Raw genomic sequence first — 890,052 nt, 5'->3', positions numbered from 1 at the left:
TTATTCCTAAGAAAACTGTATAACACTAACATTAAGAACGGGTATTTTTGCTCTTAAGACAAAACTACGAGCATCCTAAAAACCAAAATGAAAAAAGATTTCATATTTGCTACAATATTAAGTTGCTCAGCTCCTGAATGGATTAATTTGCATGGATCTGCCCTTCCAGGGAAATGGCTATAAGACATATGACAAACTTTTACAATCTACCAGTGCATAACTGCTACCCTGATAAGCCTATAAACTTCAGTTATGGATCCAATATCTCTTACAGAGAATTTTAATAGCATTGTGGGGCATGAGTGGAGCAGTAACCCTTTTTATTGCCTTCTTTGTAAGTGAAGTTAGTGCTATATCTGAAGTTAGTGCTGTATGTGGTGCCAAGAGCTTTAGAAAGGGGTACTTCATCTACAAGGATGACAGTTATTCTAGGACTCCCCCTACTTCTGCAAACAACTGGTATTATGGCTAAGATAGGTAAGATACCTAAGCAATGCCCAAGCTCTACTGAAAATAACTAGAGCTTCTACTGGTGATAGCTGATATTCCTCCTTCCTAGAGGAAGAACTAGAACAAACTCATTTCATCATGGCAGCTGAACTGTCCTTGGTTTACTGAAACAATCTAAACTCACAACTTGAATTTACAAAGGTCTGATTAATAGGTCCAGTGTCCTATTAGTTATTCAAACAGTTCAGTTTCCATTGTGGTGGAGGCTTAAACCCTTTGTCCAACAAATTCAGAGAACTCCAGATGTGTATTTTTAGAAGTAGATTAAGACAAAGCTCAAGCTCACTCTAATGAGTTAAATGGGTACTGCTTGTATGAGATGTGAACAGAAATAAGGATCTCCACACGAGAGACTACATTGTGACTGTTAATATTCAAATTAAGGTTTCTATGACAACCAAGAAATGCACTTGACCATTTACAGCAACAGATCATGCACTTTATACAATAAAAATGTAGTTTATGGCCTTGCCTACCTGCAAATGAATTCCTTCAGCAGGTACATAATATATTGCTCAAAGTCATAAAAATATATATTATCTTTCCTTTAGCATTTAGATACATAAATATTTTACTGAAGAACATGCATCATTTAGATAAACAATTGCAAGAACATCCTCTAAACACAAGGTTCTTTGACATTTGGCAGTATAAAAGGATTACATAAAGGTAACTACTAAAGTCAAGACAAAACAATACAGCAGTGAACATTCCATTGTGTGCTAGTCCAAAGAAATTAAGCACCTCTTGCAACAAGTTACATAATATATACACACATATAGTAAATGAAAAAAGCATCGTTCCATCTGTGTATTCTTCAGTCTTGTTTGGACTCCAAAACTTATTGTTCACTTTTCTGCTCTTGCTTTCCATTCAACTCTTGGTCAACTCTGCTTAGTAAAGAAAGTGGTAAAATTAAAACTATCTTAAGAACAAATTGAGTCTGTAAGCTCATATTAAGCAAAACTATTAATCTTAACAAGAAAAGACTTAAAGCTCCTACATGGAAAAAGTTTTAGTAAATAAATATTGAAATGTTAAGCTTTTTATTGAATGCAGTCACAACAAGGCTTTAAAATGTTTACTTCCCCCTAGAAATGGATTAAAATTAAGAAACCACTTAAATAAGGATAGCATTTCAAAAGGTGCAAGTGAAATATGACTGCACAGCAAGGAAAATAAGCAAGTTTTGTGTTCTTATTAATGAACGCAAGCAGGAATACAAGTTTACAGGTAACACAATATCATCAAGCACTTCTACTTTAATGAATTCATACACAGCAGTATTAGCACAAAATTACTTTTAACGTTATAGCAATTAAGCCAAGAAGGTAAGAGCATAAGTTGAATCAAAAAAACAGGTAGCTCTTTAAACTGCAATACTTCTATTAAGTTCTAAGACTCTTATGGAAAAGTTCCAGGAAACTCCAGGAAAAATTCATACCACTAAAGTTTTTTGTTTTGTTTTTGTTTTTTTTGCTATCTGCCTTCGGACTGGCAAACAAAGTAGCTTTGCAGAAACAAAGGGATGGTTCATATTCCTCTGAGACGTACTTTTCATCTTTATTGTACAAACAAGCTACAATTTTAACCATATCTTCTGGAAAAGAAGTTGTGCATGGAGATAATTTTAGAATCAACAGCAGTTCAAAAACCAAGAGGCTCAGGATGAGTTTGTCTTCTAACCATCATGTCGTCTAATCTGTTTAGTCCCTTACACTATAATGAAACAGTTTCTCCAAAACAGGAAAAACAATGATAGTTCTAAGCCAAAGCCATAAAAAGGAGCAGCAAATATTCTATTTTCCACGGTTTTAAGAACTGTACCCAGTACATACAGATCCAACAAATCTGGAGCAGTGTTGTACTGTGTTTACCTCCACAGTATGAAGCTGCAACTCACCCCTGTCCTCATTGCAGTATCTTAAGGAAAACATTTTGACATAACTTGTAAGACTAATTATAGGAAGTGTATGAATCTATAAGCTAATGTGAACAGGCCATGCATAGACCTTATAGCTGACAAAATAAATCCACAGAAGGACATCATACTCCAGCTTCCAAAGAGTCTCAAATATATATTTAGCTGAAGAATTTCTACTGCCATCCTCAGCAAGTTTAGTAACCGTTCTTTGACACATTTCCCTTTCTGTACAGTTGCTTTTAACCAGATTAATGACTCACAATCAATTAGTGCCTGTGATCTTGCCTCTACAAGGAAGTTTTTACTTTGGAACTGGCAATATTGATAGGGTATTTAAAAAATTCCAGTATAACAAACACTTTTACACATTACTGTTTGAATGTTTCAGTGTTACAGCGTCAATACAATGGGCCTTAAAAGAAAATTGGGCCAAATTATGCACGCTGGGGAAAAAAGCAAAACTCTTCTTCAATATGTACTGAAAGGGTTTCTTATGTGTCAAAGTCTTAGAACTTAAGGTTACAACACTGCAAGATTATCACTTAATTGGAGTAATTCCTAGCTCAGAAGCTTTAGGTGCTAGCTTTCAGAGAATTTAAATTCCTTTTGTTTTTAATCAGTGTTCCTGTGCTTATTATCCAATTCTGACAATAAGCCTCCCTCAACAGTTATGCAGATATACAGCAAGAGTTGTCAAAGAAAAGGTAAAGTTAATAGCAAAACCTTTCAGTACATTTGTTAGTTAGACATTGAACAAAGTAACAGCAGTTCGAAAAAAATTATCATAGGTGCTAGGATAACTTGAATGGTTAGCTGGAGACTGAAAGTTACAATCAAAACCCAGTGTTTATTAGCAAGGAATGTAGGCACTGCAAATACAAACAGCACTAAAAATATTAAATTACATCTGTGCAAGTTAATAACTAAAGTGAATATCAAACAAAAATACAGCATTAGAACTTGCTCCAGTTGCATCTCCGCTGACTAGTTTAATTATAGCTTAGCACCTGAAAACAGCTCTTCAGACATCACTTGTTAGAAAAAGCAAAATGATTAAATTACTTTGTACAGAAGCATGCTTTTGCCTCTTGAAGATATGGTTGAAAATCCACATACTCGCTTAAACCGGGAATCGAATTTAATACTAGATTCTATCTACAAATATACTTAAAACAACCAGGGTGAGGTTTCAGATGTTACATTACTTCCATGCATAAAACTGAGGTCACTAGTGCATGTTTATATTTACAAATGCTTATTCCTTTATACAAGCCAATCAACTGGGAGTTAGTTGCAGTGCAAGTGATCTTATCTAGATGCAACCCTAATCAAAACACAAATATACCTTTTTTGTTTCTTTCTAAACTTTTCTTCTTCATACCTTGGTGAAGAAAAGTTTGATTTCAGTAAATAGAAGATAAGAAGACCAAATTCAACAGAAGCTGTAAACTAGCATTAGTATCAGAACTTGGTACGTTTCCAAAAACTATATTGAAGTAAGAAAACTTTTTGCACCTTAACATCTTTTAAGTTGAGATTTAATTACTATGACATATTAATCCAACATAACTTCTTGGACAGTATTTACCCATCACTAAAATTGAAAGCCTGTATTCCTCACAGTTTAAAGCCTGACATTCACCAGAGAAGTCTAAGAATTAACTCCTGTAAAGGCTAAACTTGGGCTGACTTAAGACTTAATAGTTCCTTAATACAGAAAGTAGTCTTGCGAAACTTGGAATGACAGCATGAATTCCCATAACTCATCCTTAAATATCCCATACAACATTCTAAAAGTAGCACAAGGCCTTGTTACGTCTTTCTTCCCCCCCAAAAAACCTGCATCTGCTCTATGGGATACAAAACTTTTACAACTGAAAACAAGCTGATGGTTTACTCCAGTAAGCAGCAGTATTTTTTTCCAAACATTTATGTGCCACTCTGTCTACAGTGATACTGCAACATCTTTCCTTATGGAGTTCCCAGTTTCCATCACATGTATGATCCCTTACTGTGATACATACTTTAATAAGTTGCATGTTACAGCTTCCAATAGTTTTATAGAATTACTAGTATTGCTACCTAGCTCTTTCAAGATCTAAGTTTGACGATTTCTCTTTATTGCTGCATCCGCAAATTCTGCTGATGTGTCATCATCATAACTGATACCAGAATTGTGCTGACATTAAAATGGATACTATATGGCAAAAATCTAGAAAGAAGGGACAGTAGTAGAAAAACAGAAGACCAAGGATATTGATGCTGCCTTCCCCTCCCTGCCAAAGTAGTTTTAGAAGTATCGTGGGTAGGGATTCAGCTTTTTTCCAGCACAGCTCTTCATTTGAATTAAATCCCAACCCAAGTGATATTTCACTCCTTAAGCTGTTCTGCACTTTATCATGAACACTGAAGATACATAAATAACATCATTAATATACAGAATTTCTCACTCGAGACCACTTAGCATACAATGGGTAGCACAATATAGTGAGATCTTGTCTCCAGAAGACTAACTCACACACCATAATTTGTTAATCACATAGGACGCTGTATTTGAAAATCCCTGTGCGTTAGCATTCTGACTAACTGCTATTACATATTAAAACTGTAGCTTATCAATTGTTCCTAGAGATAGCAATGGTTTAAGTTAACTTTTATTAAATACAAAGTATTACGTTCAAACCACCGAATATATTATATACCAGTTCCAAAACATGGTCAACATAAAGCATGTTTGAATAATAAAACGTACTGTTTTATGCATTCTGGGATGCCAACGTATTCCATGGGGATGAGTTCAGCTAGCTCTGCCAGGGTAAAGACATACCTAATTTTTTGGCTGAATTTTGAGCTGTGGAAGAACAAACGTAGGGTACAGTTACAACTTAGTGTTCACTAAACATTTAACAGTTTGACATTTAAACTTTTAAGAAATAGCTTCCATAATATTACCTAATAAAGGGTTTTGTGATAGCCAGAAGTGTTCTGATGAACCAAGAAGGATGAACTATGATTAATGACTTCAGGTTTTTCCTTAACCTGAAGGATTCAAACATTAAACATAATTACTAGAACAATAAAGGTAGCATGACAAAGTTCTTGTTTTTTAAACAAAGGGTGCTTTTGCAGTTAAAACTGTGTCCATAAATCTAGCATTGACTTTCCATTATTAGAAATCACTGTCCACCAGAAGAAAATACCAGAAAAATGCACAGCTGAAATCAGAAAGTTAATATCAGTTTGAAAACAAGTAACATCATAAAGAAGTTTCTTGGTATCTTTTTACAAGTCCGTAATGAAGTGGTTAAGAAGGAACCCACCTTATCTTACTACAGTAAGATATGAATGTTCAGTGAAAATCTAGATCATAACAGTATTCACCATTCTAACACTACTACTTTCACTAAAAAAGCACGCCTGCACACTGCTTTGGAAGAGCTTTTCGATACACTAAACAATTTGCTTAACAATTCATTTTAACCAGCAAGTACCAGAGACCACATTAAACAGCATTTTTTCCTAAACATATATCACGAAATATGAATATTGTGACAAAACATTCCACAACTTCTTACCTCCTGTCGATTTGCTGGTAACACTTCCTAAGCCAGCCTAAGCTTGGCATTTTTCTCCGTGTTGTTGCACCGTTCAGATAAACTATCATATAGTTCTCTGCTACTAGTAGCTCTAAAGTGCCAATTACATACCTGCAAATGCAAGGAAAGAAAATCCTCAAATGAAGATTTTTGAATTTTAAGGTAGTTTCTAGTACTGATCAAATATTAAAAAAAAAAAAAAAATAGTTGTCAGCGTTGAGCAACATTTTTTTCCTTCCTCAGGAAGCAGAAAGCTGCTTCACTATTTGTTACCTTCCCCTCATCTGAAACAGAAAGCTTCAAAGATAACAACTTAAAAGCACCCAGTTTTACAATGTGAAAGTAAGATCCTCTTCAGAGGCAGATGACTTACTTAAATAGATTGTCCATTAGGTATCTGTAGTTAGGCTGGCTGCTTTCAGGCATAAAGCAAACAGCAAACACAACAATGGCATTTAACCCATCACCATAATAACCTACAAAGAAAAAAGGAGCAGTAGTGACTAAGGTGACTATACCTTGACCACATTTACTCAAAGAAAAGTCAAAAACACACAGTAAACTTTTTCATTCTTTATCTTAATGAGCTTTACCAACACCCATTCTATACAGACACATTATATATATAAAGCACTTATCACCATAATGGTAAACATCCTTTGGACTGACTTCGATGGCATGGGTAAGAACAGGTTAATCCTTTTAGTACCTCAGCACTTTTGTTTCCAGCCAATTATTAAAAAGGGCACAGGAACTTGCTTATAATTATAGAAAACCTCAAGGTAATTTTTTTCAGGTTCATCTACTTTTACTCAGCATGTTTAATTACGGTTCAGATAGCCTACTTTTCTTCCTACCTAAACTGCATAGACTGTCTGAAGAATCAGTAAATTGATTTTTGCCTTAGTAAACCTAAAGATAATACTTTCAACACTCTTAAAAACAAAACACTATAACGAACAGCTAGCCTGTTATTATGTATACTTGTGTTAGTAGCCTCATCTGATCTTGGGTACCTTTTGGAACCTTAGTTTAATATGGAAAAAAAATACATCAAAACAACTGTATGACTTAATGCTACAAGTGAATAACCACGGGAGTCTTTACACTCAAAGTTCTTCCCATGCCACTGCAAATCAGCTGGAAGTAGTAGTTTCAACAGTTCTCCTCAGTACAACACTAATCCTTACCACCATGACTGATAACTTTTTTGTATGGTTCAATTGCCTTCATGTCCACCCTGTGGTCCTGTTCTCCAATCCTAAACATACGCCAACGTCGACCATCATCTTTCTCCTCTGTTGCTGTGTATTCAGTAAGTGATCCTTTTCTAATTACATCAGTAGTTTTTGGTTTTGGAAGATCATCTGCCAAAGTCAAAACACGTTCAAAATCCATGTACAGCGGCAGTCAACAACAACACAGGTTAACCACTTTGCTATCTCGTCTATTTTAAGTCAGCTGATGTGTTTGGCTGAAGAATAATAGCTCCTTCAGTCATTACAAAATAGGATCTCACTGATAACAAATTTAATCAAGATACTGTTAGTTCTGTTTTCCATAAATAGTTTTTTTTTTTATTATTTATTTAAATTTGAATGACAAGCTTCTAGTCACGTGGGAAGCCTGCTTAATTGTCAGCTTTCAGAAGACCAACCTTACTGAATCACACCACAATAGACAAAGCGGTTAACTCAGTGATAATTACACAGGATACTAGATCACAGATTTACGTAAAAGCGTAATTTAAGACATCGACACTATCTTGCAAGCAGACATGCAGGCAGATTTACTAGAAATTTAATTCATGTGTGCAATCAATATATGAAATTTATGCTGACAGTAATCTGTGAAAAGAATTTGCTCCGATTAACTTATGATTCTTGACTTTGTTGCATAGACCTTACCCAAAGCGAGAAAAACCTACTGCAAGTTAGTTGTCTGTTCCCAAGACAAAGCTGTTAACTGAAACTATCCTTCCAGGAAAATGAGGGCAGCAGCATTAAAGGAAGAAAAGACAGAAACCCTTTTCAGCCACTTTTAAAAACAAAGCACAATTATCTGGAACATTTCCTTAGCAGCACTGCAAAGTTAATCCTAAGTACCAACTCTTATAATGTACCAAATCTCGTAATGTACTAAAACGAAAATTCTTTTATACAGGTAAACCCACAGTCTGTTATGAGAACTTCTCCTGCAACATCTTAGTTCTTTAAAGTACACATTTATAATAATATTTTTCCTCTATTTATAAACTACCTTGGAATGAAGAACATTTTTCCATACTTAATACAGACCTTCCTGTTTACTCAGGAATTTATTGTATTCACACCATAAAGTAATTGATGTTACGTGCTTACATATCATTTTAGAAACACTAAGTCATAATGTTTATAGAAGTTAAACTCCAACTGTTTGACTAAAGTCGTAGTTCTTAGCTTACATAAAAGGTCCCAAAACAGTTAAACTGCAGGTTTGAAACTTGTGCTTCAACTCAGGTAACCTCGAGTAAAATTTGAGTCACCAGGTTTTGCCTGTAAAGACCAGATGAAGGGTCTACTCATTCCTTAAAATTAAGGTCATTCTCTTAACACCTCCAGCACGGCTACAGCTAAAGTACCTTCAGAGTCATTTCAAAATTCCCTGACACAAAATAATATTTTTTTCTACCACTTCCAGTCAATACAGAAAGCATTCAAACTCTAAAGACTTCTGACCTTCCCACATTTCTATTACAGTAAAATGAGATCAGAGGTGTTAGTCATTTTTAAAAACAGACCTCTTTAAATACAAAGGCTTGCAATTGACCAATTTCAGATTAGCTAATCTATAATCTGTATCCCTCTACGTCACTTATCTCCACTTAAAATAGATCTCTAATACACGTAAAACATGTATATGTTTTGCCACAGTTCTTAAAAACGTATTACAATAGAGCAGGATTCTCCATAACTGAGTTTAAAAAGTGTTCAATGATATTAATTTAAGTTTATTTGGAGTTACGGTTATTATGTTTGTCTGTTGTTTACTAGTCATGTTCTGATTTGCTCTTGAAAAATTCTTTGTCCCCATTTCCAATCTAATCACTCCCATTACTATTACAAGAGTAAAGACCAAAGGCAGTTATTTCCCATCTGAAGAACCGTAGACCTGCACATAAAAAAGAGAAATATTTTACGGCATTAGATAAAAGCAACAAAACACTTACCTTCCCATTCAAACTCATTGCTATTCTCTGAAGGAGTATCTAAGTCATCCAAATCAATATCTCCACTCTCATCCAAGTCAGACAAAACAGATTCCTCACTGCGATCTAAAGTTAAACTGATATCTGGTGCCATTAGTTTCTTCCTCACTTTGATTCCATTAACCTCTGCATTTGAAAAAAACAAATTAATTATTTTTAAACCCGAGCAAATTTAGACAAGCAAATTAACAAGACAGAACAGCAGAGTGCTTCCCCAGAGTGCACAATAAATTAATGCCCACCACATCAAAATATACATCTTTAGAATAGAATTAAAATAAACAAAGTGTGGCAAACAAAACTTCAGAGACTTAAGTTCAAGTTCTTAACACTGTAACCAACTTCATACACACTACAATCACAGAGGAAGACCGCCATACTACCAGCAGAAGAAAAATCTGAAGCGCTGACACCACTTAAGTGACTGTTACTTATGACAGCTGTATCAAAGCTGCACCAAAGCTGCTCTAGACATTATCTCAAATGCTGCAGACAGTGCAATAAATTCATGTTCTAGCTTTTATTTTTTAGGTATTGGTAACATTGTAACAGTCTTTGAAATAAGTAATATACACAGTGCAAAGAGCAAAAAAGTGAGGCCAATAGACAACACTAAGGGCAGAAGATTAATAGAAAATGTTAGGTAAATAACACACAGCATGCTTTTAGACAAGGCAAATACTTGCTTGATTTAGACAGCAGTTGAAAGCAGGAAACAAAATAAACAGCCTGATCCAGCACTGGAAATGCCAAAGCTAAAGCAGACAGAGAAGATCCAAAAAAATTAAGAACATAAGAGGAGCACTGGGATTATTACCCCTCTAACTTTTTGGACTGCCAATAATATTAGAAGATCACAAAGGCCTGAAATTTGGAGCAAGACTAAGGTAGGCCCTATCTGATGAAAAGTAGCTAAATAATGAACAAAGATTTTTAAGTCAGTCACAAACTGAGTGCAATAATTCATTTTTGTCCAGTATTACCTGGATAGCTCTATTCGCAGATAAACATGTCATTTAGAATGCTGTTCCCTTAAGTCTCACTCAAAAAAAAAAAATGGAGCTTCAAAACAGCCATTTATATAGGAAGACATAAGCTCTACTGCAGTGAAGTATTCTTACCAGCTTCACCTTCTGTTCCAGCTGCAGCCAACACATCTGAGTCAACAGGATCATCCTCTGGCAGGGGCCTAGTCCACAAAATAAAGTTTTTTTTTTTTAATGCTTTCTAGTTTTCTGCTTTTTTTTTTTTTTAATAATCAGCTAAACACCAAAAACCTAGGCCCATGCACTGCTAAAAACCCACTGTGGGATAGCACTGAGTTAAAACATACTTACTGGCAGTAAACTAAGCACCAAAGCAGCAGAAACCTGTTTTATATAATTCAAATTACCAACTGCTCACATGAGCAGTGTCAAAATACTGATTGCTATGGGTGTCATCTTTAGCTAACTTGCTGTATTCTTGCTTGCAAATCTCTGACATTAAATACATCACAGAAGTAGTACTCATAGGATGTCTTGGAAGTCAGATTTTTTGGTTTCTTTTTAGATCTAAGCATCACTAGTACTCTTAAAAGCTAGAAATTATTCTCAGAAGCATTGTTTAGTGAAATATTCAGGGTGACAATAAGCAAACTTTTGCAAAAGGCTACTACATGAAAATAAAAACAAAGTCAAACTTGCATTTTCACTTCAGTAACGCTGGAAAGTACAACAGTGGCATTCTTGTACTAAAAATTAACATAAAGCTATCCCTTGCCAGACAAAAAAAATGCCACAAAACAGTCACAAGACCACTACATTAGAGGAAAACACTGCAAGACTGAGTATTAATATATCAGGAAGATAGAGACAGCTTATTTTGGACATTTTGCATTTGATCTGAACTTAAATTAAAAAACCTTGGAAAATCTTCATCTTGCCATTCTTCCTTAAACTCAACACCTTCCATTCTCCAGCCAACTTGAATTAATAATAGGTAGTCCTGATCAGCCAGAACCTTTTGTCTTCAGGAGAGTGGGCTAAAGAGCACCTGCAGGAACATAACATCATTCAGCACTATTGCAACTCCAGTATTTACAACACATTTTCTTTTAATCGCCACATTGAGATACGTGAAAAAAAAAACACAAGGGAACAGTTTACAGTTTGCTTTTTTTAAGCAAAAAACTGCTTATGGACTAGTATCGTCATAATAATTTAGGTTGGAAGGGTTTTCTTAACGTCATCTAATCCATCAAGCAGAATCAACCTTTAAGTTACAACCAGCCCCCGAGCAACCTCATCTTTCATTTGGAATTACACCAGTTCACTTCGAACTGTGAGAAACCTGGCAACTCGAGGTTCTATGGGAGACATTGAATCAATATCTATTTTAAGTAAAAACAGACTGATCTAAAATACAAGTTGTTTTTTGTTTGTTTGTTTTTTTAAAAGACTTGAAATATAAACACATTCTGAAATAGTGTTTTGTTTATAAGAGAACTCACCCTGGGATGTGCAAGTCAAGCTGCGTTTTTTCAGGCTCACCCATCACCAGCAACAAGGAATCCCCAATAATGGAACAAAATAAATCATTCTGCTAATATGCAAGTCCAATACAGTTGAAAATCTTGGCTGTCTTGGCTCTAAAGATTGACAGGGACAGGTAAATTTATCAATGATAAGAAAATAAGAAAAATGGTAGGAAAAACACTAACAAAAACAAGAAACCAAATACTATTTGTAAATGCAAAGACACAATCAGCACAGGACACCAGTAAGTACAAAGCTGGAATACAATCACTCTGTGAATTAAGCTAGAGAAAGTTTATTTTTCACACAGGTAAAAAGAAGTAAGTTGAACCTACTGTTCTGTAGAAGTATTTATTATGCAAAATCTGAACTTCTTTTCTCCTGACATGATTACAACCATAGACTAAGTTTAAGACCTGCAACGCTTAACATAAACTGCTTAATAAAGTTTTAGAATAGTTTTTTTTTTAATTACATTACCAGAGACAAAACATTAATGCCAAAAATTCATCCTATTTTACTGAGGCTTCCTTCCTTCCCACACCCAGGAAACCAGAACACAACATCTGGAAGGTTGTAACCCAGTTCTCCTTACACAGAAGCCTTTCATTGCTTGAGTTGCTCAGCCCCTGCGCAGCCCAGCTGCTGGCAGGATGTGCCTTCACACACACTCTCCAAGAAGTTGTTCTCAGTAATTGTACTCCCAGCTCTTCCTCTTTTTATTTGTCTCTTTTGAATAATACGCTTTTGGGAAGACTTTCCTGCTGCTTGAATCGTGCCACTTTCCTCACAAAATATGTCCTCTTTCATTAAGATGTCAACGTTCTCTGAATAATTTCTCCTGAGTACTAACCTGCTGAGTGTTTGCAAAAATGAATTTTAAGTATTTGCTTGGAGATAAAATCATAGTTTCATCAGTAGGAACATGGAATTGGTAAGTAGCTCTTCATACATTTGTTTTGGGACACTGAGATGAAGCACAAGAAGTTTCACAAGATATCCCATGCAGTCAAGTTAAGAGAACACAGTGGTTACAATCAGCATGGAACAGACCATCTGAGGCTAACACGGTTCACTGAAAAGAACTCTAAACCTACAATAAAGTCTCAACTCATTACTTCACTCTTAAAGGGCAGATGGAAAAGAAAACTGACAGAAAAAAGAAACCAACCCTGTCACTGTGCTGGTGGCTGTAAGATGCTACTTTGGAGCGTGCCTGCACTACATTCAGACTATACAGCTCCCCCAGGAGTTTAAGAAGAGTTTTTCCCTAAGACCTGAAGTTTTATCACTACATCTTTGATTCATGCTGAACACCAAGTAATACCTACTCGTTTCAGATGTACCACGTTTCAGTGCGGAAACAATTCCTACCTGTGTCTGTTTCATTACACTGACATATGCTTGATACACTAAGACAGGCACACAGTTTAGAAGTTACTTAGACTACCATCAAATTTTAAGATACTTTTACAAAACGCTTCCCGCATGACAAGAAGCTACTAACGAGAATTCTTTAGAGGTAGATTTAAAGCAATCATCCACTGAATACTGCATAGCATAACTGCAAACAACTTCCCAGCCGAGTTCCAAGCCCTAGATCAGAAAAGAAGGAGTTTAGGCTAATTCAGTTCCGTGTCCCACTTAACAGGCAGACTAAGTAGCTGGTTTGGAAGTTTTGGCTTAAATACTCAAGCACAAAAGCCCTTGTCAACTAGAAGAATGAGAAATTAAGGAGGAAAGGTAGTCTTCTGCTTCAGGAAAGTTGGAGAAGCACTGACTTTCTAGTTGGCCATTGATTTTAACATAATATCAATGCTTACAAAACAGAAAAGGAGCTCTCTTTCTGCTTGTACAAAGTAAAGCAAAGTTTAGGACAGTATTCCTATAGCTCCTGCGGCAGCACTGACTTCTCTTTTTTAATCTAAAGGTTAGGTTTGAGAAGTGCCACACTAATAACGCAAGTCTACATTAGTCACGTAGAAGAAAATGAGCTAATTTCTGCCTGGTCCTAGAGCGCTTCACAGCTAATTCAATGCCACAGTTCCTCAACAGCAAACCTGTCATTTTACTCTGCACTTAGCTTAAAGAAGTATCCAAAGGTCGGAAACTTCACCAAAGGCCATCCGGATGCAGGACTGCCACGCAGCTCTGCTCCCTTCCTGCAGCCACCAGACTTTGGTGATCACCAACGCCTTTCATACTTGCAAGCATCTCACCAGGTAAGCTACAGCGTCACTCACAGAACCACAACATAACCACAAAGGAACACAACACTGAAGTCGTTTCTCCTCTGCTACAGCTAACAAAAAGGATTTCCGTTTCCAGGCCACCAGATTAACCCCGTGTTGGCTTTCCGTGGGGGCGTATTACTGCTGGCACCAGAAGCCAAGCTGCGTTCTCATCTTTTTTCCTGGAAGGGGATTTAGCTCCCAAAGCCGTCGCTAACACCGAGGGGGCTGAGCTAGGGTGGGGGCAAACACCAGCTGTAGTGGTGGTGAGAAGGCTCCTGACCTGCAAAGCAGATCTGACAGCGGCAGGCTAACAGGCGCCCTGAGCAGCCTCTGGTACTTAAGAATTAGAGAGACGACAGAATGCGCGGATTCATTTCTGATTAAGGCCTTCTGCAAGTGTTTGTTGGTTTTTTGTTTGTTTGTTTTTTTAGTTTTTCACCCTTGAATTCACGGGACAGTACTCATTGGGCGGTGAGCACTGACACAGCCCCATCTCCTCACCCAGCAGCGCCCCGTGCCCAGCCCTCGGCCGGCCCCGCGGCACTGGGGCAGGACTCGCGCAGCGCTCACCCGCGGGACAGGCGCGGCGGCCCGACCCCACGGAGCCCGCACGGAGCCCGCAGCCTCCCCGCGCACAGCCCCGCAACCGCCCCGTCCCCACCACGCAGCCGCCTGACAGCGCTCAGCCCCCCCGGGCACCCCCCGGGCACCCCCCGGGCACCCCCCGGCCCCGGGGAGCCGCGCCCGCAGCGCCCGCCTGCCCCCGGGCCCTACCGAGCGGGAAGGCCCCGGCCCCCCCCCGGCCCCCAGCCCCAGCCCCCGCCGCACCTGCCGGGAGGGGCCGTGCCGGGCCGGGCCGTGCCGGGGCCGCCGCGCCGAGGTCCCGCTGCGCTGCGCGCCGCCCCGCGCGGCCCCGGAAGCGCCCCCAGCGCCCAGCTCACGTGACCGCCGCCGCGCATGCGTGCGGGGCGAGCCCGCCCTCCGGCACTCGGCGCGTGCGCGCTCGGGGGGCGGGGCTCGGGGGCTTGAGGGGCGGGGCCGGGCGGGCGGCCGTTGGCGGCCGTTGGCGGCGCGCGAGGCTCCTGTGAGGGCTGTGAGGGCTGTGCGGGCGGCGGCCGTTGGCGGCCGTTCCCTTCCCTCGACACCAGTTGATTCCTGCAGCCGTACAGCTCACGGCACACGAATATACACATTTCTAGCGCTGGTGCAATCATCCAGCCACACGCACAACCGGCAGCTTGCCACTGACACGTCGCTGCAGTCAGGGCCGCTGGCTTAATGCTTGGCCCTCACAGCCAAAGCCTTGCCCGACGGTGAAAGAAGCAACAAGAGCAACAGTGTTTTATTGTAGGGTGCAGAAGGAACTTTTAATAAACGCGACATGTGGAGAAGAGTAAAAACATGATATAAGGGCACATGCAGAAAATGAAGAAAAAGATGAGAAAGGAAAATATTTATAAAAAAGAATGGAAAGCAGAGGACCCTCCCTTCCCCCCAGCAAAGATAAAATCTAAGGATAACAGGAAATAAAGCAATTAAGGTAAATTGGTTGGAATATTTTTAAGGACTTAGTATAATTCACAGCAAACAGCCAGAGGCATGCAGGCATTATTGTAACATAAAATTATCAGCTAATAGTTAGGAATACAAAGCTTAAATATAAAGGAGTATGTAACTACTGGTATGAGAAATACAGTAAAACTGTAATGGGAAACAGCAAAAGGTAAACAATATTTTATTCTTGTACCTCTTTTGTCCCCTTTTTGCATTTATGGAAGTAACTGCCACAGAAGATGACCAAGCAGCATTATTCAGTGCTTAAGGATGTTACATTTTTCTGTCAGTTCCTGGCTGCAAACTTATTACTAGTGTACCTACTTTGAGTATCCCATGGCCATAGCATCCTGGTTTTTACTAGCAGAGATCTGAGTACAGGAATTTCATGAACAGTTTGTACTTAAGACTGAATGGCTAGAGATCTCAGTCTGCTGAACTGGACTGTTCATGAACAGTTGGAATTACTCCAGCCTGAGCTGGGTTTAACTGAGCTCTGACAATCAAGGGTATCTGTGACAATCTTCCTAGTCCAGTAATATATGAAGGGCCACTATTAAAAGGTTTAAAGTCTTCCCACTAACGAAAGTGTTTTTTTTTTTTTTTTTTCGTACTAGATCTCTGTGTGCTTTTCTAAATGTTATGCAATTGCTGATAATCTCAAAACTGTCTTCAAAACGCACAGAGGGTGATCGTCTGCAGGACAACTCCAAACTTGTGTCATGATGGTCAGCAGAGTTGTGCAATTTCTCATTTCTTACACGGGGTGGCACAGTATAGCTGGAAATCTATCGGGTGTTCAGGCATAACTCGGAAAACAAGCAAACAAGGGGTCAGACAACTACTGGGGGATGTTGAATATTTCTATTTTTAAACATCATACAATTACAAATATAAGCAGATTCTTACATGAAAGCTTTACCAAAGAGAACAGGCTTGTGAGAATAATGCTCTGTCACATGAATTTTGTCCTGTACATGGGAAAAAACAGCTGTTACACAGCTTCGGATCTGGAATAATTCACAATTAATCTTTAAATAGAAAATAGCCATCAAAAGCTACAAAATACAAAAATCTTCACATTTTTCCTTTTTTTTTTAAGAAAAATATTTAGTAATATTAAACAAACAGGTTAAAAATGCCCCCTTTCAAGCAACAGCTCAGAAATGCTGGAATTCAAAAACATACATTTGAAAATCCTTCTCACGTGGATCTGGATATATAGACTGCATTTGTATAGCTTTCCTCCTGGCTGTTTTACCTGTAGAGAAAGCATGAAAAAAAAGTATTTTTCAACTTTTATTTTGACCTTTTTTTGATAATAAGGGCTTTGAGCTGCAGTTCACCTCTGCTTCTGTAGTCTATGCACATAATTTGGCTCCTGTCTTAGACACCTGTGGTACACTGTGACAAGAGAAACGTGTTACATGTATATAGTAATAATTTTCAGATATGTGGATGGGAACTAGGTAGTGTGTAATATTTTGAGATTCTTTTGATATTCCTGTAGGGTGCATCATTACCATCTTTTTTAAGCCATGTATAATACTGTAATCAGTTGTCACGCTGATGTAACTAGCTAAATGTGATAGCTGCATCTTCTTTGTATATCATGGAGTAAACTGTTGAGCAGAAAGTGATCCTCATCATGGTCCTCCTATGTCCAGTGCATTTTATCCCAAACCTCCCAGAGCTACTTCAGGCAGAAACCACGATGCTGTAGTGGACTCGTCCTTCATAATCAGGATAGCACTTCACATATCCTTCCTCTCATTTCGCCTTTTTCCATCTGAACAAGTATATTGTTGTTAATAAGCAGTTAAGATAGAAATCAGGTTGAAGTGAAGATCTTGTGTTTGGAATTCAGCTAGGGAAGTACAAAAACATAAAGAATGTGCACCTTTAATAAGTCGAACCAAACCTCTGACCTTTGCCATTTCAAGGATACAGCTATTACCTCCACTCAGAAGAGAGTCTGTTTATCTGTTTGTGTTTCCTTTTTTTTAACACATTTTTCTTATCGGAGAGCATCACAGTTTGTTGGATACAAATACAACACTGTGAGACAAAGCAAGGTTCAACTTACTGGCCATGAGAATTTTAATATCTACATCTGTGGGAGAGGATAATGGTTATGTTGTTCACAGAAGTTACTGATATTCTTCATTAGCATTTAAATAAGCTTTCTGCATCTGCAGGTGGACAGTACCAAATACATTGCTATTAATACCATATTTGCTAACTACTGTGTTCTCAAGAAAAATAGTTATTAATTCCAAGTTTCACTTCAGTTGAAAACTGAGGGACCTATAAACTATGGGAATAATGTGGAAGAATAAAAGCAGGAGATCTCTTGGATCTGCCTTTTCCATATAAATACCACTTGACAATTACAGTGCACCAGTATAAGTGCAGGAAAAGATGTGGCTGTTTACTTTTAACTTATGTTTCTTAATCTGTACTGGAACTTCTTTCTGTCTCAGAAAACAAAACAAAACAAAACAAAAACAAACTACAAAAGGATACAGGTAACTTCTGTTTTCTGAGTTTATTTTGTGCATAGTTATTTTTGCCATGGTATACATTATATTGTTGTGCCGTCTGAAAAATGTGTTCTTTGCCATTTTGCAGTATCAACCTGATGTCTGCCATAAAGCCATGTTAATAATGTAGCTTTATAATATTATGGTCAGAATCCAATATCAAATGTGAATGAACCACATGAGGAAAACATTTATGTATAATCAAAAATCTGCAACTTCCTTCATTTAAAACTGTTGAGTTTTTCATGCACTTTTCTGATGGTCAGGCTGTTATTCATACTTGCATGCAGTGTGAATTCAGCGATACTTGGTTAAGATCACTTCTCTGTTTCTGAAAAAAATATGAAGCACCCTGTTACATGGACAGAAGATATCTTCGCTGGTTGAGCTTGAGGGGAAAACTGGGTACAATTATATATTCTTTTAATTATTCATGACTTGGCTCTGAAGTGAATGTGTATACGTTTTTCACTTATTCACTTTATAAAATTCAAAACTAAGCCCAGAAGCAGTTTTATTCTTGGCAGCATGACAAGTTTCCTTTCCTCAACGAAACAGTCAAAGGAATTGTTCCTCAGAGAGTTTGTCATCCCCGTGTATCCCAGAGAGTTGAGAGGGTAGCTGGCATTCATTACACCCCCATCACACACATGTGCGCTCTCTCCCCACCCCCACTCCCCCACCTTCCTTCTCCCTCTCCTTCTGACTGTGACAACAAGCACATCTCAGAGGACTGGGTTTATATCTAGCATGTGGTTTCATTTGTGGGTCTGATTTGCAGTTCATTAATCTAGAAAGCATTGCCCACTTTGGGCAAGGACAAGGTATCCATGCACATTCTGCCTATTCCGCCTCCTGTGCCCTGTGCAACAGAGTTTGAAGAGAAGGAATTGGCTCTGTTTTGGGGAACAACTAGAACAAGAGCAGCTCAGGAGCCAAAACTGATGTAAACATACATTAGGAAATTGTTTTGATCTGGCCTATCAGGCTGCTGGCAATGCACTGTGCTTCCTTGGGAGACATGCAAATTTATGGGACACAACTTGACATGATTAAGGCAATGCATACAGAGGAGGTTATTGCCCTTCAGCAAAAGAATGATGTCAAGAAGCAATGATTCTTTACATTCTTGGCAGTGCAAGTAGGACTGTGAATTTAGGGTCCTCTTGCAGATTCATTATAAATAAGGTGTGGTTGTGTTTTTTTTTGTTGTTGTTGTTGTTTTTTAATTATGTTTTTTACAGCTTTTATGATTGTAGTAGTATTAGCTGTTTGTCTTTCAGTGGCACCATTCAATGTGTAACAATGTGTAATCTTCAGAATTTTAATATTTATCTGCTGATATCACGATAGCTTGTTGAGTCTCACGACAAAAAAGAAAAAGCTAAAATGATTCTCCAGGGAGGCATCAACTTTTCCTATTCACTCACAGCACTGAGGGTCTTCATTTTGAAATTTAATTGTCAGAGACAGTGACTCTCCTTGTTGACAGACGTGCTTAAAAGTCATCCACATGCCTGAGTGGAGTCAGATTCATTTTGTGCCAGGGTTAATGAGGAATTACTGATCACTGCCTGGGAATTTGGGGGTAAAAACTGCTGAACTTAAAGTGAAAGACTTCATCTCCTATTACCACTCCCCTGAGCCAGCCTAGCAAATAGCTAACTGTAATATCTTAATTAACCATGTGTTAGTATCAACCTTCTTTCTCCCTTGCAAGCTGTACATGTTGCTAATTACATTAGGTAGGCACATGAGCACAGACGTTAGTGCTGCGGTGGGGCAGTTAGGAGCCCCACTGTACTGCAGAGCAAAGCAAGTCTCTGGTGATACTGGGCTGACGTTGAAATGGCACCCTTAAATTTAATGCAAAAATAACAAGGGAAAACAGCAATGGACCATTTGTGTGATGGAGAAAATTGTCCTTCCAACTTCTCGGACCAAACATAGGCAATAGACTAACGAACCTGTCTTTGTATTTTCTTTTCGCCTGAAGAAACTAGTAGGAAGAGCACAAAGTGTGTGTCTCTGGAAGCTGTCATTTTTCTTATGCCTGCTGTGGACAACTATATAGATTCTCCGACACATTTCTGCTGCTTTGAGTGTTCGTAAGCCTGAGTTTCAGAATAGCCTTGCTGTGCTGGGCACACGGAGAGAGGAAAGAAGCAGTGTAGTTGGAGTGTTGTGTTCTGGCTGCAGCTGGCGTATGATTCATCAGGGACTTGTACCATCTGGTATAGATGAGAGTATCACATTACAGTGTCTTTATCAGAAATAGGGACCTGGAAGAATATCACAAAGCTATGATCAGTTTGACAGTGTAAATTTCACTTTTGCACTACAAACCTCACATGGAGAGGCTGGCAACTTCCAAAATCACATTCTCCAGATTGTCCAATGCACAGTCAACAAATACTTGATTTTCTGGGTCCCTCTAGTTGGATAAAACTTGGGGGAAATTTATTATTATTATTTTAAGATTTAACAAAATACAATCCTAAGGGCCTTTGTTTTTTTCCACTCATCTCTGTCAGTATGCAATTTCTTTCAAATGTCTTCCACTGGTACCTGCCATGTTTTCTTGAAATTCACTTCTAGTTCTCTGTCGCTTTCTGTATTAAATGTGATTTTTTGAGGTAATTCTCATCTAAGCTTTCTCTTTCAGCCCATGCCCCCCCCCCCCAAGCTTTTTTTTTCAGTCAGAATACTTAGATTTTATCCTAGCCATTAATTTTAATGTCCAGATAATTTTTGAAGATTAGCTAAATTATATCATTTTTGCAATTAGTGTCAAATTAATCCATAATGGAAGGTAGATAATGGCAGAGATCTTAGATTTTGACAGATATCCTCGTTGGGTTTAATGTTTTGTATAATATCTCCTCAAATGAGTAAAAAGCTCACCTTGCTGACTCCCCCCACCCCTGCCTCAGGCTTCTGGCCATGTAGAAATACTATATTTGATTATGGGAAAAACAAAGTCTCTTTTTACATTTCTGATTTCTGACAGTGTGTCATTAACCTTGACTATATTACACACACACACTTTTTTTTTTTCCCAATTTCAGGCCTTAGCTCTGGCACTTGCTAACTGATTGTTGATAAACCTCTGTGGGTTTATAATATACAAAAATCTACCACACACAAAAATATATATATTTATATATTAAAACTTTGATTTCACAGAGAGAGGTGAAAAAGTAGCCAAACATTTTGGTTAACCAATGTAAATCAGGGAATGGTAATCTCCAGCAGGCAGGCTGGAGAGATTGGGCTTGGGTAAAAAGAGTGACCTTAAGATCACGTCTGGATCAACAAGAACTGACCTGGACATACCTCAGTAACTTCGGACTTCATCATTTAGACTGGTTAAAGTAACAGGAGACAAACACAGTGTTACTTATATTGTGCTCATTTATATGTTTGCTTATAGACATACCTGTGTAAAAAATACTTTGAAAGTACCTGGCTCTGGATAGACCTCCAGCTCCAACCTGTGGTTGATCTCAGCTTGACGTTCTTGGGTGGTTGGTCTTGCTTATTCTTGTCTGCACTGGGTCTTAATACATTTTCACTTTCTAAAGCAACTTTTTGTTTATTTTTTTTGGAAGGACAGGACATGGCTAGGCTATAACTGGTCATTTGTTTTTCAAATAAGGATCAACATGGCTATAATTGTTCATTCATTCTGGCATCATATGGCATCTCTTAAAATTAAGTGATTGGTATAATCCAAAGCTTCTGTGCGTGCCTGATCTGCCCCCCCTAAATTCAGTGACAGTTTTACTTTAGGTAGTAGCATGTGAAGTATTCCTGTGATGCAGGGATACAGGAACAGCTTCTAAAAATTATCTCTGACGTTTAATAAGACAGGTAAGCAGTTCTATTGTGTTTTTGCTGGAATAAGGTTATTTAGTCATTGTTTACTGATTCTGGATGAACTTTCTTTATATACTCTCTGAATGTACCAAAGTGATGGACAGAAATTTTCAAAACCATGACATAACAAATGCTTTGGGCTTGGTCACATCCGACTAGTTTAAGAAAATTCTAACAGAATACTGGTAGAGATGGTGACAAAACAAACAAACAAACCAAAACAAGCCCCAGACTCCTAAAAATCACTACTGTCATCACAAGTAAATACAGACACTTTGAGAATCTAGGATTAAACACAGAATATACATGTATGCATGGGTAAAAGTAATGAACGGGAGGCCTTAAAGCAGGAGTAGTGAAACCATCAGCAAGCAAACAGGATTTACCTTTCTGCATGTACAAGGGCCCCAATTTATGATGCATCTCAGCTGTTGCTCCACTGGCTGTTGAAGTTAGCAGGCCTACCTACATCTTTCTGACAGAGGATGATACCATGCTCTGATGTAGGCAGCCAAAAACCAAGTTGCCTGCTTGTTTTCTCCTGCAATTTACAGTCTGGCTTACAGCACAATTTGAAAGCTGTAGCAATTTAAACTAAATGATTACCTTATTAGGTGAACGAGTAAAAGCTCTTTTTTGCTGTCTCTACCTTGGAAGGTGTAACAGAACAAGTGGGCCTGATGACCACTCCTGAATTACAGATTACAAAACCTTTGGGATGCTTTTGAAATTAAGATTGAAATATAGAAGATCTGTGTGTACCTTCTGGTTCTATTCTCTTAATGACCTTGGCCAAGGAAGATCGCAATAAAAGGTGTGGATCCCTATTACCCCTGTTCATTCAGTAAACCGTGTAGACAAGTTCTTCTGAGCAAGGAGGACGTTAAATTGCTAGTTTGGTACAGAGAGACCTTGGCTTTATCTGGAGCTTTTTCATGTTACTGTAATCAAAATCAGCAATACTAAATGATTGATTCAGGAAATCAGTTGAATTTATTGCTAATGTGTGATCAGCTATACTCCACACATGAACCTCAGAAATAAGAAGTACTTCCAAGTCACTGAAACTGCTAAGAGTATGCTAACTGAAACCAGGACATATATAATATTTAAGCCTTTCCATTTATTTAATGTTGAGCTGAATGTGCGAGCTCTGCAACGATCTCTGAGAATGTGCTTCCAGAAACTTAATTGTCATTTGTGAGTAACACTCTTGTTCTCTAACTGACATACTGTGAATCTCAAGTTTAATAGAAATAGGGAAGATAAGGAATGGAAATACAAGCACAGCATTTTGCAGCTTAGTGGTCACATATGAAATTAAATCAGTTCTATTTGTTGACTAGAACATTGGAAAAGAGATTTTCCTGATTACAAAACTGAGAATCACTTGCATTTCTGTTATTCTTTGTAGGTAAGCAAAATTCAGTATAGCTTTGGCTAGAGGTGGAGTTTGTTAGATACGTATTCAAATAAAATGTGAAATGCACTTCAGGCATGACAGTGTTGGGGCATCATAGGCACCATAAGAAAATTAAAGGCAATAAGAGATGTTTCTCTTGTGTCCCACAGTCTTTAATTTATGCCCCAAGCATGCAAGATAACTGATAAAATGAGAAAGAATCTTCTACAATGGTGCCCTCAATTTCCAGCACATTTACAAATTGTTGAATTAGCTATTACTAAAAATGACTCATCAAGATTAAAAAAGATAATTTAGTCAGAGCTGTTGTCAAGTCACTATTTAATGTTACTTTTTGTATTTGCTGTGATAAGCATTAAAATTTGCACATTCCCTGATAAATCATTGTTCAGCAATGTCTAGAGGGTCCAGTAAATGGTTTGAAATTGCCACAGTGTAATAAATGGTTATTTGATAATGAATGAAATTGTTTGAAAATACTGTTAAAATGTCAAGTTTTAACATACAGAACATTACTCAAAAGGAGTGCAAACACGGAAACCATAGTGACACTATAAATATACTGCAACAAATGCATTTATTTGTACAGGGCAAATAGTAGGTGCTGTATGCAAGCCAGTATAAATTGATATATGAAGTTAATTTCAATCTGTAAAAGTAATTGCATTGGTTTAACTTATTTAACTCTCCTTACAATGCTATTTATAGCAGAGTAAAAAAGTAAAGAAATAAATGATGATAAATAGATAAAATACATAGGAAATGGGAATTGTTTTCCAGTTTAATTATGCTGTCACATAAAATTATCGCAGAAATACACTATGCCGACAGGAAGAATACATTAAAACTCCATTATGCAGTACTAGAGTTGGCTAGCTTTTGTTGCTATTTATTCCATAAATAGCTTTTCATCTTTTCAACTATCATGAAAAGTTAGACTGTGTAAAAAAACATAGTGGTGTAAAAAGGACAATACGGGCTGTGCCAATTGATGGTTAGCCTCTAGCATGAAGCTGGGAAGCAAGAATGTGGCACCTTTCTCTTCAAGAACAAATCTGACTGCATCATAAAATTAGAAGGAAAAAAAATGCCCACTAAAAATAAGTAATTTTCATTATTAATGTTTCTTCCCAGACACAACTCTAACTTCAGAGTTTTTGCACGTCTGTAGTTGTTCACATGTTGTGGCAATGCGACGGTATTACAATTACGCAAAGAACAGGACCAACAAGCAGGCAAAACACACTAAAAGAGCACGTGTTTTTTTTCCAATAGTTTTGTTTGTTGTGTTGTTTCAAACTGAAGGTCGTCTAATTAATTATTTTTATGATAAACAGCACATTAATGTGAATGACAACATCATTAGAAGCAAAAAAGTGCATATATTTCTCTGAATGGGACTTCATTTTTTATTATATTTTTTCCTCAAGACAAACATTATTTTGCTTTAAAATGGGTATCTGCTCAGATCATAGGTAAAGAACACTATAAAGTTACTGTAAGTGCTCATAATATGGCTGCATTATTTTGGCCTCTCAGCTATCTCACAGATCTTGTTATCTTTTTTAATTTGCAACTTCCAAGGCTGTGTGGTTAAGTAGGAGTCGGTGCTTTAATTAATTTAAAAAACTTTAAATATTACTCTTGAGGGTTCCAATAAAATCTGGAAAATATGATTCTTCGGAGACTCCAAATTCAGAGGCATACAGACTTCATTAATTTTTAAATTATTATTTTTAAACTACTTTATAAATCTTTAGTACCTGATTGATGAGATTTGATCAATGAGAATAAGCAGTAGTCTGAGTTGAAAGGAAATACCTGCAAAGGGAGTCCTATTGGCAAACTGAAACCCCAAAAGATAAGGCAGCTTCCTAAAATGGGAATTAGGTTAAAGATATTCCTAGTAAGTGTCATACTTGTACTAAGCAGATGAATGGACTTGCTCCAAAACTTTATTCCAGATCTCTAAAATTATGTGTATGCTGTAGGAATATTTTTTGTAAACTGTCTATTGCTAGAAGAAGGGCTATAACTAAACTAAGTTATTATTAGGCTTTGTAAGGGATCATTTATTATACTCCAAAATGGCCTGTTATTTACAGTTCTTATCTAAAAAAAATGAACGTGGAAGGCATTCAAGTTTCACAGAAGTTTTAATACCATTAACGTGCCTTCTAACAGTGAAAACAAGTATTCTGGCTCACAAGCATGATTTATAACCTTTATATTATACCATGTGAATGTCAAAAAGACAGAAATTGAAAGCAGCATCTGAATGTCTGTGCAAATCAGAGACAAGCACCTTAATTCTTTTCTTCTTATTTTTATTTTCTGATCTTAAGCCACGGTACCTTATCAGTACCTTATGTGACACTTTTTTTTTTTTTTTTTTAAGGGGGCTACTAATTTTAGCAGTCCTAAACTTAGATGTGCTACTAAGACACAAAGCCTGAATTTTAGATATATAGAGTATCTAACTTATACTGAACAATAGCGCTCATCTTCACTAGCCCCAGAAATACATCACAAAGTACTGTCAGAACTGGAGATGCAAAACACAACAGTCATGACTATCTCATTAAAGGTACTGAGAATCAGCTGCTATAATTGTTGGAGTTCGGACACTGTTATTAAGAAGAAATAAAAAGATATGTAAAATACAGATACTACTAATGAACATTTGTTTTAGTTCTTACCCATTATAAATTTTGTCACTATAATTTTTGCTTAGAGAGTTGGGCTCTAACAAATTCAAAATTAACCTTTCACAGAATCAAATTTTAGCCAGAACCATGAACTTGTCTTCAATGGCTCAAAGTGGAATTTCTCTTTGACATTTGCATTGCTCATACTGTAAACAATTCACACAACAGTAAAGATAGTGTCAAAAAAAGTGATTTTGTGTCACAAAAGGACAATCCAGAATTGAGTGATGCCTTCACCTAGTAAGTTGAAGTCATTTAAAACCTTTGAAATTTTATTCTCCCATGAAAGAGGGAAGAAATTCTGAATCTTTGCATCAATGTTTTCCAGCTTCATACTGGATCCACACCTCTCCATTCCTTTCTGTAGTGAAGCGCTGATTACTAATAATTACTAATTATTGCTATTATTATTACTATCATTACTAATTACTAATAATTAACATCAGAAGTATCACAGTACCAAACAAGTAAAAACATTTGTTACAAATCCACATGCATACCAGGCAGAGAGATAACAAATTACATCCATGCGATTGTGTTATTACTATCAGTATTCTAACTTCATGCAGGACATGTTTTATCTTCAAAACTGTGCAGAAATACTCTACATTAGAATCCTAAATTTGGAGTCTTCTTCGTATGCTCATTCATACTTCTTTCCTACTTAATTACGACTTCTTGGGCTCCAGTCTGTTCTCTGTGAAGTCAATATAAATACAACAGGAACAGAATTCAGGCCGTTCGGTCACAGGTGACACTAAAATTCACTAACTTCCAAGAATAAACAGAGTTGAGGTTTCACTTGAAATTCCAGCAGTGGCGATTTTGTGCCTCTTCAGTTGAGAAAGTGTCTTGGCATAACAGAAATAACGCTTCTCTTCATAAACATTTTCTAACATCTTCATTTTTGCTTTGTATGGCATGCTTTTTTTCCATCATACTTTATACATTCATACTTCCAGCAAGAGCATGGAGACCCTCTTATCTCTGAACTTCCTCTTCATATACCATGAGGAGGACATACACTAGAAGTGTACTCAGATCTCCAGGGTTGTCAGTTCTGGACTTGAAGCCTTTACTAAACCTAGGAGAAAGAAAAAAAGGCAAGCGAGTCAGAACATCTGTAAGTTACCGTGTTGCAGAACTTATTTTATATATATAATATATATATGACTGTGTGTATATATATCTACAAATATATTGGGTATGTGCATTTTGCTGTGAAGTCTGTACAGTTTCCGTCAATAGTACTATAGCTGAGCATTGCCTGTGAAGTCTGTGGCTTCCCTTTGCCACTGGCTGCCAAGGCAGATCGTGCCTATGATACTGTCCTCTGTGTTGTCAGCTGTGCATTGATTAAGATACAAATGAGCCATATGGTAGTGAACTAAGCTGTTAAATGTTTTTTGGGGGAAAATTCAGCTGCAAAGAATTTTTACAAATGTCATCTCAGATTTTTCTTTGAACTGCATTAGCCATAAATATGGATTATTCCTGTAGGTCCTGTATATGGAGAATTCAATCTGCTTTAGAGGTTCAGCAGCAAAATATAAACATAATTATTTCCCAGCTAGATAAATGAGTCACTTTAGTAGAGACATCTTGATCACATGACTTAGTCAAAGTGCAAAAAAAAATTAAATATTTCCATCCCTGTCTGCATGCAACTTCTACCATTATATAAATATATACATAGACATACATTTACATAATATACACATACAAAAACTTGCAAATTTTGACTGCTTCACTAGATTATTTGTTTGAATACAAAAGCAACAAACAGGTTCTTAAATGAAAGGATAATCCAGTGCAAATTTACTGTTTCCTGCTATTTGTCAATACCTGCTATCTGAAAATATTAATTTATGAGTTTTATTGAGCAGGTTAACTCAATGCTTAATAGGAACTAGGAATTGGCACTAGCAATTAGTGTATGTAAATCAACTAAGACAGAAGTATCTCAATTGCTGTTCTGCATAGAGGAACAGTTAATTTGTAGGAATATATGTTTCCAGCCCATCTGATTTGAAAAAGTCACGTTTTCCACTGCTGAAAATCTCAATACCTATAACATTTGTTGTTCATTTTATGATTATTCTTAATGCCCTTGCAAACACATGTAATAAAATGCTAACAAACCATCAGCCATTACTTAATTATGTTTGTCTAGACAGACGAAGTTGGGGCAGGGGGAGCCTGTGGTAAAAAATATTGTTTCCCATTTGGCAAACAAAGATGAAATTTACAGCTTAATTATTCCTTGTAGTGCTGTAGACAGATTTTCCTGCTAATCATACCCAGGTCCAGAGCTGATTAAAAAAAAAAAAAAAAGAGTTGTGGATTTTTAAATTATTATTATTATTATTTTGGAGTGAGGTTTACAATTGTCTCGACTTCTAGTTAAATCCACTTCCCCTCTAGTAGGGGAGTTACTACACAGGGAGCTCTTCTGACAGTGATGAAACACCTGCTATAAGGCAAGACAAATATCTCAGAAAATAACGTTATAGTTGCTTTCAGAAACTGCCTATGAAAAATAACAGAATAATTCATCTTAATTAATAAAAATACCTCTATGTTTCAGCAACCAAGTGCAAGAAAAACACAGGTCAGTTCCAGACACCTTTATTCATGAGAGTATTCCACTAGATTCCAAAAGCTTGTACACTGATGCTCATGTGATTAAAGACTGTACTTTATCTCTAGATGTGTTTTTCAATACTACGTGATATCTTCTTAGTTTGAAAGTTTTAAATAGTGTTTTCTCAAAGCTGAATGTGCCAATCACCACTGGACCCTATAATATAAGTGCACTAGACATTAAAAGTATAGATTGCATTTTGAAACACGCTGTACTTGTAGTCTCTTGTATTGCAAAGATAGTGAGAAGAATCATCAATCAGTTACTGTACTGTATTCTTCAGTGGTAACTGGGCAAGAGTATTCATTGCAGTGAATGTTTGATATTAAAGCACTTGTAAAATATTAAAACACTTGTACAGTAAAATACCTCCTTCTAATGCTAAAGCTTACCATCTTCATAGTCCTAAGATAACTTTGTATGTCACTTGAAATGGAGAGGTGGTTAAAAAAAAAAAAAAGTTTAGCATATCTGTCCTGGCTCTATCAGGGACTAATTTGCTTAACTTCTATGTTAATTAGTTAATAAATTGCTTTCTGATAAGTATTCAGAAATATATGCTACAAAGAGTTAAAATGTTCTGTTACAAACCTGTGATCAAGCTTGCTTTTGTTGTGTGAACATAATAAAAAGATTGACATTTTAAAGGGTGTCTGAATTCTGGATATATATTAATGAACTTTTTTCCCCATTTTCTCCCTGATATTTTTATGTTTTTTCTTGAAATCGGACTAAGTTGTAGAGGGCAGGTTTTTAAGTGCCAGTAAGAAAAATAAGAAAAAGATACTTTGGCTTATAAGGGTAAAAAACCTGTTCAGTGAAGATAGGGTGCAAGTAGATAGAGCTTAATCCAAAAACCCCATACAAAGATATTGCTAAGATCTCATTTATAAGCCTCAGTAAAATGCTGAATTAAACATTTTTGCATAGACTTGAACTGTACTCTCAGATCATTTATGTAAACTTAGAAATTTACTACTTGATTACTTGCCTTGCATTTTCTGGACATCAACATACTTCTTGGGCAGCCTATTACAAAATACTGAACTTGTGTTAGTAGCTCTTGAAAACATTTTTGTGTTGGAATGGTGTCTACTTTAAGAAAAACGGCTGGAAAAGTTTTGCTTTCTTCTTTAAAATAATCTTAAAGACACGATGCAAATCATTATTTCAGTGATTTTCTGTAGATCATAAGTAGCAAAGAAGAATCTATACCAGCACAGGAGTAATAATCAATACTGAACAATCAATCACACCAATGTAATTACAGAAAAGGATATGACTTGTTTTTTCTGATGCTATCATGCTAGCAAAAATCTTGACATATATGAAGGTACATCACTTTAAAAGGTACTTTTGAAGTCTTAAAAAGACGTCTTTACAGGAATAAGCTTTATCAGTGTAAAAAAAATCATATGGAACCATAACCACATGAACAGATTTTTTAAGAAATTCTTTCCATTCATTCATTATAAAGTAGCAATTTTTTAAAAATTTATTTCTTTAACATAGAGACATGCCTTAAATAAGAACTTTTTACATATTAAAATTGTTATAATTATTTTTCATTAAAAAAAAAAAAAAACAGAAAAAATAGGTACACAATTTTTTTAAAAACCTGAAAGGTGAGTTTTGACACTAATAATACTGGATGATAACATACAGGTAATTATGAAAGGGTAAAAAAATAAAGATAATAAAGTATTGACATAATGAATGCCTTGCATGTATTTAAAGCTTTTAAGACTGAATACAATGTACACCAGTGTAAAACACAGAAGCAGTTTCATAGTGTTAAAAGCATTGCTGGGAGACAACCAACTTTCAGCAAGAAAAAAAAAAAACACAAACTCATTACTGATCATATGTTCCCTTCAGACGAAAGCCTTTCCACACACTGATCAAATATTAAACAGAAGAACAGTCAGAACTGGTTGGTAGTAAACCTTGTGCTTGAATAGAAAATTCAGAGACCTATAACTTAATACTTTTTAAGCCTGACCAGAGGGGAAAGAGGAGGAAAAAAACAAAAGTCCCTGACAAACTGTTCAAAAATAGTTTAAAATATTTCTCATTCTCAAACAGAAGGAATTTAATGTATTACATGAGGAAAATACAAACCCTTAAGGTGTTAACTTTGAAGCTGAATCTTTGCTTCCTGCATTGAGAAGGTGTGCAGATATAGCTGACCTTATTTAAGTCATAAGAATGATAATTAGGGTCGCTCTTCTGGAAGGCCCTTATTCACATGCTTACAGAAGTCAATAGCTTCAAATACCTGCTTAAGTGTTTTCCTGAAATGGGCCTTACTGTTTGTATATTAACTGCAGAAAGTTAACATATGATGATCATATGGATAGCATCTGAAAAATTTCATGCTATTTGTAGTTCAGACAGAAACAAATTCTCAGTTTTTGCTCAATTTTCACATATATAGAGTCCGTTTAACTATGGGTTTCCTGGTAGCAGGTGTTTTTTTTTCACATCATGATATTTGCATAAGAAAGCTAATGAAGCATCATTAATTACACATGAAGTCTTAGAAAACCTGTTTTTAAAGTGCTATCCAAGCCCAGAGTTTTAGACCGTCTTTGAATGGAAAGTTGTTATTGGAAAATAAAATTTAAAATTGTCTTGTAGTGAACAGACTAGTTAATACCATCTAACTTAAAAACCAACCAACCACCACCACCAAAAACTTCCCTAACATTTAAGAGTCCCATAAAAAATTATCCTGGTGGGTTTCAAAGGTAAAGCCTGTTATGTTTATGTTGATGATAGGATCATTTTCATTTAGGACCAGGATCAGCATTTAACAAAAATAATAGCTATAGAATGCTATAGAAAATATAAATGCATAAAATGGTATTTGATATACATTAAATAATCTGCAATGTATTTTGTCAAAAACAAATTGGCTGTAGTCCAGGTAAGTTGTATTTGTTTACACATTATCCATGCCCTGAAATATGAAGCAAATTCAGTCTTGGTTTTACAAATTTGTATTTGTAGTTTTCTACCTCTGAAAAGCCTATTAATAATGGGGAGCAGAGAGTGGGAACATCAGATAGATAAGCACAGAACATTTCTAAAATCCCTTTAAAACGTTTCAATTAACAATCTTGTGAATAAGGCTGTAAATAAATACTTCCTTGCGTAAATGCTACCTACCTAAAAGCAGGTAAATTATCTCAGGCTTGAGATAATTTTGTTTTAATATCTTGATATCTATGAGAAAAGATTTGTTTGCCACACTTATCTGATAACTGTACAGATTACAGTAATACCATAAGGAAAATCCATCAAGAAACTTCTCAAAGAAAAGGTGATTGTTTACAGACTCCAACCACTGTTCGATAAAATCACTGTAATCACTGGTAAATCAAAAACAAGCAAACAAAGGAATCTCATTTAATAAAAATAACAGAGACAATAGTTACAGAATTATTTGGGGTCTTTCCAAACTGCTCAGTATTAGCCTGACTTCTGTCCTAATAGCTGGCTCAAGGGCGAGAAAGGTGATAAGCTAGGTGCTACTACACAGTTTAGCGCTGTATGCCCAGGGTGTTCGGAAGCGGTATTATTCCATTAGTAAAGGCCAGCTTATTGGAACTGTACTGTTAGATGTGGGCCAGCTAGACCTACCAGAAAGCAACTACAAACCCAAATCCTCCAGCTGGCTATTTCAAATGCCAGTGGTCCAGCTGCTGATGCTGAGGTGCAGCTGGAACATGAGGATATCAACTGAGGGTTCATGACTAGTGACCCCACAAAATTTCAAGGTATGAAACACTGATATGCTCCAACAATTCAGTTACTTCTCAACAGAGATTTAATAACAGCCATGAGTTCTCTGGTATTATCTGCAGCCACCTGATAATTTCTCTTCTGACCCACAGGTCAAGACTGGTATCAAGTTTCTATTCAGATTGGCATGCTCACCAGAATCCACGCTACTCTACAAGGTAAATGTTTGATGTTCTGGGTCTGACAGTAGGGTAAATGTTTTTATTAGGGTTTAGGATAAGACTATCCACATAGGCCCACAGATTAATCAAGTCTTCTGTGTATCATTAGGTTTACCAGGTGCTCATAAGGTACTTTAACAGAGTAAGCCTCCTGTACCTCAGGATTGCATTCCTGTAAGAAGTGCTTGGAACAAAACAAACCACAACAGGAAACAAAGCACACACGCGCACACACAATCCCACAAGGGATGGAGACTTAACAGCAGCAGCAAAGGCTACCGGTTCTCCTCCTTTCTCCCACCAGCAGAAAAGTCAGATAACAGATTCACGATGTGTTTCAAACATGTTACAGCAGCAGAACAAATTGAATTCCAACTATCATAGGAAACAAAACCACAGTAACATTTCTTTTAAGTGTAATGGGATGTTCCTTATAGCAATTCACCTGATCTGTCACATAGCTAGATTTGTTAGTCCATTTAAAGCAAACCAAAGCAGAATAAAACACTTCTATTTAAACCTATATGACATAAAAGAAAGAGAACAAGGAAAAAGCCAGGTTATTACTCTTCATGAAATCCTGCAGCCTGCTTTCATTTTACATAACCATTTTAGTGGAATTATAGTTTTGCTTGAAGACACATTTAGCCACGTACATATAAACTGATGCATCATTTTAGTAGGTCAGGACCACTCAGTCACTGGGGGACTTCACAGTAACTGTCGTCATCATTTCATAGTAAGCTTTGAGGTATTTGTGGTAAGAAATGTGCATAGGCTACTAGCAGAGTTATTTGAAGCAATTACAAGGAATTCTGCCTTGTGCTTAGAAGGCAAAAAATCCAAGAGATTTTCATGCAAGCAAGATTTGAAGTTCTTAGGAATTTTAGGCCAAATTCAAATGGACCCCACTGGAAATGCTTGTTGAGGGCATGATGAAACTCAGAGCACAACACCATCTGCACTGTCTGCCTGGGGGCTTAGCAGGCAAGCAGGCAGCTTTTGGATATTAGAATGCATGAAACAGAGTTCTTAAGAAAAAACAATGCTATGATAACGTATACAAATATAAAGCTTTTCTCAATCACAGAAAGAATTGTTCTTTTGGAAGGTGACAATACTAAGCAAATTCATAGATTGCAGGCCAGGGCTCTCAGAGAAGCAACCCAGAATTTAAGTCACAGAAAAGCAAACATTTTAACACTTGTTTATTTAATTAAACATTTTGATTAGTATATGTATGTTTACAATCAGACATCTGGTATTACTAAATTCAAAGTCATATATATAACTGAAGTCGCATCCGCTTCCTAAAGTTCTGTCAGTCTTCAATGTACAAACAATGTTTGTGCCATACTTTCAATGGCAGTGAATTTGGACTTACCTGAATTTCTGGTGTGGTTTTGGTTTTTCATTGTCAAAGGATTGTTCATCAGGAGCACTCATCCAACTGTATGTGCAGCAGAGCTATTTCTTGAAGGGATTCTGGCCAGCCAAGGTGATGAACATAGCTGCTTTCAGGGCTTCTCCTCCAGGTGGCTACCTGTCCAACAGGGTCCTTGTTAACATTAAAAGTAACAAAATTAAATATTTGATGATGCTGACACTAGGCTTCATAAACAGCCTCAAGAAGTGTGTTATGGTAGACCAGCCTTCAACAGCTTAAGTAATGGTCACACTTGTGGGCTAAACAAGTTATCCCTTCAGTTTAAGTACATCTATTAAAGTTTATTAAAATACAAACAAATCTTGTTCTTCACTGTAGCTGCCATTTCTTTTCCTCAGAGGTGCGTACTAATTCCTTTGTTGAATAGGCAGCTCCTTCTTCCTTTCTCCCAAGCAAGGGATAAAGAAGATTCTCTTCCTTTATCAGTTCTGGGTTTATTAGTGGTTCATTAGTACAAACTGTATCAGCTCTGTATAGCTAGTATGAATACTGCCTATTGAGCAGGCTTGCATGTTTAAAGGCTAAGCGATATGCTTTCAGTAGAATTCAGCTGAGAATGGAGTTTGCAATCATTCTTTGTGCTATTTTCTATTGTTGATCAAATAAGTGCATATATAATTGGTAATAATCAGAATTCTTTATTTCACATTAGTATGTAGCCTAAAGACTTACAAAGAAGTTACTGTGCTAAAGACTACAAGAACTTAAAAGAGCAAAACACCAGCAAAGCTTAACATTTCAGTCATCATATTCATTCAACTTCTTGTGAACAATTTCTGTTGGCAATCCTGGATGTTACCTGTTTTTTTTTCAGTCTTGTACTTTATCCAGGAAAATTCTCCATGAATTCAATGGATATTTGACAATTAAAACAGAAAATAAAACTTCTGGACTAAGTCATAGCTCTGTATAAATACTAGTAAACTAAACCTATCTTGTTATTCTGTTCTGGATTAATGGCTGTTGCTATACTATACAGCAGCTTGGTGCTCTAGTTTAACCCTGCATTTACAGACATTTTTGCTAACCAAAAAGCGAACATTAATTACATACTAAGTCTAAAAGCAAGTTTTACTTATGGAATACCATAAATGGCTTTATCAAATTCTAGTCTCTTTGCATTGATGGTACATGAAATGCAAACAGGCATGTAATTGCATGCCTGTAGACTGTATTTCTATATTTTCTTAGTCTGTGGAATGGTAATACTGGATACTAGTAAGAGTAGAGGCTGGCATAATGGGACGTTCTGCTTTTTATAACATCTAATGGTATGGCATTAAAAAAACTTGAGTGGTGCAGCTGAACTCTCACAAGATAGACTTAGTGGATTTTAGTAACTAATGTCAATCTATAGTAATAGAAGGCATGGCCCCAGTACTTGCAAATAGATGCAAATTATTTAACAGTAATCTCAAGGAGAAATTTAAATAATCAGAAAAAAACATGGTATTGTTCTTCTAAATCTGTAGTAAGGTTTTTAAGTAATGTTTTCATTTATGTAAGTCTAGAATGTCTGTATTGGTGTTGTCTTGTCTTGTCTCAGTCCTTAACTCTTAAGACAGAGTTTACACAATCACTACACATAAAGGAGAAGACTTTTGTGTTTTCCAGTACTTGCAGGAATATGAAATTCTGAGGTCTCCTTACTGTTGTATTTGACTCATGTGTTCCTGTGAACAGGGCAGGTGAGAAGAATACAGCTCATCAGTGGTGTTACAAGCTGGAATTTTGAGCTTGCCAAGGCTCTACATTAAAGACTGGATGTAATTGGTTACTTCAGGTAGTGATAAATTTAGAATCAAGGCAGGGGAAAAAGATCATCTTAACTTAGATTAACTTGAAAGAGAAAAAATACCCCATCACTGTCGATGGAACGCATATTCTATCAAAACTGCAGTCACACTCTGTTCTATTGAGATTAACTTTACCTGCTGAATGTTGTTAAATTTATTCCAGTGGCCTATGACCACCATATATCAGCATCCGACCCCTATCTATATAAAACAATAAGCATAAGCTTAAGGCTGTCTTAAAGGCTGTCTGAGAGATGTATATTTACTGACATATAACCTGACTAAAGCCAAACATCATTACCCCCGTGACTGATTGGAGGGCAGCCGTAACTTAACAGTTTTATTTCCATTCTACAGCTGATCTCCTTGACCATGTGTTCTATTATTTAAAACAAAACAAAATCAAAAACTACAAAACAACAGGAGTGGGGGGAGAAGAAGAAAAGCCACCTCTTCATTTAACCTTTCCATCTTGATCACTACTCACGGGCTATCAATAATTTCAACTTGGTTAAGCAGCTGGCTGAAGGTTAAATAAATCCTGACTGGTTGTTTGCATGATCATAACTGAATACAATAGTTTTAATTGGAAGGAGATTTCTTTTTGGCTACTCCTTGGGAGTACTTATAGAGTCAAAATCAGGCTAGAAAATAAATTATTTTAGTGGAGAAGATGATTCAGGTAATTCCTTACAGGTTTTCAAGACAAATCTGGATGAAGCCCAGAGTAACCTGGTCTGATCTCACAAGTGATCCTATTTTAATCAAAGGACTATACTACAGACCTCCAGAGGGTCATTCCTGCCTGAGTTATCCTATGATCATCTGACTCAATGATTGTTCAGACAGAAATCATAAGCCTGTTAAGTTTTCCTATTCCAATCCACATTATTTGCACCTGTTAGGCTGATGGCAGAATCTGACTTCTTAGGCAACAAATTCCAGGACTAGAATTTATCCACTGGTAGGTTTCATTCCACTGAAGGACAGATTAAGGTGGATTTGTAACATCTTTGTTTATCCAAAAAAAAATTAAAAGATTTTGAAAGCATTTGAAAGTGGATTTAGGAGAAGCCCATTATAGGAACAGGAGCAGATCTCATCCAGAATGTCACATAAATATCATGCTATCAAACAAGAAATGTAAATTATCATACGTACTCTATAATTGAAAAGTGTATTACACATTAGTGAAGTCACCCATTTATCTCATCATAATCAGTTCCAATAAAATCTCATTTAGGAAAGTTGAGAGTAGTTCAGGGTGGATGGTTATGAGGATATCAGTCATGTGAGTGTGCACTGAAACAGTTCTGAAAGCCAGTTCTCATGCAGAAATCCAATTATTGCACACCACATATGAAAAGGTGAAAAATATCAACTAACACTGTGACTTTCAGAACTAGGGAAAAAGTGAAGCAAATACACTGAATAACAATTGGAAATGTTAGAAAATTTATGCTCAAACAAGATTTGGAAGAAGTCATTGCAAGAAAGGCTAGTGAGAGATGTTTGAAAGTGGAAAAATCCTCTCATAAATCATTTGAAGGTGCTGATGAAGTAGAACTTGGATCCAAACCTCTCATACTTGGTTTTATAAATTCAGACTTTCAGTAGAATAAATTCTGAAAGACATATGCAAGTCTGTGACAGAAAGGAAGTCAAGTACAACCGTTTTCTATCACTGCTGCCCTTCTAGTATAGCATTTTAGATAAAATAGCCTCCAGACATGAACCATAAGGGTTTTTGATTGAACCTGTTGACATAAAGACATGAAACAGCCTGTTTTTGCCATCCATACAGTACATTCTTCCACCTGAATTGCAGGAACATTTGCTATCCTGGTTTCAACAAAAATGCCACTAACTTAATCCAACAATGAGATAATATGGATGTGAAGTATATCATGACTATAGCTGAAGAAGCATTTCATCAGGAATACTTAGTATGGTACCCTTAGCCTCTTCTGAAATTAGCATTAATGATTTTTCTTTTCTGTTCCTCTACTTACTTGTGCACAGCTGCTCACCTAATCATTTGAATAAACTTATCTTAACTGAATATATTGTTTTATATATATATCACTCTTCAGACAATTGTAATGTAAGCTATACTGATGTTCTCTCTTCCCTTCACGTTCCAAAATTTAAACTTCCTATATGGGTACCATTGTGAATACTCATGTACATGTGTAATGATGCCAATATTTACATATGTTTAACTAAATTTTGAATCCAGCAATATCTTGGAGAATAACAACACAACCATCTGTTTGTATTTAGAATGGGGTACAAGAAATAAGGAAACAAACTTGCTTAAAAATATCCAAATATCTACACATCTTTTTATTTTTTTTTAAATTTGCTATAAACCTCCCTCAAATGCTGCATTTCAAGCTTATTTCTTATATTGTCTTTCTTCACAAAATCCAATGAATTCTGAATAAAGGGGTTTCTTACAAAACTCAAGGGAAAAAATTAACTGTTTTGACTATTTTGTTCCTGAAGTTGTAGATAGCCCTGATTTCTTCTGCTTTGCCTGGCTACAGGTACAGCCATACAATACACACAATTTACCCAATTTTAATAAGATATGAGTAGAAAAGGGGACTCTGAGACCTTAGGATTCAGCTTGACAAAGGGTATGAAAAACCTCACTTATATGTGTGAATATTGCTCACCATGAGAACTCACTAGAGAACATTTATTTGCAATCTCATCAGTGTATGAATTCTAAATTGTTTCAATTAAGAAGAAATAATTCTATAGTAGAAAAACTTGCTGTGAAGTTACATAGAAAGCTAAAACCTACTTAATATTCTCATAGTTCAACAGCATCTACCTTAAACCAGCAGTGAAAATTTTGAAATATGCTGGGCTTTTGCCAGCTTTTTAAACGAGTGTATGTGATTTAGTTCATATTTTCACACCTCCTTATTAAATACCTCCCAGTTCCATCTTCCCTAATATTTGATCCAGCAAGTTTAATGACCATTCCTTCATTAAACATTACAAGATTTTTAAGACCTTGGCAGTGCTGCATTTCATTCAATAACCTAGTGCTGCTACAAAGTCAACACTGAGTGCCAAGTTAATCCCTCGTGTCCACTAATTATGTCCAGTGCTGCGTCTTCTTGGGTGAGCCTGAATCACTGGGGAAGTGCAGGATTTCCAGGCCAATGGATTCAGCACTCCAACTATATCTCATGCCTTGACACTAGATGTCAGCGAAGGGTAATTGTTGTCTCAATTTAGAGGCCAGCCCAGGTAGCTACTAGCAACCTCTGTTAATGTTTTATAGCAAAGGTGAAGTATAGCTTAATACAAGCATCTGACATATATTACAATAAAAAAGAATATAGTTGTCTAGTGTTTTTAAAGTCAGTCGTAAAAGATGAATAATGATGCAGTTTAAAGCTAAAAGACAGCTGCCAAGCTGAATGGCCGTGATGGATGTCTAAACACCCAGTGTGGAGAAAACCTGTTCCCTGGAGACCACCATCCAAAAAATTAATTACTGCGATTCAGCATCTTTAAATGTGCCACTTAATATACTGCCACCATAATTAAATTTCCAGCCCTGTGACCTTGAGACCATTTCCTGAGATAATAAATGAGATCAAGGTTTAATCGATGCAGATGCAAGTAGAAGCTGTCCGAGGAAGCACAAAACCATCACGATATAGTCAAGGTCAGGAAAGAAAAACCAAGTGAAGCTGCGAATCAACACTAATTGCTTTCTTACGATAAAAGATGTTTATTTTAATTTGCTTTATTTGCAAACAATTGTGGTACCATCGTGGTACTCCCTGACAGCAGCTTTTAAAATTCTAGCCACAGATGAAGTCAGCAGAGGGTATATTTGTTTCCTTGTAGATAGCACTTTTTGTAGCTAATGAAGCCATATTCAGTAACACAATGAGATCTGATAGCCAAGCTCATCACGCATCAAACAATATAAAGAGAAGAAACAACCGTCTGCTTCAGGTACACTCCTTCCTTTCCAACACACACATACAAACAAAACAAAATGTAGGAGAGATTTTGGTAGAGAGGTGGAGATATGAAGGCTATTTTATGTCCTTTTTTGAAGTATGAGTAACACAAAGGATATAGTCCGAGTTCTACAGTTGGACTTGACTAACTGCTAAATCGAATATTAAATGTGAACACAAAGCTACAAAGCAAGCAAGTTCACAGCTAAAGAAAGGAGAGTTTTTAGAAATACCACATGCTGGCCAGTATTCTTCATGGCATCATTTAACCTCTTCCTAGAGGGTTTTTGAAGTTTTGATCATTTAAAGAACCAGCCTGAAATAAAGATGGGATGTCTAGAGAAGTAGCATTTTTGTTTTGTAGCAGTGTTATGCTGCAGTGACTACATGGTTAAGTTACATAAAAGTCAGAGCGTGAATTTTCTCTGTTTATGGTGCAGTGGCATTATTCAACCCAGCAAAGATGCCAGTTTGCTATCACACTATTCCAATGTTGCATTTTAGGCACTGCTTGTACTTAAAACCTCTGGCAATTCAGCAAGGTGCACCCACATACATTACCCACCACTTCTCCAATACTAAGCAGTGATAAACTTGGAGCAAGTTGAATCATATCACTGCTGCATTTAAATAGAGGATCCCTGAATAAAAATTCATTTGTGTGTTTCTTTAAAGAAAAAAAGCTGTATTTATAATATCAACCTTTTAATTGAACTGGTAATGTGACTGTTTTGATTGAAAAGGTAATGTGCCCTGGTAATTTTATTTTATTATTATTTTTTACAATTTTATAGACAACGACTCCTGTCTGACAACCTAAGCTGTATATATTTAATGCATGGAACTTGCTTTAATTGTTCCTTTCTCTCTCCCCTCCCCACACCCCCTTTTTTTTTTTTGAAATGGAATAGAGAAAGTTAAGATGCAGGAGTCAGCAAGCCAAACGGGGAAAACTGTGAATTTAAGGACCACAATATGAGTCTAACACAAAATACATGTTGGTAGGACTGTTTCTGCAGTTCTGTACCATGTCAGGGAAAGACCACAGTTCTTTCCAAGTCCAGTCGTAAATCTGCTCTATACTTGAACATCTCAACTTTCATTAAAAAAAAAAAAAAAAAAAAAAAAAACATTTCTGCAGTGAAAGCCTTCCTATTGTGCAGTGCCAGCATTTTGAATTTTCAGTCACATCAGTACTCTGACCTGAAAAAAGGAAACCACTTTAAGAGAGAAGGGATAAATTTCATTGTAAGATGCATCAGCTCTTACCTATATCCCTGCTGATTCTCCCAATAAGTACTTCAGCTTTTGTGCTCATGCCAAAAATGACTCATTTCCCAAATCACACCTGAACAGCCAAGTTCCACACTGTCCAGTGACAACTACCACAAGGTAGTATACATGGCCAACACTAAAACATCTCATAACTTGAAAATGCTGGAAGACGAGTGAAATAAACCTTATTTAATATTTAACATTAATAACTAATACAAGGAAAAACTCCTGATGACTTCATTTCCATGAATTTTCATCAGCGCGTCTCCAAATTTCAGACTATCACAGAATGACACCATTGATAGTCTTGCTTAGATACAGCAGTATCAGTCAGAAAACAATGGAATCAACATGCTCTGCTGTCTTGAAATGAGTGGTTCCATGACAAAGCATCCAGTCTTTTAACAGCAAAATAAATAAATTTAGCACCTAGAAGAGGACATGTTATTTTAAGAGAAGTAAGCATTGCTGGAGCTTTCATGCACTTAATGAGTTGAAATGAAAGCGTCTCTACAGCTAGGTCAAGTCTACCTAATTTTATGCTGTTAGAGAAATTAGAACTAGGTAATAGTAGGGGAAACACGTGTTTAAAAAAGTAAGATTTTCTAACTTTTAAGAATCATAGAATCATAGAATCATAGAATATCCTGAGTTGGAAGGGACCCTTAAGGATCATCAAGTCCAACTCTTGACACCGCACAGGTCTACCCAAAAGTTCAGACCATGTGACTAAGTGCACAGTCCAATCTCTTCTTAAACTCAGACAGGCTCAGTGCAGTGACCACTTCCCTGGGGAGCCTGTTCCAGTGTGCAACCACCCTCTCTGTGAAGAACCCCCTCCTGATGTCAAGCCTAAACTTCCCCTGCCTCAGCTTAACCCCGTTCCCGCGGGTCCTGTCGCTGGTGTTAATGGAGAAAAGGTCTCCTGCCTCTCGACACCCCCTTACGAGGAAGTTGTAGACTGCGATGAGGTCTCCCCTCAGCCTCCTCTTCTCCAGGCTGAACAGGCCCAGAGCCCCCAGCCGTTCCTCATACGTCTTCCCCTCCAGGCCTTTCACCATCTTCGTAGCCCTCCTCTGGACACTCTCCAACAGTTTCATGTCCTTTTTATACTGTGGTGCCCAGAACCGCACACAGTACTCGAGGTGAGGCCGCACCAGCGCAGAGTAGAGCGGGACAATCAAGACCAACCTTGTGTAGAGGTAGGCTTTCTCTCATTTCAAGCCATATTGCAAAAAACTGTGGAAGAAATTTGTGTTCTGATGCCTAAAACCTCAGAGCTGTAAAAAGCATAGAAGTAATCAGTAAGAGGACAGAGACATGAAACTATGAAAAATTGTAGACAATAGATCTTTAAATAACAGTACTTGGACATAATTTGTATTAAACAACAGTCTCTATCAATCCAGTCAACATCAAATACATTAAATTATGAAGCACTGTAAATTCCAAGGTTAAAATGTAACTGTCAGACTTCTAGAAGTAACAACCAAAGCAAATCAATGGGGTTAGGGCAATACACAAAACCCCGGTGGTGACCAAGACTGCAGAGCATTTAAAAGTCACTCCACACCAACAAGATTGAAGTTAAAAAGGAACAAAACAGAACATGCCACCAAGTGCCAGGGATTTAAGACTTCAAGGTACAAAAGAACTTAGAGAACACTAAAAAAAAAAAAAAAAAAAAAAAAATACAACACACACATTAAAACAAACAACACAGGCTGCTCTGATGCAATGGTAATTGCAGTGAAAGTTTCCGAAGATAACTGGATTATCAGGGCATGTTTTCAGAGCATATGAGTCACAGGACTGTGCCATATCGATACTTAACATTCATATTAATCCTGGGCATGTGAATACACAGTTTTGAAACCTGAAGAGACACTGCGTATGATTAAGACAATTATTTCCTGGTCCAAAACTATCAACTTTCCCTTGAGAAAAAGTATTAGTAAAACAGCCATCGTGTCTGCAAAATAATGCAACAAAGTCACCCTGAGGACTTAGTCCAGCTGTAGCTCTGAAACATCTGGGTGGAGGCAGAGAATATACTGTATCAGAACAAAATTTTCTGGGGACATGGAGATAAGCAGTAGAGTCTGACTTGATTTAGGCTGAATCAACAGCGTACTGAAAATTAAGAACAACAGTTGTTGAAACTTGTAGTTGATCTGCCTTCAGCCTAATGCAATTAAAGCTGGAATAAAATAATAAAATAAAACAAACACTGAAGTTGCAACTTCCTAAAAAATATTACATGGACTTTTGGCTATATGCTTCTGTTTGTAGGTAAGCTAGGAAATACACTCTACCTTACTTGAAATGTGTCCTCTTGTCATTCTGTACTTACCCATAAGACATTTAGAGAATGAAAGTAAGGGGAAACTAATATCTTTACTTTTATCTGACAGGCTAGTGTTTGTAAATAGCACCCTGTTCTAACACCATTCTCAATAAAAAGTCATTGCATGACAGATGTTATTGCATGACAAATGCCACAGAGGGCCACTACTGGCAGTTGCCAACTTTTCTTATTGAAAGATCCATTCAGATGCATCAGGGCAACCTGAAGGCTACTGCTGATAAGAACAATGGGCAGTTTCAAAGGAGAACAGGCAACACTTCAATTACAAATTTTTATTTTACATTTTTAGCCTAATTTGGTCTCTTTGTGATAAACAAGATGTTTTACATATGCCTAGTAGGAATAATTGATAGTTCATGCTTCTGTGTGTTATACTTGTTAAAATATTTGCATTTAAAAGCAAAGTTGGACTCCTAGCTTTAGGCTATGTATATGTTTTTCCTAAGGAGTCTCAACTAGGAGAAGCGTTTTGAATTATAATTGTCTTCCAAATCTTAAATTAAGAGAGACAGAACAGTGTTAACCCTTCACTTAAATCACTTATCCAAGTGAAAACAAATTGTGATTTAGGAAAGTTGAGTAGCAGGCTACAGTAGCAGATAGGCTCTAGTCACTGGACTCCTCCTATATTCAATCAAGAAGATTAGACAGATGAATAAAGATTACTTATGCCAAAGGTTGGAAGATCAGGCCTTAGGTAATTACGGTATTAGAACACAACATGTACTTTATGGGGAGATCAATTTTATAGTTAAAAGCTTTATAGCTTGATTCAGAAAAGCAAATTACTTGAAGCTTTGCAGAAAATAGTAGTAGATCATGAAAGAAGAGGTCCTGAATATGGAAATCTTGCTGAACTCGTCACACAATCCATTCTTACCTTAAAAAAGATGCAAAGATGCATTGTGTAGGATGCTTTCTATGTTGGGATTATGCAATTTTACGACACATGCACTACAGAGATACACAACTGTTTTTTTGTTAGGTTGGTTGGTTGTTTTTTGTTTTTTTTTTTTTAGCTATAAGACTAACATTTGAAAGCTAAGATTTTCAAAAGTTACTTGTTGGTCTTTTTTGTGATGTTCACGTTGAAACATCAAGAGGCTGAAGAGAGAGAAGCGGTTTTCCAAAACTTGCAGACTCTTCTAAAATACTTGGAGCTTAGCAGCACAAAACTGCACAGTAAAATTATTAGTTGCTTTTCAACATATAGCTGATCTTTTTTCATCTGAACACCTTGATAGCAATGAACAAATACACAAAATATCACAGTAAACGCATGGCTTAATCCATAATGTATATGGCTTTTAAAATCTGAGTATTATCATAGGTATGCTCATTTTATATATGGTTTTATATATAACCTTCACTTTCAACATGGGTGCATGTAGGCAGAAGATAATTCACTTTGTGTACAACTCAAAACTGTTGAGAAAGCTCTGTGTGCTGACCATGACTTACCATGCCCAGTTCTGTGGCAGCTGGCTCCACTCCTCACAGCTGCACTCCAGCACAGCAGTATTCACTAACCCCGACAGAAATCTGCAGCAGCAGAGCTCTCTGTTCCTTCCCACACTTGCATGTTCTTGCAGCAGATTTCACGCCAAATCCCTCTCTTGGTTATTGCCTCCTGCTATAGTAAGAAATAAAAAGGGAAAGGCAAGGATACTGGCTGAGCTTTTGCTTTCTTCCTGAGGAAACCACCTTCAGAGATAGAACAGAGGGAAGCAGTTGTCACATCTCTTACACGTCTGGAATAGTGGATGCCTCAGGTTGTGAACTGACTGTTGAGCTCCACTATCATCTATCTGCATATGAGTTTTTATGTCTATCTAGGCAGAGCCTACAGTCAGTCCCGGTATCAGAAGAAGTACAACTAAAGCCTAGAAAATACACAGACTTTGTGCTCACACATTGATGTCATTATGTCCTGTCATTTATTCTGCAAATGCAGAGGGATATATCTTCCTATTCATGCTTTGGTTTTCACCAGAACAATACTGTTATTAAACCTTGTCTGATGGCAAATGAAGCCTTTGGTATTAAAAATAACAGAAGTGAAGTGCAGAGCCCTGTACAGTTAAGTAAATACATCACCTAGAGAAAGAAACAAGAATGAAGTAAAGGCTTGACAGAAGCAAGGTGTCAATTCCCTACTTCTGCAGCCACAAAAAGATGTTATTATGTAAGATTATTTTGAGGCATACCAGGGAAAAAATGAAGTAGATGAAATCATTTGTAATGTTATTCTATAATCAAGCAAAAGCAGAGCAATTCGTGTATCTGAGGGATATATAGCTGAGGGGCTATGGGACTTGCCAGCAGCATCCCAATAATAAATAAACAAATAAATAAATAAATAAAAAGCTTTAGCTAGCTTTGAAATCCTTACCAGTCCTTGGCAAATATGGACACCAAAATGTTTTGCTGGAATTACAGACTTTTTATTAATAGTTTCCTACTCCACATACTGCACTGAAGATGAGAGAACTCAGTGCTTATTGTGAAACAGTAGGGAGGCTTATTAAATCAATACACATCTGTTAGATAATGGGCTCTAAGTCAAGAATGTTATTCTGAAAACCTCTCAGCAAATCATTGCTTGTTTGGCAGTGTTTTCCTTAAGCTATTCCCTCGTTGAAGGATCCCCTCCAGAGCTGACCATCTATTTCGTAGTGTTCAGTTCCTAACAGTGTATCCAAACATCTCTGCCAAATGGAAGAGATTTTCCCAAAAAATCTCAGACAATATTCTCGAGTATGCCAGCAAGTGACAGCAAGAAGCTGTAAAGTTTGAACCTCTTCATCCCTTAACAGGAGGTTAAGACATTAGGAACACTAAATAAACTAACAGGAGCCAATAAAAACCCTATACTAGTTGCAATGTGCTAGTAACAATTAGTCATCCTGAAATATCTGTAATTATACACATACATATAAAATTTATTTTAAACATATATTTTAATGTATTAAATATATTCTAAACATACTGTATGGCACATGTATAAAAGTGCTGGAATGTGCAGCTCTTCCTTGTTTGACATAGCATGATCTCAAGTCTCAGGCAGCAGATACGCCGCTACTCTATGTTCTACCCCTGTCTTAAAAAGCGACTTCTTACAAAGTCACGTCCCAGCCTGCATTCACTCTTACCTTTTTGCTGTCTTGCTTATTTTTTGCTGTAAACTGCATGGGGCAGAAGTTGCCCTTTGCAGTATCTGTGAAATGTTCAGCAGTTTCATTCACAGCCTCTGGGCACTTCTGTAATAAACATGAATAATATTTACCCAGTTAGATCTGCAGTATTTTACCTTTATCTCCTTAAAGTAAATACATAGCTTAATTCTTATCTATTGCATATGTGTGTACTCAGAATGTAACAACAAAAAGTTTAATAAGAACATAGATTTAATAGGTATAAGTGTAATGAGTAGGAACTCGTGCAATTTAAGTAAAATGCTATGATAAATGGCACAGAATGCAGAAAGATCAGCTTATGTTTATGACACTTCACTCACCCGTGTTATTTCTATGATATGCATAAGTTTGGCTACTTCTTTAATATTTGAACTGAGGTTTTATACACATGCAAATATTTCTTCAGCAGTAGAAAACATAAAAGAGAAATGTACGTATAATGCTTTCATTTACTGACTCATCACAGTATTTCCTCATACAGTGGTTTTAGGGATAGCACTGGGCATGTGCAGAAAAATAAAAAGATGGCTGATGTTTGCACACTAAACGGTGTGAATAACATGATATCAATATTAATCTATCCCTTATAAAATCTTAAGACCTTTTTATTTAATAAGGTGCTTCACAACAATATAATCTGTACTTTTCCAAATTAGCCACAAACCATCTGGTTTCTCTCCAATTATTTCATTTTTTTTTTCTAATCTCTAAATGTTACTGACCTAAAAAAGATTTGATCAAAGGCTGTTGGAATCCTAACCCCTCCAGCAACTATTAAATTGGTCCACTCTGTCCTGCGCTGACAAATCATTATACTCCAGAGCCTTACAATCCATGGTGGTATCTCAATTAGAGTTAAAGATGAAGCAACATTTTTCCAAATTCATCTATCCATCTAAATATGACTTTATTCTTGAATAAAATAGAAAATCCATTTACAGTGATTTCTAGTCCATCACTGCTAAGTTCACTGGGAACAGAATATTGTTACTGCAGTAAGTTAATGAAGTGGTTCCATATCAACAGTTTAGAGTTAAGTAAATTTTCCTAAGTTAAATGACATTGAACATAGGATACTCTTCCTTCTTTCTTACGTTTTCTTCCATTTTGCATTAAAGCTGGATTTGTGCATAGTTTTTAAATTGGTGTTTGTCTTGACAAGTCTTCTGCTTAGTCAATGAAGACCGCCTCACAGAGACAACATGTACTGAGATTCAGGGTTTCCAGAAAAGAAAAGTGAACTGACTAAATAATAGACCTGCTGAATTTTATTAATTTTTTCAGTTTTATGGACTTATAATTCTAGTACAGAGTCCTTCTTCAGTGCTGAGACATACCAGAGGGACTACACAATTCATTAACGTTGTCATCAAAATAAATGTATTGTGAACCTACATCAATTCAAGAGAAGGTTTCAAAAGTATGCTTAGAAGTAAAATAATATTTTTTTTTAATAGCCAATTATTAAATATGTGACTCAGCCAAACTTTTTTAAGTTGATCAAGAATGACCCAAACAATAGTAACTATTTTCCTCTTGGTGTAACTTATAAACTCTAAATCTCAATATGCTTAAAGTAGGCACAGTTGTCAGTATAAGTTGCACTGAAGGAACACAGCAATATTCATACTATTTCTGAAATGCCACTTTCCCAATTTCCCCAAATTTATAAATCCAGTCTGTTAGAGAGCAGTCACTAAATGGCTTCAATTAAGAAAAATAAGCAAGTCCTTATCTTCTCAGAACTTGAATTGAATGTTCAGGGTCTACAGTTGGGGGGAAGGCTATCTCTTGCAGTGGGACCCATGCTATGTAACCAAGTCATCTCTGCAGAGTTATAATGGTCACTTCTAACTGACTGCAGATTTTCTGTTATGTTTTGTCATTAGTACAACTTTTTTTCTTATGGCACAGTCTGCAGGATGTTAAATACAGCCATTTTTGAGTACTAAGTCATTTGGCATCTACTAGAAAAAAAAAATCAAGAAATCATTTGGTGGTCTTTTTGACCTTTTATTAGAGCATGAGAGTGCTCTAATAAAGTGTAAGAACTTATCCTTTAGGAAGCAAACAGATTCTAATTTGTCTCTCCACTTCGGATACTGTGAGCCAGCCAATGAAAGCTATCTTGTAATGACAGCTCTTTCACATCGTTTAGGAATTATCATTCCCCATTTCAGTAGTCTGAAATAATCACAATTTAAAACACAAAGAAGCTCACCAAAAAGATTCCATAAACATTTAGATTCCAGCTCTGTTCCTCTGTTTTACAGATTTGAAACTACCCATTCTCCCAGGGTACATAGAACATGTTGAGGTGCTTAGTATGTTTTAGCAGACTCTTAGATTCTATTTCAGTGAATCATGAAATAATGTTGAAGATATCTTAAGGTTTTACATCTTCTTCAGATCAATGCTTGATAATGTCTTCAATTCGCCTAGTTCTTATCTTACAGATACCTCCCTGAAAACATCTCTACTGCAAATTAAATTTGAAACAGTTCACAGTCTGTAATTCCACAATGACAACTTACTATATACATGTACATTGTACCAGCATCTTCAATTTGGTTATCAGTTTTTTGTTTCAAAGACCTTAGTGGATGCAACATACACTAACTTTACTAGCTGACAAATTCTTATCCTAATTATTAACTAATCTCATCTAATTATTAACTGACAAGCTGCCTATCCAGGAGGGTTATTTAACTGTAGTTTCAGTTATTTCCACTGTACTACTTTTGAAAAATAACACATGCTAACAGAAAACTTATTTTTTTTAATCTTCAGATCAGATTCTAATGTCAGCATTTAGCTGTTTGCCTAGATAAGCCATCTAATGGACCACATTATGCATCCCAGCTCATGATTACTCCTGTGTACCACATGTGGACCACTGTATCAGCTTGTCATACCTTAAAAAAAAACCAGTCTAATTTACTTGCTGGGGTTGGCAAAGAAGAAGAATTTTTAACTAAAACAAAGGAGTACTTTAGGTGCTCCTTTACAAACATTAATTAATTAATCTCACTGTTTCAAAGTAAAGTACAAACCATTTACATAGAGTAGTTTTCAACACTGTAACTTCAGTGGTACCTCCCTCTTTACATGCGCTAAGGTGAAGATGCTGTCCATGATCTTTACTTCTCTTTAGAAGTAAAACCCTATATTTAATACCAGGATTTTTATCTAGGTAAGCTTTTCTGAGATTCCTTCACGTCCTGTATTGGTATCTCAAATTTCACACCAAATTTTATGTTGTTTTCACAACAGACATTTACAATGAAATGTTACACTGAATTCCAGTGCTACATTACAGGAAGTGTTAGAAAACAGATGTTATTTGGGTATCTTTTTCTCATTGTAAGACCATTAAGCCATTATTCTGGGAGTTTAGAACTAGTTCTTCCAATAGTAATAAAATATTTTGCTGCCATTGATAGGGGAACAGCAAATATTTACATTGTAGACAAAGTTTTATCAAGAACATACTTCTCTGTCAAGACAACTCTCATCAGCTTCAAAGTCCTTTAGAACAAGCTTTGATTCTGACCACAAAACTCATTTGAATTACATCACTGTCTAAGAGGAACAGCACGATACCAACTATGAAATATATATTCCTACAGTATCAGTCTTTTTTATATTTAGTGTCTTAATACGATCCATGACTTAAGTCACCTTTTGTACTGCTTTCTGTTTGATTATAATTTTACCTATTAATCATGTTAATCCAATAGAATCTGCCTTAATCAAATGCAAGTCAATTACCCAGTTCATCAAATTATATTTTTAATGAAAGACATTTTTTTTTTAAGATTGAATGCCAATTAGGGATATATTCACAGCTTTAGAGCATGGGAACACTTGCCTCTCCACTCAGAAGGGAGTTTTCATATCCAACATTCAGGCTGAGTAGTTTGAAGAGCACTTCTGACCAGAGCTAAACACACAACAGACAGTTGTTGCCTATGCTCAGAGACACAGTTTCACCAATAAAATAAAATAAAATAAATCTGCATGCCTGTTATCTAACCACAGAGAGGAGTTAGGCGAGGTAGACTTTAAAGGACAGGTCATGACTTAGCACAAAGGAATTAAAATGAAGAGGAAGATTACACTGGCCAGTGGTTGTAAGCCTGGAATAAATCAAATGCACCAGCCCCAAAGATAACTGGATATTCAGAGCCCTGACCCCACAGGAGCTTACTTGGAGAGGTTTCCCTGACCCTCACAGCAAATTTTCTATTCAGTTCATTCCCCTGCAGCTAAAACTCAGAAGAGCAGCATCAGTATTTGCAAATCCATTTCTTAGACCTCATTTGACCAACTTCCATTAAATCCTTAAAGAAAATATAAGCTAAAGAAGACTATGCAAAAAATAGTCAAGTTTTGTTTTTTTTTTTTTTAATCATATGCTCAGAGCTAAAAATGAAGTGATCTGATAGGGGAATAATGCTGCCTAGCTGATGAATGTGATGAATGCAACAGGCAGCTACACCACATAGAAATATATAAGGATCTAGTTTCCACCCAGTTTGCTAGACAAGCACAAAAGCCCAGCTCTAAACTCTAACTTGTGGAGGTTATCTTGCTTTGGATACACCAACTTGTCTAAAAAGCTCTTTACAAACTGACTTTTGCAGTCCAACACGCAGAATACCAAAAGGCACCATGAAGTTTCACTGTGCACTTACTTACACAAGGTAAGAACTCCTTCAGTATTTGGACACATTTTTAAAGCTACCTCAGGTAGCTGTGCTCATATCTGTTGGAAATGACGGTAGCATGCAAGTATATAGGGATATTCTATCCCTAAATTGCTTAATTGGAGGCAGAGTATTTAGTTTCTATGTATTTAGTAATCCTTTAAAGAACTTCTGAATGCTCACCAGTTTTCCGCTTCTCAGCTTTTCTTTCTTTTTTTTTTTTCTTCATTTTTATTTTATTTTCCAGTTATAGGCACCTGAGCAACTTCACTAAACCTTGAATTAGCCAATGGCTAGGATCAAACCTCTTAGCCTGTGAGAAATATAACATGACTGATTAAATGAGAACCAGGGAAAGGAAAGACTTCAAATTTGTTCCACTCCTGTAAGCCTTGTTTTTAGTTCTTGCACAGATGTGTTGATCTGATCTTTGGTCTTGTCTTAAAATATTCTGTTTTTCAGTGCATACACTTGATATATTATGTAATTGTTCTTTTGTCTAAATGGAGGATGTCACTTAACTAAGGTCATTCAACATAGTGAACTTTTAAAGGACATTTTATAAGTCCTAAGACAGTACTGTCTTCTTTCTAGGTTGAACTTTAAATTTCTCATATTAAATATTTAAGTTACACAGCTGATCAGAAAGAATTATTATTGGAGCTTGGGGATGCTTCTTATAAATTTATATAAATTATATAAAATTATCCCTTTTATTATACAGATGTCTTAGAAAGCACAATTCTCTTTCCAAACACTGAATTCACATAGCAAAGAAAATACCAAAGGTTGTAAAAGACTTGGTCCAGTATTACAGAATGCTGAACAGAATAAAATAAAATAGTGTTTGCAGATAGACTGTAAACACAAAGAGGAATATTTCAAGCTTAAGATATCCTTTATAGATTAAATGTCATCTGTAGTGTTATTGTTGACAAATACCTTCAAGTAGTTATCTTAAATTATACTAACTGTCTCCAATCTGAGGTAAATTCAAAATCTATACACATTCATTGTATACAGCTTTCCTGAACTGACTTGTCTATATATTAATCTTTTTAATCAGTATCAATTTAATTACTATAATTAGAATTACAACAATGTGAATTTTAAAAGTGTTTCAGTATTCTACTGAATTCTTTTATGGAAAAAATTCTAATAGTTATATTTTGCTGTTAATTTTATCTAAAACATATTTAAAATATTAAGCAAGAGAGCCAACTGAGGCTTCTGAGAGAAATTACATAAATCATCTAGAGCTTAAATTTACTCACTAAACTGATTGATGGTATATAACATAATAAACAATCTATTTTCTAACTCCTCACAGCTACATAATGTCCTTGTTTCTTACAGTAACTGAATTCCCAATACAATATTGACAAAGCGTCACAAGGCTGGATCCAAGCTGACCTCGTACCACCATTCTTCTTTCTGGACAGTTACATTGCAGAGTACTACTCTGAGTAACTGCGTGCCCAGTTGTGCAGCGTTCACAAAGGCAAAGCTCTCAGAGTACCTTAGCTGATCAGATTTGCACTGACTGGATTAATAACAGAAAAGTTACTTAAAATGACACTGTTTTTAAGACTTACATTTTAAAATGTTTTAAGGAATATTTTTAAACTAAGCTTCTTCATGTTAGTTGAAGAATTTCTAGGTTGTTACGCAAATCAGGACCACACAAAATTGCAAGTGATTCTGGCTTGATGCCATTTGGTTTTGTAGAGATTATGATTTTGGCAGGAGCCAAGGTGTCTTAGCAGTAGCAGGAGATAAATGTGCTGAAAGCCTAAGTCATCCTCTTGCTAAAGCAGAAAGCTAGGAGACACCTTTACAGGACTGGCACCCATTGGACTGGTAAGAAAGCAGAAACTTATAGAGCTAAGGTTCCGTTTATGCTCTAACAATTTCTAACATGTCCCACTGGCTGCCAAGCATCAACACTGCCAGTTTTAACTGCTTTTGCATTAGCCACATGATTCAGGATTCAAAAGGCATTTGTTTCAGTACCTTCAGAAGCACTCCCCATGCCATTTGCACATAGCTTACAATTGCTACTCGAAAGCCAAACTTGCTAAGCTCCCACAGGCCCCCAGAGGTGGTCAAAACACTCAGCACACTATGCAAGAAGGGTTCAAGTGCAGATCTAGTTCAGGTGAGAATGCAATTTTCGAAAAATTTCCTTGGCTTGGCCGTATCCCGCCATTGTGGCTGGCCCAAAGTCCCCCCACCGCTGCAGCGTGGCTGCTGACGTTTACTGGCACCGGTCCCGCTCAGCAGCGTGGGTCTTTGTCCCTGAAAGGGAAGGAGAGGACACGGCCCCCGCAAGCTCTGCTGCCTGCTTGGACTCCTGGCTCATCTGCCCTTGCAGAGCAGCCTTTGCTGCTCCCTGATGGCCTACGCTCCAATCTGCAGCTGAGTCCTACTGATTTTCTGACTTGTGCTGTCTTGAAATGGCAACATCAGAGCACATACAGTACACTGCAGCACCTGGGAGCACAACTTCCATGTATTTCTTTGCAGTCTTGATTGCAAATCTACTGGACTTTTTCCAGAGGCCACCAAGCCTGTAACACTCTGGCAGCTGTGCTTTTTTCAGGTGCCAGAAAGGCTGTGCAAGTCATATTTTCCTGGTATCTTTTCGTACTTCTGTGGATTTGGACCAGAGCTGCACAAGATGTTGATTACCCAAGCACTCCCTTGCACTATTTGCCTTCTGTTGGGCATTGTAGAAGGAACTATGAAACTTTACAAGTTTTGCAAAATTTCTAAACAAAAATATTTGCTTTATCAAAGTTCAAAAGAATCAAAAAATTCTTTATTGCTCAGGACTGAATGCCATGTCATTGTTAATACACTGTCTAAAAATACTGTCATGTTAAATAACTACAATTATCTCCAGGATTTTGTAGAATTTAAGTATCCTGAATGTCCTGTGTTGAGGTCTAATGAACACATCGTTCTCTGAAAATAGAAAATATGATAAATGAAAAAAAGTGCCGTTTATACATCATCTGCTATATTTTGAAGAAGGATGGTCTGTACAGCAAAGCCTCACACAGCTTCTCTCCAAAGGAATCTTAATCTGTAAATAATATTCAGCTCAGCAACACAGCAGTTTTTGCTTATTTTTCAAGTGTACGTTAAATTGCAGTGGTTTTGTCCCTCATCAGAGCTGACTGTTTAAGCAGAATAACATGCTTTTTGAAGCCATAACTGCTGAGATCAGCAAGTAGTTATATTTTCACATCACAAAAGATATGGAATAAATCATATAAGAGATATAGAAAATAAAGGCTATTACAGTATATAATTAACACAAACATTCTCTAGGTTTACCTGTCAAATACAGCGACAATGCAATACATTTCTGTTTTAATTAGCCGTGTTAGTGCTGGCACAATGAGGCACACATTTTTGTAGGATTAGCACACACCAAGCCCACTCTGAATTCCAATTTTCTTAATCAGATTTTAATTTTCTGACCAACACTCCCCCACCCATCCAGGTCCCTAACAATTACATTTTTCTTTCTGAAAGTTGTTTTCTCAGTCAGTTAAAATGAGTGAAAATTGTTGGCACCTGTATGTGCTCCTGCAACTCATTAGCAGGTTTAGGTTAAAGCAACTTCGTTGCTCAGCGATGTCAAACTTCTAGCCATGCTGTTTTTAACCCTACTGCTCACCTATTATCTGCAGTTTTTCACAGGATCTAGTTCTAGTTTATACAGCTCTGAGATCCTTCCCATCTGCTGCCCTTTCCACCACCCCACTGTTTTGGGGATGTGCAGTTGGCTGCTGCTTCAGGAGCTGATTGGTACACGTGAAAAATGAGAAATCTGCTTAAATCTTAGCTAGTAGTACTGCTGTACTTGAAGTCTCCCCAAACAATTCTTATGTCTCATTTACATCACCTGATTAATTTTCTCTTCAGCTCTTTCCAACAGAAACATCTCTCTAAATTTGAATGAACAATCTCAGCCTTATCCTAGGCTGATTACCCTGGTCTTGCATTAACATCTTAAAGTAGTTCGGCTTCCCAAGTAACCATCATGTACCAAAATCTCACCTGCGCTTGCTCCCTTGAGCTGACTGTTTCTGCCATTGCAGATGACATCTGGATGAATTTCTCTGGCACAAATGGATATTTCCATCCCTCCTTAACCCTGGCTGAAAATAATTAAACTGCACGATTCTCTTGAGCCCATGGTGACTTAGCAGAAGAGTTTTGCATTTCCATGCAGCCCTCCTGGAGAAGCCAAGTGCCTGACTAATTTTGTGTATGTGAGTACACGAGTGTGTTAAGAGTTCCATTCACATCAGTCAGACTACTTATATGCTTTGGATTAATTATACATTTAAGGCAGATTTGCCAGTGATTACCATTAATTGCAACTGCAGTGATTTAGCAGTCCTTCCATCAGAGTTAGCATGAGTGCATATGGCTCATTCTTCATTATTTTTTTCACTTTTATTGAAGCCAAATGACCTCCCTGAATTCTTAGTTTCAATCAGAAGCTAACATAAAGTGTACTGTCTCAAGACACACCTGTGCTACTGCAGTCAAGTTTTATGGATTCCAGAGATGCACTGTTTGGACTGGCAATACAGGTGATACTTCCTAGGCTTTGACACCTTGTCATGAAATAAAGAGATCACAGAGATTTCCAAACTGCATTAGAGAATTACGCTGCTTAGATGCCTTTTATCTGAAGCAGCTAAAATAGTAGCATTAGCTGACTTCACAGGTATATCAACATTTCAGGCCATGCTAAGCAGATACAGTGTACAGCACCTGTTTTAGGGAAATAATTGCTTGGTTGGGGAATCTTGTTACTGTAGAGACAAATACAAATCAGAGATCTGCTGTAATATAGCAGACTCTTTACTAAAACATAATGGAAAATAAATTAAAACAATATCATGTTTTTATCACGTCTTCTATTCTAAATTCAGTTTAAAGGAATATGTCTTAATGCTAATAGTTCTAATTTTTGCGAAGTACTATATTCAGCAAATGCATGTGGCGGAGGTGGAGTGAGAGGAAGGAACAAGGAAAGAAATGCTTGGCTAATAGTGATATTAAGAGATATAGACTTTTGGGAGTCAAGTCAATTTCCTTCATGATTGATCATAACCAAATACGATAATTGCCAGTTAAAATACCCCTTCAAGAGGGCTCAGTGCTGTAAGCCAACATCAGTAATGCTCAGCTTGAGCTATCATCCCAACTGATGTTAACAGGGAGACTGCCACAGCCCAGGTTTTGCATGGAATGGTCCTAAATCATGAGCAAACAAATAAGGAAATGGGGAATTACCTCATTAGCACAATCCTATGCTTTACAGTCTGATACTTTTCTGTTGATCCCATCACTGAGGGCACCATGTATTCTGCGATGTAACCAGGAAAAATACTGAGGTTTATTTTTAGTAAGCTCTTATTAAAAAGGTGCTATTATTTCTTGCCTTGTCCTTGAAGCCTGATTTCCTGTCACAGGATAGCTACTTCTAATGTGCGAAAATTTTACTGGCTGAACATTGATTGCTATTCTGGCAGTTTTTATAATGGCATTCGAAAATGATCAAATAAGTAGCTCAAGGAAGGAAGGAGAGAGTTGCACCTGTTTCTCTTAGATTCTTTCCTCCTCTTTTCTTTGCTAGTAATAAAAAAAAAAAGTTTAGCTGAAAATTCAGAACATTTCAGATCTTCACTTCAAATGGACTGACACAGACTTTAGGCCTGTTTTTGTGTAACCATCAAGGAAATCATACTTACTGACTACTGATGTTAAAATTCAACTTTTGGCCATTAATGTACAACACCAAAGACATTTAAAATTGTTCCAGATAGGGAAGGTTCACCTGGAAAAAGAATCCCCCCCCCCTAAATATAATGCATTTATATTTTAGATGCAATATATACTGCCATAATTAGGATCTGATATTTAGCAATTATCTAAAACATCCCTAATCTTCAGAATCAAAATTTCTAAACTAAATTTATATTGATAATTATTGTTTTTATTTATCCAATTTACATTCAACTTGCCATATTATCAGAATACTTTAATTTTTGTTTTTACATTCTGACAATGAAAAAACATCTCTAACGATGACATGAAAACACAGGTGCTTACAGATAGTCATATATAGCCATGTAGCCCTCATTTTATATATATATTTATTTATCTCTAACTGTGTATATGTAGAAGACATAACAAATGAGAAATGTATAGTTTATACACATAATAAAGGAAAAATAAATATCAGAGTAGTCATTTTATATTATCCTTTTGATCTATAGACTATCAGTGGAAGACAATCTTTTATTTATATTATGTGAGGTAAATTTTTATAACAGGATTTTCTGTGTCTATCTTCCTGCTCACTTCATAATTAAGCCTGTAGGGCTGTATGGTTTATTTTTTAATGCTATACTTGTCGATTTCTGTTATCACTAATTTAAAGTTCACAGCTCCATGTATGATAAAATAGAGGACAAAACAATTTATACAAAAACAATAAACCATTTAGAGTTGAAGGGTTGGCTAAGTTTTCCTGTGTGTACTCCTGAAGATTTCATTTCAAGCAGTGCAGATTTACAAAGCCAGAAAAAGACTACAAAGCTCTAGTGACATGGACTTTTCTCCACACCTCTATATATTTTCCCCCTGCGTCTTTCTCCCTTTATATATATGTATACATTTTATCTCATTCATACATTTATCTCATTTATATATGCATATGAATAATAAAGATTTTCCTTTGTTATTACATTATCCTTTTTAATTTAACTCCAAACTAATAAACACAATCAGCCCTACCAAGATCAACTCTGACATGCACTATGAAGAAGAAGCATCTCTTATTTTACACAAAACATTACAAGGTCAGATCAGCGTCTTTCATCTCTTCCCACCTTCACCAGACTGAACAATAGGCAGCAATAATCCTGTGATATCCACAACTAATTTATCCAACAAGAAGACAGGTAGCACTCTGAACCGCACTGCTGCCTGAATAGGTGCAGTAAATAAGCAGCTTAATGGTAGCCTTTCAGGCAGGAGGGCAACATATCACAGCATGGCATTTTTATAATCTTCCTGGCATGCCTACAGCCAAGAGCACATAGCTGAGCGTATGTTCCCTCTTCTGTCGGGCTTCGGATGCATGTAATCGTTAGATTGTGACACATTGTGCCTTTAAGCAAGTTTAACTGTTTTATATCCCCTCTGATCTACAGCTTTGTACATCTGTTACGTTGCCTCTTAAACTTCAGTCAGCACATCTGTGGGTCTGATCTTTCTGAAGCTCATTGCGTGGCTTAGGTTTTGCACAGTATTTCTTTGTATCTGTGCAGTGTTTATTTGCAAGGAATGCCTTTTGTATTAGTGTTCTTGCTGAGCTAGAGCAAAAGAGCAGAGTTAAATCTGTACGGGACATCTTCAACTAGCAAAAAATTGAATGGACCATTAGAAACTTATTGAAATAACTTGTTTTATAATAAATTGGTGAATAGGTCCCCTTTTTTTATGTCTTTGAGCCCAGGGAATGTCTTCTCCCCACCCAAAAGATATTTTGCTCTAGAGGCATAAAGGAGCCAGTTACTGGATTTTTTTACAAAGTCCCTAGGAACACCGATGAAACAGCCCCAATTACACACAGACGCACTAATTTGCAGGTGCACTGACTAGCCCCTCCACCTCCCACTGATGTCAGCCAGATTTCAGATACGCAGCACACATCAACTTGTCTCTCAGCATTTTGTCCTCCAGCAAGAAGCAGCCCTGTAGCAGCCAGCATTTCCCCAAACTGTTGCACAGAGCATGATTCAAGTAGTGCTGGGTAGAGGACTGAGCCAGCACAGCAAATAGCCCTTTGACTCCTAGAAATGCTTGTGGAAGCCCTCCAAGGAGTATGTATCAGCCATAATTGGTGTCCTGAAGATCTCTGCAGAAAAGCCAATACTAAAATTTTTCAGTATCATTTGTTATGTCACACTAAGCATTAGAAGCATCCATGGCAGGGTTGCAAGAGAACATCTGTGTGCTCCCTAGCATAGCAGGGCTGGATAATGCAGAAACGTCCCTGTATGCAGAAACTCAGAAATGTCCACATGTAAACCTTAGGCTAAAGGAGTGAGTTAACTTCACACATGTCGCTTTGCTTTCTGCACCCCCCCCCCCCTCCCACTACCTCCTGGAGGAGATTGTCCAAGTGTTGGAGGTAATTTTGGAAATAATGTGGAAGGCTGTGAAGCCTTAGGTTTATTCCTGCCTTTTATCAAGAGCTATGAACTACTGTTTTGCCAGCCAGTGAAAAGTTACAAACTGCTCCTATAAACTGCTAATTACATAGAAGCCTGTCTTCAGCCAGCGGTACCAGTGAAAAGAGTTCTTTGACGGTGAAAGTAGCTCTTGTCCTTCCCCAGCAGTCAGCACTGCTGGGCCTTCCTGGGCAGTTAGTTGAAGGGGACACAGCAAAGCTATCACACCAGGGCAGCGGTGGCTTGCCAGCCATAACTACTGTCGACAAAATCTTGCCTACACTGATGTCAATGACAGAATTTCCTGTTAACTTTTTAGTAAGATAATTAAGAAGATTTCAGGCATTAAGGTGTTAGTGCAGGATGGTTTCTTTTGAGATGCTACCCTGATGTGAGTACAGGTTTTAGTTACTTATTCTGCCAAGGTATCAGGAGAGATCACATAGCTATTCACTCTAAAAAAATATAATTTTCTGGAGTTTGTTTTTTTTTCTTTTAAGTTACAGAAAATGCTTTTTGATCATTCTCACAGTTGGAATTTCATTTATTCCTATAAAAAAATATCTCCACTTCAAACCTAGAGGCCAAGGAAAAATGAAATAGAAGCCTCCAAATTAGGCAAGATCAAATGAGACCAAAACCAAGCCTATAAGGAAGTGCTTCTTAGAATTTGTCTGACACAACAGCTCATTTTCTACAGGTGCAGTGTGCTGCTGGACAGAGTGATAAAGGAAAAGAGACAGTGGCTGCCTAGGTTTCCTCCCTAGGATCCCTTCATGCATGCACCTTGGCATCATGACAAATGTGACCATTTGACTCATCAGTGTTGCAGGATTACCGAGAGCTGCCACGATTGCCTTTTCCCAACACAGACATTCAGCTGCCAAGTTTCTCTCTAAACTTACACAGTTGCAATACTTGGTTGCCTGAATGAGTTTCCTCCCTTTCTTCACCTGTGACACCTTTCAGAGTCTCCCCAGAATTATACCGTATGTTTATATACGATGAATTTTCCAGAACAGTGAAAACAGACTTCTTAGTGCAGCATCATTACCCCCTCGCTTGGCAGGGAAGTAGCAAAGAGCCTCCTGTCTGAGCTGGCAACCATCAAGCTTTACAGTCTAACAAGTTCCACTACTATAATGAAAATCCAAAGACCTGGAAACAATATACAGAGCTTCCCTGACTAATTTTATTATGCAGACACACTTAATAGCTCCTGTTACAATCACATTTATAGCAGGAAAACAGTATTGGATTGTGACTATCACACTAAATCGACATGGATTATCAGTCATTAAAAAGGAACAAAATTAGCAGCAAGCAGTAATATTTTACACTTATCAAATCTACAGCTGGTCAAGGTTCATTACAATACTATGCAATAAAGTCAGGAAGCATTGGCTCATTCTACAGAACATTTAAATCTCTATTGTATTTGTGTAGGATATAATTTCTGATAGCAATAAAGCCTAATAAAAGTTACACCCCGATGAATAAAGTGTTAATAAATTGACCCAAGACATTTAAATGGCTAATTATATTTGAGATAAAGGAGGATTCGCTTGTTTCTATAGATTGTTTGAAGCTGTACTCTAACCAGCTAACTAACCAACTACAAGATGATTTTATAAAAATATCTCCAGTATAAAATATTAATATTTCCAGCTCCTTTTTCAATAGATTAATAATTAATCAGAATTTCTTAACACATTTCCTATTCATCAAAAGAATCATACCTCTCTTTAAAATGTCCAAGCTTTGCACAACTTTTAACTAATCCCTAGATTTTATTTTATTTAAAAATATTTACACCAACTCCATTTAGCTTTTCCATAGGCCCTTTCAATGACAAAAACAGGTGCTTTATTACGAAATAATAGTATTACATTACAATACAAATAATAGTATTATAAAATGTATGTAAAAACAGAGACCAAACAAGCACACTGACCAGGTCAGGGTATTCATACAGGATAATTATCACAATGGGCCTCCCAAGATCCTGGGCCTAAGTCAAAGAAGCTGTCATCCTTTAACGCTGAATTCCTTGGTGGCACTGACTGCTTAAAGCATTTCGCAAACTAAACCATAGAGTTCTGGAAATCTTTGGTGGTTTGCTTCTCCAAAACACATCATAGTTGATGGTTAAAATTTTAACAGGCCCCTGACATTAATGGAGTTACCCAGCAACAGCACCATTTTTGGGGATGCTGAGCAATAGTTCTAGATGCTGGAGAAACAGTGATTTGTGTGGGAAGAATGAAAGCAGAGGTACAAGGGGGAGAGAAAAAATGATAAAGAATCAATGTCTTAAAAAAAAAAAAAAAAGGAATTATTAAAATGTACATGTTAATTATGTTAATTATTTTTATGTAAGTTGAGGGAATTTTACTTGGGAGAGTGAAATGAATTGTGGTTTTCCCCACTGCAAATTGAAAACTGCCAGCCTTTGCTCTGTCAACTACTAACGCTACTCCTAATATGTACCTAGCCTTTTCACTCCACTGAGGGGGATGGGTGTGCAAGAGCCAGAAGTCCCTATGAGACGGGAATTTTCATTTCTGAGCATCTCGGTTTTATTTTGTGTAGGGCTTAGGTCTGAAATCTACCACTGCTAATCAGATCACCTAACAAAGGAGAGAAGAGGACAAATCTCCCTCCAGCAGCTTTCTTCTCTAGGTTCACTAAGGGTGTCTGTTTAGCCAGTCGACCCATAGGTGACACAGCTCAGTTTGCATACAGACAGAATCCCTCCTCGGCTAGATCATCTTCAGATGACTATAAGATACTATAATTAGGACCATACTGGAGACATTAAAAGTTGCAAAATGCAGCTGCTTAGTTTGTCTCTTAATACCTATTTAAACTAAACAAATGCAACACGCTAAGGAAAATTATGTTCCTTGAGAAACTACACCAAATTTAGTCATCTATTCTGGAAAACTGGGATGAAACCCTTGCTAATGGCAACCTGTTCACCTGCATCTGCTTTGAGAGCTATATAATGACTGGGTGAGAGAAACAACTTTAGTTAACAACTTCACTACCTACTTCAAAATGTGATGTGTATTAGAAAGAACTTCAGAACAAAGACACTTTTCTTTACAATTAGTTCCCATATTTTAAGAGCTTGGTATAAAGTGTTTGAGGCTTTATAAAGAAAGAAAATGGGACCTTGAGTAAGGTAATTTTAATAGGAGATTTGTGCAATTTGAAAATATTAGTCACCTCTTCATATCTCTATTCTTATGTAGTCCAGTTCTTCTGCTACTTTCCTCAACTGCTGAAAAATTAGAACCATTTCTTCCATGAAATACTAAGCTTTGGGTGACTAGAATCCTACTGCCCCCTGAAAAAAAAACTTCAGAAACTTGTCTTTCTGGTCTCAGAATGCCAGTTAGCTCTCTCTCTTTTTTTTTTTTTTTTTTTTTTGCGTTGATAATGTGTTCTTCAATAGCATCAACAAGTAACAGCTTTCATGTTGGTAAAAAAAAAAAAAAAGAGTGGATTATACTTTTTTTTTTTTTTAATTTGCATAGCTCTAAATAAGCTACAATGGAAAAGCTAATACGTGTAACACAAAGTAGCAAGTCTTAAAATGATGCAAATCTAGATTCTGTTTCTATGAATCTAGTATACATGGAAATGGAAGATGTACAGGACTGTGATGACTCCTGATACTATTCAGCAGCCATCAAAATGAGTAAGAAGAAAGTCACAGGGCAGTTGTATCCTAATTTCTCCCAAAGTATCTTTGGTTTTATTTCCCATCATGCTTATCTTCCAGCAAAAGCTACACAATTATCAAGTGTTCTGTATCTAGAACATTATCAAGCTTGAAGATTTTTTCTAATTGGTCCCAGGTCAATGGAGAATTTACAAACAAATGTTCCACTGCCATCATGGGACCTCATGATACTGCTGAAATCTTCTTTTATTCACTTTTGGCAATCTTATTTTTATAGTAAGATGTCCAACACTGATGGAGGAAAAATTCCTGGTTTTAAAAAGATTACCCTTTCCTGCCTGTGCCTTCAGAGATTTTGTGTGTTTACAGACAGCCTGCATATATACATGCATGTACTTTTTACAGATGTGGTTTTAGCATACCATGAATACTGTGGCCATGACTATGCCCTATGCCATTTGATCTGTTTTGTCAAAGCAACTGTTCAAACCACAACCATTTCCTGAAGTACCTACCAAGCTTTCCTCCAGAGAGCTTAGTTTTCCTGAGCACTAACCCAGCTAACACTAAAAGCAGGGTGGACGGTTTTTCTTCTTCCTTTTCTTCCTGTTACTCAAGCTCAAACTAATAATGCTCAGCCCAGAGGGATGGAGAAGCAGCAATCTTGATGGGTTCCATCTTCTCCCCTTTCTCATTTTGATTCCTTAACCCCTAGGATTTAACCATCTTAAAGTTGAAAGGCAGTTCAAGGCACCTTGAAGAACATAAAAAATACACAAATCGCATATCCAGAAACCTTATAGTTAAGGCTTTATACTGCATGTGACATCAACTACTAGACATCAAATGAAATTACAATATCTGAGTCAAGTCTTAAAAAATAACAACATGGACTCCTTACAGAGCTGGTAAATTCTGTAGATGTATTGCAGTCGTCTTTGTGATTCTGTTATATTAATGTTCTACACACACTATTAGACAGAATACCATCTGTCTGTGTACTGCATTTTCTAATATGGTGAAAAAAATCAACCTATGTCCTTTAGTGGAAGCATTCATACATTGAAGGAAGTGACATGAAGTGACAAGAGATAAACTCACTAAGACTCAAATAGGGCGCTTACCTAAGGAAAATGCTTTCTTCATCGAAAACCTGTCAACAACCCTAAATTATTAACCTCGTCAGATTCTGTTAGTAGACACATACATCTCTTATTAGTGTTGAGAATGAAAAATAGCTGATCATGTTTACCATAAAAATCTGCATATTTTTAAAAGGTAAACACATAAATCACAGGTGGCTAAAGTTTCATTTGTTACATTGTACTTGTAAAGAAATGTAGAAGCAAGGAAAAAAAACTTCACAAAAAGCATAAAGCACTCACATCCTAAGTCAATTTACCAGCTACTTATTGCATTGTCTTGAGTTGCTTGCTCATATGTTTCACATATCAGGCACAGGAAAGGCAAACTATAGTTACTGCAACTGAAACAAGACCAACTTTCCTATATTTTCAGCAATTCAATGCAAGAAGTCTACACTGAAGAGTAAATGCATATCTTGCTAAGGAAATCACAGAGTGTGAAATATACAAATGATATTGCTGTTGTTAAATGAAATTTGAAATGTCAATAGCTGCAAAACCAGTATTTATTTTTTTTCCCTCCTTTGATGTTTTTTCAAAATTCTGTACTAAAATCCCGAAAGCCTACGGGTGTTTGTTCTTATTCAAAATAGCTTCACTCTCATCAATGCGCTACCTTAATTCTTTGCATGTTCAACTTCCTTCTTAAAAGATATCTGTATTGTGTGGTTTTGAAACAGATTACCAAGCATGTGTTAGACCTGAAATGCAGCACAGAGCCCATCAAGTTAGCTCCCAGGAACATCCTGTCTGCTGGGAATCGCCTTGGCAAGCAGAAGCGGAGTTCCATGCAAGAATCAGCAGGGATGTCTCAAGTTCTTCAGTGCTCAACAAAAATAGGTTTCACCATGATGCCATTACTCTACTTCCGTATATACATGTATACACCCTTGTGAGTCTGGCTCCAGACCTCAGTACAGCCATCTGTTTTATGGGTGTATTCTTTAAGTAAAGAATTTTGGGAAGGTCACCAAGAGAGTTTGAGATTTTCTGATTTCACAAATAACTACCTTCTACAATGAGAGCAGACAAATCTTTCCACTCTCCCTCAGGGCATGCAGACATGAAAACTGCACTGTGCAGAGTACCCTGAAGTACCCAGATCCTCTGGGGAGCTGGACATCTTTTGCACCTTTTAGGAATTCTCTCTAAATTCTCCAGCAATATTAAACCATTTGACTTACAAACTGCATTACAGTCATTCAATAATATCCAGGTTCACCCCACGTACATATTAACAATCCCCATTATCTCAGAGGAACCTCTGTAAGCAAGCAGAATAGGCATTACCATAGGTTGTTTTAAATATAGTGTGCTTTCCTTAAGCACTAGCATAGTTCCCACAGGTTACCCCCCTTTCCTAGCTATTCAGGAAAGGTATGCTATAAAGGTTTATTCTTTTCCTGTTGTGTTGACCTAGCTCAGGACAGCGTAATTCTCTGACTATGAACAGCAGTTAAAACTTATAATTAATTTTTACAAACTCCTGGACAAGCAGCTTATTCAAAGTCACTGGGACTGTTCAAACCATTTGGAAAAAATAATGGCAGAGCATGACCTTTCTTTCTTTAATATGACGTTAATGCCATCAGACTGCACACTCAGAGGAAAAACACTTGATGCTCTCAAAGCATGACCCAGGAAAACATAGGGAGAGTCCAATGAAAGCTGGTGGAATCATCGCTGGGAAGACAGATCGGTTTAGTCCCCTAAAGGCAAAATACAACAACATTTATTCAAACAAGACTTTGATCTTTTCAGCTGAAGTCTTGCAAGTCTTCGATTTTTTTTGCACGAGTATCAGAATGTTTTCATTAAAGCCTGGTTCCTTGAGCTTGGAAAATACTTAGTACTTTCCACCTTATGAAGAACAGTGAATACTGGAATTGCATCTGTTTGCACTTAAGTCGCATCCAGCCAAAATCCAGGAATTCTGCATAGTCAATTTATCTTTCACTTCTATTATTATTTCTTTAATTGTAGATAGCTTTTCTCAGTAAGTGTACTACATATCCATACTGAAAATATTAATTAATGATGAATATTTATGGCCTGAATTAATTAGCTAAGGGTTTTCTTAAGTAACCATAGGGAGAAAAAAAAAGTATCTTCTAAAGTATATGAGCAATACTACATTACTACATGAAATGCAAAGAGAAGCATAATTAGAACTGAGAAAACTGCTCTGCATGGAAAAGAGAAGCCAGCCTGAACTTTTTTCAAACACGATCTACTCACAAATGTCTGACTAGTATTCGCTTGCCGTGGTCCTCTGTGGCCACCTTGGCAAAAGGCAGAAATAACGTGCATCAAAGAAAATCACCTCACTTAAGTCCTTCATCCAACTTTACATCTGTAATCTGTGTTGCTTTTTCTCTTTGCTGCTATTCCACGCCTGTAGACAGGAACACATGACCATTCTTGAATACAAAGGGAGTCGCAGATGAATGTCAAAGGGAGGAAAGGGGCCAGCAACTAGCTTAAAAAGGTATAATCTAACATGTAAGGGTTTTCATCAAGTCTCAAAGAAAAAGCAGACAGCTCTCAGAACTGAAATACAACAAAAGGAAAGATATTTCTTTATGGGGTAACACTGGTAAAGAAAGTGTAAAGAAAGATCATTAATCAAATATGCACCAACTGGGCAAAAATCTCCTTCTAATTATAATGGAGTTTGAGGAGAAAACATGAAGAGGAAAAAAGTCAAGCTCAAATGCAGAAATGTTTATGAACACGAGCGTTTGTAATAGCCAATTTCCATCAATTCCATCCATCCCATTCTTCCTCACTATCCACCACATCATCTTGGGATTCAAGAGTAACTTGTACCATTCTGTCATGGGTAAAATGCAGGTGTGCCTTGTGGCCTGTAGTAAGAATATAGCAAACTCTACTACAGGGTTGAGATGCATTATTTCTGCAGGTCACTGCTGTGAAATGGAAAAGAGTTGGGAAATTATGATAATAATTCCAGAATATTTGGAATAGCAGAATATCCAGCTGAGGACAGGTCATAGTGCATTGGAAAGTTTACAGTTTCTGACATAGCCTTCCAATGAAGAAGTAAAAGGTGGTATTTCCTAGTGCACACACCTTATAGATGCTTGCCCTGATGCAGTCTGGCCTCTGAGCATAACCACCAAAACAAATCTTATCTAGATACATGCACAAGGAAATGGCAGAACAGAAAGAAATCCTATTAGCATTCCTCACCATGCTAGTTTGCAAGTATTGAAACGATGAGCTTGAAACATACACAATATTTCATCGGCAAGGCTCCAAGTAAATTAATTGATAAAATACTTTCTTTTCTAAGTAATCTAAATCTCAGTGTGCAGAAGTCTTCCTTTTATTATCCTTGCAGCATCCTTACTTGCAGTTTTCCTTGGGCCTCTGAGCAGGAATCAGCCTGTGCAGTGACAGAGATTACTGAATTCTCAAGGACAGACCATTCTCCCAGATTAAACAATATTCACTCTCTGTCAAAAGCTTAGCTTCAAAACTGCCAAAGCATGAGGAGAACGAGATGCTGCTTAGACCTTTCTGTGCATGACAGGATAAAATGCAAGACTTCTCTGCCTAAAGGAATCCAGATAATGAAATAATCTTTAATCTTTGTCCCTTCAAGGCACTCTCAACACCTGTTATCCTTGATACTGTCACGGGCAAAAAAGTGTGAGAATTCATCTCAAGGCTGGTAATTATTTCAGCTAATTATTCATTTGGATGTGGGGAGATTACCAATGCTCCGTCAGGTGCAACGCTGGCCACTTTTATTCTAGCTGATGTTTCACAAAGCAAGGAAGTTGCTGTTCTCCCATTCTCCAGCTTGGCAAAAAGATGAACTCCCATGCTATTTACAATTTGTATTACAATGTAACAGCCTGGCCACATGGTTAAAATCAAATCCTTGGCAATTCATTTTACAGCTGAACGTTACTGACTTCATTCAATCTGATTACATTCAGCAACACCTCAGTGTCCAGTATTTTTCTGGATCAGCATTTTCCCAATGTACCTATTCCCAACCTTCCAGAATCGCCTTTATGTCTACAAATATGAACCAGATGTCTAAGTAATGTGCTTTATTTTATCACTTCTCTTTCTACATCACTGGTGGGTGCAGATCACAAGTGCTTATTGGTGATGAACAGACAGTAAATAAATACTCCATGGATTCAGGCTTTTTGGTGCAACTCTGCTAAGGCATGAAAATGTGGGAAGTTCAATTTTATGAGCACAAAGATCCCAAGACAGTGCCTATCTTCAAAACTTTCTCAGACAAAAATTCCTTTCCAGGCCTTTCTTTAGACAGCATGCTAAAACCAGTCTGAGTTGTTTCTGTGGTCTGATGATGAGCTCAGACTGCTTCTCTACTACTAGCTGTGTCTTTATTAAGTGCTTTACCTCTTTCCACCCAGGCAAATACCAAGCAAATGTTTCTCAGCCTTCAGCCAGAGCAAAAGCATATAGCTATGTTTTAGCGTGGAGAGTGTTCGTCTCAGCTACTAATTTCTAATTTGCAACCGTCCAGATGAATTGGGAGTTGTTATACACACACCCAACTAAAGGTCAGTGTAGCCACAGAAGGATTTATGGAGAATGCTGCTCACATTTCTGAGAGGTGATGCTTGCTACCGATCTCTAGGGAAAGCTTTGCTTTTCCAAATATTGAAATTCTAGTGGATACAATACTGAAACCAGACTCTGAAGTGACTGCCTATATAAGAGAAAGACCACAAGTTTCCCCATTTGACAGATTCTGTTGGAAAACAGAGTCAGTAAACATTTAACAGGTGTTGTTGGAAAAAATCACAGATCCATTCAATACAATTGCAGTGGAAGAGGATCCTTTTCCCTCACATCATTGCCACAAAACAAGGAGTCTTCTTTTTCTCTCACGTCTGTGCCAGAGAGGGACGGTGAAATCTCCAGCTGTAGAGATATTCAACACCAGACTTGACAAGGCCATGAGCAAACCTGATCAAGCTCTGAAATCAACCCTGCTTCTAAAGATTCCTCTCAACACAAATTAATCTGCAGTCTTTTGCTTTTATTGGAGGTATTGGAATTAAGGGAGGTGCACCAGTCTTTTCTTGAGGCCTGGGTATAAATGAGCCTGTCAGCTGAAGGTCACTTGCAAGCCTCTTCCACCCCCCAGCTCTAATTGCCTGGGGTACAGGTGGACTGGAGCAGAAATCCCACAGTCCAGCAAGGTAACTACTCAACAACCAGCTACAATCCGATCAGCACACAGCTAGCATGCAATGGAAGAAGAGCAGGAACAACAGTGGTCCTGCTCAGCTTGAGTTTCTGTACAAACAGAAGCACAGTCCTTCAGCACTGCCTTTTCTCCATAGGAGGCCATGCTTTTTCAAATCCGTATAGCCCAAAGAGAAATAAAGGTATAGCATATTACCCACTTCTGAGAGAAATCTCCTTAAAGATTTTTTCAAAATAACCAAAATATTCTTGACTTTGAAAGAAAACCTTGGAAATAGCAGAAAACAGATTTTTTAAGTTTAATCGGTCTTTAGTTTTCTAAGTGTTAAATTACATAAAAACACAGTACCATAAAACAATCATTTTAATGCACAGTATAGCAAATTGCTTTGATTTTCCTTTTTAATAATCGTCACTCAAAGACTGCTTCAGGTTCTTAAATAATTGGGAAGACAACCCTAGCCCCTCAGAATCCAGTGGTCATTAGCAGATAAAGATCCTAAAGAGCTGCACTGCTCCAAGCAGCAGAGTGGTTTTATATTCTTAAAGAGGCAATTAATAATTCTGTATTGTTTTTTTCCCCTCAGTTTGTGAATTTTCTGTGCTGTGTAGAGGGCATTATTTATGGTCTAGTTTGCTATCAAGGAGGATTCTTCGCTGGCTGACAGATTTCTTCTGACATGTCTCATACAGAAGGTTGTACACTTTGGGAAAGAGAAAAGTAGCAAATAGTCTGTAGACTCTAATTCTCTTCCCCCTGAAAAAAGGGTCCTTTGAGAGTCACTGCTCAGAAGCACATTCCCTGGTCTCAAGCATCAGTACTACATTCTCTAGAGCACTTAGTTTTGCTTGGAAGATAAGTGTATGAGGGCTTTATGGTACATTTAGGCAATTAATCATACATATATCACCACATGTTTTTTCAGCACAGAATATATTAAAAAAATCTCTCTGCCCTTCCCACTCTTCCAGCCAAGGCTCTCAGACCACCATAAGAATTCCTATTCTTTCCTGCTTACTTTCTACTGTATAGATTCACTGCCATTTGATCCTCCAGTTATTTAATCCATTATACCAAACACATTCATCTCACTGCTTCTAATCTTGTTCATTTGTTCCTCACGTATTGAGAAAGCAAGCCGGAGTGAGTTGTAGCTACTGGCATCAATATCTGATCCTTTCCTCAGGCAATTCTCTCTGACCTCCTAGCACTAGGAGTATTCCTTGTGACCCTAGATCTCTTCCTTTATTCATTCTCCTTATTCTGGTCTTCTTTCTACTCATCTGTGCCCTGAAAAAGCATGATGGCATGTACAAAGGAAAGGCCTATTCATTCCTCGCCAGGAAGTCTTCTCTCTCCTTTTCTGATATCCCAACTATAAATACCATAAGCTTTCTGTTCCAGTGCCCTACTCTCTGTTCATTTCAATTCTTTCTAACCAGTTGGGAAGATTTTCTAGAATCCAGTCTCTCAGCAAGAAGTCTAGTCTGCCTTTTCTCTGTATCTCACCCCAGAAATTGTTTCTTTTGTCTTCTTCACCTATCAAAGGTTAGGTTGGCGTCCTGTGCTGAAGCACTTCAACACTGTAGTTCAGATGGAAATACCCCAGTTTTCAAATTAATGTTCTTCAGTTACCAATTACATATGGTGTCTGAGGTCATATTATATCAGTTCTGTGACTGCATGGTCATAGCTTCATATACACTACAAAGAAGGTGTCAAGCACAGTATCAACAGTTGATGAGCCAGATATGGAAAAAGCATACGGCACAACTGAAGGCATTCTTCTGTCTATTAAAATTTGGCATGTGTGTATACGTGAGCACTTTTTCCTTAATTTGCTGAATAAACATATGAAATTCTGCCTTATTTTTCTGTATAAGAAAAAAAGTAAAGGGACAAATCAAAATGCTCATTCTAGGTTACTACCTGATCTCAAATGAAGACTGTAATAGTCTACCTGCTAAAAAATGTTCCTTGTGCTATACGTTCAAAACCATGAGGCATCACAGAACTGCTTTACTGGCTTCTAAATGATTAATGTAGCAGAAAAGAATATCAGATCACTGTTGATCATATGAGATCATGTTTAAACATGAAAGATATTTACAAGCTCTGGTATTTACTTTTACCATTGAAGAAATTATATGGCATGTAAAAAAGTCCCAATCCTAGTCCCATGGTATTACCTATAATATGCAGGCACACAACCCCACTCCTTTACATTTATATTACACTCCTTTATATACATTTTCTATGTATCTAAATCAACTGATTGCATGTATTAGATGCCACCTGCAATCAGTTGATTTAGATACACAGAAAAAACTGCAGCAATATTGCCCGAATATTAACAATAACAACCAAACAAATATTAACAACAAAGTCAAACCAAAACAAAAAAGCAGCCATTCTCCATTTCTTAGCCTAGTGACTACATGTTCCTTTTCAAGCTACGGTGCTCCTTCTCGGAGGCACTCTGCATCCTTTAACATTGGTTGAATATACCCCTCAGGATGTTACCTGTAGATCTTATGGAAAAACTTCCTTTCTCTTTCCAGAACTCTCTTCTTGGTTCAGCTTTTCATTGCAGAGTCTTGGCAAATTTCAACTGCAGTTCAACAAAGTGGGCAAATGAGAAAAGTCTTGAGGTTTAAATACAAGAACAGTTTTCACCTTCCTGCTTAGGACTTAAAATTGATGATTCCATTCCCATTGGTTTAAGCCTATAACTCAAACTAAAATCCCAAGCGAGGCAACAGTCCAAGTAGCCTCATTCTGTCAGGTAAGGAGTCAAAAATCACTGGGTTGAAAGAAAGGTTTGAGGGGGAAAAGAAAAAAAAAGAAAAAAAAAAACTTAGAAAAGAACCGAAGAGCTCTCTGATATCCAGTAAGGAACTGGTGAGGAAGAGCAGCAGTTTAAAGTTCTCCTGGCAATGTAAGAGGCATCCTCAGAATTAGGTGAATTTTCAAACAGGTAAAAATGATGTTTTCAACCCATTTTTTTCACAGAATCACATTTTGACTCATAAAAAACTCTCAAAATCTTGCCCTTAATCAGAACATATTTTCTTATCACTTTATTACAGTTAAATTGGCAGATAAGCTGGCAGGTGATTTCCTATGTGTTATTAGCACTGCTAACAGCAATAAGAAGGTGACAGCCCTTATTTCTCTTTTTCTGCATGGTGTCAGCAATTCTTGTTGCCCTTGCTACTTTATAAAACAAAACAAAAAACAAAAACAGAAACAAAGCAAAACAAATCCACAGAAACAGTATGAAAGCACAAGACTCCAAAAAGTCAATGACACTTCCCCAAAAGGCCTCTCTTTTGGAAACTGATCCCAGCAACCCAAGTTACAGGCAACTGTAAACTACCAACAGCCACAGAGCACAAGAACACAAGGAGCACAACCACCACCATAATCTCACTGCTCAAAAAGCAAAGTTCCAGCCATAACTCCAAAGTTCCATTCATAACTCCACAGAAATGATTTAAGCAACAGATTTTGTACTTTCCTGCATATACAAGTTCTCACAGAGACACAGAAGATTCGTTGTGATGATTTCAAAATTGTTTCCCATAACAAGTATAGGAAGATTGACTTAAACAAGTATTTTCACAAATTTTATATAGCTTTTTCATTCAAACTGTCCAATTTCGTTAACCAAATTTTAGCTTGCTGGACTGTGATACCTTCTTTGTTTTCCTGCATCTATATGGTCTTTCTGTTCCTGGATAATATGTATTTGTTTTCATCACCATCTTCCCCTTAAATACCTTTCTATAAATGACCAAAATTAATGAGCTGTTGTTTAACAATGAGATCATCTGTATTCCTTTGCCACCTTTCACAGAATTACCTGAACATGTAGGCAGTTCTAAGACCATAATTATAAAATAGCAACAGTAAAAGAGGCAGTATCTTACTTGACTATATTAATTAGACTAATACTATTACCTAATTTACTAATATTTTGAAGCCAAAGTTTGCTGTTAGCAACTACCAAATTTACAATCTAAAAGCAAACTGGCCATTTACAAAAATCTTTAAGTTTTATACATTTATAATCCAGAATACTGAAAACCTCATGTACCCAGCTTGTTAACATAATACAGTGATATTATAGATTGAAAATACTTGGACAGCTTGAAAGTCTCCTCTTCCAGTGTAATGGCTTGGTGCATAAAAATGAATATTTTTCTAAAGCATGATCCCTCAGCTCCTCACTGAAGATTTCAGCTCATTTTACGACACATGATGAAGCATCTTTCCTGTTATAATGTGACAATGGCACTACTGAGCACAACAATTTGAGTCTGAATATGCCACTGCAAGACAGAAAAAACCTGAAGAGGCAATTCCACCCAGAACTATACAGCGAATGCATAAGAAAGAGGAAGACAAATGATTAAAGATGCATTAGCACAGTCTGAAAAACAATGCTCTCGACAAAAGAACCCTTGGTATGTCTGGTAAAAGGGGAACAGCACAGAGATTAGCTGAACGAGATGGACGAAGAATGTGAGAGATTCTGACAGAGTCACTTTTAAATACTTGAAATGTAAATGTCTCTGTTCAGACAAAAGTCAATTTTAAAACAATCTCTCTATAAAATAAATCACTTCTGAAGAGGTTTCGTACATCTCAGAAAAAAAAAAAAACTTTTCCTAATTAACCAGCTTAAGTATTAAATCAGCAAATGGAGTAACCAAAAGTGCATCAATTATAACCCTGATGTTTTTATTTCAGGTAAATTAACATACAACACACTGAACATCCCCACCACGCTGTTGTTCTCCCCCTCCCCCCTCCCCCCCCCCCCCCCCAACAAACTCTCCAAGTTTGGAGCAGTTTTGTAACCTGTGCTGAAGATATTCCTTGCCTCATGCCACCTCCCAGCACGCACTGCATCTGGGCCCCACTCCAGTTCAGGAAGTGCACAGAAATCAGCAGCTAGTGAGAGTGATTCAACCCAGGTCACCCCCTAGGAATCAATGCCTTCAGAGGGAAGCATCTGTTCAGACCAATACGGACCTATCTTGGCCTTACAAGGTGCCTTTGTACAGACTGCCCCAAAGAACACATGAGAGATAGATCTATATTTGATATATTAAACTCCGTAAATTTTTTTTTCCGTTCTCATGTCCACCATTTTCCAAAAATAAACACCACGTTGCATCCCCACTGCTAAACAAACTAAACCATTTGCTGTACAGCCAAACTGCAGGGAGAACCTGTTTGTGGCCTTGTAAGAGAACCAGTCCTCTAACCTCGATTTGTACACTTGACAGGAGGTAACCTGTATACTGGCTCCTAGCACACCTGGTAGCAGCGTTACTACTGTTTGACAGCCTTCAAGCACAAAAAAGACAGGGATCTCCTGGAAAGAGTCCAGCAGAGGGCCACAAAGATGATACAGGGCCTGGAGCATCTCCCCTGTGAGGAAAGGCTGAGAGACCTGGGGCTGTTCAGCCTTGAGAAAAGAAGACAGAGGGGATCTTACTAATGTTTATAAATGCCTTAAGTGCAGGAGACAAAGGGATATGGCCAACCTCTTTTCAATGGTCTGTGGGGACAGGACAAGGGGCCATGGCCACAAAAAGGAGCCCAGTAAGTTCCTCCCCAACACGCGAAAGAGCTTCTTCATGGTGAGGGTGATGGAGCACTGGGACAGGCTGCCCAGGGAGGTTGTGGAGTCTCCTTCTCTGGAGATTTTCAAGGCCTGTCTGGACGCCTACCTGGGCAATCTGCTCTAAGGAACCTGCTTTGGCAGAAGGGCTGGACCCGATGACCTCTGGAGGTCCCTTCCAACCCCTACAATTCTGTGATTCATTTAAGTCTCTGGAATACCTTATGGACTGCTAAACCAAGTTATCTATTTCCTTCAAAATCTCAAAATGAAATTAAGAATTTTTAGAGACTCAAACTGTAAAAGATAACTGCTTTAATAACATTCTACTGGGTTTCTATAAAGATCTAAGATACAAAGTTTTGATGAGAAGCAGACGTTTTAAATCTGGTTTGAGGTTTGCACATTGCCCACATTAACACATCATTTGCCTCTGCAAGGTATATGGACCCTTTAGAATGGTACAAAGCAGTCATATACATGAAAGAGGGTGATCATTTTATTTTAAACAGAATCCATTAGTATTCTTTCAGCTTCTGTAAACCTGAAAATCATTATTGCCACTCCACATTTGTACTGTGCATTGGACATGGCCACCAAGAGTACCTCCCTCAGTACAGGGACACAGAGCCGTGCAGATTCCCAGCCTGATTCATTAGTGAACTCTGCATCACTTACTTGTGTTTTCTACAGAATTAGCTTGCAAAAAGTGTGGGAGATTTCAGAAGTGATGAAACACCGTAACCATCCTGCTGCTGCTGCAGCGTATGAATGTCTGGCACCCTGGTGTTTCTCACAGGGATGCATAGCCCAGAGAAGGCAATCTGAACTGATCAAGATATTCCTGAGGGAACTCTTCATTAAATCCTAGCCATTTATAACTCTAACTCATTACAAGAAATAATTACCATAGCAACCACTGCACACCATGTTTTTGCTAGTAGGAACAACTGTGTGTCTTCTTGGGGGAGGAAGTAGGAGGGAAACAAGTCAAACCAAAAACTTCTATGGAGGTTCAGCATAGTCAGTCTTAATTAGATTATGTTTTCCTGCCTTTTATTTTAGTTTAATCAAAAGGACGTGTTTTCTATACTATGTATGCTGTTTCAAACAAGCAGCAAACATTTCAGAATTTAAGTACAACAAAGCATATCAACATTTCACAAGGCTTTATACCAAAGCCCTTTGGTGCTTTGACTTAAGACAGCACTTCACGTACCCCACTCTGAAGGCCTCACTTCTGATTTCACTTAGGACGTAAAGGCAAGCTAGGCTGCTGGCTTATGACTTGGGGAACCTGATTTTTGGTTCTTTATTATTTTTTCCTCTGTGTCAGAGCTCCTACATGACTCCCATTTTAACCTAAAAGCTCAAAAGACGTTTAGGTACCTGAGAGGACCCAATCAGAGAAAATGTAACACAACTTCTCATCCATAACAACAGAAATAGCACTGCCTTAACTGCTTTTCTGCAAACACACTACAGTCTGTGACGTGCTTAGATGCTCAGAGCAGAGGAATCAAACAACACCATGGTAGATAGTGATGCAGAACCATGGATAGTAAGTCAGAAGAGTTGTGCAAAATGAAGACCAGAGGGAGTTCAGATACAGGTCTGACATCTTCAGTCATGTGAGAAACAGAAGAAGAGAAACTGGTAATAGCTCTGTTGCCTTCAGCTCCCTTAGGCATCATCTCCCAAGACAGATGCCTTTTTGCTCCTATGGATCTCACTGGGAGTTTTGTCATTACCTCCAAATACGCTCAAATTGGTGTTTTCACTGGCCAGGGTTTCAAAGGCTGCAGGACAAAGTGTTGAAGGCCAAATTCTAATACTTTGCAAGATATCCCAAAAGTGTTCAAAGAAACTTAGACAATTCTAGAAAGCTAGTCAAGTATCTACCTGCTGCTTTCAGTGCCTGGTTATTTCAAAATTGGTTGCTGTTAAGAGACCAGCAACAAGACCCAGGACTTGTGAGGACAGTGCTGATCACCTGCACAGGGAGTGGAACCGCTCAGCTGAAGGTCGCCCAGGCAGTTGTAGCGCATTGTTGTATTGTACATTTATGGGGTTTGCCTAGGAGCAAATGTTAGCAAAATAACTTTGGAGGCTGTGGTCTCTGAAGGGCTGGAAGAGCTTACTTCATCATGAAGTTTTATAAATATCAATTACAGATTTCAAATAGCAATAAAACAAAGGTTTTACCCCCTTCTGAGCTCCTCCCACTTGTCAAGCTTTCCCTTCCTTTCTTCAGAGGAAAATCCCTATTCTTTTACTTCACAGGATTAAAGAAGGCAAGAAAGTAAAACCCTAGGGGCTGGGAGACTTAAAGGACTCTGTAATGAACAGCTTCATGGTAGTTAATCACTTTAATCGTTCTTCTCTTTTCTCAATAAAAGTTTCCCTTTCTGTATTCTCCAAGTGCTCTCTAGCCCTTCTCTAATGCAATGCCCAAGGGGTTAGAGTGTGTTCCCATGCTGGAACACTGGCCTGGGTAGGGAGCAAAAAATCCCTTACTCTTTTGGTGATTTTCTTCTGAAAGCATTCCAGGATTACCAAATTCTAACTGCAGCACCATGTGGAACACGCGTTTGCTAGCAATTACAAGATGTACATCTGTGGCATGTGTATATTAATATAAACTTTGGATGAAAAGCTAGTCTTTTTTCATGGCTGTAACTCTATTTAGGAAGAATAAGCTTGAGGTAAAAGACAGAAATATGGGTCTGACACCTACTCCAATGGTTTGGGCAAAGAGACAGGAAAAAGAAAGTAACATCTTAAAGAGTGTTGATTCTTCTATCTCAGAGAAAAAGTAGATGAGATTCCCAGCTAGATGCTACGTGTGCCTCCCTGCATTCGATCATCAGTGGTTTTCTGTCTGGAAAGAAGGGATTGCCGACTGCAGCAGAGGCTCTTTGGCCTGGTTTGACATCTTACTGACCTCTCTTTCTGAAGGGATGGGTTTGAACATAACTATAAAACACAAGTTACTTTCAAGCATTTATCAGTATTAACAGATGATGAATACTATGTCTATTTATAGATCAGCAGGAATTTGACGGACTGCTATTTTTAAAACGTGTTTGTTTTAAATCGTGCCTTTCTTCAGACCTATTTTGAAGTCTTTTTAGTTTATAAACTCATTGAAATAAGTGCCTTAGTTCGTAGAATGGAAAATAATTTCTTCACCTCCAAATGCTGTAAAATAACTGTACAGGGAAAAAAAACACTCAAAGTTACAGCAGTCTTCTGCCTCCTCTGCCCCCCCCCCCTTTTTGCTTCTCGCCAACTACTAACAATAAATGTAAAAGTAATCCTACTTTCTATCTGAAGCTATCTCAGCTTTAAAAGAACCTTCCAAAAATGATTGATGCTATGATTTAAACCCAAAGGTAACCCCTGAAATCTGCTTAGAATAGCAACAAATGCCTAACAATATCTCAAGCGCTTGTAGCAAAGAAATCTAATCTCTGAACTCCTAAAGGTCAAGATTTACTGCCTGGTAACATGGCTCAAGTGTAAATGCTCTGTAATGCTACACTAGGTGATTGCTTTTCTCTCTAGACAATGTCAATTTTGTCCAAGTAGCTGCAGATGTGTCTAGCATTAAGTCAGAATGGTGTCAAGGGCCCTTCTTGAGCAGTACCGGCTTCTCAGAGAAACTGGTCCTAAAGCCCTAGTCTATTAAGACCATACCCAAAAGACAGACATTTAAAACTTAAAGGAGGCTGGAGAATCAAGGTGTATTAGAGCTCTAATGTTTCAGAGTCAGGAAGCCCAGGAGAAGAAATTCTCTGGTGATACAAATGCACATCCTCAAATCGCACAGGTCTTCTCAGCTCCCCCACAGCCAGTGCAGCTAAAGTAACTTACACCAGAAGAGTATTTGGCTCTGAATATTCTTCTCTCTAAACTTTTTCCTCTTGTATTTCCTCAGTCAGGTGCTGCCATGTAGCCATGGTGTCGCAGTTCAGACTCCTCCCACACAGGTAGCCCTGCATGCCCTTCCTACTCTATCTAAGCTACTTATACCCAGTACCTATAGCAGCTATGAAATCTAACCTTACCCTTATTCCTAAACCATTCATCATTGCTATGACCTGTTCAAGCTACAGGGACACAGTAAACAAAGATTTCAATAAATTAAAGACTATATATGGTGTCATGTCCAAGAAAAATAAGATCATGGGGAAGGCACACCCCATTTGCCAATAAGCAGTTAGAATCAGTCTGCAGAAGCTTCAGTGCCCTTAGCTCTGTTTCTGTGAGAGACGCAACACAAAATGGCTCCGAAAAGCACAGTGCATGTTCCTCACACTCTTTCCTGTTTCATCATACCAACACTCGTAGCTGTGTAACAAGGCAGGTTGAACCCTGTTCCAGCAGGGCTTCTTATAGCCCTTCCCACGCCAGTGTTACAGAGCAGTGCAGCAACTAGCAAGATACCTACCAGGCCTCAGGAAACATGAAACAGGCCCATTGCATCTTTCACATCTGCAATGTCAGGAAAATATTCATGTGGAAGCTTGGGATGACTGAAAGGCTAGCACTGGATAGCTAAACCCAAGGACAGCATTGCCCAAGAGCCTGAGGTATCTTAGTTAGAACTGAGTCCCTAGCCTCAGTTATTTTCTACTTATTTTTCCCCAATGCTTATTAATGGCATCAGAAGCATCCAACCAAGAGCTCCCCTTTTGTAGAGCCACTGTTTATTATGATAGTAGGTATGAAGCAGAACGCTCATAGAAACATTCAAAAAATGCTTTCCAAAATCATTTCCTCTAAACATTTATCTGGTACCCAAACTCAAAATATTGTTTGTTAGAGATTAACTTGCCCTGGATAACTTGTTTTGCACGTTTCCTCCAAGGATATTTCAATAAGGTGTTTAGAAGATTCATATATTATTAACAAATATTTTGATAACTGTATGATTGCATGATGTAGTCCAACAAAACATTTAGCCCGTGTCTTATTTCACTCAGCTGAGAATTCTTTGAACTCTACCACAGCTTCCTGGACAGGGCTGCTTTGTGCCACGGTTCCTGTATGGAATGCTTTGTGCCAACTTAGCATACACACACCTCACATCTGTACCATATTTAAGATATCTAGTAGGCTTTTACACACCAGTTACACTGAAATTTCATGTATTAAAATGGCACAGAAACACTTATTTCCACAAGTCTGATGCTTGTATTTCAGCCTTCTTCAAGAGCAAAGAATGTTCTCTTTCAAATTAAACTTGTCACGGAAAGCAGTAAGGAGCCTTTTGAAAAAGTGTTGACAGGATCAGATTCTGTTTATGTGGGGTAACTAAAAAAAAAAAATCAATGTAAAATTCTAGTGCAAACAACAGAGTTTAAGATTAATTACACTTGCTGAGTCTCTGGCTTTAAATCATACAAGTAATTTCATCAGTGCTACTAGAACAGGCATTCCTGCCAGACCTCACTGTGAGCTTACTCACCTATATCATTTGAAGTAATTCTTTTGAAGTCTTATTTATGGGCGCGTGAGAAGCACGATGCCATACAGCCTCATGCTGGGCATGCCGTCATTAAGCTCTGAATGGCAGCAAATGTAATTTAACTTCTCTGAACAGCACCATTTGGAATAGGCCCAGGAAAACCTAGTATAAAACTAATTTCTAGCAGCATCAGATATGTAAGTATTTACAGAGCTCTTTGTAAACACACCGCAATTAAAAACATTTAATAGAGAGCAAACCCATTTTACCATATGGCAAATCATCTTCAGTTAAGGCAAGAGAGCCTTCGTGTCTGACAAAGAGGGCAAGGGAGACAGACTGTAAATTCCAAATACCTGACAGAGAAGGGGCCCCCAGAATAGCTTATAGAGCTTGGAATTACAATAATAACATAGAAAAAGTAGTGCCAGGCCTCAAATCTTTGTCATGGGATACAAAGACACCTGTAAAAATCGCTATATAGGACCAACATACCTTACATGAAAAATAATGGCTTCAAGCAGCAGGAAGTATGAGTTACAGCATTATCCCAGAACATCACAGCCTGTTAGAGCTGTCGGGAACTGCATCAGGAGATTAATCTCTGATTAATCAGGGAGGTATCACCAAGAGCGACACGTGATACAGTTAAACCCTCAAACTCCCTGCAGCAAGAATTCAGGTGGCGACCTCAACAAGATTCAAGTGTGGACTGACAATGCAGATGCAGTGTGACAAAGCACAATGCAGTGTGACACAACGGAGAGAACAACAAGAACCAGTCTCCCTTGCATCAGCAGGTCATAAGCCAATCAAGGAAGAAGGTGCCCGACTTCACGCGATTGCCAGCCCGCTATAATCAATTTTTCTTTTGCATCAGCACAGAAATGTGTCTGTACAAGCTGCGAGCAAGACGGCACAGCAAAGAAAATGCTTCCGGAAGCCCAGTTCTCTGGATCTGCAGTGATTCTGGTGAACAAAGGCATCTGCTCAAAGTTGTTTGTTTTTTTTTTTTTTAAATTTAGATTTTACAGGAAGTCAGATCCTGGAGTTGTCAAATGGCTCAGAAATACCTGAGTAGTCTTTGGTGGGTTAAATGCTTTCATAACAGGTCAAAGTTGAGTGAAATTTTTAATCTTACGTTTGTCCTAAGTGAACCAATATGCAGAACTAATGAGATCATAAACTTGTCCTCCAGTTAATGTGGTAGGTGGAGGATTGGGGAGGAAGGAAGATGAGAGGCTGCCCAAACTTGTCAACTTGATTAAACCAGTTTAATTCATGAATAAAAGAATTCGTAAATAAAAGAATACCCATAATAGCAGAGAAATTATTCACTGGGATATGAAACTTGCACCGAGGATGGCTTCAGCTGCTCTGCTTGCTCAGTATTCAGAGTAACCTAGCCTTTTTAAAGTCCTGAGAAGAAACTAAAACACAACTCCTACAAGAAAATTACTTTTTTCCTCAAGTTAAAGACAAATTGTCTTTTTAAAAAGTTCAGTACAGAACGTGCTCCTGTCACAAACTAACAACTGTGGTTTTCTTCGTGTATGATCTTTATAAAACCATAGCGATGATCTAGAAAGGGCTGTAACTGCATCTAGTCTGACAAGTTAACGCACGTGTGTTGACTGAATTGCTTCTCTTACTAGCTACTACACATGCACAATACAGAAAGCAACATCATGCAAAAAAGCAACAATCCCATACTTTGTCTCTAAGAGCAATGCCATGCATCAACAGACACTGAGGAAGACTGAACAAACAGCAGATATGGGAAAAGAAACCTATTCATAGAGCAATGCTTCATCTTATTGTATTAGTTACAGTCATCACATACACTGAAGCATGAGATCACCTCTTCAAAAATTCATAATCCTTACAACTTCCTGGTCAGAAAATGCCGGTCAGATTAATTACAAATGAAAGCATAGTATCTACCAAAATTAAGTCTATACACAAGAAATTATTTGTTATACAAACATTTCCAAACAATACTAAGTTATTGTAGTGAAAAAAGAGCTACTTCTAAAATAATTGTTTATTTCAATTTTTAATTTCATTATACTAGCAAATAGTTGCAAAAAATTAAAGTGATATATAATCAGATTTTTTCAAAAAAGCTACATACCTACTTCCTTCTGACCAAGTTTCAAAGTTGATACAGACATCAAAGGTACCTGGACTCAGAACTGGACAGCAGAAGTATCGTTGCATCTAAACTTACATGTATGACTGTTGCTACAGTAAGCCTAAATGTTGTGACATATGTGACAAGGTTACATCACCCAAGCATCCCCCAAATTCTGCCTTGTCTTCAGGCCAGAAGCACATTATGCTTGACAGCAGAGGGAATAGGCTGGCTTTCCATAAGCTATATTGCAGTTGCTATGCCACAGGCATACACAGGCTTTTAATGATCTGTCTGCCTCGTGTCTCAGCTTGGAAACTCAACAATCGCTAGAAACCTGAGGCATCCAGGCTGGGAATTACTTTATCTGTTAAGGGGTTTCTCCAATCTGACTAGTCACAGGATAGAATAAATACTAAGTGTGGTGTAATTCTGGCTTTACTCATATTGCACATGTGCAGAATGGTTATTTTGTGGGTGCATTGGGACTACAGACACATACAGGATAAATATATGATGAACAAACTCCACACTTCAGTTTGAAAGTTAATCCAATTTCTTTTAATACTCCAGTATGAGTCCTTAGCATGAGCTCATGCTATCCCTTAATGTGGAAGCAGGCATGTTTACTCACCAATCTTCCCTATGGGACAGCCAAGTACCATGTCACAACGTAGCTAGAATTCACAGCCTGAACTAGGTACATAGATCTGTAAGTCTGATCATGACAATTGCTTTTCAACAGTCCCCCCTCAGCAGATTTATAAAAACTCATGTTTTTTCTTTCTAATTTCCATACTAATTTCTTATTTACCTTTAACTGTTGCAGGAAAAGAACACAATACAGCACCACCTTCATTTGTTTCTTTTTTTCCCATTAATGTTGGTTTTAGCTTCATTCTACAACAAAGTTTGCCACAAATTCACAGTGAAAGGACAGCCCACTAGTTGGAATACAACTTCAGGGCATGGGAATCTCAGATCTATCCCAAACTCTTTCAAAACTTCTGATAAATTGGATACAGCAAGTTTCTCAAAATCTAAGCTGCAGTCTCTGTGCCACAGCTCCTTTTCTCCTTGGCTTCTGCAAGGTGCTCAGTCTTACTAGCAATAAAGCACTTACAAGACCAAGCTAAGGCAGTAAGACCTTCCAGGGGTAAAGCTAGAATACATATACTGCTAGCTGATAAATGATATTTGTCAGTCTTCATCCCACCACCAACACGTATGGTTTCCTATTCCGCACATGGACCCAAATCTTACCTTAAGTATAGTTTTCCTCTGATAATGGCCAAATTCTTACATTACACACCCACAAATCATTTATTTGCTTTGTGCTGTGTACCACTGGCTATTAAGGATGGAAAGGAGATCAACCTTTTTCTCTGCTATCCTTAGATTTGAATCACAAACTCCCAGCATGCTATCACAACTGAAATGAGCTAGTCCTTAATTAAACAGAGGTTGAAGCTCATTCTTTAATTAAACAGATGTAAGTGCCTAATCATTCAACTACTCTGAACATACACTGCATATCATTTAATCTCACCACCCACATGACGAAGGCACGGTTTTCCTAAGACTTCACTCTGAGCAAACTGTCAGATGAGCCAGCCTATGCTTCTAACAGAAGTTTTTCTCTTATGACTGGATATGCCAGTGAAATAAGAATGAATGTGAATTTATCGAGAGCTGTTTTCAGTGAAGTATGTATGAAATAGAAATCTTGGTAAGGAGCAGGAAAGAGCCTTGCAGCACACCCACACCTCTTGCTTTTTCTCACAGAGACCATTCAAGAGGCTACACTATTAAAGACTTTCTAACACCACATATGCTTTTCAAACTACACGCCTGTAATGTGTAGGATACCAAGCAATCCTCCCTTAGGCAAAGGGGGTAATTTTACCCAGAACATTTTAAGAACACCTTGGCTATACATGTTTATGTATAAACAGCTGCAAATAAACGTGTGAGGATGTGGCCCAGTTTGTTAACAAATTTAGATTATGGGATACAAATGTACGTGGGTAGAGAGGCCTGAATTTTTCTATCTAACTTCAGATATCCAACCAGGCTAACAGAAATAGGAACCCAGATTTCCCTAGAGACAGCAATTCAAAGATCTACAGGATGAGCCCACTTGCATGCTAGACAGACTGCTTGATGTTCGAAGTGAGCTGCCTGACATATGAGGAGGCAAATACTTCTGTACATGTACTTTTTGTGTGACAATCTTAAGACGGTTACTTTTTAGAGCAGAAGAGTTTACCGGAAAGGATTTTCTGCCTTAAGGGGAGATGGGGAAGAAAAAAAAAAAGATAGTTGAGGCAGTTGGCCTTCTACCCATACCTGACAGATCCAGTTGCTTACAAGAAGGGCAGGGGGAAAAAGACTGGCAGATTTCTGCAGATTCTTCAAACCATCTGGCAAAAATGGGATGGATCCCAGCTCAGATTAAGAACTGAACAAAGAGTCAGTTTCAATATTTAGCAACGAAAGGCACTGAAGATACAGACAGAGAAGCTGTAGGTGCACACTTCCATGTTCAATAGTATAGTCATGATGAAAGGAGCCTGTTGATTCTGTCTCCAACCTCCCCTTTCCATTCCTTGTGCCCATGGATGCTGTCCTCTTAGACTGCAGTATGGCACATGCTGAAGGTGGCAGTGTGCCAGAACAAGTAGCCCCTTGTCTCCCTTATCCAGTGGTTTCAATGTTAGATCTGCATTGCCAGCTATGATGCCACAGCATGAGTTTGCCAGGTAGATGGATGAGGAGAAGGTTTGGCTAAAAATAACTCCCCCAGTTCAGAAAAACCAGGTCCCTGATGTTTTCTACAGTAATGCTTATAGCAGTAAGAACTAGCAAAGCACAGGGAAGGTGTGAGAATGAGGAAGGTTTGGGAAATTGTTTTGGTTTGGCTTTTTGTTTTTATAAGACAAATCCATGACTTAAGAATACGCATCCAATTATGGACTCTTTGTCCATTCCACTGCTTATAAGCTGTGGCCACACAATTTAAGAAACATAATCATCAATAACAGCAGTTAATTTTAAGTGATTTAAAAGAAAAGTGAACAGTCTAGGTCATTCCTTCAGTGTGGTTCAGGGGACAGAGGAGATGGTAGCCTCACCAACATAGCAGAAACAAGAGGCAAGAGTTAAGAAAGCAAGAAGCTCTCCAATTAGCTTTGCCAGAGGACTGGTAATGCAAAAGGGCCTGTGCTACCACAGACTAAAACCTGAAGACTTCGGTACCTGGGATCAGAAAAACTTGTTAAAGTTTAAAATGAGACACAGAAGGTTTGCTGTTCTCATGCAGTAGAGGTTGGATCACACATGTTCAAGGTGATAAAAGTCCCTTAGCAAGCGTCAAGCTTGCATAGCCTAAGGTACAGCCTGATGGTGCTTAGACAATCCAGTAGTGAGTAAAACATATGATCCTACACAGGAGAGAATGAGGAAGGATTAACCACATCAGGAAGAACTGGGTCCTTTTTTGCTTTTATTGTCCACTAAGCAGTTCAGGCTTTTGCCCTTTTAAATGTCTACATATTGTCTAAACTTTTATGGATACCTAGCAATGAAGCTGATGACTGAATAAGCACAAGATGTGCAGTAATTAATCTTCTGAAGATGTACCTGAGGTGGTACAAAAAAACCAGGAACCGTTAAAAAGGGGAGAAGCAAAGACGTTTAGAAATTAATTGTTCCAGCTCAGGTTTTCTATTCCTCGTGACAGCAAGGACTCATGACTTGCTGGCACAAGTCTCTCCATAATGGTCCAAATTTTTTGGAATAAGTTTCAAAGTCAACACCACAATCCAATTGGATTGTTTTTCCCCCTATACATATAGCCTTCATAGGGAAGAACATACCAGTTAAGAATTCTTCCACCATGGTAAATCTACAGTCTTCTTGTTGTTTTGTTTGGAAACTGTAAAGTAAAAAGAAAAGCAGAACTTTAAACTCCACATCAGCCAGAGCTAGCAAATTGCCTTGTGCTTGCTGATAATGTTACAAAGAGACAGGATTCCTGTTGTTAAACTTGATGATCAGCAGCTTTGCAAAGGAACATGCAATAACCAGTGAACTTTCCACAAAGACAGTTTCCTTCCCATAGATCTCCATACATAACCTTTACTGGTCTCAGTAGGATCATTACATCCATTAGACTGTGGACTCAGCACTGCTTTCGCTCTTAAGTTAATACAACTGAGACTTTTTTTTTTTTTTTTTAAACTTTCCTATTGGGAAGTAGCATGTGCAATTTTAGTGATTTCTTAGATCATTCCATAAGTAAATCAAATATTCTTTCAAGCCTAGTTATCAAAATTGTGTCCTTTGATACTACATCCTCCATCAAACTGCGGTAATCCAGATCAACACATTTTAAACCTCCACTATTTCTCCTAATATCATTCTAGCAGATAGAGTAATTAAATTTGTACTTTTTTTTATAAGTCGTACTCAATAAATCTGAATAAATTAACAACGCATTACTAAGGCTGCTACATTAAATTTGCATAGTGCATTTAATGAATATGCAACTGCAAGTGAAAAGGTCTGCTACTGTGAACCTTCCACATTAGCATAACTACTTCCAGCATGTTTCTTAAATAATGCACTCATTTGCACATCACTGACTTGGCTAATTCTGACTTCAGTCAGGGTAGCCTTGTAATTAAGACTCTTGCTTTAATTTTTAATGAAGTTTATGTTACATCAATCCTGACAGTAATGAGGGGACATGGAAACAAAAAGGCTGCTAATAATTAAATTCACAAACCAGTTTGAGGGATAATAATTCCTGAGGAGAAATTACATGACTAATTATTAATTAAATATTCATACTATTGCAGGGCCATCTCCCTTAACTGCTCTTCTTGTTGGTAATAATGCTGAGATGTGGATGCCTTCTTGCAACCATTCTGATTTTAAGGTCTTTGGTTAATTTTAGTGCACCATTAATCAATATGACACAAAAAATAAAATTGTTTTAATTGGTATCATTTTATTGTTTCTAAATATTACTACAGTTGGTTTAGTTGTGTAAAATTAATCTAGTTAGCCGGTGCCCATTTTATGGGAACATAAATCCAGTTTATATCCATAAACTTCTAATGGCAGGACAACTTGACCTTTTTTTGTAACATTACTGTTTACAGATAATTACACCAACTCTTTAAAAGGTTGTTTAATAGCTTTGCATTCATCATGGTAAAATGAAAAACATGCAATATTATTTAACTGCAGACTATTCTAAGAAGGTCTCCAAGACCCTAATTTACCCCTGCTGAAAAGTAAGCAATATTAATTTGTGTGTTTTTAAGAAATCTATGAGAGCTTTTCCTCAAATGCGTACAAACAGATTGAAAGTGTTTGTGCACGGATCCCTATTCATCTTTTACACAATTTAGATTACATATATAGCAAAACTAATAGCATTGCAATGACAGCTTGTGCAAAAGATGTCCATTTGTGGCTTTGTATATGACACAGGTCTTCCAAACGACAGTTTTCCAGCCTCTTGTACATAAAGACCATAAATTCACTGAGGAATTAGCTTGATTAATCCTAATTTATGTCAACATTTTTATCAGCCAGAATTCTGCTTACTGAAAGTGTCATAATAAACCTTTAGGATTGCATGTTTATTAAAGGAAGCTCAGCATTTGTAGGAAAGTTTAGCAAGAGGAAAGAAATTATTTAAATGAAGCTTATTAGTCACTAAAGTCAGTTGCACCACAAATTTGTTTTAAAATTTATGTTAGTGCTTTAAAGAGAGAGCATTTTGCATAGCATAAAATTGATTCTCAAATTATTAAAAAAGACATAATACACGTCCTTTTTATCCTGAAGGGGCATTTGGAAATTCTGAACCAGGGCAAACAGTTCATTTTTCTAATAATTCAAACCAGTTGCTTCATCAAAGTGAAACAAGTCCATCACCATACATGGGGCAATGATTCCCTTTAGCTACCGCTTGTCACATTACTACGATCTGACAGGTTTGTAGGGCATTATTACTAGGTCTGATTTGTACCACTCTATCCCTTTTACTAAATCTTAAAAATCTTTTTAACTTTTCTTTTTTCTCTACTCTCTTAAACTAACACCTGAAGGCAATTTAAATATACCACTCCATAATGAAATACCACTTTCGTTCTCTCTAGAATTAAGATGTCGTTATCAGCCATCTGTTCCTGGGTCTGCTCTCCATTTCTTCCATCAAAGAAATAATTCCAGGCGTGAAACACCTCATTGGAGCAACAATCACCTGAAACTGGCGGAGTGCTCCAATGCAAGGGTGGGCCTGGCTCGCAGGGACCAGCAGAAGAAACATTTCAGATCACTTGGTGTCACTGCATACAGCAGGTGAGACCTGCTCTCTTTCTTCCCTCCTCCCTGCTTCCAGAAGCAGGATCTCTTCATTGCTCTACTTCTGCTGCCTAGAGTACAATACGTGGTATACAGGACAGAAGTGTTCTCAGTTTAAGGGCCAAAGCATGAATTTAAGGATCAAATAGGTCCCATAGTTACACATCTTGCTCAAGTTCAGTGGATGCTGAGCCAGGATTTGATGCTAGCTGTCAGACTAGCACAACTCCAGCTGTGCTACTCTGCACCTCACCAGCAGTTACATGCACACGCAGGGTAGCTGTAGCAACAGAACACAGGCTTTGATTCTTCACCACATTTCCACCAGCTACCCAGACCTTGTTCTAGTCAGGATTTCAAAAGGAGAGATTAAAAAACAAAAGAAAGAATGAAACATTGGAAATACAGGAGGTTGTTACAGGGCCCATGGATGACCCAAGTGGGAGACTACCCTCAAGTTACCACAGTGCAGTATATGCCTGGAGATATTAGGTCTCCAGCATTTTGCCCAGGAGATTTTCAGGCAGGTACATGAGTGCTTATCTCCTGTGCGTATACATGCAAAATCAGATAATTGGACACCCATGTCTTGCAAAACACATCAGACCTACTTGTCTGCTTAGACAACCAGTAAGATATGGTGTATCCTCCACTGTAGATGGTATACAGGCCATGTATAGAGCAACTCTTGTATGGTGGATCTGATGCAGTTGGCAAAACAGATGTATGTATACCTGCTGGATGTCCTGTCCAGGACATGTCTGAACCTAACCTATTGTCCTTGGTGATTAATAAGATGCCAAAAACCAGAATGGAATGTCCACATGCCTCACACTCATAGGATCACAGAGTCATTCAGGCTGGAAAAGACCTCTAAGATCATCTATTCCATTCTAATAGCGCAAATCTTTCAAGAAGGAAAATAGGGTTTGCCTGGGAAAACCTGGTCATATGCCAGCTGTATTAAATAATACCCATTGAATTAAACTAAAACCAAACTTATTGAAAGGTTAAATTACCTTATGTTTTCTCCCAGATTTATTGGCATTTTATGCATGTTTTCACTTTGCTTGCTCTGACAATTATATTGCCACAACATACCACTAGTTTCCATGTGCATGACTTATCTCTAACACTGCCCACATAATGTTTATTTTCAGTTTGGAAAATTTCCTGACAGACCTTTTGGCTATATGGCTATACCCATTTCATAACGCTAGGTTCCATTCTTCCATGAAAGCTAGCACAACCACTGAATTTTATTGGTATGCTCATCTTCAAATGCAATCATAAAAAAAAAAAAAAAAAGTTAACAGAACATTAAAAACTACCCTGAAGTTTGAAGTTATGTTAAAGTGGAAGGGGTGAGCACATACAGTCCATGTATTAAAAAGGAAGGGTCAGAGAATTACAAACCATTGAGCACAGGCTTACTGCTTAAGCAATACTTCAACATACAAGCAGCAGCAGATAACATATAGTAATGGCTAACAGCAATTTGCAATGATTTCCATTTCAGAAATCCAACATCCTTCTGCAACAGGATGTTCATATCTTGTGGATAGAGAAAAGACGGTGGATGTCTGAAGCCTTGACTTTGCTCTTCAGAGATGACGTAAAAAAGCTTTGCCAATCTCATCAGTGGAAAGGAAAAAAATATCCGTTAGAGAACGTAAACTCAAAAACGAGTAGAAAACCACTCTAGAGAGCAATTACTAGTATTCCACTGTCAAACTGGGAAGTTGTCACACTGAATTCCTATATGGTTCTGTCACACATTAGTATGGATCAGTACTTTCACTACTGACCTGAAGGGTAAAAGAGGGTAAGCCTATAAAACTGTCACAAGGTAGGAAGGCTTACAAATATTCTCAAAAACAAGAACAGAATCCGAAGTAATCTTGCAAGATAAAGAAAATACAGACTAAATGGAGATTAGTCCAGGGGAAGACAACCAGAGTGAACAGAACATCAGCAAGCAAGCTCCACAAGGGAAAACTGAAGAAACTGAGGCTTGCTGTTCTTTTGTAGAAGTTTCTAATAGGACAGAAATAAAGACTGCTATTAAGGAAATTAACTTTTCTCAACATCTGTGATGATGGCAAGAGGAAAAAGTAGTAACATACTTCAGTAGGAAAGACTATTATCAAGTGTTAGCATTAGTACTGGAATAGGTTGTAGCATCTTCATCATCAAGGTGTAGGCAAAAATCACTTTTGTAAAAATAAACCAACAAACAAACAACCACTTCTGTATAGCTCATCCTGATTTGGGAGAGAAGACGGACCAGACAACCAGCTGTTGGGTTTGCTGGGTTTCTTCCAGTCCTGATTCTGGAGCGAATTCAGCTTTATGCACGTGCATGTATATCACGTGTACCAAAGAACCGGTGTGACTAAATAACTTAGTTCAAACTCAAGGTCAGTTTTTGAGACTCAAAATAATTATAACATTTGGATGATGCTATTTAAGAGGAGCAAGTTACAGGTGCTGAGTAAGAGTGCAGGCCATCCTTCTTAGACCTAGAAGTGAAAAGCATGTGAACTGGAATTGAATGAAGTGGCTAAGTGAAATTTTCCTTGTGAACAGGAAGCAGAGAGAGACCAGAGAGCCTCCACTCCTCTTTTCTTACTGGAGAAAGAAAAAGTTTCCCTTCAGAAAGTTCATCTTTTACTGAGTTGAAGAGAACGGAGTAAAATTCCAGGAAGCGCTGATCTCACACTCCTGAATCTCAGGCCTAGGCCTCCATGGCTCGGTGCTCCCTCTGCTAGAGGGCAGAGATGCATCTTTAAACACAGTCTGCACTATGCGCTCAAGTTTCCAAGCCTTGAGTCCTCCCTCTTCACTGAGTTTGCCAACAGACTTGGTGAATGAGATGGCATTGCTGAGAGTTACCAGCTTCCCTCCTCCCTTCCCCAGGGAATAAGATAACATCTTTGAACCATTTGACTGGAAAAAAGCCCTGAGCCAATTAAAGAGGAACCACAGTTCCTGAAAAGTACTTCAGTTCTTACTTGATCTACTGTGGCAAAAGCAGTGAGAGGTGAACTAAACTCAATTGTTGGCACTGGTTTGCAAAACGCATCAACACATACAGCTGGGTCCACGTGACACTTTAAATCTACACTTGGAGTTTGGAATTGCAATTATGCAAACTAATATAGGGAAGAAAAGTGCCATTTCTAGTTTAGGACTACAGTACAAATTTTGAAGTATACACTCATTCCTGATAGGAACAAACATTTGTTTTCAAACATTCTTATGAAATTACTGTTTTTAGAAAACCGTTTTGCTCAAAATGATTTGCTTAAATCATCTAAAAAATGTTTCAACACGTCATTTTCCAGCTTATATTATGTTTGCATGAAAGGAAATATTCCAAGATGAGAAAATTTTAATAATCCATTTAGATTTTATTTTTTTTAATTAGAGCTCTTTTCCCCCCAAGCATACCTTCATTAAAAAGAACACAAGCTTAGAGAAAATATTTAAGTTTACACAAAAATATTTTTCAACAAATGGAGTATTTACCAGAAGGTTCCTATTCCCTTTTACTGAGATCAGTAATTCTTTATTTTGCACAAAAAGAATACTGTAACTGAAATCTTTCTTAATTGCATAATGAATTCATACTTAGATGTGTAGCCATGGCAAGTCCTCCCAGCTTGGGCAGACAATGGCCTGATCCTGTCTGAAAAACAAGAGCAAGAATCAAGCCAGTAGATACGGTCCTCAAACAACCTCTTTGGCAAGTGAATACTTATTTTGTTGTATTTCTTTTAAACAGTCTTTTAGTAAGAATGATAGGTTGAAAGTATTTTAGTAGCAGGCTGGGGTTTTTAATTTGGAAAATAACCTCTAACCAGCTGTTTTTATGCACAAATCTGCCTCGCTTTCATAGAAGTCATTAAATATAGATGCCTACTAGCACTGAGGTGCACAGCTGAGGTGTTAACGGTAGTCAGAAAAACAAATTGAGGAGTGACAGAATGGGATGATCACATTATTATAAATCTGACAGTGGCACACCACAGAAAATCAGCACCCAAATAATGTCACTCAGCTATAATAACTTCAGCAATCAATCCCTCCAAACACCATCTTTCCGTGCAATAATTCCATGTTAAAAAACTTTTTTATATCTTCATTTTTCAGGAACTGCCATGTCAGTTAAGCTATATTGGTGCTCCCTCCTGCAAGCTTTCAATAATTCCCAGTAACAGCAGCAGGCACTTTGCTAACAACTGGCAGTTAAAGCAGTCTGGCCAGCCTGGAATCCAGGGCTCCAAGTCAGTGAGCACAAGAGTGAACAAGAAATCAATTTTAATCTGAGTGACTCCTAATACACTTCCCTTCTAAAGCTTCTCAATTTTGACAGTGACATAAAAAGCATGAGAAGACACAGGGGAAGAACCACAACTCAAGACTTGTTCACAGCTTTATTTATTAATATATTTTTAGGAATATATAAACTCATTTAACACAGACAGGAAATAGTCTGAAAACCACTATTTATATTGCTTCATAGCTAAAAAATTACTGGGAAGGGGAAATAACTTCACAGCATTTTAGAGCCACCATTTCCTATTACTCCATCTCCAGTGATGCCAAACTCCTCACTGGTTGTTCAGATTGTCCTATAAAAAGAATTTCCCTGTATGGGGAAACCTTACTTATCCAAATTTAGGCATGGAATTACTACAAGCAACCTACTTAGAAAGTCGCTTACACCAGATCCCATTAGCTTTTCTAAAACTAGGAGATTTCATTGCCTTTCTCAAGAAAAAAAACTAAAGACCTATCTTCCCAAATGGTGGGAAGACAGAGCAGACACAGGCTAGCTCCAGTGGTTGTGTACCATATCTAATGCTCAATCTCATCTACAATGAGCCAATCAAAAGCAGGTTACAGAGATATTTGGGGTGAACTAAAAAGAACAAAAATAAATCAGAGTTACTGTAAAGTCATCCAAAATTTTCAGTGATATCAAAGCGTAACAAGGGCACTTTTGAGTCTCATTAGGCTTGAGCTCAAATATAAAAGTAGTTCAGCAAGTTAAGCAACATGCATCTCACTAAAACATAGAAGGCTTGTTGTCAGGCTTCAGTAGAACACTGGAAATTCAAGCCATTTTGACTGGATATTTTACTGACTATAAATTTAAGATCAGGTGGAGGTAAGCCTCCATCACCTGTTAAGGTGAAACACCTAATGACAACAAATGCAGATTTATTCACATAGTCCCCTGCCACTGTTTAAAATCTGTAATTTTGGTGAGTACTTCTGCTACTTATTTTCAAAAAAAAGGGGACACACACACACACAAAAGATCCCAGGGACAAGTGGAACGAGACCTCTAAATTCACACAAGGAACTCCTAGTTTCTAAGGGGTTCTGTATAAGTACAGAAACTTGGTTTTAGCTTGCAAGATGTAGATACTAATACATCATTTTCTGAATATTGTTTGACTTTTACATCTGTAAAGCAGGATTATCTTTTTTTTATAATTACACTAAGAGAGCAATAATGGGAATTTCTTTTACCCTTCAACATCATGAGCTATTCAGATGAGAACTTTGTATTGCATAATACATGATGCCCTGCTTTACATGTGATATGCTTTACAAAAAATCTTAGTCTAATTGTGAAAGACTACTGTTACAAAACATTCTCATCACTGGCATGTTTAATTGAGCTCCTGAGAGGCAGTATCAGTAAGACTTAGGGATAAATAACCAGAGTCCCATTGGTCTCACCAAGAATCCATTGATGTTTCATAAATCCTAGTCAGTACAAATCTAATTGAGTTACCATGCTGAATTAGCTTACATCTAAATGGCATTCATGTCTACAAATGGAATAATTAAAGTCTAGAAAATGGGATATATCAAGTGCTATCCCAAGTGACAACAGCAAGACATTTGTATTCATTCAATCGACTGCTTTAAAAAAGCAGATGTAATACTTGATTTGGGCTTGATGACGAGACAGTGTTATTGAGTCGAGCAACGACACCAGAGAGTGTTAAATATTGTTTCATATCTATCTATTTATATTTATTCTAAGAGACTCTTCACTTTGATTCTTTCAGATTTTGCTTTAGGATACAAAGTCTTACATGACTACATAATCCTCATTTTATATCTAGGGTAATGAAATCAGCTACCCTCATTAGTGCTCTTCCATTGCTAGAATTCTAAGATGAATAGCAAATAAATCAGCAAATAACCAGGTTTGCAATAGATCTTTCAAAGCTACTAATATTTTTAGCATTTTAGGCAGAATAGAGCAAATAGGACTGCTTGTTTTGTCACCTTGCTCAACCACCTTCCTCTACATGCTGAACTAAATATGGTACCATTACACACTTGCTGGAATTCAGTGTCACCCTGCCAGTGGCATCCCGTGCCACAGACTGACAGCTACCAGATGCCACTACTTGGCTGGTGGGGGTTTAGTTAAATACCAGCTGCTTTTTTGAGAACAAACATAATGCATGGCTATCTCAAACTGTATACAAAGCCAGTATTAAATTAGAATGAATCTTTGCAATGCTGGATAACAGATTCCTTTAATTCAGAATGTAGTCTAATTTGCATGCATATTTTATTTATTACACCAATTAAGTTTTGCAAATAGTTTGCAATGAGGTCCCTATGACCTAATAATTCACAATTACTCTTGGGATATCCTGCCCACTTTAGCACGTTTTGAATAATATTGCTATCTCCTTGAGAAAAATAATGCATTTTTACATGATGGATTTATTAAGAGTGTGCACACTTCTTTCTTAACCAATTTTACTCTAGGCAGGGTTACTGGAACTATTTTGTAGGCCTCTGTTGTATTGGTTAATGAGTGCTTTCCTTCAGCTTCCTGTCTTTCTGGATACGTGTCTTCTGAGCTCTTGTGGAAAACCCACATATACACCATCCAGATGAGCACTCTGGCTGGTAACACCATATAAATGAATAACCACCATTTGAAACTGCCAGGATGATATTATGTTTCTGCTGTAGCATTAAGCAATGGAGCATGTTTAAAAATGGACATTGTGGAACACACTAATTTCAGCTGAACCTACTCAAGTCTAGTGAACTTGCTTCAGATTTATTCTGCAGAGTTTAACTTTCACGAAAAATGCATCAGAAAAAAATGAAATTTCAAAGTCACTGCAATATATTCAGATATTGACATGTATTAATGTATTTTGTAAGAACAAGTTACCATGTAGTTTGTTCTATTTTAATCAGCTTTAAATAAGGAACTTTAAAGCATTCAGCTAATAATCTCCATTTTTAAGGGAAAAAACTGTAGCATGGAAGTACAAGGAAATGCCAGTTTTGTTTAAGCACTGTACTAAAAATAAAGTGTTTGTGACACTCTAAGATCATTTAAACTGTATCTTTCATTTCCACTACAAACAACCTAACACAACTCCCTCCTTATAAGACAGAAAATCCCTATCTTGCAAAGACAGTTAAGAATGTCTTGCAAAGACATTCACTAAAAATAATAATGAAAATAATGAAAAAAACAGACATCATACATTTTGCACTTGATTTTCACATACAAACTTAAAAATCTACCTATGTTTTTGGAGAAGGTGATAGAAATGTACTCAAGGAATAGAAATGTACTCAGGAAATGAATACGCTGCAGAAGAATTTAATTTTCTCTTTAAACTAAGCATACACACTGGGTCAAAGTATCTTGCTGTTCCCACACATCTGACTTGCATCTCCCTTGAGTGTTTTCTCACCGCATGCTGGTGTGGTATGAAAATGCCCAGCACCACGCTCTGTGTACAGCCAGATCCAGTCTTGATGTGGAGAAGCTGCCTTTGGCAGACAGAATCAGCCTCCTAATGCCCAAGAAGCAGCTGGAATCCTGCTACTGACTTCAGTCCGCTAGCTCAGCCGGGGAATACCAGGTCTCCTGTCCCATCACCTACCCACGGCTGCCCATCACTGTCTCTGTCTCCTCTGCCTTCTCTTCAGCAAATCTCTTATTTTGGATTGTTTTCCCCAGTGGTTATCATAGAATATCATAGAATATCCTGAGTTGGAAGGGACCCTTAAGGATCATCAAGTCCAACTCTTGACACCGCACAGGTCTACCCAAAAGTTCAGACCATGTGACTAAGTGCACAGTCCAATCTCTTCTTAAATTCAGTCAGTTATGATCTGATCTATTTCACCCAGCAAAATTCGTTCAGTGTTACTCTCCACGTATTTCAACACTTGACATTCATTTCATGTAGATCTGAAAATCTGCTGGATAAAATAGACATAGCAATGGAAAAACTAAAACAAGCAATTCTCAGATCAGCAAGTACAGAAGTAAACAGTATGCTTAAAAATAATTAAATACATGTATTTATGTAGCTATTTCCTTACCACCACCGAACTGTTTTAGAAAGTAATGTTGTAAGAGACCTATCTCGTGCCTTTGGTCAGTGTTAAATATGCTTTGTTGACAGCACAGTGAAATAACCAGGTTCTGAATTTCTGGTACACTGAAATTTATTTTTAAACAAATGTGAGCTATACTTATGTGTTTGAAAAAAATAAAACAGAGTGAAAACGTGCAGAGTAGAGGCCAGTTATGTAATATAAATCTCAAGTGGCTGCCTTCAGCAGAGCAACGAGGGCTGAAATGGAACTGCTTGTTGAGTGAGGTGTGTAACAAACGATCCTACAAAGCCAGCTTAAAGCGAAGCATGTTTACAATATTCATACACATAAAGAGAAATAGTGACAAACGGCATCGTATTCCAGCTCTCTGAGATTTTCCTGTTTTAATTCTGTGCAATTTCATTAACTTACTTACAAGCCAACATGCTTTAAGGAAGTCGATAGTATAGGTCGTTTTTAGTAGGCATTTATATTCCATTGTTAATTGGTGGTGTAAGGGGGAATGAGACAGCCTAGGACCCCCACTACACAGAATAGCTTGCATCAGCAAACAAATAAGCAAGTAATCTAGCAGATCAGCTTCCTTTTCTAAAATCTGTCGATAGAACCACATTTCCAAGCATGAGTATGAACCAATACATAAGAATTGGTACAAAACACATTGGGCTATGCTTACAGCTAAGCAGCATGCCAAGCAAATAACCAAACCTCCCTTTTTTGTGTGCACCATGCTAGCAGAGATAGCAAACACAGAGTAAGACGTCAATGAAGAAAGCGCTGTAGTAACTATATGAAATTCAGACACCTCTGTTATGATGGAGGGAAGTTTAGTTGGACTACATTTCCCATCATGCAATGTGCAAGAGCCTGATTGACAGTTGTAGTAACTACATTTTTCTGACAAGACAGAATTGTGACTCAGGATACAAGAGAAAAATACTGTGTGAAATTGCTTGCTGTTATTTAAAAGGACAGGACTAAATGATTGTTTATCAGTATACAAAATACTGAGTGAAACATTCCCACAGGAGTAGCAGCCTGAATAGTATTAACAGTGCTTTAAACTGTAATGAATTCCCAGTCTAATTCACTATGAGGTTTCAATTTATACCACATTTAGAGTACTCCAGGTTCAAGTAATCACTGCAGTAATTAGCTTACTTCCAGTCCTCCAAAATAAACCCACTAATTTTTGCAATCAGCCTTCATTTGGTTAATCACCAGTTTAATTGATTTAATTAGTTTGATCTGCAAAATTAGTCAAGTGTAAATACTGTTTTGTAAACAGAGTTTAGCTCCAAGCTGTAATATAGGGAATTCTAATTCAAAGCTAGAGTTGATAATAAAACCAACACACATGATTTTGTTGCAGTATCCAGCGGTTCTAAGTCTGCAAGACACAAATTTACACTTTTATAGATAATGCTTTATATATATATATATATATATATATATATATATATATATATATATATATGTGACAAAACTCTCAGTTTTATTCTTGACTAATGATTTTTTCTACTGTGAAAACAGACACTGCAACAGTGGTTTTCCTTTCTCTAGATTAAGAGCAAATATCTTTCTACATTATTTAGCTTTTGCTTCAAAGGAGGCTAACAGGTATTTATTAATGAGCTAGACCAAAGGAAATATTATGGAGAGCTTTGGTAGCTCCTATACTAACATTGCTTTACAAGGCACAGGAACAAATGCAAGTGAAGCTAGAAATCTTGGCACTAATGTACAAGACAAAGAAGATCTGTAAACAGAAATAATGCCTTGAAATTACAAGCTGAACAAAATTTGGAATGGCACTAGCATCAAAGGTGCACTATTCTAGCCCTTTTTTTTTTTTTCCTTGGCTCCACCAGTTATTGACAGAAGTACAACACAGAAGTACACGTGATACTCCAAAAAAGTATCTCATGACCAATACCCAAATTCAGTCCATACACATTAAGCTCTTTAAAGTTATGCCAGCAGATGCAGAGCATTGTTCAGAACAATGCAAATGCCTGCCTGGTAGGCAGGCTGGCAGATGCCTACGGTTCCAGAAAAACTGGCAAACTGAGACCAACCTTCCAATGAACAGCATGCAGCTAAAAGAAATGCCTGGGCTCTGCCACTATAACAAGATGGACAGTAAGAGCTTAGATAGTAAGTGTCCAATACTGTAGGGAAAATACTTTTCTGTAAATTTAGTGAAAGCGCAAGTCTAGGATGCAAATAAGGGATCTGTTCTCAGCTCTGCTGGGCTGCCTTTGAGTCGTGAACAAGTCATTTAGATTTTCTGAATCCTGGTTCTAACTGGGAATGTAAATAGGGTTTGTTTCTATCTCATAAATATTATAAATCAAACCATCACAAAGAAGGGGGAAAAACCCACCGCCTTCCTACTGAAAAATATGATTAAACTGACAAAACATCAGAAAATTCTCAGATTATTTTTCTCTGTACAAAAATATTTTCCATTACTCTCAATGTAACGTGTTCTATTTCAGTAGCTTTAAATAACGTTGCTTTTATTTTTTAAATGTTTTTGCCCTGTTTCAAGCCTGTCATTCTCTTGTCCCTGAATAAAGAAGTATGAATACAACTTGTCCTCTATTTTTCTCCTGTTTTGCCCCATCTTCTTTTTCCAGCTGCAATACTGCAAAGCCATTTCAAAGTGAAGTCATTTAACCACTATACTCAAACACTCTGAGACTTCCTTCATTGTCTGAAAAATTATTTCCTGATAGCAGGACTTTTGCCTCACTGCAGAGGTATTAACATTTCAGAGAAGAAAAAAAAAAAAAAAAAAAAGATAAATGCAACTACTATTTATTCAGTTGTATTCACTGTAAGAAATGGAGTAGAAGCAATAAAAGACTGTTTTTCAAATATTTCAACAAGTGAAATCAAACTTCAGTTTGCTCTGGTTTGAATTTGTCTTTCACAAAATTTAACTTCCTGTACGATATTTTGTTTGAAGTACTTCATGGGATTTTTTTTTTTTTTTTTTTTGGAAAACAAACTAACAAAATAAATCCGGAAAAAATAGCAACTCATCTGAGCTTTTCAAGCTTTAGAAGAACATGCCCTTCTCATTCGCACATACTGTGAACGAGGTCAGCCAGGAGAGCTGCAGGGCAGCAGCTTGCCTGCAGGCTCAGTCCCTGCCTCTGCTGCAGCCACCCCACCACTGCTGAACGACTATGAAAGCTTGCACCACCTAAACTGGGAAGGAAAAGGAATGGCAACATCTGTACCAGTTCTTCAGTATCATTTTAAAACCTGTGTTATTCATATCTTCTGATGTGTTAATTTGTGCATTTGCAGAAACAACTGAACCCTGTTTTGTACCTGCAGCGCAGTTACCACCAAGGAGGATTTGGGGTGTTCTCCTTAAACAGTCCCAGATGTTTCTGTCATTCTGATTTGCATTGACATGTTCTTTATCAGTCCTAATTATCAATCCAAATGGCTAAGCTAAGCCTGCCCCTATGCAGAAGATGTATTTATGCACATGAACAAAACCACAGCTACAGTAGGAAGGCAGAAGTGGTACTGCAGGTTAGTGCTGCAGCCCCGCTCCTTCCTCTCACAAGGTGGGCAGCCTCCCCCAGCCACAGCGCACCCTGCCCCAGTCCCTCCATCTCTCTGCAGGACACATACATGAATAAATAACATTTGCTGGATAAAAACGTTATTTATTCAACTCCAACCACCAAGCCCTTAAAGCATGGTGCCCTGTGGAATAGATTACAGCATTCTGACACATCGTTTGGCATTTCCACTAGTGCTCCTTTACCAATGCAACAAACTGCACGTTGGGTACTCATTACACTGCACTGGAGAGAGTTGGATATCTTGTGAATATGCATTAAATTGTGGCTAGATTTCCCTTCACACCAGGTCTGAGCTGAGGCACAAGCACACGTACTTGCGAGCAGTGGTCGGGGTATACTTCTGGCACATTGCCATTGTCACTGAAATATGTCCTTTTCACAGATGTTTCTTATACAATTGGGAACAAATTGCTCATTCATATACACAGAGACATACACAGCTAGACATAAGGTATCACAAAGTAATAAATAAATAAATAAATTAATTAAAAAATGTTTATATATCTAGGTGAAAACAAGCTTAAATAAAAGCAGTTTCAGAGTACCAAGCATGTGCACTCTAATGCAATGGAAGCCTCCGTTTTTTCTTAAACACAGGTCAGAGATTAGAAAAATATACGACATCTTGTACATGGGCTTAGAAATGCAGTTAGTAAGTTAAACCAATGCAGTTAGTAAGTTAAACCAAATGCAAATGATCAGCTTTGTCAGTATACGTAAGCAACATATTAACCAGTTTTACAAATAAATTACAATTTGTACAATTGTGTTGTATAGCTTTGAAACAAACCTGAAATAAAAATATGAACGCTAGGAAAATTCCAGTGATCCTGAAGCCATTTCATGTAAAAGTTACAGCATGTTTCTGAGGAGTGAAAAATGCCCCAGATGCACAAAGACGTATGTACTGAATAAGCTGGACAAAAACTCCAGCTTGCACAGGTGTCTTGATACCACAGATCCCTGCAGACAGTACAGCTGATTAGCAAGGACCATTAAGACCTTTAAAAGGGATTTTAGTTTACACTCACATAATAAAAACTTCTGAAAGCTGAGAGACTGGCAGCCTCCCTTTAATTCCAGAGATCCAGCTCCATGATCACCAGGGATGGATCTCCGCACTTGCATATCCTGAGGGGTTCCGTCACCACATTTCTGTGGAAGACAGCAGAGCCTATGAGAAAAGGTTTGTGCCAGGGTCATGCTCTTAACTTTAGGCTATTTATGCAAAGAGCCTGCAGAAACCTGGAATGCTGTGGATGCACGATATTTGATCCAGAAGAAGTGTTGCTAGTACAAAGTATATCACTGATATTTTTAATAAATTCAAACCAGTAGAGCAAGTTGGTATTGGATTAGCAATAGGTATTACGTAGAAGCAGTTTTTGTTTGCAATTAGAAGCCCTAAAAGAGCACTTACTGTATCATTGAACTGTGGCCCAAAAAACCGTATACAGCAGCCGTATTTTAGCTAACCTCTGATTCCTATATTTATTTAATAGGAAGACCCGTTAGCTTTCTTCTCATAAGAACAAGAAAACAAGGGACTGAAATATGTTCAGTATTCAGTATTTATGTAAATTACTCCAATTCATGTTTTGTTAGAGACTGATGGATAATTCATTTCCTTATTTGTAAGATCTCTTAGGCAATCAAGAATAACTCTGAAACAACAACAAATGGATAATGATCACACTTACTATATTTGATTTAATAGGTTTGGCTGTGGTTAACCTATTTGTATTTGTTTCTTTCAACCATATATCAGGAAAGTTTCATCAAAATGAAAATTTGTATGTACTCCTGCAAAGCATACTACAAATTCTCACACAGCTTTTAGACCAGATTATTTCCTGTTTTGAAGGAGCAAACATGACTCCAGAGAAGCTTCAAAGCTTACCTGACTTTTAACAGACAATCACAGCAGCTTACACAATGCATCTCTACTCATTAACGCTCTGAAAACTGCTTAAAATTAATCTATAACCATAATAGGATTTTAAAAGGGTGCATTTGCACAGGAAATCAGAGCAAAACTTAGTAACTATTGTTAAAGTCACAGCAAAGATTTTTTTCTTCTTAGACACGGGTTGCTCTTTTTCACTCCTCTCCATGTAGCGTGTGGCATATGACAAGAACAAATTACAGCAAACATACAACATTATAGGCCACGCATATGAAGGAATAAAAGCATAAAGACAGTTACCTCACATACATTCAGGCAGTGCCGCCAGCATTTAAGCCCCTACAGGCACAACCCGGCCACATACAGTTGCTTATGACCACTAAAACCACAGTAATGGTGCCACAGGCAGAGCTTTACTCTCAGCTGTGCACACTGCTCTCAATTGCATTAAATCCAAAAGGAAATTACTCACCTTCTGCTTCTGAGCAAGGGCTCACAAAGTTCTCGCATCAAGAAGACTCTCCATGGATATCATTTCCTTGTAAAGGCTAGCTTCCCTCATAAGCCTAGTTTATTTTACTCCTAAAAACCACACTTTCTGTTGCTCTCGTGGAGGCTTCTTCCGAAGCTCACAAACTCCTGTTCCTGCAGCGACTTCAGAGCACACTGACACAGCTGCCACACAAATCCAGAAAGTCTCCCCTCAGCTGTTGTAATTACAAAGCTGGTTACACATTAAAACCATGTCCCTTCCCCCCCCCCCCCATCACCATCACTAAACAGATAACAGCTCTAAGTCCCTACACTTGTTAAGTGGATGACTCCAGGCTCTAGAAAAAATAAGAAATTAAAAAAAAAAAAAAAAGTGTGAAGCAGAATAGTGAAGAGAAAGTAATATTTATAAGTCTGCTAAACCCCCAAATGTTTTGGAATGACAGCTAATTAAAAGCACCTTACTCTTCCGAGTGCCATAGAGGTCGCACCTGTATAGCACCTTTCAGAGACGCTGGCGTTATTTGCACCTGCAGGCAGCAGCCCTCTGCAGGGGTATCCCTGGGGTACCCGAGCACCAGGTGCCACTCCTTGTGTCTGACACACTGAGGACACAGCAGGGACCAACACAGAACTTTTCCTTGGCATTTAAAGATTTCTAACAAGTGTATATCACCTGACTTGTAAGGTCTATCGCATTCCTAGAGTCACACCTTATTGTCCTGATTTATTCCTTACATACTGTCTCATCTTTCACTGACGCATTTCTGTGGCTGTAAGACCGTTAATTCCATGTACAGCACGCGGCTACGTTGGGTAACACAACAGCCAAAATTAACAAAGAAACACTTGTGAGGACATCATACAAGGCTTTGTATTACAGATTGGAGCAAAAATACAAGTTTTAATGATACATTTATTCCCGTATCTCTCCCCTCAGGCTTTCTTTAATAACTAGGTAATATCATATGATTGTCATGATCTTCAACTGGAGCTCACTCTGCTGAGACCAATAAACCACAAGAAGCAAGAACTGGTATTTCGAGATTATTGATGGAATCTAGGCCTGCAAATTGCTGAAGTCTGACAGACACTTGTAGGAATAATGCAATCCCTGTTACCAGCAACAGCTTTATGTAACTGTATGTGAATATAGTACATGTCAGCTGTGAAGGAAAACTTTGAGAGAATAAATTTGTAAAAAGTAGTAAGAATAAATTAAGACATAAAAGCTACTTGGAGGTTAGTACTTTGCCTACCCCTCCATATGATTTTGCTAAGTTCCTCTAAAATTAAGCAACTATTACTATAATTAACAATAACCCCTCCCCAGACTCTATTTCCCCTTTGTGAGTCCCCTTTTCCCCCCTGCAAGAATACTGCAATCTGACCGTTTAGCGTGACTGCCTGAGCAGGAGGAAGCTAAAACGCATACAGCACTGCTCTGTTTCTATACCTGTTTAGAATCAAGGGATTAATCCATAATAAAAACCTGAACAAACAGCGTTATGGTTTGGGTACTGGGACCCGGCAGCATTTTTAAGGCATCACTGCAGATACTTTAGCAGTTGACACACGTTTGAAATTAGCAGCTTCACTCTGGGTTCGCTGCACTGAGGTGAGACCTGCACTGGGTGTCTCAGCTTTTCTTTAAACCACTCTATGCATCTTAGAAGCCTAAGTCCTCCTTTCAGAAGTGTCACAAGTACCTCAAATCCTGCAGGATGGAATGAGGCTGCAGGTTCTAACCTTGAAGCCATGCAGACAGAGTAATTCATCATTGCAAAGAAGCACCAAAGTGAAATTTAAGGAAAGCAATTGAGATGCTAACTCCTAGTGAAATCAAAGCACTGGGCTCCTAGGCGTACTAAAAAAACCCTTCTTGAAGCTTATGAATGCTTTAAAGCACAGTTATGGCTCTAAAAAACAGGACTGAAAACATAGGATAGAGACTTGGACATTAGCTTGTTTTGGAAGGGGCAACCTGGTGATCTCCCACATAAGACACACAAATATATATGCACACTATAGCGGTTACCCATGAAAGAAGCTGCAAGGCTGCTCACAGGCCGTGGCCCTCCCCATGGCTCCTCCATCACCTCGCAGCCGAGCCCCAGGTAACTCGGCAGACGCTGGCGTTCCCGGCCCCCAGCAGCCTGTGAGCCCTGCTGTGGAGTGTGTGGTCAGCCCAGGCAGGACAAACACCAGGAAACCATTTGCACACAGCAGCAAAACCTTTGTTATCCCTTGGCTTGGTGACTATTATGGTTTTGCTGCTGCTCAACCCGCAGGAGCCTTCCTGACCACGGAAGTCTTCACAGGCTCTGGAAATAGTTTACCTGCTCTAGGCTCTGGCTCCTTAATCTCCCTGGTGAAGCAACTATGTCAAATAAACATGTTTTACAAAAACTGGTGTTCATTTAACGCTGAGGTACCCCAACCACTCCAAATGCTAAGCTCCAGCCAACCTTTATAATGCCTTTTCTTTCTTTTTTCCTCTCTCTTTTTCTTTTTTTTTTTTTCCCTAGCAACATTACACATCCTCGTATAGTTACTGTGAATATTCAAATACTGTAATTGGAGATGATTTACTTTGTTTTGAATTAACTAAAATTCCATTGTTAAGCACAAATACTGCTTCACTAAATCATCAAGCTTTTAATAGGTCCACATGAGCAGGTTACCGAGCGTGTTAGGATTTATAATGCTCCTGGGGAGCTGACCACTGTATTATGCTTCCTGCTGCTAGGTAATATGCATGACACATTTCTGGACACTAATTCATTTATTTAATAGTAACAGTATGCAAAAACAGAGTTCAAAATGAGGCTGACAAAGAAGGTATAAAAGTTTTATTAATCCATAGCTAATCAAAGGCCAGTGGAAGGCATATAATGGTGGCATTTACAGACCATATCGAATGTGAATAAATTAAATTTTTGTTTCCTAAAATCTTACTAATAGGATGTATTCAGCTTGAAACATTTATACTTTTAATTACAGCACTAGCCAATTTAGAGCAGGTATATGGTTGCACTGTACTTAAAACTTCGCATCAAGGATCTCGACAAATCCTCTCATCAGCTATTTTTTGAATCTGATTTGTTACTGTGTGCACTGTGTCCATGCTCAGAAATAATAACATTATTTACTTTCTCATTTAATTATACAGTGACAGATTACTTCTAAGGGGAAAGGGCACTGAGGGAAAGATGTCTCCTTCTGTCAGAGAAATTCCCCTGAAAGGCTCAGCATCGTGTCCATACAATATAACTTTATGGCTCCATCTTTCAAGCACTTGTATATAGGAGTAAATCAATAGAACTACTCACATGAAAACAATCATTTCTCCAGGCAAAAGTTTTCACAGGATCACACTCTCAGTTCTAACAAGTTATCAACCAGTCAAATCACATGGCAAATTCTGTTTGAAAATCTAATGGTCAGCTACTAATCAACATAAATAATAGCTGGCTTGAATAAAAATATAAAGAAGACAATGAAAAAAGAAAGGAAATGGAATGGTAAAATACCAGCCATACTATATTGGCTTGTGTTTTGAAATGCGCTAAGATTTCGGGTTTGACTATCATCCCAACCATCCAGAAAATAAGACAGATGCAGTGTTCTGACTTAGAAAAGACTAAGATTTTTTTTTTCCTAAATCACAACACTTCCATAAAGTCTTTATATACCAGACTACTTTTCATTAATGTTGTCTGCAGTTTTCTTCGTGCTTCCCACCACTCCCATCTGGAGTTGGGCAAAGAAGACACTTTGCGGTAAATACAAAATTAGTATTCAGTGAAGGGCTTAAGTGAAGGCCAATGCTCAAGTGCTCTGCTGAGCTTGAAGCTTTTGCCCCATAGCAGCTCTGTTGCAGAACTCACAGTCTAGTGGGTACCAGCTCTATACTTGAACTCTGTCCCTCGTTTAAGTAAGACCTGAAGCTTTCCAGATAAATAAGTTTCTACAGAATTATAACGTTTATTCTCCACTAAGCACAGCAAATTCTGTTTGGCTACTGCAGCACAATAAACACAACATACAGAGCAGGATGGATAGACTAGAGCTTAGCACAGCATTAAAAGTTTTGTGTGTTTTGCATTGCTTGCAGCACAAGCAGGAGAGCAGAGGTGCAGAGCGTGGCCTAGATCGTGCTATAGACCAGCTGCAAAGGCCACACCTAAGGGATGGGTTATCAGGCTAACTAGTTAGGCCCAGAACCACACTGCCTTCTGCATGCCTGCATAACTGCTGTTCTTCTGAAATAGATTCGTTAGTCTGTGCTCTGATTTTTCTTGCTGGTCAATTGACCAACTCATTTCATACTATGCTTCCATCCACCTCGTTCTTCCTTTGTTCTGTTTTATAAGATCTGTTTGTTGTCTGGTTTTGACTCTTCATGAGGCCTCTCTCATTATGAGTTTGTAGGGCACTTTGTACAGCCAGCCATTACCACTTGGTAATTTCACCACATTTCAATAACACAAATAAAATGATATAATGCCTGTGAACAGCCACCTCCAGCCAGGTGCAATAAAGAGTTGAAACTGAGAAGACACCAAACTCAGATGGCTAAACTTCCAGTAAGCTTTGCTCAGCTCAGAATGAGTGAGAGAACAAATAGGGTCACAGAGAGAACCATGGTCCAACTCAGCTTCAAGTTACATAAAGTTGCCCCAAGACCATCATTTATTTATACTAGCTAGATGGGCTCTTCTTCAGAACCTGCATCAGCTGAAAAAGGACCAGCACATTAGACATCCACCTTCTTGCCTCCCTGAGGCAGAACACATTGATACATTGACAGACACATTGACACATTTTTCCCCACTTCTGTCCAGGTCTTCCCTCAGTAGGAACAGAGCTGCTGCACAGGAACACTCCACGCAGCCAGCTGAGAGGTGTCAAAATTAAAAAACTTGAGTCAAGTTTGAAGTGGACTCTAGGCTTGTCCATTTCTTTTTTAAAGCCTCTGGTTTATAAATAGAGGATGCTATACTCCAGATGTAATCATTTATTGGCTTTTTTTTTTTTTTCCTGTAGCATGTTTGTGTCAAAGCATGGAAGGAATAACTCCTCTGTCTGTGGTGATGGGTGACAGTGAAGTACCCTAACTTTAGAAGTAGGGACCTGGAAACTGACACAAAGATTCCAGACATATACATGCTTTTATACATGTGCATAAAGTTCTGTACTGAGAAAAACAGACAGCAACCTCACTCCTACTCCAGCTAAGTGGCTGCATTTCCTTCTGCCTCCGCTATTTGCGAACAAGACAGTTAAAGGCAGAGGGCGAGTTCCTATGAAGTTCTGAAGAAACTCAAAGGATTGCAAGAGGAGTACTCAGAAGTTACAGTTGTTAGGCAAAGGCTTCAGCACTACATGGATTTAGTACAGTTGAAAGACCTTGGGTAATTGCATGTTTGTGTTCTTAGCCTATGGTGACAGCGAGGTAAAATCTGTCATGGGAATATAAATTAATATTTAAGCAAGCAAGTTTTACCTTGCACTGGTAACAGAACAGAAGCGTGAAAAATTAGTTACCTCAGCCCAACAGCTGAAATGTTGCGTATGAAACTTTAGACCTGATCTAGTGCCTTCAGTCCCAAAGCGGAGAGCCCACATGTGGCACTGTGGAGGAAAGGAAAAGATGAATATGGAGGACATCCCCTACTTACTGTTGTGTCATAGGGAATGCAAGCTCTAAACGCTACCAGACTTCAACTCCTGTAATTTCAAGATGTAGGACAATTTTGTCCAACAAGTCTCCTCTTCTGAAGCAAAACTTGGAATAAGATCAACTTTGAAGAATTTCATTTTAGACTATTGTACTTCACATATTTACCTTCTGAAGACAAGTAGGAATTCACAGTAGAATGCCAGAAACAGGCAAAAAGTCAAGGCATAACCTAAATTTATTTCCATGGGTATTGCTGATGCACTGAGGTACCTCAATTTGTGACTGTTTCACAAGGACAAACATAATCTTTCTGGATAAAATCAGAGTAAACTTCTTCAGTCTGCCTCAAAGCAACAGTCATTCTTTGCAACAGGACACAAATTCCCCGACTGCATACCAAAGCCAAGTAAAGGTCTGATTTCAACTCTTGAGCAAGAAATAGTACAAGAAAAGCTACTTACAATGGCCAATGAAAAATTTAATTTAGACTTCAACACATATTGTGGATAGTTTCATAAAAATCTTTAGTCTCATGGCTGAGGGGGTTGTTAGTTCCTAAATGAAATCCTGTCTTCATTCCTGATTTTTTCTTTAAAACTTATTAATTATTATTTGAGCCATCAAAGACAGGAGAAATCCACTAACGAAGTAATTGGGTATACATTAAGGTAAATAAATCAGGCTGAAGGCCCAAACAGGTTATTTTGATTTTAATTTTCATTTTTAGAAAGATAAAGTAAAACTATAATTAACGAGATCTTACTGTTCACATCATACATGCAGTCGACTTGCATTCAGAGCATCCTGGCTGTACACGAGGAACAGCAGTCGCTGCAGGCTGTACTAGGAAAGCCTAGGCAGTATTCACAATGGATTTGTTCAAGGTTTACGTGCAACAGCAGTGCATGTTTGAGAGATCAAGTTATCACTGCCTCAAATCCCCAATCATGTTAACATACACTTCATAAACCAACTGGACAAGCAGACAACATGGAAAGCCTAAAGGTTAAGCACACATTATTGACCTCAAGGAAGCTGTGTTCTACAGATCATTAAATATGTTGTGCGCTTCTGTTTCAGCTGGTCACGCTGAAAAGTGCCCTGGGAACATTATTTAATGCTTAGATGTTCTACCTACATTCATGTGACATAAAATCAATACCTTTCCCCTAACCTTACTTGCTTAGATTATTCTCAGCTATCAGCTGCTTTTTTAAACCATAATGAGATTAATCATTTGCATGCATGTGTAGGTGTCCACTCATACATTTTTATGACACATCGACAGAGCCTGGGAAATCATCTTCATGTACGCTCCATCTATGTTGGGGTACAGACTACTTAACACATGAAACAGGAGACATGTGGGAACAAGGGACTTTTTTTTTTTTTAAACTTATTTTTGCAGTGGCAGCTAATGCTCTGTAGCCCCAGTGAGGACCTCCCTGCAGGTGCAGGGCACCTTCTGGTCTGGCTGTGCTTCCTGTCCTGCCCTGCCAAGGCACCATGTGCAGTGCTAACACACACACCATGCCTGCTCACCATGGGAGGTGAGCGAGTCTCGGAGTGAGACCGTGTGGGAGTTGTGCTGGGGACGGACCTCAAGGCCCCACTGCTTGAGGCACCCCTGCCTAGCTCCTAATGGCTGTGCTAAGCCCCCAGCTGTCTCACAGGGGAAGGCTAACAGTGGCCCTTCCTGTGCATTTCAGGTCTCTTATCCCACGAACCTCAACCCAAGGCTAGGATTTACACCATGACATGTGCTGAATCCAAGGGAAGAACAGCCCATCTCAATCAGTATCTCTGAAACACAGGCGTGTTAAACAGATACCAAATAGGAACAACGAAACACACGAGTGTGGTACACCCTCATGATACCTACTGTTTTCTTTTTTCAGTCTGGGGATACTCAAAGGAAAAAGAAAGGAAAGGAAAGCAGCAGTGAGCCTTAGTTGTGGTCCATAAAATGCAAAAACTGCTCTGCGAACGGTGCCTGGAAAGATTTTTGGATATTTCCGTCAGTAGCTTTATTTTTGTTTTGAAAATGACTTTCTGACAAAAAACTTTTGCTTAAGCGTCCGCTTAGAGAAGTCAAAAACCTGTGTCAGATATCATGTACATAACAAATTTACAGATAACCATCTAGAGGGAATGAATGCATACATACCTCAGAAGTATTGATATTTTATTAACATTAAATCCCAGGTATAAAAAAATACCCATGCTGGAAAGCTTGGCTTACCCACTAAAACCTGAAAGCTTCAGATACTGTATCTAATCCAATGATCACACCTGTATAGTATAGCACCAGTACTGAATACTAGCTAAATGAGGGAATAGCAGGGATACTGGCTTTATTGATTAGTTGACACCAAAAACCAGTAGCCTGGGAAGCCCAAGGATGTCAGGGTACACTCTACACAGGCACAGCATTTGCTACATTTAAATGTCCAATAACCAAACTCAAAGGATTCCAAATCTAATTCTGCTCTTGTGGGATTAATTGTACTTTTCTTAAGATGTGCCATTTTGATGTCTTCAGAGTCTCTAAATACTCCAGGAGATTTTCACTGATATTTAAAAAAATATGTTGAAGCTGCTTATTCCTCAAATCCCTTCAGTTTCTCACTGCAAGAGTATCAGATGGAAAAATCGAGAATACTGATTTGATGTCAGAAACAGGAATACATTGAGATTAGCACAGAAACTACCGTGAGTCAGTACATTGCTCTGGAGATTAACACATGAAATCAAAAGCTCCTGATGCAACTAACAGTGTGAACAGAATTGCCTGAATTCACACTCTTTCTGACACGTAGAGCTGCTTTTGGAAAACAGGTCTTTGGTCTCCTGGTGGATGCAGGGCAGAGGAGGATGAGAAATCACAGCCAAGTAAACTTGAACAATATCTGGTCTATAGGAAATGCACCCACATTTCTGACTGTTGAAAACTTCTGCACGGAGAATCATTTCTCAAGTGCAGGAAAGCCTTAATTACTAGTTCTACTTCTCTACTAAGAGAGTGACTTATTTAAGCATTTCTCTGAATGCCAGCAAAGTTGTGTCTTACTTTCAGCCCGTACTCCTCTTGTCAACTCTCACTTGTTCAGAGATATTCTTCTGTTCATAGTGCCATGCCACATCTCTGCATGGCAGGCAGACCCCAAACAGCAACACTGTCAAACACATGAAGATATTTCATGTGTCAAAGTACAGACCTTGTCTTAGATCTTGAGGGACAGTCCCGATGATTAATAAACATGTACTTTAAAGCATCTGTCAGTTCCAGTGACCCACGTTTGAGCTGGAGTGAACATACTCTCGTAACGCTTGACAAAAGATGTTAAAGGAGAGTTTTCTGTGTAAAAGTTGGCCTACAGAGTACATATTTGAGACCTCTTAAAGAGTCTGTATATATCATAGCAACTTGCAAGCCAATCCATGACAGCCCAACACCATTACTGCAGCATCAATCTTTCACAGACGTATAGGGGCATGGAATCTCTTCAGTCAGGTTCAGTAGGAAAAACTCCTCTAACTCATAAAGAAGAATTTATGCATATTCCTTCTGTCTCTTGCATGTTGTGTCAGACTTGATTTTCCCACACAACACATAGTCCAACAAAGCATGGCACGTGTAGTGGTCACAGTCACAGCACCACTGGGGTATTATCCTTACCACTCCCATATTATCCTACCATTTCATGGATTGTACCTAACCCAACATTGGGCAAAACTGAAATACCGTTCTCCTGAAGAAAAAAAAAAAAATTCCATGCAAAATTGCAAAGCTCATAAGAAAAAAATATATATCCTTTTCAACCAATTCAATAAGTAATCTGCAAGTCCAGAAACTATCAATGCATGACACGGGAAGTTGCTTGCCTCCAATAAAATTGCGCCCAGGAATCACAGAAGGTCCAGTAATTGTCTGTACGGACTGTTCGTATTTCTGCTGTTTTTAAACTTCACCCACAAAACTTAAAGCCCACAGAAGAGCGATCTAAGAATGATTATAAATGACACTCTATGGTCCATGGCCATTAAACACAAAGATATCCTATCAGTACCAACAGCACAATGATAAATCATATGTCAACTCAAAAAGATTGCACTCCAAATGAATTAAAAGTATATTACTTACTCATGTAGTAGAATTCCCTTGCACAGCTACAGAGGATCTATGCTAAGTATCCAGTATAATTTTAAGTTTCCCAAAGAAAATTGTTTCTTATGATGGATTCTTGATTTGAGTTAGTGTTAGATAACAGCACTGCCAGATACTGCTTTGTTGCAGAGAACTTGGTAATGATTTCCATTTTGCAGCAAATAAATCAGTACCTCTGTATCTGTTGCTGTCCAATGAATTCAGAATGTCTATAATTAATGTTTCAATATCAGACGCCAAGAACAGTCACTGGAAACATGATACGAATTCAGCAGTCTCCAGGTGATAACTATTATTGTAAATGGACTTAACTATATGAAATAGCTCAAAGAGGTTTGTAAAATATTGGCAAGGTCTAAGACTCCACTGAGGTGTGAAGTCTGTACACGTAAGATCATGACAAGGAATGGATGTGCAGCCCTGAAGATTCCCTTCATTTTGTTTCCATGACTGACTACTTGCAGAATCAGGGCCTTCCCACAGGCTCAGTGCGTTCATTTCCAAGGCCTGTGAGACTACATCCTGAGTCCTAGGACTTGCACTTCATGATGGGTATCACTGGTAATAGATCCTGTAACCACGAAGGTGCTGTTTCTCTGAATATTCATTTCACATAGCAGCCATTAACTTTCAAAGTGCGCCATGTCACACAGCCAAGAAAACGCAGCCCTCCCTCAGGATTTTGGCAGCCAAACAGAGACATGACAAAATGAGAAAAAAAAAAAAAAAAAACAGAAGGAGGAAGTGAAGTGCAAAATGCAGAATACAAATTAAATATTCTATTATCTTTATTATATATATTTTTATATAATACGTATAAATACATATTTATTATTTTTATTATTTTTATTATTATATAAAGTATTTTATAATACTATATAAAATATTATATTTGTACAGATACATGTACACACCTCTACACACACATATGCACGTACATGAATATTACCACAGGATCTGAAAAACGACTTTTCTATCTAGGTCACCCAATACTTTCAATTTTAAAGAATGCTTGCGACCTCTCCTTTTAGAGGTTCCCACACCTCTTCATGCAGAAGGTGTTTGATATGCAGCCCTCCAGGTGGCAGTGCCTTTTCTTTGTTTCCTGCAATTCCATTCAGATTTGGCAGAGCTATAAAAGTGCAATGAGGTACCACACTTTCGCCTTCTCACTTGCTTCTGCAAAAGGAGTCTGGCAGCTTGCCCAAGCCCCTGAAGCTCCCAACACAGGCTTCTTATCACCACCAAAGGAACTGCGGCGGTTGATACTGCTCTAAATATACCCCTGAGCCACAAAAAGGGGAAAGAAAGCAGCATGCCCTATTCCCTCAACACAGCACTGACTTGTAGCAACTATTGCTCCTCTACTCAAGGTAGCACACAGGGCAGTAGAATCCTCCTATTGTGGAAAGAGGGAAGAAGGCAACCAAAGAAACCGTGATTTCATCACCTTGCCTCCCTAAGCATCCTTCACTCCTCTTCCACTGTCATACACTGCTCCTTTCCATCTTTGAATTCTTCTTTCTCCTTTCATCCTTCCTCATCTCCAGGCCCAGCAGCATACAGGAGGAAGAGTTTGCTGCATCTCAGCTTGTTAGCAGAGGCACCAAAGGAAGTGAAGCTCTGTTAAGCCCCACACTCATCTCATGCACTCAGGGAAAAGGCCAAGATTTCCAGATTATTTCCAGATTTATTGTGCGATAATTTCAAGTAGGCTGTCAGCTCAAGAAAGCACAGACAAATCAAAAGGCCACCTTGGGGAAATGTGCAAGCAGAAAACACATCCAGGAAAATCCAGAGGCATACCAGCACAAGCACAAGGGCCTGTGGTGTTTGGAGGACACCTCTGCAGTGTCTGCAAGCAGTTCACATCATGAGTCCTCAGTCTTCATGTTGCTTTGCTGCAAACAATTGTGAAATCCAGGGACAGCAATAAAGTGTCTCTTCTTTCTATTCTACTGTCTGGCTCACGTGTAAGATAAGGACAACCATTGTTTTGCTAGTCTGAAAATTCAAGGTGTGCACATCTATACACTAAACGTAAGAGAATTATTACTACCCAAATGAGTATCAGCTTAGTCTCATGCGATTTCACTTTCTATTTTGGCTTATTTGTTCGGATTTTTAATTGGGAAATACTTGAAAAACCTTTAAAACAACTTAATTACAAAGTTAAGCACAGAAAACCTAGCCCCTCGTGGCTATGCACTGTGATGTAAAGGAACAAGAGAACCGCAGAAATCACAACAACTGCATTTCAATTCTGAAACTTTGATTTCAGTAGATGTGATCAGTGACAACAAAGCAAAACAAAAATCAAATAAGTTGCCTTTTCTCACTCTAACTCCAAGCATACTGTCTGCACCCACAAATATCTGATCTACTTTGTCAGGGCTTAAATTTGATCTACAATCTCAGGAGCATCCCTGCTGGCCTACCTGGGGCCAAGGCAGGGGTGAGGAACAGAACATCCTCAGAACTGTGCAGAGGGCCAGATTGCTCGCAGCCTGTAGTGAGAAGCCTTGATCTTCTTTCTGTCACGAGCAAGAAGATCACTCAAGCATGAGGTAACAGCACATGCTTTCATGGCCTGATTTCAGTAGTGTAGCAAGCTTCAGCTGCTGAGGATGAAAACAAAGTATATTCATTTCTTAACTTTTTTTCATGTCATAATGGCACCAAATCAAACCGAAAAGGCTGGTCCCATTTCAGCCACATCCAAAAGATACTTTAATTTGTCTTGTTACTTGACTCTGTGGACTTAACCCTAAGCACCTTCTTATGAGCTTTTTAGTGAAGGGATTTTACATGTTTTTTGAATGGAGACCATGGAGAATAATAATAATGTTGCATCTTGAATAAAGGCTACAATTTAATCACACGAAACATTCCTGGGGAAAAATCCATATCACAACCAGTGCATTATAAAACCACAAAAGAACAAGAGACAAATGCCAATCCATACCTCTTAGCTTCAAAAGGACTTGGGATCAGTCTGATACTCATGTAATTCTATTGACATTTTACCTAGTTTCCTTATAGCCACACAGAGGGGTGAGGAATGAAGCAGGGGGCTGAAACAATTACAAACCTACTGCAGAATCAATGTAGACAACTACATTGTGTGCCTTGCATATTCTTATAGAAATACAGTCAATTATGTTATTTTTACTTTTATACCTTAATAGCAAAAGGACACCTGCTGCACAACGATGTGTTTATATACAGGAGGAATCCAGCTTCCTTTTCGCCCTGTGTTTCCATCACTCTCTTCACTTTATTCATCATCAAAACCTGTCTCCAACCCTCACAAAGACCTACTTGACTCCACTTCCCCACCCATCCTCACATCTCAGACCACAACAATTTCTACTGGGGTCTCCCATGAGCACTTGCTAAAATTCCTTTTTGTTTCTTTTCTCAATTCTTTCTGTTCTATTAATGGCTCCTCACAGATATCCCTGACCTTTCAAAGAAGCTGCCTTTTTGTCTTTTTATGAATATACCCATCTCGCCCTAATCATCCTTCTGTCTCTGAGCAGGGCCTTGGGTACCTTTGGCTGCTGCCTCCAAAGCCTGTAGCATCCTGCCAAGGACCCCTCGTGGAGTTTGGAGGAAGCGGTCAGTAGGTCAGGTCTTTCACACAAATAGGCAAACACCCAACCTCAGCTCTGAAAATTCTGGCAGGAAACATCTGGGTGAAGAACACTCCCAAAAGCATTAGCACCAAGTGGGAAACATCCTAACCAGGCCTTCCTGAGGCATCCTTCCTCTTCTGACAGAATTCCATAAATACGCTCTGCAAGGTCACTGGGAACCTGGCTACACTGAGGGGGTCAGCGATGCAGTAATGGTCCCACAATGCTAGACTGAAATCTGCACCTGCAGCACTACACCTGCACAATTCAGGGACCCTCGATGCATGAATCCCTGCAAAGTCCATCTATAAGCATAACCTTTAAATTGCAATTTTAAACCAGCTTCTTCTCCACCTGTTTCCTGTTTGCATTGAAATTTCTCCCCATCAACTGTAGGCAGTGAATCTTCCTTTAGAACAGGGCAATATTTATTGACTGTATTCTTTGTTCACATCTGTCAGACATGGGAAGTCACCACTGCTTTACAAGACGATCAGTTTTAAGTAATGCCATTCATCACAAAATGGAATAGTGTGAACAACATTTCCTCAACTGCAATGAATTATACAAGGGTCAGCAAGCCGGAGTCGCGGTTGGCAACACAAACATTGGCCTCAGGTAGCAAACCCATCTTTCCAGCTGTTCTCATCCATATGGGTTCAATGAACTGCAGAGAGTACAGGCCTCTGCTTATTGTGAGTATCTGCTGGAACTATTTCATCTAACCAGCATCATAAAACAACTATCAGGTAAGGTGAATGCTATTCATCTAAAGCTCATCTGGTAGCCAACTGCTGACAGAGGGGAAAATAGAGATGGCAAGGCAGCCGACAGATGTGATCAGGAAATGCAGGTGTTCCTCAATTTCAAACCCCAAAATTAAAACCACAAGAAGTTGAAATAATACACCTGCGGTTCACAAGCATCTGGTCACCCCAACAGTGCTATGCTTCCTGACAAATCATTTTCAGGACTCCTCAGCGTGTTTCCCCATCACTAGCATAATGCCTTTTCAGTGTATGCCAAGCAGATTTGTTTGGCAGCAACATAACTGTCATGTGTCGTGTGTCCGTCTCCCCCCCCTCCCGCCTTTTTAGTGGGTCTTGAGCAGAAGACTTTGTTTACGTGGTTGGTCTTGTAAGTAAAACTATCCTGTGACCACACACGGAGACGTTACCAGAGCCCTTGCTAGTGTACAGGACACACACGAGGCACTAATTCTTACAGCTTCTGGTGCATCTCAGGATTCTCCAAGACTTCATTTCTAGCAGTGGGCTCTGTGATACGTTAGTTTATCTAGGTGGCATTGTTAGCACTGTCAGCCTCATTTTCCTCCCCCACTTCCACCACAGCAATCAGACTCGCAGCAGGTTTTTATTTCAAATAGCAATCGTGCAAACAATCAACGACTGCCAGAAGTCCTTACTGAATTGATAGCTGCTAATTACAAACGTGCTACAGATCTGGCTCAAACTAAGAAAGCAACAGATTTCAGAAACAAGGCCTTCAGCAGATACCAGTCCTATACATGAGAAGCACCAAGAAACCTCAGTTTTCTTATCTGAAAGGCATGCAGCCTAACACAATCAATTCCCAGTTAAGCAGTTCCCAGAAAAGAAGCTCACAACAGAAATGCCAAAGCCCTAAACACCACTCAGTAGCACACTGATCAGCTTTGAGTACTACCACTGACCCAGTCTGCTCAGCCCACCAACCATAACATTTTAAAGTATTCACTCCAAGATGGACCTGCCAAAGACCGTTTTTTTTTTTTTTTTCCTAACAGACGGACAAGTATCCTACCCAGCTGCCTCTCCCTTGGAAATGTTACTTGGCTTGTTATTACATAAAGAATGCAAATACGCCAATGCTGTACCAATGGATTGTAGCACAGAAACAATGAAATTAAAGGCTGGCTTCATGACTTTAGGTATATAATATTTGATTCTTTCAGATGTTTCATAGGATGAATTAAAATATGTAAATATATGTTAACAATAATTCATAATATTTTAATAAAATCTTTTTATTTCTCTTGGCTCCTTAGAAGTGCAGTCCCAGGTGTCCTTAGGGTGGTGGGTGTTTTGTTTTTACACTTTAAGGACACACAAGGTTATACACTTGACAAGCAAGGAAGCACAACTATTGATATATAATGCAGATAATGATGCCAGGCATCCTTTGTCTGGTATCATTCCCAGTTTTTGCTGGGAGCACTGTTCATCAACAAAGTGACTTGGTATCAAGAAGGGGATTCACATTTTTCAAGTTTTCTGCCAGCTAGCTATTCTGGGAAAGAAAAAAGTATTTTGATTTTTTTCTCTAGTGGAAGATTAAACAGTGAAGGAGTTTTTACTGTTGTCAAATTTTGCATTAGTAAATGGAATCAAATCACACTACCCAAGACTCATGCCTCAAGTGAACTTTCTCTCTGAAACTACATCCCCAGAGACATTTTTTTCCACATGGTCTTCCTGCTTGTTCAGGCTGTGAAAGTTCGCCAAGTTTAAGGTGACCCTCTTTTGAAAATAAAGCACCAGGATGTTTTTGTGATACAGTTCTGTAGCAGCGTTTCACAGCCGTTATATAAAAGATATTTTTCAGTGCTGCAGATTCATTAGGGGCAGGATTCTGGCAGAGGTGGGAGGCAATCCCACTTCCAGGACTGCAGAAAGATTTCCCAGAGCAAAGCAGTGCAAACGAGTCCATGTGTAACATGGCACTTCATCATTAGCTTTTAACCCAAGCAGATGAGTAGTCTTGCTGGAGCATCTGGGCTGTTGTCCCTTGGAGCTGAACATGTGTACCATGAGTTTACTTGCTTTCAGAAGTACAGACTAAGTCCCCACCCTAAAATCAGACTTAGGAAAAGTATGAAAATGAAAGGAAATCCTATACAGCAGCTCACCACCCTTCACTCCATCAGAAGTCCACAAGAAATATTCTGAAATAATATTTTTATTGGATCTCTCTCTGCTCCCCTTCGACCCTCCTTTTAAAAAAAAAAAAAAAAAAAAAGGAAACAGAACCACAAACAAAACTGTCTATCCCACAATCAAAAATACTTACACTTATAGATTTGTTTGCTGGCAAACCTAAGTGACAGCTTGAGAAAGATGCTGATATTACTGAACACGGACATTTCAAGCTTTCTTCTCTTTCTGTTAAGTGAAAGTTTCAGAACAGTAACATCTGTAGTAAGCATAACAGAACCCAGGAAAATTTTAATAGGCATTGTATGCTTCCTCCCCCCCTCCCTTTTTTTGCAGCCTGTAAAAAAAAGGCCTATCACAGTCACTGTCTACATTAAGTTTGCTTATAAAATTCCCATAGGTTCATGTTCACTGTGCCATATTCAACAACAAGCATGTATCTATTAAATATGTCCAGCAGCAACAGGGCCCCAAACACAGCTAAACCAGCAGCACAGCACGTTCATTCAAACACCACCCAACACACAAAACATTCCCATTTCCCCAAGCTACTCCCCATACAGAATCATACAGAATCATACAATATCTGGAGTTGGAAGGGACCCACAAGGATCATCGAGTCCAACTCCTGGCTCCACACAGGACCACCCAAAAATCCCCATGCCACAAACCTGAAGGGCTGTGCTACCTGTGCCTTCTGCGAGGAGCTCTCCTTGAAGTCCACAGGAGTGCTGCACGTAGTGCTGCTGTCAGACCTGTTCCTGGGCATAATAACGCCTTGAAACACACCCTGGCGTTGAACTCTAAGCTCCATACGACAGATAGGGAATGAATCCCAGAGCCAAGCCTCCCTACCCTGACTGCAGTCATCTTGTCCCCAGTTTCCTCTCAGTAAGGGGTTCGACAGTCAGCTGTGCTGCCTGCTGCTCTGCCATCTGAAAGCAGCAAAAGCCAAACTGTTTCCTGACCTGCGCAAACCTAGGCACAAAATCCAATCACAAACTACACAGGAAGAGTCACTGAATCCTACAGGGTAACAAACATCTACCAGGCCTGACTTGGATCAACCTGAGTGAGGAAGCAATACCGATTTTCTCCTGTTTTCAGACTCTTAGGAGCAGTGGACAGTTTGAGAGGAACCAACTCTTCCCCAGCATAAAGACTCTTTGAAGTTCCTGTAGCGTGAAAAATATTTTCAACATTAACACTTGGGCAAGAACACACTTTGTTAATGTACTGAGTAAAGAAATATCACATTAAAAGGACACACTGTGTACGGAGAAATTCTCGTGGGGGTAAACTTGTCAGATTTGCCCGTTGACACCAGGCAGTCCGATGAGGTTACTATCCCTGCTCACAGATAGTGTCTTGCCACAGCCCTCAGGCTTCTGTTTCTCATTTTACTATTTTACTTTTTTTTTTTCCCCCTCCTTAGCACAAAAGAAGGGAAACTCCTAAAAAAATTGAAAACGCATAGAGGCCATTTGAGACCAAAGCTCCGTTTAAGACAAGGCTTGCCAAATGTTTTCATCTCTGGGATTAAATTTAAGCACATTCTCGCAAGCCATTTAACAGATGAACAGATCAAGCAGAAGTCAAGTTGGGACTCAGGACTCCAATAGTCACTCCGTGAAAACCTATCTCCATACTTCCATCCCTCTCTTGCAATGTCCGGTTTGGATAATCGCTCCTGTGAAGAGGAGTGACCTGCACGTGGCAGCCTGACAAGTGCCAAGGTAAAGACCTTCACGCACAGAGTCTGCAAAACAACCAAACCTGTTCAAGCTGTAAGACGCCCTGGGGATTCTTCCCCGAAGGTGTCAGACTAGCTCTACCTTGTGTTCCCACAGCACAGTGCAGATTCTTTGATGAGCACTGATGCACGGGCTCCTTCGTAACCTAGATATTTTGTCTGTACTCTCAAATATTGCCATAACACCAGACTGAATAGCCTCTGTACTCCACTTCATGAACAGATGACCCTTTGGGCTCCAGAAAAGGCTTGCTGAAAATGGCTTAAAATGGCTTTTTTCTACTTCCAGCCCCTTGGCTTCTTAGGGCCATGTTACGTTCTGTCAGCACACACTGGTGGCCCCCTCTAGCCTCCTCGATGCCTAAGCCAGCCCTCACAGCTCTCTGTGCAACAGGAACTGAAGGCAGACAGCTGGGGAGAAAGCTGAAGAGGAGGACAGGCAGCTTTTAACGCGCTGCGAAACCCAGGCCACACATGCAGGGCTAGACAATGCCAGCGGGAAAACTGCGGCCCCTTCAGCCGGCTCAGTTAATCGGCTCCTGCCACTCAGGGCTCTTGGGACTGCTCTAGCCACGTAAAGGGAACTGAAGATTCAAGAGCTCTGCCTTCCTGAACAACCCCAGTGGCCTCAAAGCCCTGCCTAGTGCAGTCCTCAAAGGACTGCTTCCCCACCCACAAGTGAAAAATCGCAGTACTCAACACCTGACAGTGGAGAAAATGCACTCAACTAGCATAATTCATGAATATCAAACCAGACATGATTAACAAAATTCATTTTAGTGTTGCTAAATGTTAATACATCCCAAGGTCCCTTCTTTCCCTATTTACTTGCTCCTTTTCTCTTTTGCAAGAGGTTCTCATGGAAAAGCACTTTTCACTCTAACAAGGTCTCTCTTTGGAATAGCATCTTTAAATTATTTAAATACTCATCTGGTAAACAATGCAGTATTTTTAACGATAAGGTAAAAATTGTGTCGCTTTCTGAACCATTCCCAAGGGAAATGCTGAAACATACAGTCTGGTTGATTTGTTAATTGATAACAAGGAGTGCTTGAGGAACTCTATGCATCATGACATGATGATTAAAAACAAACTGTTAAATATCTAATTCTACAGGAAAAAAGATGCCTGCAAAAGCCTGCTGCAGTAACTGTTATATATACACAAAGGTGCTTTTCCCATAGACTGTGATGAAAAAATAAAAAAGCTCTTGTTAAAAATAAGACCGTGTGTACAGTTTAAGAGCATCTGCATAATATTCCTTTACATTCTTAAAACAAAAGCCAATCAACCAAACAAAACAAATCCACACACAAAGAATCCCACTAACCCCTCACAAAAGCCACCAAGAAGTATTTCTATTTTTACCACAGTCACCAAGGCAAAAGCTGGGAGCGTTCCGCTGGCACACATCCCATATCACTAGCAGAGTGCACCTCCTAGAGTTCCTGCAGTACGACATCCTATAAAGCAGGGGTGGTAAAGGAGCATCTGCCCCATAAATACAGCCAAACAGATGTAACGCTGTCACTGTAAGGGAAGGAGAAGAAACAACAACAACAAAAAAAATCTGCCTGTGTATACTTGCCAAAGGACAGTGCTTACAAATTGTTAATAGGCTACAGCGGTGGCCCCCATCAATCAGTCAGGTGATCCCAAAAGCAGGTGGGGTGGTTAATGTCAAGTGAGAGGGTGAGTCCCTGCCAAAGCAGAGAGAAACTGAGGCTTCCTGCCCTGTTCCTGCAGCATCCAGCACTGCCCGCCTCCTTCTGCACCCTGTCTGCGCACCAAGCTCCCGTTCTCCGCCCTTCTGGCCCACTGAAGCCTGCAGGACACTTTGGAGAGATGAGTAGTTTTACCCTCTCTCCCCAAAAGCACCTGGTAACTGGAAACACAGGATGTCACAGAAGTTACAGAAATTTGACGAGGGAGGGCAGCAACACCTGCAGAGAGAGAGCCAGAAGAGCCCTTTGCTGGCTTCATTACTACAGTCACAAAAACCACACAGACTGTTTCTGTAGGAAAGAAGTCGGTTGCTGCTCTCAGAGGCAGCAGCTTTGCTTCCTCCCTGTGCAGGCATATGTTCACTTCTGACATCGCTGATTTAAAGCCTTTTGCTGTGATGGCAGTGTTGGTAAAAGCCTTAACCATAGTTTTTATGACGCTATTAAGTTTTAGTCATTTGTGGGTTTTGCAGTATATGAATACTATAGATGCCACCTTAATTAAAAGGTCTTGTCATCTTGTGCAATTAAAAAGAGAAAATGTACTCTCCTATGAATAGCCAGGAACAAATTGAGCAAGCTGCATTATACACGCTAAGTACACAGCAATTTGGTGCCTCTTCCTGTATCACATATATTCTCAAACATTTAGTACTTTCTAATAATCCTGTTACAATGCTTTACGTATAATTGACTTGCAAAGTACTAGTGGCACGGCATCTCTGACCATTAATGACAACTAAGTTAAACAAAGTTCTACTTTGCAAATACCTACAAACTTGGCATACACAGAGTGCAGGAGGAAAACTGCTCTCTCTCAGGATTTGCAAGTACAGATGCCTCTTAAAAGATCTGGCTATTCATTTTTGTGGAATGAATTATCTAAAAGATAAGACACTCTCTTCCCACAAAGAATACACAGATACAAAGATAAATACCACTAAAACCAACTTTAATACCTGGACCCCTATTTAATTGGAGAGCATATGCATATAAAGTAGACGATGCATATAGCACTCGTAGTCTGTATATACAAAGGTACTTCACAGCTCCCTACAGGGAATCCCAGCAGATGGTTATCAGCAGGTGGCCCCAATTGTCAGCTGCAAACACATTCACCTTCATGAGCCCGACTCATTCTTTCAGTCCTGACTCCACTGCAAGGTCTCCCAAGACAACCAGGCAGCAAATGACCGGTTGTCTCGAGACTCGTGCCCAGAGGGGGACTGCCTTCCACTGGCACAGGGAAAGGATATCCTACACCCGTGTACCTTGTGTGCCCTCCATCCTCTGGGGCTTTACACCAACAGGGTAGCAAAAAAGCCAGGTACAGCTCAGCCTGAAGCAGATAGTTCAGGCCACCTGTTCCATCCAGCAGAGCTGCTGAGTCACAGGAGATGAAAATGCCTTAAGAAGTAGAGGGGCAAGGTATCACGTCATCTTCTCCAGTGAGGCTTTGCTTGGACCTTTTGGCATTACTGCAGTGTTTCACACAGATGTTCAGACTCCTTGGGACCTGCTATCGACTATAAAGATGAAGAAGTTTATACAACAATTTTTGACAGACATGCCTGTAGGTCAGAGGAGCACAACTGCTGTCCCTGGGTCACAGAGATCTGAACATACATTCACTCAGAGGTCCCACCCAACTCCTCTGGGAATGAGGGAGATCACTACCACTTGTAAGACCTACCAGTTCCACTGACATTGACAGCACTAGAACCTTCTGTCTTTCGGCCTTTTAAGTGGTAGATCTCATGGGTGTGGCAAAGGGATTTCAAAGGGGTTTTATCTCAGAACTCTTTTCCATCCGCAAAGGAGACATAAGCTTGCAAAACACTACTTCCCTAAGCATGGCTGTCTGCTGGGAGAGCTGACACCTACTGCCATCTATACAAGTAACCCAGTAGACCTGAGGGCAGTACAAGACAGCATAAACTAGGGGACTGGAAAATTTACCAGCAGCAGAGAGATGAGAGGCAATGCTCTCATCTCTCTGTCAGGGGATTGTTTTTTTTTTTTTCCTTCCTTGGTGCTTTGACTCACCCAGGAGTTCCCCACACAGCTGCTCTAGCTTCTGGGAAGATCTTCACAACCTGTATGGAGGCTCCTGGCTTGCTGCCTTGTCCCTGAAGTGCCCAGTGCTGCCCTACAGAAGGAAACTCCAAAGCTGCTCCTTGAAAGGAGCTTTTCCTCTTACATCCATGCCAGCAGCCACCTTCGGGGTCTAGAGGACCTCAAGCGCCTGTTTTCTGGCTGCTGTGAGCCTACAGCATCTGCTTTGAAGTGCTGCAGCCTTTGGGGAGCATCCTGGGGCACTTCTGAGCTGCACAGACAAGCAACAACTGCTGCAGTTTAGACAAGCACATGCTCCGGAGGAAGAGACATGTTCCAGATGAGGGATGGGCACAGCAAAGTCATGACTGCAGGTACAGTGAAGGGGAAGTGTTTTGGAAGGAACGCTAAGGACACGGAAGGCTTCAAAGTAAAAAGAAACAGTCTTGTTGGTTGTGATAGCATAAACTATCCAAGAACAAGTTAATTAGTAGTCCTACTGATAAGCTATTGGCCAATTAGAATAAATACCACAAGGCATGGCTCTGAGACGTGGGGTCCCACTTGGACAGGAGCCCAGCAGCCAGGGAGCAGCCAGAAACACCAGGCCTGTCGCACCCAGCTGATGGAGCCTCACTACGCCCAGGGTGTGCCTGCTCCCACTGCGCATGCTGTTTCTTATTCCCCCTCCCCACACCTACTCAAGTTGCTGCCTCAGTCACTGCTCGTGCTCTAACAGCAGCGCCCTCGATGCCAGTGGTGTCCTTGCATGGGAAGCAGGTGGCATGGCAGGCCCGCAGAGTGCAAAACAGCAACTGAACATTACTTGCATGTTGAAAAGACAGATAAATGCATATCACCGTGCAGCCTCCCACAAATTTCTGGCAGATTTTCCTTCTCTCAAAGCAGATATGGCAGTGGGAGATGAGCAGTACCCAGCCGCTCTTCAAGGATCCCTTGTAACAGCAACTGGGAACCATGTCTTCAAACCACAGGCCTGAGACTGAAAGATATTCTTACACAGGTTCCTCCTTGGAAGCTGGCACAAGAGGCCCTTTTCCATCAAAGCCAATGAAAGCAGATTAGAGTTGGTACAAAACCAACCAACCAAAAAAATACTACTACTAAACCTGCACACTGCACGATATCAACCCCCTAAGAAATACACAGGAGTCACCGATAAGGAAGCTCATCCAGTGGTGCCAGCACCAGCGTGGGTCTTATTAGAAGGATGTCAGCAGCTGCAGTCCCCTTGCAGTCATTTGAATGCCAACTAGAAGGGGGCATACTCACGGACACACTAGTCTTAAACTAAGAACCACCCAAGGACAGGGCAGAGGCAGAAAGTCTGAGGAGAGATTAACAGGCTGGTAGCTTGGCTGAGAAGTGTGCTATGCACGGGGGAAGCTAAGCAGGCTGCTACAGCTGTCTCTTAGCAGGGCTTCCATCGTTAAAGGAAGAATAATGTGCAGGAAGTGGCTTCAGAGTGGATCAAAGCACTCCACAGAGAGGGGAAATCATCACTTGAGAAAGATCCGCACAAACACCACACTTGGGCAATTCAGGATAGGTAAGCGCTGCTTCCCCCCACCCTCGGGTTGAGCTGCAGCATCTGTCTAGCCTGAGCAGCCTCAGACACTAACCAGGCCACCTTCTGCCCAACTCTGGCTAAACAGACCCTGCTACAGCAGGCACAAACAGAAACTTATCTGGGATGGAAAAAACCTTGCAGAGTATACCTGAGGTTAACTGACCATCAGCACTACCGTGTGCTGCTCACCGCTGTTACAAAGTATGACAGAGGCATTAACGAGGGTAAATTACGAGGGGAAGGAGGATTACTACGTCCCATTGTATTTTACTGTTGATGAAATAACAGATTGCTTTCCCCGCCGATTTTACCTGACCGCATGGTCTGTTTCCAGCATTCAGCTGTCCGACTTTTCCTTTCAAATTCGTTTGTGATCCCCTGCTCTTTGTGATCCATTCATGTGCGCCAAAACGAAAGGAAAAAGAAACCAGCAGAATGAGCAAGCAGGAAGCCATGGGGCCTGAAACCTTGTGGCAGGAGCCCCACACGGTGCCCTCGGTGCCGGGTCCTTGCCCCGAGGGGTCCGTGGATCCTTGCCCCCCTTCCCAGCCCGGGCTGCCTGCCTTTGAATGGGAGCTGCTGAGAGTTTCCGGACGGAGCTGGTTTATTTACTCGCAATTAATCACGCTCAACTGTAAACAAAGTGTCTGTTTTAGTTCTGCTGACAATTATCCACTTGTCAACATCTCCCTCAAGTACCTTCAGCATCTGGCAACGCCACAGCCCCGCTCCTTCAAAACGCACACTTTGTCACGGGAGAAGGACCGCCACCCGGCGCGTCTCCTCCCGTTCCGCAGCCGCCGAACGGCCGGGGAGGGCAGGTGCCGCCCGGGCAGAAGCCGCAGGGGGGGGGGGGGGGGGGCAGCCTCCAGGAAGCCCCCCGAGGAGCTCCCCAGCTCTGCCACGGACCCGCAGCACTCGCCTTGCCAGGGCTAAGGTGCGGGGCTCGGGCGGGGCTCCCGTCCCTTGCGAGGTGCGGCTGCGGTGCGAGCGGCAGGCACCTGCCGGCCCTTCCCCAACGCTGCCGGGCGAGCAGGAGCTCTCCTCCCGCTCCTCGCGCCGCAGCCCGGGCTTCCTCCAGCCCCCGGAGCTCCCTGGCTGTTTGAACCCTCCCACCCCGAGCTTTTAAGCCGCAGCTGCTCCTCTAAGCTCGGCAGCCCCGCTGTCCCCACGGCCGGCCGCGGCCAGCTGCCGGCGGCCCGACACCCGCTCGGAGGGGCCGGGCCGCCTCAGCTCCGTGGGGCCCCGCTGCTCGGCACCGCACGGGACCCGGTGAAGCCGCAGGGGGAAAGCTGCCATGTATCCCGTAATATGCCCTGTACCGCCGAGGGAGCCGGCCCTTGAAGCCTTGAACAGGCCCCGCAGGGAGCGGGTAGGGCTCACGGTTGGCAGGGCAGGGCCGGGCCCAGGTGGCAGCGGGCCTCGGCCAGAGCCGCCCCCGCTGCCTCCCCTTTAACCTTCCCCCCCGCGCCCACGTAATTGAGATATCTTTTGTACTCGATGTGTCGTGAAATTAACGCCTAATTTATGTAATTAGTCAATTAGCTATAATTCTAGCATATGGTTCCAAATGCCCAGAAGGTGTTCTTGTTTCCCAGGTACTTATTTTGATGTCACGAAATGCAGCTAATTAATTTTACATGCATATTAATTTCGTATCTATTTAGCGGCTCCCTTTGTGAAGGCAGATTTAATATTTGTCTTTCCAACCTTTGCGGGCGCGCGGCGCTGACCCGAGCACGCTCCCGCCGCTCGCCCCCGCGGGCAGAGGCGCGCTCCCGGCGCCGGGGGGCTGGGGCCGGCCGGACCTTCCCGAGCACCCGCAGCCGGCGCGGGATGCGGCTATTCAATTTAAATCCGATTAATATTTAATATTAAACATTTCCGAGGGAATTTTTGTTTGTTTTTCGCGAAGCACAATATCCCACGGACATTTTTTTATTTTTTTTTTAAGGAGCCGCTCCCGACACACCGCTCCCTGGGAAAATCACGGCGAGCCCCTACCCGCAGACCGGCGGTGCCGGCAGCCCCCGGCGCGTCCCACCGTAGGGAGACGGCGCTCGGCTTCGGCCGGAGAGGCTCCTCCTCGGGCACCGTGTGCGGGGCCTGGAGGCGACCGCACGGCCCCGGCCCCCCCCCGCTGCCGGGAGGAACCGGGCCGGGCCCGAGGCCGCACGGGCGGTGCCCGGCCCATGGCCGCCGGGGGGCCGCGGGGCTCCGGGCGGGCGCGGCGGCGTCGAGCGGCCCTTTCAGGGCGCTTACGCAAGCGCTGTGGCGTCATAAAACTTTTATCCCTCTCCTGGATAAATTAATGAGCGATTTAATTAATAAAATCAGAGAGTAGTGTAAGTGCTATGATAATGAAGTTAAATGAGCGCGCAGTAAAATATTCACTAATCCGGCACATTGGCAAATGCCCCCTTAATTCTGCTTAGCACTAAAAGGGTTTTGAGCACCATAATGAGATTCCTCTGTCTGCTAATTAATTGACACTCTCCTGAATATTCATATGTGCTAGCACCAATACGTTCCTAATTGCACCGTGGAATGGATCTCAGAGGAAAGTAAATCGCCATAGACTTAATTAAAATAATGTATGCCAGCTCCAGCCCGCTGAAGATGAGACATTTGCCATCAAGCGGGGTAAAGAAGTGGCACCTGGTTTGCAGCGAAAAACGAGGTGGAAAGCGTTATCCCTCCCGGCTGCAGCCGGCAGGGCTGCGAGGTGCCGGCGCCCCCCCGCGTCCCCCCGGCCCAGCAGCGCCCGGCTCAGGGCTGCGGGGGCCGCTGGGGGCCCGCAGGGCCCGGCCGGGCTGTGCGGGGAGTGGGCGGCACCGGGCGAGGGCGGACAGCGCTGTGCGGGGCCGTGCGGGGAGAGGAGGGGCGGAGGAGGAGGGCGGCGGGCAGGCGGGATGCAGGGGGAGCAGCCGCGTCTGGAAACTTTTCCTGCAGGGGAGTCCGGTGCCTTTGAAGGCGGCTCTCGGCACGGATCGTTCTCCGCACATCCACACTAATACCCAGAGCTAATATCGGACATCCAAATCGTTCCGCTGCTCACAGCGCGGCGACTCTGAGCCGCCACTGCCTGCCGCGGCCTGCGCCTGCCGCCTCCTGGGCCTGGGGGGGCCGGGGCCACCCCCGTGTCCCCCGACCGGGCCCGGGGCCACCCCCGTGTCCCCCCGCCGCGTCCCGCCCGGCCCCGCCGGCTGGGGGGCGAGGGGAGAGGCGGCTTCCCGGAGACGGCGGCTGGTGAAAAGCACCACAGGTTAGGAACTCCGAAGAGTTTATCCGAAGAGATACAAATGCATATTTATTATACACATGTAGGCATTAACAATGTAAATTCCACCGCCAGCACTTGCTGGTTGTTTATTCATTAGATCTTTAGAAAATCTACATTGCCCGCAGCCAGTGGGGAGACAGCGCGAAAGGCGCGAGTGCCTCGCCCCGCCACCAGCCCCGGGGGCTGGGAGGGACAACCGGGGGTCGGGGGGACAGCCGGGGGCCGGGGCATAGCCGGGGACCGGGGGGAACAAGCGGGCACGGCCCGAGCGGCGGCCGACGGCGCGGGACCCGGGGCGCTCCCCTCTGCGGCGGAGCCCCCGGCCCCGAGCCCCGCCAGACGCGTGTTTTTTTTTGGCCTTTCATTGCCACGGAGAGCCTTTGCTCGCCAAAAGAAAAAGTCAAATCCTTTCCTCTGTGTCTGATTAAATGCCGTGTCGCCCAGGAAGAAAGGCACAGCAAGAAATACGGGGGAAGAAACCGCTGCGGGGAAACCTTGCTGAGCCCGGCCGGGAAGGGAAGGGAAGGGAAGGGAAGGGAAGGGAAGGGAAGGGAAGGGAAGGGAAGGGAAGGGAAGGGAAGGGAAGGGAAGGGAAGGGAAGGGAAGGGAAGGGAAGGGCAGCTCCGCGGTTGCACGGCGGAGGCAGGCTGGAGGCTGCCCGCGGGCCTCGGGAAGTGCTCGGCGGGACGGCCGGGCTGGCCTTGCCGACGCCCCCTTCCTTCCCCTTCCTTCCCCTTCCTTCCCCTTCCCTTCCCCTCCCCGCCCGCACTCCCCGAGCTCTCCCCTGGCGGGCCCGTGCTGCGGCGGGCTGGGGGACCGAGCTCCGCCCGCAGGAGACCAAGGGCCGAGGAGCCCCGGCGGGCGGTGCTGCCCCGCGGCGGGGCCGGCGGGGGAGGAAGGAGGAGGAGGAGGAGGGGAGGAAGAAGAGGGAAGGAGGGAGGGGGCCCCTGGCGGCGGCCCCGCCTGCCCCCCCTGTAGCTCGGTGGGTGGCGGCCGGGGGCGGCGGCGTGGGCAGGGCGGGAGGGGCGGGGGCGCTCCGGCGGCGAGGGGCCGGGCGGGGGCCGCCCCGCACCCGCAGCCGCCCCGCACCCGCAGCCCACCCGCATCCAGCCGGGCCCCGCCGTGCTCTCGGCCGCGCCGTGCGGCTGCGCTTTGCAAACCCGTCCCCGGCGGCGGGGGGCAGGCGGACAGTGCAGGCTCGGACCCTGATGAGAGCTATGAGAGCTCGGCTCGTCGCAGACTTCACACGACGCCGGGAAATGCCGCTCTTAAAGCCCGCGTGGGTCTGAGCTCTGCAAACGGTTATTGCCCTCGGCGTTAAAGAGGGGAAATAACCGTAACGTGCGCGCCATTATTCTTGTGGCCGTGCGCTTTAAAGTCATCGTCAATTGTCATAAAAACCATTTCCCGATGTTTGGCCAAGTAATAACTCCGTAATTTAACGGGGACTCAGCCCGGCGGCGCGGGACCGCAGCCCGGGGCCGATCGTGCCCCGCAGCGAGCGCGGGAGCTGCGCCCCTGCTGCTGCTGGCGGCGGGGGCTGAGCGGCTGAGTGAGGGCATGGAGCGGGCTGCTCTGCAGAGAAGGGCGCGTACAAAAAAAAATAAAATAAAAATAGAAAAACTAAAAAGAAGGAAAGAGAAAGGAAAATCAAGTTTGCTCCACCCAGCTATTAACCAAAACACAATACCTTTTTCTGGGTGGTACTGCACAGAAGTTGATTCAGTTTTGACAATGTTGTTTAGCTATCATTTGCTATTTTGAATGAATGGGAGCAATCCCCCTTTTTACAACAGTTGTTTCCTATTATGGAGAGGTGCAGCAGTTGAGGGCAGACATGTGAAAGTGGCTGTTTGATTCCCTTTTTCATCCCCCTGACCCTGCCTTTGTCCCTCCTCACCCTGGGAATGTCACGCCTCACTACTTCACTTTGAGATGCTCTAGAAAGTGGCTTTGTTATTCCCTTTTAGACATACACGAAATTGTTCTCATTCCCCCTGCTGTAAAAGATACTTCAAATTGGGACTCGGTTCACAAGTGCAATGCAATTTGGCTTAGCTCAACCTTTGTTCTGCTTGTACAAATGACCAAACAGTGCACACATTATACAGTTGATCTACTGCTCCCTTTACACCAGAGTTAGGGGCTGGGAGAAAAGCAAGTTAATCCCTTCAATACTAAGGTGGCATTTTCAATATTTCCTACAATGCGAAAAAGAGAAGAGAGGGCAGCTTGAAATGCGACATTTATTTAAAAGAGAAGATTAAAAAGAAAAAGTTTGCGAAGCCTCCCCTGATACTTCTCCAAATAAATTAATAAACAAACCAACAAGTCTCAAACGTGTAGAGAAATACTCCAGTGCCTCCGGGAAGGGAAGGGAAGGGAAGGGAAGGGAAGGGAAGGGAAGGGAAGGGAAGGGAAGGGAAGGGAAGGGAAGGGAAGGGAAGGGAAGGGAAGGGAAGGGAAGGGAAGGGAAGGGAAGGGAAGGGAAGGGAAGGGAAGGGGCGCACCCCCGCAGGGGCGGACAGCCGCTCCGGGGGCCCTGCAGAGGCCAGGGCTCAAGTACTCGTGGTATCGCCCCCCCCCGTGAGCCCCGCATCCCTCGGAGCCGTCACAGAAAAGTCCCGGAGGGCTGGAGGGGGGACTGCGGCGCTGCGCTTCGCCGCCCGGGGATCTGCCCTGCGGCAGGCGGAGCGCAGAGGTAGAAGGGCGCCCCGGGCAAGCGGCTCTGGGCCAGGCCCGGCAGCGGGCCCGGCGGCCTGCTCTGGGGCTAGGGGCGGCCGAAGGACGGGGTGCGCCCGGGCAAAAGGAGCGCGACCGGAGCGCGGCCCCGCGGCAGCCACCGGGATTCTGAGTTTTGGCAGCCCCGGGTACACGCTTGCCCCAGGTTCACGCTTGCCCCGGGCCTGACTGCCTCCGGCCAGGCGGCCCGAGCACGGGCACCGAGCGAGCAGGGACGCCCGAGCCCGTCTGTCCTGGGGCACCGACCGCCCTCCGACCCACCGCCGGCGGCGGCACAACGGGGCCACAGTGCTCGGCCGCCGTCGGCGAGCCAACACGGCAACAGGAGCCGCAGGAAGGCCGGGAAGGGCCGTGCCGTGCCGTGCCGGCGGAGCCCAGCGGCCGGGCAGCAGCACCGGCACGGTGCCGGTCCCGAGCAGCTCGGCGGCGACCGGGACACGGGGTCGGGGAGCCGCTCTCCGCTCAGCGCTGACAGGCAGGGGGAGTTTGTTTAGCGCTCGAGGCGAACGGAACAAAATCCTTTTGAAAGGGCGCTAAGTAGTTTCACGCCAAAGTGGCGGATTTGGTAAAGAATGTGCGGTGGGACAAAGCCCCGCCGCGCTCCCTCCGTCGGCCGCAGCGCTCGGGACGCCTGGCCGGGCAAGGGAGCCCGCAGAAAGGCGGGGGACCCAAAGCCCTCCGCTTCCTTCTCCCTTCCGGCCCCCGAGCAGCGGTGAGAAGCAGAACTATCACAAAAAAAGGAAAGAAAAAAAAAAAAAAAGAAAGCGAGGCTTAGCCGAAATGCAGCCGCAGCCCGCAGCCCGCAGTTGACTTTCCAAAACGGGGAAAGCTTGCTCAGAGCCTGGCATTGTGTTCCGCAGCCTAGGAAACCCTAAGAAGCTGGTACTTCCCCCCTCCCTTCTCTTTTCTCCCAACCGGTTTGTAAATATTAACAAGGTTGTGTGAGCTATTCTCTCACACAGAGTGGATTTTTTTTTTTTATCCTCGGAAAACTTCTTGGCTTCCCCCCGCAGCCCCTCTCGCACTCCTCCCCTCTGCAAAGCAACACACCTGCCTGCAGCCACAAGGATTCAAAATCAATATTGTATTTGTCACTTTTCTGTCTCCTTTTCCTCTCTCAACAGCCCCGCTTGCCACTGAAGCGAATTGTGGATTTATGGAGGAAAATTAGCATAAATTATTACCAAATCTGTAAACGTGTGTGGTCTTGCTTGTGGGAAAGGGGGCTATTGCGAACCTTCCATGCAGAAAGGTGGTCCGTGATGGGCTCCATGCAAGGGCTGAATGGCTGCTGCACGAAATACATTTCCATTGGGTCCGCACATTGATATAATTGACTTATGTGTATTTTATACAGTTTTCCCAACACTTCCCCTGAGCTCCTTATTTGAATTAGGCTTCAGAAAAACGGCTATTTGTTTTGGTTTGCCGCACAATGGATTTGGCTTCATTTTGCTACACTCGCACTTGCCCCCTCCCCTCCTCCCTCCCGGCCGGGGGCTCTCTCGCCGAGCTCCGCCGCAGCCCCGCCGCTGGCTGTGCTGCACGGGGGCGAGGCGCGGGGCTCCCCGCACGCTGCTGCGCTCCGGGCAGGACCCGGGCCGCGCCCAGGCTGCTCTCGGAACACCGACACAAATCCACTTCTCTTTAACTTTACGGATTGCGGGGTCACCGTTGCGCCAGCGTAGTTCCCCCCCCCCCCTCCCCTTTTCTTCGAGAATAAAAGGTGCCGGCAAAAAGAAGGAGGAAAGAATTTGTCAGCCCGGGACTTTTATTGACTCCCGCGCTGCTCCTGAGCTCTCTGGTTGACAGGACGAACGTGGGCTGGGCGACACGCGCGGAGCGGGGATGCTCAGGAGCGCCGGGGCTGAAGCGGGGGGGGTCGGCGGGGCCCGTTAGACCCAGGTCTCGGGGGGCTCTATTTCAAAGCTAGCAGCCTTCGGCCCGGTGTCCTAGGGGACGCCGGGAGGAATCCGTCCCCTCCGCAGAGCGCTGACGTTGCTGCCCTCTGACAAGCGCCCTCCGGCTCAGCGCCCCCCGGGCCGCTCTGTGCGGGGGGGCCGTGCTGCGGGGCTCCTGCCGGAGGGCCGCGGGGCCGGGCCCGGCTCCTCGCCTTCCCAGAACCGCCCTTCTTTGCCCCGTTACTCTTTAAAGGACGTCGTGGCGCGAGAGAGGGGGATTAGACGGCACCGGGGGCGGCGCGGGGGGCCCGGCTCCAGCCGCTGAGGGCTCGGCGCCCCCCGGCAGGGGCTGCCCCCCCGAGGCTGCCCCCCCGCCGGCTCCGAGCCAACGCGGGCCCGGCCGGAGGAGCCGCTCGGGCAGGCAGGCGGCCGGGCGCTCCCTCCCCCGCCGCCCTTATTTTTGCTGAATTAAGAAGGTGACATTATTCTTTTCTTCAAGTGCTTCTGTTAATATTGAAAAACGTGCGCTTGCATTTCAAGCGGGCGCGCTCAGCCTCAGCGGCCGTTTCAATATTAATGAAATTGTTTAATCTCCTAAATTCGTCGTGTTTAAGTTACGTTTTGGTGAGTTACTGCCCGGCTCCGAAAATACCGTTGCTGGAGGGGACGTGCGCTCACCACAAAGGGTCCTTCCCTCCGAGGCTTGCTGCCCCCGAGCCGCTCCTTCGCTCCTGCCTCGGGGCGGCCGCGGGGCCGTGCCGGGTGCCGGGTGCCGGCCGCCCTCTCCTGCCTGCCCGGCGCGTTGGGGCCGGAGCCTGCGGGCCGCGCGGCCGGCAGCGGAGCGGCTCGTCTGGGATCGGGCGGCACAGCCCGGCGGGAGGGCGGCGCAGCGGAGGCAGCCGCAGCCCGGCCGTCGCCGCTCGCACACGCACACGGGCAGCCAGACGGACACACGCACCCAGACGGACACGCACACGCACACACGTGGCCGCACGCCCCGCCCGAGGCACGCCGAGCACCGCCGGGCCGAGGCCGCCCGCACGGCCCGCACCGGCCGCCCCCGAGCGGCCCCGCGGGACGCCCCCGGCCGCGGCCCCGCGCCTGCCCCGGGCTCCCCCGGTCCCGGCCCGAGGGGGTCGCGGAGCCGGAGCAAGGCGGTTCCGGGGGGGCAGGAAGGCGGCTTCCCGAGCCGGGCGTCGAGGAGCCCTCCCCCGGCTCTCTCCCCGCAAGAAGCCTTCGCGAGCGAGGCCGTGCTCGCCCGGATTTGGCACAGAGAAAGTCCCTCGTTACGGGCAAAAAGGCTCGCCTCGAGTTAGCCAACACCACAAATCAGATAACAATGCAGAACAAACAGAATACCACAGCCGAGCAATTTCCATGTCAAACATCCCACTGCTCAGTAGCTCCATTTGTAAGTGTGAATTGCAGACTAAGCTTCCTGCAAAGTCCACAGAAAGGTTAGTGCATACCTTCACCCCCACCCCAGTTACTGGGTACCATCACACTGCAATTCCGCTGGCGGAGCCTTTTCACCCCTCGCCTTGTCTTCAAATGGAAATGATTCCTATTGGCCCAAGGTGTCCATGTAAATAGGTGTAAATGAAACCAGATTATGCCTTTCTCTCAGCCCCCTCCTCCCGCTGCCCTCCCCCTCCTCCCAAGGCGATTGTCATATGATAGCAAAGAAGTGGCACATTAATGAAGCGCCTCTACAGGGGTCTTTTCTGCTCATGTCACCACATAAAACTATCAGATGGTTAGAGGAAGGACATGGAGGCAACTACTTAGCTCATCTCGGCTGCGGAGAAGCGAAGGAGCCTTCGCTCCAGCCCAGCTGCCGGTGGTGTAAAAGCAGCTGATTCAGCCCGCGGAGGAGCAGGGAGGGGTGCGCCGGAGGATTCCCCCAGCCGCGCCGAGCCAGCTCGCTGCCTCCCCGGGACTACCGCGGGGCCGAGCGACCGGGAAGGGGGCGAGAGAGGCGCCGGAGAACCGGGCTGGGAAGGAGCCCCGCGTCCCAGCCGCGTCCCGGATGCGGACTGTCAACTTCCAGCAACTTTAAGGTGGGCGTACGCGGGGCTGGCGCGGCGCGGTGCGGGACGGGGCGGGCGGGGAGGCGATGCGAGGGGGTCCCCTCGTCGCCGAGGCTGGGCGGCAGAGCGACCTCCGGGGCCAGCCGGCGGGCGGGGAGGCCGGGGCGCGGAGAGGGGCACGGCGCCGTTCCTCCGCCGGCGCTGCGCGGCCGCGGGCCGCTCCCCCCTGGCCCCGCTCCGCCCCGGAGGGCCGAGGCCCCTTCCCCGCGCCCCTGCCCCTGCCCCGCTTTCCCCACGGCCGGCCGGGAGCCGGTGCGAGCCCGTGGCGCTCACCCTCCGCCCCCCTCCCTGTCGCTGCCCTTCCGCAGATCCTCGCGGCTCCCCTAGCGAAGATGCCTCGCCCGGGCAGAAACACGTACAGCGACCAGAAGCCTCCCTACTCCTACATCTCCCTGACCGCCATGGCGATCCAGAGCTCCCCGGAGAAGATGCTGCCCCTGAGCGAGATCTACAAGTTCATCATGGACCGGTTCCCCTACTACCGGGAGAACACGCAGCGCTGGCAGAACTCCCTGCGCCACAACCTCTCCTTCAACGACTGCTTCATCAAGATCCCGCGCCGCCCCGACCAGCCGGGCAAGGGCAGCTTCTGGGCGCTGCACCCCAGCTGCGGGGACATGTTCGAGAACGGCAGCTTCCTGCGGCGCCGCAAGCGCTTCAAGGTGGTCAAGTCGGACCACCTGGCCCCCAGCAAGCCGGCCGACGCGGCGCAGTACCTGCAGCAGCAGGCGAAGCTGCGGCTCAGCGCCCTGGCCGCCACGGGCACCCACCTGCCCCAGATGTCCACCTACAACCTCGGCGTGTCGCAGCCGTCCAGCTTCAAGCACCCCTTCGCCATCGAGAACATCATCGCCCGAGAGTACAAGATGCCCGGGGGGCTCGCCTTTTCCACCATGCAGCCCATGCCGGCCGCCTACCCGCTCCCCAACCAGTTGACTACGGTGGGCAGCTCCATCGGCACGGGCTGGCCCCACATGTACGGCTCCGGCATGATCGACACCGCCACCCCCATCTCCATGGCCAGCGGCGAGTACGGCGCCTACGGCGTGCCCATCAAGCCGCTCTGCCACGGGGGGCAGACTTTGCCGGCCATCCCCGTCCCCATCAAGCCGACCCCCGCCGCGGTGCCGGCCCTGCCCGCCCTGCCCGCGCCCATCCCCACCATCCTCTCGAACTCGCCGCCCTCCCTCAGCCCCACGTCCTCGCAGACGGCCACCAGCCAGAGCAGCCCGGCCACCCCCAGCGAGACTCTGACCAGCCCGGCGCCCGCCCTGCACTCGGTGGCCGTGCACTGACCCGCGCCGCCCGCCTCTCCCCGCGCCCCTCCGCTCCGCTCCGCTCTCCTCCCTTCCTCGCAAGCCGGGAACCTCCCCGCGGCAGGCCGAGGGTGGCGGCCAGGCGGGCTGCCTCGGCGCCGCTGCCCTACCCTAACTTTGGCCTCGACTGCCCGGAGGCGAAGCGAAGCGAAGCCGCCCGCCGGCGGCCCGAAGGGGCTGCGGGCACCCTGGCCGGGCAGGACGCTGGGCGAGCCTGGCCCGGCGCTGCCTCCTGCCCTTCCTTTGTCTGGGGACGGGCAGGGGCTTAGACAGGACCGATCCTAAAATCCACGACCGGCGTGGCACGGCTGCGGCCCCCTGCCCGAGAGCAGCGACGCTTCTCCGGCCTCCCTCCGAGTAGGAAACCCGCGGACCCCGCGACCCCGGCAGGCGCCCGGGCCCCTTGTGCGGCTGCGGGACCGGCTGCGGGGCTGCCCCGCAGAGGACCAGGAGCGCAGCCGGGGTAGGGCAGGCGCCGTGCAAGGGGCACGCAGCCTCGGCGTTCAAAGCGCCCGCTCCCATGTAAATACTGGGCTTGCATCTGTACTGTAAGTCACACGAGGTCCCCTTCGCAGTACCTGTTGTAACGTGGGTGTCTGCCATAGTTTGCAGCTGGAAGAGAAGGCGAAGGCGATTTGTCTGTTAACTTCCGATTCATTTGAAGGTTGGGGGAGCTGGGGGGGTTCTTTCTTTGCTAATTCTGCAGCTGTTCATTCCATAGCTTCCAAACCAACAATACCAATAAAAATAAACCTGTCACAAGCACACCACCCCGCGTAGCTTAAGGAAAGCTGCTGCAGTCCCTGCAGCAGCACGGCGAGAGCAGACTGCGGAGGTAACCCTTGCTTCTGCTGGAGCCTTGCAGGTGGGAGAGAGGGGGCTAGGGAAACTGTACATGTTTGTCAATAGGAATGATTATAAAACGTGTAAAATGCACTTTTGTTTGAAATACTTTCTAGTTTTAGGTAGTTTGCTGGAAACTGAACTGTTCTGTCGTGAACTGCTTAAGTTAAGGAAAAGAAAAAAGCCACAAGCAGCGTTAGCGTCTATCGAAACTGTAAAGAAATTTCTTTTTAACCTTTTTCTTCCTGTACAGAATGAGCATGACATTTTAAGTATTGATGTTCTCGTTCCCAGCATGTGTGTTTTAAAACAAAGGTAAAAAAAAAAAAAAGTGTCTACGTTAAATTATGAACCTAGTCGTCCAAATAATATTTTCTCATTAAAATATGTAAACGCAGATACAGTTTCTTATTTGTCTTTTTGAAGAGTTTACACTAGAAAAGTAAAGCATTAGTTCACAAAAAAGGAATGACCTTATTCCAATATTGAGATAATCTAAAGAGCATTTGCACGGGAGGTTACTATAAATGCAGTTAGTAACACAGCGGAACATGTTCGATAAAATCGTCATTACCACCGCTTTCCCGCAGACATTGTACAAAGCATGTTCTGTGTATTTTATGTATCTGTCTATACGCACACCTATATGCTCATGCACACACATCGAGGCGTTCATCTCCTGTACTGAGCTACAAACACGTACTAATTTATGCTCATGTGTATCTGCATACTTCCAGTTAATTTTTCTCTAAAAAGTAGAAAAAAATAGTGAACTTCTACAACACAAAGTAAACATAAAAGAGAACAAAAAATCTTTAAAGTACTAATTAGTTTTTAAGGCGTAGAACACCGAATTTCAGCAGTTTCAGTGTTTCTTACGAAAGGCTTATATAAAATCTTACATCAAAATATATCAAAATCTTTTCCGAGTAAAAGAGGAATCTTGCAGCTTTCTTCTCGTTAACTTCTCAAAGCATTGCCCTTGCTTCAGCTGCTGCTAGTAATTCCCCCTTTCTACTAATCACACTTTTTCAGAAGAAAAACAAAAAGCGAGCAAACAAACAAAACCCACTAAGTCGCCAACCGTAACACTTCGGATTTATCCGTTTTTCCATCAGCCAATGCACGGTCCCGTCTAACCAGGGAGGCCAGCGAGGCACACTGAGAACTGGATGCCGAGCACCTTCCGGGGGGGTTCTGCAGTTCTTGTGGGGATTTTGCAAGGATTCTGCAATTGCTAAAAACGCCACATGCAGCCTAGAGAAATTAGCAAAGATGTGTCTCGGGACGAGCGGCCAGCAACGTGGTTACGGGACGACTGAATACTTAAACACTTATTAGAAAGCGACCGACATTGTATTCTAATGAGCCGACGGGATTCACTGATTCTACGTTTGCGATTTTACAGAGATCTGTCCCTGCCTGATCTCTGAATTTCTGGACCATGAACAGCACAAGGGACATCCCCGTTTCCTGAGTACCTACAGCGAGGTACTTGCGAAAGTTTTAAGATTAATGTAGAGGGTAATTAATCCAGTCGCGACCATTTTTGAAAAGAGAACGGATCCCACACACAGAAAAAAGGTGGAAAATACATGAATCATTGGGCTGATTAAAATGCATGAAGCTGCTAAAGCTTGTCAGATGGGGGACAACTGAACTCATTCATCAAGTCCAACCCACGATTATATCAACACGATCAGCTAAAGAAAGCATTCAAAACTTATCACGAGATCAATGGACACATAACTCGACAAACTTTTCCTAAACAAGCGATGACCTACATTTTTAAACGACGAGGACTCTCCTCTCTCTCTCTCTTTTTTTTTTTTTTTTTTTTTTCTTTTAGGGTCTAGCACTCAGAACAAATCCTGAAAGATGAAAGCCGACCCCAGCTAAGAAAAAGAAGGAGAAAAATAAAGAGAAGAAGGAGAAGAAGAAGCACTTTCAGGGTCTTTTTAGACTACCCAGTCAGCGGCGGAGAGCGCGACCTGCCGAGCTGCTGCCCCGTCTTTAGCAGGCGCAGCACCCGCCCCGCTCCGCGCCCCTCCGCGCCCGCCGGCCGCTGGCTTCCAACAAGTGCGCGGCTCGGCGCGTCGCCTGAATTTACTGCTCCGACTTGGTAAATCTCCCCAATGGCTCAAGTCCAATGTCAATAAACACAGATCTGAAGCAGAGCAGCGAGAGACGACGGCGGGGAGGGAAGGAAGGGGCGAAGGGGTGCGAGGGATCAGCCGTGGGCGCGCTCGGCACCAGGTTAGGGTAGGAGGGGGAGAGGCATTTATTTCTCTTTTGTGTTATTTGCCAATGAGACACGATAAGCTAAGCGCGGCCGATGCAAAGAGGCACTACCCAAAGACTCTTTTCCTTCCGAGGATGCGTTTGAGCCCGGCCGCGCAAGGTAAGCGCTCCCAGCGGGTCGCGCTTGGCGACTCGGGCTTCTGCTTCGTGCCAGAGCACGGGCTGCGCACCCATCCTCGCCGGGACAGTCCCTTTCCTCCCCCCTGCTTTTTTTTTTTTTAATGATCATTTTCCTGCCCTCCCCTCGACGTGCGACAGGCCACCGCCCGCAGGAGCGGCTCCCAGCTGGCAGGCGGCCAGCACCCGGCCCCGCCGCCGCTTCGGGAGCTCCGGGCCGGGGCTGCCCCGCGCCGGGACCCGGCCCCCGAGAGCCCGGAGCCGGCCGCGCTCCTCGGGAGGGGCAGCGCCAAGCGCCGCGGCAGCCTCCGTGCGGCTCAGCGCTGCGGCTTAATATAAATGTCACTCTGGGGGGCTTTTTTTGTTTTCGTTTTCTTTTTGGTAACAAAAAAAAAGGAAAAAAAAAAAAAGAAAAAAAAAAGGCTGTGAAGCCGCGGAGGGGCTGTATTTGTTTCTTTTAAACTAACAACAAATTATCTAATTAATATGTTTCAATTACAGCATGAAAAAGAGAGGCTTTGGACCGCCTGCAGTGGGTTTACAATAGCCCCAGAGCCCACTATAAGAATTTACAATAACTTCACATCTGTTTCTTTATTTCCCACTTTTCGAGTCTAAAACTCCTCTCGAAATCACTTCAAACCGTGGCCCAAGTTATGAAATATGGTCTCTCTGCCAGGAAAAAAAAAGGTGGAAAGAAAAAAAGGACAAAACTTTGCAGATCGAGGCTTCATTTGCAAGCTAGAAAGTGAAAGCCCCATTGAAGAGCATTAAACAAATATATTAGAATTCTGTCACTTTATGCAATTGAGTAGATCAAATAAAGGGTCCCAGGCCACTTCATTCACTCTCATTCACTTGAATAGAAAATGCAAAGAATAGCAAACCTAGACTGGGCCACCGATGTAGATTTAGCCCTTTTTTTCTAAGAGACAAAAAGGCTGAATTTTCACAAACACATTGCTGACTCGGGGACTAGGAAACCAGCACTGAAACCCCTTTGGAATTTAAATTCATTTTATCTTCCTCTCTCTTTCTGGGTCCGTTTGCGCTACAGCGCAGGCTGCACCAGCACCCTTGTTTGCAAAGAATACAATGCCACACAACAAAAACTGCAGGCTCCAGATTTACCACGCCGAGCCATGGTGCGGTTCGGGAGATAACGTTTTTATTTAGGAGCAAGAAAAGGGAGAGGCGAGAACACCGGCCAGCAGCCCACGCAGCCCCTCTGTGGGGAGCGCGGTGCAGGGCTCCGTGTGGCAGCCCCATGCCAGGCATGGCCATGCTCCCGGTGGAGAGGCCGCAGAGAGCAGCCCGTGGAGCACCGTACCCCTGCTGCCAGCTGTGCCCAGCCATGCACAGCCCGGCCCTGCTGCTGTGGGCCAGGCGGTGGCCGAGCCGCATGGCTGCTGCCGCAGGCACCGAGCTGCTCGCAAGGCCAAGGCGTGCCTCCTTGGTAGGTGCTGCCAAACAAGGGCTCTTGGTTTTGTGCTGCCAAGAAAGGCCTCGGCGTTTATTAAGTAGTAACTGGAGTATTTTGCATTAATTAGAGCAGCTCCGCAGAGAGACGGTACAGTCACGAATCGTCTTGCAGCACAGGAGAAGCCTCTGCTTTCCCACTCCCCCAGCTAGCACGGCACAGCCAGTGCAAACCACTCCACGTACCAGGCTTATTTGTCAATATTAACTTAGATGCATTCTTCCTGGTGATGAAATGACAGCACCTCGGGGGGTTGCGGCTTCATTGCTGGCTCCCCCCCGCTGGCTCTAAGGGCCTCAGGCTGACCACGGTGAAGCTGCCTTCCTGGCCTCTCCAAAGCATCACTGGCCTTAGTGCCTGCCGCAACATCCAGGACCTCCTGCTCCCAGAACTGCTCCCCCAAGCTGGCCCACCCGTTAGCTCCATGTTTTAACAGCCTAGGCTATTCATTACAGCGCGTTTTTTTCCTACCATCAGTGGTGCTGCCACATCTCCAACCGAACGTGAAACAAATACAAACTTGGCAGAAATACCCCAAAAGGCACCACCGCCTCCGTTTAGAAATTCCTGAACATCAGCGCACACCATGCCACCCAGCTCTGGCCAAAAGCACGTGCTGGAAATGTCAGGTCAATGCTAGGATGGATGGAAAAGCCTGCAGACCCTACACGCCTACAGCGTGCTGCAGGATATGAAGGTGGACGAAGCACCCATCTGGGAGCAGGGAAAGCAACGCTCCAGTGCCAGTTGCAGATGGCAACCATCTCTTCAGACAAACACAAGCCCAGTTCTTTCACAGCACTGATTTGCATTTTTCTAGCAAGCAGAGCAATGTCTGTAGCTGAGCCTCTCCCACCTCCTCCTGTATTTCTCTCCTGCTGTAGGCTTTGTGGACCTGGTAGAAACTCACTTGCAATCCCTCAGCTTCATGATGCAAGCTCCTGGCAGCAGAGTGCTGAGGGGCTGCATGGTGCAGGCAGCACCCCGGGGCCGTTAGGCGATGCTACTGCTTGTGTGCTGCAGAGCTCTTTTGCTGGGTGCTGCTGGGGTGCGCAGTGCCCTGCCCCCCCTGCAGGCTGGGCTGCAGGAACATGACTCGCATCACCCCCTGCTCTCAGCTCCTCTTCGTGTCTGGCAGGGGTTATCAGCCTGCTCACGCTGAGTGCAAGGATGGGATTTGGCTGTATGAACCTGCTGAAGGAGCCCACAAACACAAATAATTTGTGTTTCCTTTTGATTTGTGCTTGATGTACTTGAGCCATGGCTGAAGATAATTTCACAATTAACCCTTCTAATTTCTAGGTTAAGGAACTTCTCTGGAGGATAGGAAAGAGAATCAAGAGGAGATTGATCCCTATTACATGTAAATAAGCTCCAAATTTATGTTTCATTGGTGGCAATAAGAATGTTCTAACAGATACTAATAGAGAACATTCTAATGAGACACTCTGACAGATAACAGTCCTGTTTACTTATTTATTGAGATACCACTTCCCTCGCTCCTCACCTTTCATAGATGTAAAAGGGTAGCTGCATCTGGAGGCTCTGAGAAGCAGATATGTTCCTGAAAGTATGTGGGGACAAGCTGCACACCACTAAGGTGCTTCCCCTGCTAGCCAAAGACATAGTTTTCTAGCAAATCGTTGTCAACCATTCATTATTTGCAAGAGAGGTGCCAGGGCTTTCTCCTGCAAAGAGAACTATGGTGTATTTCAGGGGAAGACATGCATCTCTCGTAACAAACTGCTCTATAGGGAGGAAGAGCTCATGCCTTGCTGCTTGCCCTGCACTGCTGAGTTTTCTCACCTGATCACTCGTTCTGTCCTCTAGTCACAGCACAGCTGCCTGAGCCATGCTTGTGAACACTTCATACATTAACTATGGAATCCAGGGTAAAAATTTAATTCCATTATAGTCAACAGAAACTTTCAAGTGATTTAAATGGAGCAAGGATTTCATACTCAGCTGTTCTCAGAACATTCTGAAGGTTTTCTAAGTAAGCAAGCCCTCTTCCCTTCTCTTGGCCGGGGGTCGCAATCAGCCAGTGGATGGAGTAGGTCACAGAGCACAGATGCAGGACCTGAAATGCTGCGTGGTTATAGGAGACAGCAAACGACAAACTATGTATGTTATCTCACTTTTTTTTCCTACTGTGTTAGTCTAGTGCTTTCAGACCATAAACCAGAAATGCTTTTTTGTTCTTAGCCACATCTACAGCCTATACCAACAGTAGTGGCAAAGGAAGGACCAAACTCTGAATACTGGGTTCTATGTTTCTCTCTTCTTTTCACAAAGAGCATCTCTGCTTTTTGAGAGCTTGGAGGAAGGAAGGGCAGCTGAAAATCCCCTTTCCAGATTGTCAGGGTAGCTTTCAGGCTGTGGACTAAGCAATCTGAATGTTAAAATCACAGCCCTAAATATTTAGAGATAAAACCAGAAATTTTTCACAAATTCTATCTTTTCTGTACTTTGACTCTGTATTCTAAATTATGAGCAATTGATGAATTTATCAATTTGTTCTGCTTTACAACCATGTTAACTGTTTTTTTTTGTATGCAACAGTAAGACCGCAAATGTGCTTCCTCCCTCCTTTTCAAACAACAAAACAAACACCTGAGATTCTCCAGTATTCATTTCTCTAGGATTGTTAAGTTTAAGGCACAGTAAGACTTGTGATAAAACCACGAGAGCTACTTCTTCTTTGGACTTTCTTCTGCAATCAGCACTAAAAGACTTGGCGGCAGGTGTTGGTAGCAATGTTTGTTAGTTTTGATGTAAAGGGGTGAAGGATTTGTTCATTTTCTGTAAGGTTTCAATACTGGCAAACTCCCTAGTAAGCAGTTACACTGGTGTTAAAGCTGTTTGTGTTCTCATGGGGAACTTACACCGTAAGTCATATCAGGGGAAGCACATTTTCTCAGTACAATCTGTTTCAGTAGGGTGAGTCTTGCTGGCCTAGCTGCCATGGAGGACATGCACACAGCCACATTTTTCCAGCTGCTGCCCTGGTGCTGGTGTAGGTACTCATTCATGGGTGCCAGCAGCCCTGGATGATACAGTGAGGATTTGGCTAACTTGGAGCTGTATGACTGGTTATGTCCCCACAGGACAGACAGCACGTCCAGAAAAGAGTGGCAGAGCACAAGAGGAACAGAAGTCCTGCTCTGCCCATGCAGCCAGAGCTGTCAGCTGGCACAACACCAGCTGGGATCATGCAAGGGGCGACTACTCTGGAAATTACCTTATTCTCTACTTCACCCATTGCGTGAACTCAGTGAGGGACAACTAGCAGTAAACTCCATTGCCTACAATTAAAATAAACCCAGTTCTGCCCACAGCACTCGAAGTCTATCAATCTGGTCAGCTTTCTCTACCTGCAGTTGATAGTCTGAGCTGTGTATAAGAAACAATGCTTTTTTGCCCAGCCAGTCACAGGCATGAATTATAAAACACAATGGATTTCTAAAGCTTTGCCAGACCACGGAGTCTCTGACAGACATCAGATCACACAGCCACCCAGAACATTACAAAAGAAGCAAACACATGAGACATCTAGCACTCCTCATCATTCATTAGCCCTCCCTTTGCAGTAAGGGCAGCATACACATCTAAGTGTCACTTTCACTTATAATACTGGAAGTCCCTCAAAATTTTTCTCTTTTCCTGATCATTCTCCATTGTTAATTCCCAATAAATAAAGCAAACAAAAAACAACAACAACAACAAATTGCTTCTCCATAATCAAGCTCTGGGTGATTTTATTTCTAAGTAAAGAGATACTGCTTAAAAGGATAGTTTTGGGGTCAAATGCCATTGCAAAGAAACTCAATGGGATGAATCTGGGTCATTAACAATGCTTTCCTTATTTCTCAATGTGAGTCAGGGAGGTTATAGTTCTGTGAATGTGGCACAGTTGGGGAGGAGGTCAACAGCACGGAGTTAAGTACTATTTTCAGCATTGTCTTCTCCTTCAGCTAATGAGCGTACAATGCAGAAGCTGTCAGTATTCATCCACTTTAGCTCTAGAAACAACTCTTAGGAAGGCTGGGAACTGAAAACCATCAAGCATCTTTACATAAGCCTGGATCCTTGGCATACTCTGACATGAGGCAGAATTCCTCTTAACCCTCAGTCCAGCAATGGCAAAAGCCTTCCTCCCTGGAGTGGGGGAGGCAAATCATGCCTGTCCTCTTCTTCAGTCAACTGCAAGGAAAGCTTGAGCTGCCCCTGGCTCTGCAGACCTTGGAGCAAATGTTTTGGTCATTTGTATTGTGCTAGCTCAGATAATTCATGCACCACAGAAGCCCGCGCTGCAGCAGCAAAGGACTTCAGAGAGGTTCATTCACCTTGCAGAAGCTCCAGCCCCTGGGCTCGCTGTGAGCCTTACAGAACTCTCTACTCTTCCAAGCTTGCTATACTATACCCTGTGCCCTTCCTCTGTCTGCAATAATAGATTGTGATTGTAAAGTTTAAAAGAGAGAACTTCTTTCTTACAAACATTTATGCATTCTGCCTAAACTATCTTTCTACAAAAACCCTTGACTCCTAAGGCATTATGATTTTCATTGACTGTATGAAGGGAAAAAAAGCCTAAAATATTGTTTTAACAACAATAAATTGGCTGAACAAACACTAATCTCTTTAGCAAACTTCTGAAGTCTCCTTTGTGGGCTCTTTATCCCAACACAGTGGAACTATTCTCATTTTACTCACACAGAGCAAGACTGTCAAATACAAGTTTGTACAGAAAGTTCCTATGCTGCTAAATTATATATGCAAATATCTACTATGTGCACAGAAAGCATCATGAACTTTAGGCTCAAGCAAATGGGCATGAAAATGTGACTTTTTTTTTTTTTCCAAAAAATAAAATCACATTTCTGAGTCTCCATGGACAATTCAAAACTCTAGGCAGTAAGGTGCCATCTACTTCCCTGGAAGCCACCAAGCTATTGGCAATGCAAAGCAACATATTCATCTCTGTAGAACAAATGAGTCAGACTATTTTTGGATATTTCTATTTCATCATTTAATTGCTGAAACTGTGTAATTAACACACAAAAACACTGGAAAAAATCAACAGGCAGAGAAAGATCTGCCAAAATATTGCCATGGAGTGTTTTCTCAAATACTGCAGCATCCAGAACCTGACACAATGAAAACTTCAATCTGTTCTCATAAGCCCTCTCCATGACCTTGGTGGGAGCAGTACTAGGATTTCATTCTGTACGTTCTGTAAGGAGCCATTAGTGTCAGCATTCAGGGAGCTCTCCCTGGACACAGAGGCTTTTCAAGATTGTACATCACTGTCCTTAGGCTGTTATCTTTTCAGCCCACAATGCAGCTCCTGTTGATCTCAGTAGGGATGTCGAACACAGAACGTTATTGAAAAGCGTATTGTAGTGTAAGCACTGGAATAAATTTACCTGGTTCCCTACAGGTGATGTCCTTTGTTCCCTAAATCATACGTGCTTTAACAGCCCTCCCTTCCTATTTCCCCTATGACAGCCTACCAGACAAGAGCAGGTGAAGTAACGAGCTGCTTGCTGACTTGTCAGCAGATGCACCCACTGACCGACTGGTTCACTGCTGCCAAACAAAAAGAACAGTGGTTCAGTTCAGACCGTCTTTCCCTCAAGATTGGACTAGTTTGAGCCTCACTTTTCTATCCAGGCAACATTTTTAGAAACTATTTAAGGATACATTACAAGAAATAAGGAACTCAGTGAATAAAAAGAGGGCTTTTACTGCTCTCATTTTCACTGAAGCTGGCCAAAACGTTCAGCATAGCGTGGGGTGACTGAGAACACAGGCAGAAAACTTGATCTCATAGGCCCCACTTCATCAGCAAGCCAGTATTAAAACTTCCAGGCTTAGTAAATACAATGAAAAAACAGCTAGTTACTAGGACTTCCTAAACAATATTCTCTACCCCCAAAATTATCAAAAAACCTGAGTGAGTGTGTGTATCAGTCTCATCCCCGACGTGAAGCAGTTCTGTTCAGCCTCTATGTTCTTGCTCTGAATGGTGCAATTTTCAAATGCATTTTGTCTTCTTGTCCCACACTTTGTCCTAACTGCTTTAAACTCTGTGTTTAATAACAGCATATTAATAATGCATCTTACAAAGAGGAATTAGGATGGATTTCATTAATACTAACAACTTGGCTACGTTCTCACTATGTGAATATAGCATAAGTAAAACATTTTTGATGCCAAATCTTGAGCTTATGACACATTGAATTACTATGTTCAAAGCCCCTGTCAACTTTCCATTAGTTACTGATAAATCAAACATGCTAAAGTGATGCAGCAAATAATCTCCTCCTATTTGGAAGATGTGTCATCTCTTTGGGACTGGCCTATTTACAACAGCTATGATGTACCACACACTTGGAAAGAACGTGGGATTTCTTTCCTTTATACTCTGAAAGTATTCAGATTTTTTTTTTTTTGAAGGTATGATTTTTTTTTTTAATGTACTGTTTTCCTACATTTCCCATCACAGGCTTGGATCTATTTTTTTTCCTTTCATCAGAATATATACTGACCCTTTCAAGATTTATCTGGTGACAAAAGAACAGCTTCTACAGGAATTACTTTTCTAATGGTAACTTAGTTAACAGAAAGCTAACCTTCTGGGTATCATGTCACTGTCTCTGGCCTTATATTACCTCTGCATGTTCAGTTCTAGGGCAAATTCTGCAAAGTCAATGGATTGGCAAATGCAGACCGTAGCCTTGTCCTGTTCTTTGACTACAGCTCTCTTGAAGGCAAATTACTGTGGGACAGTCTTTTAGCCCCAGGGCTGCCTCCACTCTATCAAACTGAGTACTGAAGAACGTGTCTATCTAGAAAGAGCAACACACTGATTGCTGTCCAAAGCAGACTGGCTATGTGGGGGATGCGGGCTTTGTGGTTACTTTTGTTTACTGATCTGCTGCATCCCTCAATGACAGTCACCACTGGAGACTGCAATACTGTCACCGTATTTTACTGCTGCAATAGTCAGCAAGTTATTGCTGGGATTATTAAGAATAAAGACTCTAAGGCAAAGGTAGAACACAATGTCAGTTTTTTAGATTTTTTCTATAATCTTAGTATAAAACATTATTTACGTGTAAGAAAGAAATCTGCTAGAAGCAAACATGCACAAATACATGAATCAACTTGTAACTCTTGGAGGAATAATTGTTTTCTTCCCATTGGCACATTCCCTATCTATATTTAACCATCCATAGACAAAGAATCCCCCCTCCTCAGTATGTGGATGGGTATTTTAACTTGGATCTGAATCATTATAAAAAAAAAAACAAATTCAGATATTTAATTTCTGGGAGACCCCTCTGTCTGCATCAAGAGTCATGCACCTGATAACATTAATCAGTTGTTTACAGGTCCAAACATGTGTCTATACAGTCAAGAGAAGGTATGGAACTGTTCAGCTCAGAAAGAGGAATTTCCTGATTCTAAGGAACACCAAATACTAACGTACAGTTACTGAGGCCACTTATATTAGGAGGGAGCAGATACTGTTCAGTACCTGCACAGAACTGGCCAAGACATCGGATGGCAGGTAACAGGTTACACTGCATGCTGTGCCCACTGACATTGCCTGGCCTGTTCCAGTCACTTCTGCTCTACCAGGGAATCCCAGCGCTGGTCCTAAGGGACAGCCAAACTGGCGGCTGTCATATACGCATTTCTGTCATGTGATGCTAATTGATGATTTTGTTTGGGAGTACAGATTTAGCCACGTAAAATACACTGAACAACATCTTAATTCAAACAGTTTGAAAAAAGGGTTCACAAGATGATATCAGGCCTCCAGAACTTGATAGATGTTTTTCACAGACAAATAGGGGAAAATTCCTTTCACTACTTCAATATGAAAAAATAAATATAAGAGAATCAAAACGAAAATGTTTGGAATTGATTCTAAAGTATCTAAAGACATGTAAGTCATTAATATTTATGACATCAAATATTAGTTATATTTGATGTCTAACGAAGACTCTTCTGTTTCATTGGAAACAGCTTTCTTATTTTCTCATGAATATAGAGCCAGCCTTATTAATAAAACAAAATACCATAAAAGAAAACAAGTAGAGACGGAAGGTTCAGCTAGTTTGTTAAAGGTTTGTATACACATTTTGTACTTATTTTTGATGCTTTTCCCTATAAATTACAAGCTTGGGGAAAGAGAAGAAGATAACTTGAGTGTAAAGTTTAAACTGCTTACAAATAAGAGAGAGATGTTTGAAACTGAATTGCCCTTGTCTGGAAAAAAAAGAGCTCCTACCCAGCACACTTGAGAATCATAAATCAGTCCACACGCAAATGCCCCTGTCACCAGCTGGAGCTGTGCCCCAGCTGCAGATACAGCCCAACGTGCCCTGTGTGAGCACAGAGCCTGAGTGGGACCAGCAGCTCGGCAGCTCCTGACCTAGCCTTGCTGGTGGGATGGTTAAGGTTAAGTCTGCCCTGTGCTCCTGTACCTCTGACACCTGTGGTTACGAGATGGGATAGTCCAAGCATTGGTGCACTTGCCTACAGCTTAGGAAAATGAGGTCAATTTTCCAACTTATTCACTGACTCTCAGAGCATCCACAGGATCCACAGTGCCTGATCCGTAGAACCCTAGAAAGTTGCGCTCAAGAAGCTGGGAGTGAAGAGGAGATAAAAGCCCTGCACAGACAGTTTCAGCTCCTCAGTCCCATAGTTTTATAGTGTGACCTCAGAAAAAGGCAATATGAGAAAACTCAGCGGACTATTTACTTTGGCTCAGCACCTACTACCAGAGCTTACAGGAGACCACCCAGTGCCAGCCTCCAAGCACCAGTGCCCTCACCAGCCAGTATTGTTCCTTCTGTGCTCCGGCTGACATTTAGATTTATCTTTCTGTGTATTTTATGTCTTTTGTCCGGCTGAGCAGAGGTTTTTTGGGGGTTGGTACCCTATGTAAATTAGAATACACGAATGCATTGGAAAGCTTATTTAATTATCCACGGACAAAGGAAGCACGACAGTTGTTTTGGACAGAAAAATCATTTTGTGAATGAAACAAATTCCAGTAAGATGTCGCACCTGCACTACACTTGGCCTGATGACTTCCCAAGATCATGTTACTCATTATCTGTCTTCTCATCTTCAAACTGTAATTAATTGGTCAGTTACATAATTCCAGCATCACAGTACAAGCAAAACACATCTTGTTTCTGAAATAAAATGCAGTAAGCTATCATTTCACTAGGGCAGGGAATGCCAGCTGCTAGATGAAAAGTCTGCACTTTAAAGCTTGAATTTGACTCTATGCTTCATAAATGTGGCCTGGACCTGCATTACTGAGGAAGAGCAACATACAAAACGCCTGCTTATCTGCTGTGCCTTGAAGGATTATGAAGAACTGAACTGCAACACAGCCCAGATTCTGCTTCTCAGTGTGGGACCTTCCACCAGTAGGTAAATAACTAGGCCAAAATCTGGCCCCATTTATTTTTCTGGGGTTAAATGGCTTCTGAGTACAACACTGATGGTGGTGTATCATGAGAGCACTTCTTAGTTTGTTGGTTAAGATGGAAACGCTGATAGGTATTTTAAACTCATGGAAAATCCTGCAGTATTTCTCACTAATGTGAGTTTACTCTGTAAAAAGCAAAGCAGAGATAAATCAGCTCTCCCTCAGTTTAGGCAGCAGATGCTGTGTTTGGTTGTTTCTAGTTGAGTTTCTAGTGCTTAGGAGGTCTGCAACTGGGTTCTGTGTACGTGTTTGTTGTTGTTGTTGTTGTTTTTTTAATTTCATGTGCACAACTGGAACTCCTATTGCATTTACCAGGAGTCCAGGGAACACAACTCCCCCCTCTCACAAAACACAGAGGAAGCAACTGTCTGTGGGAAGACTTGGGACAGAGAGATGTAAGAACACAGCAAAGTAAGAAACGAGCAAGATGACATAACTGAAGGATTTAGAGGGCTTTGAATTAAAACAACAAAGGGAAGTGAATCCTTGTGTATCAGAAGAAACTGACCTTGAAGCTTAGACTTACAGACCTTTCTGTCCTTACTGTTCCTTTAACCTATGACCACAGTGAGAGCTCACCCACCCACCCATCCCATTCGTGCCTGAGCCTGGGAGCCTCCTTTGCCGTGTGGCCCTGTCCTCCTATGTGACAAGGCCTGGCTAGGAGGTGAAAGGCTCCCTTGCATGTATTTCTGTGAGCCTTCTGTGTAGCAAGGAAGGTGACACTGACTGACCCTAAATCTATCCTAACCAGCACAAAAAAAGAGCTTGCAGTTTGCAGATGATGTTTCTGCTATGCCTAAGTAATTGTGGAACCAGGTATTGGCCATGTATCGCGTGTGAGTGAATGCCCACGGGTGTATGTATGTAGGGATATTCCAGGATTTTGTTGTGTTTTTAAAATGTCCTGGAAATTTAACTGAACTCACACTGAATCAATTTAAACTAAAAGACTTGGCATAGCTTTACTTGTATATCTTTCTTATGCATTTGTCCAATCAAAATGATAATGTAGACAAACTGTGGACTGCAAAGTGTATTATCCAGCAATATCTCATTATTATGCAAAAAATCAGATATTCACAGCAACTGTCTCATCTATTTATTGTTTGGTTACTCATCTGGAAATTTTAATACTTTCTTCAGGGGCAGGGGCTGGCAATAAAAAAATAGATCTATATATCAAACCTTTAACTTCCAGCCATCATTGTGTGCCATAATACAGATGGAGTAGCTATCAGCTCTCTTTACTGTGTTGGTTTATTTACTTCAAGTAAGAATAAAGATTTAAAGAGAATAAAGTAACAAAGTGCACTGCAACCTAAGTTTTTATGTTCCCAAGTGGAGAAAACCTTGACACACAGAATAAAAAACCTGAATGTGGTAATTAATATGCAGCTGTAAGACTAATTAATTTATTAAAATTACACACCCAGTTCTAACCTTTGAACTTCTGTTTTTTCCAAGCACATCAGTGGGCCTATTGAAGCGCAACTCCCTTAGTCAGGCTCACATCTCTTTGGTGTAGGTCACATCACGGCGAACAGCAACAGCACTGCCCAGTGATTTTGCTCCTTAGCCTAGCAAAACACTTGAGTACACGGCGCACTTTGAGCATTGGTCCTACTGGTTCTCAATACGTTAACTCTCTCAGCGTATTAGCCACCCATTTTTGTCATACTGTTTTGCCTGTTCCTTAACTGCATGCCCCCCTCCCAAGTTTAGTGCCTCAATACTGCTTTCAGCTCCATGGGGCCTGAGTCCCATTATTCAAACTGAACTGATTCCAGCTGAAGTTCTGTGCCCTTGGAGCTCTTTTTAAGTCCGGGATTTTACAAAAAAAAAAAAAAAAAAAAAAAAAAAAAATCACACCACAGCTAGCATGCTTGGACAAAAGGGCTTCCCACAGCTGCATGCAGTTCCTGCTCTCAGCTAGTTTGCCACCACTGCAAGCAGAGAAGTCAGCACCCCACAGCCCCTGGCGCCTCCCCCTTCTTGGAGTGGTCCCCAGCAGGCACCGGATGCCAACCTCCAGCATGTGCACAGCTCTAGCAATCACCTCTGGGTTCTCACTTGGACAGCAAGTCAGATCAAGACCTGTATTTATCAAGTCACACACTCATTTTTCCTCACAGAAGGCTACTCCTAGGAAATGCATCAGCTCTCAATGTCCAAGCTACAATGATTAGTTATTAAAACTAGACAAGGATCCCTTAAGTGAGGCAGGAAAGGAGAATATATCTCCTGATTGGCATATGCCCCTATAGGATCTCCATATTTTGCTGCAAATTTTAATTACATTAATTATAACTTAATCATTAAAAATCATATGTTGAGAAAAAAAAGCATGGAAAGAAAACTTAATACAAGAAATGTATTATCCAGGAAGAACAGCCAAACTAAAACAAAGTTAGATGGGAAACTGCTGCCACACACACTGATTTTTAGCCACCTTGCCACAAACACTCTTTCACCTGCAGTGGGTCAGGCCTGAATGAAAGCAACAAAACTTTCAAGTTATTCCCCCTAGCTATACGTGCATGGTTAAAATGATTGTAATTTAGCATCCACATACCAGTCATTACACACCCTGCCTTTATCGTGATAGCTGACTTGGAATGGCCAAACACCTACAGAAGAGAGTAAGGATTTCAGGAAATGAATCTGTATGAATACTTATGTATTGCAATGCAATTCAGAGTTTTTCTGTTTATTTATATGCAGAGACAGAAAATTTAGCTTCTAGTGTTTTGTTTTGCTAATAAATTAATGTAGAATTTATAACCTGAATAAAATTATAGTGAGCATTAAGTAAGCATTAAGTCATTAATTCATGAAGTCATTAATAAAAGTAAGCACTTCTCTGCACTTTCAAGTAATACCAAAGGAAGTGACCCCTATGCCTTTGCAGATCCCCGGTGAAATCAACCTCCTTGCTGCTATGGGCATTTGAACACGTGCAATAACTTACAGGCTCCTCACTTTTTTAAAATCAGGCATGCTCCATATGTTCCTTTCTGTTCAGAAAGCAGCTAACAAATTCGGCAGGCTAGTACAACCTGAACAAAGCATACAACGTCACAGTACTACAGTCTTTGTTAAGACCACCGACTGCATACATGCTCCTCATTGTCAAGCACTTCATTTTTTAAAACATTAATTTTCTGTGGATTTCAATAAAACACCAATGGGTTTTTCTTTTCCGTAACCTATTTTTGGTTGGAGTGAGAAAACAATCATCACTGAAATTTAGCAATTAAATTCAGTTCTTCCAAGATATTTCACAGCTACTTTGTGTATTCTTGACACTCTTCTACAGAAGTAATCAGAAAAGAATGAACTAACTTGCCTTGGGGGGTTACCTAGCTTGGAGCTGGGGCTCGGGAAAAGTTGTTATATGTCTTCAAAAAGAATTTAATGGCATTGCTTGAGAAGCACCAAGTGATTGATGGGGTTATTATCATCTACTACTTCTGGTTATCCCAAATTAATCTCAAGTGGAGTTACTTGTAAATTATTTAGCTGTTGATATTCACTACCCTTTGTCTCTATAAACTTGGCTGAGGTCCTCCTTTAACCTACCTCCAGACGGGAAAAATGGACTGTTCTGATAATAGATTACTAACTTCTGCTCAGCTCATCATATCTGAATAACCAGATTTAGCCTATCCTATAAGTATTACTTTTTATGCAAGAAGAGGTACAATACATTCAAAAATATTACATTATCTCATTTGTGGTGTCCTTCAATAGCAATTCTTGACCTTTCAATAAAGAATCCAGATGAATTTGAGAATAATTTAGTCTCCATTCAAACATGTGTGTAAGCGTTTTGTTAAATCAGTCCTGTAATTAGGAAACCACTTCACTGCCACATTTTATTTTCAGCATCAATACGAGATGCAAAAGGAAAGGTGTAATTATTTGGGGGATTGTAGGTGCCTATCATGCATATATATATTTTTGCCAATTTCAGAAGGTTGGGGATAACTGTTTTTGAAGATCCAGACTTGTTACAAGGCAAGCTATAGATTTTAGGTTGTGTTTGGTACTGATGACAAGGCTCAGAGAAATAATTTACAAGCATAGAGAGTATACAATCTCTTTACTATTATGCATACAAGGTCATTTCTAGAGAATTCTTAAAATAACTCTTTTATCCTTTGAGACTAAAGTTTCCAAAAGAGGAACTCTTTGATTTACAGTCTGAACCCCAAGTGGTAAGATCATAGCAAACTGCCTAGCTTGAAGTGATGGTAGCCAAACTAATCTTGAATTTTGCTACTGATGAATTACTGTCAAAAAAGCAACCAAGAAAGAAACATTTTCTGTAGGAATCTGGGACTAAGCTTTCCACAGCAGATAATACATCACCTTGGGACTCTGACACCTGGACAAGCTGTGTTTTAAAGCTTCCAATGTGCCAATTTTTTTCAGGGAGCTCATTGTCTCAAACTAGAGACATAAAGCTGCTACCAATACATCCTGGTAGATTGAAGCTGTCAAATTTATATTAACTGAAAGAATACAATGAATTATTTTTATACAGACACCTATTATGCAATGCTTCAACCATAATTTCAAAGATAATTCTAAAGTTTTAGCCTCTGATTTCAATTCCTAGGTAATTCTCACCTCCAGTTCTCAGATTCTCTCCAAAAAGGTATCCTGCTACAGGCTTTGTCTATCTCCCAGTTTCCAGTGTAACTAGAGTACAGTTTTACAGCTGAGGTTTAAAACCAAATGAGTAGACAGCTCCTTTGATTCCCAATTAGATTTTTGAGGCTTATTTTAGAATTACTAAGTACAACTGTTCCCAGAGCTGGAAAGCCCATTAAGAAACTGCAAAGAGTTGCTCTACATCCTCACAGAAAGAAAAGATAATCAATCTAGAAGCCAAAGCATCAGTGTTGGCTATGGTATTCTCTGTGTTCCCAGAATGAAGCTGGAGCAACTACTGAGGCTAACACAGGCACTGCCTTTCTGCTGTGGATCTGGAAGAACAAGAAACCACTTGTTTGATATGGCAGAGTCTCAGATTCACATGTATTTTCTTACTGCATCACTGCAAGTCAACGACAAGGCTACTGATTTCTAATAGAGTTTTAGAAAATCTGAAGTTTTAAACAGAAAAAATGCACCCACACCTCTCTAACCCAGATGATATGCCCAAATGCAGTCATGTACATAGGATCCAAACTACAAAACAGTTTTGCAATATGCTAAAACAGGAAGCATGGTTGTTTCTACATGTTGTACTTCTATGCTAGCTTTCCACTAACTCACACGAGTACCAGGAGCAGGGAAGTTTCACTATGTTGTGGTAGAGAAAGCAGAGAGGAGAATTACCCTGGTACTATTCTCCCATCGAAACGAATGAAGATGTGCAAAAACCACTGAAATTAGATTTTTATTAGCAATAACAAACTTAGTATATAAAAATATTTTTTGTTTGTTTATTTCTGCTTAGACTCTGAACTTTGAATTTGGTTAGTACCCGTTTTGTCACCCAGCAGTACAACCCCTTAGCTGATTCTCCACAACGGCCTGAGGAACGGGAAACATTTTGGTTGCAATCTTCTTCATTCTGCTGACTATTTTTTCCTGGGGCTTAAAAAAGCTGCAGGAGTCATGACCAACTCCTCTGACTATTAGACGTGCAGGGAAGAAACAGAGTGTAAGTGTAAGAACCAGAGCTGTTGGGTTAGTCCCCTGGAGCACAGCTGTCTTCAAATACCCTTGACACACATGCTGAATGTGGGTTCTGGGTTAACTGTACCAAGAACCTTATGTTAGTGTGGCACTGTGCCCAGGCAGAAGGCACGCTGAGTCCGTTCCATTCACCTGTGTGTCAGACACGGGCACTCAGGAACTGTGCTGACTCCTTCAGTCTCAATCCCTTCCCTGCACCAACAATGTCCCACTGGTTCCGTAAGCTGCTTCATTCTTTACCACGTGTTAATACTCCATGCCAAAATAAGAATCTCTGACCAGACAGAGTGTTTGTGGGCACTGGTGGCTGCCAAAAAGACAGGTTGTAAGACAGCAGACACTTGGGAAACCTATTAAACCAGATGGTTTGTCAAAACATATGTTATATAAGAGCACAGCCTGCAGGCACCATGAAAAAGACAAGCCTATGGCAAATGGCATCAAGGAATGACTGAAATCACACAGGAATCATTGCAACTAAGAGCAAACCCTAAACTGCAGATTTTGGGTTTTTCCCAATAAAGTGCAGATGAGATTCAATCTGTTTGAAAGCACATACTAAAATTAATTCCACAAATAAGAGTCAGAGAAAGATGCAACATTTGCATGACTGCAAATATTTTTCAGCTTTCTAAAATCTGGCTCTGCCTACATGGAGTGATACTGATCATATATTATGAGCACAAGCATTTTAACTCCTTCCAGTGACTGGACAAACGTTGCTTTTGCTTACAAAATGTTAAATTCAGTTGTTGCTAGCAGAATTCCTCAGAGAAAAGTCCTAAGAACAGAGTCCAGCCTTAAATATTTAAACAAATTTTGGAAGTTAGATGACACCACATATTTGGCATATGGACTATTTCTCTTCATATCATATCTCAAATTAAATATAAGTACTTAAAAATAGTTTTGATGTGCTAAATGCACAGGGACATGTTTACTCCCTTCTTGTGCGGCCTCTCACCAGGTAGCTTGCCCTACGTGTCACTACAAGTGCGCTCTGCTAGGAGGTAACGACATGAATAGCTCTGTGTGGCACATATTCCTTCCACTGGAAGCTACAATGAAGATGCAATACTGAATAAAGAGTGCTTATGGGAGCAAAGGATAAGCGTAAGAGGGATGAAACTTTTTGCAAACAGTGAATCTAAAATTGAAAATGTCCATTCACTTCCGTGGATTTACACCTTGGCTGGTGTGTAAGCAACAAACTACCAAACTGTGAGACCCTGAAGGAAAGGACACAATCCCATATTAGACCTGTGGGGACAGAGGGCACAAATGCGTCTGCATGACTGACTAGGAACACACCTTACTATTATGTTTGAGGTGGACCCTAGAAGCAGGTGACCTGGATGGACAGAACAGATGTCAAGACAGGCAACCTTTGCTCCTCTCCTTCATAAATAGACTATCAACAGCCAATATGCTTCTTTTTAACTGAGCAAGCAGCTGATGGATATCCACTGACTATTTTTATTCCTGGGACCCTGGGAAGCCACAAAAGTTTCCAAATTGCCAACAACAGGTAAATAACAAGAACAAAATAATTAACTCCAGCAGAAGGCAAAGAAGAAAGGACACCTACGTTTCTGGATTTCCTATGTGGGCCCAAGAATAAAATAACAGAGTGGGCAATCATGATGCTTTACTTTTAAGAATCAGAATAAAATTAATCACTTAGGTTCTGCTGCTGTTCCTGCTAGCAAGTTATTGGTGTTGTCAACATGAACAAATTCCTTCCAGGTAATAGCATAACTCTCATGTTGAGTTGTTATGACCTGATCATTTTTAAGAAGGCAAAGAACATATTAGGGACCCAAATAATTTTGCTGGTTTACCACTAACATAAAACACTGATTAAGAGGGATGTCATGTGAAATGATGTACTTATGTTTGTTTTGAAAATTACCTATATTACGCCATTCTTTAGCTTGATTCCTTCATGACTCCCTTTCTTTTCCTGTACGTTGACTCTTGCCTTCCTGCCGGATTCCCAACTTTTCATTGAGGAAGCTGATTTCTTAGCAGTGCAACAGAATGCAAACATTTTTCAAATTTCCCAGTGATAGCGAGGGTAGGTTGCTCTTTGTATATGCTACTTAAATGAATTAAACCAACTCAAATGTGTGATCTCTCCAGACAAAGATGAAGGTTACATAGTTTAAGGATGAAATATAGACCATCCTCTACAAAACCACTGTGTTGCAGTTTAATTAAAAGAATTCATTAAAGTCGTGCCCCATCCAAGGTAATTAGTATACATAATTTATGCTTTGCCTAATACACAAGGGCAGTAGCCTGAATAATAAACTCAAGTTAACCTTAAGTGGAAGAGATTGAATGGTCAGATGTTTATTTAGCTCAGGTTTGCTCAAGAGCTAAGGTTAAAGAGGTGAAATTCTGTTATAGTTAATTAATTTCTTCAATTTTCTTCATAAAATGCTGCCTACCCAGTGAGATGAAAGGGTTTTTTTTCTTCTTTTCTTAAGGAAGGATGCAAGCAAATGTCTCTTGTCCTCATCAGTTACCAGAACATAAAGTCTATGATGATGTACATGCAGTTTGCAGCAAGGATTTGACTTGAAAGAAGGTTTCCCTGAAAATTTTCACCAAGTAACAAGCAAAACAACTCCAAAATAACAACTGTCAAAGGTACAGTTTTGTAATCCAAAGTCCCTGATTTCCATGGCACCCTGACCTATTGCCCTTCCTAACTTCTCCTCCAGCTCCTGCCTCTCTCTCTGGATCTCTTCAGTTGCCTCACTGCAAATCAAACCAGGAAACTGAAGTGGCCAAGAAAAACAAAACACAATACATTTTATTTTGTCACTAGGATTCAGTTCACAGTGTGCCTATGTATGCCACCATGCCAGTGTTACTGAGGGTGTCCATAAAAGAATCAATGGTGCCTTGAGCTGCAATTACTACAGAACGCTTTACTAACCTCGTCACAACCCTTCAAGCACTGAGCATCTGTTCCAAAGCAAAGGGAATGATCTCCTTTACATACAAATTGTTAAACCACAGCTACACTGCTATGCTCTTTCATAAGAAACACCTCCCTAAGCCTCCAAGCATCCTTGTGACAAAGTTCTGCTCTCATATGAGTATGTGAAAGCCAGGCCTATCACTTGTAGATCCTGTGAAAATGCAGAACACAGGCAGGTAGTTATTAACATGTGAAGTAGGGTGGGAGAGCTACTGCACAGGAGCCATGCTCACATCTGCATTGAGCTGCAGGACAAGTTCAGTTTTAAGATACAGAGGGGGTTGGTGAGAGGGGGAAAATCTTGTGGAGCAATAGGAAGCAAAAGTAAAGCTGTAGGGCTCTGAGAGATTCGAAGTCCAAAGCCTTCAAAAGAGTTCTGTTACTTTTTCTTCCCTGAAATATTTCTTCGATAGGCTGTAGCCTATTCTTCACAAAAAAAAAATCAGAGATGTACATCGTAGTCAAAGGCCGGCCGATCCAGCCAGCCTGAAGGACAAATCTCACTTTGGTGGAAGGGGGGTTCCCTTACTCTGTACCTCACTGCCTGCTACAGGGGTAAGCCATTTCCCTCAACCCTCTCTGCCCTGTTCACATTTCCCCCTAGTCCACACCCACACTAAGAGATCCTCATACTTCCAGTCTTTAAAAAAATATAGCTGTGATTGATTTGGTCATTTCTACCTTTGTCTGAGTGGGGCAACTCCTTGAAGTGCACAGGATTTAGATTAGACCTAATGCAGGATGCTGAATGGGTTTTTATCTTTCCTTTGAACTTATATGTGTTTTCTGATGCCTGTTAATACTTCATGTTCCAGCAACAGCATAAAAACTAAAGGCATTTGTCTGAGGTAACACAGGGAATCTGTAGCTGGAAGTGAAGCCAGGTCTTTGTGCACTGACCTATCCCCACAACAACTTCTTTCCTAAAGAGACCTGTGAGACTTCTTAGCTCTGGAGTAGAAGAGACCATGTAATCATCTCCGTATGCTTTTTTTTTTTTTTTTTTTTTAAAGTTGCAGAACAAAGTCATTCTGAAGTATTATCTGCAGTAATTTTAGGATTTTCACCCTGGAATACATGGATTATACTTCATATAAATCAAATGAGGTCTGCACCAAGATGCACCACCGAAGAGCCCTTGGCTGCTTTCTATTGTATTTATTTGTGGAATAACCAATAAGCGAACTTTTTCTAAGGGTTAACTATTATTTAGGGAACCTACTGCACAGCTTTAAATGACAATCCAGGTGTTGGCTTAAACATCCCCCACTACCACACCGACAGTAGGAAGGAGATGAATTAATAGGATTCATCCTGTAGAACTAATTGATGTAGTATGGAAGGCCAGGATTCAATCTTACTGAAAGAGCTGGCAAAAGACAGGCTGTATTTTGCTTTTAAGGAAATTGGATCTATGTTGATTGAAATGAATTCACTAGCGCCAACAAAAATCCACCTTTCTTTAGATAAGAAAGCTCCGTTCACATGGGAGTCCTCCAGCTTCAGCTGGTACCGCTCAGCTAAGGCTCGCTCCCAGAGCTGCCAGGCAGGCAGCCTGTAGAACTCTGCGGGCGTCAAGATTTGGCCGAGCCTTCTGGAATACACAGCAACAGAAGAATGCCAGCCATACAAGGACAGCAAATTTAAAAACAAATGTGTTATTTGTGCCACATATGTTTCTGAGCTTTTTTTCTCTTTTCTGTAAGCATTCAGATAACTCAGACTAAATCTGAATGAAGTAAAAATGATGGATGAACATAATTTTCAGTCACGTGCACGTGCTTGCTTAGATTCATCTGTATGAATTTTTGCCACTCAAGCAAGATACAGAAGCATCAGAAGTGTCCAACGTGTAAGAGCAACCACAAACATTTAACACAACTCACATTTCTGATACTACGCAACGAACAGCTGACACAAATATCTTAGAATAATTAAACTGCATTTCTTTTTCCAAAATATAAAGATTCTTAAATGGATTTGAACAAGCATATTTCTGAAAACTTTCTCAACAAAGAAAAGAGTCAGGGGGCAAACAAGCTTTATAAAGCAGAATCTAGTCTTCTGCTGTTAACCTGGAGCCCTGCTCAATACATCAAAACATACAAAAAGATCACTGCATTACAGAGAGAAATTCATTTCCCTTCAGCTAACGTACAAATCACAGCTGCTCCAATCTCCTACAATCTCATATAATGCTATTAAAACTACTGGTAAATTTAAATAAATCATCTTATTTCCATATAACAATAACAAATTAAAAACATTTGGATAATCTATTACACAGTAATACCTAAAATTCAGAGTTTACAGTGTGAGTGTGGCTCAAAGCCAAATGATCAGACAGTCCCAAACTCTGGAGAAGCAACTAAATTAGTCAACAAAATTATTCAACCGGAGAACAAAAACAGAGCACTAGGTTCTCTATAAATTAATCATGGATTTCATAGGTATACTGTTGAAGCTTGTTCAACCTTATTACAAACTCTAAGATGTAATACCATGACAGACCTTGTTAATTTTATTATTAAGGCTTTTTAAATTGTTTCTAGATAGGCAGCTAGATTTACTCCTGAAAAATCTGCATAATTCCATTAATCTAGCTCTTTCCCTATTCTTATGCTGTCTCTTGCCAGGACATTTTTCGGGAGGTGTCTATGCCCTTAAAGAGCACACAGCTTCCTTCAGCATCGGCCACCCCTCCTCCCCACAACACTGCCATCTAGTTCACTCCCATTACTTCTAATAACGTGGCGTGTGTCCAGAGCTTTATCAGCGTCACTTCACTGGGCGCCTCGGTGTGTCAAAGGCTTCTGGCTGTATTAAGCCAGATATTTCTCTTTCCTGAACTCCATTTTTAAGTTCAATTAAAAAAAGATGCGCAAACAGAAGCCACTATAAATACAGCACTTCTCCACCAGATTCCTTTGAGAGAGAGATGTAATAGCAGCTGCAGCTTCATTGCACTTAGAGCTTTACACTTCATCTGAAGATGAGAATCGCAGAACACCTAGCGGGGCACCCAGCACCAAAGCAGGGGGCAGGCCGAGAGAGCACAACGCTCAGAGCAAAACTCCTGTCTGCTCTTTTGAACCCACTGCAACGTTGTTTACGAATCCCGTCCAGGGTGAATATGCAAGATATTTACATCAATCTTTATCCATTCCAATTACAAACAAAAGGTAATACCATAGTCAAGCATACATTTAGCATTACATGGCACATGTCTGGGCAGACCTGAGAAGCTGCAGAATAAATATTGATATATTAAAACAGAGTCTATTACTCACCTTCTGAATAAACCACTGATTTTAATTTACTTACAATTTTGCAGTAGCATCTTTCCAAAGAGGAAATTAGATTTTTACATATCATAGCAAATCACAAAGCCAAAATGTCAACTTCATATATCAAGCAATTACTTGTACTGTTTATTTTTTGGGAAAATTTTTACATATATTTACTTAGAAAGCCACATGGGTCCCTCCAAAATAAATAGGGGCTATAATTCTTGCCAAAAAAATCCACAGTACCAGAGATCTACTCATCAATTTCCTGCAGCATTAATGAGGAAAGGCGCTGAGACAGTCATTCATACTGTCTTTATGATAAGACTAACCTACAGGGCAAATCAAGATTAAGGACAAAGGGAAGACAAATGGATAGAATACAGAACTAGTGTGGTTTTTTAACCCATTGCTTCAAATTTTTGTTCATCATCTAAAATTTAAAAGTACTACACTGAAAGCACACAAAAATTAAATATATTCTCCAGACAAGCAACTACATAAGAGAAAGGGTACAAAGGGATTTTTTTGCCTTAAGATTTTTTATCTTTAAACATACAGATTTATTTGGCGGGAGCTGGGAGGGGGAAGAGATGCCACACTACAGTTCTTAAAAGCTTTTGAGACTGCTACAAGTTATCCTTACAAGAATAATGAAGGTCAAGTTGAGAAAGACATGGTCAGAGGATCACAGTAACCTGGTTCTTTAAGGACACATATCGCCACTATCAAAGGTGTGCAAATTTGCTCAGACCTCTGGAAACAACTCCCAGCAACATTTGCATGCATACTCCAACTACACAAGCATTGCATTTGTCTGATTTTTCATTTTTTTGGTCTTCCACATCACTTGGAAAGGAACTGATGACTTCGCCTATCTTAATGCACAGGTAGGTCTTCAGCAGTCTTATGAGGGTGAGCGAGTTCACCCCCAGGTATCTGGGGCACACAACCCTTTTCATAAACCAGCAGATGCTCAAGGTGGGCATGCTTAAAAGAATGTGTGACCGTGCTGTCACACAGGACAGTGCCAGAGTATAACCCTGTCACACACCTGCTCCTTCTCTACTGTAACCAGCACACCCTTCATCCTGATACCAGACATTACTGTTTCAAACCTTCTGACATTTTCATGTTCATAACATCTCTGTCTGTATCTTTGTCAGGCTGCGTGTCCCTTTTTCTAAGAGATGTATCGGCATTAGAAAGTGGCCAGCTTGCTGGTCTTGGGCTACAGCCACTGGAGAGGATTCTGACAGCGCCGAGCCTGAGCCAGCGGTTCTGGGGGATCAGTGGAGACACATGCAGGCTGGCTGCATGACACAGCTGAAGTCCAGAAATGGTACAGCAGTGTTGATGCTGGCAAGCCAACAAGCCTGCCAAGGGCTTTTATCACTTTCCATCACTGTAAACTTGTCCTTAGCAGCTTACCGCTTCGTAAACATGCACAACATTCCTGCAAACAAGGTTTGGTTTGGTTAACAAACACAAGAGGCCCACAGTTGCATGGAGCCATCCTTAGGGGTAGCACCAATTTTTCAATTCAGTCATGGCACAGCCTTCCCAGACAGCAGCACTTCGACACCCAGCAATCCACTGAGGGAGGTGATTATATCCCTATCTGAATCCTAAGGAAATCCTAAAGAATCCTAAAGAAACTGAGGCAAAATGGTACCCTTTAGGCAGCTCCCAGTGACATAGGCTTTTGTGAAAGATGAACAAATAGCATAGACGTATCTTTTTATTCTCAGGTGTGTATTTTAACTATTTTCTCAATGCTCCTTTTCACTGCTTCCTGCTGCTTTTTTCCTCCTCTGTTTCACAGAGACCATTTCCGCCTCTCTCGTACTACCTACTGACACTGCAATGGAAATAACGAGACAGAATTTACCAGTGAGTCCCTCCAAATGTGTTATCAAGTCCTTCAAGTCCTAATTGATTCAGGAGGTTTTCCCACTGACAATATTCTCTAATCCAGACACCGTATATTTGACTAATGGAATAAAAAAAATAACCTTTGAAGGGATTTCTGATGCTTCCATCAGCTCTCAGGTTTCAGAGGCCCTAGCCCTGCTCCCAGGGCACGCACTCAGGCAGGAACATGAAGCGCCCCACGGCACTGCAACCCCTGCAGGCTTCTTCACCCCAGCAGTGCCTGGGGAGCTGCCTGCTTGTGCCCCTCCAGCAGCGCGACCATACAGCGTTGCATGTGAACCCTTCAGTCCCTGTTTGCCTGACTTAAACATGCAGAAATGGTTGCGGCTTGGTTTTCTGAAAGAATTTTCCTTTTTAAGTTCAATAGCTAAACCTCGTTCTTCATGATTCTGGCTGTAGTTTGGTAAGACACCAGCCTGCACCAGGAACTAGCCAGCACACACCAGCTGATAAGGCTTCTTCTCTGTCAGATGCTCGCACAGCAACTCTGCCAGGTTCTCATTATTCAAAAATATCCAGACCAAAACTTCCTCCCTTCCAGTCTTCTTAGTGCCTAACCATACAGCCAAAACCAACCAACCAACCAAAACAGTGAGAAAGAAAACCAAAATGAAACCAAAATAAATCCTGATTAGCTTTTATGTCATAAAATGTCAAAATCTCCTGCAACACTAAGGCCAGCTGAGCAAGGTCAGGCAGGATCGCAGCCTGCCAGCAGCAGACCTGAACTCCAGGAATCTTGCCTGCAGCTGTGCCCAGACACGGGGAAGAGGAGTGGGTCCCTTCCATAGGCTGTTACTTTATCTGGGACAAGAAAGCCCTGGGGGGAAGCCAGAGGGCTGATTCAGAGACCACAGGGAGTCCAAAAAAATACAAACCATTAATGCCTCTTGGGAGAAATATAAATGCTGACACACAGGTATCAATAAATATAAACCCTGCTTTTTCCATCCATGCTAAATGCACAACGATGGGGAGGTTCAAAGTTTTGTAGATTGCCACAAAAACATTCCGGTATGATCAGAGTCTGAAATACAATGACTGAGCTGTCAAATAAGCTCATAATTTATCAGCCTGACCCACTGCACCAGCCATATCCAGTTGGTTCCCTATTCCTGTCAAATGATGATTTTTCTCTAACTGCTGATATTAAATTTTGTCAGACTGTTGAAGCTCATTCAGAACAGGCTCTGCTCAGTGCTGTAAGTGCTACAGGAGCTGGATAATACCCCATATATTACTTCCTGACTTGTTAACTTCCAGGTGACACAAAACATGGAATTGAGCCCAGGTCAGGTAACCCCAGCTGTTCAGAAACTGCATCACTATCTAAACCTAAGAACAAACTCTTAGATGCCCTGCATGCTGATTATATTGTGGTAAAAGGGGATAGGTTGGCAAGCATGTTAAGAAAGAAATAACATTTCGTCTTGGATATTTAGTCTTTTTTTTAATATATATATATGTATATATACAAAGACTTTTTTGCCAACAAGCACAACTAAGATCATGCAGTTATCGATAAATCTCAGACTGAGCCCTGTGATCCATAGGAATGTGACTTGGGGAAGCTGCTCCTCCCCCCCCCCCGAAAAGTCTGTATTTGGTGCCTTGTACTGAATTTCCAGTGATGGAAGGGAAAAATCCCCAGCTGAGGCTGGACCAAAACAGGAGCTCTGGGCATGCAAACAACATTCATCATTCTAAGGAAAATACTCCTGTGAACAGCTACAAAAAATGGAGAAAGCAAAGCCAGGGCTTCTGGCAAGGCCGCTGGCTGAGTGGGAGCTGTGCTCAGAACAGCCCTGCACACTAAGCTTCGTTTGAAATCTGTGCACGTCCCTGACGCAGCACATCTGATACCAGTAGGCTTTACTCAGCTCTCCATCCTTCTGAGGGAGCAAAATTCACTTCTGCACAATTTACTGACTGTCATTATTTTTGGACTAAAAAACACGTTCCTTTTTACTCTGAATGAGCTTTAAAGATCTGGCACATCTCGGACACGAGGACTTGGCCAAGTGTCTTGATTAAAATCTGTTCCCTTTCCACTCCTGCAGCACTGCATATGCCAGCTAGATCCCGCCTTCCAGGCAAGTGTGGACAGCATTTCAGCGGGCCGTACATATACAGGCTGAAGAAAAACGTCTGGAAGCTTTCCAGAGGATAGGAGAACTGTAAACACATGTTGCTATCCTTACACAGCCCGGTTCATGGCACTCCTGTCCTGCCCACAGCTAAGCACCCTTCGCTGATCCAGGGCTGCTGAGGCTGAAGCACTGGACCCCAGCCACAGACTGTCGTGGACCACTCTGAACTGAAACCGAGGAGTGGCACGTGGCTCAGCCTACCTGTTATTCTCATCAGGACTCAGGAACAACCCACACCTTTCAGAGCTTCCAAACAGACACAGCAGTGGGAAAGCAGCAAGCAGGTGTTTTTGCTATTTGACAGTTTGCTCTGTCCAGTAATTAGGTGCCACCAAGCCCCACTGCAACTGCTTTGGCATCATTCTCGGTGACTCCACCACGAAGCTCTGGGAACGTCTCTGAGACGCAGCATTGTGGAGTGCCTCTAGATCTGTGAATAACTATTCAAAGCCATTCTTTTGGCTTTGCCATGACTTTTGGGTGCCTTTCAGGAAAAACAAAAGACATTCTCTAAAGCAAAATAAATCTCCTCTTTCACCACAAATAACTGTTCTTTTCATGGAAATGGAAGAAAACCACAAAACAGAGACAGAAAAATCCATGGTTTTGATGCTTGCAAGATTTTAACTATATTCGTAGTGAAAAGCTACATTTCTGAGGCTGACTTTGCCATGATTATCCCAAGAAAGGCTCAGAATTGTACCCGATACTTTCCAAAGTGGGAAGCAAGTCTCTCCAGAGTTAGCTGCAGGGAAAGCCAGCCATTCCTTGGCACAGCAGGCAGATAGGGAAGTCTCCAACTGAGGCAGCCCACTTCGGCGAGAGCCCTGGAGAGCCAGGCTTTCTGCTGCGACAGACCAAGAGGCCAGAGGAGGCAGCAGTCCCTGCCACATCCAGCAGCTGCCTCTGCCCCCTGCCCAGCTCACCTCGAGCTCTCAGTGCCAGCCGTACCTTTCTCCCTTCCCAGAGCAAAGGCAACCGAACCCCAGCCAGGTCACATCCTCCCTTCCTCTCCAGAACAAGCCTTGCACTGCTGCCAGGGACAGTGGTCATAAAAGCAGAAGAACAAAGGAGAAGAGCAGCTAAGCCTTATGGCCTCTGCTGGTTTCTGGCAGGTGGGTGTCAGATGTGGGCTGCAGTTTCTCTGCCCAGTGCTCAGGGATTAGGCGCACAGTGAAGCTGAATGCTATTTTAGCCCAGGTGGTGGCTGCCTGAAGTCAGAACTGAAGCATTTGAGTGAAACATCTTCAAAAACAATCATTAACATGTTTTGGTCTCCAGGAACAAAGCTGTAACAGTTTTTGCATTTAAGCCACTTGTATAGAAACAGTTAAAACAAACAAACAAAAAAATTAAACTGTTTTGAGAATGAAACCACCTATTCCATACAGGAATTATGAGAAGAAAATCTATCACAGACACTGACTGATTTTATTTTATGTTAAGCACAACTCTTCTGTAAACATCCCTGTCAAGCCTGCCAGTACCGTTACTCACAGAAGTTATCAGCTCCTGGGGAAAAAAAGGGCTGTACAGCTTTCAGCAGCCCCTGCACTTTGCGAGAAGGTAGCAACTTCCCCTTGGGCTGCTGTGAAAAGGCCTTGTCTCCCTGATTTACACAGGTATGGTGTGAATGGCTCAGAGGCTGAGGCCTGCTCAGCCAAACACCCATGTGTGCATGAAATTAGAATGTCAACATTTGATTCATGCTGCCAGGCTGTGACTGTGAAACAAATTATGTCAGTGGGTGGCAATTGCAATATTAGTCTAAGCAGATAACATTTAGCTAAAAGGAGGGGCTCAGTTCACACTCTTCTCCCTACCATTTTAATATGTCAACATCATTAGACCTAGAAGGCCAGGAATTTTGTCAGAATGGAAAAAATACAGAGGCAAACAAAGATATTAGAGGTTGAGAGAAGGTTTACAATAAAGCAGAAGGCAGCACAATCCAAACAAAGGTTCAGCAACTTCACTGCAGCTCCTTACTGCATACCTTCACTACACACAGTTCAGAGTCCTTAAATTTTGTCAACCTGCCCCCATCTCCTTTCATGTTTAATGATTTTTTTTTTTTAATGGCAACGGAATACAATGAAATGCAACAAACAACATCACCTATATAGTACATTGAAAGCTGCATCTTAAGGGAAGGAAAAGTGCCATTTACTAATTAATTTTTTACAAAGAAAGCCTTAGAAATATTTGGCTTGAGCTATCAAACTGTTAAATACATGAAAACAAGGAACTAAATCTGGCTTCTTTTCAATTAAAAAGAAATATAAATTAGTTTTTAAAAGACAAAGAAAAAAAAAAAAAAAGCTTTTCGAAGGTGCTCCTAGCATTTTCAAGTTCATTCCCATGAGATCAACAGTTTTTGAGATGCGAATTCAGTATTCTGTAGTAAATTAGATTTTAGAAGAAAACCTATTTGAAACCCATACAGGATACTTAAGAGTACCTGTTTCTATTACAGAATGAATAAAGCAATAAATACACAAAACTCCACATGCCGTAAAGATGGAAAAGGTATCCTAAGAAACTATAGTGGTTATTTTCTTCTGGCTTTCCCAATTAATTCTCAATATGCCCATATGTATCAGATGACAATTTTACCACAGAATCCATTATACTTCTAGCTCCATTTTATTTTCTCCCATTTTAACTAGCAAAATAGCAAAACATCAATTTAAAGTTTTATTCCACAGCAAACACCCATGTTGTTAAAGTTAATGCTGTGAAAAATCCAACTTGTAACAGTGAAATGTTTATAGAAGTGGCCATTCATCTAGTTGTAGAACTAGGCTACAGCTATCAGCTTCATAGTTAATGCTCAGAAAGACGGGGTTTTTAGATGATTCCGCTAAAAACTAATTTATCAACTTTACCTTCTCGCATATAAAAACTAGCTTTATCTGAGAGCCATTAAGAGGGAAGCAGCCTGTAGCCACCTCCTCTGCCCACCAACACAGGCTATACATATTCCAAGGTTGTCACACACCTGTAAATTTGGCTAAATCCTTGCTCGTTTTGTTTAGTCACTGTTAGTGACCACATCGTCAGGTTCAGCCTTACTCTCAGTGAAGGCAACAAGAATTTCATCATCAGGTCAAATTCTAACTGCCCTACTCACTTGAGAAATTTCATTGAAGTTAATGAGCCAAATTAATCACTGGCATAACTCCATTGACTTCACCAAGGATCAATTTGATTCAATAGGACTATTCTCTTCAGTAGACTAGGATTGGATGCACAGACTTCAATGGGAGCAAGATGGGGAACATAATGAGAAATCCAGATCATTTATTCTTGAGACTTTGCAAAGATTGATTTAAATTGACTTCAGAAAACACACATTGTAATAAGACACGTACATGCGTGTGGCCCAGCTCCCATTTCACAAGCTCAAAATACTTAAGCTGTGCTGCCAGTATAGCTACTCCATGGTATGTTGTTAACAGGACTCTGAAGTCCTGTTAAAGTTCTTATCAGGCTACTCCAGTAAGCAATCTTTTAAAATATTACGTGAAAGAAGTATGTAAAGATTCAGACTGCAATATTTTACTACTTAGAAAACAAAAGACAGAAAACGCAGATATAACTAGCTCCTGAATATAACTAAACTTATTTAACTTATTGAGACAGATGCTACAATATGACCTTTACAAATAATAGTATAAAACATGGAAAATTTCACAGTAACAGATTGTAATTTTCCTGCAATTCACCTCCTTCAGGGTATGTGCTTTTGGATTCTTTTCAAAGAGAAGGATTTTCCATCCAAATCTTTCAGAACTGTCCAAATAGGCAAAAAATATTCAAAATTGCTTCTCTTTTTCACTTTTTTCTTTTTTTTTTTTCTCAGCAATAAAAACTATTGAACTCTTTTACTGAGTTTCCAAAGCCCTCACAAAAATTGTTTGTGTAAAAAGTTACTTGTCAAAAAACAAAACCCAAAGAGAATATCTTCTCTCTCTCTCTTTTTTTTTTTTTTCCTAAGCAGTAATTACCAAAAATATAATAAGCAAAACAAAACTAAAAATGAGGAATTTAAAATAGTTTATCTGGACTACTTTATGGTCAGGAAGAATGGGCAGTAAAAGCTCAGCTATTCACTCTGTACACAAAAATAAGTGTAAAGCATCAAACTTCTCAGAAGGTAATTTGGTAACTCCGCTTACAAAGAGGAAAGCAGAAAAGAGCACTAAGACTGCAGGAAAGATTCTTTCTTTATGGTGTAGTGACAGCCTTGTAACTTCTCCATTATGATGAGAACCACAGCATAAAGATTGCATTATCATCTGTGGTTAACTGTCAAATGCATTTTAATGCTTTATTTGGGAGAGCTAAGTTAAAAACAAAACAATCCTCCTCTTCTTAATCTATCCATCTTTGAGAACGCAAATACAGCTCATACTTGTGTGTCAGTGTGGGGAGTTAACTGTATTCTTTCAGCTTCATGTAAATTCCTGAAGATCAGAGAGCTGAGTAAACAATATTTTGATGTAAACAGATTATCAACATGAGAGGAATGACCGTCTGGTCACCCGTGGGGGTTTATTCACTTAACACTTCCACCCCATAAAGACAATTGTGTGCAATCAATGCATATAGGGCCTTTCACTGGGTTGCTAAGCGATACGTAGTGTCAACAGAAAAATGCGTGATGTACAGAAGGGCTGCTGAACAGCCAAGAGAAAACAACACACATGGATGATATTTTAAACTTAATTCAGTGCGTTATGAAGATTGTGACAGGCACAGTGGCTGACCAGAAAGCACTTCAAAAATTTGACTTTATAAAGTTGGATCTCCCATGTGTGTAAAGAGTTTAATTTGGTAACAAGTGAATCACAGTGCAGAACAGTAGCTGGTTCAAATAGGAAAAGCCAACCCAGCAGGGAAGCACTGAATATTCATTCATTGGAAGGCACAGCAGTCATTTTACAATCCAGGCTTCAATATATGAGCAGATCGTTTGTCTAAGATTGTATATGCATTCTCTCATTTTCCTCATCTCTGGAAACTATTTTAGTAGAAGCCCAGAAGCTGTTTTCAACAGTTACTTCAGAATTTCTAAAGAAAGGGAAGAAAGTTGAATGGCATCACATTGCCCCATACAACCATGAAAACCTGTTTTGTGGGACATTCTTGAAACCAACCCAGAAAGAAACCCTTAAGAGGTTTTGTATTTATTTACCCATTCTCTCCCCACCACCCACTTGATAGGTTTTATATTCAAATGCAAAATATATCTGCCTTTGTTCTAAGGATTCAATATGATTTTGGTTTGATTTGCAGAACAATCCTGAGAAATCCAATATTTTGCCAAATTTTATTTCCTAATAGCTGCATGCAGTATGCAGAAAACTTAGAATCCTCAAAGCTTTTCTAAATTGTGGTCAGTTGTGGTCAGTGGTATTTTGTCTTACTGCCACATTCAAAAGGTCCAGGGAGACCTCAAAGCTTTCACCAAACACATCACTCATGGGATCATTAATGCTATTTTCTACAGAACATATTTCCCAAACTTGTAAAGTGATTTTCTTACAAGATGTTAGTGAATTCTGTAGTGTTTGGGTTGCTGCTGACAATATACGGTCAACATGAGTCTCTGGAGACAAGAATGGTTTTGAGTGGATTAACCACAGTTCAGTCACATGCAGCAAACAAGTCTAACCAAGTCTGTAAATCCCTGCAGTTTCAAAAAGCAATTTTTAAAATTAATTTCAATTTTTTTTTTCTTCAAATAGATTTGCAGTTAAAATATTTTGGGAGGATTTTACACGAGGATGAAAACATTGTACAAAGAACCTTCTGAAATGCTGCCAAGGTTAAGTTGAATGAGATTGTTACCAGAGCTTCTGAGCACCAGGTGATCGGGTGGTGACCTGCTCAGGGGACTATACTTCCCAGATGCCTTTGCAGACTTCAGCCCAGTACGCACAAATCAATACCAGCTCTAAATATGCACAAAGTTCCTCTGAATGCAACAGGGGAAGTTGAGCTCACATAGAAACATTTCAGATGTTGTTGCTAAAAGCTGCTAAAGATTAAATGCTTCTTAGTTGGATAACACCTAGCAGGTAGGTGCATAGCATATTTATTTCATGAAAAGGCATAAATCAGAGCTGGTCTCTGCCCTGAAGAGGTTGCAAGTTAATTAGTCAAGTCAAAAGAGAAAAGGGTGTAACAAGCGGAGAATTCAGTATTCAGATTCAGCATTCTTTAAAGAAAATATGGGTAAGTCCTTCCACTGGAAGGCAGTGCTCCATAATAATAGATAGGGGAGGAAAAAAAATAAATAGAAGGATAATAAGGTTTAGGATCATTTTGGTAAATCAACTCATAAACCAAGTAAGTTGCTAGATTTCTAAATCAAAGATATACTAGCCAGTAAAAAGTTTGGGAATCTATTTCTGGGAAGCATAGCTGGGTACATTACGATTCTGAAGACTGTAAAAATGAAGTTCCTTAAACAATCAGCTTGTAGCTGAACTTTAATTAATAGCTTAGATCTGACCTTTAATAAAATAAACTCATAGATCATTCTTTATTTTAATACAAATATCTAATTATCAACCTCAAAATGATACAATAACTTATCAATAATAATAAAATTCAATCCCTGAGTGAAGAACTGACTTTTATTTTCACCCATGAAGAATGATCACGTTGCCTGGAAAATCGGCTCAAAAAGATGTGGCTTCTACATAAAGAACCCCTCATTCTGGTCAGAGCAGCTCTGTACAAATGCTGAAATTAGAATATCCAGCTCATGTCTTCCAAAAAACTTCCTGACTGACCAACCAACCAACTCCTACCACCCACCATATGCTGTGTTATTTTTGTGACAATTAATTCTAAACAGCAAACAGGAAGGCACAAGTACAGCTAAGCTTCCATGGCATTCCCAGCAGTCACCTCAGCATAGCAAGTAGAGCACTGCTCCACAGAAAGAGTATGTATGATTGAACACAGAGTCAGCTGAGTTGCATCCAGTACATGCAAAAGTCTTACAGGCTGGCAACAAAGTAAATTCTTCCAAAGGACTGGAAAATTCTTGTATTACCTGGAGCTGTGTAAGCAGTGTGAAACACCAGGCTGGATTTTGCTGCTCCCAGTCTCCTTGGAGTATCTGACAGGGAGACAACACAGGATCCTACCTCTTTATGTCCACTCCTGTACAGTAATGAGTTGTAAATCATCGTTACCAGAGGAGATTGCTATGAGTTACATCAGGACAGCAATAATTTAGGAATAAATTGCCTATACCTTTAGCTCAAAATAAGTTAGGACAAAATAGTTTTCCTTGGTTAACTACATTATTCCGTGCAATTTTAGAAAAAAAAAAGTATCTGCTTACTTATTTATCACTGTCACATTTTCGACCAGAACATCCTTCTGCTGGGAAGTTTGCATCTAAGAGCTGTCTCACCAGACAATTCTTTTAGTCTTGGACCAGACTACGTAAAGATACGTGTGCAAATGTGTACACAATCCACTTGATAACAGTTTATAATGCATGAAGTGGCAGGCTCTGCTCCAGCCTCATTCCTGAATCCTGTTATTTTAAACATTGTGTTTATTCTAAATTTCACATTTCCATCTTTCTAGATGCTGTGTTAGAGAGCAACTTGAACAGTAGAAGGGAAGGACTCATTCTGCACTAAGCCGTGAAACATACCGCAGAGAAGGCAGGTGATTTATTTGCAGAGGAATGCTGGGAGGGGTAGGACTCTCATCACATGTTCCCTGAGCTGCAGGAACAGAGGGACTTCTCGACTGGCAGAGGAGGGGATTATACCATGGAGATTATATGTGAAGCCACAACTGTTGGATAAAAAATGTTTCTCACGTTTTAAATTAATCACCCTGATGTGGAATAAACATTATTCAGTTAAAAAATATACTTTTTCTAGGCAAAGTACTTCATTTCTTTAAACCTCATCTGAACATGCTCAACTATTATTTTCCTCCCCAGTAGTTTTTGCTGTTTTTTCATTGTAAGGGAAGAGGAAAGAAGTCTGAAATGGACACTTTTTCAAAACTTCTGAGAAAAAAGGACACCTGATAAATTTTATTCACTAAACATATTGATTGCTATTCAATCAGTTTTAACCACTGTCCAAATCCTATCTCTGATATTTTTTTACAAAAGCAGACTTGTTTCTAGTGGTAGACAAGATAATGTGTTTAATGCAAAAGTAGAGACTCAGCTGCTCTTAGACAAAATATGTTCAACTTTTATGTATTTTTGTTTGTTTGTTTGAAAAGATGCACATGGTCCTGACAACAGCCCTGATGCACATCAGCTCTTAGTGAGCTCCCAAAAGTATAATTCATTTCATGTTATACAGCAACCTAAGGACTTGATTCTGCTTTTATCAGCAGATGGTTTTCTTTTGGTTAAAACAAAACTAAAATGGCTCCAAATTGGTCCAGAGTTACAAATTTATTTGGTCTTTCCTTTCTTGAGGTCAGCAGGTTGCTACTCTGAACACCCAAGTGAACACCCAAGTAGTTGCATACTGAGATAGCAATTTGTGCAGGCTTTAAGTGGGAGATTGCACTGTATTATTCCAAGTTGATCTCAGCAATAACATATATAGTATCACCCCCCCCACTGCCACCGCAAACCAGAGCACGAAGAACGAATGAGAAATATTCGCATGTAAAAATCTCTAGAGATTCATTCCAAGCACTTGTTCCTTCTAACACAGACCAGCTGTGATACAGCCTTAGGATCCCAAAGAGCAAAAGCTAAGCTGCAGGTCTCATTGGAGTCGTTCACCTGGAAAGGCTGCCTGGTGCTCTGGCTGTGGCAGCAGCTCTGCCCCCACGCTGTAACACACGTAAGGCCTCACCAGCACCCACATCGCTGCGCTTTAAACAAGCTCAGTCAAGGCTGCAGACTGCTTGCAGAGCAGAGAACAGTTCTTGGCACCACTGCAGCCAGGCAGGTTGGTTTAGTAGGCAAGATTAGGCTCAACTCCTCCACACATTCCCCTCCATCCTCCTAACATAACCAAAAGGCTACTGCAGCTGCAGATTTCCCAAGCCCACACAGAGCAATAGGAACTTTGACACCCTAGCTGCTTGGAGGACATTTCCTAGGAAGAGAATGGGGGTTTTCAACTACTTCCACAGACCAGGAATTCAGCAATAAAATGATAATTTGACTTTAAAGCACTGATGGAATTAAGTTCGGACTAGCTAAAATACCAGGCCAAACTTACTAACATTGCTAGACAAGAGACAAGACTTAAGTTTGCCATATATGAACAGGTAGTTCGAAAAGCTAAAGTGAGTGAAAGCCTTGGATGCTGTAACTGCCATTAGACTCATGCTGGACACCGATCAGTGACTGCCTGAGTGGAGGTGTCTCAGAGGAACATTTGGGCAGCAACCAGTCCTGGTGAAATATATCCGCAAAACATTCTCAAACCCTCCGTCACTGGAAACAAAGGAAAGTGTTGCTACTAATTTCTGAGTCTATGGACAGAAGAAAGGACTGTACAACTATGTTTCAACAATACTGAAAAGCTTTTCCATATAAAGTAGCCAATTTACTGTTATGGTTACACTTAAGTCAATTAAAATGTTTTATTTGCAAGGATTTGAATCTCTTACCTTCATTAACATTTAGCAGTAAATGGGAGAAAAAAGGTAAATAAAATATTATCTGGCTTTTTAAAGGTCATTCCAGCTTGATCACTATAAAAAGCTAGCTAGGAACAGAGAATATGCTCCTTTGTATGGATTTAATACAACTAGCCAGAGCAGAACAGTATCAGGAAAGGACAGCAAACAAAAAGTCAGCGGTTGAGGAGTCTATAATGCTGATGCTTAATACATGCTTAATTACAGTCACCTTTTGTTCATCTGACTTACAATAATTTTCTTTTTCTCCTTAAACCTCCCATCATAAATCACCTTCATCACAAAGCGTTGAACTGATGCACCTATTCTTAGCACCTGCTCTTAAACAACCCTAGGCTAGCAATCCAAACTGACAAAATTACATACCTAATACTTCGCATGCCTTTCCCAAAGGAATAGTTGGCCAAGTTCTGGAATCTGGTCCTACGCGGGCTGGAGGGTGCTCAGAAGGGCAACCCCTCCATTGTAATTAGGGAGTTATTGCAGAGCCTTACTTCAGGAGCTTGCAGTTTGTTGCTTATTAAAAAGAATAACATGATATTTAAAATTCACTGTCACAAACTTTTTTTTTAAACAAAGATTTTTAACATTTGTAAATAGATGCAAATCTAATGATGCAAGAAGACAATGTGTTCTTAATATAAAAATTGGCTACACTAGAAAAGTAAGAAATATTTGTGCTCCTACGGGCAAACATTTATTCAAACACAGTTCACATTAAGTACACTTTTCTTTGATTTTCCATTTCACTACATCCCTGACTGCTGACACTAAAAGGAAGGTAGAAATTTCCTACCTACCATAGAATTACCATAGCAAAATGCCACTCAGTAGAACATACTGAGTTATCTTCCACCATATCAATGTCCTTGGTGAACAGATTATCTGCAATACAAAACTACAAATAAAAGCCTGCAACACAGCAGCTCTTGTCTAACACCGGAGTTCAAATGCAATGCAGTTAGTGAGCTCTAAAGCTGCAAATATCCATTCTGAAAGTACATTGAAAACTGATCTCCCCATTCCTATGGCCAGAGAAAAGTACTGCCTTATGAACTTTAAAACTACAGCATCTGAGAGACTTTCATGAAGAATCAACACCATCAGTAAAGAATCCTACAAGCAACTGAACGTCCCAAATCACATTGACCCAAGCTGAAATGAAATCCCCAGAGATCCAAGGAAGGTGCAGAATAACCGAAGTTACAAAAGAGAGTATACTGACGTTTTATACTGAGTATTTTGCTGTGGACAAATTGCTCTGTCCAAAATAAGTTTTCATAACCACAAGATTTCGAACAGGATTCCCTTCATTGCCAAGAAAACTTAAAACTCCAGCAAAGGTTAAATATTTTCAGTTTTTTTCAGTGGATACTTCAGACAGTTTTACTGGTTAGCCACTATACAGTACATACGTAATAATGTGTATGAAATTATATTTAAAAATGTATTAGAATATAATTTTAATATTCTTACTTTATTTCTTCTCCTTGATTATCTTTTCTTCATGCATGTTACAACCTCTGTGTATTTTATTAGGAAAGAAAAACAGTGCTGTGCAGGCAACATGTGCCATCTCATGTTCATCTGAATTCCTTGCTCTCATCCACCAGAATATGTATGGGGGTCATTAATGCCTTGACTTTTATATTTGGAGCATAACACAGGTGCTCTATCTATGAATACTTATTTATGCTGATAATAATGGCAGCATTTCAATGCCTTCTGTGTAAAATCCATAGTGTTATTTCACTCCCTAAAAGAACATTTTTACATAGTTTTTACAGAACTTTTTTTTCTTTTGAAAAATTAGAACAATTATTTCAGTAGCCCAATAACATTTCATAAGGTTATGTCAAGCTTGTAAAATTGATCTGTCCAGCACACATTAACAACGTAGATTTTAGAACATCTTAGCGAGGATGAGGATAATTAAACACTGCCACAACTACAACAACGCTGCAACAACTACTACGACACTGAAATGAAGCAAAATAAGACTCTTAGGGCAATCAGGCAAGAAAGCTCTCAGTTAGTTCCATTGAAAGCCTTTCTAAAACTGTATTTCTCTAGCAGCTGGTTAGAAAATGTTTGTCCAAGAGGATTTGTAAAGACTGCTTTGGACAAGGTTGGCCATTATCTCGAGCCTACTTTTTGACAGAGTAGGGAACACAAAATATTTTTTTCCTTTCTAGTTGTGGAACATAAAGCCTAAAGGAAATCTGGAGGTGAGGTTTTAGTTGCTGATTTAGGAATAGGAGCAGCAGCTGGTAAAGAACTTGCATTCTCTTCAGCATGTAGTTTTCTGTATGACCCTATGACCAAGTAACAGGAAGAGTAACAACGCACAAGTGTGGTAATAAAGACTTTCTGTGTTTTGATATGGAAACGATATTTTCAGGCTAACCATTATTTCCTTTTGATGTATAAATTCATTTCTGTCTAACACTGGAAAAGCCTGGACCAAAGTATGAAATACAGTTAACATTAAATAAATGAAATAGCGGGGAGCAGCATCACACCACATCCAAATGTGTTTAGCATTCACTCCCAAAATCTGACGCACGCAGGGGATGCAGGTAGGAGGATCGCTGGCCCTGACACTCCTGCTGTGTTTGCCAGCCTGCAGTGTCTTACACGCAGAGGTGAAAAACCTGGAGCTCCATTTTTCTCGCTCATGCAGATAACCATGACGGAGCACTGACAAGTTCTGAATTCAAATCACACACACACACTAATAGAGACTTAAGGGAGAAGTATGTACAACAATATTTTTCACTGCAGCTATTTGGACTCATGGCCTAGTTTAATAAGCCTGCATGCATCCTTCCCCTGTACGAGCATGCAGAGTATGCACAATCACCTTCTGCTTCAGTACACAGAGAGATCTGTTTAGGTTGGCTCAGAAAGCAACTCTTCCAAAGCCAAATCCAGAATTCTGAGCACCACTTAGAAAACAGCAAAGACAGACCCTTCTGGCACAGAAACATCTGCAAACACATTTCATACTGAACGTGGGATGGTTTGCACAGCCCTTAGGAAGCATTTTCTACTCTTTAATTTGAGGAACTCTTTCTCTAGAGTTTTGCTATTAAAGCAACCAATTCCCAGCTTTCATGTGCTATGTCTTTAACAAGATGGGCCTAATCAAGTCTTCAAACATAAGAAAGATCAAAGACTGTATCTGTAATAAACCAAACGATATGTATCTGGCATGTATTGACAAGGCTGCATGGCTTCAGTTGTTCAGTTTCATTATTACTAACATTTATCATACAAAGTCTGGATGGCATACTAGAAGTTCCCTAACTTTCTAGCAAAAATATTCTCAAGCAGTAATAACACTTGACCTCAGTTTTACCTTAATACCTGCAGTGATCTGCAAGCTCAAACAACACAGCAGCACTTAGGAAAAAAATTAAGCCTGTCATTAGCACACAGTAAATTTGAAGAACAATAATTTTAGGGTAAAAACCTTAACTACTCATTGACACTAACACAACATTGAAGCTCTCCTGACAAAGCCTTTCAAGTGCCTTCTGACCATCAGTTAAGCCTGCCTCCCTTCCCTTGAGGTATGTCACAGTTATTGGGGCCATTTTCTAGATATGTCTGTCTGGGGTTTGAACTTAATTGAGCCCAGTATTAGCTCAGAGATCTGGTTCTCCTCTGCTCTAACTCATCAGCAATGCTGTTTCCCAATTAAAGAAGCCTCACAATCTCTTGCTTTGGTTGGCATATACAGTCTCGATAATTTTATTCTTTCCTTTTCTTCTAGTAATTTCCCTGTCTGTGCTCATGAAACAGCACACGGAGTAGAGGCAACAGTCATCAATTTCGCTTGAATTGTAGCGAATGGTTGTAAAGTGGGTCAAATTTAAAAATCCTTAATCAGACTGATAATTACTAGAGGTCATGTGTATTTACTCAGGAAAAGCAAATAACAAAAAACAACACATTGTTCTTTCAGAGGGGGAGAGGGAAGAGGAGAGGGACAGGGAGAGGTCACACTTTACTATCATAATGATTTGCAAAATTTGAGTCTAGATTTGGCACAATTGCATTTTATATTTAAGGTCATCCTAGAAGACTGAGGTTATTTCTAGAAGTCTTTCACTGAAAATATGCCACCATTTCTCCTCCCATCATAATACATATCAGTGTCTACTATGTTCTTGTGACTGATGGTGTTAACAGGACAGTGTACTTCGTGAACCTAGGCCTTCCTTTGAAAACAGAAAGAACATGAGGAAAAATAAAACCACTTCCATCCCCAACAGTCTAATTCTCACATTACAGGAGGATAAAACGCTGAAAGCCCTGCAGAGCTGAAAAGTGACCCTGCAGATTCCTCTAGATGACAGTATCAGTTAGATTTTAACTACCTCTTGGTCAGCAACGGTTTTCATCTTCTTATCTAACACTAGAGAGTGATTCTAGAGACAGAAGCCTTGTTGATTCAAGAATTATAAACCAACTTACAGCATGCATCAAATACTTGGTTTGTGATCTGCATTTTGCATACCATTCATTAAAACCTCGGTATCAGACAATTAAATGCTAGAATTAAGAAAGTGCATCCAAGTTAAAAACTAATAGCAAATGATTCCAGAGTTCCAGCATTTAAGGATCTTTTGAGCTTTTACAGAAGGAAACAAAGATTTCAGTATGAGGCTTAGTAGTATCTTTGCATTTCATGTGTGTCCGCTATTCTGATAGCTCTAATAACAGTCTCCGGTGCTATTTCAGCATAGCAAGCCTTTTCTTAGATAAAATAACAAGGTTACTACTTCATCCCCCATACTGTACAACTGCACAACCATTTGTTAGGTCCTGCCTTAAAGCCAATTCAAACCTTTTCTATGATCTCTCTTCAGAAGTGTCAAAGTCCTAGCAACCTAACTTTCTGCAGATTCTTTTAACAGTGTATTCTGCCTCCCATGACAAACTAACTGTCCACAGGTTGTAAGAGCCTTTGCTCCTCAAATGTACCATACCTGACCTGCTAATTATCTGACAAAAGCATGGATTGCACAGAAATCAAACTGTCAAAGGGAATTGATCTAATCTCTTATTTTCTAATTTCTTACTGTGTGTGTCACATACATCAAGATGTATCTGGTTCTGGGATATCACACAATGCTGGCACATGGGAGCATTTCAATGTGAAGCCTCAGAAAGACTTTGAAAGCTTTTTATGCTGGACAGCCACCTATTATGCAGTGAATGAGAATAATTCAATGGAAATTTACTGGAACAGATATACACAGTGTTTTCACAGATGCCCTGGTATGTCTGTACCAGTGATTATTTCATTATTTGTCTGTTTGCTTTTCCTTTCACACTACAGTTCCTTTTCAACCCTCAGTAAGAACAGGCACAGACATTTCTTTTTATTTACTTATTAATAGCTCACAGAGACAAGAGCCAGAAACGGAGCCTAGCAGCCCTCAGCACAGTGCAGTCACCATTCCAGTGGGCTTAGTCTGTAAGGCAACAGAACTGAGAAGGAAAATGGAATAATAAAAATTAGCGTGTGCTTTATAACAGATAACTAAAAGTAATTTCCAGCCAATATTTTGCCGCTTCAGTAACAGATGACAAGAGAAACCTGCCAGCACTGAGGACTCGAGGGAGAGAGGGAACAGAGCAGGAATGGAGTGGAAACAGACCAACGCAGAGTTACAAGGCAGTCGAAAATCCTCATACAAAATCTTCTCTAGCATTTTCTAAGCAAAGGATTCCACCATGCCTACTCTTTAGCTCTTTGACAGAGTGAGACTGTACACTTCAGAAAACAAAGAAAGCTCCAAACCACTCCTGAGCTGCAAGATGGTCCCAGACTCTATTTTGGACTACAAAGGAAACATAAATGAATCCATTTTTTTAGACAAATAACTATAAATGTTTACAAGCAGATTTAGATACGTGAATGTAACCTAAAGAAATATAACCTGAAATAAAAGCACTATGATTATGACACAATGAAGTTTCATTTTCTCTTGAAGAATCACTTTGTGTTATGTTACAGGCAAGTACAGCAAAAGATATTTAACAATTTAATTTTGAACCACAACTGCCCTGGGCAGCTCAGATCATGAGGGACAGTGATAGAGCAAGTATGAAATACAGATATTCAAAAGGGCAGAGGTCTCTGTGTCTGGTTTGGAACCACAGAAGTCTTTAATAAAGAAGCCGTGAGTCAGATTTCTTTAAAGGTATTTAGGTGATAAAAAACATAGTTATACAACTAATGGACTTTCAAAAATGCCTACATACCCAGCAACTTTAAAAATCAACAGAGGATCTTCCTTACTGTATGGCCAATGCGACTTCCCCAGCGTCTCCCAGGAGTCCCCCTGTGGTAAATCACAGGGATGAGGCCTTTCTGAGGAACCTGCTAACAGTCCAGACTGCTCTGTAGCAGATAGGCTACAAATCCCATGCACATCATGACAATGCTTCTGTTTTCCTGTCACCCTCACTAAAACCAGAAAACCTAAACCAAAAAAAAAAAAAAAAAAACCAACACACACACACAAAAACCACACACCACAAAACACACAAAATCCACCATTTCAAAAGGAAAACAATGACTTTGTTGCTAGTGAAACTTCAGTATGAGAACCAAACATACACCATAAACTATTTTAAGCATGCCTCCTTCTTGCAAACAAACAAAAGAACAAAAAAATACCTGCTGTCCAGCCAAACACAAACTCACTTTCTGCTCAAGTCCAGGAAAACAACAGAGAATCAAAGATAGCCATGAATTTCCAATCTAGACCTCTTGGTTGTATAATACCACACAGCTTGGCTTAGAGCTTATCTGAGCAGCAGATCAGGCCACTTCTCTCTATAAAGCAGGTAATCATCAGGATCTAGCTAAGATGCACATTCTTTCATTCTCCTGCATTATTTTGCTCTTTACTCACCTCCTGAGAAGACCTGAAATGGATCTTATTTCAAAACGCTTTTCTTTTAAAAAGGAAACAATCGTAAATTAAACAAATGTTGTTTCAAGCAAATAAAGATCCTAATTGTCTTTGGCTTCAGAATATTAAGCGTAAACAATCACCTAGACTTATTTCAAGATTCATTTTAAGAGTGATGATGAGAACGTACTATAGCTACATAACACTCTCTTCCTGCTAGAAGAGTTTACGCAAACAATTTTAAAGCTTGATTGGAGAAGTGGCAGCGTATCATTGTGGTCAATTATTTGCCATGCTAGAAATGCATCAGGATAATGACACAGTGAGGGATTGTAAGGCAATATTGTTTCCCCAGAAGCCTTTGTCTAACAAGGTAATTTATGACCTGTTCTGGAATCCAGTCTTTACAAAACCATAAATTCACACTTGCACTCAACTTCAAAGGGACCATTATCAGTAAAGGTGGCAGAAGGCATCAGACTGCTGCAAGCTAGATAAACAGATAAGTGAGACTTTCATGGTTTTCTCCTCTGGGTCTGCTAACAGGACAAAGGCACCTAAAGGTGCAGCTGCTGCTCAGCATTTGGCCCTGCTATTTGCAAAGTTCACCACTGAATGTGCTACTTCCCTTTTACAATGTGAAGGAAGCCTTACTCACTCAAGTGCAAAAACTCACAGCACTAACAGAGCTTTGAAAGCTCTCGCAATCCCCTATCAATGCTCACCAAGGAGCTGATGCTTTGCTATGAACACAATGATATGTAAGCAAAAACCAAGAAGAAATAACAAAGCAACAAACAGCCTGTGCTTGGCTTCCTGAAGAAAAATAAAATGCAAGCCTCGCAGAGCAGCCGGCTTTAACTGACACACGCGTGTGGACAACTGGAAAGCTCCTTGGGGTTCTTACAGCAGTACCTGCTCTGCAGCACTGGATAAGCAGCACATGCATTTGCTGCGACGTTGCTAAGTCAGGCCAAACCCCTCAGCTGAAGGTAGGAGAGCAGGGGCTTTGCGCAAAAATAAGGCCAGATGTATACTGCCTGCCTTTCAGCCAAAAGCCTACCAATTTTGAGACAATCGTTCTAGGCACACTGGAAATTCACAGTCCCATATATTTGAAAATAGTAATCGAATAATTCCATTTTACTGAAGCAACAAAGAAGTGGTAGGGAAAGAAGGCAGCTGTCCCAGGCGATTAACTCTCCTGGATACCTGCACTCTGCCTGATTAGCCACCCAGACAGCATGGGCCGGGGCAGTAGCTGTTGGCAGAGAGCAGTGCCCAAGAAGTACTCCCTTGATGACAGTTAAAACTCCCACTTACCCTTCCGTCCCGTCTGGATTATTTAGTTAATGTTTGCACAGTGTAATGAAGATATAAAAGCTGTGCCTGATCACAGCTGTTGACCAGAATTACTTGTAATTACTGTATCAAAAGCAAACACGGCATTGCTCTGGCAAGGTGTGAGGGTGTAGCGCAAATGTCTTTTTCTGGCTCTGCTGTCCAGCAGCAATAAGGCTCTCTAGCAGAGGAGCAGAGACCCAGTGCGGAAATGGGGAGGTGCAGGCAGAGAACTGAAAATAGCCCCCTGTGGATGGCCAGTCACATAACCATGTTTTTCATTCCAGATTCATGCAGAACTGCCTTCTGACTGACCTTCAGTCCTCTCTGGGATAGACTGGAGAAGCTGTGCTTGCTTCGGTTCTTCACACCGAGAGAAATTCAGGGTCACTAGATTTGTAGCACTGGCAGACAAATATGCCTAGCAAAAGTATTATATGTGGTAAGATTACTGGATTCTCACTGAAATACTGGGTGGCAGGTTCAGCACAGGTAGCATTTGCTAAGCTCCTTGCTCTGGAAACCAGCCCTTAACACTATTATTGTCCATGCTATGGCTTCGTTATTTTATTTGAAGCTATTAAGACATCAGTGGCAAAATTAGCTGGTGTCCCTTGGATGTTTCTTTGGCCTGGGCAGTCGAGGCAGCTCATGCTGTCTTCATTTAGGGACAATCTTTCTTCTGGCACCAGAGGCACAGTAGAAACAATATCCAAGTAACTGTGAGGCCAGTGAAAATTTTGCTAGGAACTTGATATGCAGGCCAGGATTTAAGTTTTCTGCCAATTCTCTTAATTTCTGCAGCTGCTTTTGATGCACTGAAGAAAAAATACCATTTAGTTTGCTTGAAACTCTGGTAAGGATTGCCAGCATTTAACTTACAGTACTCTAGCCCACCAGAAAAACTGCTGGACTTCATGGAGAGGCACCTTGCCACTTCCTGGGGAACTCCTGCTTGCCACAGTGACAATCCCAAGATAACACACTGCCTTTAAGGGACCAAACTTTGCTACAACTGAATGATGACTCTGATGTTTGATATTGCTGTTGAACAAAAAGAATATCTGAAAAATATGCATGCTCTGCAAGTTGGTAGGACCTGGTATTTTAGGTCACAGCTCATCACCGGCCTGCTGTGTCTGCAGCCATTCTCTCTCAGAACTCAGTCACAAATTTCCCATTTCACAGTTTACTAAATAAAGAAAAAGCAATTGTACTTTAAGAGACCCAAGAAATCTCTGGCATTAGAGAAAATGCAAAGTGATGGACAGCCATGAACGAAGTTGAGTACAACCCTCTACGACTCCTACCTGTGCTTAAAATGCATACTGTGTGGGAAGAAACAGCTGCTGTTGTCAGCAGTATTCTAGAAATTTTAATACTTGTTGGATAGCCACAGTAAGCAAGACATAGTGACTTGGCCCCTTAGTCTTTGGGTAGCAAGCATCCCTGATTCATTAATGTAGAAACAGTTTATTTAACTCTGCAGGAATAGATGGGGGAAAAATAAAAAGACACCAAACACAAACCTAGTAAGGAACACAGCCACGTCCTCAGGATAAGGAATAATGAGGTGAGAAATCCCCCAGCTTCCCTCAGAAAACATTTTGAGTCCCTGTCTCACTGTATGCCCGAGACCACCCTTTCTTGAAAGCCTAACTCCATACCTGAGCCAAAACTGACAGAATAGGACAGACACCCCAATATGTGAGGCAAAGGCAGGCTCATAGATGACTGCAATAGCAGCCCCAGCTCTGCTTGGGCAACCCCATTTGAACCCTGCTCTTCCTTACGATTCCCCCCCACACTTCTCTATACCTGAACCCTAAGAAACAGAATCATCTTTGTAACTGGTAAGGCAGTGATAAACTTCCTTGACATGCAGTCTCAGCTTCTACTCCAGCAGTACAGAACACAGACTGTAATGCCACAGAAATCAGAGTTATCTGACAGTGTGTGTGTGTGTGTGTGTATATAGCATGTCTATAGTATATATACTATATAGTAGTGTATACACACACACACTAGTACTACAGTCTGGACTTCTTAAAACCTATTTTAGCCATTAAAGTAAATAATTTTTCTCAGTATAATACTAAACTGTTGAGCATATATTTCTGTATCTTAGCCTATCAACCCATTTATAAACACCATGTCCACTTCAGAGTGAATTTCATTACCAGGAATTAAATGCTAAAGACAATACTATTATTGTTAAAACAATAAAAAGTTCTACCTGTTTCAATGCGAATCAAATTGAAACAATTGTGCTGTAAATCTCCTGTCTCCCACAGTCTACTACCATTCCTTGCCAGAGATGACCAGATTGCATTTTAGAGTACAGAGACTGAATTTTTATGAGAACATTGGTCCCAATACCTTCCACGGTCCTCTTCCTTTTCTTCCCTGCTCAGCCCACTCCCCAGCTGATCTGTAAATCTCAAGTCTTGTTCCAGACCCTTATCTTTCAGACCTGCATTCTCAATAGTCTACTAACTACATAACATTTTTTAAAATTGTTTCTTCCTTTTGTATTGTTCTGAATCTGACCTATGAACTTAGGTCAGAGCCCCTATGTCTGTAGCCTTCTAACTGAAAGATCTTGAAACTATTTCTGAAAAAGGATAAAATATTGGGAAAATGCTGAAATGAAGGTAAGAAAAGAAGAAACATATATCTACAAAAATGAAAAAATGAAGAAAAGCTCACAAAGGATTTCATGAAATACTCTGAATTGAGCTGTTGTACTTACAGACACATCCCAAGACTCAGCCAGACCTCCCAGCAGCCCAGGGAGGTGTCCAAAATGTTTTTTTACTAGGCTGGTACTTCAAAATGCAACTCTTGGTGCACCATAACAATTTTAAGTGGTGTTGGTGAGGAGCAGGAGGAAGGCATAGTCATACCCACAGGACAGTCAGCTTGCTCCTACCGTAATGTTATCAAATGTGTTTTAGGAGTTTTACATATATACACTCCTTGTGCGTCCAGTGTCACAGCATGGGGCATGAATATGTGTCCCTTTTAATTCACGATGTGCTCTAGTGTACAACCTTGCTTGTATGTAGGTTCTACTTTAAATATATGAGAATTTTCTGTTTATACAAGCAAACTAAAGACATTTAATACAAGTAGATACTTCTCCTCATAAACATCCATCTATGAAATTCACTCTGGACTGACATACATACATAAACAAAGTGCTGATGTGCAAATCAGGGTCTTTAAATATATTTCCACAACATTTTTTGGAAAAAATACAAAATTTATATTAGTATCCATTAGTCCTTCCTGAGTGGCATTCAGATATAAACGACATCCCATTCCTATATTTCTCAGAGTCAGGAGAAACTTCTTGCACAGCACCCAAAATTTCGCTTGAATGAAGCTTAAATGGTTAAAACCCTGTGGAGAAACATTGCGCGTGGAGGCTCACAAGCGATGTATCAGTCACCAACTGACAGCTCCTAGGATCTCACAGCTGTCAGAGCAGGGTGGGCAGGCCAACCACAGCAGCCTTACAGCAAGGAGCAAGAAATCTCACAGTGGGGAGATACGGAATAATAATCTATCCTGCCACTGAGGTCCCACCCCGTCTCCTCTCAGATCCTGACCCGGCTGCCAGAAGGTGCTTTGGCTAACCACATCCTTATGGTCATGTCATATGAGGAGGCCCATGCGGGCAGACTGCTCAGCCCACATGAGCTGAGCTGCCGAGGGACAGACTGGAGGCGCACGCAGTTTGTGTCCTCACGCTGCAGCTCACTAATCCCTGCCTTTGAGAACTATCCATGAATGCTCAGCCCCACAAGCAGAAAGACTCCAAACAAGTCAGCACAGCCTCTCACCCTCATACCATGCTGCATTTAAGAAGAAACTCCACAAACTACAGCTTAGTTTACCCAGCGGTCCTTAAAGTACCACTGGCCTTGCAGCAAAAAATCAATTATTTCATTAACTAGTGAAGTGTTTTGCTTTCAGTAACACATGTGGTATGAACCCCCACACATACTTTTTTTTTTTTTTTTAAAGGGGATTAAGGCTTTAAGCAAGCCAGCAAATCCCAGGAAAGTTCAATGACAATCAAATCAGTGTATCGTTTCACAGTTTCATTTATTTATTTTACAAAGTTATGAGTTAATGTGGTGTTTTCTCTTGCAGTTTACTCCACAGATCTTTTTAAATTAAAGTGATACAGGTTCTCTACCTACACAAAACAAAATGCATCTAACAGGATGCAGCAGCTTGCACTGCTTTGCATCAAGACGATTAAAATTAAAATGAGCTTATGACAAAAATTAACAGAGAAGTAAAGGGGAAAAAACTGTCCAATACTCTCAAGCAGTGGACTTCTGAGCAAATAAAAGAAAAAATAAACCTTAAAAATTCACAAACTGCCAATTCTAAATGCAAACAATCAGTATTTAAATGGCATTAGAAAGGAAAAAATCAAACAAGAAAACAAATAAAAAATCCCCCGAAAATAGCAAACAAACCTAAAACCACCCACACCCAAAAAACCCCTGAGCAGCACTGCTGTCCTGAAAGGAGTAGGGAAGTTAAGTCTGTTTTGTATGGTTAAAGAGAAAAAAGTTAGGCCTTCCCCTGGGAGCAGCTGTGATCTGATCACCACCAACAGTTACAATACCAACATCCACAGAACTCCCATTAACAAGCCAATGCATCACTGCTTCCCACATCTTGTCTGTTAGCTTACTGAGCACAGGGGTTGCACTCTGAGCGCCTGAGTGCCACAAATCACCGGCTAAAATAGTCCTGCCTCTTCAAAGGAGAAGGAAGAAGATGGGGGGGGAGAGAAGGAGAGTGCACAAGAGGGAGGAGAGATGCTTAAAGTGATTTACGACCCCCCTTCGAGAACAAGCCAGACGTGGACAAAGTTTTTTTTTTGCACCTGGACCATTATGAAGCAAGAAGGATGATCCCTCAAGGAGCAGAAGACATTCAAATGTACAAGTCAAAGATTAGGATGATTCAATCTTCCCTAGGATCAGCCCAGCTTAAAGAAAAGAAAAATTCTGGGAAAAATATACATCTCCTCTCTCTTTCACACTAAAAGGGAAAGGAGATTAGAAAACAGGAGGTCTTGTGTATTCAAAGTGCTAATTCAGAACTTCTCTCTCTAAGGCACTCATGAAACATTTTAATTGTCTGACTTTGCATTCAAAAACCTTGTTTGCAACTCTTAATTGCAGGCAGCTTTGAACAAATAATTGAAATGCATGACTTGTGGGGCCTGCTTAAACAATTATAATGTGCTTTGCCAATAGGTGTTTTGTCCCGTTCTCCTCCCCCCCACCTTTTCCATAATGAAAATGAGCTAGCATGATATTTGGAGCAAAGTTAAAACCTTGCTAATTTGCAGCGCTGAGATCTGGGACTGTGACAGAGGCCATACCTGTACGGCTGCTTATATCAGCAAAAAATGCACTAATAGTTCAACTGAATGCAAAGAAGACCTTTTCATTTTCTGCTGAGAGCAACCCACTGGGAGATCCTTTTCTAAATACAAATCCTTCATATGTCTGTTAGTTTTGCATTTCCTAAGATTTATGGAGCTATTTTCCTGAAAATTCCCTTTGTATGACTTAGGCAGAGCCCCTCATAAATACATACAATCTTTCCAAGCAGATTTAGAAACATAACGAGTAAAATCATATTTTCAGAAGGCACAAATTATTTTGGCATGGTGTGGTCAAAACAGCTCTAGACAATTTACTGTGTTCCTAAAACTGTAATAATCTGTGAAACCAAGTGCATTAATGATGATTTCACATTTATCCTTATCCAGAAAATATACATGTGCTCATTCCTATCCCTGAAGTTTACAGTGTGCTTATGATAAAACTGAAGTTTGTGCCGGTGATGTTATTCAAACCCATAACCTAAAATGGTCTCCTCTTGTATTGCTCTGTTTTCACTCTTTTGGAAAGTATTTTACATACAATTGCCATTTTGATAGCTGAATACATGGACATTTAATCCAGATTTGTGAATGTTTTAAGCACATAAAAAAGATCTTACCTGAGACACTTTTTGAAGATGGGTTCAGCCAGGACATTGGCTCTAAAATGGTTCTTAAAGTATTATTTTCACTGAAGTCTGTTGAATTGTTAATACACAAACAAGCAGTGCCCAGTAACACACTCTGCAATTGTGATTCCTACATTTGCCCAAACCAGGAGTGTGTGTGCTTCAAGGAGGGAGGAGAGCAACTAATGAGGCAGTAGTCCTCCTTTGCTCCCTCTCAGCTCCCTTCCCCCTCTGTGTTAAGACTTTCAGTAGGCCCAGGCAGCTCAGGCACCTGATAAGTGGTCCCCCAGCCTCCTCCACCTCCAGCAGAGGCCTGTTCTTGAGCAAACAGATCTGGAAACTCGTGGCTTTAGGTTGAGAACATCAAATCTAAATTAGCCAAATTGTGTCTAAGAAAATCTAATGTGATCAAAACGAGCTGCTTAGAACTCTTCTAGTTGAACGCCAGAAGCTGCAAAAGCTGCAAGAATTTTACGCAATGTACAGATTGGTGGCATCCAACTATCTGCCACTGAAAGGTAAAGACCTCCTGTTGCTATTGCTCCTAGATATCATATGCTAAGAAAATCGGGAAGATTTCTGTAAGGCCCAGTTCTGTATTTTTTGATTTAGACTCCACTGTGCACGATGACAACTATCTTGTTTTCCCACTGGTATTAAAAAGCATTCAAAGCATTCAGATCCTCAGCGAATTAGACCACTACCATTTTCACAAGCAGACTTTATGAAGAATTCGGAAATATAACTAATCACGTTTAGGTTGTATACCCAGTGCCGAGATAACAGTCTAAATCAGTACGTTCTGAACACCTTGGCATAAGGATCCCACCCTGTTTATAGTAAGCAGAGGTGTAGCTTCCTTCCTACAAGTTAAAAACTCACACTTATGCATTAGCAAAATTTAAGCCTACATTTATAAATCACCATGCAAGTTTATGGGGCCACATAAAAGTTTTGCGATAATTATAATAGATGCAAGCTGTGGCAGGAGTTTAATAACCCATTCTGAAAATGCTTCCCATGTTCACTACCCATTTCATTGGCTACTCCCATCAATAACCCTACTAACATAAAAACAAGGTCAGTCAAGCAACCAAAAGAGTGAAAAAAGATGTTGAGAAGATCAAGTTCTTACAAGCACACCAGGGCCTGATAATTCAGACTTAGAGTGCAGTCGATAACAAAGCCAGAGAAGGGCACAACTGGAACCCAATCTCCTAATAAAGTTGGTAATGGCACACAGCTAACTCACTTCTGTGATTCTCACAGTGTGTCATACAATATGGGCTTGTTAATGCTGCACTTCATTTGTGGTTTAATCAGCCAACGTGGGGCACTCTGCGAACAAAGTAGCAATCACCCCCCTCCCCAGCAAGTACTGTAATTGCATCATTTCCATAACAAACTCATCCTTCACCAGCATGGGATCTTGATATTTGAGTTCTCTCTCAAATACACAGCCAGGCAGACAGCTGTATGAACATGGCACTGTAGCAAGTCACAAGAAACAGTTTCATAACATTTTGCTATTAGTTGCTAGACAAAGTACTATGACTACTAAATTGAGAACTTTATTGTAATGCAATTTGGATCAGTCAGTAAAAGCTGTCACTCACCAAAAGAAATGACTAAGATTTAACACACACTTTAGCAGAAAATCTGGATGTGTGTTCCCAGGCAGTGCAAGTCTATTAATAAATACAGTTAATGCTAGCAGAAGTCTTACCTCTTTGCAGTTGATAAAAGAGTCTTTCCTTCTCCTATCTGCATTTTAATACAGGGCATTCAGCTGGGGTTTTGGCACAGATGCACTAAAAGGGGAATTTCTCAGTGCCAAGACAGCAGGACAGCCACAGCTGAAGAGAAAACACATTTTCATGGTAGTAGAAAAACTGACCAAAGTAAACTGGGCAAATAAAGGATGATGCTGAACCGTGGCAGAAAACTACTGGATGAAAGTATTCTGTGAGAAGCAACATGGCAATAATCTGTACTCCAGACAATCCCTGATCCCTTGATTCAAGCCCTCATGGGGGGATTCCTGCTGACACCTGGAGCATTCGGAAAGCACACACTGCAAACTTGCATGACCAGATGAGCACTAGGAAGCTAGGAAGAGCACTGTTTAAATGTTAAACTGGCTAAATATATTAAGGTGAAAGCATAAAAAGATTTAACATATGAATTGCTTGGTAAAGATCTGAATTTTGAAAACTGTTCAGTGGACAACTTCCTATGAAATGACCACAGTTCGACACAGGTAATTTACTCTTACAGTTAAGTCTGTGCATGCCATTTTGAACATTTGGGCCTCCTGTTTTCCTGTTACTTCCTCCAACCATCACTGAAGTGCTTCATTGCAGAAGTTCAAGAGCATAAAATGTGAATGGGCAGGCCATACCTGGCTAGTCTTTGCTAGTTTCTTCTGTAGAGGATGAAAAGGTTCAAAGACAACTTGGGGGCAGAAGGGAGTGGGGAAGAAACAGATGGACAGAACGCTGCTCCTGCAGCTGTTCAGTGAGGCACAGCACATGGCCGAGGGCAGAAGATGCGAAGAGCAGAGTGAAGCAAACAGTGCTGTGAGCAGCAGAGCCAACAAGACTTGCCCAAGAATGAATCTCTCTCAAGAACTGAGCATCCCTCTGGATTCACTACTGTCTAATGCTGTTTGGAACACACTCCACTGCCGATTTCTTAGTGAAAGTGGTATTAGGGTTTCCTTACTTCATATAAACACCTGTTTTCAGAAAGCTTACAGGACCTCAATATCTTTGGGAACACTTCAGACCTGACAGTCACTGACACACAAAGTTTGTAAGGAAAGATGAATACACAAAGGAGAGAAAAACACATTATTAGACCAAATAATTCTTGCTTCCTTAGGAGTCCAGACTAAAAGAAGAAAGGATAGCAGATTGAGTTCAGCCTGAGACTTGCATAACTGAAAAGTGACGATCAGCAAAGCCAATAAAAGAAAAATCAATGCTTCATCTTCAAATCACATGAAAAATTCATTTCTTGGTTTGGATTTGGGCATGTAATGGGAAACAATATATTTATTCCAAAGCACATTTCTAAAACACATTTCATGTATGCAGCTGATTAAAAAAAAACACACTGTACCTTGCAGAAATAGTTTAATAGAGTAGTAAAAGGAAGCAAGAAGACAAGTGTAAGCAGAAGGCAAGCAATGGTCAGCTGACTGGCCTAATGGCCAGCTTTCTGTCCCATTCATGCATTCTTTGCCTGTTTTAAAATAAATTGTCAGTGCTTTTTAAAACATTAAAAAAAATATAGGTTTGGAATGAAAATGCCAACAGTTATTACAGCTCAAGTGCCTGAAGCAACAGAATTATTGCTGAGGTGTTTAAGTGGCATGTGATTTTCTGTTTTATTTTCATAGAGAAGTATAATTTTTGATGTAACTGCTGCAACTGATGTGCAAATTTTGACACATTTTGTATGACAAGTGACTAGCCCGGTGATACATCTGGAGATCAATAATAGCACATCTCAGTTACTTGACTAGTGGGTGTTTGGGAGGAGAAGAAAAAGGCTTGCAATCATGCCCAGCAGCAAAATGATTCCCAGAGGCTTTTGTTCTCTACATTGTTGAACACCTGAACTGTTTTTAAGGAACAAACTCAGACAGTATTGGCAATTCCCTGGTGGGAAAGGTTTGGGTGCATAAAAGCAAAAGTCAGAAAAATATGGCTCACTGATTTTCAAGCATTTGCAGATGACCTAATAGCTTGCACATTCCAATAGGACATGAATTTCAAACTAGTTTAATACACAACCCTAACTACATCAACTAAAGTGCAGCTTTAGTTCTATTGAAATTCTCTGGAGATGTGAAGGCACTCACTGCAAACTGATTTTTCAAAGAACTGGCTACTTCAAAACAAAGTCAGATATCTCATGTGCCCTTGGTCTCATTAGGAAACAGACAAAACAGTAAAATTATATTGTGAGCAGGAGCGGTACAATATACCAAAACCATCTTTTGACCTGCAGTGTAAATGGCAAGTAGTTCTTGTTTACAGAGGAACCTTCTGGCATACTGGATGTGCAAGGAATGCTTGACAGTTTCCACTGCAGAGCTTCCACACTCTTCCTCATGTGTATCTTCCCTTGAAAAGCTGGAGAAGACACAGAATCTTTCCAATATCTTCTTATCCCACAGATTTTGTTTTTCACTCTCACACTGTAAAGGGAAGGAAGCTAAAAATCTAGAGTCTGTAATGGGCCTCATTTTGTCTGCTAACATTTTTTATATGTTAGCACCCACCTCTGACTTGAGCAATCAAGTGTCCATTCACTTCTTAGAGGTAATGAACCTCTAAGCTGAATCACTCCTTTTTAATTTACTATAATACCTGAGAAAGAGCATGGGCATGGACAGACTTAAGGTGAAGGACAACAGGATGAACTTAAATGTTGGAGGTCACAATTTGTTTATCCCTAATTATGAATTCCATCCTATCTAGGAGAAGCACAGTAAATTATCTTACTTTCCACTTTCTTAAGTGATTTGTAGCAGGGTTTTATAACATCTTCTTCTGAGCCCGTTCATCTTTGCTGTGCCTCTCTCCAACCTTTCTAACACAGCAATTTATTAGGAAACAATTTATGGTATTACCATCCATAATTCTTTATGGATCATTGTAAATATGCACAAAGGTTTACCAAAATGATAAGGTGAGTTTCTGCCTCAAGAGCTTGTGTTAGTTATTGAAGTCTGTATACTTAGTATACTAATATACTTTAATGAAGATTTTTTAAATGAAGAGAGAGATCAAAACCTTACAAAGCAAAACAAATGAACAAGAAACACCTACTTACACATCCTAAATAAGACTAGGAGACTGGTTTGTTCTAACAATGGCACTCCAAAATCCTCAGTTTTCAAAGAATATCGAAAGTGTTATTACCTTTAGTTCAGTTATAACTTACTGACATCAAAGTTCACAGCACCTGGAGCAAAATCTACAGTGCAATACAACTAAAAGAGTTTCAAACCATCCACACAGAGAAGCATCATTCTGTCATCTTATTATTGAAAAGAAATAGGGCTTCTCAAACACACTGTTATGAATAAGCCCTGCTTGCCCCTCAGCCTGTAGCTCCTTGTATACAGGCAGGACTCAGGGTCAGCACATAAAAAACAACAGGCTGGCACATCTTTCATGCTAGCTCCTTGTTCTTCACAACTGACTATTTCATCTAGAAACAAAGTCATGACAGTTGCTGTGACAGCCTTGAAAACAAGAGCCAAGCACAAATATGGGGAGATCTGCCAGCATTTGGCAAAACCTAACAAACAGCTCTGCGAGGAGTGTAGAGCTCTGAGAGGCTCTACAGCCTGTTTCTAAGGGTGCTATCTCAATGCTCCATGATGATGCATTAATGCCAGCTTTGTTAAATACTTTGTTGACCATGAAAACAAGGAAGACAAAGAGGAAGAACGACATCAGAGAAAATTCCATAGGAGAACTAGAGTAAATGTAAGCATGCTGCCAGTGTGCAGCTAACTCACTTGACTGGTATGCACATGGGTGGACTTCGTCTTGTAGGAGAAAGCTGAGGAGGAAATGTTCGGTTAGGATAGACAAAGAGAAGGAAACTGGGATAAAAGAGCTAAGGAAGCAGTGATATGAGAGGAACAGATTGGAGAGGTCAGAAAGGAGTCAGAGATTCACAGGAGGCAGGCAAAAGAGATTTCTAGAATGCCCACCACTTTGTGGGCCTCCCATGGAACTGAAGATTCCTCACACATTACCACTCCTCTGCTTCAAGCTCATGTGGAAGAAATGTCTGCTGCTCACCTGCAGCAGGGAAAGAGCTTACTACTGCCATCAGTTACCGTGTTAACACACGCAGAAGAGGCCTGCGTGAGGGATATAAACGTGACAAGTACGTTGTAGATTGACCGTGGGTGAAATAGGCTTAAAGAACTTTGATTTTCTTAGGATGCCTTTAGAAAATAGAAGTAGAAAAAACAGAGATGACATGACAGATGACGTGACATGACATATCTATCAGGAGGACACAACACACAGAAAGAGGAGCTGATGAAATGTTTTTGGCTTACAAAACAAAGCTTTCTGAAGTTGTAAAGCACTAGGATGAAGACTGCCCATGCAGAACCCATTAATTCCTCTATGCATATCCATTTGATTTTTTATTTTTTTTTTTAACTACATAATCTATATTTCTTTTCCTTAAAAAGATATTTTTTTTTGGACAGAATTATTGTTCACTAGACTAGCTATAGAAGTTAAAACTTAATTTCTTGCTGAAGTGGAAAAAAATATTGAAAACAGGCTATTGGAAAACATTAAGTGGATGATGATTGATTCATGAATCTGAATTTGCTTTGGAAAACTGGATTCTATTCCCAACCACCAGGTTCCTTAACAAATCAAATCAGACTTTGCCAAGATACTTTCTCATCACACTTTCTTCATTTACAAATTCACCATCTGAAACATCAAAATCTTATTTGTTGAAATCTCCATTTATGCCCCAAATCAACAGGAGTTGTGTCTGAATACAAACGTGATATTTAATGCTAAACAGGATAAAAAATAAGGCCTTTGCATTTTGAATTGTTCATGCAAACTTAAAGATTACTTTTTAACATTCTGTACCTCAACTGATTATTTCTATAATGGGGATAATCCTATTCATTCACTTCATAAAGGTAAAAGCAATTTCATTAATGTTTGAAAAGCTGAATAGCCCCCAGGGTAAATTAGTCATTTGCTCTCCAAAGCAAAGTTTTAAAAGCACGTACTAAATAAATGTGTCATATCTGAATAAGGAAAATAAGCTACTAAAATGTAGGCACTATATATTTTGGGCCAGGATCTTGTGGAAAAATAAATACTATCATAACACTGTCACAAAAATAAGGCTACTTACTAGCTACCATAAAGGCAAGGAAAGTCAGCATTCGGGATTTGACTTAGCAAACTCGGTCATGGGTATTAATGTTGCTTTCTGTAAGCAGATCCAAACAAATCAAAAACCCACACCTTGCTAATCACACTGTTCTACCAATTCTCCTTCTGTATTCTCAGAAGTAGCTTAGAAAAAAAGTATAATGGTTTACAAAACAGGAAGAGATCATCTGGTGTGACAAAACTTTCTTCCTTGTCTATTTGGTTTAGTCAGCTCCACATCCTTTAAACCCTTCCTGTGTGCGTGTGTCCATAAAACGCTCTGGTATCTCAGTTTCATTAAACCAGTTCCTTATCTGATTTTGGTTCTTTACTCCTCACTAGCATTTATTACTCTTCGCATTATACAGTTCTTCCTGAATCCTCTGCATATATTTCATGTCTGCTTTTTTGGTACCCGTAACCTTGAGCATCTAGGCAGCAGGAGCACTACCTTCCTCATACTCTATGACTGACAACTCTAGCTAAAGTCCTACCACTTATCCAAAGGTTACTGAAAAAACTAATCTACAACAAAGGAAAAGAACAGATGACATGATACAGTCAGCAAAACCCTTAGCGGGTACAAAGTTTTGCTTAGAATTCTTTCTGATACAAAAGAGACATAAAATAAACCAGGAAAAATATAAAATTAGTGAGAGGCTAACTCTATTTACTAAGCTCATTAAGTGGGTGAGAGAAAGCTCCGTTGTTTTCTGTCTTCAGTTCCACCTGTCATATCAACAGGTACCCACAGTGGCAACAGTCAGGGCACACAGGCTGTCAATGCAGCTCATATTCCATCTCCAGTAGTTCCCTGTAAACAACCAACTCCGCTCCCAAGAACAGTTTCCCCTGCTATTGCCAGCAGGCTGAAATGGGTATCATAGATACAAAATGAGATAGGAACTGGCTAATGTGACACGTAAGAGGTAATGACGACTTCCAAGGTATTTATTTATATGGCTACCCCACGTGAACTCCCAAGCATGCTAAAAAATAGAGTTCTGCAATTCCACTTCATCTCCCTGCAATCTACAGGCAGGACAGAGCGACCCTGGTGCTAGTGGTAAGCAATGAGACTGGGAAGGGAATAGCACAACTGCAGCAGGGCTTGGTGCTCTCAGGCATCTCCCCATTTACACCTACGAAGATAGGAATAATGAACTGGACCTAGTGACTGAGTCAACGATGACCTAATAGGTATAAAAAAAATACTAAATTCAGCAACTAGTGTTGACATAAACATCAAAGGTCTCATTGAAATTGACCACAAATCCTTCTGCAGCTTTCAGCAAGCTTTGGCTAAGGCCTTATTAGAGCAACTCCCAAGCTCTGACCCTGGTGACCGGTTCCACGGCTCCTGCCTTCATCATTTTATCACTTGAGTTTTTCTCAGCCTCATGACCTTACCAGCAAAAGCCAAGGTCCCCACCTGAGAAGCTCTGCCTTTGCAGAAACACAAGATGCGACTAATTTAGTACAATACGCAAAATACAAGCCCTAAGTTATAACAGTCACACTTAATTCTGTGTAAGCCATTTGATTTAAAAATGAGCATAAAACTAAGTGCAGACAAGAATAACTTTTGTATCAGAAGACAAATATTACTGGTACAATAATGTAAAATTAAAATATTAGAATCAGCTAAACTTAGAAGATAGATAGCAAAATGAATAATATATGCAAGTACAATCCAGAGTTCTGTTTTATGCATACAAGGGGAATAATTAACTGATCTGGAAACATGTAAATGAGGGCTTAAAAGCATTTTCAAAACAGCACATCCAATTTCAGTTACACACACAGAAGTTGCTACATTATAATAATTACATTTTTTTTCACAAAAGATTTATTTATTTTGAATAGGAGTATTAAATATTATACTAATTACTAGTTATTTTACTTTGTACCCAGGGAAAAGGAATGAATATTCATTAATTCCTCAAGCTACCAAACCCCAGCAGACCAGACAGATTCCAGCATAGCTACTGCTAAGTATGGGAAAATGTTTGGTACAAAACCATGATTCTTGAACAAGTTATAGCTCTTTTTCACATGTTAAATGAATGACAAGAAGCAACAGAACAACAAATAAAGCCAGAATATATCAGCTTTCTTCCTTTCATATTTTGAAATGTGTTTTTGTATAATGCCTTCAAGAAAGGTTTCTATTAGTGTTATTTTGGTGATATTATATCCATTTTGCTGTAGCAGCAAAGGTAAAACTCAACATATTCTGGAGATAAATAATAATGAAAATATCTTTCACTTTTTCTCCAGTTCATTATCTTTTATGACAGAGAAAGCTCTGCTGTCTTCCTAACTTCATCACAGCAACTGCAGGAAAGACACTTGTCTTCTCAGCAGTGTTCAGGTTGACTGTTTACTCTAAAACATGAGAAACCCATTCAGATTGCATGCTCTTTTCTTTTTTTCTTCCAAAAGATTGGACACTTGGTGATTTCTGAAACAAGACCACCTCAGGGATTTCCAAGTGGCTGTCCAAGTCAAGCTCAGGAAGTTATTTGAAAAGTAGCGGGTTGCCAGCTTGTGAAATGGCTGAGTAAGACAAAGGAAATTTAGCATTCATCAGAACCAGACTAAACATCACCCAAGCTGCTGCAGAGCTTGCCATGTGCTGTCAGCCAGTGCTTGGACTCTCTCCACAAATCCATGGATCCAATTCCAGGCTCCTCTGAAGACCAGTCATGCCTGCCTAAAGATCTTTAGAATGGTCAAAGATGGAGACCCCATCTCCAAACCAAAGTTACACACCTTTGCACTTGGCAATTTCAAATTTTGATGCTCAAGACATATTAAAATCTCTTATTTGAACACACAAATTGACAAAAATTGCCATTAAAAAAAAACCCTCTCTTGTATATACACACAGGATCTACATTATTTGATCAAGTGATGTAGACGCAACATTTATGGTGTTTTGAAGAGTGTTTGATAATGTACCTTTTCTGAGCACACATATCTCCTATCAAACCTTGCATTTTGTAATCAGCCAAACTCTCTTAAACTCTCTTCTCTCTTAAAGATATCTCAGACTGTTTCCTCTGTTGTAATCACAGTGCAGAACAGCTTTTCACTATTGACTGCTACCACAGTGCATTCCTTGTACCTGCATAAAACATAATTCCTCCCAAGTTTAAAGAATTAACTCCATATGATCTGTTGAGGATTATTTTATAGGTTTCACTGAAAAAGTGCATCGAAAAAAATTAATGATCATATTAGAACAAGAATGTATGCATGTATTGCAGCTACAATTACATCTAGTTCCTTCAGAACCACTGGCTTTCTGGGATCTGAATATGCCTATTTTGAGGCCAGAACTGGAAAAACTCTTACCACCATTAGAAGAATGTGTGTTTTACTAGTGTCTAGAAGGAAACTACATTAAATCCCAGGCATTAATCTCACATTTTATGTGCAGTTACCAATATATTTGAACCAATCCTAGTTCAGAGCAAAGCATGAAAGACTAAAATATAGTGTCTAAAAATGTACCAGTACCCGCTACCACGTGCATTAAAAATAAACCGATGCCAAATTCTTCACAACTTGGCATTATGTCCTCAAACGCTAACGCTTTAATTCAGGCTGTAAGTCCTACTCCTAAACATTTAAATGCATGCTTGAGTTCTTTCCTGAATCAGAAAATACATGAAGAATTGTATCATAGAGTTAACCAACTATTTCAATTATGCTGTAATATTTTCTTCTTTTTGAACTTTCCTAGTTCTTTCATACTTATAAGGTCGATTTATGGCATGCCATTATGGGTAGGAAACAATACTGTGAAATAAAATGCATCATTAATATTTAAAAAACCTGTGCGATATATCTGTATGGATAAATAACATAAAAGAAACCAATTAAGCTAAAATCACTGAAGTATAAATAATATAAAAACTTATCATTTAGCAAGCTACTGAAATAAACTAATAATTGAGGTCTTTACTATCAGTCTAAAACAATGCAGTCAGGACTGGGTTAAGTGAGCCATGTGCATATGGTGCATGGGACAGAATTATCCTATACTAATTTGAGATAGTACTATAAAACATGCACCGACGTATTTCAAAGAAAATGTTATTATATTAAATGTTACCTTTTTCTGCTACTCAATTAATTATTTAAACTCTTATGAGAAAGAGTCTAGATTCACATAGTTGCAATGACTAGGAGGATATTTAAAATTCATTACAGTACATTAAACTTGCACTGAATAGTTAGCATCACTGCAAAATAAATAAATAGCCAATTTGCTTTGATCAGCAGAAATTCTGATAAAATCAGCAAAACACCAATTAAAATGTGAAAAATGTCACCTACTGTCATTATTCTAATGGAAACAAGACATATAGGAGAAACTAATTCAATGTTTATTTTCATATCAGCTGTGTCTTCAAACTGTAAATCATTACAGCTTTTACTTGTATACCTCTCTCACAACCCCAGAATTAATTCTGTGGATGGATTTACTATGGATTGCATAGTACTAGAATACAATCTCCTATCATAAACAGGATAATAAGGTCTTGCTGCACTTCTATGAACTCCCATGGGGAGGGGCAGCGGGGGGTAGTAATTCAGTCAGAAATATGTGAACAGAGATGAAACGTGACACATGGCATTTTTGCCTGAAACTTTGTTCTTTGGAAACAGGTGGGATAGAAGGAAATGATTACGTAAAGGTGCTGTATTTACAGTTATTTGCATTTCTTATTTATCAAGTTCCTCAGCTTTGTTGCCCTGATCCTGCAAGTAACCCCATGCTTACCTTTACATTGACAAGAATATGTCAAAGACATAGAAGGAAAAATCTTTGTAACTGGCCTGAAATTTTTAGCAACTCTTATTTTTTAACCCTTAATTGTCATACAAATTAAAAATTCTTATACCCACGTAAACTCCTGACAATGACAGTGCTTTTATTTTACATTTAGAATCATCAGCTGGAGTCATTGCTATGTATCCAGTTATGACAACCTGGGTAAATCATTTGGGATCCTGTTTCAACCAAACACAGGCTAAATATTTTGAGCATGGCTACGTGCCACTTTGAACTGTTGCTTACTTCCTATGAACTTGAAAGTCTTGATGTCTCTCAGAAAGGAGAGCCATACCAAGTATCCTTCTTAACAGTTGCCAGTAAATGGAGCATGGGCAACACAAAATGAGAAACTGAGGTCTACAAGAGATAAAAGGTGATTTGTGAGTACTCTCTCTGAGAGGTTACTTTGGTAAGACATTCTCTGGGTGAGCCAGTCCCTACTGTGAAGTGCTTCCTTATGTACGTGTGCCAGTTCCTTAGTGACTTATTTGCCTTTTAAAATTTTTAATTAGGAATTTTCACAATACCTGGAATGGAAACTGAGCAAAGATTTTAGTACTTGACCCACTGTCATCCCTCAGCCCCTTACTGACTATTGTCAGCAACAGATAGGACTTGCATAGAGATGAATCATAGAGTTGCAACCTGAGGATAACATATCTGTGAAATAAAATACCAGATAACTGGGAATTAGAAAGCTCCATCACAAACAGACACTCTTCTGAGAGTATCGTTCCTCTGAGAGATTAGCTCTGAGTATCCATGCAAAAGAGGATTCCTATACTGGAGAGCCTTCAGTGATTTGGTACACAGGATTAAAAAAAAAAAAATCACAGATATAAATAAGTCAGCACAAAGATGATACGAGTTGGTGTGACAGCTTAAGAGACATGAAGAGAGAGAAGTCAAAGTACGTTTACAAATACAAAAGAAGGCAGAGTGCACAGCACCTTGAAGAAAAAGATGAGAAAACGAACCTTGTAGTCAGTGAAGGAATTCAACAGTGAAGAGCTGTCAGTTATATGGTACAGGCTCTTGAAACAATCTCAGAATTTCTCTTTCCCCAACCCTTCCCAAGCTAACCAAATTCACTCAGATGGCACAGAAAGAAGTAAAAACACCACATGCCCTCCTCAAGTGAAAGCACAAAGACGTTGGCCAGGACTTGCTTACTTTCTCTCACTAACTGCAACTGTGGCAGGCAAAAAATGTGAGCTAACTAAATACAGATACGTACTGCTCTGCCCCAGTCAGTATCAGTTTGCTCTGAACCCTCCAAGTTCGTTTATTTTGTCCTCATGAAAGAGAGCAGATAGCCCATAATCATGTTGCAAACTCTGCTACTGACCAGAAACAGTAAGAATCACCTTGGGATTTTATGTGTGTATGTGTGTGTGTGTATATATATATATATATATATATATATATATATATATATATATTTTAAAGCAGCAAGGGAAGTTTTGGTTCCTTACACAAATGCTAATTATCCAAAACACTGTGATATTTGAACTAATTCTTCATGATGGACCAGGTCTATTTGGGCATAAATACATGCACATGAATACCAAAAAAAGGAAACGTGATATATTTGTCCTTTTTTTTTTCTTTCTTTCTAGTTGTCAATCTTCACACCCAGTTTCAGGTCATCAAAAGGCAGGGAAAGTGCTATCACAGGGTACAGATCCTGCACTCTAAAAAAGCACCACCAGAACAAAATACAGCTTTGGGACTTATGCAGCTATTTATTAATAGGTTATGGGTACTGCCAGGAAAAGGTGAGAAAGATTATGTTTTCTGATACATGCTTTTTCTGTGTCCAGCATCTGTAAAAGACTTGTGATTTAAACAGGCATTTGATGTCTGCCACCAGTCCACACTAATATAAAACTTTGTTAATGGCTACGTTGAAAACAAGGAAAGAACTCTGTGTTTAGCCTTAGCAATCTGAAAAGAAAAACCCCACAACATTCCATGAGAAGACAATTTCACTTCAGATCCACAAAGCAGGTAATGACAATTCACAAAACTTAAGTACCTGGCCTTATAGTTCTCGCTGTGCCTGCATATATGCCGCAAAAGGAAGACACAAAGGCAATGGTTGTGGGCGATGAAGAAATCCTCACAGCCCGTGGACCGTTGCCACTCACAGAAAGGGCCGTTTTAATACAGAAGAAGGATGCAAGACTCAGCACAGATACTCAGTTACAATACTTAATGTCTTGGGATTCAAGTCAGCTTTTCCACACAGGACTTGTAATTTAATAACGTGTGTTCTATGGTAACATGGTTTATGAAACCTGCATCTTCCAAAACATTTTTATTGACCATTTCAGTGTTTTCTAACACACAGGAAAACCAGATACTCAGAATTAAATATTACTCTGAAGTTCAGTAATTTGAATGTAAAGTTATAGATACGCTGGTAATCGTAAATGGTCTGAGATTTGAATGATTTTTCCACTCCAGTTAAATATATTGAGAAGTATATTCAAATAATTAAAAAGTGCTGGAAATAAGCAGTATTTAGAATTAATGAAAGCCATATATTCACCCTGTTGCATTCATTATTTTTAAATTATAGTTCTCACAGATTAAGAAATGCAGCGAAGTTAAAATGAAGCAATTTTGTTGCTAAATATTGTCATTTAGATTAAAATGTATATGTCTGTTGAATCCAAAAGCCAAACACTACTACTGCTTCTGCTTTTATTGTTTATAAAATCTAAAATAAACTGCCAGGAACCAATGAGCAACAACCAGGAAAACATTAAATATGAGAGACTAAAGCCGCAATTTCCCTGTCTCCCAGGGGAACTGTTTTCTTATACGATATAGGTTATCAGACATATGATGAACACATCAAGAAAGTCACATTATATCATTTCTAATTAGTTCAATAAGTTCAATAGTTCAATACAGATGCTGCGATAAATGGTCTCAAGTCCAACAGGCAAAAAGGTTTCTCATAACTCTCTTATTCATCAGTTATAGGCTAACATCCCTGATTTCAATTGCACAATCCTTTAACATATTGGTAACATGGTTAATAATTTAAAACCTTTTATAAGCTTCTTTTAAGGGAAAGAAAATGAATTTCACGGGAGCTGGATCATGCAAATGCACTGCTCTACAGCAACACTGTTCCTTTAGATCCCCAAATCAGTATTGATTTCTGATCATTGAGCATCTCAAATCGGCAAAAGTTTATTTGAAGTGAACTTCTGGGCAATTTTCCACACGACTTTTAAAGCATATTTGGCAACACACTGAATGCTAGCAACCTTTGCTCACTAAGAACTAAAAGGTCTTCAGTACCAGAGTGGAAAAATTCTTCATTTTTCAATACAGGATCAATACCAATCAACATACAAATGCATGCTCAAGGCTAAATTTTTAATTACACTTGAAGAAACACTGGTTTCCTTTGAGGCTTACATACAGTTTCCTCCCAACCACTCAAGACAGGTGGTAAAGTTTAATTGTGGCTGATGTTCCATTTCAAAAATTTCAGTGCATTTTAAAAGCAAACATTTAAAATTTTAAATTTGTTTTCCTTCACACATATATTATTTATACAAATGTCACCAACACACTACATTTCTATGTTTCCATATAGACTTTATCAATACTTTTTTTTTTTAAATATTATTTTATTGTTCCATTCAATGAGAGTTAAGATTGTATAACAAAATTTAATCATCCAAGGAAAACACTTGTATTTGTGAGGAGGGAGGTACCCTAAATAACGTCACCAAGTCACTATTATTAGCATTTTGCTATATTTTTTTCACATTGCCCTACACTGATTAATGATGATCAGCGGCAGAAGAAACATAACACTTTAGAATAAAACCTCTCCTCCAATGTTCTCGTGCTTGTTTTCTGCATCAAATTACACAGACTCCTTGAGAATGCCTTCCGCAAGGAGCTCACCAATGGCACAACATGAAATGACAGAGTTCAACTATGGAGAAATTGAAGCACTTACCTGGATCAAGACTTCTGAATTGTAACTGCAGCTTTTTCCTTTAATTGACATTTGCCATTCACCTCACAACAGCTCCAAAACAAATATGATGTTAGCTATGAAAAAAAAAAAAAAATTAAATTTAGAAGAAAGAGAGAAAAAAAGAAAATAAGAAGAATCACCTACATGTTTTACAAGTGTTAAGAATTTGCTAAAGCATTTATTGAGGTCATTTTCAGTAAGTACATACTCAGAACACTATGAAATCTTTAAATGGTATATAACTAACAAGTCAAGGAAACGAGTTTTCTTTTGATGATACTTGGTTATCCTGTTTATGTTCTAATAGTCCTACATCCATAAAAGGCCAAAGGACTCTGACCTTGGCAAGCTAACTAAGCAAGAAAAGGCAATCATGTGTACAAGGTTGTCACCTACACCACAAATTATGATAAAATATATCTCAGTATTGGAAAAAATAGCTGTATGTCTTCAGTGACATCCACTGTAGTACATTTAAGGATTTGAATAGGACAGCAATTTATTTTGCACTAAAATGTTTTATGGTTATCATAAAGCATTATGTCTTCCGAGACTGAAAGGTGATGTTTTTATGGACTGTTGCTTCTTGTTGCATTATCTTCACAGCTCAGAAATTATCCTGCCTTTTTTTTTTTTTTAAGTGCCCCCCTATTGCCCCACTAATAAAAGATGTCACACAATGGTTCAGTCTGATCAAAAGGAAGCTGTGTTAAGCAAAGTGTACAAGGAACATATTTCTAACACTGAAGAGTTTCACAATGAATGATTATCCAGCTAATTAGTGAAATAAATAATAATAATTGCCTGTCCCTCCTCATTAGAGTCGTAGAAAATGGAGCCCCAAAGCAGAGTTCTTGCCTTTGATTTAAAAAATTGGACATAGTTAATTTTATTATCACTTTGCCAAAAAGCCAGCTCACTTGCACAATGATAGGGTGATGGAAGGACAGGCAGACAGACCAAATGATGTCTAAGATGTCCCATTTTTAGCTTAAGAATAGTTTTGAAGTACTAAACTGAGTAATCTAATGTGGTTAGTTTGCTCTTGACATCCCTTTCAGGAGAGTCTGAACAACCAGTTAGGCTTAGGTGGAATAAATGGACAGCATGTTCCTTTGACATGTTAATCTGATGGCTTTCAGGCTTATCTATGACTATGTAAATTGCAGATAGTGTAAGAATTGATTATGATGGAATGTTATAAAGACATCAAAGCTCCTTTGCCTTCATCACATGTTCTTCAAGCCTTTGACCAATACCATGCTTCCACATGTCTGACATTGGTCCATGCTTATGTCACCTTTGGATTCCTTTCTTGTAGGTCACTGTTTGCCAGGCAAGCCTTAAAATGCTACATTTTGCACAGACTTAAGAGAGCCTGCCAAAGCCAGCACATCTAAACACATTACTTGATGCTGAAGAAATTTCACTGGCTTCTAATGAGGCAGTGAATTAGCCTTAAGGGGTCTAGTCTCAGTTTGACACGTGCATTACATGGAGTTATGCATGTCACACAACTAATCAGTTCATCTAGGCATTAATAGAGCTCTCACCACTGTGGTTTCCAAGCACTCCAAAGCAAGCCAGCAGAGGCCTTCAGAGGATCATCAGAGAGAACAGACCCATAAGAACCTTTTATTTGCTGATACTAGGTTATGTAGATACTAGGTTATAAAGCTCCCCTTCCATCCCCCAAGTACTAGCAATATCTTCTTCAAGGTTCTTGAACTTTGTTGTATTACCAGTAAGACAGAGAAATTTAGATACCCTACACAGCTCAAAAGAAATGATACTAAAACATGGATTGGTTTTTAAAAACAAAGAACTTGTTTGCTTCTTTTAACACACTCCTTGCCACAATCCCAGAGTGATCTATACAGAATTTACTATACCTGTCCAAAGTTGCATTCACAGAAGTAAAAACGGAATCTTCTCATTTTCCACTGAGCTGCACTTAAATGGAGTCTCAAGCCCCAGAGATTTCACCTATATACATGTAGTCCTCAGCCCGCCTCTACACCTCTGCCCTCCTGTCTGCTTCTCTTTTCTCCTCCTCTGGTGCTCATTACTGGCTCTTACTCCTCCCACCGCATTCTCTACCCTCAAAAGCCAGAGACAGAGCTTCTCTTTGCCTCCATAAGTATTGCATCAGCCTGGGCAAACTTGGAGGGGCTTAATTTGTCACAAGCTACCTTGAAAAGCCACTTTATAGCCTTGTATTAATTACAACTGTTCCCTTTCAACAAATTCTTTACAAAAGGATTTGTTAACTGTTTGACATAAATTTTAGAGCAATTTAATTTAAAGGGTGAGAACATCTGGGCGAATTCATAACAGTTGCTTAATCCAGCTCAGCACACACCCACTCTTCACCTGCAGCAGCACAGCTGAAATACACCCAGTAATGTGCTTTACAGAAAACTGCTCCCAGCCCTTTGCACTGGTTGAGTTACAGAACGTACTTTTAACACAGAGGAATGATCAGGCAATTTCTATACCGCATATGTGAAATTAAAACCATGATTTTGGCTTTCTCTTTACAAAAAAATAAATGTTGATATTATAATGACTTTGTAATTAATTCCAGATAGGGAAGGCTGTAACAGAACAATTACGGTTTCATTTTACTTTTACCTACTGCCATAAAATTTGGGGCAAGTGACAAATTAATACAACGGCCTGAATGTTAACACGCTTACTTACCAGAAATAAACTAAAGGTCAGTTTAGGGAAGAGGCTCTTTGCCATAAACACTGACACCAGTGTTTTATGGAGTCTGTCCCTTCAGGCAGCAGTACGGTGGTGGCACTGCAGCACTTCCCAAAAAATGCAATGTTATTTCTTTGTATGGCTTTATTATTTCAGTCTTGTTCAGATACTAAGCTTCAATCTCAAATGTAAAAAGCAAAAACCACCACAACAAAAACCCCTAGACTGTCTTCTAAGGTTTCCATTCTTCACTTATTTTTACTTGAAAATTCAACACAGTGCTACCAGCTTTTGGATGCACTGGATAAGGAAACTTATTCCCTGTCCCTTTAGGTGTTGCTAAGTCCTTTCTTTCCTAAGCAGAAAATCTTGATTCTCACCACGTAAACTCCCTAACTTCTGCCTCACATAGTCATGTTAATAAAGGCTTTTTCAAGTTCAGCTTTTGTTTCATTCAGGACTAACAAACACCACAGGTAACATGCTACTTGGAACTGAGCAACAACTTGGGTGAAGGTCCTGTAAACACACCTTCAACAAACACCAAGCTCTCTGGATTTTTTTCTTGAAGAGCGTAGAATAAATGGCAGAAAAGAGGCCTGCTCCAATCCGCTGACAGACCTTACTGCCTTACCCTCAGAGGAGGCAGGGTGCAAGCCGTTCAGGCACAGCACGCTGCCCACATCAAAGAGACTTTCTCCAGGGCCCCTGCTCAGGCTGATGCTCCCCAGCTAAAGGCAGGGCAAGCCCTGAGTGAGGGGCTGCTGCTGGAACATGGCCCTGCCAGGACAGAGAAGAGACACCCACACAGCCCCAGCTGGTCCTGCTATAGCTGATGAGTTTGGACAAACATGTAGGATCAAAGGAAAGAAACAACTGTCGCTGAGAAGTTTATTTGCCTTGAAGTCGATGATGTTCTGAGATCAGTTTTTCACTCACTAGTAAGTTCATAGAATCTTTAGATCCTTAAGTGCTTTGGGGCCAAACATCACTGGAAACATACAGTTGCTAATGTGTCCACATGACAAGTATGTCCTACATTTATTTTATCCTGTGTACTTCAAACTGTATCTGAATAAAACATAAAATGGTTGGAGTGAGAAGGGACCTTTAAAGACTATCTAGTTCAACCCCTTGAAACATCAATACCCCTCCTTCTAATCAACACTCCTCCTTTTCATACAAGGGAGAGTAGATTGAATTTGTGCAAATAACTTCCTTTATATACCTAAAAGCTCAGATCAAAACACTGAAAGAAATTCTAAGGTGTTCAGAAAAACACCCGTGTTCTTCCTCCCCAGATGCTGAACCTGGGCTCATTTCTTATCCAAGCTTGTGAGATCAAACTGAACTAATACATCCCTGTTTGCTATTTTAGTAGTCATATTACTTTCATCTTCCTGTTCCAAGATAATTTAGTGCCAGCAGGATCAACCATATCACCACACCATCGTACCACAGAAAGTTAATATATGCTAATCCAATTTTTAGAAATTATGATTTCTTTTCATACAGAGCACAAAATACGGTCTACCATAGGTTATTTATCTGAAGTGAACTGCTTTCTCAAATTATGATGTCTGAGAGCTATTCAGTTTTTGCAGTCCTTCTTTTCCTTGATGCCATGTCATATTCTTTCTAAAGCTGATCCTTTGAAATATTCTTATATCCTGACCAAAAGCATATCTAGAGGGTCTTGGTGAATGCATAAGTATTTAATATGCTTTTATGTTTAATGAAGTTCTACATATTTCAAAGATCCCATTCCACTTCACCTAGTATATGCTTAAAGTCAGGAAAGTTTTCTCCAATTTATTAACAGTTTCTCACTGATCTAGACGATTTAGAAACACTTAGGGGGAAAAAAAGGCCCCTCCCCCCCCATACGTCCAAAAAAAAAAAAAAAGAAAAAGAAAACAACCCAACCACCAAGAAAAAACAATATAAGTGACACACTGCTGTTTTACATCCTACCATGGAGACATTTCAAGCTGAAATCCTCAGTGAATTTAGATGATCGCAAAAAGACAAGAGCAACTGCCAAGCTGCATGTGAGCCACCCCACATAGCCTTCACTTGCAGGAAGAGTAGGAGGAAGTACCAGTATGTTACTTTATTCCTACTATGCTGCAAAGCCCACCTAAATCCTCATTAATGTCACCGGCTATTATCCATGGCCTTGTGATGAATGAAAAGAAGAGTAAGCTCACAAACAGAGTGCAAAGGAAATGCTGGAACAAGCTGGAAATATAAAACAAAAATAAACAACTCAGTGCTTCTTAGTGCTTCTAACTTGGCCCAAACCAAGACACATGTCCATAGTTTAAACAGTTCAGAAATAAGAGCATGTAGCAGCTTCCTTTTAGCAAGAAGCACTTGGTTACCAAGGCAAGCCAGCTCAGTTGCTGAAGTCCTCAGCTCACACTCAGAGTTATGAATGTGAAGAACTGTCCCACACTTCTCAGCTGCCTGACAATCACTACATTCAGACCAGGCAGAGATGGATCTCCACTGCACTGTTAGACCACACTAACTCTTTCTCAGTCGTCGTTCAAATACTGTTATTACACTACATAACATGAGACTGTCAGCACTCATCTCTACAAAGACAAGATTGCAAAAAAGGAAAAGGTTTTGCAATGCTATTTTATTACAGGGCAAGTCAAATCTCATTTAAATCTGATGCCCTTCTTTCTCACTGCAACTAGGAAGAGACAATTCCTTTCTAGATAATCTATGAAAAACATACCATGAAAAAGACATCAATCACAAGTAGAAAACACTGCATCAATGCAACCAACCTATACAAAACCAGACAAGCTAGGTTCATTTTAAAGCATAGTTTTGAATGAAAATCCTATTGTACACAAGCATTTATTTGTTGTATCAGCTGTAGTCACATATCTAAAATAAACAAAACAGTTTTTCAGCCTGTTAAGTTTGGGAGAAAGGTGCAGCTCTTTTGTCTGCATTTGAAATGGAAGTGAAGCAGACCCCCCCACCCAGCAGCATTAACCATTTCAAAAGATCTCATTAAAAGGTTTCTCTGTTTTCACTGATTATTATGTAGCATCTACAAGAACACCTATAAATCTGTTCGAATTAGGTTTTCAGGCCTTTATTCCAGATAATTTCTTTTCCCTATGTGGACTTTCTCAGGAAATGAGATTTAATGAGTCATAGTCCTTACTGATAATCACAAGAGAGCTCATTAGCTTTCTGTCAGATTTGTACCCACTATCTGCCCTCAATGTGCTTATGACTTACTTGAGCTAAATATGACACTACAGAGGAAGCAGACATACTCAGATGGAGCAATACAGTGGATTTCAAATACTGTAGCAATAAATATTTCTCCATAATTTACTTTGAGAACTTAAAGGAGAAGAATCAACACACCTTCTTTCTTAACCTTCTTTCCCTGTTATTCTTGTATAGCAACATTAAGAGCAAGATACCCAGTGTCTGAGAAGATTAATCATGACATTTCTTGAAGAGTCCTTACAGACACAGTAGCAGAAAACCAGTCTGAACAGTCCACAATGAAAGGCTCTGTGGAACACATCTCTGTTCTAGAATACAAAATTGTGGTTTATCACAATCCTGTAAAACCTTCAGGCTACTCATAACTGATTACTGCATGAAGCAGCACAAGTGAACCTGCTTGTACACCTGCCCCTTCCACAATCAAGGCTCAACATCTCCATTTCAAGTATTTCTAACTGGGTTTTTACCTCCAAGCTCATCACCTCCATAGCCACATGCCCCCTGGCCCTGCCCTTCTCTGATCTGTTGTGCAGAGGAACTGTGGAGCCCTATGGCTGTAGCACTAGAAAAGATGTTTCAGCTCTCTACACAACACAACGTGGAACAGAAGTGTTCATCTGATAGACTGCAATATCAACGGCCTTAGCTTTTTTCCTCCTGAAGCTCATGTCTCCCTAAAGGAAAAGGAAAAAAGAATTGCAACTCTTATCTCTTGTGTTTTATTCACCTGTACACAATACTGTTTCTTACTGAGGGCCTACTGCAAGGTGCTGGCCCAAACTTACTCCTCACAACTCATCACTTTCTTCTGTAGCATTTGCATTCTCTCTCCCTGCAGCCTTCTTGTAGCACACTATTTAAAAAAGAAAACCACTTCTACTTCCTAAAAACTGAGGATCACCCCCCATTCTCACATTTTGCTTTCACAAAACATCCCCTTTCCAAAAACATGTTAAGGAAGATCCAATAAGCAGACACCAAGCCCAGGAAGGTATTTTACCAGACCATACTATGATAACTATTCACTTTTTCCAGGAAGTCATCCATACCAGAAAAAAAAAAAAAAAAAAAAAAAAAAAAAAAGACTTTCTCAAGCAATTCATGGTAGTGCCAGTCCCCAAGGTGATAAGAGCTTTGCTCTGCTTAATGGGCAATCATACTTGATTTTAACCATTTCCCCATCCTTAACACAGCTGCTCTTCAGTCTGTTGTCTCTCTTATCTTGCTCCTTATATTTTTTGTAGTTACATGAGTGGCTGCTAGGGGTATGAGCAGGTTGGCAGGAAGAGAAGGTTATGTTGGGGTGACATACAAGAGCCGTCAGAACAAAGGGAGTTTTGTATTTCTTGTTTCTGTGGCTCAGCAGAACTGCCCCAAGTGCCACTCTAGAATTGTGCCAATCTCTGCATATTACAGCGTTAACGTTTATACAAATCATGGGAAGATTCTAAAGATGTTTTGTTTTAAAGGTATTGGTAAGTCTGTTGAAGTAAATAACTGATGTCAGCAAAGTAACATCAGTAACAAATATGACTACCACTAAGAGCATTTATTTTAGCACCTTCATTAAAGCTTCACATAGAGCCAAATTATATTCCATCAGACTGGATGAAAACGAACCACAGTGGGTCACAGTATTTTTGGACACTTATTTCCCAATCTATTTTAATGACCTGTTTATAAAGAGGGCTAAAAAGCAGAAACAAACCATTTCAGTGAATAACTGCTTAAAGAAATATCAGTGACCACTGTGACCCACTGTGGTTAGAAGATGAAGAAATATGATCAAGTATTTGGTCTCACTCTTTTGCTTATTGTATTTATTTATTTACAACTAGCTGTCCAGATCCATCCTTTCATTTCTCATTTGCACACTTCAACACACATTTGCTTTGAACCCACAGCACTCTCAGGAACACGTTACCTTCATTTTCCATTTGGAAAATACGTGTGTAAGTGATATTCTTGCTGCACCAGAAAGCAAAGTGAAATATATAGTATTGATTGCTGGGCCTTATATACATTAGGCTTCCATGTGGCCTCCATCCCAATAATATCTGAGCACTTCATTACCATAGTACTTGGTAGCTGACCTCACAACCTTCCCAAAAGGTAGGGAAAATGTTTATTTTCTTTCTTGCAGATGAAGAAGCAAGACAGAGCAATCGTCCTATGTTCACCAAGGCAGTGAGTAAATGAGACGAAAAAGAGACCCGAGTCCTGTGCCCCACGCTGGGTTGCTTTATCATGGACCAACCCTTCAAAGCAATCAGGTCATCATATGGAGCCACAGGTTCCATAGACATCAGATTTTCAGGAAGACCCTCAACTATTTGTCTGATCAGACCACTTGCAGATTTTTTATAGTTTTTTAATCCATGTTTTCACAGCAACAGATATGAGAGCTTTTTGTGCCAATGTATAATTTTTTTATTTTTTTTTTCCCCAGGAAGATAGTAGTTTCAGTTTGAGACAACGCAAATATGGATTATAGGTGAAATTCCAGCTCAGTATGACTTCAGGGTTCCAATATCAGTCATTAATCACTTGAGTTGCACTTTCTGGGTTTATGATTTTGACAAAATCCCTTCATTTGAATTATGGCCTTGTATTCAGCACTAGGCCATGTATTATTCTACATATAATTTTTAAATACAAAGAGAAACAGCATGGAAAAATTAGAATCTATGACTTAAGAGTGTAGTTCTCTTATGGCATAGGCAAACAGAATGCTCTTGACTTTAACCTATGGGTTCCACTTCATATGTAGTGTATTTTTCATACATCATGGATTTTTATAAATTTGCTGTATAAAGCACCAGAGCTACTTTGCCAGCAAAATATAAGGAAAACAAATATGTCAGGGTAATGATGCCAGGACAATTCCTTATTGAAAAAAGCAGTTTATTAATACCTTATTGCTACAAGCTAGATCTTATTATCATCTTGGGTCATTTAGAATCTTATTAGGTATTCTGATGGTGGATGAATAATCCTGTGATAAATTCTTTGCCATGTCCTTCACAGTTGTCATAGCAGGATCATAAACAGCATTTATAACAATCTAGCCTGGAGGAAAAGGCTTACAATGGTCTGTTTAACATGCAGGAAATATTCAGATCGGCCGCATCTGGTTAGATTTGAGACCCACAGGAGAGATACCCAAGTTAAATGTAGCATGGGTTTCTCTCAAGATTAGCTTTAAAAACGGCTTTGGGTCAGGGACATGGGGGCTAATGCCAACGATACGTCCACAAGCAGTCTTCTTTCAAAAAAGTCAGTTTGGACAGAAATGGTAGCTACGTGTAACTGTCTTACCAAAATAATATGTAAGGTCACTTGAGCTGCTACTTAAGAAGCATGGCTGAAATTATTTGCGGCTGAATGGCTTGAAGCTCAGACACCTACTTCAGCGATCACTATATGAAAAAAAAGTGCATACACTCACATAGTGAAATATATGCAGGTCTTTGCAGAGCCATAACTTGCCTCTACTATGCAACTTTGTGAACTTTTGCAGGCTCGGAACCTAATTCTTTAGAACTACTACAGAAGTTATATGGGTAAATTGCAGAAAAAAATACATTGCCTTGAGTGGGTATTAAAGAAAATATAGTCTATATATACAAACAGAAATGGCTCCCTATCACTGAACATGATGAACTACTTGCACCTGTTGCCATTCAGTGTCACGTTCCAGGGCAGAGTAACAGATTCCCAAGTCTAAGCACAGTAAGTACATCTCAAATCACCAGAACCTTTCAGAACAGAAGCTACAGTTAAATGCTAACAGTAGTATAAAGTAAAGCTTGGACAAGACATTGTGCAGGACTGTCAGACTCCTTTTCAGGATGGTGATAATAGAAGTGGGTGGCTTACTGGAAGGGATTGTGGTGACATGTGAGAACAGCCACGTATACACAACAAACACTTTCTCTACAGTATATGTTGTTACTTTCTTAACACAAGCAACTGAGATTATGAAAGATGCACAGCAAAATTTGCTTTTATTTGAAAAAGATAAATCGTGTCTTCTACTTGAATTTTAAATACACACACACAAAAAAAAAAAAAAAAAAAAAAAAAGAGTTCTGCAGCTCTAGTCCCTAAAACAGAGCTTGACTGTTGGAAAGCTAGCATAAACGTTCACAGCTGAAAAATGTAAAAATTCCTTTCCAGGACATTCTCTGCTGCAGTCATTTGGACACCTCCAATTAGGAAAACACTATCATATCCCAGGACTTGCTTGGCAACTGTAACCACCACCTCTGAGAACTGATTTTTCAAACATCTAAGCCCAGGTCTGGCTACCAACATAAGCCATGCTGCTTCCAAGGACAGCATGTATGGCAGTGCAGTGGAAACACAGTCACCCTGCAGAGAGCAAACATGCTGTCACAGATGCTCAGAATTTGTCCCTGCAACTTTAAACACAAATTGTCAATAATTCTAAGGGTGAAACACATCTCAAAAAAGAAATCTTAACAAAATCAAGTGTACAATGAAAGAAGAGTGCTAAACTCACCAAAGAACTGGTTACCTAGAGTAAACAGTTCTTGGTTACATTCTCTTATCCACTTGTATTCTCTCTTCTCTAAATTTTTGCTTGCTGACTGCAGAGTCTTTGTGAGATTATGTATCTTTAGTAGTTTTTAGCACTTTGGGGATTTACCAGCAGAATTAATACTTAGCATTGTAATTATTGAGATGAAACAAAAGAAAAAAGAGCTTTGAATTAAGCAGTTAAATGAAAAGATAGAAGTCTGCAAGAAAATGTTATATAAAAAAGCTGTAGGACTTGAGTTACTATATAATTTTAGCCAAAGATGAGGCACAATTTTTCGCTGTATTTGTTTTTCTGGTTTGTTCTTAGCACAAATCTAGGTGGGTTAATGGAAAGCTCACTTGTAGCACTTCAGTTGCCACAATACTGAACATGTATGTTTACAGTCTAATATAACAAATGTAACATAGATTGAAGCAAACCTTCAGCATTACACAGTCATTTTTCTCCGCCCTGTTCACGTGCCATCTCTTTTCCTGCTGAAATCAATGGGATTTCTGTCACTGATCTGGCCTCATGTAAATCATACCAACTGATTGATTTCCTACCAGTTCAACAGTGCTAGCACTGCTAGTATGAGAGCAAACATGGCCCAACAAAGCTATTTCTGGTTTATCTCATAGAATTTTTACACTGCTATACAACTTATGTTCGATGTGCAGTTAAATAGTCTAGTTACAAGAGATTCCATCTGAATTAGCATTACCTGACAAACTTTGTATTGTTAGCTCTTAAATTGACATCTTAAATTGACTAGCTGTATCAGGCTGCTTCAGCACTGTGTGTGAACTAGTTTTTTAAAAAAATCACCATAACTCTACATTCCAATTTTTACCCATTGTTCAGGATTCTCATTCAGCTTGCAAAGCCCACTACCTGAAGCACACAAGGAGCTTTTCAATGGGTACTTGCAACAAAGCACATAAGAGCAACACTGCTGAAATAAATTAACAATCAACTCAGCACAGAGGATCCTTTTGACCCTTTTTAAAATATATATATATATATATATACAGAAGTAGTAAGCATTCATAATTACAATAAAGGAACCAAAATACACTTTCCAAGCATGCTGGCTAGGTTGGAAGAGACCTCCAAGATCATCCAATCCAACCTCTGACCTAACACTAACAGTCCTCCCCTAAACCATATCCCTAAGCTCTACATCTAAACATCTTTTAAAGACCTCCAGGGATGGTGACTCCACCACTTCCCTGGGCAGCCTGTTCCAATGCCTAACAACCCTTTCGGTAAAGAAGTTCTTCCTAATATCCAACCTAAAACTCCCCTGGTGCAACTTTAGCCCATTCCCCCTCGTCCTGTCACCAGGCACGTGGGAGAACAGACCAACCCCCACCTCGCTACAGCCTCCTTTAAAGTACCTGTAGAGAGCGATAAGGTCGCCCCTGAGCCTCCTTTTCTCCAGGCTGAACAAGCCCAGCTCCCTCAGCCACTCCTCGTAGGACTTGTTCTCCAGACCCCTCACCAGCTTTGTTGCCCTTCTCTTGACTCGCTCGAGCACCTCGATGTCCTTCTTGTAGCGAGGGGCCCAAAACTGAACACAGTACTCGAGGTGCGGCCTCACCAGAGTCGAGTACAGGGGGACGATCACTTCCCTAGCCCTGCTGGCCACACTGCTTCTTATACAAGCCAGGATGCCTTTGGCCTTCTTGGCCACCTGAGCACACTGCTGGCTCATATTCAGCCGACTATCAACTATCACTCCCAGGTCCTTCTCTGCCAGGCAGCTTTCCAACCACTCATCTCCCAGCCTGTAGCTCTGCTTGGGGTTGTTGCGCCCCAGGTGTAGGACCCGGCACTTGGCCTTGTTGAACCTCATGCAGTTGACCTCAGCCCATCCGTGCAGCCTATCCAGATCCTCCTGCAGAGCCTTCCTACCCTCGAGCAGATCGACACACGCACCTAGCTTGGTGTCATCTACAAACTTACTGAGGGTGCACTCAATGCCCTCATCCAGATCATCGATGAAGATATTAAAGAGGACCGGCCCCAGCACTGAGCCCTGGGGGACTCCACCAGTGACTGGCCTCCAACTGGATTTGACTCCATTCACCGTGACTCTTCAGGCCCGGCTACCCAGCCAGTTTCTAACTCAACGAAGCGTACGCCAGTCCAAGCCACGAGCAGCCAGTTTCTCGAGGAGAATGCTTTGGGAAACGGTGTCAAAAGCCTTACTGAAGTCAAGGTAGACCACATCCACAGCCTTTCCCTCAACCCACATCCCTGAAGAGACTGGAGAATCCACAGAGCAGCTAAGAGTTTCATTTCCTCCCCAGTTGCTCATGAGGAGGCTGGGTCAGTGGCTCAGGGGAGAGAAGCAGAGCCAGGTTGGTCTACATTCAGGTGCAGCCAATAGCATTCCCAAGGGACTAGGCTCCCTGCTGTAGCTGCAGACCAGGTGCTGTCTGTGGTTTATAGAGTGAAGCTCACTCAGCTGCACATGCCTCACTGCAGTGATATCATCAGGTTCATTGAGTAGACTCCTCTTTAGGTATACCAGCCCGTAGCAACTAGAAATCAAATTATACCTTCAGTGAGCAAAATGCCTTAGAATTATCACTCAGATGAGAAAAATCTGTAGCTTAACAACAGGGAAAGTGATGACATTCAAATCAGCTCAACCATTCCACAACACAAGCACCAACCAGGAAGAATATATGCAACATACCTTCCTACACTTGTGTCTCACTGCCAAGATGCCATTGCACTTCTATTTGACAATGCTATTGACACAGAATGTATATGTAGGAGAAGTCAATAGTTTGCACAATATTCCACAGACATTGTACTAGCTCTCAGGTAATTCACACTGACGGATAGATGGTGTGCAAGCCTAGTTTCCAAACCCCTTAGAGCAAAAGACAGAAATATGGTAAGGACTACTGAAGAAAGAACAGATTCACAGTAATTCTAAAGAGAAAAGATTTGCAGAATTTCCCTCTTGCTATCTTATTTTTCCCCAAAATAACCTACTCTAAGTTCTGCCCCCTCTTTTTACCTCTCTATGAAACATTCCCACTCACTCCACTGCAAACAGAGGTATTAGCTAACAGGTTTCCTAGGACTTGGCTTGGCACTCTCAGTGAAATACCTCTTTAATTTTCCTCATGCACTGAGATTAATTTACAAGGCTATTTCCATTGAGAATGCCTGATATACACTATAAATCACATATGCCCATATACATATTTCCCACTGTAGACCAGCAAGATGCTCAAATAGAAGCCATGCTCTTTTGCACCTTCCCAGCTAACTGTGAATACCTAAACCAGTTGTCCTTTGGTATCAGAGCCACTCAGCTGTAAATAGGTAAATTGCTCCTGGTGTACAAACCATTGATTAGATAGATCAATGGCCTTTGCAATTCCCCATGAGTGAATGCTATATATGCTCACTAACTGATTGTCTTAACTGCTGCCATTTAGAGCTTAAATGTCTAATTAACAAGAAATAGACAGAGTTCTCCACTGTTGACTTTGGAGGACTATGACCATTAACTCTACCTGTACAACACAATTAGATGATGAGAGGGAGAAAGTGAAAATTAGATGAGTGAAGAAATTGTCTGGATACCAATAAAACATATGTGTAAATACTGCATGGGTTTAGATACTCCTGGATTATTTCTCAATCCATAGCTTCTCCTAGAACGTGATGTCTCTGGTTTCTACTGATTTCTGTTTATTTCCATTGATTTCTCCTAGAAAATAAAGTTATTTCTAGAATCCAAAGTACCTGTAAAGTAAGAACCTCTAACACTTCTATCCAGTCATTTTTGTTATGAAAATAATCCAACAAAGTCATGACTCTGCTATGCAAGTGCATGGAAACATCCATGTAAGAAAACCATGTGTGGAGATGACTTCATTTTTTCTTTAATGACAATCATGTATTAAACATTATTGATATTCCTCCAACAATAATCAAGCTGAAGAAAAAGCAGAATAATAAAATGTACAATGAAAACTCAGTTGGATTCACTGCAACTCTGAACAGTTCATCCGTACAGATTATGAACTACTAAGATCAGCCTGAGAGCCTGTAGCTAAATACCTTAATCATGAACAGCAACTGCATTATTCTTCACTGTTCAAAGCAATTTTTATTTCTTGAGCAGGATTAGACTACACAACTGCCCAGAGCTACACAAATAAATGCAATTTGGTGCTACCTGAAAAAGAAATCTGCTGAGAAAGATGTTTGAAACTGGCAATAGATGCAGGCACTGCAAATAATTTTTCTGAATAGAAGGGTGATGCACCAGAGACCAGCTCTTATCGTGAAAACTACAATAACAGATGCCAGTGAAATAATACTTAGCAATGACATGGACATTCTACAAAAGTCAGTGATGAGAAAAAAAAAAAAAGAAAAACCTTTTCAGGTACATGCGTATGTTGTTAATCATAATTAAGGCAAGTATGACAGCTTCTTGGCAACAGACACTGAGTTCCCTTCCCTGACAAACAAATCCTGCAGGAATACTCTCTCTTTCATTATATCAAGCCTGCAGCACTTTACACCAATATCTTCTACTTAGAGCACTCCAAGTCATAGGAAAACTTGTTTTATCAGTTGCTTTTTGGTAGATAATCACATGGTGACCTCCACAAAAGAATGGAGCAAGTTTCCCATTAATAAAGTAAAAAGAGCTTTAAAAGCTAGTACTATAAACAAACACATATACTATTACAGAGAGGGGCAGGAGAGCAAAGACAAAAGAGAGATGCACAGCATCCAAGTTAGGGACCTAACACTATCCATATCTTCAAAGAAGATTCAGACTGCCAACCCTAACAGCAGCAAGTGAATTGTAGTCCTTCTAAATTTGCATTTTTACTTGCATAATACAGTATCTCTAACACCTAACAATGAGCACCTGTAAATATTTAAAAAAAAAAAAAAAAAAAAGCAATACTAGGTATATGGGTATACTTATTGCCCTTTCAGTAATTTGGGCATTTCCAATTCTACAAGAACAGCCAAAAACTGATCATCTGGGGGGAAGCAAGCCACTTTCATAGCACTTTAAAAACAACGACAACAACAAAACAAAACAAAAACTTTTCGGTGGCAAGATTTTGGCCAGCTGTAAGCTTTTCATTCAAATCAACTCACTTTTATTACCATGATTCATTAATTGATGAATAGTACTGAGCCATTTAAAGAATACACTATCAGGTAATAGCTGAAAAGGGTTGGAAAGAAACATGGTTAGGCATCTAAAAGACGGTGTAAATACCACAAAGAGAAAAGAAATTCCTTACAGTATTTATAATTACATTACTGATGATTACATCTAAGTAATGAGGAAATAGAGGGAGAGCATTAGCAAAGCCTCTCACAATAAATTGCACAAGTTTACGGAACAATCTCTTTAGGGAAGTGCATGGAAGCTCCCTACCCCATCTGAAACGAATAAAACATGGGAGACAAAACACATTCACAATGTGCTGTGGGGACAATACTGAGTTGGAAGAGAGATGGACTAGTCTTTTCTAAGTGCTACACCATGAACCTAGGAGCGGGTTTTAAAATTACCACCTCTGCTGACTTCTGATTTTGTTGTCTGTTCCTGGCTGTATCTCATGTTAGTGAGATCCCATAGGGTTTAGCAATTAGCATGAGGAAAGCAGTATGATAATCAGAAGAAATTAATGGTTTAAAAACATAATCTTACACTTCCCTTGAGACTTGTTCCATGTAACTGGATTCTCAAAGAAAGAAAAAAAGAAACAGGTAATTGATTCTTATTAAGAGAATTATCTGCCACAAAATGCTATTCATAGGAAAAAGATATGAATTTTAAACTAAAATGCTCTCAGAGCCTGTGTGAACCTAGTTTCTGCCTAGCTTCCTATGAAAGAGAAGATAAAACTCTCTCTGTGCCATTCTTCTCTTTAGCACCTACACAGAAGGGCCAAGCACAATATAGGTCTTCATGTGCTAACGACATGCATGTGGAAAAGGGAGCAGGATGTGACGGTGAAATAGCAATCCCCAGGCTTCTGCCAGCAATTTCAATGAGAAAGCTGGAGAAATGAGCATGCACTGCATGCTCTTCTCAGTCACTTGTGCAGAGAAGCTAGGTCAGCTCCCGAGTCATGGATATTATCAACCTTGATTCAACAGAAGCTATATATTGTAGTTAACTATGTCTAATGCTGACTTTTTCTACACTCCTTAGGAAAGACTGAGTTACAGACTTTATGGTTAACTACCCTATTAAATAGGTGCGTGTTATTTATTTTGGCTTAATTTACTCTCTCTTCCAATAAAATGATGAAAAATTAAAGAAACCAGCCACATAAAGCAGGGAAGAAAAAAACATTCTCAATAAATGTCTGTTCTTACTCTTATGAGTGCAGAAACTAAATGAATCTCTTAGGAACTTTTCCAAAAAAATTAAATACACAGAAACACTTCACTCATTTCAGTTCAAAACAGTGTGACATGTGCTAAGTCATCTATCTCTTAGTAAAAACAGAGGAAAATTTTAAGAACCCCATTCTGGGAACAACAACAAGAACAAAATCACACGTTGCATTTTGACAAGCTAGGAGAGGAGCTGCAACACCCCATATTTTCTTTATATGGTTTAATCTATACAATACAGGTGGGTGCATGGATAGTTTTTTTCTGTGTGTGTGTGTTCATTGGTAGTGCCTGTTCACACTGAGCAGCCCTGCTAAAAGATTAGCTCAACCCCAAGAATAAGGCTTCGTGCAGACTTCTGTTGCTCGGTTTCACAGATTTCATAGCAAAAATTTAAAAACGTGAAACATCTTCCTGTAACTGAACATCAGCTCGCACAGTAGAAAAACAATTTGGAAGCCTACGTGTAACAGCACCACCTGGTGATCTTTGACATAATGACAGAATGTCTTCCATCAGGTACTCAAAAAGTTACATTTTGCCCTTTTCTTCCAAAATCATGAATTAAGAAGATTTTTTTTTAAAGTAGACAAAATATCTCCAATTCAAAAGTTGTAATGGAAAGTTTAAAATGTATATCAAATATAAAACAATCTAAAATGAATCTAAATCTCAAGTCCCCAGAATACTGGGGACAATCTTAAAGAGGTAAACAATCAAGTATAAAAGGAAAGATAAATGAAATTCGGTACAAAACAGAGTTAACACAACTGGAATTTTTATGTTTTCCTCTGACTAGAGCTTTGAAACAGTGAAGTTAGCCATTTGCATCCACTAATTTTACAAAAGATAGGATTAATTCTATTCAGGTGTTCAAAAATCCCGTTTATTGCCCTGTTATGAGCACTGCTGCACCCCTAGGAACCTTGGGAATCAGAGTTTCCATCTCCTTGTAATGTTCTGTACTTTGAACAGTCTTTTCTTGACCACCAAGAGTCTTTCTTCAGACGAGATCTCCTTCTAATTTTACATATATTCCTCCATCAAAATACAACCTTCTACTCTTTCTCTCATCAGCCCAGTCTTCCCTTCTACATCAAGTCATTGCTTCATGACCGTTTCTCTCTTTCTTGAACCATAATAGATTACGTCCAGAGAAAACATGGTATCAAGGTATACGCTCTTTGTTTTTTGGTTTGTTTGGGGAAAAGAAAAAAAAGACGTTAGCATGTCACTTTTTCTTTTTTAAGTCACTTTGGGAAGGCAGATCAGGAAGACACAAAACAGACCTCTCCAAGAGACAGATCAAACAACACTGAAATCCCCATGGAGACACCAGTTCATTCGTGGCCAAAACCCCACCCTTTTCATAGCAGAGGGGCAACAGTCAACCATCCCTGCTGAAAAGGTGACTGTCTGGATCTTCCTCAGCAGGCTTACACCACTTCCTTCTGCCAGCTGGGACATGAGGGCATGAGCACAGCACTCACATCTGAGCACGTACCCACCTTACTTGGGAAAGCTGAGCTGCAAAACATAATCCATTCAGATTAGGGCTTCTTTGGTTATCTCAGACATCAGGAATCTCTACACTTCTAAATAAATAAATAATAATAAATAATAATAAAATCTTATTTTTAGAACACACAGCTTATGTTCTTCATGGATCTGGAGCCCCCCCCAGTCACCAGCTTAAAGCTTGATGCCCTTAATAGCTCCAAACAAAGCATCTTTACTATCAGACGGTGGATAAACAGGGGAAATGCTGTATTCAGACAGATGTCAAAAGTGTTTTTTTTTTTTTTTTTTTTTCCCCCCTCCAGGGACAGTGTGCCTGACTGCCCTGCTGTTTTTGTCATTCTGAAAGCTTGACACAACTCTATTAGGATAAATTTTGTCATAAGATAAATTGCACACTCAAAATGCCTCCTGAAGTTTCAAAATCCACAATTAACAATTTCATATTCATAATGGTAAACATCAATATATCTTCCTCAGGAAAAAAACTACCATCTGCATAAATTTAATGAGTACTTTATTAATACAGTGGTATTGTGGTCGCACGTTCATGCCACTTTCTCTTTTGAAGTCTGACAGTATTTTCTGGAAAAACTACTAACAGGGTTGTATTTTTTATTATTTTTATTATTTCAGGGGCTCTGTAAGCACAACTGAATACGCTCAGGATTACAGGAGAAACATACTTAACTCTCAGAAAGCAGTAACGAAGACACTGCTCTTTTACAAAAAATATATAAGGCTGGACATTCAAGACCAACAGAAACTCACATTCATCTTCCCTCCAGAACCACAAACTGTGTTGATTTTTTTAATTTATACTCTGCAACAGAATATTAACCTATAGAAAAGCTACTAAAGAAGCCAATGTTTTTTTCCCATAAAAAAGCAACACCATCTAAAACTCAATATATTTAAAAGGAAAGCTATATCTGGGGATGCAAACTGTCAAATACCTTTCCCTGATGTCTACTGCCATCTTTTGCATTCTGGCAAAAATACAAAACAAAAAAAATATTCTCAGGTTTTATTAAATTTCATTAAGTTCTCAGTACTATATCCTTGTCATATTTACTTGAACCAAGTTAAGTTCTCAGAAAGTTATCTATAAGCTACATTTCCTTTCCAAGCAGTTGATGTCAATTATCACAGTCAGCACTTCGGCATTAGAACTAGATTCTGTAACACACACATTCTAGCATGTGACTATTTATGTGCTTGGATGGAGCTGAAGGAGAAGGCCATAGAACAAAGTATGACTGATACCCTCTTTTTCCAGAAAACATAGTGACTCTCACGAATGATTACAGAAAGCATTCTGAAAGCAGAAATTAGTAGAAAAATCCCACAGAACTTTTTTTGGAGATGGAGATAACCAGCTTGACCACAGATGGAACAGCCCCATTGGCGGTGTGATCCATTTTGAACCATACCCTTAGGATTGTCTAATTATGCTCATCACATACATTAAGTACTTCTTATCTGTAGCAGCTTATACACCAACATCAAAGAAGGAATGGTGAGGAGCTGTTAATATCTTTGATCCTCTGCCACATGACTCACCACAACACACTTCTCTGATACTATTAAGCAATTCCATTACTGGCAGACTGAAAAGATATTCAGTACTTTCTGAAATACTAGTCATCAAGAGAAGACAGCTGGCCACGAAAAAAAGAAAAATTTGGTGAGAAGAGACAATTTCAAAGCTCCTGGTTCACTGGTGGAGCAAGGATTTCTTAACACTAGAAAAACAGGTGTAAAAGGAATTTTTCCATAACTATAAATGAAGAGCATCCATCCTCAAAAAGGCAATGTATTTTTAGTTTCTGGCACATTGGTATTTGTACCATTTTCAAGGATTTTTCTAAGTTGTGGCAAAGTAAGCAGGAATTCTCAGACCTAAAAATTAGAGACAGACTTTTAAACACCCACTGTTATCCAGCATTCTTCTATTTACCATCTAGTTTGTATTTTTATTAGGAATACAGTGTTCAACTTGTAATTTTCTAATCAACTGAAACCACAAAATGCTGATTAATCTAAATGATAACATAATTATAGTGAAATCAGTTGCACCACTAATTGAAGGCAGACGCAATCTGAAGAGAGTGATTGGTGCCTTAAAAATTGAATTCTTGGAGTAACAACAGGGGATCTAAAAGGATTTTTAATGCTAATGTTACAGCTAGATCCTATGATATACAATTATTTAGAAAGACACATACAGGCAAGGTTTGGGTGGAGTATGCTGGCACAGAATCTCCCAATTCTTTGTCTAACAAATCTCGTGGATGAAAGAAAAATAAGACAGTAAAATGTTTTGCCTACCTTTCTTTTTGAATCACTGCAACCATGTGTTTTATCAGTATCAGCTGAAATTCCTGGTAAAGGAAGTTACTCTCAGAGTAGCTTTTGGTTCTCTAGAAACAGAAACACATATATCTCAGGTAGCTTCTGATTGATAAGATGAAGATAAAAATGGTGGGGGAGGCTTTTTTTTTTTAAATCAGTCCTGATTAAGTCGGGCTTTTGCAATGCCCGACATTTCTCCTCATCTCCTCATTCCAGGTAATTACTTTATTATTATTATTATTATTATTATTATTATTATTTTAAAATGGGTAGTGATGTACTCAGATGATCTTTCAGAAAGCTGTAGTTTTCTTTAAAAACAAAAACAAAGAAGCAAACAAAAAAACTAGCCAAGAATTACGTGTTGGTAAGTTCACTAAAACTAGCAACATTGTAGTGCAAACTTTCAAGGAAATCACTTATTCTTTTATTATTATTATTTAGTTTGGACCCTTTGTAGCTCTAGATTCCATGTTTAAGCAGATATCAGCAACCAAACTTTAAAACAACTGTAACTAAGAGACTCTGCTTGCTCCAAACACAAGTCCTCTGTAAACTAACAGCGAAGTAAAACCTTACCCATCTAGGTGTTATTTTGAAAAAGTGGGAGAGAACACCAGTTTTGAAAAACAATCCTAAGATCACATGCATGTTCTGTTGTGCCAATTCCATCCCATGTCATGTTTCTAAGGGACACTGAACATCATTCTCCTTCCTTACGTCCTAAGCTGGTTTTGATTCAGACCATGGACATGGGGAATGACAGAAGCACACATTTTAATTGTTCTACAAAGATGTTTGTAATGCATCATAATGTTGCAGGGAACTTCATGTCTCCTTTATGCATTTATTCTTTTCTATACTGTTCCCAAAATAAGTAATTTAATTCCCAGTTGCCTAAATTCCCAACTTCCTAAATTCCCTTCCTGGTAGCTGAATACAGTGTTAGTCTCCAAAACCTTAATTCAAAATGCATTGCAATTGCACTGTCACAGAAACAAGCAAAGAACCTCTTTTACAGCAAAAGGCTTTTGAGCCACCCTTTTATGTCATTAATTACTCACATTCCTTTAGGACTTATTCTGTTTCCCCCCCTCACTTCCACCTCCACAAATTTTTTTGATTGATGGACATTGCTGAGTTTACATAACATGAGTTGAGCTCTGATTCAAGGTGTCTTGACTCCATCAAAAGACTGAAGCCATTTTTATTTTTTTTTTATGTCTTACTACAGAGGAGTCTGTAAGAAATGCAGATTTGTCATTTTTCTAATATGATTGTTTCAAGTTAGCAAACTAAGAATGATGATGATACACTTTGAATTTGCTGCTGAGACACATATTATGGACTCTTTCTGATGCTCAAAGACCAGAAGAATTTTGACCAGTGAAGTTGACCAAAACAACAATTTTCAATCTGCCTTGGTCATTTGCCTCAGTAGCAAATATTTTTTCAAGGTAAAGATGGTTTGGAAGCCACTGAATATGAGAACAGATTTTATTTCAAGAAGGGAATATCTTGGGATTTCTTTTTTCTTCAGGATAATCACTATCTGTAACATTTGTCATTTGTAGTTGGAGTTTCACACCACCCTTCTAGACCACTTTTTTTTTTTTTAAGATCCCGTTACCACTATTAGAGCAACCTGTAATCAAATATAGGATAAACACTGATACAAACACATCATACTAAAAACTACCTTATGTGAAGCCTGATTTTTCCAAACTTACCCTGTGTCTTCCCTAACACGAAACAACTAAAGACGTGCTGCATTAATTTTACTAATCTTTAATAGATTATAATTGGAATTAGGTCTCCAAAGGGATGGCTTGAGTGTGTGTTTACCAACAGAAGAATGACAATGATTGATCAGAAATGAAAACAGAATGTTTAGTCTAAGTACTTTATTAGTTATTTGAATGTAACTCACATTTTATTTAAAATTGTTTATCTAGGAAAACAAGATTGCCACTGGAAACAAGAAATCCCTTAGCTTTCTTCTTTCCACTGGCAATCTGCTAACAGCAGCAAATTACATTCAAATTACACATCAACTAGTATTAGTATTAATTGTAAACTAACCTCAGTTCACTTAATTGTGGGCATAATGAAGTATTACAATTAGCCATAATATATTATTTAAATAAGAAATATCAATATTATTTAGAGCAGGTGCCAATTACGGCAGGCAGTGAAATATGCCACCAAAAAAGGATCTCAATTAGAAATTCAATTTCAGCAAAGACAAAGGTCCCTGTCACTCTAGTAAAATGGCAAGCAGCACTACTGCACATCACCTTCATGGGGGAAGGGAGGCTAATTTGGAGCTCACCTGCATTTTGAAATATGGGTCTTAGAGATGTTCAGGAGAGACATTTCAAAGACTAAACTGTAGAATTTTGCAGAATAGGTTTGTATAGTTCTGTAAAGGAAAAGGAAATCCCTACACAAAGCCACTAGTTTCAAGATGCCAGTATACTGTTATTTCGATTCAAAATTATTTGGGTAAAGACCTGCATTTCCTATCTGCTCAGTCAATACTGTTTGAAATTCTCTTAAGAATATGGTAAATTTGTAACATAGCAGTGGATGTGAAAACTATGGCTGAATATCCACACACCTTTTTTCAGTATTTTCAAACTTTCAAGATTCATTTCTGGCTTCTAAGCACAGTTCTCCACAGTCTTGAGCAAAGTGGTAAAGGCTGATGCTTACATCACCACTGACATAAATGTGGATTGAAGATGCTTAGCTCTCCTAAAAAGTTTATCTGCTTCAGTGTTTCCACCCACCGTTCTCTACCAGGATAAGGCCATTCACTCTAAATATCCGTGTCAAACCAACTGTCAGACAGAATAAGCAACGCTTTTGCTAGAGTACACTTGTCTTTCCAGTAAACAAACAAACTGGCAGATACTGTTCTGCTGGATGCAAAGTGGAAACAAGTTACATGTGTAAAGCAACCTAGACTAATTTATACTAGTTAAACTTCATACTAAAGACAACTTATGCTATAGCTGCCAAAATTTAAATTTCTAAGTTTTCACACATCCTCACTGCTTCACATCTCAGTTTGTAAAATTATAAAGTAAATGTAGCAACCCATGGCTTGCAAAACATGGGAAATCTCAGGGGAAAAAATTAAAATACCAAATGCATTCTGTCTTTATCATTTGCTAGAAACGCTCAGTCCTCAGTTATGCTGCATCCTAAAATTGGGGTTGTCAAATGGATGCTGCCAACAACAAAACTTAGCATCAATGACTCTTAATTTTCCAAGTATTTAAAGGCATTGATCAGTTCCTGTCACCAAGCTGCAATAACACCATGTAAGGAAAAGATTTTGAGTAGAGCTAGGAAAAGTTGAAGAGAAAAATTGCAAGCTGGAATATGGTGCAAGTATGCTCAAGTTTCAGCCACAAGCCCACAGTGACAGAACTTTCCTTGCTGTACATTAAGATAATTTCAGCACACTACAATTATGTGCCTAATTAAAATTAAGAAATTAGAACACAGTTAAAAGGAATGATATTTTGCTCACAGCTAATTTCATTAAAGTATTAATGAACAGGACTCATTTTATGGCTAGAGGGCAACTACTTTCTCCAAAGTACTTCCATGCTAGCTAATTTATTCATGCATGAAAAACAATCCAATGAGAAATGAGCGAGCCGGGAACTGCTGGTCCTAATTAAAATATTTAAAACACCATGTCTATTCTGTTCCATCTAGTCAAAGACCTAAGCTAGAAGCCAGCACGATACCAATTAACATGGAACAAGCAAACACACAACACCCACAGACTCTGATTAAAGTGCATATTATTGCACCATACAATATATTGTTCTACACATGTATGTAAATGTTTAATTAACCCATGCCTAAATCTCTGTAATGTTCAGGAACTGATACTTTAAATCCTGAGCAAGTGACAATCAGGCTGCATGCCACGTTCACTCTTATTTATGACAATGCTTTATTAGCTAACTCGTTGGAGTCATCCTGCAATTCACACATTAAAGTATTTCTTGTGAAGGGAGGGGAGACAGAAGGAGAGGAGAAAAAAAGAACAGGAAAAACATTTTCTCTGCATTTCAGACAGCAATGAGATTGCTGGTTGCCAAAGGCTTGGAAATGGAATGCAACGTTGGGTTAGCCTCAGGTAATACAATATTTTTCATTAATAATTGAAGGAAGAGCCTGGGACTAAACCCATTTGTCAGTCTTGGATGGTGGCAACAAAAACAAAATAAAACCGCTTCCTTTATCAACCAAAGAGCTGTTTGTGGGGGAGGAACTCAAGGGATAGTTCCCACTAGAGAAGAACACTGCAAAGGCTCAGAGAGAAGTTGGAGACTTGCAAACTTAGTAGAAAGCAGGATCAGAAAAAAAGAAAATGCTCTAAACTTCAGTTCACACACAGATGAGAAAAAACTGAGTTCAAGGAGACTTGAAAAGCAGAAATCTGCCTCAGTTTGCACCAATGTAGGTCTTCCTTTTTGCGAAGTTTCTAGAGTCCTCTTCCGCCCCCCTCCCAGCTGCCCTCCCCAGTTAATCTTCAAGGATTTCATGAGAAATCTAGCTCCCCACAGAGGTTTTTCACCCCCCCCTTTTCTATTTCATTCCCTGACAACACACATACACCAGTTTCTTCATTAAATGCAGCAAGTGAAAGAAGTTAAATAGCCTTCTCTTGCTTTTTCTGGCTGATTGGATAGACTTATTTCCTTCTTTCCTTAACTCTAAAGGCTTGCAACCTGCTGATGGAAGTGCCAAATACAAAGAACTCAGATTTGCCAGAAATCCCCCTAAGAGCAGTTCTTATACTTTCCCATTAAAAAACAAACAAAACAAAACAAAACAAAACAAAACAAAAACAAAAAAAAGGAATCTGTTAGTGGAGCCAATTCTCATTCAAATCCTTGTGTGCATGGTCTTCATATGCTGGTAGTGAAGTGACCAATTAGTAAGACAACAGTGAGTTCATATACACTTGCTCCTATTTTCTGCTCTGGGCTTGGTCCTCACCGTGCCCTTACGAAGGGAAGGCACAGAGAGCTCTAATCCTCCAGAGAGCCAGGTAAGCTGAAGTCTTACAGTCAGAAGAAAGTCTTACAGTCAGAAGAAAGAGACAAAGAGCAAGGGAGCTCAGGGAGAAAAAGAGGGGTTGGTAGTCAGACAAAGCTGAATACAGAGGTCAGTGAAAGGTTGCAAATCACAGAATCACAGAATTTCTAGGTTGGAAGAGACCTCAAGAGTCCAACCTCTGACCTAACACTAACAGTCCTCCACTAAACCATATCGCTAAGCTCTACATCTAAATGTCTTTTAAAGACCTCCAGGGATGGTGACTCCACCACTTCCCTGGGCAGCCCGTTCCAATCACCCAGAAGGAACTACTGAAAGGAACTGTCCTCATGTTACAGCAGTGAGATACACATCAGATACCTCAACTTCAGCTTTGCCATACAATGGCAAACTGTACAAATTGCTCTATAAACCACCACCTGAGCTTTGCTAACACTAGTCTGCAGTAAGGGAGGTATAACTTCACATGAAATGGAGTTGCACCAGGAGGAGTAACAGCAGCTGCTGCTGTTGCCGTTTACTGGAAGTGAACCAGAGATGGTGGTCTCTTCAAGTAGAGGCTTTCTCATACAGTATTTGTCAAGTGTCTAGTTCAGTTACTCTTCATCAATCAAATCAAGTCATCTAGGCTCTGCCATAATACAAATAATTGCAAGTGCGGGGGTCGTAATTGAACATCATTAATAAAGTGCACTATAATCTCTTGGAAAAATTTCACCGTAGCTCAAAATCAGGCTTCTTCAGGGCTGGCAGAAAGCTCCTATTCCTACAGAGAGGAACCTCATGAACAAACTTAAGTGAATGAGACACACAGAGGATTTTTCTTTTCCTCCCAAGCAGGTTTGCTCATGTTTAAATCAGAATGGATTTTCAGTTCAAATGCTAATATTCACTGGTGTTGAATTCTACCTGTTCCTTAAATACTAAAGGGAAGAATTTTTGAGGAAGGGAGAAAGAAGAAAACAAAGAAGAAAAAAAATATGTTAACTCAAAATGGACAAGAAAGTGCCAAGTACTATTCACACTGAAAAAATAGGGATTCCTAGGGATCTTTCTTTAAAATCTTTAAAATAAAAAAGGGAAGATGCACGCCTTGCTTTCTACCCGTTTATTTATGATTTTGACAAAGTAGTGTTAGAGAAATAGCAACTTAAATGTTGTATTATAAAACCTTACAGGCACATCAACTTCACCTATAACATTCTCGTATACGCTGCATAAACAAGGGTTGGAATCAAACAGAACACGGAAGGCCAGAGAGAGATCTGAAAAGGAACAAAGAAAAGGTGTTCATACAGGAGGAGTAAGGGGACACAGGTAAAAGAAAAAAAGTAGTCAAGTTTTGAAAGATAAGAAGAACAGTCAATACAAATGAGGAGAGTGTTTAAATAGCCAGAAGAGTAGGTACTGAAGCCAATAAAATTACCCTTGCTTAACTGGAACCTCTAATTTGATCAATAGAACTGTAGGTAGTACTGATCCCAACTGAGAGCTGAACAGAAATTGGCCTTTTAATCGAGAGGTTAGGGATGTTAGAGGAAATTTATTTTAAAGTGGTCCTGCTGTCCTGTGTCATATCATTGAAAAACCACTATCTTGGGTCTTCATAATGCCATTTTTGAACACCATTACAAAGCAGACGAAATAATAGTGTGTGCTGCTTTCTAGTGATTCAAGAACAAAGGTGCTCTGGATGATGATATTCACTGTTTTGCAAACCGTTCTTCAACCTGTAGTGTCATCTGTGACAAAATACTCCTATAGTCTCCTAAAATGTCTTATTATCCACATACATATATTCTGGTCTGGTCTTCCAGTTTAAATTGGTGAGTCACTGTGCAACCCACTTCAGGCTCTACACACTGCCCTATTTATCTGCTGCAATGGTAACACAAACAAAAATATAGACAGACTCAGGATCTTGCTTAGCATACCAGAAAAAAGATAACTTAAGGCTACCTCAGTCCATCCTCACCTCCTGTTCTTGCACAATACCTGGCCCAGTATCTCGCTATGGACCAATGCAGAATAATTCGCAGGCATTGGTTGCTGTTAGAAGTTTATTGCCAGCTAATATTCTTTTTCTTTGTTGGTATTTTTAGAGCTGAACTGGGAAAAACATACAAATAGGTCTGCTAGTTCCACATACTAAAGCCTGGCAAAACACCTTTACATTCTGCAGGAGACTAAGAGGTTTTTGGTTGTTGTTTTTGTTTTGTTTTCTTACCCTGGACTCTTTAAAAAAAATTAACAGCATATCACTGAGTAGTAATACATTTGGGATCCTTGGAACTTTATACATTCAAGATAAAATCATGCCTAATGCTAAATAATTCTGCTGCCTGTCCTTTTATACTTCACAAGGGATCCACTTAAAAAGATCTTCTGCTCCACGGTAATCACTGAGGGATTTCTGCTGCAAACTGCTCCACATGGAAACAAGATTCTGCTCACTCAGCACAGTTGGCAAGATCAGGCCCAAAGAGGGGTTGCTGGGTTTTCTTTTCTTTTTTTTTTTTTCTCTCTCTTTTTTCTCCTAACTCCTCTGATCGTCCCATATGAGCAAGAGTGGGTACAAAAACTCACAGTATGTACTTGGCTTCATCAGTGATGGAGAGCCTCTCAGTAATTTAAACAGCCAATATACCAAGAATTATATCACTTCACTTTTAACTCTGGTTGAAGTGAAGAAAGTTTTTCCAAGAAGTTTGTTGACTTTTTGTCAGCAAGGTACAGCCCGTTTTATAAGACAATCTTTTTCCTTGAGCTTTGCAGTGAAATTCGAATTATATCTGTAGGTTGTATACAGGGATAAATATCTCCTCTCCAAGTTAGTGGCAATAGATAAACCTCTAAAAATTATGTGCCTATGGATTTTTTATTTGATTTTTTTTTTTTTTTTACCTTATTGGGATTTTTAAAAACATGACAAATAGTGTTTACCTGATATGCCCAATTTTCTACCTTCTCTAGGAGACAGTGCTTTCATTTGTGTTCTAAATTAAGTAGTATATGTACGTTTCAACATTCTCTAGTACCAAAAGGAAAGAAAAAACTTCAAAGACGACAACACATTTTAATGCATCTTTAGCCAGATAAACATTAGTCCTTTCCCCTAACTGAAACAGCTAGTCTAAATAATTTTAACTTACTGTTTCCTAAATATGCAGATGTTCTGTTGTCATAGTTCCACAAAGTAATGAAGAGCTTCTTAATATTTAATAAACCTTGCATGCTGTCCCCAGGCAGGGAGCTCAGACTGTTGATCGCCAGCTACTAAATGGCCATTACAACACAGAATATCTCTTTAAAATCTGCTTAACAAACAAGTTATATCACCTGCAATGAGATGTGAATTATTTCAGTCATAAAATTGCAATACTCCATCCTACAAAAGCCCTAAGTAGGTAGAATGGAAAGCCAGTACCTCCTGCACTCTGTTCTTACTCAGAAAAATCTTCAGTCTGTGACAAATGCTTGTTCCTAGTGTCATTCAACTTGGTTTGCTGTATGGCAAAACGCAGAGCAAAGGACTTCCTGTAGTCCGAGAATGCTACAGAGAAACTATAAAACTGTTTCTTGGGAATCTTGTTTATTGCCTCTTGTGTGCAATGCAAGTTATAACATATTGCAATAATGATCTTCACTAATTGGATATAGGATTCATTAATACAGAACAATAGTATTTGTGCACTTTTATATTCACTTTTATATCCTAAAAACAAAAAATGAATGCTAATGAGATCACACAGAAATAAGGAAAAACATTCATGCAGCTAGGATTAGACAGTGTCCTTCATGGTGCTGCCACACTAGGGGCCCATGTATGCATCGTATTCTGTGCCAGACTTTGCCAGATGGTTTTGCAAAGTTGAAGACGTGTTAAAGTGCTGTGTAAGAAAGTGCTACGCAAAATACTGGAAACTCCTAACTACCCCTGCCCAATCAATGCCAGTGTGCAAAGGCCACATCAACAGAGCTGGTGTGCAGCTGCAGTTTTGGTAAAATTAGCTTTGTCACCTGACTGCTCACAAATATCCTTACACTGCCAACACACCTGAGTTGTCAACAGATTGCAACAAAAGAGAAAATATATGTTAATATCAAGAGACAAATATGAAGTTATCAGAAATAAATATGGAAGATAACTGTTCCGCCAAAGCCTAGTGTGGCTAGTAGAGAGTGTGGCTTTGACTTTGTAAAAATACAGTAATAGGAACATGTGATGCTTTTCATTAAAAATTTTTAAGAATCTTTAAAACTGATCTCAGCTATCTCTGTAAGAATTTCATGGACTGAACTCAGGCTTTTTAGATTGTACTTCTCAGTGTCTAATTGGTTTGATACCTGCAGAGAAGGAACAAACATGATTAGAGAAGAGCAAGCCATCCTTTGAAATCAAGAACCTCTTTTAATCTTGAATATCCCATAAAAGTGAGCTGGATCCAGCTAGCTAGTCCAGTACTTTTGAGCTACAGGAGCCTAACTGGGCTACATTTATTAATTTAAAAGGTTGCAATAATTACAGGATCAGTCTTGCTTAGATAAACTCACATGGAATGCAAAAAACCCACATGCATTACCTGCAAGAATGCAGACACAGAAAAGGGGGGAAGTCTGTACAGGACATTACTGATTGGTTCTTCTATCAGTATACACTGATGCTTTTCCTGCAGTGGCATGTGATCATATGAACCTGGGGTCATATCAATATGCAAGCCTTAACTGACGAGAAAGCAAATTGGAACTAAAAATGTTCCGAAAGCTTTTTACTCTGATATATCCATGAAACAAGCAAGTGTCATGCAATGCAAAGAAAGAGCACCTGCTAGAAAACAAAACAAAACAAAACAAAATAAAACAAAACAAAAAAGACAACCATTAATAGAAGTATATATTTTGTATTTCCAGGAATTACCTTCCCATATTTCTCATGGAGATTTTTACATGTCTATTTATATTACCAAAAATCTAACTGTAGCTGTGTATTTTGGAAACATTCTTACTTTAATAAGCACTATCCAACCTGGGGAGCTTTTAAAGCTTGAAAAGGCATGCAACAGTAGCTTTCCTGAGATAATCTCAGAGATGGCATTTTTGAAATCAGGATGCTATCTTTTCTCCTAGTCTTTTTTCTGATGAAGTGAATTGGAAATACAACAATCTGAATTATTCACAGGTTATTCTCATTGCATGACAATAGATGAGTAGTGTTTGCATACTTCTGGGGAAGGGGGGAAAAGAAGAAAAGGAAAGGTCTTTTTCCCCCTCCCATCCCCCCATAAGCAAGAATGGTGTTTCTGTATCTTTCAGGTAAGGGATCTAGTTTCCCATTTAAAAGAGTAGTTTGAGTTGGATGAGCCAAGAGCCAGTAAACTTCAGATGCTGCCAGGAATTCATGGAATCAGATATACTAATATTGAAAGCACAAAACTGCATTGCTGTTGATAATCTGTTTTTCAAAATATTTCAAAACCATTAAAAAGATGAAGAACTATTTTAGGAACTCCATTTTTATCACTCAGACACACTATGTCTGCTGTGGCACTAAGGCCCTGAACATCAGCAAGAAACTTCAGCACAGGAACATACCCAGAACACAACCTGGTGGCAAAAACATCTACGTAAATACAGTTTCTTTCAAAGCTTACTAAGGGAAACTTGGAAACTAACAGGAACAACCATCTCTCAAATCAGCCCTTTGTCCTTTCCTAGTAGGAGATGCAATGACAACAATGAATAACTATCATGCTTTGCTGAGTTTAGGCCTCAGATCTGCCCACCTCTGACCTTCTAGCTATCAGCTACATTTGGTAGGCTAAGGTATGGGTGTCCATGTGATGAACTGCTACAATCAGTAGCTCTGCTCTGTTGCTGTCCTTGCATAAATCTGCTTATAAGTTAGTAGGCACGAATAGTCCTGCCTCATGACTAAAGCTGAGGTCTAAAACCAGAAGACATGTCCACAACTAGAAAAAAGAATTAAACCTCAAGCCAAAGTTTAGGAAAGAAGTGTCATGTCCTGTGGATCAGTGTTCAGCCAAACAGCAATGATAGATTCTGCTGTTATTGGCAACCCACTGCGAAATGACTGCTCCAGTGCTTATTACAGTTTAATCAGGGAGAATGTAGATACAAACAGCTACCCATTATGATTAAATGAACTGGAGCCATACTGCAGCATTGCTATAAAGTAATAAGGTTTTGTTTCTCAGACAATTCACTGGGGTCCTCAAAAATTACATCTAGATCTTGACAAGATCACTTCCTACAAGACTGCTCACAGACCCCTGACCAACAGCAGCACTCAGTTTCCGAAGGGAGATTCTACTGTCCAGATGACTAGACACACTTTTCTTATACACTAAGGTTAACTGTGGCATATTATGGAGTAGATCAAACCTTTCAGTTTTAGAAGACAAACTCTGACCAGACATCAAAACATTTTCTTTGTAAATTAGAGACCTAGACGCCTCCTGTCTTGAGCTCGAAAGATTTCCACTCTGAGCAGATAACGCAGTTAATACAAATAATCGAAGATTGTATATGGAGCTGAATGTTGTATCAGCACTGACTTTCTGAATTTCTTTAGCTTAACAGTGCTCTGAAGCAAATTCATCTAAAAGTTCCTGGCACTATTTGCCTCTCTGTTTTGTGTTTGATATTTTTCTAGCAACATACATCTCAAAAAAAAAAAAAAAAAAGCAACCAAACAACCAAAAAAACCCACCAACTCCTGTCTACACAAAAAAGTCTGGTACAGCTAGCTGTGAAACCATCTATCTTAACGGTGGATTTCCATGAGACTGTACTTGCAGCTATCTCAATATGTATGGATACAATTAGGCAGCATCTGTGAAGAACGGTCTTCAAGGCAAAGAAAATAAACTCTAAACAGCCTGAACTGAATAATGAATGAGAAGTTTTGAAGCTTCCAAGCAAACAGACTGGCTGACTGCCTGTGGAAAGCAGAATCTTGAATTAAAATGCCATTGGTACAGCAGTTGGAATCTATCATTTAAAGACCTTACACAGCATTCATTATACACAAAAAAGGTCTTCTGAAATTATATTGCTCAAGCCATAGAAGTTTTCTGGGCGTAAGGACTGCAGCAGAGGGCCCTAGCAAGACAGTGAGCTGTTATTACGAAACAGTGATACTAATGCTCCTTCATCTACCTCTAGTGGAAAACCAACCAATCAAAAAAAAGCAGGAAAAGCTTCTACTCTTGCCCTTGCGATATGACTGAGTTTAATTTTAAGTCTACAAGTAGTTTTTACTGATACCCATAAATTTATTCTTTTAGCTAACAGTCAAAGACACTAGCTCATTAGACTTTAAGAACCATCACCCAGACATCTTTGGAATATTCATTATAAGTGCCTATGTTGACACCCAACTAACTTTCAATGTGGCTGCAATCAGATTTTGAAAGATCAATATTTGTATCCCACATGACTATATGCACCAACGGATGAAATAAGACCACATATCTCAAATAAAGGATTTAAATTTCTAAAAGCATTTTATCATGTCTGATTGTGATTTGGTAGCTTTCAGTTTTTTTTTTTTAAATATAAAATCTACTTTGATTTATCTTTGAACTTCAAGTTTCCTAAAGATTAGTATCTGACCCTGGCAATACCCCTAAATGAAGATCATATTTCGTGTTCCTAGGAGAGTCCATACAGAGGTAGTTCTGTTTTCCTACCACACTGCTACAGCTAATAAGCTCTTTCTCCTGAGGAACGTTCTGGGGAATATCATCTTCCAAAGTGGATGATGTCTCAGAAATGAAAGAATTGCAATGTTGATTTGCTGTTGATAAAGTGGTCAATAATTAATCTAATTTAAGATATGTTGTTTTATTTAAAAAATAACTAATTATTCCTATAAACAATCATTAAAAATATACACATGCTACATAAACTGGAGATGCCCTGAGCAATGATCCAAAGAGTAAGCCTATCAGAGGAACATGTCAACAAGCCTGTCATCAAAATAGCCCCCACTCCTTCACCAGCCACAGATGCTGTGCTCTTATTATAACTAGGATTAACTTTTAAAAAATATATATAACCACTTCTAGAATTTTAAGTAGAAAACAGATTTCTTTTTTTTTTTTTTTTGATATCACAAAAACCATTACATACAACCTTCTCCCTCTGAACAAAAGGACTTTATGTATGTACTGTAACTCTTCTCTCTGTGGGTTTGAAATTACACACAGTAGTGCCAAAGGTAAGTCATTTCTAGAGGTTTAATACATTTCTGATTTTTTTTTCCTTTTTCTCCCTCTTGTGAAATATATTTGTGGCCCACAGCAATCACTTTAGACTTTTTAGACACGTCCGGATAGAGATAGATGACACAAGTAATCTACTTATCTTCCTTTTCCATCACCAATAAAAGTGACAGCCTGCCTAATTAGGCCTAATAAAGCAGCAGCCAAGAGAGGGGCTCAGCAGCGATCTAAAGAGAAATGGCATTGACCCACAGATACAGGTGCCGCCTTGAGGCAGTACTGGTATTGCTTTATCTTCAACACATTACATCTAGCTCATACCATATTCAAATGCAAGTAGCATGTTTTTCTCCTCAATTCTTAGATCAAGAACAAAAAAAAAAAATCTCATCTAATCAAAAAAGGCACTGACAATTTTTCAGCCTTACATTAAAAGCAAAGAGTCATTCAGAACAGTGCACTCCATATTCTATTTTATAATATCACTTTAAGCTATTTCTTTGAATCACAGACATTTCTTTGTTAAGAAGGAAAATCAAAAATTCATCAGAAGAAGTTCTCAGGTTTTTTCCCTTTTTTTTTCCCCACCCTTTCCCCCCTCCCCCCTTTTTTTTTTCTTCCCTCAAACAGGACTACAGCATGGGGTTTTTAGCTGGAACCAACATTTATGGAAGTTAAGGAACCTTAAGCAATTATTAGTGGTGAGAGTTTGACACGCCTGAGAGTTGTCAACAACTGACTTTATTAAAGTAGAAGGAAGGGAAATAAACGGTGCTCTCAGCAAAATTAATACATGGCCTTGCAAATTAAAGATGTGTTTTTTAAACAAGGAAAAAAGTGAACTTTGCATGAAACAACATTTTAAGCACATCTTTGTAAAAATTATCAGAGTGTGAAATGGCATGAAAGTAAATCAAGTCTGCAGCTACACATATTTCTACATCTGTTCAATACTTTTTTATTATTTTATTTTTTGGTCTGGAAGTATTCTTCATTCTTATTAGATCAGATTGCTGAAGGCTGTTTTTGTTGAGCGATGACTGGAATACCACTTCAAGTGCATTCCTTGTTAGTGGAGGGTTTATACCAGGAGAGATGAACATACAAGGGGCTTTATTTCAAGTTCCTGTCTTTTCTGAATGAGGTGCAAAAGCTACCTACAGTTCTGTCCAGAAAGCGGACAGTGCTTATATAAAAATACCTTGAGTGCACTACTTCAAATGCCAGCTTTTGTGTTAATAGTAACTAACACCAGTGATGCCCATCCTGACAATATTTGCGTTTGCTGTTCAAAACAGATACATAGCACTGTGAGTGAAGCAATCTTCTTCCGTTAGAGAATTACTGCTTTGAAAATACACACTACTAGTCTGGAAGTGTCACAAGCTATCACTAGGACTGCAGCCACTGGAGGGGGAAGAAAAAAAAAAAAAAAGGAAAAAACAAAATATCTAGTTCAAGGCATTAACTTGTCTATGAACAACAAAAATTAGTGAAAAACATCCTGGCTTTCTTTTTCTTTCCTTAATAATTGACCAGCTGATACACATTTTCTTACTCAGAGCTTTCTGGTTCAAATTCAAAAGCCTTTACATTTAATCAAAAGATTTCAGTTTACTTAAATGGCCTTGATTTGGATCCTTCAAGATCACATGATGAAAATGCTTTAGAAGATTTGAGCACAGAGAAATCTCACTGGTTGAGGATTAGAACAGAAATAAATACAGTGACATTTTCTATCTTTTTTTCCACCAGATGAAAATGACTCTAGAGCATACCGGGTACTGGATATGACCAACTAGTGGGTGCCAAAGAGGAATTTTACTTTTAACTAATTAAGCTGAACTTGCTATAACAACAGAATCCTTTCTAAAGAAAGGTTTAGCTAATCACATAAGTATTCCTTACATTTATATTCATGAAAATTACAGAAGTTACAGAAAAGCCCAGGCTGGAAGGAACCTTAGAGGTCATCTAGACCAACCTATTGCATATGACAAAGGCAGGGCCTAGACAAGAATGAAGTATATTATCCCAATATTCCAATATTTGATTCCAATATTCTTGGGACAAAACTAAATCAAACAATACATATTTTTCTGTAAAGAGAATGAAGGAAACAGAAAATGGAATATATTAATAAAATATGTATGAAAAGCTGCTTGGGAACATACCTAAATATGCTGTTTGGGGACTGAAATACCAACAGGCACTAATTGCAAAAGGGCATACAGTAGAATTGGGATTCACAATTCTGATTTGACAGATGATGATGCAACCCAATGTTCAGCCTGAAATTGTAAATATTCAGCCTATCAGTCATTAGTATGATACCTTCACAACAGCTAATAACTTGTCATTGCTTGAGACTTATTTTTAAAAGGAAAAAGTCTTTCAACTTTTGCTATATCACTAAGATAAAGCCAAATAATAATGAGAATTTCATAATTCAGACCTCACCAGAACATTAACTACCATAGGAGGTGCAGAAAATGCAGAAGAAACACTACTGTTTTTATTTTTTCCCCAGTTCTATTAAATATATATGTATACATATATGTATATATATATATATACATATGTATACATATATATATATATATATATATACATATAAATTAGCCAGCTCTAATAAGCACAATGATGTGCAAGTTATGCCAAGCCATAGTATCAAGATTTGTATTTGGAAACTTTGTGGACACATTCTTCTACAAGCTAAGAACTGACAGCAAGTTGAATAAGAGCCTGCAGTGTGCCCTGGCAGCCAGGAGGGCCAACCGTGTCCTGGGGTGCATCAAGCACGGCATCGCTAGTAGGTCGAGGGAGGTGATTGTCCCGCTCTACTCTGCGCTGGTGCGGCCTCACCTCGAGTACTGTGTGCGGTTCTGGGCACCACAGTATAAAAAGGACATGAAACTGTTGGAGAGTGTCCAGAGGAGGGCTACGAAGATGGTGAAAGGCCTGGAGGGGAAGACGTACGAGGAACGGCTGAGGGCACTGGGCCTGTTCAGCCTGGAGAAGAGGAGGCTGAGGGGAGACCTCATCGCAGTCTACAACTTCCTCGTAAGGGGGTGTCGAGAGGCAGGAGACCTTTTCTCCATTAACACCAGCGACAGGACCCGCGGGAACGGGGTTAAGCTGAGGCAGGGGAAATTTAGGCTTGACATCAGGAGGGGGTTCTTCACAGAGAGGGTGGTTGCACACTGGAACAGGCTCCCCAGGGAAGTGGTCACTGCACCGAGCCTGACTGAGTTTAAGAAGAGATTGGACTGTGCACTTAGTCACATGGTCTGAACTTTTGGGTAGACCTGTGCGGTGTCAAGAGTTGGACTTGATGATCCTTAAGGGTCCCTTCCAACTCAGGATATTCTATGATTCTATGAACTGTAGGCGTATTAACAGAACTACCTATATGTGTTGGGAAAACATTTCTATTACCAAAACCTTAACACCATCAGTATGATAAACACAGGAAACACATAAAACTATGAATGACAGTGTATTCCCCGCCGTTTAACATTGGGAAACTGCTCCAAGTTACTCAGTATGTTCAGCTTCGAAAATACTCTATTTATTTTGTGGGGAGAATTCCTTTTCTGTTAGTGTCAGCCACCAGAACCACTCAAGCTATTGTTAACATTACCACTATCAGCTCTACTGCAGTAAATACTTGCAAGCCTCAGATGCCAACCTCAAAATGACTAGTTAAATTACCAAAAATGAGTATCCAGGCTGAGGAAAAAAAAAAAAAAAAAGGATTTGCTTAAAGAAAGCTCCCTGCAAGAACAAGAGCATCTTTTGTCAGGTTCATCTTTTGGTTTTAGTAGCCACTGGTATCTCTATTTCCTATTTTAGAGCGCTCATTTTGCATAGAAGCTCTGGGAGGTTATTTAAAGGGATCAAATGGAGGAGTTACATAGCTCAGCAGCATAAATTCAGATGAACTTAGAAGAGAGAAAATAATCCCTCATCTTTAAATTCAAACAATCTCATAAGCCAACTACAACCTGTCATTCTGTAGTTAATCCCACTGATTTAGGATTCTAGACAAAAGAGGACGATCCAGGTAAAAGGAGAATTAGCCTACTTACTGGCATACAGGCAATGGCTATGCATAACCACAGAGAATACAAATTAATTATTATAATAATTATTATATCAGCTTATTATAGTTACTGTTTTTGTCTTCTCCACATTATGTAAGGAGATTGCATTTGGTACTAAAGGGAGTGAGAACTTAAAGATGCAGGAATGGCCCAGAGCAGGCAAGTGCACAGTTTACATGCGCATTTCTACAGGGTCTGGAGAGCAGACAAAGGTGAATGATCTCGTACTCATAGGCAGGGTTTCTTTGGATGAGGAGGGCACCACTTAGGTCCCTTCCTCTGAGAACCAGAAACTTGGGTAACAGAATCAGAAACATTTCATTCTGCCTGCATGCCAACTGAGCTTACTGATGACAGCAATTTACAATATAAACTAAGCCCTTGTTTGAACAGACCCCGCAGTACTGTGGACAATTGAACTGCGAGCCTACAAGAGATCCACCTCTGTACCAGCCCTTGATACTGTGGCATCTGCTGGCTCAGCAGTGCTAACTCAGTCTGAACTGGTAATAGACTACCATAAAACCCTTAACCCTTAATGAAGTGAAATAATGTGATTTGCTGAAAATGCTTGGCCTTCTTTTTCTTATTATTTAAAAAGAAGTAACAGATGTAGGTTAGTCTATGAATATAACAGATGAACAGCCTCGCATGGATCAAAGCTAAAATGCTGTTGGGAATCCTCTACCTGCAAGTTTGCAACGTGCAACATCTTATTCATTTAAGAACATGGTTTACACTTCAGTGCATTTATGATAGAAGGTTTGTCATTATATACATTTATGGACCAACATGGCATAAAAAACATGTATGCTGTCTTAGGTGTTTTAAGACAGGAAAAATGTAGTTATCACCAACAAGCACAATGTAAATGAATTATATCTTATTAGTGATTTTTTAATACAGTGATATCCTCTCATGAATGAAGTCACAGTTCCAGAAGTACAGTGAAGGTCACTTCCAGATCATGCATTAAGAAACTTGGAATTTTCCTGGACTAGTTTTCAAAGGCACTACAAAATCTCCTGATTTGAACAAAACCTGATGAAGGTCTGCTCTCTTGAAGACTTGGCCCAAAACATGTCACAAATTTTAACACAGCAAATTTTAAGACAGTTACCACATAAAGAGTAAAGTTAATAGCAATTTTTTCTCTGATACTTCCCAAGGCCACATCACTAATGTTAGTTGGAAAAAAGAATCCTCAGCCTCTCCAAGAAGTTGTTGCTTTCTCATTTTTCAGTCCAAGGTAGTATTCACATAAGAAGGAAAATCTTGAAATAGAATCTATGAACTTCTATAACAAGGGAAAAAAAAAAAAAAAAAAAAAAGCTCTTAATTGACTCAAAACATAGAATGATTTTTTTTTGGGGGGGAGGAGAGTATCAGATTTGTATTCCTTGATATCTAAGCTGCAAATGAGTTTGGCTTTGATTTCAGTAAATTCTGGCAAGAATCAAAGGTCCGTCTCCTACCAAATCCTAAAAGTACATGTTTATGGTTGAACAGATGAATCATCCCATTGATGGCAAAGACTTGACCACCTAAAGCTAATCAAATGTGCTGTTAAATTGGATTTCTGGTGCATATATCATTATGTTGCACAACTAATGAAGTACAAGGTCTAGATGTAACTGATGAGTAATGCCAAGTAGTTTTTTTTATGTTCCTGTCTCAGTTACATATTTTCCAGGTCTGTATTGGCATCACCTCACCTCATGTTGAAAAAATAAAGAAATTGCCAAAGATTAATTTGTAAGATAAGTTACTATAAAAAGTATTCTGTAAGAATACAGTAAGAACTGTCCTGTGTCAGAATACCAAAATCTCACTTCATGCCCACAGAAATGTACAATCTTCAAACTTCCTGTACATTTACATGTACTTACATTTCTGTGACTTTGCTCCTTAGAGTTCAAGAGCACGAGTAGAAGATGCAAGACTATATATTTATGAATCTGTCTTGTGTCATGTGTCATGTGGTTTTTTTTTCTTTTTTGTTTTTTTTTGTGGGACTGGGATTGATTACCTTCTAGAGAGGCAGGTATTTGTAAGAATGCCCTAAGGGTTAAATAATGATGCCGAGGGGCAAAAATTTAGGTCAACCTGCATAGTTTCATATGGCCTTTGTAACCAGTATGTAGCTCATCACCACTGCTGATGATTACACAGAGAAAAAAATTCCCCCAGTGCTCCATAAGTAAATAGAAAATGCTAACCTTAGCATATTCAAAGGAGCATTTTAGCATGCAGTCATTAAGTTATCTCTTGGTTATTTATTTCTTCTGCTTGTTATTAGCTGTGTGAAGAATATTATTCTAATTATGTCAGCCCAATCAGCAGTATTGCATGTCCAGGCTCATTTCCATTAGTTTGAGCTTTGTCTTTCACACTGTGATACTAATTCAATGAGACATCAAACATTTAAATCGACCCAGGATGCCGAGGTCAGGCAGTTTTGCCCTTCCACTCTATTAGCACTCGAGTGTAATTGTGTTTGTCACTCCCCGCATGACTAATAGTATCAGGGTGACTATCAGAGCACAAATGAGCAATGCACTAATATATTATTTTGTTCTATAATATCAATATGTGTTTATTCAGTGGTTGTGTTAGCCAAGTTGAAATGTTCACTTTAATATAGTAACCATAAACTGTTCACTTAAACAGGGGCACTCACTCATACAATTACTTTACAGCAATAGAATTCTGCTTAAGTGAGAAAAATGAAAAAAAAGTCACTTTAAAAATAAGCTTCAAGAGACTCAGCTTTACAACCTAAATTTGGTCTAAAAGCATTAGTTTATATGCATAATTCATATACACAGCATATATAACAGTTTTCAGTATATAAATATAAATGCATTATGAACTATATGTAATTAGAGAGTGCATAAACCATTGAAGCAATTTAAAAGCAGTTTGCATCTTTTGGAACAATTGCTAGAAATTTTAAAGTACCAGGCCTTGAACTAGAATATTTACATACCTGAAGAAAAGGCAGACAAGGAATTTCCTCTACGTTGGTGCAATGGTACAATCCTCTATGGAATTTCAGCAAGTGGCTGACTTGAAAGATGCAGGTAATCACCAGCTGATACTTTTCATGTATATAAAACTACACATTTGCCCTAATACATTCCTGAAAAGGAGACACGATTAAATAGCTCAAAACTCATATAAAAATGGAAAAAGAAAGGCCAAAAAAAAAAAATCAAATCAGCACACATGAGAATTATCAAATCTAATAATTTAAGAAAAATTGAAATTCTCTCTCTGCAGAACAATAAAGTTTTTGAGTACTTCACATGCCATATAATTTCTTTAACAGGTGGTTTTAGAATAACTAACACCGTCAAGTGTGTATGCATTTCCTCTTTAAGTTTATGTTTCAAACCAAGCTAATTTTTTTCTTTGTTTTCTAGGGGAGAACATGCACCAACTTTCATCTACAACATTAGTATTTTTGTACTTTTATTCGCTAGCACTGAATAAAGAACATGTAATGCATTTTTGTGCCTCTTTCTGAAATGTCAACTGTTAAGAGTATTATTTCACATCAGCATTACGTAAGTAGTTGATTCCAGGTTTGGGAAATAGGGGGATGACTATTTATTTATTTATCTTTTAAACTGAATTAATACTACTTCTCAATAGCATACAATAATTGCTTGCAATAGCTGCATACAATAACGCTTTCAATGAGCTACATAAACGTCACAGAAAATTATTCAAACTTTTGTCATCTCGTATCACATCTACTATAAACAAACAGACCAAAAATAATTAGTCAAATCTGGGAACGATTTGACAAAATTTTGGGATGCTTTAGTGACTGTTATTGTGTATGCGCACCCCTGTCTTTAGGCAGGGTTTCAAGAGAAGACTTGAATATATGCTAAATTTAGACTGATGTTTTGAGTTTCACTGACTCCAAACAAGCATGCGAGGCTTTTGGTGACTCACAATCAAAAATTTGTTCTTTCAATTGACTGGAGATAACATGCTGAAAAGCACCCAGAGTTGAAGTCATATTCTGAATATTAAGAGAGATGTGATATGCCTCACTATCAATATGTTTGCTTCCTCCAGAAAAAGTACACTGTGTTAGCATGTACAATTTCATGCTTCACACATAAAGCTTTAAGTGCAAATAGTGTTCCTTAAGTGAAAAAATATTACAGATCTTGTCAGGAATTGTTTTAGAAGCAAATATTTGTCCTTTCATGTTAAGCAGACTAACTTCTGAAGTTTTACACTGAGTAAAATCCACTCAGCAAAATTCACATCGGAATGACAAATTAGGGCAAACAAAAGCAATAAACAAACCCACCTGACCCAATCCTTTTTCTTACCAATTGTTTTCTTCATTTATGATCTTTAGCAGGAAAAAAAAAAAAAACAAACACAACAATTAAAAGCTCCAGACAACAACAAAACCTAACCTAACCTAAACAAACAAAAAAATACCACACCACAAGATCACCTGACTAGAGAGTCAGAGATTTAAAAATGGTTTCAAGCTACAGGAACCCACACCTGAGATGAACTTCTCGGTGTCTGCACATCACTGAGCATTAGCAATCTGTATCTTCTTTACATTCTCAGCTTGTGATGAATCTGCAGCAGACCAAGTTTGGCATCACGCCCAGTCTAACTTACATATCTTCTCCAAATCATAAACTTCTAAACTAATGCTTCCCTGTGCAAAGATATTGGGAAGAGGATAAATCTGCCTTAGCAGGCTGCTTTAATCCAATGAACCTGTGTGTGTTAACTGAAAAAAATGGTTCTTATAAATACAGATCAAAGAGACACAAGTATATTTTAAAAGTTTTTTATTGACCTTTTGCTATCTGAACATCCTCTCAAGAGAATGAATGCATCTAACATCCACATCACATTTTTGTTCCCATTTCTAAGGGAATTGCAAAGTAGATTTGTTAACTTCCTTGAACGTGTAGCATCATTCCTGTTCATTTACATCTCAGACAAAAATTATGTTTTTATTTAATCTTCATGAGTTGCTCATATAAAAAAAAAAAAAGAGCACCATTTATGGGATACATTACGGATGGAAATACCATTTTCTAGCTTCTGTAAGAGAAGCCTAAAATTATTGTTCACTGTGTCATTGATTCATCCAATCAGTGAAAATTATCTTTGTATCACACTGATCCCTGTGTGTGTTGAAGATGTGCTATAAACCACTGAGCAGAACTCAAGAGATATATTTGTCTAAAGTACATTTATTTCTCTACCATACGGATGAGGCAAATGTTTGCATTCCTTTCTTTGCTCTTCCCAATTAGGGTAGCATGTATTTCTAATGAGTAAAATTAGGCTTCTTTGCTCAGAGTTCAAAGATTTTTTTTTACCCTCGTCTGTGACAAGCAATACCTATATATGGTAGAGTTTGTGCATGCTTTTCTATCAAAATATTTATTTTGATAAAAAAAGACAAAGTGTGGGTGGCAGGAAAAGCTGTATTTTGTGCACAGCTCTAATTATATATGGATACAGACACATATGTGAAGAGTAAATGTGCTGTTTTGCATACTTTGTTTTTGCCTATCCATTCATGGTAATTAAGCCCGTGTGTATTATATTTATTCCCATGAGTTCAACCCCCCCTTTTGACAAATCCAACGATTAAACACATACTTTACTTCCAACAAGACTATGCAACACAGAACTGCTGCCATTTAGTTGCGAGAACTTTGTTTCTATTATATTATAAACACACAGCTTTTTTTCTAAAACAAATGAATGTCCATTTCCCTTTTCCCCTTTCACTTATGCTCTGATAAGCAGCTCTAAACGGACAACATTTGTCTTCCTAAGGGGAGAGCATTACCTTTCATTCAGCAATGTAACTTCTGCATGGCAGCAGATAGACAGTTTGTAAGGAAGTTATACCGGTGCATTAGAAGTTATGAAGGCATCCCTAACTACGCACAGAGAAAGCAGAGAAATACTCATTTTTGTATTAAAACCGTAACACAAAAGAAAGCATTGCCTTTGAAAGGCCTTACCTTACCTAGCCATCTCTGCAGATTCCATGCCACAGATAGCAGGTAGTAAAGGCAGCCTCAGAGGTTCATGCCTAAGAAATACAATGAAAGGTTCAGGGCAGAACTTCTTACTCACTTCCCTGTATGCTTTTATTGATTTCAGTTCAAGTTTCCATAAGATTAGTTACTAATTCTTCAACTTCCTACAGCAAAGATGATCAAGCAGATCAGTTCAAGCAGCCATTTGACTGGTAGGTCGGCGGCATCTGGATAAATAACTATATTGTGCAAATGAGCAGTGCATACATTCCATTTTTGGAAATAATGGCTTTTCAAGAAATCCCAGCATCATTTTAGCCATAATCAAAAGAATCTTGATAGCAAATTAAATTCTGTTTCAAAGTAAAACAGTATGGCCCACTGTGATCAAGCTCATGGGCTGGTACTTGAACTAACAATGCAGATACCATGAGCAATAAATATTAAGTGCTATGATAAAACTCTTTTGACCCCAAAATTAAATAAGGGAATGTCTGTTCCCATCACATATAATCAAAGATAACACTGTAACACAGGTTTCAGTTTCTTTGAAAATCATGGCCATTATAAGACTACATGGCTACAACTTAAAGTAACAACAAAAAAGCAACAACAACAGCAACAACAACAACAACAAACACCACCACCATGTATTCTTCCTATTGATTTGTACTACAGACTGTGGGGAAGTGCCACATTGTAAACACTGCAAATTGGTGGGCTATTTTGCTAGCAAAAGAATGAAAATATAGGTTTGGCATTCATCCTATAAGGCCTTTCCTTTCAGGGTGAACACAGACAATTCAGGCATTCAAATCCAATGTATCAGCTACTTTTACTGGGAAGGAAAGGCTTCACATTCTCCTTTTTATACTTTGTGTTCCACACAGGGTCCAGGCCAGCAAAACTTTCATAACGTATCTATGAAAAGTAAAACACTTGCAATTCAGTTGACCAAATAGTTCACAAAAGTAAAGCAGCACTGCTACATTTGCATCCTGTGAAGATAATATCAGTAGCATACATGATCAACTTCCAGTCCCACATGGTTTAGAAGAGGGCATCTTTTAGATTTGGGAGAGATTATAATTCATTTGAAAGATAAACATAGGTAAGTGTCAGAGAAAAAACAATGTAATATTGACAAATTATGGGTGCGCTTTATTTTAAATAGTTAGCACATAGAAACACAGGAATTTAAATCCAGTATTCTCAAATCATTTCCTTTTTATAAGATGCTGAGAAAATCCATGTTTCAAATCCTAAACTAACATTTTTCTGCTTAATTTCTAATGCAGATTAGAATGCCTTCATATACAACGTGATCTACAACAGCATTGCATCTCAATATCCATACATTTACATATATGTGTGTGTGTGTGCATGCATATACACCTCTGAGATGGGATAGATTTACACCCTTGAAGTCAAACACACAGGTGTGACTTCAAAAGGATTTGCCAGACAAAATTACAGACACATCACATTTGCAGTAGTGGCCCTGATTCCACTTTATGTGAGATATGTTGTCCCTTTGTTTGCTGCTGACAAGCGTAAAGAGCCACTTTCACTGCAGATAATAATGGTTAATTTATCACACAGAGCAGTGGCTGACCTCTGTGCGTCCCTGGCCCTCCATCACCTTCACACCTGCTCAAGCTAATTGTTAGAGCCAAGTGTAAATGAAAATCAACTGGGCTAATAATGAATGGAGGCCATTACTCTCAACAGCACGTTGCTTTACAAAGGTTTATCAAGCTACGATATAACTAGTCCTTTAGTCACAGCTCCCTGTTTTATAAAGGAGGATAAGACAAACACTTCAAGTCAGGAAAGAAAACCTGACAGTAAGGCAAAATGCCTATATTTGGAAGTGTTTTTATAGAATCTTAGCACAGTGAATAATATATTGATGTTAGAAAATGCAAGCTGGAAATCACAGCTCATAAAGCAAGAATAATGTTTTTAAAAGTCTTGAAGGAAGGGGTTTCCCTCTTATCCATTTAACAATATACTAGCCTAAGAAACACAGGGGCAAATATACTAATTAACAAACACAAACAAACATCTGTGAAAATCCAACCCATAAGTCCCTCGTAAATCATACCAGAGACTTTCTCTGTAAAGAGCTCAAGACAACCTAGCACTTCAAATGCTACAATTTCAAGGAACCTTATCTTGCAGGTACCCTTGCTCCTGATAAAACAGAACCTAAAACTCCAAAATGATTTGTTACAGTTTAGCAAATCCAACCTCCTACATCTACATTCTTTTATCTTCATCTAATAGGAAAAGAAAATTATGAAATTATTCAACCTCTTAGTCTCATAATGAAAAATAACTGTAAAATTCAGTGGGGTGTTTGTCTGTAACTTTAAAATTGAGAATACAGAGGACAGAAATATTTATGCAAGAGGTACTACAGTCTCTAAGATCCCTCTTCAAAAACTGTTTGCTCATACAAAATGAGTTACCAGGCTGGCAGTGGGCTTATGTCTCTCCGGCTGCACCAAGAGAAAAAAGACGATAGTCACATTCAGGACCACTCATCAGATAACCAGATAAAATGCTACTTCAAGCTCGTGATCCAAGTTTGAACTGTTTTCAAGCAAAAACTCAGGAACTAAAGAAAGGTAAAACCGTGTAGCAAGCTTTAAACACATCTAAACTGTGTCCTGGGGCCTTCAGTGATTTACCTGAAGAAAAGCAAATATGTAGCTTTTTGCAAATATCCCATTATTCCTCTGCACACATCACCACAATTTTGGTTTTTACCCACTTAAAATAAAAAGTATTAAAATTATCCATAATCCGGTAAAATTATTGTATTTACCTGATTCATTTATATTAGAAGCAAATGTATACTAGCTCTTCCCTGAAAGTATTATTAAAGCAGAGCTACTGATCAATTCAAAAGCACTATTCTATTATTAAAAAAAAAAAAAAGAGAGAGAGAGAGAATGAAAACATCTAATACTATCCACCAGCTATATTTCTTTTAGAATATACTAGATGCCTCAAATTCGTTTTTTAAAAAAATCTTTCTTGCAGGAATCTGCAGGACAGAATCCAACATCAATAAAAATAAATAAAAGAGCAGGGAAGTTACTGAAGATCAGATTGCTTGTGGCAGGGCAAAGGCTAAAGAAAAATGAAAATGAAGAACTTGGAAGTGTGGTGTTTGAATTTTGGACAGTATTTCAAAAACCAGCAGTAATTACCAGTCAGTAATACTGCTGAAATTGCACGCACACTATTCTGGGAGAAAATCTATGTATGTATACATATTTTACAGGTTTACACAGATATCCAGATTCCCCAGATTTTTTTTTAGTAAATTTGATAGACTTACAGTTTTGCTTCCTATTATATTTTCTCTTATTTTCACATTTTCATCAATAAAAAGCCAGCGATTAATTTTGTAAAACAAAATTTTGCAAAACAAAAGCCCAAACTGATGTTCTTTTTTCTTTAATGGAAAAACACTTTCCAGTATGTGCCAAGAATCTTTTGAAAGAAAACTAAGTGATTTTGCACTTACTGCAGTCAAACTTGTTTAATGACACTTAGAACACAGAAACATATGGCAATTAGTGACAGTTACAGTGCTTAGGGTTCCAAGCTACATTTCACAAGAATCAACGTGGTGCAATACTTCACTGGAGCTGTACCCAGTTACACCAAAATATGAATGCTGGTTTACAAATGAGTGGCAACCTCTCAGCCATATGCAAATGTACAGATGAAGATTAAAGAAATGTACACACATTTACTGCTGATTTGCGATGAAGGTGCTCTGCCATTTCACCTTACTTTCGGATGGGAGAGATTTGCAGAGACACCTTATCTGTTCCTTGGGTCACAGAAAGAGGTAATCACCTATTACAGTAATCTAATGATAACAAATTCCTATCTGACTCCAAATATTTTCCAGCCTACTTACACACCCCATTCTTTTGCCACACATTAGCAGTGTTACGTAAGCTCTTGCTGTAATATCTAACATACACTTTCTGTAATATGCCTTAAGCTCGATAGTGTGTCCAGTTTTATCTGTCAGTTGAGCAAAACTATTATAGAAAGGTTGAAAAAAAAAAAAAAAAAAAGAATAAAAAAAGAATTCTGCAGGAAGATACCAGCAAAAATTATCCCAAGCAGTGCACAGCACCCCATCACTACCACGACAAGGCCCAAGGTTTCTCCCTTAGGTAGAAATCACTGAATCAGGAAGTAAAGCAAAGTCACTTGAATTAAAATAGAAGGCACACACAAGTCCATGTCTCATTCTTTTCTAATATATAGATCCCCAAACATTTTTTCATAGTAAGAAATTATAAATATGGAAATATAAACAGAATTCATGTTTTTTCATGATAGACTTGATTCTCTGGGTTACCTTCAGAGCCTACTTAGAGGCAAATCCATGAACTCAAAGAAGTGCAAAAACCACACGTTGCAAACTATGAACAGTTCATCACCGTTTTCTCTGTAATTGTCAAACTGAAAACATATTTGGGAAGGAGGCAGCGTACTTACTTTCCCTCTCCAACCCGACCCCCAAGACACTCATATTCCAATCCGGAAGAGTGTTCTGATAAAGAAAAAAAAAAAAAGCAAGCTTGAGGCTATCTCAGCATCCCTTCTCACCTCTTCCTCAGTTCTGTTGAAAAACAGTGTCTTCTCGGCATTCTCTCATCATCTCCTCTGCTTATGCTCTGGTAGCAATGCTAAGCATTGAATAAAATTCTCAGTTCATGTACAGAAATAATTTTTTAGACATTTTACCAGGAAGACACCAGGCCAGAGAAGGATCTGAGTAGAATAGAAAAAAACCTCCTCTGCACAAGTGCCCAGGGCACTGCAGATACCACAGCAAGCATTCCAACTGTCAATGATTTAAGAAGGGAAAACATAGGTGCCAGAACTAAGGAACCTGTAAAAGCAATTATGCTCATACTAGCAAACATTTTGTATTCTATTCCAAAAGCAAGGTCATTCTGAATATATAATTTGATTTTATTTAAAACTTTTATATCTTTTAAAACTTCAAAGTATTTTATGAATAGAAAATTTACACTACATGTCCCATGAAACAGTGCTAACCCTTTAGAGAACTAATCATCCTACTAAATAGAATCCTTTCCCTCTAAGTAATATTTAATGAAGGAGAGAGCTTGATTGTGACAGCAAAAATACATTTTAGTTTTCTAAAAGAGGAATCAAAGAAGTCCAGGCTTGAGCAACTATTTTCCTATACAATTAAATTAGGAAGATAGAGGAAAAAGCTTAGAGCAAGGCTCTATTTAAATAAACAGTGTTGTATACTTCTGTATTAGTCAAAAATGTAAACCTGCAGGAAGGGAGCAAAACAATCATTTAGATTACAGGGGGAGAGAGAGAGAGAGAGAGAGAAATTCATTAATGTTTGGGACATTCAGTAAATTCAGTTAAGGAAGGCAGCAAAAAACAGTTGATGCAATCAGAAAACTCTACCCATCTATTAGGCATACAGCATTTAAGAAAATTTACAAGCACTGATATAAACTGGTGTTTTCAGCTTTTACAGTGCGTACAATGAGCTCAGACTTCAACAGACAGAATAATTATGCTAATAGAAGAAAAAACTTTCTGAAAAAAGGCAGCCAAATCTAAGAGACCTGTCAATGCCAGTGTCATCAATGGAGTGATAACTAGTAGAGAGCAGATATCAAAGGCTGTCTTTTTCTTCCACTCCATGCTCTGTTCTGTTTGAGCCCATGGTGGTCACAGCTCCTTTAACAATATTTATAATGAAGGAACAACGTTGGAGATGTCAACCCTGATTATTCATAAAGGCTCCTCCTGCCCAGCTCTCCCCTTAGGCTAACTGTAAAAGTACCTGATTCCCAATTCTCAAACACAAAAACGCACAGAGCTTGAAAGCTGAGCTGACTAATAAAGTTTGCATATCCCTAAGAACAAGAGCACACAATGAAGAAGAAAAGGAATGGCAAGATTAAACAAAAACAGTAAGCTTGGATGGGAAATAATAAAAATTTAAAGAGGCAAGAACTTAGATCCCCCACACACATTCCTGTTCATTTACATTTCAGCATGGCCTAGGAAGCATCTGTTTTATCTCTTGACTGCTGCATCAAGGTGTAAGATACACCACAAAACTTAAATAACATTTTGGAGCTGGAATGATAAGCAGTCATGAGCAATATAACTACTAATTCATTGAACTTCAACTCAGGAGAAATCTAGAACAAGGAATAAGATTGACCCAGCAAACGATGCTGGCTTACAATTTCACTTTGGGGTCTTTATTGGTATTCAAAATGTACATAAATATGGGAAATGCCTTCAAACAAACAGGAAACCGGGCTTACAATAGGATCACAAGTGGGATTTGCCTGCTGGAGAGCTTCTATGCATCTCTGAGTACTCAACAAATAGGGGCTGGTGGCTAGACTGTCACATATTTTTCTTAATCACACAGGGGAGTAGAAGAGAACAAGGTCTTTGTCCCTTTGCTCTGCCCTGCTTATATTATGACTCATTGCTGAAAAGGACAGGGGTTCACCTGTCCCATACAAGCACACGGGTAGGAAAGAAAACAAGAGGGTGGAGTCCACACTAGTACTTTCTAGACTTTCTAGATTGGAGGAATTGCTATGGAATCCTGTCTGTGAAGTTCACTGACATTTATTTCCATGATAGAATCCTTTCAGGGCTCAGAGGTCACAAGCTGCCAACATGCACACATCAGAGCTGCTTACAGACATACCTCGGCACCAGGGCCACAAGTCATCAACATCTGAGACAATGCATCCCTTGAAAGTGAAGCCAGTGGACTATACTTCTCCCATCTCTCTGACTACAGCTGCTAAGAAAAACAGACCTGTAAATAATGGGAGGGAATAATATATATTTCATTCCATCTTTAAGAAAAATGGACTTGTTTTTGCCTCACTTGCATAAGCTAGAGTAGCCATGGACGTTGAGAACAAACTATTTTTTAACATCAGCAGGATAATATTTTCTAGAGGCTTTCAAACTCTATTTGTAATGTGAGCAAAATGGAAACAAGGAAGTAGAAAAAAAATACTGATAAAATTTTAAAACAACTGTTAACAGTAGCAAATCCACTATCTTTACAAGCATTTATTTTTAAATCACACATGCACAAGACAACTGTTTAAAAAAGCAGTGACATAAAATTAGCATAGCTAGTTAAGCATATAAGGCAACCAACATCTTACACAAAAAGGACCCACCTTCTTAGTGGGGCTGCAGTCACTTTTCCCCTATGCTATTAAAGGATAGGCCAGGCCTATTGCAACTGATTTTTACCACTAAGCACATACACCCTTATGTGTCTTTTGTTGGAAGGAGAAAATATAGGTAAAATTTCACATTACCTTAGCCTAGACTAAGTATTCTGTTACTCTTATAGCTCAGGTTATCCCACCTCAGATGACAGGAAGTCATAGTACTGTCTCTGAGACTCATCAATTTTCTCTTAACACCTGTGTTGTGCTGCTTTGGTTTATTGTAAATCGTAAAGAAGGATGCTGCTGTGGTTGTTTTAGCCACAGAGGGCATATACTCTTATCTAGATCTGTGTCAGCCTTGCAGTAAAGTCAAACAGTTACTTCCTTTTACATTTGGCACATTCAATTCATTGTTTGAAAGCATGTCAGAAACAAATTGGTTTCATCTCTAACATATGTGAAAATTTTGTGCCTCTGAAATGTTATAGCTGTCTAATTTCAGCCTTTCAAATCCTCCCTGCTGACTCCACCTGCACACAGTGGAAGACGAAAACTAGCAATTAATTTTCAGTGAGATACTTGTTCTATCACATCTGTACTAACCTGATCTGAACGACAGGTGGCTGCAGAAGTAACTTAAACATTGAGAAGTTGACAGAGCTTTAAAACTGGTTAAATGTCTCAACTGTACGTATTCTGAATGAAAATATTTCTGTTTAAGGACCAAAATGTCCCCATTTCAAAAATTCCCAGTTGTTCTATCTTTACAACATCTTTCTTGAATTACAAGGGTATGCCACATCAAGTTCCTGCTGGAGGTATGCACCTTCATCTAGCTAGCCAAACAGCTGTGTCATTACTCCACAATGTGCATGTATTTACACTATTACCGCCCTCCAGAAGAGTTACCTCTCCTCAGTTTTATCCATACATCTTGGTCATTTGGCAACATAAAGGAACATATTCATCTCTACTGCTGTTTTAGCAATTGTGATGTGCTTCTTCCAGGGATGCCTTTAGTTCAGAATTCATGATACTTTTCTCCTAGTTTAGGCAAGAGAGCAGTGCATGGAGTGGCAAAGGAGATGGAGAACAATACCTGATTCAGATCACTAACCATGGGGGCATGGCCTTTTTACTAATTAGTATGATTTCAAAAATAATTGGCCTTCTTCACTAAGCCTCAGTGCATCAAATGAAGTTGAGGGCAAAGAAAGAAGCATGGTAAACTCATTACTGTTTATTAATTCACTGACAAATTATTAAAAGAGGTTATTTAAAAGGTCAAGAATGATCCTACACTACATGAGAACTTTAATCTGAACATATAAGAATAGGTGATGACCTAACTATGAAACCAGAATTCATAGGTAGATGGTACAGAACAAGAAGATAAACACAATACAGAAAGAAGTAATTAACCAAAGAAGTCATATATCTCAGGACAGGTCAACCTTACCTTTCTAGCCATTGTACTATACTGCACACTGATTAAACAGCTATTTCTGCAAATTTTATAGTGCATCCCACTAGTCACTTTTTCTGGCTGCTCTCTGAGTCTATTCACTATCTTCTGTCTCTGCAGCCCAGATTGAGAAAAAGGCACTAAAGCTCTTTTCAGGTTCTGGGCCCCACTGCTGTAGTGCAGATCTCCTGTCTTCTGCAGCATTGTATGATCTAGCAGCCCAGATCCCATGACTTGAGTCTTCGGGCTCTTCCCATAGTTCACAAAATCTCAACCATGAGTTTTTGGTTTACAAATGAGCTTTTTAGGAGACTCATAGTTGATGTAGGCACAACAGCCTTGCCCTAGATTTTAGCTGTAAGAAATAAACATTTACAAAAACTGATTTCCTGGAAGTGACCCTTCACTCTAGGTTGCTTCTCCCTAAAAGGATTCACAACCCCAACTTCTGTTTACTAAATGAACTTAGAGGTCTCTTGCCTTTTTACAATTTTCCAGTGTCTTTATTCAGACATTCCTTAATAACACACTACCCAATGAAAGCAGGAACTACCTGAAAAGCAGCTGACCTTTCCTGAATACTGGTCAGTTGCTTTCCGAGGTGGTTTGTATTTGAATAGTCATTCCTATTCAAAAACAGCTTTTCTGTAGTAGCTTTGTAGCTATCCCCAGCTGTTTGGATTCAACCCTATCTAAAGCTTGAATACAGAAAGGATAGTATCTATACACCAGTCTATACATACATACTCACTTTAGTGAGTTTGCTGCTCACTGAAGACACACAGAGGAAGTTCACCTGTGCTATGAAATCCTCATGGGATCTTCAGTCTAGCTTTTCAGGGTAGTTCTAGAGCTTGTGAAACAAACTCATTTGTGGCTTATGGCCTTATTCGCTATGTTCAGTGATGCATCTCATAGGACAAGAGACGTAAAATAAGTAACACTATTGTAATAACTTGACACTGAATTATTTCCATAAACAAATCCTGTTCAATCTCTCTCTCTTTAGTACGTAGTCTCCCTTGTAAAAACACTATGCCCTAAAGAAACAGGGAAGAGAGGAAAGGAAGGGAGGAAGAATATTACAATCAAATTCCCCCCCGCCCCCTCAAAAAAAAAAAAAAAAAAAAAGTATATAACTTTTCTGCTTGTAAGCAGTTTGTCCCAGCTGTCAGGAGCAACTACCTACCTTCAACTTTCCAGCAAAGCAGATGCTTTCGCAAGAGCACTCATTATCACAAGCTTGAATTTCATACTCTCAAAGAAGTGCTCAAAAGCACTTCTTTGCAGCTGACTATGTAGAAAACTCAATCAAACCCTCACTAGTAGCTACGGACAGAGCAATAAACTCACAACAAGCTTCAGCAGGGAAATAAGGCAGCTTTTTTAAAATCATGAATTACATGTCAAGTCACTGTTGATAAAATCAGGTTTATAGTATCTGCAGCAAAGCAGGCAGACATATGTGACTACTGGAGCCATGGAGCCACAGCTCTCCGTTTTCTAAACCACACATTCAATTTAGATTTAATAAGACAGTAATTGCACATTAAGTTCTCATTGATTATCTAAAATATATTTACTAAGAAATAACAGCAATGTAACACATCTCTGCTAGATATTCACATCTATTACAAAGTTGTTAAACAGCAATAAATGTTTATCTAAAAATTAGCATTCAGCTAACATTAAATACACATCTTATTAAATCTAAGTGAAATACATGTTGAAGACAATTACAGCTCCTACTTGCCTCAATTTTTCTGACCAATGCTGTTTTGCCTATTCCTGAAGTCACAGCACCAAACCTTTGAATAGCAAATGTTTCTTGAAAAGATTCAAGAATTTTTCAAGAAATCCTTCCTAAAGCCTTGTTTATTGATAACAGCACAAAACCCTTCACAGATGTGTTGCTCCTGACTCTGGAGCACAGAGGAGGGCTCACTCTACCATATTCCATCCACCAGAGCAGGCAGACTTCTGGGCAACTGCTTTCCATGTGTAGCAGGGCTGTGCTCCTGTTGCTGTTCCTGGTCTTGTCTGATTCTATTTAATATAAAGATTGACTTAAAAAAAAAAAAAGGGGGAAGGGGGGGGAGGGGGAGAGGAGGGTAGGGCATTATACTCCCTCTCCCGAAGAACTGCCCTAATACAGTCCTATCCTATGGACAGCCTGAAACTATGAAGGAAGCAGCAAGGAGAAACTGGCTGTGCAGTTGATAGCAGCTGAACTGAGGCTTTCAGAAAAAGTAACTCTGGATGGAAACAGGAATTTGCGTATACATCCTTATTTACACATCAACAAGGAACTTTCAAGCCTTGACTGAAAAGGTACACACCAATGAGTTAAGGAGAAAGGGAAACAACATTCAGTGAAGTAAAGAAAATTGCAGTCTCTAGGGATACATTTTACCAAGATAAAAATAACACTCAAGCCACATCTGACCGGGATCAAAGACTTTTGATAAATTGTTGACAGGAGTCTAGCAAAGAACACCAAAACAAGTACAAAAAGAAAGAGTCTGAAAATGAAGTAGAAGGACCCAGGTGAAGACACCTCTACACAAATAAGAAATAACAAATAACGCACAAACAAAACAAAAACTTTGCTCTGAACATTTTCTTTAAGCTCAGAGAACTGATTTTTAGATACAAAAGAGCAACTGGAATGAAATGAGGTACATTTTGTCCAGTGGACACTCCTTGGAATCACATCTGAAGCACCTATGTAGGGCAGCATAATGAAACTTCTATTTCTGCTGCTCACAAATCATCAATTTTCTGGGTAAGTATAAAACTCCTACAGACTCACTGGCCTCCTGCTGCAGCAATTAATTCATTTTTCATACTAAGCTATTAATTAATTTTAAAAAGCCCTTGTTGTTGAGCAATGCATATACATCATTAACATCAGAGAACCCTTTTATTGCATTATTGTTTATTAACACACAAACTCAGAAAAAGGAAATTGGAAAGAGTGAAGGTTATAAAGCAAAAAACAGAGATGGCTCTGGAACATAGGCATACTCAGTCATGGAAATTCTGTTTGAAGCCTCACTGTCTGTTTTATTATGGATTCCATAGGCAGCTTCTAATTTAGTGCAGCTGTTAACACTCCTGCTACATCAAAAATTCTCTCTGCTGAACTTTTGTAGAGGTTTTTGCGTTACACAAGCAACAGTCCTTTCCAGTTTCAGTTTCCTAATTATGGTATTGCAGTTCTCATTTATACTATAAAATGGATCAGTTAAAAAAATAGTAGTAATTTACAACTGTTGATAGTACTGTTTTTACCAGCTACTGCATTTACCCAGGGATACATAAAAGGTGTGGAATAGCTGGTCAGTAACTAGCTTAGACATTTTTACTAGGTGCATTGCTGTGAAACATGTATTATAGCACCTTTTCTGGCAATTCACTATGAAAAGCTTTGATCTTTGATTACTATTCAAAGCATTAATACCCATTTCTTTTAACCACATACTCTAAGAAAATCAAGATAAACAAATATGTCAATTGCCAGCTAATGAAGGGTAAAAACCTACAAGAAGGATTAACCCACTAATTGAACATTTAAAGCTTTAAATAGCAAACTAATTGACTAAGAAAAGGCTGCCATTGATTAAACATATCTGCTAATCAAGATAGGTTTGTTTTTCTTCTATATGTCTACAATAGCCTCCTTTTCTTCCAGATACATCCACTATAGTGTTTCCCTTTTCTCTAGCGTATTAGCATATTGGAGATAACACACTTCATACCCTTTTCAGTAAAAATGATTCAGGACCCTTCTAAAACATTTGTTCTGCGGTGACATATTGTGACAAATCCAATGACAATGGGGAAATGTGGAGAATCTGACAAATACTTTACTCCTCACTTTTACTAATGAGAGTAAAACAGTAAGAGAAACACCTATCAAAAAATTGCAGTAAGCAATTTATATGGTCGAGACACAAGCAGTGCTTTTTCTTTCCCCACTCTCCTTTCTCTTGCTTTTGCTTAGAGCAGGCTTTTTGTTTTTCTCTTCGTTTTGCTTTATATTGTCAACCAAGAACAGAGTTCCTGAGGAGACAAACAGGGGGTAAAGAAGACAAATCTGTCTCCTTTGTGTGAGAGCTGTAGGCCAGAGTTATCAACTCCTCTGCTATTCAAGACAGATTTGCATATCCAAGGCCACCCGAGGCAGAGAAGGCATTTGGAGTCTGATTTTTCCACAAGAACACATCAGGGAGCAAAGCAAAATAAGGAAACTCCGAAAAAGATCCAAGTAACTACTAAAAAATATCACAAAAGTTTGTGGAGGGGTAAGAACTCCCATTCAAGAATTTCTTCCTTGAAAAAAGACATTTTATACATAGTGGAATTTCCAAATATCCTATTTAAAGAAACTTCATGGACAGCAACTTGGCACAAGAACTTCAGATTGGCATCCATGCTGTCTCTGTCTATATCTTAATACAACAGTACTACTCTGAACACAGGAATCAAGAATGCTTGAATAGTCAGTCTGCAAAACAGGGTGGGTTACTTTCCTGATAGTCGTGTACCTTAACTATAGTTTAGTTATTGATAAATAAATAAATTAAATCCAAATGCACAGATGTAAAGCCACTATGAGAGGTACAAAATACATCAACTCTATCATTAATATCTACTATTTGGAAATACTGGAGAAACATCAGTGGTGGGAGATGAGATTCCAGTGCAGTCAATTCCTAACCACAATACTTGTCTTCCTACAAATATCATACTGGAATTAACTGAACATATAATGTCAACATAGTGATTAGAGAAATTACTTGCAGACGTGCTTTGAGGTAAATCACAATTAATACAACTATATTTACGTTAAAGTTAACCTTTTACTGGGAGTATGTATATGACCTGCACTGTTATGGAGGAGAAGCTGTATACATCCAGTACTTTCACTTACTACTAAGGATTAGCAGCTAATTAACTGTTAATCTTTTCTCCTACAGTACAACCTACTCTCCCACCATCATCCCCTCTTAATCTAATAGAGAGCTACTTTTGGACTTGTTCTGAAGTAGTTTGGAGTTCTGAAGGAGGGCATTAAAAATAATTACAAAAAATAAAAGACAAAATAAAACAAAACGCCATGAGCCTCACAAAATTTCCCATCTATGTGGGAAAGAAGTTGGAGAAAAGCAAATACTTGGAGATCCATGCAAACGAAAGTTCTAAGCATTCACAGTCTGGCACACTATTTTTGATGGTTTCCTATATTCAGAGGTAAAGTACTGTAACAAATATTCATGTCAACATAAGATGAGAGTTTTGCCATGTGAGACACTGGCTAAGTGAAGGCCACAGAGTTACTACCATCTCTGACTTTTCCATTGCCTGTTGCCACAAAGAGTTAAAGGCTGACAGATGAATGTATGTGAGACGAGGAACAGCAGAAGAACAGCACAGAAACTTAGACCAGCTCAAGCTTTTCCTCACCTGTCTATATAATAACACATTTCTTCCCATAACAACATTTCCCATGTGGCACACCAACAATTAATACAATACCAAAATCAGCCTGTTCTGTCTTAGAAACTCCACACAGCTGGTGTGACTGAAGTGAGTTTTCTCCCTGGGTACCCAGACTGGATTCCCCTAATCTATTTCTTGTCTTCAGGACAGTGGTTACTAGAAATGCAGTACATAGCTGGCAGCTCCTACAGCTAGTAGGAAGCAAATCTAAGACTCATATCATTGTCGTAACTGGTTTTTAAAACCTATGAAATAGCTCCAAACTGTCTTCTAGGTCAAGAGGGAACTGTCTAAGCTCTATTCTCACTGCATCCATTTCATAAGTATGATGACTTTTTAGCTTTTAAACAGCAAAGAAAATAACAGTCTTTGATAAGACCTCTCAAGACTCAAATCAAGCTATTCTACAAACAAAGAAAAAAAAAAGAAAAAAAAAGAAGCAAAGAGCATATATTTTTTGTTTATAACATTTGCTCCACAAATATTTAGCATTTGTTTAGGACGAAGAATAGATCACAGTGCCAGATGGTAAAATTATGCACCACAGGCCACACTCACGGAAGTACACTGTCACAAAACAGTATTCAGAGGCAATTTGGCTGTCACTGTTTTTGTCTTCATTCACCATGGTTAACTTTCCAAGCAGGTGATTATACAGCCCAGACTTTTATCAGTGGAATGCTTCCTTTCCAGGACATGTTCTGTGCTGGACCTGGAGGAAAAGCTGTAGGAGAACACAGATTCTGAAAGACTACATACAGGCAATACTAGACACAGTTTGCTATGGTGTCATTCTTGCAGCTTTTCCTGACAGTCCTTCAAGGAAGTTATTCATCTTCCAGGACAGGGCCAATCTGCAGCAATTAAGGGAAGCAGTGGCTTAGCAGCTACAAGTAAACAATGCACTGTGAAGTTTAACTCTTCTTTGAAAACTGCAGCCAGCTACATCACAGGGCATACCTTCATAAATACTATTTCTTCTTCTTCACAGCCATTGTAAAAATGGAATTACAGCTGCTAAACCGTTAAAGAACCTTTTGAAAAAGTTGCTAGAGAGCTACGCTCACATATGCATTAGACAAGGTAAAGTCTTATGACAACTCTCAGGCCAGCATCACTTAATTATTTTCCCTGTGATTTCATTATGGAATAGATTTATTTCTGTACAGCTTGTAATTGCTAGGACTGTTCAATTCTGTGATATCTTTTAAAACTACTGAGTTTCCAAATTAAATACTACATGTACCATTCTGAATGAAAGGAGGTGAAATAAGTGGTCCATGTTGTTATACCATAAGGATGTTTGTTCAGCTAATGTATGTGGCCTGTAGTCACACAGATTTACACACATCCTGGATTTAGTATAATCATTTGTTTGCTAGAATATTTCCTTTCTTGTCAAGTACTCTTAAAAACATAGTCTCACGTAGACCAGCAAGCAAAAAGTTGGATAGAAATGGCTTGAAGTTATGTTGGGGAAAATTCAGACTGGATATCAGGAAAGGGTTCTTCACTGAGAGGGTGGTCAGGCACTGGAACAGGCTCCCCAGGGAAGTGGTCATGGCCCCAAGCCTGCCAGTGTTCAAGAAGCACTTGGACAACACTCTTAGAAATACAGTTTAACTTTTAGGTTGTCTTGTGTGGAGGCAGAAATTGGACTTGATCCTCAGAGGTCCCTTCCAACTCAGGACATTCTGTGATTCTAGGGAAACTGACATGACAGCTGGAGGTTCTAAAGTTCAGTCAAAAACATTTTGTTTGAGAATCGGTGAAATGGTACAATTTTCACTTCCATATGCCCTTTTAGTATACAGAAAAGGAGGAACTTCATCACTGCTCAATGTAATTTGGAAATATATCCTAGAGTATTATTTTAAAGCCAATGCAAATATGAAGTCTCCCTATTCACTCCCTGATATATTTTTACAATTTTTTTAAAATGAACTTTTTGCTCAACAGCAACTGAATGTAGCACAATGAGAGCTTGACATGAGTTTGAAGATATATGTACAGTCAAAGTCATTCAGTTGTTTTAAGTCACTCAGTTGAATATTTCAATATTCAAATATAATAACATAGCAGCAGAAAATTAACTTTTTAAAATTCATGTCCTTTCTAAGCTCAAATGGATTAGCAGCAGATTCAAGGTAATTAATTATAATTACAAGTTTCCAAGGGAAATAAGGCATAATAGACTCATTAACTGAAACACTGCATTTGTTCTGTGTTTAATTCTTATATTATTTTAACACAGTACAACATTTGTTAAAATTTTTTGGGGGGGCAGACACCTTTACTTACACTGAATGGTTGCTCTCTCCATGAGTAGCCCCAACTGACTTCAAAGAACACCCACGTGGGCTCTTAATTAGACATTTTCAGCGTATGAAGGTAAAATTCCTTCCTTCATGGACAAATTCTGTGGTGTCTATTGAACATGTGTCAGTGTGAGCTTTTCTCTGGACAGGACCATTGAATTTGGCCTCACAGTTACTTCCCGATACTCTCTTGACTCCTGAACAAAAGATAAACCATCTAACCAAATATCTAACTAAAGAGGACATGCTAATTAAGAAAGCGAAGTTTTGAAATAGTCTTAATAAAGACTTCAGTTATATTTTTACTTTTCAACTATTTTCTGTCTGATGCTACTGCTAAGCAAAGGAATAGTTTACACCCTCATTTCATTATGAAGATACAAATGTCACTGAACTCCTTATGAACTGAACACATGGAGAACTCAGTGCAGCCATTAATATACCCAACATATAAAGAACTCCGCATTGCTATTAATAACTTTTCACACAAACCACAGCACTCACAGTCTAGACAATGCCAGGAACACTAAAGCAGCCTCTTCATGAACGCAAAAGATTCTCACTTTGATAGAGTTGTATCGTTGTCCTCAGTTGGAAAATCAAGGGAAATTGATGATGCACTTGTCAAAGAAAGTAGCTGCAAAAATGAGGTACAGGTTAATTAAAAAAGGAATTACTATTTATTTTATGGTCCTATGCACACTCAGTAAGTTCTGAAGCACAGAAGAGAAATTAAATAACTTTTCATTTTGTCTCTATGCTTTTAGAACTGTGCCCAGTAAGATTACAGATAGGAGAGCGATAGGTACAGCAGGGATTTCTACCAATTAAGCTTCTACACTCTGGGTGGGTAGAGGTGTTTTTGAACCATGAGTTATTTTTGCACAGATCATGGGCTGCAGTGGCTAGCCACAAAAGGGCTGCGTTACGAGCAGTATTGCTCATATTGCTTTGCTTAGAGCTTATCATGCTTTCCTGCAAGTCCAAACTTATAACAAGATTTCAGTGGGAGAACTGGGAGTGCTCAGTTCTAAAATACTCTCCTGTCAACAGATATAGCCAAATGGTGCCACATTTAATTTCACTGCATACTTGCTATTTTCTCCTCCAAGTCACCTAGCATCCTAAGAAGCTACAACACTGTTTTACTATCTACAACTAAAACACAGATTTCAGGTTACTATTTTTTTCTTTTTGTAAATCAAAGGCACTGTTTGACTCTACTACGCGCAAATAACTGTAATGTTTGGGATTATCTCTATCACACAGTTTGCTTCAGGAAATACCTACTCCCTGACTACTTTTATTCTGTAAACTAATTTTGATTCTGTATTTCATAGTATTATGAATAACCCATTTTGTAGATTGATAATTCAGTCACACTAACATGCCCACAGGTTCCAATAAAGGTTATTTTCATTTGCTAGTTCTGCAAGTCCATCAAAATACACCAGAAGTATCAATTTACATATCAACACACAGTGCGTGTTGTATATTCCAGCTCATCTGCAGATGACTAGAATGATGAAACAATCCATATGTTACATTACTTTCTTTCCTCGTATTGAGCAAAGGCCTGTATTTGGCACAGCAATCTTCTGGCTGACGTTTTAAGCATATTCTGAAGCTCAACCTCTTCAGCAAAAAACATAACTTCATGATAATATAAAAACTTGGTATTATAAGCATATCTTTAAATAATTTTTAGAATCCGGTCTTACATACAATACTAAAGCACATTGTCAGTTTTTCAGCTTACCAAAACAGGAAAGACTAATGGGAGTAAACAAAGCTACTTTGATGTAAAGCTGTATAAAATGAGAATATTTTCTGTTGCGAGACTAACTGAAGACAGATTTCCTAAAGATCATGAGACAGATTGAGACAGTTGCCTTTATCACAAATTTCTGTTAGGAAAGCAGGTACAAAATCAGACATTTGGGAAAAAAAAAAAAAAAAAAAAAAAAAAACTGATTAGGTAAAGGCAAACTGCCTGAAATTGTCACATTCTTATCACAAAATATCATTTCAAAACACTCCAAAGAATTAAGAAATAAAAGCATGATTTTTACCATTCATATACATTAGCCAGTTATAATTTCTACTTCTCAGAAACAGTTTAGAACAACTGGAAAAAAATAAGAGAATTACACAGAATATGTTCAAATGTTCCATTTTTCACAAAACTGTTTAGCTGTATTTTAATGTTCACTGAAATCTTAAAAGGTAATTCATTTTGTTGCTCTGTCTAAGAATCATTTGGTGTTAAAAATAAACCAAAACCCTTCTGCCATTCATTCTTGTGTTTGTTTGTTTGTTTGTTTTTTTCTCTATTCATTTATTTCATACAGATTATTCAATTGTAAGCACACTTCCCTTTGCTTTCCTAAAGCCAGTAAGAGGAACCTGCAAATCTCGTGGAATTCATGTTTGGCCTGCTGCCTGAAAAACAAAAATTACTTCAGTCGGTATCAGCACAGAGCTGTTTTACTAGGTTGATACATAAAACTAGGCTTTCCTCCAGTTAAACAACAATAATTTGTTTTAGTTTGATAGGTTCTTCTAAATAATGGTGCCATCAGTAAACATCTGGCTTCTTCCTGGCAGATTAGGCCTCCAATGAGGAAAGTGTGTTTATAATTCTAATTTGAAACACAGCACATTAATATGCTGATTCTCATAATGTTTGCCTTAACCTGTTTGGAGAAATTATGACTACAAATATCTGGTACACAACACCTCTAAACTACCAGCTTGTATAAACAACACAAGAGCCGATACAGTCTCATACAGATGATTAGAACCACTTCAGAGGCAATCATGATTAGCGATTTGGCTCGAAGCCATATTTTACACATAAACAAAGCATCTGTTTCTGAGTTCCTGTCCCAAGCTAATAGACCCACCTCCCCTATTACTAATAAACCCATTCAAGAGAGCCAGATGGCCTATCTGAAACAGCCCGGGTGTTTTCCTGAGCTAGGCAAACCAGAGCCATGGAACCAGAGTTGGCTCCAAATCATATTTCCTTGGGCTCTAGGAGCCCATAAAATGACACACAAACTGGCTCCACAAAAAAAGAATACAAAAGCTGGTACCATCCATTATTTAGAATTGGTGTGAGGCCAACAGCTGCCCCTCCAGATGATCCTTTCATGTAAGGTACAACGAAGGAAGATGAAAAGTACGGTGCACTCTTGCAGGAGTTGGTGTACTGCAATGCAGACTGTCGCCATTCCTTGAGGGATTTTTTTTTCCTTCAGATTTTGCAAATCCCTGCCTGCAGCCAAGTAGTACTGCTCATCTGTCTTGTCTGTGTGTTGTATGTACTTCACAATTGGGCGGTTTTACATATTTAATAAAAGCGTCATATTTCATTAGTGGAACTGGGTTTTAAAAAGGATCTTGGGCTCCTCGGCAGGCACTGGAACTGTTGAGAGCCAAATAGAGCAGCACTGGTGTGGTTCAGTTGTAAGATCTCTTTCCTCTCCTGTGACCCAAGTTCTCATTTAAACAGTTCAGTCTGTAAGTAGATTAGTGAAGATGCTCCAGAAGCCAACGAGGTAGTGCTGCATGAGAACCCGTAACTGACCTAACCTAAGAAGACTATTAGAGATAAATTTTGTTTTATTTTCCTTAGAAGCAAATGGACAGGTGGTAAGTAGTGACAGGCAGAGATGGCCATTTAAGTTGCCTGCCCCATCAAACCACCTGCATAAAAAGAACTTCATTTTACCCCTTTCACTATGATGCATAGGGTGCTTTGTTCCACTAAGCTGATGACTGAATTTCAGCAGTGTATGTCCGCATGCACAATTCACTACAACAGGAGCAAATAAACCTCATTCTAAGAGCAGCAGCAGGTCATATCACTCCTGTAGAAGCAAGGAATTTTTTTGCAGAGAAAGTCCTTTCAGAACAGCACAGCCAAAGTGAGAATGTTTCTTGTGTGCTACTATCCCTAAGCTACAGACCAAAACTTCTTTATTTCTGTCTCCTGGGATACCAGCAGATTTGCAAAGACATAAACCTCCTCAAATATAGCTATCTTCCCCCCACCCAGCCATTAGAGACAGAAAAATGGATCATTGTAAGGGGAAAAAAATCAAGGAAATGTGCTGAAACAATTGAGGTCTGTCACTCCTCTTCATTAAAAGCAGGTTCCACTGTAGTTATTGAAGCTCTCTCGGATCTCTTGGGATAACTGCTGGAATAGAAATGTAAAGTACTGTTTTTCATGTATTTTCCCCATACTGTCAGTGTTGTGAGCAGGACATTCCTTTATTTTTAAAGGAAAGCCCTGAAAAACAGGCATATTTCACAGCCCAGATCAAGCGTAATTCTGAATCTGTGTCACTGTACACATCAGTGGCTGAGAACTCAGACTTTCCTTCAGAGGATAAAGGATTTAGTGAAATGTGCATAGCCAGTGTTGTCCTGTTAGTCTGTTTCTGCTGATTTTCCTTGAAGAGATTATTTCAGTGCAGGTAAACCAGAGTATAAAACTTGAATCAAAAATCTCTTTCTGCATTCCTAGAAATGTAAGAAAAGATCACCATATACACATATTGTAAGAATGACATGCATGTTCCAGGTTTTCTTACTTCATGTTTTGAATTTCTGATTGAGATTTATTGTACAACAGGGTTTTGCAGTGGGGGGAAAATAATTAAAAAAAATTTTTGGTTTTACCCACTGAGGGTAAAGTAGAGATAAGTAGAGAAAGGATGCAGGGGAAAAGAGGAAAGTGACCAGAAGCGAAACTGAACCTCCTGTTTCAAGAGGAAAAGCAGGTTGATGGTTTATGAGAAGTTCATTTAATTAATAAAACAAGATTTATAGCACTCAAACCAAACACTGTCTACACTAGGCATTTTATTGCAGGATTTACCAAATTAAGCTACTTGGAATAAGTCTTTGGGATGAATTCTACCCTCTGAGAAAGTTCCTTTAGCAGTACAATTGGGAACGAAGTCTTAATGCAACAAAAGCTGTCCTGAGCAGCCCCTTCCAAAAGTCACCGATGGAGTTACCAGAGTTCTTACAATAACTCATGGCTCCGAGTCCACCTCAGCCTGTTACTTATGAAAACAAACAAACCAAAACCACCCCTGTCATTTCTGGAGTACATAAAATTCTCTGTACCTCTACTGGGCAATCACACCATGACAGATGCTGCCCTCAGTCCTCTGCCACAGTGCCCTGTTTCACAAAGGGGAATTCTCTCACCGTACCTCTCAGTCTTCACTTCCTGAGACCAACTGTGAGAACTTATCACTTTCATCAACAGCGCCTGGTTTAGCTAACAAGATCACTACAATATAAATTTCAATGTGTTTCCATTTTTCAGAGAAGCCTCCAAACATGGTATTTGCACTGTTAATCTATTTGAGTAAGAACGCACTAGATATTTTGTGAAACATGGTGAGATATACCTTGTCACTCTTTTTTAATCTGAAGAGTTGAGATCTATTTGCTTATCACTTCCCACCGAATGTTAATGCAGAATTTATTTAATGCTAGTTTTCGTGTGCTGAATTAGCTCACGACACAGCTGAGTGTCCCTCGTGAGCAAGTGATCCATTTGCACATGTCAAGCATCCTAGTCTATTTAGTCCTATCCCAACTGCTTAATGTCTGAAACAGAAGCATCCGCTACATTCTTCTTGATCTAAACAGCTAATTTAATACCCTTGTACAAAAGGGGCCTAGTGTTTTGGTAAGCTCCCATGGGTCTAACTATCACAAAGAAGAGATTGTTGAATACACACATAAAAAAGGAAGAGATAGGAGGCAGGCGGCCTGATCTTTATGACCCACTGATTATTCTATCAGTAAGTAGAAGCATAAATCTAGCTCCTGACCTAACAAAATACTATTTTACTTCCCTTTACTCTATATTTTATCTTTTATAGCCAATAAAACATTAAACATTACAAAAGGTTATGTTCGCACCAATATTTTCACTAAATGACAATAAATTCTAAGTTGAGCCAAGCAGAGATTTCAGCAGCAGCTACTCTGACAGTTGTTGGACACTCTTCCTGCAATTCCCTCTGAATACATGAATGCCACTAATATCAAGAAAGCCCATCTGGAAAATCCAACACTGAATTTGAATCAGTCTAATGATCCTCTTAACGATTTAATAGCAAATCTATACACTAATACAACGCTGAGTTCTTTTTCAATGATTTGGCTCCTTTGCCCTCCTTTCTGAACATCCCCAAATACCAAAATCATCATCAGCCTTCTTAACTGAATTCCCTTGCCTTTCAAGGCTCCGAAGAGTTGTCTGGTTTTTATTCCACAGTGCTTAAGAGGGGAAAATTAAAATAATTGTTAGGAAAAAAGACAAAAAGAGATGACGGGACTGCAGAAGAATCAAGGTAGGGAGCAGACTAAATCGTCCACTCAATGCAAAACTAAGTTCTCCAGTTACATGGACTGTGTGGGTGACAGACAGGCAGAGTGGAAAATAGGTCTGAAAAATGGTATGCGTTTTGTGCTCCATCGCTTTGGGACAGATGGAGAATATGAAGTTGTTTTGAACTGGATCCAGAAACAATCATCAAGAATCACTGATCAGACTCCCAAAAGACTAAAGATAGGACAAAGGCATTGGCAGGACAGCCATCACAGGGCAGACTGGACAGTTCTCCCATCACAACACAAGACTTTCCTGAAACACTTCCATCTAAAAGGTTCACTCAGTCACCAGCTGTTCTGTTCATCCCATAAAGCACTGAATATTGAACTGCTCCTTCTCAGATGCCAGATCCCAAGTTTGCAGATTCACCACTGTTCTAGTGCAATGTAAGACCTACAGCTGAGACAACTGTGAAAATACTTGCTCACCTGAGAAAATAATTTCAGATACATAAGCTATGAAAGTTTGATCAAGGTTTGAAAGGACATTTCTCAAGCAGCATTTGAGCTGAAACACAATTAATTAATGACAATTAATGATCACCAGTGCAGAGGAACTGAACCTAGGAGCAGAAAATATCAGTGAGAATAGTCCACCACTTGTAGTAGACTTGATATGTCAAGATTTACTTTAAAATGTTATTTTATTTTAAATGAAGAATTCATCTCTAATTTGAAAGGGAAACTAAGGCAGAGAGCAGCTGAATGACTTACCCAATGTCACACAGTATATGAAGACCAACAGAGTAACACTATCAGGTAATTCTGTCCCAAACACAGTATCTTTTTTTCTTCTAACATCAAATCCAAACTGCTGCCAAACTAATTAAACTGAGAACGGCATACTTCGGTAAGACTGTTTTAAAATGTGCAGTCATGAATACACTAGGAAAATGGAGAAAATGTTAGCAAGCATCTTAATTTTGTTTGGGAGGAGAAGAGGACAGCTATACTTATAAAACACATTAACTACTGGATTAATCCTGAATCAAGAGCATTTTCACGGCTAATTCATGTCTATTGTGATTGGTGAGGTGTGATACGAAGCTTTCAGTTACATTTTTTTCTACAACAAAGAGACTTTTTAGTGACATAGGAATATGGAATTACACAGTTTAAACTAACTGACAAAGAAAGTCTGGGATCAAACAGCATGTCTGCAAGCCCAATTTCTGCCCTATTTTAGAGATGCTCTGAACAAGGTCAGCATAGCACTGTCCTGACTGAAGGGCCCACAAAACTTCAAAACCTGGTAAATACCTGACTAAGGGGCAAGCATACTGTAATAAGGTCAGATATTGAGAGGAATGTAGACAGCTGAAAACGACAAGTCTAGATCTTCAAAGCCACTGGAGTGCCTCATACCCTGCATTCCAGACTGAAGACACAGACCTGAGTTTACAGATGACTCAAGGCGAGCATTCCACTCACTTGGACAGCTCAGGCAGGTTCTTACAGCTTAACAGACACATCACTCCGGGAATTCCAGGAGTGCTCTCCCAGCTGAGGGGTTTTACTTGTTTAATAAATTACACACAACATTCCCATCTTTCCTTTCTAATATTTAATCAGAGAAAATTGTTCTATGTGAATTAGCTCTTATTTAACCAACTGCCTTTTAAAATGAATTTCTTACATGCAGAATCAAGGCATCTCTGCAGCTTATTCATCTAATGTCAAGGTGTTTTCCAAGCCATGACCTACACTAATCTAAAATACATATAACACATATAATAAAAAGAGAGAGAAGTAGATTACATCTTTGTATGTTCTGTGCCGCTGAGAGCTCTCAAATCATGTATGTTGGCAGCCTCTGAATATTTTGTCAGTATATCAGTTAGTTTACTACAGGTCATTATTTCGAGCCTTTTGGCTCCCACCCAGTTCCAACAACTTGTTTTAAAACACTGTATTATCATTATGGTTGCAGCAGCTTCTGAAACAACTGCACTTCTCATTTTTCTTCACAATCTGGTATTTCCAGGATATACAGTAATATATCTTTTATATAGCAATAAAGGGTGGAAGGCAGAAATAACTGAAAAAGCCAGATCACACCTTATCAGTATTTTTTTTAATCTTATTCCTTATTCCACATGACACACACAAGACATTACGCCTCATTATCTGTGCCAGTTTTGAACTGACAGGTCAACCCTATTCTCTCAAAGTGAAATAAATTAGCTCAAGAAAGAAAAGGAACAGAAAAAGGAGGAAAATTGTCCCATCTACCCCCATCAAAAAATGTAGCATGAGACTTGAATGTAATCAGAAAAAAAAAGCAATTGCTTTAGTGATATATTTTTTTAATAAAAATATTGCAAAAGAACAGAAAAAAATCTTCCTGTAATCCATTATTTGCAATAATATTATGACTTAGTCATAGTTCAAAACTACTATACAGTATAAACTGTTTTCTGCTCTATTGCAAGAAAAAACTTTGTTGCAATGAGAATGAAAATTCTGAACTAATAGTCCACAGCAAAACTCAAAACATACCTAAAAAGCTCCTAACATCCTTTATGGAAATAGGGAGGAAAATAGAAGTTGGAAGGAATTTAGATCCCCTATTATTAGTGTATTTATTGTGAAATGCCAACTGTTGCTTTACTGACCTATTTAAGTACATCATTATTAAATTTATTTGCAATAATTTCATTGCAATACTGTCTCAGAAACAAAATTGAATTAATTATATAATCGTAAAAAGCCTACAAGGATATAAAGCAACTCATTTAATGTTTTTATGATAAAATCTTTAAAAATATTTTTTTCCAATATAATTACTCTTCTTTAGTGCTTAATAAATTTTAAAGATTCTAGGAAGAGATTTGTTTGTTTGTTTTGCATTTACTTTAAAATCAAGTAGTAACACAGCAACTTTAAGATAGCCTTTCTTTTTCAGGGAACAAAATTTCAAAAACTTCATAAATTCAATCTTTTGTAAAAATGTGATAAAATGTATTTATAACTATTCTTTCAATAATAATAATAAAAGCAGATTTTTGTGCAACAGATAAGTTCTGTGTAAGTTTAGAAATAGTCCCCACAAACCTTAAAGCTTATTTTCACCTTACAAGTAAATCACTACCTGAAAATACACAGGTATAAAACCGACAGCTAAGGACTCCTAGCACAAGGCTGCAGAAGAATGGGCAAATTATTTAATAGCTATTACATCATGAATTCACAAGCAATATACTGTGTTCTACAGTTAACACACCTGTATACATTCCTTCCAATCAGCCTTCTTAATTAGCAAAATATTATTTTCTATTAATCACTAAACAGGTCCTTAGATAAGCCACAGTAAAAAAGATCAGTGAGTATTTTCTCCATTAATACACTAAAAACGCATAGGCTGAACTTAAACAAAGCCCCTTCATATAATCAAAATAATTCTTGCTGTATTAAAAATTCAAAAACATTTCCTGAGTGTGGAAACAACAGTCTGAGTGAGAAGAAAAGGAACATTAATGTACTCAAATAATTGGAAATATCTCCTTTAGAAAAGCTATGTTAATGGCACACATTTTATTATCAGATAAGACAGTGAAAATGCAAAGATTGTTCAACTGATAGCAGCTAAATTCTAAAGTGCTAATATGAATATAGCAAGAGATATGGCAATGTATTTAATTTTGTATGGAGAAAATGAGAATGAGTACCTGTTTTAAATCAGAAAGCAGCAGATTATTTCAAAATCAAAACACTTCCTGCTAACGGGGAGAAAATTCCTTTACTGTTACTGTCATTACTAATTCACTCCTTGGAAGGCTATTCACAAAAAACCTTCCAGTTTTGAAAATTTGTAATACGATTAGAATATCAAAAATCATTTGGGTTTCCTGTGCCCTAAAGAGAGAAATTATAAAATTTAGGTAATTATTTCAAAGAACATAGTCAATTTCTAGATACAGAAAAAATACTGGAAGATGAAACTGAATTTTTGACATGAAGGTTTAGAGTCAAGGAATGTAAATGTTTGGAGAAAGCAGAGTTCATAATATATCAAGATGTATCAGGATTTTTGTTTTGCTTTAAAGGCAGGAATACTTGAAGCTTTCTCTGAGCTCCCTCTCGTGAGCAGATGCTGACAATACACCAAATGCATCACCTACAGTGGGACCCAAATAACATACGAGCTGTAATTTCATATACAGTTATTTGTTTCTTATTGCATCATACCCCAAAGAGCCTTGCAGACAACAAGGTTTGGTTCCAAAGATAGTCATGTACAGCTAGCTTTCCCTAGAAAGAATAAAATATAAACAGAAACATAAAAAATAAAATCTGCTTCTGTATCTGGTGCTTCTGTAGAGCTCATGATCTCACTGCAAGGAAAAGTTACACTTGAGGGACAAGCTTTAAAGACAGTCATAGCAGTGTTGACAGAGCAAGCATTATGCTTTCTGAAGTAGAAATGCTACAGTTTTTTTCCCTTTTTTAATATTAATGAAAAAGGTATTTTAAAATCAACCACTTAAAAAATCTTTCATCTTGCAAGAAGCTTTTCCATTGAATAGGATGTAAACATTGTTTTAGCTCTTCACTGAACTACAGTTAATTTTAATTAATCCATTTTAAATCTTTCTCCCTCATAAAACATCTTGCATTACTCTATATCAATGTACTGCAATAAGAAGCCACCTCTTTTATAAGAGGTTTAGATGATGTGCAAATGGAGTTACAAATCACAGCAATAAGGATTTTTGCATCAAGGTGTAATCCCTGACAGCTTTTCCACTATTAGTGTCTTGATCGTAATCTGAATTAAACTGTTTAAACTGTTCTCAGGTGACTAATTCACCTGAAATATGAGGAAGGAAGCTGTGTATAAGAAACAGTAAAAGTCACCCTTATGTGTATGACTGTAAACCAGACCAAGGAAACCACCTAGAGCCATGTTAGAAACATCACTATTTTCTTTGTAGTTGCTTATATCCATATTCATGGAAAGGTATATGCTTCTCTAGCCCTATTATAATGCCTATGTCACAAAGCAGATCTGATAAGACACTAGTATAGATCCAAATAAATCCTACTACCATTATTTCTTGTGGAATTTGGCACCATTTATCTGAATAAACCAACAAACTGTAAAATATCCCTGGGAAACTTTCTGTGGTAGCATGTGTTACTGGAATGGGGTAACCAAAGAGCAAACAATAAACTAAATCAAGATCTTATCCCAAACAAATGAGATCAAACCCTTTCTTCACACATTTTTGGGACAGCAAGAATCTGGAGAGGCATATTTTAAGTGCATACAATTTCTCTTCTGAAGGCAAATATATCTCAGATAAAGTAACAGTCTAAATCATATCACCAGCAACTGAAATTATGCCTTTTTTTTTTTCTTCTTTGTTTTATCATGTATTTGATTTGCCAGGTGGGGAATTACTAGTAAAACATTGCAACACTGCCAAGTACCATTCTTAGAGGTGGTTTTGATTTTCAAAGTCCAGGAAACCTGATCCTGACAAAATATCTATGACCAGGGACCTATCTTTTACATTAGCAAGCCCGCAACCACATGATAGGACCTACACGAAAGCTTGCAAATTTGTCCTTATCTGGAACATCAGTAAGCCAGTAGTATCAATAAATATATAAAAATAATATATATATAAATGAATGACATCAATAAAACACGTATTACATGCAGAAAACATTTTTAGAATTCACAGGAGGCTAATATAGGTTTCTAGTCTACATTTAGCAAAAACAATCCCGGCCTTTGAAACTGTGCAGGTTTATTTAACATCGCTTTGCTCCCAAAGGACTGCCTGCAATTCTAAACACCATGTAGCAGCGAGGCAAAGCACGCTAGCCATCAAATTCTAGTTGTTCATTCCACGAACTGGAAAAATACTCGCCATTTCATTTCTTTTAAACGGCCACATTTGAGCAAGCAAAGTTTATAGAGATGGCTTACCTAATTAGATTCAAAGAGTGATTTGCTCTCTCAGCAATAGTTTTTAGATGTACAAATCTAGTCAGAGAGGCATTTTGTGACCAGGTGTGAACGACACTGCTCCACCAGGCATTAAATTGGAGCTGCTCCTGAAAAATGCTATCATTTGTGTATTTAAGTTACCAATATTTTATTAACTACATTTTATACCAAATATTCCTTGTGGTGTACAGCCACAAGGCATTTTTGCATAGATCTCTCACCCCTTCAATAGCAACACGAAACAGACTACTGCATGCTTCTCTTTTCAGAAGGCTTGATTTAAAAAGTCTTAAGATTTACCCATAGAACTCCATCTGCCTCTGAACCAGGGCCACAAAAGAGGTAATGTCTGAGAGAAAACGGCTGATACATGCTAGCAGCTTCTTATTGCCAAAGCAACAACGTCTGAGAAATGAGAAAAACAGTTTCTCGTCAGTTATTTAATGCTTATACTGAAGTTGTGCCCGGAGCCGCTGTGAGAGGCTGAATGTGCTTTGTGAACGCTCACAGCGCACCCAGGGCCCTCGCCTCACGCTGCCGGCTCGCCTCGGCCCCGACACAGGAGGGCAGACACGCAACACTCCCGAATGAAGCGCTGAATACCTGTCACCACAGCAAAAAACAGGACTCCCTGAGCGGCAGGCAGAGCATCGGGGGCACGGCGTACGCCTGCGGCTTCCCTCACGGCTCTCGGCTGGCTTTTGGGCGGCCCCGGGCCCCCTGAGGCAGACGAGAGGCGCGCGGGGGCCGCCCGCAGCCTGCTGAGGAGCTCAGCGCCCCTCAGGCGCGAGGTGCGGCCCGGCGGGAGCGGCACGCGCGGGAAAAAGGGCGGGAAGGCAGAAGGCGGGAAGCTGCCTCCTCACGGGCCGAAGGCCTGAGGCACCCCGGCAGGGCGCGGCCCGCTCTGAACACTGCTGGAGGGGGACTCACACTCGCCCCTTGTTTTACACGGACAAAAAAAAAAAAATCAAAAACAAACACCTGGGGCTTGAGTTTTACTGTCACTGATTTGCAAACATACATAAATAAAAATCAGGGGAATCGTTTTGCTTTTCGTAAAAAATTGCATAACCAAACAGGGGAAAGGCTTCGAGGGTGGAAGATGAGGTTTCAGCCACGGGGAGAAAACAAAATACAGAGAACGGTTGGCAAAGGCTAAATATGTATCAATTGTTCATACAATTTTCAAATTAAAGGTCCAAAAGAGATACATCTTAAAGTAAAACTTCCGTTTTATTTAAGTTTTATTAGAAACATGGCACAAAGAGGCGGTCTTTCAGAAGCACTTTCACCTCTTATCTCTGTAACATTAGTTAGTTTCTGTGGCTTTATGCTGTTAAGGACTTTGGCGGAACCAAGCAGAGCACTGCTGCTGAGAGAAGTGCAAACAGCACTTGGAAAGCATGCTATAACAGTGGTCTTGCAGATAGAAAGGCAAGTCAAGGTTAGCCAGGCAAGTCATTTTTCCTAGGGTTACAGTAATAGGAAGAGCAGAAAAAGCATGTCTCTTGATCTGGTTTTCTTCCATCACAGTTTTCAGTCCTCTCCACCACACAGGTTCAGCAGTGCCCTCTGGTAATCACCTTTTGTGTCTTGCTGTAAAGACAAAAAAAAAAAAAATGTATTAAGAAACAATTGCAAAATACGAAGGCATACACTTTATATTCTAAACATGTGGGACTGACTGTTTTACAGCTGAAGCCTTGCCAGCCTGGAGTAGACTATCAAAATTGGAGTTTTACTTAAATGTGAATGGGAATTATTTATCATTTCTGCAAAACATATGCAAGGTCAATGCAGGAAGTTTTGGTACAAAAAAAAGAGTAACACAACAAAGGAAAGCTGAACAACTTGATTCTGTTCCTTTTCACTAATCACCACAAAAATTTATACATTAAATTCACAATTTTGAAAACTTACTTATAGTTTCAAATTGACATTTTTAGGAAAATATTTGGGCTTAAGGTTTTGATTGCAACTACATCTAAACAAGGAAGAACGTATCTTGCTGATGCAAAGGTGGATATAGGAACAGTTTTAAACAGCTGCACAAGCTCTTTACCTATACCCCAAATTAAATAAAATCTATCACTTCATATTTCCTCTACCCAATCACACAAAGGGACAAAAAATCTGGCTAAAAAGCCTACTCCTTGGGCACTGGAATGAAAGATAACAATTCAGATGATCTATGTTCATTCAGCAATCCTTGTAGTGGGTTTACATGGCAAGGTTTTGGTAGCAGGGGGGGCAAATGGGTGGTTTCTGTGAGAAGGATCTAGAAGCTGCCCCATGTTTGGGAAGGGCCCCATTGTTTTCCAGAGCTGAGCCAATAAGCGATGTTGTTTTGCGCCTCTGTGAGAGCATATTTAAAGACAGGGAAAAAAACGCTGCGCCGCACAGCAGCTGGGAGAGTGAAGGGAGTGAGGAACGGCCTTGCAGGCGCCAAGGTCAGCACAGAAGGAGGGGGAGAGGTGCTCCAGGCGCTGGAGCAGAAGTCCCCTGCGGCCTGTGGTGAGGACCATGGTGAAGCAGGATGTCTCCCTGCAGCCCGTGGAGTACCACGGTGGAGCAGAGTTCCACGCTGCAGCCCGTGGAGGAGACCACGGTGGAGCAGGTGGCCCTGCACCGATGGAGGCTGCCGCCTGTGGAAGACCCCTGCCGGAGCAGATTCCGGACCTGTAGCCCGTGGAGAGGAGCCCATGCAGAAGCAGGTGACCTGGCAGGAGCTGCTGCCCATGGAGGAGCCAGGTTGGAGCAGTTTTCTCCTGAGGGATGGACCCCGTGGTACGGACCCATATCTGGAGCAGTTCTGGAAGAGCTGCTGCCTGTGGGAAGCCCACGCCGGATCAGTTCATCAAGGACTGCATCCTGTGGGTGGGACCCCACAGCACAAGGGACGAGAGTGACCGAGAAGGAGCGGCAGAGAAGAAGCGCTGTAGACTGACCATAACCCCCATTCCCCCGTTCCCCTGCACTGCTCAGGGGGAGGATGTGGAAGAGGGTGGATGGGGGGGAAGGTGCTTTTGGTTTCCTTCCTTTGTTTCTCACTTCTCTCGCTTGTTAGTAATAGGCAATACATCTTACTATCTCCTTATGCCGAGTCTGTTTTGCCCCTTACAATAATTACTGTATGATTTTCTCGTCCTTATCTCAACCTTTGAGCCCTTTTCACATATTTTCTCCCCATTCCTCTTTGAGGAGGGGGAGTGAGAGAGCGGCTGTGGTGGAGCTCGGCTGCCCACTCAAGCAGAACCACGACAATCCTAGAGCAATTTTTTGTTTTCTTTTAGTCTGAGATAGAGATAGGTGAACAGAATTTTCTTTTATAATACATCAACTCATTGGACTAAACCCACACATAACAGTCAATTGGCTGCCAGGAACTGCACCAGCAGTAGACTTGAAAGTTTAAGGTGGGTTTTTCTATTGGGCATTGATAACTGGTAATGACCTACTATTCTCACTGCAGCCTCTAAGGACTTCCCATGAATTCTAATGGTAGAATTAGCCCAAAGAAGAGCACCATGAATGTCCACACAATTAATATAAACAGAAAGCTAAAAACTTACCTGGATGAAATAATAGAGGGATTTTCCATATTTCCTCTTGAATTCACTCTTAATTTTCAGCATGTCAACCTCACAGCGTGAGACCATAATCCTGATCAGGACCTTGTCACGGGTTCCCTTGCCCTACAAGCACATTCACATTTAGAACTTTAAGAGATGAAATGCATGAAAGGATGCTGTAACTGATAGAAAAACAATGAACTACAGGTAACTGAGATGCATCAGTAAAAGATCCAATGAATTACACCTTCTAACTAAAGTCATTAGTGTGATCCAGGAATTTGAGCATGAACATATCCTTCTCATCAGCAGTGTTTGACCAACACCCACAGACACCCATCTAGCTACCTAGACTGCAATCTGCAGTTCCAGTTCACCAGGAGGTCTTCTTCCCGGTATTGTCTAACAGCTGTCACCAGGCGTTTCTCTTCCATCCCTTTTCTCAAGGAAACGTTTTGAGGCAAATTTAGTTATCTGATTTGGCATTTCAATAAATAATTTTTCTACTATCAGCTCTTGTTTACCTGCAAAAACAGTCAACTAATCTAAAGAAAATCATTATTACATGACCCCCCCGGACTTCCCCACACCAGATACATATAGCTATTAAAGAATGCTTTTGAACAGTATTAAGTCTTGGTTCATTCATCCACATGCCAGTTAGACATCATATGAATAAAACTATCTAACAAACAAAAATTTGGTGAAACAATGGCTAGAAGATAATGAGTAGTAAGAATGAACAGTCTTCCCTACCTTCATGGAATCATACAGTCTGTCCGCAAAATACAGCTGCTTGTTCTGAATGCATTGGACTGAAGAGAGAAAGACGATGAATAGGTACACATCCTGCCCATTCATGGAAGAACAGAACACAGAATCTTGGAGTCTTTTTAAAGATGTGCTAAGTACTCAAAATAAGGTTTCTACCAACGGTTTCTCCAGAAGGGGATCTGGAGTAATCATTTTTAGCTGAGGTTGCTTACAAGTTGTTTGGCTATCCCTTCCTTTTTGTTTTGCAGTTTCCTTAAACAATTTGTTTCTCTCAGTTTGAAATGACTTCTCTTCTTAAAAAATATCCCATGAAACCTGGCAATGTCATTTTCATCACATACCACAATAGCAGCCACGCAGTATCCTCCACATCCTATCTTCCCTCACACACACACACTGCTCTATCTCCAGCCTATGTCCATGTTGAATGCTTAATATGCCCAGCTAGAATTCCAACCTTTTGTGTTCGGGGGAAATAAACATTAACTTCTGTGACACTGAGCCTTAAACTAACAATAGATCACAAAACGTGCCTTTTCATTTTCATTTGGCAATTAAGATATATATTTTGCAGAGGGCAAAAATCTGCTACTTCTCAATACTTGTAATGTCCTTAAATATGCAAATGGACCTAATAGTGCCAGCCTTTCTAGTTTCTTTCTCCTCCAGAGATACAGAAGAACCTGGGCCCTATTCTCATCCCATTATGCTGCAAGTGCACCAAAAAAGATACTATCTAAAGGTAGACCACTTCAGAGTAACTCACCAAGATTAAGGAAGGCATTCTCCAGATCTCCCTTAACCTCCTTCTTGATGCTCTCCAACATATCATATGGACTGTAGCTCTTGTACCGCTCAAACACTATTACAAGAAAGAAAGCAGATGAAATCAAAGTCAAACCAAGAGGTGTAAAAGCAACCACCCAAACCAAAAATGCAGACAGAGCAATGCAGAGACATGGTTTAAAAAATGATTTAAAAAAATATCTTGGACAGATATTTTCTTTAAAAAAATATCTGTTTTTTCTTTAAAAAGAAAAAATTGTCTATTTTTTCTTTAAAAAAATATCTGTCCAAGTCCCTCTGAGAACTCTCTCTTAACTACAGCCAGTTTGCCAGCTGATAATGAAGTTCCCATGCTATTATCTTTTTGTTTTCCTTGAACACCTCCACAATCCTCTAGAATACCATCTTAGTCCTGTCACTAGTATTTTTAGAAACAACAGTGATTTAGCTCCTGAAAATGTTCAAATGGCTTTCCCATGTGCTTACAGAAGCTGCTTGATGGCCTTCAATGTCAAATTTGTATGTGTGATATAGCTAACCTACCCTGGGACAGAATGAAAAGTTGAAGGACCTCTTCAAGGTTTCACGCAACCCATTTTCTAGATTTGTAACATTTTCATTCTCCATGTATATGGCATACCACTGGGCAATTGTTGCAAAAAAAATAGTAAAAAAAAAAAAAAAAAAAAAAAGTAAAAAAGAGCTCTACATTCAAATTTTGAGATTAACATATCCACAGATAATTAAAAAAAACTGTAACAATATGTATATGAGTAAGATTTCCTTGTTTTATTACTTTTCACACTCATCTCCATCACCTTTGGGACAAAATAGTTACTACTTTGCTCTAACTTGCTCTTATAGGGAAAAAAATCCATCTTTTGAACAGTACCTTTTTGCAGGTGTGGAACACTCCTTTCAGTCATAATGTTGATCCATTTGGGCACATCAGTTCCCTTCCGCTTCACACCAGCATCATAGAGTTCCTGAGTTTAGAATGAAAAGCAAAATCGTGAGTTACACAAAAAAACATCTCAAATATATACAATTACTAGAAAAACAGCACTACTGGAACTGTATCCGTGGGAGAAATACAAAAGGACACATGGCTGGGCAGATCACTAAGGACAAAATATATAGATGTAACCCAAAACCAAGACTAAAACTAAGCAGAGGTAAATAGAAAGCAATTACTCTAATTAGCTCTGTTTACCTCAGCAGAACTCCTTTTGGTAACTTACAGGTGTAATCAACAAACATTACACAGCCGCTAAGTTCAATAATCCCTCTCTCTAAATCTTTTGCAATTTTTTGGTTGCCAGTCTTTGCAAGATGCTCCCTTTTGTTACAAGATCTCATTTTCTATGTGCCTAAAAGAAATACCAGAGTTTCTCTACAGGTAAGTAGCCCATGAAAATTGTCATCAAGATTGCAAGTAACAAATACCTTGGGAGCATGCAAACATTGCTAAGCAATACCATCTGAAATATACACACCTGTCTTCATAAATGCTTCCAATTCTCACAGAAATTGTACTCTGAATATCTCCATAAGTTTGACTAACTTGAGACATTTCATGGTTCTTACCAGCACTTACCCTAGCATCTTGGTCAATCAGTTCATAGTCGATCACAGAAGTATCTTCACATCTTTTGCCCTTCAAATGAGAATAGCAGGGTTTAGAAGACATTTAATAGATTACAAGCAACTTACTATATGCATTTTTTTTTCTCTTTTGTTTTATTAATCAGCGTTTGCTAAATGAGTAAACTTATGCTTCACTTTATGAATGAAGCTATGCTTTGCTTATGAAGCGGCTATAAACACTGTGTTCCTGTCAAAATACACCATCCTTCAACATTTGAATTACTTTTATTTATTTTCAAAAGACTGAAAATACAAGGAAATTTAATATTGAATCAGAAATCCTATTGTTTTTCTGGCAATCACCAGTCAATTACCAATGGGCAGGCACATTAGGAAAAGCGGAAAGGCAAAGACCCACCTTGGCCAGGGCAACCATCAGCTTGCGGAAGTCACCAGATGTGTCTGATATAATATCCTTTTCCAGTTCTGTCTTGTACACTAGAAAACAAAAAATTCTTTTTCAATTAAAGGTATCCTACAAATACCTCATTACTAGAACAGTACCTGATGACTGTTTTATGCACAGCAACATACAGCTACCATCTAAATCATACATGGAAAGCAAGGAAAACGCATGCTTCCATACAAAAGAAAAAAAACACTGCTATCAGCTAGTTTCTGGAGTTCCCATGTCAACAAAGCCTACCTCCTGATGTGGAAAGATAAAAGGAGAGCCTGAGGATATTAAAAGGAAGGGAATTTTGCTTTAAGCTGAATTTACTACTACACCGATCTTAGTTATCAATGACTGCTTGTTTGCCAGCCATAGCATTTAGACCTTCACCACTCATGGACTTACAATTAGACAACTACAATTACAAGTTTAATGCAGAAGACAAAAGCTGTTATGATAGAAAAAAGGAATGTTGCATGTGATTCCAGTATGATGTCACAACATCTTTGTGGTTTTCCAAATGCTACAAGATCACATTCTCTCTCCTGTTGTATAGCAATTTCATTTACAGTAGCAACATTCTGTCTGCTGTTACATAGTTTTTTCAATATATGTCATTAAGACTACATTGTTTTTGCTTGTCCTTTTTGATTCTACCAGTGTCTTAGTGGAATTGCTTGACAACAGTTAAGCATTAGCACAGAGCAATTTTTTCTATTTCAATCTATTTCTGGTGAAGCTCAGTCTTGAAGCTCAAGGAAACAAACAGATACTGGACATCTGTACTACAAATTGCAATGAACACAAACAGAATGACCAATTTTATGAAGTTTTACTTCATGTCTTTTCTGGCAGATCTAACAAAAAACTTCTAAGTATGCTTTAGGGGATTTCTTATACCCAAACACCAGAGAATCAAAGCAGACATCGTATAAGAAATTCAGTGAAATCAATACAAAAGGGTTACTATCCAAGTAGCTTCATGTTCAAACATAATGCATTGAAACTTTCAAAATGAACTTACTTTCTCTGTAGACTCTATTAATTTCACTAAGCTCCTGATTTGTCCGTGAGCAGATGATTTCAATGAGAGTGTCTTCATCAGTTCCCAGGCCCTGGAACACATATGTAGTTCAGTTAGTTGCTAGACATGCTTGAACAGACATGCTTGAAAAACAGACATGCTTGAACAGTTTCAAAATATTTTACAGATATTTCATTATCCTCTCTCCTTTCTCCCACTCTTAACAGTTGCACAACCATTCAAGGATATTTTTGGTAACTGTATAGATATTTCTAATGGGCCACAGACACCCCAGATGGAACATTTCTATTTGCCAAATATTAGTTTTCCCTAATAGCTTTGAGATCTTGTTGCAAGTATTCTCTCTGGGCAATGTGCATTTTTCACAAGTGTCTGTAACTCTCAGCGACCTCACCACCACCACCGCAACTGCTGGAAGTCAATTTATAGCAGCCTACGGGTGGTTCTTTGTATCGACAGCACAGGATGAAACTCTGATTCTTAGCATGCAAATGGGCAGCAACCAATTTGTTCTTCCCTACCTCCCTCCAGACACCTCACAAACTATGAAAGCAAAGTTAAGAAAATAATCAAATCGATCTTAAGCTCAAGCAAACTCAGAAGAGTAGACTGAGTGCTTGGGAGATGGGAATGTCCAACTTAATAAGAGAATATAATACTTCGTACCTATAGTGACTCTAAGTTAATGGTTTGGTATTCAGGTGGTAAATGCAGCAGAAATGCTGCAAGTATATGGTTATCCTAAACATAATATGGCATAAGTTACACACACACACATTAGATTTACAGCAAATTCTGGATAGCCTGGGTTTAAACCAGAAGAGGGCAGCATATGATTGCTCAAAGAATGGATTTGGCCCCCCATTAAAGGGTTACCATATCAGTACTGGCATTTTTTTTTTCTACTTGCTTTTCATAGTCTGGACAAATTAGTAAATCATCTGTCTTGTTCTGAGTTTCAGCATATAAATTGTAATACTTGTGTGGGGTTTTTTACATGTTAAAAAAAATAACCACACGAAGAATTTTTGGAATTTAAGGGATGATTATAAATACAAGCTTCCAAACTTTAGTTTGCTTAGAAAGGTGAAAGCCGTGGCATGAGCACCTCTCAAAGTCTTGTTTCAGTGGCTGGCAGAGCAGATACTTCTCAACTAGTGACCTATTCCATGCTTACGTGTGACTGTAGGGGACTGAGTTCAGTGAGTTACTGTTGCTCCAAGAATGCTTTGATGCCCCCTCCTCCTTATGTTCTACACAGATGCAGGCCTGGTACACGATGTTCTTTCAAAATCAGTGATATGACCCAGTAACTGCAAACTACTTTCTCAGCCTATAAATGCATGCAGAGGATTTAATAGCTCCAGCTAGCAGCTGCTCTCTTATCTTTTTTTTTTTGTACTAGGAACCTGTACATTGTTTTAAAGAACAGTCATGAGAGCAGCAACTAGTCAGAGCAGCCTATCAGTTACACCTGACCTGATTCAATTTTTCCTAAAAAGAGGATTTAATTAACCCTATAAATCACATGAAAAAAATCACAGAACTTCTTTAATTTCCCACTGAGATTTTGGATGCCTTGCAGATGGATGCTTAAACTGTAGGACTAAACTAAAATAATAAAATAAAACAAAAAAATTGATGTATTTGAAAACTGCCCTTGAATACAAATTCATTCCTGACATAGTGACATCAGACTAACAGACTGAAATTACAAATCTCATTTACCTTCATGGCAGCTTTCAGTTCAGATGCATCATACTGTGATGGTGTCTTCAGCAAGCCCAAGATCACTGCCTCTAAATGACCTGACAGAGCAGACTTGAGTGCTGCTGAAAGTTCCTGTAAAGAAAAAGGAGACAGGATGGAAGGACAAAATTAAAGCTCACTTCTGATCTCCAGTGAATTTAGCCTGCAGTGCTTTAAATCACCAAGCCTGCAACAGTGTTTATTAAACAATCGACAAGGAAACAGAACATAAAGAGCTTTTGTTTTGTGAAAGCCTAAAAATGAAGTTAGGGCAAATAGAAATTTTCTCATCCTTTGACTATACAGAGAAATTCACTGGTGGCTGGCAAAGTGCTGGGAAGCATGATGCAAAGACATCCAAGTGACTCTGAACAACTCATCTCTGGTCTTGAAGCACAGACACTTTGTTAGATCTAATAAGCACTGACAGATCTGAGTGTGGCTCCCTACTGTCAGGGTTTCTCCATCATACGTTCAGTTTTCCCTGTAGCACCATATTATTTGTGTTTTTCCTATTATCACAACCCTACATTAGCTGACACATTGGAAAACTGACTGCAGTTATTCCATTGTAAAGGCCCAGTTCCCAAACAGCCAGCTGAAGAGAAAAAGAATGATCCTTAAGGGAAGAAAAAATACCCTGATCTTCAAGAAAACTATCAGAATTGTGTATCCAAAGTCTATTGTTAATCACCGGTCAGTCCTAGACGAAGAAACACGTATATTCACTTCACAGGATGCATGCGGGTCTGCATTAAAGTCAGTGACAGTTCCTCTTTTATGGAATTCAGATGTTACTTAAATAATGTTAGGATCAGCTTCATTGCAGTGCAGTTCCGAAGTTCAAATCCCTGGAATGAAGTCTGGAGTCCACACAGGTCAGTACCTTCCCTAAGCTGAAGGTAAGTACACAGCACTCAGAGGAGAGTTGTTGCTTATCAATTGCTGCTTTCTACAGTAACAATTTGTGAGATTGAGAGGCAGGGAAGAAAAGAAGAAAGATAAAAGTAGCCTCAGCAAAACTGTAAATAAGTTTGTACCAGAGAAATAAACAGCCAAGGCATTTATTTCCAAAGTCACCAATTTAATCCAGGATGCTAATATATGCTAATACTTTATGCATTTACTGCATGGATTGGCCACAACGTTGAGTCTTGGGCATCTAGCTGCTTTAGTCCAACAGATATTTTAGTACACTAATTGACTGCATACAAGATTTCACTATTTGTGTGGAAACAGGTTCTTCAGACAACAGCTGAAACAGAAAACAACCAAATACCTCTAAAATGAATTTTAACAATGACATGAATCACAATTAAACAAGTAAAGGCTTTGCAATCTTTGCACTTTCACATGAAGGCTGAAGGAAATACAAATCAATAGAATATGAGTTACCAAACTAACTGTAACAAAACACCCCAAACTGAATCAAGAACATGCCCTCATATGAGCAGGCTCCTAGAAAGATAAGAGTGTCTCCCCACACGTAGTAAAGCGGGGGCTCCACTCTGCCACCCTCAGCCACAGCTGAGTGTGCTCCAGGAGAGAAGCACATAGGAGGCAACAGACAGGTAACTGCTTTCTTTGTTATTTGTAAATTGATGATTTTACTCAGTGTTCCAAATGAGCATGTGGCTATTAGCAGATCCTTTCAAACTTAGAGATCATTGTTGGCAGTTAGGATTGACCAGAAACACGTGAAGCTTTGGAGAGACACGCATGCAGAACCCCCAGCAGTCACCAGTAGTTCCACTAATGCTTGTGATGGGGAAGGATTTCATAGATCAAACCATCCCTCAAGATTACCAGTAGTTCCCACTAAACATAGCTCAACTCATAGGAATGAAAATGGGGCTAGATCTGCAACTTTTTATTTATTATAATAATCTATTGAGAAATCCTGCAACACACAAAATGAGCAGCCTAGCACAATGTATTGCCAAACAAATCCATGAGATACTTTCCCTGGAACATATACCTGCATCACTGAACAAGATACGTCTTTTTGTATTCCATTTTCTCCTCTCTTACCATTCACTTGTTTATTTCACTGAGTGGTCTCTACTGAAGATTTCTGTTATTTCTATAGCTGTTTATCCTTTGGCACTTTTTGTACTTGATAAATTCAGTTTGCTTTTGGGTTGCAGCAAGGAAAAAAAGTAAAGGAAGAGATAAAAACACTTACATGAAAGAAGCTGCATATTTTCTTGGCTGTGCATTTTTGTGGTCATGCAAAACATTTAACAGAGCTTAGAGTGATACACTTGACTACTAGGGTCCAGTTTATATGGAAGATTTTCCCACTACCCACAGGAAGTGACTGCCAAGGTGCAGACGTGCACACATGCATGTGTCCAACCTATGTGTGTTTCCGCACATATGTGCCTATATCAGCCATGCATAACAGCTGGTGAATTTACAAAACTAAACTTCAAATTTACATGTGGTTTTGGATGAGCATTCTGGCTTGTAGGACTACCATTTGGGGTCTGGCAAACCTGAAAGAGATACATTCATCATAATTCCACCTCTACACAAGTTTCTTCTTTTATGTGGGCATAAAACTTAAATTATAAGCCTTTCAACTTCAAAAGTCAAGAGAACATCTCCTGACTTCCAGACAGAAGGACTCATTATGCAGACTGCTGCTTATTATTTTAGATTTCTCTCCATCAATAGATCAGTGCATACAATACTTCTGACAGGACAGTACCTAGTTCAGCTCATTACATCACTTTGTTCCACATCTGCAGCACTTGTAGAACAACTGACTGCAGTTTTTTCTCATTTAAACTACACTTGTGAACAGAAATGGAATGTTTTCTTTATGCTGAGTTGTCTTAACAATATATGTACCTCCCCTAAGACCATTGCTTTTCACCTTTTCCTTCTAATTGAGACACTTGCTGTCGATGGCTTTTCACTATTGTTGAACACATTTCAGCATGGAATCTTGATGGCTGGATGGCTGATATGTTACCCATCATGATTTCTGTAAGTGCTAGGAAATCACCATCTCCAAAAGGTTTCAGTCCCAGTTGTACGTATTTGACCTGTTTGGAATACTCCCAGTCCTAAACTGTAACATATGAGCACAGTATGTGCATCTTCCACTGAAAAAATTAACCGAACAGTATTTATCTCCAGCTTATTCCAAGTTAACTGCAAGATGTACAAGGCCTGAAAATCTAATAACTATCCATAAAATTAATAATTAGCATTTCTGCAAGTTCTGCTACCTTTTTTGTTCTCCTCTGATAGGCAAAAGCAATATCCTGCCTCTGTTCATTGCTGCGGTTTGTCAGGATGTTGATGATGGTGACCTCATCCACACCTAAAAAGACATAAGACAACAAGTTAAGGAAATTCTTTTTACTCTCCCTTTGTATTAGTATGTTCCCTGACACTCAAAACACAGCATATGCGCTGTCTGGAGCAAACTTCAGTTGCTCTTATTAATTGGTATATGTAATGCCCTGGCACTGGAGACAGACCAGATTTTCAATGCAATGCAGATCTTTGTGTGCACAGGCAAGTAAACACATCAACAAAGTCTAGTCCATGACCTGTTTTGCTGCTTCTGTTTTCTGCTTTACTTGTGTTCACTCAGTACTCTGCAAAGCAAGTTGCTCAGGAACACAGGCTTTAAAACTGGAACAAATTTAAACTTAAACATTTGAGTTCAGTGTTTTCAATTAAGGCTTCTTAATAAAACAGTTATATTTTCTAATTCACCCCCTAGTCATTTAACTAACACTCCAAACATAAAAATGGGGAAAATAAAAATAAAACAGTATCCTCTGTGTTCTCCCAGCTGTAGTAGTTTGTATAGTCGTTGGTTGTGGGTTTTTTTGTTTGTTTTTTCCACACTGGAGGGAACATTGTATGTTTTGTTTGTTTGGTTTTTAATCACAACTAGAAGATTTGCACTGAGCTTTAATAAAGCTAGCTAGAGATTTGTGTGTTCAAAATCCCAACCTCTATTTTAGTAGCTGAACAATGCATCAATAAAGGTTTAGCTTTAAATGAATTTAAGTGAAGATTTCCAAATCCATGCACTGACGTTCAACTACAAGCTTAGAAAAGGAAAAAAGTATTTCTAAGTATTGTACATCTAAGACTAATACAGTGCATGTTCTGCAACAGAAAGATGATTTGTGTATAGTTTTTTAAATAGTGAATTGCATGGTAGGCTTTAAGCAAATATGAGGTTCTAAACTAGACATCAGATCACGCCCAAAGGGACTCAGTTCTCTACATTTACTACAACAAACATTACAAATAGCTTCTTTCACATTTGTGCACACATTAGTGTAAGTGATGATTTTTTTTTTGATAGAAACCAGACAGTACAGAATGCATCAGCAGCTAGGAGCAGATCCTGGATCCCTGCCAGAACCCATTTACATTTATATTCCCTAATACCAAAAGCAACCTCACAGCAGCTTGAGACAACTGCAATAGATATTATATAATAAATCATAGTCAATGTTGCAAAAAAAATTTGTAGTTCCTAGTTAGAGAATCTGAAACAAGTCTGAAAGATTCAGCTTCCTGTCTCCCTCTTGCCCACATTCTTCATGTGGAAGTACTGTACTTGATAGCCCCATGTCCTTAGCTCATATCGAGGCAGACCTACATCCGTGCTCTTATTCACATAAGCTTGGCCTGCAAATACCAAAAAGCCCTGGAAAGCATTATACCTCTTAGTTAGAAATTCTGGTCTGAGAACATGCTGACTGCACACTTCAGCCATAATCTACAGCTAGAACATTTTAAAGTGTTTCCATTTTAGCAAATTCTCCCAGTCCAGAAATGGCCACACACGCACACAGCTTTTCAGCCTTTACAGGGCTTAGGCATAGAAAAATCTCTTAAGCGTTTTAATAAATTCTAAATTTAAACAATTCAAAACTGATAAATGACATTTGGAAGTTTTATGACAATTGTGATAGCTTAGAAGCCCACAAATGACTGCATCCAAATTTCTTATTCAAATGCTTTGTGGATGAAAATATGCGCCAACTCATTGCTCTGGCATTTATGGACTGCACACTTGGGAATGGTACTGCCTGGACAGGATGCTGACTCACATCTGCTGAGGTGGGGTGGAGCATTTCAGCTGCTCATTTTTCTCTGCTGCTCACTAAAGTCTCTCAAAGTTTCAGGATAGATTTCATCAGTATATTTTTATCAATGGGTAACAAAGTTGCTCAGGTTTTTTTTTTTGTTTTTTTTGTTTTAAATACAGAAGGTTCCTTGCAGATGGAAATATACTTGCTAAAGCACCAGCATTGTTCTGAATAAAAAAGAGGATGTGAACAGTCTCCTAATTTTCTTGGAGGAGGTGAGAACAGAGCAAACATTCTTATTTTGCCAGAGCTGGCATATGTTTCTTCAACTCACTTAGTTGAAGTCTGTTCTCTTCAATTTCACTTTCAAATGCACGATGGACAGAACACCAGAAGCTATCAGCCCTAACAGCATGGAAGTATGACAGAGATCATCAACCTGCATCCATCAATTAAGCGGGATTGTAGCTGGCTCCCGTTATTAGTGGGAGATGTATGCAATTAGCCCTTGCAAGACCTCAAAACCATCAAAGATCTTGTACCAACACAGTCCTATAACCATTTGACTGAGCTCACGACCATGACTTGTCTTATTTTCCTTTGATAAAACCCCAAACCCATTAGAGTTAAAGGGAAAAACTCAGATAAAATAGGACTAATTTGAGCTTTGGCTTTTTGCTTAGTAACATTGCACCAAACCCAAACTATGTTGTAATGTTTCTTTACTGATACTATTAATATTCTAAATATGCAACTGATACAGTTTGGTGAATTTTGGGCACTGTGCCCCCTCACCAGCATGCCAGCACAATTCCTCTAAACTTTTACTTCAAAACAAGAAAAACTAAAAGGTATGGGCATGTTGAACACACCACATAAAAAAGTGAATTCGATTTTACACAACACTTATACTATGGTTTACACCTCATTACTGTTTTAATGATTTCTGGACATATATATACACTTTATATATATATATACACACATATATATATACATATATATATATATATATAAAATTATATGTCACAAACACTTTCCTACAATAAAACATTCATATGATGTTTTATATGTTGTATGAATGTAATAAAACATTCATACAATAAAACATTTCCTACAAAAAAAAAAAATCATGTTTGAATTCTGCCAGTCAGGGAATCAAAAGATATACCACAGACCTCAACAAAAGGGTGTGGTTTGAGTTGCAAGTACTGAACTATTCACATACTAGCCTGACAATTATTTAAACTATTTGAGATACATAAAGTCATAATTCTGGGGAGTACTTTGGAAACAAGAAAGAGACTTTAGCAGTCTTCTTTCCTACAAAGAATGAAAAGGAAATCTAGCATATGCTCTACTGGTATTTCTTTTATTTAAGCTCATATACCTGCACTAATCTATACAACATGAAGGGCATAATGGAGTGTTATACAGATATTAAATGGTTTCTTGTCCTATGCAGCAAAACAACACTTAAAAAGAAAATACTAAGGTACTAGATGAACTCTACAGAAAACCTCAATACTGTAAAAGTGAAAATAGCATAGCAATGGCATTTACTACAAATGCAACAAGACAGAACTGTAACAATTCACTGGCATTATGCAAACTCTAGCTCAAACTATTGCTAACTGCTACCAGTTTTTCTATACGCTAGAGCCATATTTGCACATCTCCCTTTCTAGGCTGTTGGATACACAGAACAACCCTCCGCTAAACTCAACTCCAGTGAAAGCCCAGCAAAAGGCTGAGCAATGTATTTGTGCAGCACAGTTTTTGCAGATAGCATCTAAGTCCCAATAAACACGCCACAGTATTTCTCACAGATCCCGCAACAGATAAATAGGTGGCTAACCTCTGAAGAATTAATCTGAAGAGTGCGAATGAATGTTGGAGTACTGAGATATTACACAGAACAGAACAGTCAGACATTCTAACCCAGGTTTTTGTCCTGAGGCAAATAGATCTGTTGTTTAGCCAGCAAGGCTAAGTTTTACCCATGTAACACACAACCATCAAAACAGAGGTGACACTGATACAGGGAGTTTGCATTGCTGGGAAACAACTAGATATTTAAATGGTAGCTTCTCAAAACTGGCTCCCCCCATCACAAATACTGTACTTGTATATTGTTTATGTAAGAATGCGTAAGATATATCCAAACAATTCTCTGCCAGGCAGAGAAGGACCTGGGAGTGATGGTGGACAGTCGGCTGAATATGAGCCAGCAGTGTGCTCAGGTGGCCAAGAAGGCCAACGGCATCCTGGCTTGTATCAGAAACACTGTGGCCAGCAGGGCTAGGGAGGTGATCGTCCCCCTGTACTCGGCTCTGGTGAGGCCGCACCTCGAGTACTGTGTTCAGTTTTGGGCCCCTCGCTACAAGAAGGACATGGAGGTGCTTGAGCGGGTCCAGAGAAGGGCGACGAAGCTGGTGAGGAGCCTGGAGAACAAGTCCTACGAGGAGCGGCTGAGGGAGCTGGGCTTGTTCAGCCTGGAGAAAAGGAGGCTCAGGGGCGACCTTATTGCTCTCTACAGATACCTTAAAGGAGGCTGTAGTGAGGTGGGGGTTGGCCTGTTCTCCCACGTGCCTGGTGACAGGACGAGAGGGAATGGGCTTAAGTTGCACCAGGGGAGGTTTAGGTTGGATGTTAGGAAGAACTTCTTTACTGAAAGGGTTGTGAGACACTGGAACAGGCTGCCCAGGGAGGTGGTGGAGTCACCATCCCTGGAGGTCTTTAAAAGACGTTTAGATGTAGAGCTTAGGGATATGGTTTAGTGGGGACTGTTAGCGTTAGGTTAGAGGTTGGACTCGATGATCTTGAGGTCTCTTCCAACCTAGAAATTCTGTGATTCTGTAATTTTACCCCGAGATAAGACTATACACCATATAAATTCTGTAGTGTCGCTACAAAAGATACAACTTGAAACACTGCTCCAAGGATTGTAAAAATATGTATTTCATATACATATTAAATCTAAACAAAACTCTACATACATGCAAAGCATCTTCTGCCAAACATTTACTTTTTTTAAAATTAAACTTTTTAAAAAACAGTCCATAAAATCATTTAAAATCAGAACTGAATGTACTTTAACCAGCATACAACAGATTTCTCCTGTTAAATTAAGAAATCTTGTGAAAGGGAGCCTCATGCTTGTTAGAGACGGGTAGTATTTTATGTTTTATAGCAAGCCAAATATGTGCTTTGCTGGCACTGATGGAAGACTCAGCATTTATTTCTGATGAGAAATTGTTTGGTTTTTAAATTTCTCCTTCTTCTGAAGTGTGGGCAAAACACTTACCAGTTCTAGCTAGGCCCAGGTGTTGCCTCTTAGGCCCCGAGAAAGTCTGGAAAGCCTGGCACGCACCCTTCCTTTGTTTTAGAGCAGGACAAGGATCAAGGATCACCACCACAGGAATACCAACATAGTATTACTCAGGAGTTGCAGCCCACACTCTCTGTACTCCTGCTTGTTTCAGTACACCAGGCTTTTCCATGGGGCTGCATCTCCTCTGCTTCATCATGGTCTCCCCACCAGCCAGCAGAAGTGGTGGATCCTGACACTGATAAAAGGATGTGTAAGTCTGCCTGGGAGCCTGGTTCAGAGAAGTAGTTGACTGACATACTGCCTCACTCATCGAATATTGCGACATCATTTCAGAAACTAGACTCTATTGTTTCTAGGACATTGACCCCTACAAGATACACAAGCATTTAGTTCAAAATCGAACTAAAATGGAGAACTAAAATGGAGAGCTGAAAGGAAGCAATGTCCAATCCAATAGAAATCTGCAATTCAGACCTTGGTCCCAAATCATTGCCATGGAAGCTGACACTTGATTCTCAGTGGCAGAAAAGTAGTAGAATTTCAAATGTTGGTAAGCCAAAAGAAAAGAAGTGGGTGCTTTCAGCAATAACCCAAACAACTCCTGGGTACAACCTTTTAAAACGTGTTTTAAAGCATACATTTACATATCTCAAAATCTAACTGTTAAGATTTCATCACTGAGGTCTGAAAAATCCCAACCCTAAAACAGGTATCCAGATTATGGACATTAAAGTGTCAGAATGCTGGTTGTGTGATGCTTTACCTTTTGTTTGGTTGCCTGTTTTTTGTATGTAAGCATTCTAACTTACATGAAGGATCAAATCCACAGCCCATGGTCCTCACCTTTGGTCTTGATGGCTGCTTCCAGGGCTGCAGCATCCCGGTCAGCATCAAAGTTTGAGTATGCTTTAACTGTGGCATATGCACTTGGAGGGAGAGAATGCTGGCGGGGAGGGGGAGAATAGGAAAAAAAAGAAAAGTTAATACAAGCTGTTCTCACTGCAGTTAATAAAACATGCACCTCCTTTAGTTAGCTGTTATTTAGCCAAATGTTTAAATACAACAACTACCTCGGGCTATTTATGAAGACTGAGTTCTGCTAAGAGCCACCAAACTCTGTTCTCCAGATGTGACTTTTCCAGAAACCCATTCAGACATGTTTACCATGCACAAATAGATACTACTGTAGCAAAAATCTAACACATTCAAAGTTTATTTGCTAATCCTAGATTTTCTAAAATCTAGAGCATTCTGGCTAGATTTGAAGAAAATTGACTACATAAAGGTAATTCAAATAAGTTTTAAGCAACTGTTGTGAAAGCTTGAAGTATTTTAGATTTGAAGCCAACATGTTACTTGTGATTTCAAGCTACAATGAAAAAAATAAGTAGAGTGAGATAGAGCGTGAAACTTGTTCTGACTTGCTGATTGTTCATCCTCTATCTCATGGACATTAAACACAACACCAAATATATCTTTTTGAACCTGTACTTCCAGAAAGCACAAGTTACTTGCTGTCTCCTTTTCAAAGTCTGTGCCTGCAGATGCTTGGCTTAACCAGCACAAGGCCAACAAAACTAAACGACACTTCAGATTACCTCTGCTAAGAATGCACTTGTTTGCTGAGTATCTACAACTGGAACATTTTAGAAGTTACCAGATTTTATCAGCTGTTTATGATTGCCCTCTCCAGAGGACTGTAGCTTCAAACAGGAGGTCAAGAGAATAGCAACTGAGCTCTTCTCAGCTGCTTCAATGCAAGTAACATATTAACTCATATCACCTCCCATGGGCAGGTTAAACTAAACCACAGATTTTCATATAAATAGCCGAGAAATATGCATAAATCCCATTCTGGTGAGCCACATTTAGGGAGCTAAAACTCTGGCAGAGATGCATAGTGACTAATATCTGAAATGACCATAGCTGTTCCCTAAGTGAATGAGTGACTAAGCTTTTTTGGTAAGGATCCCTGGAAACATTTGCTTCAGTCCCTAACTGTAACAGAAATCAGGGTTCATAAACAGGACTAAGATATCTTAATGTGCCTTGAAGATCTTTTTACAGACAAGTTTTTAAAAGGACAAATTTTAATTAAGAAATTCTAAGTTTAAAAAAAAAAACACACACAACAAAACTACATTTGATGCTGTCCTGTAGAGGTCATGCTGTCCTGAACAGATTCCTCTGGCTGTAGCCACTGTACCTTCCTGAAAACATCTGTGTTACTCTGCAGAGATGGGAGTCCATAAAGCACTGATAAACCGAACCATTCTTGCTGGTCTCTTCCCATCAGCTCAACCTAGCGATCTGGCTGCAACTGACTGCAGTCTGGCTCGCAGCCACACCACAAAGCACAGCCTTTCCTGTTAGCAGATTGAATTGCTAACTAAAACAGTAAATGGAGATGAGCAATGCAGTCTCAAAGAAATCAGTGTGCCTGAAAGATTCCTAATGCACCATTCAAAGACCCAGAAAGCGCCATGCAGATATATATCCAGGAAAGACAGAAAACTGCCAGCTACTCCACCAGTAAATGGACCGTCTCCAAAATCAGCATCCACAAAGACGTTTTACTCTCTGAGGCGATGTTTATTGACTCTTTGGTACCTCAATGAAGTATGCCAAAGGTCTTATCAGGCTGATTATTCTGACTATGAAAAACAGCCATTCCAGACAATAAGGTCTCATATTACTCTGGTACCAGAGTACAGCTAGTGTATGCTTTCAGACAGAAGAGTTTTTCCAACAGACTTTGCATTCAGTTTAGTACAAAATTTTCCAGGATGTGACAGTAAAAGTTCAGCCTACTGTGTAAATGCACCAGCAGTTTGGGTCAGACTAAAGCAGGGGAAGATCGTTTTTTCCCCCACACACCTAGTCTGTTTCAGACATCCTACAAATGGTTTACTTCCTCCAAGCTGGAGGAATTAAACCATACTGGGAAGAACAAAACAGCAATGAGAGGTTATACATCACTAACGGGAAAGCTCAAAAGGTTTCTTCCAAAAATTTCTTCCAAAAACCATGAATCTTTCAAGATACCTACAGTTCGGTATCTGCCTTAAAAAAAAAAAAATAAAAAATAGTCATGTTTGAAAAATGAGTTGGCCTGACGTCACCCTGCAAGTGATCTATACAGTCATGACTAAAATATAAGCTTCCGTTTTCCAGTGTAAAGAGGATATGATAAAGCATATCAGGAAGATCTCTGACAATCTTTCAATTCTCTCTTGTGGAGAGACGCAGAAATGGCAAGCACAGATTAACTTCACCTCAACTCCCTCTTTCCTTACAGGAAAGAGAAGGCAGTCTGAAGGAGTCTGAAGCAAGCAGGCCAGTTAGTAAAGGCAGTTTTTTGGTCTTGAAACACATCAGTTGCTATAACAATGATGCAGAATGCACAAGTCCCCTCTTGCAGAAGACAGGGTTCAGCTGTGCCTATTCTATACTACAAAAATTAAAAACTATTCTGAGAAAAATGGATGGCTGAAATACTGTGTTTAACATTAGCTAATTTGCTGATTCATTATTTAGGGGAATGGAACTGGGCAAATCATTTATGTGAACTGGCTACTCAACTCTGGCTTCCAACTTAAGACCTACAGAACAAACAGGTTCCCTAGAATTTCTTCAGCTCTGTGGCAGGCAGGATTTATGATGAAAATGCTGGCATGCAATGGTACTCGAATTTGACTTTTGAAATTACTCACATAAGACTAGGTTGTTCAAATACTATTACAAAAGAAATTCCCCATTGAAATTAAGATGGACAAGAAATCTGAAGAACTGATTGCTTTCGCTATACAAAATCAGCTCTGTTACTTACAGTGCACTAACTAGTTACTTTCAACAGCTCTTTGACTGAGATCATACAGTCTAACTTATTTCACAAGTACCAAAAATCAGCAAAAAGTTTGCTTGTATCATGCTCAGGTCTGCAGTTATTGGTCATAAAATTTAAATGTATAGTAAGTTTATGAGCAACATGATGAAATGATGCATACATGGGATTCACTTCCTCTTCAGTACCAATCACAGAACCACAAATTCATGGCACAATATCCTGACAGTACACTGGTAACCCTACCATCTAATGTTGCAATACAAGAAATCAAACAAAGAGTGTGATTTTCCAGCATTTTGATTAAACTGCACATGAACATTGCTCATGCTGCTGGCCAGTTGGACAAGCTGTCCTTAGTCACCTCATACAACTGTCTTATGATTTACAGTAGCCTCGTGGCTGAAAACAGACCACTACAGACCAGATTTTAGTCAAAATAAGTCTAAGTAGAAGAGATGCGTGGAATCCTGTGAACCGTACAGCTCAGCAAAACTGCTGTAAGAATTCTGTAAAAGAAAAAAGACACGGCATTTAAGTAAAACAAACTTTTCTGGTTTGAATAATAATACTTACATCTCCTTCAAGGCTGAGCTTGCTTAAAATTTCATGGACAGTAGACATCGTGAAAGAATGCTGGAGGGAGAGAAAAAACAGAACAAGCAGACTTAAGTATATTTACAGTTAGAGCAGCACGTTACACAGACCTGCACACTGCAGCACTGAAACTGACACAATCCAATGCAATCCAACTAATCCCAAGCAAGAATGATGATTTAAGAGTTTCCAAACCACACTACTGTAAGTAATGCAACAGTGAAAGGTCTTCACTTTATAGTACAACAAAAATTTTTCTTTACTTCTTATAAAACAATTTCTGCTGCTTAGGAACTGGATAATCTCTACCTTACAAAAAAGATGAACTGAACCTACAACTCAGTGCAAGGAAAATTGTGGAGAAGGAGTATAGCCTGGTTCAGCTCAAATCCAAACATCAGCAACAAGCAACAGCATTTAAATCAGATGCTAAATTCCTCAGGTGCTCAAAAAATACACTGAAACTATTTATATCTATGCAAACATTTTACAAAATCATAACGTCGTTTAATCTTTAATCCTGGACACAGGCCTCAATGCCTCTAATACCATATGGTATTGCAGTGACTTCCCAGTAATAAGAGCCTCAGGGCAAGGCTACAAATGCCCATTAGTAATGTGATTGTCAGATACCAGCTAACAAATACTACTCTAAAATGTTAGCTTGAATAATAGCCTATGAGGTAAGGTAATCAATATCATTGCTCCACTGCCAGAAACTGTCCAACATCTTGCTACGACATGTAAAGAAAAACAGAAAAAAAAAAACAGCCCTGAGACAGAGACATTGCAAAAACAAACAGTGATTTGATGTATGTATGTTACAACGCCCTGCTTATTTTCAGCTCTGCTTTCTGGGCAGGGACGTTTGCCAGGGCTGTATTGCTGTTTTACTGGAAGGGTCTCTCAACTAAGGAAGTTTGTTGTTTTTTTTTTTTTTTTTCTTCCCCACAGATTATACACCAGAGGCAATATTTAAGTGGCTTGATGGAGTCCCAAAAAACAGCTTGCAAATTCTTCTGCTGAAAGGAAGGATATTGCCATTCACATTTCCTTCCAGTCACTCAGGTTGCACCTGCAGCAAACATTATTTTGTCCACTGAAATCAAAGCTTGCTTCTTAGGAGCTCTACAGTCAAGCTGTAGAGACAGCATTATCAAACAGGGAAAAGAACTGGCTTGACAAGAGGTAAGAGAGAAAGTTCAGTAACACCTTAAGATCAGTGACGTTAAACTAACTGATAACTGGACCTGGAATCAAAATTGCATTATTCTCAGCCTCACTGGGAGCTATTCCCTTCACTTCAATGTTGTAACCAGTTCCCAGTCCACCGCCCAGGTAGTATGCCCTCTGAGCCAACTCCTAGGTGTGCCCTTTCCAGAGGTTTTCAGAACTTGTTGTCATTGACTGAAATTACTCGTGACTCTTTATGATGTTGGGGCTTCCTCAGGCAAACACCCCAGGCAAACCAAACTACCCTCCAGTCAATGATCAGATCTGGAATCAAGACCTCAGAATTTAGCAATAAGTTACAAATAGTTTCTAAATAGCAGAGATCTGGGTGAAACTTTAAAGCAAGTATTCATGCTTTGTTTTAACACCTAGAAATGCTCCCCCCTCTAGTTCTTTTAAAAGAAAAAAGCACTGAAATCTTTACTTTTAGAAATAAAATGCAGAAACACAACTACATGGCTTTCGTAGCGGAAATGCAGTAATTGCATGTTTCCTCACTTAAAATACAGCAAGAAAACCTTCCATCTTCTGAAGCAACCTAGGTATGTGAATAACAAATGTAACTCTATTTCAGGGGAAATTAAGATTCCAGGGAGGAAAAAAAGGGCAGAGAATGAAAAGCACAGTCACACATTGACTTATTTGAGAATAAATCTTTTTCAGAGCAAAAATCCAACCCAGCTTTTTAAAGATAGGCAGCAGAAGTCATAGTGAGCTGTTGGCACTATTACATATACCCTTTAGAGGTGGATGACATATTCCAGAGTTATGAAATTCTTCATGTTTATTTCAATAAAATGAAGTGCCTAACAATGAGACCTTTGTACTCAGACAGTGTTACAACCCACAGATAAGCAATGGAAGTCCTGTAGTCTTCCTTGCCGCAAAGAACCAGAAAACACCAGTAAAAACTGAAGCAAAGCAACTGCAGTATAATCTTTCACAAAGCTTTTCGCAAGACTCCTATTTCTAAATCAATTAAAAACCACATTGAATCAGGCTTGTTGGAACAAAACACTTGAACGGCATCCAGGAACAGAACTAACACGCCCTCACGTAGGGCTGGGGCTGGAAGGTTCATGTCATCAGCACACAACAATGCTATAGCAACCGCCCGTCCGTCAGCAGCATGTTGGCAACAGAAAAAATGGGAGTTTTTGCAAGAAACTTTGCAGAGGAAGATCTTTGCTCAGAACAAATGCATCTCTTGTCACACCCTGCTCTGCAAGGCCATCACATTTGAGAACAGACTGAGTGTTTTTCAGATGGACTGATTCTATCCAATGTATATTTGAGAAGTTCTGGTTGGGTTTGAGCATGTAAATAGAAAATGTATGCACCAACTTGTTCTTCCTTATGCTGGGAAGAATCCATTTCCCACCCTCCTAATGTAAACAGATACTTCAATAACTTCAGGCAAGTTTCTATAGCCAGTTTGATTCATAAGTTTGCACTACATAACCTGAATCAAATTGTTATTCTACTAAAAGCGATGAACAACTATTTGACCCCAATCTGCATTCACCACCACCAGTGATTAGTGGCATCCAAACCTATAATTGTATTGGGTCTAGTCTGTATTCCGCATCCCCTCAGGAAAGCCCCATACCTTGAATCCCAGAGGCAGCCCAGGTATGTGATGTTAGGGGAAAACTAAACAAACATAAACCCACGCAGGATCCATGGAAAAAAGTGCCAGGTATGCACAAACAACTACATTGCTCAATAAGCAGAGTTAGCATTTTAAGAATTTAATCTACCCCTGCAGACAGAGCCTGAGCAAAGGGTGTTCCCATCCACATGAGCCAAGGAAGCGGCATCCCCGGAATGAGAGAATGGAAACCACCTCCCTCGGAGCACATTTGTGTCAGGTCTCCAAACCAGGGTGAGGCCTGGCAACGGAGATGAGGGAGAGTGGGGAAGAGGAAGAGCTGCAGTGACTGATGTATGCAATGGAAGCCACTGGGTGCTTATTTCATTTACAGCGCGTTTTGTGCTAACTGCCAGCACAAATCTGTCAGGCTCACTCTCTCTCCAAACCACGCTGCAGGACTTAGCAGGACGTTTGAAGTTACTACTTGAAGAAAAAAAATAGCTTTAAACAAAAGGCTCTTCAAAACTGTTAAACCACGCAGCCACAAACCACTCTAGAACCGTTCTCTTCCACAGGCACTAACAACCCAGGAGATGCCCCGTTCCAGGAGGACACTGAACATACAGGAACGAGGCTCTTGCTCTCTCTGAACTCAACTTACCTCACCTCAGAGATTTTACAGGAAAAAAAAAAAAACTAGGAGGAAAAAAATAAGAAGTATTAAAACCGTTACGCATAAGAACACGACCAGCTCCTGCCTAACTACCTTGGAAAATAAAAATAAAAAAAATAATAAAAAGTCTCCCTTTTCCTCCCGTTAGAGCAGCCAGCAGCGCCCCTGTGCCCCGCCGCGCCCCAGCCCCGAGCGGTTCCGCACAGCGCTGGCAGCGGCAGCGCCACGCCCGGGCCGGGCCGCCAGGAGCCGCAGGGGGCCCGGGCCCCCCCCGCCCCTCCGCTCCCACCCCGCCGGGACGAGCGCGCTGCTCCCGGGGAAACAGAGCGGGGAGCCGAGGGTGCCGCGGCGGTGCTCGGGCTGAGCCGCGCCGTGCCGGGACAGGCGGGTGACGCCCCGGGGTGCCCCGTGGTGCCCGCCCGTTCCTCTGCCCCGGGCGCCGCCGCCACGCCCGGCCCCGCTGCGGGGCACACGGAGCGCCCCTGGAGCCGCCGCTGCGAGGGGAAGCCGAGAAATGGCAACAGGCGGCAGTGGCCGGGGGAGGAGGGGGAGGAGGAGGAGGTGAAGAGGAGAGCGGCGGCCGACCCCCGCCCCACTCCCTCGGTGGCAGCGGCTGCCCCGACCCCCGCTCGCCCCCCCCGGCCCCGCCGCCCGCCCCCGCGCCGCTGCTGGGGGCCGGGGGTTGCCCGGGGGGCCCTCACCTGGCCGGGGCGGGCAGGGCGGCTCTGGCGGCGGCTCTGGCGGCGGCTGGGGCCGGCGGCGGCCCGGGCGGGGTTTTGTAGGGCCGGGCGGGCCCTCCCCGCCCCGAGCCCCCCCGGCGCGGCGCTGACTCACCCGGCCGCGCCCGCCGCCCGCCCCGGGGAAGGGGCGAGGGACGGGGTGGGCGACGGCAGGGCAGGGCCGGGCCGGTCTCCGTCCCGGTATCCGTGCCCCGCTATCTGTGTCCCTGTATCTGTGCCCCGCGCCGCCCGAGGGCGCGGAGGAGCCGCCTGGAGCCGCGCCCCGGGGGCAGGGGCGCAGCCCGGGGGGGCTGAGCGGAGCGGGCCCCGCGGGCTGGGACAACACGGGGAAGGGAGGAGAGAAGGGGGCAGCCCCTGGCCCGGCACCGCCCGCCCTACGGGGGTCCCCCCGCGGCTCGGCCACGTCAGCCCCGGGGGGTGCCAGCCCGGGCCCCGCTGCCAGCGGGCGCTGCCCGGGGCGAGCCCGGCTCCCCGGCGGGCCCTGACTCATCGGCACAGCCCGACTGATCGCCGCTGGCACAAGGCAGGAGCCGTGTGGCACCGGCCATAAACGCCAGGAGCTCTCTGCTCCAGGGCTCAGCCATACGTGCTGGGTGAACTCAGGCACACCACACCCAACCAAGGAAAAAAAAAAAAAAAGGAAAAAAAAACTTCTCGCGAAAAATGACTGATCAAAGCCCAGAGGTGACGCGGTCACAAAGAACAACGTAGAGTAAAAGGAAATTCTCAAATAAAACCTTCACGGGAGCACTTAAGATTGGATTCACCACGATACGTGGACAATGCACTGGTAATCAAACCCAAAAGCTTTGGAGAGAAGTAAGCTCTCCCCCTTCCCAATACATGGGGTTAGCCTTGTATTTTACAGGTTTGGTTTTTATTGAATCCCCTGTAGGTGACCACCTCAAGGCAGTTACTCCGACAGTATGTTGTCAGAGAGCGAATGTGAGAGCTATTTGCCTCCACTATAAAGCTGGGCTTTAGGCTCGGCCAAGTACCAAACACAGCGGCGACGAAAGCAGGCAAGCACTACAGAGACAGAAGAACATGGGCTGCGAGACCAGGTAACTGCTGGGACTGAACCAGATCAGAGATTCAAAAAGGAAGTATTACTAGACTGAACATCAGGTAGAAGCAAGAGTGGATGGATTAACCAGTCATTGCAGAATGTAAAAATTACGTTAATAGCCTTTTCCTATAGCTATCCCCTACACGTCTATTTTATTCAGAAAAAGAGTTATTATAGCATAGCATTTTGTAAAACAAAGAACATCATTGCCAACATCGCATTAGTTTCACACGTTAGTTTTCTTTTTGGCAAGGCCACTCTATTAATGAATCTGCTTTAAGAATTAATTCCTGTCCACCAGGGTCTGTCACTAACAGTTAAACTCATAATTTCTCTCTGCTTTTCAGGTTTCTTAGAAAAATCACTGGAAACTTGGAAAGGTGATTCACAAATCAGAAATACTCACAGTCCCAGAAGTAACAGCTATCCTGTATTGCAATATTCATTAGGGGCTTTAAATAGGGATGAGCAGCTGAGCAGATGCCAGACAGCCAATTTGCTTACTAATGGATGAAATCCCTCAGGGATAGTTTAGCAGCTGGGGGTGGGTTCCCAATCTCTTGTCAAACATTCTCAAAGCAAAGCAGTGGAAAAGCATAACCAGAACCCCCTCAGCTGGAAGAAAATGTTTTCACATATGTACGTGTAGCCAATACTTTATGTTGCATTCTTGTATAAAAACTCCTCAGCACATGTTAACATTCATTCTATCTCAGCACATTTGTTTTCTTAATTGAAGGTCTACTTACCTTTCTGTCCTCTACTGCAGCCTAATGGCACTACTATTCCCATTTCCTCAGAAAATTATTCTATTTTTAACAACTCAATATTTCTTAAAACTTGAGGTAGCATATAGCTCATATACCACCATTATTTTAACTAGATTTTCATATGAACAGTTTGAAGCAGCTTTGATACCAAGTGAACTATTACCATTCTAGCTACATTAAGTGCAACATGAAAACATTTTCCAGTGATTCCAACAGCTTCGGAAAAGAACAGATAATATTGCCTCCAATATCCAACTTAATCAATTATTCAATCTTCGAATCACACACTCACCTCATTTTAAACACTCTCCCACATTCAGCAGCCTGTCTGATCTTACGCAACCTTCAGGGACTGTTGAAGTAGTGCTTTAGTAAGGAAAAAAAAAAGACAGTGAACCATAGTGGGGAAAAAAAAAAAGTAGTAACTGAAATCAGTCATGAAGACATGAACATTATATTAAAACATAATGAATTACCTCAATAGATCTTTGCTTATGTAGGTCTACTGACATCAAAGGCACTTGTACCAGCTGGGGAATCTAACACATATGAACAGCAGAAAAGACATCAATACTTTTGGCAAACATCCTCTAATACCAAGGCCTGGAGATCCTGCCCATGGAAATGCTATACATTCTTCCTGTATTTGAGGAAAAAAACCCCACAACTCTGCAAAACCAGTGAGCTGAAGAAGGCAGCAGTCAGACTGTGCAAATAGGAAAGACTTGTTATCTGCCAAACAAGGAAAGGAAATTAATTCAATGGGAGAACAGCAGCCAAGCGCCTGAATCATTTTTTAGAATGAGACATAAGCTTGTAAGTCATATAGGTTATTTCTGAAGATTTACTGAAAGCTTGGAGGGTTTGTACAACACCGATCACAGTACGTTCTGGTCCACAACCACTGCTCCTTAGCATGACATTAGAGTAACTACTGTTAGCATTAGGCTGGTTAGAAGGCTGGGAAAAGGACTGCACTTATCACAAGCCCAGTCTCCCTTTGTGCCTGCCTCTCAGATGTTTAACTGGAAGAAACATGCTGCAACTAGCCTGCAAGTAAGCAGTTCCAGGAAAGGTTTTCAACGTATATTTACATTGCTAAATCCCCACAACCCCTTCAAATAACTGCACAGAAAGTCATTATTTCAAATAACCTGCAACTACCTCAGCTGCAATTACCTATTTGTGATCCCCGTCTTCCTGCATGCTGACCACAGAAATCAGAGAACACTTTTGTTGACTGGAGCTCCCCAGAGTCCTGAGGATGGAAAAACAAATGTAATTGTGCTAACTTCTCATTCTTCCTTTCTGACAGCTCACTGTGGCTGTGGTTCATCTCACCCTCTATGGACATGCCTGTACATCCATTTACTCCACCTTCTCAGACTCAGTGACATCACCACTGCTAACTCTTCCTCCCCCCCCCCCCCCCCCCCTTTTTTTAAATTATTGCTTAATATTGTTTGGTGTGTTTGATACTCATTTTCTCTGTTTACATTCTATTTAATACACCTATTCTCTTCCATCTCAGCAACATCTTTGATTTTCCTTGTTGCTCTCTTCATCTTATGTTATACTACTGGAGAACTGATCTGTTTAACTTGAACATTCAACTTAAGTTCCCCTCTGTGCCAAGCTTTACCATTGCAATAACATTAATACAAATGGGGCCAATCTGGCTCTCTTTTTTTTTTTCGCATTAACACTGTAGTTATGAAGGCCACAATTCTGTCAACATTTATTGCCTATGTAAACATTTTTCTTGAAATACCAAAACGACGGGATGAAGACAGAGGACTTTCTGGTTTAGGTGTGGCTGATCTTCTATGTACCATGTTGCCTCACTGAACGTATTATGTTGCAAGAGGATAATATAAATTCCATTCTGCTTAACACATGATCAGGCAGACCTCTGGGTATTATTTTTGCACCTTGGTTATTTGGTCTGATTTGGGAACTGCCAGGAAACAAATACACAGATTTGTTATTAGTACTTAGAGGGATCACAGGTTACAAAAAAGTAAAATATACCTTTCAAGTTATGCTAGTTTGACTCCCATGATATTGACTTGGCAAGTTACTACATCTATTGCAGACTTCTGAAAGCACACCTTGCTTATATGAAGAAAGCTCTAAACAGTGGAAGTGCTTTTTTTTTCCCTCCCCCTTGGGAAATGCAGATTTTTTCATTACCATCCATAGTGATTTACTCTTAATCCTACAGAACTGTAATTCTGCTCTGTGTTTTCAAAAAGCACACTGAATATCAATGCCATCTTTTTATCTGCTACCGTACCAGAGAACTAGATATCCTGTTAGATGCTCCACCTAGAAACCTCATCCCTGGGATCAATTCTATTCTGTGCAATCTAATTCCTACACGTACACACATATTCCTGTACAAATGTTGTTCTATACACAGAATTTCATTGACTTGAAATAATTCTTTTTAAAGAGCTACATTTATCTCTGGAGTGATCTTGTGTGTTAGACAGATCTCACCTATTTTGTTATGTGTGCATTTTTACAAATAAAGTGTTATAGTAGGTAAGCGTAGGTGGCATTTGCCATTTCAGCCTGGCTACAGGCAGATAAATGGTATGCTTGTGAGTAGGCCATCCAGGTTAGAAACAGGAAGCCTGGACTGTATGCTATGGCTTGCTGTGTGATTCGGAATCATTGCTTTCTCACTGATCAGGTCCTGTCTTTTGACTGTTAACTCTTCAAATAAATTACTTCAACATAAAGAATTACATCATATTCAATAAATTGTTTCCAGTTTATCTCCATCCGTTTTGTATGACATCTACATTACAAGAAAATGGATGTAACTTTGTTTTAAGTATGTATTTAGCAATATTTTCAACTGAAGAGGTGATGGCCATGTTCTACAGTTACCTCCCATAGTGAATCTCAAGATGTTTCGCCCATTGCGTTAGAACCTGACAGCAAATACTTTCCATGACTAGTAAAACATCTACCTCTCTCCCCCACTAATTAGCTGCACCTTGCACACAACTTTCAGAAGTCACCTCATATCTCCTTATACTCTGTTCAATCACTGGACTTCTCTTCAGCTACTTCTCTAGTCTGTATGCATGTAAATTCACTTCCATCTGCTGTTCTGTGTTCGTACTCGAAACACACTTTCTTTTGTGTCCAACCATAACCGCAGAATGAACTCTATTTTCAGAGATTTTCCTCATCACCAGTGGAAATATCATCCTCATTCTTTTATCTTACAGCCTCAGCGGATCCTTGCTCCCTAGCCCTATGGGCAGCAAGGAGCTTGCCTCCAGAGAGAAACAGATGCCTGGGTGATGTAGGATCTAAATCAAGGCAAGGGAGTAGCAAAGCAAAATATAACTTAGGACTTTAATTACAGGGCTCAGTCAGAAAGAAACTTCTTTACGCACAGAAGCTAATAATCAGGAAAGCTGTCTCAGGGAATATATATAGCCTAATTGAAGTCACCACCAATAACCAAAAAACAAAGGTTGATCACCATGGTGGAATCCCATCACACCGGCTGCCTGCTGTTAACAGAAAACAACATGGAATCATCTATGCTCCAGTCAAGATGCTCAAAATGAAGCAAGATCCTTCATTATTCTCACCTATATGACACAGAAAACAACATGAGCCAGCAACTTGAAAGGCAGAGTAAGTCTGATTTGAAGCATGGGGAAAACAAGCTACCACATATCCTTTCTTTCTGTTCAGCATGTTCAATGGAGTCAGCCAGGAGTCATATACAAGTTCAAGCGACAGGGATTTAGTGACAAATGTGCATCACAAACAAATGATAACCCGGCAACTCAGACGCTCTTCTGTTCTTTGGTGCACATGTAACTCATCTGGCATACATTCTTCACAAGCATTCATAGCGTCTGGACTTCAGTTTTGAATCCTGAACACAAACACTGAACACTGAACTAAAACACTGCATTTTGGTGTTCTAGTGTGCCTCACAGAAGTAGCTATCTAGCATCTGACCGGGAGACAGAGCATAGATACATACATAGATACATACATAGATACACTTGCCTTATTCCTTTTACTGGTGGTATTGGCAGGATGAGTAAACTCAGCATGTTTACTGTGAATGAAAGAGTCACAGGATGTACAAACAGTCGCTATGTGTGTAACTACATCTCTGTGCATTTCCTCAATCTCACAGGGATTTCCTGACACCTTGCCTGACAGCCAACTATCTTTTAATGCTAGAATTATACAACTTGTTCTTTACAAAGACTGTAGAACATAGCTCAGATGTACAGGAAGGTAACTTTACTTTCTGTTCTCAGACCATCACAAATAGCTTCACAAGCACAGTTTAATCTCCTCAGGAGGTGGAGAGTTGCAATTCTATCTGAATTAGATAGATATCAAGATGTCTTTGGCCCTATACACATTAATAGGTTAAAAATACATCTCAAACCTGCTATGATAGGTTCAGCTTTTTTGAGCAATATCAGCATAATGCTGCTAGCAAACAGACTAGTAGCACATTACAGCATTAAGAGAGATTTTGAAGCCATTTAGATGGCACAATGTGTAAAACGATCACAGCTGCCAGCTCTGCAATAACATTCCCCGGACTGCCAACATACTGGAAAACACTGTAGGAAATATTACTCGTGCACACAGAGGCCCTGACATCATCCAGAACAAATCAGCATGAATAACCACAACAGACTGGTCTTTCTTGCCAAAGAACAGAAACAGCTATAAAAGATAGATGCTGCCAAAAATCCACAAGGAATTTTTCCTAGGAATAGTGTTAAAAGATTCATGTAAGACCAAGTCTGTCTGTTTCATTGTTTCCCATTGTTCTATTTTTTTTTTCTTTTTTCTTTTTTTTCCATTTTAGTGACTCAGAACAGAAACAATCCCATGGTTTGGATCATCTCCTGGCCTCTGCCAAACTAGAGGGGAGGTTGCCACGTCTTACATATACTCATGAGGCTTCATTGGCATAATTTTAAAAGTTTCAAGAAATCTAATTAAGTACCAGCTAAGCTTATTTTAAAGTCCTTAAACAATAGATTCCTATGGCAAATTTGCAGGCTAATAACTCCATATCGCAAAAAATAATAGCCCCTCCTTATTAAACATCATACCACTTCTGAAATCGTCCATGAAAATGAATTGAAAATCACTTAAAGATTCACTGACCAAAATCAGCATATGGTTACTACACCAGATGAACACATCTGCAAATTTCAATTAAGATCAATGATTCTGTGATTTTAAGTTAGTAAATGATCTGAACTTCATTATCTAATTAGGCTCAGCTGAGGTTGTAGTGGTTGGGGAACAAACAATGCCTTTCAATGCAAAACAGTCACACATTCAGAAACATCTCTCTTTATCAAACAGGACTATTGACACTGACATCCTTTTTTGTTCTTTCAAGTGGCAACTCATGGCTTTAGATCAAATTTAAGGCAAAGAAACTTGATTTCAAATAAATATGTTGCATCATTGAAAGGGAACGGCTGCTTGGAGAGATCTGTTTCTGCCAGGCAGGCTAAGACTTGCATTTTCAGGTCGAAAGTACAAGTTTGAATTCTAAAATCACCATTCTCTCCCTCCAATGAATCAGAAATGTATGTAAAAGCCTCCACATTTCAGTGTGAAGGAATACATCTAATACGTAACTGCATAACTACAAGCCTTCAACAAACACTAAGTTGATCAGCACAGTGCTTGCTAGTTCCATGGGGAACAGATTCGTTAACCTTAGGAAGTGAAACAAAAGGCTATAGTGAAAGCAGAACTACAGATGGCCTTTCAATCAGGTGTTCAACACTAAGGTTTATTTTCCTGGTACTGCTATCATTCTAGGAGGTCATCAACACAATAATAAGCAACCATCACTGTCTGTAGAGAATAACCTCATATAAAGCAGAGAGGAGTGCAAGACAAGCTGACTGATCTACAAGAAAAGACATGGAGAGACAGCTGCTGCCTGTCTTGTGGAGTTGGAGGCAATACCAAAGAAAGCCTGAGGTAGTTTTGCAAGTATAATGGCTACAAGCCAAAGCAACAGTCTGACATACACATGCGCTCACAGCACACAGAGTAACATAAAGCCACAGTAATTTGTTACTTGAAAGCAAAATAAATGTGTACTCTATTTCATCTCCTCAAATCTATTCAGGCTGGAGGGAAACCTTTTACAACTGGATTATAATGCATTCTTTTGATAGATATGATGTTGTATGAGGTATCTTCCCTGGACAAGGCTGGAAACAAACTTATTGTTCATGTACCAGCATATAAACTTACTGTTTATCGACTAAAAGGCTGTAGCGAGAGGTGTAATCACCCACAAGTTTCTTTTTCTCCAGAGATAATGAGTGTCAGCATAGCATGTTCTCCATTTTTCTTAACCTAAATGTGCTGCTTTTGAGATAGAAAGTCAGTCTGATCAATGTTAATGGACATTCTGCTTAGGGTACCTGTAAAGAACCCAAATAATTTTGAATGCACTTATTCATTTGTAAATGGCTATGAAACAAACAAACGAACAACTAAAATAACTAAAGTAGCATGTGCAGTCATCTAGCAATTACAACTCCTTTTTATTTTATTGTATTACTTTCCGATTAACAGAATACCCAGAGAATTACATGGAAGCACTGTGCTTCTTCAGCTAATCAAGAAAACAGAACTGCATAAGCACAGTAACTGAATGCAATAACTAAGAATGGCTTGGTTCAGTAGAAATTTGTTTACTTTTTTTTTTTTTTCCTGAATTGCTTGCACAACGATTTAGTAGGTACAGTTTCGGAATGTATTGAAACATCCATTGCAGGAGGCGTGGCACAGGATGGCACTCATGCTGTTCGCTTAACTATGGGATATACAAATATTCAAGTCTGCATTAATCTAAGAGCCATGACCTTAAACAGACTTGGGAATGACTCAAATTGGGAGTAAGCGCTCGCAACAACTGAATCTGTTCCTAGATGTAGTTTCCCACTTTCTATGCCAGATTCAGGTCTGAGGAAGCACTAGACTGGGCAAAAGCTTGCCTATTTTTCTGATTTTCTACAGCTGATAATTTGGGGATACATGTATATGAACCTCTGTATAAAATCTGGGAATTTACTGTTATCATTAAATATCTTTATAAGGAAATGCCCAAACTTTCTGACTATACTTGTGCAGACAATGTATGACCTCCCCTTGTATGACCTTCCCTTGTAGAATCACAGAATCATAGAATCTCCCAAGTTGGAAGGGACCCATAAGGATCATCAAGTCCAACTCCTGGCACCGCACAGGTCTGCCCAAAAGTTTAGACCGTGTGCCTAAGTGCACAGTCCAATCGCTTTTTAAATTCAGACAGGTTTGGTGCAGTGACTACGTCCCTGGGGAGCCTGTTCCAGTGTGCAACCACCCTCTCGGTGAAGAACCTCTTCCTCATGTCCAGCCTAAACCTCCCCTGCCTCAGCTTAACACCATTCCCGTGGGTCCTGTCACTGGTGATAACAGAGAACAGGTCACCTGCATCTCCACTCCCCCTCACAAGGAAGTTGTAGACCGTGATGAGGTCCCCCCTCAGCCTCCTCTTCTCCAGGCTGGACAGGCCCAGTGCCCTCAGCCGCTCCTCATACGTCTTCCCCTCTAGGCCCTTCACCATCTTCGTCGCCCTCCTGGGGACACTCTCCAACAGTTTAATGTCCTTCTTGTACTGTGGTGCCCAGAGCTGCACACAGTGCTCGAGGTGAGGCCGCACCAGTGCGGAGCAGAGCTGGACAACCACCTCCCTCGACCGACTGGCGATGCCGTGCTGGATGCACCCCAGGATAAGGTTGGCCCTCCTGGCTGCCAGGGCACACTGCTGGCTCATATTCAACTTGCAGTCAACCACAACCCCCAGATCCCTCTCTGTGGGGCTGCTCTCCAGCGTCTTGTCACCCAGTCTGTACGTAAAGCCATGGTTGCCCTGTCCCAGGTGCAGGACCCGGCACTTGCTTTTGTTAATCTTCATGCGGTTGGTGATCGCCCAGCTCTCCAATCTGTCCAGGTCTCTCTGCAAGGCCTTTCCGCCCTCAGCTGGGTCCACAACTCCTCCAAGTTTGGTGTCGTCGGCAAATTTGCTCAGAACACCTTCTAGTCCTACATCCAAATCATTTATAAAAACATCGAAGAGGACTGGCCCTAAAATGGAGCCTTGAGGGACCCCACTAGTGACCATCCGCCAGCCAGATGAGGCCCCACTTACCACAACCCTTTGAGCCCTGCCCGTCAGCCAATTGCTCTCCCATCGGATGATGTTTTTGTTAAGTTATATGCTGGACATTTTGTCCAGTAGGATCCTATGGGAAACCGTGTCAAAAGCTTTGCTGAAGTCCAAAAAGATCACATCAGCTGGTTTCCCTCGACCTTCAATGCATTTTGGTTGAATAACCATGTTGTAAATGGTTTCAAACTCAGTACTGTTCTCACCTGCACCAGTTATAGCTAAGGATCAATCATCCTTCATTTGGCACTACTTTATCATCTTTGATGTTATTCTGTTGAGGGATTCAGCAGCTCTCTCGCCCTAAACATAAAAATCTGACTATTATGGTGCTCACACAGGTCATAACTAGCAAAGGATTGATTATGATTATATTAACTAACACAGCATTCTAAGTATGAAATATCTCTGCCAGCCTCATAACTACCATTTTTCTGAAGGCGTCAGTTCCTAAAAGCCTGCAAATTGTAAAAAATCAGGGTTTCCTGTACAAGGCAGTGGTGGGGAGTAGCCTATAGCTCTTACTTTAAGGTAAAATTTCAAAAATATTATGAGTCACATGTCCTCAAGTATTAAAAGGTTTCTGACATCCTTTAAATGCTCAAAAGGCTCTCAAAAGTATGTCAAGATTTATTAAAACTCAAACTTTTCTCACATAGTGACTTTTAAAAGTCAGAAGTGTTATCATTGTTCAAAACGTTCTGATATCTACCATGGTAGAGCTTGCTCTTTTTCTTTCTTCACAAATTACAGTTATCTGGCAGTTACTGAGAAATGAGAAGCACTCATGGGGTATGTGCTTATTTTTGAGACACAGGCAGGTGATATAGCCTTTCCTAGCCATTCATGCTGCCTTACAACAGAGGAATCTCAGACATGCATGGCAAACTGTTTAGGTAAGTATCTCCAAGTAAGTCTTAGCAAAACTGAAATGCATTTATGCACCTTTTGGAAAAGCTGCCTTTAAAAGTATCTGTGTAACTGTAATGTGAACTACCACCTTCAATATGAAAGAAGCTGGCTTGGCTGATAGTAGTTTTGGTCAGCAATATCAGTATACTTTTCCTTTTGGTTCTTCTGAACAAAGAAATGGCCCAGTGGAAAAATTAACGATTTTCCTTTACTAAGGCAATCTCAAGAAATGTACACTTGTGCACTTCAAAAAAAAAAAAAGATATTAAGTTTCCTCTGAATTACCTCTACTGTTATACTTCATACAAAATTACCATGATTACCATGAGGTAAGTGCACAAGAGATGAATACTCATACTGATGAAAGTCCTCAAGACTGCACTAGGACGAATACCATTTAATAATGACACCAAATTATTCTACAAACCAAACTAGCTAGCAGTGTGTTGCTGCAGTATCACAGGAACAACAGAAAATCCCACTGCACAGTATAGGACAGCAGTGTCTTCTCAAGCTTACAGGCAGATATGTACTGGCTTGCCTCGAAGACAGTCATAAATTAAATCAGCCTTGAGATTATCTATAGAAGACCCTTGTAAGACTCAGAATGTCTATGGTCAGCTTTTTGACAATGACAAATCTTCACCTACAAACTAGGTAAGATGCAATTCAAATATTCTCTGCTTAAACCACCTGGACACTATAAGTTGCTTTCTGGAAATGTAATTTGGGATACATAGTAGAATAACACAACTTCTAAAATACTTTAATGTATTATTTTCAGCATAGAGTAATGGAATTCAAACTTGCAAACAAAATTTAAAGAACTCTGCAGAAAAATATGATTTAAAAACAACTATAAAAAAGCAAACCTACTCTAAACAAAGAGAAATTTGAAAGCATATCAAGCAATGACAGTGCTTCTGGGAAGGACTGTGCCCTTCCTTGTAAGAAAGGCCGTATTGTGCTTAAGAAAAAAGAAGCTTAGTTACAGAAATTCTCAGAAGCATCTGAGACGTTATATATCCAATCAGACTTAGACAAAGAGAGACTGAAAATGCTCTGATTTCTTCTTCCAGTAGAACGAAAGCCAGCTTAAATGGAGGTCATCACTAAACACACTGAAAGACCACATCTAAACTGGTCTTTACCTTGTTTTGGAGACAAGCTGCTACTTAGAATACTAGACAAACAAATAAGAAGCAAAAGAAGTACCTTTTTAAATGTTTCAATGTTTGCTATTGAATGTCACTGCTTTGAATTGATATTTACTTGTTGTGGGTAGCGCCTACCTGCCAGCACAAGGATGAATGTCCTGTCACATGGTCCCTGTTCTTTTCCATGCTTCCAGCTGCTAGGCTACATTAAAAGACACTGAGAAAACACAATAAATCTTTTCCTAACATTTTTACATAAACAATGTACATTGTATTCTAAAAAAGTTTTGCATTCAGACAAGTAGTGAAGAAGTCTAACAAGTCACACGTGGAAATGAAAGCCAATCATTAGTGAACCTTCAGTGCAAATAGAACTTGAAAGCACTTATTACTGAAAAAAAAAAAAAAAGTTACATTTCACAATCAGTAGTCCATTGCAGTCATTCACATAATATGAAAAAACTGGTCATGTTTCATGCTTTTGCGTGCACATCAACCAATATTCTCAAATGCCAGGTAATGATTGCCCTTCTAGTCCTCCAAAACTAAACTGACACTGCCTACCAATTTAACCTAGTAAAAAAAGGTAGTGAATAGAGAGAACCAGATTTAGTACCAGTCACTTTATACAGCACATAAAACTTTATGTTCTCAGAGGGTGTATTCTATTTTTGTGAGGTGTTTAGTGGCTCAGAGGTGTACTAGTAGTCATGACTGGAGCTCCTCAGGAGTTGACACTTGGTCCACTACTATTCAGTTGTCTTATAAACCATCCAGCTACAACAACTGAATCAATCTTAGTTTGCAGATGACACTGAACGTGGAGAAGAATTAGAGTTGACAAAGAGTTGCTGTTCAGAGAAACCTAGACAATAAGAACTGCATGAAAATTTTAAAAGAAGTCCTGCACCCAGAATAAAAAAAAAAATCACAAGTAGCAGCACAAGCTGCCCCATTAGTACCAGACCACAAACATTTGCACCAAAATGCTGAGAGAGAACTGAATACTGAATTTAGAAAGAGTTAGGGCAATTCTCCCGTAGTTACAACTTCCAGTTGTAAGAGACAGGACAGTATGTGCTCTTTATAACCACGTAAATCACAGAAAGACAAAAATCTAATGAGGGAAAAATAAAACTGGAAGATTTTTAGATGGGATAAGTAATATCTAACTACGCACTTCAAATGTTTATATAAAAGATATTCTTAAAGTACAGATCGACAAAAAGTACTAATTGTATTTAAAAATGAGTCCTATAAACCTTAATGTAAATGCACAACCCATTCAAAACACCAAGCTGAAGATTGGAATTATATGACAGAATTGTGGCATCTGAAAATTTGTTCCTAAATTCAGTGGACTGAGGCCACAAATAAGATCAGTATTAGCTATCGATAGAGGAACAGTTTTCTATGGAGTAAGATCCAGGCCTGCTCACTCTCCTCCAACTGCAGGTTCCTTCTTTGCACAGCTCTACACTCTATGTTAGATTTGGGAATTGGCTGGTAGTAACGTAACAGTCTCCTGTATTCCTTCCTTCTCCTCCACAGGTAACTGTCCCTTTAGAATCAGTCTGCATAGGACCAACAATTCATCAACTGATAGCAGTTTTTCAAACTTGACTGAAATCCCTTTTTTTTTTTTTTTAATCAAATTTTTTTTAGCCTTTTGTTTTGTTTCAAAGTTCAGAAGTTACTGCTCAAAATAAGTATCCTATCCCTTCTCCTTTCACCAAACTCCTTTAAATGGTATTTTAGATACAAAATGAAATATACCTTGCTACAACTTTTGCCTCAAATTGATGAGCATTTAGCAATATGTTCTTCTAGCAGACCCCTTTCACCAAGCAGAGTTTTTTCGGAATTGTAATTAGAGAAAACAATAATGTAATTTGACTTTAAATACAGGTATCACATTGGATTACAAAGCTGAAATTTTGCAAAGTAATAAACTCACAACAGATTTTAGTCCATGATATTTCACATTCCTCCATTTTTAAATTCACCAAACCAACGATGCTGAAAAGCAAGGCAATCTTTTGGTAAACAGGAATATCCAGCAGCAAGATATCAAGGACATATTGTCTTTATGCTGTATCAGGCTCTTACCTAAAAAGACAAGATTTGGTTTTCATATGGTGTTAAAACTAGCATCTCTCTTCCCACAGAACCTCATGTACTAAGACCTTCCAGGACGTGGCAGACATAGGAAAAGGATGTGATACTGATTTAGGAAGCAGCAATAGTTATCAGAACCAAATCTATTCTTTACTTTTCAAGTCCATGAAGATTTGGAGTGCATTCACAAACACACGTAAGACACAAAACCTCCCTACTATTACAAAGAAGAGCTATCCAAGTGATATTGTTTTGTGTTGGTTATTTCAAATTCCTCCCCTTGGAGAATATCCCCAAGATTCATTTTAGCATCTTCAAAGCTATGGAGAACAGGAATTCCTTTCTGACAACAGAAAGCTTGTTGTGCTGTAACTGGCTTGTAAAAATAGTAAATTGTGTAAAAACGTTATGAAGGTACATTTGGCATGGCAACAACAAAATGAACAGACCAGAGTTTTTGATAGTACGTGCTGTACCCAACAAAGGGCACAAACAAATAAACCCCATGCTATGTGAAGAAAAGCTGTCTTTCAAACAGGTAACCTACCTTAAAGCCAATTCCTCCAGTGCCACTTAATCCAAAACAGAATAAATAAATTTTTAAAAAATATTAATGAATTAAAAAACCATTTCATGTGTTGTGTACAGACTCCATATTCCCTACATATTCTAAATGGATAATAAACTACAATTTGGATACTACTATTAGGTTAACATTAAAAGATAGAAGCAAGTCTTTTAGCTGCATAGATTGATTAGCAAACCGAGCACACATTTCTAACATAAGAAACTGTATCAAGAAGCTAAATTCCACACAAGTCTTGATGGAGATTTTATGTATACACATTGAAAACTGCTTTGATTCCCCACACAGACTAAGTTAAGCGGCAGAAATGACTCACAACTAAAATATTCCTATTATGGGAGGTCACTAGATGGATTTTGGATTTTGAATCAGGAATACTTGTAATGTGCAAACAGCTCTACGCTAATTCAGCTTGTCAGTAACATATTGCTACAGCTAAAATAAACTGAATAACATTATAAATATATCTAACAGGGACAAAAATCAGAAAATACTTGGTATTTCGCAAAGAACAGTTTTTAATGTACATTCATTGCTTAAACTTGCTTAAAAGAACCTGTCTGCTGGATTTTTCAAACATGTATTACCCAGTAAACAAATTAAATGTTTTATTTTTACTTTCATGATAAAAGTATAATGTCAAGAGTAGGTAATCTTCCTTTGTCCAAATAAAACACTTGGAAGGAAACCTGTAAGGTCTTTGATTCACATGTTAGCAGTATATAAACAACTAGAATATCATTCAAGAAAAAAAAAGAAGTGGCCCAGACATTTTAAAATGGTAGTGTGATTTAAAATACCAAAATGGGAAAGAATTCACTGGTTTCATTCTTGAAACTTTCAAGAATTTGTGAGCTCTTCTAAAATCATTACTTCTAATAAAGGAAGACCTAGGCTGCAGTCCAAAAGATAGAAAGCAAAAGCTACAGTTGAGAACATAATTTTGCAGCCACAATTTCTAACATTGTTTCTGTTGAAATTCTGTTTTGGAAGTCAGTATTGTAGAATAGCTTTAATATTATCTTCCTCACGTTAGTTACAGATGCATCACAGCTTACAACATGCTTTATAATGGCCTTTTCACAAACAATAAAAATACTCTCTTTTATTAACTTCAGTCTGTCAGACTGGCTGTAAATTTTAAGTAAACTGCTGAGGCACAGCATAGTCCAGGTGATTTTTTATCAAATGACCTAAGGCAAACCTTAATACCTCAGACGAACACTATAGTATATCCACCCGCAATCTGATACAATATTTAGGCTGCAGCCATTCAGTAATACAGTAAAAAACTGCAATATTAATTTTTGAAGACATGCTGGAATCCAAACTTCTTGGAAATTGTGTTGGGTAATCATAGAAATACTCTTTAACTGTTTCAAACTTTGCTATACTTCTAAGTTTCCTAGTGCAGATTTATAGCACATAGTCTTCAAACAAGCACAGCTTTTGTTCCCCAAGACTCAGCTGCTACACCACCCTAAAAAAGACTGTATTTTTTTATGTAATTTAAAAATTGTTAGACACTGTGCTAAAATGATAAACTAATTAAATCTCTTATTTACATCACATAAAGCAAAATATGATTTTAAAATATCAGAATACAAATACGTAGTGATTCTTGAATTAAGGGAACTGAAAAGTTGTTTTTCTTGCTATTGTTTGACATCAGATACTGCTGTCAACCACTGTTTCATTCCTCATGACGCAGTTTTTCTGTGGAAATAATGAGACAGAATATACATTTCTCCTCTTTTCTCAGCTGCAGACACCTGCCTTTAAAAAAAGGAACAAAACAAACCTGACTGAACTTGAGATTTTAATTTGAATGTATGCACTGAGGTAAGAAAGGGTTAAGGTTTATAGACTCTTTCAGTGTTTTAAACATGGCTGTGGAGCTGTTTCCCCTGCCAGCTTGTTCTGGCTCCTTTGAAACTGCAAGAAAGCCTCAGATTTCTTGTTTCATTTTCTCCTTTTCCAGCCCATACTTAGCACAGTTCAGCTATTCCTACTTCATTTGTATTTTACTTCATTTTCCACTTTTTCTTCATCATTCTTTGTTTGCAGTAAATCTTCTTCAGCTTCTTTGGAGCCACACCTTCATTTCTAACAGGCTTAGCCGGATTGCCTTTTGTTTCCATAGTTACTGGCTTTCCCTCACAGGGTGTGTCCGACTGCCCTTTCACCCCCGTCATCTAGGCACGTTAAAAAAAAAAAAAAAAAAGAATTAATAATCTTAAATCTGTATTAAGCATAGACACACAACTACCTGCAGAGAGCTGCCCTCTACTTCTCATTCCAGCCAGCCTCAGAGGCTGTATCTGGACTGGGTGACAGGCACAATTGGTCTTCCTGTCACCAGTGGGATCTGCCCACACGCCTGGATTTCCGTTTGGCAGAAACCAAAGCACACAACATAATTAGAAACTGCTCTGTTTTGCCCTCATATGAGGTCAGGATGTAGGTAAAACATACAACTGGCATAAAAAGTATCCCACAGTCCACTAAGCTAGGCATAGTTAGCATGTGGGTTTTCAACAAATCAGCAAATCTACACCAAAAGGAAAAAAAATAATGCCTGATTTTTTTTATTATTATTTTTTTTACTTCTGACATGTCCATACATAAAATACATCAAGAAAAGCACCCTCAGAAGCAAAACTAGGAAATCCTTATAAATGGAAACACTGTATCTGTTTCAGTTGCACTGAAAGTCTTAAAATTACAAACATTTTATTTAAGGCAAATGCTACATTATTTTTGGTGTCCAACAGCACAATTAACTAATATTAACAATGCAGAACTCCTTTCTGAAGAGATTTTGCCGAACAGGGAAAAAGGTGCATTTTTAAAAAACACATTAGAAGAGAACTGGAATAAAAGTTCAATATAATGTCTTATAGAACAGACCTCTGCGAGTAGAATTCACCTCACCTGACCGTACCTGTTTACAGCTGTGCTCATCATCTATACTTCTGTAGTCATTAGGGAGAAAATAACTCTACAGCATGAGTCCTGCAGTCTACTGAAGAGGCCTGTCCCGGTGCAAAGGTAGATCTACACAAAGTATTCCATTTCCCTTTGTTGAAAGTATAACAAGCTCCAATATTGCTTTTCCATAAAAGTTAAGTAAAACGAATCCCAGCTGAAATACCTTTCAGGAAAAAGGCATCCCTATTCCTGGCAGTAGATGCATAAGTCTAAAAGATCTCTCATACCCCCAGAGATGACAGATAATTTCATCAGCTACATCCAGTGGATTAAAATAGATAATTTCAAGACTGGTGATCTGTTTTTCCATTAAGTGTGATACTGACCTTGTGTTTCCACATGGATTCTTGGGGTGCAGGTGGAAAGGTGCATGGCACTCTGCCATGATTCATGTGATAGGGCAAAGGGAGGCTGGGATCTAGTGGCACCCAAGGGACTGACAATGTGGCAGGTACTGTGGGCAAATCACAATGGGCCTTATGTAAGTTATACGATGCTCTCGTTGCCTTGTCAAGACAACTCTTGTAGATTGCAACTGATGAATCTCCTGCAGCATGAGTCAATAGATAAGAGCCCTCCTGCAAACTGAAAAGATAGATATAAAAATTAAAAACACTATTAGTTTGTTTTGTTGTTTCACTTCATCTGACCATTTGACCAGGACTAGTAAGTTTCTAATGCTGAAACAAAGCAACTTTAGGTATTTACTTATCTGTCCCTATTTCACAAAACGACTATGGACAAAAATGAGTGAGTTAAACTGTATTCATAAATGCTTGCCGATTTATATTTTTCTGATATACTTATAATGAACAAATTTATCATCAATGTATGTCATCAGTTACTTACATTATGTTTCAACAAAACATTTAAGCATATGTTGAAAACTGCCCACTTATAGCAAACTGTAACATTTTATTTAACCAGCATCTTACCAAGCACAATGCTTATATGGATAGACCCAAAGAGCAGAATTGCTTTATACACACAGGATTAAACAGGTTTTCAAGAAGATAAACGTCAAACAACTGCCCATATAAAAAATCTTAGTGACAAATTACAAAGCCACAGAAATTACTAAGTGCAGGAAAACTCGTCTGTAATTCAAATTAAGATGCTTCACACAGTGCAAGAAACTTGCTTCACAAAAAAAAAAAAAAGGAAAAATTTGCAGACTGAAAGCCCTGAAGTAGATAAATAAAAAAAAAAAAAGGAAACAGAAGAAAGGTTGCAATGGTGTACAGAAAAAAAACATAAGCTGTTATACTAAGCAGAAGGGAACATAACAGTCAGTGTTAATGCTACACATAAAGTAAAAAGAATATGAAAAAAATAAAAAGTTCAAGTTCTAAACGTCAGCATACATACATAGTATTACAACTTACTCCTGTTTAATCAGGTTGGAAGTGTCCAGCCTCCTCTCTTGAGTAAGTGTTTCATAAGAAACAAGCTCTTATTCTTTTGCATCATTTACACAGAAACTGTAACCCTAAGAACACTTTTACATGGTATTACATTATGCTGTGCTAGACCTAAAAAATCTAAAATATTTCATGTATCCAAAAAAATCCTCCAAAAAATCAAAGAGTAGACAACTATTCTACAGAAGAAATAGGATCACTTGGATAACACTGCAAATAAATATGGCCAGTAAGAATAGAGAACTTACTCAGACACTTTCTTCAAAATGTGATGAAGTATATTCAATGAGTTTGCAGGCCTGTAAAAAAGGAAAAGAAATAAAAAAGTAGTTACTTGTAAGGCTAATTATAATTTCAAATTCATTATTAAAGAACTACTAAAAATACTCACTTAATCAATCCAAGTTTTTCTCTTAATATTTCTGGAGAAATCTTTTCTAGCATAATAAGCTTTGATGTAAAAGCATCAATACGCCCTGTAAAATATCAATACATATTTTTTTTTTCAAAAAAGAAAGAACAACCAAATATAAAAGCATAACTTGCAGACCTAATGCTTTTTAAAGGGAATACAATTTTTTGCTCTTTTACACTGTAGAGCAGTGAAAAGTACTTATTGCACAGTACATGAAAGTAAAACGTACAGTTCAGTTGCTTTTCATTATGGGTAACTGAATTTGGACTGTCTTCTAAATCAGGGAAATGTCCATGATTCCAGTAAATCTCACATGTTGCATGAGGTCTAGCAAATGTAACTTCATTTTGCCATGGCCTTAATCTTGTCTGCTTATTTGTATCTTCCCAAATTCTTCTGATGCGTTTAACACTAGGCTTCCTCACTGTACACATCACCCAAGTTTATCTTTTAAGGTAAATTTACCTCGGTGTTTAATTTACCTCATTTTCTATTCTGATATGGTATCTGAACATTTATGTTATTTCATATTGTGAGGATATCTTTGCCTTTCTTTTTTTTTCTTTCTTTTTTCTTTTTTTTTTTTTTTTTAAAATTACAGCTTACTATTCCGGCCTTTTTCATAGCAAATTGGTAAAGACTATTTATCTTTGACATAGCTAGGAATAGCAATTCAAAGCTTTCCTCAACACATTTTTATAATAACTGCTGAGAGGAATGCTTTAGCCCAAATTTTCACTTAATAAGCAATAGAGATCATTACCGTAGCTTGTACATTGATGTGGTGACCTATGAAGCCAAGTTCTCATGTTGAGATTTTCCCAGAAAACTGTTCTATTACAGTTCCCACGAGGAGAATGAGGAAAAGACAGCATAATAAAAATGACCTGCTCAATACAATTAACTGCCTTGCTACAAATTTGCTCTTGTAGGTAGTCTACACGCTTCAATTGTACTATTATAACTGCTAAGCCAAAGCATTTCACATTCAAGGATAAACATTATTCAGCAATTTGTTATTGTCATCTGACATGTGATGTCAGATGACCAAGTAATAACTCTCTTTTTACTAGATTTTCAAAAAGGCACCAGGACATCTGGTTTCTTTTAAATACCAGTGCATTTACTGCTTTTCTTGATATCAGTATTTTGTATAAGGCTTAAATACCTAGGATTAATACTCTGCATTGCTAACTATAAGAAAAGAAACTTGAAGTAATTTTATTTTTTTATAATGTGTTCTCCATTCCTTATTAGTGTCTTGTCAAATCAAAATCTTCTCCATTCTAAACTCATTGACAGCATAGCTGGGAAAAAAAATCTATGAACTACTTATACCTGATTTATATTACTGTATGTTATAATTGAGAAGTGACTGACTGAAAATACTTGACATTCAGTAAGTTACCATACAGCAATTTTTTCCAATCAGTTTTCAAATCATCTTTATTTAAAAATCAGTATTATTCTATTTAGGTGAAGGTAAACTATACTTGGGCACTTAATGCCAATTGAAGAATAGTATCTGGGATGAAGCATTTCCATCTTTAATCAGCAAAGCTTATCACTTTTTTTTTTTTTTTTTTAAACTGATTAAACAAAATACAAGTCCTCAGTTTAGGAAATGTGACAGAGATTACTTCCCTCTGCAGATGCAGGACTTCTTATTTGAGTAGTAAGGGGTCTTAAAGCAACCAACCGAGCAATGTGCTCTGCCATCTGGAGGATGGCACACTCTGTTTGAAAATAGTATCTCTGCTTTTGCACAAACTATAAGTCTATGAGAATATATGAAATAAAAAATTCCACTTGATAGCACATCTTGCAATTTACACAGGAGGCAATGGGTAAACTTCCGTTTTCTCTCTCATCTCCTGAGCTGGCAGCACTGCTGAGTCACTGTGCTGAGCTACGAGATTCCTTCCTCAGTCAGAGTAATACCACTGAAGAACACCGGACAATTATAGGGCACTGGCCAAGGTCCAAAGAACTTTCCATCTAGCAACACAAAAGATTACTAATACTGTGAGTAGTTCTTTCAAGATCCAAGGGCTCCTAACCAACTTACCACTGATGTCTGCTAAGCACTCAAAACTTCAGTTATAAAGGGTTCACTTAAGATCTACATAGTCTCAGAACTATCTGAATAAGGTGGCAAGTTTTCCAGGTACTGCATTATTAATGGTAAAAATAAGTTTTTAAACATTTTTTTCATGTCTTCACAGGTGTACTATCATGTGAATTCAAGAAGAGCACTAAGTCTGTGTCTTTACTATTGCTAATTTTAAAATTCCTTTACGATAGGTCATGTTTCATGTTAAAAATTTCATACTGTAGTATGATCTAAGAGGATGAATAATTCAAGTCTGTCTTTCTGTTTACCCCAAATACATGATAGCAGTAGTCTTACTTGCACTTATCAGAGTAACGAACAACGAGACATTCACCCTATTCTAAGCTGCCTGTAATACAGGGATATTATCACTGTTGGAGAATTGTCACTTGTGTTTCAGGAAAAAAAAACATGCCATTTGAAAGAAGTGTCTAACTAAACCAGGACACTTGCCACAATGTTTTTCACAGCTCCCCAAAAACATCAGCTGAAAAGCAAAATTTTACAGCTGACTTTTAACATTTTTAACCATAGCAGAAAGAAGCCTGAAGTAGAACATGGCAACAGTTTCCTATTAAATGCTGTGGCAGATGCTTTTTCACAAAACTTAATGTTGACTTCCATGCATCTATTTTACCTACCTCTATGAGAAACTACATGTTGGTACCAAAAATCCAGAGCCCCCAACCTGCCTACCTGAATAAACCACATATTCTGTCAGTATCAAAAGTTAATCACATTCTCGGAGTCCATTTGTGTAGCATTAGAAAATAAATAAATAAATCGATATATATATACATATGTATATTTTGTTGTTAAATAGTTGGGAGGAGGCCTGCCCCACATGCTAGGAGTACCACTTTAACTCCTACAAGCCCGCCCCTCCCGGACCCAGGTTTTGCTGCTGGAAGAAGCACATCCAAGAGCTGACAAACAACCAAGACTGGAATAACTAGTGTTTCTCAATCTCAGGGACACTTTCTCCTGAGCACAACAGAGAGCCTGTCAGAAGCTCGTCTATCAAAGCCTGCCTGCCTAGGGCTCCACACCCGTTTCATGGTTAGCAGGAATCTGCACCGTACAGCGGAGACTAAGAAACCTCTGAATCAGGAAGGGGTGACTGCTAATGCCAGAACAACTCCTGCAGCACACAGACTTTTTTCTCCTACATTCCTGCGAGCCCCAGTAAAGGGGTGTTGGCTGGGTGAGCTGTATGCAAACTTCTGCACCCTAGCCATATGTTAAGTATCCTGTTACTGATGTAAGATTAGATAGACGTGCATTCTTTCAGCCTGCATGCTCTGTAAGCCAATCATCAGCCTCTACAAGCTTCCCTATTTCCTCACACTGCTTGTGCCTCCAGAGAAGCTAATAAAAAGTTTTCTTGAAGGGGCTAAATTTCAGTGCAGTTTAGTACTGTTCTTCTACACAAAAAAGGAAAAAAAAAAAAAAAAAAGCTTCAGTAGAGTATGTCAATATAAACTAGAAATGGAGAACTTTGTATGTCACTATTGTCACTATTTTGTCTTTGTGAGGAATTTTAGAGGGGGGAAACCCACATCAATTATTACTTTCAAACTTAGAAAGTAGAAAAAACTTTCTATAAATATGGAGAGCAGACAAAGAGATTCTATCAGCTAAACTATCACTTAAAACGTATCTGATTTCCCACAAACCTTATACTTCCATTATAAGATGCAAAGTTTCTAAGTAGAAATTAGGAAAGAATTAACTGAACATTTCTAAAATAGCATTCTGGCATGAGTCATCAAGAGCAAAAAGTGTCATTCAGCGCAGAAGTGGAAAGGTTAAGACAACCACAGGCCACAGCTGCTACCATAACAACCATAAAAACAGAGATCTTTCTACAACAGGAAAGCAAGGCCCTGCTGCAGAACATTCATTCACTGTACAAACAGGATTGGCCTCACCCCAAAGCAAGCACCAAACGTAGTCTAAGATGCATTTTGGCTAACTTCTTTAATTGTTGCAGATCTTTCCTTCTAAAATGTTATTAATTACGAGGTAATTGGTATTAAAGATATGTGTATATTAAAAACTTTGGTAAAATAATCTGGCCAAGTTCTTTATACGTACCTTTTTTTTTTTTTTCTCCACAAAACAGTACGTATCCTACTAGGCATAACATTTCTTGCCTTCTAAAAGAATCATTGTACAAACATGAATACAGCATATTTTACTGCAAGTTTGTTAAGGAAGTTACCCTTATAACACTGAATTCCTAGATTGTTTGGTTTAAGTTTTGATTTTGCACAAAATGGTCTTTACACTAAGACACATTTCTGCTAACATGTCCATGCTTTTTATCCCCAATTTATTGTATTTTTATTTTCTATGCTCTGATTTACGGCTGTAATCTCTTCTACACAGGATTTTTTACAACTTCATTCTCACTGAATACACATTACTTCCCATTCATAGACATTATTACATCATCTTTTTTCCATCTGCTGCATGATACAGGACAAAGAGTATGAAGGCCACCCCATGATAGGTATGTTTCAAGTCCTAACACTTATTAGGAAGTAAAATTTAATGGATCAGTTAGATATGGACAATGGAAAATCTGGAAAATGTGGTCATGTAAGTGTGATCATGTAAGTGTGTTCAAAGCTCCTGAGCAATACAACTGCTATAAAAAGTTTTCAATAAACTCATGCTATGTATTGTTCTCTTTCTGCAAAAGCATAAAGTTATTTTCAGTACTTTAATTTTGAGACATAAGTATATTCTTTTCAGAGCTTTCAATTTCTCATAGTTTTGAGCAATAAAACTTGGTCTAGTTTTATCTTGCTTGCTTTTCCTCATTCTCTTATCTTATCTGTCTACATGTTATCAGTGTAGAAGTATAAACATTATTGGCAGCTGTAAAAAAGAAACAAGTAGCATTTGACCCTTTCCCATAACAAAGATTCAAAGCTTGAGAAATCAGTATTTTCTAAACCACACACCTGATGGTCTGTTCTTCACCACTGTTGGTATGTGATAACAGATTCACTTAAAATGATTTCACAAAATGATAAAACGTATTATAGAACATATCTCATAAAAAGGTATTTTTACAACCCTTACACCACAGTAATTCATGTTGTATATGACTAAAAAAAAGAAATAATAAAGACAACTAATTTCTGAAAATTAAAATCAGGGTTATAGATACATTTTTATTTGAAGGGCAAATACATGCAGTTATTGAAAAAAACATTACTGGATGCTAACCATCCAAAACCAAAGTTGGAATATCACCACATGGAAAAAAATTTAGACACAAAACTTATTTAAGATCAAAGTGAAAATCTAAATTAGAAAATGAAACTAAATAAGGACATGTGAAATATATTTGTAATAAATACTTCTCTCATGTTATTCCATGAGCATTCAGACATACATGTTTCTTAAGCAAAAATCAACACAAACTTACCAATATAAAATAAACATGCAGAATGCAACATACTCTCTGTCCACATCTGACATACTTCACTTTCCGTAAGAGCTTCAACACCATAATAGGCTTGGTATTCCAGTTTTGGCAACAGGAATATTGGAACAACCTACAAAAGTGAAAATACACGCAAAATCAGCACTGACTGTCAAAAAAAAATGATTACTGCACTTGAACTACATTTTGTCACTAATAATCAATATATTTTTCTACTAAGCCAAGGACTTCATGTAATGGCTCATGTTTTATGAAACCCAAGCTATGAGCTTAAGGCTATGGAGACACTATTTAAAGGAAGGTGAAATGGAACAGGGGGAAGGAAGCCTAGGCAAGCTTTTACAAATAATATTGAGACTGTATTATTGTGAAGTACCCACTTCTATGCTCTACTGCCCTCTGCAGGAATTTAAGAAAAAACACACATAATTATACTGATTTGCTCATTCTTAGAATTCTGCCATTTAGTCACCTTGTCAGAACCTCACCTTTGCATGTTTAACAGAGAAAATATAAGCCTCTCTCAATTGACAAACTAAGGTTTAAACTCCAGCAGTAGTTTTCAAAAATAAACAGTGTTCAAATTCTGATTAGAAAACCAAGCAGCCATTCACAGGCTTTTACATGCAGTGGACAGCAAAGCTAGGATAACTCTTCAAAATAACGATTTGCAGCACAGAATCTTAACAAGTAATCTGGGCTACTGAGACCAATTTCTATTTCAACAAGAGTATAAACAACTCCTAGAGCATATGTATACCTGCCTACCACCATTCTGGTATTTTCAGGAGGGAAATGCCAGATCAGATTTGTCAAATGATTGTGAGGACTCTTGACAAAAAATGAATTACTGAGAATTCCAGAATAAGCTTTCTTTCTCCCGATGTAATGAGGACCTGATATAAAAAGGAATATTTAGATTTCACTTGTACTTGAAGCATTTTAGCTCTTAGGATGAACAATTTGCTAAAATGTATTCCACAGTCTTTTCAAGCAATGTACTTGTGATCCTGAACAACCTCAAAATGTTTGGTGAAAAACTAATTGGTGCATTAACTTTTAAGAATAGTTCAAATTGATTTTATGTGAGTATAATGATATATCATATTACTGAAATATAGCTGAAATAAAAAATGCAAAACTACATTTATCTGTTCTAATCAAGTAGGCTAAAAAAAAAAAGTTGCTTTTCTTCCTAGAGCAAATATTTACTTAAAAAGATGTACACCATAGAGATACAATTAAAATGGAATAATACTTAAGGAACAGATTACAGTTGAGCACAACTTGAAAACCAAAAAAAACCACCACACTAAACCAACCAACCAAAAACCCTGAACAAAAAATGCTGTACCTTTTGATCTTTTTTCTTTTTATGGGAATGTGGCAATGGCTTCACTTTCTGCACATTGCAACGCACAAGTAATAACAGATCATCCAAACTGAATAGCTTATACACAAGGTTGCCATCCTGAGGTGCTTTATACTCTGAAGGGTTTTCTGCAAGCATCTGAAGTTCATCTGGCAGCTTTCCTATAGAAAAAATAAAATTGAAAATGACAAAACTTGCATATACCTCACCATGAGGCTAATTAGCTTTTTTTCCCCTCTCACGGTGGCTTTTTTGTTTGACAATAGTTTGGGGGTGAATGGCCTGCTCATTAGGCACAAGAAGTCACTTCTATTTTTTTGTTTGTGTTTTTTTTTTTTTAAATGATTTTGGAAAATGTCTACTGTAACTTCTGAAGAGTACATTATTAAATACTCCCCCATATTTTATCCTTCTTATTGTATTTTTTACACAAACAGACCATTCTATACAAATAGAATTGAAAGGCTGTTTTCTATGTCACAGTCACTCAGTATAAAACATACTTAGAATGAATGTCTACTGAGAGCTGCCATCCGTTTATTAGTTACTGAAACAGCTCAAACCTCGGGCTTAGATAGTGGTGCAAAGGTACTGTTAAAAAATCATATCCAAATAAACATAACAGAAGTACTATTAGGATTTTCTTCACACAAAAGAATTACAATGTTTTTGCTCCTAAGTTTTAGTGAACTGTCTCAATTTTACTCAATACCCAACGAACACTGTTACTTACTCTTTGGCACGCCCTGAAAAAGCCATGTCCAGGTATTCCTAGATGAGCCACTGGGATTGCAGGCAGGACTTGGCAAAGTTTCTGCATGGGAGGTTGCTGACAGTTTTGGAGATGGAGGCACATGAGCTTGCACAGCAGTAGAACTATCACAGCTCACTAATGGCTGCTCATGACCTTTTCGGGAAGGTGACTTAAGGAGTTCTGTTTGCATTTTTAAAATCTGTCCCACAGGATCAAATTCTTTGGACAACTTTCTTGTTAGCTTTCTGGAAGCACTTTTTCCCTGATCGATGACTTCTGAGCAATCAGTCATACTTGCTGATGGATTTTGGGTGGGGGAAGGTGACTTGGAAGTCCGTAATGAGGTATGAGAAACAGTGTTTGGTACAGTTGTTTTGCAAGAATCAGTGTTTTTACATTCTGTATCAATTATCAAATGATCTTCATCAGTGTCACTACTGCATAAAGGAGTGTATGTCTCATTTTTGTGCGCAGGATCAGACTCTTTCTTGAAACTAACAGCATTAGATGAAGTATTTAATTTTGTTTCATTGTCTGATACATTCGTGTTCATGACATGCTGTGCTTTGTTCAACTCTCCCTCCTCTGACTGAAAGGTTTTATGAGATGAGTCTTTTCCAGGGCTGAAGCATAGAATGCCACGTGATGGAAACTGTATGTTGGAATACGATGAAACTCCTTGCTCAGAAACTGAGGTCTTCCCCTGTTCAGCTCCACTGCTTAGAGTGGATGTCTTTTTCTTTCCTAATTTTAGGTCATGTGACAAAACTTTAACAGCATTACTAACTGTAGAAGTATTTTCTGTTTTAGAAGTCGTTGAGGGTTTGACAGCTGCACCAAAAGTTTCCAGTTCTGTAACATCATCATCAAACTCCATTCCTGTGTCATTTGGAAGAGGAATCTGCCTGTATTCGTAAGTATCAGAAGCCATCTTCACACAGGGAGAAAAAGATAAATATAATACAATCAAACAGGCCAATAAATAGAATGTATGAGTCACAAATGAGACACTGCCAAGTTGGAAACCTGAAAACTGTTCTACTATCCACATTCTGACTGTTGGGAGACAGGGGCTGTTAATGAAAAATGCCAGTGTTTCATGTGGAATATCTTAAACCATAGGTATTGAAAGGCCTTTCAAAAGAGAAGAAAAGCCCATAAGACCTTTATTTCCTAAATAAACCAGTCAAAATATATTTTAAAGAAGTAAACATTAAATCTGAGCTGAAGACAAAATGGAAGCATTTAAAGGAACTCGACAAACAGACATCTTTAAAGACAGTGCCTGTGCCTCAATAGTAGAGAAACTCTACAGGAAAGCTAAACTTGCTTTTATTAAGACACAAGTAACTTAGAACTATAACCTAGCGTCCTGGTTTCAGTTAGGACAGAGTTAAATTTTCCTCCTAGTAGCTGGTAGAATGCTATGTTTTGGCTTAGGATGAGAAGAGTGCTGATAACACCTCAATGTTTTAATTGTTGCAGAGCAGTGCTTACACCAAGCTAAGGATGTTTCAGCTTCTCACTCTGTCCTGCCAGTGGGCAGGCTGGGGGTGCAGCAAGAGCTGGGAGGGGACAGACCCAGAGCAGCTGACCCAAACTGGCCAAAGGGGTATTCCATACCATCTGACGTCATGCTAAACAATATATAGGGGTGGCTAGCCGGGGTGTGGGGGCCGGCTGCTCGGGGTTAGGCTGGGCATCGGTCAGCAGGTGGTGAGCAATTGCATTGCGCATCACTTGTTTTGTACACATTATTATTAGTAGTACTATTATCATCATTATTGTTATTATTATTACTGTTATTATTATTTTTCCTGTCTTAATAAACTGTCTTTATCTCAACTCACAGGCTTCACTTTCCCATTTCTCTCCCCCGTCCCAGAGAGGGAGGGGAGAGGGTGAGCAAATGGCTGTGTGGTGTTTAGCTGCCGGCTGTGTTAAACCACAACACCTAGTAGGATTTTTGTTTGTTTGTTTCATTTTGTTTTACCCAAAGAAAATGTGAAGCTACATACTTCCCACCGCAGTAGATTGTCCTCAGCTGGTTTGTCCATCAAAATATCAGAAACTGAAATGTAAGACTTCTTAGTTGCTAGGAAATCCATTGGAATTTCATGGAAGACTTGGTTCCTCTCTCTTACTGTCATTTCCTTTTTCAGAAGAGGTGAGTCAATGTAAACCACTTTAGCTGGTTTGCTATCTTTTCAAGAAAGGGAAGTCATTGAGTTCTTATTAAAAGGAAGAAAAAAAAAAAAAGACCACTGTACAATTTAAACAATAAACCTTTGAATTTCCAAATATGTTCAAATCCATTCCACATTCACACTAGATATTATGCTCTCATTCACTATCAATGGAAAATAGAAGTATGTCCAGATATAGTGCAAATTATGATCATCCTGAAGCAGCAATACAGAACACATTAACAGTTGATTACAGTTTAAACGCAATTCTACATAGAGAATTTCTAAGTAAGAATTAAGGATTCAAGATTCTTCATATCACATCAAAGTAATGGCTGCAGTTTACATTTCTTCTACTCAGTGACTGGATTAGGGCTCTGCTGCTCCACTCTCTTTTGTTTATAACTTATATACACATCATTAATAAATTCATCCAAAACCAAACACAATACCCAGGCCAATATTATATAGTAATCAATGGCACGGGTGGGCCATGCTATCTCTGTTTTAGAAAAATCTGAAGAAGAAATAAAAACACTAATGCGAGATGTAGGGGTGAGGGGAGTGGGCAATGGATACAGAGAAGAAACCCTTTAAGAAACATTATGTAATGCTAACACACTCCCAGCGCCCCACTGGCTGTTAACTTTGAATCTAAAAGTTAAGCTTAAGAACCATAAAGCTGAAACGAAAGGAGTCAGGCACATTATTACAGATAAAGTACTTAAATGTTTCTGTAGAAAAATTAAAAACTTGTAAAACGTGCAGGTATTTGCTAGCTACTATTATCCAAGAGTTTGCCATACAAATCTGTGTGAAGTACACACAACAGACACTTCAAGATAATATTCATTACTAATACTCATAATGGAGGGGAAAAAAAGGGGTAACAAGCACTCTATATTCAAATTACCGATGGGGTGCTTGACAAAAGTATAGTATTCATACGATTAGTCAAAACATTTTTCGTTGCGATTGGGAAAATGAATAAATAATGAATGTTCATGGAGTATATTCATTATTCCATGATCTGAATTGGACCTTTTAATTCAGGAAGGCACTTGCTCTTGTTCTTTTTTATTTAAATAAAACTCCATAGTTTCTATTTATCTTATTGAAACCTGTTCATTTGATAGTATTAACAGCACCATGCAGTTTTTTCCTACCAAGGAGCAGAGTTTACAGTTTTAAGAAGCAAAAGGACATTCAACTGACTTTTTTTCCCCAACTGGAAAACAGCTGTCTCTCTCCAAACCCAACATTAATGGCCATACCTATAGCAGTTGTGACTATTCTCAGTAACGAGGAAAACGAGGTGTAGAAAATGATGACATAACCTTGCTATTAGCCTTCCTCCTTGATAACAGATGGCATTCTATATCAATGGATTGTGAAAATTATTTTTTATGATAACTGCACTTAAATTACCATTGTTCTTTAAAAAGCATAGGTATATGACTCGTAATTACCAGATTACACTTGAAAATCATTTACTTCCGATTTTTACCCTTTGAGATGTATGAACTGAATCAGCCAGATTTTATTTTTTTTATTTTTTTATTTTTTTTTAATTAAAAACATGTAAGCACTTGAGACATTCATAGATACATTGTAGAGGGCAGCTTCTTCAGAAAGGGTTAAGAATCTGAACTTAGAATTACAATTATGATTTTCATTAACCCAAACTAAACTATTTTATTATTGTGTAAACTAACCAGACTACTATGTTCTCCCTTCCCTCAGTTGATTTTACTGGTCATACTGATTTCTTGTTTTTCAGTCAGCTGAAAACAGATTATGAGAATATATAAAAGACTTCGTGGACAAAAATGTAGTTTTTGGAAAAAAATATACTGTACCTGCAGCAGGGATCATCTTAACACAAACTGGAATTTCCCACTGTTCCTTGTAATTTAGTCCATGGTTATTCAGCAAAGTAAATAATGACTGATTACTTAAAACAACTTGAGGAGAGTATTTCAAAGCAAGTTTTTCTGCATTTGAATCTGAACTAATATCCTAAACAGAAAAAGTTAGAATTGAAAAGTTTTTTAGGAAAGACATAGAATTTTAAATTCAAAACCAACCAAACAACATGGGTTAACTTGCACCCTTACAGAAGCCCAAATACCACCAGAATCAAAGGAAAACGTTTAAAAAACAAACAAACAAAAACAAACAAACAAAAACACACGCACAACAACTCTCCTTAAGGTTTTTGTCTGAATCCTACAGTTCCACCTTTCAGCATAAGGAAAAATGTCTTATTTTCTTTCTCCTAATTCCTACTAATTTGAATTACTAGGTCAAACAGGAATTTGGAGGATACTAAAATATAGGAGTACAATGTAGAAGAAAAAACAACACATTCATTCTAACATATATTACAGATGTTCATACAAGTTAAGTAATAGCATCATAAAGCAGTCTAACAGGAAAGCACAATTAAAACTGCACAGTTGTTTGAATACAAATTATCTCTAAAGAACCTTAAATATAAAAACATGAAAAATATAAACGGAGATGACAGAAGTAGAAAAATTATGAATACAGGTTCCCATGAAAAGAAGAGGTTGGGCATGCTCACAAGGCAGAAGAACAATTAAGAACTGTGGAGATAATAGAAGCACAGGAGCCCTAAGGGCCGTGAGAGAGAATTTCTAGCCATAGGAACATCTAGCCATATTCTTTTTTCTGCCACCTGAGATAACCTGAGAAATAGTAGTTTACAGCTCTAACACCTTCAATGGTAAATCATTCTCCTGTGTCACCTCTGCTGCTTTCTTAAGCAACAAACGTCTTTGCAATTGCACTGTCTCTGTTGAGAGGTTGGTTTCTGATATGTGAAAAAAATCCTTAAATAGGTGGATAGCAAACTATCTGGAATAACCAGTCAAACTAAGCAAATCATACAGAATGAAAACACTAATCCACTTCCTCTGAGGATGAACACAAACAGCAACAGCAGGTACTTAACCAGGTGGAATGGAAAAGTTGTTCAACTCAGACATGGAGTTTATGCTGTTTAGCAAAGGAGATTTCCAGATTAAGGAAATGTAATATACTTTTCAGAAAACTAAACAGTCTAAAGTATTTTTTCTTATTGTCAGGACTGTTTAAATCACAAACCTTCACCCACCTGCCTTCCCCCACCCACACCCCAGCTTTATAATTGCAAAGCAAAATTTAAACGGAATAATACTCTAATAAACAATTCTATCTAGCTTTCACAATGTATTCTAATTAAAGGGCTGCTCTAATGATTCACAGAGAGAAAAGAGAAGTCCCATCATGAAGCACTAGCTCAAAAATGCCATAAGTTGATTTTCAAAGATGGTATGATTGCTATACATGAAATACTACCCAAGTAACAACACAGTACATTTTTCTATGCTGCAAGATGTTTAAGATGAAGACGAAAATAATGAAACAATGCTGCCACATAAGAAGAAACAAATCACTCTTTACTACAATACATGCCATAAAAATGACAATAAAAGGTTACTTACATTTTGCATAATAGAAGCCTTTTTATCTGGAGTTATAAAAGATGTAACAGCTTTATAATCTGTGGGCAGCTGAACAGGCATGGTAGGGAAATACGTTTTACCATATCTTGCTGTGCCCTTAAAGAAAATAGAGCAACACCAGGAAACAACTTTAACTGAAATCATGATGACCCAACATTTTTGTAATGAAATATATTAATAATTTATGCAGGTGCAAGTTAGTGTTATGTTAAGAAGAAAAAAAGGACTATTAATATACAATTTTTAGCTGTAAGCATACAACGAAGGGGGTTAACAGCCTTACTGCCAAGAATAATTTCATTATTTTTACTCAAATGCTTTTCACTGAGTTATAATCCCTAACCAAGCATTGGATATTACTTAACAACAAATTCAATCTTGGCATAACATAGTCCGAATACAAATATACTTATTTGAGAATAACAACAGAACAACAAGTATATGTAGGATATTACCATTACAAGAAGATTTTTTTCCAGCCTAAAGGTCAACTGTGTGTTAAATTTTCCTCCCATGATACTCATGATCTCCTGGAGCGTGTAAAACTCAGGGTACTTTTTCACGTGTCCAATACAAGCACTGAATAATTCCTAACAAACAAACAAACAAAACCTTTAAGCATTTGTGTCTTTCATAAGAGTTTCAATAAATTTATTTCCTGCAGTTGCCATACTTCCATTTCAATATTCTTCCTGTAGAGAATACAGAAATATCTAACGGATTACTTTCAAAGTTTGGAGACATGTTCTGAGAAATTAAGATTGATTATTATCGCTTAAGATAGCTGTAAACTGTAAGACATGAAATCATAAATCCCCCACGTTTTTTTTAAAGCATGATTTTTGTCATCACGTTTCCAAACTGTGTTAATGGGAGAAAAAAATTATCTTGTACATGAAAACCCACAAAATAAAGTATTTTCATGAAATAAAATCAATCCTTCCGACTTTAACTATACTTTCTACCCTGTAATAAGGACATGTATTTTTCTGGTTTATTCTGTAAAAGAAAGTGATACGGTACTTAGTAGAACAGACAAATTTTAGCAAGAAGTATTTAACTAGGCCACTTTTTAATTAAAAGTGTGATACTATGTGGAAAAAAATCAACAGAATGTCAACCCGTGATGGGAAAGTTTATCAAATCTGTATTCTGGAATTCTTTTCCCAAAATGTGTTATTAAACCAAGAATGATATATAAATTGCAGTCATGTTTGATTTTAAAATTGTCAGACTGGATATTTAACACAGCATGAACTTGCAGATGGTTATGATTAAAGCCTGATTAACCTCTGATTAAAGTGACTTTGTAACATACTACTTTGGAGGAAAGCTTAACATTCTGCTCAATGCGTGCTCCAGTAGTGTATGTTTATTTTCAGATTGTCAATGTAAATGCACTTAAAGAGTGATTTCTTCCTTTCCAATAGGATCTCACATTGATGACTTACTATACCTTTCTACAGTATTGCATTCAATGACCTCACTTGTGTCATATCTTATTGACTACATCTGAACTGTGGGCCAACTCACGCTGGACAGCATAAGTGGAATTCCATGGCTCAACCAGACATGGAATCAGCAGAAGTTCTGGGAACACCACATCCCATGAGCTGTGTGTATGCATCTTAATCACAATTTCAATATGATTGTTTAAGAAGGATACAAATTTAAAATGGCATTAACAATTACCTCAGTATAAAGTACTGCATCTTCAGAGATGTTATCGTAGTCTTGGACACAGGTTTTTGCAGCATTTTGAGCAAATTTCATAAATTCTGCAACTTCATTGTTTACTGCTTCTTTCATTTGCTGGGGAGGGGAAAAAATAATTCTCATTTTTAAGTCACAGTGGAAACCTGTAGGCTAGGTATGTAAACAGCAAATTTCCAGAGAGGTAGCACAGGCAATGGGTATAAGGAAGGGCACAGATTCCATTTCATGATCAATCTGGCAAGTCTCTGCATGCCTTCAGTTTCACAAGTTAAAAAACACGTTTGCAAGATTAGGCCCACTTCCTTTAAAAACAAAGGAAAACAGAGCAAGCTTTTTTTGACCATGCATTGGTGGTTAAAAGAAGTAAAAGAGGGGAGGAGGGGAGGGGGGGTTAAAAGACACTATTGGAGCAAGTTTACAGTGACAAAGTGAGGTTATCTGAGCTCTGACTTAATAAGCAATTACAGTGTAAATAGCAACAATGCAGTAAGTACTGATTTGGCCAGAGAAGACTTTCCCACTGATACAGCACTAAGCAAAGGAATTGGCATTTACAAGGAAGCACAGGATACCAAATGCAATGGCTCTAAAACGTTTACTGATTAATTACCACATGCACTTCAGCTAAAATTATACAACCAACCAACATGAAACATTTTAGCTCCTGCTAAAAAGAAAAAAAGACAATAGTTTTCAATTTAAAAAAAAAAAAAAACTTCCCTTTATTTAAAAATGTTACCCCAAATACTTTTAATATGGTATTATGAGTGGCAATGAAGGTTTAAAGGGAGTTATAACAAATTCAATTTTAAAATGTTTCTGCTACATTGTAAGACTCTCCTCTGTGACATTCATGTGTGTATGAATCTACACATACAGCTTACCAAATACATGAGTAATTCTCTTTGATTTGCTGCATTGAGTGGAAAATGGTTGTTTTTTTTTGAGAACTTTGTCATCAGATATAAGTATGTTTTCTGCTCCTTCTCAGTCAAACAAGAAGTAAATGGATAGGGGAGTCTAGGCTCTGGAAAAGGATGATCATCAGTTGTGGATTTAGCATCCACCTCCAGTGGATCTGCAGCCTGTGTGTTACAAGTCTGTTTGTTTTCTGAAGAGTTTGCCGATGCCTCCACATTTTTCTTTGCCACTCTGAAAGAAAAATAGTAAGTGAAACAACTTAGGCTTTTCACCTGAAGAGTAATATTTTTCAGAACCAATAAAGACAGTCATACAAGATTAAATTTCAAATTCAGCAAAATGCATCAAGTGATACTGTACTATTCCAATTCCTAGCCTAAATCCTAAGAATTTTCTTATTCTGAAACTTCACCTGGGCCATCAGACTAACCCTTAGTACCAACAGCAGGTTTGCCATTGATTTCAAGACCCAAAAAAAAGGTTTTTAACTTCTTTTTAAAAGGTGTATATATTCATTTGTATAATTAATATTGAGATTAAAAGCTATATATGAAACTCTGATTCTTTGCTCTGGAAACACATCAATGAAACGATAGCCTCAACATCTCCTCATTAGCTGATGTGTGGTATTCAGAAAATTTGCACTCAAGAGAGGCCTAACTTATGAGTTGAAGTTATGTCTGTAAAGGGGAGAGACTACCTAGAAAAAGCTTTTCTTTCCCTGTGAAAAAAAAAAAAAATAATAAAACCTACTTAACTGTCACAATAGGAATTCCAGATCTCCTTAAAGATTTTTGCTAAGAATAGAGTACACAAACTTCATTTTTCAGTTCTGAACAGTGCTAAAATTATTTGCCAAAAATGGCACCGGGCTAAGGTAAAGAGCATTAGCATCCCTCACAACAACAAAGTAACAGCGTTATAAATCTGTTTTTTAAAACAACTCCAGTATGTGAAGACCAGCTTAGCCCTGCTCCATTTAAAATAAGTGGTTTTTAGAAAGAAAATATTTAAGGTTAACAAAATGAATGTTAACTGCTGATCTTGGAAAAAGCATATTTTTAAGATACGGTTCCAGAAGGAGAAAACATCTCAGGCGTTATTCAAACCCAACAGTATCACGTCCACAGTTCTTAATAATACTTCACAGCTGTCTCTCTGAATATGAGAACGTGTCCATCCTTGTGGCACAAACTGGCAAATTTAATTAAGCTGCAGCAGCAACAAGATGCTGACTCAGATATGCCAATGTAAGAACGTCAAGAAATTCTAGCAGCTTAAATTGGCTATATTCAGCACTGAATGAAATGGCAGCACATCAAGATCATTTCAGTATGCAGTGCTGTCACAATCTTCATCAGGGTGCAAACCAAAATAATCTGACAGAGCTTTTCTGTCCATATTTACAGCATTATACTTTATTTAAGCTGACGGCTTAAATTTTTCCCCTTCATTTTATCAGCAACCTGTCTCCACAGCTTCTATGGTGAGAGAACATACGCTTTCGTAAATATTTATCAGAAACCCCAATATACAAATTGATGTGCTTCCTCCAGCTTTTACTTTCATATTTACCCCAACAGGTTACATTTCTCTTCTTGATCTTGATAATGGCCACTCAACCCAGTTCCACTGATGTCCAAATTCTTGGGGTTGCAACCTCTTTCTGAGTATAAACCCTCTTCTACCATACACAACTGAACATAACCACACTCCTAAGTACAGACATGTATTCTCCAAACTCCTTCCCCGCCCGTTTTTTTTAACCTCATCGAATGGAAGAATCCTACAGCAGTAACAAATAATACCCTGTGAGGATTGTGCTCATCTCAGTCACCACACGGAGAGTTATTCCAACATAAATAAACCAGGCAAAATACTTAAATCCCTTTCTCTAGCTAAAGATGTAGGACATGGCGAGAAATCTATTCCCCTACGAAGCACGTTTTCAGTATCAGTTAATGAAAACACAGCAATTCCCTTTGGAACAAATTACTTCTCCACGTGCTAAATTCCTCACTTAGAGCACAACAGCTACTGGAGTTTCCATCCCCATTTTCCATAATGTGAATATTCATCCATCAAGAAAAGCTTTCAGTTCTACCTCCCTAACAGCTGGAGTTGTTTGTTCTTCAAACAAACAAGGCAATAGCCTAAATACAATATTCCAGCTTTTGAAATCCAGCAGCACATAGTACTATCTATGCCAAAATTATTTGTGTCCTCAGCATTTCACTTCCCATCCTTCAGCTAACAGCCTATATAGTTTCCTGATTACCCAAGGAATTAGTTGAACCTCCACTGCAGCTAACTTGCTGTGCTTCTGTATAAACAGTGCTAGCTACTTCCAAAAGACACAAGTAAAAAGGATTTCACTGCATAGAAACATCAGCCTTCTAGAAAGTGAGAAGACAAGAGACTGACAGCAGTTGTTAAAAAGAATTAGGTCTGGTTCATGGGTTACAGACTCTTTATCACGATTGAGTGCTTCAGCCCTCTTTGGTATGCAAAAGCAAGCCAAAATAAAACACACCAAAAAAACCACCACCAAACCAACCCCACACATGAATCCAACACCAAAATGAAACAACCCTCCCAAAAATATAAGCCCCATTCTCCAAGACAGTAAGGACCAGCCAGAGGTCCCAACCTAAACTCTCCTCCCTTGTGTGGGCTCACACCAGGAAAGCAGAGCCCAGCTGCTGCCCCACATAGCCATTAACAAATCACTCCATAGCCAGGATGCTCGCAAAACACTATGACCACGTATAAATTCAAAAGAGTACCTATGAAGAGCAAAGAATGTACAAAAAAAAAAATATAATATACCTGTTTGATAAATTCCATAGTTCAGACAGACTTGGAGCCAACGAGTATTTTTCATAAATTTCATGCGAGAAAAATACTTCACTGCCGTTTTTTGGTGGAATATCCCTGATAATAAAGAACAAAATAAGCACACTGCAACATACAACAAACTGAAGGCCAAATCTGACCCCGAGGAACAACGAACAGCATTAATTATTAAAAATTCGCAACTACCTATACAGTGTTTCACCCTTCCCTTCTCAGAGGCTATGTATGCAGTGTCAAATTCCCTTGTGGTTTTTAGTAGTTAAGTAAACACCTTCTTCATGGTCCAAACAGAACAATTTAATTAATTCTGTGTATAAGTTCTAGATGCGGCTACAGGGACACTGATGTAGTTCTATGCTTTCAGACGTTCATTAGTCAAACTCCACTAGAGTAAACTTGCTAGAATTTGGAGAAAAAGCACAGCCATCCTGTTTGTGCTTCCTCACAAACGGGAGATCGTCTGTCAGCCAGCCCGTGCCACCTGAAGGCTGCTTTGGCTTTGGGATGAAGCCCTTCCCGTGCAGTGTACACAACACGCATCTTCCCGAACTGCCTCGAAAAGCAAGAGGAAAGATTTAATTCTGCCTCCTTCACTCATTAAAAAAACTGACTCCAAACAACGCCAGTACCCTGCAGCGTTTTCCTGCGCAACCCCAGCCCCAGCCCGTCCCCCCCCACAGGCCCAGCGGCACAAAATGGCGCCGCCCAGTCCCCGGCCGGGGCGGGAACTCAGACCCCACCCAGCCCCGCCCCGCCCGGGCGCATGCGCGTCCCCGCCGCGGTGCCAGCGTGAGCGCGGAGCGCGCCTCCCGCTCGCCGCCGCCCCTGAGGCGCGCTCCCGCCGGGCGGGGGGCAGCGGGGAGCGCCCCGCACCCACCATTGCGGCCGCTGCTCCGCCGCCGCCATCTTGGTGCCCCTCAGGGTGACGGCTCCGCCGCCCGCTCGTCGGCCGAGCCCGCCCTCACGGCGCTGGCCAATCAGCGCAGCGCGCGCGGGGATCGGCTGTGCCGAGCCAGCCAATGGCGGCGTAGGCGCGGGCGGGCGGTGGGCTGCCGGCGGCCATCTTGTGGCAGGCGCCGCCGCGGCGAGGGCGCGGGGCCGGGCCGGAGGTGCGGCTGAGGGGCTGCCCCGGGGCTCGCACCCGCCTCCACGGCCTTCGCTACGGTGTGGCCCTGACCGGGGACCGGGCGCCTCGAGGCGCCTGTGCCCGCCTCAGGTGCGATGAGGCGGCCGGGCCGGGCTCTGCCGGGCGGTTGGGCCCTCAGGGGGTTTGGCCAGGTGTGAGGGCCGAGGCGCCTCACGGTGGTGGCTGCGCTAAGCGGCTCCCCTCTCCCCCCTGGGTTTTCAATCTCCCAGGGTTATTCCCTGGGTTACTTGGTAGCAGCAGGGCAGAGCCACAAAATCTGCCCCCCCTCCACCCTTTTTTAAATTTTCTGATGATGAGGCTTCCCAGTGTGGTAAAATAGCGAGTTCAAATGTTCTTAGTAGCTGTAGATTTACATCACAGAAAGTCATTCACTTGTGGTTTTATAAGAAAAAGTGATCCTCTTCACAGCTCTACCGATGGAGAAATGAAGAGGAAACTGCATATTGTAGCGGTCAAAGTATTCAGAGCACCTAGTCCTGTAACTAAAACTCTGGGGATTATATACAAATGCCTATCAATATTGAGAGGATTCAGAATTTTCGAGAGTACTGCATCCGGGTCCAGGGGTCCAGTAGCAGAGAGGAGGGCCACAAAGATGATCAAAGGGCTATGAAGACAGGCTGAGAGAGCTGGGGCTGGTCAGTCTGCAACAGAGAAGGCTCTGGGCAGACCGCAGTGCGTCCTTGCCATGGTTGAAGGGGGCCTACAAGAAAGATGGGGAAATTGTCTTTGGTAGGATATGTGCTGATAGGACGAGGGTTAATGGTTTTAAAAGAGGGTAGAAGTAGATCAGATATTTGGAAGAAATTCCTTATTCTGGGTATGGTGAGGAACAGGTTGCCCAGGGAAGCTATGGATGCCCCTTCCCTGGAACTGCTTAAGGCCAGGTTGGATGGGGCTTTGGGTAACCTGGTCAGGTGGGAGGTGACCCTGCCCATGGCAGGGGTTGGAACTAGGTAGTCTTTAAGGCCCCTTCCAATCCAAACCATTCTGTGAGTCTTTGTCCAAACCCACCAACCAAGGAGTCTCTAGTTTGCAGTTCAGCATTAAGAAAATGGTCTGATTTTAATTTTGCGCTTTTTTTTTTTTTTTTTGTCTCAGAGGCAGAAAGGTTTTATTTCTCACTGGAGTCTCCCAGAGTCCATTCTTGGAGGTAGCCTTATGAGGAGTAATCTTACTTCAAAGCTCAGGTATGGTGGCAGTTACTTAGCACAATGATGAGAAGACTTGCCCAGGTTGTGAATGTGTCAAGTTAAGTCAAACTTCAGTCTGGCATCTCCCTAAAGCCTGCACTTTCCTTTTTTTTTTTCTTCCTTGAAGTGATATACTTTATAAACATGGTTTTTCTATTTCTGTGACATAAATGTGAGCACCAGGACACATTGAAAGCCACCAGATCCTAGCCTACAGTTCAGCTTTTGTTACTGGCAGACATGGGAGTCCACAGATTGTCTCTCATTTCACAGTAATTTCTTTTGTTTTACTTTGAATGGATGTTGCCTAACATATCAGTGGCTAGTTCGTCCAGTGGCTAGTGTCATCTCCTGCAAATGAAGAGATTGGGCAGAAATCACATCCTGAGGATGAGAAAATTAAACTTGGAATTCCAGTGTCTCAGAGAGTGCTTAAGCCATTGAGTTTGCCCAAGAACAAATGGCACTACTTAGCACTCGCTCTAGGAGAGCAATGGCTTCCATCATTTTTTTCTTGGAGATTCAATATGTAGGTGAAGGCTTCCAGATGCAGTGCTTCAAAGATGAATGCTAATAACTAATTCTGGATTATGGTCAGGCAAATTAATACTGAGCTGTTAAAGTTCTGCCAAGACTGAGGCATTGCTGGCTAGAGGTACAAAGAGAATTTTACATGCCTGAAGTCTTAAGATAGAAATCAAAGGTGCCCCCAAGTTAGCACAACAGAGGGGAGCTGCAACTTTGAATTTTCATGACTAATACTAAAACTTCAGTTTTGATCCATGAATCCTCTTTCAGAACTAGCCCAAAGTGTAATCTCCAAATTCACTGGTTAGTTTTTAAGCCAGATTTCTTGTATGGTGCACTTGACGCAGCGAACTGTGATGTTAAAGAAGACACTTTCAAGGATAGGGAAGCTAGACTGATCCAAAATAAATCTGAGGATGTTCATGCTCTTCTTAGCCAAAAGGGGAGCTTAAAAGGTGTTGGGGAGTCTTCTAATTTCCCTGCCATCAAGTGTTTTTGATTTACATTACAAAAACCTCTTGATATATGTGCCTGAAAGCACAGCCTAATTTTGTAATTGTTGATCTCTTGAGATTAACCTAATACATATCAAAATACAGAAAAACACAAGATTTTACTAACAAAAAGAGTCAAGACAGATTTTTCCATTAGAAGCTGAAGTTTTATTACAGGATAACAGTACATAAAGCACATCTAAAATCGATGTGTTCAATGCACTTAATAAAGGTAATGTAATATTAAAGGTACAGTTTCTAAGTACAATATAACAACATTCATATTAGAATGAAAATTGGAGTATTTAAAAGACAACATTAAATCTCTTATTTTTACAGTCATATTTACAAAATGAATCAAAATACTTTTTTTCGGGACTGAGTAAAATAACAAACTTGAATATAAGCAGGCTATCGTAAGAGTGAATTGGAAAGGTCCATGAAAGTGAAAAGTTAAGTGATTGGGTAAAGATCATTAGCAAAGGTTTAGTACAATACCACTTTAGTATTCCTCTTGATGGCTTACGTTTAATGGTGGCTAGAAAAGGAATTTATACATACTGTACACATAACAGACGGCATACATTTACATGTACAGTATAGTTTCATTTGAAGTTGTGTGTATTTACAGAAATTTAAGCATATCACTCAACGAGGTTTTTGAAGTTCATGTGCTTAATCCTCAAACTGACGTATATTTGAAATCATCATTTATTCTCATTTTGTTACGTTGAACATTTAGTCAACAGGGAAAATATGTTAACCAAATGGTTTTGCATAAATATATTAAACTATTAAAATTAAAACAATAGGGAGAACGTGTTCCTAGCATTACGTATAAGTTAGTACATACAAATTTAAGAGCGACTCCTTTTCTTTTTGAAAATATCAAAAGGTGACTTAAATCAACAAGGGAAAATAAAATTGTCATGGCTTGTATTTAAATAAGATTGTAGCTTCAAGAGGTTTTTATAATTATCCTGATAGTGTTTGCAATTAAACATTCCACTTATGAAAATATATGCACGGTGCAGTAAAGTTTGTATTTATTTTTAGGACAACAGTATGTTTGCTGTTTAAAAAAAATTATTTATATATATATATTCCTTGAATTGAGGGTATAAAAGCAGTGCATGGAAGCCAAGAATCATGGCTTTAAAATTCACTACCTTCTATTATCAAAAAGTGCAGTAAACAGAAACAATTGTATTTAATAAATTGCTCAAAAATCTTTGCTAAAGATCTTATAAATTCAGTAATATTACAGAAAAATTCTAATAAATATTTAAAAGGTTAATTACCTCCTTAGTTAGATATTTGATATCCATTGTTTTTTAAGAATTAACACGAAAACAGTATCTAGAATGAAAGGAACAGGGGATAAGAATACTTTTAAGGGTACATGACTATGTAAATTAAGGTATATATGAAAAATAAAAACAAAACCCCCAGACCTGACAAATGTTGCGAATTCCACTCCTTAATTAACTTTAGTTGCTAGTGGCTGTCCTCAGATATGTATGCGTGATTTATAAAGCATACCCAAGGACTGAATTTAGCCATCGATCTATCATCGAAGATTTACAGAAAATTCCTATTTACAGTAACTGGAGTTAATTGTGTAGGCATAGCCTAGTAACATCTGCGGTTTGAGTGTGTACAGATCCTATTTAATGTGAAGAGGGAGGAAGGCACCCATCAGAATAACATCTATAAATATCAGATGCCACAAGAAGATAGATATCTACAAACAAGCCAAATAACTACCTCCCTTTCAGACAGACAGCATATTGTAAATAGTTTATACTGCTAGATTTGATTCTTTTCTTGTTTCTGATACGATACAGGCAGACTGATTTATTAACCAAAAGGGTATCAAGCTGGACAGAACGTTTTTAGTAATGTTAATAATGTAGAAGAAAATTCTACATTTGATATCAAGTATCTGTACCGGTGAAGTAATTTTCTCCTTATTAAATATACTATAGAATAATTTATATAATGACACTATGCATTTAAAGAGAAAACCATGTCCCAAATCTTGTACTCTGATACAGGTACTTGTTGGGCATATGTAGGTGTATATATATATATATACACAAATATATATATATTTATATATAGTTATACTCAGTGAAATTAACAAGACCCAAAGGTGGTATTGTCTAGGAATAAAAGGGGTTTGTTTGCTTTTGTTCACAAAAGTAACTTATCTAGCACCACACATCAGAAAAACACAAAAATAGCACACTCTAGTTCTAAACAGCTATGTCTAAAATAGATTATATAGTAAAACAGATATTATACAGCATAATGTGGTATTTGATAAACAGATAAATATTTGCACTGTGTAGGCTGTTTATAGTATAACTTTATCTATACAGAATGAAAGCAAAAAGTTAACTGTATAGAGGTGAGCAGAACAACATTAAATATTATGACTCCAAAGCAGAGACGAAGTTAGAGTTGAAAGAATAGAGCAAGATAAAATGTTTACAGGCCATTACAAGTCCTTAAATTAGTAGTAAAATAAGGAATCAGTTGCTCAAGTTTAAGAAAGCAGTAAACAAGAGATTGCATTTACATGCAGATGTCTAAAACTTGTATTTCTTTTAAATCTATGCACAAAAAGTCATTTGTTTTTATTGCTTGACATTCAGTTATGGCTAGAGTATTTTTTAACCTTTTTTGTACTTTGGAAACAAGAATATTGTTAAAGGTGCCATAAAAATGGACAACATTGAAAACAGTTTGCAAATAAACCACCTAACACTGCAGTTCTTTATACATTTTAAAAAGCCTTGTCTGGGGTTTGTCATATGTTAAATATATTTAAACTGGGAAAATACATTGTAGCTTGAAGCCTCCCATTGGCCCAAACATCCAATACAAAAACACATCTCCAGAAAAGGAGCAGGCAGACAGTACAGTTACATATAAAGAAGCAGCCAGTTAATGTCCTAATATTTCAAATATTCACCACTGTTTTGTAACTTGTTTCTAAATCAATGTAGAAATGAGGAACATTTTGGATTTAGAAAGGTGTACAGTACGTATGCCTTTTTGTGAAATAAAATTCACTGTATTGCTTATGAATTCTCTGCATTAGAAATGACAGCATTACAGATTGCAAATTCCTGTAAAGTTTATGCATCTACATTAAGACTCTGTGGGGTAATTTAGGTTAGTGTTTCTCAAACTGAAAGTCACAACCATTAAAAGTTGCCCAAGTGTTTAGATTATTATCAAAACACTCTGTCAGGCTCACACAGCTCGGTTCTATGTGAATCGTAGCAGCTCTGTTCACCAGCACAAACAGACGCACTGTGCTGTCCGGGGAACTCATCCTACTTAGTGGATGCAGCTCAGCTCCCCGGGCATGAAGGGGCTGCAAGAACTGGCTGTTGGCTGCCTGTGCTTGTGGTAGCCATGGAGTTACTGCTGAACACCCAGCAGCAGCTCAGTTGCTTTAGTTGGGCAAGGCGGCCAGTAATTACACCTGGTTCTCACTCCCTACCCCAGGAAAACTAAGTTAATTCCAACACATAGAGCTCTATGAAGAAATATAGCCCAGAGCGACTGTGCTTTCAGAAAGCTTGAGAAACACTGACTTGCAGGAAAACAAGTACACAAAGGACATAGGAACACTGAAAACATGCAGGTGTTAACAAAAAGGTGTGGTGTCACATATCAAGTTGAACAACTTGATTGTGAAGGTCAGCTTAAAGAAGTAATGAAATTCTGAGGGAAGACAAAGAAATGAATATTGTGGCAGGAGGATTGAACCCATGAGTATTGATCTGAAGCCTTTATCATGTTTTTTCTTATTTGGATAGCCTACTTATTGCTATAAAGTTATTGCTATATTCTACCGATGATAAAGGCAAACAAACAAAAGACAAGATAAAGAGCAATGTTACGTGTGAAATAGGTAGAATACAGCTTTTACTTTGATGTTAAAATTCTATTTAGTACCTGAATAAAGTTCCAAAGATAGACTGTATATTAACCTAAATGTTACATATTTTCCCCTCAAGTCCAGTGACTTAGCATTATTTAGTGAGCTACTAACACAGTACTAGGATTAAAGCACATACTCAGTGATTTTTAAATAAATAAATCATTCAGATTTTAAAACTTCTCTTTTTGTTGTTGTATTTGGTATCCTTATGCATTTGCCCTCATTTCCACCAAATGATTTACTGACAAATATTTATGCAAAAAGAAAATAGGAGGTTAATATTCAAATACATTGATGGAATGCAATGTTTAAAGTAATAAATATTAGTATTAATAATAAAAAAAATAATTCTAGTAGTTACATTTCTCTAGCTAAGGAAAATAAAAATGTTTCCTCTGTGCAATCAAAATGAGCTAGCACAGGTAGAATTTCGGATACTGACTACTCAAAAGCTAATTACTTCTTATTTTGGGATATTGGATGATAAATGCTGTTTCTGACACTGATATTAGTAAATTTATCTACTTTGGAGACTTCAAGAATTTGCTGGAAAAAATCATATACTGTTTGCACAGCTTGTACTGGCAACCTGTTTGTTCATCAAGTACAGACTGGGGAACATCTATGTCAATCCTTAGAGCCCAAAAGAAGATACTGTAATGTTTGGATCACCCCGCTACATAGTTAATACATTGTGTAGACTGCGAGTATTAATAGTATATTTAATTGATCAGCAAGTATGAATAGGAGGATTTCTGTTGAGAATCAGCAATAGTGATTTTCTTCTGGTGACATTGCCAGAACACAAGCTAATCAGGAGGTCATACTTACTTAGCAGTTGTAAGCCTTAGAAGGCCATTCCAAGCTAAACTGGACCATCAGCTTGCAAAATGTTAAGAAAGGTTTCCCTAATGATTATATGTAAGATCAAGTAAACAACTGGAAGCCACAGACCCAGTGGAAAACAAAACAAACTTACTAACCTAAGATACTGGAGAACTGATGCTTTTTGCAAGAAAAAAAGATGTTTGATAGAGAAATTCACTCTCTTCCTGATCTAACCAGTCTTGAAATCTTGCTCATTTTGGCCATAGTTGCTTATTTACTTTCCTACTTGCATTTTCAAAAGAATGTGAGGCCACAAAAGAAAACTAATTGTGATAGGCTTCCAGAATCATACAATTTGGCACTTAGAGACTTACTAGACACTGCTGGTTTTTGCTACTGTTGTGATCATTTGAAATTGATGTACTAGATACGAAAATGACTGACTTCAGCCTTAGTGTTTCTTTCCTGTCAGGTTTTTTGCTTTACCATGAAGCATAAGTGATAATGACAGACAAGGTCTGAATTACTGTTCTTGTATTCTATGTGACTTTACTGCCAAAACCTGATCATTGCATTTTCATTCATATTATACTATTATAAACTGATTTGTTTTCTTTGACAATTTAAATACTGAAAACCCATTTTATATTGCAAAACACAGAAATTCACCTGGAAAAAGTCCTATGATTATAATAACGTCCAGAGGTTATTGAAATTAAATTTCCATCATGATCTATTAATGGATCAGCATTCATTTATTAGCTAAAATATAATTGCAAAACCTTTGCAATTGTTTGGAGTAATATTGTTTGGAAGAAAATAAAGACCAAGGAGCAGATAGATTGCAAAACTGAGTCATAGAACGAGGCACACATAGAGCATTTAGTTAAAAAAAAATAAAAATCTATCCAGTTCTCATGTGCCTGGGGGAGAGAGGGAAAGGGGAAGGGAAGAAATACTAGCTTTTTTTTTTTTTTCTTTTTAAAGTAATTTGTCCCACCAGTAGTACTGGCCACCCTGTTGAAGAGTTTTAGAAGATCCCTGAGCACATTAGTTTCTGACTCTTAACCCCAGCTCCAAAATGATAGGGCCTCCGTTGTTGATAACAAGATGGATTGTCATTCACAGTTAAGTCAATCATAAGGTGCTTATATATTTACCCTTTTTTTCACCAATCAGCACAAAGAACTGTCAGAAAATAACTTTTATTTTTCTTTTTAAATAATAAAAGGGCACAAAATTATTAAACAGTCAATGTTTTGTGACAGTGGTTTAGGATTATTATCTGGCTGCCCCTCAACAACAGACAAGTGATTCAATCGACATTCCTTAGCAAAAAAAAAAAAAAAAAAAAAAAAAAAGGCAAAAAAAATCCTGTACAAATATGTATTTTTCCCTGAGGGATCAAGGTTACACCCGCAAGTGCTCTATGTACATATTGCACTGTAGAGGAATGAAGAACATGTGCAAAAAAAGCAACAATGATTGAAGCTTACTAATCAAACCTTTTAATCATGACCGCTATGTCATCTTGCATTTTGGAATGTCGGAACACAGCTATTCCTTAAATCTACAATGTAAAAAATGAAGAAAAGAAAGAAAAAGAAACACACACCTCTACTATGGCACATTCAATGAAATAAAAAGTTTTCCAAAGACAAATAGACAAATTCCATCAAGAAAATAATACAAAGTTCGTTCATTTGTGTTTTTTTTTTGTTTTTTAGAAAAATTACATTACTTTCTTTCATTGTTTCACATTACAAAATCTTTTTTTTTTTTTTTAATGTTTACACAAATCACATTTTATTGCAGGAATATTTCAAGTGCCATCAAATATTTATAGAAGGGTTAAAAAAATAGAAGTCTCTCTAAAGTGGTCCAGACAAGGCTTTGTATAGAATAAATCTTTTTTCCACCTTCTGTTTTTGTCTTAAGTATTTTCAATACATTTTTTTTCATTGACACTTAAGAGCCTAGAAGCAGCCACTCACACGCACCCACGCATATATTCATGTGCGCACAACAGTACTCTCTCTCACACACACAGGTGCACATACACACACAGATATCTTGGTATCCATACTAAGATAGATAAGCTTTAATAAAGAACAACCAAACTTAAAAACAGCCTCCCTTTTCACCTCATCCCATAGTTTTTAAAAACCAAACAATGTTAGAGATGCTGAAGTATGTTAGGGCCGTCCAAATGACAGTATACTATACTCTTTTCTAGAAAGCCAGAAAATATCTCTGTGGATAGTTATGCCCAATAAAAAGTCTCTTTGCAGACCTCAATGAATGGATCATTCAAGAGCAGTATGTTACTTCTTTATCTTCAGCTATCCTCATGTTTTTGTTTGTAGTCAGCTGGGCAGATCATGAAGATACTTGTGAATATCCACTGCCCCCCAGTATGGTTTTTAACTGAATAGTCTGTTGATTGTCTGACACCAGGCCACAGTCCCAGAGTTGTGCAGAGTGCACTTCCTCTGCCGCGTCAGGTTCTCACATGGCAGGCATTCCGGCCAGCCGCACTGAGGCTAGTCTACATCCCCTTTCATAACAGCCTCTGTGGCAACTGCCGTCTTTTCAGTACACCTGCCATGGCCGTATCTCTTTTTTCCTTGTCTCTACCAAGCGAAACAAAGCCAGTAATATTTTACTGCCAAGTGGCTGCTAACTGTGATCAGGAAAGCAGACTTCCTTGGGGTGTGTATGCACAGCCTGGTTTGACAAGGTGCTAGTACACAGGAGCTCCCGCTGTGAAAAACAGCAGTGTGTAGGTGCTGCATAACCTGGGAGATCATGGCACAAGCCAATTCTAGATGTAACAGGCTTTCAGTTAAGGCCTTATTAGGAACCCTTCTATGATTATGCATTTTATTATTAAATGCTCCCAAATTCTGTGTTGTCAGTGACTTATGGGTATAAATACTCTGAACTAGATACTGAACAAAACCATTGGCGTCTAAAGGCCTGGTAAAGTACTAATATTCATCAGGAAAAGATAGGTTAATGATGTGACTGAAAATTAATCCCAATTGCCTCGTAGTCTACTTATTTTCAGAAACAGGAGTTGTATCTCACTCTCTAAAAAAGTACAAGTCTTACTTCATTACTCATTAGTTGACACTGCAATTAAGTTTAGTTGATCTTTAAAGGACTAGCACCTCAGGCTGGTCACATTCAGAAAACATTTGTTAGTTAAAAATGTTGGTTTAAAAGTAGGAACACATACTGGAATCAAAGTACCGTATCATGCCAGTTACTCCAATAAAGTAAACAATGATTCTAGGAAAAGGTAGCAGTGAGATTGCAGAGAGCGTGTGCTGGGCTGGGAGCGGGCAGGATGGCACAGCACAAGGACAGCTCTCTGGCCTCCATCCTGGTGCTCACAAAGCTGTAAGTGTTCCTGTCCACCTCTCCCTGCTTTCACCCCATATAGAGGAATGATAGCCAAGTGCTATCCAGTGCTATCTACAAGGTTCCCTGACGAAAAAAAACGACTTTGAGAGGTCATGGCTGAATGGCTCAATTTGACCCCAAAGGAAACATTCAAATCACAGAATAAATCTCTGTTTTGCTTGTAATGATCTGCTGTCCTAGTTCTTCTTTTAAAATGGTTAGACTTCAGTGTGCTTCTGTTCAATTCAATGTTATTTTCAATGACTGTATGTAAGCAATTTATTATCTTTGGAAATTGAAGTGGTGGAGTACATTGTGGGTTTTTTCTCTTTTTTAAAGTCCTGTTTTTTTTTCATATGTACTTCATCATAAACTTAATTTGTACAGGTCTATAAGACATCTGGTTGTGTGTACTCATCTCATCCAAAAGCAGTTACGCACCTCTGGTGCAATAAGCCACAGTTTATTTTGTGATGTGGTTTAGTGTGGATATGTTCCCTTCAGAACTAATTTAATTTCTGTATCTTGCTGCATTTACTCAGAGACAGTACTATATGTAAAGAGAATGGTAACGTATTAATAAAGATGGCAAGATTTGGCTTATCAGTTGGTTACGCAACGCAGGAATCACAACTTCAAAATGCCAAAATGTAGATTTATGGTATTTGTGATTTCCAGGCATTAAACAGAGTCCAAAACAATGTTTTCTAGCAACAGCGTACCCTTATTTTATTGGTCTGTTCTCATGTGATAAACTTTAAAGTGCATCGATTTAAATAAAGAGAGCAATTCTGTTCAGCTACTTTAAATTGAACTGGTGGATGTTTGAAGAACATGGGTCATTGTCTAATCTCACTGAAGCCAAAACCAAACATCCTGTGGATTTTGATAGGATAGAGTTTGGAGTTTGAAGGCATTGTTTACAAAATGGAGTAAAAAGTATGTAATATTATGTCTAAAAATCAATTTTCCACATACATGTCATACACATACTTTTACTGTAGATACAGACTTAAGTAAATCCCTTCAAACCTGGGTTTATGTTGGGCTTTGCACACTTTGTTAACAGTCTGATTTTCAAGGGTGAAGGTTTATTCTATCTGTAAGTGATCTGTAATTGCTTAAGATAACTTTGTCCAAGGAAACTCAGCACCTTTGAAAATGAGGCTTTTGACTTGTGTGCCTAAATCTGAATCTTGGCATATAATTTTAAACATCCAGGTTTGAAAGATTTGAAAACAAAAGTACATTTTAAATTAACAGTTGAAAAGCTGATTTTAATTTAGAAACTTTTCATTATTTTCTAACTCTTAAAAAAAAAAATCTGTGTAACCATTTCAGGATATGACCAGCCTCTCTTTAAAAGTAACATGGAAAACAGCAGCATAAATACCTCCCAATGTACCAGTACCTGCCAAAAACCTTTTTCAGTTAAACTTGAATTTCTGGTGCACATGCAACACAACAATGAACACGCTAGCATTTAATTTAAAGAAAAAGGTGCAAAATGAAAGTGCCTTATCAATTCAACAAGAAAAGCTATACCAGTAACTACATTTTATATTAATTAAAACAATATATAAACAATATCTCTTTTGCTATATATAGTCTTCATGCCCATTTACCCTGTAATATATTATAATGCTATTGTTGCTATTGCTATGGACCCTTTTCATGCCGTTCTGTCTACTGGCAAACAGTGGTAGGTGAAAAAAATCGTCCTTCATGAAACAATGAGCAAGTTGTGCAAACTGATGCTGAAATCTCTGCAATGCACACCAGTCGCTGATTACTAGGTGGACTCTCTGTTCTGATCAACAAATTGATTGTTCTGTCAGAAGTCTGGGCAGTGAACTACAAGAGAAAACAACCTTCTGATATTAGTACCCTCAGTCTGTGTAAACAGAGGTCAAGGATTGAGAAGCTGAGACAGAAAAAGGGTCCATATTTGTAGGCATAATGGAAATCATATGCATGAGAAAAACAAGTTCAACTTTGTTTCATTGTTTCCCATCCTTCGCCTGACCCCGACTGCCAAGAGATGTGCAGTGTGTTGGCTCCCTAGGTCTGTGCAGGGCCATATAAAGTGTCTTGGTTTTCTTTTTTTCTTTTTTTTTTTCTCTTTTCCTTTCTTTTGTTTTAATGTTTGTACTTCAGACATTCTAGAAGTGCTTAGGTGATACGTTTACCCATCAATTTGCATCGCTGGCTCAAATTCTGAAGTGAACAACTCCTTGTAAAGTGGAGGAAAATGAAGTCGTACAATGTCTGGGTATATTGCTTTAAATGCCATAAGCTTTTCTGTATGTCGTCCGCACAGTGCTCTTAAAGTAGACACTTTGCATATTAACTGTAAAAAAATGAACAGAAGTCACAGAGTCATACATAGAACCAGGCCTCCTTAGGATCAGAGCTCTCTCAAACATACGGAATTCACTTCAGTTGTTTACCTTAACAGTGACATTTCAGAAGCATAGTAGTGGCTGAGTACGGTATGTCAGATTTAATAAAAAGGAAAAGGGGGAAGCCACTAAAATGCTATCAAGTAATGTATGAATACTATTTGTGAAAGAATCTTTCCTTGAAGTCGCTAGGAAAATGTATCACTTGCCTAGTATCTAGGCAATACCATGAGCACCAGATTGATATGGAACTATTACCTGTCTGGACCTTTATTCATGCTACTTAGCTACTCCCTTGGAAGAAGGCATGGCTGATAGCTCTTAAACCCACTGTATTATATAGGGAAATGGCAGTATAATAGATCAGGCTATTTACATTTATGCCCAATAAAGGTAAAATGAAATTGTCATAAAGGAAAGATCAGAAAAATCTGTACTCAAAAATATGGCTAGAGCGGTCATTGAACTTACTGAGTACATACTTGTACAAAAGCACTGGAACTTTCTAACAAAGGTATCTAAAGTATATGCTGGGAAAAGGATGATATAAGCTAGGACTTGAAATGAGGACAGTCTGGAAAGCCTAGACTTTATACTGGGCTGTAACATCCTGCTTGTTGTAATTAATTCCATGGTGTTAAACTAAGCATGAACAACAAGGAACTACGTCTGCAAGGAAGTGCCTGTCCTTCCCCTGGTTTTCACTTTTTTTTTTTTTTTTAAAACATCACACTGCCTTTGAATTTTTGAAAACTTATGTGATGATACTTTAGATTAACATAATAGTATTTACTATCTCTTTTCTCCTCCCTAGCCATCAAGATTTGGAAAAACTGATGAGAAAAAGACTGTGTGGGGAACTCACGGAATGCTGAGAAACAAGGTTAGTTTGGATATTGTGTCTTGTCACAACCTAGTTGTCATGCAGACAGAGGTTTCATGAAGATCAAGGCCTGCATATTGGAAAACTGAAATAGTGTTCTGCATGGCAGAAATGTTGTTTAGGACAAGTAGAATAAAAACGTTGATGGGTTTTCATTTTCATTTTGCATTTATGCATTTACTAAACCATACTTTAGTAAACCACACTGAAGTATGGTTTAGTAAATGAATAAAAGCTTTTACATTGTTCATAAGAAAGTGTACTTTCACAGTCGTGACATGGCACAGTATGATTCATACCTTTGTTAGAATTCCATCTTCTCGGTGGTTCTTCTGTAGGACGTGCTGAAGTGCTAGCTGGATCTTCTGTTGGAGTTTTTCAATTTTTACCTTCTCCTGGAGCCATGAACGATCTAAATACAAATGGAGTTAACACCTCTAGTACTGCGTACATCCATCACATTGCACCAAGAAATACTAATTCTATTGCAAATTTGTATTTCCTGTTTGCAATCTTCCTTACATTTTAACATTCTTACATAAGAAATGAGTTTTAAAATTCATAGGTTTTGGAATACATTTATTACCTCCATTTAAAATTACTTTTATAAAGCCCTCAATAAGAAGAGTGCTGCATATCTGAATAAGCTTTATTAATTATTTGCTAATAAGGTCTTTAAAATGCAGGGTGTTTACAAAACGAAGCTAGCAACTTTTTAGTGGGAAATGAATAGATTACACAATGAACAAGCAGTTGGAGTGGATCTCTTTGCTTAGACCTACAGTGACATACAGAAAAATCAGAAGCAATATTAAGCTATTCAAAAAGTGCTCCTAAACTTCCTAGCAGAAATGAAGGATTACCTGCAACAGCCAGTGTGGCAGAACTGAGGGATTCTGTGGCTTAAATACTAAGACAAAGGGCAAACATACTTCCATCACGGCAAATAGCATAAAAATATATTTATGATGGAGTCAATAAACTCACTGTTGCTAATAGACTCTTCCAACACATACTGCTGAGTCCACTATACTGCAGTTTAAAAAAAGACTGTATTTCCTTTGGTCTTATGCCAAACACAAACTGACTTTCTCAAGTGGTATCCTATTTCACCCAGCTTAATATGTCTTCCCAGTACCTGGAGTACTGTGTGAATCTGTTTGAGATAATAATCTCAGAAAAAAACATATTTTATCACGTGCTTGTGACAATTCTGCTACAGCTGCACACTCACACACACTGGCAGTTGACTATATCAATTCAATGCTGTCCATGTTCTGCCTGTCCCACCTAGATCGCCCTGGTGATCTCAATCAACATGCATTTAAGCTTTTGCGAAGAAGCTATATCAACAACAAGGAGAAACATTAGAAAACATGGGTTTAGATTAGAATTTCCAACTTGATTTGTTCTTAAATTTATGTTTTAAATATATTTATGAAAAAAATAGGTCATGAGGGACCAAAACAATGTTGACATTTCATGCTGTCTGATAGTCTTAGCTTTACCATTAAAAGATACTTCAAAATGAAAATGAACTCTACCGTAGAAACCTAGAGCAATACTTTTTCTCTTACCTGCTGACATTAAAACAAATGCAGAAAACAAAGCTATCTCATCTTCTGTCAGGTGCATAGAACACAAACTTTTTCCAAATTCAAACACAAAACTAATGAAGTCTTCACAACCTGCCAAAAAGAAGGTGCAGCTCATGCCAAATTGTTTAAAACCATTTCAAAGCTACACAGTTGCTGATATATTCTGATGAAGGTGAAACATGGGTGTAAAATACTTCATGAGTGAACATTCTTCCCCTTAAGGACTGTTGAGTAATGATATTGAGATCTCATTCATGCCTGGTTTTTTTTTTTAACCTATTCACCCTATTTTATTTATTTATTTATTTACCAATTTAACCTAGTCCCACAAGTCCCCCACACCCTGGTACCCAGTATTCTGAAGGCTTTGTACATTTTATCTTGTTGTTCTTTTGGGGAAAATACAGATGAAAACCAAGCCAGTTTTGAACTCAAAATTAGTTTGGCTTTGTTGCCATTCTAAATGAAACTTTCTCATGTTACTGTGGACTGGATGTTTTAAATGTGTACTTGAAAAATGCTGATTTCAATAATATTGAGCACACAGAAGAGGGAGGGGAGAAAGGCATACAAGATACATGCAGGAGCAAAAGGAGAAGCCAGGGTCTGAAAGCTTTTCATGCAGAAAAAGAACTGTGTCTCCTTTCATCCATTCTCTTGCTCACACAGGTGTAAGTCAGGTTACTGCTGCTGTTACACATGCTGTTACGCAGTTCACAAAAGCTGAGCCCTGCTTTGAAAGGGACTGCAACCTCTGTTGGAATAGGGTTCTCCTCTGCAGATCTCAGCCCCCAACCCAGCTTAAATTTCTGGGTGTAGTTGGTAACAGATGAAAGTAATGTTTCATTGGATCTAGTAGGAGGTAGAGGCCCACATCTGATACTGCATTCTCTGAATTGTTTGCACTGAGACTTTGTACCTTGAGGTATTTTAGAAAGGCATGGAATACTTCATTAACTGTATGGTATTCTTCTGCCATATTGTCACTGCCATTTTTCACTGCCCTCTAAAATGGCTTACATCCCAAATTTATACCCAATTAAATGCATCCTTTTAAAAATAGAAGTTTAAAAAAATTGCTACGGTATGGTTTAATTAAAAAAAAATATTTACAATATTTTACTTGCAAATAACTAGATTTTGCATATTACAAGACACTATTAACAACTTCAAAGCAGTAATGTCAGTGTATCCAAAAGAGACTTAAAGTTTCTTTTTTTTTTTTTTCAACAGGATACATCAAACTTTACAAGGGATTATGAAATCTGAGCTTGTTCTTCACAAGTGTGTCCAAACAGATCTACCCTGATCTAAGGTACATGATGGATTTTAACACCAACAATCCTTTGCTGCATGGAGTTAAGCTGTTTTAACTCCTGAAATCAGCTTGGCTTCAAACAGAGCCAGCACGATTGTTTACAAAATAAGCAGTTTGAGCTTTTCAACTCTCTTTTTATTTGAATACTACAAGCTGATTTTTTCAAGGCAGCTGTCTCTCTTGCTCTTCTACCTTATTGTTTTTATTCTGTGGTTTAAAATGCAACACTTGACATTTCCTTACCTAAGGACTTGAAAACCTCTGGGCTAGCATACTTGCCATCAAAGTAGACTGTGTTGTTCTGGGAGTCAAAGGCACGGCACATTCTGATGAACACAACCTCTAAAGACCCTAAAACAGAAACAATGTATGTTTGACTATTTAAGTAGAGACTTCAGTTGCAAGTGAGGATTCAAAAACTTCAAAATGCTCTGCCTTCAGTATAGATTGAGTAGAGTAGTAGGTTTCTGTGGTGCAACAAAGAATGGTTCGATTTGATAGTACAATTAACATAATTCCCATAAACCCCTTTAGAACTTTTTGTAAAAGCAACTTAGTTAATCCTAATAAATATTTTTCATTAGAATAATGAAGTCTCTGAAGTCAAAGCAGTTCATTTAGATTATGCTCATGAAGCTTTAACAGCTTTGTCCAAGTAATCTGCATTACTTCTACAACATCTTGTGTAGAACAATCTGGATTTTTACCTACAAATATGTTATTCACTGTTAGTACGCCAAATCAAAAAAATTAATCCAACTTTTTCATCCTTACACACTTATTGCTCCCTTTGTTCATAATGAAAATTTCATACATAGACTGGAACTCATCATAGAATGGTTTGAGTTGGAAGGGACCTTAAACATCATCTAGTTCCAACCCCCCTGCATTGGCAGCATACATCTTCCACTAAATGGAACTCATTCCATCCAGAGTAACCAAGAAAACATAGTATTTCAAACAGAAGACACACGGAATTTGTACATTTGTTCTTGTAGTATTTTAAATTATCATTGTACAACATATGTATATATGTATACATAATAACTGTATACAGCTAGCACTTTCCTCAGTCAAAACTAATAGAAGCAGACCTTAAAATTGACCCACATACCTGCTTTTAAAAGCACAATTTGATCATTTTGACACAGTTCCATAAAGCCATCAATGCGTTTGGCAAATTCCACTACATACTGTATAGCTTCTGTTATTTTGACTGCGCATAACTGCCACATTACCTCCCTTTGCTGTTTGAGAAAGAAGAAAAATTCAGAAGTTACTAATTAAGGTTTTAACGTTTGGAAAGCCCATTTTCATAAAGTAAAACTGAGCTGAAAATCAAAGTGGAGTGAATTCTCTCCAGCAATCCTGGCTACAGTCCGCTTATAACAAAAGGGATGTTAACCTCAAAGAAAAAGCCTCATGAAGATGAGTGAAAATGCAAACATGTAAAACTTCTTCAGTGATGGCAGAGAGATCCAGTTTGCAATATTTTTAGTTCATAAGCCAAAAAATCTCCAAGTGTAATAATTCTGGTGATTTCAGTGGGACTGTTACTCACTGCGTCAAAAGAAAATACCAATTTACTCTAGCACTGCATAATCACGTTTCTCCTATCAACTTCTGTTTTTATTCATTTATTATTACAGAACATGAATTATCTAACAAGCTGGTCTTCATAAGGATACATATAAAGTATACATATATGAAGATCATCTTGTGAATGACATAAAGGCAGCATGCAATTAGTGAATTTCTCTTATGTTAATAATAATTCAGGATGAGATTATCTAACAAGTGGAAAAAAATATTCCTAAAGGTTAAGTATTTTTTTGTGGAAATGAAAAATAAATTCAAAGAACAGTGTGCTTTAGTAGTGACTCTCAAGATAGTTTTCCAAAAGTATCCATTTGGTAGTAGTACGTGGATGGAAGGCATAATGAAAATACAAACAGGGATTAAAACTTACAATACCTACTGGAGGCATGGCAAGCATTCTGATGCTATTCTATAGGTAAATCTGAAACACTGTGACAGCTGTAGAATGAATCAGGGATCCAACCCTGGCAATGAAGGTGGGAAATCTGATGGGTTCTGTGTTTATAACCTCAAAAGGAAATATACCATGCAAAACAAGAAAGCGTCAAACAAGCCAACAGGCTTTTTGACTGACTCCTATTCAGGTTCTTGATTATTGGATAGGAATGGAAAATGAGTAAGACACTCCAATCCAAGATTCATGCATGTCCTCGTATTGATGACTATTTTACAGATCAGCTGTAAAGAACTCTACAGTTACAACTTGATGGTTTCAACTGATTTTTATTTATTTATTTATTTATTTGGATAATAGGGGTGATTACAAACTAAGAAGAGTAAATAACATGTCATTTAGGAGTGAAAAAAAATGCTGGTTTGTTATCTGTTTATCAATAAGAGACAAATATGTTTGGGAAGCTTTATCTTTTCCTGTACTTATAACAATCACAAATGCAAAGTATTTCCTGCCATACTCATTTAGGCTCTAGTACTGTTTTTTTTGTTTTGTTTTGAAAACACACAAATGTATATTCCTGATAGTAAACAGAAAGCAGTGAAAAAGTGAATTTTGCAGTGTGTTATGGGAATACCATGCTTTAGAAAAAGCATGCCAAACTACGGCACGCTTTTATACCTTGTTCTGATAGTTCTCAATTTCTTCCTGAAGAAAAGTCTGCCATGTTATCTGCTGTAGCTCTTCTCTCAAGTACTGGCAAGTTTCCATATGAGACTTGGAAATATTCTGTGCAAGATGTTCTAAAAGAAAGACCAAAAAGTTATACACATTAAAAATGCAAAGCTATACCTTCAGACATGAGGAAACTAACATACTCCATTTGCAAGTAGGAGGTGGGGAAAGGTTAGCTGTTAGAACGCTTTCATTTCAGATCTCCTTGGATTTTTCTTCACAACAATAAATTAATGCAAACTGCTAACTGACTCACGGTAAACAAAGCAGAATTCTGGATCTTAACATACCTGGCCCAGCTCCTCAGGGGCCCACAGCATCCATTAGAGGGCACTCTGCACACGCACATACACACATAACACACGCACACAATGCAGTTCTGAGATTTGAATGCAGGAACACCAAGTATAGTCCTTTCACTAGTTTGTAAGATGTTTAGGTGAACTTGAATTTATTTTTAAATAAAGAAAATTGTACTGGGGACAAACTTCTTACTTACACAGCAGTGGGTGCAAAGAAAGCCTGCAAGATCAAAAAGCTTGAAAAGTAAAGGCAAAATTTAGTGAAACCAGAGAGCATTCAAACTACTGCAAATTCAGTAAGCGGCTTTCCTGCTTTTAAGTCAGCTTTGAAACCTGGACTAAGAATTATACTGTGAAGTACTGTTCAGACTTAGAAATCTTCTTCTTTTCTGTCTTGTCTCTTGACATGTATTTTAGCACATAACAAGTAGAGGCCTAGTGCCTTGTCTCACAGTTCTGCAGTCAGTGCTTTTTCAAGTTAGGCCATCACTGACTGGGAAGGCTTGTAGTGCCAAGTGCAAGGGGCTGCACCTGTGTTGGGGCAATCCCAAACATGAGTAGAGACTGGGTGATGAGTGGATTGAGAATAGCTCTGCACTTGTGGGTAAGGGTAGATGAAATAAATACAACATGAGTTGGCAATGTGTGCTTGCAGCCCAGAAAGCCAACCATACCCTGGGCTGCATCAAAAGAAGTGTGACCAGCCAGTTGATTCTCCCCCTCTACTCTGCTCTTGTGAGACCCCACCTGCAGTACTGGGTTCAGCTGCAGGGTCCCCAGCCCAAGGAAGACGTGGACCAGGTCCAGTGTTGGAACAGGTCCAGAGGAGGACCAATAAGATGCTCAAAGGGCTGGAGCACCTCTCCTATGAAGACAGGGAGTTGGGAATGTTCAACCTGGAGAACAGAAAATTCTGGGGAGACCACAGTATGTCTTTCCAGTAATTAAAATGAACCTACAAGGAAGACGGGGCGAGTCTCTTTGCCAGGATGTACACTGACAGGACAAGTGGTAATGATTTTAAACTAAGAGTAGATGTAAATTAGATACTAGGAAGAAATTCTTTACTCTGAGGGTGGTGAGATTCTGGAACAGGCTACCTATGGAAGCTGTGGATGCCCCATCCCTGGAAGTGCCCAAAGCCACGTTGGATGGGGCTTTGGGTGACCTGGTTTGGTGGGAAGTGTCCCTGCAGGGGTCCAGGCAGGGGGTTGGAACTAGGTGGTCTTTAAGGTCCCTTCCGACCCAAACCATTCTGTGATTCTATGAAAGTGAAAAAGAATGGTGATCAAGAACTACATGATATCCTAAAGGACGCGAGTGTCAGGTCTTCTGTGAAATTTGCTTTGCTTAATAACACCCTATCCCAACTCTTTACAAATTGAGCTGCTGGACTGATCAATCTGCTTAGTACTTATTGCATTAATAGTTTGGTTTAAAATAATATCTAAAATCAGATTGTATTTGCTACCTGAACAATCAACAATCTACAACATAAGGTAGTTAATACTTTTGTTATTATCATCGCTTTCATGTATTTCAGTACAAATTTTGTTTACAAGTGTGTACTTAAAACATTTACCATTTACTCTTTTACTTTCACTAGCAGCATCTGACAGCATTATTCATATGCCCTTGCAGGATACAGAAGGTGAAATTTTACCATGTTATTCACTAACTTTAGCCTCAGTTCTAGACCATATTTAAGCACACACCTAAATACTTTCATTGAACAGCCACACCTTCCTAAATTGAAACCTTAGTCTGGAAGACAAACATTCTTCAGACATTGTTTGGCAATGTCAATGCTGGGCACCCAAATCACGTTCCACGAGGCTTAAATGCAAGCACTGTGTAAATAAAGGTAAGCAATACAACAAACTCATTTTACTAAAGGGTTCCAAACTCAACACCTGGCCTAAGAAGGAAAATCCCTTTCTTTATAATATAGGTTTAATGTTGATCTTTTACTAATTCCCACAAGAATTTTAACAACCAGCGAGTGAGACAAAGCCAGTAAAATAGCCTTTATCCTATTTTTCTTCTCATTTGGACTTTATCTGTAACTGAAGGTACTTGGAGAACGTAAATGAAAGTAAAACCAGCAGAATATTTTTATCATATGCTTGCCACTAATTAACAAAAAAATAGCAAGAGAAAAAGTTACTTTTGGAATACCTGATTGTTTCAGTTTTTAGGTTGTTTATTAATGGAATAAATAGGCATCTTAAAGCGGCTTCTCTAATGTCCTGTTCTAGTTCACTTTTGACTACTTGACTCAGTGCTCTCTAATTTAAGTCTGATATTGATAAGTAAGAGTTGTGGAATTCAGCCCTACTGTAATCACTGAGTGAAAGGTTTGAAATAAAATGTCCTAATTAATGTGGTCATTATATGGATCTTAGGGAAATTATCCAAACATGCTCCACTGAAAATTTTTCTGAAGTATCTGAGTCCAGATTCTCTTCAACCACTGGAAAAGAGAACTGCCCTCAGATTACATTAATGTTTTCTGTATATCCCAGCTACAGGTAAACAGTGGAAGAAAATCCACTGACTTTTCATATTAGAAAATCATGACTTGTCATTAGAAAATACGGTATTTACTTAGTAAAAAAGGAAGATAAGACATTCAAAAATAAATCTTCAATTAAAGAAATACTCTTGTTGCTCAGCATTAAAAATTAGATTGTTCATCAGTATTCAGAAGGTACTATTACAAGAATTGAAAACAAAAGCAACATTACTAGATCTGACCTGTAACACTTCTGTAATGTGTTCAACCATGATTAGGGTATTGTGCACTTCACAGAAGAATGCCCATACATGCTCACAGCTGTCCTGAAACAGCATTCTCACTATCACCTGGCTAAATGTGTCATTTTAATCCAAAGGACACTATCAAGACAATTACAATGGAAGTTTTTCTCTCTCATTACCTAATTCTGCCATGGACACAGTTGGAGAGGTCTCCCCATTTGTAAAAGAACAATAAGGGAAGAAGCCCGATGCTGGTGTGTAGTCACATATTGGTTCTGGTTTGATTCCATTAATATCAAGACCCGACTGATCTGGAGAAGGTTGTATGTCTAAGTAGAAGCTGCTAACTGCAGAGTCTGCTTTGCTACCTTCAGGGGTATGCCCATCAATGTAATTACTGAGGTCATCATGTAGCTCTGTTAACCCGTTGGTGGTGATATTGTATGTTGGTGTTAGTGGTTCTGCCTCTCCTGGTTGCTGCTGATGATCTCGCTGCTGCTGCTGCATTCGATGTTTCTGTACCTCCGCATACAGGCTGTCCCTCTGCTTTTTTGACATTCGACCAAACTTTACAGCTGAAATACAGACACACAAGACATTTCATTTCTATAAATCCACTACTGCATTTTATTTGTCTTGGGTCTTTAAAAACTATACTGAAGGAGACAGTATAAAAGCTAAATCAGCAAGATGGGCAGACCTGAGAATCACTTCTGTCAATTACTGGTAATATAACAGCATCATGTACTCTTTAAAACACTGTTTTAGCATACTACTTAAATTGACCATTAGAAGTTACTGTTTTAGCTTGATTTATTATCTTTCCATTTCTGTGCCTAAAATATTTTCTTATATATCCACTGAAGTTGACCACGTATCCCTTAAGCATTCAAATTCCACCTAGAAAAGCAGAAGCTAAAAAGTACTATGCTTGTCTGAGATGAAATGTCCAATTCCTGCCAGAATATATTCGTAAGTCCTAAGAATATGTTACGTGATTTCTGGGACCTATGTCAGCTGTAAAAGCCTCACAGTTTAATAAGATGGTTACCACCTTTTTTTCCTTCTAGAGGAAAGCAAATGCATTAGATGAACTCGTCATTTCATTACATGGTCAACCATTTCAGATTTTTAGTTTCATACCCAATAAAAAAAAAAAAGAAAATTTATTTTAAGAAGTACACATAATCTGAAAACTATTTCCTTATTCAGGCCTGATGTACATACAGTAATGCACATGTGTGCGTATAACATGCAACATTGCTGTCACTATTTCAGGGGAAAAGACTCAGTTAAATCTTGAAATTGTCTAAGTGATGGCAGCCTCATTACACCTGTGGAGGAGGTATACAAATATCAGCTGCAAATTCAGTTCTAATAGAGTAACGTAAGCTTGCATTTTACTGAGAGGTAGATTTGCATCTTTACACTAGGTGTAACTTTGAGCTTAATAGTAACTGCACTAGAACACATTTTCTTCAGAAATATACCATTAAAAAACAAACACTACAACACAGGTTTGAAGAAACAATGATTTTCTCTCTGATTTTTTTCCAGTATTCACTATATATGCATTTAACTTCTGTATTTATTCTAAACCAGTTCTGATCTGTATCAGTATGGCAGACCATTACTTGCAACAACAGTATGTCACTTAAATTGGAATGAATGCATAGAGGTAGTATTAACGTTAATACTAAAAACTGCATCTTAACGTGACCAAAGGCAAAACCCTTAGCTGGAATCTACAACAGATGAGTAGGAAAAAAAGTATTCATACATGCCCTAATTTATATGTATTTATCTAAATGTATAACATAAAACCACCCAATGATCTCAGCTATCAGGTTGATATCCAGTAACTGTTAAACCTTAATGTTGCTTCAGTTGAACACACAGTATACTAAATACTGTTTTGCTTTTTGCAATTAAATTGTGGGTTATCAGAGCTTACCATCTCGAGACATCCCCACAGCAAGGCATTTCTGTAATCTACAGTGTTGGCAGCGGTTTCTACTGGTTCGGTCAATCAAACAGTTCTTCTGACGAGGACAGGAGTATGTAGCATTGCTTTGCTGACTCCTTCTGAAAAAGCCCTAGAATTGCAAATAGAACTGCAATAGAATTGTGTAATACAAGTCAAGAAGCTGTTAACTGATGGAGTGAATAAAGACTCAGGAAGGAAGCATACCTAATTGAGAATGAAGTTCAGGTGTCCTATAGTCAACTAAAGGAAGAGTTTTTATTTGTGTTGTGTCATCCCCCCAAAATAAACAAAAAACAGTAAACTGAGTAAGCTGTATGAAACAACTATTAAAAAAGTGTTACGACACATAAAGGAATTGCAGTTTTTTTCACTGATTTCACAGATTCCATGTGATGTACAATAACACTGTACACCAATTATTTCCAAATGAGATAATTATAAACCTAAATTTCCTTCATTTCCTACCTTTCTTGGGTCAGCATGGGTATTAAAATAGGAAGAATTCAACAGCTAATTAATTCAACAGCTGATAGCCTGTTCTGCTCTTGGAGATGACAGTAGCACACTGATGTTCAGCCTCATCAACATATGTACGTGTTTAAAAATAGAGCACGATACCGAGCAACTGCCTCTATAGAGAACAAAACTTTAATGTATATACATTTAAAATTAGTTTGATGCTGACAAATGAGTTTTTGTTCAACTCAGTGAAGAGTTTCAGGTGGGGGTGGGGGGGAGCTGCAACAGATTTTATGTATTTGTTTTCTCTTTTTTGAATCAACGACAATGGGCAGGTCCACCTCCAAAGAAAGCTAACTCGGGAAGGTTGTGCAGTAGTTAGAAGTTAGTTCTTTCCACGAGAATGGCACGTTAGTAATCACTATGCCAGCTGCTTGTTTTGAAGTTCATTTCATCTTTTTGCCACAGACTGCCCAAACGTAAGCTGGTATGTGTGTAATACCTACTTCACAGGGATTCTGAAAAGATGTAGTCATTCTAAAGAGGCATTTGAGATCAGTGAGCACAGTATTTTAGTTTTATGTTGCCACATAATGGATTAATTAACACCGCTGCAAAGAAAATACTTCCTCAGAAAGGCTGGGCACCCTTTAATTAAAGTTGGACTTTTACCAATCTTTTATTTATTCAAGGACCACATTCTGGAGTCTCTCAGCACATGCACACTCTGTCCAGACACTTGGTGAAATAAACAAGAAGGACTTTTGCATGATAAGTAAGAAACTTCCCGCAGACAGAAGAATGACAAAATGCTGAGATAAAGCCATATGCTCCATCTTTTGAGGAGGGTACTAGTTTTCATCAGTTACATCTCCTTTATTAAAGCTCTACTGGGGAAACATGAAATATATAAAAAAAAAAAGAAAAAGAGAGGGAACTTAAGATGCCTTCTTTAATCCCGTTTTCTTATACGTTTTCTCATACCATTTATTCTGGTCTGTTTTATCTGATTGAACTTCAACTAATATTTATCAATAGTGAGGTAATTGTCACTGAGGCTGAAAGTATTGCAGCACATGCTGAGCTCCAATTGAATGCATTTTACCCTACAGAAAACATGAAATAAAACCAAGGAAACGTTTAGGCATCATTCCAACATCATGACTGATCTCTCTGGAGGAACAAAGTCTCAGATAAGTAGACAGCTTAATTTCCAGTTCTGTTAGCACCCTTATTGAAGCCTGGCACTCCAATGCAACTACGCATATAAGGACAATGCGATTCACTGGAAAAACAGGCTTAGGGATCAACTTGAGCGATGACTTAGATGCAGATGCAGAACTCAAGGTTCTGCATCTCTGCATTATCAGTGCTTTAGAAGATTCAGTTCTCTAAACACTTCAACAGTTGCACTGAATGACATGCTCGTATATTAACTGTATTACATCTTCTGCCCCACTGACACCCTGTAAACCAGTTTTATCAATATCTACAAAGAACCTGGCCTCAAAGATCTCTGCTTTTTCTTCTGGCTGGTACCTGTGCTGTGTCTGTATTGCCAATTAGGCATATTTCTCTCTGTTAAGAATATTCGTGTCAACCTGAGGATTATTTTTAGTATTATAATGGAGAAAATATTGAGTTTTTTGCTTCTTCCAGATTTTCGCTAGAGACACAGCTGCTCAATGCATTTTAGTGTACAATATATCAGCTAAGTTACAGCTTGAAGCTATATTTTCAATAGAGCAGAACTGCCTCAAACTGGGGCCTTTAAAAGCACTTGCACTTTACAAATCAGAGATGTAGTAGAGTGCTTTTAAAAACAAACCATACAGTATTGCATAGGCATGTTGAAAACATCAGCAGTAGCTAAAGCAAAAAAAACAAAACAAAACAAAACAAAAAAACAACACAAAACCTTGCCTCAAATTTTAGAAGTGAATTTAAACTTGTCTAGAGCTCAGAAACATGTGAGATTTGAGGTGGAATTAAGAAAGTTAAACTGAAGGTCTTTTAATTGCAAAATTCTTCTATGTTGTATGCTGCTGTCATTTATCGGTGATTTCTCTAACCTTTTGACAGTCCCTGGTGTCTCGTATCTCTAAAGGTAAAGGGAAGCCCCTATTTAGAGGAGACTTCTGTGGGTAAATAAAGTTTCTTTCCTTTTTTTTTTTTTTTAATTTCATTTTCTGAGAAGAAGAGAAGGAAAGACACTAAATTGTGTTGTTCTATTTTCTCTCTTTTGCCAGAGGCACAGAGCTAGCTATAATTTTTCCACCAGGAAGGAGGAGGTGTATGCATGTTTGGTACACGTGTATACATTCAATCATTATGCAAACCAGCCCAGGCCACATACCCTTAATTGCATGGACGTTCATAGCCATTATTTGAAATTCACGCAATTGCGTAATGGGCCACAGGCAGACCGGACCCCTCTTGATCAAACAAAACTACTCCTGCTCTAGACAAATATCACTACGTTACACCGCTCTGACTGATGGCATGGGCTAAGCCAAGGTCTCTGGTATCAGAGTGTCTGTGAGTGCGTGGAGCCCTGCCGCCTTCTGATGTCAGAATAAAGAGCCAGCTGATTTTGATGAGGCATCATTGAGCTTTGCCCGTCTCCCTATTTATGTAGCTGTATTAACACAGTGCCAGAAGAAGAGAGGAGCAGATTACAAGCCATAGCCTCATCTCTGCATTTCAGACTCCTATTTATGTACAAAACAATATATGTTTTTTCATACGCTGCCAAAAAATCAAGTTTGGGAAAAAGGGCACAAGAACTTTTCATTTGCAAGTCAGTTTGAATAACAACTTGTTAAAAAAGAACTTTGAAATGTAAATAGCAGTTTTCACAAAGTCTATTAATAGTTCCAGCAACTTCACTGTTCAGTGGTTCCGTGTTACAGACATCTCTGTCTAAGCTTCCTACTTTGAAAGGGAAAAATCCGATTGTGATTCTCTGATGTCACAAATCTCACCGCACAGACTCCCTCTCCAGTGTGGCGCAGGCTGAAATGCTGATCTCATGTTTGGTCTTTTGACAAATTTTCATTTAATGAATTGATTCCTACAGTTCATTAACATACCCACTTCCACTTCTGTATACACATATGTCTTAATTAGCTGCTCATTGGCTGTTTAATTACAAGAAAACAGCTGACAGCTGCCTTGCTGCATCCTAATGGCAGACGTTTTGGAATGACTGTATGCAAGCCCGTGACAAAAAAGACTTATTCATAATCCCGTGATTTATGGCTAATACTTAAAGACTGCCACGTATCATTAAGTTTTGCAATATTCTGAGCAATTAACAATTAGTTGGGGGGATGATTCTTTTATTTTTTTCTAAAGCAAACTATATCAAATTTTCTTATAAGAAGCATCAGAAAAAACACACTGCCAAATGTAAGAAATGTAAACATTACAAGTGGATTTTAACCCTTTTATGGCAAAGTGCATGTATTTTAATTATAAAGGGGAAGGAGTACCATGACAAAATTTTAAAATAAACTGTTAATAAAGTATTTGATAACAATGTTGTAATGACACTAAAAACAGAAAAATAAATCAGTTTTACATAAGTAGCAAATACAGGAATGATATTTTGCTTATCAGGTTATACAAGGCCTCTTACATACCTTCTTTGTAACATGGCTCATTGCTTTCTTACATCTTTTGCTTAAACTTGGTTAGGCAAAGCATTATGAAAGAAAAACCTCAAAAACATGAATTAGAGGTACGTGTTTACATTACCAATGTGACACTCCATGTTTGGCAGAGTAAAGAAAAACCAACTAGTACACAAAGTCAATGTCTAAAGGAAAAAAAAAAAAAGCAACACAAGATGGGAAATGACAATACCAAGTATTGTTTTCTGAAGTAACAAATGAGGACATTTCTTGTACTTGCGATGAACAGAACCACCTAAAAAGACACAGGAGACAGACGGCAGGGGCTATAAACCTTTGAAAATATGAGAAATGTGCAGAAGTGCCAGGCATAGACGGTCTTATGAGAACAACTGCAGGCATTTAAGCAAAGAGGAGTCGTACTAATATGTTTGTGGGTCAGTTGGGCATGAACTGGCACTGTTGACAGCAAAAGCAAGTAATTGCATCAGTAAATTCTAAGATAGAGTTCGTTAACACCAAGTTCATTTCAAACTAAATGCTTTGCTATGTCCTTTTCAGCATTCAGGTGTTACCTGACAACGATTTCTTCTTGCAGTACCAAAGACAGTGTTGGTGTCTCTCTTTCAAAAAACAATCTGCCTAGCTGATTTGAAAGAAGCATGTATGTATTAATCTGTACTGGTGTTTCAGTTCTGTCTAGTCGTTCATAACGAATCAAACAATATCTGCAGTTCATACCTAGGTGGGCAAGGGAGCAAAAAGAAGGGAATCAGCATGGTTAAATGGCCAGAGGCCAATACTTAAAAGAAAGAGATCTGGTACAGGTCAGTAGACCAGCCTGAAGCAGAAAATACTGAACTGGATAGAACCATGTGTACAAACTAGTGTCCTTTCTCACCATGGTTCCTAATACTGAGAAAAATGTTTTTAATGTGTTCCTACAACTAACAGCTAAACGAGTGCTCCATTCATATACTAGATTTTTCAATAGTGCTAGTACAGTGCTAGCATTTCTGATCTTAAACACAAGAATAAACTTTTATTGGAGTCATGCTACAGTGTCCATGGCACTCTTCACCTGTGCTTCTGAGCAGAAGTCTTAAATTACTCATTTTCTCTCCCCTCTCCATCACCCTCCATTGTATGTATCAATGATGGTAAGAAAGAGCAGTCTCTTAAAATTCATGTGATTTATATTTAGCCACAGGAGCCTTCTGAGATCAAGTATGAAACAGAGCTTGGCTACAAACTTCATTTATCACTGGGGGGGGGAGAAGTGGAGGGGGTGTTATTTTTCATATATATATTTTTAACGTGAATTCAGATTCAGTTAAATGGGTTCACGGGTTGGGAGTAGTCAATGATGTTTGCGCAGAACAGCCAGTGACGTGATAAAAACAGCCAGTAACCCCAAAGCAAGGTAGGAAATTAAAACTTCTCAAGAAACACTAATTGACTTTAAAGTCTTCAATTCTCATATGTCAAATGCAATAAAGCAAGAAGAACTGGCCAGAAAACTTTCAGGTATATGAAATGGAAGGGCTACAAAACTACCAGGGCAAATAGGATCAGCAAAAATCAATTTGACCAGAGCTTTTCTGTGATTTCACACATGGTACAGATTAAGCTTACAAAGTAGGTCTTGGCAACTGAAGCTTCACGTTAGGTTTTAAAGAAATCATATTTCTAATGGTTATTAGTATTTAAACAGTATCATTCATGTTAACATTACTATTAAGTAACATTAAAGTTCACACCAAAGTGGAGTGCAAAACAGTAAGGGAGCCGAAAGCTTCCCACCCTGCTGCTGTTGCTGCCCGTACATCAATCATTCCTGACAGGCCTGGCTTGAGAGGGCAGCAGCACCTCTGTTCATTTACGATGACTGAGGCCCTGATCCTGCAATCCGAAGCCCGTGAATGGGTTCTTCTGTGCAGAACCTCACTGACTTCAATGGGACTACGTTTGTGTAGGACATTGGCTCCATGAGTCAGTGTAGGGCTGGGAACTAGGTCTTCGTAGCAAAGTAGTTTTTATGAAAGAAGGTTTAACATAACATGAAGAGCAATGTAAGCATGCTCAAACCTGCAGAGATCAGAGCCACAGAAAAGCTGGGAAACACACTTCAGGGGAAAAAAAAACCACACCACCAACAAAAAAAGAACAAACCCAGACCAATACACACCTGGCTCATTTGGGAGAAGCCAAGTTATGCCAACTTTTTCACCAGCCAAAATAGTTCTGTTGGGTGAGACTTTGTTGACATTACTGTGGAAGAGCTTAGCACAAACAAAACTCATCTGCTACAGTAGTGTACTTTAAATGCTGTACAGCCATTATCATTTAGACTCTTCCTGTGACTTGTCCCCACTAGAACTCCCTTATCTTTCACTACTTGCAGGTCACCCCTCTGATGCTCTGGCATTAAAGAATAGTGAACTTCAGAGTTCTTTGCCTCCTCGAGAGAAATAACTAAGTTGATATTTATTTGCTTTAAAATACAGCCTAAAATTGTATAGTTAGAGAACTTGATTCTGCTAGTGCAAGAGAAGGAGAAAATGCCTAACTTCAATCTTTGAGCCACTGTCTTGTTTATTCACACATGCTCCACCTGTGTTCAAATAGGCTTCAGCGTGGTAAGTATACTTGCTTGCTTGTCTTCCCTTCTGCCCTTTCCCACCAACTGACCATTCTGGTGGCATTCTCAAAGGCAGACTGAGGACTGCATAGACTTTCAGAGACAGATTATATAGAGTTCAAAGGGAAACGTTTTGTTCTAAAATGCAAGGAACTGCACATGCATTTCTCACTATGAGGCCAGCATCTGTTGTTCTGGCTGTTGGAGGTATACAATGGATTTTTCTCCTAGTAACTTTTAAACTTTTTTTGTTTGCATTTATTCCTGTGAAAGCACAGTCACTCTGATGGGAAAGTTCTCAATGGATTTCTTTTTCTAACCCACAGTGCTAAACTCTTAGCAGCTACATACCAACTAATGTGACTGTGAGTATGGTGCATGCTCTGTTATTTCCTCCTGTATGTAGCCATCCTGCTGCTTTTGTTTGGGTCTCTTCTCGCATGCAGGGCTTAAGAGAAGGCCTGCATTCAAAGAAACGCATGACGATGAAGCCAAAGATGATACAGTTGGCAACTTTCCTTCCCTTTGGCAGCCTGTTCCTGCTCTGCAGCAGGCCATGTTGTGAAAGCCCTGTTTTCTGCACAGATGAGTGTTAGCATTATGCTAACCTCAGTCTCTTGACAATGATGCTCATAAGGAACCTTGAGGCAGTCTTTCAGGTATACAGGTCCCAGACCATGTAAAGATTAAAGGGTCTCGGACAGTCAACGTAACTTGATATTCTTACAATCACACAGCAGAACTGCCACTGAAAATGTCTGCCACTTCTCAAAGCTAAGATTTGACAGGTGCTGTTCAGCTACTGCATAAAAATAAATAAATAAAAAAAACAAACTACTATTTATTACAAATGAAGTGTTTTTTCCTACATTTAAAGTGCATTTCCTGCATTCTTCTGTAGCAACAGCTCTTCCAAAGGGCATGAGCTGTAGTCCTACATAATTTTAGCATTCTGAGGTTTCTTTTTCTTCTTACCAATACTTGCATGAGACCCAAAAGAACGTGAGAATGAAAACAAAAATCTTCAGTGGAAAAACAAAAAAGATATCTCTATGTTGTGAATGCAAAGACGCTGCTTCTTTGATGATGGAAGGCAGTATCAAGCATGTCAGGAGAGTACTCTAAAACCTACCATAAATGTAATTTCTTAACAACTAAAGCGTAGATTAATAGTAAAAAACCCATCAGCATGGGACAGCAACACATACTTACATAAAGAAAGCCACAAGCTACAGCACAGCTGTGCGTACTGTGTCATTCCCAAGCTAGCGCTGTAATTCTGCACTAGTGATAAAAAGGAACGATCAGCTTCACATCACCGTGAGCTAGTGCTAGCATTGTTTTGTCTAGTTCTTGGTTGTGAGAGACAAACTAAACAAAACACAAGTGCTTCTATTGGAGTCCTTGTTCACTAAAGTTCCTAAAGGTACAAATCCAGAAAAAAAAATCAAAGCTTAAACCTTAACACAGCAATGAGCTACATGGTAAGGAATACACACTGCTCAGAGAAAGACTTGAATAAGTTTAATAACAGTAGCATGTAGTATTTGTGCAAAAGCATCTTCCATACAAACCAAAAGAGATTTGTAACTGTAACAGGTTACAAAAGAAAACTGAGAAGTCACAGAGCTCTCACAGTAGCTATCTCAGCACAGCTTCTTAGTGATTTATAAAGCAAAAAATGGAGAGGGAGACTCAAGAAAATCACAAACTCCCTCTCAAGTGCATCCACAGAACAGATTCTTTGCTATTTGTTAGAAGTGGTTTATCTTTTTAAACCTCTTCTGCGTATTCATAGAGAAACAGCTTAGAGCACATGCAGCACAACTGCGTGATTTTTGAAGCCTGTCCTGAAAGGTGTTTCACAAAAATGCCTTTTTCAAAACCCAAATGAAAACAGTACTTCAGACTCACCAATTGATTTCATATTCTTTGAAATGAAACGTACTGATTCAACTTCCACACAATAGTTGCTCTTTAAAAGAGGAAGAAAAAGAATCACTATCCAAAGGCCAAATACTGTTTTAAGACTTAATTTTTTAGACCCTTACCTTGCAGCCTTCACATGTAATGACACCATAATGGATTCCTGATGATTTGTCTCCACAGATCTTGCATGGAATAATTTCAATTTGAGCTGCAACAGAAACACGCAACCAGTTAATTACATTTTCTTTTAAACACCTTATAAAAGCATTCCCCGATCAGCATTTGTACAGTGAAAACTAATAACCTGCTAAACATTATACTGCATTAACTATTCATTGCTGAACTGTGAGGGTCCCCTAGAGCTTTGGACTAAATTATGGCTGCTCGTTATATAATAGCTTTTGGGTTATTAAAATGGGTCATTTGAGAAGGTGTTTAAGAACCACAAGAAGGCTGGAATCAGCATTTCAAAGCCAAAAAGAGTAAGAGAGTTCACATTTTGGCCAAAGAGCTAGGAAGACAGTGGAAAGGTTTCTTCCAGTCTCACTCCTGTGAGGTTGTAATGTAATTTAAAAGTTTGCCCTGCCTGAAAATGGATGCAACATCTTCAAGGAGTCAAGATAATGCCATCCAGCTCACGTGACTGGCCAACACGTAAGAGACGCAACACGGTAAATAGTAACTGCAGTTTACACAAGAAATCCAAAATTCACATATCTGAGTTGAATTATCAGTAAATCTTTGTGTATTAGTTTACACAGAGTGAATGAGGGAGGAAAACACAGCAGCATTCTAGTCAGCATATAAAAACCAGAGGAGATAATGTAGTCTGGAAAATGCCATAGAGAGGTACAGGATGCAAAAGCCCTCATTTTTATATCAAACTTACATATATACTATATATATATATATATATATCATATATATATATATAATATGTACTATATATATATATCATTATATCATTATTTATATATACTTGTAATTCAGTTTACTGTGTGATAAAACTCTCTGCATACATCTCTAAATGGCAACTCCTTCCCAGACATGGGAATATACAAGGAATACAAGGATTTAGTAAGGGACTCCCCATCTACGCAGGAATACTTCTTCAACTGCTTTCAGAGAAGGCAGCAGCAGTCATTTTGCTAGCCAAGTGTATCTTCAGACAGGACCATGCCGAGGCAGCAGCTTATAATGTCAGAGAGCAGCAATCAACATTTTATGTGTGCTTGCATGTGCTCACACAAACACACCGAATGGGTCTATCAGCTGGAGAGCAAGAAAAATTCAAAGAATGCACCTTCTGTCCTGCAGCTGCGTTGGATCGGCCGACATTGATTTTCCTGAACTGGGTTATCCTGAACAGGAATACAAAGACAACCCTTGCTGCGTCTCTCACTGTGATTTATTAAACAGCTGAAGTGCAGTTAATCTCCTGCGAGGAACTGACACCCATTCTCAAGATATGCCTGATAGCTCCAGAGAGCCTTTACTTCATCCAGTTCATGGCTATCCAGTCTGTGACAACACACAAAATCGCACCTAAGATACTGCATTAGCCTAACTTCCATTGTACTTTCAACAAAGCTTTCAAAATGTCATGTCCACTCTTTCAAATGCCGTATTTTACGTGCCATTAAATCCTTAACTGACTGCTTACTATTAAATAGAATCATCTTTTATAACAAGAATGCTACTGTATGCTCCACCACAGCTCAGGATCAGGCCAAAACTCAAGACCGGTAGACTGTGAGTACAGCACTGACTGTACTCAACTGTTACTTCAAAATATTCTCCTCGCTACATCAAATGCAGTGAACGGAGCACCTGAACGGTACCTGTTTGTTCCCAGGAACCTAAATAGCAGCTGAAATACTCTGCTAAGGGAAGCAGTACCCAGCAGCTAAGGGACTACATTGTTGTTGGCCTGGTATTTCCGTATCAGCAGCTTTCAAAATATTTTTGTACTGCAGGACACCACTTGCATCTGCTCCCATTGTAAGGATCTTTGCGTTCTTGATATTTAATCCCACACCTTCCCTGCAGCAACAAATGATAGGCTGAAATTAAAAGGTGCGTTTAGGATGCTTAAGGAGACAAAAACTTCTGCCCTGCAGTCGTCCAAGAAGTGTTTTAATTTCACTTGGCTCTCAGCTAACAGCAAGGCAGGAAGTGAAATAATAAAAGAGAAAAATAAAGTGGATGATATTTTATTAATTCGTTCTCTGCATTAATTGTTAGGAGAGCATCCTGTGTTACCAAAGCCTCAGAACAGAAAGGGTAGCATAACCTCCCCTGAAGTTAACACTTTACATTACCAAATTGAACAGAGTGAAATTCACACAAGTTCAACATTTGTACATCAGAAGTTCAATTTCAGAGAGAAATCCTATGGGCAGATTCTGGAATAGATCTATTGATTTCCATATGTAACTTTTCAACATATGGTTATTTTTTTACTCTGCTACAAGGAGTCACCAGCCTGCTCCAGCTCCTTTGGCGGAACAGCAATAGAGCTCATCTGAACAGCTAGCTACACGGTAATATATTTTTCACATTTCACTTTTATATGCATAATTACTGCCTTATTACGAAGAGGTATGATATAATTGGATCTTGTTTATCTACAATCTCCAGCATATTAGTTAAATCACCCATGAAGTCTGTCTATGCAATCTCTGTTTCTTAAGCAACAGGACATTTGCAGAGTGTTTCTGAAGGAATGTAACATGCCTTCAAAGTGATGGCCTGAAGCTAGCTTACTAATAGCCTAAAAGGTGCAATAATTGGTCCCAAATGCATTTGCCAGGGTCCTTTACTGTTAGAAGAGAATCTACTCAGGTTCACAGGCTCCAGCTCTGCCGGTGTGTGCTGACCAGCGTGCATACAAACAGCACCAAATCCAGAATCGTTTCAGAACTCCCAATTCCCTAGAATTTACTACACCTTCAAGAGCACATAGCACTTACAAGTTCAGCTTAACATTTCACTTTGAGATACAGTACAGTGGGATGAAACTCAGAAACATAAATTACTTGGGACTGCCACAACCAATTGTATTACAAATTAATGCCTGGAAAGACATCAGATCAATTACTGCTCTATGTGGTTGCCTTTGCAAATCAGCTCATTGAAATGGAATCCCTGTCGCAAGTTCATACACTTTCCATACAGCATGAAAGGACTTGGATACTTTAAACTTACTAAATGCAAATTGCCTGTGCCAAGATTATGCATTTTTCTTACGAGGGTGAAAATATTTTCCCCACTTATAACTTTGACATGCAAATATGTACTTGCTAAAACCTTGTTCTTATGCAAACAAGGCAGGTGGGAAATATTTTTACATGTCAAGAATATGTTCCAACTTGGTTTCTCACATTCCCAGAGTTACTTAGAGCTTCCTGCCGTGTTCTCATTAATTGTACCTGTGCTGTGCTTACATATATTTATATAGTATATTTTCCAAGATTGTATAAAACACTCTAATTCATATTTTAGACTAGAATTAGCCTAAATTACAGTTTACAATTTCTGTCTCCTGAGGTGGTGCTCAGGCTGATTCTGGTTCATGCATGAGCAAATTATTTCTTAAATATGAACTGCAGAAAAAAATAAACTCTCGTGGTTGCTTAGAAACCGCTACAGATACCCAGGTGACAGATGCCGTCTATTCCCAGATTAAAGGCCTGAGACTCTTTCACGGCCTAAAATAACAGTGCTCCAGAATACTACCAATGATGTCCTCTGCCAAAGGCAGTGATGAATAGGAAGTGAAGCCCAAACAAACACCAGGAGCAAAAGATACAAACACAAGCACGAAGACCCACATTAAGCATTGAACAAACTGCTAGAGAAGCAGCTCCTGAGAGAAAGACACGGCCACTAAGGGCCACAGGTAGCAGTTGTGACCTGATGTCAAACACAGGGCACTCTAGTGTAAAACTGAAGGGCATCTGACACCCACTTCTATATACGTGTATATCGAAGATCTCTTAAAACGCAGCTATTCCTATCACTGGCACAGCATGTAGTTTCCAAGAAATGTATCTTCTTTCTGCTGTAATGCTGTGTGATGGTTCATTTTATAGCAGTAAAATTGAGTGCACACTCTGATTTACTTGAAATCAGACAGAACAGTAACTTGAGCCCAAACACTGCAAGAGAAAAAAAAAATGTATTTTGTCCCCTGAACCATTCTTCTTCCTCCATCCAATGTGTCTTGGCAGTATCTTTAAGTAGCTCTGATATGCCTAAATTACATGATAGTCTCCACCTAACTCCTAATGAACATGCCTACCAGACAACCAGAGACAACTAAACAACATCTTTTGTTGGCATCTATAACAGAAGAATATCCCTTATTTCTTCCTACTCCAGGCTTCACTTCTTTCCCCAGATCTGAACCAGTTTCACTGGACTTGCCTGCCTTTTTAGGCCTCTCCCCAAACCAACCCCTCCAGACAGCCTGTCCCTTTTTATTAATTCCCACATCATGAAATGCTGTGTGAATTCCTTGTCTGCTTTGAGCAATAGGGGAAAGAAAACTAACTAATTCTGCATTGGTAAGGAACTGTTCTCTACAAGCTCATCGAAATAGTTTCTTCCTTTCTAACTCCTTGGGCAGACTCCCATCAGGACAAGGCTCTGTACAGCCATGGAAGCAAGGAACATCTTTCTCCTCAGTTCTGATATCCAAGTAGAAACACATTGAGCCTTGACACAGGAAAGTGTATTATCAATCCACCCCGAAGAAAACATTCTTCTTCTTCTTCAGAAAAAAAAAAAAGATTTTCCAAAGATCTAAGTTTTCTCTTCTCTTCTCTGTTAAGGTGTATGAATGAAAATTCCAGGTGTATATCCTCTTTTTTTTTTACTCAGTAAAGATGGACTGAAGCTTGTACTGGTTAGTGTGCCAGACTGAAGTCTATTTCTTAGAAGCTATATGGGCACTAAGCATCCTTCTGGGATCCACTTGCTTTCTGGTGAAAGCAGCGTAGCCAAAATTGCTAGCTGAACTCAAGACTTCACGGCCAGATGTGGTGTGCATATTACAGTGAGGACAGGAGCTAGGGTCTCTTAAGACTCAGGGTACTGCTTAAGAAGTTCTCTCTTCTTTTTCTTCAAAAAACATTTAAATTCCCTTCCCTGGATGTGGCATACCTGTCCCCTGCTTCAGAGGGCGTGTAGAACTTTGTAGCTAATCAGAAGGGTTTTGAATGAAGCACGATACATATACAAATTGGGCTAACTTGTTTCTAAAGGGATGCAGTTTGTGCCAGACGATGTTGCTAGTGCTGTTTGTAAGTATATTGATTAAATTAGGAGGCATACATATTCACTGACATATTCATACATATTCATTGACTCAAACAAGGGTACTGCATGTAATGTGGTATTTAAAGCAACATAATATCTGATCACAAACTGAATTAACATGGAATGATTTTACTATATAATATTCTAATCTTCCTGCATTTTCAGCTTCATTACCTAAATAATTTGCTCTGTCATGTACCCTAAGTAATTTGAGCTGGCTGCAAATTACTTGCCTCTGAACACCTGCAGCTTACAAACACTGCAATTCCACTAAACTAAAAGCCAGTGGCAGCACAGCTCTGCCCGTTCCATTAATATGCTACGCTAAGTGACCATCTGTCCACTCATATATATTAAAATATTTAAAGCCTGTGTACTTCTAAAGAGGACATCTGGTTGGTAGACATCTGAGGCATTTTCAGAACACACAGTAACTGCTTGGATCAATAGCTGATGGAGACAAGCTCCATTTACCTGCCCGCTCCTTGTGTGAAGGCCTGTTTATTCAATGTGCAATCCCCACCTTAACTCCGTTCTGACCATGAGTAGGCTGCTGGGTATTGTAATGGCATAGCTAGGAACAAAGAGTTCCTGAGAATACCTAAGAAAGCTGCCATGCTAGAGACTTGTGTCTTATGGTTGGATTTCTGGGGGGCTAGTACAGTTATCACAGCAGCTCTCCCAGCACATGGGACGTTCATTGCGTCTTTCTCTCCTTTACAAGCTGTCATACCTATAGCTGAGCTCAAGCTGAGCAGCATCCCTCAGAGCATCACCTGGCCATCTTCAGTTACTATGAAGTGTGCAGGAACACCTCTTTGAGACTGCTGATGCTCTCCAGCTTCCCTAAAACTGACCAACAGGTTGAAAATGGGTTTGGAAATTAAGAAGTAGGATGGATGGGCAGAAATCAAGACAAACACAACAACCTCTCTAAGCCTTGTTTCCTTAGGAAATCAAACTAATAATAAAACAAAATAAATACTGAGGTTATGCTGGTACAAATCCTTTGAAGTCCGTGGGTGTGATGGGTGGAGCGCAAATGAACGTAGCGACCAAAGTATTAATTAAAAGTAAAGTATGAGCAACACCTCAGACACATGAGGCAGAAATGCTGCAATGCCAAAGCTGGCTCTTTGGGCCTGAACACAGCTGGATCCCTCTTATTAGGTCAACTGATTGTGTGCAGCACTCCATAATGCTACAAACACTCGGCTTCAAAGAGTATGAAATGAGATGCATGATAAATAGTACAGAACAATAACATGAGCACTTTTGGGGCTTGCAAGGATGAATTTTAGGAATAAATCTAAATTCTTTCAGCCTCTGTTACTGATTTAGACACGTCAAAGGGAACAGTGCAGTAAGGGCTCATATTCTTATGCCAGAATCACTGGCATTTATGCTTAATATTCTTCTTTAAACCTCAAAATTTTACTTACACATTTTAAATTATATGCTTAATATTCTTCTTTAAACCTCGATATTTTACTTACACATTTTAAATTAAAGAACCTGAGCTTGTTATTACATTAAGCACTAGCTTCAACAAAGATACCTGAATGCATAATGACAGGAGAATATATGGAAAATAGTTTGGATTCTCGAATAGGCACAACTATTTCTGTGAAGCTGCTGTGATATTTTTAATTTTATATTAAAATGGAAAACTCCTGAAAAAAACTTTAATAGAACATCAAAATATGCTTAACCTCTGTAAGAAAAAATAAAACAAAATGAAGTTCCCAACACAAAATATAGGACTTCTACAAGGGTCTAGGAACACAACGTAAAAAATGACGAAAGGTGTTAAGAGGAACTCAAAGAGATGAAGTCTGCTCCTGCTCAGTCATGTGTGTAACACAAAATCATTTTTTTTTCGTTTTTACTACAGTCTCATCTCCCTCCACAGTCTTGTCTTTATTCATCCAGAAATATTCTTATTCTTCTTGATCCAACAAGGCAACTTGATATCTCAACATTTCTAGAATGAAGCAACTGAAATAACTATTTTTTCCTTCTATTTTTGAGGAAAAAAAGAGCAGTGATCTAATTTGCAGTCAAAAGCTAAATGGTTTGATTTTCCTTGTCGAAGGAATGACTGATAGAGACAATTCTAGCTTGGGACTACAGGCACATTACAAAGGCAAACCACAGATCAGAAATCACACTAAAGCAGTGAGCTTCACGCTTTTGCTTAAAATAATTGGGGCTGCCACATCCAGACATGTTCTGTCATCCAGGAGCACAAAAAACTAGTCCTTACTTGATAGGACATCCAACTTATAACTAAAATCTATCAGTTTGTTAAATTGAGGGGGGGTTTGAAAGCTCCACCTTTGTTACTAATTCCATGAAATTGAATTGAACAGGAGTTGTGCGGATGGTTGAAATAATACAGCAGAAGTTGTACAATGCAGTAAGTTATGTAACAATGATATAAAATCTTTCAAGGATAAGAAAAAAATTAAGAAAATCCTAACCACTTCCTGGTTCCAGATCTGGGGAAAGAGTTGTTCTCTAGACCCCACCCACAGGCATAGTAACCAGAATTAACAGCAAGGACTAGAAGAGGGAAAGAATGGAGAAGGTTCTATGCATTTCAAATCCAAAGCATTTTAAGACTGGTTTGACTATTTTGATATGGTCAGAAAGTATTTCCACATTATATTATATTTATTCAAAAAAAAAAAAAAAAAAAAAAAAACAACCAACCAACCAAACAAACAAAAAAAAAACAAAAAAAATCATTATACTCCATAATACTTCGGCTTCTTGCTTTCTTTCTTGTTCACTCAGTTGCTTACGAATAAACATATGAGTATTGAATTCTCTTCTCTGGCTCAAAATTAACACTAGATGTATTGGCTATGATGAGGAAGGTTTGGACTATGATTAATTTAAGGACTGAGCTGAATATAATTGTTGTTAAATAAAGCAATGCAGTACAGCAGGTTTTCACAACAAACAAAAACACACTTGACACTGCAATCATGTGACTGCCTTTACTGGAACACAACATAGTTTTATTCAAAGCCCTGGACTGCACATCAAGACGTAGCAAATCAGCAGTAGTATGAGAATTATATCTATGTGAATGGAGACACTGGTCCATTTCTCATTTTCTCTATCTACATAATCAAGATAATCAGCCTTTACCTCTACACAGCTATCTTAGGCAACTGGTACATACTGCCAAGTCTTGCATCTTCATTTTATGACCCAAGAAGCAAGTCAGTAGACCTCCAAACAAACACCATTCGTCATACCTCTGCTGTGTTTTGCACTGCTTAGATAAAAGCTGCCACAAAACTACACAATAGTGATTGTGACCAGACCAGTTATCTGATTAAAACAAACAAATAAATAAATAAAGCCTACAGGTTTAATTGCATACCTACAAAAGGTTGCTCTTGACAAAATTACACAAAATACAACTTTCAGAAGCAACACAGGTGTGAGTTATGACCACGGTAAGTGGTAGCACTGCCTGTTTTTTCTATTCTGATTTGTTACTGCATTTATCCAGTAAGCAGCAAGCTAGCAGTTATTTCATTCCACGCTATGTTGATAGAGGATTCTAGACTTCACTTGGTTTCTGTCATCCCTAATTTCTTCCTTCAGATAACCAGTAACCTTGGGTATCTGTGAAGAGGAACACCTGCAGCAGGGGCATAAGCACAGTTCTGTTAAGATACATTCTGTACCATGCTGCTCTGCTGCTAGAACAAACCAATGCATATTGCCTGTTCAAATAAAAAAGGAAAGGAGAGAGGAAAGAAAGAAAGAAGTGAGCTGGCAGGCCAAGATGCATGTTCACCTGAAGGCAGAGAAAGTGCCCTGATATACTCAGACACACGGGGATTTCTTCAACTCTGCAGTTGTTTTTCCCTGATATTAGATAAAAGCAAATCTACGCTGATTTGTACTCCATATAGGAGTTGGGTATTTCATTCTTAGTAGTAACAGAGAGGAAGAAAAAGTGAAATTTGCATGAGAACATCATCTGGAAGAAATTTATTTTCTGGAACTAGCTGGAGAATAATGAAGGCATTCTCGCCTCCCTGACAAAAGGAGTCAAATTCCTCCAACTGCATTGAAAAGCTGAAATGTATCTATATTTCTATATATTTATACAAAATACAGAAATAAACAGATATAAGAGAAGACTTACTTTCAATAAGGAATGTCTTTTAATAATGTCTGTTTCAGAGTGGAAATCTAAACTACCTCTAAATTTGCTCTCTTGATTAATGCATGAAGTCCACCTTTTCTATGAAATTTCCTACTCTGAGCTGCAGGAGCTGGCATTCCGAACATGGAATTTGTTAACTCCAACACTGGCCTCCCAGCTTCTTCTTCCTAATTAAATGTGCTGGCCTATGGGAGCATCTCAATGTATTTGTTTGTTTGCAGCATGAAAACAAAGAAGAAATTACAAACCACTTGTTAATTTTAAGCCAGAAAAAAGTATGCCAGCACAACATTCTTTAATTATTTTTCACGGGTTTTGAACAGTCTTAAATTATCAATACTTTGAAAGCAATCATTTTAGTCCCTATTAAAAGGCATATAGTTACATTGTATGCCAAATTATGAAATTTAATTAGTTGGTAGCTAAATTGCACTAGCATTTGTTCACTAAGGAAAGATCTTTTACTAGCTTTTTGAAACAGTGGTAAAAGTGGTACTTCACTTGCAACGTGGTATGAAAATTGTTAACAATTTCAACTAAATTCCTTTGTAAGGTGAATCACTGAACATTAGGTCAATGAGACTAAATGTGACTGTGTGTAATGCTTCCATTTCATTCTTTCCACGCATAGGCAGATAGCTCTCTGATCAATCCGTAATTCCTGAATGCATGCTCCTACTTTGCAGGTTTCCCCTGGTTAGTGACCCATCACCTCTGCCTGTTCCCTATTCCAATGCACGTTTTCTGTTACATTTACAGTTTGGCCAAGTCATGGTGCAGTTCAGTATTTATTACCCCCGAGACAGCAAATGTCAGTCTGGAAAAAGGAACATGGAAAGCATATGGAAAATACAAGAGGATATACTTTGCCCAATAAGGCAGGTGTCCCTTTAAACAAAGGGTTTTGTCATGATTCAGGTTTGTCCTACCATTTTGCTGGTCTGCAAAAATTTTATTAAGGGTTTGGCCTCTGCAGAAATTGCAGGATGTATCACTATGTGTATTGAGAAATGACACTTTGTATGAATACGTTAAAGCAAGACAAACGTGGCGAGTGCAGAAGACACTTCCTTGCAAAAGAGCTGCACTTTGATGAAAAAATATTCAAAAACTCGATGTAATTCTATAAGAAAAAGTAGCACAAAAAAAATATTTTACCCAGACTAGAAAAGTTCCATCATTCTCAAGTGACTACATCTTCCTTTTTAAGATATTTTCATTTTCTTTTTGGCTGTACACAAATTTGATGTCATTAAAAAGTTTTCCTTTGATGCTGTATGCCAAGTGGAATCATTAGTTTCTCACAAAGGTGTGCTCTCAACGTCTAGTTTAAGTTTTCATTTTCAGATGATTCATTTAAGGGATGAACAGTAACAACCAAAAACAACTTCAGAACTCTAAACAGTAAAAAGCCTGTTTAACACTCGCTCATTTTTAATTTCCTCCAACACCTCCTGTCTGGATTCACATGGCAGTCAATACTGAGAATTTATTCTGCAACTCCTTCAGTGATATTTGGCTGCCAGCAGCTCACCTACTCAGGCCCAAACCAGGATCCCTCAAACCTCACACAGGGGTTCCTCTGGAGTCTGTGTTCTGCATCTTCCCAACTGGCACAGGGACATTTATTTATTTTTATAATCAGGGATGCTGTCCATTGCCACTGTTTTTAGTGTCTATGTGCTGTCTCATCTTTTCACGGCTCCTCTGCATGCTCTCTTCAGATGTCTTTAGAGGATTAATAAAACTACTTTTAGTAGTCCTCTTGACTTGCATTAAGTTCCTTGGTGGTCCCTCATTCTTCTGAAGCCAGGCCAGGACTGCCCATCTTGCCAAGGACAGGGAGAGCTGCTGGATGGCTGCCAGCTCTGCCTGTTGGTGGTTGGGTGCACATTTTTCTCCTCCATCAGATGTTCACAGGAAGGAAATGCTATGTATGACCTGTTCGCAAGAACAACACCAGGAAGGAGAACATGCAGTATCATATCAGAGATGGAAATTGTATAGGGTGGGGCTTACCGCATAATAAAAACAGTCTAGGGAACACTCAAAAACATTTCTGCCAGAGATAGTTTTCAACATGTTCTTCAAACCATGCATTACGTGCATGTGGTTTGTTGTCCCCCTGCCAGTCACATTCATGCCATCTCCCTGGCCTCGGCTCTGGTTCCGTAGTTCTTCTCCTGTCTGTATATAATATCCTCACTGTTTGAAAATCATCATTTTTTGACAAGGATGATGGAAGGAAAAAAATACTTCCTCACAAAAACATTTTAGAAAATTACAGGCTTGTGAAAAGGTGAAAGATCTTCCTTTGCCACAATTATATTAGGTGCTCTGACCTCCATTAAAACCCTTTCTTTTGACGATTCATTTCATAGCATTTCATTTCCTACCTCTCCATGATAAAAACAACTGCAAGGCAATAGATAAAGCAAGTTTGCTTGCTGTTTCAAGTAGATAAATTAATGCTTTACACTTAAGAAGCTTTCAGAGTGTCCTCAGATGCTATTTAACTAATATTTTACATTAGAACATCTACGGTTGGACTCTTGCAGCAAATATCTGACTAAAACTTACTACAATTGCTCTGTTACGATGCTGTATGCACAGGATACCTCCATCAGATACTTTAAGGAAGCTTAAAGTTAAGCTTCACATATTTAAACACTAACAAAGTCGACTTAATGGCAGTCTTCAAAATGACAGTGGCCTCCTAATCTGCTGGAGATAAAGAAGTGCCAAGATTAACGATTACATAAGTGCATCGCAGAGCCCAGAAATAATAATCAGCTCTTCTGTTGTTATTTGTGTATAAAGGCTATTAGAGTCATCTGACATTCCAAAATCCAATTTAAAGTTGTTAAACCCCTTTCATGTACTAACTTGAGGTTGGAAAAATTAGAGGATCGAAAAGGGAAAGGAAGGGCTTGATTTACTAATTCTTTTTCCCCTTAATGATTTTGCTCTAAGCCAAATCTCACTAAGAAATGCAAAAAAAAAAAATATTTTAAACAATGCCTAGAGTAACTGATGTTGCTGCTGAAGGAATAATACCAATAAAATCCTAACATGCTTAGATAGCAAAATTTAAAATAATGACTACAAACAAAACAAGCAACTATTCTGTAGGAAAAGATCCTATTGAATTGAGGGTTTCAGTGACATCAGCTGTGCACACCTGAAAATAGTGAAGAGCTTCAGAAAATAAGCAAGGTAAGAAACCAGATGTGCTCTGACACCACACACCCATCTCAGTCTACTAACAGTATCAGCTTGTGTTCATACAAGCACAATATTGTTTGCAAGAGACCAATCTGTTCTTGGCAGATTGAGGCAAATGAAAGGTCTGACTCAAGCCTCTCTAAACACTACACGATCAATTCTTTTTCCACAAAAATCCTTAAAATTCAAAATAACCCCCTTTGTTCCAGACTAAGACTGAAAACCAAGTTGAGAAAAAAAAAAAAAGTGTCTTCTCCTGGTTCCTACATTGCTCCTTGGGCTGTGCAGCTGACGCGGGATGCGACAGGAAACCAGGTGGGCATGTCCCTGCCCTCTCCCTCTGATCAGCCGGCCCTGGTCCTGCCTCCCCTCCTCCACGCCCGCACAGCTCTGTGAGCAGCCATGCGTGCAGCGGCTGCACATCGTGCCTGCCTCTCAAGGGAGCAGTCAATTACCATCCAATTTGCAGCACAAATTGCTGCGACTCTGAATGCAGAATTCCCCTCTGGCTTAAAAATGCCACAGAAAGGGCAGCAGAGCAAGCCCTGACAGCCAGACATGAGGGGTGCATGTGGCAGACAGACCTACGGACTGACTGCTGCAACACCATATTGGTGGCGATGGGATGGGATGGGATGGGCCTTGGGCTGAAACAGCAGCCCCAGGATCCACTGCCCCTGCTGGGGACAGGGCCCGCCTGGCAGCAGCCGGCATCCAGAGGGGCAGGCCCCACGCCCTCACCTTTACACCAACTTTCTTTGTGGTATCAAGAGAGAAGCGAGGTGACAGCTGCGATTCAAGCTGAGGAAGTTAATCATGAGGATACATCTAAAGGAAGGACAAGATGTCTGAGCTCCCATAGCAGCAGATCCGAGGCAGGTTTTCTCCTTCCCTGTTGTGACTCTGTTAGCGTAACGACCTCAGCTGCTTGTACAGCACAACAGAGCTGTGTGGACTCTGTGCAAAAAGCTTTTCCTTTATGGCCGAGTAGTGATTTTCTAGTGTTCCCTAAGGTAAAGTCAATTAAGTGATAACTGCATCTCTGCAGAGAGTATTCAAAATGCTAATATCCCCACCCAGATAAGTCTTCAGCTTTGCCTGCCTATTTATCTCCAACTCTTAGAAATTATTGCCATGAATGCTCCAGCGCCTTCACCCATTATCTTTGCAATCCTGCTTCTTCCTAACAAAAAGGCAAAAAGCCCAACACGTAATAGCTCTACCACTATGGCCTCACTGGGAAGTAAAATGATCCAAGCAAATTATTATCAGCTGATCTACTGCAGTGTAGTTACCAGCACATTTTGCTGCTCTCAAAGTTCATTCAACTTTTCATCAAACCTATACAGGTAAGAAAATATGATGTGCCATCAGAGGTTCCCATACTCTAGAAATAACACCAGCTTGCATTGTGAGTTACCTGATGTGATTACAAAAACACACGCTCTCATCTTTAGTGTTGTGCCAGTTGACCATCAGACGTGAAAATTTTGACATTCTTTTCAATGAGGATAACAAGATGTTATTCTCCTGCACATGGCTCTAGGACAGCATTTTTACCTCAACATGTGGTGATTCATGTTGCATATTATGGTCACACAGGTTAAATATGTTCTCATGTTTTTAAGTGGGGAAAAGAAAGACAACAATATCAAAGCTGAAAAATCCTACTACCAAAACCAAAGGAACCTGATGATGTGGATACATACACTGCCTTATCACCAACATTCGTATGATTACTGTAATAATTCATTTATACCTCTGTTTATTAACAAGTAATACTACTAATAAAAAAAAAAAAATTGCAAAATGATCCCTCAAAGAACCAAACAGAGAATACAGAGAATACTGGCATCTTTTTCAGACAGCTCTGAAAGTACAAAGGAGCAGAACTCAATCCTATGCCCCACAGAAAGGGGCAGAATACATGTGTTGGGTAGAGTATGAGTACTAGCAGGAAATTAGAGTATAAAGTGATTGAATCATTTGCTACTAAATTTATCTGAGAGATGAAAAGGGAAGAACCAACTTGCTTTGCATTGTTAATACTAGGTATGAAAGGCCAAATGACAAAATGGCAGAAGCAGGCAAGTAGTGAATGTATTTCATCTGTGTTTCCTAAAACAAAGGAGGCTTGATAAAGATTAGAGTAAAATGACAGAAACAACACCTGTATTATTGTAATAATTGTATCCAGAGATACTGAAAACCACTTACTGAGCTTTGCAAGGACAAGAAACCAACCTTGTAATCAGAGCTGAATAAAGCCATAGAATATTTTACTGAGAATGAAGATCTCTCAACCCTTTCATAACAGTCTTCACCCATCACTCCTGCTGATGTTTCTTTTTGTGTTTGTTCTGCATATGACAGAAGATAGACAAGAACGAACGCCAAGCAACTCCAACTGTTGACAGTTTTAATGCTGTAGTGTTCTAAAACACTTATACAGAGTCCTTTACTATGCTCTCTTTGATGAAGAACCAAAACGTTTAACCAGAACTCCCGTATTTCTGCTCCTGGAAGAATAATTGTAGCATAACTTTGATTATCCAAAGCTAGCAGGGGGACAAGTGGAAGCAGAGATAAGTGGGGGAGCAGCCAGAGGTCTTCTGTGAATAATGGCAGTGAAACGGGAGGAAACAAACTCAACAAAGGATTGTTGGCTCAGTTCAGACCTAAAGTTTCCCTGTTCCTGAATGGAGCATTCATAAGTAAAATAAGCTTCTCAAACCAAGCATTCTAAATTTTTGTAAAAACCATTTGACAGAGTGAAGAATTATTATTCATTTTGGTACTTGACTCTCGAGAGAGAGAGACAGCTGTTGTTCTTACTGCAGCAATTTATTAACCAGTTGTACAGCTGTAACAACGCTCCTCCTGGTTGTCTCAATGGTTAACAAGCAACCAGGCTCTTTCCAAATCCTTGTTTCCCCAAGTATTATTCAGGAAACATTGCTACAAGAAGTTCCAAAACCAATTAAAAATACAGATATATTACAAACCTTAGCATCTGGGCAGAATCCACACAGAAGAAATATGTTCAGGTGCTTTAGACATGAAGGTAAAGATTTTAGTTAAATTACTGCAGCATAAGTTAGTGACAATGGAGTAGGAGAGTCACTTTGGATTTAGCATGGAACCTGGCCCAGGGCACTGGAACACAGAATAGAAATAAATACTAATCATGCTTGCTCACACTGAGAGGATTAGATAACTACAGACGTAGGAAATTAAAACCACAACAAGATGACCCCATGCTTATGATTTCCCTGTTGTACCAGATCAGTCAATATGAATAATTGACATTGTAAATTGAAATCCTCAGATAAAAATAATAGTTTTACCGCTTTATTTCTCTTCACTCACACATGAATTGAGTAGACTATCTCTGACAATGCCATGGTTTAATATTCTAAACACACTATCTCCTTTAACAATGCCTGGAATAGAAACAAGCTGCTGAGCCAGATCCTCAAGGGGTGAAAATCAACACTGCTACGCTGACTTCAGTGGAAGCACATTGATCTACACCAGCTAAAGCTTTGGGCCCTAGTGGGCAATTAGGTTTCTATTATATGCTAATTTAAATAATGTACCACAGAACATTTGCTGTACAATAACGCAAGGCTACATTCTTCTGTAGAGAAGGACAAGCATTTGCTGTGGCAGGGTGAGAGTTATGTATTCTGGTTTCAAGGAGCAGGATGAAGTTTCGATATAAACTACTGCTCATAACAACATTTTTAAACCTGTAATTACTCACTGTACTACTTTAGGAAGCCTGTAATTATTTTGTAACTTCTTACCAATGTCTAGTCTAGTTTGTAATTGCTAACACTGCCTCCTTCAAAGGAATTAGTGACTATGTTAAAATCTGTTTTTTTATTAGGTTTCTACTATACAGAGTGGCTGTGCTGTTACATTACAATCTATGTTCAGCAGAGGAGGAAAACTCAAACTGATTTACGTCCAAATCCTGAGCCTTTGAGCAAAGCCTGAACAAAAGAAACGAGTAAAACAATCACCCACACTTTTCTTATGAGACTTCTGCAATAGCAGAGTTGGAAAAAGGATTGTGGCTGCAGCTGACACAGGCCAGAGTTTTTTCTCAACAGAAGTTTATACCACTGAGGACCATCTGCAACAGCCTCTCGCTTTCCCAGGGAGGCCTCATGCTCCAGCCAGAATATGAAAATGAGAAAAGTGGGGGAGACACGGTTCAGCCACAAAAACAGCAAAAAAGTTCTCCAGGGTCTCAGCTGTTTTAGGTCATAAGGCAATTCAGGTGAAAGGATACCATCACCATGTAAAAAAAAAAACATTAACAGCAGTTGTTAAAGTTTTGTTCTCTTCTGAAGCAATTTCTTACAAGTTCTCTTATGTTTCTCTTATGCTACTTCTCAGTGTTTGTTACTGTCATCTTTCTTTCCTTAGTTGTCAGCAAGCAACTTATTAGCATGCCGAGGTCCCTACTTGAAGTTTTCTGGAATTCTGATATACGTGCTTTATTTTGAAAGCTAAAAGCACACCTCAGCAGAGCAATTTGGAAGCTCTCTCAACAGCACTTTTGGGAGTGGGAACAGCAAAACAAGGCATTCTACGTGTATGCATGACTCTCACATGAGAAGTCACAGCAGAAATCTGGAGATAATCTGCAGCTAAAGACCAACATCCTTCCCCCCCCAGCATACACCATTTTGATTTGTCTTGTTTTCTGAGGAACCACTCACAATAGACAGGGAAGGTAACATGAGCTGACGTAGGTCCAGGTGTCGCAAGGCGAGAGATGTGGTAGTAAGCTGCAACACTGACATTATGTAATTCCCTTCATAAATGTACTTATCCTGGTAATAGTGACCTTCCCCAGCTGCATTCATAACTCTTCAGAAATTGTTGACTTTTGAGCAGAAAATGTTTATATAGAGTCAAACATTTTTAATGATAGCAGCCACACAAGAAAAACTTGCCGTGTGGGTAACAACTAAAATATCGTCACGAGAACACATCCACAGCTTTGCCGAACTCCACACTTCCCAGCTGCCCCTTCACCGTGCTGTGGGGAGGCTCTACAGACATGGTGAAAATCCCACATTCACAATCTACACTCAAAAGAAGAAACTAGAACCAAATTGACTTAAGGCTTTGATTTTGTTTCTATTCCCACCAGGGACAGGAGCACACAACCCCACCACACCAGCTCCGCAAGCCACGCACCAGCATCGATTTTCAGCCACTGAAAGGCACTGCCCTCCCCTGCCTCTCCCCCTCCTCCCGTGCCTGTACAGCTGCACCTCGTGAGCCAGACGAGCCAACGACTCACGCTGAAACTGTTCTTTGGCGGATTAACTTTACCCTGAATCGGTTTCCTGACTTAATTCCCCACGTGATTGCAGAGATGCTGTTGTGCTCGCGCAAGGGAGGGGTGCGTCTGTTTGGCAGCGCTCGCCTGTGGATGGTTGGAACACACACATCTGAACTGCTAGGCCTGCAGATCGGGAAGAGGAGGCGAGGGGGAGCAGACAGAAGGACGAGGAGCACAGGCTGGTTTTCCAAGAAACTGAATAGTCTATGAATAAGTCACTGGTTTCTATGTCCAATATTGCTGTGAAACTTCAGGCAAGTCACTTATTTGATGTGTCAATTCCTCAGCTGTGAAATGAGGACAACACTTTCTTACATCACCAAAGTGTTGTAAGTTGAAAATTAATGACTGAGGTACTTGGATACCCTGGTGACGAGGGCCAAGTCCATACGTAGCTTAGAGAGAGGAGTGATTAGTGACAGGGAGGGGCTAAGGAATCAACCCATTATTTTTGGTGGACTATTTCCTTAGAGGATAAATGAGAATAACTGCTACTTACTTGATTGCAAGGAATTGAAAGAGCTCTCTGTAGCTCCCTTGTGGGTGGACAACTGAACAATTAAATAGCTATGACCTAATTTTAGTCAGAGACCTTATGTCACAAGGAATTTTCAGGGAGGTGTCTTCTCCATGTGCAAAAAATAATTGCACTGTGGAAGGATAGTTGACCAATATATTAATTTAGCTGTTCAGAACTCAGGGATAGACTAGATAGTACCCCATTCCCCTTCCTCATATTCCCAATTCCAGAATTTCTAACCGTAAGAGAAATCCCATACTCAACTGCCTGTTCGAAAATATCCACCTGTCTGCTTACTCAGACTGAGGGAAGTTCTGTGAACATACTGCTTCCAGCACCAGCGTGATGGGCTCAGGCTAAGAAAAAATTTACAGAAGCAGAAACCTATAGGCAGCAGGTGACATTATAATCAGATCTCATGTTCCGTGCAAGATAAATGGTGGACTATCACCGAGTGGGCTTAGTGGGTTTTCCGAGACACACATATGTACCAGCGATACTGGAAGGCATCTCGCTTCAAGCTGCTGTTGTTATACACAAGGAGACATCAAGCCATAGAAAATACACTCCGATCTTAGAAGTTGTTTCAATGGCTTGTTTTCCTTGCAGTTAAAAAAAACATCCTTTTTTCCTATCCTAGTCTGAATTTTCCTACCTTCTCTCAGAGGAATATGTGAAACGTTTCTTTCCCTCGTGCCAACACAGGACCTGCTGTCACAGGATTGAGACGATCTGACTTCAAGTCCCTGTGCTGTTACAAGGATCGCATGTGAAAGCCAGTGCGAGTCATAACTATCACCGAGTCGTGCGTGTGTCTAACTTCCGTAAAACACGTAGGCCTCACTGAAAACACCAGGAGTTAAAGGATTAAAAAGCATCATGGAGCTGGGCCCATGCCCTCCTGTAATTCAATTCATACTTGTAGAACATTAGGACTGGAGAATTCCTGTCCGTGAGGATCCGATAAATACTGCAGAGTGCTTGGGTACACCAACAGGAATAGAAGCCGTGAAAATACTTCAATAGGTAAACAGTGTTTCAAGTCTTACTGAGCTTATTATGTCTCAAGAGCTTATCATGTCCTTGCTAGATTAGAGAGCATGTGCTCAAAAAACACATACAAACATAAGGAAAAGTGCAGTGAAGAAAGCTTTCAAATAGCAGCCTCACAATTTTAGCTCCTGCCTTATGATTCTGTAATATGTGTTTGACCATTCTGAAGATCCGTGGACAGAATTGCACTGAAATTCTGTTTCCTCTCCTCTGCGCCAAGGGATCAGCCCTAAATAATTATTACTACAAAGTTGCATCAATGGGTTAAAAGCATCTGTAGAAAACTAAATCCTGTACTGTCTGGATTTGCACAGAAGACCACTGAAATAGCAGGCAGGCTGAAATCTCGGCAGTCTGGCAGTTTGCAATTAAATCGCTAGGAATGCATAAGCATTATTGGCCTTCCAAAGCAGATCCTTCCAGTTTTATGGGCAGAGAGTTAAGCACCCTGTAAACTGTACTCAAGCCTCAAATTCTCAGTGTTGCATCTGCTTTTGTTCAACATTTTATTTTCTGAAAGTCTTGTGGTTAGGCAATGAATTGTGAGTCTTGATTCCTGGCTATGACACAGGCTTCTTGTGTGGCCCAAGCCAAGTCTCTTAAACTGTACTTCAGTCCCTTAGTTGGGAAACAGGTAAAACACAACCTTCAGTGATGTTTTGTGCATAAATTAACTCGTGGAAGCCGGTTTTTCAAAGAGTTCACTAATTAACATTATAGACAACCCTATAGATAAAGAGATTATCAGAGGGCTCTGTCTGGCAGCCCTGGCAAAAGGGAAAGAGCACATTCCAGAACTGATGATAGGATCTGCATACAATTCAAGAAAACCAAGCTTACTGAATTACACAAAGATATCTTTTAAGAATATATACTTCTTTGTAAAAGAATATGTATTTCTTAGCAGTATGGATTTCATACAACATAGGCTATCTCCTGCATTTAGTTTTCTTTGGAGAGAAATGCCACCATCAGCTGTCAGCACAATTTATGTAAGATATGTTGACAAAATGTTACTGACTTGGAGGAATTCTGAAATATTTACTAAGTTAGCAACCAGAGTTGAATGTTGGACACATTATTTGCCACACATACGCAAGTCTAATTTGCTGGAGAATGGAAAGACAATACCGTATGTCTTACAATAAACATGTTGATTACCACAGATTTTAAGGTATAAGCTAATTGGGGTAGATAATATGTTTTTCCAGTATTTATACAGTGCCTACAATCTGGCTCATAAAACAAAATAAATTAGAGCTTTCATGTTAGCTTGACCAGAAATAGACTACAAGCAGGAATGAACATTAATAATTGTTCTATCTATGCTGACAAGAAATTAAAATAAAGGACTAAACCTTGAACCTTAAGATTTTATTTTTTAATGATATAGGATGAACCAACTCAGTCTTCACTATTAAATGCTTTATGTAAACCAGACGTATCAAACTTCTTAAGCTCATCTCATTTTCTAAAAAATACTGATTCAAATAGTCACACGAAGATAAAAACTGAAAGATAAAAACTGGATATAGTTCATGAAATCTGTAGTTACGGTTCTCAGGAGCCACTGAAAAGCGACTGTACAATTAGGAGCTGAAATATGCTTTCAAACAACAGTAGAAACTGGCTCCAAAATTCTGTCATAAGTTACTGCCTAGCCCACATACCGAAAAGTTAAGAGTTCTCTTTGAAACATAGAAGCTCAGTGGTTACAAGAAGTTAATATTCATTTTTGCCTTTGATTTGAAGATCATAATCCATACCAGAAAAATGGATTTTTCACTTGCTGTGCACCAGTGAATCCACTTGCTTTATTTCAAATAAAGCAACATTAACCTCTCACTAAAGCACAAACACCCGAGCAGGCAGAGCAGCCCATGACAATCCCCAGAACACATGCAACAAACTGCAATTTTCAGATTTCTCAGTCAAAGCTCAGGTGAGCTTCATCTTTGTTTTTGTTTACTCGCAGGTGGTATAATTAATCCATCAAAAACTCTGTTGCAACTTTAATGGCATTCAAATTCAGCATGCCCCAAAATTGTCGCGAAGTTTATTTACAGAAATAAAGACTGCCTATGATTTCATGACCAACTGAACACCATGGTTATTTTTCTAAAGCATACATTCAACTTCATGTTGTATACAGTATTATGGAACGGAGGAGGCCCTGTCTGACCTTTCATGCTTCTGTCCTAGAATACAGAATACAGAGTTAAAGCACCGCTGGGGTTTCCCACATACCTTCATACACAGATCTATGGCTGGGACTCTGCCATCACTACGCTTCAGTAGATCTCCAGCCTGCTTACATTCTAGTCCAACCCAGTGTAATTTATCATCCCTACATAAAAAGAATTTAAGTGATTACAGAGGAAATACAACCAACGCAAAGCCGTAACTTTTCAGAATTTGGAATCAGTTCTGCTGGGGCAGAGAGGAGTGCTCCTTGCCAAAAGAAACTGGAGAAATGCCACTTTGAAATTAAACCATCCACTTTCAGAATATACGCTACCAGGGCAGCAAAGCAGTGTTTTGCTATTGATGGTACAGCTCTGAATCCTCCCTGTAAGGCAACAATACCGATCTTTTTTAACATTCAGGTATTTTGCACTTACTTCTGTGAGCTTAGCAAGGGGGAACTTTTTGACCAATACTCTTCTGCATTACAAGCAGAGGTAGCAGCAAAGAGTCAAGTAACTCTCCCAGACAGAAACTAGTCACAATCTGGAATAACAGGGCAGCTGGGGCTCCATGTGCATGACTGCCTGAGTGGGAGGAGCAGGAAGACGAGCACTACCAAACTGGGCTGCAAATTTCATCTTGGACCTTAAAATGTGAAGTCTTCCCAAAACTGAGGAGAGCAGCTGAACGGAGCCCATGCAAACAAAGCCTTCCTGGGCCCTTATCTGATGTCAGTGATCCTCTGAAATTAGGTGTTGCCCAGGAAGAGCAGTGGGAAGGTACAGGGCTTGCCACTCCTAGGTGGCACCTGTCTTAAACACATTCCCACGGTTTCTCACAGTCACGTTGCCGGAGAGGAAAAATAAACCAGTAAAGGCCAGCTGTAGTTCCCTGAGAAAGCTGTGAAAAAGGAGCTACGGCTCCTACCATCTGGTACAGTGGGGAAACTACCCTCTCCTTTCACCAAGTCTCCCTGTACTCCCAGCACACACGGAAGGTGGTGTGGCCCAGCAACAGGAGGACAGCAGGCTGGCAGGGGGAAGGCTGATGGCAGCACTCCCAAAGAGGTAGGAACAATCAAGGAGTAAGCGATGACTCACGCTGTGCGATTTATTGCTGGGCATCGTTCCCAAATGTGTTAATAAAGTTGCAGCCAAAGCAATGCATATCCCTTAAGTCTTGGCTTTGTTCAGCCCGGCCAAGATGATCAAGTCTTGTTTTCAAGCAAAACAAGGATGAGATTCCATACAGTATTCCTACTGCAAATGATATATTTATGTCTCACCGTTCTACCGCACAGCATTGCCAATCCGCAAGTATTTAATAAAAGAAGTACAAAACAAGAAAGAAGCAAGAATACGTACAGACACGAAGTCATAAGATTTTAAACTTAAATTTTAGCTTAAATTCTTTTTATTTTCTTTTTTAATCTTCTATAATTTCAGATGTAAAAGATGACAGACAGTAGTAGTCCTCAGTCACTGTATTCAACTGAAACAAAATGCTAATATGAAACCAGGTAGCAATGGATTCAATAATCGACAGCTCTCATTTTCTTGAAGGTCTTTTGGAAACTGAGAAATTGAGGAAAGAGAAGAGAGGCCACAGAACTGTTTGAAAGGAAATATTTACTTGATCAGCTGGGGAAGCAGTGGTCAAGCATAAGAACTGTGACAGGTTTCTGTAAGCAGCCTGGTCAAGTGTCACATACCAGTTAGTGACAGAGAAGCATTTTTATATAGTGATCACTGTGCAAGCAGATGCTCCTTTTAGCTCTAATTAGAATTAAAAGAGAAGCTATGTTCACACTTAGACTTCAATGCAGCTTTGGATTGTTAGAGATGTAGTAACTCAATATGAACTGGCTGATGTCAGCACTTCACAGGACAGTCCTGTGAGGGACAAAAATTATGAAGCTATTAGAAGGGCAAAGGATAAATGAATCATTTTTGCAGTGTGCAGGATACACTTCCCAGTATTGTCCACAAGTAGAAAAGAGAGTTTCAGAACGGTGTTTGAAGATGTCCTTGTTTCAGAAATTAAATGAGACATGGGCTAAATTAACAGAAGAACATATTGTCAAGCTATATCCTCAAGTAAAACAGGTATAAACTCAAGTATAAACATGATTTTTTTTTAAATGGCAGCTATCAGCTATCTACATCCATCTGTTTCCAAAGCCAGAACTGACAAGGGAGGGGAGGGCAGGAGAAAAAAAAAACAAAGTCTTTTCACATCTGAATTATGCTTCTCATGGAGAAGTGAAAAGCGCATGCTATCATCAGTCAGTAGTTTGCCAAAAAACCTGCAACAGATCTGTGAAAATCGGAAATGACATTCAAAATTGTTCATGACATTCATAACTGACTGATTTCTCTAAAAGATTTTAGTAGATTTAGTGGTCTTACAACTCACTAGCCACCTTCAGGAATTCCCCCACTGAAACTCAGGTAGTGGGTATACGGCTGGGCCTTACAACACGTAGCCCAATCCATCTATGCTTCCAGCATGTGGATCCCTAGTCAAGTTCTGCCGGATTGCATTCTACCAACAATATAAATACTACCAGATATGTTATTTTAAAAATCTTTTTGTTACCATACAAGCTCTGGACATTGTGAGTACAAAATATGAAACAAGAAACAAGTGTGCTTTGATAATGACCAATAATAGCTCATGACCAACTCCTTTCCAGAGTGGGGTGCACAAGACAATCCACTGGGGTACAGGAAGAAAGTATTTTTATACCACTGATAAATTACTGCATCTATATCTCATCCTTTTTAAATTTCTCTTCCTGTGCTTATTTTATCATGTACATATTAACACAGTAATACATATATATAATTTATAAATAAAAATACATATATTGGGGGTTGCATTCTCTGATAGGGGTACGCAATTAACACTGTTGGGAGACCACTTTTCTAAACAACCTGATAATGCAAACCAACACCTACTGGCTGCCTTCAGTAAAAGCTTATCAGCACCAGGTTCTTGTCTGAGATAAAGGTGGCAGTTCAATAACCGCTTCAGGGAGCAAGACAAGGAAAGGGCAGGTAGATAGCAGGTTCACTGCTGTCACTAGGGTTGAGCTGAGGAACCATGGTTCTGGATGAAGATCTCAGAGTATATATACAAATAAGTAATGTGTATATTCAAATAGAAATATGATCCCTGTGTAATGGAAATATGAAAACGTCTCTTCATGTTTTCTTTGTTCCCTTCCTATTTCAGTTCCAAAAGTTGTTGACAAACTCACTCCACTATAATTCTGGTTTTGTATACCTCATACGTAATTTAGATAATGACTTCTGTGTTTTGTACAACTTGTTCAAGAGTAAGTTCATACAGGCTTCTTGCTAGCTCATTTTAGTAAACTCACATCTACCTAGCACTGCATGAGCGAAGCAGAGGTTTGACCCCTTCTAAAAATCCATCCTATGGATGATTTGTTACCAAGCACATGTGTAAGCAGAATAATTTGTATACATTCAGGGAGCTTGTTACACAAAATTAGACATTGTAGCTACAAAGGAGCCTTGGCACATTATTTCCATGCCTCTTTCCTCTAACATTCAGAATCTGAAAGCAGCAGTTTCTCTCCAAGTGAAGTGAAAAGCAGGCATGAATTAAGTTCTACTGAGGGTGCCAGTGAGCTGCACTCACTGCCAGTGAGGGTGCTCTGTTGGTGACCCTGGCCCAGAATGCAAAAAGTTTATAAGAAATTCAGATTTTTTTCAGGGGAAAAGTGTAGGTGGGAGGGATAAGCGTGGCTTTATTGACCAGACGTGAATTTTGGTAAACCGAAAGACAATCTGGAGACAATCTGGTTTCTTCCAGTTGTCACAATCCTCTGGTGTACTTGGAGCTATTCCAGAAGGCTGCTAAAGGAACAAAGATCTCTTGAAGAGTTGAGCATGAAAGATTAGAAAGGTAAAGCACAGAGGTGTTCTAGAGGGCTCTGTCTTTCATTCTTTCATGATGATGTGAAACAGCCAGCTAGAAAGGGACTAAAAGGTACAGTTGCATTGTTACCCCTAACTGCACTGATAAAGGGATTAAATAAGGCACTGGCAGCTTGCTTTCAAAAGAGAGTGAAACAATAACACAAGAAAGTGAATTAGAGATGAAGAACGTTAACATGAAGGAGAAGAAATGAAAGAAATGAAATGAAAGAAATGAGGAACTAGGCAGCAAAGGAAAGAGGATCAGGCAATTACACAGCACCTCAGCAAGATGACAGTACTGCGTGCAGCCCCCTGCAACCCCACAGAGATGTGAATTCCAAGCAGGCAGATTCTTACATTCACCCAAACTGAATAGCCAAAACAAGGTGAAAGGTGGAGATTGCAGCAGTACCACGTTTCAGTCTAAAAACATATACGCTATTCATTTCCCATTCTGTCTTTGCAGTATTAACTCTCCTTGGTGAAATTAAGAAGTCAAAAACTCTTTCGGAGGTTTTGCTTTTTTTGACAGAATGGAAGCTTTGGAAACTGGGGTTGGGAGGGTGTTTGAGAAGCACAAGCCCCAGCAATCCACATTTATGTGGATTTATGGATTTACCAGATTTATGGTATTTTCTCAAACTCCAGAAAAGTCAAAAAGGAATCCTGTTAACAAGTGTAACAAGCAGGTTCACAAAGGCTCACAAAAATTACATTAAAATCCACTGTGTTTTGGATGCATCTAGATATTAGGTCTGACGATCAGCTAGCACTTTATCATGAGCTTCACACAATGCATACAAAACGTCAAAGGCGTAACATCTCTCTCTTACATTAAATTGCCTGAATATAACAAACCAATTATTCAATTGAAAATACATCAGAGGAAAATTACCTTGAAAATTTACCAATCTGACAAAAGTTAATGGATTAACTAACCAAATACAATGGTTTTATTCTGCCCAATCTATTAGGCTCACAGCATAGCCAGATCTTACTGCAAAGCCAAAGACCTTAACACGATAAAAGCAAAAAGCATTAAGTGTATTAATGCCTGTTCAACAGCGAATTGTCTTTGCAGTATAGCAATGCATTATTGAGCTTCTGTTCACACTTCTTTGATTACAAAAAAACAGAAACAACCCAACAAACAAGTCACTCTGCATAGCTTAAGAGGCCCAACAGCCTTTTAACAAAACAATTCTGTTGCCATTTTTACATGGGTTAGTTGATGCCTTTCTCTTTTTTTTTTTTTAAATGAGCTAAATATAATTAATGACTTCAAAACAGAATTAGTTCAACAGCATTTGGCTGAAAGCATTTATTCGTACGAATCCAGTTATAAATCATAACTCAAAGGCATATTGTAAAGAACTTCACTGAACATTTGAATAGCAGCCTTCTATATAAAAGTGGTATTAAAGCTTAGACATTAGTCCAGTCAACACAAATTCTGATTTTAACAGGCTTGGATAAACATAAATTTTGGCTCAGCTAGTGAGCTTCAGCTGTCAGTACTCTGAAACAGATACAAGCTTTAGGAAACCTTTAATTCAAAAAGCCCATTATTGTACCAACTGGAATAGAAATACTTGAGTATCAAAGAGGAGTTCTTCCCTTCTTTCATGGTATTACTTCTGTAAGACACCAATTGATCTACAGCCCTTGAAAGAAAGATTCTCTCTTCCCTCTCCTGAACAAAAGTCAGTGCAGTTTTTTATCCATCACAGTGTAACAGCATCAAAAATGCTTTCTGCATCAACTTAAAACAAGGAGAAAAAACTGCAAACCACAAAGTTATTAAATGACATGTCAATTTATTTTGTCTGACAGATTCACTGCAGGGAAAAAAATGTTTTAATTAAAAAAAAAATACATGAAGATTTGTTTAGAGCAGGTAGTAAGAACAAGTGAGGAAGAAGAAAAGGAAGAATTTATCTGGATAGTACTGCTAGTGTTACTCCGAGGTGCTGTTTGGCTTCATCAACAAAACAAGGATAGCTCACTAAATCCAGCAAGTGAAACACTACCCGAATCTAAACACCAAAGTGCTATGCCCCCTTTTCCTGGTGAGGAGCTGCTGTTCTCCAACAGCACCTTTGGGAAGAAGGTGTAATAGCCGTGCTTTACACAGAGAACAGGTGGGTAAAGGTAAAATCTGCCCCACAGGAGAAAAAGCCTGGGCTCATAAGAACTGTGGGCAGACAGCTATTACATGTGTAACTTCTACCAGATGTAAGCGCTTTACCAGCTTAATATCAGATCATTTGGAAAGGACTTGAAAGACATAACTGTGACTGCTACAGGCTGTTTGGGGAGCTGAAGAGCACTGAGATCTGTCCTGTGTCCTCTGGTTTGGGGTAGATGTCAGCCTGCTCTGGTCCTAACAGCTTCCAACACAAAGCCTGTTTAGGCTGGCTTTTGCGGAGGGTAGGGCAAAATTTCGCCAATAAATGAACAGAGCACGGCTGCCTGGCTCGGCCCTGTTTCAGATGACAGCAGGACAGCCGTGCAAACACCAGACTGGATACTTACCTTCTGAACTGGAGATTATTTCTCTCATCTGGGACTATTTATGCAATGCCTTGAGATTTAATACATTGCCAGACTTGCTGTTGGTTACTTAATAACATCCACAATATTTAGCAGTGTCTGATAAATTGTGTAACCAACTTAATTTACCCTCTCTGACATTAAAAACAGTTATTGTTAATGAACAATGCCTGAAAATATTTAGGTGGGTTGTTTAATTCAACTGAACAATGTACTTGGAACTATTGTGATGGAATTAGCACACAGGGAAACCAATACGTGCTTATTTAAATTCCTTCTCTGCTACATGTATTTTCTCTTTAATCATACAGCCCTTCCATTTCTCACTGGGTATAGTTACTCTACAGCGTCTCCCCTGAAAAACAACACAGTATCTACACTTTTTTTCTTTTAATGGCAAAAATTTTTATTCTTCCAGGCCATGCTAAACTTTCTTTGATCAGGTTGTTCAAATGGCTGAGCTCAGCATGGAAAGAATATCATTTCAAATAGCAGCAATAAGCACAGCTTCACTGAGAGACCTGATTTCCTTACTGGCCCATATTAAAAGCAGGAATATTTCTGCAATGTTATCACAAAGGTCCTGTACAGAAGAAGCTCAGCCAGCCTGCACTCAGTGACAAGGATGACCTGTGCATTTGATGCATACAAGGTGCTCCACTAATGTGAAGAGAAATACAAACAGGATCTGCCACACCAGCCTTGCAGCAGCTTGCTACATGTCAAGATGAAGGATAACTTCTTCCTTTGGACAAACTTGGTACAACAACCAAGTCTTGAAAAGAAAGTTAAACACCTAATAGTGCGTAGGTTTGGAATAATTTTTCCAGTTCTATTAGCATGAGTTGTGAATGAGTTCAAAATGCTAGGGACATGACATTATTTTCAAAAAAACCCACAGTAGATATTTAAAACTAAACAAGTCTCAAGATTACATGCTACTGACATTGTTTACAATGGGATTAATTACTTATGGGAAGAAACTATTCCATTGTATATCTGCCTACATTTCTGAAAAACAAGAAAAAAAAAAAAATCTTGTTTGCAAAGCACCAGATTAGCAGCAAGCAAACTGGGTTTTGCTCCTTGGATAAATCTCTTAGGTAGCTGAACCAAAGTAGCCCTTTGTGAAAAAGACTTTTTACTGAGATGTTTGCAGACTCGGAACATTTTCCAAAGTGATAACAATTTTGAGATTCAGCTTAATACAAATTTGAAAGCATTTTCTGAACACTGGAATTAATTATAATTATTCTCCCACATTATACTTGGTGATTATATTTGAAGTCATGCTATGTAATTTCAATTATGAAGGTGCTTTTACACTAGAAGTAGATAAGAGTCCTCAAAAACTGTAAAACTTTCACCAATGAAAATACGCTTGGCTAAAAAAAAACTTGCTCAAATGTAGAAATAATGCACAGCAGTGCTCTTCATATGAGATACATAGATTTATGCCAGCTTTAGACATGTCCCTAGAGCTTTACCTTTAGCCTCTGAGGAAACAACCTGACCACCTGTGCATTCTGACAATTTTGAATATTCATCTGTGTAGAGATCCCATCCGTTGCTGATACAAAATCTGAACTTAGAATAGTTTCCAAATCTCTAATAGCATGGCAACAATCCAACAAGAGAAGTTAAGTAACATAATCCTGCATCATTTTTTTTGCCAGCACTTCCCTAAGAAATATTTCAGCTCAATCCAAAACCAGAAAAAAAAAAAAGAAAGTATTCAAGGATTTCATTTTGGGATTTTTGACTTTGTTGTTGGCAACTCTCCCCATGTACAAGCTCTCTGAAATAACAAGCTATTAACTTGACAGTTCAGGTATTTTAAAGGTGGGAAAGACAGTCTCTAAAGACTTATTTTTTTTAATTCAAAAGTAGATTCTTTTAAAAGTTCCTCCAATTCAGCACATACATTGAATTCATTTGATTAGCCTTTCTACAATGTAAAGCTCTTGACTCTTCCAAACATACTCCATGCCAGCTAGCAGGTCAGGACTTGACATAACTGAACGAAGAAAACTCCACCTTCTTGTAACAGCACAGTACAAACACCTCTGCTGTTAATTCCTCATCACAGGGTACACACAATCATCACATTTACTTGAGAGTAATGGTTACTGTTTACAAACAATTATTACAGTTCCTCAGCAAAGTCTCAATTTCAGAGTGTGGAGCACCCTCAGCTCTCCCCGATGCCCTTGTGTACAGAAATGATCAGTGCTATTAGAAGTGCTCAAGCACCTTGTGGGGCTCAAGTAAAGCCACTTAGCTGGTAAAGCTCTACAAATACGGCTCATTTCTCCCTATCAACAGAGTGAGGCAACAGAGAGAGAAATAGGCCTCCCTAAATATACTTAGGATATATTTTTTCTCGAAACAGAAAAATAGAAACTTGTTTTTCCATGCAACACCTCTCAAATCACTAAGAACTAATTTCTCGAAATCAGGGATGCTGGTGGCACTATTTTCTTCTTCCTTCCTGGCCACTGCTACTTGTTGCTGTGTGCATAGTCTCCCAGGGTAGAAGCCTTTAGTTGGGCAACAGTCATGCAATCAATGGGGGGACAGAAAAGAATTTGATACAAGGTTTTGAATGTGTTTTCATAGGAGTAGTTCACCTATGTATCATCAGATCTGCACGATGTCTGTACATACACAGCCACTGCAGCTCCTCTCTACAGTAGCGTTATAGAAGACCCCGACTTTTCCGAAGAGAATACGACAGGATACTTGTAATTTCTTCATGGTCTCAAAGCAAACAAGAAACAGTGGTACAAATCAATAACCCATTTTATATTTCACATGGCAACTTGCTTATTAAAAATATATTTTTAAATCACTGTATTAACAAAAGGGTCATTTTAAGAACACTTAACCTGATGCTGATTTAAAAACGTACGAATATGTATGCTTGGTCCATGGACTGATCAAAACATTAAATAACACCAATCCAAAGGCATTGGGGAATACTGCGAATGGTAATATCGAACTTGTTTACAACTGTTTCATTGGCAAGAGGCAGTGCTAATCATAAGCATGAGCCTTCCCAGCTCCCTCTTTCATGGCCTTATGGAGAACTTTTTGTCCTTCCAAAAAATGCAAACGCAGGTTTCTCTTGAGGTGCCCGAATTGTTCTTTTTGAGCCTTGATGTCTTTACACAATTCCCAGCAGTTCTTCTTAGCCTCTTACATTGTGACTTCTGTTTACTGATGCACTACTTCACTTAGTGTAGTAGCACATCAATTAATTATACAGGAGTATGCCTAATCAGGTTTCTCTAGGGTTTTTAACAGAAACCCTTTGTATTTCCTAATGATTCCCTGAGATTGTAAGTATTATTAGTTCTGCAATAAAAGAAATCAGAGTCTGCTGACAACACTATTTCCATAAAAGATGAAATTGGTATTAAAATTGTTGATCCAAGCAAACTCGAACTTCAGAGAATTCAGATTTAGTCTGGATTTCATGATTAACATTTTTACACCACATAAGCAGTCAGCACATATAGACAAGAAACACAAATGAAAAAGAAAGGCTGGAGCTGAAGAACTGACGTGACCTACTTTTCACTGTAGTATTAAAACATGCATTCAGATTCATCGCAAAACCTCCGCTAACTTTAACACAATACTATCGCAATTGGTCAATGGTGGTCAAACCATTTTCTGTGACAAATTCCTCAGACCCTGCCTTGCTCAGACACAGTAGGTGTGCTCTAGATGGCCATTATTTCTTTTCTTTGTTCTAAAGGTAGAAAATCACAAACTTTCACCTTGATTTAAGGGAGACTTCAGGTATTAGTGTTTTAATACACTAGCTATGAAAAGCCTGAATCCACAAAATCACATCTCTCTTCCATGTTGCAGAAGTTCAGAAAAGATTAAAACAACTACAAAAATATATTGCATGGACTTCCACTATGTAGGAGCTGGTCACATTTTTGGCTAAATCATGTCTTGTATTAGGAGTAGTCTTAACTAGAAATATAGGTAGATGGCTGCCTTAACATAAAAGTGTTATTCTTACAGAATCACAGAAGAGTTTATGTTGGAAGAAACCTTTGGAGGCTGCTTGGTGTGGCCCCTGCCAAAGCAGGATCCACCACAGCTCAGGGTTCTGAACAGTCGAGGTTTGAATATCCCCAAGGATGGAGACTCTACAGCCTCTTAGGGCGACATGATCCAGTATCTGACCACAGGTATAACAACATAAAAAACTATTCCAGAAGCAGACACTTAGCTTCATTTCTGCATTTGTACAACTTTTGCCCATCCTCCCTCCAACCAATGAGACCGTGGTGTTGTAAGCATACTGCCAATCTGTCGACCGTGTTTATACACTTGAGTCACAGCGCACACAGAAACTGCGCGGCTGACATCACGTAAGCTCAGACGCTCATACCAAGTATGTTGGCAAGACTGGACTCTGAAAGACTGCTTTGAATTCTCCACCTTACCTAGTCCCCAAATCAGAAATGAAGATGTGCCAGAGATAATTTCCACATTATGAAAGCAGCTCTCTCTAGCATTCCACGGGGACCTGTCTGCAAGGCTGAACTGTATCTCTACAGTTCCTTTTGTCCTGTATTTGCTCTTTGATGTACAAGTCTGCCACAAACTAAGCAGTGATCTCTTTGATGTTGAACTTTTATACTTTATTGTAACTAGCATGCTTACAAGAGCAGCTGCCAGTCATTTTCCCTTCTAAACATTCAAATTTCACAAGGCACTTACTTTATGAGTCAGATTTCTCAGTAACTCATTTTCAGAATTTCCACAATAACTGCGCTACTCTTTTGGAACGATAACTTCATTGGAAACCAAAATCCAATCATGTTTTTCAAGTATTACAAATTAATGCAAGCAGGAGCTAATATATCTGAATGCATTTAACAAAATATAATTAACTAGTCAAGTATGCATTTACTCACTTACTTTTAGACAATTCAGGTCTGAGCTAGAGCCATGTTCAGCCAGTAAAAAGCACCAATAGCAGTTTATTAGGATCTCATCAAACACCTAATGCCAACTGACATTGGAGCTGCGTGCTTCATCACTTCTTAACAAGTGTATCAGCATGTTTTACATAGCCAGTTCTCATGGTTTTTCTTCGTCAGGATCTTCTCGTTCAGGCTCTACTCAGTCGTCATAACAACATTCATACTGCAGAGAGCAGACACTAAATTTTAGATCTGACAATACAAAGGCAGATTAAATTACAAAGCTAGTGACTTCTGTTACAAAACTCTAATCAATGTGGGCAGAAAAAACATGCTATGAAGTGCAAGTTTACCACCAGTACACACTAGAGCTGTCCCTGTGAGACATACAAGAGTTTCCATCCCAAAGCTCTTTTGTGAGGGCTTTTAAATCAACCATAACAACAGAAATCCTTTGGAGTGAGATTTTGCCATTCAAAAGGTCTCTGCTTTAGAGTGACCTTTAGGTTTGGCTATTTTTCACTTCTGCAAGTATAAACAGTGTGGTTGGGAGGGCAAATATCGGAAGAAAATCAGAGTATTTTGGGACAGTGACAGTAAGGAGGGGAAGTTTCCCCCATACTGAGCTCTATGTTTCCACCACTAAACCAGTACTACTTCTGGGGCCAGTGTTCTAGCCACAGAAATGCACTACTTCACACACTTTCATCTCCAGTTAAAAATGTAAAGTGAAGAAACATTTTTAGTGTGAAAGAAAAATAGGATTATTCAAAGGAAGGTTTGTCACAGACAGTGATTCCCAGTATCCCAAACTATCTCGCAGCTCAGGAACAGAACCGTTGTGCTCAGAGCTGGAGGCGCTCAAAGGAAGCAGCGCCCCGGCAGCAGCTATGCCAGGCAGCCAGCTGCTGCGATTCACCTTCCTGACCAGGAGCTGCCAGCTTCTTCTGACAGATACCTGCAGGTTTTTAGGAAATAGGGTTAAGTAGAGCCAACCTTAGCAAGACTGGAAACGTCACATTCTCAGGGCCGTTTCAGGTCCAGGCAAAAGGTAAGCTCTCAGCACTCACCTAGACTCGACCAACATGCAGCAAGACAGCCCACCACGAAAAACAAGAGTGAAATGCTGCTTATGTTACGGAGAGGCTGCACTTAAAATTGCCAACAGTGCATCCCGTGCAGGAGGCAGCAGATAAGGAGACAGGAAAACAATCTGCCTTCAGCTCCTGCCTCTGGGCCCCAGCCCCACGCCTGCCCAGGGTGCTGCCTGCCCGGGCGCCCTGCGGAGCTGCTGCTCTGGCTGCGAAGTGCCGGGAGGGAGAACGCGCCGCACCCGCTTCCGCAGCCATCCAGAAGGCGCCTATGTATATGAGGTTTCTCAAATGAAAGATCTATGGCTCTTTAATTAACCTGTCTGTTTTTTTTATTATCTGTTGATACAAGAATCTATCCAGCAGTCATAAACATCCTGATGCACTCATATTTTAAGCAAATGCTTCTTTTAATTCAATAATGTACCCACAGTACAAGAAAAACTCTACCCAAAGCCTAATACAATACATCTCTGTCAATCCCACAATTGCAGGGAGTGTCCCTCCGAAGGAAAACAACGCTGAGCATAAGCTCAGCTTCTCCAGCTGATCACCAGCAGTTTGCCCCTCTCGTGTGGTGGAGCATGATGTGCTGCTGCAGTGAGGTTTCAAAACACACCTCCAAAGCACCAGGGCGCCCCGGCCCCAGATACCAGGCCTCGTACCGAAGAGTAGCTCCGCTGACATTTATGCTCACCAAAATTTCTTAGTAATACAGCACCCAACACACAGATGTTTCTGAAGTAAACTAGAAAAACCTAGTCCAACAAGGGAAAAATGGTGGAAATCTACAATAAACAGCTTTGCGCAGTGCAGAAGATGGATTTATTAATTCCCAAATTGAGCTTGAAGCAATCACTATAAATTAACTAGAAAATGTGTTTTCCCACAATAACCACTCTGCCAAATCAAACACAGACAAAGATGAGCTAATTAATTTAGCTGAATGGAAAAGCACACCCATTATGAGTAACATTACAGTTGATATAGGAAGTGAGCAGCTACTGCTGCTCCTTTCAACTAGTAGAGCAATTCAGATCATTCAAATGCAAGTCACAAGTAAAGGATGCAAATGTAGAAATGCACAGAGAGGAAGCTCCAAATATTCTGATGACAAGGGAGTGCTTTTCCCGGGCTGTCTATGCTCTACTTGGACTACCAGCTTCAGGCAAAGAACACCTGGGGCTTAGAATTTAGCATCCTTTTGGGATGAGGGGAAGATAAATGACCCTTCAAGTAGGCACAGGACTGGGCACAGAAGGCTGGGCAAAAGAGTGCTCCTCTCCTCAAAATTAAGGAACAAGTAAACATCATCTCACAGAAGTTTTAGGAGTTGATACTGTGCTATGGGTTAACTGGGCCTAAGACCACTGATGTTAAGTCTCACAGATGTTAATTAATGCCACATGCAATGAGAACTTGATTTCTAATTGGATCATGCAAATTGTACTGGGTCTTAAACAGAAAATGGTTCTTGGGTGACGAGAGAAAATTGCTGAGTTAATCTTGACTCTCACTGTGCTTTGGAGAAAGAGATGTAAATTCAGTATTGCAAACACCCTTTCAAACTGTAGTGGAGGGTCTGCATACCACCCTATTCCCACTGTCCTGTTTAATCTGTCCAGAAATTAGCATTTGGAACTACGACAATTCTGCCCAAAATGGAAGTCAGAAGCCGTGGCCATACTGCATCCTTCCATGGGCTTCTGCTGCTTGCAGTTTACAAAGCAGCAGCAAGAATAACAAACTCTATACTGGTTTAAGAGTACTAAACAAACAGCATATTGTAGAAGAAAGCAAGTGCAAATACAAGGGCCTTCTCCTGATTTTTTTTTTTTAGTCCACAGTACAGAAAGTATTCTCTTGTATGTTCTAGGTGTGAGCAAAGGTGGCAAGAGGCCCAAACACACCCTGCCCTCCCCTGCTGTTCACGCTCTGTAGGGCGAGGTGCCTGCAACACCTCTGGCGAGCACCACCTGGAGCCAGCAAAAAGCAATCCTGGCATGCAGGAATACAGCCAGCAGTACGCTGTCAGCCAGGCAAAACTCCAGGTTGTGGTCACCTTAGTTTGAAAGAACACCCTCTGAAAAACCCTTGGTAACAGCAGAGCATCTCTCTATGTAAAAATTCAACATCGCTTTTATCTCCCCCCCACTGCAGAATGATCAACTTCTTCCAAAGTGCGCAAATAAAGAGCCATCCAGTTGGCTGTATGAAGGCCTTGTACCAGGATTCAATGGCAATAAATACCATGGCATTTCAAAGAACACAAATATTACACAATAATTACATGGCTGATACCCTGTAAGTATGCTGACTATTCTATTTGCATTGTTCAGAAGTGAAGAGGTTAGCCTTATTTACATTCAAGTAGCTTTAATTAACCTTAGAGATAAATGCTCTTAAAATGAAAGCCAGGATGATTATACCTCTCAACACTGATTTTAGCCTAGATGGCTACATATGCAGCATGACAAAAGGCCCAAAGGCTGTATCCACGAAAACAGGAGAGCCACAAGCTACGGGTACTGCATCAGTCTCCGCCATGAAGGAAAAGAAACAAAAAGCTGAAGCGAAATCAAGACATGGCTGAAGTCAACTGTGTAAGTGCTGCGGAGCCAGGCTGCACGTCAAACGGTGTCAGCTGCGGGTGCTGCTGACCACTGCACGGTGACACCGAGACAAACTGCACCCAGCTGCACTCATGGACAGCAGAGGATAAATGGGCTACGTTAATGGTGAGGGCAGCAGGCCAACCCACCCCCTCCAGCACTGCTGTGGAGCCCCCCAACTTCTTGGGGATGCCCTTACACTTGTGACTCTGATGGGAGTGCTCTCACATCAGGCTGCAGCCCAGGAGCAAAAAGAACATCAGCTGCCTCAGAGACTGCACCTCCACAGCTAACAACCTAGTCCCAGCTTTGTGCTTTTAAGCTGAGAGTACACGTGCATAAAGCGAGGGCAGCAGGATGGAGCAGATTCTCTGTGATTTACTAAAACCGGGCTCAGATTTTCTGGGATATCCCCTTGCTCCTTCCCATCAGCATGAAGGCTTTGGCTTCCCGTGCCACCAAGAAGGAAAAGGGAACAAATGCTGACTGCTCCATGAAAATGGGAGCCTGTCTGGGAACCTGTGCAGACACAACCTCAGCGCAGAGCGCAGGCACTGCAAGGGGCTTGTTGCAACGCACTGGCTTGTGCAAAGCCTGCCAGCTGTCAGTGGGCTTGGGACTGCAGCTCCCCCACGCTCTGAAGAGGGGAGCACTGCGACACCCCATGAGTCACCGCCGTCCTGAGTCATCCCCTGGTGTTCTCGACAGAAGGCACAGCCAACTGGGGAGCAGCCTGAAACTGCACCCAGCGTGCCAACCTGTACTTTGTAGAACTTCTTTAGCCTAAATGCCTCTAGCGAGAAAACTGGAAGAAAAACAAAACACAGGGCAAACGAAAGACTTGATTAATCACGGGCAAATCTCCCTTTAAAACAGCGTGCAGCATAAGAAGCATTCATCTGCCAGGACCCCTAATAAGGCTTTCTGCTTACATTTTTCAGTCTGTGTATCTTTTTCATCTAATGAGCAAAGAGCTCTGCACCATATAGTCACCTTTTTCTCATAACACAGCTGTTCTGGAGAACAGAATCCTCCCCTTCCCCATTTACTGTTTATTGCAAAACCAAGGAAAACTGATCTTCAAAAAAGAACAAGAGGCAAAGAAGAGAGTTTCTGCACCATTACTTATATGCATATCCCTTAGATATCAGTCCTCAACGAAAAGACAACTCATGAAAGGAGAGAACTACCGGCCGTTTGATCTTCGGAGTTATCAGCTCTAACTGCAAATTACTGCTCATAGATAAATACAATAAGGTGAATATTTCTTTTTCTCTTATTGCAAATGAAAAAAGAGCAACATATGCTAAAACGTATCAAGTCTGACTAGTCTTTACTAATTTTTGTTACATGCAGTTATTTTGCACACTACAACAACTTATCTCGTGGGAATGTGTAAAAAAAAAACAACACACTGCATCTCCACTTCCTTTAATAGTAGATACAGAATTGCAAAGTCAGGCAAAGTTGCATGTACCTATTCATGGGAGACACAAAGGTTTGACAGTTTTGATTTAGCAATATACAGTTTAGAAACAAATATACCAATTTAGAGTTCTCTTGTGCAGTGAAGATGAAATACTTGCAACCCTGCCAGTAATTAGTACATGATAGTTACCATTTCTACAGCGTACTGTAGGCAAGAGAAGCAGTAAGGAAGATTTAAAAACCCTTCAGGTTAAAATTTGGTGCTACATAGGCCTCAAAAACCCATGAACACACAATGATCTCTACAACAGGGAATAAGAAAAGAACACCATCTTTTTCATAGATGCTGGTGAAAAACTTGATATAAAAAGGACTCAGTGCTTGGCTGGGGTCTCCAGACACTTTTCCCAGAGCAAATAAATGCCAATACACACATTCACCTCCAGCAGGCAGAGCCAAGCACGGCTGCAGGCCATCACCCTGTCTGGCATGCTGAACCCACTGCCACCTCCCCCCCAGCCAAACAGGGGCAAGCTTTTGTGTTTGTGCAGAACTCGCACCCCAAAAGTCCATTCAGTGATTCCTGCCTGCCTACCTGTAAAGCCTCACCCCTTCAGGATTTTATTTTATTTTTTTAAGGGTACATTAGTCTTCACATGGTGTCTGCAGGTCACTGCGGCTTTGTCCTATTTATTCAGAACTGGCCTGGAAGAATTATTTGTGAGATCGTATTGCCAGCCAGGCGGAACAGGCTTGCCGTTTCAGCTAGGCAAGAGCTGTACAGAAGTTTGAAGTTTGACCTAGTGAGGTGTTCAGCACCCAGTTATCACTGACTTAAACAGGACATGCAGATTCTCCATACTTGAAAGAATGTCCCCAACCGAGACTTGTACAGAGCATGCAACTGCCTTTGATTATCACAGAGTGAGACATAAAGACAGATTTCCTCTTTTTACTTGCAAATCTTTAGTCTTTCAAAGGGCCAGAAACGTAGATTTCAGCAATAAACCTCAAACCAATCGTATCCTGTGAATGTGCCGCAATGAATGTCTTAGGTACGAGTCAGTCATTCAGATCAGCCGTAGTAAATTAAAGCAGCAAGAAAATAGCCTCTCAGCTAGCAATTCCAAAGGCCAGACTGTGTTAATATTTAGTCAACCAAGTTCTGTACTAGCGTATTTACTACATTGGATTTAACTCTCAACACTGCCAGAGCAAAAGCAGATTTAAACATGCTTCAATTTGTGAGGCAACTTTCTTTAAACCCCTGTCAAGATATTTTCCCATGCACGGTTGTTTACTGGTGAAAAGCAGAGAGTAATTACAAACGTGCTGATAGGTCAGTGCCAAGAAACATGACAAAAAACATGTCAAAAGGTCAGGCTTGGCAGGCTCAGGAAAGCTCAACCACAGTAAACAGCCCTGCAAACTCCACTAGGCCTCGAAGCGAGCTGGCTCTGCAGAGACGGAGCACGGAGGGCGCCGCGAGAAAAGCTCACAGCCTTCAGCACTACAGCCCTGCTCATCTGCCAGGAAAAATACAGCAAGATACGAAAGTAATTTGCACTAATAGGGAAAGCCACGCGTTCTATTTCCTTAAATAGTTCTTTTTCAGTGCCTAAACCCTCTTTCAGAAACAGCATCAGTCAGAAAACAAGCTGTATTTCTAAAGGTTCAAGCACAGACCTGGAAAGTTAAACAATTCTTCCCACAGCAAGGTAACAACCAATTCTTCTAATGTGGCCCATGAAGCAGCAACAGATTCAACTTCATTGATAGTCACATGGTCTGAACTTTTGGGTCGACCTGTGCGGTGTCAAGAGTTGGACTTGATGATCCTTAAGGGTCCCTTCCAACTCAGGATATTCTATGATTCTATGATACCAACACAGCACAGGTCAGAATTTAGTAGCTCAGGTCACGCACTTCTATCTTAACAGTAAACATACCCTGTAGAAAAAGCACAGAGGATTCATGCCTTACGTCCCACAGATCGCCATTTAGAAATGTCCATTTAAAGGACTGCAAAACCATTGCTACATTTCTTTCTGTACTTTATTAATTCATCACAGTGAAAACTGTTGTGGCCTGATGACTGTACAGGCCAAGTACTTCAGCTCTCACCACTCCCAGGCCTGCTTCCCGTCAGTCCCCCTAGAAACTAGGTGCCAAAAACGTGTAAAATACAAGTTTCTGACTAGCTCTCTCTGTCTTGGGCTCACCTCGAGTTATGTACTGGCACGATAACCTAATCCACTTGTTTTTACTCCAGTGCAGAATATTTGCTCACCGATTCACCGCCTTTAGTTCCGTTCTCCTTCAAATCAACCTTGAAGCTTCTCCCCGAGAAGACTTGCAGGAATAAGGTCTGTACCAATGCATATGTTAGCAAAATTATCTGATTTCTTTGCAAACTTTCAGTGGTCAAGCACAGAAATTGCACTCCCCCTTAAAACCTTCACCCAGTTAAGTCTGGCCTGGATGTATATAAATGAACAACACAAGGTTTCCTGAATCCTCTAGGCAGAATTGTAATAGTTAGTAAACAATTTTTAAAGATAAAAATATTTGCACAAGCTTTTTGAACTGTGATGCTTCACCACTGCCTATTTTCTTAGAAACAGAGAAAAAAACGCCTTTCTTTTCTGCCCGAAACCATGAAGTGCCATTTCCTATCACGCTGCCTGCTTCACCGGCACCTCCCGCCTCCTCACTGGACTGCTCTTCGCTTCCCAGCTCTTGGAGCACACCAGCCCAGCTGACCAAAATTTTCACTCGTTCAAACCTGTATATAGTCTGAAAACCTGAGTATTTTCTAACATGAAAGCAGGCATGTTTGACGGAACATTATGTTGCGTAAAAAAATTGCGATTCAGAATTCATTTCACATGGTACCCATTCAGGGTACCTTGAAAGTAACTGAAGAGAAATGAATACTCTTCTTTTTTGCTTGAAAAAAGAAAACAATACAAAAATCTCATTATCGTTCTGCAGACCATAATTTTCTGTACTTTACCTACACACCAACCGTAAAAGCTTAGAAGAGCCAAAAGATGCCATTTCAGCATCAAGAATAAATAAAATATTAAATTCACCTATGCATCTTGCATTTTTCCCTTGTGCATTTGAGCTTATATAAAACTGGATTCCCTACCCTTCTAGTCTGTCTCTCAAATAACAAAATTGTTGATCTATTATTTCATGGAAGTCAGAGGTCACTTCAAGACAAATGACAACACATTTCCTTCAGCTGAACTCTATCCAGCAAATTAAGGAAAACATAAGAAACAAGAAAGTTTTTCAATGCACTAGAAAATTAAGTGGAACGAAATACGAATGAAATTTACTGTAGAAGCATTTTGTAACAAGGACAAAGCCCTAAATGACTTCACAATAAAGCTGTTCCAAATTACACTTGAAAATCCAAAATATGGGCTCTGACAAGGTTTTACATCAGTATGGGAATTGCTTTATATGAAACTCCCAAAAGAATAGAAAAAGATTACTTCAAAGGTGAGTTGCTGAAAATCAGCTTCTTGCTCTTTTACAATACCGCCTCATGCCTCTGTCCAAAAGCATACAAAGCGATTATACTCTGATTCTCTTTAAAACTGGTGTACTTAAAAAAATAAAAAATAAAAATAGTTTTTTAGATTATATGGTTGAGGCAGGCTTACGAGGGAGATGCTAGCAAACCGTGCTATCTGTTATATGTAAAATTCTAAGGGACTGCTAGAATGGCCATGGAGTTCACACTTAAAAAAAAAAAAAAAACATTTTCTTTTGTTTCAGATGCGAGTATTTGAACCAACCCAATTATAACTTCTTGCCAAATACATGCAGCAGAACTAATGATTAATGAATATAGTGCTTTTCTTTTTGTTCACTCTGGCTCCCTCCGAGAAGCAAAGGAAGCCCACTAATTGAAAATTACCCTGCTTCAAACGCTGCACTGCTATCGGTCCGCACTGCCTGCTGCTCTTGCAAAGAGGGAAAAAAAAAGGAAGCAGGTTCTCAGCGATGCAGGGTTTAACCTTCTTTTTCACGTACATATTTCACGAAAAGGAGAAACTTCAGAAAAAAAAATACCTATGCAACTCATGGAAATAATTTAAAAGGAATAGATCGTGAGTTTCGGTCAGAGCGTTACATTCAAACGTCAGCAGCGATGCTCTTTGGAGATTACTGTGGAAGAATACCCTCGCTAAATATGACAACTACTGTTTTAAGATTTTTTTTTAAATACAAGTAATACTTTAAAACGCTGTAGTGCAAATCTATACCACCGGCACAATTTTATTTGGACACGGCAGGGACTGGGCACACACCGCTGCTCTTCGGCTTCCTCATCGAAAACTTGCTCGGCTCTCAGTCCGGCATCGCCCCTCGTGAGGGCTGGCGGCGGAGAGCAGGGAGAGGGGAGGGCTGCGCACCCCGCTCAGCAGCTGTCATTCCCCTTCGGTCGCAAAGCCCTCCAGGGCCGAGCAGCTCTCCCCGCAGACGCCGCACCGCCTGTCCCCGGGTGCCGCTCGGCCAGCTCCCCCTGCCCCGCGCCGAGCCGAGCCGAGCCCCTTCCTTCTCCCCCCGGGAGCTGCGGGGGGGGGCCGCGACTCGAGCGAGCCCGGGGCCGTGCCGGGGCAGCGCCTACCTTTACCTTTCATCGCGGCGAGCACAAAACACATCATTTGTCAGGGGCGAAGCGGCGGGGCGCGGAGCGGAGCGGCGAGGAGCGGAGCGGAGCGGGGAGGAGGCGGGCAGGAGGCGGGCCGGGCCGGGCCGGGCCCCGGGCGAGAGCCGCCTCAGCAGCAGCCGCCGCCGGCTGCCAGCGCAGAGGCAGAGCCGCGCCGCGCCGCCATCCCGCGGCCCAGATGAGGCTCCATGTGAGCGCCGCCCGCCTGCCCCGGCCCCCGCCTTGTTTACGCCGCTCGCTGCTTCCCCTCCCCTGGCGGCGCCGAGGGGCGGGCACGGGGCGAGCCGAGCCCAGCCGGGCCGGGACCAGCCCCGCAGCGCCGCCCCCTGCGCCCGCCCCCGGCCCCGGCCCCGAGCCGCGGGGGGACGCGGGGGGACCGGGCGGTCGGGGCGGTCGCAGCGCCGAGCGGGGCCGCCGGCGGGCCGGGGCCCAGCACCACAGCGCTGTAAGGCGGCCCGGCGGGCGCTGGAGCCCTCCCGGAGCTCGGCACCGGCCGCAGGCGGGGCTGGCGGCGGGGAAAGCCTGCCCTGCCCGCAGGGAGCACGGCCCCAGCATCCCCAAGGAGACAGGCGGCGATGCGCCGAGATGCGGAGCAGGGGACGGCACAGTGCATGGCACAGTACGAGCGGCATGGATAAGCGCCTGCAGAAACGCAGGGAAGGCAGACACCCGAGAGGCAGGGGAAGCATCTCAGTGCGTGGAAAGAACCTTTCTACGGGGGAGGCACTGAAACATTCTCCTAATAAATGGCCCACAGCGGCTCGTCCTTACCTATTTCTCTAACGAGCTCCTAATGCAGGACAGTATTATTCAAACATGATTAGAAGCTACCCAGGTGTACTTACATTCATCGGTCTAGCCAGTCAAGTCCCATTACAGCACGATACTGCCTTAAATCTGCCTGACTTAAAAAATGCCACGAGCACTGTGGTGCAGCAGGATGAACCTAGCAGGTATCTGGTACACAGAGCTGCCTTTGTCACCCTGCCTTATGCCAAGCCACTTCTATCGAGAGCACTGCACGCACGGTGAGACACTGCCCAGAGAAGTTACAGCGGCAGATCCGCTCCTCGATGAGCTTTGTGTTCGCAGACATTTATCTGCAGAACATGTTTTAAAGTTGTGAGGCACCGAACAGCACTCTTACAGGACATGTGGGACCGAACCACGTCCCACTGACAGCGCTGCTGGGAGCGGGTCAGGCCCCGCAAAGCGCTGCTGTTACTGGGGGCGGCTGCTCTGCAATTCAGATGCAGCCAGATACCTTGCATGAGAGAGAAGAATGGTGTCTGAATAGATCGTAACGCAGAGTAAACACTGCACTCCGACACAGCAAGTAGTGGCAGACCTATGGCTTGAAAAATGTCACAGTCCATTAGCGCTAGTTGTCTTGTCAGACATTTAACCTTAAGGTACGCAGCATTACATTATTACTGATCTGTATTTATTTCCAGTCCAACTGAAATGAAACCGGTAATCTGGAATGACATCTGATGTGCTAAACGGCCCCGATAATAAGCAGGCGACACAGATTTCGCATTCCTACAAATGCCTTGCAACGGCTGCTTCACAAAGCTGCAGAAGGTTGGTCACCAGACATTTTAAGCGGCAAACACAGCTCTCGCACTTTGAAGGCTGGAAAACGAGTATTACAGAGAGAGAAGAGCACACTTAAAATAGTCTCCGAGTTGCTATCAACATCCCAACTCAGGCCATCTGCTAGCTGCGCTGGGGCTGCACAAACACATCCACTCACACTTTAGCTTTCTTTGACCTCATTGTGGAAATGCAATTCAAAATGAGTTTCCTCCTAATTTACCAAGCGATGGCAATACAGAAAGTGGCACTGGAGTTTCAGGCCCAAACAACACAAGTGGCAAGACAGTGGCGATGTGATGGGCCAGTAATAGCTGGCTTGGTGGCACACGGATGCCAGCGCGGCTTTGCACAGCAGGGTTTTGCCCAAGCTACACAAACGCTTCCTATTTTCCATGAGCTCGCCCTCTGTTGTGCTTGCAAAGTGCTGGGTGAGCACCACCAAGCCGCTGCGATACCGCAAGGTTTTGAGGACAGCGGGCAGCTGCCCCTGGGCCGGGCCTGGGGCCACCCGTCCGCGTAAGGGCGGCGGCATCTCGGGGAAGCTTATCGCACACTGCGATGGGTCGTGCAGGCAGGACGGGGCACAGCCTGATGGCCTAACCACAAGCCTCTGTAACAATGTGCGGGAACCAACTGGGTCTAGCAAACTTTGCTAGCTGCGAAGGCAAATTAAAAAAAAAAAAAAAAAAAAAAGAAAGCGTGACACTGCTGAGAGAGGAAGGGGAAGCACCTCTGCTGGTTATTATCACTTGTCATCAGGGAAACAGCACTTAACCAGGCACTCCATGCACGCAGAGGACCAAACCTGAAAAGCTGTCCTCCTCCACCTCTTTTACAAGCTGGAGAGCAAAGGAAGAAACTCACCCTCTGAAATTATCCAACAACCACTCTTAACAACTTGTTTAAAGACATCCCCCAGCAGAAGAGATCTGACTGCACTTTATGAAAGATGGTGCTTCTGTCGGCCCAACTCGCAGCATGAGTGGCAACCACTTCTGCAGCTGCTTTTGCATCCCTACCCAAGTGGAACTGTATCATTAAGCTTAATTCAGGAGGAGTTCTGAGATCTCCTTATCAGTAAAATTCAACATTTGAATAATAAATACAGGGTGTAGCCACCACCTTTCCTCCTTACAGAGCACAGGGGGAAAATGTGCTTAAAAGACAAAAATGTGTCGTGCAATAACCCCCCGGCTGGGGGAGGAACCACGTGGGGCTGTTACCAAGCTGAAGCTGTCAAACCGCTCCAATGTATAGCATCCCCTCCCTCACTGCTGGGTCGCTGCCACATGTACAACTGCATGTAAATCCTCTTGCAGAGAAATGACTGCATGCAGCATTCCTCCCAAACGGATGAAAACTTTATTTCCCGGAAAAGACATGTGGCAAAAAAAACATGTCAAGAAATGGGCCAGGGCCTTCATATTTTTCAGTTTTAACAGCGAAACAGCTTCTTCATTCTGTTAAAACCACCTAGAACTAAATTTTACACATATGTTTTTGCTTTAAAAATGGCTTCAACTGTCAGGATAAATTTATGCAATCATGCATATTTTTATTTTTTAACTTTTCATATGGTTTTAATGAAAGACGTTCTTTAAAATGTTTAGGAAATCTTGTACTGATTCAAATAGATCCTATGGATGTTTGGAAATGTCGAAGCATTTCAAGCACTTGAAACACCTATAAAAATTAGTTTCTTGCCAACATTTTACTAGCTCTTCTGTGGAGTTAAGCTCTGCCAGAAAAAGTAATGACAGCTTCACAATATATGGGTAAAAGCCAGTGATACTGAAATGTAGACTCTCCAATTGCAGCCCAATTGCAAGTCCTACCGTCAGATGAAGCGTGCAGCTCCCAGCTCCTATCACAGGGGTGCAGCTCCAGATGCGATTTTACAGCGCACAGCATGTTCCAGGTGTCGGAATTCTGCACTGGTGCCTTTTGGGCTTCTTACAAAACAATAATTACACCATGAAACCCCGCAGGTGCAGTAGGGTCATAACAGTCCTGTTTACCAAGCACATCTAAAACAAAGTGTAGGAAGACTGCTGCTGTAAGTGATCTTTAAAATATAAAACACAATTCTGTCTGTCCTATTGATACTCACTTTTGAAGGGGTTTGTAATTGCTATACACAACACACACAAAATTACTGCTCCTTAACACATTTCCCCCCTAGATTTAGTGGTATTTTAATCTTCATTTGTTTCCAGCACTCCAAGTAGCACACTGCTGAAGATGAATCTAACTGAGGATGTCCTCATTAAGTTGCCTCTTTTTCATCTATTTAAAACTGCTACTATGCTGACCCTGCAATCATAGTATTTTGCTTCAGACAAAATGCCTTCCTAAATTCTTGCTGAGGAGGTATGCTTTTGCGCAGTGTGCGCCTGGAGCTATACGTCTTAATCAAGCCATTCCATAAACTACCCAACAAGTTTCAATTAAGTACGTTGCTATTCACAACTGTTGAACTGGTTGCTGCACTTTGTTAAACAGCTGCTACAGTTCTGCACCTGGTGAAATCGAGTATGAAGCTGACAAAATGTTTTGGGATCCATCTAGAAGAAAGGTAAGTCCAAAGTCACTGTCACGATCAGCTGTATATGCTATTACAGGCAGTAAAAGATTGGAGAAATCTAGTGAACTACATTGTCACCCAACTTCCTCTGACCTCGAAATCCCTTGAAAGGATATCCTATTTGCTGCTTTTCAAAAGGCAAGAAAACAGCAGTACACGCTGGAATTAAAGTGATTAGAAAAATGAGATTATGGCCAATCACCTGCCACCAATTGCAAATGGGTCTGTGAAATGATAACAAGATTGGCATAAACACATTGAACTGGATTTAGTAACATTTCTGTTTTACCTGAGTACTCTAAAATGCGGTTCTGAAGTGACTAGCATTGCATTTCTGATCACACTGCCACCGAGTCCCTGCTTGACCTCAGGAAGATTCTCATCTACATGGCTTTGAGGTCGTCTTAGATAATGTTATCAAAACATTCTACGCTGTCCTGACATTCATGTAATCAAATAGCAAAAATTATTTACAAGTTGATGCATGTACTCCTTTTCATGCACAATCTTACCTGGCTATTTTTGGCCAGTGTTGCTTGCCAAAAGCTGGAGCTATGTATTTATTGTACGTCCCTTCTTGTAGGGACATGTCAATGGATGGTATGAAGATGACTGTCAAGATGCCACATCAAGATGGTGTAGCACAAAGAACAGCAACATTCTGGTTATCCTCAAATACGCAATTGTTAGATCCTTGTTTAAGGATCATCATATAATCATTTTTGTTATAAACAGGCTCTCCAGAGAACTGTCTTTCCATGTAAATCTGAAGAACATCCTAATAGTATTGGAAAGCTTCTTACTCATCTAAAAAAGTCTTTGACCTGTACATTTTTTACTCAAGTTTTACGAGCAACAACTTAGTTTCAAAAAGTATTAGGTCCATTTCCCAAAACATAGTGTGTACAGTCATTTGCAGAAGATTTGCAATGCTGACGGAGGTGCCCTGTTTTCAGGGCATGAAAAGCGAGAAACAGAAAACTAGAACTAACAAGAAGGGTACAAGCCCCCTTGATTTCCCCAGGAAACATATGACTGACCTGACTATATGCTTCAGGTCTTCAGCTAGTTACACACCAGGGATAAATAACAAACTTTTCCTGATGCACTTTGAATAGATGTTGTTCTATTTACTTAATTTGAGGGTTTATCCTTCTACCCTCTTTTGCATTGTCAAGAATGGCCAAGGATGGAGAAAGACTAGTAGTGAGCAGAGCATCTGATGAATTGAGATGGATTTCTGTCTCTGAATCTTCCTCGCCCACATGTCTGGCCAGACACAGCATCAGGAAGGAACCTAATGACTTTATTGCCTTTTCCTGATGAATGGTTCAACAGTCAAGATGATAGGGGCATATATATGCATCAGTGGATACTCTGCCTACCTCTGCATGTGCCTAGGGCATTAACAGCACTTTGGCCTCTTGTTTTCCTCTCTGTCTATGGCACACACTCTAACCTCTTCACAAAAAGAATGCTTGAACTGTGTTCATGATAAGAATAACCAGAGAAATATAACAGTCCACAGACAGCCTGTTCTGCTTATAAGCTCTAGAAACTATGCATAAGTCAGAGTTGCCAGAGAACAATGGAAGTAATCTCACTTAAGGAGCTAAAGGGTAAGGATAAGGATGCTTCAAAAATTGAATTTGCCTGGTACCCATTTCCAGATTTAGCCAAATTGATCTGCACTAACCTGTAAGCACACCAGTGCTGACACTGCTTCAAGTCATGCTCAGTGTCAAAGCTGCCTCCTACACTACACAAGATCAGCAAGCAAATTTTCATTATTTTCAACATACGACTAAGAATCTGAGCTTCACTGGAACAAATAAGTTGTCCTGAGCATTCAGAGAACTAATATGGAAATCATTTTTCTTTCATGGAAAAGCAGAAGCATCTGTCCAGTCAAGCAAACAATGATTCTGCGTTATGAAATACTCTTTTTATAACTATTGACATTTCAGTCAGTAGTGCCACATGTCAATAGTGGCTTTATTGTTCGCATTTAAAGAAGAGCTTCCAGGATAGGATTCATCCAATTTGACACTGTCTGATCAGCAGCATATTTCCTGCTCCTGTGAGCATATACATTATTTATACAGCTTTGCGCTGGAGAGTATTTGTGCTAGTATGAGAAAAATTAGACGATGCAGCATGTTTTCTGTGTCTCAGTACAAAACAGAAGCTTAGAACCACATACACTTTTCTCAGACAATTCAAGTCGATGTCAGGCCTCTCTCCAGAACTAGTTTTCAAGCCACAGCTTGCGTGGGCTTCTAAGCTTGTCTGGCTCCCTCTTTTAAGCACAGTATTCAACTAGCAGGTCTTAGGTACCTGTGCACGTGGTGTTTTCTCCAGTTCCTCCTCAGGTCAATGCTGAGCTTCAGAACATGAATACTGGCAAATCCAAAGTTCCCTCTGATGATGTACTATAAGATCACTGCTAATTTCTTACATTTCTTACTTCTTAGTATTCTGATGACAGCTGGCAAACTGTTCCCCTCTGCCCCAGTCAGGTGCTATTGTTCTCATGAAACTTATGATCTACTCCAGCAGCCTTCACTCCAGATGTCCTCCCCCACGGAACCATTACGTTCTTAACATTATTAAAAGAAACTTCATGATTTATGATGCTATTAGTACTGTAAGTGACAGCTGCTTACGGCTTTTAGGGCTTCATCTTCAAGTATAACATAAACTTCAATGATAACTGTCAAAACTTAACAAAGCCTCAGCAATTGTTCTTAAACCAACCAACCACTGCATATGCACTTAGAGTGACAAATAAACTACACAAATGATGGTAAAGATCCTGGGCATGAAATCCACGCAGATAATTCCTTTGCATAATTATGATTATCAGACACGATAAAGAGGCACTGTTGAAGGATATTAGTCTTCAGTAGACGCAAAATAAAAAGATGATTCACTCACAAAGGAAGATAATTATTTGAGAGTATTTTTTCTTTTTAAATAATAATCACCCAATTCTGAGAACACCTGCACAACACAATCTTTGGCTTTAAAAGAGGGGAGAGCAGTATATTCTAAGCTGATGAATGTGACTACAAAGCAGAGCATATAGGGCAGACCACCTGTAGGGAATGATCTATTACTTCTTATAAAACCTGGTTTTATAGCCTGCATTTGTATTAATTTAGCTCAAGACAGCATTTTTTATCTTATTTCACTTAGAAAAGCAAAACATGTAAAGTAATTAGAAGCCTCATTTTCCATCTTAGTAATTCAATATGAACTACTACCACTTGCTTGATAACAATCATTTTTAACTCGTGATTTAAAACTCATTAGCATAGCCCTGTCTTACAGAAAAGAATCTGCCAAGTGTTTTTCACATAGGCACATCATTTCCGATTATTTCAATTCAATTTTAAAGGATCTTTGACAGGGCTACTGAAAGACTTGTCAAAGAACAGGGAAACATTATGACATTCTTTCCCCATATTCCTTTCCAGACTATGAAATATGAGGGACATTTCTAATAGAATCACGACTAATTTAAGACATAGTTAATCTTTAAAGCTGCTGTAGCTGGAGGGGTTACCTCTAACACATGGCAGCTGTTCTCCAACGCACATCTGTAATCAGGTTCTAACACATACCCCAGTTATTAAACAGAAACTTCTCGACTCCAAAGCAAATGCATTGCAATGCATGTTCTTTACCAGCTATAACAGACACTTGAATTTCAATAGTTTTTTGGTTTTTAAAAATTTATAAAAAAAAAAATTAAAAATGTACCAAAAAATTAAAAATGTACCTGGTGCTTTCACAAATTCTATTCATTTTTTAGTTGAAGAACAAAGAGTAACTGAATGTAAACTGTCTCCCTAAAATAGTATTTTAGCTTTAGTTCTAAAAAACCTATTTGCGCTCTAGCATGAGTAATTGAAATGGATTTGTACTTTCAGTTAACATACATCATCAGAGCTATTACACATATATATCTGTTAAACAAACCTATTATAGTTACACAATCCACTAAGAGTTGCATGATGGTATAGGTAAAATGTGCTGCATATAGAGGGCCAATCCCTGCCTCCTCTACACGCTGAGAAATCCTATTGAAGACAGCAGGGTTATTCATACTTTCGGGACAAACTGCACTAATGCAGTATGTTGGATCACTGCTCTTCTGGGGACCGTGTATAAAAGAACCAGGTGTTCTGAAATATCTGGGACAGGTGCATTTTGACAGAATGTGAAAATAGAGCAGTCCCTGTGACATCTTCTTGACTCTCCTCAGCAGTATGATACATCTGCTGTACTTCCATACAGCATTGAAGTGAAAAGGACACAAATAGTAAATGGTAGCTGGAGCTAACCTCCTGGAGTGGGGCTGAATCTCAAAAGCTCAGTATTCAAAACCAGGTGTGCTACAGGAACACACATCAATGCGTACAACAGAAAAGACATTTCCAAAAACTAGCAAGTATATGCAGTTACCCTCAATGTTGGGCATTTATCAATGCCTGTGATAAAGACACTATGCTAAAATTCTGCATTATACAATAGATTCAATAGCAAGTATCTTCTAACCATGCTGTAAGGGCTGTCCTATTAAGTGATGGTACCTATATTTAATTTTGGAACTGGGCATTTTTCCGTAACGAAAAAAGAAAAAAAAAAATGAGCTAATGGTAGGTCCTCAATATCTTTGCATGCTCACACAGTCAGGGTCCTGAAGTCCTCTGGAAAAAAAGGACGGAAATTACACGTATGAACTAGCCTCTAGAGACTCCTCTAGAGATTCCTAGAACTAGCCTAGAGACTCCTCAAAGACCTATCTTTGAGGAGAACTGAGGATTAACAGCTCCCAGGGATTGGGTGCCTTTGTGGTCTGGAGGGCTTCAAGCCCTTCTGGTGAGAAGGCACGACCTCCTCCAAAGAGCCTCCGAGTGGATCTCTGCGGACCCTCCCAACCCACTGTAAGCTTTCAGATATGCGCTGACCTGTTATAGGAAGGAAACAACATTCTGAAGATATTTACTTCTTTCTAACTAATCTGTCCTCCTCTTTTGTTTCATCTGTACAGAAGCTGGCTTTGCCATACTGTGTTCAAAGCTACACAAAAGCATTTTAATGCACTTTAAGACGTTTCCCCAGTTTAAGGTTGGTACTCTGGAAAGAGCAATATGCACTTTCACTGTGAGGAGTAAGCACATTATTTTTGCTTTCACAAACTCTAGCCCTTCCTCTTTACTTGTCTAGTGATCCCAAACTAAAAACATGCCAAAACACTGCAATATAAATGCTTCATTGGTTTTGTCAACCAAGTAAGAAAAAAATGTTTTCAAGCAATCAGTCTGTAAGCCTGCAAAGCATTAACAGTATTAAGAAGGAAGAAATACACTGAATTTTTGAATGATAAAATTGAAAGGAAAAATCTATAAAGCCTACTAAAAATAAAATTACCCATCATAAGAACTAAAGCTCAAATCTGGCCCTGAATCCACACAGAATCAGTAGCCTACCTGTATGAAACATTCAGCAGCCGGGGTTCACATTGGGGTTTCAGCCAGCATGGAAACAGTAGGGAGGGCTGTCGTTTTCCTAAGTGAAAAAGATGCTATCTTTGTCAGGGGGACGCTGGAGTCTGTCTCACACTGCTACACCAAATCTTCAAGTCTGATATAACTGCACAGTTTTATGATAAACACTTCGTGCAAAGTAAATACAGACGAACATACAAGGGCAAAGTTCACTATGTTTATAGAGTTCTTATGGCAGGTGAAAACTTTCAGGCAGTTCGTTACAGGTATTTCTCCTTCTTTAAAGAAACTTTTACTTGTTTACATTACTCACGGGAATGATTCTGTTTCTTTCATATCCAGACACCTAGCTCCCTTCCCTTTCATTTTCTGATGGAGACAGAAGGACAATCTAAGGAAGAACCGGCTTTGCATTAATTGGTCCTATCAGTAACACGGTAATGTCTTGGCTTGTAATTATTTCATTTACCACAATGCCGCACAGGCTACAGTCATCCCAATTTAAAAGACAACATTTAGTCACATTTCACATGCTCGGTGCTGGAGATCTGACAGACTATTGACATGATCCAAAATCCAGCAAAGACAAAAACAAACTTAAAAGGCATGAACAGCAGGATACCTGCACGCTTCCAACTCTGCTAAGAAAGGCAAAAAGTCTCACTAGAGATAGACCTAATTGTCTTCCCAACTGATAGAGATAAAGCAATAAATAGCAAAGTTTTGGCAAAGGTAACAAGATCCTGCCAATGGTGGACAGAGGGTTTACATGAGTTAGGACTAGGGAAACAGCAATACCGGAGAGTCAAGCTAAATACATCTAGGTCATATTTGAAAGCTTTATCTTGGCTCTTTAAAAGTTATTATTAGTTTACCTACAGGTTATTATTTTTTTCCTTTTCACTAAGACCAATCAACAACAGCATGGATGTTTTACTAATTTATGGTGATTCTAAGTTTTGCTAAAGGGGATGAGTGGGACTGGTGTGTTGTAGTTCCTCCCATTAGTGCCACGTTGTACGTAAGTGCTGCAGGATGCGATACTGTACCGTCTGCACCACATTCCTGGTCACGTAGGTGGCCTTTATGCCTGCAAGAGCTGGGTTTGTAAGCCACGGGTTTTGCAGCTAAGTGATTTTCAAGATCACTACTTGAAAGGCACATGCACAAATGGGGACATCACTGACAACGCCTTATTTCTTCTAGTCTCCCACTGCCTGAGCTACCATTTCTAAACTGTGATTACTAGGCTTGGGGGAGTTTTCTTCCATATCTACGAAACCAATCACCTATTTGTCTAATAGTTCTATCTGTCTAGGTTGGATAGGCAGGAATGAAGGTTTCCCTGAATCAGTGTGGTGTGTGCATCCTTCCGTCTGCAATTTTGATAAGAAATGTGGTGGTATTTCAGCAAAACAGGAAGCTTTTAGAAATCAAAAGAGGCAGCAGAGAGAAAACAAAAGGTTCGCACTGTGTTACCGCAGAAAGTATGGAAAACGCTAGTTTTTTCGAAATGTTTAAACCACAATATTTGTTTCTTTTTTATCCTGGTTTCAAGCCTGTGCGGCTAAATACAGGCCCTTGTTTGCTGTCTCCGTTAGCATATTTTGTTCAAACATTATATTTATTATAATAAAATAGTTTGAGAGGTAAGACTTGAGATCAGAAACTCAGCAATGGAGCTTATATCTGTTCCACGAGATGTCAGATGGTCTGCAGTGGAACATTTGGAGTGGAATTCAAATAGACCTGAGGTTATAAGAGTTATTCAACAGTGAGTTAATGAGAGCGGTCCTTTATAAAATGGAGAACTACAGAGTGCTTTTATGGAACCGTAGCTTCTTTGAAGAGCATTTACTATGGAAACCAAGTTCTGTGAAAGGATCCAAAATACAAGGGAAACCACAGGTGTGGTGTCTGAACCAGCTTTCTGACCAAGGAAACAAGAATTTTAAAGCGTGGTGGCAGGGGGTGATTGGATAGGAAGATAAAAATCCTTGTTCAACAAAAGCAGTATCTGGTATCCTATCTTGAAGACCGCAGTTTTTAGTGATAAAGTGCAAGCTGTTACACTCCTCCTCCATATGCATTTCCCTGGCTTGAGAATATTTCATTAAAGATGATTTGTAACAAGACTTAGCCATTTAAAGTTTTTTTTCATTCCACATATGGAATTGTAGGCTCTGCTGATCATTTGCCTAGCTGACCTCCTCACAGAGAAGTGTTGGAAACAACATTATAGAGACTGAAAAAGCAGGTCCACCGAGGTCTGGATCTGCCAATGGGCAGGGAAAGTAAAGACTCTGCTGCAACATGGTACAAAGTCCTGGTGCAAGCACGGGAAATGGCCACAAGGCAAGAAGCCTTAGACTCCTCTCTAAGAAATCCCAAATTTACAGATCAAACTCCCACAGGCAAACAAATCATTCAAATCCTGATGGATTGGGAAACAGGTATGTGGGGCCATGCTTCCTAAAATCTTTGATAACACCACTGTTTATATGTCTGGAATGTGTTTTCATGCACACACCTGGAAGGTGTTCACTTCCTTTATTCCCTGTATCTACAAAAAAAGAAGCTTCATGCAAAAAGTTTCAATAGGTACAAGGCTATGAACATGCACTAGCCATTTCTGCATTTTATGTTAAGTATGTTGTTAAAATAAGCCTTTTATGAAAAAGGAGGCCACTTAAGAAAACAGTCTATCCGGTTTGTTCACCAGAACTAGACAGAAAGCAAAAGAAAATATATGCTGCTTTACAACTTCTTGTCAACCAGGTAAACTGAAAATGTGCTGAGTTACACATTTCATTATTACATGCCCACACCCAAAGGATGCACAGGGAGTGGAGATGAAGAGAACTACATGTTCCTTCTTCAAATTGCACCTATTATCTAATAAACTAGTAGAAACATTTCCCACAATATATATTGAGGCTTATATATATAAGCCTCAAAAGCTGTTTATTTGGCAACCTTGATGTATATATTTCATTAAAGCATTAACTGGCATATCACCCTACTAGCCTATTGCAGTGATTTAAGGACAAACAAAACAAGAAACAAACAAAAAAATAGAGCTGTGTTTTGTCCACATTGTAAGCATAGCCAAAAAGTAACATGGATGGTCATTTTCCTGGTGAAGTTAAGTAACTTTAGAACCACAGACTGTTTACACGAATGACACAGATGAGAGCGTTCGTCTTGTCTTACAATATTGGAAGTGAAGACAACTGGATTCTGTTCTACCACAAACATCAATCAATAGAGCTGCCAACTAAATTCTGATGAAGAAACTAGTTATTGAAAACAGCAAAAGTCGAAGGACTGGCAGAACTGGATGAAATTGGATCACAGATTATGTTTAAAAAGTTAAAAAAAGAATCAGAATGACTTTCCAGTTAAATCAATTGAGTGCAGAAATTAGGAAGAAAGATACATTGCACTTTGAGTTGTCAAAACGTATAATGGCTCCAGTAACTTCAATAAATCTTACCAAACTTCTTCTAGGCCATGCAGAAGTAAGTATTACCTTTTGGACTGCCATTTTATACCTGGTATTACTGCAAACCAAACCTGCAAGCTGTCCATGTAGTTCAGAAACCACTTCCTCTTACACACGATTCGCAGACGACTTCATCATGCACTCAGAAACGGTTATTTCTGATTACATCTAAAATGAGCTGTACCACAGGCCTAAAACTTTGGGTGTTGAGTACTTCATTTGGATATTCTGGAGGAGGGATCTCAAATGCATTTGGCAAGCAAGACTGATAATTATATGCTAGTTTTACTACCCTAATGAAGAACTGCCCAAAGCGCTGTAACTGTTCAAACTGTTTTGAAAAGAGACTTGCTTTGGGAGCATGTAAAAAATCATGTTAAAAATACTCCATTTTTTCTTGCAGCTTAAGCAGGGAAACCAAAACACACAATATTTCTACACACAAAAAAAGCCAGAAGGGACCTTTGTATCATTATGTTTTGTGGTTTCTTTTTGGGTCAGAAATGACCACACTGCCAAAAGCATAGCACATCAATGATTACCCAGACCTATTTATAATTCCCATATGCCAAACAACTGTGACAGAAGGCTCATACCATAAAGTGTCATTTTCTGTATATAAATAATATAGTTTTCTGAAACGATTCCACAAATAGTAGTGCTGCACATCTTCATTAACATCAAAAAACAGGTAAATATGCATTAATGGCAGGGTTTTTTTTTTTTTAATAGTGAAGTTTGTAGTTTCTTTATGGCTACATTTAGTGTAGCTGGCCTGATTCAATCTGTGCATGCTTACTGTGTATAACGTTACTATATTTACATTACTAGTATATCCAAATATATTTTGGGAAGGGTAAAAAACTGAGGGAGTGGTGACTGAGTCAGGATCCCACATATAAGATTTCCATTTGGAATAGGTTTCCCAAGGTATCTAATTTCACATGCAGCACTGTATGTCTGGGATTTCTCAATGTCTAATTGATGGAAAATATTATGTCTGTGTTTTAATCCAATTCCTAAAAGGCATTCACTTTATATGGTTATAAGTACTTTAGCTGGATATGCCAGCAGACTTTTTGGTATTGCCATACCAAAGAAACCATGCTAGATTTTCCGTAATGGGCATAAATTCCTGTGGCTGCTGGGTCTTGGCTTTTTTAACTAACAACAATATACTGTTAGGAGTCACAAAAGTGAAATATCATAATATATATTTGAAATTTATTTCCAAAAGGCCTATGTGGATCAAAGAAAGCCCTGAGTTAAGAATGAGTCCCTGCAGGAGTGAAGGAATAGAAATACAAAATAACAGGAAATTTATTGCTTTGACATGGTAAGAAGGAAAAATACATTTCTAAAAAGAAGCCTAATTTGTTAACACTGAGTCCATGCACATAAGGAAGAAGCATTTTGCAAGGAGAAAAAAATAAAACAAAACAACAGCAAACAAAACAAACAAAAAAAAAAAAACAAAAAACCAACAGATTTTTTCAACTTAGGTTTAAGAGGATCACATTCACCCCTGATTTATCTCCACTGTAATCACACTTTACAGTAGAGTTACCTGCCTGTAAACCATGACACCTGAATCTGCTTCTGAAAAGGCAAAATTAGAAGCCTAGGGATGGGCATTTGCTTCTTTATTGATTGCTTTCCAACTAGAGCCAGCGGAAAGGATACAAGGGAGATAAATTACTATGCAGAACTAGAATACACCTGTCATTCATCTGCTCTGTGAAACGGACCACTGAGCTCTGGATTTGGATCACAAAAGAAGATCACAGAGAAAAACTGTTGATAAATGTAAACAAAGTGGAAAAATAATAGCTATTAAAAGATGTGATGAGGAAAAAGAAATAGATATATTCACATAACCAGTTTAATTTGCATATGCAAAATCATCTCTTTTGGGTGTACCTGGCTCCAGACTATTGGAAGGGCCCATGTTCAAGTTCTGATGTAGCTGGGAAGTTGAGAACCTCACCAGGCTATTCAGCAGCTAGTGATCCATCCAGACCTGCAGTTCTGATCAAGGCCCATCCACACCAATGCAGATGAAAGAGCACTTCAGCCAAAATGTTCCAGACACACCTCACCTAGCCTCCCCTTCCCCCCTCCCCAATATTCCATGTTTCTGAAAACAAAATTACCATTCTGGTTTTATATTTACATTGCTCCAAGAATGTGTAATTTTAAACCTGAAACTGTTATAAGCTTGAGCCTATGTTAAAATAAATATGGCTTACATATACTGTTCATATGCCAACAGCTAAGGTAAGCTTATTTGTAAGCTAAGTATAGCACTAATCACACAAAGACATGGGTAGAAAATCCTACCATCACTATGAATAGTTCCTGTTAACTGTGCACATAATGGCAGATTCTCCCTATTTTCAGTACTTATGATATTGAAAGCTCTGAAGAATTACTGCTTAGGGAAATTCATTACCAAACTGTCTGAGAGTCCAAAAATCCTTACTCTAGGAAGAAAGAACTATACGAAACTGCCGTCTTCTACTTACAGTATAGTACAGACCAAATTCAATTAGATCCATGTAAACAAAGCTGCAAACACTCACAAGAACAAAAATGATGATGTCTTGCCACAGAAAGAACAGCTCCCCTGGGAAAAGATTAAATCAATATACTTAACCTTTACATTCCAGAGGACTGCCAAATCACCTCACTTTGGCAAGGACGCTCATGTAAACACTCATCAATTAAATTAAAAATCTGTGAGATAAACCCAGTTGAATTCCTTCTGGGAATGACTCTTGTAGGTATAAATCAAACACCAATGGAAGGGAAAAACATAGTAACAATTCCTGTAAATCCAAGGTTCGTTATTCTTCAGACACATCCAACTAATTAACTTCATGCAGACCTTAAAAGCAAGCATCAAGTATGAATTCATGACAGGTCCAACCATGCTAACAAAAACAAGACAAGTAGCACCTCTCAGCAGGGCTGCAGCTGGAACACCAAGCTAAGAGAACAGTCCAGTACGCTGTGACACACCAAGTTCAAGAAGCCTCAGGTTGCCTCAGTAGGAAGGTGACTTTGCCATTTCAGTGACAGAACAGGTCAGGTACGTACAGGTGAACGTGCATGCCAGTAGTAGCATCCCAGCTAAAGCACAGGTGAAAATGTTAATTTTTTAAACTCCTTCAAACTCACAAGGTTTGTGTGATTACAGCTAAACGCAATTATGCTACTTCTGCTACCCAGCACTAGCTGTACAGCTGTTTTACACAGCACTGAATTGTACCATTTAGATAGGTCTGTTGTTTTCCTTCTAAAAGTGGATAGTTTCAACCTGTGGGGAAGTTTCAGATGACTGGGAGACCCAACACATTAGAAAATGCTCAGAATAAGAGGCACTGTGCACCAACTGGAACACAGGGGGTTCCATCCAGGCATAAGGAAACCTTTCTTCACCATGCGGATGCCAGAGCCCTGGCGGCGATTGCCCGGAGAGGTTGTGGGGTGTCCTCCTTGGAGATCATCAAAAGCCGCCTGGGCAGGGTCCTGGGCAAGCTGCTCTGGGTGCCTTGCTTGGGCAGGGGTTGGGCCAGAAGGACACAGAGGTCCCTGCCAACCTCAGCCAGTCTGTGATGCTGTGATCTGCCAGAGTTGAACAAGTTCTAATGAGCATCTTAAAATCTGTCAGCAGGGGGCTTGGGCAGAAAGAGGGTCAGAGCTCAAAAGCAGGAGAGCAAGTTTTACCCACTCCCAGTGTTCTTAAAAAAATACCTCAGTCCAGCACACATAGACAGCCTATTTACTCGAGAAAAATATATACCTGGCTGTACAAATGCAGCTCACAACAGGTTTCTTCAATTATCATGTCTCAGTCTCTCACTGCAAAGCGTTAAGAAATCACACTATTCTGGCACTGTCACTTTGATACCTCCATTTTACAGCTGGTGGACATGAGACAACTGAAAAGTAGGCATGTCCTTGCCCAAGTCAGAGGAAAGTTTATGGCCAAATATGTTCTCATTAGCTTTCTGGCACAGATACTGGAACTACTGCTGGCCTGTACGTGCCTGTATTAGCGAATGGTGTGCATAATGTTCCTACCGCATCTCTAGCTGGAAGCTGTTCTGGCTATGACTTTTGCCATTTTGAGGATTAAGTATGCCTTTGAAAGATTAAGGTAGAAATTTTCAAAAGACTGAGGAAGACAGGTGCTCACATCGTAATGGAAGTCAGTGGAGTTAGCTGCTACAGATTTCTTCTGACGTTCCACCTTAATGCATTTTGATTCTACTTCAAACAGGACATTATATGGAGTCAAATCACGTTCGGAGTATCAGAAGCCACATTACTAACTTAAATGTTGCAATTGCTAAAGTGATTAATGCTTCAGTTCACAAGCCAGAAACCTTCAGACCTCATTTCCTTTCCACGTGTCAGCGAGGTTAACAAAACACCGAATGTATTGCCTGGCCCTCAGTTCATCTTCAATAGTTCCTGTCACTGAGTCATTTGCCTCTACTGGTGTGACTTTACACAACACCAATCTCGTAATGACCTAGCACTGGCTTCAAAAATGCGTCTATGAAAACTGCTGTAATGGAGAGGCTGTGAGGCAAAGGAAATACTTGTATTACACACAGAAACTCTTAAGCTGGATAGTAGTGTTACTTACCTTTTTGTGTGTACACACTGGCCACTGAGCTTCATCGTGACAGACTTGGTTTATTGTGGTATATAGTAAAACCCAGCTAGGAAGTGCAGCTGTTCTATACACATGGCAACACCAGGAATGGCAGAGCTATGACAGTTTCCTTCTCTCTCAGAGCAAACATCATACAAACAGATATTTCAATAATAAATCCTGTATAAATCCTGTCTTCACCTCCAGAGGTTAGATTTGGCACAATTTTGCAAAGGAGGGAAGGTATAGACTTTGCAAAGAGATTGGGGAGGGGGGGTGGGGGAGCAGGGAGGGGCATAGCAAAACAGCGATTACTCTATCTGCAGAATTACTCTGCAGAATCAGCTTCCTCTGGGAAGGTGCACAACAGCACATAAGAAAGTATATATGTTTAGGATAGGTCTGGGAAAGGATGATGATCTACTTGAATCTCTTTCTTCTGAAGAAACCTCTTCTTTTCTAACTGCCTTCCTCTTGCCACTTAACAAATAGAAAAACTGATTGAGAGGAAGAACACTAACAATGTGGGAGCTATCTGTGAAAGTGGTATTTAGACAAACCACAAGTTCTCATGCTCATTATCTCCTCACCAAATGAAGTCTTCTTACCCACCTGTGCATTGTTCTCATCCAGCTGCCCTACTTCTGTTTATTATGTAGCATTCATTAACTGGTTCTAGAGATAGCAATTGAGAGTGAGTAATTATCTCCCTAGCAAAAAGAATAAGGGTCAGATTCTTAAAGGTGACTGCTGAAGGTTTCAAAAGAAAAAAGAAAAAACAAGAGGGACTATTTTGCAGCTTGGCACTCCATAAAGAAACCCTGTATTCAAAGAGAGAGAGACACGTTGTTTATACTCTAAAAACCTTGCAGTGCCTAAACAGCTTTCGATGGTACACACAGGTTTCAGGGGCTCTCCCTTCTGGATTGAAGAAGTACGGCCACTCTGTGTGCTCTTTATACAGAAGATCAATTCAGCTATAAACAGTACGTTAGAGTCTTCAGAAGTGTTGCACTAAAACTTTAGCACATGGTATCATACATTCAGGTAACATGACTAAAAACAGCAGTAAAGATATAGCAGGATAGTATTTACCACCTTCTTGCCATCAAAGGGCATAGCTAAGGCCACTGAAGGGTTATTAATCCGGTTGCTAGAACATACTAAGTGTGCCGTTGTAAGGTTGCTGCTATTGTTACCCATGCTAGCTGTTTATTATTATAATATTAACTTCCTAAGCTCATGATACAATCTTGGCTGAGAATACTGTAATAGCTCTATTTTATTTTAGTGTTCCTCTTGAGTAGTTTCCTTGCTAGAATTTATAAAATGCCACTAGTTGCAATGGTGAATCTTTAAGGCCCACCACAGCCTGCTCTGGAAAGTGGTAAGACAAGGGCAAGCAGAAACGATGCAGTCTAAGCAAGAGGACATGGTAGCGTTAGCAGATCAACATCTAAGGGGCCACTTTCACCAAGTGATAAACAATCACAATCAACAAAGTCATCAACAACTCAACAAAGTTCTCCTTTAGAGCAGTGAATGCTTTGCATATTTAATTTTTCTTCCTTCGTCTTCTAACATCTGGGAAAAAGAAGAGCTTCTCTCACCCTTCCTACAGAGTTCTGGCCTCCTGGCTCCTGCCAGCATGTACAGAAGACTAAGCTCTGCTTTTTACAAAGCGTGGTCTTACTGTCCCTTGAGACTCATTCCTAAATGTCAGAATCCTTCTTTTAGCACTAGCTGGACCTGGCCATCTAAACTGAAAATATATCTTAATAAATACTACTCTGTTCTTCTAGATAAAGAATAATGCAACAGCCTTTCAGATAAAGAAGAAAGGCTTTCCAAACTAATTTTCACATCTCATGAAGCAGCTATTACTAATGACAAGCCTGCATTTCATGAGGGGAGAACAGACAGAAGGAAAGGGATCATGTTTAAGAAGACTCTGATTAAGTTCTACAGCAAGAGAGTGACAAATAGATTTGCAAAGTGTGAATAACTCAGTAGAAAAAAGATTTTCTGATTGGAAGTTATTAGCATTAACACATTAAAAACGTTAAGCAGTAGCATCAATCAATCTTACTACATCGTCTTTACAGCAATCTGAATTAAAGATCTATCTAAAAGAAGTACATTTGTTAGAGCCTGGATATCGCCATAATAAAAGCTTGCTAACAGAAAACAAAGCAGTTACATTTAAGTAGCAGCAGGGGCTACTTTGTCCCACAGAAATTTCAATGAGCTGACAGTGCCAAAACATACCCTATGTACTGATGTTGCCAGCAGCAAAAATTAAAAATCAAGAGCACATGCAGCAAACACATAGTACCCAGGTGGTCTATGTGACAGTTAGAAAGCCATCTATTGGGGGTGTGTGTGTGTACAAAACATTCATGTCACCAGGAGAAAGGGAAAGCTTTGTTCTGAATGCATGGTGCTGGCTAAAACCATGCTAGTAAGAATGCAACGTATGCCAGTACGGCTACTTACTCTAAACCCAGGCAAAATATAATTTAGTAGAAGATACTTGTATCAGTGTACCTGTACCTAGACTAGACAGGTGCCACTTGGACCAGGACAGCAAGCAGCAGATGCAAATTAGCTTTGACAAAATCAGCTGATGTTCAGTCTCAGATCAGCACCGCTGTATAACAACAAACCCTTCAATTTCTGCTTGCAGGACAGCTTCTGAGGCAGTTTACCACTGTAACAAGTAACCACTCCCTAATCTCTATCGGAAAAAAAATGTAAGCGGCCAGAATTGCTGAACCAGGCTAATTGGGCTGCTTTTGCCAGGAGACTAAGGCACATTCACACAAACCGTTGTATCCACAAGTGGGAGCTGGAAAAGGCCTTGTATCACTTCATTTTTGGTCTTGGTTCTCCTTCTATAGATCAGAGTATTTCTATGCCTTGCACAGATACTGAAATATTAAAAACTGTGAATTACTTGGGTCTGACAGTAGTGAGGGGAAACCCTCCATATGACTATGATGACATGTGGATAGACTCTGCTCAAAATCTGGCATTTGTCCTTGCTCAGATGAAAAGATGTCCTTATGCTCCCAAAAGACAGTCTGATCTCTACTGGCCATTATGCCCCCTTTGAGACATCACAGTTTGTAGACTAGGTAAGGAAGGGATTACTTTCTGTGCGCTGAGAAATATTCATGAAAAGGTCATGCTTGGAATATTCTGTAACCAGTTACAGATAATAGCAACAGCCAAGCTGATGCCAAGACTGATTAAGTTACTCCAAAATATCTTTCATTTACACTTAATTTGACTTATTTTTTTCAGTAATTGGTACTGAGTTCTTTAAATTAATCTTTTAAATTGTTAATTTGAAGTATGAGTTAGAAGTCAATTTAAACACTAAGTGGGACCTACATGAACCTATTAACAGCGAGTACTCATCTAAGCTATGGCTCCCATATTAGAAGCACACCAAATCAATCTTGACACGGGCTATTATACTTCCGTTAGCAGCACAGCACTGTGTGCTGATCAGGAATGAAAGATAAAATGTTAGATGAAAATCTCAGAACACTCTGAAAACTCTTGGCAACAAGTTTCATTATTAGTCCTCCAGAGATACACTGCATGTCTTGATTATTCTCCCATTTGCTTATAACTGCATCATTATTTTTAAATATTTTATTTGAGTATTACACTCGCTATAGCTTTTACCTTGGAAACAGCAATCATCCAGTAAAGAGTAGAGAAGAACACAAGGCAGACCCAGGTTCTTGTCCTTCTGCAGCACCTCTACTTTTGCACCACTGTAGGAAGAGCAGAGCACCTTTCTAACAAATTTTGTACTGCTGGATGAAAAATGATCACACACGTACACCCGTACAGTTAAGCAGCTATTAGAAGCTGACACATTACTGTGGCTCCTCAGACTGAAAACAGGGTTTATGTAGCATGGGTTTCATTACCATGTTTAATTTCATGTGTAATTTGTGTTTTTCAAGAACACAAATCTGTCTATATATATCATGAGAATCACACTTGAGTCCAGCTAGCAGAACTACAGATTCACATTGTCTTTCAGGAAGAGTCTGACAGATACGAGCTGATGGATCTAAGTTGAGTGTAGTGGTTTATAATACTTATTAGTAAGCAAAACAGATCGTGTTTAGTAAGCAAGGCCAGGACTTCTTCCAGAAATAAACACAGTCGGGGCGGGTAATTGTTTATATCATTCAAGCTCTTTTGGAAGCGCTAATAATTTACAATAAAAAAAACAAAACATTAGGGAAGTAGCTGGCCTGCTGGCTAGGGACCGCAGTATGGCATAGGACAGTGGCCTATAAAAACATTGCCAAAAAAAGTACAAATAGTGAAAGTAACATCAGTATGTGCTTCGCAGATACATCAGTATGCAACAGTGCCCAAGTGCAGTAGATTCTCAGTCACTGGTAGTGCCCTACAAAGTTGCTTTTTGTGTCTAGCGTTTATAAAAAAAGCTTGTAATTCTAACAATAAAATTTTGTAAAACAGTTGTTTACCAAAATTCTCTGAACTTTATTTACCACCTCCCTCTTCAAATTGCCAAAGTATACTGAATTCCAAAGTGAATTATGGAGTGGTTTTTTGATGATTACATGTTAGGTGGTTACAGGAGATTCAGAAATACTGCATTAAGGAGATAATAACCTTAATAACATAATGGTTAAAATTCTATGACATGAATAATCTTAATATTTCTGGTGCATTTGAGTCAAGGAAGGATGGGCCACTGTACAGGGAACAATAAAAATATTCCCTGGGTTACAGTCAGCTCATAATTCATAGAGCAGCATTATCAGCCAATGTTTTTTTTTTTTTTTTTTTTTTTTTTTTTTTTTGATTAATCGTCTGCCAGAGCCAGAGAGTTTGAGGCTAATTGTTCCATTCTTGACTGCAGAATGAATTAGAGAACAATGTGCAGTCCTAAGCCAAGAAGGGAAAACAAAGCAAAACCAAGAGCCCATAATGAATGGTGAGGTTAGCTAGGTGCTTTGCTCTTCTATTCACAAAGATGTTGTGAAAATGGCTCCAAGGAACAGCAGGCATAAGAGATAGATAAAATCCTACACCACATGGTCGTAGGTGACTGGACTCACATTGGACAGTTTGGTTAATGGAACAATAGGTTTGAACAAGGAAGAAAGCAGAGCAGCATCACATTAGAAGGTTAACTCAGATTTAAGAAGTAACTGACTGAGGCAGCAGGTGACTGAGGAATGATGAATGGGCAACAATATACAACAGACACCTTTCATTATAGGGAGAGGAAAACTACTGTTTAAAAGGATATTACAGAGCAGCTCTTGTGGCTGTATCTCTGCTAGCACCATAAATTAAAAGGTCTGTTGGTACTGGCTTGTGTAAGTGAAGGACTGAAAAATAAAACTGTTGGTTGCATCAGCCACCATTGTTAGTGCCTTCCCAGCCAAATCATCACATGTCCAGTTTTTTTGGTAATGCTTAAATTCTTAAAATTTATATTTTAAACAAAAAAGATACATAACATTAAAAACACAGATGTAAAGAAACAAAACACAGAGTACCACATTCATACATAAGCCACAACAGGGTCATTATCCATGACTCCCTCTCATTCAAATTAATAACATGTCTGCAAAAGAGCATGGAAAAACAAGATGAAAGCTAGATAAATACAGTGTGCTGAAATTCTGAGCAAAAATGATGCATTCTCTGCTTGGGCTTCACCTTTCCATTGAGAATGGAGACTTGGAGGAAAAGGAAACAAGTCTATAAACACTTAGCAGTGCCAACGAATAAAACAATTAAAGTAATGACAGAAAAGGACAGCAGTATTTAGCCAAAATGCTTAGAAGAAATGCCAAAGTTATGACGACCCAAACGTACACATAACTAGTGCCTAATGCTTTTAGATACTTTTAGGGTGAAGAAACGAAGTTGACTGTAGAGAATGAGCTGGCACTGAAACAGAACAAAAACAGTGACTCAGAGAAATTGTGTCTTTACAAAACCTGCAGAGATTCTGGAGGCCCATCTCTAGGTAACACTACATGAAAGAAGGGTAGGAACATGCTTTTTTTTAGCTCGCTATGAACAGTCAGATGGACAAAGTCAGTAGAGATAGCTGAACTGTTCCAGGTACCAAAGAGACAACTGTGAGAAGCTACTGATATACTTATTCAGAGCCTGGAAGCAAATGCCAACTCATGTATTCAAATATGAGAGAAAACTTTACCTTGTAGGAGCTAATTATCAGTCTTTTTTTTTTTTTTTTTTTTCTTAAGTTACTCGGCCAAACAACATGTTGTCAGTACTTCAACAAACTACACCAAGTTAGCATTTACCAGGACTAGTTTTGAGTTAGTAAAGGCAGCCAAAGCTTTCCACAGCACATAGAATTGCCAAAACAGCCTTTGACTCAATGACTATAGATAACAACAAGGAAAAGTCCCATCTGCACACATGCAAAAAAATATGGATTCTGTGCAGAAAACTTTTCTTTACAGAACACCTCCGTTTGTTCCTCTTTTCTTCATGAATCTCCATGCTGTAAGCAATGTAAACCACATATAGAGCAACAAAGGCTTTGGGCCTGAAATCCAGACAAAAATAACACAGGATAGCATTGAAAGCTGTATTTCAGTGTCCATTTTACCACATGCTGGGGCACAATAATCTCTCTCCACTCTACCCCAATAAATGTTTTCTGTGTATATGGTGATAATTCAAGAAGTTCCCCTACATACTGGAACGAACTCTGTGTTCTTATACCGGCTACGCTACACAACAGAAAGGTAAAAAAGGAAGATCAGTCTGACTTTATGAATTTCTCCCTAATGAGGAACAACATAAAGAGCATTCTTGAACCATCAGTTTATTCTGAATAGGGATGATGTTGATTAAGATTTTTATCCCTCAGCAGTTACTGCGCAGGATAATGGAGGAGTGCTCCACACTTATAGAAAAGAGAAAAACGTTTCTCTACTTCTGGAGAAATGAGGGAGTCAGCTGTCATCAGGATCAGGAGTCATCAAGATCAGCAGCGTGCTTCTGAAGCAACTCTCTCCATCACTTCATTATGTTTCAGCTTGCATCGTGAAGTGGCCTCAGAGCACTTGAGTGGGATTCCTTTCAGATGAAACTGAACTGAAAGATTTGCTCCCAGACCATATGTAATGCACTCCAGCTGCATTGGGCTTCCTCAGACTAGACCAGACCTACTCCCAAGTAAACAACCTCTGAAACACCTATGTCACCCTGATGTCAGATCCCTGTGTCAGCTGCTCTGCCCTATAGAGCTGCTCCCTTTGATCTGAACAAGTTGTTAAAATACATGTGCCTTTACTGTTCCAGACTAGAATCTTTATGCTCCATCTATCCTAAGTTCAGCTAGGAATAATTCTAAACATGTACCGAGGAGTTGGCACAGACTGTATCAAAGTTAATCAGAACATATATTGTTAAATCTCCAGTAAGTCTTCCTCTGACTTTTGGGTAAGGCTCAGAATCTGTCATTTCCTTCTGTTATTCTGGTAAAGAGATAGCAGAGAAAGAAAGCTATTCTGGGGAAAAATCAGAAACTTATTCTGTTACTATGTGGTGAAAATTCACGGTACAAATAGCATAAGCAGTATAAAGTGTTTGACATCATGGCTCAGCAGCACCTACACGGTTTTCTTTCTTCCTTTAAAATTAAACGGCCTCAGAGTACAGTTGCACTGGTATGAAGCCGTGTGGTACACCACCTATAACACTTACACACTTAGCTCAATGCTCAAAAACTATTGGCAACTGCAGCAGAATTACAGCCAGCCTCAGCATATCCCGTGTGTCTAGCAGTAAGACTAAATGAAAAATGACTGTTATGCGAATGTCTATAAATATTCACCACCTATTTCAGATATTCAAACAACCATTTCAGTCACCTAAATCTGAAAATGATTAATTTACTATCTGCTTTTTGTTTGTGTGTAACAATAAATAACCAGCAAGTTCCCTGAGGGCTAGGATTTCATGAATCATTAAGCTTGTCACCAGGTGGATGTCTGTCATCAACTACAGTTTGAGAGGCAGAAGATGAGCATAAGGACAGAATTCAGAAAGTTACATGCAAGTGATGCCCAGGAAAGAATCAGGGTCTGCAATTTGATCTACAAAGGGAAGAACCATGGTCTAACACAGACATCCCAGCAGTCAGGGAGGCTCAGCTAGGAATCAGGGCTTTCTCACAGCTCGTGCGAGACTCCACAGAGGAACAAGCGTGGACAAGTTACCCTTAGAGAGCATTTGAAATATGAGCAGGTGCTACACAAACACGATGTAAAGAACTTACAGCATCTATCCAAACTATTTTGAGCCAAGTGCTACATTTTCTTCCAACCATGAGAAATTGGCTTTGGTTTTAGAGCACAGAAGAGAGAAACACAGAATAAAATCAAAAAGATATTCAAAAGATATTTCCCACAAAACGTGAAAACTGGATCTTAAATCTGTCCACTAGGGTTGGAAACAAAATTAAATAAACCACATTGTTAATTCTACCCTTTAACTTAAACTTATTGCAGCAAAATGCATGAAAGACATCTCTACAATTACAGGAAGAGAAAATATAATTGTAACATGCACGTAAAATGTTTGTACATTTTCCTATAGAAGTAATAAGCTAAATATTCAACTATCTTTTCCTAATTATTTGCGTAACCTGACATCATAATAAATACTACAGCGCTTACACCTGAACATTACTCCTGAAAACTTTTGCACACATGAAGAACGAGCCATTTCTACGTCACACTCAATTAAAGCATGATATGATCACCATCAGTTTATCCTATAAAACAAAGAACAGTTTTATTGAAGAGAAATTGATTTTACTGATAAACCAGAGTTCATTCAACATGCCCCATCTTACTGACACAGAAGACTTTGTTGCTGTGACGTTACCTAGAAGGCTCTGTCTTCCAGGAGCCAGGCTGCTTTGAAAGTAATTTTTCAGCCTGTTACAATGTGATCCATGAACTTGCAATTACAGCTCCCAAATGGCTAGGCAATGCCAAAGCCCTTGCTATAGTTCTGAAGATCAGTCAGCTCCAGTAGCCTAGGGTGTGTACAGGGATGTGAAGCCATTTCTCTCAGCTTCCTTGCTTTTTAAAGCAATTTCTATAATGCATGAGCTGAGTGATAAAATGAAATGTGCAAAGACAGTTGAAGCTCCACCAACAACCCTGATATTTGTAGTCAGCCCTTAGTAAGCACAAATGACTCCATGACTTTGACACAGAAGCTGCTTGTTTATCAGCTTATAATATTTGAGTATACTCAGACTAAAAGTTCCTCTTATCTTAATACAATCTTAATTCAAGCCTCATAAACAAACGCTCCTAAATTACCACCACCTGCTAAATGGCAAGAGTCTAATTTCTCCTCCTTCTCTGTGTATGAGACTCCAGACCTCTTCATGTCTGAGCACACACAATCTGACAGTTTTAAGCTTACATCACAAGAAACTGACACAGCGAATATGCCAATTTCAAGATGACTGCCATGAAAACAAAAACTGATTGCCATTTAATAAGCTTGTGTTTTCATAGAAATACAATGTGTTATAGATGGATTGTTTCCATGAAAACACGTTTAGAAATGAAACAAGTATTTACTCAACACTAAGCCCAGTCATCTGCAAAATACTTAAAATAGTTTAGGATTCACATTTATATTAAATAATTGATGAAGGATTGATAAAACAGCTAATAGAATTGCTTTTACTTTTTAAGAACTTGAAATATTGATGTTTTTGGAAATGTATTTAAAAGCACCTAAGAACATGAGTAGTACATTTGATAATGCAAGGTAGACAAAGCTACCATCCATTGATAGACTGGTCTGGGAGAACTGCATTAACCTACTGGCAAATACTCTGATAAGATCCTACTTCGTGATGTTACTGAAACTAATTCTTGTACAACAGCAGCAAACAACTAGGTACAGCATGGTGTACCATTTCAGGCATAAAGGAGAAGCTATACCACTTTGCAGAGAACAGAATGAACAGAATCTTCTGTCTCTAAAACCAATGGCAGTATTTCTACTGACTCTGAAGAACACACAATTTTCCACTTTTCTTGTTTCCAACTTTTTTTTTTGTTGCATAGAGATTCCTACACAAAACATCTCAGAAGTGCGTTTTTGAAAGAGACAAAGAACTTCAGCTCTAATCCTATTTTAATCGGGACATGCTTAGCTCGATGCATGTGGGTAATAGTGTGTTGACTTATGACCTCACTGGAAGGAAGATGAAGTTTAACAGCTTTAATGTATCAAACACAAAGTCTGCCATCACTCAGTTCCTGTTGCCATTCCTTTATGCACAATTTGGTCACCAGCTACTTCAGCTGAAGCTTCAGTGTCTCTTCTTACCTAACAGGTACAAATATGTCAAATTTGCACATAACATTTTGGACAATAGTAACTGAGTCCTTTCTTTTTGCTTCTCCTTTCCTTTTGTTCTTCTCTCTCAAGCTCTAAGAGTAACAACAATCATAACAGAAATCTAACCTCAAAACTATTTGGAAGCAAATGTGAGGCAAACACACAAAACCCATTGAAGGAGCTGTCTATTAAACCATACAGTGATTCTAAACTGGAAAACAATAGAAGCTAAAAGGAGAAAAGACTAATTTGTGCTAAAATTATTTAAATACTCAATTAAAAACTTCTGTATTTTATTTTATTTTTTTTATACAGCAATGAACTAACCTAATAAAGGGAATGTCTACTTTGGAGTATGTTATTCAAAACCAGCATACTGATTATTTATTTATTTTTTGCTCTGTGCAAATTACATTTGCACTTGGTTAATTTATTTACAGATAGCGCCTTTGTTTTAATGACAAGTACCTAGGAGAAAGATTTTGGATGGGATTAACTAAAAGACAGGAAAGAAAAAAGGAAGAATGGAATCATACTAGTTCTACAAACTGTTGTAGAGGATAGCAAAGTTTCTCAGCAATTGCCCAAATCCTGCCAGCAGGGGCAGTCCATGTCAAACTAACACTTAATGAAATTATAACTGCTAAATAGACCTTTTGGTTCTCAAAAAGAGCACTATGAAGCTTAATCTGGAGGCTTACCATGCAAGTGCCACTATTATATATGCAAGCCAATTCTGACACAGAAAAACACTAAAGATTTAATGGACAACCTATTTTACTATAGAAATAAGTATGTCGATAGTCTTCTATTGCTTATTCTGGACATACAGTAAAATGTCAATCACATTCTTATTCTCATCTTGGTGATTTCAAGACAAGGAACTCAATAGCTTGAGCCAAGAACATAAGTAGCTACATATAAGCCATCTTGGCACTTAGCAGAATGCAATACCGCTTGCCAGGCTGGACCACAGTCTAACTTCTGATTTAACACTGGAGTGAGAAAAGCAGTCTATCTACAAAAAACTCAGTAGGCTCCTACCTCAAGTGACCATCATATAACCTCCCTTCTGATGACAATGAAAAGCAGCAAATGAATATGCAGCAAAGGGGATTTTCCCGGCAAACTGGGATTAGTTTCACAAGGAATATTACTGAATTGTCAAACCCTATGTTCCCACGTCAAGGTTCTCTGTGCCTGTTTTCTAAAGTTCCCTCTCTTACATATGGCTGGGGATTTTCTGGTGACATTGTTCATTTTGAAATATGAACTTGTCAAAGATGAAATACTCTACAGGAACGTACATTACCATTTCATCATGGACAGGATTTTGTATCAAAATCTACTCTCAAAACAGCTGACAGAAAGGTGGTGAAGTTGCTCTAGCAGGACATGGAAATATGAAGTTCACTGCTTTGTTTCTAGCCCAGCTCTTAAAGCCAAGTCATCGCCATCTCACGTGAAGTACTATTCACTGCTCACTGTGTTAAAGAGGTGCTTTGTTTTGTTTTCTTTCTTAAATCTTCCTTGTGAAAATTGCTGAAAAAAACAAACTATTTCAGTGAAGTATCAGGAAGTCTGTTCAACAGGAAAACAAGATTGAATGAAGCTTTAGTGCTCTTTATGTCCTTAAACAGCATGTAAAGTTGTATTTTTGGATGACCACTTAACTTCCACTTCTATTTCAAGGACCATAACTCTGGAGTAAGTTGGCAGTGTAGGGGGAGAAAAGGAAAAAGGGGTCAGCGTGAAAGAAATGTTAAGAGTTTAAACAGGAAATGTGGCTTATCTGTAAAAGCTGTCTTTGCAGCCAGCAAATATCACACCTACATATCAGTTAGGTAACAGTAACAAAGATAAGAAAACAGTTTCTTCAGACAAACAGTGGTGGGAAGGATGGTTATCAACTGATGACTCTATCTAAAAGGAAATCACAAAATGGCTCTGGTAATACACTGGCATTCTGAAACCAGAGGTTTCCCTTCCCCTGTTGCACAGAGATTAAGCCTAATTTGAATTTCCAGAAAACTGCAAGAATACCACCACTGTTGTGAACTGGCTTTTGAAGTCAGTGGTAAATACCTCAAAAAAAAAAGAAAAAAAAAAAAAAGAGAGGAAATATGCTTTAAGGGTGTGTCTGGTCTGTTGTTCAGCAAGTCATATTGTTACAGCTTGCTGAATCTGATAGCATATGTTAACCTTAAGCAAGAAGTCTTTACACACAGTGGAAAATAAACCAGATAGAAAAAAGGTCTCATAACAGCATCAGTTCTTGCAGCAAAGTTGTCAAGCTCTTTGCCAAGGCTTCAAGTCTAATTAACACTTCACATCTTAAACTGCTTAGTTTTTTTGTTGGTGGTGGTGGTTGGTTGTTTTACAAAAATTCACTGAAGGTTCGGTTCTATTTCCATTCAAGTCAATGTTTTTTTTATCACTAATAGCAGTAAGTTAAAGACAGAAAGCCTACTGAAGTCCCAGATGCAATCCCTTAAACCCCTAGTTTCTGTTTAGGTAATATCTACTAATTTGATAAAGCGAACAGTGAACCCAAAACCAGACAATACAGTAATCCAACGCAAGATGACTGCATCATTTAAATTGTGCAACTTTGGTGTTTAACTTACAATTGCAAGAGTTGAAGTACCAAAATATATTCACACTGGAATTGAACGATGTTCAGCCTGGAGGGCGTAATTCTGATACTTACTGACTTTTTCTGTCTCTTTATGCGCATATAAAATATATTTAGCAAAAAGTCATTTCAATATTGTGATGCTTATTTCAATGTGTACGAATAGGCACATCTGTATTTGCAAAATCATGCATATTTTAACTATGTTTTCATATTGCATATACAGTTGATTGAATGGAAATCATTATGGCATTACAGAAAAATTATGTGTTGCTTCGTTGTATCATGAAAGCAGCTGTATTTCTTCTGCTGTTTTAAATTAAAGTACAATAGGAAATTAAACAACTACCCTATACTAAAATAACACCAGGCACCACGTTTTCTGGAACTAGTCTTCTGGCTGAACGAAGAATTTTGCATATGCACTTTCTACATCATCATCAGTTAGGTAAGCTGATGACCATCTTTCCAGCTCTCATGCAAATTACCAATGCAAATACGGACAGCATTTATATACTTTGTCTGAAACTTGACCCAAAGTATCTGCCACCACCTTTTGATCCTTTACTCAATTAGTGTAAAATTCAAGAATCACCCACTCTTCTTTTTAATCATAACTTGCATCAGGATTCTATTCAACCTCAGGCTAATATCTTTCCATTCATACTTTTCAACTCCAAACCTGAGTTCCTCAAACTGACCCACACTGCTCTTTGAGTTTTTTTGTCCTTTTTAGGTGAGCATTACCAAGTACACTTCATTACATTAGAAGACTTTTTAAAATAGTGGTTTCACATAATATTACCATTTGGTGATAAATTTAAGAACAAGCCATTCAGTATGAGTTAGAATGACTAACTGATCTGTCTTATATGTTTTCGGCATGAAACTGTGTCCATAACTGGGGTTAAAATTTTAAATGATTTCAGATTGATCTTCTCAGAGAAAAGCTGCAAGAGCTTCCAATATTTTTACAGTCCTGAAAAGGTTAGACATCAATGTAGATTAAAAAGTCCTTTTCAGGTTCCAACAGTTGTTTCAGAATGGTGACTGCAAAAGTCTAGCAATGCACTGTCAAATAAATGAGTCTATTAGGAATGATGGAATCAGTCACTGGTTTCAAAATTCAGATAATAAAATGTGCTTTTTTGGGATCAGATACCAACCTTGGAGACGTCCGTATGACAGCTTGCTTTAGAATCATTAGAATTCAGCCTTACTACAACAAAAAATGTAGCACTGTGTTTTAAGAAACAATGTCATGAAGTGAAATGACTGTGAGAAGAGAGCTCTAAGGACAGACTCTTCTCACTGTATTGAAGAAAGGTAGCAGTACTATTGTCCAGAGGAATAAAACATGTACCTTAGGAAAAAGGCTTTGACTTTTGATCTTTGAACACACTGGACCCAAAGATCATATTTTAACCCTAATTTTATAGTTGTGAAAAACCAATTCCCTTGCTGTATTTAGTGACAATCCACTCACAGAAACAAAGACTTACCTTTTTATAAAGACTAAGGTGACTTTAAGAAACAGTTCAAACCAGATGGACCGGTCTTGCACCAAGTCTGGTCCCACATCAATGAAATGAGAGGAAGCCTCTGCTTAACGATGACAGAAATTGAATCAGTCTTTGGAGAACATGACCATCTTTGTTTAGTAAGGGTAATTATCTCTTAGGAACCTATTCCTAAGTATGTGCTCAGAAGGCTTTCAGTGTGCTGATATTCCACAGTATGTATAGTTAGAGCTACCTAGACTCAGACTGTTCAGAGCCAAACTATGCCACACTGTACTTCGTTCAGCCCTGGTGATCCACATATTAAAGAAGAAAGTCATAAGCAACAGCACTTCTTATTTGTTTTCACATTGGTTGTATTGTAAAATACCCCAAGTGCAAAAACAGATTTAGAACAAGAAAGCAGCATTCACTTTCTATCAGATGAGAAACGAGTCACTGGCATTGTATTTTGTGTGGCAGGGAATAAGACTTACTGATTGGTGGTGACAGCACCCAAAACAAACTTTTTATAGGGGTGTCTTCAAAGGTGATTTAAAAGTACAGTATCTAGCTGATGCTGAACAGGTTTTCTTTGACTCACAGGAAAAAAAAATCAAGTATAGCAGTAGTTCAGTAAAAGTTTTGAACAAGAGAAAAGCCCTAGATAGTTGTCTTAGGATTCTTCAGCAGGGCAAACAGTGCTTCAAGGACAAGTAGGAAAGTAGCTGCTATTTGAGGCAACTTCATTATAAAATCATTTTTAATAAGCTATCTGAGCAAAGAGAGGGAGTGCTCTTGCAGAGAAGCCCCCAAGGGATCTTAAGGCTGCCCAGTAAAGTTATTAGGAGGTTACACACAGGGGACCAAACAGCTATTTTACTGGCCTCAGGGGACAGGGTTTAGTTTTCACCTGTTCTCTTTAGGCATTGGTGCTAACAGCAGATCCTGTTAACCATCAATATTCTGCAGCCTCCTATCTTGTGAGGAAAAGTGTCGTCTACTTACTTCAGCTGGGACTCAAAACACAGGAAATAGACTGTGCCACTCATGTAGTAATTATAAATCAGATCAAGAAAAAACATCAAACTTATTTTCCCTTTAATGCAATTAAACAGAATAACTAACATACCTCAAGAAATCATTAGCACTGAGACTACTGGTCATATACCATACTGGAAAATACAGTAATATACCAACAAGGAAAAAGTTACAGAAAAACCGAAATTCAGGTATTGGGTTCAATTAAGCTGCAAACCTTAACATGCTTGTAGAATTTGGGTGAAAAACAATTCTAGGATATTTGGACATCTTAAAAGCAGAAAAATTGTCTCATGTCCCAGATCATCCTTCTCAGGTGCTAAGAGAAGAACACTGCTTGTTAGAAACCACTTGGAAATATGAAGGACATCGTTTAGGGAAGGATCTCTGCTCACAACAGTATTAAGAGCATGTCTACACCTTCTACACCTAAAGAACAGGGCACTCTTTTTTGGGACAGTTGTGGTGCACTCCAAGCTCTAGAAAGAGTCCATATCAGGACTATATGTACCTATTGAAACACCTATTGAATTTTATTCCAAGTCCAACATCTGAGCTTATCTAACATAAAGCCAACTTTATCTCCCTATGCTGTCTAATCAAACCTACAATCCAGCTGCACTGTAAGCTTGAAACATGAAATGACCACTTAGCCTGAATTTCAGTCTCATTAAAATGCAGACTCAAGATATTTCTCTAGACCACGGCCTACTACAAGTAGTATAGGAATCAATACAGAGCTTGATGTGGGAATGAAGGCAGCGTGCTCGGTGTGGAATACCACACCAGAGAGCAGATATCATTTCAGATAGCAGAAGGGGTTGGTCTACTTGCAGTCTTTGTCAACAAAGACTTTGTCAAACAGCTCTTCTTCTTGCAGATGGCTTTTGTTTGGTGAAAAAGATTCAAAGCATACAGTCCCTACTTAATTCTCCATTAGGAGTTCTTGTCTTTAAAATTAGTGGCTAGCTTTGGAAACATCTCCAGAGTCTGAAATAAAGGGCAAATATCTTGCATAATGTTACAAAGGAGTCTTTATCTATAGAGGGTTTTGGTAAAACTATTGTTTTTTAAATCTGGTTATACCCTGGGTTATAAAAATATAAAATACACAGTGTTCAATGTAATACCAAAGTACATTGGATATCATACAATACCAAAGTACACTGATTATAACACAAAGTACATTTGTATTACAGTTAGAGATAATAAAGGATGAACAAATTAGTCCATAGATCACTAATAGTGACTTTCTTACTTATGTACTTATCATAATGGAATCTAGAAAGTATAATTGTAAAGCATGGTTTCTGCCAGTATCACGCATTAACAGGCAGAGAAACAAAATAAAGAGGGAAGTGTCAAAACTTGTGGTAGTTCAGGGAGTAGGTGACAGTAACTTTGTGCAATGTGAAAGTTCACACCAATCCTGACCAGGTCCTGTGAAGGCACAGCTGTCCTGACCTAATTCTACCTCAGGAAGAAAGGTATTCTGGATACGTGTTTGAGATGAAGCTGAACTTCCCAACAGCTTAACTGATCAGAGAATGAGTTACATCTTTTTGTAGAGGACTTTCATGTCTGACTCTGAGACAGAGATTCAGCAGAGAACAGTGTCAAAAAAAGGCAAAAATATAAAAAATATAATAAAAAATCCATTACCAGTGAGGTAAATCCTTACCCATAAAGGCACAAGAGGACCAGACTGGATTGGTAGGTTTTCATCTTAAATTTCACTGAAAAGTCCTCTTTCTGTAAAGTGGCCTGGTTGAAGTACAGGAACTGAGGTACTTGGCTATCCATCCCTGGGACTGCCAAAAGAAACATGCTTTTTCTTTCCAAATGATAATGCCATAGTCTCAGTGCGTGAAGTAGGCTGCTGAGTTTTGGACTTAGCTCTCAAAGGGCTGCCTGTATGTTGACGGTGATCTGTAGGTGTACTCTCCCTGAAAAATTAAACCCAACGAGCTGTCCCTAATTCAAAGTAGCACCTGGGTTAATGCAGTCCATGCTAGAGAGCCCCAAACAGGTCCCTGCCTCTTCAGTCATTCTCTGCTCACAGGTATGTCAGCAGGACTACGCTAGGGGTCTTAATTCTTTTTTGCTGCATAACATTGTACCAATCTAAGAGCTTCCTCCAGAGGTCTGTGGGAGTACTTGTATGGCCTTCTGAAGACAGATGGAAAATTGTGAAAATATATGGTGCTTTTTTCCATCTTAAAAATGTCAGGTAAGCAAGTAACTCAATGTACCTGGACCTCCATACAGATATGAACTCCAGCTATGTAATCAAACTCCTCTGAAGCCTTTGACTGTGGTTCACTGAAATTCAAATAGTGAGAGAAAGAAGGTTCCCTAAGATCAAGGATTCATTAGTGTTAGCCTTCTGGGTACATAAGCAGGAAACAACTCCTCACTCTTACAGTAGTCAAGTCGAACTCTTCTAAGAAAGTCAGTGTCTAGAATATAAAAGTGGTCTGAAGAAAAAGAAAGTGATTTATTTGTGTAACAGTTCTGAGACACAAGCGGTGTGGTAGAAGTCATCACACTCATTGCATGAAATATGGCAAGATTTAAGATTAAGATGCTGGAGGTGAAATACTGCATATGTCATGGCTGATGGTCCTTTGCAGCGTTTGGTTCCCCCAGAATTTCAGATCCTTATTATCACTGATGCAATGACACCTGTCTGAATTTGTGAAAAGGCTAAAGCTACTTATCTAAAGCTATCTGCTTGTTTATTCAGAGCATGAAACATGAGAGGAACGAGTTGTATTATGAGTATTAGTTCGAATTAAACAACAGGAAAAGAATCGAAATGTCAGTCATATCTTTCACCAGTCAAAAGAGAACTGCAACACCAAAAGTCCCCCTTTATACAGAAGATGGGATAGGGTTTTGCCTCTAATATTTGACTTCACTGGTCTAAAGGTTATACAGGATGGATAACTTAACAAATCAGCATGTGAGCCCAAGAAATAATAGTTCTACAAATAGACAGAAGGTAAGAATTTTTACTGCTACAGTCTGTTTAATCCACTGCATGAAAAATTGCATTTTTGGGTGGACAAAATTTATTCTCATTAGTGCAGCTTGAAAGCAGCAGTATTGCACTCCCTGTTTAAAAATGGCAGGTTTTGTAATGCTCAGACTCTGATACAGAGAGGATGTAGGGAAGCAGCAAATGAAACAATACTTGGATAAAATTGGTTGTATCAAGAAGAGTAAAAATCTCTTGGGTTATATTTAGCTTGTTACATTATGAGAGATCTATTTTTTTTGAACACCATAGTGCATGTGCAGGAATACTGAACTCACATTTCTTCCAGAAATGACTTAAGCACTCAGTAGTCAGCAGCCCCCTAGTTCAACTTCAGCTGACAGAGCACATTTGTCAAAGACTAATGCCAAGAAGGGGATAAAATATACCCAAAATCTCAAACAATAAAACCAGGAAGAACTTAGGTAGTGGACCGACAACACCACTGTTTTCAAAACCCGTACTATAAAGACGGCTATTCAGATGAAGCCTGAAAAGGATTAATCCAATCCTTTAAGTGCACAATATATCAAACTTCTAGCATCATACTTCAGTAATTAAGTTGAAAGGTTGTTACAAACAAGTGCTATTTTATAGTCAGTCAACATCCTCAGATGCTGTACATGGTAAACTTGGAATACGAATACTTCACCCAGATTTCTAAACAGTAATAAAGACAACACATATACATTTCACAAAGTGTTCGTGGGAATGTTTTTGAAATTTGTAGAAATCCCACTCCACGTACCATGTTTTGGGTATATTATATACATGTATATGCTAATGCAGAGTGATAGGTAAACTCCAGATACAGAGACTTGATACATGAAAACATTCTGCTTGTCACCTGCAGTTGTTGAGCTCTATGACTCAACAACTCAGATGTAATTCAAAATCTTTGCATTTAGGTTTTTATGTAAAATTGGACTTTTTTCAAGTTATTCTAAAACCTAATATTGATATCTACTTTTTGTATTCAGTAGGTTTTTTCTAAGTAATAAGGAAAAAATGTTTATTGTGCATATTGTCAAAATATCAAACATGCACAATTTACATCAATTCCTCTTGTATGAGAATTTATCGTAACAGGAATGTATTTTAAAAGACTTTCAACCAGAGCTGAATAAACCTCATATAGATTTGCTAGCAAATGTAGCCTGCGTTTTCATTATGGCAATTACAGCATATTGCTCCTTCTATTTTAATCCCTTCTTAATGGGCAAGCTTATCTTCCTGTTATTAAGGGAACCTTCTTGTTCATGCTTCAGCAGTTGCATGAAAACTGATTAACAAATTGGGGAACTACTCTTAGCCAGTTCCCGTAGAATAGCATAAACATAGTTCTCACAATGTAGAATATGGCAGAAGATGCTGGGACCCTAATTTCTTTCTTCACTAGATTCAAGGCCAAACCTAGTGAACAGCAGCTAACCACCTAACAGAGCTGATGAATACACCTTCATGTCATAATGAACCTCAAGCACAGCATTCACTGAGATAGGTGTGATGACAGCGTATTATCAGTGCTGGCAGGGCTTGACAACATTCCTGTGCTCTTTAGATCTGTGGTTACTACTTAATTTTGCCTACAACAATTACTGAATATTGGAACTGGAGACACGACTCTTACAGCTGGTCAGTCAATGGCACTGCCATTCACAAAACATATGGGGCGGTTTCAGCTGATTTCCAGGTGGAGTGTTACACACCACCGTGTACAGTCACTAGCCTCTATACAAGAGAGGCCCAAGCCTGAGCTAGCACAAATACTGAGTTACTTACCACCTCTAGAGAGGGTGGTCGCTCCAGGCCAGGGTTGAGCTCATGGGCAAGGCTGTGCAAGGAAGCTGTCTGTACAATGCCTGGCCTGCGGATATACAGAGGACTTCAGTCTCCTGTACTGTTAATCTCAGTCAGCATGAGCTCAAATATTTACTAAAAAGGGTCACATTCCGCTCTCAGACACCTATCTGTAGCTCTCAGTAAGGTTGATGGAAACCATATATGCATTCACCCAAACAGAAGCTGACCCTAAGAATACATTAAGGAGCAAGCCCACCTAATCAGAGGACTATCATGCTCTAAAGGTTGGTGACATTTAACATTTGCTTCAAAATTCATACTGATCAACTTCTCATTTGAAACTGTTATATCAAGCAACTGTACTTTTTAAAATCTCTGTTGGGAGATTTCACAAGTGGCATACAATATCAAGTCAGATTTTTCAATACACGAATATTTTAAAAACAAGAATGAAATAAGAATATTAACATAAGATACTTTATGACCACTTTAAGCCTATGAAGTCGCGGTGAACATATTTAAAATGCATAACTCTGTTAAAATGCATTGTAAATCTTTGTAAATTTTGTGCACCCTACCACCTGTTTTGTTAGAAAGCCCTCAAAATACTAGTAGCTTCAACTTCAACCTACTGCTATTTGAGATCCTGGGCAAGCACAATTCCTGCACTGCCAGATTTCAAAACCTTCACAGTATCAGAAGAATCTCAACATACCTCCTTCAGCTACAAATTGTAACATTTTCTTGGCATTGTGCATTTAACTCACTGTAGAGTAGATGAGATCCGATTCCCAATAACGTTTTCTTTGAAGAGCATTCAGAATAAATGTACATGTAAGTAAATGCATGCATCCACATCCATTTCCAAGGTTGCCATTTATGAAGACTGATTATATAGTTGAGAGCAAAACAATAATCATCTTATTTCCATCAAGAACTCCTTAAGCACAAGCACAGAATGATCTATCTTACAGATTAACGCATAGGGACAGAAGACTTGCAATTAAATAATTTCTTTTTATGTGAAACAAATTGTTTATGTTTATGTGAAACATATTGTTTCACATAAAAACATACTGTTTCAAATGCAATATACATAGAAAATTATAACCATTCTAACCACCTGTGTTTTCTAGATATATTACTCACCAGCTAGCTGTAAGGTACACATACTAGAAAACAAGGAATTCTGTCTTTTGTCTTCATATCTCTCCTTTTCTGCCCTTAGCCTTGACACATATGCACATGCACACACACACATGCAGAGTAGAGTCATTTAGATGACATTTCAGGCCAGGACTGGAACCAATCTAAAACAGAAAACCTGCCAGCATTTTTAAAATGGAGCCTTCTCAAGACAAGACATACACCTAGCAGAGCCACAGCACTGCCTAACATGAATTTCATTCATTAAAGAAAACCAAATCAAAAGATATTACTTACATGTATGAGTCTTCTTTGTTACAGAAATACCTGTAGGGAAGAAATGATCCCAATGTTAGCAAAATGACCACTGTGTAAATTCTTTTGACATTTATTTCATTGTTAAACTATTTTATTTCAGGCACACAGCTGCCACTACAAAAGAAGAATGAAAATTGCAATGATTTTTTTTTTTTGTCAGAGCAAGCAGCAGCTCCCTTCTTTGCATGCAGGCTTTAATATTGCATTGTCTCTTTACACCTCCGCAATGAATGTTTCAACACACAGCAATTACATTTTGTTGTTGGCATGTTTATCTACCTGACTTTCTTATAAAACAGAAGCTGATGCAAACCAAGGATACTGACAACACTACGGAAGATCCATCTTACCTCACATGGTTAACAATTTTACCACACTCATGTGACGTAGCACAGATGAACCTACCCAGACAGAACGGACACAAAGAGTACAATTTATTTGCTACGTTATTAAGTTCTAGTACTTCTTTGACTGCCAGCTGTGGCCTATGCTCATTGAAACCAAATGAAAAGCTCTCTCATTGATATGGCATGACTCGCCGTAATTCCAAGCTAGATGCAAGTATCTCCAAACTGTTAAATGTATACTTTCTGAAGTAATAAAGATGTTTTTATACTAGACGGGCATGTGATGGCAATCATCAGTGATGGTCTAGTGCCAGTGAAATGTGAGAGGCATTTTAAAGAAAGCAACAAAATGAACAGAGTGAGGCAAAATTCATAATACCAGATAAAGATAAAATTAACTCTGTTAAATGTCATTGGAATTCATGCTTGAATACAAACAATGTTGTCTTCACTTTAGCAGATAACTAGTGCTGTACTCAGACTGCAGAATTTAAGCTTCACTTTCCTTGGGGGGAATTTTATGAGAAGAGTAAGAAGTTATTGGAAGCAGAACAAGTATTTGAAATATTTCATTTATGATTAAGGCCAGTAATGAAATTTTGGAATTGGAATCGTTTGGATTTCTTTTTATTAAAGAGAGAGACCTCCTCCTTTAACCACCCTTTTGCAAAAACAAATCACTATGGAAAAAGCAGGCTTCTATTTCAGGCCTTTTACTTTGTCGCACAACATCTCAGGGAGACAGCAACACGTTAGAAGGAGTCAGAAGAATGTAGATATCTTATCTGCAAATTTAGAGAGTTTACTTTTAAAGCCAACAGTTTTCAGAGTAATCCTGATTTTGGTATACATCTAAATCCATACTGCCAACCCAGATATTTAGATATCAAGTCAACATAAATGTAATGAGATTCTTTTTTGGTTTAATTGTATCCGTATTGCTATCGGTCTTTTGGATTTGAATCACCAAGTTCTGCAAGCGTGAGCACTGGAACCTTTCTTTTCCACTCCAAATAGAAGCTGAGTCTCCAAGCTTTGTGAAAAGGTTCTAGGCAGTTAGTTCCTTTGAGTAGTTTTGTAAATGGCAGATACTGGGAAGTAATTTATAAAAATCAGACTACTAGGTCTCAGTTATGTATGTGTATTGACTTAAATCTGAAAGGTCCCAGCCAAACCTCTCTATTCCTCATTCTAGGAACCCTAGAGCCACAGTAAACAAAAAGAACAAAAGGAAAACAAGCATAACAGAAAGAAAGCCATTCAGTTACAGAAGTAGCTACTACAGGCTGCAAATTCATTCTGTAAATCAGGATTTTGTAAGAGCCAGATTTCTCAGATTTTCATTCCCATTCAGTCATGCCTGGGTGGCTCAGAGCAGTTGGTCAGCTGTATGCGTCAAGGAGGTGACTGTTACTACAGGAGTGAGAAAAAGCAGAGACCTGAAGTAACTAAGGCAAAGCCGGAGAAAGGCCAGTGAAAGTGTGCTTTTTGCCATATGCAGTCCTCCCCCCAGGTTTTTCTCAAGGTCCGCCTTACTCTTTGGATTTGAAATGACAGCTGTCATTAGAACACTTGTTCTTCTACCAAGGAAGAGCATTTTCCCTGTCTTCTTGCATGACTGCTGAAGAGCATGCACAGCTCTCCACAGTATTCATCGTGAGGAACTCTCCCAGTACTTCCTTGGCAGAAGTACCTGCCCCTGTCCTAGCTTGCTTGGCCAGCTCCTACAATTTTAAGGACGTTTCACTGAATAGGAAATGCAGTGGGAAAAGGTCTTTAATCTGAACACCATTTGCAAAACTTCCTTTCCCAACACCAGTGCTAATGAATTGATACGTCAGTGCTCTTTCAGCATTATGGGAGCCATATGTGTACTTTTCTCAGAAAATAATGCTTTCTGTAAAATCTCTTTGAACAGAAAGTGCTTATGCTGTCACTTCTGATTACTCACAGCCTCTTCACAATGGGATTTGCCACAGCACAAAACAGACTTAGCTGTATTCACCGGCTGAGGGACTACTTTCCCCCATACATGAAACAGTGATGGAAACATTAGCATTTATATTTTTTGACTTATTTTTTTTAATATGAAATGAGTGGTGGGTTTTTCCAATCATATGTTTCCACAATAATTACTGATTACCATCTGATAAAGACTTTTAGCTGTTTTACGCAGATATTTTTAGATAACCTTTTATAACAACACAGAAGTGGGGTTTGGTTGTTTTTTTTTTTCTTTCTTTTTACATCATCATCATAATTATGTTTTTAAACGTAGCAAACAAACAAACAAAAAAAAAGTATTTTGCTTTGAATCGAATTTTTTAAGTTTTTAATTGTGATCTGGTGGAACCAGGATAAATGTTGCCAGTGAGTTCAACAACATGAGATTTAAATTAACCAGGAATCTCCACTTACGTTAAAATTAGTCTAACTTTCAGTTCTAATTCATGAATTTCCAATAAGCTTTCTCTGTCACATCAGTAACTATAAGCAACTGGGAAATGTAAGGAAAAAAGTACTGGCATATCCAAACAGTTACTCGGGTTAGATGCACCACAGCTAGTGCCTTAAATACCAAATATGCAATGCACTCCTACTTCATTGCGATCTGTTTTAGCCTTAATGCAGGAGGCTGGTGACTGCCAGTCAAAACATCTGAGAAGTATAATCAACTCCCAGAAATTACTGTTTTGTGAAAAAAACAGTCTGAAAGCTACTTCATGTAAGAAAGGGGAGTTGCATGAGCTTTGGCTTCCTCCTGGTCTGTGCTAACTCCCACTTACATAAATGTCTGTACGCCTTTCCTGGGAGTCGTATCCTACAGGTCTTATGCAGACAACTCCACAGTTCTTTTGAAATTGACAGGATCTCTTGAGAAGCTAATTCTGCAAGTTCAACATACTCAGCAGTTTTCTTCACAGAACTGGGCACGATTAACTCGGATTACTCTTGTTCATAAAATTTATGGGACTGGACCATAGATTTACGTAGATTTGAGTGGACATTATATAATAAAACCAAAACCTAATACAAAGCTGAAAGACAAAGATGTATTTATTTTTGTGGAGTGGAGTGCAAATGACCTGCTGATTCCTTTCATGTGATTTAATGTAAAATCCCATTTTTTAAAGTTTATCCTCCTATATATGGCATCATTTCAAAAAGTGACATAATTGAGTAATATGTGATCACTTGCCATTATTAGCACTATCCTAAACTGCCAGCTTTTGATTCTATAACAAATAAAAAATAAAATTAAATAAAAAAAATAAAATAAAACAGGGCAAGAAACAACCCTAACTTCAGTGCAGCAAGACTTCCTGACTTAACCAACTAGACTTCAAAGTAAAGCAGGAAATGTCATGAAAATACCACAATATATCACTGCCGTGGTTATCAGTGAGTGAAAGTTTCAGTATTACAGTTATCACAGAAATTATCACTTCAGCAATGCAATTTGACATTCCTGATCAACACCAAATCTTAAACAAATTAACTTCTTAGATATACTTTTCATTGTTGCTATGCAGTGCTCTTTGCAATAACAATCAATTGTTTTAAATGAAAAGAATTCATACCACATTGCCTTTCCCCCTCCCGCCTACTGCATTTAATTTGCCATGATGGGTGATATTTACAAAAAGAGCTTTCCGTATGCAATGAACTTTGAAAAGAGTATCTACCAACAGAGACAGGATATTCTTTTGCAAGCGGTTAGCCTGACTGACCTTCACTAGCCAACTTCAAATAGAGATAACAATGTCTTCAAGTACAAAAGGAGACTCAGATATTTTATACATCATAAGCTATTTCTCACAGTTTCCCATCCAAATAGAGAGGCATAACGAAACGCTGCTTACTCTGAACCTAGATCCCTGCTGCTGTTGTACAGTTGTCAACTTTCTGTATTTCAAGAGGAAAACATACTTTGATGTACAGAATGATAAGGAAAAAGTCCCCTGTCTGGCAGAATACATTACTCTGCAAAATATCAAAGGAGGATATTCTTGAGAGCAATTTTCTTAAACCTCCAGGAAAACTGTTCCCCAGAAATTTATATGGATAAAGACATGTGTCGCTGGCAAACCTAGTAACTAATCTTCAGGACATATGTTAAACACCACTGTGTTTCCTTCCTTTTGTAGAGTTTGCTTTTTTTTTTTTTTTTGCCATAAGTGATTCTCATTAATCTGATGACAGTATATGGTTGTAAGATTGTCTACATATATAATGCTTGTTGTGTGTGCGTATAAATGATTTACTTACTTCTAACCTCCCCCATAGCCAGCACTGTGGCTCTAGTATATTCTGGAACTTAGCAGTTTTGTGACAAATTGTAAATCTTTGGAATAAAAGATTAAAATTTTAAACTCTATGCCTCCTGCCTAACATACTGTGTAAAATCAGAAAGAAAATGTATTACAAGCTTGGATCCCACTGCGTTCCATCCTGTCACTCCACTTCTTTTTTACTTTGTCACTACACAAAGCTAGCAATTAAGGTGGAAGATTATATGTAACACTTGGGCACTTGCAGAGAACCTACCAAAGCAGAATAATAGATCTAAGCGTATTCAGACAGGAGTTCATTCTTTTAGAAAGTTTAAAAAGGGTTTATTTTAAGTCTGTATGGATCTCTGGTTTGAAGAAGCTTTGTGGCCTATATAGGCACTGTTTATAGTGACCAAGGTAAAAAATAATGTGCATAAAAGTATAGAAAATACAACTCAGGTGGATTTAACCAAAGAAAATGTTGCAAAAAATGTTGCAAAACAGTGTCCTTGTCTAGGACAAAAGAGCCATTAATGATGATCAGCACATATTACTGAAAGCGCTCCAAGTAATTTTAGCACTTTGTTTCAAAAATTGTTAATTTTTGAAATTAACACACTAATGTTTATAGTTCACTCAAAAGAGAAACAAATTATGCGTTAGGGTAGCAAGGATCAAGGACACAAGATACTATAGAAGTATAGTACCTACGCACTAGGACTATAAGAACAATGAAACTTCCTTTAACTACAAAAAAAAAAAGTTTTTTTTTTTTTTTTTTATAAGCACTTTGAGTATGATAACTGTAATATATATATACATGTGTGTGTGTGTGTGTGTGTATATATATATATATAAAATAATCCAATTTTTCCCAGGCTTATTCACAGCTTTTACTGATTGGGAAAGAGTTCACCATCTGAACAAGTTTTTCAGTCAGTCCTAGATCATGCATCTGTTATAAAGTCCACGATAATACACCAAGGTCCTAGAAAACAACACTGACCTAAATGTTTCAGTCAGAAAAAAAAAAAAACAACACACTTGTTTTCCTAAGATTCACAGCTGTTTCTTATACCTAAGTCCTATTTTTCAGAATTTTGTTTTTGAGTTTTTCTAGTCCTACTTCTAGAATCATATGGTTATTTCAGAGTTAGCTACATTATTATTATTATTATTATTATTCCTTTCTGCTCAAATATGGATACAGGATATTTGAGGAAAAGAGATTAAAACCCAAGTTTTCTTCCTCCCCTCCCCCCCTTTTAAAATGTATTATCCTTATTTTACAGACAGATGACCTTCTTAGCCCTTGCAGCTGAGACTGGCTTCCTGATTCTGAGACTGACTTCCTGCATCGTCTAAGCATTTTATGACTTCATTTTTCAGTATGTGACAGCCTCCCCTGACAAATGACCCTTAATATGCATCTGTGAAAATAAATTACAAGTAACTATAATTCTTTCAAAGTTACAAAGTATTCACAGGAGACAAAATATCGCTATCAGGAGAATTATTATTTGTAATCTGTACAATTCTCAGTTAAAAGAATTCCCTGTTCCTTCTAGATTTTCCCAAACTAGAAAGCAGTCCCCAAACTGACTTCAAACCTCTAGCGCGAAAATTACTCCAAACAAAACAAGAATTTTTCATGAAAAAAATGAAAGATAAAAGTTTCTGTGTTTAAAGCCAAGATAACAATATAGATCCAGTTAATGTTAGCCCAAAAGTGAGATACTAACTTCTCATTTATGATAAATACTAAGCAAACCATTTCCCCCATACCCTCATCCTGGACAACTGGACACATCAAACTCACTCAAAAAAAAACTTTCAATAAGTAATCTGTTCCTACCTGTATGGAAACCTGAGCTTAATACTTGTTTGATGCTTGATGAAGAGTCACCTTGTTATGCCTGAATCCCTCACACACAAACAGTTGGCACCATTGCACAACTAGGAGATGGATCATCTGATGGCACAAAGCACTTTTTCTTTTTTCCTGACGTGTGATGGAATAGTGAATAAATGTGAGAAAATGATGAACGAGACTTTTGGCTGTAAAGAAAATGATCTTTAACCACATTTTTTTTTCTTACAGCCTTACTGAAGATCCCTCTGAATTCTGTTTCTTTTGTCCTCACAAACAGTGGATAAGATTAGGAGCAAGGAGATGAAACTTCACTAAGTAACCATTATGTTCTTCTGTGACTAACATCAGCGCGTTACATACATGTACAGCTGCAGCACAGGCTAAGTATCCATTCCACATTTGCACCGTATTTCACATATTAAAAGTCAAAGACAGTTCGGAACTGTATATAGAAGAGTATTTCCAGCAGGAGTCCTTATAAGAAAATTTTGAATGAGCTTTGTTTAAATGACTACTTACTCTACAATTGACTGAACAGATCACAAACTAAGAATTTAAAAATAGTCTTGCAGAGCAACACAATCACAGTGATGGAATCCAGTTGAATGTACGAAGTTTCAAAAATCCTAGCAAACTACTACAGCTCTGGAAGTAAACTACAAATTGTGAAGAAAACCAGCACTTCCTAAAAACTGTCACAGGCGTTTCTAATGTCGTATATTTACTTAAAACCATGAGCCTTACTGTAAGTCATCGTTTTATGCAGTTTAACAACAACAGCCGAATACTGCCAGAAGCATGGCAGACACCACTGCTGTAAGCTGTTTTTTTTTTTTCTCCCACTGACATTCAAAGAACAATCTCCTCTATCTGAAGGATCTGTCCTATCAGCACACTAATAGGAACCATTTTTTAACTTGCACCAGATATGCAGGCAAGAAGCTCTGGAATATATGTAGTTTCCTGAGGGGAATCAGTCCTTACGGCTGGCCCTTCCTAGCATTTGCTTCACAGACTACTGCTCTGCTTACTTTCTGCTTCATGTGATCTTAGACAAAGAAAATATCTCAGCTGGTATAAACTGTTACACGGTGAGCATCATTTCTGCAAACTTCCTACTGGCTGAACATCAGCACGAGTTGAACAGCACATTCGTAGAAGCAGCAAGTTTGGCACATGCGCACGGGGATGCGTGGGAGGGTGGTAGCTACTTGCCATATGTTAATTCAGGCCAACAGCTTTCACTCATTTCTCCAGGTACACGGACATTCAACCATCCTCAGAACAAAACGGAAACTACCACACAGAGGTCCAGGAGCTGCAGTACTGGCTGAGACAGCAACCGTGTGATAAAACTGCAAGCTGCACCAGTCCCGACTAGACCAATTCTCACCTCAAGGCAGTTCTTCAAGACAAGAGGTAAAATAAGCCTCAGGGCCCCCGTCCTGTGCCTTCAGGTAGCTCTAACTATGATGCGAACATCTGCATACAGGCTGCTAATGCTTTCACATTGGTAAAACAAAACAGAATATGAAACAAAACCAAACAACTATCAAACGTGTAGCTGCAGTCATTACTTATATTCTGTATGCTAGGAATCTATTAAAGAATATTTAAATATATTAACAAATATTTTAAATATATCTTTATGATTTAAAATGATCTGATGGATATTGTTATATCAAGGAAGGAAAATACTGGACTTTTATTTAGAATGCATTTTAAGATACAATTTTAGATTACTTCTCTTATTTTATCCTATAATACCTTGCAATAAAATATTATAAAGAATACATCCATTTGTCTTCTGTGCTAATGCTGAGTACAGAAAATTGTCTCCTGGAGAGCAGGAGACTATCATTGAAATCCTCTCAGTATTTTTGTGACCAGAAAAAGAAATTGTTTATGAGTTGTCCATGAACACAGTATGACTATAAAATCCGTAAATATGAGAGCAACAGATTCTTCTGGAATCTGTATGCATTTAGAAATGCAACAACAACAAGAAGAGGAATTCAGTTCCTTAATTCATGAGTTACTGATCTAGTATGTTTTCTGAACCTACATCCAGTGAATATTGGTGCTGCAATGGGCTGCCTACTCTTACATGTAGCATGCTCATCTATGAAATGAATCATTTCAGATTCAGGCCTCCAGCATTCAGTAATACAAAAAAAAGTATTTTCTCATCACAAAACCCTATCTTGTTGAGCAGCTCATAGCACGTTGTGCCATACACTGCTTGGTATCACAGAACCTATTTGATATAGTGCCAATAGGCCATGCCAGATACTCTTAAATCTTACAGAATGAAAGCATGTATTGGAAACCCTATGCTGCTCTATGTACATACAGCTGACACTGCCACCTTTTCTGTAGTAGCTTGTTCTAGGCTAATTAAAAGTCACAGGTCTCTGAAGTCTATATGCGTCCTGGGAGTATCTTTGTCCAGGTCTGTCTCATAAACTATGTGCCATTTCTCTGCATTTCTTTTGGAGAAGTGTCACTAGATGCAACATTCCATTCTTTCCATCATCCAAATTTCCATCTAAGTTTAATTATTTGCATTAAACCCCATATAATATCACATTACTCAAGATGAAAGTGACTTGTCAGCATCAGGTTGATTCTGTGTGTCAGTCTGACACTGAACCCCAAGGATTCTTCAGGTGAAAGGAAGGAAAACATACAGGGTTGTGTTCTCAGCTGCTCTTTCATGGGAATATACATAGTTTTAAATGACTGTGTATATATAACTCTTCCTATAAAATAAAAACAAAGTCCAAAAACAAATCAGAAGGACATAATGGTTTTGGATTTCAGGAGCTTCTACATCTGTGCATCTATCGTCTTTCCTACATCAGTTTAAATCAAAGCTGGCATGTAAAATGGTTCAGAAGTGTGCTGCAACATGCCCTGCAAGTTTGTTATATCAAAGTGTTCTCCCTCCTTTCAGCAGTTCCTGTTGTCCTACTACAAATACTGCTTTGTCAACTCTGTAATGACAGTCACTTGGGACAAAGAAGAGATACATCCATAGACTACTCAAACGCACCACTCTGATGGCAGTGAAAGGAGCTGGCCAGGCTGTAAAATTGGGATGAAAAAGGATGTAGAAAACTTGCTACATATTTTAGCTGAAAGATGGCATTTTGACTAGCACAATCCCCCTGATACACCACAGATGAGGCTTCTCTACAGAGATAGAAAAAATGGCGGGGGGAAGGACACTATCAAGTGATTTATCAACCCCATTTGCTCTGACATACAAGTTGCTCTGGGAGATCTCCAATCCAAATATAGCCACAATAAACTCCAGGTTAACTTTTGAAAACAAGCAGGAATATCATACAAGGTGATATGTTTGCAAGCTACAATAACTTTTTTTTTTTCCAATTTCTTACATAACATAAAATCAATCTACAAAATTGCACTTTACTGAATGACTGACTATAAGTAGAATTGCAATGTTTGCAAAGATCCGAGGTGTTTAGTGAAAAATACAATTATATTCAGTCAAACTCAACAATGTGAAGATTTATCCCACATCAAAAAGAACACAGCTCTACCATGGGTACTTCTTTTGTTTTCCTTGGTGTTACTGAGTTGACATTTTTGCAATGCTTCACATCATCAAGTTAGCTTTTATATATCCTTAAAAAGCAAATGTTATCTGCCATTTACAGACAAAGAAACAGAAACTAAGTAGTTATGTAATTGCAAGTCTTGGATTTGTAAACTGGGTTGCCTGGCTTAGAGCACCAACTTTAATTCAAAAACTACAGTAAGAAAGTATTTTCTTACTGCATCTTTCACAATCGGTTTCTGACTTCATCAAGATGAGTGAGATATCAGAAGATAAGCAACAAAAGCAAATTTTTAACAATATGCTAATCTCATCCTATTATGGATTTATATTTTAGAACTGACCTTTGGGCCTCTATTCTAAAGGTAGTTCTTGTAACAACGTGCTAAGATGACATTATCATATGTGCTAAGACAAGATCTTGTTTATATTTACATATATATATATATAAGACACAAAATATTTTTCCTGTAAGTTTGTCAAATCACCCTATGGTATTTGATAAATATTAGACACTAAGTACAGCATAGTGTTGCTTTCTGTATTTCTAAATCATTTTAAATGACAACTGATTCATAAGGTACCCACTTCTCTGTTGTGCAAGCCCTTTCAAAACCACAAAGGAAGTTTATTATGCAGAATGAATTCCTTGGTTCACTCCAAGGACTTAAAGCAGACTTCCATCTACTTAACACCTTGGATGAGTTTGGCCCATTGTGCATTAAATGAAGCCAACTTTGGATATCGATTTCTTACTACAGCCATAGGATTATTTAACATGTAATTGAAAAATCATCAGTATTTTTAATAAGGAGTGTGTTTTCTTTGCTCAATTGCTCAGTTAAGTATTTATACATTTATATTTTTGATCCAGAAAAAAATGATTTCTTAGTCATTACTTTATCTATCCCAACTGAATACTCTAGCTGTAATGTACATGTATATTTGCCTTTCATTATTCTTCTGAGATTGACTGTTGCAAAAATTGTAATTTTTCAAGCAGCCTCCCATCATGGTAACTTTTCCCTTTTTTTCTTTCAAAATATACTGAGGTTAAATCTCAACTTTTCATTGCTTTGCTCTCATGAGGAAAAGAAATAAGATTCTATTATGTCTTCTTGATCAGCATCGATGAATGAGGGGAAAATAGAGAGAGGGAAGGATTTGTGCTAGAAGTTTATGCAAAATTTGAGACTTGAATATAGCACAAGTAGCACTTCAACACTTCAGACTCCTTCAGTGCTGAGACCCCTGGAGAGTTGAGTTTAAATCACTAAATTTATTTCAGGAAAGGGGAGAACACTCTGGAGAAAACTCTGTCGACTCCAGCAAAATTAATAAACTGGTTGCTGCTGATGTGAACTACATTTCCTAGCAAAAGTTTGACAAATTTCTAATTCCCTCTTAGATAGCTTGTGAATACTGCACTTGTTGCTCCTTTTTAACAATTATTTAATACTATAGCACAACAGAGATGATCAAAATTGCTAAGTTTCACTCATCTAGCATTTTCAGTGCCAGTTGCAAGTGATAAAGGAAAATTATGACCTACCTCAATGGTAGGTCTGTTAAAAAGGGCAGCCTATTCTTTCTCTATTAAAAAAGTTAATGTTACTAGAAAATGTACTAGTTAACGTACTAGAAAACAAGTTTAATCCCCATTAGATCATTTCAGTTCAAAGAAATCAGAAGTAATAATTTGAAAACAACATGAAATTAAAAAAAAACACATAACATTACACATTTTTTTTATTCGAGACAGAAGCCATATATGGTGTTGTATATGCTACAAATCAGAACAGAATTAGTTAAATTTGTCATCTAACTCCATTAATTTAGTATAATTATACCCTAACCTTGGTGGCACACACTTTTCAGTTTTTCTTCTCCCCCTTCTTAAATACTTTTACTGCTTTTCATTTCCATATGCTTAGGATGCCAGCTGTTTTACAGTGTTCATTGCACTGCTGTGATGGTTGGTGATAGATGGTACAGTTCTGAGCAGTTCCCTGTACTTCGGGTCTAGGGGAAAACCTTCAGTCTTCAAAAAGAAAAAAGATTATGTTCCAGAATTGAACGCAGTTCATAACATGTTTACATGGCTTAAGAAATACAGCAAGGTGTTAACCATTTGACCTTAAGTATATTTTACAATCTCTATAATAAAACTTGCTATGAAATATCTGAATTACACTAAACAAAACAATAAAACATAAATTAGAACAGAGACCATTTGCTTTTTATAACATACCATGAAAACTGGTGTTTAGCATTTCAGAAATACAAGTCAAAAGGGGCATCTTGAATCAGTACCCTGAAAACTCCATGTTTACCTTGTCAGCACAGAGGCCCTTTTATTATTATACAATAAGGTTTTATTCCTTGTAACTATTTAATTACAGAGCACAGATACCACCCAGCTGTATTTTTCTCTTACAACAGGGCTCTAAGCAAGCCTGTAACTGTATTACAAACTTACTATGCTTCCCCTTATCCTGGACCTAGTAGAACCTTTCCATTCAGTATGAAAGGTCTTCCATTAAGGGAAACTCTTGATGTCCTAAAAGCTCTATGCCGAAGTAGGAAAATACCTGCAGCAGATAAAGAAGAGGGAGGGAGGGAGGGAGGGAGGAAAGATCGTGTTATGTTAAGAAGTATTCTAAAATACTGTGTAGATATGTGTACTGCGCACACCAACTATGATCACATCACAGCTACAATCATCTGAAAAATAAAACCAGGCCTCTGCACTTGTTAGTCCAGTCCTCTGGCAGCTCTGTTGATAGGTAACTGTGCATTTCTGTTCACAGAGTGTGACAGTATATCTGTGTGTCACATCCATCATTCGAAAACTCCTACTACAATACATGCAGGCTTCACACGCAGATTTGTGGAATGTGATTGGTAAAGCTGCCTATTGCCTACCAATTCTTAGTTTGTCCTAGCTGGCTTATTGTCCATTTGTTTTTTCTGACCTGAAAGGTTTCTTGTTTATTGTACACTAAACTTGATGAAGTGCAGCGGAGTACTTCAAACAAGTATTTATCACTTTCAGTATGTACATTAATTTGGCACAGAAAAAAATCCATGTTAATTTTAGATCTAACTCTCAAGCAAAACTGCTGCCTTCAGCACATTTCGGACTGACTTTAGCCTTCTTTTTTTTTTTTTTTTTTTTTTGCTCTGCATGTTAAATTCATGGGAACCTGTTAGTGAACCACGAACTAACAGAAACTCCTCTGAAATGCAAGCCTGTGGGAAGAGACCTGTTTCTACGAATTCAAGGAGCTGATATGGTTGACACTGCGTGGTTGAACCTGCTAGGCTGAAGTTATATGGTTAAAATTTCAACTGTATGAGCTGAAAAAGAATAATTAAGTTTGGATCTGAACTACTGCACCCAGAATCAAGAGACCTCAACTCATTCTTGTCTCATCATCAGTTTCTCTAATGACTGAGCAAAATTCGCTCCATTTTTGTGTATTACAGTCTCCTACCAACGTAGCAGACACGTCCAGCCTGTATCTTCCACTCTTTGCCTGGTAAGTTCACATGATAAACTTTTTAAGATTGGACCTGAATCCTGATTTAAGTTTGGATCAACTCTACAGGTCAAAATCACCCGGTCATCACAATGATCACAAACTTTTATTTTGGGTAAACACAGAAATTTGATTAAAGCAAATGTTTTTTTCATTCTGTTTGATACATTACATCACCATCCACAACACCCACCAAAAATCGTGACCATCTTTGCAATTAGCCAGCAAAATCCTTTCCTTAAACTTTTTGTTCCCTGAAGACAGTGGTCCCCTCAGGAACACCGCAAGAGCTTTAACAAAGGCTTGGAAGCAAGATGAAGCTGTATAGCAGTAAAGAAAGAAAGAAGGGAAAAGAAAAAAAGAAGAAAGAAAACAAGAAAAAAGAAAAAATATGAAAAAAGATCCAAAGAATCCCACATTAGTTATTCTCAGAGCTCCAGGGAAATTAAACAAGGCTAGGAGAAAAGCATAACCTGACTCCTTTACATACATAGCTCAAATTTACAGCATTAGCAACTGAAGCTCAGGACAAGAAAATTGAGCATTGGTCTGTAAATTCATTCTAATGACATCACTGCCAGGATTATTCTTTTGGGGATAGCTCACGTAGGGGGTTGGGAAGAGACGGCAGGGGATTGAGGAAGGGAGATTTGATTATGTTTGAGCTATTTCGATTTGAGGATGCTCTTCACTAACAATACAGAAAGCATCTTATCTGAGAAGGGATTTCGCTCAGCTGCTTTAAAAATCCTCCATACATACTGAAAGTCAGCACATTCCCTGCAGGATCAATTGGCTTGACAAACTCTCGACATCCTCTGTACCATCTTAAAAAATGTATTTCCATATAAAAACTTTCTCCAGGCAAAAATATGACATGCAAGGGTTTGTCCCGGGGCAATTAAAAAATAACTTTTTATAAGTAAATTTAGTGCTCGTAAAAAGTTGCTGCATTGACAACACTCAGTACCAAAGGGTTCTCTTTAATCCAACAAGCTGCAGCAGGGTGAATGTCTCTCTTCTGCCACTGTTCTTTATCTCACAGTAGGCTGAATTAGATCTACAGATGGGGGTGAGAGTGAGTTTAGCTCTTTAAGCTCATTCCTCAATAAAACTTACTTTTAAACATACATGCAGTCTGACTTGAAAGATAAACAAAAACCAAAACCCAAAGCAACAACAACAACCTCATCCAAAAACTTGAAGTGCTTAAAAGACTTTTTAAATTTTAAGCAGCCAAGCATTGTTCTGTGCTGAAACGGCTAGGAATACTGCCAGTTACACTGCCAATTAAATTCAACAAAAGCTCTGAATGGAGCTCTTTGGTGAACAGAACTCTTCAGTGCACAGGTGGAAAACTGGTAAGAAAACGACACCTCTTTCTTAAGTTTCTTGTATTCCCGGCACTAAAACATTAAGTTCATCTAAAACACTGTATGACAGTAATCAATGTCCAAGCTGTTCCATTATAAAATGATTAATATTTTTAGACTTTTGGTATAAGATCCTTACTTTTTGCACTGCATTTATTACTCTTTTTACTGTTTTTGCATGCAACATATGTATATAATTATCCCTAGACAGAGGTGATACCCACAAAAAAAGTGGTGATACCCACAAAAAAAAAAGACCCCCAAAAATGTCATTTAAGAAAATAAAAGCCTTCCATTCTAGAGTTCTGTGACTATAGCTGTCATCCTTCCAAGACTGATGATACTTTTCAGAATACAGGAAATTTAGCAACTAAATTATAAAATAGGTCAGATTGGTTGAAATGCAACCTTTCGCAGAAGGGAAGGATTGCCAGAGTCTCCCTTGCAGCTCTGGGTTGCATCACCTGCTGGTGTAGCTGACCGCTGCTGAATAGCAGACTGGCTTACTTCTCCACAGCAGGTAACTCTGCTACACTCACCCACATCAAGTAATCCAGAGCTGCCTTAGCACATCAATAATGGAACTGCTACTTTAACACTAGGCATCTAATTAGGGTCCCTAGTTTAAACATTCCTACATTTAGAGCATAGTTACATGCAGATAGAAAGCACGTATGTTAATGTATAATAGTGTAAGATTCACTTTCTGTTCTGTATCTGTTATTGAGAAAATATAAGTTGACATCTATTGTGCATACTTATCACAACCAACCTAGCATTAACTATTCCTTCTTGTCTGCTATATGATTTGGCACTGACTAGTAAAATAGGTGGGTTTTTTTTGGAACTGCTTTCAAAGAGGACTTCACAGTTGAGGCAATCCAAGGTTTTGTGGGGCCTCCACACACTCCCTTCTGCAATCAAAACCACCGTGAACTTCAACATGACCAAACAGGGATGGAATATTGAACTTTGAGCTGCTGGGTAACAGCTACGTAATTTAGCACACGCCTTAAGCTCACCAACACGGTTTATCATATTCACTTTTGAGATGCCTGTAACAAACACTTCCAGGTGAATGTCTCTAGTCGTTAATGTGTGTAATAAACTGAACAAAAAATTGTCAGCTGAGCTCCACTAAAATGAACAAATACTTTCTCATGCTCATTATAGTTATATCGAGTTTACTGCACACATTAAAAAATGATGAGATGCTTCCAAGCGGCTCTTGCCTTCTACACTTTTAAAAAGGAGAGCTTGCTATCTAAGAAATGGCTTCTTAAGAGACAGGACTATGGATCTGCCTCATCATAATGCAGAAAACTGAACTGATTTAGTTCAGCATTCTCTTGTAATCTAAATATTTATGCTCTTCCTCATACTTCCACAAAGATGTGAACCCAGTGTTCCAACAACTCTTTAAGAGCTGGCTATTTTTTTTCTCCGAATTGCATACATTAAAGAATGAGAAACCAAGGAAACTACTGCCTATGTCGCATCACATAAAAATAGCATTTTACTCTGACATCAATAGCACTGCATAAATGCAACTAAGAGTAGCACCTGAATCAAAAGATAAGGACACAGTAGAAATAAGTGAACAAAGAAAAAAAAGGTAATTTGAGGGAATTCTGAAAGAGTCCCCTAATGACTAGTTGAAAAAATGGGAGAAATTCTCTAAGCAGCTTCTGTGATGTTTCCATAAAGGAATTCAATGCTTAGGTCTCACCTTTTACTTGTTTGCAGAGGAAACATGTATTTGCATATGTGGTTAAATATGTACGTGTCAATATATGTATTTTCCCATAGTGATGGGTGATTTTGCCACTATGTCTAAGGCAAGGATTTTGAATGTATCCTTGAGCCAAGCATTCAATCTCTGCTCCCCATCTGTGTTACTGGGATAATATTGCCTCCCAGTGATTCTACGGGTAGGGATAAATAGGATTAAGTTTGAAAGGTGTTAATACATCCCAGAAAGCTCATATAAATATTCTGATTTATTCCTAACATCACCACAGCACAATATTCATTTATTGGACTGATACTCACTGATAGCACTGGCTACTTGGTTTAAATTAGTAATTGCTCTTCACTGGCTTTTTCATTTTAAACTCAAACTCCTGGCAAATATGATGAAAAAATGATGATGTAGCAAAGTGAAACCCAGGAAATAAAATCTTCCAAACATACAGAGATTTAAATTTACCTATTTCCTTACCTCTTCCTAACCTGAATTGCCTTGCTCAGAAGGGGTCAGACAAGGAGTCTGTTAACGTGTGGAAACAGCCTCTTTTGGATGCACTGAAAAGAAGCAGTATTCATTACTAAAAATCATACAGGAGTTGTATAAATATTTACTGAGCTGAAAGAACAAGTTGGCCGATGTTTTCCACAAATCAGTGGAAAGGAGTCTCTAATTAATGAAACCAACGCTGTAGGGTTTTAATAGGCACTTAAGACCAGTTCTGGAAGCTAAACGCAAATGCCACAGTTCAAAGACTAGAGTCTATTAAGGCCTAGTGCACTCTTGCTCTCGGCTGACTGCTTGCAAACTGTGAAGAGGATTAAGGTGGATGGGATCACTGCCAACTTCAGGCTGTTAAATGACTGCATTACAAAAAAAAGCTCCATAACTTACTGTTGAATATTTTTTCCACAAAACTCTCAGCCACTGGAAAGATAAACAGGGAGGCAGAAAGGTTAAATTTTTTTTTTTTGGAAGTAAAAGTGCATTTACTGCACTGACAACAGCAGGATCATAACTACCTGACTCACCGAATATCAATAATAACAGGGAAAAAAAGCAGTAATTAATGGCCACGTCTACATGCATTTCATTAAGTGCAAACAGCTGTCATAAATATCTTAATTTAAAGAGCTGCTGGACAGGGAATTACAGCACTCTGAAAAGCTTCTTCCTTCTGCTGCTTCACAGAACTGGAACATATCAAGGCTTTAAATTTTTAAGTATGGCTTTCATGTTCTTTACTGCACAAGAAAAAAAATATCTGAAAGATCAGCTTGTTAAGAGATTCTCTCCTAGCAGTCTCCTACTTTTGTTTCTGTCTGGAATGCTTTCATACACTGAAAGGAAATGTGTCTGCTTATTAAGGTTTTAAATATGTATATATATTTGTTGTTTAAATATTACGGTAACTTTACCTCATTTAGGTGGACAATTCCTCATTATATCCAGAATATATACAAGTAGTCTTGTTAAAATCTCACATTTCATGTTAAATTGGGTAGACTTTTCCCCATTTTTTTTCCCCCGGTTTTTCTTAGGGGTCGCAACGTTATCATAATTTAATGTTCAGACAGTTTGAAAGTAAGTCATAAATACAGACCACTTCCCATACCCAGGGCGTAACCAGAGCAAATTTAGGGAAGGAGAGCAACTGTGTAATTATATCAACACAAGATATACCAAAGGAATCAAAGAACATATCATTCATGCCAAAACCTTCTCTCTAAAAGACCAGTCCATTGCTGCCTGCTTAGTATACCCATTTTCAAGATTAACAGATCCTAGGATGACTGCCCTGTCTATTAAGAAAAGTCGCTGTATTTACCACACCATATTTGAACATGTGGGGTTTTTTATTGCCTTCTCTTGCCAGTAAAGAATGACTAATAGCTGTAATTTGTAATTTCCCACCTTTTGTGGTTTCTGTTTCAAGCAGCGTTCCTTATCTTTTGAGAGTTTCAATTTGGGGAAAATTGTCTTATATACAATATTTTCTCCCATTTCCTGTCAAGTTAACACCTGCTGGGTCCTAGCTAATGTTGTAGGTGACAAGCACACACTGACTGAGACACTTTGTTTTGATAATATTGCAACAGCACAGGTGTCAGAAACATTATCTGTTGGTCAAGCAAAGCATGCTAGAGTCGAACCTTTTGACTGACTTTCAACTTCTGCAACTAAACCGTGAAAACAGGTAGCAACAGGAAACACCACTTATCCCTGAGATGGGCTTTTCTTTTCAAAAACAAAAGCTCCACAGAGTCCCTGACTAAAGGAAGACTTAGTAATCATTTTAGGGCTTGGCATACATTAAAACCTCTCTTTTAGATACACAAGCAGCAGCTGACTTAGGCCTGTCAAGATCCTGTTCCCCACTTGCTTTCCAAGCTGCAACTTAGTTCACCTGCTACATAACCACTGGAAAACAGGCAGTGGCCGTACAGGTCAGAAGGAAACTCTGGGCCTATCCTGTTAGCTTCACATCCTTTACAGAAACAGCTGAAGAGATGGCAAAGGGAAGGGCCTATGAAATGCTCAGCTTTTAAGTTAGCCTTAGAAGATGAACAACTACGTATGCGTTCCCCAGCAATACTCCTCAATGCTCCAGAAGCTCCACTACTTGTCATTTGTTTAACACAAAAATCTCCAAGCAGAGCTCATGACCAACATTTAGGTTATACCCACATATTAGGAAATAAATTAAAAGTGCATAACTTTAGGCATATAGTCCTATTACCATTGCATTTTCACAACACTCGCACCCAAGTCCAGAAGGTGTAATTGTCTCTATTGTAAAACAAATGCAGACCAAAAATAAAAACAACCACTTTTAGAAATGGTTTAATTACTTTTCAGTGTGTGTACCTTCCAAAAGAACAGAAAAAGCCCAATTCATTCCTGACCCAGAGTCTGGCAAGACGTCTCCTCAGGCACAGCATACAGGCTCAGAATACAGGGCAGCAAGGCCAAACCAACTTGCAGAGGTACCTTGTCAGGCAGTTCAGGTGGGTTTCTCACACCCGTATTTCCAAGTGAGCTCCCCAGCCTTCCACATTATCACACTCCTGCTCAAGTCCTGACTCAGTTATCGCATTTGCCCACCCCAAAAATTCAGCCATGGATAATGACTGGCTTGAAATTAGCCTCCCGCCCCTTTTCCAGGCAACATGGACACAATCCACATGGGAAACAAACCACAGTCAGCCTTGGCTAACAAAGACAGCACAGGCATAGTCTAGACCTAACCTTTATTTCTGTCAGGTTTTGGATAACAGCATGTATTTTCACTTGACACCATGAAAGCCTCTATCTATTCACAATCTTGTGAGAAAATAAACCTAGGGTTCTGGTTAACAGAATTAAACGTATCAAATCTACAATGCTGGGAATGTCCTGATTGTGCTAACACAAATGCAGAATTCAAGTAGTGCTTTTGTTTCTGTATTTCCCTTCTTCTTGTTCTTTTGCTGTAGGAGTTTTTTGTAAGTAGGAAAACGGAAATGGCAATTGCTTAGTCTGGAATCAAGGAGAGAATGCAGTGAAGCCAGGCAAGGGCATTTAAGTCCCAAGAAACACAAGCTGCAAGCTTTGCACACACAGCTGTTTCATTGCAAAGCGAGTTGACAATGTATTCCAAGAACAACACGTGGTTTGTTCCATTTTCTTTCAGTTTCAAAAACGTAAAACAAACTGACCAAACACACTACATCATTCTGGGAAAGAGCAAGGGAGAAGACAGGATGAGAAGTGGAACTAAACCTGAACTGTAGTGAAATTGCGGCCCATAACTACACAGTTCAACATCTCTCACCGTGAAGTGCTAATAGAGAGGTTTCACAGGCTACCAGTGCCAAGCTACTAATTTTCAGCACTCCACAGGTCTCTGCTGAGATGCATCACTGGAAAACTTCCCTGCTCTCCTCCGGTCTAGGCTTCCAGATTTGACAGCCTGAAAGACTGGTCTTTTCATTCTTCAACACTTCAAAAATGAGTATAGACACCCAGGGATGTTTTAAATGTGGCAACCAACAATTTATACCAAATGTGTGTTGTCATTCTTAAAGCAACAGGATAAAGTATTGTACTGGTGTGAAAGTTCTGGGCTACAGAAAAAGGCTGCTGTTTCTTTTTCCAAAAAACATATCAAGTATTGAAAGACAAAGTAACATGCAAGTATTCTCAGCCCAAAAGGTATCATTTTAACTTCTGATACTTCTTCTAAAACATAATCAGTATCTTCTGCCAAACAGGAAAATAACTGTGTAGCCTCTGCTATCTTTGACCAGGATTTCCTTCCTCAGATCTGTTCAGCACCAACACCATACAGCTTTTGTACGGATAACTGACAGCACTTTCTTGCCAGCTTTTTTTCTTCAGATGAACTCATATTAAGTCCTTCACGTTGGGAAAAAATAGGCTCTAAGATGCATTCTTACATCCAGCCCAGCCCCTAACTTACATCCTTGTTTTAGTTTTGATTAGTTGGAGCAAGCACTACACAAGATGGTAAAGCAATCAGACTTGATTTACTGTCACGTAACTGCTTTTTCACATTAAATCTTTTTGATTCTCACTTTTATGGATGAGGTAATTGTTGATTAATATTTGACACAAGCCAACACAGAGTAGAAAGCTCTCTCAAGTTCTAATTCACTAGTTCTTTATCAATGCTAATAAACCTGCTTTAATACCACCATATTAGCACCACTGTACAAAAATGCCATCTATGTGACTACTGAACTGAACCTGTTTGAGAAAACACCTGCAGCGAATGAACACAAGAGAAACCACCTCTACACAAAGAAAATGTCTTATTATCAGGGAGAATCTTAACACGATCTTATTTATAAAGGGAGTTGTAAATTACAATTTAGAACCCCATTTAGGATGCATTGAGAACTCACGTAATTCAGTTCACTTACTGGCAGAGCAGAAACCAATGACCTTCCCATTAAATATTAGAATGGTAATTATCCTAAAGGGAAAACTTAAAAGGTATTAAGCATTATGTTTTCAGCCTTGCAAAGAGCAGAAGAGATGCACATGGCGCTTTTGTTCAAATGACTGGATAGAGGAAGGAATATTGCCTGGTAACGCAGGAACCTTGCCTGCACTTTGCACTTGCCCAATTCAGCAAGGACAAGAAAATCACCAGGAGAAGCAAAATGAAAACAAGCAAATAGATGCACTTAATTTAATTAACAACCGGCCTGTATGTATTGAGGTGCCATCACAGATTAGTTTTATATAGTACACTGAATAATACTGATGTCACTGAAAGCAGTGACTTTCCATCTGCGGTCACTGAAATCGTAACGGAACAGCTGCATCAGCTCAGTGCTCACAAGCTGCTGGGGCCTGATGGGCTTCACCGCAGAACACTGAGGGGGTTAGCAGTCACTATAGCTGGACCCCTCAGCAATTTACGGAAGGTCATGGGAGCCTGGGGAGGCTCCTGTGACTGAAAGTTGGCCAACACTGTACCCATCTACAAAAAGGGCATGAGAGAAGACCCAAAGAACTACAGAGCCATTAGTCTAACCTCAGTCCCTGGAACAGCTACGGAGATTATCCTGGCGGATACTGGAAGGTGGTTAAAGAACAAAGCTTTTATCATAAAGCCTGTTTTCTAAAACAACATTTTATCAATGATCTGGAGTGGAAAGCATACTCAGCAAGTCTTCTGCCAATACTAAACTGCAAGGTACTATGGACTTCCCAGAGGGAACCGAGGCATTGTAAGGGATCTAGACAGCACTGGGCAATAGGCAACAGCATGAGGTTCAGCAAAGGAAAATGATGGGTTCTGCCCCTAGGACAAAGCAATGATCGATCCTTGTGCAGAACTGGGGATGAGAGGCTGGAGAGCAGCTCAGCACAAAGGGAGCTGAGGGTGCTGCTGACAGCAAGCTCAACATGAGAGCCGTGGGCCCTGTCAGCCAAGAGGGCAAACCACATATTAGGGTGCATTAAATACAGCACAGCCAGCTGGTTAAAAGAGGGGACTCACTATATTTAGCACTGGTGCGGCCTCACCTGGAATACTGCATGCAGTTCTGGGCTCCAAAGTATAAAAAGGATGCTAAGATCCTTGAAAGCATCCAGAGGACAGCAACAAAGCTGGCAAAAGGGCTGGAAGGCATGATGTGTGGGGAGAGGCTGAGGACCCCTGGGCTGCCTAGCCTGCAGAAGAGGAGGCTCAGGGCAACCTGGCTGCTCTCTGCAGTGCCCTGAGCAGGCAAACCAAAGAGGCAGGCACCGGGCTCTGCTCCCTGGAACCAGGGACAGCACCGAGCTGCACCAGGGGAGGCTCAGCCTGGGCACGAGGACACTTTTCTGTGCCGTGAGGTGGTAAGACACTGAACAGGCTTCCTAAAAGCAGCTGGTGCCCTGTGCCTGTCAGCACTCAAGGGGTGTTTGGACAGTGTCCCCATGAATACGCAGCAACTTTTGGTTAGCCCAGAGGTGCTCAGGCAGTGGGACTTGATCTTTGAAGTTCTCTTCCAACTGAACTATCCTATTACACATGAAAGGCGCCTCAAGAAGTCAATGTATCTTGTTAACAAGGTGCAAACAATATTCCTTCTAAACAATGAACTTAAAAAAAAAAAAGATTAGCACTAAGAGAAATGTACAAAATGGGCATGTTTGTTGAGGAAGAATTACAAATTATTGGTTCATTTGGAGCAGAAGTAGCAAGAAATAATCCTTTTTTCTTATGGGATCCAAAATGGACTGAAGTGCTAGGTCCTGCTGTCCTACTAAGGATTCCATGGAAATGACTAACTGAACAATATGGGAAAAAAAAATAGCCTATAGCTCTTACAGACAATCAAAAAAGGGAATAGTCTCAGAATCATATTACAGGACAGTTAGCAATGGTCTTTTATGTTAAACCTTAATGTTCATAGTTAGACCACTGAAGCAGCCTTGGAAATATAAAAAAATCAAATAGATCTCATGTTGCCAAGCTGCAAAATATACTCCAAAGAAGTTCTTTTTTCTTACTCTGCTCCTTCTCATGCAGATCAGTTCCTGACAGATCCTCAGAGGTTGCTTGAGGACATGCAAAAAGACACAATACATAAAAACTCCAGGGATATTAGAGTGTCCCTCTGTGGTTACAGGAGCTCTCTCAGAAAACAATTTCTTAGTGCTCGGTAAGCAAGAGGTTAATAGCCTATAAAAAACACCTCTAACAAAAATGTTATTTCAATTGTATTACATTTAGGAGCCCTGAGGGTCATGGGGTAGATAATCAAAAAGGACAAGGAGGAAATTAAAAAAGGGAAGAAGGCAATCAAAAAGGGCATTTAGAAGGACCCATAATCCTCCATAGGAAGAATACTAATTATACTACTGCATCATCTTATAATTAACCCTGATCTAAATTTTTTTTTTTTTAAGTTGTAATAACTTTCACATGTACAATGATTTGATTGCTAATTCTTGCCAGTCTTTTCTGAACAGCTATTTTAGTTTTGGTAGCTACCTTTTATGTAGCAGTTTAACTCTCATTTATAAAGAAGTAAGATAAAATATTCAGTTACTTGAATTATTTTGTCATCAGCCATTCTGATTATCGTCCTGGCTTCCTTTTATTCTGACAATGGTGGGTGGTACACCCACTCAGTTTTTTCCCCGCAGAGTCTCTTCTATTTAGGTGCGAAATTAATCTCTGGTACAAATTGGTGTGTTGTACCCATTTCAGCAAACTTGGCTATAGGTCTTTACAATGCCTTCCATCTGTATTTCATTTACTAAACGTGGAATATTTTCATAGGTAGCAAACTAAGTTCTCAACATATTTACCTTCCATGGCAGACCCCTCCTTGTGCTCATGACCATTCTTGGGCAACTGGGCACACATCATTATGACATTTCTGATGACTTACAAACAAGCCTGAGGTTTTACTGAGCTGCAGAAAATAAGCCTCAAACGGTGCTTTCCCTTGGATGAAGGCTAGTCATTTATGTGCAAAGCTAAAATTCCCAAGCTAGCTTGATATTTTGATACGTGCAAAGGTTTCACAAGAAAATCTGGAGCAAGAAGATCTAAGAAGTAGATGACTCTGGAACTGGTCTGGAGGAACAAAAAGATCCAGCAATAAGACTGTCTCAAGTCTGCCCACAAAAGAAGGCATCTACAGATGTCACTTATTTTTTCTCCCATCTTTTGGATTCCTTCTAGTCATTACACACACTATATAGATATAAAAGCAGACCTGCTCCCCTCTTAGATTCAGATGTATAAAGTAAGAACATGTATCATCAGAAATCACTGCTGAACAGATTTTCATAGTGCATATGAAGTTTTCCTCTTGTTTTCTTTAATTCCTTCATTATCAGTAAAATCTTGCTAATTAGTCCTTAACAGTCAATAGATTCTCACATAATTAACATCTGGAGAGCATTATTCCCAAAATCAGGCCCAATCAAAGGACGGTAGTCTGTAAGGCTTTACCTATACTCCAACTGAAAGAAGCATGTTTTTAAAATATTTTAACTATCACTTGAACACAGAAAGATAGGAAACAAGGATTTTGACTTCTGTTGTGGGAAAATACTGGCTGCACAGAGATCTGGAGACTATACTGTGATCAGCATGTACTCTCTGGAGAAACACATTTCTCCTCTGGAGAAAACAGAAAACACAAAAGGCAGTCTATGTGATTGACGCTAATTTCCTTCTGGCTAACCAAAAAAAGGTATTATTTTCAAAGCAAGAATTTAACCCTGGTTAAAAGGCCAAACTACTTTTTAAATAATAGACTTAAGTCCCACATCAAGAAACTTTGTCTAGGTGCGGTAACATTTTGTAAAGAGCCACTAGTAGCAAGATTTCTTGTATCAGTTATGACGTTTGACTAAGAGCTATTCTGCCTTCAAAGAAATTGGGCAAGAACTGAGCATCTCAAAGTGTGAGTAGGCTCTGAAAAACTCAGTCCTTTTTGATTCCTTTTGAAGCCCTGTCTTAACCTAACTGCACATTCTCAATCAATATTTAATAATACAAAATAGTATCACCCTGAGGCATTCAATATTCTCCTCTATTTTCAATGTGATAATATTTAACATAGCCACTGAATCATTTGAATTGATAGTTGCATTCCTCAGATAATACTAGTTAGATTTGAAGGCAGCTTAAGCTTCTAATGCAGTCTACACCAGCAGGTAGCTGAAACTGGGAGGTATAAAATGTGAGAGTAATTATTATTTAAGGCATCAATTTCTCTGTGTTATTCAGAAACACTGACTGCTGCTGTAGTGATTTTTTTCATATGAAATTACCACACTTGTCTGTGCTTTTTCTTTTTGCCAGTTATCTTACAAGGTAGTAATGCAGCAGTGAAACAAAGCACAGAATCATCTTATTAATGATCTGTCACTTCTAATGCCTTCTTCTTGTCATAACACAACAAATAATTAAGAGCAAATATAGTAAACAACTAACACTGAAACATCAGAAAAGAGAAAATACTGGTGTCTTGTAAATGAACCAGAGGTCAGCTTTGGATGTTGAGCAAGCACAGCCCCTTATGCCCACCCAAGCTGTGCACTCACAGTATGCAACTAATGATGGGAAGTTTTCGTTACTAGAAGTTCAGCAGTTGCATTACTACTTCACATAAGACTTTTGCCCTGGATAACTCAAAGTGGTGCCTGCTTAAGCAGCTGCACGCTCTACAGTCAGACTGAGTAGATGAGCAGGGTAGATTAACAGATTATCAAGGAATTTTCTGCCTCTTCTCTGCTAAACAGAGTCATCTTACTACATTGTCAGGAGCCTGACACTGAAATATTTTCCTGTTATTGATATAACACTGTAACATACCAACACCAAAAAAAGATGAGTTCACCCGCCTGAACCACTGTATTTATAAACATCGCAATAACACCTAGATAGGGCAATGGCCACCAAGAGACTAACAGCTATTGATTTTAAGTCACAGCTACTAAAATAGCAGCTTCATCAAAATGAACAATTATTAATTTCAGTTAAAGAATTTAAGAAATCAAATCACATTTGGCAATTACTAGAAAATAACAATGTTAGAACACCAACCTGAATGTATCAGGAAACAAAAGTGAAAAAGTTACCCAGTATTTTTTGGTGTATATATATGCATAGTGGCCGGATCAATTAAACGGCTACTCTTTAAGAAAAGGATTATGTTGACTTCCCTGGACAAATAAAGGCCGTTATTCAGAGATATGCAGGCTAACAGGGAGAAAAATTTGCAACTCCACGCTGGAAATGTTCTTCAATGTTTTAAAGCTAGCTGAAGTAGAAAAAAAATCTTCGTTTTAGAACAGGTACAATTAAAACACAGCTCTTCAGTGGCATCCTGGCTGGGGCCCAATCCAGTGCCCTTCCCTGGATGCAGTGCAAGTATGCAGCTGAGCACCAGCTGCCACAAGCACCCCAACCACAGCACAGTTCTCCTCAAGCTGCTGCTGCTGCACTGGCCTGTGATGCTATGAGAGCCCAGCAACAGGGCTCTTGGAGGAGGATATTGTCTCCTGCTCAGGGACCATTTCCAGATTTTGTCCTTCCTCAGATCCCAAAGGTATGTCTTCAGGTTCACGGGAAAAGGTCATTCCTATGTGGTTTACGGAGTGAGGAACTGTCTGGGATACAAGCCTGGAATACTAGTCAGCTAAGCATAGACCAGAGATATGCTCAGGGAGCGAAGGAACCTCAAGAATCAAAAATGCCAGCCTATTAATCGAAGGTGGGAGATTTGTAGATACGTTAACCTTCTGTTTCTAGCATTGCTAGATTTGATGACAGCGACATCATGTCATGAAATGTACTCTTCAGCCACTCAGTTTACAGAAGCAAATCAGCATGACCTATCAACAACTCAGATGCATCTCGATCTCTCTGCGTAGGAGAAAAAATTCAGCCTCTCACTCCATAATGTGCAGATTACACCTGAGTGAACTATTCACAGAGAATAATCTTTGTAACAAATTCTCACTTTTTCCCAGTTATGAATACACTTCGACGAATTCACTTGTGATTTAAAATAATTTGACCTTTTCAAATGAAAAAGTAAACTAGCAACCTATTGCCATTGCACAGGCAGGATTCAGTATCAGCAGTATCACAGATACTGAAGAAAGCCACATGCTTTCTTATTTAATCATGAGGGACTGTTCCTGTTCCCTGACTAACATATATGTTTGTAACTGAAGCAGACCACTGAAGGACAAGAGCTGATGGCTGACCATCCTTGGTTCCTTCAGGAGCAAATACATTATTGAGTTACAATGATGCTCACCAGCTAGATGAATGACTTCTACAAAATTGCTGGAATTTAATTACTGGAAAAGACTGAGGCCATTTTAATACAGACTCAAGATAGTTTTAAAGGGCCCGTGGAGAGAGACATGATCTCAGATATTCAGGGGACAGCTAATCCCGTCAAGCAGAACCACTTACCTAGCCAAATTCTGGTTGTGAGTAGCGTGCTACTCATTTCACCTGGAGATTATTTTATAGTTTGGGAGTGAGACTCAAGCCCACTTAGGCTGCTTATAAAACACATTCCACATTCTCTACATTTCATTCCCCCTCAATCAACTCTACTTGTCAAATGGGAGCAGCTCCTACAATCACCAGTGCAGTGGGAAGGAAGGTGAAACAGGCTGTGCAAATGCCTTGAAACCAATGCATGGGGCCAGGCATTAAGGAAGTTTCAAACAGAAGCTGTTAAACAGGAAATTATGCTCTTTTCACTCAAACAGTCATCATAGTTCACAGCATCTTAATGCATTTAGCAAGGTACAGACACTGAAAAAAAAAAAAATCTGAATCTTTTCCACTATTGCCATTAGTTTTGTATATAAAAAACAAAAACAAAAAAACAAAAAAAAACACAGAAAAATGCATTCCAGGATTTGCATCAAGTACTGTTAAAACCAGAGAGATCTTTCCCCTGAAGGACTTAATATTGGAAGTGCTTAGATTTCTGTAAGATAAGAGGCAAGCATGTAGTTCGAGATACCCTCAATGTGCATAACCAGATATAAAACCCACTTGAACCAGATCTGGAACAGAAGACAGCTAATTGTGTCTTGCAACTTCCTCTTCACCAACTTCACTTATCTAATATGGCTGAGAATACAAAAACAGTATGAGCATTTCAGGGATTTGTTAGAAAAAGAACTGACAACAAAAAATAAACATTCTGCCCAAGAACACTGCAGATGCTCTATGCTTTTAAAAATAATATAAAATCATTTCATGTGAAGAGTCAACCTCATTGTTCCTCTCTTGCACCGCATGATGGTTCTGAGATAAAGCCAGTTATTCCCTGTTTACCGAATCTCTTCTAGTGAATCAAAGATTAACACAAGCTACCAGGAACACAGCCCCCCCAAGAGGCAGAATGAGCAAAGTTAAACATCCCTGCCCTTTCAGCTTCACAACAAACACAGGTCAGGGTGGGTCTACTTCTCTCACACGGGCTTCATCAGACAGGCACACTGCACACCAAACCATCCTGCACGACTTGTACTCATCTACTTCATGTTGTTGTATGTGGTTAGATATCAAGAGAAATTCCATTGGGACATACTGCTTCACCTACAAATTGTCTCTTTGGCTGCCTAACCTCAAATCATCCTCTGCTCATTATCTGTCCTGTTAGAAGTAGCCGTAATACCATATCTGCAAAGACTATAATCTGCAAGAGTATTTTCCCACACCTTTTATAGCTTTAAAGCACGCGTTTCAAAATGATTTCCACAAATGGTTATACTTATAGGCTTTATGGGATGTTCCACTGATCATTTATGAGATGTTCACATATTTGGGTGCAGAGGAACCAGCTGTCTTATTTTCAGCCCACAATCTCTGTGTGACTGCTTTCTTTGAAGCTTTTTTCCTTCAGTTATACTGCACTGACTTTGGGTATGTTTTTCTGCAGGAAACTGTAATTTATTCCTGCATATACATTGATGAACCAGTCAAAACATACATCTGAAAGTGAAACTCAGTCTGACAAGAAAGGTTAAGATGGAAAAAAAAAAAAATCAATTATTTTACCCAGAGGTTTTTTTTTTTTCCTGGACAGGGGAACACCTCAGATCACGTAAGTACTCCATTTGGTAGGGTCTATTTTATAAATTACTATCAGACTTTCAAACAAGGGTCACTGAACTCTCTCAATAATGCTAAATGTTAAACCTCCCAGTGAAGGTGGAAACCACAACACAAGCTGTAAATTCAAAAGTAAAATTATCTTACACAAAAGTGGACTAATAAATAACTTCAGGGGCATGTAAAGTAAAAACTGATATCATGTGTGAACTTTGTCCATTTTAAATGCAATACTCTCACTCAGTCAAGGCTTAGATTTTTGTCAGGAAGAGATAAATATTCCTTGATGTGAACTGGAGCCTGAGAAATCATTAAAGGCAGCAGCAACAATACCGTTAGGTTTTGTCAACTGCAGCACAGCCTATGTGAAGTGGTCCTCTTTGAGTGAACAGAGGTAAATAACAATAATTGCTTTGTTAGACTGCATGCCAGAAATAAAGCCTTTTATACTTATGCAGAGCAAAAGTCAAAACCACAACAGGAAGACTCAATTTCAGCAAACAGACTGTAATGAAATAATGCTGGTGGTTCTGCTAGCCAGAAGCTCACTTGGGCCTTTGAAATGGTAATGTCCTTCACTGTATAATGGAAATCTAGTAAAAGAAGAATCTTGTTACACAAAAACGTATATTCTTTGAACAGATGCATCTATTTTCCCTAACAGCTCTAGATTCAAGTTAGATTCCCTTCAGCCTCTTCTGCTCCTAATTTGAAGACTATCCGCAAGGTAACCAAAGTTTGCCAATCCTACTGGACTTGAATCCTACTGGACTTGAGAAGACCCCAACTTGCAAGGAAGCTACTTTTTCTCTATCACCTGCATCGCTTTTCAACACCTCACTCAGTTGTTACGATCTTGCACATGCAAATGAAGTCTGCGCCACTCATGTACCCGCGGTAATAAGCCCTTAACTTCTCCTTGCCATGCTCTGCTTCTTCCAAGGAGTTCTTTAGTTTCAGTTTTAATAGCAAGCATTTGCAAGGTCAGTTCATTGTGAAATCTTCTAAAAGGTATTGTTTTTCCATCACCAATTAATTTCTGAAAGAAACTAGGCCACCATTAGGCTGTAACAATTTTTTGGGCATTAAATTGGGCAGCATCCTAGCCATTTACAACTCTTTACCTCTGTGCCCCATATTATACTGCTTTATGCGACAGACAATCTATCTACTCTAATAAGCAGCTTGGCTCTTCAAATATCAACAAAAAAACACGTTACTCTTAGAACATGTGCTTTCGCTTTTCTGTACACTATCTGCCACAGTCCCAATCCTAATTAAAAATCACCTTAGGCTAAAAGAAGAATGTAAGGTCAAGTGAATTCAAAACGTTGTTTAGATCCAGCCATGATGACTTGGCAAGATAAATGATGTGCAGTTAGCTCCAACAAAGAGGTCAGAAGTGGAAAGGGTTTGGAATCTGCTCCTAGAGCCAGGTCCCATTCAAGCATCTGAGAAGCTCCGTGGGTTTTTGAGGGCTTCAGGTACTCTTTTTCATGACAGAACTTGGCTCTGTAACAGAAGAACCCCTAACATACAGCCCTTTTATCATGCCTGAGATGACGTTTACATAAAAAAAAAAAAAGTGTGGTGCAATGGGAACATGTCTGTAGAGTAAAAAAAAGTTTCCACTGACAACTCCAACACCCACACTGTACAGATCTATGCCAGTGGGGGTTATTTCAGACCAGCTCTAGTCCAGTCCCCTGGGCTGGATGTTCACTGGCGTTTGGATGCATACTGGGTGCACTACTACAACACACCTGGCAATTTTGTTTCATCTGAGAAGAATCCCACTCACGCACTCCAAGAATGCTTCACAGTGAAAATGATTGAGACATTTATATCAAAAGCACGATCCTGTCCCGAGCTAGAACATAGGTGCAGACACTAGTGGAAGAAGTTTTCTTTTAGTTATCTTGTTAACAACTGTTCCTAGAAGTTGTGTAACTACCCTTGTGCTAATTACTATGCAAGTATTAACTGCTGAAACGTCACAAGTCCTAGATTATTCCTGTTGTTACAGCAGCAGTGTCTGCTTACCACACACAAAAAAAATTGTTTCTTTAGTTGTGGCTAACCTGATGCATTTTCTTCTTGTAAAACTAGCCTTCTGTTGACTTGAAAAAATACTGCTTTATTTGAACAATATATTGTTAGTCTCTCTTCATAGCAGTTTGAAGACAGACACTGACTTCCTGCGTACCAGTGGTGCTCAGTTAAGAAGAATGTATAGTATGAGAAAAATGTCTACCCTCATTTCAAAACCTCCCCTAAAAATCAAACTTCCAATGGAGAATAGCAGCATATATAATAGAAGGTCATTAAAACATAACTTAACAAAACACGATTAGGTAAGTCTGGGCTGGTACTTTGTCATATAAACAGTAAAACACCTTTGAATAATGGCCACTATTTAAAATCAAATTCAATCATGAAAGCACAGCTGCTAAAATCGTAGGCTGACAGAAAACAGTGGTAAGTGATAGAGAGGTTTTTAATATTTCTCATCAATACTTTCAGTGAATGCCCTTTTAGTCAGAATCACCCAAGGTACTACGTACAAATAGATACCTTAAATCGTGTATTTTGTCTCCCTCCTGGCAACAGCATGGGTCCTATCCTGGACTTTTGTAATATTACGTCTTCAGTTCAATGCCTACCAGCAGACAGGCCACCTATTCCGGATTATTGTGACGGTGGCTGATTTGATTCTGTGGGTGATTTGCAGTCTTCAGTTACCTAATGGGATGCACAGTATGAACACAGTAATTGCAGTGAGTAAGAGGCAGATATGCTTGTGAAGGATCAGGCACGTCAAGACCAGTTTATTATCATTGCTTGTAATTTTCTTATGATGACATTTTCAAAGGTAATTTGGCCCACAATGTCCCTTAGCAAAATGTAACCCACAGATGAGTATGTTAGACCCTAACAATGTTTGTAACAGAGAGAAAGAAAGCTATAGTGATGAGCTATTATGAGGATCTTAAAGGGCAGGCACCTAGTGGAAAACTATTTCAATGGCAAAAATGTTTGGGAGGCACCTTCTCTCCCTCCTGTTGCAGCAAGACCTCACAAGTATTTTGACTATGGTTATTTATAAATACCACTTACTAGGGCACTACTTCCACTTCAGGTTTAAGAACACAGCAAAAATTACCCACTGTTAGCTCAGTCACCTGCCCAGCACAGCACAGAAGAGGCAACATCTGGCCCCCTCTTTGGTCTACAGCTCAACACCATCTTTCTCTGCACTCCTTGAGAAACCAACCACACCGTTTCCAATCCAGTGGGACTTTTCGGCTATTTTTTGAAGCAACCCTTGATGCAATTCCAGTTCCACTACAAATGCAAGGACAGCTGCTTTTGCTTTGTCTTCCACATTTTACATCTGTTACAGAGTTTGGACTGCTGACTTATTTGAAGATACAAAACACCACCAACTGAGGAAGCATCCTGTAGGCTAGTCTAGTGAGCCCACAACAAAGGCTCTGCTGTGCTGCACACATATTCACTTTGTGGGCTTAACTGTACCAATCTGCTCTCTACACAATGAAGCATAGGCACACTTAAGACATTGACTAGGCAGGTCCTGGGAACAGTAACAGCTCATCTACATACTTCTAGCTGTGGGCTGCCAAGGAGTCCCAGTTTCATGCCTTCACTCTCCCCTAATCTCCTTCTCCTCTTTTACTTTCCCTTAAAATTCCTGTGGGCTTATCCATCTCCTTTTCCACATTGGAATCTTTCAAATTAGCTCTGCACAGAGAGGCCAGAAGAAATTAAGTAACACTGCCGCAGGTGCATCCCCTTCGCACTTCAGGTCACTCTGACATGCTTTCACAGCCCTGAAGGCATATGACATTTTTAGGGTTTTGTGAATGCTTTTCTGAGCCTGTGACGCCTTTTGCTGTATGTCTCATTTCACAACTCTGGACTTTTTGCTTATCTGCAGCATCTTACTGACTCCTTCCTGGAAAATTCTTATGGATGTTTGACTGGATATCAACAAATTCTTTTGATCTATCTTCTCCAGAAACAAAGTCTCCCTCTGTTTGCAGGAATCTAGTCCCTTTTTAGTTTAACAAGTTGGGGATTCATTGAGATGCTCAATGAAATCTCATGGGGATATGACTGAGGAGAATAGGAAAACGCTGCAAAAGTTCATGGCACTACATCACTTTTCAAGGAAGTTCTCGAGGTTTTGCTTTCCTATCTGTGTAAAGGTGATGGCTCAGTCAGATTACTATGATCATTTTCAGTGTGGAAGGGACAAGGAGACATTGAATATGAGGATCAAAAGAAAAAAAAAACAACAAGTGGGAGGGATAATTTGTGATGCTACAGTACTAATTAGCATCAAGAATAAAAGCAAAGGTCTCACAGCTCAGACTAGGTTCCATCAAGCCTTCAAATATATTGTTGTGCTTTGTAATTCCTCCTCTTCCATTTACTTGTACAATGGAAATCATGCTAAAGAGGTCAAAGCATGCTGCACAGAACAGCTGTGTTTGCCCATTTTGAAGGCAAGCTGGAATGCAGGTTACACTGCATTTACACAGCACAAACTACTGCTTTATCAAAAATGAAAAGAAAAACCAAAGTGGGTTTCCCAAAAAGTTTTGTGCACTTTATATAAACAAATCTCCCCACATGAGCTCCTCTAAATGCTGCCTGAGCAATTTGCACTGCATGGCTCTGTTATAGGCTGCAAAGAGAAACATCACACACAGCTGAGTATCACTGGTAGAAGAAAAACCTATGAACGTCCAACTCAACTGCAAGGAAAAATCTCCAGTGGAATGAAGGATGCGGAGGTTACACTTTAGGCGAAGGAGCTAACTGCACTCAGATCTAATGAAACGTCTGCCTGTAAGCTCATGATAATGACATTCAAAGACAAATTTTAGAGAGCAGAGCACAGGCCCGTGCTTATTTATTCAACATTTAAACACTTGTTTAATCCCTGAGAAAGACGACCACCAGGATATGAAGTGTTAGTAGGAGATCTCATATTTAACTCTTACAAATGCAGACAAACATAGGAAGAACAAGATCAAACAATACTACTAGCTTCCATTAGAAAACCCAGTACCTCACAGCTTTCCATCCAGAACAGAAACATGAGACACATCAATAGTATTGGTGGATTGCAATGAACAAAAGCCCTCAGCTCTCAAGCAGCTACATCTCCAGTGGTGTGAGGAAGGACTACTGGCCCAAGGGAATACTGGTGACTTAACCTCAGAAATCTTCCCACTCAGGTCCTGCCCAACGATCTACTCCACTGACTCCTTTTCACTATCCAGAATGTTCCTTTCTGTTATTTCTGTCTGTTCCCAATCTTGTGATGTGATTAGAGTAGATGATTATGCTTACATAATACTATCAAATTAATTTGCAGCAGAGCACAACAGCAGAGGAAAACGCTCGAGTTCTGAAATCTCCCCCTCCCCAGTTTATTTAAGTGACACCAGGGGATTATGGCAAAATGGGTCAGTAGAACACTGCTGGGAAAACAACCAAAACATCAGGCCTGACCTTGTAAACGAGAGTGAGAGAATGCAAATAAAGACAGCAGTTTATAACATGTTCTGTAACAAGAGCCACCAGGGTGAAGCAGCTTCCTAAACACCTATTGCTATTCAAAAGTTGACAGACTTTATATGTCCCTTCAGTAGGGTGAAACATTCTGGAAATACCTTTACAGAAGTACTGGAGCACAGATTATTCGGAGTTTTACTTATTGCTGGAGGATGCCTTCCTGCCAACAGTAAGTCATGTAATTATTATGTTCCCACTGCTTTAAACAAAGGCAGGGGAATTGAACAAACAGCACCTAATGCACGGTCCAATAGACCTGACATGATCCATCTCGGTTCTCTGGCATTCTGTGTCTCTGGACGGTCCCTTTCTCACATACCGTACAATTTTCTACTGCTGGGATGCTGAGATGAGCATTGCGTTATAAGATTGTAACTACATAGTTGTTATCCTATCTACATAGGACAAGACAGCCTTCTGATAGGTGTACAAAGACCTTTTCTGTAACTAGCAGATTTATACTGATTGTTGTGATAGCTGGCTAGATGCAAGACAGCAACCATTAACCAGGTTCATCACATTGCTCTGCTAGCATGGATGGTTTGTGATCACTGCTAATCCTGCAAAATGCCCACAAATTATTTACCTTTCCTTTGGAAAAGCAGATACTTCTTAAACAACTATTCCTTCAAGCTCACTAGATAAAAACAATTTGGGTGTGTGTCCAACTTCTCAGAAATATGTAAATGACTCCTGTTTGTCTTTTCTTCCTTCCAATGCAGACACCTACTTTCCATCCTAAATATTTTAATGGAGGTGAATTAACATAGCTTCTTCTGGTTTAACACCACCTTCAGTTTTACACCTTGACATGCCAAAGCAGCATCCCTTGTGCCTCGGCAGCTTCATAAGCTGAGGTAAGCACAATAACTAGGAGTGGTGTGCATTTGCATGCCACTGCTGCAAACTGTACTGAGCCAGTGACACCTTCTGCGCTTTGAAAAAGGCAGAAAAATTTAAAAAGGTATCTCAGCTCACCAACATTCAATTTTTATCATGAGAAGTAAATCTAGGCCTAAATCCTTTAGTTATTTAATTCCTTCCCAGTACTCTATTAAGAACTCCACTGTATATTTAAGCTTTATCTTAAATATATAATGTTAAATAAGTAGATTTACTGTGTAGTTACCAAATTCAACCTCCTCCAATATAGGTATAATCATACAAGCATTCAGCTCTCACAGTCATTCTGCACTGCTGGAAGTTTAATTGCATTGCACCTGCTTACTACATTTTATCTTGTTTGCAGTGGCACATTATGTTGATAGTCTTGTTCTTCACCAAGGTAAAAAGAAAGGCTTTTTCCCATTTCTGGATCACATGAAATGACAGAAGCCCTCCATTTAAAAATGCTAGCAGTGATCATGGTGATGAACAATGAAGACCATACAAAGGCAAGTACTACACAATTCCTTCCTGAAGTGTTATAAGCACAACATAAGGCAGACACACTGGAAGCATCATCTACAAACCTACCTCTCCTGCTCCTTCCTGTTTGTTTTTCTTCTCTATCAACATTATAATGCTTTGATGAAATGCAAGTATGAATGCATAGACATACTGTAATTTGCTGTGCTTTTTCTTCCCCCATGTCTGTAATTTCTGCATAACTAAGACAACTTGTTAGTATTAATCTGATTTACACATAATAAGAAACACATTACTTTGTTCTTGTAACCGTATAATCATGAAACTTGCCCATCATGTTACTGGATTACAGATGTCTAATCTGCGGTCACCTTTATTAAACAGTCAGTTTGCTTACAAATATTTATATTGCATATGTTCAGGATAAAACATGGAACATTAGATACTTTGTGTATCCTAATGCTGATTCCCGCAACAGTGCATGTGTTATTCCTATACTGCTCTCTATATGCAAGATACACGAACAAAACAATGATGGTGAGAAAGCACGATGTGAAAAAAAACAAACATGGAAACATACTTCAGGTATCCTTCATTCTGACTGCTTGCTATTTTTAACACTGCACTGAAGACACTCCGCTTACATAATTTCCCCCATACAAAACAAAATGGACTTTTATGGGGGAGGGCGGAGGAGGGATTCTAATACAAGTTTCCTAAGTCCTTGGTCCTGTCTGCTGTCAATGAAGTATTCACATCTGAAACACAGCCAAGACGCTACATAGACTGATCTGTCACCAAGGCTTCCACAACAAAACACATGATTTTCATGCCTGTATTGCTGGATAGCTGAGCAGTGCCAAGCAATTCATAGTTCAGAAATAAAGACACCTAAAATTATGGAAATCTACTCTCTGCCTGTGCACCTTATAGTCAAGGTACCAATACCAAAAGCTATTAGACAGGCAGAAGAATCCTCCGCAGTACTGGCTACAGCTGGCTCATACTGATGCAGTTAGGACTTAAGAAGCTTTCAGGACTCATTTCATTATATGTAAAGCCCAATCCTGGAGTCTAAACTATAACAATAGCCATGACACCCACAACAAGTAGTCGCTGAAGACAAACAGCAAGAAATCAGGCAGAAAGGCCATTTTTGCATGGCTAATTAGATTCCTTTATTATGGACTGAAGAGAACGTAAACAGTTGTGAAAATGATTTGAGGAATACACAAAGATCTACCCGCCCAAAGCACCATCACTATTGTTACTACAAGGTGAAGCAGAGATCATATTTCCATCTTTTTTTTTTATGGTGTTTTTTTTTTTTTGACAAGGCAGGGACAGGGGAAAGGAGAAAAACAGATTGTATTTAAAAAGGCTGTAGGGTCCTATGGGTGAATGAACTTAACTAAAATGCCAGATATTTCAACAAGGTAACTTGCGCAGTGCTTTCATTAGGCTTGCATTCAAGACTAACTCTTTACAAACTCTTCAGCCTGCATTTAGTAATCAGCTACAACACTGTAAATTAACACTGATTCATAAGCAGAAGGCAATGACAAGTTCTACTCTTGTTCTGCATGTCTGTGTAGGAGAAACTCCAGCCTGACTCCTATGTATTTAAGAAGGATGACAGTACTTCAAAGTGACAGCTGAGGGCACTGTGCTGTAATGCCCACTGTATGTCTCTAATGTCTTCTTAAGCCATTAGAAGATAATGCAGAAATCATAAAATACATACTAGTGCTTCCATAATTTGAAAGCTTTTTATCAAGTACCACAGATAGCACCAGAAGTAGCATATGACTGGCATAATTTGGACACGGGGCTGGAAGAGGCAGAGATTTTATAAACCAATTACTTACACACCTGTAATATACTACTCAATCTTCTTTCAACTACAGGAGAGCTAAGGATGGCATGTAATACCAAAGAGAAAGCATTATTTTAGTAGACTTACAATTTTAAGAGTATTTTTAATAGAAACAAAGCAGAATCACAGTATAAATCAGCAATTTGCCCTTTCATGGGATTTGATTCTATATGCTGATGACACCTAAGACAGATCTCTGTTGACTGAAACTGGGGTTGGGTCTGAGCAGACAGGCAACGCCACTCCCTTCATGTGTCTATGTACTAGCCAAAGCAAAGAACCATGCAGTTGTTTCCTCAGACAGTAGGAGCTAAATTAATCTATCAAGTCATTTCATCTGATGCTTTTGCTATTTATAATAAATGTAACTTAATTCCTTAGTCTCTGCAACTTCTCTAACAGGTGACCCAAGTTTATGTGTCCAGAAGGACAATAATTAAAGCAGTATAAACCACTTCTATTTCTTCTCTGCTAGATATGAACAACATTTTCTGAAATAATTAGACAAAGATGCTGTTTTGCCAATTAGAATTGCGACTGATTCTGGAAGGATACAGCCATGCTTAACTGTATGCTCAGAAGTTTTATTCAGTTGTGGTCTCTGCTTATATTTTAAGTATGTTAACCTTCAGAGAGACCAAAGAATGGTTCAGAAAAATATACCCAGCATCAAATAACCCACATCAACCATGGCAATAGCTGTCATTTTGATGCATCTGACTTTGAGCAAAATAGCTGAGTTTCTGGATTGCAGAATCTGAAGAACAGCTCTCTCCCAAATTTACCCAATTTTGCAAACCTACGTAACAAAGCTAACACAAGTCAGAGAAATCTTAGGACCACTTGCAGAGTTTGAAGATTGATGACAGATTCAGAAATACCCTTGGAGAGAAGAAAAAACAGAAGTAAAAGGTAATCTCCTATAGCACAGTCTGCATCTGCAAACTGAACCAGTTAACTCTTTCCTTCACAAATCTGATGCAGTCATTTTTCCATGGAGAAGTAGCCATGAGACTTGGTGCCAACAGATGTCTCAGGAAGACCAGTAGAATATAAGGTTTATTCCTGCACTTGCACAAACAGGAGTGCTTTGTCCTCTTCTGTTTTTCCTCTAGTACTTTAGCAGGAAATCAAGATTAACCAAGCCATGTCCACAGCTCCTTAAGGTTTAACACGCAAGCCTGAATATTAATATTACAGCTGTGGTTATAAAGAGATTTTTTACTCTGCTGCTTGTCTGTTTTGGAGAGGTGGAAAGAAAGAAGTGCAGGAACCAACTGCCAGTGTGTTAACCTGGCAGAAGAGCAGAACTCAACCCCCTAATCGTTCCATCTAAGGAAGAATTCAGGATAGTGAGGAAGCAAAAATACCACAGGAATCCCATCATCACAGTGATCATGCTCAGGTTCTTCCAGCACCTCATGTTTGCTACACACAACAGTATCACACACACATACCTCTGGACCAAGACTGCAGAACTCAGAACCATCCAAGTTCTATTAAAGGAGTAATACACTTGCTAAGATGTGAATAGGCAATACAAATAAACAGGTATTTAGAAAAAGTTAAGCCTGTACTCAAAATTGTTGCCAATTCTTCAAGCTGTAGCAGTACTGTTGTTGTAATGGCACAGTAGTGTGATTTAAAAGCTAGCACCAATTTTGCCCTTCCAGCCAGGCTGAGTCACTTGCTTATCAGGCAGAAATGCCTTCACACCCTCGAACATTATAGCCCTGATCTCCACCTGTGTATCCTTTTCCTTAAGCCTCATTTTTGCTTCCTACCTGCTTCTGCTGGTGGTACTGCTCTCCCAGCAGGCTTTGTATGCTGCTCCCAATGTGACTGGCATGTTATTAATGAAGAGGTGGCTGGTGTCTCTCATTATGCTTCCACTGAGTGAAAGCACCTCAGAACTAATTTAGCTTTCACTCGCTGGGGAAGACATAGTACTCCACCAAGAAGTTCACTATTCTGCTGCCTTTAGCAATAAAAAAAAAAAAACTTTTTTTTTTTTGTTTTAACATTAATAAGGTGAGAGAATAGAGTATTTCCAAAAGAAATTAAGAAATGCAGAAGATAGATGCAAGTGCAGAGGCTCCCCGTGAGTTACCACCAAGCCCAATTGAAAGAAATAATACATGCATTGAAAAAGATGTACAAGGTGGAGAAGAACTCCACAGGCAAACAAGTGGTAATAAAGCCTGCACCTCGTGCACGGAGTTAAGCAGGTTTCTCAACCATTTAAACTTTCTTCACTGTTTGTGAGAGTTATCTGTGGCAACACATGCATAACTCCTAAGAAATTAAGGAGTATGGAAATCATCTTGCTCCCCAGGCTGAGAAGGTCATATCCCTCGCTGTAAGAATAGAAACCTAATTAAGAGACCAGACTGCACTGGCTAGAACAGATCAAATCCACTTAAAGCTATCATCTGAAACAGTTTTAAAAGACTTTCCCTTGATTATTAATTCATTTACTTATACTGCATACAGGGACAGTCATTCAGTCAACACAGCCCTGCAGTAGCTCATTCTCTGAAGTAAACAACCTCTTTACTTCCAATCACATTTTATTTGCCAGCATCACTTTTTGCTACACTTCCTCCTCTTATTTTTCTCTCCTATTTTTCTATTTCATGATCTTTAACACAGGATATTTTACTTTTTACATTCTTACACTTTGACAATTCACATTTTACATTTAGTATTTTATCTTTTACTACTGAAGTAGCAGTACTACATGAACTAACAGAACCACATGATGACAGACTATTGTACTCATGGTATCAGTAGGTTACATGCACAGATACCAACAGGGTTTCCTCTATCACAGGATCAAAGTCATCACGAAAGGGGATCAAGAAAGATTTCTCTTGTCACATGTATTTAAAGATTTCCCAGCAATATGCCAACCAACCAGTGTAGTAGAATTGTCAGTTAATCATTACTTGGATGGATTTGGATCAATGTCATATCTCACATTTAAAGACCAACGTGTGTTTGCATTACATAAAAGAAAAGCCTTACTCTTACTCTTACTTGTAAATGGAATTTTCTTATTCTTTCATGTTTGAAAAAAGATTAATGCTCAGGAAAGAGTATAAAAGAATCAAATAATAATAACGCACTGAATTTGGGCAGGCATGCATTCAACTTCCTACACTACTGTTGCTGTAAAAGGAGTGAAAGTTCCTTAATGGGCAGGAGTAGAACAAAGTTGAAATTAAATCTACTTTACCTTCTACATTACCCAGCATTTAAAAAACTGTATTAAAAACTTTATAGGGTAAACTATTTTGGTAATGATGTTTTGGATACTGTTTATCTTAGCTTGTGCAGCTCAGATAGCATTCTTTATTTCTTACTTTGTACTCATGAAAATCAAACAAAAGGGCAATTTAGCTTCCTATTCCTCACACTAGTAATGAATACTGGGTAGACAATCCAAGTTTAAATTTTTTTCTACCCCAAAATAAATTGCATCCAGAAAATCAATCAATCTTCCTTTGAAATACCACCAAAAAAATCCTTGCAACAATGAAATAAGTTGGAGAGCAGTTACACTATCAGAGTTTTGGGTATCTTAAGTGTTTTTGTAGGTTTTTTAGTTGTTACTACCTGCGAACATATCAATTCCTCTCTCTTTTACACAGTTATTGCTGCAAGAGTATTATTATACAAGAAGCTACAGAAGTTTTAGCCATGTTATTTACTCACGACAGTGAAGTACAAAATCTGATCCTAAATTAGCTAGCATTGCCTTGGTCAGCTCAGTGCCTGTATGCCCATATATTTTCTCTATATACATATATTAAAAAACCCACACCACCACTGATATGCAGTGCACCACTTTGAATGCAAGCTACACTGAAATGTCTCACTATCATTTCAAAAGGCTTCCTGCTGTCATACTGAAATGCCCAGATAGGTGGACTGCTGTGAAATATGTAGGCGATGCCTGCTGACTGGTTTTCAGATGATGAGGAGCATTTGAAAGCATCAAAGATTCCTGTGTGGATGTGTGTACATTAATCCCTTCCTTTGTGATATCTAGACTTGACTATTGTAACATGTTGTTTAATAGATTGCAAGACTCTGCTCCTCACAGACTGAACCCTATTCAGAAATGTCAGTGCTCCCACCAGGCTTCTCACTGATTTTAGGTTTTCTAAACTTAACATGATGGTTGCTGTGAGATTACATTGTTTGAAGGTTGAATTTACACCTCTCTTTCAATTTGCCGTCTTCCCTATTTCGCTACTGGCAGGACTAGAATTAAAGTGCTAAATGTTCCCTAGACAGGAAACCTGGATAATGGAAAGAAGAAAGGGTAGGGCTTTGGATACAGTGCCTTATCTTTAAAGCTTCTGGAATATGTGGTTCAACTTCCTTTTGTCTTAATGAGAGATAACACGTCGTTAAAAAATTCACATCCCCACACTGCTCTTAACAGAGGGACGATGCTCAAGTACTTGTTTTGGTCTCAGTGAAATATATGTATTAGAAAAGCTCAGATATGATAGTGAAGAAAGACAATAAGAACCCAGACTTGCAGTAACTGTTTTTCAAAGTAGTGGAGTTGTCATCATTCTGTTCCACTTAGTTTTTTCAGCTTCACTCTTTGTTATGGCATTTCAACAAGTACCGCAAAGTCAAAGATGTGCTCAGCTGCCGTACTAAGTTTGGTGCTTTCAGTTCACAAGATGCCTGAATACTGAGCAGGCAAGTGCAGAGAGAAAAGCCACTGAAAACCTGCACTGTGCTTCATTTGGAATCAAGAGTTGTTCCAAGCTCCTATACTGTGCTGAATACTTTCACAGCACCGTTCTGAAAAAATCAATTGAAATAATGGGTGCAAACCTTGCCTAATATTTAGAAAAAGGTCTATGAGAGACCGAAACAAGCACTTCCAACACTATATACATTGCTGTGCTTTTTTACCAGGTACCCTCCCTCAGTATTGAGGAGGGTCACACTGAAGAAAGTATCTTTAATATATCAAATAAACAAAAAGAGAGAAAAAAAAAAGCACAATTTAACTAAATAAGTAAAGTTAATTCTTAGAATTACCACGTATTTTTACATGTCAGTGACAAAACTAACAACAGACCTTTGCTGCAAAGGAGCGTGTGGTTCCATGAGGGACTGCAGGCCTCTTTTTTTTCCTAGGTATTCACAGAAGTAAAGGACAGTTTGTAAATAGCTTGCCTGCACTGTTCATTGGGTTCATTTGAAAGCTGCTAACAAATACACTCAGTTTCTACGTAGATTTGGTATCTTTTTGGGGACTTGCAGTGCAGCTCTCTAACAAAGATCAATCACTGCCCTCTTTACGAGAGTACTACTTCTGGCACTTCTTTAAATCCCTTCTGGTCTTTCCATGCAGCCAGCGTAATAATTTACCACTGACAAGACTTGCCAAACTTCCCCTACATCTATTTCCACTTCCCTTCATTTTTCTTTCGCCTTTCATTTTGTGTGTGTGTGTGCATGCTGACTCCCTAGTTCCTCTTCTACTAAATTATGCTCTATTATTTCCACAGCCTGAAGAAGTCACAGCTGAAGCATTATTGCTAACCTTATTTTGTATTCCTAGCATGTCCTTTAATCTGTTTTGAGTTTTATTTGCAGCCAAGATGCTGACACAGCATCAATTTTGTTTTCATGGTTTGACTGGGTAGAAGTACGCCTTACTACAGGCACTAGGATGAAAAACAGTCAGCTATCGAACAGCAACACAAACACTTCTAAAATTGTCCCCCCCCCCCTTTTTTTTCCAAGTTCTGTGTTATTGTTTCTAAGCAGTAGCTGCAAACCCTCAGCTTCTTGGAAAGAAATGAGAAAAAACAGGTAAATTGAAATGTATTTATTTCGCATATTCTCTTTTCTCCTTTCCCTATTTTGCCATTTTTTTCCCAAACTATAAACATTTGTGTTTGACCCACATCAAAGGCTTCTGTAAGGGACCAGGTTGTGAGGGTCCCCAAAAGCTTTTCTGACCTGTAAAAAAAACCTGTGCTTTCTCAAATATCACTAATACCTGAACTGATTTATTTATACTAGACTTCCTTGTTGCATGTCCTTCAACACCTCAGGCATCCCTAAGTTCTCTCTTTAAGCCACGCAGTTCTCCCTCTTCTCATGTGAAACTGTGCTCTATGAATACACTCAAACTGAAACTCCCATATCCAAGCTTTTCTGAAGCCTTATAGGAGGTCCACAACGTGAACCCAAATTCCATTTTGTAAAAAAGGCCCTTTAACAGCCGAACCAACACCTTTCACACTTCAGAAAGCCAGTAAGGACAAATATTAACTTCCTTAGTTCTAATATCCTGAAGTCTCTGCTTATTATGAGTCTAGAGAAGTTAAGAAAGCCTTTTTTTTCTCCACACTTGACTGTCAACACTGCTTAGTGAGTTAGCAATAGAAATGATTGCAAAATCATCTTGTTTATTTTATTTTTGCAATCCATACATCAAATAAAGTCATTGCCAATCATGCAAATACAAGGTATTAAAAAAACAGCCATGAAGAAAGGTATTCTTATTACAGCTTATAAATAAGCATCACACAAACTGGCATTAACGTTTGTAATTAAGAAATAAGACACGCAGTTTCAGAGCATCCAAAAACATGAATAACTACAGGGCTTAATACACAGCAACAGAGCACATGTACAAAGATGTGTCACTTGCAAAACAATTAACTAATAATGGCACTGGAAAGCCAAGCTTACCTCTGAAGAATGAGATGGGATGCACATCATCACCACCTCAAATGCAAAATCCCTCCCCCTCCAGATTTCAGGAAAGGAAGTCACATGAATATTAAAGAAGAATAAAGTTATGATTTCTTGCTCCTTGACTCTTTCCAGTCAAACAATGAAGAGAGATCGCTAAATGCCAGAAGAGTGACTGGTCTCCCTAGAGTGAGGCCCCTGTTCTGTACCTACTCCATGTCAAGCTTATAACAAAGCTCAGGACAGGTAACTCAGAGAGGCTGTTTGGGAAGAAGGCTGAGGGCTGACAGGTGAAGTTGAAGGCCTCAGAAATCTCAAACCTGACACCAGCCGTTTGGATCTTGTCAACAGTTACTCTTGCTCACAGCTTTTGTGTACTGAAGGTGCTCATTTTTATTAAATCCCAGAACTTCTTTGTAATAGGGTATGTTCTACAGTTTTCTTACCACACAAAAGCTAAGCTTCACTATCTGCTCATCATCAACAGCCAGGCTTCAATGTGAGGCTTTTGCTACCTCTTTCATTCAGACTAAAAAAACTCCTACAAATCATTCGCTCACCTGGAAATTCCCATGTCTCAGCATATGAGCTTCCATCTTAACAGCTCACAGGATGGGCTCTGTGCTCCATCTTACTCGTTTCAGAGCCTACTGACTTTAGCCTAATAGTTGATAGCATAAAAGGCTGCACAAACAAAGTAGTGCCAGAATGCATTGGCTTTGACTCACACAATAGAGGAGACACGATCCACATTTATACACCCAGTCTCCCCCAAACACCAGGCGCCTAACCAAGGTGCTCACATCAGATCATTTTTTTGTTTTTTAAGCTCCCTACACCGTTCAACAGGGAACTGCAGGCACCCCCCTATGGCATGTCAGACATTTCAAACCTGAATCAGTCACTCATGGCTGCATCTACAATCAATGAAGAGACACAGGCACCTTCAGAGAGTGACTCAGATCTTGTGTACAACTGAGACTGGATCCTGGTATATGTTGAGCACCATTTGTGACCTCCCCTTACATGACAGGAAGGGAAAAAAACAGACACCTTGTGAAAAATAGTAGGAAATACCATTTTAGAAAAGTGTAACTGTTGCAGATTTCAAGGCTCCCGACTTCATGTTTGGGAATGGCTATAATTGAGCAGCACAGAAGTCATAATTAAGAGGCATCTCGTATCAACACAATTTTCTGTGTTTATTTCATCCCATATTCAGGGAGCAGAATTTGATATTTTTCAAAATGCTTTAATACTTTAACTTCTACTTACTGCCAAAACCCAGGAAAGATGCATAGACATAATCTGACAAACCCTACTGTACATCAGACCCTTCTCCAACACATATCTTAGTTCAATTTGCATTTTAACTAGAAAGTAGATATATTCAGATTTAAAACTGTAATGTTTTCTTATCTGTGCTTAAAAAAAGAGGACCTAGAAAAAGGTTAATGTTTAGTTTGAGAGTACTCAATTCAGTTCATCCAGACTGAATTCTCAATCTGATGCCCACTTGGGTTGGTCTTTAAAGAATCTACCACACTTCAGATTTTCGAGTTTCACAGCTAACAGAAATGTTTACTCATGTCGATGGGCTTCTGGTGTTTTTTCACTTTACATTAAACTACCCAGGAGGTCCTCTAATGCTAACCGCAGCCAGGAAGCCCCATTAACTTGACCAAACTATACCTTCCATAGCTTGACGCACCCTCTTTTTCATGTGGCTTTTGTTTTCTGTTGGCTCTGCCTTCTTCTGTGACTCATTGCTGGTTATACCGTCATATAATCCCACACACTCATTCTCAGCAGCTTCAGCTTCAATAATCTACCCATTACCATGCTGTATCCATGTTGTATTCGTTTTTTACCATAGCGAAAAACTGATTTCTATCTGACCCTCCCATACAGACTACCACACCTGCTCTTCAGCATGAGCCAGTTCCAAGCGGTACTTCCAACGCCCTAAAAAACCCCCCACCTCTCATGCACGATTGCTGTCACTTTTTTTTTTCTCTCTCGTTGGATTCATTGTTTTATTACCAATATGAAACTTATATTCCTAAATCTATCTTTGCTTCTCTTCTACCTCTGCTACACTTACAATTGTTTTTTCACCCTGAATAAATAGAGCTTTCTGTATCCCTCAATTTATACCCACATCTTTCATTTATTTTGTATTATCTGCTCAACTCAAGTATCTGGTCTTTGGGACATCCATACCTAAAACCATGTTCTGAAAAAACTGTTCATAGCTTCTTGCAAAAACATGAATGTTTCCTCCTTTCTACACTTCCCCACAAACTTCATCAACCAGTCAGAAAGACTCTAATTCTTTCCCTGTAATTCCCTGCCCTGCTGGACAGAGGCAGTAAGATAAAGTCATAACAGACATTTTCCAATTATTTGAAATATGCGTTACTGTTAAAAGAGGGAGAAAGGAACTGGAGAGCTTTAAAAACTGTAACAGATATATTCTCTCCCTTTGTCTGATATTTAGCTTCCTAGAGAGCATTAACTTTGAGGTACAGCTGTTATTTTCTTCTCTCTCTGTTCAGGGCAACGCACAACAAAGATGAGCTTTCCCCTAGGGATCTTTAGGTATTATTGAAATATCTTAAAGATGACTGTTCGATAGTTGCATGAAGTTGTTTCATTGCTGTTTATATAACACATGTATTTTCTTCCACAACACCTCCATATCAAGCAAACTGTTGCACTGTTGCACAATGCTAGTGAAGAGATGAAAAATTCAGGTTATTTTTTCCCTCAAGGTAGCGTATTATGTATTTTTTGTTTGTTTGTTTTTGTTTTTTTATACTTTGTAACTCCTTTTGCTAGTTATGGTATGGGGTAGATATAAGAATAACCAGCACAAAATCATTCACTGCTGTTTATTGTCTCATCTCTTACAGGAGAAAACCAAAAAAAAACCCAACCCTAATATTTATGTCAATGTAAGAATGGATCAATGGATAAAAGCCAAACCAGTCCCAAGAGAAAAGCAATAGTCTCTTTGCCTGTTAATGAACAGTCTGTTGTTGCAAATTCACATAGGCTTTAATTTAATAAACACAAATGGATGAATGTGCTTATGGGATGTCACCCCCTTTAGGCTTGAAATCACTGACATGGAAGAATTGTCACACTTCACTGAATTGAGCACTACTCCCTACCCTTTCAAACCTTATTCACTGTGGCAACACTGAAATGAAAAATGGAATAGAATATTATAACTAATTCTTATGACTTTGCTGAGTTTGATTCTTTTGCACGAGAATGTAGATTTAAAAAGTCAACTCCTCTTTTATCTGAATTAAACATGAATTCCATCAGTTTGACTAAAAAATGCTTACCTTAAGCAGTGTTTCAGTAAATTAAAAAGAACAATAAATTAAGTTTGAAGCTCATTTAAACTCATGAGCTGCAGTCCACATAACAATTATTGCCAGTTCATACTTACTAATTCAATAAATGCTCTTAGTTTCAGGTAGCAGCTAAAACTGCAGTATAGAACCATAGCATTGTATAGAACAGTAGTTTTAATCCACTCTGCTGAACTAGTGACCATCAAGAATCCACACACATCCCCTCAACCCACCCTGAAGAAAAATCTGTATAAAACTAATTCAAAAAATATTTGTCCATTGCTACTCATCCTGGTAACGACTAAGCATCTTTTTGTAAAGGCTACTTTCCTTTGCAGGAGCAGACAGGCATTTAATTTCCCTAAAAATAAAGGGAGAATAAGAAGGGTGCAAATTGCAGAGGCTCATCTCTGTGCATTCTTTTAAACCAGTTTGGAGGAGCCTAACTCAAAGTGCCATCTCACATGCACCAAATACACAAATATACTGTACATCTTGTTAATAGAATGTAGGTGTTGACAGATAATAGCTTAAAAAGTATTAGAACAGAAACAGCTTAACACGGTCTAACAAAAGCACACCTGGAATGTCACATCACTCTTAGACATTCTTGATTTTGAGCTCAGAAATATAAAGAGACTCCAGCTAACACTGGAGCTAACTCTCAGAGCTAACTCTCTGCTAACTCTCCCAGCTAACTCTCAGAGTTTCTGTTGTGGAGACTATTGACAGAGAGCTCAAATATAGCCTCCAGCAAGGGGTGCCTACCACAAACATGCATACTGCACCACTAAGCTACACTGATAGATCTCACAGGAGTTTGTTCCTTCAGTATCAAACAATTACCAAGGAGTGCATTTTGTGGAAAGCAATGTAATCCAGAGATCAACCCAGATTTCTCAAGGATTTTTTTTTAAACCTATTTTACAACTTGACTAATACAGACTTGTTAATTTAGGCATATCTCAAATGTTCCAGAACAGACAGGACTATGCTTTGTGTGTTTCCCCCCCCCACAGTCAAAAAAAGCTTTTTTGAAATGCAGCCAGTAAAGCTACTCTTGCTCAAGACTGCTCGAACAGAGAAACCTTGCTCCATCTCTTTGTCCATTATTAGGTGCAAAGGCCTGGATACAATAAACTTTATTCAAATAGTTCTTCTTTAACTTTCCTTGACAGATTTACCCAAGTACCCGTTCCACAATAGATCCGTGACTTTGCCAAACTGGATCTGAATTAGCAAAACTGGTAATACAGTCGCCCAGTTGCAGACATGCATTGGTATCTTGTTATTTTCTAGAGCTGATACCAGAATTGCATAGTGGACATGGAAACAAAAGAAAAGACTCTAAGTATGCTTCAATGCTTCTGACATAAAACTCTGACCTACAGAATTCATTAAACAAACAAAAAAACACATGATTTCCAACAAATCATGTTTGTTTTCCAACAAACATGATTTCAAACAAATGTTGCTACCCCTAGAGTTATGGGGGGGGGGAGCAAAGGATTGGAAAAATGCAGAATAGCAGACAGTTCCACTAGTTATGTAGGCTAAACCTTCATATGATGGCAGAGGTGTAGCTTTAATCAAAAGCCATCTTCAACATTTCAATGGAGTGACCACCTGCCATACCAGCCACCTCAGTGAAGTCATCTAGTCGCATAGTATACTTGAACTTAATTCATTATACATCTTCATTCACAGTAAGAAAAGGGGATCATCAGCTATCTGATGGGATATATAAACTTCAAAATTTTCAAGACTGTTTCTTGTCTAAAAAAACAGGTCCTTGAGACACATCTTCATGCTTATCTCTATCCCTTTAATGAAAAAAAATGGCAAATTTTGCTGTTTATCACCAGTGGTGGCAATACCGCAGAGGGCTGAAGGACCACAGAATGGACATTTGAAATGATGGCACATGTTTCCTAAGGAAGGTAGGGCCACTCAAAGTACATCTTGTTAATGAGATTATTTTATCTATTAAATCTTCAGTACCATCTAAGATCAACCTACCTATTACTTTGCCAAGAGATACAATACTAGTTTCAAATGAAGCATTGTGCAGAAAACACCTTCATGGAGTACTCTTGCCTGAACATTTTGACAGCACTTCAGAACTCCACAGATATACTAACTCCATCACAGAAGTAGCAGCTGCTGACAGACAGACCATCTGTTTCTGAGGCCATCACATTAGCGGGTTTGTAAGGTCATGCTGATGAAAGCACATGGCTTCCAGTTCTAGAGTTAGATCGGTCACGGTTACTTCATAGTCACCTGCAACAACCAGCACTGCACAGTTTACACATGCCAAGCAGTTTAAATCCTTTATTTCACCTCAGCAAACTAAGCAATGAGTAATCTTCCTGTTTGTTGTTATTGTTAAAGAACTCTCCCCACTCTTAAGTTCGCATTGCAGAATACTGTTGTGATATACATGCAGGTCCAGCACACTTGTATGAGGCATACACGTAATTCATTTGGAACTGCTCAGTGTCAGCACAGCCGGCAAAGCCCCTTAAACATACAGAAGCCACAGCTGTATTATTTAAACTGGACCCCTCATGCTGCCTGTGTCTATATTTTTGCAATTTGATGAGGCTTCAAGCTGGAGAGCAACAGAATCCCATACTAAAGCTTGCTAACAACACCTTAGTATGAATTGAAGGTGACGGTACTGAAACACTAATATTAAGTTTTGGGCCTGCAAGTTTTACAGTATTAGCTTACAGATCCAAGCCTCAGATCAGCATCCAAATATCTGTGGGGCTTAGCCTAATAGAATCTGTATGTTCAGAATCTATACATTACCCTTGAATGTCCAGTGCCTCCTGGGGTCTTCTCACCAGTCTTATCCCCATGTGACATTAGAAGGACAAAAGGACATTTTGCAGCTAGCAACAGTAAGGCCCCATCAGATTGCTCACTACTTCTTAAGGCAGAATTAAAGCCTAAGTTTCCTGATGTTTTGAGTAATTATTTATGCTAAGGAAAACAGTTCCAGCTGAAGAGACTAAAGGACATAACAAGGCCATATCTACTCACCTGGGATATGAAAGACAAAGTTCCAGTTCTGTTCTGAATCTTGCTTAGTAATAGTAGAAGCTAGTGTGTTGAGGGGTGTGGCTCTAAAGTTTTGACTAGAAATTGCATCTCTGCAGAAAATGCTACACTGGATCACAGAAAAAGCTTTGGATTTATCAAATCAAGATTTCCTGGCAAGGAATACTTTTGTGGTAAGGTAACAAGTATACAATGAAAATTTGTGACGGACAGATATCAACTGCAATTTTTCTTTATCTCACCCAGCATATTTTTACATGAAACTGAAAAGAAAATTATGCAAAAAAGCATGCTAATTTAATACCACAATTTTCATGTGCATTTGTTTGATACACAAATGATGACTCACGCTAATACAGATACATAAACCAACGTTTGTATTTGCTTTTGCACTGCTGCTGCTTATCCGTACCTCTAATTTTAATGAATATATGGCAGAGGAGAAGGGGAGTTGCAGTCCCATGAGCAAAGGCTTTACATTTTGACCCCGCCACCTATTAATTTTAGTACTGTAGGACTGAGATACTTAGATCCATGCAAAATGTACAAAGTATTCTCTCCCTGGTTTCAGAGAACTTTCAAAATATACCATGTTAAGTCTGTGTTTAATTTTTTTAAATTTAATTTTTTATTTTTTGTAACCATTACCTTTTTTGCACCCATTGGTCAAATTTCTTGCTGCAAGCAGTTCCATGGGGACCACAGAGCTACTTTTGGGTGCTCGTGGTAACTGACGCTTTCTGCACAAGCAAGGAGTGCGAGCTGGCTACAGAGGCTATGGGTAACAGATGCACATGTGAACACCAGAGGATTCAAGCCACTGCTGGGAATGAAAGGTAGTTAGCTGAACCCTGGCTAGTATAAACTTCATGATCTCTTCTGAACTTCCTGTGACCCTTTGGGTTATGACTGACAATTAAAGAAACACTAAGCTATAGAAACACAAACCTACTTACCTTTCCCGTATCTGCCGCAGTTTTCTTTTAAGCAATTTTTCCTGTAAACTGAAGGCTTTTCTATTTAAAGTGGCTTATAAAGCTGATGAGGCTTAATATTAAGGTTACCTATATTTATAAAAAAAAAAGACACTTTCCATACATGTATTTTAATATAAATACCGTATAGGAAAATAAGTAATATCATTACCCGTGTAACTGTTTCACAACATACAGTGAAATTACAGGACTTATCTAGGTACATCTATGGAAATTGACATAATCCTTTCTTATACCAACCACAGACTTGATTTTCAAAACAAGCTTTTAAAATATTAACAGTTTACCCAATATCTATCTAAATATACCATTTTTAACATTCATTTTATATTTATCCATTCATATATGCTTGTGCCACATCCTGCCTGCACAAACCACTTCCATTTAAAGCACTTCAGCCGAATAAAGTTGAACTAAGCAACTCTGGAGTTTAAGTTTTAAGGCTTTGGAAGAAAAAGTAAAACAAAAACGAAACTAATTCTGCAATCCAGTCACTGTGTGGCCACATGCTGTTGACTATTTCATTGTTGGAAGAGACTGCTGCTTCCATGAGGTGAATGCTGAGTACAGCATCTCCAAGTTAATGTGACAAGGCCTAAACGCAGTTTGGCAGAGCAGAGCTATTCGTTTTTACTGATCAGGTTCTGCGCTCTGCTCAGCATGTTTACCAATACTCTGACAACACGAAGGCCGTAACCGACAGCTTAGTGCATTAAATACAGCTGCTCTGTAACTCTTAAGTCATCCATTTATCTTTTAACCAGGCTTCTTCATGCAGTTAGCACCACCGCCAAGTGTACTAAGGAGAATTCACACTCTGCTACAGTTCAGTAGGCTGAACTCCAAAGCTACTGGTAACTTGGCTGCGGTGTCAAGACACAGTTATATAACCCCCTGAGCTGAATGCCTCACCAGAGCAGGGAGTGCACAAAGGGAAAAAGAAGGAGGAACCCACATTCCAAAGGTATTATGACAAGAATGGACTTCCTAGACTTCTTCCTAGACTTATAACAGACTTTCATTTTGTAGAAGTTATTCTTTTTTTTTTCCCCACTGTAGAACAATGCACAGTTTCAATCTAGACAATCAGCGAAAGCACAGAAATGCATTAATCTCAGCCACTTGCACGTACACTGGAATAGCATCATTTGTCTGTAGACTACTACTACCTGCATTCCTCAAATAAACTTAATGATTAAGGGTGTATGAATTAAAGGATTGTTGCCAGGCCAAGTCACCTATTTCACTGACAGATACCTTGCATGTTTGTGAGAAAGAATTTCGATTGGAATCTCCAACATGATCAAAAAAGAGAAATTAAGTGATTTCTACCATCATGGTAGTCTTTTGCTTCAGTGCGTCAAGCATTCAAAAAGGATAAACAACACATAAAAGAGACCCAAACCTCTCTGATAATCCCAACACACAGTATTTTGTTAAGGCATAGGCATACCACAAATTTAGCTGTGGTACCAAATCAGGATCTGAGCTACCTGAAATGAACTACCAGAAGCAGAACACTATTAATCAACAATTTGATAAAAATTTTATTTTTTATTTTTAATAAAAACAATTTAATCCAGGTCAAGATCTGACCCTGTAAGTCTCAACAACAAAACAGTTTAAAAAAAATAAATAATAATTAAATTTATCCTCAGTCACTTTTCCCAAAATGGTCTCAGATGACAGGATTTTTGGTAGTGTTCACCGTCACCTAAATGCTTGCATAAAGAGTAATTTATGTGGTTATTTCATACCACAGACAATTAATTTGCAGTCTAGCATAATTCTGTCACTACTAATCTGGCTTGTTATTATGCAACTAAGAAAAGAAAGGCTGGGCAAGGGGAAGAAAAATCAGTATATGAAAAAGCCAACACTCACTGTGTTTTTTGCATCCAGACTACTTCTGTTGGGCCCACACCAGCTTTGAGAGGTTAGGGCAAGATTTGAGATTCTTCTGTTTAATCAAAAGGATCAAGTCTGAAAACTAGAATACTCTTTGTCAGATAAGGAGCTTTATAAATAGCTTCGCAAAACATTGAAGATGGCTTAGTCCACTGCAATCGTATCTATTGATTTCAAAGCTACAAAAATATATACAGTTTCATATAAGGACAAAATGGTCCATCTTTTTAATTCAGTAAATGCATTGATATTGCTAGCTGAAAATTAAAAAAAATAAAATAAATAATAATAATAATTAGAGAGGACAGTTTTTTTTCCTGCCATTTAGATGATGGTCAAAACCTTCAATATCACGATTTTATTTACCAGTAATCTTAGCTGTAAATCCCACAAATAACTGTAGGAGTCATATCAATCATTTGAAGTAAAACAACTTTTAACTTAAGCCATCATTAACTTTGACCTTTAAAGCTGAAGTAGAATAGGTAACTTTTTCTACTTTGCATCTCTTTTGGTCAAAACCACAAACAGGTACAGTGATACCATGGAAAACTTCCCCCCCATCCAAACCTAGACAAAGAGAAGTCTGGAAAATCTGTAAGTGGCTGTTCTCAATATAGAATTCCAGTCCAAACAAGATGAGCTTGTGTTCTGGGATATCTAATCAAAATTCCAAGCTAACTGAGGTGCTAACAACTTATAACTTTTCAGTTAAAAATCTGGGGAGTTCTATGAAAAGAAACAAACGTTATGCAGCAGTATACCTGAAATTTCGGATATTACAGAAATAAAAGGCAGTGAATACAAGTTACTACAGTTGAAGTGGACTTATTTTCATTTCCTGGTAATGAAACATTAAGGAAAAAAATCAAAACCCCAAAACCTCAGAAAAAGTAGCTTTGATTCTACAGGTTTGATCTCTCAGGTCAGATGACAAAACCAGTTCTGAACAACTGGCTGTCTTCCTAGATGCACTGAAGGCCCTGTAGAGTCCAGAATGAATCATAAAGAAAACAGCGTTAAGTAAAATGCGACTCTGCAAAGAACTGAGTGCCTTTCAATATGATGAAAAATGGAATGGAAGAACTTAATAGGATCTGGCATAAAGGTCACTCCTGATTAGCATGCAGATGTTGCCAATTCTGCAAGCTACTTAATTCATTGCTAGTACAGTAATTAACATTGTTCTTGTTACACTTCCATATATTTGAGGGGAGGGATTTTAGAGAGCATACCTGAAATTCTGAACCAGTACTGAACTGTTTGTGTTCAGCTGTATCTGAGAAGCTAATGAGAATGCGCATCTCTCTAAAGGGCCTAATAGATGCATGACACTCAATTATGATATGCAAAGGGGAAAAAGGGAACAGCGTGGGTTTTGAAACCAATACAAACTCTCAGCTTCCTTTATCAAGGCTCTGTCAAAAATAGGGAGGGAATTTACAGTGTTTCTTTCACGTGGTAAAAACTTCAAATAAATGAATAAGTAAACGGAGTGGGGATTTTACCTGAGAATCTCTAAGGCATAAAAAGGCCAAAACAGCGCATGCAAATACTGAGACAGTCTTATAGCATCTTTCTCACAAATGGACCCAGGATGTAACAAGCATGCACAATGAAAGGAGAATCCCAAGTCCTTCTATCAGAAGGTTTCTGTAGTAACGTACAGAGGGTCACCCTGGTCACCTTCACAAATACTGTGCAACTGAGCTGAAAACGTTAAGGTCTTCAATTCTGCCTGGAAGCTCCCATTGGTGTCAATTATATTTAGTAATTAACAGAGGACATCAACTTGTACACTGCTCTGAGTCTGCTTCTTGTTAAAACTTTTGTCAACAGTGACACTGAGTGTCCTGCTGCCTACTCCTAATATTTCGTCTCTTCTGCCTATGCTATTTAGAAATAGCGAGCAGCAGTCTGGTAGGACTCACAACAAGTATTACAGAACGCAGTAGCACAAGGTGCTCTTCCTAAGAACCCTTGCAAGTACAGTTCACCCATCCTACAAGGTGACAAAGCATTACACCACACTGTATGAGTTTGCAGGCCCCAGGAAAACAATGTGCAACATGAGACGGATGAGAGACAAACAATACCTGTACCTTGGAGAAACATATGGACATCAGTGCAGCATAAGACAAATGAACTATTAATTGGAAGACAAAAGGCCCGTTTGTTTAGAGCTGAGTATTAGAGCACAAACCTAAGTAGTATCATCAAAAGGTAAGAGTCAGCAGAAGATGAAGCGCACAAAATGGTTGGCCTGGATTACAGATAAACAATAACTTTATGGACATATTGTTTATCTGAGTACTGGGAAGACAAAGTCACAGGTAAAAATGTTAGTCTCCTAAGTTTAGCAAGAGACTTCATTAAGAGGGAGGTTGCTGTGAAGTTAAAACTGAGATAATTCAGCAGTATTGTAGGGCTCTCACACAAAAAGATACACCAAGGAGACAAAAAAGCAAGCTCTGAGCTCTTACTGCCCAGCACAGCAGTTATGTCCTCTGTACTCATCCCGCATAGCCTTTTTAGAAACCTTTTAAATGCACATTTCTCAGGTGACCTTCTGTTCTGCCTCTACAGAGGTCTTGCAACTTGACAGCCCAAGCATCCACATGAACATCTAAAATTTTGTGTGCTGACTTATACATTTAAACAAGACTTATGGTATCCCATTTCTGAATAGGAACATCTTAGCCTAAAGTCTGGAATCACACATTAACAAACACCATACTCCAAAACCATACAGTGGTGTCTGTCTCAGTGACTAAAACCACTAGACTCATTACACTTTGCCTATGTACTAATGCTGGTGAGGCTGGACGCTAGTCTCTCCAATTCACAACATCAAAAATGAAAAGGCATGTTTGGTTGCATCCAAGAGAGCTTTTCATGCCAATATTCTAATGCATCTCTGATTTTCTTCATAATTTTATCCAACTACATAAACAGAAATAGGGCATATGAAGATATACAGTTGTCAGAGTATGGATTTTAAGTGCATCAACATTTACGGATATACACAGCTTACAGAATAAAAGATACCATTGTGCTTCTTATTTTTAATCACAGAAAATAGCAACATACTACGTGAGTGCTGCAAGGCAATCTGCCAACAGAACTAACTAAAGGTATGAAAATACTTTTACTGAAAGAACTTATGCTGAATTAAATGTTTTGCTGCTTTATTTGATTTGGCTTACTGATCATTTAACTGTCACCAAATTCTGAACTTAAGAAGTGACAATGCTTAATGACAATAAGGCACTGGAGATCATGTGTTAATGCTGATTAATGCACTTCCCAAGCGTGCTAGAAGCATTTGGCTTGCCTTGTACCTTACACTGTGCACCCAAGGCATGCATTCATCAGCACTACTGCTCAGTCTGTCACGTCTTATTGCTGAAGGAGCGCACCATTCTCAGTATGTTTGCTTTGAGCCTGCCTCAATCAATTTACATTACACTGCCCACCCAAATCCACATTTTTGAGGTTCTCCTAGCTCTTGATGATCAGGGGCCTGCGTGTTTAATAACATTTTGCTCTGCCAGTCTAATTAACTCCGTCACTGTATCCGCAGTCAGATAAAATGCTCATTTCACACCACATTAATTTTTATCAGCTGAACATTAAGCAACACAAAGCTATCTATGCTTGGTTTAATTTACATACTGACAGAGCTACAAAGCATTACTGCAGTGACTGCAAAGCAAATAAGTAGAACTGGCATCAAACATGGCTGCTTCAAAATGAAATATTGATTTGCAAGACTGGCATCCCAAAGTAAAAGAGAGGAAAAGAAAAAATAAAAGAGAATTACAAATTATTTTCCCCTGTCAGCACTAAAAAAAATATGCATTTTGTAACCAGAATGTCCTTAAATGCTATAGCTTGAGAGGGGTATTAAAATTAAAAATTATCTGACTGGCCAAAGAACATTCAGAGTGATAGTAACACGTCTCATGACTTAGAAAAGAAAAATGCAGGTGAGGAGGACTATATCAGAGAATACATCTCACAAGACCTTCCTGCCCTCCTCACTTTGCTGACTTGAGCTTAGCAGTCCCCTCGCATAAAAAAAATAGTAACAAGAAGAGAGGATTTAAGAAAGACCCTAGAATTCTAGTACACGACAAACTCTGGGAGCCTGGAATTTCATTCAGAGTCTAGCAGTGACCCTTTCTCGCTATTTAATAGCATCTGTGACCCCACAGCACCCAGAAGAGTAAGTATTCAACTGAGTTAAACTGAATACTTAAATGCTGGCCACACAGATCAATCATTCCCAGTTTTTCCAGTATGCTGCACCATCGTAGACAGCTGAAGACCTTAGCTCCAAAGACAATAACATTCTGTCTTCCACTCAACTGGCCAAAGTCAAATCCTGGCTAGAGCACAATCTGAATTGCACTCCATTGAAGAGCTACAGCACACACCTTCCTCTGGGCCACATCTAGTCTTTGGTTTGAAGTTAAAACAAAAGATTAGGCAGGTCCAAGGGGGCTGTACTGCAAAATACCCACAGAGGTTTAATAAATAAGCAAAACGAGTAAGCTACTGTTTTTCCACTTCTACCTGTAGGTTGACGTAATATTTTAACCCTTGGAGCTAGTGCCATGGAGTGGATGAATGACATTTTAATGCCTTTTTTCACCTCAGTGCCTTGGTCATCCTGAACACAAAGCAATGGCTCTACTGTACTAAGGACGTTTCTGCTCTCAGCAGTGAACAAGCAGATCCTGTGTAAGCAAGCAAGGAAGAAAACTCTTAAGTTCTAGAGGAGAGACAAATAGCTAATGTTCAGTGTTCTTTTCCTGAAAATTCTGTAAAATTTCAAGTTTTTTTCATTAATTCATTGAAGAGCTACAATTTTGGCCCTGCTCATGGGTGTGATTTTCTGGCTCCCCTGTCTTCAAGAACTGCTATTGGCATTGATACAGTTAATTCTCTCTAACATTTGAAATTTCCCCCATTCCTGCAGCATGGTGTCCTGGCTTCCCTGCCACTACCTCCAAGTGATCAGACAAGTAAATCTACACAGGACTGGGCAATCATGGCATTGTTCCCCGAGAAAATTGGCTACTGCTGTGAAATCTTTCTTTGCTGTTGAAGCCATCTTTACAAGGGGCTCTCTTCTCTTGAAAGACCAAATACAGTTAATAACCTCCAACCCAGAAGCACTGATACTCAGCTTGACTAGTAAGTGAAAAATCATTTCAAAACATGACATGGTATTCTAGCTACTTCTCTTGACTACAGTATAGTTTATTATTGTATTCCAGCCTTCACTGAACACAGCTGGTTTTGGAAACAAGCCAACTCAACCCATTATTTACAAATACTGACATAATGAAGATTTGACTTAAGTAACAGTTCAGTGCCTAACTCGGCCTTCCTAATGAACATAAAATTGCTCTGCGGTTCCCTGCTTACTTTACCACAATCTTCATTCTCCTCCCTTTCCTGCCAAAGCAAACATCCAAAAAAGAAAAAATACAAACCAACCACCCAGCTTCAGCCATCTCTGAACTTTGGGTGGGTCAAAAATCATTACCAAATCTATATGCTACCTTCAGATAAAGCTGGGAAACTGTTTGGTCGATCTTTATAGAACATGCTTTCAACATATGTTATGGCTAGTTTCTCAGGGCGCATTCATGTTACTTTCAGCTGTCCTTTGAAATATGAGAAGCAAAATAGACCCAACATACCATTCTAACTGAAATCAGTCATTGTTTCGGCGTAACTACAATACAAAAAGCATCGACCCTTCCTGACATTCTTGTCAGATTAGTAGCAGACAGTTTCCTAAAACATTAGTCAGTCGGAACCCAAAGGACAACATGACTTTTAACTCAAGGTAACTGGAATAAAGAAAATAGAGGCTGATTAATTAGATCTTTACAGTGAACTAATTTGCATCCCTATTCTCACTGGTTTTCTAAAAAGAGAATCAACGTATGTTTGCGCTTTACATCATCTGGTTCTTCCTCACATTAAAAATGACAGATTTTGCAGGTGAAAAAAAATAATTTTCCTATAAAAAGGTTTCATTTCCTATTGGGACATAAATGATTTTTACCAAAGTAAAATTCCTTTCATCATTAGCGTAGTTGGGATAATAAGCATGGAAATTTGTTCTTGGAATTCTCCCAAGAACTTGCAGGACTTTCAGCACTGTTGTTACAGAGAATTTAAGAAATTAATATAAATTATTTCATGCATCCTGCCACCACATCATCTGTAACATCACTACTTTTGCCCAGCATACAGACCAGCATAACCCCTTCTTGCAACTTAAGCCTCACCTTGTGGCTGAGACTGGTACCTGGGGGTACAGAAATCATGAATGCATCACTGCACCAACCCTTCTTCTCTTTTCAAGCCAAGAGAGGGATGTTTCCCCAGAGAACAGCAGGGCAAGTACAAGGATCGGTCAAGGAATCTTCATCTTGTTTCTATCTTTCTAGTACATGAAGTTGCACAAGACAGTGAGTTGTTCAAGTTTAGAATGATAGCTCTCATGGCTGTGCAACAACAAAACATACTATGTTGGAGGAGACCCCTCTCAGTCTGTTGACATTTATTTCAATTTTTTTTTTTCTTACTGAAGCGAAATTTCACTAGTAAGCCCAATTGCTTTACTCAAGTATTTTGGAAGTCCAAAGATCCTTATGAATTTCTTTTCACATCTAAAGCTGTACTAATTCATTTAAATTGAAGTGGCTCTCATACTTTGAAATAAGTCTTGCTTTGCAGCTTGGAAAGATCTAGGCAAATAAAAGCCAGTTAATTCCCCTTTTACTTCCTGCCTCAGAGAGTAATACAAGACCTTGCCATGGATATCCAACTGATCTTCAACTCTACTTCAGATCATCCTGAAATACAGAGATTGTAGGAAATTATGTTAAAATACACACTGTACTGTTTCTGCAACAGCAAACTAATCAAACCTCTTCTCACATGCTGGTTGGATTCACTAGCCAACAAGCTGTTTTTCAAACTAAGTCTGGATGTGCCATGAACTGTCGGATTGCGCCCTCAGCAAGTTTTCTGAAGTGTTTGCCCATTTCATATACGAGTACTTTCTGCCTTCCCCAGAACTGCAATTTAGCTTCTGCTGTAAAAGTCTTCAAGGTAGGGGGAAACCTATCTTAAATATGAGTAGATTTAGCACCTTCAAATTAACAGACACCTTTTCACCACCCCGTTCCATTTGACTTTCCTGTTTTGTATAGACTGTGTCTTTTGATAACTCAGATAAGTAGCTTATTGCTATGCAGGCTTCAGAAGTGAAACGTCACTGGCTGAGAGGGAGCAAGTATTGGTCTTGACAGTTTGGATGCTGCTTCTTTTCTCCAAGATGACTTTTTTGACAGCACCAGAAAGCTTTGTCTGTTTTCAAACTCTAAGATATGACAGGGACTCAGTATGCCGGATAAGACAGACCATGCCAGGTCAGTGTTTTTGTCTACACAAGCTTATGGTCTCTTTGAATTTATAAACTAGTGGAGGAAAACATGCTGGGGAAAAGGAGGGAGAAGTATCTCAAATTCATCCAATAGGTATGCTATCAACAGTCAAACCCTGATGTGTTTGAGAGGAACCCTGTAGCCTTTGTTAAGCTATATACATCCCGTGCTTAATTGAGAAACGATTCTTAAGTCCTGGAGAGCTACAGGTCTCTATCTCTCAAACGGGAAACAATCATATCTCACAGCAACTCATTATGTATTCTTTTTGTATCATGAGTTGTTTTAAAACCGTGAAATTAGTTCTGGCAGAGTGTACAGAGAAACACCCATGAGATGAGACTGAACAAGTTATGTAAGGTTTCCACACACTCCTCATGAATGTTAACTCTTTGTGGCCAGAAGTCTGCCTGTATAGAACAGGAAGTGTTCATATAGTATATAAGAAAACATTGTTTGTTTTTTTTCTCCTGACATTCTGTGTATATAACAACTTTATATTTAGTTTTGGCAAAGAAACCTCCTTCGTTGTTTCTTGTTGTATTTAGACAGTTATCATGCAACATGACTTGTATCAATTAAAGAAGTTTACAGTGCCTGTAATTAGTTCAGCTGGAGCTGTCTGTGCTGACAAGTAAATCGACCCTTCTGTGTGGCATTCTGAAAACCTTCCCAAACATATCAGATCCATTAATATACATCATGCCATATGAGAACACATCTGTCAGAAAACAACATCAATGCAATAATGTGCCTGATATACTTGCCTTCGACTAGCAAGCATTGCCTAGCAAGCATCACAAACCCTTCCAAAAACTATAGCCAGTGTAACCATCAGGGAGCTTGTAGCCTTTCTGGAAAGATTAGCATTAAACTCAGCCTCTGAACACTTACAGATGTAGTTTTTTTGCAGAGGCTAGGGTTAGTGAGTTGAAGTTAGTAAGTTGAAGGCTTTTGAAGCTCAAATTCTTCTGTTCTGCTGAGCCTGGAGAGGTATGATGACAGCTGGGGTTGCGTTCATGTTGTAATTCAACAAATGCACATTTGGAGCTAGAATAGATTCCTCGTGCCGGAACTGCAGCTCAAGGTACATTTAAGATGGGACCTTCTGCCATTCTCCATTTACAGTGGGGCTCTAGCCTATTAGTAACTCAACTGAGTAAGCGGCCTGTGATACACAGTATTCAAAGAGACCGAGGGAAGAATTCATAAGATTAAGTGTCAGGACACAGAGTCTATATAAAGATGCATACTGCAAGTACAGCCTCCTTGAATTGTGGGTACAGTCCTAATTGCTTAGGATTTAAAAAAAAAATAATCACATGAAACTTCCAGAGAAGCTTTAACTTGTTAGATTTCCATTTAAAAGATTTAGTCTGAAAACCTCACTGCTTGCTAGACCTGTATGAGTGTGATCAAGTGAATGAACTCTCTTTGCAGAGCTGCTGGAAAACAGGTTTGTTCTTCAGAAATGCAGTTAGTTCCCTTTACTTTTTGAATTTCAGCAAGAAATTCAAATTCATTGACAAAAGACTGGAATAAGTGACAAAAACAGAACAGAAGCAGTAGCTTAGATTAACAGAAGGAATGGATTTTTGTTAAATAGCAGAAGGCTAAACAGAAGATCATTGCTGCTTTTGGAAAAAACTTTCCACATGTTACATACATCTCTGCTTCTGAAACTTTGTAAGTTCTGGGGATAGAAACTGTCTCACTTTGACTTTATGAAAGAAAAATCAGGACACTTTTTTTTTTTTTTTAAACTTTCTAACAATATTCTGTTGACATACTCTGCTACAAATGTAATGAACAACAGAAGTGAATGGCTTCCTGGTACCCAGTCCATCTGAATGCTACACAAACTGCAAGAAGAAAAAAAGTCTCATTGGCATGTTCTAAAAATGAAATGCACCACTAAGAGAGGAAACAATTTTAGCCGCTTACATATTTCTTAAAGCAAATAGGACCTCAGAGTTCAGCAATGCTGCATTACTCAATGCTGATCCAAAGTCTTATTTTCCTCTCTTTAAACATTCTGGACTATTGTTCAGAATATGATGCCAAAATGTAAAACTGAAAAACACAAAGGATATTAAGATCGTCTGAATTACAGATGTCTCTAAAGACAAATGGCATAAAGATGTGAAACAGACTGACCTTAAATGTCCTTATTCTCAACCTGCCTAAAGGGCCTGTGCAATTTTCCTATAGTTTACAGACTTCTATAGTCAGGCTGCTTGGAAGTGATGATAACCATTCACAGAAATCCTATAAAAACAAAATCAAAATTGTTCCTTCGTGTACTAAGTCCATTGAACGTGTTACAAATCAGCAAGGTAACAAAAATTCTCACCAACTTATCTACACCAATTACAGCACTGGAGGGGAACAGGTGACCAAAAGACACATACAAATTAATACTCTCCATGGGATGTGAGAGGCTGTTGTAACAGATCCGTCTTCTCCCAGACATTAAAATTTTAAAAGAACCATTCACTGGCAGCTGATTAAAAAAACAACAACAGAACAACAACTAACAGCTACAATTATTTTTGTTCATTAAAAAAAAAAAAAAAAGAATACTTAGGATGTCTTTCTCTGTTTAGTACTAGAGATGCTTGCTTCCATGTGAGCAGGCATAAGGAGTCAAGGCAGATGGTGTGGTTCCAGTGGTGTGGTTCACTTTTAAAGTTACAAAAGAACAGCACAGCTCATAACTTTTGGAACTACTGTGTGTTACCTTCATAACATTCATGGTATTCCACTGTCTGTTGCACTGAACAATGTTGGTTTTATTTTGTTTAAGGGAAGGTTTACCAACAAGGTTAGTAGAAAATGAAGGTAATTGCTCGTCATTGTCTGAACAGGTGTGAAGTAAAATAAATAAATAAATAAATGTCTTTACAATAACATTATTTAATCACACACACTCTTTGTCCATTCCAGCAGAGACCAATATAATTTACTCATAAATGCAGTGATGTGCATTGCTGGAAATTTATCACTTATTTTTCTCCAGCTGGTACATAATGTTTTAAAGGCATCCCTGACTTAATGCTTCAAAACACCTTCCTGCATAACAATGAAAGTATTCAAGGACAGAAATTCAATCTCTGTCCGTCAAACCTCTGCAATGGAAAAAGAAGCTACATATTGCTGTGGGCTGACTTGCTTTGGTATGATTTTTCTGTGTGTGTGTGTGCTTGAATGCTGCTTTCCAACTGACAGTGAACTGAGACTACAGCTCTGAATGTACAGCATGCATGAACAAATGCATGGCATAGTAGTTCCACCACAAACTGAAAAAGGACAACGTAGGATACAACCTTTTTAAAAGCTGGTCTGAGTCATTTAGGAACGTCCACCTCTGGTGCATCCCTGAAGAGTCAGAGACTGAAGAGTCAAATCTTCGAACACATTAGGGAAATGTGAGGTTTAAAATAATCTTTAACTGGGGAGAGAGGGAGAAGCGGGGAAGTAAAACTGACCAGTATTTTTCTAGTCTGGGCCTCTCTCTGCAAGTTTTCTCCCATGTATAGATTTTGGGGACAGATGGGAGTAGGAGTAGACTATCAAGTAAACCGTTTGGGCAGAGAACACTTCATTTCCCTGGGTGTGCAAACCAAGACGTTGTTCAAATGGTGATTTCAACCAAATTATGATTCATTACTGCAACACAATCCACAAACTAACACGCAAGTGAGGCTGTCCAGCTCACAAGATTCAGATCTACTGATTTATCCTAGTACAATAATTAAACTCTACCTCCAACAGCCAAGGGAACACCCGCCAACACATGAATGATTTCACTGAGAGCAGTTACTTTGACAACCCACACGAAGATACTTCATTCCTATCTAAGCAACATGATCTTCAACTGTAACCAGCCACTTAATTGTTACCTCAATCCAACATCCAGTATTACAGCTTGCAAAGCAAATGCAGGCTCTCTCCTGTGAAACAAGAAGACAAAAACCCCACAAAACCAGCACTGTAATACTAAAGAGTAAGTGACCCAGGAAGATGACAACATGTTTCAATATTCCACAAAATTTCCACCTTTAATGGCAAAAAAGATAAAGTAAGTCACAGCATCTTCTCATGCTGGGAGTAGAAAGCAACATAATTCATTTACCATCACTTCTACAAGTATTTCAACTATGAGCTTTATGGCTCATCTCTGAAGAGACTGGGATAGAGCCAAATCTTCTTTAATATGCATTTTGCTTGGTGAAATAGTTTTGACTATTTCCCTTTTTCTTAGAAAAATTAAAGCTGTAATAAATCTAAATTTTCTGCTCCTGATTTTTCACTGTAAAAAGTAAAAACAAACAAACAAACAAAAACATTTCAAGGCACCTGACAAAATGAAACAGCTGATAAAGAATTTGAAAATTCTGCCTAGTTCAATACATGTTTTTGTAACTTCACCCCTCCCCAGCCAAACTGGTCCAAATGCCCAGAAGCAAACAAACAAAACTTTCCATGTGAAGAGGATGTTTTCAGCTGGCATTTTCAAGTAATGAAAAATTAAGAACTGCAAAAAATTTTGTCTAGGCTCCATATAGTTGTAACCTAAAAGTTGATTACATTTTACAGCAACAGCAAAAGGTCAGAAACTGCACCAGTTCTGTAGTTGTCAGTACTCAGAACTTTTGAAGAAACAACTAGAATTTCTGAATAGAGCAAAATCAGTCATCTAGCCTTAGCTCCGGACTGATGTCTTAATAAAGAACCAAAATTAAAAAGGGGGGGGGGGGGGGGGGGGGGGAGGAAGGGATGATAGAAAGGTAAGTTCCCTGTTTGTCCTGATTTCACTGAAGTCAGAAGTAGCTGAGAACACTGCTGCTCTCAATGAAAATGCCACCTCACTCGTTTTCTCTGCAATATATCAATCTAAGCTACAAACCAAACAATGCCATTCAAGTCCCTTCCTTATCTTTTGAAGAGCTTTAGGACCATGGCAAAAGAATGTGAAAACTTTTTCATTATTCTAGGAAGCCCTATTTCTTGATTCATCAAATCAGTCTATTTTTCAAGTTTAAGGTTAAGGAGAGAATCGTACAACTAAAATTTAGTGAAGTTAACTTCTTCTGTATTTCACTAGAAAACCTCAACATATTCAACCTAGTGACCAAGAATTTTGGTTACCCTTTTTGATGTGAAACAGGAAACGTATTCAGCTAATTTTACCTCTCATTAAATTTCCATTTTCCTGCTACTGCATTTAACTGTCTTGTATTATCATGGTGTCTCAATGCTATATTTTAGAAAATGCAAACACGAAATTTTAATAAAGAAAGAAAGAATACTCTTAATTCAATATTGACTAAGCCAACCTTGCTAATACTAAAAGGGGCAGATTTTATCTCATTTTTGAAAGCAGGTATAGTATCTAAAGGATAAAAAGGTTGGTTAATAAGCCCATTACTACATCCATATGAAGCTCTCATATGGTCAATATGTACTCAATGTGCTAAGCAATTCCAATAAAACACTACAATACCAGCTGCATGCTTGTATTACAACCAGTCAGCAGTCTGAAAGTGAGAAAATGGACTGCGTAGTAACGTTAGCTAATAGTTATGTCTATTTGTCTTTACAGTTACTTCTCCTACATACTACTTTTGGTTACACAACTTGATCTAGAGAGGAGTTGCTGTTGGTTATGCATTTCTAGACAGCAGGCAGAAACGATGAGCAGGGTGAGAGCTGTTAAACTTCCCATTTTTCCCTATATGCTAGAATGTAGTTAGGGCAGTGGTCCAACTTCATTGCTACAGTCACAGGTCTCTTAAGATTATATCTATTGCCATTGCTCTAATGGAGATCCTAACATTATGAATAAATCTATCCAGAAGACATTGAAGCAATTGAGACAGTAAAGTTTTGAGTACACTCTCTTTTCTTTGGGTTTGTGTACCTATTTACATGTACACACACTCCTGATTGCTACTCCAGACACTCATGGCCCCAGTTAAATGGCAGCGAGCACTTCAGTTTTCCCAATGTCTAAAATCTGCTGTGTGGATCATTACCATGCACCTAAATATACTAATGGTATCTGTTCATTTTTCTACCTCCGTATTTCTCCTTGCTTGAGGGTATAAAATTCCATACACATATCCTGCCTGCACCACTTTTTAAGAGATTCTCCAGTACATAGCTGTACATTGTATAGATGTCATGCAGTTCTGCATCTCTATGAAGCATGCCATAACTTACGATTTTACTCACAGACCTTCAAAGTAATCAGTTCCCAGCCACAACAACATTAGAGGTTCACTTAATTACTAAGTACTTCAGGAATTTACTTCAGATGTTGATGAACTTCTCATTAAACAGGAATATACAGGGAAAGCATTCCTCCTTGTGATAAAACAAGTTATAGATGTGTTTATACTGAAGACTTACAACACTGTACACAAAACTCTTACTCTTCAGTTAAAAGTTGTTTACAAGGAATATATTTTGACCTGAAGTTTCTGAGACTTGTTCAAAAAACTGCTTTTCTCTTCTTTATATTATGTCAGAGGAAGTCTGACAGCAATCTAATCAAAACATGCAAATGATGTTAACTTCTCTGAATGATTGTAGGAGTCCTCCAAAGAAATTTACAGGTAGTCCTGGCACAGAGATATTTTTTTAAATCACTGACTTCATTTTTCATGGTTCTATCATTCTACAATTCTATAAGGCCTGCTTGTCAATTTACACTTTCTGCTGAGAACAGATGCTTCAGGCCAGGGAGATGCTTAATTTTTTATTTAATTCTGAACACCTCAAAGGATGGTGAGGTTCAAGAAGCGATAGAATTACAGAACCTTATTTAGCCTTCCACTTCACTCAACATTCAAACTGAAGTGACTTCACTTCATTTACTATCAAATTCAAAGCTATTGTCAAAGCAACTTTGTTTTTTTCCCCCACTGTTGGTCACACTTTCCTTTACAGCAATTCACAGAGAAACTGACTTTGAATGCAGACTGAGAAAAGAATAACGTCTCCCTGTTTCCTTAACTCCATTCCTTCTCTTAGCTGTTCATACCATCCTCTTCCATGGCATGTACTCAGAGACCGATGAGCTGAAGAAGCTGTTAAAATCTAAATGCATGCAAGGGGTGTTAAGCCATTTTTGTAGAAGCCAGATGAACTCAGCTGAGAATTAAAATGAGCATTTTAGAAACCCCACCTAACAACCAAAGGAGGGGGTTCTATTAATACAAGCAAACATCATCAGCATCCTTTGCATTAGTTTATTCCAGTAATCTGTTAACACAGAAGATGAAAAACATGTCAGGTTCTCCTCAGTACTGAGAGCACGTACTTCCAAGGATTATGCAAAAAAGCTTGCATGTCTCCATATTTGGGTTTCCCAGTTTGACAAACTGCATTACCATATTGCAAGTCTTCCTGTACCTTGCATTTATGGTAAACTATCTGACAAACTTCTATTTTTCTCACATTACCTATAGCATCCTTCTTATTATGTCTCTAATAAAATTGCAGTGAGGAACTTCAGCACCCAGACATTTGCACTAAGCCACACATGAGCATCTCTCTAAAATACAGCACATTGCAATTAACAGAACCACAGAACTTGGTCTGATTAAGAAAAGCACTAACGGGACTTCAGCATAAGTAGAACAAAAATACTATCCCAGACTACTAATATACATGACTAAGATTTTCAGAGAGGCAGATAAACCAAGTTTCTGTGAAATGGTGACTGTTAAACACACAAACTGAAACACACCCATTTGGGAAAGAGACTGAATGCTCAAGGCTCAGGATACAAGTCTGGCATGTAGTCCAGTGATTTATACAAAGTTGAAGAACTGCACTTAGGTAGCCTGAGAGAGTTCTGATGCAGAACAGCCAGTTGCCTGTTGGTCCAGGGTTGCCCCTGATGCTAAAAAGCCCCACAGCTATAATCCCGGACCCGACTGAAGCAGGGCTGGGCCTTGAACCCAAATGGTTTTTGCAACCAGATAAACTCTTAAACGGAAATCACTTCCACATCCAGATGAAACTCTCAATTTTCTAATGTACTCACAAATAAAGGGGGGTCAGAACTATCCATTCCTACTAGAAAAGCTAGAGTTTCAGAAATAGACAGATTCAGTCTTCTCCTGTGTTTAAGAACATGACAGTGAAATATCAAGATGCTGTCCAAGTCTGGTATAACGTCTAGAAAGGGAAGATTATTCTTACAAACTTGGGTGGACGTTTCTTTGCACACGATCCCAATACATCACAGAATAATTAGAATATATAACCAAAGCAAAAATAACGCAAAGTTCATCTAAGTGTATGTAGTAAAGTTAATGGTTACTCTACTGCCATATCAACATGTACAAAATGTTAAGCTTGCAACATACATGTATCTCCACAATTAAAAAAATAAATTTGAAATTGTACCTGTAATAACTCTTCTCATTAAATATCATCTGTTCACTAAACATGACTTTGCAAATGAGTATTTTTTTCTCCTGAAACTGCCTATATAGTTACTTATCCCTTCGTTTTCTTATTACTTTTATTGTTTACTTACTCTTAAGGGTGTTCATAAAATCCTTACATAAAGTACAGGCCTGTCTTCCCCTCGATTCACATACAAACCTGAAGTGTAACTTATCTCTGTAAACAAATCTGTAATGATCCTGATGCTGAAGTACTTAAAAAGCAGATGCTTAACATTCCAAATTGTTCAACTCATATAGCCCCTTAAAGGTAGAAATAACTCAGAATACTGATCATGACATCAAGACTACCTGGAAATTTCACACCACCACTGCCACTGCCCCCAGGCTTTCAGGAGGAAACCCAGGACAGGAATTCTCTGTAGACTCAGACTAGGAGGCTGAGTAGTGCAAACACCCAGCTATAGTGGTACAAATTACAGCTCAGATTTGCAAGGGCTCTGATACATTAACGATTCTGACCTGGACATGATCAACAAGCAGGTGTTCTGAACTGGAACAAGCCAAAAAACAAGCACAAACCACCCAATTTTTTTTTGTTCCAAAATAGTTTTTTTTTTTTTTTTTTAGCATTATATTTCAAAGAAAAAAAATGTCTCATACTACTAATCCTCATCTAATATAAATGACAAAGGTAATGCTAACAGAGAGGAGGATTTTTCTCTCTCCCTTACTCCTACACCAGACTGAGAAAGGTAACACATATGGAAAACTGGCTGATACTTCCTTGGTTCAGAGGTAACAACAAAAAATAACACACTAAAGCCATTATCATCTTTTCCTTACATTATACTGGAAGTGTAAGCATTACTCTTTGCTTGAATGTAAGTCATTTAACCCTTGCAATTCTTTTGATCCTTACACCAGACACCATTCATTACATATTATAACCTGCAGTTCTCTTGGGCTTTACTATATATCTCATCATTCTTGATTTATAATGGAAAAGTCATTAAGTGACTCCCCCATACCAGACAACATGCCAATGGCTAAGTACCAACACCCACAAATCTGGTAGTACACACTCTCCCCCTGGCTTGTCACCATTCCACTCAAACAATGGACGAGAGTCACTGGCCTTATAAAACCAGAATAAGTTAACACATTTCCACGGAGTTAAATTTGGATCATATAAGTACAATCGGTATCAGACAAAATATTTAATTAGATTTTGCATGTGGATTTTCAGCCCATAGTGATTTGGTAGAACTGAGTCATTCATACATTATAAAATGAATAATACTGCCTTATTAACCATAGTAAAGGTTAGAAGTAGTTGAGATGAAAGCTGGGGGGGGGGGGGGGGAGAGGAGAGGTTTGTTGTCTGATTCCGACACAACTCTAATTCTCTCTCTCAAATCATGTCACTGTGAATGGAAACAGAACTATGCCCTGACTAGAAAACGCAAAAGCTATGGGCTCAAAACTACAAGACGTGGACTACCCAGCCTCAACCATTAAAGCATTTACACAAAACACTTATGAACAGTTCCAATGAATTTAGGAGCTAGTCACGCACTTGCTAACTTTAAGAACCAAAGCTGGAGTGGGGCTTATTCCTTTAAGCATGGTGCTGTCAACCTTAAAAGCAAGGTTCTCTCAATCATTAATTTATAATATAAAAACAAAAATGAGCTAAAGGACAGCAACAAAACTGCATGGAGGCTACAACTAAACTGGCCCTTCTAAACCTCCAGATGTAGGCTAATAAATCTTAGCCAGCTAAAATAAACAGCACAAAAGCAGTGTACATTTGTTTCTTGATATAATGAATTTTGAATTTCAATTATGCTGAAAAATTTTATCAATTATCCCACTGGAACAATTTCCACCTATTCTGGATGTCAAACTGCATTAACATTATAGAATACTTTAAAGAAGCCTAGTCAAAGAAAGTTACTAAGAACTATATTGGTCAAATTTAGGTGTCTGTCCTAGTCTGCAATTATCTTTGAATTTATGGAAGTACTTTCCATCTATATTAACACCTTGATAATGAAACCCAGACTTTAAAACACAAAGGGCTGAATCCTACAGTTACTATTTAATTAATGAGTTACTAAGCAGGTCTAGAGCCATAAAGGATAAGAACAAGGGGGATGGAAAGAGAGCGCCAAGTAGCTTCACTCATTGTCAGCATGTGTTGGATAGTATGCTGAAATAAGGTATTGCCTAGGGCTCTATTTCGTAGTACGTATGATACCAAATTGCCTTAGAATTTCGGGGACTTCACAATAACCTAATGAACAAACAGATCAAAGACATCATTGCTCACTTCCACAATCTTCTTATTCCACCAGAACTAGCCACAAATTTTTATCAGAAATTCCAAGTAAGCACCGAGATTTCTCCTGAAATTTAGAAAACTTGTCCAAGACACAGGCAGAAAGCCAACCGTGAGGACAGAAAGTGAGCATATTTTATTCTTGCTGGATGGCAGAGTTGCCACCGCAACATGTTCTCCCTGTCAGCAGCCCACAGTTCTGGCAGGGTTAACCATGACAGACTCCCTCTTCAGAGTGGGCTACTGCACAGCATCAAGACAGACATTTTAGAAGGCATTCTGTACTGAATTAAAAGCAGGTTGTCTTTTCTCCCTTTCAGACACTTTCTTAAACACGTGATATTGTTCCATTTTTAAATTGTTTTCAAATCATTAGTATTTGTATCCATAGCGCCAGGCAGTGAACAGCCTTAAAAGAAAATATAAAATTCATGAATTAAGGAGAAAATGAAGAACACAAAATTACCTGTTTCAGAAATTCATCCAATCTGCACAGTAACTATAATTAAACGCAGTTGCTTGAAGTGGGAGAGAGAGGTGTTGCATTTAAGTTTACATATATTTCATTACATTTTCAAGGTCCTTATGGCATCACACAATGCCTCCCCTCTCCCTTCCTCAAACTAAACCACCCTGAACCCACCCAACAAGAACTTGCAATACTGCCAAAAGCTCACAGAAAAACAAAGCATTAATGCTCAAAAATAATAGGGGAAGAAATATGCTTACCAAACGTGTAGTGATTCATTAGCGATCTTAGTCTTTGCAGACACAGAAGAAAAAGACGGTTAAAAATTGTCTATTTCTGTGCCACTACAAAACCCATTTCAAGCTTTGACATCGTTTACTCATTTCTCCACCCTGCACAGGTATTTTAGTTTGCTTCCTAGTGCTATACTGCAGTACAAAAAGAAACCTAACAACGTATAGTTGATGTTTTTGTGCCTGAGAAGCAGTCTGAGATCACAGGCCAAAACTATAAAGAGGAAAAATGACAGGGAGAGAGAGAGAGAGAGAGAGAAACAAAACTTTTCTTTGTCCCATATATGTGCATAATGAAAAATTGCCAGCAGGTTTTATGAGTTTTCTTCTGTCTTAAACACAGAATAGACCCTACCAGCCTGCTGGTGGTTTGAAGAACACCAGGAAACATATAGGTCTTTATTTTTTCTGTCTGGCAGGTAAACTGGGAAAGGAAAAACTCATCTATTCCCATACTATCTTAAGATATTTGCTGCCAAAACGTGAAGGAGAAGATTGGCATCATTAGTTTCAGTTGGGAAAAACAGATATGGACTAGGACTACTAATGAAATTTTTACACAGTGTTAGCACACAGCAAGTTTCTTAATCCTTACCTCGTTACGGAAAAATCTCTGAAAACATAGATCTAAAGCTTCAAAATCCAAAACAAATCAGAAATTGTTTGTTTAAAAATATATTTTTTTTTACTAAAAATAAAAATAAATATATATATTTTTTAAAACAACGACAGTTCGTGGGTACCTTTAAGTTTTAGTCTATCCTACTGCCCTTGAAAAGTCTTAAAAGATGATACAGGAGCCATCAAAAACTTTCGATGTATCCAAAAGCTAGCAGAAATGCAATATCAGGACTACACTCCATACACAATGACCTTTGAGCGTTTCAGGTCTAGGTCAGATCATTTGTTTATCATCCGTGTAAGTGAAAATATTTCGAACCAGAGTGGTGTGAAAGATGGGTCCTTTAATCCAACCTTAATCAACAGATCCCAGTCACCACCTCTGCAGCACTGCCACCTTCAAAAACAAATGTCAACTTTCATTTTTGATCATGACAAACAGTGAAAAAATGTATTCCAGTAAAATAAGAATAGAAAAAAAAATCTTTCAGCTCTACATATAAATGTTAAAATCAAATCAAGACTTTCAAAACTAAAATGGGATGGCCCACTCATAGTTATTTTTCAGATTCCCACTTGCTTCCTGATTTATTTGGTATCATCAAGAAATACTGGAAAAAATCAAAAGACAGATTACTTCCATTGTAATTGTGCAATTATTGGAGAATCAGAATATTTGAAAGTTACTGCATCTTTTATTTTTTACATAGCAGCAAAATGGAAAAGCAGAGAAAAAACAAAACACAAGTTCCTTATAGCCTTTTTTCACTGAAAACACACAACCACTGCCAAGCTGCCGAAATTCTGATCCTGTATTTTGACTCTAAAAGTGGAATTAATTAAGAGTAATGGCACTGAAATTTCAGCTCAAGGTTCTCACTAACAATTCTTTTTTTCTCTTGTGAGGTAAATATGCTTTGCTAAGATATACATGTGTCCAAGAAACAGGGTAAATTTCATAGCTTAACATTTTTATCTTCCTAACTAAAAGAATCAAGTACCACACATCTCAGATAAGGATGGGAAACTTCCACTAACCTTTCAATTACCACTATTACATGAAGTCTGAGCTCGCCTGATAGTAATGCAAAAATAAGATTTTTTTTTTCCATATGTGCATAACTCAACTGTCATTCAATACCAATATTACTAACTTTAATCTAGTCTATAAATTTAGGGAAGTATGAGGGGCATAAGTACTTTTCATGATTGATTCAAAAGATTCAATATAAACATCAATACAATGGTTACTGAGGTACCACTACCCACTAAATATTAGCATACGATCATGAATCCTTTTTCCTGATGTTTCATCTCACACGGGCTAGAAAATAACACTGTCTTTTCCAAGCTGTCTAGTATATTGAATACTGATTTCTATTAAACGGGAAAACTTTTTTTTAGTAGTTCTGCAGTCCTTACCATACTACAAGCTTGATCCTGATACATGATAAAAGCAGAATATGACAGATGGAAGTGAAACTACTCTACACCTCAGAAAATCACTTTTGCAACAGTATGTTCTGAGGAAATTTTTTAAGGCTCAGTCAACAGCCCAACTCCTGTTGAATTTGGTTACTACCATTAAGCTATCCATGCTCTCAAAGTCAGGAAGAATGGGAGTGCACATCTTTCTGTAAGACTGAATAGCTGACAAAAAACAGCCCAAATGGAATGTGTTTCAAAAGCTGGAGGGCTTAAATCTCATTTTAAAACTGCTTTTGTTGGGGGGAAAAGGCAAACAGCTAATTAAAACTGTTTTTTCTTCAACTGTTGTCACCTAGTATTACAAGGATTAACACAAGGCTGAACGGTATTCTGAAAGTGAAGGAACAGACTTGGCCCTTATCTGCAGTAACAGCTTCAATGGCTTTTAAGCAGGGCTAGTTTGATGGGAATATCAGAAGGCTCCTTCAAACTGTTAGTAAAACAACTACACATACCAGTGAGGATTCTTGTGATATAGGAAGAAACAGGAGCATTGCAGATACCCACACAAACCTTCTGAATTTTCTGAACTTCTGCATTTTGTCACCATTTAGTCTACATTATAGCCTAAACAACTGATGATTTGAGTATCAGCATCATCTCTGACATAAGATGCCCAGCAGGCAAAGTGAGTGGTTTAGTTTAACACTTTAATACACTTTTGCTGGCTTCCACTGAAGTGCTCTGAGCTGAAACACAAACAGGTATGAGTATGACTTACTTAAAACTAGCAAGTAAGATTGCTCCACCAAAGGAATACTTAGAGCTGAGTTTAAAATGCTTGTTTGAATTGCCAGGAACGCTAAATGTTAACTCCTAATTTCTCTACCTTTTCAAAAACCTAACAAACAGAAAGACCTTTGAGGAAATTTCAAAAAGTGGGACAATAGATTTTACAGCTACTGAATTTGAATACTGGAAAAGAAATGCAAAGCTCCTTCTCTTATTCTGCAGTGTGAGACCCTAAAGCCACAAACCAAACGTCATTAGTCATAACGAAACCAATAACAACATGGAAAGATAAACATTTTATGAGCAATGAGTGCAAAAGACAAGGGTTCCACGCCCTTCACTCCAAGAGCGTCTTTCACAGCAAGGAAAACAAAAACTCAGGCTTGAATGGTGTTCTGTAGGACCATGGAACTGATCACAGGACTCCGCAACACTAATAAGATATTTGCATCAAGTCTCAATGTGGTAAAACCAAGCACCTTGACAAAACTTTTTAAACTTAGTCACATATTTTATTCCTTTGACGTGTCAATATAAGATTGTATAAATCTTGCTTTTGCTGCAGCCGAAATTCCCATGTAGCTATAATTGATAACTAAGAGAACGGTTGGTTCTCTCTGATAAACTCTACTTAGCATGATGTATACACTGCAGAGTTAACATTTTATTGAGCTGTTTGTTCAGATAGTGGGCCAGCTAACACTTCAAGGTAATTGAAGGAACCAGGCAGGCTCACAAAATATCAGAGCAACATTTTTACTACAATCACGTAAAGGCAGTGCGATCTCAGTTAAAATAAACCATTAGAAAAAATTGGTTAAATAATCAAGCAACGTTTTGCCTGTATCTGAAGTATTAGTTTAGATCAGTGTTTGCTTTCTGCCTAAAATGGCTTCAACTGAAAAAAAACGTTTTGGAATCAATACAACCAAAACTGTGTCTGTCGCACCTTCTTTCTGCTGAGCACTTCAGAAGCTATATGGGATCTTTCATTTGACTATATCTCCGTCTGATCTGGGCTCTTTGCTGAATCAGTTTGCAATGATAATAAGAACAGGTAAAGGAGAAAAAATATCAACCAATTATCAAGACTTTGAAATATCCATCCCTTACAGTAGTTCTCTCTCCCTTACCGCAAAACAGAACTACCATATACATAATTGTTACAGGGCTATATAATAACTGCCAACCCCAACTGACCTGAACTTTGCAGTATCAAAGCAATACTGGAAGGGTCATGAGCTCTCTGCACACAGCGTGTACCAGTACAAGCACATGTTCCAGAGTTACAAAGCTCACGCGCAATCCTGTGATTTCCTACTAAGGAAAGAAGGAGAAGACAGTCTAACTAAAAGAGCCTTGCAAGAGGGTTGGAGAAATCATACATAGATGTGGAGTGAATTAGTTTGGAAATGAAAGAAAGAGCTTAGGTTTTGATTTCACCAAAACTCTGAGATTCAAAACCACCATAAGCTGTTCCAGCTCAATTCAGACCATGAGTAGTGGAAATATGTTTACTAACTTTCACGTTATTCAAAGAAAGAGATGAAGAATGACTAATACTGTGAGATTTCTGTTACATCTATTCCTAAATGAGTCCAAGCCTACTTGAGAAACTTTTGCCCATGTAACACTTCTGGTTAGAGGTGTGATTTTTTTTTCTTCTATTTTGTAACAGTACTGTCCCAGCAAAACCCATAGCACAGAGGCAGTTATAACACCATTATTGTTTTCATTTCTGTAGATTAAAGTATTCACAGAACACATATAAGCTTCACCATTAAAAGCATTTTTTTTTGGTTATTTAAATGGGGTTTATTGTCCTAGATGGGTTAAAAATAAAAAAAAAATATGCCTGTAAACAAACTGTAACAGATCAGGCTTCAGTAATCTCTCTGCCATGGGCATTTACAGCATGTCTGTATCAAAACTTTAAGGGAGCAATAAGACCCATAGTTACCTGATTACAGACAGCATAAAGTTTTAATCAGGCTATAAATGAGTCAGAGAACGACAGAACTGGAATGGCAAATCCTAGCTTCAGCGAACTCAAAACGTTAGCTAGCTCTCAAAGTGCATTTGACAAGGGATTACTCTCCACGCTGAATTACTCAATGTATATTTCTATCAAATTAAGCGATAAAGTGCCACATGAACTTCACAATAAAAGGCAAAAATACGGATGGTCTGCTTTCTTAGTACCAAAAACACTGACTGGCTGTTATTATCTATGCAATACGAAACTCTACATCGCGTTTCATTCAGACTGGTGCCCAATGAAGAGGTGGTATAAACAAAGGAGAAACACATGGCTGTTATCATGTTTCTTGCTAAACAAGGAGAACTTTACAATAAGGATGAAGCTTTGCTGCAAACTTGGCTACCTGAATCAGCAAGAACACCACCACGTAATCCTTGACACAGCTACATGACAAATCATATGCGTTTGGACTTAAGCAGTTTCCTTTCTCAATGGAAAGTCTCCTCCTGTGACCAAATCTGCCTTCAGTGTTGCAAAAAAAAAAGCTTATACTCAGATTTCCTTTGAGGTACAGCTGCTGTAATAATAAATAACAAAATCTTTACTGAAAAATAAACTGGATACAAATAAATAAATAAATAAGAAAAAGATGGTACATAAAAAGATAGCCTTAGTTAAGGATGAAACATTCTGAATAATAACCAAGTGTACCATAATAACTAAGTGTACAAGACTGCTAGAAACCCAATCAGGTGCAGATTTTTTTTAAGTTGTACTTTTTATTACACATCTCTAAATTCAGCTGGCTTAAGTCTCAGGAAGGGGTTAAGGATTCTGATCAATTTGGACTGACAGGTCTTTTTGATGCTCTCAGAAAGAAACACCTTTTTTCTACCCTAATCAGAATCTCCTTATACTGCAGACTAACATGTTTTTTGTTTTTTTTTTTTTCCAGTAAAAGCTCACTGCATTTGTGAATGACCTTTATATAAGCAGAAGATTGTACAAGCTGCTGTCATCCAATTAAACACGTTGTGTTAATGAAAGCTAGTGAAAGTACTCAGACTCACATAAACATTACAACATTCTGCTATTGAATGCAATTCCAGCATTTTGAAAAAAATAAATGTTTTCCATAAAGAAATACAAGCAAACAAACTGAGGCTTCAAACTTCTAATACTTTCACATTCAGTAGTCTTCAAGGCTTAATCTGATCTAACTCCAGCAACATAGGGACTTGCAGCATAAAATAACTGACCTGTCTACCACTGGAAGAAATTATTTATGATCTGGAAGTGCCTACTTGTTTCTGCTGACTACAGAGGAAAATCTACAAGAGTAGTTCAAATGTAAATGTTTTCAATGCCAGTATATAGAGATCCATGAGATGAATCCCCCCCCCCCCCCCCGCCCCCAACCTGCTTGTGCCATACTTTTATAGCTCTCACAGGCAGCCTCATTTCTGTCATGGTTGATATTCACAGGTTACAATACAGGTGTATTACAGGTATTTCTTTCCCTTATTCCTGCTCAAAAACTGAAGGATCTCAGAAAGCTTGGTGCAAAATCATAATCTGCTACATGGACACTACAATCAGCTACTCAGATCATTCTGCCATATGGCTGAACAAAGGGATGGAATGGAATAAACCTGGAGCTCTAGAAAACTGGTGAGTCAGTGTTTGCCATAAGTTCAGAAGTTTTCATTTTCAGCAATGCTTTCAGATTTTCTTGTGAGTAAATAAACTGATATGAACATCCAGGACAAAAAACTGTCTTGAAAAATGAGTCAGAAAACTGTAAAAAGTCAGCAAGGGTAAAGAGAAGCAGGGTAACAGGATAGCATGTGATGACCCAGTAGCATTAACACGGCTCTTACCAAGTGAGACAGGATTTGATTTTACTTTCAGCAGAAACAAATGGATACATTTTTTCAGCTATGTTTCTATTAGCAATTACTGTTTAATTAAAATATTAGGCTACCTATTCTAATGTAAAACAACAGGATAATCTGGTTATTGTGTCTTATGGAGGTTTGCATCCAATACCTCAGAGGAAATAAAGCTCTTTCCTCCATCCATACTACACATGGACAGATTTGCAATGGCCAGGACACACCTGAGACAGTGACTGTTTTTAAAAATGTTTTCATGCTTCATAGTGTGAATCAGCAAGTTCTTTTTCATTATTTTTCCGACTGCATATATTTATATATGAAGTCTGAAACAGATCACGAGAACAAAGACATGTTAGTTTTTGGGGGAAGGAGGAGAGAGAAGTTGTGGCAGAATAACAAGGGTTGATGAACACTGAAAGTGGATAACCTTAATAACACAGTAACCAAAGTTGGGAGTGAACCAATTCCCTAAGTATACTCTTTCAATTTAAGACAAACAAGCAAAAAAAAAAAATCAAAGAACGAAACTCACAAACACAGCAAAGAATAGAATGCCCTAATCCTAATGCCCTAATCAGTAAGAATGACCAACTGCAACTCACTGTAGATCAAAAGTTCACTATAAACAACCTTGGCCATTTTCTTCCTAAAACTTACTGCCTAAACTAGCCTAGGCACTTGCGATGAAAGATCAGTAACCTTAAGATATGGCACGACCCCAACTTCTTCATCACTTTACTTTATGAAAGCCAAAGAAACACAATGTGAAATAAGAATTTTCTGCACTCAGTAGAAGACTGAAGTCTAATTTGGTAAGGTACAATCAGCTACAGAAAACTCCTTGTAAATTTTGCACTAGATACTCAGTAATAACAAACAAAACAAGACTATAATTGTGTAAAAAGTAACCAGCAGAAAAAAAAAGAGAAATTGGTAAGACAACTACAGCCAGTAACCATTCACCTCCTAACTGTTAGCGTTGAGCTGGTGTCTTTGTAGCAGTATGCTGCGATCTGCAGTTGCCTCTGCAGAACTTCAGTTTCAGGAGATGAATCGGTATTTTTAATGCAAATCATTTGTTGGACTTCAGTTCGATTTTATGCTTCAACGCCCTCTTTCTATAAAGCCTTAATGAGAAACAAGCACACCATGTTCAGGATAAAGTTACATGTCAGAAACAAACAATAACAATAAATTTAAATGAAACATGAACTGGAACTTAATGATATTCTATGGCATCTGTAACTACCGTGCTTCTCTTACTCATATGCATCAACATAAACTTGAAGTCACAGATATTCACCAATATGAATGAAGCAGAGTTGAGTCTTCAATGATTCTAAGATGATTTACAGAAATCATGTAAAGCTTTGAATATTGCATACAAGAAACTATGGCTGTCTTGTGGTACATCAGAATTTTGGAGTTGATCTAAGTCCTAAGTAAAGAACTAAATCCATGGAAAACTAAGTTGAGACACAATTTCCACATTGCCCAGAGAACTAGACACCAGTGGTTTTTGCTGAGTGCAAGCTATCAGCACTCTGAAAGCAGACAGATTTTTAACTGTCACACACCCCCACGTTTCAGCTTTGCATGCACAACATCCATATGCAATAGATGTACGTAATCTCAGTAGCAATCTTGACCTCACACATGGAAGCAGCCCACATACTTCTCACACCCACAAACACTTTCTCCCAAAAGTAATTCATGGAACCTATAATAATATTATTAAATACATGTTTAATGATTAAATGCATAACCCAAAATTAGTGATGTTGGGAGTAGTTAACTTTTGAAGTGAAACATCAGAGCAACCAGAAGTAGTGCAGTCTGATAAAGTCTTTTTTTGAATGATCAAATTAAAAACATATTTTGATAAAAGACAGACTAAACTGAACAGTAAGGAAAGATATAAAGAATCTATATAGCACTGTTTTCTTCTATTTTCCATTGCTTGTGGTAACAAATTCACTAGCATGTTGCTGGATACTGGTGTTTTGCACAGCACAAGTTTTTTTGATAAATGGGATGGTTCCTTACAGCTTTCAAGTGTATGCTTACACCTCCTTCAGCAAACAGCATACATAAGGGAACAACTGTTGCATCAGCCCTGACTAGAAGTATAAAATGGATCTCTCCTTAGAACAGACTGACAGGAAGCAGAACATTGTACTTGAGAACTGCAGCCCTCAAGGGTCCACATACCTCTACTGGAGGAGAACTGCTAGAAGTGGGCCTCACACACCGTGACTTACAATATCCACAGGGGTTGTGAATTGGATTCATTTCTACATACTGGTTGGTCAAGATAATGACTACACCCATGCTGAAATAATATTCTTGTGAGATATTTATGCATTCTATACTTGTAGTAAAAACACAATAAAGATAAAAACAATTTTAGTATGTACTACTCAGTTTAGATTGCAGATAGAAATTTTGGTCACATATCCAAGGAACAAAATGAATTTTTTAACCCAAAACAGAACTGCAAACGTATTTTACTGATGGTCTGGCAACAAACTGACATTTCTGCTACTGAAATATTTACAGTGGCTTCTTTCTCCCTGGGGTGTATGTGAATTGTATTTCATAGAGATTCAGTTTACTCAAAGGTAAAATAAGATGTAACTCTGTTTACAAGGGTCCATACACAAAGTAACTCCCTGAAAAGCCCTCTATTTCTACACAAAGGAGCCCATCTTCTTCTGCACTACTTCCATTCCTTCTGTCATGCCAGAAAAACCCGCATAAGACCTTGCTTCTACAAAGAATAGCTTTAAACCCAACTTCCACCACAATACTTTACACAACAGATTACAGCTGTATTTCCCTCCCTCCCCCCCCCCCCAAAAAAAAAAAAAGAGTAGCTTACATGTGTGAGAAAACCTAACAGAAAAAGCTACTCAGAACTGGATTACTTAACCCTTCCCTGTGCAAAAGAAAAGAAAAAGCAGTACTCCTAAACACCGTATTATCCTATTATGTTTAGATTCTTTATGCATAGAGTATTGTCTTATCCAGTGCAATAGTGTTTCTGAGCTGGACCACTGCTGAAGAGTTAAGCTTTATAGATGTCTGGTACTCATTTATTGAGCCAAAAAAATAAAACAAGAATGTTTGGTGAAATGTGCAAGACACCTGTTTTTCACATTCCTCTCCACTCCCTGGAGCAAGTTGTATCAAATGAAAACAACGATGCTTTATGAACTCCTGTTTCTCCTTTCATGTTGCATGAGGAGATAAAGAACAGCTCCCCAGAGCCAACTGTTATTGTACAGTAACTGTATTTAACACATGTATTTATATTTTCATCACAAAAACGCTGCAAATGAAAATACAGAAAGTTTAAGACATTTCATGCAGACAGTTACTAGAAAAATCTCACAACAACGTCAGAAAAATAAAAACAAATGCCTTTTTCTTAAACCTTTTTCCCCAATAGATGTGAATTAAAAGCCCAACCTTTTACAAAAATGTTTCGCTATTCAAAGTATTCAACCCCAAAAACGTGATTGCTACAATACATGCATAGCTATGCATTTTAGCTAAATGTGTGGTAGGTTACAAATATCTCGAGAGGATAAACATATGAAGTAGAATGTATCAGTTCTCAAACGTTACTCAGCAGTATTTTAGTAAGACTTCCCATAACTTTCCATTAATTTACTCTATCTAGGAAACAGTAACAGGTTTCTAAATGCATTATGTGCGCAGGCAGGATGCTCTTCTGCTTACCATGCAGCTGTGTGACATGAGGAGCAGCTGGAGAAAACCATCAAGTGAAAAGCATTTTCATATGCAAGGTGATTGTACTTATATAGGCGTATGAAGAAATTTACTATGATATTTATGAATTAACAAATACAAAGGGACAAGTGTGTCCCTACTGTGGGTAGTTAGGGTCTGGCGGCCGGAAGATGTCGCACTGTACGGAAAGGTGGAGCCCCTCCCTTGATGGGCAGTAGCGCGTGGTCTGTGACGTAAGCAAGCAGAAGTGACGTTGTGGGCCTCGGCTATATAACGCCATGGGACTCGACAATAAACGCCATTTGCCATCCACCACATTGTTGTCTGTGAGCCGATGGACCGAGCGGCCTGGGGTTGGTCGCCATGCCGTTCCTGAACCAGGTTGCCACTGCCCCCTGAAGGCAACACCTTACTATTCAATTTAAATATTTTGTATAATTTTGTAAACAAATGAGGGGAAAAAAATCACCCATCTCTGTGGTTCCTCAAATCCTTAGAGCGTATGAACTATGTTTAGGTTGGCCACTGGTGTGGCCCACTTGAACTAATACACTCTAAGTCAGTTTGTCTTGTTCCCCCCAGTTTGTACAGGTAGATAGCACTTCTCATTAGCAAGTTGTACTTAGGGTACTATACAAGAACAGTCACTAGTGCTTGGTTGTAGTCCTGTTGCTTTCCCTCACTGTATTTCCAGACCAGTGTTAGTAACAATGAAATTCATTACTAAGAAGGACCTTTCTTAAAACAGTCTAGTGCTTTCATGAAAAAAAGAGAAATGAGTGCTACAACTGAAGTCATGTATTACAGTTCTGTTAGCATGCTTCTGTCTTCTGAAGACAGCCTTCAATATAACTTGAGGCTATTTCAAAAGGCCCTTCACTAGACTTCGCAACAAACTCACCCTCAGTCACTCAACAGGAACAATTTTCATGAAAAAAGTTTCGAAGCTTCTAAGCAATCTGCTCTATTCAACAATAACCTGAGCTCCCTCACAGTTTATCCGCTTGGTACGCTTGCCTTGTAAACTCAACATGCCTCCTATTATTCCTTAATTAGAGTCCTCCGGAATATATTCATCACACACAAAATAACACTGCCTGAAACAAGTGGTGATAACATTATGTTCAGACTGTTTATAGCATTACAAGAAATGCACAGCATGATTTGGCTTTCATCCAAAAGCATTTAACTGAAGAATCCTCAGTTACTTGTTCGCTTTCATTTCTGTCCCATCTTTCTCTCATCAACAGGAATGGATGAAGACACTCCACACCAACAATTCTATTGATGATGTTCAATGAGTTTGCACACTGACTGATAATTCATGGTATCACTTAGGTTGGAAAAAACCTCCGAGATCATCAAGCCCAACCATTAACCTAGCAAAACAGGTGTTTCCACCCAGGCCAATGAAAGTTCTGGCACAAAAACACATCCTTGCACCCTTCCTACTCTGTGGCAATTGTTTTTGAGTATGCTCACAACTTGTTGCAAATGTGTTGGAAGAAATTTTTAATACAAAAAAACTCAAGCAAGTAAGATTTTTCTTCCAGCTGATGTATATGCAAAGCACTTACTGAAGGCCACATAACTTTTGATTAGTTTATGTCTGCAGCTGGTTACCCCATTAAAAATGCTGTAGATACTTTGCCTATGCTGCAACCTTACTCTACCACAAGCGTGAAAACACCAACATTCCTTCAAAGCCCTGTACACAGGATAACTTAATACTAAGCAAATTTGGGTCTTATCAGCAAAAATGGTGCCAGGGTGAAACCTTGAAGCTTTGCTAAGCTGCGACCCTGTGTCAGTTTGCATCCATTTCATGTGCTGGTGAAAGTTCTGCTACAGTATTTTCAAAGACAAGGAAATAAACATGGTTTTCAATTCTGACAAGCAGTTTACTCCATGTCAATATTAACATGTAGTGTTGTATTTGCTTTGTAGTATAATTATTTATTTCTAATAGAAATAGTAGCATAATTTCAGCATGAAAATATACTGCACTTCAGCCAAATAGGAAACATATGTGGCCCTCTGAATAGATCTTTGGAAATTGAAAACAGGTGACCCAGTCCAACTAACAATGTTGTGTAGTACAATAGGCTGAAATGTGATGACAAGTGCAGTAAAATTAGCTTGCAATTAAAAGCAAGCACTAAGATAGATACCACTTGGTAAAGTAGCTTCAAAAGAAATTGCTCTTATACAAGGTTTAGTGGATAGTATCAGGGGCTGGGGGATAGTTGGACTGGATGATCTTGGAGGTCTTTTCCAACCTTAATGATTCTCTGATTCTATATGAGGGCAGTTTTGAAATAAAATACTGTAACATACAGCAAGATCCTGATAGTAACTATCCATTGGGATATATATTTTTTGCTTTCTTCTATCAACAGAAAAACAATAACATAAACCCTTTGTTTTCCATACTTCTGAGGGCTTTGTATTTTATCAGCTTGCAATGACTTGAGTGCTATTATTTGCCTTTAGTACCCTCAAAGAGGCCAGCTAAAATGAGAACTGTTTGCCTATGTAAGTTACACTGGATGAAGCAATATTCATACAAACCACCCATTAGTGAACAATTCATCGGGCCTTGATTAGGAGGGTCTCACAAGAAGTCATCTTTTGCAGCAATTTTCCTTTACCACAGTTCTTTGTAAGCATTTGCACCTAACCTAAATAAACACCCGGCACAGGAAACTTCAGTAGCATACACTTTTAAACTGCACTTAGCCCAAAGATGTCACAAGACGTTTTCCAGACCCCTCTGCCACATTTCTAACTGTATGCACATTATTATTCTTCTTAATCTTGAGCCAAACCCCCAAGAAACAGAACGTATTCTTCAGTGACTTAAAGATCATTCTCTCCCAGGGCCCTAAATTCAGGGAATTTTGGATTAATGGCTCAACTTTTCAGGGACAAGAGATACCTAAAGTGAACACAAGTACTGTGTTGAGGTCCTACAAAATCAGTTATTACCTAGCTATATTTAGCTAGCACAACACTGAGATATATACATTCATAGATTTCCCAACCACTCCTAATGATGTCTGCGCAGACGTTTCTCTGTCATACCGGAACACTTGAGCATTCACTGGATGTATTCTGGAGTCCCCTGAAGACTGCAGAATCCCTCCTCCTAATTTTGATTTCATTACAGTTCCCCTGTTCAGTTTGCCTCTTTCCCTACCCCCATATTTTGACTGTCATACAGCCCTGCAGCTCCCTCTCATATCCTTGGTTCCGAAGTCTGAAATTACACATTTAGTTTTTTTGAATAACCTAGATGGTATCCCTATTACACCTCCTGTGAGGCTTGCTTTGACAATGATGTAGCCATGCCATTGTAGTAATATTCTCCTGTTTAAATAGAAGCCACTGTAGTTCCTAGCCTGGTCCTGATACCACATGTCTTACCCTCCTTAACTTCTTTTTCCTCACAACAAAGCAATTGAATATCCTCAGCCAGAGTTCACATAGCATACAAACAGATTTCCCAAATAATTGCGGTTCAAACTCCTATCAGATCACATACATTCTCCATTATACAGCACGCAGGTTTTATGATCTTATGCTGACTGCAAAACAGGAGATGATCACAATTCATTTATTTTTTTAGCCTCAGCAACAGATGCTGCCCAGAGTCTGAATGACTTCCTATGAATGACATGCGGCTAAAAAAAAAAAAAAAAAAAAAGATGCGAATCTCAGTGTCCCTGGCACGAATACCGTGGATGAAACAAAACCCTTAAGGCACACTACAGTCTAATAAGGAGACCCCTTGCAGGAGCATTCCTGCAACAGCAAATTACCATCTTCATGAATAAGTGGCATTTGAGATACAAGAAGAGAAAATATGAAAGGGGAAATATGTACCTTCATACAAAAATAGAATATATTGAACTTGTTCAGAACTACATCTTGCTAAGTTAACCATGTAGCTTGAACACTGGGCAAGCCTCCTTTGCTAGTGAGAAGTGACGAGGACTCATGACCACGACACAGTGACATAGACTAAATCCTCTGAACCATCTAATTTCACAGTTGAACAGCAGAGAGGATTACCCTGGTGTTCTACAGGACACTGAAAACTCCTTCTCCTGGTAAATAGTTACATGAATAAGGGCTGGGGAAAAGAACACAGATTTCCTTTAACAACCGATCCTTTAAAGATGGCTCGCATGCTCAATTTAGCTAGGCAAAAACAGAAAACACAGGAATGTACCAACAGGATTTAGAAGACTGGCTCAGCTCCTTGATCTGCCATAATTAAGCCACATCAACCTTCTATGCCTTCATCTCTTAATCTGAACTGCTGAGCTACTTAATGAAGTTACTTGTAAAACTGATGAAACATGCTATGTATTATTACCGGTTGCCTCTCCATCCAGCAAATCTTCGTAACACTACCTACTTAAGTATTTTCCATAGGGCTGCGGAGCTTCAAGGATCTGTAAGAGCTTGGAGCAGAGCTAGGAGGGAAAATTTCCCAACAACAAAGCGAAGATAAATTACTACTTCATATTACATTATCTCTAATATATTTAAAGGGAAAAATACTCTAACAGAAGGCTTGATCTGGATGAGTTTATGATAGTGGAAAATTAAATACTTCAGATGACATTATACAAAATTGTCTTTATCAATAAGCTAAAAGTCAAATACATCTTTCAATTCACTGCATAAATAACTTCAGGAAGGAGCCTTCTTTGCTGCAGGGTGCAGCTCAGGTAGCTGCAACCAACAGCATCTGTACTTTAATAATTTCATACCTCTAGTTTTAGACACCTGCCTTCACCAGCTGATTTACACATAAGATTGCAACTGTGTCTAAAATACAGAGATGTAAATGATTGACAGTGTCTGGTGGAGTCCATCTGGAAAAACATATCATATAGTAGGATAAAAAAAAATCTCCCTTGTTGCTGTCAACAGATGTATACAATAGATCCTAACAGAACATTCTATTCACCTCTCTGTGTAGGATGCAAATCCTTTTAATGTTAATGATGCTCTTGGTTTTACATTGTCAGGGGATATACATGCATAAATACTGCATAAGTACCAGCCATTTCCAAATTCTAGGAATTTCAAATACATACTTTGTCCGCATTTATTTTGAACCAGTTTTAAGCAACACCACAGAAAATTCATACAAAATCTACATTAGTATTATGCTCAAGAGCTGGAAAACTGGGGAAAAGATGAATCTCTCAATCATTATGCTGGCACTCAAACAATCACAGTGGTTTTTTTTTTTTGTTTGTTTGTTTTTTTAAACTGTTAGACTTCTCTAAGGAACATTCAGACAACAGCAAACATGCATACTGTAACCATTCACTGAAGTACAACAGACTGAATTAAGACCTCGATTTCTGTTTTAACACTGGATTACGTGGCTTCCAATACCTCTAGCCGGATACTGAATTTTTTATTTTTTTTATTATGAGAAATATGACTAAAAAATCAGGAAAAATTACTGTCTGAGCTAGTAAAAGTGACTGTGGAAGCAAAACAATTACTCTATTATAAATTAATATTGCTATTCATCTATAATCTATTATTGAGTGCTTGAAGAATAGTTTGTACTCAAGTGGATAGAAATTCTCTCTATAACCCATTTATTGCAGAAGATAAATTTAAGAGTAGTGTCACATTTGGAAAAATGTTATTTTATTGGCTGTAATTTTTCATGGTACCTGTGGGGACTGGATGACAGCTCAACAGTGCAATTGTCCTTCATGTTGATATCCCTTTTTTTTTTTTTTGGAGACTGTCCTGGGAATATACTAAGAGTGATTTATTTGTCCCTGGACCTGTAAAAGGTTTCAGACAGGTGGAAATGGATGTACAGCTAGTTGAGGAGAAATAAGAAATGAGCCCAGCATCCTTATTTAGCCAGGAAACTAACAACCAGTGGGGAATATTTAATCACTTCGCATTACAACTGAGTAAGACTTCTGATGGCTCGTTTCCTTGCTGCTTGCAGAGAAAAACTCAGCCAGCCCAGAATCAGCAGCCCACTGTTTCACAATAATGAGATGTCCTTTGGCATCTACTTTACACTGTCATCCTCAGAAGCCAAACAGTATGCTGCAAATGCTGCTGTGACTAATTTCCCTAATGAAATAACCACCCCAAGTTAAATTTTACTTAATGAGCAGTATTCAACACTCTTTATCAATGACTAATTTTAGGACACAGATCCTGCAATTCTTACCATCCATAGGACTAACACCTGTGTTCTGTAACTCTGTATTAACCCTTCTGACTATTGGATCAACCAGTATAGCAGCATTGCTCAGCCATAACAGGTAGGATGAAAAAAAGAAAAGAGGCTCAAGCTGCATTTGAGCTTTGTAACAATTTTATTCTCATCATAGATTCTCCCTGAAAGAGGTGTTTGCTTAAAAAGTAAATATATATGTCTTTAATGTAAGTAGGCCAGATTTTACTTTTATTTAATGAAGTTCAGCCTTTGGGGTTAGTACATTTTAAAATCACAAAGACTGCACACCACAGTTGAACTTGGGCAGGAAACTGTTGGGCTAAGAAGGACGGTGGCAGTCTGTCTAGACAATCAAATGCAGGATCCGAACTTCGTTCTACAAATGAAAATAGTTGCAAACTCTCATTTGGTTCAATTCTCTGCAGGTAGCTCACTAACAACAGTAATTATAATCGACAAAACCCACACCTCTTACTGTTAGAGAAAATACAAAAACTAGAACAAGGTTCCACAGAATTTCCTCGGTTTCAGTATAATCAATTTATTGCACCACATGCACATGAAGAAGTTATCTACTATACAGGCCTCATGCTTAATCCTTCTTCCTCTCAAGCCCTTTTATTACTACCTGGATTATTCAAGCTAAGTATCCCCAATGGCACTACTGCTATTCAATTATTATTATTTTTTAAAGATAGCGAAGTATGGTTGAATATTATTTGATATTATTTGGGCTTCCTTGGTTTTCTTAATAATTTTCATGGCTACCATTACAAAACGTAGGCACGTAGTTATGTGACCAGGATATCGAATGGGAACACATTTCTGTTAACTTCTTTTTAATTGAGTAGCTTTATTAATCAAACTTTATTGCTGTCAAACAATAATTATAAAAACCTAAGTGCCATCATGCAGATTTAATGAGAAAACAGTATTTTAGTCTTTGAAATCCTAGCAATAGCACTGTGCTCAGAGGTAGCAACATGCACTCTGAAATTTTCTTCTCTCCTACTATACTTAGCCACCTTCAAAATGAGACCAAGGTAATTATGTGATTTGACAAGGGAAATGGTAAGCATGTAGGCACTCATTTCAGTCCTGAGGCTGTAATAAAGAAATACAATATGAGACATTTCTTGTCAAAGTAACTTTGCAGAAGCAGCCATTTCTGGCAATTCAAACTATATTAACCACAGCAAAGCTAAAAAGCCTAGGACACTTCGCTATAAACTGATCCGTAAAAATAAAACAAATGGCTGAAGAACTACACAGCAGTTCCAGAGAGTTAATGTTCCATATGTAGGATTTGTAATAGTTTACCTATAGAAGCAACTATTCCTGTGTGGCTATGCAATGTTTTTAATGATGTTTCCAGAAAACATCTGATATGACATCTGAGCTCCTGGAATACTAACCTTGCTACGATGGTCCCAGGAGCAGCACTTGTAGGTAGGATTGGAACCATCTGGGATGCCTATTCAGTAAGTATCTTGACAATTATTGGTCCCATTCTGTTTTCAGAAGCATAAGGCTCTCTTAGGGTAGAGAAGTTTTTTGCAAGTAAGCGCTCTGATTTTTGATTCTGTATTGTTCAAGGCCACTCGAGCAGATTTCAGGAAGTCTGCTGCTAAGCTTTTGAGTTCAGCTCTCAAGTGCAGTGTGCTCTAAATACACGACCTGCATTGAACCGCTGCCCTAGCAAGCTGTAGCTATTATTCACTTCACAATACAAAGCCCATAGTACTAGAAGGCTGGATCTACATGATATATTAACTGCTTTATGAACACTACGTGTTTTAGGAGACCACAGCTATCCCAACTGCACACAATACCATTTATCAAGTATACCTCACAAAGGCATTTTAAAGTCCTCCACATCTTTTTCACCTAGATACATAACTTAGATAGAACAGGCAAGACAAAGTAAGACAAGCCTACAGCTTTTTCTGTCATTGAAGACTTTTCCCCTTAACTCCCATTCCTTCCCCAATCAGGCACCAGTAGAATCTCTGTTCAGTGTGATCAGCCTTTGTATGTGCTGTGTAATGAATAGTTTATAGACTGACTCAATAAACTGGAAAGTAATTACTGGTGAGAAATGCATCTCTACACAAATGTAATATTACCGTTTGTCTCTAGTGCTTTTGGCTTGATCCCATATAATGTTACACCTACAGAATGAACTAATTGTCTGCTCTGTTAGAGATTATGGATAGATTTTTTTGGTTTCTTAATAGAAGCTATGAATGGCACAGAATAATTAGCTGAATCATATTTCTCATTTTCTTTAATTCACAAGACACTAAAGCTCATTCCTTTCACATCTCATGACTAGATATGCAAAGTCCTCTTAGGACAAAGGCAAGCAAATATTTATTATTAATTGAATAAATAAGATGCTTTCTTGAAACGAAAGTATCCAACAGTGGTTCTGTGTAAAGAATACACACACCTGAGCCTCTAACAATGAGCTTACAAAAGCATATAGTATATATACAAAAGGTAATACAGCATGAAAGGAAGTCTTTTAAAAGTTTACCGTTATGATGAACAAGCAATCATCTTAAAAGCAGCAAAAATAATTATTTCCTTGCTTTGCTCTAGTCAGGGTAAGGGAATTTCTGAATGCATAGAGCAAAGAACACGAAGGCTGCTAGTGAAATTGGTCCTCTCAATTTTGAAAACAGGCCTGTATGAAGGAATCCTTTGAAATATTTATTGCAAATTCACTTTCTAATGCTTATATATTTTGATGAACTGATAGATGAAGTAACACTTTAAACACTTAAGCAAGTTTTGAGACAAACTATGTCATCTCAAAACTCTGCATTTTCTCTCATGACCTCTGATAGCTTTTATTTCTGGACAAGGGCATCTTTTCATACATACTGGCTCTATACCAGAAAGTGAAAGCCATTTCTTAACATGAGATTAACTTTGCTTCAGTATGAAACTGTAAACAGAGAAACATCACTGTTCCAACTGAGACATCCATGAACTAGGAGCTCTCTCAGCATTTTACTTCATACTCGGTTTGACATATTTACCTTAAATTTTGCAGGCAAGTCACACCTAGGATATCAGCTTTGTGTTAGCAAGTAATGTATGGGAAAGGACAATTAATTTATTCCACAAAAATATACCGTAGGTAGGAACAAATTCATTCTACAACCTATTTATTTCAGGAAAGTATAGAACTATGTGAACATGTGTCCCTAACTACAATTAACTATGTCAATAAAACAAAGAGAAGAAAAAACCTGATCCACTGCTAGCACCGTGAGAATTCATTTTATAACCTGTCATCTGTCAGGGAATATAACACCCAAGATATAGTCTCGTGTATTATTAATAAGGAAAGATTTAAGATTTTTTTCTACATTCAAGAAAACTTGACCTCACAGATCAGTCTTAAAACGGATCTTAGGCATACGTGAATTAAAACCCAGAAGAAATCTGCTCCCACGTTCAGGTTTGTAAATGTGCATTTCCTCATCAAAAAAAAACATTTGCAGAATTTCATCTTCATTTACTAGAGACTGCAGATTCAAGAGCACGTCTTGAGTTCTGCTACTAAATGCTTCCTAGAAAAAAGTATAGATTTTGTATCATGGGTAGGAGAGAAATATTTGTGATCTTTAACATTCTACTATTGTACCTGAACCTGAGAGAATCAGTTAGACTTGAAACTGGAATATCTATGACTGATAACCAAGTAAATCTGAAGTCTACCTACAAGGTTCTTTGCTTTTTTTCAAAGTAACAGTGCAAGTAGGCTTAACCAAATCTATTACAAAACAGATTTTTTTTCCCCAGTATTCAAAGCGGGTTCTATGACATTAACCTCTAATTAAGGTTATCATACAGTAAAATTATGCAGGTATTTACAACCTCTAACTTGCAAGAACTCTTTCCATTTTTCTTTATGGATAATACAGGTAGAGGAAAACGGTATGACTCATTTATATATTCCTGTTTAGATTTTCCTTTTGATTCTGATTAGTCTTTTTATTATAATATACAGATTTGGTTTTTAGTATAAATATTAGGATGATGGCACACATTTTAAATTTGTGAACAGATGCAGAATTTCCTTATTTCTTGCCTGAACATAACTGATCAAGAGTGCTTGATGCAGAAAACTAAACAAGTAAACATTTTGGTTTTTCTTTCCATGGACAAGAGATTCTTTTAAACAAAAATATTGTGGAAATACATGAAAAGTATAGGTATATTGTACTGTGGGAAGTGTTAAAAAGTATCAATTTTTTTTTTTCAGATTTCACATACAACTAAAACCAGTACATAATGATAATGAAAATGAGAAGTAGTACTTTGATAGATATCAAGCCAATTAAATTTGGACCTGCTAACTAAGTATGCTTATGAGGCAGATGACCAGAAGTCTGCTTTGAATTAATTACGGTACTAGAAATATCAGAATCATCAAGACTCGCATTGATTTTCAACATCAAGCTGTTTGCATCTGTAACATGGTGACAAATCCATTTACTTGCAGTGTGGAAGACATGAAAATTCCTACATAACTTCTCAGCGTAATTCACTGAAGTACGTATCCTGAGAGAATAAGCAGCATAAGGACCAAGTCTCTCATCCAACTGCATTTGTTAATAGACTGGTGAAGGTCACACACTGAAAAAGCAAAGGAATTAGGGAAAAAGAACGGACACAAGAAGGAGCATTCAGTGTTGAAATAAAATAACAGAATTAAAACGAAGTCCCAGAAACCACAGATAAAAAGCTCTTTCTCTCATACAGTTCTTTATATAGCAAACATCTGACCATAACCAGGCATCAAGCAAGTCTAGCACTAGGAAGAGGGAGAGAATAGACAGCTGCAAATCCATGGAAGCTGACTTGAGTCAACAACTCTCAACCAAGGGAATGAAAGGCAAGGCACTGGACTTCTCCCTCACTCCTGAGAATTGCTTAATTTACTCTCAGAAGGGAAAATAAAACATGTAGACCAATCCATAAAGTCAGGAAGACAGTTTCATCCTTGGGACAGAACTAGACACAAAATGACTTTTAGGAAGTATCTTAAGGAAAAAATGATATTTTAGAAGTTAAAATTAATCACATCTAAAAATGGCAGAAATGCCTAAATTGTAGTTGCAAATGAAATGTGGCTTAAGACAGTAGATAGGCACTTGGGCTTTCCGTTTCTTATATTAAGCACACAACAACTACAAATTTGCTAAGATCAAAAGTATGCATGAATTTAGGTCAAATCCTTTAAGTTTTCTGATAATATATTCTTCCCTCTTTTTCTTACTGCCATAAATGTGATTTTGTTTGTTTGTTTTTGGTTTAAGTGTCCAGGAAATGAAGAGAACAAGCACAGTTGATGTCATTTTAAAGGCATTATTTATGCTTAACTAGATACTCAATTATGTGTTTTGATTGTCTAAACACTTTTCTTGACCCTTGGGTGTCATACTATATATTAATCATGGGAAGAACCCAATGGTTTTATCAGGATTACTTTTGTTTTAAGAGAGCATCCTTAAATCAAGAGGAAGAGCAGGCAGCCTGAGTAACATATACAACTTCACTGCATATAAGGTAAGTTTTTTTGCCTTATTAACTTATGCAATATTTACATTTTGATCTTTAGCACTGGTTAAGAATAATAATAAAAAAAAAAAAGTAACATCTTCTTGCATAAACAATTGTCTGGACTGATAACAGCATTATTAATTTTAAACAAAAATCTTTAGTAGCTTCAAATAGTAATTGCAAAACCTCTGCTATACAGAAAAATAATTAATAGTCTCCGTATCTCACTAAGCACTGGGCACACCTACTAGAAATTTTATCTCGTATGCAGAAAGAAAATGAATTTAAATACCACTGAAAAACTGTGAAAGCTAAGATCTGCCAATATTTGGCCAAATATGAAAGCAAAATATCTGCGACTATTCATCATGGGTGGCTGGACTATCAAGCAACCATTAAACCACTCAAGAAGTACCTCTGTGCAGTAATAAATGTCTGTTCCGATTTAGTTTTTATTACTGAAATGTGTAATAATGGCACAGAGGTGGCAATTAGTACCCAGAGAGGGAAATCAGACAGACCAACTCTGAGAACCACTTGACTGCAAATTTATAATGAAAGAACTATAGAGTATCAAGGGCTCTGATCATGCAGTATTCAAGGTAGATTTTGGGTTATTGTAGAAACAACACAGTGCCCATCATAAATTAAGACTACAACAGACTTGCTGTATACAATGTCCAATTAGCAAAATAAGTATGAACAAGAGTACAGGAAATGAAGCATGAATCATAAATGAGACTCTAAGACTAACAAGAGTTGCATATTTTGGAACAACATGGAAAAATATATCCCATTGTTTGTTCACATGGATTTTGACAGCAGTGAAGCCGATAATCATGATGATCAATTGCTGCTCTCAATTATATATATTTTCAATATTCCCATTTAGTCCATTTTGATTGCACAAAGAACTGATATATTCCAGCTCTGATGCTGCAATCAGCTCACTAGCATTCTTTACACACCTCTGTTTGCATAGGCCATAATGAACAGCAGACATTCTTCCCCCATAGAGTTCCACAATTTTTCCCATATTTAAAAATATTATTTCACATTTCACCAATATAACTGAACCAATGTAAGCTCCACTCTCTTCATCTCTTCCTTAAGATACTAAACAACCATACGCAACTCCCAGGCAAGGTTAAAACAAATGTGCCAAGATTCATCGTTACAGTAAAGTGTTATCATGGCTAAGTTAGAGTCCACATTATCCATACCACAGCGTATTTCACCAAAACAAGCTGGCAGCACAAATCACATTTCACCCTAACTTTTGTAAATTGGAGCTGGGACAGTATAGCCCATGCCTAATGGAACTGAGGCCCTGCAGTATCCCTAAGACAACAGACTCGATCCAGTGGGTTGAGGCTATGTTTATCTTATCATCTCTTCCATTCAGCGTTATTTATTTATTTATTTATTTATTAATGATATAGAAAACACAACTAACAGAACAAGCTCTGTCTACCTGTCTCTGTATCAAGTCAATGTGCAGTATGTACAGACAACATTTCAGTTCTTCTCCACCAAGTCCACTTGAGGGCATTTTAATGGGCCTTTGCTTGAGGGTAGCTTTCTTCATTTTAAAATAACTAGGTAAGGAAAGAAAAATAGAGGACCTCCCCAGCTCAGTCCATGTCCTGCTTGTCATTATGAACTTCTTTGTAAGAATCAGAAAATCATTCCTTAAGATCATAAAATGACAGTCTTTCTTCATAGTTACTTTTTGACTTTTTACCCAAAAGTAGATTATGATTTCCCATACTAGTTTAGGAACAATTTTTACAGAACATTTCCAGAACAACCAGGAGTGAGAAATAGCTGGCATTCTGAGGCTGATTTCCTCATGAGGTTTCTAGACAACTTCATTGTAATAAGCTCTGTAAGCTGCTTCTTATAAAGGTCATTAACCCAGGTAAGACAATGGTACAAAGGGCAGAATAGGTACTTCACTGGTTCTATCGCCTTAGATCAAACCATGTCATTAAGTATTTACCACTGAAATTATCCCTAGTTATAAATAACCATATTTTGTTCCAAATTCTAACCCCCATTCTTTGCCAAAAGTAACAGTATTTGCTTTCCAGACCTGAAGTTCAGACAGGCCAGTATTTTTTACAGCAATTACCTCTCAGCACAGTTGTGAGTGAGATTCGGGATATTTTAAATGGCAGTCACTGAATTGCCCCCAGCTGGGCATTTTGTCTTCAATTTTAGAAGAACTTAACCAGAAAGACATATACACTTTTTCAGCATCTCTATATTATTGCAAAATTTGCTTTATGCTGCAGTGTAAAACCCTTACAGTAGCATGTTTGACTGAAAGCAGTGTGATTCACCACTGAAATGGTTTGCAACTGAAATGGTTTGCATAGTCTGTGAAGCAAGCACCAATTGTGTTGATTTAGACTAAGTAAATTCATTAGAATTAAGGAAAATATTTAAATACAAACAACCGAATGAATTTTAAAGTGTTTAAAGACCCAGTTTGCCTTCAAAACTTATTTTTCTTATCATTCCAGTATGCTCTATCATTGTTTTTATTTGACTTAGAAAAAAATATTACTCTATTAACACTGGTTAAAAGCCATACTTGCTTTCTGAAGCAAAGCCAACAGATGAATTAATACAGTGTCAACTACACAGACAGCTCCCCCAGATCAGGGAAGAGACAGTTTGGCAGGAGAACAACAGACAGTCATGGGAACGTGATCCAAGATCTTTTTAGCTAAACAGCATGTCACCTTTTCATCAGGCCCAAACAAAATTGGTAATGCAGCCTTATTTTCCTAGATTCTGTAAACAGAGCACATGTGCATAACCCAAAATACCATCAAGTCAGAACTAGATGCTAAGCCATTCTCTAGATATTCAGTACTATTTGTGATTATATTTGATTTTGAAATGGGACATTTTGTTGGGTATTTGAGTTCTTCATTTAAAAAAAGCGAAGAACAATGCGAAGGCATTTCAATCAAGTTTGCTTAGTCCCCTTAACTTCCATAAACACTGTAAAAATGGGACTTCCTGGTTTCTTGTGCAAATTATCAATCTGAAATCTCGAAGTGGACATTACTTTGAGTGCAAGAAAATGTCTTCATGTTTAAACGAAGCAATGAGAATACCAGTCCAAAGTAAAAAGAGAACACAATCAGTTTCCACAAACTGGTGAACAGACCACATAGCACACTAAATGAAATCCAGACTCTAAGCACCCAGCAGGATAGAAAGAAAACTAGAAATCCAGGAAAATCCTAATGTTCCTGCATTTGCGCAGTAAACAATTCTGATTGGCTTTTCTTCTTCATTCCTGTACATATATGAACTTCATTAGCAAACGTGCACCTAAAAGGTGCTCGAGGACAGATCAGTAATTGCTGTTTTATAACAAATCAGAAGTAACTGAGAAAATCTTCTGTAAAGACTATGTCAAAACAAGACCCTTAAGGATTAGCAGGAGATAAATCCTGTCAGAGATTTTTCTCAGCAGCAGTAAAAGGGTTTCAGTATCCAAAGATCTTAAAAAAATATATTTTTATGCCTCTCAGAAGGGCCATCTAGCGCTGCCTTCAGAACACTATTTCTCCTGTTTTGTTTCTATACAAGCTCTACCTTTCACAACAACTACAGCATTTGGCAATTCTTCCAAGCAACAACATTGACTCCATTTTCTTTTCACTGGTGGTATTATTGGCTAGGACAGCATGTTTAAGAACATTTGCCTAGCATGAATGAATGGCAATTAACAAGCCTTGAGCTAGCTATTTGTGAATAGCAGCCTATTAAATTCATAGAATATCCTGTCTGGAAATTACATTAAATCTGAAGAATACGGAGTTAAATTTCAATGAGTTTTTTTGTTTGTTTTTTAATAAAGACTACAAAGTCCTATTTGCTTGTCATATAAGTCAACATTTGCTCTTTCAGTCTGTAAGAAATTGTTGTGGAAGACTGGTTTTAAGTAGTCAGAATCTTGACACATGTCAAAGCCTTTAAACCTCAGTTTGAGAAATTAATATTTAGCGTGCTGTCAATGAGGAGCTGTCATGTTTATTGTCTTAAAGTAATCTGGACAAGTCTTTCATTTGGACTTGTCACTTAAGCTTAAATCAGTAACAGAATGCAGCATCTGTCTCTGCACTCTGAGCTATTGTGAATGAAATAATGGCAATCAATAGGCATTAAAAATACTACATGATTTTCTTCATAAACAGAATGGACTGGTGATATGTGCCAGCATGACCGCATTCACATTCACCTCCTGGACTAGAACTGTAAGAGTGCTTTTCTCAAATAGTTTCCTTATTTGAGTTTACAAAGCCTCTCAGGATTATGTTCTCTCAGCACTAACTGATAGCAAGATAGAAAATCACTTACATGTTGATCTTACGAATGGTCCCTAGTTGCCACCATCTGCACTTCTCAAATACTGTCTTGCTTCCACTGTGTTCAGGTTGTGTGTTTGGTTTTTTTTCCTATTTTTTTCCCCCTACATCACAACAACTCCTTTCCAGAACTGAATATATAACAGCTTTAGGTCAGCACATTACATACCTGTATATCAATTAATAATAGTTCATGTAGTCTAAAGGCAAACAATGTTTCTTCTTACATCACAGTGGGTCATTAAGGAAAAGAAGAGGTGGCTCTTTATGGAACTGAAGCCTTTTTCTTTGTCAGGATCACCTGGTTCCAACCCCCTGCCATAGGCAGGGACACCTCTTACCGGTCCAGGTTGCTCAAGGCCCCATCAAGCCTCATTTTAAACACTTCCAGGGATGGGGCAGCCACAGCTTCCCTGGGGAGCCTGTGCCACATTCTTTGAGGATGACACCCGCTCTTTGATAGATATCAGACGTATTTCAGTATCTCCAGGTTCTTCTCCTTAACTTAGAATGTACCTATTACTTGCAGGATCTCCCATGTAACTTTGTGCACAAGGCTTAGATAAGGTTATAAAGTTTTCCTTTATCAACTGGAGGGAATTGACAAAATTTTTGTCTTTTTCCATATTGTCTCACCTCCATGGTCTCTTTAAAAAAAAACAAAACACAACAGCAACAAAAATAAATAAATGAAAAACTGATAGCTAAGTGCAACTGTAAGATATTCAGCAATTAGGAATTTATGCACAGCTTCCTTTCCTAACTGGCTTATTCTGCAGGCAGAGCTTTCTCTTTATACCGCTGCCATTTTAGAAGACCTATTTCAATTCTGAGATGCAGTTTAAATAAGTAGGTTCTTTTACTTACATGATGCACAGTACTCTATGTGACAAGAAGTAAACAGACAGTATGGCTCAATGGTGCTTCATTAACAGAAAGTAGGCATTTAGTTATACTTCACATCTGCATTCTCGGGAATATGAAATGTTTCCGATTAATTCACATTCATATGCAACATTTATTAGAAGCATGTAAAAACCTAAACTGACCAATGGAAACATATTTTAAGATTTCTTTTTGCTATTATCTAAACATTCATTCTAATACAAATTGTAAAGATTTTAGAAAGCTCATCTATTCTATACCATCTTTTCTATAGAATATTTTATGATATTGTATTATTCACTAGTAAATCAACTGACTGCTCGAAGAAAATAATCAATATATACTGTTACAGGCTAATTCTTTTTGCAGCCTCAATTCTACAGGCATAATCCTTAAACTTGCTGAGAATTTTCTAATAGGTGCAAAAAAAACCGAACTATTAAATTCTAAGCTGATAAGTTATAAACATCCTTCTCTATTCAAGTGTAATCAACAGAAACCCAAAACTGTCAACTACAACATTATAGTCTTGTTCTAATTGTAAAGCTGAATGCCAAGCCTCAAAGGGACCCACGCAGAAGCAAGGCACATTCCCTAGCTACTTTCATTCATATAGTACATTTGAAACATTATATGCTACTCCACATAAGATGTTTTTCTGCAGGCATCCCTAAGGGAAATCAACTTTAAAAACCTACATTACTGGTTCAAGATGTTGACAACAGACATTTTATCCAGCTACAAGTTTCAAGTTCTAACCATTCAGACATCTTTTCTTTGAAATCTCTGCTAATTAAAGATATCAATTGAATAAACTTATCTGTTGCCTAAATTTAGACTCAGAAGTTAAAGTTCTTCTGAAACCCATCATTCCTTGGGATGATGTTTGAAAATACCACATACTTAAAAACCTTTTCTTGTACACCTGCCAAAGCAACACACAGCCCTACAGGAAACTGTTAGGCTTGACTTATCTCAACTATAAAAAAATCATTAACATTCCCTGAAATGGTGACAATTGCTTAGTTATTTTATTCTAAAACTATTTCAAAAACATGAAATCTGAGAATTCTCCTTCTTCTTTTAAGGCCATAACCTTATTTTTTGAGAACAAACCATAGACTTCAATTACTTTTCTGAATCATCAATAAGGTAACATATATATATATATATATATAAATATGTATCTATCAGAATACGTGATATTTCGTTTTCTGAAAAACTTCCACATTTATTTCTGAAAATAACTATATCATCCATAACACAGACTTTAAAGAGAAGAAAAAAAACAAAACACTGTCCTAGCGGTTAAATAAAAAAACTTGCAATACACTATGAGTTAATGAGGCATATTCAAGCTTTAAATGCATTTTTATCAGTAGGCAGCTTTCAGTTTCCAGGCCCTCTAAAGCATACTTTCAGTATAGCATTAGCCCAGGCAACTAGTTTCTTTGCCTAAGCAGAACTACCCTAGATTAGGTACAGCAGTCACCTCAGAAAACTGTCTCACGTTCCTCTCTCTCTCTCTCAACAGCAGCTGCCATACTCATCACTTTGCTCTGACTTTCAGGAGTATACTGCACAGCCTTGCAGAAAGCTGAGACCATTCTGACTCTTTCTTGCTGGTGAAGCAATGTGTTCTTATGCCACAGACTGCACCCTCTTTGAGAATTGGTCAGGCTACTTGTCAGGATGAAAGCAGCATTTTGTCTCTTAATTAAACCAGCAGACTAGATCAGGGCAGTTTCAGTTGGATGTGGTTGCAAGCAGCCACAGAACGCATCGGCACAGAGAATCATGCCATATCATAAAAAGTAAGAATTTCAAATACTTTCAAGAAATTCAACAGTTAAGTCTTATACGAACTCTCATCTCTTTTATTGAGAAGGATCTTAATAAAATTATTGAGTATGTTCAAGTCATTAGTTAGTTTTCAAACAAGGTTACACTAAGCAAGAACTTTTGGGTGTGTTTATAAAGTTTCATAGCTCATAAAGCACCAGATTAACAATCAAAGCTATTATCTTAGTCCGATAAGTATGCTGGTCTTCTAACCAAGACTTTCAGGATATAATATGTTAAAGCAATAGCAGACAACCAGTATTCATAGGCATTCTCATCTCTTTCACCTGCTTTTGAAAACCACAGCAGAACATCAAAATGATAGCATCACAAAGACGACTAGGAATTTTAAAGTATTAGAAGAATAAATTGGGAAGTACTTATTTTTGGTCAAAACCAACAAATAACCATAAAAGGTATCACTGCTGTAGAAACAATATTAGTATTGCCAGAAAGTGGTTACTTGTCCTCTGAAACTTCCATGCAGCTTTGTTTTTGTTCCACTCTCCCCCCCCAGCTGTTATTTACAGGAGTTGTGCCAAAGAGTAACCTTCAAACCTTACACCAATTTGTAAAGTGAAAAATGAACATCAGTTGCTTGCTGTATGTAGTCATTTCATCACAGTTTTGGCACACTACACAGAGCAAAATCATCAAGTAACATGAAGACCTCAATCAGGAGGCATCCCATTCCACAAGAGACTGGCGGGAATCAGTCATTTGATACACACTAACTAGAAGCATTCTGAGGTAACACTGTTTCTATTATTATGATTTACCCCCTTCCTGGCTCACATTTATTATCCCAGTTTACCTAATAATTTCAAATGGACCAGGTAATTTTCTAGCTTTGGTGATACTTTGGCTCAAAAGTAAGAAAGTAAAATCAACAGGAAGAAAGTTATCTGTGTCAATGGAACTGCTGATACACTGAAGATGTGAAAAAAAACTACTGGACTAGGTGACATACATGTAGAATTGGAAAGTACTACATCTGTAGGATATATGTTTTATACCCTTCGGATTACTTTGGAGTCATTAACTTGGAGATATTTTATACAGTTACTTACACAGCCCTATGAGGTACACAACTGTCAAGTAAATCTGTATAGGTAAAGCTGAGGGTTAGCAAGTGAATGGAACATAGCCCCAGATACTAGGTTAACTTGGTGGAGGAAGAACTCTGCTACCATTTTTAAAATAGTAACAAAGACTGCACAAAGTTCAAAGACCTTTTTCATGTAACCATCACACAAAAATTGGTCTTAAACAAGTACCTTGACTCTCTCAGAAGGACTTTACTTGACTTCAGGAGTATTAATAGTGAAGTGTTAGAGCAAATGTGACTAAGAGCACATGCTATAAAAGGGTACACTTGCACAGAAATTCTCCACTTTTAATACATTTCACTGGATTGCAATTGGTTTTGCAGTATAAAAAAGATTTTGTGCTTTTTTTTTTTTTTTTACATAACACGCATCACATCAACAGATGTCCTAACAATTGTCGTCACTTTTGTACAAAAATTCAAAACAAACAAAATGGCTGAAAAAATCCCATCCTGCTTCAGATTAAAAACATGTTTATCAGTTACCTTTTTACCACATCTCTTAACAGTTCCAAGTACAGCTCAGATAGTCAAACAATTTCTCTGCAATAAAACTCTCTCAAAACATTTCTCTGATAGCCTAAATAAGTAACTATGCATGTTTTTTTGGTGGTTTTCTTTTGAAAGTTAACCAGAGTTAGGCTAAGCACCTAGCCAACAATGACAACAAAGGGCTCATTGCAGAATTCACTTGAACCAGAATTACAAACTCTCATGCAAACCTTCCGAAATATATCAGTTACCAAAAAGTAGTCATAGTCATGGCAAACCATTCTACCGTTAAGTTCCAAATCAGCACTGTCTGAAAGATGGATTTATTTTTTTTTTAAGAGATGACATGAAGAACAGAGTAAGGAGAATATGAGAATGGAAAAATCTTCATTGAAGAATCAATGTGATGAACCTAGCTATGAGAAAAGCAGAAGGTAGACAACAAACAAAAGAAATTGTTAACTGAATCATTTCCAGGCTAAGAATTTCCATGCTAATGCTGTTTAACATAGATACATGTTTGCATATACCACATTTCATGTTTGCTTGGAATGAGAAGTGCATAATATTTGTCATGGCAACTCAAGGGAATGTCTACCAAATGCAGGATATAAATGGCAAAGATGACCATTTCCAGAGGGCCTGCTACCATCTGTGGGGATACTCGTTAACCCTCTTAGTAGTGCTTTTCATCTGCCACTCCAATGACTAACAAATGACGCTGTCAGAAACAAGCTGTTGTGAATGGACGCTATGCATTTGGAGTTGCAACTGTGTGTAAACAACGCAAACTCCACCTGCAACTACTTGCTTCTACAAATGTTTATCCCTCAAGATAGGAAGCAAGGTAAAGAAGAGATTCTGCAAGAAATACAGAAGAAATTTTGATAAGAACAAACAGCTGAGGTTATAAAGCAATGTATTTGGGGAAAGACCAAAGAAGCCACAAATCAGATCGACAGAATTAAAATACAGTTCATAAAACTTAACTTTTGAAGGTAGAATGGCTTGGGGTGAAAAGTGACCAATTTTTGTCTCAGTTACACGTTTCTGTGTGATTCTTGTAGATAAAAAGCTCAGTTGTCATGACCTTTGCACGAAGATTCAATTACCATTGAAAAAGAAAGAAGTTCTAACCTTTAATAAAAACTAAGTCCTGAGTTACATAGTCTTTGCCATGGTCAAATTACAACATACTAAGATCATTAACAATCAAATTAAATGAAACAAGCTTTTTAAAGAGATAAAGTCTTCTCCAAATGGTTTTAAAAACAGGTCCAGTCAGACAAGAAAAATCCATATTCAACATGGTCCGACTGCAGCAACTCATTTTTTCCATGGCAAATCCCCCCACTCCATTAAATTTCCAGACAGCATGCATAACAGATCAAGTAACGTAAGAACCTCTTCATGCTGCCACCTGGTGGGCTTTAGTGAAAACACCATCTACATTTAGCCCAAACTAAAGACAACATTTTTGTTTTCCAGCCAACATTTTGTTTTTCCATTGTCATTAATTTCCCCACCAGAGTTCCAAACTAAGGTGGAGTTTTTGTTCTCTTCTTTCGCTCATCCCTGGATTCTGCACTGAGATGCAGAAGCCATTTTCAGCAGTAACTTCATTTCTGGCTGTGACTACCATAAATACAGCAACACTCTTGGAGAAAAAAACATATTTAATCAGTTTTGTGTTTGTCAAGGTTGCATCTTCGCTCTCATCATGTAAAACAACTAGCAGTACTAACCTTCATGCATGCATGAACCAGGAATCCACTTCCAGAGTAAGGCTGTATGTTGAGCTACCGTAGTTCTACACTAGCTGAGGCTAGGCTTTCAAATGACCCAATACCACCATTTTCTGTTAAGCGTGCCTTCTTTCCCCAACACGTCAGATTAGAGATTAAGTACGAAAGAGAAACAATGACATTACTTCTATCATTTCTAAGGAAGAATTACAGTACAGATGTACAGAATTCCCACACAGTGAGCAGGCTGTTTTATGATGCATGACTTTCACACTTTATTTTTCCAGTCCTCAAAGAAAACTAAAAGGAAGCAAAAAGTACCTGTATACAATCTCTCTAGCTATTTTCTACACTTTTTTTTTTCCTGCAAATGGACAAAATGCTCTTTGATTAAAAGAAAAAAATAGTGAATCAGTCCAACGCATACAATTAAAAATCACTGCACACCACAAACTGGAAATGCCCCAGAAGCAGCAGCAGGCACCCAGGAGAATAAACATAGCAGCCGGCAATGACCAAGCAAATGATTCAATACAATGTAAATGTTCATTAAAAACAAACCCCAAGTCAGACATCCCCCCGTTTTATTTTTTTCCCTTTAAGCAGGGAAAGAAATAATCTATTACTTGAAAATCTAAACCACGAGTTAGAAAAAGAACATGCTTTCTTCCCACATAACTCGCCAGCTTGGTTGGCCACTTCAAAAAATCTCATATTACTACTAGCTAACCAACCATGTAATTCTAATTTGTTATCACAGAGCAGGTACTATACATGCTTATTTAGGCCATCCACATGACAGAGTAATTTGCAGTTATATAATTTCATGGTAATTATAGTTGGAATTACTATGTACAAACTGGGCATTTCCAATGTAATTACCAAAAACTAGCTACTAGAGGCTCAGTATTGACATGATTAGTAGAACCTTTACTAAACAAAGTATTATGTAAGACTGACTTGGAGGTTGTTTTTCCCTCCTCCTTTAGCTTTGTAATTGACAAAGAACAAAAAAGCAGAAAGTCAGACTGAAGCCAACATTTCGTGGTGTGGGTGGCACTTACCTCCCATGAGCTGATTACAGCTGCCGATTCTGCTCTCTCCTATTTGTTATCAAGAATAGCACCATTTTTCAAATGTTACCCCTCCACCAAAGAATTTTGTTTTGCTTTTATATACCTTAATTGCTCAATTTCAGTAAGACACCAGTGCTGCTATCATTCTTTTCAGTATCTTCATTACTACAGAGCACATGGTTTCTACTCACGTCACAGAAACAAGAACGCAGTTCCACAGCCTGAAAAAAAAAGCAGCGAAGTTTGAGATCACGAGTGTGTTGTTAGCTGTATGTGACTGATTCGTGTTTAAGTAGTCCAAGAATTTAAGGCCTGTTAGGGTTACATAAATTCTGTAAACTATTGTCCATGAGTTACCTCCAGTTCACAGTTCATAGACTAATTAGAGGGGAAGCCTACTCACATGGTTACAGTATTTGAAGCCCAAGAGATGGTGCTGTCTTCGCATGCTGTGATGGTTAAGCCTTTGTATCAACATCTGGAAATGAAGCAATGGGCACATGCAAATATGCAGAGAATCAATTCATATGTCCCAGTGATATGATTAATAATAAATAAAAATGGCTTAGTCTAAAACTATCCCAAGGCAGTGAAAGACTGAACAAGATGACTTGTGACTAAAAAGCACTTTCAGATTATGCCTTTCTATTAGGGACAGAGATAGGATACCATGCATAAAATTTCCGTTCCATCAATAATGAAGAAAAAAGTTGGCATAATGAAACTCAAATGTAATATTAAACTGGAATTATTTCACTATAGCTGCTCATCACACAGATATTCTACCATACCCACCACGACATGCTGCAATCATAATATATATATATATATATATATATAAAAAGATCTGTTAAGCATGTTAAGTCAAACTCCTGGAAATCTGACAGCCAGGAAAGACAGGAGTGATGAGGAAGCAGCAGCTCTTCAAGGCTATTTCAGTCAAAGTGCCTCATTCACGGACCTGTTTCTTGTGCTAGTGATATGGCCCAAATTGCTACATGCAGCTTTTAATAAAAAAAATCCAAAAATGAGAAAGGTAATCCATCAGTGAAAACTCTGAAAAAAAAATTGTAATTATGTTTTCTGAGTACTTTAAAAAAACATACATTATTGTTAAAAAAAAAAAAGACAACTACAAAACAACAAAACAGAAGACACTAAATGCTGATTTCCCATTCAAAGGATAGAGAATGAGAAATATGATGCCGTATTGGAGGTGGTTCTGCCTACTTCAGTAGAACTGGATGTTAGTTACAGCTGTTTTTAAAACTAACTGTGCTAACATGCCTGCTGCAAACTTTTTTCCTCACTTGATCTATTTTTCTCAGACTTGTGCTGCCTGTATGATTTTCTTCTCTTTGCTCACATTCAGCCTGCAGAGTTCTACTTCCTGGCTCTAGAAGTAGCTGCTAATACTTTGGTAACCAGCATGGGGTATGAAGGACAGAAGGCCTATAAGCAGCACTCACATTTAAATCGGTGCCTAAAGGAGAGGAAAAAAGGGAGGGTGAGCAAGACTGTGCAGGATGCTTTGCAGCACCGGACAAATCATTGAGCACCCAGGTTGCCTCCAGAGTACGTGTGAGCTCAGAACATAATATTAAAAACATTCTTTAATATTTAAACATCAAATTTATCTAGTGTGGAAGAAGGTGGAAACCCAAGCATATCTGCTTGTGCTGGTTCTCCCTCAGCATTTTACCTTGCTGTGGTGTGGTTTGGGGGGGGGGGAGGTGATGCTGTAACCAGTTATCTGTGTACACCGAACCCCCCTGGGTCCAGGTTCTGTGCTGGCCACCGCACCCACCAACAGCACCACATTTCCTTACCGAGGGATTACAGACAAAGCAAGTCACCGACAGATTGCTGCCCTTCAGCCTGGGGTTGGGTTGCAATTCAGAATAGAGCAAAGGGGCTAACGTTTCGGGTGCAATTCTCTTTTGCTCCTGGTGACCCTGTTCTCCAGATGTAAAGGAGCATCCACCTTTTGAGTTCATATTTGTTACGACTGCAGCCCCACTTAGACTGTCCTATGTAAACCAGACTAAACGTATAGAAAGGAATTGGAAACGTACATGAAAAATAGCAGCGCCCGTTAGCAGGCAGGCCTGCAGGTAAGAACTGATCGCTGAGGGAATCACTGATCACTGCGCTGCAGAGCCCGGCAGATCCCCCGCCACGGCCGCGGCTCCCTCACGGCCTCGCCTCAGCGTCCTCCGGCGGGTGGGGAGCGGGCTGAGCGTGCGCGGCGCTGATTGGCTGCACGCCCTCGAAGGCGGGAAGGCGCCGAGCTCGCGCGGGCCGCGGCGGTCTCGAGAGCGGGGCACGCGCCCCGTGCGGCCGTTGGAGCCAGCGGCGGCTCCCACCCGCCCCTCCCCTGTTTATGAGGTGGCTTCAGCCCCGCACGGGGACTGCGGCGCTGTGCAGCCAGTGCTCTCCACTGCCCCAGAGCTCACAGGCTATCACACTGCCTCAATCCTTATTCATGTTGCGTATAAAAAGGAAAAGGGAAATAAAACCCCTGTGGGTAAAGCTGCTCTTGGCAGCACGGGGAGCTGCACCACCTCTGAGAGGAAAGCAGGCTCCACAGCGAGCAGCGGGACCAACAGGGAGCCGTCAGCGGGATCCAGTGCCGTGCACCCCTATGGCAGTGCTGCCATGTTCCCAGCTTGGCTCCAAAGCTACAGCACCCCTCAGCGCACCCCTGCACGGAGCTGCAGCGCCCACGTGTCACAGCCCAGCCCTGCAACCAGCAGCCGCAGGTGCAAAAACATTCCCTGCTCCTTAACCGGCACTGCTGGCAGCTGCATGCTCCTGCCAGCTCCAAAGGCCCTGCTTCCCCCAGGCCAAATCATCACCTATCTAAACAAGGGTTTGGATTCTAAGTAGATTTTTCTGGGTGTCACCCAGTCTGCAAGTCTTAACAATAAATGACCAAGTGTAACATCTGAAACAGAAACAACAGCAACTGCTGTAATAATTTATTGGCAGCCAATAAGCAGCTATGGGGAGCCCATGCAGAACAGCTATCTATAAGCTACAGAATCTTGCAAAATAGGGTGCCTTCCCCTAACTGAATGACACTGGGGAGTTCGCCCCTATACACAGAGATTCCTCAGCTGGCAGCATAAAGGGACTGCCACTGCATTGCACCGAGAGGCTGGACAGGCATCAGAAGCAGAATTCACTTTCATGGTCAATGTTATCTGTTTACATCCTGCCCCTATATAACTGATTTTTCAATCTTTAGATAAAAGAGCTGCCTTATTTCACACCTAAAGAGACATGCCAAAGCACCTAAAGTTCAACAAGTTTAATTATGCCTACAAAGCAGGTAAAGCAACTACATCAGAACAAAGCTCTCATCTCTAGAAACCCAACCCAAGTACTGCCTCCTTCTCAACCATACTAACAAGAGGCATGTCATTCCCTGACTGATTTAAGGAACTCCCAAGCTTACCACTACAGAAGGACCTGGCTCCTTTAGAAGAGAGGAGCCTAAACAGCAAGTGCATGACTAATGCTGCTCATGCATCTATGGATATGTGTACATTTCAGATGGTATCTCCAATGAGATGCTGAAGGGTTATCACAGAATCCTTTGATAGTGAAACATGTTTCTTTCTTGGCCAGTCTTTGAAGGTACCCCTGTCTCACAGAACACATAAATGACAGATAATCTCATGACTCAGTTTACTGTATTTCTCTTCAGGCCATAGCTTCTTCTAACAACTTCGGATTTTGAACAGCTCAGCATCAGATCTGCACTTCTCCAGAGAAGCGAGCTCATCTGCCTCTTATTTATCCACTGAAGAGGATTTGGTTCTATCTTTTATCATCCCCCTCAATGACTTTCAGCTACGCTTCCTGCAGGCACCTCTTGCATAACAAGTGTAGACAGCCACCCTCTCAGATCTTGCACCTCTCCCCCTTCCTGTTTACACTACATCCTCTCAGAGAAAACGCCCGCCCATACTGCCATGACAGGGCGTTTGGCCAAAAGACCTAGCCTTTAACAGCAACAGAGGGCTAGGATCCACCAAGGTTGCCCAAAACAACACATCACTGAATTAGGCATACAATGCCAAAAAAAGAACAGCATTTTGTGTTCAGAGATGTTCCACTCTTTCAGCAGCAATTCAGTTTCCTTCCTTCTCACCCACCATCATGGCAGAATGGCCCGACTCTTGGCAAGAGAGTAATAGGAAGCACAGGGAAGAATGCTATCAGCAGAGCAAGGAATGGTTGAGTCCAGAGCAATAGGCTAGACACTTACCTTAATATAGGATTGATAATCTTACACTTCAACAACAGGCAAAGCAGCACAAATGTACAAATTAAAGATTAAAGCTCATGGCAAACATACACAATGTCTACTGGGACATCCAAGAGGACCAAACAAATGCTTTTGAGAGCACTTGCTACAGTTCTGGACTGGTATCTCACAGCATCTAGCTCTTTCCAGTGAAGAGTACACACATGCATATATTGCTTCACCTTTTCTTTCCCTTTTTTGTTCTTTGGTTTGAGTTCCAACGTAGTGGAAAAAGCACTGTACAATGCCCCTGTTGCGCTACAAGTCTCCTTTTCGGTTCCATTAATGAGCCATAAATAACATGATGAAGGTGTCAACAAAGAGTGTAATTTATCATAACTTGTCAGAGGGGCGATCCTTAGGAGGAGAATGTTCATTCGCAGTCCGGTGCAACACACGAAGATTTATTCCTTGCCTAGTACTTCCCCCTACTCCCTCGGCCTGCCAAAATTTATCTTGTGCTGGAACCCTCACAGGTGCACCGCTTTGACAAATATGCTGCGAAGTCTGGTATTCATCACGGGCAAGTCTTTGTTGGGAAGGAGGCAGCAAGAAATAAATTTGTTTTAGAAAGAAGGTGCTTGTGATTCAATGTGCTCAGGGGTATGGGGAGAGGCAGACAGGCTCATTATTTTTAACCTCCCTGTGTCTGCAAGAGAAGAAAATGAGGTAATGTAGTTGATGTGACATTACAGTCCCTGACTTCATTACTTGCTGCATGGTTAAACAAGCACCTAGGTAATTACTACTGCTGCAGTCTGCCTTACCTTCATTTTCTCCTCACGCTTGCCACCAATAGGCAAGGCAAACTGATGGCTGCTAGTGCATTTTGCTCATGGCCAAGTCCTTTAAATAAATAAAGATTCACCAGTTCAAAGTCTGTTCTTACAAAGCCTAACTGGATACGGAGCTACTAAAACCAAGGATTCATAAGGCAGCATTCAAAGATACTACACTGAATAAGAGAAGATTCAGAAAGCAGAAAAAGGCTTTGATGGGGGTAAAAAGCTAAAACAATTACAGTGCTCCAGATTTACATCGTTACAGTTAACATCAAAGCATAACTGTCAATTAGTGTCTTCCTTGAAAAAAACACAAAATGCAACATCTACAGGCCTGAAACAGACTCACAGATCCAAACAACTGAAAATTTTCGGCATGTAAGAACGAGGGCAAATTCAGCCTTCATCTGAATTTGATGTCTGCAAGAGGGAATGCTGCCTGTAATGGTCATGAGATTTATCACTGCCAAGAAGTGCAGCTTGACATTCTGAATCCACAACTGCCCCAGTTCTACAAACACTGTGTCTGAAGGTAGTTTGAAAGTGAGTCCCTTTTGGACTGCAAACAAAAAAAATGATCAAAATCACCACGTCAGAGTGATACGTACTTGCCAGTTTTCTAAGTGCGATAGAAAAGCAGAAGCAGAAAGCTCACTAACAGAACATGAAAAAACAAACAAACAAACAAACAAACAAACAAAAAAAACACAAAACAAAACAAAAAAAAACATGACCCTGATATGAAAGAATTTTCTGAAAAGAGATTAAGACCAAAACATTTTTCTCCCTACTCTTTGGACCGATTTGAGCTAAGTGATGCTTTTCCAAACACAGAAAAGCTATTTAAGACAAGCTTGACAGTCATTAGATTTCCTAAGATTATTTCTGACCACAGAGCTAAACATTTGGTCTCTGAAAACTGAATTGCTAAGAATGGATCACATAGATTTGAGCAATTTATCTGAATAATTTACATCCCTATGTGCTAAAACAGAAAGGCATGTTAAAAATTACAGATTCTATGTGCATAGAATGCTGGCTATTTGTAAGAAGTAAATAAGTCTAGTATTCCAGATAGAAAACTAGAATAAAATACTGTTCAAGACAGGTGGTGTGTACATGTATGTTCATTATTACACATTAGACAGAGAGAGGACGCTGTTTTGATTCTTTGGATCCACTGTCAAGAAAGCCCCATCCAGCCCTGAGAAGACACATGCCCTCGTCAATCAGGAGACTGCTCAGAGAGCTCAGAAACAAACAAACAAAAGCCTACTGAAAGGCATATTTCTCCATTTATCTGGCTTGTTGATGTTATGCTTATTTGACGTACATATAATAATGGCATTATCTTTTTTACACCTTCTAAATGATTTTTCAATGGTATCAAAATTAACCACGCTATGTCTGCAAAATTGGTGTAGACAGTACTTGAGTTCTAATAGATGGCATGTGAAATAAAACAGCATATAAGAATAAGGGAAAGGAAACCATTTTTGCCTTATTCTACAGAACAATTTCCAGCATTTTTTTAAATATTAGTTCACTTATTTGTCTCTCTGGGATTAGGATCCATCATTGGGAGGGCGGGGGGCACTATAGGAAATACAGGAATGTGCTGAAGTTAGCATTGCGACAGGGTGGAAGCAGTGTTTGCACTAACATATTTAGGACACACCATACTTATGGATGGTTTCAATTCACAGCTATGTACTTCCCTGAAGTGTCTTCAAGTCTTCTATAGCACAGTATGAATGATTATGTTCTCATGGGAGCTATGACTATTCAATCATTTCTATTTAAAAAAGGTGAAGGATTGCACATTCTTAACAATCAAAGGTAATCTACATGCAACAAACACACAGATCACCCTGCTCTTTGAATAGGCACACTTACGCTTTTATAGCCATTCACAGTTGGTAGCTCCACCTATCCCTGAAAGTCACATTAGCACTAACAACCAGTTTAGGACTTCTTCAGCCTAAACAATTACCCTACAAGGTTTGGGCTGTGGGCTCCATTACCCTCATTCTTCCACCTTTCTAAAATTTCCCTTTAGAGCAGGCAACTCAAAAGCAAAGGCCCTTCTCCTCATCAAAACTGTCAATTTCTTCCAATTACTGGAAACATTATTGAACAGTCTTGTTAAGAAACTTTCATCTGCCTTTAAAAAAAATAAATAATAGTTCTGAAACTTGCAACTGACAGTTCCTTGGTTCAAGAAATACCTAATTAGCATGCCAGCAGCAACATACTTAACAAATTAACTCCTGTAGGGCCACAGTGGCCTCCTACTGACACAGATCCAGACAAGCATCTTTGTTTTCTTTTGCTTTCTTCTGAAGATTGCTCTGGTCTCTTCAAGTCTCCATTCCCTCACATCATATACTACCAGTTTACTAAAATACAGCAGTTGTTGTTGCACATGAAAAGACCTTTTAAAGCAATTAAATCTAAGGTGTTTTTTTTATTATTTTTTTTTATTTTTTATGTAGCTCATGGTTCTTACCTAATGATGCCATTAGAAATTACTTGGCAGAGAAGGCTTCTAGTGAAAAATTGCTTCAGTGACAAAGTCAGGGGTTTCATTCTGACGTTACCTAGACGAAGGGGAAGATGCCAGCCAAAAAACTAGAGCAAGTTAATACAGGGAAGGAAAAAAAGACAAAGATGCTTTGACGACAAAATAAACATCTATGTGAAAATACAGCAAGTAAAAATGGCAAATAGCTTATTCAATCTTTGGGCCAGTCTTTACTTGGTTGTGGAGCTGAACTCCACGGGAAGCAGAGAATGTCATGCTGCTGCTTATACATCCCTGAAAATTCAGTGCTGTGCTGTTTTCACCTCAGTCCAATCAATACTTGCAAATATGCTCCACAGTTGCATATGAGAACGTGATGTAGAATCCTGAACAAGGAGATCGAGAGGAAGCCAAAAATTCCCTCATGAAAACAGCTCAGACTCCACCTCTGAAACTGTATCTGCCTTTGAAGGGTAGGTATTAAGTATATGTATATGCATATATAAATAAACATGAGAGAAAGATATGTTTGAATGCCTTTAACTGGAAAAAAAATCTTCTCCATCAAAACATGGTATCTCTCAACCTCCTGTCAGACATTATTACATGGAGCAAGTGCACAGTGCACTCAGAGCTTAGGTCTCTGCATGTCTGACCCAGCTCTGGAGGTGGGTGGCAGAGCGAGCTCCAGGCTACTACTCCGTTTTCCCCGATCGCAGTGCTGACTGCAGTCCAAACCGACTCTTGCCAGAAGTTACAGTTGTGGCTGGCAGGAACACAAGAACTGTATTTCATGACAAATTAGAAAACATTTTTCATTCTGTACTGGAGTAAAGATGAAACTCCTAAGAATTTTGCAAATATGCTACCTTAGAACAGTTAACAGCTCAGGCTGAGACATGGGTGCCTCATCGAGCACAGCTAGGACTTGAGCTTCACCATCCCATATCCTCAAAGAGCTTGCGGAAGGTTAAAAGCTAGAAAGTCAATTACAATATAGATTTGGCCCACTTGATTAACCATGATTTCAAACATGATACTCCTCAAATGAGACAGTTACCAGAGCTTGTTCTGATATGTGCATACCCATGCCTCTCACATCCCGAAAATCCATATGGTCATTCTTTAAGGTGACACTGCCTCTCTGGTTGCATGGCAGCGAACAATCAATGTGAAAATATTCAAATTCCCATTTGGGACAATGGACATGGCATTTTAGCAAAGGGAAATATGCACCACAGGCTCCGATCTGAAAAACTTCCTACGTGGACTTTCTTGCATCTCTAATTTTCTCAAGTGTGTTAAAGTTAAATGGTATTTACCAACAGAGACCTTTTTATCAAACCACAGGTTATGATGCGAAGCCAGTACCTGGCAATGAAATATTCTCTGCTAACTTGAAATAACATTCTAGGTATGTAGGCCTGCAAAAAGAAAATCACGCTTACAAGAAAAAAAAAGAATGTGCATATATCCCTAGTCATTTATTTCTATATACACACATGACAAGTAATTTTGCAAAAGCTGAAACTATCTCCTGTGCACATCACTACTGTCTTCACTTCAAGCTCTGTGTATTTGAACCCATCTTCTGACTTCAACACAGCAGGGGCAAACGCATTTACTTGTAAAACAAAGCCAGATCTGTTCGGAGGTGGACACAATAATCAATCCAGTTGCCACAGAGACAGTAAGTGTTCATTTACCATTATGTGACCTGTAGCAATATATATTATGTCTTTTGCCAGCAGGAGCCTTTGTCAGCAGCCAGTCACAACCATCCTTCAAGGTGAATTTGTAACAGCAGGATGGGGGATTTTCTGGAGACCATCCTTCAGTTCCAAATTATAACATTGGTGCTGCTTTAAGTCAGCTCTTACCATTCAACTGCTCTTCTATAGATTTTACCACACACATTTCTACTCGTAAGTCAACTTGGTGCATTCTGAAGAACACAGCACCTCCTCCGAGCAGGAGGGAAACCCTCCCTGCTCACAGAGCCTGCACTGTGTATGGCTGTCATACCTAAAAAGGCCTCGAGAGAACACTCAAAGGGGTTGTAGTGCTCAAGTGAGCTTACTAAATGAAGTTACTAAACTGAGATTGAGATGATATATATGCAGCAGGTCACAAACGACTCTACAGTACTAGAGACCTGATTCTCCATAAATAATCCTAGGGGAGATGGCAGATATTTTGACAAATTTTTGGTAATTGCTTAGCAACTTAATTCCCATCTAATTACTAACAGAATTACTACATCACAACACATGTATTTTTGCTTTTCTTTGTAACAGTACTAACTCCATTCAAAGTTTGGTAAGAGAAAGGATCCATGAATCGTGCCATCTACATCCAAACGTCTATGGTCAGTAAACTACATGCAGGCGTGGGAAATCCCAACAGCCGCACTGCCAATTATTTCTGCAGCACAGAAACCCATCATGCCACAAGTTCCAACACACCTTTCTTTTCAAAGAACTCATCCACCTTCAAAGAACAGGTGGGTGTACGTTTCTCACTACTATACAACTACAGGCTGCCGCTAACCCAGACATCCTGAGCCCTACCACCAATGCCCATATTTCTAAGGGACAGAAAGGTCAGAAAGTTGGACTAGATGCTGCAGGGGCTTTTCTGTAATAAGCTGGGTATATGCTGAATGCTGGGTATCTACAGTATACTGTACAGCGTGTACCTTGCTTCACTGAGCTGCTTTCAGTCACCGGGAAGATGAAATAAGGAAGAAAGCGAGACAGCCAAAAGGCAAAGATCTGTTCTGTACCACATCACAATGTTCGCTTCGGAAGACCACAATAGAGTTAAGATGGTGTATGTTCCCATATTCACAGTCTGCATCTATGAATAACTGCTACTGAAGAGTAGAAAGCTGTGATTTAACTCCAAGCAACTTACTAATCATAACTGCTCTTCTACGGTAATTCAAATACATAAAAAGGTGTGGAATCTACACACTTCTGATATAACTATGGTGCTTGAGCAAACAAATGCTACTCTATTAAATATTGTGACAACAATCCATCTTAGGCCATGGTCAAAATCTTGCCATTTTCTTTTCCTCATTTTATTTACATGTTTAATGAACTGATAATGTAACTAGACTTATATTCTTATACTCTTTGTATAAGGAATGTATATGATTTTCAATTAAAAAAATTAATCTGAGGAGTGTCATCAATTATTCTGTTGTCTCATGGAACATCTATTAAATGTGCTTTTCCCAGATAAAAACTGTCTCAGTCATCTCATGAAGTGATGATGATTTTTTTTTAGGAGTGCCTAAATGAATGCATCAATATTTAAGCTTGAGCCCTTTTTTGTTGTTATTGTTTGTTTTTGTTTTGTTTTGTTTTCTCCTTCCACCGACAATAAAAGACCAAACTCAGGTATTTTAAAGTTCTTCCCCTTCATGAAGCGTACAACCGGGTGACCAACTCACGGCTACCTACTTTATCCTGGCCACCTAGTCTGCCCAGTGTTAACTGCAGATAACTGGATTTCTTTTCCTACTCCCAGGGATGCCTGGTGGAGAGCCAAGGGAGTACCTAGTCCCCTCACTCTTTGCTTGTCTCAGCTCATTGCACTGTGATCCATGAAGGACTGCGTGCTGACACGGAACAACACCTATAGTTGTAAAGGAAACCTATTTATTCCACAGTATTATTAGGAAAATTAATCATTCAAAAATTAGAATTCCGAAGATTCATATTAAGTTAATAATTTGGCATTTACCAATGTAAAAGCCACAAAATAAAATAGCCAAAGTCCGGTTAATTTATCTCACCTTTGTGTTTTACAGTGAAGCAGTCCATTTTCAATTCCCATTAAGGTTAAGGGCCTTACGTCCCTGAGAGGAGTGCTTCAAGCTTACACTCAACATGCATTTTTCAGTTCTTCTAACTTACAGATGCTGATGACAACATTAAGACTGAAAGCTGAATTCTTTTAATGAGCAATCATCTGGTCAAGAATTATCTGCTCAAATGAGGTATTGAAGCTCTTTCCAGAAGATAATTCCCCTACACCATCAAGGAAGATAGCTGTCCTATCTTTCCCTAAATGACTCCTAGGATTATCAAACAGGAAAACAAGAGGAACCAGAGAGACCAGAATTAAAAGATTGGTTTTCAGAAGCAGCACACATTTTGCCCTAAGGACTTTTCTCCTATTGGCAGTATGGTGACTGCAGTGATAGATAGGACAAGCATGGGTCAGGGCTCTCACAATTCAAGACTGAAGTGTCTTTTGAAGAGAACAGGCAAAAATAGGTTGATAGGCCTTATTTTATTTTGAAGAGACACTCTGAGGTCAGATAACTTATCCTAGCTTAGCTCTGGACAGATCTATGCTCAAAAAAACTGATAAATCCTAATATTATTGGTGGGGAAAAAAAGTAAGAATATACTGAGACAGACATAGTCTCTTATTGCAACCTAAAGGAATCATGAGCCAGTCCTAACTAGCGTACAGGTCTATTTAAGCAAGGAAGTCTTCATCAGTTCCAGTACAACGCTAAGACACACACACAGCTAAACCCAGAGAAAAATCTGAAGGATTGGATCCCAGCTCTCTAAGCCTGAGCACATTGGGAGGCTAACAATACTGTGGAGAAGGAATAAATGTTGACATGCTTGGCAGCTGGGTTCTGCCACCTACTCTAGGCTCCTGATGGTATTGATTCAGGAAACAGTCATTCCCCAGCAGCATTTAATAGCAGTATTTCACAATAGAGAAAATACTTTATCTGCAAACAGTCTAAAGGTGGGAGGGGTCACTTCAATCCTCACTCTTTCCAATTGTGATCTCAGCAAACCCTAAAGTGATACATAATAAATTATTATTTAATAAATCAAATCCGTTCAGCAAGAAGAAATGCAAAATACTCAATTTGGTTGGCAAGAGCAATTATATAAAAACATGGGGAAAGAACTGGCTTGGACCTAATTTCAGGGAGGATCTGGTGCTTTTAAGCATCTCAAAAAAGTATGTTGAACAGCTGGAAAGAGCTCAGAGAACAGGAATGGGTAATACACACTTAAGGAAACACTGAAAGATGCTATCTGCTTCATGGTCTAGGTATCAGAAGACTGTACAGAGGCATTACAGAAGCCTCCAGATAAAGTTTACTAAAGAGAGGAGTCATCACATTTCTGTGACTCCTCAGGATACCCTGGGAAAATGATGAGTTTAAACTTTAACAAAGCAGATTTAGATTGGACATTAGGAACACCTGATGTGGATGACCTGAGGAGGTTACAGAATATCCAGCCATTTTTGGAGTTCTTTAATGCACACATCTGTTAGGAATGCTTTCCAGATAAAGATCCTGCCTTGAGGCTGAGGAATAGCTAAGATGACCTCTCAAGGTACCTTGCAACACTATTCCCTATTACCTTTGTGGTTTGTCAAAGAACACAGAGAAAGCAATACCCTGCAAATAATCCCCAAGTCACTGCATCTGGATACATGGCTTATTAGAATAGAAATGACTTTGATAAGTATTTCAGGGATAAAAACAAACAACCCAGAAGGTATTCTGTCAACCACAGGCTATTAAAACTAAACAAAGAAAGCAGATGCTCCATCTTGGAAAGAAATTAGTAATTAAGAGCACAGCCTTCCAGCCATGTTCAGGACCAATTACTCAATTGTCCATGGCCAACTGTTAGCTAACTGTATTTGCTATCATTTCACGCACTAGCTCAAACTTCATTTGCCATCATGCTTATTTTGTAGTTGTCTTCTCTTTACTTTATCGTGCAGCAGTTATAGTTCTGTGAAATTCTAATCCAGTGCAATTCACCATACAGACTATTATAAACTATAAACACTAAAACAATTAATAGTAACACAACAGTGAAACAAATTCCATGCACCTACAAATCTTGCATATCTAAAGCAGATAGGACTTAGATGTCACTTCCAGTTGAGAAGTATCAACACCTCAAGTGAGTTCTATGATTCACTTTCAAGCAAGATAAATCCAAACTCCCAGCTCATCATTTATTTGCACTGGATCACGGGCAAGTGGGGAAAAACATTTCTACAGCTTCAGCTGGAGTTCAGCTCTATTTAATAGCTGAATGAAGCGATAGTTTGCTGATGTCATAAAACTCTCAGAAAGCCGCTGTGCTACATGTTGAGAACTGTCTGGAAGAAGCATTCCAGGATTTTCACGACTATAAAATAGCCTGTAATGATTGCTGTTTATACACAGACTTCTATTCCTCTCCATCCAGGGTGTAAATAAACCAGAACCCAGCTCATTTTTACAAGCACAAGGAATGAAAATGTTGTACTAAGCCTCTCCCACGCTCTTTCTTCCAGCAACTTAAATCTGTTAGGCACATGAGGATAACTAACTTTGATATGCGGGGGCTACAGCATTTGGAGCTGAATTCCAAGCCCGTGGCATCATCAGCTTCTGAGTGACCATGATGTGTCCCGTAGTGATGAGAAAAAAAACACACTTCTATTTTAAGAATTTCTATTACAATTTTGCTTAACTGTCAAAGGTGCTATGAAAGCTAAATGCACTATTTTTAAGTACTTCTTAAGCAAAGGACAAGAGCAGTTAACGTTTTCAAATGTACCCTTATCATATCTTTCACAAGTACTTTTTTTTTTTTTTTTTTAAAAGAGCTCAAGTCCCACAGAAAATCAATGGGAGTCGGTGCTTGTCTGCACAGCCTCATTCAAGTCAAGTTAAATCAAATTAACTAAAGTGAAAATTACTATGCATTAAAGATCATTAAACTCTTTGAAAGATTCCTCATTCAGAAGCAAAGTGGCTTTCGTTAGTTCTCATTTTAATTCGTTTTGGAAGTGCTCTAGTATTCATTTTGGCAAAACATCAACCTTCAGACTATTTGTCCCAAAAGCACAAAGACTCAGATTAGAACCAAAAGAAATCAGAACAGAGGTTGACAAAGCTTTTATGAAAAACAAATGAGTATGGAAAACAGTGATTTCATCAAAAACAACGTGCCAATTACAACTGGCACTACATAACTCTAAAAGCAAGATTGTTTTCCTTGGCTGATATGCCACCTCCAGAAGAGAATCATTTCACTTCCCATAGGTTTGGGATAAAAGCAAAACAACAATTTCCCTCTGCTACATCCTGAATGCAAACTACCAAATACAATGACTCCTGAGCTAGAGCTTAAAATTCTGAACATATAACAATTGATGTTTATCTGTTAGAATGGGTCCAGAGGAGGGCCATGAAGATGACCAGAGGGCTGGAGCACCTCTGAAGAGAAGGTTGAGAGAGCTGGGGTTGTTCAGCCTGGAGAAGAAAAGATTCTGGGGAGACCTCACTATGGCCTTTTGGTAATGAAAGGGAGATTAAAAAAAAATAAATTAGACCTAGGACACAGGCAGAGAATCATAGGACAAAGGGTAATGTTTTTTAAACTAAAAGAGGGGAGATCTCCATTAGATGTTAGGATGAAGTCCTTTACTCAGAGGGCAGTGAGGCACTGGAGCAGGTTGCCCAGAGCAGCTGTGGTTGCCCCATCCCTGGAGACGTTCAAGGCCAGTTTCTACTCAACCATTACTTGGAAAAACAAATTATTACCACATTGATCAGTACAAACTCTAGTTAGTGGGGATGAAGAAAACTCTACCCTCCATTCAAACAAACAAAATAAAAAAATACAAGCCTCAAAACTCAACTTTGAGATACATTTGTGTTGCTCCGCAGAAACAAGGAGGAGGCAGAAATATCCAGTGAAATAGGAACAGAGAATGGAATGCACAAAAACCCCACAGCTAACATTAATAAAGGAGCAGAGACGTGGAAAGAGGAAAAAATCTGAACCAGAAGAACATTTTAAATATTTCAAATGGTGGGTTACTTTGCCAAAGATTAACTCAAAAGGATGTTTTTGTTCCTGTTGTCCTAACTCTGGTTCTTTACCCAGGCCTTTTATTCAGCAGAAAAACGCAGCAATATATTTAGCTGACCCACCCTGACAGAGAAGAGAGGTACTGACTTCTGCAAAGTTGTTCATTTCTTAATTGTTTCTTTGCCAGTGATTTTGGTATCTACTCATTGTGTGCCAGAGCAACAAAGATCTTTCTTAACAAGTCAGTATATTTTCTATGAATTCTTCTTTGATTTTTGCTTCTCTCCTTAAGATTCTGAATGGGATGTTCCAGCTTTAAAACAAGATTTGCATGTACCACTAAGAAATTTAGCACTACTTTACATCCGTAAGGATGACCCCACAGAAGTGGAGGAAAATGTATCCCTGATTAAGCAAGCACGCAACTTTCAGGTCTGATTCAATGCCAAAAAGCAGTAAAGTATCCTAGATTTTCCTATTGTACAGAACAAGTCCTTGAAAATGTGACATCTACCAAGGTAAAAGCAATGAGAGAATAATTCACAGCATTTAAATCCTTCCATGTTTGTCATCAGTTTGGCAAGGCTCCCAAAGCAGAGGGATCTGTGCAGTTCAGAACAGCATGGGTGATCATGGGCGATTTGATGGCATAACAAGACACAAATTACGTAGGAGCAGAAAAAAAACAGGATACTTCTACAGTTTTCTTGTGAACGTCAAGCTACTAGTTATGTTCTTTCCACTTGTACACTGTATTTCAGTCTGCTTTAAAAAAAGAATCAATTCTGTCCAGCTATTACTTCTCCTTCCTCTGTTTATATTTGAAGGCTGATATTTATTTATTTATTTTCAGTAATAAGGTCTGCAGGCATCACTGTTCAAATTATTAAAATCCCAATATCCCCACCACAAATGCAGAAGTCTGGCACTTTCTTCGTTGACTAGGGAATGAGCTGGCAAAGCTAAAAGCTTAAACCAAGCTTTTAAGATTTTTCTGATTCCACTCTTTCATTTTTTCCTCCCTCTCTCTAAATCTTGGAGTAAAAGAAGATTAGTGCAGATGGATGAAAATATTTTTTCCACTTCAGCATTTGCTGTCACTATTCAGTGCTAAGCGGGTTCTCATATGGTGTCACTGGAAAGATGGAAATTCCTACACTTCTCTTAAATATAATCACCTTGCCACAAAGGAAGGAAAAAAGAAAAATTGGCTGTTTATTTTGGCCTGGGTTTCCTATGATTTATCCGGCAGGAGAACCTGTAAACACAGTAACCTCTCAAATTGATGCCTTGCCTTTTATTAAAGTTCAGCTGGCTGCTTCTGCACCACACTACACCAATCAGTTTCTGGCTCACTGTGCCCAGCCAGTAAATTGACCTGGACGCAGGGAAGATGAAAATATGCAGACTTAAAGTAATCCCCCTCGCTGAGCACTCAGGCACATGGCTGGATTAAGTGGAGGAGGGCAGGGGGGTGCTGGCAGCGCCGGGAGGGGCTGCAGGAGCCCGTCCCCAGCTCTGCAGCACAGGGCACGGGGCACTGCCGGCAGCACCAGCAGAGCGGCGCTGGAAGAGCTGGGCAGGGAGCCCAGCCCCGCAGCTCCCCTGGCTCCCAGCTATGCTCTTGCCCACCCCTCCTCTCCTTACGTGCCTGCCTCCAAGACGCAGCCATCGGAGCCCAGGACCTGCATTGGAACGGCCACATTGGCCCTTCAGCTCGAGGAACCCAAGGGGAAAAATAGAAGAAACAGGCATGATGCTTTTACGTTTTGCAAACAGAAAGTAACAGCAAATAAATAAAAGAGGATGCAAACAAACACTTCACTCCCCCAGTGTTGACTCGGGAAAGCAGCAGCTTACTAATGACTCTGTATTCCTAATAAAGACTCCGATTACAACTTGATCCAGTCACAAGTGATCAACCACATTTTGGTAAATAGCAGGAGGGTGCTGCACTACAGAACTCACAGAATTCACTGGACCAGTGTTAAATGGCTTCAAACCACCCCTCTGCCCAAAGGGAGAAGCAGAAGCAGCTGCTCAGACTGCTACACGAGGATCAATTATTATGGTTCTAAATAGGCAACAGTATTACACTGCACGCTGGTTATTTATTGCTATTTGAAAATAATATTAATAATTATGCATGCAATAAGTGAAATAAGTTTGCTTAGTAAAAAAGTTTCTTTTCAGTTGGAAGACTAAAACATTCATTACCAATCCACTGCCAAAATCTGCATTTGATCTAAACAAGCTTTGCCACAATGAGGATATTTTCACTTCTAAACTCTATGGATTACCTGGAGAAAAAAAAAAATAATGAAAAAGCCACTGCATTCTGGAGACAAAAAACAGCAAGGTAGTTCAGCAAATTATAAATTAGCTGAACATTCAGGGCTTGACTGAAATTCTGTGTTTTTCACATGGAAGTACTCATTAATCCTTAGAATCAGAAATCATCTATAGCAAACTAGCTCCTTCATGAAGAAGTTAAATGCATGTTGAAGATGAGAAACAACACAGAAGGTAGGAAGTATCCAGAGTTAATTTTACTAGCACCTTAGTGGATTTGGTATGTTATTCTCAAAATCTATTTTACATACTTAGAAGTTACAGAACATACTAAAAATGCTCTAAATTATCATGGCAGATTCAGATTTATTTTTTTTTTCTGGGCATCTGAGCATGACCCATCTGAGTTTACTGGACTGTGAAGTATCACTTTTCTCCAAAATCTGAGAATATAACAGAATATCTGCATTCGGGAAGCCCATGTATAAACTGTCTTAGAATGTCAAGTCATTCAACTCTGTTTTAAGAATTTCAAGATTCAGTGTATTTAAACCATTATGCGACTACCCTATTGCCTATGTTTATAAAAGGGAACAGACATTTAAGGAAACAGTGGTATACATATTGTATATGTATATATTGTGTATACATAGCGGTATATACATACAGATATTTCAGATATATAAGAAACGAGGACTAAAAGGAACAATATTGTGATTTCAGTAGATTGTATATATGCTACTGGCCCAAAGGCACAATGTACTTTTAAGGGTGTTCACAAAACTGATGTACTTATTCTTGGTTACTATTTAATGGTACACAACATTCAACCAAATGACTTACAATTAAATCTCTACAGTGGCAACTCTTCTGTTATCTGCTTACTTCTTCTTGCTGATATACTTGTATGTAAACCCACAATATAAAATTTAAATAGAAATCACCATCCCAAAGTATAAGCTTACCAGAAGTTTTGCTTTTCTACAGCTGTTTTGTGCACACACATTGAGTTTAGTAATTTATAGAATTTAATAATGCTATGTTCTTAAGAAATTGTCATCTAGATCCTATTTCCTATCCCATTGTTACTGTTGGCTACCTAACAACTGTTATGTTTCACCCTAGAAGTCCGCTAACATACACGGCAGAGTGAATGAGATCTGTTTTTACAGAAATAGGTGTGAGCCCAGATGGCAATTCTGGATCCAAACCTAATTTTGGAGGAGAAAGAAAACATTATAAGTTTCAGTCGTCTTTCCTACACTTGGTTGGGTGAGGTTAAGAAAGCCTTTAATGCCGTTTCCCAGCTGATGAGACCTTTGAAACCCATGCACAAGCAGGAAACTGACATTAAATGAAGGAAATTGAGGTGAAAGCCAGGCTGTGCTGGTTGAGAAATAAGAACATTGCCACTAAGAATATTTCTGTAAGTCTGCGTTATTTATTACATTGCAAAACAATCATCTTTATTTTCACGGTTAAAGACAAACCAGACTCATAAAACCCTTGGAAACTGAAATGCCAACTACGCATTTGAGTAATTTTGAAACTCACACAATATATGATAGTCCTAAATAAAACTTTACTGCTTATTTTGGCTAAAATCAATCAATAAAAAAATTCATAAATCAGTCACCTAACTTACTCTGAATGACAAGCAAATACCATTCAAATAATCTTCCAAAAAGACTTTCCGGCAAATGCAGCCAATAATTTAAAGTTCATCTTCTTTGACTGTTCCAGACGAAATCCTGACCACAGAACAGTGGGGTTATACACCATTGCATGCTACTTGGCAGAACCTATTTTCAGAAAGTGAGGGGGAGAAAAATATTTACTACACTTTCTACCATGAATGTTTACTTCCCATCTAATTGGATGAGAATAATCCACGTGCTGCAATGTTGATGTGAACAATTCCAGGGCAGAACTCTTCTACACAAACTATTTTTAAAAACAGAAGAAAAAAACGTTGTCATAGAGAATTCTACATTTTTGCAGAGAATTCAAGGTTACAGTCCATAAATCGCATTTAATATCAAGTAATTCCATATTAACATATCAATTCAGTACCTCTTTAAGATAGAGAAAACTTACAGGCTCTGAAAATATCTCTACTGTGTGAGATAAATAAGGGTAAATAATCCTGTTTGCAGCCAACCCTCCCCAAGTCTTTAGTCTGATCCTGTGTCAGATCACTAGACTGCAGTGCTTCCAAAGTTTGTCTCCAGATGTTACGTGGATAAGAAAATATCAAACGCTATTGCATCACACACAAACACCATTCCAGCATGTGTTCAGGCCTGTTACATCCAGGGGAGATTACAAGACACGATGAATAGTAGATGTTATGCCTTCTCTGTACATAAAGCAAATACATTAGAAATAATTCATTTTGATAGTTGTTAGTTTGCACAACAGCTAGTCTTTAAAGGTCTTTGAAGCACATTTGGTGCTGATCTTTACTTTCACTTTATACACAGCAAAGCAAATATTTATTTCTTGTAATAAAGAGAAAAAAAAATTATGGATTCCTAATAATTTTCAAACCAAAGGCCTTCATGCTTACAACAGCAGACCATTTGCCCTGTTTTGTAGGTACCAGATGATTTCCGTGAGTCTGAACTCACAGCACTTCTACTCTGCCTGCAAGAACAGTACAAGCTGGTGACCGTGACCTCCTCCACAAATATCAAACAAATACCTACACCTACATTGGTGTACAAGCCCTAGTCACCTGTTACAAACAGTTATAATCCAGGGCCTAGCTGCTGCATCTGTTCAGGATGCGATACACTCAGGTCTAACCTCTCAGCTTCTGATCAGAACCTGGGAAGCGAATGCCACCACTTATGCCAATAGTGCCTGATTTTCTGCGAGCTGCCTATGTGGCCGAGTAACACAGCAAGCCCACCTGACCTTGCTTTGGCTTTTATGGTTTCAGCCACCTGGTCAGTGCAGACACAAAATTAGAGTTTGAAGAATCCAGATCAATTATAAGATGTCACCTGGTGTACCCACACCTGAAGTGATCCAAGTAACACCAGCAAAATGAATTCAATTGGCCACTACAGTCACAGTTTGCACGGTGAGTCCTAGTTTAGACTGAAGCAGCTCTCTGCTTCAGCGTGCATCCATCTGGTTATGAGCCCTGTGCATCAGTTATATTCTGCAGCTGTTGGCTCACCCTGTCTGTCATAGGCTGCAGGAAGGGAACTAGCACTGAGGTCTGAGAAAGGGGCAGTGCTCCGCAGTTAACAGCGGGGTTGGGTCATGCTTCTGTTATCTGCGCTCCAAGGCCTACAACGGGCCATCCGTCCGCAGATCTGGCATGCTTTCATTTCAGGTTCTTGACCAGTCCCTCACGAGGTCAGCTGTAGCATAGCTCATGTAACCTCACTAAGATTTGGAAATCAGTTATCTGCTGAGCAGCTCCTGAAGGTCAGTGGTTACACCAAGTTGGGCTCCTTACTGTGTGTGCATGTTGCTAATGCAGTGTCTGCCTGCACTGCTAGTTGTGCCGAGCTGTTCCACATCTCCACATAAAGAACATTTTTTTACATCTTTCTGATCTATCATTCCCTTGTACTGAAACTGAAATCACACTGATTTCCACAACATATGGACAACAACAGCCTCAGACTCGACTGTGAATGGACTTAAATTGATTTTTCAGAGATTTAGACAAGTAATTCACTGGGCACCTGGTACAGATGCTTGCCAATAATTAGGACTGTAATAAGCACAGGGCATTCTCATCAAGAAGCACCAAATGTCCTTGTTCTGGAGGCCTGATCCCACCCACTGCTCAGAGAGCCCTGTGCTGCTAGCACCGAGCAGCCCTGTGAGCTTGCCCAGCAGGGCGACCATGGGCAAGGGGCCTCCAGCAGGCACCAGCACAGCTCTCTGCAGCTCCTGGGGAAATTTCGGCAGCATCCATTCTTCCACACATAGTCCAAATCATTGCTTAAGTCAGCTCTCACTTATTTAAGTGATACAACAGGTTCCATTATTACCCAGGCAATAAGATGTGTTTCATGGTTTCTGTTAGCAGTTGCTTTCACACCACGCTCTATCCACGGCGTGTTGCAGCCAGCACCTAGCAAACCACTAAGAGCCAGTAAAGAAGCGAGTTTCCACTGGTGCAGTGCTCTAGCAGCAAGTTATGAAAACAGCAAAGAAAATGAAACACACTAGGCTGCCTCGGAGCAGGAGTAACTTCAGAATAAGATCGCTAGCCAGTAACGCAAGCTCATTCAGAAAATTAGCTGCTTTGATGGTAACTTTAATTAGAAGAAAGAATTGATTAAAATACACTCTTTCAAAGAAGAATTTCACTTTTCTTAAGTTGGGACTAGTTTTTTATTTTATTTTTCCCTTTTTTGATTTTTAAGCATGCATTACCACTTTTGTGTATACTAGCTCAATTTTTAGCTCTAAGTATGAAAAATCATTGAAGCTTCATCTCAACTACTTAGCCACACAAAAACAAACCAAGCAACCCTACTCCATAACAGGGAACTAACAAATTTAGTGACTACTCAGTACATCCAACAACACAAAGCTACATTTCATAAATCATCAGTCTTTTGGATTGAAACTGTATGATTTCAGGACTTTTGTCATTAATACCATCACCATCCCTGCACATACCTACTACTGATTACATCTGTGACAAAAGAAAAAAGCAATTGCTTATTGCCCAACAGGTACAAAGTGTGTGTATATATATACACATGTACTCTCATACACATTTTGAAGTTGCTTGATTTTTTTCAAGCAATGGTACATTTTATTTGCACTTGCTAAAAGTTTACTGGTATCAAGTACAAAAGGTTTACTTATATCTGTAAAGGTTTACTTGCATTCAAAAGAGTTCTGAGATTAAGAAACCAAAATAGCCACCAGGAACTAGAAAGCATTGGGTGCTTTCAGGTGTCTGAAGCATGTCAATGTTGCTGAGGCACAACTGCCCCGTAACTGTGATGAAAATAATCATAAAAGAAACACGATAGCACTCTCTTAGCACGGTTCCTCTATAGCTAGGTTCACTTTCTTTACCAGTAAGGCTCAAGCTCTGGTACTTATTTACAGAGCTTCCCACCTGAAGGAGCTCGTTAGCAACTGGCATTGTAACACAGCTTTCTGAAGAGTAACCTGATGTCAAAATGGGGCTCAACTGCACACGGGAGTGACATTTGAGTTGAGTACCTGTAACTACATACGCCGTGCAGTATAAATCCTCCATGGCAAATGCTCCAGAGTCTGTGAGTGGATTGCTTTCTGCAAATAATTTAGTTTTCATTTTAGCAAGTCTTCCAGCTGTACAGCTGGTGTCTCTCTAAACACAATCGGTATTATCACTCTGTCAGTTCTACCACTACCTCACTCATCAGCTATTACAACAAAGGACGTTTTAGTGCTTTCAAGCCGGAAAGCGTTACTTTCCAAAAGATGTGTCAGAAATTTCTGCCTATAACCACAGAGGTGAGTGGGAGCTCGCTCTTTTACTCAAGCCCAAAAATGTAGTTCCTCATTTTGGAGCATCTAATGCCAACTGTAAGGCATCTGCTGCTCTCTCTCCTTGTCAGAAATGGAGCAAATCTCAGCTCAAATGGGAGGGGTTTCTCAGGTACAAATACAGGCAATCCTTGGTGTTGAATCCTTGGTGCAGAAAGGTTTTCTGCAGCTATGCAGTGATTCGTCTCATCACTGGGGCACAGATTCACGAATTCACTGGAGAGGAGAAAAGGAGAAAGTGATACCTAGAAATTATCTTCAAACTATTATCTTAGTTGAGAGTACTTCTTTGAGGACAACAAGTATAAACAGAACACAAAGTGATACAGACTTCGCATTTAAAATCAGTCTGAGAAGGGATCACTGATGAAACAAATACAGACAGGTTCTGTGGTTTGCTCCAAAATGTGCCTACTTCAGGTTTACAGAACAAATGATCACCTCTCTCCCATGGCTGAGAGGAGACAAGCAACATGGAAGAAACCAATGGATGATTCGAGGTCCCAAAGAAGAAGTATGTGCAGGTGAAAACAGACCGCAATCCAAGCAGAGGTTGAGTTAAATCCTAACAAACTGCTAAGGGGATTCAACATCAACGCACTCCTACACTAGCACCATTAGAGGAATTGCATCTTCTAAATGGTATGCAGTATAAAATAATGCATCTTTCTGGTAGCTATTAACTCTTGTGACTGCTACTTATTGATTCCTGGAAAATACACTGAAAACAGGACTCCGGCGTATTCACATGTTTAGCTTAGAAACATTTGGTCTGGAGCCCAGGAAGGTTTCCACAATATTGCTGGCTTTGCCATTAACTTGCTGGGTGACCTGGCACAAGTCACTTAACTTGAAGATGTCTCTGAGAACACGTGTGCCCATCACGAAGTGACGTGCAAACACCAGCTCTCACACCTACCAGGTGCTGGATACACCCCCTTTCACTGACAAAAACACACCCCTGGTTTCACGCAGAAGCCAGTTGATGTACCAATCTCCGACCTAGCAGGCAACACACTGCTAGGTGGTCAGGTCACACACAGAATAATTGATGCATTGTATAATAATTGATAAGAATAACAGTTGATAGTCCCACACAGCTCAAGCAGGGCTCGGAATTTTCCTTGTGGAGGCTTTGACAGAAATCCCTTTCTGGGAACAGGAAGGCAAAGAGCTCCTGAGACTGAAAACTCAAACATCACCACCCCAACAGGGGATGAGTGATTCATCAACCATCTTAACTCATTCTCCCCTCCATCTCCAGTAGACAACCCACTTTGGTGCCAGACAAGGGCAGATGTTACAATGGGGTTCAGAGTACCTTACAGGTAGGTAACTTCAGTTTTTTATCAGTGGGTGCTGTAACAAGATACTGTCAGGACTGTGCATCTACCTGCAGAAGAGATGGGAACTATTCCAAGATTTCAAGGTAACTAAAAAAACGAGGGTTATAAACATAGCTTAAAAAAAAAAAAAAAAAAAGACAAGATGAGAGGGTGAAGAAATGCTTAAGAGTAACGACTCAAACTTTTTCTGGGTCTGTACTTCCCTGTTCATAGAGGCACAGCTGAGACAATGCAGCTGGCTCTGTGACAAATGTGAAAAAATAAGCCAATTTGAGCTGGTTGTTAGCGGTCGGAGCATAGTGTCTCAGATAAATGAGTGTCTGCCTCAGGTATGGCAGCAGATCTTCCTGAACCATTCCTGAGAGACTTGCCAGGACTGCAGCAGCCCTTAGCCATCAAAAGCAGTAAGAAAGCTCTCTTCAATCTCCCCTCCCTAACTTTGGTAAAAGGTGACCTTGGAGCAGAATTTTCTTCTTCTTCCTGCCCTCTGCTCCTCATTCCAATTCCATCCTTCCTCCTGTCTTACAGCTAGACATGTTTTCTTATTTAACAGTAGATAAACCCAACACTTCCCCAGCACAGTTGCTCAAGCTGATCTGTGTGGGATGTCACACCTCTAACTGGAGCACTGTCTCTAACTTGGAGTGGTATTTTCAGCCTGATCTGATGTTTGCCAGGAGTCCCAGTTTGGCTTGGAACTTCTCGTCTGTCTATACTTATTTGAGCTAACAGCCTTTTATCAGGAAAGAGCAGGCAGGGAAAAATCTATGCAATACCTTGTGCCTGCTTCTATTTCTAGGCATCATATTTACTGATGCCGTTTTCGCCCTCAGATGTGTTTCACCTGCTAAGTCTACTTCACCTACTACATTGGTTTTCTTCCTGTTCAGAAAAATAAAGAGCACACCAAATCCACAAAGGAAAGAAAAGTGAAAGAGAAAACACTAGCCACAGAAACGCTGTTCACCCACCTTCAAAGCCTTACAAAGAACAACTTCTTTTGCTACTTCGCTAATTCCACAGTAAAAGGAACCAGAGGCAGTGATCCCTGTCAAGGGCTAAGGGAGAAGGCTCAGCAGAGAAAAATACAGAAGAAACAAATGAGGACCACAGGCAAAAAAGCATTAAACTCCTAAAATCCTGGAAGAATGGAAAGTACCTGACACTTCCTCTAAAAAAGGCCTGTTGTCCACTTCTGACAAACCACACGGGGCTACAGTGGTCTCTGTTGAGGGCCAAAATTTCACCAAGAGTTAGAAGTAAACCTGTTCCTCATTCAAAACTCCCTTCTGTTCTGAGACTGTACTGTGTTTTGCATATGCAAGTACTCACATCATGGGCCACAGAATGGTTTGGGTCGGAAGGGACCTCGAAGACCACCTGGCTCCAACCCCCTGCCATGGGCAGGGACACCTCCCACCAGCCCAGGCTGCCCCCAGCCCCATGCAGCCTGGCCTTGTGGAGGCATCACCCAAGGACACCCAGAGCAGTGACCAAGAAGCAGAGCCCCATGTCCTGCCTCACACACGCTGCTCTCTCAGCAGCACCAAGACTGGCAGGAGGAGAAGAGCCTCGCAGCAGGACTGGAACTGTCTGGAGCTGACCTGCGAGAAGCCCTGCTTGAACAAACACGACGCCTGGACAGATTTGCTTTTATAAATACGCAGGCTTGTTCTCCTGGTTCATTTTCTTTTAGCTTCTGAGAGGGCTTCAGCAAGCCCAGCCTTATGGGACAGGGACTGGCTTGTGGCCACAGATTTCACACTTGGTTTCATGAGCAAAATCTAAACAGGCCCCGACTGCAAAGACCGTTGTGAGCAGATGAGCTGCAGATGGATTTCTGGGGAGGGCAAGAGAGGTAAGAATTTTAAACATCTCTCCAACATTTCGAACCACTTAAGAGACTGGAAAAACAACTTCCTGTAACATGTTTAACGTTTCAAGCGGTTTAGCAGCTGGAATAGCAACCTTCCTACAGTTAACATTTAATAGTTTGTGCCACTCAACCGATGGAAAATTGTTAAATAAATTTAACCTGTAGAGGTCTTTTATGGAAAAGAAAAATAACTTTCCAGAAGTGAAGCGAGGGTTTCTTTTTTGTTGTTTTATTTTATTTTATTTTCAAATAAAGCCCGAAAGAATGGTAATACCATTAGCTACACATTACTTTCCAAACATTAAATAAACTCTCATCTAAGAGCAGGCAGCAGCGGTAAGTCAGCAGTTTCATTTCATAGGGGCTTATGCAATCATCTCAGGTTTTCATCCACACATGCACATGCCTTGCGAGCATTTAAGTGTCAAAGCCCCACATCTCAGCATTAAGTTGCTAACCAAACAACAGTTTTAAATTAATCAAAAGCAGGCATTAAGTTTAATAGGATTTCAATTAGCAACAGACCAAAATCCAAGTCCTAGAATCCTCTCAAAATACAAGCAAGCCTACAAACCCACAAGTCGGCCTGTATCACTGGAGATCAGAACCAAGGAAAACAAACAGCAGAATTGAATCCTGTGTTTTTCCAGGTCTGGACAGGCCTCAAAGCTAAAAATCTTTGCCGTTCGTAGAGACAGGCACATTGCAGAAAGCAGAAAAGTGTGTGTAAAATTAAGAAACAGCCACGTATAATGCTCTGTAATGACGTGACATGATAATGACATGCACTCAGGACACACCTTGCAGCCATTGACAGATACCATCCTAGGGCCTCAGGGCTCTGACACTTGAATTAACGTGAGGATACAAAAACATTTAGTTTCTAGCTAGCTTTTGTGTTTGGCCATAAAAGATGACATGCACACAAAACAAGAACAGAACGAGAGATTGTGGATAATCAGTGTTCTGAGTGGAGATGGAACAGATGGCGGAACAAAAAGAGTAGTTTAAGAAGAAAACAAGACAGACAAAAAATTTCCTTACAGTGGTGGAACTGCAGTGGTGAAGAGAACATACGAGCACAGATGTTGAACAAGTAAGGATGGGCTCTGGCTGGTACTGCCATAAGGTATGGCCAGCCCCTTCCCAGGGCACATTTGCTGATATTAGAGGGAATACTTTCACTGAGCCAGCAGCCTAAGCCATAGCTCTCCAAATATTCAGGCTGAGCAACAGCTAAGACAATACACACTGTCCAAGCCAGAGAAACACCTGGAGAATTTCTAAGCATACACAGGCAAAGCAAGAAAGCCATAGGGAAATATAGAAAGCCACAGGGAAAGCCACACGGTACCAGAGATAAAAGTGTAGAATTCCATGTCACAGGCACAATGGGCATATAATCAGTTAGAAAAACAAACACAATTTTGAGAAGTATTTAACGCGTCTGACAGACACACACACTCCACCCTTTAAGCTCTAACCGACAGTACACACTGTTATTAGGTAGACTGTTATTAGGTAGAAATTATGGGATCTCAATGGTATTGCTGCCACGTGGCAGGCTTTATTTTGTTTAATTTAACAATAAACTCATTATATTAACTGAATTCAATAGAAACAGCAGGGGGAATCCTGTTAATTTAATCTTGAACATCAGAGTGCTTCCAAATGTGCTAAAAGAGTGAACACAGAAGGAATTAGAGGAATGGCTTCATAAAGAAGAAGGAAGTTTCCATTTCCTCAGAATGCAAGTACTGAATTTAAAATGCCTGATTTGACATTAAATCATTTAGACATATGGTTACTGTTTCAGACAGGAGACTGAGCTTGACCTGACCTAACATTGCCATTATTATTTTATTTGGTGTGGATAAATCCCTACACAGGGGTTGCCGTAAAGCAGCAGGGTTTCTATCCACGTTAGCATGTGGGTAAATATCAGCAATGCCATTTTCCTGCTTCCCTGAATATGGAAAACAAGGACAGTCTCACGCATCGCAGTTCAGTGATCCTAGCAGTACTCTCCTCAGGTATCTTTGCTACCAGTGACAAGGCCTTTGGGTTGAAACTCAAAGGACCATTCTTAAATCATTTCGCAAGGTTTACAGCAAGCTCCACAGTCTTCTCCACTACATTTATCTGTAACTTTCTTGATTTACGTTGGAGGAGCGCCCTAGAACATCTGACAAACCTCTACCCCATTATTCATTGCAATTAGCTGTAGAAGCAAGGAATATTGGCGTACCTTGATGCATTCCAATGCTTCGAAGCAGAGCCAAGAAGAGACACTTGAAAACAGATAGTTAGTAGACATCCACATTAATAACTTCCACAGGTACTTCCTCTGCTTTGTATGGGCAGTAACTGCTACTTGTGGGGATCCAAGCACTCTTGCACTGCTGTATCAGAAAGGGAAAGCAGCGTGAAAGCTGGAGTGTGCCTAGATGTAGAGCAGACGGGACCATGGTTTAGGTTAGGTGGTACCGGAGAACCACACCAGTACTTTTTAGTGAAAGAATCAGAAAAGGCGGCACATATCATGCACGCGCCCTGTCACCGGTGCAGGCCACAGCTCCTGATGGTGCGTACCAATTCTGCTCTCAAAATGCAAATTCCATGCACAAAGCTCATTTACTGCAGGTTAGTTATCCTACCTGCACATACACACCTGCAGCAAACCAACAGCAGCAAAAGGGGCTCCATATAAACTGATGCTCAGATCAATAGTCCTTTGAGGAGAAAACTCAAGTCAACTTTAATAATAGAAATCACCGCATGAAGGAAAAGAGACCACCTCTATTAGATCCTGGACCAACCCTTAATCTTCTAATACATGCAGACCTTATAAAGTAAGCAATTTAAGTATTTCACACTATTCAACATAAATTCAGCTGTGAGTTTTCATCAGTCTATGTCCTGAAGAAAACACTTCGCAGAAGCCAATTCCGACCATTCTCAGAAGGGCAAAGCTTATGGGCTTCTGGCATCACTAAGCATATCACTGCAATTCACTAAGAAATGCACCAATTTTTCCTGTGCTTTGTGGGCATCTACTAATTAAGCCTCAGTAAAGCTGCAAAAGCCACAGCGAGCAAAGTATTATTTAGACATTTTCCAGTAGCAAAAAGGGAAACAAAGATGGGTTATAAGCATTTCACAAAGTCACGTAACAATCTGGTCACAGACGACTGAACTTCTAAATTCTGCATCCCCTGCTCCCTTGGCATCTAACAATATATCTTAGCTTCTAATTTTGCATGGAAGACATTTTTGAGAAAGTGCTGTCAAGTACAAAAAAGAGACATTGGTAAGCAGGATTTTTCCTGACCTAAAAAGACAGGTCTTGCCTATTTTGGCCTCTAGATACAACCAGCCTTGTTTTTTCAGTCCAGACTCAGACTGCTTAAGACTGACTGGCTAGAATAACATGACTCTGACAGCACATAGCATGGCTTGAGGAAGGAGAGGAAAAGCAAGGCAGAAGAACTGGAGAAAGGAAAAAGACTGAAGCTAAAAGAGAAGTGAAACCAGAAGCAAAAGGCCAGCCTCTAGCGGAACAAATTTTTTACTTACGGTGCTCTTTTTGCTTTTTGGTTTTAATTATAAACCCCCCAGATAATTGTGATAACATTTGGAACAAATGTGTTCCTTCATTCTAATGTTCCTCACGTAAACTTAAGTTTACAAAGGGTTGTTTCTTTTTACTGCAGGAACAAAACCCCAAATTCGGAACGGCTGCATTAAGAAACTTCAGCGTAAGGAAACTTAATGTACGGTTATGAAATCCGGGCTCCTTTATTCTGAAAAGAAATGATCAGATAGGACAAGTGCATGTGAAACACCGGTAATTTTATGAAAGGGAAAGAACATACAGTGGTTTACCCTTTCACACAGGTAAGGGCATGAAGAGAGCCATCTAAACATATACAGCAGTTAGCAGATATGCCATAGGATACCATAAAGGCCAAATGAGTAGGAGAAATTCCTGTAGTTATTATCCTGTAGGACAATTAACATACCCCCTGCCAGCAGGGACAGATTAACTGCTTTGCGAAATTGAGTCTTTGATAGTGCCATTTTGGGAAAAGATACAAAGGCAAAGGGATGGATCAATGACCTCACCTGACACATCTGTCTACCACCCGGGGAATCAAGGGCAAGACCACCGGGTGATTAGCAAGAAAAGTCAGGCAAATCATCTTCCTGCTTAACACACTGCTCCCCATTTCCCCCCATTGTACCATGTTTACCTGTTCCTGATACTTTCTCATACCCTGCCTTCACATGTTTTGCATGATACTCCATCTGCGCTGAGAATGAGCTTTGTGTGCTGTCCCTTCTAAATGGATGCAGATCACAGGAGCCGTTGCATGTGGCCACGGCCCAAGACTCTGTACAGCCCTTGATCTGCAGGATCCCGATTCACAGACATCACATGACAGAATGGGAAAGTTTTTTCACCCTTTTCATTGTCTCAAGGACACTCACTTTACAACACAGAAGAAAGTACTTCTTTTCCTTCTATTTGAGATTTTCTTCCATGATATAAATTACCTATTATGCCTCTACTCTTATTGACAGTGTTTCTTGACAGAAAAGATTAATTTGCTGTTAAAAACAGAACACAAGACAACCACTAACAAGAAAAATATAAAAGCAAAGAACTTAGACTGTTTTAACAAGCAAAATATTTTGTGGCTTGTTCAGTAAAGTAAGCATGTGACCTTTTCTCTTCCTCAAGGCTATTTATACTTCTGCATATTCCTGGATACCTGCAAATGCCTCAAGAAGCATCAGTCAGGACATCTGTTTGGAAAGGGTCCTAAGGCCAATGCAAGGACAGAGCAAAATTTCAAGCCAGTTTTGAAGAGATCTCAATAACATTGAGGCACACACCAAGAACACGGGCAAAAAGCGCAAGTATGTTAATTATGGTGCTAAAAAGCTCATCACTGGTGAATCCTGGACAGATCCATACACAGATACCCAGAGTGTCTTAATCCATGGCCTCCTGATGGGCTCTGTGAAATTACAATCTTAGTACGAACGCGTTACTATAGCACAAGAACTTGACACACGGCTGTAACTGTATTAAGTGAATCCATGGCTAACCCTTTGCCACAATTTATCTTGTTATATAAAAGTGATTACAAGGCTATTTTCAAAGCACAAAGTCTACAGAAGTCATAAGCCTAAAGAGCAGAATACCAAAACACAACACGTGGAAGTAGATTGAAAAGACCCAACGTGTTCATCTGTTCTGCTCCTACGGGTGTTCTGCCAGGGCAGAACCTGGTCACAAAACCCCTCACTAAACAAAAGCAGTGTCAGAGCACAGAAGTGTTGTTAAGGTGTCCACGTGACAATGAAAACCAAATTCCCTTTCAAATGGAAGCGAGGGGACGGGGACCTCTACTACACGGAGTCAGAGTGCAGGAAGTCAGCCAGTCAACACTCTGCCAGTGGGGGGTTGCATTCTGACCTATTTGCTAACAGGCTTGGAAAGACACAACTGTACCAAGCCAAACCACGAGAAAAGCTTACTTGTTTATTAATTTCAACAACCAGAAAGAAATAAATGCCAGCAGATAAGCATAAGCATATAAACAAGCATATAAACTGCAAATATTGTTAGCTCATCTCTCATGGAACATGTACTACAAAACAAAAAGGCCGTCTTGGTGCCCAACAGATGCAATAAACTGACAGCTCTCTCACCTCCTGAGCTCTGTTTTAGAAGTCATTTCCTTTCCATGTTACATTTTAGAACAATTTGCTTTTAAACTCAAATCTAAATGACTGAATATTGAGTGTTTCTGAGCATTAAAATTTTAGAGTAGAAGAGAGCCATGTAGGACCTCCCAGTTTAAATCGTTTATGAGACTGCCTGACCTACAACTGCAGGCTACAAAGAGTTTTACAAGTTCTGTGCTTAGCCTGCTTCTGTCATTTCAGTGCATAAATTTAATACAAAGCGGTTTAAAGAACTAACCTCCCATTACAGTCACACCATGTGCACTGTTCCTGCAGTCCCCTCCACAAACAAGTTCGTTAGCAGCTCTCAGAGATCTTGACCAAGATCAACTATTTCAGAAAAAAGGTAGTTCTCTTTGTTTAAGCAAGAATTAGCAGCGTATTTCCTTATACATTGAGTAAGAAACAAATACAAAGGACTGATGAGATTTTATGCTTAATATCTGTCAATTCCAAAATATTGCCTATTTAGAAGTCAATAGTAATTCTGAAATATGTGCTAAAAGAACATATGCCACGAGTTCCAGCACTGGGCACCATATATGCTACAATAACAGTATGTCTTTGATATTAAAAACCAATGGCTGTTTTGTGGTAAATCCAAATATAACCCACAAATAACCAGATGGCACCAGGTTATTTTATGGTCACAAAGAGACATGTGACACTGAAAAATGTTATATGTCATTTATAATAACTGTAAAAAGAAAAGCATTTTCATTATATGCCAGTAATGACCATTGGCAAACACACAAACACTAGCATTTCCCATTTTTGTCAGAAAGCATCTGTCCACCGAACCAAAAATTGCTCAGTTCCAGAAAGCATTCAGTGATGTTCCTTAAGCATTCAGTGATGTTCCTTCATTTGGCTATGAATCCCACATTAATCTAGTTTTGAAAGCACCTTTGTATGTTCTGTCCTGCTAGATTCTGGGCTGAATTCAAAGTTAGTTCAAGTTGCTCAGGGCCACATCCAGAGGACTGCTGAGTAACTCTAGGGACAGAGATTCCACCGTCGCTCAGGGAAACCAGGACCTGACCGCTCTCATACATAGCAGCGATTTTCCTTGCTCCAAGTGTAGATTGTTGCTTCTTGTTCTTGTGCTATGCACACGTTCCCACACTAACACCTTAAGAGGTCTTAAATTTGCTCACTATATAATAACAAAAGTTTTGAAGATATAAGGAGGCTTCTGGGAATTGCTCCACCCTCTCTTATGGGGGATTTACTATTAATTCTTAAATCATATACCTGTCTGAGGGTCACACTTGTAATCCTCACCCCACAAAAAACAACTGCGAAGGAAGTATAAACTCATGTCACCTGAGTTTGCTGACAGTTTGAAACGATATTTGCATACCATGAATGGTCTGATTGATGTCAGGGAGTTGCTAAAATTGAGGATGACTATTTAAGTACCAGTGTAACTGAATATTTACAGCTAATATCAACAGCTATAAACAACTTATGTTAGATAACAGTCCAAGATAAACTGCTCATGTCTCTCCAGGTGACAAAACCACAATGATTTTGTATTTATGTGGACCAAGAAAAAGAAACCCCAAAACCACTAATTTCCTGCCTGATAAATTTTACAGCACAGTTAGGCTTGGGTAATAAAAAAAGAACAGCACAATCAAAATAAATTCTAATAATCAATTATACATAGAGCATTCCGAGTTGGATTCAAATCCCACTTGTTTTAGTATCACTTGTTTACTGGGAGAATTTCGTCTTCTTCCCCTCTCTTCTTTGTGCTTAATCTGAATGATTTTTATTACTAAAACATTCATTTTTCATGCTCTGTTTTCTGCATTCTTCTCTTATGTTTTAGTTTCTCATCGTTTAAGACAAGTACAGGATCTATAATCATCCTCCAGCTTTTTACACCCTCATATAATGGGTTATCAGCAACACATTAGCATCATTCAGGTAATTAGATTGGCTGCCTGTAAATACAAAAGCGGAAATGTTACCTCAGAACACTCTCCAAGTAGGGGACACTTCAGAGTTGATGGATTTTGAAACTAAGCTCGTATTTTACTAAGTAGATATGAAATTCATTTTTCAGACTTATTTCTTTAAAACACAATTCATGTGGCGTAAAACTCGCTTGCAGAGAAGCTGTGCTGCTCTAAAAGCCTTTTGTCTGAAAAGGGCCCCTATGGAAATAGCTTTGATTGACTTGGATGAGATGATGTTATAAAAAATGGTGAATGTCAAGAAGCACAAAGCTAATATAGAATCAAATTACTGAAAAACGATGTGGTGACTTTTCTTCAGTAACAAAATCAGCTATTTTCAGGCAGGTTTTCCCACAGCCACAAAAGACTAGAGATCCATGAGCTGAAGAAGTCTTACAGCTGCATGGTATCCTAAACTTGTACAGATGAAGAAGGCATTGCATAGCTCATGGTATAGATACATGCTACGTGGTCTACAGCACAACAGCCTAGCACAGAGGCAGAGCAGGGAGGAAGGCCTACTGCAGGTAAGCCAGGCCTAACTCACTGGCTTACCTGCAGTGGGCCAGAAGTAATTAATTAGCCTTTCCTTACATGTCCTTGGTGATATGCAGCACTTCTATCACTGATAGCCCAAGTACTTTTGACTACATTATTATGATTATTAATGTGAAATCTGCTTGGTTTTCATAAGGCACAGTATAAGCAGAACCACAATTGATTCAACTACATGGGAAATGCAATGGTTTTCATTCCCCCAGTTAGCTATAGCAGTATCATGGTGTTTAATCCAGTATTAGCAACTCCAGTTCATTAAACTGCATCATCTGGCACACACAGTGCTGCTGCACTGGCACAACTGATTTCGTACTGCTATAGAAACAGTACAGCTCTATTAACAGTATTAATTCATAACTACTCAATTCATAACTTCTCAGATGAACTCAAGTGTGCTCAATTTTTAGAGGAAGAATAATAAAACAGGGAAACAAAATGTAAGAGGTCGCATGATTAGCAACATCTTTCCATCCAACTGGGAACACTGCAGAAGAAGGGATGATCATTCAGCTCCTGAAAGTAACAGAGGAACGTATGTTTCCAGAGCATCTGACCAAGACAATGGAAAATCTGCCAGATAGCTTCATTATTGCAGAATCAAATCCTTAGTTCATTAACTTGCAAACCTGCCAAACCTCAGCTGGCTGTGACGTCTACACAGACGAAAGCAGTCAGAGAAGTAAATGCAAAGGAGGAAAATCATTTGCCTGCAGATGAGAGATTGTAGATTTTATTTATCCTTCTTGTTTTTTCCTATTACTTAAACGCCGAGATGGAAATTAACATCTGACTCTCGTTTGTGCATCTCATCTAGAGTACAAAAGTCAAACTTCTTGTTTCCATCTCTGATAGAATCAGATCTGAAATCTGTCTAAAGAGAATATGCCTTCATCTGATCTTTAGTAGCCTAATCACTAGCTGACTCCAAGCTCTTCCCATACTTTTTTATGAATGTCTGAAAAGGTTTTATGAAAGTCTGACATCATAATCATAAAATGACTCATGTCAATCCCCTAAGCTAAAGAATACAGACTGAGTTTTGCTGAGTAAAATATAGATGTTTCTGCTTGGGTATTCTTTAAATTGACTATTCAAGACGTAAATCTGCATCTCTCGGACTGAATGTTTGGCATAAAATGTCAAAGGACAGGATTCTTTGCCCTTTAAGGTAACTGTTTCTTTTGCTGACTTGCTGCTATTTGTAAATCCTTTTTCTGATTTCATTTCTGATAAATGAGAAATTGAATAACTTAGTATGCTTACAGGGCAATACCCAGAAGACCTCAGGAGTTTCCACTGCTGTCTGTCACCAGCACTTTTGAAAACAAATTAGTAAAACAACCACCTTTTACATGTCAGAACCAATAACTACTAATGGAGATTCCCCCTCCCCCCTTTTTCTTTTTTTGCAGAGACCGACCAAGCTGGAGCTCCAGAAAGGAACGCAACAGCCGAGCATCCTGACTGAGCTCAGTACTTGCAGCAGACCAAACATGCTCCAACTTCAGGGTACGTTTTGCTGAGCATTTTAACGGTTTGACATGGTCTTGCAAAGATGGGCTCCAGCTAAAGCAGGAGCTCTCATGTTTAAACTGCCGTTGCTTAGGAGAGAGATATCCTACCAATAAAAAGTAAATCCCAAATTATCCAGACTGCTTGAGAAAGACGACAGCATGCACTGTGTAAACCCATATTGTGGCTGCTTATTCACAATATTGACTGTCAATGGTGCTTGGTTAAAATGATTATTGCACACAGCATGGCTAACTTTTAAATGTAAATGGTATGCAAATATATGCAATGCCATCTTTAATGCAGATGTAGCAAAAAGTATTAAGATACGTAGGGCCTAATTAGGCCCTACATCAAAAACCGCATATAAAACTTGACTCCAAAGTCTCAGCAAAATAAATTTGAGCTCGAAGTCCCAGCCTACACACCTAGAGAAGCAGGGGGAGTAATCCTTTCCCTGAGACTTCTGAAAACTGAAGAATGCGATGAACCCAAATAAACGTTTCATTTTCTTTCTTCAGACAGAGCACCTGCCTTACAAGGAGATGCAGATAAAACGGCACAGCCATTTCATTCTCTTCCCTCTTGGTATTAAAAACAATGAAATAAAGCCTATGTTTTGTTTGGTCTGTATATGAAAGTCAGGAGTAGGGACACAAATTCCCGAGCAATGTAAGGCTCAGCCTAAGTAGCAGAGGGGGGGGAAAATGCACAGTTTGTTTATTGTGAGCCAGGGGCTGCACTGTACCGGCCCTGCCACTGGGACTCAGATTACCAGACTCACTGGAATAGAAAAGCACTTGCACGTAGTCGAATCCAGAAACAACAATCAGCCTTAGGGACTGATTAGTACACTGAAATGAATGAAGCAGTTGACAGCACGCAGCCATCAAGCAGGTATATGGCACTGAACGGAATTGCCACCCCCACCCCCTCTCTCTCCCCTCCTTTGCTGTTAAATACAGCTGCTTCTAAAAAGAGAGGCTCAAGTCTGGGCTGTGACTGGCAAATTCCACAGAGGGCAGGGACTGCACGGGGCCTGGGTATGCTTCAACATTTCAGATAGAAGGAAAATGTCCCGCATCAGGTCAAAATGACAGCCAGGGAAGACAGCCTTGTTCCAAGAAGGATGCCGGCCCGAGTAGCCTGAACTGCAGACGGGCCTAGTGTCAGACCCGAGAAAAATCTGACCACATCCTCTTCCTGGAAAGGAAGCAGCCGTAAACTGTAGTTGTTCCTAATCAGCTACGGAAAAGTAATCAGACCCACTCCACCCTCCAAAGGTACGTGGAGAAGAGGACGCAGTCAGCTCCAGCAACTGCGCATCCCTTGTCAGGAGGGAGCCGATGCCTTCCCTGCCTGCCTCAGCATCCAGCCACCCAGCGCCGCTCCTCAGCCAACAGAAAGCCACAGAAAGCCGGAGCTCTGTCATCTCTCCCCACCCACCTGTCTCCTCACACCCACCTGGAGCTCTCCCTCCTTCAGCTGGGCTGCTGGAGGCTGCTCCCAGCCCCACCCGGCAGCTGGCCCCAAAGCCGCCTCTCCCGGAGTCACGCAATGGGGCTGCAGGCATTTGGATATTCAAGCAGACTGTATAAATTTGCAGAAAAGTCGATGCCGCTTGCTTCCTATCTCTCGTGGCAGCCCAATTTCTTTGGGGAAAGATGCTGCAAATTATTCACTGTGAAATAGAAAGCTTGCTTTTAATTTTGTTCCAGTTTTATTTCCCTTATATCTATTTTTCCAGCATTATGAGGGGAAAAAAAAAAAGAGCCACCACGTCAGCCCAGTCCAAGCCAGACATAACATCCTGCATACGCTGCCCAGGGTATTATAAAAAATGCCTCTCGGTTCTCTCCCCCACCCCTCGCGAGGCGGTGAGGCCCGTTCCCCCCTGCTGCCCGCGAGCCAGCAGTGCTTTCCAGCAGGCTGCACACTCCAATTCCTCGGCCCTCGCATTCCTACAGACGCAAACAGAGTTGACTGCTCAGAGTACTACGGACTTAGCAACTGTATTTTTCCATCTTCCAGAAAAACAGGGTGGGGAATGACACCGACAAATCCTCTTAAATCACCGTACAGGCGCTGCGTTGCCAGCAGGGAAGTCGAGCAGCTCCCTGCTCCGCACCGTGCCGCTGGGTAACCGAGAATCTGCGAACACTGCAACCAGCCCTAGGAACTACACCGAGGCTAGAAAGGAAAGCAAACCTGGCCAAATGCTCATTTTATTAGTGCAGAGCACTGTCACAGGCAAGAACCGAGCACAGTAGCTTCAGAGGAGAGCTCTTCAGGACGGCAGCCCCTTTCAGCACGGCAGCCCGGCTCCCCGTTGCCTCTGTGCACATGATTTGCCATTCCCGCATTCTTCCAGGCACTGCAGCAATGTTCTGAGCCTTGTATTTGAATTAACCAGGCCCAGAGGATAAAACTTTCAAATTAAACACATTCCTACAGGATTTCAGGCTCATTGTGTATGCACCAAGGAAACATAACATCCTAAAAATAATACACATACAGAAAGAAGCACATTTTGCAGGCACATTAAAGCAGAATATGAATTATAAGCAAGCTCATGGGAAAAGACGTCAGATTACATGCAAAATGGAGCATTTGTAAATAACCTCATTCTTTGTAAGCTATCACAATTATCATCAGCTATTTATTTTTACTCGCTAACAACACATCGATCATTGCTGAAATTGTCCACTTTTTCTTTTTTCCCTGCTGAATTGTGAAGCCCCAGAATGTACAGAGTTCAAGCTAACAGCTGTATGGATTATTAATCATTAGCTAGAGCTCAATTTGCATCCACTTCAGTACATGCTATTTCATGTTTGGCTCTAAGACACGTACCTCCCCAAGTTGCCACTGGTAGAGCACAACATTCAGAAGATTCTAAAGCTTTTGGCAAGATTTATTTGATATCAGTACTACGAGTTCACACGTACCAAACTGCTTTAAAATCTTTACACTGAAGAACTCTTGGCATTCAAAGCATTCATGCTATTGTTCAGAAAACTACAGCAAAGGCAACATTGGTTTAGTTAGGAATATTAAAGCAAAAACTTTAGCTGTATTTTTCTAGGGTTTAGCCTTTTAGACACAGATTCACAGGATCCTGATATTTCAAATTACTAAACATGACAGAATATTTAAGGGCTTTGCACATTAAGCCCAATGAAAAATTCAAAATCCCTGACTGGAATTAGTAATTTTGCCCCAAGCTAATCAGAGATGTTATTCCAGTAGAACCAAAGTCTTCCAAGTTGGCCCTCAGCTTAATTTCACTGATTAAAAAAATTAATACAAGTCAGTTTGCTTTGCTACAGTCTTTTCATAAGCCAGCTGAAACTGGTACAGAGAAACTACAATCTGAAAAAAATATTTTGAGCATCTGAGGAGCACTTATTCCTCTTATTATATTAACTTGTGATTGGCTTTAAACTCGAGTTTGAAACTAATCAGAAGATGGGGAACGGGAGGCTCTTCATGGGTAGAGCACTCATTTGAAGAGATAAGGCTTCTAATCTCAGCTCTGCCAGGATTAACTTGCCTTTACAATTTACCCCCTCCAAGAGTGGGGAAAGTTATGAGTTCAAGCTTAGCCACTTACACCAGTGCTCAGATTTTCAGAGGCATCAAACAACTCAGGATACACAATCAAATAATCGGAAGCTTAGAGAGAAATTTTGATCACTCCTTCCATGCTTAAATCATTTGCCCCCACGTCCTGAAGGCATTAGTATGCACCACTGTCTATAGGTGATGGTCCTGCGCTAAGACAAACAATAGTTAGGTAAAATGAATAAGCATGAATAAATAGGTGAAAAATAGTTGAATTGCATTCCAATCAAACGTAGCCAACCTTTTCCAAACTGTTATTGTGGTTTGGGTTTCTTCATCGAACTTGTGTTTAAACGGCTTCATGAAGAACGTCCTACAGAAGGCCACAGTTCCTCTACTCTCTGTCCCTCAGCCGGAGCTGACAGCATCAGAGATTTCGAGGCTGCTGCCTAAAACCCTCAAAATTATGTATTTCAGACACCAGAGGGATGAGAGCCATTAGACTGCATTGGAGGTACATAGAGAGAAAAGCAAAGAATATATTTTAGAGAGAGCTATGCAAAAAGAAGTAGAGTGGGGTCACGAGCAGGCAGAACTCCATTTCTGAACATATCGTACTTTTAGCTCTAGCTAGTCGGCAGGAAGAGACCCAGAATTAAAGACACATGGAAATCCTTAGCAGAGATCCAAAATTTACACTATGCTGTGCGCAGTGAAGTGCCGGCTATTCACACTGAAGCAGTGCATGTGCGACTAAAGTCTCTAACCACAGTTAATGATCAACATTTCCATATTTCTCTCAGGAATTATAAATATTTTTTTCCAGATGTTTAAACTTGGATATTAGGTCTGGTTCGGCTGTTTTCAAGCTTTGGCCAGGAGAACTACTTCTCCATTAACAGACAGCTCCAGGAAGGGAATTATCATCTGACTTGGGGCTTAGAAATTCTAGTCTTTACCTTTTCTGTCGTGAATAAAAGGGGCAGTGCTTTGGGTATCACACACATTTTCAGACTCCGAGGTATCTCACATCAAAGAATTGTTGATTAAAGGAGTGATTAGTGAAATATACACACTGTTGAAACCAGACAATAATCCATACAATGCTTCACATCTTACCAACTGTGCATGGCCTTTTATAAACAAACTAGCAAAAACAATAAAGAGCAAAGAATCCCAAGTGCTGTAGCAACACCCATGAGCCAAAACCAAGGGAAGTCACTTGTAGCTACTCTGTACGTAGAGCTTTGGCACTACTCAGTCTGAACAGGCAGCTACTGACGCATTTATGTTCTGCATCTTATCAACCTTAGACTAACATTCTCACAAAGAACTCAATGCCCTCGCAATCAATGCAGAACACCACTTGTAAAGTCACTGCCTACTATAGTTCTGTCTACAATGGGGACACAACAGTACCCCAAAAGTCAGGAAAAAAACACATTCAAATGGGATGTTTCTTTTTCACCTTTTCCAGAAGCAGCTATACATCCGTACGATGGTTCTCATGTTATCTTTGTAAGGACTTTGTGATAGGCCTGAGATACAGGATAACACACAACACATGTCCTGAGCATTTAGACTCGAGTTCCAGTGACAACTCGCCATACACAAATATGTAAGGCTGTGAACAATGCCTTGCAAGTAGCTCATTTGAATCCAGGCCCTGAGCTCACTCAACATATGCTTAAAAAACACCAAACCCTTACAGGTGCTTGGTCTTTGCAGAGAGCTGTAACTGCCCGAGCTGAGTTACCGCACATCGATGCCGCTCCAGGAGACATCTGACTCAGACCAGGCTTGTGCAAACCAAGTCAATCTTGACTGTTGTGTGGGCACCATAAACCGCAGCATCTTTCTCTTGTAAATGACGGACTTGGGTAATGCAGTATGTTGCACTGCTGTTGTACCTTTGCCTTAGAGGCTGCCTATTGCATTTACTTCACTATGCAATACATGAGTAGACCTTGATATTACTATCCTTACTCTGTGCTATTCCACATACGCCAAAAGAAGCATTTTCTTCATGTGCTTGCTGAAGATGAGTGTGTGCATATGTGCACGTGGCCACTCAAGCATGAACCTAGACAAGATGCAAGGATTTGGAAGATGGGGCAGCATGAAGAGACAGAATTTGAATTACGACACAAACATATTGCCAACATTTAGTTTTGTGTTTTTAACTTAAGGCTCAAGAATTACCCCACATCAGCTAATACCTGTAACTTATGGATAAGAAAGACGCATAAGAAATGTAACCACAGACACTAACAGCAATCATGTACACAAGCTTTGTGTACACAGATCACTCTAAAGGCAGATCCTGGATAACAGTTCAGTTCTTTCTTAAAGGCAGATCTTTAATTCCTATGTTGTGAGTAAATAAGTGAAGCAATAGTAAAGCTGAGAAGCTCTAAGTCCATCTTATAATGCAAGGCAGATTTTGTACTAAAATCCTGATCAGTCCACACAGCAATGCAAGCAGAAAGCAGACTTCTAGATATCTGCTGAAGAAACGTATTGCACTCCTTGATACAAAATTTCACCACTCCCTGAGTTGGACTCCAGGTTTTGTTTTCTGCAGTCTCTGTCTTTCTAATCACACCAAACTGCGACTGTAACTTAGCATAACCAGATTCTTCCTGGACAATGTCCTTTAGTCCTAAAATAACAGTTCTGCACACTGAGCGAAGAGAAAAAAAAAAAAAAAAAAAAAAAAAAAGCTAAAGCATTTCTTTGGCATTTTCCTTTCCTGGCAAGGAAAAAAATCAAGTAAGCCAAAAGGAGCATCCAGATTTTAAGTCAATATTGCACCAGAACATATGAAAATACCAATGCATAAATGTATAATGCCTAGACTACTAACAGAAAGTGATTATTTATTGGGTACAATTGCAAGGAAGGATTTTACTTTGCTTATTTCTCCAGTGCTTAGCAAGCATTGTTGGCAGCTTCCCCCCAAAACACCCCCATCAGTCTATCATAGTAAGCTTGCTTGCATACTTATTGCATCTGCTTCTCATTTAATGACCATTGTTTTGGTCTGTCAGAAGAACTACAACAAGCATCCAAATCTGCAAGATTAGGCAAATATTTTGACAATGTTGTGTGTCTCATTTTCTTGGAGAGAAAGAATAAAGAGGATTTTCACTTTTCACATAACTTCACTGGAGCTCTTAATCAAAATGCTACAGAAAATCAAATAGCAGATTGAACATACTTCTAGTGACAAAATAAAGCATGCCACTTTGTTTCAGATAGCTTGCCAATTCTCTGCGCATTGGTATCTCAAGAGCTCAAACACAGGACTTTAAAATATCATTCACATCACACGGCAGCTGCTTCTAAGCAGAGAACCAACAGACCCAGGGAGCTGTAAATGACAACTGAATGGTAATGCGGATGACTGGGACACTGAAAAACTAAAAAAGAGCGGATGGCCCCGACCGTAGCCTTTTAACCTGAAAGCACTGCATGTCTTCCTAACAGAGGCTTTTCTTTAACTCAACGCAATAGCAAATATTCATAAAATGTAAATTCATATCCAGATGCTAAACCTCAAGTCTCACATCAAAGCTAAGATTATTCAAACTGTATCTCAAAGGTAAATAGAACTAGTCCCTAACCAAATCATTATGGGCTGTAAATCATTGCAGCAATCAAGCAGAGCTACACCAACTTCTGCGTTACTAATCCTGCCTGAAAAGTGTACTGAGAAGCTAACAGTACCGTGTGTTGAGTAATGAAGGAGAGTCCACTTACACTCATTTCAAAGCAGTAAAGCGAGTGCTCTAAGCTGATGAAAACCAAGGCTAGAATTTTTATGAGGGTTTGGTGCCTCAACTGTTACTCGACTTTCTTTCAACTTTTCAAGGGCTTCTTTACTCACATGTTGCTCCAAAGTCTGCTTCTTCTGTAGCTTTGCGTTTAGGCCTGCTACAATGCAGTCAACTAGTTAAGCATTCCTCTGCTGCTGTCTATGACAGCTGCTACGGTGTTGTGTAAAAGACACCACAGTGGCAAGGCAATCTAGTAGCCCCTCGAGAAACACCCTGTTAAGGACCCAAACATCAGAAAGAAGTTGTCAATCTATAAGCTGGTTCCTACTTTCAGGGCAAAGAATTAATCTGGAAAGCTAAAAGACAAGCAGGTGATGTCTTTCTCAGGTAGGATTTCAGAATAATCCCTATGCAGCTCATAAATGCCCCCTGCTCCTACTCTGGCTGGGGAAGAATTAGTTACTGTAAGGAGACTGCTTAGGATGGTGGTTCCCAAACTGTCTTAAGTAACTGGCAGATGATTTAGAAATACAGCAACTTCTTTTCCCTGAACATTTCTTATCATTCAGGACATGACAACTTATATGAGAACAATATAATTCTTTCTTTCGTACTTCTGTTTTTTACACCTTTCCATCTTCCTAACAACCAAGCTTTAGTTAGAAGCTAAATGTGTTCAAACTTCCCAACTCACAGAACGCAAAGATGACTTCATTACTAACAATCCATGATGAAAAACATGGTTATTGTTTTTCTCTCAGTACCAGCTGGCCCCCTGACCACATGCCCCGAGAGCCACGTGCCGCAGCGGGAGCCCCAGGTGCTGCTATGGCAGGACAGCCTGAGCGGGGCTCTGTGCAGTGAGGACAGAAGGGCAGAGCTCAGCACAGCACTCAGCAGCCATCGTCAGCCCCTCAGCCATGCTTCCAGTGCACCTCTTCTCTGGGGATGGTCAGCTCAGAAGAGAATGGACATTTAGAAACTATTTCTGCATCACGTCTCTTGCTCCACCTAGCTCCAGGGACATGCTGGACCTCACAGCGGTGCCTGTGCACATCATAGAAAAAACAGGAGGTATCTGCAGCACCTCTTAACACGTATGAACAGAAACTAGAACAGCTGAAAAGGTTTAATCACTCGCGGCGACCCTCGTTTCCCTGATACTGTGTGGGCAGCGCAGCTGCAGCTACTGTCCACCACAGAGACTCTCCAGTTTCAGCCGCTAAAGGTTTTTTTAGTTGGTTTGCACCTTCCTCTCATATGATGATAATTTCATCACGGTGACACATCAAAGGAGTAGAGATGCTGTCGGTAGCACTAACAAGACTTGTCTGATCTCAGACCTCCCGTTCCTTAACTTTTACTGCTATCACTGAATCATCGTATTGCAAGAACAAAACAAGTCGGAGATGACTCAGCCTCAAGCCTGGCTCATCCTCTCTTGGCACACCATGCCCTTCTGCTGCTGTAACACAGGCTGAATGACAGAAACTAAGCAGACCTCTTCCAATATAAACACTCCTTCTGTTTGGCCATCTTCCCTGCAAATCCATTATTTCTCTGATTTGACTGAATCCCGCATCCACCGTCGTGGTCGCTGTCCAACTGCATTTGACTCATATCTGTCTCCATTGCTTCCACACTCAAGATTTTAATGGTTTGTCCAAAGAACGCTGGCAAGTGTAACATAATCTTCCCCTTGCCTTTGATTTGATTTTGCTTCCATAATGTCACCCTCCTTTTCTTTCAGTGATAAAGCAGATGTTCTACTTTTTCTTCCTCCAATACATCCACTTTGCCCATGGCAATACTTCTTCATTATCTTTTTTAATGCCTGCTATCTTTCCTGCCTAACCCTATTACTTCATCCCATCTTTTCTTTCAACTTTTCCAAGTTCAGTCAAACCTTCATCTTTTCCACATCAGAAATACTGACCTAACTCACCGCCATCACCTCACCACCCTCTCTAAGCTTGCAGGAGATGTCTTACTGCCAAGAACTCTTCACCAACTGCAGTCCAGGAACCATAAAATGAATTCTCTGCTCCCCAGATTGACCAAGCCTGCAGGCTCAGACCCATAATTCAGAATGTTTTGCAGTTACTCTTCTCAACCTGTCAGCCCTCTTCAGTGTAGCCATGGGAGTTCCTTTTCTTTAAATAGCATCCTTCTTTTAGTTTCCAAGTTTGTCTTTTATTCCTGCTTCTCCCTTCTTCAACACATTCATATTCTTTGGAAAACCCATCTTTCCATGGATGACAAGACATCATTTACTTTACGAGTCATAATTGCGAAGCTCTACAATTTCATAATCCCATCCATTCCACTCTCTGCTTGTGGATTTATCACCACAAATTCATAGCTCATCTCCTCCCCTTGGAGCCATCCCATTGTCTCCTTACATAATTCACTACAGACAAACATTGTGCTCACATTGCCAACTATAACATGGCAACATATCATCTTTTTTCACCCAACCTGGCCATTTGAAAGTTAAAAGGGCCACATCTAAACCCTGCAAAAAACTCCTCAAGGCATAATACACAGCCTTCTGTATTTCCTTAAACAACACCCACATGAAGAAGGCAAAGAAGCCTCTGTGTATGCACCGAAGTTGCTGGAACATCTCAAAAAGTCGTTGGATTTCTATGAACAAAAAAATCACAGATACTTTCTCATTATAGTGACCAAGTGTTTTTCACAAGTCAGAAAATGGAAGTCCGTGTCAGCTTGGTTGAATGCAGTAGCACAGAACGCCCCATACCAAGTTTTCCCCATGCCTGCTCAGAATCAGTTACGGATTAGGAAAAAGCTAAATAAATAAATAAATAAATAAATAAAGAGAGCTCAAAAAATCATTAAAAATGTGATAAATCACTACAAGTGAGGGAACTTCTAGACCACAATATTTTTCAGTGAAATTCCAGCACAACAAATCTGCAAGGGTTTTGTCAATAGCTTCCACAAGCCCTACTCCTTCTCTGATTCTGCATCCTACCTAGCATTTTGACCAGTATCTGACAGTCTGCCTAGCCCAGAATAAACTTACGCTTCCTTTCCTGGCAAGAAGCTGCTGATTTTCGCTTCCCCCGTGTTTTCACATTTTTGGTTACCTATTTTTCCTGAAGGCCTTCATAACACAGACATCTTCCTCTTAGTTTAACTATCGGGAAGGACTGCAGGAGGAGGAAAAAGAGGAAGAATTGTGCATCAGTTCCTTTCACCAGACTTACTTCAACACTGTCACATCTCACAGGTCACTGCCAGCTTTTCCTCAAGTAATTGTTACGTCGTGTTTTTCCCTTATCCTATCTTAAAAACTTCTCCTTAAACACACACCATTCCCCTCACCGGGATTCATATCATAAATGTACTCATGGTTTTCTTATGTACAGGAAGTTTTACTCTTTTTGAAGACATATTTATGAAGCACTTTTTCAGTGCATGTCTTGAAATACGTTATAATGCTGGTCAAGCATTATTATCTTCGTGCTGCAAGCAATTTAACTAACAGAATTCTACATCTACATACGGGACTGAACAAAACCAGTTCTCAGGCTTTTCATTCACTAACCATTTAGACACACAAATTGCTATTGGCTTACTTTGCATATACCAGTAAATTAATCCTCTCTCATATGTAAAATCCCAGTGCAACTTTTATGCTGTAACAGTGCTGTCATCAAGAGCATCACTGCCATTTTCAACTAATTTTACAGAATGAAACCAAACTACAGCATACTAAAAACTTCCTAAGATGTTCCCAAGAGTTCCCTTATTTTTAGGCTTCTGGGTAGAGCTGACCATTTTCAGACTTTCTGACAAAAATCAAGGGAGCTATAGACAACAGAAGCTTCAAAGCTTTGCTGTACTTTGTGAAAGGGAAGAAAAGGTGCTGGCAGTAGTCTCAAAGCATCTCTTGCCCAGAAGTTATTTTTCTGACAAAAGAATGGAATTGGTCAGCCACAGGATATTAATTTGTATCTCTCAGAGGCTGGGAAGGCACGATGATAGCTCCATAATGGTAGCAATACATAATGCAGCTCTTGCTGTATTTTTCTTCCCATGTCCATCCTGCTGCATATTACACTTCTGCAGCCACCTTGGAGAATTACTGCTGAAATATTTTCTATTTCCACTGCTCTATGGTCTTGTTTCAAATTAAAAGGAATCTATCTGAATAGTTGTAAAGATACCCTACACAAGGGCTTCACTTTGAAAGTATCACATGCATCCATGTTCACTAGTCCAGTTTTGGAATCATCAGCACTGGTTTTCCTTTTTTTCCTTTTTTTTTTTTAAAAAAAAAAACAAACACTTGTTTTCAGAACAGATTTCTGCCATGAGTAGTTGATTGACGTCATCTAGAACAGAGTATCCAGTGGCACTCTATCGGTATACCACAACTTGTTTTATCTTTAACAAAATCCAAATATAAAAGACGTTTAGTAAAATCAAAGAGCTTTGTAGAGGTTATGCACATACTTCATAGCTGAAGTTAGTAATGTGCAATACAGAACTGCTTTTCAGGTGTCAGCCATGAAAAACAGATATCATCCACCTATCTCTTCTAATGTAATTTGCACCTGTTTGAAAGGGCTAACCATGGCCACAAGGTTTCCCACTGACACTGGCAGAGGAACTTCACTGTTAGGAGCATATCCCGTAATCTACCAGACACAGCACAAGTCCAAGAAATGGAATGAGTGCCTCACATCCTGGTTGACGAATGAAATAAGAAGGGCAGCACACCCAAAGCACAAGGACAAAAGAATCCGTCAAAGTGCTCCATTTTCTCCTAATCCTTATCTCACTAGCAGCAAAAGACAGATAACCACAGAGATAAAGTTGATTTTTCAGAAGCAACCTCCAGTTACATGCCCACACACTCCACACAAACACAGCATTTTTCTTCTCAGAAAACTGCATGAAGACCTCTCTGAAGAAAGTCATGTCAAAGTTGTCCTGAAGGTCCGGGAGTGGAAAAGACTGGTCAGAATAGCTAGGAGCACAGTTAGCCATCTGACCACATGTGGTGCAATTCCCTTAAATAACAGAGGTAACGTGTAAATATGTTTACTTTGTATTTACTTTTACAGAGATAGCCTGGAATAGTTTAGCTTCATAGCATACGACAAATATGATCTGCTGTTAATGTATAGCACCACCTGATCAAGCTATCTGGCTCAAATTCTACTGTTAGTGCTCAAAATTGGTGTTTTTACAGGGTCTGTGAAACACCATTCCCACAAGTGATTCTGAGAGGCCAAGATACAGCAGTGATAGTTACACAAAAACAAAGGCCAAATTGACTCTATGGCTCCGAGCTCCTCATGAGAACTCCTTGTGTGCTCAGCTATTGAAAAACAAAAGCTCTTGTCCAAAGCTGTTCACAGAAGGATACACGGCAAAGCAATCGCTGTGTTACTTAGTTGGTGTCTTTCCCTCTGAATCCAATTTAACTGAACCTAACAAACCTCAGGAAACTCAGCAAACCAGAGCAAGGACAACTGAGTTCAGCACAGGTACCGATACTGGCTGTATGGAGTTGCTCCTGCGAGTAATTCTGCATCCCCACTGAAAACAATTCCTGGCACTACACACGTAAATACTTCAGCCTAAGAACTCCTCAGAGCTGGGTCTTACAATGTGCTACACGGTAACTTTTAGCACAAAAAGCATACGCAAGTGGTGCACCTAAACATCACCTCTCTACAGCAAGGAGGGGCCCACCCACAGTTCTGCCCTCACCTGCTCCACGCTGCACCAAAGAAAGGGCAGATCTCTGGCTGGTCCTGTTGGTGCTGCCTGTCTTCTTCAGATCACATTCACCATCAAGATGAAAGCGGCACTTTTATAGCAAATCATCTCTTTCCAAAAGGATTAATGCTAAGAAGGTTTAACTTTAGGCTGTCAAGTAAGATCCAAAAAATATACTGTAAGACTTATTTAATATCTCACTTTGAGAACAGTTTGGAGCAAGGGTTTCAGGGACCATAACTCTTCCAATTATATAATCCAAGCAGAAGACAGACAAAAATATCTGGAGATTAAGTCTCTATTTCCCCACCGATCTGTGGCATGCTTTTGGCCAAATTGCTTTGTGTGCCTAATTAGAAGGGAAAATAAAACAAATATAAGGCACATCAAGGGGGAGGAACAGTATGGATCAGATTTGCAGGCATGTACTCACTTGCACATAAAGAAATGCCTATCTAGAAACAAAATCAGGCCAGAATTGACAAGGTAGAGGGAGACAGACAGATCACAGATAAAGACATCTCTTTCAAGACATAAAAAAAAGGAAAAAGGGCACAGATTAGGAACATGCACATGGTAGAGCTATGTTTTCCACTGAAGGTGCTTTTATTTTCACACAACAATTTTACAACTGCTCACTTTCTGCCTATAAAAATCTCCTATGCATCGCAGCGCCAGGGAGCCAACGCAGCTGCTGGCTGTTGTGCCTGAGAGGAAGGAGCTGCTCAGTCCCGGGCTGTGGTCGAGCGTGACACCAGGCCCCGGTGAGCCACCAAAATCCCCTTTGACAACTCACTCTCTCCTGTGGGGGAAGCCCTCAGCACCCTGTTAAGCAAGGCCCAAAAGATAATCCTGCAGCTTGCCTGCAGTGTTTATTGTAGAGCTAGGCATGGCACTAAACTCAGACCAAATGCTGACTGACTTCAGAGAGGCCTGACTCATGTTTCTGTCTGATCAGTTTATGATTTAGAACCAAAAATGAAGGCCTGCAGGTGATGATGCTGAGGCATCCCTTTGTATCAGGGTTGCTACTACAGTTACCTGAAGAATAGAAAAAAAAGTATCCACTTTAAATGCTTTCCTATGGTCTCCATATGAAGGGTACACCCTAAGATACACATATTCAGCTCCTTCGGTCTGGTATGAACATCCTTGTCCGCTGCTCCAGCATACACACTCCTTTTACAATGAAGGTTTTTCTTCACAGTGAGGGAAAAAAAACAGCAGACTATCAATCTGATATTTACGCCATATTTTGGTGATGGGGAAGGGGGAGAAACACACACTTGAAAGTCATTTCCTATTATAGGTAAGACGTCCCCAGCCCCATGGTTAAGACCCAGCATTGAAGCCTATTTTGCCCAACAATGCTGATTTTCTGGGAATATTTTGGTGAGGTAGCTATCTTTTCAGACATACGTACAGAATGAAATGCAAAGAATAATGGCATTCAAGTAAGAGAAGTGCATGTTATTTCAATACTGTACGTTCATACACTCAGCTTGCCATCCTATCTGTTAAGCCCCCAAAAAATATCCCCATAGCCCCAGAGCTTGGCCATGTCAGGACCAGAGCATTTCCATACATAATGCTTCCCAGGGCATAAAACACCTCACGTGTAACAGATGAGGGAGCAGGAAGTTTCTCCATAACAAACTAAGTCAGCCAGTTGAAGGGATACTATAGGATGGATGTAAGCTTGACTTTTAGATTTTTAAGGCCTACAAGAGAATTCTTAATCAGCTGTTATCTCAAAAGGGAAGACGATGGAAATCTTTCCTGCCTCAGTTTTGCAATAGATACTGAGAAGTGAGATTACGAACAGCAACCAGGCTGTGCAACTCGCCCACCTGCTGCTGTTCTGAGACAGTAAAAGGCAAAGAGAAAACCAAGTTCTTGAAGTTTGCTAGGTTTTACAGTCACACAGCTTATGCTACAGTGCATAAAATGCAAAGTGTGTAACAATATCATCTTCGCAATCTACTAAACTGCGAGACTGCAGGATAATTTGGTCTATCCTTCTAAATCATAAACCTTACCATAAATTCAAAACCAAATTCCATTCTTAGACAAATCCCTACAACTCCAATTGAAATCACTACTGACAACTCAACTCACCTGAAAACTCACGCTGGTTCAGGGAAGTGAATTGACACATCACAGTTCAATGAGTTTGCTTCAAAAAATTGACGTTCCCTCATCAATTTCTGAGAATTTTCTGAGTTCCAGATCAAAGACATTCTAACTTACCAAAACTCAAAGTACAATTGACTTAGATCATCTGATACAGTCCATCCTACACTCTGATTTCTACCTTATGAGAAACACATACAAGAGCTATCATGTAATTTTAAATGGAGTTCCCCAACTGGTTTCAAAACTACATACTAGTCCCAGTCCAATAATATTCTTAATTACTGCTTAAGTTCCAGCAGAAACTTTCTATATTCTTCATTTTTCTATGAAAACATTTAAGGGTGTCCTTAAAATGTAAGCACCTACTTAAAAGCGCTTTATTTAAATTTGGATTATACGCTGGATTTCCTGTAATAAATTCCAAAAAGCTGAAACAACATCACAGGAGCTCGGTAACTCAACAGGGAGATTAAACTATGCTTCTGGTGAAACAACTTTTGAAGCAGCTCTGGAAACACTGTTTTAATTTAATTTTTTCCAAGTAAGCAAAATTTTTAGGTTTTTGCCTGCACTGCTTTGTAGTGCGTTAGCAGAAACAGCTCAGGTTTCTCAGGACAGCTCTAACTTATGTAAGACAGAGTGCACATGCCTATCTGCCTGCTGTCATATTCTTGAGTCCAATGATGAAGTGTTAAGAGTGCTATAAAAGACCAGGACATAGTGTCTTTTAGGAAGGAATTATTTCAAACTATAATCAACAACTCAATTGCTACAAACGCAATTTAACCTGGTAGTACACCAGGGTGGCTATGCCACCTAGTGATATTTGTCATGTACTGTTCTCAGCCCAGAGCAGGACAAAGAAAGCATAGAGACAAAACAGACCAGCCTCAGCAAAAGCCAGTGCTCAAAAGCATTCCTTGACTTACTCCACATCCACAATTCACCAAACCAAGAGCAGCAGGATGGTAAAGCGTGTGGCAGCTCCACCCTGCCAGCCTCTGCAGTCCCAGCTTTGAGCTTTACAGAAATGGGACGGAAAGGAGGGGGACAGATGTCAAGACAGACACATAGGGCAAATTGCAATCAGACAGCCCAGAACAAGGCAGGGTCAAGCTAACGTGACAAGGGTAATAGCACTATTTCATAAGGTGGGTATTATCAGAAACTAGTTATGACTTTGGTTAATTCTCCTTTCAGTCTGCAGAGTTGGTCTTTACACAATGGTACAAGCTCCATGTGAATAAAAAACCAAACAAACAAAGCAAAATGTGAGTTGTGGGATAGAGCTCAGAAAGTACTGTCTTCATTAATTAATATCAGGATGGCCAGTAGTTCCTTTTAACATAGAAGATCCTAATGAGTTTACAAGAAAATGTAGAGTAATAGCCCTAGGAGGGATAAATACAGAGGAAAAAAAATAAATAAAACCCATTAAAATACACTGGCCTTCAGATTTTAATGAGATTGTCCTTGAAAGTTTGCAACTGCAAACCTGCCCCTTTAAACACCTACATTATGCTTCACAGAAGTTGACAACATTTACGACTACATGTCTGAATTACAGATCACTCCAGCTGTGGTGGGATCACAGCAGATCCTCATCAGAGTACACACCACACCATGAAAAGAGAAGCCACAGCAGTGCCCAAATGATTTCTTCATCCTTTGAGTACAAGGGAGAGTTTGTAGGGAGGGAGACTGAAGTCACAGAAGCCTGAAGAAATAAAAGGTGCTACTACAGCCAGAGCTAGCATCACTTAAAATCGATTTGAAAGAACAGTATTCCAGTGCAATCGCACCTCCCAGCCAGGTTGCCCTGTCAGCAGACCACCTTGTTTCCCAAGCAAGAACTGCAGTTCGTTAGCTTACTGCTTCTCCCAAGCAGCTTCTGAGTTCCCCTACGCAAATATCAACAGATCACCTTAACGAGCAAATCTCAGGCAAAGTGACAGTACAGCCTGGGCTATGAAATCAGGATAATGTGAGAAGAAAAACAAACAAGCTGGTTAGTACACATTAGGCACTTCTTGCTTTCTAGCTGCTATGACTTGCTCTTGGTTATTACTTCTGCTCTTGGTATGTTTTGGAAAGCTCCTAGAGCTCCTGTTAGCGCAGGGCCACCAGACCTGCACCTTCTCCTCCTCAGGCCTACAGGAGCAGAGCCCTGCTTTTTGGGTAGGGGCTGTACCGAGCCATCTGCAGCTAACTTTGGAAATGACCAGCTTGGGAAGATGCTGTCAATTCTTTCAGCACAGAGGCTTTGCATGCACACTATGCTCCTGTTCGCAGAGCCATCAACTAAGGTTATATTGGTGCAATTAGTGTTAAGACGCTTAAAAAAAATCAACCATTACTACATATGCCATAACAAATAGGGCAAGTTGGACTGTTACTTTAAGAATTACAACTTGCCAGTGTTTATTAACCTTCAGCCAACCAGTAACAAGCTACCGTGATGCAAATTTTAATATGTTTTTACAAAACCTACATCCAATTATTAGAAGTGGTGAAAGAAAGATTTTTAAATGGATTCATTATCAGTTCGTGTACACAGCAACTGTTACAGTTTGAACAGTAAAATTAGCTCCGTTGTCAAATTACTTCAACTTTACTAGGTTGATTTAAAATAGCACTTGAGAGCATTTCTAGTATCTCCAGGATACTTGCTGGGAGGCAGAGAACACCAGGCAGCTGAAAGGACCACCTAGTCCATGTTGCGGTGTACCAGCAGAATATAATTGACTACGAGGGGGATGGACAAAGAGAGATTCTGTAGCATACTGAGTTTAGCTAAGGTAATCCCCAGATATTTTCTAAAAATGCCAAGCAGCTTGCGAAGCTAAATCCTATGTCAGGTATGCCCAAGGCACTTGGGTCCTCACATCCCCACTTCTCCAGGGATGTCTCCTGCATCGCTGCAGAAAGTGCACCCTCAGAGCCTCAGCTGCTCTGCTGCTTACAGCAGTCTTCCATACATCCTTTTCACTTCAGCTCAGTAGAAATCCAATTTTTAATTTCAGTTCTGCCTCAATTACAGCCCTTCTTGAAGTTGACCACAACTTCATAATTGCCTTTTCTGTCCTCAGCTTTCACACACCAATTAGGCTCCAAGTGCTCTCCAGCTGCACCTTGAGGTCTCTCACAATTAGGGGATGCATGGAAGAGCAGAGAGGCTTGGTGACAGAGACGTTTCCTGAGCTAAAACAGTAGGAAATGTGGCACATCCTTAAAAGCACAGCATGACACTGCATGTAATCCCAGCCTCTGCTATGCCACAGAGGTGAGGACACCGGAGTGAGTTACCTGCCTTCTCACTGCTCGCTTGGAAATAGGATTTCAGGAACAGAAAAAAGACAGAGGACGTGGAGCTCAGCAACCATTTAAAGGACAGATCTCAGTTATGCTAAGGAAAGGTCACAGTGTTTTCTAAGTGCTCTCACTGAGTCTGAAGCTGTCATTATAATATGAGAAAACAAAATACAGTTATTTAGCAATTACTATAAAAAAAATAAAAACACAAAACAAAACAAAAAAAAACAAACACAACCTACTTACCCCATTCTTGCAGCATTTGTCCAATCAGAAATCTTTCTGTGCCCTGTTTGTGATATGACTGATTAACAAGTATTATTCCCCAACCTGAAGCATCTTTTAGAAAAGCTTATTCTTTTTCAAAATAACATTTGAAATCCAGTACGCTTGTCCTTTCCAAAAGCGCATTTCCCCAGTCAAATCTATGGTATCCCTGAAGAAATCATCCATTTGTTTGATGCAAACATGAAGCATTTCTTCATAACACCAGTTTTGAATGGAGGGTGGGGGAGAAACAATTACATTTCAAAATATTTTACACATGCATTTGTAATTAATCTACAGTCTTTCCAGAAAACGCTTCTAAACCTCACAAATCAGAACAGATATTCACAACTCCTCTTAGCCTTACAAAATATCCCACAAAAGAATTGTTTCTCTCTCTCAAAGTTTCTTTTTTGAGACAGAACACTGCCCAGATGGATAAAGGTAGCGTTGGTAGCTGTAGTGGAATTTAAGGTATGTATAGCAATGCAAATCTTCTCCCTGTGGAGAACAGGGTGGAATATTCCTGCAGCGAGGGGTTACGCAGCCACAAGCACCGTATGCACACGGTTAGCAGCTGCAGGGGAAGCTCAGAACCAGCCCCTTCTCTCAGCCTTCTAACAACATTCTAGGTGCATCCTTGAAAAGGCATTGACTTTAATGGTGTAAAATTCAACAAGACTTGAAATTAACCTTTTAGTGCATCTTTCACATTCAATGTGAAATAGCAGAGCAGGTTGTGATGTGACATTTTTGTAGGTGAAAACATCAAAGGCAGCCCTGCCGCAGACTGATCTACCTTTGAACACCCAAGGGTATCTGAGACTGCCAAGTCTCTGTAGACTAGACAGAGAGAAAGAAAAAAGGAAGGGAAAGATCTAAGATATTCCACTATTTAAGGTGAAGTCATTCTAACTAGGATTTAATTCAATCTTTTACACTTTGTTACTGCTGGTGCTTTTTTTTTTTTTTTTTTTTTTTTTTTTAATACACAGTCAAAAGAGAAAGTCAGGATAAAAGGGAAAGAATATTATTTCTGACTGTCAGACCATAATAAGGCATAAATACATGAAAATTTAACTGGCACCACTTATTCTTTCCTTCCGCTTTAGCATTCATGCCTTAGGAATTCCTTTATATTGAAGTTATGCAATAAACAAACCAAAAAAGCAGTATCACAGCCTTTGAAAAAGCTGCACAAAGGTAAGCACCCATCTAACAACTCCAGCTTCTGTACTAATGGACGCTGCCTGTTCCTGCTCTTCTCCCCATAACAAACTGTGCTCTCGTGGTGTTCTGGGGTGGCTCTTGTTGGCAGTATTTAGTCTGTCTTGAAAGCACTCCTAACAAGACACATTCCTGTCCCTCACTCCGGGCATAACAAGAAACGCCAGCCCAATTTCTGGCTTGCAGCTCCATCCACACTAAACGGACACCTTCTGGTACATCAAGCCAAGCCAAGCCAAGCCAGGGAGCTGTGACCAGTGAAGCCATTGAAAAAATCAAATAGATTGTCATCAAAATGCTGCAGCACTGGATCCTACAAAGTTGCAAAGCACAGGGATCAATGGGAAAATGAGCGCTGCTTACTTAGGGGGTTCTCCCCACTACTGAGTTCCTTTAATAACTCCTTTTTTTTTTTTTTGTTCATCTTTAAAGAGGTCACCATTAAACTTAATACCAAAATGAAAAGCACATCAATCATATATGCCAGACATGAAATAGTTACTCCTCATTTGGCCAGTTCATTGCAGCTTGGACTTCTACTTCTAGACTTGGTACTTCCACTGTAATCATCAGACAATATGGTCTCACCATATTAAAAAAAATGTTAAAAAAAACAAACCTACAACCTTCCTAGTTCTCAGATCGAAATACTTAGATATTTGTGGTCTCCTCTTTGCTTAGACTGTCCACTCAGACATAGTAAGTTTTCTCCAAATTCTGAAGGTCTCTCCAGATCTAATTCTCACTGATCTGATTTAGTCTTCAGTAGTTGATGCTTTTAGTCCCTTTTATCTCCTCCTGCTTATCAATCCTACTTCTGTGACCTTTTTTTTTTGTTTGTTTGTTTCAATGATTTGTGGAAACAGGAAAGAGTCAAGAGGACCTTTTCAGTTGGACATCTTACTGTCAGTCCTGTTCCCCCTCCCCCAAGCATTTTATAGACTGTCTGCCTCAACCCCATGAAACCCCTCGCAAGCTTTTTTTTTCTTTTAAAGGCATGACTTCATTTACAGCAGAGTTGGCAGTTAAACAGAAGGCACTGTTCTAAATAGGCAACTCTGTGACAAACCTTTGTTGCATAACATGCAACAAAATACCCCCATACGCCGCGATGAACCATCCTGACTTCTGCACAGGCAATTGTCCCCAGAAGAGCTCAGGCTGGAAGGACGCTCAGGAGGCCTCTCATCCGACCTCCTGCTCACAGCAGGACCAGCTGTAGGAGCAGAACCGGTTAGTTTGTGGCTTTATTCAGTCGGGTCTTGAAAACCTTCAAGGCTAGAGATCACAACCTCTCAGGACAACCAGTTCTTCCTATATTTGATTGTCCTCATAAGGATTTTCCTTTCTTATATCTAACTGGAATCGTTTCACCTTCGGTCCATAATCGCCACCCTCTCTTCCCTTGCACCACTGCCAGTAGCCCAGCTCCTTGGGAGCCTCCTCACGGGTACTGGAAGGTTCCTATTATGTCCCCTTAAACTTTCTCTTCTCTGCAATAATGCTGACTAAGATTTTGATTTATTTCCTTCTCAGGTGCTCTCAATATCTTCAAAAACTATCAGTGAATGCTGGAGGGAGGATAAAATGCTCTGTGAGACCGGCAACGCAGGCTGCTTCTCTGCAGCTGTTATGTTTAGGTGCTAGAGCGGGTGCTTGCCTCTTGCCTTTAGGGCAAGCCTTGCATGCTGCTGCTCCATCAGAGACCTGGGCAGCCAGCTTAGAGGGACTGTGAGCTGGTACTCCTCTGCTTCAGGGCTACAGGAGAGAAATCTAGGGACATCTGCATTATTTTTCACAGCAAGGAACAGCAAAGCAAATTATTATTTGAGGCAGAGGTTGAATTTGCCAACTATGGCACCCATGTGAGAAATCAGAACCCTCTTCTGCTGAACCCAAGTGCTTTATTTGAAGAAATGGGCTATGACAAGAGGGCAGACTGAGGCTGAGTAAAGAAACAATCAAAACCAGAAGAGCTTAAAGAGATTGCTTAAAGAGATGATCCAAGAAGCTCAGAACACCCACAGTAGACTGTACAAGCAGGTGGGAGAGCAGGAAATGCAAGACCCCAGCTGTAAGTTTTAAAAGGCCCCATGAAGTTTATAAAACCCTCTGACAAGCTGTCTATTCCCTAAGCAGTGGCTGCTGCTCAGTGTTCACCATTAGGGCAGGGAGCAGCCCTGCATTTTTCCCTGGGGCTGGGTTCACAGCTTGGCACTGCGGAGGGCAGAGGTCTGCACATGGGCGCTGCCCCCACTCATCACACCTAGCTCAGGAACACGGGGGATCCAGAAGGCAGCCCCACCAACACCAGGGATGGCTTAGTGGAGAGGAATAAGACCAGGACTGAACAGATAAACGGCGTATGTGGCCATACATTAACCCAGCCTCCTAGCGGCAGGGAGATTTCTCTCTTACAAACACCAATGGCACTTCGAGGTTTTGTAAAGGTATGAAAGAACAGGCTGCAGAGTACAACTGGGAGGAGAGCAAAAAGAATGGAAGACCAAGCTTGCTGCTGCCTTGAAGTCGTGCACAACTTCCCTCACAACAAGTAATCCAGGCCTAACCATGCCCCAGCTTCCTGAATGAAAGGAGGGCTGCCAGGAGCCTCCACCAGAACAACTTCTCGCCTCCTGCCAGAGCGTGCGACATCAAGTGAACCACTTGAAAAGGGGATGAATTCTTAAATGGCTTCTTTTCTTGGATCAGCTTAAATCTGTTTGAACTTACCTCTAAAAAGATCCAGAGATCTCACATTAATGAGGAAAATCATATGTATCATACAATTTCTTATGGCTCTTTCACAGTCATCAAGAGAAATAGAAGGCAACAGACAACTGGGAAGCGAGCTGGAGATGAAGCCTTAGAATAAGTTGCTAATTCTCGCCCAGCTTCCTCCCACGTATTGTGGTATCTTGACCTCGATTTTATCTTTATCAGTGGTAAGTACAGCAAAGATGTTTCTGATGAACATTTTACTCAGTTTGTGGTGCCACAGTAAGTGTGGGGTGTGTCACATCCATTAAAAATCTGAACTGTTAAGTTTAAGATCAAAACTGTCAGTTTTGATCCTCCTTTAACATAGAACTCTGATATTTCTGAAAAACTTTTTAAGTTTTCATTGATGCACCTGTCATGCTCTCAGAATCATCTGTCTTAATAGCATGTGCTAGGTATTGACTGAGTGCTTCAACAAGCACGATCAGCCAACTCCCAGCAGACTGGTGCTTTCACCATACCTACTGAATCACACGCTGAAATACCAGCCAAGGTTCCTGGGTTCTACTATAACTCTTTCTCTTTTTATTGCACAACAACTGGAACTGCAGCTTACTCTATCTGCTTCTCAGAACTGCTTTTCCCACTTTGCTCTTTGCAGGAATAATTACTACCAGGAAAGAAAACAAACAAACACCACTCAAAACATACCAGGCAACTGAATATAGAGGTTTATGACTCAAGTTTTATTTCCAATGACTCAAAAACTTAGTAGCATAGCACACCACACTACCAACAACTTACCAGTGTGCAATGATATGATCAAGGATGGAAATTTTCTTAATGTTATCTCCTCTTATCACTCTTTTGGGGACGGATGGTAAGTTACATATAACCACATTATTCAATTGCGAGAGAAAGGAAAATATGAAGCCTGTTGATGCAGCCCAGACCTGAGCTTAGCTGCAGGCCCAGAGCAGGAGTAGGAGGTGGGGGAGTGGAGGGTAGAGGCCCCAGCTGAGGATGGCCAGGGCAATTAGAGGCTGTTAGCGTATGCAGGGCTCTGACAGGGTTTAATAAGCATTGACATCTAAATGGCTGGAGAAAAAAGAAACACCTGAGCTTCCTCTGAATACAGAGCAATGGTTAAAAAGAAATTTCTGCAACATGACATTGGACGTATGCAAGTTGCAACTATTTTTTTTCCAGAAAGCAGAAAAAGACTGAAAGGAGGCTTCTGAAAATGTAAAGCAGCTCCCCTTATATACAAGGTCCCTTTCCTGCTTCTTTTGAAATACATGTTACACGGGTACTAGAAATAGTTAATACATAAGGATTCTGTTAGTGTGTTGCTCCTACAGCTTCTGCTTTGGCTTAAAAAAAGGAAGAAATAGAAATAAGGACTTCTCCTTTGAAGATGGGTACGTGGCATGTGAGCAGGTGATTAGACAATATATCAGACACTCCTGAGAGTCTGATGTCTGCAGATAAGTGACTGGATGTTAACAAAATATATTATTGGTGCCTTTTGCCCCTGTTACTTCTGTTATTAAGTGACAGTACCCGGGGGCCCCTGCTCAGAGCCAGACTGGCATCCCACTGAGAACACACGTATCACAAACCACAGGCCAGTCAGAAACATTTACACGCTAGGACTAGATCCCTGTCAATACCAATTGTGGGCATTATCAGTGGAGGCTGCTGTTCTCACCATCCAAACTGTACCTCTGCCAGCAACCTCACAGCAGAGGCAGGCAGCAAGCGAGGTCGGTCTCCCTACCTAAAGGGTATAGGTTTCTTGGGTACATGGGGCTCTAAGGCCTCTTAACTCTCTTTGAGGTGTCTGGTATTGGGATTACCAAAGCCTAACTTGCAAATGGACCTATTATTACAAACTGTTTTCTCAGAAACCTTTCCTGTTCTCAGAAGTTATATTATTAGAGGAGCTTCTTGAGGGAACCTGGGCTTTGACATCCAGGAAAGTTACTGGGAACACACAAAGTAATTAGAATTAATTGTTCCACAATAAAGGCATTTATTCCAGATAAGAGCACAGTAACTTAAGGTATGAGGTTTAGTCACCTCACACTAGCCCAGGTTTCCTCTAGTTTTGCAACAGCAGCCTCCTGGCCAACCAGAGCCCCTGTATACCTATCCTCAGCAGCTCCTCTGGCAATCACCAGGTCTCCAAAAGCCTGCTGGGCTGGTGGAAAACCTGTCAGCTGGCAGCCCTTCGTGTGAGGAGAGAAAGCCTCACAGCAGTTCTTCTGGAGCAGCCAGCAGGTGGCAACTTGCTACCCCCCGTTATTCTTTCCTGTGAAAATGCCTCCACAAAGGGCACACCGCAGCCAAGGACCTCCTCTGGCACAGGGAAGCCTCTGAGCAGCCTCGCTGACCAGGAAAGCTCAGGACCCACCAGGGTGCACGGGCTGCTCCTCCCCTTCTCCTGAGGCAGCCGGCAGGTTATGAGCAAGAAGCACGGCCCAAGGCTGACCCCAGGGCTGTGTGTGACATGGCAACAGCTCCGTCCAATTGGAAGCAGAACGACCTGCCGAGATCTAGCACAGCCTCAGTGCTTCAGTACCCGGGCACTGGGGGCCCACAGCAACACAGATTTACAGGAGATACTAACAAGTGCTTTGAGTTCGAACAGAGGAGTTCAGCACACTGCTCAATCTGACTTCCCTCGTCAGACCACTTGCTAGCTCAGAAGGCAAAGGCAATGCACAAGTGATCGCACTGGCGAAAACATGCTAGATAATGCATGCCTGCCCTGCGCTACGAAGAGCACAGGATTGTCTGTAAGCTCGTGCAAGTGCTCTCTAAACAGGTCCTACCAACAGAACTTCTTTTTCCACTGCAGGCTGGAGACTGCAACGTGAAACAATCCATGGCTCCTTCAGCCCACTGTTACCTGACAGCCAGTGGCACTCACCCGACAGAGCACAACACCTTGAGCCGTGTTACAGGAACCATGCACCAGAGAAGGACTTCGGACACGGTACTGACTGCATACCTTCCCTCTGACTTTCCAAGATCCTAGTCCTTTTGGTGGGTCAATATAAAAGACAACTAAGGATATAAAGAAAGATTTTCCAAAGATTGTACAGGAAACCTTTATGGGTGTTGAAGAACTCGCGAGGAAGAAGCATACCTGACTGCTTGAATCATTTAATCCATCTCTAGTTTAAAGAAACATTGTAATTTTGTTTCTGAGCTAATTTAAGTGTTATCCTTCACTTCTCTCCTCAATTCTGTGCTGCCATTGCCAAACTGACATCTAGTTACGGGCTGGTACAGATGAGAAAAACAAAATCCCAAATTATCTGAAGTATCATTTGGATTAAATGGGAGATCCAATTTACCACTAAGATATACCTGAAGTCATACACACAAGTAGCAAGTACAACTATTTTAAATGGTTGTTCAGGTCCAACAGCAGTCTACCCTCAGCACTGAGAAAATATGATCTCCATTAATAAAATGGAAAAAAAGAGCTCTAGTCCCTTTGATAGAGCCTAGCACATCCCACAGTTCCTGCATTTTACAGAAGGAATAACCCCAACAGTTCACAGTCGAACACTTCAACACTGGTTAGGATGCTAGTAAAAATCCAAAATCTCTGGGGCAAAAAGAAGAGACGGAAAAAACTCAGAAAGCAGAAATTTTTATCCCACTCAATGAATGAGGCCTCTGAGGCAAGGAGTGAAGTGGCTGCCTTCCGGTCACATGGGAAAAGTGTATGGGGAGCCAGGTACTGAACTGATGCCTCCACCATGTATTCCTGAAAAACTAGTCTTTGCTGCCAGCATACTGTTTGTAAGGTGAGATATTATGGAAGAACCCTGTCATTTGAAAACAAACAAACAAACAACACTGGAATTAATAACACAAAGACTTTCTGAAAATTACAGTGCACAAACATACAAATTCCTCAGTCAGCAACACAATACTAAGAGATACTCACAGATTGTCATTTTCCCATTATGTTTTAAACATATATACATGTATATAATTTTCTAAATAAGCCATACATAGTCGTCAAAGAAATTTATCTGTAGGTAAAGCGTTAACAATTATGTATGGAAACTAGTTAACCAGCCACTCCATTACATGCTACTCTAAAATAACAGGCATGACTTAAAATGATTGAAGATCCATGGGTGCTTTCTGCCATTTCAAAAATTCAGTAGAGCTAATTGGTGCCTGGAGACAGTACGTTTCGGAATTTAAGTGCCAATGCTAAATTGGAACAGCCTGCCATTGCAGGAGCCGCACAAACAAAAAAGTCAGCACACATTCTTCAAGATTCCTCTGACTTCATAATGGGAAAATAATACTGAACTTAGAAAATCACTGCCACTGTAGTTACTAATAAAAAAGCTAGCCAAGAGCATATTACAAGAGGTATAGTGACCCAAAGGCTCTCCCCTAACACAGCCAGAGCATCTCTTCAGAGCCTTTGGCCTTTTTGTTGAAATGCTAGATTTGTGAACTGTGTGCGTTTGTGTACCCAGACGTTTTCATGGCCCAGCCAATTGTTCCACGCTGTACTCCTTGCTGCAAAGCAGCAGCTTAGGTAGCACCTCAGAAATGCAATGGAAAAGAGCTGTGCATAGTATTGCACTGTATCTACTTTATTCCTTTCTGCTACAAATCAGGAGCAGCATTGAAATTGTAAATATATACTCCAGATGCAGGTTGCATGGCATATCTATCTGTGCTCATCATGCTATGGGGCAAAAAAGGAGAAAAATGAAAATAAAACTAACTTGTAATAATAATCTGAGAAGTATAAATGACATAGGCTATTTATGAGCCACTCCATTCTTGGGAGTTGTTACTACTACTCATCAAGCTCTCGAACAACAGCACCCAAGTGCAACCAACATTACCAAAGGCAGGATACGAGGTTGGACAAAGCAACAGCAATCCTGCCTCCAACCCAGCAGGGGAAGGCGTCCTGCAGTACGTTTCTGTACAGAGACATTGCAGTCTGTCCCTGTCTTTTGTTACCATTACTTGTTAGCTGTTTTGAAGGTAGGTTTGCTACAACAAACGCAGAAGTATTTTCCAACTTCCCAAGCAACATCTAAATATGCTTCAAAGGAGTTAATTCCTTTAGAGCAAATTAGGCCCAAACCAATAAGAATGGGCAAAAAAAAATCCTGAAATAATCTGTTTTGAAAGCATGGTGGGAAGAGAAGCAAAACCAGAGCAGGGACAAATGGCAGAAACAGATCACAAATTTCTTTCACAACATCATAATAAGAAAGGGAGACAAGAGAGAGGGAAAAGGCTGGTGCATCCAGGGAGGGAAGAAGGGGTGAGTGGAAACAGCTGGAATTGCTCAGCTGTGTCAACATTCGGCTGTTTCACAGATTGACTAGCAAAGTGTCATCTGAAACCAATTACATTCCCAAAACCCCATGGACCCAGTTCATAACATTGATTAATCCACATTGTGAAAACGTCCCCAAGCAAAACTAGAACAGCTGTCGGCCCTTGGAGCTCAGAAATAGCATTTGACTTAAAAAAAAAAAAAAAAAAAAAAAAAAAGAGAGAGAGAAACCATGCAAACTCTTTAATACTATCTTTATAAACTACAGAAGATCATACATCTGTTTCTAGTGGTTAAGAGCAGAAAAAACATCGCCACTTCTTTTACCATTGCTCCTCCTGCATTACTGTGGTGGATGACAGAGAAGGTTGTCAACATCGGAGCTGGGCCAGCGCTAATCCCCACAAAGCACCTGCCTGAGAACTAACAAAGTAAAACTCCTCGAGTTACCTCTTCCTCTTGCACAGCCCGGGGGAACTGCCATTTAATTTGTGCAAGATGGAAATTTCCTGTCCCCACTCTAAAGGCACCGAAATGATTATCTGCAAGCAGATTACATGTTCAGACATCACCAACTGCGCTTCGGAGCCTCCCAACCCTGCTCTCCCTGTAAGCCCATCGATACACCCACATGAGGCACAGGGCAGCTCTGACAGCATCCCCCTGCCACTCCCCTCCACAGCTCTTCGACAGCCCCAGCATGGATCAAGTGCCCAAAAAGCAAAGGGCTTTCCAGAGTAAGCCATGGCAGCACCAGCACAGCCCTCCCATCAATTGCTACTGAATCCCATGGGAAAAGCTTCGGGTTTTTACAAGGTGACTTTGGGGCTGCTCACCTCTGACCGCAGGGGGCAGATAATGTAGATCCTCCCAGTACTGACAGGACATCTCACCGCAGACATCTTCACGGTCCCACGGACCTGAGCACGCAAGGTGCTGGGCAGCACAGCCGCGTCCCTTTCCCAGCCATGTTCTGTCCGTCCGCGCAGCACCAGAGCCCACGCGCTCCTGCTCAGAGCACCTCACCGGTCATGGAGACTTATTTTAGCTGTCACATTTCACAAGAGGATCAGACAGATTCTGACAAACTATAAAATATTTCCAAGCTCACCAACATCACTGCAAGAATATCACAACAAATAGCAATGGAAGTGTGCAAAAATGAAGAAAAATCAAAAGAAAGTAAGGCATGGGAAGACTTCAGTCTTCGCAACTGTCAATTTACCACAAGACTGCAGAAAAACAAACAAACAAAATTTTGCTTGCAAATTAATCAAATCACTTCAATAAAGAGGGTATTTTTATATGAATCTCAGTGTATTTTTTTCAGACATATATTTATTTTATCAATTATTCTAAAATAAAGTTTAAAGGCAGAGGCTCCACCAGCTCCTCTCAGAGATGAAAAGCCCTTAACACTTCAACCTGCAATATTATTCCCGCAATTCTATCAGAAAAGATTGCTGTCACCATGTAACATCAAGAGAAATTTTGTGCTGTATTTACATTTCTCTTTCCCAGCTTCAGAGCAGGAAATAGTCAGCCTGACAACACAGGTACCACAGCATCAGTCCGCAGATACAGAGGCGCACAAATCATATTGTTACCGTGTGATTCCAACCAAGATAGTGCTGAAGTGACAACTCCTTTCCCAACGAACACTTAGCATTCTTGGTATAAGTCACTTCCTACAATCTTATCAAGGAGTTCATGGACTCAAACACTGATTAATTTATCTTTCAGATTAACCTTTCTGTCACTCACCTTTCATGCTTTAATTTCTAGGAACATATCACAGATGAAAAACTTTATTTAAGCTTCAGTATTTTGCAATCAAGTATATAAGATAAACAAAATGCAATGCACAGGATCAACTATACCTCTTAGCTAACTCTGGAAAGAAGTTCTGCTATAGGCATTCTACATTTGAGGACAACAGCATACTGTTGAAAGAATTTATATTCCTAGAGATAAACACTTTTTCAAATTCAAGAATGATTTTTTTTTTTCCAATTCATTACAAAATACTCTAGCAACAGTTAGTTATTTATTGCCAGTGGCACAGCACAAAAGCTATTATCATCCTTTGGTACAGGCTTCCAAGCCCCAACCAGGATCAGCATCCAGTAACTCTGGTGCTATATAGAGTAACATCTCATCTTTAGGCCCCCTGTTTTGCTGGGTACCGGGAGTGCATCTGCCCAAGGGAGCATTATTCAGGCCTATAAAATCACATCACATTTGTGTGTGTGCTTGCTGAGTGTATGCCAGTGTAAGCTGTACAGATATAGAAATCACAAAAGCAAAATACTACTTCACACCTACACAGTCTTGTGAAAGACTTTCACAAACTGTTCTCATTTCCCATAAATGTTGGAAATAAAAAACAGTCTCAGGATCTAATATTTCATATTCTGCAATAGGAAAGAAACATAGCAGCATTAAGTACAAATCAGAAGATTGTGACAACACAGCAAGCCCCAGATCAGATGGATGGTCCATATGTAGCAGAGCCTGGCTTTACACATCGACCGACAAACAAACTTTAAAGAACAACAGAGGAATTCAACAGCTACCAGGCAGTATATTCTGTCCTGTCAAACGTGCCAGTGCTAACTTACATCTTCTGACCTCCGTAACTTACAATCCTCTCATAAAGTAAGTTGAATGATTCATAATATTTGTCTTTAAACATGTGGAGTTAAAAGTTGCAATCACTTCCGCCTTATTAAAATCCAACATGAGAAAGTGAAATAATTTCCCAAGTAACTCTTACAATAACAATGGCTGGATTCACACGAGTAACTAATAGTAGCTAACAAACTGAGAGAATAATATACAAGGTATTCTTATGATTATAATGACAAAAAATAGTACAAAGACTTGTAGAATTAGGGCAAAGTACAAAGAGGTACTCAAGCTGTATCAGACATCCATAAATTCATAGAATTTAAGGCAAAAAGACCAGTGGGATGACCTATTCTTGCACATTGTGAAACGTGCTTATCATAGGTTGGTGCATTTCACATCATTAACCCCTGCACTAAGCCCCATAAAAAGTATTTGATCAAAACGTTTCTTAAAGAAAGGCATCCGAGCTCATTCTGAAGACTTCAAGAAATGGTGCATCAGCTGTTCCTCCTAGTAATTCCTTCCAATGTTTAACCACATTCGGTGCTGAGCATTTTTGCCTACTCTCCAGTTTGAATTCATCTGCTCCAGCATTCAGCTGCTGGTTCCCATTTTGCCTCTCCACCAGGTTAAATATAGTCCCTTTAGTATCCAGGCTTTTCTCTTTCTGAGGATTCTTAAACAGCAACCCTACAGACTGTTAGTTTTCTCACTGGTAAATGCAAGAAAGAATGCTCCAACTGCTCGAAGACCATTTTCTCCTACCCCAAATATTTCCAGGTGACTCCCTGAACCTTACCCAATACTTCAATGTCCCTCCTAATACATGATCCTAGAATGTAAGGAATTATTAAAATACCAGTCTTGCCAACATACAGAAGCATATAAGGAGGTAAAGCCTCGCCTCTCTCCTCCTATCTCATTCCCATTGACACAAACTGGTACTGCATCACTTTTTCCTCCACCAGAAGCCTGTGGTCAGCTGTTACCTGAGAAGAGCATCTCTGCTTTGCATGATACAGTCTTCTCCCACTCAAACATTTTTTATTTTTTTTTAAGGGAGTTGATTTACGTAAGTCTCTCGCTTAAAGAGGCAAAACAACTCAGAGCTCTCTGTGTGAAGTGTCATTACTACCTCATCTACCTTGCTTTCAGTTGCTTTTCTGTGCAAATAAAGTGTCAGTGATTCAGATCAATATTTCTGTTGATTATTTGGAAAAAAATCAAAGTGTTAAAACTAGTCCTGATCCTTCTGGTATCCTTGCACCAGCTTGCACCGATTCTCCATGACTGTGTCTGAGATACGGCAGTTAGCCAGAGCCACATTTAGTGCACAGATTGCTGCAACTAAAGCAGAGCTCACAGGAAGAAGCAAGAAGGAACTTCAAATAAATCCTGGTGAACAAAGTGCATTCGATCCCCCACACTGTGACAGTACGAAGAACTGTTACAGATAGGAACTGCAGATGAGTTTCAAGTCCTAAAGTTCCCAAAGCCAAGAATCGCATTTGTAATATAAAGGTGAGACCCACTGCTGTGAACCAGTGATTGAGACAATCAGGAATTCCTAGCACCATCAGTAAGTCTTTCTCATTCCAAGTTTTCTGAAGAAATACGGATTGGCACCACAGATTGGTTATCTTCAAGGGTCAAGTGTTGAAGAGGAGGTATGAAATGGGTGACTAAAATAAGCAAAGGAGAACAACAGAAGGAATCGACGTCTTCCCAAAGAGAGTAATGACCATATATAGTATGCCTTCTTTATATATAGCTGGTATGTGTTTGAAGGCTGAGGACCCTTCATCAACTCTGTCATCAAGTGGTATTTCCCAAATGGAGATTTGGGTGTTCAGTGAGTACCAGCAGATACTTATTTGAGCTTGTGAAAGCCTAAGTGCTCTATTTGTCCTTACAGGGCCCATTACATCAAAGAGTATTTTGTAAAATTTCCTACTGACTGCAGGAACTCAGGCCAGCAAGATGGAAACTCATATGACCATCACATTACCTCTCTGCACCGGCTCAGAACTGCAAGAGCTTCCCATGGAGGTCACCCACCCAGAAGAGGGGAACTTGGACAGTTCCCTGAACTCAGACATCCTCTGAGATTTCGCCGGGCACAAGACACACTGGAGTTACCAGGTTTGAACGCCTTTGTGAAATACACATGGATCAAAACCTAATGTTCACAATATACACCTTTAAAAATATGCCCACAGGCTTGATCTGTAGTATCGAGACCCACAATTGTAACCACATAACAATACAGAAATAATAGCAATACTGAAAAACAAAACTTATGGATGACAGTTCTTCAGGTGGCCACATCAACAGAGGACAGATACAGCAGATTGTAATACTCAGATACGTTAAAAGGGGCATAAAAAATGTCTGATGCAGTGAAAGCATGAGACACAGAATGAATCTGATTAAAGATCCTTTCTCATTCTCGAAACCCTTTTTCTGCTTCCTCTTACTACATGCAGAGGAGAAAAAAAAAAACAAAAACAGAGGCATATTGTGTAAGATGTTAGGGAACACAGATTTTTGGTTTTAATCATTCCCTAAAAGCAAAAATAGGGAGATATAATTACTCTCAGGAAGACTTACACTAGGAAACCTACCCAAGTACCATGCTGCATATATTTACCAGCCCCTGGGTACCTGGCTACTTCTTCCACACACCAACCCCTGGACTTGCTGAGCTCAGGAAAGGACAGCAAAGGAGCAGCCTTCAATATCTGCCCTTCCTTTGTAGTTGAAGTGACTGGATTTTTGCCTCCTCAGCCTCTGCAGCAGGACACAGTGGACTGCATCAGAGCAAAGGCAGCACCTTTTAATACAGCACCACCTGTCCCCCACCCAAATTTAATGTTTAATCACTGCTAAAATTGGAACAGAAATTGCCTGAATAACAAAATGGCACACAAACAATACATAAATATATATATTCTTCAAAATGGTCTTGAGACTAGCAATTTGCAAAAGGAGGGAAATGCCAAGAAATTCATCAACACTTTTAATTGCCTTTTTTCTTTTCAATGTCTAGAAGAAAAATATGTAGTAATTTAACGTAAGATGAGAAGGCTATCTATAATTAAATTTAATCAGTTTGGATTTAATGCTGCAAGAGCTTTCTTTCCTTTCCTCTGAACAAAGGTACAACTGCCCTGACTGTGTCTCATGTAGCCTCCCAGTGCCCACAAACTGACAAGAACCTGCAAGCAGGCAGTACAGAACAAAATAAGCTATCAATTCGATAACCCAACACCCACGCTTCACAGACTAAGGCTAGAAGGCAACTATGGCACCTTGTATGATCTGAAGTTAGTTTCAGAGGAAGGCCCCACAGATGCAAGATTCCTTGTTTCCCATGCCTACTTCCAGCATTGGCCCTCCCAGCTCATCTTGCAGTGACCTAGTGCTGCTTTTTTTTTTCCAGACAGGCACTCCCTATAATAGGTGGTGCTTTTGTTCCTATTTCTCTTTCACCCTTTCAAGCCACAAATGTTATAGGCAGTCAACCACCCCCAAGTGCTAAATACCAAAGCACATATTTGAGCAGAGCAGGATCTGTTTGTTTGCTGAGCTTTTCAGCCAGGCTAGCTTCCTGGTTTACATCTCGGTACGAGCTACCCTTGGTACACAAATGGGTTTTCCAATGTATATGTTGATAAAGCATATACATTGCTATGCTGATAAATGTATAAAACGACCAAAAGAATAAAAGCAACCAAAAGAATCCACTCAAGGACTTACTCCAGATTACACACCAGGCAGAGAACAATTGTCATCTGGGTATACATCGTAATGGCATCTGAAAACAGCCATGCCACTGATTTATCTACTTTTCCCCCTAAAACATCATTTTACAGATAGCCATCATTTATTAACACTTACAACACTTAACTTCTCTAAGTTAAAATGCATTTTAAGATACACTTCGACACACAAAAAAAAGCCACTGTCAGGGAGTTTGTCTACAATTGTGTGTTGCCCAAACACATCATCATATGCACCAAAGGTTTTATCCCACAACATAAGCCTCTGCAAGAAGGAAATGTTTCCTGGAATACGGGAGTAGTATTTTGAAGATTTCTAGAAGCTACTAGAAGTACATAGATAGAGTAAAATTGAACTACAGCACTTAATCATAGAAATGCTAAAATGAAAATTAAAAAAAAAACAAACTTTTTTTTGACAGCATGACCCAAAAGGTCAGCATATAACCCAAGTTATTTTCAGGTCTGTCACAAACAAAATTACACCAGCTGTCCTACTGTTGTAAAAACAATACTTTGCACAGAATTCATACATTTTATTTTAAAACCTTGAAGCCTGTTAGTAAGTCACTGAAGAAGATATGATTGTCTTGTTATTGTCAACATGCCCACCCACCCAATCAACCTTCAAAACATCAGAATTCACTTTACTCCCACTACTCCTTGATGTAAATTATTCTCCTATTAAATAATTCTCTTTTATTGTTATAATCATCCTTTCCTATCTTGGATGAATTGCTCTCATCCTAACATGACCGAGTTTGATATTACTTCTTGAAAAAAAGAATTAATCGGGGAAAAAACACAAATGACGGCGGAGAAATCCTTGTCTCCCTCTAATGCGGCAAAGCTCTCCCTGTTTTCATTATGTTTCATCCTTTCCCCTGCACGATTTAAGAACATCCCCATAACACAGCCAGATATATGGCACTGGAAATAGGAGCCCCTGCTAACAGGTATCACCAGCTCATGTTAGACATTCTAGCTGGAAGCAGCAGCGGCACAGAATGTCGCACCTTTACTGCTTTGCTTCAGAATACAAATCTCCCTGTCCAGGTCATGGTTGTGAGCATCCCCAAAGTGGCATTCCTTGGAGCCACTTTATGAGCCCCACTACAAAAAAGCAAACACACACAGTGTGCCTTCCTGGCAAAGGGACTGAGACGTTCACCAATTTTTGTTTGCTAATCCCACATCATGTCACTAAGGCAAAGCATATTTGTTCTCTCTCTGAATTCTTCTTCTCATTCTCACCTAAACGGGTACCTTTATGCCATTAAGCCTTTATGCCAATAAAGAAACAGTGAAGGTACCATGAGAGTTTGACTGTATGCTACCTCCTGCACGTGTTCAGCACACGAAGAACGGATTTGCTGGCAGGAAATTGAAGATCTTACCAAAGCCAGATCCCTAAACAGAAGAGCATGAGTTCTGCAGTAGACATGTGCTGCAAAACCGGGGAGCCATTCTCCTTGATAATAATCATTTCAATTGTTTTCCTGTTTCAGGAAGTATTATAAAAGCAGCCTATCTTTCTAAAACTCGCACTCAGCAAGTATGGTGGCCAGAGGTACTGCTTAGGCTTAGATTGAAGTCCTTCAAATCACATAAACCTCCCAAACTGGAAAACAAAATCCAGGGGCTTGACACAGCACAAAAGTTTGTGGCTACTGTTAAACCAAAATCAGATTAGACAGTAACAAAGGTCCATTCCAGCCTTCAAAATCTTTCTATTTACTTGAGATGCAAGTGCAGAAAATACAGCCCTTCTTTTTTGCACTGTTTGTTTTCTGCCATTAGTTTTAACAATCTGTTTATGGGATTGTTGCTTTATTCTTCCTGGACTGAATTCTCTCCAACTATCTGTAAAATTGCAGCAGCAATTCCCAGTGATTGCTCTGATATGACAATAATGGTGGGACTGCAGCTCCCCAGCTGCTAAATCCAGCCAGTTATTCTCTGGGGCTCCTGCACAGTTTGGGATATTTGCCACCCCCCCCCCCCCCCCCTTTTTTTTTTTGATTCTTTATATTATCCTATTATTAACATTAAAATCAATGGTAGCCAGGGAGGTCATTCAAATTCTCAAGCAGAGAGATTCTAAAAGGCAGAGGCAGTAAATGAATCGTCTCTTTCCCTTATTCTTCTCCATCTTCCCACATGCTTTTAGTACAGTTTTTTTCATCAGACACATATACTGCTGCATAATAGGTGCCAGAACCAAGCCTCTCCTGTGCCTGACAGGCACTGGATTATAGAAAATGTGCCTGTAGCAGCTGGTGAGTTGGGCAAAGTACTTTTTCATATCAGCGCTACAATATACTGTGCTGCCTTTTCTAACAACGACAGGAATTTACAATTTTAGTCTATGATCAGATTTGAGCTTTTCTACTGTACCTGATTTCTATGGGGTACCAGTAATAGCTAACAAAGACATTTTCAAACTTGCATTGTATGTGAAAATCCAAAAGATAGAGGCATATTAATAAGTACTGGCTGGGAGATATATTAATATATCTTTTGGCAATGAACATTGAAAGATGAATTATTTTATCCTAGTTTTGAAAAGCGGCACAGATCAAACAATAAAACCAAGTGGCAGAGGGCTGCAAGCACAAAGGAGCCACTTTTAGCTGCAACTGAAAAATGCTGCCTACGACCTGTGTCCAGCATAATGGAAGAATGGTTTTGATATGGGTGGGGGGAGAAATATAAATATATGTTATATACGATCTTCAGCAACCTTGCTGTAGGATATAGCTATGATTATACTTCTGCTGTTGTTTGGTATTTTCCTCCTCCACACTGAAGTCTTCAATTTTAAAAATACAAGTTCTGATACAAGTTTCACAGTGTGGAAAGTGATACTTTCAAAACTGAACCAGCATTGTACTAAAGCCGCTCAGTGTTGCCAACACAAAGGCACTTCACGAAAAGCCCTATATGCAGATTTGCTGTCATCATTATATTAATATTGACAAACGTCAATTCACATGCTGACAACTCAGTCCTGCGCTGTTCATTAATTTATTTACACCTTGTATTTATATATATCTAAAACATACTTTCTTATAAAAGTACCTTTATTTTATGCTTCGAAACTAAGGCAGGAAAATATTCCTGCCTCAGAACAGTGCAGCGTAGATCACTGAAGAGAAAAAATGCACAAATTTCTCCAAGACAAAGACTGCGTGCCCAGCTCTAGCAAAACAAGTTCATTTGAAACTCAAGATCCCACCTGAAAATATTTATGGAAAGTATATACATGGGTATGCATTTCACTTGCAGGTGAAGTTAATTCAGAGATTAGCTGAAGAACAAAGCTATGCATTAGCTATTTATACATTTAGTTAATTGATACAGAATCAAAACCACCTAAAAATACATATTTACTGTGTCAAGAAGCCGTAGTGAACTGCTAAAATCAAGTAAAAAAAAGGACTATCAAATATGCCCAAATCCTACCGGAACTCCACTACATAAATAAATCTTATCTAAGAAGGCAAGTTGCCAGCAGAAACTGGTAGGGGGCATCAAGAACTGGATTACTTGAGAATTCTAGGACACACCTCTACCTTGGAGAATAAAGACAAGTGAAAAATAAACCCTTTGAGACCGATATTTGAAATAAGTAATGTTTACATGCAAATTAATGTTATCAGAAATTATAGCCATAAAGATTGCTGCCTACTCAAAGATAAATGCATGATAAGAAGGCTGACAGGATTTTGAAATATTTTTTTCTGCTTTGAGATTCATTTAACAATTCTATATTCAGTAACTGCTCCACTCATTTTGTTTGCATGGGCCTGGTTACCATCATGCTCGAGATTTTCAAACTGTGTCTATGCAGCTCGAAAATGAATAATTTATTAAGTCTCCTGTATTTGCATCTGGAGAATTTACTTAGGGCTATATCTAGCTGGCATTCCAAATGCTGAACAAAGCAGGCTGGCCTACGATGCAAAGCACTGGGAGAACAGTTGCAATATGCTAGGACGCAGACATCGATAGAGGTCACCACTGTCCTTGCCCCAGAACAGGAGCGCAAATGGGCTGGCAAATGTCATTATGACCACAGAAGTCACTGAGGCCCGAACTTTGCAAATCCATCACAAATTATAACTTCAGACGCTCAGTCAGGCTCGCTGAGTTGCACTAAGCCACACGACAAGAGCAGGCTGCAGACTCCAAAGGGGGACTGTGCCTCAGAAGAGCGGCCGCGCTGTCACTGCAATAATTACGCACAATCAGCAGAGGGGGGGGCTTCGGAAACCACCGCTACAAGGCAGAGAGCAGAGAGAGACGGTCCCAGGGGACCAAGAGCAAGAGGGAGAGTTTACGATCAATAAGCTGACAGCCTGGCTGGGCCAAAAGGTCTCTCCCGCGCTTCCTGAAGTGCTCTGTGTTGTGTTAGCCTTGTGACGCCCCCCACTGCTCCGCCAGCCAGAGGAGCTACACTCAGATTCAAAGCAGTACCTGCTATTAACATATTTACTAATAAGGTAACGACCGGATCAAGCCTTGTGTGCCTGACAGAGGTTGCTCCAAACACATTTCCATTGCTCTGTCACTTCAGAAAAGAGAATTGGATAGGAGAAAAGGACACACCGGGGAGTGGAAAGAAACATTCGCTCGAGAGCCCAGACCAACAAAAATGCATAGTCCTGAATGTGGAAAAAAGGGCAGCTTAATAAATCATCATCTGAAGTTGCCACGGTAACAGTAAATATCGAGCTCCCTATACCATTTAACTCCATACATCCACTGCCAGAGGAGAGGACAGACACCGCTACCTCCCCAGCACCCGGGGATCCTTATTTCAGGCCGAGGACAGCGTGTGCAGCTCGGTGCAGTCAGGCTGACGACCTGCAGGGTACTTGAGGTGAAGGAACACTTTCTTTATGCAAGTCAGCTCCACACCGCACACTCGCTGTACTTTTTGCAGAATTCGCTTCCTGGTGCAGTTGCCTCTGAGCAGCAGTTTGCCAGATAAGCAGCAAAGCCATGTTTGCTTTCCAAAGCTAGGAACGCTTCACAATCGAGTGAGGATTTCAGTCACACATGGGAAGCCAATAAATTGTTTTAGCTGCAAGTAAATATAGACACGCAGATACAAACCAAAAAATCTTTTTACGTATCAGAGACTTGTTGGAGGGAGGGGTTTCAGTAAAAAGAAAGGATCTGACAAGAAAAAGGATGGTGCGTGGGTCTCGCTCAGAATAGGGTCAGCTCCCACAGACTTCCTCGAGCAAGTTTCCTAATGTTCCTGCATCTTGGTTTCCCCCATCTGCACAACAGTGTTAGCGTGTACTTTGCTTATCTAAGCTGATTAGCATGTAGAAAGCAATTTGTTAATCTGAAAGTTCAGAGCCTATGAAAGAAAACAAACTTTGTGTCAAAACTTTGCTGCCTCTGAGTCTGAACAAAACAGACTGGCTGGCAATCCTTGTGCTAAAAAACACTGTCAGTGTTTATAAAGCAAAGATAAAACATTTCCACATCACATAAAGAAGCAAATTGTCTAGTCATACTTAGAGCACTAGAGTAAGATAGATGAGGAAAAAGACAGTCAAGCAATAAACTAAAGTGACAGCAGCACTAAGAGTAGCTGCTTATTAGAAAAGCGCAGCTCAGACGCAGGGGAGAGAGTGAGTCAGGTTCAGCTTTCCAGCAAGGAAGCACAGAGATTTCAGTGTCCTGCAAGTCAGTCAGGTTGTTCCAAATATTCTTTTAAAACGCTCACTCTGTCATCTCGTAACATAATCCCACCTCTGGACATGAGCTAGTTTCTGTCAGGGCAGGGTAACTAGCTATCCCCATTTCTAGAAAGCAAGGTCCCTTAGACCACATGCAGACCATGACATTTCACTCGTAAAAAAACAAGCAGACCATGAAACCATGTGGGAACAAATACTTATTTTTTACTGAAACGGGTCTTCGGCTGCAGTGCCAGAGCATTCATCATAAATGCATACAACTCAACTAAGCTTCTCCTGCTGTAGTCTCTGCAGCACTCATTGATTTCACATTAAATAAGATAGCATTAACCTGAAACATAGTTATATTGCTTCTTTTTTTTTCCCTCAAGACATGCGACCAGGTTTCTTCCTCAAGACCATTCTAGGACAGTATCATCAACAAGTATTTGTAGTTGAGTCTTTACAGAAAGCTCTTCAGACTACATGCATGCAATACGTATTAAAATACAGTTCCTGGCCCAGAGCAATTGATCACAATTCTGCATTCACTATTTTAAAGGTTCCAAGAAATATGCTGCCTGAAAAAAAGGGATAGGATTTTGAAGCAAATGAAAACTTAATGGAAAACTGTGTCCTTTCTAAAAGGAGCTCTCTTTTCCTAACAAGTTAAATATGACCTTAATTCACCAAGTTATCAGAACAACGATGAGATTTGTGGCAAGTCATGAGAACTGTCATCTCTGCAATCCTCTGGTGGTCAACAATTCCGGGGTAGTCTCAGTCATCCATTCCTCACAAGCTGCTTTTCACATGCAGAGGAACATGCATGTATCTATTTTTAAGAAGTGTAGCAGCTGAAGGATTTCAGAGTGTTTTAAGCATTTGCCTGTCTTGCTAGAAAATTTCAAATACCTATTTTGCCTTCTTTGTGTACACAATTTATATTCCAGAGACACAGAAACCATGTGAAAGCCTGAAAGAAATTTGCAGTTCTGAAAGACTCCTCAGCATCGACAAGGGGACATCAAATACCGTGTGCTACAACTCCATGGCTTCATGGTGCAGCCACTTCTTTGACAGCGTTGCTGCAGAATTGCTGCTTGAGAGAACTACTGAATAGAGCCTTCACTGTCTAACGTGGCAAACCCGAGCTCCAGATGGATGAAGCTGTAATAGGTTCAGGGCAAATATCCAACATACCATCAAACCAAGGTTACTTCACAGTGGATGCAATTTGCAACTTCAATGGAACAAGAGTGAAAGGAATCAAAGTGAGCCTTTGAGGAAAGCGTGATTTCCTAGCTAACACAAGCCCAGTATTTTATGTCATCTGCACAAAGACATCCATAGCTTGACATTAAACATGTAAAAGATTAGACCTAGGGCAGTTTCCTTGGAAGCTAGCAATGCTATCTTTCCGTGACCCTTTTGCTTTCTCTCTGCCAGAGAACAACACAGATAATACCCAAGTGTGCAACTTGCAGGTCACGTGGCACCGTGCTGAACTGAACAATATAATAAAAAAAGGAGCCCCTCCTTATTGCAGGAAGCCCTATGCCAACAAGGGACAGAAAGCATGGCCTCCAATGATACACTGGCAAGGGGTAAAAATAGTACAAAACCATAACAAATGAGTTGAAGCCCAAGAAAGGTTTGACACCTAGTACTCTTTCCTCCCCTCCCAAAGGAGGCAGGCTTCTTACAAGGCCTGCCAGACCCTTTCTGCATTATGTCAAACAAAGCAGCCACTATCAGAAGACTTAGCTGCTAGAACAGGCTTGGGAAAACATACTGAAAATTATTTTGTCCCTTCTGAACTAGCCCCCTGCCAGGGTCTTCAAGCAGGTAATCCAACATACATACATGTATGTGTGTGCATATACAGTACAGGGGCTGCTGCAGGACTCCCCTTTGCTGTACAGCAGAGCTAGGACACAGGGAGGCTACCTGTGTATTGGGGCTTCCCTTCAAAGGGCAAGAAGTCACAACATCGTTTTAGACAGAAAGCACAGAAGAGGTTAACAGAGAAAAAACGGTATTAATAAAACATGCAGTTATTTAAAATAGTTCAAGTATAGCAGAACTCGCTTCACTCTTTCAGTTATGCCAGACTGGATGATGAAGTTTGTGTGATTAATTCCATTCTCTTCCTTTTCATCTCAGAAAACTGTCAGCTCTGTTGTACCAACAACATACTGTTACAGTGGCATCGTGAATAGCTCTTGGATAGCAAACAAAAAATATTAAGTGAGCTTTGCCAATTACCTACCACATGTTTTGCTCACAAGCTGACTTGTTCCCTTAAAATTCTATTGTTGGAACATCTAACCTTTTAAAAAATAATAGGTACCACTTTAAAGCAATTGTTATTTTAATTGTGAACCGGGATCATAAATCCATTCTTTAAGAAGCAATTGTATGTTCTGCTGAATTCTTTTGAATGTGCCTGCTTTAATTCCCTTGCAGGCAACTTCTGCTATAATGAAATTTTTCATTTGCAAATTAGATTTGCTTGTAGCTAGAAACAAAAAGCCATCATCACAGAGACAGTAAAAGGGGCATATCCTTACCTAGTAGGAACAATTAGTTGCACTGACTGCAGTTGTAAAAAATGCCTCTTCTTTCTCCTCCAGTTCTATGATCTGAAGCAGGACGCAGAAACACGCACAACAGGATATTGTGTACGCTTATACACAGATGAATTACAGAGTTGGGCTGTTTTATAGTGTCTTAAAATCTGCACTATTGAATGGGGTAAGTGTCATTACCATGTTTGTGTGCATACACTAAGCAGACAATCAAATTAAAATAGATAAAGGAAAATTCAATTACTAACATGGAACGACCACTCAGCAAGGAACTTAAGCATAGGCTCACCTAGTAAATAAGCAGTTTAAAGGTGGCAGTAATCAGCTTGAAGACTGTCACAAACTCTGCGGTGTACTCGACTTGTTTTTCTATTTTTCATTGACACAGAACTCCAAATAACACAGCAAAGCAACCTGTAACCCACTTTCACAAGCAGAAAAGCACAGCTGTTCCCATTCCACTTTTGAAAAACCTGCTGATAGGCAGGCACAAAAAGATTAAGCAACTAATCCAAAGTTATTCAGGAAGCGTGTTGGAGAGTTAAGTAGTAAAAAGGGATCTTCCAAGCTCCAGCTTCTTACCTCCACACACACAAACCCGTCCTACCCCAGGACATCAGGTAATGTTTAGACTTGAAAACATGTTTTCCCTGACATTGCAATTTGTTTACATTTGCAAAACTTGTTATTTTCTTGAGACCAAAATAATTCTGGCACTGTACGACCAAGTTGTTATTTCAATAACTAAACTCCGGGTGAGAGAACCAAGTACTGTATTTTTAGGTTCGCTGTGAGAAGCATTGTTCATTTTTATCCTTTCAGTGGGTGATCTTTATCTCTGGCAGCCTTTGGGATTTTTCCTTCCTGTTAGAACACCAAGGACATCCTCAAAAAGCTTCACTCTAATGAATCCTGTAGTCCTCCGAGTGGGCCACAACTCATTTGGGGAAATTAGTGAAAGGGAAAAGCTACAAGATGACAATGAGCAGACCTGAGAATGATCCCATTTTCAAGCATAAAAAAGAAGTAGCTGGAAACATACCTGCCATTAGGCTCAGCATGAGCTGGAGGCTTTGAAACTAGCACTGCATAAAGAGAAAGTTCTTCTTTTGGAAAGGCGGAAGATTTTACCCAGATACGTAAATCTGTCAATCGCCACATGCCTTATTTCTCTTTGCCACAGAGAGGCTTGTGAGGCCTTGCTCTTTTTCTGTCATCCATTTCAAACAAAAAATCCTATTCTATTTTCCAATCACCTCTGCACATCAAGCTCTGGACTGCTTACTGAAAAAGTTCTTCAGACTTCTCAACTCAAACCCTGCAGAAACCAATCTGGGAGCTGTAAGCCAGGTTTTGGACCTGGTTAGGGACCAAAATGTTGATGAAGCCAACAGCGGGGGCTTAATATTGCCATGTTTTGCAAGCACTGAAGGCTTAGGCCTCTTATTCTCTTCCCTTTTCTGAATGAAGTTATGCTTCTATGAGGGAGGTAGGGTTTACAAATGCTCACTACTGGGCAATCAACAAGAAGGCAATGAAAACCAGGATTTGCTTGCCTTATCAAAGCATCACACCACAAACTTTGTAAACTGCCTTGAGCCATATGCAGCGCCTGCTGAGTGAGAGAAATACACCCCATAGTTATAAGGCACTATGTCAGGCCTGCAATGATTCATACTGGAGCAGTGGGGAAAGGATCCCAAGAGTCCTTCTGAACTTCATCCATCTCCACCATTTGGTGAGCAATTTTAACTGCAAACCTGTGAATGAGAACATACTCCAACTGCAGTACATTTCAACTCCTGATGCTCCTGTCTCCACTGAGCACCTCAGACTGCACTTGCCTACAGTGCACCACTTACACACGAGTGTAATCCCAAACCAGTACTTCCTGACAGCTACTTGGGACAACCTTCTGTACGTACTTCATGGAAACAGGCAGCGATTGGGGGTTGAAACCTGGCATACAGGAAGGACATGATCTGAGACATAAATTTGCAAATAAAGGCTGCTCCTTTGCATAAGCACTGACTGAGCTGACTGACACACCAGTTGAGAAGCAGGAATTAGAGATGATTTAGTAAATAGTTGTCCAAATATTGAGCTTCTGCTTTTCCTCATAACTGAAGGGTTAAAGATCAAAATAAAATAGACTGGCTTAAACTAAAAGGATGAGACATGAACACATGACAAGTGCAGCAGCATGCACGCAAGTTCTCCTGCTAAATAAAAACATTTTTTTCCTACTTTAGCATAAAATCTGGCACAAAAGAACAAATCTGTAGAATCCAAATAGTTTTGACTCCTGGCGAACCATTTTCGGTGAAACCTACTGCTGTCCCGAGCTCCTGGGAAGACAAGGACTCAACTTGCAGGCTGAACCTCCCTGCCTGTTACTAGTTTATGGACACTGGGAAAAAAAAAAAAAATAAATAAATACTTTGTGACAACTCCAGTAACAACCTGACAGTCTGCAGAGCTGTCCCACATCCCTCCATCCACGACGGAGCAGCCTCCCGAACCCTGGCTACCAGTGAGGCTGAAGCAAGCCACAGTAAAGGCTTCCAAGTGGCACAAAGCCGAGAGCTTCTCTTTAGCGTTTCACACACAGGCTATAACCATCCTCCTCAGAAAGAAAATAGAAGTCCTGCCTCTTCAAGCTGTGCAACATATCTTCCTCTCTTCTGTAACACCAAGGCTAATACAGAGATTGCTTCCCAGATTGGTTCTCTTCAGAGTCATTTACCCTCCACCTTCCCAACTGTAAGTCCTGCACAATAAACAAGCATCTCCCATATAAGCACTATTGTTTTCTGTTTCTTTCGGCCTTATCACTCCAAATACTCCTCTCCATGTGGTGATAACATGCAGAGAGATGCAGTTCCTGTGCAAACTAGTTAGCATTAAAAGGGGAGGAAAAAAAAAAACACAAAACAACAACAACCACATGTAGACAGAAGAAATGCCTGACAATACAAGCAGTGAGAACAGAAGATGGTCTGACATGCTGCCAAAGGTAACAGGGATAGAATCAGGCATGCATTAGAGACAGAGCAGGCAGCTACATTCATAGCCCAAATTGCATGTGCCGTCCTGTTTTTGTGGCTCAGAACTGCACCCTGCCTGCTCTCTGGGGGACTTCTCCACACTGGGTACCCACGCCCAGAAGGTAAGGGGTACAGCTAACCCTCTCTCATAGTAGATCAAAGTTCATGCACATGAAATTTCAAGTGCCTCAAAAAGAGAAGAGAAGCTAACACTTTGTGCACCTCAACAGCTCTAGCATCACCCCTAGTGCTGAACAGATCCAACCTCCAGAATCTGACATAGCGACACCCTGAGAATATAGCAATATTCACACACACAAACACACAGCTTTGGCACCAGAACTGAGAACAAGGAGGCGGCTCTTCCTGCCCTCTCACAGTATGTACTCACGGACCTGCAGGAGCACAACTTGAGTGCAAGAAGACGAGAAGAGAGGTGCCAGAAACAGGGCAATGCTGGAGCCACGTCCTGACTGCAGAAAAGGTCCAAGCAGAAGGTGACAAGCTGGAAAGGACACCGGTTCTCTTGTATCTACTGAGAGAACTACTGCACATTTACCAGGTTTCCTCAAGTTCACTGCTTCCATTACCAAAAGTTTAAACCCACTGTGTTTCACCTTTCTGCTACTGCTGGTTATCAGCACCAAAAGACTAGTTAAGTTCTTCCATAGTTCTGGTGGCTACCAGCTGTACCACACACCTGAATCCTGCCAGTGGCCTAGGCACCAGGCAGTGCAACTCTGTGGAAGGTATTTCATTGTGTGCTTACGCATTCTTCAGAACAGACAAGTCCTTCATATCTCTGTATTTAAAAGAACAGAGTAAGGTCAGACACTATATTTAAAAATAGTTATGATCATGCAAGTAAGAAACAGTACCTTAGTAGACACACGAAGAACAGAGGTGCCCTTATTCTAACACTTCTAATTCTAAAGCAGAGCATTTGGAAAGTTTTAACTTAAACTTTTATCAGAATACATCAACAACAGCTTCCACAGTGACTGTACCTTGCAACAACTTGCCAGCCATTTTATATTCCATGGACCCTGAAAACTGCAGCAGCTAGAATGGAAAAGGCCAGCAGAGCTGCTCAAGCGGGACGGCAGGAAAAACCAGGGGCCAGACAGCAGGTGATCCAGCCATCCTCTTATGTGCAGATCAGACACAGGCAACAACTTCCTCCTACTACACTGCTGGATGAAACACACACAAATCAAACCCAAACTGATGAAAGAAATGGCCACTGTGGCACAGCGCGCGATAAACAAGTTTATGACATTTGACAGCACAAAAAATGATTTAGATCCAAATGGCCAAGAACACAGCATGTTTTATTGAAGCGTGCCGGAGGTGTGAGCTCAGGAGGGCAACATTTGAAGACAACAAAACTCCGACACACTTACAGAGGCGTTCCAAATGAATCCTGGAAATATCTTTAAAACTGGCCAGCCATTTCAGACACAACTATACTAAACGCTGTCTATTCTTCCACTAATTTTTAAGCAGCATTTAAGCCTTTCTGTTTTCCCTTCTTCCTTCAGTCTGACAACTTCTCTGTAATTTGTTTTTGTTGCTGTTTGTGGTTTGGTATTTATTAGTATTATTTTATAGCAATTAGTTTCCCTAATAAGTTCTTCCTGTTGGCAGGAAGCATCTTTACATTTCTCCCTGGAGGACTATCCCTCCTGCCTCCGCAACTGATTTCTTGAAATCCAGGGGTTCCATAATTAATCTGAGAGATACTTTCTGTAAGGGGTGTGTGACATTTAGAGTTACACTAACAGTGCCTTTGGTTATATTTTGTTTTTATTTTCATCCTCACTACTGAACTTTACCTCAGTCTAAGAAGAACTATGTGAAGTGACTGTTAAATGTCCTTTATTTTCCTTTATCTTAAAAAGATTTGTTGACACCCTAAGCAACCTTCCTAAAAGCTACCTTGGTTGATTCTGCACAAGCACAAAATTAATAAGTACAGGATATTAAGTGGTACTTTCTAATTCCATCACACCGTCTTGGATCCAGACACATCTAAAATCTGTGTCCCAGAAAGCTGTGATACAAGGAAAAGGACCTATGAACGTTGCAGCTCTACGTCTTTCACATGCAGGAAGAGATGAAAACCCATTTCCTTAAACGTGCCTTACAAGCACCCTGAAATGCCACTTGGCAGATATGGTATGTTCTGTCAATCTAGAAAAACGAATACATAAATCTTAACACATTTGATAGAGGGTGATTTTTCCTTTTTTTTTTTTTCTCCTACTAAACAGTATGTAAATACATTTTCTTCTCTTTTTATTAACTACATCTGTTTCTTGTTGCATTTTAAAGCTTATTTCTGCCTAGGAACTGTAAGGGAACATATAAACATTGAATCACACCTTTGAATGCATCTCAGGCTTTCTGTCTTTTCTCTTTAAAATCCAGACTTTGTTCTCATGATCACAGAGAGAAAACAACAAAAACCCCAAAACTCTCTTGCTCCCCCAGTCAGACCAAAGATTGTCATGCTCTACAGACCCCTGACCAGAATACAAGGAAAATTAGCAAAAATCAAGCAGGTGAATTGGTTTATTTTAAACTAGAACTCCCAAAGTCCCTCAGTTCAATCAATTTGCATTAAATTAATTCAAACTAGTGTTGAACTTCAGCTATTATTTTAATATCTTCAATTTTCCTAAATAACTCCCTTCATAATGAAGGTGCCCCCCTGTACCTCCTAAAGCTTTCCCTGAACTAAAATGTTTATTTACAGGAGAGAAGTGTGATTGCAACATCCCTTCAGAAGGGATACCCAAAGACTGATGGATTTTTTTTTTTTCCTTTCTTACTTCGTCTTGCTCTCCACAGAAACATCTGACCATTTCTGTAAGCTTCAAAAGGTAGCAAGGCTCAAGATGTTGAGCCAGGAAATATATTTATCATGTGCCTAATCATCATGCTATTAAGGTTTGGGTGTATCTGAGAGAACAGCCTGCTGCCATCCCCCTCGGCTATTGGCGTATCCCAACATGAACAATAGTTGCAAACAAAGGAGCAGAAAAATGGAATGAATCTGAGCTCTGGCAGAGGCTGCTCTGGCTGCATCCCCATGAGGAAAAATGGTTTGTTCTGCCCACGTGGACCAAATTCACAGAATCCAATAAAAAAGGTCATGGTGGTTACTGTCAGTGTATGCTATAGCATGGCTTTCTCTCCACTTAATTCAACTGCTTTTTACCTCATTAATTAACCCAAAATATTTTAACGAATGCACAAGAACAATGTTCATAATGATCAGTCTGAATGTGTTCCCTCTGTTAGATCCTCAAAAAAATAAAAGTAAGACAAGGCAAAATAATCAGGGAGCTTTAAAAGAAAACTAAATAATTTTCAGCACACACGATTTAAAACAGCAAAAAAATAGACAGCCTCATGTCCATCCTCACTTTCCAAACTAGGCTAACATGGTTATCCTGCTAAAAGTGTTAACAAAGAAATATGACATCCAAAATCCACTGGTGATAGGATTTTGATTTTTCATTCTTCCACTTATTTCCTCTCAAAATTTAAACTTTGGATATTTGACAAAGGACATCATGAAAATTATTTCCCTAGCTTATGATCTGTAATTTATGCAGGCTATCATAAAGTGAATAATGAAATGATGCTTTGCATAGTTTTATTCCTATGGGTTATAAAAGGAAGAGCATTGGCACTGTCCTGTCATTGCAAATGGTCCTGGATTTCTGACGTCTCACTTCAATTGATGTTAATGAGAAAAAGAATACTCAGGCAAAATCTGCTGTTGGCACAGCATACGAGAAGAAAGCCTCACAGAATCCCAGAAGGGGGAGGGTGGAAGCAGGCAAATCTCTAATGCATAAAGTAATAGAGTTTCAAAAGATCTCTACAAGCTGTTAAGTAGCAGTGGGCAAAGAGACAAAATAAAAAGGACTACCTAAATGGCCTCCTAAGACTTGAGCAGGACCCACACCTTAATTCAGATTCCCCCACCCCTACTTTCTGCATGCCTGCACTCTGCATTTCAGCTGAATCAGTTGTATGTTGTTGTTTGTTGTTATTGTTTTTTTTTAAAAAAAAAAGTTGGTCTCACTCCATCTGAAACCATTGGAGAGATCTGACAATTTCTTTGGGTAATAAAAGTTAAGATATTTATTTCAAAAATTTTGGCCTAGAATGCAGTGAACTTTACCCAAAGAAAATGGCAAACCTTCTGAGGCTCAGCCATCAGGGCTAATAAGTATTGCAATGAATCAAATTGATTAACTGCATTCCCTTCAGACATCCAAAATATTTCCCTGTTATTCACAGGCAAATATATGTATGTGCCATGAGCTTGTTAGATAGATGACAAATGAACATAAAAACCTCAGGGCACATACAGCTGTTCCAAGTTGGAAATCCCTGGTACAGAATTCAAAGTCTTGGGAACTCTTCTGGCACCATTTCATCCCTTGTACACTTTGGTGAGAAAGCTGTATTTCTAGATGAAAACTGCTAATCCTGACGGTCTAAACACATCGCTGAACTCATTAAGGGCCAAATAACTTCTCCCAGAACTACAGGTAGCTTTTTTCTTAAGCAAATTTTACTGGCTAGACTGAAAAGCAGAGGTGAAAGACAAAGGATCAAGAAAAAAGAAACTGAGTAATACAGGGGAAAAGAAACTAACTTTGGGACTCCTTGTTGTTTCCATGAACCCACCAAGTCTTACCAATCTCTCAACCCCTACAAAATCACCTGATGTGCAGGAGAATCCCAGGCCTCCAGCTGACAGGTTACTTGACTGGGATACATTTATGAAGCTTGTGAAAGGCTTCATGAGTGTGCTTGTGTTGTTCTAGCTGGGCAAAGAGGGAAATGTATCTGTGATATGGGAAGAAATCAAGCACAGCTCTAAATGCTGTTATTTCAACTCACCCTTGGCTACCCTGAGGAAGGAACTGAAAAATCAGAGGATAATTTAACTGTGCCAATCATGGCACCGTACCTGTTTTACCAGAAACAGATTGTCTGTAGAGAAGAAGGTCTGTTCACTGCAGCTCAATAAGGCATTCATTAAGACTTAAGAAAATCATCCTTTCTGAGAGATACATTTTGTTATCCACAGTGAAGCTATTATATGTTTGCTCTAAATAAATGCGTTAAATACAACTCAGAGGAATTCATTTCTAACACACATTGAAAAATAATGTATTGTTTTAAACATTCAGTGGCTATGTTTCTTATTTGCAGGCTATGGGACTTGAGGGACAGCTGTAATTAGGGCCCTATTTTTAAAGACACTTAAATGCGAAGTAAAGCAAGGTAGCTTATGGACCTGTTTTGGTTATTTAAAACTACCATTTTATACTCTAAAAAACATACTGCTGTATTGCTGCTTCTTCAGAGAAAGTATATATACATACACAATAATGCTATCTGCACCTGATAAAAATATGTCTTTTTTTTTTTTTTTTTTTTTTTACAGGTTGAATCATGTATTTTGTGAAGTTAAGCGACTGGCTTGCAGGAAGAATCTATTCATCACCAAGACAGGAATTCTCCCCCTTCTGTACCTTCTCTCGCTCTGAGTTCTGCCTGCCATAGAAATTCCTCCTGCGTACACAGAGCACACTAGGCATAAGCTTTTCTTCCTTCCATCAAAGTGCTGAGAGCTGCAACACAAAGCTCTACCTACTCAAATCTAACAAAATGGCTATTAGCAAAGAAGAATCAAGTTGCACATCTTCCTCCAAATTTTCCTTGTGCCCTGCAACGAAGCTGCTGATGTGAACAGCTACTTTCCAAGTTCTGCTCACAAAACATCCAGAAGCCCAGGACTGCCCGTGCGCACGTCTCAAGGACACAGTCTTCCCAGTGCTAACGCTGCCCTTGAAACTATAGCAACTCAACACCCAATGTGATGTCAAAGTATTTCAGCTTCAAAGACTAATGCATTCCTTGGGATGCCATTAAAAAAAAGACAGTGTATTGTACCAATTGTTGAAAGACTAGCAAACCCGCTTCTTATAATTAAATGCTGAGGAAATATGACTTTTTTTTTTTATCATTTCATTAAAACAAGAAAAACTCTCCAAAACCTTCATATGAAAGCATCAAACCGTACTGCCACTTGAAGGGAAAATCCTGCATAAAAATTCTTGCTGAAATGCACAGGTTTATTGGTATATTCTCTTAAGTATGCCATAAATCGGTTATGTTAACAAGTCTTCTCATAGAAACAGCAGATGTGGGAAACAGAATTTTACCCTGCAGAGCATTCAGCTGATACTGTAACAACCAAGCACAGAAAGGCCTTGGAAAAGATCTCTTTTTTAAGAGGAATTGATAGTAGCTAGGCAAGTTCCAGAAAGAGTGAGCAAAGGGGTTAGAATGAAGCGCAGATTTTCTTTTCCCTCAGCTATCCCTGGCTGTCTCTCCCACTCAGCTGTCAAGCAATTCACAAAGAAAAGAAACAAGAAGACTATATAATTTTGTTCCCAGACTTCTGCTTACCTCAGAGCTTCAAGATCACAGTAACTGTTGACTGAGCCTTCATTTACCTAGGGAAATCCCTAATCCTATTGAATAGACCCATAAAAAGCAGTCTCTAGGTGGTGGTAACTCAGAGAGCCTCCTCTCAGGTCTCCTATCCTTGCAGAAACTGTTCCCATTCAATTACATGCTGCAGCTGGAGACCCTCCTTTCTCCGGGCTTCATATTCCTGGCAGTGCAGATGTTAGATGATATGCCAATACATCTCCATTTGTAGGAAGATTGTGTTTCCTATTTCAGTCCATGGGGAGAGCTGGTGTACATAACCACAACCCCTTCTCCAGCATCCTTCAACTTCTACACTTTTCTGCTCTGAAATTTATGAAAATAATTGTGCTCAGCTCCTCTGCTAGACAGCAGAGCAGATCCACCCCTCTCTGCCCTCCTCCCCTAGAGGCTTCCTTGTGTGCAATTGCTTGTGTCTCTTCTAGGGACAGGAAAAGCAACAAATGTCACTTTCTGAAATAGATCATACAGCAAGAAGTCAACAAATAATGTATTTCTTACAATAACAGTTAACTGGAAGACAAGAAGCTCTTAAGCCAATTGACCAGCAGTTTCTTAAAAGCAAAAACTGGAACCTGACTTCTTACAAATGGCAACTACATTTCAAGAGAGATGGCATTCTTGTCCAGCTCCAAGGTGTGGCTGCCTGCTGCTCTTTTTCTCAGCAGTTTCACTCCCTCTAGAGTTTGCCAGCACAGGAAGAGACCCAAATCTGGGTTCAAGTATCTACGCCCAGGGCTGCCTCAAGGCACAATCAGAGCAGACAGCTGCCAAGAACAGCTGCCAGCAACTCTTCCAGCCACAACAGCTTCTCTCCTGTCTGTGTGTAGGTGAATAGGTTGGAGTTTGGAGACCAAGAAGGCCCTACTGCATGCCCCTTGGAAACCACAAAAGAATGCTTTCCCCACGGAGCCGCCTTCCTGCTCCCCCCTGCAGGCTCTGCCTCGTGCTCCCCTCTGACACAAGGTGCTGCCTTCTCACTCCGAATTCGCAGCTGCCCAGGAGATGCAGGGAAGTGAAGGCAGGTGGGCTGCTGCTCAGGGTGGGTACAGCTTCTGCCAGGGGAGCGACCAAGCAAGAAAGTTTGCCAGGAGAGAAAAAGAGATGAAAGAGCAACTGCCACCCACTTCAACACCCTCTCGAAGTATTTTGTTTTCAGGTTCCTCCCAGAATCACCCTAAATTCAGTCTCCTCCCCCATTCCCATCACACACCTCTCTGCCATTTCAAGATGGGTTTCGCCACATGACTCAGAGCCTGCGGCTGTGCCCGTCTCTCGGCTCAGCTTCCTCAGCAGAGCACACGGGCCCCCTCCAGCAGCAGCATTCCCCCTGCCTGGGACTGCCTAGCAGAGGCACCACCATGCGGGCGCCTGTTTGTTACCCCTCTGGGATCTGTTGTCTCCAATTGCAGTCTTAGCTGTTTCTTTTTACAACTCGGAAGAATATATTTCAATATATTTAGCATTCCAGCTGATGCAGAGGCCTCCAGTTTTTATTCTTCCCCACCGAAGGTAATTCCTTTGTCACAAAGCAGTCAGAGCCCCACCAGACCATGTTCATTCTGAAGGCCAGCTGAAAACTGTCACACATCCTTTCTCATCCGGCATGCTCCTCCTCTTTGCTACATACTGGGATGAAAATGATTCATGATATCTTCTGCACACGAGAAAATCTCTTCTCTCTTTCCTAAGTGGTTTTCTTAAAAAAAAAAAATATTCTTCCTACTCAAAACAAGACGGGATATAACAGAGTGTGTTGTATTCCTGGTGGGTGTGAAAAGATGTCTTATTAGGATACACATCATCTCTCACATATGAAACGATTTTCCCCTCTTGGTGCTAGATACATTGCTCAATTTCCATTAATGATTCTAACCAAGGTTTTAACCTCTATTTTCCTTTACTACCAACTGCCTGAAGCATGCGAAGGGTTTCCTGAATTTAGACAACTACTTATTACCTTACCAATTCAATTTTATTTAGTAAAAATATAGTAATTTTTTTCCCATTAAAAAATTATGGGTAACCTGGATTAAAGCTCAACTGACACATCACAGAATCATACAGTATCTGGAGTTGGAAGGGACCCACAAGGATCATCGAGTCCAACTCCTGGCTCCACACAGGACCACCCAAAAATCAGACCAGGTGTCTGAGAGCTCTGGCAGGATCAGTGCTGTGCCCATATCCCCAGGGAGCCTGTGCCAGTGCCCGACCCCCTCTGGGTGCAGACCCTTTCCCTAACCCCCAGCCTGCCCCTGCCCTGTCCCAGCTCCATGCCATCCCCTCAGGTCCTGTCACTGTCCCCAGAGAGCAGAGCTCAGCGCCTGCCCCCCGCTCCCTGTGAGGGAGCTGCAGGCCGCCAGGAGGCCTCCCCTCGGCTTCCTCTGCTCTGGGCTGAACAAACCAGGGGACCTCCGCTGCTCCTCATGCATCTTCCTCTCTAGACCCTTAGCCAGCTTTGCTGCCCTCCTTTGGGCACTCTCTACTAGTTTTATGTCCTTATAAAACTGTCGTGCCCCAAAACCGCACACAGTACCAGAGGTGAGGCCGTAAAATAAGTCAGAGGCAGTCAGAAACTTCTCACCAACATTTCTCCTACTTTCCTTCTAATACCCTTCTCTCAGGGAAGAGAGCTGTATGCTCCTTCCCAAATTTTAATTATCAGGAAAACATTTAAGGTATACTTGAACTTCAGTTTCAGATCACTGCGGTAGAAAAAAAAATACTTAGAACACTGTGCCAAGAAAAATCTTTTAACACAGAAATGTGACAGTCAAAAATGGCACGTAGTCCAATGACAGCTACCAAACAGATTGCAGTAGTTTCGGAGGGGCTGAGATACTGATACATCATGTCTTGCAGCATTATAAACAACAAGTTGAGGACAACACTTACCAAGAGAATCCAACTACTTTGGAATTACCAGCATTAAATAGGGGAATCTCTCTCTTTTTTTTTTTTTCTTTTTTTTTTTTTTTTTAATTCTTAACTTACTCTCTTATGCTTATGTTTTTTTATCAAGTTTACTATGGTTGTACCAACCCAGGAGGGTTGTTACCAAGTGAACGAGTATTACAAGACAGCCAAAGAATGGATGAACCAGATACAGGATAATCACTGTTGCAGCTTTTTAAAAAGGATTTGGGATTCATATAGCTAATTAGAATCTCCTGTATTATGTTGCACAGAATTAAGTAAACGTAGAAGGGATATAAATCCAAATGCTTCATGGCATAAGCCTGTCTTCAGCAGAGACAGGGAAAAAAAAAATCACATAGGGCCACATCACTCCCTAATTGGGCATTGCAGGTTTTCTCACACTTCCCTTCACAGCAGCCAATACAAAACACTGTCAGATCAAAGAGACTAAAAAGGGTAGAGGTCTGATTCAATTATGTAATTGTCATCTGGATGAAGACAACCTAAATTCATATAATTTTGGTGATATCCACCTGTAATGTGGCAAGCATTCTAGACATTTAAGTCCAGTTCAAAGCAATGGGCATTACTGCCTGCATTTCATGCTGAATCATCGTAAACTCTTGAGAAAAAAGAGAAGGGAGTATTTTATGTTCCAACGTACCTTCAGTTCATTTAGTTCATCTCATTCCTTTTTCCAAGCCCTTGTACTGCGGTAGGAGCACAGAATGATGAAGTCACACTGCTGACCTGCCCTTTAACGGGACCTTAACTTTTACACTCCTCTGCATTCAGCCAAGCTAAAGAGATGAATAGCTACTGTAATTTCTGTCATCTTTAACTCTGAAAGCCAGAGTTTATGTTGGTTCCACTTCATATTTTTCCTAACCTTCCCTCGCTCTCTATTCCCATCTTTCATCTCTTCTTGGTTTCTATTTTTGTCGCTTTTCCTCTATCTCACCTATACCTTTTTTTGTTTAAAACATCTTTTGCTCACCTACTAATTTGCACTTCACTTACAGTCTCTTCCTTGATATAATCAAGTAATTTTTTTTTAAAACCAGTATCTGAATGGTCCTTTTTCCAGCTTGTTTATATAAGAGGACAGTGTGAAAAGTACTCTTCCTGCACTGCTATCCATAATCTGCACCAGAAGGCAGTGTTAAACATAGCTGTTGCTAGGACAGTTTCAGCATGAGCTATTTATCAAGACAACGGTTGTTGGCTAACTTGTGAAAGGTAGCTGGGGAAGCTGGCTACTTCTCTCTGGCTGTCTCTCAATAATCATCAAATAGCTGTCTTCCATTTTCCCCAATTTATTCATCCATCCTTCAAACACATAGATAGTATTTACTCCCATTTCACTGCTGCCATCCATTTCCTGTATTCTTGGACAAGTTACATAGCAAGAAGGAAACACATTTGTGTATGGCTCTGCTGCATTGACACCATCCACCGACAAAAGCAAAAAATCAAGTCACTCTTGAGATTCAATAAATACACAGTGGAACATGGAGCACCTGCTCAGGGTAAAAAAAGTGAGGAGGAAGATTGCCTTCAAACAGCAATTCATTTTTTTTAATCTAATGAGCTAGCTTCACAGCTACTGTGATACACTAGTCCCAAATCTGTGTTCAGCAATGTTTGCAATATAGCTCTGTGCAGAAAGAACCAGCTCTGAATTTCATGACTGAGTAGATTTACTATCACTATTATGGGACAATTTACTTCACAAGATGACAAAGAATACTAAATCTTCATCACTCAAAACATCAAACGAGTGAAACTGAGCACAGGCCACCGATGAGACAAAGAATGCTAAGGATTACAAGGAGTGGAATTAGCCTGATGTGAAGAAAAATGATGTAAATAAAGTTCATATTATCCATTGTAGTACCCCCCAGAATAACCAAGAATGCTATCTGCATTATCTTCAAGATTCAAAAAACATGACGGTAACACAAAAATGCTTGCAGTTGAGTCATGGAAAAAAACATTTAAATCATTAAGTAAATGCAATTCGTCTCATACAGTTGTAGATTTTTCCCTTCTGTTTGGTACTTAATAACGTGCAGGAGCAACATTCTTAGTGTTGCTTTTACGCTTATTAGTGTTACAGTCCTGATAAATTTACTGTTACTGCAATAAGCTCATTCATACCACAGTGACATGCCTACTTACGCAGTGCAATCAAAGGACCTCTAAGAACCTGACAACAGTAACAGCCGAGGCAGTGACACCAAATGACTTGTGCATGACTGTGTCACAAGTCTGCAACAGAGCTGGGAACAGCATCCAAGCCTTCTAGCTTCAAAATACTGCCATAACCATAAAACAGCACTTCTCATAAATCAGTACAATTACATAAAGCACATCTGTACCTCATCAATTGACTTCTTTTTTCCCTCTTCTCTAAGTTTGGAAAATCTTCAGAGACACGTTCACCAAATCTGACGACAGGGTTGTGCATGTGCACATTAACATGTGCATTTGCAAACATCCTGGCACAACAGATCCAAGAAGGTGTACAAAGAATCGCCTTCCCTGTGAGCCTTACACAGGAAGTAATTTTAAACAAGATTTCATTTAATGATACACACAAAAACAAGTCTATACACACAGGATCACCAAACAAACATAGATTATGTATGTGGGGGAGTTATATTATAAAGATCATATAAATTGATCCCATAGTACACAATGAATGGGTGATACAAAGCATTAATCACATTAATTCTTGAGGAAAAAAGCCTTCGTGGGGATTTTAAATTGGACTTCATAAGTGCCTTTTTTGGTTTTTTAAGTCATCAAGCTTTGAGAATTAAAATTAATTAAAACTATAAAGATGGAGAAAAGGAAACTCAGGTGTTTAAAACGAAACATGTTTTCAACTGGGCAGAAAATTAAAACATACATTTGCCATTTTCACAAGCTATCAGGGAAATAGCATGGGCCTATTCTTTAGTTTGTCTCTGGCTCCTGAGCTATTTCTCTTGCAGCAAAGAAATTCTTTCTGAAAAAAATAAAATAAAAATGTAACATGAAGTAGTAACTTCCCTCCTTGGGGCAGAGCTGCAGATAAAATGTCAACTTATAGGAAAAAAGCTAATACTGTTCAGTTACAGTGACCAGAATTTGTTTCATGGAGTGGCAAATTCAGTAACTAGAACCCCCACTGTACCTAATGACTACTAAATTACACGGATAAAGCTTCTAACGCACGCCAAATATTTGAACCGAAGACAGATGCCAAAACATCTTCGATAACATTGTCCTCTGAGTGACTTTCACAATCTTTATTTTCTGTATTAAACCACAAGGTTTTCATTCGAAAAACCCTACAGTTCTCCTACAGTACTAGATGGCCACCAGCCACAATTCAGGGTCTTCCATATTTCAGCTAAATACTCCCAAGGATAAAATCCATCTCAACACAGAAGGGCTCTCAAACCACAATTAACAGTATGCCTACATGAAAGAAAGCTGAAAGATTCTGGAAAGTTTTGCAAAGCTGCTCAGCACTGCAGGGGCGGCAATAAACTTCACCCCCCAAAATATGGTAATACATTACATTTACATGAACAAAGCACAAGGGCTTTGTGTTAATGGTCTGTGTTAATCAGCCTCACAGTTTCAGAGTTAAGTAAAGATCAAAAAAGCAATACAGATGGTAAAATGGAGGATCTTGGATACACAGGAATAAGCTATAAAGTATTTTCTCAGTATTTCTCATTTGTATCACAGAAAGTTGAGCAGAGCTTGATATTTTTCACTATAAAGGCACAAAGTTTATCCACTGAAATGGTATTTTTAAGATGTATTATTTCAGAACACTGGGCTCTGTCATTTCTGATGTTGTGCAGCAAGATATTTGTTCAGCTAAGTACCATGCGAAGCATCATGTTCAAGAAAACTTGTGCAACTTCGTAGTTAAAGAGTTATGTCATCGATAACAAGACGAATATGAGTAAGAAGCTATACATACGTAGAATTATTTAAGACGTATGGGCTCATTCAAGCAGCATTTCGTAATAGCACTGAAAAAGATTTGTTAACTAAATTTCAGAATACCAAAGTAAAAAATACATGTATATATATACTTCTTTAATGATCCTTCCAGCAACTTCAGCTGAAACTATGTAAGAAATACAAAATATTTTGCCTACTTCCAAACCAGAACTAGAAAGTAGGTCATTTCCACTTTTTGCGCACTTCATTTTTTACACGACAAATCAGATCCATAAATACAATGGCAGGATAGAATGCAGTAGCCCGTTATTATAAGGGGCTGGGACAAAGGACTTCACTGGAGCCTAAGAGCCACAGATTATTTCTAATGACAACATTGATGTCAAATGAATAGGTGTCATAAAGCAAAAAAACACCACACAAAGAGAAGAAACTTACGCTGTTGCTAAAACACCTGAGAAAACGAATCCGAAAAACCAACTCTACCAGCGCAGTTAGCATTCCTTCAGATGTGCAGTTTCTTTCAACACAATGTTCGTCACCACAGTTCACACCACACATTTGTCAAACCCAGTTTCCCAGCAGAGGGCAAAATGCTACTTCGGTGTCTGGTGTTTACACTGTTTAAGGGACACTAAGAGGATGGAGAGATGCTGGTCCTGAAAGTAACAGCTCCCAACCAGGAGAGAGGGCCCTGGCACACAGCCCAGCTCCCTTGCCTGGGAAGTGGTAGAGACAAGAACATAAACGACAGGGAGAAGAAAAACTAGCAAGCTTACTGCTGCAGATGACAAGACGGTATCCATTCCCCATCGCATCCATATCTGGTCTACCTCACCTTATGAAAATAAATATTAGGTTCCTATTTTTCTCCATCATCTCCACAGTATTGGCAGCTTCAAGTAACAGGGTATCTTGTAGTAAACTACATAGTGGCTCTACTTTGCAGAAAAAAAAACAATCTCTGAAGCACTAGCAACCGAACAGCATCAGTAATTAAATTATATCTCAAAAATAAAACCAGAAAAGAAAAATGTTTGTATATAACAGCAACACATTCAAAATTAACAATCCTAAAACAGATTAGCACGTTGAATATGTTGTAAATAATTAAGGAACCAGTGCCTTCATTAATGATTTGATACTGTCAGAATGATACTTACTCCATTTTTCTCCTGCCTTCCATTCCCCAGTGCAGTTTTATATTTATATACGGAGAAAAATATATTTTGTACCTGAGTGATGATCATGTATTACCTGAAAGGCTTAAATTCTACTTCGAAAACAGCCCTCACAATCCCTGATTTGCTAATTTCAGGGTAACAGGATACATTGCAACACCGTATCATTGATGCAATTTGCTGGACAACATGAATAGAGATAGCAATATCCAATTAAAGTGTATCAAAGATAACAGAGTTAGATTTGCAGAAAATTTTCAAAGATTTCCTATCTTTGAACAAAACTTATTAGGGCTCCATCAGCCGTTTGAACAGCTTTAATGAAGTTGAAGCTCAGCTAAATATGGAGTTATTTTACTCCGTGATTAACTTTGAAGAATTTTATTTTTGAAGCCCTAACATCCTGTAATTAAAAAGAATCCTTAACACATTGCAGTAATTCAGTATTCAGTAATTTATGTTACAAGTTTTACTTCCAGAAATGGTCTTGATATATAGCCAAATGCTGTTAACCAATGGATGCACTTTCATTTATTGCTACTGGCTTCTTTAATATTTTAAATCTCTCAAAGAAACCATATTCTCAGCTTCTCATTCAACGCTACAGCAATACACTTGAAAAATGCCCTTCTTTTGGCAGCCAGCTCATCTGCCTGCAGTGTTTGCTGCATGTTAACATTTACCTACAGCAGTGCAAGTCAATTCAACTGCCAAGGTGCAAGCCCAGTCCAACCCAGCCATTTCCATGAAAATATGAAGCACTTGCAATTATTGTCTCTTACAGCAATTCGCAGCTACGTATCAATGCTTTCTTAATTCCACGTGCTTGCTCACTTCATTTGGGTCTCTCTAAAATTCCTCAAAATACACCCTAAAGATGGCACCTAGCAACCTATTAATGTTGTCTGTACTTGAACTGGAAGATTGAGTCCCCCAGACACTAAAAGAAAAATATTGATGCCTTTGCTTTTTTGCCAATACTTTCCAAGAACAAAACTAAGACAATCACCCAATTCACACCAATGCAGGGTTAACAATAAGATTTCAAATACAGAGCACGACAAATTATTTGGCAAGATTTCACAAACCCTTTTTAAATCACACTGTTTGGAAGGGTTTAGTACCTCAGGACTGAAATGACCTCTGAGCAGTGCATGCTGTTAGCACACAAGCTTACAGCGTAGCAGGAAAAAGCTTAATACAACAATATGAAGCATATGGCATTTTAAAAACAGAGTATCTTCTGTCCCGTTTCTAAGTGAACCCTCTTACCTTCTTGGTTTTCTTTAGGTTCAGTAATACAAGTGACATTAACCACAACAATGAAGGAAAAGACCACCTACAACACAAAAATAATGAACACTACAAGTAACTAGCTACAAGCAATTCTCATCCTAACACCACAAACCACTTGCAAAATATTTTCTGCTATTTCGATTGGGATGAGGACATAATTGTGTTCAAGCCATGATGATACAGCAGCGGATGCAGGTAATCACTTCCAAACCTGTTAACAGGGAGCAAGGATTTCTCACTGAAAGCACCAACTGAAGATTTAGAGATGTCCCAGTGGCAATGTGTGCAAAGACACCTACCAGCCTTGAACTACTGCCTGAAACAGTTCCTGATAAAAATGATTGCTTCCCTATTTCTGGAATGGACGTAATACATAAAAACACCGCCATCAACTCAAGAGTAAATTTCGAAAAACATCTGCCTTTTATTTGGCTTTGCAAAAACCCTCCTTTCAGTAACATTCCTCAGCTTTAATCCATATCCAAAATTCACTCAGCCTGCTCTCATAACATCACTGTTGCAGCTTAACAGAAGACTACTGGACACCTTTGTGGCTCTGGAGTAACGGCATGCCTTCTCTACTCCAAAGGAAAGCAATGAACAAAGGAAAGCTTCACGTCAGGGTTGGGCTAGTTTTGTGGTGGCAGCCAGCTGAGGCATGCACATCCATCTCAGACCTCCCATCGCACTGCCCAAGCACCACAGAACCTCTGCAGGGTCCAGCCTGCTCAGAGAAGACTGAAAGCTGTCCTCCAGCACTTGCTTCTTGCCAACAGGACGCCTGCAGGGGGCTGACCAAAGGGGAAGCAAGGCAGCTCTCTCTCTCTGGCAGCCCTGTGACAGAACAGGAAATGAAATGAGAGAAAAAGCTACTGGAAAGAAGCAAGCCATAAGTAAGGAGGAACAAAAACATTTCAGAGATGTTTGTTATTTCCCTCTTTTCTCTCACTCTCCCTCCCCCTACATGCCGCATTATTATTATTTTCAGCTCTCCTAACCTGTGGGGAGATATTTTGGGTAAAATGAGACAAGTCTACATGAAATGCAAGCTTCTGATGCCGACAAGAAATCCTTTTTTTCCCCCCAGAATATTTGGCTTGACACTTCAAAGGCTTATTTCTCACATTCACAGGGATTCTTCTATAAATACATCCATCTATATGCACACAGAGACTGCAACATATCCTTGGTCACGTAGGACTTCACAGTCATTACATACACACTAAACTGGAGCCCTACAGACCTCACAGTAAACCACAGGGCACAAACCGTAGACACAATCAGCCATCACGGGCTGGCTGAGGTTGGCACGGACCTCCAGGTCCCTCTGGCCCAACCCCTGCCCAAGCAGGGAACCCAGAGCAGCTTGCCCAGGACCCTGCCCAGCCAGCTTTTGACTATTCCCATGGATAAGACCCCACAACGTCTCTGGGAAAGCGCTACCAGCCAGGGCTCCAACGCCTGCACAGTGAAGACAACATCCTAGCTTGTCTTCATGTGCTACAGAAAAAGCTGAGATGCAGTCTTCCCAGACACTGCTGTATGTTCCAGTACTTATCAGGGAATGAGCATCAATCTCCTCATCCATTCACTAGGGTACAGGGGTCTTCATTTACATCATACCTTATGCAGGCATAGGGTCTGCAAAAGATAATTGCTTTGTTTGCTTAATTAAGCAGTCAAATGGGGGGTTAAAGGAGAGTTTGCAGCATATAACTGGGGCTCTTTTTGGATAAAGGAGTTACTTTATAAAAACCATGCACTTTGACTGCTTTCCCCTCCATGCCTGATAGCTTTGCAGATCTCTTCTTTTTGCAGGGGTTATAGTTTACTGGTTCCTGGTACCAGCCCACGCCCAAACCATACCATTAACTCTCCCAAAATGAATAATAGATGAAAGGAGGGGCTGCTGAAAACACTGACAAGCAACTCATCAAGAAACGCTGTACGAAACCTCCTTCTCAAAGAACAGTAAACCATACCTATCATCACACAGAGCGCATTCTATTTAGAGTACACCTATCTGGTTTTAATCACATCAGAGAAGTGTAAATTCTAGGAGCAAACCCTTTCATCTTTAGAGCCAAGAGATGTATCAAAAAAGTTAAAAACAATATCAAAATATTTTAGTCACATTTTGAGCTTCATCACAGAGATGTTTTTATAGCGTCAAGGAGGTGTTGTGCAGACTCTGAGAACCCACTTTTTAAGAAGTGCCACACCTATGCGTTATTATCACATGAAGTGCAATCTTCAGTACCTGAAAAAGCTGTAAGCTGTCCTTCTCAAAATACACCATTCAAGAATTGAGCTTCAATTTTATGTTTCGAAAAACAAATGTGTGTGAAAGGATAGGATGGCACACCAAATGAATTAAGATGTCTTCTTAGCATTTTTATTACAGCCAAATTACATTTTAAGAAACTGGAAGTAAGAAGTGTATTCTTGCCATATTATAAGAGTCACCTGAGTACTTGGCAAACTCCAAACTAGGGTGCTTTACAAACCCCAATGCATTTCTTCTTTTCTTACAGTGGCATGCTCTTCCCACTTCACAGGACAAGTCACAAAGCCTCTGGGAAAACGGGGAGGATGGACTTCCCTCATCCACCTTTTAACCTTGATTTTATTTCTGTTCTTTGCTGAGGTACAGGAATCTGTTCCCAAGTGAGTCATTGCAGGATAAAGATCTTTAACACTGATGGCTAAAGATTTTCAAGTCTCTGAAAGTACTAAAGATGTGGACACAGTTTAGGTCACAAAGAATTGATAAAAGCACAGTAATATTTTACAGTTTGCTGTATCTTTTAACCTAAACATGAATAAACCACCAAATCCTAGTTACTACAACACTGACTCCCCTATGATGACTTCTCATGAAGAGAGACACGCTATAAGAGAATCAACAGAGATGACAGCACAAAACAAATTCCTCCATTCCTGCTCACTTGAGACATTTTTTCAGAGTCTACAATGTTTCCTACTTCTTTCCTGAGAAGTGCATTCTTCCAATCCCCTTTACCTCATCCAAACACATTTGTCATCTCTCAGCTCCTTGGTGATATCCACTAGCACCTTCATCTTCATCTTCCAGCTCAACCAGACACACCTGTTAGCTCTCTTATGATGGATCTAATTTTGACAATTAATAAACGTGACACCTTAACACGGTCATTTTAATGTTGGGAATTCCTGGGAAGGCTGTATACCAGAGTTTCACAAGTGCAAATTTCAACAGAAACTGAAACAATCCTACTTGCAGGTACAGTAATATCATTTAATGTCTCCAGCTAAATCACCACATCTTCACATTTCTAACATCAGCAATACATATTCCAGAAATCCTTCAAGTGACAACAAATAGGCAATTCTGACATGTTCGACTGTACTGTTTAACTGCACTGAAATCTGGTAGCTGTCTCCAACTAAAATGGTCAGAAACAGGAAAAACAGCAAAGGAGCATGCATTCTTTACAACGAGACCAGCAGCTATGCTACAGAGTTTAAAAGGCATTAACTTTCTGCAACACACAGTATGACGACTGTTATTGTAGCGCACAGCCCTTCAAAGAGAGGCAAGGATGCAAAGCCTTTCTGCACCAAACTGGCTGTCAGAACTAGAGGACAAGAGTGAGTACTGCTGGAGAGGGAGAAAGAAAAGATCCTCATCTCCAAGAAATGGAGACAACCTTGGATGCTAGTAAGAGGATGTGCTCTGTAAAGAAGTTAGGCAGTTCAACCAAGCAAACTAAAGCCTGGGTAAGAAATTACAACAACAGAAATAAAAAGCTGAACTAATTGTGCTAGCATTCCAGCACAGAATAAACTGCACAATCTCCTCAAGACAACTATGCTGTAGATGGTTCAAATGTTCATGGTAACTTGCAAAATTGACATTATGGGGAAATTCTGCATCCCCTGTACTGAGCATTTGAAAGTGGTCCAACCTATTTACACAACCAGACGCAAGCGTCCCTCTTTTCTGTACGATGACGCAGTGTTCTCTTTCCAGTTGAACAAGACCGAAAATGCAGTGGGTGAAAACGGAGCGGTGTGGCTTGTGCTGTTATTACTACATATTCGCCGCCACACGCCATTTACATGGCTGTAATTGCAAGTGAGGAATTTTCAACACAGACGGCAAGTGCTAATTTCTATTCTCCCCCATCCGTATATTGAGGATTGGTAGAACTGTAGAGGCATAGTCTCATTTTATCATAAGTCACCAGAAAGAAAACATATTGCTAAAAATGCTCGAGATTAACAGATTTTCCTGGAGATTTTTCCCCAGTGTCTAGATGAGAGAATAAATTGCTAGGGCTTCGCTGTCAGTTTATCTTGTCATCCAGACCCTTCAACTGAGATTACGTCTGTTCTTCACTACAGACCATCTGTTTTCCTCTATAGAAAGGATGTATACACATCAGTGTTCATTAGTGTACATCAGAACTGCCCTCTTCTTGCACAGTATCACCAATTAATCGTTGTTACTTTAAGCTCCAGGAGAGCAAAGTAGAGCCTAACATCACACAGACAGTGACAAAAAAACACTTTCATCTATAATTTAGGAAAGTGGCTGCAGTTCAGCAACAGTTAAAGACTAATCTCTTATGCTTTTTGTGCATTTACATAATTGATTTGCTAGATAATGCACTCTGCTTCCTTATTTAATAAACATGTTAATGATTTCAGACAATTACTCAGAACTGCCTACAAGTGTCTGCCTAAGCAAAGCAAAAAAATTAAAATGAAAATACTCACCAAAAGGCACATCCTTCATATCACATTACACAAGATATTAAGTCAATATGTCACCCTGTCAACAGTCACTTGCTACCTGCTGTTACACATTTATTCAAACTCCCATGTATTAGCTGGGGCTAAGGCACCGACTAGACACCCATGTGGGCTAAAAAGAGCTCAAGAATAAAACTGGTGTTCTGTCAAAAGTCTGCGTCTGTGTGCGTGCGGGGAGGGGAGCTGTGAGACAGAAGGAAAGGAGGAGGGAAGAAAATAATGCAGGATAGAAAGAAAAGATTAGAGAAGACATGTAGTCTTCTTAGGGCTACAGGGGGAAAATTATGGAAAACCTAATCTTGTTCTATTTTTCCCTCCATAGCTCGAAGAAGGCCCAACAGACAAACGCATCACTTTGAATCTTGTAAGCCAGCATACATTTTAGCCACTCTTGTTCAGTTTCATGGCTCTGGCTCTGCAGCCTGCTGATCGTGAGGCTAGGACTCAGCCCCACGTCCCGCTTGTCTCTGCTGTCAGCCCGCAGTGAAAGCCTGAGTGCACGGAGTTGCCACTAGGAGAGGCAGAAGAGATGTTACTGCTGGCTACACCTGCACCGAGCAAGCTCCACAGGGAGGGTATTTTTAGTTGGAGACATCCTCAGGGCTCTCCTTTCTTGCCCTGCCTTTAGAAGTCACGATGAGTATTTATTCAGACACGTTCAGAGGCAGTCCTGGCTGAATCTAAAAAAGAGGGAGGGAGAAGGGAGAAAACACCAACCAGCCTAATAGCTGGTACCACGATCACAACGTAAAATCTAATTCTGCACTTAAAGACAATTCCAGCACAAGTGGCTGCAGGTCTGATCTGCTCCTTGACATAAAACACGCTATACAGCAAAGGTCAATTTGCTTTTGGAAAATTGGCTAGCACAAAGCAATGCACAAACCCATCCACAAAGCTTTTTTCATGGCCTGCACTGCAAAGAGATTCAAGAGGGTGCTGCTACCCACCCTCCCAGCTGGAGGTTCAATTGCCACAACAGCAGCTGACAACCAAGAGAGCAGAATAAGAGAAAAATTGTCAGTGTCTTATCTGCAGTTTTTAACCATAACAGGTATTTTAAAAATAGCTATTCTCTCCTCTCTGTGTTGGCTTAGCAATTCAGGGAGGGAAAGGAGGGAATCAATAAAAGACATATTTTGCTACACCACTGTTATCTTCATCCAAGCAAGGTTAATGGAAAAGTATCAGCAAGATGTTTCACCAACTTCAAGTAAAGATCAAGAACACAGGCATGGCTGTGCAATAAAATAAAAGCACTGCTTTACAAAGAGAAATAATAAGTGGAATGGTCTTACCGTGGTGCAGTTAACAAGTCGAGCACTGTACAGTGGCAACAGCAATACTTAATGCTTCTACATTTGGTTACCTTTTAATATGCGCATTTTACCTGTGTGTGCCATATCAACAGCCTGGACAAAATAGCAAGGTTATAGAATTGGCGTTTTGTGAGACTGGAAATTAAGGAAGTCTGCCTCATCCCTAACAGCAAGCAGGTTCACTACCAAGCATTTTGATCATCGTTTCTATATTGAAATTCCTTACACTGAAGAAAATAGGCAGAGACTTTTTTCACTCCTGACCATGGCACGCAAATCCCATACTTCCACCAGATACATTTTTAAACTGAGAGTTTAGTACTATTTTTGAAGAAACACTCACTGTTTATATTCAGAAGCTTCCACCAGTTTGACATATTTCAGGAGCCCTACTGGGATGCTGTATTTGACATATGAAAACTTCTCTTGGACTAGCAAACTTTTCCATGCACTGGAAACATTTTATAACCCTCACTGATGGCATATGGACTGAAAGGGAAAGTTTTCAGTAACTGCAGTGTCTGCAAGGTTTCCGTAGCAAGGCTGTAAGTCTTATTAATAAGTTCTGACCATTTTATGAGGCCAGCTAAATGGCTAGGACGGACGTTACTGCTCTAAAAATAGTTGCCACAAACTGGAAAGCTCCAATCCTCTCTCTGGGTTTCCATTTGCTTTCCACTTCCACCAGACAGGTAACCAGTCAGCACCCCTGTACTACTCTCACATCCTGAGCCCACAGTCCCTCCAAGCAGCAATAGTTTGTCTCATCATCCTCTAGAGGTGAATATCTGAAAAGTAACATACTCCCCCCCCCCATATTCCACCATCCTCCTGTCATCTGCTATATTATAAGTAAGTACAAGTAAGTACCAAATAAGTACAAAGCCTTCAGATCTTTACTATCAGAATGAACTAGTATCGTATCTCATTGCATTTCTTAGGCCAAAGTGGGCACATAAAATTGGCCAGGAGAACCACTTGGAATTTTCTGTGTCCAGTTACTCTTACTTGCAGATTTATTTACCTTTAAGAGAAGACCTGATGTAAAAATTTTTTTCCCCAAAATTTTGTTGCTGTATTATCTTCCATAGCTATCATACCCAGCAGCTCCAATAGCATTCTCTTACAGCACCCTGTGGACAGGGCACTAAATGCAAGATAAAATCGTGGTACTTCTAAATCTTCAGTGAAGCTGGTTTCTACTTTATTTGTCACATCATGATTCAAGACTTCAGGCTGACAATGAATTTGGGACAGGCACCGAATTCAAACCTGGAATTAACTCTCTCAGTTCCATATTTGTGTGTACACATGTAAAGCATTTGCCAAATCTAACAAGTGAACTTTATATTTACCATCTCTCCCCATGAAGGCTAAGTGTTTAAATTCAAACACAAGACAATAGGGATAAGACTTCAAATCCAGAAACGTAGCCACAGTTTTAGCGTGTCAGGCCTGTCAGCATAAAACTCTTCGAATTGTGACAGCTTTTGCAGGTACCTTGTCATAACAGCAGAAACTGACGAATTACTCACAGAAGTAAAGACCTCTAAGTACGCATATACAAACTATAATGGCTTCAAAGTTTGACTTAACCTTATTCCATGTGTATACATACATATCTTTCCCTACATATTAAGAGGAAAAGCCAAAGGGTCAAAATTATAAACTGAAATACAACTACTAATTCTAGCTCCATGTAACAGCACTACTCGACTATTTTATCATCAAGTTTATTTGGAAATTGAGTGAGAACAGAGACCAGGACTCAAGCTACCTGGAACTCACATTTGTTAGTTTTTGCTCACCGAGACCCATTCTGCTGATCTGTCAGTTCTGCCCAGCTTTTAGCTTCTAACTGCTCTTTCTTCCTCAAGGTTCTGTATCCATTTTCCTGTTTTTGGCTGGTATTACCACCAAGAACAGATTGAGGATAAGTAAAAACGGTATCAGCTCTATTAGTGAAATATCAAAGCCAACACTGCCTTGTAGTAAAAATAAAAGACAGCAAATGAATGGTTATAAATTACCATTAACAAATAGAGACCATCACAGACAAGTTACAGTGACTGATTTTTCCACCCGAAGTCACTAATGAGCAAACAACATAAAAAGCAAACTTTTTGCAGAATGGCGGGTGGGGGGGAAGGAAAAAAAAACACAAACACATGGCACAGCACACCTGTTTAACTGCAAAAACATCTTGTCTGGGGTTATTTTTTCCTCCATGCTAAGAAATCTTAAATAAATGTATCCTCCCATTTTTGCAGTCTCTGTCACCAGCAGCTTTGTTGCAAACACCTCCATGTCAGAAGGCAGGGAAGAAGCAATGTGAACAACCCTTATTCTGTCTTTCTCTTGGTGTTTTTGTTTGGTGTGGTTTGTTGCTGTTTTTACTATTTTTTAAGAAGTGCCAGCACAGTAAGTCACTTTTGTTCTGCATGACATGCCAAAGCACTCACTTAGGAGCAAAGGTGCAATTCAGATTGCAAGGCCAAAAGCTTACTGCAGGTAAAACAATTTCCTCTTCCCCTCTAGGTCTATTACTTTCTCCCAACTGCTCCCTTTGGGTTATACCCTCAGCTGAAATGAATCAAAATCAATGAAGCAAAGCTTATGGACACTAGTTGTTCATCTATTGTAAAAACTCCTTGCAAGCAGCATATTCATGCTCTTCCTAACGTCCAGGACAGCCTTTCTTCTCTTGGCACACAAAAGAACACCCTCTCTTCGTCCACAAAACTCATCAAGACTGGTGAGTTTGTTCAGTGAGCTCTGCTCCAAACACTATCTGATTTCAATTACAATGACAGCGAACAATATTCTTTCTAAAAATAAGAAGCCAACACCAGAATATAAAAACAGGACCTATCTCCTGAGATTTATGCCCACCTCCCTTCCCTGCTACCCACTGCTTCTCTCCTTTCCACTTCTCTTCTCTTTGATCCTTTCTTCCTGGTTATCTATTTAATTTAGACTACAGGCTCTTTGAGGGAAGAGCCAGTATTCTCAGGGGTTTGAAAAGCATCATTGCAAACTGAGGGCATTCTATTAAAGAGCTATTTATAAATAAGGCTCTGTTGAAGGATGAAAGTGATTTATCAGTTGTGATGCTGACATCAATTCAACATACACCTTGGACAGTGGTTCAGCTCCCTGTCCTAGGGAGAGCGCAGTATATCAGGCACTCTCTACTCTTAAGATCTAGCAATGTTTGTAAGTCGTGATACATGCTCATTTCATTGAAGAAAGTGAATTTTCAAATTAAAAACAGATGGAAAAAAAATCCACTTCAGTAAGTAGAAGAGTTCCAGTTGTGAAATTCAAATGTTATGTTTATTTCACATGTTAAATTATATATAAGGTGCCATGTTAAATTATACATATAGGAAGAGCTCATGTAAGTGAGGTAAAGTCTCTCCAGATTTCTCTACTTTTCTCTTTCCTAAAAAAAAAAAACATCTGCCACTTCCCTCTCCTTTTTATTTTGTCAGCAGAAGGTGAGAACTGAGTTGAATTCTGATCACAGACACATGCCATAAGCCTTTAAGGGACATTTAGCTTTATCATGCCCATCTGAACCGAAGGCATTTTCTGGCATTCAAAACACCTCAGTGGTGTCTACGTTTCCCAGACAAGAAGGCATCTATTTTCCCCCTTGTATAACAGTACCTTTTAAGAGCCTGCTGTATCCTTTTTCTCTTGCAATCAATACACTAGGTTTTCCAGGCAGTATCATCTGAAACGACACACCTATCACTAACAGACAAAAATTCAGCAGAACCATAGAAAGGAGGCCTGAAAAAATAGTAACTTGCCATCAACTGCGGAGTTGATTTCAAGCTCATCATTACTACTGTTCCTAAAATTGGACAAATACATTTAATACAGAGAGCAACATCCACCCCATGATGGGATGACTCAAAGTGGGATGGGAGTCAAGTCCAGTAACAGGCAGTACATGTGGACACCACTCAAAAATTCATTACCAGGTCTACTGAAAGCCAGAACTGTGCCAATTATGATGTTTGGAAGCAATTTAGTCAGGGTACACACAGTACTTCTTTCAACCGCTCATTACTGCCACTTCACAGAAGAATCATTACCAAATTCAATGGCAATGAGCAGTTTCAGTGCTCACTTTGTTTCCTCGGCCACTACCCTCCTTCCCATTCTGACTGCACAGGTGACCTGAGGCACTACTTGAAAAGAAACAAGGTCTAAGACTTAACACTGTTCTCAGAGCTTGGCAGATTTTCATTGCATTGTGGAGTGAGACAACTTGGTCTCTTCACTTTTTCTGCAATGTTTCTCCTTCTCCAGCACTCCCACCCAAAGAGCTATCACCTACTGTGTACGGGATAACACCTATGCCCAGGAAGGTACTGAAGAGAAGCAGGTACTCCTAAAAAACCCAAGTTACATACAAGCACCATGACAGTAGAGAAAGACCAACATTTTCAAGGGAGTAAGAAGCTACAGTTTGGCTAGCTTTTCAAAGGAAAATTCACAATCTTTTCTATCACATCGGAATAAATATACTGTGAGCACTGGGGATATATTTTGAAATCAGCTATGAGCTGATCCATCTGGGACACCAAACAAAACAGCACAAAGGATAGCATAAAAGATAACTACCATCCAGATGGCAGGAAACAGACCAACACCACGAATGTTTCTTCTCTCCCCTCCCAATCTCTCAATTAGATGGCATAAGTCATCTGAAGAACAGATTCCCCAGAAGTCAGATTCATAAACCTTTTATTCCTCTTTTTCCAGCTGTTGTTAATTACTTCAACCTCCACGCATACGCCTTGTATGATCCTTTATCTTTCTGCTTCCACCAAATGGAAAGATTTAATCTGTGCTTTTTTTTTTTTCCTTCTTCATTTGCAGGGAGGGGGGGAGACTTTGAAAGGAAAGACCTTGCACAGAACTGAGGAGGATGTCTTCTTCGGGGCATATTACTGCCACTTTATTTCATTATTATTATTCACCTTTTTTCCATATTCCTATAGCAACCAAGTTCATGGGAATAAAAATGTTTTTGCATTTCCAAATGTTACTCTAAATTCTGCTTGTTTTATTTCTTTTTTTTTTTTCCTAGCAGAAAACACTTTCTGAAATGCTCTTTCTGCATGCTAATTTCACTGCAAATACCTGAACTGAATTCTGAGTAATTAGCAAATGAGGTGACCTGTGACAGAAGCTGGTCTGTCTTAATATACATACAAAATCTCATTAGAGAGGGTGTTTTCAGATCAAGAATCTCTACTGCCTGAAAGGCTTATTAGGTGTTCAGGAATACTGGAGAATATTATTTACTTTCATTACTAAAGCATCACTTCAATTCTGACTCATAGGAACTGCAAGAGACTATGTAATGTATCCAATCTTGAGTGAGACAACTCAGGTCATGCCTACATGATGCTCGTTAATTTGCACTTCCACATTTAAAAACAAAACAAAACAAAACTTCTCTGCAAAGCCAAAATTACACTCATACCAAAACACTGCAGATAAAGATATTTGTGTCCTTAACACTTCTCATGAAAAGGAGTATCTGTAGTATTGCAGAACAAGTCCATACGTGGAAGAAATGTTTCGTCCAAGGAGTAATTTTCCTTCAGAAAAATAAATTGACAATTTTCATTTTTGACTGCATATTTTTGCCCCCAAACCAACACACACAAGACATTTAAGTTTCGATTTATTAAATAAGCAATCCAAGCATAGTAACTGTGCAGCCTGCTCAGTCAGGGCCCACAAGCCATTTTGAAAGAAAAAAAAAACATGTGCTAGTGCATATTTATACAGGCATATACGTTCTCACTTAGACCACAGGAAAAGACAAATGTGTTTTGAGATGTTACATAAAGTTTAGAGTTCACAGGGAATGTTTTTAATTTACAAATGAATTGTCAGCTCTTCAGAGGCAAGTCTAACGTGTAGACGCCTGTGTTTAAAATTTCCCCCCAAATTCAAAAATAACATTTTCACATTCAGCCCCATATATTAAACATGATACAAAGTTAAAAATGAATGTTTGGAGCTGCTGAACACACAACAGAATCAGTCTGCTCAGAAAATGTCTTCCAGAAAAGGCATACGCTCTCTTTTAGGGAGCATTAAAACACTAACCATAAGAACTCAGGTCAAATAATGTTCACCGCAATATCATTTAAGTTAACAATGAGATTGTTTCATCATGCCCATATAGTTATGTTATACCAACTTACACTGTTCTTCCTGATGCCTTTAGGAAAAGAATGGAACAGTTTCTGAACGGACAGAGCACCAGGTCTCCGTACACTGAAGTAAGCTGTTAAGAAAGAAACTAAACTCACCGCCACGTGTCTGCTACCACCACCAGCACCCAGACATGGGGACACTTCCTCAAGGGGCCGGTCTGTGGGGAGCAGGAACACCAGAGCTCCAGCCACCTCTGACAACACTGCTGCTCTACATTCCTCAGAGCTGGTTAAAGGGTCAAAGAAATGCAGTTTCCCTATACCATGCAGTTAAGAAATCAGTGTGCCAACAGTGCACACACAGTTGTTCACCTCAACACACCAAACGACTGGTTTCAAATGACCATCTCCTGCCACTTCTTTCAACTACACTACAACACGATTCCAGCATCAGGCCAAGAATGCAATGCAGTATCTTGTCACTTTATTCTTTTACATATATACCCAAGTTTACTGAAGATAAAGGTTTCCAAGATGATGTTTAAAAAAGATTAATTGCCTCTTGAGCTTTGGGTTGACATAGGCAATGAGGCAGTGCATACTGTAAAACACGCCGCCTAGAAGACTGACAGGTTTCAAAGGATTTATCTCTAAGGTATACAATGCAGAACTGTTCCAGGATTGCACTAGAAAAGCCTCTACGAAGCACAAAAACCTCGTCAAGCCAAACACTGACACACCCTGCTGTTGCTGTGGAGCTCCAGAGCATTTGTTAGTAGCTCCCCTACCATTCCTAACTTCTACCTCGCACAAGACTCCAGATATCCATGCTGTCCCTTGCTTTAGTGCTATAGCACATTGCAATCATTTGCATTTCCTTCTCAGTCTCTCTGTTATTAGGGAATGTTTGAACTAAAAAAAAAAAAAAAAAAAAAAAATCACAGAAAATTTGACATCTTATATCGTTTAACACAGAGAAAAAAGCTTAAATGGTCAGCAAGGAGCCTTTCCCCCTCCTTCCCTCAACACACGCTCTTTATCTCTCACTCCCCCTTCACTGCTGCCTCCTTTCCTTGCTTTTTGTCAATTAGAACATGAAGCTGCAAAACACTGGTCAGCAAATACTGTCAGAAGAGACTTTTACCCCATGTAAGCTGTTCCTTTAGTCACTCCCTCCACAAAGTTGGAAACTGGTAAGTTGAAGAGAGGTCATCACAGTCCGTATTCCAGAAAGACAAAAAGACTTCACAGAAAGTAACTATAATGTCCAAGTGTCTCTGTTGTCAGACAGCACCAGCATGCACCACCAGCAGAAGGGATTATGCTCCTGCAGCAGAAAGGCCAGGGCTCCAGCCACCAGTAATGGATGTCCTGACACATGGCAGACACAAGCACCTAACTACAACATTTTTCATTCTAAAAAATAAATAGAGGGAACAAAGAGTTACAGAACAGACTTCTTAAGATGCGCTGGGCATGAACTGGAACACAGGGAGTTCCGTCCAGACATCAGCAAACCCTTCTCCACTGTGCAGTGGCCAGAGCCCTGGCTGGCAGTGCTTGCCCAGAGAGTTTGTGGGGTCTCATCCTTGGGAACAGTCAAAAGCCGCCTGGGCAGGGTCCTGGGCAAGCTGCTCTGGGTGCCCTGCTTGGGCAGGGGTTGGGCCAGAGGGACACAAGAGGTCCCTGCCAATCTCAGCCAGTCTGTGACGCTGTGATTCTGTCTTAACATGTCTCTGCCTATACAGATGGCTTCGAGGTAGTAAAGCACACAGACTGGCCAAAATCCTCAACACACAAAAGCATTGTAAAAATTTACCTGCAAAACAGAAAAGAAAAAAAAAAAAGACAGTTCAAGTGCTAAATACCAGATTCTTAAAAAGTTAAGCACAAAAATACCCTTTGCAAAATGAAAAATGACTGCTGGCTCAAATTGGAAAAGACTTATACAAGATGCCTTAAAAACAAACCACAACAACAAAACCACAAAGCTGAACACTACTCCATACTGTTTAAAAAGCTAGGAAACTTGATGAATACAAATCCTTGTTCTTGGACTGAATGTGACAGAATTGGAAACAGGTGAATAAATTCCAGTTGCACTTCAAATGATAGCACAAATGAGCACGTTAAAAAAATCAGCCACTGACATCAGTCACTGGGCAAAACCATTTAGAGATACATGGCATGTATCACCAGACACCAGTGTTTTCCTACAGCTTTCCCAGGATCACACATTTCTGCCTGGAATTGCATGAAATATCTCTCAATTCAGGGCCTTTCACAGAGGCAGAAAATGGCTGCATCTTAGGATCTCTGCAACCTTCTGCAGCTAGGCACTGTGCCCTGCAACCAACTGAGGTCTTTAGAAAGAAAAAGGGGGGGAAAAAACAAGTTTCCTACTGTATCCTGGATCTCCTCAAGACAACTGGAATGCTGCAGTGAGGTATTTAGATACAAAGCTGTCCACAAGAAGCATGAACACATTAGTGTATCATCACAAACTGCAAATTAGGATTTTAAGCCTTACACAAGAGACCACTTAGCCTCTACAGGATCTTACAAGAACAATGCATACTGCAGACGTTTGGTTGCTGTTCTCAGCCAACAAAAAGAAGGAAGGATAGGAGCAAAAATCTGTAAATAGAAGCACCCAAAGTTAGTCCAAGGCTCTGACAGTGCAAGTGAACATTGAGCCGAAGTGTGATTACCCTCTTCCCAACATTCGTTCTCAGCCTCCAGCCAGACAATATTCCCATCACCATTTTTCAGACAAGGAAGTGGCGTTAGACTTGCCCCTAGTTTTTGATTCAGTTTTTATTCATTACCAAGAGGTTTATTATGAACACTTGAAAAGTAGTTTAAGATTAAATCACTAGGCAGGTTTTACATGCAGGCTTTATATTGTTTATGTGTATATTATACACTACTGAGTTTGAGGATTTTTTTTTTTTTTTGCATTTTTCTTAATGTTGCAAGAACTAATTAATATCTACAATTACATGCATTTATTGCCCTGAATAACAACCTGGTAGATGCCCCACTGTGGTTAGCCTGTTTTCCACAATAGCTGTGGTTTTCCTTTTGCATAGATTCCCTTCTGAAATTCCTCTGTTATATCGGCTAGAATGTAATGACAACTGTCCAGAGAATTTGTTTGCAGACATGCATCATAAAATCTCCATCAGCACCACAATAATGTATCAAAAGATTATTCCAGTAATACATCTATATGAAGCACTTCCAGAAATAGAAAAGAAGTTGTAAATCCTTGTTTAAATAACTTGTTTAAGAAAAAAATGAAAAAGCTGGACTGTATCAACGTTTACACAACCAGGTGCCCAAAAAAACCCAAAGGCAGATGTGTGCTGCAGCTATCAAGCACCACCAGATAAATTACACTTTCTGTATTTGCATGGCTATGTAGAACATTACACAGAAATCACAGGGAGTGAAAGGCTGTCTGGATTATAAAAAATGGGGAAATTTCCAGTGCTCATAGCTGCCAATGGAAAAGGCAAAGGCAATACTGGAACTTGTTGGCAAATATAGAAAAAACGCTTTCAAGAGATCTCATTTAATGTATCAGAACCATCACGCATCCTGACCTCTAACTTTAAATATACTAGTTATATCCAACTAGTAAAGAATTCATAGTTACCAATGCATTATGTATGTTTCCTATGAAGTGTATGGAATGAACCCAACGCAAGAGAGATGCTCCCTACGGTGGAGGCTATGTAAAAGCCTACCATCTTGATTTATGACACTGCTACTCGTCTTCACGCACAACTTGTTTAGACAGTACAGATAGCATTGTGTATTTATACCGTCATCAAAACCATCAGGAGCAAGAACTATTTCATTTTTGATGAATGAACCTTACAATGAAGCAAAAGCTGAGAGGGATTCTTACAGATAATAGATGTGCAGGAATCAAAGTCAACACTGCTATTTCATTAGGGAGTGAACAATCAAAAATATGAGCTGGATACGAAATGGCATTCACCCTCCAAACATTATAAGTCACCATAAGTTTAAATTGCAAATAAGCTCAGTATTGAACAACACTAAAGCCTCCCAAAAGCAGTCAAATAAATCATGTTTGAACAAGGAAGCTTTTAAACAGGCATACTTGGGAAAGAATATGCTTTAAATTATTATTTTTCCTACCTTCCAAAATAAAATGACAGTAACGACAAAACCAACAGGGTATTTCAGAATATTCCCTGTATGCCAAATTGGAGCACTCAGTAGTAATTCAATCTTCCCCACTGCACCTTCTGACTCAGGGAAACATCCTCCTCCTTAACTCTTGTATTCCTTTTCAACAACTGTGTGTAAAAAAGGATTCACCACGCTCCCAGAGACAAACCAAATCACTTTTCCCTTTTCATCTAAGTGCACTTACTAGCTAAGGGGTCTGAACCTGTGGAAGGCATTCCTCAGCAAAACACACTGCCTGCTCAGCCCACATCTCCTGCACACACAGGACACAGGGAGCTGCTGCTGCCCATAGCAGGAGGGAGAGGTTGGCGGTGAGACCCTGCGTGCTATTGTGCAGCGATCAGGGCTTTAGCCAGGTTTTTGATTTGGCATAAACCCACTGTTTTTGTGTAGAGACTACATTTTTAGAGTCTTCCACAGACTGTAAAGCGCTCCCATTTCTGACTACTAACGACAAACAAGTGTTACATTATCATCTCTCAACAGTCCCATTTAAGAAATCAGCTGTAGAAATACGCCAGACTCCTGATTGCATAATCAGTCTTTGAGAATTACAGTAATAGATAGCACTGTGAATGCCTGGATATGTAGGGAACAACTATGTCGGGAAATTTGTATTTCCTGATTTTGTGGAATAAAGCCGAGTATATCAAAGCACATCTGAAGCTGCAATCATGGCATACCTTCCTTAAAAAGAACTCATGCAAATATTTGGAAAATGACAAAAACCCCAAGCAAGCAGACTCCAACATCCTTGTTTCCAACTAAAAAGACAACTTCTAAAGGAAAACAAAAATAATTACATCAAAATGTGGTTATAGGGGCCATACAACAATCTTGTAATAAAGCATCTCAGCAGCGGTAGGAAGGGCACAATAATTCATTATCCTGAGACAAACCCCTCCCATTACAAGCAATCCCTCTCTCAAAAACTCTGACCCAACAACAGCCTTGCTTTCAGCAGTACCTGCGCCTTACCAAAGCCTGATTTCTCATTGCTGTGATCTACATGACCAAGCTTCCTCAGGTGCTGCTCAAATGCCCAGCTCGTTTTGTCACCCATAGCTCCTTTGATGCTCTCTCCTAATCCTCTAGCACAATCACCCAAGACAGCTCTCCTACCCAGCTGATCACTGACAGCCTTCTCCTGCCCTCCTCTGCTAGGCGGTGATTTGCAACACAGCAGTAATTTAATAATCCAGCACTGGCTTTCCTCCAACTGCACTGCCGTGAACTGCACCTTTAAAAAACCTTCTTGTTATTATTTACAAAATAAATTCTTTAAGCTAAGATAAGCAATTTGCTTTTTGCTTAGAAAACTTGGGTTAGATTACAAAGAACCTCTAGTGGAAAAGACAGCCTCAGCCTAACAGCCTCAGCAGTGAAGGCAACCACTGTTCAGTGAAAAAATGCAACCCTCTTATTAAAAAAAAAATACCCAGGGTGTTGGGGGGATGTCGAGAAAACAGCAAATCGCAGGAAAAAATGGAGGGTCAGGTCTCACAGATCTTACACTCATGCATTACCTCTGACTTCACAAATAAGGAGCTGAAAACAACTCCACGGCAGAGCTGGAGAGAGACTTTTTTGCTCAGCTGTGTTCTTATTCTTGACACCCAGACAAAAGTTGAAGGAGATGGCAGCAGTTGAAAGCTTTTTCTGTAACGAAGGAACTGAAGTTACCAGTTATAATTCCAGCCAACCTTCCCCTTTTTAATGCTGGGGGGAAGAGACAACAACTATATTTTCTGAGACCATGAGGCTGCCAACTGGCTGTTCTGCTGGAAAGGACTGAAGTGAAATGTCAAGGAGAACGGCTGGAAGAGCAGGACGAGGAGAAGCCTATAGCGGGGAGTTAGGGACTCCTGCTTTCTTCTGACAGTACACCATGGATATGAATGCTTCTCCAGGCCCTGTGGAGCTGGGGCTGCTCTTCAGTAATGTAATATTGACACTTGTAAGTTTACTTGGCAACGAGACCAGCAAATTCTTCTCTACGGTCTCACTGGTCTAATTCCAAAGCGACTACAGGGGAGTCAGAGGCACTACTTCAGATTCCCATCATCAAAAAAGGGTCAGACTTGCTTCACATCTTTTACCATCCCCACAATAAAGAGGACAAAGAACTTGGAAAAGCACCAACTCCATATATACAGTTGTCAAGATGTTCTTCAGAGTAACAACGACATTGCTATGGTCAAACAGAAGCCCTCCTTCCTTTTCTAACACCTGACGCATATTGATTGTTGAAGCTCCCTCACTGTGACTGTTAAAGCTCTGTAAGCAATGAGGTGCACCAGAAACTCAGAAAAACATGTCAGAAGTGTTTCCTTGACTATTGGCCCATCGCATATGCACACAAAGTTATGAAAGCCTTTGCCTTCGAAAGCATGCAGGCTTTTGGGTGCTCTCAGCATTGCCACCCTTCACCTCTAATCCAACATTTGCCACCTCCTCCAGCATCATTTTACCTGCACAACAAGTTCTGCCAGAGAATCCACCTTTTAAAGTAATATCCATACCATAAAATTAATCATAACAAATGAGTAGTGTCTTACATTGACAGTAAACTGGGCGGTATGATGAAGAAGAGACGCTTATTTACTTAATACATTGTGGGATATTAAAATCAATGCTTGGGTATTTCCAACTACGATTCTACTGAGCTGTTCTCATAAGCCTGAAGCCCTTCCTTCCTAAAACACTGACAAATAACTTAGCCTAAGAAATTATCACAAATTATAAGGAAGCACATTCGTAACGTTGAGGATAGTGGTGGTAAGGGATTAGATACTTACTTCCCAGGTGAGAAACCCAAAAAGGCTTGCTGTCTGCAGTCTGTTTTCTTTACACACAATCATGTTACTGGTTTTCCTTAAGTTTTCTTTGAGAGCAATTCTCTGCCCACCTCAGTCATAGTCCTTGTACTGAGCCCCGTCAGAACGGAGCAGGTATGAGAAGCAGCATCCACAAAGAGCTGCAGCTGCCTGAGCAGGACCTACAGCATGAGTGCCTCACAGCTGTCAGACATAACGCTCCTTATGATTATTGCCTCATCAATAAAGACCTGTACCATGACATCAGGGATCACCACGTCCACTGGGGTCTGCTTCCTGTCCTGGAACAAAAACCCATCAGTGGAAAGGGTCTTGGAGCTACAGTGTGCAAGTAAATAGCTGTGTTGCTTTTAAGGGGAGAAAGAAGGACAGGAGTAGATGGCAGCACAATGTTTTTATATAACACAGCCCAGGTTATACTACAGAATTTTGCTGCCACAGTTATGTCACTAGTGAGAAGGAAAAAAAGCAAACCAAAACAAAATACGCCCACAAGTGGCATCACAATGCCAGCAAAGCCTCCCGTGGACATCTAACTTTTCAGTAGGACTGTCATTTGATCAGTACAGGTTCTATCATTTTATCAGACGATTTTGTAACAGTCTAAGGCCTCCTTTTGATTTTGTTTCATCTCAAGTGAGGAGCTATGCTACCCGCACATCCTCCTTTCTGCGGGTATTACATGCACCTTCCCTCCAGGCCTGCTCTGTGCAGGGTGCAGCCTTGCAACGTGAGCTACCTCTTCGGTACAGTCTTCTCCTTCATCCTGCAGCTGCCACAGCACCACAACAAGACACGAGAGTCCCTCCCAGCTCGCTGCCTCGGAAGCTATGGAAAGGAGATCCCACCAAGGGTATCTACAGCCTGCTAATCTGCTGTCTTTGAAATGCCGAGACACTTTGTCCAATTACAACTGTGGAGAAATATTCATCCTGTCCCTGACTAAGATGAAGCACTTCTTTCAAAAGCTACTGTGGCACGGCGCCAGCACGAGGGAGTCCAAGTGTTCTGTGCAGAGCCAAGAGTTATTAATTAGTTTTATTAGTGGCAGGTCCTTAATGTGAAGTGACAGGGAAAGAGAGAATATCCCATCACTACTGAAATATAAATTGTCCAGATTTCAGTTTTGTTGTTGCACAACACATACAGGCGACCAGCCAGGGAAGAGTGAGGAAGAGCAAACCGAGCCAAATGCCTGTATTCAGTGTTCCTGTATATTAAAGGCGTACTGAAAAGACTGTTACCTCAGGTGGCTCTCTGGGGAACTGCTCATGAATTTTAATTACGAAGGAGGGAGAATTTTGAAAAACAATGCTGCCTGCGTGTTAGCATTAAGCATTGCCTAAACTACAACAGTAACTTGCCCATGAAAAAAGAAATAGGCAATATCAGGGGGACAAAGCTTAGTAACATTTCTCACTTCAGCAGGACTGCTAGTATGAGTAGAGAATGATTTAGACTCAACATTAGATTCAGCATTCAGCTTAAAAAAAATGTTATGAGCACAAGCAATATTTATTCTTGTATTCAGGCATGTAGGTAATCAGGTCATATACCCCAGAAGACAGGTTTGGAAACAACAGTCCCATCTCAAATATATCAAAAGACTGTTACTCAACAGGTTAGCAATCAGTCTCAAACCTGGTTGTGCCTATGAGGCCTTAGCAGTCCTGCAGCTTGTTCCCCATGGCCACTGCATCTGCTCAAACTGCAAAGCTGCCCTGGCTGGGACGGCTGTCTAATGCCACAGCACTCGGAAGCTGAACACCAGTGTGTTTGTATAGGCTGATGTGTTAACATACGATCATCTGGTCTGTAACAGGGTTTTAGAAATAAATATCTAGTTAAAAACAACTTGAACACTAGACTAGATGCACTGGATTAGAGAGCAAAAAGAAATGGGTCTGTGTTAAAAGAGCTAAGAATATTGAACAAACACATGCTAGTTTTGCTGCCATTTCTCATCTGCACCAGAGTAGTACTGAAGTCTGAGCAGCTATAAAGATCACGTTAGGCTTCACAGGAACACCCAGATACAGAATACTTGCAAGAAACGTCAGATACAGATGGAAAGTGCAACACAAGAATGGAGGTGAAGTCATAACACAACTTGTTTTAGAGCACAGAATTTACACGTGGCTCTGCTCTTCTATCCTGTATTGTAAATTATATGACATAAAACATTGATTGCTTCCAGCATCCAGTCCAGTCCCTCCTCCACATTACAATACAATGGATAGGAAGTACAAATAAAAACCTGCAGGCCAGACCTCCAGCTAAACAAGCTGTCAATGTTATTGCTTAAAGCTGTTGGTGAAAAGAGAAGGTAGTCACAGAATTTCTCTAGCAGTTCCCTCTTCCCTCGCCAAGTGAAGCCAAAAAATCCTTGCAAGAGAGAACAGGGACATACAAAAACAGTCCATATACCAGAAGGTGATTTTTTCACTGGAAAGAAAAAGTAAGGTGGTGGCAATGAAGAAGCAGCAAAAAAGGAGAAGAAAATTGGGATAAATAACCAGTCATCCAAACTAACTCATTATGGCTCCTTTGCCACGAAGCCCTCCGATGAGCTCTGCAGCAAACACCACAGATCTGAGCAATCGGAGTTATCTCTGAGCAACAGCGTACCTGCAAGAAAAGGCCTGGAAAAACATTAATCTGATAGAAAGCTTTAAAGCAGCTGCATTAAACAAAGCCAGCCAAGGCTACTCTTGCAAGTTCTGAAGTAAATAATTTCCCAGTGGAAAAGGAGCCCCATGGACTAAACTAATAAAGAGAACTGTATGATCTAATGGTAATATTTTTAATTAAGTTAGCTTTATCAGATTGGCAGGAATGAAGTGATACCCTAAAGAAAACGAACCTTCAAATAGCAAAAAAAGAAAAACGGGGGTGGGGTATATTTGCATTCAGACACCCATAAAATTCCAGGAAAACTTCAGAACACCAGTGACAAAGCCTGTCGTATTAAAATCTCCTATGAATGCTGTTGCAGCTGAAAGACACACTGCTTTACATTGTGTCTTTTTATAAGCATGAGGGAAACAGTCACCCTGTCTAAAGAAAAAGGAGAAAAAGTCACCACTGGCAGCAAAAAGCAAACAAAACCTAACCAACCAGCCAAACAAAACCCCAAAATCTTTTCAGTGCTTTGCCTGCCCAAGATATTAGGAAAGAAAACACAGCATATTCATCACACTGCTCTCAAGTCTGGTTTTCTGGCACACAGATTAGTGCTAGTAAACCAAAAAAAAAAGTTTTAAGGGGAAAGAAAGGGTTTCAAAAAGCCGAATACAAGCTGGCTATCAAAGGCACTAACCTTCGCCACCCTGCAGACCTCCATCACGTACATCAGCCACATGGCACTGCTGCTCAGGACATAATGTCACAGATCGGAGCTGATGACCTGAGGATGGACACGCCCGAGCACAGCGCTACCTTTATTGTGAAGACAGCAGCAGCTTTTACGGCTCAGAGTACAAGACGAGGCCCTTCTTCCAGAAGTCCCCTTGTTTTGAATGCAGAAATGTACAGTCACTCTAGTTACTAGCATTTTAATGCTTCTATTTTGCCTCCAAAACCATGACTGCTCTACCTCTGATTTAATTTTTAAAAGGAATGGATTACATTAGCACATCCACCTTTGGTTTTAAGGACCCAGAAGTTACTACACCAAGGTGAAGCTAGGGAACGCTACGATACTTAACAGAAATGTAACAGGTTTTTTAGGATGTTCAAAAGAGACAATCACATTTTCCCTTGTCATTATGTCTCCACTGTCACACACACTTGAGTCTTCTCATCCTGAAAGGCAGAGGCCAAAATGGCTGCTCATACAACAGTGTCCAAGAAATGGAGCACAAATTAGGAAACGTGGTAGAGCTGAATAGGAAGAAAAAATTCAAGTTTTATATCTCCCAATTCTAATTGGGATGAACAGTACGTGTTCATTCAAAAGAGAAAATAAGCCCATTAGCTCCCAAATAAAAAGCAAATAGCAGCAAACATTCACAAATGGAGCTCAGTCTGTACAAAATACAGAATACGAAACAGAATTTAAAGCATTATGCTGGGGTTTTCAAATCATCCTGTAGCAGAAGAAAGAGCCTCATTTCAGAATACTGAAATATTATCTAACCACAGCTCCTTATTAGCTCCTGTAAGCTTTGCTTGCAGCAGAAAAACAGATCATTTTGCTCTTGGACACCTATTAAAACACTTATGTCCTACACTGCACACGTATGTTGTTATTGATTTAGCTTAAGGAAGTGATTTTTATATTTTACTGAGTTCTTGTCCAAGAAGTAGAAACTCTAAATTTAAAGACAGATGTGTGTAAGATTAAAAGTAATGTATCCATGCAAATTATTTCAGTGTACTCTTGCCAGGGCCAGTGTATAGCTATTTAACTAATCATCCTAACAGTTCTGTGCATAAAGATTAGTAGGAAGACTAGAGTTAAGAAAATCAAATTATATGACTAAGAATAACATGTAAATTGCATTTACAGACAGTACGATATATTGTTCTGGGCATGCATTTAAGTCCTGGGTTGTAGGGTTTGTGTGTTTTATTTTTTTATTTATTATTATTATTTTGATTTGCTATTTCTGATTATATGTAACAGTGTTTCTAAACACACTACAATGAGTTTGAAGAGCCTGAGCATTAACATGTCAACCTCCTCCACTGGCACATCCAGCAAGGTTTATGGTAACCTCTGTTCTTTGCACAATTTGGTTTTAAGCTCTTCCTTCTAGTTTCTGCTAAGGCTTCTGTCCTCAATGCCCCCAGCCCAGTCCCTACTAATATCAGAGCAGTTTCATGAGCTATCACCTCTGGTACTGCTGCCACAGTTCTGCACCCAGCCTCTCAGGCTGCAGCTCCCCTACGAAGCCGGCCCCACAGTGCGCTGTGCAGCCCAGCACGAGAGGTTTTCATGGACCTCTGCCAGGTTCCACTGCACACCCACAGGCATTTTGCCAGAGAAAAGACACAACCCCCTCCAAGGATCAGAGGCATAAACTCTCAACCTTCAGGCTCGTTGTATGGCATGGATAGTCTTTACTTTTATTTACCGAGTGCCAAGCAAGATGCTAGCAGAGCACAAACAGAAACCATCGCTGCTTCAGAATTCTCCCCAAAATGACATGGCTGAGAAAGCAGCTCAGGGACTCAGCAAGAACGCTGAGGAAATTTCAGGGAAATACACAACCTGGGACACAAGCTGTCCCCCAACTTCAAGCTCTTGCCAGAACCCAAGTCTTGAACATGCTCCTCCTCGTTGCCTTTCCTCACCTCCAGGGACAGTTTCTCTTTGGAATAAATACATGAGAAGTTGGAGAAGCGTCTCTAATATTTAACAAAGCTCTGCAAACATTCCCAAGGGGAACTGAATGCCTACAACACTCAGAAAGGGAACTCAACAGTGCACTCAGGCACAGAATGGTTTGGGCTGGAAGGGACCTTGAACATCTAGTTCCAACTCCCTTACCATGGCATGCTCTCAGCAGGGCTCAAAAGCTGAGCCCTGCTATGTTAATGATAGGATACATGATAGATGATATGACCACTGTGGACTTGTGAGCATGCAGAGGTAATTGCTTTACATTACCACAATGATTCTCCTCTGAGTAGTGCTGGAAAGAGCTGCTGCAGAACTGGGATGCGAGCAGTTTCAGAAAAGAACATAAAAGCTGAGGCGCAGTTTAATCACTGTCGTACCTTATAACCTTCCAGGCTTGATACTACAATCTAAATGCATACAGAGGTGCACGCACGTTACTTATAAACACAGCCATCTTCACACCTACCTTCAGGATTTACCAAGTTGTGCAACAAACAACATTACCTGATAATATACTGGTTAAAATACTAAATAAGCTGTCAGATGGCACAACATCCAAGTCAACAGAATACGTTCAGCAATGTAGAGAGGCAAATTAAAAAGCTCTTTATCCTATTGCCCACGTAACATACGAAAAACAGACAGCTTTTTCATGGCCTGCTTTATCACTGTGTTTGGATTAGTGCAATGTGAAACGCAGCAACTGCTGTTATGTAACTAAACCCTGAGTATACAGTTGTCATTCTGGGTAAATTTAACTCTGCAGGTTTAGGACAGAGGTCTATTGCCAGCCAGACCATGTGAAATAATAGAAATTTAAAGACATCAGGCCCTTTCTGGTTTCCTTCACGCATAGAAATAATTAGACAGGTCACTTGCACGTCAAGACCCCAGTCTGCTTGTTACAGAAGCCTAGGGGTAACAACCACTGTAATAGCAAGCCTGAGAACAACAAATCCCGAGGAAGGCACGGCTGCTCAGCTATGAAGCCGGCTATGTTCTCCCCCACACGCATACAGACAGCAGGCACCAGCAACACAGACACTTTCACAGTTTAATGCAGTGAGAAGCCAAAGCGTGTGAGCTTGTACCGTGACGAAATCATAACAGGGAACCTTATAATGTGAATAAAGTGTATTATTAGCACTGTTATGAAACTGTTTTAGCACTTGCAATTAGTGCTTCCCTATGACTATCAGTTAACATTAATCTGTGAATCTGTTTCCCTTCTTTCATCATTTATCAACAGGCAAGGCACTGAGTTACCTTTAACTGAAAGTGGTGAATTAGCACCAGTGCTGGAACAGTGTCAGGTAACAGTACCACAGCTCAAACAACTCATGTCTGAAAATAAACAAGAAGAGGAGTAGCAAGAAATACATGAAAAATCTCAGAATCTAGTTTATTTCTGAAAAAGCCTCCCTAAGCTTGATGATCGTCTCATTTTAGGGTCTTTACATCCACCTTTCTAATGCTTTTGAAACGCCGTAAAGGTTTTTTTTGCGTTTCACACAATTCAAGAGCTTGGTTCAGGTGAAGAGATTTTTCTAGCACCACACATTCATCCCCTGTTCTACAGACAGAGCCGTGCCATTTGCTGACCAGGCCAGAACCTGGAGGTCTGTCTTCTGTCCTGAAAATCCCTTCAGATTTCACTGGGAAAGGCCTGCACTTACTGGAGCGTAAAAATTGACTTCTGTCATTGCTGAAAACAGTTTCCACTTTAGTTCTAACAGAAACGTGTCTTCAGACTTAAATGAATGAGGACATTGCAGAGGGAGAGACGATCATATCACTGACTTCCACATATTGCCTCACGACTGTAACTTATCCTCCAATTCACAGGTTAGGGACAGAATGTGCCAACACTTTTTTTTACATTAATCCATTCCAAAGGTAACGCACTTAAAGTAGATATATTTAAACAGTGTGAGCTAAAATCTGACTGTGACCTCACGAAAGCATATACTGAAGCTACATCTGCAGATGTTTTAATATACTCAAAAGACAAGAGCACATTAGAACATCTCTTAAAACTCAAAACCATTCCACGTTCATAAACAAGGTACAATAGATTGCTAATAGGATGAAAACTAAAAAAAGAGGGTATCAAAAAAAAAAAAAAAACAAACAATTTTTTCACAAAATTCAACTAAAAGCATATGCTGATAGATTTACCAGCAGACATACACCATTTGGGTTATGAAAATTACACGTTTGCCTTCTTCCAACCACAAATCTTGTTGGGGCTGAAAAGCAGGATTTACAAAACTTCCCGGGGATTTATTTCTTGCCATTCTGCAGCCCAGCCAAGCAAGGAGCTGAGTCCTATGCTGGACAGCCACGATCCAAGCATACTGAACTGCACATGCCCACATCACCTATACGGTGCGTGGACAGCCAAGACCAACCCCTTCCACGCCAGTAGATTTACTCACTTATGCATTGCACAACAAATGCAATTCCTTCTTTTTCTTTTTAAGGAAAGTCCAGAAATAAACATGAAAGCCCAAGCATAATAATCAAGTAGACTGCAGAGCAGCAGCTAACAATCTAGGCCCTACAGCATTCTAGATCTTCAAATCTCTTCCCTAGAGATAAAAGCAGCAGGCCAAAGTGCTTCTCAGCGGTTAGTGGATTGCGCAGCCTTGGTCAAACCCATCCTGCAGGTTCAGAACTCGTCTGACAGAGACATGGCTACACAGTACTGCAGAGCACTTAAAAAAAATGCAAAGGTTACGACTGGCAGTTAGTGACAACGATCTATTTTCACTTTCACCACTGCTCACCTTAAAAGGATTAAGCTACAAAGCAGATGTGAATCTTCAGTGGTAACAACAGAGGAAAGCTCAGAATTTGGTTCGACCAAGTACTCCCCAGCTCCTCCAACCCCTGAGTTACGCTCACATGAAGATATGTCTGAACCTCTACTGCCACACATCCGCCAGCATTACATACTTGGGCTATCCGAATCTGCCCCTTCCAGCACTACTTGAAGCAGCTGTCAGATAGGTCACTGGCTTTAAGTACCTACCACCCAGCTGCAGTACTCATTCACAAGTTTTTCTAGTAACAAGTCAACCAAAAAGTGATCTTTTGACACGAAGAGAAAAAAAAATAAGCCCTAGTAGTTAGCTGCAAGCCTCTGTATGTAAGCTTGCCATCGGAAGCCCTGCCAACCTACCCGATCGTATCGCACCAGACACTCCCCACACACTCAGGGACTGCTGATGACACCCACAGGCCACAGCCCTCCACCCAATTACTCCTGGCTTCATCATTCCCTTCTCCCTGTAGGCTTGCAGACAGTTCTGTATCTTGTTTCCTAATAGACATAACAAGGCCTTTGATGTTCTCATCACTTCTCTTTAACTTTCATTCTAGTCAGCATTTTCATTCACACTGAAATTAGAGCTTAATGCTCCTGGTTTAAAGAGACTTTCAAATAAGTTCATGAAAATGTATCGAGTGACATATGTATGTTTTTAAAATGCAAAAGCCCTACAGAACTCATTGGACTGGGCTTTGTTCGGGGAAACAAAGCTTCTTCACTCGAGTCCACAAGGTAGATTTCTGAATCGAGCTGAAATGCCAGACAAATAATAGCACTGAAAACTTCCATCCTAATGAGGGAGGTGGAAATCTTAAATACATGCCTCCTTGCTGTTGGACTCTTCAATTTATTTGATATGAGCTTGCTTGATATGATTTGGTATGAGCTTGGTATTGTACACTTTTCCGTGATTTACCCAGTGAAGACAGAAGAGGAGTACTGTGTCAGCACTGGAGGGGCGATGGAAGCAGTCGCTCAGGAAGCTGGCAACAAAGCTGACAAGAAGGATGTGCCCAGAGCAGGAGGCTGAGTTTCTGATTCCTGGGTTCACACAAGAAGTAACATCGAAATTTCATAGTTAGGACTTGAAAATTTCATGTGTCTGATACATTTGAAGAATTAGATTAAAGCACTTCAGTGAGCCAACTGATGGAAGCTGCCAGAGTCTACTAACATATTCATAACACACTTCCTGGGACAGGACTGTGACAACATGCTAATGGAGGCCCCTGTCTTTGCATTAGATACTCTGAGAATCAAACACAGCTCTCTCACAAGGGACTTTCTGCCCACTTCATCAAAGTTGAAATAACACAGGTTTGTTAACATTTCTAATCATCTTAGACAATGGAAAATAGGAGTCTTCCATGAGGCCATATTTGAAGCATAACAAAAAGCTCCACAGAAGCTGCATGGTGTCACATAGCAGTTAATGTGATTTTTTCATCAGATGGATGCTGCTCCTGCCTTGCCCCACTCCTCTTTGTGAACAGGGAAATTTCAAAGGGAAAGAGGAAGCACATTGTTTATTTTTTACTTTTACCCTTTTCTCAGTTAAAACGCAGTAAAGTTTTTAACTGGCTTCCTTCTGAGCCTTCTGCATTGCAAAATGCAGCAGCAGCTACCCAAATATCACAACTTTCTCCACAATAAGCCCCAGCTTTGCTTTTTGTTCAGTTAGTATGTTTTTTCCCCTTCAGAGTTACCTGTTCTTATTTCACAGTTATATCCAGGTTCTTAAAATGTCAAAAAATCCTTTCCAGGTTAGCAGCAGACGAGGGGCTTCTGCTTCATGTGTGAGAATACTTTGTCTACTCCTTCACCAGTTTCCTAATGTACCTTGGGCAAATCCTGCTGCAGAGAAGACACCATCCAACTGGCAGCAGAACATTAGCAGGGCCTCATTACTGCACTAAGCCCACTACACCTTCTAATTCATGAGGAATGGAAGTTGCAGCGACTTAACAGATGGGTAAGAGAAACACGGGGTCTTACCTGCTCAGTGAGGTCACCCCCAGGAAGAGCTACTTTACTTCTTATTGGGGGGGGGTCAAGAGGATAAAGATCACACACTGAACTTTAGCTATAAGCTTCACAGATGGATTTTTAAATTGCCAAGGATAAAAAACCTTAATTTATTTTCAGACAGCTAAAATCTCAGAGCAAAGGACAGCTAGTCTGGGGACTGACAGCTCCATCATAATAACTCATTATTTTCATGCTTTTGTAGCCTAAAGACTTTGGGCACACTAACAACAAACCAACTTCAGAGGATAATTAGAACATAACGAGAATTCCTTACTTAAATGAAGACTAGACTGAGAGCAAAGAACAGTTTCCAACATCCTATATTGGCATGTGACAAAAACTGAAGTCAATGAAAAAAGATAGCAAAAACCTGGGAGTTGTTTTATTTTTAGGCACCCCCTCAACCTTTTCTTTTACTTGCCAGTGTGCCTTTTTGGCTGGCTGAACTAGTTACTCAAAGCACCTGACAGTTTCAGCTGACTCAAGGAACACATTTAAGCTTTATCTGTGCCGCATAGTTATTTGCATCAACTCAGAGTCTGTTCTTTTGACAGTTGTCTCATTTAATTGAGTAAAAAAAGCTGTCAGTCTAAAGAAACTGAGCCCAAGGTAAACTCACTTTGAACTAACCATCTGCCAGAGCATCTCTCAGGACAGTCAATACTTTAGGATACATTGAATCCAGTTCTCTGGATCCCTAATTAGATCGTTCCCAAATTAAACTGTCAATGGCCCTAAAAATTCAAGGCACACCTTGCAACTACAGAGGAAATTCTTTTCCCTTACAATAGGCATGAAAGCCCATAAAATTACTTTAGTAACAACTGTAGTAAAACAAACAAACAAAAAAAATCACAACAGATTAAATCCATACAGCAAGCCTCCAAAATACCAACCTGCATGGATATGCTGCTCCAAATACAGGTTCCCATGCTATACCACAGCATAAAAATAAAAAGAAGCAATATCCTATAAGAGAAGAAAGCAGATAATATTGCCCTAGGGGAGATTTTCTTTCAGTTCCCAACAGTAACGTAGGTCTGGCCTGGTCAGGTAATTTACTAATTCAAAAGGATATACAAGACTCACGTGGTTGTTGTAGATCAGTATCATTTCTAACTGCAGTAGGAAAAGAATGGGATGCATTTTAGATTAGAAAGCCAATGGATGAAGAACCAGATTTGCCAACTAATGTTACTGAGGCTCCATCACAAATGCAGCCTGACACATAGCAAGGAGCCTGGCACCATTAAAAGATTTTACAGGGATTTGATGCACATCATTATCAATTACAAACTCCACTTGCATTTGTTTCTGCAGAGGAATCATTTTTAAATCCATTCCTCTATATGGATTCTCTAGTGTCTAATAAGTGCTTTCCTTTAATTGCGTGTAATTAAGTCTCTTCTGCAGGTCTGTTCTCAGAGAACTTGCAGATACGTCATTATCTGTGAAACATCTGTCCTTCTATCAGACATGACCAAAACCAACCGATCAGAAAAAAGTGGTGGGAGGGGAAACATACCGAAAATTAAAATCCCTGTGAAAGAGTGAGAAACAAAGGGAATATGAAGAAGACAACGTTTGGGGTAAGGAGGAAAAAAGGTAAAGGAATGAAAACATTCTATGGTCAGTTTATTGACAAGAAACAAAAGTCACTTGGAATTCTCTCTGTGTTCATGCTTCACATCAAACCTTCAACCCTTTGAAATCCCATCATTTCCACGTATAAGCAGGTGAAATAACATACATATGGAATACAACCACAGGAGAGACCTTCAAAAGCTACTTGGATCTAGTTAAGCTTCTCTACAAAGCCTAGAAAGACCATTTCAGGGGCTGTAGCTGAATACTGGATAGTTACAGATTAGTTCAGCTCAGCAAGAGACACAAATTTGCCATACATATCTTTATTAACTACTACTTAGAGTGTCTTTATTTGACACTCTAAGTAGTAGTTAACCATCCAGTTTTGCACAGAAAACAAAACATTGAAATGAGAAAAATGTGACCGTAAGGCAGCTACTTCTGTGCATCTCCATCTGCAGAAGAAGGTGGGAAAGCAGAAAAGCAAAACCTTAACTGCATTTACAGCTCTCCTCTTCAGGTTTTCACTGCCTTACTTCCATCCTCACCATTCTGGCTTATCTAAGAGAACGATTTGTCAGCTAGCTGAATTCTCAAGTCACTGAAAATTAATTCCACATTTGTAGTTTCTTCAGCATATTCTCAGCTCTTTGAAATACACAAGGAATTAATCCATTCAAAGAGGTCTGTTGTTCAAAGCTAACCCTTCTCATTTTTGAGGAAAGATTCAAGCAAATACAAGAGCCTGGGTTTTACAACATCTATTTTGTACCTGGTCGTGACCTACTAATCTTCAAAGTCCACTGATCCACTAATGTTTCTGGAGTAAAGCCATTGATTCTTTGGGAGTCAGAGACCAGCAGTTAAAGCGACAATGTTTGGGGGTGAGGGGGCAACAATGACAACACTGACGCTGGCCTGTGTAAATAAAAGGTGAAACTTGAAATTACTGAAATCAAATCAAAATTTTCAGCCTTTAGAACACCGCAGGTATTACGATGATTTCATGAGAATTCCTATTTGTTTTACTATAATACAGTGGTACAAAATGCCAAATTCTACCCTCTATTGTGCAACGTGTAGATTCATACAGCAGCTTCCTAAATGCACATGACATTTAGATCCAAGAGTCACCCATAAAAAAATCAAATATAGCATATATAGAACAAGAAGCGTCTTTCCAATTCATTCAATCTGAAGCATTTCCCAATCAGTGGCAGACAAATTACTTGAAGATGAAGAACATGATGAAGTGCTAAAATAAAAGAATTGGAAGAAGTGTGAATTGATAACAATAATTGCATTAGATCTGAACCAGTCTAGCTGCAATGGGCTGCCTATTCTCCAACACCCAGTTCTGACTTCTTTTTCTCACAATGAATTACGAGTGACTTTCCTAATTGCTGCATTAATGCCCTAAGAAATGCAACAGTCTTCAGAAAGGAAGGACTCTTCCTGCATTAGCACATACACAGGACTGCATCACTAACAGTAAAATCATGTTCAGCTTCACTGGGTTGACAGCCACACTCAGGAGTTGGAAAATTCTGCCATTTAAATACACAGAAATGCAATGCTCAACCTCACAACAATTAACTTTTTAAAATCTTGTCTAGAAGTCACAAGTCGATAAAAGTCAATTGCTCTTAGTTTATCGTTGCCCTAAACACTGTAAGTTGGGGAAAGTACACCCCAAATAAGCTTCCCACTTTTAATTCTTACCTGTACACCACGCTTATGAGATGCATTCCTTTCCCACTTGTACCTTTAAACACCCACGGTGTAGATATCTGAATTTGCTGTACACCCCGAAACATTGGGCTTCCCTTATGGAATTGTTGTAGTTTAAAGAAGAGAAAGAGGTACACTGAGGGTGATTCCCTGACTTTATTTGGACGTCAGCCTTCAGAAGTTTGATCCTTATTTTCCCCTAAAAATGCCCACTTCTTTATTTTTAGAAATAAGGGACATTTTGAAGAATTAACTTACTGTGCAAACACCTCTCTATTTTTTGATTAATCCTGTGCAAGCCGACTACCTCACATTCTGTATTTTGGATGAGGAGGAGGTATCAATATTGCATACCTGAAGACGAGCAGTATTAGAACACCCTATGGTAGCTAACACTGTGGAAAGTGAAACACAATAAGGCTTCTTATCAACTGTGGAGACCTGCCCCTTCCCTTCTAATGCTTTTCAGACAACTACAAAAGAGAAACCTGATGAGGATAGATAACAGACCTTACTTGCTGGTTTGCAAGGAAAAGGGCTGAAGCTTCATGGCCACTGCAAAGTAACTGCACATCAGAAAAGCTGTGAAGTTAGACTTTAAGCAAACTAGGTAAGCATCTTCCACCAATTTGCTTTTGTTATTGGATTTGCAACACGGATTTCACCACAGCGTAAAGTAACTACTATCAACATCAAATACCTGAAGCAAATCTCAAAACCCGTAGAGTACAGAAACTCACTCATCTGGTTTCCAGACCTTGGAAGCCTCTCAGGACAGGGCTTCTCCCATCTTCTGCTCTTTCCCAACCCATGTTATATATTTTCTTAATTAATCAGACATCACACAAACAATATTTTCATACTCCTTTCTCCAGCCCAAGCAACAACTTTCACTTGCTCTTCAAGAATTATGCTTCCAGGGACAATACCTACTCACGGTATCACTAGGATTTTTCTGCATTTCTGCCAGAACCATTTAATTTTATTGACACAAACACAACCTCCCCAAAAGGATCAAGGGGAAATCTTCTCATGCAGGCAGCAGAACATACCTACTCTTCCTTGTCAGATCTACATTAAAGAGCACTAATCACTCTCAGCTAGAGTGACTTTTTATACCTTAGGTTAGAAACTGGCAGCACTATCTGCTGTGAAAAATACAAGTTCCTCACTATTCTGTACATTAGGCTGTTTGGGGAAGAAACAGAGTCTACATTCATTAATTTTTTTGCTACAGCTATTACTGTATTGTTTAAAGCAAATCAATGTGTAATGGTCAAAATTCCCCCCTCAGAAAAATTGCTTTTATGTATATTACAATGCTATAGTTTTGATGGTTTATATATTCTCTGAGCAACTACTTTCAGTTTTTAATTTCAGTTTTGTTCTTTTTGCCCTTTAGGAGCCCATGAACATGGTTTCGGTTGTTTGGATAAGACTATTACTTGTACTGCGTGACTCTCATACCGCAACACTGATCACGTATCCAGCATTACATCAAAAGCAAACAGAAAAGCTGGCACAAGTTTTACTTTTTACAAAGTGCAAATAGATTCATTTAAAAGTGAAGGATTATGCAGGAAACATTTAGAGAGCCATTTAAGCCTCTGCATATGTTTATTGCCATTTCTACGAAGCCTAGGACGTACAATGTAGACTACACCAGCAGTGCTCTCCAGTCTGCTCTCAGCTAATCAAAGCAATTAGGCTTCAGAGCCTTATTAAAACCATTCCTTTCCCTCAGGTTGAGTCTTACAAAGAGTAGAAAAACAAAGCAAACGCATTAGCAATCAGCCTCATGGCAAACATAATAAACTCTGGTCACCATACCTCTTGAAGTGTGGCTGGGCTAGCAGCTTACTTTATCCAAGCACCAGTTGTAACAAGGGCTCTTTCCCCAGTGAGTACTAGATACTGTCTCTTTCATATTCAGAATTGGTAGTAAATACTGCCAAGTCCATAATCTTAGCTTGTTTTCAGGAAACAGCTAACATTACTTGTCAAACCTGTACACAAAAATGTCTTCTGAAAGACCGGAGCTTAAATTTGTCTAGCCAGAAGGAAGGTTGTTAGGACAGCAAGAAGCGAAAGATATATTTCATTAAGCTATCACAAAGTTTACTCACCCTGAAAAACAGTCTTTGCTATAAATGAGGAATAAGATATATAATGAATAAATGAGAAATACCTACAGGTGAGATACTGAGAAGGCTGAAACACAAGCAGCACAGATGAGAGAAAGCAAAAATAGTAGAACTAAATTACTCCAACAGAAGAGAAACAGTTTATTAGTCCTCAGTGGAAGGAGACCTCAATTCCATTTTAATTTCAACACACAAAGCACATAAGCCACTTAATACTCACTCAAACATTATTTTTGTTAGCGTGGTTATCAGTATTTATCTACTGCAAAAAACAACACTTCCTCAAACTCTTTCCCAGCTGTTCATCTTTCAGAAGCAGTACGTCAATGCATCAATTTAGCAATTTATAAGCATACCTGCATCTGTTCCAGTTGCTCACCACATCAATTTTCTAAAACAAAATCATCATCTTGTTTCCATTAATTGGTCATTACAACATGTTGATCTCAGCAGTCCATCATTTGTTATAATTTTGTCAATTAAAAAAAAACAACCTGGGAGATGATCTCTGCTAATGGGACACCACATCCCTTGCATTTGCTGTTCTCTAAAACCTTACTTTGCTGTTTTTGAATTGCTTGATAAAATTTCTTATTAAATGCTTTGAATGAAACCTTCATACTCAGGACGTATTACTGGCTAGCTAATAATACTCCACTTCTAGCTTGGCATCTCCATCTTGCTAACTAGCATTTAATCTTAAATTTATAAAAATCTTACTGATCCCAATGATTAAAAGCTTATATTCAGATGGATCACAGATTTCAAAAATCACGCAGACCCATAAAGGGAAGATGGCTTTTCCCAAATACACACTGAAAGCAAATACAGCAGGTGTCACTATCAATCAAGATCATCAAATCGTTGAAAATCCCGAGTTGGAAAGGATCTACAAGGATCATCAAGTCTAACTTGATGATGTTCATTTTTTCCTGAAGATGCAACTTTCCTCTAGAGATAGAAATACTTCACTTAAATTTTAATATCCAGCAGCTCCTACTGTCTTCATGTTGGAAAGAAAGCTCTTTCAAAACCTGCTTAGCTCAGAAATAGAAGCTTGAGCAAGCTACTAGTATGAACATACGTAAGAATATTTTTAGAAAACTCTTGTGTTAAGAAAGTGACTTCCATGCCCACTTGGGTCTCATAAATACTAAGAGTAAAACCTACTGCTTCCTTCCACCCTCCAGAACAGAAGAAATTAACATCGTTTCACTGCAGATTTAACAGACAATACCAGGCAACACTTGCATTAGCAAGATTCAAACAGAACGAACAGCAGAAGCTCCCCTAGTCTCTTGGGAAGCAGGGTATGCCACTTCTAAAGGACAACGTGTATATTGAGAAGGTAAGGAAATGCCATTTCAGGAATTGTTTCCACTCCTAAAATGGAAATTTTAATTCAGAGCATTAGTAAACCCAGGAGAAATGCAGAAACTAGACAGTCAACAGAAACCTGAAACATTCTCTTAGTGCTGAATAAAAAGGGGTCTTCAGTATACCTGACACAATCGTGAAGAATTAGTGGCTGAAAGCCAACTGACAGAACAGTGATGGGAAGGAAGGGAGAGTTATTAACAGGGTCTGAGTGACACCTTTATGTGAGCTCTTCAGATTAAGATTAAATGTGGGATCTGTTATCTGTGGGGGGGAGAGTTCTGAAGGAAAAGCTCTTTTTTTTAATTGTTGTATTTGATTTCTGTTTGAAGTATGTGGTGCATTATGCACAATGCAATACTCTTTTATACTAATTACTGCCTTGGGTTTTGGTATGAGAGAAGTCCAAAGCCCACCAATGCTTGGGATTCCATCTCTTCTCCAAATTCCCAACTTCCTGTCCTTTCCAGTCAGACAGCTGGCATCAATGCTATTCCAAATTTGTTCACCTAACTTAAGTTCAAAATGAGGAAGGAGGCAACAGAAACCTGTAGGGTTTTCTTTTAGTTTTATATTTCTATCAGTTCTCTTGTACTCTAAGGAAAGACTTGCAGCTTGTTTCTCCCATAAGAATCTCACCGTTAGTTCTCTGACGGCAAATCCACCTGTCAACTGCTGCAAGAGAATGTGCACCTCTTCTGTAAAGTGGTATTTTCTCCCTTCTCACTGAACATGTACAGATGATGTTGCATCCAGAATATGCTACTCCAAATTTATTGATAAGGTATCTGCTGTATTTTCCCAATGCGACAGAAGATCCATGGAGAGGCCCATCATTTCTAGCTCCATTCTACTAGCTACTACTTTGACTATAAAGTACTCTGATAAAACTCCTTTGCTCTGAAGTCTGTCAAATACAGGTCTTCAGCAATGGTCCCTGAAGACACAAACCAAAAAGCAGGCATCAGCTTTTTTCTTTAAGGCCTACAGCAGTGACCTTGGGCTCCTCTGCTTCACTTAATTTGACTTTGTATTAACTTCAGATTAAATACCAGCCTTCCTTACTAATTTTAACGGTAACACCTGCATCAGCAAGACATGGTAATAAAAAGTAGAAAATTTTATTAATGATATTTTAGATATCTCCAGCTCCTAAAAGTCTCTTTGGACAAAACCTGCCCTTAATCCTTATCCATAAAACAACCACATATTAGGGATCTGAAGTTATGCAACAAACTGTGTTTCAATGCTCTTCGCATCCCGAATCTGAAAATCCACTGGGATTGAACAGTCTTTGATGGCTGGTAGCATGTATCGAGCACACACTTCCATTTTAAGCTCAGAATCTGCAGTAGCGTCTGATGTGGCCACCATCAAACCGGAGCCCTCCCAACACCCTCTCATCCCCTAACGATGCTGAGCCATGAGACACTGACTGGGATCTGCTCCCAGCTGAACCACGTCAGATGTGGCCATGCAGTGACTGCAGTCACCTCACACATGCTGTGGGTGAACATGGGGGTCGGGGGTATTTCCCTGTGTCCAAAGGAAAATATACCAATAGAAAAAGTTTTAAGGCCATGTGATCCCTTCCCATTTCTTTTTAGGCACAGATTTGATCACATAAACCACATGAAATACTGCTACTAAGAATTCAAACAATTTATGCTTGTTTTTAAGCACTTCTAAAAGACTTTTTTCTCTTGATAACTCAATTGCCCCAGTAAGAACTCTTACCCCACACACAGAACTGAATCACCTCGTCCAGTACACAAACCTACACCATGCTTTTTTCCCAACTCTGCCCTCCCCTGACACAGTGACTCTGGACACCTGCATCCAGGCAAATAAGTGCAGCACTCAGTGACGTGCATCGCGACATCTGCACTCCATCTTCCACAGTTCCACCACGAAGCATTAAACAAGTCCTAAAGTCCTAAAGTCCTAAACACCTCATTTGCAACATGCACAAGTAAATTTCACCAGCAACAGAAAACAAATTTATAACCACCGCGACACTGAAAAGGAATTTATTTTTCTTTCAACTTGCTCTTTCTTATGGAAAACATCAAGAGGCTATCTATTCCTGCAGTTCCTTGAGTAACATGTTTCTGCAATGTATTAGAAACTGTTCCACAACGCTACAAGTCTACCTGAGTCTGCAAAACTGAATGACTGCCATAGTACTATTAAACGCACATTAGAAGACAAATTACTTCTAATTTGTCTAAAAGCAGGCAAGCAGCCTGCTCAGTCCTTATAAAGGCTGGTGGAAGCCACGCACAAAAGCTTTATCATGTTTTAATCTAAAGTATGCCTTAAATTTGAACTGCCATATTTAAAGGTAATAATAATATCAAATGCCTTAATATTAAGAAAGCCTTAATTACTCCCCGTTTTGTTCTTGTTTCACGTCTATAACGCTTTGCTCTTAGCAATGTCCAGCAGTTTCAAGTCTCTATGCTTAAAACAAAACATATTGGAAAAATTAAAAAGAAATGCAAATCAAAAGCTGTGTGTTTACACAGAAAACATTATACTGGAAAGCAGTAACAGAGAAATATTTACTTTTCTGGGAGAAATATCACATAGAAATGTCAGCATTACACAAAAAAACTCAACTGCTTGCATTTATATTTAAATGTGGTTGCAAAAATCAAACTGCATGAGATCAACTCAACCCTGTGCTGGTCTTGTCAAGTATGAGGCAAATACTCTCATAAAAGCAGGTAAGAATTTATACCAAAAGAAGGACCTTTCCTGCCCTCGCCTGCTACAAAAAGCTATTTATCTGTTTCTTATGCAGTTTTAATATCGTTAGTTACATAATGCACCAAAACTTATTTTCTTAGATCACCCCAAGACTTCAGCGTATAGTTTACACGGGATCTGAAGTCTTTCCTACAAGATAAACCATGTAACTCCACGGGCCAGCAGCGGTTTAGCAGTTAGGAGCTAAGCAGGAGGTTCTCTAGGTGCCCCTGACGGTTGTTAAGCACCATCCACACAACACAGCTTCTGCTGATACAGCTGCAGCAGAGGGGTCCTGTTCCTCCCCAGCCCTCACTGTCTCCAGCATGGCTATCTTGACAGTTTTTATGAAACAAAACATTTTTATGCTGACATAGTTAAACTCTTCCCCTGAACACAAAATAAACTGAAAAAATCTCCCTTCTGCTGGCATAACTGCACACACACCAGTAGCTTTCACTACAGCACCAGCAACAGAGCACAGGTTTTGCATTTCCTGCACCACCAAAGCACACAGATAGCCCAGGGACACATGGCTGCATGGAGCTAGTCTTACCAAAGGATACCTAGACTAGAAGCTGTAGAGTAAGAAGGAAAACAGTTTAGGCATAGTTTTTACTTCCTCTTCCTCCTCTGACACCAACAAATAGAGTAACACCAGACTTGTACTTACCCCTTCCTCTGTTTCCTGTAGGAAGCAGGACTGAACCAGGTAAGTGTGGGTGTGCATTCTCTGGCACTTACCAGCCGGCTGCTGCCAACCCACTCCCTGGCCAGAGGCACTGAGGGGCCATCTCTCACGTATGTCCTGCCTTTTTTCTGGCCTTGGGATTTGAAGCTCAGTGTGTCTCAGTCAAAACCTCCATACAGTGCAGCCATTAGCTATTTCCACAACTTCTCAACCCTGATCATGATCTGGAGAGGCCCTAAGGAGTCACATTATACTGGTATAGCAATATACAACCTTGGTTATTATTTCCATGCAGGGAAATAAGAGAAGTAAGTAAGAAAATCACCAAAATAGAAACTGAGTCCAAAAAAGTACCATGCTGACTCTGATGTCACATCACTACTCTGTCCCTTCCCAAATATATATTACAGTAGAACCATAGAAACATTTAGGTTCAAAAAGACCTCTGAGATCATCAAGTCCAACAACAGCATGGGATCTCCTAATTAAGTTGTTGCTCAAACACAGTTAAGATACTCTTTTTACCTTAAGTACTTCATGTCTGCAGTAATTTCATTCTAGTTTTAGACTTTTTATGTGACAAATACTGTCTGGGTAGAAGAGCAGTTATCACTGAGTGTCTTGGAACATGATGACACTAAGATTAGAGTAAGCCAGTAGAGGTGAAATACCACTGCAACTACACTACATTCTACCTACAAGGGAGGGAGGAACAGGAGGGACTGGCATACAAGAGTTGAAGAGAGTAAAGTGAATGCTGAATTTCATATACACCACTGTAAAGCCATCGGACAACTACTACTTCAAACGATTTCTTCCTTACAAAAAATATCTAGTAGTAGCCTCTTATATGATGCTTAGCACTCTTCACAACAGCCAGAAATCTGTCCCTGAACTGCCTACAAGAAGGTAGATGTAGCCCTTCAGTCACTGCAAAGGTTTTGGAAAGGGAACTGCACAGCTGCCTAGGAAGTTAATTTTCAAACACAAGGGGTATCTTAGTAGAAACTACCAATCTCAAACTCTTTGATATAAGGCAGAAATCAGAACACCACAAACCTTATCAAGGGAAGCTGGAAACCTGTCTCACCATCTAGGTTACAAAATGCATTTGCTTCATACCACTGTCTCACAGCATCCCCCTGGTTAGATCACAATACTTTTGTTTATTTAAGATAATTTGCACTTTCCTGGACCATATAAACAGGCTTGGATTTTAATCTGCTCAACACACTGTGGGGAAGGGCTTCTAATTTTACAGCACTGACATAAGACAAGTAATTCATATAACACATTAGCACATCTATGGCAAAAGCATTTAGTCAGAGCTCATTGGGAACAATAGGGTGCTGAAGCAAATCTCAGTCAACTGTTTGAGACTCCATCGTCCACTAAAAAATGTTTTATTACATTCCTCAGTAAAAACAAGATCACAGAATATTCATTTATGAATTGTCCTGAGGCAATAATGCAACAAAATCCTCTGCCCCTCAATAGGCACTGTAGCTTCTCCCTCTATTCCAGCCCTTTTCCAAACGTTAGGGTTATTTTTCAGGCTGTTCTCTAAATCAGTCATCTTTCCTTTGAGCCCTTTCATTACACTTCTTCTTTAAGTACCACGTCTTTCTTTTACTGTTCATTACCCTAAACTACAAGCTCCCCTTTGGCTTCACTTACTTCCTTTCTGGGTTTGTTTTTGCATTTTTCTATTGCTGTCCTTCCAGAGCTAAGTCTGCTTCCCGCATGCATTCTGCTGTGTGCAGACAAAGGCAATGCAACAAAATATTTTGAGTATATTGGCACAAGTCCCCACCTAAACACTTGTGATCATTTGCTCTCAAATCCCTGAAGACATTCTGCTTTGAACTGCTGCTGTGGAAAAAAAAGAGAGAGAGAGAGAGAGAAAGGATACGCGAAAGAAATTCAGAAGGGAATTGCCAATTCCAGAGATCTGTGACAAGCCATTTCTACAACCTCTAAATTGGGCTGAAAACAACAGGAAGGGGGACTTGAACTCCAGTCAACCATTTCAGCACACTGCTAGAACGGAGAAGCCCATCTCTGGGACAAAACACAGCCTGCTAAAAGGAAGTTTTTGGCTGTTTGGAAACCTAGCTGATCCTGGCTTTGTCCAGAATATTTTGTCCCTATCCCTTCTGAGGTGAATGTGGTACAGGCGGGTGTTCTTTGGAGAACTGAAACTAAATATTTTAGAGACTGAACTGCTTTATCCTCTAAGAGATACAGTCACTGCTGTGGAAAATTAATGACTAACTGGAATTTCAAAGGAATTTTGTTTCCCTTTTAAAAATAAATAAGTATTACCATCCCTTGATCTTCTGCATATCCTTGGATATTGCACTAATAGTCATACCAGAGCATATCTAGGATGCTGTAATTTCAGTAGGGTGTTAAGGTCAACACAATTATCAACTGCAATTTCCTCACTAACTGGAGCCAGGAAGCCCTAAAAAGAGGTGAAGTTCTAGAGTATAATTTGCCTGGGATGGGGTGAAGGCAGAGAACTCTGTTACAGTCACACTGTTGGACGAAGCCAAGCTAGCATAAACCGATTTTGACAACTAGCCAAAGTAGTTGATATGGACACCACTAAGCCAGGTCACCTCAACTGTCAGCTTCTAGATTTTCTACAGTTAAATCCTTACGGGCTGTTCCCCTTTCCCTCCTTCCTGCTCTCTAGCAGGACACAGCAAAGCATTCTAGTAGGAATAGAGCTAAGATTTCACCAGTTACAAACTTTTACTACTCCTAACGAACACATTCCATATACAATGACAGACAAGTGCAACTCCACACAGGAAAATCCTTGCTCATCTCCTAACAACAGTCCTTAAATGAGGATATACATTCTTTGCCAGTGATGGAGCTGCAATATGATCCTGGAACTAAAATTATAGCAGAATAATAATATATCTGCCAAAGTAACTACAGTTACTCACCCAGTACTACCTACCCTGAAAACGACAGTTCATTCATGTCTTTTCCAAAGCCATGTCCATTGGTATTAGAAGTCTATTTTTCTTCAACAACCTTACAGTGCAGTTCTTCATTGCTAGCAGTCCTCCCTTGATCCTTAACACACATGCAGCTTTGTACATTTAAATAGTATCACTGACATCAACAGAATCATTCATGATGCTTGGTATTAATCACACATAGAGACTGTCACAGGATCGAGTCTTCTGCCAGCAGATCAGAACTCTTAATAGCCAAGAGTAGTTTTCAAGCTGCTAACACAACATACCTTAATCTGATCTCTTGCAGATTGTTGATTGTGGAAATAAGGTTACTTCAGTTTTTAAAAGTACATGTGATTTTAGTAGAATATAATATATCACTGCAAATATCAAGAGTGTTGAATGATAACATCTTTAGAAATGACTTATTGGTTTGTTTTTAAAAGACTCTCAAAGTCTAAAGACCAACTGAAATTACAATACCACTACATTTTGCTTCATTTACTATTCTTCCAAGCATCAGCCCTGGAAAGAGTTGCTCTTGTGCTTTTGCTAACAGACTTCTACGTGCATTGTCTCAAAAACACTATGATTCAACATCAGATGCTAACAGTGCAGAGTACCTTCCAATGGAACTTCTAAAAGCTCACCTGATAATAACCCAGGCAGAAAAAGACCCTTCCTAACTTCTATAATCATAACACAAACAACTATAAAACTGCTCTTAAGATTACACAAATGAAGGATGATGCAAAGAGAGGAAGGATTTCTGTTATGCCCCAGTTTCCTTTGAGATTGGTTTCATTTTATTTTATTTTTTAATATACACAGGATTTAGAATTTACTTTATACTGACAGTTTTTGACTTCAAGTGCAGTATTAAGAAAATCTGTATTTTAGCTTGTCTTATAAATTTCAGTACTTCTTTAAACGTAATAGTTCAAATCTTACCTTTCCGCCCTTAGTTGCAGATGCAACACAGCACAGCCCTCTAACTAATTTGCATTTGATAGAGACCTTTGGCAAAGTCATCCATCAGTTCACAGAGACACATTTTTCCCACCTGTACCTCTGAAGAGAAACTACGAGGTGAAATCCTACTTTAAGTATTTTCACAGTTCCATGACAGGAAGAAAATAAAACCTATAATCTGTATTTCACAAGCCTTGGCCTTGGTTTTATCCTTGACTGTATCTAACAGACCTTGCTTCAGTACCAGAACAGTCAAGTCAAGCTCTACTAATACATAATTTAAGTTTTCCCCATGGTGTCTACAGTTCTGCAAATGCATGTAGCCCAGAAATATAAGGCATACACTTCTATGTAACTACTGAAAAAAATTCCTCTCTCAGATGTGAGGAGTTGGCAGTGCATTGGAGGTATACTTGATAGCTGTTATGCCAAATGGTCTACCTCTTTCCTGATCTTTCATTTTGCGTTCTTTCAGCCGCATTCTCAAAGCCAGCCATAGCCTTCTCAGCCAACATTCACCATTCTTCATGCAAATTGTCTCTTTGGACAAGCATAGACTGGGACAAGCACACATTGTTTAAGCATGCTCAAGTGAGTTAGAAAAGAATTGGGGGGCGGGGGGCACCTGTTTCTTCAACCCCCTTTGAGGAGTCCAGGAGTTTTCATTGCCACTGCTGTTGTATATTAAGCACTTTCAATCCATTTAAACAGTTGCAGGACTGAAGCTGACAGACATATTGTCAATTAACGCTGTAAATATCCCACAGTCTGTACAAAATGAAACATTTAAAAAAGAACAGCAGCACCGCAGTTTTTCACTCCTTGATCACTACACCTGCCTCATTAATCTCCTGTACCCATGTGAGGTAAATACAGAGTACAACTACAAACTAAAATCAATAAAACCTTTAAAAAGGTTTAATTTGATTCTACCAGGGAGGTTATCATAATCCAGCTCTGCTTTCTCACATTCTGCTAGCAATTTCTCTCAGCTCGGTTTCAACCGCTAACTTTGTTCTCCATCTCACTATCTATCTATCACGCTGTTATAATGCCAGCTCAAATGCTGTTTGTAACAGCACAGCAATTTTTCACGAGTTGCTAGCTTCATAGTGTGTTCCTTTAGAAATGCACGGAAATTATTAGATTAAATTACAAATGAAAGCCTCTGCAGTCAGTCATGATTACTGGGGCATTTATATACATTCAACTTGATCATGAATTTTAACATTTGTTCCTTTGCATCCTCAGATCTTCTGCTTATATTCTATTTTGCAAGACTGTATGGAAAGTGAAATTGAAGACAACTGGAAGATAGCCACCGATTTTCCAAAAGGAAGGCCTGTGACACGCACGCACCCGACGCATTACTGGCCTAGCAGCAACAGACCCTCTCTAACCATTTTTAAACCCTCAGAAATATCCGGACACATCCCAGAATACAGGCAGCACTTTTTAAAGAAAGCAACTGCACAGAAATCTGCCTCACAAAGGAACGACTGCAACACCCAGCTCTCTCCTCAGTTCTGTACCATTTCCGACACCATCACAGACCAAACAGTGAATATGCAGCGAAATACCTGAAGAAAACACTGCTAATACTGCAACTGGTGATCACAATATGGTAAACAGCAGGATCTTCGATTACCTCACTGCTGCGGGTACAATTTCCAGGTATTTTAAACCAGTTTCTTGACCATACACAGGCACTGAAAATATCCAGTAATTTTCTACAGGAATAGTGCTGTTTGACCCAATTCCAATGTAGATAATTATATTATCTGTACCTAAAATCCCTCAGAGTGTTTCAATCAGGTATGGTATTCTTCACTTTCTGTTCTGATCTGCTTAGCATGGCTGAGCACCATTAAGCAGCTGTCAGATTCCACACTAGAAGTGGCTGGATTTCGGTAATAAGCAAAATGGTTCCCGATAGTGTTTAAAACACCTGGGGATCCTTCCAAATGAATGGTGCAATGAGGCTAAACTAGAAGATTAAACTGCTGTAAAATAAGCCCCACAATTTCTTCATAAAAGTACACACCCTAATACCTTTAGTCTCTGACGAGCTCAGTTGTTGCTGTGCATGAAACATGCCTAGATGAGTCTTCAGATAAGAGTATGAAAAATAATTCACAACCTTTACATTCAAGAAAGTATAGGATTAACCCCTCCTAACCTACAGCCCAAGCTATTCTTGTGTTTCTATCAGCACAGACTATCTACAACACATAGCTCAAGTACTAAACCATGAGTCAGAGAACAGAAGTACGTTGGTTCGGCTATCAAAAAACACAATACCAGCCTCTCCTCATTTTCAGTGCAAGGAGATTTTATAACCAATATTTAAAGAAGCAGGAGAACTACCTGAACACGAATGCATTTAGTTAGAAGAGGCCTTCCAATTGTCAGAACAGCAAAGATATAGAAAGCCTTCTGTCAAAACAGTAAGGCCAAAAAAGCTAACAACCTTTCAAATGAAGTTCAGTTCATGACATGAATTGTGTAACACAGATCTAGTGACAGTGCAAGAATCCAGCCTCTGTGCTCTGCCAAGCCCCCCTCCATGCATCTGCGAGGATCCGAGCAGCTAAGGAGGCACGAACTGGCTGCCAGCCGTGGATACACGTTTTATTCTGAACACCAACAGCTCTGTAAAATATGCTTCCAGAAGTGATTACCAAGGCTACAAAGACTGCAACAGCAATAGGTGAAAGAAGAGATAGTTGAAAGAAACAAAAAAGAAAAACGGGACAGCAGAAATCTGCCTATGAAGTGTGGATGCCATGCTTCCCCAGCCTGACTTGTATGAACTTGCATTTCTATCAATGCCAGAGAAATTCAGGAAACCTACAGAATCTCACTAGGGAGCTCAGGTCCAGGCGTAAGTGTACGGTGACAAACTCGGCTCCACTCGAGAAGCTGTCAGTGATCCCCCCCATCCTGCCCGAGGAATTAAGATGGCAGCGAGCCTTGGATGGCACAGGTGCCTGCAGCTGAGGGAAGGCTCTGGGAGGGACAGGCAGCTGAGGAGGTGGCATAGCTGACTCAACAGAGAGGGAGGGCCCTGAGTCGAGTGCACTGCTCCCTTCTGACAGCTCCCTGGGAGCTCTCTGGGACCAGCGCTCTCCTTCCTCTGCCTTCCGCAACTGTGGGACGCCGGCTGCTGCTGCCTCTGCCCACAAGCCCCTCTGCTTCACATTTACGAGCAAGGAAACACATGGCCTGTAAGCAAACGTTAAGCTACAGAGCAGCCAGACTTGGCAGCACATTGAGATATACCCCAAAATACATATATATTTTTATTTTTAACATCTTGTCTTCTACAACTGTATGCTACTGAAAACTTGTTCTTCATAACCGTTTCAGCAGAGAATGGATCACCAGCACATGAATTGATTTCAAGGGAGATATAGATAGCACAGTAATTTAAAACTAGCTTTTTTTCCCCCTCTCTTTTTCACTGGGATAGCTCTCAGATTAAATCCACTGAGATCAATTGAGACATTCCAGATTTTCCCCAATACACATTTTTGTAGCTTAGAAAACAAATACAAGAAAAATCACACAACCTCCCAAAGCTGAAATTGCCCTTTCCATTCAAACACAGCGCTGTACCCAAAACTGAAATTGTCACACAGCCCGTTAATCTCCATTACAAAACACATTCTTTATTTAGTAAAATCACAGCATTTAGTTGAACGATAACAGTATTTACATACTGGTTTATGAGCTCCTGAGATGTTTCTCAAGCAAATAAAATCAGAGAATAGGTTACGGTTTATTGAAATGAGAGCTGCACTGTTCCTAAGAGAACAACATACTGCTGCTATCATTGCTCCTATGCTACAAGCATTTAAAACATCGATGTCCTTTAAAGGATTCATAGCACATATAATACACCAAAATATAACTAAATCAGTAGTGCACAAAGCATGGCCCGCTATGATGACAAAGACAACCTAAATAATCTCTACAACATGCCCACATTTGAACAAATCCAAAGACCTCTCCCAAAAATGATGCATCAATTTTTTTTACAAGTATACTCTGTGAAATAGTCTAAACCCAGAAAGGTAGAAAATCTAGTAGTAGAATATTTAAAGAAAAGAACAAAACAAACCTACTGATATCACTATTAACAAAGTCACATCCTCACTTGTGGAGCATCACCCCAATTAAAATGAAACTGGCAAAAACCACAACCAGCACCCCAATCTACCAATAAAAAAAAAAAGAATTTGGATGAAAAGATGACATTAAATTCCAAATAAAACAGTAAGATTGCTGGAAAACAGTGAACAACAGTTCAACAGCAAGGAAAAAAGAATACAAGCACCTACACAGCTTCAGCTTTCTATTAGAAAACACCAGATACCATAAAGATATGTAAACCTAGCATCTGTCACCGCTGCCAATGCTGCCTTTCAATTTTTTTCCATGAGACGTCCTCTCTTGATTGACTGAGACCAAGCGCTCAGCTCTCCAAAACAGAGCATTTTTTTTTTATCAGATTAAAAAGCTTTTTACATACTTTTCATTTTTTATGAGGCAACAGCTCTCTATTAAAACATAGCTTATTCAATTATGACTACTTTTAAGTGGACTAGTAGAACATGAAGCCTTAGACTGCAGCACGGGGAGAACTCCACAGATGTCAAAGCCTGCAAAGGGTAACAAATGGCACCTAGAGTCTCAGTCCAGGGTCATAGCAGGTGAGCGAAGCATTCTTGCTGCTTCCCATGGAAAACTACAAGCCCTTATGGCAAAAAACACACACAGACTGAGATTTTAACCTGCTGGACTGTGATGGCTCTTAGGGAAATCTTAATCATCAACGTTAACAGTAACAATACTCTCTTCTCTTGGGGAAAAAAAAAAAAAAAAAAAGAAAAAGAAAAAAGGGCTTTACTAATAATTTCCCACTTGTTCCATGCATGTTGTCATCTTTCTAATGACCAGTTTTGGTATCAGACTACAAGAAACGTCCCAAAGTACGCCAGCATACATGCATGCATGCTCCCATCCCCTAAATAAATCGGGTAACGATTCTTAGTTTGAATGGTGCTTTTAATTACTCCTGAATTTATGCTTTCCATTAAGTATTACACACTGTGACAAAAAGAGCATAACCTTAACAAAATAAAAATCAAAATACTTAAGGATGTGGCACTCCAAATATACATGTGTACCAAGGAATAAGGTATTTTGAAATGCTAGCATAACTAAAGCTGCACTCAATAACTTAGTCTATGGCAAATTTCCCCATTTGTTCTTCATCAATAGCTTTTTCTTCAGTGTTGTTTTCTTCTTCTAGATAAGCCGGCTATTATAAATTCTTAAGTATCAAAGCTGCTTTGCAGCAGGTGCAGCTATGAAAATAAAGGGTACAAAACAAACATTTCTATTGTTTCAAAAGGTTTGCTGAGTCAAACAAGGATTCTTACAGATAGACAGGTGAGTGCGGGTGTATTTGTGTTTACTGTACCACTCCTCCATACTGACTGCACAAAAGTCCAGATCTGCCAACTTGGAACACATTACAGAATCACAACCCAAAGAGGCAAATTCTTCGAGTCAATACACAGCTGAACGTATGAGCTTACGATGCAGCTGTTCTAAAAATAAATTCACCTATACTCGTCACGCATTAAGGTCATGCTGTTGCCGTAAGAAATCCAGAACCATATGAAAGAATTCGGATTCTATCTCAAGAGTGGGAAAAGAAAAAAAAAAAAAAAAAGCTGCAAGTCTCTGAGGACCACATTGCACGTCCATCCAGTCCTGCTTTCAGGGCGGCTGGGCTGGCAGCACCGCGCTGCCTTCCCGCAGGGTGCTGTGTGCTGGGCTTTACACGCCGGGCGGGCGCGCAGGGCACTTTATTGCCAAAGCTCGGATTTCCGTAACGCCGGCCCCGACCCCCCGCCAGCCCCGCTCTCCTGGCGGCCCGCACTCGAGGAGCACGCTCGCGTTTTCTGCCAGCTCCGTGACATCACCCGACAAACCCAAACACTCCGCCGGCCGCTCCTCTCCCCGCAGCCCCCGCCAGGGGCCGCGCACCGCCGGGACCCCCGGCGCCCCCTCCCCGCTCCCCGCGGGCCGTTACATAACGCAGCGCGGCGCCGGCACGGAGCGGCCCCCCCTGCTCGCCCAGCGCCGGCGGAGGAGGGGCCTGGGGGTCAGCGGGGCACCGGCGGCACGGCCCCGGCGGCTGGGGGGGGCCGGGGGAAGCCCCCCGACACTCACACACACACACGCACACACATATACACACGCACACACGCGTTATGTAACGCGGCGCCGGGCGAGCCGCGGGACCCCGCCGGCAGCAGCCGCCTGCCCGGCTGGGGGGGCCGGGGGGGGGGCTCGGGGGGGGCTCGGAGCCTGACGCCGCCCCGGAAGGTCCCGGCCGCCCCCCGGCACATCGCGGGCGCTGCGCCCCCCCCGCGGCGGGAACCCCGTTACATAAGGGGCGAGGGCCGCAGCCCCTCTCGCCCCACGCTCCCCCCCCCCTCCATCCCAAGGCGCCCCCGGGCGCGGCCCCCCCTCGGTTCCCCCCAGTGGGATGGCGGCGGGGAGGGGGGGGGTGTGGCCGGGAGGGGGGCGCTGCCAAACACTCGGCAGCACATGGTCAGCCATGTTCCAGCCTCCAGCCGGGGAGGGGCGACCCCAACACTCCCCCCCCCTCTGCCGGTCGCCCCTCTCCCCCCGGCAGCCGCTGGGGGCCGCCCGCTTTGCCCCCCCCCCCTCCCCCCCCCCCCCCAGTCCATCGCCCCCTCACCCGGCGCCTCGGCCCCCGGCAGGGGCAGCGCCTGGCGAGCCGCGGGCGAGCAGCGGGGCTCAGCCCCCCCGCGCCCCCCTGCACCCCCGCACCGAGCCCCCGGGCACTGCGGCTCGACCCCGGCCGCCACCTGAGGGACGGGGGGGGCCCGGAGCTCCGGCCGGGGGGGCTCCGCCGCGGGGTGGGCGCGCTGCAGCCGGGGGCCCCTCGGCCAAGTTGGGAGCCCCCCGCAGCGGCGCTGAGCCGCGGGCGGAGCGGGCACGGAGCGGGCAGCAGCGCGCCGCGGGGAGCTGTCACGGGGAGCCGGGCGAGAGGAGAGCGAAGCGGGAGGAAGGGAAGGGAAGGACGCTGCAGCTTTAAAAGTTTGTTCCCCCGGAGCCCGGCGCTCGGGCTGTTGCTTTATATATTTATCAAATTATGTAATTTCGGAGCGCGCTGCCCCTCGGCGAGCGGAGCGGAGCGGGGCGCAGCGCCCGGTCCCCCCGGCGCGCCCGTCCCTCCTCCCGCCGCGGTCGCGGAGCTGGAAAAGTTTGCGAGGGTTTGCGGGGGGCAGGAGCGTGCCCAGCTCGCGTGCGCGGCCGCGACGAGCCCGGGCGCTGCGGCGGGGGAGCGGAGCGCTGCCTGGCCCCTCTTCCCCCTCGCCCCCCTCGCCTCTCCCTCCTCCCACCCACCCCGCTCCCACTCCCCCGGCCCCCTCCCCCCGGTCTCCCTACCTCTGCTGCCGCTGCCGCTGCTGGAGTAGCTCTGCCTGCGGCCGGCGGCCGGCGCATCGCTTTTCCGGGCCGGCTCCAGGCTCGCCGGGGTGTCCCTGGCGCCGGCGGCCGCCTCGGAGACGCTGCTGCCCGGCTCGCTGGCTGCGGGATCGGGGGCTGCCGGAGCGGACTCCATGTTTTTCCCACTGTAGATCGCTTGGAGATGGCGAGCTCCTCCACTCCCTCTATCTTCTGTTTCCAGCGCGACTCTATGGTAGGGAAGCAGAAGGGAGAAACGCGAGCGTGCTCCAGATGGGATGTGAGCGTGCCTGGCTGTGACCACAAGCAGCGCTAGCGAGAGCTGCGCACCCCCCGCCCCCGCACCCCCCGCGCTCCCCGCGCCCGCCGCCCTCCGCCACGGCCCCGGGCGGCAGCGGGCGGCGAGCCCCGGCCCCGGCCCCGGCCCCGTGCGGAGCCCCGGGCGGGCCGAGGGAGCGGCGGGCGCCGCCGCAGCCCGGGCTCCGTCGGGGTCGGGACCCCCCCGGCAAGGTCACGGCGGCCCCCGGAGCGCGCAGCCCCGGCCCCCCCCCGGGCCCCGCGGAACGCTCGGGCTGCAGCCGCAGCAGAGGATGCCCTCCCCGTGCAGCACCGCAGGACCCCTCCGCTCTGCGGCCACGCAGGCACATTTCAGACAATACCTCTTTCAGGCAAGTGCGCTTCGACACAGGGAAAAGGTGCCCAGCCGGGTACCAGAAAACCTCCCGGGCTGCTCGGCCTTCCCTAGGCACTGCCGTGCGGTTCGGTGTGATGAACTCCTCGTCCATTACCCGATTTTAAGGTGAACTCACAGCTGCCGTGAGCGGGGTGCTGAAGAACATCCCTCGTGCAGAAGAGGCCATGTTACGTGCAGCTCTACTGCATGGCTAGTGCCTCCTGCGCAGAAGGTGCTGAAGCTGCGTGCTTGGGCTGCTCGGGCTGGCAGCACGGCCTCACTGAGCAGGTCAAATCACAATAGTTGTACTGAGAGCAGTACAAGCTTTTCAACGTGGTGTTTAGTCGTGTGCAAGCAGCTGATGCAGCACCTTTTGCTAACGTATGTATTGTCCTGCTACCACTGCTATCAACATCACTGGTCTTGGTACCTCATGAAATTCATAGGGAAACTCTGGACACATCCATCCTCTGCTGTCCCATCACCGCTACTGGACTGCTGTCACAAATAGTGCCTGCTCATAAACTGTTTTGAAACAGACCATGTCATAATTGCTCTAGGATGTCATCCACAAATTGGACTACATGTTGCACTGCTAATATGTCTTCTTCTAGCTTAAGGATAGTCTTGGGTCAGTTTGGAGATCCCAAAGTTCTGGTTACAAGTGTCTAAAAAAGAACAAGAAACAAAAACATGGTATTTCTGATTATTTGTTGGCCGCATATATTATAAAGGGATGTGCAGCGACTGCAGAACATAGAGTAGCATTACAAACAATTCTGCATGTATTTACACAGAACAACTAAATTTGAGGAGGTCAGACCTCGACTTCCAGATTCGCCCATTAAGTAAACCAGTGTAGCTCTTGCAGATTAAGCATTCGGTTATTGCAGGCCTGGAAACCCAGCACAGGAGCACAAAAGTATTTTTGCCAGTGATGAAGGCATCTCTGCCTGATAGAAGCACCTTCTCAATTGCATGACTGGGAGGAGGAGTGGGAGTAAAGAGGAGGGAGGCAGGAGTACATTTTGCTCTCCTTGCTTTGATTTGAGGCTCTAGGGGAGGGTCCCATCCTTACACTACAACACGTGCTAACTCGGACAGGTTCACAGCCTTTTTGGCATGGTTTCGCCAGAATCTGCAGAAGGCACTGAGGTGGTCCTTCCGTGATGCAAGTTGGGTGGATTAGAGTTGCAGTTGCATGCAAACTCTCTTCCTTCACTTTCCACTAATTGGCAACCTCCAAATAGAGACAAGAATTATGTGAGCTGTGGAAACTGAAATGCCTGTTATCCTTAGAGAAAGCTTATCCCGCACTCTTCAGATCAGGGTTTAAGCAGGCTGACCAGGCAGTGTGTGTTGGGAAACTTGCCCAGCTAATAAATAGAGGACTTCATTCCTCAAAGCTGCCAGACCACTGCCTTTCACCAGCACTGGGAACAATTGAGCTCCTTGCCACAGTAAGGATTATTCACGTGAGTGTTTTGCAGAAGTGTTTTTAGTATTCCAGATACTTTAAATTATGAAATAATATATTTTTTTCTTCCTTTGATGTGTTAAAGGCTGCTGAGGTTTAATACACCTACCATATAATGTAATTGTCATTTAGAGCATCTTCGCCCATTTCCTAAAACTAAACAATTTTCCAATTGACTTTTTTTGTCTGTTTTTTGTTTGTTTGTTTTTTACAAGAGAAAGAAGGGTGTGAAACACTGAAGGCTACAATAGGATATCATATAGTAAAGCTTTGTTTTTAAAACGAAATTAAAGGGGAAAATAATCAGAGGAGTAAACAAGCATCTACAGCGTCTTTTCAGTGAGAAGAAAAAATGAGTTTGCATTCTTTAACGTCTCTTTCAAGTCACTAACAGTAAGAAACAGCTAAAGCAGGACAGATCTTTAGCATGCTTGTAGAGGTAACAATCTAAGTTTTTGCAGCACCTGCACAGCAAAGAGACAAAACAGCTTTGCTCTTTCATAAAAACAGAGTGCCTGAAAAACCTGCAAGCACCTTCAGGAAAGGCTACAGTCACAGTTCACTCAAGCTCTATGTAACAGAGAAAACCATGACGACTTTTGTTACGCTCCCTGTCATTGAAGCAGCTCTGCTGACATGCTTCCTGGGCACGGGTCTTCCTCAATTTCTCGTCTTTTATTTCTAGCTTTCAAGTCATACCAAAACACGGTTCATTAACTCTGATCACTAAGCTTGTCTTAACAAGTAAGATGGCATTACTGGCAAAGATAGGTATGCTGAATAACTTGACAAAAAAAGGTTTGGTTAGATTAAGAAGTGCTCTAGAAATTGCTGCAGATGTTATCTCTAACAGTGGCCCAGAAATGATCATATGAGAAGTAACAGGAATAGAACAAAAAGGGTAAATGCTCCCAACATTTCCTATTAATCTTGTTCATTTTATATAGATGCAAAGGTTTTAGTAACTAAACCATTTAAAAAATCTTAATAATCACACAATTCTTGTGTGACTCTGCGGTAGACAAGATATTAAGATCACATGGGATGACAGACAGAGCAGCACAAAAATCTATCGTGCATACAACCAAACAACACAGAAAGCTTGGTCCAGTGCAGGACAGGCACAAGGTATGCTGTGCACACACAAGGAGGAAAATGGTAGTTTGCAACAGGATAGTACAACACCACTTCGCCTTACTGTTTGTGGTTCATTAACCTACAGGCACATTTTGAACTTGAGGTAGTCAATAATGGCCTAATTATGTCATTAATACAGCTGTGAAAATGCCTTACTTGAAAAAGAATGCCAAAGTACATCCCAAACCCAGGAAGTCCATAGTAGCCTCTATTCCCTACTGTGAAACTGGACTACAGTGACCCCTGGCCACAACATGTCAAAGGGGATTGCTAAACCTTCCTAGGAAGCTTTATCAGCTCCAATTGAGCAGTTGTGGAGAGCATATTGATGCAGAGCTGAATAAACACAAGGGCAACATCTGGGTAATGCCACACAAAAAGAAATAGCAAAGTATTTTGGTGTATTTTCTGTCTTAGGTGTTCCCTTGTGACATTCCCCACCAAATCCTTCCAGTTGCAGCTCCTCCTAGGCAACAAGCTGCCAAGGCAAAGGCACATTTGCTTTCCACCAAACACATTCCCATCTGTGGCTTTGATGGCTTTGCAGGAAAAGAAAAAAGCACAAAAGGTCAAAAGAAAAAGTAGTATACGTTCTGAAGTGCAAATGTCAGACTCACCAAGTAGCAGGACATCTACTGGGTCTCGAGTGGAGTCCTCTCATCTGGGGCCATCCAGATGATTCAGATGCATTCATCTTTATCGAAAAATCTTGAAAAAAGTATTTAGATCATAAGTATCTACTCTTTGTAACCATATTCTGTGGCACATCTAGTAGGGATTCATGGAACTTTGGTTAATTGAATACTACAGCAGGACAAGGAACGGCTTCCACTTGAAACACACACAGCCTGTAATACATTAAAGCAACTTTTGGAAATTATGCACCCCATTAAGCTTAAGCAAAAAAAAAAAAAGCAGACTAGCAGACTACACATATATAACCTGAACTAATCACTGAAGCTGAGTATTTGGCAGTAATTAAATACTACTTAAACAGAGTTCTGTCCTATTCTAGATGTAAACAAAATAGGAAATAATAAGAGATAAGCCAACTCTGCTGGAGGCACTGTGACTGTATGAGTACTGGATGCAGGTTTCACTGGACCCTTTCCCACAGTCTCTCGCTAAGCAAAGTAGAAACATCCAACAGTTCATCTGGAACTTCCACTCACACATAATTGTTTAAAGATTAAGGAGCATTTTGTTTTAGCTAGCACAGCACAGTTTCAGTGCAATCTTCTTCCTGTCGCAAACTCATCTAAACTATGAGCTGCTTATCATTGTTTCTGTGTCTCTGTTCTCACTTTCTTCCTCTGCCATTTGGATTCATTCCTTACTAGATGTTCCTTTCTGAAAAACTGAACTGGAGAAGCATGCAACACATGAAGTAATTAAGTCTTTGCACTTATCTGTACAGCACTATGTCCACAATCACCATGCCCTAAGTGTAAAGAGTGAACAGCAATAGCACAAGCCAGTTCTTAAGAATTCAATACTTCATGAATGAATGAAGGCAAAAGGCCAAGAGATATCTGTCTTTCTCAGTATGCTGTCTTTGCTGTTCTCCTGAAGTTGGTTAAAAAAATTACAGGCTATTTTTCTTTAGCAAGATGAGCACCGTTCTCACATTGCATACACTTGCAGACAACCTCTTCCTCCCACAAAGGTAATCTAATTGAATTAGAGGAGCAATCCAGCCAACCCATATTCTCTCGAGGCTTGAATGAAAACCTGGAAGACCAAAATCAGATCCAAACATTCATTTTTCATCTCAAGAAATTGGAAGTTTTTAAATGAAGATCAGTACATTAAATGCTTTCTGAAGTCTTGGATCATTCCTTGTCCGAAACACGGGGGTGTTTTTCTTGGTTGTTTTTTAAAACTCTTGCTTCAGTACCTTGTTCTTAACTGTGTTTTTATTGAACAGCTGTTCCCTCAAATGCAATGTTTACTGCTACTCTGATATAAAGGATGAATTACATAACTCATACTTTTTATGCAAGAAGTGTGCTTCCCTAAAAACAATAGTAGGTTACCAACAGATTAAAGCAAAGAGTAACAACAGCTTCTCACGTTGAAAAAAATGTTACTATTATCTAAATATTCATTGTTCATATTCCTTCATGCGTCTTGTCATCCTCCCAGCAGATCCTGTCACTGGCCTCTTTCAGAACACCTGACTGGAAAGAACCATTCTGAAATAACTGTCTCGCTGGCAGCATCTCAAAATATTTGATATTTCATGTCTATTTGGAAAGCTCACTTTCACTTGAAATCGTTAAGGAAATTTGCACTGGCCAAGCAAAGCATATCAAACTAGGAATTAATAGGTCCAAATCATTCTGGATAGGAAAGCTACAAGTTATCTTGTATCTAGGGCCACATTAACGTGCCACTAATAAGATACTTTCTAGAAACTAATGCATGCACAGAGTTTAAGCCAAAACACACCTGCATTTTTTGCAATCCAAAACATGGCCAAATAATATGCTTTGTGATTTACTTCTAACTATCTGGAAAGAAAGATGGCACAGATACCTGCGTATGAGGTATGTGAAGAACATACTCTCTGATACAAAGCCACAGCGAAGCGTTCATACAAACCTACCACACCACTGGCACGCTTCCCTTTTAACGTCACGATGCTGAATAGTCACATATTTCACTTCATCACTAACTCACAATGACTTCCACCCCACTACCTCCAGAAAAAATGGGGTAATTATGATAGAAAATACCTGATTTTTCCCACTATTTCACAATCCAGCCATCAAGGAAAGTGCTCTGGACAGCAGGTGGGAAGCTTTCTCAGGTACCCTATTGCACTGGGGAGGAGCCGTGCCTGTATACCTTCTGATTTCCCTCCTTCTTCTCCAGGTCACAGAACTGTATCTTCTGGCTAGCTTAGACATATAATTTCCTTCACTGAACATGTACCAAAAAATTACGCTAACCATCAGTTTATTCAAGCGGCCCAAATACACTGCAGAGACATTAAGGCTTAGATGAGCACTAACTGAATTATGCCAGAAAGGCAGAAGTGAAAGCCACAATTTAATTTAAAATAATTATTCAGCTTTTACATTATTTGAAGCATCATTTGATTTAAACACTGTATCTAGTAAAATATTTTTATTTGAGAGAAAAATGGAAAGCTATCTACTGTGTGCAAAGGTCAACTAGCATGCCCAGCATTACTGAAAACATTCTCCCTGTTTTAACTCTTCAAGAACGTAACACTCCACAATCCAATACTACTCCTAGCACAAAAGCATAAAGATTGCAAAAATATTAACTCTTTCATTTGCCTTGGAGACAAACATTTGTTTTTAATAATACAATGCCAAAGTGATGCAAATTGGCTTCATTATTGGAGTGATTATTGGATTACTTTTGCACCACTTTCCCACAGAACTGATGCTACCTAGCATACAGTAAAATTACAAAAATTGCACTTAAACACTGAGAGATAGAAACAGATCTGAATAGAAAATTCTTCACATACTAAGAGTCAAAAAAATTTACTGACAGTCCAGGATAAAATAACTCGAGTTTCATTTAGGTCTTTTTTTTTTTTTAATATATATATACACATGTGTATAAAGCCTGTCTTTAACAATTATAACCCAGAAAAGTTATATATAGAAGAGTGAATATGGAGCTTCAAGTATTAAGCTGAAAAAATCCTTGAAAGAGAAATTTCAGAGTGAATATATTCCAGTGTATTAAAGGAACAAAGGAACAGTGAGAAGGAAAAGATCTGTTTTTCCCCTGGGTCTAGAGATGAGTGAAGGAAGGGAACAGAACTACAACTTACAGTTTAAATAGTGTAAAAGAGTTTTTAAAAGTTACTGTAAGATTTGTCTTCATGTTCTATAGAGCACAAAAACACAAGCTAGGAGTTCTGTTGTTTGTTGTGTTTTGTTTTGTTTTGTTTTTTCCCATTTCTTTTTTCTGTGACAAAAAAATACAATGTGAACATGTTTGGTTTTTGTTTGTTTTTGTTTGGTAAATCAAGCAATATTTAATCTGAAATTAAAAGAGGGTTTTTGCACATTGCTATTTTTACTTAATATAAATTTAAATACACTTCAAAGAAAAATGCTGAAAGAGGCACATTTTTATTTTTAATGTTTAAAAACTCTTTTTAACATGCTTTAAAAGATGTATTATAAAAAGCCCATTTTCCATTTCCTCAGTTGAATAAATAGATCAAAAATTATAGCTATTTCAATTGACCCAAGTATGGATTTCTCCAGCTAAAAAAAGTCAGTCTCTCTCCACTTAGAATATGGAGAGCTCTTTGGTAGCCTTTGTATAATCAATATGGTGATTCTTACAGCACTTCAACTCCAGAAGTATACCTATAATGTTAAGTAGGCTACTCAGCAGCAGTAGTAGCATCAACAGAGGCTCTCAATGTCTTCAACTGGGACTCAACCATCCTCAATATCATTTGCAGATCAACACGAAAAAGTTCGGTCCTACTACGACATTAAAAAAAGGCCTTCAGAGTAAGGTTTCTGAGTCTAGGACAAGTGTCCTGAGACCTGTGTCTGTGTACAGCTGTAAGATGCTCTCCCAAAATAAGGACTTAAACAACAGGCAAGCTGTTTCCACGTCGTTTTGGCTCAATGTGCTTCGTGCTCCCTGGCTGCCTAAGCACCCCACTATTAGGATGAATCACAAGGAGTACCACAGTGAGTACCAGGCAGTTATGGCAATGCACAGCCATATCACTGAATAAACCTGCAACTTCTCTCAAACCAGGACAGTCTAGCAAGTCTAAAACAACAAAATAAAGAGCCTACCACAGAACAGCTTTCAAAACCTTTATCATTTATAATTGAATGCCAGAGGGAAGAAGCACATTGACACACTCAGTACCTCTACAAAGAGAAGGGAGAAAACTTAAAAAATTATTCAGTCTAATTAAAATGATTGCAAGGGTGGATTTTCTGGTATTTTATTTGCAACAATCTGTAATTTTAAATAAACTGGACAAGGTTGTTAACCAAATAACTAGCTTTAACTCATTTGCCACAGGACTCTAGGTACATGTGAATTATGCAAATTAAATATCAGATCGTTTCCTTCTGATTCAAAGAACAAAATTAGCGAATTTCAAGCTTAGGTAAACCTGGCAACACAAGATCACAACTCCCTGTTTGAGTCTTTCCAAACCTATGCATGCAGTATCAACTGACACAGGCAGGACATTTCTCCTCTGTCTTTGCAGAAGTCTTACCTTTTATTTAAAGTAAAGTTGTTATTTACAAACAAAAACAAGATATGTAAAACATCCTCACAAATGTATTTAGACATACTTTATTCTGTTAATTAGAAAAATAACTGCCTTACAGGTTTCAGTCAAAATAGGAAGTTCTTTGCTATACAAACTTGGTCTGTCTTCATGTTTAAATTTTGTGACTGGGAGACTTCATGATACCCCCAAACAGTAATTTTGAAGTTTAAAGCAAAAAAAACTGCCATACTTTGATTCTTACAGTACTCTCCCATTTGAGCTTGCCACTTAAAGCAAGTTTTATGCTATTCTTTTTTTAATCTTCACTATCTTCCATAACACATTGGATTCTTTTGTAGATTACCTCTGCAATTCTCAATGCTACTACAGAGAATTAACTACCATTTGAAAATAATATACATCATCAACTCAAGCAAAAGAGAATTAAAAAATACAAAAATATACAGAAGTAAAATCTCAAGTGGTGAATAACATGAAAATTTATTGACTTAGATAAAATGGAATATATTTTGTCCACATCCAGCGTGAACATGTTATCCTACAGGTACATTAATGAAGTGTCAACAGATCTCCTCCCATTTTTTCTGAAGCTACCACCATGTTTCATCTCTGTAGTCCTGCCATTAGTCACCCAGAGTAATCAATGCAAACTTTCACTGACAGGATCATGCTTTCTTACCTTATCATGACAGCAAACACTTGCCTTGAATTCAAATAGATTAAACCAATAATTTAATATTTACAGCACTAACTTCACACTAATTTAACTTGTCTTGAACTTAACCATGATCTTTATAATACACTGCTATTTTCCTGTTACACATACCAATAGAATTTATTGCCACTCCCCCTGTCCACTGAGACTTCATTTTATAGCATAGTTACAACAACATTAAATGGTTCTTGGGAACAGCAAGATCAGTGAACAATTTTCAGAGGAACACATAGTTGTTCACTTTAAAGTTCCTTACCAATGTTTGTGGCTTTTCATAAATCATCACAAGCATGCAAAAACACAGTAGTTCTACTTAAGAATTTTTGATTGTCTAAATGTAGAGCTTAACACATAGCACAAATACTAGCTTTCATTATGCTTATTCTTCCCCCACCCCCCAGCGTTGCAAAATTTGTCTGAGGTGAAAATATTTGAAATTGGTAAGCCTGGATTGTAAGAACCAAAAAAATCTTTATTTTTTATATTCACCATTCATGATTAAATTCCACTGTGAAATTCAGTCTTCCCCACTTTTTTGCCCTACCTTAAAAATTGTTTTTAAGAAAATAAAATCTAACAAGACTAGAAGAAAGCTTTAAATAACCATTGTGACTTATCCCAAGTGCTACATACACATCTGTTTCAAAGAGACGAGAAAAGACCAAGAAGCCTACAATGATCTTCCAGACAGTGTACACTGTACCACTTCAGGCTCACAAACAAATCCAGGAGAACTATTTTGTACTTAGCATTAAAATGAACCCCAGAATCTGAAATTTTCTGTCAGGGATCTTGTGCTCTTTCATTTGGCATGATGGGCCTTCTGTCTGGTCAGCTCTGCACTTCAGATCCATAAGAAAGATGGCATGCTCTTTGCATTCTGGGGCTCAAAGTACAACTTTCACAAAGCAGTTTACATCCCTTCTAAGTTGATCTCCTAACTATATTCCATCGTTATCAAGGACTCTTAACCCAGGATGCTAGAATTAAATTTTCTTACTTATGCTTAGCTAGCACAATCAAGTCTTTAAGTTCAGTAGGAACTCCAAGCCTATTCTTAAGTACTTATTAAAAATAAAGAGCTATTTTTCTCCCAGATGGATGTGCTCATTACCACAGTAATGTTTTTTTTTCTGCAGTACTCTATTTTGTGGATGAAAGATTTTCATGAAGAGTCCAACTCCCCAAATGCTTGCCTCCAAGAAGAAAGGGACTGGGTGTTGAGAGGGGACAGAATAGACCCAAAACCACACAAAAAGTTTCCAAAACATTTTTTTAAAACCACATTTTTAATAGTCAAGAATGGAATATGTAAACAACTGTTTGCTTATGCTCTTAAAATCCTTTTATAAGCAAAGTTAAGTATCCATTGGACTGCATACACTGACATAGAACAGCCATGGACTTGCTCAATATTTCCTGTATCAGTCAGAACATCTGAGTGCCTCATTTAGCTATGAGCAATTAATAGAATGTATAGCTCAGACTTTAAGGGCATGCAAACCATCCAGAAAATAAAAAAGCTCAGTTTCAAGGGAGTTACATATATTTAGACTTTTTAAAGATCAAGTTTTTTGAGAAGTAAGATTTGGGAAAGCATACTGCTATCAAGGAATGAAGCTAGTCACAGGTTTTACGCGACACATGCTTAAATGACTTGCTGAACACTAGGACCTCATAAATGTCAGCAACATGACCTTCTTTGTTCCTATGATTTTAGATACAAAAAGGTATTTAAAATGTTTTAAAATTACTGAAGCTTCCTTCTGAAAAGAAGGAAAGCTCGAGTTAAGATGTTTGATTGGTATTTTTATACACGCCCTCCATTTTTTCATTTTTGATTCAAACTCAAAAAACTCAAAGTGGTACCAAGACAACTGTACTTTATTTCACCTTGCTCTTTTTTCATGCCCAAATATTACTTTTTAATACAAGGAAATAAAGCTACTCCAGTGTTGGAAAACTGAGCTGCCTTGATTTTTTTGATAGGTCACATGATACCACTTCTGTTCCCCTGACAGCATCTATGGAATTATCAAGAGTTAGAAGAGGCAATGACAAAAACAACCCTCCATACGCCCCTCCTGTTGATCCTAGAATATAGTTTGTATCTGTGTGTGTATATGTATATACATGTATATGTATATATACATGTATATGTTATATGTACACACACACACACACACACACACACTCTGTAAGCAGAATGCTCACTGTGTATTTTTGTTGGTTTAGTTTCTAGACCATCAGGAACAGCACAGACGTTCAAAACGATCACCTTGCTGGAAACATATGTGGAATCATATACTGCTTTCAATATTATCTGTGATGAACCTTAAGCTAAGTTACGGTACTTGTTTTGCTAGTGCAGGGAAGCAAGAGATCAAAAGGACCACAAATAGTTAAATAACATCACTGTTCTTGTCAGACAGACTGGCTGCTCCTACTCAGAGGAGTTAGCCATACCAGGAACCATTATATTATTCATAACCATTTAACCATCATACCAGCCAGCTTTTTAAGAATTCTAGTTCTTTCCCAAATCTGTTAAGGTGATACGCAATACTACAAATACAATATGTAAGCTTCTATACAGATGCTCCTTGATTTGATTGACTTGAACTCACATTGTGCTCACCTTCAGAAGTGCTTAAATGGTGACAAAAAGTCATTAAAGACAAATAAATAAGGACATGCATAGTTCAAGTACATTTATTTTTAAATCTAAGTGAATATTCAGAAGTTTGTCTGTGGTATTCAGTGTATTCATTCTGCACTTTCTGAAGTGCTATTCTTCACAAATACAGAAATTCAATAATTAGCTTTCCAGCTGTTCATTAAGCTTCTGGAATAGATAAATAATGAATAACAGCTAGCTATTCATCAGAATGCAATACCTGAAAACTTTTATCCCCTTATCTGACCCAAGGTTTCACTGCTATAGAATAGAAATAAAATTCTAGCTGAGAGCACAGTGTGTTTTACCTGTAAGGAAGCATACCCAACTATATCACTTGGTTATTGAAACAGAATGTGGCTTACCTCAAATTTGTAAAATGACGTTTAGGAAAATAACTTTGAAGCATACCTCTGTTGGTGTCTAGCACATCCATACATCCTGAAAGCCTTTCAGAATGCCAAGTAGGTGTCATCTGTTCGTGACACTCAAGAACAAGTTGTCTGCTTAACCTAATAAGTCTGTTGCCTGTGAATCCTCCTTGGTTAACATAGAAGAGAAGGCTCCTATATGCACCATCTCCAGTTCACAACTTCAGTCTAACCCTATTACACACTTGCTTTTTGTTACAGATAAATTTTGTTTTAATTTTATTCTGACCTGGCATAGTACTGTCTTTACTCCCATGAAATAGAACGGGTTATTCTACTGTGCATGTTGTATATTGTGCATATTGTTTCTACATTTAAGCAAGGCTGTGCTTAATCGTCTTACTGCCTCTGCCTTTGAACAATCTGTGATATTTCATTGTTTGGCCATTATTACTTCCCTTATCCAGCAGATTCCTAATGCAAGCAGTTCATAAACTGCTATGCCAGATTGGCAAAGCAAGCCAGGGAGTTTTCTGTTCTAGATGCTTGTGTCTAACTAGAGTAACAGGTATTGATGAGCATTCTCAGGGGGGAACCTTCTAATCACTGGAGAAAATCGTTAAAGAAAAGAAAATCGTTCTCTTCCAACGAGAAGAAAAATCATATTCAGTGCAGTTCAGAAAGTGATATGAAACCTATTAGTAGTAGTATTTTCCACAGACTGCAAAAATAAAGCTAACTAGTAATTTTTTTGCTGTTCCCCCAACAGGCGTTGTAGATTACTAAATGGGTCCATAATATTATAAGCAAATAGTGTGTTTGCATTTGATCACTTACCAGAGTGCTTGATAATTCTAATCATGAACTAAGCACCACACTTCTAGACTTCTAGAAGAGAGAAAAATGGAGTCTGCAAAATCTGCATTATCTCCCTTAATGTTTCAACTTCAGAAGGAGCAATTTTTGAATGGACTAATTTGTGCACACCTCTGTAGCTTCAATAGGAAGTATAGGATTACTGCTCCCCTATCACCTCAGGCTTGCTCCTGGGAGAGGGAATTCCACAATCTTGTACTGCAGGCAGAACTCTACTGCTTTTTAACTCAGAATGTGCATTCACAAGAAGCTAGGAATGACGCAATGCTCTAAAACCCTACATCACATTCCCCCCACATCCCTTTACAAGTAAACAGTTACCACATTCCCAGCACCAGCATACTCTTCTGGGGTCAGGAGCAGAGTCTTCAACCTGCAGACTCTAAGCAACCAACAGCTCCACTGCCTGGACCACATGTCCTCACACAAGTTCCAAGAGAACCAGGAGACAGCTTCTAACTCCTACAGCTTTGGTGATCAGGCAGTCCACTGACTGCAACCAAAATTAATTTGGCCACTGCAATTCATCTGGCCACTTGCAAATATTCCATGATCACGCTATGCAGATTGGTACTGTAAATGGCTCAGCTTGATCAGTCAAAATGCTCAGGAGTATCCACAAAGTATGAATATCCTGACCCTCAGTAACAAACAGTAAAATCTATACCCAGAAAACACAGTAGTAGGATGAAACATCATGCAAACCCAGCAGTAAGCACATTAGTATGTCCAAGGTTTTTTTCCACCCACTTCAGTTTTGGAGTTCTCAAACACAGGAATCAAAGAATCAATAGGGATTTACATTATGTCCTCAGTGTTCTCCAGACTGGGTATACTCAAGCTCATGTGAAACCGGAGAAAAGGAGCAAAAAAAAATAAAGCTGGGTTAAGACGAGATTGGACTGTGCACTTAGTCACATGGTCTGAACTTTTGGGTAGACCTGTGCGGTGTCAAGAGTTGGACTTGATGATCCTTAAGGGTCCCTTCCAACTCAGGATATTCTATGATTCTATGATTCCTCTTAGAGAGAGGAAGTCTTAAAGGGACTTCTCAGTGTGCATTTCACACATGCAAGCAGTTCAAATCCAGCTATCTGCACTTCTGAAGGAGTCAAAGAGGCAAGTGTAGGCTGACTAGCATGTAGCTAACAGGAGGACCTTATTGGAGGCTAGCTGTTGTCAGACCCACCGACTGGTGACTTAGGCATTAAGCTAACGAGGTACAATCAGTTCTTAAGTACGGCCCAGCCAGAGTTACTTCCATACTGTGTATTGATTTATCAAGCTGAAGATGTCAAGGAGCTGTAACTGGTAAATTTACAGCTTGCCCAGATGAAGTTGCATTGGGGACTTGTTCTGAGCGGCTGCATTGTGTCCGAGTTGCTATTCGTCAAGTTTACTGCATCCCAAGTGCTCAGAAGGATGAAATGCAATTGCTGACTTGGGGTGTTAACCCACCAGTGTGCTGCAACCGTTTCTTACACATTCAGGATGCTCCAGCTGCAGATTTTCACAGGTAATTTTGAATCACTCTGACTTAAACAGTTTCTAACAAGCTGTAGTATTACAAGCCTAAAGAATAATGGATGCTTCAATACTGAACATAAAAGCCTTCCACATTATTTGATTCTGTATTTACGCTTTAACTCATTACTGGGTTTAATTACACCATATAAGCTCAAAGATCATTTTCTAAAGTTATTTATCCATATAAAGGGATCCAGTTGCTTCACCCCTCTCCTCTGCTGTGTATTCTTTTATATGATGTGCTAAAATAAATATAGGAGAGAGTAGTAGCCATATATTAATCTGCTGAACACTCCCGGGAAGGAAAAATTATCTCCTGCGTAAGATTGCTATGCACCATTAAAGAAGCCAGAAGAGGCAGATGGAACAACATTCTGTACTGGAACCTTAGGGAGATCTCCAAGGGTAAAAATAGTGGGGTTTAGTGTTCAGAAAGGGATTCAATGAAAATACAGATAAATAAAAATGCAATTTCCTTGCACTTGGTAATCACAATAAGCTACTCATTCTTTTTTTTTTTCTACTTTTTTTTTCTACTTTTTACTTTTATTGCTTTTCAAAGATAAAAGTAACTGTAAACACATATGTGCATCCATCTCACCTATAGTTCTCAGTTGTGCTCAGAAAATGGAGGAAAGCATACTCCAGTCAACGTACTCATATTAATTTATTATGGGCTATGTTATGCATCTAAAAAGCATATCCTAATAGCATTGTGAAATTTGGACAAAAATTGAGTGACCTTTGAAAATCTCAATCCTTTTCAATCAAGAACTACTTTTTCTTCAGTATCATTCAGGTTTATGCAAGTCTACAAAAAAAAAAAATGGTGTCCTGAAACACATTTCTTTAGGAAACACTCTTAGCATTTCATTTTCTGACAAATTCCAATTACATCTCATTCAGAGAAAAAGGTTTTCTACTGGTTTATCTGGATTTTTCTCAAAGGCATTGGTGCATCATATGAAATGGGAAGATTAGGATCAAGACTGCTTACAGAGATCATTTCAAGGCAGAATATCACACGCTGAGAACAACTACAATGGAGCAAAATCAGAATAATTTTCCAGATATTGCTGATTGTAGATCATCAAATTCAAGACTACTTTCAGTAGAGGCTCCTTTACCAACTTTGAAAATTAAGCTTTAAGTATTTTCAAAAATGCTCAGGAGACTTTGAACAGAATGCACATAAAACCTTCAACACCTTGACACAATGCTTAACTCACAGTCAAATTACTCTTAAACAAACTCCAGTGTCTGGGGTTGCTGCACAGTGCAGGAGGATGAGGCAGGGATGAGACCCACGTACTAATAGAGCTGTCACAGGACTCCAGACACCAGGTGAACCATTCTCTCTGCAGGGAAGCAGCTGCCTCCACTCCCTCAGCTTCCAATACTGAGTCTTTTCCATCATAAACCACAGAAGGTACAGAGAAGCTGTCTTTTATAAACAGTTACATAAAACTCTACTAACTCAGCTGTTAGAGTGCACACAAAAGTTCCAGGACATTTCTATTCCCTCCTCCACCTGAGGTCTGCATCTCCTACATGGAGGAACGTAAAGTAGATACGCTTAACTTTTTGAGGCTTTCCCTGCTGCCCAGAGGACAGGAAAGAAAGAGAATGGTATGAATCCATAACCTAGGAGTTAAATACTGCTCCGTAAGATCAATACATATGAGCTATTTCCCATTACAGAGGCAGTGAACAAATGACTATCAGGTAGTAAACTTGCTTAAAAGTGGCATGAACTAGTGACGTAACACGAGTTGCTACCTGCTGAAATATGTATCTGCACACCTGATCCACCAGAACATCCTGCAGCTTTTCAGCATTGGTTGCCCTAATGATCATGTACCACAACATTCAGATAGAACTTACAGATTAACATCTTAAGTGCCTCCCCCCCCTCTTTCCTCTTGTTTTGTATTGTATCTTAGTCTTACACAGCTGTGTTGGAAAACACTCCCTACAAAATTTCCTTTGAGAAAGAGCAAAAAGTGCTACATGATTCATCAAAAAATTCAAATATTTACCATTGACAATGAAAACCATCGTGCTGAAATGTATAAAATGTAGCATTCATCTGACTCAAATACATCAATACTACTTTGTCACAAACAAAAGAAGTTTTCAAAAGGTACATTTGGGAGAACTTTACACCAAAGTTTATACTGTAATACAAGATTAAATTTATGATCTATGCTACCTGAAACCACTTCCAGTTGAGGAAATTACAATGAAAGAAGTATTTGAAATGCCAGAGAAAATATTATCATCATAGACACTAAAAATATCAAATGGTCTTTTAATAAAAACTTTTAAGTTTCACATCAAAATAAGGTGGGCTGTGTTATGACTTTATTTAGGAAAACAAACACCAATTTTACATCAAGGCCTGGAGGGAGAGAAGTTAAAAAGGAGTTCAGTGCACCTGTTTAGGCCATTGATGTTCCTCATCTTGTGGGTTCTGGCACAAACAGATGCTTGGTGAGAAGAGCTCAGCTGCTTCACCTTAGACAGAGTAAGTCCTGGAAGAACTTAAAATCAAAATTGGACAAAAAGTAGGAGAAAAGGAGACCTTTTCCTCCCTTTGAACTGATACAAAATTAAAAGGCTCCTTAGAAATTAGGCACATCAATGCATGAAAGTCAAGCACAAATGTGCATTTTACTATGAATAAAGACAGCTACCTATGCAAAGCTCAAGTTTTGAAAAGTACCACTGATGGAGATATTTCTGTCAGTGAGGAGAGACAACTGACACTTGTCAGCCAGACTCATATAAAATACACTGGCCTCGGAAGCATCTAAGAATTGTTTCAACAAAGCTTTATGTGGAAGAACTCAGACTATAATTGTCTTGCTCCAGCTCCCATCTTATTATCTTAAAACTTCTGCTGACTTTTAATAATTATGAAAAAGGTTCAGTCTGTTTCTGTGAGCTAGGCAACTGAACGTGGATCCTCTTCACATACAAACAGGAGGAATTAAAGCTGTCAGTCATGACATGGCTGCAATGTATTGTTTTGCTGCAACATACACACACATCAGACTTTAATCCCCTCCCCTTCATTCATACTCAGTTTCTCCTATTTTATTCTGTACTGGAGTTCTGCTCCATACCTAGATTCTTTCACCAAGGACTCAGCTTTACTTCTTAAGCTTCACCAAAGAAGTTTTCCCTTTAGTTATGGCCCTATTTGCATTACTGCATCATGTTATTCCTCCAAGAACAGCTGTTACTAAAGTACAGGACTTTGAATGCAGTACCACCAGATTGTAAAAACAGAAATGACCAAAGCTAAAATGCAACTTGGTCTGTAGTTGCTGTTAAAGATTTGTATAGGCTTGTTTAGCTCACAAGATCATCACTATCACCTATTCAATGGTAACCCAACAAATACTACTGAACAATTAGCTCCTGTCTCTACAAAATATTCATTCAAGCAGAGTTCACAGGAAAAATCTCACTTGAAAACATGGCAATTACTTTAGTCCAGTGTGCCATAAAACTTATATACTCTCCCTGCTTTTGTTCCTGTTAATTCTACACAAAGACTAACGTTATGGCAAGTCACTTGCACTGAAGAGCTGATCATTTTACATGCATCGTTCTGGTGGCTTTTTGATATGAAGCACATTTCATCTGAGCTTGTATCCCACAACTGGGGTAAGCAGATTGACTAGAACAGATAGATGGTTTGCCAAATAACATGCAGGACATACTGAAAGTTTCCCAGTACTTGAGTCCAAAAATGCCTGATTTTTGTAGCAGTGGGGAGTGAAAAAAAACAAAGGATGAATGGCAGCATGCAGTCACTAGGCAAAATGTGTCATACTGCACTGCTGCAAGTGTACCTATGCTCCTCGGCACATTTAGATATTGAAGCAAGGGTAGGGGAGCTCAGCCATCATATCTGTACATTTGTTCATGGGCTCCCAGGTACTCACACAACTTTCAAGTTTGAAACCTCTACCTGTTACCAGAATTGTTAGTATGATTTTCATCAGCATTGCTACACAACATGATTTCTTCCACTAAAGGAAGGTTTGGAAATCAAAACTACTAGAAGATTTGCAAATTAACACTAATTCATGTACAGCCAAAACCAAACGCTACTAATTTCACCAAAAAACTTACCTTCAAGTTGTGAGCTCTGAACTCATGGTCTACCACCAATATGTTCCCAATTTAAAAGACTTAGTTCATATGCTGGGAAAAAAAAAAAAAAACCCTCACTAAGTATTTAGCAAAAGACACCTTCAAACAATCTCTCACCTTTCATCTTCTGCACTTGGTCTAGACTTTACATCATCCTGTCTTTTTGGCTGAATCCTGCCTAAATGCAGAAGTACTACTTCTAGACTTACTACATCCATGCACAATGCACCTTCTACAACTACAGCGTAAGAAAAAAACAATTGTACGGGAGCTATCCTCAACTGTACATTACAAGCAGTCAGCCGACTATATGGAGGAAGAGACCAGGACTAAGCCTTCAGTGAAGAAAGCACTCTCAGCTACTGTTAATTACGGACACAGAGGCATTGCGTACTTACAGAACTGAGAAACTCTTTAAAGACCTGAAGAAAAAAAAAAAAACACCAACATCTTCCTGCTCAATATGCAAACTTCAGGAATGCTTTTAACAAAAGACAGTACACAGTAACAGAGGTCATGAAAGTACTCCTTTAATTTAGTCATAACTGCAAGATAAATCCTTTTTTCCTTCAGAAAGGAAGGCAAATGGGACAAACATTTGTTCATTGCATAAATTAGATCCTTCATCCTATACTTTAGCAGGAAAACTTGGACAAAGATGCTCACTTGAAAAAGTAAAACTCAGATCTCACACTCAATTGAGTGCTTTTAGTTATAACATACTTAGTAAAAACTAAGGTTTTTCAGGCTTTCCAAAGCTTGAGCACAAACATCACAATGCCTTGCCTAAGAAATTCTTCAAAGAGCTTTAGAAAAAGACAAGGCTTTAAATTCTCACCCAAGGCACTAGGGTTTTGTTTTTCTCCTTGTGCGAAAACATTTCCAAATCATTATTTTCACAGATTCTAAAGTTTACCAGTTCCTTCACATAAGGGTCAGCTGTAGATAAAGTCTTCATCTAGTTCTGGTTCTTAAATAGTACCAATAGCAAGGACTTATTTTGTCCCACACTCTGTGCTTTTGTAGTCTCATCTACTATTCCCCGCTGCAAAATGTAATTTTGCAATTTTCATACATCAACAAAAACAAATCCCTAGAGGAACTTTTTACAGATTAGACATCTAAGAAATTCTGCTCTTAATCTTCACACTAATGTATAAAGACTTCCAAATTCAGGCCTACAGAAGGCAATGGCTGAAAATCTCCAACATCTTATTCTTCATCATACTGTTTTAAAATTTCCTTCTGATTCTGCTACACATTTAACTTTCTAAATATATCTTAAGTATTCAGAAGTGATCTTATATTTTATATCAATATAAACTACGTTTTTTTAAAAAAACTTGCTTATGCCATAATGATATGATCGTGCATGTGTACATGTATTTAATTCATACTATTTGTTGTTACTTCACCTACTCTGAGCAAACTGAGGCAGATGAACTAGTTTTCAGAAAAGCAATAAATTTTAGTGACGAATTGTTGTCGTGTTCTTTTCAGAGTCTTTAGTAGCTTGGTATTTGGTTTGCTAATACCATAGAGAAACACGAGAAACACTTACACACAGCAGCTTTTCCAGTATGAGTTCCAAAAGGACTCTGCAAATGACATTCTACCAAATGAAAATGAAACGAAATTTACCAAATGCAGCTTTAGCAAATTCTTATCTTTAGGTCAGATGTGAATGTTAAATTGTACTGAAATGCTTACTAAATGTTCATGTAGAAGTTAGGGTGGTTAACCCCATTAAAACCTCAAAATTGAACAGCAACAACAACAAAAAAGCCAAACTACCATAGGAACAGTTTACAAAATTGAAGAATAAAAAGCCATCAGTTTAATCTCAAGCTCTCTCATGAAAATTTGACAGATTTGTTACACAACCACATTTTTAAATGAGAAACCCCTACCTGATGTAAAACATTTTTCATCCAATGAGTATTATGCTTCCTATGTAGTCTTCAAAGAAAAAAACATTAACTGAGTTACCTTTTGTAAGATATTTACTAATGGTTTCTACAACACTACCCGTGTTCTTTTTCAGTGTCTGCTAATGGTAGTTTTATAACCACACTCTTATAAACATATAACTTCATAAAAGCAGACAGGCACCTGAGGAGTGCTATAAGAATAAATGCCAGCAAAATTGCCACGAATTACAGGATTTAAAAATGTTTTTCTAAATAATCTTTCCACTTAAGAAAAAGGCTTTTCCTCAGCATTCCTTCATACTTCCTAACCTCGCTTCATGTGTATTTCAGTGCAGTTCTTTAAATTACTTCAGTCATTTTCAAGAAAATTTCATTCTATATTTTCTTCCTTTTTGGTCTCTCCAGTTTAGCCTTATTTCTCATTAGTTGTTCCATCACTCTCCATTTCTCAGTGCTCTTCTTCCTTTTCCAGTTATCTTTAATGCATTTCATTCCCCTGAAATATTTGCTCCATCTCAGCCTTATTCCCTATCTCCTATTTCTAGTTTAACCTTGAAGTTGCAACAGTTGTCTTATTTCCATGACAGAATGTATCACCCTTGTGGCATAATCTCATCTGCACCTTTCTCCCAGCCTTTTGGTCCCTGCAACCTTCTTTGTTCCTCTAAGCAGGTAACTTTGGATAGAAATACTGCATTCTGATTAAGTCACAGATGCTACTCTCCTGTTACCTTCTCTTCAAAAAAGTCAATGAGGAAAATATAATATGGCCTTTCCTCCTGATTCATTGAAATTTCACAGCCACCATTTAAAAGTTAGAAATCTTAACTTGAAAGAATACCTCTGCAAATCTATTTCAATTTTCTAGGTTATAAGAGAAAGCTAAGGAAAAGCAGACCCCAAGAATACTTTCTTCTTATATAAAATGCAATGCTTGAAATCATGTTGCAGTGCTTCCGATATCCACTGCTTGCACTACAGGCAATCCATAGCTGCCTTGTATCCTTTGAAGCAGACTCCTCCTTGTCTCTCCAAGGTTTTACCACGTAATTCACTTGGATACTGAAGTATCCGTACTACTGCTACTTAGTGGAAACAGCACCTTAAAGAGCTGATATGAAATTCAAGTGTATGCTTAATTGCATTTTAATCTGTTTTCTGCTATCTACAGAAGCATGCAAGCTGCTTGACACGTCCACAGACTCAGCTCTCCCTTGCAAGACACCATTCATGCTCAGACAGCAAGCACTGGAGGTGCATGAAGTAGCAAGGCAAGATGTAGCTCAATGAGATTCTCTTGCCTAAATTTGATGATGGTTAAAGTAATCCCCTTCTTTCTTCAGGCTCTGAAGTGAGTCTTACATTCTATAGACAAGCTTTATCCATGAAAAAGGCAACTCTTGACAGATAACAGAACCACAGAATCATCTAGGTTGGAAGAGACCTCCAAGATCACCTAGTCCAACCTCTGACCTAACACTAACCAGTCCTCCACTAAACCATATCCGTAAGCTCTACATCTAAACGTCTTTTAAAGACCTCCAGGGATGGTGACTCCACCACCTCCCTGGGCAGCCTGTTCCAGTGTCTCACAACCCTTTCAGTAAAGAAGTTCTTCCTAACATCTAACCTAAAACTCCCCTGGCACAACTTTAGCCCATTCCCCCTCGTCCTGTCACCAGGCACATGGGAGAACAGACCAACCCCCACCTCGCTACAGCCTCCTTTAAGGTACCTGTAGAGAGCAATAAGGTCACCCCTGAGCCTCCTTTTCTCCAGGCTGAACAAGCCCAGCTCCCTCAGCCGCTCCTCATAGGACTTGCTCTCCAGACCCCTCACCAGCTTCGTCGCCCTTCTCTGGACCTGCTCAAGCACCTCGATGTCCTTCTTGTAGCGAGGGGCCCAAAACTGAACACAGTACTCGAGGTGCGGCCTCACCAGAGCCGAGTACAGGGGGACGATCGCTTCCCTAGCCCTGCTGGCCACACTGCTTCTGATACAAGCCAGGATGCCGTTGGCCTTCTTGGCCACCTGAGCACACTGCTGGCTCATATTCAGCCGACTGTCCACCATCACTACCAGGTCCTTCTCTGCCTGGCAGCTCTCCAACCATTCCTCTCCCAGCCTGTAGCTCTGCTTGGGGTTATTGCGCCCCAGGTGCAGGACCCGGCACTTGGCCTTGTTGAACTTCATACAGTTGACCTCAGCCCATCGGTGCAGCCTATCCAGATCCTCCTGCAGAGCCTTCCTACCCTCGAGCAGATCGACACACGCACCTAACTTGGTGTCATCTGCGAACTTACTGAGGATGCACTCAATGCCCTCATCCAGATCATCGATGAAGATATTAAAGAGGACCGGCCCCAGCACCGAGCCCTGGGGAACGCCACTAGTGACCGGCCTCCAGCTGCATTTGACTCCATTCACCACAGCTCTTTGCCCGGCTATCCAGCCAGTTTCTAACCCAACAAAGCATACACCAGTCCAAGCCACGAGCAGCCAGTTTCTTGAGGAGAATGCTGTGGAAAACAGTGTCAAAAGCCTTGCTGAAGTCAAGGTAGACCACATCCACAGCCTTTCCCTCACCCACCAAGTGCATCATTTTGTCATAGAAGGAGATCAGGTTAGTCAAGCAGGACCTGCCTTTCATAAACCCATCTAAGAGCAAAACACATTTTTCTCACAATTTTGACACCTCATAAGAGACCATGTCTACCTTGTTTTATTATTATTATTATTTTGTTGTTGATGTTGTTGTTGTTTGGTTTTTGTTTTGTTTTTTTTTAATACTTGTCCCTTCATTCAATATTCCTTTTGTGAGTATGTTTGCCTGCAGAGTTCCAGCACTACTGCTCCTACTACCACAGACTCTTAAAAAGATGGAGAAGAGTCCCCAAAGACAAGCATGAGAATAAAAATTGCCAAACCAGGGAAAACAACTAGGCAGAGGAAGCTCTCAGACACGCAAGGCAAACAAGCTGGAAAAGGCAGAGCTTTAAAACGCTTTCCTTCTAATCTCATACGCTTGGGGACAGCTACAGAATGGTTCTAGTAGAAACATGATTTACAAGTTTATGATTAGTATCCATTGCAAGAATGGAAGATTGTACAACTAAGAATCCTTAGAATTACAACCTTAAAGTTACATAATGGAGCAAAGCAGTCATTTGATGCAGGGTTAGCCTTGAGAAAGCTCTGAACTTCTGCAGTAAATAGTGTAATTGGAATTACAAGAGAATCAGTCTTGGGTTTTAGTCAATATACACCTCCAGATGAATTGTTACCGAACAGATTGTAGTTAGCTCAAAGTTTTATTAACAGGCTCAGTAATAGAATACTGCAGAGTTCAGTCATCCTTAGTAATAGTTTTCTTTTATAACTTTTGTCTTTTCCTTTTATTGTTAATTTTAAAACATGTGGTTTTCCTCCTCCAGAGGACTACAAGTGCTGAATTCTTACTGTGGTTGCAAGAAACCTTATTGTTCTATCAGACAGCATTATACTCCTAAAACCTCCGAGTATGAAATGGAAAATGTCTTTCCAAATAACACATTAAGAAAAACTCTCTCAAGTGTTTAAAAACTCAACAATAATGAATTTAAGCTGTCCAAAATTTCAGCTCAAAGGCCTGTATAGAACAAAGAGTGCAACCTGACCTTGCTCACTGTAAAAGATTTGGCGAGTCCTTCTGCACCCCAAAGAGATGTGGAAGTTCTGCATTAGGAGGCACTGTATACATGTCACACTGGCCTGAAGAGCAATGGTTCTCCAGAGAGGCTGTATACAAGCTTGTCCATTAATAAAGATGCAAACCGAATAACATCAGTGGCATTTGTGGTGCATGTCGAATCCCCTGTGTCAAACTTTCCTTGAACAAGGCAGTCATACTGCCCCTTGGCTGTGAAGCTCAAAGGAGGTTATTCCTCCAGCACATATTTTTCCGGTTTGCAATCAAGTGGTTTCTGTAGGAGCTGGAAACATTTAAGAATCATATTAGACCACAGAGGAGTATTTCATCTCCAGTACAAGAACATCTCCAGATCATTTGAAAATGCTATTGCCAAGTAGTTGTCACTTCCATCTCAGGAAGCCTTTGAAAAGGCTATTTACACTTTTGTCTTTCTTCGTGATTAGATTACTGTAATTCCTTATTGACTGGCTTGCACAACAGGGCTCTGCAGTCTCCACAGGCTGTGCCTGATGGTCTGTTTTTCTGTTGTTTGTGGTCCTTGTTTTTTGTTTTGGTTTGGTGGTTGTGTTTTTTGTTTTGTTTTGTTTTGTTTTTAAGAAAAAGGAATGATTTGAACATACTGTGCTGATCATAAACCTTTTCCATCAGTCACAAGTCAATGAATCGATTGTAAAATTGTTCTGTTTACTTATGGCAGAAATCATGGTCATTGTGCCTCGTAGCTGGCATGTCTGATCAAAATTAACTAGTTTAATCCTTCCAACAAAATCTGTACTAGACAGTATAGATCACATCCTATTCTTTCCTTTCCCCAGTATTGCATGAGAGCTGTGTGAAGCAAAGTATTGCAGCTACAAGCTCCAAAGACCTGCAGTTCTACAACTCCCACCCAGGACAAGTGTGGTTTCTCTTTAAAATTCAAGTTGCAAAATGTGGCTTCTCAGTGTTAAAATTGATTTTATGGTGGGTTATTTCACTTGCAATACTGATTTCTGTTTTTTTTTTGCTACGTTTTTGATTGCTTGATATGTTAACTTCAGACTACAGCACTATATTTTCTGGCCTTACTGTTTACCAAGATAATTAATTGCAATTAATATAGCAAGAGGCTCATTCCATTCCTTACAAATATAAACTACCCTCCACATTTACAATCACAGAATGGTTTCAGTTGGAAGGGACCTAGTACAACACCCCTGCCATGACTGGGTTGCTCAAAGCCCTATCCCACCTGAACAATTCCACTGATGGTTTATCCACAACTTGTGTATGCAACAAGTTACGCTGTCTGACCCTGTAATGGTAAACAATTTCTTCCTTTTATTAGTCTAAATCTACTCTTTGAAGTTTAAAACCATTGTCCCCTGTTGACTCTGATAATCCAGCTAACTTTCATTCATCACTATGAACCAAGTATTGCTCAACTCAAGGTCAAGGGGCTTCCATCTAAAGAATCTACAGATATCTATCATCCCAGACAGGTTTTCAGCTTCTTCTGACAATCAAATTATTTGATATTGCTGTTCATTTTGTTAAACATTAGAAGGCATTGTTTCTGCAGAATTGTAAGGTTGATTAAAAATGCATATTCTGGACACACTTGTATTGAGACTGTTCAAAGCTAATGATTTACAGTTCTGTTGGATTAGAGGAACAGAACGCCGCGATAAGAAGTTAGCCTTCCAAAACCATCCACAGGCTGTTCCCCCCACTGGTTCCTATTGTAACTTCACGTCACCAGAATGCTGGTCCATTTCCCACACAGTGCTTCAAAACTTACTGCTTCTGGGCTGGGTTCTCTGTTTAACAAATGAACTTTTCCTGCTTGCCTTTAAATAACTGTAAATGTTCTCAAAATATTAAATATTGGATCAAGAAACAAACAGGTGATTCCAGGAAGACAACTACCTCAAAAAATCGTGTCCTGATCCTCAGCCCATGCTTGATCTTGTTTAAGTCTTCAGTTCTGTGTGACATGGCCCTTTTTGAAAAGCATAGCACACTACTATGTGTGGAAGAGACTCTGCAAGCCAGGAGGCCTTAAAGGGCCTCTTAACACATTTACAGTAAGAATTTCCTTCCGCATAATAGGCTTGGTGCCCACTGACACCCACTATAAAGTTGGACTAGTGACAATTTGTTATTCCAGTCAGACTTGTTCCAAGCCTCTCCTGACAGCCCGAATTGTAGTAAGAACATATATTTTTTTATTATAGCGACAACATTCTTTGAAACATATTCAGAACTGCTGGGTATCTATCGAGGTAATTCATCTCAGTTGAAACCTGAGAGCATTTAGAGGCTTTTTCTTCCTTTCTGTGTTTGCATGTGACAGTAACAGTTTCTATATGCTTCAAGTGATACCTTTGGTAATTTCTCTTCTCAATCACATTCAGATGAACAAAGACAGGTCAATTACATACTTTTTTTCATAAATATATTTTCATTAAAATCAAGTTTGAATCAGGAATCAACACCTGAAATCTTTACTCCTGACATCTCTGTAAAGCACCCACATATCTGCAAGAGAATATTGCCCCAAGGTAGGTAAGTGATTGCCTTACATAATCTTTCTAAAAATTAAGACATGGCTTGCATTTACCATCATCATGGTGCAAACGTTCACTGCAAAATGTAATGAATAAATTTTTAATAGGATGTTACTGGTTACCCTGCCTAGATCCTGATCACACAGGAAATCTATGATATGGAAAAAATATTCAAAGTAGCCATAAAAAGACTGGCCCACTTTGAAGACTATCTTGAGTAATTTCACCTACTTTCTCAAGACTGTTTCCCCAAAGCTTGTGTAATTAATATTAAACCTTTTAATATTTGCTACATGAAAATGGCTTCTCAAAAGCTGAAAATAGAGCTAAATGATGATCTGCAAGAATTACTTGGGGGAAAAAAAAGAAAAAAAAAGTATAAAAAAATTTGCAATTAATACAAGTTTAGCATACAAGACTAAACTACCAGACAGAAACCATGTCATGAGTGGAGCTGTGAGATTCTGAATCCGGAGCAATAGAGAGGATGACAGAAGACGTGGTCCTTTTCATTTAGCTAGTAGTTCATGACCAGACTGCATTACCTTCTACTTACCTACTTCTAGTAAGTTTAGCAGAAAGCATTTTCTGTAGGTCTAATTTATTTTTTCAGTCTGCTCTCATGTATTTTGGAGGAACTTTAAAAGTAAGAAGATCAATGGAGAACTTTTAAACAGAAGATCACCTTATCTAAAGGTGATGCAGAAACTGGGACAGTTTCCAAACATTTAATGCTCCTATAAAATCATCTAATACTACTGACAGCTCCAGAGATCATTAGTCTTAAAAGATGAAGTAAATCAGGGAAACATAGCTAGGACATTTGACAGAAAGACTAGCTAGTTAGAAAATTAAATACAAAAAGTATATCAAAAGAATATTAAGTACCTAAGAAATAATTATGCAGTTGTATCTCTGACACCTCAGATGATCAGAACAAAGTCAGAAAACAGGTGGAGATTCTCCTGGTGTGCCAGAGCTCCACTCTGCGTAGAAGTGGGAGAACGGACTGGTGTCATGGTTAGAGCTCCTTCTGGGCAGGTTGCCCTAATTTATTCTGGCTCCTTTAGGTTGCTCTAACTTACAACATCAGCAAAGGACTTAAAGACTCACAGGCCAGAGAAGAATCAACATGTAGAAATTGATTTCTGTCCACCCAGGATTCTTCCTTCCTTTCCCAGCCACTTGCAGATGAAAATCCATTAATTTGTGCTCCTTCAGCTCAGAGGGGCTGATGCCTACTAACTAATCCAGCCTTACATCTAGAAATCAGAGTTCAACCCCTGTGTTTTAACATTAGGAATATATTTTTTTTTCATTTAAATGTAACACTTGGGAGATATTTACATTTACAGAGCTTTGTGTAAAACACTCCTTGCTTTGAAGATTGGTAAAACAATTTACGGTATTAGTGTAGGTGACACTTGGAAAGACAGAAAAGATCCTTCACGGAAGGTCAAAGTAAAATGGAAACTGCCTGAAGATCCACACAATACTGAGTTTCACGGAGCATGATATAAAATGCAAAGTATGGGATGCAGATACAAACAATCAAATCTAACTTATGGAGAGTTCCAAGGAGAGTAATTCAGGCAAAGAGTTATAAAGTCAATGTTCTGGTACCAATGAATTCTCCCTCTCTCAAAGAGAAACAGGCTTGTTTACACCATGTTTTCTTTTCAGCTTCCCCGAAGCTCACATAGAACACAACTGGAGCAGAGCAGACTGTTGAATGACAGGTAGCCTGCATTCTGCAACTACTATTTTGCAAAATATCTTCAGAATTAAGCATTCAAGCTCACCTATTCTAGGTGAGCACCAGAAAGACACTAAAGGTTCTGAAAATCCCACCGAAAGTGTCCCAAACCTGAACAATCTAGAGTAGATCAGGAAGAAAAAACTTCTGCAGAAGTGTATAGTCCTTCTAGCTTTAATATTTAGGTTAAATACCTTCCAAAAAGAAGATCATACTGTGTTTGACCTCTGTCACATGAGCCTTTGGTGAATGGGAACTCATGCACAGCAGAGGGCCAATTCTTAAATATACCACTGTTCAGATATTTTCACAAACGATGTTCATAACCTGCGCTCATATGTATCCACAAATGAAAAGAAGCATGTGCATGGGCAGAGACGGTGGCTTACAATACAAACAGATGCTTATGAATACTGCTTGTGCAGTAATCAACAAGCTTAAGTGTTTCCAGAACAATGCATTTGCAGAGTGGCTTTTTTTATTTTAACATGCCTACCAATAACAAGGCGACTTTCATTAATGGATAAATCATATCTATTTGTAGTATGAAGTCCATGGGACTCCTGTCAATCACTAGCAGTACAGAAATATTCATAAGCTAATCATGGCTAAGCTAATTTTGGCTCCTTTAGAACCAAATTATGGTGTTTTATGCCAAACCTTATCCAAATAATTGCAGTCTTAGTGCATAGTCAGGAATTCGAAAGCAATACAAAAAGGTGTTGCTGCACCTGGTCACCATTCAGAGTTACGCTATTCAGCTTCTCATCTTAGAGTAAACAATGCACATCAGGCATAATGCCATTAAAGCTGATAGACAAGCCATCCCACAGATTATTGCGAAACATTTTTAAGAATTAAGCATTAAAACATCTCCTTCTGTAACTCAGTTGCTTTACAGAACTGAAGACTGAAGGATAGTTTGTTGTATAATTCCCAGCTGGCCTCCAGAGACCTAAAAGCAGATTGGCATTGTTACACAACTGGAAGCTAATTATTCTATGTCTGTGTTCTCTGTGTGCAACAGTAACGACAGTCCTGTTTGTTTAGACTAAGCTTTCTTTTGACACATGTTTATAGCAAGCTGCTAACATGCAAGGCTAGCATGCATCTTCAGATAATTTTCCACAGGAACAAGCCTCACAGCCACCTTCTTTCATTATTGTTCTCCAGGTAAATAACACAAAGCAAATTGTAGTTAAGACTTCTGCCCAGCCTCTGAATCTACCAGCCCTTTATGTATGATGCAAGTTTAGTATTCTCAATAGAAAAAAAAAAATATCATGGACATAGATAATTTTTTCATCAGTGATGCTTTTCTTGCTACTTGTCCAACAGTAACCCAAGCAAGCCCCACTGCCCATTTTTTTCAGTCACAAAAACGGTTCAGCATCTACTAATTCATTATCACGTTGACAGCACTGGGACGTTCTCAATTGCTTGAAACACTGAACACACTTGACAGATCCATTTATTAACTAATATGAAGCTAGTCAAATGGATGCAAAAGGAATTAAGTAGTTATCAGACCTTCAGTGCATTGACTTACTTCAGTGAGAAGTTATCACCTAGCATGGCGGGACATTAAATTTACGTATCGAGGAAAAACCCGTGCTAACTCACAGGAATTACCTAGAAAAAAAGGACACCAGAGTGAACATGGAAGTTTGCTTCCCATCATAGTGTAAAAACCTGAAAGTGGCATGCACATGGCCTTTTCCTTAGGAAGTCACCTTTAATTCTGACTTCCTTCTGAGCAGTAGAATAAAGAAGCATTTAACCACAGACATTCCAGGCTAAAACATTGCTGGAAAAATTGTGAGCCAAGTTTGCAAAGATTTTAAGTATTTGACTCTCTACTCTTTTCTTTCCACACCAAATTCTACACTCACCTGCCCCAATTAAAATGCTGTTGATTGCAAGCCCTCAACCATAGAGCCTTGTTGTGAATGAAGTGTGCTTGCCACCATTCCACCACCCATTCTCCCTATTGTTGAGAGTGGTTGTTTTGCTTTTGTTTTTGTTTTTTTGACTGAAAGGACCTAAGTTAACCTATTTTAACAGTTTTCAATGAGAGGATGCTCAAAACGTTAGGAGGAAATCTCTCTGAAAGAGATTCCTGTAAACAATTATGTTGCAGGAACTGTTCCTCCAGTAGCCAAAGGGTTTGTGTGCTGTAGGTTCAAACCTATTTAAATCTCTGGCAGAAGAGAAGATATCAAACTTACTTTAGTTAAATTCTTTGCCCAGGCTTATAGTTCTCATTACTGCTACAAATTGGACCCAGTCAGCATCAAAATTGTCCCCATACTATATAACAAATTCAGAAAAGAATTTTAAGTAGGTAGAATACAGTGTTCTGGTCACAGCATAAACTTTTGATTTGATTTTCAACTAACAGGAGCACTGTTTCCAGTTGTCTAAAGAGAAACACTAGCCAGCTCACCCTGAAAATCTTCCACCCCAAACCATCAAAAAATCCATGCAGAACAGTGAATCTGAACAAAGAGTAAAAATAAAAAGGAAACACAAAAAGAAGCCTCCCATATGTCCTCTAGATGAACCCATATACTGAAAGAGATACCTGGTAGCTGGCCGCTCTGCTGTGCACACCAGTAAATGACACTGCTGGCAGAACCCACAGTGCTTCAAGCACTGCCACATTTTTGAAAAATCTAGTTCCATACTGACTTCTATAACTATCAGTTAAATTTAAAATAAGTCATGAATTTTACAGGAGTGTCTGGCCACTTGGTCTAAAAGAGACCCTGGTCTAACTACTGCTAATGTGCTTAGGTCGGAACCAAATACTAGTAAGCCTGCCTTACCGACATCTGACCAATTCTAAGAATACTTAAACATGCAGCTGCCTCTTTAGAAATATTCTTCTTCTCTTTCAACTTAACAACCAATTCAGTCATTAACTTGACAGTCAAATAAATGCATTATTAGCCTCTTCAAATGTCAGACAATATTAAAGCTAAAATTGAGGTCAGTCAGTTTTATACTTTGACTTCTGACAAACTGATCCTAATAATTTTCCTGAGTTTACTGGAATAAGTTGCACGAGATAGCAAGACTAGCTCTTTTTTTTTTATTCACAAATACATTCATCTCTAAACTCTTTCAAAAGAAATGTCATTGCAGCAGCCATGAATAACACAGACAAGTATAAGTACAGTACGGACTAATTTGTTAAGGAAATTAATGCAGAACAAAAACAAAACAGAGGACATTTCCTCCTCACTGATCTCCTGCTCCCAAGGTCTCCATAGCTTTTACTCAATTAGTGGGGGGAAAAAGATCACACACACACAAAAAAAGCAGGATAAAACAGCAGTATTTACCAGTTTTATTTAGGGAAAGACTATTAAGCCACTTAAAGGTTAACTGATATGCATGAGTTATCATATACTCCTTCTCTTCAAGGTTATAGACTGTTTAGCAGAACCCTGCCAAACGCCAGTTATCTGAAGGGAGCTAGTAATCATCTCTGTTGATGACAGACCTCTGAGCAGATGGTAAGTAAATCAAGGTCCTGATGTGAAATGTTAAAGCTTTTATGCTGGAAGACACTGTTAAAGCATTATCCAGGTTAAATCAGATTCCATACAATACCAGTTTACTAGTAGGCAGGCGTGAAGCCTTCCACTGAGGAATTCTACAAGTTCTGATGCTTTTATTTCCCGTTTTAGTGTTTTTTGTTTTTTTGTTTGTTTAGTTTTAATTTGGGGTTGGTTTTCCTGCATTTTTTATTTTAGACACTAACAGGTTGTTCAAACAGTATTTTTTTTTTTAAATAGTCATTGTAGAAATTCTATCAAGAGGGCAGGGTGAGCAGGGGAACAGAAGACTAATTGATTTGTCATTTAGAATAATTTTTAATACTGCTTAATTAGGTCAGCATCACATAAGAATGGCAGCTTTCAGCTACATATGAAATTGTTCTAAGATTCCTACTTAGATATGCACAGGCAAATCTGGCATTGGCTGTGCCCTTAAAACCTCTCCAAATAATAGTTAGCACCTAAATATTTGGAAAGGACATAGTACATCAGAAGCAAGAAGTAAGCAGCTACTTTTGTTTTAAGGAACTGAGTTACCAAAGGAAATCTGCTGGACCTGCATGGGAAGACCAGAATAAGCTCAGTAAGCAATTTTGTGTAACTACAGATGGGGTAAAGCAATTTCATAGAAGCAGGGGCAGCAATAATGCTACTTCCATTGCTTCAAATCAGCTTGCCCACCAACATTAAATATAAAGCACCAAAATCTAGTGTCTTCACAGGAAAGAACAATATTTAGTGGTCTGATGATTTGGAATGCTAAGATTTATGAATGGTTAACCTACGACAAATAGAGATTATGACTTGGATGACTTTGCTAATTGCTCCATCACATTCCATTGCTGATCCAAGCTACTCATGTTGTAGAAAACATGCAGGAAACTGCCTTGAAAAAAATCAAGCTAGCTTGATTCATAATGCTTAACACCTGACCAGCTGATGAACCTATATGCCCCAGCTCAACTTGAACAAACCCTTTCAATAGTAGCCATGACATTCAGTTTCTCCAAAACACTAAGGTATTTTTTAAAGTTTCCATGTGCATATTACAGGGAAGCACACAGAAAACTGAGAATCAAGAATCACTCACTGAACCGATCCAGAGGATTTTGTTTTTCCCCAATGGAAGAATTCTTCCAGCAGCTTGTGATTTGCCATAATTGATTAAATCAAATACATGTGTTATTTTTCTCAAGCATTTTCTTTAGACAATTATATTAAAACTTGCGACTTAAATCATCCATTTGCCAGCCATAGAAAGAGCCCTTCTATAACATCTTTCCACTGGCCTGAAAAGCTTCACACAAATTGATTACATTATTGCTTCATATGCAGTGGTAAACACCAGTCTACCCATGTATTTTAAATTTCTATCCTGTCTCTTCCTTTCCCCACCCCCCATCTTGCACATGAAGATCCATAATCCCTGTGCTAATGCTTCCATTGTCCTCTAACTTCTGGAGTCATTTCTAGCTTATGCTCCAAGGAATGGAGGGAGAAGCAAGAAAAGTACATTTTTGACAAAGACCTTAAGTGATGAATACAGCTACGGGGGGAGAGATTTTCCCCTAAACCTTTAGTCTTTTCATTCACTCTCCAAATGCACTGAGATTAATAATGCCTCTGGGCCACTGTATGCAAACCTCCACTGTACATACAGAGAAAAGATTATAATTGAATACCCTATTATGATGGGCAAGGAAAAAAGTAAAGCAGGCAGACAGGGCTCAAAGGCTGAACTGGCCTGGTTTGGCTTTCAGCCCACAGCACCTACAATTATCCTGAAATGATTTTTATTTATCTATTTAGTGTTCCCACTAGGCAGAGTGAAAATCTAGCATTAATTTAGTGCTCATGGTTAGGCAGAGAGCTCTAAATTGAGGAAAGTTACTCAAATGGATAATGAAATGTGGCTGGAGCCCTAATGTCCTGCTTTGAACAAAAACAGTACAAACCATAACCCTCTGCAAATGGTTTACAGTCTGTTAGTTTATGCAAGAATTCTGCTAAATTACATTTTTACAAAACAGCCTTGCCAATGTAGCAGTGCTAGACCTTTATATAAATGTAAGCAGCCAGCCAACGCTGAGCATCCCACAGCCTCACAGCAAAACAAAAGCAAAGGACAGGACCAGAAGAGAAATCAACTCTGCCTGAACAGCCTACTCGGAATACCTATCACGAAAAGGATGAAACCCCAAAATCAGGATGGCATTTCCACAGCTATTTATGACGACATCTAGGTGAAGTTATCTAGTTTGCTCCTAAGCACCTCATATTTATAACAAAAACATCATCTTCCAAATTAGTACAGGGTATTGCTAACAGTTACTTCATTAGATGAAGACCTTGCCAGTGCTACCATTTGATTAAGGACTCTAAGTAACAAAGGTACTGGAATAAGGAATGAAACACTAAGTTAAATTCTCTCTTTAGACCACTGTAAATTCAAATGCACTCCACAGAAGTGTCTCTTGGTTTGAGTTAAGATTGTGTTCTCTCCAGATTTTTGAAGCTATGCTTTGTGAAAGCAAATTGTAGCATAAAGAGAATACTTACTGTCTTAGCTGTAAGCTATAAGCCATTTTATAAAAGCTTCCCATAAAAAAGTTAACAATTTACGACTTCACATGAAAGTATGAGAACAAATTTAGAAAGGTAGCAGAAGGCTGAGTGTACAATCGGTGTGCAAGTATTAATCAGGACTATTCAGAATAGTTGTTCTAACAGTTAAACACAGAGACGTGATTTCTCAAATGATCCACAATTTGAAGACTAAAATATATTCTATAAATCTAGGGATCAAGCTTGGTACATGGAACACTAATGCTGCATTCCAGAAAATCAATTTATTATCTTAGCTGTATTGTCACTGCTTTTTTGAAAAGACACTAACCACCACAATTGCTCCATTACTCACCACAGTACATAAAATGTCTAAGATATTCAAAAACAAATAACAGAAAAATATGGATTAAACTGATAAAAATGATAATTCCAGACATGATTAGATTCGCTGTGTTGTGTAGCCTGCACAGCAGGTGGGGGATCCTTCAGAAGAATTAGGGAAAGCAGATTAATGGGGAAAAGATTAAGTGTGCTCTAAAAGCAGGACAAAAACATTTTTAAAATGACAATTCTAACAACAATGTTCAGGGATGCCTCGGAATGCAAAGTGTTCCATTTAAGAACCAGATGCCCAAAAGTCTCCTACCTACAATAATGCAGTGCATTGTATGACTTGAAATCATAAGCTGAATAAGCATTTGACATTAAGTGGCGCTTATGACAAATATTAATCAAAATATAGCCAATCGTTTTTAGCCCTGAGTAGCCAAGCTCTATTTTCCCCTTCTCTGCATGTAACTTTTTACATGAATGATCCTATGGATAAAGGCCTAGGAATCTTTTCTTTATATCCAAAAATATATTAGAGTTGAAAATGAAACCTAGTAATAGCTATTTCTAGAGCACTGAATAACACACATTAATGCCACCGCCCTCTCCCCAGTGTTGAAGGTTAACTTCTAATAGAAAACACTGTGCATTTAACTAGGTAAGAACCAAAACCACTGTGCAAAGGGTCCCAATCCTATAGCCCAAAAGAAGAAACACTGTTTAGCTGCTGAATACAGGCTGCAGTTTTATCTGCTTGCACCAAAACAGCAGACAGCTGCTAATGCAAGACCTAATGCATCTTTGAAAAGCATTAGCAGCAAAGCAAATATTCTGTATTATCATCCAAAATGACACAGCCTTCTATGTAGCAAAAGTAATACTGGTACACTTATCCCCAAAATCACAAGTGACACTGCCTCAAATGTTCATTGGGCTTCAGTGTTCTTTCTTTCTAAATTTATTTCAGTTTTGTAATTCTACAGAACCTCCTTGTTAGGGTTCTGCAGCTTTTCAGCGACCATGACTGTATATGTTTACAGATGAGTCCTCAACTATTTAAGGCAATCAAATAGTAGGAGGCTCACAGTAAGTCAAATGGAGATTGCAGCACTTGGAAATAGAATTGGATTTCCAAAGTTATTACAGAAACACCCACAGATTTAGCATCATCTCACAGAAAGAACATTCCTTCTTCCTCTGGATTGTCTAGGACGTGTCTATCACCCAAGGCTGATTACTCAGAAAATGCAAAAAAGCTGCTCTAAGTAGAGGGAAACTAAGGAAAAGAGATTGCATCTGGTTGCTTCTACTCCCCCCTGAACTGCTGGCATGAGCTTTTGGGGGGCAAACTTGCTGGCCTGCCCAGAGCAGCTGGCACTGTCTATTATGCTAATAGGAGGTAAACCCAAGTGCCATTTCAGTCAGCTAAGTCTCACTCAAGCCATCGCTTGCCAACCCTTCTATTACGTTGTCTGTGATAGATGAACAACTTAATTTGCTTTCTGCCTACAAATTTGACCTCTATGTTGCTTAGCATAATTTTTATCTGTGTCCACGATACTTCTCAAATCTGTCCTTGGTTTTGGATTCCACAAACGTGACATCACTGAGAAAACTGAAATATTATTAAAAATAATATCTATGGCCACAGCACTAAGTTCTGCATATCACTCCCCAAATGAACACATGGTCTTGCTGCCTCTCTCTTCTTTTCATTCACCTCAACCTCCTTTGTTCTCTGGTATCCATTTGTTATGTTATGTTTGTACTTAGGCTGTAATCTCCTGCAGGCAAGCATGTCTTCTGTATGTTGTGCAAAGTGCTTTTTCAGGCAACAAAGCAGAATAATGTCTCTCAGTTTCCCCATCTGTAGAAGCATGCTAACACAGTACTCACCTACCTCACAAGGCAGCTGGCAAGTTAAATTTGTTAATGATTGTGAAATGTGGAGATATTCCAGATAGCTCCACAGAACCAAGAATTATAGGTCAAAAAGCGAGGCTTACAGCTGGAGTTAGCTTCCTATTCCATCTAATGACAAACTAGCATCTTTCCCTAATTAAAGGGGGGCTCAACTGTGGAATAAAAGCATTATTTACATAGCTTTCCTATGTTAGCTTGGAAATACCTAAGGTGCATTCTTACTCTGGGGTCATACAAAGAACAAAAACATGTTTCTTCTTCTTCTCTTGTAACATTACAGCATGGAAAAACTGCCTTACAGGATGTTATTAAACTCAAACCAGGTTTCTTATCTAACAATGTTTCATAAAAAAGAAATTATTATTTTCTAACTTCCGTCTAAAAAGACATGTAATTGCATACTACATAGACATGCAGAAAGGAATGTTATTGTGAGTTCAAGAGATTGCAGCTAGCCACTCTTTTTTTCATAATTAAATTTCTAAGTGCTCAACATCATATATACTTTAATTTTTCATAAGACCTTAAAAAAGCATTTGGAATAGATCCAGCCTCACTTTAAGCTCCTATTGTCCAGTCCTCCCTTACAGCAACTCTTGTATGACCAAACATCAGTTTATAAGGGTTCTCCCTCTAACTTGTATTTTTATTTCATTATTGGTAAATATTCAAAATTCTAATCAAGTTCTCCTCAGTTTTAGATATCAGATATTATCCATACTCATAATAACAAAGCATGTAAGAATCAGCAGTACCACCATTTGCAGTGCTAAGAACCACATGCTTGGCTGAAACACAAAACCAGAAAGCATACACTATATAAAACAGTATTTTATAAGTGTTTGCATCTCCTTAATTCCAAGTCTTTTATATCGTGTGTATATAATAACTGTACTTACCAAATAGAAGTCCTTTGTATTCCAGGACAAATCTGCTCACAGAAGTGGGATGTGTTGGTCCACAGTGAAAATTTCCATCTTTAGCAAGACTCTTGTCACAGAGGAAATCTCTTGTTGCACCTGCACAGTTGACTTCAGGTAGGATTTACCATGCAGCAAGGAAAATAATGTATTTACAGTAAAATATAATTCATATAAATCCAAATAGCTGAAGAGAAGATATTTGAAGCCTGCCACTGATTTAGACAGTTAGGTGATAATGTAAGTACCATCATCCATGTGTTTATCTCTTTATTTGCTTTTGTTATATTTGGCCATTTAATAGGACAACTGCCATACTGTCATGAGGCTGTTAAACAGGACCTTACAGAATCACTTAAGAGCCAAATATGAAAAGACACTTAATTTTGAGCAGTATGTCAAGAAGCCATGCAAATTATGGCTCTGGGAGAACCCTGCCATGAACATTTGGAGATGAACATTTTTTCTACTTTAAGTTTTGCTGTTTTTTTTAAGGAAAAAAGATAGTCTTCAAGTTGTTGCTGCTGCAATTACACACTCTCTAGCTTTTAAGGTGAGAAAAAAGATTAAAAATTGTAGATGAGATGGAAAAAAATAGGATACTCACTGCCCCACAACACATATCTAGAGTTTAAGAAAACAAAAACTGACATTGAGTTCCTTGTCCAGAATCTTCAACACTCCAGGTGGATGGCAACAGCAAAGGAGAGCGCATCTGAAAGGTACATACAGTGCCTGTCACCCCCTGATCACAGATCATCATCCTCCCTTTGAGTCAAATTCCCTTTGAAATATATCTTCTGTGCATACATAACTATGACATTGACTCACTAACTTTTTTTTTTTTTTTTTTACCTGATTTTAACTATGCCCTTTTCTGTGCCAGTACCATGATTGTTGAGTACATGTTGCTGGCTCTAAAATAGTGTTGTTGGGTTTTTGTCCATCCATCCTCTATGATTCAGCAGTTCATGCTACCACTCACCCATTCCATGGCAGCACATCTACCTATCCTCTTTCTAAAGTTACTTCCACATGAGAAGGCACCTCACACTGTACAAACAACACAGTCATAATCCCCTTAGATAATGTATGCCCTCTTTTGTGCCCTGGCATAGCAAGCGAATTGCTCGGTGATTGATCATCTTGATTAAACACAGTTGATTTGTCTTTACATCTTGAGCAGCGGTGTCCAGAGGCCTGCAGGCTCCACACCAGGGTGCAGGTCACAGCTGTGAATCGCTGTGCCTGTTAGCTGAAGACATGCGTGCACAAGGCAAAACATGAAGTAAGACTGCCACTCGCCCTCTGCACTTAAATTAAGATCGTCATAAGTAAGCGTAGGTACTTCAAAAGGCAATGACTATTATCACCTAAGTAATCAAGCCGCCAATTGAAGGGTCAAAATACCAGCAGAAAGTTGTTAAGCACAAGCAGCCAGTCCTGTCAGGGAGTCGGCGCGCTGGGGCTCTGGCGAAGGGGCAGCTTTTCGTGCTCCCTCAGCCCGTGAGGGCGCACCTCGGCACCGCAGCGGGCTGCCACCGGCCCCTCTCCTCAGGGACAGCCGGGCCCGGCCCCAACCTCCCGGGGCTGCGGCGCCTTCCCCGCCCAGAGTCACCGCTCGGCCCTGGAGCTCCGCGGAGCCGCCGCGCCGAGGCCGCCGGGCCCGCGAGATGGCGGCCAGGTGGGCGCTGAGGCGGCGAGGCCGGGGGGCGCCGGGCCTGAGGGGCCTGCCCGCGGCCGCCGGCCTGAGGGCTGGAGGGTCCCGCAGGATACCGGGAAGACGCCCGGCAGCGAGCGGCCGCTCGACGGCTGGCGCCGGCCCCGTCAGGGCAGCGAGCTGCCCGCACCCCCCCGCCCCGCGCTGCCCGTGCTGCTGTGGGGACCTCGGGGGCCGCAGCGGCCGGCAAGGCGGGTGAGGCAGGCAGAGCGGGGCCCTCTTCTTTGCACAGGAACGTCCCCGTTCGTTCAGCTGCCTTTGTGCCGCTCGGGTGGTCCCGCAGCCCTTGTGTTGAGGCACGTTGAGGGGATACTCACGGCTTTTACCACAGCTTCGTGCAAGGCAGCACGGTGACTCTGAAAGGTGTTTCCTGCACCTTCTAGGCTGAGGCAGCACAAGCTTCTTCAGCTTTGGGCTGGGAATTTTTACTCATTTGAAATTCTCTAATTAAAAAGTGAGCCAGCGTTCTCCTACCTGAAGGCTCCACATGTTTTTTAAAACACTAAACTGATAATACCCACCCCTCTCAGGGATTTAGCAACACATTTCCCACGCTTTTCTGTGGATTTTGTTCAGCACCTAAACATTTCTATTAAGACTCCATTTTCGGAGTGAAAAATAACTGCTTTTCAGCTTGCTGACGTATGCATACAACCAAATGTACTAAAGAACACACAAACCTTAGTGCCCAAGAAGTCTGAATACTCAGACTCCTCCATGTCATCTGCAGCACGCAAGTCAGTTGTCAGCACGCAGCCCAGAAATGCCAGCATATGGTATGCTATGGCATCCATATATATCTGCAGAGGACTACCTCTCCCTCAGTTTCAGGAGTTTTCTTCCACCCTGCTCTCTAATCGACATGCTTTAAAGCATGGTGAAGACTCAGTTAGTTCCCTGTGGTATTTCCCCAGAAGACTGCAATGTTAGGAGTTCACACATAGTGCTCTGCTGCACTGTGTATGATGAGTTGCTTCATATTCCAATAAGCTTTTGTGCTATTTTAGAGCTGTCTTGAAGAAGGCCATACAAGTAGTTTCAACTGCAATAGTATGAAACATCTGGGAACAGGATTATTTCTGTCATGTGCTGCCAAAATACTTTGCTTATGGAATTAAAATTTTAGGGATTTTCCCAAATCTACACAATGTTTTTCAATGCTTAAATTTGCATTAGGACATTTACATTAGCATATACATGTGTAGAAGACCATCTTGCCAGCCAGCTCCTATTGGTTATTCCAGAGCTTTACTCCACCTAAAGCTAGGATTTACATCTGTTCCTGAAAGACTTCAGTTACAATAACAGATTTTCTACAGCTAAGTGCCTTTTGCCATCTGCTCTTACAATCACATCTGCAAGTATCTGTCTTCAGTGATCACCTTGCTACAATTACATGTGCCTTCCTGACTTGCTATGCAGGGCTGCTTCCTTGTTTTCTAGATTTGCTATTTCTGTAAACTTGGAAGTTTCAGCTCCTTAATTCAAGTGACCACAACAAATGCTGAATGATGCAGTAAAGGAAACTAGTACTTGTCCTAAACTCTTTTCAAATACAAATACTTGCTGAAAAAAAATAAACCAAGCAGCTTCTAACTCCCTTGCCAGTATCAATGCTAGTACAGTACACAAGTAAAGTAACTCTGATATTCTGTTAATTGCAATGTTTATTTTTCACCCTTTCAGCAAAAATAAGCTCTCCTGCTACAGGGAATGTTTTGCTGACATTGCTTATAGGCATTAGAGCGGCCACACCACCTGGCCAGTGCTCACACTTAGCTACAACCCCAGAGGAGAGACCTGAGGTTTCATCCTTACTCTTGTAGTCACAGATAAGAAAATACTCATCACATGAGAACCCATTCAACACAGTTTTCTTGGATTTGTTGACAGTCAAAACAATAGGAATATGGAGTGTCAACTATCCATTCATATCAGTTGAATTGCAAGTTGAAACTATTGTTTGCTCCTTCAGTGTTGAAGGCAGAAACAACATGCTCATACCCAGCTTCCAAATCATTTCCCACACCACTCCCAACACTGATAGTTCCCAAATGCCCTGTACTCAGCTGCCAGAACTTCTCACTTCCCTGTGACAACCTCTACAGCACAACCATATACATTAACACAAATCTGTCACATCAGAATTGAGAAAGGTAGGACACTGTAAAATAAACTCAGTTTACTATCCAAATATCTGACAGAGGATATACCATAGCTGCATCAGTAATTTTCAGGCTTCATAACAAAATCTTGTTTATTTTCCAGTGTTCTGCTAACACTACGAAAGGTTGCAGCAGAATATCGAGACCTCTGTCAATACAAAACTACCTCATGCACCAGAATGTGAGATGTACCAATCCCTATGGACTACACGAGGCTTAGTATTTCTTTACAGAAGGTTCCTATGCCTTTGACTGTTGTCATTAAGGCATTCCTGAACCTCTCTCCTGCAATGCTCTCAAAGAAACCATGTTGCACAGCCTCTGCAGCCCACACACTGCAACCCCAATCCCCCCACCTGGGGTGAGCTGCCTTGTCCTGCATGGATTGCAAACCCAAAAGCTGCTGTTCCACACCACTGCAACATTACGCTCCTCAAAACGGAGTGTACATGCTTAGCCTCTCACATTTAACCTACAATTTTTCTAACTTTCTATCTTCATGTTAAGAATTAAATCAACAGCTTTACTGGCCAGGAGAAAAACTGGCAGACAGATAGCAGTGTAGATAAAATAACCAAGAACTTGTTTCCCATTTATTGTGGCACTTAATTTATTCAGCTTGAGGAAATCAAAGGGACTGCCCAGAAACACGCATCAGACCCTTGCTAATGCCAGCTAGGCCACTTCAGAACCCCAAAAGGGAACACTGGCCTGGCTGATCGCTGACAAGGCTGATGGTCAATTGTGAATTGACTTTCAGGAAGCTAGCAGAAAAAGATCCATTATTAAATCCTGTTGACAAGCCTTAAAACTCAAACATTTTTTCTTTTAAGTACAATGGTCTCTCTACAGAAATGTTTTCCCAGAAATACTTTCTCATATCTGTAGTGGAAACTTCATTCAGCACAAAACATCTTTTCTAGTCACTCTCCAGTAGCCTTATGTCCCTGTTTTTAAGATCCGAATAAAGTGCATGACCAGAATTTCTTGAAACAATATTAATCCAAATTATGACATTCACAAATCGAGTAGAATCTCTTCTCACACTCACCTATTATAACCCAAGCAACACTGCTCATTACATGTTTTATTACCTACCACTCCCATGTATTTCATGTACCATATTTGGTTTTAATGCTCCTAATGCACATATTGCTCTCAAAATAGTAGAATTTTCTTTTATGCCATAAACATGCAGTTAAAAAGCATTTAAATTACCAAACATTATGAATGTCAATTTGCTTTTGTTCCTTTACATGTTACACATTACATACATTGCTTTGCATGTTCTGATCATTCACACTTGACATGGCAAGTATACAACGCCTTAACTCTTATTAATAGTTTATGTTACATCACGTGCACATTCTCTGCCTTCCTTCTCTCTTAAGACTCATCATTATTTATCTGAACCAAGTGAACTTTGTCATCTATTCATAGGCCTTTAAAAGGCTCCAGACCTCACATGCAATCTACTGCGTTCTTTCATGAATTATTCAGTGCCAGTGTTCTTCCATCATCCATCTCTGGCTGGCTCTATATCTTCTGTTCTATTGAGGTCTTGACTTAAGAGAAAAATCTCCTGTTATTCTTTCTTGATTGTCACACTTCATTACAATTAATATTAATTATGTGGGTTTCTTGTCCAATATGTAGCTTTCTGGGCATAAAAGATTATCATGTTGTAACGTTGAAGTTTTTCTTTGCAAGCTTCTATGTAATAAAGCACTCTCCTGTCAGGAGCTGTCAGCACCACATATATCTACTTGATAATAACCTTACAGTAATAGAGTTAGCTAAAGAAGTTGTGTGCAAGCCGACATGAATTCCCATAGAGAAGCCAATCTTGTAGCTTATCCATGATTTCCTATGGCTGACATGCAGTTAAACACAGTGTTGCAAACAGCCTGCTTGATAAAATGAATAACCTGTTACAGCCTTGAAAGAAATGTTGGCCTAGGATGTTAAACTTCTATTGAAGGCTTAGGTATAATAAGTAGGTTCTGACAAATACTGTTCACACGAATGTTTGCAGAATGAGAATGTTCCATGAATACTAATGAAAACATTCTCATGAGCATTCACAATCTACACAGGAAGCGTAGGAGTCTGACCCTTCAAGTACCTTGTCCATGTCAGAGACAAATCTCATGTGATTTTAAGCCAAGATATTCTGTCCTGTGGTTGAAAAAGTAGCTATACACATCCAAATTCATAGCAGACCTGAAAAGTTATACGAAGAACTAGGGAAAAAACTACAGTTGCTAAAAGAAAAGCAACAATTACTTAGTCTGCGTGTTCTCATGTACTGTCATTGACTTAAAGGGTGATTGTCAGTTATGGATTAGCAAGCAGATTAATAAAACTCTAGACTATCTATTGAGCCAGATGAACGGGCCACACTTGGACCAAAAAAAAAAGTAAAGAACATCTCAAATCAATTGGTCAAAATGCAGATACCTAAAAAAATCACAGTACTGCAAGGAGAAGTTCAAGAAGAGAAGACAGCAAGTTAAGATGGATTAGGAACAAAGTATGATTCAAGTAAGTCAAACGGGACACGTGGAGAGAATAGCCATGGAAGAACAAGCATTGCAGCCTTGTCTGGTAAGTATGGAGGCATCCATACTACATACTCTCAGGTAGTACAATTAAATAGGAGAAATTAGCATCACCACCCTACACTGTCTACTGGCAAGGATACTGGCAACCAGCCCAGAAGGAAAAGCCAAGGTTCTCTCCAACCATTTCTAACTACGAGAATGAGACATTAATCCCTTGCTGCAACAGTAACTACAGTAAAAGGGCTAATACAGCAAAGAAGCACTAGTCCAAAAGCATATTGCATGAACAAATGTAGTTAGAGAAAAATGGAGTACAAGTATGGATGTGCTGGGCTTTACCAGCTGAGCAAAACAGGCAGTACCCTAAGGGGAAAAAAGTAAAGCCAAGCACATGATATTGACAGTCTGTTGCAGTTGTCACCATGCCAGCCAAAGGAGCCATCGGATACACAGCAATAATTCCACTCTTCAACATAACTAACGTGGAAGGTCACAGAAAATCAGTGCTGTGGCAAATGCTCAGTTATCCCATCAGGTATCTGCATCAACAGCACCCTGTGCGCTCAAAGGCCAGCACGCGTTGATTTAGCTGCTTTGGAATTGTCTATACTTCTGATTAAAGGTATTAGCAGCAAGAGGAAAAAAACTATGTGCCATTGTTTGTGTTGGATATTTGCTCTGGAGGCGTGGTAATGTTTTCAGCTTAGAGGGAAAAAGATATCCAATATAAAAAGAGAAGCACTATGGGTAATAAAGAAGAAAACAAATCAAGCCCCGAACCATAATGCTAGTTACAACTGAACTGCCAATGGCAGTTCACTTAAAATCAGCATTTTTCCTTAATGGGATCAGTGTCTCAATGTGCTGTGCCTGAAGTTCCATTTGGGTAATAGAACTGTTCGTCTTTCTTACACCTATCCTTAAAGATAGCTCAAAAAATCATTCAGGTTGGTTGGCATTTTCCTCAAGTGAAAGAAATACCAATTGTAGAGATATTTGTACAGTTTTTGTTTGTGATGGAAAGAGAAGTAATGAAGAGAACGCATTAACTAAATAGTTGTATGGCATCAGATAGTCCTCTTCTAGACATGACACACACCCTTGAAGTCTTGCAGGTTGTAATCTGTTTCATAATAGTACAGGCCAACGTGAAATGTGGTCCTTTAAATTCATGCAGACTGGACAGCTCATTTCCACCACAAATCTAAAATAACTGAATGGTAGAGCAAGTGTAAGAACAGCTCTTTAATATGTAAAACTTTACACCAGCTTTGGCCTATAATTACACTTTCACCTTAACAATCTGTTATGGCAGTGCCTGAGAGGTCAGGTTCCAAACTGCAGTTAATAAATGACCGTAACAGAGTCTGAAAAATCATTCTCTACTGGAGACACCACTCTCAAGTACCCTCCCGTAATCTCCCTGGACACAAGCACAAAGGCCAGCCTAAAAGGAGATTATCCTTCACACGGAAAAAATATTTTCTTCTCTCCAAGAAGGATTTTTTGTTTGTTTGTTTGCAGTCACACCAAAGCTCTTATCCTTGGGTAGGGAAGGGAGGGATCTAACAGCAGATGAAGTGATAACAGATTAAAAATAAAGACATGAAATACATTAGCATGCTTATGCCATTACATGTAGATATATTTCTGCATGTTTGTCATCAGTCTAAATTTAATACTTCATTCTTCTAAAAGGTTTTAAAAAAACTGTCACAGGATAACTGGGTATCTTCAACATTTATTTGCTCTGAAATACACAAATATCTGTTATGAAATAACGGAAATCAGAGCTCACTATATGAATGAATTACTGCAAAGCAAACTGGGGTGTGAGCTCAGAGCACGCAGAGCTCTGCAATGTAACTACCTGGGCATGCTCTCTTGCCCAGCAGAAAGCTGTCACACAAGGGTTTCCGCAGGCAGGAAAGATGCACACAGGCAAGCGCTGCAGAGGAACTGATGCACTGTAACACACACCCTGCTTTCTCCCTCAATGTTTTATGTGCCCATGTCCATTACAGCACCCCGTCACCTCGTGCAATGGGATACCCTAACAACCAGCCGGTTGGTAACCGGTAATATTTCTATGTAAAAATTCATCAAAAAAGCCATATGTCTTCCACCAATTTAAATAGAAACAAGCAGCTTTGACATTTCTGGGCTTTTGATCACTCAAAGCAGTTATCTGCTTTAAATTAACTTTCAGTAGTTATATGAATTTTCCAGCTAAGACACATTATGCAAATATTTAATGCTATTTAGTCACACCTCAAAAGTAGTATCATTAAGCAAACTTAAACACAGGTCTGGGCTGTATCCAGCTCCAAACCTTCCTGAATTCATTCAAAAAGTGGATTGTTTTCCATGGGCACTGGATGGATACTGTGATTACAGTGATATCTGCACAGTAATTAAATACCGCATATCTTTGAAACCCAGTCTGTGGTGTCTCATCTCTTTGAGTCACTTGTGACACTCCTCTTTCCCACTGTACTGTTTAAAATAGTTTCCCACAGACATGGTAGCTTATCCATTAAAGGATAAGTTACCTTATCCTATTTGTAGATTCAGGAGCTACTTGCATAAGGTGCTCCCAAAATTTACTTTTCTCCCTCTTAGACTGCAAGATACGCCCAGAGCTAACTTTTTATTCAAGGCAGATTTATCAAAAGCTGTTATAAAAAATATTAACTTCCATCTCACCAAAAATCTGGGTGTATGAGTCAGAAGCCCCCATATGGTACACTTGTCCTGCACCTGTAAAGTGACAGGACTGCAATCCAACAAACTGCCATAGATTTACAGTGGCAAATAGACACTGTGGTTACCAAATACATGGCACAGGGTCTGTGATAGGTTTGTGATGTGGAAGGAACTGTATCTGTGCTAAGTAAATCCAGTGCTGGCACATGGTCCACCAGGAAGCCCAAAGCCAGTGTGGGAGCAAGCATCCAGCAGTAGTTCACTGCTGCACAGAGGCCTGCACTGGGCTGAAACCCAGCATCAGTGCCCTCTCCCCCTCATCCCCCTCCCAATGCACTGGAGAATAGGAGATGCATCTGCCTCAAACATCACTTACCCAAGCTGGGCCATCACCTCTCAAAGTCTCCCAGTCCCCTTAAGATCACAGATTTTCCTTAAAGTTAATGCAACTGGACACAGCTATGCTTTTAGAGCCTGCCAAGAACACAAGCAGGACAACATTCACTTCTGCTGTTTCTTTCATGCTGATGTATTTGAGGTTGTGCATTCATAAAGGCATCTCATTAAAAAGCTCTACACATTTATTTCTCAAAAGACACAGCAAGCAGCTATGGGAAAAGAATTGCATGTTTCCAACACTTCTGATTTAAAAACAACCATACACATATAAATAAAAAGTAATTACAAGGAAATCCGGCACAAAACATGATCTGAAATTTATCATATTTATATGTTGATGGGTGTGTATCCACTGACCTTCCCTTTGCAGCATTTGCCCGGGAATAGTGAATAAAGCAAATGTTGGATTTATTTATTTATTTTTTAAATCATTGACTATTATGATAGTGAAAATGATCATGTCTGTTTCCTATTCCTGGCTGATAAACCTTAGTCAAGACTCAAAAATCACACTGATCACACTGAAGTTCAGAAGAAACACAATGCTCGAAGTGCAATGAAACACACATTTTTACAATGAATCCAATGGTGAAACTAAAAAACCACTCCGATCTTTCTTCTACCAAACCACTTACTCCCAATTTATCTGTAGTAAGTGTTTATTGCATTAAACAACCTATTTTACTTTCTGTTCTCCTATGTAATAAACCATTTTTAGCCTAGAATGAAATAATGTGTCACAGAGCCACTACTAGAGTAGGTGAAAGTTTGAGCTCCTAGATCCCTGTTTTTTGTTACTTCAGATAAAAAGACTGCACCCATACCTAGTAACCCATCCTCATCAGGGCTGGAAAAACAATACCAAAGCAAGAAAGCAAGAAAGCAAGAACAAGCAAAAAAAAAAAAAAAAAAAAAAAAAAGTGAAGTTTTCTGCCATTTCCCTGCTCACTCTGCCCCAACAGCAGCATCAGAACCAGAAGCAACAGAACTTGCTAACCTACTCTATTTTACAATTCCAGCAATAAACAAAGATTTATTCTATGCTGCTGTTACAGGAGACAAAATACCACAGGATACATGCAAATGTGGAGAGCATGGAAAATAATAAACTATTTCAATCATTTGTGGCAGCTGACACCTTTAGCATACTCCAACAGCTTACTTATTTCCTTATTACTATCAAATGTCCTTTACAGCCTGTTATACAGCAGAGAGCTTTCAGTTCCATAGTAGGTTTCACATCCCTACCTAGGGCCAAAAGCCTCAGTAGGTAATTTTTCCAGTCCCTCACTGTTTTGATTGTTTTCTTTTGCCTGTTACCCTGTTGTAGCACTTCTTTCTCAATCATCCATGCTGCAGAGGTCTCAGCAACTTCAAGTAATGAGGAAAGGAGAAAGGCTGGAAGAAGGTGGAACAACGACTCAAAGCAGCATTGCTCCAGGCCCTCTATGTTATGGGGCAGTCTTTCAAGAGTTTTCCTTCTGTCTTGAAGTGCTTTAGTACCTGTTTTCTCTGGCAGCTCTCAGAAATTCATATAAGCAATTCTAGAGAAGGCAATTATATTTATGAGTACAGATGAAAGATACTACCAAGTTTCAAGTGTGGATTGCAAATTTATGTTCTGACCAACTGTAAATGCCATTTGTTACACAAATAAACACCCATCAATTGCACAAAGCAATAGAGATCTATCGTACACGCTACTATGTTGCTATAGTTGCTTGCACAAGGAGACAAATCCAATTCACATTTCCCTAAAGTTACTTAATTTACAAATAACTCATCCCCTAGATCTCTGCATTAATTCAGCAAACTAGTTGCTAGCAAAAAATACTGTACATCATCTTGAAACCAGTGCAACACCTATGCTGCTAGATCTGGTTTGTTCTGGACATTCGTGAGAAAGGACAAGATGCCTGGCTCTGAGTTAATTAAATTTCCATGTTATTGACTCACTGCATCTGGGAAATATCAGCAATAGCTTTCATGATGCTGACCCAAGATCCCATCAGCTGTAGAGAAGTGCCATTTATCACTCACATTCACTACAATGTTCCTTGCCTATTACTTGGACCCTGCAACTCTCATTTTCACAAAAGGCCAGCCACACATTGTGGTCTAGTTAAATAACACAGCAAGGGAGTTCTCCAGATGGGAGAATTTTCACAGTATGTCTCACCCTCAACCAGACTTGGGTTAGCTGATGGTAAGCAGGAGATCCCTCCTGGAATAAACGCCTTCACTGGACTTTTCCTGGCAGCTTAGGTGTACTCTTGACTGCTACAATAAGCAAAATTCCGCTATTAACCTAGAAGCTAGAAGGAAAAGTGTCTCTGCAGTGTCAAAATTGGGAATTCCTTGTTGAAGAGATGATGGAAAACCAGACTAGTACAATTTACCTTCTCTCCCACAAAACAAACAAACAAACAAACAAATAAATAAATAACCACCACATCCAGGCTTCTCCATGCACCTTACACTACTGAGCAATATATCAAAGAGGAAAACTTGAAAGGAACATGCCTTTCTGCAAGTTCAAGCACACTCTTCCACCTTAACATCAGAGAATTCACATTAAAAATGACCTCTCCCAAGTCCTCATCCCAAAGAATTTACAAGCTCTTTAGTTACTGCCCAGTACTGGTAACTTAACTCAAAAATAGCGTAGAATATTAGAGACTTATAAAGCATATATGTACATATATTTACATATATAAATATAAAAGATAACTTAAGCTACATTTGAAATCATTAGAGTTACATAATGTATGGTGGAGTTCGAAGTAAGCTACTTGAACTTATCTTCAATTCCATCTACCACAAATGGTGAATTTATACTGCAGACCATTATAACCAAATCTCAGTAAAAGATTTCTAGAAAATAAACCTTATGAGTAGTTATCTTCTAATTGGAGTAGTAACTATAGATGATTAAAAATTTTCTGCCTGTCTACTAAAGGTAAGGCATACAGTAAATCTCTAGCCGAAATGGCATCTTATTATGTGGAACTGCAAATCAAGTGGAACAAACGGTGCTTAGAGGCATGTTATGCTCTGCATAATGCTCTTTTGTATCTATTGTTTAGCTTATATACAGACCCATCTTGAATCTAGTTAACTAGTAATTAAAGCTCTGCAAAATTCACAATTTTGTTAGAGATACTGCTGCAACACACATCAGTTCATTTTGTGTGCTTTTGCTGTGGTCCCATTTTGCTTATTTGATGTTACTTTAAAATAAACATCTCATATCACAGTCTGCATTCACAAAATACAGTAGCTTGAATGGTTGACATCAGACTTGCACTTGAAAAATAGACCCACTCTGATACCTGGAATTGATCATTTCAGAAGGTATTCATCTTGTTCTTCTCCTAGAAGAGTCACGTGCCCACACCACTGCCAAAGCATTCATTAACATTAGTCCATTTGTGACTTTGAAAAGCTTTTTGAGTTCCAAGTAATTTTTATTACACACATACTTTACATATGTGCACTTGTTTTTCAATTTGGACTGAAAAATTTCAATCCATATTGCAGTTAGTTAATATCCTAGTTAATAATATTTGTCATTTTGTGATTCCAAATACATTACATCAAAATGTGATCTAAGTTTTGTATCTGAAATAAAATCTGTTGAAATAGTTTTAAGTATAAATGTTTGTGACAAAAAAAATAAAATAAAATAAAATAAAGTAGGTATAAATTCAGATCAACACTCTTTCCCATGTAGCACCTGAGGAATTCAAACTTACAGAATATTCTTTACTGCAGGTCTTTGCAGTTCAAGTAGCCAAGGTTTAAAGTAAAAGTTCTGGAAATAAGTTTGTCACTAAATTAGCTAACAGCTATGCAATAGAACATGGAAACCTTACAACTTCATCCAGGACCTTGGCTTTTAATGCATTTTTGGATTCATCTGCTTTTTGAACTTGTTTCTGTGCACCAGGTTATGCCAATATCATTAAAAATATACTAAGAGCACCAAAAGCTTGTATAATCTAGCCTAACTAGAAAGCTGATATAGTAGTAACATCTCCTCATCTTCGCAATGAGAGCAATAAAATACCAAATAATCACCAGAAATAGATTCTCTTGATCATGGTTCTTTCACACTTATGTAGCATACGTACAACATTCAATGCACCCTACATACTCCCATTAATTTCCATGGGTCTCTTGTCTAACAAATTCATTCATTGGCTTTTCTCATGTGTTCTGTACCTAAATTCCAGCTTCCCCATTGCTCACCCATTTATCGTAGCATGTCCGCAAAACTTTAGTATCATTAAAAACGATACTATGTTTTGCACACATTTGCAAATTCAAGTGAAACAAGCCAGAAGCTACTAACACAGACCTTGAAATTATGAAAATAGTATCTCTTCCTGTGCTTTCAGGCAACCTTGCACTAGAGGAAGAGAGGAGGCAGCACACTAAGAGCTCTCATTACCACCACCAGTCTCCTTCCATCCCCTTCTCTCCACAAGCCGCCTGCACCTGGCTGCTACACTAAGAACATACCACATGATTTGAGATCATGGAGATAAGAGACAAGATGAGCCAGAACCTACAGGCTAGGGCAGAGTTATGTGACTGACTTGACAGCCTCCTCACCCTTTATGCAAAGGCAAGCTGAACCCCGCCTGGAAGGGAGGGCAGGTGCCATCCCAGCCCAGTGAGCAGGACTGCGCGGCCTCCCGTCTGCAGGGAGGCAGCCGCCCCAGCAGGCTGCTGCCATCAGAACGGTATGTACGTGCCCCGGGGAGCTGACTCACCGCAGCATACTCTGCAGCTACAAGAACGGCATGGGGGACAACAGGAAAGCCCTAGTGGCACCGCTGGAGCGAGAAGTGCAGGATGTGACACTGGGTCTGGGCAAGGTGCTGAACTGGATCGTTTGCTGATCAATCCTTCTGGGAGTTCCAGTGGGAATCATTTTCTTTGGGCTACAACTACTTGGAGAAAAGTTGTTCTACTTGAGTCCTACATGCTATGGGCAAAACTAACCCTAGCCATAAATTTCTGGCTTAACCTAGTTTGAAATACTGCAGCTATAGATGCCATACAAGAGAGCCCTCCTAACAAACCACCAGACATGTCCTGAACTCCCAAAACAGAGTTAGGAATATCAGCCTATAAGTTCATGTCAAACCTGTCCTCGCAAGTCTGAAGCAACAACAACACAAAATAATGTTAACATTTGAAAATGAAAAGTCACATGCCTCCAGCCAAGCATTTGTAAGATTTCCATTTTGGAAAAAAGAGATCCTTTGTCATTGTCCAACAGACACTCAAGCTTAAAGACAACTACAGGACAAAAATTATGGAAGTGCTCCCCATGCAGTGGGTCAATTCTGTCAACACTATTATTGTGGACATTGCCTTCCATTTCTCTCCATTTTTACTTTATCTGCTCTAGCAGATAGTTGAGCATGCCCAATCTCATTCAATCTAATTTTCAAAAGACACCAGTGTCTTGTTTCTGATGGCCAAATATCAGCTATCAGAAGAACAGTCTTGAAAATAGTTTGAAATAGTTCCACAGATGTTCTCCATAGGAAAAAAATGTAAAATAAATAAATAAATGCTGCCATACCAAACCTGACAGAACGTCCCCAAAATGGCCATTCTCACCCAGCTATCCAAAACTCCATGCTTATTATAATTAAGGACAGTTGACAGATATAAATTATCATGAGCACCTTAACCTTACCCTTTACTTGTTCATCAAATGGAACTACCACTCACTTCACATTACAGTAGTAGGAGCAGAACATAATATAAAGTCAGTAAACACATTAGTCCCCTCATGGAGAAACAGTCCCTCCCACAGAGCATGGTCTAATTATAAGATTCTCTTCTTTTTACTACTTCTCAATCAAAGTACAATACATAAGGCTATTTCATCTTGAACATAAATTTATCTGTACTTATATTTTTCTATTGCTACCCAAGTTATTCACATAATATGCAGCTCAAAATCTAGCTAAGGTTATTTAAGCTCTTGCTCCTTTGAGGGAATTAAACTTCTTTCATAAATTAAATGTGTCTCTGCAATAACTATTATATATGTGTCTGTCACAGAATCGCTGGCTTCATGACAGGAAACTTGGTGCAGTCAGGACACTGTACAGGTGGCCTCCTGCCTTTGGGCCAAGGAAAGGCCCTGTGCCACCAAGGGAAGCTGAAATGATTGTGGAAGAGGAAAGCTGCGAAGTGTTGCTGCAGAATGAGAACAGAGACATAAGGGCTAAAAGGCTCACACAGAGATTCTTGCCTAGAGGGAGAACGATAGCTGAAGGAGCTGAGAGCAATTCAGGAACAAAGAGTAGCTGAGAGACAGGAGCTTCCTCCTCATCCCTTCTAAAAGGACCAAAGGTCATAAGGACATGAATAAACCAAGCAACTGACTACATATTAACCCCTGAGCAAAATGAAACCCTGCTGCCCAGACACTAGTATGTTACATGGCCTCAAAGTCTGCTCATGGTTTGATTGAAAATAAATATTGGCTAGATCAAGTGTGACCTGAGACTGGATATCAATCATTGAGGCACACAGAAAGAACAGTGCAGGACAGCACAGGACCAGAGAGTACCAATAGGAGCAAGTCTGGCAGCACCTTAGTGTCTGTCTTAACCTACTTGAAGGTAGGCTATGTCTTTTTGTTACAAGATAGCTGGTAATATAAAAGGAGCCTTTAGCCCCATTCATAATTTTTCATCACAGTACACAAAACACAGCAAATATTTGCATCTTTTAGTACCAGTTGCAAACAATTTGCCACAGTCTCTGTTGTGTGACTCTTGTATCACTGGTTGGGCTAATGAATATTGGTTTGTGCTTGGGAAGATCTATCAACATTTTCTGTACCATATCCCCCTCAAATTACAAGGCAAGCTCCTGCACTTGCATAGCATTTGCTCTTTACCTTTATGTCATTCTGAAAGATGCATGTATTTTATTTGGTTCATCTTGCCTTGAACTGGAAAAGAAGATTCATTAAGGTCACAGCAATTAAGCTGGTTGTGACATGAACAGGTGCCCAAACAGCACCAGCTTCAACACTGGACCACGTGAAGAGGCTTTGGCCCCCTCAGAACAGTGTTACCTGCTCACCAAATGCTGCCCCTCTGCTGCAGACGTAGATGCCAAGGGAAAAAATGAGGTTGTACTTCTCATTGAAAATCATTTCCCACTGCAGAAAGACATTCCTCAGTTAGAGATATGGATAATAATCTTCAAACTAGACGTATACCCACATTATCGTAAGTCTGAAGTTTATTTTTTTTCTGTGTATAGAATTGTAGGCCAATAATGTGAACCAGATAGCATTACGCCCACTGCTACAGCTCTGCAAAAGTAGGTGGTGTTGGTGATAATGGATGGCAGTATCACACTAAATATTGTAATCATGCTCCCAGAATTGCAGTACCTGAGAAGTGCAGTTAACACCAAGAATATCTTGTCAAGAAGATGCCAGCAAATTTAACAAGTATGGAACTTCAGAACTTCACTTTTTCGATAAGCAAAGAACTGAATCACCACAGAACCACTGGTAGGGCACATTTTTATAACTGCCAGGAAGTTTGGTAAAACAGGTAGATACTAAATCTATAACTGACAGCTGCTGTAACACTGACATGCCTGACATGAGGCTAGCTCCTGATATTAGGAATACATCACATCTCAGAGTACAGCTGGTAAGCACTGACTGAAATTCACCAGTTTATGCAGACTAGTACCACATTAAGCTCAATCATCAGTTTTTACTCCGGTAATTAAAAGCTTGTGTTCAAACTTGTAAGACACAAGATTTACCAGAAGTCTTAAGCAGTCCCCAATTACAATCAGACTGAAACAGTTTACAACACTCAGAAGTCCTCCAAGTGCTCTTTGTGACACTAATTTCTAAATCATGCCATTGCCACTGATTTCTTAAAGGACAGAAGGCAGCAAATTTAGGAATCAAGTCAAATGTAGTTCCTTCCATGACATTTACGTACTCCCAGGAGGAAGTACAAGGAACTCAGCATTTCCAATTGCTGCAGAGCTCACTAACCTGGTAAATGAATATTTACTTATGCACAAATCTTTTTAATTCATTTACCTGCATATGTCCAGTTCCAGAAAAGACCCTGCAAGTTTTTTCATCCATCTTAAATATCACCTACCACTAGCACCTACAAACAAGCATACAGTGCTTTTTCCTCTTACACACAGGCAAGGTTACTACCACACATAAACCTTATTCAAGTTGCTCCTTAGTCAAACTTGCACTGGAATTCAGAACAAAACACCTCCACACCACAGTGTCAGACCAGAGATGAGTACAAATTAAACATACATACAGCTATGCTAATATAGCACATTATCAGGTTTTACTGACGACTCTTTCAGGATTCAAAAGTTTCCTATTATACAGCCTCATCACAGCAGCTCAGCAGCACTGGATGTTCACTCTGTCACACACTATCACAAAAACAGATTATATCAAAACAGATCAGACTCTGTTGCCATATAGTGAGCATTGCTATTGTTTCTAGAGGAAATATATTAAAGACAAAGAAGTTAAATGTCTGATTCCAATTCGTCTATAAAGCAAGGTCTTTATCTATGAAGAAAGGAAAGAAAAACCTCTCTGACTAATTACCAACCCTTTTCACCTGTTCTCAGATCTGCAAGTTAAAAAATCATTAAGGCAAGCCTGAGACATGCAAATATGCTCCTGCTTGTCATCTCCCTGCTTCACTCTTTAGTGCTTAACTTGGACACGTGACTGTTCTGTGCCCCTTTCTAAATTTTGTAGCCTTCTGAATTTGAACATTGAATCCAAGTTACAGATTTAAGCAAAGAATGGTGATTTCTCTCCCAGTACTTACTGACTTCTTGTTGTAAAATTATATTTAATTCTGTATAACATCTAAACTTGTACCTACTTAGATGTTCCTAGTGGGACTACGTTATGGACTTTTCCTAAGGTTAAATGCAAAAAACATTTATTTTATTTATTTGCTCTTTAGTTTGTTTTGTCAGAGCAAGAAAACAGCAGAAACAGATACGTTAGTGACAAAGGAAAATGCGGCAGTGAGAAATAAAAACAAAACAAAACAAACAATTCAACACATCTGTTCACCTTACAAATAGGACACCTAAACAGGCAACTGTTTTTCATTTGCAATTGCACAGGGAAAAGCTGTTTCCCAATCAAGTATTTAAGTGAACAGACATCATTCTTGATCTAGCACATCAAGTGCAGAAAACAGAAAATTAGAAATCGCACCCAGAGGTGCCATAATTTTCCTTTACATCAGATGCGGTACACAAACCCTTAGTCACACTGTGCAGACTTCAGTCACCTGCACTGAAGATACAGTGGGGAGCAGCTGCAGGTGGTTATTTCCACAACCAGCCCCCAGACAGGAACAGAAGTTTTTTGTGCAGCGTTGATAGACATTTGTAAGACAACAAAGTGGGCACACACCTCTGGTTCACAGTGTCTATGCTGCCATGTGACATTGAATCATACTACAACAGAAGTAGGATATTTTAAGCACACAATGTTGCCTAAATCCCATGAAACAATAACAGGTATTTTATGACCTGTGAAGCAGTATACAATTGCTACAGTAATGCCTCTTTCAGCAGGAAGAAATAAAGAGAATTGGAATTACTCATGGGCCATAAGCAAAACTCACTGACAACTAACTTACCTCTTAGCACAACTCCATCAGAAACAAGTCCACTTGCAGCCTGGTGAGCCTCAGAAGCAGGCACAGCCACGGCCTCACACTGCAGACACAAGTTTCTGTTGTCGAGGCAGCAAGGGCTGGCTGAGACCCACATTTGGGGAAACAGACTCCAAAGCTGAGCAAAGCTATGCGGAAATTGAGGCCCAGATCCCAGCTTCATGCCTAAGGCCACTCCCTGAGTCCCTTCTCACACGGGTGTCAGGGCACAGCAAGGGGTGGCTGCTCCCTGAAGGGCAGGGAATGGAGGGGGATAACAGAGCTGTCAGGGCAGGGCTCCATCCCACAGCCCCAGGCCAAACCAGCAGCCAAACTTGTGGCAAAGAGGCAGCTCCAAGGCCAAACTAGGAAGCCAGTCCCCAGGTCAGGCGACAGACAGGAGCAATCCATAGGTGCCACAGACACAGCTGTGCCTGAGCTGGAGAGAGACAGATACACCTACAGTGTGAGTTAAAACAGGAACAAGGGCCCCAAGCTGAGCATAAATGGCTGCTGGGGCCATGTGTGGGCATGGGGAGGCCCCAGAGGAGGCTGCTCAGGGCAGCCAAGGCCTGACAGAGCAGAGAGCTGCCTCCTGGCCTGTCAAGGATTCAGCTACGTAAGGAGGGAGAAGGTTTGTGGCGATTCTAAAAGTCCTAATGCTTGCTTCTGCCAATCCAGTGCAGTTTCATTACGGAAAAACATTTCCATGACAGACCCTCCACTTTCCTAAAGCATTTTCAGTTTGCTTAAGGGTTCACTGCCCTGTATATTTTGGCATCTTCAAGTGAATAAACCAAAATGAGCAGAAATCGAGTAACAAGACTCGGTCTTCTGTGTGAGACCTTTCAAGTCAGTTCTTACTTTGTCTGAGGTGTTCCCCTCCTCTCAAAGTCTCTCAGAGAGTTACCAGCTTTCTGCCTTTGAGCCATCTGCGTGCACGGGTACGCCCCGAGTTTTGCATGTGGCCCATCGCGCTCACCGCTCGCTTGCCACGCGCGGGCAGGTGCCTACCAGGCAGTTTTAGGATCGGGTGCTGTACAGCTGAGCCCAGCCCTAGCACCCGCTAATTGCCCAAGACAAAGAAATGAGGCTGCAAGCAGAAATGTGACAGGCACTGCCGCACAGGGTGATGAGAAGGAACTATGGCAGTAAAGAAAACACAAGTAGATGAAAGGAAATAAATGTGGATAATTGGAATGATTTAATTTGCTAATGTTGCATAAGAGGCATAATTAGTTCAGTAACAGTGAGAGAAGCAGAGAAATCAGACTAGTAATCACAAATAATTACGTGCCAATTACGCATAGTAAGGTGTTTTTTTCTTCTGTTACTGAATGGTCAGAATTTGGGAACTACACCAAATAACAGACCTCACATTCTCTGTTTTAGTCACTTTTTCTTTCCTACTGCAACAAAACCTGTCTACCTAAAAAAAAAAAAAAAAAAAAAGATGTGATGTGCATCCAAATTGGACGGTGATATTATCAGGAAAGATAGACTTCTAGTGTCTTTCCAAAGCTCCCTTTCTGTAGCCAAAATCTTTGTCTTGTCCACACTGTCAATACCATCTGCCAGCAGCCTCCTCAGCTCAGAAGCCATCTGCCAGCCACTGACCTAGAGCTTTGCCTGCTCTCGCTGCCAGCCTTGCCTAAGCTTCTGCGTTTCCAGATCTCTCACTACCCTCCTACCCTGCTCTCACACGTCCTCCCAGAAGAACTGATCCAGACAAATATTACTAAGCCAACAAGAATGGAAGGAGTTGAATACTGATTGTCTTTCCCATGTAAAAAATAAATAAATAAACAACCTAACGCACAACCAACCAACCAAACAAAAAAATCTTTTCACTGCTTTCTAGCTATTTCCTAGGTAGAATAAAGTGTAGCCTATTCACTTTGAACTGTTCTACAATAAGAAATGAATACAGTACTGGAGTAATTCACTGTTCAACATGAATCATAAATGAGTTGATTTGGAAAGACTCTTTCTACATAACTACAAAACTAAAATAAAACCCAAGAAAATGGAGACCTCTATTTTGCTACTACCCTGTAGTATACAGTTATAGATTTGTCCTTGTATCTGACAGCCTTTAGGTGAGTGAATCTTTATTCTCCCTGGATTCTAAGTCAGACACTTTTACATTAGTTTATTGCCTTTAGATACAATTATTATAACTAAATAAAAAAATAATTTATATAAAGTAGTAAAAAGCCATCACCACTGGCTTTTGAAATTCATATCTACTGAGGTAAAATTTTGCCCCAACAATGTGTTTAGTAATATGTTAACAGTCTTTGTGTCTTTCAACTTTGCACAGAAGAGTGTTCATGACGGACTCTGTTCTGATTCCCACACATTCATATCAGCATTTAATGAGATTCATTATATTTTGCTCCAATGGAAAATGGGGAGTCTTTCAACTGCAGATAATACACTACTGGTACTTATATCTGTAGCTGGAAATGCAGATCATGATCATTTTTCCTCATGTAAGAGCATACCAAGTACTCAGAAATACTTTAGACTATAAAACACAGCTGACTTTAGCAGTAAACTTTTCCTTGCCCACTGAAACCATTTCGTGGGACACTTTGGATACACATGATTAGGTAGCAAATTTAGGGAACATGATGTAAAGCTGGGGAGTAACAACCAACTCTTAATTGCCCCTTGGCCATTTGCTAGCCTCCCAGCCCCAGGAGCCATCCCCGTGCACTCAAGCCACCAGGAAGCACTCTCATCTTATGTTAACACCCCAAGGAGCTAACTTCCCATATCTTCTTCATCCCTCTAGCGAGGCACATCTGTGCTGCATGTCCATAAAGTATCTCTAACTACTTCCTCACCAGCCTTCCTCTCCCTACCACAGCAGCAAAACACCTCTCTGGCCTGCCTGATCTGCAGTGGTACTATGTCAATTAACTGTTGCCTTAGCTAAAGATTTGCTTTCACCATTTTATCTGAGTAAAACAGTGAGAATGGGTTTCACTGGGGCTTTATTTTATCTTTTTTTTTTTTTTAACTTATATATGTAAGTTTCCTGGAGTATGTTTGCTTAAAACAAAAAACAAAAAAAAATGGCTCAGATTTATGCCCCACATTTCCCCTTCAGATATAAAAATGTTCCATGTTGAATTCTTTCCCAGTATTTCCTCTGGGGAAGTGCTGGCATGTCAGCCTGGTAAGCTTTATGCCATTCTGTTTGCAAAGCTTCTGTGATGCTTATGATTTTTTTTCTTTTGTATTTTTATTGAGAGATTGTTTGCTTCTTCTCCTTCTGTCTGATAGAAGAGAATGCCTACCTAGGTCCTGAGAATTCCCTGGGAGAACCATGAAAGCAGAGCTAGAGGGACAGAAACCTCATTTACAACATTGAGGAGAAACTGGAAGTCCCTTGGCCCCTCCTGGCTCCGCAGCGAGAGCTCTGGTTCAGTTTGTTTGTATGTCATTTCAGCTTCTGGGAAGTGTACGAATGAATCATGACCCAGAGTTCAACAGATTTTTATCCCATGCTTCTCCCCTTTGTCCTGTGGCAAGTCACAAGCATCTCTTCAGTTGGCAGAGAAACTTGTGATCCTTCTGCAGAGAATATGTTGCTTTTATTTCCCAAAGGATCACAACTATGGCCTTGATGTTGCTTTCGGGTGCATGAAATGCTTCAGGCATTCGACCCCAAGTCAGCTCAGATAATAGAACTCAGATATTGAAAAGGAATGAAAACCCCAAATTATGCAAATCTGCTGCACTGAGTAATTCACAATTCCTGTTCCTGTAGCCCCATTGGCATTTGTAGTTTTCCTGTGTGTAGGGGAGGAGGAATGGATTTAATTAGAGGAGGCTTCTGTTCTAAAAGTATCTTTGTTGTAGAAGGCAGGCAGTGTGCACAAAGAATTGCAGGGGGACCCCAGAGATCTTATGGGCCTCAGTTTCGCATCTGTGAAATATGAATAATCTTTACTAAAGAGGTCAATATTGACCTGATTTATCTGCCAATAAAGGAGCTAAACAACAAGTAGGTACTTATATTTCTGATTGTTCTATGGGTGTAACCATCGGCACTCTGAAGACCACAGTGGAAGAATCCGCCTAGGCACTTCCTTTGCTCACCATAACTTAGTGTATGTTATTCAACATGCTGTTCAGGATTCATTGTACATATACAGAAGTGAATTAGTCCCGTGAATTTTTGTAATAGGTTATTAAAGCTTGCAATGTGAGACATGAAAGCCTACAGGTTATTAAACTCTATATCAGTTTTTTGGGAAGTACTATTCATTCAGGCAACGGACTTTTCAGAGTACATTAAAACAGCCACTTCTATCCACAATCATCTGTGGGTCAACATATTTGCTCTTCACTCCCATGTTTTCCAAAATTACTTTGGAAGTCTTTACTCCCTCCTTGTTTTCTGCATGTTTGAACATGCAAAAATACAGTGCCTTTGCCCCAGATGGCCCATAATTTCCTAAAACATCCAAAAGTACTCCTTATAACACTTCAGATTACAGGAGTAACTAAGATAAAGACACATTGTAAACTGAAATTGTTGCTAGTTAGTGTCAGAGAAATAATCTTAGTCACTTCACAAAGTCTCCCCTGCCTTGTGAATGGTTTTGCCTTTCTGTTAAGGACTACAAGGTGCAACGAGACAAGACTTCATTGGCTGGCTCTAGCTGTGGCCAGGTAGGGGCACACAAGCTGCATTTCAACAGAAGCCTTCAGAGCCACTGTCAGTGTTTCTTCCTTAAGAAGAGGAAGCAGTCTGCTTCCCACTTTCCCTTAGCCAACATCCACCTGAAGATTTACAAGGAAAAGACATCATGCTTTAGAGTGGCATGGGTCACGTATTTGTCTCACAAACAAGGATGCTGTTTCCATGGCACTTGAACAAAGTTGCAAACTAGCACACCAAGTATTAAATCTTAACGTTAAGCAAGCAGCTCTCAAGGAGATACGGTACAAGCCATGTGACGCAGAAGTACGAGTAAATGAAAAGAGTATTTTTGCCTAAATGCAATCAAATCAAAAAAAAAAAAAAAAGAAGAAAAAAAAAAAAGAGAGAGATAGAGAGAGAAGAGAGAGGGAAGAGAGAGAACCAGTAAAGCCATTTCTGATTCTCACTACTTACAACCAGAATCAGGAAGATACCTGGCACATGAAAACTGCATCTCGGTGACAGACCCCACACCATTCTGGGGACTTCCCGCTCTGTGCCTTAAAACGATGAGGGATAGATGTACTCACAGACCAGATGTGCACACAGGCAGCCTGGGTTTAGCAAGCATACAGAAGATTCCAGAGGAAAAACACTTGGAGAAATTAATACTAACTTGAGGCCAAATTCAAAGAATTGATTCAAGAGAGAATAGTTTTCCCTCTTCAGAAAAAAAGAGGGGGGGGGGGGGGGGAGAGAGGAGAAATGCTATTAATTTTACTCTTTTTACTTAATAATTCTCTTCTTTGACAGATACAAGCCTACGTTCTAGTTGTCTAAGCAAAGGAATTGGAACTAGGAAAATAATGAGATGGAATTGGCTTCTTGTGGCAAAATAAGCACAAGTTACTGGATATTCCTATCAGTTTATTCATTCTTAAAATAAAATTAATACTATTTTAAGAGGGAAAAAGTCACAATCTGAAATATTAAGTATTAATAACAGAAATTCTCTAATTAATATATTTATCTTGATTTCCAGCTGCCAGGTAAATCACAGCTTTTGTGATACAATAGCTGGTTAGCACTTGGGGTGCAGCTGTTCACATAAAGACAACATTTGGTTACCACACGTACTTATAGCAGAATCTAAAATTCTCTTTCTACAGACATTCCACCTATTAAAACTTGCTCACCAGAATGCTTACATAAGGATAGTATGAGCTGGGGGAATATTGTGATAAATTCATTTCAATATCTGAATTGGGATCTAAAATAGATAAAAAGGGCAACCCAGATATCCACTGTGAACAAAGTGATTGGAGGAAATAACAGTTTTATGTTTGAATAAACATAACCAAACCCATTATTCTTCAAAATGTCACCAAAATAGACAAAATAGAAAATCTTTCTCTGCTCTGTGGGTGCTATGCACATAGGTTTTCATTTTAACTCTGATTAAAAACAAGACTAATACATAACAGAAATTACCTGCAGGGCCAAAGTTACCGTGACAAACTTGCAGTGGGCATGGAGAGACTTGATCATTTAGCAAATTTTCACATTTAATGTTCAATAAATATTCTATTAAGACCTCTCCAGACCCAATATTCACCTATTAAAACAAGGTGTTAACAAATACCATTTTTTGTCTTTTTTTTACCTTTTTCCACTTTTCCTCCAGCTGTTTCACACAAGCTCATGTGATTGTAGCCATCTATCCACAGCCAAATCCTACCCTTGCAAGGTTAAACCAAAAAAGCAGGCTAAGCGAAACATACTTCCAGCTCTTTTTCCTAGCTTTTTGTGTTCTTTCCATCTCACTGCTAAGGTCTCACTTTTAGTATATGAATAAGACTCAAACTCCAGGACTCAAACCGGGCCTTTGAATGCTTACTTGTCTCTTCTGCTTCTCTCTTTCCCTTGAACTTTCATTAGACAGCTTCCATATAGATGTAACTTTTCCCTGGAAAGTAATATGGAGCAATTCCCACCATGATCCTCCCTTTTCATCCTTCTCCTTTAGCTGTATTATGACCTTTTGTCCTATAACACCCACTCATTTCCAACACCTAACTTTCATTCCTTCCCAACTACACCTTAAACAATATCAACAATCAAAACTGCTTTACTTTGAAAAAACATACATCAATGGCCACGATCACATTTTGAGAAACACTACATTTAATCTGCATCCAGCTAAATACTCATCTAGTCTCTCTCCAAAGAAGTAGTGTGCAAAAGACACAAAGCAGCATCTTGGATAGCTTTCAAAAATAGTGGAGAAGAAAAGAGGATTTTCCCTGGAGAGTAGCAAGACAGGAATCTTCTGGAAGTTAGTGCATCCACGAAGGACAATAAATGAATACATTTTTGCAAGAACACACAGATAAAAATCTAAGAGCATTTGAAAAGGAAAGACTTTTGATATGTTCGTTGTCTGTGTCTCCACCCATCACATAATCTCTAATCATTAATACAATGAAAATCTTTGCTGCTTCAGGGAGCTGACTACTCATGTTGGCCAAGAGGGAGAAGTCAATATATGAGCAGATGGTAAAAACCGTAGCTGCCCTAGGAAAGACAGATTACCAAGAATTTATGATATAGTAATTCTCTTTCTCTGAGTCATAGCAATGAATCTATATTTTTAGATAGAGCACTTATTGTATGTCTTACGCTCAAAATATGTCGGACTGGAACACCCAATATATATAAACTGAAAGCCATAAAGTGACATAACTGATTTAAGAACCTCAGGGCCAAGACTGTGCTGCCATAAAAAAAAAAAAACAAATAAACAAACAAAAAAAAAAACAATTATTTACTATCTTCAAATGTGAATTATATATATAAGCCCATATATACATATAGTAAGTTAATAAAAAGTTTTCTTGAATCAGCTGTAATAAACAACTGGAGTAATGTACAAATGGATTTATAAATGGGCATGAAACAGGGCTGCAAGAGTGAAAGAGAAAACACTATATTGGTTGAGAAAAAGAAAACGTCAGCAAAATACGATTGTGGGTCATGGGGTCTCAACAGCATAGGGCATAAAGTCTGATGGTGATAGCAAAAGAATGAGACTCAGGAGACATGGGTTCTTATTTCCTGCCTCGTCTCCTTAACTTCAGTGATGTCATGTCACTTGGTGCCTCAGGTTCCCCACAGATGAAGCAAGGTACCATGAGACTGAAACTCTTACTAAAGGACTTAGAAATCTGCCGATGGAAGACCCTGGTGTTATGACTTAAATAACAGATCCATAGAGATGCAAGATGTACCACGTACTAGTGGGAAGCAGTGGCAGACTAAGGTAGGAATTTCCCCATAGGTGCTGTATTCCTGCTCCATTTTCTCCAGGTCCATTAGGCAATGGCTAATTGCTCATGTAAACATGCCCATGGTCATTGTAGTCAGCTGTGCAGAATTCTGTCTTGACCTTTTGCCTTGAACTATGCAGGCCGTTACCTGACGCCCTAAAACATGAGAACTGGTCTCTTTGTGCAGTATGTAATAGCCACAAAGCAGCTGTTTTGACAGCCTCCTGGATCACTGAATTCCTTAACTGGAAAATAGATCAGTACAATAGTTCAAAATTGTTTAATGAGAATGTTTGCCCCTATCAGGCATTGTCAATGGGTTATCATTATTGTTGTTACTATGATGTATCACAAAAAGCTATATGCACAAGAAACACATTTAATGGAATTTTCTTTTTGGTTTCTTGTGGAACCCTCAGCCAGTGCTGCACCCAGACCATTGTGGGGACCTGCAAGGGACTGCTGTTCCTACTAAATCAGTGGCCAAAGTCCCAACAGCTTCAGTGGGAGGATTTGTCTCTTAGCAGCAGCAGTTCTTAGTTCTCTCATTAGCCTGTAACTGAAAAAAGACTCCAATCAAATGTGAATATACAGTTCAATCCAAACTAGATGCTTTCAAGACTCAAACTCATCAAAAAATTCACAGCTACTTTGAAAAGACTCATCATGGTTTTCAGAGCTGAGCAAATAATTCATGAGTAACTTATTCACTAAATTCAGCCTGAAATTCAGTTCATAGATTATCAATATGAAGATCATGATTTCCTCAAATGTATTCATCTTTCAATGTGATGAATATGTTAGCACATATTTTGCTCTGTGGCTCCTGATAATTCAACTGTAAACTGCATTCTTTGCTGTGATTTGTCAAAGTGATCAGATGGCACTTTGTGTTTGATCAGTGAGTGTGAAGGTACTGCCAAACAACCAAGATCTTTTCCATATTTGTGTCCATAACACTATAACACTCAATCTGATAACTCAGAAGCTGGAACATGAAAAGTAAAAATGGCATCAAAATGGAAAACAAAATTTATTTTAGAACGCACATATTTCACAGAGATTTTGTATATGCCTTAGAATAATAAGTTATATGCAGCTTTCAGACATCTTTTCTGGTCTCCAAATTTAGCCTAGGTAGATATTGAGGATTTTATTTCTTCACCTCCACTACAAATATACTACTTATACAAAAAAAAAAAAAAAAAAAAAAAGTTATTTATTTCCAATTTAGAAAGCTCAAAGGGGCAAATGGAGTCTCCAATTGTAACTGGCTATGAAAGTCTTCAGCTTAACTACGCAGTATTTCTACAACAAACTTTAATACCATTTCCAGATTTAATCTTCCATGAGTTTAATACAACACATTTTAATTTGAGTGTTACAGATTACATGAAGAAACTATGATCTACAGACCAACAGTAAAGAATTATTTTTATAGCTCTTAAGGAGAGGTTATAGTAATATCAGTGTAAAATCCCTAACTCTAACTAGATATAGTCATAGTACTGCCCATTTTATTATACACTTTCAAGTCCTTAAATAGAAAAAAAGAACAGATGCCAAAGCAGAGCCATATGTTTTAATTGTAGCTGTATACAAGCATGATTTTATTTTTTCTGACAGAAAATCTATAACTTGAGTGGGAAGTTACTGAGTGGAATCCTCAATGCCATATTTCTGGCTAAAGAAATAAACTCCCTATAGAACATGTCAAAGCCTGAGCTGAGGGATTGAGACATTTTGATAACAATTCAATACTTGTCTCAAAATGTCCTGTTGCTTTTAAGTAATTGGTGGTAGAAGACAAGCTATTAATATTGAATTTATTTGGTGGAGTTTGTGTCTTACACAAAAAACAACCAATATTGTTCCTTTATATTGCTGGCAGGTAGTGTGCATTTAAATCAATGGTTGGAATCAAAACTACCCTACTACTGATGCTGTCCAATATGCCCTGTGCTCATTATTAAAAACAAACAAAAACAAAAACAAACAAACAAAAACGTATCTTCTGATTGTAGATGACAGGAAAGAAAACGGTTAATCAGACCTCAAATGTCCTTGCAAGTTCCAACACTGGCTGCAAAAATATATTTTTCTGTAAACGCCTGCTTGTAAGAATTGCATTTACTTTCAGCTTCACCAGATTAAGCACAAAGATGTGATGAACACACTCATGCCTACAGTGAACAAATGTCACTCTGGTGCAAAGGGCTCCAGCAACCTCCATGCTGCATTTTTTGTCTCTAAATGTAAATTCTGTATCTTTAAATTTGAGCACTCAGCATGCAATTTGTGCAGCCGGTGTACAGGCAGTTTTCTGGGAGCACAACAAACACACCACTAGCCAAAGGGAGGGGTCTGACACAAATTGGTGGATGAAAAGGTTGTATATGCATGTAGGTGGGGAGGAACACGAGATTTTATTCTGAGTTTATTTGAACACAATTTACATATCCCATATGACAAGACAATTCAAAACTGAAAAGGGTGGAGAACTTCCTGAGTATCTGCCTGGAAATGTTAACCAAACACATCCTTCTACATTCAGGTGGCTAGTTCAAATTCAGGCCACGCCACAAAGAAAACAGAGTCATTTCCATGAGAGGCCTATTCAGCAGCTTATGAGTTGCACGGATCAATCTGTTTTCTGCTGGGCAGATGTTGAGAACAAAAAAAAACACCCAGAACAATTATTCTCCAGAGTGGCAATCCCACCAGAGATGTCATGGGCTGAACAGAGGTAGATGAAGCCTTAACTGCTTGTGCTTTTGCTCAGGACTTCTTCAGGCCAGGCTGTTGAGGTTTGTGCTTACAGCTGTGATGCTCTACTTGTTACAAACACAGCAGGACTGAGTTGTGTCTGTTCTGTTAGCAGCAAAACTGGATAGAGTTCCTCTGCTCTTGGCTATACACATACGCTAACAGGCTGGTAGGTGTTAGGAGGCAAAAGGAACTGGCTGGGTTTGGTTCTGCCTTCCACCTCTATTGTGTTGGCCCTCTGATCATTTCACTGCTCGGTATCATAGCCCATCCTGTCCGTGAATAGACTTCTAGAAGCTAGACAAACTTTTGCAGAAAAACACTGGTTGTATGTGAAAGATTGCCACATATTAAACTCAGGAAGATTCATTTTGAAAATATTTTCAGAAGATTAAGGGTATGGACAAATGGGAAGGTAAAGCTTGATGCATAAAGCAGACACAAATATCAAGGCACTAGCTCTGTGCATTTGAAACTGTGGGAAATGAGCAGGCTGTGTATTGAAAGGTCCATCTGACAGATTAACAAATTCAGCATGGATTTGTCCAGAGTTAAATCTGTCACTGGTAGAATGGAGCTAAATTGCTTTAAGGTTTCATAGCTTTTAGAAGAAACTGGGGCAGTTTGAGATAGAAAAGTAAATGCGTTAACCTGAAGGAAGGGTTTAGACTGAACTGTTTGTGTGAAGTGTCATTAAAGTGAAGATACAATTAAAAAAAATAATCAGAATAAAACATTTCATATGATTCAGTAACACTTCTGATGTCATGCTGGGTTAAAAATAACCCACCAAATCAGGGCCTTGCTGAAACCCACCAACATCCATATTACTGAAGACTAAGAGAATAATCCTTTTGATAAAAAAAAAAGATATTTTTTTTTTCTGTGCGTTTATCGAAAGGCATTCAGTGTAGTAGTGGTTTTAGAACTATATAAATTCTGTCAACTTCCCAACACAGTGCATCTGGTCTCATATAAATGGACGACATACCTAATGATGGGCTGCAAGTCACAGTTGTTGCCAAGGATGCAATCCAAAGAATTATGAAACATCCAGGAGGTTAGAGCTCACAGGCAGCATACATTTATGGTATAATATATGAGAGAGATAAGCAGAGGGAACAGCAGCTGCAGGAAGATGAGCTGTTTATTTAAAGAAAGCAAACGGCGTTCTTTGCTTTTGCTGTTGATCACTCTTAAACTGTTAAAATTAATGTAATGACTGGAGGGTCTCTGACCTGGAAGAACAGGGGAAATTCTCTGTCAACATGAGTGATTACCTAAGTATACAGACAATACCAACAGATATGCACACACAGTTGAAACTAGAAATCAGCTTTTATAAGCCTTGTACAACTGACAGCAACAATCAAGGGTTACTAAACATGGGAAAACAGTATCAAGGAAGCATACAGCAGCTGCTCTCTGCTATTATGCAGCGCTCAGCAGGACGCCCTGTCTTCAGGTGATTTCAAAACACTGATGGTAATTCTTTCAGGGCTAGTGGAGTTTATTACAAGATTCAGAAAGGACTGCTACAGATATGACATGGGGCACAGTAGTCTCAAAGTTTCATTTTATGAGCCAGAAAAAAAAGCCATGCAGTGAAATAATTCAGATTTGAGACCCGTACAAACATGACTGGAGGAACGAGCATTCCCTGCCTAGCCAGGGCAACCATCTTTGAGATCACTGTAACAGATCAACTCGCAGGAATGAGTGTCTGAGATCTTCTCACTAAAACAAGAAGTGCATCTTGGAAAGGGAAAACACTGAAATTCCTTCTTATTCAGATGAAGAGCACAGAATGTGATGAGGAATGCTCTGTGAAGCCGACATTGGAGGAAGAGAGAAAATCAACCATTCAGTGCTTTGTCCTTCATACAAACCTAGAACTGAGCACTGAGGGTGGAAGGAGGAAGTCAGGGTCCTGTTGCAAACCAGGGGCTGTCTGACATGTTCCTCTTGCTCAGAAAACACAAAGGATTGGCCATGGTCATCCCTGCTGTACTGCAGTGCCCTGTCCTGCAGGGGCAGACACAGGTCTTGGTCCCTGGGAGGGCTGTTCTGTAAAACACCACCACTGGAATGGCAGGTGTGATCCCATCGCTTGGCAGTGCCCCGTGTTTGTGATTGCTAGACCACAAATATGAAATACGGAGACTGTGGCCAGTCAGGCTGGGTTGTGAGAGCAGTTGGGGAATGAAGAGTTTGCACTGTTGCTTCAGCAGCACCCAGCTCAGTACTGTAAGGGACTCCACATGGTGAAAGGCAAGCAGCAGAGAACAGAGACCACCAGGCCCTGGTCCTGCACAGCTTGTTGCTGCTGCCCTTGCTGTGGACCTCTCCTCTGAAGCAGCGCCTCACCTGGCCGGCTGTCAGCACAGGGAGTGTGAGCAAGCAGGAGGCCAGCAAGCTTCACAGCTATGTTCTCTCCATGAAAGGCACCTGCTGCAATCCCTTTGTCATAGTGTGGCTGTGATGTGAAAAGGAAATTGGATTTTATTAAAAAATTGAACTTTATGAAAACACCTCCTCCCCTGACTATCAAATGCATTTTCACAAACAGAAAATCTAACTCTGCAGTAGATTTTTTTCCCCCTCTTTCTGGATCTGAATAGTACAGAAGAGACCGTGATATAAATGGAAACATAACAATCATGTAACAGACAAAGCAGTGCCAGGCTATATCGCTAGATCACTATGGTCTCCTTCATGAAAAGGAAAAGACCGGTTGAATATAAAAGAAAATATTAAATAGCTGTAGTTTATCTAAAAAGCCTTTAAAGCATGAATGGCCATTATGTAGGGGATATTGATGCAGAGAAATACCACGGATTATACACTATTAAAAAAGAATAAGAAGACAATGACCACATCGGACACTGTCAGGTAAGACATATTTGCTGTTCCAGGGGGTGACTGGACCAAGCCTCTGGTTCTGTTCTTAGAGCTGGCATTATTATTTAAAAGCACCCACACCTTCAGTGTACTGCACCCTTTGTCGCTTCCTTCCCGACAAAGTAACTGGGCATTCCTCTTTTGATCTTTAAAGAGGATCTTTAATGTTTGTTCAGGAATTGTTTTAAAGTAGTTTTTGGAATGTGCTGTTTCTGTAAAGGTGTCTGTAAAGACATCAAGGTGGGGATGACGTGCAGTGACACATCTCTCAGTGACACCCAACACTCGACATAGTTAGGCTGAGGTTACACGAGCATACAAGAGGCCAGATGCTTATGGTAAGTACCCAATTTGAAAATACAAAACTGAGCTGCAAAGCTCACAAGAGTAGACTTCTTTCAATCAAGGATGACACATATTTTTTTCTTTTCTCTCCCTCTTCTTTTTCTCTTCATTCCTCTTTTTTTTATTTTTAAAAATGTTGCCACTAGCTTAGTTTCAGAGGAAGATTCCAAGTCAGATCAGTGTCAGGCAGGAAGGGAACCTGTGAAAGCAGGGTATGTGGCAATATGTTTTAGTCTGAACTCAACTTTAGAGATTTTTGATAAGCCTGCTGAAATAGGCTTTAGTAACCAAATTACATTTTAATCAAAAGTATTCTCTCTTTTTGTCAAAAAGACCAGCCTGAACTGTACAGCTTCCAGTTTTCACATGAGTCACACAGAAAAATGCCTTACTTGAATCCCTAATTGAAAGAGCTCTGATGTGTCCTGTGGGGTTGTAACCTGGTATCTAACATGCCCATTCATCCTGGGGAAGGGAGAACAGAGGGTTTCCCATTTCCCCCTTAGAAGGTCACAGACATTTCATAGAAGCTTTATGTTTACCCAGTACTTTCGGGATGTGGTAAACCTGATCCTCTAATTATCTCTACTACAAAAATAATTCTTAAACCCATGGGAGAGGGATAAATTCTGTTTCCCCTCCCCTTTTCACCCATCTTTGTTTTCAGAGATAATCAGGGAGAAAACAGGGAGAGAAGAGTTGGGAATATGCCCTTCCCATGTCAGCATGAAATCCTCAGGAGAATCCTGAATGCCGCAGCACAGTATTTTAAATCAAACACCCAAGGAGTGTCTCCAGTTCTCTGATTTTATCATAAGGCACACAGTATTTGAAATATTTGATTCATGTGAATCTTAGTTCTCTTTTCTGTGTAAATTGTAGCCATTCTGCCTGCAGAGAAAAAAATGGAAGTACAATCCCCTGACACCCAAAGACACAAATATCAGGAAGTAAATGAAAATAATCTGTAACATAAACAAACCATGATGTTTTGAAAAATACTAACATCTTAGTTATTAATGCTCCAGAAGTAATAAGTTTGTCATTGTGTTTCCCAGATAGGACTTTCAACACCCATGTTACTTCCAAAAAGTACTTTAGACAAAGCAATTTAATCCCTATGCCACATAACTAGCTCCAATCAATATGTTTTACATAGCGTAATGTCTATTAAGGGCATCCCTTTGTGACAGATCTACAGAGAAGACAGACATGACAGAAAAAAACTCCCTCCCTAGTATCTAGCCAGCATCTGTGCATCACCCCGACTTCTCTCTCCTTACTATCTGCACTGGAATTATACTCTAAGGAGTCTGGCGCAGGAAAATGTCATCACACAGGTACATGGTGCATCTACTATGGCCATGCCATTGGCCATTGACACTGCCAAACAAAAAGAAAAACATTTGTGCTCATTAAATGCAATTTTTGAACAGTAAAGACCCTGTGTTAACTATGAACAATGTAGCCGCATAACCCAAATTAACCCTAAAAATAATGTCCGGTACAGAGACGCGAAATACTGACTTTGTGCATGTTTTCATTTCAGGAGAGCCTTGTTACACCAATTACTCTTGCTGGTTTGGCAAAAGTTGGATTTGCTGAGTGCCAAATTCTGCACACAGATGTATGTGCCTGGCTACCACTGAAATAAAAATCAGAGGCTTTGACTTCCACTTTTCTTTTTATTCCTCTGGTCTGGAAGACAGTCTATCAATCATAAACAAATTGAATACGATGCACACCCACAGGCTTTATATGCCCAAATGGCTTTATATACACAAAAGAAAAACGGGCCATTTGCATAAGGAAGTGCTTTTATGAGGTATGCATTTAGTAACTCTGTTTACAGCTGGGGTTTGGGAAATGATTTCAGGAATGGTATCCAGAGAACTGAATACAGCGCTGGCAGTTGAATAAATGCTTGCAGCAGCCTGATCCTTATACTGAAAGTGGGTGGTATCCCTTTCTTTGCCAAGTATACCACACCACAGGGACTGGACGGTGCGATTCCCCTTTCTACCCCCTCTCAGTCCTCTTCCCCCTCTTCCCATTTGGCTTCCTTTAACACGTTCAAGGCTCTGGGCAATGTGGCACAGAAAAGGAAGAAAAGAAAAACAGGGACATGCACACAGATGTGGGTTCTTTTTCTGCTGTTTTTTTCCAGCCCCGTGTTGGAGATAGGTGATGACAGAAACCGTTAAGCATTTAGCTGTGGGCTTTGTCCAAACCTCCTTTCTTGGTTGTCCTTTCACCTTGTTTTAGCTCCTGATGCCTGCAGTTTGGGCAGTATCAATGTAATTTACAGCCTGTGCAGTGAGGTCTTTCATGAACTCACCATCTCTTTGAGGATCAGAAGACAAGAAGTACTAGCACCGATCTATATGCCAGCAAGGTCATCTTCCCAAGACACCTACTGCCCACAAAAGCAGTGAATGTGCTACTGTGATTCTCAGACTGTGCACAGATGTGGTGAGCACTCATGCGTTATTAGTGGTGGAAACGTAAGCTCATTAGGATTCAAACAACAACAGGAAAAAAAACAAAGCTGCTACTGCTCGACTGCTGAATAAACCAGTAAGAACTTAGTCTGTGAGCAAAACCCCGCAATTCCATTGTATTTTACTGGTTGAAGAGATTTGCATTATGTATCATCTTGGAGTCTGATCCTGCATTTCACATTCACATGAAGCCCCTATTAACTCTAATAGAAGTTTTGGAAAGCAAAAATGGTACAAGACTGAACATACAGTAATGAGCTCTCCATTCAAAATACAGCTCCTTCTTCATAAAGATGAGCCTGTAATTCTGTCTTTAATACTCTGTGTGGCTGAGGGGGAACATATGCTTTGTAGGCTAAGTTATCAGATTAAGCACAAATTTGAGAGAGATTCTGAGGCATGTAACAATATAAAATTCTGCTCAGAACTACAACTGAAATGCTCACAGTCCACCTCTTCCCCATCATTATTAGGCGGTAAGAGGGGAAGTAGGAGACACAGAAAATAGGTGTGCTGTTCACCTTGTTTAATTTTACTCTCTTGCACGAATAAAAAAAAAAAAAATGAATATTTTATAACCTCCACTTTCATCATAAATAATTTTGTGACAGTTCAGCATTCTTGTAGATTATTTACAGCTTTTTGGTTGATGTTTGCTCCAAAAACATAAAAAGATAATAATGGTTTTTTGGATATTGCCACAGCTGCAGGAACACGCCTTTCCGAATTCCCATTTCAAGGACACTCCAGGCTGAGGCTCCACAAACTCTCCCTTTTCACAGAACTGTTCTTTAATAAAGCACCAACACTCTTATTGCTCCAAAAATGCCAAATATAGTTGAGAGAACTCCTTGATAACATGTTTTGCTAAAAACTATTTATATTCATAGATACCTGACAGTTTGCTTCATTTGAGACAGTCTCCCTGCATTTAGCCTTCCAGTTCTAATTTTTTTTTTAAACCTCGGTTTTGGTTTAAGATCCAGAAAACAAACAAAAGCTCTAATCAGGGAAAAAGATATTTAAGCTATGTAAGCGATGTATTCTGTGTGCACAATTACATGTAAATATCCATGAATCTTTTTTTAAAGCAGGACAAAATATAAAATGGACTGCTTAGCTGTAAATTTAAACCTATTTCACTTTCAGGCTTCACTGCTCGCAGTGTGAATCAGTCTATTATCTTTAAGGATGAAATTAGAAAAACAGATTTGCTGTTTGTGTATACCCAAAGATTAACATTTCTCTGAGATTAACAATGTGTTTCATGAAGATGGAAAACATGTAACACCAAGAAACACATTTTAATACTGCATCTCATGAGCATTTTATTTTTATAGTGAAGGTATTTTGAGATTAAGAATATGCTTCAAAAACAGCTAGTGAAGAAATTATATAGACCAAAGCAATGAAGCTTGTAGTGAAAGCAAAACAAATTACTTCATGTCCCAAAAGTTAAAGACATAAAATTTGCAGTTTGCAGTACATTTGCTTGCACCTTTTTGTTGTATGCAAAATAATCTATAGATATTCAGGATTAAGCATATCTAAATGTCACTTAAGACAGAATTAGAATAATTATCAGAAAGTTACAATAAGGCATCCCTTTACAGAAGTATATGCTCTATAATTCCCTGGTCAATACTCAAGTTTGCTAAGGAATACCTTGCAAGAAGAAAATGAAAAGACATCATTGTTCCTTCATTCATGTTACCTAAATCATTGGTCTTTCCGGGAACAGTAAAAATATGAAAATACTAACAACATGTGATTTGTCTGCTAAGTTTGCTTTGGGCTAATTCTCATCACTGGAAGACACAGGGACAGAGTAGACTACTTTATTTACTTCCCAGAGATTTACATAAAAGTCAGAAGTAATATAAAACATTTAGTTATTTCCACCAATGTGCCTGATTATTTGCTATTGAGCTCTCACCTCTCTTTGTAGCCCCCAGTGGATCCTATAGTAACACCAGCATAAATACTATCTCAATTACATTACTGTGGTAACAACATTGCCTGCTAAGACTGGCTGATCCCATAATGAATTAAGACAATTTGGGCTATAAAGCTACCGATTTTCCTCATTCATTGCCAGTGGAAGCACCCAGTGCTGTAGTACTTACACATTCATTTTCTCCTGGTGAAGTCTGGAAAGGGCTGTAGGATAGTACTTGGCTCTCTTGGTCTCAAATCTTTTAATGGTAGTGAAGCCAGAAAAATACTGTGCAAAGTCCCCATCATCTATCGTGTCTGCTTACATTTTCATGATATTATCCACTGATAATATCCCCATTCACTGAGTGAACTCTGATACCCCTGCCTGCATATATAACTTTGTCCTGTCAGAACTAAGCAAAGGCAGGCAAGGAAGGGCCAAGTGTCATTACTAGATGCTTCATGATCATTCTGAGAACATCTCAAATTGGCCAGGCACTGGACAGATCATTAGTGCTGTGAAATGCATTTGGGGATTGCTAAGCAAAGAAATTGCAGGAAATTGCAGTGTCCATGGAAGCCTGCTCTGGGATGCAGTCGCCCACACCACACTGCATGCTGCATAAGACAGATATAAAGAGAGACTGGGAGGAAAAAAGTTTCAGTGAATCATTCCCTGAAATTTGTGTAGTCAGATCCTTAGGGAAGTAAATCTTGATAGAGATTCAGAATGGGAGGCAAAAGTAGTAAACAGAGGAAACACAGGTTGATTGCAGTTCTAAGTATAGTTCATAACACTTGTACAATCTGATTAGTGTCTGCAATGCTGTATAAATCCTTAGTTCCTATTTAACACCTAGAATCCAAAGTCCATACCAAATTTTGCCTATTTGGTAGCCCTTGGTGCTTTTAGTTGCACATATGCAGAACGTTTGTGGCTATCTGCCAAACATTTTCTGAACTGAATGAACAGGCTCACACAGAGAACATCGACACCATTCGGAAACCCCCAGAAACAGGGGTTGTAGCTCCGGAGCCTGGCTGCTCTGCCACAAACATTCACCTCTTGGTTCAATCTTCTTTCTCTCTTCCTCCTTGTTAATAAAAATACAAAACAGACATGCCTTCTTCAGACAGTGAAGCTCTGTCTGGAAATTTTTAGCAAGGCATCTGGAAAAGAGGCACATGCAAAATGTGCTATGTTATACTCAGACTGAAATTACTAAAGAAAAAAGTATTCTTAGAAAGATAAAACTTTCTAATTCTTTGAGACCAAATCTCACCGTGGACACAGCCACCTATAGACACCTCAGTGATGACTAAATCCTAAACCTGCATCACAACAATTCCACCATCCATCAGAATTACCTCCTTTACTTGTATTTTTCAGTGGCAAATAGCTAAGAACAAACCACAACAAGTAATTGAAGAAAGGCCGTTAGATCTTTAATGTCAATTAACTCAGAAGTCATGAGAAGGCGTAAACATGGAGCTGCATAAGGTTTTATTTAATGTTGTTTTTCAGAAGATAATGGTATTTTAACTAACTTTCTGGGGCTTGCAGCATCCTTTTCCTGCTGACACCATTCTTGGCAGATTACTTAGCTTAAATATTTGGAGAATCAATTGGCACAAAAACACTCTTGAGAGTATAGTGGGACAAGATGAGAAGTGATACAGGAGCTCATTCTGAGAAACTCCTGCCACTGCCACAATGACCACAGGGCCCATGAGCAGTGGGGAGAACAATGCTCTCTTGGAAAATAAAGTCAGTATAGAAAGGAGAAGATGTGAAACCAAAAGGGTTATCTACTGGAGAGCGGTGAATCAGTGGAAGGCATGACCAGAGAACAATAAGCCAAAGGGCAGGTAGGCACTTACAAGCAGAAGTACTATGTGGGTTTTTCCTCTGCTGGAGTAGACTACCTCCACCCCGGGCTTCCAAGCAAACGACCGGTTCACTATCTCCTTATCAGCCAGTCATGCAGTGTAGCTCCAGTATACGTGCCTGAGCAGTGTTTGTTTGGGCAACCACTGCACAGAAAAGCCGTTTACACATACACACTCCTCCAGATACAGAAAACTGATCCAAGAAATACACACTCCTCCAGATACAGAAAGAAAACAAATACACATGCCACTTCTCAGAGATGGAGTACCTCAAAGCAGCACTTTAAACTGAATACTCTGGGAGATGAATGTTAGTTTTTCAGAATACATTATAGTAAAAAAGGAAATAAGAGGAACACTAGCAAAGAGCTGTCATGGGTGCATCTTCTCAACATGCAGTAAATTCTAAGAACAAGATATTGAGGCTCAGTTATTACCTAGTATACTGGCATGTTCTGTCTAGTAGCTACCAAGCCAAATGGGAGTTCAGTAATTGAAAATGGATACTCCCATGGCTAGACCACCCACTGAAAACAAGGCAAGCTTTGGATTTTGACTGCATCAGTGCATATCTCTGTGACACTAAACCTGTCATGGCATTCAGCTTCTCACCCAACCTTCTGAAGTAAGCAGCACAAACACAGAGCGGCAGGACTGAATCACAGGAGGTGTAAACCCTCTCTGTCAAAAAGCTTAGCAGGACAGTTTTGGTTTTTCCTTCATACGCTCTGGAGGTGAACTTTCTAGGTACCCCAGTTTCCTGCCTTGCCCATGGCAGTCAGGACCTAGCAGCCGGCATGATAAGGCTCTTGTTCCCCCTGTGTGTACGGAACAGAGAACCACTTCCAATCTTGAAAAATGGTCTGAGAGAAGACAGAGAAAATACAGAATAATGCTCTGGTATGACTCCCAGGTCATTTCTCCATAGAGGTAATATACTTCACTGCCTCTCCGTAAGACTACCACACTTACATAATGCTCCAGTGGAAAAGAGAGGCAAGGATAAAAAGAACATAATTCTACCTGAGAAGAATTAGTGATTAATCACTAAATGAGAAATATATTACAAATAGATTCAGAAAGCTCGCATATTGAAAATATTTCAGTCAAAATACTGCAGTCGCAACTAACACCATTATTTCCTGAAATTCCTGGAGTTTATTTGGAAAAGGAATTTCAAGCTGAAGCATGAGTGGATTTGGCAAGCCGCTGTGAGACTCATCAATATTGTCACACACTGTTTTTACAGTTTTTTACTCAGTAAAGCTGAAACCTCAAAAACTCTTTTGATATCTGTTCTGTCTTTTCAGAGGAGTCCTTTGTTAACTGAAATTTACCTTAACCTTTGCTTCTCTTCATCCTGACAAAAGTAGGTTTTATTTGAAGCAATACTGTGTTCGTGGGGAGTGATGCTCTTCCTAATGCAAATCATTTAAAACTGTTTGCAGAAGGCCTTGTTGAGAGAGGCAGCGTATATGTGTGAGATAGACGGGGCCTCTGTGTGATAAGTAAATGAGTGTCAAAAGCAGACGTCAGTTGTCAGTTACTATGACTTACAAGATGAAAATAAATGCTTAAATGACATAAAGCCATAAGATGCCAAACAGGGAGGCAGAATGGATGGTCTAAACCAGAGGGCTGGTTTGAGTGATCCAGTCCCAGCATGTGCAGTCGCGCTGTCCTAAAAACAACAACAATCGCAGCAAGTTTCTTCCATTGATCATATGCTTTCTGTACTTGCCAACAGAAAAGTATATTTAGTAACTTTCTGAAAGATTTACATCTATTACATTGACACAGAATACAAATGAGGCATTTTAAGTGGCATTTTATGGTTATGTTATAAAACAAATTGCCACATCTGTTTGAATTCTTGCTTTCCCATACTTATCCTTCAATCTTCTTCAACCTCTCCTTTCTCTGAGACCCTGCTCTTCTCCTTGTTTCTGCTTTTACAATACAGAAGCTTACATTTTATTTTTTTTTTAAGCTTTATTCTGTGGCAAATAATCACAGAAGCTTTGCAACTTGCCTTGCATTCCATAAAATTGAGATATTGTTCCTGTAACATGACAGAGGAACAGGGCAGTTGCAGTTTTCTCAGACAATGTCAGCCTAATCAATCACTTTTAAATACCAACAGGCACAAAGTATACAAGTACTCAGAATTCAGTATATATAAAATGCTTTCTTATGAGGTATAATTCATCACATATTTTTGCCTTGGTATTAGTAATGCTAATTTTGCCCTTGCACTTGAAACAGTATATCACACTGCACACATTTGTCTATGCATATTGTTAAGGCATTTAGGCTGCTAAAATGCTTCATCCTTCCTCATTCAACAAAGAAAGAAAATAGCCAAGTGAGAAACCTTAAAAGTGTATATCCATATTTCTTCAGCTTGTAACAGCAGAAGTCAAGATGCTTTACAATATTCACCTAATACTTTCTTTTCTAAATGATGGAAATGAATGTAACTGACTATGTTGTTGTTATTCATTGCACGATATTAGGTACTCCCTGTCCCATTCCTGCACTGCTGAATGTAGGTTTTCTCCAGACAGTTGGAGATCTCCCAGCATGCTGCAGGACGTGGATGTGCTATGTGCAAGCTGACATTTATCTTGTCAATATTGATCATAAAAGAACCTCAGCTTTTGAAAGTTATGCTTATTGATACCCTCTTGGAGCATAGCGCAGTACAAGAACATGCAAGTTGTGCTGTAATGCAATAATGGTGCTAAGATCACAGAGTAATTAGAAATGGCACAGCATTGCTAAAAGAGCTGGCAAACCCTTTGAACCTAAACATCTGATAGAATTAACAGCCCACTGAGCATTCATTTCTCAACACTCAATTTCTCAGCAATTTCCACTTCTTTTCTTTTTTTCCAGGCTCAGGTCTCCCACCAGACCCATGGTTTAGCTGTAAAGGAATTGGACAGCATAAGCATTAGTACAGAACAGAACAGCAGCTCAAGAGTGCTGCTTTCTGTCTTTCCAGTGATATCTGCTCTCCTCTGTCCACTGCTGGTTCCAATTCCTCCATTCTGTGTCCAACGCACTGAGCATTAATGTATATGCATGACATCCACAAACTATGTACCCTAAATGATCTCCCCACTCGCACTGTGCGGGTCATTAATGGATGCTCACCACCAACCCTCTCCATAACCTGGATGAAACACCTATAAGAAGTGTCTAATATTCACTGTTTTGATACATACATGTCACCACGTTCATCTGATACCTTTTCACCTACAACTTTGCACTGAATAACAAACACTTTCCCCAGTCTGTGTACACAGCTACAGCTCTCAAGCTGTACCATATTCCCATCTCATGTCCTTACGTGGAAATTATTGATAATTATTAATACTATGAGTGTTAGCAATACTAATAACCCTCTACTTCAGTGACACAGATGCCATTCAAACTAGAAAACTTAAACTCCTTGCTTTATTTCACCACAATCTTAGTAAGCACTAACATTCTGTCAGATCGTCTCTGGGAAACTACTACACTCACAGTGGTTTTCTAGTGGCTATAGTAAACATATAAACATAAACAACAATATACTATAAAAGAAAGTACGTAAAACCAATTAACAGACATCTAAAACATACCCCAAAAGACTGTAATACATCACCAACCCCTCAGAGGTGTTATTTTTTGCTTCTGACATCTTTCTCAGCATTCTAAAGAGTAGTATTAATCAACAAAATCAGGTCACAGCTTTGAGCAGGCCACTGGCTACTGTGAATGAGTTCACCTCACACAGACAGGAACCCCACAGTAGTCATAGATCCACTCATTCGTGCATCTTCTCTAATCTGGTGCAAACACCTTTCAGCCCTTTCAGGGAAATCTGACAGTGTCATTTATGTGGACATGAAGGACATCTAGTGGAGTTTTGCTTGCTCCCAGCAGAGTGCATACTTTTAGCCTCTGGTCCCTGATTTCTTATCCTTGCTCCTGAAAAACAGCATAAGCATCTGTTCTCTGAGGACAGGCAGACAAGTCCACAATGCTATAGATTCCTTTCTTCCTATTGTCACTGTGGATGTGCAGTTCCTCTCTGGCATTCTGCACTCTGCAGATCAAGCTGTTTTCCGGTCTTTCTCGCAATCTCTTTACCTATATTACCCTCCTCCCACTCAGCCTCCCAGCACAGAGACATTTCTCTGCTACACCCAGAAGTCTGGGATAGTCAATACCACAGCCTGCTGGCTTCCTAAATGACACATGTAACTGGGGAGAATACTGTGTATTTAACCTACTTTGATCCACCAGGAATTGCATCCTTGGAGGCACTGGCTGTCTGGACCCTACACAGGAACACTTCAAGAGTGTAATATGTGGGCAGAGCCCTCTTCATGTTATCCTAGCTCAGCACCTTAGCACTGAGGTTACAGACAGCCAGAACTGCCGACAAAGAACAACAGAAGGCTTTTGTAGCTAGGAAATCAAACTCTCATATATGGCTAAGAACGGTTAAGTCTGCTGTGGAAAAAACCAAAAGACTTATTCAGATTGCCTTGTAAAAGCTTAAACATAAATATTTAATTCAGAATAGTTTCTAAATTCACTTTCAAAAAAACATCATTCACAGTATTTCAAAGGCTGAGGCACAGAGGTGTTTTATCTCTAAAAGAACAAGTAAACAAATGCAAGTTTTCCTCTGTTCATTTAGCTGAATATGTCAAAGCAAAAAGTTGCTAAAAAATTAGGGAAAATGTAAATAACAACCATTCCAAGAAGTTGGTATTTCAAATGGTAAAGATATAATCTGAAAAGAGGAAGTGCATTCTTATAAATGAGCTGTTCCTACCAGAGTAAAACCAAATGGCTGCATTTAGTGTCACAAATCTGCTGGAATTAATGTCCCCTGCCCAAAGGACTTCTCTCTCATCACTGCCCGTGGGTCACAGCGGGTGCCCTGCAGGGACAGGGATGCGCTCTTCCCCAGAGAATTTGTGTTTTCCACAGGCTGTTTCCCCAGCCCCATCTTTCCCAGCCACAAGAAACCAGAGAGATCGATACAAGAGATGCACATTGAAGCTGTGAACGCAGTAAAACTGTGAGCATTTTCCCTCGTTATCTTCATTGGCACCATGCCAACAGCCCTCCGACATGGCTGAGCCCAGGAAAACAAACCACAAAACCATCAAGGAATTCCTTGTCTCAGATTGCAATGAGGGGGCTGAGAATTGGCTGTCACAATCTTCTTTTCTTGGCCCGATCCTAGCACCTGTCCCTCCTGTTCCTCAGCTTCGGATGGCCAACCATTGCCTGCCCTGCAACCGATGTCACCTCATCCCCACAGACTCCACAGGAGCAGGGTGGGTGAAATCCCCTGTGCTCTTCTGCAGATGAAATGACACCTCAGCCACAAGAAACAGCCAAAGGCTGCAGAGGCTCCTGCTTTTCAGCCGGGGCAGATTTCCCTCATGCACAGCTCAGACAAGGGGACTTTCCAGCTCACAGCAGTGCCCCAACACCTTCTTGCCCCACCTGTCCCCTGCTGGCTCCAGTCAGTGCAGTGTTCTCTCTGCAACGGGGAGATTCAGACCACGCTGAGCATAGGCACCGTCCTCTTTCCTTGCTGCAATTATTTTTAGTTGCTCTAACAGAACAACTTGTCAAGACGACCCAGGAAGTGTTTTAAAAAGAAAACACAGCAGAATTTATGGGCAGAGCTACACAAAGAGGATGCCAAGGCTCTAAGGCAAGAAGCACCATGGGCTGGAGTTGAGATGTGGGTACGTGTCCTGGCCCAGGCTCTGTACAGCCATGAGCCCAGTGCTTGCACCTACTCCAGGCACCTTCTCCAGAGCTTCGCATGCACCTTGTGCATGAAATCAGAACATTCGTGCGTGATGGGTAGGAAAGACACAAAAGGAAAATGTGGACTTCACTAAATCAGTGATTAAAACATTATCAGCAACATACTGCATTTTCAAGTTATTGAAACGGACTTTCTGAATTTGTTTATAATCTGTTTCATTATTTGTTTGCATAGGCCAAATTCCAGTTTTCTTATGTTCAGATTTTCTCTCTGCCTCACATGGGAGCAGGATTCAGTCCAAACTATTCCTCAGCAGAGCTGACCAATACAATTTTGGCCTTCTGTCAGCTACTAATGCTATCCTACTTTCTTCCCTTTCATATTTGAAGGAAAACCACACTTGATTTTCCTAGTAAAAGGAAATTATCATTTATCATTTATCTTGAATGCCAACACAAGTACTACAAATTATTCTAAGGTCTGATTACAAACCTGTTCTGAGTGAATTATTTTTCCTTGTACTGTTGGAAACCTTAAAATGAGTCTAACATGTTGAGTAATGGCTCCAGGAGTTACCAGAAACTTCACAGAATTCTTCCAGGCTGAACACTTTCATCAGCATCCTCAGCATCCTGACTAAGTCTATGGCTTTTTTGTCACTGCCCTTACAAATGGTTTCGTCTGTCCCTTACAACACAACTTCACACTGCCATTCTGGAACAAGCTCCACCGCTCACAGCAAATGTCCCCAAGCAGCACATGCCCACGAGACATGGGTAGTTTGTGAGTTAGCCATCCCACTGTTCTCAGCACATTGAGAGCAAAATGAAAGGTTTTAAAATACTAGAGATGCAACAATTGCTATCTGAGGAAATGAACATAGGCATAAAATGCTCCTGGGAGTTTGTACCACAGAGTCTAAAATTTCAGAGCAAGTGACAAAGTCCAAGTTCCTCGATATCTCATTGTTAGGTGGAGACTAATGGATAAGGTACAGTGAGGGGTTAGGATGGCTCCGCATTTCTGGAAGTTGAACAGATATGTCTTGGCCTCAGAACCAGGAGCTTGAGAAGTCCAGGTTCACCATGACTTTGCATAACAACAAGTTATGCAAGTTATGCAAGTTCATCAATGATCTGGACGAGGGCATTGAGTGCACCCTCAGTAAGTTTGCAGATGACACCAAGCTATGCGCATGTGTCGATCTGCTCGAGGGTAGGAAAGCTCTGCAGGAGGATCTGGATAGGCTGCACCGATGGGCTGAGGTCAACTGCATGAAGTTCAACAAGGCCAAGTGCTGGGTCCTGCACCTGGGGCGCAATAACCCCAAGCAGAACTACAGGCTGGGAGATGAGTGGTTGGAGAGCTGCCAGGCAGAGAAGGACCTGGGAGTGATGGTGGACAGTCGGCTGAATATGAGCCAGCAGTGTGCTCAGGTGGCCAAGAAGGCCAATGGCATCCTGGCTTGTATCAGAAACACTGTGACCAGCAGGGCTAGGGAGGTGATCGTCACCCTGTACTCGGCTCTGGTGAGGCTGCACCTCGAGTACTGTGTTCAGTTTTGGGCCCCTCGCTACAAGAAGGACATCGAGGTGCTCAAGCAAGTCCAGAGAAGGGCGACGAAGCTGGTGAGGGGTCTGGAGAGCAAGTCCTATGAGGAGTAGCTGAGGGAGCTGGGCTTGTTCAGCCTGGAGAAGAGGAGGCTCAGGGGCGACCTTATCGCTCTCTACAGATACCTTAAAGGAGGCTGTAGCGAGGTGGGGGTTGGCCTGTTCTCCCACGTGCCTGGTGACAGGACGAGGGGGAATGGGCTTAAGTTGCGCCAGGGGAGGTTTAGGTTGGATGTTAGGAAGTACTTCTTTACCGAAAGGGTTGTTAGGCATTGGAACGGGCTGCCCAGGGAAGTGGTGGAGTCACCATCCCTGGAAGTCTTTAAAAGACGTTTAGATGTAGAGCTTAGGGATATGGTTTAGTGGGGACTGTTAGCGTTAGGTCAGAGGTTGGACTTGATGATCTTGAGGTCTCTTCCAACCTAGAAATTCTGTGATTCTGTGATTCTGTGAAGTTGTATGTAAGTATGCAGACGTGGTGAATTATGCCTACAGTGAACGAAGGCCCTTGCGTATAAGTCTCTGACCCAGAGTAACCATTCAGCACCCAAATGAGAAAGGAGAGTAGAAGTACATAAACATCACAACCACTCCATACCCACGCACTTAGGAACCCCTTTTGTTTGCAAAAGATGCCCTTGCCTCCATGCTGTGATTCCTCTAGACTATACAGTTTTGCAACTCTCAGCCAAATAAGTCACTCACGGCAGTAATGGAAGTCGTAAAGAATGCATTTAACAGGGAGGTATCACATCCTGTGGAAATTATTGCTTAGTATTAATATTTATTGTTTACCAACTGTATAAGAGGAAGATTAAATGTTTTTTCTGAGTCATTTTGTGAGGATGTATTCATACTTACAATATGTAATACATTTGCAAATAGCTATTTGAACATATACTTTTAACATTTATCCATCTGTTTATTTATTAAATTCACCTGAAGACTAGTCTGCAGAGGAAGGTTGGTTACTCTGGTGTGTTCAAGCTGCTTAAGCCATGTCATTACCTCTCACACATACACCCTCATCTCAGCTTAACTGAAGCAGAACTCCGTGGTTACAGTGCTCTGCAGAAGGAGATACTCTTGAAAGAGGAGCAGTATAAAATTCACACCTTGTGTTATGCTAGTACAGCTTTCCCAGGCCCCAGATATGTAATTTCACTTCAAAGAAATTTTAGAGACTTGCATGCACAAGCACACACGTGCACATGTATATCCCTCTTAATTTATACAGAACAACCTACTTTAGCATCAAAGAACCACTACACTTTGGCCAGGGAAATTTAGGTTACTACATACAAAAATGAGTCCTACTGTTTATCCAAAAACAAGGATCACATCTGTGCCGACTGGCAGTTAGGCAGAGCCATCTGTCATTTTGGGGTATCCTAATGGGATTTGGCTTCAGAAGATGAGGTTCTGTAACCAGGTAAAGATCAAGGGACAAGAATGCCTTGAGGCTTCAATTACCCACAACTTCACATTGTGCTGCCTTCAGAAATCTGTTCGGGGAGCCATGTTAAGTGCAATACATTGATGTTTATGGTTCACGTTTGCTGTTCCTTCAAGCAGAATAGTTTGTAAAATTAGCAGCTGTATCTCTATATCTTGAAAACGGTAAAAAAGTTGAAATAGTTGAATTTTGATTTTATTTCTTGATACTTATGACTTTGGCATAAATCCAATTTAACAAAGCAACCTTCAAAATGTCCTTTACTTCCAAGCAACCATTCTGTGCTTATACCCTTTATAGGGTTTAGGTTATCATTTGTGTACATTTCCTAGAGTCATGAAATCATAGAGTGGTTTGGGTTGGAAGGGACCTTAAAGACCACCTGGTTCCAACCCCCCTGCCATGGGCAGGGACACCTCCCACCAGCCCAGACTGCCCAAAGCCCCATCCAGCCTGGCCTCGAACAATTCCAGGGATGGGAAAGCTCCTCTGGGCAACCTGTTCCAGTGCCTCACTACCCTCATAGTAGAGAATTTCTTCCAAATATCTTATCTAAATCTACCTTCTTTTAGTTTACTGAGCTTACTATTACTCCTCGTCCTATCGCTACACTCTCTGATAAAGAGTCCCTTTCCTGCAAGTAGAGAATAATGGCTTTCTCTGCTTCTGCATGGCCTTTGCTTGTTTGTTGTGTGTTGTTTGTTTATTTTTTTTCTTTTTTTTTTCCTTAACTTTAATTAAATTGTCCCTATCTCGACCCATGAGCCTTTTTTTTTTTTTTTTTTTTTTTTCCACATTATATTTTCTCCCCCTCTTCCTTTGAGGAGGGGGGAATGAGAGAGTGCAGTGGTGGAGTTTAGTTGGCCATTGGTGTGAAACCACCACAGTAAGGAGTCACTCCTGTTGTTTGAAAGTTACAAATAATCTCTTGGCCTACCCTAATCCCTTGAAATTAAGCATTTTACATATTTATTTTCTGAATATACCAAAATGTATCCAGACCTCTGGAAACCCCTATTTCAGCAGCAGTTTAGCTCCTTAAATGCTATGTGCCTTCTGTTAGGAAGAAGAATCTTGGTAGACATTTTATGAGCTTGGAATCAGGTATTTTGTAAAATTAAACAAACAAATGAATCTATGAGAGAAGGGAGAATGTACAGTTCTGCTGAAAAATGTTGTAATTTCCCACCCAGCATTCAACAATAATCCAAAATGGGTTATTCCAATTAGAGATGTGATATTGTGGCTGAGGCTCTGCATTGATGTGGATAGGTATTTGTGCAAATTAGAGCTTATTCGATATTACAAAATTAGAGCAAATTAGATATTACAAAATATCTCCCTTGACCAGAGAAAAGCAGAAAAGTTTTCAGCAATATTAGTTATATATAGCACAATTTGGATTCACAACAACTTGTATAAACTTGTCTAGGTCTTATGAAAAAGCTCATTTATGAAGGAATCCGTATTTCTGAGTCTAAAGAGATGAGGACACTATTAAAGCCAAAAAAGTTAGAAAAAGATACAAAGAAAAGAAAGAAAAAAGAAAAAAAAAGAAAAAAAAAGAAAAAAGACAAAGAGATAACAAACCAAATATTGTTACTGACAGAAGATACCAAGTCTTCAGGCTGGACTTATTTCTCGTATCTTCCATTTTAGAATAATATGTGAATCTGTTTCTTTATAGCTTTGCCAAAATACATCTGAAACTGCCAGGATAATGCAGACAACACTAGTAAAAACACCTTGAATTTCTAGAGAACTGTTGAGGTTCCCAGCAGATGTATAACCACTGCTTCTCTGACTCCCACGTGCTTCAGGAACCTACTACCGAGGTGCAATTCTTAACTCAGAAGCAAAGTCAAGATACTTAGTTGTGTACTTCATTTCCTTTGAGATGTTCCTAGAACTGGCTGCCATTCCTTGAAATCTAAAGAGGTTTCAGAGCTGAGGCTCTCATTTCCTCCACCTCATCAAACGAGGCACACAGAGATCAAGGGATCCTTGCTCCTCCAATTCAAACGTGCAAAAATTTTCCAGTCACACCAGGTGGAAACACTCTGTTAGCAAAAGACACAGTATAAGGCCTACTGCCCTCCTTCTGAGCCAGATATAAACTACCAGCCTGCAGCCCCTTGGGCCTGGGACAGGGACTACAGATGTACCACACGCACCAAGGATGTGCAGTCTCCTCAGGTTTGAGGCCTTGGCTAGAGGGGCAGAGGGCGGCACGCACCAGCCAGGAGTGATGGTATGTGGAGCTGGGCTGCTGGGAACAGCACTGGGAATCTCCTCAGCAGAAGCACTTTAGCAGCTGGAGTAAGAAAAGAGCATTCACCCAGCAGGTCTCCACTCAAATCTTTGGCTAAATCTAGTTTTAAAAACAGCTAACAAGGTCTCAGCACAGCCCTTGCACATGCAGTTTTTGTCTTGGCACAGACTTCGTTTCTTCTTCAGACAGCGTTGTGTGGCTCCCTGGCGGGCAGGCAGGCTCTCGCTTCAGCCAGCCAGGCTCTGTGGTCTGGCCTTCCCTTCTGTCACAGCTGCCCAGGGATTGCTTTGAACCTCCTGTTCACAATCCTAGCTCCCAGATCTGATTCCTTCCAATCTTGGACAGCTCAACTGTTTATTGAATAGCTATTTGGATTACCAGTCAACCATTCCCTTTGGAGAAAGGCATCCTCTAATAAAATATCTGGAAAGTCTTTGTGTGTGTGAAATGTGGCTGGTTGGGATGTTCTGAAGCACCAGTGTCAGAAATGCAATGCCAACAGACTGCCACGTAGGTGCCTGTCATTGCTCTTCTGCCAAGCCAAGCATCAGCTCATGGAACATAGAGACTGGACCAGCAGCAGGATGCTTGAGAGTGATTTTACAGAGTGGCACTATTGCAAGAAGGATGCAATTTCTGTGTTACATTAAAACAATTCAGCTTCTTGGGCATGCAACTTTCAGTACATGTTTTTACTAAGAAATAATATAAAAAGTTATTCTCTTATCAGGTTTCCAAGTAGCCAATGTTCATAAGCAGCCAAAAAAAGGTAATAAAAAGTTCTGGGTGCTCACACTGGAAGAGCCTTTGGTTTTTAATCCCCCTTGTCAATCCTATTCAGCTGTGTTCAAAAAGAAAGAGAAATAAGTACATAGTCATGTGAGGAGCTTCTCTCTTTTACTCAAAACACCGCAGCAAGTGCACATCAACAGGCACAAGGTAAATTTTTATGTTGCAACTTGAACAATGGACCTCGAGAGCAGAAACAATGGCACTGCCTCGGGCCTAGCACCAGGACAGAGGTGCTGTGTGGGGGACTGCCTGCCTCATGGCACTGCGCGCCTCCTGCCCTCTCACCCTCCCCACCTGAGCAACGCAGCAGGGAGAACCAGGCAACACACACTGCAACAGCCGGGAGAATAAAGGCTGTTTAGAAGGGGATGCCATGAGTCGCTTGAGCTTATCTGCAGGACCTAAGCTGCCTGCAGCCATTACCAGAGAGAAAAGCAGGTTGTCAGCAAATACTATTTTCTGCCTCTGAAGCTGGAAGGGAATGTGATAGACTCAAGAATGCTGGAAAAAAAAAAAAGAAAAAAAAAAAAAAAAAAAGAGGAGCATGCATGTCCAGTGAAGCTTTTCTTTGGGATTTAAATATTCCTTTTTCCAAACTTAAAAAAGCCACATTGTTTGTGAAATTTAATGCTTTAACTTGGTCCATTTTCAGAAGGTAAATCCTAAAAAGCTCGGTGTGGCATTTTTAAACAACTGCCACCACAAATCTCTGGAATTTTGTGTTTCTAACCTTGCTTTTAAGTGCTTGCATGACTAATAAAGTGTGACATTGCTGAGATTTGCTAGCATTCTTTTCTGTAACATAAGTTCTAGCTGACAAAAATATAGCTAAATTTAGATACCTGCAGCAAACAAGAACCTTCGAAACAAAAGAAGGCTTAAGGATTAAAATTGGCTATGACATGTTTGTGCTCCAACATACGCAAGTTCACATAACCCCTTGTCTGCTGCCCCATTCGCAAAGTCTCGGGTTGGCTATGAAAAGTAGTTTGCTGAATGCTAGCAAGAAAAAATTACTTAGTTTGATATGCTGCTGCTCCAGCAGGCTATGCTGGTATGGCAGGTGGAGCCTGTTGGGTCTTTCAACTACAAGGTAAAAAAAAAAATAATGCCATTAACCAGGGAAAAACAGACAGAGAAAGACCTCCTCTGTAGATAACAAATGTGTATTAAGAAACAGTGCTTGAACTGCAGAGAAGTCTCATACCAGGGTCTCAAAACACTAAATACATTCAGATGTCATATTGGATTTTCCATTTTCTACTGTCTACAAGTTCTTTAGATGGGGCAAACGCAGCCTAATCCTTGCCTGTTTCTCCTTACACATTTTCTCAAGTACCCCTGAAAAATATGAACCCCAGTTCAGTTTTAGTTCATTAACAGTCAAACTTAAGTTAATTGATGGTTTATAAGACATAAGTATAGAAGAATAGACATAGAAGAAAGAAATACGAAGGAGACTATTTAATTCCTGTAGCTGAATTTCATGTATTCAATTGTCTCATTTTCATTCTGTTTTTTTTTTTGTTTGTTTGTTTGTTTTTGTTTTTTTGTTTTTTTTTTTTTAATTATGTCAAGCAGCTACCCTGAAAGCCAGAAGAAGATGACATAGAAACACCACTGCCTTGTAATACTTCTGCTGGTAGAATTAGACGTGTTATTTAAATGTCAATTTACTGCAAAGAAAAAATATTTTAAAAAAGAAAAATGAAAGTACCATTGGAAATTGAATTTTCAAGCCATTAACTTTACTTGGCTAGTCCTGCTGGTATATTGAATGTCTGCTAGGTATTCTCATAACAAGGTCGCTTTTTCTACTTCAAACTTTGCATTAAAGCACCGTAAGAAAAACAGCCAGCTCATGCAATAGGCAAAACTAAAATAAGGAGACTGAATAATAATAATACAGCTGCTGTTGGAAGAGCTTTCTTCTTTTTCCTCACAGTAGAACTCAACTTTTCAGGGGGGAGGAAGAAGAAAAAGAAGAAAAGAAAAAAACATCCCAAAGATGTTAGGGCCTCTCCATATTAACCAAAACATATGACATGAGTGAAAACTTATATATTATGTTTCCTATTTATTTTCTTTGCAACTGTATACTTAGTCATGGAGCGAATACTTCCTGCTCTAAGTATATATTCTGAATTCCCTGTCAGATTTAAAAACAAGCAATGAAAGACCCAAACACAACAGTGCATCCCACAGCATTAATAGCCACTTGTCCTGGAAAAAGCCAGAGCTGCAGCTCTGTAGGAAATTCCCAGCAGGTCTGATAGCTTTGTGTTCCCTCTGCACTGCCCAGGCAAACACTTCAGACCATGGCAGAAACTAATACAACTTGCTGTCTCTCAAGCTTTGCAGAAAAATCCCATGGACCATCCAGCATTACTGATAGAACAGTCTTGTGCTGGATACAAAAGCTTTGGACAACTCAGGCCGTTCGCCTACATTGCAACGTGCTAAGCACCTCTTGCTTGCCTGCATCTCACAGTATTATGCAATTTTGTTGATCCTGAAGAATTTAAGGAAAACAAAACCTAGTCTAACCCTCTAGAGCAAAGTGACAGGTGTAAATATTATCTTTCAGGTTTCACCTCATCCACACATGTTCCACTTGCCATGAATGATGTTTTCCAAATACACTGAAGTCACTTCTTCCACTCTGCCAGAGGAGGAACAACGCATGAATCTGACTAAGCCAGCATGTAGCTTCCTTTTCAAAACATTTTTCACTTGACAAATCATTAGCAAAACCCCCAGATATTTCGTTTCTATTGTTAGAATATCAGGACCAATCAGAAAAACAACATCAGTAAGACACCAGTACTCTAAATCTATGCACAGTACAAGCACCAAGATGACTATAAAAAAATCATCACTTTGGGGAAGTATTTTACTCATCAAAACTGTGACTTTTCTCATAATCAGGGTCCTGTTCTCATTTTTCTTCTGACAGCTGTAGGACCTGTGACACTATTTCTATATTTAATCTAGACATCTCTGGAAGTTTCAGAATTCAGAAATACTTTTAAGAGGAAGAAAAAAAAAAAAAGAAAAAAAAAAAAAGCAAGTGGAGAGCTCAGGTTCACTCCTGCAGGGAATGGAAATGAGGAGTTAGGCAAATTCTGCCAGTTGCAGTCCCCATGGAAGGAGACAGAAGAAGATGCCTCGCTGCTGGTTTTCATCTGTCACCCACCAATGAGTTCCTTCCGCAGCACTCGGTGCTTGGATGACCTCCCACGCGGTTTTCCTGCAAGGGGATAACTGCAACACGAACAATGCTGTCACATTAGCTGCCATTAGCAAAAAGCTTCTAGTAGCAGTGGCACACAAAGGCAGCTGATGCTTCTTTGCCTCTGTACTGGGGCAACATGCAGCCAACCCAAAAGGAATTAGCAGAGGCGACGTCAGGCTGGAGATGCCAAGTGGGAGGATGGCCCCAGGCAATACATGCTGCCATCCAGGCTCCGGCTGTTCTAATGGCCCAAGAGCTGATATTAACTCATCTCCTTCTCAGCTCCCCTGAAGTAACACAGTGCACGGACACAAAGACAGACACCTACTGCATAATCAGGCCTCTCAGAAGCGCTAGCAGAGTTCGCAGCAGTTCCTGTGATACCCAGTGTCATCAGAGACTTATAGCAGTATCATGCCTTGAGCTTGAATACCAGTAAAATTCGTCCTCCTGCCTCCAGGAAAAAATGCCAAAGGTCAGCAAAGGGCAGTGAAAACAGGCGAACCACACAGGAGGCTATTTTGTCCTCTAATGCAGAGGAAGAGCAGAGATACAGCCAAGAAAAGCAGGGCTAAAAATATCAAGGAGAGGGCAGAGGTGCTGCACAGCGCAGGCATACTGGGGCCAAAGAAATGCATTTGCAGCTAGTTCTAACCTGCACTGATTGAAAGACAGAGACTTGCGTGGGGAGAGTTGAAAAAGGTTTTTTTATTTCCCAACTCTCTGTACCTTTTTCTTCCGGTTTTGTCTCTTACAAAAAAAAGCTTGAAACAAAGAACAGAGAACAGGGAAAGAGAACAAAAAAGTACAGGGGGGAAAGGTCTTAGAAACCCTGTATTTTTATTAAGATTTTTGAAGTTTAGGGACGTGGTTTTGAAAACAGAATATTAGTTTTACTTTTTCTTAATTGAAAAAAGTTCAGCCAGCGCTGACCTTTAATTAAGTTGCAGATAAAGAGATTGTTAAATGATTGACATGCACAAGGCAGAGTAACACAGCTGTCAAAAAGAGAACAAAAACAGGACTGGAGAAAACCACACAGCTCCATCCTCCATGGCCACAGCAGAGCAGGATCCTCTAAACCATGCACTTAACTGACAAGAATTGCAAGGCTGCAACCTGCTCCTACAGGGCCCGTGAACAAAATGCACAGCTGCAGACTGAGGCAGGGTTTCAAGACAGCTAAAAGCAGTTTTGGAGAAGTGGGGTGTGAGCACAGAGAAGCCAATTCACAAACACTAGAACAAAGTATTAATAAACAATAACAATGAAACAAACAAACTAAAGCCCAACCCTTCTAGGACTGTTAAATTCCAGAAGTTTAGAGAAGGTACCTTGATGGACAGTAACTAACTGGATCCAGTTCTCAGCCAGAAGTCTCTTTGTTAAAGAATAGAACAACTAACGATTTACTTAAATCAATCTAAATTCAGATTACCTCTGAAAGAGGTGGTTCTGTTCTCCACCTGTGTTTTCTTGGTTATTTCCCTGAAAGGCTGCTCAGCAGTGTGAATCAGGACCTAAGCAGGTTGAAAGCTGTCTCTTTCCCTAATGGCTTTCATATTCATATCCACCAAATTTCACTCAGATCAACTCCTCATGAATATTAGTGTAAGGATGGGAGAGGAAGCATTGAAGGAGGGGAAAAGGAGTGCTAAGCTCTTCCTTTCAGTGGTAAAAGAAATGTAAAGAACCTTACATCCATGGTGAAAGGGCACCCTACGTTGGGAAGTGTTTCTGTCAGGAAATGTCAGGTGGGACATGTATCTGCCATTTCCACTGCAATAGCAGAAAGTGCCCCTTAGTGTATTTTGGATCTTTACTCATTTGTAAAGTAAACGTGTATTTGTAAGAATATAATTAGAACATAATTACTCATTTGTACTTACTACCAGGTCCTTCACCCACCCTCTTTTGTATGGCTTGGTTAGGCCAGGTTAGGTTAGGCTAGGTTAGGTTAGTCAGGTTAGATTTGTAGAGGCAGATGAACACAGCCAATCCTGACATTGTGGTGTGCTCCCTGTTCATCTTCTGAAATGTCAGTGACTCAAGTGTGTTCCTGTGAGGGCTGGCTTCAGGGAGCTAGTACTTTCTTGACCAGTTGTCCTTATGAGTGTGTAAGAGTTACAAACTCAGCTCTGTGCAGTTTGAAAATATGAAAAAATAATAAAAAAAAAGCTTATTCTAACAGGAAGAGATCATGCTTTTCATCTTTTCTTTCATTTTCATTGATGACTTTCATGCCATAGTTCAGAAGACCACCCTTCAGCTTGTTCTTGGCTCAGACATACCGCTTTTAATTTATAAATTATGTCTTCTTAGAAAAAGAAAAAACCACTCCCTTCTGCCAGTCATATTGTCCTTGTTTTTTAATTACCACCACCAAAGAGAAAAGGCTTTAATGCCTAGAAGAAATGTGCACATATTTTCCACCACAAAGAAATTCATCAATGTTTAGCACAATGGCATGTAATTAATAGCTTTGCTTTAAAATTCAAGCTAGGCTCACTGTAGTTGTTTGCCAAGAGATATACACTAGCGCTGCCATACAGCACATATTTCTCCTATTGTTTCCGCTGTGCAGTAGGCGAGGCTGTGAATCCAAACAACACGGCCATGGCGTGGCACTACCCCAACAGGCTGCAGCAGACTCTGCTGCTAAGAAGGTTCCAGTTAGCCACCAGTTACTGGTGAAAAGTGAACAAGGCTGTTGTGCCACCCCCAGCCACCCCACTGCACAAGTCCCATTGGTGTTGTGTGGTTTTTGTTTGCTTTATTTAAACCAGAATATAAGGGTCTTTACAATGCTAGTGAACAAGCTCTTTCTGGGTGCTGTTCCCAGGACAGCCCCCTCATTTTTTTTCCTTGCCATGGTAAAATGCTATGGGATAAAATTTCCAAGTGCCTAGTGCTCACTGCAGAGAAATGAGGCTGGTTAAGCAAAAGGCATGCACAGCCTGCTTGAAGGGCTCCGGGACACAACCTGTGGTGGTTTAGCTGATGCTACAGGTCCCTGCTGTCTTCCTCTCCCCTTTCCCCACCCTGGATCACTTTCCTTGCAATAGCAAGGGCAGCAGAAAGCCTCTAAGGTTACTCAGGTCACTTTAAATCTTTGTTACATGATCTTTTTCTTTAATTGCAATGATGGGTGCCAAAACTCACCCCATTCTTGTCTCCCCCTCACTTCTGCCTGCCTGCTTGCTCCTGCCTTAGTGCTAAAGACCTCTTCTTTACCTCTACCCTCTTCTTTTTGCCAGTGCAGCTGTGTGGAACCTGTGATGGAAATCAGGCCTCATGTTTACAACCTAGTTTACTAGCTTTAGTAATCCACATAGAAAAGCTCTGAGTTCTGCAGTTTAGAAATGGCTTTAGTGGTAGCAAGTTTTGTTGGCTTTAGCGGGCAGTGATCTCCTTCCCAAGCCGTGCTTCTTTCTGTCTCTTTCTGATGCCACCAGGGGCAGACAGACCCATGCTGGAAGCTGGGGGAAAGAGTCCATGTCTGCATGCAACAGACATGCAGTAGAAAACAGCTGACTAAATGTGATACTATATCTGAGGAATTCAGATGCAGCAAGTTCATTTTTCATGCTGTCACATCCACAAAACCCCATGCATGTGTTTACACAACAGATTTACCAGTGCGTCCTTGTGCCCATTCACGCATCCAGTTGTGCTTTGTAGAGGAGGTGGAGGTTTGAGTCAGGACTTCCTAAAGCCTCTGAAGCGAAACATCCCAGACACTGTGTATGCCTAGATATTTTCAGTACAGCTGTTTGCATGAACTGCTTTAGACCAGTATGCCTCGTAACAGACTAATGGCATTTGCCTGAAATACCCTCTGCCAGGAGCTGCTGTTGATACTGCAGGGAAAGTGCGAAGTAGGTTTTGCTGACTCATTGGCACGGCTGACTTGCTACCCCACGCAGATACAAATGAAGTTGCAGCAGCCTTCAAACAAACAACAACCCCCACACCGAGGTTTATGGACAGGTATGGACGGGGGGCAGGATTACACAAATGCTGGGAATAGCTAAAAGCCTCAAACCCGAGCATATTGCTATTTTGAGAATATTGTTAATTCATAAATCAAACTCCAGAAATATGGCTTTGATCTTCATACGTGAGTAGCTCAAAATCAAGTTGGGATCTCCAGCTGTTTACAAATCTGCTAGTTCAGGAAGCAGACAAAATTGAATCAATTATTTGTTACCCTGTCTGCTCCCACCTGTTGAGTTTTGCCTTATATTTACTTGCAAGTTCTGCAGAGTGGGGGCATAATTTTCCTGCTCTGCAGTTGGATAGTACCAAAGAACCTCAGCTGTACTGCACAACCCAGGGGCAATTGCAGTGCAAATAATAAAGTGACTAGTCCCGATATACTAGCCAGTACAAACATAACCCTCAAAAATAGCTTTCACCAGCAACGCTTAAAGATCCTGACTGCCCACAGCAGGTGGGTTCCCCCTCCAAGCTAAAAGATATTGCTCATGCTTTTCAGAGTGGCCAGCTCTTGGTCTTCTGCAGAAACATGACCCTCTAACCATCAGCCTGAAACTTACTTTGTAGGCAGGTGAAAACTGAAGGTTCCCTAAAGAGATGGGGAGCACAGAACAGAGAAACAAGGGCAAAGAAAGTAGCTTCAAACCATGCAGCGATTTCCACAGCACTAAAAGTATGACTAGGAAGATAAAAAAAAAAAAAAAAAAAAAGACACTAAACCAAACTTCCTTCAGGACTGTTTGCATTAAGTAAAAAAAAAGGATAAAAGCAATATACAGAGGAGGTGCAACTCTCTGATAGTCTTTAAAATTAGCTCACCCGTCTTGAAAATCTTCTAAAGAAGAACCGGCCCTCCCATGTTCAATCAGTAGCACAAGCCACAAGCTTTTGCACAGATTTATCGAAGACAAATTAGATGGAGGGATAACAGCTTATTGGAACTATCTGACTGTTTGTGTCCTTTGTTGTTTCTACATAGAGAAGCAATAGTCAAAGGCAACTCTCCTACTATACCTTATGAGACACATATTTTGGCCTAAGGGTTTTATTTTCCCTAAAAACTCCTCTCCTCTCTGTAACAGGATCTTTCCGGACGATAGGCACAGTAAGGATGACTAGATCTCATTTTTTTCAAATCCCCAAACCAAGTCACGCAGTAAGCTATTGGAAACAAGTAGTGCTTCGAATAACATTTCACTCTTGCACTTGATAATGCTGGTTCACTTTTTATATTCAAATCTGATTAGTTCTTAAAATAGGTAAGGCAAGTTCCAAGATACGGAGTTTGTAATCCAAAGCTTATTAACCTGAAGAAAAACGTTAAAAGTAAAGCAGTACTGCTTTTCTTCTTCATAAATTACTTACATTCTCATAATTTGACATTTTCATCTATCTAAATGAGTGGAGAGTTCATTTCTTTGTCTTAAATATTGGGAAATCTATCCAAAAGCACCTTGTTAAGCTGGTCAGAGTTGTCAGCTGTCAGTCTTGCTGATGAACAATTCAGATTCCATAGAGATGAACATGCTGTACATGTTCTATAAATAAAAAAACTACTTTCTTTGTGGTGAGCTAGAATTAGACGTGCACCTACATACATACAAGGCTATAAATAAAAGTTAGTATCTTGTTCATGGAGTAGAGCTGGACTTAGATATATATATGTGCACTATTTTACTACACCCTCATCTCTCTGCAAATACTTAAGTATTAGGATATATAGAGTTATACCTAGGACTTTGTGAGTGGAGGACATTCCTGCCAAACCCATGTATGAAAGATACAACTCTCCCCAAAATATTTGCCATCACAGACTTCTGTCTAGAATGGCAGAGAGGAATAACTGTGATTAATATCGATAGATAAAATGCATAAGGTTCTGCTGAGCAGCAAACAGTTTCTATTTAATTTCAGGTCTCATATAATTTGTGTAGTTGATGAAATAGATAAGTTTTAGCTTGTGCTGTCAACAGGAAGCTTCAAACCATTAAGTGAGGTTTATGGCTGATGCTGGTGGCCCATGGAAAGTACAGGAGTTCAACACCTGCAGAAATCCAACACTTAGATTTTAAGACATTGTTTGTACAAACTTAGGTAGTCTTGAAAATGTTATGTATGTAATAAACCATGCAATATAAGGATTTTCACCAGCTCATGATCTGTAATTAAGGAAGTATGCTAAGTATTTACCTCAAATCTTGTTACACTGATTGCCTTGTCTCTGTTTATTCAGGACACTGCTTTTAGAGAAATCCTTAGGAAATCCGTCTTGCACATACAGCACCATGAAAGAGCAACACATTACCACAATCTGAACTGTTGCTCATGCATTGTGCATTCTGGAACACAGCACAGCCAAGCCAGAATCACAGATGGTGTTTTACATGACAGCAGTCATGATTATTGGCCCTCGAGTCATTTGGAAAAAATAAAGCTCCGCATCTACTAGGATCAGGTCATCCTGGAGGAGAGGAGAGAGGACAAGCAGGATCACTGGTTCATGAACATCAGATTTATGGCCTGATAAGTAATTATCCCACAGCTGATAGGGAAAATTTCAAACAAGCAGTAAATTGAATATCAGAATAAAAAATTAACAGAATTCAACCAAATATGGGCTTCTTAGTGCATTGCATCATGCTGTTTTAATCTGAGAAGGCCCAGAAATTATTTTGGTAGCTTTTAGGGCCAAAGTCATTCATATAATACCTTCTTTGAGCATGTGCAGCTACAGAGGCTATGGTAACATTCAAATGGTTTGTTGTGACATGCATTTGCCAGAAGAGGTCATTCATTTGATAAAGACAAGTCAGAAGCAAATTCAATATGACTCAAATATCAAAACCAGGCCCTGAGCAAAAATCATAGATTGGGTAAAGAGTATTTATCTCCTTAATGAAAGAGGCATCTTCACAGAATTAAACAGGTTCAAAGCTCCTGGCTTGGGAGTGGCCAGAGCATATTTTGATTTTGACTTGCTAAATATTACAGGTCAGGAAAATTTGTTGAGCTCAAATTAATAATTGATTTGGGGAATTGTTAGATTTCAGGCCACTCTCTCATGGGCTGCACACAAACCATATGCAGCAAACATAAACAAAGCACGAGGCATTGCACTGGTGCAGCCAAACCTACTGCCAAGGCCCTGTAAGGACAACCTGGACACACCCTTGCTTGCAGCGGTGAGGCAAAATCCTGTATTCATGCTAAAAAGCCCAAAGTGAGTATTTCTCTATTTACTTGCCAGAGATTTACCTTATTTATCTAATGTAGATGCTTAGAAAACAGGACTGCATGTGACTGTTTAACACAGCATAGCACAGAAGACAGGTCTGTATCCATCCTTGTCTCTGCCTGTGAATGCCCTCGGAAGAAATCCCTTCGGTTAAACTTCACAGAATGCAAATGAGAAAGGATGGCGTTTCTACGGAGTCCTAATGCCTGACACTTAGGAAAAACATCTACAATGCAAAGCATGTCATATTGCCAGTGGGAACTGCAGGAGGAGAGGGAACATTTTCTAAGACATCTGCAGGGAATATTTTACATATTGAAGTGTGTTTTCTCTTAGGGGACTATTTCATCACTTCATTTGATTATCCATGATGTTTTAACGACCATGTTTTTAAAGGTTTTTCATAAGAATGAAATTCTGAATCAAGAGGCTATGAAATCCCAAAGGGGGAGAGTGTTTTACTTATGTAGCCAACCATGACATTGGGGGATTAAAAAATGGAAGTGGGGAAAAGAAACGAGTCTTTGCAAAAATTAAGCTGACTAAAAAAAATAAAATGGAAAAGAAACGCCAATACAAATCGGTCATTTGCTGAACTGTAAACTGTTCTGAGTAACTTAAATTACATAAAATAAAAAGGCAGGAAGGCGTATTGAAATAATTCCTGTAGCGTTCCCATTCAGATCGCACCATTGATTGTGACAGCGCAACCCAGTGTAGCTGGGCTGAACCCACAGAAATCCCTCCGTTTTGCAGCAGATACTGCTCTGAAGTTAACAGCTAAGACAAAACCGGAGGACTGAAACCACTCACTTCCCAATTATACTTTAAAACTTGTCATTGACACTCTAGCATTGTTTTTATAAAATCTCTTGATTTTGTGTTGCTAGCTTGCAATGGTGCAAGACTAGGGCAATGCCAAGCAAGCAGAAGTGCAGGAGTTTGAAACAGAGAGGATGCTCGGGATTTAAATTGCGCTTCATCTCTCCAGCTTTTTCATCACTGCTGCTGAAAGAAGCACAAAGACTAACACAGACACGGTGACAAAGGCACACAGGTGCCTTAGTCACTGTGCTCTGGAGGTCTCCACAAGGCTTAGCCTGCCAAACCCATGTGAACCATCTCACTCTTACATTTCCTCTGTGGGTAGGACATGAAGTTGCACTGGTAGAAATATTAGCCAGCAGCAGGAAGCATATTGTCCAGCAACGTGTATGTTGGGTGGGTTACTTCTCATACTGCTTCAAAGCGTCTGTCAATGATTTTCTGAACTGATGACAAACTCAAGAGAAATATCAGAAAAATCCAGTCCAACATGGTTGCTTGAAAGGTGTTGTGAATTAAGAGAGAGCAGCTGTAGGTCATTTAGTGAGCCGAGTGGGAACTGAGCCACATCAGTGCCACTGCAGGGCAGGAAGGCTGATGGAAGAGCTGCCTCTTCTCTGCCCTCTGTCAGTCACCTTGCTCCTGGCCAGAGGGGCAGGCCCCCTTTTCCCCAAGCACCTGTTCCCTTTCTGCCTGTGCTTCTGGTAACTCCCACTGTCCTCTCCTTACCTCTCAGACCTGTTCAGGTTTGCAAACAAGCTAAAACCAGATGCTTCCTAACATTAATCCAGCTTGCCCAGCTTCCTGAAAACACCATTGTGCCTCCGTGAACGGCTGGAGAGCCTGGTTGTTCTGCTGTCTGCCGCTGTACTCGCTTTGAAAGAAAATCAAACCCTTTCTGCTGACTCCCACTCCTAGCCATTTGTAGCAGACAGAATGAGAGCAAAAAAGGGATTCCACTGAGCAAAGAAACCAGGAGGGCACAGGCGTGGGCAAAGCAGCTGAGCAACAGAAGGCAGCATTTGTTTTGACTGATGTGACCTGACAAAAGCCAAATAATATGTCCATTTGCACAGCTGCATATTGCCATAGATGTGGCATGGACCACACAAATGATAGTCAATGTAACAAACTGGTAACGCATAGAAGCATTTTTTCCACTTTCACACGTTAAAGCATAATGCATATCTATTTCAAAGAGATTCACACCATCTTTCTATGCAAAACATTTTAGACTTAAACATCTGATGTTTTTTATTGTGTAAGGTAGTGAGAGTACAAACAGGACCAGTTCATGAGCACTGACACCACTGGCTGTTCCACTTTAAAAAGTGTAGTTGCTTGAAACCAGGGTTAGCAAACCACAAAATGTAAAGAAACACCAGTCTGCAGCTGGTTTAGGTTCCCAAAAATGCGCACGGCACAGTCAGACAAGAGATGCTCAGAACTAAGCTCCAGTGTTAGCCTTCATTGCCTTTGCTCCCCCAGGAAATGCAAGTCACCATCTGGTTACTTTTTTGATAAAGGAAGGGTTAAAAAACAGGTGTAACTGGAAAGATTTCTGCTTCACTGAAGAAACACAGAAGAAAAAAAAAAAAAAAAAAAAAAGCATAATCCTAGATGCATGAAACCATCTGGGATCCTTGTTATAGATGAGCCTAAATCTGAATTGCACCTAACCAAACCTTCCAGGGGCAACTGTTAACTGGGATTCAGGGGGCCTGGGCTGCCTGTTCAAGATGACTGTCATTATAGAACACAAAGAAGTGTAGGACTAATCTAGGTCTTATCACAAGGATTCAAACTGACTGAGTGTTAAAGCATAATAATGCTAAAACCTCTTATATGGGCAGCTGGTTTCTCCTTCCCTTTACCAAGGACAGTTAGACTTTACCTCTGTGCCTAACAGAAGAGGTGAACAATTATTTTTCAGATTTACAGCAAGGCGTTGATTGAAAATATATAATTTTGAAATTTATGATATGATAAAGTTACTATTTAATTAAATTGATAATTAATTTATAAGATAATTTAAAATTATCTTGTGTACAAGCTAAGGCAACAGGCAGTTTCCAGGACTGACCTGTCAGATAGCATATCCTAGCATAAACGAATATGGGTGATTTCACTTACAGAGCTCTAGTGAGACTATATTTCTTCACCTTCTACATGGAAGTCTTTTTTGTACCTTCTTGAAAGCTGATACTTCTTATCTTCAGGTCACTGAATATCATGAGACATCATTCTCAGAGCTTTAGTAATTTTTATTGTTTAAATATTTAAACAACAAAACCTCTGGGGATGTGGAATTGCAGTGGCTTACCTATCAGAAATTTAAGGTGGAACACATAATAGAGATGTTTTAATTCTTTGGTGTTACCTGCCTTCCCAGAGAAGCATTATGAACTGAGATATTTCAGAATAAAGTTAAATTTAGAAATTAAAGGGAAACAACAAACAAACAAAGAAAACAAAACAAAACAACAACAACACAAACCAATCAGTTCCAACTGATCAGGGACACTGCGATGCCTTTTTTTGTTCCTCATATGGTCAGTACAGGTCACAGACAGAACAGTAATGTGCCCTCCTTCTTAGTTGTAGTTCCTTTCCTCCACATCTAACCTCAATGCCAGGTTTCTTGGCTTCATAGTAAGTGCTTTTGGGACAGCAGAAATTATCCATGCATTGCTAACAGTGTTATAATTATTTAGCAATGGTGGACATATCTAAGTGTGGTTTAAGGTAGTGAGCCATGTAATCATGCAGCTGAACTCTTGAGCTGCTATGCCAACAGCAATACCCACACGGACCTGATACCCATTAAAACAAATGCACAACAAAGAAATGTAATCCTTTGCTAAATCAAAATAGTGGAATTTGGTGGGGGCTAGGGAGTACATGGGGGTGTTTGCTGCTAACTGGAGGAGAGGAATCATACAATCTGGACAGCAGGCATTCTATTAAGGCTATTTCCTGGGAGTAAGTTAACCCAAAGTAGCTGTATTTCCAAAACAATGAATTTCAGTATCAAGTGTTTCTGATTTGTACACTAAACATGTTTTTTTTGTTCACTCCACTCATTTGAATTGCAGGTGTTCCAGTGCTAATATAACCTATTTGCTGTTCCTCCTCTTTCTGTGCAGTAAATTGCTGACTATTCTTCATTCTGTGGGCCTTTTAAGAGCTAAAGACAAAACACATACATAAAATGCTTGAAAACAAGGATTCAACTGTTGTGCAACTGTGCTATTAGGAAGCATTTTCATATACTAACTGAACTGGTCTGAAGTGCAAGGTGTGCAAGCAAGCAGTGCCAAGGAGATGGGAACAGCAGTAGCTACCCGAGTATGACTTCTACCATGACTGAAGCACTACACACGAATGAATGGGTCCTTCCTGCTCAGGACACAAATCTTTTTACATTCACACAGTGTCATGTGCAATGCCAGTGCCCTACCTCTGAATGCTGCCTGAATATCCACAAAGGCATCTGGAAAGCACTGGACTGAAGCTTGAGAGAGAGAGGGAAGAGAGACAATTTAAAAAGACATATATTAAAACACTTTCCTATGCAAATGACCATCTGCTTTTTGGAGTGGAGCTGTACAGAGGTGAGCTGCATTTGAGGAACTTCGCATTCGCTGTGCGACATGCAGGCTGCTGTGAGCTTGCCAGGAGATTGCTCTGGGAGGGGAGCAGTGCTGCTGCTCACTAGTGGCTGGAAGTTAATGTGCATGTGTTTGACAAAGAAAATTTTCTAAGATGAAAACTGTGTAGGTGAAGGTGAGTCCAAAAAAAAGGACGAAGAAGGAAAGAAATGATAGGGTAATCATAGAAATGGACATAATGAATTACTTGAGCTGAAACTCCAAAAGCTGGGAGACCATCTAATGGCAGTTGTAGCTGGCTACATGAGTTCAATAGCTTCCACAAAACTCATAAATAAAGCTCATATAAAAAGCCAAGAAAACAATAGAAATATTTCAAGATTTAGGCACCAGAAATCTGATTTTGATATTCCAAACTGTCTAGTCAAACCTTCCTCCCTCCTACATGCACAGACAGATGCAACTTCAAACCACATCACATTTGATGGGAGTCAGCCTGTGTCAGAGCAGGCACTAAAAGACAGAAGCTGAAATCAGCACTAACAACAGCACCCATAGCAATTCTGAAAGCATCCATAGCCTATGGACAAACATGCCCTATCCTTGGCAAAACAACCCAATGGAGGGAGCCTGCTTCACTTATTTCTTCTACATACCTTCCTTTTGCTTAGCTCTGTAAAAGCCTGAAGATTTGGTCCTTACTAAATGCAGAATAAGTATTCTCCATAACCCCTCCCACTACTGACTGCCTGGCTTCTATTTTACCTATCTTGTTTGGCAGTAAACAGAGAAGTCTGAGGGATGTGGTATGAACAGATTTCATGGGGTCATGAAGAATGCAGGAATATGCTCTGTCATTCCTTGTCCTAAGCCCCCTTCCATCCCTGCATGACAGATCCTTTCTCAGTTCTTACACATTGCTGTGGGGCACTACAGAGGGATAGCACTAAGTGTAATAATATGTCTCGATGGGTAATGATACAACTGTTGCTATGTGCTGTTGCAGTATTTTTTTTTTCTTTTCTTTGAGTCATTATTGTTTATTTTCTTTCCCTGGGAAATATAGAGAGGTTACAAATTCTTGAGCACAGTCATACATACATACAGTAGCTGTAATGATAACAGACGACAAAATTCAAGCATTCACATCAGAAAATACCACAGTGTACTCTGGAAGGAGAAAACAGTCTATTTTTCCTCAAGAAAATATTTTCTATAATAAATATATCTGGACAGTTTACAAAGTCCTCAGAGGCTAAACAGTTAGCTGTAACAAGTTCTATACCTGACACATTTTTCTTCAGGGTAACTTGCTTCATTCAGAGTTTTAATGTTTAAATAAACTGCTGCCCAAATCAATAATCTACGAAATCATTCACTCTGGCAAAGTTCTTCAATCCTTCCCCCTTGTTTAAACTCAGTTTATACGCTATACTTCAGCTACCTCCAGATGCATTTCCATTACCTTCCCACTCCATCTTCGAGCAGCCCCTCTGTAGCTTTGGCTACTGTTTTCTCAGCGAGGAGGTCCACAGGCTTTTCTTTCATGCCAACATGTCTCAGACTGCTGGGAAGCCCTTTTGTCTGCTCTCTGGGGTTTAGATTAGTGCTGCGTTACAGCAGTGACAGTGAAACCTGAGGGCAAACAGCTGGAACACATCTGGTGGGCTCTGCTTGGTGACAGTAACTGAAGAGGTACCATTTCTGTTGGCTTTGATAATCTTAGATAAAGCAGGTGTGGGAGAAAAAAAAAAAAAGAAAAAGAAAAACCACACACCTTGGTTCTATTGATCCAGCCCTACTTTATTTCCTTCTCTGCACCAAGTTTGCAGATAGCTGCTCTCCTACTCCTGTGTTTTTTAAAGATACTTAAAATTCTACTAACAAAACGCTTTCCCAAAGACTTCACAAAACAGTGTTAGCCTCTTCAAAAGCCCGTAAACTTCAGGGAGATATATACCTAGCCTAGCAAAGCATTTAAGTAAATTCTTTAAATGAAGTTGGTGAACATTACTGTGCTAGCAGAGGTGGAGCTGCTCATATGCTTAAACCTCTCTGCAGTAAATGCCAAGGTTCTTTCTGTGTTCAAGGGGCCATCTGAGTAGCAGCAGACATCCAACATAACCAGTTCCCAGTATCCTTCAGTTCCTTTCCCAGACATGTAGAACCCTAATATCCAGAGATCCAGTTATATGTCTGGCCTCATTCCATGAGGACACTGAGATTACAAAACAAACTTCATCTCAAACCAGACAAAATAGGCAGCAGCTGTAAGGATGAACAGCCTGAATTACACCAGTTCCAAGCCTTGCCTTTTGCCTCCTCACACCAAGACCATTGGAGCTTGCTGTCCACTTGTCTGGAAACCAGATACAGTTTCCAAAGGGAGAAAGTAATCAGGAAGTGCCTGCCCTTAATGCTCTACACAGCCTCAGGCCCCCATTTCTTTACATGAGAATCTAAATTAGTTGATAGGAACATTCCAAGGTATGTGACAGAGATTCTGGACCACTTGGAGAACACCCTGCATACTCTGTGAATATCAACAGCGTAGGTTTCCCTCAGGCTCACTCTTAACTACCTTTAGAGCCTACATTAAATAATGGCTCTTTTTTTCCAAACTGCTGATGTCAACTGACGCTCCACATGAGCTGCTGCATGTACTCAGAGACCCTTACTCTTCACTTTCATGTTTCATTTGAGGTTCCTGCTTCTGAAAATCATCATAAACCCTGACAATTCAATACACTTGAAAGTTTGTATAGTAAGCAGTATCTGACAAAAATTTTCAAATCTTTCTAGAAACAGAGCAATGGTAGAAATACCAAGAATCATAACATCAAATACCTGCATCTAAGACACTGATGGGTGGTGAATGGCCGTCCCTCCTGCTCCTTCCACCCCAACCAGCTGTTCAAGTGCCCAGCTGAGACTCCTATCCCACCTTTAACTGACACAAGAGAAAGCAACAAATGCATATTGCTTCTTGTCCTGGTGTTTGGGGAATGGTAAGCAGGTTTAGGTTTCCCCTCTCTTCCTCCTACATCAATACATGACGGAAAGCATCGTGCTTCCATTTACTGAAAATCATTGTAGTTAACCACACACACAAGTGTTTGGAAAAAGTGTGAATTGTGTGAAAAATGAAGCAAATGTAAAGAGAGGAACTTTACAGACCAAGGAAACACCCAGAAACTGCTCGTTTGTCGCTGTTCACTTTTCTGAGACTACAAAGAGAGAGGAACAAACAAGGAGAGCGAGAGAGAGACAGAAATCTGTAGGACAGAATGTCTTCCCCCAGAAAAGCTTTTGACCCTTTTTGTTTTATTTCTGCTTTGAAAGAATGAACTATCCAGGCTTGATTCTACCTGTCAATCACTGCCTACAGCACCCTTGCTTGGCTGTCTAGTCATTAGGACTAGCTAATATATTCTCTCCTCTGCCATCGTATACCAGAAAAGCTAGGAGCTAATGAGCTCCATACCAGGGCATGATGGGGCCATCTCAAAATAATGTACCCGAGAAGAAATCTGACCAGAAATACTTTAGAAATTTTTGCACTGTCTGTAGTTTTAAAAATATACTCTACTGCAAAAGAATAAAATCAAAAACATCTTTAAAAGCCAACTGAAAAAAAAAATAGAGTTTTATGCATTTGGGAGGGAAAAAAGTCTGCACAACCAAATGAGGACATTCTTACAGATCTGCCCAGATTACTAGGAAAGCTACAAGAGAATGCTAAAAGAAAACATCATGGAGACAGACTGAGGAATGTTCTGTATCCATAATGCTGTGATCCCGGAATAAACCTGTCAGTTTGTTACACATCCAGGTGTTGCTTTTCTGTAGCTTTTGAGATATTTAACATGCAGTTCTGCTCTTGAGATGCGACACTGTGAAGATGGCACCTTCTTAGTCAACAGATCATCTCTGCATGGATTTTCAGCCTCATCTCTGCTCATGTTAGGATTTCAGCTGCCTCTCATGATTACTGTGGCATTCTGTAGATCCACGATGAGGCTAAGAGAGTTACCTATATCTTTTGGTTTGCATATCTATATAGCACAATCCCGCCCAGAGTAGAACATCTCAGGAACTGATCAGGGACCTGAATCCCTGTTCAGTCAGGGGTTTTCATTAGCCATACAGCACAACAGAGTAAAAAGGCATTGCCAGCACTGCTAAGTTCAGGTCCTTGGACCAGCTGTACAGCCTCATGGGCTTCAAACTCTGACACCACTTGCACCTGTGCAACCTCTGGGAAAGTCATAGGGTGGCACAGGTAGAAATGAGGACAGTATCAGGGCTGCAAAAATATTTCATGCATGAAGCAAAAAGAAGGTCAATTCTTCTGCAGAGCCCAGGCTCTTATGGAAGGCTGGCAACTTTTTAAACCAAGGTTTAAGGACCACAATGACAACCAAAGTGCATGCAAATAATTACATAGGCAAGCCTATAGGCTTCACTGATATTTGCAAAGCCACTTCATAGCAGAGCTATTCAAAGAAAGTCAGCATCAGCACACTATGCATTTTCAGAAAGAAAGGAAATAACAAAAGGATCTAAAATTTCTGTATCAGGGTGCAGTTTGCTGTATTGGAGCAGGCAAATCGTCCGTCTAGTTCCATTCTCTGCTTCTGAAGGTAGCTTGCATGGCATGCTTTGAACAGAGGCAAAAACCAAAGCACTCACTCTCACGATGCATCCAGCCATTTGTGCCAGACATTATCAAGGAAGAAGACTTCCTTCCAGACCCCTTCAGGTTATCTGACAAAAACACACAGCCTCATATTTTGCTGATCTGAAACGAGGCTTAAGAAACAACCCAGGAGAATGACTCTTTAACTATCAGATATTTTTGCTGAAGGAGAGAACATGCTTTCATCCAAACAGATATTTCCATTTTTTTTCCTTTAAAAAGATAGTGTAAAGTGAGAGATCAAAACATCATTAGAGCTGAGTGTTCTGCTTTGAGTCTTCTCACTCAGCGTACTCTACAACAGCACTTTCATTTCAGTTTAGAGATTCTGCTCACACATTTTAATACTCACTGAGAAGGGGAGGAAGTCAGAGAGACAAGGACAGAGAGCGTGAGAGTCCGTCTGAAAGTGCAGCAGTACAAGCACATATGCATGCATGCAATGTACACTTGGTAGCACACTTCCTGCTGAGCTTAACTAACCAGCTTCATGAGCTAATACACAAAATGTATTTCTATTTCTTACAGTACAAAGTAAAAATGAAGATCTCAGGAATACAGAGCCTCAAAAGAAGACAGGATATGAAAATAAGGAACACAAAAATAAACTATAGTATGCATTTGTTTGACATTTTGGGTGCCACTTTGCATTATTTGGAGTTTTATTAGTATGGTAACTTAAAACTTAAAGGTGGGTGGTATTTCAGGACTTGTATTTCTAAAGCTACTAAGCTTTAGAAATAGCTGGATAGGACTTTGGAAGTGTGTGCAATATAAAAAGTACATGAGATGGAGAATACATCTAGCAGGTCTCCTGTTTTGTCCTGTTTACTCCAAGAAGCGTGCAGGAAGAGGACAATACCCTTTAAATAATTTGCAAGCCCTTTACCTTTCAACTTTCAGAATTCACTGGAGACCAGAAAAGCATGACCATATGTGCAGCTAGAGCAAGCATATTTGTACAGAAAGAGCAGCAGACAACACTCTGCCAGTGTTTTCAGATTCAGAGTTTCTAAAGATCAGGCTCCCTTAAAATGCTTCAAATACAAGGCTAAGTCAGTACCCATAGCTGCAAATTCATACCTTGATTCAGAATGATTTTACTGTGCTTTGGTAACAATATAGTTTCCAGGATCAGTGACTAGCATCTGTGGTATGCCGACGCGTGTGCTTGCAAACCTATGCAAGACACAGAATTGACAACCAAATCAATACAGGCCCAGTTAAAGAAAACTTCTGAAGAAGCCAACAGAGCTCCTAAAAAGCTTGCACACCTGAGTTTATTTTTCATAGTATCGGGACCACATTCTAGCAGCTGGCAACAGAACAGCTGCATGTTCACAGCTGCGTAATATCTGGGTGGAAACAAAGTACTTTCCTATGGAAAAGTAATTGTATAGGAGCACTTAGGATTTTTCTGGTATAATGCACAAACACTACAGTGGATTCCCCAGATATAACGAGATGATAAACAAAGGCACAGAGAGCCTTTGGGTCTAGATTTTCACACTACATCATTGGTGGAACAATTCCTTGGGAATCTTCTACAAGGCCTTTTTTCATGTTCAACCATATGTCAGACAAACAACCAGAAAAACGCACCCCATAGCAATAGCATAAGGCCAACCACCCTTTCAATGGCTCATACATTTGGGGAAATATTTCTAGTACCGCCACATTCTGGGTGCTGCCCAGGGGTAAAACCATAAGCCATCAGCCACAATCAGCTGAGAGAAATGTACTTTAACAGGCATAATGCTGGGATTCCAAGAAAGAGTATTTCACAGCTGGAAACCTCTTCACAGCAGTCTTTCAGTTTCATATTTTAATGTCATCTGTTGAGAACAAAGAGAACCACCATAATATTAAAGCAATTTCTCTTTGACCCTTAGTGATCTCTAATTCAGTGGACTCTGTAATTTGCTTTGTGTTGAAGGTTAAATATAGCTGCTGTAGCTGAGGACTGAAGGGCGGCATTGTATCACTCTGTGGTGTATTTCTCTCTCTGTAACAAATATATCTAATTTCTTATAAGGAAGTAAAGAGAAAAGAAATTCTGAATGCACATACATATTAGGATGTGTTCACATTCTGGAAATGACCTTAATACAAAGCCAAAAGGTAATATTAACTTTGCCATACAACTTATTCTTAAAGAACATCATTTTCGTTTGAATAGAATCATTCTGCTAGCCAAAGATGCACTTTACTTTTGTTGAAGCCACATTTTTATTGTGAACAAATAAAATTATATCAAAACTTCTTACAATGCCCAAATCTTACTCAAAACATATGGTATGGGCCAACTCTTGTTGACACTGCACTAATGCAGTAGATATAACAGAGATGTACATATCAACACATAACCATGAAACAAATTAATTAAATGTGTTCCTAAAACTAATTGGTTTGTCCTCTAGTTGTTCTTTACAAAGTAGAGCTGACAGGACACAAACAGTGGCCTCATCCTTTCATTGACATTTCAGAAAACATCAGGAGCTCAGGTCTGGGTGTATCAAGTTAGACAACACAGATTGATGAGGCAGAAAAGACTGAAAAGACAGCCTTCTGCCTGAGACATGGCATGGGAGACTTTTGTATGGGATGTCTTTGTGGTACAAGGCCTTCTCTGAGAATGCATTGTCCCTTGCTGCATGACAGAAATAACTCTGGAGACTTTGACTGAAAGTATCTTCATTTCCAAGTAGTGTGATGGCAGTGCCTAACTTAAGATGCCACTATCAAAATCACAGGATACCCAACAGGAAAGAGCCTCCATATTAATAACAAAGATTAGAGCTGCTGCTCCCCAGTATTTTAGCTCTAGCTTCAAGAGATCTCCCCCAAAAGATTTCATTGCAGCACAGACACAAATGTTAATACCTGTGGTGGGTCCAATATAATAGGCTACGTTTTCCTGGTACAGTGAATATTCCTGAATAACTTGCAGAATAGTCATGGACTACTATCCTTTTGTGTACAGAAAAGTAGACAGTCATGGATTTCGTGAAAAACAATGAAGATGTAGTAGCCCATATTTTGTACTAGTCCCTCTGTATTTTCCTACATGTACTGATTATTGAGTTACGTATAAGTTACTACGCAATTTTTCAGAGCAGCAACTTAGATGATTTGGAGGGGGTCTCAACTTGAGTCTGTCAGATAATACACATCTGTGGGTAAACCTGTGAGCAGGGGTGTGACAGAATCCTAAAGAATGAGTTTTTGAGCCTTAATTTTGAAAAACAGCACATCTACATCTTGTGTATCTGAATATGAAGCAAATGCACTCTTGCAACTGTCTGGCTTGTCCGCCACTGTTATGACTAATGGACAACTGCCCACAACACATTCGGAAATCAGTTAAATCACTTTGTAATAGCTTTTCTGCTTTCTTGTCAAACACTTTTGCTATCTGAGTTAAATGCAATTATTAACACATTTGTTTACTTCTAGATGCGAACAGAGTGGAATCTACCTATTCATTTTAGGTTTGACTTGTATTCTTTTCAAACTTGATTCACAGAAATTAAGGCTAGAAAAACATCTCACACGTCTGCTTTATCCCTCTTGGAGATTTGTTCCTGTAGCTAAGTGCCCTCTAGCACATCTCTCTTTCCGGGAGGCAAAAGCCAGCTCAGACAATCTGAATGCATCTCTGTTCTGTTTAGATTTCCAGCAGTGCAGGATATTGCTTAATAATTGCATCCCTCGAATCTCACCATTAATTTACATTTAAAATAATGAATAAGAGAAATTCCTATTCAGAGTAATTTTAGGAATGCTGTCAGACTTCCTTTAACGTCAGACTTCACCACCAAGTCTAAATTTTCTTAGATAAAAATGGCTGCCTTGCATAAGTTTATATGGCTTGGTTACAGGCCTGATGCAAAACACTTTAAAATAAAAATGCTGACACAACATTAACTGCAGCAGGCTTTCCTGTAATAACATCTTCTGATAACACCTAAAATGACTGGGTTCTAAGGATTTGGCTGTAATGAGAAAGGAGGGTGGTTAGAGCTGCAGGTGGCATTGTTTCCAATCTAAGAACACGACTGGGTGCAGAAAATGATGCAGCTCTTACTTTCAAATAATAAATACGACTCCAATATATGTTTCTCTGAAAAGTTACGGTCTGAGGGGTAGGTGGAAAGCAGAGACTAGTGTTGCTGACGAGGACAGATTATCTAGGTTCTCTACCATGATGTCCGAAGACATACCACAAGACTATTAAATCGGATCTGCCGTAGTGCACACAAACCAAATATTGTCTGTGGCAATGCTGGAAGTCAAGGAAAGGGAACTAAGTAAGATACCTAGGGTCAACCTCAAAACAACACGTTGGCATGCCTTCGTTGAGATGCCCAACTTTGTGGCTAATAGCTGAGTGTTATGATGTTAAAAAACAGTAGAAATGACTCCTGAGACTAAATATTGGAAAATGTTGTTTTCCTAGTGTCTGATCCTTAGAGAAAACTGCTTCCAAAGTGATCCACACGGTTGCACCCCCCACACCAGTGAGTTGCTTATGCCAGAAGGAAGTACTAAGGTGGTCTTTGTAGCCCCGCTAACATTTCTCTGCACAAAAGTGCACCACAAAGAACAATGGGCTCAGGGATACAGAGCCAGCAAAAGGGATATGGAAACTTTCACAGGCTTTTTCCTATAAACATACAAAGAGTAAATACTTACATGGAAAGTGCCAACCAAATGCAAAAAAAAAAAAAAAAAAAAAAAGACATGATTTACGCATACAGAAATGTGCTTGTTTGGAGGAGGGAGAGAGTAGGGCTCCCTCTGTAACAAGAATGAGAGATACTAGAAGTAGGACGGAAGTGAGCAGGAAATTATCTCTGTATATTGCAGATACCCTTTTTGGGACTGCAGCAACCTGTCAGATTTGAGAGAAGAATACAAGAATGGTAATAGCTGAGATGCCCAGCTGGGCATCTTCATCATTATCTAGAAGAACCTTATTTCCTGAAACACTTTGTTTGAAGCATTCACGTCCTTGTGTCTCATATATATACCACGATCTTACAATGTCAGTTTAGGGGTAGGGTTGTATAGCTGTATCATGATTATCGTTTATCAGTTCTGCTTCTCACATAAAGCCGTCCAGCACAAAGAAATCTCACCACATGTGCCATGAAGTTTACAAGGTAGTCACCATTGTGGTAATGGCTGCTGCTGTTTTTCTTCTGAAGTCCTGAAAGCTAGGAGCAGAGCAGATTTTGGATTTGTAGCTCAGAGATTGTGCTGTAACAGAAGGATTGTGCTCTGAACTCTTTAAACTCACTGATGGGAATTCAGTTACGGCACTTGCCCAAACACATCAATGTCTGTTCAAGGACAGTTTAACAAACCACTGTATCCATCTTAAAATATCAAACAGTATTGAATTGTAAAAAAAAAAAAAAAAAAAAAGTGCTACAATACTGAAAAAAATAGTTAAAATTTATGTTCAAACTCTCAACAGTTATATGAAAACAGAACAAAAATCTGAAATCTCATTTTTTTATAATAATTTTTGTTCTACAGATTGCTTGCAAACACCTCTTTTCTAATATTGGCAATTTAAATCCATCCTCTATTTCCAAATATCCTTGCATAAATCATCCAAAGGAAATGACAGAAACAATATCCTGTACCTCATGTTGCAAATAGGAATGTGATCTTCTTAATCAAATTTCAAACCTGAGTTTAGCTGTCAATGCCCTGCCGCCCCCCCCCAAAAAAAAAAAAAAGTAAAAGAAACATTCATACAAAAAGCATATAGAAATATAAAAACTGTTTTGTAAATATATAGACAATATTATTATTTCAGAAACAGCATGAATTGGAGGTGAGATTACAGAAATGTTGTGAAAATTGCTGGCAATGTTATCACAGTTTCCCCTATCAGTTTGCCACCAAAATAAAACTTTGTTTGGTATGCCTCTTATGCTGAATTTTTGGGGAAAGTTGGCACAAAAATATCCCAATTTCAGTGATTTGTAGTCATAATATTTCTGTCTGACTGGTGATGAAAATCAGCAGCTTTAGATTGCTTAGGAGCAGTGACTAGAAGAAAAACAAATGTTCCAGGTCTCTTAATGACCTTTACACATGTCAATAAAAAAACTAAAGCTTAATCCAGCACGTTTTTGTTTGTTTGTTTGTTTTTTAGCTTGCATCAAATACACATAATGCAAAGAGAAGGACCATGCAAATAAAACACTTCATAATAAGTGTATATCCGGCAAAGAACAAGCATCTGGGCATCTCTAATTCTAGTAGTCATTAACGTCGGAATGCCTAATTTAAAGCTGTAATATTCTTTTACTACTGTTTGCCACATACAATATATGTAATAATATGTAATAACTAAGCATTCCTAATTTATCCACTTGTATAATACAAGAAACTTTTAGTGAACAATTAAAACTGCAAGGCAGAAATTAGTTTAAAAAGAATATCCCACAATGCCACACATGCACAGCTGAACCAGCTGAATCAGCTCTTGAAACACATTACTGATGCAAAGTTTGCAGCAGAAAGGTCCTCTCCCAACATGGTTATAATCCTCAACCACTGCACTGGAAATCCAAGTCATTGCTTCAGCTCAGAAACCAGCTTTGTGGGGTTTGTTGTTGTTGCTGTTCTAATTAACATCACAAATAAGCAAAGAAAGAAGTAGGCAGATTCTCATCTGTCAAAACACTTACTGATACCGTGTGAAATCCGCGTTACTGCACTTCATATTAGATGCAAAAAATATGCTTGAGAGACCTGAACAGAGTTAACTTGAGAATTTTGAGTCAAAAGATGAGCTCGCCATCATGTCCTTTAAGAAATTAATTAAGAAGAGAATTTCCACTAAAGCCAATTTCCTGCTTACTCAAGAACCCTGAAACCTTGTATGATTTTGAAGTTGGTCTTTATCATGCACCACGTATCCATTTTTTATCAAGCTATATGAATAACTGGGCAAATATACAACCAAAGATTTTTTTCATTGTTCTTCGTTTGTCTGATCTGCCAAAGGACAAATCCGCCTTTTGCCTTTCAGTGGAAGTGTACCATTAAAAATGAAAGTAAATAAGGGCAGAAAGTCGATATTAATCAAATATAATCAATGAGAAACTAACAGTGTGTTGTTTTCAGAAACTCCATCTGATACATTCAGTGTGTTGAATGAACACTGCACCACAGATCACGTCCTGAATATATTTTAATTGTTTTGCTTTGTTGCTTTTCTAATCCATTTTTTATTTAGCTTTATAGTGTGTGCTAGAGGCCTGAAGATATTCCTCTTGAGCACTTCCCCTTTCTATCAAGTTTTTAAAATGCATTAATCACAACTGGGAAATCAAGTCTGGTTGCCTGGTTTTGCCCATAACATTGGGGACTTAGGAAGGTTGTTTGCTCTGCTCCTCCTTGGAGTGATGAGAGAGATGCATCTGTAACAGAGATTTCTCTCACATTGCTATTGGAAGCAGAGAATGACAACAAATGTTACAAACAATTTGTATAATGTTTGGTTTCCCTGCCAGTTGGATGGTCTATAGCCTTTTCTACATTGCTCCCAAGCATCAGCAAATATTCTCAGTAGTGAGACCAAATTTTGCAGTGGCAAATCGTACTAAAATCATCCAGAAACAACAGAGTGAGCTCTGGAAGCTCAGCTCATTGGGTGAGGTGTAGACATCCATTACACATACTACTCCATGAGAGAAGATATTTTTGATCATGCTTTTATGAGCTGCGTTCTGGCGAGACCTTAGGATCACTGCCTTCCTGCAGGGCAGTACAAACTAAGCCCCAAACCGTACACAGCACATGAGAATATGTAGTGCTGCTGCTTGCAATGTGAGAGGGGCCTCTCTGTCACTGACAGTGTTTATTTTTGGGGTGCTGCATTTTTCAGGGAAGAAAGAAGTGTTTCAGTTAAGATGTGCTTATAAACATGGTGCTGTGTGTTGAGCATCTAGCTACAATATATGGTCACATAAATCTTACTCAGTATGAAAACATTTGCATAGAATACTTGGCTATATATAAGGTTTAAGTACTCCAGCACTTTAAGAAAAATCTATATTTTATAGATTAAAATATGTATAAGTTTAAATTTATCTGCATGTTTCTTCTTTGGAAACTGTTCCTTGAGAACATCATTAATATTTATTACATTTTCCATGTCTGAGCAATTATATGGGCATAAATTCTTCACGAGCTGATTCTGCAGGACCTGAGTGGTTACATGGCATCCTATTTATGTCACTGGTATCTCAGGTAGGAACCTGTGCAAAATCTGTGCTTGGCCATTAAAACATCCTTAATGCCTTAGCGTCTCCTTCAAAAGGTCTGGGAGGTGAGGTAGAAGGCCCTGCCACTTGTTTGTGTCCAGCTCGAGGGCCTCTTTCCCACAGTGTGTTCATGGCTGTGGAGCACTTTCTCCCAAATGTTTTGCGGGTACAACCTCCGTTTCACTCTGTTATCTTCATGCGACCCCTTCAGTGGTCACCAGCTCAGTCCCTCTCCCCCTGCAGGAGGAGAGGCAGCTAAAGCCCACGGGGGAGCATCCTCTGCTTCCCCCCTCGTGGCACAGTGCTGCTGCCGGCAGGTAGAGGGGCCAGCACTTCCCTGCTGTGAGCCAAGAGCTGCAGCCACTATTTAGAACCCATTTTCTTTTCCCCACTTCAGTTTCTGCAATAATCCAGTTCCTCCAAATTCTTCTTTGGGCTTACCCTGAAATTTGCAGGGCTCTGACATGCTTTTCTACCTTTGAGCATTTATTCTCTATTTCTACTAGAAAATATTTTTACAGATCTTACACCAAAATTTGCAGCTCGCTTTGAAGCATTGATTTAGCAGGCACGCTTCATTTATTCATGGCAGGCCCATGAAAGAAGCTCTCTATCGAGAGCATACTGTCAATTGTTAAATATTTGATTTTTTTCCTCAACTGCAATTAAGATTTTATTAACATTTGCAGCAAATCTATAAATGCAGAAGACAGTGCAACACAGTAGCAAATAAGAGGATATAGGCCAAAAAATTATGGACCCATGTTGTCTGCATCCCTGAGAGAAACAGCAAAATAAAAACAAAACCAAACCAACAAAACAAAGAAACATCAACAACAACCCATTGAACCCATTGAAGTAAATGATGGATCTATCAAATGAGAATTATTCTTCACAAGACGATGAAATCAACCTCACAGTACCATTTCCATATGTACTTGCTACACAACCAAAAAAAAACAAAAAACTTTTTCTAGCTTCAGGAGAGGGTACCTTCAGCTGGCAAAGATAGAATGCTAGCCAGTCAGAAAGGTGACTTTTTTTGGACAAATGAGGAAACTTAATGAATTCCCTACTCCACAGACGGCTGTGGTATACGTTAGAGCACCTGCTGCAACTCACTTCATATCACATTGCGGTTATGAAAAATAGTTTGCTATTTTGGAAACCCCTGGCAGCCAGAGTGAATCACTGAGGGCCCAAAGCTCATTTATCTTTTGTCAGAACTGAAGCCAAATGAACGCCATCTTGCCCAGCAGCTGAAGAAAGGGGGAAAAAACATTCTGCAAGTAAAAATAACCAGAGGAGCATGCAAGAGCTGCGAAGACGAGTGACTTATGGCAGGTAATAAAAAGATTTTCACAACTCACTCAAGCTTTTTAGACCACAGTATTTCCCTGCCAGTATTGAGAAAAGCAACTTTCAGGGCAGGGAGAGGGCATGGGGAGGTAATCAGGTAGAAGAAGGAGAGGGAGTTGAAAAAGAGAGGGGAAAGCATCGGAGTCATGGTCACAAACACGTAACAGCTCATTGGAAATGCAGTGTTTCAGACTAAAACTCCTCATCCGTTCTGATACCAAGCTAAAGACAACAGTGAGATATTCTGATGGCTGCACGTCCTGGCTGTCCCTCCCCGTGGACAACGACCCAGCGCAGTTACAGCGTGGCCGGGGCCTTGCTCCGGCAGGGAAGCAGCTGAGGAGCCCAGCACAGCACAGAGCCTATCAGTCCTCTCTGCATGGACATGCCAGGTAAGAGCAGCGAAATGATACCCATGTCTGCCATCAGCTAAGTGACCTTTTGGGTACATGTAGATTGAGAAGTCAAGGATTTTCACTCCAGGTGTCCTGTGACAGACAAAAGGCAAGAAGTACACCAACAGGTGCTCTATCCCTCCAAAGCAGCAGCAAAATTAAGGGCAGAACTCTCAGGAAAGGGAAAACTGCACATTTGTTTCTGGTCGAAACCTGTGAAAGGTGAACAGCCGACATCAGGCTGCACTACTGAGAACCAAACAAATGTAGGGACCAACACATTAAACAGGGACTTAAAACTGAAGGATATTTTAGCATTAAGGGTAGTAAAATTTCCACTAATAAAAAAAGCAGCAGCAACTATGCAAAGGTATGGCACTTCCAGTTCTTCAGTGGCACTTCTCTACATCCTCTTATAAATAAACTCTGAAAAGCTGTGGTTAAGGATGAAGGATTTTTACTTTTTTTTTTGTGAATACGTCCACGTGCTGTGGTATAACAGTACATTATCCATGGAGTACATGATTCCTAGTCAAGTGTTCAAGCAGCATTGCATCTAGATCCTTCAGAGAAATAAGGTCCTGCCAGTGAAAAAATATTTCTCAGAGAACTCTTAATAAAACTGTTTTGTGGAAGGTTGAAAGTCCTATTAGACAATATGTCTAAAATGACAAATTTAGACTGTAGCTACTTTCAGTATTTATCAGGAAAATATTGATGTCCTTACTTTCACAGTGCAGAAAGTCTCCCCTGAACATCCTGGTGACTTCTATGGGGCTATATGTAGGATGAATTATGTACCATATATCATGAGCTGGGGAATAGCTGCACTCTTAATACAAGCCCCTAACAAATCTCTTTGATGACTGACAAAGTCAAAACAGGTCAACTCCCCTCGAGTTCTGAAGTCCAACAACACATTGGTATGTTCTGGTTAGTAAAGTACAGGAACGACAGAGGCAGAGGTAGTATCTCCTATCAAACCAAGAGCTTGAAACCTAGAAAGTTTTGGCACAATAGCCCTTTTCCTCTTCCAGCTGCGCTAGCTGGTCTGATAAAAAAAAATAAGCCTTTTGCAAAACTTGTCGTGTTTAAACTATGCAAATATAAGCAGTAGCTCAATAGATGCAGAGAGACTATCTTGCCATTTCCTACTTCCCTTCTGACTGGTACTGTGCGTACTCTTCATATCTATGAATAGCAACATATTTTGGTTGTCCATTCATGGCTTGCAAAGTGTTTATTTTGTTCTGTGGCTGTCCAGAATATGGGAATCCTGGCAACCACTGTAAGAAGAATTTTAAGATAACTTATTTACAGAAAACAGGTAGACAGGCACTAATCTTCATTTAATATGTATGAGAGTTACACAGGATTCATGTTTCTGTGAGTAGCTACTCTTTCCTCTCATGCTTCCTAATGATTCGCAAAGTACTAACTCAGCTACTAAAACACTATTCATCTACCATTGGACACATATTAATAGATATAATACACCAAATTGCTGAGCAATTCAGAGAACCCAGTCACACTTTTAAGTTCAGTAAAATATGAACACAGCTGTAACTTTTCTTCCCCTACCCCCAGCTGTAGCCTTGAAGACTGTCCTTACAGTTTATAACACAAGCAGCAGCACAATGAAATCATTGCCCTCTAATTTCTGTGCAATTCAGGGTACCACTAGTGTAACATGATCTTTATATGACCAGATGCTCTGATACTAACTTTTTACTTTGAACAAAAAACTGAGAAGAAAAATATGGAAAAACTCAAATTATAGAAATGGAGCTGTTCCTCTATATACGGCTCAGAAACACTAACTTGGTAACTTAATATAGTTTTTAACACGTTCTGTTCAAATGTAAATATTCTGCAGTTCCCATGATTCTCTCTATGTCCAAAGTGAAAAGAGCTGTGGAGTTACAAAACAGGCAGATTACATGAAATTACGCAGGTTAATCAGGACAGAGGGTATAAAGTTCTTACAAGGGAGCCTGGTGAGCAATCACTGTTGTCAAATGTGAGATCCAAAAGCAAATAAATGACAAACGCTACACAATGGAAAGACTAATCTGAATCATACCAGCATCTTAAAGGCTTAACATTACACCACGACTGACAACGTAAACCACTATATACAATCCTGAACAGAAAATAATTAAAACCCTTAAAATGAAAAATACTTTATATATAAAATACACTGGGAAAGTAATTTTAATTCCATGTATACAATTCAGAAACCTAATTTCCTCTAATGGATTTGTTTGTGGTTTTTGTTTGTTTGTTTGTTTATGTTTGTATTAGGAAGAAGTGATGGAGTGCTTTATGAGCAGTGAACACCAAGAATGATCAGAAGCATTGGAAAATCCTCTCCACATACTGAGTTGAAAGAGTAGAGATTTTTAATTTGCAGACAACCGAAATGCAAAAAGATATGACTATTTTGACAAGAGTAAATGGAAGTATGATACGAAGACTTATTGTTAGAAAAAGACTTATTCAAAATGGTTAAATGAGAATATTTTTCAGTTTACAATTAGCCTGTACAGTTTCTTTCTAGAGGGTGAAAAACAGCCAGGAATTTAGCAAAATGCAAGCAGGCAGAGATACAATACTGGCACACACACACACACACAAAATCTGAACTAAGATATTCTCAGACCTGGCCTAAACCAGCATGCTTCAGGGACAGCCTCTGGCAATGGGCAAGTAGGTAGCAGCTTCACTAATGGAGAGCTACACACATTCCTAAAGCAGCCTGCGTGTTACTGCTACAGACAGATTTTGTACTCTTCCAGTGTCAGCGGTTTCATGGACTACAAGCTCTGTTTCTGCCTTCACCATGGGTTTCTCTCATCACTTGCCTGCCTCTCAAGTTTCCTGTTAGCAAATCAAAAATAATACTTTTAAGAAGTAAGCTGTAAGAATAGTGACTGCCACTTTGCCATACAAAAGGCTTTAGGAAAGTTTGTTACTAAAGCATAAAAGAGCCAGTGTGCCACGCAGGAAGTTAAGAAGCCTTAATGCTAACAAGATGACTGCAGGTATTGGGAGGCATCTCAAGAGTCTGAGGCTTCCTTCAGATTCAGTTCCCTATGCCAAGAATATATCAATCAAGAAATGTTTATATGAATTGAGTGCAGAGAGTAATTACTGTTATAAATGTTTGTTGTGTACTGATTGTACATGTTTTTGTCTGAATATCAGGAATGTAACACTTCACCTGTGCCCCTCCTTTCCCAATCACTTTTTAATTTTTAACTGCAATTGCAACTTCAGATCTAAGTTGAGATGACCAGTGGGCTCAGTTTGTAGGGCTCTAGGAATCTTCCAGTTCACAGGTTGAGGGAGCATGGAACAGGATTCAGGCAAAAATTGCCTCATTTTCAATAAAAATTAAATTACTAATTTGGATAAGGCTTTTTACAATTCTGATGGTTCTCATAAATTAGACATTTTGACATAGGTAACGTTTGGACTTACAAATAAGGCACTGCTTATTTCAAGAGCCAATTGTTTAGCAATAAGCAAAGAGGTTTGTGGGCAAAGGTGGCAAAAAGCCTTCTTAGAAGTCACATGGGTGAAACAATAAATCATGTTCTAGGGGCTACACTAAGGAGGAGAAGCTGTGTGAGAGAGGCATACCTCAGCCTTCTATCTTACATGACACCAGCTCTCCGTTAACAGCAGGGACTTAGAACAGATCTTGCTATTAGCTCTTCTCTGCCAGTGACCTTACTCAAACAGGGCTCCCTCTCTGTGGGAACAGATAACATCCAACGTGACAAACAAACTTTAGAATATATATTATACTATGCCACCTGCATTATTGATATCTTTTTACCTAGAATACCTTTACAAATTAGAGAGCTGGGCAATTACCAGTTGTATGAGGTTTACCCAGAGCAAATGCCAGATTCTGCCACTGGGAAGGGGCATCCCTGGATGCACATACACACTGGGGTACGAGAGGCTGGAGAGCAGTCCCGCAGGAAGGGATCTGGGATTTTGGTTCATGGCAAGAATGGGAGGTGTCATTTGAAATTTTCTCTTGACAAATATTTATTCATTGAAGGAGCAGATTCTTTCCCCTCCTTAAGAGTCCACAAATAACACTGGGAAAACTGTGCAATGTGGAAGTAGATCTTACCACCAGCAGAAAACTATCGAGCCAGTTACAACAGGAATTAAAATATACTATTACTTATCCTGGTCATATAGTCTTTTGACTTCATTTGAGGAAGTACTACAGCTTCAGTGTATGGAATTTTGTGAACTGCATTCTGTTCTGTCCTTTCTCCTGAGAGGAAAAACCTATTCTGTTCCTAAAATATTGAAATTCTTTCATATGCAAACACATCAGGCAACCACATAGCCCCAGGGGTACTGGCAAAACCTGTGAGACACCAGACCTGAGTGAGCTGTTCTTTAATGGCTTGCTCTGATCAGGACAGCAAACTAAATGGATTCAAGCTGTACCTATTCTTTTCCTTCCTGCTTCTCCTTCTAAGGGTTTGATAAAGTACAGGATACCTCGACTGAGAAAAATTCCTCATCAGTTCTAGTTGCCTTGTCATAAAATGCAAATGAAATGGATTTGTCAAGAATCAAAGAGCTTTCATGGGAATGTAGCAACTTCAAAGACATGCTAATCAAAAAGGGTTTCTTGGGTCCACAACACATTTTCAGGTCAAAGTGAAAACCACTCTGTTTCCCCAGTCACTGGCAGCTAGGCACTGACTGTGGGATGAGAGCAACTGATCAGACACAGGGATTTGAACACAGGTCTTTCCTCTTCCTCTGAGCAAGGTAGCAGGCTTATTTCCCTCTGTATAGACACTGAGGGATATTTTCAAATGTGAAATGACCATGACTACATGAATTTCCTACTCAGCTCTAAGCTGTGTCCCTTGGCAAGTGTCTTTCTGGCAACAAAAAAAATTTGCTGCATCATTCTCTTGCCATAGGAAAGAAAATACCACTTTGGGCAAGAATGCCTTTCAGACAAAGATAGGTGGGTTTCTGTCCTCAGACAATACTACTGCCCCTATTTATCAGTGGGATACTCAAAACATTTCAGGTACAATGGACACATTTTATTTTTTTAATACTGTGTTGGTTTTTAAAAGCCCAATTTGCAGGTATCAGAAATGAGGTGCAGGTGAGACATTTCCTCAAAATTATACAGGAAGTGAGGGAGCAGGAAGGAAAGAATCCTGAATCTATAAGCCTGACAGAAACCATCTCTTCTCTTCTATACACAAATCCTAAAAAATTACTTAGCTGCTAGCTGTGTAGTCGGACAGCCTGCTGTATGGTATTTAAATGATTTAGCAGCGTACTTCCACAGAAAAGTCTTCTTCTCAAATTGTTTTAAATACTAAACATCTGCTGGAGGTGTTTCTTCTGCCAAACAAATGTCACATCGAGAAGGTCACTCGCATTGTGCTATCACCTTAATAAGTCATTCTTTCTTCAGTTGGTTTGATGCTCTAATATTTAGATATGGTTTGAAGTTTTCCACGTTATTAGCCAGCAACTTGTTCAGAACTATAGGAGGGAAGGTTACATTGAAGGCGTCCTTTTCCTATCAGATCAAGTCCATGTGCAGTACTCCAAAGCAATCTAAAAAGCTCAATCCATACTAATCCAAGTTCTGAATCTGAAAATACAGCATCCAAAGGCTTTGCTCCCTTGCCTGTGCTGCTTCATCTCCCCTTCTCTCTTTCCACCCCCTTTCTCTTTCCCTCTCCCTTCCTGCATTTTTCTCCTCCCCATTTGTAGCTGCATGATAAAACATTTTAATGTTTTGGGTAACAAGCTACAATATGCACACTGAGCTACAGAACAGGAAGTTATCCATATTTCAGATTCCAACTCTTCTGTAAATTCTTCCTGTTACAGTATATTTTTTGCCACCTTGTGTCATGCACCAGTAGAGGGAAAATAGAGACTAATGACTAAGTACAGGTCTGTTAAACCCGCACACTATTTCTGTAGCAAGACTAAATCCTTGGTTACAAAAATTATTCACTCTTAAGACAATGCAAATGATCCTTCATACACAGAGAGTATTTTGGCTCTCTGCATTGTAGAGGTGACTGTATATAGACAGGCTTTGAAATTCATTTCTGGGGACTGCACTAGGTTTCTGACAGGGTAGTTTGAGAAGCTTTTAGACCAGTACAATAAAGAAATAAGAATCAGAGAGCAAAACATATCACTTTCTAGTAAGGTAGTGGACAACAACATTGCAGACTCATCCAGCTTTATGGATGAAATGAGCAGAATTTAGTTAATCCCCACACACAGAAGTAGTGCTGCTACAATTGCTCAGTCAGCCATTCTGGGGCGAATCTGGATTGTTTGGGTTTTTAAGACTATTATGATGATTTTACATTTTACTGAGCAGACTATTACTCATTTAATTCAGAAAGACAATGAATTCTCAACTGTGGAATTCTCACTGCTCAGAGGAAAACAGTGAACAGTTCAGACAAGTATTGGTACCACCACGTACCAAATATTGGGACAAAATTAGATTTTCTCTCATAGAGCATTTTATTCTGTTTTGGGAGGAGTTATAGAAAGACACTTGTAGGAAGAACAGCATTTTTGTCAACTGTCTTCTACACCTCAACTACCCTATCCGATTTTGCATAAGGAAACCAAACAAAAATTAGCTGACCTTTTATATAAATGTCTGAAATTTGGTATCTGTATTTTAACATACTACTGAACCTCAGTATTGTTATTACTTTCGAATCAGTGGATTGCTGCATTTCGTAGTTCCACTGCTTTGATAATATGCATTTTGGGTAGATTTTCATAGTTAGAACTCACCACAGCTTTTAGCGGATATAAGGAAAAAAGCAAAAGGCAAAGAACCAAAGTGAAAGAAAACTACTTAAGATTCACCTGTATCTTAAAGCTTTCAGTCAAAATATTGCAATTCTTATAATCGGGATTCAGGTGGAAAATAACAGTATATTTTATAAGAATAAAGAACAGAAGAGTCTTAAATTCATTTTTATTAAAAGTGTTGCTTCTTGGTTTCATTGCAAAACTGCCTCTGTTCAACTTTTTTTTTTTTTTTTTCAATTAGTTGCATTTGTATCTTTCTGAAAATTCACTTTTGAATAGTTTCTTTGCCTTGCTCAGTACGTTTTGCCTTGAAATTGATTTGAACACAGTGGGAAGAAGCAAGAGGAATTCCTGCACTGGCGACAGAGATAAGTGATCATCTTACATAGGGCAAGTGTACCCAGTGCAAAGACCCATGTAGCACACTATCCTGCTTTTAACAGCAAGTAAGACCTTAAGGTAGAGTATGAATGCAGAACAGATATATATGATGCTTCTTTTGAGTGCTCTTACTGCAGCTGAGTCCTCAGCTATTTGCGGCTCAGGGATTTCCTGAGCTAGAGCAGTTTCTCTCTGTTTAGCAGCCTTCTAAGGATTTATTTTCCACAATTTTGTACAGCTTCCTGTACAACAAATTTGCTGGACTTGCGGGTAATAGTTCCAGAAATGAATATCAAGCAATTTTCAAGCCAGAAATCTATGGAACAAGAGGAGGTATGGCCTCAAGAGTAAATGATAAACCTAGAGACTCACCAAGGAACTCTGAGAAAAAAGAAACAGCGTTCATCCGTCTGAAACATCTGGGTGATCCACACCAATTCTTGAGCAGTTCATCTGTAAGGGCTTGCTCCTAGCAACTTTATCTATTATGGAAGGTGGAATGAAAAAGTCAAAACTGTCATCTTCTGTGGCCAGGGAAAATGACATCTAGACTTGTTTGGGACTTGTGAGATTTCAGACCCAAACAAGGCATCCTGAAGCATACAGTCACCCTGTCAGAGCTTCTTCACCTGGGAGAAAGAGCATTTGAGCAAGACTACAAAAAACAGCAAATTGCCCTGCAGATGCCTCAGCTGTGGCATTCTGACTGCCTGCAAAACATCTGCTCAAAACTTTAACAAGCCTGCTCCTGCTCTTTGTACATGTCCCCGATTATTTTACTAACCTGTATGCACCCAAATCATGAGCAGACCACAAACTCTCTCTTCAGACCATGTGCTCAGCCTGCTGAACTCCACCAACAGTATGCTTGTGCCCACGAGAAGAGAACTAGCTTGAAACTCCACTAAAGTAAATTCTGTTTTTAAAATCCCATATCTAGGACATCAATTATCCATCTCAGCATTCAAATGTCCAAAGCATCAGCTCTGATATTCCGCTGATATAAGTCAGAGTTGATGTGGTTTCTTTGGTTTTGTTTTTAATCTTTCTGCAAAGTCTGACATATTTTGTGACTCTCAATAATATTGCTTCATTTCAAACAGGTTAACAGCTTTTTAGTTCAAAATTGTAGTAAAATAAGACACCAGTATGGCACCACCGGGCCACACACTGTTCCAGAAGACACATATCAATGCGATGTCTAAATTAATCTGCCCTTTATGCCAAACTCCTACTGACATTGAAGAGTTCTGCATACACAGAAAGAGTAGGTAGAATATAATACTAAAATAAAGTGGCAGCATCAACTGAAGTTCCTTGTTCTCCTGAGTTTGTCAAGGCTTTGTTACTTGGCAGCTTTTCATACAATATTTATTATGGCTGCAATTTTTTCCCATTAACATGTTTTAATCTGGGAAAAAATGTCACATTTTTCTACTTTAAATATACAAAGACTGACATTTTTTGTGAGATCATCTTTAGTAGATTGCTTTTTGTTCTAACCTCGGAGGAGTGAGAAAGAGATGCTTCTCCCATCTTCTTACATTTTTTTCCTTTGAAGTCTGTATATTCCCTGTGTTTTGGGTTTGTGTGGTATACAGATGCTCACAATAAAATGGAAATCATAGGTAGCGTTCAGGCCTTAAGCTATTATTGTTCAAACTACAAGTGGATAGAAAACTTCTTTGCTAATATCAAAGACAGAACAAGTCATATATCAAAGAAATGGGTCAGAGCTGACTCCTCGGGCAGCCTAGACTCTCTCTGGTGCATCAGCATTTTGAATTAGCAGGTGCACATGTGCAATGTATACAACAAATTGGATAATCTACTTCTTGATAGACTCAAAAACATTGGCAGTTAGAGAGTACTTCATCATTTACTCTACTATATGTAATGTACATTGCAAGCAGCATGGGAAAAATCTAGATGTGTCATAAGAATTCTTTAAGAACTCACCAAACTACAGTTTCTGCAAGCAATTATTTCTTTTTTTTTTCACTTAAAAAAACCTCAGCTCATACAAACTGCAATTTATATCTGCTCATCTAGAGCTCATGCCATGCATCAGAATTGAAAGCATAATTTTCATCCGTCTACATGAACTGAATTGTTGTTATTATCTAGTTTTCCAGATGTGAAAGTCTGTCATCTCTGTCAATGTCTGCGTATCTAAATTTGTATTTCAGCAGTCTGGCTTACAGGTCTTAAACCATGCTGTGCATCTAAAAGCAAAAAGTAATTTCTATCCCACCTACAAGGAACGTCCCATTGTTATGATCCCATTTTCCTTTCAGAATTTGCCACTATTATTTTTTAATTAGGTATGTAATATATCTAATATCCTTCAGAGCTTCAAATTCCTTATTTAGTTTGTATTTTTAAAGTTCAGAAACACTAGGTCTCAACATAAATAGCTGGGGAGATCATTCATGAGATTAATTCTTCCTTATGTAGACAGTCTGGTTTTCCAAATCATGAAGCGTCCTTTTTAAGTAACATTTACATTCACATATATAAAAATAAATAAATAAATAAATCCATGTGAGTAACCTATAAGTGGACAATAATGCAAAATAAACATTCTGCTGAGTCTGTTAGACAGCAGTCTTTTATATTTGCCATTAACAGAATAGATTCAACAGGATACGTGCCGCTTTCAGCATCTTTTCCCTCTAAACGTTGTTCAATCACAGAGAAGACTCATCCACTGAGCTGTTTATCCATGGTACCTAGAAAGTCAACCCAACTTAATACACATTTTTGATGCTACATAACTTTCTTAGAAAAAGGAAGAAAAGTGATGTCTCAGGAAAGTAGAAAACATCCCTGACAAAATGTGGAGTACCTCACCAAAGAACACTTGGGTACTTCAAACCACGTAGTTAGAATCGAACTGTAGGTCCTGATGATGTTACAAAAAGCCAAGCCACTTCCACACAGCACACCTTTTGTTGTTAGTGCCCGTGGCCTTTTCCAAAGCAGTGTGTCAGCAGCTGCATATTTGCTGTTAGTGCAAAGCTCAGTGTTGGCCTCCAGCTGGCAGAAGAGTCCACACTAACAGGTAACTGCCCATCTTCAGTCACTGAGGATTTCTGCCACAGCACCAAGAGACAAGCAGAACAGGTACTGAGACACCCCAAGTCCAGTTCCTGATAAGAGATTACATTTGAGTACTGAATGTTGATTTTGCACACTGTGTGTCTTTACCAGGAAGGATGAGAATTGGCACAAACTGTCACTGCTGGGAGTCTGTATCTGGAGAATTTATCAGCTACCTATAAGACTCTGATAAAGCTATTTTACCTCAAGAAATGTTGAGCTTGTAACTACGTGAAATTTCGTCTACAATCTGGCACATGTAGACCATCCATTGTCCTTTCTTTAGAAAAATATCTACCCTGAGCCACCTCAAACTGCACTACATGATGTTTAGACATTTACCCATGCCCTCCTTGTCCGTTCAGTGGCTACCACATTACGAGGATCTATACAGATACAACACAGATCTACAAGATCTCAAGATATAAAACAAGAGATTCATAGAATCCACAATTAAATCCTACAGTGCACAAGGAATTCTGCACCAGAAAGGAAACTAGATCTCTGAAACAAGTGCTGGAGTTGGCAGCTGTGGAAACCGCAGTGTCGCTTAACACACAATTTTCATTATAAATGCTATAAACATTTTACTCCATAGGCAAGATGAGGTAGCAAATTTATTACCAGCTTTACTGCTATAGGATTTTGATACAATTCATGAGGAAAAAGAGGTTTTGTGTATGTGTTTGTTTTTGTTTGTTTGTTTGTTTTGTTTTGTTTTCAAGGAATATCATTCATTTTGCCATCTTTCTGTAACAGCAACGGTCACCCTGGCTTCCATTTCACCAGCCCCTTCTGCCCAAGTGGACCACAGCACTAGTTATCTACTTGGGTTTTGCAAATCTTCCTAGGTTCAAGTGTGTACAAGAAACATATAGATCCTTCTGCAAGTAAAGAAGAATTGGGATTCTGTTCATCATGAAGTAACTGGAGGCATCACTTCGTCTTTCAGACCACATTAGTTTGACCTTAGCTACTTGCCTCTCTTTCCTTTTTGTCCCAGAAATGGCTTGTATAAACTTGATTTCTTCCCGGTCCCCTGCTTCTTATATTCTATTTTTGACAGCTCCCGTTTCTTATGTCAGCTGCATCTAAGGAACACCAGTAGAAATGGCTTCCCTGCTCAGGTAGATATTGTTCACAGGGAGTAGAGAAGTTAGGTCTATCAGTTGTTCCATGCCAGTACTGCTTGACTCGCCCCCTTTCCCGAAGCATTGAAACAGCTCTCCTGGGGCTAACAACAACATGCCTGTTATAGAAAAACAAATCTTCCGCTTCACAGTAGCACCAATAGAGGTAGAAAAGCCTTTACACAAAGAGCTAAAGTATTGCTTTTCACAACCACCAAATCCCTAATAATAGGCCTGTGCCATCTAGTGGGCAGAGGACTGGATTGGGATTTACAGCAATTTTCCCAGAAATCTGCTTTTGTGATGAGGGGATTTCTGTCTTCCTTCTCCACACCCTGCATTCATACTGTGCTTAAATAAGGGTGAGTTCAGACAGAGTAGGGCTACCTCTAAGGACTTCTGTATACAAAATGTATTAATTACACGGTAAATTGTTCTGGGTACCCTAGAACTGAAAATAGAGAATGATTTATTTAATATAGGCAAATACAGTTCCTGATAGGTTTAGAACTGAGAAATTCCTGAAGCTTCATCATTGCACAAAAGAAGGAAGAGCTCACACCTACTACTAATTTTTGGGGGTAATTTGTGTAACTTTGTAACTAGTTTTGTATTTTATGCCACTGTACAATATTTCAAATATCTAAAGTTTGCAACTTCACTGTCTTTGAAAATTGAAGGATTTCTGTTTGAGAGGCAGCGAGAGTATTTCACAGAAATATCCCAAATGTGTTTTCTAACCTTGGAAAGTTTTTGTCTCGGGGAAGCAGGGAAAAACAATTGACAACCTTCACTCCTACTAGATAGTCCTACTCTTGACAAGAAGTCATCCTAAGTTGTCCTAAGGCTCAGACCCTGATGTGGGAAGTCCAAAGAGTTGCAAGAGCTCTGTGCCACTGCCCTAATTTAAAATAAAAATAAAAAATGTGGTTCTGTCATTTGCATTAGAGTATTACTTGAAGGCCATTAACTGAAGGAGCGTCCCAGTGTGCAGGATAGCGGAGAGTTCTGCTGGTTTGTTTACCACATTGCACACCTTTTGTTTTTTTAGAGTGACACACTAATTTGACTCTTTCTTGGTCTGATATTGGTATTTTAAAAGTGTCTGCTTTTCTCAATTTTAGACATGACAGAAAAGGTCTAGCTGTTCCTCTAAAGAAAGCCAAATGGGCAAAATTTCAAACCTGCAGTCTATATTCTATATTTCTTATCACTTAAGATATATTAAAAAAAAAAAAAAAATGTTTTCAGCTGCTGTCTTGTGTACTGCCAAGCTAGCAGAGCATGAGTAAATACTGGTAGAAAATCCCATTTTGATGGAACCCTACTTTGGACAGCAAAGATTTCACTGAAGGGAAGTCCATGTGCAGAATATTCTTCTACCTAAGATAGAATGTGAGTTGCAGGACGCGTTTAGAATGAAACTAACCCAGGAACTGAAAAGTCCTATTCTTCCTATGAGAAAACAAGTTCTTCCCTCCAGAGAAACATCTGTCATGCTAAACCATCAAAGTTCAAGACTACTAAGCTACTACAACTGTATTTCAGTTGGTCTGTAGCTCTGCTGTTGACATAACATGATTCTGTTTGTGTCAGATCCCTCTTTTATAAAATTGGCTCTCTTGCACTGATTTAGGGCTATGACAGATCATCTGATTTTTACAGATTAATAGTTACCAAACAGTTGCACATCGCAGCGCTGGCTAATGGCACCAAGTGGGATTATTGCCCAAAACAGTACCCATATTACATTTGTCTCACACAGGACATAGCAGTCCACTAAGTCTAATAAAACACTGTGCACACGAACAGCACACAGAGAGCAGATGGGGACATTCACTGATGTATGGCGAGAGGAACAGGTGGCACAGAAAGGCCGTGACATGGAGAAAAGAAAACTGCTGGGAAAGCCTTACTGCCCTGCAAGCACCAGGTTATCTTTTTTCGTACAGACTTGCTCGGTGTCAGTAATTCCCCAAGTTCCTCCCTGGAGGGAGAGGAGGTAGCAGGAAAGCACATCACTTCAGATGTGAGCTGGCTTTTTACCTCGCTCACTCTGTCACAAGTCTACAAACTAAAGAACATTTTGAATGAATCTTGGGACTGAATACAGGCTGCAGATGTAAACAGCACAAAAATAAATGTTCATGATATCATAGCTAAAATCGTGTCACTCTAGGATGGTCTATACCCATTCAGGATATCAGATAGTGTCAACCCTGTTCCAATGCACTCTTAGGGTACATGAAGTCATATAATCAGAGGCCTCACAAATATATTTTTAAATAAAGATAAGAACAGATGAAAACTGAATGTATGTAGCTTGCTACAGTCACTTATTGCATAAATATCAAATATCAGCCATTACTTATTCACTACATATTGGCAATTGCAGTTGTAAGGAAAAGAATAAACTACCACTCTACACTACCAGGAAAGAAACAGACACCAAGATGAGAACTCACTACCGTTTTAACCTACTGCTACTGCTGAGCTTCACTCAAAATTTTCCAGGTGTAAGACTGAGGTTTAAAACAACAGTAACTGTAATCTGGAATTTAAAGCAAGGCCAGGAACTTCTCATTCTTCCAAACCTATCTGCACTGAGCTTAATGTACTTATATAGTGCAGAGCTTGCAGTTCTTTCAAGAAAGGATTTGTATTTTCCAGTCCAGGAATAAAAGGAAGTGTTTTTTATTTGTCGGTTTAGTTAAAAAAACAAAGCAAACAACAACAACAAAAGAACTTTAGCTAAGATCTATTGTTCACCTTTTGAGCTCCATGTGGTTATGCTTGCACAACAACAACAAAATCTTCTAGTGCTTCTTGACTAAGAAAGACATTGCAGCATTCATAGCATCATCCCTCACAGCCAAGTAACTGATTGAAAATCCAGAACCAGATTCCATAAGGTAGCTCCACACAGGAGTAATCCCAAAAGAGTTCCAACTGTCTTGTTAACTTAGTCGTTAGTTAGAGCTACTAGAATACAGCTATCCACTATTTTCCCTTTTGCAAAAAAGAGAAAGGGCAGGATGGGGTGAGAGCTTGTGAAAGCCAGATTTTTATTTATTTATTTTGTTGTTTTGTGTTTTTTTGCATTTTTTTAATTAAAATAAATCAGAGTTCTTAAGCTATTAGTGGCTGATCACTTGAAGGAAGGGTGCAGCTGTTTTGATTAATGATTAAACTTTAAATATTTATGATGGATGAAGTATGTATCTGGAAATGATTGGGTATACTGCTGTTTGTCATATGCTTCTCACCAGGACTTGACTGAAAATGAGATAATATCACACCAGGTTATAATTCTGGGATAACATATTGTAAGAATTTGTAGAGACAAGCACTGTGGAAAAAGTATTTCAGAGTTGAAAGCTGATTCCAGACTGTTTTCAGAATATTTTGAAATGAGCCTTTTTTTCTTAAAAAAAAATAAAGAAATAAAATAAAAAAATAAAAAAAATCTGATGACTTGGTATTTAAAGAGCTCTTGAATCACAAGTTTTCAAATGCAGTTTAGCATTTACAAGGAATATCCATCATCTGCACTCCACCTGAAGTATTGCAGGCAAGCAGAAATAATAACTGCGTGGTAATAGTAGCTACTATGGTACCTGCAAAGAAATGAAGGCCTGACTGACTGATTGAACTGTTAATGTTTATCACTGCCTATCCAGACTGATAGCATCTGTATGGGCCTGGGGATCTGGAATTTTTGGTCTTCCTTCTTCAGCAAGAACATAGGGGATGAGAAGATACGAAGCAGACCAGCTCCATATTCTTCCTCTCTATTCCCTTTTCCTCTGAGGCAGGATGATAGCAGAAGTAAAAATAGTCTACTCATCTCTCCTTTTGATGTGCCACAAAGAAAAACATCACTGAAATGCTTTCATCTTCCATCCAGCATTTTTGAGAATTTTATACTGTCACTTTTTTAAATTTTTTTTGTTAAGGACAGTCGATGGCTTACAGAGTATCTCCTGGGAAGATCTCATCAGGTGGTAGATCTGGGCATGAGAAGAGGTCATAGCTTCCCTAGGGGCCATACTGTACAAGGAGAGGATAGGTCCTCATAGGTGATGCCATTCAGAGCTCAGTTCATGCCTCCTGCTGGCAGAGAGGCACACTGGTACCAAAGGGCATTGTTAGACAAATGGGGAAAAAATACAGAAAGCCAACTGTTTGTAAGGACCCAGAGCTGTAACCCTGGAGGTGAGAATTAAGTGAAGCATGAGCAACAGAAAACACTGCTGGGTGGTGAGGAATTGTATGCCTGCTGGTTAAAGCACTTGAAATATGCTGCAGTCTTTACAGTAACTGATACCATTGTATACAACATTCTTACTCGTCAGATAAGGTTAATGAATAGTTGAAAGAAAAAAAATAGCTATGATATGATTCATAAAGGACAGAAAAAAATACATAATTTTGTTGTACTTTTGGAAAAGTCCTGCAAATGCCTAAGAATTTCACAGAAAATGCAATATATAATTATTAATACACATTTACCTCTAGTACAATGTAAGGTAATTATTTTATTTTTTAAGATAATCCCGTGATTTGTCATGATTTTTTTTCAGATAGTTATGAAATAACCCGAAGAACTAGTTTGTGACTTTCTGCAGCAGTATCTTCAAAGAAAATGAGCACATTTTGACTCAGTCTCCAAAGACACACCTCTAGTCCTTCTAGTGAGCAAGTATATATTGCAGATCATATTAACATGCATTATCAACCAGTAGCAAAAACTTTGTGAGTGGAACTCAAATTCCAAGATGGTTTGACCACATCATTTTTATTTTAGACAATTTCACCAGGTCCAAAATTGTTTATTATACAGTTCAGCCTAAGGCAAAATTCTAAAGCTAAGCTAGGATCCATGATCATAAGATAGGTCTATGCAGAACAAGAAATAATATGCCATTGCAATCAGAATACTTCTCTATTCATAATGACTACTACTTAAATCCTTCAGATATAAATCAGCTCCTGATGCTTACTTTTTGAGAAGTCTAGATAGTTACTTCCTGTAGTTGTCAATATTCAGAATTACTTTCTGCTGCCATTAGAAATATTTAGGATGAAAATATTCTCCCATTGGTACCTTTGTGTGGTATTAAGGCTGGGAAAGTATTTATATTTAGGTTTCACCCAAGAGAAAGATTCTTGTATAATTCAGTGCTACAGATAGAGGAGAAAAAACCTCTAGGCCACAATATGTAGTTAATATTCAGAATTAAGTCAGTTTCTTATGCATCAACTGGTAGGTCAAACTCAGCTTTGTGTGCTGTAATTTATAATACAGCTTTATGCCCAAAGCAATATGGAAGCCCTTAAGCAACACTGTGAATTATTACAACTGAATCAGAACACTACCTACCAAAATGTATATGATTTCTTATATTTCTACTGCATACAGACAATAAATGTGATGTCAGATAGTCCTGTGCTGCAAGGACACCTAAATAAAAAATCAGTTTCACGACCAGTGTCAGCATTTAGCAGTTTACTTCCTGCAGTCTTAGTACAGTGTAGTCCTGCTGCTTCAGCTGGTTTAACTAATCCAGTAAAAGTAATACAAGGAACTTTATAACTTCCTTAGAACTCACCAATTTATCTCCCCAATGAGATAACAAAACTTCACAGGTACTAACTATTACAGTGCTGCCCAGACTCAGACTCTGTATGTCATACTTAGTCCTTAATATGGAAAGGACACGAGGCAATGTGCTCCTGGTAGTCCTCAGGAGCTAGAGCTGAACCGCCCTATGCCCTTCTGCTTCCACACCTGGGCTCCTTGCTGCTCCAAAGCAAACAGACCCCCCATTGTGTAGGGACAAAGCTCTTCTGCCTTTGCAGTGCCACCACCATGGAGGAGGACTTACTTTTGAATGGCTTAAACAATCCTACCCACTATAAAGGGGAACATAGGCAATGGACATCTCTGAAACAGTCAAACCTCCCATTACACTGGCTCTTCAAATGCTAAGGAAATGAATTCCTTCCCTCACATTTATCTGGACAATGTTCTAAAAACAGGATAAAAGGACTTTTTAAAACATACAGTGCCTTTGTCACCTCTAAAACTGGACATGTTTTTAGCTTTAATATTTCAAAAGGTAAGTGAACTTAAGACCTGGGATCATTAGGCCAAATGTGTGTCAGAACCATCCCTCTGAAGTTTATTTTCAGCCATGATGAGTGGCATGTGTGGAGACAGACTTTCCATTTAAAAAATGCTAAGATATATTCTCCCTCACCCTCTGTCTGAGAGCCCTACCCCATAACAAGTGCACGAGCAGTAAACAAGTTTGCAATACAGGCTTGTTAGCTGCTTTCTTCCACTCCTGCTAATACACTTAAAGTAGTATGCTGTATTGTGAAAAAAATAGATTAAAAACAACACTCTACTTTTAAAACCCATCAATACTGGCTAATTAATTTTATTGGGATGTCGCTTCCCACCACAGCATAGCATGTCTCTCTGAGCTCAAAGAGCCTTATTTATACGTTTCTTGGAGCAGTTTTTCACCAGTGTATCCCTACGACTCCACTGTAGTGGATTTAAAGCTCCTCCTGATTTCCACCTCTGTGAGAGATCAGAACTAGTCCCAGGAGGTTTAAGCCTCTCCTAAATTAGTTCCCAATGTGGAAGAATCTGCAAATAAAGTAATTAGAGATTAATTGACTAATACATATAGATAAGTTAATTAGAGATTAATTAGTGCTTATATAGTATATTCCTTAGAAGATGTAAATTGCTCTAAAAGTGCTAAGTATTATATGTCAATTAAGAGTGTTTCTGTGGCCGACAGTTCTTAGTTACTGTATATGCACTGTACTTGCTGGTGTATCTACCAGTCACACATCTCTACACAATTCCTTCTGTATAGTTTCCATAATGAATTAGATCTTCTCATCTTTTGAAATAATTAACTGGAGGAAAAATAAGAAAAATTAAATCATGGCAAATCATCAAAATGCAGACACCTCCAGAGAAGAAAAAGAAACGTCTTCTGTTGTGCAAGAAAGGGTGAAGTATATGTGAGGAGTCATACTCGAGTCTAAGCTGTGTGGTTTCACAAATACCCATGTGACCCAGCCGGAACAAGGTCTCCCCCAGAATTTGAAACCTTAGCTTCTTACGTTCTTCTCCCGTGGCATATCAACCACCCAGAAATATAGACAGAAGTCACAGGAGCATGCATAAACAAGACTGGGCCAGTACAAACTTGTAATGTGAATTCTTTGCCTATTTTACCTAGCCATTATTTCCCATCTGATTTCATTTAATAAGAATTGTATACTTTTGAATCAATTTAACTCCAAGAGCTTCTGTAATCCTTCAAAGACCATATTACATGGGCTCTGGAAGGTTTCCTAAGTTGTAAATACACTTTTATTTATGAAAGGTGTTGTGAACTTTCTTTCATCCCAGTTTTCAACCCCAACTTTATGTATTCCTACACGTTTTCCCCTGTTTTGAACTGGTTGCTAGCACTAAGGTGTTCACTGAAGAATAAGCAGCTATAACTGAGCCTTGAGTCCTTCCTGGAGATGACAAAATTTGAACTGTAATGTTTTCACAAAAAAAAATTCAGAATGAAGTCCTATATGCTCATTTGCACTCTAAAACAAACACCAATGATGTATGCTAATAAGAGTTAAGGTTCGGGAAAATCAAGCAATTAATGCACAAGTCACAACACAATCAAAATTAAGACTAACTATTCAAGTGTACAGATTATTTTGCTGGTGTGTACGCAGGTAGAGTCTCAGTGACAGAGCCCTAAGATACAGGTCAGTAGAACCCATCGGACTCCAGACACACAAACCCTATATAAACATTCATCAAAGCTGACACTTGAAAACCACGGAGGAAGAAGCCAGGACTAGTCTTCTGAAGAAAAGAGAAAGGATTGTAAATTTGTACCCTGGGAAGAAAGACTTTAGCATCTTGGTTCTAATTAGTGTTGGCAGAATTAGTAACCCAAAAACGAACAAGCCTTAAAAATGAATACTGGAACAAAATCCTAGGTACAATTATAGCAGGACTAAACATTAGCCAGGAAAGGCTTCTCTTATGCAAGAATCCACACAGCACCAGCTAAATGAGATGCATATCAAGTCCCCTGTTTTTTCCAGCTACATACACACATCCCATATGCTAGCAAAACAATCAGAAAAAAGCCCTTTCATGTAACTCACATCAAATGACCTCCTTGGTCACGCTTCTAAACCTTCTTCTGGCTATAGCAGAGAGCTCCTGACACAGTGCGTTCTTTGTAAGCACCTCTAGGAATGATGAGTTGGACTGATAATTCTGTTCAGATGGTTTTGGTTTAGAAGATGTAAATGGAGTTTTATTCTTTTGGCAAATAACAGGACTTGTTACGCTACTACCCAGAAGACAGTTTGAATCCATGGTTATTAAAACTGCAACAACAACACAGTTTTCCTTCTCCTTAAGTTTTAACTGAGCAATCCAAACCCTTGTCTGCTGGCACACCACAGTGAAGAGGCTCATTCTAAACAACAACAATTTTAATGAAATATGGAAAGTTCTTGATTTATCTCTGTCTTTGGTCTTTATAAAATAAAAGTTCATATACTGCTATAGTGGGACAGACAACAGACACTTGAAAACAAAACATATAAAAGTAATCAAAGGCCTGGGTTTGTTAGAAAAAAATAACTAACAAGCTTCAAGACAGCACAATAAAAACAGTCTGCTGAAGAAGTTTGTTTAATCTTCAAAGGTGCACAACAACGGGACAATTGAGAACAGTCTCACATGTTGGATACCAAGGGTTAACAACCTACACATGATATAAGCCACACAGGATTTCATATTTATAAAGTAATATAAATACTAGGACTAATACCCCTGCATGCATTCTGCATAACAGAATTTACCAGGTGTTTATCACTAAGCCTCAGTTGCTTTCCGCTGATACACAGAATACCTTATTCATACTAAATTAGTTTAAATTCACTTCCAATAGTATTTTCTTTAATGCACAAACATCTGATCTGCTGAATCACGAAATTGATCCAGTGGAAAAAAGGATGTAGAGTTGAAAGTCTACTCCGTTTACAGATTTCTTGCTATACAATTTGCAAGCTTTATGCTTTCTCTACTTCAGTGTTTCTACCGTACTTAAAAAGGAGTAGACACATACTTCGGAGCGTCAACATTGGTTCAGCTACCTACAGAGCCTCAACCTGTCTTGTCATTAATCACCCATATGTGGTCTTGTTTTTCCTCCTGTGCTACAGGCCCTACACCTTGCTCACCAAGGATATTAGCAACAAGGGGCTACCATACTACTGAACATTATTAGCTTCAAACATAGGTAAGGACAAATCATGCTCACCACTATTTCTGTAACTGGAGTTAGCTTTTGGCCCAGTAATGCCATTAATTGCAAGTTCAGGACAACTTGCATCTGCTTATGAGCCTGAAACAGAATTATATTTATGAACTAGGAACACATGCTGTAAAGTGTAAGGATCATGGGTGTTGAGCAGGATGATATCTTACCTGCAGAGTGTCAAAGATTCCCAGTGTAAATGTTGCAGGGGTTTGCCATTACTACTGTTCAAGCCTTGGAGTACAATCAGAGCTGGTCTAACTTCAGGCAGAAGAATTGGTCTCCCAGGTGACAGGTTCTCAGAAACACAGCAAAAGATGCGCTGTCTGGGCACTGACATTTAACCAGTTTGCAAGGGTGGCAATAACTAAAAGGCAGTAGTGAATACAAAGCTTTTGAAGCACACACTTAGAAGAGACTGATTGCCTCATAGCCTGCCTTTCCGCCCTTCCCCCTTTCTCTTCCCACACGGAAAGTACTGTGAATACATACAAGAAAGAGTCTGTACTATTTCTAGTCAAAGGTCAGTAATATAGTTTTTGTCATTTTGCCTCTTAAAAAAAAAAAATGTTATTACTTTAACTTGGATGATCCTTTTCAACACAAAGCCATGACTCTGAATCACCTTCCTGTTCATAGGTGCAACTCTGGCACCTGACACATGAACTGCACCTGATGGATGTGGAGAATGCATTTCTCTGGCAAGGCTGTGCTTGTGCATTACTTGGCACATGGGAAAATCATTCCTGGATTATGTGTTTTTTTTTTTTTTTTTTTTTTTTTTTTTAATTCATTTAATGTTAAAATTCTTCAAATCCTGTTTCCCATCTGGACTCTTCCAGGCTTTTCCAGGACATTTGTAAATGTTTTCATTTCCCTTGAGTGAGTACAGCCATCTTTTCAAGTGTATCTTTTCCCTGCAAGCAGGCACCACTCGCACAGCTTTCATACCCAGAGAATGAAACATGCAGTCGAAAATGCGCAAAGCTAGTGCAGGATGAGTAAAAGCTCTCAAGTGTATGTTGCTCATTAATTAGTCAACACAGTCTCCAGCTGCCTCCCTCATTCAAGGATTCAAGGCTGTTTTCCTTAGCTTTTTTTTTTTTTTCTTTTTACCCTCAAGGGAAACCAGCTCCATACATACAGCTTTCTTTAAAGAGGATTCTGCTGTATCTCTGATGTCACCTATATTAAGTGCTTCACATAAAACTAGAGAGCACACTTTAGTAACGTTATGCTGACTCTTTTCCTTGAAGTCATTTATAATGTCTTCACTTTTTTCTTTTTTTTTTTTTTTTTAATGTTAAAATTTCTGTTACAGTAGAGAAGTATACTGTAATATGAACAAAATGTGTAAAGTCCCCTGACCTACCTGTGTAAGGAACAGGAGGTACATTGTGCACATGAACAGAAAACAGAATCCAGGTAACGTACAGTAAACTTCTGTTATCCAACTAGAAACACTGGGAATCCATTTTGTTAACTTTTACAAACAGGTACAAAGGTATCAGTGCTAACCATCCAGCAGCTCTAGACTATGCAAAAACATTAATATTCCAACATGCACCAGAGCGACTAGCATATAGATAAAACGTATAAATGTGAAAAATGATTTGTCCAAAGCTAGAGAAAATATTTAGAAACAGCCAAGAACAGGAACTTGTATCTCCCAGAGTTTAGTCTAGAGCCATAACCTTGGCTTATTATCAGTGACCTACAACAATTGCTAACATTTCTCAAAAGCAAACAACACTTAAAATATTGCCACTGAGCATAAAAGCTTGACTATTGATGTGCATACATTTAGATGTATAAAATATACATTGCACAGTAAAAGTTATCCTCCTTGCTCTAAGTAAAAGCTGAGATTACTTGAATGGTACTTGAAGGCTGGCAGATTTATGGATTTTCCATTTAGCCTGCTTTTCCGTTTAAATAACTTATCCAATAGAAAATAAAAATAATTCAGAAGTTGATGTAGAACATTTTGCTGGGATGTCAGATGTTACAAAGTGAGCGAAGTTTAATCACTCCGGTTTTAAACCTAGCTCTGCTAAAGGCCTAGCCAGCCTCTAAGTGTCCCATTCAGAAATGCTTTTGGATTGTTTATGTCTTCTTTCACCAAATTTGTATGAAGGACAATCTTGAGCCATCTGGTGCCTATTTAATTTTTAACCACCTCTCACTTGGAATATTTCTTTCTTTATACTTATTTTGTCTTAACAAATTGGCCATAAGCTAAACTGCACCATCTGTGACTTCCAGTAAATACAACTGTTGCTAATGAAATTACCCAGCTTCATCATTTTGATTTAAATGCATTGCCTGCTTTTTCTATGACCTTTCATTGCTTGCCATCAAATCACAGCTTTCACACATTTAGATACACACTCATGTAGGTCAGGCTTCAGGAATAAATCTTATCTGTGAATCTCAAGAAGCCTGGCCAAGCTTGCTCAGCAGGCTGGCATGAGCTTCCACAGCCAGGGCCATGCTAAGAAATCATTATGGCATTTGTGACCATCCAGCTCAGGGGCTGAACTCAGTGTGTTTCATGCTCCAGGGCAGATCCCCCGCCATGTGACCAATTGGTCACTGTTTCTTGTTCTCTTGCCTCCCATTTGTTTGACTGACTGAATTAATGATTCTGGATGCACCAGCCCAGTCTTTTGGCTACCCTGTCTCTTATTCAATCATGGGACAAATTTTACCAGACAGAACTGGAGTAAGAGACTGTGACCCTTACCTGAAAGGAAAATCACAGGACACTAATCAATGAAGTAGTGCTGGTGGTGGAATTTAATACTACCCCAATTATTTGTATAGTATTTTATGTGTACAATTAATTTGTGTCATTAATTTGAATATGGAGGAATGAGTTCACTTGTCCCCATATTAAGCTGGTAGGTGCCAGGCACTTAGTAGCATGCCAAAGAAATGTACCTCAATTTACATCAGAAGGAAAAGATACAGGTCAAATTTCTTTAGTCAGAATGTGATCTACTCAAGTAGGTATGTGTCTCTAATAGATAGAGGTGATTTGCACAGCCTCTGTAATATTTTATATAGCTCCTGCAATATTTTTTAATTAGGAGCAGAGTATGCATGATAACAACAAAGCCCAGATCCATCAAGCACAGAGATACAGCCTCAGTGAGCTGGGAAAATAAGCATTTATTTTAGAGGCATAAGCATCTATTGCAGAGGTCCATTAGGTGCTCTGCTAAGGCTTCGGTTCAATATGGATTCCCAAGCACTGTCCTGAGATTGCTGTTCTGACAGGACAGGGCTGAAGGCAGACTTTCCAAACTCACAGCCAGAGATATACAAACTGTCATGAACTCATTTACTGAAAATACCAGTGGGTCAAGCACAAGAAAAAATCTGACTACAACAAACACCTTCTGTAGCCTTCCCCCAGCCGTTTCCTTATGAAGAGAGTAATACGTATCATACTAACGCTGTTCTGTTAATTTACAGTGTGGCAAGACCACAAAGAGGTAAATGTGAATGCTTGAACGAGTAAGGAATGAGCAGCCAGGTTCCTAGGTCACATACATTGGCTTGATGTCACACCAGGTAATTACATCAGTTTGTCATCCCTCCTCCTTGGAGGAGGAAGTCACAACACAGGTGCAGTCAGCATTGTAAAATGAACCTTTTTCTCTGGTAATTACTCAGAACTGTGGAAAAGAATAATGTAAATCAGTTCATCTAAAATCAAAATATAATACTGAACAGCTCAGACTAATTTCCTTTTAATTAGAAAAATGAAAGGCCAAAAGAAACTGAAAAAAAACATAGCAGTGGAGTTCAAATGCAATCGTTTATCAGAAATATAACAACTAGTCAGCATCAGAAACATGATGTGATAAAGACACCAATCTCCTACGTGATCTCATGCTCTCCAGAGTAGACGCAAGACAGTACCACTACAGTGGGCCAACACAGGCATGGAGACATCTCTGGATGTGCAAATCCCTTTCCCGTACAGTCCATCGTCTAAAGAGACGTATTTCTTTTGACTTCCACTTGATGCCTACTCAGCACATCCTTCTAGCTGGAGTCATTACTGTAGTGAGGTCACAATCTACTCTCAGTTAAGCTGACAACAGGACAACAAGCTACGTCATCATCTAAGTGCTACAACTTACGAGGCAGGCTGGAGGACTGACGAATTAGTAGGTGGGTTATGTTTATACAGAGATATGTTGGTATCCAGATGGAAAAGGCAAACAGAACAAGAGCAGATGGTAATTACACTGGCATTTTTGATAAAATATCTAAACTTGGTACATTTTGTCAGAATAACACAGCGTTTCTGTAAATATGCTTGATACTTTCTTCCTGCCAAGGAAGGGAATCACCTTCACAAATTAGCTTACTTGTTTTATTTAAACTTCAAAGAAGCCCAGCAGTGTCTGCCAGTCTTTGCTGCTCCTTTTTCCTAATTTCAGCCAGAAATACATTGTTCTATTGTTCCCAGAGCTAATGGCTGTGGGAACTACATGGGATTACACTATTTTCTTACCCCACTAGCACAATCCAAATACATACTCATAAAAAGTTAGAAAGGTTAACCATTAATGAACAAGCATCATGTGTTTGGCTTTTCACTTTTTGGTGCAGACTGGCTTCAGTACACTAAGACCACCTGTGAAGAGATGGCATTTGTACTTTGGGAACTTGTGCCTGGGATGACTATCAGAAGTGCTGGGAAGAAGGGTAATTTTTAAGCATGCTGTGAAAAAAATGTGTGACTGGAATTAGGGATTTTGTCCATGCAATAACCTTCATGATGTCTGGCAATGTGAAAGTTTCTGAAGTGACAAGTTGATACATGGAAATAAGACTAACAGAAATGGTATGAACAGTATTGTTCTTTAGAAAAAACTTCCAGAAGTTGGCAGAAACTTTAGTGCACAGCCCATAGAGCGCTCAAATGTTCAAAACAGCTACAAGCAAGCAAGCTGATTTCATGTGTATTTCAAGACAGTAAGAACTGAGCTTAAAAAAAGTGTACACTACAGCCAAAATGCCATATAAATCAAATGTAAGCAGCTTTAACTATAGGTGAGATTTAAATAAATAAATAAAATAAAATAATAATAATTAGTGCTAGCATCCATAAAGAATAGTTCCTCAGCTTCCTTTCGCAACTCCCTTCTGCATTTGGCTGCAGTACTGAAGAGAAAATCATAAAAAGTCAGAGCCAGGAGTATAAACCAAGGCTCTAAAAGCAAATGGTACATGTTAGGTGCACCAAAATCTGAGTGACAACAGAAAAACACCATGTCATTTGATACATGTTAGCTGGTGGGACTCTACTTCAAGATATAACGTTCTGCTAACCCTTCCCCAGAGTCAAGGTATGCATGCAGTGAAACCTGCCTGACACCAACTACCCTGCAGCCAGGTATGGCTCCCAACATCTTCATGTGAAAGGGCTAAAATGGGATGACATTTCAACTTGCAAAGCTCATGGGTATTACAGCTACATGGATTTCCTAGGAACTATAATTTTGGCAGTTATCTTTGTGCATTAGAAACTACCACTCATCTTGTTCAATAACTCCTGAAGAGATTCAGAGGTGTCTTGTCCTGCAGTCATGAGCGTGATATGCATCCAGCTGAACAAGAAAATACTGGGTAATCAATTATTTTTTTCTGCACCTTTGAGTATCAAAGCCCAAAGGAAAAAAAAGCTCTCCAAATGCACCTCAAGTTAGAATCATGTCTGAAGAATCAGAAACTTAAATATCCCCAACGCAACAATGAACAGCTAATTTTAATAGCAAAAGTTATTTGATGAAAATAATTATGCAACTGTTATCACAGTTTATCAGCCTCTGATGTTCTGTGTGCCTTTGTATATTGAGACAAGGAAAGAAGACAGCCGGGCTAATTGAAGAGAAATAGATCTAAAGGAACAATCTCTGATAGGAAACATTTTGTGTGTTTTGTAACACACACTTCTCCCTTGTCAACATATCATCTCCCATACATCAGGATAACAGGGTGACTGGGCTATCTATCCAGTCAGCACAGCTCCTCGGAGATATATTAACTCGTTCTGCAGATGCAGTCGAGATGGAGTTATGAAAATGTTGTATTCCAAGAACAAAGTAGAAGTAGGAGAAGGCAAGATTGAATCATGGATGAATTCAGATCCAGGAAATTTCCACATAACATTTTTAAGGGAAAAACAATCTTAAGAAGAAAGATTAGGGGAGAAATAAACTTCCGTTTTTTTATTTGAGGTATTCTTAGAGAAAACCTAAGGAGAGTTGACATATGGTCTCTCACAGAGAGGCTTCTATGGAAGGTAAGTTTACTTCTGACTTAAATAGCATACACAAGACCAGATTTTGCTTTGGTATTATTCAGGTAACAGTTTTTAAACAGATGCTGTTTTTCATCCTGTCCTTTTCTATAACTTCCACCCTCGTATAATAACGTGTATAGATAGGATAACTAATTATCCCTAGAATTATGATTGTTCAAAACAACACAGGCTCCAGGTCTAAATTTAAGTATCAGCTTTGCTAGTACTTATCGTCTGTAACTCGTGCTCCTGTTAGAAGTACTAAGTGAGAGAAATGGAAGTTTTCCAAACACGTTTTCTTAATGAGAGCCTGAAAGAGTATAACAGTGCCAGAGATGGCATTTAAAAGGGCAAGTGCTCTGACCTTCTATTCAGAAATAAAATCTTTCTCTCAAAAACCCAGAACACGCATTGTTCCATTAGCATCAACTATTTATTTTTTTTTAATAATTCACAACCTTAATTTTAAAAGTTTAGTCTCCTGATTTTATTAGCCTTCTCCTAATTCCCATTTATATTCATTAGCAGTATGCTAGAGGATTTGAAATGTCAGTAAATCAGGAGGCTACATTTTCTAACATTCTTACATCTTACATTACTTCTAATGTTGAAGTTCTCTTTATTAATTCTAACCGTACCATCTTATGGCAGTGTATTTGTACAGTACGGATGCAGTACCCAAGAGGTGCAAATTCACACAGTGAAGTTAAACCACTAAAATGAATCCATTTTGATTCAAATGCCAACTTGACATTTTGTTATTAACTCAGCCCTTTATTACTGGTTTTCAGCTGCAACTTCAACAGACAAAGTTGGCTCAGAGTTTGATGCTGCAGATCTCCAAAATACATTGATTATATGATAACCGTAGATATTTTAGGATATTTTAAATATAAATTAACAAATTCATAGAACTGCCAGTTTCTGATGACAGGCATCAGAATAGCTAAGTCTCAATAGTTCTAGGTGCAATTTAACAGTATCTCCAGAAAGAGTTTCATGTGGAAGTCATAATTAAGAGAGTCTCTATCCTAACTGCTGTCCAGCAGTCAGATTGCTGTTTATGACATAAAGCTGCATTAAATTATCAATAAAAATGGTATTTTTTTCCACCCTCTGGGAGGCACAAATACCTGATCGGCAGTTTAGGTCAGTAGATAAGCAAAATACCCCACTTTTGTCAGTTTTGCCCCGTCTGACCTTACAAAGAATGGGAATGAATTCCAAACTGATGTTATTTAGGGTAATCACTTCTCCACATTGTGAGAAAACCATTACTGTTTTTTTTTTTGCAGCTTGAAGGAATGACAAACCATGACAAGCTCATCACATGCTCTTCCCAAGGTGAATGTATCCCTCATGTAAAGGGTTACAAGCGAGACTTCTCACTTTAATTCCTGGTGAAATAGCTGAATTCAGACAGAAAGGATTGCTCCACAGCACTTCATTCTGAAGCAGAAATGTATCTCTGACAACATGCACACATACAGCATCTAAAATGTCAAAACTCCTAGTCATTCTCTCTACTCTAGGAATTTATTTCTAGAAATCCTCTCATTACTTCTTTTACAAATAAGATTGCAACTTAACTGTGCACAAGCTCCCACCTTGTAAGAATCAATGGAAAAGACTTATAAGACAGAGCATAAGCCTGATGAGAAAAAATAATAATAATAATAATAATAATAATAATAAAAAGATGATGTCTTTAGCCTTATACCTAACGTTCTGTGAATGAGAGCAGCAGGAGACAGTCAAGTAGAGAAGCATTGCTCCTGGTTGGATTGCAATGCCTATCTGCTTCTCTCCATCAAATGCTTCTATTTCACTGTGAAATAAAGGGAAGAACCAAAAGCAAATAATCTTTCCAAACCTTGCCTGCATGTGTTTGTTCAACTTCTACCATTTCTAGCTGCTTCAGAAACAATGACCCCAGAGTCATGGAGATTTTAATCAACCTTCAGCTTTCGAAACCAGATGCAACAAATCATGTTTGGATTTGTTTCCAGGCACCCCTTTAAGCCAGGTGACACAGACAGCTCCACTGAAGAGCTGCTGAGTGTCTCAATTCATTCTATTAGTAGAAGTGATTTAGTAAATAAAAATAACTGCATTGCTTTCTGAGCCATCAGCTTTGTGTTTCATCTAACGTCTCCTTATCTGGGTACTCTAAGAGATATCAAAGAATGTATATGATCTGCTTTGCTGCCTTACACTGGACCTTTCTTTGAAATGTTTGAAAAGTCCTTACAAATGCAAGACCAGTAGCTTTTAAGATGCTTAGCAAACCCTCTGTCTGTGTTGCCTACTTTCTGTATGTTTGCTTGCTAAAATGCAAAATGAACAATACTATTTTCTCTCTCTCTCTCAATTGCAAACACTACAGATGTTCACAAAAAAGTCCAAGAGAGACTTAAGAATATTTTCTCCTTTTATCACTATTCACAGACAGGACCAGAAGAAACAGGGCTCCACATCTGAAGTGAAGTATACCATAAAGGATATATTCATGCATACACAAAAAATGATACACACATACACCAGCTTTGCCACCAGCTTTTAGAAGAAACATATGGCTGATATACATCTGGCTCCTAGAAATACCTAAGATCTGATACTAATTTTTACTATATAAATTACCCTATTATCTACTGGAGTGTTTAGTTTCAGTTTGGCTTCTAAAATATTAAAGAATAGTAAGGATAATCCTTAATACTGGGGAATTCTCAAGTTCTGTGTCTGTAGCAACCAGAGAACAGATACTTCAAAATGTCTCCAAGAAATCCAGACTGAGTTAATGTCTGGAAGTATATCAGGCTCTTAAAATATGATGTTCCAATATTCTGAGAACACTGAAAGAAGTTTTTGATCTGTGGTCTGAAAAAGAAAATGCATTACAGACTGGATGAAATTAACTTACACTACTTGCTGAGTAGAAAAGTGTTTTAAATATTTTATTTTTTTCCCCACATGCAATGATTTCCATAACATTTCCTTTTGTTGATTCTATAATTATCATAGAATCATTTAGGTTGGAAAAGAGCTATAAGATCATTAAGTCCAACCATTAACTTAGCACTGTCAAGTCTACCATTAAACCATGTCTCTAGGCACCACATCTACACGTCTTTTAAATACCTCCAGGGATGGTGATTCAACTACTTCCCTGGGCAGCCCGTTCCAATGCTTTACAACCCTTGCAGGAAAGGAAAGTTTCCTAATACCCAACCTAAACCTCCTCTGGTGCAACTAGAGGCTGTTTCCTCATCTTATTGTTTGTTGCTTGAGACTGACCCACATCCCGCTCAACCTCCCCTGAACCTCTTTTTCTCTAGGCATAATGACCCCAATTCTTTCAGCCGTTCTCCCTAAGACGTGTTCTCTAGACCCTTCACCAGCTTTGTTGCTCTTCTTTGGACAAACACCAGCACCTGTATGTCTTTCTTCTAGTGAGGGGGCCAAAACTGAACACAGTATTTGAGATGTGGCCTTACCAGACCCAAGTACAGGGGAATGTAAAACCCATGTTGTTATTGCCTAATGGCACGAGGTTCATTCATGTTCCTAATGCATGACGTGGCATTTTCAAGCTGCTTTCTCCATCCTGGGAGGAAAATTCCCCTGTCAGATTGCAGCCTTGTGTATTGCCATCAGAACCCAGCAGACTAAAACCTCCTCCTCACCATCCCATTTGCAATGACTTTGCAAATTGATTTGCAGAAAAAACGTTAGCATGTTATGTTGCACAGACGCTCAAAGAATGTTTAAAAAAATAATACTGTACAGGGTAAGATTTAAATGCGGAAATCAAACCTCTTGAACAAGACAGCCAATTACTGTCGGGATGCTGACAGGAGTCTGTGTTGCAAGAGTGCTTGGAATTGCACTGTCAGCTCGCTCCTTGAACTATCAGCACAGCCAGCTCTTACAATCCAGCTGGTTCGTGGTCCTACACAAGCGCTCCAGCACTTGCACAATCCCTTGCTATTCACTATCTCACTGTTTTAGCTGCATGTGAAAAGACAATGCTACACGACCTTTCCTCATTTGCAGTTTCTGCTGACTAACTACAGGTATCTTTATCTACATGAAGTTTGGTCAACTCTGCAGCAGGAGCTGCCTGGGGGAGTCTGTGAGACTGCCAGATTCTCCACCCAGGAAGTTAATCAACACATTGAAGCATACAAAGTGTATATATTAATTGGGCTAGAAACAGAAGGAGCTACCTGGGGGAGACTCCAGGATTGTCCCAAGTTCCTACCTGAAGAGCTTTGTCTTGTAAGAGACAACAGCTTTGCTGTGAAGCTGGCCAGAAGTTCAGGCAGTCACTTCGTTTCAGGTAAGTCCACTGTGTCATCTACAAAATGAATTCTGGGGAATTCTTGGACCACACAAAGCATTAACAACTAACCCTGCTTGGTACACTGACAGAGGCTTGATACCCAACTATACAGCAACTGTATAACAGTTTCCTTCATATGTCACAACTACAATTTAGACTGTATAAATCCTGCTATATTCAGTTAAAAAAAAAAAAAGTACAGATTAACAGAAAAATAACAGACCTGTGTTATGACTACATTGTGCCCTTAGCTCAAGACAAAAAAAAAAAAATGAATTTGAAATATGACTTTACACTGGCTAGAGCTAAGGAAAAGCTCATAAAATTAACAATAACATGGAACATTAACATTTCAGGGCCTCATATGTTTTTGTTCTGTAGTATAAATGCTGTACATCACTCAGGATCACTACTGAGTGAGTCCAAGCAAGAAGCAGGCTCTGGATGCAAACTTCTGGTTCCAAATTATTGCAGTTTAACCTGTACTCAAAGCCAAACAAGTGCAGGGCAGTCCTAAAGAGAAATGTTAGTATTTATCCTTTATATATATATTTATATATTTCCTATTGCAAATTATTTTAATAAGCATAGTGAAAATTTCTGCTGAATTAATGACAGGCACTTGCATTTCAACAGCCAAGCCTGAAAAAACAACTTTGTGCGTGCAGTGGAAACATTTAAAGCTTAATTCAGTTCTCCTTACACAGCTATTTTTAAAGTTCAGGATTATTATTTTTAACTTCTTGTCATCATTTATGACTCTCCCATTTCTGGTTCTGCAGTACTGTAGTACAGAGAAAATTCAATTTGTTTTCCTAGAAAAAAAGAAAAGCTCAAATAACATGCAAGATCTTCTCTCATGTCCATAGGCCTAAAACAGATGCCTTTTGTATTTATGTAATCTAAAAGTATTGATGGGTGCTTGCATATTGAAGACAAGCATGTTACTATACAAGAAATTAAACCCAGGTCATTATAGGAGTCAAACTTTTCTTTCCCTCTTTATTTATCTTTAGAAAGAGGGAGAGAATACACCACATCACCTAACAGTACTACTTACAACATGTCTACCACACTTGTATAATGCCTTTGACTCTGCAAGTCAATACGTTTGTCAAACATACGCAAATTTGTGCCGATTAACTTTCACGTACACATGTAATTTATCATTGTCATCACTATTTGTCTTCAAAGATTCACACACACAAAATAATTTCCGTTTTTTTTTTTTGCTTAGAACCTGAAGGAAAATCGATCTTATCTTCCTCAACTTTATATACAAAAGGCCTTTCTTCCCCCTTCCAGATAAATTAATAAACTACAGTTATATCACAAATTAATTTGCATAAGCACCTCAATTTTACAGGTGCTTCACATCCCTATTGCATATTTCTGTCTTTGAACATGATCTGCCCGTGAACTCTCTTATCAATTGATACATCTTAGCTTAAGGTGGCTGTTCTACAGAAATTTCTTCAGGAACAACTTTTCCTTTTTTAGAAAAAGGCCTGCTCTTTTAGATCTTCCAGTTGCCACATAATATTCTTATTCTATTTTGAGAATATATATATATATATATATATATATATATATATATATTTAAATGTGATAGAGAATTAGGACTGGATATCTTCTGTTACGTAGATCACTATTTCTCCTTTAAAAAAATCACAAAACAAAATCAAAAAGTGTCTGATGAAGCTTTTTTAGAGCACAATTTACTCATTATTTGTGTAGAACATATGCTGTAAGACAGTTTGATGTTTAAGTGGGACTTGACTCAGCTTTCAAAAAAATAAGCTTGCAGCACTTCATCAAGTCCTTTTAGGGATTAGTTTGTATCAAATATATCCTTATTTGCATTTCAAGTTACCTAAAAGTAACTGCTAACAGCATTTCAAAGAAGATAAAGACAGACACTTGGTTCTAAATCAAGGCATTTGATCAACAACAACAACAACAACAAAATCATTATCCACATAATAAAAGACAGACACGGGCTTGCAACAGCATCAGAAATCTGCTGTGCTATAAGTTACTGTGTCATGTCATGGCACAAAGAAGAAGATAATCATGAAGTCTCCATAGGACTAAAACAAAAAAAAAAAAATAACATCAGAACAGCAACAGTTCCACAAAGTTAAGCAATGAAGTTAAGAAATACTAAAAATAGGAATACCTGTGAAACTTCAGCAAGTTTGCTTTGTGAGTGTGCATCACCTGGCAAGTCTCTATATTTCACCAGAGGAGGCCTGCCTCATTTAAGGAGCTGAAAGGACAGCATCCAGGAAACGTTCTGAATACTATTAGGAAGAAATCTGGTGTCTGTAGGGTTCCCTTCCACGTCTTACAGTTTGAGACAATCTGGAAAGCTTGAGAAGATAGATATCATAAGCAAAAGAAGGGACCTCACATGAAAGGTATCTCATTTCTAGTCTGGATTCTGCTGCTGACTCTGTCGCAAGGAATATTTCATACCATGCAAATTACGTAAGGCAGAAGCTCTGCAGTTTCTATCTGAACTTCATTTTACAGGGGTCCAGCTTCAGTTCTTTGACATGCAGAATTTCCAAGCATTATCAGTTACTGCAAGAGTGGTCCTTATGGTTAAAAAACAAACAAAAAAAACAGGAGCACAGCGTTGATAACTGAGGTTGTGTCACCATGTGTCACCATTCAGTAGAGTACATACCAGACTTTCACCTGCCCCAATCGTCCACCTGTCAGCTGGTAGAAATGTTTCTACCATGTCTAACAGTAGCATTAAAATTCTTAAAGGTGATGATTGTCATTATGGAAATCAGTATATCCATGTTCAGCACAGCAAATAAGACATCAGCCATAGTATGTACAACAAGGATAAAATTAAACGCTGAGAAACTGCTCATTCACCATGCATAGAAATTAAATGATGTTCTTCCAAAAAATAATATCTATGTATATTATTACAGAGCTAAAAAGCACCTTGAAAGTGGATCTGGGCATAAGGAGGCCAAGCTGAGGTTGCATGGGCACATCTTAATTTTGTCATTTTCTAATGTGAACATTTGCCTTTGCAACATAAGAGATTAAATTAACTTTACAGGTTTATATGAAGTGTGTTGCATAGCTGGAAACTGCAAATTGCAGAAAGTGGGCCTGCTCACACCTTCACACCAATAGGCTGATACCCCTGAATCAATGCACTGAAAGGGACAGAGCTAAATTCACCCCCCTCTGAACACACAAGAAGTGAATATTCTAAAAGAAGAATGGACTCTTTCTATCCATTCAGCATTATGGCAAAAAAGTTTAGTTTCAGAAGAATGTATCTAGAAAAAGCAAAGTGGATCTGGCAAGAGTTTGACATTGCTTAAGGCATGCACAGGTGGATGGAGCTGCAGGCCAGGTCAAAAGAAAAAAAAAAAAAGATTTATGTTACATAGAAAGAAAAGGGCAGAAGAAAAATAGCCGATCGGGCTGGGCTGCACTGAAGTGAATGAAACAGCTGTTCATACAGGGAAGGAATGGTCAGGTAAGACAGGTTGGAAATAATAATCATAGGGCCATCTGCTGCCCTGGGACTTTGCACCCTCAAGGTATGAAACAAATTTTGTCTTCTAGGAGCTCAAGCAGTGTAGCTGTTACAAGCTTGTCAAGTAAACAATACCTGAAACAGGGCATTAAAGTTATGAGTTTCATGCAGAAGTTGTTCAACTAGTTTAACTCACAATATTAAGTCAAGAGGAAATGGTATTCTTTTAACTAGATTTTCTATTTTAACCAAATGCTCTGTGAACACAAAAGAAATACACATAATAAAGTGCCAGTATCGTTTCCAGCTTACATATCACACTGTGAAAGAACTAGCAACCATCTATTTTGTCATTTCCTGAGAGAGAGCAGCTCTCTGACTGATTTCTAACTTTCCATTTTTACCAGCACTTTACGGGAACAATTCTGGCAAACAGGTTGCATTCTCTAAAATTCTTGGTGCAGGCATTTCCTTTACCTCACTCATCTTGTTTCGAGCCAGGATGCAGTACAGAAGCTACACTAGGAGACAAAGCTATTTTCTAGATGAAAAATTGCTTCTACTGAAATGGTGAAACGTGTAATACTGCCTTGAGAACAATGAGAATGCACCCTTGCATGTTTGGAAATCCGTGTAGCTCTATATGTGGCTTTTGAGACCGCTGTTTGTCAGCTTTCCAGGTAAACCTATAGTCCACAGCAAGATTCCAGGCCTGTCTGTGTGTCTTGGATGGGTCACAACCTGGCCAGCTGGTCTTCTACCATAAAACCCATCCCAGTTTAGAAGACAAAAAAGCCTGTTTTAATCCCTGCTCTTGCTTAAACCATATACATAAACATCATGAGGCTGACACCTACCAGCCAAAGAGTCTCCAGTTCTTACATTTACCTTTTCCTCCTATTCTAATCAACTGAAGAGGTGCAAAGCATACCCTGCATCAGACTGAAAGCGCAAATAGAAGAGAAAAGCTGAGGTGACTTGGTATTAACTTGCAAAGAGACAGCAATTGAACATATGGGCAGGGAAATATCCCTTCTCCCATAATGCTGTTTCTTGAGTGCTTCTCCTGCACTGGTGATCGCTTACTCAGACAAAACTGATATTTTTCTACCCAGCATTTTCTGTCAAGGAGATACTTAACTTGTACCTCAGAAAGGTATCTAAGGAACCTAACTGCAGTGAAAGAAGGCTAACCTACCTATGCCACTTCTGTAACCACTGCACTTCTTCTGAGGCCAGTGGGTTTCATTAGATGCAGTTGGTCCAATTCAGCAGGACTGAGTGCTGCAGTCATACCCAGTTCTTCAATGTGTGTTGAAATATGTCTGCAGAGAGCCTGCTGCTTTTCATAGTTGCCTTTTCTGCCAGAAGCCCACCACTCAGCCGTGGGTCACTAGGCAATCCCACCTCCCCATACTGAGCCTGTAAAAGACAGCATGCTCCATCTCCTAAACCTTCCTTCAAGGATGCCACAGATTCTGCCCAAGTTGGATGGTGCTGAAGGACAACATATCCTTGAGGAATGGCTGCTTTCCTTCTTTGCATCACTATCAGCTGGACCTCTCCATCAGCCTGGAAAGAAACCTAACAAGACAGCTTCTCAAGGTTAAACGGCATTTATGAATACTTCTGTAAATATCTTAGCATTGGTTCAATGTAAACAACACTTATTATCCTGCTGAACACACCACAGCATGTACACTCATTCTCTAGCTTCATCAGAAAGAAGCCTTTGGTTTGTATGCTTTAAAAGAAAAGGCTCTAGGATAAGGACTTTTAAAAGAAATGTAGACAGAGATGACCTTGCATTAGGACTCCCTGTTTGCAGCCGTCACTTAGAAATGGCACTTTTAAAATTATAGAATCATAGAAACACAAGGTTAGCAATTATGTAACATCATGGCACATTAAGTGCAGCTGACAAGGTGAGATCATTTATTTAATTTAGTTTATTTATTTAAGATGACCAGCTGAGAGATGCAGTGGGATGGACAGAAATAATAGAAGGAAATGGCAATAACGTTCCATTAATAAAGTGCTCACAAAACTGGAGAAATAGCCGGCATTAGTAGGGGCTTGATTCTAAGGAAGCTGGCAACTCCAGAGTCTCACCAATACTAATGACTGTCATTATGCCCATTTGTGAAAATAAGCCAAATTTTAGACAGCAGAATGGACATAGTTGGGACAGATTTATTAAGTAAGTATCATATACCAAAGTTAAGACAAAATATCACCTTAGTAGCTCACCTAGAAAACACCGCTAAAAGACTGTGAAACAGCTCAAAGGAAAAAATCCTCAGTTATTGTGAAAAAAAGGCAGAAGTCAGATGACTTACAACAGCGGGATCCAATGCAACAGCCCAGTTTAAGCAATTAGATGTTGTTATTATTGTTTTTTGTTTGTTTGTTTTGTCAGTGCCAATGGCCAACACCAGCTAACTGAGCATTCCAGACAGGAAAAACTTGACATGAGATTTATCTGGTATCTTATAGGGATGCAAGTAAAAGAGGAAGAACTTCAGGCTGTTCTCATAACCATGAATATCATCTGCTCTCATGCAGACTGAGTATCTAAGGCAGTCAGCTGACAGAGATAGATAAAACATCCTAAGTCAGAAATAACTAAGCCAATGACACACCAGTTAGGCTGTGCATCCATTACTCTAAGTCTGCGGTCTCATTGATTGGGAAATCCATTTCAGCAACACCTTTAGAATTCACTGTTGAGAGAGTCACAAATGACTATAGTCTATAACACATCATATATCAATGTTTTAGCATCAACATGCTAAAAACCTCAGAAACCATGCTCCTTGAGTAACATCAACATTTGGACAGCCAAAGCTAGAGGCTCAGCCAAAGGCAAATATATTTGCCATGGGCATTGTTTAATACAGACTTACAGATTTTCTTAAAACCAGAGTATAGTAAATATTTCATTTATTGCATCTGAAAATTCAGAATATATCTAGGAGAAAATGACTGAAGTCTCCATGAGTATTTTTACATGAGATTCTCAATCATGAAGCAAACAGTTTGTGTAAACTGTTTCCATTTTCCATGCAATTTTATATACTGCCATCAAACAGTACAGAAAAGGCTTCTGAGTATTCTACATGAAGATACAACTGGTGAGATACAAAGGTACAAGTTTTAAAACTCCTCATATATCCTATGTATCTCCAATAGTTAAAAATATTTCTGGAGATAAACCAATTTGAGAGCTCATGCTTAAAAAGCTAGGCCATGCGCAAGTTAAAAAAAATCAAAGCCACACAATTAATTAAAATACTCTCCATTTTACTTCAGTTTTACACCACCGGTCCTTCAAATTAAAGAATGATATTTAAGATATTAATCTAATTTGAATCCAAGCTAAACTAATGCTTTTCTTTTAAGAACTCTGTTCATTAGGATTATAAAAAGAATTGGTCAAGTGAAGACTGAAAGTTCTTTGATTCTGATATTGGATCATATTTTCACTTCTAAAATCTGCATACATGTAGGTGTACACCAAGAATCGTTAGTTTAGCAACCACCCTAGAAATCCAAGTAAAGCATTGCTAGACGGAAACAACATCCTCTTATTAAATTGATTTTTTTTTAGATCTCAGCCTGATAAAAATATCCTAATAAAACAGGCTAATGAAACATCCTAATGGTGATTTGCCTGTGAAGACATTCCTGTAGTAAGGCCTCAAACTTTTAATCCTAATTAAGCACGAAAGAAAGAAGTAACAATATTGAGAGATGTTTCATCTCAGCTGTCAATTACCATTATGGACTAATCATCTTCCCTGAAAGTGCTGATGTCTCAGGATTTAAGAATTATTTCCTTGGTTAATTTTCATTCACATCTTTTGCAACTACAACAGTGACAACATTTGACGTAGCTTGCAAATACTTAGGAGCTCAGAGACTCGGGACAGCTCCTGGTTCTTGTTAATTCGGTGCACCAGACAGATACACCCATTCCATGTGTTTACATGAGACAAGTACGTACCAGCTTCTAGCTGGGAGAGTCTTTCTGTCAGGAATAATACAACCCTCCCCAGTGCTCCTAGCAATGCCTGCTAGACCAGTCATATTTGTGCTGAATTCCTTACACCAGTGTGCCATACAACAGCAAATAAGGAGCAACTGCCACAGCTGGGAAAAAGTACTCCTCGAAATTGCAAACAGACAAGGCAGAGAATTTCATATTATGCCATTTCTAGTGTACGGTTTTGCAGTGCAGGTTTTTACTCTGCATAAGAGCACAGGAAATAACATCACCTCATACTTGGGCTTTTAGTTTAATTGAATCACTGGTTGATCTTTGAATTTTAACATCCCTCCTGGATGGCCAAGACCACTCCAATATCCTTACTGGACCAGCTCCTCAGGAGCTTTCTTTTTAAGATTGGCCCAACTAAGAGAAAATTCAGGCTCTGGGACACAGTGCTCTCTTCACTCATTCACTTCCACAAACCATTTTTCTCCCTCCCGTTGTGCAATCAAAGAGTAACACTGCAACTTCTGTTTGGAAGAGCAAAGTATTAATGTTCACTGAAACCTCCTTTCAAACATCCTGCTGTCTTCAGGCATTATCAGGCTGGTCATAATAATTCACTAAACATATCTAAATGTAAAAAAGACTCGACAGGGCAACAGCACCACACTCTTTTTACCACCCGCTGGTAGTGCATGCAGCCCTTCTTGAATTGGATTCCCTCACTCAAGGAAGTGGGGTTGTATATATTATTTGTAAACAAATAAGACCATATTGAAGACACACCAGAAACACATAAAAGATTGCATTTCGCTTAAATCCTCACCTGGAGAGAAGGAGGAGGAAAATCTTCAATACATATGCTTCACATCTGCACAAAGGAACACTTCCCTTGCGTTTTATGTCCCTGTTTCTTTTCAGAAAAGGGAACATTTTTAAAGCTAGATAAAGGATGAACACAAGGACATGTCTGTTCCTTCCAGTGACTTCTTTGTATTCAAGTCCTCTTCCTTCATACATGCAGAGAAATTGAACTGAGTTAAAATCCCAAATTTACTTTATAAGATTAGCTTCTGTGTGAGTACTAAGACGCCAGGACAACTATTTTTTTCCAGTCTTTCTTGATTTTTCGTATAACTCCTCTCAACAGTAATTGAGAGTGCATGCATACAAGATACTAAGCCATTATGTAGATAGATAAGGTTTAATCTTGGTGTTGCCTCATACATAAGATGGTGTCATTTATTCACAGGAAAACCACAAATAGATCATCAGCTCTCTACCACAGTAATGTATTTGCTCTCAGATTTGTAATATTCATGTTTACAAGGTTATTCTCATAGATGCCCTCTCCAAGGAGTTGTACTTAAAATTTTGCATCACCTACTTTACAAGATATTATACCAGAAATAAGTCAATCCCTTCAATGCCTTTTGGTAGGGGATGGTTATTTCTTGTTCTTGATCACTACAGATGATTACACACAAGATGTACACTAATCAGGATACCTACCAGGTAATGACTTCCATTTAGGCAAATTAAGGTGTGCTACCTAAAAACAGTAGTTCTGGCACGAGTTCCTATCATGGCAACAGTAAGAAAATCAATTCTCATTTGGTGAAGTAGTGCTCACCAATATCTTCCCCCCTACACCTGGAAAATAAATTGCCAATTTACTTGCTTTCTCACTGGTATCTCAACCATAGCACAAACAGGACAGCTGAAAACAGTTCATCAATTTATGCAATACTCAGCATCTGAAATATTACTATTAAACCCTATTAATAAAATAGCTTGTAAACACAGAAGGTAAAAGCCTTTACACTGTTTTCAGCAGCCTTTTTCGGCGTGCATGGTGACAAGCAGAAAAGGAGCAGAGAGGACAACTGGTGACAGTAACTGCTACAGTCACCTGAGCTATTCACTGCTGAACACAAACAAAACCTTCAGTCTTGCTCTTTCAGTACATGGCCAAACATGAATTACGACCACACTGCAAGCCAACATCATTGAGATCACAGCACTGCTCTGACACTGCGTAACACCTTCACTACATGTATTAATTCTACATACGCAGAAATAGCTTCTCAAAAAACTGGAATATGAATTCACAGGTAAGAGACTAGATTACCACAGGTAAGTAATGCTTATGCTAAAAATCTAACAATTCAATTGCAATTGCAAGTTGTCTCGTGAATATTTATACTGATGCATATTCTCCTCAACTTGTAGAAGAATAGATCAGTTTTACAGTGAAGCCCTTGCTCAGTAGTCACATCAAATAACAAACGGATTCTCAAGTCTAACATACAAATAACTTGTACATCACGAGTTGTGTTTTTTTCTTCCCCTCCAAAGCAGAGTTCAAAGGTAAAATTCTCTAATTCTTTGATAGAAAAGGTGTAAGATATTATGAACTTTCACAGTGCAAAATGCAATTTTGTGTTTTTGTAGAGATGTTTTCAAACGCCTGCTATATCATTATCTCCTAAAGCATGTAAGTACCTCATTGACAGCCTCTTCTGAAAAATAAACAAACATCAGATAAGAAAGTTGGCCCAGGTTATGAAGGTTTTGTGTGTTTTTGTTTTGTTTTGTTTTGAGCATTTATTTACTTCGATCACAAGCATAGCTGCAAAAACATGATGCTGCCACAACCAATCAAATAATGTGAGAAAACACAGCTAGCATCAGCAGTAGGGCAACTACTTATTGAAGCAATCAGTGTTAACCCAGGCCTTTGGCATAGGGGTGACAAGCATGTTTAGTAATCATCAGGTACTTATCAATTCAGAAATATAATGTTGCTTTGTTTGTTTTTACTGTTTTAATGCCTCTGACAACAAGCAAGATAGCTAGTGATGCAACTGAAAATGAAGCAATGTCCAAGGAGGATGTGAAGAAAGAATGGACAGTATGAAGTAGGGAAGTGGCAAACATTGTCTATGAATGGGAAGCAGAAGAAACGGGCAGCAAATCATCCTGTAAGGCCTAATGAAAAAATGATTCTTTGCAATTACATCAAGTACAAAGCAAATGCTGACCCAACTCATACTGACCCATCACTGATACTAAATCTGCTGTGAACTTTGAAAGTCAGATTCTGAAAGGCCTCAACTCTACTAAGGCAGTCAAATTCCAGTTTAAATCTTATTTGCGACTTGGATTCAGGATAGAGTGGAAAGGTGCAACACTGGTAGTGCTCTTTCAGATCTTGGGCTTGTGGTAGCTCAAATGCCAGGGGACAGCATGGTGAAAAAAACAAGTCTGCATTTAGTTCAACAGCCTTCAAGGGCTTCAGCAGCACTGGGAGACGTTCAAGCTTAGTCAGCCACTCAGCATATGGCTACACATCCCTTCGTAATTAATGAGCTCATTCTGGAAACTGCATTGCAATTGTAGCACCCCTATTCACTTTGATCAAAAAAAAAAAAAAGTATTTTTTTTACATCAAGCTGTAAGCATGTTGGGTGGAACGTGTCACAAACTCAAAATCAGGCATTTTAATGTCTCCTATAAAAGCAATTTGGAGGTACTCAAAACCAACTAAAAGTCTGACCATTTGCTTTTCTCAGGTACAATATATTAAATGCAAAAGCTGAAACAGATTTTAATCATCAGCTAATACCAAAACCTTTTATGAAATCTAAGTAGTGTATTTGCTTTATTAATTAGCTTAACACTTCAGTCATTTTTCTGAGGTGAACTGCAATGATTTGCGGGGGGATGAGTGTAAACTTATACCTAACCTGGGGCAGAGTCACTGCTCTGATACGCTTGCTGTACGTGCAGGACTTGCTTTTCCACCTAGAAATATTTTTTTTTCCTTCCCATTAAACTGCTAGTGTATCTTGATCAACTGAAATAATTATCCTCAAAAGAAAATGTTTTTAACTTTTACCTCTGTTCCTAATAATGAAATCTGCAAACCAGTGCAGTACTCCTATTAAAACAAAATTCAGCTGCTGTCACTGTAACAAAGAATGGTGTAAGCCATTTTTGTAGAATTGGCTCTTGGAATAGGGAAGTTTTTCTTTGTGGGTTTTCAAAAGCTCATATTCATACAAGACCTTTCAGTATGTAATCCTGCTTTCACAGATTCACTATAAAATCAACTATTCATTTCACTGAGATCAAATTGTTACAATGTACTAATTGGGCTTCATGAAATAAACATGAACTTTGGGAAAAAAGGAAACACTAAAAAATGGAAAAAAGAACTAAATCCCCAGTCCCTGTAAATGGCACCTCATTGCCAGCTCCTCTCCTGAAACTAGCACAGGAACCAGCTTGGAAGATTTCTACAAACAGATCATTCTGTCAGAACTCTGTCTCCCTTAATAAAGCTTGTCATATTGCTGCTTATACCTAGCCCAACTGTGGACCTTTAGAAATAGGGCTAATTTCACATCACTTCAGGTAAAATGACCCACAACTATTTCTTAACCAGCTACACAGGGCTTTGCCTAAATTCCAATTATCAACCAACTGTACCATACCCACAGAATAGAAAGGGATACAGGATTTTACTGTAGCTATCTCAATACAAGCCGTTCCCCTCAATAGGTCTGTGTAAAGCATACAGCATCTAAAAATTTTCAGCAAGTGAGCTGCATGGGGTGTATTGATTCTGCTGTGGCACAATGAAGGATGAATTAAGGATACTGTGTGGTTTGAATAAGAGGCTCTATTAGCCATTTTATCCAGATAAACAACTCTAGAACAGAAAATTGTTATAAATTCGATGAAGTTAAAAAAAAGAGAGAGAGAGAGAGAAAAGAAATAGTAGTCAACAAAAAAGCAGCCTTTTCCATAAAGTTAAATTCGTATAAGAAGCTTAGTGGTGTTCCTCAGCTTGAAATCTACTGAGCATCCCTCTCTCTGGCATTAATACTGGACATCAATTTGCAGAGATTATTTACTGTGCTAATAAGCAGTAATAAAGCAGGTCTCAGAAAGACACTGGAACATATTCTATTTTGTACTTGCCAAGAAAAGAAATGCAGAATGGCAATGAGTGTAATTAGAGTACACCAATAATATGGTAGTCCTAAATATTTTCAAGGGATTAATTAACTTGGATTATGAGGGGAATGTTTACTGTATCCATTAAAAAAAAAAAAAAAAGGTGGGTGGGAGTTTCACAGATAGGTTGTACTGAGAAAATGACTATTAGTTTTCCTGCTTTCTTGCTGTCTTTCAGTCCAACATTTACCTAGCCAGAACGTGGGCAATACAATTATGTATCTACTCTTAATTTAAACACCCTTACTTGAATCCTCACTGACAAAGATGTTCTGACAAGAAAAGATTTGTTCATTTTGAAGTGGATACTTGTTATGAAACAGATATTCTTCAGAAAAGGTCACAAACTATAGGGACTCAATGACCAGCAAATTGAATTATTGTTTTTATTTTAAAAACACATACAAATATAGAAAAATCCCAGGCAGATGCACAAAAACCCTTTTGTTGGGCCTTTTTCAGGTGTTACATGACCACTCACTTTGATTTAACCAAAGTGTGCATGCATATACACTTGAAATTTCACAAGTGTCACATAACAATGCATAAAACTGTTCCACCCACTGAAGGACCTACAAAACAATCAGCACAAAGCTAGCTGGGGCTGGCAGCCTTGCCCAGGTCAGCACAGTATTTCTGATGACAAATGCTTCCTGCAGCATTCATTAATGCAATGGACATGCATGGGTCGCACCACAAGAAAGCAAGATCCCTCTTAACCAATTGTCAATGCTTGTATGTAGTTTTCCACACTCCCTGCTCCTTATTCTGCCCTGCCAGTGAGGGCCTGGGGGTGCCCCAGCAGCCAGAAGGGGACAGACCCAGGACAGCTGACCTAGGCTACCTGAAGGGATGGCCCAAGGCATGCAGCGTCCTGCTCTGCAATACAACGGGGGGAGCTGGCACTGCTCAGGGATGGGCTGGGCATCAGTCAGCAGGTGGTGAACAACTGTGTTGTGCATCACCTACTTTGTGTATTCTTTTCCCATGCTTGTTATCATTCTTGTTCCTTTCCCGTCTTTTTCTGTCCTATTAAACTGTCTTTATCTCAACCGAGTAGTTTTTACCTTTTACTTTTTTATCCCCTTTTGATTCTCCCCCATCCTACTGGTGATGGGAACACCTACGTGGGGCTTCGCTGCCTGCCAGGGTAAACCGCAACAACTGCATTTAGTCATCATGTGACTTCAGCCACCATGCTAAACAGTGATAGAAAAAACTGAAGAGAAAGAAAATTGTAACTTTACAGAATCATCACTTGACTGACACACCAAAGCTATACAATCATTCAGCCAAGTATTAGCATCCTCTGATAGTCACAAGTCTTTAGGGTTTCAACTAGGTGTTTAGAAAATAGCCCAGGAAATGCCACGTTATCACAATAGTACAGGTCTTTTACCAAATCTCCAGGCATTCTCAATAGCAATAATACTGGCAGCTCTACATCATCTTTTTCTAGAAGAACCAATAGCAGACAAAATTTATCTAGCAGCAGGAGAAAAATGAGAGAGAAGCACCTAAAATGGGGCTACTGTAAACAACATTAAGGAACAGTCTCAATGTTTCATTACAATCTGTAAAAAACATTTTTCCATGAAAAACACATACATTACACACACCCCTTATGTATCTCTTCTTCATGCTAGGCAGTTTTCTGTTTGTTTCAGGTCATATTATATTGGTATTAATGCTCTTGCTGGTTTTCACGCAGAAAGAGGCAGAAAAAAGATGAAATTCACAATTGCAAGGCCAACAGCACACACAATGTAAAAAGACAGAAATTAAGGGCTTAAGGAACAAGCAGTGAACATACTTTTCAGATGAAGAATGGAAGTTTACAGGTATTAGCACAGACCTATCACAGTTCTATCAACTATGAAACCCATATTTTAGAAAACTTAAGAGAATACCTGATCTCAGTAATTTGCCAATTTATGTACAACTATGGGTTTGTTCCTCACTTAGTTGTGTTCTTCCATTACATAGAATTTACATCCTAAGGTATGTATTTTCTCAACAGAATCACCATGGCAAAAATAACTACTAAGCAGTTGCTTCTCTCTGGTATTTACATTTTCAAAAAAGGATAGACCATAAAGAAAGACAACGATGTGCTTTCTCAACGTTTCTGGATTTCATTAAATAAGCCACAGCCAAGACATTGTGGTTTAAAATAGAAGACAAGAAGAATACGATGATCTGGTATGTAGGAATGTAACATCACAACAAGGAACATTTGTTTTTAAAGTAATTTTATCATCAGGTATCATTAACCGTATCTGCCTCACCGCAGGCTCATTTTGAGAGAGGAAGTTTTAGTTTCTTGCAAGGTACTTATTACCTTTTATCACAGCTTTCCTTCCTAGACTCTAAACTATGGAAAACACACCTTTCTATGTGGTCAACAAGAAAAATAACCACTGTGTACAAAATTAGCTTCAGCCCACACAAAAACTAAACCAAGGACTAATTGTTCAGACCTGGCTGCTCATCCACCAGTTTGGACAAACAAACAATGGCAACCGTCAGCTGCCATCGATCATTTATTTTACATTTAGGGTGAATCTTAAATCACTGTCTCTTTGGAAAGAAAGAGACAATTGAGATAGATACTAAACTGTCAAAAGCAGAAAGGTTTATAATTGAGGATCTTTCATGAAAACTTTTTAACTGAAGTCAAGCAGCAGCTGCCCAAGCTACTGAACTTGCAAACTTCACAATGACTCACTAATTAACATGTATCTGTAGAAACCCTGCACCAGACAAATGCTGTAGGCTTTATCTCTGACTACAAATAATAGTCTTGGAAAATCTACGCCTAATCAGAAAAAGGGTATTTTCTGGTAGTAATATATATGAAAAAAATGCCATAGTGAATTTCAGCAAGTGCAATCAGATTATGGGTATCATGAGCCATGCTCATTGGCTCAGTACATACAGAAACAAGTACAACTCACAGATCAGCTAATTCTTTTTGCTATGTTTAAGGCTTTTTTTTTTTTAGTATTTTGTGGAAATTCATCAAATTTACCTATTATCTCAGAGTTGATTTTAACTAACTCAATGCAGGCTTCTGAACACACAGAGTAAGCACTTCTGGATTGAAATATAATTAAAAATATTCACTGCTTTTATTTATATTACTTCTCAAGTTATTTTCCAGATAAGCATCATATCTTCTGTAAAATAGAGTGGCTGAACATCTGAATTTCCTCTGTAGATTAGAACTCTGGTTTGGTTCTCAGACCGTTATAGAAATATCTCTAAGAAGAAAAAGTTTAAGCAATTTGCTGTCCCTACAGATGGCCAATTCAAATGCTGAAACACCCACACAGGAGAAATATAGCTCTAACCTCTCTAGAATACTGATATCTTGAGATGAGTCAGCATTGTCTTGTCTTCATTCACAGTATCACAAGAAGACAGATGTAGTCAGTAGCGGGCTTTTTGTTCGTTTTTCTTTTTGCCCCTCAGGCTTAATTTGATGACATAGCAGGACCAAGTTGTGTCTAAAGTACAGATTAGATTCACAGCTAGGAGAAAATCTGATTTCCTGTTCCACTATTACCTTTTTCACTTTTTCTCTGTCACATGCTTGAACAAAAAACACCAATTTTTGAAGGTTTTGTGATGCAAAAAAAGAGTTCCATCAGTACCACTGGATTGCGGGAGACCAATGCTTTACCTACCATGTTACTATTCTTGTCCCTGAAGTAACAGAAGAAGAAAATAAATCTCTCTTGTTTTGACTTCAGTTTTTAACTGAAACCTAGCTACTTTCCCTCAAGTCAGTATGTGCCAACATATTCAGGCTTTCAACAAATTTGCTCTCTCCCCCATTGACAAAATATTCTATTTATAAAGTGTTGCTTTCCTTATTAACAAAAATATTGTAATTGTAATATCATACTCTTTCCTAAACACTTTTGGATACTATTATTTAGAAGGCTTAAAAACTAGTGCACTTATTTGTTCATTCAGAATCTTGGCTCAGTATATTCATTCCATTTTGCAATAAATTCTTAAATTTTAGACATTTGTTTCCAATAGGATTGGAAATACTCATGTCTCAAAAGCATTTCCAAGATTTTTGTGCTGCTAAGACAGGGAACTAGATCTCCTTGAGCAATAGGTAGAAGATCTGGATAGCAAAGCATCAGTTTGTCTTCAAATCCATTTCTTGTTAAAAAGAACTAACTCTGACACAATCCAGAAGAACAAAGATTTCTGTGAATTCATATACTTTGATTAATATCTTGTTCAACAACTATTACTCCATCTTCCATTGTCCCACAGGAAGTCTCCAAGTATTTGTTAGATAAGTGAAAGGCAAGATACAATAAGATAATCTATTTGGCATGATTTATTTTATGAGCTTCAGCTAGAATTAAATTGTGTTACAGGGATTAATATTTTCTGATATTTATAAAAACAAGACCTCCAACTATCCTTTTCCTTCTTTCTTTTTTTGTTTTTTTTTACCAGCACACCTGCACTGTCAATGCAAAAAAAAATCACTTGAACACAAATGTTCAAGTTAATAGTTAACAGTTTTTAGACAACTATAATTGTCAAGTATGACAATTTTAAACAACAAATACGAGTAAGTTACAAGAAGCACTGTAATCATATTTGCCTGATGAAAAACTGAAGTCTTCAAGGGTGAGGCTTCAAAAAGCAGTTAAAAAATTATGCTGCAAGTCACCCT

The 890,052-nt window shown here is 39.6% G+C and overlaps 5 protein-coding genes and 6 long non-coding RNA genes across 34 annotated transcripts; 5 read left to right on the top strand and 6 right to left on the bottom strand.

Annotated features, from left to right (window-relative positions):
* Positions 1-864: 864 nt before the first annotated feature.
* Positions 865-15,014, bottom strand: BNIP2 (BCL2 interacting protein 2). 4 transcript variants are annotated; one of them, XM_068695202.1, is made up of 13 exons: positions 14,856-15,014; positions 11,769-11,906; positions 11,181-11,311; positions 10,399-10,466; positions 9,964-10,032; positions 9,239-9,403; positions 7,221-7,397; positions 6,404-6,506; positions 6,010-6,141; positions 5,387-5,473; positions 5,187-5,285; positions 3,780-3,815; positions 865-1,400 (listed from the first exon to the last, which is right to left on the bottom strand). In XM_068695202.1, the coding sequence occupies exons 3-13, from the start codon at positions 11,228-11,230 to the stop codon at positions 1,352-1,354; spliced, it is 1,035 nt and encodes a 344-aa protein (XP_068551303.1). In that variant the 5' UTR covers positions 11,231-11,311; positions 11,769-11,906; positions 14,856-15,014; the 3' UTR covers positions 865-1,351. The 4 variants fall into 4 exon arrangements, with proteins under 4 accessions (XP_068551303.1, XP_068551304.1, XP_068551305.1 ...); XM_068695203.1 differs by lacking the exon at positions 3,780-3,815; XM_068695204.1 differs by lacking the exon at positions 9,964-10,032.
* A 9,766-nt stretch (positions 15,015-24,780) lies between these two features.
* LOC137863064 (uncharacterized) lies at positions 24,781-104,172 on the bottom strand. Of its 11 annotated transcripts, none has more exons than XR_011100660.1 (9): positions 103,894-104,172; positions 86,984-87,042; positions 72,387-72,474; positions 66,903-67,034; positions 66,198-66,348; positions 46,780-46,887; positions 45,089-45,260; positions 34,131-34,304; positions 24,781-27,218 (listed from the first exon to the last, which is right to left on the bottom strand). It is a non-coding gene; the product is annotated as an uncharacterized lncRNA (long non-coding RNA). The 11 variants fall into 11 exon arrangements; XR_011100663.1 differs by lacking the exon at positions 103,894-104,172 and adding an exon at positions 103,722-103,835; XR_011100664.1 differs by lacking the exon at positions 86,984-87,042.
* On the top strand, positions 51,371-97,093 carry LOC137863065 (uncharacterized). The gene is made up of 3 exons (XR_011100669.1): positions 51,371-51,530; positions 89,282-89,483; positions 91,006-97,093. It is a non-coding gene; the product is annotated as an uncharacterized lncRNA (long non-coding RNA).
* A 32,889-nt stretch (positions 104,173-137,061) lies between the features above and the next one.
* On the top strand, positions 137,062-140,033 carry FOXB1 (forkhead box B1). Its single transcript, XM_068696300.1, has 2 exons — positions 137,062-137,447; positions 137,786-140,033. The coding sequence occupies exon 2, from the start codon at positions 137,810-137,812 to the stop codon at positions 138,770-138,772; it is 963 nt and encodes a 320-aa protein (XP_068552401.1). The 5' UTR covers positions 137,062-137,447; positions 137,786-137,809; the 3' UTR covers positions 138,773-140,033.
* A 143,343-nt stretch (positions 140,034-283,376) lies between these two features.
* ANXA2 (annexin A2) lies at positions 283,377-309,392 on the bottom strand. Of its 3 annotated transcripts, XM_068695960.1 has the most exons (14): positions 309,178-309,392; positions 304,956-305,015; positions 301,379-301,478; positions 295,369-295,463; positions 294,571-294,627; positions 292,109-292,222; positions 290,360-290,450; positions 289,300-289,379; positions 288,892-288,951; positions 288,187-288,280; positions 287,275-287,370; positions 286,491-286,549; positions 285,735-285,857; positions 283,377-283,758 (listed from the first exon to the last, which is right to left on the bottom strand). In XM_068695960.1, the coding sequence occupies exons 2-14, from the start codon at positions 305,001-305,003 to the stop codon at positions 283,699-283,701; spliced, it is 1,077 nt and encodes a 358-aa protein (XP_068552061.1). In that variant the 5' UTR covers positions 305,004-305,015; positions 309,178-309,392; the 3' UTR covers positions 283,377-283,698. The 3 variants fall into 3 exon arrangements, with proteins under 3 accessions (XP_068552061.1, XP_068552062.1, XP_068552063.1); XM_068695961.1 differs by lacking the exon at positions 294,571-294,627 and having other exon boundaries at positions 309,178-309,380; XM_068695962.1 differs by lacking the exons at positions 294,571-294,627; positions 304,956-305,015; positions 309,178-309,392 and having other exon boundaries at positions 292,109-292,224; positions 295,370-295,463.
* LOC137863093 (uncharacterized) lies at positions 299,431-807,558 on the top strand. Its single transcript, XR_011100687.1, has 2 exons — positions 299,431-299,879; positions 807,382-807,558. It is a non-coding gene; the product is annotated as an uncharacterized lncRNA (long non-coding RNA).
* ICE2 (interactor of little elongation complex ELL subunit 2) lies at positions 325,892-348,798 on the bottom strand. Of its 2 annotated transcripts, none has more exons than XM_068695950.1 (15): positions 348,698-348,798; positions 347,794-347,898; positions 344,928-345,195; positions 344,020-344,139; positions 342,783-342,917; positions 342,307-342,423; positions 340,657-340,816; positions 338,630-338,814; positions 336,591-337,542; positions 335,840-336,018; positions 334,468-334,597; positions 328,889-328,973; positions 328,746-328,796; positions 327,403-327,661; positions 325,892-326,280 (listed from the first exon to the last, which is right to left on the bottom strand). In XM_068695950.1, exons 1-15 carry the CDS (start codon positions 348,724-348,726, stop codon positions 326,110-326,112), a joined length of 2,946 nt encoding a protein of 981 aa, XP_068552051.1. In that variant the 5' UTR covers positions 348,727-348,798; the 3' UTR covers positions 325,892-326,109. The 2 variants fall into 2 exon arrangements, with proteins under 2 accessions (XP_068552051.1, XP_068552052.1); XM_068695951.1 differs by lacking the exon at positions 348,698-348,798 and adding an exon at positions 348,450-348,484.
* On the top strand, positions 348,846-365,828 carry LOC137863091 (uncharacterized). The gene is made up of 4 exons (XR_011100684.1): positions 348,846-349,036; positions 350,069-350,157; positions 362,596-362,664; positions 365,496-365,828. It is a non-coding gene; the product is annotated as an uncharacterized lncRNA (long non-coding RNA).
* Positions 351,328-760,816, bottom strand: RORA (RAR related orphan receptor A). 7 transcript variants are annotated; one of them, XM_068695954.1, is made up of 15 exons: positions 760,716-760,816; positions 760,088-760,219; positions 725,893-725,983; positions 723,092-723,329; positions 721,971-722,218; positions 464,924-464,953; positions 382,144-382,229; positions 373,325-373,466; positions 371,739-371,945; positions 368,255-368,376; positions 366,695-366,827; positions 365,824-365,931; positions 364,242-364,352; positions 362,964-363,076; positions 351,328-361,729 (listed from the first exon to the last, which is right to left on the bottom strand). In XM_068695954.1, exons 4-15 carry the CDS (start codon positions 723,103-723,105, stop codon positions 361,565-361,567), a joined length of 1,479 nt encoding a protein of 492 aa, XP_068552055.1. In that variant the 5' UTR covers positions 723,106-723,329; positions 725,893-725,983; positions 760,088-760,219; positions 760,716-760,816; the 3' UTR covers positions 351,328-361,564. The 7 variants fall into 7 exon arrangements, with proteins under 7 accessions (XP_068552055.1, XP_068552054.1, XP_068552053.1 ...); XM_068695953.1 differs by lacking the exons at positions 760,088-760,219; positions 760,716-760,816 and having other exon boundaries at positions 371,550-371,945; positions 722,648-723,329; positions 725,893-725,969; XM_068695952.1 differs by lacking the exons at positions 760,088-760,219; positions 760,716-760,816 and having other exon boundaries at positions 371,550-371,945; positions 725,893-725,969.
* Positions 476,756-506,426, bottom strand: LOC137863092 (uncharacterized). 2 transcript variants are annotated; one of them, XR_011100686.1, is made up of 4 exons: positions 505,109-506,426; positions 482,161-482,243; positions 477,504-477,615; positions 476,756-477,065 (listed from the first exon to the last, which is right to left on the bottom strand). It is a non-coding gene; the product is annotated as an uncharacterized lncRNA (long non-coding RNA). The 2 variants fall into 2 exon arrangements; XR_011100685.1 differs by having other exon boundaries at positions 476,756-477,615.
* Positions 630,477-636,196, top strand: LOC137863143 (uncharacterized). Its single transcript, XR_011100716.1, has 2 exons — positions 630,477-631,882; positions 632,320-636,196. It is a non-coding gene; the product is annotated as an uncharacterized lncRNA (long non-coding RNA).
* Positions 807,559-890,052: the final 82,494 nt, after the last annotated feature.

The sequence above is a fragment of the Anas acuta genome, chromosome 12 (assembly GCF_963932015.1).
Source record: "Anas acuta chromosome 12, bAnaAcu1.1, whole genome shotgun sequence".
Classification (NCBI taxonomy): Eukaryota; Metazoa; Chordata; class Aves; order Anseriformes; family Anatidae; genus Anas; species Anas acuta.
The sequence above is the reverse complement of the archived record's forward strand: the minus strand, read 5'-3'. Positions and strand labels throughout refer to the sequence as shown.

Excerpts from the sequence above, each read along its gene's own strand:
- ANXA2 (XM_068695960.1), bottom strand. The coding sequence starts at position 305,003 with ATGTCTACTGTCCATGAAATTTTAAGCAAGCTCAGCCTTGAAGGAGAT. Across the intron at positions 290,451-292,108 it reads AACTGAAAGCTGCCATGAAG|GGCCTGGGAACTGATGAAGA; the intron begins GTAAATGAGATT and ends TATGTGTTCCAG. Across the intron at positions 287,371-288,186 it reads TGTTCCACACCTGCAAAAAG|TGTTTGAGCGGTACAAGAGC; the intron begins GTACTGTTCAAA and ends TTCTTGTAATAG.
- FOXB1 (XM_068696300.1), top strand. The coding sequence starts at position 137,810 with ATGCCTCGCCCGGGCAGAAACACGTACAGCGACCAGAAGCCTCCCTAC.
- RORA (XM_068695952.1), bottom strand. Across the intron at positions 371,946-373,324 it reads TGTGGGGATGTCTCGAGATG|CTGTAAAGTTTGGTCGAATG; the intron begins GTAAGCTCTGAT and ends TCTGTATTTCAG. Across the intron at positions 363,077-364,241 it reads ATTTGTTTTAATGTCAGCAG|ATCGTTCATGGCTCCAGGAG; the intron begins GTAAGAGAAAAA and ends ATTTGTATTTAG.
- ICE2 (XM_068695950.1), bottom strand. The coding sequence starts at position 348,726 with ATGGCGGCGGCGGAGCAGCGGCCGCAATG. Across the intron at positions 328,797-328,888 it reads GAAAAACTTGGATTGATTAA|GCCTGCAAACTCATTGAATA; the intron begins GTGAGTATTTTT and ends CCTTTTTTACAG. Across the intron at positions 327,662-328,745 it reads ATTTTGAAGAAAGTGTCTGA|TTTGCAGGAGGGCTCTTATC; the intron begins GTAAGTTCTCTA and ends CTATCTTTTCAG.
- BNIP2 (XM_068695202.1), bottom strand. The coding sequence starts at position 11,230 with ATGGAAGGTGTTGAGTTTAAGGAAGAATGGCAAGATGAAGATTTTCCA. Across the intron at positions 9,404-9,963 it reads TCAACTGCTGTCTAAATCAA|AGGTTAATGGAATCAAAGTG; the intron begins GCAAGTATTTGC and ends TTTCAAATGCAG. Across the intron at positions 3,816-5,186 it reads ATCCCAGAATGCATAAAACA|GTATGAAGAAGAAAAGTTTA; the intron begins GTACGTTTTATT and ends TTCTTCACCAAG.